Source organism: Anser cygnoides, chromosome 10 (genome assembly GCF_040182565.1).
Source record: "Anser cygnoides isolate HZ-2024a breed goose chromosome 10, Taihu_goose_T2T_genome, whole genome shotgun sequence".
NCBI classification, from domain to species: domain Eukaryota; kingdom Metazoa; phylum Chordata; class Aves; order Anseriformes; family Anatidae; genus Anser; species Anser cygnoides.
This window is the reverse complement of record NC_089882.1, coordinates 18,951,589-19,939,680: the sequence shown is the minus strand read 5'-3', so window position 1 is coordinate 19,939,680 and position 988,092 is coordinate 18,951,589. Positions and strand designations below refer to the sequence as shown.

Genomic DNA, 988,092 nt, shown 5'->3' with positions numbered 1-988,092 from the left:
CCTTTTTTCCCCCATTTTATCCCTCCCCCCCCCCCCCAACTTTTTAAAAATACCTTTTCCATTATCCATCTCTGCAGCTTCTCCTTAGCAAACGGCAAGACCCAGCTCATGTTTTAGCTTAAATCCTGCCCTCTGGTCCATACTCTCTATTGCAGCTACGATCACCAGTATTTTGCTCTGCAGCACCAGGAGACGCACTTGGGAGCACTGTCTCCCACATCCCAGGTTACAATGAAGCACTCTGGAGGATGCTCTCCCAGAGGCAGCATGCTCTGCCGTGCAAATTCTCCTCCTGTTGCCCTTCAATTCCACAGACTTCCCACCCTGCTAGGAAAACTGTCATCCAGTGCTTGCTGAAGACAGCGGAAAAAGGCCCATGGATAGATTTTATATCAGCTTCATCTGACTTTGGAACTTAGAGCCTGATCATACCCCACTTACATATGCACCAAAGTGTATATCCACATTGAAACTCCTACCGTGGTTAAAGTTTTTAGAGTTTGTCTTTTAAATTATACATGCCTGAAGACTGGTTGTTGGGGCCTCACTCTACATTCTGTCACCTACACAAACACCTCTAACAGGTGTAGGATGAGGTCCTCACCTACACAAACACCTCTAACAGGTGTAGGATGAGGTCCTTTCTTTTGTTGATATTCATATGGAGAGTAGTAGTCAAACCTGCATCATGAAATGAAAAACTACCAATGGTAGAACTATGGTAAAACACTATGGCTAAAACTGCAGATTTATGATTTTTTTCTTGTTGTTAGCAACTTTTTTGTTTGATTTTGAATAAGAACTATCCTGCAGAGATATTGTTAGCTGAGCTGGATTTGTTTTTTGTTTTTTGTTTTTTTTTTTTTGGGGGGGGGGGCTGGGTGTGGTTTTTTTAATTATTTATTATTTTTATTTTGTTCTTAATGCAGCTGGTATCCATTAACTAAGGATGGAATATATCTATTTTTTCCCCAACCTGGCTTTGTACAAATCAAACTCAATTCTTACCCTTCTTCCCTCCTTCATCTATTTTCCAGCAGGGACCAAAACAGGCATTGCTTTGTTTTATTATTTTTTTTTCTGTCCTGTATTCCAGCCAGGCTGAGCAGGCTCAACAGGACACACAAACATCAAAGGTAAAACTGAGTTCTCATCTCATTACTAAGAGTAATTCTAAAAATGGATAGAAGCTAAGGGACAGTAAACACTTGGCTAATGACATCATGCAAGTGAGGGCCCAGTCTTCTATTTACACCTAGAATAAATTCTGCATCATCAGGTCAATGGAGAAGTTTGTACTAGTATATTATGTGCCTAGCATATTGTCTATTCTAAATGTGTCAGAACAGTGTCACGCTGTTGATGCTGGAAAGAATTCCAGGTAGAGTTAGTCACAACATGAATAGCTTTCTGATACAAACAGACAAACGACATCACATTGAAGGGGCCTGCTCCAAAGAACAGTCTATATGATGACTGGCAGATACAAAAGGTGTTTGATCACTGCTGATTTGTTTAGTATTTGAAATGATAAATATGTGGTGACAAGTATTTTATTCACTACTGTATTCTTGCAGTGATTCCCATTCAGCCTCCTACCAATTGAAAGGCTTATGGAAATAATTGCTAGTCTTGTGAATGCTTTTCTGAAATGAAGCAGTGTTTGCAACATAAAACTTCCCAAATTTTAAAACAATTAACAGTTTCATTAACCCCCCCCCCCCCCCCCCCCCCCCCCCCCCCCATTATTATTATTTTTTTTAATCTGGTAGAGCTTCCTCTATTCCAATGAAAACACAATAAATCCCTGGATTACATCTCAGTTCATGCACTAACCTAGTATCATGAATTTACTCCTGCTTCTGTCAGTCTGTAGGGAAATCTGCACGACATGCAATCAGAGCTGAATGCAGTGATTGGGATGACACCAAGACTTGCAACATGCTGTACTGTAAGACAAGAGACTGATAGTTACCAACCTCAGCAGGCTGTTCCTCCTAAAGCCAATATCCAATACTAAAACATTAACTAATAAACTAGTAGAAGGCCTAGCTGCACCACACATCTCAAGTAATCCAGTTATGTCCAACTAGATTTTTTCTGCATTGTCTGCTCCATTCCTGATCTGCAGAAGCATTTTAAGTTGTTGTTACTTCCAACCCACTCACCAGAAGTAAATTTCCTGGCCATTCCTCTTGAGTCCCACATTAAAATGATGTGACCTAACAAAGTAATTCAAGTTCTGCTTTATTTGGATTTAATCTCCACACTCCCAATGAAACCATTAAAGCTCTATGCAGAAAGTAAACAGTGGAAGCAAAAGCCAGATGTTTCTGCTAGCCAAAGAAAGGTGCTGTGAAGTCCCAAACATTCTATGACTGATTATATTTAGATGTATAAACTAAAATTAATGAAGACAAGAAATTAATATATTGAGACAAGACAGAGAAAAGAAACACAAAGAAAAAGCCATGTTCCCATAGGATTCTGTCAGGGTTCTGAAACACATGGCAGTGTACAGATGCACCAAGGAATACATACCAAGCATCTTTGGTTAAATCCAGAACTCATATTCAGTCTGTTTGTCCATTTATATTGTTCTGTGACTTCTCCTTGGTCTATATTTTCAAGACACAAACCCACAGAGTTAAGACATACCAACACATGGATGTTTATCTCCTGCTTTATTCCCACCTCTGTGCCCACCCCCTATAAAATTCAGAAGACACATTGAAGAAAACTGCATGAGACAATTACACGTTTTCCTTCCCTTATACTTTGGACTTTTCTGGGATATCTGGATGCCTTGTTCATCCTGCACTTTTGATCCTTGGTAGGATGCTTCAGTTCCTGTAGCAATACATTTGAACAAGAGTGAAGTCTCTGCTATGCTACTAAAATATTTTGGCCCACATAAGTGCCCTTACATTTTTGCATTTTTTGGAATAAAACAAATACATGAGGCAATAAATAACTATAAAAAAAATCTTATTAAAGCTACTAGGAATATAGTCGAGTTTTTAATAGTGAGATCAATGGAACTTCGATGCAAGTATTTAATGTGATCAAAAGCCATGTTATATAGCTTTGAAAATGAAAAGGCTTGTCTCCATTTCTGCTTCTTACTAAACCACAGTAGTTCTGTTGGTTTCTATGTTGTTCCAGTAACATAGAACCCTGTGCCAATATAACTGAAACTGTGAAGGGTGGGGGGAAACAATTCCATCCAGGTTTAAGTTTCAGTTTAGATTTGATGTAAGCAAAAATCTGCACAAGCCTTATGTAAAGATTTCACAAGGTTAGGCTCTTCATGGGTAAACAGCTACAAAAAAGAGAAGAAATGCAATAAGAATTACATTAGTGATACAGATCTGGCAATATTTTGGATCAAAAGCTTAAGCTCATGAAACAATTTGTGAACTTTTAGCTAGGCTATTACGGACTGGACTTAAGTCAAACAGCAATAGGCTGTCTGGTTTGTACCTAATCCGTTTTCTGCAAAGAGGGAAAAAAAAAAGATTTATTTGTTGTAGATTACAACTTCAAGTTAAGCAACAACTGACTGTTGGGCTTCTATTTATAAAGGCTTAACAGCTATCACTGTAGGCCTCTCTCTCATATTTATTGCCCATGCCTCACAATGGTTCAGATGCTGAACTTAATGTTCAAGAGAACTGTGAAATCCACTATTTCATCTATTGATGTTGCCCTTTAGGGCCTTCTCTTGTCCTTGCTGTCAGTCTGAGATCCATCTTTTCTTTTTGTTACATGCATTTTATCTTTCAGGCCGTCACATCTTCCACACAGGATTGGGTGATTATTTCCACAATAGGGCTTTTCCGTTACAGATGCACTAACTTGTGTCTTCATCTTTGGACCATCTCTGAGACATTTTGCTGTGAAAGAGCTAGCTCCAGCTCCCCTGCAGCATTCCTCAGTACCAGTGTAAACTGTTAGACAGCCAGACAGCCTTTTATGACAGTTAATCAGCTCCTGCTTTTATTTTAACTATATGACTAAAGTGATCTAATGTCTAACTAAAAAGGTGGCAGACATTGTGGGTGCCCCATGTTGCCTCACAGAGGTAAGTACCCTTCCCAGTGCATTTTATGTAGACCTCCTTCTGCTAATGTGGTTTGTATTACCTTGAGCTTCCTAAATATGAGCTTTACTGGCAGACAGCACTTGGAGGGAACCTTCAATAGTGAGGCTCATACACAACTTCCAAGAGTTAGCATTCATCTATTCAAATTGAGCAGACACTTTCTATGTTGTGTCAGCCATGTCTGATGACTTAGCCAACAAAAGCATCTTTTTATTTCTGCTGCTACTTCAGACACAATAAGAACAGTAAGCAAATAAGTTAGTTTTATGAAAAGAGTATCCTCATGTCTCTGGCTATAAACCTTGAGGCACTGTGCTTCTGATTAAGTCAAAGTGAAATATATTTCTACACATTGACAAAGTGACCACCCTCCAGTAGTTCAGCTAGTGTTTGCAGGCAAAGATGTCCACAAGACAGAGATAAGAATAAAAGGTACTGGTTTGTGTGCAGAGAAGAAAATAGCTATCCATATAAATGACAGCACTGAAAGAGATGATCCCTATGGAATGATATTTTAATGAGACAAAGTGATACCAAATAAAAGCAATGCCAAACAGCGACTTTAGAAGAATTAGATATTTTAAAACATAACACCACTAGTACCTTACCAAGAGCAGGAACCATCCACTCATTCTTCCAGATCAGAAACTGAACTTGGCATAGCTCTACGAAGACTGCAAACTCATGCTTCCTGAGGGATGATACAACCTAGAAAAGGAATGAACTTTGAGGAAAGATGGTGCTCAGAATCTCTGGATATATCTTCAACTAAATTAAGCTTTCAGAATTTGTATTATAACAGGTACTCAATGAGTATTAAAATAAAGGCAGAACTGAATCCAGATCATACATATTCTCTGCAATCATCCAAAATCCTTTATCCCAGACATTTTTAATTGCTGTAGAAAAAAAAAAATAAGATTAAGGAGTTGCTTTGTGCAGAGTATGTTGCATATTTATGTGGACAGACTGTTAGGATTTCCCAAGTTCAGGGAACTTAACAATTGTACACCTCAGGTGTTCACTCTGAGTCCAATAGGAAAACACCATCTCCCAACACATGGGTAGTGGTCCCATTGTATTACTTTTGCATGAACAGCCCATTCCGGGCAGGCTTCGTGTTAATCCTAGAATTTCACAAAGTTTAACTTGGCTTTCAGGCCTTAGACTGAGTCTAAGGAAGAGTAATTCAAAAAATATTTTCCAGCTTACAAATGAAAATTATCAACAGTTAAAGTCAATAAAAAGAGAAGTATAAATATTTTGCAATCATATATAACTGCATATTTATATTTAAATCTACATGTCTTGCAACAGAAATATTTCTTGATGAAAGTGAAATTCCCCTCTTTTAATTCAACAGCTTAATATGCTCATCAATATAACTTTCCTACCCAGAAGCAAAGGACGAACATTCAATCTTGAACGTGAACTTTTAATTGTTCAGGAAAGCACCTGAAGCATCCCTCACAAAAGCAGTAACCTATGCAATACTAATGCGGAGTGAAAGCTGGCAGCAGCACTTAGCACAACCTGCCAGCTGTAGTTATTAGTCAGTAATAGCACAACCTGCCAGTCAGTAGCCAGCTGATTTATTTTGAAATAAATCAGAACAGACAACTGCAAGTTAACATAAGAAATGCAGTCATAAAATGTGAATGAGGGAGTTGTTTGGTTCGGTTTCAGATCTGAAATAGGAAAAAGGCTCCAGAAGACAAGTCAACCCTTAATTAATTTACTGTTCTCTGTTATGCAAAATATTAAGAAATACATATGACAAGTTACCTCAAAAATTCTATTCAACTCAATCACATTTTATTTTTGGTACTTTCTATCTTTAAAAAGTGTAACATCAATAAATTTCTTCCAAATTTTAAAAAAGAGGTCCCTTATTTTCAAAATGTTTCCTATATCAAAGGAAACATCTTTATGTTTAAAGCCGCATGTTAGAAAAACAAAGCAGTTGAGTGAAAAATTTTGATCAGGTCTTATGAAATACATCCTATAATATTCACTATTTATTTACATGTTAGCACTAAGTGTTTAAGTACTGAAATATCTAGAGTTTTAGAGAAATTATTGTATGCTAAGTTCTTATTGCAGGCCTAACATATTTATATAGACACTGTTGCTTTAACTGCTCTATCACAAATTACGTGCGACAATTCCAACTAACTCAGCAAACAATCCTTTCTTCAGCTGTCTGCTGGCACATAACTAATTAACAATTAATTATCTTCAACGAGATTCCTGCAGAGCAAGTGATGTGATACTGCAGATGCTTCAACTAAATTTCATTTCTATGCACAATTACTGAAAAGTACCTAGACATCTTGCTGCTTTGCTTTTTATCATTTTATTTTTAATCAGAAAATTATTCCTTTTAAGTATTATTACATAAAAAAGGTAAAGTACTGAAGAAACTCCTCTTACTAAAATACTTTCCTTACAGCTGTGAAGAATCAGCTGTTACTGACATCAGGCCAATACCTGTAGATTTATATTCTGTGACTCAGTCAAAACGGAACTTGGCTCAAAGACCAGAAAAGAAAAGTTGTTGTAAACTCTCACCCCATTACACCCAAACCCAGCAATATCTTACTGTTTTAAAAGACAATATATAACATTCAAGTTCTGTGATAGCTACTTACTAAAATGCACAGTTATCAGTTATGTGACAGATGTGGTGTGTGGACGTTGTCTTCTACAGCTAAAAGAGGAAGATTGTCTGGAAAAGCAAATGAAGATACAAAGGCATAATGAGACATTGCCAGGAGTACCAGATTATACATAATTTTTTATCTGCTGGACAACAAAGAAAATCAATGATGAAAGAACTTCACAGCAAACAAGCATATATCACATTTACCCAGACAAATCTATGAGTATCTGAATGAATGTGTAACAGTAGGTACAGATTCCTACTTTGCTGGCACAGATTTCAGACGCCTGATAATGATGGGCATGGTGGGAGGACAACAGATGTTTACAAATTTTTATTGCACCTTTTCAGAAATGGGTAGCATCTATTTGGGTGTTATGATTCAGGCAAAGAAAGCCAAATGGGCATATTCTCATGAGTGGGAGAAAGCTTTCCAGAAACTTAAAATCATAAGAGTGTTATTTTAACATGAGATTTAAAGCAAAGACATGAAAAATATTATTCAGATGATTCAGATTATTTCTAATAGTTCCTGCTCCATCTCATCCTCTATTCCTATCCCATCCACAAGAAAGCTGAAACTGATCCTACACTGCTTGACTACAGTGAAAAGAGAATCTTAAAACGCTTGTCACAAATTATTTCCCAGATGTCTGACTCTGTGTAGCATTATACTACTGGAAGTATTGAGCCATGGAAAAGTAAATATATGAGAGAAGAAGAAATTTTGCACAGTCATTTTGAGTATAACTTGTACCGAAGGCTTATGTTGGAACTTCTTAACATCCTAGTGTTTACAGGGCAAGTTATAGGCAACACATCATGCAGTGAGAAGGATTCATTTGATATTCTGAGACACAATTCTCTTGGTTTCAGGACAGGAGGAAGAATGAGAAAAAAATGGCTCATTTCTCCTTACTATCTGTAATAGTTACGGCCTTTTCTAGGGCAGGGTAGCAAGGTAAATGTTAGAATGAAATATGGAATTATTTTGATTTATTAAATGCAGGAAATCTTTGCAGATGAGGACATCGGGGAACAGTAGACCTTTGGTATAAGCAATATATATATTAAAAAAAAAGGTTAAAAATTTGTAATTTCACCTGACACAAAGGACTAATGCCTTGCTAGTTTGCAACTCATCCTGGATTGTAAAGCATCAGTAAAACTATGCCCTGAATTAATTAGTTCCAATATCTGTAAAACAAGAAAAGGAAGAAAAAAAGATTTTTTGTTTTCTTCAGGAAGAATTCTTTAAGAAGACGAATGCTAGACATCGATTTAGAAAAGTTAAGTTCAACTTTTTCTGAATATTGTTTTAGTCACCATTTTCTGATGACTAGAAGAGTCTAGTTAAACTGCATTATCAGGGTTCTTCCTGGTTTTGATTAAGGTCTCCTTACTAGTCATATCCTGTACTTGTCCCATTGAGAAAAGGAGGTCTTTACTGATGGAGTCAAGGCAGGTAGAATAATATGTACCAGAGGGTAAAAGCATGCGTTGTATTTGTGAACAATAGGTCTTCATTAACCCTGGAATTTACAAGTATACTGTTTATGAGAGTATCAACTCTTTTTGAGAGTATCATTCTGCATTTTGTTATCAGCTTCTTCACCCGTTATTGAGAATAAATTAAGAAGAGAAAATTGCATATTGCGGAGCACAACAATTTAATCTGCAGAGGTGTCCATAATCACAACCTTTGAACTATTTAGGAGATACAGAATATGCTTCAGATAAATACTTGGATTTTTTTTATTATTTTTTTGACCACTGCATCACTTAAGAACCTGTCCATACCCTGAACTTGCCTGAAATGAATTTTCTAGTAGTTAATTTTTAGGCAGGCCTGTGAGTCCTGTGTAGAGCCAGGAGCTGGATTCTATGATCCCTGTAGGTCCCTTCCAGCTCAGGATGTTCTAATATTCTTAATAAACTTCATTTGAATCAAATCTTAATCCAAATGGCTGTTGGGAGAAAAAAATAAAAATAAAAAAAAATCAGGAGCTAAATTTTAAAGGTAGTCTTTTCTCGTCTGATGATGAGTGTCAGAGCATGGAACCTGATTAGCTGTTTGCAATTTGAAATGGTTTTAGACACCTTAAACAATGACTGATAGAAAGATGCATAATCTATAGTAATCCATAGTAAAATGCTATTTGACCTCCATATTAACTGTTCCTACTTGTGCCAAAAGCCTGATTGACTTCATTCCAGCCACAATTCCACCTAAATATCATAAAATAAATGTATATATTTTTTCAGAACTACAAGAGCTTTCACTCAACACAATGTCAAACTGTAGATTTTACTGCTCTATCACATTTGCTATACTCCGCTATATAGTCATAGAAGACACCAGACCCTCAGCCAGGCACAGGGTAAACACTTCTCTTCTTACCTGTAGTGAGATGTAGATGAGGCCTACGCTGATACAATATACTCCTGAGCAGCTATCTGGAACTTTTTTTTTACTCAGAAACAGTTATTTCCAAAGATTTATTATTTGTAAGAAGACAATAGAGAACACTGATGCTTGCAAATTGCTAATTTATTACTAGATGTTAAGGGCTCTTTACTGGCTGTAAGAGGAATTTACAGTTGCTTTTTAAGTCAGTTGAAGTTTCTGTCAAGCTTAACTGGTCTCCAGGGTTAGACAGAGATAGCAGTTTTGGATGCTGCTATAATTATAGTTCATAATGCTAACTCAGGCTAACCTGGAAGCAATAAAAAACATATCACTTGGATGAGGCTCAGCTGAGATTAATGTAATGCTTAGTCAAATGGGTAGAAGCAGCTCACAGAAAAATCTCAAAATACTCTAATATCAAATAAAGTTAGCAAAATTGAAGTCAAAAGAAACAACAACAGTTACCACTGCAATTATAGTAGCTGAGGCTAAGATGATACAGCTCTTTATCACAAGACTTTGTGGCTAGAGGCTTTGTGACTCTACTGCATTTGTCTTTCCCAAAAATGTAATAATGTTCTCAGTTCTTTGCTAACACTACAGTGCTTCAGAATGAGGTTGCTCTGGGGATCTGTCTTCTTTGAAGAGAGAAGATTTTTTTTATTTTTTTCAAATCCAAAAGGCAGTCATTGATAATACTGCCCTAAGCCATACTGAAAATCTGCAGACAGTTCTCCTTTGAGGACTGCGTGACGAAGAGGTCATGTGGTGACCTTGACAGATACAGGTGTTGCCACTGTGCAGCAACTAGATCCTTTCATGGATCAAAATCTCAAAGTATTTGTCAAGAACTTGTCTCTTGCCTTCCCCACTAAAATAACTTTGCAGCATACTGTCAAAAAAACTTACATATTATTACCTCCAAATTCACAGACCAGGAGCCACGTAAAAGTAAATTCTATAGGTGCTCACCATAAAGCATTGCCATTGTGCCTCCAGCCTGTTCAAGGATTTATTTTTCCTCCATTCTGCAAGTGTCACTGAGCACCGGGACAAAAAATATGTCATATAACACCCAAAACACAAGCCCAAAACTTAACAGAACTAGTCGTATCAACTTAAGTCTATATTGGATGTAAGTGGTAGTGCAATGGAAAATTAGATACGGGTCTGTTCGGTTAAGATTGGAGTCTGTCCCTAGATTAGAAATGCATACTGTTAGTGCTTTTTAATATAATTTTTATAATATAAGTGCTTTTTAATATAAGAAGCAGTTGGTAAAATTGATGCTATGAAAGTAAATTATTTGTCTCAGGTTGCCTTAACCAAGAATTCAGGTGCATTGGCAGTAGTGCAATGTTAAATTGAAGGAAAGAGATATTTGAAAGCCAGGGAAATCTAAAGTTTTTAGTCTAAAATGTAAGTTTTCAGTGGGAGTAGAACAAGCTGTGTTCACATTGCACATCTTGTGTTAATAATGTATGAGAGTAACATATGAGAGTTTCTTTCTTCACAAGGAAGGCAGGAATGAAAATATTACGTATATGATTTATAGATACGTTAATTTCTATTACTGGAAAAAAAATACTTCATTATAGTTAAGACTCCTTTTAGTAAAGTTAAGTATGTGAAAAGTACACAGGTTCTTTGACTATATTAAGTGCTCAGTTCCTGCACTTCCATATTATATATACTCCCAACTTAGTCGTTTACAACAGATGTTGCATGTTTTGCTGCCTTTGCCTTCAGCTTGAAGAAATCCCAGATGTTACTTTTGTTCCAACAGAAAGTAAAAATTCTTAAATAGGGCATTTATAGAATATTGCATCTTGTCCAAGGTCGAAGACCTTTTATTATTACCCCTGATATGTACGGACATAATAGAAACAAGGGTTTTAATTCAGCAAAACATTTCTTTTGCGGTTTGTCTTTAAAATAAGCACTAAGGTAGTGTAAATAAGCACTAAGGTAGCCAACCAGCAGTTGGCTGTTAGTGCTAGTAATTTCAGGTCCTTGGTTAGCAGTGATAAGAATGTATTAATTTTCAGATGTCTCTGTTAAATGGATTTTCAATTTTAAAAGTATTTCTATGTTAAGCCTGTTTCAGCTTATTAAGTTTACCAGTTCAGTCCTGGATATGGCAAGAACCTTGAACAAGGAACAGAGCATTGTTTCCCTTTCCTACAGCTGAGCTGGTCAACCCTTTGAGATTGAGTGATGGTTCCACCTACTTTCAATAAAGAGAAAACTACTGAGAATTCAGATTTTCATACAGGCAGAGATAGTTACCAAAGTTGGCTCCCTTCTACTGTATGGCTACATAGCTCAGAGTAATAATGTATGCTTATTTGCTGAATGGTCAATAAATACACATTACAGTCTGAAGCTAAAAAGCAGAGATTTTGTGAATTGTAACACAGATCACCGTATACCAAGAGCTTCTATAGGCCAAGAATCACACAGCTTTTTGCATTTACCTTGCAGCACTGTGATTGTGTCACCGCATATTAACCAGTGAAAAGGCTATGACATCCTCCAGCTAGACATTCTTATTTAATTTTGTGTTGATTGTTACATGAGAGTGTTTGTACTGCTCTGATGTATACTTTTTTTTTTTTTTTAAGACAGTGGCTCCAACTGATTTCTCAAATTATTTGCTTCAGTGCTACTTTGCTAACAGCATCCTGAAGTTCTAAGTCCCCTTTTATGTTTGCAAATCAGAATCCTGGCCAGACAGAAAACAACCCATCTATGAGTCCGTTTGATTAAAACAAAATTTGGCTGCTGCCTAATGGCTTGCTCAGGAAGCATTTGGGTTGCATTAAAATGAAGAGGCCAAAGAAAGTTTCTGAGCTGCATTCAAAATCTGATGTGAAAGGTCAAAATGCCATAGTGAATGGCACCTAATCTGTATAATGCCAGAGCAAAAGCTTTCAGGAACTCTTTTTACCATCTTCAAAATTTACCATCTTACTTTATATCTGCTTCAGCTAGAAATAAATTAGTTTCATATTTGCACAAATTAGCATTCAAGAAAAATTATTTGAAGAAATGTGGGTAGCTAAATGAAATCAAAACAAAACAAAACACACACTTTAGTTCTGTGGTTCATATTATTTTTCTACAGATGTCTTCCTCAATCAAAATTATTGTTTTGTGAGACTTTAACATGTTATCATCAACTTTTATCGAGGAGGTTAAAATATCTGAATATCTAAATCTGCTATTTCCACTGGACAAAACATTTTTGTATTCTAATTCTTGACAGAAAGTTAATTCTCACTCTGCTTTTAAAACTACAAATGAATTAAAATAATTAACAGCAGTGTTAGACTTCTGTTCTCAATTTTTGTGAAGAATGAAAGATATTTAAACCCCCTTGTGCTTCAAGTTCTGACTAAATTTGGAAGTGTAGATTTTTAGAAGCAGATGTTTTTAATACATCTTACAAGTATGTTAGTATTAAATCTTCCCCCATTCGCCCCCCAAAAAAAGGGGGTCTCATTAGAGTGTATTCTACTTATGCTTAGTTTCTCTGTGTCACCTCTTACATTTTCAGTCCCTGTAATACTGTCAAGATGCCCTTTTTCAAAGGATTCTTCAGGTCATCACATCCACCCCTCCCAAAAGCTATATGGTGAATGCAAAGGACTTCCATGCTACTGTCATGCAGGGAGAATATAATGCAGGTTGTTTTACTTAAGGATTTGGGTAATTTTGTTTGTTTTTGTATTAAGAAAATGACCAACCTATGGGACAGAAAATGTTTATATGCCCAGAATCATAGTACAGAAGTCAGATATTGATGCAATCTGAATTATTTTTTCAGAATATCTCCAGAGCATCTCCTGATCAAGTTTCCCTTCAAGAAAAATAGTAGTCCATCCTTTCTCATTGATGCACCCCGTTGATTTGTTTATGGAAAAACTAGTACCTGCAAATTCCATCTCAGTTCTGAATTCACAATACTGAAAACTGAATAACAATAAGACATAAAGGCCATGTAAAAATAAGCCCAGAACTTCAGTGAACTGCAGGCTCTACTGACATAAAAGTCAACTAATAAGTTTCCCAAGTGATTGTTTTGTGGGGTTTTAATTATTATTAAACATCAATAAATTTTATTTATTATTAACAGCAACAAATTTAAAAAGTTACACACCTAGAACTCATGTGGTAGTTTGCCTTTCTTTCACTTTGAATATTTTATTAGTTTTTCACTTAGTTATTTTGCAGCATCAGAATTTTCTTTCAAGTAATATCTTTTATGATTACTCAATTCACTATTTTGAAAAAAACTTCAAATATTATGAAGTTGCGTATATTTTAATATCTTTTAAAGCTCAGTTTAAGTGGGGACAAAGACTTTCAAAAGAATCAGGGTATTTAGATCTTTTTTAAAATGACAATTTCAAAAGCCACATGAAATCACCTCTCAAAAATAGTCCTTTAAAGAGGCACCAATCTGAGTACAGAAGACTCATGTTTGGCCTAGTGACCTGGCCAGTCAGTTATCAGCCCAAACAGGAGAGCCAATGCAGAGGAGATTCATTCATTCAATCTCCAGAAAAGAGAAAATAAACAAAAAACACACCAGTAATTTTCCAAAATTAACAACATTTTTGATTAATTTTATAGAAAATATGAATTTTATAGAAAATATTAGAGTGGGATCAGGTTAAATCAACAGTAAAAATATTATTTTAAAATGTGTCTAATGTAACATGAGTAACATGTAAATTTTTTTTTTTTTTTTTTTTTTTAAGTTCACGGGCTCTGCTATAAAAACTGTCACTATAAACAGTAGCAATGATAAGTAGCAATCACTAGGTCAGCTGTCTCATGCTGGACATCATCAGTATGGACATCAGTATTATGCCTTCATTTCAGCTCATGCTTGATAATGCCAAGTACGAGCGGAATTTTCTTTTTATTTATTTTATGAAGTGATTCATATTTTTCATGAGTTGATTTAAAAATCTCACCGGGTCAAATTTATTTCAGTTTTATTTAGCATTATCTTATGCTGCCATTTAGTTTTTATTATTTAACATTTAATGTATTTTTGATATCATTTAATATTAAAATATTGTTACATCTAAGTATAATCCATATTATTTCCTGCATTATTGACTCTATCATCATAATTATATTAACTGAATTCATCACTGAAGTTAATTTCAAGATTAAGTGCAAGAACCTGTTAGTTTGTATACTTTTCGCATTGGTGTCAAGGCAGTATCATTCCTGTTCAGTGATTTGTTTGCATCAGGTTACTAAGGTTAGAAAATACCTGAAGTCTGCTCTAAAACTTGTAGTTTTCATTCTGTCAGATCAAGTTCCAACTGCAAATAGGCCAAAGTCACATCCTGAAATAATTAAATGAAAGGTTGGGTTTGAAATTCACAATTAGTTAATTCACTTGAGGTTAGCTCATAATTTATTCACAAATACAGAGAATTTCTACTTTTTGTGAAAGCAGGGAAGGATGTTGCATACAAAGCCTGTGTCTAGACCTGATGAATTCTGTGGCTGGTGGCTTAAAACGCAGCAGTTACTAAATGCAATATGTAGCTATTTGCTTATGAAGTATCTACAGTTTTCTACACTATTGCTACAGGTGCTTTCTACAGAACAGGCTTCCTGCTACAGTATATTTACAAGCATCATCAACAAAAACTTACTATTTCCATTATGCCATAAGCTTGGGAGCACTATGCCTAATTGCTGTAAGGAACGATTCACGGAGCTGAGAAATATCTTGGCAGTTAAAAAAGAAACCAAGCCAAACCTGCCTGTTTTCATTACCAGCTATGAACTCTGTCCAGATGTGCTGTGATCTAATAAACCTTCCAAGGGAATCTGTGCAGACAGTAAATTCTGTCAAAAACAGGCATGCCCCAGTGGCTGAAGCTGAGTTTTTACGTCGGTCTTTGAATGCTATCAGATATCAAAGTGAAACTCAGATTAAAAAATAAAAAATAAAACATCACCTAGCTAGAATTCTGAGTTCTTCAAGGACAAACAGCATGTAACAGTAGATGGAGGAGAGAGGCAGCAGCAGCAAGGATGCTCAGGAGAAAGAACTTCCCCACCCACAAGTACTCTTTACTTGGGTGAACCAGAAAAAACTCAACACCACTCCCCCATTACCTTTTCCAGAGTCTGGTTAAACCTCCCACTAACTACAGGAGCTTAGAAAATTTATTCTCTGAGTGTTCTTTCAAAGAAGGGTTGAGATCTCTGATTTATAACAAAATTTTTATGTAGTTTATTTTGAAAACAAAAAGTCTCCTCTTGTCAAATTGTTGTGTGTTGGCAGAATGGAAAGGTAGATTTGTTTTTAATGTGTGGTTTGCAGCAGTAAAAAAGTATCAGCTATAAAAACAGGTCATACCACTCCTGTTTCCTTGAAAACAGCTTGCTGCAACACTAACAGATATCGCAGACTATCTGGTAATACATCAGAAGTTACTTGCCACATGCTGCTATTTAACACTGCTCCAGCGATAGACCTTCCTAAGCGGTAGCCTTCCCCCATCTCCCTTCTACACTTGCGCGGTCACTATTATCTAGAAAATGGGTTTCTCAGCAGGAGGGACATGACAACAAAATGGTCCCTTGGCTCAGCAACCCAATGTTGTCAGAGCTGAATATCTGGCTGGAACAGGACTTGATATTCCTTAAAGTAAGTTCATTAACTGTTTGACCTTCTCTACTTCCTAGGAAGATAAAAGTACCAATGCAAACCAAACAATGCTGGACCACCTAGGATGCTGCTACATCCGTTTAGGAACAGAAGTGTGCGTAGAAGCAGAAACCCGCCTACTCTTGCACACTGACCAGAGAGTACATCCCATGCAATGAAACCAACTAAAAGTCATTAACATTCTCAAACACTTTTCTGGTAGGTACACTGCTTCTGAAATGCACTTTGTCTGCTGAGTTACAGTACAGACAGTCCCTTTGCCCAAACATCCCCACCTCCTGCTGAATTCCCAAGCTGACAAGTTGCTTCCATGTTTATCACTTTTACAAGAAAACAGTAATTATTCTGCTTGTGTTTCAGTACAACACATTTTGTTGATGCTGTTAATAACAGTTTAAACTGAGCCACTACATAAGCACGGTTTCCAGTAACTAGAAAGCAATAATGCCAGATTTTCCACTGCTTTACGTTCATAACATCATACTTCAACACATTTTCAGATTCAGTTACATAACTGATACATGATGAAAAATGTAAAAGAGAAGTTACTCTCACCCTGGCTGCTTTCTTTCATTATTTTCTAAGGGCTTTTCATGAAGGACCATCATGAATTTATCAAATGCTCCAAAAAATAAATTATGTTAGGGCCTTTTTCTGGATAAACCCCGTCTTTCCTTTGTGTGTTTGCCAATATCTTTCCCCAAGATATCACTATGTGCAGCCTCAGTCCTCCAAGGCTAGAATACATACCTTCAAACATTTATGAAATAAAATAAAAAAAAAAAAACAAACCTAAAAACTAAAAGCAACTAAGAAAATCTTATTCCCATAGATAAAACCTATTCTGAATACCCAGACAGCTATTCCTACTGTAGTCTCTGAAACTGCTGTGCTAGAAAAATAAAAAATGAGTTTTTTACTGATAAAGAATCCATCCTATTTTTCTCTCTTCTGTTCTCACTCAACAATGAAAATACTATTTGCTTCATTCTGCACCAGATATGAATGATTGAATATTTATGCAACACCAAAAAACAATTACTCAAAATAAATCTTCTGGCATAACCAAAACAAACTAAGTTTTTATACACATTAGTTCAAATGAGGGTCCTTGGGTCAATTTGCACACTAATGTTAAAGTCATACCACACATTAACTCTTCAGACTTCTTTAGTCTAGCGTCTTTGGTCTATTTATGACAAGTACGTGTTGTGCAAATACTATTGAGAAAAAAGAAAATATTTTTCATTTTACAATAGCTGCACTATTGATAATTGATTAGTCAACAAGGGAGATATTGATTACTCAACAAGGCATGACTGACCAATGTCATCTGCCCAGACTTCCGTAAGGCCTTTGACACAGTCCCACACAACATCCTGAACTCCAAATTGGAGAGATGCACATTTGAAGAGTGGACCATTCAGTGGATAAGGAATTGGCTGGATGGCTGCACCCAGAGGGTGGTGGTCAATGGCTCTGTGTCCAAGTGGAGGCTGGTGATGAGTGGTGTACCTCAGGGTCCATCTTGGGACCGCTGCTGTTTCATGTCTTTATCAACAAAGACAGTGGGATCGAGTGCACCCTCAGCAAGATTGCAGATGACACCAAGCCGAGCAGTGCAGCTGATACAACAGAAGGAAGGGATGCCATCCAAAGGGACTTGGACAAGCTTGGGAAGTGAGCCCATGCAAATCAGAGGTCCAACAAGGCCAAGTGCAAGGTGCTGCACCTGGGTCAGAGCAATCCCAGATATGACAACAGAATGGGAGAAAAACTCATCAAGAGCAGCCCTATGGAAAAGGACCTGGGGGGTTCTGATGGACAAAAAGCTTGACATGAGTCAGCAGTGCACACTTGAATCCCAGAAAGCCAACTGCATCCTGGGCTGCATCAGCAGAGGAGCAGCCAGCAGGGCAAGGGAGGGGACTGTGCCCCTCTGCTCTGCCCTTGTGAGGCCCCACCTGGAATACTGCATCCAGGTTTGGGGCCCCCAGCACAAGAAGGATATGGATCTGTTAGAGAAGATCCAGATGAGGGCCATGAAGATGATCAGAGGGCTGGAGCACCTCACAAGAGCAGAGTAGATGGGGACAATCATCTCCCTTGACCTGCTAGCCACTCCTCTTTTAATGCAACCCAGGATGCAGCTGGCCTTCTAGCCTGCAAGTGTGCACTCCTGACTCATGTTGAGCTTTTCATCTACCAGAACCCCTCAGTCCTTCTCTGCAGGGCTGCTCTCAATGAGTTCTTCTTCTAGCCTGTACTCATGTCTGTGATCGCCCCAGCTCAGGTGCAGCACCCTGTACATAGACTTGTTGAACCTCATTAGGTTCACATGGGCCCACTTCTCAAGCTTGTCCAGGTTCCTTTGGATGGCATCCCTTCCTTCTGTCATATCAACTGCACCACTCAGCTTGGTGTCATCTGCAAATCAGCTGAGAGTACTCCTGACCCCAATGTCTATGTCATTGATGAAGACATTAAACAACACCAGTTCAAGGACAGACCCCTAAGGTATACCACTCATCACCAGCCTCCACTTGGACATAGAGCCATTGACCACCACTCTCTGGGCATGACCTTCAAGCCAACTCCTTATCCACTGAATGGTCCACACATCAAATCCATCTCTTTCCAATTTTGAGATCAGGATCTCATGTGGGACCGTGTCAAAGGCCTTGTAGAAATCCAGGTAGATGACATCAGTCAGTCTTCCTTTGTCAACTGATGCAGTCACTCCATTGTAGAAAGCCACCAGCTTGGTCATGCACAATTTACCCTCGGTGAAGCCATGTTGGCTGTCTCGGATCACCTCTTTGTCTTGCATGTTCCTCGACGTTGCTTCCAGGAAGATCTTTTTCATGATCTTGCCAGGCACAGAGGTGAGGCTCACCGGTCTGTAGCACCCTGGGTCCTCCTTTCTACCCTTTTTAAAAACGGGAGTGATGTTTCCCTTTTTCCAGTCACCAGGGACTTCACCTGACTGCCAGGGCTTCTCAAATATGATGGAGAGAGGCTTGGAAAATACCAAATGTTATTGTGCTAGATAACCTTGATAAACTTTGTTTGCATTCCAAAGAAATAATGTGTTTCTTCTTGAATATTTTAACTAATCACAAAATATGTGTTTTTTTTTAATAATCACATTTAAACTCACTCAATGACATTCTGGTTTATGAGCAAAGACAATGCAGTTCTTTATATCAGAACAGAAAATAGCCAGAGTAAACTTCTCAACCATAAAATTGCTAGATCAAAAATGTCAAACAAGACCAACACTTAAAATATTATATACATATATTCAGAGCATTGTTCATAAATGTCATCATCTTATTGCAGGATTAGGATTTATAGTGTACTAATCTATCATGCTTTACTTTCAGCTGAAGTGTCTTATTTTCATTCGGTTTTCCAAAGAAAGCAAGCTTGTAATTGTTACACAGCAAATATGCTAACCCCCTTTAATACTGGCTAGGTCAAGCGACTACTTTTACTACTACTTTTGTGAACCCCCCACATCAAGCTTTCCAGCCTCTTTCTGACTGACCTGTTACCTAATCTATTGTGAAACAAAAAAATGGGAAGCCAAATGGCAAAAAGTGTACAGGCTATAAATTGAGAACAATAGCACAGACTAAAAGATGTGCAAGAAAAAAGGGTGGGAATGAGAGGTTGGCTGATGTCATTAAAAAGTAGAGCACTGATAAAGTCAGGATCTATGGTGACCATGACATGTTGGCAGACGTACAGGATGAAGATTTAGGAAAGGAAGAGATTCAGTCTGTCAGCATGAGACATTAATGCCAGAGGGGATTTCTAAAGGACTAAACAAACCCGTAAGACCAGTGTTAGAGTCTGCAGCAGAACAAGGATGTCAGCTAGCAGGCATAAGCCTCATGTCCTGTTCTACCAGCTGACAGCAGTAGTCTCCAAGGTAATCAACAGCTATCCACATTGTGCAAAGGCCTGATGGAAACAAGTAAGGTTCACAGAAACCTCAGGGACAGCACACAACAGACTATGTGAGCAGTCAAAGCTTTGAGACCAACAAGAAGAGCCCTGAAATGAACGGTCTGAAAAGGGACATTCCTGCTCCAACTACAGTGGGTTTGCATATGCAATGAAGATGCAAGACCAGCAGTAACTATTAAAGCAAGCATCATTGCAGATGATTAGTATATGACCAAGTCATTTTGTTTGATGCTTCAGAAACTGCTAGCTTCCTCCCGCCAAAATACAAAACAGGAAAGAATTTTGTTTCCTGCATTCCTCTAGGACATTTACAATGCTAATTTTGCTAATGCTGAGCAAGATTTGATGTATATTTTCTTCCTAGGTCAAAACATTGGTGGTGCTACTCTCAAGCTCACGCATATTTTAGTAGCTTGACAAGCTGTTACAATACTTAGTTATTGGCTAAATACTAGCCAATAACTTTTGGGCTATTATTCTCTAGCCCGAAAGAGCGCCAAGCTCATTTCTCCAAAGGACAGTAAGTGACCATTTTTTGTACAATAAAAAGTCTTTAATCTGTTTGTAATTTAACTCCATGGCTACATTTACCTACAAAGTTAAGATGATTTGTGATTACAGCTGAGTACTATTGTGATTTGTTTACTTATTCTGGTAATCTTCTGAGTTACCAAAACTCATTTTTACAGCACAATAACTTCAGATGCACACCAATTCTTATTAATACACACAGATATTTCATTTATATAATACATTTATACTTATATATTATTTACACTTATAGATAGATATAGCATATCTATCTAGCATAGCACATATTACTAAAAAAGCATAGTAATATGTGGAGAAATTGTTTTTTGCTTGAAGAAATTAAATTTGTTTTTCTCCCCTCCAACATGATTGAATGTAACATCTGTTCAGTGATAATTCACTATGTATTGTGGCTATTAGTATACAGATTTTCCAAGTACCTCGTTGAGAAGTTATATCAAAACAAATTGCTTGGACAAATTTAGCTAAGATATATTAAACCAGCTGAGTTGTATAGCTTGGATGATGGTTACTTCATGAAATATAGCGACCCTTGGCTGTCTATAATAGAATACAGTCTAGATCTTTGACGTCTGTTAAACTGCAGGAGAAACTTTTAATAATTAATTTGTAATTTCACATCACCACAGAAATATGTCTAAATTTGGTTACTGGCAACAAAGAAAATGTAATAACCCTCATCTTAATGTTCTTTTCAAGTTTTAATTTTCTCTGCAACCAATAAATAGTGGTTGCAATTAGTAGTAGGTCATTGAAGGACAAAAGTGACCTGTTCAGTTGTTTTTTTTTTTTTCTTTTAAGCAGTATTTAGACACTGATTTGAACAAATTAAGAAAGTGTAACTTCCTAAGGACAATACCCTATCAGAGATTAACATTTTGGGGACAAAGGAAAACGTATATGAGATTTTGTTCAGCTTCAGTCAAACAATATATCCACTGAATGCTATCATCAGTTTTAACAAGGGAAATCAGGCCACCAGTGATTGCTCTGGAAACCCATGATACTCCACTGTAGTAACATCAGACCATCTGTAACAAGAAATAGTAGCCACCACAAAAGTATGGAGGAAAACCACAAGATATTATAAACTAAAACCTACTTAAAATGCTTGCTCAGTGGAGGGAACTGGCAGTCTCATTTCATACATACTCTTTTGACCATGAATATATTGTTCTAAAATATTCAGCAAGTTATTTTACCTGAAGCTTCTGCTGTGAATCCCAAATAATCCTGACCTCAACCCGGGCTTGACAGAGCAGCTTTCTTTTCTGGTATTTTAATTACCTTAAAAAATGATAATAAAATAAAAATTAAAAATAAAATAATTTTAAAGTTCCTACATTTCCTGACTTTCATTTCCTCGTTTTTTTTTTTTTTTTTTTTTTTTCCTTCTTCTTCTTCTTCTTCCCTGAAACTGATAGGTCTCCTTTTAAATTTTCACTGTCATAATAACTTTTCAAGGAGTTCAAATTAGGGGTGGTGATGCCCAGAGCAGCCTAATGAGTATTTTGTACACAGGGGACTGAGAAAAGAATACACCATCCCCTGAGTACTACCCAGACTTACACAGATCAATTTATTTACCCGCAACATTTTGCAAATTCCATTAACCGATTTTTTGTCTGAGTGTGAGCATTTTGTTTAATTATTTTGCAAGTCTACCCTCCTTTTCATGCAGATTTTCCCCAGTTCCTAAGGGAGAGCTGAATTTTGTTGAAGGAAATACTTCACAATTATAATAAGTATGCCCTTGAGAGATACATAAGTGTTAAAATTTCTTTTCTTGTTTTCTTCCATATACTTATTTGGAAAAAGCAGACATGACACTTTGTAGATGTACAGATACTTCAAGGTAGTTCAGTCATATCTTTGATAATAAGCACTGGTATCCCAAACTACATAATGAATTTTCAGAGGTAAAAACAAGAGATGAAAAACATTGTGCAACTAGAAATTAGACTGCATTAAAATATAGACCAGGTACGGGAATGTTTTCTTTCACACAGTTCTTCTCTGGAACACAAAGAAGTATGCGGTAGTCTTTGAGAAACAATTTCAAGTATAAATATTTAAAGTATACCACTGAGCAGAAGATTTGGAATTAATAAAAGAAGTTATCTATATTAAGAAAATAAACACACCTGGCATCCTCACTGAGAAGATACATGCATTTGGCGCAAAAGAAATTTCCTGCAGTATTCTTTGTAGAATAATCTGACCTTTGGAAGGCTTGGAAATCAAAAGTTTTTTGTTTTTTTGTTTTTGTTTTTTTAAATGAATCTTAGAAACCTTTGGACTTTGAGCAACCTGCCCTAGTGGAAAGTGTCCCTGCCCATCTATTGCAGAGGGGTTGGAACTAGATGGTCTTTAAGGTTCCTTCCAACCCAACCCATTCTGTGATTCTATGAAGTCAGGATTCACTGAGACAGGAACTGACAACAGTTGGTGAGAGTGCAATCAGTAAGACGCAGGAATTTCTTAGCCTTGGTTTGAATAACCAGACTATAGAAATATTCAACCTCAGTGTTTTAAAAGCAGCATTAAGCCTTGATACATCTCCAGTAATTAGAGAATGTGACTGTGGAAGCTTCATGTTCAGTGGCAAGCTTCTGTTACCCCAGTTACTATAAATATCCAAAGATACTGTCTAGAGCAAGTAAAAAATTTAATGATTAGATACAGTTAACAAAAATCCATTCAATGCTTCAAAATAAACAATGTTAATAAGCTTCATAACTTCCAGACTTTTATTCCCAGACTGGTCAATTTTTTGTTTTACAAAAGTGACAGGTAGGAAGTAATCTATGATAATATTAACTGTGCTCATTTCATTATAAATTGAGCCACACAGTTCACAAACACCTGTTATAAGGTTAAATTCCTTGAAGGAAAGGGTCTGAAGATAAACAGCGAAGTTTTTCTTTTTCAAAAAGTTACAGCTACATTAATCTTTATACATTTTTCTTCCCTGCATCTCTTGTTTTGTAGAAAGAAGAAATGGTGTAGCTTTACAGGGACTCAGTACATCATGTTGCTACATTTTAGAGTTAGGTCTTGAAAAGGAAAAGAAAAAAGCTAGCTACCTGATATGTAGTTATTTTTAGAAGCTGAACATATCACCAGAAAAGTCTGTTCTGCATTCCCTGAGCCAAGAAGATATGTCACTCTCAGACTGGATGCATTTCTGAAGCCTGCGGGCAAGAATCCACTAGTGACGGTGCATATCAGCACTGAAACTGAACAGGAGGGCTGTAGCAGAAACTACAAAATGCCTACAGGGAGCCAGAAAACATGCTGAAGAAAGAAAAATAAGTGTTGAAATGGACTTCTTTATAACCATTCCTCTCCTTGCCAAGAAAAGCAGGATAGGAATAAGCTACTATCCAGATCACTGGGATAAAAGCAGAGAAGATTAACTTGGCTTACTACACGAACAGAAGCCTAAACACAGTTTGTCCTCTTAGCAGGAAGAGAAGTAATCATCCAGAGGACAGGTGGTCAGTATCACTGAAAAGGTATTAAATAAAAAGAAAGTGAACTCTTAACTGCTGGAGGACCTTGCATTCACATTGTAAGTCAGGCACTCAGAATAGTGTCCAGTGTGCAATTTAAATCTTGGTTCCACAAGGAGAAAAACTACTTCAAGGACAGCAATGATGCATTTGAATACTCCCAACAAGACACCAAGTAGAGCCTCTGCCTAAATTTGCACCTCATGCACCACCGCACCCCCACTGTGTTCAAATACAATGAGTTGCTTATGTAGATGCACCCAGTTTTTTGAAGGTCCCAGAGGAGGTTTACGTCCCTCCCTCATCCTCAAGATTTTGCTTTGGACCTCACTCCTGTAAGGAGCAAAACTTTTCCTTCTGTTGGAACCTCCCAGACTCTTAGGATTTGCTGCACAGCCCCAGCACTCCAGATGGGGGTACATAGTTTTGGAGAATCATCTCCCTCTCCCAGCAGAAGCTCAGCCTGATACAGAGTGTAGCGGATGAGGCTACATGAATATTCATTCTGTGCTGCTGCCTCTAAACAGCGAACTGGGAACAAAGACATTAAAGTTGCATCATTTGTTGCAAGATGAAAAGAAGGAACCTTATTTAGCATAAAATATTGATACTGAGCAAAATTAACCACCACACAGGTAAAGCTGAAGAGAAATTTTTCAACTGGCTCTTCCATCCATAATATGGTTACTGGATGGAGCGGGTGCGCAGGTGGTGTTTTCCTCTACCCCTTCAGTGGTGGGGAGGGGGGGAGGGATACTGAGCAGACCTGGAAGGCCCAGCTGATCAATACACGGCTGAGAGGCTGGTGCCCTCGCAGGAATTTTGTGGTTTTTTTTTTTTTTGATCATGGGAAGTTTGCTCAGCACCTGGCCTGATGGTTGCTGATGGGTCCCACCTGTCTCAAAGGGTGAAAAGGGGGAAATGACCCTTGTGTGCTCTAAGATGAACTGGCAAGGAAGACCAGGGTGGCTGAACAGGGAACTTTTACTGTGTGTCCAGAAGAGAGTTTATGACCAGTGAAAGAAGGGGCAGGCAAGTCAGGCAGAGTACAAGGAATTTGCCAGCATATGCAGAGAAAAAAATCAGGAAGGCCAAAGATCAACCTGGCCGCTAAAGTTAAAGATAAGAAAAAATGTTTTTATAACTATATTAACTGCAAGAGGAGGGGCAAAGAGAATCATGTTTCTTTACTGGATGCAGTGGGGAATGTGACTACTAAGAATAAAGAAAAGGCTGAGGTTCTTAATGCCTTCTTTGCATCTGTATTTACTAGCCAGACCACTTATTCTCAGGGTACTCAGCCTCCTGAGCTGGAAGTCTGGGACAGGGAGCAGAAGAACCCCCCCCACAGTTCAGGTGGAAACAAATAGAGACCTGCTGCTCCACCTGGACTGTGGGAAGTCTATGGGGTCAGATGGGATCCACCCAAGGGTGCTGAGGGAGTTGGTGGATGTGATTGCTGGGCCACTTTCCATCATCTATCAGCAGTCATGCTCATCTGGAGAGATCCTGGATGACTGGAGACTTGCTAATGTGACACCCATCTATAAGAAGGGTCGTAAGGAGGATCCAGGGAACTACAGGCCTGTCAGCCTGGCCTCGGTGCCAGGAAAAGTGATGGAACAGGTCGTCTGAATGCAATCACACAGTATATGTGGGACCACTGGGGGATCAGGCCCAGTCAGAATGGGTTCATGAAAGGCAAGACCTGCCTGACCAACCTCATCTCCTTCTGTGACCAGATGACCTGCCTGGTGGATGAGGGAAAGGCTGTTGATGTAGTCTGCCTACACTTCAGCAAGGCCTTTGACACGGTCTCCCCCAGCATTCTCCTGGAGAAGCTGGCAGCCCATGGCTTGGACAGGTACACTCTTTGCTGGGTTAAAAACTGGCTGCACGGCTGGGCCCAGAGAGTGATGGTGAACAGAGTGAAATCCTGCTGGCGACCGGTCACCAGTGGTGTTCCCCAGGGGTTGGTGTTGGGGCCTGTCCTCTTTAATATCTCTATTGATGACTTGGATGAGGGAATTGAGTGCACCCTCACTAAGTTTGCAGACAACACCAAGTTGGGGGGAAGTGTCGATCTGCCAGAGGGTAGGAAGGCCCCACAGAGGGACCTGGACAGGATGGGTCGATGGGCAGAGGCTGAGATGGGATGAGGTTCAACATGGCTAAGTGCTGGGTTCCGCACTTAGGCTACAACAACCCCATGCAGTGCTGCAGACTTGGGGCAGAGTGGCTGGAAAGCTGTGCAGAGGAAAATGATCTGGGGGTGCTGACTGATGCTCACCTGAACATGAGCCAGCAGTGTGCCCAGGTGGCCAAGAAGGCCAACGGCATCCTGGTTTGTGTCAGGAATAGTGCAGCCAGCACACCAGGGAGGTGATCGTCCCCCTGTGCCCTGCTCTGGTGAGGCCACACCTCGAGTGCTGTGTTCAGCTTTGGGCCCCTCACTACAAGAAGGACATCGAGGTCCTGGAGTGTGTCCAGAGAAGGGCTGAAGAGCTGGTGAAGGGCCTGGGACACAAGTACTGTGAGGAGCGGCTGAGCGAACTGGGGTTGTTTAGTCTGGTGAAGAGGAGGCTCAGGTGAGACCTTGTTGCTCTCTGCAACTACCTGAAAGGAAGGTGTTGGGAGCTGGGGGTCAGCCTCTTCCCACAGGTAACTAGTGATAGGACTAGAGGGAATGGCCTCAAGTTGTTCCAGAGGAGTTTCAGGTTAGAATTTGGGAGAAATTTCTTCTCAGAAAGAGTAGTCAGGCATTGGAACGGGTTGCCCAGGGAAGCAGTGGCATCCTGTGGTTGTCTTGTCCATCCCCACTCCAATAAGCTCAAAGAGTGCCACCTACAGCTGGCTGCCCAGGCCTGTGCCCAGACAGCTTTGAAATATCTCCAAGAAATGTTACACTAAATTGCCATTGGGTGGCATTCCAACTCAAAAACAACCATTCCTTTTTTCAGGCCTTATATTTAAAGCATCTTCAGTATCAATGAAGCACAAGATGGGAGGCTAGCTACCACCTCCTCCATGCCATAAAACCACATGAAATAAAAATAAAATCACCAAATACATATGAGAAGTAAGAACCAAAGTTTTGTTATCATATTGAAATTCAGCTTGAGCAATACATGCTGAACTGTTCATTCCACCTGTACTAAATTACCCATTGTGTTTCTAAAGAGTACAATAGATTTTCTAAACACAGAAAGCATTAACATGGACTGAAGCTAAATCGTACTTACAATATATCAATGTATTATAGATCTATTAGAAATATATACATACACTGGTAAATATAATGATATATCAGTATGTCACAATGTTAGTATCATTATGGACTGATAAAGAACCAACCTCAGAAAAAAAGAATGCTGTTAGAGAATATAAGTGAGTGAGACTTGGTATGATTTCTTATATACAAAGAGTCAAAAGTCCCAAAGAGTAACTTGCCTGATTCTTTTAAAAAGGGAATTGTATGTGAATTAAATAGAGTCAAACCAGCTAGGAAAGAAAACCTAATTAGAAAAATATGAGCAAATAGAGGATTTGAATGCATTTCACTGCACTTCCAGGGCAGTGGCAGGAAGGGCACAACCAAAATAATTACATCAAATAAAGCTACAGTGAAAAATTCTCTCCACATCAACTGAAATTTAGGATGCTGTCAACACAACTCCTTGATCAAGAATTTTCAAGTCAGTGTGTCCAGTAAACTTAACCCAGGAGTCTTAAAGGAGCTAACAAAAGCACTTTCCAAACTTTTCATGCAGATTTTCAGTAACTCCAAAGGACACGAAAGTTCTGGATGTGTGGAGAGGAAAAAAAAAAAAAAGCATTCATGTTTTTTTGAAGGAGAAATGGAGAGCAGCTCTAGAAACGGTAGCCAGGAATCATTCCCAGTCAAAATAAGCAAACAGCTCAAACAACTAGAACCCAATGTAATAGAATTACAGAATGCAAAACCAAAGAAAATGGAGACCACAAAACAAACATTATCTTTGATGATCTTACAAGTTTTGTTAACTTTAGAAATAGCTTTAATGCAGTGTATTAGTGAGGCAAAAACTCTGCAGACTTTATATTGGGTCACAGTTAAGGATCCCCCTCTGTGTTCATAGTTTTATGTCCTATTACTTTACTCCTGTGAATAGAAACTATACCCACTTCACTCCTGACTAAAACAGACCCATCAAATTTCTGTATTTTTGCCCCCAACCAAGCTTCTACTTCCTCATAAAATTCAAAGTCTGCATCAATGATTACAGCCCCTATCTTTGGTTTCTCAGCTCTTGCCATTGCTACACTGATAACTTCAGCAGTTCTCATTTAATAAATACAGCCTAGATTTTATTTAAAATATTGGTTTGATCACTGCAATCACCTATCTTATCACCTGCTGAGTCTGACATGTTTCCAGTACTACATCCCTATATCCTCATTGCCTGAATTTAACTTTATTTTTCCATGTCTAAGTCTGAATTATATAAGCTTTCCCAAATGTTGTCTTTATTTCTTTTCTTCAGGTTTATAGCATGTGCTTAATTAATGAGTCTATTAATTTCTGTCTCTGATTGAGACTGTTTTAAGTGCAATTACTTCCTACAGTTTATGCACTGACAGGTTTGTCTTGATACTGGCAGCTGTTTACCTCACAGATTCAGACCCATCTTTGAGCCATGTAAAGTTAGACACACGCAGGTGTGTAGCTCTGTGTATTACGTTCTACCCTTTGCTCTTTGATTTGTTTTCACAAAACTTAGAAAAGCATAGTATTTTAGCTTTTTAGCTCAAGGTTAGATTTGCTTGAATTTAGTAAAGCTATTGACAAAATGGTTGACAGACAGACCCACATCTAACATGATGTTACATACCTATTCTCCTTTGGAAACCAGACTGGAAAACAACCAAAATCATAACGCCTGTCAGCAGCAGTTGCTGAGTCACTGCTCTTCTGTCACTGCAACTATCTGTAGAATGCTGTTTGCAAGACAAGTATACCAAAGATCAGGAAAAAAAAAAATCTGACTGCCCTCCAAATTAGGGTAGTTCACTTCGTGCACTGAGAAGAGTGCTTCACCTGCTTAGCTCTCACTCCATGTTAGTTGCTTATGCACAGCACAGTTGCACATTGAAGAACCTGAAAATGAGCATTCGCACCACTATAATCCCAAACACCAGTAGGTTTTGTCACGTGACTGAGATGTTTAGACTTCAATCAATGACTTAGCATGCAGCCTTGCTGGAGAGGATCATCTCCCATTTTACACCTAACACGAAAAGGCCAAACCACTTGTCAGAGGTGCTGCACATTGTTAAGTGATCAGAGAGTCTCAAATTCTAAAAATATTATGAAGAGCAAAAGATTTCTCACAAAACTTGAGGCAGTCCTTGCCACCACTTATGGCAGAAGTAGAATTCCAGTGAACATGCTTAGAAATCTACGTATTGAATTTAGCAAGAAGTTCAGGTATTATTTAAAACTACTCTAAAAATGGAAGAATTTGTTAACCCTATTTACACATGCAGTGAAACCTCAGTGGGTCTGACTAGAAGAGGCTGATTTTACCTGAACTTCATAGTATGAAATGTCTTGAATTGCCTCTCAGTCCTTTCTTTGACATTCACAACTGGTTATCAGCCTAGGAGATTCAGCATTTTCAGTTTTAATGCTTGAGAAAGTGATGACCCATTGTTTATCTAGTCAGACTAGGACCTTTGTTTAGTTTTGATGAATTACATAATAACTATAATAAAATGTTGAGGATGTTTCATAGACAAGAAAACACAGGCAGAAGCTTTTGTGTAGCAGTAAGTACTGATAATTAAGTATCAACCATTCTTCCCTTTATTTTGCAAAGTTGCACACAGAATACCAATCAAAATCCCCAAATTGACCACCACAGGACCTAGTCCTCCTCTTTAGACCAGTTGCCCTAATTTGACTGCTCTCCTACTGCAGTTCGACTAACAGAACCTAAATGAGGCCTTCACTTGCCTTTTTTAAGCTGATTTAAGTCAGAAGCTAATTTACCTAATTCATAAAAATTATATATGCTAATTAATACAAATGTACCTGAACAGCTGCTTGCCAAACATAGAAATGGGTAGAGTTTCAAAAGATAGTACTTTTTCCACTTACACTTCCACTTGCGCACTAACATGGGTTTCCCCCCCAACACTCCTCAAGTGAGCCACCCTGAGGTAAAATTCGATCTCAGTCCAGCTATAAGGTGAGTTCAGCAGCTTGGCCACCACACGCAGCTCAGATCAGCTACAGTGAACTAAATACTGAAAAAAAAAAGCTCGTAATTGCTATATTCTGAGGTGTAAAAGGTGCAGCTCCTCCAGCAGCAGAAGCATTGCACTGCTGCATGGGCTGGGCAGCAGCTGCCCTCAGGTGGGGTCTGGAACCCTCCACGAGAAGCCCAGGGCCACCACAGCAGGGCTCTGGGGGCTGCACACAGCGCTGCTGGGAAACTGAGGTGAAAGTTGGGGAAAAAGAGCAAATTCTGAGGAAAACATTGTTCAGGGATGGGTTGTGTAAAATAACAGACAAAAAATGTCAGGTTATACAAAAAGCATACTAGAGAAAACAGTCACCTGGGTTCTCTGGGTGCTAGAGGGAAGACTCCTCCTGTCACTGGCTGCAACACTTTACCTGGTAGCATCCTGAATGTAGATTTGGGAAGCAGAACATTGCTCTGTGACTGGCATGCACTTTCCTTGTGATATAATATCCCCTGTTAAATCCCTCCATCCATTTTTTTCTTGGTGACTGGTTTTCTGCAAAATCTCTCTCTCTCTTCCAGGATAGCTGGTGGGGTCTTTTTCCCTGGTGGTCTGAGGCTGGGAAAGGAGAGAGTGAAGGCAACAACTCTCCTTTTAACTTCTCATTGCTTTGGCTTTTAAGGACATGTGTTGTCAATTAAATATAAGGAGTTGGCCATGTGCTTCCATCCAATGGTTCCCTCTGTGCACCATTATTAGGACTTTGATTATAATTACATCAGTTGACCTAAGGAGTGGTGGGAAAGGGGAGGAAGATTTGGTGGTTTTCTGTTTAGTTCCCCCAAAGCCATGATGTGCAAAGTTCAGTGGTCTTTAACAGTTGAAGTTTTCTTCTATGTTCTTGAGATTTAACAAGTTTGCAGCATAGCAGTTGTGAACAACCTTTGTGCACGACAGACAAACAGTGGGTTGTGGATGAAATATGTCCTTTAAAAAGGCTTCTGAGATTAACCTCTTTCACTGTAGTCTTTATTATATATAGCCTGTATTTACTTGTCCTTATGAGAAGGACAAATGACTGGATTCCTATCATTCTTCCCCCTTTTCCCAAACAGGCTATTGCATATATAAGACAACTGCATATTTTTCTCTAGGAAAAAAAAAAAAAAAAGGAAGAAAGAAAAAAGACTTTATAACTATCAACTCTGCAGGTTCAGCCTGTTAGGAGTTCACATACTGAACTCCTGGGTCACGTGTGGGTCACATATTTAACCCATGCTAGTGAGCACACTATGGGCCATTCCCTGCTGAATTTGTCTGGTATATAGCTCCTGGTAGCTCCCCTGCTGGCACCCTTCTGCCAGCCTGCATGTGAAGGGGGCTAAAAGCCCCCTAAGGGCTCCCATAGCCTGTGCCCTGGCTATAACAAGGCACTCTTTCCCTTTATCAAAAGGATGCTTAGAAAAAGTGTGTTATCAGGTTTCCCAAATCCTTTTTGGCAGTGGTACTCCTTCCCATCTGGTTTTCCATGCCACTTCCTAGCTGTTGGTTAGGGAGCAGACTGTGAGCAGACGAGCAGCAGTGTGGGAAAGGTTGGGCCTCCCGCACATGATGGTGGAGTGATGATCTGTGGAGCAACGCTGGCATATGGCTGATTCTTCTTGTTGGTATTTGGTTTACCAGCCTAGAAAGGTAAAATTCTAAATTAGGAATAGAAAAGGAAGAGCTATTGAATTATTTAGAAATGATAAAACTTAGATGCTGCTGAAGTTGTCACAGTTTGTAGCACAGCAATACACTTAGCATGGGAAGCATACTTAACACATCTCAGTCTATCCGATAGCAAAGCAGTTTTTTTTTTTTTTTTTGCTTTCTTTTTTTGGGGGGGAGGGGGCGGGGAGGGGAATGAGCCGAACACTTCTGTAACAGATCAGCAGTGCATGCTCCCTCTGGTGGCTTCTTCCCGTAAATGATAGTTGTAGGTTTTGTTTGTTTGATTGATTTTTTTTTTTGTTTGTTTGTTTGTTCGTTTTGTTTTCCTTGAAAGATCAGTGTAGTCCAACGGATTGCAGTTAGCCTGATGAAGTACAGCTTATGTTTAAGAGCACTATGAGGCATTGCAACTTTCCTGTAAAGCGCTGATCAACAAAGCTTTTTCTATGAGTAATTTAAAAGACTGAGGGAACTGGGGTTGTTTAGTCTGGAGAAGAGGAGGACTTATTGCTCTCTACAACTACATGAAAGAAAGGTGGGGGAAGCTGGGTGTTAGCCTCTTCTCGCAAGTAACTAGTGATAGGACTAGAGGGCATGGCCTCAACTTGCACCAAGGGAGGTTTAGGTTGCAAATGAGGAGACATTTCTTCTCAGAAGAGCAGTCAGGCATTGGAACAGGTTGCCCAGGGAGGTGGTGGAGTCACCGTCCCTAGGGGTATTTTAAGGAAGGATTGGATGTTGGTGCTTGGGGACATGGTTTAGTGAGTAATATTGGTGGTAGGGGGATGGTTGGAACAGATGATCTTGGCAGTTTTTTCCAGCCTTAATGAATCTGAATCTTTGATTCTCTGACTTGGTAAAGCCTTCGTGTTGTTATTATGTAAACTGGGGAAGAATGCACAGAAATGTTCATTTATTTATTTATTTATTTTTAAGTACATTAAGTATAAAGTAATGTAATCTTGTTTCATAATGTTCAAAAGAAATTATGCAGAATTTTAATTCTGGCCCTGGTGTATTTAGAAAATTATCATCCTTGTAATTACTTTAAAATAAGCATTTACTTAAGGAGATGTAAGAATAAAATGAGGTCAGAATAGAAGACTAAAATAAGATTTAAAACAAGCAAAAAGCATAAATACTTGCAAAAGCTGTTCTTGGGCATGCGTCCATGTTGAGCATGTCTTATAGATCAACAACATCTTTGAATAATAAAAAAAAAAGGGGGGGGGGGCTAAACCCAGATAACTGCATAACTAACATGATTACATAGCTTCCTGCTGTCAAGCTGGGCTATTCAGCCTCAATCCCACGTGGACATACCCAAAACCTAATAGATTTTGGTTAAGTAGTTAAAATTTCATAAGCAGCTAAATATAGCCTCTTATTTAGTAAACACTGTCAGTGTGAGAACCTTCTAGCAGGTCAGAACAAGCATTTTGTTGAAACAGATAATGTTAGTACATCTGGTACAATTTACTTCAAGCTGCAAGTAACACTGGTGAAGTCTAAATTGAACTGACAGCTCCTGGTGCCTATACAGACAGAAGTGACGAAATGGTGTTTGTTAATGGCACCTAAATGTTGTGTTATTGATATAAATCTTACTGGAACTTCCCAAGCAGTCAGCTCCAAAGCAACAAAGACTTTGATCATACTCAATTTTGACTGCAAGTATTTTGCTACAGCAGACCAAACTTTGTTTCTGCATACATTTCAACTTTTTTTGCTTCAAGTTTTCATCCCTACAAATACTATACTGAAGGATTTGTCCTAAGGTCTGTGCAGGAAATGTTTCCTAGTTCTGAAGTAGCCTTTTGAGGAGCTTATGCCCTTATTCAATCAAATATTGCATAGCCTTAAAAACTATTAAAAGATATTTTATTATTGTTTCTCTGCTTCTTGCCCCCTGTCTTTTAAGATGTGTTAGAATTGCCAGAATATTATTAAAGCAAGTTGTGCCTTTAAGAAACGTTCTTCTGTCAGTTTGTTTTATATTTTAGGCCAGTCTCTCTAGAATCCTTACCTAACCTTTACAGTACTGGAGAAAGGGGGAAAATGGTTGCTAGGATACTTGCAAAAAGGCAAATTAGCTGCACTAGAAATAAAATAAAAGGATTAAAAATCTCTAACCTTTGAGTTAAACATCCGGTTTCAACAACTGCCAAAATGTTGTGGTTCTTCTCTTTGTGAGAAAGAAATGCAAAATATTAATAGTATCCCAATTTCACAGGTACATGGAATTTCAAAGCATTGCCATAGTGAGAGAAGTTTAAGATGTCAAACTATGGTAAGTTTCCATTGCTGTTTTCAGAATATTTGGTCGTTATTTATGTGTCTTTTGATATTTTATATTTTTCCATCCACATTTCGAAGCGTAGCTACAGGGTTCTATGCCTTCCATAAAACTGAGTTCCCAGCTGAACTAAGTGGAGACCTTAATATCAAGCGGAGTCTATGGCCTCAATGAAAGAATTAATTCTAATTGTTATCTAATTAACTTACTTTTTGACAGTGATGCTTTATTCTTATTTTACACCAGTTTAATTCTTCTGAGTTTTTCTCTATTAATAGCTTTGGCAGCAAAAATCAATAAGAAAAATAACGCCAATGATCTAGATGCTTTTTGTTTGCTAAAATATATGCCTTCTTGATTCAAATCCTGACAAGAAATTAGTCCTTAGATAATTCTGCATCTTTAATGTAGTAAAAATTCCCACTTACTTCTAGAAAATGTCTTTTTGAATATTCAAATTGATTGCAACAGAAAGAGTTCTGTAATTGTCACTGCTGTGCGTTAACTCTGAGGTAGAACAAGTACTCACAGAAAGCTATTAGGACTATTAAATGCATTATTTTTAGGGCTCCCTCTATTGCTTACCCTTTCCAATGAGGCTTGCAGATTTTGATCAAATCAATGCAAGCAACAAAGCCATCTTGACTCTGTACAGTGATATACCACCATCTGGTCCCTACAAACTTATATCAATCATGCTTTGCAGACTAGCAAGTACATTTGCATTAATGGCCATTTCTTCTTTCCTTTCTACCCTGAGTAATGCCTGAGGTATAGCCCTTGCCTTTCATATATATGTAGGACATCTTCTGGAACACAAGATGGCTTGGGCATTTTCTGTGTCTAGGACCGGAGAGGACTATGCAGTACTGACTCTGAAGATGTTAATGGTCAGTTAGAGTAAACAGAAGACAGAGTACTATTAAGCCTCAGTAAGTTAATGTTCTTCATAAAAATGTAGTAGGAAATGCTCCTTGCTGTTAAGTCACAGATGGGAGGAATTGCTGACCTCAGTGCATGATTAAGGAGGGATGAATGCATGCCAGCTGTTTATACTGCAGATGCCATATAATAAAATGTATCTCTGAGTCTTCACCTTGACAAAAATTGTCAGAGTTCATTTTTTTTCTGAATAGCTAGGGATAACTTTACAGACTTAAAGGAAATAATACTGCCAGTCTCATCAATTCCTATGACTGTCCATTCTTGCATTCTGTTGTCTGATTCCAGTAAGAATCTGTTCTGCACCCTTTCTGATACCACATAGATCATGGATAAAAGTATAGGAATTGCTCATTTATAGCAGGAATTGAAGATTATTTTGCTGCTCTGTCATGACTATTTTTTTTCTCCATCCAAGTCAATGCATGATATTTTACATAACAAAGATGTATACCAGGAGACTTCTCTGATGTAACTATTTTATTGTTTGGCAGTTTGACTCTCTTGCAATCGTATCTTTTTCTTCCTCTTCTATTTTCTGCCATAAGTTGTGAGAATAAGTCCAGTTCTGGTGTGTGTGTTTTTTGTTGGTGGTGTTCTGTGGTTTTCTTTTCTTTTTCTTTCCTTTTTCTTTTTTTTTTTTTTTTTAAATCACAAAAGGATAATCATTGCCTGCATAAATGAAACTGAGCTATTCACAATCTGAGATGGTAAATTGGTAAGAATCCAATTGCAGCTGCATAAAGATAGCAAAACACAAATAGGAATGGAAACACATTTGGATAACTATAAACATGCCAAATCAGGGAATGTAAATCTATGTCAAAAGAAATGTTACTGTGATGCATTTCTGCAGTACCTACTGAACTAAAAACACAGAGGATATACTACGAAGCTCAAGATTTACAAATCTTGAAAGAGGGTAGCTTGACTTAAGAAGCCCTTCACTCAGAGGGGGGCGGCACAGGCTGCCCAGAGAAGCTGTGGATGCCCCATCCCTGGAGATGTTCAAGACCAGGTTGGATGAGGCCCTGGGCAACCTGGTCTGGTGGGTGGCATCCCTGCCCATGGCAGGGAGTTGGAACTAGATGATCTCTGAGGTCCCTTCAAACCAGAGCTGTTCTATGATTCTGTGATCTAACAGGCAGGACGTTTTACAAGCACTCCAGAGAACCAGTGTCAGGACCCTGCAAAGGCAGGCTGCTGCCTAAGCTATGGAGCAAAAACATAGCCCACAGGGCAAGAGCCTCACCACCAAGGTCCCTGTCCCTCAGTACCCAAACAAGGCAAGCAGGACAGACCCAGGGATGGTCATCAGGGTCAGCCAGAATCCCACATCATCAGACAAGGCCGTGGTGAAGAAGTAGGCCCAGGGTTACACCAGGAGCACAGGTTCACAAGTCAGGACCAGAACTGCATCTCATGATGGGAAACAGAGCCAGACAAAAGCAGCAAATGTCAGGCACACCAATAGTGAGTTAGAAAGGTCACTGGGAAGTCAGAGCACAGGTTCAGATCTGCAGTGTCCATGGCTATGCGCCAGCACAGACACATCTAGAGCAGAGCTGGAAACAAACCCACCTAAAGCTTAGCTCAGAGTAGGACTGAAGGTCCAGGACCAAGCTTAAATGCGGCTTTACTTACAGGCTTGCTGTGAGCAAGGCCTCAGGTGAGGCTGATCAGCACACTTAAGGCCTACTGGAGCACTCAAACTGAACCTAAGAGTTCTGGGTCATTCAATATTATTAAGTTCTTGTTATATTGGAGGTAAACAGCAATGCTGAAGAAAAATAAGCATACTTGGGAATGAGGCATACTACAGCCTCAATCATCCAAATGTTAGAGAAATATTAGGAATAAACTTTGGCTGACAGTACAATTTCAGTACAGCAGATGTTGTGGACATGACCCTATTTTAACAATATGGAATTGCAGATAACAGAGGGTAGAAGAAATCAAGTCTGTATGGGTTTACACACTCCCAGATGAGTGACATTTTCATCAGAACTCAAATTCTGCTAGCATATAAACTTGAGTTTCAGAACAAGAAAAAGCTTTTCAGAATTACTAAATTTAATGGAGCTTTAGTGCCTTTTTTTTTTTTTTAACTGAAATAAAAGCTTAAGATATTTGATAAATTATATGCTTTAAAAGTACATCAAGAACTCAACAATCTCAGGAAAAATACCAAGACTATTTAAAAAATATTATGATTAAAGCAAAATTTAGTCAATTTTTCTATTCTAAAACCCATGAAATGGATTTCTTACAAAGAATATATATAATAGTCTGTGCAAGATGCTGATTCCACAAATATATATATATATATTTTTCTGTAGTAATCCTCATTTCATTTCGCCTACAATTTAGAAAGCATGAAGTAGAATACATATTCTTTACAGGCAAGTAGGCTTTTGATATGCCAGATTTTTTTTGTAATATTAATAATTCAAGTCATCATAGTAGTTGATTAAGCCTCTATGAATTTCAAATCATCTGTTAGGTAACAGTAGTGGTTCTTCAGAATATTTATTTCTTCATTATTATCATAAGATCCAAATGACTGGTGTCCTTCTTGTTCAGTTAAAAAGGCTGACAGACAAAGCAAATGAATTAGTTCAGCCTTATCTTAAACGCATGGGTCCTCTTCTGCGGAAAAGAGAAACCTTGAAAACCTATGTTATATATCCTCTTTTTCTTAAGATTTTTTTTTCTTTTTTTTTTTTTTTCTGAAACTGGTGAACTGTAGTATTCAAATGCATTCAGGCTATCACCTCACTTGCTGCTCTTGTCTGTCTTGCATATTCTGTTGGTTTTGACAAAGATGAAATCTGCACATTAAGAAGTCTGGCTCAGCCATTTTGTTGGTATACCTGTAACTGCCAGCTCCTGCCAAGACATGCTTCCCCTGTGCTCCTCGACCCTCTCCTGAATTTCCCTGTGAGGCACATGACAGGAAATATTTCTGTGCTCCTTGATAAAGTATCATGCTTACATTATGTTTCTTATCTCACTGTAAGCACACAACTGCAGCAGGTTAAAAAGATTAATACCCTAACATTTCTCTTTTTAAGAGATGGAAGTACACCAGCAAAACATAAACTATTTTTTTCAGAGGTACAGGTAAGACTCAGTGTGTGTAAGAATTGAAAGGATTCCCACAGAGCTCATTCCAGAGACTTTTGAAAAACATCCTTCTTCCCTTAACAATGTATTTAACTTGTTCCTTCCTTCTGTACTTGTTGAAGGTTGTGCATAATGCAGCAACTAAAAACTTTCTGTCTATCTGAATTAAGAAACACCAGAAGCCCCACCACTCAAGAATGGAGTTTCTGAGTGAAACTGGAAGGAATAAGTTGCTGAATAATAAGTCCATTAAAAAAAAAAAAAAAAAAAGATCTGGCCAGTTTCTTTGGAAAAACATCAGTTCAGTTGCCAGAGAACCTGGGAGATGTTAAGACCACCCAGAAGGCAGGTAGCCTGCCAAACCGAAATCAAAAGTACATCATGCATTACAGACTGCAGTTTGCTTTGAGAACTTAGGGCTGTCCATGATCTTAGTTGTTATGGTTCAGTATTTGCAGCTGAAACTTTACATTTATCATTGCTTAACCCCACCTGTATAAAAAGAAGAGAAAACAGTAACAACAGAAGCGGTGTTGTATCAGTATCAGACTGGATGATTACAGCACCACTAGTGCCATTCAGTGAAAGTTTTCACCACTTCTAAACAAGCTCTACCCTGAGTTGTGTTTGGGGATTTTTTGCACTTGTAATCCCTAAATTTCCAGCTATGCCATTAGTCAGTCTCTAACCTGCACTGGACATTTATTTAAAAAAAAAAAGGGGGGGGGGGGGGGGGGAGGACAAATTCTCAGTGTTTTCTGATGTGTAGAAACATTTGCATCCAGGCTCTGAAAGCTCCCAGGCTAGCTGTGCAAGTCAATAACCAGGGTCCTGGCATGAGCAGAAATGCGGTAAGTTAAAGGGCTGCAGCAGTAGTGGTTGTTCTCCTTCAGGATTGTCTTCCATCGACTTCCTATTCTGCTCAAATTAACTTGTAAATCAATGTCTATAAGAACATAGCTCACACTTGTACTTTAAGATGTGAGAAACTGGCATATTGTTCTGTTTTGCTTAATAAATGAACATTTGTTTTAAAAGTTTGATAGCTCACAGGTAGCCCTAAGGCAGTGGTTTCCATTGGTGTACTCAGCTCGCCGAACCAGTTAGCAGAGGCTGGCTCTTCACAGAGCTGCTGACTGCCCCGCAGCACCCGCTCAGGTGCACAGTCCTGTCAAATGCCAGTGGCCGTCTGTGCCATGAGCTTGAACCCTAATTTTTTCAATAATAATTGTAATAAAAGCAGTAAGTGATGAGGAGAATTCCTCGAGAAAAACAACTATTATTTATTTGTAGGGTGCTGGTAATAACTCAGACTTACAAATTATTTCATAATAATTAAAAATAGAAATGCATATTAACTTGAAGCATGATAAGGTCATTGCAACAAAATATATTACTCTGATGAATGACTGTAGCCTTCACCATCTGCATGGTACCTCAGTCAAGCATATTAGGAGCAAACCCAGACAAGCCCTAAGATAAAATTAAAGTTCTTTCCAAAAATATATCTGTATTTTTTCTAAGAATTAAAGCATTCCTCCCACAAGTTGTTTGTTTTTTCCCTCTTTTTTATTTTTATTTTTTTGAGGGAAAGATTCAGTCTCTATATGAAGTAGATGTGAGATAACATTAAAAAAAATAAATTAAAAAGCATGTTGGGGAGAGGGACAATCTTTTTTTTCAAGTACCTACACAAATCTCATTCCATTTGTTTAGGATTTTTTCTTCACTAGTCCTGATTCCAAATCCTTACCTTTAGTCTAAACACTCAGTAAAATAATTATCCAATAAAATATAAAAGTGCTTTCAAATTCATCAGCTCTTTTTTGTAAAATATATAGAAGCATAGGCTTGAAGAGAAGATGAGCTAAAAAGAAATCTAGCTCAAGTGGAGCAGAGAATACATTCATAAACAGAGGCAGTTAGAAGAGGCAGAAGTATGCTTTGTCTAGAGGTGGTGATAAGTTTGATCACTGCATTTCATGCAGCATTGCTCTGCAGGATTTAAAGGTGAATGAGCAGCACAATAATTGAAAAAATGCTTGTAGCAATCTGTTTATCATGGAGTGGAGAAGGAGTAGCATTACAGAGAGGATCTCAGGTTACTACATCATAGAAGACCCTGAGCTTTTTGTTTGGGCATAATATTTTCAGAAAAGATAATTTGTTCATGAAAGAAATGTGCACAATGTACTTCTGAGCATTAGGTTTTGAGCTTGCTGGTACAGATATTCTGGGGATATGTCTCTATGTTTGTCAGCCACTAATTTGATCTGTGTCACATTGACATTGATTCTGTCTCTTGTGTCTACTTTTTCACACTCTTGACCAGAAAGGCTTGATATTTTCTAGTGACAGAAACGCTCCTGCTCTGCTAAAATTACTTTCTGAATCATTCAAATTTAGAAATTTCTGAATCATGTCCATACATCCTGAAATTAGTCAAACCCCATGCAACACATTTATGATTCCCACCCTTTTTGGTTTGCAAATGTTCCTTAGTAATAAGTAACAGAAATAAACATTTTAAATGTGTACATTTCCTAGAGTTTTTCCCACAATAGTGAGTCTGAGACAGAGATGGGTTCTACTCTTGGAAAATCATTTGGCTTCGGTGAAGCAGACTACTGTCCAAGTACTAAGCAGTGGCAGATCTGATGCTGGCAAAACTGAGTGCAGTGAGACCTATAGTCAAGGAAAAGCAGTCATATTTGTCACCTTTTAGTCATACCACCATGTTACCTCTACGGAACACCTTTTCTCACTCTACTTCAGGATGATTTACAAAGAAAAACATTGCTTTCATTCACTTTGAGAAGGCCATGAGGCTGAGATACATATTGTGCTCAACTAGATGGATAAATAGCTCAGGAGGAAAAGCTAGCAAATCCACATCTCTGAGAACCCCTAAAAACTCCAGGAGCAGATATTACTGGCTATCCTGTATTACAGGTACCAGCCAAACTAGAAAACCACATCAGAAATAAAGAAAGGTTGTCTTCTTAGCACCAGTATGTTGGATCAGTTAAACAAAAGAAAAAAAAAATCTTGCAAAAACAAATAAAAGAATGGATTTGCAGAAAGCATAATTTTCATTTTAAAACAGCTTATATTGCCCATAGTAAAGCAAGTACTAATTCCATTGTTATTTAGTGCAAACCTAAGTACTTTGAAGAAGACCAAAAAAATAAAAATAAAAAATTAGATTGTAAACCAGCTGCGTGAAAACTTAATTTTAAAAGCCCAAAAGACTAATGTATTATTTGAAAACTGAACTTGTTTGATTCTTCAATTGGATAAATTATCTTTTGACAAGGCAAGACTGAAATTTGCTGCAGATTACCCAAAAACTCGTTGACAGAAGGCTATGACCATTCCATTAACCAAACTGCTGTGCTATTTATTTTAGACAGACTGTTTAATTTTCCTTTGCTTTCGTTTTGATGTATTGAAGATCACAACCCTCCAATATGTGCAATTTAAGTTTTTATTGCTGATGACAAGTTTACATTGAAAATAGTTTTGTAAAATTATGGGTGTCAGTACAGATAGAACAGAACAATGTAATTATCTAGAGCAAATCATTAAAGCTACATAAGAAATGAAAATCAGCTGCAAAAGCAGACATGCCTTTTGAGCTTTGCAGACTCATGAATGGCTTATATATACAGCTTGAGCTGCTAGCATCACAAATCGTTAATTCATTATTAACGTTGTTATCAATCCTTTTGTATTTTGGGACTCTTGAATATAGCAATGGAGCTTTGCATAACTACTTGAGAAATGCAGAGCAGCAGTAAGACTGTACTTAGAATCATAGAATCATTAAGCTTGGAAAAGCCCTCCAAGATCATCTGGTCCAACCATCCCCCTACTACCAATGTCACCCACTAAACCATGTCCCTAACCACCACGTCCAACCTTTCCTTGAACACCCCCAGGGACGGTGATGCCACCACCTCCCTGGGCAACCCATTCCAATGCCTGACTACTCTTTCTGAGAAGAAATTTCTCCCAAATTCTAACCTGAAACTCCTCTGGAACAACTTGAGGCCATTCCCTCTAGTCCTATCACTAGTGACCTGTGGGAAGAGGCCGACCCCCACCTCCCCACACCTTCCTTTCAGGTAGTTGTAGAGAGCAATGAGGTCTCCCCCGAGCCTCCTCTTCTCCAGAGTAAACAAACCCAGTTCCCTCAGCTGCTCCTCACAGTACTTGTGTTCCAGGCCCTTCACCAGCTTCGTAGCCCTTCTCTGGACACGCTCCAGGGCCTCGATGTCTCATTGTACTGAGGGGCCCAAAGCTGAACGCTGAACACAGTGCTCGAGGCACGGCCTCACCAGAGCAGAATACAAGGGGACTCACCTCCCTGCTCCTGCTGACCACGCAATTCCTGATACAAGCCAGGATGCTCTTCTTTGTGATTAATTGATACAGGGCTGCACTGAGCTCCTCTAGCTCCATTTTTACTCTTGAGATATTTTTAGATATGTTTTAGGTTGTGCAGGTCAGTATAGGGTATGCAGAGTGTCATGATGGCTCTTTTTTCTAGCATGCATTTAGCTGTTGTCAGGCTCTGTAGTATTACAGTTGTCTTTAGATTCCTGTATTTTCAAAATAGTATCAAAAATGGCAGCATTGATTTTAATTTAGATATAGCTTATATTCCCCCCTCCCCCTTCTATCTAATAACTGTCATGCCTGACTATAAAATGGAAAGAACTACATGTGATTAAAGAAGACAATATTTTTGATTAACTTTGTGTGGGTTGGTGGGTGCGACAAATCTAAATACATTTTCTGACACGCATTTCATTTGGATTTCTCTTATGCCTTGGCCCTGCAATGAGCAAGGCTGTCACAGCAATATGGCTCATGAAACTGGGGATACAATGTCAGACAAAAGCAGGAGATGTTACTTCTTTTAGCAGCTCATGGTACTCCCCTGTTTACAGTACAAACGCGATGTGCTCTAAAGAGTGGCCATGGCTATAGCTTGTACTACAAAATGGGGACCCCCATGAAGCAAGCACATAGCCATCTGATGAATTGCCACTACACTGCGCCTTGTAACCTTCTTGTAACTCCCCCCTTTGTGGTATTAGGCAATACTAAACTTCCCAGTTTTTCTCCTTGTCAGCATTCAATAGCCTTTGAATATGAAAGCCCTCATGGTTAGGTTACTGGGGACAGGAAGAAAGGCACAAAGAGTTTTCCCTGATGTCTTTGCTTCTGCCATCTATCTATAAAACTGTGTGCTTTGCATGCAGCTGGAATGCACATACTATTAAGTTCTAAAGAAGAAACAGACAACAAAAAGTTCCAGAGAAGGGACAATTATTTTTCAAGTAAAACAAATCCTTTTCAGGATGTCCTTCTTAGTTTCTGTATTACAGTCCAAACATATGGGTATGGTGATGTTATTAAAAGAGCTAGGATAGACTGTAATCTGATACCACCCCTTGTGAACCTAGGACAACAGAATTTTAAATTCAATCCTTCAGTTACATACATATATATATATTTATGTAAACATATATAGGGTCCTAATTTTGGCTATTTCTAAAGGGCCATCAGAAATATCTTCCTCAGTTTAATGAAGAAAAACAAGTGTGATTCAAGTGAGCTCCAACAGAGGTCTTATTCTTTAGAGAAATCAGATTGGGTATGGACTTGAATAAATTCAGACTGAAACTCCATCAGCCTGTGGGAGTCTGTGAATGGCTCATCATGTATTCAAGACACACTCTTACATACAAATGCCAACCAACAGAGCTGCAGTACACAGATCAGAATCTTTTTTCCATCTTAAAGCAGCGATTTACTTACTAAAAACATATTAAAAGAAATCCTGCAAAGTCTGAGTACTTTATTTTGTGATTTTTTTCCTCATGTAGTAGTATTTTTTTTTTCCTTTCGGTTAAAGTACTGTCAGAATACTAAGCCTATACACAAGAAAAAATAAATGGTTCACAAACAGTTGAAATGATGGAGAAAAATTCTAGCTAATCTGTTTTGACAGATAATAGCTTGCTGCTGTGATCTGTCATTTGGCTAATTTTCCCTTCTAACTGGGTGAAAATCACTTTGCTGAGATTTCTTTTGAAAATCTACATGCAGGGAGGCTGAACTTTCCCACAGGAAAAGTGCATGTTCTTTTATTCCACGTTAATCAAGATTTTAGCACTAGCGGTACACAACACTGCCAATCACCTGTATCGTGCTCTTACATATGGGGCAAATTAAGCAGCTCTCGCTGCTGTGGTTGACAGCAAGAAATCCGGGGTAGATTTCAGAACAAAAGAAGAAAAATTAGCCTGCTTTATTTATGCATTGAGCATGCTCCACTAGCACAGGACATCATGTGAGTCCTTGTTTCTAAGGAAACAGCTATGATACTGAGCACATACTTGCCTGTGATCAACCGTGGGGTGGTTATTTTCTTTCAGAGAGTTTTCTAAGACATAAATCTGATATGATTTGCTGCACTTGATTGGCATTGGCTTCTATTTATAAACATATAATTGTTAACATACGATGAGTATAGAAGGGCTTGTTAATCTATGTTGAAATAAAATATATTAAAATATATTTAACAGTGACACAATCAATTTATTTATATTTGGAGTGGAATTGCCTCAATTTATAAGGGAGCAAAGATGTTATACAACTACAGTCCCTGGATGATATTCTGATTTTCAATTCTTCACATTCTTTACGGGATAATTTGCATTATATCTGAGTCATCAGTAAAAAAAAAAGAGTATCTGAAAATGACTATTCAAATTCTTCTGCTTCTTGCCTGTTTAGCAAACATGTCTAGATCACCAAGATCTTGCAACTAGAGTAGCAATGTTGTAATGCAGAAAAGGTAGAAATAAAGTGGATAGAAAGGTTGATGCCCATGAAGGAGATGTTACTTTGATCTATCAGTTAGCGTGCATCACTACAATAAAGAGGAAAGCATTTACAGTACTTAGAGAAAACATCTCAGCATAATAGCAATTGAAGGGTATCATTTTCCCATTTGCTAGTAAGCTAACCACTAAAGCAGTAGCTCTTGCGCCTTCAGCCCTGGAATCTAACCCAGGATGTGTTTTTTACAGTGTTAAAATTGTAGATTTTCAGTAATTAAGATGGGTAAATTGCCTGTTGAGTTAAATGAAAACTTTAGCTTACATTATTTGTTTCCAACACACTTTTTTTTTTTTAAGCCTTGTATGAGCATCCCCTCTGGCGTGCATTAAAAGGAGTGTGGCCAGCAGGTCAAGGGAGGTGATCCTCCCCCTCTAGTCTGCCCTGCTCAGGCCTCACCTGGAGCACTGTGTCCAGTTCTGGGCTCCCCGGTACAAAAAAGACAGGGATCTCCTGGAAAGAGTCCAGCGGAGGGCCACAAAGATGGTACGGGGCCTGGAGCATCTTCCCTATGAGGAAAGGCTGAGAGACCTGGGTCTGTTCAGCCTGGAGAAAAGAAGACAGAGGGGATCTTATCAATGTTTATAAATATCTGAGGTGTGGGAGACAGAGGGATTTGGCCAACCTCTTTTCAGTGGTTTGTGGGGACAGGACAAGGGGCAATGGCCACAAAATGGAGCACAGGAAGTTCCGTACCAACATGCGAAAGAACTTCTTCACGGTGAGGGTGACGGAGCACTGGAACAGGCTGCCCAGGGAGGTTGTGGAGTCTCCTTCTCTGGAGATATTCAAGGCCTGTCTGGACACCTACCTGGGCAGCCTGCTCTAGGGAACCTGCTTTGGCAGGGGGACTGGACTCGATGATCTCTCGAGGTCCTTTCCAACCCCTTCAATTCTGTGATTCTGTGATCCCTAGCACAATAAATGACATTGCTAAATTCTCCACAGAGTATCAAATTACATTGTAACTAAGGTGAAGAAGCCCACTCAAACAGAAATAAATTGAAACTGCAAACAAACTTTAATAAGCTTATAAATCTGAAAAGAGGCAAATTTATAACTTCTGTTGTTAGGAGCATTTGTAGGAGGGCTCTGAGATATCCAGGCGCTCACTTGTTTTAACAAAGGGTGTGTTTACAGCCTAGAAACTGATATTCAGAAGATCACTGAAGCACCAAGAGAGAAGTAGAAGGTAACTTTCAGACTAAGAACTGGGACTTTTTTAACTGTGCAGAGAAAGACAGAAACCAGAATGCCTTCCTTCTCAATGTGAGTGTTGGCTTAAGGCAGTTTCCACCCGGACAATGTTTGTGTTTTGCCCCCAAGGGAAAAGGAGGCTTGTGACTATATGTGTAGTGTAGTATAAAGAAGGCTCACTTCTAATTTTAGCTGTAAAATCAGAAGTATGTCATAAGAAGATTCTCACCAGCATAAAATGATGGTGATTAAAACATCTCCAATAGCCCATTACAATACTCTGACATGATTGGAAGCCAGGCTACTGACATACATTTACAGCTGTGAAGGTAACACTATATCTATTTGAAGACGGTTTAGCTTAAATAAGTTTTTACTTAAAAGGTTTTAGTTAAACAAGTACTTGTTTAGTTTTCCTAGAAGACTTTTTTTTAATGACTCAGTTTTAGTTCCCCCCCCACACACACCTTCTGTCTTCAGGAGAATGCTTCCTGATGATGTGTTTTTTAGCAGCAGGGATTTTGCAGGACTTAAGCTGGTTGGTTAAGTTTGCACACTTAATAAAAAGGAACATCACTTCTTCATGTCAAAGTCAAGCAAAACGCTGTGCACCATTTAGGCAGCTTTGCTTTGTATTTTTCAATACTTGTAACCTTTAGACTTAAGTTTGGTGTGTTGTTTTTTTTTGTTTTTCCTCCTTACTCTAAGGAAGCTGAGTACTGCACATGTGGCTATTAAAGAAGTTAATATCTGCCAAGTCTTAGACTGAATTTCCACTGTCACTGTATATCACATTTGACTGCAAATACTTCCTGGCTTATCTCCAATTTGAAAGCTGATATTGTAGTCAATATTAAGTGGTCCTTATTAACTGGCAGTCAAGAAAGAAGAGAATTATATCTATGCTCTAGGAAAGGACATTTAAGTCACAATACTTCTGCATGTAACCTACTTTAAACACACTTCATCTGTCATTCTCAGTAAAGATGTGTGCTTGAATCAGGATCCAAGCAGGCCATCTAATTAAGTATGCTTTTACTCTGAGAAAAGAGCTCCTCAGCAAGTTCTTTGTCCAATTTAAAGCCTCTGTGATGAAGATTATAATGTATTTTATAGAGAAATTCCTGCTTTATTATATTCTGTTCATAGGCAGAGAAAATGCATAAAAATTAGAACATTTTTGTGAAGGTTTTAGACAGAAATATTAGTCTAACCTTTTTCATCTGGTTTTACTGGAAGTTGAATGTGAGAATAAAAATGGAAAATGGTTTTATGCAGTGGAATGGAAATCAGAAAACTCTTCAAAGCTTGAAAGTTATGCAGCTTTTATTCTGCTTACAAACTCAAAATAGTTACTTGCGGGTTGATAATTCCACGGAGAACTGGAATGATGCTAACATCATTTTAACTGTATACTGTGTAAGATTAAAAAAAAATCCTTTAGAAAATCTTACGCATGGATGTAACACAATAAGGACTGAACTTGATTAAGTTTAAAAATCTCTTCCCTCTAAGGCATGTATTTTGCTTTGTCTTTCCCCTTCCTTTTGATATCCAACTGGACAGTTCAAACTCAGCAAGCACAAAGCACCTTCCTAAGGATCTGTAATCACAGGTGAGACATACTAAGCATCAAACAAAAAAAAATATTGCAGGAATAAACATTCTAAAACATGATTTTTGTACTTAGGAGCTTATCAATTTCATTAAATACTGAATATATCCTGTTCCAGTACTGACGACAATAGAATTAGGCAGCTTTACGGTGATATTGCCAACAGCAAACTATCCCAATTTTTGTTTTGTTAAAGCCCTCCATCAAAAAGATTATCCTTGAATGATCTCTAGACTACCCAATTCTGAAAGATATACTGAATGTGGATTACTTCCAAACCACAGAAAGAGCATGGACAACATGGCAGGAAAACAGCACTCCAAAGTTATCTTCCCTTTAGAAGCATACAACTTTTGGACATCTGTCTTGCCAGAAAACTGCTAATCCAGTTTTTGTTGTTTCCCCTTTTTTCCCTTAAACATAAATATATATTAAAAATACCGTAACTCATCCTTGATCCTTCTTAAAGGAATTGTAACCACCACCAATCCCCCCCACACACAATTTTTTTTTAAGGTAGTTTCTGTTCTACTTGTACCTATCAAATAAGCTGAATAAGTCATACCCTAATTATTCCGGATTTAATGCTTCCTTTCCTCTTGTACATTGGCTGTGATGGGGTTCACAAGAGCTGCTGGTTAGTCGCCACCAGTAAATTGGGGACTTTGATAACTTCCCAGTCCCACTCAAATCAAATATACTGCAGACAGGAACTGCTGAGTTCTTCTGCAAATCCTAGTCCTGCTATGCTGTTTTGTAGATAAGAACCGAAATGCTCAGATTGCCTTGTTTTCATTAAACACTAAAAGAAACACATACAGGATATCTTATTCTTCATTCTGTTTATGTCTGTACATGTTCATCCGGTATGTTTTAATCATGGTAGATAATTTCCAGGAGTTCCTCCTATTACTCACAAATGTTTTTCATCAATTTCTTAGAAGGGTGCCTTATGTATAAATAAAAAGAGAGAGGGAAGGAGGATAACATTTTACTATTCATACAAAGGGACAATTTGGTTAGGTCCAGCTGTTTAGGGAAAGTAATTTTAAGACTCCTTTTTTAAAAATGTTCTCCAACAGTGAGGTGTTGTTTTTTTTTATTATTTTTTTAATTATTTTTTTTTTAACTAGATGAGCCTTTTTGCTGTGTATATTAATCACAGATCATGGCTGCTCAGTCTGCTTTGCTGGGCAAGCTACAAAAGAACCAAAACAAATCAATCTGCAGACAGGAGGTTGAGTACTCCAGCACTTTAGGAAAGGCCAACAGACAATAAAATGGAATCAAAGGGAAAGCTAACAAGCTCCCTGCTTGTTTTTTAGATACTGAAATGTAGGAAAACAAAAATAGACATTTATTGTATATACTTAATTTGTCAGAATGAACAGTGACAGAAGCTTAGACAGATTATTACTAAAGCTAGTTCATTTAATTTAACCTAAACACATCCTGAAATCTTTCTCTGTAAGCAATACAATCCTGCCAGATGTTATGAGTGTGGGTCAAATTTATAGAAGATAACTGATTTCATGTTGTTGGAAGCTCAACTTCTGGTAATTGATTATATTTATTCCTTGCATATGACATTTCTATGACATCTTAAATCTTAATCTTGTGTGGGATTTCTGAACTGCTGAACTGCTTTCAGAACATGCATGCTTCTTGTTATTAGAAATCTACGTGCTCAGGTTTCCCTCTTTCATGTTTTAAGAATGTTAATTAATTTTTAGGTGAAATCAATAGCTTGTTCTCTGCTGTACCTAAGCCATAAACTCTCCGACATGGAACAATCCACAATGATTTAAAACTTATGTATCTGCAGTTTATTTGCTTTGAGTATATAAAATTGGAAGAATGTAAGGATATACTGTGAAGGAAGGCTCTGCAGCCAGGAGGTAAAAGTGAGGGCACAATTCCTGGGGACAATCTAGTTCCTACAGAGATCCCTGCACCTCTTTCAGACTACCTTTTGGCTTTGCTCCCAGTGTTCCCAGCAATTTCACTGTGGTTAGGACTTACTAAAAGACTTTTTCCACTGTCATTTTCAGCAGCAGCCCAGCCCAGCCCCTGAAAAAAAGGTTCTGGTGGGAAGGTCAGGGAGCAACCAAGAGCAGAGTAGAAGAGGAATGGAGGCAAGGAGCAGCTGTGAGTTCTGGGGTGAGCCATGGTACAAAGGGGGGCTGCTTGGACAGGTGTGGAGAATAGAAGTGGAGGCAGATGACCAAAAAAGTTGGGGGGATTGCCAGCAGGTAAAGGGAGATAAGACACTCTTAATGATCATTTGCAGCTCTTCTGTTTTTCCAGGCAAGTATGTTTTTCAGAGTTGAACTCCATGCCAACAGACTTCAAGAATATCTTGTTTGTGCTTCAGTGGTGCAGTTAACCACCATTCAGTAGACTTTTGCCCTTGCCATCACAAACTCAGAACAAACACTATTTTCTTTCACCATCAATATCCCATCTGAGGGAACAGAGAATCCAATACCTCAAAACAAAACAAAAAATGATAAATAAAAAAACAACCACATACCGCACACTAAACAAAACAAACACCAACAAAACTGGCCTGCAAAATCCTCACATTCCTCTTCCAGCCACTTCCACAGCTGCTCCCTAAGGGAGAAGATAAAGTAAATCTGAATTTTGCAGCAGGCTTTTGAACAATTAATTGTGGAACCTCTTGGACAGGCTAAAAATTATTGTTTCAGTTTTGTTTGCAGCACAGTTCAGCAGCTAAGTAGCTGTCTATTTTGCTGCCTCGTGGCTTTGTCTTCTTTTGCATTTTGTTAGGAGCAGTTATAAAAGAAATGGTAATATAAAAATGGTAGCACAATTATTTATTCATGACAACAGTAGTTCTGTTGCTGAAAGAATTCTAGCTATAATCTCTATTATTCTTTTTGAAAGGGAAACCAGCCAAAAAAAAAAAAAAACAATTTAGGTAACTTCGTATCTCCATGACATCATTATTTCACTAACCTTTTCTAAAAAAAAAAAAAAAAAAAATGAATAAACAGCTTAACAGTTTTCATTAACTGTCCATCTGAATTGTTTGAGATGTTTTCACTCTTTCCTTTCATATATAGACAATAATTAAGGAACATTTAGTAAGACCCTGAATTTTGAAGGGTACCTGGAAGTATTTTGATGTACAATGTAATTGTACAATATAATTGTACATCCATCATTACCCATACTCTGGAAGTCCTGAGTGAGATTTAACCTTATTAATTTATTTTAATATAGCATTGCATTTATTAATAGAACTTGTCCAAAATACAAGCTGCAGCTTGGCGAAGTCTCTATTCACTTCTAAATTGTTACTTTGCTTTGTATTCTGGTAGAGACTCACAGCTATGAATTGTTTACTGCAGTGTTAAATAGCAAGAGTTTAATATATAGAATCGCTGTATTAGACTTGAGATATATGGGTCTGTGTGGGGAAAAGAAGCTCGAGACAAACCTCAGTTCTAGAATTCTAGAAAAAGAAAGTAAAACTATCACTATAGTCAGGTTTTTATCATATTAATTTAGTAGACACAACAGGTCACAGAGGAAATAGGGTCAAGAACACCACCTTAAATTACCTAGTGATTGCTGTTAACTGTGGCTATCAAGAATGCCTTAGGTGTTATTTACTATGGACTAGTTACCTTTAATATTAGTATCTATTGCTCATGGGAAATTTAGTTGTTATAAGTGGAATCTGTAATTTCTTTTTTTATTATGTGTCTGCTGTGGAGATTGAGAATAGGCTTTGAATCTCCATCCATTCAACATCCAAATGTCCACAACCTTGTACTTGCAATTAGATTTTAAAGTCCTTATGGTTTTAAAGGAAAGTTTCCTCATATTTTGCACTTAGATCTTTTCTTTTGGATGTCAAAGATACTTTGTAATTTTGCTTTGTGTTTAAAAAAAAAAAATTTTGAAAATGATAATTCTTTCAATAATTTGTATTATCTGGATTTAAATATTTCATCTGAAATCAAAGCCATATGGGGCAAATGCAGACCCTGGAATACAAACCAATTTCTGTTCCATACACCTTCAGAAACCAAAGATAAGAAAGTGAAGTAACAGATTTTGCTTTGCTTCATTTGAAACATCACTGGAGTTCCTGAGGGGAATAAATTTAAATACTTAAGCTTTTTCTGAAACGTTTGCTTTCAAAAATCTAAATTGTATTTCAAAAACTTACAAAAAGAACAAACATGCTTTTTGTATGTCATTGCTAAAAATCCCAAACACTAGTGTTAGCATTTTCTCTCCAAATATGAAAATTACAGAGGACAAAATCTGAAGCAGAAAAGAACAACTAAAATGCACTTTGTTGGTGTTGATTGGCATAGAGTATGGAAACATCTCTCCCAGAATTTCAGAAACACCTGAAGACAGCGGGATTCTGGCTAACGACATGTCACGCAGGATGAAATAGATCCCCCTGAGAAGCTTGTTAATTTATTAGGAAGTAGGAACATTTCTCTAGACTATTTCTAGTACAGTTTCTCAACACTAGTGATTAGGCAGAATGCCTTTTATTAAACTTTTTGACGGTCTAGGGTGACACTATGTGGCTAATCTGAGCACTGAAAAATCAATTGCAAATTATCTCTTGGAATAACTCAGAATGAATTGATATAATCTCTGAATTCTCACGTGGAACAGGCAAGGTTAGAGCACAGCACTTTTAAGACTGTGACGTATAAATCCATGAGCATGTCTGAACTTTCTGTTCATAACTGTAACCATCATAGAGAATCACTGGACATAAATACACGCAGCAATGAAAAATACGATCGTGTTGCAAGTATCTATATTCTGCCCCATAAGGCAGAGAATAGTTGGCCTGGGGTCTAACACTCTTCTAAAAAGAGAAAAAGCATTTATAGAGTTTCTTTGATACTGTCGTGTTTATCTGTCTTCAGCTGTGTTTTCCTGAGCCTATTGGGGGTGGGGGGAGGGGATGGAAGGCAATATTCCTTGTCCAACATCTTGATCTCATTCCTCTTAGCACTAAATTTGAAGCTCATGTTCTTTAATTAGCGCTCTGAGTTGTATGTGTTTTCCCCGTGAACCGACTGTGTCGTTTTTACCTTTGTTTCTCTTATTTTTACTGCTTCTGTCTCATCCACTCACAGGGACGTGTACACTCACTATCTAATTCTGCAAATAATACCAGACCTCTGTATTTGAATGCTACTTGCAAATCCACAAATTGCAACAAGGCTTTACTGATTCTACCCCATAACAATTCAAAGCTGTAGGTGAACTTATCCTGTGTCCAAGGAAAACTCCCTTTCTATGAGTTAATGCTGCAGTGGCAGCCAGAAGCGTTTAATACTCTAAATATATCAGTTTCTGTTTAAAGTTTTTCAGCGTGCGCCAGAACATCATCTGGGGAAAAAAGCTGAGTGTGATATATTGTGCAGCACCCTCCACAGGGGCACAGCAACTTGACAGACAACCCTCACATTACATTCCCCCAGATATGGAAGGAGTCGTGCTATGGAAGCAGTTTCTTCTGTTGTCCTTCAGCTGCACCTCTGTTTGCACCTACACATTGGTAAAATTTACAGCAGAAAACCATTTGAGCCTGCTACAGCGTCCAGGTGTCATCTATTGCAGCCATGAGTAAGGGCCTTCATAATTAATTCAAGCAGTTTTGTATAATCTCTGCATAATTACATCCTGCTTTTATTTCCCTTCCTCTTCTTGATTTAACCTACAAGTGAGGCAAATTTAATAGCACTTATATTTCTTTGATGTGATTTCCCCAAAGGCTTGCCCAGCCCTCTTCCCAGTTTGCTGTAGTGTTTCTTTCAGAGCCAACATCTGTCTGTTCTCGATTCAGACACTGTCCTAAACCAGACTGTCTCCTCAGCTGCTGTCCTCGGCCCTTACTTAAACCAGCTTCCCAGTCCATTGTCTTTGGCATGCTTCTGACTGTACTTCTGTAACACATCCTGTGCATTTACTGGGGAAATATCGAATTCCCATCTCCAGAGTAGTATTTGTGATGTGCATTTTGCTTATCTATGCTACCAGAAGATACAGTGCTCCTGCAAAATATTGTGTATCACTTGCAGGAATTGCTGGATATGGAAAAGGGTAATAGTTCAATGGAAAAATGACTCGATGAACTTGGTTGTTTTTCTTATCCTCAAGCTAGATAACTTCATGAATTTTGGTGTAGAAAATATTCAAGTATTATTCCCAAAGACTTAAAAATAGATTACTCTGTCAAGTTTTTCTGCAACCACATTTAAGCCAAATGAAAGAGAAAAATAATGAAAAAGCAATCTAATAATTTTTTTCTTTTTTAATTATTATTTAATCACCACATTTATTACCACCTGCACTGCTATTGGGCATGAAATTTTACAGGAGAAAAAGTTCTCCTGAATAAGTGCTTAAGCTAATAGTCTAATTTATTTATTTATGATAATCCAGCTTCCAAAAACAAAACACCAAAAACAAAATCCCACCCACAGCAGTTAAAAAAAGGGTTTGGGAGGTGGGGGTATAAAAGAAAAGGAAAAAAAAAATAATCAGAAAAATCAAAGAAATTTACAATTCTTAGAAATAGTTCTTTCTTTTGATCAGAGTAACTCAACGTTCAAGGGATTACTTCAAAGCTCAACAGTTTTCTGGAAATTATTGAAGCCTGAAGACAGAATGTTTCATGTGAAACATGAAAACTGCTGTTTTTGCGGTGGTGGACTGCAAAAAATGATGTTAATGAGATTCATTTCTAATGCTGTAATGTCTTTTATAGTTGTACGTTAACTTCTGTTGAGGGCAGTCAGAATGGGAGAATGAAGACATTTTCTATTCTATACAAATCAATAAAATTAATTCTGAGAATGAGACTTAAAGAATTTATAAATTACTTATTCTCCATGTGAAAGTGGTGGAAGTAAGTATTATGTGTAGGACGTGCATTAAACCTGCAGAGGAATAGGCAGAGAAATACTTGAACTTGGGTGACAGCGCATGGTAGTGCCATGCAGCGTGGGCTGGAGAACCTGCGGAGAATTCATTTCCTATTGATTTTACACTCTTGCCTTCACTTGTTATTCATAACATGTTCTTCAAATCTGAGTTGCTATCAGCTCTATTTTCAATTTAATTTGAAAGGGAGTATTTATTATAGCATGGACCATTAACATTGTGGAGAATGCCCTCTCCCCTCATCGGTGCCAATACCAGAGGATTGAATCTGCATCATAAAAGCTGAATATGGGGAATCATTACAGTTATTATCATATCTATCACCATAGTGCCTAGGTCCTGTCGCATTCCAGCTATGCTATACTGTACAATACTCAAAAGTAGTTTACAATTTTTAAAGTTATATCACCCAGGCATTGCTCTTCCAATGCAGCACCATGGTTTTCTCCTGCGGCTCTCAGATATGCAGCTCAGCCTCTCTATGTTAGAAACAAACGCAATCCGATCTTGGGAGAAAAAGTTTCTAAAAAATCCTGTTCTAATTCCGATTCTCCCCAGCGCCCCTTCTGTCACCCCCATGGCAGCTGCTTCTCTGCGGGGCTGAGTTACAGAGCTTAATGGAGACTGTCCAAAGCCAACAGGTTTACAAGCCTGTACCAGGCTGCACACGCACAGCATCAATCAGGTTTCTCAGTCACAACCCTCTGAGGATCTGTCAGAGATTTTATGGACAAGAACAGGTCACCACAGTTCTTGGAAATGTAATACTTTTCTCTCTTTTTTTTTTTTCTTCAGTTTTCCATGTCAAAAAGTGTATCTGTATATTCTGACTAGAAAATAGCTTTTTTTTTTTCAGTCCAAAAATCTGTTCCTAGTATTTTCCTACGTCTGGAACAAAAACATATTAATCTCGTGCCACAACTCACTGCATTACCACAGTGTTACCTCAGCCTTTGTTGCCACAAGAAGCAACTCCCATAAAGCTAAAATAACGCATTACTGTATTTTCTCTGCATAAACAAATCTGCAAGTGTTTAACACCAATACTAAATGTTAAATACAAGTACTGCTTGCACCTTCATTTGAGATGGGCAGCTTGCAATTAAGTACAAGAATGAGCAATAAGAGAATCTGGTGAAGCTCAGTTTTTAAATGAATTTTAAGATGGATCAGAAGGATCCTTAAAAATCCAGTTGACTTCAAGTGTAGTTAACTCCCATCCTAATTCTGCTCCTCTATTTAGACAGCAACCCATCTCAATGTTAATCTATGCTTTGCTTATTAATCACACAAGAGGGCTTTTCACATTGAGATACTCTGTGCTTCCAAGTCAGTGAAGACATCCTAAAAAACAAATAGCTACAAACTTAAAGCTTGAGTCCAGAAGTTTCCTGTACCCTTAAGTGGCCTTCTATCTATAAAGCAACATACAAATAGCAAGAATAGCCCCTGAAGTCAAGAAGACTAAATATAGTACTAATGGGAAAGCTTATGCTTGGTTGAACTCACAGTAGAGAAAAGATGGCTACTAAAATTAGTAAAAAGTATCTGCAGTCTATCAGCTGAAACGTGAAATAAAGAATAATAGTAAGTGTGAGATACTGATAACTAGAGAATAATGTATTGAGATGTGGGACATTGCCAGATAATTTTTCATTATTTATAGAAGTTACTTCAATTATAGGTCTCTGGGTGTAATTCACAAAATACAGATTGGAACAGAAGTGAAAAGCAATGACAACAAATGAAATCCTAATCCAAATAATTGAAATAGTTTTTGTGTATCTGGGCTAATAAGTTTCAAATGCTGCTCATTGCCATCAAACATATTAAGTTTAAGATGAGAGAATAAAAGTACTATTTCCTCAGAGGAGTTTTGCTGCACCGTTCTGACCCATGGGAGCCCAGATCTCCCAGGAAGGTTCTGTAAGTCTGATGACAAGCAACAGAACAAGAGACAAACAAAAAGAGCAAGCATATGGTAGACTGTAAATCAAAGCGGTAGGGGGTCTATCATTGCAGTAGACAGGATTTACTGATTTCACCAGGAATGCTACATTAATGTCTTCCAGATTTGCTTAGTAACACACCGCAGGTCAAAATAATCTCGAAGGATATAATGGCTGAACAGAATTGAACTCCTCCAATGAGACTTTCTAAGAATTAAAACACTACGCTCTCCTTTACTGTGTTCTCAACTCATTAACGTTACCTTGTCAATAAATCAGTGCATAGCTGCTCAGACCATATCTTCTCCCATCGCACCATCACGCAGTAGATTTTTTTCCACCTTCTTGCTTCACAAAGCACTCTCTGGTAACGTGCTTGTTTGCTATTACATCAGTGCTTCATCTTAAGCAGCTCACACACCTGCAACTACTATTCAAGCCAACCTTCAGTTTTTGGTGGCTTTGATGCTTATTATGTTTGCAAACTAGATAACTATGATAGCTAATAGCGGACAGAAATACCAGAGCTCAAAGATTTGGTTTGGGTAATTGCTTAGCAATATATGACTGTTGCTAACATTATATTTTCTGGATAGCTAGTACTTTTGCAGAATAAGACTTCAAAAGATTTCTTTCTTGCACCTGCTGCTTTTGTTGGTTTACAAGTGCCAACAGTTCTCATCACAAGATTGCAAACACTTGTACCTTTTGGCTTAGCCTGTAAATGAGCGTCAAATACTTCAGTCTTGAAAAAGCTTCTAATAGGTGTTAGCTTCTTTTTTCTTTCCTTTTTTTTTTTTTTTTTTAAAAAAAAAAAGCTCTTTACCATTTTGAAATTGTTGGTCAGGGACTGAGCCATGGTAACTTTGAAATAACATAGGGCTTTTTAAACTAACCATTGTTTAAAACCTAGAAAAAAAATTATTAATTAAGCTTAACAAATGTATGTGTTACAAGCTATGACAAGTTCTACCAAGTAGTTTCGTTTGTAGTTCAGTGAGACTGCTTGCAAGTAGTTTATGAAATTATTAACTCTATGAAGATTGTATATATATATATATTTAAAAAAAAAAAACAAACAAAAACAAACAAAAAAAACACCTTCTCAGAAATAAAAAAGGGGGAGATCTGTCTTTTAAAGAAAATAAATTTTCTAATACAGCATACAGACTTAGACTTTTTTTTTTTTTTTTTTGGAAGTAAACCTGCATACTATTTTGAGGATTTTGTAACCATGTACTAAAATTACCTTATTAGAAATTCTCTTAAAGTGTTCTTCACGTGTCATTTTCAAAGCTCATTTTCACAGGACCATAGTAAGAGGCCCAAGTGGCCAGAGCTATACTGACTTTTCTGCTGTTCTGACACCATTGAGTTGCAGCCTCAAGAGCAACAGCAGTATTTTGTTAAAGCTGGCAAAAGCAGGACTTCTCCTCTCCTTTGTGATAATGCCTGCAAAGTCTTAAAATCAGATGTTTTCTGAGCCCAGGATAATTTGATGACTAGCTGCTATTTTCTTAAACTAGATCTTTTTTCTTTGATAAGATTTTTTCGAATGATGTTTTGTGAAACTAATTTAGAAGAAGAGATCTATCAGTACTACTTGTCTGAGTTCCCCCTAAGTCTCAGATGACGAGAGAACCTAAAGAATGTCTCTTTTGAATTTTTTTTATAAAGACATGATTTGTGCAATGTAGCATGTGCATTATGTAAGCTACTGAACAAAGGAATCTCAAATCATAACAGTTTAGTCCCATTTCAGGATACAATAATAGAACTGAACATTTAAGCATAGAGAGACTGCTGGGGGGTCTCCTTTTTGAAAGAAAATGAATCTTAAGCAAAGATTTGACTGTAACTAGCCAACAAAGCGGTATTCTCTGACGTCAGGCAATTCAAAGTGTTATCAGGAGATTGCTATTATTTGTAGTGTCTGGTGTTTGGAAGAATGGCAGATTTCCATTCCGCTGTGCTGGCCCACTATTAACACAAGAATGCTCTGCCAGTGGCACATCATAGATCAGCATGAACATTTTCAAGAACAAAATGTACTCGCACCATCAGATGGGCAGGAATGCTGAGGAGACAAAATGCTCTGTCATTATTAGGTAGTGCTTCTAGCCTTAAACATGAAAATGCAAAGAAAGGCAATCGAATAATCCCTAAAGCATACTCAACCAATGTATTTTTTCTCTGTTTTCTCATACAGTGAAAGTGCAATTCATATCCAGGAGTCAAGGGGTATTGGAGGCTACTGGACCCTAATCTAGGGATATAGGTAAAAAGGCATAATTTAATAAAACCCTTTTTATCACTTCGGTCTTACAGAAAACAGCACAGAAAGTATAATAGAAAAATACTGAAAATATCCAAATTCCTCACAGGAGGATAAAATAGGATAATAAAATCAACCATAAGTGATTTTAATTCTTGACAATAGATTAAACTCCACCATAAAGGTATATATATAATCAAAAGTGGCTTCCCCAGATCCAGCCAATGTTGTACATCCTACAGCTCTGTTAAGAGATAAGTCCCCTCAGCCTTGCTCAGACTTCCAGCAAGTATGTCAGTTCATGTGAAGCGTGATGGTATTTTGTCAGATGCAAGCACCTGCCTGGTAGAAAATCAGCTTTATTTACAGCAGCCACTGAGCAGAGGCTTGTGACTCTGCATTTTTGCTTCTGAAACCATAATTCACTATGATATTTTTGGTACCTAAGTGGTAAGACAGAAAGACAGTCAAACAAAAACTAGAGGCATCTGTTCAATTCCCTTTGAATTTGGCTTGGAAGAACAGTCATTTTAATCTGAAATAATTGTGGCTTTATTCTGTCCTCTCTCTATCTCTCAACAGATTTTACTGTTGCTTCTCTGCCCCAGCTCTAGCCTTCACCAGCAAATATGGTGAGACCAGTCATGGAACTGCCTAGAAAGCGGCCGGAATTATCCAGCAGCCACAACACCTAGTTTTCAGCAGGTAAACAGCCTGATCCAGTTCACCATATAACTACATAAACACTAGTGCTGGCATATAACACTTTTTAGAGGTATGGCAAGTTTATCAGGAGTTAAAGAAGGTATGGAATATAGTCTTTAGCATTTTATTTTTTTTTGACAGAAAGAATGTGATTTGTTTCAGTTACTTGCCAAACCTAATACACTATTTATGTAAACAATGACAGGTTTTATGACTCCTGTAATCTTTGTCTTTTATAAAAGTATTCCAAATGGGTCAAATTAAGAATTATGATTAATTGTACCTATGCAAAGTAAGCATAAGAAAGCTTTCCTAGTTGACATGCTTTGATGAGAAAGTTTGTAACTTACTCATATAATTTGTCACCAGATAATGTTTATCTTCTTGTACTCTCTAATCTTTTTAGAAAATTATTTAAAATGCCTCTTACAAAACTTGAATTTGAAATAACTCTCTGATGAAAGTAACATATAGGTCATCTTAAAGAGATGACATAAGTATTCTATAGTTTTTTGTTTTGTTTTGTTTTTTAGAGAAAACTAGATAACTTGTTTTTCAGATTTTCATAGTTACGGATGATCTTATAAAAATAAAGTAATTTAATTGGCTATGTATCAACACTGCTTATACCAGCTCAACTTCTAACCATTCTTAAATCCACAAACACAAAGAGGAGAGGCAGGTGTTCTATGAGTTGCTTGAAAAGTGAAAATTCCGTCATAGACCGAATAAACAGAAAAGTGCGTTCAGCGCTTAATACCTCAGTTGGTACCAGGCAAAAATGCTCTCCCAGACCGGCAGCATAAAATACACAGTTGATCAATGTTTATTTGAACATATGGGAGAAAATGTTGTCATAAATATTTCCTTTGATTTGTCTTTCAACAGTCTGTCTTGTTTAATAAATAAGTAGTTTGATGATAGTTAGTTTCAGTTTCCATCACTTTATTTTACTATAGAATTAATATACCTGTTGAGGCCTGTTTGTAGAAAGAAAAAAGAATCACTTTTCTCTGGCATTCACTACCTCGTCTTACCAATGTGTGGATGAACAAATCTGAGCATTACCTATGCTGATAAAATTCAAAATATGGATCTGTAGTTTATAATCCAGAGCAATTTACATGTTTGCCTGGTCCTGATCTGGACCATGAATAACTTTTCTTTCATCCTTGCCAGTGTCTCACAGTGCTGCAGGAATACAAACATATATAGGAAATGTCTGTTGCTTACTTTTTTGTGGTTTCCCCAAAAGCAACTACAATAATACCATAAAACCAAGAGGAAGCCTGAAGTGTTGAACCCTGATCCTCTCACAACCTTTGTGAGAAGTGCAATGCTACTTTGAAGTTAACCAATACCACAAGTTGTGACGTTTATTTTTGTGTCATAGAACAATAGAAAAACATAATTTGGAAGGCAGTCATCTTTCTTCCAATCAATCTTCTCATGAGATGACAGGTTTGAGGTAACAGCTGAGCAAGTTTTGTAAATCAGGATGCCTAACCTATGCCAACCTGAGCCTATTTATGAATTTTAACTTTAGTTGGAAAAGACAGAAGATACTACTTAAATATCTGTGGTATTAGAACTCAGTGCCTAGATCAAATCACCAATAACCTATTAGGAGTTTATTTCATTTCAGCATATAGTGAAGTATAAATGCACCTGCATTTTTTTTCCTCCTGCTCCTTACTGTTCTCCTTTCTCTTTTCCTTCACCCATTATTTCTGAACCATTTCCCCCATCCTGTGTCAGTACAGCATCTCATGACAAAGACATGCAGTGGCACTTGGTGTAGCATCAGCATGCACGATCAATGCTTGATTTTTCTATCTATGTGTGTGTAACTAACTTGTTGTCTTCTTAGTGGCATATTTAGTATGGATAAAAGAAGAACAGCAAGAATAAAACCTGGCACCCTTATTTTGAATCAGGATGTGAATTACCCATGATAGACTAATAACTTAAGTATTATGCGCCGTTCTGAATCTTCAGTTTGATGCAAAGAATAGCAAGTTAGTATAGTGGGGAATTTCTTCCTTGATATTCTCCTAAATTTACATGCTTGGCTCACTTCCATGCAGTGCTACAAAGATGTCAAAAACATCTTGAAGAGGTGCAATTGCTAAAATAGACCTCTGAAGCTGACAGAAGATTAACATATATGTTGCTTAAAACCCACTGAAAAATCCCAGTCCTCTTTCTTCCAAACACTTTAGCATGTGCATACTTATTTCAGAGATGAAGAGCTCTGCCAAAAGCACCTGGACTAAGGCTGTAAATAGTTATGTGTGTAGAAAGGAGGGCAACTGGACCTGTAAATGGGTGACAGAATTAAAAGAAAAAAAGTCAGATTGTCACCTAGACTGAGCTCACAATTTCAATTTGTCCAAGAAAGCCACTGTCCAACAGTATGCCCTAACAACAATTTTCTGCAGGGTTTTTGTTAATTTACTCTGTGGAATTAATTTTTATTTACTGGTAACTTTTCTCCCACTTTAGTACTATTTTGTGGTAGTTTTGGCAGTGCTGCTATCGGATGCTTCTTGTCATACAGAATTTGTGTGTAAAAGCTTGAAATCTAAGAAGACAAAAGAGTCTGTGATGTGAAGCATTTTACCTCTAAAAATGTGGTTATGACAGTTACCTCACACCTTGTGCGAGAAGCTGGAATCTGTACGCCTGTTTGTTTAACTTCTAAACCTTGCCATTGGTAGAGCAGTAATTTTGCATGGTCACAGCCTGTATCTGTTCATTAATCCAGGCTGGGGGTGGGAGGCGCTAGGAACTTTCAGGGCTGAGTGTCTGAGCCGCAGAATGGGCAATCCCTCATTTGTTCCTTGTACTGCATATGCAGAGATTTTAGGGTAGGTCTTAACTGGCAGGACATGGACCTCCTGGCCTTAACCCACAGTTCTAAAAGGTGTCAAAGCTAATATTTCTAAGAGTGGCAGAGAGTGAAAGAGATGCAAAAGGCAATCTTAATGGAGGGATATGTAATATGGGCCTGAGTGATAGGGAAACAGACTTTGACGCTCATCTTAGGACCAACATTAAACTAATTTTTTTCGTACTCAAATTGACAGGGCCTTCATGCATCTTCCTTGTTCTGTACTTACTAATTTCAGCCAAGTTCTCTGCAGCATTCAGCTCAGCCATTCCCACCACCATGCACCACCACAGCATGGACCAAGCAGTTGTCGCGCAGCAGACAGGAATACAAAGCACTCGGGGTTGACTCAGCACCTGGGCGTAAGGAAAGCCTGAGGTAGCCAGTGCAACCACTGGCTGGTCAGCAGGCTTCCTGCTGCCAATCCAGAGCATTGGCATACACGATTACATTAAAACATGCCAGTGGGAACCTAACGCTAGATTTAATGACTTCAAGTGAAAATAAAGAAAGCTGTTACGTTCAGACTGTTATTGTTCATGCTGCTTTGTGAATTTATTTCTTTAAATTTTCCACTTGTGCTCCTGCCAAGAGAGATCTATTAGACAGTAAGCAGCAAGAGTAAAACTTTATCATTTTGTTTCAAACTATAAAATAATTTACATCACATATTTTACTTACTTTTGTCTTTTTTTTTTTTTTTTTGAAACCACAAACATTCCAGCATCACACTGTAGGAATAAGAATAACAATAGAAAGCATAACCTTTTGCATAGTATTAAATGAACAGACAGAGTAAGTTCTTTATTTACAATTATTGTCTAGATAAAAAAATTCATAAAAACAGATGAATGAACATATATTAATAACCCCTAGTGGGATGGATTGCCAATGTACCACTGTATTGTTGTCCACAAATCTCATGCTGCTAAGTACAGTACGTCGAGAGCGAGCATTTATATATTGCAGGGAATTTTAACAAACTGATCATTTTGGTTTTTGATCCATTGTTCCCATCACAGAGAGGTCAAGCAATAAAAGAAAGGAATTGTGATGCACGACTTGTAGTTGAAAGGTCATAGCTATTCTGCTTTTTTAAAAAAAAAATCTATCATTTATCATATACATAAAGCACAGTCTCTGCTCACAAAAGCCCAAGTTTTCTATGCATCTCAGTTTATATATGTTTTACTATATATACACAGAATGCAGTGTTCATTTTCTTAACAGTTTTCAAGTCTGCAAATGGTACCTTAGAGAGGGGTACTCCTACAGGAAAATTAAAAAAAAAAAATTAAACCAAGAAAAAATATGAAGTGTTTGAAAATAAAAAGGCAAAGAGTCAGTGTTAAGATGCTGAAAATAAATTGTTCCAGTATTAACAGCTTTTGAAGATGTTCAAGTCCAAAGCTAGAGGCTTCCCTGTAAATAGATAACACTTTTTTTCTTCTGAATATGATATCCCAAATAGGCCATAGAAACCCAATACATGTTATACAAAGGTTAATCACCATATTTACAAAGCGAAGAACAATCCTGACTGAGTTTCAATCACTTTGTTGCTAGGAATTAGCTAAAATAATAATGCTTTCATGCTAGCTTTTTACTGTTAAGAAATGGGTACCACTATCTGTTGAAAACAGAGTTGTATACGCCTCCCAAGACCTGTTGTGTTGGTCAGTGAAAAGTTTGGATCAGCGAACTATGAGTTTGAGCCAAAAACATTCAAGCTTCTACACAAAAGTCCGGAAGCTGGCAATTCAAGCTGATTTGAGCTTTACCTGGCTGAATAGTCTTGATGCACCCTGAAAACACTTTAGTCAGTTCAGTCTGCAGTTTGGCCATGAGTCTAATCTTGTTTTGGAGAGTTCTGGCTTGGATTAGTTCTTGTGACTGCAGAGATGCACCATGTTATTAGCCAACTTTAAGACAACCAGTAATACCTTAACAAATCAATTTATCAAGCTAGTTTGAGAGTGTTTTTCAACACATCTGGCTTAATCAGTGGTGTAATTCAAAATATCTTTTGCACTGTACAATTATGGAAAAGATCATATGCTGAAAAGTCTCCAAGCAAACTTTATATTAAATACAAAAATTATTTATGAAAAATCTGTGATCCACAAAGTGCTTAGCATTCAAGTGGTTGACATAGCAATTATATAAGCTCATAAGTTTTAAGTTACCAGGGCTGTTACCATCTTGAAAAATATTTTTCACCCTCTTACTGCAGGTTTTCCAAATAGCTTTCTTTGTAGAAAGCTCTAAGTAAAACAATTGTTACAGTATACCTTGTGACTACAGGAAGACAAGCTTGGTTAAAAACAAAATCACACAAAGCATATCTCAATACACAATTAATATAGCTTCAGTCAGACCTAGTAGTGCAGAAATGATAGTTTTCTTTAAAAAAAAAAAAATTAAAGCAACAACCTACAGTAATTTTCATCCAAAATGCCAACAGCCCATACTTTGTAAGTAGTAAGGAAATAAATGCCTAAATTACTAACTGAAAAGGATTAACACAATATATCACAATATTTTAACATTAGTTTGATCTCCATATAGACAAACCAAATATAACTTATTTTTAATCTGTTATTTATAAACTCAACTCAGTTTCACATTCTTTCTCTCCAAAATTATTTTTGGAAGCCATTGCCATATGTTTAAAGAATGAAATAGCCTCCATTATCATCTGTTGCACCAAAACAAATTCAAGCAGTTTATCAGAGGGAAAAAAAAGAAAAAAAAAAAAAAAAGAAAAAAAAAAGAGAGAGAACCTGATCATTCTGATTTTTATTTGAAACAAAGGAAGCCTGGTTTACCTCCCTGTATATAGGATCACAATGCTACATCCAATGTGTTATATTTTGGCTTCTTTTGTTATTTACTAGCAATATCTACATTACTTAACAAAAAAAAATAAAATAAAAATAAAAATCAGGCAGAAATCAGAATACAGTTGTAATAAAATATCCAGGGTGCAATATTACAGATGTTTTCAATGAGCTGAGCTGAGCCATTTTTATACTACTTCGGCAGGAAGTGCTTTCTTAACCCTACAAATAGTTAAGGATATTATCTACAGGCTTGTAAACAAATTACATTCTTTTTTTAGGACATAAATAAGTTAAAATAGTCAGAGCAATTTGAGCAGAAACAAGGCAACATGCCAACAAAGAAACTTTATATATATATAACTATATATATATAGATAGATATATACATATATATAATTAATTATGTATATACTTATATGTATATATCTCTATATATAGTCTCATAAATGTTTAAGTTCCTCTGTCCAACTGGTGCAAATCTACTGTGCAAGTTAAGCTTTGCAACTTCAAAAAAGTTATTTAAATTAATCTATACAATTGAGTCCATGCCACACAAGCATTTCAAAAAACTCACAGACCAGTGAATTGGATAAATAGCCTCAGAAAGAAGTCCTCTGCAGTTCCTGCTTAAGGAGGAAAAATAAAACAAAATGAAATAAAAATAAAGAGAAACAAAAAGAGAGAAAGAAGGGCCAGAAGTGTACAGTACATTCATGCAGGAGGGTATTTTTTTGTTTGTTTTGTTTTTCTGAAAGGGAACAAGAGGGGGTATGTAAATCAGCCATTCATTCTTTCCCCAAAACCATTGTGATCAACAATTCATTCACTTGTCTCAGAGTGAATAAGAGTTCAAACAGCTTTTCAGCCAGCAATGTTTTTAATATATATATTTATATATTTCGGTTGCTGTGGTTTTTATTTTATTTTACTATTTTTTTTTTTTTTTGCGGTGACCTTTTCAGCTAAAGTGATGTCTCCAGGCTATGTATTGGGCTTCCTGGACTAGAAGAGGTAGCTGATTTACTTGTGTCAGTTGTAAGATTTATTCCACTGTCGATAGCACTGTTGTTCTTGTTCAGCGAAGACGGTGGACTCGAGTTTTTCTTGAGAGCAGAGTCTTCTTCTAGGTCTGTGTCATCAATGAGTGGGATGTGGGGCTGGGAATCTTCTATCCTAAATTCAGGATGAGTCATAAAGTTGTGAATAGAGGTTCTAGATTCTGGTTTTTCTAAACCTTCATAGAGAGAGCTACGGAATGCCTTCACGACGCGGATCTGGGGGGAGAAAAGGAAGGAGATGTCAGAGGTAGCACCTTTAAAGGGCAACACTGTTAGAGAATACTTTGTGAAGAATGTAGCATATGGTTAGGGCAGTGCAGGCAGCTGAAGTCCATAGTCTCTGGATGTTATATGCATAAACGAGTGGCTCAGTTATGTGCATTTTGAATATCTGTATCAACTGCAATATTAAAATAAATCAAGTTTAAAGCCATCAAAGAACTGATGGGAAGTACTGGTTAAAGAAAGCGAACATCCACTCGTGTGGTACATCCCTAGTAAAAGACAAGCCATGTTAATTGTAATGCAAATGTAAAACCATGCATGTTGATAGTTTTGCAGTGAGTAAGTAGGAAGGCTTTTTTAATTAAAAAAGTCTCTTTTGTATTGTTAAAAAAAAACACATTACACATAACATATCACACTTCACAAACAGAAAAGCACAGAACAGAGACACAGTTTGATGGGTACATATGAGACACACAGGAGCCAAGGGTAAAAGCTATCAGTAATATCAATGTTTTAAAGCAAAATCTAAATGAATGCAGCCAAGAGCACAAAAAGCCAAGCAGACAAAATACTAAGCATAATCATGCTATCACAGGGGGAAAAGGAAAAAAAAAAAGGAAAAAGGAAAAAAAAAAACACAGTTACCACATGAACAGAGATAACTTGCACACAACAACTACACTTGGAAGCCTGGATAATGTGAACATCGTATTGTTGAACCAACTTTTATTTTTCCTTCATGCATATGTGAGGTAAACACTCGAGTATAGACCCACTGTTCTAGCCATTTAACTTTTTAATATATAGTAAACATAATAAAGTAATGTATTGATTGTTGGTTTGACTTGAATTGCATTGTTAAACAGCAAGCTCTTTCATTTTCTGTGTCTCAGTTTTAATACTGTTTGTAAGGTTAGACGCTGAAAGCGACACAATTTATGCCATATATGCAGTCTTTAAACTAGGTCAGCAGACTTATGCCAGGATAAATTTAATGTTGTTAGCCACCTGACAATAAGAACACAGGTGAAAACTACAAGGCTCAGCCCATCAGACTGTCAGCCACAGTGCAAATTGCTTTCTCAGTAGGAAATGAAAGGAGCAGAGAGAGGAGCATGGCAGAGTGGGGACACTAGTGCTCTGTGGGTGAGCAAAGGGAGGGATGCTGTCTGTATCCCAGTGACCTGCTGGTCCTGAAAAGACGTGAAGGAATGTGCTATGTGTTACTACTGAAAAAACATAACTTTTTGGAAGGAGGTGAGGGGCAGAGAGGAAAAAACAGAATGGCAAAAATGTGATCTGTTGGCAAATGCTTTATGACTAAATATGAGTTCTATCCTTCTACTTCCATGTAGTTCATGAGTGAATTTTAGCATTACTTAAAGGGGAGACCAAAACACAGGCAGAGGCAGAAAAAGGTGCAAGCAGGCATTGTGAAAGCTTTTCCACACGCATTTGAAATGGTTGGCGGTAGGTATGTGTATCTTTTTACATGTGAATATGCTGCACATTACTGATTGGTTTAATACAGCACTAATTTGTAAAGCTTTAATTCCTCCTTGAATCAGCAGACTGTATTTTGTTAATGACATGGGGTCACCATGTTCCAGCTGTGGGATCTAGCTGATCCTGTGGTTGGAGCTGTCCAAGCCATACAGAATTTCAGCAGATTTGAGAAAGAGGCTGACTTGTATTTTGATCTCTCTGACCTTTGTCCTTGTTTGTGTTCTCTACCTTTAAATATTCGTTATCGTTCAAAAATCCTGAGAGCAGAAGTCATGCCATCTTCAGATCCATGGCCCTTGGTCAGAGGCCAAATACCCTCCCTTCTCTTTGGAAATATGTTTGGTAACACCAGGTAACACAGTACAAAAAGCAGGTTCGTGTACTGCTTAAGTTCCAAATAAGAGGACCGGAGCGGTGCAGAATGGTCTTGGCCAGATGTGGGGTACTGGAAGATATCAGGAGGCTGGCAGGCATGCAAGGCAAGAGGAGGATGAGAAGAGTAAAGATTATGTGCTACAATCAGATGGTGCACCTAGCACCTCTATTTGACAGAGCACCTGGAATTATAAAGCAGGGCTTTATGCAGGCTGAATTGCGTTGAATTGTGTTTTGCTGTGTTATGGTTCTGTAGTGAACAGACTGAGATAAAAGATTCATTTGCATTACTAAAAATAGGATTTGAACTTATAGAGTAGAGTTGACATACTAATTCCCTCATTATCTAGGCCTTTCTATCTTGTATTTTAAAGTGCAAAGTAATTAGTCTAAATAATGAAAAAACCAGCATGTTAGCCAAAGCAATCTTTAAGACACGTTACCACATTGTGCTAAGTTAAATCAGGGAATTTCTCTGTAACATGCTTACTTTATAATATAGGCTGATATGGTGGTATTTTCTGCAAAGATCTCTATTATTTCTGCTATCTAAATAAAAATAAATCATCTTACTCAATTGCAGCTGTTCACTATAACTTATCGACTAAGTAAATACTTAATTTTGAATGCAGCCACTTTTTATTGCATGGATTTAGGTTCTGTTTGCCAGCTAGATTTTTTTTTTTTAATAAAGGTAAATTAGATTTTCAATTAAATAGAAAAGGCTTGTGATTTCTTATTATGCTTGTACAGATTCTGTAGTACCCAGTGAAAGTAAAGCTTTTCTTCCGGCCACACAAACTGCATTTAAGCCTCTACAGGCTAGCAAGGGAGGAACTTAGTTTCATTTTATGAGACTCCAAGTTCTGAAGTAGAAAAAAAACACCACTGAAGTCACTGAAATTCTGCTTAAGCAAGATTTCAGAAGTAGTGTCAGAAAAGGATATGGTAGGGTTAGAACTGATTTAAAGTGTTTTAAAAACTGTGCATTGATACTGCATTTAATACCAAAATTTGGAGTAAAAGTTGCATTTAATGCCAAGCTTTTAGTCAACCTAACTAGCTGATTTGCATGTTACACAGCTGGGGGAAACCAACAGAATTAGGTTGTATTTGAAAACAAGTTATGAAAACCTGCCTGCCGTGACCTGAATTCAATACTCTGCTGGGACTGTTCAAACTGATGACCCACTGAAAGAAAACACTATACTAACATCTTTTGCTTGGACTAAATGTGTTTACAGAGCAATCTGAAGGTTTTTAATTGCAGAAGATACAATCAGCCAGCAGTCGTTTCACTTTATGTAAAGATCTATGACAAAGTTCTGGCATGGACCATTAAAGTCCTGCAGGAGCATTTAGATGCTACTGGCATAGATTCTGCTTGTTCATAGTGACTTCTATTTAAAAAAAAAAAAAAAAAAACAACTACTTAAAAGTAGTTTAGACCTGCTGATATGTAAAGTAGCTCATTTGCTGAATACAACAGTAATATAAGGGCCAGATCTGGACAAATCCCTAAATCTGAGAGTACTTAGAGATAGCTTTCTAGTAAATTTCCTTCTCTAAGGATCTGTAGAAAACTACTTTGTTTTTTTAACATCTCCCTAAAGTTACAGAGATTGATTTCCATCAATATTTCAATTAAGTTGAAACTCTCCATCTTTAAATTCTGCATGTATTGCTTGGTATGTGGAAAAAAACATTTACTTTTTAGTGTCATACCTCATTCAGTGACAGAATTTCTTCATTACAATATAATTCAAAATCTCGTTAATCTTTCCCTTAATGTATCAAATTATTGCTTACAGGAACAAAATTTGGTTCTTTCAGTACGTTAGTGGAAACATAGGTAGCTGAATACAAACGTGGTATTTTAATTTGTACATAACAGCACTACCCTATTTAATCAAAGAAATGAAAAATATTATTTACTGAGAGTTACATGGCCCAATAGCAACATTTTTTTAATACATGCTAAAGTAAGTTCAAGGTTATATAAAGTAATATCTACTGTAAAAGTTTTAGGGGCTCTGCTGAAACAAAGTGTAATTACTTTTTGAAGGTAAAGCCAATAAACTTCACAGAATGTACAGCATGTAAAAGCAGGGACATACCCATGATGGATAGAACCTAAAAGGTGTTGGTTTCTATGGACTATGTGGAGCTTATGTTGATGAGATTTCTTTATGATACTGACAATGCCAAGGGAAGACAAACAGTGTGATACAGCTCCCTTTTCTCACAGTAATGGAGACAACAGAAAAAAATGAACTGCTTTTAAACAAAAGACTGTGGGGACAACACTTCAGGACATTTTTGACATGGCTATAAGTTTCCACTTCTTTCTTCTCTGTAGCTGTAATAGAAAAAACTCTTGAGTTTCATCCCACCTTGAAAGTTAGATTTATTATACTGCATCAGGCAAGAAGAATAAAAGAATAAAAATTTTAGATACTACAAATTTGTCCATTCAGAAGAAAAGATGAAGTTCAGAATCTCACTCCTAAATACAACAATCTAGGCAAAATACACAAAGCCTGTTAATCATCAGCAGATGTCTTATGGTTGGTAGTGTGTGGGCTTATACTCGAATGTTTACCTGGCTTCATATAAGCCAAGTATCTTGAGTTTGGTTCACATTCATTTCAGGCTCAAGGTTAAAGACTCACAACCTCTTTTTATTTCACTCTCTCCTGCTGAACCCTTTTGTCCAATGTTCTCTAGCCCTCTGGGAAAACAAACACATTTAATATTCAGACAGTAGAGAGTAGGGCACTGCAAAAGCAAATAAATTCAATACTGAAAGATCAGTAAGGTGATTAGTATAAAATTGTAAACAAGAGGTCAGTTTTGCAAAGAGATGCCAACTCTTATGTGTAACTGACGCTATTCTATATCAAGACTATAGCTGCACAAATGTAAGAGTTTGGTCAAGTACTATTGGATATGTAAAGCTTTGAAATAGAAGGCATATCTTCAGTGTGTTTGGTTTTGTTTATTTTTGAATCCTCCCAATTTTAGGTGAATAAAATCAGATTAGGTATCCACAGGAAGAGATATTGTATGTATAGGAGTCACCTGTAAATACGACTACCATGTTCTGGATTGTATAATGAAGAAGGTGAGTAAATTCAAAAATGAATAAAAAATAAATTTTAGAAAAATTATAATTTCTAAGTTTCTGCGTTAATGAGTGAAAGAGATGCATACTCTCCTTCTACATAAATATGCAATAAATCCAGGAAGTGCTACTGAAAACTCAAACCACATGTAGCAAGGGCAGAATAGAATAACCACGCAGTCTGGGACATCCTCAGGCCTGGTTCTCATTTCACAAAAGTTTCACATGACTATTATTCTGCTGAATTTCAGGGCAAAAGATCAGAACCATATGCAGGGCTTTTGCTTTCCATAGCATCTCTACTTTATTATGGGACTGCTGCAAATTTATAGAACCTGGCATTGTATCAGATTTGACAAAGCTTAAATATATTATACACCCTTGTAAAGAAATGATTTCTATGTTAGGACAATAAACCTTCTCGGCACGACACATCTCCAGTTGAGGACATGATTAAGACTTTAAACCTACTTATTTTCCCTAAAGGAAAGATATGCAGAAGTCAATTTTTATCTTGGCCCTGTAAGTTTGGGAAATCTTTGTAATAACAAGTGGGAACGTCTAAGCTTTACTATGATATCTCTGTCTCTATCAGCTGATGTCCCTAAATGATGCAACTTTTATAAACATCATTTTAGATGCAGACTTCATTTCAAGTCACATTTTGCTGGTTCCATTTCTGCATGTGACAGTTAAACTATGTTGCTACAGAAAGCAAGTGGCAATTTCAGTAAGGCTGGTTTGCCCACTTGACTTGATCATCTGTGTTTTGAATTTAGATCAGTATGAGACAGTAATTTTGCCTTACATTTAATAAAACAGATTGTTTTCTAAATAAAAAATAAAAAAAAATCTATTTTCAGCAAAAGCTGCTGAACAGTAAATAATTTTTTCTCAATACAAGAGTATCTGATTTTCATGCACGATAGATTACAAAAGCTAAGCCAAACTCTCTTTTAAATTGTTCATTAGTAAATGTATCACAATATGCACTAGAATCAAGCTTGCTACACTAGAACCAAGCTTGCTACTAGAATCAAGTTCTGTGCTACAGTTTCTGACATAATTTGCAGATGCTCATGCCCTTGTGCCACTCTGAGGCAAATGTTACAGCTGTAAGTATTCTACCTAAAATGATGGCTTCTTGGCAAGTCTGTTAAATTTCAGCTATTTATGAGTTAAAGTGGCAATGAAAAAAAAAACAACTTCTTTTTACCTGAGAGTTAGCCCCACTTTTGAAGAAAATTTTAGACCCCAAAAAAGTGAAACTGAACAAAAATACAGCCTTAATTAGGCTATGTTCTTCTTTTGCTGAAAAACACTTAAAAATAAATTTAAAAAACTTCAGAGATCTGTATGATGGAAGTATACTGAGAATATTTTGTGATCATTTGGTATGACATTAATTTGCTGCTAGAAACGCTAGAGTCATCACCACATATTTTTTCCTGTGCCATCTTCAGAAGTGGCTTGTTTGAGGCCACTGCTGCTAGCATTAATATAACAAAAATTTTGAATGAGTAAAATATTCACTTCTAAAAATCTCAGACCAAAATGACAGACCTCAACAGAATAAAGAAAAAGGAACCTGCAAATACAAAAACTGCAGCAGACTGATGATCTGGGAGATTATTTTTTGGTGTGGCTTCATAGAAATCACAGAATAGTTTGGGTTGGAAGGGACCCTAAAGCCCACCCAGTCCCAACCCCCTGCCAAGGGCAGGGACAACTCCCCCAGCCCAGGCTGCCCCCAGCCCCATCCAGCCTGGCCTTGGGCCCTGCCAGGGATGGGGCAGCCACAGCGCCTCGGGGCAGCCTGGGCCAGGGCCTCACCAATTGTTTTTCAATTGTTTTTCCCTAGATGTTTCCTACACCTAACAATATTTTTGATTTATAACCTTTTATGAAAGAAAGAGTTGTTTTGTGGGGTTTTGTTCGTTTTTAAGAGACCTGTGGTTTCTGACTGCTTCCACTTAAGAACATTATTAACTATATACTCTGTGAGAATGGGGGAAGGAGGAACATCAAAGAATATTAAACGTGCATCTTTCTTGGAAAATTTTAAACTGCATTCTCTTGAAGGGGCTACCTACTGAAAATATAAACAACATTTGAGAATTAGATATAAACAGATTAGGATAAAGAACAACTTGTTTACTTTGTGTACAGTTAGATCCTCTACCTAATGATTATTACCAACTAATGCTGACTTCCAGAAAAATGTAGTTTGTTGATGGCAAAACCACTATGACAGCTAAACAATTTCAGCATAACTAGGGAAACTTCAGTACTACAGTAAATATTTCCTTGTATAAATTACTTTTCATCTTTTCATTAAGGTCTGCAAACCTCTGAATGATTTGAATGTGCCATTCTTATGAATACCTGAAAAATTCAGGTAACACCTTGCTAATCTGTTTCCCCAACTATTGTAGATGAGGCAGCATTTGACAGGCATCTTTTCCATTAAGTAGTTACTAAACTTATGTGTGGCTAATAATAATAAATTAAATTTAAAAATGCTTTGATGTCTCTTTGAATCAAACATTAAGCTGCTCCAAAATAATAGGATAACTACAGGATTTTTGTTTCCAAAAAATGACATGTGATAGCTACATATGCAATATTTTAAAAATTCATGAAGAGAGGGAAAGGCTTAAAAACCAGAGGTACAGTTATCCCATTATTTCTCCCACCCCACGGAAAAATGTAATAATTTAGGGTTTCATTCATTGTGAGCAGCCAAGAGGAAAGCAGTCAGTCCTGTCCCACTACATGCATTTTAAGCAAGGAGCTGAAAAGTAGAGCTAGGTGTTCATTTTGCAAATGAAATTTTCCTCAGAAAATGCCAATTCATTAAAACATACCCTATTTCTATGAAATCTGGATTTGGAAAGGTTTTCCAGGTTCTGGAAGAGGAGTAATTTGGAGATAAACAACTTTTTTTTTTTTCCCCCCACTGTCATTCATTGGGTTTGTGTCATAATATTAATAAATCAAAACATAGTGGCTGCAGCTCAATGCCTTTCCTTCTCTTGCTCATGATGTTGCCCTGAAATTGTTGATGTTGTTGGAGTAAAAGTTAGCAAGCCAAATTTCCACCAAGACAGAAAAAGATAAAAATTTTCTCTGAGAGCAAACAGACAAAGTCAAAACCTTAATGGATCTTTGGCTTCTTAGCAAAAGTAAAGTTTCTCCTTTGACATTTAATTCCAACAAAAATTCTAATGTATGTCAGAAATTTCTTTATTCTTGATTTTCAAATATTGAAGGGGTTGCGCTTGAACTGAAGGGAAAGGTCAAGCTTCCTTTTTTCATCCAGCAGTTCTGGAACGTTATTTCCCTCTCGTCTGCCTTTTCCTTGTGTGGTTTCCCTCTCTAGCTGGCTTGTCTGGCCAACTTTTCACTAAAACTTGCATCGGGTAACTACTGCATGAGTCTGTAAAGTGTGGGACAGGCTTGTGAAAGTGACTTCTGTAAAGTTAAATATTCTTTTAATGCTAAACAAAGTTAGAAATACGAGTATTACTGGGCAAATGAAGACATTTTACTGTCAGTAAAACAGCCCTTTCAAAAATTTTATTCTCTTCATTAACTTCACTAGATGCTTCACTTATACCTAGAATAAAGCTCTTTCACAATTTCAGTGTTTAGAAACCCACTTTTTCAAAAATAAGTTTTTTGCCTTATTTATTTTGTTGCATCAACACTGTCCACTAAGTAGTTTAGCTCCCTCCTTACTTAATGTTTATCTCCAACTGGATTTAGAGAAAACAGTTCTTTTTGTTCATCATTCATGTAAACGATAATCCCGTAGCCTTGCATCATAAACTAGATTCTCTATTTCTTTGTTCATTATTGTATCCATCCCAATTAGAGTACATCTTCCTTGGCTATGAGTGACCTGTATTATACAGTCTTCCAGACAGAATGATCTTTTATCTGACAAGCTGTTTTCTTTTTTTTTTTTTTTCTCTTAATACAAGGTTTTCATAGAACTATTTAAAATACATACTTTGTAAGCAGAAGAAAAATATATACAATGACATTAGGAAAACATAACACAGAAACCTCAAATAGAGTCTCCATAACTGGATAAAAAATGTCTACAAATTCCTGCTCTAACAGTAGCTAACGTAACCTGCAATAAATGATGGAGAGCATCTACTGTACACAAAGTAATCCAGTTTTGTGTAGCTGGGTAATAAACTAATAAACATAACAGGACAAAGTGGGAAAGGGCAAAGTAGCTCAGTCTCAAATGACTGCTACATAAGTTGGCATCTCTGTAGGTCTGATGCATTAAGAATACACACTCACGCCCAGCCGCAGCAGCAGATGTGCTGGTAGGAGAGGAAAGAGCATTGGATAACGATACGTGACTAGGGCTAGAAATATTGGTTACATCCTGGGTCTGGCTTGTGACGGAGGACTGTCTCCTTAGAGCCCCCTGAAAGGAAGTGCCACTCTTGAAAGTATTGACTACTTCGATCTGCAATGGAGGAAAGAATGAGACAAGTTGCTTAAAGTACGGATACAGTTGCAAAACTGACAGGAATAATAATGAAAAACAATAAATCAACCGTGCACACAGTTTTACTTCAACTGAAATAAATACTTTTTTTTAACTGTTCTTTTTATAATGTTTTTAGGTATGAAATGGTCCAATTTTTCTGCCTGGATTAAATGAAACAGCTCCACAGAGGAGACAGTGGAGCTGCATCAGTTTAAACAACTAGAAGATTTGAAATAAAAATCTTAAAAATTTAAACCATTTTATTTATATGTAAATAAACTAAATACAACTGGCATACTTGAAATAGCTAACCTCCACTTTTCTCCTACTGAGAATAAAATTACTTTGCTATTGCTCTTTACGTGTTCTTCCAGAGGGTGGGAAATTCAGTTACTTAACAGGAACAACAACAACAAAAGCCTATAAAAATATTCAATATATGAATCCATTTTGTCTACAAAGAACAGGGTTGTCAGTATACTAGCTTGATAAAATAGAAAGTGTTCTGATATTTTATCTGACTTTTTCTTTAATGAAAGTTTTTTTAAATTAAACAGTGATAATGAATGTTAGTCTATTATAATTACAGATTAAAATATTAATATTTTATCTTTATACAATGCTTAAAATTACAAAGAAAATGATGTTGAACTGGATTGAATATTGCAGTTTTCTACTTTACCATTTTCTACTTCTTATTTCCATATGCATATTGCACTCAGTGTTACATATATCTATGCTGAATACCTTCCTGAGTACTTTTAGTCATTAACTGAGAAGATGAGTTAAAAAAAAGGGGTAAGTATTTCAAGACTGTGCCACCAGTATAACCTAATAAAAAGCAAACCCTATGTATCAAATGTATGTAAAACTAGAGACTGGCAGTAGATAGGAGCAAAGAATAAATATATGCTAAAATCCATACACACCAAAACATCCTCTTTGTTGCATTAGTGCCACCACAACATAACAAAACAGTATGAGAACCCACTAGAAGAATTCACCCAACCACTTATTTGAAGAAGCCCACTGTTCCCAAATTTATATTTTGCAACCCAGATTTCTGAAGAGACACAGCCTAGAAAGTAGTTGGGAAAAGGTTAAGTGGTATATTTATCAACTTCAACAGCACAAACCTTGGTACAAGCCCTCATAAATTCTCCAAGTTGAAAGCATTATAATAACTGCTAACATTTTCTACTGCAGTCAGTCCTAGGAATAAATAAATTAATATGGCTTCATCTCTAATGGTATGGATGCATCCCCCCCATTATCTTAGTCTTTGGAGTTCATTCTTTATTTTCCTGCAGGTTTTTATGGAAATAACCATATCAAGATCCCAGTAAAAGGGATCATAGGTTACTGCTGTACAATCATCTGACTGTACTTTTACTAGACAAACATGGAACAGCTTTGTTCACTGACACATTGTTTTCCAATGAGAGCCCGGAATACAACATGCATTTCATGTGCATACTGATAGCTACAGTATTAAGCAGTCATGACGACATTTTCCAGCTTTGCTCTGTTCCTGCAGCAAACTTATTGTGAGCTACATGTCCAATACAAATATCACAGTTAAAAAATACAATATAGGGTGAGTTAGCATGTGGAATAAGGGTACAAGTGAATCATTGGCATCTAGATAACAACATATGGTTCAAACCATTGGTTATATATGAAGGCATGTTAAATACTCACCTGAAATGTTCACTGTACAAAAGTAGAATTAGATAAAGATCCTGGGTTTTCATGATCTGATATAGGTGACAGAGCACTCTTCAAAAGAGAACATTCAAGAAAGATTTTAAAGACTCTCACTGAGAGCATGAAGTGCACTGTGGAAGACACAGATGATAAATCCTAAGCCAAAAGACATTTTTAGATGTATAAATGCCTTTCTAATTAACTGAAAGGAAAAGACCCTAGTATAAGCAGGAATGAAAAGATAAGGGAAGATCTGTATTTAATAGTTTCTCCAGAGAACAAGAATTACAGGTGTGTAATTTACTCTTTCTCATGAAAAAAAATATAACTACAGATCTTCATGGAGTGAATCCACAAGGGAATGATGACAACCTTTTCAGAATCGTAAAGGCAGAACATACAGGGCTGTGTTCTGCCTAAAGCCAAGGAAGAAGAGGAGAACTTGGCCCAGGAGTTTATCTTCCAAAATCAGGAAACATCAAGGAAGAAAGAGCTCATCCAAATAAATAAGTAAACAATGCATTTTAAAATAGGATGCTTTTGTAATTACAGAAGACTGAATTTATTTAGAACAATTCAAGTTGCTAAAAATGAGAAAGTAAAGGCTAAGTCACACATCATAAAAAGTTTGAAAATTTTCTAACAAAACAAAGAATGTAATCATGTTTTGATTACATGCCTTCAGGTAGAAGAAAAAAATGCTGTTCTATATTTTTCACCTCTGTTATCTTTATGTTCTATAATTTAGAAGATCTATATTTTAAACAAATGTATACACAGCTAATTGAAATATCAGTGATTAGCAGTTTAAAAAAAAAAGGGGGGTTGGGGTTGGATCTTAACACAATAGTCCTGACAGGACAGATATGCCAAAACTTTTTTATGACTCTTGACATAGAACAGAATTTCAGCAAGCATTTCTGTTGTCATTAATGTCAACAAGATCCAGGTGTCATTCACCTAATCTCCAACAAAGATTTATTTTATTTTTTAAAGAATGAGAACAATTTAGCTTTGTTCAATCTCTGGCAGTTTGCTTTAGTATTAGTAAAGCAAACTCAACTTTAACCTGCATGAAATAAAACAGTTTCCATTCTACTAACATTGCTCCCCTGCACTGTTTTCTGCATAATGCTAAACAGAATGATGAAAAAAAAAAAAAGACAAAAAAAAAAAGACAAAAAAAAAGAGGTGCTATCTTTTTATCTAACTTAAAAAAAAAAACAACAACTTGCTGGGAGTGACTTTCGTTGCTATGGCATTTGCATTTGTTACAGAACAAGGTTTTAATGCAGAAAGGAAGAGGAAGAAAAGGCAATACAGCACCTCTGTATTTTTTGACTATCTAAAGAGGCGTCTTCCTTTTTTCATTAGCAGTCCCTAGACATTTGAATTTCTGAAAATTTTAAATTGCTACAGAAATGCATAGAAATGCATTAACATGGCATCTGTGTATTTTTGTGTATTGCTTTTATTCTAATACCTTTTCTAATATTTAGAGAATATTTTTTCCCACCTTAAGCAGATAAAACAAACTTTGAATTACAGGATGATAGGGAGGGAGGAAAGAGTCAGGCAGTATGTTGTAAAAAATAAGTTTTAGAACCTCCACACTTCACAATTTTTCCATACTCAAATATGAGGTAAATACATAAACATTTTGGTATTCAGTTTAAAAAGATGCAATGAACTTGTGGAACTTTTCAAATATTATTAGATCTGCCCAGATGGTATGATCAGTCTTAACTCTCTCACTCCTTCAGAATGAGGAATTCTTGAGAACTGCAACAAAGACTTGGAAAACAGTGCCGATAACTAGCAGAGGTTGAAAAGCCCTGTCTTCTATGAAATTTGAGACCTTTATATCTTTATGAAGCTTGCATAACTAGGATGAGTCAGTTGTGAAGGCTCTTCTGACAGAGCTATCTAGTAAGTAGCCACTCTTCCATCCAGAGAAGGACAGCATGCATTCATGCAGAGAAGGCACAAGGTATATTTATAAGACAACAAGATATCTAAATGATATTTAAATGAACAAAAGTAGACTAAAAAAAAAAAAAAGGAAAAAAAAAAGAACATCTGAAATATATAGCCAATCTCTATAACTCAGTTATGTGCATTTTTCATGCACTTTTCTTTAAAGTAAATTCTGCACGTACAGCGTAAAATAGAAATGCCTGATGTTTCAGTATAAAGAGTCAACAATGGAAATTCTCTGGTTGCCTAGGTTTGAAACCTTTGTTTTGAGAGTAAAGAAAAAAAGAAAGAAGAAAAAAGAAAAAAAAGTCTTTACTACTGCTAAGTTTTTGCCAGTTTGGATGAGGTTTTTACTGGAACAGTACACAAAGGAGATCTGTCAATTATCTGGACAGAGAGGAAAAAAAAAACAAAAACCTACTGTAGATTCTTTATAACTTTCCTAGGAGTTAAGGCTTTTGTTGAATGCTGTAGCTATCTGTCCAGTAATGACTGAATAGCAAACAATCAAAAATAAACATGATCTAATATACAGTACAAGTGTGTGATGGTAGAAACCAGTCTTGCTGAGATCGGAATGATCAATCAAGTCATGAGTCTATTGTTTATTCCTAATCTTAACTGACATCCTCTTACATACATAAAGTGAGGGGATGCTCTACCTTCTTCTTCCGCATCTCCAGAAGTGCATTAGACATCAGAGGATTCTTGCAAATCCTCCAGCTCCCCAAGGATGCTACAGACATCCTCATCTTCTTCCATCAACTCTTCTTTAGATGGCTTCCTGAGAAATGTAGTACAAGTGTATGAATTCATTTGGATGGGCCACAACACATAGCACATCAAAATGCGCTCAAGGTCCATCCAACAATCGGTCTAATTTGACCTGCATATAAGTTCATCACTCTCCAGTGGTTATCTTGTAACTGCTTTTGGAACTCTTTTTGAGTGTGTTGGCCCATTTCCTTTTTTCCATTAGCATTCCACAGATGTGAAATGGATGTAAAAATCAACGTCATTGAACAAAAAAAATGAGGAAAAAAAAATCACAGAGCCTCTTGGCAGAAGGGGAAACAGTGCATCCTACCAAAGATATTTCTACAACTAAGAGCAGAATGGAAACTGAGAAGATGGATGTTAGCAAAGAAATGTAATTAATTTCATTTTGTTTTAAATAGTGTAAAAGAATAATAATTTGTTTGTGAATTAAGTGGACGAAGATATGCAGAAGAGCTAAAAACTACCTCTCAGACTAGAAAAAGAATTGAAAGGATGTAATTTTTTTTGTGTGCTTGTAGTTCTTTGCACTCACCACAACCAGAAAGACATCCTGACAGAAATGCCAACAGACAATACTCCTCCTACAGCCAATCAGGAAGAAAAGAATGCACATTTAGAGGTCATCTTTCCATAATGATCACCATTACCTGGGCACCTGTTTGTCACCTTTTAAACTGAGAGGAACTGTGACAATTTGAGATTTCTCTACTGATGAGTGCTCCCGACTCAAGACAGGAGTCAAGACGCACAACCCTGAAGATCCATGTTTAATCACTTACCTCAGAAGCTTGGGAATTTACCCAAAGACTCTCTCTAACAGCAGATTTCACTCTCTTGCCTTTCTCACTTTGCTGTGATGCACCAAGTAGACCTAACTATCCTAGCTTCAGTTTACTGCTTTCCCCCATTTATCTAAAATGTATGACTACAGTTTTTCTCCAGGGGAAAAAAAAAAAAAAGTATCAATTTGTAGATGGAAAAAGAGAGAAAATACCATCTTTCTCTAGTTAAGACAAAAATCTCAAACTCGAAATCTTCTGTAATAAAAAAGTTCTTTAAAGGAATGTTTCTTTAAAGAAAAAAATAGTTTTCTTAATTATTCACCTCTTTTTCTTGTAAGCAAATGTAAAACATTCACAGAACCACCTGATATCATGGGGAATATGTATCTTTCAAAGTTGGTCTCTTGTGCAAGTTAGCACAGATCTTAGAAAGACTAAAGTGCTATCAAACATGCTACTTCACTGCAATGAAAAAGGCAAAATAGTTGAAACAATTTAGCACTACAGGACAAATTTTACCAAATAGCCTAAACTGCACTAAATTTAGCACTGTGACTCTGTACAAGTATTTAGTATAACATTTATCTGAATTCCCTTCATTTTGCTTAAAAAATGTCATGGATTTTTGCATTTAGGAAAAGTCATAAGAAAAAAAAGTCTAAGAAATCATCCATAGTAGCCAACACATACATTTCAGCATTCAATAGATGCTTAAGCCCTTACTACTTAAAATAAATCAAGAATCAGATTTTTCATGACCTTGCAAGAAAGAAAATTAATTCCTTTTAGCCATGATCTACATATACAATAGTGTCAGAACAGAAAAGATTTTTTTTTCAAATCAACTGGTGCTTTACACTTTAGACCCAACAGTAAGTTACTCTGTCATGGCATCAGTGGGAACAACAATATATTTTTGACAAAATAAAATGGCATGTTTTAGAAGGCCTTCATAACATCTTGCTAGCCATCGTGACAGCTAGCATTTTCCAAGTAGCACTATTTTATCAGCTGTTATCACTGGAGTAGAAAAACAATGTCCGCAGTAGTCTCAAAAAAAAAAGTATTCCTATTTTTGCATATTATCATTTTATAATCTCTTCACTTCCGCTATACACACACTTTTTAAAGTTTGCCTATTTTACTATTCCACAGGTTGTTCCTTTGAAATCAGTAAAGCAATTTCCAAGTACCATCATTCTGACACACAACCATCTCTGTAGTTTTCTATAACATTATCTTGCCTTGATCACAGATTAAATATATTATTTCTAGACCGTGGGGGGATTTACTTTTAACATACCTGGGTTTGGATTCTGTTGAGGCCTCTGAACCAGAGAATTTGTCCACGTCGAAGTTCTCTCTCTGCATGATCAATTTCTTCAACATCTTCATTGAGTTCTTCTTCAGGGACCTCCTCCTTCTCAGTGAGCCGCCCTGCCTCTTTTAAAAACTTTAGCCTACTTGTTGGGATGGTTGCAATGACCTAAAATTACAAAAAGATGCTGAAAACATAAACCTCATTCAATAAGAATAACATTATAAGTTGCTAATTACAAAAGAACTCTGATATTTTAATGAATTCTCTAATCTTTCAGAAAAGCTACGATAAGTATATTCATAATAGCACTTTATCCAACTCCATTTTAGCCCCCCAAAACACCTTATTTACTGTTTAAACAATCAGCATTACTGGTATTGTTAAACCACATTGGCAATACGTGGCTATGGAACAAGTTTAAAGCTAGAAAGAAGTGATGTCCTTCCTCAATAAATAAATAAATAAACAAAGGGGGATATAAGTATTTGAATGTTATCATATAAAAGAAATTTCACAAGATTGATACTTTTGCCATTCATGTTTGGGGATTTCTAATGACTGAAAGTGGTCTACTGTCCGTTAATGTGAGCTGAAAATGAGTTGCTTTGCATGCTTATAAATCTCTGCACACTAGATTTGCTCATGTAGTCAGCTTCCCTTTGTTTCGTCAAATCAAAATGGCTTTCTCAGCATTTAACAGAAACAAGTTTTCTCAAGGTGTGGGTTTGAATATCTTCACATTGGACTTTTTGTAGAACTCTGTCTTATTCTCTGTCCTTATTGTGTTTATTTATATATTTATATATATTAATTATATATTCTGCTTAACTCAGCCCCTCTCCTTATTCAGTTTGGCCACTGAAGTGGTCACTGGAATTAATTAATAGAGGAGATGGCTAATAATCTTAAAAATTTGCAAATAGTGTAGTCAGACTGTGTTGAACACAATTATTTTGAATACATTTCCGTGTTGGTATCTTGATCACTCTCTCTGTTCAGATTTCTTTTGTCAGCTTTAATAGGTATACAAGCAGATGGCTATTTAAACAAGACATTACCTGGAACATTTTGAATGCTTAAAAAATCTCCTACAAAAACAACTATTAGACCAATTTACTAAAAATGTGCTGCCATTTTCTTTTTTGTTTGTTTTTGTTTCAGCAATGAGCAATCTCATCTCCGAAGCCCAAATGCATGAAAAAAAAAAAAAAAAAAAAAGGAGTCAGCTGGAACAGGAAAGAATTTTGAAGATGAGAAACTACAACTATGGGACATTTGATAGCTGAGGAAAAGCTGCTGTCTGGTGGATGAAAGTCTTATCCAGTTTGCGATACTGATTTTTGCAGCCCTCTGGCATGTGATATTGTCCAGAGCACATGAGGCACAACACAGGCTAAGCTGTTATCCTGAAAATGAGAGCATCAAAGGCACTCCGGAAAGGCAGACAGACTGCATGGACGATTTAAAATCAATTTAGAAAAAGAGACAGAGAAATAATTTTGCCAATAGACTGAAGACTTGGGTAAGAAAGAATCAGACAGTTGTAGAAAAGTTGGTGAAGATACATCTTACAGTTTTGGAAAGCTGGAACATATATAGCAAACACATATGAAGAGGCACTGTATATTTTCAGGATGAAAATAAACTGTTGAATTTGCTAAGGTTCTCCTTGAATTTCACGAACCACAACTTCAGTTTTATTATATTATTATTAAAGACAGAATGAAATGTCCAAAACCCAGTTTCTACACTACTGTGGAACATTTTTTAAATGTACTTTAGGGCTGAAAAACATGATGTGAGCTTAGAAAAGTAATGAATTGGTGTGACATGAGCAAAGACAGAACAGGAGGGGAAAAAAAAAAGGTAAGTGCTAGTCATTGCAATACTTACTGAAACTGCTTCAGATTCCCAGCTTTCAAAAAAAAATATTTAATGCCAGTACTCTACAGAAAGAAGCTACTTGAGAATGTTTATACGAAATCTGATGAACCTCATGTGGATGAAGTGCTTACAAGACAGCATATATACAAACAACCATACTTGGTAGAGATTCTGTGTGATAGAACAGAGCTCTCCTTCAGGACCTCTCTCAGACAGGCTGACAGATTCTGCCCTAATTCTTTTCTTAGCATGTTCATGCATTTTTTGTTTGGTGATTTTTTTCCATATTTGCAAACACCAACCCAATCCAAGTAATGCCAGACTCAATAGACTGAATGTAGCTTAAGGAACTAAATATTATTCCCAGGAAAACTACTGCAATTTTCAAAAGCAATCAATCATTTTGAGAATGTCACTTGACGTATTTAAAAAAGACCTTGTTTTCAGAAGTGGTGGGGGCCACCGTTTAGTAACCAGTGTTCCTCAAATCATTGCAGCTTTGCTGCCCAGAAATTCCTTACACCTTATATCACTTTTAAAAGTGCCAACTTTAACATCACTTGGTTATACTGAGTCACAAGAATGCCAGATTCAGGAGACTGTTCCAGAGCGAAGGCATAAAAAAATTATGTGCTGTAGTAGACCTAGAACAGGAGCGAAAAGGCTGAAAAGAGGGGAAGTGCCTCTCCTGAAGGAAAAGAAGCATCTCTTACTGCAGAGTTCCTTATGGAAAGGACTCGCCACAGACTGTATATCATGTAAATAAAACATTTCTAGCTCATGTTTTCCTTTTATGGTCACTAAACACTGACCACAAGGGAAGCTTTTTTACTCTGTTTCCTCTACATAAAGCTGTAGCCTTTTCAGTGATTCATTTGCTGAGGTGTTCCAATACAAGTTTTAATTAAATGTCCGGGTGTTCATGACAAGGCTTGCAACTATGCCCACCAATTTTTGAATTGAAAACAGCTGCTGACACTATTCTTAGTTTTCAGTGGTAATGTAATCACTACATAGAACAAAATTCAGAAGCCAGCTAGTACTCTGATCAAAGGCTGTGGGAAGTTCTTCACAGCTGAACAATCTAATAAAACTCATAGGCTTTCTGTGCTTTCCTTTCCCCCTTCCCAAAGGTGGTGTTTTCCAGTCTGTAGAAAACAAAACTTTACTTTCCAAGAATTATCAAACTGATTTTATGTTTTCCCCTTGTAACTTCATAACTCAAATCCCATCTTCAGGTAATAACTATATTAGTACAATTTAATAATGGTGATTTTCAGGGCCATTAAAAGCTGTTATGGCTGTGTATATTCTTTCCAAAAAAAAAAAAATCGGATGTCCAACTGTCCAAAAAGCTTGTGTAGTTATTTTTTTTTCCATAAGAAAACATATAATAACTTTTGACAGCTAGCATCTACTCATTATAATTCCACTGAATCATTTCAGTATTCAATTGCAGCAGCAATTTCTTGGCTGTTTCTTCATAGCGGCAAACTCATTGATCTTTATATCTGAGAAGTGAAACATTACTTCATATTTTTTACATGTTTCCAAACATGTCAGGTGACATCAACCCAACGACATTTAAATGCATTGAAAGATGAAAAAAATAGTAGTATTGTTACCTTTGCAATACAGGTTAGTACATAAAGAGTAACATAATACTTTAACGACAGCGGTTATATCTGTACTATTACTTCCAGACAGCTAATCACATAACTTATTTAATTATCCCATAGACACAAATTTAATTATCACATGGACACCATCTCATAGATTGTTTTTCATCTATATTTTCATATCAGCTATGATGACACAGGTTTTAGCAGAATTTATAAATTATACACGAATTAATCTGCACTTGTCTGCAACTATATTAGGAAAAAATCCTTTTTTCTTTTATCCCCTCCTCCACCCTTCACACACAGAAGTAGATAGACATCAGTTCAGGTGTATATTGAATTAACTGGACACAGTGGATCCTATGCAAGTAACAAAGCTATCATGGATTGATAGAACAGCAGTTTCTGTCAGGAGTGGTTTAACACAGAACTGGAACGTCTTTCCACTTTCAAAAATTTGCCATGGCCAAACATGAACATGCTACATTTGGTACTCTATTGCTAGGAAGCTTATAGTGCATTTGCTATGCTTTTTTGTGGCTAGAGGAGTAGGTTATTAATCAAATGCCTTTCACACAAAACACCAACTGAAGACAACCTTTCTGATAGCACACCCTGCATATGGAGAGAAAAGATGTAAAAGTTAACACAAATCAAAATTGTATCTATTTTTGATGCAATTAGACAGCTACCTACATTTCAATGTGTGCCAAATGTGATGTTGTGAGAGATTTAAAGAAACAACAGTATAGTAGGTTATAAACAGCATTTGTGTGTGACTTGTGGTGAAAATCAATCTTAGATTGGTTTATAAAAACAAGAGAAGAAATCTGCATATTTCTGGATGCTTACCTGACCCCATACAAGTTCTCCTAATCCAATAAATACACACCACATCCACTGGTCAAGCTGCAGGGGAGAACAGCTAAATGGTTTTCCTCCAAACTGGACAATTACTATCTACAAAGAAAAGCACAGAAGAGGTTGGGTAAATACTTTCAAGAAGGGTAGATGGAGGGCCCTGTCATTGACATTTTACCTGAGATTTTATCCATTACAGCTCTGCCTCTTTGATTCCAACATATTTCACCAGTAGAATAGTCAAATGTATTATTAAACAACCTGTTGTGTACTGGACTGAATCTAAACAGCATTCTAAATCAAAATGTTATCTTATACTCCTAATATGTTATTTGCCATTGTTACATGGTGCCACATAAATACTTCAACCACTAGGAGAGCAGGGAGGAGTGAATAACATCAGCAGCTGAGTCAGAAATGCGGCTAGCAGCTAGATGACACTTTTTCTTTAGCCAGATAATTGAATGCAGTAATGCCTAGAACTAGGAAAAAACATTATTAAACATTTCCCATGACAAATTATTTAGAGATGACTGTGAATTTGTCAGGCCTCTCCTAGAAGCATTCTGGCTTAGGTTAGTAAACCCACCCTTTTGAACTAGCTGTCAAAGACCATCACTATCAAATTCTACCACCAAACACTGGTGGCCTTTCTCCAGTACTTGGTTTAATTAGTGGCTCCCCTTTCTGTTTTAAAACTACTATGGTCCAGGTTCAACTGACTCTCCTTACTCCTTTCATGAGAAAGGTCTCAATACTGATGGCTTCCAGGATGTCAATGCAGAATTGAGCAATAATGTCAACCCAGAAATAGTTCAATGCAGCAATTGTGCGTTCTGAAAGATAATGTCAGAGGGTGTCAGGTACTGGATAGATGCCAGCAAGTGGAAGGAGACTGGAGCAGAATGAGGAATTAGAATTTTTATGGAAGAAAAATTACAAATGTTTGGGAAAAGTCTGTATTTCTCTAGTTATGTTCACATATGATTGGGCCAACAAACCTACAAAATGGACATGAAGAATTACTACCAAGGAGTAATACTAACAAGAACATCAAATAACTTTTGGCAATGGCATTTAACCTTAAAAGAATGGATTAATATTAGCTATTTACAGGCCAATTTTTCTATTCATGTAGTAAATTAATGTAAAATACTTTTCTGCTATTGATTAGTACAATGTTTAATAATTTCTTCAAAAATATCAACAAATCATGACAGCTATTATATATCTTCAGATCAGTATAAGATTTGACCTAGTGATAATGATCAAAATTTATGTTGTATTAGTATGACCACATTAACATTGTCCATTATTTACACACAGTTTTATTGTGATAGTATGTGAAAGCAGATGTTTTTTTATCTGTGCCTTCTATGGCTTTTAGATTAAACATACATAGAAAAAAAAAAAAAACACAACACTTCTTCTATTTAATAGTTACTAATTCTTGCCCAAATCATTACCTGAATAGCAAATGTACCCAGTACAATAGTGCAAAAAATAGGATTTCTGAAGATTCCATCAAAGACATTTCTCTCGCCATGGATTTTGCGTGCGTTGATTTCATTGAAAAGCTGCATCATGACAAAGGTGTTGAAGATAATGGTGTAGTGCTCTGAAGGAGGAGAGTGGAGTGGTGCATTCCTCCCACTGTCAATCTTAAACATTTTCTCACCTAGTTATAAGACAAAAGATTTCCACTAGAATATATCAAATTGGAATTTATATTTCCTTTGTTTGCTTTAGCTAGTTGTCTCCTTTGCTCTGCTTTTACCAGCTGTCTTTCTGAACTTATTATTCATAGGCAGAATTCTAAATTCCAGTAAGCAAAGACATCTGAAGTTCCTGAGCAGAACGCTTCCCAAATGATAACTGTTCTCTAATAACTCAATATACCTGCTCAAATAGTTTTCAGTAGTACTTTTCCTTAAACCAAACAGTAACTATTGTAAGTCAGTTCTTTCTGATGTACTAAGTGCTTCAGACCCATTGAGATATGCTTGCAATTTTCTACAATAATTAAAAACAATCACTCTTCAACAGTTTTTAACCTATTTGCTAAACCAGTATGCCATAACTCGTGACAAGCATTCACGGATACTAATGATAAAAACACAGGCATTTTTGATTTTAAATAGATTTGGTTATGATCATTCTGCTAAATCTGCTTTGAAAGCACAACATGAGGATACAACTCACCATGAGTAATTGCAAAGATGAGCTAATATTTGAAAAGACACCTACACCTGATGGACCTCACTTGTTATTCACTAAGTTTACAGATAACACAGTTATTGAAAGAGGTGTTTTCTTAAAGTAATGATGCTACATTCATATAAAAGAGTAAATAATGAATGAAAAAAAATGAGAGTAAGGGTTACCACAGTACAACTAATTTCATAACCAGAGTTCTGCTAATAAAAGCAAATCAAAACTTAAACGCTATTCTGCTATCCCACTAGCACTGTACTCAGAATTTCTGAAAAAAGAAGAAAGGTTTCCTGAGGTTTTCCCCTGACGTCATAATTCCATCAGCTAAGCTGCCAGTGAGTGTTTTGCCCTGGGATATTTGAGCAGTTCATGTTCAAGTCACTGGGAATAATGAGCGTGCTTCCAAAGCAAGAATTTGGCTTATAGTCTTTTGGCAGAAAGTAGATTATGATACGACAAATATACCAGTAAACCAATATGAGGCAACAAAAGTTAGATTGTGAGAGAGCAGAGATATTTAAGCAGATTATACATCTCCAAGGAGATAACTAAGTATTGGAGAACACTCCCCTTAATACATACAAACATAAAGGAAAAAACGAATGAAAGCAAACATCATTATTTTACACACACAATCATTGCATCTATTTGCTTTCATTCAATAAACACACAAACACAAAAATATGAACGATACTTTCCTCAGTGTGAGTACCTATCCTTAAGCCTTTTGTTATTGCACTGCATCACTTAACTGGCATAGCAGAGCATGCTGCTACAAAAGATGATGAATTAGTCAATCAAAACAGAAATAATACTCATTAATTTGTAATTTGTTTATTGAAACACTGAGTTTAGAACATCATCTCACTGCAAAACTGACCTTCTCAGAGACTAGAAAGAAAAAGGCTTTATTTCCTAGGCTTTTGAGAAAATTGGTTTGGCTCTGACCTTCAAAGTATTGCATGGGTTTTCCAGAGACACAGAAAAGTAATTAAGATAGGGTCAGAAAATCCTGGTTTTCTTTTCATCAGGGTTCAGTATAAAGTATTTTAAATCATAATACTCATCAAAAAGCCATTAAAATTCCCAGAAAGTTCACAGAAATTTTTGTTCCAAGATTGATATCAAATGAATTACCAAGACCTTCTATGCCTGTTTTAGAGAATCTGAACATTACAATTTTCTTAGGCTTGCTAGATGTCCTCAAAATACACTGTAAGCTTATAATGTTATTTGTATATGTGCATACACAATATTAGTGACCATATCTCTCCAAAACCTGGCAATTATTTTGGTTTAAATAGCTCCAGTGTAAACAGACCATCAACTCCTTTGAGCATTCCAAGCAAACTGCCAGTTATTGGCAAGATGCAGCAACGTTTTTAAAACAGAGCTCAAAAAACTTCTAAGATTTTCAGATTTTTTCAGATTTACATTTACAGCTTACATGAAAGTCTGTATATAATAAAAAAAAATCTGAAACACATGAAACACATGCAATTCAGCAGCAGTGACGTATTGTCAAGAAAACAATACCCAACTGATAAAATTATCAGACCTTCAGGCAAATTCACTCATTATTGTGGAGCATTGGAAAACTATTATTAGCCCTGCACTTCCCTGCAACAAATAACATTTCTCCTCCTTCCCTTCTCTCTCAAAAACAAAAAATACAAAAAGCATCCATTGCTAGCAAGAGCTAAAAAAGAGTCCAGGCCAGAAATAAGAAATTGGATTTTTTAGGAGGATTTGGATTTTTTTAGGAGGAGCGGACTAGATAGTCTGTTTAAAATGTAGTCAAATGTAGTCATTTATGTTTTAACATACCTTCAGTGGTACGTTTTAACACACTCTTTTGCCAAAGCCCAAATCTATATTTTGCTAGGAGACTAAAATCTCAAAGGCCCTTCCCAATGTGAAGAATGTATGAGAAGTGACTAAATCCCTCTGTTGGGTCTCTTCTGTTACCACCAATGTTCTTGATTCCTTTAAGCAGTTTGCTCCTACTAGCTCTTTAACTATGGATATATGCATTAAGAAGATACATTGAAAGCATTCTGACGTGCCAGCCTACATGGTCTAGGTGCCTCTAAACCAAGCAACAAGCCTAACTTTCTTACCAACAAAAAGAAGTGTAAATATTAGAGTAAGCTGATAAACAGCATGGCCCAGAATGTTCTTCATCATGGTACGGGATATGAGAGGTTTGTTCCTGCCATATGGCTTTCTTAGCAATAGAGCCTCTGTTGGAGGTTCAGTGGCCAGAGCAAGAGAGGCAAAGGTGTCCATAATTAGATTGACCCACAACATCTGCACAGCTTTTAGAGGAGAGTCCTGTGGAGACAAATTAGAAAGTTACTTATTTGCTAGAAAAACAATTGTTGTCAGGTCATTTACAACATTTCTGGTTTCATTTCTCACAAGAAGTGCTGGAGACAGGATACTGAAATACAAGGACTTTGGTCTGACCTACTACAACTGTTCTTATATTGCCTATACAAGATCAGAATCACAGGTAACAGTGATCTGAGCAAAGATAAATGATTTTTCTCCAGTCATTTCAATCAAGAACATTTACAATCAGACAATATTTATAAAGTATAACATTAACACTTTATAACACATTTCAAAATCCTGGCTGTTAGTATGTGCATAAGGCTTGACCTGGTAACTGAATTTAAGTAATTACGCATAACACAAGGTTTCTTTCCTGAAAGAAAAGTTGTACTGAAGCAATTTTTAAAGCAATGATTCATTAATTATGTCTTACTTATCTGTTCTTGGAAACAGCTTGAAATTATTAAAAAATGATGAAAAAATTACTAAGACAATTTAATGTTTTACTTACGACCTTGTAAAAACAGTTGTGAAGAAAAAAATGACTAATATTTGAATTTTAAAAATATTCAGAAACTCATTACAATACATCAGATTTGCAGAAGTAAGCAAATCCTGATTCATTTGTTGGGTAAGATGATAGCATATCTGAAGCTATGGAAAGAAAAGAAGCTATAGAAAGAAGAAAAATAAGTTACTACTTGTCAGGATAAAGAATTTATTTTCTGAAACAGAACACCAACCACTAGAAGGAGCTGCTTCCTCACTTAATTCAAGAAAGAGTCTATGGTCACATTACAGAGAAATTTAGATTATGTTTAAAACATTAAAAAAAAAGTAAATAAATAAAACTAACACTGACCTTAGGAGAAAATGTAGATAGTTATTACAGTTATTATACAAATTTGATTTTTAATTCATTGGGGCAGCTATAATGATAGACTGTTGCAATTGCTTCAAGGAGCCGTAACAGGAAAAATGAAGTAGGTTGATTTTTTGTTTGTTTTGTAACTGAGAACTTCCTATGACTTTAAACAGAATACAAAATAGGCAGCATTTGTAAGATCTGCTTTCTCTTTCAAATAGACCTTATTATTAGGAAAATGGAATCTCAAAGATATCAAAAGATATCAGTATGACAAATTTTATAATGGAAGGGAGTTAATCTACAGGGTGAAAGTTTGAAGATCAGATCACTATTTTTATGTATTACTTTAGCATCAGGCAGTCTTGAATGAAAGAAATTAATGGAACACCATACAAAATAAATCAAATCCTAGAAAAACTCTTTATGAGCTCTGCCCTTTTCTTCAAGGGGTTAAATATTCATCTTTATTAAAGTATTGTCAAGTTATGAGGGCCAACATCCATTCAGTATCCCAAGAACACAATATTATATTTCAACTCTCCCTTGAGTTAAGGTATTACTTCCTCTCGAAAACATTTTTAACAGACTTATATTTACATGCATTTTGATACATTTAAAAAATTTAAAAAAGAAAAAAAAACATTCATTTTTTGACTTACTAACATGGATGGAGAAAAGCAACAAGCAACCCACTGTTTAAGTCTTACAAGTTGGGTACACCAGGGAAGGGAGGAAGATTAGCGTTAATAGATTCTTGACCTCTTGGTCATGGGTTGCATTAACTGGGCTTATCTGGAGATTCAGTTCACTCATTTGATATGCAGCTGCAGAAAGAGGAAAAGCCTGTATCTTCAGAGGTGGAGAAAAAACCTAAAACTAATCTGGACAAACTTTGCAACAAATACGAGACCTCATTTATTTTTATTAATACTTATGGCTAAAAAGTAAGGAGAGTTTACTTGCAGTAAAAGAAGTTAGTTGCCAGGGCTCAGAGACCCTAGGCGGTATATAAAAAACAGGAAAAACATTTTCTACTGAAGAATTTTCCTTGTCATATTTTTACCTCTCTAGGTAATGAGTTTTCTCAAGAAACATCCCCTACTTTGAGATGTTATAGAAGCTGAATTTGCTGCTTCATGCGCTGACTTATATGTCACTAAAAACTGAATTTCTGTTATACTTAATAAAGAGTCAAATGTTCAAGTGTCTAATCAGAGCTTGACATATTCTTAGCGCAACAGAAAGTTAGATTCCTTCAGTCTCTAAATCACACAACTGTAATTGGCAGTCATCAGTTTTGGCAACAACATGTTCTCACCATTTCACACTGCCAATCACCTTGGGTGGCTATGGTACCTCTAATAATTATCTATTATTGGCAGTACTACGGTGTTCAGTCAAGTGTGAAAGCTCATTCTAAGCTGAAGCCAAAACATTAAATACACATTAGTCTGGGGAGGCAGTGGAATGAAATTTCCACTGCAACTCTATCTGATTTCTGATTAGTTGGTGGAAACTGAGGAAAATCCATATCAGCTAAGGAGCCTAGTCTTCCATTACAAAGTTTATTCAGTTATGCTGCACAAGTTGCATGCAAAGTCAGTGTTCTTTTCACTGCATTTCAACTACTGACTGACTAGCAAAAAAAAAAATATCTTCATTTGCCTTCCAAAAACTTTGGTGATGGAAGATGTTCAAACTGCAAGCCACCCAAAATCACCACTTATTTGTCAAACTCTTTTCCACTTGACCTTGGAATATGTTAACATTGGCCTAGAGGTAAAAGGAAAACGTCCCTTGAATCAAGTGATGTTACACTTCATCTTGGAAATACTTAAATGTACAAATCACCAAAGGCTGGAAATAAACTACAAATCTTTTGTGACATGCGGAGCCTCACAAATTTTAGAGCTTGTTACTTTTGATTTAGATGACAAGCTGTAGGGGAACAAAAAGGTATTTTCACCCTTACTTCTTTGCTTCCACTTGTCACAGAACACGTGCATACAGTCATAAAAATAAGTATTTCTGGTAGTTTATATACATAAATGAAAAAATATATATATTCAGCCCTCACATCTGCTGCTAGATCACACTGTCTGGTAATTGTATGGAAGTGACCTCTTCAGTTCTCTTTCCATGCTTCTATGCCTTCCCAAAACAAAGCTGAACTGTAAATATTTTGATTTTGTGTTATGGCTTTTTCAAATTTTCCAATGCTATTATTTTAAGATTTGCCAAATACAGTTCTGCACGAAAACATTATAAACATGTAAATTACTGCCTTATATATTTAAGTATACATCATCCACATTTTTTGAACAAGGGCTGTAAAAACAGTAAGTGATTCATGCAGTGGTTCATTGCTACAGTGCTTTTTAATTAACATTTAATTTTCCAAACATAATGTCCTATAGAGTCACTGTTTTCAGTTCCTAATGTCTGTTAAAACATTAAGTCTTTCTCAAAGTACAAGAATAACAATTTGAATGTAAAATGTTAAAACATGTTCTTTGTCTTATCTTTCTTTAATGCAACCTTTTTGAATAGTTACACTGCCTCAACAGTTGGAGACAGAGAAAAAATTTGGCACAGAGATGGAACTGTTAGCTTTACAGTTCCAGTTAAAAATGTTTCCATTTGACCAACACCATTTTTGAATCTTATATTGTACATAACTGTATTTTATTTAACAGCTCCAGATATAACAACATAATTATTTACTTGGTACTGTATATGTTGGGTACTGGAAACAGAATGAAATTTCTGGTCTCGCAAGGGACATATGGAACTCTATATGATGCTCAGAGATGTGCAATGACTCATTTAAAGTACAAATTCATAACTGTAGGTAGAGCTCCAAAAAAGAACCCTCACTGAATGAATCAAGGGCTGTGCAATCAGATCTTATCCAGAATGAAGCTGGAATACAGGAGTTTGCAGCTCATTAATCCAGTTGCGGGGGGGGGGGGGATAAAATTCCTAACTAGAAAGGACAACTGTAAACAGGGTGGTCAAGATGGCCACGCCCTGACCATTTTAAAAGCATGCATTGGACTGTACACAGAGAAGGCAGAAAAAGGTAAATTAATTAGATTAGTTGAAAGATAAAGTGAATTATCTTTTCATTATCTTATATGTGCCATGCAAACTGCAGACATGGGCCTAGCAGAAATAACAGTGGTGAGCTCATTGGTTGGAGCTGTGTGCGGAGCCAGCACCCGTGCAGCCATAGATTGAGTGACCCCAATTCGGCTTTTAATCAGAGACTTCATAAAATTGGGTTTTCTTGTATGACCTAGGTATCAAAGTGTTATAAAGTGTAATTATAAAGCCACAATACGAAGTTTCATTATCTAAACTCTTGGCCTATAGGTTGAGCAGCTCTAAACTGAAGCAGGGCCCAATGTAAGCTAGATCCCTGTAAGGGGCCGCTTAGTTTTGGCAGCAGCCTCTCCAAGCTTGCCAATACATGACAATATATCTGTAATTCCTATGCCACTTAGAACATGATTTCTGTCACCTTTACATGACTTCATGCTGGGACCAATGGCATAGGATAGCAAATGACTGGTTGCATTGGTCCCATTTAGTCTGCATAATAAAATCAATAGCCCACTCCTAATCCTTCATAATCCTGATGTAACATTGGAATAGCATTGACAGTTGCATGCAGCATGTTAAACATGCATGTTAAACAGTCGTAAGTTCAACATCTATTGAAACAACACACCAGGACAAAATAGAAATATAGTAGATAACTCTCTGCCAGCAGCACCTTGCAGCAGCAGGTAGGTAAATAAATAAAAATGCATTTGTTTAGTATTAAAAGAATTAAGCTAATCTGTAGTTCCCTGAAGTGGAACTTGGCAAGGTCACTGATTTTATTTATGTATTTGAGGAAGGAAAGGAAGAAAAAAAAAAAAGCTGCAGATTCTTATAACCACAAATGGTCACAGGCCCTACTTAAGATTTTTCTTAAACCTCTCCACGGCACTCCTAAGGTGCTGTGGACCAAAGAAATCAACTCCTACGTGGCAATGCATCCACTGTGTGCTCATTGGAGGTCTAGTTTCGGTAACAAGTACTCACACAGTTGGACCCTTTCATTAATACAAAGTTGTTGTAGTTTCACTAGTCCTTCCTACAGCAATGTGACCACATGCACATAGTTACATACACACCAATGCAACTGCAGGATGAAGACTGAATAAAATTAAGTACTTAGTTGCAAAATTTGAGCCAAGTATTGGAAAAATCAGTCAAAGCAAAGATTTTATCTTTGTGCTTCCTTTTAGAACAAACAGAAGAAACATCAAAAAGAGCTGGTAAAGCTTCATACTCAAGGTATCCCAGTGTGCTGTTTCTGAACTGCGGAACAATTTTTTTGAGAGAAGTGACATTAGGAAGCATGAAATAAATATTACTACCTAAATAGAAATTTTCTCATACTAGATTTCATAAAATCACCAAAAGGGTAGGCTGTGTAATACTCATTAACCTGAATATTAGTCATGGATTAAAATTATAATCTTTTTGTCAAAGAAAGCCAAACCTACTACCTGAAAGCAAAGCAAAATTCAGTCCAATACGGACCTTCTTCACATTCATTTCGAGGGTCACAGAAAGCTGTGTTGCTTTTTGGAAACTATGGATTTTAATTTTGTTAATTAAGAACTTAAGTGATTCATTCAAAATAATAATTTAGACCTATATGCAGTTTTGCAGATTTATTTCTGTGCGCACTTAGCCTATTGTACCCATGATTTTCAGTACGATCATGCATTTTGTACTAAAGCTATTTTCATTGCAACCAGAGGGTACAGTATGTTCCCAAGTGTAATTTTTAGTAGAGTTTATGAGCCAAACAAACATCATGCTCTTTCACTGCCTAGAATCTTTGAGTCAAAGCCTAACATAATAATGTTCATTCGTAAGGCAAGATCCTTGTTGAATGAGATAGAAATGAGAGCTGCTTGGAATTATCAGCAGTTAGGCAGTTCAGTGTAAACAGAACTACAATGGAAATAACTGCTGCCTTTTTGCTACAGTTTCAATTTTATTTCCTTTCAGACCTCATTCTTTGAATTTGCATTTTTACTGCCAAATTAAGGAATTGCATAAGAATCTATTTGGGCAGAAATACAGAAATTCTAGGAGTTGTATGTTAAAACCTATAAACAGAGACAATGAACTTGACAGGCTCAGTGATGGTCTTACGGCCCATTGGGTTAATACAAACACACTGGGCCTGATCCAAATCCTTTTATAAGGTAATGGAATGATTCAAAGGATGAAAAAAGCCCTGGAAATAGAAAGGAGAACATACTTCCACTGAATATGCACTACACAAGAACTTAGTATTGATTTTAAAAAGTCCTTTTATTGACTCGGAAATGTTTACCTCTTCAAGAATAAAATAGAAAATACTTAGTTAACACCTAGAATATATTTCCCTTAATGCTTTCACAAAGCAAATGAAAAATCGTGGATGCTAACCAAAAAAAAAATCACCTTACATAAATTCTTTTAGGCAGTGAAGGAATGTCTATAAAACAAGGGCTCAAAAGGAAGCAGTCCCCTCAGTTCCAATTCTGGTATTCTGACCATGTTGCTGTTAGCACTTTTTTGTATATTATTCTGAACCATTGATAAAATCCAGAAGGATTTACCTTCCACATTTTTAGTATTTATCCATGTAATTTCCGTTAGCAGTAAAAACTACTTCATGGTTAAACATTTTCTCAAAATGCTTGGAAATATTTCCCAAGGGAAAATGAAAAGTTTCCAACTTCTGCCTCGGTGTCAATAATTTTGTCCCATAGCACAGGCTCAGCTGTGACAACAAGGCATCATCAAGACCTGGGAGGCAGCATGGTAGGGAACAAGCACTTGGCAGCTTGCAATTTTTTACCTCTCAGAAAACAAATGAATTGTTTCACCGCACAGATAAGGCCTCTAAACGTCAGTCAAGGCTTAGGAGAAGTTTGACCTCATGGTTTTGTAAAGGTACCTGAGTTTCTGGTTTCAAGTATTAATTCCATGATTGCAATGTAAGTTTACCCTGGAGCAGAGCTAATGACTTATTCATTGTTCTGCTCAGGTGTGCATGAGGTGGAATTTACCTGCTGGAACAGGCATGTGCATCTGTATGATGCACGATACAGGGAGACGTCAGCTCTCCCATAGTGCTTCTCAATCAAAGGAGGCCTTTTGTAATAGCACCTGTCTGCAGCATTTGAAATATACATTAATTTTGGGTTGGGGGAGTAACAGCACTAAAAAGCCTGCATGTTTTGCTATTTTCTAATGAAGGACAAGCCCTAGTACTGCACTAAATACATCCTGGTTTCTTGCTAGGTAAAAGAAAATGTTATTCATCAAAAAGTAGCAATTTGAAGGAAAAAACACAGTATGCTTTTGTAAAAGACCTAGACATGTTGCACGTACATCAGGATTACAATAATGGATTAGTGTAGAGGGGGAAAAAGAAATTGAAGTTCAACTATATGTGTTATTTAATTGGCTTATTGTTTGCACTTAAAATCAAAAGCACTTGCCCAAAAGCAACAAAATATCAGTCAAAAAACTCCTCTCCTGGGATTACTTCTGTGCACTGCTAACTTGAAAATCATAATCTAATTCCATAATCCATCACTAAATACATACTTAACAGTGAAATATTCTGAAAGAAAACGGCAAAGTCACACAGACTCTTCCTTTTTCCAGTCTTTGATATTTTCTTCCCTGATGTCAGAGGCTCAATCATGACAATAATATGTAATCAAAAACAGGGAGCTGTACAGAAGCAGAACCAACATTAGTTGCTCCTGAAAGTAATTTACTTCTAGGGAGAAAATGGATTTGTACACTTTCTTTTGTCAACAGCTATTTAACACTTACCAGTTTGATCCTAAATACTTTCTTAATTTTCAGAAGAACTTCAGAAAGCATGCTTTCTGTTGTACAAAGTAAGAATTAAATGTAAAGCATCATCACTTAAGAGGCAATGCAGCTTGGTAGGATTTGGCCCCATACTTTAAGCGATGCCTGAAGATAATCTTACCTGGGTAATGCATGCTCCAGTGAAAGCCACAATCACAGCCACAATGTTAACAGTGAGCTGGAACTGCAGGAATTTTGAGATACTATCATAGACGTTACGTCCCCACATCACAGCCTTCACAATGCTACTGAAATTGTCATCTGTTAGGATGATATCTGAGGCTTCCTTTGCAACATCTGTTCCAGCAATACCCTGGAAAAATTAATTGAGAATAAAATTACTGGGAAGTACACAGACAGAACACAAATCCCTGCATACTCAAAGTCCATAGTTACAGTAAGATTCCCCAGCACCGTAAAAATGACTGCTGAGTATGTTCTGCATTTTATATTTGCTAGGATGATGGCTAATTGGACCTGTTTTTGAAAGTGAGTACGGAGGCAGAAAAGGGCATTGACAGAGAACAGTGGAATTCATGTGATGATACTTCTGGGTGCTTTAAATTATCAGCTTATTGTCTAGCAATCTTTTGAGTGTTTGTTTGTTTTTTCCTTCTTTTTTTAGGATATTCTATTAATATACATGAACAGAATTGCTAACAATTAGAATTACATATCTTAATATGTAATCTAGTATATTAACATATCTTAAGAGTCTAAGTATGTTGGGAAGACATCTTCACATGTAGCAATAGTTTTTAGCAAAGCGAAATAGTATTCTGCTGTTGTGATGAACAGAGTCCATTCTTCTGTATAGGCAATATATTGCTTCATTAAGCAATTTTCTCAACACCTCATGAATGGAAAACTTCTTACAGCAGATTTACAATGACATAAACATCAATAAATACGCAGATAATACCATTGCAAAGCCAACGTCAGCCTTTTTAAGTGCTGGTCCATCATTGGTTCCATCACCAGTCACGGCTACAACCTGTCTCTGTTCCACCTGTGTGCTGTCAATAATACCTGCAAAAAATGTATATACCAGTGTGTATACAGTGTGTTTATATGTTAGCAAGACAAAACTTCCCTCTAAAAATAGCCATGTGTGTAATACCAGCTATGTAATAGTACACAAGTCTTACAGAGATTAACAGAGTTGATTTCTAAGGAAAATAATGACGAAAGCCATGCCACCTCTATTATGTACTATTCAACATTGCTACTAGATTTTTTTGTGGAAAGATCTGATCCTGCACCACCAAAACATCAATAAAACTTGCATAGGTATCATAGAGAATGACATTGTCTCATTATGTTCTTCTGGAAGACTTCTACTATTAAAAATTACGTCACAGTAAAACCATTTCAGACCAGCTCCCTGATTAAACTTCAATGGATTTTTTTTGCTGAAGATTTAAGTTCATGCTTAAAGCTTTCCTAAACCGGGTCTTAACTATAATATCTGTTTCACTGGGTTGCCTTCTGGCAATCAGTTTAACCTCAAGATAACAAATGCCATTGATGAATTTTATTTAGTTGGAGCCAAATTAGCATTTTAACAGAGAGACATTCAACTCTGCCAAACGATGATTGAGAAGATATGAAATAATTCTTTAAATTCTGGAGCAAAACATTCAAATAAATAGTCATAATAAAATAATTTCCACTTTAATTTGTAAAATGATCTCAAAATGAAAACACTACTTTAAATGGTGAATCAAGTTTCACCCAGCTAGCACAAACAAAAGTATTTTCCACTTATGCAGGTAGGGAAAGTAAATAAAAGATTAAATACTTTTTCTAAGGTCATAGAAGCGGCTCTGTATTTTAATGGGATGGGCATCATTCTCCACTCATGTTTTTATTTCCATGTTAGAGTCCCTTTGTCGACTTAGTAGGAATACAGGATTTCTATGTAGGATAAAAGAACAACTCCCTATATTAGGTAACATGGGGGGAAAATAAGAAAATTCCTTTTTTAACACACTTTGCACAAAGTCGTATCCTCTAAAAACAATTATCAAAACCTACCCAGTGTGAAAAGCTTTCATCTACTCTGGAAAAAAATAACTCCCATATCAGATAATCAGACAGAAATAGGAAATTGCAGATTACAGAGCAATAGCTGCCTCTTGGCAAAGTTTGGGCTTATCAGGCACCCAGAAGATTGCAATGCAAAAGGGAAGCAGTAACCGTCCTCCTGTATTTTTCAGTCTTAAGAAAAATCAGAAAAAAAAATAAATTCACTTTCCATTAGCACTATGAACTCAGATAAATGGCATATTATTCTGATATGATCTTACAATTAGAACTTTCAGTTTTTTGGGTGACTTGTCTTTAGTATTACTAAATAAACAGGAACATCAGCTGGCATTGCTTTTAAAAACATTTATCTTGTCTTCCCTTCTTGTTATCAATATACCCTTTGATGTTAAATTAATAGTTTAAGCTTCTGAAGAAATTCATTAAAACTCTGACACCTCATGCTATTAACTGCTCCAACCAGGCAGAGAACACCTCTCGCAATTAGATTCCAGATGGGAGCATAGCCCAAACAAAGCTGAAGAGGGTTTAACAAATGACCTCCTAATGGATATAAATAGTGGACAAATGTCAATGATTCACTACCTGACTGCCTATTTTTATCCATAAAAGCAAATTACGCAGCCAGGATGAGACAACCACCCTCCAGAGCACAAAACTGCATAATCAGCAATCATGGAAAGAGATAAAATGGTCTTGGTTACCACCAGCATCTCAGCCACACATCTCTATCTCAGTGACCACTGCCAGTGTCATCAGAACTACACCAAGACATGGGACAAAACTATGTAGATGGAGGAATTTTCCTTTGAACATCAAACTAATTTCTAAAATGGAGCAGTAGCAATTATTAGGGATTCAGAGTATTTAATATAGCTATTCATAGCTATACCCATGCTCCTTGACTTCATATTATTTTTAATCTGTCCTTCCTCCCCCTTCCCCACATTTCTAAATCACTATCTTCTTTCCAGCACTCTACTTCCTAACTCTGCTTGCTTTTCCTTTTTTTTTTCCTTTCTATTGATATAATTTTGTTAATAGTTGTGGTAAGCATTTGTGGTTTCACTTCGAGAGTTTTCTTCAGTATCGACTAATATGCCTGTTTAGATTTTACAAAAGGTGTAGGGACAGCAAACAAAGGAGGGATGCCAAGGAAGGGCTCTCCCTCTGCAGTCTTGAGCTATGGAGAACTACTGCTTTGGTGATCAATGAAAAACTTAAATAAGGGTATTATCTGACAGACTGGCAATCAGAGAATGCCCATTTCTACTCATTCGCAATAGCTAAAAAGAAATTTCGATATTAACTTCTCATGTCTAACAGCCAGGAAAATTCTACAAAATAAACTGCTTTACTCCAGTCAATGACTTGTATACACTATTTTAATCAGTTTTGCGAGGTACAGCAGGCAAATTCATAAAATGTGGCAAAGCTTCCTTCCAAAACAGCTTTTGCCGTTTCATTGATCTGTGCCCTCATCTCAAGCTGTTAGGCTACAACTTTTCTCCATCAAAAAGGAACTTTGTTCAACAGTCACAGGAACACATGTAGAACCCACCATTACAGTATGTTCCACACACAGATTCCGTTGATGCTGTAGGAATTTGGGGAGCAGTCATGTAGATTCTTTAAGGCATATATGTGTCAGAGTAAGCAACTGTTTCTGATGAGGGAAAAGATTTTGTTTTTTAAAACAACTATGTATAGCCATAAAGAGGAGCACTGTATGTGCACGCTTGCTATGAAAGACACCAGCATTCCATACAAAAGTGAAAGTGAAATACATCGTATATCTCCTACCTTCCTCCCATCTAACATCACGCAAGCATTAAATCAAACCCTTGCAGGATAATATTATAAACAATATTAATCAACATTGTGTCTTCCATTTCTTTTACAGGAAAGGTATCTGTACCCATGGTCAGATCAAAAACAACAACTGCAGCCTCAGGTTTTCCCTTTACTGTGGAACAAATGCCACTTCATTTTAACAATTCTTATTTGCATTGTCACCCTTAGAGCCACATCAGTTAGAAACTGGTTCTGGGAGAGAGAGAAAAAAAAAAAAAAAAGCTGTTTTAGGTATCTCATTCTGTCTAAACTGGTTGACTCAAAACAGGCTACAGGGAAAACTTAGCCACAGCAGAGCATACAAAGATGGACACTAGTTCGGGTGTTATTGATGTTATTGATGCTGGAAAGTTGATCATCCCATACGCTTACACATTTATCTGTCTTTGACAAGCCAAATGTAGATAGATGCAGTAATATATTTTCATAGGCATATTCTGTTCAGATTGGTTTTTAATATTTCCTAACTTTTTCAAGCTCCATGTTTATCTAACAAGAATTTAGAAAATCTGACTGAAAGAGAAAATTTAAATTCATTTAAGTTAAATGCTTGCCTACGTGCAGGAATAGATCTTTAAAGATTAATATAAAAGTGTTTTATATAACATTACAGACAGCATTGGTAATTGTTAAGTGAAGAGTGCTCTGCAAAGTTCATGATATTAGAATGCCAGAGAAGACTATGGCACAAATACAAAGATTTCTGTTCTGAGCAGGCACCAGCAATGTGAAACACAAAAGGGGAACCTTGAAAGCATCAGGGCCTTCCACAAAGTTAGTCCTAACACTGACGACAAAGATCTAGATAGTATTTAAAGTATAAAACTCTAGATTCACTTGTAGCATACCTCCTGCTTCCTTTAAACTATTCTTATATTCATCACTTTTGGGAAGTGTTGGTCAAAGTCAACTTTTTACATTATGAAACATGTCAACTTTCTGAGCATTTATTTACATGAATTTGAATAAAAATAAATATTTAAATTTTATTTCAAATGGAAATCAAAACCAATTGCCACTTGCAAAATACTGATATTTAATTTCAAAATTTCAATTTTTTTTCTATTATTCTTTTTATTTTACCTAGTCTCATGGCATGTCTGCTATAATGCATCCCATGCAATAATATTTGAAATATTTTAGAAATTAAGGGTAATTATTAGAAAAATCTTTTCTTCTTTAAAGTTCCCTTTCCCTTTCTGCTTTTTAATCAAGCAGCTTTCCAAGAAAGTTCTTTTTAGTATCACACAAAAAAAATCCAGATGAATTTAAACATTGGAAACACAGCTTCTTTAGCTTGTAAACTGAGTATTTATTTTATCTTCTCTATACTTTCTGATGAGGATGCTGTTTCCATGAGTAGTAAGCATTTGCTTCTTATTTTAAAATAACAATCTGACAATATTGAAATATTTCAGCAATAATATCATTATAGGTGACATGCATTTTTATTGTTGTATTTTGAAACAGGGTAAAAAAAAATATGAAATCATACCAACAGACTTCATGAAGTCTTTAAGAAATTGTATTTCAGTTGGATTGAGATGTCTAAGTGAAATGTTTTGGTTTCACTGAAACACTTTGTGATGCTAAACCACTTTGACATTTTTTTCAATCTATTTCTACTTCAAAGACATAAATATTTGAGAGAACACTGTCTACGCAGCCTGAAATGCTGAACCATGCCTTTCTCTAGTCCCTTAGCTGTAGTAAAAAGAAAAATGTAAAAGAAAAATGATCCTCTTGCTGGGTGGGACTGTGCTGTATTAAAGACACAAAAAATGTTCCCTCCAGCAACTGTATGTCATTAAAAATTAAATATATTTTTTAAAAAAGTTTATTTTGTGATGTGTGTTTTTACCCTGAAGCAGATAGAATACATCAAAGAATAGAAAATCCTCTTGATCCCTCAAGTGTCTGAGAAAAAACATAACATTTTAACAAGAAGCCCAAAATTGGTGAACATTTAAATAGTTTCGTGTAACTTTTAATGGCCCTTGGAGTATACCATCCAAAAAATTCCATCCTGATTTCCACAGACTTGTTCTTGAACTTTGTTGGATATTTAATTGCTCTCTCTCTTGACCCTGCCGTATCTTTAAAATATTAATTGTACCAGTTATATAAGACATTCAGTAGTAGTAAATATTTTGTATTGTCAAAGTGCTTATGATATAGAACATCATTAATTTGTTGCTTATTTCTCTTCAGCTATTATTGATTTTATTTTCTCTGGCAAAGGTTCCATTCTCCTCTTAAGGGAAAATCCTATGTGATTCAAATAAGTACTCCCAAGGGACTTATTTAATCAACTTAATGAAACAAATTGTTGTGTGCTTCTGAAACAAATAAAACCATATTAGGCTTTACAAGTCATGTCCTCTAAGAGCTATAACACAGTGTGTTGTATGCACTAAGGAAGTGAGGATACTTCAGCTGACTTTTTGCTGTTTGAATTCTGAGCTGGAGAGCAAGTAATTATGTTGTCCAAACCAATGGTCTCCAAACATTTTTGATTGTGCACAGCTAATAGTAAAAATTTTTTAGCACACACCCCAATATTATGTATATTATTTACAAATTGTGCATATTTACTACTGTGCCAATATATTATGTACATTAGAAAAAATTCACAAAATAGAATTTTAAAAGTATAGGATAAATAAACTCTATTTTAAGAATGAGATTTTATTTTATTTATGAATGGTACTAGAGATTTTTTCTTCCTGCACCCCACTGGATTGTCTTGCATAACTCCTGGCATGTGTGCACCCTACTTTGGAGATGACTGGTCTAAATACTGTCTCAAGAGGCTGAGTAAGAGCAGTCTGTCTCCAGCTGCCTCATCTTCTGCACTACGACAGAGCTTACAGGTACATTAGTTCTCCTGAATGAACCATGCTTGAGTTCTTCACATACACTGGTCCCAATCCCAAAGGGCCCAACAGATCCAATTTTCAAATTCTCAAGGGAGCTTTTGCTCTACAGTCATTTAGGCATTTTAAAAGATTACATCCAGATTAAAAGCTTTTATAATCAGTCATCTACGAAGTCATATCAATAAAACCTTGGCATCCAAAAGGATAAAGCCAGAAATTATTTTCTACCGAAACCTGAATTATTTAAGCAGTCAGACTGATGGAAACATCTTTTTGTGGCCAGAAATGATGCTATCCCAGATCAGAAATTTTCTGATTTAATAAGCTTTTAAGTGTGAGCTTCAAGGTCAATAGAATAAAATATCATGCCAGCAACAAGTGTCAGATACAGATTTGAAGAAGGCTTCATAAAGAATGCTGTGAATAAGTCCATCTTTCATAGGAGCATTCTATCTGCAGATGGCATTGTGAGAGAATATGGTTTGTATGGCACAGTTTTTATAGGACAAAAACAGACTCTAAAAATACAGTTGAAAATCTGAATGAAGCCTGTTCATATCATACCATTACTGAGCCTATAGGAAAATGGAACTTTATGCCTACATTTTACATGACATATGAAAACTGCTATTGCCACATGAAAAGTTTTTATTTTGGAATACTATCTAAATGTAATTGTGGGAGAACAGAAGCACAAAAACTTGAGTGAAAATGAAATTGTTCTTGGTTGTTTTTTTTTGTGTTCGTTTTTGTTTTGTTTTGTTTTGTTTTCATGAAGAGGTATATTCAAGGAGATTAAAATCTACTCTGCCTCTTATTTGTATGAAGAATTACCCATTTCTCAATAATATTTTTCTGGCCAGCACACACGCATTTTCCCTTCCCAGGCAGAGCCTCGTTCCAGTCCAGTTAAAAAGTCCCAAGGCAAATAAGAGATTACTTCTACTTGCCACACAACTTACTGGTATTTCTGTTATTCCTGCCAACCAGTATCTTGTTATTTTCCATTTGAAGGTTCAGACAGAATGCAAACACAAGAGATTTCGTTACCAAGAAAACTTCCTTGTATTATGTATACAACAGAGATGTGTAATTACAGATAACTCAGATACAGTGTTAACAGTAACATTTTTACAATACAGAAGATGCGTCAACCATATTTCAATAACCTTGGCATTACTATACACACACTCACCTTTTACCAAAGTGTGTTTGTCTGTGGGAGATGACCGAGCAAGTACTCGAAGTTTTGGCCAGATTTTGTCAATCCGCTCTTGCTCAATCTGGAAAACAACAAAAACAACGACATAATGATTAGTCTGTGATGAGCAAAATGCAAACTATATAACTCCTCAAAGTATATAATGTATATATACTATATATGAATATGTAAAATATATAACTTCTCTAAGTATATAATAACAAATATGTAACTTCTCAAAGCCAATCAAACGTTTACAACTACAGATGTGTTCTTTTATTCTGCATTATAATACAAGCTCTTCACCTCATTTTGGCACTAATCATAGCAGAATTTTCTCGGTACACCAACAGCAACAAGGACATATCCATAGCATATCCTTATGCTCCCAGGATTCCATCAGTCAATTCAAGGAGTAAATGACTGTGTCCAGACACAGCACGGAGTTTTCTTTTTTAAAGCTGGCTTCAGTAGTCTGTGTTAGCTCCATCTTTTATATGTGGAATTAAAAATCTTCTGAGAATAGACTAAGTTATTGAAATCATTAGAGTGAGTGAATATCGCAGTACATGGATTAGATAAAGTGGTACAAAATAAAGCGGGCATAACTGGTTCTTTGTACAGACTGAATTCACGAGACTTAAACCTGCAGACTGCTGTTGTGTTCCTTCTCTTTGCTAACAAACCTGTTTTTAATGTACTTAGTTTTGATTTCTTGTATACTAGTGCTATGGTTCTAAAAACTGCCAAATAAGGCTAGCACTAAATTTATAATGGCTCTGCAGGATAAGAATTAAAGACTGGATTTTCAATGGTATTTTAAATAGTGAAAAGATACTGCTAGAAAGAAATACCAATCTCTCCAAGTAGTCTTTACTGAAATAAGGTACACATTGGTGCAGGTGAAAGAACATTTCAGTGTTCTCACTACTTGTAAACCATGTTAATATGTATGGATTTACTATATGAATTACCTCTCCTTTCTCATTTCGGATCCTTCTGTTAAACTCTTTTCCTTCAAGGCAAAGAAAGTCTTCTCCTGGATGAATGATTCCACATTTTATGGCAATGGCGCGTGCTGTGTTGATGTTGTCTCCAGTAACCATGCGGACTGTGATTCCAGCTCGCTGGCACTTTCTTATGGCTTCTGGGACCTTCAAAAGCAATATAAAAGGGAAAAAAAATATGAGATAAATATGAAATATAAATACAAGTTGGATGTTTACAGTTAGAGTATTTTTAGCCTAAGAAATTCATTAAGTAAAAAGGGAAATCATATGTGTTATGGCATAGATTAAAAGTTACTTGACTTCTAAAGAATTGAGGTTACACCAAAGGCAAGACAAATCTTGTAGCAAGAAGCATACAAACCATTTTTCTGATCACTTGGCTTAAGCTTCTCCTGATTTTGATACAAACAGGAGTACTCTGCAGCTTTTTTGACCTTTAGCAATTAAGGCACCTAACATACTCAATATACGTCAAAACTGAGATAATCAATATATGTATATTAAAAAAACTGTAAAAAATGAAAACTTTCTATTCAATATACATGCACTGAGAACAGTTATTTTGTACAAAAAATTATCTAACATCTGATCCAAACTTCTCTTTCAATAAGATTATCTAAAACGTTTTAGAATTCAGCATTATTACCCTAATTTATGCATATCAACAGGTGGTATTCCCAAATATACGTGAGCTTAATATTTCAAGAATAACTTATTCCAAAACTAAAAATGAAGAATGATTAGTTACCCTCTTTCTGCATGAAACCAACTTTTCCTGTTGCACAGCATATATACCAATGAGGGAGAATTCAGTGTCTGACAGGGTCTGGGAGATTAATGCAGAAGCTATATACTAAGTTGGCATCGTATATTTGGCATCAGCTTACTTAAAAATAAAAAATCATTTTGTAATGAAAATAAGCAATAAGCAAAGGGTGTGATTATGAAAAGAATTGTCATTTTTAATAATTATCAACAAATTTTAAAACAATCCTATTTAGTTTAAGAAAGGGAATGGAAACGGATATTACTGGCTGCAATAGCAAAGTTTTCTACTGCCAATTCAGTGCAATTTGCTGATTATGACCTCTATCAGATAAGTACTCTGTAGAACTTAATGCCAATTAGAGTGGATTAATCTCATCCATTACTACAGAAAAATATCAAGAAAAGGAGCCGCCATCAACAACATAGCACTGCTAATTTTGTGCATTGCTAGATATTTTAACTTCCTCCGTAACTGTAGCGGACACTGCTGGGGGCAGGATGCTGAACTGATTGACAGATTGACAGCCCATGCTCTGATCTGGCATAGGAACTGCTGGGCTCCTAATGAGTTCATGGGGCCAGAAAGGCTGGGTATCTTGGACTGAACGTCACACTGAAAATAAATTATATGCCCTTAAACTGTATTGTAGATAATGATTATTCTAATCAGTGAGTACAATTTCACACCATGTTTCTGCATCTTTATTAAAATATTTTTTCCTCAGGAAAAAATAGTGCTATTTATTTGTATAAGATTAGAAATGTCTCCAATGGTTATAAATCAACGTGGCACAGAGGGCGTAATGGCTCATCTGGTCAGCTGTGTTCTTCCCTCTTTAATAAACAAGAGGCAGTTATGAGGCGTCTGCTTTCCACAGCACCTAACTAAACTAACACCTAGTTGAGGAGCAGACTAGTACTTTTCTCATGACTATGAAGAAAACCACTTCTTCCTCAAACTGTACCCACAGAATGCACGGTTTGCAGAATGACTCTCTGGCAATAGAGACTGCAGAAGCAAGAGAAAAATTAAAGGTTTATCTACCCGTTCCCTCATCTCTATTAATTGAAAATATTCTTCCCATGAGATGTATCCTGGAAGCATCATCTGGACTACCTGAGCCTTTTAACATTACAAAGTTGACTTCTACTGGGCACATACAACCACATCAGATCTATTACTTAAGCAAATGACTACTGAGTTACCCAGTTTCCACATTAATAATCTTGGCTACATCCGATTTGCCGGTTTGGAGTGCCCTTAGTATCCACTTAACTGTAGTGACCCTCACGCATAGGGTATGACAAATTTAGATGACTGTCTGTAAATCCAGCACAGCATATGAACCATGAAGGAGAAAAATAAATCACAGTACAAACAGAAAAAAAAAAAAAATAATAAAAAATCAAATAAAGTGTCAGTCCTATTAAACAAGGTCATGGGAGGACAACCTAGTTTCAAATACACCTCAAACTAACTTATAACTAGTAAAATAATTCTACCTCCCTCTTCTCTCATTTTTGGACAGCTGGTGGGTGGTATCTGATTTACACTGTGTACAATAATTACAGTTAAAATATTGTTCATATTTTTTAATGCTGTAGGGAAGAAAGTGTTGGCAGACTGAGTGGGCAGTGGAAGCAGACATTTTCCATCAGTTTTGCAGAATTTAGGTACGCATTTCAATTTATTTTTTTTATTTTCTCTCAGTAAAGTAAACCTTTAGATGTGTGCATGTATAAATTATGCAATGCACGAGTATCTATCAAAATCAGGTGACAAATAGGTGGAATTTAGAAGTGATTTATGTTCTTCCAGAAATAAAAAATTGTAGGTGTACGTTGGCAAATCAGTATAAGCCAGTATAGACTCATTAAAGCCAAAGCAGAAAAGCTGTCAAAAACAACAGACAAATCTCTATAGGCATGAGATAGCATTCTGTTTGTTCTCTTCTTGTATATTTATCAAAGGAAAAAAAAAAAAAAACACTATAAAAAAGCTTAATGGCAAGCAGGTATCTCAGTGCTTGATAAAGCCAGCTACTAACAATGAATAAGCCAGAGTCTGAATTGCATCAACCTAAATAACCAAAGTAGTATGCAAAATTCATGGATGTCCAGTGGTTACGCTCCAGTTAAAACTGGTCAGTTGCTGGATATCATTGTTGAATAATTCAATCAAATAGTTACTTTGAATGCATGGAAGGAAAAGCAATAGCAAGAAAGTGCCCTGTAGTATAACCAGAACAGATGCAGCACTCATATCTGAGACCATGCTAGCATGACACCACTGACACTGCAGGTATGTCAAATATGTGACAACCTGAACGCACCAAGGGTGCATACAGGCAATGTGCCACAGCAGCTCTGAGGAACTAGGGGAGCTATAAATTTGCATGCAAAGATCATCTTAAGGAAAAAATGCAGCCTTTTCCATTATAAACATTAACACAATTTAAGGGAAGCTACAGGTTGTCAGGATGGTGACACTGGATTGCTTCACTGGAATTACCTAATCTGCCATTTCTGATAGAATAAATCCTGATGTCCATGAATATTGACAATATTAATAAAACAGAAGTTGTAGTAATATTTCACATTTTTATGCTTTTTCCCCTGCAGAAGACACTTTGAAAATTCATAAACTCCAATGCTGTGTCTATATTTATTTACTGGACTAATTCTTGCAAAATAAGAAGGTTATTTATAAGAGCTCAACATCTTACTATTTGCAACAATTTCTGATACGTAATTCCAGCTAAGTCAGATATTTCATACAGACACCATTTTCTGAAATTTATGTTTTTGTTATGGCGTGGAAGTTCTTTTGATCTTACCACAATGGAACAGTCAAAAGGGATATGGAGAAAAATCCCCTCAAAACAAAGTTCCCCAAAACAACTGCAGATTTGTCCAACATTTAGTAGAATTCTGGTGTTAAAAGGTGTTAATCTACAAGAAATTCAATACATTATTTAGATAATTTTAGAAATAAAATGTTTTTCTTCCTTCATCTTCTTTGATCCTTTAAATAGATGTCAGACTTGACCTCTTTGTTTGTAGCAACACTTCATTTTTACCTCAAGCTCCTAAGAAATTATTCCCTATGAAATGAGAGCAGTTCTCTTATAAAACACATGAAAGGATAGTTTGCAGCTATTTTAAATAATAACTGCAAATCCCATTGCTACCCATTTCCTCAGTCTGTCATACCATACTGTCATACCTATTATAAAGCTATTTTCAAAAAACACGTATCATTAATCAGTTTTGGAGGGAAAGAGCGCTGATTCATAGTTCTATTGGTCACTGACAGTTAAAATCTTTCTGAGTTTATACATATATATATATATATATAAATGAGCTAGAGTATTAGGAGTGGGATCCATGCAGACAGAATATTTTAATAATATTTTAACATATTTTTAAAGACATGCAATGTCAGGTGTAGGGACAGATGGATTAGCAGTAAAAGACCATCTGATGATGGGTAAAGTGAATGCTGTTTATCTGATGACTGCAGAAGTAAGGATTTTATCATAGTTTTCACCTAACCAAGACTTAATTCATATTATGTATTTCTCAATACTGAAAAAAAAGGCAAGAAAAACCATTAACACTCAAAGTACAGCTATGCAATTGGTGCCTATAGTTGTAATTATATCATGCTATTTTCCTTTATTTATTTTCTAGTTACAGCAGAAGTATATAAAGGCCTACTTTAAAAGTGACTCAGGGAAGTAGTTTTCCTTGCATGTCTAGCATTGCCACCAATTCTCAGTGGATCAAATACAAAGATTTAGATATGATTAAAAAAGAAAGATCCAGCAAAAACATAAAAGGAGACAGAAGACTAGAAAAGACCAAGATTGGTACCAAGCTACTTTATGCAGAATAAGAACCCACTCTTTCTGTATAAGGGAAATTTGAGTTATCTTTCAATAACCTTACTCCAGAGCAAACAGCAGTCATTAATCACCTACCAAAATTACAGCACCATCGCAGAATGGATTTTGATTCCATTGTGCATATCCAGTACTGATTTTCTCAAATTACTTGAATTAAAACTTTTGTCACGTTTTTACAAGCCATTTAAGAATAGGATCCATGAAATCTGCAGCCTCTCCATAGTAAAGCTTTTTCTTGCCCAAATATAACATTAAAAAGTTTTCCTGAGTAGCCACCAGTTACAATCTCAAGATAATTAGCAAAGTGCCAACATCACAATTATAGCCATAGCAATTATAATCACTACACCCCTTTCTTCTGCTTTCAGAGTTGTGCCTCACCACATTGCTTAAAGAAGAAATCTTTAATATCTGGGAGTATAATAAAACTTGTAATGATCAGTTCTCCTGTATACTCCTGCATGACAGAAGGTTCAATCATTTTAATCCTGTAGTTCACAAAGCCCCATTTTGCTATATTTAAATATCAGTTGATTAATAGTTGATTTTTATCAAGTTAATTTGATTTTTTTTAACCAACTGAAGTTTATTTTTAAAGTTCACTTTCACCTTCAACAGAACTAATTAAAAAAAAAAAGATAAAGACTGCAATAAATCTATAGTTCAATTTTTGTTCAGTTCTCCAAGAAATGTTTTATGACATAAGAATTTGATATACCTCTGGCCTTACTGGGTCTTCAATGCCAACAACACAAATGCAAGTCAGATCAGATAAAATGTCATTTTCATTGTCCCAATCTGGCTCAGGGCTGCTATTGAAGTCTCGGAAAGCAACACAGATAGTTCTCAGTCCATCACAGGCCATTGGTTCAATCACTTTTTTCACCATTTCATCCCGGTCACGTGGTCTGAAGACACGAGGTTCACCAGCTGCATTAAGGATCCTGGAACACCTTTTTTATTTAAGAAAAAAAAAATATTCATCATGTATTTGCATGACAGTTGAAAAGTAATTCCTTGTATCGGCTCTTTTCATTCAACATCTTCCTTTCTGACAGCAAGTTTTAAATTTCTATTGCAAATATCTAGACCAAACAAGAAGATTCACTACTGAAGTGTCATCAGATAGAATTTGAATGTAACTTATTATGAAGACACCAAGACCCTGTCCTCCGTTATTTCCCTAAAACCCATGTAATTAATGAGCTGAGAACGTACAAAGAAATTGAAAAACCCTTACATTCCAAATGTGTTTATTAAACTAAAGAATGCATTCATAAATTACCAAATGTAGACGAGAAATAAATTAGAAGACCCAATATTTCTGCTAGCCAGTCACAAGAAAACTAAGTCAAAGACTTCATCAGGGCAGAGGGAGGGGACAGGACATGGACAGTAACACCTTTATTCTCCTCAGGTGTGTCCTTTTCCAACTCTAAGTAGCAAATTCCAAACACCAAAATTCCCAGGTATGTTTTATTAGTGTCAGAATGTTTTGCATCATTAAGATTTTGGAAAAACACAGCAAGAAATCCTTTGAACTTACTTCTTCAGAACAATTTCAGAAGCTCCTTTGCTGTACATTCGGAAACTGCCATCTGGCATTTTAATGACAGTGCTCATTGACTTTCTCACAGAGTTGAATGTGTAAACCTTATAAAGTTTCTCCTCAGGGATGAGGTTCCGAACAGGCTCATAATCCTGTTTCAAATCCAGGACAAACCCCAAGAGGCCACACTCCGTCTTATTGCCTACCTGGCGAGGCAGGCCACCTTCTTTTTCTGGTGGCTGTAGAGGAGAAAAGATTAGATACGGATTTCTGTAATGATTAGCAGTATGCAATGCCTTCTACCCAATTAATAATAAAGTTACAGTGTACAGTTTAAGATCTAAAACTCTAATTATGGAGTCATGTCTCTTCCAATTTTTAAAAAACTAGCAGAAATTTCAGTGTTATAACAGACTGGAAGCAGTTATGCTCATAACAAGGAAAATGTATCTAGTCAGATGACTACTTTTGGTCTTTTGCATTTCTTTTAAATCAGCCACAGGCAGTTGAACTTCTTATAGCTAGGCAAAACATCATTAAAAATGAAATAATTTTCTTTAGGCTCGATATAATTAATACTTACTCATCACAAATAGAATGTTTGCTGTTCTTACTTGCTTAGAACTGAATTGTTTTGCTGACTTTTATGGGTTTAATGGTGAATTAAAAAAAAATGTCCTTTTTATCTACCAGGCAATTTTGAATCAAAAAAAATAATAAGAAAAAGAAAAATCAATCTGCATCTTAATCATACACAGTAAATCTCCATAAAAATGGCATTTCCAACAATCTAAAAAATAATAATCCTACTGCCAAAAGCACCTTTTTCTCCATACTTTAGTCGGCTGCTTCAGACATTAAATGCTTTATAAGTAAAAACAAAAACAAACAAACAAAAAAGAGTAGTCTAATCATTTTGCAATTCTCGTTACTTCTAGGAACAAGGACGACTCTATCTTCCCATTCAAAATATAAATAAAAACAAAAAACAACCACATTTCACAAAAAAAAAAAGTAAATAAAATAGAGGTGTAATATATCCCAAATAAAAAATTCCTGTGTTGTCAAGATTCCAGATAGACTTAAGGGTCCCATGCATGAGCAACACTGTTAATAACTTACATTTTCCTGTACACATTAGAATTAGAGAAGTGGTTTTTTAAGCTTTTGGACTCAAGAGAAGGAAAAATCCTTTCACAACTTTAATTTGCAAAGTATCATAGCACCAAAAACATTTGCATTTGACTCAAGACAAGACTGTAAGTTATCGGTTTAAACGTGACAAACATTTGCCTTACATTTTGCAGAATTGGGGCTGCCGGACTACATTCAGAATTATGTCCATGTTTTGAGCATAGACTTTTAAATCTACTCTACTTGGGAAATACCTGAGGGATGAGGGGTAATGTAAGGAATGATTAACTGAAATTACAAATCTCTAATTACACTTAGATTTGAATTCTTGCAATGAGTGCTGCCATAAAAGGGGGAAAAGGGAATTTTACTTAAGTAAGCACCCCAGAGAACCACCTTTTGCAGCTGGTTTAAAAATGAAGGACTGATAGGAGATAATAATAGACTTGTCTAGAACTGAAGTAAGCAAAATGAAAAACAGAATTTCCGTAAGAATCATTTTTCTATCACCAGAAAATTTTATACTCAGATTAACAAGATTTCCTGAAAAAAATAGATGCATAGATGCATCTCCTGAGAGAGATGCATCTATGGTGAGCATTACACAATAATCTAAAAATATTATAAGAGTTATCCTTCTATAACTCATTGTAACATCTCTAGCTTCTATATAAACAATCATCTGACCCAGTTATATGGGTAAGATTTGTGTTGCTATGACATTTTAGCATTATTCCAGGCTCAAATTAAAACACTTACACTCAGAAAGTATAACAATATGATATATTAAATTTATTATATACTATAATAACTTGTCCTGCTGTAATCCCATTATAGTGTGATACAACTGCCCTCTGGATTCTCAAAGTCACTTAAGGATCCCTGCCTTACAACCCAATAACTGGTAGTTATATGATCTCAAAGAACTGTTAAATTCAGTAGATATAAAAATTTCAGGTAGGAGTCAACAAAATATCCTTTAAAATATGATTTTGTTTAAATAAATTAGTTTAATTTTCATGACATTGCTGCACACGGTTCTTGAAATGTGCTAAGAACTTCTGTTTTTTCAAAGCAGTGGATTAATCAACTTCACTGCCTGGGTAGCAATGCAGGAAAAGACTGATTTCATATCAAACTTTCTGTTTTAGCTCTAAATCCCTATTTATGTTGCATCTCAACAATGAATCTCAACATTGACTTAAATGTGAATGTGATTAAGACACTAGCAAGTGCACACTGGAAACCAATGAAATAGATATAGATTTCTTTCCATCACAGACACAGAATCTTAGACAACTGCTATTTTTTATACATATAATTTCATCATGAGCAACTGTGAATATATACTGACAAAATAAAAATCTACCTACATTTCACAGTGTTTAAACCTAGAGGCCTTCTAAAATTTATTTTTTATTTAACCGTAAAGTAGATCACACTTTCCTTCTCTTACAGTGGTCTAAAAATAGACTTCTTTTAGTGACCATCTTTTGAATGCAAATACGTAAGCAAGGGGAAAAAATACCAGTGAAAAAATGAACAGACATTTCAGAAAGGTTTCGAAATCTGCTAACAAGTGGCCACCTCCCTCTAGAGCAGCTGCTGTCTCCATACTCTTTGTACATTACATTAAAATAAAACATATGGTGGTGAGAGCTGGCAAGCACCACTTCCTTCCCTGTAATGTTTCAGCTCAAAATCTATATGCCAAAACTAGTTTCCTTGCAGATTGTTCTTGACAACCCTTCACAGAAGCTGCTGGCTGTTAAAACTTTGTACTGTGCTGTATCTATATTGTTTGCTGAAACCTACAGTTTATGGCACCTGGAACACAATTAAAAGGATTGCACAAAGGGGTTACTTTTGAATAATTAACTAGGAATTACTTAATTGACTTGGTGAATGAAAACGCTTTGACACTGTAGGAGAGAAAGCCTTTGAACTGTGATTTGCTAAAAGAAACTTTTGAATGCATTGTTTCTCAAGAGCTCAGTGAAAGGTCTTTTGCTAGTCACAAGACAATCTTCTACTGGGAAGGGACTGATAATTCTATACCACTAATATCCCACTGATAATTCTATAATAATTTTAATTGTTTCTTTCAAGTCTTTACATTATTTACATGATAATAATATTTCAATTGTAAGTAAATACTTTCATGTAAAACAAGTCCAGGCAGATGTAAAATAAATAGCGGTTATAACTATCAAATTAAAATAGGTTTCTAGGTCAAAGTACAGCAGTATTATTCAGGTTTAAAAGTACCAACCCCAAAAGCTAATATTGACTTAATACTGAATTTGGATTACAAAAGAAATTTTCAAAATGATTTCAATGGAAATTAACTTGCTAGTAAAGACAGGTTAAGGGGAAAGCAAGATAAAACTGCGGGCATAGCTTACAGAGGTTCCTCAGGTTTTAAAAATACATTAGGAAACTATAAGGCTTCCATTTAACCGTAACATTTACTAAACTTCATTTTCCTTATTGCCATTTTTGATGTAAGAGGAGAGAAACTGGCAAGAAGATCCAAGTAGTCTTTACAAAACAAAGTGTTAGGGTTTCATATATTATATGAAGTTGTCATTTGTTTCATGTCATGCTTTTGTGTTCCAGAATGATGATGACTGTAAATGTATCAATTTTATTAAGATAATTAGCTTTGCTAGATTATATCCATATTGAATGCTCCATTTCAAGTCCATTTACAAGACGCAAACACATGAAAATACATTTTTCAAATTAAATTGTGAAAAAATTCCACTTTATATTTTATTTACAGTCACATAATGGTTGAGGTTGGAAGGGGCCTCTGGAGGTCATCTTGTCCAACCATCCTGCTCAAGCAGGGCCACCTTCAGCTGCTTGCCCAGGGCCACGTCCAGGCAGCTTTTGAAGATCTCCAAGGAGGAGACTCCACAACCTCTATGGGCAGCCTGTGCCAGTGCTCCATTACCTGCACAGCACAGAAGTGCTTCCTGACCTTTAGATGGAGCCTCCTGTGTTCCAGTTTGCGCCCATTGCATCTTGTCTTGGCACTGGGCATGACCGACAAAATCCTGGCTCCATCCTCCTTGCCCTCTCCCTTCAGGCATTTATAGACATTGGAGAGATCCTCCCAAGCCTCCTCTTCTTCAGGCTGAACAGTCCCAGTTCTCTCAGCCTCCTCTCAGAGGAGACGTGCTCCACAATCTTAATCATCTTTGTGTCCCTTCCTTGGACTCTCTCCAGTGGCTAAACCTCTCTCTTGTACTGGGGTGGCCAGCACTGGACACAGCACTCCAGGTGTGGTCTCACCAATGCCGGGTAGAGGGGAAGGATCACCTCCCTCAACCTGCTGGCAATACTTTGCCTAATGCAGCCTTTAGCTTTCTTTGCTGCAAGACTTCATACCAAGTATAATCCAGATTCTGGATGTCAAATAAAGCAAATTCATTTGCAGTATCTTCTCTTTCCTTTTATACTGCCTGTTCACAGAGTATTTATTGTTCTCTAGCTTCATCACTTCTGCATAACTACACAGAAATATAAAGTTTGTCTGGAAATAGGCTGGTTTTTACGTGCAAAGATTCTCTTACAGACTTTTTTTTCACATCTCTTTATTGTTTTGAAAGCTTATTTAATACTCTTATCTGACTTTTCTCTTCCCAGCTAATACTGTGGAACTTTCCTTTGGTTTTAATCAAACTTCTGCTTACATTATAGTTTTATCTCTATCTCAGTACCATAACATACTTCTGGCTTTCTGGGCAGATCACAGCTGACATATTAATTATCTACATGACTAAGATAATATTATATTAACCAAGTGCAAACATTTTATTAGAATTCTCAAAAGATCCTTTTATAGATTAATACAAACAGCATCCTGAAGATAAGTTATACTACAAATAGCTGTCATCAGCTCTGTACTGTCAAAATGTTATGAATTCACTTTTATAACATCTTTATTTAGGAATAAAAATAAGTCTCTATCTTGTGGGGATTCTGATCTTTGCTACTCTTGAGCACAGATCTGGAATAATATTATTAACTTGAGTGATGAGGAAGATCACAATTTGTCCTAGGACTGTTTGGAATTTTAAGAATTTTTTCACATGAATGAGTAATAAGGTGACTCTGCTTTACGCAGAGCACAGAAAGCAACATGTTAAATTACAGATAATGCTTTCTGTTAATATATTTGCCATTTTACAACTTATAATCACCACTGCCAGGTACAATACTGTTGAAATTCAGTTAAAGTCAAGTCAGTTTGAATTGAGGTCAGCATACAGGATTGAAAAAGAACTGTTAACTTCTTTGAGCTGGTTGCATAATCGTTTTGGCATCAGAAGAAACAGACTCAGTTAACCTTATGTACCATTCTGATCTCACTCACTGGATTTAAAGCCCGACATTTAAAAGTTTAAAGCTTTTTTTTTCTTTTTTTTTTTTTTTTTTGTTTTCTTACAAACACTGCTGAGTAGAATTACGGAATCACAGAATAGTTTAGGTTAGACTAACAGAAGTGTTCTCGTTCACTTATACGATGCCTTTCTTCATAATATACACACTTAAACATCTCTGCAACAGACAGCAGGACATGGAGAGTCTGAACTCAAAATCAGTGGGAAGCAGAGGATTCGGATAGAAAAATGTGGTTATACAGATGTGTATTGGCAATCAAGCACATTGGTGGTATTCCCTAGCATAAGGTAAGACTAAAACATATCATAGCTCCATGCTGTTACCTCAGGTCCTGCCGCTGTCCCCAGAGAGCAGAGCTCAGCGCCTGCCCCTCCGCTCCCCTCGTGAGGGAGCTGCAGGCCGCCATGAGGCCTCCCCTCAGCCTGCTCTGCTCTGGGCTGAACAGACCAAGGGCCCTCAGCTGCTCCTCCTGCGTCTTGCCCTCTAGAGCCTTCACCATCTTTCCTGCCCTCCTTTGGACACTGAATAATAGTTTCATGTCCTTCTTAAACTGTGGTGCCCAAAACTGTACACAGTGCTCGAGGTGAGGCCACACAAGGTGGATCAGAGCAGGACAATCCCTTCCCTCAACCGGCTAGCAATGCCATGCCTGATGCACCCCAGGGTATGGTTGGCCCTCCTGGCTGTCAGGGTACCGTGTTGACTGATATTCAACTTGCTGTTGACCAAAACCCCCAGATCCCTTTCTTCAGGGCTGCTTTCCAGCCTCTCATCCCCCAGTTTGTACATACAGCCAGGGTTGCCCCTTCCCAGGTGCAGAATCCAACCCTTGCGCTCTTTCATGCTGTTGGTGATTGCACAGCCCTCCAGTCTGTCAAGGTATTTCTGCAAAGCTTCTCCACCCTTGAGGAATTCAATAATTCCTCCTTGTCCAGTATCATCTGCAAACTACTTAGTGTGCATTCAAGTTCCGTATCCAGATCATTTATAAAAACATCGAAGAGATCTGACCCCAAAATGGAGCCCTGCAGAGCCCCACTAGTGACTGGCCTCCAGCCTGATGTAACGCCATTTACTATAACCCTTTGAGCCTGACCCATCAGCCAACTGTTCTCCCATCATATTATGTATTTGTCTAGCTGTATGTTGGACATTTTGTCCAGAAGAATACTGTGAGAGACAGTACCAAAAGCTTTCTTGAAATCCAAAAAGATTATATCTACTGTCTTCCCTCAGTCAACTAGATGGGTAACCCTGTTGTAAAAGGAAATTAAGTTAGTTAAGCTGGACTTTCCACTCATAAACCTGTGTTGAGTATGACCAATGACTATGTTGTCTTTCAAGTGTTTTTCAATAACTCCCAAAATAATCTCCTCTATCGTTTTACCAGGCACTGAAGTGAGACGGATAGGCCTGTAACTACCAGGGTCTTCTTTCTTGTCTTTCTTGAAAACTGGGACAACATTTTCCAACTTCCAGTCAACTGGGACCTCTTCAGATTCCTAAGACTATTGAAAAATAGTTGAGAGAGGTCTTACAACGACATCAGCCAGGTCTTTGAGTACCCTGGGATGAATCCCATTGGGCCCCATAGACTTATATGCATCCAAGTGGAGCAGCAGAGCCCACACAAGTTTGGGATTAGCTGGGAGTTCCTGCAGTCCAGTCCTCCCAACTCAGGGCTCTGGGGGTCCCAGGGCCCATCATCAGTGTTAAAGACAGAGGCAAAGAAAGCGTTATATGTCTCTGCTTTATCAACATCCCTATTTGTGAGGTGACCAACCTCATCAGTAATGAACCAATGTTATCACTGGTCCTCCTTTTGCTGTTAACAAAACAAAATAAACAACAACAAAAAAGCCCTTCTTGTTGTCCACCACAGTACTGGCCAGCTTCAACTCTAATTGAGCTTTGGCCACGTGAATTTTCTCCCTACAAAGGCAAATAAATAGCATCTCTGTAGTCCTCCCATGTTGACTGACCTCACTTCCAGTGTCCACACACTTTCATTTTCAGCATGAGCTCTAGAAGATCCCTGCTCAGTCAAGCAGGCCTTCTGCCCTGCCTGCCTGAATTCCAGCACTTTGGAATTGCCTGCTCCTGTGCTCTTAAAAGAGGGCTCTTAAAAAGTGATCAGCACTGATGGACCCCAATACCTTCAAAGGCAGATTTCCAGGGGACTTTACTAATTTGTCCCTGAGCAGCCTGAAGACATCTCTCCTCATATCTAGGGTTGAAGTTTTGGTGGCAGTTTTACTCCTAGCACCAAAGATTTTAAACTCAGCTACTTCATTGCCACTGTGTTCGACAGCTGCCAATTGCCACCAGGAGGAGGAAAAGAGAAAAGTAATAAATGGATCATAGATAAATAAAAAACAAATCTGAAAAATTCACCATCCCTGTCCTGTATTGATGTGTCCCGGATTTCTATTCTGAAATGACTGGAAAAGGAATAACAGAGGTAATTCAATACTTACTCCTTTCAACAGCTTATTCCTTTCACTTTCCATCAGCCACAAAACCCTAATATTCACAGCAGCTCTGTTTCTTGTGAAACAGGACACCAAATAAGTCACCTCCAGTTGTCACTATTTACTTTAGGCACCAGCAGTCACCCTCATAAGCCTATCAAAATCAAAGCAACATATTCCAAATCCTGACTGACAGGTGCTGATTTGGTAGCCAGTCTGACACACATTCAAGATCTAGACAACCTAAAACAAAAGCACTTGAAACATGTTTCAGCACTCTCAAGAGAGATCAAATCTGAAGACTAAAATTAGAAATGTAAACAACAGCATTGTTTAATAACAAAGTTGTGCATTTGTAAGTTGTTGTGTAATACTTGTGGGTAGTAAGGCTGCCTTTTCACTGAAGTAGCTTCTGTATGTCCTCTTTATTACTACATGCTGAACACAGCCAGCAGTCTCACATCACTTAGACCTCTGTGCTATAGTAAAATCGTAGTTTCAAAGTATATCTATATATTGCATGTCTAGCCTAAGTCAGGACCCTAACTTGCTGCCAGTTCAAAATCTTAAAGCCGTAAAATAATCTCCACATCCCTCACAGTTAGAGATCAACCAGGACATCCTGCTGAGCTCAGTTACGCTGTCTGAGCAAGAAAGGAGTAGCAGAGAAGCAGTTTAAAAGAGTCTCTTGTGACTGATCAGACATGAGCTGCATGCTTTAGCTGACATGAAGCAGGCTGCTCAGACGAGTGACAGCAATGCTGCTTGGCACTGCCACCCAGCACGGACCCCAGTCCTGTTATTTAGCAACCATTAAACTAAAAGATCTGCTCAGAATTCCTAGCAAATTGGTTACAGGAATTTTTGACTCATTACTGTACAGGGAGTAAGAAACAATATATTTCTACAGTAGCTTCCTATACCAGATTAATATCATAAGTATTCAACATCTTTGCCTATTCTCTGAAGACAGACCTGGAAATGATATAAAAATTTAATTATTGCAATACTCTGGTATCGTGTAATTTGCATTGCTAGCACTTGTGATGGATATAGGTTATTCAAAGAAAACATTATATAAATTCTGCATCTTTTTAACATCTCTTGTAACCTCAAATAATAGCAACGCAATCATTGTATAAAAAGGGGCCAGCTGTAATTATGCAATGTAGCAGCATGACATTTCCTATCAGCACGGCAAAGTAAGGGAGTGCAGCAGTGATGTGGCTCAGTGCATATGGACTCATGCTTGTTTCAGCTCACATAACAGGAACAAGGAAAAAATGATCCTATCCATAAACTCCCCCAAGAGTGATTATGAAAGGTGAAATCATGCATGAAGAACAGACTGAAAGGCTGGTGTGACAGCCTCTTTACTCCCTTTCTGATTGACTGTTACCCATTTTAACATGCAAAGTGAGCTAATAGTTTGCCCTTAATTTTAATAGCAAATAATTAAATTGCCCTTTTAGTTTGAAGGACAAATTTATGTTTGATTCACTTGAATTAAAAAAAAAAAAAAGTATACGGCCAAAAAATACTTCAGCAAGTAAGAAAATTCTTTCCTCTTCTCACTAGTTAAATGTAAAAGACTGATAGGTCAGTCCTGTACACATTTTTCACAGAATTGCAAAATACTTGAGGCTGGAAGGCACCAGTCTCTCTTTCAGGAGACCATCTAGTCCAGTGCCATTTCCAAAGCAGGTTCAACAAGAGCAGGTTGCTCAGGGCTGTGTCCAGTCTGGTTTTGAATGTCTCCAAGGACAGACTCCACAAAATCTCTAGGCAACTTGTTGCATAGTTTAACCACCCTGACTTATTTATTTATTTATTTATTTTTCTTTCTTTCACAGGGCACCACTGAGAAGAGTCTGACTGCATTTTCTTTACTCCTTCCCATAGGAAATTAAACACATTGATCAGGTTCCCCCTGAGCCTTCTCTGCTCCAGGCTGGCCAGCCCCAGCTCCCTGAGCCTCCCACTGGGCAAGACTGAAGATGCTCCAGTCTCTTCATCATCTCTGTGGCCCTTCACTGGACTCACCCCGGGAAGTCCATGTCTCTCCTGTACCAGGAGCCCAGCACTGGGCACAGCAACCCAGATGTGTCTCAGCACTGCCGAGCAGAGGGGAAGGATCAGCTCCCTCGCCGTGCTGGCAGCACGCTGGCTGATGCAGCCCAGGAGGCTGTTGGCCGCCTTTGCTGCAAGGACGTGTTTCCGTCTCCCACGCAACTTTGTGTCCACCAGGAGCCTCTCAGCCCTGCAGCGGGCTTTTCCTCCCCCAGAGCAGAATTCTGCACTTCCCTCTGCTGGGCTTCCTGAGGCTCCTTCTGGCTCAGTGCTCCAGCCCATCAAGGTCCCTCTGACAGGCAGCAAATCCGTCTGGTGTCACCAACCACTCCTCCCTTGTTTGTATCATCTGCAGACTTGTGGGGGGAACTCTTGGCCCCATTATCCAGATCACTGATAATACTAAACGTTATTGCCCCCACCTCATGGATCACTGGGATGCACCACTAGAAATCTGCCTCCAGCTGGACTTTGTGATCACAATTCCCTGAGACCAGCAGTTTGGCCAGGTTTAAATCCATTTCACTGTCCACTCTTCTATTCTGTATTTCTTCAGTTTGTTAATTCACTCTCAAAGACAGAGGATGGAAGTTAAAAATATAAACAGAACATTTATATTGTCTCCACATAAATGTTGAGACATACAAAATGTTGACACATGAGCAATTTGCAGTGCTTATATGAATATATTACTCCTAGGTACAAAGATCTTGTTAGCATTAATTAGAAGAAACTTATTCTATTTCCTTCAGCTTCACAATCAGAGAAATACTAAGTGGGGTTACCTACAGTAGAAGCAACATTCAAAGTAGTTAATAAAGCTATATTTAACTACATTTATCTCTGTAATTAATTCAGCTGGGCCCAGAACAAGGCTTTTGTTTGTTTGTTTAAAATTACGTAAATATTAACTGATAACTTTTTGAAAGTAATAATACCTTTTCACACAGTCCTGCACATATATATCACAGTTCATTAGTGACCCTGTAATCAAAAGATGTGCTGTATGAGTTATTTCTTTTCATCTCCTAATACATTTTAGTACTCCAATTTAAACTTTTTCATTTTGTGATAGATATCGTACCTGTTCAAGGTGTCAACAATTAAAATATGAAATTGAATATAGTCTAATTTAAAAAAAATAATAATTTACAAAAAGCTCTGAATTCAAAACCACAGCAATTCACAGCTGAATTTAAATAGAGGCACATTTATACACCCCATTACAGCACAAAGAATGAACTCTTAATAATCATGAATGACACCACAGAATAATAATGCACTTATGATTAGGATATTCCAGCCTCAGTGTTTCCAGATTAAACTGAGTTTTATACACACACATTTTTTCTTTGTGTTTTCCCCAGAACAGTTTTGATGTATTTATAATACTGTAAGATCTTACTTGTCTGTACGAAGGGACTTTCCTACTGATATTGATCAAACCCATGCACACCTTCCATTATAACCTATTATCATTGCATTACAATTTGACACTCAAATTTTGAAAATAATACATTCCATTTCCAAATCTGAAACAGTGAAAATCTCCACTCTTGTCCTTTTGCACAGTCCCATTCAAAGGGAACTGGCAATTGTTAGATTGTTAGATTTATACTAGTGCCATTCCAGCTTTGTTTAATTGCAACAAGAACTGTTGACAAGTAACCTATATAATCAAAATAATTAGACAAAACAATTGTTATTAACTTACTTTAATTAACAACCAATTTACTTTAAATATAGTCTAAGTACAAGGTTTCAATTAATGCTAGCTATAAAGATGCAAGAGTATGTTTCTCCCCTGTTAAGAATATCTTTAGAACACAGACCTGAGTGACAAATGTGCCATTTCTAAGGCAAACTCACCGTAATTAAAAACAGATTAACAGATTTCATAACTCTCTGATAATTTGTTCCACGCATTTGGGAAAAGTTTGTTATATTTTCATGAACCACAAATAAGTTGAACATTTTTCTTCAAGTGCAAAAGAGAAATTGCACTTAATTGCAGAATTGTAATTGGTACCTCCATAATGACAACCAAACATCTGCTACCTAGATCTATAAAACTAAGGGTTTACTGCATGCTGATATTAAACTGGTTTCATGAATTGCATGAATGGTTGCAGACACAGAAAACAGAGACAGGAGACAAACTACATAATGCTGAGTTGATCAGATAGTGAAAATTTAGTTTCAAGGAAGGTTCTGCAGCTTAAACATTTTGTTTCCAAATCAGAAAAATGACTAGGGATTTGTATGTTTTTGCTAACATGATTAGAAATGATGCATTTGTTTTAAGGCTGAAACCTCATCTTTCACGTTTGAGGAAGGAGCAATACACTCTCTTCAGTTGTTGCAATGAACTAACTAGCAACTGTCTATTTGGAAAACATCTTTTGAGTGATTCTGATAAATGCTATCAACAGTGTGTTTCCTAGCATTACAAAACTTTCACCCAGGTCGCACATGAAAACCTTTCTCAATGTTTCTGAGTATGACATCAACAAAATTTCAGTTAGTCTTCCTCCCTTTAAATTAACTTATAAACTCTTTATCAAAATTCATCATACTTTTAATAAAAAACTCCTCGAATAGTCTGAAGTGTATCTCATGCATGTTTTCTACTACCCACTGTATGTGAATTTCAGCCACAAAATAATGAAATGCAACCATCTATTCCATGTTATCTAAATACACTTTTAAATTTGCATAATCTTCTCTATGCCTTTTACTAATTAGAAGCGAGAAGAAAATCTTGTAGTGTGCTGCTGACATTAAGTCACTGTTTTAGGTAATGAATTGGGGGGGGGTTGGAGAGGGGAACAGTGCCATCCAACAGTGCTAGAGGGCCGTGATGATGATCATACCGTACATGAATTTCTTCATTACGTCAAACAACAGAAAATTCTTGGCCTTTATATATGAAAGTCAAAAGCTTGAATTTCAACAACATAAATAGCAGTATTTACACGTCGCTGTTCTGTGCATGCAGTCTTCACCTGCACAAAACTCACCAACACTTTGAATTTTCTACTTCTGCCTTTTCAATTTATCTCAGATAGGAAAACTGATTTTCAAAAGACCAAACCAAAGCAAAAAATCAGTCTTAATACTCACTGAGTTTCTGGTTGCAGCACTATTAAAACAATTTGTATAGTTTATGGAGCCAAATTTAGTAAGTGTAAAGCAAATCTAGGCACATGAAACATAAGAGGAGATTTTTTTTCACTTGACTTACGCTACTGATTATAGCCCATCATAATTATAGATCTTCTCTGTCAATAGGACTCATTTCCAGAGTGAGGAAAAGGGTTCTTCAAGCATCCATTTCTAAATAAGTCTAAAAAGATTAGCAACAGCTACTTTGTTTATCATACAAAACGTACTCGTCCTCTTTAAATCTATACTAGCATGTATCCAATGAAATTATTTTTAAATTGGTTTTGGTTAGTTAGAGGTTGTTTTTTGTTAAGCAAACGCATGAATTCAAGTGAATGTAATAGAATATAATACATTATAGCAATGCTTATCTAATATTTTCAGTGGTGTCTGGTTTGGTTTTTTTTGTTTGTTTTGTTGTTTGTGTGTTTTTTTTCCATGATTGATGCAGTAATGTTTGATATACTTTATAAATTCAGTCTATCTCCTCTTCAGGACACCAAGAATAATGCTTTTGCTGGAATAGCAGACTGCATGACTGCAGCCAATTTTCATCTGATTATTCATTCAAAAAGAAACAGTAAGGGAATGATGGAGAGGTCGAACATCTTGTCCTTCTTTATAAGAAAACCGTCTAACAAAAGCTTGTTTCTCACCTTTTAGAAATAGAACTGAGATATACAACCCCTAGCAAACCAGCATTGAACACAGTCAATCCTTCTCCTTTGTAGAGAAGGTAAGTGTAAAGTCTTAAGTCTCTGCTCACTTGAATAAAAAGTAGAAACCACAGAAAAATAACAATGAATGCAATATTTTAACACACTCAATATTTTCATCCAGTATTATGAACACCAAGCTACATCTACTGCCCAACACTCACTCGTGATTTCAGATAGATTTAATGTCCTGGTGTGTCCATAAAGACTTGCCAGCAGTGCATTCTTTTGCTATGCAAGGTTGCACTTACACATGAGACAGGTTAGCAGTAGTACTTATTAAAAACATCCTGAATTTTTACAAACGTCCTTCTAGAAGCTTAATTTTTCCATGCAAGATGTCTGCCAAGAGAGGTCTGTCATTCCTTCAGTGATGCTAGGGAACAATATAGTTCTGACTACGTTAACATACCCCTAGCAACCTTTCCTCTGAAAACCTTCAGAGTTTCTTCTGCCAGACTCTGGCTGGGAAAATGACTGTATGTAACAAATGCCTTCTGTCCACCAAAGTCACAGGCCTTTGAGAGGCAGTGCCCCATGCAGTTTGCTCACAACGTGTGGCTACAATTCTTTAGAATCCCCTCCATTCTAGAGATTTTTCAGGTTTATTTGGCACCTCTAACTAACAGAAAGGCCATCATTTTTGGACACCTTCCCACACTCACTTGTAACTAATACAAAAATATGACTGACTGGAATGCAAGAGGGCAAGACCTTCACACCCAAGAAGAGAAAACTGGAAGTTGAAAGAAAAATCAGGAATGGGGGCTATCTGCGAAAGAAAGCAGGAATGAGAATTTGAAGCATAGTTTTTTATTTACTGAGTATTTAATACCAGCTTTCTAGGACTCACTGTGACTCAAGTAAAAAGAAAAATAATGTTTTGGTGACGTGAACAGAAATAGAAAAAAATGTAAGCGCAATTTCATTCCAGAAGAGCAATGCCAAGTCAATTTAAAGTCTTTTTCATGCGTACAAAGTAACTCCTGCACATCCATTGCTCTGAAACTAGCAAGTTGTTATTTTATCACATACTGTATTGCTGATCTGTTGTTCTTCAGTCATTACATCATTTTTTTGTTTGATTGTTTGTTTTTCCAAAGGAAAATGACACCCCTTTGGAGTTTTCTGAGAATAAAAAGAAAACATACTACAAACTGCATAGTATATATTACATAATTATATTACATATACACAAAAGAGAATTAACACCATATTTCATTAAACAACATTATGAGGTTATTCATCCTCTGTGTTCTGTTTTTTTAATAAGTCTTTCTGAGTATTTTTGCTTGGTTATAAAACCAATACCATTTATATAGAGCTGGTGTTAAATTATCATGTGAAATTATTGGCTTTCTATTCTTGATAAAGAGCATAAAGAAAATCTAAATTAAAACAGATTACAGAATATTAAAGTAAGCTATTTCACAGAATCAAGATATGCCTCAAGTAAGTGTTTTATACCCACTTATGTAAAAACAAAAGCTCCCATCAAGAAAACACGCTCCCTGATAATATCTCATACGAAGTGTTAACACTGAATTCTAACCAGCATATGGATCAGCTCCAAAGTGTGATGACTGTCTCCGTAAGGTATCGTAGGCATGAAAAGAAGTATGCATTAAAATCATTCACTGTGCCAACACATTTTATTACATAAAAATAAAAATAAAAAACTGGGGTCTAAAAATTATCAGACAGCTATGAGTAGTATATATATCTAGATGAAAACACCATGGAATACCATGCAGGAAAGGTGACTTCTAAAGCCTGCTTGCATCTACAGGTATGTTTGGAAATAACTGGCATTTATCCCTGTAAGTGAATCATCCTGCACTGGTTCAGGGAGTGGAAAATAATAACGTGAAAGTAACACAAATAACATAAAAGAAAATCCTATGCAAGAAAACAGGGAAAACATTGTATCACAGCAAATTAAAAAAAATAATACTAATTTATTCATTTTCATGTAAGCAAGCGGAAAAAAAAAAAAAGCTAACATTCTGGTAACAAAAAGCTTCCAAGTGACTATCAGTCCTGTTTATAATCTTGCAGTGATTAATTATTCCAACAGGAATAAACGGAATCTGCAGTTACCAAATTGTGAAGGCAAAGGCCAGCATGAGTAAGGTTTTATATATCTGTTTTCTCTAGCATGAAGAAAGAAAATAAAAGAAAATAATTTGTCTTTTAGCTATTATGTCATACTACACTGTAGAGTGTAGGATTGTTTTATTCATCCATCTTCTCTTCCCACATTCACGTGTTATTAGGGAGGACAGTCACACCTTTCTTTGGCAGAAAAAGAGATACGGAACAAAGGAAAAGACTGACCATACTGTGGGGAAACCTGCCTTGCCTCTGACAACCTGGCCACAAATGAAAATAAGCATCCTTCCAGAGAGTTTAAAAATGTCAACAGCAGATTTACAGGATGACCCTGCTCTGATCTCTGCTCCTTCTTTGCTTAGGTAAATCCATCCCACAGACAAGTGTCAAGGAGCTTTCCATGCAGCTGATGCCATTCTAACCCCTCATACACAACTCCCCAAAAATGAGGCTTTATTATAAAATGCTTTCAGCTAGCAAGACAAAGCACTTGCATCCTGACAGCGGAAAGTGCATGATGGATATAACAACATGTCCTACACTTTACACAGTCCAGTAGTCTTTTCTAAACACAGTTATTTCAGTTATTAACTCAGTAGCTAATTTAGTGAGAAAAGTTATATTTGTACCTCTTATTATATAAAACTTCAATAGCCAGTGATGTGTGAATATCATTACTCTTTGCTAATTGCGATTCCTAGAAGCAGAGACAATTGACTGCATATCTATTATCTTTAATAATTATTATTTACACAGTAAATGATATGCACGCTATAAGTTTCTTTTTGTTTTGTTTTTCTGCCTAAAATATCTGTGAAAATGCTTACCAACCACTTTAAGAAAAAGTTTTAAAGACAGTGTGGTTGGGGATTGTATGTGTGTGTGATGGTTGTCTTGCTTATACATAAAAAAATACTTTGCTTGCATTGTCTGGTCCCATCTACAATATATCTGCTCAATACTTAAAGGGGTCTTATAAAAAGGATGGACTCTTTACTCGAGTAGATAATGATATGACAAAGGGGAATGGTCTTAAACTAAAAGAGGGGAGATTTAGATTAGAGGTTAGGAGGAAATTCTTCACTCAGAGGGTGGTGAGGCACTGAACAGAGAAGCTGTGGATGCCCCATCCCCGGAGGTGTTTAAGGCCAGGTTGGACTGGGCCCTGGGTAACCTGGTCTGGTGGGTGGCATCACTGCCCGTGGCAGGGTGGTCACTGCCCGTGGCAGGGTGGTTGGAACTTGATGGTCTTTAACCAAGCCGTGCTATGTCTCTATGATTATTACAGCCATTTAACATTTTGCCAAAAAAAATCTGAAGAAATAAATTTACCTGTAAGATAAAAGTTATACCTATGAAGTAAAAACTCTTTAAAACCACTGTAGAAATCAATGCAATCAAATTTTAATCAAATCAAATCAATTTTTAGAAAAGAATTCACAGTGCACTTCATTTGCAAAATAGATGGAATGGGAAGGTTTGGGTAGAGCTAGAAAAAAGTTTTCATAGTCTAAGCAACTGGTCTGCAGTATGTAGAGAAAAAGCCATCTCAGAAGTGACTTTGTGTAACACTATTTCTGTTTTCCATGTCATTAGTCAAATTGGCATTAACCTTTTAATTTTAAATGGCTCAAACACACCATTTAGCTAGAGAGTCAGAAATGCTCAAGAGACTATTTTACTGCCATCACCTGAGCACTCAAAAGCATGAGAATTAACAATTTCCACAAATTTCTGTTACCAGGACAACATGCTGAAAGAAGCCAATGAATGTTTTACTGCACCACCCTCACATTACTTACTGACTGCTTAGGAATTACTGACCTAAATCCAGCCCTACTGAGATGGATTCTGCCACCCTGAAGCATGCTAAAAAAAAATGTCATTTTTCCCAGATTTTCTGCAAAGCAGATTTACCTATGTGCTTCTTATATCACAGATTTAGCAGGTTTTTGTACACCTAAGACTGCAGAACGCAAACGGTAAAACCTGGAGCAGGGCCCCAGGAGTTCATACAAACCCACTTGTTCTTTCTCAGACAGTGAAGAACTACAAGCTTTGAAGTCCCACAGCAGTTCAATTTGCCAGCTGAGGATTCTCCCCTCAGCCTGTTTTTCTGTGCATTTTCTGGATAGCTTTTAAGCATACATGAGGTAGAGGATTTTGTCATTCCCAATGTATTCCACAGGAACAGTGCAGGAAGAGGATTCATGCCTGTTCCTCTTTCTTGCCTGCTGCAAAGCCAGACGACACTAGCACCAAAGCAGTCCAGTGCCATGATATGGGCTATGTTGCAAAAACGCATTCCAAATGTTTCTCTACTAATTTCTAGACTCTATGTAAGGATAAAACCTTCCACAGATATAGAACAAAATGGGTGCCCAAACCTTCCACAGACCTATCCTCATGCAAAATGGCTGCCCAAAATGGCGGCGCTGCCTCCGCCCCCTGACTCGATCTTAAACCAAGATACTGGAATCTCGATACATTATCTAAAGGTGGAATGTATTTTTGAGCATTGCCAAAGGAAGCAAAGCTGAGGCCAGAAAACCATTATGAAGGATGGCCTCTGCTCAGATGGACACCAAAATTAACTCAAATCCCTCCATTCCAAAAATACTCGTGTAAACCTCCCTGTGGACAACCCTTACAATTGTATGTGGAGAAACTGATGCAGTAAGACAGGGACGGCCATAGGGGGCTGCTGTTTGTGCGTGATACCTGCAAGTGCCGCTGCTGCCGTGCTCTTCCCCATTTCTTTTCTCTCTTTTGTTTGTTTGTTTGTTTTAAAGTATTTTAATTTGGAACACTATTAGCATTTTAACTTCCGTGGTTAAAACAAGACCCAACCTGAACCTTCATGTCAATTAAAACCAAATGGTAATTTCATTTGTATTTTAACATGAGAAACAAGGGCTTATGAAGAGATTTTAGGAAGACCGTAAGTAAATGTATCTTTCCAATTTCAACTACCAAAATAATTTAAAAAGTTGTTTGAATGATAAAAGCTATTTTCTCATGGTTCTCCTCTGAATAAAGAGAATTCTAGTGACATCCAACAGCAGTTTCATTTAGTGTGATTGCCCTTGGCAAACAGCTGCAATAAAATATGGGATCTTTTGCTGTAGCCTCAGGAAATAGAAATTCCAAGGATTTTCTGCTGATAGGTATAGCATTATCTGATTTGGGGGTTTTGAGTCTGGTGTAAGAAATGAAACACACTCTTTAATTGTTAGGGTCTTCTATTCTATTTTGAAAACAAGAGTTCATATAAATACACACACGTATGTATATGCAGAGATAAAAGGTCTGTGCTCTGTGAGACAAGAATTAGAGAGCTGCAAGCAACTACCGTTGAAAAGATATTTCCATCCTCTTTTCACTCACGGATAACTTTCTAAATTAATCTGGGGAAACGTATGGAAAAATCCATAAACTAACCTACCACTTATGAAGTTCTTTTATTAGTTCAGTAACAAACTTCCAAATTATCCACATTCCTGAACACAACTTTAAATCTTCTGGGAAGATCTTACTATACTGAAAGTGATGGAATTATGAAAGGTAAAAGGAAATGACAGTGAATTTCTGTTGGCTAAATAGTACGTGTATATAAATTATTACTGAGAACATTTTTCCACTAATTTAAAAAAAAAAAAATAGACAAGATGAAGTATTTGATAAATGAAATCCAAAGACTTTAAATTTGATGGTTTTAAAAAACAATTCTATAAAAGAGAAGTAAATTTTGTACTTTATACACCTCTTTTAAGACTATTTTTGAGGGGAAACTAATGTCTCCCAACAACCTGGATAGCTGTACTACTTTTGGATGCAAATATATTCCTCACAAATAAAACAAACCGTTCCCCTGGCTACTATATCCACATTCTCAATACCCATGATATATTTTCATTTATTCCTGCAAGGTACTATTGTGCTTTTAAAACCTTATTTTATTTGTGCACTTTTAAAACCTTATTTTCAGTTACTTTTACCATTTCACTTCTGTAGAATGCCATTTCTTTTTATGGTTCTCATACTACCTGTTCTGCCAGCCTCCCTCCACCCCTCTTCTCCAAGAAAGTATAAAGTGCATTCATTCCACTATTTCTGCATCAGACAATCAGTTAAAAGAACTATTTATCTTTAAAAAATTCTGTGCCAACACCTCTTGAACTGCTTTCAGTATAATGACATTAGAAATTTAGTTCCACTTTTTTAATACGATCTTTCATTATATATGCATGAAAAAGTAATTACAGAAAGCAATAAGATGAATTAACACCTTTCTCTTTTTCCCAGTAAACCCACTCCCTCAGCATCGCTCTCTCCCAGCCAAATCCCCTTCTCAGGGCAGCTTGTGGGGAGCTCCTGTTGCTCCCTGCTGGGAGTATTTGGGACCCTCAAAGTCAGCGGCACAGTCCTGTGAATAGAGGTCTGTCTGAGTGCACAGTGAAGAGCCTCATCTGGAGCTAGGGTAGGAATGTAACTGGAGTTTGGGTGCGGGCAACAACCTGGGTATCTTCACAATCTCCTTAGAGAGATGTTAATGTAACAAGCAGGTGGGTTTGTGCTATACCATAAACAGGAAACATATTGTTTTCTCTGTTCTGACTGCAATAAAATTGTCTTTTTTTTTTTTTTTCTTTATTTCTTTATTCACCCTTTTTGTTCTAACCAATAGAGACCTTTTTGTCCAATAGGTTGTACCAGGTCACATTCATTACTTGACTAACATTTATCCATGTGTAAACTGCCATATGTTTACTTCATTTCATAAGTTGGCAGAAGCTGTGGAAAGCAGTAAATGTTTTGCACTTTTCTGTGACGTATCCGTCTTTTTCCTTCAAGAGTCCCAGCTAAAGGATGTCAATACATTGTGCTAAATACTGTGCAAATGCAGTAAATGATGCTTCAGATCTTCAGAACTGAAAACAGCCTTCCTAATACTGATCCAGCTATCCACCTAAGCACAAGTAGTTTTTTTGCTCCCTAGGCACGTAATAAGTACCTAATGAAATGCCTGTGTTAGATCACAGTAACTGTTTCAGCTGAGTCTTTCCACTGGTACTGAAAATCACTCAACTTAATGCTAATTTTGATCTCTTTTTAATAAGAACATACTATACCCATCCAGAGAGCATGTCATCTTTGCCCTCTGACAGCTTTCAGGAAATTAAAAGAATAAATACTTTTATAATTCAAATGGAATTTATGTAAGCAAGAGCTCGAAAGAAGAGTTCAATTCACTGGTTTTAGTATCTGGACTCCATTTCATTACTGCTCCATGATATTTGAGATCAATGTACCTCTGCTCCAAGTGCAATCTAAGCATTCCCAAAATGCAAATTTTGTTTTCAGAGTAAGACGTGCTTTACAGTCCTTATCACAGCTTACAAGCAAAAATGTATGAAGTGCAGTTTTTACTTCCGTGGGGAGGGGGTGGGGAAGCTATATAAAACATTAATACTGGGTGAAAAAAAAAGGCTTTCTGGAGAGCAGCTTCACACAAACAGCATAAGAGCAGCACTAAAGTTGCTCTGAGGCTAACAGAATGCAAAAGCAGCTCACACAATAACTTAATCCTTGGAAAGCATTAAAAAGAACTATATATAATGATGCTATTGTTTAGTTAGAATAATTTGTGTTTGATCTCAGGGAAATTCACATCTTTTATTACAAGCAGTGATATTATTTTCTTTTTATATTTTTATCAACGGTTCAATTGCCCCTTAATCAAACGATAATGCAAGAGGGAACATTTCTCATTCAGCACAGTATCTTGACTAATTTTACGGCCCCATATGCGATTACTCTGAACAGAAGTTCATGCAATGTGCAATTTACAGTGTACACGTAACTATATAACTAATAATAGAATATGTAAAATTCAGTCTTTGTGACATAGCACTCATATGCCCTTTGGGTTTGAGCTGATCTTCACAATTTGATTTAACATGCCCTAAGAATGAGTGCATAAGCATGCATTCAGTATTAGCAGTCAGAAAAGTAATTCTGCACACTTCATCCTGGAAAAAAAATCCCTTACGTATTTTTTTCTATATTTATGATTTGTAATGAATAAGGGCTTTGGAGCAACACATTTTATTTTAAACTTTAGCTTAAGCTTGCTGTAACAATAATTCCTCTGATACTGGAGTATTCTCACGGGGTCCATACTGCAAGGCTTGACCTTATGATGCTGTTGTAAGAGCTAAAAAATCCCCACTAATTTTATACAGATGAGTTCAAGTAGTCATCTGATATGCATCCAAACAATGGTGATTTCCAGAGAATTTCACCCATTTTTCAATTTTTCAGAGAGCTGATCTCTGTGCAAAGCTGTAAAAGAACTGAAGTGGTGAAACACTGACTCCTTTTAATAGGCACATACCATTAACTTTAGTGAGAAGCACCGAGTCTTAGCTATGGGGAAAGTAAAAAACAACACCACTATGTTGAGACCACAATGAAATTTTAAAACTATGATTGACAAGAAAATTTTCTGTCAAATGAAACTATTACCACAAGAGAAAGAGAGGACATTAAACATATATCACAGATGCACCCCTTTGGAAAGTGGTCGAATGTCTTACCACATCTTGCTCAGAAAGTTAAACTTCTTCTGAGATTCAGAGAGCCTGAACTCGTATGGAAGTTGAACAAAAACCTCATTACTGTGTTTGATCTCAAGAATTCAAAACAAGCAGCAGCAAAACACAAAACAACTGAAGCGCAGATGATGCTGAGTCTTACTCTCCCAGTTGTACCTGACTTACTACCAGCCAACCTGCCTGTTCTGTGCCACATCATCTCTCAGAAATGAGTAAAATTCTGCCAATGTTGGTAACATTTTACCAAAGCACTCCCAACACTGAACTCCACAGTGACAGCTAGGACTGGTGCTGGTGACTAGCATTACCACTGCAGCAATTATACAAGCACAAATGCACATATCTGCCTATTCTCCTTCATTCCTATCTGTCTGTATTACCTTGTCTTAACTCCAGTCTGTGTACTGAGGCTGAGTTTGGTCCAATTTCACTTCCTACAGAAGGAAGTACCCAGATGTACTGGGGCTGTAATTATATTAAAACATATGGGTATGTTCCTCTCTCCAACAATCAAATTACGAAAACGTGCATTTACTCAGCAACAGAAAAATATTCTTACTAATTTTTAAATATGCAAATTAGATTTCAAAAAGCCACTGCCATAAAACATCCACCCAGCATTTACACGGAACCTCCCAAAATAGGAAGGCCCATCTTTCATTTCATCAACCCTGCTAACCTGGACAGACCATAGGAAAAAGAAGAATGAGATCCAGGATTCAGCTGGGAACAGGCACTGTTAGTTGGATCCTCACAGCTGAAACGTGTAGCTCCAGGGTATCTGAATTTAAAGTCAAAAGGGGTAGCTCAAACCTCATTTGACTAAAGCTTCTTCTCCTTGCAGTGCAAGAAAAGAGGTGCTCTCACATTGCTGGATGATTTCAGCTGCAAGGTGTCAACAAACATGGTCTGTCTGAGCTGTTGGAGGCATCATGTCCACTGCCAGTGTAAGAAGTAGGTCAAGCTGTCTTGGGGCTGGTTCTCCTCACATTTCCCTTTCCAGAGCTTTCAGTGAGAACTGAAGAGGGGGCGCATCATGACACAGATGACTGAAGGGTGCTGAAGTTGTAGCCTCACTTCAGATACTAGCCCTAGTTAAACAGTTTGTCCTCAGGAGCGTTCATTTCAAAGCACCTTTGCCACAAACACACTTCACACGTTTGCTTAAGTTATCTCTAAAAATTCTTCTTCCAAATGTTGATTGTTACTAACATCCAGTTAGCAATACTAACTGCATTAACTTCAGTTAATTGCATTAACTTAACTGGTTTAACCAATCTCATTTGTCTTATTGAAGAATTGAAGATCCTTAGACACACACAAAAAAATTTTACACACATGAAGTCTCAATGAAAACTAGTTTTGTGAAGTTACCTGTATACAGATTAGACCAACCCAACCTAACAACAGCAGGAGTTTTTAAAATATATCATGGTCTTGTATATACAAGTACAATCCTATTCTCCAAAAAACAAAAACAAAACAAAAAAACACAAACAAACAACAACAAAAAACACACACAAAGAAAAAACACCCACACATAAGATAAATCATTTTTACAACTTGCTCTCATTTTGAGGACCTCAACAGTATTTAACAATTGATGATCAACAACAGGATGTTAAGGAATTAACAACGCTTAAAAAAATATAACTCCTGCTATGTTTCATTTTAGTGACAGAAAGCCCAGCTTACCAGAATTTTTGTAGTATAAGCACTGTTGATAGCAATGGCATTTACCAGCAATTCAAGGGTTTTGGCGGGTACAGAATCTGGGTCAGGGATCTCTTTGTAGTGGACATCACCGACATAGGCTTGGACGACTGTCATCCGGTTGGTTGTTAGTGTCCCTGTTTTGTCAGAGCAGATGGCTGTAGCATTACCCATAGTTTCACAAGCATCTAAGTGGCGGACCAGATTGTTATCCTTCATCATTTTCTGAGAGAAAGCAAAATAAAATACATTCAAGATTTGCTTTGACAAATCTCAATCAGTTATACAAAGGACAAAAGCATATATTCAGTCTTTTTCATTAGCATGTAATGCTCAACCAGAACTTTAATTGGGTCCAGTAATGAAAGTCCTAGTTACAGACAACCAGTGATCATCTTGAAATAATTTTGCTTTTGATAAAATGACATAGTTCCATCTTTTTCCACATATATATATATTATTTTATTCTAAGAAATAGGTAGAACAGAAAAAATTAGCTAAAGTACCTGAAGATAACAGGATTTTTTAAACAGAATCATTATAATAAATATTATAAAATTATGCAATTTTTTATGTTTCCTTTTGTTTTTTTTTCTTTCAGCTTAACTCCTAAACATAAAGAATTAGTGTAATTAGAATTAAAGCTAAATATCAAGAGTAATTAGTAGTGTAAATTAAGTTACCTATTAGAACAAAATCTGTAACTGCTGTAACTGCACAGAATATGAATTGTTTGTGAGATATTATCCTCCAGACACATTCTTTATTTTGACCTTGAGTGTCTAGTCAAATATTTCATCCTTCTTTTCAATACCGTGTCCAATGCCAGTACATTATTTTGCAGCACATAGAGCGACTACACATCTTGCAAACCAACCAAACCAACCAAGCCAAACCACCGCAACAACCACTCCACCACCATTCCACAGTGCATATTTTTCACAAGACATACAGTCTTCCTGGAAGCAGATGTTATCCTTGTTTATATGTTTTCATTATTAAAGAATTCTGTGCCCAATCACCTGACCCTTAGTTTCAGAACAGTATCTTACACTTTCAGGGCACAGTATCACCAGTTGAAGGCAAATGCATATTACACTTTGATACTGCAAATACAGATACACATGGATGTGTTGTATCTACTGGGTGAAGGGCGTAAGGAGAAGGGGAAATATTTTTAAAGCAGCTACAGTCTCTTCTAGAAAAATCACATTATTGAGTATTTTTGTTAATGATATTTGCCTAAAAAATAAATCAAGCTATTTCTTTGTGATGTTTATGTTATTTTTTTACATCCTAAATGGAAATAAACTACAGAATTTTCATCGGAGATTCCTAGAATGTTTACGTAAGGCCCATCTGAATAAATTACTAAAGCAATCTGAGAAAACTCTTATACAGATACTGGAGTAATCCGCAAGTCCGGTATTTTAATCCTCTTTAATTTCCTAACCGAATCACTTACATTAACTACAAGCATCTACAACCACATTTAAGAAAAACCTTGCTTTCTTTGAAATAATAAAAAAAAAAAAAATCCTGAGAACTTAAAATCCTTGTTAAAACTTTTTACTATTGTAAAAGCAAGTTTGAAGACAAAGTATATTAAAAGACTGGAGTATTCTCAAAGCAAACCCAGCTCAATAAATACCTGGTAGCTATGTAAACTAAGCAGATATTTCTACTGTTTGAAATTCCTGCATTGTGTAGTTTTAAAGATGCGTATTGGCATGTATACATGTTTTCATTTTTGTCATAAACACTTTCAATATAAAGCAAAGTAGTACTGTAAAGAAATGTCACTCATTAACATCTTAATGGCATTAATTTACAGTCCAACTTTAATCAAAGCCGATAAAAGATGAAGAATAATGTACTAGCAAACTCAACAGAAAAGTATTTTTCTCCCATTATTATTTTTAATGTCTCTTACCTTTACTGAATAAGCCAGAGAAATAGTGACAGCAAGCGGAAGTCCCTCAGGAACAGCAACCACAAGTACAGTAACACCAATAATGAAGAATTTAACAAAATACTGAACGTAGACAGGAGTGCACTCAGGCAGCCACTGTTTCTTTTTGACCACAAAGGTGTCGATGGCAAAATAGAGTACCAAAATGATTACAGTGATGGCAGACATCACCAAACCTGAAAATAAAAATAATCAATTACTATGAAGCAAAACCCAAACAATTAAAAACATGCAATTAGAAATTCATATTTGAGTTTCATATGAGTTTCTTGAGTTTCTTACTCTACATGAGATTTTACATTACCACTAGTACCAATAATAGTAAATCATACAATGTAGAGGAAAACATTACTATAATACATTTACAACATAAACCGTTATCGTAATACAATTACAATGGCCATACATTCTAATGAGTAAAGAAATACTCAATTCAGAACAGCTGGATGCTGCTGCACCATTTCTAAGTACCATCTCACTGCTGCCTTTAACACTTCCCAGTAAGTCTAGAGTCCTGATGATTAAGCCAAGTTTTTCAAGTTTAGTACATTACTTTGCTAGTCTAAATATTCAAACAGCATTTCCTCATCTTTCTTTTTAAAGAAGTTTATCTTGAGAGGCTTGAGAAAAGGAGTATCTTTTAGTTTATTTTGTTATGTAGAACATTTTAGACTGAGGTATCCAGTCAAAAACAATAATATATAATTGTCCACAGTTATGTAATTGGTCTTCTGGAAAAAAATGATTAATAATAGTGTTTCCAAGGTTTCCCTTTTTAAAGGGACATATGAAAACTGTGCATATGTTTGTGAGGAGAGTCTCAAAAGAGTACAACACTGACAGTATATCATGTGAAAGTCTAATAAATATTTCACAGAATTCTAAGAAGATCCTGGGGACTATGTATGCTCTCTTGATGACACAGACTTTGCTAAGATAGTATTTCTCCTGCACAATTATGTTCCTGGATTTAAGTGACAAATAAAAACCGGTTGCCATTAGAACATCTATTTTGCTTTGCTATGATTAGTGCTCTTTGGCTTTGAATAAGAAGCCAAGCCTGCATTTCAGAATATACTGATTTCTGTCTAATGAGATCATACAATAGAAGGAGGATTCTGTGAATTCCATGTCTTGACTGAGGTTAAAAATAAATAAATAAAAAGATAAGCTAAAGGATGTTAAGGTTGACAGGAAACAGATAACTCAGGGAGACCACTAAATACCAGAGGATAAAGGAAAATCCATTAAAATATACAGGTAAATCTTTATGGCAATACAAGACATTTCCATAGATTGCCTAATGAAAAATAATAAAAAAAAAAGTGAGGCCATAATTAATTTAATTCATATTACTTGTCACAGTATGGTTAGAAAGACCTATACTGTTACTTTAAAAATGACATCTCTATGCATTCCGAAACACCAGAGAGAGTAATAAGCAGAAAACAATGTATAAAAATACTTAGCCTAGGAAGTTAATAATCATAAAAAATGAAGTGTTTTTATATCAATGCATACTGTTGTACGCCTAGCAAGAAAACAGAAAAGCTTGTGGAATATGAAAGTGGGCAAAGTATGAAATTGAATATTAAAAAGATGATGAGCGTAAATTCTTAGTCATGCACTGTTCAGGCAAAGAGACAGACGTGGCATCATGGGGTTCTACAATCGGCTAAGTGTAATCAACTGAAAATAATTAGAAGGAACAGTAGGGGTAAAGATGAGATTGGTAAAGAAGCATAAAGGAGATTCAACAGAGGTAAGGAATTTAGGATTCTGTTGTATGGCCACAGTCAGGGATCTGTAGAATTAAAGAGACCAAGATCTCTTTAATACTACTAGAAAAACAAAACAAAACAAAACAACTAATGAACATTATGTCATTATGAAAGATCTTAACTTTCTACCTGCATGTTGGAGAAGGGACTTTTAACAGTAGGGGCCAGATGGTACTGGATACAAGAGTCAACAGATACGTCATATTTGGATAGAAGGCATGAACATGGATATTAAGAGAGAACAGAACGATTTCAGAATCCATAGGGGGAAATATTGTGAGAGTGACATTTTGAGATGATATTAGAGATTCTGAAACTGTGTATTTAGAAGTTCTAAGGGAGAAGGAAATTAAATATCGCGTAATTACTGCGCTTGGGAGTATCAAGTAAGCTACATTTCATTTTGATTCAAATATTCATTACATTCCAAGTTGCCCAAAGCTTTCTGTTTCTTGATGGTCAAAACCGAGTTTTTGAAGATACAAGACCTTCAGTACCACCTACTGTCCTCAGAACAGTACTATGACAATCCATTTCTAAATATTGCAGTAATAAAGCACTACTCTTTTAAGAATACCTTGCTTAGAAACCCTTTGTTGTTACTATAACACACTGCTATTCAGACAATTATCCAGTCATACCTGCTTTGCCTATCTGGACTGCCAGCTTAGTCAGCTTTCCCTGAAGGACAGATTTTTCTTTCTTGTGCATGTTGGATTTCTTCTTGTCTTTGTCATCTCCTTCTCCCCCTTCTGCACTCTTCAGTGGCTGCATCTCCATGGCAGCAGCCCCGTCCTGCTGCTTGGCTAATAATGCAGAACAAAACTGTTACTCCAAAACTGTTCTCCATTCTTCTTCTCTTAGTGTTGATACTTACTGAATACCCCCAGCAACACCCCTTGTTGGGGCTGATGATTGGAACTATGCACAGAATTACCCTTTGCTCCCACAGCAGACAGATGCCCACACGAGGACCCAGCGGGGTTCCACAGGGGCACAAATGTACAAGTGTACCCATGAGCACTTCACAAACATTGGAATAAGTAACACACCATTTGTTGAGTACCAGGAAAACCATTACTTTTGGTTTTGTTTGTTTGTTTATAGCCAATGATATTCTGTGTTATACACACATATATCACTTAATGTGTTGCAAAACACTTGGCAAGTAACAGTACATCAGTACTGCAGGATTTCCTAGAATAGCAGATCTCAAACATTTTAGCAAGTTGACTATCTATAATTCACTAAATTTTGGTATGCCTCACAAATTACAATACACTCTTATAATCTTACTTTTAACGACAATGTTTTAAAAGCAGTGTGGTTCCATGGACACTCCACAAACAGATCTGCTTGACTGCATAGGCACCTCTGTAACCTGTGGACCACACTTTGTGAATCGCTATTCTAGAGTAATACCAGACTTAAAAGGTTTCCTTAGCATTCAGTGTTCAAGTAGCTTGACCATCAGGTCAGATAGCAAAACCATCATAATTATCCCATTTAAAAAATAAAAATAAAAAATTACAGGCTAAAGCATACATTCCTGAAAGAATGCTAATGCTAAAGGAAACTTTTAGTATCAAAAAGCAAGAGTTTTTTTAAATTAAAAAAAAAAAATCCAATTTATATATGTGTATGTGTCAGTTTTGTATAGAAAGGAGACGAAAGTAAATTAAACAGAATGAGATGAAACAGATCTGCTCAGCTTTGACATTCCTGAACAGTTTTTACAAAATCATGCTTATCTGACCTGGAAATCTAATTGTTTTGTTTAACTTTAAAATGTATTCATTTAGTATAATTTTATTTAATGGTTCTGTACCACTAACAACTGAGTTTATCTATTTCTGATCTACCACCTTTGCAAAGTTTAGAATTATCTGAAGAGAAAATTATAGTTTAATTTACTTACTTGGTATAATCTAAAGAAATCATGATATCTGGTGTCTCTTATTTAACAAAACACGGAAACATAACTTTTCTTCAGAGGAAGCAAAATATTTATTTCTATTTCTTCCTGAGATTGCACATTAACGAAGAAACACCTAATATTCTTAATCTTCCTTTTATTTATCATTATAGCACACTTTTACATTGCTAAATAACCTGAGGCATTAAAGTTTCCTTTTGTTATTTTTTTTAACCTTCTCCCTGCAATTAAAATATATATCATTAAACACCAAAGGTGACCAAACGTATCAAAAAGAGGGTTGGAAATTCACTAATGATACATAGCATACATAACTTGCACAAGAAAAATGAATCCAAATGAGCTTCGTGACATGACAGCGTCTTTTAAAAACATTGTATTAGAAATAATGATCTTTTCCTATCCTAAATATCTGATACATTAAAATTCTATAAATTACAATTCTACAATATCTTTGGTAGGATCTTTCTTCAACATTGTTTGAATAGGGCCACTTTTACATATATGCACAAATCACAAACTCTCATTTTATTTTTTAACAGAATCTACCTGCATATGCTAAACATAAAATCCACAACCTGCTTAATAGGAAAGAAGATTACCTTTGTTCTGGCTGTTCTCCATATTCCCATCCTGCATTTTGCCTATATGATGAAAAATTTCAACAGACAACAGACAGTAAACAATCTTCACCCAAGACAGAACATGAAAATGGGAATTTAAATAAAAAAGGCAGACAAAAGTAATGAGCATGTTACAGATACTTATTGATGATCAGTAGCCCTTGTTATTATGTGTTTATTAGAAGCATAGACAACTTAGCTGGACACATTCAAGTAACTGCAGTCAAGTTCAATGTTGTAACATAAAATACTAAATATCATTACATTTTTTTGAGCAAATTGTGGAAGTTATGAGGCTGATACTAATAAAGAGAATCTACTAGAAAGTAGAATTTTAATAATAAACATGAAGTGAACTTTCAGATATCTAGTATTTAATAAAACCACAGTTATAACCTGGCACACAGTAGTATAGAGCATGACCTCCTTAATGTATGCCAGAATTAAATATTTTAGTAAATTAAGAAAAAATATAAAAATAAGTGTTAATAAATATAAATAAATAAAACTGTAAAATGACATCTTCCTTACTTATATTATTTAGCAAGTTACTCCTGTAAATATGAGTGCCAGGTGGTCATCCTATATTCAGATTTATCCTAAAGAGAGATGTCAGATGCATCTGTAATTTGCAATTTAATATTTCAGCTACATTTAGTCTTACCATACCTAAATCATTATTTGTATTCTTTAAAACTGACAATATACCATTTGAAAGTGTATGTTAAAATGGTAAAAATACCAGTTAGAGCATACAAAACTCTGGTATAACTAGTAAATGATATCAAGTGTATTCAAAATTTCTTGGTGGGATAACTTGTGAAACTGTCACAGTGATAAATTAATCTCTTGGAATAGACTATTTGAATTTTGTAAATATTATATTCCAAATGGATGACATCCTCTTCTTGTAGTTAGCTGTAATGGCCAATAGAAAAATAACACTAAGGAAAATTAATAGTTAAAATTTCTTCACAGGACTTTTGACACACTATAGTAAGAAAAGTATCATTAGAGTTTGTTAATAAAAATTACAGCAGGTAAGTCCTGCTCTTCAGACTTCCTATGCTAACAGAGCAGGAATTCACATGCACAGTAAAGCAGCAGATATTATGCTTCAGTACATGCATTAATTTTTTCACTCTATGCTGTGAATACATAGTAGCAAAATTGAAAGGCTAAGATGCATTTCTTACACATTTGCATGTTCAGTAGTTGGGGATCACTAAAGACTTAATTCTCTTAAAAATAGCAAAAATGGCCAAATAGGTTGTAAATGACACCCCAGGCTAATAGGCTACAGCCACAGAGAAATTCCAAAGTGCAGAGTTACATTAAAGGAATGGATGTTTTGCTACATATAAGGATCTCAGTACTCAGATGGATTACTAAAGTTTGCTGAAGTAGACTATTTAGCATCAACTGCTTGTCTATTTTTAACTCTATTCCCACCTTGGTTATAATACGACTTTAAAAAACAAGTGATACCTATCTTCCAAAGACCTACGTCCTCCCAGGAATCTATGACCCTGGGCAAAAATAAGTTTGTTTTCATTGTGATATTTGCTCAAAAATTTTTGCTTCATCTAAAAATTGAAGGGAAAAAACAAAACAAAACAAAAAAACACCATAGCTGAACTTGATATCTGCCTAATCACTATTTTTCTTAGAATACTTTTTAATACAGATAGAGGAAGACACAAAATATCACCAGAGATTCAGATTTCTGGCTAGTGGAAAAAGCCTTCCTTATGAGCTGGGACACATTAATTTAGAGCAGACGTAGTCTGCTCTGTGTTCTGCTTTACAGTTTATTTTTTTGAACACAATTCAAAACCTTAAAGCAGTAGAATTAAAGATTCTTCAATTTTAAAAAAAAAAAGGCAAAACAAAAACAAACAAAAAAAGAGCTTCACAACTGGCAAACACAAAATGCATTACTGTTTTCCATGTAAACCAAAATATTTAACTTTATTATCTACATTTGCTTTTTAATAGGGGCATAATATTTTTTGTGATGAGTTAAACTAAGAATTCAACTACCCTAGCTACCTACAAAATGGACAATCATTAACAACAATGTAAACATACATATATTTAAAATAACAAAGAATAAGTAATTATGATAAAGGAAAGAATACAGTAAAGGGAAGTAAATTATTTCCTATAATTTCTTGAATCTTACGTTTCCACTTGAATACAAATTATGAAGAAATCAAGATGACAGAATCACTGCTGCTGAGAAATCCTTATTTCAGTTTGTGCTAGGACCAGAAATACTAACCCATCTCTCTGACCTTTCTGCATTGTTTAGAAAAACAAAAATGATTAGTAAGTATTAATATTTTATATTAAATGCAATATAGAATTCCTCAGAAATATAGAATTCCTCAGAAATATATTTTAATATGTTTTTATTTTTTTCTTTTATTTTTGGAAATAAGTAAATAAAAGGGACAGTGTGCCCTGAAATCTGGGGGAATTAATCTGCGTTTATTTCTACCACTTTTCTGAGCAGAGCCAAAAAATCAGAAAGTTTAGAAAAGGCTACAGAGCCTCTTAATATGAGCTGAATTCTGCAGCTGCTTTGGAAGCTTTGGATTCGAATAAAAAATGTTTTGCATGTTGCCTTTACCTGATGAAAATTCCCATCTCTTTACTTGGAACATACCCACGGCATCACTAATGCCAAAGTTCTTATGCCCAAAAGGTTACTTCAGCAAATAAACCTTCCACAGAAGACTTCCCTTTCCCACTCACAGCCCTTTATGAAGAGTTAATGAGACAAAATAACAAAATCCTACTGCTGGCAATAGAAATTATTTGCTCATTGGAAGAACAACTTGAAATCACCTAAAGAAGCTGATCTAGTTATATTCTCATGTTCTGTGGTAGAACAAAAAAAAAAAAAAAAAAAAGAAAATACCCTACTATCTTCCAAAATGTCTCATGTTGCAATTGAAATGAGTTGCAGCTCTCTTCATGTCAAGTCAGTTATATTATGCGGCTAGTAAGAACAGACGCACATTGCAAATCTATATATAGGGGGAGAAGTGACGTATTTCAAGTGAATCATTAGGAATTCTTCCATGCAGTATGATATCAGAATCAATGCATTCGTAAAACACAGGTTAACTACCTAAGAATAATTCTGATGCCACTGATCAAATAGGAAGTTTTAGATAATTCTTTTATGCATATTCATTTTATGCATTAAATAACTCCTCTTGCAATTCAGAAAATACATTAAAATATATTAAAACTGCAAATTGCTTTCCAGAAAAACAACAGAAGTATACATATGCTAGAACAGATAGAATTAGCAGTAGATGTGAAGTATTTCAGCTGAGACGTTTCTTTGAGTCTGGTATGGTATTTCTATAGGAAAATTTTATAATTTAGAATTTTAATTATAATATATTTTTATTTTATAATTTATAATTTTAAATAAAAAATTATATGAGTTGTGACACACACACAAAAAAAAAAAAAAGGAAATCCTGATTTAGGAATAAGGCTGGCCAATGACCAACATTGCTTTCTGCAACCAAATCATATTTGGGATAAACAAGCTGTAAACTAACAGCACTGCTTTTTCCCATATTTACTTTATAACAATTTATATTTTCTAAATACTGTACTATTAAATCAGACATAAATTCATGAATTACTACCTTTCTGTAAAATTTTCTGATCTGCTTATAACCCAAACTTGTAACCTTTTAAGAGCTGAATATATTTTCTGGATTTATTTATTTTTTTTAACAAAAAAGACCATCAGAAAATTATGCATTTTCATTTCAACTACTAGAAATAACTACTAGTATGTGATAGTTCCTTATATAGCAAGTGGCAAACAACAGGATGTGTCGCAAGCCTACACGCCTTTATCACTATCACTGACTGAAAATAAAAAGCATTTTTCTGTGTCAACTGAATATTGGTAACTAAGACATAAATCAATTTATTTTAAATTGTAACGTTTTGGCTTTCAACTAGCAAGCAACATCATTTCCTGTTCTAAGTATTTATTCAAGCATATAATATTTTTTTCATATTTGAAGGTATCTTCTACATAGACATATTAAACATTAGGTCAAAATGCTTTTTTCCAGTTATATCTCAGGGAAAATACTAAGGCATTATTGAAAGAAAAACTTTAATCTAGATTGGAAAAATAGCTACAAGAACTTGATCTCCTCGCTTTAGAATTTCTTTCCTTCCTTTCTCTTCTCCAACCCCCCTGCAAAACATAGCTACCTTTTAAGTATTCTCAACCCATCGTCACTGCTGACTAGAAAAATGCATAGTATAAACAGAAACCAGACTTTGGCAATTTCCCAGACAATTTCAAAGCACTAAAATTTAACTCTGCTTGCTGTCGCGGTTCTCCTCTGAACACACCGTCAAGAAAGTTGAATTAAGGAAGTTTCTTCTCTCCATGTTGATCAAAGATGTGCAGATTTCATTTGACTGCCTCACCTCAGAAGAGGTGAAAGCAGAAAGATATTCAGTTGCACAAACAATTCACTTCTACACCTTGTGCACTGAAAAGAACCGAGTATGTAAACTACCGCTCTGAGATAAGCAGGGACAGTAACTGCTGTTTCTGGTGGGAGAGAAGATAGAAAGTCCCATATTTACTTGATTTTACACACTCATTTAATACCCTTGGTACTCAATTTCCATAGGAAATTCAGGCATTCAGACCAAACACAACAGATATTTACCAAGCAGCTAAATCATGCTAACAGAGAGACTGGGTTAGAATAACTCAAGACTCATTTCTGCCTCTTGCTGAGCAATGGTTTTCAACAAGCAAAGCACTTAAGCAGATGCTTAACTTAGTACTAGGCAAAATTTAATAGTGCAATCTCCAGTGGGACAGAAGGAGGACATCTGGTAAGAGTGTTGTATGCACACACTTGTTTTACACACAAGGAAGTAGAACCATCAGGAATGGAAAATGAAACAGTCCTCATTCGTTTCCTGGTTCTTGGTCTTTAAGGAATCTGAAATGGGGGTGTTGGAACCAGGATGGTCTAGGGATAACACAGAGATGGGACTTGTAGGAAGAATTAATTTTTTTTTTCTGGATTTGCCTATATTGTTGGAAAAGAGCAAAGTTTTGCAGTTCTGCTTTAGATCCTTCAAGGTTTTGTGACATTTTTGTGTGTAAGACTTCGTGTTCTCAAAAGCTCATCTGCCAAATTTAAACAGATGAGATTTTGAGACTCAAAAAAAAGTTGCCACTCCTTTGCTTTACTAAAAAAATCTGCCATGCAGTGAGATGTCAGGATTGGAAATCCTAGTTTCCCAGCAAACCTAGAATATGCAGGAGGAAAATTTTAAGTCTGGTTACATGTTTCTTTTAAGTTATAATCAAATTATTTAGAATTAGGCTCAAAGGATTTACAATGTCATTGCTTTAAAAAGGTTCTCAAACTAGTAAATCTTAATACTTGTTTAGTACTTGGCAATGCTGTGTCAAAACTAGCATTACATACATAATGCCCCAACCACTGACCCACATAAAAAAAAAAAGTCACCAACTTGATGAAAAATAGAATGGCTGGGTAACTGGTGCTGTACAAGAAGGAAAGGTCTCTATGGCAAATATAGGCTAATGTATTTGATGACCAGAAAAATATAGCTCTTCTAATGCCTAGACTAATCTTGACCCATTCTATTTAATACTGGAATTAGACTATTAGAAGAGACACTGAAATACCTCCATGCTACAAGTGGGGTCAAGAAGCTGTATTAAGAAACGGTCAAAAATGACCACAGTAATATATATACACGCAGTCAGTGCAAACAGGCTCATTAGATGATCACTATCTAAGGGCATACACAAATATCCCCAAGCTTTGCTTTGCTGTCAGTCTCTATTCAAAAGATGCTGAAAGCAGCAGAAGTTTTTTATGAAAGCACTGCAAGTAGGAATGGAGCCAGATTCCCGACCCCAGCACTATTTCTCAAAACTACACGGAGGCTATATCAATACTTATGAGAGTGCCACATCAGAAGAAGGTACAATCCATTTATCATGGTGTTCTTCAGATCTGTGCTGACAAATGTGTTTTACAATGAAACTCTACATAAAGACAACTCAAAAGTTTTGACTTAACTGTTCCTTTTAATTGCAATTTTAATTAATGGCAGAGAGATCATAATTCCTATTTGTTCTTCTCCCATGTTTAATTTTGTGTGAATGAAGTAATTCAGTCATAACATCTTTGTGGCATCTCATAAGCTGCTGTGGAGTTTGTGGAAAAGGAGCTCTCAGAGGGTAATGACACGCACATAAAACATCTGTGCAGTTCATAAGAGAAAGAGGGAATCTTATATAGTAAGGAGAGAAATCTATCAAATAAAACAAGCTAGGTGTTCTTGACGTACCATTGACTAAGCTGGCATTTGCATTATCAGTGGCATTTGCACCTGCTGCACCATCTGTGGCTGAAGGAGGGTGGGAGGAGGGATGGGAAGAATCTACTGAGTAATAATGGGTAAAAAACAACAACAACAACAACAAAATAAATAATAAATAATAACAACATGAACAAATGCAAATGACAAAAGCAAAAATATTTATGATATACTGTGGCTGTGTTTTCGCCAAAATCAATGTTTTAAATTAATCAACATAAATTTCAAAATCAAAATGTCATTACAAAGGCAAAAAATCATACATGGAATAATTATAATAACAACTAAACAAACAAGAAAGATGTTTAACCAAGTTAACAGTTGGTGAGAACTAATTGTACACACTACGTATGGTCCTCTCTATATTTTTTTTCTTAAATTACGAGTTATGGAAATATTAAAATGGTTGAAATATTTCCCTTGAATAAATAAATTTGTGGAATGTATCAGTAGTTTTAAAATATGTTGCATGCTACATTGTATCTGCAGCATTACATATTTTGCATTTGATGCAATGCTACATATTACAATGTATTACTGCTGGCACAGCCCAGTCTAAGGTGCTGGCTCAGTCTTTGTCTTCTAAAAACCTAGTTGCACGTTGATTTGAGGAGAAATATTAAACTTTTCCATATTGTATGTAGAAATGTAGAAGAAACAATCTTGGAAAATATAGTCTTGTGGAGAATAATGAGTTGTTTCAAATCCAAATAATAGGCATTATGTAATTGCCTCTGTTTTGTGGTGAAATGAAAAAAAATAACAGAAAATAAAATTCTCATTTTGTTTTCAGCAATTATTTGCATATCAGATAAATTGGTCAAGCAATCTTTCCTAACAGGTATATGAAAAACTTTGAGAACATTTTATTATTTTATTGTGGATTTTATACTACTGTAGAGAAAATTAATCTCTGTAAATAATAGATAAAATAAGTTTTGCTTTGTTTCTGTTGGGTAATTGCTCACAACAGAACACACAAATCCTGCAGTGAATCCAGACCGAGACTCTTGAACTTCCTCAGTCCTTGACCCATAGTGACTGTTTCATATTGTACTGGTTTGTTATTCAAGAAATATCATCTTGTCTTATTTACAAATGGTAAATTGGAAAAAGAAAATAAACAGCATATAGGATTTAAAAACACACCATGTCTAAGTATATTCATGAAAATTTCAATTGCAAATTTGATTATTCTGATGATAACAACAGTGTTTTGGTTACTCATGCTTATTTTTTATTCCATTTGGATACTCATACTAACCAGCACAGCACGAACTGCTAACAGCAAATCACGCATTTCAGTGTTTAATGTACTGTAATTTACTTCTGGAGATTAACTGAGTATTCAAGCTTAACATTCAGATTTGCAACACCAACAGTGCGTGCGCACTTAAATGTTTGCCATGAACAATCCTGTTGATTTGAAATTGTTCTTTAATTTAACTGAACTGATTCAAAGACAATTATTTTAATCATTATTTCAACCCTGATTTGCACCAAAGCTTGCTGGCTAAAGGCCTCATCCTTTCATCTGATGTGGCAGAATTCTTACTCTACCTGGAAGTTGATGTCCATCGTCCTGTTTCACACCTGTATGATGATTTTTACAAAATGTTAATGAACAATAAAAGCATACACCCACATAAGACTGAAGCAAACATTTATGATTGTTAGGACTTTAGAGAACTGCAGGTTTATATATGAGAGTACGTCATCTGAGCTCAGGCCTAATCAGTCATCAGCTCTGCCCAGGCACTCTTCTGCACTAGCACAAAGCTGCTAGAGCCAGTACAAAATGTGAAGGAGTTTTCTTGGTATTGTAGCTATATCCAATTGGATTTAGCATCTGCATAAAAAGATCTTACACATCCCTGTAAGTATCTCTGTCTCTGGGAAGTACATTATGAGCACAGTGCATTGCATTACTTTGCTACCTCAGATTTGTCTTTCACTGTCTTCCAAGCTATCCACAGTCCAACATGAGAAAATCATCAGCGTCCTGAGCAAAATAATATACAGAGAAGGCCAACCCCATTAAACAAAGGACCTCAGGACAGACGGTTGTTACTTTCATGCAGAAACTGATGTTGCTCCCTCCCCTCTAGAATATCCTTATACACTGCCAAAACAGATGCTGCCAGATCCTGAAATATCTGTATTTAGGAGTCTTTTCCATCCTTTTAGATTAGACTCCAGGAAATTGTTCAAAACTAGTCTGACATGAAAGAGTTTTACTTTGGGAAGTTTCAGTCTTTCTCCTTTTAAAGTTCTGCAAACTTATCATGCCTGATAAGTATTTTGCATTTCTGGGTTTCATTAGGACTTCCACTTGTTGCACACATTTCTGAATGGAAAATCTATGTTGTGAAAACCGTTTTGAATTGGCATTCCTATCTGCTGCTTCAAATTGAAAGGATGGAACAGAAATAATAAAGGTGAAATCATGCTTTCTAATAGGTAAAATGTTCTGTAAAACTATAACTACTCCTTTATTAACTGTAAAAAAGCAATAAAAAGTGTGGGAGTGTCTAAAAAATCATATTAATTGACCTTAAGCATGTCTGAAAGAAAAATATTCTTAGAACAAACATGGAACAAAATTCTGAAAGTAGACTGGAACGATTTACAAAAAGAGTGTATGAACAAAAACTGCAAAGGGCATGTTAAATCACGTCTGCTTGGTGTGCAACCCAGAAAGTAGCAGTTGTTCATGACTTCAAACTATAATAAAATGGAAAATCTTAACATTTCTTGATTTCATCAACTGATACGTGATGTCAGAGTTAAACTCTCTGTTAACATTTACTGCTAGTTACTTTATTCCATTTTACTGTTCTTAGTATGACCTCTACACCTTAGGTAATTAAAATGCCTCTAAAATCAGTCACTAACATTAAGCAACTAAGTTAGTAAAAAGCCACATCTTATCTTTATTTTATGTCTGAAGCTCAAAAAAAGATGTAATTTTCATGGCTGAGTTTTGAAAAAACAATATTACATAGATGTAAGTGGACAAGTGCAAAACCTTTGCAAATTTTAGGTGAGTATGGATTTATGCAAAAAGATACAGCAATGGGAGTATGCCCATGTACTTCCTTGCATTTAATTATGAGAGTCTGCAATTTAACACTGGAAAAACATCTTGTTATCCAATGTATATTATTGGTTAACCATTTTTGCAGTTTTCCAGTGTGATGTGCAATGACAAAAATGAATTAAAAAAAGTTTTTTAAAACTGTTTGTTTGTTTGTCTAGAGTTGAGGAGAATTCTGGCTTAAAAAAAAAAAAAAAAAAGTGCTTTCTTGGGAGCATTCATGTGTGTTGTGAAATTTACCTTTCTTATCTTTCTTTTCTTCTTCTTCTCCTCCAGCACCTAACAGAGTAAAGATGATGCCTGTCTGAGAATTGACACCCACGGCAGTTACGAGCATTCGTCCAGAGCCTTCCATGACGTGAGTACCTGAAAATACACAATATAAGTGCTTGCTTATGCATACATACATATATATATATAAACACACGTGTGTGTATATATATATATATATATAAGTTAAAAAGAATAACACCATTAAATATTTTATGCAAGGCATATGCTAGTACTCAGAGAGAGATCTGTTACACTTTTTAAATCTACATCAAGGTCTATATTATTACATATCAAAAATAATCCTTATTGTTATATAGTATTCTCAACTACAAATGGATGTTTAATAGCAAATCTTAGGATGCATATTCATTAACCACACATTACATTCCCTTTTAAAAAGAAATGTTGTCACTAACGCAAAGGTTACACAAGTTTGGAAGATAATTCAGCATCATACAGTTAATTCTTGTAACTTCAGAAATATTTTTTCAGAGTTCTGCAAATATTCCTCTGAGATTGTTGTCCAGATTACACTGACTATACATGGAATGCTATTACATAACCGAAGCAAAAGCATATGTGCAATTTCTCTCATCTTTTTCCGCTATGGTTGATTTACAGGCATAGAAAAAATATTTTTGAAGATGATTTCACATCTTCAAACTTGAAAATCAATACTGAAAAAAATCTTCAAGGGATGTTAAATTCAATTAAATCATGAGTTTCCCAAACAGCAAGAATCTCATACACTGGAAAACAAAATCAGTGTGTACAAAGATTTCTATTAGTCTAAAACAAATTAAAATGCAGAGTAAATTTTTTTTTTAAGATCATTTGTTTAACTAGGTAATTACACCATTATATTAACTAAATTCATTTTGAGAAAAAATGCATGCTTTATTGTGTAGAAATTTTTAATTTACAACTCTTATTCAAGCAAATGTTGGGGGGTATCTAAAATCACAGCCTTTTATAAACCTTACAAACATAACAAACATAAAAACATAAACAAACTAGGGATTCCTAGAAACAGTCATGGAGTATTTTGATCTAACGTCTTGGAAAAAATTTGTAACACTTTACAACATTTTCATAGATCTATCCTTAGTAGATAGTGAATATTAAAAGACATACAGTGGATTGGTTGGTCATGTGACATGATTATGATCCTATGGACTAGACAAAAAACTAATACCCTAATGACAAGAAACTACTCATATATGAAGCTATTCATTGAAATATGCTTTATATTTTATTCTTTAGGGGTAGAAAATTAGGTATGCCTATTAAGCTATAGCATTGCTTATTAAGTGTAAGTCTTTGTGAGACCCAGAGGAAAAGCAATTTCTCTACGCGAAGTTGGCAGGGTAAACTCAGATTGAAAGTAGCTGGAAGTTTACTGGGTTTGGAGTTTTTCAAATTCTTTCCTGCATTTGATGAAGGAGGAAATAGTTTGGAAAGTACAAAAACAGACTATAACATACAAAGGAAAAGCTTTGAGAAGAAAATGGTTTATAAATATATTTATAAAAAAAAAAAAAAACATTTATAATCCAAGTGAAATACAGTTAACTTGGTTAACGATAACACATGGTTAACTAAATCTGCTCAAAGACTGGTTTGTTATTTAACAATTTGTTTTATCCTAGGTATTATAGTTTGAAATACATTATGTATTAGGACTAGTCATTATCACAGACATGCATCTGTGGGACATAAGAAAAATCAGACCAGATGGAATCAGAATATAATCCAGTAACTAAAGTACCTTTATAGGAATAATAAAGAGGAAAAAAAAGGGGGAAAAAAACCACTTATTTTTAAGTAATTTCTTTGTTTAAGACAAGAATTCAAGTCTTTAAGTCAAAGAAATAATTCAACCATTGTGATCAAAAAAAGAAAAAGAAACAAAGAAACAGTTCTTACTTTCTTACTGCTTATAATAACCACTTTAACGCCTTGTCACTGTGGTATTTGTGACAAACTACTATTCTTTTCCAGGTTTTATTCTATTGTTTCTTAGATCCTCACCTCTCTTCAAAACTAACATTGTACTGCTCCACAATTAAAGTTTGCCAGAAATGTAAGGTTCCCCATTTACTTTCATTAACATGAAATCATTGTTTCTTTCATTCTGTTGACAGCATGAGTAATGTAAATTCATTAACTGACATCCTAAATACTTCTGTGGCTAATAGGGTAAAGATTCTGGTATGTTTATTCTCAACTATCTCGCCCCTGTCACTTAACCAATGCCATCATTACTTATCACTCAATATTTAGAAACAAAAGTGAAGTTGTTCACTGATGCCTGTAGTTTTGAAACATATTGGAGGAAGGGATGTCTGAAGCCACAGTGAAATAGAGAAGAATCCTCAGTCTTATTGCAAACTACTGCAAAATGGATTTTAACCATCTGAATTATGAGCCTGTGACATTGAACTAATAGGGGGTGTTTTTAATTTCTCACAGAGAATCTTATTGAGCTTTCACACCTACTAAACCTGAATGGACATGGAAAGATTTCCTTCCCCCTCCTTTTCTTAAGAAAAACATATTAAGGGGGTTGATTCTCATTTAAATGTTTTTTTTAGGAAAGGAATTTAAGGAATCCTCTTCTGTACTGGACTACAAAGGTGTGCATAAATATACTCAAAATATGGCATGGATACAGGCAGCTTTATTAAGAAAACAAATATCCACCAATTTTCAAGCTTACATCTGTGCACCTCGAAAAGGCAAAAATGTCTTCAAATGCCTGAAATGCCATTCTGAACCTTTTAAACCTTTTCTTAACATTAGTCTTGTAAAACATAATTCTGAAATGTTGAGTTGCATACAAATCCGTGCTTTGGAGCTGGTACTAAGTACTAATTTATCAGCAGACTACTCTTTGTTAGGATTACTGGAAGCTAATCACAAAAGCTGAACCTCCTACCACCTAACTCTGGCAATTTCATCATTTAAGTTGTGTTATAATTCATTTATATTAACCCCGAATAAAGAAATAGACTCTGTGAATTTGATCAGCTATTGTTACATAAATGGAATTCTGGAATGAATGCATGTTTTTCACTTAATCTGTTCACTAAACATGTATTTCAACTTCATGTGGAACTACTACACTGAATTCTTTCCCTCTTTAGACTTTTTTCAATATTAGTAAAATATTTTTTTTTTCACATGCCAAGTATTTAATTTAAAATTTATAAACAGTGAATATTCCAAGATAGAAAATAAGGAGACTAGTTCACTGGGAAAAGAGATATTTGGATTACACAGATAAGGAAGCTACATTGAAGCATGTACATTTTCAGACAAAAATGCAACTAAACATGTACTGCTCAGAAACCTCCAAATCTAACAATACTAGTGAAATAGGTTGGAAATAGGGCTCAAAAAATAGGGAAAGAAATGCAGAGCACTCTAATTTTGGGTGTTCATCCTGTTTTGTTACTTCCAGATAGCTTGAGTTGAGCAAAAATTCTCTATCTGCATGTCTAAATAACTGTTTAGTCACTGCAATTATTAAAAGGTAACTGAAGTTACTAAGAAAGCGAAACAACCATTAGAATATCCTCTTTAAAAAAAAGTTTTGCAGCAAAAACACATCTACATGTAATTTCATTATAACCAAATAATTTGGAACATTTTAGTTAGATGCTCTGTTCTAAAAACTTCTGCTTTGCTAGAAGCTTAGCTTTGAATATTTTCTGGCAAGGACTTAAGACAGAGTCAGAACTATTTTTCTCCAGGCAGTAACTGACCCGATTCCTTAATCAAGCTTCCTTCTAATTTCCAAAACCTAACAAAGAACCATGACCTAGACATTTCTTTTATTTATTTGTTCTTTAATAAGCTGACTCTTCATTGTTTCAAAAAAGCTAACAAACAAACAGAAAAGAAGTACAGATGGATGAAACTTAGGTTAAGATAACCTTCTGTCAGAATCCATTCAGTGAGAACTACTCTGGGTCAGTTCCTCTCTGCAACTCTTTCATATTCATTTCATTAACCAAATTAATCTAAATAACTGGGAAAATGATTTAAACAATAAGCCTCCTAAGATATTTTTTTACAATGTTAACTATTATCACCTTGTACCCCTAAATAATTCACTGTGTGCAATACTGAGGCCAGAATCATGTACAAAACTTCTGTATTTCGGAATCATGGATTTCTCTGAATTTCAAACTATGCAGAACTTGAAGGCATATCAGTTTTCACAGAGTCACAGAATTCTAGGGGTTGGAAGGGACCTCGAGAGATCATCGGGTCCAACCCCCCTGCCAAAGCAGGTTCCCTAGAGCAGACTGCCCAGGTAGGTGTCCAGATGGGCCTTGAATATCTCCAGAGAAGGAGACTCCACAACCTCCCTGGGCAGCCTGTTCCAGTGCTCCGTCACCCTCACCGTGAAGAAGTTCTTTCACATGTTGGTGCGGAACTTCCTGTCCTCCGTTTTGTGGCCATTACCCCTTGTCCTGTCCCCACAAACCACTGAAAAGAGGTTGGCCAAATCCCTCTGTCTCCCACACCTCAGATATTTGTAAACATTGATAAGATCCCCTCTCAGTCTTCTTTTCTCCAGGCTGAACAGACCCAGGTCTCTCAGCCTTTCCTCATAGGGAAGATGCTCCAGGCCCCGTACCATCTCTGTGGCCCTCCGCTGGACTCTTTCCAGGAGATCCCTGTCTTTTTTGTACCGGGGAGCCCAGAACTGGACACAGTGCTCCAGGTGAGGCCTGAGCAGGGCAGACTAGAGGGGGAGGATCACCTCCTTTGACCTGCTGGCCACGCTCCTTTTAATGCACGCCAGGATCCCATTGGCCCTCTTGGCCACCAGGGCACACCGCTGGCTCATGGTCAACCTGTCATCCACCAGGAGGAGGTGGACGAGTGTCAGACAGTTTCACTACCCAAGCTTTCTTCACCTTTTGGTTGATACATGTCCATGTTCATTGCAAAGAAATTTAACATAACTACGGTCTTGTTAATGCTGTTGACTTTTGATACAGTGGATTGTGCTACACAATGCATGCAAATCTCTATTAGTGACCTAAAAGAAGGAAAATGTTTTAGACAGAAGTACAGTGGAACTATTGGTTGTTTTGCATTTCAGGTATATCAGTTGAGTTTCATTTCAGTTTACATTCCCATTTCTGCCTTCCTAGGTAGTACCAAATGTGCTATATACAGATGGAAATGAACCATCTGGTCTAGTCAGCACTTGTACTCTTAGAATTGCTTCTCAAGTATAGTAAATGACTATCTGGATGATTAAACAGGGCATTAAGCACAGAAACTCATTTAGTTTAATTATGTCATTGAAACTAATCGAATATTAAAAATGTTGTTTCAGGTGCCAACAGTGAAAATAAGACTTCCTGATTCATGGTGTTTTTCTTTCACCAAATTTAGACCCACAAAAACAAACCGCGGCTGCAATTCAAATGTTACCTTTCTTTAGCTTTCTTCTATCAAACCTGAACTGTTTTCTTTTCCAACAGACAGTGGAGGGAGAACAGTGGCAAACATCAGCCTGACAATCTTTGTCTAAATTCCAAAACCTAGTTGGAAATAATTTACTGATGTCTTCAGATTCAAAGACAAGGAAAAATTAAGGTCTTTTTAGAGCTTTTTATTTTTTTTTCTCGCTTTAAAGAAGTTTTATTAAAATACGGGGTCTATGCTAATATCCAACAAATTCTGTTTATAAACCTACTGTGAAACAAACATGACATGGTGGGTTTCAACTTCTTTGATTTTTGAGCTACTAACAATTTCCAGCAGGCACATCAGGTCCAACATCATGGGTATTAAACTTTGCACTACATCTCTGGAAAAAAAAGGTAGTATTTGACATGACAGAATCTCAAGTCATCAGATCTACTCAAAAGCAAATAGAGTTAGAGGGTTTTCTAACACAGCACGAGTATAAATTTATTAGTATAAATATGGAGCAAAAGTTTTTGTAGCATTTGTTAAAATATCCCATTAATACTTCACCTTTTTGTAATTACTATAGAGATAACATACTAAAAGGGAAACATAAAGAGTGCAAACTTTAACTCTACTGTAAAACCATAAAGACAAACCTCTCTTTCTAGCAAAGATGTTTAAGCTTTGGGAAGCAGGATAAAAATATCTTTTCACCTAACTCAACTACTTTCCCTTTCTCTTCCCATCGTGCCTGTCAGGGCAGTGTCTTTATATTTTTCCACAGTTACCATTGAAATCTATGGGTATCCAAAAAGATCTCATTCAATTTAGGAATATGTGAGAGTACATGAACAAGACAGCAAGAAGTATCCTTTCTGTGAGTAGAGAGTTCAAATGTGTTTGAAAGGACTATATCAAGTTGCAATACATTGTTGATTGTTATGAGAACATTATGAGACAAAATAGCAGGCAGCTTTTATGCCATCACATCCCAGCTGAAATCTGTTAAGAACCAGACCATTTAAAAATCTTTTTTTTAGAATCAAAAAAAAAAAATTATTTAAATGATTTACTGTGTAGAATTATATTACAAAATATAAATACTATGAATAACATGAACATGTAACAAAGATTATGGACATAACAATTGACATAAATGTCAATATTTTAGTGTATCCATCTTTCTTAGCACATTTGTTGTTTCTTTCTCTAATGTTTCTAGTGTATGCATAAAAAAGAGGCTTTGAAAGACTTTAAAATTTAATGGTTAAATTAAAGTTGGTATATGATGAATTGAAACGATTGTTTTTTCCTGGAATTATACTTTCATTTTCCTCTAAAAATTTTCAGCATTTTTTCACCTTATTAAATAAATATCATGATCAGAAAGAATTACACACAATCAAAAAACATTAGTCTATCTCATATGAAAAACTGGCAAGGTCTGTGTCTGTGTTCAAAAGACCTGCAATATCTAGGTTACCAAAACCTGATGCTGTGGAGAACCAAATCAAAACAAAACATGAACAAAGCAGTACATAGAAGATAAACTCAGAAATAATTCAGACAAATTTACCTGACAGTAGCATTGGGTCTTTGTCAACAGATTTGCGGACTTGGTCTGACTCTCCAGTTAAAGAACTTTCATCAATTTTAAGATCATTTCCTTGAATAAATATCCCATCGGCAGGTAGGAGATCACCTTTCAGTAAGAGCATGGCAATGGAAAACCACAGTGATTTAGTAAGTGCTTTTATAATTACATAATTATTTCTATGATAAAATTACAAGTAACAATAATTACATTAAAATGTAAAATGAAAGCAAATGTGAAAGAAGTGCAACCATATTGGACCACATTAGCCACATTACTGTAATCCCATAGGGAATAACCTTTGCATTGCAAATATTTTATGCTTAATGTTACACCAGAATCAGAATGCATCACACTTAACATACAATGAATAATCACCTAGACTAGGACAGGAGTGATCTTTTTAACATGACATGAAGGTTGTTCTGTCAAACTTCCTAAGAGAAAACAGCAGCTAATAGACAGTCAAGCAGTCTCTCTCCTTTCTGCTCTCTGGACGCTCTCCTGCATCTAAACCTAGGAGAGACTTGACCCAGGAGAGACTGGACGCCTGTTGGAACAGGCTGGAATTTGCAGGTTGAGTTAGACACAGCTAACAGAGTTCCTGCAAAGATTTTCCTGTTCACTGGAGCATGGGGAGAAAAATAGGGGGGTCCCTTATGGTATATAATTATATGGCATACACCCACTAGTAACACCCAGTTTGTAGACAGTTACAGGATCCATAGTTTTGGAGCAGCCTACCAACTAGGGTGAGCACAGGGACATGATTCCCTTTCAGAGAGCATTTAAAATTGCTTCATATTCATACCTCATATTCATAACTGGACAGATTCCAAAAATTCCAAATACTGTAATCCTCCATGAAAGAGAATTACCATTGTAAGAACAGTTCTTGTCCTTGTCAGTGAAAGGAAGTGAAGCTTACAAAAATAAAATTAATTACCAAGTGTAATTTTACTGCAAATATTTTACGTCAAGTTTTTCTTTTGCCCTAACAGCATAATTATTATCATACCATGGACAGTAATGATACCAAATAATTCTGTTTTTGAATTAATTCCAGTGAAGTGAGTTCCAAATGTCCTCTATTTGGCCAGGAAGGGAGAAGGGAAATAAAGTTCAGAAAAGTAGTTATCGATTTGACGAAACTTACCATATTTCACCTGTGCAATGTCACCAACTACTATCTCTGCCACTGGGATTTGGATAACCTGTCCACCTCGGACAACAGTAAATTTCTGTTCCTGCTCAATACGACTTTGAAGCCCACGGAACTGCTTCTCCTTGCTCCAGTCATTGAAGGCAGTGACGAGCACAACACAGATAACAGAGAGCAGGATGGCAGCACCTTCAATCCAGCCAGCTTCGGCCTCACCTTCATCTTCAGCTCCTCCTGTTGCAGTACCACATCCTACCAAGACAATATTATGACTCATTCAGTCAAGCAACGATCAGTTGTATTACGTTTATCACAAGAAAATCTTGCTGTGAAATGGCAACAAAATGCAAACCAAACCAATGGGTAAAGGCAGCATCGATTCTGTTGTCTAATAGGACTGATAGCTTCACCTGAGCCATCAAACATTTCCAGAAATCAGGAGGACTTATGAAAAGTGGCTCCTAAGACTAAAACAATGAGTACCATAAATCAGTTGAAAGTGATACGATTCAATTAAGAACAGAATTATATAAATTGAAGATTGGGAAAACAACAAAATACATCAGATGTGTAGTTTTTCTAGCAATTTATATACTCATGACTTAACTGATTGCTAAATTTTCATTTTAGAAATAGGAGAGACATGAGTAATAACTGTAACAATGAAGTAATCAAATTTCTGAAGATTGCCTGAATTGATTAAGGGTAAACATTACAAATAGAGATACTGTTGTATCTAACCTACCATTTAATATTTACTGCTTGGTATTTGACCTAGTTTTATCAAGTATAAGAGAAAGATTGTATACCTTCCTAAAAAAGATTAAAGAAATAATTTTCAATATAATTTCTAAGCATTCTCAGCTAAATGCCCTCATAAAGAACACTTGCATAAAAAAACTATTCTGATCAACTAGCATATTAGTATTTAAACATAATAAAGAAGGGCATTAGGGAACATTCAGAAAAATAAAAACCTAATATAAATTCATCAGCAACCCAATTAATAACTAGTAATCAATATAACATAATCAGTATATTTCTTACAGAGGAATATAGGGGCGTATTTGTAGAAAAATAAGTATATTATTTCTGTCACAAGTATAATAGTATTTAAAAAGTACATTCTAAGTATTATCTGAACTAATACTGAAATGTTTTATTAACTACTGCTAATTATTTATTTCCAAGTAATACACAATTAAGACTGGAATACATTTCCTAGACAGAATTCACAAAATAAAACTAATCTAAATGTCCTCTTTAATGAAACAAGCCCTAAAAAAACAGTTTATGATAGTGGACAGCAAAGTACGCAAACTGGAATCACAAAATTCAGAGATTTCACAACCTAAAGGGGAGAAAAAAAGAACCCCATCCAAGCAAAAGAGCCTCCTCTCCTGAGTGACAGAGAGAGAAAGTGAATCTTCGAATTTCTCATGAAGAACTGAACAAGGTAGGCGTTTGACATCAGTTTTCCATCTTCCTCAGGTACCAGGGAGTTTAGCAATTTCGCAACTGTGCTGCTTCCATCTATGACTAAAGTTTAATTTTGGTATATTCATCACCTGACACTAGAGGAAATTAACAAGCAATTTAATTTCTATTTTTAAACTGGAGAGGTTTCCCTGTAACATAAGCATCATAATTCACTAACCGGCTGAGTAATTACTCTTGAGTGTGAACAGTAACAAAATTACCAAAAAAAGCCAAAGGAAGATGTATCAAAGACTAAACCTCTACTAAGTGAACAGAAGAAAATTAAACTGTTTTTTTGCCAGTGCTTGCTGCAGTTTAAACTCGTATTTAACCTAATTGTAAGGCAAAGCACACTCCCAGAAGAAAGGGCTTTCCTGGCAGGGATGCCCTCAGATAGATGACCTACATGAATCTTTATATGCAGGACAAAAACGTTGCTGAAAATACCATTTTTATAGCACCCAAGAAATTAAGTACCCTTTTTCTTTTTTTTTTTTTTTTTTTTTAAAGTTCAGTACCTTGAGTTGCTAACTCACAGGTGCAATGTTTTCCTTAAGCAGAACATTACTTGGGAAGGACTAATGGAATTTGTTTTGTTTAACCTTTAAATCATCTTAATTGGTCCATGTTACATTTTAGATTCCTTTTCCAAATCAGTAAATTCACTTTTGCCTTGAGTAGATTAAGCTGTTTCCCAGCACACGTAATTCTGTTTTAGCAAACATTAGACAAACATTCACTACTCATTTTTCATTAGATATGATTTAAAATGAAGAAACAATATCCTATTCTTTTTAACAGCATACATCCTCTCACATTTCTCACAAAAGAAACATACGCTGGTCTAACACAAAGATTGATTTTATTTTCTTTTTGGATTTTAAAGTCCTCACCGGTTGAAATTTAGTCTAGCTTGTGTAAAAGTGCAAATAAGGTGGGTGATCGCATGGCCAGGTTAGCTGACGACAGTAACAGGCCAGTCCACCCCTAAGGGTGACAAGGAGCAACTCAGCTCTGGGGCAATTCTACGGGGTAATATTTACTTTAATCTATAGCATGCCCTCCCCTGTGCTTTCACTGAAAATTGTCTTTGATTTCTGCATAAAGATTATTTATAATTTATAACATGCTCTTTTCTACTAGAACAAGAATTATGTAATACTTAAATTTTTAAAATCACCTGTTTGAAAGACATAAACTGTGCTTTGTCCATCATTACAAGGAACCCATTCTGTCTCTGGACACACATAAACTTATTCTGTTATTGGAAGAGCAGAATACCCTGTCGCTACAGCAGAAAGCTGCCAGTTTTTGGAAGTCTTTTACAAGTCCTTGCCATTTTTCCACAGAACCAATAGGTCTTATTACCGCCTTTTAGATGTGTCAGAGAAACAAAACCCCTATTAGTCAGTGCACTCAAACCCTATATTAACACATTGTAACTTGAATAGCTTGGAGAATAATATTTCTGAGAAAAAAAAAATAAAAGGAAAAAAAAAGAAGAAAAAAACATTCTGACACACAGGCATAAAATAAAAATATACTTTGACTTAAGTAATTAAATTTATCTCGTGTAGGTGTTATCAGAACTGATTTCTACATTAATATAAATAATACCATTCCCTGTATGTTCATATAACCAGGAAAGGTAGTCTAATATAGAATGTAAATAATACAAGATTATATCATTAAGATGAAAGGAATTGTGTTTACCTGTCTCATAGATTATGCACAAGCAAAGAACATGTTTCTCTCTTTGTATTGCGGCTGAAAAATGTTTGTAAGAAAGGAAATGTGGAGAAAACACTGAACTTAAACCAAGTTCTTGGAAAGCATCCCTGAGTTTGACAAGCTTTAGCACTGAAAGATGATTCATGATTCTAGCTTTTACAATGCTGAGAAAATTCTCCAAAACCTTTTGGAAATCTTGAAAGTTCAAAAATGCTTCATTTATTTTCTGCTCAGCCAGACGATAGTAAATTCAGATGGAGGAAAGGTCTGTGGAGGGAAGGGGGGAATTCTTGGAGCGAGACCCAGGAGTAATTAAATTGACAGGCATGGTCAAAAAAAAAAGTGAGTCTTTTAGATGGATGCAAGAGTTTGTGAGTTTCTTTACGGATTTCAGAACGCTCCTTGGTTGAGATGCAGTTTAGCTTCTATAAATAAACTATAAAGAAGCATTGCATCTTAGTGATCCATTGATCCAGTTTATCTGACACACTAAGAAGTGAATTCACCCATAGAGGTGACAGGTAGCAGACAGCTCACTCTGTTTTTATTCAACATGACCCAAGATTATAATAGTGAGCCAAGGTATGAGAGACGTGAATTGATTACTTTTTGCTCAGAGGATCAGGACTCAGGAACACAATTTTAAAGACCACAAAGAGGCTGATAATACACAAGTGGGGATCTCACTCCTTGACCCGCTGATGCCCAGCCTGCGGGCTGGCTGACCATGCCCTCTTCTAAGCACCATGAATGCGTGAGTGTTCCTGTCTGCTCCACAAGTTCCCTCACCTTGTCTTCATGTTTTGCAGTCCCACAAATGAAACAGGATGAACGTGCTTGATAAATTAATGCCAAATGTGCACACCATTCTTTCTTACTGTAAGAATAAACTGTAGCCACTTCAAGTAAAGAAAGTACACAATACTTACAGACAGGATTGCTGAACAGACTTTTTTAATAGAGATTTACAGACAAGCAGGATTTAAAAAAATGCAACCTGCCCTTCAAGAGACGACCTTTAACCTTTAATGACATTTTATTAACCTATGCTGTGTTCTTGCTTCAAAATTATTTTAGAAGTGTTCCCTTTTAACAGAGGAAAAAAAAATGGAAACTTGCATCTCTATTGGTTTATATTTTTAAAATTCTTTCTCATACACTAAAGGAAAAAAATCTCTCTTCTGCAATTATATCCTGAAAAAAAAAATCTAGAAATTCTAAAATGACTTTATATGAAGCTTATGTGGCAAGGTGTTGGTAGCAGGGAGCTGCAGGGGTGGGAGCAGTTCTTGAAGAGCTGCTACCCGTGGGCAGCCCGCACAGGACCAGCTCAGGAAAGACGGCATCCCGTGAGAGGGACCCCACGTGGAGCAGGGGCAAAGAGAGACCGAGAAGGAGCGGTGCAGAGAAAGCGTTAGGGACTGATCCCAGCCCGATTCACTGTTCCCTGTGCCACTGGGGGGGAGCAGAAGAGAGTGGATGAGGGAAGGTTGTTTTAATTTGCTTTTGATTCTCATTGCTCTTGTCTGTCAGCAATAGATAATAAATTACATTAATAACCCTCATGCTGAGTCTGTTTTGCCCACGACAGTAACTGGTGGAGCAGTCTCCCTGTCCTTATCTCAACCCAGGTGATTGTTCTTCATCACACTTTCCTTTCCCTGTTGTTCTGAGGATGGGGAGTGAGAGAGCAGTGTGGCAGGGCATGCACCAGCATGAAAACACCACAGGCATATATGAACTTTCGGGAACAAACTGTCTGTATTCATAGGACAAAAAAGTCCTTACACTTTTTAACTATTCATCTACTATCCGTCCTCCCTTCTGTAGTTTGCAGAGTGATACAGTAACAACTTTATAGATATAGGGAAAGTAAGGCATATAACACACAAAAGAGGAAATGATAATATGCTTAAGTAGAATATACAAAATATAATTTCAAGCACCTAATGTCAATTAGGGATGCTCATATAACCCTCAAAAATTTTCTTAAGGTCTAAGATTGCTATTATGCTTTCCCAGGATTGTACTTGGCTCCTGATATTACCGAAAAACATACCTGCAATTTCATTATTGAAAGGCACAGAGTGAAAAGCATCACAAAAGTATTAATGTGCATATGTGATTTGTAGTTGGGTTTTAGTGCAACACGGTGAATTGTGAAGTACTCATTTAAAATTATGTTTAACATGGGTCATATCTGTCAGAAAGTTCAATTTAAAAAAAGCAACCACATTTTTAATATGAGGCTATTTTCTGCCATAACTATGAACATATGCCATGCATGTATCATTCCCAAAAGACTCATCCTCATGAGATGGAAAATGCATACTCAGTTTGAAACTGCGATTACGCAGATTTGACTGCAAGTCAAGAATGTAAAGGGCTGTAACTCCCTTGGCATAGAAAAAGCAGATGAAGTCATAAAATGGATGAGTTTATTCCCCAGGCACATGAAGGTACAGGTGAGCTGAACCCCCTGTGGGGCAGCGGGAGAACCTGACAGCACAGCCCCAAGGATGTTCAGAAGTACAAATGGGGAACGATATGACTGCGTCCTTCATGAAACTTCTCAAAGGAACTTCTCAAAAAAACTTGTGGAAAAAGAAGAGAATTTTAAAAGCTTAAAATTTGAGCAAAAATAGGTCAGCAAAGACTGTTGAAAGAGGTTTCTATAGAAAGGAGATGAAGGGAAGACGGAATCTGAGGGTAAAGAGCATTCGGGAAAAAGGGTGGAAAGTAATTCAAACCAGCACACGTGGTCAGTTCATCTGAAGTCACAGCAACCTGCATTTCAGTCTCATCAGAGATTGCGAGCAACCTGAGCACAAAAGCTATGGGCTAAAAAAAATCCAAGAACCAGGAACACTGAGCACGCTGCCTGTGCTGTACCCTTTTAAGCACTTACATAAACACCAGTAACTTCAAAATTAACCTGCGAAGCCTATTCTGCATTAGCAGTATTTAATTATATATAAGGCTTTAGGAAGTAAAAACAGGGTAGCAAGGCATAGGATATTAAAAGAGAACTGTACAATAGAAAAAAATTGAATACACTTGTGTAAAAAGGGAAAGGTGAGAAACGATAGGGTTAAAGACAAGAACATGTTAAAGCATATAAAAAAAGACAGTAAACAAGGAACTTCATTGTTACTGGCAGGGAAAAAATGCTAATGTTATTAATCATTTGAATTTGGTGACAGCCAGAAAAAGGGGAAAGGAAAAGAAAAAAAAAGGAAAAGGCCACACTCATAGCCAGAGAGCATCATCTGACAGTTTACTTGGCTTGTTTCCTGTTGGAATACCTTTAAGTTCAGAGACCCCGTTTCAACGTACATATTTTTCATAGCATCTACACCAAATCAGAGCCAGTACAGAAAGAGGCATGCAAGCACTGTGCACCTTGGAAAGGAATAAGTCTCTAATTTCTAATTAGTTTCCTAATAGTTATGAGGAGATTCTTAAAGCTAATTTGAATAGGACAACAATTATAATTACAAGCCAAATAGTGTTAGGCTGGAGCATGGTAATTTTTAAATCAGAAAAAGTATATTTTTAAATTTGTGAACATCTGTATTCCTAGCTAAGTCCCAACCTACAGCACATACCTCTCAGCTACTCATTTCAACCTACACATTTCTATTTTTAAGCTGAGAATACCTTGTGGCATTTAAATTCCCTAGGAAAATCTCATACCACCCCCAGAGGTAATTTTTTTAGTCAGTCAAACTGGTTTTGCCATCAGAAAGACAACAGTTCCCATGATAAAAACTTTTTTATTTAATAGCTTCCTGTAAAAGTCATTTTTCCTTAGCTGAAACTCCAGCACTGATGTTATTAAAGCAACCTGAGCAGCTGTAAGTTACAGCTTTTTTCATTAATAGCATTGGGCTTGTTATTAACAGCGTAAGTGATGTTTCTTATTTTATCAAACACGGCTGGCAAAAGGAACGATAACCAAAAATTACGCAGCAAATACCAAAACCTCCCTTCCTTAACAACATTTTTAAGCAGGAACAGACCCTGTAGTATTCCCTTTTAGGACCTCCTTGTTGTGTTACACCACTTGCCATCACATTGGTCCAAAGAGTGGGCCAGGGACCAAAGGACTGCAGCCCCTCCATGAGGGAGCATGGCCAGGGCTCCTTCACTTCCAGCACAGGGCAGGATGGCCACAGGGCAGCACCGCAGAGCCACAGCTCGTAGCAGAGGTGCAGAAATTACTAGAGCTTCAAAAATGAAAGAAGTTCTCTCTCTCTCCCCCATACTCTCCAAGGACTTATTCAACCATGAAAAACATCTTCTGGTTACTTGTCGGGCTGTGTTCTCCAGAAACACATGCTCTTCTGTGACCAGCCAAGCAGAAGGGATGGAGTAACATCAGATTTATTTTTATAAATATCTGATACATGCATTTCAGGTTTAAGGTGCTTGTATATTCACTAAAAGTGATTTTGGGATGCTTATTTGAAAACAATATTAGAATTCTTCTCTTCGTGATACTTCAGTTAGTTATATAAGGATTTCAGCAAGGCAAAAAAAGAAAGAAAAATGTCCCTGTAGGTTAGTTATATAAGCATCAACTTCAGAGATCAATATTAAATATTTACACATTTTCAACGTATTCATGCAAGAAAAAAAAAATAAATCTGAAATCCCTGAATGCATAGACATTCCTCAGCCTGATCACAAACATTTGCAAGCAGAGGAACATTAATTTCAATCAACCCGACTTTATCCCTTAATCACTCAGCTTTAACAGGTGCAGTACATCGAGCAAGATTCCTCTGACTAGCACAAAAGCCATGTATTTTGTAAATACCTGTCGAAGGGATGGTGTCCTAACTCCAGCAAAGGCAGTGGAAGGGAACAGGATCGCCAAACTATTTCTTAAATATTAATAAATATTAATTTATATTAATTTCTTAAATATTTATATTTAGTTCTGTTTCCCTGTGTTGCCAATGCAGGAATTTGAATCACAAGTCCTGTTCTCAAGAGTTGCACGGTAAAACCTTGACATCTGATTGCTAGTGTTTTACTGTACGTTGCTCAGAGCCAAAAGCATCTGGAAAAAGTGGTCACATATTCAACGGGTAAAACATGGTTTTCAAATGTAAGACTCAGACCAAGAAAGTTGCTCTCTGTGATTATTAATACGAGTTCAAATGCAGTTACTCAACAATGCTTATAAGGTCATATCCTAGTGGAGTTTTACTTATGGAATTAATTCTTTCAGAGAACTTCTCCCTGGAAAATATGTGAGAAGATTTCATATTTCATCCCAAAGTTCTAAATCTCATTACCTCATGTCCCCAGTTGAGAGTTAAGCAGTATTTGACAACCCGCAAATCTATCTAACGAGCAATTTCTAAAAGCAACCCAGTTTTGTCGATGATCTACACATCTCTAATGAAGGGAAGGTATCTATGGGACTTAATTTTTTGCAGTTCAACACAGATTTGTAGAAAACAGATGTAGGTCACTTTACATTATGAAATAATTATTTAATTTGCAGGTCCCATGTGACACAAAGTGCACATTCTGCACTTTGTAAGTTCATAATGTGTTGTTACTGAAGCCAGCCCAAGTCTAAAGCTCGTGTCATTCATCAATATCACTGACAACCCATAACAAAGCTGCTCCCTAAGCATACTTTGTGAATAGGGTAGGACAGTTTTGATGCAGTTGAACAAAAACAGAATGAAAGCACTCCTTGGACAAATGCTTGGCTCCAGAAAACTGATGTACCACTTCATCCCATCTTTATCTTTTTTTCTGCTTTTATTTTCCTACTTTTTTTTTTTCGACTTTTTTCCTCCTGAATCCATGGTGCACGTAGTATTATTTCCACACTTCTTTTAGACTTACCAGTTCTTGGGCAGAGAGCAATATTTAAATTGGGCTTTCCTCGCTGACTCTGAAAACTGGGTATGAAACTGTTTTCTTTCTAATTGCTTCTTACAGAGACACCATTTACAGTATTTCCAGATCTTCACATTGCAATAAAATGTTAATTTACCAATTAAGAAAAAAGGGGGGGGGGGGGAGGACATCTCCAGACTACCGTATGAGCAGAACCTCACAAGTTCTATGTCATTAAAAAAAAGCATGGGTCCAAAGAAAGTAGAGGGAAGAGTCAGAAAGACAGAGACACCGACTCTATGCCCAACCAGAAGCTGAGAATCAAGAAGCGTGTAATCAGAAAGCTTCAGAAAAGGCAAAACCTACTAATAAAATTTTAATGTAACCTTGAATAATCTTGAAGCACACCACTTGTAAGCATTTTAGAATATGTTTAAAAAAAAAAAAAAGAAAAAAGGATAGCATATCACAAAACAACCAATTCAATATATTCTCATCTCAATACTTACAAAGGAGCAGTTCTGTTCACTAATTATCTTTACAGTAAACATGTTTGTTGTGTGATCCAGTACAAATTTGCAAAACAAGTGTTTTCACACCTTATCAAAAATACTTCTCCCACAATAATAAACAATCATAAACAGTTTCACAAGAATTGCTAAATATATGAGTAAAATCTTTTTAGAAAACAAAATAATGAAATTAAATAATCAGACTTCTCTTAAATTTTGCAAGTAATTAATTATTTAGATGTTAATGCAGAGAACTAAAGACCATCAGTCAGAGTCTAAGGTTTCCAGTAAGGATAACATATTCCATAGAGTTATGGAATTGGAATATGGCTTGTCTACCCTAGGAAGGCTGTGCTGGGATAATGTAACAACGAGCATTTCTAGTAAAGATATAGCTTACAAAAAGCTTAGTAGCTTACAAAAATCTGTTAAAAAAAAAAAAAGCTAGCAAAAATTTGTTAGTATAATCTATAACCATTCCGTAAAGAAATACATACTTATTATTATTTACCTGTGTCTACAGAGTGATTGGAAATACTTAATTCAAATGTAAAAAAAAAAAAAAAAAATACATTTATCAAATAAAAATCTTTTGCTGTAACATTTCATTTCAGAACAAATATCAATGTCCTCAATTAAATTTCTGGTTAAGATTGTAAGTTTCTTTGCATTCATCCTGGGTGTATAAAAATGCAGTTATGAAAAATTTAAGTCACTATTCCAAGAATGTAGTGTAGGTGTGCAGGGTCTTAACCTTAAGCATGCTTGCTCATTCAATTTAGACTTTTTTCTATTGAAAAACACTGAGAAAAATGGAAGATGTTGGTTCAGTTGCAATGCAGAATAAAAAATATGTACCAATAATTTGCACTGAAGTTTTGTTTAGTGGCCAGCAAACCCTAGATTAAGGGTTTCTGGAGATAGCTCTCAACTGATTTGACTGTAACAGAAAAGTGCTTAAGTTTAGATGGCATCAACAACAGGGCAAAACAATTTATAGTAATAAAGGACACGGAGCACAATTAAGGGATTCGCCTCAGATGACGTTATTCAAGTGTCAGAACTATGAGAAAACTGAATGTAAAAGACAAACTCAATTTGAAAGATATATGTACTAATTTGGATTAATAATTTAGGAGACTATGATCTCAGGGAACTGCATGGGTTTTGAACGACTTTACTGGAATGCTAATATGAACGTCACTGGAGAACTCAGAATAAAATGATGAGGGAAAGGAAGGCCTTTTTTTCATGATCATATATCCTAAGACCAAACTTAGAAAAGGCTACCATGCCAATGCAAACAGCACATTACGAATAAAACTGATAGGAAGAAATTAGAAATTCTGTTAGCTTGATACTAGCAGTGAAATGGCTGTCCACATACTGACATTTTTCACTCAGATACAGTTAAAGAAGTTGGATTTAGAATTCTACCCTTGCATTAAAAAAAAATAAAAAATAAAATCACTCACAGGAAGCACTGCAACTACTGGGAAAAATTTATCTTAGGACAGCCTTATTAAACACACATTGCCCACATAGGGCCTGAACACGCTACTGAAGAAAAAAGATTTATAATCTCAAGAAAATAAAGTACGTTTGGAGTTAGAGCTATTTAGGCTTTCTTTGTACAAACAGGTCAGAAAGATAAAGCTGTGGTCATTTAAGTTAGGTTCTAGAAACAGGAGGAATGCTCCCATTTGTCATGTAGCGATCCCTGAAGATCTCCAGTACTTCCTAAGTATGGCTGGTTGGAGAGGAGGATTTGAACACTTCCTCAGCTACCACTCCCAGAACAGATCACTGAAAGCACACGAAAACACAAAAGCCCATGAAAATAAACAAATGCTTAACTGCAAAACTCGCTATCATCAAGGCTCTTGACTTTAAATCAACATTTCCCCAAGTATAAACCTGAGAAAAAGTTTAAAAATTAATACAAATCAAAAACTATATATATTCCCAAATACATAACCAGATTGGAGCTTTCTTGCTTACACTTCTTCTACTTAATCCTTATAAACAAAGTCCATGCTCTTTCTGTCTGAAGCAGAGCAATCAGAACAGCAAATCGTTAAAGAAAGTTTTTAGGGTGGTTTCTGCCTGAGTAATGAATGTTTGTACCGTTCCATCATCCTCTGGTTGCACTCTAATACAGACAAAATGTACTTCCAAAAATATTGCCCCCCCCCCCTCTTTTTTTTTGCTTTAAAATGAGACATTCTAACCAAGACATTTTTAGAAAAAGACTGTATTTCACAGAAATGCTACCAAAAAGTTGCAAGACTGTATTGAAAAGAGTTGACTTTCCCTGGAAAACCTGACAGACATTTCATCAGGGCTGCTAAACAAAATCAAATGGGAGCACAACCTGAATATGCAATTGCTGACTGATGCGCTTCTTCATACATCTGGAACACTTAAAGAGTAATTGTCAACTTTTTATAACCTACAAGCCCTGCAGAGAGAGTGTAAGGTTACTAAGAATAGGTTACTGATTTTTATTAGACCCCTTCAAAGTAATTCATGGATTCTCAGAGGTATGCAGACCACAGCTTGAAAGCCACTGATTAAGAAAATTTGCAACTGAGTAGGCTTAAGCAACCCAGCACAGCTAAGATACTGCAAAATCAGAAAATTAAATCAACGCTCTTTTTTGTTAGGCTATGCCAATGTGCCTTAGACCCAGTTCTTGAAACACCTCAGCCTCTTCCAGTGCTGTGACTCCACTCAATGGTCATATTCATAGGAACAAGAGAGCCGGGTTGAGAAAGATAAAGGAGATTTATAGACCTCAGCCACAAAATCAGCTCATAAACTGAAGTGTTTATTACTTGTATTAAATCCCTCGTCTTCTTTACTTTGTGCTATAAAGCTCTAAGAGGTGAAAATTCATGTTAGTAAAAGATTAAACTTTATATCATAATGTCTTGCACCATTAAAAAGTTCTATCAACACCAGTAAATAGTGTGCCCATGTAAAAGTCAATTTACAGTGCAAACGTAGGTGCTAAGGAAACATGTTTCTGGACCACATTTTTTCTCCAGTTTAGTTTCATCCCAAGTTGCACTTCCAGTCTGTGCACTCCCCAGAAGTACTCTGCAATGTGAATCAAAGCATGTTACCTGGGGACAAACAGGAGATGTGATTTCTAAAGTATGCTGGGGATTCAAACTAAAAAGTTAAACTAGACTTCATTCAATCCTTCATTCACTGCCTGTGCTTACCCAACCATGGCTGCAGGGCTCAGCTCGACCTGTTCTGTGCCTGAGAAAGATTTCCAAAAAGTCAGGTGCATCTATGTAGATTTGAAGTTGAGAGATTTTAAAATTATTTGCCCACCATGCCAATTTAATGCCTTACTACACGTGCACGTGCATATACTTGGTGATGATTTTTAAATATTTTGTCTGAATGGCCTGCTTTGTTTTTACCGGTTTCTCTGGAAAAACAGAAGCAGCAAAAGTGCTGTATATCTGCCTTGTCACAACAGTCTCGGTGTTTAAAAGATTATACCTGGTTTTGTTTTGTTTTCCAATCATCTCTGGTAAACACTGTTTTCCATGCAGGCTTTAGTTTTTCACACAATTTTTTTGAATTCATGCAGACTAGTGGGCAAACAGCACCCTCCTTTGAAACTATAGAAACAATCCTATCACCTGATCCAAAAACACTTTCAATTAAAAAAATGGACACATAATAAATAGGTGTTTTGGGGAATTTGAAACGTAGTTGAGATGCTAAAACTGCTGATTTAGAGCTGATTTCTGAATTCACAATTGAATAAGAGACCAATCAGTACTGCTGTACGTCATACTGTTTTATTTTATAAGCTATTAGTGTTAACTTTTTGCAATAGAGATGTTTTCAGAGCTTTTGGCTTGTCTTTGTTTTAGGAAAATTGTTTGTTTTTTTAATCACCAGATAAATTACTTTAAGAGAATTGTGGCTCCCTTTGTCAAGTTCAGTCTATTAACAGTATTCCTCTGTATTATTAATGTTTAAATTTTAAACTTCTACTGAAAAAGCTAAGTTCCCATGAATGCATTGGTATTTATAATCGTCTTCAAGCAGTTAAAATATGGCTGAAAATATAGTATGATAAACTGTTTTTCATACCCATGTAAGATATAACAAGAAGGCAATGTGTTTAAATTCTTATAAGAGACATCTAGGCTATTCACCAGGAGTAACTGTCTCACTGCATGGATGCTTAAATAAATTATCTCGGAAAGACACAGAATTTCCATTACTGGAAACTTGGAGAAATAAGTATGATAAATTTCTGTCAAGAATGGCTTAAGTATTGTTGATAGTGCTTTTGAGTACAGGGACAGACTAAATGACCTCAAAGATCCCTTCAAATAGGTTTTCTCATATTCTGCCTCTTCTTGTTTGTCTTTGGATGCTTTCATCAGGCTGTGGCTTAACCAGGGAACAGAGACTGGAGCACTCCCTGATTTATAATACCCAGCACTCTTCTCCGCACAGCACTCCTTATATAGGGAGTTCTGGGGAGGAAAAAGTAAATACAGCTTTGTTGCTCTGCACAGGACGAAGACAGACCAACAACGCATGCCCTCCGTTTCAGTCGCAGCCCTCCTAGCTTGCTGGCTGTGGGGGATGGTGCTCAGCCGCCCCCTGCATCCCTGTCCTCAGCACTTCTGCACGATCCCACAAGGCCAGCCAAAACAGTGCAGCCCCCGGCGCCCCCAGAGCCAGTTGGCACATGGTGGCAGGAACACCCCACTTTAGCCAGGCCTGTTACTCTCCCGGCACAAGGCAGCGGACACAGACACAGGTTGCTGCCCTCCCCAGATGGCACTTGTTGAGCCTAGGGAGTCCCAGTGGGCTCAGTTTGCCTCCTGAGGGGCCTCGCAGCTAAAGCTGAGCATCGACTGGAGCCAGGCTCTTCCTGGCAAACTTCTACAAACAAGCCACCAAACCATCCTCGCATGATGCTCTCTATGACCCCTTATTACCCCTCTGTGACCCCTTATTACCCAGGGTTCTCAAATTCATATATTTTGGAGACCTAATCCTGAATCTGCCCTATCTTTTGAATACAGAAAACAGCCTAAAAGCACCAATTTTTCAGACATGAAATACTGTAATGACCTAATGACAACTTAAATGGGCATGACTTTTACTTCACAAAAGCCTTTTACAAGTAGTGGAAGACAGCAAGATGATTTGTGCACAAGAGCTTGGACCCACATATAATAGCTGGATGCTTCAACCTTCTCTGTTTTCTGTTCCTGGATATTTATTGCTTGTGTTGAATTTAAAATATATATATAAATAATAATAATAAAAAAAAAACAGGCTGGGATAATGTCATCAGAAGCCATATGCTGCTTCACCTCTTCCTAGCTTTGGGAGGAAGAAGGTTAAATGGGGGGGTGCTGTCAGAACAAGCTGTTTGTAAGGAGTGCAAATACCTCTGTGTTTCTCCTGTTTTCCAGGATGCCAACTGCTTCATCACTTGTACTGTCAGATGGGTTGGACATCTTTAAAAATCCTCCTGGAATCTCCTGGTTTAATTTTTATAAAGAGCGATAAAAGTATGCGAGTGTCTGCAACAACATTACTCAAAAGTTGTTTTGGTGCCTCTGAGACTAATCTATACTTTGAATTTCATCTAGTTTATATAAAAATGCTATTTCTTAATACCTGCACTTCTACTGCCTCACCTTTTCAGTTTTCTTCCTTGGACATCACAATTAAAACCTCCAGTGCACTGACAGCTGGGGCAGTGTTACTTATTTAGAAGCAATGATGGCAAGGATTCCTATTAGGATATATCAGCTTTTAAGGCTGTACTGCCCTTATACCCCCATCATTCGACCTGTTTTTCCATTGATTCGGTATTCTACAGTGTCTGAAGGAGATTATGTAACACTTACAGAAAAATATACATACATTAGGTTTTTATAGCAAAAACAAAGTCATTTGAATGCTGAGACGAATGGGGGCAGGGGAGGGGTCCAAATCTGTTCTAATTAAGTACTACGGTGAAATTAATTTACAACTAAAACACTCTGAAGAACTATACCTGGTTTGGTACAAGATTACGTTGTACTATACAAATGGTTGACAATCCTTAAAAATTAAAACGAATGCTTACAGCCTGCAAATAGCACAGATAAAGGATACTGAAACGGCTGCCAGATTTCCCCGCTGTGCCAATGGGTGATTAGTTGACACTGACAGCGAGGATTAGAAGACAGTTCAGCTGTTCCCTTGACCTTTTGAGATATACAAGAGATTTGAAGATGTTTGCTAATTGTTGTTGTATTCAGCAGCTGCAACAAAATTCTGGAAATATTTAAATATTTTAAGTAATTATTTGGGGATGCTGGGTTTTTGTTTGTTTGTACTGACATAGTTCATGAAGTAGGGTTGCAAACCAAGATTCAAATTACTGCACAGTACTAAAATGAATGAAATTTAGCTCATTTACTTTAAAAAGGCTTCAAATTTTCTACATCACATCTTGCTTTATGGAAAGAACTTAAAGAGATAATGCATTTTCAGTGTACAAAAACATTGCCTGATGATATTTTTTCTTTTTTTTTTTAATACAAAGTGCACGCTGGTTGTGGAATCAGCTTAGATCTTAAGTGGGCTTCATAGTTGGCAGGCTGGCAAAAGACAAAGTTGCTTACTGTTATGTCCTGCTGTGATTTTAGGAAATTTGTAAAATAATGTTAACATTAGCCTTACAAACTGGATTTTTATGCTACCTGCATTTATGCATTTTAATGTACTCTATGCTATCACATGTAAAATGTGTTGGTTTTTTTTTTTGTAGTTTATTTTTTTTGGAAAGAGATTTAAAGTTGCCACAAAAATATATAATTAACTTTATTCAGCTGATTCATTCACTTATCAATCAAATATACTAAATTCATACTTTTGAAATCCAGGAAGACAGATTTTTAGAGACTGGAAGATATAGGAAACATCTTCCTCTGGAAACCTTTATGTCCTTGGATCTTGCATTGGCCCTGAGCATTTCTCAGTATGTAAGTATAGCAAAGGACTTAAAATAGAAGGATATATAGATAGAAAGATAACGCACGCTTCATTAGCCATGCAAGGCCTACTGAATTCAAAGGTTAAGGAAAATGCATGATGAATCCCCAAACACGGACTATATAGGTAAAGACAAGTAAAAACTGATAAATGTTGCATTAAAACTTCAGTTTATATTAAATTACACTCATTATGTCTCACCAGGAAGTAAATGAACTGAACATCTCCTTAAGAGGATGACTCAGGATTTTCATGTGGTTATTTATCTGAGGTTACTTTTAATTAAGTTTAATTAAATTTGGTTAAAGTTCCTCAATAATCACTGCTATTACTTTAACTTTTTTGAAACAACTGCTTGTCTCCTAGGATCATTTGAGCAAAGGGGAAACACAGGTATTTCTTGTTCAAATAACACCTTGAGCCATACATAGATTTTCTACTGCTCATTTCTAATACTAAGGCAATGCAAATGATCAACATTAATAAAAACAATAAAACCAACATGTTCACATTTGGCAGGAACTGGTTGTATTCTACCGCAGAATTTGACACTACTGAGTAGCATTCCCAACAGCAGATGAGCTGGTAGTGCTCCTGCAGAGCTAATCCTGCTATTCAGTTTATATCCAATGTTTGCTTCCTGTCCAAATGACACCTGTGTGTTTCTTCTGAGCCAGTATGTGTCTGCATACACAGAAACATATTTCAAGGTTTCCCCAACAGGCATTTTGGACTTATACAATTTAAGAATAAGTTGATTTCATCAGAAAAAATGTAAAATTTATAGAATCCCCAGAGGAAAAACAAAAGAACCTACTAAGGCATTGCTTTGTAGAAAGGAAATAGGAAAAGTTTGTGATCTGAGCAATAATTCTAATGAAGAAAAACATTTCTGTGAGAGGAAGGGAAGGGAAGGGAAGGGAAGGGAAGGGAAGGGAAGGGAAGGGAAGGGAAGGGAAGGGAAGGGAAGGGAAGGGAAGGGAAGGGGAAGGGAAGGGAAGGGAAGGGAAGGGAAGGGAAGGGAAGGGAAGGAAGGGAAGGGAAGGGAAGGGAAGGGAAGGGAAGGGAAGGGAAGGGAAGGGAAGGGGGAAGGGAAGGGAAGGGAAGGGAAGGGAAGGGAAGGGAAGGGAAGGGAAGGGAAGGGAAGGGAAGGGAAGGGGGAAGGGAAGGGAAGGGAAGGGAAGGGAAGGGAAGGGAAGGGAAGGGAAGGGAAGGGAAGGGAAGGGAAGGGAAGGGAAGGGAAGGGAAGGGAAGGGAAGGGAAGGGAAGGGAAGGGAAGGGAAGGGAAGGGAAGGGAAGGGAAGGGAAGGGAAGGGAAGGGAAGGGAAGGGAAGGGAAGGGGAGCTAAAGGACAGAGAGATTCCAAATATCAGCTACCTGAAAACACTAAAAAATGCAGCTCTGTCACAGCTGTTGGGAAAAAAAAAAAAGGGGGGGAAGCAAATCACATATTAAAAACCCACAAAAATAGAAGATTTTTTTTTGTCAAATCCACGGTCAAGTGTGTCGTTGTACATGGCAACACGGAAAGGGCCTTTTTCCTTCCTCTATCACATTGACTGAATTACAGAGCCTGCCTGTTCATCTTCTAAGCCCCAGCATTCATCCTCGTGGGGAGGTTGGAAAGTGATGCGCTGCCTTCCTTCCAAACAGAAAGGAAACACACATCTCTTGCATGCCAATAAATTGAAGAAATTAACCTCTAAGAGTTGTCCCGAGGGCAATACAGCTGTGAGCCATTATTTCTTGTGATAGGGCCAATTTTTTTTTTCCTTTTCCTCCCTCTCCATTGTCCCATATTCTTAACATGCATCTGATATCTGCCGATTTGGCATAGCAGGCTGGGATTTCTAGTTCCATCCCCCAGCACAGGGAAAATTTCTCTCTATGCAGAGAAATGCACACAAGAGTAGAAGACAAACCCTGCACGTACACCTGAAGATTGTATGAAACTGGTGTAGGACCTTAGTTGACTGACAAATACAGATAATGGAGGGGTAGACATAACCATCACATTTGGTTAAAAATAAACCAATAAATAAATAAATGAAAGAAAACTAATTTATGGAAACAGTTCAATGGTGGACGGGAAACTTCAGCTGATTATACATACAACTACAGAATAATTAACAAAATTCTTAACAAAGACTTCAGAGTTGTATCAGAAAGGTAGTATTTCTTATTTTCTCCTGGATGCAGGGAATGTCTGCTGTGTATCACCAGAACAAAATTCCCTTTAGAAGGCTAGGTGTCACAGCTGAAGCAATAATACCACCAACTGATGTAAGGAAAGACAAGAGTTGGAACCATGAAAAGATAATGGCTGTAACAACAGCATTTTGAAATGTTTTAAAGGAATAAAGTCTTAATTGCGTGCTATTACTTGGTTTTGTTTGTTTGTTTTTTAAATACAAGAAATCCCGTAACACTTACTGTAAGTGCTGGGGAATTGGGACAGGTGACATCTTTATAAGATGACCCTGCAGTTCAGCCTTGCTGAAAGCCAGCAGAGCGCCTACTGCAGCCATTCTGCTCCAGCAGAATTTGCAGTGAGGGGAGGGAACTTGCAAAGAGGATTGGATTGACCCAAATCAGCTGAAGTCTTAAAATAAACAAATAAATAAAGTATACACCAGTATAGACTACAAACTGGATAGAAATTCATGCCACCTGGTATTCAATTCAGCACTTTCACTCCTAAGAGAAGTTTCTTGCTAGCTGCTTTATATTCTTATATATATTTATATACCTGTAAATATGAAATGTTTACTTTTTTATATCCTTCTGCAGATACCTGCACTAATCACTGTTCCAAATCTCTCCCACTGTGACATATTTCTACAGAATTGCTCAATGTGATGAAATGTCAAAAGACATATTTTGACTCATGTCTTCACAGGCAGTAGCACGAGAGGAGATGAGAACAGCACAGTGTTTTGGATCTTAAGCAATAGATCTGCACAAGGTGGGGGTGAGTTGCTCAGGTTGTTTTTTTTTCCCCTTTAAGACTTATTTTTATAGATATTTAATCTGAACAACATCTTTGCTTCTACGGTAGAGGTATCTACAAGTAGATGCATTTACATCTATTTGGCAAATACCCCACCGGTGGGCATGTTGGCGCTTTCATTTCCATGTCTGACTGTGACTTGCTGTCCCTTTGGTCCACGCACACGTCCTTGTTCAAGGTCTGCTTATAAGGAGTATGAGATGTGCTAGGGACACGCAGAACAGTTGTACCATGAGGACCATCACAACTGGGCAGCTCAGCATGGAAAGAAGGTGAGCAACCACCCTCCCAGGCACTGCAGAACAGCTGTACCTTCTCACCCGTACAGGTGCCCTTTCTGATTTAAATCTCCTGTTGACCAAGCAATGGGATATGTTATAGGAATGATAGGGAAATGCCTGAATGGTGAACCAGCAGAAATATTATCTCCTGTAAGAAAACTAAGAGGTCAACAGGCATCCCAGCTGAGGCTCCAAGCAGCGGCATATCAACACCACCGCAGGTTAATGCATCTGACTTGGGAGGTTCAGATTTCAGGGTACCGTGCCCTGCTTGTGCATTTGTTCCTGTTCATTAACTTGTTGCATGAGTAACGGGAAGGCTAACCCAGCCAAACCTCTGCTGAGCAGTATTGTGCAACAAAAGCTTTGCTTTCAATACAGAGTTTTGCCTTGGGAATTTCAACCAAAACTACCTCAAATCAAAAAGACTTCTAATTTTTTTCTCCCTCACCTAAATTGCAAAGAACTGTACGCTAGACAATAAATGTTATGCCTGTGGCTTCACACTGACAGCTGGGACTTCAAAACATCTCCCTTGGGCTACTTTTTCCCTCCCTTGTAATTCACATAAGGAAACAGAATTCAAGGAAGAAAACTTCAACAGCTTGTTGCAGTCATGTAAATAGTAAATGACTGTCAGGTGTTGATATCAGTGGGTTTTGCAACAGGGTAATAGGAGCCACATGTGAAACAAGGCCTGAAGGACAGTAACAAGGGAGAGGATTCAAGGCTCAGAACCAGTTCACAACACCAGTAAAGACGGGGGATGCACCAAGGCTGGGCAGTACTGCTAATCCACAGGGCAGACTGTATGAAGGTGGCTATGGGGAAGAGATCTACATGGAGGGGGTCAAAAAAAAAAAAAAAAAAAAAGCAGATTCCTTCAGCTCCGTAGCACTGCAATTTCTCACTTCCATGGGGGTTCTCACCCAGTCTGAGCTCCCTTTCCCAGAGGTTGTTTCATTTCCACAAGCAATTTGATGGTTTGAGACCACAGTTTGGGTAGCTGATCTCAAGCAACCGTTCTATTCATATACTGGCTTTAAAAACAGCATTGACACTTCTTTAACAAATGTATGCAAAAATTATTTCACCATATACTGATACAGAAAGACAAACATTCAAATATGGTCCTGGACTAACTCTAATCTACACAGCAAAGACAAACAAACAAACCACCATGTAACCAGGCTCCCATATATTCATTAAATCCCTTTCACATATCACAGGCTCACTATTATGTTTGCTCAGAGTCTGTAATCTGTTAACCCAGGACACTGAAGGATTTTGTTCCGAGGCACAAAGTATTTTCAGCTTGCCTAAGTCACATCCCTGTGTAATCACCATTAGAGCAGTGACTACATCTGCACCAGCAATTTTCTCTCAAAATACATTTACTGAAACACAGCAGCAGTTTTGCACTTTTTTGAAAGAGTGGAAAACTGATTGTGTGGATCAGTAATGAGAGCAGTAATTGCCACAGGGCTGACAATAATTTATGCAGAAGTTCTCAATTGCTCCTAATGGCCTGTCAGATGGTAAAAGGGAATGCAAAGCAGATCATAAAAACAACTCTAGCGTAGCTTCGGAGAACAGAATTCTTGAAACTTTCACTCTTACTAAGAAAAGTGAAAAATACAGGAGCTGAACTGGCTTCTGGAGAAGCAATAAAAACAAACTACACTATTATCTAGTAATTCACATAGATAAGATTTTGTGATAGCAGAAAAAAAAAAAAAAAGATTGTTTTCCAAGATTTATTCATATCTTAAATGCAGGAGAACAAAATCTTCAGGTACTACCAACAGCAGATTACTACCACTACTAGGTCCGAGGTTGGTTGAGGAAGGTAGCTACTGGTTCTTCAAAACCACAGAAATATTCCTCATTTCCAAAGGTGTAAAGTGAATGCAACTCAGAAAGTAATAACCTACTTACTTTTCTAAAGACAATACCAAACTGCGCTAGAGCCATTTGGAAATGCAGTTATACTAGTCAGAGGACTTACGCTTTGGTAATGTATCAACACATATAGTTTAAAATTGGAAAACAGTCCAACACACAGAAAAACTTTTAATCTTATAGCTGCCTAACACAAGAAAGCACACTGACATATGCATACATTACACTGTACTGCTAGACAAGTTTCCTGAAGTAATTCAGGCACTCTAATGTTTTTTGTTTGTTTGTTTGGTGTTTTTTTTTTTTTTCGATCTGTGCATTTTATCCCATATTCCTCCTACAAACACATCAGAGGAAAAAGCATTTTGCACTTAAACTACAGAAACTAATTCCATTACAGCTTCAAAACTTAAAGTAGGTTTCAAAACGAAGTGCATCTCTTCTAAAAAATTAAGGAAGACTTCAACTTATCATATTAACTAATAAAATATCTTCCAGGAAAACAGTTCTAAAAATGTGGGGAAAGCAGAGACCATTGAATGAAATACTGTGCTGTGGGAAAACGCAAACACATTTTCCCAGGCTGTACTGCTGAGCTTTTCAGACTGTCCCAGAATTTCAGATGTGTCATACATTCCCATGGGAAAAGAAACGTTTTAAATACAATATCAATAATAATAATAATAATAAAAGTAATAATAAAAATCATGGTCTGATGACACAACTCCCCTCTTCCTAAAACCTCGTAACAATCTTACTTTTAAAATATTTTCAAAAAAAATTTCCCACAAAGTAAATTTATAAATAAGAGGGTAGTCTGCACATTTGTGCCTAAGAAAAAAAGTTTGCAGAACTGAAATCTTAATTCTGTAAACCATTTTTCATGGTTTACAATGTCCCCAAGGTATCCTACTATGCCCAGGTATGAGGTAATGAAAATAAATGTTTTCTTCGGTTAAAAAAATAAATTACTTCTTTCCCTTCTCATGCCTACATCAGAGACCTGCTGAAATTGATAACAACATATTCAATGTTCAGTGAGAAAGCAACAAAAGATTCCTGATTACATAGAAATGATTAAAGAATCATAAATATGCTACAAGAGCTACGCATAGCTACGTGCTCATTTTGCTCGTGAATGGAAAAGGAAAAAGGAAGGGTCTTCAAGGAAAGTAGCCAAAGGAAACTGAAGAAAATGTAAAAAGCATTTCAAGGTTATATTTAGAGGAAGACATTCTTCATACGTTTGCCAAGCTATTCACGTCATTTCACACAGCATGTTTTATCCAGCTTTATAAGTCTATGAGAGAACAGGAAAGAAAAAATCTGGATCGGTTGCCAGAAATGGAAATCTTGCATTTATGCAGAGGAACGAATATTTTAAGCATGTGAATTCAAGAGTACTTTCAAAGTGGGGGGGGGGGGGGGGGGGGGGGGGGGGGCTTAAATCCTTCTACAGATACCGCAGAAGGATCCTGCAGTTTATAGCTTAGAAGTAACATGACCTAGCTTCTATTACTCTCTGTCCAGCTAGGCTCACTGGCCTTTAGCTATGTCACTAAAAATACTCAAATGAGTGAATTTCAGTAAGTTCAAGTCTTCAGCTGGTATAACCCAGCTGAAGACCTGCCCATGTTTATGTATATAGGCTACATCAGTTACATAAGCATTCACATATTTCTCCTCTATAACACGCTAAACAATAATCTAAGATTAATAAACACCAACCACAAGCTCAAATGTGAAAACAAATACTCAAGTTTTATAAGAATATTATGATTTTAACTCAGCACACGTCACAAAGGTCAACCGTTTGCATAAAGAAATGTCAAGCATGCAAATAATACATCACTACCAGATGTAGTGGTAATAGGAACAAATGAAATGGAAATTTCCTGTTGGTGACCTTCCGGAGGGTAGGGATGGAATTAATTTGAGATATAGGACCATTTTCACTTAAATCTATGCAAACGACTTCAATAAAGAGTTTCTTTTTACCTTCATTGCCTTCTCCAGGTGGCTGGTAAAATGAGAGCCCCAAAGATATGATGGCTGCAATTTCCAAGATTATAAGAGTCACGTCCTGCAGCGCTTCCCAGACTAGCTGTAAGAATGTTTTTGGCTTCTTTGGGGGAATGAAGTTTTTCCCAAAAATAAGCTTTCTTTTTTCTAGATCTGCAGCAGTGCCAGCTAATCCTGTAAATTAAAAAATTAAAAATTAAAAATGCAGGGAAATAGAAAATAACCATTTATATCTGCTTTTCTATAAATTATTTCTTCAAGTACAACTACAAGCTGTACCAACCATGGCATATTAACAAACAGGCAGATTTTCCATTTATATTTTGCTTTTGCAAGATGACTTGCCCTTACTTTCTGAACGGTATCCTTAAGGACTTTGTTTAGCACTAATTCCTGCCACTTTTATTCCTAAACCAGTCTGTGAATTACTAGGCTTACTTTAATAAGATCTATATATATATATACATACAAACATATATACATGTAAGCAATGACTTCTGAAAACGTAATTTATTTGGACTTTATGATCTATTTGGGATGCGGCTGGAATAGCTGTTGGCAGCTTTTGGTAATATCAGAAGCAGCATATCTTTGTTCAGACCTCAGGTTAATGACCTCAAAGTAAAACTCAATAAAGCATGTCATGTTCTCCATCAAAGCAACTGCTCTTGCTGCATAGGTACTGTCACATAATTGCTGGAGTGAACTGTGTCAAATTTTGTCCCTGAGAATACAGCCACAGTGACAGGATATAAGTGTAAAGAAAAAGGAAACAAAGGTTCCTTAAATCTGTATAAAAGCGTAGGTTTTCTGCATGATACTTCAAGTTAAGAGCATTTCAATGTAAGGATGCAATGTAAGAATGTGAATGAAGCTGTGCTGAAGAGTTCCAACCTTTCACTTAGGTGCTTTTTTTTTTTTTCCCTGTGTTTTAATTATATCAAGTCCGTGCATGTCTATCACCTTTTCTGTTAAAAAAAAAAAAAAGCTACAAAATACTTGCAAGTGTTCAGGTAGAATAACTGTGCCTACATACTGCTCTCAGCAGCATAAGGAACTGCAATAAAGTAGAGAGGTTACAGGTATCTGTCAAATAATATTTCCATCTGTTAAAACATTTACAAAACTGTAGGTTTTCAATGCAATCAGCAACAGAAAATTATTCACACTTATTCACACTAAGATGACAATGAAAATATTTCCACTGAGAGTTGACCTCAGAGGACCACTACAAAGGTGCTTGCAAGAGAGCAAGAGGAAACCATCCCATGTTGTAAGGCTTCCCATCACTCCTCTCCTTGCACAGATCAAGGTAACTCCTTCCCTTCCTCTAAAGTACATTGACACCTACAGGTACCTGAAGAATGGAAAGCCCTCTTACAAGCATCTCCAAGACACCAAGCAGAAGAAACAAGGATCCTAACATGCTAATGACACCCAGCTTTATGTCCCAGCCATTGAGGACTGGCACTACCGTTCCCAGCACCACGGTGCACACATGCCAGATGAAAGCACCAGCCCAGGCATCATTTCCTCAAGACCAAAGTGATGCTTTGCTGAACGTATCAATCCTGCCACAGTACAGCCACAGCCGACTCACCTTTCACTTCGAGTATATAATTACAACTGCTGTGTAGTTTCTGGCTCTTGGTTAACTCATCAAACTTTCATTTCACCTTCAGCTTCTACGAAACACTATCCTCCCCTCCCAGGTAAAGACATGCTGTAGTTATTATTGCCTCGCTCAGTTTAATTTTCAGTACCTACTGCTTAGTGAGACTACAACACAGGTTGCAGCTACTACAAAGTGTGCCTACGCTCATCTCTGCAATTCAGACAATCACGTCAGACTTCTCAGCTCCTCTGTGAGTTCTCAGTCAGCTTCCAATGTGGGCTAAAGGCTTTACCCCTGTGAAATGTGAATAGCAGATGATGAGCCATTTGGGTAGTTACCCTTTTGTGAACCAATGTAAATCAGAGAAGTTAAGGCAACAAAGGTGGGAGATCAGAGGAGTCACTCACCACTGATGGGATCTGACATAGGGACAAACCTTCAGGAGAAATGAAACAAGTCCAATTTGATCAGCTTCCAGAGGGCTGCAAAGCCCTTTAATACAAAACAGGGTTTTCACTAAAAATAGCATGCACAATTTGTACTAGTTCCCCAAAACATAACCTGCCCCAGATACCGCAGTGACTTCATACATGAAGGGGAAAGTGCATCAACACCGTTGACAGTGGCAGGAATTTCTGGCAGAAACGTTCATATAATGCATCTACAAGCAGCAGAAAGACGTCAAATGCATACTGGAAAGCAGAAGAAAAATACATCTTCAAAAGGAGTATTTCCCAACACAGAACATATGTGCACAGCAGCAGGCCAGCTCCAGCAGGTAAGCAGATGACTGGGTACACAGCCACGGGAAGCCACGGCTGAAACAGCACAGGAAATAGCTGCCCTAGTTTTGAACAATCCTAATTACATTTACCTAGCCTTTTACAATGAATTTACCACTTTGCAAACTGCATTATGCATTTTATTGTCAATAAGCCACAAAAGGTATGCATGTCCTGTCCTATGCTACTGATCATAGCACATACGGTATTTCATATGTACATAATAAGAAGCCTCCAAAGCAAAGGAAAGAGAGAGACTGGAACTCAAAGAGCTGCTGCTTCTCTAACACACATATTGTCCACTGATACTGAAATTTATGCACCGTAAGGTTGAGGACTAGGCTGGACATAAAGAATCTATGTCCACCATTGTTTTCCAGTCTATGTAACTTATGTTAGATTTTAGATATAAATTTTAGATATAAATTTTATTAACTTTCTTCTTTAACTATGGCATTTATTTTCTTGTGAATTATTTAGAAATGCTGGAAAATGACATTCAATGTTCAGTTCAAACCAAAAGGTTTCCGTTCTCCCAAGCTGTGGCCCTCACTTTAAGAACCCTATTCAATTCATATTATTTTTTCCCTCCCTCTGAATATCAGGAGCTGACAAACTCCTGGATTTCCAGAGCAAGGGGAAAGGAAAGCATGAAGAAATCTGAAGACTGATGATGAAGTCACATCATAACAGCCCTAAGTGTTACTGCAGAGGTAATAAGGTCAGAAAGGGACAACAAAGTATGTAGAGAAGTCAAAGCTGTACACAGAGGTACTGCTAAGGGAAACAGCACTGAGAATCAGAGGCAAAGATGCTTACTTTGCAAAAGCTTCCATCAATTCTCCATGGCACTGCCAGAAGAAAGTACACAGGGGCACCCCTTATCTTTTCAAATCTTTTTATTCAGAGATGCTACTTTACATAGTCCTAGAGGTGGTTTAAGCAAGCCAAACTTTGCGGCTTGAAGAGGATGAGAGGTCACTCGCACTTCGTCGCACTGGCAGATCTGCGGGACGCTGCTTCCCAGCGAGTGCACGCTGACAGGCAGTGCAGATGGTAAAAACGTCAATTAGCACAGCAGGATCTGCAAGTGGACATCTGTCCTCACTATTACTTTAACCAGGAGACGGCATTCCTGCTGCTAGATTTGCTTTTTTCCCTCCCCCTTATTACACATACTTACTTCACTACTGTTCTTGAATATTTTTTTTTCCTCACTTGTCCCTTAATCTATGTATTGACTGCTGTGACAATAATGAAAGAATAGTGCAAATGAGAGCAAGAGGAAATATCATTTCTATATGAAGAGGAATTGAAGAAGAAAAAAAAGTTAACAGAGACACCGGTTCTATATGACCTCAGAATCCAAATGTTACTAGCAAAAGCATTCGATGCTGTATTCTGTATGACAATAAGTCACAGACAGGCTGGTTTTAAATTCATGTGTCCACACAAACATATCTATCTATCTATATATATATATGTATATTTAAAATACTTTTGTATGTTGAGGCTATGCAACAATTCTTTGCTTGACCAAAGTGTTTTAGAATGATTGTACAGATTTATATCAAATTTGTCTACAAATATTATGCATATGTTTAAGAAATACTGTGAAAATTGATTACTGCACTTGAATAGTTTCTTAAGGTTTGTTTCCAAAACTTTTCCTCCAAAACTATTTGTAATTTGTGAAGAACAAAAGATTAGCTAGAAAGCATTTTCTATGATATTCTGCAGTATATTAAATGGATTTCTTCTTTCATCCAGCTTGCCTTTTTAACACAGATTTTTTTTTTCCAATTGTTGCTTTTTGGAGGGAGAGAATGATTAAAAATCTGCAGAAACAACAATTAATGGTTTTTCCCTGTTCCTTATCTACATCTGTCAGTTATTGCACACTGAATATAAACCCATCATTTCAGTTTTTTTCCTGACAATCGTCTCCACTGCAACCAAATGGAGCATCACAAACTTCTGATTTTGATGCTGCAAAAACAGCAAAAGCACATCACTACTACAGCAACAACTGGGAATAAATAAATAAATAAATAAAACTTAAGAGAAAGGTTCATGTTCATTTAAACTATGAGATGAAAAATGGAGAAATTACATTTGTACTAATTGTGCAAACAAACCATTAATTACTTTTATAACTTCTTCCCCACCTTTTCTGACTGTCTGGAGAAAAAAAAAAAAAAGGAATTTCAAATACCAACATTATTGAATTTCTATTGAAATTAATACTCAGAGGTTAAAAAAATGAACCCACAACTATTTTTGGTAGTTAACTCTACTGACAGTTAGATGCAACATGCATGACATGCATAAATTCTTCTTATGAGAACACAGACCTATGTTTCATGTCAAGCTCCTACCACCCTAGTCTCAAACTGCACCCTCAAATGATCAGCGTTTCTAGCATGACATTACCTAGGTGTTCACTGAAACTGAAAACCAAAACAAAGTATCACTTTGGTAATTATTTCATTTCTTTGCCTAGTTTCACAAGTTCCATTTATTTCACATTTAACTATGAAATGATCCCTGCCTTTACTACTACTACACAACCCTTTAATATAATCTGCCCAGGTCCGCCGTCCTCTATAGATTGTGTGTAAATTTTCTAAAATTCACTGGGGATTAGAAACGCTAGCCCAGTTATTCTGCTATTCTAACACAGAATATACAAACCCACAATCTCATTTTACATTTTTAATGGGATTCCATTCTCAGCCTTTAGAAACAAATTTATGTGTACTACTCTTCTTTTCTCCCTTGACAAAGCCTCTCTTGACAGCAGGTCTTCATTTCTTCCACTTCAATCTAAGAAGTACTATCAATCTTGTGAGGGAAAGAGCTGGAAATGTAAAATTTTTAATTCAAACAAATAGCTAGTAACTAGGAGATTTAGTTTGAGATCTGCCTTAGGCAACCATCCCTATCTAAGAAACCGGGGAAGGCAAGGAACCATTGGCAACAAAATGATTATTGTTATGGTTTTGAACAAAGGCTCAGGAAGGTGTATTTTTTCTCTTATGTACAATGATGTCAACAAGCACACTATGCTGTAATGCAACATCAGTAGTCTCACACAGCTTACTAGGTCATGAAATCTTTGTGACCCTTGTTTAAAGGGTGTCTAAGCAAAACAAACACCTGCTTTGGTACCAGCTTTGCCAAAGAAATATGTTGCACTAAACTACCTGTTTTGCTAACACAAGTTGTTTATTTACTTTTTAATACTACAAAGGCATCAGACACGCATTCACACCTAGAATGGACGCCTCTGTGACCTCCTAGTTTTATTATGTATCATTTTATCATATGCTTGAAAAATTCTTTCATGTAGTCCATTGAAATTCTGTTTAGAGCATCTTAAATAAAATCAGTTAAGAGAAGCCAGTCTATCAGTAGGGAAGTAATGAGAGCATTTACTAGTTTCAGCAAGCTGAATTTGAATTTCACCAGTGAATGAACCTCAATGAATAATAATTTCCTTCTAATCTCAGAACAACAAAGCTGACTGTAAAGCGTAATGAATCTCATTACCTGTTTTCATTAATATCACTTGCTTATGTTTGTTTACATAAATTGTAAGAAATCTGTATAAATTTTAAAAGCCTTTGGAATCACAAATCATCCAGCACGTGTCCTGGAAGCTTTACCCTGCTGACGCTACTATTGCTACAAGTCCCGCTGGCAGTGCTGCCAACCGACCTTTACAGGATTCAAAACCCCCCTGAGCCAAGTGCTTCACAGCCAGAGCTGAATAGCCAGCATACAGAGGAGAGGTACACAGAAGAGGCAGAACCAGGAAATGAATTAACTGCCCCTCTGCTTCTCCATTAATCATCCACCCTCTTCGCATCCGACAGCGACGACCGGCCAAGTCACCATGTCCTGTCCTCTTGCCTCCTGCCCCGGCTTCAGCTGCCACCCTGCAGTGTCTGTACAGCTTCAAGCTGACTACAAAAACCTTTACATAAGTCTTCACCATTGCAGTTGCATCCAAAACTATCACTCTGAAGCTACACCAAGTACATAACATCTCCTAAGATCTGTTTTGTTCTTTGTTTTTAAATAAAGTAACTGAAGAGCTTAACATCCTATTCTGTATGCTGACACATCTAATGTGAATGATAGGAACAGATAAATAACAACAAATAGCATTTCTACAATGAGTTTCTCTCCCTCACTCTCCTTCTAGGTGTAGAAATGGATGAGCAAAAATTAATCTCAGCCTTATGAGACAGAGAAAGGCTGCAGTTCTTGCCCCAGTGGTGGCAGTTCAGGAGAGTGAACTCCCACCTCCTGGGACTCCTGATTTACACTCAGCTGCAAGATACCATGCAGTATTTATTGCTGCCAAGAAGCACTGAATGCTCGGAGACAGGTTTCATTCATTTCCTCCATCTAGCCATTTTGGTTTTATTTCTTCTGTCTTCTAGTTTCTTCTAATTTCTTTTTCAAGTAAAATTACTTTGAAGAGAAGTTATTAACCAGAAACAAATAATTTACCTAAGATAACTAATAGCAGCAACACAGAAATGGTTCCCGATACTGACTGTAATGTAGCCAAAAAAAGCCACACATCTGAAAGACATGCTCCAATTTCATAATAATCTAATGACTGGACTAGTGTGCAGGGCATTACCATGAGTCTACATCAAGGCAACAGACAACATATCAAATATTAAAGGCAGGATCTGCATCCTAACAGATGACCAATATTATTCTTGCCTGAACAGACACCGAAAAGCTTTCTGCAAAGGCTGGTAACAGTGTCTTCAATGAGAGCTGAAGGTCCAGTATGTAAGAAGAGGGATTAGGATTTCTCATTTACATTTGTACTGCGGTCGGAAGGAGTACAGCTGTTGAGAGGGGAGGCAGAAAGATCACACCACCAGAAATCATTTCTTCAGCTTTTACTCCTCTCAAGTGTCATTACACCATTTACATGTCTCATCCTGTGCATCACAGATGGTTTTCTTTTGTTCTGTTGGGGTAGTATGAGGTACAATAAAGTTGCTACAGACTGTGCCACAATACTACCAAGTACTAATGATCAAGCAGGTATACCTTCCACCCAGCACCTACCAGATAATAAACTCATGCAGACTTCCTTGTTGCATTACATATTAAAAATATCAGTGCAGATCTTCATCTAGCATTGACAGTTAACCAAAACACTATGGAGGGGCTTTCCTGCAGCTAAGCCATTCCCAAGCCGGCGGGACACCCCACAGATGCTGCGCACTGTGGGCTTGGCTCAGTACCACATATCCTCAGCAGCTTACCAGTTCTGGGGCTTTTTGTAAGAGAGGCAGAGGGATTGGGGTAATGGGAATGGTTTTTATCCCTTTCTCCAGAAAAAAATATAGGCAGATAACTGAAAATGTAGTCAAAGCCTAGAGATGGTTTATTCAAATGTCTTTTTTGGTTATTTAAACAAAAGATAGTATTTTACTCTGACATTATGACTTATAGTGTACAAGTGCCCTCTGCACAGGCTTCTATGTCACCCACAAAGGTCCAATTTCCTATTTAAGTGTAGAAGTGTAAGATGTGGCTATTTCAATGAAGTTGACAGAGAGTATGAGGGAAATACTATCAAAAACATGGTGTTAAAATGCTGTGTTATAATATGATTGTTCCAGATCATTTGAAAGCTTTTTCTTGCTTTCAAATCAAATCAAGCAAGACTTACTACAGCTTAGAAGAGCACTCACTGGCTATCCTGTAGGATCAGGGTGGAAAAGCCCTAACATATGAATTGGGTAATCGCAGGGAAAAGCAACCATGTGAGTTTAACAGAGAAGATCCAAGGTCTCAGATAAGGAAAAGAGCAAGAAGTAAATAAGCACATAAAAAAAAAAAAGTTGAAAGCCTTCCATAATTAACACACCTTCATAACCGCTTACCATCACTCTCACTGGACCCTACACAGAAATTCTTCATTTCACGCATGTTGCTAACAGCAATCACAGGGATGAAGGAAAGGGAAAACAGGCCCTGAAATCAATCTGTGATTCTTCGTTCCCAAACCACGGTCTGAGCAGTGCTGGTGACAAACAAGCAACGTTGCTACAGAGGCAGCTTCAGCCTGGCTGTGCAGATACACTGCAGCCTGGGGGAATGCAAGTCCCCCAGCAGAACCACCACCATCAGTCACAGTCCTAAGGGAATCGTACAGCTCAGGGAGGTGCCTGCATGAAGGCATCTCCTGCCAGCTGCGAGCTTTGCGTGTGCAGGCGCTCCTCTGAGCCCTGGGGTGAGCGCAGCCGAACAGGTAACTACCCCCGGCCCCCATCGGGACCTGAGGTAGCTGTGGGCAAGTGGTAGAGCAGGGAACAACATCAGGGCCACGCTCGGGATCCTGACCTAACAGTAGAGAGAGAGAAAAAAGAAAATGGAGCCACATTTCCACCTGCACGTGTGCCCAGGCCTATACTTACTGCAAATAGCTAGTGAGGGTGACACCACTGACACTGAGCCCAGGGACTCCTGCTATTAAATAACACCACCACAAAGAAATCCAGAATTAAAAGATTAGCTGCTAGACTGCCTACTGTTCATAATGATAAAGAGCCTTCAGCTTTGATTTTTCACATTTCTCATCACAGACTTTTGAGTCAGTACATCATTAGGCCTGTACGCACTGAAAACGCACTAGGCCTGTATGCACTAGCCTGAAAGATCCACACATCTCTTTCTTGGATCTTTACTCTTATTATTTGTCACTGCAATCACCATAACTCTTTAGTATAGGCAGTTCCAAGGGTCTATCGTTCATATTTATTTGATGAAGTTCATAAGAAAGGCTAAAAGTAACATAGCTAAATAGCATATGCTCTCATAACAACAAGAGTATGGAAGAGAGGTTTCTTGTGGATGAGGCCAAGAATTTGTAGGTTTAGGTAGCTCACTCCTCATATAGATATTTATATATATGAATTTACACAAATATATTAAAATAAATAACAAGAAAAATCTTATGTTCTGAAGACAGAGACATATTATTGTGATGTCCACTAGGGAGACAGGATAAAAATGCCAAAAACTCCCGCTTTACTAAGTCTGCTTCTATAGCATGATTCTCTCTCCTCCCACCCTTACTTTAAAAAATAAAAATCAGTGAGCTGTGTTTTTCAGAGGTGTTACCTCCAAGTACTGCTACTTGGCAGCTCTTAATTTCATTGCTATCTTTGTTATCTTTCTCAGTGTCATCTGCTTTTCCTGTGAGCAATGTCAGCTTGTCAGCTGCACAGCAACTGTACCCTCTTCAAGCTGTGCCTATGCAAGAGGCAGAGCACTTGCTGTAGTGTATCTTAAGCTGCTGTGCGTTTGGGAGAGTATTCAAGGTATCTAAAAAAAAAAAAAAAAAAGTGAGAACACTGAAGAAAAAGAGTGCTATGATCATTATGCCATCTGCAAGCAACATTAAATGCCACTATGCTCCTGCATGTGACAATGATGTCACTTAAACCACAATGCCCAACTTGTGAGGAGACAGTAAGAAAATAAGATGTATTTTGAGCATCCAATGGATCATATCCTGTTGCTCAGGAGCATTAAAATAATTAGACCTTTGAAACCTCAAACGTAGTGCACACACTGTGAGCTGTTACCTGCATAACACTCTGCATTGCATTCAGTGTTACCTGTTTCCATCCTCTTCAGAAACAAGTGAGACCCATCCTTTAACTCATCATCTGTCTTTCCTGTAGAATTAAGTACCACAGACTTGGAAGGACAATAAAAATGAAAGAAGCTGTAAAAATTCATCCAAAGGTGCCAGAATGAATACTATTACACTGAACACCTCATAACCAAACAGATATATACAAAGTTTAGAGACAGTGGGCACTGCTAATTTAGCAAGTCAAAAAAGCTCCCAACTGCCCGATTTCCTACATGAATTAAGAAAAGATTTGAAGAGAAGAAAGTCCCAAGACTTTCCAGTCTGATAGTAATTAGTTAATTAAATTTTTGAAAACTGTCTGGGTGTAAAAGAGCAGTAGAGCAAAGAAGAGGATTCATCATCAGCAGCAGTGTTTTAGTTGGGCTGATGGAACCATTGGAACAGACCTCATGAGATGCCTTCAAAGAGTTCTCAGCCTTGTGTAAAGCATAATAACAGGGGTGTAATACCAAGAGATGCCTTTTCTAATGCTGTGAGAAGTGTCAAAGTTTTCTTGACTCTTATTTTTAAATGACTAGCAAGTATAAATGGCAACCAAAGCAATCCCAAGATGTAGTGCGGGATATAGCATTATTTTATTCTTATCCTCACGTGCAATAGAATTCTGTTAGGAACTCAACACCCACAGACTTTTCCTAATTTAGCACACTTAAAAAAACATAAAGAATAGACTCTCGCAATATGAAAAATATATTGTCAATCACGTTGATTATCTCTCAGCATAACTAACCTTATCTGAATGCAGTAATCACTAATGAAGTTCTCCAGATTCTTTTCCAGTGCAAAGCAAATACTAAATTAAATTGTAAGTACCTCAAGGAAGGAGTTCCTTGTCACCAGCTGCAATAAGAGTGCAAGTCAGAGCCAGTCAAGGACAACACATAACACAACAAACTGGTCCCACTTCAAAATCAAATCTTAATAGAAATATTGTAGAACACATAAGACTTAACGAAGGTTTGTTCCTAAGTTTTCTCCACAGATGAATTTCAGCGGCAAAAGAGATGAATCTCACCAACCTGTTTTCCACTGTTTATTGAGTACATAACTTCCACTGCATATTCTGTAGAAAACTGAGACTCTGACTGATCCGCATCTCATCTCACATCTTACGGCTGACGTGGAAACCCTCTCACACGGGAGGGCATTCAATTAACTACAGCAACTGAAATGGGTTAGCTCAGACCTCTGGGAATTCAAGGTAGCAGAGGCAAGCATGAGACAGAAAGAGTAAGGGTGTGTAGCAAGCACATACCCTGGAAGATCCTGAAAGAAATGGATTTCATATCCAGACTCCATTTCTCATTGACAACAGAAGTAGGAAATATTTTAAGGATACAAAGGATTCTATACAGATATCTGGCAATCCAAGAAGACACTGAAAATTGCCCAATTATAAAGAAGATCTGTTCAAGGAGACATCAAAATGGAAAGCATTTGTATTCAAATCTCTCAATTTACTTGGTCACAGTATCTGTGCGTTCTTTATGTTAAGAATTACTCTTCCCTATTTTGTCTTCTATGGTTTGAGAAGTTGAAAACCTCACACATCTTTTGGCAAATGGAATCTCAAGAGAAGATAAGGCAATTCTGCAACAAAGCTCTGACAGAAGAATGTTCACATTACAAATACTTAGGAATTTGTTCTAGACACATTAGCAGAAATCAAAATATTATACTGTATAATAATAATAGAAGCAACAAATTCATATTAACAAGCATCCCTGGACAGTTTAAGCAAGTAAACAAAAATCACATTTTCTTAATGTCGCCAAAATAACCCCTACAGTTATTAATTAACCTTCATTAAATATTTGGAAGCTTAAATTTGTATTTAAAATGAGATCTCAAATTAGAAGTTGCTTAACGAATCTATGGCTTAACTATTTTCATTGCACAGCAGTTACCTATGTTTACATTGTGCTAGCTGATTCGTTTTCATTCCAGCCCATTAATTCATTGCTTTGCTTAATCCAGCTCAACTGGGAAGAGGCACTCTTAATCCAAAATAAGACCATCCATACAAAGAGTTAATCCATAATGGTTAATTGGGGAAAGATGTTCCAGAATAAATCCACATGCTAAAATAAGTAAATCCCTTAGACTGAGTCTGAGATTTAAACCACTTTCCCCTCAGCTTCAAAGCTGCTGCTAGAGACAAATACTTCCTCTTGCCACAGTGATGGCAATACAGTTATTTGGAGCTGAAGCCACACATCAGGCAGCAGAAGAACATAGTAATTTACTTTACCAAATTAGAAGTAAATTCTTTCAAATAAGAGAAACGAGAATACTGAGACATGGAGAAGCAGAAAAAGAGATTAAAGAAAAGCAAGTAGAACCAACTTTATCATTATATCAAAATGGGGCAGAATTCACTCAAGGACATTTTGTCATGCTGTAACAGAGGCATATATTTATATAACCACTGCTCAGAGACTCCATTAAATTCCCTACTCAGTCAATGGAGGATGTGCACACTGAAACATGGCATGAGCCTACAAGCAGAGCAACAGAAAAGTGACTTTCGACTTTTTGCCTATGTCCAACTGTCCTATAAATGGAGCAGCCCCTCATAATTTAGAATTTATTCTTAGTCATGATAAGCAGCTATATTTTTATTCAGCCTCAGGTTACCAAGTTCATAGAACAGAATTAATTGGAATAGATCTTTAAATATATATATACATATATATATATCCCTTTTCTAACCAAAATGGTTGGGGAAATTGGCAATCTTTCAAAAAACCTGGATGATTTCAGAAACTCAAAGTATGATTCAAAAGTATTTTGTCAACTGTGAAACCATTTTGTTTATAGCTGCAATGCAGCATTCTCTTCAGGACTCTTCATCTCACTTAAAGGATAAAATGACCCAACTGCCTAATCTGTTCCATCATTATTCATTAATGAAGACTGGGCCTAGAGGATTGTCACTGCGGGATAAATATATATAAATATAATTAATACATTCCTTAAGCATGGCACACATTAACACTGAACAAGAGAAACACATGAAAATCAGAAACTTTCGATGTCTGTTTTATCAACATTTAGAGAATATTATCAGTTTAAATAGTACTGATAACATATTATTATTATTGTATGAAATAATTTTGATTAACACAGAAAGTGCTTGAAATGCTTTTCAATGTGATGAACAGGGCCGAGGCTGAAGTCATTCCTTTCAGGCAGACATCTTGAGCATGCATTTATTTTCTACAGGTTATGTAAGTGGTGAACAGAGATGAACCGAATGGGCATGCTGAAATATTCAGGACACTCTAAGGCAGAATTTTTCCCCCTCTCTCTAGTGCCCTAATTCTGTTCTGCCTTCTGTTAAACTTGTTTATATTTTTCCCTTTCTCCCTATTTGCCTCCTATGTCTTTTGCTCATTCTGAAGCTAATCTTATCAGACCTTCCCTCTTCCCTTTGTATCCTTTTCCAGATTCCTTACTTTCCCCTTTATCTCAAAGAAACCAATGCCACTGATAAATATCAGATAGCTCTTCCTTCTTCCCTCTCAGTTTCTACAGCTTACCACAGTTCTTTCTCCTTGAAACTTCTTACTCACTTTAGAGAAATTTCATATCCTCTGATGCCACAATTGTTATTTAACTTTACACACCCATATTTATTTTTTTTATGAGAAGCATGAGCACAAAATACATAAAATTTCAGATGAACAGTGTGTAGCAATATCCATATACTGTCAGATCTGATGCTTTCAAAGATGGCTATGGAATGCTACATATTTTGCAAGCTTATGAATGACATTCAAGAAAAGCTCTTTCATGAAAACAAAATATTGCAGGACTTTGGAAATCTTAAGAAAATATACTTTGTTTAATTATAATGAAAAATAGCAGCGAACAAAGCTTCAAAAGGAAGACTTATGCGAGACTATTAATACCAAGTACCAACATTGCTTTCCATTTATGTGTCCTCAAGATTTTAGAACTTATTGGAAAAATAAACAATTCCTATTATTATGGAAACAGGAAGAAGGCTTGCATAAAATAAAAAGACAGCATTAATCTTTTAACTTCCTGAGCTTTGTTTGTATCACAGTCTTTATTTGCAATTAAGCTTAGTGCATCTTAAGTTCACTGTCTGCCAAGCCTCAGAGGACTGATACAGCCCAGGATGGGTAATTCAGGCTCCTTTTACACTGACCTACCAAACTCTGACCTATCAGACCTGCCTGGTAAAAGTGAGAAGGGATTACAGTTTCATTCAGATCTTGATACCTAAGCAATTCATTCAACAAGGGTACCAATTATGTTCGATCCCCTCACCTTTCCCCCTACATCTGGACTGGACTGATTTGCCATGGAGGGGTAATCCAGTGTCATGCAGAATTTAATCATAGTGAGCTAAGATGAAAGGTTCTGGGTCTTGAAATTGATCTTTAGTTCATCCAGTTTGTTCATTTGTTATAATTCTAATGCTATAAAAACGCAGGGTTTAATCTATAAATAAGTATCTACCGCACTCTCACGTGCAGTCAGGATGATGTACACGAACACTGTCATCTGCACCAATGAAAACAAGCGTATGAGAACGTTTCACAGAGCTTGTGCATCCTTTTGGGCTCACCCGCACCAAAACACTGGATCTATGTAATGTGAAATACATACATTACATTCCTCTGCCAATGGTTGAAGATGGCTGATAACTTTAAATGATGCAAAATATCAGTCCAGACCACCTAATATACTTTTACCTTATCACTACAAGGTTATTTAAAAGCAATGTACACGAACACATTCAATAATATCTAACCAGAAGAAATACAGACTAATTTTCTCAAAAAAAAAAAAAAAAAAAAATGGTGCCCTGGGCATTCATCATTGTGTTCTCCATTTCCCTCGCTAGAAAGGACTGCTCTGCCTGCTTGCAGCATCTGGGCTTCTGCCCCCCCAATACGCACAGTTCGCAGTCACAGCCCTAAACTCACCTAGCCCTGATCAGGTAACAAAAGCAAAGCCCCATAGCAGCCCAGGCTTCAGCAATAGCCATGCACCCCCCGCAGGACTCTGCATGCACCTGTGCAGGCCAGTGACCTGCCCTGACACCTGTGGTGTCCTCACTTGGTGGCTGACAGTCACAGGCACTATTTCCAGCTGCAGTTAAGATGCAGATTTTTTTAGGACTACTTCACTTTATAAAAACTTAATTTACAGCTTGATCCACTTCTGAGGTAAGCAGCAGTTTTGGAGCAGGGCTGTGCAGGGGGCTCAGGACACAAGCATTCTACCCAGCACTTGCTGCTGCCACAAGGAGCTCCCTGCCCACAGCTGGGCACCCAGAGACCCTCCTGCCCTCCCTTCCATTGCAGTACACCGCACTTGCTAGGACAAATGCATCACGGCAAACAGGGGTACTTTTAAATCTTATGTAAAATTGCTGTAAATATTTTTATGTCTTTTTTTTTTTTTAAGTGACAGTGCCAGGCTGACACTGTTACTAATTCTCCGTGTCAGTCCCCACCTTGGAAATTATTTTTCCTTATAATATATCTTTAAGATGTTCTCTCCTCTGCTATGGTTTCATTGCACATTATTTTTTATACGCTTCCCCCTTCCCCCCCATTAATCTGGAGTGCATCTGCTATGCTTTATGTAATGCTGCTTCGTGCAATGTCATAGGACCCAAATACAAAATCTCAGCAGGAAACTGCATCCCAAGATTTTTCCTTAGTTTATTTTAGAAACTGTGGCTTCACTACCGAGGCCTCAGCTTCATAAATTGGAATTCCTTGAGGCTGAAGACAGTTGAACCAGTCTCAAATCCTGGCTTTATCAAGCTGCTGCCGTCAACATCCTTGACTTGTCCTTGAAATGGCTTTCTACAGCCATGACTCACTCTGCTACAGCACTCATTTTACTGGCAGAAAATAGAGCTGAGTGATACAGAATTAACCATGGAGAGACGTTGCTGTGCAAGGGACAGCAGGGAGATTCCTGGGGCATGAGGAAGGAGCACCAAGCAATCAGTGTTCTTGCTATTTAAAAAAAAAAAAAAAAAAAAAAAAAAAAAAAGTACCTACAATTTAATTTTCCTGGCTTCCAAAGCACTTCCTCGATTCCCAATTTCATTTGTGCGTAGGAAAATAATACAGCCAAGCTTTCCCCTTACAAGCAGCCATTTGGGGGTGGGGGGGTGGGGGGTGAGGGAAGCGGACAGCAGGAAGTATTTGAATCAAATGAGCACAAGAGAAAATAAATTGCAAACAGGCAGCTAATTAAGCTGTTTGCAGGCTACTTTGCTCTTCACTTACATCAGTAGGTTACTGGTTGGATATTTGCTTTTCAGAAAAAAATGGCTTTAAAAGTGTATTGTATTTATTGAAACTTTGGGGTATAATTTTCCCACTGGTATGAAACAGAGGACCAAATGTTCATGTGCTTTGGTAGACCATGAGGATTTCTTCCAATAGGAAAATTGTGTTTGGAATTTGCCTTCCTATAGATGAAGCAATATGTCTGGAAGCTGTAGCTACAGGAATGATAACACAGGATGTTTTCTGGAACATATTTATTTACCTGAAAATCATGCACGGTTGTCAGGCTGTTTGTTTCCCAATAAACGTTAATAATCTGTGATCCGTGTGATATCAAAGCTTCTTGTGTTCTCTCCCTCTCCTATGCCCACAAAATGCTTGTAAATGATGATTAGACATTAGTCCACTACCTGGCACAGTTGGGATTTGAATCACGATTGGAGACCAGCAAAACACAAACATATTTAAAAAGAAAGTGATTTACGTCTTAATTTGGCATATCCAATGCTACATACAAGTCACAATGAGTATCTGTGAGTTCATTCATTTCCCCTAAAGATCATGTGCAATAGTGGTACAAAAGCCAAGTGTAAAATACCTCCTTTCCCCTGCCCACCCTACGGTCAGCTCCTGAGCCACCTGGGCGCGTCTCCAAACCTATTTGCTAGTGCAGTTACACAAACAGCTGGGTTGACACTGAAAACCAAACCGGAACTACAGAGGGTGGCAACAGTCACAGCTTAAAGCATCTGATTGTATGCTTACAGGCACCTATCTCACCTAGTATCGGTGCTATTCAAATGATGGAAATTAAAAATACCAACTTGTAGCGCTCTAGTGGCAACCACAGGTTTACCTCTTCGTGGTCTGTACAAAATCCAGTGATGGTCAGAAGGTTTTGTTTATCCTCATAGCAAGGATTGTTTATCCTCACAGCAAATGCAGCTACATGCTCATTGCTTTTACAGTTCTGCTGTTTGCATAATATAATGCTCATGCTATTAACAGCTGGATAATTCTTGACCCTTACATGCCTATATCATTCAGATGTTTGAATTTCCACAAATCCCAGGACGTTAAAGCTCTGCAAGAATAGAAGAAAGTAATCTACATGGATTACATCAAGTTTGTGCAATAAATGTCATAACATAGATCAAAAGTGTTCTTGCTTAACTCACTTCTTTGATATAACTACACCTTTATGTAAAAAGAAACAATATATACAAATGTACAAAACGTCACTGATAGCATTGTGATGATGTAATGGAAAGCATAAATTTAACACGTGAACACTAAAAATAAATGTGAAACACAAAGCTGAGCTAAGGAGCTCTCTGGTTTAGACTCAAAATATGTGTATGTACCGTAAATGCCACCTAAGCGCATTTTATGTATTTAAAGTTATACTTATCCAAAAAGAGACTAGATCTTTACAGTAAAGGAACAGTCTCTGGTGGAAACATGTCTCCAGAAAATGCAACTGACCTATACGGATTATGCTGGAAAAAAATCAGGTTTTTTTCCCAAGCATGCAGCTCTGTGGTTCATTATCAGATTTCAGCGTTAAACCAGTTTGCTAACAGAGTCAAATTAGAATTAGTGGGCAAGCAAGAGAAGGAAATGATTGCCTGATTTTTAAGGCTTACATTTCCAATATGCATCACAAAATTATGGATTAATAAAGATACTATTTTTGTGGACATGTTGGATTCAGTTTGACACTTTTGTTGTTGAGGGTTCATTGGATAGAAAGGATATAACTGCTTTTGAAACTTGCAGAAAATTAAATGTAATCTACCTTCCAGTTATTTCTAAAATTATATGCAGTTGAAAGACTGCGCTAAAGATATTTTTTTACTTTGAATGTTGTCATGCCATAAAACTTCTGATCTGGAAAAAATGTGAGACCTCTAGGAATGATAAGCACAAAAGCATTATCTTTAAATAGTGTCAGAAAATAAATAACAACTGACTTCTGGGAGTGAAGCTCAGTAATTTACACGTAGATGGGGATTTAACTCACGTAGACAGGGATTTAACTAACTGTGGAAGTATTTTAAACGCTGGGCTTTTGTTATTTCCCCCCACCCCCCATCATTTCCTATCCCCAAGTAATTCTTATTTCAGTTGTAATGCAGACTCCAACGATTGTGCTATTTCAGAGATTGACTGAAGTGCTCTTGCTCATAGTCCATGCTCACTTTTGAAACAGATAAAAATTCTGTATCAGGAAGTAAAACATTTGAGGAGCAAAGGGTAGTATTTCTTCACTGTCCTTTTTCTTGAAATGCTACATAAATACATGTGACCTGGCTTTCCAGATTTTTTGATTATCAGCAAACTAACAAAATGTATGAATCCCACGCATTCTTGGCAGTTTGCAACACAAAAAAAAAGCAGGAAGATAACACAGAGCTGACTGTTTGGACTTAAATACTTTTGCTCAAAAGTCACAGTCTGAACCCTAAGAAAGCAAACAGGCTTCTATTACTGTGTCGCACAAACAGTTATTTCTCCAAGATCTCTTCCGAACTTATATCTTGTGGTATTTATCTCATCTTTTCATTTACTATTATATGCTGAAAAATTTATGCTTAATGTTAAGCAAATTAGTTAAACTAGAACTTCAAGTGTAATCTGGCCTGCTGTGTATATCTTCCCAGATAACTTTTCAGAGGAGTTTGAATAGAAAAATCTGTTAAAAATACAGTTTATGCCAAGATACACTGTCTCCCTGCTCGCCTTGGAGACTGTGCTTGGACGTAAGAATGGACCACAGATACTAAAATGATGCTAGCACTGGAGAAGCGTTGCCCCAGATTCCCACTGCCCGTAAGTCTTCAGGCTTCTGCTTGACAGAAAAGGGCTGAGTGCCAGCAAACCAAGCACATCTGCCTTAGCCATCTCATCCAAAAGCTTCATACAGATGTCAAACCTCCCAGAGAAATCACGAGAGCCTTTGCTGACTTCATACATCTCCAAACCATTATGAATAATACTTTAAAATAGTGCAAACAACCGTTAGGTCAGATTCTGGGCTCTTATAAAAGAGACTGAATTAATTCATCTACATAGTTACAGTTACAGACTTATTTATTACTTTGATAGTCCAGGTACGCTAAGCAAAAGGAACCTCATAAAGAAATAAGTTTGCCTTGAAGTACAATGCCTAAAGGGTATATCATTGCTATTTCAAGTATACCCTTACAGATCACAAAAAAGCAACCAAGGATAAAACCAAGATGCACTTACAAGTTACCAGACTGTCCTGCATGACTAAGCTGCTTTGTAAAATGCATAATTTCCTTTTGCAATAAATAGAGGTAATTACACAGTTCTGTATAAAAATAAACTCTGCAAAGGCAAAATTCTGCATCTGACACGGAAATTACCAGTCTATTCCATCCAATTGTGCTGCTCACAAAAACTGGCTCAAAAATTAAATTAAGCACATGGTTTATTAAAAAAAACAACAACAAAAAAAAACTAAGAAACACTATAACTTTTAAAGATCTGTAGCATAAAGTTCACTTCAACTATTATTTCTTACTGTTCAGTTTTGGTCCAAATATCTGGGAATATCTTTATAAGACGTTTTAACTTCTATTGCACAGGTTTTAATAAGTTAGATGAATAAGTTTAAGATAAGTTGTGGGCTCAGGCAAAATTTCATTTCCTAATATTTTACAAGCTGAACATACCAGTAAGACCTGCTAGGTCCTAAAAACGAGAATGCAGAACTCAGCAGTGGTAGCTCCATAGCAAACCCCAACACACAACCACTGCAATCTATGAGTAGATTAAAAATTCAACTTGCATTTAGAACACAAAAATTCCTTTCAATTCAAGTGGCATTTAGTACACAACTAACGCAAAATAGCAGTGAGAGCCGCCAAACCTTCTCCTTGGCTCACTTACCATTTCAGCCAATAAAAAGGATGGAAATATTTTTTTTTGCCAAAACTCAAACTGCTGTTGGCTTTTAGTTGGCTTCACTGCACTACCTTCAAACCTTGAAGGAAGAAAGGCCACATTCTGCGGCAGCTGAACACTCATAAACCTCAGTGAAGACCCGAAAAGGGGGGCCAAATTTCTAGGAACACGTTATGCCACATGTTACTGCAAAAATAAATTGTAGAAATGCAGGATGTGGCAAAATGTCAAAAAGTAAGTCCTCCTGCATGTAATCAGTGTGCTTTGTAGGAGCAGATAGCTGTGGTGAAGACCACAAGGAAAAATAAAGGAAAAAGAAATGAAGAAGTATAAAGACATTATTTACAGAGGAAAAAAATTGCAAGCGCTCTGGGATTTGCTTGGCATTAATCCTGATGTTCTGTCAACCAATCATTTCATCTGCATTCATTATAATTAGCAATAAATGACTTGCAAATAAGCAGAAATAGCTTGTCAACAACACTTCTTTGCTCCTAGAACCTCCACATGAAGTAAATCCTGGCAAACAATCAGAGTGCATACATACACACAGTGACGTTTCCAATGACATGCCCGTGATCTCTCTGCACATCTGTACATATCTCTGCAACCAGAAATTGGGAGGGGGACACATCAGGAGCATGTCTATCCTATACAGTATTGAAAGGGCAGTATTTGCTCAATTTAAGCAGAGCCTGAGCTGGAGTGGGAAGCAGGGAAAAGGCTTCACCTGGTAGGCAGGCACCGGCTCAGCTCAGACGTTCCCACATCCTTTTGGAAGGGATGCAAAAGGACAGGGACAACTTTAAGAGAACGTAATTCATCAGCTGAACCTGATGCCTTGGTTTTCCACCCTACTGATAGCAGCCCACGTCTATACCCAGCCTAGGAAAGTTAAAGCAGGTCACTGTCAGAGGAGAATGGTACCAGCTCCTGCCTCTACACCTGCCTGCCTACCAAAGCCATTTCCAGATATCTCATGGAAACCAGAAAATAAGTATTTCACTGAAGAAAAAGTGGCAACAGCAGGTAACAAATTTGGCAGTTCTGATGACAGAAGACAGAAGATAACTCCGTGTTTGCTTCCAGTATCTCCATAAGCTTGCAGTGCCCCCACCGCTGTATAGCATTACGGCTGGCTGCAGGCCTGGTAACCAAAGACAGGACAGGAACCTGAGCTGTGTGGAAATTTGCAGCGGCTCCTGCAGCATACGGGTTTTGCTAGAGAAGAAAATGTTGGTACACCCATTTCTTGGGGGTACCACATCAGAAAGGCTTAATGCATCTATTCAAACTCCAGCGAAGTTTCAGGAAACTACGTGTAAGTATGTAAAGCTTCCAGTGGTTTGTCAACACGACAGCAACAATACGAAATTCCTGAAGGAAGAAGGGACAGAGCACATTGCTCCGCCAGCAAGCTCTCCAAACAAATCATCTGCTGCTGTTTGCAGCAGAGGTCCTGAGAAGAATTTGTGCAGTTTTAATTCCTTCCAGTGGAGGACAGTGGTTTACAACAGAAGGAATTTAATGGCTGCATTTCATCTGGCAAGTTATCTGTTTACTCATGTTGGCAGCACACAGCTATATGTTCGCCAGGCTTTATGTGAGCCGACCATAGCAAGCCCTGTCCCGGACCCTACCTGTGTTAGTTCACAACCCCACAGTTTGCTTAAAACTGACCTGGAGCTTTAGAACGATCACAGATCGGGGTTTCTGAGAGGTACAACATACCATCAATGACATTGATGAGCAGGGACATTTTGAACCAGTATGTGGAATACCAAAGCACTTTAAAAACTTTTTGAACTATTTGTAGGATTGAAGATGCATCAATTTAACTGCACAATACAGTGATTTTCTAACCAAGACTATACCACTTTAAAGGCTTGATTTCCACATGGCAAAAATCTCTTATGTAATGTTTAATATTTGAAATAAAATGCTGAGAAGGCATGGATCTTAATTATTTAGCTTCTGACACATACCCTGCCTTTAAAAATTCAGTGTCTGACTGCAGATCTGAAAGACTTCCCTATAAATAAGTTATCCTCTCTGAAGCTGTAACAAATTTCAAAAAGTATTCCAATGATTCTCAGCTGATCAGAGGAAGCACAGTGCTATGAAAATGTGAAAAGAATATGGATTTGAATATTATTTTAAGACACCAAACCATTTGAGATTGCTGGGATTCTATTAAAAAGGCTCAGAGAGCACAACTTTAACAACATGACACCACTTTCCCTGTCCCAAGTATTCCCCTTTACCACAAGCAAAAGATTGTGGGAGTAGCTGTAGTCTCCCTTATCTACAACAGACCTGTCTCTGCAGTATCTCCGAAATGAGAAGCATTCTAAATTAATTAAATAAACCTCAAGAGACAGTAAACTAATTATTCTGGGCATACATAAGATGCTGTTGAGTTAATCTCTATGAACACAAGTGAGTTAAGTTTATATTGACATATTGGGCCAAATTTATTGTTGGAGAAATTAACTTCAGTGGAGTTATGCCAGGAGTGAATTTTTCCTCATTATGTAGAAATAGGTCTGTCAGCTGAAGTGTGAGGATTTATTGCCTCTTGGGAAAACTATATTACACTCTAGTTTATAAATGACTACTTTTGCATGCCCATATGCCTCAAAATGCACAGAAGTATTTTTTGTTTAACCACCTAGTAGTGGGATCTTTGCATGTGACCCCTTGCAAGTGAGTGCTGACTTCAGCATGGAGGATGCAAGGAGCACAGCTTAGCTATGTAACTAGCTTATTCCTGAAGCTACCTCAAGTTTCCTTACAGTGTTCAAAGTTCACATACAAGCAGGAGACACCCTCCTCATGTCTAAATCTAATGTGACTACCATCAAATGTTGTTTATATTTACCATGAAAGAATTATTTTGGAAAGAACATCTTAGACAAATTTCCAACTACTACGATTGCTAGGGTTTCCACTGTTATTTGTATTTCAAAAATCATTACTCACCTAAACTCTATAACCACTGTGTCATACACAGATGTCATATTAATCTTTTAATTATTTTGTACAGAGGAACAGAACTCAAAGCAGTAGCTGCTACCACTTCAGAAACAGACGTACCAAGAACAAAAATTAGCACAAAGCTAAGAGTTATATCCATGTCTCTACGTGAGCATTAGAAGTCCCACCAGCTCAGGAGACAATCTGTCTCCAAACTCCTTCACGTCTGAACATTCACCTGAACTCCCCACAGAGTCGCTCACTGTGCTAGTAGGACCAGCACTCTCGCGTGTTCAGCATCACGGTGAACTCTGTAGCTTAGGCTTAGTGCTCAGAAGCATTGACTCGTCTGGAAGACCTTTTTTTTTTTTTTGGAGGGGGGGTGGATTTTAATTTATTTTATTTTTTGAGTTTTCCCAAGCCAACTGCCAGGAACATTTCAGGAACATTCCACATTACCAAACACCACATGCTAAAGCTACATCTTGATAGCATCTTAAAGCTATGTCTTGGTGTAGCTTTAGCATGCAGTGTTTAGCAGTTTGGGGGTTTGTTTTTTAATTTATTGACTTCTACTTTCCACCTACCTCTTGTTCACATAAGCATTTTAAACAGAAATCTATTTTCAGCATGGCCAGAAGAAGCTAGAGAGGAACCTAAGGGCAAACCAAAACAGGCTTTGAATCAGGCTGCAGCTATTTGGAGACAGAATTCCCAAGAACTGGCATAGCTCCTTTGAAACTAAGGAAACTCCCTTGACACAAAGCAACGGCTTGATATTATTAACATTTTCTGAAGTGTTAATAATCTGAGTAACGTCACCCCTTCTTCTACTGGAAGTCATCCTTAATAAATCTATACTTCTCAGTACTATTCGTATTATTGCAACAACTTATTTTTCAAGAAGCCTTCCTCTAATGTGAGTATCCAAAGAATATTAATCACGAGTCAGCCTGACTGCAAGCCGTAAGGATACACAAAAATTACCACCGCTGCATCTTACTTAATAAGCAAGAGAAAGGAGAGATGAGGCAGGGAGGTTAATCCCACCAGCATCTGGGGTAACAGCACAGCATCTACACCTAGTATGGCTCTGTACCAGCTAGTGTTTACTTTAAAACTTTCCACATTTGCAGCTGTTATCTTATTTAGGCTCATTTGTAGCCTCTGAGTGTGGCTTTAAATACCTCTATGAAAAACGGCAAGTTAAATTACATTAGGGAAACAGCCAAAATTACTAGTTTTAAAATCAAAATCCCCACTGCAGAGTATCGTGGTGATCACTGAGAAAATTGCTATTAAAGCTAGAAGGCTGCTTTCTTGGCAATGCCAAGAGGATCTTCTCCGTTGTCCCACCAAGATTCAGAGCAATCACAGAGATGTTTAGCTTTTTTTCTGAGGTTCATCACTGCTGTACAGCTGCTGTTTCAGCCATAGAAGAGTGTCAGCCTCCTGGAGAGTCTTAATTAAATAAAAGGCAATTTTAGAAGGTGGGGGGAGTATCATTACAACATGAAGCATTGCTATTTGGATGTCAATTTACATAATCAAAGAGCAATGTAGCTTTGTGCTTATAAATTGCATTCAGATCAAAAGCCAGTTTATTGCTGAATGACTCTGCTTTACTTAGATATTGCCAGAATTTAGGCTGAGGTAGTCATTAACATGCTATTTTTCAGCACATGTTCTCAAAAGCAAAGCCCATTCCAAATTTTGGAGTGCAAAAGTCTTTCCTTCTTAGACTGCTCTCTGATGTCATCTCCTTCCCTAACACTGCTCGCAGAAGCGTGGTGCATGTTAGAGATGACGTGGAAGGAGGAAACATAAGCTATTAGTTTTCATCAGAAGTGACCACGATTAAAGGGAAAGGTAACTCTCATTTGAGAAGCAGCAGTTTCCTAACTGCATTTTATTAAGAGAAATGTTCCCTATTGCAAATTACTGCAAGCTCCAATGTGGAAACCTTTCATCCATCTCTAATATTAAAGTGTTGTCAATGCTCTGCGTGCCAGTTGACTACACAAAATGACAAGTATCCAGGCACATTCCTTGCAACAACTGGCATCTGCTTTGGAGTCATTTTAGTTGGTTTGAATGGCACTAATTAGAAGTAGTTACATATAAATGACATCCCAAAGACTTGACACAATAAACATTGCTATCTAGTGCCATTCATTTGCTCTTCCCATTCAAATATACACAGTATTTAGGATAATTTTCATGTTCACTGCCACCTTTATCCCACAAATAAGGTCACGAGACAGACAAACAACAAATATATGAAGCACCACATGGAAGTTGAATACATAATAAGTTATCAAATGCTCTTTAAAGCATCTAGGCCAGGGTTTTGATTGCTACTTAAAGTTGTGAATGCACCTCTAAGAATGAGCATTCGAAGGCTGTCTCCTTACTTAATCTTACAAAGGAGCTTCAAAGGGATTCTCACAACCACCTCTCAGTATTAACTGACCGAGCAGTTTTATAAACACTATCAAATTTTCCCATTTATTCCTCTGTGGCACACACACAAAATGGTGCTTGTGAAAAACAAAGATGTTTCTATTCTCATGTTGATGTAGAACACTAGGGAGGACAGTTGAGATCTGAAGGTCCTTCACAGTGATTCTGGTTGTTAGGTGAATCTTACAACATTTCTTCCTGGGTGGGTCTTAAGTGTCAAAAGGACAGAACAAGCCAAAACATCCAGCAGTGATCAAAGCAGCAGCTAACTGCATATCTACAGCCTGGCCTGATAGAGAAGTCTGGGGCTGGCGACCAGAAGGTCTGTGACACAAACACAGCATTTTATACAGCCACAATTAAGATCATTAGTAGATGTAGCTACCAGAAGAAAAGGCGGCAACCACCTAGAGACCTTCTTTGACTTCCATCATCTTATATTTTTAGCACCCCATGGCCCTTTTTAGACTTACAGCTTTTTTAAATACCTATTCTATTGCTACTTAACACCTCATACCAACTCTCACAACTGTAGTGGCACGACATAATTTTCAAACACTTTCAGGTAGTTCTGCTGATTAAGTAACTTGTCACAAATGTGATTTCAGGAATCTATACTGCCTTCTAAGCTGCAACCTTCAACACCAATTGCAAATATAGATCATAAAATTAAGTCAAGCTGGCAAAATGAAATCAGTAACTTTCAATGCAGTGTCAAATTTCTAACAAACAGCATATAACCAAGGAATGAGCTATTTGCTAAATGATTAGAGGCAGCTTAAAGTTTTAATTTTTCCTAATGATATTATTCACCATCACATTTTGAATAGGTTTGTAGAAGATGCAAGGTGAATGATCCTAACAGACGACATCCAAAACAGAATGCACACAAAAGGTTACCGGGTCCTCATAAAATTCTGCATCCCTTACAGCACCTTTTCAAAATTTGCATATGTTACTTTGTTTTCATCTGTTTCAGACGAAATTATAAAGACTTTTTTTTTCTTAAATACTACCCTTCCTGTCTTTAAAAGTGCGTGTACTTCAAACAGCCTGACAGGAGACCTTTGGAGTCTTCATTTGTTGAGATCACAGCATAATAACAGAACTCCCTGCGCACTAAGCAATGTCATCATGTAACAAAAGAGGGCGAATAGTGTCTTGATTTTTTTTTTTTTTGCACGTCTCTGGTAAGATCACAGAGCACACAAGGACTTAACGAAACAATGACAGACAAAACATTTCTCAGGCTCTAATTAATTCTTTTCCAGAACAGAGCCAGTTAACACTCAACCTTCTTTTTACTTAACAGCTTAGCTTTACATATGTGCAACTCAATTCCAAATTAAACTACTTGAGCATATGCTTAGATTTAAGCACACTCAGGGCATGTGCTTTAACTTAAGCAAGCTATTTCTGAAGGTCACATGAGGCATGCCTAACACAAACCACTTACAGGATGTGATCTGCAGATGCTGAACTTCCTAGACAGTCTTGCGTTTTGCCTAATGCAATTTGAGAGATATGAAAAATATTCATAATAGCAACCTCGTAGTTTTGAAAAAATGTCATGGCGCTGTACTGTGAATGCCCTTCCGCCTTTGGCGCAGCAACACTCGTTACTATTTGAGCTGACCACAGAGCCTTGGAGCAGGAAACGAGCATTGGAATGGGTGCGGTGAGGTGAAGGACGCCCACATTCCTGCACCAGAACCCCCTGAGGCTTTGCTTAGGGAGCTCTGCCAGCTCTGCCTACAACGTAGACATTTCTATCTGTCCAACGCCGTTATCTAAAGCTGGGAAGGTAAATCAAGGGCTGAAAAAGAGGTAGTTATGTTTATACACTTTACTGCATGAAGAGATACATAAGCAGTAATCTGTAAGAGCATGAGTTCATTAGACTACCCAGTAAAACAATTTAAATCAAATTTTACTTTTCCTACCAGATATTTATAGTAGCTGCTCTTCTGCAACTCTATCAGAAGCAGACAAGTCCTCACCAAAAATAAAAGTGTCCTTCTGCTTTTTAGCTTATATAACATGCATGCCAGAAGTGTGCTCTCTGCCTATGTTTTATTTATAAGTCAACTGTTTGTAAAGGACTTTTTGAATTCACTTTCACCAACAACTGTGTAACCTTCAGAGTGCAAAATTTATAATCTCAGGAGAGAGAAAGGACATCTACTGTCAAGTTGTCCTATTAGGACAATGTAAGATGAAGCCTGAATGTCCTTCTTTTATGAATTCAGCATTGCAAATATCAATAGTCTGATAGTTATTTTCAAAACCACACAGGTACTTGGGCTACTGACTCAACACTGTTGCAATAACTTTAGGATAAGTAAGTTTTACCAAATCAGAAATCAAAGCATGCTAAAAATTGCACCAAATTTCTATTTCATTAATTACATAGCAGGTTCTTGGTTTGGCAAAACAGTGCCATTGCCCAGGACTGGAATGGATATCCACAATAATTAATATAATTATTAGATTTAAACAGTTGTTGGGATAATATCTAATATGTAGGTTGCATCTTTTTAAAAGAAACTTAGAAAAAACTTGTCTGAATAGTTGGCTGATTTAACCAACTAGCAAATGATTTATCACAAATACATGAATATCTTGTCCTAAATTAAATATGTGAGAATAATCATATCAGCAGCATTACTTTCTAGGAAATGCTGGGTCAGGGGTCCTAAGTCATTTTGCTTTCATCAACCTGCCCTGAAGATGAAATTTGATTTAAGAGATTATGCATTACTTCACTTTTAATATTTTAACTCTTCAGAATAATATTATAATAGATTAATTTCAAAATCCTTTGGCTTCACTTGAGATTGCCAAATGGACAAGTGAATCAAGAAGTATGTTGCAGTATACATAAGGCTACAAATAAGGTTAAAGACATACTACAGAGTGTCTAAAGACAGTAGAATGGTTATTAATTTTTTATCTTTATGAAATGCAGAGAAGTTCCATAGGAATCTGTTGACCTATGAAAAGGACTCACAAAGCTTACTTGTACAGCAATCTTCCAAAATACTTATGGATTATAACATAAAACCTGTCCCTTAATTACTCAGTGGTGTAAATAATCAGCATTTTATTCCATGGCAGATTTCAAATCAGTTAAGAGCAAGAGCATTCTGTTTCACATTGATTATTCATTAACATAAATAAGATAAATGCTAAAGGTTGCCCAAATGCAAATTTGGGTGAACACATCTCACTCTTTCATGAATTTTCAATGCACTTCCAATTGTGAAGCTGTTATTCTAAAAAGCATAATAAAAGTACCATGCTTGAAACAAAATTGTAGGAGACAACTCATGTTTTTAAGAGCAGCTTCCATATGGTTGCATGCCATGTTGTACTGCTTTTCAGAAAAGTTCATTTGCAATAGATATATACAGCTACAAGCCATCAAACAACACTACTATTTGCACAGAAACACTTCAGTTATCCTGATCATGCCATAACACCTATCCTTTTCTCATGCTCTGAAACAACCCAGTTCTAAGATAGAACACACATGCACTGCAAGAAGTTAGAAACAGGAGCAAAGCAGCATGCCTATGATCAGCTCCAACACTTCCAGGCACAAACATCCTTCTTAAACTGTTTACTAGCAGCACCTATTTTTTTTTACTTATTTCACAGCAGTCTCTCAGAAGCTTCTGTCAGAATAACTTTGCAAATGTTTTCCCTAGGGACCTTGGAAATAACACTAACTTCTACATGCAGCATCTCCTCTCTATGCACTAAACCAGCTCGGTTTACATAGCCTATCTCCCTTACCTGGCAATTAGGGGAACTGGGTTATCAAGCCTCCTGTGACCTATGGTAAAATGCACCAGTACTTCTGTTTTCTGTGCACCGACCAACAGGGAATGAAGCACTGACCTTGCCACTGCACAGAATAAATTCTAAATATAGCATGATTTCTAGGTACTCCAATGTTCTTTCACCAGTTAACTGTTAACTCATGACACCAGGCAAGATTTTTCCTGAGGCACACTTTTTTCCTCTTTTTGTTCTCTTATTCCAGGCAACATGATGACTAGTAAACAACCAAGATGACATTCAGCTTGCTTGGCCAGGTAGTCGGTTAGAACCTCTAGGGGGTAAGCTAAAACACAGTCAGGAGAGTGATGGCAGTCAATGGTTTTAACCTTGCAAGTCAGGTTTTGCTTCTCATTATCTGGGCTTTTGTTTTGCCTTTTGCTGTTGGGGTGCTTTTTGTGGGGGGTGTTTTTGTTTGTAAGCCTACTCACTGTACATATGCATTTTTAATTACAACTGTATCGATGTTCAGGATGTTGCCTCCATGAAGCTAAACGGTGGTAGAAAAGACCCATGAAATAGATTGTGTACTGTGCCCTAAAAATCCTGCTGAAGAGCAGAAAGGAGAAGGGAAGAGTTCAGAATTGTCCAGAAGAGCTTTGCATATGTTAAATTAAATGTACTGACATGTTATTTACAGAGTATTGCAGTGTTACCAAACAATAAAAGCTGTTGCTAAAAGGGAGACAAATAATCATTACTTTTTTTTTCTTTTTTTTTTTTTTTGTGCCAGTACTTCATTAGCTTTGTAAAGAAACTCAGTCCCTACTTCAAGCATCATCTATTTTTCCTCTGTTGGTAAGGTTTGGAGATAATGAAATAGCACTGTTCCCCTCTATTCCCCTATAGCTGTTGCAGAAAACACCTTGGATACTGCACATAGTCAGCTGAAACAGGCTCATTTAAAATGCTGGTCAACTTCATAGACAGCTGTTCTTTCCCATGTAACTATCAAGGGAACCCTAAGAAAAAATATCCCCTTCACCATTTTCCAACATTGAATTCCCCTGAGCAAACAGCTTCTCTTTGAGGCCCAATTCTAACATGGTTTTTCTTTCATGAGGATCAATGGGACAGAGCCATGATGGAGTGCTTCCCTGTTAGGCACTCAGCCCTCTTCCTCTGCAGGCATCTGCAGCTGCTTTTGACACTTGAGCAGGCCTTTTCTATGCTGATCTGGACTTCACTGCTTCCTTTTTGGGCCTCTGCATTTGTTTTGTTCATTTAACATCTGAAACTATTCTAAATTCTCTTACACTTATACATCAATAAAAAGCTACTTGGGACAAAGACTACAGTAGCAGAGCATAATTTCCTGCCTCCTTCACAAAGGTACTCAGTGCCTATTCCACTTGTCTAAAGCTTTAGAGCACATCAATATTTACTGCAGTCACAGGAGTGCTCTAGTACCACGCACCTTCAGCTAGCTCAGGTGTTTTTAGCAGCGTGGCATGGCAATAGACTCAGAGGTTAACTGCTCAAGTACTTCTGCTGCTTTGATGATTTTTGTAGCATGCAGCCACAGGTCTTGGGCCAGATTAAGTGCAAATGCCTCATGCTACCCTGAATACTTTGTTATGAAGAGCAGATCTCAGTTGTATGGAGCTTGGTCTTAAACTCTCACTGCTTGTGCTGAAAGTTGTCCTTCCATGTAAACACTTGAATGAAAGTGCTGAAAGGAAACAGACATAATACCGTCCTAGATTATAAAAAGCTGAAAAAAATAATCCCCTGAACAAAGATTTTGTGCTACATATTCAGTAATGAGTTCTCACATTTTCCACCTCCTATAATTCAGGCTTACAAATGAAATTTTCTACGATTTGAATCAGCATTTCAGCACCTAACAGATCAGAGGCAGATCATAGGTTACTTAATAATAAGAACTTCAGAATGGCTATAAATCAAAAGGTACGGTAAAGGAAATTAAGATCAATTCCCTACCCCCCCCCCCCAAGCTTTCAGCAGGAATTTCACACATGATTTGAAGCCGAGGGTAGAGGGGTTTTTTTGTTTGTTTTTGTTTTTAAACTAGAATAATTGCAAGTGTATGTTGTCCTTGGAAATTAATTAAAGAAATAATGTCCTTTTTTTTTTAATCAAAGCACATAAAACACAATCATCCATATAGTGCACTAGAATCTTTAACCATATTCTTTTGTTCTATGCCATTGGCATATCTCTTTATCTATAAACAGAATTTGGGGAATACACCACAAAACAAAGCAGAATACTGTTATGGGATTCATCAGAATTAGGTCTTACACACACATGTTCAGAATTAAAACTTCTGGAGCAAAATCTACAGCAAGAACAGACACAGTACTTCCATCTGATTCTGGCAATAATATCCTATTATGTTGCTGGTAAATACAACAGTGGGTTGTAAAATTCCTGCACATACCATAGCTTACTTTCATTCTCAATCATCTAAAAAGACTAACAGTAATATCTACTTTGGAAATCAAGAATTCCAAGCGTTTCTTAAACACTAGAATAATGCATCTCATCAGAAAGACTTGTTACTTAAATATTTTTCAATATTGTTATTTAAAAGTAAAAACTATGCTCACTTCATTGTGTTCCCCAGATGTCCCACTAAATTTTTCAATGCTGGATATAGCATAAAATATCAATAGTTGCTTTTAATTCTTCAGATATCAATACTAATGTGCCCATTGCAATATGCCAGTGAGAAAAGCGCTTTTAATTTCAAAATACCTTGGATAGACACAGCCTACATTTTCAAAGTAATGTTAGATTCATCCTTCTGTAAAACTACTCTGACTTGTAAAAAGTTCTGTTTCTTCCAAAAATGCTACTTGTACAGCTATTGACTTTATAATATTACACAAGGGTTTTACTCCCTACTTGTTTCCAATGTTGCTAAGGTTCCTTAAAAATACTTCCATATTTTGTAGTAAAAGGAAAACTACAGTTCTTTGCTTATTACTGAACAACTTGCAAATTTGTGTGAAAGAACGCAACATTTGATTCCTATACCTAACAGAAAAATGGCTTTAATTGTTTAATGAAGACCACATTTCTACATTTTTACTGACATTGCACTGTTTAATCCATGAAAAATATATACATTTATGCGTGAATTACTTCAAATTCTGATCTTCCCAAATTGAATATTGTTTGAAAAGTATAACTCGGTCACTACTTGACTAACAAAACATGCCCAAACAAACCACGCCCAAACAAACCACCTCTAGCCAATCTTGAGCTGTAATAAAAATATTTCACTGTTCAACCTTGAAACATCTGATTCAAGAGCAATCCCTGTTGTAACAGACACCTTATACAATCTCTCTTCAGTTTCAAGGAGCAATAAGTTGCAATAGATGGATATTCTGAAAAGAATACACAAAAGAACAATTTCCATCTTCTTCCAGAAGATTGCTGTAGTTTCCTCAAGCGTATTCAAGTTAAAATTGTCATAGATGTACTCCGGCTTAAAGCAGCATTATTGACAGTATGCAGGTCAAGGACCTCTCAAGCCAAATCCAGACTTTTAAATTATTAAAAGCCCAACTTCCTTCAGGCATCTTTTCATACTCTTGCATCAGAGAATTCTGGTACCAGTCCCCACAGCCCTCTCAGGTGCACTTACCGCTAACGCACCATTCACAATTTCAGCTGACTGAACGTTTGCAGCACAAACAACAGCTTGCCATCATCTTCAACAATACCCAGAAGTGGAAGGTGCCACAGCATTCAGATGTGCAATTTGGACCAGAGGCTTGAAAAGGAGTACATTTAAGCACACAGTTCCTGACGCTCGGGGGGAGTTCCCTTCTCAAATCCATAATCCAGAAAGCACAGCAATTAAACAGGTAATTGGAAAACAGGAGGAAGTAAAGCCACTTTCAGTTTAGAAACAGATTAAAGACATCATTTCCAACACGGTCTGAAAAAAAGCAGTCAAAATATAAGGAGGTTCTAGAAAGTCTCTCGAGAGTAGATCCTAACTGCCACATTGCTGAGTTTGTCTGCTGTAACAAGTAGCATCTATGAAAGCCTAAAGTTTTCCAGCACTTCCCTTGTTCTCTGCAGAACCCCAAGGTAAAAACAAAATTTTGGTAACTGAGGCCATATAGTCAAACAGATATATAATTTGACTATTTTTCCTTTGAAGTCTTTCCATATACAATTCAAGTCACACCAGCCAGTCAAATGCAAAAATATTTCCAAAGGCCTATCCTTGAAGCGAAATTTCACAGATGTTTCCAGTACAACTGGCCCTGTTGATGCCATTTGATAATAAACCTTGTCTGCAAGCAGCAGACAGTGCCCTTCTCTGTCTATCACAGGAAGAAATATCCATTCCTATACTTGTGCTTGTTTCCACCCAAGCTAAGCCAAAGGCTACCTGGTTGTATTCATACCACTTTGAGAACTTGAATTATTTCAAAGATGCATGTTGCTCTGAAATTTAGAGTAGCTTAATTGCATGTGGACTGCTCTGGATTTTGTAAACGAGTCTAACTTGCATTTTACAGGTCAATAGAAGTACATGAGAAAATAAAGCAGCCTCAGACAACCATCATTAAGGTATTCAGTAATGCAGGACAGCTCCCACCCATTAAGCATTCAAACACTACCTTTCCTCAACCCTTCCCGAAACCCTGTGTCTCAGAATTAATGCCACGGTGCTCTACACTAACCAGAGTTTGGAAGTTCAGATACAGAAAACCATGGATCAGAAGGTTGAGTGTCCAAATTCAAATGTGATCTGATTCATAGTTCACATCCAGATTTCTTCTTTACACTGAAAGTGATGTTTTGATCTAGTGGCAGATGCAGGCTTGTATGTTTTTAAAAAAAAAAAAAAAATCCAATAGCTGTGGACAAATTACAGATTACAGACTGTATTGCTTCTATTAGAAACAAGTCATATTTCACATCTCTGTGTAAATGTTACCCACTGCTCTTACATGGTAGTATATGGAATGGATATGCCAGTGCAACAGGCAAGGGTGACATGCTCTCCAACACCTACCCTTGCCTTGCAGGTATACTGTATAAACCATAACCCTCGTACCAGTCGCTGACCTGCTGTCCAGAAGTCTTCTCTTGGTCTCTGATGTACCCCTTGCTGGAAGCAAGGGGCTGTTCACTCAGCCACCATACAACCATTTTTCATGGCCTGAACAAGGCACACCTCTGGCTTAGCTCAGCTCATACTAGCAGCACACAAAGCTAGATCTGTGGTCTCTGTGTTATGCTTCAATGCACACTGTCCATTTCATTTTAGTTTTCTAAGGCTCAGTTGTTAAGTTTGGTGGTAATGTCACTGACCACCATAGCTCCACATTTTTGTCCCAACACTTTATAGTTAACTGTTTGAATGATATTTTTGCCAGCAAGTCATTCTAGGTTCTGCAAGTTCTTCCTAGGTTTCTAGATGCTAGCTTAACTCCCTTACGGTTCACAGCTGTTGTAGGTTTTGTTTTATTGTCGGTTATAAAATCTCTAACTCTTGTTCTGATTCCCTTCAGCCACTTTTGGATCGCAGGAACATATCCAGTATTTCCATGACTGCAAAGCTCAGTCAGCCCCTTGTTCAAGGAACCTGCATAGTGTCAGAGGGAAAAATGAGGTTTTTTTTTTAAAAAAAAAAAAGCTTTCCGTATATTTCTGTATATCTCTATAAAGAGGACAGAACTTACGAAGCACAGGTACTAAAATTAGCAGCAAGTGCTACCTTATAAAATCAGAGTAATACTTCCGCTACTTGAAATGTACATAGCTATCTGCATTCAGGCATACAAATTGCTACAGTGTTCAAAAACAAATCCCTTCCTAGTACTAAACATGGTAAGATTTTAAATTAAATCCACCTCTCTCTTTGTTTGTATACCTGTATTTTTGCAGACAATTTCTTCAAACATGAATTCCTCAAATCTGGCTATTTTTGTTAATATGGTTTTCTAACTATCTCATGTCCTTTAGAGGAGCTTTAGTTCATGTTTCACATTGAAGAAAACAGCACGCAAAACTAAGAAAATGTGACACAGCAAAATCCATTTTACCCTTGTCAGATATACTCTTTGATACAATTAACCCATATCTAAAAATTTTCTACTGTCTGCTAGCCTAGCACTCTCAGCTCTTTATTTAGGCAACTTGGTCATTTAGGACTCCTCTATTAGAGCAACTGAAAATGAAGTTGTCAGCTTTTTGGGTGATGTCAAGGTAGCATTTATCAGTTGCTGATTCAGGTCTATAGAAAGGTCAAACTGTTGAGTAAGTGTTTATCTGGACTCAAACTTCTGTATTTTCCCTCCTCCCAGGAGGATTAGAGTGAAACACCAAGCACACTGCCCAGAAGGATGAGTATCAACAGCAGACTTGAGCAGTAAATTGCAATAGATTCCCAGATGAAAACTAGATCCAAGCAAGCAAACTTTCACATAATAACTTCAAGCAACATACTGTCTTTTGATAATAAACACAGTTGTATGTAAAGATTTAAGCATATTTCATCCTCTTGCTCATTAGACAAACCCTTCTGGAAGAGCAAACTCTTTTGCTCCTTCCTAGCGAGCCACTGTCACCTTGGACCTAGCCCTGCTGTACAGAAGAGTTGTCTGAATAAATTCTGGGCAGCACTGTTCCCTGTTAGGAAAGCATTTATTACTGGATCATGTTTTGTTCCAGAAAGTCCTAAAGACTATTAAGGACCTTGCTAGCTTTTCACTGCTAACTGCTGATGGCAGTCACAAACCCACAGTTAGCTCCATATGTTTAATATTCTGTATCTGGGAATTTATTTTTGTCTTAAGTGATAAGGCAACAACAAAACAGTTAGTTTTATATTAATTAAACCTACTGCAGAAATCATGCTAACAGCAGACTCTTTTCCATGTACTGGGCTCCTTTTGCTCACTGTAAAATAACAGCCAGATAAAAACAAAAAACTGGTGCAGTGTAAGATTTGCCATTACTTTTCCTGTTGAACACCTCCCAGCTCAGCGTGAGCTATATAAGTCTGTAGCTTTTGAGAAACTGAATGGATGTATTAATTAATGTTGCCTGCCAGCTCACCTTACTTACATGTACTGACTCAATACTAAATAGAGCATCAGGTGTTCACCTCTGAAAAGACATGGGCATGCTTATTAATTAGCTTTGCTTACCAACTCCCTTTAATGAGTTATTGGATTATCGAATAAACCATGGCGTTTGGTTTTTGAGAAGAATCGTAAGGTTACTTTGTACGGAGCCTAACATTTCGCTGCTAGTCCATCATCTAGTCTTTACTACTGCCAACACATGCTATACATCCCCCTGCAGTTCATGCCAAAGAGAAACGCGTTTGAATCCTGAAGTCACTGACATTCTAGAGGGTGCTGCCATGCGCTCACTTCCTAACACTTCCTTCTCTAGTTTCCTGGTCTTTTTTTCATGATAAAATTTCCACTGTGCTAGAGACTGGTGTATTTTTACACACATTTGGCCACTTAAAACCTAAAACCTGGATTTTATGCTTACAATTTTTTAAGATTTTGTATTAGTCCTTTATGATATTGGACACTGAATGGGAAAGTTGGAGCACTGATGTTTGGGCAGAAGCAAAGCTCTCACTACTAGCTTTGCTTTGTAAAGACCTCTTATTAAAACTGTGTCTCTGTTAACTGGCAAAACCCTGTTTGGCTTACTGTGCTTTACGCATTGAACTCAGTACAATTAAGCTTCTATGAATTGCTATTCCACAGTTCCTCCTAGCACTAAAAACCAAAACTATCTTGAGCACTTTTCATTAAGTATAATGAATCCCTAAGTAGGAAATAGTTGACTATACACAAAGATACTTTAAATTAAAGAGTGAATATCTGCGACATCATTATACCTTATCCACCTCAGCCTTTTCCTATGAAAACAGCAGTGACCATGATATTAAAGGCTTTTGTCAATCCTTTCTTCTTTTCAAATAATTACATCTTCATTTCTTAGAGTAGATAGATTCTTCGAAAAGACCAAGGCCTCAAAGCACCATAAACCATTAGTTTTAACTATATTATAAAACTTTATCAGTTAAAAAGACTTTTTCATAAATACAATGAATGTTAAATTAATATTGTTGCTATAAAGTATTTAAAATTCTTGAGATAGGCTAAAAACTCAAAATTCAAGTCATTTTGCTTAAGGAGGAAATAGAAATTTCATCGCTGACATGAATAAAGTAAGGGTCAAATCAGGAGAGCCATTAACAAAGAAACAATTTTTTTATATATATCTGAAAATGTGAACACAAGTAGCCAATCTTTCCAGTCATTTAAAATGCAGAACTTCAGCCTGTAAGTTATAGCTGGAATTATCTCATGCAGTGAAAAGTGACAGAAGTTTTCAGCATCCAGTTTTTGCAAAAAATATTTTTCTTGAAAACCCTTCCAGGAAGGCACAATTCCCCACCCCACTCCCCCTCCAAAGATTCAGAAATAAGAATTGTTATAAATTAAAATGTTATGTAAATCACCATTTGTGTTGCTTTTTTTAAAGCCACAAGCCGAGTTTGACAATAAATGTTAGTCTTAAAATAATTTCAACTGGAAACTGCTGCATAACACTTACAGAAGACCATTTAGTTGCTCATTCTGTGTACCTAATTCAAGGGCATCGACTGTATTTAATAACACCAGCATAATTACATAGAGTTATGCTGAGGTATTTTCCCCTAATAATCAGCATTAAATCTGTTTCCAAAGTTTTATATTTAATGCAGTTGTACTATTTAATACTGTGATACTTAATCAACCAGTTGTGCAAGTAATATTAAATGGAGCACCACCATTCGGCAGATAAAGAAGATTCAGTTCTGCCAAGAGGCCCAAGCTGAAATAGGACAGACATTAACATCTGACCTGACTGATACCAGAAGGTACAACGTACAGAACAAAGAGCACGTGAGCAATAAGGAAATGGGTATCAGGAGAAGCAGACATACTCAAGATGGGGAGTAAGCAGGTGAAGAAATTTGAACAAAGGATGATTTGGTATAAACAATGAGAGAGTACATCTTCAGCACTGTTTCAGGTTGCCTAGAAGTATATTAAATTATCAGGGCAACATTTTCATCGTTGACTACTCATACCAATATACACAAATGTTCAATACCACAAGAAAACCTAGGCGATTAATACAAATAAATGCCTTCTATAGATTACATGTATATGAGGAAATTCATTACACCTGCTACCTGTAATCTGCTAGAATGGAGAGCTGTCTCAAGCAGGTGTGCTAAACTGAACACCCGTCTCTCTAACGCACTCCCCATTTTCCCAGCAGCTGTGAGCTCAGTGTGCAGCCTCCTCTGGCTCCTCTCTGCACACTCTGTTCGCTCCCTAGGAGGTTTGTAGGCCCCTTCCCACCAAGATCTGGCCCCCACCTAAAACCTGTTCCCCTGGCAGGTAAGATATACCAGGTAAAGATCACTTCACCTGGATCACGACACCTATGCTATGGACTGTGTTCACCTTGCAACAACAGGTAGAAACACTTTTATTCCAGTCAGCCACCACTTGTTATTCCTACAAGGCTCCCACAACTTCCTTGGGCAGCCCCAGGCAGATAAGATGCACTACCTATTTTTAACTGGAGAGTGAACTTTCTCAAAATGTTTTGAAGTATGAACAGGCTTAAGCAAGTTCTTCTCCTTCTGCATCTCAAATTAAAAGGAAGGAAGCTTTGAAAAATATGTCTTAAAGGTATCAAGGCAATTTCATCCATCTCAACGCCGCAAGGCATCTAAAGAGGACTCAGGAGGTCACTCAACTAAAATTCAGGACTTTTAAGCAACAATGATGGCAGAATGCAGGTTAAACTGCTCAAAGCAAAAGGAAGAGTTGAGAGAAGGAAGGTCTCACAAAGTTGTGGCATGACGGTAACCCAATCGGACAAGAAATCGAGAGGCTTCCCAACTGGGTACCAGATTCAGGACAAATTTTAAACACTCTTTCAAATTCTTAAAATTCACTGTGCTGTCACTACATGAATATGACTAGATAGAAAAGATGACAGGCTTGCAAAACCACTCATTTGATTCTCCAGGGAAGGATGCCAGCAGACACCCTCGCACAGTAAACAGTGGCTTGCGAGTGACTCGTAGGAGCACGGCTGGCATCAGCCCTGGAGGGACATTTCACTCCGTATAGCAAGGTGAGGTGTCCCTTGTAGCAGCTGCTGAGCACAGGGAAATTTATAAGAGGGAAGAGCAGAACAGGAGAGACGTGAATGCTTTTACGTACAGGAAATGGAATTGATTGCCACTGCACAGCAAGAAGCAGCATATTTTCTCCATAATTTTAAGCTGCTAGCTGCAGCAGGATTAATGTCGTCGTCAATACCTCTGGAAAAGTGGGGCAGCAGAAAGCACTGCCAGCATCTCATGGCAAAATATGCCATGCTGATATCCCTGTTAAACAGGATTAACATCAGGAATTAAAAATAACATCTAGGTTTGTGAGAAAAAAAATATTTCACCTTAAGAGCCTTTGTGTATTATTAATGCTGAAACAGTTATTGGTGTTGCAGGAGGTATTTTTAAGCATTTTCCAACTGTCCTGACCTTTTACCATGCACACTCTTCAAGGCAAAAAACTCAGATTCTTCCAAGACATTTAACATTCAACTCAAACATTAATGCAGACTTATTCTTAGCCTGCATAGCCTGTATACGGTATTTTGGGGCAATAGTGCACACACGTTAAAGAACTGGGTATTTTCTTTGTCCTCTGAGAGGTCACTTTAAAACAGTCAATAAGACTTAGCTCAATGACTTCTGCCATCTCATAATCCACATGTAAGTGACTTCAGCTACGCTGTAACATTAAACAAAACCAAAACAGCTGGACAACAGCTCACTGAAGAAAAGAGAACTGATCTTTGTACAACCAGTACACCTATTCAGCTAAAGCTGTGTTTATTCCTCTGGTAATACATGTTATATCCATCTTCTGATCCAGCATGCATGATGGGTTTTGGATGACACTTCTGTAGTTTTGGGTTTTTACTTTGTGTGTTGCAGCAGATTAGTTTTCATGTTTGTAAGCAGGTGAAGTAGCAGAATTTCTAATTTAATCTCCTTCCTTGTGAACAAAACCAACAAGATATTTATACCTATTTTCCTTAGCCACATTTTTAAAGTTTAAAGTTTTAAACTTAAAAAGTTTAAAAGTTTTAAAGTTTTTAAGTTTCTAAATTTTTCAAGTGTATTTGTGGAGTCCTTCAGCACCTACAGCTTTGAGGCATCAGTGACTGACTAGACCAGCACCAGAAACAACCTAGGGTCAACTACAGCAGTCATGTAACACGCTTGATGCACTCATAATACTGATAATCACCAACAATTTACTTTTCTGCTTTCCTTCGGCATATTATTTTTTAAGTCTGAAAGTATTTGTTCTGAACTCTTACCTAAGCACCACGTTCTTCATTTAGTTTCACATCTACTCACTGACAAAAGAGATGGGGTCAGCTCTGTCAGACTGCCCTTGCACCTGCTGGGCTCGCTGCACAAACTCACTGATTTGAGAAAACAATAGAACAAAGGAAAAGTCCAAGGACCAAGTACTCCACTGTCATTACATGAGACGTGTACAGAGTCGGGAGGGTGAGCACACCTTAATACTTGAATAGTTTTTCAACTTTACACCATGCTTTTGGAGAAAGCAGGGAAGTAGTGATTTAGAAGTTCTTTTCTTTTCTTTTTTCAAGCAAAAACTAGACATTTTGCACAGAGAAAATGATAGGTTCTAATTTCAGTCAGACTTCACAGCTGTTTTACCCTTTTAATCGATTGTCACTAATAGGAAAGATTTTTACCAAGAGAGTCATCTATATATGCTCCAAGGTTTTCATGGGCTAAAAGTCCATTGCAGGACTACAGTTGGAGGAGAAGTGCATATTTTGGCTGCACTACTGCAAGACTACAAACGTCAAGGTGGCTGAGGGACCTTGCAAAACCATGCAACAGTCATGATCCTCCTGAAAGTAGATGATATAATGCAACAACTTTCTAATAAAGCTTTTTTTTTTTAAGAATGAAAAAAAAAAAAAGTAATAATACAACTAAAAAAATAAAACAGTGGCCCAAACAAGGCCCTGTCATTCCTTTAAAATTCAGACCCTGTTCTAGAGAGGAGGGTATGCAACAGCTGAAGTGAGGCAAGCACAGGGAAACCCACGATGCCCCAATTTCCCATCCAAACTTCCAAACTGAGGTAATCATTCAGAACTGATAGGCAAATTGGAAAAAAAAAAAAGAGTAGGTTTGCTGTATTGTGTTTAAGAAAAAAATCAACTGAGTGCCTAGAATAATGCTTATCCTAAGTGATAAGAATATAATTTAATAGCTACACTTTAATTTTTACAACTTTAGAACATTGCCAGCCACTTGTATTACTGCATTAATGCTAAAAAGATCCTGGACATAGAGTATTCAGCCTGTAGCATCTGAAGAGCTATGCCCTCACATATGAGGTGAAAGTCTGCTGCTGTTCACCTCTTACTCATTCAACACATTAAGAAAATTCTCCTCTCATTCTCTTGTAACTACTTCAAAGACAAGCTCTCCTTTTCAAGCACACCTATAAAGCAATGGGCCATTCCCTATTCTCCCTAATCTCCAATGCTAATTAGAAAAAGAACTATGAACTGCTCTAAGAATTTGGTCTGTTCTTCTTTGTATTAATTTTTTCAGTCTTTCTGTACCTTACCAGACTATACCCAAGCTGCCCTCATACTGAAAAATACAGTGCTTCTGTGGAAAGTGGTGGGGAGGAGAGATTTACACAAAATGCAAAAGGAAAAATCAAAAGAGTAGCACAGGCTATGGAAGCTCAGGTTATCGAGTCTTATGCAAGTTACCACAGTGACTCAGCTCACAATCCACATGGGAAAAGAGTATTTGCAGTCCCTAAAGAATTTCATATGAAAGCAGAGAGGAAACACGGGCTAGTTAAAGCTATTGTTACAGAAATAGCAGCTACATACACTCAGCTATTTCCATTACACAACAGAAATACACTGCATTTAATATGGCTAAACTGCCAAGTTCTGGACCATGAGATTATAGTGCGTTGTTTTACTAGCCCCAAGGCAAGGACAAGGAATGGGATTCCTAATAGCATTCAGAAAGATATTTTTTTCTTTAAAAGTTTAAAAGAAAGTTACTAAACCGTGTTGCAGGCTACGTCAGACTGTCATCCACTGTCAGTGAAAATAGGTTCTATGTTGGAGCCGATGATCAATTTTTCAAGATGTGTGGGAGGCCTCCTTTGTCCTTACTGCTTTCTGGATCTGCAACTGCAAGCATATTTTCAAGAACACCTACACAGATGTAGAAAAAAATGACTGAGGAAGGGTAGAAATAATTTCTAGAGATGCTTCAAAAACAAAAAGGCAGGTCAGAAACGGTGAATGCATCACATTCAAGGAAACCAGGATTGAGGAAATACAGATCTATTTGTCTTGGAAGCACATCGAGCTGGCTGCTAGACGGACATCTGTGGCTTTATTTTCCCCTCACCTTTATAAATAACTGGCATGTCAAACACCATCAACCTTTTCTTCTGAAAGACTTCTTGGAAAACAGATGGGAACAGTAAATTTGATCAGTCTAGATCTGAAGGCTAAGTATCAATTGCATAAGGGGAAGGGAGGCAGGAAATCATTACTGCATCTGACACACTGTTCTTATCCCAAGACTGTTCATACTAGCTAACATCAAAAGAAAAATGACCAGTCATCCAGTCATGCTGGTTCCACTGACAAGGCTACTGAACTTGGACTGGCTTATTGAAAGCCACTGCCCCAGTGATAAGACAAATTATTTATCCCAACCCCTTTTTCTTTTGGGGCATATAACAGTATATTTTTTCATGAGAAGACATAAATGCAATGCTGAGTTAAAAATAATAATCAAAATTTCAAGGATTGCAAGGAACAGCATGGTTGTCATCTCTCCAAGCTACACATGATCTTCACAAAGACTTGAGCAGCAAAGTTTTCCAATTCCCTTGGCTCAGCTGGAAGCAACTTTGCTGCTAACAATGATGCTTCATGGAAAGTTGGGGAATACCTAAGGAAGATGCTGGTAATTGTTTTATCTTTAAACTTTAAAGGCAGCACTTTTTGCACCCTTTTAAGAATCAGTTGAGACAACTGCTTAAGGGCTGTGCTTGTCTTTCCTCTAGCAGGGCCAGCCACAAAAGGATAAAAACACTATGCACCAACCATTTGCTTTCATAGGACGCTGAGAAAACGAGGCAAAAAAATCCTTTCAGTCTCTCTGATATACTGCAAAGACAAAGCTTAATTTCATCAAGGGCAAACTGGCTACATCGATTGGATTATTCATTTGGTATAATGGACTTTGCTTTCTTCCTGCAGCTTTCTCAAAGCAAGAACAAAATGAAGATAAATCAGCTCTCTCTCAAGGCTGACACTCTCCATATATTTATAGATTTCAAAGCCCTGCAATACAATAGAAGTGAGGTATTCATTACACATGATTTTTTTTTTCCTTTGCAATACTGTTACTCTTACGTAGACTCCACAGAAAACATGCGTGCTTTGCAAAGGAAAGACTGCAGCACAGATCAGCAGCAGCTCCATGCTTCTCTCCTCCCTAAGGACTTTCTTCACCATTACCAATTTAAAAGCCCAGCTTTTCCTTTACCAGCACAGAAGCCACTTTGATACACGTGCATGCAAGCATACATAACAGAATACCCTTTTGATCCACCAAGCAAAGGACTAATTGCCTTTTTCTGAGGGAGCACCACTAACGTAATCCTGCTCTGCAATCTCAACAACTGACGTAAGTGCCAGAGTTTATGAAATCTAAAAATTATTTCCCTTATCGTTACAGACTCTGTTGCGATTAAGTTAAAGATCTGACCTCATCTTTTTCACGCAATAAATGAACTAGTTATTGCAAACCACTTTTTCTTAGAACGAGACTACATGTTTATCAACTGCACCATATAATGGCAACTTCCCATCACTTATTACTTTGTAAAAAGGAATGACATACTGTATTGCATCATTGTATTTAGACCAAGGAGAATCCTGTGGCACAACACAGCAAGGCAAATATTACCCCACAATCAACTCTTCAGAAAGAGGGAAGGAATTGCTTTTTGAGGTCAGACTTGCCTTTGAATTAGAACACACTGCAGTTGTCATTGAGCTAATTACAGTGAAGAAACCTTTAGACCTGAGCAAAATATTGCACCTATTTCTTATTCAGTTCATTTAGATCTGAGGTGCAACAGCAAAATGTCTGTCTGTAGTCAGCAAACAGTGCCTGCATATGTTTAAGGTACTGTCTTAAAGGGTAGGGGAATACAGCTAGCAGGAAAATAGCCTTTTTCTTACAGAGTTACACCTGCCAAAGTATGACCATCATTGAAAGGAAGACGATCTCCTGGGTAATCGCATAAGTAAGTCAGCACTGGCTTCAGAAAATCTCTGATGATGGTTAATATAACAGGCAGAAGACATTCACTTGCTTTCTTCCTTTCCTAAACTTACTTTAAAGCAATGCAGTTTCACACAGAGGAGCTTTTTACAAAGCATTTAGGAATCTCAAAAGAGCAGGTGATCTAGCTTATATTTATGTTACAAGCTTCATGGGGAAAATGCATCATGCAATATTTCTCTAGTTTTCTACAAGTAAATGAACAAAGCCAAAGTAAATCAGCAAGTGGCACAGCATGCCAAAAAAACAGAAACAAAAAGAGCAATGAAATTGTACTTATCACTTAGAAAAATCTAAGCCTTTCATTTGAGATGCTTGTGTTTGGGTAACCTTTGGAAGAATGTTTGCTGTTCCATTACACAAACAATGGAAATATGAGATAAGAAAAATAACTGCAGTTGCCAAGAATGCTCCATGCACTCAAGTCATTAAACATTTAGATATTATTTTATAGACATATAAGATGCTTACAGCAGGAGTCTCAAATGTACAGAACACATCCATCCTGGGTTTGTGTGGAACCCCGGGACGCAGGGCAGAAATCCCAAAGCTGTGCTCTTGTGTCCATTTGCGTAGCACCGTGCTGGTACACCCACCCATCGAAGTACAGACATGTAAGAGCCAACTTCAAGCTTGCTAAGGCCAAGTATTACAACTTTAACAGGCATGTTATATAGGACTTTGAGATAGTACTGCGAGCCAAAGCAAAACTCGTTACTTCACATGCATTTTTAACCCAACCATCCTGCCTAGATCTTTTCCGTCTGTTCACAGTCTTGAAAGACTTACCAGGACAATGGCGTTTAACGTGAGCTTGGGTCAGACCCAGCATTTATGCACAGAACAGACATGCAAAGAGCCAGATAAATAACTGTTCTACAGCAAACAAGCAGGGGCAGGAGTCGTCCGTGGGTGCAGAGGGGAGGAGGCCCCATGTCCCTTCCTGTGCTTCCTGCCCATCCCGGGGGGCAGGCACCAACTGGGCCTCTCCAGTCATGACGCCCAAAGATACGGGCAGAACACAGAATCCCAGAACGGCCTGAGTTGGAAGGGACCTCATCTGGTTCCAAGCCCCCTGCCAACACAGGGATGCCACCCGCGGGATCAGGGTGATTCCTTCCCACGCAAGATCTCACCACCAGGATGCCCCATGAACACCCTGGGTGCCTACAGGAGCATTACAAGCCCTCTGTGGGGACCTGAACACGCCAGCACAGCTGACAAGGATTTATTAAAGCGAGTAGGGAAAAGCGTCAGCATATCACAAGCCTTACCAGCTCAACCAGGTTTCATACTGCATGAATAACTAGGTGAAATATGAGCTTAAAGTTTGCTGGTCTTTTTATTTTTTTTTCCCTCCCATGCAAGGTAGGAAAAAGAAAAAGAGTGTTCCAAGAGGGGGAACCCTTACAGGCATGATCCGTGACAATAAGGAAGGCTTTTTGTTGTGGGGGAAGACTGTTTCATTGTTTAAACCAAGCCTTCCATAGGGAGAGAACATGTACAAATAAGGACTAGATGTGTACTTTGAGTTTGGCTGCTGGCCTGGGCATGCTGGCAAATTGGCCTGAACTGCAAGTTACGTTGTGACACCACAAATAAGGACAAGGATTTAGGCATGGCAATCTGGAGAGAGGATGAGGAGTTCTGGTTTAGGGTGCTTTGAAGAGGCTGCTCTGAAGATTTTGAAAGTTCAGCTCAGCTCCACATCCAAATTCTTAAAATCTACTTTGGGAGAGCTGGAACATAGCTTTTAAAGAACAAAAAAACATTGCATGAGTAGAATAATATTCTGACCTTGAATTCTGACAAAAAAAATCTGACCTTGAGTTTAAATGGTTTGAGAAAATCTTTAATTTATACTTAAACATTAATAAAACATCAAATATTGTGTGTATTGTGCTAACAGCTAAAACAATGCTACTATTAATTTCTTAACTTTCATAATATTTTTGACAGGGTGGTGTTATACATTTCAATCTCTGGCAATTCACTATATTATATTTCTATTTTACACTCACAATTATATTTGGCTCAATCAAGTATCTTCCATTCCTATCTCATTTTTCTAAGTTCTGTACATACCTGTAGCTAATATAACATATAACAATTGAGTGGTGTATCTATATGAAATGCAGTATGTACTAGGCAAGATTAGCTTCAAAAAACAGGATATTAAGTTATTAACAGCATTTTTTTTTATTTTTTTTGTTACAAAAGCAAGCTTGAGGAACTAAAACTAGCTGCTAATAAAAGCAACTGGTTCACGTGGTTGTAGTCAGTCTTGCTTCATTTTTTACCTCAGTTAAAATTGTAAAATACTTTTCAGATTGTATTAATAAAAAAGAAATACTCCTACAGGTGGCTTCATTGGGACTCAGTCTGTACCTCTTATATGGCAAATGAGAAAGAGAAAGATCTTGCATCTATCTTAACTAAGGACAGTCACAGGGATAAAAAGTCAACTTCTACACTATAAATATTTTCATTTAACTGCTAATTGATATTTTCTCTTGCCATGAAATCTTGATACAGTATCCTAAGAGAACTAAAGCTTGCCAGGCAAACTTTCATTTTTCGTATTAAAAATAGGTTCCAATGGTTCACATAATACGTTCTCACAGTACACCAGATCATCTCTAGAAACTTTTACCTAGAAACTTTAGTTACCTGCAACCTATCAGATAGCTACTCAACACAAACAGAATTTCTATAGTGCTGTAACATTATCACTAATATATAACACATCTTTTGGAGCTGCTGTTTCAGGCCTGAAACACAAATATAGCTGATATTCCTGATAGCACAAATATTATGTAGGTAAAAGCTTTTTCTTTACATTAGGAAAAAAAAAAAGGCATCATTGTTCACAGCTTCACATTTCCTGCATATTGGCAATTACAGCATCCAAGTATTTCAAGCAAGAAATCATGTAAGTTAATTCGCTAACGTACTCTTAGAAGGAATAAACATTTTTGTAATATGAAAGGAATGTAGTTGAGCAACTTAGGGTAAATTGGTACATACTACATAAAACTGTGGACAAAAAACAGTTAACATTCATTTCAGGAAAGAGTGCATTCCAGTCTTATTTGGTATTCATCCAACTAACTCATCACATTTTACCAGCCATCCTTTATAAGGTATCACTAATGCTCGAGTGGGCCTCAAAGACTCAGATTGCACGTAAAATTATACAACTGTCATCCCGGCTTGGCCCAATGGGGCATTCAACACCATTTTGCAAAATGACAGACAGCTAGATCCTGTTTATTTTCCATATTACTAGAATAATGAAAGTGAAACTAATCTGAACAGAAATATTAAAAAAAAAATCAAGGAGATATGCATTTATATTTTTTCATACAACGTATTTCCCTAGGTTTAGGGCAAAACAAAGTCGCATCCAGTGACTTCCAAAAAGGCACATCCAGTATAAGTGATTGTTTCCACCAGTCCATAGGTGGTACATCAAATATTAACATAGGAAATGAATTGCTGAATAAACTGAGCTAATTGCTACTACTTATATTTTCTAAATATCAAGTCACTAAATTCGGATTAGATCACATTTTGAAATATGCCTGCCTTAAGATTTTTCCTCTGTTTGAGTAGCTGCTAAAGCTATGCTTCAAAAAATGACAAAAAAATTATTTTATGAAAACAAATTGTGAAAGAGCTAAACCCAGTAAAACCAAATTCAACAGTCAAGTCCTTTTTGCTGTTTCATTCATATTCACCCAAGGCTCTTGTTCAGCAAGACTTTGGGTTTATTGAAACCCTGCAGTAATGTTTATTCTCTTATTCCTCATAAAACTGTGTAAAATCTGTAGCACTCTAAAAAAAGAGTGGAAATTGAATTAACTGTGCTTCACCAAAAAAAAAAAAAAAAAAAGGAGGATGGTAGAAGTAGTGATTTTCAGGTATTCAGGTATAGTGGCAAAGTATGGGTGGGACTCCATAAAAATATTCCAGGGGGAATCCGAGGCTTGTTCCTCCTTCAAAAGAAAAAAAAAAGAAAAAAAAAAAAAAGCTCTATGGGAGGATCCATAAAAGAACCTATTTTGTTTCCTTCTTTTCAGAAAAGTCATGTCTTCAGGAATATCCTCCTCACCATATTGTGACATTCTTTGCCATGCTTAGACACAAGAAAAAGCAGTGGCTAGGGACTTATGCCTAAACACGTTTGACAGAAGCCTCTACAGATTTTCTTCTGAATTGTTAAAGATACTTGCTCTCAGACGAAAATTTCTGAGTTCAACATGACATTCCAGAGACATTTCCTCCTGAAACTATTTTTCCAAACAAAACAAATAAAAAAAAGATCAAAGCTTAGTGTGACGACGAACACCTATTACATTAAATTAAAACCCAGCAGAGTCCTCATGATTCCAAGGCTATGCTGATTGCCATTTGAAGCTGGAAATGTTTCTCCCTAATGCAGAAATGATGAAGTGTATGTAAGGCTCAGAGGAAAGTTACCTTATCTGAAGTATCAGATATAGATTACTGATGGAGTCAGCATGCCACACTAGTTGGAGCCATACGCTCTGTTCCGATATGAGGAATTAAGTTTCCCTGATGTCACAAATTGAACAGATAATGCAATTAACTTTTCCTTTGAAGTTCACATTGACCAGATAACCGTTGGAATAAGTTGGCAAAACTTCACTGAAGTGCTCTTGGCACACCCGAAATGAGACTTCACCTTCAGCATTTTATAACCCACTGAGGGATATTGAAGGTGCTGAATCCCAAATGGGATATTTTTAAATCTGTGTTTATTCCACCATGTAAATGTAGGGATCCTGCACTTGTGTCTGGAATTCCCCAGATGCATCATGGATGTGTCAGAATCATTGCGTATTCCCTGAGGAGCTGATTACCTGGTGGGCAACAGCTGTTAGGCTGCTCTCTGCAAGGCTTATGGACATCTGGAAATCCCAGACAGGGGGCACAGACCCTTTTTCCTGCCTCACTCCTGCCACAGAAAGCGATCTCCAGGCAGGACAAGGTATTCGGCCAAGACTAGAAAATGGATGTTGAATTATAAAAGGTTCCACTTGCCACTAATTAGAATACAAGGTGATGCATGAATGCTAAGTCACTATTGGAGCTTTGCTGCTCATTTTAATACAAAATTAGTTTAATAATCCTTTGCTGAAAAGGTACTGTTCACAGCGTTGTAGTTTCTAACCTCTAAGAACTCTGACGTTGTATAAGAACAAGGATAGAGCCATAAAGAAACTTTTAATCTTTATATGAAGATTAGGCATTGGTAGCTGCTCCTTGGGACTCTCCAACTACTGTAATTTATAGTGACATTATGTGACCCTACAATGGACATGTTTATGGTTACACCAACATATCAAGACTCTAAAGCATTTAAACAGACAAAGTAACTAAATGATTGATTTTTAAAAAGGAGAGGATGAAACAAAGCTAACATTTCTATCTTCTTGAAAAATAATTTAAAATTAACACCTTGACTACTTTACAAAACAAGATAAATATCATAGATTTAAAGACTGTATAACTTCCAAAAACATTAATATTCTTTGGAGGTGAAAATACAACAATGATTTTAAAAAACTAGACTAATGATTGCTGACCAGGTAAAGAACGCCAGAGGCACTTAGAAGAATAGATACTGAGAAATTATGAATGGTATTATTAAACACAAGTAAGGAGCATAATTACAAATATAAAAAGCCCAACTAATTAAAACATTGACAAAGTAACATGTTGGTAATGATCAAAATTATCTATAGTGATAGAGCAAGTCAAAATTAGTAACCACAAAATATATACTACATATTGATCTAAAAAGTAATACAACATGTATCTCAATCATTCATTTCATATTCTCAAGAGGTCTAAATACCTAGAAACTTTTGAAGCAATTAGTATGCATCTTCTTACCCCCAAAATGTGGAAGTTAGAGTGTCATTATAATGCCATGAAACAGGTGCTGATGTTTTTGCCTGCATTTTAAAGAAATAATGCATTTACCTGTTTGAATAAACAGGTCCTTCTGTTCTCTTGCTAGCTATAGCTGTAGCTAGACAAATGGGTGACTGCTTTCTTCTTCTTTCCCTGAAGAATTTTTGTTTATTTGTTGTTGGGGAATAATGACAGCACCATGAGAACTGTGATAAGGCTTTAAATGAAGCCTTTCTTTCACTCTCTGGAGAGCATTTATGCAAAGCCCCCAGATTTAACTGAAGGGAAATATGCTTACCTTCTGTTGGTGATGTCTTCAGATGTCTGCAGAGCCCCTCTGTTTCCCCATATGTCTCTTTAATTTTTACTACTGCTTCTGTTCCTCGAAGTTCCATGAGGGAGCGCAGTTCTTGCAGTGTGCACCCAAATTCTCCTGCATGGTTGGCCTCATTTCTTTGGTTCTTGGAATAAAAATCGCTATTTGTCATGTCACCCATTGTTGCTGATTATATTGCTCCACTCGTTATAATTGATACAAGCTTAAAATTGTTTAAAAATTGAAGGAAAGGAATCTCGTATCCCAACCTAAGCAATTAGAAAGAATCCAGCGTGTCCAGTGAGCGGTGTGGAGAATGCCTCTGGCGTGCAAAGTGTCCCTGGCTGACTGGTGGTCCACAGACTGGCTGCTTTCAAGGCTGCAGACCAGCTCCACTCCATTCACCACTTCCCATTATGCAGCACCCAGGCCGTAGAATCTACATGATCATTTCTTCCTCTGGACCTTTGGGAACAAACAGAAGGCACTCATTAGAAGAGTGAGCACTGCTGCTTTACAAGGATGATTTCAAATTCATTCTATCATTGCAATTTGACTTGTCATTTAAGAACAGCTATGGAGAAACACTGTACAGATCTCCTGTAAAATGCTGCAGGTGGTCAAAGCGAGCATCGACAAGGATACCACTAGCTCTCACCAGATAAAGCTCTCTACACCTGAAGCACCAATGGCAGCGTTGCTTACTTTAATCAAGTCCCAAGAGCACCTGCTAAATGAGATGGTTCATAAATATTAATAAGAAAGTGATTAGTCCCACATGCTGGATGCACCTTGAGTGTGTACTCTGGTTCATATGGCCACTGCAATCCTTCATCCCACAAGAACATACTCTCTTAAAGGCTACAGAGTAACAAAAAACAGTTAAACCATTAGCTTTAATAACGGGTTACAGCAAAAGTGTTTTCCCGCACAAGGATGGTAAAACTGGTGGAAAAACTAGAGCCGCATGAAGTCAGAATACATTTGCATACATTACATCTTGCAGCCTTGCCTTCTGCGGGTGTAAACGCAGCCCAGGAAAGGGAAAAAAAAAATACTTGAGCATCTTGGCCTGAAGGGCCAGAGCTGGGGTGAGCCGGGGGCAGTCGGGCTGCTCCCCCCTGACACACACCTGCCGGCGCAGCTCGGGGCGGGCCTGGGCCTGAGAAGTCACATTTGGACCATCTGGGAGACAGCTGATTACTTGCTAAAACCAGCCTTTAAAACATGTCTCCTCTTCCCATATTCTAATGAAGTAGGTTTAAATACTGCTGAAAGCAGCTATTACACTTGGCACAGAGTTTTCACAGCGATTAAAGGTTTCTTTTTTGCCTCAAGTGGGTTAGTGCCTGCGCACTGTCTAATCTACAGGCCTCGGCCTATTTTGCTTGTGATTAAAAAGGTCTCTAAAAGAGCACACCACCAGCCCAGTGGCAGATGAACCTGCCACATTTTGAACTTTCTAGCTACTGCAGTACACATCATGTGCACATATAGAGGATCCCAAAGTGTTTCAAGCCCCAGTATTACATTTGTGCAGCAATTGAGATCTCCTGCCCACATACCGTAACACACAGGCTTGGTATTTCCACTGAACTAACGCCCTTGCCATCGCTCTGCATGGGAGAATGATCAAACCTGCTGCATTCACTAAGGCCTCGTTGCCTACAAATACATTGTCTGCTTTGGAGACGACTAGTTCACCTTCTTCAGGGAGACAAACTGAACCTCTCCCCTCCTCTCATTTACGGATAACAACACAACATTCCTAAGATTTCGGGGGGGAACAAAGGCCAAAGTTTCATTACGATATTATGGAATGCAGTTGAAATAGCAGTCAACTGCTACATGCTTCTTCCACCCATCCTATTTATTGCCAGATATTCTAGTGCTACGAACTACTGCCAGCTTTCATTTCACATATTGCTTTTCAAGTTCACAAGAAGAGAAGAATTTCAGCACAAAGCGTGGCTTACAGTGAGCAATAAAGAAAAACTGGAAACGGTAATAAAAAGGGGCCTTTATTTACCAAGGAAGAGCAAGGGGGAGATATCCCGCCCTACCAACAGCACTCAGCTTTCCACGTTTGCATGCCAGACAGGGTTTACAGTAACAGTTAATTTCAGGGTAACTTCTTACATATAGCATGCAGAAAGAATAACTTAGAGCAAAAAGATTTTTTCATAACAAAGAAAACCCAGGAAAATATTTCGACAAAAGGTGGCATCAATAATAACTAAAGTGACAGACTGCTATGTATTTCCAGTGGGCAGGAAAAATAAATAATTAAAATTAAATAAAACACAATCCATTCCAAAGATAAGTACACTTAAAGATCTTGAACACTGTCTAAAACAACCACAACACTCAAAGAAAGCAGCAACAAAACACAATACACTGTTCACCTAACAGAAAACTTATAGGGCTTTATTGGTGCTACGTTACTTTTTCCAGATCCTCCTCTACTAAAAGAAAATGAACAACACAGCAAAAAGACGATGATTACCTTTTTCTGATAAGAACCCCTTGGTGATTTCATCAGTGATGTAAACCGTACTGAACTTGGTGTCAAAGATGTTTTCTGCACTGTTTTTCTGTAGGATGTGTCCACCACTCTCAAGCAAAGCATCTTCTTTGACTCACTGTGCCATCACTATATATTAATATTTTTTGCTTCTATTCCTAGAAATTCCATTTGTTATTTGCCAGCCACAGCAAGATGTTGATGGTGCTTTTTAGCATGTGCTTGAGTCATTTGCCTGCTTAATTTTTTATATTGCTTTCAATTAAATATTAATCAATAAACAACAAATATGAAGGTTGTGCTTCCTTCAGTGCTTTAATAACAAATCCCTTGGAGTTTCTGCTCCTCATGATTCACCTAATGCTATGGCACCAGGGAAACACCATCTCTCATTTTTGAATGGCAGATGGAAATATATAGAAAGCACAAAGCATGACTAACGTTATTCACTGATAATGCACTTCTCTAATCCTGTGGAACGAGATATGCCAGCTTCATTCGATCCTTGAATCTCTCTTATGAGAAGTCCAGGAACCTTGCCAGATTGCATACCAGGTAAACATAACTGACACAACCACATGGCCACTGAGTGGTTAATATTCTTATAACAAAAGCTGAGAAATAGAAAATTGAGACTGGTATATGGCAATACTCCCCCATCAGTTGGGCTACAGGATTTACGTCATCAGAATAGATTAAAAAAAACTACAAGTGAATGAAATTTGCAATCTCTTCTACAAGAAATCCAAATATTGCACCAGGTTTAGATAGGGTCTTCTGTTTGGCAGGGAGAACGTGAGGGAATTATTTTACAAAGCCCTCCCAAAACCTTGATATTTTCAAGATGTGAATAAAGTACAGGTGAACTACCAACACTGATTTAAAACAATCGGGTGATACCTGTACATTTTCAATCAAAAAGAACAACTCACATTATTCAGGAATAGTACCACAGAAAAACCCTCACTGATTCAACTCAGATTAAATAACAGACAGCTGTTATTTTGCCTCAGAGGAGGTACAGATCCAGACACACTGCAAAGAGAAACAGGCACTTCTAAACTGAGTCTGATCTCTTTCTAACAGAGATGTCTAAATTAGGTGAATTGAATTTCCTGCCAAGGGTGCCTACTTGCACTGGTTATAGGGCAAGTCTGCATAAGTAGTTCACAAAAAGACATCCAATGCCACTTGAAACTAATCCACCCCACTATTGTCAAAGCTGCACGGGGAACGAAATGGGAATGACATCTCCGACGCCGGACAGCAGTAAGTTCAAGCAAGCTGCATGTTCCAGTAGCAGAAAGTGCACTGGAGGTGGGAAGTAACCAGGGAGCGCAAGTGCATCTTCTTTCTTGCTCAGAGGAGACCTATGTTCCCTCAGAGCCTCCACGAGAAAACCTCTCAACCTGTAGCCCAAGGCCCACTCAATCTCTTCAAACCCAAAGACCATCATCTACAGTGTGCTTCAATGGCACTCATTTATAAGCAATTGCATCCCAGGCCACATAGAGCCACCTCCCAGAAGTCAGGGAGCACAGCCTTTGACATCATTCTAGCACACAGTCATTTCCTCCCCAGTTGTGTGTATTTGGTCTCACCATTCCCAATGGCAATGAGATGTAGAGATCTTCTCTATGGAGGGCTGGTTTCAACAAGAGAGAAATAAAAACCTCCAGTCACTGAAAAACTAATTTCACAGACAATGTAATGTTGCCAGTCACATGGTTCTTTCTTTTTTCTTACCAATGCTTCTGAAACAAGCTTTAGGAACAAGAAATTTAGGTAAAAACTTTCCTAAAGCATAGTTTGGAAAAAACTGTGAAAAAATGAAAAAAAAATAAAATAGCTTCCCACCTACATGCATTTCAGGTACCAAAAGACTTCACATTCTAGAAAGCCTGAGTAAAATACTACACTTATATTTCTCATTAAGTGGTCAGAATACAAGTTGTCACCTTGTTATGAGTTATTTTCCAAGATGTTGTGGATTTTTGTTGTACAAGTGCACTACAAACTACAATCTCCCCTCTTCTCCCAGGTGCCTGCATCTTGGGAAACAGGCTTCCCTTCCTGTAGAGCCCAAGTCAAATATTTTTCATCTTCTAGCTGCTTAAAGGAAATGCATGCCAATTAAAACAGAAGCAATTTGGATGAACTAACTGCAGGCCTTCTGGGAAAACTATACTTTGATTTCTCTAATCAGGAAAGGTCTCATCTTGGAAGCTTGTAAATATTTTTACAGAGTATTAGAATGATTTCTAAGCAGATATCACCACCATGTAGTCTGATATCTGATTTCATTTCGATGTTTATTAGCAGAAAAAAATAGTAGTAAAGTAACAAACCAACTCTTTAGTTTCACGAGATTAGAATCACAAAACCTGCATTTCACAGTCCTTGAAGGTCTGGGCAAAACACAGATTTCATGACAACTCCAAAAATTCAGGCTACATTCATAATTGGTCTGTTTTCTCTAAATTTTTAATTTAAGGATATACTGACTGATCTAAAAGAATTGATGATGAAGGAATTACCCGCACTTACAGGAGGAAGGATGAAGAAGTAATCACTTCTTCATGGGTTGGCAGAGGAACAAGCCAGGGCAGAGAGATCAGCAAATCAAGGTGCCATTCACTCATCGTGCAGTTGGGAAGAAGGCATACTGATCTGGTTCCCCCTAAATGATACCGAGGGGGGTAGCAGTTCCCAGCCTGTAATTTGTGGCATTACTGTCACTCTAGGATTATTATTTGGCTAAAGATATGATGCTAGTTGCTCCCTTGGGACATGCAGAGACCCCCCAAAGCAAGAAGAAGAAAATGCTGGATATGTCACATTTTACTGAGTGCTAGGTATTTAGTCAGATTTATCAATACCCATTCTATTAGAGATATCATCCCTTGATAAAACAGAATTGGAAGCAGAATTAAGGGAATTTTCCCTGGAATCTAAGCAAAATGGGCTGAGTTTTTTCAAGACTAGAGTTCCTCAGACCTCTATATGCAGCATGTGCTGGATAAAGCCAGCAACAGGCAGACACCGTGCTGACGAAGATGCAAGACTCAATGGCAACCCTCTGCAAGCTGGAAAGAGCTGAGAAAGAAAACCCTACCCTGCTCCACACAAGTCTCCAGGTGAGTGAACTAAATCCAGCTGTGGCCCAGTTGCATCACCTCTTACAATTTATTGCTCTTCTCATGTCAAAGGCAAAATGCTCATCTATTTGTGAAAATAATCTTCACAGACAAGAATGAGAAATGGCTTGTTTATCCAAGCAGCCAATGAAGCTATTCAAATGCACCCAAACATGCTCAAACCCATACTCTCTTAAAAAGTGATTCTGAAATTTAATTATCAGGAATGCACAAGATGCAGCAGAACCTAAGGGAAACTATTATTTGAATAAAAGCAGGCTGGCACCTTCAAAAGTGTGAATTTTTTGTTTAAGATCCGCAAGCAAGGAGAAGATGAAGAAAGGAATTGAACTTTGCAGTTAAGTGCTGTCTGAAAATATCCTAACTTAATCGCTAAAGAATTTCATGTTGCATTAAGTTAAGAAAAGTGGTAAATAACTCATTCACAATGAACATCCAGGACTGACAGACATTTGTATGTTCCAACTACAAAACATTGGAATCTCTTCTACAATGCTTCATTTAGAGTTCCCCTGCTAATATGACATAATGACAACAAAGTTAAATAAATAAATAAAAGAGCCTTTTTAAATCCCAGACAACTATCTAACAAATATCATTACAGCCCCTAAATTACTTCAGTCCTTTCAGTATGAATCCATGCCTCCAGTAAGTTTGTACAAATGTTGCTATCAGGTAGGATAAAGAAAAATGATTTCCTGTCTACTGCATGATACTGCTGATTATTTGAAGGCAAAAGAGACACAGTCACAAAATAAATCTTTATTTAAAGGAGCACAAAAGGTCATTAGTTTCAGTTAAACAATAAGTCTATTTACTTAGGACCTTTACCAAGCAGAATCAAATGCTCACAAAAATTTGCTGATTTTTTTTTCCATGCTGTACCAATATGCTAGAGGAAAGTTAAAACAATTGTGAAATAAAACTACCTCTTGTGCCGTGTTATAGCGTGCAGTTATTCAGTCTACAATTTGACACAAAGTCTGTTTTCTGCCATTACTCATGTAAATGGTTGCAGCAAAGCCAAATGAACTACTGACAGGAAGAAAAATACTATTAAAGGAATCAATTCAGTCCCATTAAAGTCAATGAAATTACTCTATCAACGACTTCTGGGGGATTGGATCAGACCCTGCAGATGAAATCCTTCCTTCACTGACGCCAGAATTTCACTGTTTATGAATGCTGGTAGCAGACAGACTGCAAGAAGGAACCATGTTTATTATCCCTTATCACTGAGCACTAGGCTGAGTGGCAAAATACTCCTGGCGCGGCTATGCAACACCATCAACACCTGCTGACCTCAGGCACTGCTGTATGGGACCAGAGGACTAACCATCAGCCAGTGCTCCCACTGGTGTAGAGCCCTACACGTCATTAGTGGTGCTTAATGAGGGAAAACAATTTCCTATGCAAAGAGGTTTTCTAGTAAAGTCTGTACTGGCCACAGGTTTAAGCACCCTCTCTTGTTTCTTGCTGATACTAGCGGGGATTTATTTTATTTGCTTTCAGTGATAAAATTAAAGGTTATTTTTCATTAGCTATTTATTCTCCCCCAAGGCTCTAATTCCACATTGCAAAGCAGTTATTGGGTTTCCTTTATTCACTGTCTTCCTGCACAACACACATTCCTACTCTTTGTTCAGTGCCAGAAGTACAACTCCAAAGACCCATTCTACACCTCCGTAAGCTTTAGAAAATGCATGTTTTCATCTATAGCTGCGTTGATTTGTACAGAAACTAACACAGCACAGTTTCTCCAAAGAAGTCCAGCTTCCAAACTATATTATCAATTTAATCTAAAATACAGCTGGACAAAAAGCTAAGCATATTCAGACTATCATTAAATAAAAGAGATCTGGAAAAAATATCAAAATCAAACGCACTGAAAACAATAGCTGATTAAATGGCCTCCCTATCTAATCTTCATACCTTAAGACTAGGTCAAGTACTATGGTAAAAACCGCTGCTGTCCCCGGTAACATCTGAACCTCATTTTACATTCCTTTCTCAAACTTTTGAGCAACGTTTTAGAGACTTTTTAATCTTAAAAACTGAGAGTAATAAACCAAATCTTGCACATGACCAAATCATCCTTCAGTCTTTTAATCTTAGTCTTTTATCGTTCCTTCCCACTGTCCTTCAGCCTGTAGGCTCCAGAGGACCGAGTCCAACAGCCACCCCCCTGCCAGCACACGCCGACCCTCTGGACGTCCACCTCAGGGCTGCACCAACCTACAACTTGTTTGGAGAGTTTTTAAGAGGGGACAGAAATATTTCCAGTACTGGTCAGCATTTTGTCACAACTGTAGTCTCAAATGCAGAAATATATTTTATTTTTAAATAATCTGGAAGTAAATTAAGGTTTCTTGCTTTAGTTGGAAGCAAGAAAAGCACATTCATGCATCCCAGGAAGCAGCACTCATTAGTGTCACATATGATATAATTTTGATTGATTACTTTTACTAAAAAGCAATCATTTTTCATAAGGGATGGACCCACAGGATAACAGAAACTAAAAACTGAGGAAAACCGTGATCAGCCATCTGCAGCAAAGGGTGTTTTGTCATGTCCTGTTCTGGACTCAGGAGGTTATAGGGCCCAAACCAAATCTTGCTTGGTCAATTGGCATTTCTTTACATCAGCTCAAACTGCAACGACAAAACCAGAATAAAATCTGAACAGACGTCAGCAGAAAGGTTATGATATGTCAATGGTTTTCTGTACCTGATGAAAAGTTAGTGCTTATTAAAGGAAAGACAGGAGTTACATCCAGCATGTGAAAGTCCCATTGACAGCTATTTTACATCTGTTTAAATAGCAGCTTTCCTGGTATGGGTGATTGCTTAGGAATTAACAGAGTTTCTTCTGGAACCTCGTGGAAATAGTTTGCAACACATACAATCCACATACAAGATTAAATCCAAACACTTATTTATACAAAAGACCTTTCAGATTTTAACATTTAATTCCAAACTACTATACCATGGTCAGATGCGACACTCAATCCTAACAAAAACGTTTCCAATTCTACATAGCAACTGAAGGGAAACTACTCAGGAAACCAAAAAGAACCAAAAAAAAAAAAAAAGGGGATTTGCTATGCTGTTTTTTCCTCTTCTTCTGTCAGCATACATCACATAAATGAGCAGCGAAAAGGCTTGGTTGACTACACTTGGCCACATCACTCTTCAAAAGAAAGAATCCAAGCACATTAACAGACCATAGCCAAAAGATAGGAGAGTCGCAGCACGACCTTGCCAAAACAGAATCAGATTGCTGTATTTAGCCAGTCACACTTTATTTCAGCCTTATATATAAAATATTTTACCTGAGTGACTTCAAAACCAATAGCAACGGAGAAAAACATTTTTGGGGGTTTTAATACTTTTTTGGGGGTGTTAACACTTTTCAAGTGTTACTCAAGAAAAAAAAAATCCTTTTGCTAGCAGCAGGGCCAGCCAGTGTGGAGTACAAGAAATCATAGTGGCAGCTGAAGTCAGACATCATTACTGTCAGTCAGAAGTTGGCAGATGACTTTACAGCAAATGAAATGCTGGAGTATGATTCAGACCTCTGTGGGAAACAGCTGGCCCAGAAAAAAATAAATAAACTGAAACCCATCAAACTTATCCCGCAGCCTGCATCTGCAGCCTTATCTTCTCCCCCCTTGGTTACTTATCAGAGGTATCTTATAACACTATCAAGTAAAGATATAAAGCCATAAAAGCCATTTATAAAACCAAAGTTTTTAGTGTGGCACCTGTGATCATGAATGAGATTCACAAAAACCAGCTTCCATGCAAACAAACTACAAACAGAATAATGAAGAACAGAAAAAAATAAAAAAAATCAACTGGTTGTTAAAAAACAGTTGTTATAAATACATTGTTATTTAAAGAGTGAACATATATATATATATATATGCGTGCGTGTGTGAGGAGAACTGGAACACACGTTTTTTCATATGCCCTCTTCTTACAGTGGCTAGAAGAGCAAAATGCACACTATAAGCCATTTTTCTGAACAAATATATACATTACTTTTGTTTACAGTAAAAACAATTTAGTACCTTTCTCTTTCAAAGAGACAAAAGAAAATTTTTATATAATATCTGTCTGTTTTGTTCTTGACATTGGATACAGTTCTTTAAAATGTGAGCAGAGAGACCAAATTATAATTAACAGCTGTGTTTGGTGCTATAAGGACCACTGGAGGCAGACTTTTTTTTGATCCCTGCATACTTGAAGGCAAGAAACCATTTCCACTTCTTTGGCTAGAACCGTGGAAGTGTTACATGCAGTACAAGAACATCAGCCACCGTGAGTATTTTCCTTTTGGTAGGCGGGCTTTTTATGTAAATAGCTTATTTTAGACATCACATATCATTGAACGGGACTCAGAGATCCTATAGATGCCAGTCACAGTGACCAACTGCTCTACTCCGATCACGTACCACTCAAACATGATGCCACTACTTCCCAGCAGTAGACCACTGATGAGTAAAACTACACACACACACACAGAAAGTTATAAAAACTTTCCTTAAATTTCAGATTGCTCTTATATCCATCCTCAGAATTCAAGGACAGCTTGTGAAAGGATAACAAATTTAAGATCTAACTTTAAAAGGTTCTGAATTACTGGAAAATGAGGCTACCAGGATTTTATCAGTCCTAGTACACGTATTAGAATTAGGTCCCTAATAAACTTAGAATCTGTTTAAATCTCCTTCCTGCCACTGAACTCTCAATGCATAATTACACAAGTATGAGAAAAATAATCCTTTAGCTATGCTACATCTTATAGAAAACAAGTTTGATGGCAAAAGCTATCTTTCTTCAATAAGATGTTTCTATTGTACTCCAAAAAAAAAAATCCACAGAAATAATTTTTACAGTCACATAAAATTTCTCTTTAAAAAGGGGAAATTACCTTTCAGGTTGCTTCTGAACACAGATCCAAACCTTGACAGCTTTGAATTCCAAGATTCAAATGCAAATGTCCTCAGCCTTGAGCACACACAGATTTTGCAGGTAAAATAAAATTAGAACAATAAACTACAACTAAAAGCAAGATTTGGCTAGACTCCTTTCCCAGTTCTTTAGGAGCACAGACAATAGAGCTGGAAAAGACTGAGTAAGCCCCCAGTCCATCCCCCCGTCTGAAAACAAGGCCGAGAGTCATTTGCGTGCTTATTTCTATCACCTGACATGAAAACGAGATGTGATTATTTGGCTCTTTAACAGGGGAGAAGAAAGGGAAGTGTTGACATAAAGACAGAATCTCACATCAAAGGAATTTGTAATCAATAAGAAAATCAAATCTAAACATTTGTTCTCCACAGCAATTTGTAACTATGAACATCTTAACCACAACAAAATAGAAGCAGAGCTACTGGAGAGAGAAGTCAGCACCACATAAAGCCATGTGAAAGGACAAGAGGAAAAAAAAAATCCCCGCAAGGACTCGTTGCACAATAGGAACTGTCAGCCAAGGTCACTCTTAAGAAAGAGAGCAAAAGAGAGCATCCAAAAAGGAGGTTTTAAATCTCAGTGGGCATTAGCTGAAAGACACACAGTGATGTTCTGCAGTGATTTTAAATAGGGCATTCACCAAGGATTAAAAGTATATCAGTCAACTCCATCATAATACAATTTTTTTGCTAAATACTCTCTGCACAGATTATTCTTACACAGAGAATCAAAATGCCATTTTGGAAAATAAATGACAAATTAGTTTTACAGAAATAATATATATGTACAGCCAGAAAAATGGCATTGCTCCTTTCTCCTGAGAACAGCTGAGAAAAAAAGGAGAAACATTTAACACCGGTGGAAGAAAAATAAAGGAGGAAACGAAAACCACTGCATTGGGGCTGACAGATTGAGGAGACGTCTGCAGAGGGCAATCATTGCCACCTGACTGCGGCTCCTCCGAACCGGCAGAAACCACACCTGGCCTAGGGGATGGCACTTTCTGGACATGCATGTGCGTACAGAACCTGACACACAACAGGGTCATTAATCCTAAAAACTGATCAGAGAGAATAAATAGAGTTGGGAGCAAAAATTCAGAAGCAAACTCTTCCTTACATTCAGCTTCAAGGAAAGCATTAATTTTAGCAAGTGGTTTTGAAAGGAAAAGAAAAAAAAAAAAAAACATTCTTCCCTCAAAACTGTATACGGTACAGACACTACTCTTTTTCTGCTTCACAGCAGCAACATTTGGAAAACTACTTAACCTTTCTATTTTTATCTTGGTGCATTCAAATTACCAATAATGTACAACATGCTGTAACAAAACCACTGATGTAGGGTATAATTTTCCCTGAAGCACATTATCCTAGCTGGTGGCTCAGAAAAATAAGCTGATAAAACAGCAGCAGACATCAATTGATGGATAAAAAGTGATCACAGCCATGTAGAACGCTGCTGCCCAACCTTAAAATCATACAATTAGCTAAAAAATATTAGTAGGACAGGACATACGAACAACCGCACATTATCTATGGGGTCATGCTAAAAATCCTCCTACAAATCCTCCTCCTCCTGCATGTTTTTAAATAGACCATCAGATTATCACCTCACAATTTAGCTATTAACACACAGATTTATTTTAAAGCCATCATCATGCCTGGTACTTTTATTAAATATCTTCTTCCTTGTCAAGTTCAATCGGGATCTCATCCTAACCATGATGAGCTTTTAATTTTCTGTTCTATTAATAGCAACTTAAAAATAAAACGTTCTCTTTTGAAACTATAATGCTGTAACTTCTTCAGGGGCTGCAAGGAGGAAGAGAGATTAATCTTCCCACTCTGCATCTCTTAAACTACATTAGCTATCTGCATATATGGGAAAAATCAAGGGAACGAGCAAGATATGTGAATTTTCTTTCAATACCTGAAGTATAATTCTACATAAGCATTTTGCTGGGGCTACAGAGCAGTAACAGGGAGTTATCAAAATACAGCAAATAAATAGTTTAAGAGTTTCCATGTAGGTTGTGAGTACTCTCAACAACTGTCTTGCAGGTCATCACTGGATAATATATTCATTAATGACATAATTAGGTAAAGGATACACAGACTCCTATCCAGCAAAGCCCTTCAGCAGATACTCAAATTGCAGCTCACGTGGGGTCCTCATTACCTCCCTGGCTGATGAGGAAAGCCAGAAAAGTCAGAGATGAGTATCATGGCACACTGTGGTCATCTGACATGTGGACCAGGCTGCTCCAGCTTCTTTTCTTCTTTGTCTTCCTTCAAGGGCAGGAAGACAAGGTACAGACAAAGCCATTTACAAGGAGGAGTAACGCCTCTCTCAGGCCTGCTGGAGTACCATCAACACAAGGTGCATGTTTTACCATCGTACTGCAGTGCTGCTTTCACTTGCGAGGAATTAAATCAGTCATGTCAAGTCCTGGGCTATCACCAGAACGGGAGAGCTCTCGTACATGCAGAGGAAGAAGGGTTGGTGACTGCTCTTTGGTGTCTACTTCCACCAGTGGAAAACAGGCAATAGACCCTTGTACATAAACAGCGCAGAAATCGCCAACATCTGGGCTTTTCCACAGATCTCTCTGACCTGCCTAGCTTAACAGTGTGCAAACTGATACAACAACCAAGGCAGTGGCCTGCTTTGAGATGTATTTTCTGTAACTGTCTAAATAAAATGATTGTGACCTTTCTTTTAGGATATGGGCCTTGCCACAGCTATTCAAGCCTATCTTTATCTAAAGATTGGAACACTGAAATGTGTTTTAATGAGGGATAAACTGAGACCATCTGGATGTCTCAGCTGCTACAGAGCATGATTGTTTGCTGATTTTAACCATGTCTCTTGCAGAGAACATAGACCTGTGTTGCACAAAGTGCACTAGCGCAGCTTGATTTCTCTTTGTAATCAAATGTGTTGATCCAAAATCTATTTCCAGCAAATTACTTGTCTGTTTTGGGAACAACTCCCTCCTCATCTCTTAACCACCGTGATGGGGACAAGGAGAGACAATTGAGTTGAAAAGGTGTATTTGTAAGAGGCTGACAGAGAGCATTCTCAGAAAAATCTCCTGTTTTGGAATCTGACCACTATGTTTTTTGCAAACATAAAGCAGCTGCCAACTTTATGGATAGCGTGTTAAGACCTGGACTTAAAAATGAAAAATTAAAATTAAAAAAAATAAAAAATGATTAAAAATGGCAATTAATTTGTCACTTTTATATACTGTTGGCATTAGGTAAATTTGCATTTATGTAATTTTTTCAAATAAAATAAAACAAGCAGGGGGCTGAACACAACCCCCCTATTTTTTTTGCATCAGACGACTATAGGCACTACCATTTTATGAAAGATTCCAATTTCTAAAAATCCTATGCAAATTTCACAAATACTTTTGACCAAACACCATCCTTTCATGTTGGGGATGCAATTTATGTGTAATAGTTTCTACGAAATACCCAGCCAACATGCACCATTAATGATTTGAGATTTAAACATTTTGTGTAAATTAGTTTAACTGCTGTTAATTATACATTCATCGAAAATGATACCTTAAACTTCCGATTCCAACCAGATCTGAAAATTAAAAAAATAAAACCAACAACTGTTCTTGTAAATAGAATTACTCTAGGGATACTGAGATCTTAATAGATTTAGCATATTTTTAGCATATTTTTTTTCTTTACCTTTCTTATCTAAAAAAAGTTTCTGCAAAGAAATGTGTAGTCTGTTGGTTATACGTCTACAAAAGTGAGTCAACACAGACTGTTCTGGCTTTTGACTAGAAAGTGATTATTTGAAAATGAAATCAAGTCTTGCCTTCATTTCCTACCAGAGTATCAATAAATGCCTAAAATGGAATTTTTGGAAAAAGTATCTTGAGACATTTGGAAGAAATATCCCCATAAAATGATAATATAGATTGATTACTCCCAGTTTTTAAGCTTCATCTAGTACCAAGGTGCACAGCTTTATTGATTTGTTGGGCTCCTACTTCTTCCAGGGATAAAAGTCACTACAGAAAGATCAGTTAATACAATACTTCCAATTCCCAATTCTAAACCAAAATGGTTCTGATAAATCTCTGCATCCTCCCTGTCAGCTAAACTTTTCAAACTCCCTATTACTAATGATCATTACAGATTTACTAGAAAGTGAAGTCTCTTAGTATGACACCAAATCCATAAATATTTGACAAGTAAAGGATTTCCAAAATAAATGCATGCATCATCATAGATGTGGATACATTTACAAATGGACTAATAAAATTAAATCTCTCCTTCTACAGGTAGAAATGGTAACAAGGAATTACCCCTATTTTCTCACAAGTTCTGCAAAGATACATGCTAGTGTTGAACATGCCTGTAACACAGCTAAACTCAGCAAAATTATTAATCCCATCTATAGCATATTGTTTACGAGGTATAACAATTTAACACAATCGAGTCTTAAATATTGGGATTTCCATGACAGACCTCAGAACACTGTTGAACTCAAACCCCCTGCACTGATTTAATACCTGATATCTGCAAGTAAACAAAAAAGGTATTCCAGTCATTTCCAAAGTTTTTATTCTAGTCAAGTCCCACATACATTCAAGAGAAGCAAATTCGCACCACCTGACAAAAGATTTGTTTTTCTTGATGTTTAATGGACCCATCAGAAGTAATTCACACATCAGAGAATTAAAATTACCATACTTCTAATAATTTTAAGCAGTCTCTCAATCTGTTTTTCAAACCAGAAATATAGGAGGGGCAGTACTCAGCACAATCTCTAGAATAACAAAAGGAAATTGTTGTCAGTGCACCAACAAGCTTTGTGTGTTTAAATGGTATTCACCTCTAAAAATAAAAATATAGGGTTATCTCAGAAAATTAACAAGACTAATCAAAAGATTACCCAGGTCTCTGATTTGCGTACACCTAACCCACATGCTATCACAAAATAAGTATCTAGTCAGTTCTTGATTTCAGTGAGCAACTCAGCCAAGATGGGGATTAAACAAGACACCAACCAACTCACTCTACAGGTATTTAAAGCTGGTAAATCAATGTAAAGCTTTTATAAGTGAGTATTTAAAATAAGCATAGCTTTATTCACATATGTTTGCATGTCTGCTGTTTTGCCTTCTTTGGAAATGAACAAAAAATACTTTGTCAGATGTATTCCTTAATAACCTGATGTTTATCTTGTTTTTCGTAATTTCTCATAGGAACAAAACTTACCAAGTTCTAGCATAGCCATTTTCAAAAAAACATATGTTCCCATTTTCAAAAATTATTTGTAGCACTTGGGAGTCTAGATCTGTAGACATACAAAGAATATACAAGATATTTCCATTTCTGTAACAGCAACTCAAATGACCGGCAAGGAATTACAGAAATAGTAATAAACAGAAGTAGTAATAATGTAAATGTAGTATTGAAACATCACAATTTTTCAAACCTGCAATTCCCCACTGTCTTCCTATGTCTTCCAAAAGCATGTACACCTCATTTTAACAGACTGAAAAACATTCTTGTAGCACTCTGTGTACTCATGCTCCTCATTTACATCACAGTCAAAGGCACTGACACAAGAAAATCTGTGTATGCTCCTGTTTATCTGTTTCTTTGGTTGACCTGATCTGCCACTTGCGAGCACACAAGAATGACAGCTTATTTGCTGAATCTGTTTACCCCACTGTCATTCAGATGTAGTACGATGCTTAAATAGGCAACAGTCAGATTAATATAATTGAGGATGCAGTTCAGAGAGACAGGAAGTCATGCCAGAATTGCCAAGCGCTTATTCTCTTATGATTAAAACATCCCCGGGGTTTTATCAGTATAAAGAGGAACCCAAATCAGAGACGCAGAGAAGCCAGAGGACCAAAAGACATGAGCTTTTGCTTTTCAGAACAGCTCACTGCTTCGAAAGGAACAAACATGAATCACACAAAGATAAGTTGCCATTTTAATTGCATAAGCAAGGCTGGTGAATTTGTCATTGCTTTTGACAGATTTTTTTCCCAGAGTCACATTATAACCAGAGCTAGACTTTTATTGCATAAGACAACTCCTGCACCAGACTGAAAGCCCAGCACAGACACAGAAAACTCCTTAAACAGCCTTTTTTCTTTGACGCCAGTGATATACAACTTCTACATGTCTGCTATTCCTGAACAGATTAGAAAGACTCTGTCCAAACACAGGAAAAGCAAATAATGAACAAATCAGTGACTGAATAAGATTTAAAGTCCTCTGCACCACAGGACTGGCTAGCAAAACCACATTTCTTTGTACCAGCATTGCTATTCACAATACAGGAAAAAAAACAGATATGCACATGACAGAGAGCATCCTCTAGAGATCGGAACACCATTATCACAGATGGCATGCAAAGAAGTAGAGTAATATTGCTGATGTATCAATTTGTTTGAAGTCTTTCGTTCCACTTTCAATTAAGCTATTTCATATCTCAGTACTACAAATTGGAAGGTATTTCCTTTTGAATAATTTGACCTCACCCACAAGTTGCCAAGAAGTTCTGAACAACAACACAAGGAGCGCCATGTTGCTGGAGCAAAAGGGTTTATAAAATGGGCCACTACCTGTAACATTTTGCAGGTATATGCAAAATGCATAGAGGCAGAAATGCTGTGCTGCAGCTAGAGCTGCACTACAGCTGCATCCTGCCAGCTGACAAGCACTGCCTTGGGCTTAAAATTTAGTACAATGATTTAAGTGGCATTTGCCCTACAATTGAGCCATGTGACTCCTACTAAAGCACACAGGTGTCATCAGTGGAATTACACTCAAACTATTTCTGTATTTGTGCAAAGTTGATCTTCACCTTTTCGCTATCCTAGATTTTGATTTCCCATAAGTGATCACTGCTGTCCCAATTCTGCTCTCATTTACATCAGCTGGAACCTTACCATCCACTTCAAAGGCAAAGGATTTAACCCAATATAGTTCATTTTGATAAATTTATTTAACAAATGGATTTTGAGCAACACTGCAGTTTTGAACCAACTTCTACAAATACCCCTTTTTGTGTGTTTTTGTGGTTTTTTTTGGTTTTTTTTTTTTTTTTTCAGCTTTGGTGCTCATGAACTAAACTCGTTTTGGAGGAAACAAAGTGAAAGTCCCACTCCAGGTTCACACCAAAAACATTCAACACACACAGATCTGAAACAATTACAGGTCTTTGGAAAGCTTCCAGTCACACATGGGGAGCACTTTCAGTCCAAAGGCTCAGGCTGAATCTAGTCTGAAGTGAAACCCCAAGCTTGCATACCAACAGGGGCCTCAGCATTGATTGCTTCAAGCTATTGATCTGCTTCTAATGCACCATCTGACTTGCTGATGTAGACGTGTTTCAAACTCTCGTTCTACATCCTACCTCTACAATATTTTTATTTCTTATGCCACCCTAAATAATGCACTCAGCATTACTGATGATCATGACCCTCTGTGTCTTATCCACAAATCCCTGTTTGAACCTCACAGATTACCTTCTTGAATTATAGTCTCAGAGCGATGCTTACAGGGAACTGACTCTTATTGGTTAAAATTCTCTCCCAGAATTAACTTTCCACATTTTTTTACAAGATGCTTTTAGACGAGAGGTGATTTGTTTAGCAGTGCTTTGCATCAAGAAAACTTCCATTTGCAAACAAGTGTTCTGTAACATCTTAGCTTATGCTTTAGGCATAAGAATGACAGTCAACATTCGTACCTAGGAATCCAGTATCAGAATAAAATCTTGAAAGGGAAAACTACAAAAATAGTTCTTTAAATAAAGGTCAACATTTCAAAATCAAATTACATATATAGCAAGAACAACAGTGTTGCGGTGTTTTATGCTTTTCAACTTTTACAGAAGGAAGTGCCATTATATAAGGTACATCTGCAAATGCTACAGCTGTAATGAAAGGAGCTGTACTGAAAGACTGAAAGCATAACCCCAGCATAGGGAATCACAGATCCTTAACAGGAAGGTCAGTCAGCAACTGCCGCTAATGCACAGTGCAAATATTTCAGGCTTTAGTCAGCTGAAATTCCCTTAAACAATTATATCCTGAAAGTCTTGGAAACCTCCTGGCTGAAGGAGCATCTCAGTCTGCCAGTGAGTTAGAGCCCTGGCAGTAGGATGGAGGTCTCTTGACTCTCAGACCAGCAGCTCCGGAACCAACCTGCACTCTGCTCCCACCCAGACCTAGTCTGGGCTGGCTGATCTCCTCCTCCACCTGCCAGCTGATCCTGTCCACTAAGGCCTCTGAAGAGCCAAGCGAGACATCTGTAAGGCCACAGAATCATAATGGAGACTTACTCTAACGATTTTCCTTTAACAAGGGAGGGAGAAGTAGTTACCTCCCACTGTTTATCCCTGTAGCCTTAACAGCCTGCCTTGCATTTTAGAAGTACCAAGTTCATATTAATTAAGAATACATTTTATCATAGCTCATTTTCATCTTTTTCTGCAGTTCACCCTCAGATACAGGGCATTATCAAGATTATTACCATATATATTGTTTACTATTTTATTGTGCATCCCTCATTAATCCCACTGCAGCACAATTCACCTAATGCAACACTTCCAGGAAGGTTGCTTTAACAACATAGACATTAATTAAGAAGCTCTGTAATAACACTGCAGAAATAAGTGTCAAATTTCTTGCATAGCAAGAAGTACACAGACTTAAGCAGTCAAGATTCAGTCAACATTTTTTCCTTATTACATTAACTTCAACATAATATAATATAAAACGCATCTAGAAATTTGGGACAGGTCACTTGTGACTTTTGTAAGCAGCTCCATACTTATTTCTAAAATGGAGGAGTTTGGGCACTGCACCGCTAACGTATTTGGAATTCCCTAGAAAAGACAAGAGCATACTGCTTTCCTTCCTCTTCTCTTATTTCTGCACATTCCTCTCTTACCTATATGAATTCCACTTGCTGGAAGCAATTGAAGAGGAAAAGAGCAAATCACGAACCTGTCATGTAAAGTTATAAAAAAAACATCAAAAAGGATGGCAAGTCTGTCAAACTGAACAATTACCTCCCGTAACTGTTAAGCATGAACTGCTGTTGTGAATCTGTGTTCCAAGAGTACCGGAGGACCCACTGACACCACAGCACAACCCTCACAGAGGTCCCATCCAATTAAGAGTTGCGTGTGACTCAGGAGAATGCCAGCACAGACTTCCACGCATTTCTAGTTTGAAACTTAATTTTCAGTCAAACACCTTTTTTTTCCTTTTTCATTTTCTTTCCTTCATCACAAAGGCATAGGATAGGCTGAGTTGGAAGGGACCTCTGGAGGTCAGCTAGTCCACCTCCCTGCTCAAAACAGGGCCAACTCTGAACACGAGACTCCCCCTTGGACCTGTTCCCATGTTGGACCACCCTGTGGTGAGAAAGATCTTAACCAGAATTTAACCAGAATTTCTCCAACTTGTATTCATTGCCCCACATCGTCTTAAGAGATCCTTAAGCTATCTCTTCTCCAGCCTGAACTGCAGCTCACCCAGCTGCTTGCCTGCTCCCTACCTTGGTGGCCCTCCACTGGACAGCCCTTGGGCTTGTTGGGCATCTGTTCTGTCCTGGGGAGGCAGAGCCTGGACACAACACTCCAGCTGCACCTTCACAAGTTCCCTATAAAGGAGGAAGGTAGCGTGCGAGTGCGCTGATGGTTATTACGGGGTTCAATGCCCAGATTTTGGCTCAAGCATCATTGAGATAGCATTTGTGTGACCTGACAGACCAAATTGCTTTTGTTGCTTATACAGTGCCGTTGTTAATAAAATGCCACCGAGAGTAAATGAAGAGGATGGACAGAACTTGCCAAAAGTCAGTGGAAACCAAACTAAATTTTCATAACTGGCACTGGAAAAAAAAATCTGCTTATAACGAAGCACATTCATTTGATCAAAAAAAAATAAACCTAGAGTGTATTTTCACAAATACACTTGAACCTCAAGGTCAGATGTTGCAAACAGAGATTAACAACGTATCTTACATATAGGATTAGACACATGAGAGATTCTTTTGCCACAAGATATTGTAATTAAGGGACTTAACTCCCATCAAGGAAGGAGTCTGACATGTTTAGAAATTTCCACTCATAATGCTGACCAGACAACCTTGTTAAAAAACAACTATTTTTGAATGCCAGGGAAAAAAAAATCTATTTGATTTCTTTAGCAGGTCACAATATTCCCCAAAATACTGAAAGCAATACTGATTTCTGCTGTAATGCAGGTTTTATAGCATACAAGAGAATGAAATACCTAAAACCAAACATAAAGGTTTACTGTCAATGTAAGACACTATCAGATTTTTAGTTTTACTCATCTATGCTTTTGTTTCATAGAAACACTATGAAAAATGGTAAAGGCATATACAGACAAATGCAAATTGGAGCAGCATTCAGAGATTGTTAACTCAACCAAATTTTCAAAGATTGAAATTGATCCAGGAGGGCAATGCTGGGGCTAGATCTGAATATGTACGATGAGGTGGATGAGAATCACGTAAAGTGGAGGGAAAAAAAAAAGTGCAAAATCAACAGCACTTCAGTGGAGGTACAGTATTAACAGAGAGAACTTCTGCATGAAGTCAGAGTCTCTGTGATGTTTTATCAAAATAATATAGGCACACATCCAGAAAAAACAACACGGAGGCAGGTGGCGGCACACATAGCGAGTGGTGGCATCTCTCTGCATGGGAAAGAACGTTAATTTAGTTCTTAAATGTCTACAGGATTATCTCATACTCAGCAGTTGGGCAGTGGGAGTGATGCAACTCTGTCGCATCCCAGAGATGCAGTTTGTGGAAAAGACAAACCAAGGACTCTGAGAGGCACTGCTATCATATCATGTGGCACGGCAGAGAAGACAAGAGGAAAACCAGAGAATGAAGAAGGCATCAAAGTGTTTAAAGAGAGTAGGAGAAACTCTTAAACCTTTTCCAAATAATTGTGACACAGTGAAAAAAAATAAGGAAAGGCTGGTATTGATACAGGCCTTCACCCTGGAAGTCAGATGAAAGAAAACCTGTTGGATACTGCTTTGTCGCATGGCTTTCCCTTGCTGTCTTAGGTTGTAAAAACATCCTCACCTCTGCTCCTCAGATGCCTATATGTTGTCAAAACTTGCCAGGCACAAGCGTTGTTGTCCAAATACAAACATCATTGTAGCTTGCCTAGACAGTTTCAGGAAACAGAACCAGTAAACAACAAAAATACCTTTGTTACAAAGGATGCAGATGTCCATGTGTATAATGATTTGGGAACACTTACAGCATTTTAAAGTTTACAATATATGTTAACCAAAAATGTATATTCTGATGAAATAATAGGGCAGTGCAGTAGTCTTTGAAATTGACTGAATTTGAGCAATTTATAGTCACCAAAAAGAAGTTTCAGAAGCAATGACTGAATAGCTTTCCAAGGCAGTCTGAAACAAATTTTCTGTTATGATGCATATGGATTTTACAACACTTACAAATGCCTTTAGCAGCAGTAAGAAGTGTAGGTCTTAATTCACGATGCGTTATCATTGAAATGTTCCCTATTTAATTAATAAAGAAAAAAACCAACACTCTTTTCAGTTGATTTTTACACTAAATACCTTACAAATTGTTCCACAGATGCTTTTACCATTGCATATAGGCTCCAACGCTTAAGCAAAATCATTCCTCCACCTCAGCTGAAATCTCGGCCCTTAATTATCTGTACCTGTTAAGAGCTGACATTTCTCCCTCCATAATAGTGGTATACCTCCCCCACAAAAGACTATCATAATTCTTTGGGGGGTTCCATATCTTCACTTAAGAAACTAAGCAATTACAGCTTGTTCATGTTCTATTTTGTGGTTCCAGCAGTTTTCTTAACCTTGAGAAAATTTTGCATCGTTATTCTAATTACAAGAAGTGGGAGTATATGAAATGTTTCTAACAAAGAAAAGAAACTGAGATGGCAGATACATGAAATTTTATGCAGCAAAATGACACAAGGTGAAGTAATGAAATACGACCACTGTCACTTACCCATGTATGTGTCAGCTGCTGTAAATAAAAACTACCTTCTTTTAATCCCATTCTGATGCTGATAAATTGATGCCAGGTATTTCTATTGTTACAAATTAGAGCTATAGAAACTGTAATTGTTTATTTTTTAAATCAATCTTGCCATAAAACAAAGATAAACAGAATGTATGTATTTTTGATGAATTTTAAACACCAGCAAAGGAGTTTTTCGATGTGTCCTGACAGAGACATACATGAAAAATGCATACAGTTTCCTCTATTTGGTTCACACATCAGCTTACAAAACCAATCATGACAAAGGCATGTCTCAGCACCCTACTATGCTTATCACAAGAGAACCTAGCATGTGGGCTGCCTAAGTAGCCAGCTGTGGAGCTCAGGATGCAGAAATCCTCAATGCCGTAACACTTCACCAGTTTTCTGTTAAAATCCTCAAATATATTGAGGTGTCTACACTAGAGAAAGAGGCAAGTTTTTATTCAAATAATTTAATGAGTATAGGAATGTGTCCCGAGTATAGGAAGCATAATTAAATCCATTATGGACCTTACATGCATACATGCTTTTAATGGGCAGAAGTGAGACAACACAGTGATCTCTTCCATAGAAGCCTTTAGATACATGTGCAACTAGAGGCCTTTTAGCACACATTTCAAATCCAGCATGAATCCAGGTTTCAATCTTTCCTTTCCTCCAAAAGCAGAGATTTCTCTATGTTGTACTTTGGTAACCCCTTAAACAGTCTCAGGACTTCTTTACTTTAAAATACATTTAAAATATTCTGAGTTTGAGTACAGAGATAACAGAGCAGTCAAACAAATCTGAACGCTTCTTAAATCCACTTTTCTCTTTGGACAACTGTCTAGGAACAGAGAGTGCGGTGAGCTGGTCCTTCAAACAGCTGCAGCCTCTGTGGAAATTCCTTCCCGCACAGCAGCACATGCAGCCTGGTCTTTCCATTCAAGTGGAAGGGGAGAACGAACCTGATTTGGCTGACCCATTCTTGTGGGTCTAATTCCTAGCTTCAGAGCTACATAGAAGTTAGAGAAAGGAATAACCGAATGCGCTTCCAAACAGAGAGCACACGATCGATGCCACTTACATCTAGGACTAGAAAAGATTTCCACCTGTACTAGTGCTCCTCTCCAGAAACGGGATAGCCATCCCCTGCAGCACCTACATTTCACACTGTTTCCTGATAAGCTGAGAGGCATCCAGTAGTGGTACTACCCCAGACAGCTGCGATGCCCTTAGAGTCCACGTGAGGCTCCAGAGTTGCTCATGTATCTGGTTGACATGGGATTTTTCTGAAATTAGAACATTGCCCCATTTTCAATAAAGCCTACAAGATTCCAGGATTGTCCCTGTTAGCAAGGACACTCCTTGAAAATTAGGACATCCGATAACCTGAAAGAAGGAGGGTAATTAGTCACATCCCTGCAACCTTTTCTCCTAAAGAAACAGTGATAAAAGTAATAAAAGTAAACTCACATTAGAATATCTTAAAATGCATTATTATGCAATCCTAGTTACATAACCATGCTTTATCAACTTTAGGTATTTTCAGGCAGAATGCCATTTCACAGACTTGCCCACATACAAGCATTTTAAAAAGTATGGATTGTCTCTCTTAAAAAGCTATGGTCTTGGATACATTTCCAGTTAAATTCCTAAATGGCAGATTGCCTGCCTATATTTCAGACGTAAATCGAATCCTTAGGAAAAAAAAAAAAAAGTATTTTTGAGACTCTCTTTTCAGCTAATTCCTTTCAGAAAAGTTATAAAATTCATACAGGCATTTGCAAATCCAAATATATCAGCCTATCCAGGCATTCTGTACCATTTGCATTTCAGCTAAAACTGCATTGTGAATCTATTCAAAATTCAAATACAAGCAAACTTCGACGACATAAAACATGACAACTTGTAAAATGTTGCTGTATTTTGTCAAAAATAATTATGTTATCTTCTAGCTTCTATCTCTAGATCCAATGAGGAGCAGGAATAGTGATGCATTCCATGTTCTCTAAAAACATTTAATCCAATTTATTCATTTAACGGGTTTAGTTAATTTAGAAAGAAATATTATAACCTCCAAAATAAATATCCAAATATTGTGCTTAAAGGTATCTAAGCTGAAGTTAAAGACAAATAAAATTCACAGCTACTAAATGGGTCTGAAAGTAAGAAAAAAATGAAACTACTGCATGCGAAATTCTGACAAGGCAAAATCTAGTCCTGAATGCATTTTTAAAAGATTATGCTTAAATAGAAATTAGGTAAATTTTCAATGCATAATCTATGCAAAGTACAATCACTAGTTGATAACAGTCATTAGCTAACTGCTTTTATTCCTCTCCAGATATTTTCTTTCAATTTCATGTAATATTGAACATTTACTGTCAGTTATTAAATCCAGGAAAAAAAAAACCACACATTTGTAATAAGCTAAAATGTATGCTATGTGACAATTGTTAATGATAAGATAAGCAGATAATTAATATTTCAGGTAAAACACCACTAGGCAATAAATCCTGCAAAAATATTTATAGTTTAGTTTTTTCTTTTACGTATATGGTTCTATTATAATTAACCTTTTCTTTTATCATACTTTCTAAAATTAAGATGTAGGGGACATTTTCAAAGCAATTATCATTTGCCTTCTGGCTGTGCAAACTAATTCTCTCTCTTATAAGCCCACATCTCTGCCTTATGACTTCAGAGCAACTCAAGTTACCCACTCACTATACACACTGCTTGTGTACCCTCCCCCAGAACACTAAATATCGTTTATACAGCATAAAATTATCCTGATGGATAGCAAAGAACAGTAAGAAAGTTACCAGCAAAAGCATTAGCCTCCATACCTGCAATTCTCCGACCACTGGGATTGTATTACTGAACCAAGAGATAAATTATGCAGGTGAGACAGAGCTACCCATTACAGCAAGGAGGCACAAATGACCATAATATGATGTACTTACCTAAGACCAACTGCAGAGTGGTCTGAACATGTGTCAGACAAGACACACCTTTGCTGTAAGGGGAGCACTTTCTCTCCACCCCCTATAGATCTCTCTCCCCTCCCCGGTTGCAGGCTGGCTTGAGGAGCGGAGGCAAGCGAAGCCCAGCACTCCTGAGCGCAGCGCACGCAGCACAGGGATAATTGCTTGCTTTTATCAACAAATCCTGGCAAGTAAAGTGACCTGTCTACAGTTTTCCATACTATAGTATTTAACAGTCTCACAGAATTCCCTAGTTTTGCAGCAGAAGGCAGCAAAGAAAGTGGCCGCAGGATTCATATGCCCCTGCAGTTCCCATTCCCCTCCTTTTTTAAGGCATGGTGCCTGCTCACCACAGTAACGCCTGGGCTTCGTGCTCAGGCTGGGAAGCCGAAGAGAAGACAGTTCTTTAATCACAAAACAAGGCTGAGTATGTGCAAAATTAAGAAAAACACTCAACATCCACTGAAGTTAAAAGCACTTAAACCAGAACAGACAGGCAGCTACTAGAATTCTAGCCCCTGCTTCGTATTTAAGTATTTTCAATGAAATGGAAGACTAGTAGCAAAGACCATCTTCACACCAAACCCACGATACCTTGCAAGTTATCCATTATGGAAATATTCTGGAAAATCAGTGGCAGTGGGTTAAACAGAAGATGCATCCAGCAGAAGATGAAACCAAACCCCAGCCTCCGTCTCTCTGAATCCCTTTGCCACCATACATAGGTCTAGCTCTCCACTTCTGTAAAACCTGCCTAAAACTGAACCGTAACAGTTTCTTTTCTATGATGACTACAAGTATGTTGAACTACTACTCTCAACTTGAAGCTTGGTGGAAAGGAAATAAAAGAGAAAAGGGGAAGGAAGTTCCTAACAGCTCCAATTTTGAAATATGTCCGCACAAAAATAAGGGAGCCAAGTAGCAGAAATCCACTTTTTTTTTTCTTTTTTTGGGGAGGGAGAATATACAGATGTGTACTTGTACATCTAATCATGCACACATGCGGAGTCCACATTTGCTACATGTCTGTTCTGAATATCCTTTGTTTTCTCCTTGCTTTGCCTGGCATCCAAGTGCCCCAAACAACAAAGCGCTGGGCGTGGGGGCATCTGCACCAGCCCCAAGGAGGTTCAGTTGGACACGAGAAGCACTTAATACTGTTTTAACAGTAAAACACTAAGCTTTCAAATACCATTACTTTCTCACAGATAAACATTCTATCCCATCATTAAAAGACTGAATTGTGATTAGAAAAAAAGGATTACAAAATATCCAAAGGAAAGGAGGCTTTTAGTGCAGCTTTTTTAAATTATCCTCAAATTATCTCAGTAAAAGTTATTGCATTTTAATGGATGCAAGCTATATTTATAAGTCACACTACAAAGAAGTGATGAAATGAATTGCTGATACCCTTAAGTGACAATTTTTTTGTATCTGTACAGCTGAACATATTCTCCTATATGCCTAATGAAAATTCTGCAATGCAGTCTAGAAGACTGATACTGCCATATACAACAATGAGCATTGCTGGACTTCTACCTTAGAAGATCAAATTCTATGAGTTAATGGTTTCTTGACTGATCAGAATTTAAATTAGCACTTCACAGGTTAACAGCACAGTTACGTTGCAGAACAGTCCATGATTCTTCTTTTGGTGAGTGGTTAAAAAAATAAAATAAAATAAAGAAAAGAATCCAAAAACTACTAAATAGCTTTACTCAACTATTAAAATAAAATTTTAAATCTGCAAAATAAAAACACTTAAAAATGTTACAGACACAAAATATAGCACTATACAACCTGTTACATTTGAGACATGCAAATAATCCAAAATAAAATTATACCTTAAAAGGAAAGCAGTACGTACAACATCCATAAAATATTTTTAAGGACTGAGAAGAAATTGCTGTTCATAAAATGACATTTCTTAAGTCAAAATGATAAATATAATAAAGATTTATTTGTTAGGACTTAGTCTAAGTACCTATTTAAAAACTGTGTACTTTTATTCATATTTCATGCCAATAAAAGAACTTGAGCAAGAAAGCCCTGCAACTGTAATAAATTGCTGCTTTTCACATCCTTATATATCCAAAATGTTATAGCAATTCTCCCTTTTGAATAATAGAATTAAAATATACATTTTAAGCATATCTTTTACTGGTGTCCTGCAAGTATTCTATGCTGATTTGACTAAGCATTAAAAACACAGGTATATCCTGAAATATACTTACAATTCTGTCCCATAGCCACTTACATTTCAACCCAGTTTCTAAAATTACAGCGTATGCTTTTAATCAAGCTGTTTGCTCTGCAGTGCATTGCTATGCACCCATAAGAAGCTCCATTCATTCCAGTGATGCACAGGCAAACTCTCACAGTTCATTTCTTACTGTTTTTGCTGAAAAGTGACTCTTTCTTTATCAAGGATTTGCACATATTGTACAGCATGCTATGCAGCTTATTTAGAGCAGACAAAAAGCAGCCAATAAATACATTACATGATTATTCAGAGCCCGAGTGGCACCGTGACCTGCAAAGGTACATAGCGAACTAAGCACAGGCAGCCAAAATGCGACTGCGTCCCATGCAGGTGAACAATGGGTACCTGGAGGGAGAGGGGAGCACGGGGCAGAGCCGTGCAGCAGCTGCTCCCACGGGGCAAGGTAAACGCCGCTGCCATGCACACGCTGCTGGCGCTCCAACAGACATGCAGCTCAACGCATTTCCATGTAAGGCCCATTTACAAGAACATAAATATTTGCTAGCAGCCATTCTGAACCTCAGCAGAGGAGTCCAAATTTAAGAATTAAATTAACTTACTAACAATAAAGGCTTTGATACTTTCCATCTACTACCTTTGATACTTTCCATCCTAAAGAACTCGGAAATTGGTTTACCTACAGTTAAGGAGACAAGTATGTCAACGGGGCAGGGGGCTAAAAATTAAAGGAACAAAATGACAGAAGTTTGGCTCACAGGGTACAAAATGGGCTTTCAAGAACAATCCAAGATATTATTTTAGGAAAGTCCTTTTTTTGCCACTACTCTACTCTTTGCATAAAGCTCAGAGTAAATGAACATTACGTTCACGCTATATTCTAATGATCATCTTTGTTAGCCAGATATATGCAGGTTTTCCTTGCAGGAAAAGATGCAGGGGAAATAAGAACCAAATGAATCACACACAACAGAACTGGGAAGCAATGATCTTGGTAAAGGGTAACCAAAAACTGAGGTCATCTTTATTTGTATTTCCATAAATTTACCTGTATTTCCTTAAATTTAGCAATGGGGTTACAAATCTAAGAATAAAACTGCTCATTAAAAAAATAAAAAATAAAAAAATAGGTTTTTAAGAGAAAAAGACTCTACAAAAAGCCTGAAATAAAAAAAGCAGCTTTGATGAAATCAATATGACTGCATTGGTTACAGTTTCAGAGGTGACCTCTACATCGGATCTTCCTTTTCTCATCCTCTGAACAATTTTCCTTACATCAGTTCTCTTCGAGCGGGGAGCTGAGAAAGCAGTAAGAACTACAGATTATGAAAAAAGCTACTAGTCTGGCAGCACATAAGCCAGTGACCTTCTGAAAAATCTCCTCCAAGCTCTGCGTTTAAGAACCAGCCGTCTGGTGTAGCCCAGGATTTCGCAGACATTGGTCCTAAACGATGCAATACAAAATCTGCATGTGTAAAGAAAATTCAACCTCCACTATAGAAAGGTAAAAACAAACTCATCTCCACAGATTTTTTGTGCTACTGCAGCAGTATTTAAGAGGTAGCACTGCAGCACATCTTTTAGCCCTACAGACAGCAAGCAAGCAGTAATATTTTATGAAGGTGTCGAGTTCCTGCCCCCAAAGGTAACTGATAAGCACAAGATAGCCCTTCTGTCTCCAGACTTTAACAACAAGTGCAAAAACCTGCAATACTCTGTTGACTATCACAGCAAACTAATGTACAAGCACAAATGTTAATAGCCCTACATCTTGCTGCAGGTCGAATGTATCTTGTATCATGAGCAATGGAACAAAATTTCAGTGGCATGAGGAGGTATTCCCTAACTGGTGTCCTTCAGCAACAGCAACGTTTTGCCATAGTTTGAAAACATGGAGAGAGCCCAGGCAGCAACATTGTCCCCTTCTCTGTAACACTCAGGTCCTGAACCAATGTATTTTAAAGGAAAATAGGGCATGGGGAGGTTTTTGGTTTGTTTTTTTGTTGGTATTTTGTCTATAAACCTAGGTCCGTAAGCAAGACAAACCTGTCTTGCTCCATTGATTTCTAGAGATACATCAATTTGAGCCCATTAAGGATCAAGACCCCAGACTTGATCCAACAATTACCTTCATTATGTTTTATTAATCAATTGCTATTAACAATTTTCAAACAGAAATAACATAAAGGAATAAAATGCGAACAAACTGAATCCATTTCACAGTCTTTGTAACCTGCACACTTCTTTATTTTTTAAGCAATCAGATTGTCCAATGTCCACAATACAGTTTAGCTGGCATTAAATCAAATCATAGAATCATTAAGGTTGGGTAGTCTAAATTAATCCATGTGTGTCTGCCACAACAAAATTTTCTGTAGTGTAAGAACAGATTTTCTGCTTGCAGGAAAATTTGCAAAAATATACATTTGCTAATTCTTAAGGCTTCATAAATGAGATTTTTTTCAGAAGAACCACACTGCTGTCTTAAGTAATTTATCCACTTTTTAGGCAGGTAGAACAATGGAAGCCTAAATTGCAAAACCCCTTTCAAACTCAGTAAAAATGTCATTTAATTATATGCTGTGGTAGATCTCCTAAACCAAGGGAATGGAATTTAAATATTATTTTTATACACTTTTGTGCTTGCACTGTTCTCACAGTCCAAACTCATTTACCACTATACTCATTCCATAACTGTGACAAAAATATACAAACTGCAACAAGAATGTCCCAAATGTTTCAGCAAAATCAACGCAGCTTGTAAAATGTGCTCCACTGGTTTAAGGAGTACCAAGCCTAGACAACAAGATTTCCTCAAGAGTTATGAAGAAGTTCCCATAACTTGCATGTTAAAGTTGTTATACTCGAATCCCAAGCACAGAATCTGCACAATACGTACATGCACACAGAGTACACTTGTACACCGGGAAGTTCAGAGGGAGACTATTTTCATCATCTGAACACAGGCAGGGCACCCCCAGGCTGAACTTGTAGGGACGTGAGTTGGGTGAGGAGCCTGACAGCATCCTGAACGAGCAGCCCCACTGAAGCCCACAGAGCAGCACACAAGGGCAGCTCATCCAGAGCAGATTTCCAAGAATTTCTGGAGCTGTGCAAGCCATCACGAGTTTTCAGATTCCTCTCAAAGCTTTTAGCTGCAGCAGAAGTTGTTCAGCTTCCAAAGCTGATAAGCGCTACAGTGCTGACTTGCAAGCAAGTACCTCCTAACAAACTCAAACAGTAGCTACTCACGGAACAATTATGCACTTTGCTCACTTAAATGAGCACAGAAAAGTCTGCGTTTATTGACATCTGCTTTGGTTTTGTTGCAAAGTGCCAGTTGCATTATAAGAAAAAAAAATCTGACCCTTTTTTTTTTTTTTGGGGGGGGGGGGGGGAGGTAAAATAAAAAAGAATAGAAGACTAAGGCAAAGTTTTAGCAAAAGAGAATTTATGACTGGTTACAGGACCAGTAATTACACATCTCAACATAGCTAACTTCTGGAGAAGCTCATTTGGTAGAGAATTGAGTGGTGCACCTGTTCTGTTTAAAATACTTATATTTAATTGATCGGGGAGTCCTATAACTCCTCACCCTTTAGCAAGGGCAGTGCGACTGCTTTTTCGAATGCACTGCTCGAGCTTTCACTGGTCTTTGCACAAAGTTCCAGGACAGTCGGCACTTACGGTGCCAGGTTGGATATAACCAAGACTGGCAGCATCCCTGCTATGGTCCCTCATGTTCTACAGATTCAGAGTGATTTCTGTTTAATAAATTATTGTATTTCTTTGAAATTCAGACACATTATTGAAGTCATTAAATGTAAGTCACCAAAACAGAAAGTTTGTTCTTTCTGTCTCAGAGCCCCAAAGCCAGGGAGACCACAACGACTAAGCTGTTTTTTGCAGGCTGCTTATCTGAATTCATCTACAAGTCGTCCTGGAAGCACAAGAAGAACTAGAAAGAGCTTGCATGCCTGCTAAAAGCATTTTCTAATGCTAAATGTAAGCTTCTGAACTCCCCTTTCAGAATATTAAAACACACACAAAGATTTTTCAGAAAGATGAAGTAGGAAAATAAAGAAACAGCTCTTTTACCCTTATCCAAATGACAAAATCTCTCAGCTTAAATATATACATACACACACAGTGATATCAGCATTGCTTAATAAATTTCTGACTTTTTCCACACCAGAAAAATCATTCAAGCCCTAATTTATCATGGCAGCACTAATTCCCAAATGTCAAAAGCCCAGAATGTTTCCCCCAGAGCAACTTTTCAACCCATTTCCTGCTCACGTGAGGTGACGTGAGAAATGGATCACGGGCTGGGGAAAAACTTCCTGTCCCAGTGACACATCAGTGAAAATCAGGAGCAGGAGAGCTTTATTCTTCATTGCTCGCCAGTGTCTTATCTTGCAGAATATCATTTGCTTCAGCGGAAAACGAAGCACCTCAGCACCCTGAAAGTTAGAATACTATTGGTCCAGCAGAACTTAAATGATATATATTTAACGAGGAATTATGAATTGTATTTGCTAAATATGAAACACTACAAAGAGAAGTCATTCTTCAAATATAAGACTGACTCTAGGGAAGTGTACATGCATGAAGCTAAGAACCATTGTACATCTGTAAAATCCCACCAATGTCTTCTCCTCACGTGCTGCTGTTTAAGGACAAGAAGTGTGTGGGACAAGGTTTCAGTAAGTGCCCTCAGAACACGTGGGTTCGTTTTCACTTCACCAGCTGAAGTTCAGAAATGCACAAGATAATTTCGTTTTGAGACTTGAGATTAACGACTCCAACCATTCCACACAAATGGCTAAAAATTGGGCAGATTAATAAGAGTTTATTTTGCTCCTGGTTTTCTCTCCCAGGTTAAATTCAATCCCTATTTCTATTAGTTGTGAGCACCTTAGTAAAATTTACATACGGAAAGGAAAATGCTGATCAATATTACTTAAAAATATGGCTGAAAATTCTCCAAAATCAGTCTCCAGTAGAAAGAAAAAATCTTAAGATTACTTACAAACTGTAAAAACACAAGCTAGTATTTCTTAAAGAAAACTTCAATCACATTTTGTATACCATTTTATATTTTGTAGGTGTGGAAATGATTTGTAGATTAATTTATACATCATAAGACCGAAATGATACATTTAGCTTGTACCATGTACAATGGAAAGCAATACTGCAAAGGAGAAGCTTTATTGTTACCAAGGACACTTAAGCATAAAACATTTATAATATGTTTAAATTTAGTTAAAAAATAATGAATGTCTTTGATATGGAAAGTTTTTGCAAGCATCGATGTATTAATGGATTTTTAGACTTAATTTTATGCACGAAAAGGACAAAAATAAGAAAAGACACTGTAGAACAGGGAAATCTACTTCTAAAGATATCTTTGAGCCACAAATTCGGCACGAGCAGCCGCTGGAGACAATTTGCACAGGCCCACAGCAGTGGCAAACAGACATAAATGCTTTTACAATGGCCTGAAGGTATTCCCCTCACACTTCTCATGTACGCTGGGGTGGATTTTTCTTCATTGGAAGAACACTTTAGCACAGAGGAAGCATATCTTTTCAGCAAATTTTTCATCTTTATTTTTACTCTGTGAAAGAAAATTGTTAGTTTGCAAGCTATTGAGATTGCACAGGTAAAAATCACCTTTATAAAAAGAAAAAAAAAAGATAAAAATTTATCATTTGACCTGAAAATTAGTTACTTTGCTCATGGGACAAATTTTTGGTTCTGGTCATTGGATCACGAATTTTTTCCTACTTAGACCAGTGTCCAGTAATTTGATTCTAATTTAGAAAGGAGGGAAAAAAAAAAGAGAGAGAGAAAAAAAAAACCAACAACACTGTTGGAGCCTCAGCAAATTCAGAACACATTCATACAGTAAATTTACATATTGAGACTGAAATGCAGAACTACAGCACCAATGAAAGCCAATTTAACAGTGTGTTTATTTTTTTCAGCACTGAACTTGTCCCTACATTGCTAAAAAAACAGACGGCAAAAATTGTCATAGTTAGCCCTTCTTGTTCTTTACTACCAGGAAGACAATAAACAGCAAATATGAAACTGTCACTTTCCACCTTAATATGAAAAATCACATCATGACCATTGGAAAGTTCTCTCTGAAAAAAATATTAGGTGCTCTTTGGATATCACATTATATTGTACCTGTGTTTTTCAGGAAGATAAAAATAATCTTAAAAAAAATAATTAGTGTGACAAACTATCAAAAGACAGATTAAATATCAAAGTTACAATATTTGTACCTCTTTAGCATACACAGATAAACACACTAAGCTTGGAAATTTTGGTAACAATTTGAGTAATGATTTTGTGGTATTTGTTACTTTTTATTATGCTACATTATAAACTGTAAGCAACATGGCCTTCACAGGCGGAATTATCAACTGCATTCTCCTCTGTAAATTACAGAAAATGCTAAACCTCACAAATTATTTCTGTGGCAGATCTAAAACCAGAAAAGATGCTTACTGGAATCATTCGCAAGGGCACTGCGGAGAGGTGTGCTGAAGAGATGGACTTAAAGCTCCTTTGCTCCAGTGTTCAAAGTGGTCTCAGCAAACATTGGGAGTTCGAAACCACAGTGAAACTCATGAAGCTCCACCATAACTTCAGAACCCCTCCTGAACACATGGGACCTGCACGCAATACAAGGGAAAACAAGCAGAGGAAGGGCAGGCTCCTATTCCTGCACGCAGAAGATTAAGGTAGAGCATTCCATCAAACAGGAACAAATGGTCCTACGTGGCCCCCTGCCTCCCACAGATCATTTTTTTCACGCCTCCTGGAGCAGAGTGAGCGGCACAGTACAAAGCTTCCCGTGTTCCTGTGCTTAGTGGGCACAGTGCTCTGCACGCATGGCTTACTAATAGAGCGCGGCTCATCACGTGAGGAAAACTCCAAAACAAAGGATGCTATGTACAGATGAATTTACTGCAAGAACAGATGATGGATATAAAACTCGAAATTATTCTATTTCTACTTAATTACAACAGTTGTGCAAACTCCCCCACTACTTTAGTCAACCTGAAAAGTTGTCCTGCAACAAAGGAGCAGATTCGTTCTTCCAGATGACCTTAAGTCCTAGACTGAGGTGGAGGAGTTGTTTGGTTTGGTTGTTTTTGCAGAACTGTAACAAGATTCTCCTTGAACAATGCCACGTTTGTAGAAGTATTTCCAGTGGTCCATTTAAAATTTGACATTTTAAGTGTCAGCTTCTCCAAAACTACTCACAGTAGTAAAAATGTTCCTACTGACTTCATTATACGATGTCTTATGTGTAGCATGAATGGGTCACAGCATTCTAACCATATGGCTACTTCATTATACAAAATGACAAATCAATTCTGATTTTAAAACCCATTTCTTCCTTGACAACTCATGAGAAAAGATCACATTTATTTGATGAACAGGCAGCCCAGGAAGTGGCAGTTTCTTGTAACACTCCAGCACTTACCTGTTTGTTACATCCACCTGCTACCTCTGCTCCTCACCTTGGGAACACTGGCCTTCAAAACTGCCTCTTCTCACCACACTGGAAGTGGTCTGGACTTACTAATCCCAAATTACTCTTCCTGACTAATAGCAATGCTTCAGATTTGTTTCAGAATACAAATGCCCGCTTCATGTTTAGCTCAAAGGTATTTGAGAATAACTGTTTTCATTTAGGTTTATTTTCTATATTAATTTGAATGATTTTACATTTACTTTATTGGGTTTTAATCTTTTTCATAATATTTCTCTCTTCTGGTTATGTCCAGTTTGTTAATGAAAATCTGCAGGCATGTCAGACACTATGACTTGAATGCAGAAATTTCAAGATCTTCTATGTCTCTTGACGTATTACAAGCAGGATGATTTTTTTGGTCTCTTTAAATACCAGAGATACCAGTCCAGTCTTGCTTGTCTATTTACAAGCAGCCAGTGGGCTATTCTCGAACAAAAAGGATGCAATCTACCACACTCTCACTGCAGAAGATAAAAATATTTTGGTTGCTCTAGAAGGAAACAGTGCAAATACATTAAGAAGAAAGTTGTACTTGCAACTGAGAAAAGCAATAATAGCGTTACATAAAAGCATTGACATAACAGACCACTGAAATGGCACTAGGACTGCATAACGTGGTCACCTGCTTTTCACACCAAGCAGAAAAGATCTCACCAGCCTCTTCTGCTGCGTCATCTTGCCTGCTAAGCAGGTCCATGTCTTCACACACACAGCCTGGGCCATGAGGGAGCAGGAGGCTTCTAACAGATGGTGATGGTGTTATCTGTACTTTTCCTTCAGCTAGTAGCACTTCAAGCGAGTCATGATGAGCTGACAGAATGTCAAGAGGCTGAGTGGCACCTGGAGACACATCCCTTGGGGTTTGAGGGAGCCACCTCTCTGGTACTGGCACTGACCCCAGGGCTGACCTCAGGGTGTAGGGAGCAGGAGGTGTTGGGAATCAGCTATTTAAAACTCATTCCAGTATCAATGTCAAGCTCAAAGAACTGCCAAATCCACTTAATCCTTCGTGCTGAAAACATACCTTCCAAACTGAAAGCATATTTATCTCAATCTTATTTAAGCAAAGCTGACTGTTGTTTTCCTCTCCTTAGAGAAATCTCTGGAGTTCTTGCACAGTTAACTTCAGAACTGTTCAACACTGCACAGCAACTCATCGTTTCACCCTATTTACACACCACTCAGTGGTTCCTTTACTTCCCACATCAGAATAAATTACCGATAAACATTGCTGTAATCTGTTTACCACATCCTGTTCATCCAGTTCATACTGTGCAAAACATCCACAACAGCTCAGACATTCTTTATGTAAAAGGGCTGGGAGAGCAAGACTTACCATGCCTGAGTGCACACAAGTCTAAAATGGCATTCCACAATTTGCAACTCACATCATATTTAAGCTTCGTTTGTATTTTGCATTAAAAAAGTGATGCTTCAGTTCCTATATGTAGGAGACACATTCCATGTGGTTTCCATTGAGAACATAATTCTTATAGGAAGAAATGTAACATAGCTTTTACATCTACTTTTGCAACCTTAACATTGTATTGAGTTTCCATTTTTCTTTGAAATAGCCTTACTAATATGAAAATGAGTGCAAAATAATATATTTTGTTTCTGGCCGGAGAAGCCATTCAGTCACCACTGTTCATTTTTCTGAGGAAATCGTAACCATACACATGGTAACTTCAGGGAACTGTTGCCAGTACTCAAAGAGGTAGATATACTGAAAGAATAAGCAAATAGATTTAATACACTTCTATACCACACAATATTTTAATGATTTACAGTGTCCACACAGGGTATACTAGTCAGCACAGTAGGAAAAAACATTATGATGCCTTTATTGCCCTGCACTGTAGTATGTAACCAGAGTGTATCCACTTCTTAAATTAAAACTTTTTTTTGAAGTAACACTTCTGTCCTTTACGTAAGCAGAATATCCTGTATATCCTATATGATCTCTGTGATGAGATTTTCATACTGCTCAGGAAACAAACAAACAACAAGAAACAAAAAAAGCCAAGCAAAAAAAATATGAATTTATTTTGAAAAAAAAAAAATCCAATTGTGAAGTCACTGCTAAAACAGAACTATTACACTCAGAACCCAAGAGAAACAAAATGCAAGTGTTACACCACCTAATCAAATGGGTCATAATACATCAATAGGTACAGAACAGTAATTAGAGCAAAAGTTATACTGGCTACTCCTCTGTCAGGAATTCCTCACCTCAGGAATCTTTAGAAATCATTTAAGAAGAGAACAGAAATCACGCAGGAAAAGAGAGTTGTAAAGACTGAAACCATTATAAACCCTCATCAATGATGCCAGTCTTTGGGAAAAAAATTAAAAAAACTCCTCCAATAAGCTTGCAAAACCAATGCCAGCAGATAGTCTTTATTAGGTCAGTAACTCCAAGCCTAATCATACTCATCTGGGAATCAGTTCTATTTCTGAATACTTTAAAAAAATTATACTGTAAACTGCAGCAACTCAAGTGCTTGTGAAGCCAGGTGACCAATTTACTTCCTTTCACAATCTTCCTTCCTGCTTTGTTGACATCTCTCTGTCAATCAGAAAAGTACAGAATTTAAACTCAGCCCAATTGCCTCTCAATATAATCTGACCTCCTTCACTCAGTCCCTTACTTTACGTGAAGGCTGCATGGAGTTCACTGTCTTAAAGCTCTTTAATAGAACATCAGACAAAAGTTCCTTAAAGAAAACAACTGAAATTCTGTTATTATTAATTCTGTTACCACCAGAAGATCTAGGCTGAAATTTGGGAACAGTAATCTTTGACCCAGAGGTGAAACCAAGAAAAGAAGCTGGGAAGAGAAGCTAGACAGAAAAATCATACATAGTCTTGTCAGGACCTGAAATCTTTCAAACAAACACTGCAAAATGGAACCATGGGGGGAAAAAAAAAAAAAAAAGAAAAAAAAAAAGCACAAGTATTTCTGAAGAAACACATAACCAGAAGTAAGGCATTCATCATTCACCCTACGCTGGTTTTAGCACAACTATTGCACAAACAAAACCTCAGAAGGAGCGTATTTCCCTTCAGCAGGTTTCTGCCCAAGCCCAGGAAGGTATGCAGATCCCTTCCCACTCCTCACCACCCAGCTGCACTAAGGAGGATATTTGGTTAACTGGACAGCAGAGACTACAAATTCATCCAGATCAAAAGTGAACCCCAGGAGTCTGCAAATACAGCTCTGCACATGGGGATGGTTATTTTTCTTAGGACAGAGTCTCTCAAGAGAAAACCCTGGTACATCCCAAAACAAAAGTATGATATTTTTTATGTCTACAGCACATCTGCAGTAAGTGCCAGGAGTCAAGGGATGATGGGCAGATAGGGGTATGTAGGGGGCATTTGTCTCTGCAACTTTGATCTATTCAGGAGTGGCTTTACTCCACATGTCTGTAAAAATATTGAGGTCCTTCAAGCCTGTCCATCTACCATGCTTCCTCAATTGCTGTCAAACGCCCACTTCTGCTTTGAATTACCTGCTCATCTGCTTTGCAGAAGTCCAGAATACTTTTTCTGACAGGCTGCAGTAGTCTAGATGACACAGGGTTTTGTCTCCCTCACAGTGTCACTCACACTGTTTATTTTCTCTACATAATTGCTGTATCTGTGGGTGTAATGTAGTTGATTTAGCAAGTTTCAGGGAAGAGGAAGATGCTAGCATGCTGACGTTTCCTTTCTGCTATCTGGCAGTTAAATAAATTTGGAGCCTTTCATTTACAGATTCAAGAGCGATGGCAAGAATGCAGAACATGAGAGATTTCGTTCCAAGCCAAGCTGCCCAGGTCTGACCTTACTCTGTAAGACACTGGAACCAAAATCATCCATGAACCAGCACAACAGCACCAGACTGGCCTGAAAGCAGGATATTCAATGCAAGCTTTCCCATGAAAAATTTAATGAATCAGCCCACTGAAACCAACATGCAGTTACAAGCCTGCCCCTGAGGTTTTCTGTTTGTTTGTTTTCAGGGGTACTATATTGTTCATCTATTCAGTGAACATATTTATAAGAAAAATACTCCAAACTAGAAAGTTGTTTACAGAGAATTGCTTGATGGCACTGCACATCATTCAGCCCTTGTAACAGTTCCCCAAAACTGGTGTTATCAAAAAACTTGATTACCAACCCCACTCTTAACGCTTTTCTTTCCCATTGTCAGATGGCATACTTTTCACCATGTACCTTAAAACGAACACCCAGACGAGTACCTTTGCCTCCAAATAATTATAATTTACCATTTCAGATCTGACAAAAAAAAATCTGACAGCCCTCTAGGCAAAGGATGACCAAAAAAAGATTACTGCATCTCACTCATAGTTTACTGCTGGCTTATTTGCTATTTTAAACAGGTAAAATTGAAATAAGTAGTTTTTCCTGAATTAGTTCTGCAGTGAACTTTCCACAGGTTCATTGGAAAAGTGATCCAGTGACTAACAAGACTGAATTTAAAGGCTTTGTTACAGGAGCTGTCCCGATTTCAGAGGTAAACTTCCACTGACAGAGAGTACGCTATCAGCAAAACCTCAAAAAGTGGTATATAAGACAAGGGTTTTATTAAATATAAAGTAATGCTGTCATTTAAACAGGCAAATTTCTCATTTTTCATACTATGATTTTACAAGATGACTTTATTTGATGAATAGGACCACGTAAACACAGGTCTAAGTAGAACAGTAGTCTGCTCAAAAATAGCAATGTCATAGTCCCCATATCTTTTTCTAAACCCAGTATATTCATTTAAGCAACTTCCAGTTAGGTCTCACTGGTATATTAATAAACACACACACACAGAGTAAATTCATTACAAAATATTAGGTAAAGGCAAATCTTACAGAGTCAGTTATTCCTCTGAAAGCTCAAGGTTAACGACATCAAGGAGACATTTACAGAAATCATATCATTCAGGGGCTTGAAGAACTCATTACTCAATCATAATCCATTTTCATAATCCAATGATCAGCACTGAGAAATAAAACATTTTGGTCATCTGCTGTAAATTTTTTTTCATAAATGATTATTTCGTTTACTGATACTACAATAACAGAAGTAATCATGCAATTAAATCATCTTTGGCCTAGTATAATTAGTACAATTTGGAATATTTCCTATTTTTAACAGGTGAATTATAAAACACGTGGTATGTATGTCTCTGTAAGCATTATACACTTCTACATTTAACATACTAGAATGAAGTGTTTACATTAATACAAGTAGATCTGAAGGACAGTTTTACTGCTGTTTTATTGTAGAAGATGCTTGGTTTTGTTGTAATTTTATTATTTACACAATGACAAAATTAGAGGTTATGTTCACAAAACAAGTTTCCTTCTCCCTAATTTTATCAAAACTTCTGCTCGCTGTTAAGTCTGCTTTCCCCAGGAACTGAGGCTTCTGCACTGCTGTCTAGCCCTGACTCCCAAATCCTGAATTCAGTCATCAGCTGCAACCAATTTGATGCAGAAGAGAGAACTCACAAGTATTTAGGTCCTACCACTTTCCTGAGTACTTGAATATCAGTCTGGGTCTGACTGGAAGAAGGAACCCTCATTAGCACGGATAGTGATGGAGAACAATGTCTGCAAAGGGATAAGGTCGTTGTGGCATAAGAACTTGGAAAAGCTGCACAAGAGTTGTAGGTAACCTCAGCTTGGTAATTGCTTTGCTTTTAAAGCAACTTGTTTAGCCACGCGCTTATAGGAAATAACAGTTCTCTTACGTCAGCTACAATCTCACACATTGGGAATAAACCAAAGATAAAGACACAAAATAAACAGAATTTCTACTAAAACGTTTCTAGTGCTTCTTACATGAGTTGAAAGGTGACAATATGATTGGCAATAGGTAAAATCTGGACAGAGCTTCAGAAAGTTAAGTAGAACAACACCTTGAGATTTCCAAAGTGTTTTATTTCAATTCAGAACACTTCTGTTCAGCTTCAATTCCTAGCACTCCATTTTCTTCTTCACATTTTCCAAACAGGTTTGCCCACAGACATATTTGTCTAACTAGCCCTTTGCCCCTTCACTGAGCATACTGACGACCCTAGTCTTGAAAAAAATGTACAATACAATCAGAGCCCTAACAAAAGATGCTGCATTACCTGCCTCTTCCCCCACCAGCTTTAATGATATTCATGAGCACCAACTGCTTGCAGCTCAAGCCCAACAGGAATGAAAAAAGAAAAAAAAAACTGCTCATCAAGACTAAGAAGAGGAAGAAAAATGCTGAGCAGCAGCTGTCACAGAGTGGGAGGACAAAGACTGAAATGAGAGAAGAAGCTGCCAATACCTTTTAAAGTCTCCTTGTCTAAGAAAATGAAATTCAAAATGAATCTCTTCTCTCAAAGATATTTTTTTTCAGGCTTTTAAATCATTGCAATTAAGTGCATGATTAATCATTATTAGATTTTAGTGTATATGTTCTTCCCTAGAAAACCCATCAAAAGGTTTGCATGAAAAGTCTCCACCTTTGTAGACAGAGCAGTCCAATGGCTAACTTGAAGAACACTCCTGTACAAATACAGATTTGTATATGAATATATTTGCAAACATAAACTGCGGATTTAGAACACTATACACGTACCTGAAGTGCTATTTCACAGTCCTAAAAATATGTTCAGATGACAGCACTGAAGCCGATATAGGAGAAATGATCCTGTTTATAACCTCATCCCTTTCTCTCTCTCTCAAAACCAAACAATGATGGTACTTGATAACTTAAACCACTTTGCCATTGTTGCTAAGTTGTTACTTAATACTTCTTTATGTTATATTTAACTAATGTAAATTAATCCCTACTAAACCATTCAGACTTGCTCAGGTAATGTAGTAAGCACTCCCTTAAAGGAAATGAATTTTTATACAAATATTTATATGAATACATATATATGCAAAATATACTTTATATGTGTATGTATATATATAAATACACATACATAACATAAATACACAGAAAAAAATAAAAATGGGAGTCTTAAGAGTGCAACAGAGTACTCACGAAGTGAAAAATTCCAGTAGGGCTGATGGCGCAGCAGGGCTCCTACTGCACCTTTCAGAGGGCTGGGTCCAAGGCACATCCTGTGGTCTGGCAGGGTTTAGAAGAGCACATCTCTTTCTGCCACTCGCTGGCAGACAAAAAGCTCAACAGCTGTAAGGTTAGCTGGCCCAAGACGTTCACTTTCAAATACTAAGTTCTAATCCTCATCGTATGCAACAGCTGAGTCAAAATCTATGTTACTGGAATAATTAAAGAGGAACTACAATCCCGTGACCTTTCAAAAAAGGAAAAGTGTGGCTTCAGCAACACATACTAAGATATATAAGATGATACCAAAGCACAATTATTTGATACCTTGTGCTCAAACCATCATAAGCTCTTTCCTGTATTTGTCCAGGCTTTCTTCAGCTCATTTTCAAAAGTAGCCTGCTTACACAAATGCATACTAAAAAATAATAACAGTGATTTTGCTTTATAGACTACTCGATTCTGCCTCCAACACATACTCTAGGTTTTACCTTCTTTCTGTCATCTACTGGCCATGCAAAACAAAACAACAACAACAAAATACCTTTAACTTTGGTTTTGACACTTGCTCCATTTTTTTTACAATTACATTTCCGGTTTCTGTTCTTCGTAAACATGAGAAGGAGAGAGAACTTTAAAAAAAAAAAAAAGAGGAAAAGAAAAAGCACATGCTTTTAAATGTAATATTAGCAGAATACATATTACTGCATTACTTGAACTCATGACAAGATTTTTCTGATTAGCTGAAGAAGCCCAGATTTTTTCCACAGAAAAAATAAAATCAAGGTCAAAGAGAAATATATATATATATATATGCTTCTGTTACCACTGTAACAAACTATTCTTAGCAATGAAAGAAATAGGGAAAGAAGAACTAACCATAAATTGCAGATAATTTCTATGTTTCAGGGACCAAATGATAAGGACAAGCAAGAATGGTCTTCTGAAGGCATTCGCCTACCCAGGCGGGCATCACTGCTGAACAGCCAAAGGACGGGAAAGAAAAGCGACACCATTTCATCGTATTAAAACACCCACATAAAGCTTTTAGATTATCTTAACACTGTTTGCACACTAAAAAATGAACACCACCATAGATGAACTATGGCCACATAATTTATATAGACTACAGTCCTAAATTTGCATGACATGAAATGTGTCATCTGGAGAATGACTGGACTGGTTGTCCATTACAATTTGCTACTGGCTTGCTTTCCATGTTTTCTTCTCTTACAGAGATGCATGTCGTAGTTACAAGCTGTTTTCTTCAGAAAACATTTAAAAGAAATAAAAGTAAAAAAGATAGCTGATAGCCGATTTATATATGATTTAAGCATACATTAGAGAATTTTCTATTTCATAGTGAAATTTTACATTTGACCAAGTATTCAGGAAAAGGAAAGAGCCGAAGATACAGAGCCAAGATACATGAAAAGGCATACATTCATTTGAACTGATAAAAGGAGCTTTGGAATCTCTTCAGATGCAGAAAATTATAAATGAATGTTTAAGTTACTTATCACAGGTCTAGTTCTACAAAAAAAAGTTCCAATCAACTGCTTTAAAAGGAAAAGGGAAGCCAAGAAGTCTTTCAGTACCTGGAAAAACATCTATGATAAAACAGACACGCTGAATGATTTCAAATGAACGGCAAGTGGAGGCCCCGTTATTTCCATGGGCAGCAGTCACTTCACCTGCCATTCCCTCCCTGTGCTTTACTGGGCCTCCCAGCCTCTACCTCCAGGGCACGGGCTTCGGTCTTGGCTTACATGAGCCTGCTTTCTTATATCTCTTGATACGTATTTACATGCCATGTTTATTCTTTAATCGATAGAGTATAAGTTACAGCATGGCACACACAGAAATTACACTTCTCAAACACAGCATAGGGTGGTTTGTAACGTTATTCAAATGTGCACAGCACCCTCCGTTCAAAAGCCAAACTGAAGTAATTACGAGAACTCTGCAATAGCGGGTCTGTTGAATCTGTTAACTGAGAAAGACATTAAAACAAACAAAATTTTCTAGGAAGCACGTGAAACGAAACACAATCCAGCTGTGTCAACCAAAAAAAGTTATTCCTCTTCAGTCTTAAGATATGCTAAAATGTAGACAGACTTATTTCCATGTCTTCTTCTTCAACATGGATTTTTTATGGATGAGCTGCAGATTCTTCACTCTGTTATTTTGGCTATTTTAGCCATTATGCACCCACTTCATCTATATGGGCTGCCTCATCTAGTGTAGCTGCACTAGAAAGAAATCATTTTAAACAGACGTGACTGAAAAAAATCATGCCATCAAAGCCAGTTAGTAAATAACACAGTTGGATTTACAAGAAGATAAAGGCTGAAATGCTTTAAAAAGACCTGTTCTAGATATATATATATTTTTATATATATATATATATATATAAATGAGCAGTTCTAATTAACTCAGATACTTCCTCTTTTCTTTAACCTCTGAATATTTTACTGGTCATGATCTTAATTACTATGTAGGACACTGTCAACTAATGTTAATGATATCTATTCATATGCACCATATATTACTTTTAAAATTCTAATATACAGTACCTCAGAACCAGAGCGTGTTTTTGGAAGGCCATGGGGTTAATGGGATCTTTTAAGAAAAAGTGATAGATACTGACTCAGCTTATATTTAGGACTTCCACTTTTACACAGCTTTAGAAACATTTTCTCCTGAAAGCAAGCAGGGCAAATTACATAGCCTCTTGAGGACCACTACTGTATGTGCCTCTCCAGAGAAATCTACCAGTGACAATTCTTAGTCATAACTTCAGAAGGTACAGGCATTCAATTAAATGCACTCTTACTTAGCACAACCCATACCTGATGTTAATTCTAAAATCCAGCTTTGGTTCTCTCTGCATGCGCGCCGCAGCAAAGGGCACCAGGCGATCTCCCTGCAAATGATGCTTGCCAGTTCCTCGGCAGAGGATGGCATACAGCAGGAACTGCTGTGCTTGATCTCCTCCAGCTCCCTTTTGATAGGTTTGCTGCAGAAACCCCACTAACTCCTGACAACACACAGTTAAAAATATTCTTTGCACATTAGCAAACAATTCTGCAGCATCATACCAGACTACTTGCCCTTGATTAGAAACATTTGCTGGAACTGAGGTTATTTTGTTTGAGTTGCAACCAAGTACATTACCTTGTGTTACTCCCTGTGAATGATTCATACATGCAGATTTTAATAAAAAAATCAATATCTTGTGTATAGTAAGAGAATATTTAATGTTTCTGAACAAATAAGGTTTTAGCCTGAATGCTAGGTAATGCCATGCATTTCATGCCTTGATTGTTCAAATATCAAATCCTCGCTGAACCATCCAAAAAGCTCTTTTTTGAGAAGTATCAGTTTTTAAAAGATTAATATAATTGTTATATGTAATGGTGGCTAAACCTCTAAAGTTCAGATAGTTCATTTATTGAAAAAAAATATTTTTAAATAGTCTTTTTTAATGTTAAGCAATAAGTTTAGAAGTTAAAATCTAAATACATTAAAATCAGTTGTAATAATTAACAGATAGTTGAATCTCAATAATAAATTAAACATTTATGTTTCTTCTTGCAGATGGATGTAGTACCAAAACCACCAAAGCTCTTATGCCAAATATTTATTTTATTTTTTTGCATCAGACTTTGCAGCAATTGTCAAAATCTAGTAAGTACTATTTACAGGAAATACTGATAGTTTTCATTTAATTTTTTTTTTTTAATATATGCGGTTGTACCTGACCTCTTGCATTGCTCCCACCCTGAAGAGCATATGCCTATCAACAACATATCCTCCAAGGCCAAGTACTTGTATGTTAGTGGTATTTCTATAATGCACAATTATGAAAACATTTCATTTGCAAAACATCTTCATCTAGCTCTTGCCTCTTGCTTTCTACTAATGAAATTAACCCTCCTATCAACTCATCATCACTGCAAAGGTATTCAAGGACATCCTGGAAATGTAGAGAAGCACTAAAGCAGCAGCATTCACACCACTATCACAAATCTTCCTAACCTAACCAAACAAACAAATACGCTGGCTACACATTCAGTTGGAGAACTAGCAATTTTCCTGCATTTCAGATGAATCTGTACGCATTCAGAAACCAACGGGATCGTATTTTTTGCCTGCAATGTGATCAATTTCCTAGACAGGAGACTTGTTCAGAACTCTCCTTTGTGAAGAAAGGGGAAGCAAACAAAACCAGCCTCTATGGCTTCTAGCTGCTGACAGCTGGTTTGCATTTCAGGGGACAAAGAAATTCAGTAATTTAAGTTCTCACGCTCCGTATACTGGGCTTTCAAGATGACCACTGTCACTGGCCTGTCTATGGCATCTCTTCTACCACTGGGGCCTTCATCTACCTTCAGCAATACTTGCAAAAAACAGATTGTTAACAGCTTTACTGCCAGAAAGACCTTCACTGTAGATGCAATTTGCATGAGTCAAAGTGTCCTTGTGCTGCTCTTGCATATGCCATTTGGCGTAGCAGTTTGAATATACAGCAAAAAAGTCCTGGGCCCCTGCTGGCTGCATCTCTAGTGGGGGTCTCTGCCAACAGGGCTGCTACAGAGGTTAGTCCTAAATAGTTAGAACAAAGATATCTAATTAGCAAAACAAAACAAACAAAAAAAACTTCAACGTGCATCAAGCATTTCTTAACTGTGTTTTTCTCCTATCTTGATGAAACGATACTCATTAATCCACAGCACTTCCAACTCACTGAAGAGAATTAGCAAGTTTTATTTTATTGGCACTACATGGGGAAAACAATTCAAACAATGGGAAAAGTTAACATTTAGCTATTACCTTAAAACTCTGTGGCAATAAAATTATAATTTTACTAAAACTATTGATATCTATGATTTAATATGAAAAGAGATTTGTAAAAAGTTGGTTTTTTTTACTACTTTTGGAGAGGAACTATTGTGTTCCAACAAAAATATTAAATAAAAATATATAATAATAAATATATATTTTTAAAAGCAAAATTATTTGTTCAAGACTTTCACTGCTTAAGTTTTGCTTGGTCTCTGCAGACTAAAAATTTCTTGAAAATCTTAAAGCTGATTTACTTGGAAATTAAGTATTTTTGAAAATCATTGTCGACTACTTTCAGCCCCTTAAGTCACTGGACGGGTGCATTCTGCAGCCTATACATAGCAATTGAACAAACGTCAGAAAGAACTGCATTTAAGTCTTTTACTGGAATATGGGTTTTGATCATGTGTTTTACACTGAACATCAGATGGATTGAAAAAAGTCTTAAACTTTATTGCTTGGTATTACACGTTTTTTACATCCTGTGAAAGATTCTTTCTTGTCTAAGAAGAATATATTTGTTAAAGTCCATTTTCAATCACAAGGAACATATTAGGGGTGTTTAAATGCTCCCAATTCTAACAATGTTTACAGGAGAAGCATATCTTGCATCGATGAGCAAGGATTTGTTCAAAATGCAGACCATCTGTGTAATACTTGCACCACCAGAATTGCTGCATGAATTATCCCTGGAGAAATGTATATATTTCTTCTATTGCTTCCCGTTAAACCATACATAAGGGAATTTTCAGATATGCCATCAGTCAGACTGCTTTAGAGAGAAATATTAGGTTCTCAGAAACATTTTTTACACTACTGCTTGGACACTCACAAAAGCAATCACTTTCACTTGCCAGCTCTCAGCTTATTATGTAATGCACCCAAGCTTTTACATTTATTCAGCATACACAAGCGTTGTTCAACTTGGCACATTTTTAGTTTTTAAATATGAATAAGAATGCTTCAAAGAATGAAACTGAGTTGGGAAATATTTCCATGAGAAGCTGAGTATGGATTAAAAGTATTTGGCTTCAAAAGTAAAATTAGATGATATTTAATTTAGTTTATTTATGAAGTTGTATTTGTTCCATTCAAATATGTAATCTCCTCTGAGAGAGTTCGGCTTTGCAAAATGATAATCTGTTCCTACATTTCTATTAGTTGTGATTTATTCTGATTCATTGCTTTGTTGAAAAATGCTAATGAAAGCAGATGATGCCGACGAAGATCAACAAGCAGCAACAACCGATACAACCATCGGTCTAAATAAAGGGGAAAGACTGTGTGACACAGTCAAGCAAGAAAATCTGAGCCAAAGACTTCTAGGGAGATGTTGGCTGTGGAGAAAACCAAGCCCAGGCACTCAGCTGCCAGGCTTAACTAGCATGACCTCAATTCTCAACAACTCATCTCAAAAAGTCTCGCAAAGCCACACAGCAAATGACATTTCTCCTATGGGTATATATTTAAGAGAGATGAAGAGCTAAAATCAACCTTGCTGGGCTTTGATGTTGAGGCTCAAGGGAGGCAAATCATTGCTGAAGACTTCGAGGACATACACAGATTGTATGGATATATGAAGGACAGATTGATAGCTGGAGTGCTCCATATACCTTGTAGGAATGCGTATAAGAGATTTTAAAATCAGACATACAAGCTTTTCAGTTACTTTACTAGTCACTTATGTATTTACTGTACTCTGTGGATAAGATCTTCACAAATACTCTTATGCCTGTACAACTGGACCAGACAGCTGTACCACAAAAGCCTTCTTCCAAGGCAGGCATCACAGCATCTTGTCATAAATGGCTGGGAAGCTTCCTAGGTCAAGAATTCAGTTTGCAAGACAGACAGAAGAGTTTGCCACAAATAACAGAGGCTCTCTGAAATACCATAATTACATGAATAATTTTTTCCATTCTCTAGACAGCTCAAAACACCTCTGAATCATTGTCATTGGTCTACGTTATTTTTCCTTATGAGACCATTCCTCATGAGCAGGCCCATAATATCACCCTCTACCTTTCCAATGGAGCTGATCAATCTTTACTTTTAGTCATGAAATAACAGGTTCAGGGAGAGTCCGTATAAAAAAAAAAAAAAAAAAAAGAAAAAAAGAAAAAGAAAACAGTAACATAAGCTCCTTCCTTCCTTCCTAAAATGAATTAAAAATGGCTTCATAAAGCCTTTGTGGGCATCACCATACATGTTTTGTGCCATGTGACTTAATGGAGCAAGTGCTTTTTTTCCATGATCTCTCTGGTCTTTCACACGGATGAATTTCATAGGTCCCAATACATTTTTTTCTCAAGCAATTCCAAGTTTTCCCCTTTTTGTCTTCTTATTACTGTAGTGGCACATCACTGCTATAATAAAGGTAGACTATGAGAGAGAAAGTCAAATCCATACAATATTTTAAATTGATCAAGACCTCAAACTTGGAGGCTCTGTGTTCACTGGAGGGCAAATGCCAAAAGCAGACCAACACAGTAATGTCTTGCTGGCCTCCTGAGTAACTTCTAAACAGAATATCTGGCAGCTGGTAGGAAAGTTTCTAGAGAACTTGTTGTAAGGTCAAACAAGAATTACTGAGGAAGGGAGTGGATCTTATGTGTGGGAGGGAGCACGAAACTGTTATTGTTTTCAAGTGAACCACTGAAAGAATTACTTTGAATTGAACTGAACTATACAGTAAACCAAACAACAAAAAGGACTTTATAGCAACTGCTCCCTATTCAGGGTGCTTTTGTGTTTATTTATATATATACATGTATATATATTATGTTTTATATATATATATATTTTTTTTCTATTCTACTTTGAAGGATTTATCCCTTTCCTAATCCAGCAATAGTCAGAACTCTTCTCAGGAAAGCATCAAAATCAAAATGAAAACTGTCCTAATCAGCACAAAATCGCCTGTGGAGTTTCCAGTTTCCGTGTTACCCACCTCAGCACTGAGTGTACTGCTTCAATTCTTATGCCAGTGTCGCAACCCCCGGGTCACGCCTTTGTCTAAGGAGAGCAGGTTTTGGTGTTATATTTTACTTAATGTAACAAATCTGGCACACAGGCTCTAGACAGAATCATAGACCTTAATCTTCTTTGATTCCTATTGATCACAGACAAGAGGATCTCAGGGATGAGCTATCAGCAGTATTGTCTCCCAAACAAAATAAAGTGCCTTGATACAAAGGAATAATAAGTATGCATAGTTCTAGTTACTTTATTAGTTATTCTTTCACAGTGTTCTTACTCAAATTTATTTCAAACGCGTATGTGCTTCTCTTGGGGTCTGGTAATTAAGGTTTCAAAAATACTATTTACCTTATTGATAATAAAACCTTTAGAAATGACATATGTCCTGTATCTGCAGCTTCCATCTGCTCCAGATAAGATAAAGGAGAACAATATTTCCTTAAAAGGAAACTGGACCTGATTAAGAAATGATATTAGAGGTTTCTTTTTCTCCAAAAAAAAAATTAAAAAAAATCCATCCCCCAAAATATTTTTCTAGTGTTAGTTTCAAAGATACCCTCTTAATCCAAAAAAGATATGTAAATGAGATTTGTATGTGAAGACCTCATGCACTCAATTTCAGTGCTTCAAAAGGTTCAAGAAAAAACACTTCAGATGTCTTCCATTTTCTCTTTCATTTCTTTCCAACCTCAGTTCTAGTATCAGAATTATGCTTTCAGATTAAAACTTCCAAGTATATTTCTAAACTAGAAAAAGGAGGACAAGGGCAGGGAAGAGGACACTTAATTTATTATCTTCTCACATTAGAATTACAGGGAACCTTAATGATATACCAAGATATAAATCCTGTAGTTTGTACTATATTAATCATCTGTCTACATGAGAAGTCAGATAAATATATAATCCTATTTCTGCATTGCAGATTTTATATGTCCCTTCCCTTCTGCAGGTTTTGGGTTTTTTAAACATTGCTTCTGGGTTGGTGCGAAATCTTTAATAAGCTAGGGAACAGCATAGCAACTAGAGTTTGGTAAAATGAACAGTTACACTAAGCTTAATATGAAGATAACAAAAGAAATAGCAACTCAGCCCTTGCAGCAGCGAGTACCTTTTGTCACAGTGAGCACAATTTGCCTCTGTGGTCTCACTGTCCCTACCCCAAGGTCAGCTCTGCCACCAGCCACAGGCAGCTGCTGGCCCCCCCAGGCCTTCCCCCCTACCCTGGGCACCAGCCACGTCCCACGTGCATATTGAAAGACCTTCATTTGATACAGACTCCAGCAGTCTGTACCCACATCTCATTGCTGCATCTCATAGTCCTGGAAAAGCTGTATTTCCCTCTTTCATCTCCCCTTTTCAGCCCACACAAGTAAATAAATTTCATCCCTCTGCCTCGTTTGCCTATTTACAATATTTAGGCACTACACAGAGCAAACAGAAATGCTCAATACTATTTTGGACAAACCAAACCAAAATTTAAAAATCATCCTAATGAAAGACTCTATATACAGTGGTGCATACATGTAAATTGGGTGCCCTGTGGACTACCAGCTCCCCACATATGCTTTGCAATAAAATACCAGCTCCTAACCCTTATGCCCTGAAGGTGAAGTCTTGGCACAGCATGAGGAACATAATGGTAGTCCTTTCCTATTCCTCTTGGTAAATGCAAGACAAAGGCAGACCCCTCAGTGGGGAGGAGGTCTGGCCTGCCCCATCCAAACCAGTGCCATAAGGGGATGGGAGAGGCACCAAGCCCTGAGCAGGAGCCAAATACACTGCAGAACAAGGAGTTTGCTGCCAAGCCTATATGGAAAGAGAGAAGAATACTGCATGGAAATCAGCCATATCATTGCTTCTGATGGGTTGCTTTCATGACGTGTTCAGCCATCTTATTCAGTAATGCTGATTTAGCACTTCACCTTATCCCGCAGCAGTCTGCATAACAATTTCCCACTAAAGCATCACAGAGGTAACTAGTCCTGTTACAACGCAAATGCCCTCCTTGGGTAATGTGACAATCTACGGTGCACCTAAAACTGCACAGAATTGTTCTTCAAATTTCCCAAGGTTAGCTCAACTAGTCATTATTAGGGATTCCTTTAAGTACGGTGCAGGGAGAAGCAATCACATTTTCTTTGTGAAAAGGAACACAAAAGTCATTATTTCATTGCAATTGCATTTCACTGGTCCCTAAATATCAAACATCAGTTGATATGTTTTTAGAACAACATGCAAAATCTTTGTTATAATGCAAGCAGAGGAGAGGAATGCAGTAAGCATGCAGCATAAAATGAAATGGTCCTCCTCGGCCAGGACAAGCTTCTTCCTAAACCAGCTTACAAAGGACGCAAATCAATGCTGCCTCCTGACATTCAGGATCACACATTCCCCAAGCAAGCTGGAACAGGTTATTGGGAACACTGCTGTCTTCTAATTACCTGTGTGACACAAAGGGTACTGTTCTGAAAGACAAGCCATAATGGTAGCAGCACATTTTTACGGTGCTTCATCAGCACCAGATTTTTTCAAGGTTAGCTATATGCTGAGGACAACTATTACAATATATTCATCAATCCTGCAAGACAAACAGCATACATTGCACGTGCCAAAACAGGCCGTACTGCTCTGAAGTGTAACGCATCTCAAGACCCACCAGTGCACAGAAACCTATTGCAACAAAGACTGGGGATGGTTATGTCTGCTTTCAAAAGGCCATGGCATGAGGAAAAAAAAAAGACAATAGGAATGAAGATCCTCACCAGCCCTAGCTGAGAAGTGTGTTACACTTGTAGGTGAAAAACAGCTTAAACTGAATAACATAATGCAGCAGATAATTGGGATGTACTGGGGAGGGAGGATTGGGGATACTTATGTCCAAAACTGAACTTTAGACTTTCAAGCACAAGCGTGCTTCTTGCTGGCTGCAGCCAGTATGAGCTGGTTGCAAATTTTGATGATGCCCGAACCACGTAGGAGTGGTAAATCCAATTAGTGAAGAGACGTGAGAGCACCACCAGTGGAGACAGACTGCATGCACAGACTGGTGGGATTGTGAAAACCGGGGATCTCAAGTTGCAGAAGGAAGAGAAGGCTCAGCAGAAGGGTTCCCCAGAGAAGTGGTCTGTGAGAAGAACGGCGTCCGAGAAAAAAAAATAAAAGGAAGAGTGGACAAAAAACCCTGGAGGTGTGGGCAGGTCCTGTAGATCAGAGAGATGCATGAAGACAAATGCCAGGGGATGTCCAGGTCAGCCTGTGTGAGAGATCAAGCAGGGTAAAACTCTCCTCTCCTTGCACCTTGAATACGTGCCAATACCCAGATCCCAGTGGGCTGCCATTTCCCGCCTCACCCGTGGCAACTGGCTGCCAGCACTCCTGGGTGCAGGACTACCCTTGTGCTTCTTCATCTGCTGGATCAGCTTCAATTAGCCTGCTGGCTTATGGAAAAAGTTTGAGGCATTTCTATTTTCACATTTACCAAGAGACTTAAGACTGATTCTGTCTGACCTCATGTTTAGCGGCCAGTAGAAAATTCCCATTCCATTATAAATCAACAGTGCTATAGTGGTACACAGAGGGACTGAGCTTCACCTAAAATACCTGTTCAACCAACCAGTGCTCAGTTTCAGCTGTGATGGCTGACTTGTGTCCGGCAAGGTGGGTATTTTGTTATCATCAGACTTTGGCTGGCGTATGCAGAGGGAGGTAACCCTGATGGCATTTAAACACTAGCTCATCCCAACGTGAAGTACAAAGTTTGCACTGAACTGGACTATGAAGCACAACTCAAATAAGAGCATGGAAGATAACTTATCATACCAAAGACAGCTCTTGTCTAAGGAAACCTCCTTAGAAGAGATGTATATATGAGGAAAGCCATTTGCTTCAAACATAGTTATTTCCACAGGTCGGGAGCTGGGAAGGCCAGTGAGCTGGGAGGAGAACTACCAAAGAGCCTTTTTGCCCAGCGTCTAAGAGTTAAGCACCTCCTCATTTTGTGCAGTAGATTTCTCAGCAAGATTCAAAGCATATTGGACTGAAACTCATTTTATTTTTAATTCAATTCACATGGTTTTATTTTTAACTCACTTTAATTAAAATGCACTGAATGAAATTATCAACTGAAATTATTTCGTCAGCTGTGAGCGTTCATTCTTTAGTATATATATTTTTTATTTTAGTACATTTTTTTGTCCTCAAAAAAAAGTTTATATACATACCATAGTGCATCTAGGCTGTAGATGCAATGTACTGGACCTTAATATCACATCTTTCACACTCTTAATTGTAAGTATGTCCAGGGTATTTACCATATTTTGGATTTTTTTGGGAAAATGCTTCAGTTCTGGGCTAACTCCTAAAACTGCAGTTCCATTTTAATCAAGGAACACTTGAGTGAAGGCATTTTGTCCTAAGTAAAGTTTGTCTCCTTATGGTTTTACCTTTGTTACTTCAGAAATTTGCTTCTTAACACACCAGTGTGCATTAGCAATCAAAAAAGAATATGGAAATATATCACAAAAAGGGTCATCTAGTGAAAAAAGAACACACCTAGGAGGTCTATCATCTACGGTCCAGTGACTGCTTGCAATGCAATAGCCAGGCGTCTTCATCAATACCTGGATGATATGATGTCCCCCACAAGTCTGCAGATGATACAAACAAGGGAGGAGTGGTTGGTGACACCAGACGGATTTGCTGCCTGTCAGAGGGACCTTGATGGGCTGGAGCACTGAGCCAGAAGGAGCCTCAGGAAGCCCAGCAGAGGGAAGTGCAGAATTCTGCTCTGGGGGAGGAAAAGCCCGCTGCAGGGCTGAGAGGCTCCTGGTGGACACAAAGTTGCGTGGGAGACGGAAACACGTCCTTGCAGCAAAGAAGGCCAACAGCCTCCTGGGCTGCATCAGCCAGCGTGCTGCCAGCACGGCGAGGGAGCTGATCCTTCCCCTCTGCTCGGCAGTGCTGAGACACATCTGGGTTGCTGTGCCCAGTGCTGGGCTCCTGGTACAGGAGAGACATGGACTTCCCGGGGTGAGTCCAGTGAAGGGCCACAGAGGTGATGAAGAGACCGGAGCATCTTCAGTCTTGGCCAGTGGGAGGCTCAGCCTGGAGGAGAGAAGGCTCAGGGGGAACCTGATCAATGTGTTTAATTTCCTATGGGAAGAAGTAAAGAAAATGCTGCCAGACTCTTCTCAGCGGTGCCCAGTGAATGTTTTTTTGTTGTTGTTTTTTAAAAAAGGCAACGAGAGCTAACTGAGACGCAGGAAATTCCAACTGAATGTGAGAAAACCATGAGGGTGGTCAAACTGGAACAGGTTGTGGTGTCTCCATCCCTGGAGACATTTAAAACCAGACCAGGCTCAGCCCCAAGCAACCTGTTCTCATTGAACCTGCTTTGGGCAGGGCGGTTGGACACGATCATCTCCAGAGGCCTCCCAACCTCAGCTGCTCTGATTCCCTGACTCTGTGAAATGGGTTAACTCCTCCACCTCTTTCACCTTCCACGTTTGTGGAAGGAAGACAACAGGTAGAAATTGCACAAACTTCCAAATAAATCACTATTATTTCTGTTGGGCCTCCTCTAGGACTTCTATGATACCCTGGTGCACAGCCCTCATATGCTCTAACCGTGCAACGGCTACTTTAAAACCATGAACCAATGCCAACAGGATGAACTTGTTCACATACCAGGTGGTACAAGGGAAAAACTTTGTAACTTGGTCACCATTTCTCAACTATGCGAAGTCTGATATTCAAGTGGACATGCCACAGCACTTCTTAGTCTTCATATTTAATTGACTTAGAGTATTAGAAAGGAGTATGTTCTGTACTTTGCAGTACTGCCAGCGTCCTAGGACTACTTTTGTGTTACTGGGCTATTTTTAAATATGTTTCATTCCTAAACTTTTTGTTATAAATTGATTCTTTTTCTTCATCTGTGAATCTCTATTTTTAATACACAAAATAAGATTTTATATTAAGAAAAATAACATAGAAAGCATGTTTTTTTCTCCCTAGACACAAATAGAAACTGTAAAACTTCGATCACAAACCCCACAGCTCTTAAAATTGAACAATATGTTTGTGCTTTGTATGGAAGGACATCATACTTTAAAATAAAAATTAATACAAAATGCTACTGATCGTTTTCATTGTCTTATACGTGAAATTAAGGGTTAGAGGATTTTATCAAGTATATATATACTTGCATATAAAAAAGTACAACATACAAAACATAAGCTATGTAGGAAGAAATACTGTTCCATTATGCAACTGTTCCACTAAGGATATGGTATCATTGAATGCAACATATATATAGGTGATATATAGGGATAAAGTCTGTACAGTCTCACAGTATTGAGCATCCCTGCTGTGCACAATAAAGCCCTGGCAAGTTGAATCCAAGCTGAGATTTCCTAATCGCAAGCACAACGCCTGGACTGCAGGTGCTGCAGAGGCAGCAGAACTATCCCGGTCACACAGATTTCTGTTGCTCGATTTGCAACCGAGCCATACTGCCAGGGAGCCTCCATTCAGAAGGGATTCATTGCTACCTTCCTGGCTCAGCAAGAAAAGAATCTTAATGAAAGCATGAGAGACTGTCTTAAGCTTTAGCAACACATTTTAGTGTATAAATTAAGCAAAAAAAACCTCTCTAGAGCAGATGATTTAATCATAATCATCCTTAGCCTTTTTTTAAAAACCCTGTTTCAATTGGCTTATTTAAATCATCCATAAATATGTAATTTTAATCATGATTTTTCTTCAGTTGATCAGATAATGTATAAGATAAGGTTAATGAATTTTTGTTCACTTTCAGCAATCAGCCAGAAAGGCATAGTAATACTTGCTAAATTCCAGTGAACTGTAATATCCTTCTTTGTCTCCCCTTGAAAATGTAATGAAAAATCTGGCAGAAGCTAAGCTTGTTCTCTACAAGGTTCCACATTATGGTGAATCAAATAAACTGCTTTCTTCTCTGCAGAACATTATTTTAAGTCCAACCTGTGAAAGTATTTACATTTACGAAAAGGAGGTGGGTTCAATTTACAGAACTATCAGCTGCTGTAGTCTTACTGCAGTATAGTGAGGTTTTAGTGAATGTTAGAGATAGGTACAAGGTCATGACTTCTGTATTTATTTCAAAATGTAAGAAGGAATTATTACGTACACAACTGACATTTGAAAATATGAACTGCAGGATGAAAAAAATTTTAAAGGTGAAAATACTTGTAACATTCTTATATATTAGCAAAATGTATGTTCACATTTTCAGTATTCAGACCAGATTTTTTTTTTAATCATTAGAGAAATGTTTGCATCCCAAATTCTAGAGTATTAGAAAAGATAAGCTGTACCTTTTACTAAAGGGGGAGGAGGAAAGAGGAAAAATAATCCTTTAAAACTGTTTCCTAGATACATTATATGAAATTTAAAAGAAAAATGCACTCACAAAAGTCACTTCATGGAAGCTCTTACAAGAACTGTTTGATACCTAGCTCAGCATTACCATGTCTTCTGTAACCTGTAATCCTACCGACAAGCATGAAACTCTCCTAAGCTGTGTCAATATACATGCATGAAACCTTTTTGTATATGCAGAAAGCATGAGAAATGTCATTCAGCTTCCATTGGCAACAGAAAAATAAATAAATAAATAAAAGACCTTTTCTGTGATAATGCAAGCATATTTACCATTGACGTGCTGGGCCAAAAATCAATTCTCCACAGAAATGTAAAAAGAAAAATGAAAAGGATGAGAAAGGGGGGGTGAAAAAAAAAAAAAGGTAAAAAACAGATATTCATGCTGCATTACTATACAGAACTTATCTACAAGCCCTAATTTACTGCCTTATTCACAAACTTATTCATTTTACCAGCACTACAAGGAAAATATGAAACACTTCTTCACAGGTAGCAATTTTCATTAAAATGAGAGGAACATGAACAAAGTAAAAGCTGTATGTGATCAAAGACCTGCTGGATACCTGAGTCAAACAGTTATTTCAGAGCAAGGTACAAGAGCTAGTCATGCATATGGATGACCTCTCACAAATTAAATGCTAATCGAGAATGCATCTCGACATAAAAAAATGTGGACTGTGAAGTAGATCTGTAATCTCCTTTTACTAAGCAAAGACTAACAAAAAGCCTTCATCATCAATTTCATACTGCATATATCTAATATTAACCACCAACCCCAGAAATAAAAGAACAGTTTTTCCATATTAAGCATGCCAGCTATCTTTCAAACATCCTCATTTGTATAACATCTCTGCAATCCTGTAACAGATTCCCTAACAGAACGTACTAAAGAGGTCAAATGATCAGAAGTCCTAGTAAGTATGCAGCACTTTGGATGTATGTGGATTGTAAAATGAACAGTTTTACCATGGAAGAATATGCATTGCATTCCCTTTTAGCAACTTCAATACTTACCTTCCAGAAGGCATGGAAAGCACAGGGCTAAGCATCTGCTCCTGGCTGCTCAAGTGCTCCAGGACTGCCTATGGCCATCACCTCATTAGTCCATGGAAACGATGTGCGATGCCCAAGCAGCTGCCCCAGCTTGTACAGGACAACTCCAAGTCAGTAAAGGGGAGGCTGGGGAAGAGCTCGACCGCTGCCCGGGACCACTGGGCAGATGAGCTGCCAGCGCCGCAGGCAGGGATCAAACGCACAGAAGCTCCCTTTACATAATAGGAAATGACTCCTGTAATCTTATGTTTTCTGTTAAAGCACTGTATGGTTCCTGAGCAGCCAAAAGCTTTTCCACGCAGCATGCAGGGATTTGGGGCTGATTTTTTTTTTCCCAAGCATGTATATTTCTGTAAGAATTATCGGTTATTGTACCAATACACCACAGAAAGCCTTTCCCCACCTTGCCACAGGAAACACTATGCATGCTTAAAAGAAATTACATAAAATTCCCTGTTCCTGTTACAGCATTTTCTAATCCATTTCAATAGAAAGGTACTGCACTACTTTTTTGTTGTTGTTGTTTGTTAATCGGTGTGCCCTTTACTTTCAAGCATACACATCAAAAAACTATAAGCAGCTCTAAAAATAAACCCAGTTGAGGATTACATATCTTCCTGATAAGAAATGTCTTTACCTCTCAAAAGATAACATTAAAGTTAAAAACAAAGTCAAACTGTACTGCTCACATTTTAGTCTTTTCTGGACTTTAGAAAGAAAAAAAAAAAAAAAAAGAAGCACATCCAATTCTTACCAGCAATGATAAAAGCAAAACCTCATCCACGTGTTCTCTTCACCACTAAATAACAGATTTAAACAAAATCAAGCCCATTTGTTTAAAAAAGACAACATCATACTGAATTTTTAGCCCACAAAAGCTTAGTGAATTATTTCTGATGCAAGAGTGCCTTTTAGCAATGCAGTTTCTGTTTGACCTTACAGAACAATCTACAGAAGTTGCAGCATTACCTTTCCAGAGATTCACAGGGCATGAGCCAAAATCTAATGCATCACTCAGACCCAGTCTCCACACCATTTTCTCATCGGCTTGTGCCTTCACGAGAAGCAAATTGCCAAATAAACAAGCTCAGAACAGAAAGGGGAACGATTTTTTTTTTTTTTCCTTTTTTTATTCTCATGCTGTGGATGTCGCTACTTACTTGGCTAAGATATCATCACAAATCCAAAATGATTTCAATTACACAGCGGAGTAATCACCGTTCGGCATCTGTAAGGGATTGATAAGCGGAGCTACATTGCCGGAGTCCCTCTGCAGACCGTACCACCCCGGCGGGCAGGTGGGGAGGCAGCCGAGCTTCCTGCCAGAGCATCTCGCTGCCAGCGCGCAGGAGGATGGTCGCTGCCTGCAGCTTCACATTGCTAAAGGAGGGAAGCCAACAGCAGGCAGGGTAAAGGAAGAAAAGGTTTCTCTGAAAGAAAAATGGACTGAACCACCATGTTGTTGTTTGTGATTTTAATACTTCCCTTGGGATAATGACAAAAACGGAAGATGGCAAGCTACCAGGAATATGCCACTTACTCAGAAACGGGAGAAACCTTCAAGGACAAGGACTGTCAAGTCCTATCACTCTCATTTGAGGAGGAAGGGAAGGTGGAGGGGAGGCTGCGTACGAAGGGGGCAAGGGGAGTAAGCAGCAAATCCAGTGCCCCCCTGCAGCAGACAGCAGGCTGCATCGGCTGGCTTGCCGAGCGTTGGAGTACCAAATGTTTCCCTAGCTTTGTTAACTAATTATAAATTAGGCAGCAAATGCAACAAACATGTCTCTCAGATTATTTCATAAGCACCTTTTTCAAAGATACAGCTCTCTTCCTCTCTTGCTCTCTTTCTGCTTACATAAGAACCAAGGTTAATTATAATGAAAACATCGAAAAATCATTTCCAGGCTGTGATGTTTTTGTTGCACTTGTGTTTCTGTCATGCCTTCCAGAAATCTAAAACCCACACAGGAGAAGCATGCAAAAATGCCCTCATCTTTAATCTGATCTGGTCACATTAGCATACACTGTAAAATCATACACATGCCACAGTAGCTTTGCCCCCCCCCCCCTTTTTTTTTTTTTTGCTTTTTAAACATTAAAAATATAGCACTCTAATTCATGATAATGAGTCTTAGACTTTCTGAGAAACCAGGGCATTTTATTTTATTCCAAGCTTCTTACTATCTGTTCTGTGTTATTTCTTCAGAAAAAAAAAAAAAAATCTGCCTGATATTCCTGATATTTTGAATTATTACATGAGTAGGATTCTGAAATGCCAAGGGCTGTTTATTTCAATGGAACACCCTTTCATAGCTGTGCAAAAATAAATAAATAAATAAATAAAATCCAAGCACTAAAAATAAAAGGGACATCAGTCCTTTAAAAAATAAATCTATGTAATAGAGTTGTTTTTTTGTTTTTTTTTTTTTTTAAGTAAATCATGGTCAGCACATGCACTGTGTTCCCAAACAGTGACTTCAAATTCTGTACCTCAAACCATTCCATCCTGATAGTGGCTGAACACAGAAAAATATACTGTTTTTCTTCAACTATGTTTAAAATAGCATATAGAAAAGTTGTAAGCTTTTCCATAGTATCCTAGGACAGCAGTGGTTCGTGACTTCACTCTGGCTTGGACAGAATGGGCAAGTGCAAGTAAGCGTACCTCCCTGAGCACTAACAGGAGTAGCTGTGCTGATGCTCTGTCATCCTGCCTTACTCGCTGCTCAGAATATCAATTCAGCCAGTTAAACCAAAAGTCTGCACTGCACTGCACCAAAATGGAAGCTATTAAAAAAAAAAAAAAAAAAGCACCACAGCTAGGATCATTGATCAGGGAGTTTCATCTATGATGATTTTTTTTTTTTAAATGAAGTAAAATTTAAATTCCAACTAGGATCAATACAGATTTTTCTCCCATGAAACTGCCTTTATCATTAGAAAGCTCCAGGTAATTATATGCATGTCAGGGCACTAGGTGCAGTGACTTTGTGTTATATTAAGCACAGAGATGTGTCCCCTTTTTCTTAGGAAGTCTTTGGTACAAACTGCAGCTTTAAGGAGCACGGAGTGCAGATTTAAAACTGAATTCAAGCACTGAAAAAAAAAAAAAAAAAAACAGGACAAAAAAAGTGTTATACTTGAGATGTGTTGTGCTTAGGTCCAGACCCACAAATGTTGGCGACCTCTCCTATTCTGTCAAGAAAGCAGGAAGATACTAATGTAATCTGTAATTATTAAGCTACTAAATTTATTTTTCTGTACATGCTTTAAAGATGATTTGAAAGGGTCTAAAAGGTTGACTGACAGAGTAACAAAATAGATTAAAGAAGATTTTTTTGAACTGTCCTTCCTGGATGAAGAGAGGAATAGGTTAAAGAAATTGAACACGGTAGAAAAACTTGTTCCATACATCTGGCTCTTGCCAGCCTGAGGACTGCAGCTCACAGTCACGTGTGTCATAGTACAGAAACTTCAGCCCAAGTACAGAATCACCATGCCCAGATTGGACTTGGTCAGGAAATATCCTAATCCTTGGTTGTGACTAATAGAGTAGAGGCAAGGGAATATGAATGCAAATAAAATAACAAAAATAGGTTCAAAAAGAAAGAAAAATCTTAGTTTGAACATATTATTATGGACCCAAACCAACAGAACAAGTCTGCACATGAATAGTCCCAGTGCATATTTAATGTAGGGCCTCAAAAATATCACACCACGTAACAAGATGATCAAGCTATTTAAACTTTTTGCTAGGCTCACCAGTTTGGAGCCCATCTCCAGTGCTGTAGGCATTTTCTTGCTAGTGTTGGTGCTACCTTCAGCACAGCACTGCTACTCATCCCACTGCCACCTGTGCTACAGGAAGCCAGCCACCATGGCTGAGCACAACCTCAGAAGATGTGTTCAAGGCCAGGCTGGATGGGGCTTTGAGCAACCTGGTCTACTGGGAGGTGTCCCTGCCCATGGCATGGGGGTTGGAACTGGATGGTCTTTAAGGTCCCTTCCAACCCAACCCATTCTACGGTTCTGTGGTAAGATGCACTTTCGGGAGTAAGAATTGACCTCCTGTGTCATGGCACCATGCAGAACACTGGGAGCTTGCCTCGTTTTTAAATAGAGAAGCTATGAATGCAAAGTCACATTATATTTGTCCTTACCTACAGCTACTATGTGCACACCCTGCAGAGGTGCTACACATCCTTTCTTCTGCTGCAGACCACCACCACTAACGCAATGTCAGGGCTCAGTATGTGCTCACTACCCTTCAAGTTACAGAACAGGGAACACCTGCTAGGCATCACTAGTACCTTACAACCAAAGCTAAAACCAGCAGTTCCATCCCACAAAATAAGCTATTAAATAGCACCAATATTAAAAGGTTGTTTTGATTTTTTTTTTTTAACACACAACTGTGAAATAAAGTAACATTTTCCAATTTGCTTGGCTTTCAGCATTTCCAACTCAAAATGGCTACAACGTTAGCAGGCACTTTTTCTCGATCTCATTATAGAATTTAATAGCAAGGCATTGCAAAACAACAAAACATCTGAACAGTGCCTCTCCTGAAATGAAGATTTGTCAGCATGTCCTCATGCCTATTAAAGCGTCCAGTGGCATATTATTTAGCTCTGACAGAAGAACAATTTAACACCTTAACTTGGGGGCAAGTAGCGGAAATGGAGCAGAAAAAGAGCAGAAAATTTGAAAGAAAAATAGAAAGATGTTTCTCGGGACTAACCTTAAAAAACACCACCACAATGCTTACGGGATGTGAAAGGAAGGAGACTTTAGCTGGTGAGCTTGAATACGACCTGAGAAATTACTTCTCCAGTAAAACCTCAACTGGCAATTCAGAAAATATCCAGAGACAAAGGGAAGATTCTACCTAATTTCTTTAGAGAAAATGTCAGTCCAGATGTGCTGGTGACAGACGTCATGAGCACCTTTCAAGGTCTTTATGAGATAATTAATGACAGGAAACACAGGAACATAATTTTAATTCCTCTTTCAGGATCTTGGGGACCAAGACCTCCTTTTCAGTGAGGCTGTCCAATCAAAGGAATAGCACTGGAAATCAGCAGCAGATTTCTAATATTTTTCTAATCACAACCCAGATACTTAAACTAGAACAGCAGACTGGCAGCCTTTCATATTTTTAAACCTCATTTGCTACATTTTAAAAACAGGAATTAAATCTGTTTTCAGACTCGGTATTTCTCCAGTTTTGTAACATTCTGCAGTAATATTTCTGCAAAGAAACAGCTTGCATTTCCAAACCGCGCAAACATGTTGTTATCCCAGGAAGCAACATGACCTAATAAAAGAAGTAGAGGAGAGGGACCTCAGAACACCCAAATTCAAGGACTTGCCCTGCAGTTTCTTGACTATGGGATGTTAGTAGGTCACTTAATCCCATTGTGCTTCAATTTCTCTAACTATAAAATAAGTATATGCACTAGTAACAAATTACTGCAGTTATAGGTTGCTTGACTTGTTAACCCTTTCCTGTCTTTGAGAGAAAGGTATTTGACACACCTAAGTGTACTCTCTGAGGCAATGAAGGTTAGGAGATAAGCAGCACATGTTTAAAGCATTGCTTTTATTGTACAAATTACTTTTACGACTGATAAACTACTGTGGTCCATAGCACCTCACTTTCCACATCAGAATCCCAGTTTTCTCATACCTGAAAGCAGACCTACCAGAATGCCACCACTGTGGTTACCTCCTCTTTCCTCCAACCTCTGCCATCTGATATCCATGAATACAAACATTTCTTCTTCCTTTCCCTACCATCCATGCCCACAAAGAACAGATGTGCTACAAGGTTGGGCTGGAATCACCATCCCCTTCCCTGCTACAGCATTAGTGCTCTGATAACTAAACCAGGGTCACTCGAGTGAGAAGAGCCCTTTCAAAAAAGAATCGGGCCCTTTCAAAAAGAATAAAACCTAAGGACAGCAGAGTCTACTGAAAGCAGCATTAATGAGTCTGAGCTTCCTAATAAAGTTCAAGTAAACCTGGCTTACTGCCTAACCACAGCAATGACAGAGTTCCCAACAGAGCAGCATCTTTAGTTTCTCCTCCAAAGAAGTGATATGTATTTGCCAGAGTAAGCATCTGCAGCTGCAACATCTGATACAGCTACACCTAAATCCACAGCTGAAATCAGCTCCTTCGTGATCTGAACAGTCTAAGATGTCCCCCAAAATATGAAAACAGTATTACAAAAGCATTGCACCTCTTTCTTAGTTTAAGACAGAATCTTCCTTACCACATGCAGATGAGAAAAACTATTTTTTAAACACTCAGGACAAATCATAACCAGTAAAGTAGCCTAACAGTAGCACTAAAGAATAACCCGAGAGTGACACAGGTTTTAGGAACTGAAGAATGAGGTATTCAATATGCTTAGGAATCACCCCTTCAATTTAATCTGTATTTCAACACTGTAAGTGTGCTGGTGGGCACACTTTGAAACAGGAGTTGTGCCAAATATCTTCTGTGGTGGTTTTCTTTTTTGTTTGTTTTTTTGTTTGTTTGTGGGGTTTTTTTTGGTCTCAGTGGAGATTGCAGGCCCTCACAGGCACTGGTAGGATACTGACAGCTTAATTTCAAATGATAGGATCCTACAACTGAAACAAAGTACGTTAGTTTGTACGAGCCTACAGATTTCAAGCAGTCTACCGTTCAGAGATGTTCAGAAATAGGGTTGAAATTTTGTACGTACAGATAACTTACACGGATCCACATCTCTGTTTCACCAAACCTCGTCTTCCAGAGAGCACAGATAAGTTTAGAACAAGAATGTTGGTTCAGTACCTTCTCCTGATATCACTGATACAAAATACTACAACAATTTTCTAGAGGTTGTTTTTCCTTCTTACTGGCTAATGCTTTGTACAGGAAACCATTCATCTTCAATTGGAAAAGCATATTCAAAGTCAGAATGCATTTGAAAGAGCATCTTTTACGGTGAAACTGCCTATGCCTACGACATGGATATCAATCTCAAGTTAAGTACCACCTTTATATAGCTAGGTCTCACTATAACCTTGGATTGCTCCTTAAAAAAGGAAACTGACATATTTAAATTAATTGTTACACAGTCATATTTCAGACAGCTTGGACACTAATAAATAATAGCAGAGAATTAAGATATAAATCTGACCTGTTAATAATATTAATAAAAAAATGCATCCTTCTCAAGACATTCTCTAAGCCTTCATTCTTCAATATATGCATTTTTCATACATACCTCAATATCCTTACTGTAAATCTCAGACTGACACAGTAACTACCGTCGTACTGTTTTCCAAAACTATATCAACGACTGAAGCCTGTACTAGCATTATTTAACACAGTACTCTAGTAAAAGCAAATGATTAACATAAATTGAAATAACAGTGGGACAAGGTTCAATCATTCTCAACAATTAAAAAGAGATAAAATTTTAGCAAACTATAAAATAAGGGCTTTCAATAGCTCAGCAAATAATAGAACTGGTATACATTTTTTCTAGAAATAAATCACCTGGAAGGAATGATTTCTGTTGCGTTTGTCGTGGCATTGTTTTGTTTCATTTTCCCCAATATAACAAGATAAAAGTCTATGTATAGCTTCTTGGGTAAGGCAACCTGACCTGCTAAGCTTTGTTAAGCCGCACGTTTCTGCCCTGTTCTGCGAGTGCCGGTAATCATCCTGCATGGCGACGTGCGCACCTGCGCAGCCTCCAGGACGAGCACGAGCCCCGTGCCGGGGACCATGCAGCCACCCGGCCTCCTGGCATGGGTGACCCCACGTCCTCTGCACCGTCAGCCTCTCCTTTCCATGGCCACAGAGGCCAATTAAAAGATATGTGGCTCTTGATGTTTCTTGGCGTGGGAAGAGGGAATTGGAGCCTGCCTGCCGCATAAATCACTCCCAGCCTCCGACGTCCATCCCCATACCACAGCCTTCTGCCTTGGGCAAACCGCTCAGTTTGTGGCAGCCGGCATCTGCGGGGCTCCCTGGCCAGCAAGGGCAGCCCCCACCGGGGCTGGCAGCCCCCACCTCGCTTTCTGTGTTCGCTCACAGACTGGCTCCTGTGGCTTGAAGGGCTTTGCTGCTACGGGCTGGAATTTGCCAGAACATTTTCACCTGGTCCCATCCTTCATTACATGGGGTTTGACAGAAGGGCTACAATGCAGCCAAACCAGAAAAAGGGTATTAACACCAACATATCGGTCATTCTGCTGCTACTAGAGCACCTGGGAATCTCTCTCACAAAGCCCATGACAGGAGTTCAAACTACTAGAGAGTCATGCTCCAGACTGAAATTATCTTGACAGCTGCTTGTAATTTTGTATATTAAAACACTACCATGAGGTTTTATTCACAGTTATATAGGGATTTGAAGTAAGTGTTCGAATGCTTTAGCAAAGGGATTTATTTTCTTAGCCTTATAAAAAGGAAGATTAAAGAATTATTGGAATACATGTAATAAATATTTATTCATAAACATAATTTATATAAAAATATTTGTTCATATTATTAAGTACATATTAACCAAATATCAGATCAAAATCTTATTGTATATGAAATAAAAATATATTGTAAATGAAGATAAGTTAGCTTGGCTTCTAGACTGAACAGTGTTATAAAGAACCATTAGCTGTTTCTTAATCCCAGACGCAAAACCATGAAATAATAGCTGTCATAATTTTGCCAGAATTTCAGCACTTTCTGACATAGAGCATGTGCAGCAACAATGCCTAGGGGCTTGCCAAGGCATAGATGTTATTCTAGAATGAAGTGGACTATCTAGTGCAGGCAAACTGTACATGTGAAGAAAAATGTTATTGTAGGAAGAAAAAATACACGATATCTAGTCTAGAATAACGCCACGTTAAAACACGATTCATGCATTTCTTCTTCCTTTTCCTTCGATTTCATTACAAAGACAGAGAATAAATGTGTCGTCACACTAATCTACTCCCAAGTATCTGCATGTATAGGCAAGCCACATGCATGGCTTCTTGTTTTTGCTGACCTGACAAATGCTTACATTGTACAAATGTCATCTTCAACATTTCTAAAAGACCTTATTCACAAGGTAGCAACAGGAAGCAGAACTGAACAGGGACTTCAGTGAGAAGTTAAATGGCATCTGGCAAACGAGCAATGTGACTACATACAGAAATATTTTCTAGTATTTCCTTAAGTGAAATAATCCTTCAAACTATGCACTATTATAATAATCTTTCACCAGAAACATTCATGTGCTGCAGATAACTACATTCCTAGTTAACCGAAAAGTTCTGAAAGACAAAAATATATATATCCTTCTGCTTGGTCATAAATGGGTCAAGAAAGGATTTATGGGCAAACAAAGCAAGCTAGGATCTCCTCTGCCCCCCAGAGATGCTGTAAAGCAGCCAGGCAATACAATCTTGAACCAAAAGACCAAGAAAGGATGAACCAAGAAGCACTTCTACTCCTTATAAGCTATGGTGGAGCCCATCCATGTTTAGCCAACCGGTGAGCACAGGCTACAAGGTTTGAATGTTTTGCAGACTAGATTTTAACTACCTTTTCTCGGATGCAGATTTGTTGCTCTGTCCTTCACTCAATACATAAATAAATAAATAAACATTTACAAACTAGGAATATGCTTGTAGTGGAGCAAGAAAACTCATTCTGAGCACAAAGAACAGGTAATGTTATTTTGCACAGGAAAAAAGAGGTTATTGATATATTTCACTGTGGGTCATTTGACAGCTCATGTCACAGTCTCAGAGAGGATTACAGAGACCACACGTGTCCCAGGAGAGCACGTGAATTCAGGAACCCAGAACTCAAGGCCTTGTCCAGAACCTGGCCACCAGGATGACTGACACATCATTGTAACCCTTTTCCAGGGCTAATACACAGACACAATTTCTTAGTAAGGTTTTTGCTGCAAATAAATCTGTTGGATGTCTTAGCGTCCAGCAATAAAACTGCAGACCATAGCGATGAAATCCCTGCAGCCTCTGCCTATTCAAGGCTTGCATAAGCTACCATTATTCTTGTTCTCTGGCATATGCCCTTGCCCAGTGGATATGTGAAGATCATGCTAACATCTGAATCTCTATAAACGTACAAAGAATGGATGGACATCAAAAAACAAATAGTAAATAAATACTAATGCCTCACTGGAAGGTTAAGAGAAGAAATAGACAAAGTGTATTTAAGTCATGTCTCCGGAAAAGGGAACAAGAAGGAAAAAATCTCAAGCACTTGTAAACCAGTCAAAGCAAGCAAAAGCCTCATTCTTTCCCCCTTCTTAAACCTTCAGAAGGTGTTTTATGCATGGACTGTTAAGGGTCTGATAAATTTAAGACCATTAAGCATTCATCTGCCATTTCAGCTTAGTAATTTTGAAAGCGTTCTGTGCTGTCAGATAAGCAGCTGCTACTCAAATTCTACTTTAAATAGCATTGCTTCTTAGAAATTCATATATTTGGAAGGACTCCTTAATAATCTCTTTAGACAAATAGTCATTCTTTTAATACAGCATTGTCCTGCAAAGATAAACTGCATTCCATTTTGTACTTTTTGTTGACTTGTTGTCTAAGGCAGACCTTCCAGTCTCTAAAAATAAACAGCTTATAGAGTCATTTTCAAAAGATCAAGAAAAAAGATAAGTAATGCATACACTTATATAAATTTTCAAACACTGAAACTACGTGTAAGGTTAGGATTAAGACCTGTATTTCTTGAATGTAGATCAGTGGCCAAAGTGATGTCAAAGATGTTAGCTGACCTTGAGGATAAAGAAAATTTTGCAGTCCTCCATCATGTACTTAACTTAGTTCACTAAAGACATCTAAATGTTCTGTGCTTACATACCATAAAACAGTTAAACACAGATATTCCATATTAATTATATTTAATACTCCTAACTTCGATTTGTGGAGAGGAAAATTAGGTTTCCTGAGAGCTGCTGTAGCTTCCAAACATCATCTTATTCACAAGCAACAGAAATGCTTACAGCATTATATTTAGATAAAGTAGTGATGAGAACTCTCAATATATTATTTGTAAAATGAAATCCCACGGAGGTGGTTTTTTTTTTTTTTTATTTATTTATTTATTCCTCTTGGCATTTCATTAATCTTATCTCAGGAACAACAACAACGGAAGATCATAGCACAGGTAAGAAAAAATAATAAAATATATAATAAAGTACAGCTCAGAATTCTATGTTCCCCATATCTGAAATGCTGGAAACTGTGTGAATATAACTTTGGTGAATGGGGAGAGAAGACTCAAATACAAGCCTCTTGAAACCCCCAAGATGACATATAGTAGCCATGGCTTTCAAATAATTAATTCTCTAAAGAAACATCTAAATGCTAAGCTCAAATATCCTCTAAAAAATGCAACGATTTCTCAAACACATTTTATGTAAGCTGAATGTTAGCCTTTGATTTTTTCTTGTTTTATAAAAATCCTGGGGTCCCCCTTAATTAATGATCACACACAACACTTGGTGTACTCAATGCTGGCAGCAGTCCATGCTGCCACCTGAAGTGTTTGCTTTCATTTGCTAGGGCATTTAGTTGTCGTGTTTTAGCTGACTACACTGAACCAGCCTTCAAGAGCTCTAAATTGTTTTAGAGCTGCCCAAGAGGTCGCTCTCCAGCAACCCGATCCGTCTTCCATTCAGTGTACTCAGCAAAGCAAGTAACAACACCTTCAGTTCCCAAAAGCAATTTAATTTGCTATAAAGAAGAAAACAGACTGTACGCTTAACTGGAAAAAAAAAAATCATAGCAGCTTTACATGATACTCTACAGGAACATGGTTAAATCTGGTTACCTGTTATTCCAGCTAATAACATACAGCATTTTAAATCCTAAATTTACAAAGTCTGCAGTGTCCTAAGGAATTTTTCCGAAAAGCAAATGTTATCCCTTGCTTGTCAGCAACATCACTTTATAGCTAGGTGTCCTATGCATGTGAAAGCCAGAAATATCCTTCCCATATCAGATTTGCAGCCACTCTCAACAATGGTATCCGAAGTCCTTCCACTGATGCTAGTAGAAAGCAAAGCACTCCATATAATCCAGTATAGTTTCCAAGAAAATGTACAGATACAAAAATGTTTGTTTGTTATTAAGAGCAACCATTTACTGTGTCTATCCTCTAAAATAGTTGGGAAAACATACCTGTGACAGCTTTCCCTCCTCTTCTTCCTCCCAGCAAGATTACAAAAAAAAAAATCTGACACATGAAAAAAGAATTTCATTTTACATTACTTATTTCTAGTTTAGATTGGGAGAAAGTAAATAGAATTACGCACATGTAAACTAAAAGTCTACAATCAAGATAGACTAGGAAGTCTATTATTAAAAAGCAGAATAAGTTGATTTCATTTAGAATATAATATTTCAAAGAGTTTGAAGTTAGGCATTTGTAAGCTAATGGAAGAAATCCAGTGCACTGGCAGGAAGAATATTGGCTTGCAGTTCTAGTTAGTGCTGCAGAACTGACTGATAAAACTAGAGACCACTGTTAAACCATGTGGCGAAGGAACTTTTCCATTTTACAATGTATTCTAAAAGTTTACAATGCATTACATTGCTAAAAAAAAAAAAAAAAAGAAGCTACAGATTTGCTGTAAACAGTCTTTTCTGTTCCATCAATAATATCCACATTTATCTTTTATTCCTAGATAGCTAGGTACAAAGGCACAAAAATGATTGTTACTGACTTTTCCTACTATTTATACACAAAGTACTGATGATTCTGCTCTGCCCGGAGGGAACGGACAGTTTCCAAGTTGAAGCTGTGGGCCTCTTACAGGAAAAGATACATAAAAAGATAAAACCACAGTTTACGGAGAACAGTGTTGGAAACTACCTGAAATCTTTCAATATGGTATTTAAGGAATCTAGGGGAAAAACATGAATCATACAAATTAGAGACATAACAGCAATAAAATAATGATCTACACCACAATATTCACTTTATACAGTTTTAGGGTGCTATGCTTTCAGGAAGGTAAAAATAATAATTACCACAAACAAAAGGGCAGACATCCTGAAATCACAGCCTATAAAGAGCAAAATTACCTCACTTGTGACAAAATCTAGTTTCTTTTCTCCTGTTTTATAAGAAAGCATAAGCATCTGATTTACTCAGGCAACATGAATACTGAAAGTGATTGCAATGAAGTTACATTAGTAAAATGTGCTACGTGCGTTTGCAATATCAGCATGAGAAAGTAAGCTAGTGATTTCAATCTTAATGAAAGAATTGCATAACTAGAACAAGGAAACAAAGGTCTGGCGCTGGAGTTTGTCTATCCCCAGGAGCACCAATCCAAGGAATAATACTAAAACACGAGTGACTTGCGCAATAATTGTCCTCTTGGCACTCAGCAAGAACGCAAAAATTTGCCAATGGACATACAAAACAGTGTCAAGTTGAATTACAATATATTTACAAATATTTAGTGATAACTTTCATAGTTGTTCAGATTTATTTTTTAAAGACTGGAGACCTCAAGATGGTAAGAAGATAAAGCATCAATCTTTATGACTAATCTTACTCTGGATTTTCAAACCAATCACCAACCTTTTGTAAATATGATCCTGAATGAAATCAGGAATCACTTGAGGTTCATACAGAGCCAGAGGTTTGATATTCAGCACTTCTCTGGAGACAAGAAAACAGTAAGACTCAGATTCCTTGCTCCCTTCCCCTCTCACTCTACACTTGATCTGTAAATAACCATTTCTACATTTATACGCTCTAATACAATCCCTATGGAGATCTCTCCCAGATCTCCTACACACACCTTACATAAAATGTTGCCTCTCTCCTCATCACCACACAATCATCTCAAGCTCAACAAGACTACAGAGATGTATATTTAGCTGTAAAAGAATGAAAGTTAGCACAGCTTATGTTCAGTTATATCATCCTGAAAAATACTTCAGTGAAGTACTGAGCAATTAGTTTGTGCTGAACTTCGTGCTGTCTCAATTATATTGTTCAAGCCAGATACTTAAAACTAGGTTTGACAGTTTTACCTAAAAGCAGCATAGATGTGTCTCTTAAGAAAAGATCTTAATCCATCCAACGTCCCCTCTGTTTGCACCTTCAGTCCCAGCTGCCTACCACCAAGGTCTATGACCAGGAAACATCCAATTTTGAGCTCAGTCCTACTCTTCACATCGAAACTACCTCCAAGATACTAGTCTAAATACTACCTCAAGCAAAGCGCTTCCTCTTCTTCCAGCTAGAACATTAACTGAGGCTCTCTTGAGCTCCAAAGCTCACACATGCACATCAACTCTAAATTCTGCAGCGCACCTAAAGAAGCAGGGGCTCATACTTCTCAGTCATTTGGGGTGGGGGTAGAGGCTCTTTAAAAGCTTCTCAAGAAAAGCTTCCCAACTTGGGTATCACAGACACTGCAGTAAACTTAGCCAAAACCACAAAACATGCAGTTAAATATCCCAGATTCATAATCCACTAAAGAAAGGAAGTCTCAATATTTACTACAGTTAACATTTATTTACAGTGCCTATGATGAAAGAGAGATTTCTAGATAGAAGGGTGACCACACTGTAACAGCATTAGCTCAGGGCTAGGAGGATCTAGATTTAATTTCAACATTCATCACAAACTCTCCCTGTAACCTTGACCAAGTGATTTAGTTTCACCAGGTCTGTTTCCTCTCTCTAAATATGACAAATTATCTCCCAAATGTACAGTGCAGACAAACAGAAGGTTGTTAAATACTCAGTCTTTCAATAATTAAGGTCTGTCATAGACAGATGCAATCTACAGCAGAAATATAAAATAAATATTAAGCAACCAAACCACTAAATAATTTTATTATACTCTATTGCATTGCAACAAAAGTTCAGAGCTGTGAACTCTAGTTCCATGCTTTCCCAAACATAACTTCTTACAGGTGAGGAGGACTATGGACCTTTTTCAGGGGATGTTTAAAATCACATCACCAAACTACTTTCTCTTATTTTTATAGAGGAGAAAAGCCTCAAAACTGTTCAGAGGACGTTACCCCATTTTTAAACCCACGCACACTCTGGTCATTCCTCAGGGCAGAAGATTATCAGGCATGAAAGCCAATCCAAGACTGAGGTCTGACACAACTGCAACCCCAGCTAGACCAGCTCTTCTGTCCGACCTAGTGAAACAACAACTTATCTTACTGCCCCATATTCCTTGCTCCTTGAACCAAAGTGACCCCTATTAATCTAATTCCATTTCCTAATCTCTTCAGATATAAAACTGAACAGTAACTCACTACTCAGATTTCAAGCAGCATCACTGCAAAAAGAAAATCTCTCCAGAATGCACACAATTCATGGGTTAAGTGAAAATTGTCACACCTAGAGCATCTCCTCAAAACCCTACACAGGCACAACACTTCTGGAACTCTGTAAAAGCCTCCAGCATCAGGGGTGAGGTTTTTTTTTGCGTTTTCTTCTAGCACCACCTTTTAAAATTTCTGTTTCTGTCTTCAGCTGTGCGCTCCTGCTTGCAAACATTGATGTGATTTTTACTTATATGCCCACTATTTAAATATGAAAACCATCACTAACAGCCCTACTTTCAGTAAGTTCATGCACTAACAGTGGTAGTAAGAGCTCACCCTCTGCACCTCCAGAAGAGGTTCTCATCTTGTTCCACAAGACTCCCAACACGAGGCCGTGTGTCTGCCCACAGCCAACAAGGCGGGGGGGGGGGGTTGCACCAGTATGGTCCTGTGCAGGATGAGAGTGGGGAACAGCGATCAGGTTGCAGAGAGAGCAGCTCCCTTGCAACAGCAGCAAATGAGGCCAACCCACCCGGCAGAGGAGCAGCCTGCACAAAGGCATTGAATTTGCGCAGACGGAACTGGGAGCTGCCATTTCTGCACGCTGCTTTGAAGTGTACCACTAGTGATGTTAGTATCACAGTTTAGAAACCTCTGCTCCATAAACATAAAACTCCTCCAGAAAAGATGCGTAACAGACCTATTAAACATTTTGAACTGAAAATTACATAGAATACACTGAACTGCCAGTGCCCAGACTGCTGCTGTCATTGCGTTTTTCTGCAGAACTGAGAACTTGCAGCCTAAGGTACGTGGCCTTTTATTTGTTAAGACGACTACCCAGATAGGAAACCTTTTGCTTCTGGCTGCAGAAGCCTGCTTAAAGGCAGCAAAAGATAGAAGCAAGGAATTTTAATCTCAGTCACTTGTTTCGAAGGAATGCTAAATAGGAAGCTGAAGAAAATGTAAAAGCTTTGAGAAATCTTTCAGCACAGATTTCAGCAGAAATACCCAGATTGTGTGCTTAGCAAGCACAACTGGAAATCCTCAAAATGTAGAGATGGGATGTGGGGGGAATGCTGTCCCCCACCACAACCACCCCAATCTTTCCAGTATGGCAACATTAACTATTTCCTAGCAGCTAGTTCTATTTTCTCCCTTTCACCTTTGTAAACAACATTTAGATCACAGCAGGCAGATAGAATACTCTCTCTTCCACAAAAAAGCAGACATTGCTAGATACAAGAGTGGGTTGCTTGGGATGTTTTTATTAACTTTCTCCTTTCTGATACCATTTCTCCATCTTGTACTGGGTTTCCTCACTGGCTGCACAGGTAGCATCCAAGTGAATGTGACATTAACCATGAAAAACTTCTGTTCCCCCTTTTCATTTCAGTTAACATCTGCACTGTTGTTTCTTTTAGTCAGTCCTGCGTGGTAAGACGACAAATTCATGCCCGTATAACAGAGGTATGAGTGGTTGTTGCCAGGTGACCAGCAAATACCTGATAAGAGCCCAATCAGCCAAAACTTCTCACAGGTATAGGAATATTACGGAAGTAACCAAGAAAAAAAGAAAAAAAATGCATTCTGGTTCAAGGTCCTCTTTTTAGTTGGATTTAATTCCATTGTTACTTTGATTGCAGTTTTCCTTCCTTTCCCTACTACGCAGAAAGTGAATACCCATGTTTTCTTCTCCAGTGGCTGGTTTGCAACCCCCGTTTCCTTACTTAGCCACTCTGCAGCATGCAGCGAAGGCTTGACAGGCTCACAGCCCTGTTCTGCTCGGAGCTACCATGTTAAACCTGCTGACGTTAGGTGAAATTAGGTCAGCACGAAAGTGCTAGTGAAGGGGAATAAAATCCTGGATCTCATTTCTCTCCTTGAAACAGCAACCACACATCAGGGGCATTATTTTCCATTTTCCATCCTGTATGGTTGCGGTAATTTGGATTCTCTTCTACTTAGCTGAGCAAGAGTGGAGGAGGAGAAGGAGGAGGTGGAGGAGGAAAAGGTACTAATCTCTTTAGAAAGCAGCACTTGACACCAAGTGTGTAGGTGATAATGACTACTTCTAGGGAACTGACATAATACCAAGCATTTACAGTATAGTGAAACTTTGCTCTAAGAGGAGCAAAGGTCCACTGAAGCGATTAATTCATGATTTTTATTCCATCACACCACAAAAGAGCTACAGTATAATTAACTCTAAAGTGACTCTACAGTTGTTTATACATCCACAGTGAGAAATGGCAGCAGTACATCATCCCAGTTGCTTGTCCAGAAAGCACAAAGAAGGTACAGTTCACCTTTCTTCTGTTCTCCAGGATTGAAAATTTCAGCTATTATACTGAAAATAGAATGAGTGAATGCATGCTCTTCCATGCAGAAAGAACAATAAATAAATGAACAAACACTAAATTACATGTGGCAAGTAGCAAACATGTAAGAAGCAAATTTTAAATGAATCACAATAATATGAATGTTCCCCAGGTCCCCACACATCTCTTCTACATAATTAAGCTAAAACTGCCCTAACAGACGGAAAGAAAGCTGCAATAGCTTTATTTACATATAAACAGTTATGCAACTGAAAACATAAGTCATGCATGTGAGGTAATGGAGAAACTATCAACACAGTTATTGACTACACTTTAGATCTCCCTTTCAAATGTCAATTACAGTCTCTTCCACCTTCTTACACATTCTTCTCTGTGAGGACTACCTTGTGCCATCCCTACTTCAAATACACTAAAAAGTGTCCCAGTCTTTTTTTGTTGTTGCTGTTTTAAAGCCTGAGCCAAGGCATATTTGTACAACATGTGCCTAAGCTATAGTACAAAACTAAAAATTAACTAGGAACACACAACTTTGTACAGCCTACCATAAAATGCCACTCATGGTGCAGCAATACTAATTGAACCATGTCCTCTTTTGAAACCTACAAATGTTTGCTGGAGAATCGTACGTTTCACCACAGCCAATCTCAGCCTAAGGTTTGCCAAGTAAAGATACTAATGCAAGGCTTTTTGCTAAAGCCTGACTTGTTTTGAGGTAGAATTTTCCTCTAATCCTGCTTATTTTATTGTTCAAATATTGTTTTTGCCCAAGATATTGGCCTCTATTCTTTACTCCCAACTTGGATGTCTAAGTTTTTATTGTACTATTGTGTCATTTGGCACATGAAGAATGAGGTTAAGTGGTAAATGATTACCTTATCTTTGCAAGATGAATTAGGCCTAGGCACAAAGGTGCCAAAAGTAATTATCGTATTAGATGTGGCAACATAAGAATCACAAAGTTAACCTCTGCGCAGCTATTGCACATCGAGCTGTGCATTTGCTCATGTTCATCAAGTTTCTGCGCACTCAGATTTCTCATTCATACATGACAAATAAACCTCGTCATCCACATTAATGTCTTTGTGAAGGTCGCATAGCTCAGTTATCCATGAGAAGTCTCGTGTTGCAAAATCTGTGGGGGTTTTGTTTAAACTGATTTTTCTCCTTACATACAAGTTCTACAGGTTCCTTATGATGCTGTTTTACAACACAAATCATAAAGTTCTGATGTTAAGCAGCATTTTACTTGGCAAACTTACAGGAGAGCGGAGCACGTCCAGCAGATCTAAGAGCTGACTTCTGCCGGAGTGAGCTGTGCCACATCTTCCTTCTCAGACGCAGGTTTTCCCTGTTTCCCGTGCACGGCCACTAGGGCTTGTTTTGACCTCAGGAAGACACGTTTCAGAGAGCAATATATATGAAAAATTTATTTCAATCCTCCCTACACTCCATTAAAATATGTTTCTGCTCTCTTTTTCTTCCCTAGTGAGCTCACGGCCGTGTTAAATGCAAGAAGAAGGAAAACGTCAGGGAGAAGGAAATGGGGTACTCTTTCTAGTTTTGTCACCAAATGTCCCTTAAAAGATCTTAATTTCAACTCCAGGACATTATCACTGCCCAACTGAAAGTAGTCAGCTATAGGGAGTAAGAAATCCTGATTGGAAGCTAACTGACGTGGTATCTCAAAGTCAAATTTAAGATCATAAAGACAGAAGTATTGATTTTGCTTTCCTGTGATACTGACTTATTAAAACAAGCAAAAAGTCACATACCCCTTTTACTTTTGTACATTTTGAATGTTGCACTGTTTTGTTTGTTTGTTTGTTTTTCTGAAGTTATGTTTGTAGCACAAAACTTTCTGCTTAACAGAAATAGAGAGCTATATGGTAACAACAGGTATTATGAAGGTCTGAAAATTTTCCATTTAGCTCAAAATGAAGTTGAAAGTGCATTAAGCACAGGACTTCCATAAGGTGTTAAACTGCATGGTTAAATTACATGCAATCTTACGGCATGCTTGCTGTCTCTGGAAAGAAGGGAGCCAATCTACCATAGCAGTAGTTCTTTTAACGAAATAACCAGTAATCCTATTTTCTAAAGGTTGGATAGGCAGCTGTAGAGGATTGGAAGTGCAGCAGCCCTCTGATCTCATCACTTTCCTTCCAACCTCAGAGTCAGCTCCACGTGGTTCACTGCTCCTTCCACCCCGCAGCCTGGCTTCCTGCAGCCTAAGCCAGTCATATTACGTGTAAAGTTCATGTGCCACCCAGAAAGGACTGAGATCGGCTCAAAGATGAGTGCAAGAACCAGTGCAAGGCCGGACTGGGACCATGACTATGACAGGAGATGAAAGCAGAAAGGCCAATATCCAGCTGTTGCACCAGCCAGGGCTGTGACAGAACAGCGGCCTGATGGACATGCTCCCACCCACGTCAACCCCACCAGTAAATGATTGCCTTCCACCAGATGGAATTATTCTATTGCTAATGATTCCTCACTGACCACAGAGTATCTCTAAATTCAAGCTATGAAACTGAATTGCAGTGCCCCAGTGGAGAACATCTGTGTGTAGCGCTTATTTGCCGTGTAAAATCAAACATAAATCACTTCTTCCCAGGAAACTATGGGCTTTGCACAGGTGACAAAGTTTTCTGTGTCTCTCAGAAATTATAGCCCTATTTTCTGGTCAGTTATCACAGCTTTTTACTGGTTTTTGTCATGTGGCAAATAGTTGAGATTATCCCAATATGTTTTATTTGTACTGTTAGTGAAGTTACGTGCTCCCAGTTGTTAGTATCTTCCACTGCACCATGTGGTTAGAAGCACTGTTAGATCAGTTAAAAAAGAAAAACAGGTCAGTTGCAAAATCTGCAGCCTTTTCCACCAGGGCTGCAAAACTGTTTAAAAGGCTCCCTAACTCCGATTTTAAAAGTCCCATTTTAAAATTGCTACGCTACTATCAGTGACAGAAAAACAGTTTCCCAAAAGTCAAAGAAATGGCCCGCCCATGTTTGCAGATCTAAGCAGTTAAATCGCAGCTAGGAAGCTTGGGGGAGAGGAGACAGGTGCGAGGTGGCTGCTTTCAACACAGCACTGCCAAGTTTCTAACAGGCCCCTGCACATCCCACAAACCTGCACTGGGGCTCTTCACACTGGGCAGCTCCTCCTGGCAGGTGAAAGCAAGAGACGAGAGGCAAAGTTTGCTCAGATTTCTCAAAGATTTCTCTGAACACAGGAGCAGGGAGCAAGAAAAAGATGGAGGAGCTTGCAAAGCTTCCCCTGCGTCTGAATTTTGGTTGTTCAAAGTTAAACTGCTTTAAATTGAATTAAAGAATATCATGTATTATAGCGTGTTTTGTAACAGACGAGGCAGAGTAGCAGCCTGCACAAATTCCTAATCACTAGAATTAACCTGTCATCTTGCAAGGTCACAATCAAGAGAAAGCACCTCTGGAAAAATAATAGGTGATGGAAAGACAGAATGAGCAAATAAATCAGTGGCTAAATATTGGTTTCTAGGAAATTATGCTGTTGTTCAGATGAGACTCTGCTATTTCAAATACCTTCTCAGCATTTTTCAGGGAACAAGGTTTTCCATTTGACCATCAACTCAAATTAATATATTCTAATCCTTTCTAGGTACAAAATTGAAATCAAAAGAGAAATCTGACTTTCACAGAGTCCCAGCAGCGCTTCTGAAATGCTCTTTGCTGACATGCAGATTTCAAAAACATGTTAGAAGATTTTTAACCTCCTGCTCTTTCAAATCAGTTGCAGTAAAAGATATGTCTTTTTGTAACAGGAGTTTTCCCTGTAAAACAGTTTGCATATATTAAGAATTTATTCCAGGAGAACCTTCTTTTATTTTTGAATATGAATTAAAGGACTACTTTAAAAATATCACAAAAATGAAATTTTGAAGATGTATTGGAAAGAGCTGTTAACTCCTGAATTTCAGAGTTACTCCAAGTCCGCAAGTAGTATTATGGTCAGTTCTGTCTTGTCTATCAAAATTCATGGGACCAAACGATCTACACTCTAGTTTACAGCAGGACATTATAAGTTTATTTATAAATTAGAGACAGAAAAATAGCAGAATATTTCCAGTAACTATTCTTAAGACACGGAGAGAATCATTGGGATCTCCTGACAGAAATCCTTTTTCTCCAAATTAAGTTGCTTTTAGTAGCTATCTTCAGTTTAATGAGGAATTAAGAGGTATGGATGTTTAATGAAATTACATAAATATTGTGAACTACAACAGTGAATTAGAACACCATTCGGCTAGCATTATAAAATTACTGGTAATAATTCCTTCATTTCAATAAAGCATTATTATAAGAAAAATCTATCTTACGGCAAAATATTGCCTATCTATGGGCAGGTGATAAACACAAACTGGAGACAGGCACAGCAACAATGCTGATCATCCTTGAGACCAGTTCCTCTTGAAACTTGAATACCTGTTCACCTTAAATCGTAACTGAAAGACCAGCCTTTGCAAATTAGGCTACTCTCTCCCACCATTCACCATGGTGTCTCCAATTCTACCTGCAATGCAGCTTCCTTTCACATACCACCCCAAGCAAACAGAGGATTTAAGTTTCTTAAGATTGTCTATTGGGCATTTTTTTTAATGGCAGTTTAAATCAAGATATAAAAATATACCAATATTATAACAGGAAATAGTGCAGGAAAGATAAGGAAACTTATTTTTTTTATAAATCCAAATTTTCATCCATTTACGCTCTTAATATATATCATCATTCAAAACACAGGAGCACACCGAGTATACCAGTTACTTTCACACTATGAAGAAAAAGAGTTATTCCTTTCTCTGAGCTCCCTCTCTCTTTGTTCACCTTCAAATATTTTGTCAGAACACATATTTCCAACAGCAAACATGTCCTGAATGGAAGGAGAGCTGTGAAAAGAATTAGAACAGAAAGAGTACTAAAGGAAATACTTATGACAATATTTCTGCACAGACTTGGAACTACCATCTGCTCACAACAAAATAAATAGTCGTAACTGACTGGTCAAACTGTGCAAACGCATATACTTCATTTATTTCACCAGGACTTTTGCCTGATTTGTATCTACAGCCTACAACGAAACAAAAAAACAGGGTTGTAGAGAGATTACACTGAACCCTTAAAACTATATTCCTTCATAGTTTGAGTGAAAAAGTTAAAAAAACAGATAATTGAAATAATATTTTTTGTACATTACTTCTTTCTGCATTGAGAAATTTGGATTACTTCTCAGCACTCAATGAGGAACAAAATCCACTGTCATAAAGTTTAATTAAATTCAACCACTGTTCATTCAAAGCTATACCAATTTTTTTCAATATACTACTTTATTTTAATTATACACAAGGATAAACGCATTCTAGTTTTAGGACTGTGCTTATGTATTTTAGAAATACCTGTCACATTATCATTATGGTACTTTCTTTTCCTTGTGATGTTAAATTTTTACACAATGCATAACAGACTAGTAGCAAACTCAAGCCAATACCCACATTAATAAAAAGGACTATAAACCAATGCAAGATATAGATTTTCTTAAAAAGTCACACTTTGTAAGAAGTTGAACTTTTCTGATTGCCTTTTCCCAGAAATCTCACCCCCATATAGCTCTACTCCATGAGCAATAGTGAAGAATCTGTCCTCTACCTTTCACCTCCATCTTTCCAAACAAGTTAAAAAAAAAATAGGAAAAGGAAAAAAAAAAATGTGAGAACATATGTAGATCTTATCTTTTGCCTTGCTGCATTTTTAAATTCTATTTTAGCTGGTTTGGATTATTTTGTCTTCAGGCACAGCAAACATCTGGGGCTTAAAGCCAAGGGTGAGTTTTGAGACTGCCCACGGAATTTCCTCCATTTTGCAGTTAGCTGATCACCATTCACGGCTCCTGAGCTCTCTCCTTGTTTTTCCCTACTGTATTTTTTAAGTATGTTCTTTCCAAATACATCCAAATGACTCCCCTGTTCAAGTTTTATGCATTTTCATTTAAATAGATAGGTGGAGGAGGTATATAAACTAGCATTTCCCCATCCGTTTTATGTAAAATTGTATATAAGATGATGCGTGCATCACTAAAATAGCAGTTTAAAATGAATCATTCATACCAGTTTCCAACTTCTTGTAAAAGACGAGGATTGAACTGCCAGTGCAAAAACTTTGAAAATGCCTTATAACAAGAGACAGCATTTGTAAATATAACGCAGTGTAGGAATGCAAAGATAAAAAGTAATCTAGATTATGTTTGCTTGTTTGTTTAAATTTGTAGTATGACCATTACCTATTTTACTCAAATTTGACTACAGAATTAATAAAAGCCTTGTGGCATACAAAGTTTACGAAAAAAATGAAGCACCATCACAAAGGTCAGGACTTCTGCAGCAAAACCAAAGGATTAAAATGAGACTCCAGATGGAAAACAACCGAAGCTTTTCTTAAGCAAGTTTTAAACCTTACTAGACCTCGGCTGGTGATGAACTACAATAGTATATATACAAACAAGCACACAAACTCCCATGTGTATTCACACATATAAAAGCATTAAAGGGAGGGCTTAACATTTGTTTTACATTCTCAATATTTTAAACGATTATGATTATTTCAGAGGATTTTCTATTTCTCCCATTCTTCTTTCACATACAGATTGCAATAAAATGATTTTTCAGGCTTGCAGGGCTTTCTTCTCTCTCCTCCTTTCTCCTTTTCCTTAACTTTTCTTTGTACTGGTGCATGTTTTCTCAAAATTAATTCAAATTCCACAAAACCATAATAGAAAATTCTCTGATCCTTAATAATCTCATGTCTTAACTATTGCAATCTCTTTCACTTCAGCCTTTGTAAATCCCAATTTGCCATGCCTTAATTCTTTTCTAAAATACCCACTAAAACAATCGTGATGGCTCTTATATTTGATTGCATCATCCTTTTTTTTTTTTTTTTTAACCCCTTTTTCTTCCACAGTTGTATCAAGCAACAACTCATCAAGCAACAACTCAAACCCAACTCATTAACCTGGACATGGTATAGATGCCTTTGTCCGGCAGATGCTCTTTGTCTGGCTTAACTGCTCATTTACCAGGATTTTCAGGAGTCACTGGCTTCACTTATCTGTTCTCAAGAGGCAATCCCACTAACCTGCAAAACCCACCAACCAAGCTCTATCAAGTCTCTCTTCAACACCCAGTGGTTCTCTAATGAATGCAGACGACTCGCTCATGACTATTAGGAACTCTGCTTCAGATGCAACTTCTGACCCAGAAAGTCTCTCAGAAAGTGGTTACAGAAACAAGAAGTTCCCTTGCTACTAAAACTCCTTCCACAAAGAAAGGATCTGCTATTGACCCTTGTCAGAAACCGTATATAACTATTTGCTTATTTTCAGGAATGCTACCTCATGGGATTTAGAGAAAAGCTTATGAGAAAAACAAAAACAGTTCAGCACCACCCTTAATCCTGACACCTTGCAAAGCATATGCTTTTTTTTTTCATTTCGTCTCATCCATAAAGCACACTGGCATGTAGAAAAGCATGCACTCTTAAAGAAACAAGGAAGGAAAAAGAAGAAAGAGTTTAGTTGCTGAAAGTTACGTCTATGCCCGCTGGGCACAGATTTCATTTCCATTTCAGTGCAGTTTCTCAAGTAAGACTGACAGAGACATTTACAGTGGTGAATCATACTACTCCAGCAAGGCTGTGTGCTATTTCTCTGGGGACCTGGGGGATGATGGAGAGAGGAAGAATTCCTTGGCATCAAGGCTTGGCACCAAAAACATAAGTGGAGGAGTGGGGGCAGGAGGAACTCATTGAGGTCATTCTTACAACCTTTTCAGTGGGCTATTTCATGAATACCTAATAGAAACAGTTTATAAAGACTTATATGGACTTAACTCCCTTAAGTTGCAATTTATAGCCTAGAGGCTAGGTTTGGTTAGAAAGAGTAAGGATAAAAATATCAATATATCAATAAAGAATAAATAGAAAGTTATTCTTGGCTCTTTTTTTTTTTTTTAACCAGGCACGCATGCCAGAGAGCAGCAGCTTTACCTGTGGGTATCAGTTCACCTCCAGTACGAAGCTCGCACCAGCTGCTCCAGCAGAATTCAGCACAGAGTCAAAACCATTTTTTCTCTTTCCTCCTACAGCTTTGAAGCTACAGATCTGCTATTGCCAAGTCCCTCTTTTGACGCTAGAAATCCAGTATGATTTACAAGTACCTCTCATATACACCTTTTTTTTAATCACTGCCTCTAATATTTCCCTGGCCTTAATCCTTGTTCTAGATGATACTGATAGAGAGGAGGAACTACCTGATATAGATGAGGTGCTTGGACAGCTGTTCTTGTGATAAAAAGTTGTTGGTTTATTTTTTCTTTTTTTAAATCAGGGATGGAAATGTCCATTTAATGGGCAACAGCAAGACATATTTGCATTTATAAATCCAATAGTGGGTGTAATACATGGTCCTCTTCTGATCTGGGCAGGAGGATTCACAGTGGTAAACCTCTGCTTACATCCTCTCCCCCCACTCCCCTCCCACAAAAGAAAAAATACACACACACACACACACACATATATATATAAGGTTCTAAAATACAGAAGTTCTGCAAACAACATTAAGAAAACATTTATCAAACTCAGAATAAAAAGCTGTGATCTATTCTGAATTCCACCTCCGTTCAGTTAAATCGCTTTGAACTGGGCCTCAGCATTTTCAGCGCTCTTTCATTTCAAGAGAAAAAAAAATACAAACACAAAAAAGAGTTTTCCTCCACATTTTCTTTGCTGAACTTCATACCAGTTCAGTACTGGTACCAGGAACAGGCACCAAGTGATTTGGTCCGAAGTAAAATCAAACAGAGGCAGCAATTTTCCCAGCTATCAGATGATTAAGCTTTGCAGGACAAGCAAATGATATGTAGAAATTCCATAGCAGCTAATCAAAAATAAAACTTGAGAAAGCAGCAAAAAGCTCATAATGAAGAAATATATTCCACCACAGGTGGCAGGAAATTGTAGCTACCAATAACAAGTGTTATGGGGCTCAAGCAAAGAAAGAAAATTAGCATAAGCATGAAGGAAAAGTAGTGATAGCACCAAAAAAACCCTCCTCGGAGCACTCTCCAGAAATCTATCATGAGAATCAAGTGAAAAGCAGTAAGTAATAAATTTGCATTTTCTGTAAGACCTTGCATTCAAATATTCTTAAATATTTTGTGAGCTTAAGTAGCTGGTTGCAGACCATGTGTTGCTTGCATACATAAAAAGCGAAGCATCACTTCACTCGGTGTTGAAGCACCGACATCTGCAGGGAGAGATTACTGAGAAATCTAACACGAGGCCTAAGAATAAGTCACTTAGTCCATCCAAAGAGGGGATGACAAGGATCGCGATTGATAAGCCAGTACAAAACCTGCATTTCGAGACACTGAAGAGACACACAAGGTGCAAAGAAATGAGGAGTCCAAAGAGAAGGCCAAGGCCAGGCCCTGCACAGGCCAACAGCGCGGCCAGGATGACCAGGGGAGCGTGGCCAGCAAGGGGGAATTGCGGGTCAGACACAAACTCCCCTCCCATTTCCCCTGCTTTCCTAAATGACTCACCAGCCTGAGGAAAGATGTAGGAAGTGCGATGGATTACACAACCCTGCAAAACTGGCAAGTGCCAAAGAACCATTCAAGAAAGGTATTAATATTACTGGCTTAGATGAACTCTCCAGGGGAAAAATGGATAGGAATTCAATAGACGATGATTAGATCATCAAACTGAAAGCAAATGGAGAATTTTTCTACTTTGCTCTTGTAAGAGTGCACAATTCAGTCAAGTGAATGGAACTCTAAAGGCCATGCAGGCAAAATGCAGACTTAAAATTTAAAGCAGATAAATGAGATGCACCAGCAAAATCTAAGCTTTAAAAAAAAAAAAAAAAAAAGGAACTGTTGTTTTGTTTAAAGAGCTAAGCCTGATCTCGACTAGGAGCTAAACTTACAGGGCAAACTGAAAGAGAGGGAAGAGTACCACAGCCACTGAGGTGACTTCTTCAGCTGGGGCAGGAGAAGAGAAGGAAAAAAAAAAATAATCAAAAAGTCCTGTCTCTGCTGGATGTATTCACTTTGCAGTTTCTCCCTGAAAAAGGGAAATTTAACACAGGAATCAGTAAGAAGTGGAGTAATCAGCAAAGTAGGCACAGGTGGGGTCATAAATGAAAACCTTTGCTCTTCCATAGGATCAAAAGAATTAAGCAAGGATGAAGGATTTTTACCTTTAAAAAGGCATTTACCCTCTGAATTAAGGGGTAAATGTAGTATGCTGTATTTGTCAAGCAAGGTTTGGCACATAGCCTCTGAAATACAGTGAATGAAGACAAACGTGAACACATCTCCTTTGTGAGATTTAGTTTCTATATATTAGCATGTGAATTGTACTCAGCCCTCTGTGGTGTCATATTAAAGAATTACACATCTGAATGTTCTGTATTTGAAGGGAAAGCAGTAAAAAGGCATTAACCTGGGCTCTGTGAGCTAGGAACAGATATAAGTCAATAGAAAGCCAGTAACAGACCTACAAAGTCTGTAGCATGAAAAGCCTACCAAGAAAAAAAAATGTAAAGCAACAAATGATTTGAACAGCACATACAACATGCAGAATTCCAAGCACGGTACAGACGTAAGAAATGCAGCAGGAACACATCAAAATTTTTGTTTCAACTAAAAACTTTCCTTAACTTTATTACATTACAATATCATTACTTTAGGGAGCTGTTTGTATTGCTCTAGAGAGATATTTTACTGTGATGTTCAGTCACACAGTCAGCACAGAAGAGATGGAAAGAGCATAGCGCAGACATGCCACGTAACCTCTCAGGGTCACCATTTCCATTACCTGCAAAACAGATGTGACATAACCCGTACCACTTCAGGATTGACTGGTGAGAAGTCCTAAGCAAGAGTTAGATATTGTCTACTGTTATCCTCTCACTGAATATAGTTATTTTTTAATATTACCTCTACAGACCTCTCAAAATGACAAATTTGAAACTAAGTACAAGTTGTATGATTATAAAATGTCATTGACTTTACATAGTAGGAAAAGGTTATTTAATTAGGGGAGGTCAGATTTTCAAAGGAGGGAGAGTTCAAAGACATGCATGGATATTTTTATTTTTCATTTAGTTGTACAAAAAAAGAGATACCTGCACAGGCACTGGTAAGCACAGGAGCACTCTACTTCTGCATAACTTTTCTGAATGAATAACGCCATACCAGCCTCTAACAAGTGAAAGGAAACAGAACAGACTCCTCTTCCCCTTCAAAACACAGGACATGGTCCCAGAAAAAGTAATACAGAAACCGGTGGACAGGACTATTTGACATCAAGCCTATGAAATCAACTTTGTTGACATAGATATGATCATTAGGGATGAGTTGGCGTACAATTTGTGCCCATCTCAGCTGTGCTGAAGAAATACAATAAAGTGAGACTACTAGTCTCACTCTTCGCACTTACAGCTCTTTTCCTCCAACATAGAATAAGTTACAAAAGCAAAAGGTCACAATAATTACTTGAAAAGCCAAGAGTTTCAGTGGCTTTGCTAGTGCTTGAGTGCACAGACCCGACAGCGAAATGCAGGCATGGCTGTATCTGGTGCTGAAGATGAAGCCATTTCTTCAGCTTCATCGTTCTCAATTATGACGGGCATTCAATTTCTACTAAGTGCAGAAATAACATAGCAGCCTAAAGTATTTCCCTTAATGACTTAGACAGACGGCAAGAACCACCAAGCAAAACCATGTATGATTTCATAAAGGAATACCTTTGGGAGAGGACAACAGTTGCAATTACCTCAGTGACTTTTGTAAGGAAGAAATAATCCTTGTGAACTTGTGGCCTCACCAGACACCCACAAAAAAATCAGCATTACGTCCTGTTTAGTGTTATCTGAAGCTTGTATTAACACCTAGCACAACCAGAACAGTACCGTGTACATGTTCATCAATGGAAACAAACATCTTATGTAAATGCAACCTCAGTTCCAGTTCTGAGGCAGGTTAAACAACAGTGAAATCTGGGTAGAGTTAGACCATAAGCCCATTGCATCTCTCAAAAAGGGCATCTGAGAGGCTAAAGACAAAGCATTCTTTAGGAGTTTTTGTTGTTTTTTTGTTTGTTTCATTTTACAGGCACACTAAGTTGTGTGATTGTGCACAGCAGCTTGCCTTCCACAACATAAACGAAGACTATTGCATAAAACACTAAGGAATGGGCAAAACGATGGACAATGGTATTTTGATGATCTTACTCCTTGGGGGGGGGGGGGGTGCTGAATAGCAGGAAAAAGCTCTGTGTGGGAATTTATTTATTTACTTTTAAATATGTGAATGGCTAAGAAAGCTCCCTGCCTAGTCTGTCCTAGCTTTTTGTCTCTTACAGATGTTTAAACATCTGACAGACAAGTGTTACAGATGATTTGTTTTAAGAGAGTTTTTGAAAAATGTGTAGCTTCGATCTCTAGGATTTTGAAAGACAAGCACACTATTTGGTCTGCACAGCCTACAGCACCCATTAAAATCCTTCATTAAAGCAATAGTGACAAACTACTGCAGTCAGAAAGGAATGATGTCAGTAAAAAGTACTGAAGTTAGTGCAGTGTTCTCAGCATTAATGTTACAATTGCCACAGTCATTATGACCATATTTTCATTCTGATTTAGTTTCAGTTAAAGAACCTATCAATTAATATTTACATGTATGTGAGAACAATACATATGCTATTGCTCTAGTGGAAATTCATTTGGAAATTATTAGAGACAAAAGCATAAATCCTTGAATAATTCTATCCATACAAACATTACATCCTGTTTTGAATACGTTAAAGTTGTGCAAGAGCCTTTCTGTATAACAGTGCTTTTTATAAACTTTATCATACAAGTTACTTCATTTTTTTGATATACAATATAAAAGCAGATAGGTAATCTATCTAAAGCTAACTCTTACAGTGTTCTTTGTAGCACCTATACAGAATGTAAGCTATATAATATGGAAAGCTTCCTTAATTACTTACAGAAAACGTAAACCCCCTCCACCTTTTTTTTTTTTCTGTGCAGTTGTTATTCGTGTTTTTCAGATCAATCTAAGTCTGCTTACTTCTGCACATCCCTCAGAAGAAGAAGCGTCCTAGGAAAATGATACCTCAAACCACAGGGCAGTCTTGCAATATATTTATTGCAGTCATAAAGCAAATTTGCCCAGACATCTCCTTGTAATCATCAAAATTAGAAGTAATCCTATACTTCACTGCATAAAACTCTATTTCAGAGTAAATACTTATTAATTTTTCTTTACTGATTCTACTATTTCATAAGACTAAACTTAATTTAGTAGATAGTGAGTGCTATTTCCCCTTTTTCTATAATAGTTTGAACATTATACCTTATTTTCCCTTCTTGGTTAATGAGTCTTTAGTAACAAGAGAGGTATTAAATGGAACAGCGGATTATACATTTACTGTATCACCACTTACAACACATTTGAACTACTTACTATTCAACAGAAAAAAAAAAAGAAGAATAAATACAAGCTTTTTCATTTCATTCAGAAAATAATAGAATTTTCATACATTCAGAGCAAACTGTGCAACTTCAATTTAACATGTTTATAAAGCTCATCCAATCCAAGCTGCCTGACTTCTCGTGCGGTTATAACTAAAGTAATGCTTGAAATAACTTGGTGCTGCTCTGTACCTGATAGAGTGGCTTGAATTCCTGCTAGTCTTAGTGAAGCATAATGTAAAGGTAGTGTTTCCAAAATATAACAAAGAAAACTAATTACAGAAATGAAAAGTCAATGTTAAGGCATAACAGTTTCATGGAACTGGAAAAGAAAAAGGTAGGATTCATACCACACGTAATATGATGACGTGCATTGTAGCAAACCTGTATTTAACATTCCCCTACTCTTATTAGGTTTTTGTTTATGCAATAGAGTTCATAAGTTAAAAAAGTGTTAAGCCGTGTAATGTTACTGCTGGAACTTTCATTTATACTTTCCAACGCTTGAGGTTAAGACTATAAGGCCGATACTTCATCTGTGCAATTTTCTTTTGCAATTAAAAATTAAGGTGCATTTTTATAAAGAACAGATTTTTAACAGTGGGAAAATAAATTAAGTAGAGAGGAAGCATTATTTAGTCTAAAATCTTGGAGTGCTGGGAGAGAAACAGTGAGGAAACAATAGCTCCACTGGAGCTACCTTGGTGTAGATGTCATCAAGTGACACTGCAATCTCTCTCTACATTTGCTTTATGTTTCCTGCACGGTGGTTCAGTATTGGCCATTACATAATCCGTTTTCAATGCAGTCAAGTGCTCAAACACATTTGTCACAGTCACTAATCCCATACTTTATGCAATGCAATGTAAAGAGAAAGCAGACTGATCTTTCAGGATATGGGAAGCTCTCCTTAGATGATGTGAAACCGTAAGCAGCATTGTTATGTGGAAGAAACCTAGGATTAGTAATATGGTAAGGCAAATAAAACACTTGGATTTCTAATCTGGTGTCACTGAACTGAATATCAAGATCTTATTTACCAATATGAGTTGAATTCCTCGGGAATTTTGTATTTCTATTGTCTAGGATTTCTATTACATTACAACAGCTGAACTTGAATTTTGGGAGAAAGAAAAACAACATACAGTACTGTCGTCTTGTAAAAATGAACGAGTGCTTCACAAACAGGGTTCCAAGTCACATAACCAGCTGGGTCTTTTTGAGTTGGTTAATCAATCTTGATTTCAAAACTGGAAGAAAGAAAAGAGATGATTAGACTTGACAAACCCCAGAGAATTAAACAAATTAATAGAACAAACAAGAGGATTGATCTAAAGGATACCCCACAAAACTGAGAGCAAACAGCCAGTGTCATAAATACTTACAGACATAATGCAGTAAAATAACGTGATTAAAAAGTTCTGTGACCAACAATCTACATTAACAGATTGGAATGATGAGCCTCAGCTCCCAAAGTTTTTCACCCTTATCCATTTATCAGTGCTGTAGCCTTAGTAAAACTCTGGCCTCTTGCATATATATATAAATAAACAGTACTTTTAGTGCAGACAGGCGATTCTCAACTGGTTGTAATTTCCATCATCTTTAAAAATAGCTTGCACACTGAAGATGACAAGTCTAAACCTTCAGCACTTCAAGTTGTGTAGCTGCTCTGGAATAGCTACTCAACATTATTAATATTCACCATTTACGGGACAAATGCAGAACATTAACCAGGAGGGTGAGGATGAAGGGCTGAAAGTGGGAAGGGGAAGCTGAAAGCCAAGAGACAGATAAGAATGAAAAGGCTCACAGCAAAAAAGACAGTGCTTGTCATGATAGCTTTGCTATCTGCTGCTCTGCCTCATATCAGAGAGGGGCAGGAAGAGTTAAAAATGCAGAGCAATGTTTTATTTGTGCTGTATGGGCTCATACCGGCGAGGGGCTGCAGAGGATAGCAGGCGGTCTGCATGCTGAGAGCTGCGGGGCCCCAGTGGCAGCGGGCTGTTTGGGGCTGCCAGTGACAGGGAAGGGGAGACGGAGAGAGGGGTGGTGGACAAGAGATTCTCCTTGCTGTCTGTGTGACAGGAGAACCTGGAAGCGAGTATCTGAGAGGTCTTAGAGTTTGCACATTGAAGTCACCATGAATAAATGATATTCTGCCTTTTTCCACAACAGATCCCCAAGAAGGTACAGTAAAACCACAGGCAGCATTTGGATGAGGAAGAGAGGTCGTGCTGGACGTGGGTGTTCTCTGTGCGAACGTAACACTACGCCATAAAGGCAGACCTACAAAGTTTCAGCTTGCAAACACTGGATAGTTAATGCCCTTTGAACTCTACATGAAACACCTTTTATTATCCATGAGTGTCTCCCAACACAGACACCAGTAAACCCACATCTGCTTCATCTTGGATTGGCATCACGGAGCCAGCTTCCCCAGTCCCCTTGGCAGTAGGTTTGAAAGATACCAGGTCCTATGGATCATTCAAATGCATTCAATCCCGTCTTTATATCTAAATGACAGCCTAAACCATTCAAAAATATTCAACTTTCATACTGCTTCAATTTGTGGTGCTTATTTCAGGATTAACACCGCCCTTTGAGTATTCTAGGTAAATTCAGCTTAACATAATTTTATGAGGGAATTTCAGGACTTGGACACTATCTTTTTTCAAACCATATCTAGTTTTATTTTGAGGATTAAGGTTCATAATGTGCTAGGACTAAGCGTTCTAGAACCACACAGTATTACTACATTTTCTCTTCCCTCATTTCTGTGGAAATCGGAGTGGGAAGGAAAACAGATTTAATGCAAAGGCGTGCACAGACCTTACCCTGCACCTAACGTGTGACACTGACACAAGGAGGGAAGCAATTGTATTCCAAATTTCAACCAATTTGGAATCTAATTGTACTCTCGAGGTAAATGTGTGTGTTTGTGTGTGCATTCATTAACTAACTCTAAATAAATCCTTTGGTCTTGTGCACAATGAAGACTTCCAGTCACTTTCTAGCAATTTTACAGAAACCACTTTGCCATTACAGTGACAAAGATGGAAAGAGATGGAATGGAAGAACACAATGAATTTGCAAGCTAAAACCCAAGAACTTAATTATAATCCAGTCTTAAAGTCTGCTCTTAAAATCTTGCCTACTAAGGTAAATATCACTCAGCATAGGTTTTTAGCCAGGCCTTTATTGCCAAAGTATACCACCAGGTGGCAAGATTGCAAAATAAAGATTAAAAAAATCATTCCTATAATGCATTCAGTCAGGGCTGCTTCAAGGACCCCTTGCTGGGAAATGACAAGTGTTTTGTGAGGACTTGGGTAAGTGCTTAAATCCTCCCTGCATGGTTCTGTAAAATAAAGTATTTTAACATTTCTTCATCACACCTCACGCAGCCCATTTACTTACAATTACATTAAACTCAACACAAAACTCCCGTTACGTTAAATGGGGAAACTGTGACCACCAAATGTACTTCTCTAAGAAACGGTGTTGCCACTGTTTTCCGTCTCCTTCTTTCTCTGACATCGATTTTACCCTTTTTGAAAGGCCATAAAATCTTATGTGACTGCAGGGATCGCCATGTTTACATGAGAATACATCTCAGCAAAGATGGCTAACAAAATTATGTTTGGTAAACAGGAGAAGACCTTACATGAAGTACACTTACAATCAAGCAAATCGTTTTTCCCTCCCATGATACTTCAATTTCTCACAAATTATTACATAATTCTTTATTATCTATATTATTATCGATTATCTATAAACCAAGAGATAAGACAGCTGCTTTTGAGATCAGCCATAATAGGAGTGTACATTATAGATATATGAGCTTGGTTTAATGGCCTTAATTTCATAGAGAGTACATTACTTTACATTGTTATTTTAATCCAAATTTTAGGAAAAATGTAAGTTCTGAGTAACTACTCAGAAATGTGTTACTATAATGTTTCACCTCAGACCTCAAAGGACACGTAAGCGCACAGCCCAGCATTATGTGTTTTATACACACACACACACACACACATGCATATATAAGTAACTAAAAATATTAGTAAGACTTTATCTTCCTTACAACAAAACAAATAACCAAGTTGCACAGCTAAACAAGCTGATGAACAACCGCAGTTGACCCTGAGATACACAACACAAGAAAATGATTCCAGAAATGTTTTAGGCTTTTTTTTCCTTCCATTCGTAGCGTGGCACCTGCTTAATAATATACAGCTACACTTCACAACTGCTTAAAATATTGTCATTATCCCTTGAGCTATAAGAAATTACGTAGGTGTAAAATAATCAGAATGTCAAGTACATTAAATGTCAAGCATAAATAAGAACCAAAATTGGAATCTCTCAAAGATGCTAGCACTCCCACAGTTGGGCAAAAAGTGTTAACTTCAATAACTACCACCATTTGAGACTTGTATTATTTTACAAAACAAAATTCTTTGCCTTAACGGCATGTAATAACTTGAAAGCTGATTTAGCGTTAGAAAGTAAACATTAACTAAGTCAACGAGAAAACTTCCTGTGCTGAAGTAGTTTTTTTATTTGGGACTCTTCAATTCAGACACTTCAGGGTATTGTACTGTTATAAAAACAAAACAAAACAAACAAACACAACACTTTGGAGAAGGAAAAAAGGGAGGGATGAGTAATACATGAGCTTGTATTATTACATGGGAGGGCACCAAGAACATAAACTGTAAAATAAACAGCCAAGTCATAAAATGTTTCTTCACCTGTTAAAAAATATATTTAAAGAAAAAATAAATTGTCCAATACATTTTAAATTCCAGAATTCAACAACCATCAAAATGAAAATCAAGCACTCTTTCCTCAGTGTCTATATACTAACAAAATATTTCAGAGTGGAGCTATCTAAACTCTAAACTAGATTGGAATCTCTTTCAAGAAGGTATTTTGTTTCAACTGAGTTCACGCCATACACTAGCACAGCAGAGTCTTGACCACACTCTCGTCTTGTGGACCTCAATGAAAGCATTTCAAAACATACAGAAACACAATGCACGTTATCCTATCTTTAGGGGGCAACACTTACTACCAGCTGTTCAAGGAAAATCAAGCAAACATATTCTTGTCTCTAATGAACTGCTGCCCTAATGTTCCCATTTTCTTCCACATTAACTATTTAATTTTCTATCTGAAGTGACAAAAGTAGCCTTGCAGGACATTAACTAGTTCAGAATGGTTCTGTTTAGAAGGCTTCAACCAAGAAATTCCCCGAACAGTCTGTGGTGTTGGACGAGCAGGGCCCCATCACAGAGGGGTTTACACAGCAAGAATGTGTCACAAAACAATGAGCTACTTAGGCACCCATGTTGAAGAGATTCATGGTCTTGTAGAGAGGCAGCATTGAAACTTCTCTAAGATTCTCATTCCAACTCTACTCGTCCCCTTTTCTTTCAAGCATGGGCTCTCTTCTGGGAAGAGCAATAACACAGTCAATTGACTGACAAATGGATCAACAGGAACTGGACTGAGATCACCAAATCACTTTGCCTCAGCTATATGAAGCTGTCAGCCAGCAGTAATAATGAAATTGACTCTGATTTGATTTGGATTGAAGTTCTCAAGCATCAAGGTTAAAACACTTCCATGTAACTGTGCCCTAGCTGCACACTCAGTCAGAGAAAGATAAAACATGCAATAGAACTGAAATGAGTTTTCCTCTACTGTTACAGAAAATATCTAACATTTCGTACCTCTATCAGCATGTATTATTCATGTTTCAAGATTTCTACATTATAAGAGAAAACTCTCAAGCTCACAAAATTATGCAATTCTACAGTCAGTTTATAGAACCAAGGCAACCAGTATTTACCACCCTTGATCAAGAAAGAAAGGCTCTATCAACTGTTCAGCAGTTGCTAACATGCCTTTTCCTTTCATTCAATAGTACTATGATTACTACGTCAACTTGAAGCTATGCTTCTATCACAAAACTAACAAGAAACTACTAAGTATAAGGGTACTAATAACTGGAGTAACATTAAAGGATTTGTTGATTTTCTTGTCTCCTGAAACAGTATGTAAATATACAACAAGCATTATGTATGTAAAATTAGCCAGTGCCATACAGCTGAGCAGCCACTCTTGAGGTCTTCAGAAAAATAACATCTTTTCCTTCCCAGAGAGTACTGTGAATGAGTCCCAGGCTCAGACAATTTAGGTACGTGTTCACACAAAAAACATAAATAAAATCCTCTTCAATGTTCAAGAACTCCCTCTGAAGCACTTACAATACAAAAGGAAATCTTACTAAGAGGTTGCATACACTTGATTTATTTCAGGAAACCAAACAAAAATAACAAGAGTGCCACCTATCCTTCATCACGAATAATAGAATTTCCCATGGAATGACCTTGCTGTTAAAAATGCAGCACAATAAAACCTGACAGTTCAGAACATATAAAGCTCTCCATCTGGACAGAAACCAGGTTAAAAAAATAAAACAGAAAGCAAAGTGTTGCATGTAAAAGCAGGAAGAAAAAGAAATTGAGGAGGAGGATTGGAAATAATAAAATAAAATAAAATAAAATAAAATAAAATAAAATAAAATAAAATAAAATAAAATAAAATAAAATAAAATAAAATAAAATAAAATAAAATAAAATAAAATAAAATAAAATAAAATAAAATAAAATAAAATAAAATAAAATAAAATAAAATAAAATAAATCTGTCAGGCATCAAGAAGATAAAATCCAAAAGATCAAAACACAGCAAAATTAAGGATATTTTAAAGCTTCCAGATGCATTTTGGACTTCAGTAATAATTTCCTGAAAATAGGTTTGCATGTAACGTACAACCAACCATCTTTGCCTAAAACAAGCTGTAGTACACAAGCAGCAGCTGCCAATTAATAGGCAAAAAATGAGATTCTTCCTACGCAGGTAAATGGGGGCCAGGAGCCGGGTGGGCAGGGGTTTGTTTCCATTTGTGTAAGGTTAGAGTGGACGTGTGAGTCACACAGGCGGGTAATCCCATCACCCTCATCAGGAAAAAGAATAGAAGTCATTAAAAGGAATGAAATAAACTCATAAACACCTATCCTAGTGAAAGAAGCCAGTTTTTCTTTCCTGTAATGGGCAGTCATGCTTCCCATTTGCCTGGAGAAAAAGCGCGTGAATGAGGGAGCTTCAGCTGGATCTATGCATTTGGTTATATTAATTTCCAAAGGATATCTGTAGGCTCTTGAAAAAATCTTCCTCAAAAAGAATCCTACGAAAACTAAGCCACTAGGAGAAAGAGGAAAGGTCCCTGCTCTCAGGACTGACTTGGTTCAAAGTGCACCGCTGCAGCCGGTGACCTGGAGCCCTTCCAGCAGCTGCCCACTGCGTGCTCACGCGGTAGCTGGAAAAGGGCATGGGCGGCGACACAGCAAAGCCACACCAAGACATAAGGTTCATGGTATCACGACAAGCGCTAACCACAAAGAGCTGCAAAAAGATCCTTCAGGCCTCTGTGACTGAGCATTAACATGAAACTCAACGCAGGTGCCCATTACACAATGCACTTAGGAAAGCCAATCCTGATGTCATGCTCAAATTGATGACAGCTGAGCTCATCATTTCCACACCGAAGCGAGATCCTGGCATGATGGTGGGTACCCTGTCCCTTCCGTTCTCATGCCCATAACCTTCGGGCACAACCACAACCACAGGAAATAGACACACAATACACAATTGATATCTCAAGTACACTGCACGCAAAGAAGTCACACAGGCGCACCAATATAGATAAAAACCAAAATTCCCTGCCAAGGGTATCCCTACACAGCAATCACCATTGCCAGTTGGTTGGGCGGAAATCTCTTGACAGCAAAGCAATGCTTTTTAGCAGGTGGACAGCCGGTGCTGACACCTGGACACTTGTCCATGCAACGTTTCTAAGAGCGAGGAGCGAGACACCAAGCACGAGTGAGCATTGCTCACCAAGCAGATCTTCTACAGAGAAAAGATTTCCAGAATAAGCAAAATGCAATGTCACGTGGGAAGGTAACGGAGATTGCTTCAACTCTGTGCCAATTCACGATTTTAACACCACCACCCCTCAAAGTACAGCCCTTTTAAGAGGTTTACTATGTTAAAAAAGGGAGGAAGTGATCCAAACAAGTAGTGCAACCTCTCCAAAGAACAAGATAAGAAACAAACAAAAAACAATTTCAAGTACCATGTTCATCAGAAGCAGCTCCACAGTCCCTATGGATTGACTTACACGGAAAATAGAGAATGATCATTTATCCATGGCTGGAGTTTTGCTCTAGTGGTGCACATAACATCAGCAAACTCCTTAAGTATAATTACAGCTATATACTCAATCCAGGACTATGTAGTATTTCACGCTCATTCAACTTGGTTTGGAATCACATCCAAGACATTCTAAATTGTGCTCCAGTTACTGAATTAAAGAAAAAAAAAAAAACTTGCATATTCTCTCAGAAGTTTCAGAAGGATGCTCTTAATAAGTACTAAAAGAAATAAAAAAAGGCAGAAAAGCAGAAATGTGACAAATATTTCCCATTAACAAGTGCAATGGTTTCACTCAAAACAAGTTTTCTTGAAAAAAATATGTTTATATAATATCATTAACATGTTATATTACCAAACAAACTGTAAGTTTACAATGCGGCCATTTCAACTTATGTCCTATAAAAATTTAAGCTGGAAGGAATGAAATTCAAATCCATGTGGAAGTAATGGGGGTAAAATCCTGAAAGAACAAATCCCTTAATGTATTCACAAGAGGGGAAAAAAAAAAAAAAGTGGAAGTATTGTTTCTGAGCTCCTAATGAACACTAAGCCCAAAGAAAGAGCAAAGGATCCAGCGAAGGAGGTTGGGAAACTTAACGTGGGATGAAACAAACAAAAAAAACACACACATGCACACACAAAAACAGACCTGCAAACTGCTATTAGCTATAAGAATCAGAACTTGACCAGTTAACAAGGTGGATGAAGATTACTCACTCCACAGCACGGGTCCCTGCTGGGACTGCTGGTAGTCAGAACCTTCTCCTCAGGAGCACCTGCCTGATGGCAGCAAGATAAGCTATGCCCAGCTCACACATATATTAAAATTACAAAATTGCGTAAAGAATTTAAGTAAGTGACCTAAAGATGCCCCATAAGGCAGCACATGTCCAAAAGGCACCATGGATCAGCTGCGTTACTGTAAACATTACCAAAGCACTATTTGAGTAGCGAGCTGCAACAGTATTTCTGAGCAGTTTTTAAGTCCAACATCATGTTTGGATGAAATAAACAAACTGAATAGAGAATTCTGTTGTGACAATTTTTTTCTTGGCATTTATTTGGTTTTGGAACTGGGATTAGCGTTCGTGCTTGGTGTGACTGAAGCGGAACTGATACGTGATAGTGCCAAGAATACTGCAGCTTTTGTGTAAGAATGTTAATAAATATATACACAAAACTGGACCAAACATGGGAAGGTTAACATTACCCACAGTACCCCAAGGACAGAGAGAAAAAGGATGTCAAACCACACTTGGCATTCCCAGACAGCAGGACGGTAAGCACCTGAGCTAGTGAGAGCTGGGAACTGCCTCCCGGGAGCTTCCCTCGATAGCCGTGACACAAGCCCAGCCCTGTGTCGCCTGCACATGTGGCAGCAGCTCCCGATTCCTGCCAAGCCCCCAGCTTCCCTGAAGTGCCACTCCAAAGCCGGAGCTCACGGGATTTAAAAGGCAGCGCCTCGCACTGACAGACAAACTGTGCTGCCACCGAATGACCTGCCCCACGGTGCCCCTGCTACCTTGTGTCACGATGGTGGAGTTTTATAGGAATCGAGGAAAGAACAAGTGGGAAAATAAGAGGAGGGCTCTATAGACAAGGGTGCTCTTGCAGCTGGGAATCGGAGGCACAATGGCACACCTACGCTCTTCAGCTTAGAGTGACACCAGTCTTTTGTCATGAGGATCCTGCGTACTTCAAGAACGATAAAAGATAAAACCTGAGGAGGAAAAGCAGACGCACGAACCTTCAGAGCAAACGTTCAGTGGTGGAAGAAAGACAAGTATGTTCAGCACTGTCTTCTGTCACAAGTAAATATGATCACAAGGATATTTATCCTCATTTTCAGAGATCCAAAGTAAAACTACGAAATTAAGAATTAAGAACTCGGCACATTGGGAAGCAGGTGGGCCAAGTTACTCCGAAGCTCCACACACACGATGGTTGCGAAGACTCCCACAGCCCACCCGCCTACGGAGCAGCACTGCCTTGCAGAGGGGCAGCAGTAGTTTGCAGCACCACCGTCACTACAGGCTTCCAACATAATCATCAGCTGCTAACCGCAGTCCTGATAGCAAGAGAACGATTTATATTTTCTTTTTAGTATTAATACCTAACATTAAGCATTCACTGTTTGCTTTCTGATTTGAAAATAATGAATGCACTTTACACTTCCTATCCACCCCACAAGGAACAGCACTGGGGCAGCTGAAGAAACATGCTGTTCCGCCCTGCACTTGTCAGAACAAACAGGTGCCGCGTTCGAAACTGTTGGTCTTCCTCCAGCTGGATACTGGATACCACACCTGAAATGGTCTGTGAATAAATGTGATGCAAAAGTATTTTAAAAGGTACTCTGCAAAGGTTCATTCTGACATTCTGACCAAGACAGCTTTCTTAGCCTCCTGCTTCTTTGCAGCCATTACCATCTGCTCTGCAACAGACATCTTTGCAAACATTTTTTGTGACTGCCCAAAGACTCCAATAAAACAAAACCTTCTCGGTAAGCTGCTGCAGATTGCTAAATGACTGCCTTACAAAGGCCAAGGCAAGCTGATGAGCTTTGTGTAATCGCCAATAATAATTTAGATAACACATGCGGAAGGCCATCCTATTCCCCACTCAGAACTATCAATCTTTCAAATAGCATTCCTAAGCCAAAATGAATCAGTCAGAAATGCCCAGTTCATTTCTCTACAATCAATTTAACCTGGCTCACAAGAAGACAGACAAATTGTTTTGCCTCAAGCTCAAAGATTCTGCTCCAGATTTATAGTTGGAAGAGTCTCTATACAAGTAATCATACACGTCCAAATGACTGTTCCTTTAAAATTAGCACCTAAAATTATAAATAATAATAATAATAATAATAAAATAAAAGCAGATTCCTTATACTGCAGAATTTCCTTATCTGTTTAACTCCTCTAGGGTTTGCTATAAATGGGGCAAACAAAGCTACTAGTAGAGCAAATGAAAAAATAACCTTCTTGACCTTGTTCCAAGAGAAAATGAGTAAAAAAATGAAACATCCAACCACTGCCTATACTGTGAAAAACTTGGTTTGGTAGCTGCTCTGGTCTGTGGCCCACAGCTACGATGCCCCCGTGCACCCAGTGGGTGCAGCGCCAGGCAAGGTGCCCCTCCCGGCCCTTCCTGGGTCAGCGGAGGCAGTGTGAAAGGCTGTCCTGCTGGCAGGCACCTTCCCAAGCCTGGCAAGCCCCAAGGCAGCTCCGCCAGGCACCAGCCCCACACACTACAGCAGCAAAAGCCTCGAAGAGGTGCTCAGCTCCCTCACGCAACACGCAGCAAGTGCTGGACAGTGCACGGCTGGCGTTTGCAAGCCCTAGACGTGGAGATCCCCAGAAGTACTGGATGAAGGTTTTTTCAAGCTGGTACATGAGATATCCACTTGCTATACCAACACCAGTCACAAACAGTTTTTTTTTCCTTTTCTCTTCCAGTTTCCTGGGAAGCTACAGCCACTTTGCCAGCTTTCTGGCCATTGCCAGTGCTGCATTCGTCACCTCAGTGATAAATACTCTCAGCTGAAGCACAAGGTGAGGATGACACGCCAGCTGAAGACAGCACAAACTGGGACTACCTGCTTTCTTTAAGGTTTGCATTGCTCTGACACAGCAGGTGTATATCAAGTCTCTCACAAGCAGCTCCAAAAGCAGTTCAAGGTCTTGATCTTAATTCTTTAAGTAACCCCATTTCTGTACAGAGCAAGTTTAGACTGTGCATTGTCAGACCTACATTTCCCTGGGAAGGATAAAAGGAAAGGAAAAAAGGAAGGAAAGAAGAACCATAGGAAGGACATGAATGAAGTTTTCTCTACTGAAGGGATGCAGACACAAAGCAGCTATTTGGATACCAGACAGAACCGAAATGAAGCCCCCTCTAGGAAGCTCCCATCCTCAGCAAGAACATCTCAATGCCAGAAGCGGAACTGGAAACAGAAATTCTTTGTTCACCAGCAACCTCCTCCCCTGGTCTTTTATTGCCCCTAATTCCATACTGATATCAAAAGTTTTGACCCAGAAAAGATGGATTTCATATAGGAGTGAAAGCTAGCAACAGAAATAGCTCTTTGTAAGTGATAAGCATTGCAGTCTAAAAGTCTCTTTTCGGAAGTAACAGCTACAATCCAAGGCATTAAGTCCACTATGTGAACAACACCAAAGTGTACGTAAAAGTCAAGACAAATACCTAAAAGGAAGGTTAGACAAATGCATGCTGCCCCCAGGTTTTCAACAAAATGATTATTTCTAAGCTACAGACGTGAACGATACTATGTATAACTCAAAGGTCATGCAAATGAAAACAGGTCTATTACAAATACTTGGTTCTTCATTCCGTTAGAGCAATTAGGCCGTCTCGTACTCATGGCACTGCTGTCCACAAGCAACCAAGGAGGTTTGTTTCTGTTTTGTTGGCAGAGCTGTATGGAAAAGCTTACAGGCTTCATTGTTTATGTTCTGATTAGGAAAATTCATTGCTAATAGTCTTGTATCGTCAATTCTGACCATCTATAATCATGTGTCATCCTCTGTCCTAATCCTAATATTCACTAAAATAACATCTTAAAACATTCAAATTTTTAATCAGCAGTGTCTTAAAATCATTAAACTAATTTAATGCAAGGATTAGGTTTTAATTTGCTCCTAATTTTTCACCATCAAAGTCTTAGAGCATGATTTCAAACAACCCTATAAATATAAATGTAGCTTATTTAAAAACAGAACAAAACTGACATTCCCATCTAATTACACAAGACAGAAATAACCATTATTAAAGAAAAAAAATAGTTTCATTATCAGAAAATTCACCAATTCACCAAACATCTGAAAATGTGAAAATATGTTGGGAATGATTTGAAAAAACAGATCGTAATTGAAAAATAACAGCTCATCTAAATTTTGTTTTCTTTGCTTTTTTTTTTTTTTAAGGAATTTTAGACAGCTCTGCACTAGTATTGAATCTAAATATAATTGCAATACATCACGCAAGATAATTCTCACAGGAGAGATGACATATCAGTAGCAACCAGACCGTGATGTGGATTAGGATAACGGGGAAGACAGAGGAGGAAGAACACAGAGCTCCCTTCTGCATAACATTTTTCCTGCACACTGTACATCAACACAATCAAACAACACAGTCACCTTGTTGAATAATGAATAACAAAATGAAAAGAAAATTAAGGAGCAGTAAGCAAGGGAGAAAAGATTCAAGCTGACATCTCAAATGAGAGGAAGTCACCGAGAGGTTCACAGTGACTGCTCCAGATGGCAGGAGCTATTTTGGCCAGACTACCTGGCTAGGACGGGAGCTGCAGTTAGGTAAGCAGAAGGGGGCAGGAAGAAGGAAAGGAACAAAGGAAAAAAAAACAATGACTGAAAATGGAATTTTTACCCTGCAGACCTCCTCATTCAGAGCCGTGCAAGTGACAAAATTACAGAACAGAACAGCAACTCCCTATGAATGTTTAAGGAAAAGGAAACCAATTACCACTGATGGTTATGGATATAAAAGTTCCTTTTGGCCAGGGTATGGATCAATTATCTCTCCCATGCCTGGCTTCCTATAAACATAATTAAATTGACAATTTTTTATAAGTAAATCGTACGTGTGCTTTGGGCAACATAAAGCATCTTCCCACCTAACTGCATTCTTTATCTGTACTTTCCCCATCAGCCTCCCTTATTTTATTGGGAAGAAAAGAAAAGCTCTTTTATATATATATATATATATATTCTTTTTTGTTTATTTCTTTGCCTTAAGGCTCAATGCATATTCTAGCTGTCAGAAGTGATTTCCCTGCTCACTGAGCAAATATTCTCAACACTGATTTTCTTATTTTATTTACTACTGTTAGACAATGATACAGTCCCAGATAATGGAAACCTAGGCAGGTCAGAGTGCATCAAAGACTTATCTCTAGGCAGGAATTCCAGCCTCATTAAATATAGCAATGCACTTTATATAAGTGCAACTCGGGGTTGCTGTGAGTTGGTTTGGGAACATAGGTGACAAAGTTGCAACTATATTATGAGAATCATAATAAAGGACAATAAGAATTCTGTGTGACTGCAAAACTGTATGGTATGTGTATGCCACTCTGAAAAGGGGACTGTTTTAAATAATATTTCAGGAACTAGAATATTTAAGGAACTAGGATATTAAGGAACTAGAATTGGATTATTTCTTATTTCTTCATGACTCCAAAACCAATTTGTACTCTATTGCAGAGGACTTCCTTTGCATTCTATTTCTCACAGTAAGGAAATGTAAAACAAGCCCAGAAATTATCTAACACACCTTTTATGTAAACAGTCAGTAACTGAAAGGCGCACGAGAGCAAAATGCCATTATGAAAAGCCACCCATGGCTAAGTCAACAATCAGAAGCAGGTATGCTGTTCCCCAGTTTTCAGTTCTGTTTTAGGGTCTCAAACAGCACACCCCTTCGACCTTGCTTTCTGTAAGCCAGACACAGAGCGGCACAGACATTCACCAAAGGGTGGAGCCCTGAGTAGCTCCTGTCAAAACAGCTGGCCTAGTGCTAAGAAGGTCTTCTGCTTAGTAGAGGCATGGTGGTATAGAAATTTGTGTATGTCATGGACAGTACAAAATCAGAAATGAAAGAGAGTACAACAGTTTTAAATTATCTAACCAGGCACCAAGGCACTGATTGCTGCAGAGTCGAAATGGACCCAAGAGGCTGACAACACGCTTTGGAAAGCACCAAGTGAAGGAGAGGCACCTTCTCACTGCGGAATTTAAACACCGCTGGCTCTCAGCAGGACTTGGGCTCCTAATCGCAGGATACCCAAAGGTATTTAGGCCCAGACAAGCACTGATGAAAACTTCAAAAACTTCTTAGCTTTCTTATTCTAACCACCAGGTATCAGCAAAGGGGTTTAACATCTCAGCTCAGCTACATCATTCTGCTTGTCATACTGCAGGGTCTGACTGCACGAAACCTTGATCCACGGTACAAATGCCTAAGTGCACATGGAAGTTAACCAAGGGAGATGCTTATAAAACGTCCAAAGCATCTTTGAAATTACCCCAATATCTTAGCAGTTGATAAAGGTGAGCTGCTAAAAAGAATTAAAATTCAAGCAAGCTCAGATTTCAAATGGAACTATATTCCCTAAGAAGGCTGAACAGAAACCTCAGCGGTATTTCAGATGACCCTTTACATGTTCAGTGACTACCAGGACGGAACAACAAACTAGAATATGGAAAACGAAGTATCAGGCTTGTTCCGTCTTCACTTCCTTAAACTGTGTGAAAGAAACATCAGCTAGTTAAGGAAAAGACAGAGTACACATTTGAATGCAGTAACTAACTTGAAAAAATCCATTACATCATACAATTTAGAAAATGTATGGGATGTCAGAAGTTGTCAACATGTAGAAAATTGAGGTTTTGTAAAAGATGTAAAAGAAATGTAGGTAAACACCACTCTGTCACTAGTAAAATAACAAAATATAAACCAAGAAAAAGAAGAGCACCGCCAACTGTATAGGAACTAATTGAACATTGGAAAATACAAAGTTACTACCAATGTATCAAGAATATAGATGCAAAAAAAAAAAAAAGCTGTTTCTTTAAGTAAATTAAAAAAAAAAATGAATCCATAAATAAAACCCTAAGCTCTGTTGTTTTTGTTTTTTTCATTAAGCCAGGGAATGGTGTTACACAGCTTGAAATACAAAAAGAAAACACATCAGTTTTGTTAAAAGAATGAATGAATACCTGTGTTAAGGAAATGAAAAATAATAAAGCTTCACATTTTATCATTTTGTAACAATTACCAAATATATTTGTTCTTTCCATTATTATTGAAAAGCATAATTATACACTACAAAATTAGGAAAAGTTGCTGCCTGATAGCCATAAATAACATTAGGATTATTAAAGAAATCAAAATCTGAATGCAGAACAAGCTTCTGCAATTGAAGGCCAGCACATACTCTAGAGTACATGTACAGAAAAGCAGAGAAATCTGCAATAATAAGAGAAATGCAGGTTACAAAAAAAGAGCCAAGCTTCCAATGCAAAAAATAAATACAATTTCAATTTCATATACTGTCAAATAATGGTTAGGGAACCCATAGACTTTTCATGGCTCTAGCTCTTCAGGATATAGAGTACTCCACACTACTGAAACAGCAACAATACTTCAGATAAATTAAATAAGTAAAAATAAGTTAAAAGTTCAGCCAGAGAAGAATGCCACTAATGACAAGCAATGAAGAAGAAACTTTTCCTAAGGAAATATAAATTATGAATGTAGAGTGGTTATACAACTAAGAGCAGGGAGAATTTAAGCAAAAACCTTTGTGACTAGCAGAGCTAATGAAGCCTTACTGGCTTCTCCATTGTCTAATAACATGCAAGCTTACAATGAAGCTTTCTTCACAAATTAGTGACTTTTCTTAAGGTCTTATTCCCAAGCAGGTTTTTGGTATTCAACAGGGAACAGCACTCTTTGTCTTCGGGCTTTCTTTTTTTTCTTCTTTTTATTTTTTAAACTTCTTCAACCCGGTCATCTGTTTTCACTGCTGGCAGGAACTCGATGTTTTTGTGTCTCTACCTGCCTGCCAAATAAACTAAAACTGGCCCAAGAAGTCAAGAATTACTGAAATGTGGGGAAAGAGAGGCTGAATGCAAAGACACACTAACGGATTTGATCTGACTGTTTCCAAGGGTAACAACTGCAAAATCCTTGCAGCTCCTCTTTAGTCATTTCATCTTCTCCCTTTGCATTTTCCCTTCTCCTACCCCCACCCCGTACGAGCACAGACTAAGTCAGGAAAGCAATCTAGGTTTCAGGAATGAATCACATCTCAACATTTCTTTTTCTGAGATTCTGTTCTCTTTAGAAACTCAGCAAGAAATCATACATATGCAATAGAAATCTCAACAAACTGGATTTCTTATAAGCCCCCAAAACTCAATTAAAACAATCTATTCTTTTTATCTAGACGAGTTTCTTCCATGAGTTAAAAATAAGCCTTTTTATTTATTTATTTATTTATTTATTTTATTAACAATGAGGACAAAGAAGGCGAATGGTCACAATGAACTTGACAAGCCTTCACAGCACCTCGTCATGAGGGAAGCTACCCTACTTTCCAAAGCAGTTTTCTTCAGACTCATCACTTTCTGGTAACAGATGGGAGGCTGAAGATAGAAAGAAGGATAGTTTATGCCTAGCACCAAGGGAAGAGAGGGAAAAAAAAGTCTCAGCAGTAAGATCCCACAAACCTCTGCAGGAATCTTTTTTTAAAATAACAATAATAATAATAATAATCAGCAACTGTCTTTCTCCTCAGAAAATTTGATTATTTTTTTTTTAAGCATTAAAGAAAAGGATCAAAGAGTTTTCCTTATGCTGCCAATGTTCTAGATGCCTGAGCTGAGCTCTCCTTGCCTATTTTGTCCTGTGCTGTACCTATTTCTACTTACTCATTTTCCTAATTACCTATCAATTCTACAAAAGTAGCAATGAGAAAGAAGGTTGTTGAAAGTCTGCTAACAGAGTTCTATCATGAAAAAAGCTGCTTCCGTTCTAAAATTAAAAAAAAAATACGTTTTTGTGTAAGAGCAAAAACATTTAGACTAATCTTTAATCCTAAATTCCTATCTGGATTAGTTGCTTTACCAAGCGGTCAGGATTTCACTTGTTCAGAGGCACTGATAGCAAAATAGTATATAATTATGCAGCAGCAAATTTAGCACCATAGTACATACTAAGTAGGTTCTCGGATGCACTAACAGTTTATATTTGGCCATTGAGAGCCATAGTTTTCATGAAGTTGTGATGATACAGTAAAAATATCACTAGCCTTAAATCATAGAACGACCTTTTCCTTCAACAAAACAAATCATGAGTGCTATTGGCACATGACAATATTTATCAGCAGTGGTACTAACAAAAAAGAAATTTACAAACCAAGTTGAACTAAACATCTTTACACTGTAATACTAGGAAAATTCAAGGGAAAAAATAGTTGAAAGCTCTTATCGTTATATTCGAGATGAAAAGCACGTGCCATTTACATTCTCGTGTATGCATATGCGCCCTCTATTATGTGGTTACATATAATTATGTGTACATATATAAATATGTATGTAAACCAAGTTTGGAAATACTCTCACTAAAACACTGAAAGGATTCGCACCATCTCATTTACACCCAACTTTTAAATCAGATTGAAATGGAAAGAAATTTGGGACCGATTCGTTGGTTTCACTGTCAGCGCTTTATTGAGTAAACCAAGTAAGTAGGAGTGAGCTGCTTTACTCCCTGTGCTAATGTTCATCTACTGGTTAACACCGCGAGTCTTGTGGAAATTGTTAGCACCCCACGTAAGATGTAATGATCTTGCACAGTACTGATTTTAGGGTTAGATCGACCACTTCCCCTGACCCTACAGCAGATATCCAGCACTTAGAAGTGAAATAGATCATCTTTGTTCAGTAAAAACTGTCTTGAGATACTTGGTATTAGTAGATGCATATTTTTGGTATGGTCACATGATTATTACCTTCCCAGTTATAACCACAGTGGAAAGATAACACCAAAGAGAAAAAACACAGGCATGTTTTAATACAAATATCAAACTCCGGTGCTTAATCAAGAATCTGACATTACTGCTGTTTGAGATCTGTTAGTTATGGATGTTCAGACTGCCAACTTGTACAACAGAGAATACACTACAGTTTTATAGCAACAGATGGAACAGGATGGAATCATTTATTTCCCTTTAGCATAAACTCCAAGAGACAGCTGAGATAATCCAGGGATTCAAAAATAATTGTATTTATACACCCTTAAGTAAAAAGCCTCCATTTCTCTTCTCCCTAAAAGAAAAGAGGTCATCACCAACAGAGTAGGATGGGAATCAGGGTGAGAACTTTCCTAAGGAGGTTTGGGTAGGCACACAATTGCAAGACCGGTTCTTAAACAGAAGTGTGAAAATAATCAAGCTCTTCAGTCTAAGAATTCTCAGAATTGACATGTGTATGTATGTATACATACACACACACATATAAAAGCCAGAAACAATCAAAGAAAGGCTTAATGAAAGTATTATTGCTTCTATATATTATTTCTGAACTAATATTAGGTGCTCAACAGAAAAATAGAATACAAATACCCCTACCCATATATACCCAGAGTAATGTAAACAAAAAACAGAAGTATGCCACTAAATGTACATTATAGGCATCAGAATACCACCAGATAATGAAGTGTGTATCCTTCCTTACAGAAAGCTAACTCCAATCCCTGTAGACTTCAGAATTCTACACAAATCTGGATGAAATATGAGAACAAGAGCAGGAGTTCTCGGTGACTGGAGAACAGCATCTGATTCTTTTTTTGCTCGCTAACGTGAACATAAAAACTGCACTACAGCAAGATCTCTGTCACAGGCAGCAAGCACCAAATTCAAAAGCTCTCTCTTGGAATCATTGGATTAGACCTTCAGTTGAGACAAGCACTGAACAAATCAAAAATAGATATTTGTCTATGAAAAGGGAAACACATTAAGTCCCCAGTAATTACAGATACAAAATTAAGTAAAGACTAGTATACAATCTGGTTTTGTGACCATCTGTTTTGTTGAGAGATAAATTAGTTCCATCCTTTTGAACCATTCTGCAATATGATCATAAAGAAAAATTAAACCAGTTTAATCTCACACCCCTAAATTTATTAGAATAGCCTTGATGTATAAAGTATGCAGTTGGGTAATGACTACATCGATTCAGAAACAGCATAGTATCATCAACATGTTTTTGAAATACAAAATGTAAAGAACCCCCAGATCCTTAAAAATCTGTCCTAAATCATTCTGAAATGAATTTTCCATGAGTGCCCACTTCTTGTCTGAAGTCTAAAACAAAGGAATACAAAAAATTTCACAGTATCAAATAGATCATGGAAGCCTTTAATTCAGAGGATTCTCAGTCAGAACCTACTACATGTGGCAGCGTGATGAAAATGGTCCAAAATTTCTGGACTAGTCTTGAGCAAAAGATAAGATCCTCACAGTGAAGGCTGTCCTCTCATCACAGACTCCCTTCAATTCCTGCAAAAGCCTCTGATTTCTAATTGCAACTATCACACAAATTGATTACAATGATTTTGAGAATGGCTGGAATTTTTCCAAAAATCTTTGGAATCTTTTCAAATACAGCCGAGTGCACTTCATTCAATGGACAGATTATAAGAGAGACTATTAATGGAGAGCTGAGTTGAGTCCTTGGCTGAATTATGAGGAGGAACTGCTGCAAACACAAAAAACTACTTCACCTCCCTGTGCCTTTCACCTTCCGTGCCCAGGTCAGCCCCGGGCTGCGGTAGGCACTGGAAGAGGTCACTGGACAGCACAGTCGTAAGCTAGATAGTTTGGACCTTCATTATGAAGGCTGAGCAAATTTGGAACTTTCCCTTTTACTTAATGGTTTTTTGTTGTTGTTGTTTTATTTATTTTTTTTTTAAAGTAAATTCACTCATCGTTGGTAATTAAATCCTAAAACTGAACATATTCCATGCTCAGTTATTAAACAGGGAAATGGGTACATATACATATTTTTCCTCCTTCAAAAATACTTTCTTTTCATGATAGCTTTGAACTTTGGAGTGCAGTACTGTGATAGCTACAGATGATGAAGTTTAGCAGCAACATGATAAAGTTCACATAAATATTGCATATCAAGAAATGAGAAAAGCCTGAAGTAGTTTCATTTGATCCAGAAAGGATGCTTGATATGCAGATTTTGCTTCATTTATGAATAAATGAAAACTGAATACCATTAACAACTCAAGGTGGGAGTTGGAAGTTAAAGTTAACCTGAGTTACCAGTACAGCATAACACCAACACAAAATGACTTCGCATAAAGCTTGAGGGAGTTCTATCCAAAAATATGGAAAGGAAAACTTAAATCATGAAAACTAAAAAGTTCTTATTAAAGTAGTCTGCTATCCCCAGTGTCACAGGGCTTATTTTAAATGTTATCAAAATAGAGGTAATTAGGTTGGCATTAAATTACAGTACATAAAAGTTTCTGAAATTTTCATTTGCATACTTGTTTAACCACCATCTTCTCTGCAGATGATCTCCACACTTTGAAAGTGAATACATAAAATCTGCAATGTATTATGTAACATATAGAAAACACAACAGAAAATACAGGAAAAAAATCAGTTTTACTTGATATTTCATACATAACAAATTTCTTTTAACAACCATGCTGGAAGAAAAGTAATAAAATTTATCAACCTAAAATTGCATTTAAAAAGAAAAAAATCCTTGAATATGCGAAAGTCTAAGTTTCCGTGGAATGTTTGACTAACAGAAAAAATAATAATCCTGTGCAACAGACTTCACAGCTGTTAGTAGATGAGAACAAAACAGCAATATTCTTTTTATTAAGTAACTGAAATAGGAAATAAATTTTGTAATAATCTGAAATACAGTAAAATTCACCACAATATCCAAATGCACTCAGGTACATAAGATACATAACACAAAGGATATCCACAATCACATTAGTAAGACATTTCAATTTATATTCACAGAAATAAAAACTTTTTTCATGCACTTTAACAGAAGCTAAATATCTGGCACTACATTTATCTTAGGCAGCTCAGTACAAGCTATTCCTGATAGTAGGAAAAAACAGAGTAAAAGAGGATATTAGGAAGTAATGCTTAGAATGCTCATAAGATGCATTTTCATCTTTAATTGTAGTGATCCTTCAGCATCAGAGCAGAAGGCAGACAAATATTCATATTGACTTCAAATAAATGAGAATAATCAATACTGTAGTATAACAACATCAACACTGTAGTATAACAACACTTATTCCATTCCTGACATTTTATGTCAAGCTATGGACATTATAGCAATCTATAAAAATACCATAACTTTTCTAGACTTCAAAAGTTTGCTTTTTTGAGAAGAACATGGATAAGTATTTCACCTGGCAATGTCATTAAAAAGAAATCACAGCAAGCTTCCACGTTAATATTTCTGCAGCAGTATTGTCTACACTTGTATCTTCTTGAGTCATGGCTTGTCATAGAAAACGTGATGTTAATTAGGATATGACGTCAACAGTCATTTTTCGTCCATTCCCAGCCATCACTACATTAGATAAATATCAACACTTAAATACACATCCGTCTACTGACTTATAGTTACTTTAATTGACTTGCTGCCAAGTGACAGATCTAGATTTTACTTATTTTAATTATCAACTTCAAAACCAAGCTATAATACAGTAACTGTTTATCCTATGGTAGCCTAAATATAACAGTAATTAAATTTCATGTTTTCAGCCGGTAAATCAATTTTTTTTTATAGCCAGCTGATGATTATACCAGAAGACTCCAGCAGCTTTCACAATTCAGAACTCTTTTCTATCAGCTGCAGCACGTAAACCGAGGAGATAATTTCCAGGCTCTGGAGAAAGCTGTCTAGAAGGCAGCATGATTTCTTTAAAATGGAGAGTAGGTTTTCTATTGGGCAATAACTTGTTAGACTGTAATGTGCTTACACTTAATGTTATACATTTATATTCATGTTACATATTGTTAGGATCAAAGCTCTTCTGTAATGCAATATGAAGTGAATAAAAATCTAGTTCCAAACCATCACTTCTTTCAGCACTATTTTGCATTTGTATTTTTGTGATTGTCTAGTCAAAGCACGAAAACTCCCAAAATATTTAATAAAAGATGCAAAATAAGCATATTACACTTGAGGCACAGGAATCAATATTTGAGTGAAAGCACTGCTAAGCATCATTTATATATTTATTTACCTCAAATATTCTAAATTCGAGTCTTCGTGTACTTAACAGTAAATAACTTTGCAAAGCAGGTAAAGACGAGTGTAAATATATGTTACATTCAGAATAGAGTAGGTAAGGCAAATTCAGGATGGCTTATAAGCAAAAGAAAACTTTCTTGAGTCAGGATGCAGCTGTGTCATTCTACCACCATTATATGGAGTCACCTCCTAGTTGAAACAGGCTATCCGATTTCAAAAATAAGAGTGGACAAGTCACAATTTCAAAGCTATTATAAACTAAGCAGCACTTGACAGTTGAGAATTTACGGATCCTAATTTTAGAAGCATCATTTGGATAGGATCCAATACAGAGGTAGTGAAACCTGCAATGAGATGCAAAGGGGAAGAGCTGAAAATCTCAGCTTTGTTTTAAGGAAAGTGAAGCCCCTTACTCTGTGAAATAAAAGAGCTGAAAACATTTCTTTTTTTCTTCTTCTTTTCTCTCTTAGCTTTGTAAACACCAGAATCACAACCACGGCAAAAGGAAAAATGAAACAAAAAGAAAGCCATAATCACAATTTTAAAACTCTCATTTTAAAGCTAATTTAATGATATTTGCAATCACTTACAATGTGTTTTCCACATTAGAGCTACCAGCATTTGAATCTTAAATATTTTACTGGCACACGCAGGCACCTGCAAAAAACTGTTTTCAAAAAAACTGTATGCCTGGTTTTGTCTGTTGTTCCAGGCTGTGGGACTGACGTCAGGGGAGCTCTGCCGCAGCACAGCAGGTGGCACCAGGAAGGTGGCTCTGTGGTAATGCCAGTAACGAGAACTGGTAGGTGCCATTAGCCAGTTCTGTCAAACAGTCTCACTCGCCAACCTCCCTTCAGGAAGGCTGAAACTCCAGATGGAAATGACAATATGCAACATTCTCTTACACTCTAAGACTGGTGGCCAATACACAGGCCAGCATCCTTCCAGTTTTGATTGCTGAGGATTATTCTTTCCCATTTTCTATCTGTAATTACTGTTGGCAATAGAAAGCCATCTCTCTTATCCACTGCATTTGGGTAACCAATTCATTTTTTTGAAAACGTTCAGATCGTAAAACAGAAATCCAAGTCTCCTGCTTGCCATTTTACATTCGTTTTTCATATGCATGGATATATCCCAGAACAAAATACTGACTTTTCATTGTCTATGGCTGAGTCATAAGGCATTTAAAAAGGGAAGCTTTAAAGGAACTCCTTTGTCCTCAGACCATCTTTTCCATCAAGTATTTCTCCCAAAACAACATTGTTATGATGTTAGCATGAAAGGAAGAAATCTAATGTGGGAATTAATATAGTAATTAGTTACTAACGGTAACCACACATAGTTACTGTTATAACTATGTTTAAAAAAAAAATCAGCAGCAACCTTTACTGGGCATACATTTACAGGAGCATTTTTGGTCAGACACTTTCTTGAGTTTAAATATACGATACATAAAGCATCAAGGCAATACCAACACCATAAACATCACTATTGACTTTGAAAGAGGGCTTATCAGTGGTCCCTCGACTACTGTAGCCTGCTTGAACAGTGGCAGTTCTAAACGCTTTGGAGAAAAAATGCTGCAAATAGAAGTTTGATAAGTCTGCCATCTGGTAGCCCATCTACACAGAAGGGTTTTGTGAACTGATCTCTAGCTCGTCCTACAGAATATAAGGAACGCTTTAATTGCAGTAAGCCTTCAAATGCAAGTGGAATATATGTAGCTTAAAAAAAAAAAAAAGAAAAAAAAAAAAAAAGGAAAAGCTTTTTGCTTTGGATTAATATAATTCTATTTAATTGCTTCTAATTAAAATTATTTTACAAGTGGAAAACAAAAGTGTCTATTAATTCTCTGCATACACTAAATTTAGATATTAACTGAGTAGCTTATTCACAGTATTTACTATAATTACTGCAATACTTTTGTAACTTTGATGATTTAAAAGTTTTGGGACTTGATACCAAATAATAGTTTCTGCTGCATAAAGCAAAATAATCTTTCAAACTCCCAGTGCCTTTGTACTTGGAACGTGACTCACTAAATTTACATTTTGTGAAAGTACATGTAGGAGTAAAAGCACTTATGTATTATCAAGAAATATGACATTATAATCCCATGAAGTTACTACTTATAGAGAAAAAATAAAACTGTTCCCATTCTCTTCCATACCTAAGTGTAAAGTGAATACGTTCCATTAACTTTACCTTCTATTAACTTCATAAAGAAAAAGTACGCTTAATATTTTTGCATATATTTTTAACTTCACTTTTAACACAAAGTTTAAAGTCAGCCATGAAACACTGAAATTTGAGATATTTTTCAATAAGCATTAACTCATTTAAAAATCATTTTTGTATTTAAAATCATTCCTTGTTTTGTGTCAAAAAGACAAAAGGATGTGGACAAAATTGGGGGAATTTTTTTTTTTTTAAAATGAAGATCATTCTGCAAACACCTTTATTTTATAAATAGACCAAAGTTAGGCCAATAAAAGTCAATTTCTGTAACTTCTCTTGGTTTCTATTCCTTATTCTCTCTACTTTTTAACCACCTGGGTTCCCATGTAGTTCTTCAAACACCAACAGAACAACAAAGCAAATTAAATGTGCTGGTTTTTGCTGAAATTCGCTCACTGAAAAATCAAAGGTATTATTAAAGTCTGCTTCTAAGACATTTTCTACATGCAGACAGGCCAATTTATTTTACAAATTCTTTAATACTCAAAGCCACAGTCTGTCACAAGAGACCTATGCTTGATTTATTTCACAGGGATATTGCATTAACATATGGTGCAGCCACCCTATGTAGTTCACCCCACTAACACTTGAGCGTATACCTCTATCAATAAACAAACAGAGAGAAGCAGGGGAAAGAAGGCAGAAACATCAACTGCAGGTGGGTGTAAACTTAACTGTGAATCCCTCAAGCACCAATGTTCACAGCTGAACCGTGTAGGAATGGTCACAGCAGTAAAGAGGTGACTTTCAGCTTTAATTTTTTATTTTTTTTTCTCACCTGCTCATGAAGGATGACTACAGCACTGCCCCAGAGGACTGATGGAAATCAGGAAAACAATTGTAATAAGAATTGGGTTGTACAACCTAAGTTTGATTAGAAAAATGGCCTTAAAATAACCAATGCACAAAAGGTGACATGGCTACAGGGTGAAAGCTTGGAAGCCTTCTGAAAAGCTCTTATCAGAGAGCTTCTCCTGGAAATTGTGGGACAGACCAAGAAACAACTGAGCACAGCTCAGTGGAGACTAAAATACACTTTCATTTTTATTTTTTAAGCATTGTGTGGGGGAAGAAATTACATATCCGTTTGTTAACAGTTTTGATGGCATATTACTGCTGATTTCTTTAAAGAAACCAGTCCAGCCAGCCTCCTGAAAAAAAACACCAACTACCACATTCAGGCATAGATGTACTAAAGAAGCACCTGTGCAGTGAACCATCAAAAGTGTCTTTTTATTATTTTCTCAAGATGGAATCTCTGCCAGCGAAACAGCATTTACATTTACATTTGCCTCATGCAACTCCAACTATCAAATTACTATCAAAATCAGAATTACTATCAAAAGACCAGAACGAGATAATTTATGCCATGGCTATGAAGTAATCAAAATAAAGAAATAAATAAACAAAAGAAAAATAAACAAAATTTAAAAATCAGGATAAAGCAGAACATTGCTTTTTTTTTTTTTTTTTTTTACTCAAAACTCGCTAAGGTTAAAAACCAGGGAGTTAATTAGGAAAAAGGAAAGCAAAATGCACTGTAATAAGCAAACGGGCTACATGAAACCAAAATGCAGAGAAGAAAATTGAGCAAGATTGAAAGCAGGAATTTAATGAGTTAAATTAGGAAAACAATTATTAAAGTGTCTGTTTCAAACATCTGAAAACTAGAACTTTGAAAATGTACTGTTATGTGGAAAATTCTGTAGTGTCAAGAGAATATTCCAAATGAAAAGGTTTTTCCTAACTCTAGCAATTCACTAACAAATCATCATTAAAGGTTTGATCCCCTGGGCACCTTAACAGCACTTTTGCAGCATTAATAATAGGCCATCTAATTCCCCCAGTTGATTTCTAACTTCTAATTAGGTTTTAATTCATGATATAACTTAACCTTCTATTCTGATAGCCTCTATTCTTAAGGAAATAGGAATTTATCTTCCTAAACTAAAAAGTTTTTACAGTCAAGCCTGATGGATTATACTGTTCTTTCTGCTCATTTACCATCTTCCTCAAACTCTTCTGAAATAAAGCATTTTTATTATTCTCACTGAAACATTCTGAGTCTCCCATATCTGCTCACTCTTCCCAGCTAGCAGTGAATGGCTTGATTTTGGAAATGTTTCATATCTAGAAGGCAGGAGTTGGTAATGTTCTGTGAATTACTATCTCAAGCAACATCAGAAGACCAGGAACCTTATTTAAAACTGTCTCTAAGAGTTTTGACTTGGAACAACATTGAAGAAACTCCCCATTCCACTGAACATCACTGAAGAGGCAAGGCATTGGTTAATGGGGCCCATTTGAATGTGGTCCCTATTTGAATTCTCCTTGCTGGGGATTGCTGCAGTACTAGACTCTCTTCTACAGGCTTGCATGCAACAACTTCTTCAATCAAACTAGAAAATAAATTTTTAAAATCTGCTGCTTTTTCATTATGGTTCTTATCCAATTTTCTCCTGCATGAGGTAGAAGGTTAGCCTAATATATCTCTGAGAGCTCTTGTGATCTTGAGCAGAATAGAGTAACGGGGAGCAGAACAAGATTTGGGAGTAGAACAGAATTGGGGTAGAATGGAACTGGAGTATTACCAAATGAGGAGTAGAACTGATTAAGGGAAGAACTAGGGTGGAATTAGGAGTAGAACAAAACTGCAACAAGAATTAGAAGAGAATTCCTTGCCAGTGCACCTCCACCTGCAATGCAGCACACTGCTAGCTCTCCCCCGGGATGCTGGCAGCAGCAGCGTCCTGCCGAGGAGCGATGAGCTACACCTGGGGAAGCTTCCTCCTGCACCGAGCCACTGGAGGAACACTTCAAGGATCCTACCACTTGCCTAAGCCGCAGAGACGAGTTAGACATTGTGAAACGTTATTCTTGTGGTTCTTCATCAAATGGAAATCCGAGCTTACGACTTGTGCCCAGGAAATTTTCCTGACATGTTTCAGTTTGTTTTGTTCTAAATGTCAGCAAAAGATATAGTCAAGCAAGGAAGAATTATGAGATTTCTTTCCGCTGTGACATATAGCACTGCCTGGATGGGATTGACAGGTGATATAACACTCAAATATTCATTCTGAACCACGTAGGTTAAAAAGCATTGCTTCATTGTGTTTGCATTTTCAGAGCTGCACCAAACCTTCATATCAATGCAAGGAAAAAAAAGCCATTGCCATTATTTCAGTTCATATTTTTAAAAGCAGTATACATCATTCATGCCTGTAAATAAAAATCATGCTCTTTTTCTTTAACTTACTGATATCATTATAAACAAATATGACAGCAGTCTAATTTTGTCTGCCACAAAACAAACAGCATATCCAATGTCTAGCCCAAAACTTTTCTAGTTAAAATTTTGAGGTTAAACTTGCACAGCATGATCATTGCTACAAACAATCTGTGAGAAATCCAGAAGAAGAAAAGAAACTCCTCCTTGCAATCTACCATTAGAAAACCCCAAGGAAACACACAGTCACTTCAGATTTTCCTTTAATTTGCTCTCAAGGATTTTGAAAGGCTCTGGCATTTCTTTTTTGGAAGCAATACTGAAAAGTATTCCTTCCAAATAAATTAAAGATTTTACACAAACCAAAGAATGCTTCCAGACATTTTTCTCTCAAGTATACTTTAATAAATCTCTCTGAATAAAGAAAACTTTAAGGTAGATAAATAGCTTCTTCAAGGATAAAGAATTAGGGAAGGGCTCTAAGCATTAGAAAATTATACTCATATTTCATTTCAATTGATTTTGTCTACCTAATCATTAAAACCAAAAACCTTACTCTTCTTGTTCAAGGGAAGAGAAAAAGTATTATTTTAAAATATGATAGAACAACTACAGTTGAATAATACATATGTAAATACTAAATGTGCAGATAATGGGATTGGTAAGAAAAAATTTAAAAGCATTGCTCTATCACTAAATTCAAGATAATCAGCATATTCTGCTGAATATTCAACTAAAAACAATATTCTAAAATTTTTACTTGGTTTTAAATATTAATTTAGTTTGCACACATGGCAACATAAATCTGCAAACAAAAAAATCATTCTGGAAGAGAAAGCTCACCTACAAGAACGCCAATAGCAACAGAGAAAACAACAGTAAAGCCCCAACACTTTGATGCTTCTTCAAAAATCAAGACTGTATGGTACAACGTGCTCTAACAAGCATGGTTGGATCAACTTAGGTGATAAAAAAACTATGATAACCAAGAGGCATAATTAAAACATAGTTATTTGGTTATTAAAAAGTGTAGCATGCTGTTTAAAAATTGTTAATTTTAATGCCATATGGAAAGGGTCTATCAGGCCACAATACTGGTGAGAATTTCCTAATCAAGCTTAACAGATAGCCAACAGACCGACAGACAGACAGAAACTGCATATGCCTCATTTTCTTTACAAAACAGACTAAAAATAGGACTTTACTAATAATTATCACTACATCTATGACAGTGCCTATTATAGCACCAACAAACTTCAGCCTTCCTGTGCGTTTGACAGGAAAACCATGAAACCAGAGAGTGTATCACCCGAGTGGGCAAGGGAGAAGCCAAGGGAGATGAATGGAAGAAGAGCATCCATCCTCCTTGGTGTCCTACGGCTGGCCTGGTGGTGCCAGGCGCCTGGGCACCTCACCCGTAAAGAGACAACAAAGGAACAAGGGACAAAGACAGCAGCTGCACAGCCAGTAACGAGGACAGGCCTTCAAAGCCCAAGAAACAGTTCTGGCCTTCCCGAGCCCAAAGGCACGGACAGCAAGCGGACGAGCACTTCCACAGCCTAAGGGTGCCCCGAGCAGTAACAAAAAATTTTCCTCTCCTCTCCCGTAAGTTCCTCTTCATTATTTACATATTTTCTCCTTGGTGTGTAAGAATAGCACATAATACCAAGTTTGAACTAAATTTCTCCATGACTATAAAAATATTTTTGATTAAACAGATGTCAGCAAAATTTTATGGAGTGAAAATTGAGTAACAGATGGTGAGGCCTGTGGAGTTCAAAGAGGCTGTATTTTATTAAAAAGGAAATTTGAGGAAAAGAAGTATTTTGCTGGAAATATTGATGCAGTGTTTAAGCAAATGTAGAAATATTCTTACTTGATAGAAAACAGTAAGTTAAAAAAAAAAAGGAGGTATTCATGCCATAAGTCTCAAACCATTAAATAAAGGATTTAATTCTGCTTTCTTTTTACTGAATGGAGCTTTCCACCCATGACATCAAGGTTCTTAAAAATAACGTACTCCACGGAGGAAGAAAAAACACCCAGCTACCAAAACCAAAAATAACAATGACCTTGATTAAGGTCTTGGACAAAATCTATCCTGTATGTGACACGCACAGCTGTGGCATCAGTTATTGTGAAAGCAAGTTTATGAATACTTAGCCATGGAGTAATAAATACTTTTAATATTAAATTTGGGATAGCTATTCACCAAAGTCGCAAATAATGGCAAGTAGTCTATAGAAAATGAGACTGAGAAAGATTATAACTTCTGACTACCGTTACTGTATCACCTCTTTTCCAGCTTTACCACTTACAATGGTGGTTAAAAAAAATGCCATCAGTGGAATATAGGCAGAGAGCTCATGAAATCAAAAGAATGGAAAAAATAGTCATTATTGTAGTATAATATGATTTCTCTCCCTATTCCTATGGCTCTCAAGTCTTTTTTCAAGGTGTTATTTTTAACATACTGTATTACATTACTGGGGAACAATTAAAAAGGCAAGCAGCAATTTCAAATTAGTGACCAGAGCCATTGTGCAGCAGAGTACCCCTCAGGAATAGCAGTCAGCGAGCTACTTTCAGCGCCCATAGAGAAAGTCTTGGAGATATGTGATAGTTTCATAGCACTTAACCATGAGGAAAAGAACTACCTGTTCTCCAAGTCAGCCTTGTGCACACAGGCCTGAGCAGGGCTAAGGGGCAGCGTCCAACACAACCCACAATATCGCTGCTCTCCCTGGTGGCGCAGAACAGGGCAGGGGCACCACCAAGGTGGGAGCTGCCAGAGCTACACACCCGCGCATCACCACAACGCAGCTTGGTCCAACATCGGCCACTTTTTATCTCCCTTAGCACAAAGCAGCTGGGAATTAAGTCTGACTCTGATCTGCTCCTGCTGCAGCACAGCTCGGAGATTTGGTATTGGCTTGGACTGTGCTTAAGTGCGCACTGACGTACCAGTGGTAAAAGGATCACAAACATGTTGCTGGATGGATATTTTTGATCTTACATTTTAATTCCTCAGTGGCAGCTTCTACCAGATACTTGAGCTATGATGTTTGGGTTCCTGACGTAGATATCTCATGGAGACATGGAAGCTGCTGTGTTCGCACACTTCCAAAATACCGCTCATTTGTCAGAGAGCAGCACAATAAACTGAAAACCCCCACAAGTGTCCGTCCATCTAGAACAAGTGTGTCCATTAATCAGTAGTAATATTTGTGGTTTATGAAGATTGCATCCTCTTAGTGGCTTTAGGCCCTGACACCACCACCGTAAGAAATACACATCTTGCTACAAACACCATATTATATCCATGAAATACAGTATACACATTCTGCTTATGTTCGGCACAGTGATAAAAAAAATCAGTTAATGCAAACCTGTACAAAGCAAAATATCCTCCTCAATATCTGTACTGTAGGTTTTGAACAGGTAACAGTTATTGAGATGCAATGTTTAGCTTCACAAATCATCCATCATTCCTTCCCCTGTATTGAGTCATTTATCACTCACATCCAGGTATCTTACACTTGGTTCAGAGAGATCAAGCAAAGACATGAACAAGTTTTTATATTCATACTGCTACCAAAATAATTTCAGTCATATTTAGTACAGCCCTCCAACCTTCCCAAGGAAAAGAAGCATTTGGATAACTGATCAGATTCAAATGTCTTGAAAGCACATGCATGTTGAAAATATGGTCACAGTGCTTTTAGACCTAACACCACAATTCTGTAAGAAACAGGAGAGTAGGGATTAATGTTCCTATTTACAGGTTCTTTTTAGCAGTTTTCTGTATCAGTTAGAACTGAAGGTTTCTTATTTTAAGTGAGTCAAAAAAAAAAAAATCAAGGCAAGTGTCTGAAATTCATCAGATAAATGAGAGACTACCTTGATATAAATATAGAAGAAAATGCAGCTTTGGCATTTCAGGCATCATCCTTCAGAGCTGTTTGTCTTCTGAAAGCAAACACCACTATCACACTACAAAAATCTTGAAATAATTACCCAAATACCTCCTCTTTATCTTACGATTTTTATAGCTGTCAAAGAACACTTAAGCACATGACATTTCAAGTTTTAAGTATTCAGTGTTAATGGCATGAAAATATCATTCCAAATTTTGGGAAAAAAAAAGGGGGGGGGGGAGGGATTTTAAAATCCTGACTCAAGCTGATAACTTTGGTTAACATTTTCATTCCTGAACAGTTAAGGTAAAAGCACTGAGTAATTGTGAAACAGAGAAACCAATTTTACAGAGGGGAGAAGGAGGATATTTTAAGATATGCAGGTAAAATCCTCTAATGTAAGTGCCCCTAAATCAATGCATATAGGTATTCATTGTGTACTTTTCAAAAAGAATGACCCACAGCATATCAGTTAACTAGAATATTAGAGTTGAGTTGATGGAACAGGGAACAATCATCAGTTCAAAATTTACAGAAAATATCTATATTTAAGCTCCTGAGAGACATTCTCTCACGTGGTCTATTCTCCCACGTGCCTGGTGACAGGACGAGGGGGAATGGGCTACAGTTGCGCCAGGGGAGGTTTAGGTTGGATGTTAGGAAGAACTTCTTTACTGAAAGGGTTGTTAGGCATTGGAAGGGGCTGCCCAGGGAGGTGGTTGAGTCACCATCCCTGGAGGTCTTTAAAAGACGTTTAGATGGAGCCCTTAGTGATATGGTTTAGTGGAGGACTTGTTAGTGTTAGGTCAGAGGTTGGACTAGGTGATCTTGGAGGTCTCTTCCAACCTAGACGATTCTGTGATTCTGTGATTTCAGTATTTAGATATAGGTAACAAAATCCTAAGGAGGGTCTCATTCCCATCAGTGCTGAGGCTGAAGGAAGCATCCATAATTCTTTCTTGCATTTAAGTCTGCCAGCTGTGCTTCCGCATTAGCGTATTCATCCCTATGTTTTGGGTATTAACAGCCAAGAAAATACTTCAGCTAGTGCAACTAACAGTTCTCTGGCACTGCACAGGGGTGCACTCACAGCAGACTGGAGCACTTCAGCGAGTTGAGCTGGGTGAGAATGCAAGGGCAGAAATTCATATTCAGAAGAGTTGTAATTAGCTTTTATCCCATGGGGAGAAAGCTGTTATATCATAGAAGGAACAATGAAAATCACCTTAAAGAACAATGTATCATAGCAATCGCGTAATTTTGAAAGTAGAAAACACGTATTGCTGAATTTGGATACTGAGTCTTTCTGCAGTTTGGAACAAAGACTGTTAGCTCATCAGTCATTTTTTCTGACAAGGTTTAGGATTCATTGCAAGTGTACAAAAAGGACTTGATTTGGCCTCTTGAAGAGAAGGAAAAGGTAATGGCAAAGGTCGTGTCAGGAGAGAGATTATTTCTCTTTATTCAGTGGCAATGATATGGGGCTTTGGTCCAATTTGGCAGGGCCAAACCCGACAAATACCAGTGCTGTTTATTAGGAAATGACACAAGGAAAAAAAATACACTTCACACTTTTTTTTTCCTGCAGGGAAAGACAGAAGAATTCTATCTAAAAATATAAGATCATTGGTTTGTGTGAACGAATTAAGAACAAAATCCATATCAGCATATTTAACACTTTCACTTGCCTCCAATAATCTCTGACTAAGTACAGATGCAGATTAACAGGTGAGTAAAATTAGGTGCATTTCTTCAATACCTAAGAAATATAATTGTCCATAAGAGTTTCATTATACGAAAGAAGCATTCAGCTAAAACAGTCAAGACTAGTAATAATCCTTATTTGAGCTTCCCCTTCTTTCAGGTGGTTTTCTTTGCCAGTTTCTTAGGACCAGTAATTGCATATTGCACTGAGTTTTCATACAGGGTTGAAGTCAGGCAGCCTTCTACACACAATGATGGAAGGGTAGCTTAAAGCTCCTGTATACCTCTGTGCGCTTTTCCCACACATAGTGAGCAGCAGATCCACAGCATCCCTGCCCATTTGCACAAGAGTCAGAATACTAATTTGCACTAAGTCGCACTATATACATGCACATAAAACCCAGGAGCTTAGCCAGGGGCACATGGTGCGCTCTGCATAAACCCAGTGCAGTCCCTTACTCCTTACTGGAGAAGAGTGGAGGAGAAGGGGGTTTCGGCTGGTTTTGGTCAGCATGGATTTAAGTAATGATCTAGCCTGTATTTAAGCAACACAAAATAAAATACCATATAACACCACCAGCTTGATTCTGCAACCCAGCATCTAGCACACTGTTGGCCGGATTTTTATAGGCTGATAAGCAACTGCCATTTAAGAATCAGTTGTGGCTAATGGTATATTCTTACTTCGAGGCAGTATGGCTAACTGCCCAATTAAGGACTGCTATTAACAGCTTCAGACAAATAAACTTACTTAAAAGCAAAATGAACTTGTTAACAGCATCATTTTTGGGACACCTCAACGGCTGTTACCATACTGTAATCCGAAGTTTCTGAAGAGTTGCCTTTTAAACACTTTCACTGACAAGTTATCGTTTGGATAAAATACTGCGTTCACCCTACACAGCATTCGTGCTGCAGAGAGCACTCCACTGAAGAGAGATTATTTCATTCCAAAATAATACGTTCTGGGGGAACTGAATTAGTCAATTGGTAGAGTTTAGTGCGAAGAAAACTTTTTAATGATGAAAACCGAAAGTGACACACTTTTTTCTGCCTCATATCAATACTGTACTTCGTACCAAGTGAATTGCACTGTCTTTGCTGAGAACTTGGGCCATTTGGAACTACTGGTGTAACAGCACTGGTGCTAATGGGAGGGAGCTCCCATCCTACTAAGCAGGACTGCAGTATGTGGATACAAAAATTGAAGGTAGATCTCAGCTATTTTTCCCATCCAGTTGTGGGCTTTTGTTTGTTTTTTAAAAGTAGATACAGGTCACGGCATAGCAAGACACTGCTCTGTGCATTTGGAAGGTCAGAGGGTTTCTGAAAGGTGTATGATGATTGTGGAGAGCTAACTACCACTGCTGACACTCTCTTTGTCATGCGCATGTCTGGGAGACTGTCCCACCAAACCCAGCTTCACATTTCATATCTTCTTTAAGAAAAAAGAAAAAAAAGGGAACTTTAGAAAACTCAATTGAAGTTAAGGTCTGTCTGATTAATTGCTCTACTTAGCTAATTTGATAAGCTCTAAGTCAGTTTTCTGTGCATCCTTCATTGGCTTGATCTACTTTGTAAATTAATCTAATTACGAACACCTGCAATCAAAAGCTCCCAACCCAGCAGAAGTTATATGACTCTTATTTATACATAGTATTTGTAAACAGGTAAATTATAGAAAAGCATCTTGCCACAAGAAGCGTATTGGGGATACAAGGCAGGCACACAACAAGGGCCATATTCACTGAGTACAGGAACCACTCCTACACTGTCCAGTGTTTCAGTCCTGCTCATTTAGTGATGTAAACTGCATTCTTCAAGCGAATTCTAATAAAAGTTGCATTACAGCAGATAAAAGAAGACAATTTGTTCAAAATAATTGCAATCCCCAAACAACATTAATCAGATAAACCATACATCAGAAGCTGAATAGTAGTGCTAGGTTCAATTTCAAATACTATGGGTATCTGAAAATTAACTGTGGGCCTTCAGAAAGAAAGCTCAGTATGAGAAGCACATAAACTGATGAAACTACTGTAAAAGAAAAAGGTTCAGCAGCACCTTTAGGGGACATGTTTTAGATAATATACAGAATAACTATATTTACTGGTCTAGATATACAACTATCCCTGATTCAGAGGTGATAAGTACTATATTTCAATAGGTGGGATTTGTTATTGTTTTAAACATGCTTTTCTCCCTCTCAAAACCATTAGAGAAACATCAACAGCATAAGATGAATTTTCCCATCAAAACCAGAGAGGCTATAGCTTAGTTTATCTAGATTTTTATGCTAGCCTTGACGCATTAAAAAAAAATAATAATAATAATTAATCTGACATTAATACTGTCAGACTTGCCTAATCAATAAAAACAGTTTGCACTAGTAAAATCCAACTATTAGCCATTTGAGTTTACAATGATTTCTTGTATTTGTTGTAAAAATATTTTAGCTAAGTAATGCTAGGCCTTATTCAGTAATTGTATAAAGAAACATTATGAACACCACACTTTAGAGAAGATCTACAAATCTTGAAAAGAATTACTCCTAGATGGTCTCTAAAATTGAAAGACACTTTGATTGTACCTTAGAGAAGAAAACACTGCTCCAGTATTTTAAAACCGAGACTATAAGAAAGTGAAGTTATTAATGGAGCCATTAACCATCTTTCTGGTGTTCCCAGACTATTTAATTTGCAGTCAGTGCTAAGATCCTCACACACTTTCCAAACTTCCAGCAAGCACTGAGAACAGTAGAACTGCTCCATATTATCACTGTGTTGTACAGGAGACTATGGAAAAAGACCTTCAGTTTCTAGAATGAGGGAAAAGTGTAAAAAACAAAGCAAAATCTGGAGACAGAAGAACGTTAGCATTAAAACACCTGACAAATGTTAAGCTTTTGTTCTTGCATTAATTCCTATTCAAGAGGGATGAGTAGTTAAATGTAACATGCAATCGAGCAAGGGCTTGTCCTTGGTCATGATCTGCAAATGTGCACATAAACCTGCTGGCTGTTCAAGACCCTGTAAGACAAACTATTCCCATCAGTAAGTGTGCTTATTAAGAAGCCAGTGAATATGCTAGGATTACATTTTTTTTGAGGAAGCAGCAGTACATCTATGAATGTGACTGGACTGTCAGAAACACCAAGAAAAAGCTTAACGTGTCCATTGCTTACCTTGACAGTTCAATGAAGCAGATTTTTAATTTGCTGACTTGAATGTAAGTGAATTAGGGAAGAAGATTTAAAGACCATGTCACTTAAAGCCTGGGCCTCTCCTCTGGCACTTTAATCCCATCAACTAGGGAAAACTGTTTACTAACTTCTAGTCTTAGAGGCAGAGGTCACTGATTCGCATAGACGTCCTTTAGCAGGTAAGAGAACTGATGGGGGTAGGTGTGGAGGTGGTACCACATAAGGATTCAAGTTGCTTCCAGTAAAAAGGAAGGGGAAAAATCATGAATTTAAAAATCTACACCAGGAAACCCTGAAATACAGAAGGTATTTTCTACTTAGCAGGTCAGAAAAGAACAGGACATAGTTGGAAACCATTTGTTAAAGTGGGGCTTAATTCTAAGAGATGGTTTATTTTTATGTCATATCCATAATAAAAGCAGTAATTTGCTAATATTTGGAGGAGAAAAGGAACAGAAGAAATGTATACTGCTTTGGAGGAGCACAGGGGCTTATTTTGCCCATACAAAATGAGTTTATGAAATATTTTTAATTTAATTATTTTAAGAAGTGCTGAAGAGTTGGCAGCCATGGAGAATTGCTTAGCATAGATAAGGTGCCTTCAGGCATGGAGCCTGGACAAAACACGAATTGATGCATCCTAGCCTGGGCCTTTTGTGTTACTGTTTACCTCTTCTTGTCATTTGGAGACCAGTCATGAATTGGGGTGCCACTGCAGTATTTTATCTACAAAAATGTCCCTGTCCTGCACTGTCTGAGAGTTCATTTTTAAACAAAACAGCTGAAAAATGGTGGCCATCATCAGATTCTTCATAGATTTTAAAAACTAATTTTGCACCAGATATTGTGCAAAACTGGAAATTTGAGACTAAATCTGTACAACGGATACAGACTAAAGTTGCATTAGTGTGTTTATGATAATCTCAAAGGACAGACTGACAAAATAATGTTATATCCCCTGGAATTACACTGTGTATAACTTAAAAAGATTAAATAAGGCTTACCATGAACATAGCGCACAGCGTGATGCAGTCTTTGTGCCACAGCATGCAAGCCCTAATAGAAATAAAGAAGAAACAGTTTCAATTTTTGGAAATATAAATTATGACTGTATACAGTAGATGTAAAAAATAATAATAATAATAATACAGTCCAACCATTTAAAAGCATCTGGTTTTATTTAAGTTCAAGTGGTTTTATTGAACGAGTAATAAAATTAACCTCATCTCTATTACTCCCCTAATGCATTAACCTGAAAGCTTTAAAAAAAAAAAAACTATCAGATTCTAGTAACTGAAGAGTTAATGTATCTACTTTAAAAAAAATGTGAAAAAGCTTATAATATAAGTAAAAACTATTACATTTGTTACCATTTATAATTATTCAATAGTAGCATTGAGTTCTTTAAGTCTTTAATAGAATGTATAAGCTATGTCATCCTTAGAATTAATTATTTTAAAGGAAAAAAGGTCTAGTAAATAAATATATGTATGAATCAGAGTACATCAAAGTTTAACTCAGTTACTTTTGGAGGAGATGAAACCGAGTATCTCCAAGAATTACATCAAGACAAGCATGTATATATCTCTTTGGTTCACAAATTTAACAAGGGGATTCCTATGTTTTCAAGAACCTATTTGAAACCACCTGGACATGATTTTTTAAGTAAACAGAGACATAATAGTACGTGTGTATTATATTTGTTAAGACATGACTTGGTAAGCATACCGTCTTACCCCTAGTCAGATAATTATTTCACTAAGCTGTGAGGCTTGTGCAGAGGTGCAAGCAATGACAGGCTTGTAAGAGTTTCAAAATACATTCAGTATCTATTTCTCTTCTGAATTTTTAAAGCTCTATCAGAACAATACAAAATGATACACAAACTGAATATATATCATGCTACTAACAGCCAAAAGGTGATTACTTGACTGTATTAGTTCCACTGCACATTTGTTCAGGCTGGAAATTAGAAGGAAAATAAAACTTGTTTGAGAGTCAAGGCTAGGTTAGGTAGTTAGGTTTCAGCATTAATGGAATTGAAATCTAGCCAACAAAAAGGCTAAAGCACCTGATAAAAGTGCCATGGAATGCAATCACTATGAGTTATCAAAATATCTTTCTTGCATTTTATGTAAAAGGTTGCAATAGCTTCAAGTCAAAGAACTTGCTCCACTACCTGGGCTATCAACATCACTTTGCTGCATTTATTCCAGAGGTTTCCCATTATGGAAATACGTGAAAATGGCTGAATACTAGAGCTGTATCATTCTGAATTATGTGCACAATACCAGAGCTAAGCAAAAGCAATCCACCTTCCCCATAAAGCAGCAATGCAACCCAAACATCAGATACCATTACAGACAATTTGCAGATTGCTCCATGAATCAAACTAACTGCAAAGGAGGGAGACATATTAGGGAAAATATTTAAATGTAATAACTTTAAAGTATAGCAAGTCTAAACAACTTTAGCAGCAGAGATGATAATGACGTAAATTAAATGAGTAAGAGAGAATCCCAGCTCAGGACTCAAGACAACACAGATGTGGTCACTATAGCAATAGGAATACTTAGCTCTGTTTTGCCTACACCACAGTTCTCAATGCTTACAATCTGAGGCTTCAGTTGAGAAAAAAATGTCTTTCTGCCTGCAGTACAGGTGTGTCATTAATCCTCCTGCCTCCATTTGACTCACTGGTAAAGTACTCACTTCTGTGAGACTGGTTTTGAGGATAAATTCACAAGATAACAGAAAAGTGCTCAAACACTAGGGGGATAAATTCAAATGTCTAATCAGCGTTCTCAACATTGTTTCTCGGACTTTGTCAAAACGGCATTCTCAGGTTGTAAAAGATGACAAAACCATAGTCCATGCCATAAATCCCAGAGTAATCAATGCTGGCTTTAAAATGCATTGTTACTTTCATCAGGGATTAATTAAGGTGCCACCAGATGAATATTTCCTTATGCTTTTATCTGGCATTGCCAAAGTTTTGGAAAACCGTAGTTATTAAAGGTCATGCAGATTGCTGTAAAATTCCTCATAAAGGAGTTTGCTTTAAGAAAGCCAGTCACTCAAGAAAAAAAAAATGTTTCTAGAAAATTTATTGTTAAATAAAATCCTTTGTGCTTCATTTGTTTCTGTAAATTGCTTAAATCATTGCTGAAGCAGCATGTGCGAATGTTTGCAATCATTCTTTTTCTACACTTGGCTGAAAAAAAAAATAACCATACAGAAACTGATAATCAAATAACTCAATATAGTAAGAAAAGTTTATTGATTTTAAGAATGCTTTTGTTGAGAGAAAGGTTTTATCTTCCCTGGTCAAACTGAAGACTGAACTATAAAGAAATTGATGTGACTTCCAATTTATTCACCATCCTAAAAATTTGGAGGAGCCACAAAACATAAAGCTGAGGTGACAATGGCTTCATCAGCAAACCTGTTTCTTTTGAGAAAGAGAACAGATTCTGCTTGTATAATGACATGAGGGGGGAAAAAATGAGTATGTATTAAATCATTCTTCTAAAAGGGAAAAGAATTTGTCTCTACTTCACTCTGCTGTGGGAAGCTCACTCCTTGCCAGATGCCTTGAAGAGATGTAAATTACTATTTATTTTTATAGTCCCTTCTCTATATATTTTGGGCAGTTCGGCAGTTGTACAGTCTAAATCATAGGTGATCTGATTAGCCTGCTAAGGTGACTTCCTGCTAAGGAACTTCACCTATACACAGCCAAATTGACCCAATACTGCTCCTCACAAATGATGCAAGAGCAGAATCACAGTGGCTTCAAATTTAACAAACTACTCTGAGGAAGAGTAGAGATTGGTTGTCAGGCTCAGAGATGTATCAGTTTCCATTTACTGATGCCAAGTGAAAGCTGTTAAATACGTCCCGGTGCCTTTGTATGAGATGCAACACATCTGCTGAACTTCCTCGTTCATCCGCTGTACCACACCCAGCCTGATCCTCATCTCTCGCCAGTATACTTATCCTACTACGCTGCTTTTTTTTTTTTGACTTATGACACATATGACATTTTAATTATTGCTTTTAAACACTGATGAATCCTCAGACAAACAGACAGCCTGCAACTATTTTTTCTTTTTAGTTCCTTTAGAACTCTGCAGTTAAACACATTCTTGAACTCAATCTTGGAGATGATTTTGTACGGCTTAAATTGTATGCATTTAGTCAGTATCCTATGGCAATTTATGAACAACACTCCATAGGTTTATTTTTAGTAAGTGTACCTCATTCACACATTTTGTAGTGCTGCATGGGGATCACTGATCTTTATGCATGACTGCAGTGATAAGATCTGGCAACATTCTTTAATAAGTGTTTAAACTGCTCTCGTCGTGTGCTTCAAGCAACATACAATTATTCCAACACCTAAAAAGAGCTCTTTCCACTTGCAGTATTTTCCACTACTCAATATGTGCACTCTTGCCACCTGATAGCTAAGATTTTCCATTATTTCCTTTATTTGATTGACTCCTTTACAGCCAGTGGACAAAGTACACACATATAGTTCATGTGAGATAGCTTAAATGGTAATCACAGAGACTACACAATGATTCTTATTTGAAATCCATGAAGACCAGGCTAAAATATATACATATATAGCCCATCACTAAATATTTATTTAAATATAGAGAATGATAATGGTAAAGATAAAAATTTTAACAAAATTAGATAGATGACATCAGTATTTGGCATGATACTGTACACAGCCAAAATTTATACTGTAGCTTGGGTCAGAGTTGCCTTTTATTTTCAATTTATAAGTTCCAGTAAGTTACATTCACTGCAGCATCACTGAATTTCTTTCCACTTTATCTCTGAATTGTCTAGATGCTGCTGCTACAGAGTAAGTAATAACATCTCTTAAGATAAACAAAGGAAGTTGAATTTATTGAAGTTATCATGGATGCAGATTTTGAATCAACAAAATTAATTCAATTTCATTAATTTAAAAGAATGCAGAGCTTTGGGTGGAGCAGGGATAACTAAACCAGTCGGCTATGTTAGGACTGCCTCTGGGAGGAAGACCTCCTGCAGTGCTTTTGTCCCATGAGGTGGAACAGACCACAAGCACACTCTGCTTGGCACTCCTCTCCTAAGTCAGAGTTTATTAATGTCTGGACATTGAATGAATGAAACTCTAGACCGGGTAAATGGTAAACCAATGTCCCACCTTTCTAAAGTAGATGCTCTAACATATAAAGGCCAAGGGCTAGGGCACTAGTAAGAATTCCAACACCATGCATCGGCAATTCAAGCTTGTAGAGAAATGAAATCACATCTGGAAGACAGAGAAGGCAACAGGAAAGGCAATCCCCACTGACACTGTGAAAAGAGATTTTCATGGGGAGGAGGTAGACTGCTTTCTTTTCTTCCTAATGAAATGGGTTCTCGCCCCTGCCCACCCGCCCAGTGGCACAGACCTCTACTACACTTTCAGTTTTTTCCATCTCCCATAAATGTAGTATTACTCCAAGTTTAGCTTACAATGTGAAATGCATCTCATCTTTCTGCAGGATTTGAGTATAAGTAATTATAGCATTGCAAAACAAAACTGACAGCCTATGTGTTAGCTCAATATGTCAAAAAGACAGGCAGTGAAGCCTCTCAGTGGCTGTGGTACATCTACTGTCATCTCTCATCAGGTGACAAACTGAAAAAGCGGCAAGTGCCGGGTTTCCAGGTTCTATTATATGAATCAAGGATACTGTTCTAAAGAGGTTGCTCTTGTCTCAGACAAGACCTAGCTAGAAGTGGGAGCTTGAAACATTGCCCCAAAGCAGTAAAACACTTTCAAGCACTTTCAGACTCACAAACCTGGCGCTTTCCATGGAGGAGGTGGCTGACACTAAAATCAAAGTGAAATTCGAAGCACTTTGAGTCATTCTTGAAGCTAAGAAGAGGGTTTTAGGCACCAAAGAGACAACACTGCCTCTCCAACGGGTTGTGAAAGTTATAGATGCATTAGTTAAAATAATCCAAATCATTTTACCTGGAGAGCTGAGGTCACCAATGCCCTCACAGTTGCTTTAATTTCATTAGAGGCCTAAACTGTTGGAAATGAGATGACAGCGGAGCTGATCATACAAGTTTTACTGTATGTGAAAACCACATCTAGAACCGATTATGCCTTAAGCATAACGGAAGAGTTAATCTATATTATCTGTTGTTCAGAGGCCAGCTATTGTAGATTTAAAACAGGAAAAAAAATCTGTAAGGGTTTTATTTGTGTGTTGTTTTGTTACCCTGAAGTACTCAGATTACAAATTATTTTTTTAAAATGTTAAATACATGTGCTAGAATTACCAGTGCTAGAATCAAAGCCATACATTATATATATCAAATATATACTTTTATATATTTTATATAGTATATTTATATATTTTTAAATATACATTTTTATATATTTATATATATGTATATATATATCAAAAAAAGATTAAAGGTGATACCTGACCTTCACTTGCCTCAACATTATCCATATCCAAAGAGGTCAAACCCCATTCTTCTGAAATTATTTTGGTTATAAGAGCATTTAACAGCTCTAAAGGCATAGTGCCGACTTTACCACAAACATATTAGACACATATACTTTCTAAATATTTCATTTTATTACTAACAAATGGGATTGGATTTGTAACAGAACTGAAACTCAAAAACTCAACGAAAATAAAACAATTATGACAAATTACGTGCAAGCTCCTTCACTGTTCATATTTACCAACACCTCATAAGTGTTGGGTGATTCTAGAATATTACCTGGACTATAAGAGTCAGCAGATAAAAACAACGACTGTACGATATTATAGAGCTTTACAGCTGTGTTCAGCATAGATACTGGATTGCTTTCTCTCAGATCAGTTTGGTGATCCAACAAAGTTTCTAGACATTTTGAGGTCTTACAAAAAAAAAAAAAACACTATAAAAACTTGCTGAAAAAGGAATGAGTCACCTCCCATAAAAAAAAAAAAAAAAGTAATTTCAGTTTGAAAAATAATTCTTTTTATTAGAAAAAATCACATTTTCTTCTTTCTGAAAGCCCTAGTCAAGAACAGACCAAAACACTGCTTTTCAGGCACCCAAGCTACAAGTGGCACAATTCCTAGGCACGTGAGACTTCTGCGCCACGCGTTGGGCTGGCGCTCGGCCCACGGGCAGTGCCACTGGCAGCTGCCACCCGGCTTCCTGTGTGTACCGAAGGGATCCAGATCCAAAGGGACTGGGGGGAGGATCCCCACACCGCTAGCTGCTGCCATCTACCTCTGCTGTAAGGCAGCCTTACGCTCTGACAGCACGGCCACTCTCGCACCACATGGCTCTTCATGCTAAGTGAAGCCTGCCATCAGCTACGTGCCAAAAGGAGGGGAAAAAATGTAAGCATTTTTGGGGAAGAAATTACCTGACCACAGTCTCCTCTAGTCACGAGTAAGACAGACATATGTACTTGCAGCAGACAAAAAAATCCATGTAAAGTACTGGCACATACACCTGTTGTGCTCAGCAGCCACACTGCGCAGCGGCAGTGCCTCCGAGCTCCCTGCACGATGCCAGAAGCTGTCAACAGGTGATAAGCAGAAACAAAGCAAGCAACTTGATTTAGCAAAAGGACAAGTTGTTCACTTATATCAACAAATAACAGCTTTAATGACCGCAGTTACTCAGATATTTTCTTTTAGCAAGGATTTTGGAAAATAAAACCAGCTGTGGGAGAGAGGAGCAGCTATGAGCAGTTCCATTATCCCCACCACTAGAGATAGGCCTCTTGTTTCACCTCTTTCACAACTTCTTTTTAACACCTTTCTACAGAACAGAAGTATCATGATGAAGTCCAAATAGACTTTCAACTGTAGCCATAATTATGGAGTATATATTCCTCCGTCTTCCCTGTTTGTACAACTTGCCATCAGTACTTTTGAGCTTTACTTCCCTATGTAACGAACTGCTCTCCTTGCATGTAACTACTTCCTTTTCTGTCCACTTTCTTAATATAGGTCAGTGTACAACGAGAAGTTTTAAAGCCATCTAAGAAAGCTGGATAGAATGCTCTGCAGCAGCTCTGGGAACCTCAAATTCTCCTCTATCATTTTCTTAAAAGAAAAAAGAAATCCACATAAGTGGTCTAGGAGTCACTGAAATTTCTGTTGGGTGGATATATATACATTTTAATTTATTCATAAATAAATACATATTTTTAAAAAAATCTGTTCAGCTATAGTGGATTTAACAGCGTTATTACATAACTAGTTCAACAGCTTCCCCCACCATGTACTTTTCTCATCATGTAAATTTTTTGAAGTTATTTCTAAGGCAATAACTCGATATCAAAAGTTTAATTTCAGAGTGTGACAGATGACAAATCTTCTTCCTATTTAAGTGCTCCCCCCATAGTGCTATTCTAGTCTGTGCAGAATATAAATGACCAACTGGGGAAAAAAAAAAAAAAAGAGGGAGAGAGAAGCAAATTATGAAGTATTTTCACAGTCATCTAGTGAAAAGCATTTTTCAAGGTTTTTCATTAAAATTTTGTCCAAACTCCACATTTAAGAGAGAATTAACACAAGGGGAAAAGGAGTTCCCTGCTCCAAACGCTGCTGACGAAAGGACACTGCCTCCAGAGCTCTGAAGATTTGCTTAGCAGTGTGGCACACTCTTTTCCCTCCTAAGGGAAACAGTAGCTAGTTAGAATTTGTGCTAACACATTTATGATATTGCAACAACGGAATGCTGCCAGTGTGCTACCCCAAAAGCAAGGAGTCAGTTCTGCAGCTCTGTTAGTATCAAGGACTGCAATAAGTTAACACAGCAGTTCAGTGTGTGCTTCAGCACTGAACTTGGGCACATTACAAAGGCTTACAGTACTGCAAAGCCTCCGTGTAAGAGAGATGAATTAACCTTAATATAAAACCCACCAAACCATCTGGGAAGACTGTTAACCTTTTTAGTAATGCAAGGAAGAGAGGTTTCAGCTACTGCTCTGCTTGCTGTTGGAACAGATGCTCACAGGGACATCTGGGATCCTGACTGCATCATAGGAAGACAGGCTATGCTATTAGTGAATGTTCAGCATACCGCTACTGTTTGAAACTTTAAAGGAAAAACAATATTATTTTCTTGTGCTTCCTTCCTTCTGCTGTCTCCCCAGCCCCCTCCCCAAATATCACTAGGGAAGACTTTCAGCTGAGGTGCAAAATAGCTCAAGCTGTGCCTACACTTTAAGTCAGCCCTCTACAGTAAAAGGACTATGATTCTGTTTTCATTTAACTTGCTGCCTGGTGGAGAACCCATCCTGAAGTACAGAGGTCTTACATCCATAGTCAAGGCCTGCCAAGGTACAACCTGCAGCTTAACTAACATCTTCTCGCAGGGAAGAGCTACCTAACAATGATACTGCAGCAGTTTGCTAGAAAGGCAGATCCTGACAAGAGGCACCTTGCCCTTAATTTAGAAAGCCAGAAGCATCGCCACCAGCTGACACGATGCTATAAGCACCTGCTTCGTATGTTACTGCCATGCCTCGTGCAAGGGCTGGGTGCCAGCACCCTCCGCAGGGCACAGCACAGCACTAGGGCAAGGCCCAGGCGTGCTCACATGCTGCTGCTTCAGAGCAATTCAGACTCAATAACAAAATTGTATCATTTCTTGTTCAGGAGGTAGCTCAGCTACCTCTACTTTGCACCCCCCTGCGCTGTAGGCATAGCGGGGGATTTTCACGGTACAGTCATTCATCAAATTCAGATGCCTGCCCAGACCGCAAGCTCAGGATCACTGGAGGACTGATTAAAGGAGTTCCCACAAAGCAAGGTGAACCTCCAGTAGGTGTACGCAAAAATTCTGTTTGAGAAAGAATTTATTACTCCCTATTCACCCAACTCCAGTTACACTGCTTTTCTAACCACTTTTTACCTGCAAAGTAATTTGTTATTTTCCCCGTAAAGGTCTTTCAAAGCAACTGAAAAATACAGTTACAATATTTCCAAAGTGTTCATGCAAAGATACCTTTCAGCATTTTTCCTCAACTAAGTTCAAAGTACTTGTCACAGCTGTTTTTTTCTGTCACTAGTAGTAGGCATATACCTAATTACTCATTACAAGTTACTGTTAACTACACACACTACAAGTTGCAGAAGTATATTAAAAACAAATTAAAAAATGAAAAAGGCTGCTAGAGGAGTTGCACCAACTCCATTTTTGTCCAGGTGTCGTGAAGCACTGAACATAAAAGACTGCTGATGTATTAAAACACTTGCAGAATTTAAAGGATGGAGAAACAAAACCTACAGACATATCCCAGTTCCACCGCAGTGACCTGCACGTTCTGCATTCTGCTGGCCAAATGTACACCATCTTCCTATTCCGTATTATAAAGCCAACAATCATCATACACAAACACAGCTACAGTATAGCTCTCCATCATGTCTTGGTTGATTTTGAACCCTCTAAGATAAGGAGAAAAAAACATCTCCCCATCTTCAAAGGGCATAAGCATTGCTCCTGCAGCACACTCAGTCGATCATTAATGAGAATTCTGGTGGGAAGTTTGACAAGTGGATACACATTTATCGAGAAAGCAAATATTTGGGAAAAGCCTATAAGGAAGAGAAAAAAGCTGTCGAGCTGCCTTTAACAACAATCCCAATCAGAGCATCCCTGGAGGTATTACAGTTTAACCACCTCCCATAACACAGCATGTTTAGTGTTGTTTTTCTATTTAAAAAAAAAAAAAAAAAGACTTCCAGAGTTTTCTTGACACAGACCAGAAAAACACTGCAGATGAAAGGAAATAAGCTGGATGAATCATCTCTATCCTCAACCAGAAGCAAAGTACTTAGATGTCATAATCTTTTCCTTTCCTTCTTTTTTCTGCTTTGATGTCACCAACAAAAAAAAAAAATATTGGTCAGGGCAGACTGAAAACTGCCTAATGAAGGTCCAAAGCAGCATCAGGAGGATTATTCTCAAGTTAATTCTGGTCAAATTTAAGGCAGCAATTCTTACAAGGCACAGGACTGTAATCCTGATGAGGTATTATTTTCTGCTGCAGGAAGACCCCAAAATTTGCAGATTGGATATTTCTGATTACTTCCTCTGACCTTGTAAACTTTTACAGTTTCTTCACAGCTGCAGTTCTCTCAATAACAATAATAAACAAGGTAATCTGGAAGTATGCAAACTAATGATGGGACCATAATGACAATTCGCAAATGTGTTTTACATCCTTATACTGAAACATTATGCATGGTAAGAAGTGTCTGACACAGACTCCTCTGTAAACATAAAAAAATCTGATAGTTTTTGGGGGGAGTTGTTTTTTGTTGTTTGTTTTTAATGCAATACATGTTGTACATTGCCTGTTTATTAATGCCCATAACTCAACAGCAGAAATCTAATTGATTTCTGAAATCTAGATTTCAGAAATAAAATAAATTAGATTTAGATTTAGAAATCTAATTTAATTAAAATTGTCTCTGATTCCCTAAAATAAAGAGATTACTTTCATAGCACATCTAGAAGTGGTTCGAGATGAATTATTTTGATTTCGAAGCAGACAACAGGCCATTCTATCAATTAAAATGTATCAATGAGATACCAGTGAGCATTTTGCTTGTGGTTGCTCATCCACTTGATTCCTTAACTATTCTCTTTGCAGCCTGTAGCTTCCAAGAGCTGCTCAGAGGAACACTGTTTGGGTGTCAGTATGTTAAGGTGCCCAGGACTACTCCTTGCAAGCTCTTCATAGAAGAGCTCACTGGAGCACAACACCAAATGCTCTTTTTGAAAACCAAGCAATTATGACTTCTCTCCTATTCAAGGCAAAACAGCAGTCTTTCAGCGAAGCAGGAAAGACAAGCGGTAACTATCTTAAAACATTTCTTAGCTCTTCAAGATCTCTCCTGCATAGCTCCCCCCCACACTACTGTCACAAAACGGCACCACCAACAGCTCCTCAGCCTCCCGCAGGAAGCCACCCCCACACAGAACCTGAATATTCCTGCCTTCACAAGCTGGCTTCCCCAGCCAGGCCCCACCGCACCACCACGCCTCGCCCTACAGCACCACTGCACTGGCAGGATCTCTCCCTGGGAACTCATCAGCCACCACACTAAGCACATCGCAGCCAACCACGCTGCTTCCAGTCCTCTTGTCTGTAGGATCCAGGAGCAGAGCAGGCTTTTGTAAAGCCTCCTGTTCCACCTCCTGTCTGCCCTGCCCTCAAAGCACAGCAGGGTTGCAGCAGGCATGCTCCCTGCGGGGTCAGAGGCACCGAAACCAGGCTGGCTGCACTGCTGCCCCGCAGCTGCAGCAAAATTTCTGGGCAGGATTCAGGGAGCACATGCAAATAGAAAACGGTCTGCTACAGGTTCCCCCCTTGTAAGGACAGCCAAACAGAGGCAAAACCAAGTGCATTCCCCAGGGCAGCAGCATAAGGGATGGTAAGGCTCCTTTCTCAGCAATCACCTCCATGAAGATATCCGCTAGTCAGCACCATTTTCACAACTATTAGAATAAATTTCAGCTGCAATTTTCTGTAACGAGGAGTTTTGCTAACATCCATAAAGTTTCTAGGTTTAGAAAAGGTCCTTCATCATGGATTACAGATTTTTGTTTTTACTGTGTCTCAGTGCAAGGAAACACCAGAGCACCTGGTTTCAATGAATTGATTGTTCAAGGTCATTTCTAAATATGTGAGCAAATACTTGAGGAAACACAGAAATAATCAGACTGTTTTAATAGTTATAACATTGCACTATATTGATTGCCCATTTCTGACATGGCGTGCCCTCTGATAAGAGAAAATGCAAAGTAGATCCACAAGAAAACAAATTGCTGCCATCATCTAAAGGAAGTATAACGTGGTTTCAGTTGTAGAGGAGCTTAGACACAGTAAACGCAAATACATGCAAAAATAATATTCATAAGATGTTTTGGAGGCATTAAACAATTTTTGTAAAAATGCATCATTTACAGAGTAAATGGAAGTGATGTATTAAATTGCTGTGAGATTTTGACCCTCAGGAGGTGATCAACATCCCTGGTGGCTTCGGCACGCACAGCTAAGGCCAAGCGCATAAGAACCTTAAAAAGTCCTGCACAGAATTCTAGGATGTTTACCACCAATCAGTGGTGATTAGATCATGAAAATGCATCAAGATTATGTAAATTCCAAGTGATGCCAAATATTTAACTTTACACGAGCACCCACACACCGAACTAATGAAGCTGGAAGGCAATCTAAATGATGATTACTACTCCTTTCAAGAAGAAGTGAGCCAACAAACAGAAGTTGGCAAAACATTAGTGTTATTTTCAGGAATTGTTTGCAAAGGTATACGTGTATTGGGCTTTCAGCAAGTCAAAAACTGTAATTCCAACACAGTTGTCTACAAAACAGGCCAGAACCAAGCAATACGGCTCAGATGGTGGTATTACCCATTACTTATAGCTACCGGCCTAATTATCCCAGTTTTCCGCATATGGATCCAAACCGGTCAAAGTCTTCACCCATCACTGTCACCATTTACTTGGTTAATAAGCCCCAGAAAAGAAGCTCTGCTCTTTCTCTATCTCTTATTCTGGGTACTTCTAGTATAAATAGGTAAGCAAGGTAAGCAATGGGGTTTGCAATCCAGTTTTATTTACTGCCTGAACTAACAAAGATTCTTTAGACATCTATAACAGCATCACAAAAGCCACTTCCCCAGCTTTTAACAGAATTTAAAAAAAAAAAAAAATCTAAAAAGCTGCTTTTTCCAGCAACAAATAGCTTTAATATCACTAGAAACTACAACTGAAAAACAATATAAAGCTTTGTTTTACTCCCACTGAAAGACAACACCTCTTGCTTTGTAAATATTTGGAAAAAAATATTTGATCCACAGCGTGTGCACACAAACACCTCTTCCCAGACTACCAAAGAACCAGAAACAACACCATATGTTTCATGGGATAATATGCTCCTTTTGCATCTGTAAACATTTTCAATGAATACAATTTAATATGAACTAAAAGAAATTGAATTATATTGTCTGAAACGACCTGGCATGATTAACCCAGGCTGTATCACAATGACGGGCTGCGACATCCACTGAATTTTTACCTCATATAGGAAGATAATTCATTCGTCTTTAGTGAGAGAGATAAACAAGCTCCTTTTACACAGTACACTATCGAGAATAACCCCCACTCTTCCTTCGCCCTAAAGGTTCCACTTTCTACTGTTCCTTTGACTTTTCTGCAACTCCATTGCAGGTTACACCTGCTAACTGGAAACCCCCACATTCACACACACAGCTACAACCAGTTTTGCAGCATGCTGTTGATGAATTTTACTTCCACAGACAGACTAAACAAAACAATATTCACAAGCCGTGATTTTCCCTCAGCCGCAAAAAAAAGTATAAATTTAAAAAAGGGTGGGGGAAATTTAAGGTTTGGCAGTAGGATCACACACCATGTGCTCTGCCTGTTGTCCTTCAGCAGCCGAGGCACGGCAGCAGCTTTTGCCTGTGATGCTTTTTATCTTTCACACCTCTCTCCTGTTACCGTCCATTTTTCTTAGGACCAAAAAAGACTTCAACAGCTGGTCTTCAGCACAAGTTTTTAATCTTAAAAAATAAAAAGCATTTTCAAACAAAAGGCCAAAGCTCATCTGGAGCTCAATCTGGCTACTGCCGTTAAAGACAACAAAAAATCCTTTTACAAATACATCAACGCGAAACGGAGGACTAGGGAGAATCTCCATCCTCTACTGGATGCGAGGGGAAACCTAGTTACTAAGGATGAGGAAAAGGCTGAGGTGCTTAATGCTGCCTTTGCCTCAGTCTTTAGCGGCAATACCGGTTGTTCTCCGGACACCCAGTGCCCTGAGCTGGTGGAAGGGGATGGGAAGCAGGATGTGGCCTTCGCTATCCATGAGGAAATGGTTGGCGACCTGCTACGGAGCTTGGATGTGCGCAAGTCGATGGGGCCTGATGGGATCCACCCGAGGGTACTGCGAGAACTGGCGGAGGAGCTGGCCGAGCCGCTTTCCATCATTTATCGGCAGTCCTGGCTATCGGGGGAGGTCCCGGTTGACTGGCGGCTAGCCAATGTGACGCCCATCTATAAGAAGGGCCGGAGGGCAGACCCGGGGAACTATAGGCCTGTCAGTTTGACCTCAGTGCCGGGGAAGCTCATGGAGCAGATTATCTTGAGGGTCATCACGCGGCACTTGCAGGGCAAGCAGGCGATCAGGCCCAGTCAGCATGGGTTTATGAAAGGCAGGTCCTGCTTGACGAACCTGATCTCCTTCTATGACCAAGTGACGCGCTTGGTGGATGAGGGAAAGGCTGTGGACGTGGTCTACCTTGACCTAAGTAAGGCTTTTGACACCGTTCCCCACAACATTCTCCTCAAGAAACTGGCTGCTCGTGGCTTGGACTGGCGTACGCTTCGCTGGGTTAGAAACTGGCTGGATGGCCGGGCCCAGAGAGTTGTGGTGAATGGAGTCAAATCTGGTTGGAAGCCGGTCACTAGTGGAGTCCCCCAGGGCTCGGTACTGGGGCCGGTCCTCTTTAATATCTTTATCGATGATCTGGATGAGGGCGTCCAGTGCACCCTCAGTAAGTTTGCAGATGACACCAAGCTAAGTACGTGTGTCGATCTGCTCGAGGGCAGGAAGGCTCTGCAGGAGGATCTGGATAGGCTGGAGCGATGGGCTGAGGTCAACTGCATGAAGTTCAACAAGGCCAAGTGCCGGGTCCTGCACCTGGGCTGCAACAACCCCAAGCAGAGCTACAGGCTGGGAGATGAGTGGCTGGAAAGCTGCCTGGCCGAGAAGGACCTGGGAGTATTGGTGGATAGTCGGCTGAATATGAGCCAGCAGTGTGCTCAGGTGGCCAAGAAGGCCAACGGCATCCTGGCCTGTATAAGAAGCAGTGTGGCCAGCAGGTCGAGGGAAGTGATTGTGCCCCTGTACTCGGCTCTGGTGAGGCCGCACCTCGAGTACTGTGTTCAGTTTTGGGCCCCTCGCTACAGGAAGGACATGGACGTGCTCGAGCGAGTCCAGAGAAGGGCGACCAAGCTGGTGAGGGGTCTGGAGAACAAGTCTTACGAGGAGCGGCTGAGGGAGCTGGGGTTGTTCAGCCTGGAGAAGAGGAGGCTCAGGGGCGACCTCATCGCTCTCTACAGTTACCTGAAAGGAGGCTGTAGAGAGGTGGGGGTTGGTCTATTCTCCCACGTGCCTAGTGACAGGACGAGGGGGAATGGGCTAAAGTTGCGACAGGGGAGTTTTAGGTTGGATGTTAGGAAGTACTTCTTTACCGAAAGGGTTATTAAGCATTGGAACAGGCTGCCCAGGGAGGTGGTGGAGTCACCATCCCTGGAGGTCTTTAAAAGACGTTTAGATGTAGAGCTTAGGGATATGGTTTAGTGGAGTACTTAGTGTTAGGTCGGAGGTTGGACTCGATGATCTTGAGGTCTCTTCCAACCTAGAGAAATCTGTGAATCTGTAAAAAGGAAAAAGTTACTTAACAGCTTGATTTATCTGTGTTTGTTTCTGAGGTTTATAGATATATTTTAAACAGAAACAAAGCACAAAATTACTCAAGTTGTTTAAAAGAAAACCAAACATACAAATCATCCTGGCCAACAGATCACATTTTTAATCTTAGCAGACTTTTATAATTACATTTTCTCTCCACAATAAACGTTTACATCCAAACAGTATCTCCTGTATTTTTTTAAGTGCCAAAGACTCAGAGAAACACATTCCCCCAAATATTTCTTATATGCATAGCACATTACGTTTTCTATTTGATACGTCTGCAGTGTTACCTGTGGCACAAAAAATACATACTTTTAGAAAAATGGCAAATTTATTTCCAGCATTTAAGTCATAAAGCTTTCCCTCCATAATGGGCTGAACTAATCCATTTGGCCATCATACTCAAAAGATTAACATAAGGCGGAGTTAGATTGCTTTACTACTGAGCTCAGGTATCCAGAAACACCTTCAGTACAACTTCATGAAGTCAAGGTGTTAACAAGGGCCCAGGCATTCTGACATAAGAACGCACATGGTCTTTCCACAGGCCAGAACAGCAGACAGTTTCCCAGAGTCCTATGTAACATGACTACTGAGGATAAGGAAATACTGAGGTTCTAAACGCCTTCTTTGCATCTGTCTTTACTAGCCAGACCACTTATCCTCTGGGTATTCAGCCTCCTGACCTGAAAGTTTGGGACAAGAAGAAACCCCCCCACACACAGTTCAGGTGGAAACAGAGACCTGCTGCTCCACCTGGGCTGTCACAAGTCCGTGGGGACAGATGGGATCCACCCAAGGGTGCTGAGGGAGTTGGCGGATGGGATTGCTGGGCCACTTTCCAACATCTATCAGCGGTCATGCTCATCTGGAGAGATCCTGGATGACTGGAGACTTGCTAATGTGACACCCATCTATAAGAAGGGTCGTAAGGAGGATCCAGGGAACTACAGGCCTGTCAGCCTGGCCTCGGTGCCAGGAAAAGTGATGGAACAGGTCATCTGAATGCAATCACACAGTATATGTGGGACCACTGGGGGATCAGGCCCAGTCAGAATGGGTTCATGAAAGGCAAGACCTGCCTGATCAACCTCATCTCCTTCTGTGACCAGATGACCCGCCTGGTGGATGAGGGAAAGACTCTTGACATAGCCTACTTAGACTTCAGCAAGGCCTTTGACACGGTCTCCCCCAGCATTCTCCTGGAGAAGCTGGCAGCCCATGGCTTGGACAGGTACACTCTTTGCTGGGTTAAAAACTGGCTGCATGGCTGGGCCCAGAGAGTGATGGTGAACAGAGTGAAATCCTGCTGGCGACCGGTCACCAGTGGTGTTCCCCAGGGGTTGGTGTTGGGGCCCATCCTCTTTAATATCTCTATTGATGACTTGGATGAGGGAATTGAGTGCACCCTCAGTAAGTTTGCAGACAACACCAAGCTGGGGGGAAGTGCCGATCTGCCTGAGGGTAGGAAGGCCCCGCAGAGGGACCTGGACAGGATGGGTCGATGGGCAGAGGCCAATGGGATGAGGTTCAACACGGCTAAGTGCTGGGTCCTGCACTTTGGCCACAACAACCCCATGCAGTGCTACAGGCCTGGGACAGAGTGGCTGGAAAGCTGTGCAGAGGAAAAGGATCGGGGGTGCTGGTTGATGCTCACCTGAATATGAGCCAGCAGTGTGCCCAGGTGGCCAAGAAGGCCAACGGCATCCTGGCTTCTGTCAAGAGTAGTGCAGCCAGTAGGACCAGGGAAGTAAACATTCCTTGTATTCTGCTCTGGTGAGGCCGCACCTCGAGTGCTGTGTTCAGCTTTGGGCCCCTCACTACAAGAAGGACATTGAGGTCCTGGAGCATGTCCAGAGAAGGGCTGCAGAGCTGGTGAAGGGCCTGGGACACAAGTCCTGTGAGGAGCGGCTGAGGGAACTGGGGTTGTTTAGTCTGGAGAAGAGGAGGCTCAGGGGAGACCTTATTGCTCTCTGCAGCTACCTGAAAGAAAGCTGTAGGGAGCTGGGGGTCGGCCTCTTCTCACAGATAACCAGTGATAGGACTAGAGGGAATGGTCTGCAATAGCACCAGAGGAGGTTCAGGTTGGAAATTAGGAGACATTTCTTCTCAGAAAGAACAGTCAGGCACTGGGACGGGTTGCGCCCAGGGAGGTGGTGGAGTCACCTGGGGATGTTTAAGGAGAGATTGGATGTGGTGCTTAGGGACACAGTTTAGTGGGTGACAGTGGTAGTAGGGGAATGATTGGACCAGATGATCTTGGAGGTCTTTTCCAAACTTAATGATTCTATGATCTTTCATGTTTTAAAGCCCTCACTTTGCATTATATATCCAATTTAGAAACTTTACTTAAATTTTTCTATACTCTCATTTCATTTACTTATATATTTGTCTAAATATTAGGTATTTTCTCCTATTACAAAGTAGTTGTAATTTTTTTTCTTATTAAAGGCCAAACCACTCCTTCAGATTCCAGGTGTCCACTTCAGTCAGCTCAAAACAAATAATTTTTGGAGGAGCAGGAGAAAAGAGGGTTGTTTTGTATTTTAAGTCTATTTTCACCTACGTCACTGACTATCTTAAAATAGTAACCAGCTCTAAAGTAGCCTTTGGTCTCCACCATTTCATTTACTTGCCTTTATTCCCTATAAACTACAAAACTGAAAAGCTTTCAGGGATTTTCAGAAGGAGCCGTACACATTGGCACCAACTGGAAGAATATACATTTTATTGTAATATCCTATAACCAGGAGAATCAGGAGTACTGTGTGAAACAGACATTCCTTTATAGGCCAAAAAAAAAAAAAAATCCTGCTCACCATCTTTTTTTCTTTACACAAAATCCACCCATTGTATCTATGCATTCACACCTAATTTGTGCAACATATAGGTTCAGAGACTTCTCTGTAGTACCTGAAGCTGCATTTCCTCTTTCATTACTATATGTTGCATTTTTAAAAATAAATGTAAAGGTAAGGTAGCAACACCATGCAAAGTTTTTTTACCCCAACTTAACATTGGAGGTGACGGGTGAACAGTGTGTGTGATTCACTCTGCTGTACAGCAGTACATTACAACTGCAAGAAGCATTTTCCTCAACACCCGGTATTTATCACCAGTACTGCTCTGGTAACAGAGTATAAAATCAAATGGTCTGACTTCCTTAGACATATAGCTTTGAGATAAGAAGCTAACAGAAATAGTAGCATTTATCACGCTAAGGCATCAAAACTTTAACACTACAAGAAGAAAAGAGCAGGTGATTCACAGAGCAGCGAAGTGCTCTCACAGCCAATAGTTTGTTATTCTACAGGATTATTCTACAGGACTTAGCTCAATACTCGTCAGCTTTATGACCTGTTTCACTCAAGTTAGCATTCCCACTGCATTTCATTTCACAGAAAAGAGCTTTAAACCAACATCACAGAACAAAGAGGGGCTGATGTCCCAGCGGGGCAGTCCAAACCAGAGCAAGTTCTCCCACATGCTTGGCACCTCCTGTGAGCCAGATTCTCAGAAGTGCTCAGCACCACAGTGAAGCCATAAGGTTTTCAAGTCCCATTGCCAGTACCAGGAACTGCCATAAGAATCAGCACATTTACAGATCTTGCCACTAAGTGCAACCCCTATGTAGGAGCAGTTCATGTGGCAGTAGAGGAGAGGGATAATGAAGTAAGAAGCCATTGGGAGTCTCAGACCCACGTCTAATAGTAGAAATCCTATTGGGATACTAACTAACATTTTTGTGTATCACTGGACAGCTTAAAACGAAACACCAAAACTACCCTATTGGTTCCCTAATTCCTAAGGTGCTTCCTGCCCCTGTGCACCGCTGAGAAAAACATGAAAAGTCTATGTAGTTTCCACACATCCAAAAGAAGAAGTAGTGGTGCAAGTTAATGGGAAAATTTGCTAAACAGTGAAAAGGAAATGGTAGAAATGAACACTATTTTAAATAATATAAACTGAATACTTTAAAATCTTTTTTCAGCGTACGATCATTTGCAAGCTTTTGCTCATTTCAACGGCAGCTTGCAAATTTTGTTGAAGCTCAGTAAAAATGGCAGTGTTTCATGAACATAACCTATTAAAAAAGCTGCCATTTATTACCACAATGAAGTCAAGAAATAGCACCCCTAAATATGCTCCAATATGTTCTATCTGTGTAAATGGTAATAATCCCATGCAAAACTCATTGCAGGGTCAGAACCCAATTATTTTCTTTCAAATCATTCATTGCAAGCAGAAAGTTCATGTTCCAACAGCAGAAACAAGCAATATGAGCTGCCATTCCTGAGATTTTATTATGCTGAACCACACTTTTGAATCAGATAGTTCTCAGGTTTTGAAACCTTTCAATGTTCTCTTTAAGTTGATTTCTTACAACCACCATTTGAACTGGAATTTATTTGTACGGAGTGACATTTGTTTTTCAGAGTCCTGCTAATCTATTTGTTGGGCTGCTCCCATGGCTCAGTCTCTGCAGTGTTGGATTTGTGGCAGTCACGGCTTGTGTAGACTTTCAACTCTAAGTATACGGGTTTTGTAGAGCATTTTATCTTCTTTCTCCATAAAGCTTTTTTAAACCTAAACTGTATCTTTAACCATTAGCCCCAACTGCTAGCTGAAAAGCTGGGCTCCTTCAAAACACACCCATCCACTTGCACAAAACAAATGAAAAACCAGCCCGCAGCAGCCTGCCTCCAGCAGCAGCGGCCCTTTTACTGGAGTTTTGTATAAGCTCAGTGTGAAGGCTAACAAAACCATTTTTTCTACCTTTGTCAGAAGAGCAACATTGATTATCATTGATCATCGCTACTATCTTTTGACTATGGAAAACCTCAGCACATACAATTTTTAAATCTTGCATACCTTCAAAATAGCAAAAATACCAAAATAATAATTAAAAAAATATATTCCTAGACAAAACCTTACTAAGAAATACACAAGCGTGTGAAATGACAAGGAAAAATGTTAATAGCCGCAAGACAAGGTTTGAATCAGTAGGTCAAAGGTGTTCTTACATTATTCTCTTGTACAATAGAAAAGAAGAACCAGGTCTTAGACAGGGATGAGAGCTTAGAAGTCATCAATGCAGCAATTCTGCACCTTTATCAAGTAAAGCCTTCAGGCTGTAGCAAATAACTCAAGAGTGAGACCTCTTAATAAGTCTGAGTTGTACTTGTGTGAGACTGCCCACAGTAAGTTTCAATAATGGGACTGAGTCTCAGAAAGGTTTTTGAAACCAGAATTTTTAAGTTATGGAGATCTGATTGTTCAAAGGGATACCATTAAAATCTAAGAGATCAGGGTGAAGGAAAAGTATCCAAATTACTCTCATCTTAGAAGTATGGGATCAAAGCCTGAACCAGGACCTAACATTTTAAAAAAAAAAAAAAAAAAAGGTTCCACAAGCAGTCTGTATTCCAAGATCTTTCTGTGACTCCCAACCATCTCTACTAAAAGAAAATACTTGTTTCAGGATATTTATATGTACTAGCTTTGGTAAACTATTGAGGACAGTAACTAGCTTCAGATGCTTATCTTAGCATACTTGGCAGAGATCGAAAGCACCGAATGCAAATAAAAACGGAAAACAGCATAAGGAAACAGTGAACAGCGTACAAGGTCTTCCATTAAAAGAAACACCCTTCATTTATTCTCCACTACTACTTGACTATAAACTGGTTGAAATTAGTCTATTAGAAACAGGCTTGCAGAGCCTGAAAGCAAACAATGAGAGTTATTTGTTTTCCTTTGCAACCCAGCAGGACCGGCATCTAGAGCAGAGCTAAGTTTTGGCTCATGTTTCTTTGATCCTGGAAAACCAGGTTCAGCCAAAGTGTTCAAACAGCCCTGCAAGCTTAACGCCAAAAAGCGCATGAAGCTCACACACAGACACCCAAGTGACTGCACAATTTCTCTGTTAGCTGAGAAGCAGACCTGCCACAGGTACTCTCATGTGCTGCACCTCCTGCAACGCAACCCCAAGGTACAGACTTCACATCAACATCTGATCAATTAATTAATGAGTATTTAATATTCAAAAAGTGAGGCCAGCTAATTCCTTTACTGAGACTAAGAGAATTTTTATCATTAGTGTCAGCTAAAGGTACATTTGTAGTCCTACAACTCAAACATAATATTTTCAGCCCTTAGGCAGGGACAGATCCACTAACGCTGTTAACAGAAGGATGATTTCTCTTTTCATACTCACTTCCCACAAATTTTGTTACTGACATACCAGTAATTACTGTTTCTAAATGCCCTCCCTTCTTTCTTCATTTTTAATTATACTGTGTCAGCACGTAAAAATGTACAAACCATGCAGAAGACAAAAAAGATACATTTCCTACAAAGGCTACAGAGTTTTCGAAAGAAGAAATACAAAAGCAAGGCCCTGTTACGGAGAAGACACCAGCTTACCTTTGCATAGCTTTACCCAGGGAGTGCCAGCTAACGACAAAAACATGAGTTTTTGAAGAACTACTATAGGGAGGCGCAGGACAAAAGAGAATTACAAAAGCCAACAGAAGAAGAGGAAAGTTTTGCTTGACTCGTACTCTTGCCATTCTCCCCAGCCTCATTTCTCCCTTAAAAACAAAGGCAAAGCTTGCTCATCAGTCCCTCCAAGTAATACAAAAACAAGATTCTCAATCTACTTTTAAAAGCTTTTTCCTTCCCCTCCCTTTAAGCCTTTTACCTTCATCTGTATTGCCACCTCCTGTGCAAATTTGTGACCCATTTCAGTACCTCGGAGTACTGAGCCCAATATCCCATACTAATAGGTATCAAACCATTTACAATAGTGGCAACACTTCCTTGCAGACCACTTTCTGCAGAACCAGCCCAGCACCTCCAAGAGCACCTTCAACAGCTTTTTTAAGTTGCTAACCAGAGTAGGTTAGATGTGTGCAAGTTCATGCTCTTTGCAACCAGTGCAAAATATCTACTTCTGAAAAATTCCTTATTAGAAGAAGAAAGTAAAATAATGCCTCAGAAGCATTCTGATGGATCAAAAATGATCGGTCTTAAGAAGTAAAGGTGAGAGAACTAGAGTCACAAGTAAAATGAACTACCATGGTTCAGCTTTCTCAGGTACAGGTGAGTTCATAAAAGGCTTCTCAAACACACTCAAACCCACTTCACATCTCCAGAAAACAGTTTTACACGCCAGAGGACTCCATGACAGCGCTGTGCCTGTTAAACAAGGTTGCCTTCCAACTCTCAGTTATTAAGAATTCATTCCTCTTCTCATGTGAGAGGGAATTTCCTAATCCATCACAGTTCATCCTTATCCTCATAATAGCACCTACAATTAGGGAATGTATCTGTAATATTTCATCAGAAAGTTAACTCTTCTCCTTCTATCCCTCAAAGCCTTCATCCATCCAACTGTAAAGCCACTAATAAATGTAAGAGCTGGAGGCTGGATCTAAAAAGGAACTGGAGGCTCACTGTGCGAAGCATACTGCCTGAGCAATGGCATGGCTCAGTTGTAGCTCTACAGCCCTACAGCAATGGCCAAATTCTTGTTTTAGAGAGACAGACTGCCTACAGGCACAAATCGGGATGCACCTGGAAACAGGGATCACCAAGGAAACACATTGGTGTGCACCTCAGGAGTCTTTCCAGGTCTTTGGAACTTCCCACTAGGGAGCACTTCCTTTTTCTGGGGATTTGTAAAACCTTTCACATCAGAGGGAATGCTTTTGCCATTAATTTAACATATAAATGGAGGAAGGCATCATTGCCGCCTCCTCCCCCTCATACTGTAGCCACCATACCTTTGTATATTGCCAGTCTGAAAGATAAATATTATTCCAATCAAAACTAGACTAATATATAAAAGACTATGTAGGGAACTATTGCAATGACATTTACCATCCACGTGATGGAAAGCAAAATCCAGTGTACCTATATTTTACAAATAGAAAGCATAAGTGCATTTCTTCTGTTTTCAGCCATTTCATTCTTTCATGTCTCATTAAATAACCTTTCCGCCAAAGAGATCTCTGGAGGACACTAAAAATCACAGCAAAACTTCGGTTCTCAGTATTCTACTCTTTCAGTGGCAAATCAAGAAGCAACATTTTATAGGCAAAGTGAAACTTACTGCTTTCTCCATCACTGACACACTTTTAGTATGTATATTTTTAATCGTCTATTTTATAATATGTTCCAGAGGAAAGAGGAGTTAATATTTTGATCTAATGCTAAAATAGCCATTGAACATTTTTTTTTAATTGTGCTTGTATTGCAATTGTTTCACACCATGATTTACAATAGTAATAGAAAGACACGTGAACTACCCAAGGGAATAGACCAGAAACATCCTTGGGTGGGAGACACTTTTTGACATGTAATAAAGAAAAAAGTATTGTTATTTAACACCTTTAAAAAAAAAAACAAAAAAAGTCTCCAGACATCTTCTACAAATATAGACCAATTTCCAGCCCCATCAGGAGTATAATATGCAATGACTACGTAAAACCTAACAACCAGTTTCCCACCTTAGGTCTTTCAAATTACAAGGGAAGCTAAAGTACTTCTGCATACCTTCAGATAATTCAGGAAGTGCTAGAGACCAGAGAGAATCATTTACTGAAGAGTTTGAGCAGCTAACATTTTTCTAAGTATGCTATCAACTAAACTTTCTTCCAGAAATCTTAATGATAAGCAGCACCTAGTTCCATTTGTCTGGCTTCACAAACATAGTGACAAAACAAGCTCTAGAGATAAAGCTTTTGCTAGCATATAAAAGTGCATTTTTCCTGCAAGGTCTCAACACTGACATAAATGGAAATCAAAGGCTTTTGCTAGAGAATTCTGCTGCACAGTGTACCAAAGCAAACTTGCAGGACCTCATTCTAATCTCACAGTGTAAATACATCTTCATTAATATTCAACAGGATTGAGAATGAAAAAGGAGAACCCAGTATTTAATTTCCACAATAAGTACTGATACATATGTACTTTTAAATATGTTTAACTTATGAAGATGACCCAAAATTCTAACTTCATTATAATCATTGGCTTAGTACCATAGCTGAGTTTATTTCAATGTAGTTTATTTCCAGTGTAAATGGAGGAGCCTTGTGGAGAGGGGATTGGAGCCACTCGTCTCGATAACCACCTCCAGCCCTGTGCATGAGACTTGGTGCTGTAGAGCAACACTCCATAGGTATAGCTTGTTGGGCAAGCTGTACAACAGCTTGTACAACTAGCTGTAGTGCTGATTTCACCTCCCCTTTTTCATTGTATAACTAATATTCCCTACTTGGTTTGTTTAGTTTAAGAACATGACGTTTTTGTTTTGTTTTTTAACTACACTGAAAATGCAAAAAGACTGGACTCAAGTATCATGCTGTTGGCATTTCTTGACATAACTACAGCTCCAGTAAGATTGCAGACACATCCTGTTGCTGTGCTGACAAACTCTGTGCTACCATAAAGCAATACTCAATGGGAGGAAGGAGTTTTCTTCCCTTCCTACTCTTTCCCTAGCGTTAAAGACCAAAATGAAATTTCTGAAAATTACCTTTCTGTTACTCCAGTACCATCTCTCTTGAACTTCATGGCACTATTATTGCCAAAACCTTTTCTCTTCCAAGCTTTACAGAAGATTCATTTCTGTGGGCAACATACATCTAACTAAAGCAACTATCACAAAGCTGTATAGTAGCAGTGACGTTTGATCAGCTACAATCAGCCAAAATGATTTAACAGCAGGAAAAAAATACTCGTTGGCTGAAGATACACTGTGCTGAACATTGCAACAGCCTTAGAGGGTTTTCTGCATAGTTAGGGGTGGTCTCTGTGGAAGAATACCTTCTCATTTGTGAATATAATGCAGTAACCTATTTCATTTTTTTCCAGTGTGCCTCCCACTGAGAAACCAAGTAAAGTGCTATACACACACACCTCTCAGTTTACACAGAAACTATAGGGAAAAAAAAAAAACAATACATACACCTTCTAGTAAGTTTGAATTCTTGTTGATTATACATGTCACAGGAGTACCTTGGATGCCATGTTACACAATTGCTAGGAAAATGAAATGGAAATGCTATGGCATTACTAGTACAGAACAACCAAACCCCACTATTTGAGGAAAAATATTAAGCACAGTTCTAGGCTAGATACAAATTGAAATGTTTTGAGGAAATAATTTGCTGAAGTAACAGCAGGAGTGAACAAGCACACTGCAATGTTTTAGGAGTGGTGGTGTTTGGTTTTTTTGTGGGTTTCACTCTGTGGTTGAGATTTGCTTATGTATCAATTACACCTCCCTATCAGATTCCAGTCGGAGACAGATCTCATTTGTAAGGAAACCATTTGCATTAAACTACTTTTATTCTATTCTAATAGTGGTAGGGCAGGCTTACTAAAATTAAATATTTGTTACCTGCTCCCCCCACCCCGTTACCTATTTTCTGTATATTTACAAAGCATCAAGGAATCAGTAACCAAAATTGCTCTACTACCTACCTGCAAGGAAGCAGATTGACTTCACTAACACAGAGAAAGCCAAGCAAACCTCTGACACTGCTGAAATAATAGTGTTAGTTACTTTTTTAATTGGTCTTTCATTTGCTGTTAGCATTGAATTTATCTGACCCAGAAATAAAAGGGAACAGGCACTGCTAACAATACTTTATCCTATTAGTGTGATTTTAATCATTTGCCTGTTTAGACCTACCTGACAGCACCCATCAACTTACCTGGCTAGACTTCATCTGAGTAGCCTTACTAAAGATGATGCTTCAAAAAGGAAGCCACATGTCTCAAGAGGATGATGGTGCATTAAACGTTTCCTATCTAGGTAACTAGTTGAAACACATCCTAAATAAATAATACAATTCCCACCAGGACACTCGTTGAACTATGTGAAGCAAATCAGTCTGAGCTCAGTCCCTGGAAAAGTAACGTGCAATTTGGCTCTAATTTACACTTCTGCAGTTAGCTACAAGAAGATATGTCACATGGACTACAAAAACAGTCTGCCTGCTCTCGGGGAAACCTGCCCCACGCTTCAGACCGAGTTAAGGTGTTTGGGTCCAAGTTATGAAGAAATGTCTGTAGCCACTGACAAGAAGAGACAATGCAGAGACTGAAAACACAAAAATGTCACATACAAAAATGTATCACTGGTGTTTCAGAAAGAAACTGCTACAGGGCAAAAGATGCTGTGTTTCTCTATTATAACTATTCTGATGCCATTTCTTACCTTTAAAATAATTGGATCCACATGGGTTCACAACAGCTTACCTTGGCTATTCACAGGGACTATCATGACAAAGCCTGGGAGAAAGAATGTCAGGCAATAAATGGCCGTAGCAGAAATTTTCTGAGCAGAAGGGTCACAGGGAGGGACCAGGGGGAAAATGAACTTGCCGTCTTTCAGTTTCAGTATTTTTCCTGATACCTGGGAAAAGCAGCTGCCTTCCTCTCTGGCATGAATTTCTAGTTTATTACATCCTCTGTGCAAAACAAAACTTGCATCTCCTGACTTCCCCAAGCCCATGAAGCCTTAGGTTTACGTGAGCTCATGGCTTCTTTTCTGCAAAGAAGATTCCTAGTGCTCCCCAAAGCTACGTAGCTATTTAAATAATTGACTTAAAAAGTAGAATGAAACAGCATAGCAATGTGAGGTAAATCTCCCAGTAATCAAAATCTCGGCTGCTGAACTGCTGTCAACGTACAGTGATAACCATCTCAGCCGCTCACAGACACCAAGCAATTAGCCTGTCTGAAAAGATCTCAGTTCGAATTTGGCCATGGCGACTCATGTATTGAACAGCAAATGTGAGATACGTCCTCCTCATATCACTAACATTTTAGTTTCAATGGGGCAAGTTGGCTTGAATGGGCATACACTTCACTGGATAAAAAACTGTCAGGGTGGCTGGGCCCAGACTCCGTTGTGGTGAGTGGAGTAACATCCAGCTGGGGGCTGGTACGAGTGGTGTCCCCCTAGGCTCACTACTGGGGCCAGTTCTCTTCAATATTTTTACCAATGACCTGAAGTCTTACGAGGAGTGGCTGAGCAACCTGGGCTTATATAGCCTAGAGTAAAGGAGGCTCGGGGGAGATCTCAGTGCTCTCCCCAGCTACCTCAAAGGAGGTTATAGGAAGGCTGGGGGTCGGTTTCTTCTCCCAAGCACCAAGTGATAAGAGAGGAGGAAATGTCCTCAAGTTGCGCTGGGGAGGTTTAGACTGGATATCAGGAGAAATTTCTTCACTGAAAGGGGTGTGAAGCATTGGAGCAGGCTGCCCAGGAAAGTGGTTGAGTCATCATCCCTAGTGGTATTCAAAAGACGTGTAGATGTGGTGCTCAGGGACATGGTTTTGTGGTAGACTTGGCAGTGGCAGGTTAACAGTGGGATCTGATGATCTGAGAGGTCTTTTCCAACCTCAATGATTTTGTGAATCAAAGTCAAAGAGTTACACTGTAGTTTGGTTTTGTTCCTTCTTCCTAACGAGCTCCTACCTGTTTTGGAAATGACTGCAGAAGCAAGAACTGGGACTGGTGCTCCAGCTCGCAGAGGAGATGGACCTGGAAGCTACTGCACAACCTGGAAATTTCCTCAGCGGGGCAAACCCATTGGTTGTCTCTAATCTGCGTACACAGTACCTCTTGGCACAAGGAATTGTTTAGCAATGCACAGAAAAAGCGGTATAGGACAACACCAAAAGTACTGTGGAAACAAATTTTGACTTTTAACTTTCATCTATAAAGGAGTGACAGAAGTTGGATTCAGGAGAACAGAGCTGCACCCAACCTCCACTGCTTCAATAACAAATGCCTGTTTGGGCTTCTGCCAAAGGTATTTTGCTATAAAAAGAGCTGGCTTTGCCTCTTTTGTTGTTTTTTTGTGTGTGTGGTTTTTTTTTCCTCCCCCTATACGCTATGCAGGAGTCTACATGCTATGCAAACAGTAAAGCCAGTAAGTTAAGCAATTCTAAAGAAAAAGGGAGGCTTTTTTATACCACGAAAAACACACCAACAGTATTCCAAACTTCCACATAGTCTCAAGGTTCCTTGAGATTTACTTAAAACAATGGGGCATGAGGGCTGAGGTTGACTTTACAAATCACATATACCCTGAAGGATTATTAAACCCTAAAGAGCTTGCTGAAAAAAAGCCATTTTCCTAAATAAACACAACAGTTCCAGTGATGTAAAATATCAGATTATGAAGACAGCATAGTAAAATTCAAAGGAAAAATCTCTTTATGTTCCCACTTACTATCTAATTATTGCTTTTCTTATAAGACATTTGGAAACTACACAGATCTGTGAAAATACAGATCTACCTCCCAAGTATAGAGACACTATGCCGTAGGGGAAAAGGCAGTCAAGAGAGTTACTTCTTCTAGGAATCTTCCATACATTGTCTATTTGACAAGCTTTTTGAGCTCTTCAGATTTACCTTCTTTAGGTTTTTTGCTCATTTAAAAACTCTACATAACATATGTAGTATAGATGTGTAACAGTTTAATCTTACAGAAGAAAAATGGAAACTGAAATTGCTAGATGAACAAAATATATCCATATTCTCTTTCCTTCACAATTCATAGGTCTGATATTTGAGCGTTTCTATAATCATTTTGGAGAAACTGGTAAACTATAATTAGCCAAAATAAAATAAAAAACACTCTAGTAAACCATTGAAAGAGAACAGTCACAAACACAATTGTATCCTCAGAAACATATAATATGTAGAAAAGTAACAGACTGACAATACAATATAGTAAAAAAAAAAAAAAAAAAAGGCAACAGTGATAGATTAAATATTAAACTCTGAGCCCTACATGCCTCAGGATGCTTGCCATTTTCTATTAAAATCAATAAGTACACTCAGATCTCACTACTCCTGGACTCTGCAGTGAGGCATATGCGTTTTGTTTCTATACTGCTGTGTGTTTCTGTACGTGTTTCTGTACACAAAAGCTTGAATGTAACAAGATTACATAATATTGTTCATGTAATTGAAGCTACGTACTATGTAAGATAAAGTACTATTTTCTTCACAGCCTAAAAAAATCTTTTAATGCACGAAGTACTGAAATGTTTAGAAACTTAAAGATGTTCATATAGCCATGTAAGTTTTATGAAAGCTTATCATTTTTGTCACCTGTTTGCATTAGTCAAAGCAGGCCGCTTTCACCCTTGTGTGTCTTGTGAATAAAAAAAAAAGTTCAAATGAAAACCATTAAATAAGCAGTTTCCAGCTGGGACTATTCCAGTGGCAACATCAAATACTCAGAGCAGCAAAGCTTACTTTGCTACACTGAGCCTGATGCAAGATAATGTTAAATAATAAGATAATGTTAAAAGAGCAGAAGGTGCAGAGTGCCCTTCTCAGGTGTATAACTGTATAGCACCTGTGGAATCCTTATCTCATTTATTACAGAATTTGTGGAAGTAGGAACCGAGAATTTTATCCAGCAAGAAATTCTGAAAAATAGAAAAGAGACATTGCAAAGCTTCCCACAGAAGAAAAAGTACTTTGAAAAATATGACAACTATGGCATGATTTCTAAGTCAGCAGCGGCTCTCGGTGCTTCTGGACACACCTGCCTTTCTGCAAGCACTGAGCATGCCAGGGAGAATGCAGAGCAGCCAAGAGCCCAGACTTTGTGAGGTCTTATTGGGAAGCAGGTAGCCCTGGCCCCGTTCTAAATCCTAAAACTGAAGGACCACAGGCCTCCCTGGTCTGTGGATCACAGCAATCGTAGCAGAAGCTCTGTCTAAAAGTGCCAAGCCAAAGCTGAGCTAGCAGGAAACAAGCGGTTTCCAATGGTCTGCCTCATTAGAGCTTCAAAAGGACACATTTACACCAACACTTTGGGTTACGATGAATTTGAGCTTTTCAGCCAAAAATGGTTTTGTCACAAGTCTCCACCATCCCTTCCACCAAACCATGAAAAGAATGAATTTATTATGCCATTTGGGCTGGCCGGGTTCTTTCTCTGCAGCTATTGCAGAATTCTTGCATGACTCAGAGCCAACAAAATTTTTCACCCAGGCTCACTGATCATGTGCTCTACTGTCTGTATCCAACCCCCACAGCTATGGCTGCAAGTTAATGGGTGCTGGAGCCCAGAACAGATGAAGTACAGTTGGTACAGAAGTTTTAAAAGGACTGACACTATTGCACGTTAATGCTCTTAATGAGGTGACACTATTCAGTATCGAGTCACAAAAACATTAGAATCTTTTTTAGCTACCTCCTGATGATGAGATTAAAAGAGATGTACTATCACTGACCTACTGACATCTCAGCCCAGCAGCACACCAATTCTCCCTTCATGTTGCACAGCGCCCACCCCACACAGCCACTTCAAAGTGCACTAGCTTTAACGCAAAAATTTCCTGCTCGGATTTCCCCACCCCAGATTCTGCTAGAGAAAGTGTTATTACAATGAAATGGCTTCTAATAATTATCCCTTGCTGCTGCGAGAAAAACTAATTTCAGAAACAAAGTCATTGCCTTCATTAATACTATTTATGACATTTCTGCAATAGCAATCAACTCGTGTCACCATCAAGTTGTCACTAGTGACCGACTGCTAAGGAGACTTGCAGCTGTGGAAACAGCTCAGAAACTGATTCACTCCCCAAAGACTGATCATTTGATAAGCTTACGGTAGCGTGGTGTTGCCACATTGCATTTTACATAAAGCAAGCTTCGTGGAATGGCTGCTAAGCACAGAAAAAAGGTGTTCTCACTGCTCCAACCCATCTCCCAACACGGAGCATAGAGAAAAGATAAGAATGAAAAATTATTTGAAGAAAAACATAACCCAGTTTATCCTGGACTATTTTCTATCACTAGTGAGAGGATGTCAAAGGGAAAATAAACCATTAGGACACACAAGTATTTTGGTGGAATGAGAATTTTGAAAGGTTAGCCTGATTCTGGCTAGCAGGCAGTTAATGTCAGTGTAATTGCTAACCTCAACTGGAAATGACTGTTGATATAAAAAAACGTGTAACAGATCCGCAAATAAATATGTTTAACCTCGCTGTAGGGACTAAATGGGTCTCCCGCTCAAGCAAATATAGTTTATTAAAGCACGATTTACACTAACCTTTACAGTTTAATCTTATAGGTAATACCGATACCCCAATAATACAACTTGCATGGATAACAAAACCCAGAAACACCACAGAACTTAGTTATCTGTACTAACAGAGACGAAAACTGCTGTTTGCTGTCCCTGAAACTCTGTAGGGTAATTTGTTAGTGTATTATAATAAGTAAAGGTTCCAGTAATGGTTCATTTCAGGACCATCTTCCCCTACAGAAAATCGGACTTTTATACAGATTTCCTGATATTTGGCATAAATTTCCTCTAATTCATATACAATTATGACGACGGAACAACAGAGAATGAACTTACATACAACAGCAATAACTTGCAACACATCAACACCATGCCTCTAGGATCCAAACCGGCCCGGGGATACTGAAATCAAGATGTGATTCCTCCCCGCACACAGCCTAGCATGTTTTGATGTAAATGCAGCTCTTGTCACGCAGCTAGGACTTGAAGACCACAACAAGCAGTTGTGGCTTGCGCTAAGGAGTTTACTATCTGCTGCAAACCCCATTTTAGAGTCTATTTACAACCCAGAAGCTCCCCCCTGAAACAGTCACAGCAATTTTGCAACAAAGTGGATCTTATCCTAAAAAATCTCAACTTTTCCATATCCCCAAACGAAGGTGGTCCTTCAGACCAAGAAAACTGTTATTAAAACAGAACCTTCTAGCAGAAAAGTATATTTAAGGAAACTGAGAAAGCAATCGGTCATGGGCAGAAACACACATTTCCCACAACAAAACATTCTTTAGAGATTGGTTGGCCATTCAGTCAACAGCTGCAAACAGTGAAGATGTGATTGTTTAATTCCACACTGCAGGATCTGGGGGGAAACTCTCAGTACTACAATGAACCAGCTCTTGACATGGATTCTGCTGTGTATCTAAGAGCTCATTCCCCACCAAACTGGGCTCCCTGCATTCTTCCTCCCTCACCCCTGCTTTCTCAAAAACTACCAGTGCCCAGTAATGGCAGAAGGAAGAAGCAATGAAGGGTGGTGGTACTCAAACAATCGCAATGTTTTTCCATGCAATGAGTCACAACAGAACTATTTCAACTTTTAGTGATTTAATAAAATTTCAAAAATTGTTCCGAACTCATCTAAAAAGTCACTTAAGGTTCGTTTTTGTCAGACATTCTTTTTCTATTCACTTCATGCCAGTTGTAAAAGTGGAGATTCTCACACTCAGAATTTTGAGCAATAGAATAACTGCTTTTTTATTATTATTATTTTAATGTGATGGAAAAAAAATATCTTCTGGGTTAAGACATTAGATTAGAAACAGAACAGCTGCCTTCATGGTCATATAATGTGTAGTATGTATTGTTACATATATCCTCAATGCTGCCCTCGTCCTGGCCAGCAACCCCCAGTCACCATGCAGTGACAGTCTATCCTGCTCCACAAGACCTACCATAGATCACGAGCAATTTCTCGAGTTACTGCATGACTCATTTTCTCGTTATAGACAGGAGCAATTCCTCTACTTCTCTGAGCTATTGAGACAACGTGTCATAATATTATGGTAGTACTATCATAAACAGTAGTGGAAGTACCATCAAATACAACAAAGTGATAACACTCAGTTACACTCTAATATCTCCCCAAAGCATTCATCTCTCGTTAGAGAATTCCCTAAGGACTGGGATTAGTTTCAGCTCTCTGCAGAGCCCTACTGCATGAAGTCGTATCTGAACTACTGAAATACCCAGTCCACCTCAGGGGAAGGGAATCAACTGGAGGTATAGCCATGTCCCTGCATGGGACAGGCCTAACTTAAATGAAGTCTAGGTCTTCTAGTAAGTCAGAGTCCAGCCACATTACCCTTGCTTTAAAAACAAAAATTAGGCCCTCGTAAAATGCATTCTATCCATTTCACGTTGACAGAAGTCATTACATTCGAGTGCCTCCTGCCAGCAGGACTGCCTTGAAGCCATTACTCTACTCTTAGGAGGGGTATTAAAACCAAACCCTCTTCTTCTCTACAGAGCCACTGAATGATTTACCACTATTTTGGAATCTTTTTAAAATTTTGAAAGGCATTGGTTTTAAAGCGGTCTTTTGCTTAAACGAAGCAGTCATCAGAACAAGTTAAAACAGGCTTATCTGCACGCCAATTTTATGTATGTGCACTGTTGGCATGAACTGCCCCAAATACTTCTACAATTTAATGGTGCTGCAAAAAGTCATGTTACTTCAAACATTTTGCACATTTCAGATTGATTCCTAAGATAATTCTAAAGAAGAGTTTCATATTATGTAATGGTCTTTTTCCTAGACATTTTAAGCTTTTATCTACAAAACAGGTAAAGAAAAGAGTTCATCTCACGTTGCCTTTTTAATGCCCTTGGCTTTACAAACTTATGCTGAAAGTACAGTGAGGAATAAAGCTTATTGAACGTGTAGCCTCCCCTTGCTCAGGAATGTACAGGATTAGAACAAGCAACACTAAATCACGCTGGCCAATACGTTTCCAGGGGATACAACTCTGAACAAACTTGAGTCAACCTTCAGTGGTTCTGGTGTAAGATAAGGTATTCCAAAGACAAAGGAAAAGCTTTAAAAATGCTTGGATTTGTCACCTCTAAAAATGGCAACTCAGCATTCATTAGTGACCTTCATAAAAAGTGTCTTATAAATCCTTTTTATCACCTTCATGCCATAAACACTTTGCATCCCACACCTAAGGTGCATCTGTCAAAGAAGAAATATAAAAAGTTCTATGAAGTGCAGTGTTGTAAGTAATTCCCTGAGTATCTTGAAAAGCTTCAGAACAGTGAGTAACCACCCTTATTTTATTGATCGGAAACCCAACGTATAATCTCTGAATTTGAGTATTTTATGGTCACTGACTGTATAAGAGAATTATAAACAATTAGAAACCCCAAAATCTATTAAACTGACTAGTATTGGTTTAGCTTGAGAAAGGCAGCAGTACACTACATGCAAAGCAAAATTTGCAGGGAGGGGAAATCTCTATTATCAGAAAAACGTATATACTTTGAAATATAGAAAAGCATCAGGGCACAAGTGTTTTTCTTTTTAGCCATGCAATTATAACAGCTGTGCTTTTTTTCTTGAAAGGAAAAGCAAGCAAAACTTTTCCAACTAAATCAAAGGAAGGTTTGTAATACATTGTAAATTAGTGTTTAACCTCCTTGATAGAAGAGGAAAAAAAAGAAAAAGAGTTCTAGAAAACGAAAGTTCAGAGTTCAAATCAACTGTGTTTTGTGAATTTTAATCAGAGCATTCAGAGCACTTGTAGCTCAGCACACCCACCACAAAGGGTTAGTAAAGACTCTGAAGTGACAGAAGATCACTACACCATCCACTGTTTTTTTTTATCCAACAGTGTCATAATCAAATTATAAAGTATTTATTGGACACAATAAACAGCAGTTTCTAAAGTTGCTGCGCCCAAGAACTTGCTCAATAGAACAGGAAATAAACTGTTTTGGTTAATAGGCTAAGCTTTCATAGTTACTCTAATCTAATATCCATGGGAGAAGCATTAGCTGGCGAAACACATAAAAACAGAAGGAGGCTAAAAACAAAACCCAGCATACGCTGATTAATCTTGCAGCATGACGACATAGTGCTAAAATCAGACTACTAAGACACAAGTGTAGGCAGAAAAATAATTTGTCTTCTGCTCAGATGTTTTTTTCCTTGGGGGAGGGAGAACGGAGAAGAGGAGATGCAAGGGCCCAAATAGAAATAAAAATCTTCCCATGCCCTTTCATACAAGGTTGGAAGTATCCCACAAACAATCTTCAAAATAAGTAGGATCTGCTAGTATGAGCTAAATTTAGTTGCATATGTTTTCCACAACATATGCAAGTACAACTTCCCCTCCACTTCCTGAGGCCATACGCTTCACTAACTTATCTTGCACTCAATCTATATTCTCTGTAAAAATTCTGAGGAATATTCTATGATATGGAGACAGAATCCATTTGTGATCAAAAGTTTTCTAAAAACAAGAAAGTAAACTCATTCCTTTCTACTAATTTCTTTCTCCAAAACTTGCCTGTTGTGTTGAAACTCAGTAACTATCAGACAGAATATGCCTGTTCTTTTAGCTGTGGCTGAGAAAAAAGCACAAGTGCACACAAAATATCTTCAGAGAATAAATTCTGCTGCAATTCAGAACTGAATTATTTGTGGGATAACAAATTCTCTATCACAGTACAGAGGGATTTAGTATTTACTACTTGCATTTATTTTCTTTCTTCCAAGAACACTAAGTAGTTTCCCCTTAATTAATCATTTCCACCGCACATCCTCTTTTCATGATATTGTCTTAATCTTTTTTTTTTTTAAAAAACATTAAACCTAAATTCTATCTGAGAAATATTTCAACTGCATTAACTAACATTACTCATTACTAGAATAAAGTGAACGCCACCTCCTTCCTTCTTTGGCTTTTACACATCCTTACCTCTATGAAAGATGTGATGCCCTATACTCCTGTGTTACTGAATTCAAGCAAGAGTTTCACCTTCTAGAAACACTTCATTGCTGTTTCTTACAGCTACAACTGTCCCACTACTTTGGTGCAGCAAAATATTACCTTCTAGGGGAAATGCTGACACAACTACATGCAGTGAAGTACAAGTCCTCCCTCCACCCAATAAAAGAAAAAGCCTCTTGAATTGACAATACAGTTAAACTTTGCTAAGACACCAACTCATAATGACAAGTAACTAATCAATTTAAAGCAAAAGTAACTTTAAGAACTTCTCAAAACACATAAGAAATAATTTCGTATTAAAGAAACATTCCCAGCACACAGTTTTTTTTTTGTTGTTTTTTTTTGTTGTTTGGTTGGTTGTTTTTTTTTGTCTTTGTCAAATCATGGTTTTATGAGATAATAGAGAAAAGAAGAAACAAAACAAAACAAGAACAACAACAAAATGAATTAGCAGCTATTTCTTACGCTTCCAAGTCCTGCTGGCTAGATTTGAAGAATTCTATAGGAAACAGAAAGTAGAACGTATATTTGATGAAAATTAATTTTAAGCAATTTTCTGGTTTCCAGATTCAATAGGATTTCTCAGCCCATCAAGCAAAGCCAATACAATCCCATATTTCATCCATAAACCTGGTTTTCCTTTCCCTCATCCCCATTCTCTTTCAAACATTCCCTAGAAATGAAAATACTTCAGTAATAACTTCTGAACAGGGGCACTTCAAAAATTTCACACAGTCAGGTCACTTTCTTCTTGCTTCACCTAACTGCTTTGTGTAGTTACAGAATTATTTCAGTTGGACCAGACCATCTCTAACTTCTTCCTCAACCCTGGTTCAAAACATACTGAGTCTGGAATTACCAGGACAAGTAATTGTAACAAGCAAAACATACCACAGGAGGCTGGGGAGAACAGATAACATAGAAGCAGCACTGAGGCTTTCTGCTTCATCTATCACTCATAAAGGACAATTGAAGCAGAACAAAATAACAATGTCTTACTACCAGTCTTCTACCTGAACTCTATGAGACGGCAGTATGCAGTCTTATTCTCAAGTTTTACAATTTACGGCAAACAACCACAATCAAATATGGTTGCTGAGCCTTAGAGATGCAAGCCCACGTAAGTTAACTGAAGTTTTAGGCAGGTCCATTAAACAGCAGGCCCCATTCCTAGTAGTAAAGCTAATTAAAAACTGGACCTGAGCCAAGAGGATCCTCAAACAGAAAGCATAGTTACAAAAACACATTTCCACAAAAAACACTCATAACTCAGCAAGCAGGGTTACTAAATTTTTGTCCTTTTTGCTCTAGTAAGGAAAACAACTCCAAGGAGAAAATTGCAGTGAAACAACAACAACAACAACTTAAGTCTTGAGGAGATGTCAACCTTACTTCAGACTAAGTTGCAGGCTTTTTTTCTTTAATTCAGGTAATTGCAACATCTTTATTTTGAATGTATTCATGAAGTGCACTCTCTCCTAAACCTATTGTGTGTAATGTGGAAGTTGAGATTAATTAACAAATACATTGCAAGGTCACTAAGAAAGAACAATTAGAATAGCCCTATTATAAAATTTACTTTCACTTTTGTTTCATTTGTAGATAGAACTTTATTCACATTTAAGAAGCTTCCTTTATTGTAACATTTTTGGGTCCCTGTGGTTCAAAAAATATTTTCAGGTCTCATGGTGACCAGAATAGTGGAATTATGAGCAATTTTTTGAGGGTAATAATGGATTCTTCACAAAAGTGATTTTTGGAACAGTGTTGTGAAAAAGAGGAGCTACTCAAAAAAAATGTATTTTGCTGTGAACAAGTAATATATTTACACGTGTGCGCATGCATGTACATACACACAAAATGTGTTTATAACACATGTGCAGATGCACCCACACATGCATACACCACTAGCCAAAATTTTACAAAAGCATACAAATGAACAGAATATCAGAATGGGTACTACACCAATCCATCTGGTCCTAAGTGGAAAATCATCGCCATGTTATTTGAAGGAAGATCACCTGAGGATGCTCACAGAGCTGTGGTTAAGCAAAGCTAGAGAGGATGCCCTGCTGCTGGGTGACAGGTGATGGAAGTAGCTGAGTAAAGAAGCTGAACTGCAGGATCCTTGTAGTGTGCAACTGCCAGTAAGTCACAAAATAATTTGACAGATATATATCTGTTTGGGGAAAATAAAAGAGTAGCGGGTACCTAGGTGTTTCTTTTAATTCTGCCGTTTAATAAGCTACTTCTGTCTTGCAGCATGAAAGCTGATAAATGAAAGTTTAAATTTATGATTTGTATCCACCTCACTGCTGAAAGCACACAAAGAGGAAACTATACCATAAGGATTCAAAAACCACAAACAACTTAATGAATTGAATTATGTCTAGAAGAAATAAGTTTGCTACAGGATTATACTAAAAGGAAGCGCAGAAACTTACTGAATAAATTATTCATAAGAATAACAGAAGCCAAATTTCAGATGTTTGAGGATTGTTGCTTCAGAATTCTACAGGAAAAGAAGAATCCACAAACAGAAATATAGAATATTTATATTTGTAATTATTTCAAAGAAAAAGTAGTGCATTTTATTTCTAGAGGCTGAACTTGTAACTCTCCCCATTGAACCATCTAAAAAAATTAACTAGCTGAAATTCAGTCCTCCACATTTCAAGCATTTGTCTTCTCATGCCTCAATTTTCTGCAAAAGTTAAGGTCAAGCAAACAACCTGAGAAACCATTGTCTGCCAGGATTTGCTACAAGAGCCTTTTGTAAACTACTTCAGGTATTACAAAAGTGTCAGGAGCAAAAGGCCAGTAGACAGTTCTCACATTGCTGTGTCAGTTCTTGAAAATTGTCAGGAATGCAAAGATAGCGACAGAACTATAATAAATCTCAGATTAAGTACCTGTCAACTTTAAGGGTACATTTCCAAAGAATTACTATATTTTCTTCAGATTTGTAATAAGAATTGGCTATTTACTAACATTTTACTAATCACTGCCTTCATCAACCACTCTAAACTGAAATCCTTAAGAATAACTCAAAATATTGGTGACGTTATCTTTCTGGTTCTTCCTTTGCTACTTCTCCTTTCTGAGCTCCTTTGCTTTAGATTAACACAAGAACAGGATTAAGTTTAATTTAACAAGATATCCAGAAACAGATTTTTATCTTTATCCTAGCATAACATACAAAGGCAAAAGGCCAACTCACAATCACAAGATATTTAAATGCGAAAGTACTAAACATAAGGGTAACTTGAAATAGATAATTTACTTTGTGTCATTAGGCCATCTAATTCATTGTTTCACATTATCAGTATATTGCAGTAAACAGTGATTTAAGCAGCTGCTTAAACACAGATCATACAAATATATGAGCATAGGCTAATGGAAAGAATGGCATATTTATTTAGATTAAACATTCCTGAATAAATTAAGTAAAAAATGCTCAGATCAGAAGTGGAGCTGCTTTCTGAAATCAGCAACTGAAAAAACCCTCACTCTACTAGTTTGCATGAGGAAGAGCACCAAATGAAATCTGTTGAGTACAACAAAGATTTTCAAGTTGTTAGAAGCTGTTAGCAGACCTCATTTGAAAAGAATGGACTTACATTAAAAATAAATCCTCAGCTTACTTTTCCTCAAAAAACTGTATAAGTACTTTTCATTACTCAGACTAATTTTCATAACTGAAATGCAATGCAGTTTCCTTTGATGCTGTGTAATTTTTTTTGAATTCTGTTAAGTGGTACATAATTATCCTCTTTCCCTTCCCCCCACAGCCACCATAAATTGTTCATCTTTTGACAACTTCAAACAATTAGGCTCCAGAAATATGTAGTTATGCGGCATATAGTTTAAAAGTTATATGGAGACGTTGAGCTTTTAGATGACAGAAGGGGTCAGAATGTTATTTAATGCTTCAGTCCCAAGCTCTGAAGATCTGATCTTTTCACCTTTGGTCAGTCTAATATCTGGAAACAACCCATTTAAGTTTAAGACTGTTATCAGTACTCACTCTTCTGACCTTTCAATGCATGTGAAGGAACTACAGTTCTCTACTCAGCATTATGAACCTACTCAAAAATCTTCAAGCGGATATGCTGTCTCATTATGTTAGCTCATTTTGAGTTCCAAGAATAAAGCATTAGGAGTAATATGGGATGCAGCAGCATTTCAAAAAGCTACTCCAGATGAATGCACATAAGTCTATGGGGCCCAACGGAATTCATCCCTAGGTACTCAAAGAGCTGGCCGGTGCCATCACAAGACCTCTCTCAATTACTTTTCAACAGTCTTAGGAATCTGGAGAGGTCCCAGCTGACTGGAAGTTGGCAAATGTTGTCCCAGTCTTCAAGAAGGGTGAGAAAGACGACCCTGGTAATAACAGGCCTATCAGTCTTACTTCAGTGCCTGGTAAAATGACAGAGAAGATAGAGCTTGTCCAAAGGAGGGTTACAAAGATGGTGAAGGCTCTAGGGACAAGATGTATAAGGAGTGGCTGGGGGCCCTTGGTTTGTTAAGGCCAGAGCAGAGAGGCGGAGGGGAGGCCTCATGGCGGCCTGCGGGTCCCTCACGGGGAGGGAGGGGCAGGCGGAGGGGCAGGCGCTGAGCTCTGCTCTCTGGGGACACCAACAGGACCCGAGGGAATGGCATGGAGCTGGGACAGGGGAGGGTCAGGCTGGGTGACAGGGAAAGGTTCTGCACCCAGAGGTGGTCAGGCACTGGGACAGGCTGCCCAGGGATGTGGTCGCAGCACCAAGCTGCTGGAGTTCAAGGAACATTTGGACAACGCTCTCAGACATAGGGTGGTTCTGTGTGGAGCCAGGAGTTGGACCCAATGCTGCTTGTGGGTCCCTTCCAACTCAGAATATTCTGACTTATATCCCTCTACTAAGACCACGTGAGTTTGTGGGGTACAGAAAACATGAAGTGAGATTTGCCTATACCTGAAAAAGACAACAGGCTAGAAGAAACCTCAGTGTCCTTTCCCCCAGCTTGAGCAGAATATAGCAGACTTAAAAAGCGTGCCTGATGACTCCAGCCCCAGTTACAATCTTTCACACAGCCTTGACAGGCCGCCTACTCCAGTGCTTCAATTCTTCAAGTGTTGTTCAACTCTTCCCCCACCACTACCCCACTTAAATCTTTGGAAACTTATCCAATGATGACTTTCTGTGCTATGCTTACTGGATCGCAAGGAACAACTGATCATCCTCCTCTTTTCACAACCCTTATATTTAAAGAATCATGTTGCCAGCTGATAGTTTTCATTTCCAGTTCCTTCTACTTTTTCCACAGATCACCTTTCCCAAATGCTTTATTCTTCTTCTGTGCACTGTACTCTCTGCAGTTGTCCTTTGCTTTTCTCTCTCTTCCACGTTTTCACAGGGTAGTGCCCAAAATTAGAAGCTAGCTACGTGGGCCTTCATGAGCTCCATGGGTGAGCTCAGAGCTGATGCATCTTACAAAGGGCAATTCCAAATATCCTAGGTTAAAAGTTTTACAAGAGCACTGTGCTGGTGTTTACAGTCCACTATAATCCTACATCCTATCCTAACCCTAATTCCCTCTCTGTCCACTAGCCTACTAACCAAATTACTTCTTAATTTAGGTTAATACTTTTAATTTTATTTTAGTAGTAATTCATACATTTCCTTTTTGATTTGTTTTTCAACGGTTTTGATTAATATCACCTACTTGTAATCAATTTTAAATCTGGTACTGTCCTGCAAAATACTTGCATCCCCATCCATCCTGGAAGCACTATAAGTTCAGCGTTTTTTTGTTCCAGCATCAAGCTATTTATAAAAATACTAAAAACAGTAGAATCAGGCCTAGGACATATTCTTGTAAGATCCACCCCAATTAAGCAACAAATAGCTGGTAACTCTGGATATTCTTCAAAAACTGGCTGTTCCCCCGGATAATAAGTAATCGTTTAGCAGTTGTTTCACCTAGAGCACATTTTTCTTATGAAAATGTTATATTGGATGATGTCAAATGCCTTACCAAAGCAACGTATTTGTGTTTCCCTTTTTCTGGTACTCCAGCTAGCCTTTCAAAACAGTATAGCAGCTGGGTTCTCACTAATACCTGTCAAATATTTAATTAAACCCATCATCTACAAACTTTCAAACTGATTTTTTGAAAAACCTTCTTCTGGCATCTTTGCAAATATCCAGTTAAGCCCCCTTAACTTCCTCCAAAGAAAAGCAATATTGATTCCCACACACACCCCACCCAATTCTCTGGAAAGTTTCCCTTCTAACAAATTCTCTATGTCAAGTGGCAGTAAATCATATATTACTTCAACGAATTCCTTAAATAGCAAAGAAAGCATTTTCATTGGGACTAGCCAAGTCAAATTCATTTAAATTACCTAAATATTTTCGAGCATGTTCTTTTCTTCTTCAGGTGTGCATTACTATTTTGAAATTCTATAAGGCATCTGATTACAGATAAATCTCTTCTGGATAGGCTAACACAACAAAACTTCAGCTTTCTCCAAATCATCTGTTAATTTCTCTCACTCACTAGGCAAAAGAGAGGACACCTTCTTTATAAGCCTACAGATAGAAATCACTCTGCTTTGACCAGACAGTGGTCTCAATTACCATCTCCGCTCATTTTCATGAGAGAACAGTTTTCTGAAGTTGACTAATATCTTGTAGAGAACCAAAACTATGGAGCCTGATTTCAAAGCATATCACAATTTAATGTCAAACAACCCATTATCAGCTAAGTGTCCCTAATATGTCAACTTTGCCTTTTGGGAAACATTATGAAGCTTGCCCCTATTTACATTACTTTGTCTATAAGAGACTAAAATTTCTTCTTCTTTCAGCAGGCTGACACACACAGACACAAACACAATTTCATTTGTTGAAAACATTAGCCTGCAAGAATTCCCCACAAGGCCATACAGCAAAAGGTCCCTAGAAATCTGTGAGTAACACACAATTAGGTTTTTCTATAAGTATCAAGAAGCTATAAAACAAAGACATAAATTTCATGATTAACACAAGCTATCACTGACCAAGAACAATGGAGAATTTATTTTTTCCTGGCCCACTCACAAACAGAAAAAACAAGGGCTCAGGTTCACAAATTAATCAAATTAAGGCTGTCAAAATTCAAGATTCAAGAAGGCTTGTAATTCCTTAGATTGACAGGTCATAACAATTCATAGTCTTTCTTCACCTGCTCATTACTACCGTCTATTAACAGAAAAAAAAATATATATATATATGATAGTGCAGATAGTATTTACAGACAATTCAAGACCATCTTATTGTTGACTCATAAAAACTGCCAAATAGACAGAAAATTCAGGGAAAAGCACCATTCCAATGCAGTTAATTTATATATAAAAGCATCTTGAAGTGGATCTGTCAGGATGGTATCAGTCCAACACCTAAACCTTCTCAGCAATGAGACACAGCTGTAGGTATTTAAGCAATGTTTGGCACTTCAATTTTTGTCAGAGGCAAAAAATCGGAGAGGTCTGCTTCCTCCCCCTACCCTGTACATACGCTTCTGACTTTTGAATTTACAGCCTAGAGCCCTCTTTATCATTCATACATTAGTTACAAGTCATTTAGTAAGTACAATGGTATATTTTTAATTATGATAGATTTATTAACTCACTCAGATTAGATGCCCTTCAACATAAGACTAGTGTCACTCTAAGGAAGAAAAAAAAAAGAGAGAAAGCACAACTATTGCTATGAATGAAGCTGGAATCTCAGCTGTTTCCAGAATGAGGAAAAAAAAAGTTCAAGCCATTATTTTTAAATTATCAGTTACCCTTAAGGCAAATATTTCTATCAATGGTAGTGCGATGTCATCAACTCAATTCATATTAAATACAAACTCACTAAATTCACATTAAGAACCTCAGTAAGCAATCTCCATTTAAAAATCAATTTAATTCAAATGGGTTGGAACTTAGTTCCAGTGTTTAAGTTGATCTTCCATGCTTCAGCCCCTGTGGAATGCAGTTAAAATAGGAGGCTCCCCTAAAGTTTTGAAATTGATTAAAACACAGCATTTGTGATTTATGTCAAGTTTTGGACTCTAATTACCCTAAGAAGTTTTGAATATCCACTAAGCTATTTTTTTTCCGGTTCCTTTGATAAGGAAATTAAAATTAGCTATGCCTTAACTATTTCCAATTTGTACCTACTGAATGTGACATGTTACCACAAATGAAGTGCTTCTTACCACATGCAATTTAAAATAGTAATAATAAAATAAAATATGCCATGATAGTGTTTCGTTTAAAAGATACATCTGCTAGAATACATTCAAACTTTTGTACATTCAAACTTTTGTACAATAATCATGTATACATTGCACGTTCAAAAGTGTTGGCCAACTTCAGCAGACTTTTTAAGATGATAAACTGCAAATTGAGAATTATGGCATCATTCAGCATTTAATAAGAGAAGAAAATCTCTTTCAAAAGTATTTTTATACAATGTGTTAGAGCATTGTAGTCTGTGCAGTCGGATTTCTATGTTGAAGGAAAGTCATTATCAACAACAATTATTTTATAATAGAAATAATTAGAATTAAATTCCTTCTGATGTAAAAAGATCTGGAATATAAAGTATCTGTGGATTAATTCATGGTTTATGTGACTGTGGCAACTACTAAATGACCTGTAGAAAGAATACTTTTCTGGTTCCTTCCAGGTGGATACAGGAGCTGGTTTTAAGACAATAGCTGGCAGGAGTCAGGAGCTTTCAAGTAAACCAGTTTGCTAAAACTTTATATTTTGGAATATACCTAGCTTAAAGTGTAACATATTGGTAAAGATCCTGATATGGAGCATGAGCATGGAGCAAGAGATGTTGGTTTCTAAGTCAGGAAAGGGTTTATACATCACAACCATAACCATAAATTACATACAGATGTCCTGGCAGCTGGCATGAGCACAGGTGCCACACATGCCTGCAGCCCATTCTGCACAGCAGGTGAGAAAGCAATATTCCGCACTAGTAACGGGCTCTGGCCAGGGACATAAATGAAAATTAAGTGGAAAAAGGGAAGGTTCTGTTTTGCAACATTACAAATACTGAAAACGGAGACCTAAGCAATGGTCAACACATGCAAATCTAGTAGCAGGGATTAATCTAGTAAACCTGAAGATCAAAGAGCAAGTGTTTACTGGATAAGCTGGGAACTCGACATAAGGAACAATTAAATTGTGCTTCTCACATTTTTGCTCCTTTCCATCAATTGTTATTTTCAGCTCTATGAAAGTAATTAAATTTCCTAAAGTACACAGAATATTTTAGGACTTTCTCCTTCTAGAATTTCAGAAACAGAGGAAAAGAAATAAAGGTCTAACAAGACTTTCACATAAAAAGCACCTAGTATCTGTCTGAATACAAACTATTATGTTTGATAATCTTTTCCCATAGCTTCACAGCAGGAATTGTGACAATAGTGTTATCACTCTGATGTTCAACATCACAGGCATTAGAACTTTACAGCAAATTTAGCCAGAAGGGTATGGAATACCAATCTAGGATGTATCATAGTTACCACTGTACATCTCCAGATCTGAGGTCAGGAGCTTTCACATCTTTATGTTCATGAACTCATCTGGAACTCACATTTTTAATAGTTATCTGATATGTCAACAGCAGTCCTCTCAGTGGTTGCTTATCCTTTTTGAGCACCTATGTCATTTGGTTGGTGTCTTTTTTTAACCATTTTAATTTGGCATTTTTTTCTCATCTTCTAGTAAAGTCAAAGGGTAATTGTAGAATTTTCTGAAGTTGATTTTTTCACTTTTTCCACTGTTCATTCAGTGTATTTATTGATAAGTGGGATCAGAATATTACTCAGGAACAAAGCCTGGCAGATGATAGGAATACTTTATTCTGGCTTTGAAATGTGACATTCCCCTGCTGTTTGCCATGGTTCCATTTTGGATAGTTATTGTGCACAAACACTGTTTTGTATACAGTTTGTGAGAATACATAGGTTAAAATTTATATCAGTCTTTTTCATGATTCAGGACACAAAGCCTATGCAAACTGGGAAAAAGCAACATATAGCAAACAGACAGTATGTCTTACAGGTACAACAGGAACTTCAACAAATAGATGTTATTTTTTTTAACAAAGTCTACTAGAAATGAGGAAACACGAGAAAAACTTTTTCAGTATAAGGAAACAAGGGAGAAAAATTAAGCTGACATCAAAACAACTGAGTCTGACAGAAATCTCATGGTCTTCATTGAGGACTGTGGCTCTACTGATAATATTCATTGCAAGAGATTAAAACAAAAACTGAAAATACAGAGGCAGGGGAGTGGGAGGGAAAAATCTAGTGAGAGATCCTAGACCCTTCCCTTTAAGTACTTTCTGTACAGCCATATCAGCTGGACTCAGGACCAGGAAAACACACTAGCAAGTTTAACTTAACATGAGTATAACCCTAATATGCTTTAAAATTTCAAAAATTTAGTAGAGTGGTGATGAAGTAAGGAGAGGCACAGAAAAGAGTGTACAGTCTAAAGGGTAAAGCAAAAAGGAAAAAAGCCACATATCAGATTGCATACAAAGAATCAGGTACAAATTACACACAAATACAAATTACAAAGCCTGGCACTACAATCAAATACGACAAATATTTGACACTTCAAAATGACAAAATATGAAACTAAAAAAAAATCATCATTAAGCTAAGTGTAACAAGGCACCTCTAATTTCATTGATAATGAGGGAAACAAAAGTACAATTTAAATAAATTTAAGAAAAAAAGGTGTCAAAATTTAAATCCTATAATTTGGTTGTCAGAATGGTCAGTCTTGTCAGAAGACCAGAAAAATCTCTATGTTTATGATTTTCCTAGCAAAATATTGTTGACCTTTCACCCTGAAATACTTAAATTCAAATACTTTCAAATTCCAAAAATTTTTATCAAAGCCAGTCTGTATTTCTCAGCATGCCCTAGATGTCACCTGAGCTTGTGAAGGAAAATAGGTTCCAGTAAAAGCAAGAGGGGAAAGATGAATCCGACAAGGCTGTCAGGAAAAGACAGGAAAGTTTTACCCTCTCTACACCCCTAGAAAGAAGCCAGACAAACACATTCCTCTACACAGGTCTGGAGCCAGCAGGCTTAGACACAGAGAAGGAATAAGCCTACAGCTAAATTATTTCTAGCTGGGGAAGGACTGAAAGATGCTTTGTGCATACCACAAGAAGGACAAATCTCTTTTAAGCATGCAAGGTTCGTTACTGTGGCTTCCAGAAGGAGAGTAAACACAATGCCTGCATTTAAAAAAAAAAAGTTTGACATGACAAATTACTTAATTGACTGCAGTCAACACAGTAATGTCTAAATCACCTTAGGAAATGAATACATAAAAGAACACAGAAGAAAACCACAAAACATGTTATAAAATTTCAAGTAGGAAAGTGTTTAGTGGATCAAGCACTGGTTTCCTAAAACATATGAAAGATGAGTGAAGTTCTAACTTCCCAGAATAATCTAGTTTGAAGTACATAATTTATCAGCCTTACAAAAAGGAAACAACAAAAAAAAAAAAAAAGAAAAGGAAAATAAGTAACAAGAATATCCAGACAAGTCTTTCAACTTTTTAAAAAGTTGCAATAACAGACTGCATTAATATCCAGCATTAACTTCACTGGAGCTCTACCAAGCAATAAGGAATGACAAAAACGCATAAAACTTCTTTAATTTTACGATAAATCTGTAAATTAAATTTTTAACAGTTGTAGTAATAATACACACTTGAAAATATATTGTAGCTTCCTTTTCCTGGTGAGACTCTCTTGCTGGCCTCTACAGTATTTGTCCAGGAAGAAAAAGATCTTGGTATAACAGCAGAATATTATCAAGTGGCTAATCTAGTAGATGAGGCGATGCCTTAAAACAACAAAGGCTTACAATCTCACATAAAACACGAAGTACCTATAGACATTTCATGCACAGGATAGGTACAGCCACAACCTGTTACACTTCATAGAAACCATGCCTCTACTGTGATCTGCAGATAACCTAAGTTTTACAACCTGTACAAAATGGTTTATTAGCATGGTCCCCATGCCAAGATAGGGACAAAAATGTAACCTGTGGGGCAAAACACACAGAACTTAGTGAACGTTAACTCAGTTTTCCACTAGAGCTGGTAAATCTGTAATTGCATCTGACAGCTGCTGATCTAAGCCAAAGTAGATCACTACAGCTAGTCACTAAAGCACGAGAGCACTTACTTAAGTGAAGCTGTTATCCCATAATCCTGTTATGGTTTTATTGAAACATGAAATATATTTAACCATCAAGCATTGTAAATAGAGTCATGATTCCAGTTAGCCTCCAAGTTCGTGATCTTTCCAATAAATCTTTTTTGGATAATCCTATCCAAATTAATGGTTTTGTTTTTTCTTCCTCAAAGATGCACAAGATGACTTTACAGGAATACATTAGACGAACCCAAGTATTGAAGCCAGTGAATCTCAAAATACCGAAGTTCTCCATTACATCTTGTTTGTTTAGGTGAGACTATCTGTAACATTCACCAGTTGCTGAGCTAATGTTGTATAACCCCAAATGGTATAATTACTAGAACACATATTTAGAAAAGGCAAGGAAGACTTCAGGCACTTTTTTCCCATTTTCTGACAGGAATTGTTAGTGAACAAGATGAAAATATAGTACTAAAGGGATTTTACAAAAATACAATGGTATTCAACTAAATGGAAATTCAAATTTTTCGTAAGTCCAAGAAATGAAACCTCCCAAAACAGGTGATTTTAACGAATCGCGTTTAAAAAAAAATCTCAGCATGGTATCTTCACCACCATTTCAGTTTTGAGGACTAAAATGGTGGCAAATCTTTCCTGTCCCAAGATGAGCTTTTTTAGAACTACTGAGCTAAGCACACATCAAACAAATTAATTCCTACATCATACTCTAGTTGAAAATATTCTTTTTCTTCAGTGTGACTGGAAATATAAGCAGAGATATAAATTATGTTCCTGTCAGTGTGCCTCTACTCAGATGAATAAATTCCTTTATTGTTCACAGAAGAACAGTCACCACCACCTCTAACCCTGTCACTGCTCATTCTGTCAAAATCCAAAATGTTGGGTAATACTACCCCAGTATTCTGGTAACATCAAGCTTTTTCCAACTGATGGACAGTAGCAGCAACTCAGCCTTCACTGATATCCAGAAAAAAAAAATTCAAATGAACAGTGGAAAGAAGAGGTAACAGAAGTGGCAAAAACCTTCACATCAGCATCTGTATACGTGCATAGTATGTAACATTCATGACCACTGTATCTAAATGCCTGTCATAAGCACCTCAAATTCTAACTTTCAATTAACACTTCATATATATAAAATATAAAACAAAACACATTTTTATTTGTGAAAGGGGAAAGCTTTCTTTCATACTGATAGATAGGAGGTTTCTGCATTTTCTGTATCAAAAATAATTCTAAATTCTAATAGAAAAAGTTCAATATCCTATAGACAGGAATTTAAGCCTTTTTTAAAATTATTTTTATTTATTTGTTTATTTAATGTTGCCAGATCTTTAAAATATCTCCTAATGTATCAGGGGGGTGGGAGGTATGGAGAGAAAAATCACTAAGGAAGGGGAACATTTTTAATTTTAATTTTTAATTATTTTATTATTTATTATTTATTGCAAACATTTTTAAATTGTGAAAAGAAGAAAAGAAGAATACCTGACCTAGAATGTTTGAGTTATTTGTTTTAGATGTTCTTAATTAACATGGGATAAGGTATGCGATTAGATTTTCAGCAGCCAAGGAACTCTCATCAGGGCAATTTCTGCAGGCTGGGGGTGGTTTCCATGCACAGAGGAAAATCACATTGTTCGCAGCAGTGACATTCCTCTATACTGTTCTAAACATCATTTGTGTTTCATTGAATCTGAAGCAATCTCAGGCAGAAGTTACAGCTAAGAAAGTCAAAACAAAGCAATCCATCAGATTTTATATTCTCAGTTTCAAAACAATAATACCTATGATAAGAAAAGTTGTATCTGATTAGAACAAAGAATAAATACCAGAGGGATATAGAAAAATATGCTGCATCTACATATGAATGCTTAAAATTAAAGAATCAAGCTATACTTTAAAAAGACTTTCATATTCCGAATACCTACTTAAAATATTTCACTAACAATAGTCTCCAAATAGATCTATCACAATTAATTCTAAAAATAAATACTGTCAGAAACAGCACTACAGATATTGTTGTACAGCAACCACAGGTTTCTTTGCAATTTCTGTATTTAACTAACAAAGTACACGCTCCCAAGCACGTCTGTACAGTCTGGAGAGCATTGAGAACAACTATTTATCAAACAGCTTTTCTAAAGCGTGTGGTAAGCTTTAAGGAAACTATTTGAAAACACAAAGATATCTAACTGAAGAGGAGAGATTACTACACAATTGAATGGTTAAACTCCTTTCTGGCATATGGCAGTAGTACACATGGGCAAACAAATGCAATCTGTTTGAATCAATTGCTCTCAAAAGCTTTCCCATTTGCTTGATGACAATAAGCAGTCATTGTTTCACATAGTAAGCAACCTGGAACCTGCTTTCATCACTGCAGCACTTCTCTCCAAAACAGCAGTGCGTACCCTGCAATAACAGACAGACAGAACTGGAAGTCAGGAGAAGCAGCAAGCTTAATTTCTGGTGGCTAACGGCTTACCCAGATACCTCAAGAAGGCCTTGCCACACACTCACAATTTATGCTCATATCCATTTACGGGACTTATTGCTAACATTAGAACTCCAAGATGGTGAAAGACCGAGGTTATTTGCTAAATGTTACTACTGTGGGCCATTATTTTGCTGAGGCAGTCCCAGAAGTTCTCCATTCTCTAGCATCACACATCTTACCTGGTCTGTTTTTTCACATGGGCTCAGATTTAGCATGTCTCAGAGCTCAAGTCTTGTAAGCGGGTGCCAGAAAAGGAGTAGAGAGAGAATTTTCACATCCTGTATGTTTTCATCTTTCTTCTTTTGAGGAACTAATTCAAGGATACATCTTCCAATTAACTTAGGAGACCTAATCACTCTAAATACCCATTTCTACTAGGGAACATTACACACTGGGCACCCTCTCAGCTGCCATTACATCCATTCAGCCTCCAGTTCACTGCTGTCATCTTAACACCGCCTACCCTAACTTCGCCTCTGGCCACATCAAGTATTTCTGGACAGTTGCACAACATAGCATGTATTTTGACTAGGTTCTTCTCCCACAGTCTGGTTTCCCTAACGTTGAAGTGCCCAAGCATCTATGTGATGTCCTAGAATTCGTTTCTATGTTATTTGTACATCATTACATTGGTATCCAATAGTTTTATGTCTCCTCTCAGTGTGAGAAAGATATCTCAGAACTTCTCCCAGATAAACTTCAGTTTGTTTCACTACTGAATTTAACTATATCGAGTCAGCTGAACAGAATTAACCCAAACTGCAGTAATACACCTCTTTCCTCTGTGGTGGTTTTGTGGTGTTTTGTTTGTATTCTGGAGTTTGTTTGTTTGTTTCTTGGTGCATTTTCACTTAGTTTTTGTTTTTGATAAGTACTTCTTCTGGAGGGGCACTCCTTCCAGATTTACTATTTTGCTACCAGACTGGTTTCTAGTTGACTAAAGTCACAAGTTCTTACTCTTTCTGGAATCTGCTTTTTAATTCTTGGCCTTCAGTAGGCTCCCAAAAGTTTCACTTGGTTTTATGTCCTATCTCTCTCCCTTCAAAATGGAAACCAGTTCTCAATTTTAGTTTTTCTTCTGACAGAGGCAGGACCGCCTCAATATGCAAAAGAAAAGATATTAGTGAACAAAAGACAATGTCTTTTCACACACAGATGCATCCTTTTACTCTTGTTTTATGACCTTTATGAACTGATCAATATTTTAAAAGAAGAGAATGGTATTTTTATGATAGTGTCCTTATCCGTTCAACAACCACCAGTGGCGGTCTCTGATCTCCATTTCCGTGGTTCCCTGAGCACATCCATTTGTAACTCCCAGGCCTCACAGTCTGGAACTAGAGCTCACCCTGACCTCTGCCACCTCACTTGAAAATCTTCAGCTGCCTTTGTGCTGAATGGCTCTCAGCAGGCCTGGCTCACTGAATTACCCCTGGAAAGGTCTTAATAAACAAAAAAGTTATCCTACTTGCCCTCACCAAGTTTGACAATTGATTAAGGCATTCCCCTTTATCATTCACTCAGTCACCACCAGATCTGAGTTAAACTAAAGTCTTATGCTTCAGCCCTTTTATCCTCAAGGCCACTGCAAGCTAGACAAGATCAATCTTTAAAATGGTTCCATGAGGGCTGCATACTGGGAACAGTAGCTGAAAAAGCATTCAAAAAATGGTGCACTTCAGGTCTCCAGAGAACACATCCTGAGAATCCAAGTAGGAGACTATTTTGCTTAAATTATATCGAAGTTCAGATTTACAATTATCATAGGTATAATAAATGGCTATCTTCATGCCAAATAGTTCCTCTTAACTATTATAAATCTACCATTATTTTCATTTCATGCTTCACAGAGAAGAAGCTGAAGCATGTCACACCCAGCTCTGTATCTGAGCTCAAACAGGTGTTTCTGCAATAGAAGTGGTTCACCAGTTCCCTCTCCCAATACCCTGCAGGAAAGATAGCAACTTATAACACTTAACTGAAGTCTGAATGTGAATCCCTTCACATTCCAGGAGGTCAAATTAAAGTCAGAAATTTATACAAGTCATACAGAAAGCAGAGAGAATCGGCTGAATTTCAATTAAAATGAATGGCTGTGTAGGCAGGATGAGCTGAGCCATTCCTCATCACCTGTTTTTCTGAACACAGAAGGCAGTACAGTATGTGCCATCCATTTAGACAGGAGAGAAGGAGAAGCAGAAACATTCAAAATATCCCCTCAAGACAGACAGAAACAAGAAAAACTATATTTTTTTTTTATAATCAACCTTCAGAAAATACCACACCACACCATGTTCAAGTTCCCACTTAGTTCTGGTCAACTACAAGCCCTCTCTTCACTAAATACCAGAAAAATAATGTATGTTACTTACACACATGCCTCCCTTAGCATCTACTTCTACAGGAAGTTACCAGAATAATACAGAACCATAGCACTACATCATACCACCTCTGCAAGCTTCCTATACTCTGAGGTTGAAAATCTTAATTCCAGTACAGATTTCTCTGCCCCAGGAACAACCAGAGCCTTGAGTAATTCTTGACCATCTTTTGAGTGGCAAAGTGGGGAAATTGCTATGTAACAGCAGTTTTAGAAAGAACGATGTAAAATTAATGCAAATTATGTGATCTACACAACGAGAAAAAACAACCCCCACACCCTAGCAGCTGTTGCCAAGTTGACATGGTCCAGTTTCTCACGTATTTTAGAAACATCGTCCTTTCCTAAAACTCAATGCTGAAAAGTCAGCCAAAAATGCTGCAGGGCACCATCTAGAGCCAAGATCCTGTTCTACATGTTGTTTTGCTCAAACAGTAATTTTTTAGTAGCTTTGTTGCAAGCTCCAGGGATGGGCAAGAACACATCTGGACAGATGAGATAGGAAGTGGCAACTTTACGAACAGTCACTAGCCTGGCTTCTGGGAACAGCATGCTGCCATTTGGGATTTACCTTTCACTGTATTTTGGGGGGGGGGGGGGGGGGGGGGGGGGGGCTACCAGCTGCTGCTCTCACATCTCTAACTCATTGTGTTTTGTGTGCAAACAATATTTTGACTTAATGTGGTACAGCGAAACATAAGCTAAATCATGACAGAATAAAGCAAACTGATATCTATTGGGGTGCGGGGGAAATCAGAAGAAAATATTTTTTTCCTACTGAATGGAATTCACGTCTATATGAATCTATATATATAATATATATAATATGGTGCATACCTCTGCAACCTCCTTCATTTAGACTGCAGTGTTGGCAGCAGGCTAAAGGTTCTCAGCACAAGTAGCAAATTCTTTTGCTGCAAAGCTTGCTTTGATTGTGATCATGAAAAAAAGTTTGATAGTGCAGTGGTCAATAAAAGGTCAACATTACCATATTACAGCAACGATAGCCACATTTTCCTTCTTGACAGAAAGACAAAACACTCAAAACTTGCTCCACTAGTGAATTTTTGAGCCATTTAGCTATAGCAAGTCACGTGCAATGCATTTTCTATTTTCTATCACCAAATGCAAAGGCATATCAGGAAACTTGACCATATCAAAACTTAATAGTAAACAAACAGGTTTTCCTAGGGAAAATATTCCAAGACATCTATAAAAATATAAAGAAAATGGGTCTCAGCTCTTCCACATTGAAAACAATAAAACAAAGTAACCAACTTCATTTGTTTCTACATAACACTTCATCACTTTACCTTAATGAATAACTCCCATTTCAGAAAACAGAATAGAAAAATAAAAACAAGCAAGATTGCCTCACTTTTCTTTCAAAACACTGACATAGCAGTGCCAAATTCTCTCAGCTACCTAACCATGTGGGGTTAGTACTGGGACAGGGGTCAGTACTGGGTTGACTGTTGTTCAACGTATTCATCAGCAACCTGGCTGATATAACAGAGTGCACCCTCAGCAAGTTTGCTGATGACACAAAGCTGGGAGGAGTGGCTGATACCCCAGGGGGCTGTGCTGCCATTCAGAGGGACCTCGACAGGCTGCAGGGTTGGGCTGAGAGGAACCTCAAAGTTCAACAAGGGCAAGTGCAGGGTCCTGCGCCTCAGGAGGAACAACCCCAAGCACAAGTACAAGCTGGGGGCTGACCTGCTGGGGGGCAGCTCTGCAGAGAGGGACCTGGGAGTCCTGGTGGGCAGCAGGCTGACCGTGAGCCAGCAACGTGGCCTTGTGGCCAAGAAGGCCAACAGGATCCTGGGGTGCCTTAGGAAGTCTTGCCAGCAGGTCAAGGGAGGTGATCCTGCCCCTCTGCTCAGCCCTGGTGAGGCCCCACCTGGAGCATTGTGTGCAGTTCTGGGCTCCCCAGGACAAGAGGGACATGGAGCTGCTGGAGCGAGGCCAGAGGAGGGCTATGAAGATGACTAGAAGACTGAAGCACCTGTCGTACGAGGACAGGCTGAGAGAGCTGGGCCTGTTTAGCCTGGAAAAGAGGAGACTGAGGGGAGACCTCATCCATGTGTATCAATATCTGAGGGGAGGGTGTCAAGAGGATGGAGCCGATCTCTTTTCACTTGTGCCCAGCGACAGGGCAAGAGGCGATGGGCACAAACTGAAGCACAGGAGGTTCTGGCTGAATATGAGAGGGCACTTCTTTACTGGGAGGTGACAGAGCACCAGGACAGGATGCCCAGAGAGGCTGTGGAGTCTCCTTCTCTGGAGATATTCAAAACCCACCTGGATGCCATCCTGCGCAACATGCTCTAGGTGACCCTGCCTGGCATGGGGGTTGGAGTAGATGATCTTCGGAGGTCCCTTCCAACCTCAACCATTCTGTGATTCTGTGTGGCAGCACGATCACAGTCCATGGTAAGAAAAGAATGAAATCTACTCAATAGCATGAGATATATTTTGATGAATGTTTCAAAAGGAGCTAACATGAAAGAGGTCAGTCAGGAATAAATGGAACATGAAGTAAATAACCTCTTAAAATAATATGACGGATACATTTATTAAAAATAAATTTCAAAAATAGATTGCTTTTCTGACTACAACACTTGCTTTCACTGGCAAAGGCAATAGGAAAAATTAATGGAATTGGCTGCTCCTCTCCAGGGATGAAGATAATCGATCTGTTGGGAAGGGCCTTTATCTAGCACAGAGATAGCACACGTACAGCAGATGGAAGGGGAAAAAAAAATCAGAAATCATTTGGCTGGCAGATCTCCAGAGTTGCTTATCAGCTCCCACCACTCTAACTCACATGTAGGTATTTGAAACACTGGAGGGGTTGCCAATGGTAATATTCTTTTATGAACTAGAGTGAAGAAGGTTGGGGGGAGCACAGGAGGGGGAAGGAGGGGCCTCTATTGTTTTTACAATAAACAAGACCTCAGGAACAAGTAGTCCATTTATTTCTTCTGAACTGATCCTTTCTGGAAAGCAAAGCTCTTTAAAATAGATAAACAAAAAAAGTCCTTCGTTTATAGTTAAGAGTAACTACAGTCATTGGCCTGGCAACAGGCGAACTGCAGGTTTATCAAATGTACAGTGGTGGTGGTGTTTAAAAAAAAAAAATTCTCAGTTCATTATCTACTCCCCAGTAGAATAGCTCTTGAAACAAAGTCTCTTTTTTCAGCATAAGAGACAAGTAAATTCATTACTGCAGACAGCTCGTAGGGTGATTAAAACCTCTAACCTTTCCACATCTTTCCTAGTCCAAAATCTATACAAACACCAGTATGAATGGGCATCTAAGAGACCTAATTCTCAATAGTTCTACAGGTTAGAAGTTCCTAAGTATAATTAATAACATTTTCATTTCTCTATAACAAACCAACAGTGACTATTCCCCCCCACCCCCCCAGTGCTTCATCACTTAGTGTTTCAGACTCCCAATTTGCATGCCTGATTCCGGGGCAGAAAGATGAAGACAGAAGGAGGTATTATCTAAGAATGCTGTATAAAATCATCTTGTTGAAAATAGCATGCCAGCTGAGAACCTTTAAGAACACAGAAACTTGCACATTTCCCGAAGTCATTTCAAGAAAAATGAAAATGCCTTGAAAGGAATCAGTTTCCCTAGCAGACTAGAGCCCTCCTTCCTTGGAGGAAGGACATAACTCAGCTTATCGAAGTCAGAGAAAAAATGGCTTGGAACCCAGTCAGAAGGGTAGCAATTAACTTAATAAGCCAAAAAATAAGAAGCCTAAATTACCACAGGAAGTTAATCAGTGTTTATCTCTTCTCCAATTTACCAGAAAGTGTGCCTATAAAAGAGATTGGGGGGGGAGGACGGAGGGAAGATCGATTTCATCACCAAAAAAAGTAATCTGTGTCACAGTTGTCAAGCACATAGCGTTGATAAGCTCATTATTTCAAATTAGCACAAACAACAAAAAGCTCTAAAAAAAAAAAATCTAGTCCTACTGGTTTGTCAGAAGTATGGTGCCTTAAGACTGATGTAGAAAAGAAAACAGACACATGACCTAAACAATGTATGCAAGTGTTTACTTAGGGATGGTCATGTCTTCCATTTACAATTTTGAGAAGCAGGAATGAGTGAAAGCATAAAAACGTTGAAAGAAAACGTAATGGGGAACTAGAATGTTCCTCAGCATTTAGACCACATGACAGACTAAATTATGGGAAAAAAAAAAAATCAAAAGAAGTCACCAGCAATATGTTACTGCTCATTCCAGACTTACAAAAGAAACCCTTTTAATTTACCTTATCCTCTCTGACCATTTTTATATACAGTATAACACATTGAATTATTTTTGGTGTATGCCTTTTGTTTCTCAGCCTTACTTCACAACCATGTGAGAAAACACCTTAATTTTCCAAAAATGTAGTTAATAGCTTTATTAAAACTATTGTTTCCAATGTCTTTCTGCAGCAAATTATTCACCATCACACAGCTAAAAATCAAAGTTCCATCTAATGTTTATTCCTGTACTACATCATAATTACACATCCAAATCTTACTGTTCTTCTGATAAGTGTTTCAGCCAATTCAATTACAAATTACAACTACTTTTTCTCTTTAGAAATTATTAGGATAAGGAAAAATATCCTAACTAAAATATAGTTTTAAGTCGAGATCTTGACACTACTAGATTAGTTAATTTGGGCCAGAGAAAAAAAAGTATTTCTGACTTATAAAAGCATGAGCTCTGAAAAGGAATTTCAATTCACCCTCACATAACTCCTCCTTTGAGCAGCATGATTAGATCAGGCAATGTGCAGTATTGATACAGGTTTGATTCATGACTCCATCCTCTTGATACACAAACATGCAAGGTTTTATCTCACCTCTGTGGTCCTTCCCTCCCCTTCCTGCATACAGTTCTCTCACAGTACGGGTGTCAGTGCACGATTTACATCACTGCACCACCACAGCAGTGCCACAGCTGTAACACCCTCCCATTTCACACAAAGTTAAGGGCAACAAAATTGGCTGGACTCGTATACATGTTAAACACATCAGGCATCTGCACTCTACACCCAAAGGAATTGCCAAGTGCACATCAGCAGTGCAACTAATATATTAGTTAGTCTGCTATTTCAAGAACAATTCTGAATCTGAACACAGAATAAAAATGAAGATGTATTAACTGCAATCTTAAAATCTGAAAAAGGATATAGTGCGAGTGCCACACTTGCACATTCATCAACATTATACCTTCTCGGGTGAAAGCAGTCTAAATAAAGTCATTGAAAAACGTAACCTTTTACTACTTAAATCATCTTGATTTAATGGCCATATCAGTAACCATTAAGTGCTTTATGAAACTTTGAAACACACCCTAGAGACAAAGTTCAGTTCAAATAATCATTCATCTCTTAATAAGCTGAGTAAATACTCCATTCAAACAACTACATTAAAATCCCAGTTACTACGTGCACCGAGAACCAGGATATATCAACTAATTATAAGGTACAGTTTTAGGTTCCCTTCTACTTCTCCATAGCAGTTATGCCCCCAGGAAGCCTCCCCGCACACAAGGAGGAAGAGGAGAGCACACAAAGAGCCCCAGGCCCTGGCAGGCCTCTCACACGCGGCACGAAGAGCCCGGCCTCTCACAGGAGAGGCAACAGATGGATTGAGGTGAAACTCTGTCCAGATAAAAATTCCAAATCCAACTAGCATTTTTGGATTTTACTAGCTTAATTTAGGAAAATCAGTGGCGAAACTGACAGCCATTTTCACAGTACCATCAGCATTACCACAACCTTTAATTTTTATTTTCCCTGTCCCACCTGCTACCTCAGGCTCTTCAACAGACATTATATGGCACATCTCAAACAATATAATTCAACTGCCATTCAGTTTTGTGAAATTTGAAACTATTCATTGTTAAATATTGAAAAGAAGCTATTGTATTGGCATTGATTACTACATCTGGAAATAACTGTACAAGGCCTTGGGCCATTCTCCAGCAGATATTCCAGTACCATCAAAACCCTTTTCTGAATCTCCATTGCTTTTAGTCTGCCTAATGTCTCATCTTGATCTTACAACAAATTTGTATGTTTTAGAGAGAAACTGCAGCAAATAAAGAAGTCCCACGCCCATCTCTAGTCTCTCATTTTCTTTCATTAAAGCACAATTGTTGGTTTGGATCACTTTAAAGTAATTACCATAAGAAGCTTTAAATGATCTTTTAACAGATTCTTTTTTTCTTGAATAAGTTTCCAATATTTTTTGTCTATAAAGTCAGGCTATTTTGTGGGCTTTAGCCATTTGTAAATGAACATCAGCCTTGTCCAACATGAAGAAACCAATTTCAGCTACAGTTATTAATACTTTTCCTTTACAATATAGTTGGAGATTAGACATTAAAGTGAACATAACAGATATTAACAGCACAAATACTTAACTGGGATTTACTACGACATCATAAACTATTTGTCCAGCTTTCCAGAAGTCTACTATAATCTTCCAGAGGGGAAAAAAAATACAAATAAGTACAAAATAGACAGTATGTGCCATGCAAAAGGTCAGTTCTACACCTTGATGAACAGTCTGGCTATAATCCAACAAAATGTTTAATTATATGAGACAAGCTTATGTTAAGCACATCTTCAGCTGCTTTTTCAGGCTACAATTAACATACCGAATCATGCTGGGGACTTTGATAAGAAGTCAGTGCTGAAAGAAAAATATTCTGAATTTCCAAGACCAAAAGTACATTAAAAAAAAATATCTGCAATTTGATACTATTATTGTTGTTATTATTATTCCCTTCAAACACAGTTTCAGGAACTGCAAGAACTGCAAAGCTGAGTGCTCCAACAGCAGGTTGCAGTTGTGCACTAGGCTGTTTGCTTTAGTTTTCTTTCCTTGTTTTCTTCGTGTGTTTTTTTCTCCCCCACAAAATAATCCCTAGTTATGTACAGTCTGTGAGAGGCAGTCTTTCAACTCCAATATAAGAAGCTAAATCAATCTCAATACAATTTTATTCAAGCTGTCAGTGGCTAAAAGTACTTCTTACTATGTAAGCTCTCAGAGTGCATTAAATTTCATGGAAAAATTAGCATATTAAACCACTGTGTGTGTGTGTGTGTGTGTATCCTCCCATTGCCCATCAGAATTAAAGACATCTTTCACATTAGGTTGGAGAAGCATGTCTTATGAGCATGCTTTGTTTCCTTGTTCATGCAAATGCTCCAGCCATTTTTAATTAATATTTCTAGTTATCATATTACCCATTATTTTGAGGGCTATCTAAAAGACTGCAGGACACACACACCACATCACACAAAGGCTGTCTCTGTTAGTACTTCACTGTCACTTCTACTCCTTTTGCCATATAGACAATATTACAGTATTTCTGATTCAGCTCTGCAGAAGGTTTCACCAATCATTGTTAAAGCACTGTTTAAGTAACAATTCTGGGTCACTGGACAAAGCAAGGGTATCATGACTTTAAATGAGAGTACTATAAGAAAGAAAAATCTCGGGATTTCTACGAAAAATCCAAGTAAAACAAGATTTTTTTTTAATGTACATAAAAAGTCACATTCACGTTTAAATTTCACTTTGTTCATCTTCTAAACCTGACAGTCATACTCTGTAGGAGACCTAGCAGTGGAACACTACAGTCCATCAACACACACAGAATATACTGCAAACCTGATAATATTCCAGCTAGCTGAAATCAATTCTGTTGGTGCTTAGTCCCAGATCTATTCTGGCTTTTTTCCCCCCCTCTTTCACAGAGAATGTTTCAGACACCATCTTGCTTCATAATGAAGACCTGAATTGCAGACGAAGTGAAAGCAGTAAAGCAGAACAAACAGCTTTGATTATCTTTTTCAAATATTGTTATGTTGGCATGAAAGCATTTGGCTCTCACAATGCTTCTTTTTTTATTATTTGAAACATGAATAGGTTCAGAGGAACAGAGGCACAATGAGGACAATTCAGTACATCTTTCTTACAGACACAAATCCATTACCAGAGCAAACATTGCTTTCTGCATTCACCAACAGAAAGGTCTAATAGGAACTGCTTACTATAGAGCATAGCCGCATCCCACAGCAAAAGCTAGATTTATTTTACCACTAAGAAATCAACTCAAAAAAAGTCTTCATGATGTGATTGTATACATCATACATCTACGTAATTTTACTACGTATGTATGCATATAGAAATATATAGAGAAATATATATATAATTGCCTACTTAATATTTGTTTTGTCAGCATATACAGTTTCAAGAACCAATTCCAGTTGATACAGGAAAAGCAGTAAGAATACCCCATTAAGCAATTCAAACAATTAAAATCATACACTACTGGTATAATTTAACTTGTTTACTAAAAGTCTTTGAAGGATTAATGGGGAAAATAAAAACCATGCCAAAATTCACACACAAATTATAAATATTTCAATTCTATTTCACATTCTTCTTCCACTAGTTTACTCAAGGATGCATGATCTTCTGAGGAAAAAAATAATAATATTTGAAACCACATGTACTATATCTAAAAAAAAAAAAATCTATCTTCTTAAGCTTTTTAAATGTACTTTATTTATTTTCACTCTTGCATGACAAGCTTTTCTCTATCTGGTATGTGTTAACTTAATTTCTACCACTTTGCTTCACTAGCTTTCTAAAATTATTTTCCTCCTTCCTCAGTAACAGCTTTATAAGTATCACACATTCCTCTCATTACCACCAAAACAATGCTTTGCTATTCCATTTGAGAAGAAAAATCTAGACCAAAGATCCAATCTCCAGGCATATACCATATAACTAAAGAAATTTGGATTTTTCACCACTGATCCAAGGAAAAGGAAAAAAAAAAAAAATCAAGAAAGTGTCTCAGTCCTATAAATATGAGTTTTCAAGACAAAATCTCTTGTCACCTAGAATCTTCAGGTCAATGAAAGAAATTCAACATTTTTAAAAAATATTTACTATGTTAACATTCAAGCTTTCACAATGTTATCATTTTCTTCTATGGGTGATTTCATTAGAGCACCATACTATAAGTTTGATATTTTCAGAAAAGGACAGCTAGCTCATACATGGCGGCTTTAACTGCTTAGTATACATTGAAATAACGAAACCGGAGAAGCAGGAGCACATGAAATACAATAGTTCACTAACCTGTCGCTTACAGTGCCTCTCTCAGAGACAGGATCCTCACTAAAGCATACATGAATGTGAAATGTGCTTCTTTATGTCTCCTTTAAGTATTAATCCATACATATATGGAACAAATAAGTGAGCATCCACGTAGCAACAATTTTGTTAAGGTTCAATTGCCATCTTGAAGAAGTACTACTACTAAAATTCTGAAATTACACTGTCAATACAGCAAGCTCTCTTCTCTGAGAAGATACCAAGTCAATTCTTTCAAGTGTTGCTACACAGAAAGTGTCTTTTTTTCCCCCCCTAGGGGAAGATAAGAGAAATTATTTTTAAAAGATATTTCTTTAGGTTAACTAAAATTTTTGTATTTATTTCTGTGAACACAACTCTGCCCCTTCTCACTCATGACTGAAATTAATACAGTCTGTTGAAAATGCCATATTATTCACATCTGATAAAGTAGAATTATAGAATCATAGAATATCCTGAGTTGGAAGGGACCCATAAGGATCATCAAGTCCAACTCCTGGCACCGCACAAAACCCAAAAGTTCAGACCATGTGACTAAGTGCACAGTCCAATCGCTTCTTAAATCCAGACAGGCTTGGTGCAGTGACTACTTCCCTGGGGAGCCTGTTCCAGTGTGCAGCCACCCTCTCGGTGAAGAACCTCTTCCTGATGTCCAACCTAAACTTCCCCTGCCTCAGCTTAATACCGTTCCCGCGGGTCCTATCACTGGTGATAACGGAGAATAGGTCAGCACCTGCCTCTCCACTCCCCCTCGTGAGGAAGCTGTAGACTGCGATGAGGTCCCCCCTCAGCCTCCTCTTCTCCAGGCTGAACAGGCCCAGTGACCTCAGCCGTTCCTCATATGTCTTCCCCTCCAGGCCCTTCACCATCTTCCTCGCCCTCCTCTGGACACTCTCCAATAGTTTAATGTCCTTCTTGTACTGTGGTGCCCAGAACTGCACACAGTACTCGAGGTGAGGCCGGACCAGCGCAGAGTAGAGCGGGACAATCACTTCCCTCGACCGACTAGCGATGCCGTGCTTGATGCACCCCAGGATACGGCTGGCCCTCCTGGCCGCCAGGGCACACTGCTGGCTCATATTCAACTTGCTGTCAACCACAACCCCCAGATCCCTCTCTGCGGGGCTGCTCTCCAGCGTCTCATCGCCCAGTCTGTACATATAGCCAGGGTTGCCCCATCCCAGGTGCAGGACCCGGCACTTGCTTTTGTTAAACTTCATGTGGTTGGTGATCGCCCAGCTCTCCAGTCTGTCCAGATCTCTCTGCAAGGCCTTTCCACCCTCATCTGAGTCCGCAACTCCTCCAAGTTCGGTGTCATCGTCAAATTTGCTCAGAACACCTTCTAGTCCTACGTCCAAATCATTTATAAAAACATTGAAGAGGACTGGCCCTAAAATGGAGCCTTGAGGGACCCCACTAGTGACCATCTGCCAGCCAGATGTGGCCCCATTTACCACAACGCTTTGAGCCCTGCCTGTCAGCCAATTGCTCACCCATCGTATGATGTTTTTGCTAAGTTGTATGCTGGACATTTTGTCTAGTAGGATCCTATGGGAAACCGTGTCAAAAGCTTTGCTGAAGTCCAAAAAGATCACATCAGCTGGTCTCCCTTGATCGATTAGATGGGTGATCTTATCATAAAAGGAAATCAAATTCGTTAGGCATGAACTACCCCTCATGAACCCATGTTGGCTGGGTATTCTGAAGTATTCTTCACCCACATTCATTTTTGAACTTCTACTATCCTTTATAAAAAGACTAAGAAGATTTCAACGAGGGATGAGATGATATATCTATTGATGTATCTCACGTATACGTTCATTCCTCTTCAGCCTACTCCATTCATAAATTGTCTTTTCTATTTTCAACATTCTTACAAATTAGCCTTATGAAGAAAGATTTTTAACCATTGTCTTGCCGTATTTGCTACGCTTTATACTTTCTGGAAGTCTCTCTACGTGATGCTTTCCTTGGGAGATTTTGAAGAAATATTCTTTCTACGTGAAACATTAAGAGCACACGACTAAGTCATAAAATCTAAGATATGGAGTCATAAAGTCAAAAATATTGAGTTACGCAATACAGTAACAATTACTGTGGGTCAGTCATAAACTAACATATCTTCCCAGGTGATTATTTCTAAGTTAAAGCTATCTGAAGACTCTTGAATAGTAGGAAGACAACAGCAGATGGCAAGACTGTACTAGAATGCTGGAATCAGAAGGAAAGAGCATGCCAAACGAGGAAAACTAAGAGGATGTAAGCAAACAAACCATTTTGCTGACCCCAAATATTTGGGAGATTATAGGTCCAGCTAGCCTTAATTTTCTCCTAAAATGAATTAACAAGATACAAACAATTCTCATAGATAAAACAAGAGAATTCAGTTAATCTAAGCTGAGGGTAACATCACTTGTTGTGTAGATAGATGTTCTCTGTCAAATTAAAAGCAAATAGATGTATCTATATTGAAATATTTAGAACAAGTCTTACACTTACATGTGGCATTACATTCAGATGAATATGATATTAATATTTAGTTGCATAAGCAAGAGTTTCTATTGAGTAGTATCTTAAAAGCATCACTAGAAGAGAATTCAGTTCAAAATTTAGTTTTGTCCTTAACAGACTTAAGCCAGCATCAAAATCAATGAAGCAATAAGGAAAGCGATGATGATGCTAAAACTAGCAAAACTCTAAAAAAGAATAATGATCCAACTTCTCCAGTGACACAACACACTCAGTGTAAACCAAATGGAAATTTACTGGCTTACCATTTGGAATTCTAGGTGTTCAACCAAAGTTGACCTTGGCATTTCTTTCCATTGACAATGGTATGGTTAAGTACTTCCTGAACACAAAATTACACATAGTAGCTTTACCCTACCAGAAGAATCTATGTTAAAATAGCTTTTCAAAAAACACACAAAATATGAAAAATCTGGCAGCAGAACATAATAAAGAAGATGAAGATTTTTATTGAATATGCTTGATTTTTGGCCACTTGAATATTCTGCAACAGAAACCTAAGTAATAAAGCTATAAAGTGGACATAAGGTAAAATACACACAAAACTTCAGCAATTTGCCCGAAAAAAGTATTAACAATGTGTTGATCAATTATGTTTTGTTAAATGTTACACATTTTCTTCCAGCTGATTCTAACTCCACTCCATTTAAAAGTTTTACCAATATTTCAGCAAAATGTCTTAATCAAAGTATACATTACTATAAGTTTTTCTTTCTTTTATTGTTCTCAAAAAATCATGATGATATGCCCTCTCTGAAACAAGATCACATGCTCTCTAAGCAATTTCCTTGAATACTGTTGTCTCTAACTGCCTACCTCATCAATACCAATATAAGAATTGTCCACAGAAGATTATCCCAGAGTTGGTAGCAGTCTTACACAGAACTTATTAGTCTTAAAAATTCTTCTTTAAGGAAAAAAAAAAAAAGAATAAAATATTTACAAAGGTATCTTTTCACCACTGTGAATTTTTAATTACTGTATAATAATGCAGGTCTCAAAGTATCTCGTGATAAATGATCACTGCCCACAACAGCTTCTCAAGTATCACATCTGTTAAAATTTCATGGAGTCAGAGGTTTTAATGATGTCTGAATATTATATAAATGGAAAAAGGAAAAAACATAATGAAACTATTTGGAAAAAGGTTGATTCTGAAAAATGGTGGGTAAAAATCAAGAACCTCAATAACGAACATTATAAAAGAACTGTGAACTAACATAAGTCTGTCTGTCACAAGAACCAGCACATTTACTATAATGCAGCAAACAAAACTACGCATGCATGGAGTACTGGTGTTGGTTCCTATTGGAAATATGTCAGAAGTACTACTTGTCCACAAGGACAGGCTTTGCTGAAAGAAGTTTGTCTTTATCAATCACTCTTGGCACTAAAAATGAAATAAAGGACTTCGTGATGCTAAGCAGAATGCCCGCACTTGAAGAGCGGCAGCAGATGAAGAAAGCATAACGCATGTCATTGAGTACTTTACCTAGTAAAACCTGCACCTTTCAGAGAAAGGCATTTTATCATCCCTGATCATGTGTCCACACATCAACGTTATTAAATAGTCATAAGAGAAAATGAGTCTCTTCATTCCCTTCACCAAAGCAGGATGGTATCTCCCATTAAAGCCAAGGAGATTCATCTCAGACTCCCAGCTTTTAATATCATGTTATAGATACCGTACTTTACAAGGAAGAGGTTCTGAGATACAGAAAAATTTTTAATATTCCTCCTGCTCCAAATTGACTACTTCCATTGCTTTATAACCTTTCAATAAAACAACAGCCTAAGCAAATGACTCTTCATCCCACCATAACAATATTAATTCCCTAGCCTAAGGCAAAGGAAAAGAAATTACATTAAAAAACAAGTCTCAAAAAAACAAGCTAAATGCTGAAGTCAACTTGTGTTATGTTTTAATAATTACCACTCTTTCCAAATGTATGTATATGTCATAGATTAAACTGATCATGGAAATCAGAAAAAAGTGGGCAAATATATAAAATTTTTACTAATAGAAAAATCTCTTAAAAACAAATAAAATTGCTATACAACACTGCTTACAAAGTCTGCATAAGATCCTATCTAGTAATACTGAAGCTGTGTGTTTTCTTGAGAAAATGTATATTATGCTCTGAATTATTTCTTCTAGAGAAAAGCTAATGAACATAAGAAAACAAAACCAGCTACATAATAGAAAAGCAGTGACATAGGATTGAAACAAAACATTTCTGTTAACTACAGTTATTTGTTATTACCTTTGTTGTAAATTAATATCACAGAAAATACTATTCAAATAATGAAGCGAATCAAAACCAAAAACTAGTAAGATGACCAGGTACCTGTGACCTACTATGAATTAAAAAATAATAATAATAAAACAAGAGTCAAAAAGCTGGAACCCAACCAAATATCAGAATAATGAAGCAGAATAATTGTTACAGAAATAAATCTATAAACCCTCTTAGCAAAAATTAAAAGACACAAACAATATTCTGTATCCTTTTAGCCAAACAGTAAAATGTTCCTTTAGAAATCTTATGCATTCTAAGTCAAGTCCACGGATCCTGAGGATTATTTTTTTATATTATTATTTTGTGCTTACATCTGAGGTTGTGTAAAGCTTGGCAGTAGTTACTTCCCTTTAGAATCTATATGGCCGCAGCACCTCAAACCTTCTGACTTTGAAATACAAACATTTACATTTAAATATAGAAAATGTTATTCAAATGGGCACTAGAAGACCTGTCTAGTCAAATGACAGAAGTGTAGATAATTATAATGTTCTCATTTCTCCTTTTGAGCTTTTCTACATACAGTAATCTCAGCGCATATCTGTGTTCCAATGTTAACAACTCAAACTTTTCATTTTGCCCTGTTTTAAATCTCTTGGCTTACTCTGAGTTTGCCTTTTTTTTTTTTTTTTCCGTGCCTCTTTTTATAGCCCTTACTTCCTTTTTAACCAGAAAACCCTTAACATCTCTTATGGTTCCTGGTGCATTACTGCGTTCAGTTTCACTGTCTCAGAAGCACTGCCAGAGGGTTTTTGCCACTGAAGCCTCTCCCTTCACAAGGGGCTTCCCTTCCAAGCTCTCATTTTCAGCCTTAGAGTTTCAGTGGCATAAGGAAAACAACAGTTTCTGTGGATCCGTGCACTGGCGATACACTACCTTTGCCATGGTCTTTACAACTTTACAACTAAATGTGTCCATAAACGGTGAGGTATTTGATCATTTGATTCAGTATCAGGGCAGTTCTAGCTTTAAGTCCAAGAACAAGAATGTAAGCAGAAAACAGGCATATTTATAGTACGGGGTGGGGAGGGGGGAAGCAGCTTTCCGATTCACATACTACGGGATTCATTCCAGAAAATAGGAAAAATGAGTTTAATATAGAGAAAATATATATATTCCTACAAATATGGAGTCAAAATAGATTTCTGCTGATCACCTAGCAAAAATAAACTTTATTGATTTATTTTCTACCAGTACAAAGAGAAACAAGTTCCAAAAGAATTCCCTCCTTCCAATTTTAACAAGAAAAAAAAAAAAAGCCAAAGCCAAGCAGCAGATTGCTACTTCCTCACAGATTCCCACCTCTAAGACCTGACTGACTCTGCACCTGCCACGGAATGACTGACACATTATGTAAGATGAAAGCAATTAGTACGATCAAACACAAACTAAGCAGATTACAGGCTAGGAAACCAACAAGAAAAATGCTTTGCTAGGAACCATTACAACCCCCAAACATCTCATTAGTGCATGACAGTGATGTCCAAATTGTGGTCTGTAGAGGACTTACGGTTCTCACACTGAAACTTTTCTTACCAAATTTTGAAATGTGATCAAACGCCCTTGCAGGCTGTGCACCTGCCTCTCAGTTAGTTCTGGTACTTTTTGCCACCCCAGGAACAGGCTCTGGAAGCTACAGAGCATCTCCAGCAGCTCTCCCCGCCCCGCTGGCATCTCAGCTCTGGCTGCTCGGGTTGCATCCCAATCCCACACTGCAGGGAGCTGAGGGAGAGGAGGAAATCCTTTAGCTCTTCCCCTTCGTAGCTACTTGGGCATTAACATGATTGCATGGTGGGGGGAGAAGATGAAAGCTGCTTTGCTGGTTGTTGTGTCACTGGAGGCTAAACAAGCCCAGGCACTGTTCTTGTTTGCTTAAGACCGGCCAGTTTCCCATCTCCAGGGCTTACTGTTGTAAACATGCAATTCCCAACCATCTATTTGTTCCCTCATCCTCTCACAACACCTTCTTGAAGACATTAAGAAGCAGCAGCTGAGGATGTAGTTATATTAATTGCATTCCTTCCACACACCAAACTTTCACAAAGATGTATCTGCAAGGGGAACCGGCAGCAGTTTCTAAATCCATTTCTCCAGCAGAGAAATTAAATGCAAATAGAGTGCCTTCCTCGAGTAATAGCTGTGATGTACTGACCTTGCTAGCATATAATGCTTGGCCTTCATGCTGAAGGAATTATATCAGAGGCGCCAAGCAGAAGGCATCACCAAAAGCTGCAATCAATCTAGGGAGCCATTTCCTTACTTGCCAGAGGACATCCTGCGAACGGAGCGCCCTGGCCTCGCCCATCATCCAGTTGAGTCCATTTTACACAAACAGTAACTGGTGGGGGATCTTTATTCCAAGCCATGAGCTTTCTAGCTCCTGTCCTTCCTGTTTTCTCCCCATCCCGCTGTGGTGAGGGAGCACTCAAGTACCTGGGGGGCTTTGCTGCTTGCTGGGGCCAACCCACCACAGGAGGGCAGAAGGTCCAGGACAGTGTGGTCACTTCACCTGCCACAGTACGTAACAGGGGGCACAACCTCCTTCCTCAGTGGAGCAGAACTGTGCTTGCACATGCTAGCTTGGAAGGCAGCTGGGACACAAGCCTGCAGTTGACGATATTCTATCACACTGCATTACCTTTTTTCATTGAGGAATCAGTATATTCAAAGTACAAGATCTTTTTAATTCTCCCAAAAGCCAGCAGGGACAGAAAGGCATCTCGTACAGATCTATCTTGAGGTTTATATCTACAGACTAACAGATCATAAGCATAAATCATTTCTGAGCAAGTCCAGGAAGCTCTTTTTTTTCCCCAACATCTTGCTGGAAATAAGAATCTAACCTTTTAACTGAAAATACATCAAATATAAATGACATAAAGCATATATTTTACCTGTGTTTAACCTCTTCCAAATCTAACCGTGTCCAACTTAGCAGTTTTTCCAGCCATAAATACATGGGCCACGGTTCAGCTTCTTTGCTTTCTGAGAAATAGGAATTGGGAAACTACATACAGCGTGGATCCAATCTCGTATTTTGAATGGAAAATGCAAAGTGTTTGCATATGTCTTCAATTATGACTTTTCAAGTTCTTAACCTTCATCTTATTTACCATTACTTCGTCCATCCAGAATAAAATCAAAATCAAAATTCTGTGCTGTGTCATCTCAACCCCAGTTGGAGGGCTAAGATTTAGTTAAATGCCAATGAATGAGTGAAAACAGGAGGAAAAAAAAACTGGCTGAATTAATTTTTTTTTATTTTAATTTTAAGAAGGCATCCATGAAAACTACTCAAAGTATTAAAAGAATCAGCCTGCAGAAATAATAATCTCATTTTATTTATAGTCAAGGGTCATGGGAAATCTGTCCTGATATATAAAAAAATACAGCTTCCCAGATTAGTTTTGGTAACAGAATTCCAAGAATGAACTGCTATGGGAAAGTTTAAATTCTCATCAAATACACCTGAGTGTCCTTGTTCAAAAGGTTTATACTTTCTGTCACCCGTTAAGCAGCAAGCACTAATACATCTATAAACACTAGTGTAATCAGGACTAATTTTTGTGGTAACCTAGAGTCTACTAAGAGTATGTAGGTCTGTACTGTTTGCAGACTAGTTTGTGATGATTGTTAATCATGGCATGATTAGAATATTATTTGAACAATTAAACTAAATAAAAAAATAAAATAAAATTACTCCCTTTATTATATGAACTAATAAATGCAATCACTAACCTTTTAGTGAATGCCATATATATAGAAAAGTCTGCTGTACAAGCTATTGAAATAGTTGTATCCAGAAGCATTTCTGATTCCTTAGGGAAAAAAAAAAGTTGACAGCAAGAGGATGCTTTTCTTGTGTAATTACTGCTTTGTTATGTGCTTGCATAACAAAAATCATTTTCTGTCACTTCTGCTTCAGTTTAAAATGCTGCATATTTGGACTACTGAATCACTGAAGTACAATGTCACAAAAGTATTATGGAACTAAGCTTGAACCCCAAGATACTCATTGACCTTGAAGAAATTATTCTGTCTCAAATCTGTATTCTTACATGCCTAGTCATTCACCCTGCTGCTACACTTGTTTAAGTGAAGTCGTTCCATCCCCTATGGTATAATAACTGAAAAGATAAGATCTTGGTTATTAACACACTTCTACCAGGACAGCCACAGTAGTTCCCAACTTCAGACAATCTTTACAGAAAATAGTGCTACCAGATGTGAGTCATTCGTGTCTCAGAGCATTTGATTACCTTCACAGAAATAGCCCCTTTCTGAAGCATTATATTTACTCTTAATTCTCCCTTAATAGAGGTATGCTTTTGTTTTTATCCTTACAGGAAAACGAATCGAAGAAACTGCATCCTGACAGTAAATATATCCAGCAGCATATTCTCTAAGGCATTCAAGTCACAGGCTTACCATTTCATCGAGGCAGCCTTCAGCTAACCTCTGCACAATCTGGCACACTGACCATAGCCTTGAACCAAGATACTCCTTTAAAATAACAATGACATGAGCACGTTCTAGCAAGCCCTCATGTCCTAGACCACAAGCAAGAGGAAAAGGATAAATGTGCAATTCTGTAAGGCATAATTGCTGTATTCTCTGCAGCACAGTCAATAATCCACTCTGCTTGCTGCTCCCTGCAGGAACTGTATAGACCCTAGGTGACAACACCACGCTGTACAAGACATGTTCTGTGTCACTGGAAAACAGAACTGTGGTGCCAACCTGCATGGAGGTGCCTCAGGAAGGAGTCCCTTTGTGCTGACAGCCATAAGACTTTTTTCCTCTTCAGAAATGCTGCAATTATCTTTGTCAACACTGCAGGTAAGCTAAATATTGGTGTCAGGTGCCTGCCAGCTGGAATGCAGCCTGGAATGCAGCACCCAGGGTCCCAACTGTTCTGTATCTCTTCCATCACATTCTCAAAGACATGGGCTGGCCATTGAGAAAGTCACTAGCATTTTCTGTTTTATTAAAGTACATTCGTTAACTATTCGGAGAAGCTAAAGTAGCACTCAGGCAGCAAGCACGTGGTCTTATAGCACCACAGAAATCTGTGCATCAAGATGTATTCTCTCTCATACATATACACAAATACCCATGCACATCACATTTCCCTTATCAAGTTTTTCATCTACTCATCATTATCCTATTTCTGTTCCTATTCCCCATCCTCCTACCATAATCAAGAACACAGCTTTACATTAATACCTCCATTTGACTGAATGTGCGTTTCTACACAATTCATATATATATTATTTACCTGTATATTCTCAAATACAAATATATTATGCTTATACTTAATTCAACAATGGTGAATTGTACCTATAAAGAAATGCTATCCAGTATTTCCCTCCATTGGAAAAGAGTTAGCATAATGACACCATTTCTATTTGGCACCAACTATAAGCACTATACGTTATTTTGCCTGGAGTTACCTTGCAAACAAAAATCCAGGAATATGGCTATCAGTTCTGTTTACTCTCACCAGAAGTACCATCCTCATCAGTCAACTGTGTATTTCTAAGCACACAGAGCAGAGATCATCTCAGTTCCTGACACTATATCAGCTTCACAGGAGACTGGCACCAACCCTAAACATCATCATTAATCAGTTGTTCTTCTTCACAGCTTTAGGAAGACCACTTCTCTTCAACAACACCTAATTGGTCTTATGGGCAAGGGAGACAGAGTAGCAGATGTTGTGATCCAAGTGTTAATTCATTTGCTCTTCATCACTCCTACCTGACTTCCTGATTTCTATTACCACTTTTCCCACCTACCATAATTATTTCTGTACTTAACACTGCCTGACTTGTAAAGCTACATAAAGCAAGGGACCTCTCTAGCTCTTGCAGCAGAGCAGTGGTTGCACAAACAAATAGTTTTGAGTGGACAACAGTAAATGTTCTGCCTGGAGCACTTTCTCTTCCTCTAATTCCCACAAGAACCTCATCTGCACTCTGGAATTTCCTTTGCCAATCAATTTCATTACTGGCATTAACACACGAGTGAGGCAAAAGCAGCAACAGGAAAGTTCACTGAGCAAACTTCTGCTCTTCTGCTTCTTGCACTACAGGGGACTACAGGAGATCAAGTATTTTCTATCGGCAGCAAACTCCCTCCTGCTGATACATAGAAAACTTCCTCAACTACTGTAATTGACCATAAATTAACTACAAAAGTAGCTACATTACAAAGCAAGACAAACAAACAAAATTAAGATGAATGTGAGGCCCCACCTCACCGAGCCAACCTTTTAGGCAAGCATAAACCTAGTGAATCATCTACAGCTGCTTCCCACCAGCCCAACAGTCCCTCGTCAGCAAAACAAGACAGGGCATTTGGGCTCCCATGTCAGTACAGAGGGGCAGGAGCCTGCAGTTGCCTTGTCTAGAGCCAGCACTTCACCCTGCAAGAGACTGCAAAATCTGGACTGAGAGAAACTGCCCCCAGCTGCCAGACGCAGGCATACTTTCCACCCGGACCTGCTCAGCAGGATGCGTTCCCAGTCTTACCTACTGGGACCCACGTACCTATTTCAGCTGCACAGATTCGTAACTTCATTGCATGTTTTTAAGACTGGAGGCTAAAATACTACAGAGTGTCAGTGTTGTCACTTTCCCTCTCTGTTGCCTCATAGAAATACTGTCATTCTCTCACCTATATACACACCGTAGTGTAACTGAGTTTGTGTATTACACCCTTCTCAAAAGCTGGTACAACAGGCATGCTTCTTTGACAAAATCCTTAGGAAGGATATCTAGTGGTGAACTGCAGCAAAGCAACAGCACCTTGTTATGCACAGCTAGGTTAAATTTAAGAAAAAAACAAGGCTTTTAAAGCATAACATTTTGTGGACCATGTAGATGGACCATGTAGGAAGTCCACATTTAGGTTTCCGAATGATAGGAGCTGGGAAAGCATTTGTCTCACAATACAGCCATGTCCGGCCTCACCTTCCTTTCTACAATATGGTTCTGTTCTATGCTTGTGTAGAAAGCCTTTAGAAGAACACGCTTCCTTTTATTAAAGTATTCTAAAAATATTACTTCCTAATAAGGATCTCATTTGCATGACAAATTCTCTGTGCCGTGTCAGAAGCATCTTTAAATGAAGATGTCACGCTTAGAGGAATTATTCTGCACGCAGATGAGTTCGCACCAAACTTTGCTGGTGACAAGTTCATTTCATTTTCATCATCATGTGCTTTGACAGTACGATAAGAGAATCATGGCCTTTCCCCAGGGAGAATTCTTTGCTCATATATTAATTTGAACAAAGGAATGCCATCCAGTTAAGTTCATCCCTATAATACAGGCCAAGTACTTGAAAGCAATCATTTACAAAGCTAAAAGGTAGATGTACATCACCCACATTTTCCATTGCAATTCTTGCAGGAGTAAATGCAGCTATTAAGATTTATTTATTTTTTTTAAAACCAACAGACTTTTTTTCCCCCCCTACAGATTTAAATTTAAGAGTCTGTAAAAACATGAAATCTTTAAAATTGGAGAAAAATATCATGAACCTCTTGCTTTTTAACTTGCAATATCTGCTTTGCAAACACTGAAGACAATATTCCGTGTGTGTCTATGCAACAGAGAAACCGAGGTACCTCCACTGGGAGAGGAGGACCTATGTACAGTATCCTATCTTGAGAGAAAAACTTTGGAGTTACTTCCTCCTCTGAGACGCCCAGGAAGCATTACATTTGCCAGGAAAGCCTTGGCCCAGCCACAGAAAGCGATGGCAGTATGTCTGCCATCACTCACAGGCTGAAAAACGTTCACTTTGCAACCATAGCTTTAAAGACGACTACTTCACAGCATGCACGACACTTGTCCGGAAGCGTTAATTGGCATGGGAGAAGCCACTCTTCTTCAGGTATTCAAATATATAAACATTTTCCATCCAGACCTGTTCAGCAGCATGCATTACCTGCCTTATCTTCTGGGACCCGTGCACCCATCTCGCTACGAGACGGTCTCAAGGCCAGGCAGGTGGATGGTGACACGGAGGGCAGGGAGCTTTCAGTCACGCATCCCAGGAAAGGAATTTCACTGGATCTTCACATGACGTGACAAAAGCATTGTGGTGGAAATAATAGACATCTCTTACTGCAGCTGAAGTCTGAGAATGAGAGGAGAGCTGCACATCAGACAGCTCAGAACGTGGATGCTTGTTCTCTCCCCTCAGCCTGAAAACTTTGGGAACTAATGAACAAGTCATAAAAGAAGCCTCAAACAGACCGTTTCTACCATTGCTGGACTTATTTTCCTAGTTTTTATCTCCTGTAGTTTCCCCCTGGAATCTCTTATTAGATATTTCTTTATCATTCTCCACCACCAAGCTTTTCCATTTTCCTATATAACACTGAATACATATTCCGTAGCCCAAGAGGATTCCTGCCTGTCAGGTAGCTTACCTTTTCAGGGGCAGCTTCACATCTTATTTTTACTGATATGGACTTCAGTGAAATCACGAGCTGTACTGGTGCAGGCAAAAGACAACTGGGCCTGAACTTAAACAAGTAACTACATTTATGCTACATGAAAAATGCTAAATGGTAAGAAATTTCATTTAATGATTACGTATATGGGGTTGACAATAATGAGGAAAATACTAACATATGAATACAAATATCAACAAAACTATTGTCAGATAATGAGGGAGCAACTTCAGTGTGCCAAGAAGACACATGACAGCTAAATTGGAAGCAGCCAGATTCTTCTGCAACAGGCCAGGCTACGTGACTGTGCTTTGGATGCCCAGGTTCAGATGCTTCCAAGAGCCAGGGTGATACTAACATACTAACAGCCTCCTCTGCAAAGTGCTCCAAACCGAACTCCAAAACTCACATGATTTTTTTTAATGCTGGACTGAGATAACTGTCCAAAAATTAAAAGCTGCTTCTTTAGCTCATCCTACAACTAAACCCAAATATATACACATACGTGATTTCCACCTTGCTCTGTCCACCCATTTGTTTGCACAGGGTAAACTCACTAAGGGAATAATAATACTGGATATTACAGGGAGATACCTAGGTTACAGAAAGGGGTTCTGCTTATCAGTGTGCAGGTGGGTGTCCAGCACCGGACGCTGTAAGCTGGCAAAAGTGATGTAGCAGAGCCGGGCGTTTCCAGGCTGAACAGCAGCAGTGGTGCTTACAGAAAGGGAGCGAGCTGAGGGCTAGGACATTGTAATCTCCCTCAGCATAAGAAACACCTTCACTATTTTATCCTCAGCAGGATGTTCAGCTTCAGCATTGTAATTTTCTGAAGAATAATGGAGTTATTTCAGATTTCATAAATTAAAACATTAGTCGTGGTGGTTCCTCCCCCATTTTAGTTAGGAATTAATAGAATAGCGATGCACGCTTATCAGTACCATTCAGAAACAAAAAAGGGAATTATAATATCGCTTTTAAACTTGCTGACAGCAGCGACACCACAGAGGGTACGAAGGGCGCACTGCTCGCCTCACAGCGCTGGGCGCGGAACATTTGGGGAGGCTCAGGAGCTCCTGCACGGCCAGGGAGCCGCAGCGGGCCCTACCTCACAGCAGCAGCCGCTGCCGCTTGGCGGTGCCAGGCTGCAAAGCGGAGCTCAGAGCCCGGCACCGGCGGGGCGCAGCGCAGCCGCCTCGCTCCTTCGGCGCGCTGCCGCCGGGGGCGCGCACCCGGGGCCGGCCGCGTGCCAGCGCCCCCCCGCGGGCACGGCGCGTCCGAGGGTGCCGCGCGGCCCCGGGACCGGGGGTCCGGAGAGGGAGAGGGGCCCGGCGGCTGGCAGCGCCCCGGCGCCCCTGAGCCCCCCACGGAAGGGCTGGAAAGAAAGCCGCGGGGCTGAAAGCCTGAGGCAGGTAGGTACCAGGCTGGGCGGTACAGCCTCTCCCCGAGGTGTTTCTGGTTGCTGGAGAGAATATCTGAACGGCTGTAAAAATGTCATTCAGGGATGCACAGTCAAACGAGTGCTTACACCGCCTGTGCACACAAGATAAATGACACCTGGAAAGCTGCACAGTTCAGTACGGGTCTAATAATCTCAGCATGCACCTACTGCCACACTGCTCTCCGCTGAACTTCAGCATGAGCGGAGGAAGCTTTCGATTCGCCCAGATTAACGTTGACAACTTTTAGGGTGCTGGCTCGCTCACTCGGGCCAGTGGCAGAATAGCAGGGTGAGCCCGGTACCCCAGCAGAGAGCAGGGTGCATGCCAAGCACTGCTGCCAGCCTCTGGGCAGCGGGAAGGAAGACAGCGAAATACATGGTGCACCTAGCCAAGAGATGCATGTCCAGGGCACCTGGCAGTCCCGAGCACGAAACCAAGTCTAGTGACACAGCTCTGTGCACGTGTGTAAAATAACTCTTGGATATAGCCATTACATCAAGGTGTTCCACTGCCAACCCACTCCGTGGGTACAACTACCACCAAGGAATGGCTCACACAGGCAATTGCACAGAAACCAACCTCCCGCATCGCTTAAACAGGAACCAGAAGAGCTGGGAACCAAGCTCAGTGCACATCAGCAGTGCTGAAGGGCCAGAGATCAAGGCAAACGTCTCTGCCCTTTGCACACATCTTGTTTGGTACCCACTGACAGACAGGTGGTGATGCGCAGCAGAAGTACTAATGTGCAAATATAACAATGGTGTCTAGGTGTAAACATGCTTGTTCACTCTCTCCTGCTCACCCTATACCTCCTGTGGGTGCCATACAAACATGCTGGAAGAGCAGCACATTTCGTGTCCTGACTGACGATAGCCTTAGCATTAGAATTTCCCGTGCTGCCAAGAACACTAGGAAAAAAGTCTCTAGTAACATGGAAAATCTGCAAAACTGGTACCTCATCGCTAGCTAGCAAAATTCATAAACTTAAAAAAAAGATCCAAGTAGCCATGTGTATAAGTCTAGTACCAAATAAAATGGAAGCTCCTAAAAATCCTTTTCAACAGCCACTTCAGCATCTAGCTGGCACTTTCTAGTTTTTGTCCTGTATTCTGTTGGATGAAAAACTGCAATATAATTAGGTTTGAGTGTTTTTGTGTTTTGTTTTGCCAAAATATATATATAAGTTTTAAAAGATAGATTATACTTAAATGTTAAAGACAACAAGAAGCATTTAAAAGAGATTTTAAAACCATGCAAATGACTTTGAATGTTCCTTATTCTACCCTACAAATTTTAAAAGAAGTGTTTCCCTGTCTACATTCCCTTGAGAGTTGTGTTCTCTGCATTTTTTTTTTTTTTTTAAGGCCAACAGTATGCTCTGTTTAGTTCTGCCTTCCCACTCACACACAACACTTTAAAATATGCAAGTTACAGTGATACCAACCACTTCAATAAAACTTATTCTCTCTTCCAGCAAATCTTGCTTCTTTTTAGCCTTCAACCACTGCAGTTAGCAAAAAGCTATTACTATCAGGTTTCACACGCACATTAAGTTCCACCATGGTGAATAGAAAAGTTTATTTAAAGCATATAATCAGCAAAACAAAAAGCAGGAGGTGATGTAACACACACACCCCAAAGGAAAGTATTGCCCATGCACACGTCTAGTCTCAGATCCATGAAACACATTTCAGGACAGACATTATGAAACCATCGCCTTTGTCGCTGGAAATGTCCCAGAAAAAAGCTATTGCAACTAGCACACAGATGTTTAGGCAGAAAATGAAGTGTGCTTTTGACGATTTTTTAAGGGAATTGTACATTAAGCTGAAGAGTTAAAATAATACATTCATGAGGATCACTTTACTTGGCAGTATAAAAGCAATTCCAAACCTGGCTTTTCTAATACCGGGATGTTCCCCCACAGCGAGATCAGCTGTTCTCAAAGGGCTGTAGGGCAGCTCACACACAGCGCAAGCTGAAGTCCCGTGTCCCACACGCTGCGGTAAGGGAAGTGGAAAAAGCGTATACAAGAGCAGGGGGAAGGAAGCAAGAAGGAAAAGGCTTTTGTGTGCATTTCTGTGTTCTTGCTCCTTGCAAGCAAGACTCGTGGATTATTAATTCTGCTTTCCAGAAGTGACAGCGAGGGGCAATTTTGAGTTATCATTGCAAAATGTGGGCTAAATTTAAGAGGAGTAGCATTAACTTAAATGAAGTGATACCTGTTTACATCAGAAATTAAATGTTTTAGGGTTTTCAAGCACATATTTGGTTAAACCGGCTTAAAACAGTGCACTAAAAGCTCCTGTAAAATAACAACATATCACTTTTTTTTTGTCACCTGCAGAACCCATTTAAATAGCCTTTACTTAAATCAAAGTGCGATAGAGTATCTGCAAGGACTGGATTAGAGGCCTTTGAGAAAGCCATAACCATCCAATAATCAAAAGTATTTACTGCCTTTTTTTTTTCTCTTAAAGCAGGAGCTTCTGCATTATCAATGCCCAGTAGAAATACCTCAAACCAATTGAAAACCTCTATCTGGAAACAGAAAAATACTAAGCACTTGAGAGGAAAAAAAAAATAAAATTTACAGCTTACCACCCTCAGCCCAGAGAGTCTAAACCTCATTTTACACAATAATTCTCAAGTATTAATCATATCCACTAGCATGCTATAAGAGCAACTAATCTCTTTAGCTGAAAACCACTGACTGAAAACATATTGAATATACTGTGAGAGCAGCTTGGAATTACAACACGAGCTAGCAGAGAAAGACAATGAAAACCCCATAAAACATACTGTAAGCAGACAGGGGGGAGAGCCAGAATCAAAGAGCGGGAACTAGTCCGAAGCAGGAACAAAGCACCAAGAGCTGGGCTGTGCGGCAGTGCCCACCTGCCTACCTCCTGCTGCCACCCTGCCCACCGCCTCGCAAAAGAGACCGCAGCATCTTTGACACACCTTCATAGCCTTCGGTCTTACACTAGAAGATTCAAACTTCTTGAGGTTTTGCAAGTTCTTTTTAAACATGAGCTATCACCTGCAAGTTCTACTTTCTTCCCATTGCAAGCAATGTTGTGGGAAGCTCAGTGCACAGCTCCTGCAGCTGCAGTGCTGAGGTTTGGAACAGACCACGTTGGGTCCTTGCTGGCTGGCAGTACCTACCAGGATTTGCTGACAGCCCCAGGAAAAGAGAGAAGCAAGGCAACAAAGGGGAGAGGCAAAAGCGGTCAGAGTAAAATTCTGACAAAAATTCAAGTCAGCTGTGATTGATTTAAATCTCTAACAAGCAAAAAACAACAAGCCTTGCTACCTGTTGTAGACCATTCAGTGGGGAAAAAAAAATTAAAATTAAAAACACCACCTCTTCTTTTGACCATTTTGCTTTGAATAATTTTGCACTGTTTTGTCTTTTAATAACACTTCCTCGCCTCAGAAACGAGCTATGAACAGCTGGTAATAACTGCTTGACCGTGTATTAGTGAAGTGAGTGCTGTGCCATTATACCTGTCCTGACAAAAGCTATCTCAATGTTCTGAAACTGTTTGTTCACATCCAACCCCATCCTATTTTCTTTCCAGAAGGATGTTCTGGAGAGCATCCCATGCTTCCAGGCTGCTGTGGGAGCAATGTCAGAGATGTACACGCAGCTTCACTGTGCATCTCTGCCTGGAGCTTTCTTCCACTCTTCATATTGCTGGCCATGCTTCACTGCAATTTGCTGTGCCACTTAGAGTAGAAAACCTGCTATTTTATAACATCCTCATTACAGTTCCGTTTCTTATCATTCTACATTTTCAAGCAATAGGGTCATTAGACCGCACAGCATGGTCCTGCTGTCAGTCTGAGGCCCAACTAAACATGTAGGGGTGTCCCGGAGGGTCTCCTCCTGCAGCACACGTGCGCAGCCTGTAGCATTGCTGCCACTGCCCTGTACAGCACCCATCGGCAGTATTCGAAGACTGCTTAGAAAGAGCTGGTCTCCAGAGCTGGCAAGATTGGAGAACTCAAAATCTGAGGCTACTTCTTCACTTAAAAATTAATTAATTAATTAATTAAAATTGGCATTTTGACTGGAGCTTCTGGCTGTCACTCTGAAAAAAGATTAGAGCTCCACTTGTCCTTACTAGAAAGAGTAAGAAAAGCTTCAATATTTGTAAGGTATGAAAATGTTTCATATCAATCATGTGAAATCCATCTAAATAAATGTTATTAAACTCAAAGCCGATGGCACTTAGCCTGAGGTCTGTACTATGGGATAAATGCAAATAAACCTTTCCTGCCTTTGGAAGTCAGTCATGTCTACCCAAAGAGAAAAATGTTCATGGCGGAGTCACCAAGTGATTTATAGCTGGTGGCAATACTTTATTTAAATAAAATATTAATTTAACAATGCAACACTGATTTCCTTGAAGCTGACTTTTCTGTAAGAATTATTAACCATAGAAACCACATTTCCTTCCTTCAAGCATACTGCCTTCATCTACTTTGTATTCAATTTTGTATTGGTATTTAGTTTCTATTGAAAAATAAAAACAAAAATAACTCTCTTAAAAAGTAGGTTTGACAAAAACTTACGCCAGTGAAGCAAAAGCTATCAGGTAATGTAATGTCTGCTCCTTAGACTGCATTCAAAATCACCCATAAGAGAGCTTGAAGTTGAGAAGAGCAGACCATTGCCTACCGTTGCCTCTGGTAGGAAACCTGCTCAGTGTGTTTCTGAAGACATTACTTTCCACCCACTGCGGGCCAGGTGTTGTTACCTTAGCATCAAAGATAAAGGCAAGGCAACAGAAATTATTAAGAACAACTAGAAAACTGCAAGAAGCTGTAGGGAGGAGAGTTTAGGAGAACATGGTATGACAGTACAAAAAAAAAAAAATCACATTCCCATCAGAATAGTATTTCCTTCGAGTTAATGAGTGTGTATAAAAAGTATCCATGCTGAATCCTTGGTAGTTCAAATGAAAATTGTATCTGAGTGCAGGAGAAGGCACAAAGGGAGTATTTTTATTCATGTGGACTTGTGTCCAATTGGAAGTAGCCCAAAAGCCCCACACAACCTGTTAGGAAAAGGACAGGAGCCCTTAGGGCTCATCCCCTGCCCCATCCCAGGGCGATGACAGTGTAAGTGTCCTGGGAAGTGGCTGCAAACGTGGGGCCGGTGCTACCCCTTTTCCTCTTTGGGCTAGTACATTCATTTGGCCTATACGACAGTGTACTTTAGGAAGGTTTACATTTTTCTTGGGTTCACAAAGGATTGTCTGGAAGAATGCTTTTGTATCTATTAATTCTGTTAAACTAAATTAAAATTTAAAAAGACAAGCACGTCAACCTATAAACATCCTTTTCTTAATGACAATGTCAGTGTGGAAATTTAAAATTTCAAATGCTCTTTACTTCCCTTTTCCACTAGTCCCACATTTTTCCTGTGTCTATGAATTCAATCTGAGACACATGTTGACCAGAATTCTGCTCTCTGGCCACTTGCACTTTGGACCGGCACCCCAAAAAGAGCAAAATATACCTACCGTAGCTCAGCTCTCTCTAAAGTACAGAGGCAAGATGCGGAAGAAGAGATGAGAGCACACTGCAGAATATGCTTATGAATACTACATCTGAACGATCTCTAAGTCCTGCGATCAATTCACGTAAAAGGATCTTCTCAGAAGGGAGCTGAAGAGGAGGATGAGTCACAGCACACAGCCTCTACGTGTCTGGTGTAGGTGGCCAGGTTGAGCTGGAAGAGTTCAAGTGCAAAAAAGTGCCGAAGGAACAAAATGCTTGCTCTGACACCCGTAACACTGACCCCATATTTTATCCGCTCTCTGAGGCCACACGTAGCATGGGTGCCCTCAAGAACTGCCACAAACTCAGCTGAAAGGTGGTGGAGGCAGCACTGGCGGAATTTCCTCCTAAAGAAAACCTTTTGCAGGGGGATTTGCCACTTGAATTCCCTCAGACTTCTGCCATTTTCTAGTCCCATTCCAACACAACTGACAAGTTCTGTCCTTGTGCTGAGGAGTTTGGAGATGCAGCATTCCTCCAGGAAACAGAGTGTTAACTTTGTGTGCTGCCTTGGAATAAGCTGAAGCACTAAAGTTCATTTCAGACTACCCCCAGGTTTTTAAAAACACCAAGAAAACCTGCAAGTAATGTACTAATGCAAAACACTCCTGCAGCCCAAATGCAAGCAGCACTGATGGTGAGAATGCAGCAATTGAGAGGAATGGAGTCCCGGGAATAAGGCGGTGTCCTTTGTGTTTCTGGGCAAGCAGAACAGGCACAAAGCACTCTGCAGCTACTGATGGCCGTTAGGACTCTAGCCTTCAATGCACACTGTGGGTATGGACAAAGATTCAAAGAGGTCCACAAGAAAATGAAGGAAGGGACTGTGCAGTTCCTGCACACAAACAAACATCTCATTCTAGCCAACAGCCCCCCAACCTCCCTTTTTTCATTGCATCTTCACTCGTCATTCTCTTACAACTACTTGTGATAGCAGGGGCGCACACTGAACCTGGTGTTACAGCCCACAGGTCAAACACCATCCCCTAACTTCAAAAAAAAAAAAAAACTCACTGTTTAAAGAAAACACACAGGCAGCTCTATTAGAAGAGTATTTGCCATATTCCCACTTCATCTCCCTTGCAATAATTGTATTTCATGTACTGCAAAAAGCCAGGGAAATTGAGCTCCTTATCTATAAAAACTACTGTACTTCTTTTCTCAAAGATTTGTCTCCAACAACAACCAAACGTCACATGAGTGAAAGTCTGAATGATATTGCACTCATGTGATTCTGTTTCTATGCAGGCTAAACCTCTCTTTTCTGTTTTGCATGACTCCACAAGCTTTTTTGAGATTTAAAAACTAATCCTATTTCACCAAAACATTTTTGTTTGCCTCAGATCCAGTTCCCCCCTTTGCCTTTATTGGCAGTGAAAGTTTGGATTCCTTTCAGCCAGCAGGCAGAGAAATCTGTAGGAATATATTTACACGTTTTAAAACTTTTAAAGAATAAGTAAAGGACATCGGTTATACCTCTTATGGGAATTTCAAGTCTTTAAATCTGTCTCGTAGGTGTTCTGTTTTGGAAAGATGACTTACTTCTAAACATTTGGCACATTAGAGAGTTATTTCAAATGCTTATAAAACTAGAAGTGCATTAGCATTTACTAGCTAATGCAATGGTGCGGTTCCAGCAGACACTACCCACCACACAGTTGTGTCAATATTTTTTTCTGACAACGATCATTTTCACTGTTTGACTCTGAGGTTTGTGAAAATTAAAGAGTCCTTGCTACAGTGCCATTCTGGCAATGCAGCTGCCCCACTCTCGTGGTTTGTCATTACCTCCTCTCATAGAGGTAACCATACAGGCAATTTATCAAAACATTTTGTGGATTATCTGATAGGGAGAGAAGATATTCACTCCTCCTCTCCGTTAGGCTTGGAGGTAGATAGAAAAAAAAATACTGGAGAAAATTCTAATGCAATCTTCTAGGTAAGTCAGGTATGCCTTGCTGCTCTCCTAGTGAGAGCTGGAACTTGCAAAATATCCAAGGGAGTAAAAAGAATCCCTTTTCTTTTTGATATTGGTACAACATACCAGCAAGGTCTGAACGCACCAGCAAAGCTCTGGGCTTTGCCTCCCAGTGAAACAAGAAAAAGAAGTTAATTGGATAGTTGGATAAAATGATAATAATAATAATAATAATAATGATAATAATATAAAAAAAACCATGATAGACAATATTGATCATCTACAACAGTCAGTGGACTTCAAGTAGCATTGGGAATTCACAACAAAACTTTCTCTATGTAATTCAAACTATTTCTCCTTTCTTTCATATTTGTAGACCTTGAGCAGACCCAAAGATGAATCACTGTTAGAGTTCCAGCTCCATTACAGGACTGGGGCAATCAGCGATGCCATTTCAGTGATTTACACAGGCGATTCTTCTGCAGAAGAAACGGAGAAGGGAAAAGTGCTGCAATGAGCTCGTTGCTCGGCAGATTTTAATGGACGGAAAGGAAAGAAAAGCCAAGCCTGAGCTAGGAGGAAGCCCAAATGAATATGCAAATAAGAAAATTGCGGGCAGACATTTTTCTCTGGATTTTTTGACAAATATTATTTGGCCCATGAAAAGCCTGCCTAACAGCTACATTAGGCAGGGCTGCAGGAGCACTAGGAGATCAAAGCAAGAGACTTTGCATTTAAAACCAGGAACGATGATTAGCAGATACACACGAGTCTTCAGAGCAGATGACAGGAAATGCCACTGAGCAACACAGTCGCTGACGTACATGACCCATCACTAACAGCTTCATATTGCACCTTTTCTCATCCTTTGCACTGGTATATCCTGGCCTGAAATTTAATTTTAGCAATTCTTCATTAAATAATTTTTCCAGAGTTAAATAATTTTAATCCAAGCCTGCAATAGCAACATTTCTCACTACTACACTGAAACGAACGAAAAGCTTTTGGATTACTTATCAGATAAAAACACATATGTTGCTTTTACTACACACCATATAGTAGCACATATAGCTATTGTAAGAAAATCAGATGGTGGGGAATGCACTGTGTGAAGAAATAACTACATTTATTTCAGATAAAAGCTACTGGCATAGAGCATGGTCCTACTCTGTTCTGAATTATGCATGTCTGCATTTCTCGATGAGCCTAAAAATAATACATGCTTTAGATTTTAATCCATCTTGAGAATTAGAATATGAACAAAAGAATACAGAGAAGTTAGATCTTCCTACTTTCAGTACTTCTGGTGGGGGTTGTCCACATCACTTATCATGCACTCATTCTGGAAGTAAATGGACTGAGTTTTCTTGAGCAGTCAGTCAAACTGCAGTCGATTGAAAACCTCAGTAAAGGGCATGTCATTGCTCCAAATGACATTCAGTCAGCAGAGGAACATTTTGCAGAAGTAAATGGGAATGGTAATAATACATCCAGCACGCTACAGAAAAAATCGAGTGTGTCTTGGGATAGCTAGGGAGTGCACGAGTAGGGGAAAGAGGTCAGGACTAAAACCAATTATTAGATGAAGTCAGAGTTGACCAAGAGGCTAAACTGGAAAAAAGATCAGAACAAATGTTTCAGAATATAAAACATCTTATTTTGAAATCAAAGTGAAATATTTCTTTTTGGACAATTTCATGTCTCATGTTAAAATATTTTTATAATGTTTTCATTTTCTTGAAATTAGGTGAATCTTGAAATCTGGGAAACAGCTTTAATTGAGCTGGCAAATATTTTAGTCTGAAAAGCAAAGCATTATACATTGTTTTGCCAACAATTCTATAATTGCTGTTTCAATTCAATCTGGTTTTCTTTCTTGCAAAATATTTGGTGCAGCCACTATGAAAATGAAAGCAAACAAAATTTACCAACCTTGGCTCAGTAATAACACAGTGATTTTAATTCAGTGCGGAATGCGAGTGTGCTCCCCAGAGCTGGGTAAAGTCTTCAGATTCTCCCAACATAAGTGCCCATACAATTAACACAAGAATGCATGCCATCACTTGGTACCTATGGGCATGCCTAGGGGATGTCTTTCAGGACTCCGGTGTGCTCCCCTTCCCTAAACCAAAACCAGGTGTGCTCCCCTTCCCTAAACCAAAACCAAAGTCCAAAGTTTGGGGAGGACTTTCATTTTTAACCACTGCTGTTCCTAAAAAGGCTGATGGTACTGAAAGGGTGAGACAGCAAGACTTCACAGCTTCCTTTGGGAAAATGCAAGCAATTGATTCCCTGCCTTTGATGCCATCAACAGGAAACTGTCTCTAAGCTCTTTGCCAAGGTCTAGAGAAAAAGCATGGGCCAAGGAAATAGTTAATAAAGAAACAGAAAAATAACCAAAATTGCAGTAAGTGGGTTTTGTACGACGACTTCTTTTGAGGTCTTCTCTTACAGCATCCTCTCTTCCTCAACAATCAGCATTTGTATTTCAACCCCTTTGTGCTCAGTTTGGAATGCTGAAAATAATTAATATTTCAGCGAGGATAAAAGGTTATGCAGCTTGAAGTCTATTACTTACTTGCAGAAGAGGCACAGCTCAGAGGGCAGTTGTTACACAAACAAGCCTCCAACCCAGGAGTGGAAGGACCACTTCCAAGGATGAGAAAGCAGCTCAGTTATTATTCATTTTTATTACAGTGGTACCCAGGCACTGCATAAATAGTATTTCTGTCTCAGTAGTCTCTTGCTGAGCCAACCAACAGGATGCCAATTAGTGATCACTTTTTAATTTTATTTTTAGTTTTCTGCTTTAAACAACTGTCTACTGGTAAACTGACTGAGGACTCTTAACTCACTTGAATAGTCCAAACAACATTCAGCTGAAGCTGAATCAGCAGCCTGACTGCGAGCAGATAGATAGATACAAATAAAATAATGACACCCTGTTAGTAAGCCGTTGAGCTATCAGCTTGTTTTTCTCTCCCTCCTGGGGAGCTGATATCAAAGACAGCAAAACATTCAGGTCTGAGGTCAGTTACAACTTCCCTGATAGAATATTTTAGCAAATATGTTCAAGGCTCATTTTGTACAACCAGTTATAAAGACATATTGTCCAATTAAGCTTAAGTTATATAATAATAAAGATAAGTAAGTTAAACCATTTACAAAAATAACACCTTAGAAATTGGAAAACAGACCTGCTATAAACTTCTTTTATGAATTATTGTGAAATTCAGCCTTTGTACCTCTTTAATTTGTATTAATTCTTTTAGAATTGGGTTAAATACAAAAATAAATCTAAACAACAAAAATAACACAAAAAAGACATTAGGGAAAAAATAACTTGATAAATCTAAATAAAATTTAATAAAGTTAAATTTAATAAAATCTAATAAAAATTGAAATTATTCTGTGCAACCAAGGTGCTCTGCTAATTTCAACTCTTAAGAGCTAATTGATTTTTATTCCTACTGTTAATATCTTTTCTTACAAAGTATGAGAACCCAAAACAAATAAGAAATATGGACATCTGTGTATACATATATGAATGTATTTACCCACTTGCAAAGAATAAATACGCACCATATTTCCTCTAATTGTTTATGGATAAAAGCATCTCATATCACATTTTTAATGTTCATGCTGTATATGTAGAAATCAAACACATTAGCAAGATGCAAGGAAGACATACAAAACAATCTCATACAATGCAAGATATTTAAATGTCAAGAAGGTGTAATGTTCTTCGAATTTTTTTCTGACATCTCTGCTATGTTTCTGTATTCTATTCAGTTGTCAGATACGAAATGACATCTTTCAAATAAATGCTTAGGCTACTGTCCCTAAACCACAACCCCCCAAAACAAACAAACAAACCAACAAAAAACATTCCTTCTGTGCCCCAGGATACAGGAAACAGAAAGACTGTTTGCTCTGGGAGGTAATTAAATGATACTGAGGACAGTGTGTGTGTGTTTATGTACACGCACACGTTCACCATTTACTCAGAGTTGTAATTAAACGATAACGCATATGCAGGCACACACACTTCTCTTTGCCAAAGCAAAGAGTACAGAAGAATCAGGTGAGTCAGACATGCACCATTTTCATCATTTTTTGGGTTTTCCCAAACGTTTCACGTATGAAATTTTAGCAATCAATATGTGCTAAGTCTTCAAACAGCACAGTCCTGTCTTGGCAACCGTAATTCATAAGGCTTTTGATTTATTCGAATACACTCCTAAAGGTTTATCTTCTCTGTTCATATAAATAATTATTCCTCACATTCACGCCGCTTACTTTAAAACTTGCCATTTCTATATTCTGCCATGACACTGTGAAGCATTTGGAATCACTGACATGGAATTAGCAACGTGACAAGAACAGTACTGAACAAAATTACGGTTACAATTTTTGCTAAAAGTCATTGCCAGATCTATAACGATCTCTGTGCAGCTATGCTCAGTCTGTATCGGTTGTACTTCTGAGCCTGTTACAATTACTCAGCAGAAAGTGAATTTTATAGTTAATGCACACAATCAAGTGACTCCGTGGAGAATTCTTCTGTCTGTGTTCAAAAGCATTTATTTATACAGCAATGAAATGTCTCCGTAATTGCAATTTATAAATGTTTATGGCTTATCTTTCAAAACAGCTAAATAAAGAGGAATTTAACTGAAAATTAAAGGTATTTAATGCACACTGAAAAGCAGAAATTGAAAGTAATGTTGTAAGACATGTTAAGAAAGGCTACAGATCATCATCTGAGATGTGTGGTTCTCTTCTACCTCCCAACTGAGTAATCCTGAGCAAAGCAAGCAGATTGCATTCTTCACTCATACTCTGAACTCAGAGATTACCATTAGAACGATGATGTATTGACTTTTTTTTTTTTTTTTAATAATCAATAGCTTAGAAATGCATTCAGCTTTAACTGCTGTGTGTCTACCCCACAATTCTTGGACTGTTTTTTCTCTGCTTTTACATAGGAACTACAAAAGGTCACATCAGTGGGGAAGGCAAAAGAAGAATAACATATTGATGTTTCCTAAAGGACAACTGAAATTAAAATGTGGTTTTGATACATGCTATTAATGTCTCTGCTTAACAGTATTATTGCCCTTGGTAACAGTGCTTATTTTCAGATGAGTATTTTGCCTATTTTATGCACTAATTATCTTCAGATGATAACATTCATATTAATTTTAATTTCTCTAATGTAAAAACATAATAGAATTTAAATTCTCTAATGCAGAAAATCCACATGGCGGTAGATTTTTAATTTATCCTGCATATTCTACTTCTATTGGTCCACTGATGGCTATGTGAGAAAGTTCATAAACTATCAGATTAGCAAAACACTTCTACTGAAATAAACCAATGAATTCTCAGGAAAGAAGTACAAAAGGAGATAAGCAATGAGAAAATGTCCCAAGAGCGAGCAGTCCCACCTGATTCAATTACAAATGTGCCTACAGCCTACAGAACAAACTCAACATAAATGGAAAAACCTACCTGAAGTCCAGCAATGCCGACAGGATAATGAGTGCAGCAAAGGGATGTCAGGTCTATTTGCCCTTTTCCCACAAAGGAGTCCTACACAGTGGCTCCTCTTAGTTCCCCAGGGAAAGAAAGCACAATTGTAGACAAACCACTACCACTCTCCTCTGCTTCTTTGTGGGTTTTCTGTAGAGTTTTAGGAATGATGGCCTGAGGACCAGGTTTTGCCTCATCAGATGCCACTTCCTCTTTTCCCCCCTCAGAATTTTCTCACATTAATAATGTATTAATATAAACACATCAAAAGTTTTTCAAGGTCCTTGTCAATTCAATACTTGGAGTAATTGGGGTAACTGCTGTCTGGAAAAAAAAAATAAAAATAAAAAATCTCGCCCATTTTATTCCATAAAGTTCGTCATAGCCAAGGTATTTGTTCTGCTTGCCCTGGTTCAGTTACCTTAGGTCACAAAATTCAGCTCCTGTAGTCAATTCAATCCCAACTTTCCAAATGCTAATTTTCTTCCATCTTTAATATTGCTAGACAGGGGAAGTAAAACTCGATTATGAGAAATGGCAGTCACTAAACACAGTTTCCCATCTGAGAGTCTAACTCGTACTCTTGTGGAAGAGCCCTGGAAACATAATTAATTTCTTATGCTTTCATCCACTTCACAAAGTCATTACACCTAAAATTTTTCATACTGAAAATCAACACAACATACAACTCTGCTGTCTGCAGAGAAACATGTCATATTTAATAGCACGTGTTCACAAGTCAGCCATACTGTGCTGAATACCGATTTCAGATGGCATCCCCTTCGCTCTTGAGACTGCACAGAGCGGAGAGATTACAGAATATCCTAATCTGTGACTACCCCATGTTATAACCTCACTGGTCCTTAAATGTTTTTGCATGTATCAAATATTTTCTTGAAATTCTTCTTCTTAAGTCTACAATTTGAACTAGTATTTGGAGGATTTATTCTAACATCAGTTTTCGCTCACTATAACTACAATGGAATTCGATATACTATAGCTGACTAATATATGCCTTATTCGTGGAGCTTTGATACCAAGTTTGAGCTTATCTAACAAAACTTGCATTAATTCCCAGAGGAAAGAAGAGGAAAGAGTTCAGGAAAAAAAAACAAAACTGATTGCTACTACATTATTTCTGTAATATTTCAGTAAAAAGGCACCACAGATCACATCAAGGCTTAAATTTATATATACTTCCTTTATTTTCAGCCAGTTTCCTCAACGTCATTGAACGATTCTATGTCTGTGGATTTCAACCTGCTGGCAACTGCGTAGTCCACTTTATGTGTGCTTCTGTCCCACTGAGTTTAAATGTTATTTTACACTCTCAATTGAACATTGAAAGGGCAATGTTACACACTGTATTAATGCTGAGCACTGTTGCGGGGGACTGTCTTCCAAAGCAGCCCCAGAATTATCTTCAAGACATTATTACCAAGAAACTGAAAAAAAAACTAATCAGGTCACTCCCTCCAAAACGGATGAAGTAGGCATAGGAAAAACCGTGGGGTTGGTTCTTTTTAAAAAGCAACATTTGGGGCTTTTTTTTTTCCCTGCACAATTATGAAGGACTTTTCTTTTAAGGAGAGTTAAAAAAGAAACCTAAGGTTGTTTTGTTATCCAGTTCCAGGAACCACAACTTGTAAGGAAACTATCACATATCGTGAAGATGATGCATAGAAAAACCTGTGCCAGAGAACAGAAAATTCAATCAATTAATTTAGTATTCTGGCTGTATCATCACAGCCGAGTCCTCATTTACAAGAGCATACCCCTTTGTTGCCCCAGTTGCTACAGCGTTCTAGCACCCTCCTCACTGAAGCTGGGATCTTCTAAGATGGAATCTTCAGCCTGTAGCCTTCCTCACTATTTATAGTTGGGCAGGGCTTCACAAATATTTATAGATAGGGAGCACTTCACAGAAGATACTGGTTACTTTTAACTCCTGGATCCACATACATGAGAAGCTATTTGTCCCTCAGAGAGATGAGATTATAAGCATGATAAGAAGCATCTTCTGAAGTATATTTCTTAATGCACATTGTATTTAAATACAAGCCTTTACCTTATGATGATCTCAAGAAGCTATTTATATAAATAAATATGCTGAATACAGCAAGCTTACACAGTTGGACTAATCTGAGAAGAACTTCAGTTCCTCACCAGCTCTTCCAGAGCTAAAAGGTTTCCTGGAGAGCACACTGTAAAAGACAAAACTAAACCAAAACAAACACTTTAAAATATACTCAGAATTTCTCAGGACAATATATTTTATCCTGTGTTGCTGTACCTTCGAATGCCTACAATCTTGCTGCGTAAGAATTAGAAAAGCGACTATGAGAAGATAACATCAGTACCACCCTGTTAAAGCACGAGCACACACAATAGCTGACACGTGAATGTAGCTGAAGGAAACCTGCCTTCCACCTTCAGGAAGAATTTGGAATAAAAAAAATAAATATTTCTGAATTGACAGATACATTTTTTCCTCCATTATTACATCCTTACTTCCATATTCACTTGCCATCCATCTCAAACAGAAAGGAAGTACCTAGGAAAATGCCACAAGACAGGATTAGGTTTAAAAAAAAAAAAAAAGAAACAACCAAGCTTCCAGGTCATCACTGCCTCTGCAAGTTGATTACTCAACTCACTACTAATCTGCTGCACAATGTAATTTGATTTCAATTTCCCAAGGAGGCGAAGGAAGGGAGAGGGGAGAATGTATCCAGCTGACGAAGCCCTGCCTAGGTTAAATTCTGTTGAAAGCTCTCTGCAGAGAAACTCACAGCAAGAATGGCAAAGGAAGTAATGATCGTTCATATTTCTCCACCACTTCTTCCTTTATTTAGTCAACAAAAGTATTTAATAATCATGACCATTTTGTTCAATTTCACTCACAATATTCTCTAACATATAGCTAAATCCGGTTGCACTAGAGAAATGGAATTGTTTCCAAATAGGAATAGATAGCTATTCAGTTCAGTGCAAATTTTGTTTTAAATAAAAAACTACAAGATTTTTGGTTAATTAAATTTAGCGATGATGCTTGACATACAGCTTTAAAATACTATTCCTTCTCCTGGAACCAAGATTTAAATATCTCTGGCACCACCAACGGAGTAAATAATTTAAGAACTTATTTGCCACGGTACCTTAACAAAACAGCTCCTGAACATTTCACTATAAATGCTAAGCTTATTTTCAGTGTTTTGAAAAGGAAGATTGATAGGGACTTGCAAAACCAGCTTGCTTCATTGCATGTATATTTCAGCATTGGATCACCAAAATTCATCAGTTTACTTCCAGTCTAATCTGTCATTTCCACTGCAACAGCCCATTGGAAGTTATTCCATCTGCACATTTCATGACGACCAGCTCATTAGTTTCTTATCTACCAACCTACTTAATTACATCACGTAGTATAACTTCATTAACTTTAAAAGAAGTGACATGCCATTCTACACACCGATTTCCGTATTTCGATCCTGTCTCCGGTGGATATTCTGATCCCTGCTGCAGAAACCGCTGCTCAAGCAGTTTGAAATTCAAAACAGAGAAAGCTGTTTTGTGTAACTCAGAGCGCCAAGCGCAGCACATGAAGTAAAAGAACATTTTGACATTAACCACGATTCGTAACAGCTGACCTTTTGAATCAGATCAAAATGGCACTTCTTCAAAGCTGCATCCGCTCTAATCAAATATAATGTAAAGCAACAAGGGACTTTCACTCAAATATTTGCAGGGCTTTTTAATTGTTCAGTTGAAATATTTCCACTTTATTACACTGGGGAGATTTACATGAGCTTATTATAACTTTATAGACTTGATGTGTTTTAAATTATGAAACTGCTTTATAACTTCCTATGTAAAGATCCAGATTAGAATTTCTTTAATCAGCTCAAACATATAATATTTGAATTAACCATTCTTACAGTGTGCTTTTCCTGATAGGGATTTATCACACGCAAGAAATAGGTATACAGATTTGCTCAACAGAAAAACAGTGAAGTAATCAAAGCAATGGAAGTGTGCCTTGGCACTCTGATAGGCAATTAGCACCAGCTACGACTTGGGCTCTGCAGGCTGCTTTTTAAAAAGCCCCAGTAGTTCAAAGAACATTTCTGAAATTGGTCTTCTAGACCCACTAGCCACAATATATTCTCCAAATCACCACGGTAATTGTGTGTAATTACAACATCAGGGCAGAAACGTTTGGACTTTATTGACTTATCTACTTACCTACTTCCCAAAGATTTCAATCAGAAAGGAAAAAAAAAAAGAGTTGACTGTCATAACTAATATACCGAACTACATTTGGGGAATCCTGGGTCTGATTAACTTCGAGTGATCCAAAAAATGAACGCTATGCTGTCAATCAAAGAGGGACTGGGATCCAGGTTTCTCAAAAGCCAAGTCTGTATCCCCGAATCTCAGACAAGTGAGAGACAAAGGGAGTTTTCCATCCCATTGGAAGTAAGTTTTACAACCTGCATGCTCACCCAGATGAAAACACCATCTGGTTACCCATACATATCTGTGTTATAAACAATCAGGATGAGTTGTATTTTCTTTACTTTAACCCGATCGAGACGGAGTTCTTAAATATCACTTTCTGATCGATCCAGCCAGCCATCACAGCCACTGTGTTAACATTATGTGAAACCTCTTCAGAGACAAGATGACTAAAAATAGCTGCCAGTACTTATGATCCCTGCAGGAGAGTTTCAAAAGTGATTAATACCTTGAAAATGTGAAATTCTTTAATAGATCGTATTTTAAGAAAACAGAAGCTAAATAGTTTCTGAGAAAATAAGTCTCTGTACAGAATGGTCTTTACCTGTATTTGCAAACTCCTTGACAAGAGGGCTAATTGAGGCACCTGGATCAAGCAGCTCACATTTTGAATTCCTGAGTACAGACTGCTCCACTGATGTCACAGGGAAAATCATTATTGCATTTGTTTTTCTAAGAAACTGAAAATTCACTTCAATAGCTAATACAGGTCCTACTGTTAGAAAGGCAGCTGCTATCATTACGTCTGACCAATTTGCCAATAACAAAAGGGACAATTTGGGGAATATCAGAACACAATGACTCTCTAATACTTTAATGTCCAGTCATTCTCCAAGTTAATTAGTCAGTGCATCATGCCAGAAGTTTCATAGAAAATGTTACGCTACAGCATTCCATTTTCCCGTGCAGAAAACCTTCCTTCTCTCCAGGCCTGTCGGCACAGATATAGCCCCTAATTCAACAGGGCACTTAAGCCTGATATTTAATGCTTTATTTCAGCAAAATTCAAATGCACATGTAAGTGCTTTGCTGAACAAGGAAGGATTTAGGCATATGCTTAAGTACTTTGCTGAACTGGGACCACACTACTATTTATAGAAAGCTTTTTGTTCCGGTTTTATTGTTCAACACTTATAGTCATCCTATGGCTTTTCCTTCTGTATACTTTCCCCTAGCAGAGCAAAGCATTTAGGGACACAATTTTCTTCCAAAAGTCATAGGTTTAAAATCAGGGTGGATATCATAAGCTTCACTTATCTCATCTTTCTTTGGCCATATTTACAGAAGTACATGCAAAAAATAAAAAAATTAAAAAATAAAAAAATAAAAAAATAAATTGGACTGAATCGTAGGGAGGTTATAAAGCCAGAAGTCGCATGCAACAACAGGCTGGAAAAGCCTTCCCCCCCTCAGGAAGGCCTTTTCATGAGAACTAAACACTAATGTATGCACCTGTAAGGGTTCAAACTTGTCCAGGCATCCTTCAGTGAGCAGCACTCTGTTCCACAGGCACAGAGATTCAGGCAGGATCACGTCCGAAGTAGAGTTTTATTCAGCTTGAAAAGACATCAGCATTGTGCATCCATTACCACTGCAGAGGCAGGGTGCCAAGCAGTAAGCAGGGTAGTGAGAAGACAAAGAACACTTCCCAGTGACTTCCAGTTCAACACCAGTGGCTGTGGGGACTCCTGTAGAAAACTCTCTCTCTCCATGGCAGAGGGATCTGGACACATCAGCTCACCTTTCAGGGTTAACAAACATTCTCACAAATGTTTGCTTTATTAACCATTCACTGTCCACAGATATTGATGTGCTAACAAAAATTCCACATCTCACTAAAAATCTCTAAATATCAGGTTTGCTTCGCTAAAAATGCCAGTGATCCACTGTTGTTCTTTTACAGATTTTGTGTCTCCCCACAAAAATATACATGGGGCTTCTGTTTTTATATTTATACACAGATTACCCAAAGATAGTACTGTGTTTCTGGGATGACTGAAAATCTGGTTGGATAAAACTGGTAGGTTTAATTGACATTCCTCCTTTAAAATGGATGTAAAAGGCATGTATACATCCAAAGCAATAGCACATATAAGTGTTCAGCGTTCACATGGTTTAATGGGGAAGGATTCATCTAGATATCTTTTGAGAATGGGAAGAGATAAAACAAAAGAGGAGAGGCAGACAGTAAAAGATAGAGATGGAAGGAGAAAACAGCGAGCTCCTCACTGATGCGTAACTGTGAAGGCTGCGGCACCGGGCGCGTCTGCGTGCTGCCGGAGGGAGGCTGGGAGGGCAGGCAGGGCACCGCTGCTGCTCCTTCTGATGCGGAGCCCGTGCTGCACAGCAGCAACAGCCACTGCTTCGCCCACCTCCCGCTCCCTTCCCCTGCAAATCCACCTCTGAGCTTCTGCCGGGGGAAGCTAACAGAGAAACGCCCTGTGCCTGATTCTCCCTGCACTCCACGGAACAGGATCTCATACATCCCACTGCTCCTAGGCAGACTGCGTCAAAGGCATCCCCACCATCAGTTTCTCCTGTAACTTATGACTTTCAGTCTTGGCTGTCTACATGCATCAAAGGGGGCAAAATCGTCCCCCCAAACACACTGTTTCACCAGAGCACCCCAGCAACATAACCCACAGACACTGAATCAATGACAGAAAGTCTTCACCCTTTTCAGGAGGTACTGAAGCAGACTCCAGTAATCTTCAGCTGAATTATTAATAGTGACTTATAAGCCTTTTATACCATTATAATGGGAAGTTCTCTATTAGCCACCAATTTAGAGTGCAATTTTCAAAAACATCCAAGTGATGTAGATGCACAAACCCCACTGACAAGCCAAATGCCATTTGGCTTCCATTCCTCCCCTTTTTAGAAATCTTGCCCTTAACACATTAAATATTTCTACTGTGTTATCTGTAACTTATTAGACAATCAAGCCATAAATGCAACTTGGAAATGGTCTCTTGACAGGAACGCATGACTTAGAGCTAAGTTCACAAGCAGGATATTCCTCCTTCAAGCAGGAAGAAATTTTAACTGAAAAGGTTTTCTGTTCTAGGCAGGTTCTTCTACCTGAGACGCACTGGTTCTCAGCACAGCGCCTGCAAGAGGAACACCAAGAAAACTGGTATTTTTACACTGGGAAGAAACTGGGTTGTTTCTGTATGCATACAAAAAACCACGCTTCACTCCTCTGTAAGTGGCTTTAATACTCCTTTTGAGTAACATCAGAAACATCTTGCATTGCTTTGCACTTACAGTAGCACTTTCCACCCGAAATTCTCAGTAGCTTTACAAATAGTAATGAATTAACCCTTGAGACATGCAGGTTAAGTACATACTGTGGTGGTTTAATTATTAATCCGAAACAACAGCCCAGCAAAGGCAAGCAACTTGAATGAAGTCAGAAAACATCGCCTAACAAAGCAAGTAATAACACACAGCCTTAGTTGCTCCATGCCATGCCCTGGCCATCACACAGAGGCATTTTTTTTTTCATCTTTTCAGGCTGCTGCCTTGAGGAGGAGGCATGTTATATTACCAAGGTGGAGCTGGGCAAACAAGATAAAGATACAACTATGGAAGATGTTACTAAAGCTGCAGTTGCATTTTATTCTGATTAATAGGAAAGTATTGACTGAGATCTTAAGGGCAGCAATACATTTCAGGTGAGCATTACCAGAAGCTGAGAGAATTCACCATTGTATTAAATGGAAGATGTGAAAGAAGCACAAAAAAAGACGAAGTGGAATTCAGGGCAGCGACTTCAACAAACTCAGTCAAATGATTGGTAATGTCTCCTGAAGAGATGATCTTAGAGTCCAGGAGTTCAGGAAACCTGACAGTTATTAACAAAGCCTGTATAAAATAGTGCAACAGATTATCTCAATGCAGAAGAAATAGAAGTAGCATTGGGAGAGACAATTATTTTTACATCCAGAGTCTTTTAAAGGCTTTGACTATCAGAAGAGATCGTACAAAAGGTGATCCAAGAACACTAAACAAAGAACAGGTAGAAAAGAATGGCAGAAATGTCTCGGCTATGATCCAGATGAGCCAACACACAAAAGGATCAACAACTAATGAGGGCCATAAAAAGACAACCAAAAAGGGATCTATAAATACAGCAGAAGTAAATGGGAGACAAAGATAAGCAACGGTTCTAGGATTTAATGGGAAAGGAGAGAAAATAACAGATGGTTAAGAAAAAGCTGAAGCATTCAGTATCTCCTTCATATTCTTTTAATGTCTAAAGGATAATGGAGAATGAAAAAAAAAAATCAAAATTGATTTTACCAAGAATACAGGCCAGAAGAATAAAGAACAGGCTAAAAAATGTCAAGAGAAGCCAGACGTACTCAGTTTGATAGGGCCTGTTGAAATTCACTGCAGAGGAGTTGAGGAATTACCTAAAGCCATCCCCAAACATTAGCTATTATATTCAATAATGCACAAAGAAAGGGTAAAGTTCCCAAAGGACTGTGAAGAGGCAAACCCAGTATGCAACTTCAAAAGAAGCGAGTCTGCGACGAGAAACTGCAATCCAATCCACCTCTCTTTTATGCCCAAGAAAATGTGGAAGCAAGTTAAATCATCACATAAGCACCTGAAGGATTAGGTGCCGGAAAATAATCAAGATGTCAAATCAAAGAAATTTCCCTTTTGATATGGTAAACCATCCTTATATAGAATGGAAAAGCAGTAATTGATAGTGTACATTGGCTACAATAAGGCCACTCAGTAACTGCCCAACGTGATATTTTCATAGGACAGTAAGGATTGATATGAAATTGAAGCTTAAAGGGTGCTCAGGTCCTTGTATTCCATCCCTGGGATGGAATTTTTGTAGCACACTGAAAGAGCATGTTTGACAGCCAGACAAATGTTAGTAGAGAAAAATGTTTGTGAAGTAGGTGAGTAAGGTTTGTACCATCTTCAATCCACTAGTGGACACAAGCAAACTGAAAAAGAAAACTTAATATATTGCAGAAATTCCTCAGCAGTAAACTGGAAGCAAAGGAAGTCCAAATCTACGAATGAAGCAAAAATACAAAACAGAGCGAGGCTGAGTTCTGCTGGAAGGGATCTGGAAGCCACTGCAGACTATCAGTAACAAATAATATACTGGTATTTTTAAATAAGTCCTACGTCACACCAGGATGTATAACAGGAATGCCGTACATAAAGTAGCCTTTCCATTTTCTCCACTCTCAAGAAACTTGCAAAATGAGAGTCAAAAAAAAAAGGAAAACAAAATGAAAATCACAAGGACATTCACAGTAAATGCAATCCCATCTTGTCATCTTATTTAGCTAGGGAGCAATAAGCGGTAGCAGTGCCAACAAAAAATATATAGTGAACACTGTTGGGTCAAACAAAAAGCACCAGAATACTGTATCTTTTGAAGGAAACAAACCTCACAGATTATAAGGGCATTTTCTTCCTCCCATTTCTCTCAAATCCTCCAGCACTTGACAAAACCAGAAAGGCTACAACGTATACCACATGATTTTTTCAGAGTATTTAATCTTTCAGGAAGACTCAGTCTACCTTTTTCAGAATGATTATTGTGGGTTTTGCACATTTTAAAAATGAATGGGCTTACTTTTTGACAGGTCTTTTGGACAGCCAGTGATTACTATAATTAAGAAGAATCCAATAACACGGCATAGATCTTTTCCATACATATATATATTATTATTTATTTATTTTCACCATTTTTTCTTCATGTAATTACCTTCTACCATATATAGGCCAAAATTCATGCCAGTCTTCTATTTTTAAAACATAAAAAATGAGTTAAAGCTAGTAAAATATTTTATGTGCTAAGAAAATGCTTGCGAATGATTTGTAGGTTTTGTAGAATAAAATAATGCATTAAAAATACATTTTAACTTAAGACTACAACTTTAACATAGCAAAACAGTCACATATATACCTAATATTGCCATTAATTAGTTTTCTGGTGTAACTTTATTCTCAAAGGTAGCATTTTGCTTTCACAGAAACTGTAGACCAGCACCACCTGAAAACACACAGAACAATTTCTTCAGGTGACAAAGAATAAAAATCTTCAGTGTTTTGGGGAAAAAGTTGAATTTACCTTAAGCTTCAGCAACTGCTACCAACAAAATTGCTAAGTAATCTGACATTAGCAAAGGCCTTTTTTATTTTCTCTTGATTATCTATGATCTTCATTATCCCACCTAAAAACATTTTAAGACACCTATGCAAATGCTTTTCAGGAACCCATCAACCTGTTGGGAATTTCAATTTTGGTTACAGAGAACATTCCCCCCACACAAGCTTCATATTATTTCAAGCTTCTTACATCATTAGCCTGTTTAAAAAATATCAGTATTACTGAAAGGCTTAAAACATCAAGACAAAACTTGCAATACAAAAACTGAAACACTGAATAGTCTAATATAGGGGCCTCTTCTGTACATTCTGAATGCAATTACATCTTCCACGATGGCAGATTTCCCGTTAGCAGGAATAGCTTCCACTGATGAAGAACGGCTATTCAATAAGCAGGACACAATATATATGTTCAGCAAATCTATATTCAAGGTGACACTGACTTCCACACAATACAGCAATGCAGAGGCTTGAAAAGCATCTCCTGCTTGCAGGGAGAAATCAAAAGGAATAATCTAGTGTTATTTTCACTATTAACCACCAAAAGAAAGCCTCAACACTCATCAGAAAACTCCTGAATCCTAAAGCGTGCATGTAACGTGGAGTGGACAGCAGCAATTGTGATATCTTTAAACACTCTTCAGCCCTGCTGGCTGATTCTACATTAGACATAACCCTGGTGCAGCTGAATGAAAATTGTTGTAGGTGTGTTAATAGGTAAGTTAGGCTATAGGTAATTCCACAAACACTACAGAATTAATGATTTATTAAGCTTAGAAATGTAAATACTGTATATAGAAAGCTGCAGTCTTGTGGGCTTCGTGCTGCACAAAACTGCTCAGAACACAAGATGTACATCCAAGGCCAGGCTTGGCAGGTGGGAGAGGGAAACACGCTTCAGTCTCACAGCTCTGAACCCTGCCCCAGCTTCAACAATTAAGACTAATCCCTCCCTGATGAATTTGCAAACCTATTTGATGGTTTACATATACACCTACATTGCATACACAATCAGAGTGCTCCATGCAGGCAGGACCCGGCACCTCCCTCACAGGAAGCATCAGTGAAAGAAACCCGTTGGGGTTCCGAAAACCCCAGCACTGTCACTTTTAAAGGCATTCCGCCACACAATGAAGAAATTCACTGTGGAAACAAAGACCCTTGTATTGACACTGTACTACCTAGTACACGATATCACTGTTGTTGCTCTCTCACGCTCAGAAGCCACACCACAATGTGGCCTTCACACGCACTCGGCACTCAATGTGACAGCGCCAGGGAGCTGAGCTGTTATGGGGGTGCGTGGCCCAGAAACAGGAGCCATGGGAAGCCTGTAAGATCTGCCAGCAGTGCCAGTCCTTAAGACCAAAGGAGAGAAGTAGCTGCATGCAGATAAAGAAGCTTGCACAAGAGAACAGCGACTGAGGCTGTGAGGGTGCTGACCTGAGCATCTGGACTGAGGAAACTCAGGCTCGTTCAGAACTGATGTTATTTTTCTGCAGGACTCAAGGTATGCAATGAACCCTCCAAAATACACTTGCTATTGTATGTGTTAATATGTAGCAACGTCTGCCTCTAAGAAACATCTAAAGCCTTTTTAGTTTACATTCCAGCGTGTGGAGGGCGTTCCTGCAGCACACGAGCTATTTTATTTATATGCTGCAAAATATTCAAGAATTCGGAATGTAAGGTGCAGAATCCGTGAAGACAAGACCTTCTACACCAAAGACCCAGAAAAATGCCAGTTAACACTTCAGTTAGAATACAGATCATTATTATATAATATAGATTATATTATATTAGATGCACTAAATGTAAAAGAGTTGGCTACGCCTATAAAATAGAAGTCTGAAATATTTCAATGCTAAATAACTCTGTTTATGGAAGATGAACCTTATTCAGAGTAAGCTTCAGAAAAAAAAAATTGATCTAACTAATAATTTTGTAGAACAAATACAGAGACCAACGTGTATCTCTGCCGCTATTACATGCATTACTGTCACGTCTATTATCCTGCTACACGTAAATATTATTTATCCATGTTCAATTTTCCTTTCTCAAAGATTTTAGATTTTTTCTTTTCAAATAGTCAAAACTATTTTACCTTTTGCATTTGTCATATATATTCACAAAAGAAATAGTTTGCATTTATACTAATCTTTGTTTTTTTTTATACTTAGCTTTGTTTTGAAGCAGAATTCTTAAGTTTATCTGACACACATTCCGATGGTAAGCTTTATCAGAAGTTTGAACTTCATTCAGATGTTTATTTTAAAAGATTTCAGCAGCCACACAGCTTTGTTTAGATGTGAACTTTCTTCCCATTCCAGATTCTCTCTCCTGCTATCAGCTCCCATCAGACCATCACCAAAAATCTTTTTGGTCTTGTACAGTTACTCTGCTTTTTCCTCATGGTCCATACAGACATTTTTCCACAACTACATTCATCATCCTGCACCTACTCTGAAGTTGCAGTGCGTGTTATAGGGAATTTTTGAGTATGAGAAAGTTTGTTTACACTCACTTTCTAGATTTTAAACTATTTTAAGTTATGAACAGGTAACCGTAAAATGCAGCTGTTGTTAATATAGATAAACTCTAAGCTAACACCTAGAGGATTATCTATATTCAGGCAAATAGTCCTACTTTATGGTCCCATCACCAAAGCTGCTGTGGTAGTTGATCTCCAGTGCTTTATTCTTAGCTAACAAAGGATGTGGAACCAGAGAGGTGCACCAGGTCTGACTCAGCTACCTACAAGCAGGTAACTAATGCTGCCCGCGGTGCCACGCTGTGTCTGATGGGTGACACGGGATGTAGCAGAAACTCCCACCCCTCTGAAGCGGGGGTGAAAGGCCAGGTGTGGCACTCCAGGGCATCAAGGGACACCAAGAGGCTTCGTTGAGGAAAATCAAACTACTGGGTATTCCCACGGTCCATTTGCTCTCCCCACTGCATTCCTCCAAACTGAATCCCATCAAGGTGACAGCACCACAAACAACGTGCAATTTTATTAACTGTCATCTCCCTATAGACCTTGTCAAAAAAAAAAAAAAAAAAACAAGAAAAACATTCTTCAGTTAATCAGCAAACAGGCAATTGAATGGTTATAAGATACAGTTTGATTAGGGAAACATGCCAGAAATTTGGATCCAATAACACTTGGAAAATTAAGAGGTTGTGGTACTGAATTTATAGCATGTGAACAAGACACAACACTGGTAATGATATCAAGTGCAAATTAAAGGTAAAATAATACTCTGCATTGTAAAATTAAAATATTCATTTAATTCAATGTTAAAGTCAAAATGTTAATACTGATGCTAAACTAAGCGGTTGATACAGATTCTTTTGTGTTGGGAAGAACTTCCAGCAATGCTCACCGTCAAAATGGAGGTCAACATTAGATCATAAAGTCATTTTCAAGAATACTGAGCTAGTTTAATAGCAAGACGCACAGACGTACACAAGCCACCACTCCTTCACATAAACATCCTGAAAATGTTGGATTCCATTTCAGTGGCCACATTAAAGCGAGTTACGTGAAGGTGAGTGGACAGGATCAGAAACAAAGAGCTGCTTGCAAACCTGACCATACGCGGTCCCACTCATCTTCAAAGACCTCCCTACGCACCCAGGGCCGGCAGTATCCGCCAGCGATGTATCTGTATTCTGGAAAAGGTCCCTTTTCACTGCGTGGGGGTTGAGTTACAGCCCTGTCAACTTTGACGCTGTTTATAAACTTACACTGTAGTTTATTTCAGTGGCAGTGAAGTCCTACTCTACGCCTTTGCTTTTAGCTTCCCTGTCTTCACATCACCTTATCTTGGTATCGGTGCTCCTCAAATGTCACTTTACTACAAAATACGTTGTAGATGAAAAGGAAGTAAAGAAAGTATTAGCACAGAATTAGGTTGTGTCGGTGTAAGGTGATAAAACAGCACGACAATAAGATGGAAAAGGAAAAAAAAAAAAAGTGAAAATGATCAGCCAGAAACACACAAGAAGCAGCCAACTTTTTGACAGTTTAATGGGGTACACGAGCGGACCCCCCGCCCGCAGCACCCCGGGCCCTGCAGGCAGAGGTCGGAGGAGGGCACGGCTCCTTCGGGCCGGTAACGCCGGGTGCCTGCGGCTCGGCGCTGCTCCTGGTGCCCCGCCGGAGAGCTGCGAGGCTCCGCGAGCTGCCCCTCGTCAGACGTGGGAGCGGGGAACGAGCCCGGCCCCGCAGCTCGGCGGTACAGGAGCGGGGCGAGATCCCCGCCCCTGGAAGCGGCTGCTCCTTCCCTCGGCTCCCCGCAGCCCCAGCTCACGGCGGCGGGGGAGCAGAAACCTCCCTCCTGGCTCCGAAAGCAGCGTTTTTAGCGGCACCTTCCCCAGCTTGGGGCCGTGCCCGGCCGCGGGGAGCTGCCCCCCGCCGGGCGCGGGACGGGGACGGCCCGGGGGGGCTTCAGCCCTTCGCTCGCCCCGCGCCCGGGGCAGCGCGGCCACCTCTGCCCGCCCGTCCCCGTCGCTGCCGAAACCGCCGCCTCTCGCAACGGAGCCCCGAGGGCTGTGCGAGCGGTCAGAGCCTCTGCCCCGCAGGGCGACCCCGGGCAGAAGCCGCCCGCATCCACCGCCCAGAGGGAACATCCCTCAGCCGCATCCCGCTGCCCGCCGCTCAAGGTCACCTCAGCGCGGGGCAGCCCTGAGGGAGCCCCCCCGGGGGTCGCCGCTCCCTGAAGCCCCCAAGCAGCGCCGGCAGAGGCGGGCCGTGCCGGACTCCTGCTCCTACCTGAGCCGGCGAGCGGAGCCGAGCCGAGCGGAGCCGCCGGGAGCGCGGAGGCGGCCGCTGTCCCCTCAGCAGCGGCGGCGGCGCCCGGGGAGTGGGGCCGCGCACGGCGCCTCCCTCCTGCGCCGGGCCGCTGCGCTGCGGTGGGCGGCGGCGGCGGCGCTCCGTCAGACTTAGCGGGGCCGCGGCGAGCGGGGAAGCCCCGGGGGGGGGGGGGCGGGCAGCGCCTCTCCCCTCCCCGCCGAGGTGCCGGCCCCAGCGGAGGCTCGCCTCGCCTCCCCCGGCAGGGCTGGGGCTCCCCTCAGCGGGGAGAGGCCGGCGCCGCGCCCAGCTCCGCCGCGGCTGCAGGGGGCGCGCAGCGGCGCCCCCCAGTCAGCGGGCTCGGCCCTGGGCTCCCGGGTGGGCGCCCCTCAGGCCCCGGAGCCCCGCGGAGGGAGGGGAGAAGGGGAGTCCTGGGGGGATGTGGGGGACCCTCAGCCTTCATCGCTCGTCATGGCGCTAACGTTCGCCTCTCGCAGTGCGGGGGCTCGCAAAATGTCAGGGCACCGGCGGGCACTGCGCGGTGACACCGGTGAGGGTGGCTCTGAGCTCCGCCTCGGCGAGAGGGGCTTGAATCGCATCTGTCAACAGCAAAAGGTCCCCACCTCGCGCCTTCTATTCCCTCAACACTCACAGATTTCTGTCAGTATCCTCCACAATATGCAAGAAGGCCTCACCCTGACTGGAGAAGGAGGCTCTGGCCCTGGGACACAGCACCTGTCAAAGAAACATAGGTACGTTTCCACTTCATAAAGGAGGCTTGACATACAGATTGCCTACATGAAATAAACTGAGGAACTAGCACTCCAGTATTAGGAAATTACTCCCCCCCCCCAAAAAAAAAATGTAGATTTAAGATGCTTCTTTTCTTCACAGCATTGCAGGATGGCATCTTTGAAACATTTCTAGAGCAATTAAAGGGGGTTATTTAACCAAACCTTCCTGATTTTATACATAGACTCAGATTAGATTTCCTAAAAAATCTGCTATGCCAGAGTCTTGCCACCACAAGAGTTAAAACTGCTTACCAAACATCTACAAAGCTGAACTGAAATAGAGAGAATTTGGAAGAGGAGACAAAAAAAATGGTTGGTGGTGTGGACTTTCGTTTGGTGTAAAATATTCATACCCATTGCATAATACCTACAGACTCATACCGCAGACAACACTAGCATATTATGTGGAAAACTAGAACTCTTCCACCTCTTTTTACTGGTAAATAGCAGCACTGGCCAGCCTTGGTTGTTTGAGAGATGATACGATGTTAATTATATTCTGATTCTTATCTTGGCTTCTTCCTCAACGCCATTTAAATTCCAGTCTTAACCTTATCTCAGCAAGGACTTAGGAAAAAGTAGGACAGCTAACAGAACAAAAGTACAAGTCCCTCCATATCTTTTAAAACTAATTCTAGCTTATTTGAAACTAAGAGAAGCTGTAACCATATCTTTGTATTAATTTCACATAAACTAATTAACAAAATACAAACTTATAGTTCTCACAAAGTTCAGTCACTACCTTTGGAAAACTTTAGAAACCTGTAAGTATTCTGCAAATATTTAGATTGATTCTCTCATTTGATCTTAAACCACATGCTTACTGTCAGCTGCAAATCAACATTTCTGGTGCTTTCCCCGATACATCACTCAGTGTCATCATGAAGATCAAACAAACTGAGAAAATCTAACCAAAAATAGCAACATTTCTGTTTTGACAATGCTTGGAAAGATGGCTGAGAAGGCCTAAATGAAGTGTTTACAAAAATAATCATGCGAACATTAGGTAAATCTGGAGCTATTTTCTGCTTGTGCTTATTAATCATTTAGAGCAGATGATTGGAGTACCATTTGAAAAGCGTTAGGTGTGCATTCTCACTTGGTGCAGGCAAATACATTTGACTAGTAATTCTGCACTGCATAAAACCATCATGTTCTATGGACTATTTTCACAGAAATGTAAAATTCCCCACACAACCTTACACTGTTAAACATAAAGGACCACAGAGCAGACCTCTGGATTCGAATATTACTCAGGACAGCCTCCGAGCATATGACTTGTCTCATCAGAACGTCCACAGCTGGTCAGCTACTGCAGCTGGGACTAATAACTGCAGAGCAGAACAAACAATATCTTAAGACATTCAGCCCCTATGACTGATTTTTAAATGATGGTGAAATAGCAAAATTGCATGGCTGTTTATCATTTGTAATAAACAACAAAAGACAGAAACTTTCTCTGTTTTACTGTCTTTTGCCTATGACAATCTTTTCCTATGAAAACATATGTATGTTATATATAATTTCTGACAGCTTTAGAAGCTGTCAGCTTTTAAAGCATGCTGTTAACAGTAACAGCTTCAACTAATCTCCTATAATTGAATACTTAAGACTATTCCCATCGTGGTTTTCCCTAAATTTTCCCTAAATTCCTTAAATTACACATTCTCTCAGGTTTAGGTATTCCTTTAAATTCTTCCTCATTTTTCTGTTTAATCAGGGAATATATGCATAGTGGAGGTGATCTACTTGGTTTAAAAAATGTGAAGGTGCACCTTTACCTGCAATCACCGAACTCTTTGGCACTATGCATGCCTTAAGTCTGAATGATCTAATAATGAATTATACTTGTCAGACAGTTCTTCTCAGGTTTCAGCTTCACGTTATTTTCACAACCTACAGCTTAATTTCCACACTACCAAAACAGAGGAGGAATTTCAAGGACATTTCAGAAGGGAGGGGATAATGGATGCCAGTTCAATAGCTTACAGTTTGGCTGTAATGTATAAGAATGAAATAGCTATTCTTTTATTTCAGTGTACTTTATGAAATTTCTAAAAATAATGTATGTATATAAAGCATAAAAATGATGAAATTTCTAAAAATAATGTACGTATATAAAACATAACAATAATGTTTTCATATCGTATGTCCATAACACCTTCCACTCCAAGGAATCCGTATGCACTTAGAGAATTTACCTTTGAAGTGTTGCTGGTGCCAAATGGCAACACTAAGAATGGAAGTGAAGAATACTTGATCTGCCAAAAATGTAGTAGTACATAGATTAAGAGAGCAAAGTGCAATCGTAAAACCTGTCATCATTCTTCACAAAGCAGGCAAAAGTTTTTTATGAGGAGTCATTACGCAACAACACAGGGCTTTTTGAAATATGAGGACTCAGAAGGATATTTGGAGGACCAGTATTTGACTTACAGCCTTGAAGTGCTACTTTTGTAACAGAGTTAGACGTTTGATTATGAGAACGTTCAGACTCAGTCTTAGTTGCTCTTAAGAGAAAACTCTCATGGTATCATATGCCACCAAGCTATGGCATTAGTCCAGTATCTGATACAGTAGAAAGCATATCCCCATGAATCACCAGTGTGATCTCCTGCAGTAATTTCACACCCTCACATCACAGTCTCCCACTCAAAAAACAACCAGTCCTGCATCTCTATTGTTCTTAAGAGCCAGAGTTACGACAGACAAAGGCTATGACAGTAACACGTTCTCTGACATTGCCATGAAGTTGTATAGCACTCAGCCTGTCGCAGTTCTGCATGAAGTTGCTTTTTGCATTTAACATCTGAATGTCATACACTGCGGGAAAAGACTAGAAGATAACAAAATTCTGATCATCACTTTGTTTAAAAAAAAAACTGTTACCAGAGGATTGTTAGATGTATTGGGTTATTCTGCAACTATTATTTCACAGTTCTAATTCAGCATCAAAGCAAAAAGAACTGGAGTCTAGTGCAAAATGCATATTATATGTATACCTACATGAAATGCCCTTGAAATGGCCTATCTTCAGCTGTACTGAACATAGGGGGACTTGAACCTCCATCAGATGTTAGTAGCAACTGCATAGGCCAGACACTGGGTCTGAATGAAGTTCCTGTTTCCTGACCCTGTTAGCATTTGTGACTCTAGAAAATAAATCTGGTGCTTCCCTGGCAAAAGGAATTCTGCAACTAAGTAATTTGTTAAACCTGATAAAAAGTTGATAATCTTGCACCCAAGAGCACTTAGAAAAAATATAAAAGGACAGTTTCTGTGACCTTGGTAACCTGGTGGTAGCGTCCATATCATCTCTATTATAAACAAACAGGCAAGCCCACAAAAAAGGAAAACAAAACCCATCACAACAAAGAGTTGGAAGAATATGGCCAGTGGAGAGAACATAATACAATGATTATATCTTTTCTGAAAGGACCACAAGTGAGTTTGCCAGATGCATAATCTGACTTTTCTCAGAATTGAATGTTAAATTACAGCAACAGTTATTTTACAGTTCAGGACAAAGACAAGTTTTAGATGTATTTTGAAGACATTAGTTAAGATCACAAACAATCTCCTGTATCACAGCTCTTTTCTTTTAAATTTTCTACCTTATTTCTGAAACTAAGTAATTTGAAACTATTTTCTACCTTGACATTGAGTTGCAAGAAAAATATTGATAGGGTGAAGTAGGCAATGGTTTGCATAATCCTTAGCACTAGCAGCAAAGATTTTGAATGGGAAGGATAATTAAATCATTTGACATGGGTTGTGGGTAAAGAAGTAAGAGTAAAATTCAAAAAAGCAGTGAAGACATAAAGCAACATCTAAAAGTCAGTGCTGGAAAACAAGCTGGCTATTGGCAAACTTGTCTCAACATTCCCATAAATTGAAAGTCAGTCCTTGCTTTCTACAGCAGCTTCCTAAGGGGAAATAGAATCATTGATTTAAATACGAGTTGTCCTCTGTGGTTTCAGTGGAAATTTCCAGAATAAATATTACACAAAATCCCTAAAAGAAAATATTTATCAATAACAGAATTCTTGTTGCAAATAAAGATGGATTTAGCAAAGCAAACATAGAATCTACAAACGGTCCCAATGGTCATTGTATAAATACCATGTTTAGCTTGCTGATGTTTGGGTAAGAATGATTCATTTGCTTTGAGAATAATAACATTTTAGAATATCTTCTGAAGACCGAAGAATATCAGTTACATACATACTATTTTGTTGGAAGTCCCTTACCTTTTGTATTTAAACTCTGAATGATAAACAGCACAAGGGCAAGGCAAATCTACTAACATACATTTTAAGCAAGTGGTTGCTTTAAGACATAGACGCCAGAAAAATACTATCAGGAAGCCCTTGGATCGACTCAGGAGAGCCCATGTCACTGCAAAAGGAAGTTAACAATGCTGTTAGACCTCTCAGCAATTTATCAACATGAAGTCTGCTTTTTCACTTTTTCAGTTTCTGGCGAATACTTCTGCTGATGAATATAGTACTTACGTCTCCAAAGCTCTCTATAAATAGTAACTTTGAATCTCTTAGCAATTACTACAAATGAGCTCTGAGGTGAGAAGAACGTAAGTATTCCTGTCAGACATGGACAGACTCGGGTACCTCCCAGCCTGCTTGCAAATTAATCCCACAGTTATCTGCATGCCTGATATGATGTGCTGTCTCCGTAGTCCCGTGGTTAACTGCATATGGAAATGGCAGCAGCAAGATAGTTCATATTCTTAGCATGCACAGCCATAACATTCGTATGTGATCTCACCACCAGGTTTTCATTCCTAAAAGGGTTAGTTCTTACCAGGGTCTAACCTGTATGTTTAATAATTCATCATGATTACATAGGCTTATATTCACTATACTTAGGCATAATGCTGAGCTTTGGAGCATTCCTCCTGGACTCCAGTGTGTGTGTACACACATACGCATACAGAAAATCAAAAGAGAAATAAATACATCCAGATGGTTATTCGGGTCTCCTAAGACCTCTTCAGTATCACTATTTGCATCTTCCCATTATCTGGAGAGGAGTTTAAGTTAACTACACACCTACATTAGTCACCTTAATAGGATTAATATCTTGTACTGTCTTATAATTAGGTCCATATACCTGTCTGATGATCTTGGGCATATATTCTATTGATGAGTACAAACAGCAGAAAGGAAAAATGTGGACATGGAATACATTATAGATGGAAAAAGTACAAACCTTTTTTCTCATTCTTCGTTCAGCTTTTTGTTTTCTAGTAGCATTTCAGCAACATATTGATTTGTATTGATCTGGAACTTCTAGGTAAAAAATTACTCCTGGTTTAAAACTACTTTTAATTGCTCTCAGACAATAAATTCTTATTTTATTTGCATCAGCATAAATTTATAGTGTCGGTTGATTATCCCAGATTAGAGAGAAAAAAATCCAGAAAGGTTCTGTATTGATAAAGTCTGAGTGGCATTATGGCAAAAAAGACAAAGAGCCTCCTGGGCCACATTAGGCAGAGCACTACCAGCAGGTCAAGGGAGATGATCTGTCCCCTACTCAGCAGTGGTGAGACGCTCCCGGAGCGCAGGGTCCAGTGCTGGTGGCTTCCCAGTACAAAAGAGGCCTGGACTTACAGGAACAAGTTTGGCAAAGGGCCATGGGAACAATTAAGGAACTGGAGCATCCATCCTGTGAGGAGAGGCTAAGAACACTGGGCCTGTTCAGCTTGGGGAAGAGAAGGCTCAGGGGAATCTTATAAATGAGACTAAATGGCCAGTGGGAAGAAACAAAGAAGATGGATCCAGGCTCTTCTCTGCGGTGTCCAGCAACAGGACAAGAGGCAATGGGCACAAACTGAAATACAGGAAATTCCATGGAAACACTAAAAATTATTATTATTTTTTAAACCATACCTTTTCTTACTTTGAGGATGGTCAAACACTTGCACAGACTGCACAGAGAGGTTGTGGAGGCTCCATCCTTGGAGATACTCAGAACCTAGCCGGGCAAGGTCCTAGGCAACCTGCTGTAGTTGAATGTGCTTTGAGCAGAGAAGTTAGAGGTGCCAGCCAGCCTCAACTATTCTGTATCCCACACAGATGAATGAAATTAGCCTCCACACCACAGCCTTGATTAAAGAGTCAGACTTGTTGAATTCCCATCAAAGTTGTCATAGAAAGTTTTAAACCTGCTCTTTATCAGCAACAATTTGCTGACAAGAAGCAGCCAAACCCTATCTCTCAATCTGACTTCCTACATAGCTTTTAACTAATCATCTTGGATGGGTCAACATAAGGATGGATTTTATTTTCAAATGCTTTTCTTGAGCAACCTCAGTTTCTCCAAATTTACTGGTATTGGAAATACTGTGTTATCGCTAGTGTTTTCTGGTGATAATTGAATGAGAACACTATCAGGGATGGTGCTTGACACACAATGCCAAATGCCAATCTATCACAAAAATATCCCCACCCAAGCCCACAAAAAAAAAAAGTTTTAATTACCTCCTAGAGTGGTTTATGTTTTTTCTTATAAGTATATGATATCCTACCACAAGCAAGTAATCTGGGGAAGTAAAATATTATCCTCTTAAGATGGAATTTGAATGATTTATGTTTGTAAATGATATTTTGCTGCTAGTCTGTTATTGCTTCTGGGCTGATGCATATTCTATCCTCATTCACAAACAATATCTAATGAGGTAAATATTACTTTTATGTATTATATTGCAAATATATCTTACCAAAATAAACAAGATTTTCTTACTGAATAGCAGAGGAAAAAAACCTAATGTGCAGTATTTCCTGAGTGTGGCAACTAGAAAGGTTACTACACATGGCTATCTGTCCTAATTATGCCTAGAAAGCTTGGATCTCAGCAGCAGGGATGAATTGGGCTATGTATGTCAGAAAACAAAAGCTACAATGGTGTTTGAACAGATTGCGGTGGGCGGTCTGCCTGTCCCTTGATAGCTTGGTCAAACAACTCTGGGATGACTGGTGAGGCTAAAAAGCCCCTGGGTCTCTGAGAAGTCCCCGTTTGCACTGTGATGGCTTGTTTTCTCCAGGAATGAACAGTATCAAGACTTTGTTCCCCAGCACAGTACTTCTGGTTACTCCAAGCTGTTTCCTTACCTTCTGTGTTGGTGGAGAGGAACGAGGCATTTGCACGGAATGGAGGCACCAAAGACGGACTGTCCTCTTCAGAGCACAGTGAGGCAGGCAAGGCTAGGTCTTGTAAATGAAGTTACTGCTGTTTCCTCTGCGTTTTCTACCGTCTCTGGTTTATTTCTTGGGCACACCAATGTTCATAGTTCAAATACATATTTGATTCAATCTTATATGAGCTTCAATAAGGAAAATCCGGAAGTTTCTGCCCTAAGGCAAACGTAAAAGGTTGAGTTAAGGCAGTGAATCAACTCTTGTTGCAGAAAGCAGTATCTTCCCAGATACCGTGACCATCTTGCAGTCTGCAAATAAGTACAGAGAGCAGTCTTAAGTGTGTGTTCAGTTATGTAAGAGCAAGGAAAGCAAGCCTAGATAAGAATATGCATTTGAAGAAAGGTTGTTTTATTACACAGGACATAGGTAAATCCATAAAGGAAAATCATCTGTCTTTCATGGCACAGCAAAAAGGTACAAGCCGTATCCTTACGGCTTACCCAATCTTCAGCCGTTCCTTAAAACTTTTCACAAACCATGTATGCATGTTACTTACTTTTAATGAACTGCAATGGCTTGTATTAATCAGAAAGTCTATACTAAAGCAGTAATTATTGCAAAGTTCTGCAATTATAAGGGGGTGTTCAAGTAGTTGTACTTAGTACAGATTAATATTCTTTTAATTATGCAACTTACTGGAATCTGAATAAAAATGAACCTAGACAGCAACATACTCTTTAAGTTGGCAGTTGTAGTGGTTTCTCAGTGGTAGCATACATGAGAAAGCTTCACCGATCTCTCATCTTTTTCCCCCTCACCATTTATCATATGGTTACAGTGAAAAACAGCAGGGAAATGAATTATGCATATTTTTTAGCACACTGAAAAGTTAATGAAAAGTTAAATACAACTTACGTGTGTGATTGCACAAAGCACTTATTTGACCTTGCTAAGCTTTAAAAGGCATTCTAAGATTAGCCTGGCATGTATTTCAAGTGTACGAAAAATACAAAATTGGTTCTTAAAATGCTAGTACAGACTGTTTCATGCCTAAATCCTCATTATGTTCAGGATATTTATAGGAAGTGACTCAACTTTAAAGTGGGTAAAGACAAGTAAACCCTCCTTTTTTGTGGAAAAGTGGTGTTCATATTCAGATGCTACATCGCCAAGCTACAACCTTCAATAAATCATGTTTTCCATAGGAAAGAAAAAAGACTATGTAAATGTTTCCATGAACCAATTTTTGTCAAAGTGAATTGTACAGCATGGCAGCAATGCTGAGTTTACAATTGAGCATATATTAGGGGCAGGGGAGTGAGAGTGGGAGCAGACATAAAGAGGTGAAGAAGGGGAGAGGAACACTCTGCCCTTCCACCCCTTTCAGTTTTAGGATTTGCAAGCAAGAGAGGGGCTGAGAGCCCCAGAAACCCATGAAACACTTTCATCTTCCAGATGACTTTTGCTTTTCCATCATTTGTCACATCTCATTTTAATGTTGTGCCTTTAGTCTCTTATTTAACCACATGGGAAAGCAAATTAGACAAAAGTGAATAGATACACTAAGGGCAGAACAAACTCCCATACTTCCAGTAATACATAAGCAAAACAAAAATAGAATGTTTTATTCTGTGCTTTATTTTCTGTTGTTGTCTAGCAATGCAGAACATCACACTTCAACATCTGACGTATCCTGCTGTACGAACTCACTATCCCTGCAAAGAGGACAGTGGTAAGAGTTGCTTGTGTTTATCCATTTTTGAAAGAGACAATACTTTAAGGAGATAAAGAATTCATTTTTAGCTTGATATTTCTAAGAAGTTTAAAGGTCAGCAGGATTGATATTGTACTTGAAATGTAAAAAAAGTCATTTTGTTAATTCAGCTCTCCTGTGCTGACAACACCGGCACTACATTTCAGCCTCAGCTGTTAGAAGTGTATCAGGTCTACATGTCCTTTACTAACAAGCTTTATCCAAAGAACGGGAGGATGAAGTATGCTACACTGTTGTGTCTCAAAATGGTAAATGTAGATCAGCTGCAGAATTTTGATATTGTTCTACTAGGAAAAATAGAATATCCAACAGGAAACCGTAAATGGCTCCCAGGCAGGTACACACGTATCAGAAACCACAGATCTTCTCTCAAATCTTTGCTAACTTGCTATTGACCTTGAAGCCTTAAGAACTTCACTAATTAAATTTTTAAATGTTTTTATTTCACTGTAGCAATTCACCTTTCTCGATTACATCTCTATCTATACCTGTACAGCCTTTTTGTTTGTACTCATCGTTGTTTGGTATCACATTATTATGCAATTCCTGATTTCCAAAGTGTAGATTCCTTGTCAAGTTACCTATGCCTGACCACCAGGTACAAAGATTTATTCTCCCAGACGTACCTTTGATAGCAGATCTCTACTTTTGCCACCACTGAATTAACACGAAACACTACAGCTTTTCTGTGGCTTTAGTATTAGCCACTTTATCATGACATTAAATCTATTTGATATCTGAATTTAATGAAAAATTCAGCAGTCTGCTGATTAAGCAGAATATCTTACTGAAAGCAGACAGTCCTTCCAGGTGTACCTGGGCTTTCTACAAAACTCAAAACCACAAAGCACCACTTTTCAACTTTCTTTGGACAACCAATAAAAGACCAAGATTTGTCTGCTTCAGAAACTGTCTCTTCTTCCTCAGGATAATACCGTGGGGTTGTGATCACTCCCTAGTGTCCAGGCAGGGCATCCTGTAAAAGACTTTTCTACCTAACATTCCTTGACCTCCTTAATATGAAGCAGTTGTCCAAATTAACTGTTTTTCAGCAAAAATTGGTACAGCTTTATTTTTGATCGGTAGGAATGAGGATCTTTGTTTCAGAAGCAAAAAATGGTACAGTTCTATCTGGAAATGATCTCTTACATTCTATAATGGGAGACTTTGTCTCCTATGAACTAGACATCGTTATGGATCATACCTTTAATGGTCAGCAGGGAAGTCTGAGCCTTGGTTGCAAGTTTTTAGGATGCTGAAATCAAAATGAAATAATGCTCAGATAACTACTTCATTATTGATGACCCTAACTGATATCACCACTGTGGTTTCATTGTGTCCTAAATTCTGGCACTGGGGAGTGATTTTTTTCTGAAACAACCAGTGTCATAGAGAGACTTTCATTGCTGACATACATGCTAAACATCTCCATTTTTATAAATAAAATGACGACGTTTATATGAACAGAGAGAAGGTATTGCTCTGAGAAACTCTTTCTAGGTTAGGGGATATATTCAACAAGGCTGGAAAAACTTCTGAACCAGTTCTGGGATATTGTAATCAGAGGTGTGGAAAATTCTGTTAACCATACAGCTCTGCACTTTGTTTAGAGCCCAGGATTTGAATTCATTTGCTTTCTTTTGTTAAGATCCCATCATGGTTATCCAGGGTTTCACTTTAGTAGATTCTTGTTCTTGTTTTGCATTCACTGTAAATTTCATATTACCAACCTTCACCCAAACAAACAAACAAAAATCCTTGAACTGTCTTCTATTGATTAAATCCAGTGTAATAAAGGAAAACGCTGGGACCTTCATAACACAGAACTGCAAGCTACAACTCTGAAATATTTAATGATTCCTTTGAAGCGATTTTTTAAAAGTGATCCCTGCTGCATGTAAGAACAGTTTTAAATAGGCAATATTTTAGGCATAGTGTTACAAAAAGATATTAAAAAATCTTAAATATTTTATTATTGCCCTTTGTAAATTACTTTGGCCTCTTGCTACTCTTAACACCCTAAAACCATTTGCTTATCTTGCAATATAGACTAGATGGACTATATATACTCTGTACTTCCTTTCCCTCATCTTCTTTCTCCTCATTATGTATATACATTTGGATGAAAATCTTTCACTTCGTTATGGCTTCATTCCTTTTTTCTTCCTCCTTCTATTATGATGAGAACTATTTAAGAATTAAAGTGTTGCTAGTGAATCCTTGGTCAGTTTCTCCTTTTTTTTTGTTTGTTTTGTTTTTACATCATATAACAGAGATTACTTTGGATTCATGCTGTGAATAGCAGCTTGGGAGGAATATAGCAGAGCTGATGCTTTGCCACTGAGCTAAGCAGAAAGCAGGACAAGACTCACACGCTGCAAGTTAATATATTAATGTATAAAAATGCAAACCCACAAAATAATCAGCCTATTTCTTGGCTTTAGAAGAAATCATGTTCTTCCTGCCCACCAATGACTCCACTGTTCATGTCACATATGTGTGATGTAATTAACAAATAAAGCCAGAGCTTCATTTTGCAACTCATGTACATCACAATAATAATTCAAACCTGGAAATTAACTCTGGACAGCACCAAGGCTTCAAAGAGACCCTTAATACTTAAAAATATAAATATACATTATTGAATTGTCAGATGCAAAACACCATTTGGAAAACACCAGCGTAACATCACTATACCATTCATTAATCTTAAGAACATCCAAGTGTGTCAGTGATGAGGAAAAAATGAAGATGTCAAGACTGGGCCCCCGGCAGCAGTCACCATGTTTGTACCCTTCAGGTTCAGCTCAGAGCCAAGGTCTTTTTATGAAGTGTGGCTTTGAATCCAATAGCACCTAGAGTCCATACACAAGAAACTACAATACAAGCACAAGAAAAAATGTCTGTGCAGTAAGTCATCAAAACAAGCTTACAGTCCAAGAACAATGTTGCAGTGTGCAACATACCATCACAGAGGGAAGCAGGGAAGCAATGCTTTCAGATCATTAGTGTTTTGCTGTGCAACTTCAGGTTAGTGCCTCCCCTAACACATCTACCTTGATTATAGGCTTGTGCGTCCACTAGAAAATACTACTTATAGCAGAAAATATTACTTATCTCAATAATAGAGGTCAGGGCTAAATATTAGACATTTTTGTCAAATTCAGAGTTGGCAAGGTTGCTGTCATTCTTCAGAATACTCCGTTTGTGTTTGTATTTTGTACTTGACTATGCCACCATAAAAATGCCATTTGGACAGACCATTAAGTCTACATTTGTGGTGCCTTTTTGTAGATTTTTGTTCTCCTTTTCTAATGTGGAAGATTAATGTTACTGGTTCTCTCCTGTCTTCCTTCCTCCAAGGAAAGCAGCGATTCACAGGCAGTGGTTGTATGCAGCAACAGAGAGGAAGAGATTAAAGGCTTTCTGTAAAAACTGAGATTCAGAACTACATATTGTAAAAGGAAGAAAGTCTAGCACTGGATATAGGGTAGGAAAAAAAAATACTAATCCTGCAATGTTGACCATCAGTGCGCTTGAAAGATCACACATACAGATGTTCTGATACCATTCCATCATGAGGAATTACATCTTCACATTGTTAATTATTTATAATATATTAGAAGTAAGAGACATTACATACATGGCTGCATTTTTACTTTTTTCTTCAAAGGTACTTATTTTTTATTATTTTTATTTTGGGATGGGAAAGCAAAAAATCCTGTGGCTATTTACCACGTAATGTGCTTTGCTAGCTTTGAACCATAAGTTTATGTCACTGAAAGGACAGTAAAGCAGCTGAGAAAGACATTTAAAAAGACTATAAAAAAGGTGAACCCAAAACACTGTTTTTTGTGTGAAATCACTTGGGGAGTTAAGATCAGGAGTAAGCTCTTCTGAAGCCTACAAAACTAATGGTATCATCCAGTGATTTGCAGAGTAAGCTAAGTGTTCCAATTCATTTGAGTTTTTCCTCTTAGTTGTCCTTTGGAGTAAACAGCCATCATACACATAGAAAATTATTATTATTATTATTATTATTATTATTATTATTATTATTATTTAAACCTCTTTCTGTGCCTTTAATACAGTCACTTTCATTCTCTTGGCAGAGCTGATTGTTTAAGTTAGATGCCAGTCATTTAACACCAGGTGAATGACAGATTCTTGAAGGTACTCAAATATTGGTAGCAAAATCTGCTAGTGCATCTGGTTTGTACATGTAGCAGCTGATAAACCACATACAGAACGGCCTACTGTGTATATTCAAATGCAGGTCTGACTCACCTAACCAGCATTTGTGCTGGCATGCTTCTTTCAGATGACAATAGACTATAGCACAGCGTAAGATCAAAGAGTGAGTGCAGTAAAAACATTCAAGGTGCAATAGAAGTGTTCAGATCAGAATGATGGACACATTTTTATAGACATCTAAACAGAACACATGCCTTAGAACTAATAAACAGTTTGTTTTATTCCTTCCACAATCATTTTCATAGACAAATTAATGACAGACTGGAATATGTAAAAAATTTTCTGAAAACTTGTCTTTTCCCTAGGTGACAAAATAGATGTAAAAAAAAAAAAAAAAATTGTCAGAAAAGCCTTTGAGAGGTTTTCCAGTCTACGTCCAGCTCCAGGAAGAACTGTATCCAAGCCATTCCTAGGAACCCCACTCATAACCTCTTTTTAAAGCCATCCTTGATCCTAAACCCTCCTAGGCCACCCATTCTAGGGGTAGATTATTATAATCAGAAGGCTTTTCCTGATGTGTGGCCAAAATTCCCATCCAATTTAACTTCAACTTCTTGAAGATGAGTTCATTGCTATTCTCCAGTAGGAATGCTATCAGTACTCAAGTGGAAGGATCACTTCATCATCTTACAGCTAAGTCTTATCTGTAAGATAAACCTTGTTTATACATTCCAGTGCTAGCTTTTGTTTTGGTTTGGTTTTTTTGTTTTGTTTTTTTGTTTGGCAAGAGTAGGAAATTATTGGGTCTTGTTTAATTACTAATCCATCATAACTACCTTTACGTTAAAGCTATTGGTTTTAAAGAACATAAGCCTATTTTTTGGCCTGTTCAGTTGACCCAGTAGTCAACTTTTCATCTTAGAAACATTCACTAATCTTCAGAAACATTCAGGATCCTTCATCCTTGTCTAGACAGTATCGTGTCCATAAGCAGGATTTGCAATATAAGATCTAAATGAAATTTGCAGTGTTCCCCCCTCCTCCCAGTTGCAATGCCAATGATGTCCATAAGCAATTTAAGTCCCAAAGATCCTATGATATTGCTTGTGCTATTAATTACACAACACATGCTCTAGTTCAAGAAACTGATTGCCTTCACATCTGGAAAATTAATTACTTGAAAAGTAAAGAAAATTTGTCCTTCAGGTATACTGCAAGTGATACTCCATGGAACTACCTTCTGCACAGTTGTCTAGCTGTCATACTTAATCCAAAATAGCAAATATTAAGTGCCGGGTGCATTTTTGCTTATTGAGGATATTTTAACAGCCCCCTTTTGAACACTAAACAGAGCTGGGAACAAACTGCAAAATTAGGGTAATGTATACAGGATTCCCTTATCTCTGACCCAAGAACATCTTTAAAAACTTTAAATATATTTAGGGGCAATTTTATCCTAATTGCATCTGCAAGGAATTTTAGAAGTCTTCTGAGGAGCTTTGTGACCCCTCATTAGAACTCTGTACAGACAGAGACTGGAAATTAACTGAAATACCCAGACATACTGAAATAGGAACCTTTTTTTTTTTTCCCAATTACATAAAAGCTATAATTATATTAGTTACATAAACATTTTAATTGGGGAAAACATTAGATAATTGAAGACACCCTCCCCCAACCCCAGTTAACCACCACTTATAGCACAGCAAGAGTAAAATTAACTCATGCTGTAAAGCTGCTTCCGTGTGAGGATGATACTGCTCTCTTCTTTCATTCCATCTTTGAAAGAAAGAAAACATTTTAGTCTACTTTGAAGTACACATTCTGTTATGTAGTTGCATACATTGTTTTTTCCAATTTCTTTAATCAGTGTTAAGTCTACCCCATAAGAAATCTGGTAAAAAAAGACACACTGAATAATGGTTTATGCTTAACCAGTAATGACAAGGATAACTAGACTCCATCTCCACTGAAGAACACAAATAGAGATATTCTGAGTTGCAAAAGGGCTGTACAGATGATCAGCTACTATTCAACTTAAAACATGATGAGAAACTTTTTTTCTTTCCTTAAAAACAGTCTTCTCTCTGGAAGGATGTTACTTGCAAAAAGATACCAATATTCACTACATTTTTACTGTAAGAAAGCAAAACAGAAATGCAAGTTTTTGTCTGTTACACAATCACCTGAAAAAAGGGAATAAAACTACTGTGGTGTTTGGCTAGTCTGACCCACCATTACAGTTTGATTTGTTGTGGGGAAAGTTGGCAACTGAACTGACAGGGAACAAACAGCCCTGTTACTGTCCACGTAGCCTTGCTGGTGTATCTCAGCTAAGCCTAATAAGGATGTAATCCTGTTGCCAGTCTTGGCTGATGTCATGCCCTTTTGCTAAATTTGCTGTCAGGGGTGCTCTTAGGGTCAGCGAGGGAATTCCCATCTAGGTAGGAATGGGACAGGTATGAAAATGCTTTGAGCCCAAACCAGCCACCATATATCCAAAGGGCGATTATTTGAGACAGGGTAGGGGGAAGGAGGGAAGAGCCATGTGTGAGAAAAGGATGTCTCAATTTTTCTTTTTTAAACCACAGCTGGATACAATAACAGTTATTTGTGTCAGTGCCTACAGCTCCCCGACAGCGAAAAGCTGGTTCAGCAGAGTGCAGCTGTTGCAGCTCATTGGACGCTGCATACATCTCAATGAGTGAGAAATAGATTGCTGTACTGCTACCAGGTGAGAGGCAACTCCAGAAAGTTAGCAGTCTGCGTCAGGATGCAAGGATACAAACTCCTACAGAGTATAATAAATAGTGTAACACAGTTCTGTGAGCGCCTAGGCAGCGCTTTTCTCTATATGAGGAGAGGCAATAGTGGTCCAAGACTTAGTTTATATAACAAGCTATTTAAGGGAGAAGTTAATTGAAGTACATAAATACTGAAGAGTATCACATCAAGCCCAACTTAGATGAAGTTATAGAAGTGCATTTAAAAAGTCATTAAAAAAATTAGTAGAAAATTTCCCACTTCGAGATCCCATGAGACAAATTCTGTCAAGAAATTATTAGATATTATCTAATATTAAAAATACAAAAATGGAGAAGGCAGAAAAAGCACAAGTTCACCCAAATGGGTCACAACTTTTTCCGAAAATTGTCAGTTTGTTTTAGAGATGAGACCACAGCCAACAGAGCAGCAGCTGAAAGTAAAATTAAACTATAATTCTGCAAGTTTTTTTTTAATTACATACTAATGTAAAAGGTTGATGCAAAGCATTTTCAGATGCATTTTTAACAGTGTCCTCTGATAATCTCCGGTCTCATTCTTCCATTACCTGTCCTAAGCAAATATGCTTTTTCCCCTCTGCCAGCCTTTACTGAGCCTACCAAAGGCAGAAATAGCATTTATGGGCATTTCCATCCTTGTGCTCTGATCAGACTGGAGAATGCAAGGGCACATCTCTGTTTCTGTTCCAGTCATTTGCAACACACGAGGAGTACGTGGATATGGACTGAAAACCATGGCTGATAAACTAAAAGCAACAAGGTAAAAAATAAAAAAGGATGAAGAAAAACAGTGAAGAATGGAGTGTGTGCAGCAAAGAAAGGAGGCTGAGGTGAAGCAGGGCAAGGGAAACACCACACCCACCTGTCACACTGAGAGCAAGTGGAAGTGCTTTCTTACACTGGTATTGCAGGTCAAGCACAAAGAATATATACCTGCATTTTACTAAGATGAAAGAAACACAGCTAGATAACATTAAGACAAATTTAGAGATGTCTGTAACTATTCAAACGTGAGGTGCCAGATATGCAGCATCCCTCTGTTAAGGCAGCGTCTAAACAGAAGTGTTACATTACAGGTACTGTCTGTGCCTATATACCACAAACTCTGTAAAAGCAGTTCTTGTTCCATTATCTTTTTGGTCATATTTTGTCTCAGGTTTTGGTGAGAACACGAGAAACGGGAAAACATTCTTCCAGATTTCTGTTTGCACCTGCAGTTACGGTGGAACAGGATGAGAAAACACTATGCTTCACGTTAATTTGTAGTCTGTCATCCCCTTTTCTTGAAACTATGGCTTGTGCCTCGCTCTGCTTTTTAAGGTTGCTCGTCAGAGCATGGTATAAACTGTATTATTCTGTAACCATGCTCTGAGAAGCAGGTAGCGTGTAAGAAGCTTTCCTTAAAGCCTATCATGCTGATACACCAAGCTCCATGCAGCCTCGTGCATGCACCAACTAGGCTAACTTCAGATCTACAGAAGCACAGCGCTGCCTTTGCTGACTCAGTCTCAAGACATTGCTGTGATGATTATTTCAAATGTATGCCCTTTGCATAGATTTTGAACTAAGGGACACATACAGAATTATCAGCAATTTTTCCTTCATCCCTTTCCTGTGAATAAATAATTTAAATCCTTTACTTCTGACAGCAAGTTTCATCAGCATGCCGCGGTATTTTAACAAGCAGTGCTATGCTGCAGAACATCTTCATAGAGAAAGCTCACACATGAAGTCAAGGGAAAGGCCAGTTTTCAGTTTCAGCATAAAGCAGTCAATTACATACAGAAAACCCAGGAAAACCAGTTCAGCTATACCTCAGGTGAAGTATAAGATTATTGGACTAAGGTCAGAGAACCACAGAATCGTCTAGGTTGGAAGAGACCTCCAAGATCACCTAGTCCAACCTCTGACCTAACACTAACAAGTCCTCCACTAAACCATACCACTAAGTTCAACATCTAAACGTCTCTTAAAGACCTCCAGGGATGGTGACTCAACCACTTCCCTGGGCAGCCCATTCCAATGCCTAACAACCCTTTCGGTAAAGAAGTTCTTCCTAATATCCAACCTAAACCTCCCCTGGCGCAACTGTAGCCCATTCCCCCTCGTCCTGTCACCAGGCACGTAGGAGAACAGACCAACCCCCACCTTGCTACAGCCTCCTTTAAGGTACCTATAGAGAGCAATAAGGTCGCCCCTGAGCCCCCTCCTCTCCAGGCTGAACAACCCCAGCTCCCTCAGCCACTCCTCGTAAGACTTGTTCTCCAGACCCCTCACCAGCTTGGTCGCCCTTCTCTGGACTCTCTCGAGCACCTCCATGTCCTTCTTGTAGCGAGGGGCCCAAAACTGAACACAGTACTCGAGGTGCGGCCTCACCAGAGCCGAGTACAGGGGCACAATCACTTCCCTAGCCCTGCTGGCCACACTGCTTCTTATACAAGCCAGGATGCTGTTGGCCTTCTTGGCCACCTGAGCACACTGCTGGCTCATATTCAGCTGACTATCAACCAATACTCCCAGGTCCTTCTCTGCCAGGCAGCTTTCCTACCACTCATCTCCCAGCCTGTAGCTCTGCTTGGGGTTGTTGCGCCCCAGGTGCAGGACCTGGGGCTTGGCCTTGTTGATCTTCATACAGTTGGCCTCAGCCAGTATCAGTCCAGCCTATCCAGATCCTCCTGCAGAGCCTTCCTACCCTCGAGCAGATCGACACACGATCAACAGAAAGCATTGCTTCTCTTCAGGGTAAATTATTTTTGACATTAAGCAGCTATAAATATATTTGAGGAAGAAAAAGGGTTCTGTTGAGGATATTACCTATTTGCAATTCAGGGTGAATTCATAAATCTTAGCCAGGCTTTTCATTCACTGGAAAGCATACATATAATCCAGTCTAGTCGTTATACAGAAATTGGGCAGCCAGCATCCTTAAGAAAAAAGTTACAAAAACAATAAGTCCCAAATATATTCTTTAACAAGGTGAGTAATGATGTCACCTTAAATGATCTCATTAAGGATGAGGTTATAGGCTGTTGTCACTTGCCACCTTCATTTATTCTCCATGAGCAGTAAAGCAAAGTCATTCAGCTTACTATCAGCAATCTTACTTTCACAGAAGACAAACTGGACTTTTTTTAATGTGAAAAAAAGTCAATACAAATCAGAGTCCTATTTGATTTTCATGTCACTAAGTCAATAAAAAGATAAACAAGCTGTCTTAAAGGGAAAGGTAGAATGCAATGTCCAATATTCATTAAACTGAATGGGCCAGTGATTCAGTAGGTTCAGGCACTGACATTTTTAATACTGATAGAAGTAATTTTATGTATACTGAATGCCAGAGACTTGATTTACTTCAAATGAGTACTTACAGATTTTGGTATGGTCCAGTAAAGCACAGTAGTTGTACAGAACATTTATTTATAGTTATTCCTACTAATATAATGTGATAAAAAAAAGCTTTGGTTTATATTCATAGTTAGCGTAAAGACGAAAAACAGCAATGGAAAAACATGCTAAGCAAGACTTGGTTATTCTTATAAAATGTTTTTCTCTGTCAATACACTTGTTCACAGTTTATGTAATCTTGTTCTGAGGAAGCTAATAAAGGCACAGCAGTGAATGCAGCTGTATGCAAGTAAACCTTCTCACAAATTCTGTGTTCTGTACAGTAGCAAGTTTCAACACTGATTAACAAAACTACTGAAATGCGGTGCAACTTAAACATGACTTCAGTCATCTAAAACTAGCCAAAAGCATCCTCAACCATAAAAGGGTTGCCTGTTGTTTCACTCGCTGATAGACATAGAGGTTAACACTAAAACATCTGGCAAAATAGGATTGAGCTTTATAAAAACTGAAAACCCAACACAAATTTCTTCTAAAACCTGCTTTTAAATCTGAAACTGAAGCAAATGCACACACCACCACCACCCCAAAATAAATAAAACCCCCATAACCCAAGAGTATCACAACCCAGTCATTAGCATTCAGTATGGACATTTTCAGGTTTCAAGTTTCTTGAGGTTTCACCTGATCCATATGGAATGCTGTGCTGTAGGAAGTAGGGAATTGTAGGGAACTGAAGTACTCTGAACTCAGGGAGGTGAGTTGGGAGATGAAGCAAATTTATTTTTCCAACAATTGAACATAAGGAGCATTTTAAATCAACAACCACACACTTCATGAAAATCCAGCTAGTATGAATGAACACATTTGGGTAACCATTCAAGTTAAGTAAGTTTCAAAGCTATTGTAACACGGTGTACATATCGTAGAGCCTTGTAGGTAACCCATGGTTTAGAAAAATCAAAGATGCCCCCTGCATAAAGGACAGGCAGAGAACAGCATCACTGAGGTACTAGTCCCATTTCTTTCAGGCAAATTACTGCATAGATATCTAGGGTTAAGGAGTTTGGACATTTTTTTTGAACAGCTTTTACAATATTGTAAGGTAACATAATGAAAATACATTGTATTTGAAACCAAAGAGCAGCATATTAGACATGCACTGGTAGAAAACATCCTGTGTGCAATCTGAGATGTTAAAAGTACCATACACAACTTGGATGTTAATCTAAAAGCATACTAATCCAATTAAAATTCGTTTTTGTGGAAAAAAGTCTGCATGGTCTTATTCATAGAAGTGGAATCCTCAACATTCAGCTGTGGTGGGTATAACACGAACATATACAGTCTTCATGTTCAGGTTCTTCATGGAGACGTCCTTTGTGATCTCTGAACCAAAAAAAAAGGGGGGGAAGACAGTTAGTGTTCTTTTCAAGAAGTGAAACTATCAATGCATTTTAATGCATTTTTTCTTTACTCAGACAGTTCTATTCATTCAATTGAAATGGGACTTGGACAGAAACTGCTCAGCTCAAATTCCTTTCTGTTAAAGCACAGTGCATTAAAGAACTGCCACAAGCCACATGTCAGGATCACCAGTGCAAGAGTTCAAGGCACTGTTCTAGGTTACAAAGTAGAATTTTTTTTTTTGAAAGCATATGTCAGCCCACAGCTCCCAGCTTCATATCCACAGAGAACAGCATCTAGTCAGAAAATTGCTTTATAATGCAATAATGTGTAGTCAACAACACAGCACAATGCACTGAAAACCATAGTCCCTTATAAACATTATGTAAGAATAGCCATATAGGACAGAGCAGAGATCTACCTCCTCTCGTATCCCATCACTTACAGGAGATGGAACAACATGCTTGTGAAGGAGTACAAGACGATGCATACAACTTGAGTTGTATACGTAAAGCAAGGATTGTAGTAGCAACATTAGTTTTTAGCAGATGCTATCTTGTAAAATATGCCTAAAGAAATTCATACTGTACCAGATCGATTTAAGTCTTTTCATATCTGTCTGCATATACCTTGGAACAATAGTAGGATAAAGAATCACCAACAACCCTTTTATGGATATAGCGTATTTCTAACAGGCTGATCCAGAGTTTATAATTACTTACAAAACATGCACCCAGTAATCCTGCCTGACAGCTAAAGAAACAATGCCTTACAATTACAAAGAAGGGGAGAACTGGAAACCTCTTTTACTATTCTTACCACTGTACAGAAAGCATTTTTTCCAAGAAGCAAGATGCTTGCTAGCTCAGTATTTCCCAACACCCACCAGCTGTAGCAAACTACACCAATAACAGAGCAGAATACTTTTGTTCCAGAGCTGTACCTCCCAGTATTCAAAACAATCTGAATAATAAATATACCAGAGGTCTCTTTACTAAGAAACTTCAAAGTGGTAAGAAACTTCAAAGCGGTAACTACAAATACATACACTGAAACCAAAGCAAAAGAAATTTGGGGGTTACTGTGTAACTGCACACTAGAATCCCTACAGACAACGTAAGCAAATAAAAGATAATTTTAAATTCTGGCACTGGTGTTAGTACAAGTGACAGATTAATAACATTCAGATATTTGGGTATTTTTTCTGTGGAAACAATTTTCTAGTGTACTGCACTGTATCACCGTGCTGATGTCTGATATTCATCCTGCTCTAACTTGGGCTCGCGTCCAGCTGACAAAGACCAAGGCACAGCGCATGTGGTGGGGGGAGGCAAGTCTGTGAAGCACAGCCATAGAGATAAGGTAAAAGCAGTTTAATTTGCAGTAACATGATGTCCAAGTGGAAACTGTTTCTAGAAAAGGCAGCAACAAGTTTTGTTTCCATGTACCAACACGTACTTTCCTTCTAACATTAAGGCCCCCATATTTCCTTGAAAGTTGTTTCATATTTAGACTGAGCAGATATAGTCTGCATCAAACTTCAAATGCCATCAATTAAATAATTGAAAAGTCCATATGGATTCTGATGGTTCCATTTTTAAGGAGTTCTCCTCCAGTGCAGTGCTCTGCTTCAAGCAGCTGAATACCCATCCACAGAGCTAAGAGGTATAATCCAATTCAGCAATTAGGGCTTTATTCCCTCATTAACCTTCCTCTCCTTTGCATGAAAATATTACAGCAGTCTGTAAAGAAGTTACTCTGGTCTGCAGAAGCAGCCAAACTATGAACTTGGTCTCAAAGTTATGTGTGTTTTTTTTTTTGTTCATTTATTCATTTATTTTACTCCATGATTGCCAACTCGCATGGTAAAAAAAATGAAAAACAACAAATCTCCCAAAATCTCCAGTCCCTGAACACTGAGACATTACATGAAACTACTTCTTTCAGCAGTATTTAAGAGAAAAATTACTATTAGAAATTGGAAACTTGACTCAACAACAAAACTTAACAACATGCTCTTCTGTGCTAGTCCCTCTGAAGGAAGGCTCTGCAGTTAGCATGCCAGAAGTATTGCCCGGACCCCAAATATCTCCTAACCAGTTACCTGTGACTCATGTTTCAGTCTTAGGAATAAGCAATGCTCACCACTTTGACATTTGGTTGCACTTGATCCGTGTAGGTCCCTTCCAACTAAACTATTCGGATTTCTAATTTAAATAATGTTTTTCCAGTCTTCCAAAAGGAAGATGGAACAGATTTGTTTCTGGAAAGTTGGCAAGCTTTCGGGCAATAGAGACCAGATGCCCAACTTCCTGTGCCTGACAAAATTTATAAAGGTAGTATTTTAAAAACCGGTAACTCATTTTCTGTCATGTGGTTATTATTTTTTCCCTTTTAAGAAGACTTCAGCCTTTCTATTCACTGCTCATTATCATTGAATGTTTCAAATGGTTAATAGAAACTATTATTATTATTATTACCAGCTTTTATTTTCAGAGTAAACCATCAAAAAAAGACTCAAATTTTAGTTTTGAAGCTAAGACCTTGGAATATATTGATAAAATGCTAAACAAGGGATTACAAAATAGCAACTATACACACAATCTTTAATTAAACTAATATCTTCCAGGGGCATCAAAATATGATTTGTTCTGTATGCAGCATTTATCAGTTAAAAAGATGTGAAGATAAAGTATGGCCACTTCAGTATTTACACCATAAAGAAAGCTATGAAAAAATCTTCATGGTGAGTTAAACCTAAGATAATGGAAACATAACTTTATTGCATAAGCATGTGTTAGCTACAAAAATAAATCTCCAGGACCAAGTCCTCTATCTTCTGAGCCTCAAAATGACCAAACGAGGTCATTTTCTCTATCTTCTGAGCCTCAAAAATGACCAAACGAGGTATTTTGGCCTTTGAAGACTTAAGAAAAACAATCTTTCACATCATCATGAATTATCAGTTTATACACTATTTAAAGCTTAAATAGTTCTGGAGAATTCATACTACAAATATGCTACAGTGATTCTGTTGATTTCCCTTTTAGGTAAAGGCATTTTAAAAATCCTTACTTCAACTGATACTTAATGGCTATATATTGTTCTGTTTTGTCAGTTACTGCACACTTTAAAAGCTAGAAACTTTTATACAATACTTATTTCAGCAGCTTAACTAAATCATATGCCGCCATGAACCTGTTTGCCCTCTAACAGTGATAGAAACTAAAAATCAAGAAGTATAACATCAGTAACTCCTGAATGGCTACATTCCTAGTCAGCAAAGTTGTACAAATAAATACCTTTTTTGTTTATGCAACCAAAGTGTGGTTGATATACTTAGTTCTTATACCTTGTGCTGTTTCTAAGCACTGCTCTACACTTCTGTTCGTTAACCTCATTCAGCATGTTCTTCTGAGCGTTAGTTCAAACTATCACTAGAAAGTTTCATCAGCATTTGAGATTCACTTTACTTACAAAATGGCTTTTGAATAAGCGGAGTTCAGGTCACATGAAATAAAAAATAAAACAACCCTCCAATAAAAACAACAAAACACACCCTACTTATGCTAATTTTAATCTCTGCAACCCATTTTAGGATTAACCCTAGTTTTAAGGCAGCTACACTGGAGGGCTGCACTCCTACAGCAGCTGACAGGTACCTCAGGAGGAAGCTCAACCCATTCGAAAGATTTGGAAACTAGTTTAAACAGGATGGTTAACTTCTGGGCAGGTAACCTGATGTCATTAGGTTGTGTGTGATCTATCCCTCTGTACTGGGTTTCCGTGGCAAGGTTTTGGTAGCAGGGGGCTGCAGGGATGGCCTCTGTGAGAAGAATCCAGCAGCTGCCCCATGTCAGACAAGGGCCAGTTTCAGCTGGCTCCAAAGGGACCTGCCACTGGCCAGAGCCGAGCCAGTAAGCAAGGTCATTTGTGCCTCTGTGAGAGCAGATTTAAGACAAGGAAAAAAACCTGCTGCATAACAGCAGCTGGGAGAGCGAGGAGTGAGAAGCAGCCCTGCAGCCCCCAACATGAGTTCAGCAGGAGGGCAGGAGGTGCTCCAGGCACGCAGCAGCAGTTCCCCTGCGGCCTGTGGAGAGGCCCCTGGTGGAGCAGGCTGTCCCCCTGCAGCCCACGGGTCCCACACGGAGCAGATCTCCACGCTGCAGCCCGTGGAGGAGCCCCCGGTGGAGCAGGTGGATGTGGCCTGGAGGAGGCTGCGGCCCATGGAGAGCCCCCGCAGGAGCAGGCCCCGGGCCGGAGCTGCAGCCCGTGGAGAGGAGCCCACGCAGGAGCAGGGGGTCCTGGGGGGAGCTGCCGCCCGTGGGGGACCCGTGCTGGAGCAGTTTGCTCCTGGGGGATGGACCCCGTGGTACGGAGCCGTGTGGGAGCAGTTCGTGAAGAGCTGCTGCCTGTGGGCAGCCCCCGCAGGCTCAGTTCGGGAAGGACGGCATCCCGTGGGAGGGACCCCACGGGGAGCAGGGGCAGAGAGGGACCGTGAAATAGCGCAGACACAGTGTCAGGGACTGACTGCCGCCCCCATTCCCTGCTCCTCTGTGCCGCTCAGGGGGAGGACGTAGAAGCGGGTGGAAGGGAGGAAGGTGTTTTTAGTTTGAGTTTCTCACTGCTCTACCTTGTTAGTAATAGGTAATAAATTACATTAATCTCCCTATGCTGGATCTGTTTTGCCCATGGTAATTGAGTGATCTCCCTGTCCTTATCTCAACCCTTGAGGACTTTTCATCATATGTTCTCCCCCTTTCCCTTTGAGGAGGGAGAGTGAGAGAGCAGTTGCGGTGGAGATCAGCTGCCCTGCTGAATAAAACCACCACACCCTCCCAAGCAGCTTGTAAATCATGCCAGTAAGATAAAAGGGAGACAGAATCCTTTACATGATTTCATTCAAAGTTGCATTTTCCTGAGTATATGAGAAATACCTGGTTCTGTTTATTTGCTTTTACTATGAAGTTTCCAATCCATTCTTCCTGTCAAATATAGTTCCATATCCTTCTCATGTCCACCTTTTTAGCACTACAGGTCATGAATTAGAAATTTCTAAGCCTCCCCCTCTGACTGTGTTTTTCAAAGATTCTTTAGCACTTGAGGTATGCGATTGTCATGAAAGCTTCCTACTTCCCAAGTACTCCAAATGAAATGTTGCTGCCATACTCAACCAAGTCTGACCTACTCAAACTACTCTGAAAAGACCCGATATACTCCTCTGACCCTTTTCTCCAGAAGGGAGAAAAAATCTGCAACTTGAGTATTACAGGAAGAATTTGAAAAGGTTCTTAAAATATCCACACTTTTGACTCACTTCTAGAAAGAGATTCACTCTGAGTCACAGCAGCATGTAACCACCAGCTCCATTTCTGTCTGACTTTTCTATTTCAACAGGAAGAAACTTGCAAAAAAAACTTGGTGTTGGACATTTCATAAGGGAAATACATTAAAACTTTGACCTTGCTAATATATTTACGTGCTCAAAGAATTTTTTTAAATAGATTGTTGAATTACTTGGCAATATTAGAAGCCAATGTGTAAATAGAATGCATTTAGTAATTAAACTAGGCCTCAGTTACAGGGTTATACTGGCTGCTCCTCAACAAAAAACTTCCAAGTATCCTTGAACAAGCAAGTGAAATGTTTGTGCTTACCCTGAGTTTGTGCTTCATCCAGGAACAATTTTAGCCTCCTGCTTCTGAGCCCAAAAACTTTTGCTGTTTCGTATAGAAGACCTTGGTACGTTAATCCATTCTGACCAACAGGGTTTTCCATTAGAAGAGTTCCCATTGTTCCTTTCTGACATTCTAAACAAGATAAAGAGTTACATAACTATTGATGAGGAATGATATTACTTCATTTATCTCGGTAAATTGAAATTTAGGATTTGTTCTTATAGTTCATCACCATTTCTTTATAGTGCTTCGGAATTAGCCATACCAGCTTACCTACATATAATCACTAAATAAGTTTATAAACTATAAACTCATAAGTGTAAGTGATTATGAACAGCTTGACAAACAAAAGAAAACCTTGTAGAATTCTTTACCATTGTCAAACGGAGGACCTGGAAACTGGGAAACAAAGTATTTCAGAAGGACACACAGACCACTAACAACTATGGAAACTCCCAAAACGGATTCTGATGATCAAAACCCCAATTAAAAACGCATTTTTTGCCCCAGGTAGGTTCCCAGTAGTGTCTGTAGGAATCCACATGGACAGGCAGTCCAGAAAGGATCTGAGATGAAGAGCGAGTTACCAAGAACACAACTTTTCCAATGAAAGGTTTCAAAGCAGAAGCAGCCTAGTAGATTAGCAGCTGGAAAACAATTACATGCACTTATCTATACTCCAGACCAAACTAATAATACAATTCCTTTGGCTTTTAAATAGCACTAAGAAATGTTTTACAGACTGTTTACAATGCCTAGGTAAAGAGCAGGCTTATCTTTCATCTTCCTATTCATTTCTGGTCAGTTTTAGATTCAACATTTTAAAATAAGCTGCACAGGTGAGCAGACTGTCAGAAGCAGGGAAACAATGCTGAAGGGATCATGTTTAAATGCCATTCGTTATCTCAAACTGGCTCTTCACTTTTATGAAAAGGTAAAGAAAAGCTAAACAATCATTGTGTTTATTAGAAAGTACACACTACAAGAAAAATAAATGAAATCACCATCTACAAATTAAAACAGACATACATATCTTCATCATCAAGAGACGGCATCTGAAACTTAGATCACAAAAACCTCAGCCTGTAAGCAAGGAGAAATAAGTATCCAACATACCTTGTGGTTTTGCATTTACTAACTGCAAGTTGATATACTGGCAGAGAAGAGCATCAGGAGAGTTGGTCACAGCAGGTGCTGACCCTGTTGTCACATGTAGAGTCTTTCCACTGAGAGTAAGCAAGTCAGTTTTATTTATCAGTTCTGAAAAAGAAAATGAGACCAGGCAGGCCATTACAGGGAAGCCAAGGTCTAGCTCCTGCTCAGTTAGCTGACAGAGTCATTCTAACTGACTCTTCTGTGGAAGTGTTTGCAATTGCTTGCTTGAGAAAGAGTATTTCTCCCGTTTGACAAGTAGAATTTATGCAGAGGGGGAAAAAGAAAAGTATTTCTTAATAATGCAGAGTACCTAATCTGCTATGGAAATCAGTTCCTACATCCCACTTCTTATGCACACAAATACATGACACAATTACTTATAAATAACTTAAGCAAGAAGTTACTCACTTAAGCCAACCATTTCTTTCTCATTACATTAAGACCTATGATCTTTGCGTCTACCCTGAGTAGTAGTACTTCAGTAGCTGAAGCAGGGCTGGATTTGTGTTACCACGCAATGCTGGGACACTTCCCACATTAAACTTCAGATAACAGTAAGTGTACAACCAGTAGTAGCTGGTTAGATTACGAATAACATCCTTTGCATTGATATTTGCATTTAATGTCAACAACAGCTGATGATTCAGCAGATAACTCCAGCCATGCATATTTAGAAATTGGTGGACATCAGAGACAAAACAGGACTTGCATCTTATTTTTTTCTTAAAAGGATTTAAGACGCAATACCAGCACCTTGGAAGCACTCAGATGAGAAACAAATCAGGTATGTGAGCCTTCATCCCGCACTACCTACACGAACAGCTAGCTGCCTGTCTACCAGAGAGATAAAACATCACCACCACCAACCTGCTGACAGGCTCAACATTGAAGAGAAAGAACATCCCTCTTTATTGCAGCTACAGAAGAACTCCAAAGACCAAATCTAGGAAGAATTAACGAATTTACTATCTTGCAAAAATTGCACAGTGTATACAGAGCAGGCACATGTCATCTCCTTCCAACAGGTTTTCTTTCCCTACCAGTACTGTTTGCATGTCACAGAGCCTACGGTTTACAAAGCTTTTTTCCATCAGTTCCTCTAAATGAATTTGAAAGAGGGAGAAATTGCTTTTTTTTTTTTTTAAAAAAAAAAAGGAAGTTTATAAGTTTAAAAGTGAAAAAAAGAGGTAAAGCATGATCACAGGCTATATGCTCTAAAAATTATGCCAGCTGCCAGAGAACAAAGCACAATGCAATGTGGAAGGTTTATGAAACTGCCGTAGAGAAGGAAAAAAAGAACATTTACCATTTCTACCCTCAGACTGCATCTAAGAAAGAATTTTGACTTAAGAAATCTCAGGTTTTGCAGTGTCTACACATTATGAAATATATTATGAAGAAATCTCAGCGTTCTGTTTTAACGGCACAAAATCCCTAGCCTTTAAAAATCATCTTTTTAAAAAAAAAAATGTATAAAGCTTTAAAGAAAAAGGAAAAACTTCATTGCTGCATCTAAAATTGAATTTTTACAAATGAGGTAATGGATGTATTGTAAGATAGTGGTCATCTGCCAGCTAACTGAACACTTTCCGGGTTTGTCTGAGGAGCAGAATCACAGAATCATCTAGGTTGGAAGAGACCTCCAAGATCACCTAGTCCAACCTCTGACCTAACACTAACCAGTCCTCAAGGAGCAGGCCCAGGAGGAGCTTTGCTTTGGGTTTTACTTACAAGGAAGCAAGAAAAAACAACTAACACATGAAGGGTAAGTAACAAGAAAAGGAGTCAGCAGAGTTTTTTCCTAGCGTAACTCTAAAGCGGCACGGCATGGCACTGCTTACCATTCACTTGCGATTACTAGGCAATAGCTGTGAGACCACACCAGTGAGCAGGGAGCTTTACGGAGCAAGACCCCCCGTAACTCACAGCTCACCGACGTTACACAGGGGCCACAATCTGTGCAGGTCTACGCAGGTCAGCAGGGCACAAACAGCCGTCAGTGCGATTTGCACATTTAACACGTCGAGCATTTTGCATTACAGGACCACTGCCATTTTCACAAGGAAGATCCCATGGACAGTGCTATCATATAATAGACTCAGTTCATATGACTCGAATAACTAATAAATGAGTCAAGTGGATCATTTCCTCATATATTATGATACTCTTGAAAGGAAGCAGATGTTGAAATGTGCTCATCAATATTAAAATTTCTTTTAAAGGCAGTTCTCCCTGCAGCTGAGACTTAAGTGCTAAGGTACCTTAGGGCCTCCATGGCCTTTTAAAAATTCAAAATAATAATAATAAAATCTTATTGAACTCATGTTCAAAAACAATGATAAGAAACAAAAAATAGTTAGCCATCTGAAAATCATAAAGACAGAATAAGACATGGACTAAGAAGTTTTTCTGGGGAAATTATATCTCAGTTCCACCCTCTCCCTTCTCCCCTCCCTGCCTTCTTTTAAACCCTAAACGATTTATGGACTCACATAGTCTAAGAAAAACAGATTTGTCTTAAAAGGTCTTTTTCAATATGGGCTACTTCCTTGAAAGCTGAGTGCAACTCAGAAAGTGTTCACAGTAAGAAGTGTATAAAGTTTTCAGCTATCTAGAACAAAAAGAAAGTCACAGACAACTATTCTTATGATCTAATTTGAGCCCACCCTCTTTCCTTTAAATGACTTAAACCGAAAAAAAAGTAAAATGAGCCAAATTCTGTTCTTGTTTCTGAAGACCATTACAAATCCCAGAACCTTGCTCGGTGTTTGTGCAGTTACTCAAAATACATCAATTCACTGCTGGGGAGGAAATGTTTATCTCATTATTTCAATGTTCTACTGAGAAAGAGGGCCTTGACATATTTTAGCCTGCCTTAATACAAGAACAGCCTGATTTTATATCATTATGCAACCTTAAGTAAATCTTCATTACAATTAGAAAACAAGATAATAAACTACTGCAAGTAAAGTGGAGGGGCCTAGAAACCACAGGAAGGAAAACAAGCAGCCAGAAATATGGTTTTACTGGGTCACAATTTTATTAACACATGTGGGACCAATTCAGCAACAATTTGTCCAGAGTGCACGACCTTTCCTTTGCAACTCCTCTCAGAGAGTGGCCAATACCAGCTCCGTGCCTTAACTAAGGAGCCCCTGGGCCTGTGGCGAGGCCTCGCCTAAACTTACCCAAGCAAAGGCTGGGTGGATAAAGCCAAGGGATTGCATCTGAATTGAACCAGACACCAAGAGTTGCAGCTCTGTTCTCTAACTTCCCTAAGAGCTATTTTCTTTTTAAGTGCTTGCATTCAGCCCTGGCTCCGTTGGGAGCATCATCTTCTGCTCATCAATACTTGTTCAAATTTTCTGCCAAAGTAAATTTGATAATCTGATCTTTCCAAGGGAATTTCCATGTCATTAACAAATCGGCAGGGAGAACACCCTCTTTGCCCTGACCACTTACAAAGAGTAAAAGATGAAAATCAGCATGCCCAGCTGGAAAGTTCAAATCCAAACAGAAAAAGCAACACGGAAAGGAAAGGAATGAACCCTTCGCCACTACAGCAGAAAAAAGCATTTGAGGGAGGGGTAAACTAAATAAGGATCCAAACAGATTATCATCTCAATGAGGTGAGAATTTCCCAACTCTTCTTGGCCTTTGCAGGTCATGTCTTAATATCCACGATGGTTAATGAACCATACTAGTACACATCCATCCCTGTAGGCATGTACTGCTATGAAGTGTATCACTGCTGTTTGGAAAATGATTTAAAGGAATGCCATTTCCTCCTTTAAAACATAAACTTGGTAAAGATTCTGAGGGACCCAAAGTTTCCTGTATATCATCCATAACTGAAAGCAAAGAATGATCATTTCATATGAGAAACCATGTAGGTCAAGTGAGCACAACTTGGAAAGAGCTTTTACCACATTAAGCTAAGTGGATTACATCAGAGAAAGTTATGATATGAAAAGGCCCAAAACATTCTTGCCAACATACATTGAGGAAATTACAAGTCACAAAACTAGAGCTGTTCATGTTGAACATTATAGACTCAGGTAAGACTATTCCCCTACTGGTATCACTGGCAGACAAACTGGTGATGCACAGCAGTCCTGCGTGCAACCCAAAACAGCCTTTTGCAAAAGCCAATTAAAACATCTCCTCTTACATGTTGCTTCACTAGTACTTCCATGAAAACACTAGCAAAGGTTTCTACAGCCATCAAACTTCAATTTTTGTGTTATTTTATCATTTCTTTGTCACTCATCTGAGACTTTATGTTGTTAATGGTGTGGAAACAAACAAATGACGTTTGAACTCCAAGATGTGCCTGTAAATAACCCTAAGAACATAAAAAGGGTTTACTGCTACTGTTGAAACCTATCTGAAGTTGTATCACAGCACAGACACTTCAAGTACTCTGCATTCTGCATTCATTCACTAAAACATTTGGTTAATATTATTTTGTTCTCGGTGTGCTGATTTTTAAGATGTCACTTTTTCTGATGTACTGGAATATTACATATAATGTAATAATAAAACAGCATCTTCATCTCAGAGAAGAGAATGCCAGCTTGCTGGTAGGATCTCAGAATCACTAATTGCAACATCTTTCATAATGTTTCTCTGTCTCAGTTATTTTATCTTTGTAATGAACTGAACTATGATATAACCTGCAACTCTATATATAATCCATAGAAAATGCTTTATATTCTCATGCCTTAACAGAGGTAAAGTTCAAGCTGCAAAAATATTCAATAGATTTTCGTAAAAAGAAAAAAATGCAGAGATCCTCAGCTTTCTCTAGGGTGAAAAATAGAACGATTTTTTCTCTATACATAGGTACACTTTGCATTCAGTTTAAGTTCTCACCCTGCCCACTGAGGCATTGGGAAAAAAATGAAATCATGCAAAAGCTGATGACAGCTTGCCATCAACATACAGCATAGCCTGGACCCGATAGAGACATTTTCTGAAATAAATCAGATTTTGTCCTGATGAAAGCTGCTAAAGAAATAGGTTAACAGAAGAGATGAGCATCATTTTAGCAGCAGATTTTGGAAACATTCTAATGTGACTACAAACACAGTCTCATAAGTTAAGTATTATAAAGCAGAATATTTCCTTGAACATTTTCCTGTCAATTTTGTGTGTGTATATATATTTATATATGTGTGTGTAAATTGTACAGTAAATAACTCCTAGCTGCTGCTAGGAAGACTCAATTTTCCTTGTCATACTCCATTTACCTGTTTTTCCATTAAAAACTGTCAGTTTTGAATTTTTAAGACCAAAAATGCAGGAGATAGCATCTACAAGTCCAGTGAAGTTCAAGGTATTATCTCCTTTTGGATTTTCCAGCAGCAACACACCATCTAAAACAGAAATTATGAAATTAAGATACAGTTTGGAAGAAACATGAATTTCAATGATTTTCTAATGAGTTTTTCTAATGACTTCCAGCAAATTACTAAGCTAATTTAAAACTGACAGTCTACGTACTTCCAGAAATTTTTGTAGAAAGAGGGAAAGAGAAGAAAACAGGAAAACTGACTCAAATGTATTGCAGATTTAGTTATATTTGTTTTTATTAACAAAGTTAGTGTTGCTGAATTATAATCCAGTATTACATTGATTAAAAAGTGGCAGACTGTACGCCAAGATGTTCACCAGGTTAGTTATCTTCATTAATACAAACATGTTACAAAGCATAATTGCACTGACAAAAAATTGTAAACAAATTTAAGAAAAAAATTCCAGAGTACATTTAGTTTGTTCTCATTTTAATATATAACATTCCTACCTTGCTCGGTCCCATTAGCACAAACTTTGAGGTTGACGTAGGCACAGGCTGGACCAACACACTGGCACACACCACCTCTGACAAGTGTAAGTTGTAGCTCTGATCCCTTCAGCTAAAAAAAAAAGAGACATATATTGCTTACATATTGTTTTACTGATTTTTTTCTTCAAACTTCATTAATATTTTTGTCTTTTTTATACTAAACATCACTCGTATTTTAATAAAACAGGAGATTTTGCCACTTCTTCCTTCAGAAACAGTGCTCCAAATATGAATTTATCTTTAATTTAAATTAAAGATGAATCAGCATTTAACGCGTGAAAAAAAGCGTAGAATAAACTGCCTCAGTGCGACTGCAGTCTCTCAAAATCTAACCCCAAAATGAATATATTTAAATGATGAAGGCTCTTCCAGAGGTAATTCAGAGTATCTGAACACAGGATGCTGCTCTCAAGTTGTCTGCTGAAACCTTCATCTGCCTGCACTGGCTACAGACAACAGCCAGGGCTACAAGTTGTTCCGATATTAAGTCTACTGCAGATACAAATGTATTTTTTACAGGCCTTAAAGCATAGCTTTGTTAAGACCATGTTTTCTCAAGCCCAGTTCTCTTCCTGAACTAAGTACAGGTTGATATTCCTCCTGAACTTATCCCAATTTTCATGAGAACAGCACTCTAAGTGATCGCCTAAGTCTAAATACATAATCAAACAGGTGTCATTCAGAAATCACTTAGATAAACAACTGGTAGTATGTTGCTATCTAAAACCTTTTTCTTAAATATAGTGCAAACATAGAAATGCCACTGAGCGCTGAGCTCCTACTGCAACCTAGAGAAAGACTGATGGAGCAGCACATCTTGTTTTGTGCTTACCTACTTTTACCAGCAACTAAAAAATCATTTTACAAGAAGCTGCTTTTCCCTCCCAATATTTTCTGAAAAAACAGCTAAAGTTTCTAGCTGTCTCTCAGAGCAAGCCTATGGGACAGGAATTCATAATTAATGGTCTTTATATAAAATTGATCCAGGATACTTTCACAGAAACACTAACCCTTTAATGTAACCAAAATGCTTCCAGAATAAATAGACTGCTTTTCATTTTTGTCCTAGTCTTCATACATATTCAGCATCACACGGATTTCCATTAGTCTTTTTAATAACTTCTAGAGGTTTACTGCAGTGGCCCTGCCAGAACTGCTCTAACTTAGGAGCTCACTTGCAGCATTACACACTTGGGTCTTTCACCTTGCACCTGCTTTTGTACCTGAAAGCCCACAATGGTCCTTGTAAAACATTTTCCACTTCAGTGCTGCTTATCCACCCCCATCAACAGAAGACAGTCAACGCATAATTCAGTTTCAATACAAAGCCTTTATGCCTCAAAGTGGTAGTACAAAACGCGTGCGCAGGTATGACCAAGAAAACCCACCAAGCATGGTCGGGTCTGATGCACTGACCTGCAAATCCACTGCACATTGCTGCAGCTATTTTAACTCTCCACAAAGGGCCAAACTTCTACCCTGAAAGAACTTTTTTAGAAAAAGCTTTTTCATTTCAGGTATTTTTATTCACTGCTGTTGCTGTGACAAGCTAGTCGCAGCAGAACACAGAACAGAGCATGAAACATCTGCCCTGAGCAATCAATCTCTACAGTCCCGGAAAGCGAGACTTCCGAGGAAGAATTCACAGCTGCACTAAAACCCCAGTCATCTGCTTCTGTCTGTAACCACTCTTTTAAATACTAAAATCTGACTAATAAGTCAGAAGCCCATCAAGTCTGTAAACACAGCCATTTAAAGGTGCAGAAAGCTCCCCACCTGGCAAAGACCACAGCTGAACTCTGCAGGGAGGTACGTTGTGGTGATTGAGACTCCTTAACCTATACTAAAAACAAATGGGAATTTACTTGCGAAGTTCGTCTTTACTTCAGATATAGTGCTTAACTTTGGTATGCATAACTGGCAGTGAGTCACAGCTCATGTTCTTGTTTGGGGGAAAAGCAAGAAAACAAAAAAACAAGCCCAAGACTTTAAGCTAGCAGGCAGGAACTCTCAGCTCTATGGCCATCGCAAGATGACCATCACCTGTCCATACACCTACTCACCAAGTGCAACAGCCACACAGAAGTGTGTTACTTCAGGTAAAATTCTGTGGGTTTTCCCCAGTCAGCAATCCAGTATTTGTGCAAATGTGTATTCTGATCCACAGACCTCTCTGGTTTACATACTGCTCATCATTCCAAAATCCAAACGGATGTCTGTTTTTGCTGGTATCCAGGACAACAGCTATCAATTATAACCCTAATAACCAGCACCTTCTGTCAGGGCAAGATTTCATCGTTACATAAAGAGCATTATTTAAAACTAACAGACTCCTTGTTTGGCTACCCACAATGTTCTTCTGCACTAGAATCTGTTAAATTAAGCTTTAAAAAGCAGACAAATAATTGGGAGATGGGTGGAGAGGACATACTTGCACAGGCATGGAAGCCTTCACAGAAAGATGTAGTGACCAACAACAAAGTGAACAAACCACACAATTTCAGATGTAGGCTACCAGACAAGTGTTTCCCAGCACTACACATTTCTGCAGCTACTTTTACATTCTGAATTATATTTGGTGTTGATTTAAGCTGTCCATCAACAGCATCACAACCAGGTAAGTACCTAGAAGAAATAGCAAAATTTTCCAGACACCATATTCTCTACTTTTACAATGTTTTTCTTCCTCTGTGTTTGTCTCTAGATGAAACTACTGATTTTGAAAAAGGCCAAACACGCCTTTGTTTCAAATCCAACTTCAAAATTTCAAAAATTTAATTAATATAAAATGTTTCCCTTACACATGCTGCCAGTAGGACAGACAAAACGTGCCTTCTTTTCAGCTATTCTCATAGCCCTACCCATTTTGTAAACCACATTGCAAGAACTAATATATCATAAGTTCTTGTCTTCCTGGGTTAGCATGACATTTAGATTAAAGAACCTGTTTCACCCATAATTCTGATAGGCATGAATGAACACAGTGAGTTTGCATAAAACCAAAGAGTATTCTTAAAACATGTCAGAAGAAACAGTCAAAGAAAACAAAGTAAAGTTCAAATCTGGTGATGAACCAATAAGCCAATCTGCAAAACTGCATTGTTACAAAAGGTTGAACTTCAGGAAGACAAAAAAACAAAGCATCCTCAAACATTAATAACTGAAGCTGGCCTTAAGTCAAGATGCAAAATTTAGCTTCGAAGGAGAAAATTTCTAAATACAAAAGCGTATTAACTTAAAGAAATCAGAACAACAATATTTTTGCTTTCTAAACAACGCACTAATCCAAATACAAATAACTATCTAAAGTACTTTAAGCTTACACAAATTGCAATTAACATATTTACTTCAGTACCCAAGTGGCTTCGTTTCCAAACATAACAGACAAGCAACAGAGCCCACCTATTTTCTTTTTTAAACCAAAAAGAAAAACATGGAAATTCATAAACATGAAATAATATCCCCTTTATCCCACAAATACTGACATACAAATTATCTGCAATCAAAACAATTGTTTCGGTTAAAAGCTTATAGGAAAATGAACTATGCAGTCAATGCTTTTTCCTCCTTACTTGAGTGGTCTCCTGGATGAGAACTTCTTTTGAGGTAGGCACCGGGTAAGGTTTTAGGGCAGCCTTTATTGTTGCAAGAATGAAATCTGTATGTTCCTTAATAACAGTATCCAAGTAGTCACCTTCTGGATATGATCTGTAGTACACTGTAATCTCATCTGTAGGAACCAGATTTCGCTGTAGGACACACCAAATACTCTGTTAATTGACCGCAAGCCTAAAAGAAGGATACTTGTTGAAGAAAAAAACGTATTAGGTATTTACCAGACATTCGTTTGAAGTTTCCCCAAAAATACTAGAATAAAGCAACTATTTTGTCAGAAGGGAAAGGAAGAGGCTTGAAACATGGTGGCACTATCTTCTAAAGATAATGACCGACTAAAAAGCACACTTTCCTCAAAATACCTCATTTACAAATTCATTTACTAACTCTCCCCCTTAATGAAATGAAAACTGATACTGAATTCTAACAAAATTCTGTTTCAGTAAGAAAATGGTTTCAAGGAAGAAAAAAAAAAACTTGTACCCTAATGCCATCCCAACAATAATTATTGTATATCTAGAATTTTATTAGTCATTTACTTTGATAACAGGAGTGGGAATCAAAGAATGACAGAGTAAATGCATATTAGCATCACGTTAAGTAATAAGCGAGACTAAGGATTTTGATATTCATTTAAACAAGTTACAAACTTAAGTCATTACAGAAATAAATATGAATCATCCAGTAACTTAAGACTTTTCATGGACACATTTCTTCGTAATTTCACAAAGATACATATATATATATATACATACACACACAACGAAACGTGAAAGGGGAAGGTGACTATTTTAGTATACGTTTGTCATTTTTCATGCATGCTCTTAATGAAGATTAATACAGTCTCTAGCCCATTGCCACCAAGTTTGCTAATTAGGAAAACTCCAAATATGAGGGTTTATTTTAAAAAACTTGCAAGTTCAGAAACTTTTAAAATGGTTTGTCAAGAGTTACATATTAATGTCCTCTCCACATAAAGACTTTTTAGACCTGTAATCATCTCCCTGGTGATCCAGCTTTCTGAGCACAAAATGGAGGCACTGAGCACACCTCTTTTTGGATTATTATCGTAGAGAGAAGTTACATTGGTTCAAAGTGTTTTAACATAAAGGTCAGACAGCATCACTTATACGTATGATGAGAACAATTAAGAGTGGAATCATTTATGCCAATTGGTGCCAGAAATGCCTCCTGCAATTTGCTAAGAGGCGAGTCTGTTTCTTTTAGCAGTCCTAAGCTCAGAAGTCTTGGCTCTCATCAGTCCAGCGGATGTAACGCACCAGGACTGAGACAGAACAGATCACAGCACTTGGCAGGAGGAAGGCAGGCCCAAGAGCTGGTTAACTGGGAATGAACCACTGCTACGTGGCTGAAGGGAGAAAAACTACAGGGACTCTTAAAAAAAAAGTGTATCCACTACTGATGACATATAGTAACCTTAGGCATTGGTACGGGTTGCCCAGGGACGTGGTGGAGTCACCATCCCTGGGGGTGTTTAAGGAAAAGGATGGACCTGGTGCTTAGGGACATGGTTTAGTGGGTGATAGTGGTGGTAGGGGGATGGTTGGACCAGATGATCTTGGAGGTCTTTTCCAACCTTAATGGTTCTGTGATTCTATAGTAAGCTCAAGATTCAACTCTAGTTACTTAAAATATGGAAATTCAAAACAAAAAAATGATTTCAAGCCATTTATGTCAGATCAAAGTTAAGAGATCAGGGGTAAATGATACAGGTCTTCACATTTTAATTAACGACCTCGGTTTCTGCTACGTATTGCCCAAGAAGAGCTTAAAAGTAAATCGTCTTATTCCATTGCTTCCTAACCTTTTTGCGAAGCTTCTGAATGCGGTTAATCACTTCCCGGGCAACTCCTTCATCCACCATGGACTGGTCTGGGGTAACATCTAGCAGAACTAAAACCTAAGGATTCATAGAAGAGTTGAACAGGTGACAAACTTGAAACAAGCTAGTATTAACTCACAGTTACATTCTTCCTGTGCTCCTCACAAAATACCTGGTTGAAGAGAGTACTTTAACATCTCCAAAACTGAGAAGATAACCTACCACATACCAGGAGCCTAACTGATAAAAAAAACACCCCAGCTTCTCACCTCACCAATTCTGTTTCAATTTTAGAGGAATGCTTCCCTTAAAGCAAAGAATAAGAAAAAAAACAATAAAATACCTGAGCATCAGAATGTGCCTCAAACTGGGCAGATCCTCCCGCAGCCTGATCAAAGGTATACATGAGACGAAGATCTTCCTCATGAAGTTCATGTCCTTCTACAACAATGGTGCCTGCAGAATAGGCAGATGAGGAGTGTCTCTTACAATCAGAATAAAATAAATAAGTAAATAAATAGCTGAAAGCAAATTCCAGACTTAAAATAAATGAAATTTATTACAATTGTCGTACAGTTAAACCACAATTAAATGCTAGTAGAACACACTGAACATTCAGATTCTCATTCAGATTTTTCATACTAACACTTCCGCAGGCAGAACTCAGCTCACACGCAGACTTTCTGTATACCCTTTGAATGAAACAGAACAGAACTTAAAAATAACCTGCATATTGAACTAAACGAAAAATTCACATTCAAGCAGTTAACTGAACAGATATAGCTGGAAAATTCACACCCGCTTGTAAATCTGCAATTGAAGCCATGCTTCCAGAATAAAAGCTGTCACACAAATACTCAGTTCAAATTTGACTCAGTCTTACAGAAAAACTCATTCCTTACTCCATTTTGGACATACAGTAGAACTTAAACAAGTGAACAGTGTAAGATTAGTATACACAACCACTTCAATTCTACAGTCACAAAAATAGATTAAAAAACAAATAAAAAAACTCATACACCCTCTTCTCATTAACATGAACTGTAATACAGATGATAGCTGGGAGGTGAGCTTTAAGTTTCCATAAGTCTAGAAAAGGATACTTTTGCATCTGTTTGATTAATATATATAAATCAAGTGCAATTACTTGGATTTTTCTGATAAATCCCAAATCTCTTTTTTTTTGGACAATTTTGTCATGGCTTAGCAGTTTGTACCACCATATACCTGTCTCCTGGAATTCCTCCAGCTGCTCACTCTTCAGCTCTTTGATTGCAGCCATGACAAGTTTAAATGCACCTTTCAGGCGCTTCCCAAGCACCATGTGATCTGGTTCCGCTCTCAGCCGGACTCCGTATTTATCTTTGTTAGTAGATAATGTCACTTGACGTACGTTAAGCTCCTGCATAAATACACCAAGAGGAAAAAGGAAGCTAAAGAACAGCCATCTCTGACAACTCTTCGAAAGTCTAGAAAAGCAGGGGCCACAGAACTAGGAAAGTGGTAAGTCCCAAGCTGCAAATTTTTTGAATGGTTGCTTCTGTGAACCAAGTAATTTGCCAACACAGCAACAGCAAATAAACACAACCAATGCTGAAACTGTTCTTCAACAGAAGATCCTATTCTCATCTTCAGCCTTTAGGAAGACATTTCACCAATACCAACAGACACCAGTCAGCTCTCAACTCAAATCAGATCCATTTTCAACAAGCTTTTTTATTTTACTGTTACAACTGCCTGGAAAGTTAAAACTATTACTTCTGTGTGCAGTGGCACTAGAAAACGGTCTGGCAAAATTCAGCAAGAAAGATTTTACTAAAATACGCCTTTCAAATGCGGTTAGCCAGAGAACTATAATGAAAATCTTTGCTTTAAGTCATACAACTGTTACTGCTCCATCTTGTCTCTTTCCTTTTGTTTATTCTAGGTCCTTATTGTACAGAAAAACACCTTGCTCAGACAAACCACAGTCAAAGCTTTGCAGCACAAGACTACCAAAGATCAGTGTGCAGGGGCAGCCACAAAAGCTTATAAGCATCTGTCATCTTCAGAAGGAATCCAAGGACGTCATTTTGCCACTACAAAGAACCATGGGTGGGCCCATATTTTGAGTAACGTGCAGTTTTTGTCCCCATGTTTGAATGGTGACATGGTGGTGCTACAGAGAGAGTTTTATGGAATAAAAACTGATTAAGAGGACAGCGTTGCTTCTATATGAGGAGAGACCAAAATGTCTGGAGCTCTTTGGAGAGAAGGATGTTCAAGGGGAATAAGACTGAGGTTTAGAAAGTTACGAAGGAGGTAGAGAAGGAATGTAAAAATGATATACCAAATCTCCAACTGATCCCTCGAGTTACGGAGCATGCAGTGAAAACAGTTGCAGATGGGTGTAAAACACATCAATGGCAAGGAGTTAAACCTTGGAACCTAATGCCATGGGAGGAGGAAATCAGGAGTGTACCAGCAAATTCAACAAGGAATTACACTCACGACAACAGGCAGGCAAGAAGATATTAAAAGGAATAGGCAGAGATCTATCCTTAAACATCTTTAATACAACAACTGCAAATGGCCGACTCTGGAATGAGTCTACTGAAAGAAGTAACCAGACACTTGTGCTCTGTAAACAGCCCTTGCTATTGCAGGACACACCGTACACTGCTAGAGGAGCTGTTATTCTAAGCCACTAAGTCACTTCTTATGTTCTTAATTAAAAATATTTTCCTCATCATATAAACATACTAAAATCACCATTAAAAACATAATTGCACACCCAGATCATCATACAATGTCAAATTCAAAAACACACAGTGAACTCTACACTTCATTCTATCCAAGAAACAAATGCTTCACACACACAACTAATTACACCATGAACTAATGCCTTGGTATATCTCCTATAAATGAAAGAACCCTGTATCCCAATGTTATTTTGGATCTTCAAGATAGCTTTACAAGGCAGGGGAAAAAAACAGGCTAAGAATGAAACAAACAAAGGCAGGACTTGACAACAAAATTCCCTGTTTCACATGGTCTCGCTCTATCCTTGCTGTAAAATACCAGGGACAGAACTTGGAAAGTCTGAATTGCCAACATGCAGCTCTTCTACAGGTACAAAACTGTGCATATCTGAAGCACATTACACTGTAATTCTGTAGAGTTTGCTTGTCAGATTGCCCAATACTTGAAGCATTGAATACTTGGAGTTGTGTTTAAATCTCCACCAGAAGGTTGTTAGAGTTCACATTGACATGACACAGAATCAGCAAGTGCATTTGGCAAGCAAGCTACTCCAAGTCTTGCAGGAAGCAGAAGTAAACAGTAGCAGAAAGGACTAGCAAATAGCCAGACATTTAGACTGAGAAGTAACTCTTAAATACAACCTCTGAGCTTGAAGTCTAATTCCCCAGGAAGTTCTACTGGCATGAGGAGCCACGAATACAACTGAATCTAATTTTATTTAATACATCTTTTAGGAAATCTAATGAAAATTATGTATTTCAGAAATTCAGTTTTAATCGAAATGAGCCCACAATTGGTAAATGACAACTGGGGGGGCGGGGAGTAGCAATCTAAAAAATTGCACAAGTTTAAATATGATTTTGGGCCTCATTAGATAAATTACACATAAGCCATCTCCATCAAGACAAATATCCTATGCTAATTTGATTAGGAAACCATTCTTCTGTATACATTATTTGTTACAAAACTAAAACAGTTCTTAAAAAAAAAAAAAGCAAATCTGTATCTTGGATTTCTTTATAATTGTCTCATTGTAGTGCTTTGATTTAAAATAGTGCTTATTATTACCTTCTCAATAAATCAAAATCATCTATACCTGCTAACACTCATATACACAAACTGAAGCAACTGATTCTTCCTCCTCCCAGTTGGAAGAGCTGCATATTCACACGTTCTCAGTGCTGTACAAGGGCCTTCAGTTTGTGCCAATATTTCACATGCCAGACATGATCAGACTGACCTGCAATCCACCTACCAACTGCATCCAATTCTCAGAACAGAGAAGAAATGCCAGTGCTGTGCTTCAGGCTGGGCTGGGCCTTTTACTTACATGGAAAATAAATATTAGTTATGCAACACTGTAAGAAACCAAATACTGAAGGACCACACACACTGTTACAGTTTACATGTCAGTTAGCTCAGCCCATTCACTGATTCAATCTACTGTATTGCTGTGACACTATTAACATTATGAAGCACTGGTAGACCTTGAATTTGATGAAGGGGGAGCAAATTATCTCGACGTTATTATAGCCATATGTAGAAGTGAGGGTTGAAGAGTATACAGAAGTCCAATGCAAACAAGACACTGATTGTGCACAGAATAAAATTTACTCGGATAAAGACCATTAACTAGAAGTAGTTAAGAAGAAAAGCCCTGAAACTAGTGTTGTAAAAGGCTTCAGCTACTAATGAATAAAATGCAACCACATCGAACAGTTATTTCATTTTGTGAGCTTGGTTCATTTTGCATGACAACTCCATACTCTGGACAGTTCTAATACTAAGTTCCATTTATTTAAATTATTTTGTATGTTTTGATGATGAGAGTAAGACTACAGATCAAAGAATACAGTTATTATTTTTAAAAAGTGATCAGCATTTTTCAAAGAATTGACAACTGTATTTTTCAATGTCTTTAGTCGGCAACTGCATGAGATCAAATGGTGCAAATTTTCTTAGAGATTACCTCTGGCACTAGAAACACACCTCTGACAGCAACCAAAGGTTCTGAAGTTCTGAATATGGAAGGAGGTTGATGAAAAAAACTGCAAATAATACTGCAAACAAATACTACCCACTTGCCCATATTCATTGATCTCTACAGCTGTGAGCTGTCCTGGTAAACAACTAAATTGATTGCAATGCAGTACAAAAAAACCACATATCACGCTTTTGCATCAGCCTGATGAATTTTAAGATACAAAATACTTTGTGCTATTTTTTATTATGCATTTGTACTTCCATAAAGATATTTACGTTTGTTGAAACTCATCTCCCTAAAACATACATGTTAACTTTGTTTGAAATAGCAAATTAAGTGAAACCTACTTTTGCATATTCATCCAATTCTGCAATAATTTATCAAGTTGTTAGGTTCTTTTGTCACCTTTTACCAGCTGTACAAGTTGACAGCAAATTTTTCCACCTACCTTTTTGAAGTAATTTGAGTAAGCAAACTTCGTCTCCTTTAAAACTGGATTCTGTACAACCCTTAATTCCAGTTTTCTGATGAAGAAAATGTGGTAGACACTAACCTAAACTTCAAAAATTGTGTTATTGGTACTGAAATAGTTAAGAATAATAGTAATTTTGAAGTGGCATCACAGTTGCCAAGTCTAAGAGAAATAGTCAATAAGCTAACATGACAGAAAAACCTTACCAATCCTACTTGCAAATCAATTAAGATTTATGTTTTTAATCAAAATTCCTTCAGTGCACAATTCTTAAGAATTTAAGTCCCACAGTAATTAAAAATGAACAAGTATATAACATTGATCTAAAAAATATCTCATGCGACAAGCCATGACTCCCTTAGCCAGTGCTCTTAAGTTACCCCCGAAGAATTTTTGGAAGCCTGGTGTAGATGCATACTTAGGCTGATACATGATTGGGAGTTTAAGAGGTCCTCTCCCCTGCTTCAGTCATCTATTGAATTCCCTGTCATCAGCTGGCACAGCTGCTGTCACCAAGACAAGCATGATGACTTGATCTTGCTCATGTTGATGCACATTTTTGTTTTCCTTGTCAGGACAAAGTACTTCATCTTGACAATGACAACTCGAACCAAAAAAAGTTGCATCAGATTGTAAGCATGGGACAATTTTCTGTTACAAAGCTCTCTCTAGACAGCCCCATCAAAGGGAAGAACCCTTAACCTACCAAGGACAGGGATACAATAGAGATCATACCATTTCTGGATGAGGAAAGAAATCCTTATAATACGCTACTGCCAGACTTATTACACTCAAAAAAGAACTTGTAACTCACACCTTCCAAGACATGTTTCCCTATTTATGTTACATAACCTTATGGAAGGAAAAAAAATCATTAAGTGTTAAACATCATAACTTTATGCTTCACATCCCACCAGCATGCATTAGTACAGCCACTGGAATTGACTCTGTCACGATCATATTCCAATTGATCTGGAAAGTGACAGATTTAGACAAATTAAAGTTAACAAGAAGGTCAAAGACCAATAAGCCATTATAGAAAAACAAACCAAAGATAGACTGCCAAATCTGCCAGTCCTTTATTTTACCAGCAGTTCTGAGACCTTAAGTTGATACACCATGGAAGGAATTTCCTGAAGACAGAAATAAGACAGTAAGTTCCTCAGCAGAGTCAAATTCAAAGCTTCAGTATTGTGGATGGAGATGAAGGAAAGGAACCAATCTGAACTGCAACGCATTTCCCACCCAGTTACTGTCCATTCACCCATTCAAAGGAGCCACACACTAACATGACAGCAGCTGGGAAGTATACTGGAGATAAAACAGAACAAAGAATTCAGTTGCAACAGTAATCTGTTTTTAGTATATCTGCCACAAGCACTTAAAACTCAGGAGAAGGACAAATTTAGGAGGATAATGAAAAATACATCCCATGGCTCACCTATCCATATATGAAGCTATCATGAGAGGAAAGAGAAAGAAGTCTCATAAGCTGTGCAGATGTACAACTACACCACTGTTCAAAATTGTTTTCTTTTCTTTTTTCCTCACGTAAGTAGAGATTATTTTAAACGATTAAGATTTGAGAAAACAGGATGTAAGAAGGATAAAGCTTGCAGTTCACAGGTATTCAGAAACTGTATTAGGACTTCTATGTGAAATCTCTTGTAATAGTTAAACGTGTCAATAAAAGGTGGTAGTGGGGGGGGGGGGGGTTACTTTTGGTGTTACATTATACTTGGTCTCTTTAATGAGGATTTGTAATTACGCTAATATTCCTCCCTCAAAAAAGGCTGTTAAAGGAGGTGTTAAATAGGGAAGACCGTCTGAACAGCTACCAAGGTGGTTTGGTTTCCAGGGCCCCTGGACAAAGTTGGCATGCATTCTATGTACATTCATTGAATTAAGAGACAAACAAATACAATGGGACTGTGTAAGGAAATGACTGAAGTGAAAAATCCAAAAAGATTTTCAGTACAGAAATTAGCCATGAAATAACCCCCAGTTTATTTTCTAGTGCCAGTGCACCCTCAGTAAGTTTGCAGATGACACCAAGTTAGGTGCGTGTGTCGATCTGCTCGAGGGTAGGAAGGCTCTGCAGGAGGATCTGGATAGGCTGGACCGATGGGCTGAGGTCAACTGTATGAAGATCAACAAGGCCAAGCCCCAGGTCCTGCACCTGGGGCACAACAACCCCAAGCAGCGCTACAGGCTGGGAGATGAGTGGTAGGAAAGCTGCCTGGCCGAGAGGGACCTGGGAGTATTGGTTGATAGTCGGCTGAATATGAGCCAGCAGTGTGCTCAGGTGGCCAAGAAGGCCAACAGCATCCTGGCCTGTATAAGAAGCAGTGTGGCCAGCAGGGCTAGGGAAGTGATTGTCCCCCTGTACTCGGCTCTGGTGAGGCCGCACCTCGAGTACTGTGTTCAGTTTTGGGCCCCTCGCTACAAGAAGGACATCGAGGTGCTCGAGAGAGTCCAGAGAAGGGCAACGAAGCTGGTGAGGGGTCTGGAGAACAAGTCTTACGAGGAGCGGCTGAGGGAGCTGGGGTTGTTCAGCCTGGAGAAGAGGGGGCTCAGGGGCGACCTTATTGCTCTCTACAGGTACCTTAAAGGAGGCTGTAGCGAGGTAGGGGTTGGTCTATTCTCCCACGTGCCTGGTGACAGGACGAGGGGGAATGGGCTACAGTTGCGCCAGGGGAGGTTTAGGTTGGATATTAGGAAGAACTTCTTTACCGAAAGGGTTGTTAGGCATTGGAATGGGCTGCCCAGGGAAGTGGTTGAGTCACCATCCCTGGAGGTCTTTAAGAGACGTTTAGATGTTGAACTTAGTGATATGGTTTAGTGGAGGACTTGTTAGTGTTAGGTCAGAGGTTGGACTAGGTGATCTTGGAGGTCTCTTCCAACCTAGACGGTTCTGTGATTCTCTGTGATTCTGCATGCGTTCTGCCCAATATCGACAACCCAGTAAGCACTATTAAAATTCTGCTTTATTAGCCAACAGCTGCTATTTGAAATGCAATTCCTTCCTCCCAACGACATATCCTGTTACAACAAAGTAGTCATGACATATGTCCCCAGGCAACACAGTCAAAGATCTGGGTGACAAGCAATCATCTATCCCAATGAAAGGCTACTACAGAAAGAGGAAATTAAGACTGTTCATTTAGAACAGTATTGCTTAAGTCTTTCTTCTTCCCTCACTGCCTTCCAGAGTGGTTCTGGAAGGCCTCCAGTCTTACGCTGGAGATATTTACCTATTTTACTCTTGCTCAATGAAGCAATTAGAAAGCCCTTAGGCTGCTAGCTCTGAAAAACTGCACATAGCATAGCTCATGATATCAAATGCATGATCACGATAAATTTAATTATTAAGAACCGAGGGTTTGCAAGTTGTTTTCAAGGCACCAACATCTAGAAGAACATTTAAATGTATACTTGGCATAGTAGCTTTTTTTTTTCTTTTTTTTTTTAATAACTAAAAACACCATGGTTAATCTAAATTCATCATCGCAGCTGAAAAGCTGTTTCTTATCACTATTCCCTCTTACTGTTTGATTACTCTTGTACATCACTGATGTGAAAGAAAGTGCATATAAAGTCTATGCGTAATGAAATTTAATTGAACATAAAGCTAAAAAAAACATATTCTACAAACAATCTGGTAAGCAATCAAAATGTAATAGGCTTTGTGCCTTCAAAACAACTGCTGAAATGCAGTATTGAAGTTTAAAAGATTTATTTATAGCATTAACATATAAATAAATGAAGTTTATTTATAAAAAAAACTTTTTCATTTCACTTCTTAAAATACTATGGATTTTTACATGACTGACTAAAAGCAGAAAGTCCAGCCAACTTCAGGAAGTTAAGCTCAAAAAAACAAGAAGGTTTGGTTTATTTTACTTTTGAATGACAAGGCTTTTATCCAAATAAAGATTTAGAAGTAGGGCAGAGGCTGCATTTCTCTAATGGACACATATTAGAAGAGTATTTCATTGGCATACAGGAGCAGATAAGTATATGAAATTGTATGGACTAAGACCTTATTTATTTGACCTTTTATTTGTTAAGCAACATCTTAACTGGGCTCTTATTCTCTCTTACATGGAACTCCTCTCTGTCAAACCCTCCACTTCTCATCAAACTGTTTTTAATGCCCTCTAACTGAAAGCGAACACAAAATTTCTAACTCATCCCTTTGACAACATGTAGTTGAATCTTACCTTATTTGTAATCAGAAAATGTTTTTCTCTTTACTGAAGGAGGAAAAATAGGACTTCCTTAAAGAGGCCATTGGAAATACTATGTGGTGGTCATTTTGAGAGGAAGTATTTCTTAGTACTACGACTACCTGCTTAAGGACCGCCCATTCACCTTCATTTCTGCACATAATTCCCATACATATCTCCTTTCATTACAACTCTTTTAAATGAATTTTACCTAGTGAGTTATTACCGCAGACAACAGGGGCAATTAGGATTTTTTTTTTGAGGTAACTGACTAACATACACAGTCCACTTAAGTGTCATGCTCATGTTCTTACCTCAAGTATGTACTTCTCCAGAGAACTGATGTTTTCCAGTGCCTCTGGATCCCGGTGGATAACAACTACTTCTTTCAGAGGATACTAGGGAGAAGAAAACAAACTTTTGTCCTTCCAAGTAAAAATAAAGAATGTCAGAAATTACGTAGTTATTTGAACTATTTCACTGTTGAATTCTGATTGCTATTCCAAACTTTATTATGCCATTTTCCCAGGCTTATCCCAAAGTTACAAAGCTAGTGCATATTCACAAGGTATTAAGAGTTAGTAAGACTTCTAACCTTTACTGGAATGGTTTTTCTGTCTCTGATTACTCGTCCAAGCTCAATAACAGACTGCAAACAAGAAACTGCACTTTCAATTTTTTTGTCGATCAGATCCTCCCTAGATTAAAAAAAAAGGAAACATTAAAATGATTCATCATTTCTGTATCGGTTTAAGAAGATTTAAAACATTTGACCCATTTCTCTGAAATTTCCTAGAAGAGACTCAATTATGCCCTGTTTGGGGCAATTTCAAAAATGAACAAACATTTTTCTTCTCTCTTCGTGGAGAAGACGATGGAAAAATCTTACTGTAAGACAAAAACAGCTATTTTAAAATAACCTTTTATTAGCAGCTCTCACAAGATGGTGATGATGGATTGAGTCATACTACCTGTTTTATTAATATCCAGTAAAAAGCAAAATTTGCATTCCTAATATCACAAGATGATGCAAAAAGGTTTTATAAATAGGATACTTACAATGACAATGAAATACCTATAATGAAACCGACTTGCTGGATCTCAATGCATCTTTTCAGGAATTCTACATACTATAGCTTGGTGTTTTAGGCAGTCCTGTCATCTCTTCTGGCTTCATCATTTTTCCTGGCTTCATCGTTTTAACACCCTTCCATTTTGAGGCAGCTCTCCCCCTCCTGTTTTTTTTCCTTCACTAAGCTGACATTCATTTCTTGTTTCAAACGTACTAACATCCAAAAGTTCTGAGAACGTGCTTTTCTTGATTTCTTGAGAAGCTGCATAACTTGAGCAGCTCTTAAAACTGCACAAACGTCATATCAAGACCAGAGGTACTGGTTCAAAACACAATTTTAAATAAAGCAACGTTGCTAGTTGTAATGTAAGTAGTAAAAGTATTGGGATTAAAACCATGCATTTGATAAAAACTAACCAAAAAAAACCAAAACTGGTAAAGCAAGAACAAGTGTCCACATGTACCACACCAGGGCTTCAATTAAAACGTTACTTCATATTTTAAAGCTTCTGTTCTTCCAAAAACTAGTATCCATGATGGTCCTCAAAAAATATCTTGGAAATACATACATTGCATGATGTAAGATTTTTGCACCCAGAAAGGTTCATATAGTAGAATGTAGAAATATTTCACTATTGCTTGCCATTACTTAACAACATTGTGGAGCCACAAAATGAGAATAGATTTCATGGATTGCCTGTACATCCACAAAATCTAATGCAAGCAATCTGTTCAGACACTAAGCAACCAAACAATACCTCAGGTATTCATTCAAGTTCAGCTGTGAAAGTGGCCAAGTCCATCAGCTTTCTCTGTGTACAGCCATCATATCGTCAGAGATTAATGCAGTATTTTCTAAGACTGCACCGAAAAAGTTTTCATGTGTCTCTTTCTTGGCTGACAGTATTTTCCTTATGCAGTCATTAGAAAAGTATTCCAAGAAAAAACACAATGACATCCTTAGCAACTCAAGGTGAAACTCTAAAACCTCAACAATAATTCAGTTTTGAAAAAGTCTTCTTATCTGACAAAGAGAACAACTGATACATAGGAGATCCAGTAAATTAGACAAACTTCTAGCAGATAAAAACCCAAACAACTACAAGAAAAAGGGAAACTGTGCAGCCACTCAAATACATCATATGTTTGCACAATGCAGCATGAATTCAGTCAGCACTAACAGGAATAAAAGAAGTGACTAAGCCACTTTTAAACAGCCATGCTAAGTGCATGCCTGAACTGAGCTCCTACAAATCAAATCCACCAGTCCATACTCCAGGAACATAAAAACATTTGTGATAACTCAAAAGTCTCACATTCTTTGATTACCTATTCTTTACAGCACTTCCCCAGAGAACAGAAAATGAGCACCATCATTACGTGAATCTGAAACTCCTTTTTGCAACAGCTCACTACTAAAGCAAGCAGAAAGAACAAACCCCTTCCTCAAAGGATATAGTATCCATGAAAGAAACAACATTACCACAAGGTTTGAATTCGTAAACTAGTATGTAAAATACCAAGGTCAGCTCCTTTGTCCTTAGGGGTTTTTAAACCGAGCTGCAATACAACAGGAAATAGAGAAGTGTGCTTCTCTCATATTCAGTGACTAATAGCAGACTGAAATGCAGGCACTAACTTAATCCACTAACAAAACACCAAGGCAACAATGAGTAAGTGATTATTATAATATTACTGTCTCCCTTGGCAGGACCAAAAACAAAACAAAACAAAACAAAAACAAACAAAAAAACAACAAGGAAACTTCAGTTGTCAAATTCTAGCTGGGTCAAGTTGATAATCCAGGACTTACATTTGATATAACCATCACTGAGCTAAACCTTTTTCTAGCACTTCCAAAAAAACCCTCACCCATCTGCATTCAAACAAAAAGGATCCATCTGGAAAGCCCTCTTGTGTTACGCATCCTCTTACAAGGAAGTGGCAATCTCTGGACAATGGTCCAAATTCCTGATCTGTAGCCAAAAGAACTCACTCTGCTGGCTCCATATGTGGTCCACACAAAACAATAATTCTAATCCACATGGGATTTGGCATCAGCATTTGCCAAGAGATGAGGGGATTCTCGCATTCTCGCGACTGTAGGGCCTGCAAGGAGGTTTTGAAATCCTCTGGGGCTCTTTATAGGTAAACATTATAGCTTTTAGCCAGTACGGTTTGCAGAGTGAAAAGGATATTCCTCACCCACCATAAGCAGGAATACACATTTCCAACACAGTGTTTCCTCCAAATTGTTTTCCTTCCTATCATTACAATCCTTTAACCTAGAAGTCTGCTGCCTAAACATGGAGAGAAAATTCCCAGCTTTGACAGCCGAGTGCAAAGTGTATTGCTTGTGAAATGTTCTCCTACAGTGAAGAGGCTAGCAATCAGTTTAATTAAAACTTGAACATTTTGCACTTACAGAAAAAAATGTGTTAACCATCATCCTAAAACTCTTCTTGGTTACTTTATGTCATTCTTATTATTAAAGCAGCTCCTTTTCCTGTTACTCAAAGCAGTTTTCAACACACATAACTGAAGAAGCACTTCTCTGTGAAAAGCAAATTAAAAACAAACAAACAAAAACACCCACCATTTTGCCACAGAATAGCTGTCTCTTACCTCACTTGGGGAAGCATGAGGTAGTGGATGCTTTCAGTATTCTTTTCCTGTACTGAGGCTGGATCAATAAGCGTCTTCAGGTTCTGGTACATCAGTTCAGTGATGAATGGAGTATATGGTGCCTGTAATGTTGCATTCATTCTTTCACCATCTTTTCTTTATTGTTTGTACACTATGAATCAGTAATACTTATGAATGGAATAAGGACAGTTCAGCAAAAACATGATGTTTACACAGTGTCTTCAGTGCAGAACTGTGAAGTTAATCAAAATGCTGCCTGAACTAAATGATGAAATTGGTACTACTTATTGACCTGCTTTCTGAGCTTCGTGTTTGGGTATCAGAAGGGAAGTCTGAATGTCTCTTTAAGCCAGTTGATATTTGCAGATAAGCAAACAAAAGGGAGAGGTGGAGAACGAACTGTGCTGCTTAAGTCAGTAGCAATATACTTTTTCTCCTCCTATGTTCAGTCTCAGTACCCCCAGTTTCTACAGTCAACTTAGAAACCAAGATGCATGCTTTTAGATGAACTATGTTAAAAGTCAGTTAGTTATGTAATTCCCTTACCATAAGTCTGCACATGGAGTACAAAACACTGAACAAGGTTTCCAGGGCCCTAATGCAGTCTTCGGTCCCATTCTCACCCTATTCAAAGCATTAACTAAGATTAGAAACAATGAGGGAGAAACAAACAAGTACCATTTTAGCATCACTAAATTCATTTCAGTAAATTCTAAATGCGTTTCTGTAAATTTCCAAGATTTCCTATGTTAATGCAATAAATAGGTTTTCCGAACTATATTCATTTTGCTCAAAATCTCATCCAGCAAGTGAAACTGAGTTACAGTGCATTCTGTTGGTTAATTGGCTTTCCTCATAAATCAAGGAGGAAAAGAACATTTTAATTTCTCATCTTCCACTCTCAGGTACAAACTGATCATATTCGGAAGACAGCATATAGATTTCTGCTTAATACCATGAAGCTGCTATGTATTAAGTTAATGCAGACTTGGATTTTGTTTATGTTACAAGACCACAGAGGTAGATACATACCTTTAGTCTTCTGCGATTCATTCTAACATACCAGTTGGTCAGAATATCTACAAACTTCACTAATCGAGGGACTACAGTATACAGCCTGTAAGCTAGAAAGAAAATATTTACTGTAGGTAATATTTGCCCTCTACATCTATCTTCTTTCTTAAAGAAACGTTATCAGTAGCAGCTCTGGTGCTGAGCATAAAATTTAAGCAGAAGCACTTACATTAGCAAGGTTAAAAAGTTGATTAGACATACTGTTATGTTAAATGTTAAAACCGCATTAAGGAAATACACGTCATCAAGTTTCATGCTACAAAACAAACATCTACCGCCAAATTACTCTTCTAATCCTACACAAACATGCATGACAGAAGCCTTATGTTTTTATCTGACTTGTAGAGAGGGCAGTGGATAAAAGACTATTAATCGTGAAGGATTTGGCAAATCCTACATTTGTACATGCTATAAATACAGCCAAGTCACGAGAAGTTCACCGGAAATTATTGTAGAATCACACAATAGAATTTTATTATAAATTACTGCCAAGATTTTTTTTTTGTCAGATTTAAAATGAGACACCCATTTTAATTAAATTTCCCTGAATTATTTGCTTTTTTTTCAGCAGACAGAAAGCAAAGTAACAGCAAGCCTGACGAGGTATGAAGTTGTATTTTCCAAGTTCAGCATAACTTAAAAGCATGGAGAACTGCCAGAAGAAAAAACAAGGTCATCATGAACATCATGATGCAACAGGGAAAACTTTCAAAAAAATATCGTGAACAACTGAAAGCTTAAATATGACTTAGCTTCCTAAGGTAAAACTCGTGTACAACTGGTTTTTTTTTTTAAATCAAGGAACTTCTTCATGTCAATTTTGAATCAGTTTCATTAATCAAGCAACTGCTGAATAAAATGTATCTACTTTAAAAGCTTCATTATGCTTTTCATTGCATTTTCTAAAATAGAAATGGCTTTAAAGGCAGAGTACTTGTATTTAAACCTAAAAAGGAAAACCTCAGAAGATTCATGCCGTGGGGGGGAGACATTTCCGTGGGAATGTGTGTTCCTGAGAAATACCCAGCTCTTGTATAGCTATGAATCATCTAGTTAGAAGACTGGTTCATAAACAAAATAAAGCACACACACACAAAAAACATTAAGGAATAGTATACATTTAACACAACATTCAAGTTAGCTTGGAAGCATGCATTTCTCCCCTCACTACAGCTGTAATCCTATGAACCAAGTTGTGAAATGTCACTTTTTCAGGACTCAGGAAAGATGCATGCAGGTGCAGGGAAGCACGTGCACACGTCTGCAGACACACACACATTTCTTTCCATTTCAATCATCAGGAGATCGGCTGTTTTGTACAAGTGCCTGACAGAGGAAACGATTAAGTAGTGCAAAAAGTATGATAAGGCTTAATGTTCAGAAATACGGATTTTTGCCCCCGTAAAACATGAAGGGCTGCTTGCTCTATTACTTTCCATATCATCTTTCCATTATATTATCACTCGCCCTACGTAAAAGCTCAAGCATCCAAACCACCGAGATTTCCATAATAAAAGCTGGGGTTCGGTGGAGAAAATACACAGCGCAACTATTCATTGGCATGTATTTAATTTGGCTAAGCTAGTTTTCATCACCCTGATGCTAAGCCAGCTACCCTGTCTGCTGCTGAGGAGTTGACCGGTGCACGTTAACTTCCAGCACTCCTGAAGAGAGGTGTTTCCACACCTCCATTTTGAGCACCCATTTAAAGGGATGATACACAATGGCCAAAAAGCTCCTCACACACGAGCACGTGTTGAGGCGTGTGGCCTAAACACAGGTCAGTTTCGACAACTTTCCACAACTAGCAGGCACCAGAAAGCAGCATCATGTCAACTGGCTCACTGTCCTGAAGTGCATATGTTAGGGGAGTTTTTAAGCTCTCCTCAAACCACAGCTATGGAGGTTTTATTATATATACTTTCCTGAAGTCTTTTTATGGTCTCTACACCAAAGCTGGAGGGTGCTGAGGTATGCTGATATTCAGGCTACTAGTAGAAATCGGGGCAGAATTAATTAAGTTCCACTTCATGGAAACATTTTTCTAGGGGCAGGAAAGTGGTGTAAAATATAGCTCCACTATAAATTACACTTTAATAAATAGCAGAAGCCAAGCTTAATTGCAAAGTTTTCCCACCCATGATGTCTCCTTGCCATTTAGAGCCTCAAGCATGCACACTTGTATACATGGTCATACAGAGTGGTGCACAAACAGCACGTTATGGTACAACCTGGGCCATTTCCTTCAATGATAGCACCCAAATATCACCTCAGCAACACTGCTTCTGCTGCATTTTAGATGTGGCAGACAAGTTACTACACACATCTCGCGGGTTACAGAGCTGCACAGCATTAGCTGGCAAATGCCATCATTGACTTCTGCTGCCATCGTGTCAGGTCTACAACAGCTTCTGCACTCATATGTTCATTATTTTCAAAATCAGCTTCTAAAATGAAGCTTGTGTAGTGTATTTATTGCCTTTACTCGGGATTTGAGGTTATCAGCCACAATTATGACCTTTCCTTGCCTCTTCCTGCAAACAACATTTTTCCTGATTCAAGTCATTTGAAGTAGCAAATCTTAAAAAATCAAAACGAGATTTTTTTTAAATATTAGTACAACAGAGTATCATGTCACAGTACACTCATTTACTGCACATCATTAATATCCATCTGACTGAATTCAGAGTTTATGCAGAAAAATAAATTGAAAAACCATGTTTATTACTCATTTCCAAATGGGATATATCAATCATGTCATTGTCACTGATGTCATCATGTCATTGATGAATGCATCATAATATCTTCTTCTAACACAAAAGTCAATAGCATTTAATATCAATATTACAATCTTGGAATTCTTTACATTGCCATTTTACAACAGGAAGTTTCTTTGAATGATCTCTTTGCTTTGTAAAGATGGCAGCTGACACATCCCTTTTCGTTAGCTTCCTCTTCCTCTTAGAAACCCAGAGCAGAATTGAAGTTCTGCCCCACTATCATCTTCCCACAAACATTATTTCTGTTCAAACCCCATACTAACCCAAGATCCCATGTACGCATTTACAAATCAATTTTTCACTTTCACAGAATCACAGAATGGTTGAGGTTGGAAGGGGACCTCTGAAGATCATTTAGTCCCTCAAAATATTTTCCTCTTAACGGGGAGCATGTAAACTCGGATAGACCCTGTGTATTTCTCTAGTAATAGATGAAATTCAACAAACACCATCAAACATCAAGGGCAAAACTCCTGGGAAAAAGACACGTTTTTGACAACAGAGTGCTTTTTATCATAACTCTGTCTTCGGTAGCTTGAGGATTCCTTTCTTCCTTTAATGAGATGTTTCAGATGACCTCACCTGAACTTCATTACCAAAATAACACTTTACCTACTGTAGCAAAATAAACACATCTCACTTGTCTTGGTGAGAATGAACGTGCCAGTCTGAGGGCAGGGGGCTGAAGCACAAGAGATGACTGATGCAGAAAAGGACTGTCCTATATCCCTGTGAACTCCGGCTTGGCATTATCTGTTATTCCACTAATACCTCTTTTCCCCAAGCCTAAGCACACCTGTGAAAGGCTTCTAAAAATTCTTCCAATGGCAACTTAAGATCACTGGCATAGAGGGGTTGTTTATTTATTCACAAACAGGGACTACAATGGCAAAAGCCATCTTCTTTCCAGCATTGAGGTTTCCAGTGCCCTTAAAGGCACTAAAACCTCTTCAGATCCCCATCATGACTTCATCTGCAAGTTTGTAGGCTTGCTGGATTGTGCTAACTAGTTCAAGGGCTTCTGCATCTTCTCATTGCAATTTAAATTGTCTTAATATAATATGAAGATTAACATATACATGGAGAAAAACAGTGAGAGTTTCTTTATAAAGCTACATAGTAAATTAGCAGCATTCTGTCCTTTGTACGTTTTCCCAGTATGATTACAAAGAAACCCTCTCCATGGAATAAAGTAAGGAAAAGCTTGTCCCCATGCCCTGTATCACTCAAAAATTTTTTATTTAGCTGGTTTGATCACTGCCCATTGTATTTAAAATTTATTTATTTATAGCTTCCCTAAATTCTATTTGGAATCCTTTTCACTGTCATCTTTCAGCCACTATAACAGTATTAATTACTCCAAGCGCTGCAGAAGATGCTACAGCAGGAAGTCACATCACCACACTGGTAGGATTAGCTATGATAAAAAAGCGTCATCACTTTTCAACATCTCACAAACAACTATAGCAAAATCTGTATTCACACCCATAAAGAGACTATTCTATGCATTACTGTAACTGGTTAAAGATTTCCTTCCTTTTATCTGAACTGTAAGTCTCAAGTGAACTGTGGAAGTCTATGGATGAAATGGTCACTTCTCTAATCAAAAATTGAACGGACGTATGCCCCCCCCCCCCCAACATGTGCATACCTGCCATTTCAGCTTTGAAGAACTGTATGAGTGATTGGGTGAAAGAAAGAATCCATTTATCCATGATGTTATTGCTCTCCTTAACTGTGTTCTCATTGTAAAGGAATTCTCTTCCCTCCTCCTATCATCAACAGAAAAACACAAAACACATTTTCAAGTCATAAGGGTATATATTCCAATCTCTATATCGAGCCACCTTTCAGCCAGAAGTATTTTGTCACTTTTGCTCTGTGTTACACCGGGTTCCTAAGAGAGAACACAAATTCCAGAAACATATGCAAGAGAAACAGCCAAAGAAAAACCCGACTTCCACTGCTCCTGATTTCACCACACAACACTTTCAACTGCAAGGGAGGCCTGTTATGTGCATAAAGGGCCAGAAAGTAGTACAGCACACACTGGTATGCAGTAGTCCCTTCCCCACTTGCAGTGTAAATCATAACTTCCAGATACAGGGTAAGAGTTTTGAATTCACAGAACTCTTTCACCCAGAAGGATCGAAAGCATTTACAAGAAACGTAACAACTAAGAAGGTGAGTTGTATTCAGGGAAATGGCATTTAAAGCATAGAGTTTTAAGATCATGTGGCAATTTCACCAGGTTAAACAAATACGAGAGCAAAAGCCCCCACTGAAAAACAAAGAAAAAACAGGCAGACTTCTAGGCATCTAAATGTAAATAGCATATTCTGATACTTGCCAGAATAGTGATGTTTGCACCCATCTGAGAAATTTCATAACACTTTAACTGATTCTGTAGGGCATTGTAAGCAACATCACAAGAAAACACAATCGTCTGTGCTGTGCCTACAGTCTGACTCATCTGCACATGGATGTTCTTAAAACTAGCAGAAAATGGGGCGGGGGAGGATTTTTTATTTATTTTTTTAATTTTTTAAATTTACAATCAGTATTTAACATCTGCTTTAACAAGTCTCTGGACTTTGCCTTCCCTTTGAGTCCAGATGAAAAATCTGTTTAGATTATTTGACCCAATAACTATCCTTTATACTGTGTAAATGGATGCTGATGTTTTTTAGGATTACAAAAAAAGTATCTGCACACCCAAAAGTGTAGCAATCACAGTGTGAGGTCAGCAGGCATCAAACCAACTATAATTACTGGGTAACTGCAGTAAGCATAAAATTATAAGACTGAAATTATAATTTCTCTTGCAGAAGGCAGAATACGATGAAAAAGTTTTAAAGCCTGAGCACGAAATCTAATTTAAGCAGTAGCACTTCCAATAGCCCACTGTTTTGCCTAATATGGTCCACAGTAATGGTTTTAATATTTATAAAGGAAAAATACATCTGCTGAATCACCAAAACTATCTGCTTAAGCACCTGGATTTTCCACTGGGGTCTTCCACCCTCCATTTGGCTGATCTTGCAAGATTTAACAGGATCACAGCAAAAAGCTGCAAAGCACACATGAGATAACTCACAGGTTAAAGAGGAAAAACTGAAATATATTTTTGGGCAACACACAAGTTTGTCTGAGGAATGACTTCTAGGGATCCTGAGAGGACATTCATTAAATATTAGGCTCTGAAGTTACCAGACTTTCTTCCCAAAAGGGGCTATTAAAAATATAAAACCATTTAAGTCAGCTATTTACTGTATTATTTACTGAAGTCAGCTTCAGTAAAGCCTTTATTGCTTCAAATGGCAGTTCTCCAAAGTGATTAAACTTCTACTGTAATTTCACGTGTAATACAAGGTTTGAACTTGTTTTTGCTTAGCTTCCATTCCCATAGAAGTCTGCACTAGCAAGTGGTAGCCTTCCATCATTAATCTTCACTGAAAGATTATAATTGGTTTCAACAGAACCTATACAGCATACATGCAAAATCTTCAATTTAAATGAAGTATTACTGCAAGGAACTTTAATCTTGCTTTCATTCTGGAAGCATAGAAATTTGTGTCATTCTTATAGCATTTTTTTTAGCAGACTTGTAATCTGCAAGTCTAAAGCACTATTGCAAATGATTTACCTTTCTTTCCATTTCTTCATTTTTTTCTAACTAACATTTAAATTTAATTTTTAAAAATAATTAACTGTCACGTTACAGAAGACAATCTTATTGCTGTGGCTAATGTATTCAGCGTCAAGTATTCCCAAGTTAAATATTTTTATGCAGATTCATAATTAAAGTTACAGTACATGAAGAGAGGCATTTTCAGCAGTGGCTGCTGTGACAGTTTCTTGAGCTAACTCATTACTTGTTTGCAGTTCTGTTTTAAATCTGTGTGTTATTAGGCAATGTTCTCAGCACAGAGAAACTTGCAGCACTCCTTTCGCACATGTAGCCATACCTGACTACACGATTTGGGGTAACAGCAAAGAAAATGCATCAGCACTTAAAGCAGTATTAGTGACACTTAGTTCCTTCAAGCTATTAGAAGAAACACTGATAAGACAGTCCCTAGAAAACCGTCAAGGCTTGATATGGACTTTTCAGAAGAATTCCCTCAAGCACTTGTGGTACTTGGGCTTTTTACTGGCGTTCCCAAAAACATGACTAGCAGAGCTATTTACGGAGAAACCCATGAACTGGAAAGCCCCTATATTGTTCTCCAATTTCAGGAGTGTGAATGCAATAGCATCACATTTACCTAAAATATAGCATTTATCTAAAATAGAGCATGAGTTTCTCCTCTGAGAAACGCTAGCTTTTATGCCTCGACGGTCCCCTACATTTCAGTCCTGCTTTCTATGTAATAAGCTTGGTCAAGAAGAGAAAGATGCACAAGTGATTAGTTTAATAAAATAGGGTACCAACAGCAAATACAGAAATTTACAGCAAGCATATGCAACCTGACCCACCTTTGAAGTCAGCCTTACTTTGAACAAGAAGGTCAAGATCAGGTGACACCCAGAGGTCTCTGCCAGCCTAAATCTCTCTCTGATACTAATTCTCTGTAACGGTGGACAAAGCACAAAAATTCTTCCCCTTGGCATTTCCAGACTCAAGAGATCTGTACCTTATGTTCCAGGATCTGAACATTCTGAACAAGAAAGCGGTATGCGTTGTACCAGGGCAGGAAGACATCCTTCAGTATATCCCTTACTCCTTCCTCCTTAAATCTCAAATTTTCTGCTCTTACCACAGGAGAATTGATAAGGTATAACCTGAAAAATAAGAACACAATACTTAAAAGCTTAAAACTGAATATAGTAACAGAAATGCACTTAAGCACACAGTGAATTCTGAGAGCTGCATAGCAAGAGAAAAATACCCAAGGGAGCAGTCTCACACTAAGAACCCTAAAAAGGACAGTATTGTAAGCATGTTACATATTGAACATATGATAATTCACTTCCTAGTACCATGGGATTACTTTTATCACACTGCATACTGAATTTCAATCAGAATTCAAATTTTCTTTTTTAATCTAAAAGTTAATTGAAGTCACAACAGGTACTCAGATGCTATCACAATATAAAAACAAGCATTGGATGCACAGAATTAATGTTCATCTTTATAACGGCACCCATTATTTTAATAATATTTTGAATTCCTTAACAATGACACAGTACTTTCTACTCCATCAACTTATTTCCATCAATTAGAAAAAGCTTCAGGCACATCACAAGGGCCTGAACAAGACAAAAAAGGGAAATCAGTAAAAAAAGCTGAAATTGATGTTGTCAGAAAGTCAGCCCAAGAAGAGGAGAAAGGACGTACCTCCTACAAATACAAATGTGCCTCAGCTCTAGAAGTAGCTCGGAAAGAACAAAGCAGAGGATTCAGATCACACTAACTATTAGAAGCAGCTCCTTCCAGAACCACGGGCATCTGCAGCCAAGGATGTTCATTTACGCCTGAAATCCACCCTGTCCAGTAAGACCCTTCTCAAGACAGTCTTGCTTAAGCTAACAGCTCCTCACATCAGAGACAAGACATACCCCTGGCTTCCTTGATCAGTTTGCAAAAAAATCATCTTTATCCATATCCATTTTATTCCCTACACAAATTCTCCATTTACAAATTGTTATCTCTCTTGTTACCTCAAAAGGAAGCCAGGTCTTTCTCAGGTAACACAAAACTTCCACAAGAACTTGATTTAAATATACTTCATTTAACTTTCGAAGTATGAAAAACAAATGAAACAATTCTTGGAGACTGGCATTTCCCAATAAAAATGAATTTATTAACTCATTTCCTCATGCTTTATCAACTTTAAAATCATGATTCTAAACTTTATCTTTACAAACTCTTCCTTTAGGAGGCTTTAAAATCTTAATGTGGTCTGACACAGCAAACTCAAGAATAGCAGATCATAAATTCTTTAGGAAAGCGTTTCCTGCATAAAAATAAAGACAGTAATGCAGGAATATCAGCAGCACAGAAACTGGCTTTTACAGAACTGTATTAAAAAAACACAAAGGAGAAAAAAACAAAACCAAGCGTTTTTAAACATGATAGCTGAATTCAGGTTATGGATTTACAAAAACACAGAACAATTAGGCATGATAATGAACTAGTAAGCCCTTAAATGAAACCAGAATTTACAAATATATCTATTTAAAGCAAACCACCTATCACAATTATTTGCATACGTGCTTATTTTACTTGTTTATTTCAGAAGTAAAAAATAAATTAAGCCAAATATGAGAGCTAGTCTGGCACAAGGGTATACTCCACAGCCCAGGTCTTTTAGCAGTTAGGGACTCACCTAAAATAATGACCACCACAAATTGTCTCCCCTGTTTTCTTCCTCAAGAGGCTGCGATGCAAATTAATCAAAACTATGAAGCATCCATTAAATTGTACCTTTGCACCCACCTCAGCAGTGCTCTCTGCAGAATCTGACTGTCAGAAGTCCTAAGACAGCTTTTACAACAAGAAACTAAAGAAAATGGAGCTCTCCAAGGCCACAGCTGGTTTCAGTTTTTTGTTTAATACAGCAGACCTACACTGCCTTACAGCATGTGAACGTTTAAAGAATATTAAATTATTCTAATATAAAGATCTGCCAATTATCATATGGAAAGAGAAATGAGACACCTGATGAAGGAGGATTTCTAACAATTTTGTTACACCTAGTGGCCAGAAAGTGGCCAGTGGCCAGAAAGTGGCCAGTTTAGCTACACCCCCTGGCTAGAAAATAAAACCTTCCTCAGATCACACCAATATTATCAGGTTGTTGTAATAATGTATGAGAAATAATAGAGTAACTACTTTTTCATCTCTCTAAAGCAGTAGTCTGTTGCATTATGTTACTTGTTCTGCATTTTAAGAACAGACTGAAAGGGCAGAGTAATGTAAGAGCAATTCTTATCTCGAAATACAGGAAAGCAATGGGCCTATAAGCAGTATGACAAGCAAATTTTTTCTTTCCTGACATAACTCAACTTTAACACCTATCCAATCTGAGTCACAGCTCTCAGGAATACCAAAATAACTGTTTTTGGCAATTCTTACAGATTTCACACAGGATTCAAGCTTCAGGAAATCTGAAATTGGGTTGTTAAATTTACTGTGCAATCAACCTATTTCTTCTGTTTGCCCTTGCCATTCAATTCCATATTCATTTAAACAGCTTACATGAATATTTTCTGCTGATTTATTTATCAAGTTACTGCTGAGAATACTTCAAAGCTGTACCTAAAGCAGATAGATATTCTTTATATATATATATATATATACACACATGCATATATACACACATGTATATAATACATACACACACACACATTCTGCAAAAGCTAAAGTAACTCTGTGGGGAAGCAGTGCCAAGGAAAAAATTCAATTGTAGCTTTTTCTATAAACAGAACACATCAAGCACTTCAGTGAATAGGCACAGACAACTGAATCACAGAGCTCCTTCCATAAATGAGCCCAGTCTGTAATGCTTTTTACTCTCTGTGTGGGCGTATGTATAAATAAATGTGACATTAAAGAAAGAGTATACAGGCAGAAAAATGAATTAGCTTTTTAGAAATCAAAAAACATGAATAATGGAAGTGTAACTTCTGGAGTTTAAGATTTTTAAAATGCAAAATTTTTTTCAACTGAAACATCACTTATGATTTAAAATCTCTGGCAGGAACAACTCCAAGCCTTTTCACTCATTGTTTCAGCTACAGATCCACTGACATTCTGCTAAATACACCTTGACTTTTTATAAAGAACAATTTTGATAAAATTTAAGAAATCCATCCAGCCCTCCATTGTAAGCATATATACAAAGATAATTTACTTGGTCTTTAAATTGCTAAAGCTTGAAAAAAATACAGAATTTCACATCTGCTTTTTTTTAATCATCTAGATTACAGCAGTAACTATCTTTCTCAAAGAAAAAATCCCAGCACACTAGGCTTTTACTCAGACGAATCGTTACCACATATGGTTGTAGAATATAATGAAGTATGTGCAACAGTGTAAGGTTTTCTTATATACAGCAAGAATTACACAGCTCTTGAGAAATGTATAGGTAGTGTACTCAGTTATTAACATGTCTTTATTATGCCTTTAACTCAAGGTACCACTTTATGTACCTAGCTGGTACATCCAGCCAAAGTACCAGGTGACTGCATAATTATGTTTATACATTTGTATAATTTTAATGAAACACTTAAACTGCGTGTTTAATCACTGACCTGGACAGTTTATATATATACGCAGTAGGCTGTTCAAGTTCTGCTTTTCTGGTTTCACTACTGCAAGCATATACTCTATAATTTCATCATCAATAAGGAAACTTTCTCTTTAGAAAATGATTAATATAAGCAGCAAACAAATTTATGTGTATTATACAGTAATCGTTCCCTAACTATTTAGCAGAAATCTGACAGTACTGATTCAAAGATTTCATTCAGTTTTCACTGGGCCAACTCAATGATTAGCAGCAATTGCAGACATGCCAGCCTGAGTGGAATCTATACAATCTGGAGATGTTTTCAGACAAGAGGCCTCCATTCGGCACATCAGCTTTGGTCTATACCAGCCTTGACGGAGATAAACTAACAGTATTAAAGTCCAGGCACTTTAACTACTGCCAGTTCTTTAGGTCATCCACTCAGCTACTGGCTGCCATACAGGTCTGGAGTTTTCCAAAATTAACTTTCTTGGTACTGATAATTGTCAAAAACCCATACGCAGCCCTCCTGGTACATGTCTACTATAAACAGACAATTAACATCAGATTCTACATGAATTTTTTAAAAAACCTACCTTAGTGCATCAGCTCCATAACTATTTACAATAGCCATTGGATCAGGATAATTCTTCTTCCTTTTGCTCATTTTTTGACCATCACTAGAAAATATCAGAATGCAGGAGTAAATTCCCCAAATTCTTGTAATAAACGGGCAAAAATCCAGCTTAATTTATTCTGCCCTATTATGTTCTCGGTAGCAAAGACAATAATACATTAGCACATCATTTCAGTATGACTGCTGAACCCATGAGGGCATCTGAAAAAACAAGCAAACAAGAGGCTCCCAAGTTACAAATCCAAGCAGTAAATCCATCTTCCCTGGAGAAACTGGGTGAAACACACTTGGTTTGAATCAATCCCTCCCACCCACTGGCAAGCCTACATGTTAAGTAAAGGGCATGAAATATAATTATTTAAAATTACATCTACATCTACATTTGTGATCTCCTTTACCCTGCATAAATGATGCATAGTATTTCCTATTCTGACTTGTTACCCATTTGCTCTCTCTAAGAAGGACTAATCCTGCTGGCAAGAAGCAAGTGCAACACAGCTGGGATGTATAAACCTCACAAAGTCCATTCATGATTTAATTTCTGAATTAAATTCACAGGGACTTTAGTGAAATATTCTTTAAATAAAAATTGGTTCAAGAAATTACTGATACACACCAACCTGGCAAGAACTAGGCCATTTACAATTACATTCTTGAAAGGAGGCCTTCCAAAAAGAGCAGTGGACAGCACCAGCAAAGTGTAGAACCTGGAACGAGACAATGCAAATGTGACCTTCTAACACCGCTAAGCTGAAATCTGCACACACTTCATTACAACTAAAATTCTAATTACACTGTTTCATTCTAGCAAACTTAAATTTCAAGTATGTGAAACATTCATATGGCAAAGACTCAGAAGAGGAACTTATTTTAAGTAGACTCTTTTCCTCCGTGGCACATCGTGCTGTTTGCTCAGGTGTGATCTACCAGTCTAAGAGGACAGAAAAATTGTGATAGTAACCAATAGCAGGGTTGTGAAGAAAATAATGGTAGCATTTTCCCCTTACAAGCAGAAACACAGGAAATAGAGTTCTGTCCCTGAACTAGCTTCCTATTTGCTCACTGCAAACTTCCGGATACAGGATCAATTGGAAACAAACATAAAAGGTTTTTGTTAATGTGTGTATTATCCAACCCAGCAAACAAAAGTACGGACACAGCTACGACCAAAAAGGTAACTCAGGAAAAGTGAGCAAAGCCTCCTTATCTTCTTATCAAATAAAGGCGGCTGGTTAAACTGGCCAGTTCTGTAGGTTCCATGCAACAGAGGTCACCGAGGTTTTCTCCCCACCCCACGGGATGTGTTTACAATTATTCTTATAAACTGTCCAGGACAGTTGAGACATCAGTGGTGGGCCAAGTGCAGGCACCTACTGTTCAATATATCAGCACTTGATTGTACCTCAGAAACTAGGTGGAGGTGCAAGATGCGGCAGCTTCTTACTCAGAGACTGAGCCTTCAAGCAAAGCAGAGGCCTACGAGCTTCTGTAGCTGCACCAGTGATAATCAGTTTTATGAAAATAACTGGAGGATGGGCCACAGCTTTCTCAGTTAAAAATGACTATTGCACTGACGATTGCTTAGCAACCTTAAAACAGCACACGATTACATGAAAGCTAATTGATTCAGAACAAGGCACAGACTGCTGTACCTCCCAACTATGCATTTGCAACAAGATTTAGTGGGAAAAAGGTTTGCCTGCATTTTCCAAAGGAGTTTTCATCAAAAGCTACATGTAACTGGGAACGCATTACTGCCACTTGTGGGTCCCCAACTCTGTACAGGCTGCTGTGTGCAGTACTGCAGATATTCAGCGGCATGCATGACACTTCTGGTGCTTATGCCTCAGAGGGGCTTTTAACTCGCAAAAAAACAACCTAAATTCACATGGATAGCAATTCTCGTTGTTAAACTGCACTGTAATTCCATGAATTTTAAGAAACACTCTTCACCTGCACACAAACACATGCACTTGGAAGCACCCTCGTCCTTCATTTCTAGCCTTCTTTAAAAAAACCTTAAACATAAATACCTGAGCACTTCTTCAGATGACCAATACCCCAAAAGCCTATATGACTGACAGGTCATTACTACTGTAGCAATACTTTAGTATCTAAACGTACCTTACTGGCAAATTCCCAACAGTTTCTGATAAGTCATGAATTTGCATATAATTACAACTGGTGTATTTTCAATTAAAAAGAATAGCATAGAACCAACTAGAAGAGAATTCAATTGTTTGCATTATGAAATTTGTACAGATGTGCTGTTCGTGCTGAGAGAGCATGTAACTGAGAACTTTTGACAAATTTTGTTATTCACATCATCAAACCTGATGACCAGTGTGCTCCCCCCAGCAATGAGGTAACCTCGTCAACAATTCCAAGAGTGTCCTGTGAGCCACGCAGAATGAGAAGAGAGTGGCACGTAATTTTCGCAGATTATCCTTCAGAAAACTCACCTCATCTGAACATTTTAAGGAGTGGTCACAGACACACTTGATTCTGACAGCTCCCTCGACCTCTCTGCTGCTTCATTCATATCTCAGGCTGCTTACATCCTTGCAGATATACAGCCATCAGCCAAAACAATATTATAAAAACCAAACAGCACAAAGATAAAGGTTCACTTCTTTGCTTTTCCTCTCCCTTTCTTGTCTCCCCCCAAAAAGGAGAAAGCATTCCCTCTGTTTTCTCTTTTCTTGAACACCGCGGTTAAATTCATAATCCTGTAAAGCATGCCAATAACCTCCAGTTGTGAATTCCCTGTAGGCCACCACATTCTCACTATAACTACAAATCTTGCGGTATCCACCTACAAAAAATAAATAAATCAGAGAGCTTTTCCTCTCAGTTGGTCAAGACTAGAGTCTTGTTACCCAGCTACTCTCAGATTTTTTCCTCTGGCCTTAACAAATATAATTTAGCTCTTTCTCATATCCACACAAAGTTATGAAAAATATCACCTTGGTCACATTCATTTTCCCCTTGTCTCTATTCATGTTACCCCTTCTCTGTTGCATCAAACAGAAGCCACCAGACCTCCCATCACCTGCGCTCTTCACCGTATGTCAGTTCTCACTTCACATCAGTTGCAGTCTCTGATCTGACACAACCCAATCTTCATTCTCAATTTTATCCCTTCATATAGAATGTTTCAAATCAGAATTTTCTTTTTCTTTCACAAAAGAAAAGTGCTCTTTTGCAAATCACCAAATGCTTGCTATTATCAAAGCACCGGCTTATTAGCGTATACAAACACTGTAGGGAAGGTATGAGCATCAACATACATGTTCACGTTTCGATATTCCAAAGAACAAGATGAGATGGGCTTAGGTATGATGAAGATTCATAGTAACTCTTACGCTGATGTCAAATCCAAAAAGCTATCTACTCCAGACTATAATATCAATGTCTTCATCTGCACATTGCCCACAGTACACAAGCCAAGTGTGAGGGCTCAAACTGAAGCACAGTGGGTTATGTGCTTCATAAACAAAATCACACAGTCCCAAACGGCATTATCATCAGTTTGAACTTTTCAGCTAAATTGGTAAGGTGATTTGGTTAAACCTACTAAGGGAAGGGAAAAAAATGCTGCTGCTTCCAACAGCAACTTGCAGACAGGTCAACATCAGTGAACTGAAATCCGCAGTTATGTTTGCTATTTAGAGAAGAGATCTTTATAAACTGGGATAGTGACAGTTTAGTACATCTGGATGTTGCAATGGCCTCAACTTTACCTTAGTATCATACTATAAAAAGGCCAACTTCTGTAAAAATTACAAACGCATTCTTTAATGCTTTTCATCCACCATCTCTCCCCCATGTGCTTCAAACGATAGCACAAAAAGCAACGCTGCAGTATGTGAGGTACTAATCCACTGTTACATCCCAATCTCAAATAGCTACAGAATAAATCCTGAAACCTAAACTACTTGAACATTGCTACTGTATTTACTGAAACCATAGCTAACTTTAATAGATCTTTTATCCACATAAAAATCCCAAACCATGTTTAGTTCTGTTGAACTTTCACAATTCAGTAGCTCCCTTGTGTATTTTAAGAATGTTTATATGCTGTAGATTTTTTTTTGTTTTAATTTTTTTGTGTGCATGTCTAAATTGCAAACAATGCCCTTTTATCTTTATAAAATGTAGCAAGGAGAAAAACAGTTTCTGACCTTCTTGTTTGCACACTGTTACTTTTATCTTCTTTTATGCCTCTTTTCTAATCAAAACATAGCTATACAACATTCAAGGATCATCCAGATACAATAATTTGGCAGATGCTGAGCAATAACATTACAAGTAGGACACAAAATTACCATCCTCGGGTTTGGTCAATGCCTTCAGCAATGAAGTCAGCGGGGAAAGCGTCCTCAAGCTCTTTTTTGTTTTCAAATGGATAATGCACTTGTGCATAAGGCATGCTTCCGCTCTCAAACCAGCAATCAAAAACTTCAGAGACCCGGTGCAATACACCCTTTCCACAGCGTGAAGGGATTGTCAGATGATCAATACTATGGGAAAGAAAAAGATTGACGACATCCAACCAAAACAAGAATTAACACAAAGAAGTTTACATTATGCTTGCGCATAGGTACGATAGGCATTTTGGTTTAAGTTTCAAAGATTTTTCCAAACGTAAGCTTTTCCTTTGATAACTTTTACAACTTAAAGCTACTTCAGAGATTTTGTATTAACAGTGTCTAGGACGACAGAAGAAAGGAAAAGGAACACATGTTAATTCTGAGTCTTAAATCCTCTTACTACTTTTGTATTTTCCCTAGATCCATTTCCCAGGGTTTGGGCAAAGAATGAACATTTCTTATACCAGCTCAACTATTTTTAACAACCAACAGTCTCCGTGACTGACCTTTCTCGATGGAGATCAGTGACTTTCACTCCTGACAGCTCTTCCAATTCTGCCATTGAACCAATACAAACCACCTGTAAAGAGATATGAGAAGCGTAGTCAGTAATTTGTACACTTTTTTTTTCCCTTTTTTTTTTTTTTTTTCCCTTTTTCACTTTTTTTTTCTCTGCAATGTTAGACAGGATATTTGTAGGTCAGTGTCTTCCTAGGAGCTGATCTAGCTGAAAAGCCAAAAAAAATTTGCACAAAGTCCCCCTGTTCAAACTGACAAAGCAGCAAACAACGCTGGAGATTAGATATCACTGCCCTGGTTTGATACAATTCATGTTACAACAACTGGAGACTTGGAAGATCAAACATGTTGGCAGATAGCAAAAAAGGAGAGGGCTTATTTGTTTTGTTGTTTTTCAAACAAACTATAAAACCATAACCTCTGAAAAATCCACAATCTTGCCTTCTACATAGACAGTAGTTTCAGATCCCACCTTTGTCATCTGAAGCTAAGGTAAGCAGCTAAATAGCTGAGTGTAAATTTTGTATCTCAGGTATAGTGTATTGCTCACATTAACAGCATCTTATTCAAAGGAAAAAAGAGTCACTGGTAACAAAGGAGTTGATTAGAAAATCTACAGGCTTCATTTAGTTTTTATTACATTAATCTAAGGAAACACAAGCTGCGATCCTGGTCTGGATTTTCAAAGTCTGATCCCACATGCTATCAGTCCAATTCAGATGAGCCATGGAAAAGACAAATAGATCTGACGGGGAGGAGTTAAACGTACCAACGTAAAGAAGCTAAAAGTAGGCTAGAAATTTTTCACATAAGGTAACTTCTAAAGTTATTCTTGGACAGAAGTAGTTAGGGTACTGCTCAATTCCTACAGCTAGTCTTAGGTATATATATATATATATATATATATACAATTTCTGTCACAATTTCTGTGTGTGTATATATATATGTACATGTATATATATATACACACACAGAAATTGTGACTGACCAAAAGGGTTTGGTGTGTATAATCCTACAAACTGTCATGAATTCCAGAGATTAAAAAGAAGCCTAATTTGTTTTTCAAACCATGATTTTCCCTGTCTAATTCAACTCTGATCTGCATTACTCATCAGTCTTTTATTGTTACTTTTGTAATGTAATTTTGCCATCACTTGTTTTATTTCTGTATAGGAAGCGAAGCATTGCAATGATTAGACTGGTCAAATCTGCAGTTTGTATAGTGACCCGCACTGGGGAACTGATCCCAATTAAAAATATACCTTTATAAACAAACTGTTTTTAATCCTGATTAGTTCATCATTCATCATGTGGCCCCATAAACAATCGTATGGGAGCAAGTGAGTGGGCAGCAGGTGCTTAATTCAGCACTGCTGGCAGGAAAGGAGTTGTTTTGGTTTTTTTTCTAAGCATCTGGTGCAACCACAGACCTCTACCGAGCAGAACATTTCCATAGAAGAAATAAGCCCAGGTCCACATCTAAAAAGCCAACAACTGTCAGAGGAACACAGATAAGACCGTACTGAGGAAGGCTGCCTCTGTCCAAGGCAGAAGGATAGAGCTAGCATCCCAAGCATAGCTCACTGGGTACCTGAAGGCAAGAAAACAACACAAGAAGTAGATAGGAATCAAGCCCAGTTCTTCATTAGGTTACACCCATTTGTTTTGGCAGATTGGTTTATGCTCTCACATCACAGCTATGGCTTCAGATAATTTTCTTCAAATGTTCAAATGCACTGGTAGCCAGATCCCTTTCCCAGTGAGCCACTTTTTCCTCCTGTTTTATTTTTCAGCCAGATCAACTACAAAAACAGCTTTATCAACATTTAATAGAGGACAGCAAAGATTGAAATAAGTAGGCAGGGACTGGAGGCTGTTCGGCCCTGTTTCACCATTACTAATGTGAAATCAGAGGTCAAGGTTAAATACTTCTAATGAAACATTCATTAGCATTATATCTATGTAAATTAGGATTATCCATGTAAATAGGAAGACTACAGGCATCCTGCAACATTCTTGGACCTCAATGTTCCTGTGCTCTGCAGTCCCTATTAAGGGAAAGTGTTAGCTTTTATGGGTTTCTCATTTCAGAGCTGTGAAGTACCTATAATCAAAGAATGAGGCACACTCAAAGAAAGAAGCCCACACAGTGCAGCAGTACACCAGCAAGACATTCTGGGATTTTTAAAAAGAGCCTTCTGAATAGTGATCAGTTAAAATAAATGACTGATAAGGTCAGCTCAAAGTAGTGTTCCCAAAGCAGCCTCCAAGGAGAATAGAGCAGATCAGTTCCCTCCCACTTCAGCAGAGCACAGCCAGAGTCCTCTCGCTCCACATCTACGATGCAGGACTGTGCACCAAAACTAGTCAAGGGTTTGTAGTTCAACGAGTGACAAGCAATGAAACCATCCAAGAGAACTTCTGTAACACCACTAAGTATTTAACACTATCATTTGTATGCAAGTTCTATAAAACTAACTAATGTCCACTTTATAAGCTTGTTGCATTGCTGAAAAATTTTATCTACTCTAAATGAGATGTGTTCCTACGCTGAGAAAATCATTAAGATTTGAAGGCTTAAAACAATAAAACTGTCTTCAAAAACGTGGTAATAAACAAGCTTCAAAAACTAAATTCCATTATGCATCTCTACCCGATAATTATGCTAAAATAAAAATAAGATAAAAACCAAAATAAAACTGTGGGAAACCAGATATTGATTTGTAATAAAATTCACTTTAATACCAATTAATTCACCTTACTGTATATTAAATAAGGAACTGTTATTACTTCTCCGTGATTTAATACACACAGCATAATTGCATGCGAGAAAGTGTTCTTCTGAGAGCAATACATGAAGAGGAGGTTCAGCAATCTCACATGGCACTAGGCTGCATTAAAACCGAAGTGAGGAAATTTTGAGTGAATATTATTTCTGTATGAGAGCAGATGTCACTTAGATCTTGATTTTTATATCAGTCCTGATAGCATTTAGTTTCAAAGCTATACCCCCACACATCTAAGAAGAATGAATATAAAGAAAAAACAAAACTTGAAATTTAGCATGGTCCAGAAGCCATTCTTAACTACTGAACACTGGTATGCAATCTTTAGAATAGACAGAAATGTATGCAACATCTACAGATAAAAATACTAGATATGCTGGTGTTTCTATCATTGTTCAAGAACATGAAGCCCTGAGGAATATTTGCAGTTAATTTCATGTAAAAGTTCCATCTTCCAACCTAGATGTTATATAGTTATTAAAAACAAACTTACAAAGGCAAAAAAAATCTGCACACACAGGAAACAGGACAGCAAATGCAGTATTATTAGAGGTAGGGAGTGGAAGTGTGGGGGTATGTAGCTTTTACACAATCTTTTTCAGCTGTAAAATAAACTCCTGAAATACTTTAGCACAAAACTGAAAGCCTTTCCTCTATCTTAAAACAAACAAACAAACCCTGTCATTCTGAGTAAAGTATTTCAATTGTAACATCTATTTAAAACCTCTAGGTACTAACTGTCAGTCTTCAAATTAAACTTTAACCATTATATGGAACAAAGAAGTACTTGGTTTGCCAGTAATTTACAAACACACTCATAGCATAAATGCAATTCAGATGCCAAGGCTTTCTTAGATATTTAAATCATAAGTACAAGTAGTAAATTCTTCCCTTCCCCACCATCTACCTGCCTAACAGCAACATTTCCAGTCAGGTGGAAATATAAAATGCTTTATGGTACACATCTAAGTAATAGTGCAGTTTAAAACAATACTCTTCTGGAATATGCTTTTCTATTGTCAACTTTCCATGTCTCAAATGAAAGGTAAAGACTGTTCAAATCAAGGGAGATAAAGCAAAGATTTGGGCTGAAGCCAGCAGTATTTACCCTCCATGAACATCCTGACGTTGATTGCCATCTTTCCAGCATGAGGAAGACTTGTCACATGGGTCTAACCCACGTAGGAATAAAAAATCCTCACATTTTATGCTGAGAAATAGTTTTGAAGCTTGGTATTTTGACACTAAGAAAATGGTTATCACCAGAACTGTTACAGATTACTCTCTTGCTCAGTGAATATTCATTTCTAGCATTAGCCTTATATACTTGCATCATTCTACTAGATTCGCATTTTTACATTCTACTACATTCACATTTTTAGCACTATCAATGTGTATTTTCACTGTTCTGCTATGGTGGACTTGCTTTTATGCCTTCAACAATTCATTTGGCTTCAAGCAACCAAGTATCAGAACTTCAAAAAACACATTGAAATGACCAAGTAAAAATCTCCTCCTTGGCATTTTCTCACTGCATTTCTTACACCATCAGCTTTCCCAACACTGAAAATACTTCCTGGAAAGATAAGATGAATTCTAATGTTAAAAAAAAAAAAAAAAGGCAAGAAAAATTGTTTAGAGTTTTCAAGCAAAATCAATGAAAATGTGCAAGTGTGTGCGCAAATGCATGAACACATGCATATTTCTATCACCTATTATAGATACTCCCATACCATTAAGATATAATAAGACTTAAGACTGCAACAGCCAAAGATATAACAGTCCATCAATATAAGCATACATATAATACAGAGATTTTTCTGTCAACCGAAACTTTCGTTTTCTTACCTCTTCAAAATCATCACTGACCCACAACGGGATGGGCGTTCCCCAGTACCGGTTTCTAGATATAGCCCAATCTCGTGCATCTTTAAGCCAGTTCCCAAAACGCTTCTCCCTCACAAAATCTGGAACCCTGTTTCAAAAATAAGAAAAGTATTCTTTTATCACTGCATTCAATCTAACAGGAAACTAATAAGAACGTTTCTGTTTGATCTCATCCACAAAACAAGTTAATTGTAAATAGAAGGGCCCTTTCCCAACGCATGGGATGCATTCGGAGACCCAGAGTTTAGTCTAAAGAAGGGAGCAGCCACACTACAGAAAATATATGGTCTCTTCCACCTTTTTCTTTTAGAAGCACTTGGCCCTCTAGCAAATAATTCGTTGAAGAATATATATATATTTTTTCCACAGATCAGCCCCAAGAGTAACAACCAAAGATGAAATAATCCTTTGGAGGAAAAATTAAAGAATGGATTCACATGCGCACAGTAAGGCAGGAGTTTGCCCAGCAGCAGCAGATTTATGAAACAAGTGTGAGCATCCCTCAGCAAAAGCTACAGATGGAAATGAAAGCTACCATCTCCTAAGTTTCACCCATGATGTTACCATGTGAAGGTCTAAAGACCTCTTGATGTCAATATTGTCTAAGGTGGATAAAAACTACTTTGATAAGACTCAATTAAATACCATTCTGAAGTTCTACAACTTCACTAGTTATTTCTAGATTTATTTTGGACTGCAGAGTTATCTTCTCTAACATTTCCGAAATAAAAATGTGATATAAAGTTTTTAAAAGTTTAAAGTTTTTAAAGAGAAGGCAAGGTTTTTGTTTGAAGGGGTGGTGGTGTGGCTCTCTGTATTAGAGAGTGTTTTGATGTTGTGGAACTTGAGGCTGGGAATGATAAGGTTGAGTCCCTATGGGTTAGGATCAGCGGGAAGGCCAACAAGGCAAGCATCCTGGTGGGGGTCTGTTATAGACCGCCGAACCAGGATGAGGAGATGGATGAGGAGTTCTACAGGCAGCTGGCAGAAGTTGCGAAATCATCAGTGCTTGTTCTCGTGGGGGACTTCGACTTCCCAGACATATCCTGGAAGCACAACACAGCCCAGAGAAAGCAGTCTAGGAGATTTCTGGAGAGCGTGGAAGATAGCTTCCTGATGCAGCTGGTTAGAGAGCCTACCAGGGGAGGTGCCCCGCTAGACCTTCTGTTCACAAACAGTGACGGACTGGTGGGAGACGTGGTGGTCGGGAGCTGTCTTGGGCAGAGTGACCACGAAATGGTAGAGTTCTCTATTCTTGGCGAGGCCAGGAAGGGGACCAGTAAAACCGCTGCCTTGGACTTCCGGAGGGCTGACTTTGAGCTGTTCAGGACACAGGTTGGCAGAGTCCTTTGGGAGGTGGTTCTGAAGGGCAGAGGAGTCCAGGAAGGCTGGGCACTCTTCAAGAAGGAAATCTTAATGGCTCAGGAGCGGTCTGTCCCCACGTGCCCAAAGACGAGCCGGCGTGGAAGAAGACCGGCCTGGCTGAACAGAGTTGTGGCTTGAGCTTAGGAGAAAAAAGAGTGTTTATAATCTTTGGAAAAGAGGGCGGGCCACTCAGGAGGACTATAAGGATGTTGCGAGGCTGTGCAGGGACAAAATTAGAAAGGCCAAAGATCATCTGGAGCTCAATCTGGCTACTGCCGTTAAAGATAACAAAAAGTGATTTTACAAATACATCAACACAAAAAGGACGACTAAGGAGACTCTCCATCCTTTACTGGATGCGGGGGGAAACTTAGTTACAAAAGATGAGGAAAAGGCTGAGGTGCTTAATGCCTTCTTTGCCTCAGTCTTTAGCGGCAAAACCAGTTGTTCTCTGGATACCCAGTACCCTGAGCTGGTGGAAGGGGATGGGGAGCAGGATGTGGCCCTCACTATCCACGAGGAAATGGTTAGCAACCTGCTACAGCACTTGGATGTACGCAAGTCGATGGGGCCGGATGGGATCCACCCGAGGGTACTGAGAGAACTGGCGGAGGAGCTGGCCAAGCCACTTTCCATCATTTATCGGCAGTCCTGGCTATCAGGGGAGGTCCCAGTCGACTGGTGGCTAGCAAATGTGACGCCCATCTACAAGAAAGGCCGGAGGGTAGACCCAGGGAACTATAGGGCTGTTAGTTTGACCTCAGTGCCGGGGAAGCTCATGGAGCAGATTATCTTGAGCGTCATCATGTGGCACTTACAGGGCAACCACGTGATCAGGCGAACCTGATCTCCTTCTATGACAAAGTGACATGCTTAGTGGATGAGGGAAAGGCTGTGGATGTGGTCTACCTTGACTTCAGTAAGGCTTTTGATACCGTTTCCCACAACATTCTCCTCAAGAAACTGGCTGCTCGGGGCTGGGACTGGCGTACGCTTCATTGGGTTAAAAACTGGCTGGATGGCTGGGCCCAAAGAGTTGTGGTGAATGGAGTCAAAACCAGTTGGAGGCCGGTCACTAGTGAGCCCCAGGGCTCAGTACTGGGGCCAGTCCTCTTTAATATCTTTATCGATGATCTGGATGAGGGGATTGAGTGCACCCTCAGTAAGTTTGCAGATGACACCAAGTTAGGTGCGTGTCGATCTGCTCGAGGGCAGGAAGGCTCTGCAGGAGGATCTGGATAGGCTGGACCGATGGGCTGAGGTCAACTGTATGAAGATCAACAAGGCCAAGCCCCAGGTCCTGCACCTGGGGCGCAACAACCCCAAGCAGAGCTACAGGCTGGGAGATGAGTGGTTGGAAAGCTGCCTGGCAGAGATGGACCTGGGAAAATTGGTTGATAGTCAGCTGAATATGAGCCAGCAGTGTGCTCAGGTGGCCAAGAAGGCCAACAGTATTCTGGCTTGCAGAAGAAGCAGTGTGGCCAGCAGGGCTAGGGAAGTGATTGTCCCGCTGTACTTGGCTCTGGTGAGGCCGCACCTCGAGTACTGTGTTCAGTTTTGGGCCCCTCGCTACAGGAAGGACATGGAGGTGCGTGAGAGAGTCCAGAGAAGGGCGACGAAGCTGGTGACGGGTCTGGAGAACAAGTCTTACGAGGAGCGGCTGAGGGAGGTGGGGTTGTTCAGCCTGGAGAAGAGGGGGCTCAGGGGCGACCTTATTGCTCTCTATAGGTACCTTAAAGGAGGCTGTAGCGAGGTGGGAGTTGGTCTATTCTCCCACGTGCCTGGTGACAGGACGAGGGGGAATGGGCGAAAGTTGCGCCAGGGGAGGTTTAGGTTGGATATTAGGAAGAACTTCTTTACCGAAAGGGTTGTTAGGCATTGGAATGGGCTGCCCAGGGAAGTGGTTGAGTCACCATCCCTGGAGGTCTTTAAGAGACGTTTAGATGTTGAACTTAGTGATATGGTTTAGTGGAGGACTTGTTAGTGTTAGGTCAGAGGTTGGACTAGGTGATCTTGGAGGTCTCTTCCAACCTAGACGATTCTGTGATTCTGTAAACAAACTCAGAGGCTAACATTTCACAACATCCATATACCTGCTCTGAAATTCAGAAGCATACTGTACTGGGTCGGGCTGGGATGTTAACTTTCCCTGCAGCAGCCCATACAGTGTTGTGCTCTGCACTTGTAGCTGAAACAGCAGTGGTATCACACCAGTGTTGTGTCTGCTGCTGAGCAGTGCTGGCACAGCATCAGGACTCTCTCTAACCCTCCTAGGAGGTGGGCAAAAATGTGAAAAAAGAAACATCACCAGGGCAGCTGACCTAAACCAACCAAACAGATATTCCATACCATATGATGTCACACTCAGCAGTAAAAGATGGAAAAAGGAAGAACAGGGGAGGGGTGGGCTATCATTGTGAAAACGTCTGTCCTCCTCCCGAACACCGGCTACATGTGTTGAGTCCCTGCCTCAAGGACGTGGTCAAGCATCGCTCATTTGTGGGGAGTAGAGAGTCATTTCTTTCTTCTGCACTTCTACATAGCCTTTACTTGTTTTGTTTAGTTTTCCCTTTCCCTTTTCCCCTTTCCGTTTTTTTTTCCCCTTTAGCTAAATTGTTAATTGTTTAGTTAAATTAATTAATAATAATCTTTCCTTAATAATTATTTCTTTTTCCTTTAGTTAAATCATCCTTATCTCAACCCATGAGTTGTTCTTTCCTTTACTTCTTCCCCTCCTCATCTAAGGAGGGGGAGTGAGAGAGCGGTTGTGGTGTTCAGCTGCCTAGCACGGTAAAACCACCACACATACGCAGGCTCTCAATTTGTTTTAGAGTAGCACTCATTACTAGTAACTTTTCTGTGCTGACCTTAAGGGACCCTCTCTCCAAACACCAGTGGAAACTAACTGTACGAAGATCGTTAGCATTTGCCTAACATTCCACTAATGTGGAAAACTTCTCTTTACATCACTCCTAAACTAGTTTCCATTTTTCAGAAGTTGTTAGACACTGATTAGCTGAAATTATTAGTCCCATTTAACATAGCTAGAGGGTGAAACAATCCCCCAATGACATTAAAATGCTAAAAGTTTCAACTCTGCCTCCTCAAAACACACGTGAAAAATTAATTTTATCCCCAAAGTGGACGTTAACCAAAAAAATGTACATGGTGTGACCTCTCACTCTCTCTGAACTAAGAAAACATGTAATTTACCTCTTTGAGTAAAACTGTCCGCCCCTGCTGCCAGTTTTCAGTGGAACATAAGACACAAACCACTTCATCTACTACAAATCACATTTGTGATCATGATTTGTTGCCACTTTAGAGGTACAGTACAGACAACCGTTAAATAAAACGTAAATAACCTGTGTCTCAAACACATTTGGAGCTCATCACTCAAAAAATGCGTTACTTAAAACAACTTGTGCTGCCCATCACACAGATGCTTCTCTCCCATGCTGTAACTGAAGAAACTTGGCCTCATACAGAGACTACTCTGTACTGCCATTAATTTGTCAGCACACAGTCTTCCTTACAATCCCCAGTTAATTCTTCCATCTGAATTCCCAAGTACACTGTGAAGAGAGTTGTGACTTTGATGAGATCGTGATAAAACCACGAATCATTACTGATACTGGCCCTTAGCTTGCAAGAAATTTTGGACTGTGTTAAATTACTTACCTAAGCCCAGAAGATAAAATAGTCCCCTGAAAGTAACCAGCTGCACAATTTGCTGAAGTACAAACACTGACCTCTGTGCATCCAAGCTGTCCTCACAGCATGGATATTTAGAAGCTTTAAGAATTACAAACAGAAAAACAAAAGGCCACCCACGTAAATAGTCCTACTTTCCAACACAGAGACATAAAAAAGCCCTTTGCCATATATCGATACACGTCTTCCATGTTTAACGAGTTATCTGTCGCAAACCTCCTTCAGTCGATGCATATATTTCAGTTGTATGCTGATGACTCCGCTTGAATATGGCTTGATATGACAAGCAAGGTGACAAGTGCTACAGTCTATACAGAGCAACCCATCGCTAATGGCACCGAACAGATTCAGACCTCGAAACACGTCAAGCACCAGCATCAAACATTTCTACAAGTCTGCAACAGAAATCAAAGCAGTGACTTCACTTCTAAAGGATTCCCATTACAGCCCCTGTGCTGTTAGAAACTTTTAGAAACTTTTTTTTTTTAAATTTCCCAACTGGCCCACAATTTGTGTTGGTTTTGACCTTCAAATTTCTCTGCAAAATGACACTGATAAGATTTTCTACTTCCTTCTCAAACATTTAGCAAGGTTAAGGAGACTGCTGTCTCAGCAGGTTGTGACGCTCTCAATTTATGCCTTCAGAATAGTGTGGGATAATAGCTATTTCTACTTCCTTGGCATCCAGGATAGTGCACTAAATAAACTTATAATAAGACGCAGACACTGCAGCAGTTGAAAAGTTCATAGAACTGATCTTCACAATACCGAGAGATAAATATTGATTTGTCAAATTATAAATTAGATCTTGAATGAAAGTAACCAGTTTCAACTTGCTTCAATTTCTCTTGTTACTCCAACATCAAAACTCTGGCTTAATAAACTAGAGATTATGGCAATTATGAATCTGCTTGAGATTTGGATATACATTTTTGATTGTTTGCTCTCATTTTTGAAGCAGATCTAAGGTTTTGCTAAATTCACCCATCACTATGAATGAACAATGAACGCCCCTAACCTTTCTCGGTAACTACTGATTTTTTTAGTGTCAAATCAAGATTCTACATGATAAACAAAAAAAGACTATGAAGACCAAAGAAAATCCAGTCCTTTAACAAAAGGTATTAGCCTACCACAACAGAAACCATTTTCCTTGCCTTCAAAGTCTATGCACTACAGACCATCCATGTCACAAAGCAAGTGGGCATGGATTTGAAAATTGCACATTAGGGAGCATATCTTCAATCCCAGAGCACGAATGTGTGTGGCTAACAGCAAGGTACCACGGCTGCTGATCCAGTGACTACTCATCACCAATTAATACCAGAGGAATGGCATGAATTAAGATTTCTCTATTTACTTTTTGATTCTTCTTCCCAAAGAGAAACAGGCAGGATGTCAGAAATCTAAATTATTACATAATCCAGAAGGAAATATATGAAAAAGTACGAGACATCTGTTCCTTTTCTGGACTTGTGTTTTGAAGTCTCTCTCTTGTGTTCGTAACAATTCGGAATAGAGAAGAGTAATTCTTACCCATTTCAAAGATCAGATATGCTCTGCATGATGCTTTGAGTTGGCTCACCTTGCACTAGTCATAGGATACAGAAACACGGTCACAAAGTAATACCATCCCTTTTTTGTAAACACAAATACCACTACTGAAATAAACAGCTGTTAAATATTACCACAGCAGAAGTGTTATACGCTTTAACACTAACTTACCATTAAAAGCTCTTTGAGATATACTAATTTTTTCTCACTCTTCATTGCTCCTCTCATCAGCTAATTTAACTCATGGCATTCTTCAAAAAAACCCACACCTTTACATACTGGGTAAGATTTACTTCATAATTACTAATTAGAGGAAGCTCGCAGCTCATAAATTATTTGAAAAACTGACCCGTAAAGTCAGAATGATAAACAAAAAATAGCAAAAATTAGGAAATCTAGGAACAGACTAGCAGTCAGCATTTGCTGTATTTGGTTCTGAGAAGGTGGCCCCAAAATTATTCTCTCATTTGGCAACCTAGTAACTTTAAGCAACTCAGGAAATCAAGAACCAGTTACATGTTTGGAAAGGAGGAGTTTAATCTTCCAGTAGGTAACTGAGTTGAAATAGCAAAAACAAGGCTGATCAAGTAATTATCCTAGGTTATTTAACTAAATATGTATAGATTTCTTTAAAACCATAACACATAACACCTGTTTTTGCTTTTCTTTATAAACATTAACTGCTCTTTACAAGACCAAAACTCTCAGATTCCATTATGTTAATCTGCTCTAATAATAAGTCTCCTTCAACATGACCTCAAATTGATTTTTAATGGTTTTTACTTTGAGGAGACAAAACAGACAGCTATTCATGCCCTTTTGACACTTTAATTAGTGCCAATACTGTATCATGGACCTAATTAAAAGTCCCTGGATAGGGGAGGAGAAAAGGAGGAAAGGGGAGGAGAGAGAAAAGGTCAGCTGCTTGCAAAGCACACATAGTTTCCACTGCAGCAAACACTTTCTCCTACCCAGGTCAGGAAAGCTCATTTTAATGGTGCACAACCACATACCCCACCACAAGTTAGGGTTGCTTCCATCAGTCTAAAAGATTTTTCTGCTTATATGCTGCTTACATTTGCTAAATTAATAGCACTTTCAATCATTTTGCTATAGCAATGTTTTTCTTTGCTCCTTTATCCTGGTTCCCATAGCAACAAACACTTTAGCGTGAGACTGCAATGCTGCTGCAGACTGCATCATAAGCACGCTGTCAGCAGCATACAGCTGCCTGACGAGCCAGGATTAACTCAAGTCATAACCTCCACTTTCATGATACATTTACATCTTAAAAAATCCTGATATATTTCATTGGTATGACCCAGACTTTTAATTGCTATTAAAATGCTTCCTCTCTCCTCCGAAGGCAGCCCCTTGCATTGTGAAGCCAACAAGGAACGAAGCTTTTGCTGTGGTTCTTCTTGCTGCAGTTTCCCTTGGAACATGCTCATTGTTATGGTTACCAAGTATTTTATATGGCACTGCCGGCTTGTAAATACAAATCTACTTGCATTTAACATGGCATGTGCAGGTGGATTTACCAGTTGCCGAAGAGCAACTGCATAGTGAACTGATGTTTGGAGTCTTGGACCCCAGCAATAACTTACTTCATCAACAACGAGCTTTTGATGACCATTCATTGGGACTGAAAAGACACTCGCTGTATTCGCAAGAAAACAAACTCTCTCTGCTTATGAGGCTTGGAGTGGAAGCAGCAAAATTAGGGCACAGCAGAACACAGGCTATCAACATCACTTGGAACAAGCCTTAAAATTTACTCGCAATCCTCAGCTATGTCTGATAACAGCCACTAATAAAACCTTCTGACTTATGCTGTTCTAATTTAGACAAACATAAGATGAGGCTAACCCTGCAGCAATTTTTTTTCCTACATCTGTCTGTAGGCAGTGATGCTAACTTGTATTTTAGCTCGGGAAACGCTGCCACCTAGTGACCACACATTGCTATACACTTTGTTCTCACTACAAAAGACTTCATTTGGATTCACATTTTTTCAAGTGCAGTTGATGATTCAAAATGAACAGTGACAATTAAATAATGACATTAAAGAAAAAAATACAAGAAAACCTTTACACATAAGATGCATTTAAAACAGTTGAAATGCAAAGCATTTATTTACATTATATTATATTATTATATTAAAATAGGAAAGAAAATACCCTATTAAAAATCTTAAAAAAAGAAAAAAATAGGGAAAATAAGGGACTAACTCATTTTTCTAAATTATCCTACAATTCCATTATAATTTAAATTCTGTTGCTCCTGCTACAGCACCAGATTTGTCATCTGCATGAAAATAAACAAATTTAGTAGAAGAAACATTAACTTTCCACTGCTGAACTGGCCCTACACCCATCCTCTGCGCTGCCTACCAGTGAGGGTTTAGGATACAAGATAGGCATAATTTGTGAATAACTCATGCCTTTTAAAAGGCTGGAGACAGTCTTCAGTTCAGCAAATAAGGACGGCCAAAGGCCAGAAAGGTCATATCAAAAGCCTCAAAAGATAACGTGCTTGACTGAAGCACGTGAAGACACTTGTTCTTGGAGTGCTCATACAGGAACAGCAGGAAGCCTGCAAAATTCACACTTTTAAAACAGAATATTAACTTCCAGCAAAAAGGTCTGCTGCATGTGTTCTTTATAGTATTTTCATTAATCACTTAAATTGTTAGTTCTTAAAAATCAAAAAAGAATATCTCTGAGAACCAATACATCACACTCCATTACAGTGTTTGGATTTTTCAGTGCCAAGAAAATGCAAGAACAAAAGGCTTGGCTTCTTTGAAGTCTGTCACATCTGCTTTCCGTCCTCTGATGCTCATTTTTCCACTATATCAAGTGCTGTAAATCTTGCGTAAACAATGCCAGAACTGCGCAATAGTCTTTAATGCTAAAAACTAATCAACAGTTAGAAGTAATTATTTCCAAAGTTACTGAAGCAGAACTCCTAACTTCGAGGGAGTTTCTTTTAAAAGTTCAAGGCTGAAATTTCAATACAAAGTATTTAGAACCTTTTCTGTCAACCTGTAAGTGTATGAGAACAGTACACTGCCAGAAGTGTGAGCTACAATACTCTAACTTTTGTTTCTAAACTAATTTACTCATTACTCTGATTTATGAATCTGCAACTTATACCAGGTTTGACCTCTGTGATGACAGGAATTCGTCCTACAATAGAATCTAAGGTGGCATGCTTTAGTAGCTTGTCAGCAGTTATGTAGGAAATAACAACAAATCATTACTCTTTCAACAAATCTTTACCACATTTATAACAAACAACTACGGCTAAATCCAAAGCACTTACACCAGGGACCCTGCTTTGGTGCTGCACCTAACTCTTCTTATTGACGTAACAGAAAACCAAGGCCTGACAGCTCCGAATGGTACCACAGACAGATTCTCTCTTCCTTAGCTCAAGTACCACAGTAGTAGGCTGTCTGAATACAAGACCACTTTTTTAGATTATTATTGTTACTGTTTTACCAATTTTATGATAAAGAGAAAATTCAGTAAGGGATCTTCAAATAAAGACTGAAACACCATCCCTACCTAGTGCTGCAGTTCCATGTTTTTCAGCAATTTCCAGCCCATACCTTCTCACACTGACCACAGTAAGGCTGGGAGAACTGAAAGGGTTTTTGGTTACTTTCTGATCTGAAAAAATGCTGTCGTGTTACTCCCGTAATCGTTTGTATAAACTACAGTTAAGCTAGAAAAGCGAAGATACAATTGCAGGCTTTAATAAATTTTGAGTGACTACAGCTTAATTAGTAGGCTATTTCATTAAAAAACTAATTAGAAATGCAATCAGGTTACAAAGTTTGTCCAACTATGTTTAATCTATTTTCATCAAAAAGGATATCTATAAAGAGTGCAGCTATTCTTAAGGGACAATAAACCTCTCAGTTATTAATAGTAATAAAAAAGCAATGCAGTCAAACTCATTTTGCAAAGGTTAATATAGTCTGAAAAGCATTTATCCCAATTTTCCTGTTTTCAGGACATGTTGAAGCCCCAGAGAATCCAAAAATATATATTTTTTAAAAAGATAGGTATTATTCTTGTTACACTTTAAGAGACCAGGTCTCTTCAAAAGCATAAAAGTAGGTTTGGGGAAGGATGGAGTCCCTAGCATTTTAACAAACGAATAGCGAAGAATACTAGCAGTCTCGATGCCGACTTAAGAAGTTACACCCCAGACAAAATGGACATTAGTGAAGGACACAGGAAGTAATCCTTAAAAGTAATGTCTTTTTCTCTTAAAAAGCTGGATTTTAAAAGCCATCTTTATGGAACAAAAGCCATTGAGAACTCAGACTAGTTACAATGAAATCACATGCTGAAAATATGCATTAATATGGTTTTAAAAATAACTTAGTCATACTAAGGTCACTACTTGTGGCCATATTCCCCTACAAAAAGATTCTCAAAGTCTCTAAGACAATACTGTTTCAACAGAAACTCTGAGGAATCCGTTTCATACACAATTATGTAATTATGCTGAGACTCAACAAGTGCCTGAAAGATGAAGTGATACTTTAATTCCAAGCATACTGAATACTGCCAATTCATACAATCACTGGTGTTCTCACCCAACAGCACCTCTCACTTGTATCCCCACCACCCAACATGTACATAAGGCAATAATTAAAGCACAAATACATAGATGAAGCAGGGTTCAAACAGTTTACTAGCTCTTATGAACGTCTCCTGGATGTGTAGAGGTCATCAGCAGCAGTTTCTTTGTGAAGTTTTGCTTTTTCAGAAACAAAACTATCTCAGCTAAACACTTCCTTTTCATAATAAGATCATTACATTTTTCCTATGTTCATGTGAAAATTAAGCATGCAGGTCTACTGGCAGTCATCAAAACAGTAAAAGCATCTTGAGAAAGCTAATTAAAGCTAAGAACAAACACTTTCACCCCCTCTCCAGCTTATTTTTCCCCAAAAGAAGGATCACAGTATGTTCTGTTATGGAAAACAGAAAGCAACACTTACTAATCCATAAAATCATCTTACATATCAAGACTGGGCATGTGCTTATTAGCAAGCCAACACTGCAGCATTTTTGGGCTGTCTGTATCATGGATCACTAACCTCATATATTTCAACATTTACACTGCTTGTACCACGTATGCAAAAGCTGCTCATGGAGAATTTAATTGCTAACTACTGTCCATGAAGAAACGCAGCCTAAGATGTAATTGTTCTGTTTCACCTGGAGGTTGAGTCACCTTTAACACCAATTTCATTTGCTGAGCAAAGGCACTCTGGTAGAATCCCACTTTTTCCTAACGTCCTCTTCTGTAAAGACTGAACAACCGAAATGGAACACACTACAACTGAATGAGGTTTTAGCTTCCACATTTTCCCCACCTGGTCTCAGCTTTCCAAGCAGCGGTTAGTTATAAGAGGGGATGAAAAAAATGAAGGTTATGGAGGTAGAGACGATAGGATACTTTTGCACACCTGAAGTCTATAACAGATTCTCAAAATGGCTACCGACTCTAATAGCTCCCCTCTTACTGCTAATTTGGTAATGTATTTAGGTTATTATTTAAAGCTTACCTATTTTTTTTCATTCATTTTTCACATTCCCTCTAAACAAAGATTTAATTTTTGGCATTCTCAGGCCATTTTTATTTAAACTTCTGAAACACTGAATTTACTTGCGGTTACTTCACAAAATAAGGTATTTGTGGTTTTTTTTTTTTTTGCACTTTTTGTTATTATTGTTGACTTTGTCTCCCCTTCAAAAGCACCTGTGACAAAGTATCCATTTTCTCTACAATAACTAGATGAAAAGAAAAATATTTTATCCATGAATTAATTTACTTTGCAACAATAAATATCCAGAATTTAGCTGTCTAAATTCTTCTCTAATGGATCTTGTTTGGGAGGCTTAACTACATAGTTTCATGCTTCCTCAGGTTGAGATTTCCTTTGCAGTTTCTCTCATGCTGAATTTCTTAGCATTGTATCACACAATTTGAGGATACTTTTAACAATCCCATGACATTATTCACTGTAAACTTACGAATCTAACTTCACCTAAAATTTATTTCTCATGGAACTCTACACAAGCAAAGAATGCCTTCTCAGACACAAGAAAGGAAGAAGGTGCAAACATGTTCACGCACAAGGTTGACGTGCAATTAAGTACTTTATCTTTTCATGCCAGGAAGACTGTCCCATTGCTCTACCAGTTTGAGGACTGTTTGTGAAACCTAAGAAAAAACACTATGGTTACCAGAGCCATTCTAGTAGCACCGGCTCAAAGACAGAATGGAAATATGATGTGAAGTTAGCACAGCAACAGCAAGAAATTGCTTTGTAGAGATCCCTCCTTACAAAGAGAAAAAAAAAAAAGAAACATATGCAGGAGACATTACCAGTAACATTGTGCATTATTCTCCAGTAGCTTCTCCACCATGTGCTCTACTCTTACAAACCAGCTTGGCACGGCTTTGTATATTAATGGAGTATCTGACCTGCAGAGGGAAGGTGATGGGAAAAGGGAGAAAACATTTAAAAAACACATTATTTACAAAGTACACCTTAAAATGCAGTTCTATGCAATTCTATACGTGACCATTTTCTCTGCATGGACAGAATTCATTGTACTTCCTGATATATTATCACAGTAACAGAGGTTGCTTTGTTGTGGGTGAGGTTTTTTTTTGGCTTGGGAGGGGGACTTTTTGTTCTGTTTAAATGCAAACTGTTACACTCACACAGGCTACTATTTTAAAATCAACTGCTAAAAAGTAAATAAATCCCTCACCCAGCAATTTAAGGAATTTTCATAGCAAGAGAATCGTAAGAACAAACTATACTTGAATTTTCAATGTGTGTTCCTATGCAGTACAAAAATATGAACTTTGCTTAATTTTAAAGTGAGTCATTTAAGGCTTCCAGGTGAGCTCATTTTATATTTTTTACATCAGTATCTCCAACCTACAAAGCCAGAAAACATTTTATCATCTTTTTACTGTTTGTATTTTAAAAAACTGTAAAGTCAAAGATGGACTAGCAGTACCCAGGGTTAACTAGATGAACGTCCCATTCCAGGAAGAGAAAGAAAGAAATATCCACATAAGCATACAAAAGCTGTAAGCCAAAGACATCTTAATATATTCCTTACTTCAGCATTTAAGGCAATTCATACAAAACCCACATGGGGTGGGAGCAGATTGAAAACTTGGGATTACTTTGAAACAGGAATGCTGTGCTCTATCAAATGCAAACATACTAGGCCACGAAGTTTCGCTTCTTAACTTAGAGTCCTAAAACCTAAAAAAGGGAATAGGTAACTCCTCCTACAGCAGCAAGCCCCCAGTGAAAAGAAAGCTCACTGAAAGCTACAAGGTACTCCAAAAGTATTTCAGTTCTGAGCATCTTGTTTCAGATGTGCTGAAAAACGAATTGCCATCACATACCAGATTTTGAACTACTGGAAACAAGAACAAGACCTGAGACAGAGAAGAACAGACAAGAACAGTTTCTCAGTCTTAAAGTGCAAAGAGACTGCTGGGACAATAACTGGTACCCAACCAGTATCAGGAGTAAGCAGCTGACAAATGGGGCTGACAGAAGACAAACTTTAGCACAAAAGTAATTTCAGACAAAAAGGATCTGGAAGAGGCAAGCAAATGAAAGTGCAAACATTTCCCAGGTTTTCAACCTAACAGTAAGTTTCTAATACTTGATAACTGTTCCAAAGCACCCACAGAGAACTGTTGCCACCTACATGAAAGGTAATAAGAAAAGGGCAGGTGGCAGTTTCCCTGAATGTGTTTGTTCCTGTAGCTCTACAGCCAAACAGTGCCTCGACAGGGAGATTATATATATATATTTATACACTGAAAAACTGCCCAACCAGTAATATTTTATACAGGTCTGCCCCATGTGACTGGTGACATTTGAGGAAAACAGATTGAATTCTTTACAGCAAAAGTGGCTGAGAAATCCCCATTACTGGGCTGTTTTCCATCAATACATGACAAGGGAAAAAAGGACCCAGCCAGACCTTCAGGCAGTGATGGGTGCTGAAAAAAATCCTTTCTGCCTAAACATTCTTCTGTCTAAACTTACGGTTATTTTCTTTCCCCATTCTTAAATAAGCTAGGTCACCTTAAAGAAGACAAATAGGTCCTCCTGAAGACCAGAACTTATTCCCCTATGTAGTATGATAGTTATACAACATCTGCTACACCTTCTCAGTCCTAATTAAAATTACATACGTATATATGCATATGTATGTATATTAATGTATCAAAGAATGAGCAAACTGAATCAAAAAAACGAAGAAAAGCACAAAGCACAAACGTGACCACACTGCTCAGGAGTCAGTTACGGTGGTGAAGCTGGCTCAGGGAATACGTTATCTGAAAACTGTTGGAAGCCAAGGCAGTACTATGGAGAACACTTGCTTGTTTTCATATTCCCTCCTACACATTCACTTCTGGACAATGTCATGCGGTCTATGGGGATACATGGCTGTTTGGTCTGATTTAGTACAACCACTCTTAGAGCTTCCATAACACTGTCCTTTGGCTCCAACTTCAGATCTGTGATTTTTCAGTACTTCACAAAGGACCAAGGTTGGAGTCAATTTACTGACAGTACAAGCTCAAAGTAGAAGGCAAAAAATGCCACAAATGCAGTGAAGAAAATAAATTTAAAACATAAAATCACCTTTTCCATGTTACCCTCCACCCCCTGTCTCTCAACATAATAGTGCTACTCACAGAATTCAGAGAGAGAATCACACAAAACATGTAACCCCAAGACCAGAGGCCAGTCTTTGTACTATAGCTAACATTTGCACTTAATCATAGAATGGCTTGGGTTGGAAAATCAAAGATCATCTAGTTCCAATCCCCCTGCCATAGGCAGGGACACCACCCACTTCTGGAGGTAGTTGCACCTACCATTTCCTGTAGTCTTCAAAGAATACTTACATCAATGGATCTATGCATGGTATCTTATGGTAAAATTGAGCTGATGTTGAACAAGTAAATATTTAAATGGAGACAGTAGATTCAGGCAAAATACTGGGATGATGAAACAGTGGAAAGCACCACACTAAGGACATGAGTTGAAAGCAGATAAAACTTAACAAGAACACCTTATTTTGGCAACATAAGAATATTCGGTCTTTTGCTATGGCAAGAAACTTCACAGTGCATGCCAAAGCGTGACAGAGTCACCTACCCAGTCTCACAGCATCACCCCATCACATGCAGAGATGAGTTCTGATACCCAGGACCAGCACATCCTTCAGGGAATGCCAGTGGTAGGGTGCTTGCATAAGAATGTGTCCTTTAGAATTTTAATCAGAGGTGGCAAAGTACCTGAGCAAGATGCCTGTTCCTTAGCAGTGGCACAAAGTTAGCTCTCTGAAGTCTTTGTAGATGAAAAGATCTGAGATCATTTTTTCTGTGCGCACTATACACTCCCAATAGTTTCTCGTACCTGTTTTGGACTATACAGTGGTTTAAAACAGCTTACTGTGATCTTATTCCCTTCCATTTTTTTGCAATTTAGGAAGCAAATCACAGATAACTGACCGTGTGCCATTAAAGAATGCTTCTTGGCTTTGCTTTGACTGGCTTAGAAAGACAAAGCTCTGTATCTGCCTGTGACAGAGCTTCCCAGTATTGCCTCCTAACAGGCTGGTACACAGCGGTTACAATGGATAGACGCTTCAGCTTGTTACCTTTGCTACCCTTCTGAGTTGTTAAATTGCTACCTAGACCAGATAAGCATTCAGGCTATCAAGATCTCACATGTCCGCAAAGCAGTTTTTGCCAGTGATTTCCATTTTCAGCAATTCCAGTGAAGAGGAATTCTAGCTGGAAGTTGTCTACCGTGTATTTAGCAGTGTCACTGTTTTCCTCTCTAAATTTTCAACGTTAGTTGACAGAAGATTACTACATATCTTACAACAATACGATAAGGAGAAGGACCCTAATTTGATATGTAGCAAGAGAAAATAACATTCAGGATTCAACAACTGCCTGGTTCCAGGGAAAAGCAGGAGCAATAAATAGTACATTAAGTAGAAGGGCCCGATTTCAAAGTTCTTTTACTTTAATCAAAATAACTTGTAACTATGTTTGAAGTCAAAAACTACTCTTCTGCTTTTAGCATATTCCAATTATGGTTTGATTTCTGATGGCAGTGAAATGAGTTTTTCAAGTAGATTCCATTATTCTGCTCTTCCCACTAGATAATTTGCTGCTAGGTGCTGCCTGAAACTTATCATCAATCAACAAAAATGTCAACAGGGTGGCAGGCCTAAGTATGTTCTACAGAATCAGCACTTCTGCATTACTAGTTTGTCTCCGAAGGGCATGACTATATATTAGAGTTACTACATAAAGAAAATAAAAGCGCTGCCTGTTTTTGGCTGCCATTAATCAAAAACTGTCCCTATTCACACAGGACATAACAGAGTAATTCCCCTTCCTCCCTCAGCTAGCTCCTAGTCAGGAACAAGCCAGTCATGCTATTCAATGGCAAGTAAAGGTTATTCTTGCTGTAGTCGAAAGATAAATGCACACCGCTAAAACACCTCACCTAGTAGCGTTAGAGCAAGACACAAAGAAAAGCTTTCATTCACAACCATTTCAGTACTGGTGCTGTATGCATCAGATATGACTAAAGATGTTCCAAGTGGCTTCAAATCTGAAATCAGATTTTTTTTTTAAGTGTGTCTCAACTTTTAAAAAAAGTTTAATAAAATATTCCTACTAAAAGACTTCGGAGGTGTCCTTTTGTTTTTTTTTTTTTTTAATAATTGACACCGTTGAGTCTTCTTTTGTATGTGTGTATCTCAATTTTGACAACAATTGCAAGAGCAATTTTCAGGACACTGAACAATGTCAAACAACTACTCCTTAGCAAATCACTATTAGTATCTAGTGTATCTAGTGGGACAAACTGGGAAAAGCTATTCTGTAAGGAAAACCCACCTGCATAAAAGTCAAATCAGCAATCACCAGATAAACATTTTTGTCTTAATAGAAGACGAAAGCAATAAAAAGTACTAACAATGATAGTTACTCTTCTTCAAACACGCAGTTAAAACCAGAGTGGATACTAATAAAAACATGCTTCATTTCTAGATTAAATTTGCCTAGCCTTCATTTCTCTCCTCTGAATATTTTTGTTTGTTTACTATACTGAGTGCCCATGGAGACTTGCACACAGTTCCCCTTCAACATCTGCAAAGAATTCCCAATCTGACAAGGACGGCTGGTGACAGGCCACTATGCTGAACCACTTACCTGATATTCCAGAGCTAATCTTAAATTTCTAGTTGACAAAACCTAACCATTTATGCATTATACTTACTACCAATGGGGAAGATAAATGTTAACTTCATGTTAATGTTTTATCAACAATACAGAAGTTTCCAAATTATAAGCAACTGGGCTGCTAGACTCCAAAAAACAAGTCATTTTTAGAAGCCAACAGCAAGAATTAAACAGCTAAAACAGACGATAACAGCTAAAATAGCCATTTTATCCAAAACATTAGAAGTTTGACCACAAATACATTAAACCATATACTTATTTGAACATGATAAATATTTTCCCACCACTCAGCTGTTTAGTAAACAAGTTTTTTCTCAGATGTATTAGAGTCATCTTCAAAAAACAATTAGCAACATGCAACTCTGAAGAACAAGTTCAAACTCAAAAAAAGAAAGTAAAATCTTAGCTGAAAACAATTTTCAGCACTAAAATTCCTGAGACTTATGGAAAAGAAATCCCATTTAACTGACTATGAAAGCAAAACTGCAGCCCCTCTGATTCAGTACTCTTGATTCCTTTTACTTTTAATCATGTTGAAAAAAAATATTTCAGTAGGTTAAGGGAGGGTGGGAAAGGAAGCAAACATGAAGAAACTATTCAGTTACAGCCCTCAATCTTAAAGCCATATGCACTTCCCTCCTTACCTCCAGCAGAAAGGATAGCTGTGCTTATAACTACTGCTGTGAACCAGTCTGCCTTTCTCCTTCAGTAATTTAATGATGTTCTTATCTGCATCCTAGAAAGACAGAACAAAGTTTTCCTTGGGTAACAAATTTCACTATTTCAGTAAGCTACCACAGGATTCAATTCCAAACAAAAAAGACCCCTACAAATAATCCAGTATCTACACATACAAAAGTCAAAAAAAGGTGCATAGAATCCATTTATTTATTGAAGAGGCACTGTGAAACATTAAATTCAAAAAGTTATTTGCTCCCCAAATCCTGGTATATAGCACCAGTCCCATATTACCCTTACTCTTGTTTCCACATACACTAAATGGTACAAAATTCATTTTTATTCTGTAGCACTAACACACACAAGAACTCACACTATTAAGTCTTTTAAGTTGTCTGATTGTGCAACAGAAACTCACACAGTGCCTCTTACCTAATATTTAGACTTCATTCCTCTAATGTGACTGTTACAGAAGTTGAAGCATCTTCTGTTACACCTAACTAAACAGGATTTACATTCTAAACTGGGACTGAAAGATGTACCTTAAGAGTTAAAGACAATCTACCGGACAAATGCTGTCACAATGAGATTAAGAAAGGAAAAAAAAATGTATACAAAGGTTTTTGATATTGCAATGCTCACAAGCTAAAAAGGGATTCAGGACCCTAAGAATATTTTCCAAGAGCCTTAAGTTCAGATTCCTATCAGCAAGAAGGTGGTAAGAATGTAGTCTCCAGTGTTGCCTTATTTGCCTCAATATACAGCAGGAAGCAATGACAGCTGTTTAAGGTCAAATACAAGATTTTAAGCCTTTTACCTGTAAATAGGAACATGCTATCAAATTGTAGAAGTGGGAAACCCTGAGTGAAAAATAGATTGTTTACTGAGTACATAGAACTTATGAGGCACTTATTTCTGGATTTGTCTGGAACAATCTGGAGTTCCTTTGGTGTTACTTCCACATGGATTCTCTTGCATTTATTAGCAAGTAAATTCATGTTGCAATGTGTCCTCCAAGTGGGGAAAATGCATGGATTTCTCTCCTAGTTCTCTTCTCAGCTAATCAGCAACAGAAAAGAACACTTCTACATATGAATTTTATCTTAAATAAAGTAGCAATTTTCTTTCTCCGATACCACTGACCTTCACATACTGTCCAGCAAAGTCAGTCACTTCAGCCGTGAAGCAGCCTGATGCATCAACAGGACAAACTGGCACTGAATCTTTCTGAATTATATTAAAATCCACACAGACTCTGTAGTCATCCTACAAAAGATACAAGTGCAGTAGATACAAGTTACGGAATTCTAAAATATCCATTATAATATCCACTCCTGAAAAAAAAATACAAAATACGAAATGTGATGACTGGACAAGAACAGAAGAATATTCAAGCCTTTACTACACCAAAAAATACCTAAGAAAGTATGTTATTTTACAAAGTTGTACTTTTATTTATCATAGAAATTATTACTTCTGTCAAGTATATGCATTTCTCTACTTCACCTATTAAAAGCATACGTGCACATGCTTCTGCGCACATACACGTATGTATATTTGTGCGTACATGTACATATATACAAATATTCAATGGCTTCGGGTTATTATTGCATAGAAAAGAATCTGAAAAACACTGTCATGCTCTTGTACCAGCCAGCAGAGACTTGTTACTGTTTAACACACAAGCCTGTATGGCATTTTTAGATGGCAGATTGTTTTAATCAATTTAATTCATGAATTACAGATGAGAAATCCCAACTTTGAATTTCTTATTTTAAAGCTTTTAAATCTGTACTTCTCAATTTTTGTTGGTCGTAGGCAACGATACTGACCAAGAATTACACATGGACAACACCACAGTTTATTTTTCTGGCCAGCCTTTGTTTAATTCTTTAATTTACATTAGCAGTAAGGAAAAAAAAATTAAGGACAAGAGGGCCGATTCAAAATTTTCATGCATGCTAGAAAACAGTGGTATGCTCAAAAGGAAAAACGCAAACCAAAATTATTAGGGGAACAGGACAATTCAGATTTTGATTTCAGTTTTGAAGCCAAAGTAAAGGCATGTCTTAACCAATCATTATTCCAGATTACCTGATTTTTTGCCCTGAAGGTGAAATTACTTTACTGGGGGTTGGAAAGAAAGGGAGATGGGGACAGTTGCAGATCAATCTCTCAACACATTTGCAGAACCACTTTACTTCCCCCAAAGAGCACGGTCCTGTCTAAGCCTGCATCCAGGAAGGTTGCTTTTGTGTCTCACAGGTTCCTATATTACTGCTCTGACGAAACATGGAGAAAAACACTAATTTAAGGGTTAAAAATTGTAGGTTTTATTGTGGTGTGAAATGGAACCTGCGGTTACCCTGTCTGTCTAAACTGGCTGCAGTTGAACTGTTAGCCTCCTCTTTGCTTGGAGTTCATTTACCTTTTGGGAAACAAGCACACAGCAGCTCTTGCAAAAGAGCTGCACTCTAAAGCAATTAGTCCACCTTGATCAAGGAGATGATATCTGAAGCAAGTGTTCAACTAAGCATTAGACACAAGTGTTTCATAGCTAGCTGAACTACCCTTCCCTAGATGTAACCCATACCAGTGAGCTGGCCTTTGGAGTGACAAAGCAGGATTTCCAGACTCCACAGAGGAACTTTCTCCTACATCTTCTACACTACCCACTAGCTCCTACCAGCTCCCTCGAGCCAGGTCTGTTGACCCAGACAATATTTTAAAGGGCACACTGAAACTCGTCCATAGCAATAGTGAGGCTGGCTTCAAGTACCAATGCCTTACATGCAGAAACGAAAACCCACTTCAGTCACAGCGCTCAACTGCTCTATATACCACAGCCTCTCCTTCTCAGCTGCTGTGGACAGCCATCACAGTTATTCAGCCTCTCTTTGGTCTACCAGCTACTTCGGTCAATAGATTAACTGAGACAAGCCCGTTCTCAGATGACCTTTCATCAGCTGTTCTTTCTGAGATACAGCAAGCAGACCGCAGTGTTAATATGTAGGCCAGATGACAGAACTAACGTCAACCACAATTTGGCAATGAACTGTAAAAGGCTTTGAAGCAGCAGCCAGCATTGAGTACATCAAAGCCTGGCACGCTGACAACCTAGCTAAAACATACTAACAAACCTTCCACTTTGCAGGACCTATAGGTCAAGATGTGGTCCAGTTTGGTTTACATCACTGAAGCAGCCAGTGATATATCAAGGGTTTCCTTTCTTTTGAAAAGCTTGAACTTGAATGCAAAAGTTCTACAGACTGACCTGCCATTCATTCAATTTAATGGAGACTTGCTTCAGTGACCATAATCCAGGAATATACTCAGGCACATGTAGAAATCCACAAGTGCTAAACCCCACTGGAAAACTAAAACAAATTTCAATTCTTCCCAGGACTGAGGTCATAGTGCTGTTCGCTTTTTTTTCCTTAAATGCCTGTCACAACTAGATCTCTTCGAAGATTACAAACAAAAGTCAAAATGAACAAAAGAGAAGCTATTAAAAACTCATTGATAAGAATAACTCAAGGCTTTTCTACCTGAAACTTGAAAAAAACTAACAAAAAACTGAAGTCAAAAGGCTTACCTATAGTACCACTTATACAAAAAACAAGTATATTTTTGCAATGTATTGAAAAGAATATGCAACAGCAATGTATCTATGAAACATCTATGATTCATGCTGAGCAGGTGCTGGAATTACAGGGTTTGCAAGCAAGCTAAACTGCACCTAAAACTTTTAAGTTGATGAAATAATGAAATGTCTAAGCAGCTCCATTTTAATGTCATGTTAATCTGGAGGTACAATGGATTTAAAACGTTTTTAAGCAGGTTTGTCTTGCTGCATGAGCTTTAATTTTGATTTCTTTTGAACCAAAATAAGTGCTTTCTCATACTGCATCACAGCTTGTATTTGGCAAAAACATCAGACAAGACAATAAAACTACATATCCTGGAACTAAATGAAGGTGAATTTTTAATTTAAAATGTTGTTGGAGAAGGATATATTTCTAAACTATTATCAGATTGTCTACTAGTAAGAAGATTAAAAAGGCCTTACTTTCGATCACTATTTATCAGAAGAACTTACTTATATTGGAGGGAAGGAACAGAAGAATCAAGACAACACTTCTAAAAGACTGTGGTCTTTTCCTTCTGATGGTAGCATATCCAGTTAACCCAGGTCCATATCATTCATTATAAAGTCTAGCTGCTCCGCAGCTACCGCATGCAAAGTTCTGTTTGTGATCTTAGTGTACTTTTTCCTCACACAAATACTCTATGCATTTTTTCCTTTGTAATGCATTTAACATACTGTCATGTTTTCAAAAACCCTGGTTTTAAAAAGGCAATAGCTGACTTCCCAGGAGAGACAGAAAAGATTTCTTCCCCCTTCTGTGTTTATACAAGTCTTTGTGTGCTTGTAACAGAATCAAACAGAAGATGGCAGATAATCCTTGCTCTAACTGGCTGGGCAGCCTTTCCAACAAGCTGTTTCCAGCAGTCAGTGGAAAGCTTCTTCCGGAGTTCCTTCTCTGTTAGTAGCCTTTACTCTTCCTTTATTCCATGCCCTACAGCAAGAGTTCCTGACTCAATGCCAGGACTGGTCCTTTATCCCTCTGTTAAATCTCTGCAAGGCTTACCTATAGGGGAATATCTGAGGTTTAGGGAATGTCATACGCTTTAAACTCCTTAAGACACCCTATCAGTCACCATGAATTTCTTCATTAACCAGTAAAATACTACACAGTCTTTTTTTTTTTTTTAAATTTTTAAAAAGTCACAGCTGTCTTAAGCCAGGACATCTTTTCACATCAATGATCATCTTGACAAGACAAACAGAACACCACAACAGATGCAGCAAAAAAGACAGGAAAAGATGGGATATTTTACATGAATACAAAGAGGTCTGTTATTAATGCCAATGGTTTCAAGAATGATGATGGAGATTGTAGTTCAGGGACTGCTAATTGCTAGACATTGGCAGCTCTATTACAAGTTTTTTGAGGGCATCTTTGGATAATGGCTGAAGACAGGACACTATACAAAAAGGACAATGAGTCTGAACTAGTGCAGTTAATTCATGTGTCTAAAAATTGAACTGATGAAATTCATGAAAAATTATCCCTCTTAACCTTTGCAAGAAAAGACTGAAGGAAAGAACAATAAAGTTTCTTAGTAGACAAAAAAATGGAGTGCAACAAAATCCCTTCATACTAAGGAATAAAGCCTCAGTACAAAAGCACTGGAAGCATTTTTTCAGGCCCTTCAAATGCACAAGTAACAAAATTGAAACACTGAAGAAGGGCAGCATGTTGAGCAGAACTGCAGCTACCATCCCAAATACATCACTTACCAGTGCACCAGATCATTTATTCTTGAGGCTGTAAATTTAGACTTTTGGAAAAGCTAAGATCAACAACACTTGGAAGATAAGGTGGCAAGTTCACTTCACATACCTCAGCAATAACCAAGAGACATCTAAAATCCCCAATCTAGCACACAAGTGTCACTAGTGTATGCAAGAACTCACTAGAATATGATGCTTCTTATATTTGTGAGTAGCAAACGGGAGGACTGTTTAATTTCATAGTCACCCTGACAGTCAACAGTAGCTGGAAAGCCAAGCAATGTGTGTTGGAACAAAATGGACATAACAGATCCATAAATTATACTTACAGCACCAAAATAGGGGGCCTGATGGACAACACCTGTGCCTTCCTCCTCCTTCACATAACTGTCTACTAACACAGTGAAGGCACCTTTATCTTTGCACTGTAAAACAAAAATATGCTTGTCATATATACAGAAAAACAGAATTATTAAGAACATGGAAGAGCTACTGGTTATACTCTAGAATCAACAACTGCATCAGAAATAAATGACACACATTAAAATATGACATTCCTAACATTATGTATCCATTTCCCATACCTAAAACATCTAGACACTTCATTTAAACAGCATCAACTGTGATTAAACCTAAGACCTCTCAAGAAGGCCTAACAGTCAATTAATCTTCAAGCCACAGATCTTCACACAGGTCTGTGCTTAACAGAATACAAATCAGTACACTCTTGTAAGCGAGCATACAATCAAGACAGCTACAGGCATTAATTATACAGAAGTCTCCTTCCATTTTTATATGTCCACTCTACCTTCTAAATATTAAAGAAAACCTTTGCTTTTATAGTAATACTTTCTATTTCCTCCAGAGAATGAGCAATTCAAGAGAGCTCAAGAAAATCCAGTGATCAGTGAGTAAATAACAAAAAATAAAGATCTATTTCCTATTCCTTAATGTAAAAGTGGTTAAAAACAGTACTGCAGATAGTTACAGCTGAATTAGATGTGTTACAAAATATTATATTTGGCATGTTCTGAAGGGGGCTATTTTAAGACACGACGTCCATTCTAAGAAAAATTGGTGTATGCCCATCTGCTCGTTAAGAAGTACAGCAGGTCTCAAAATAATTTACCCATTCTGAACCTTTACTCCCGTAGTACAGTTTACCAGATTCCACTAGGTGTTTGTCCTTTCCCTAGAAATAACAGGTCCTTCTACCTACAGACATTTCCTCAGCTTTGTGCTGACTTCAGCACATGCTTCAAAAACAGATGGTAGTCAGAAATGACTGAATCCCTTGCCCGAATTAACAGCTGCTTGTCCAGCAGTACTGTAATCCATTTCAACTCTTTGAAAAATTTAACCAGTTTTTAATAAGAAGTATTGCTGGGTTTTCTTTTTTTTTAAACCCATCAGTCCTCCACCCTATTTCTTATTACTATATATTCTATTACAGTCTGCAGTGCTATTAACTACAGTAGACTTACACAGCACGTAAAAGTTGCACAGATGGACACCCATAAAGGCCATATATAGTAATAGTTATTTTACCAAAGGTTTTTAATTGTTCAGCAGAAATCATTATAACTGCAACGGTTATCCACAGTCATTTTCTTAGGAATACAAAATCTGTGGAATTTAAAGGCAGACAACAAACTCTCCAGTTGAAAAGCTGAGAGCATACTGCTTACCCAAAGTTTTGCTGCAATCTGAAGCCATACTACTATTTACCACTGAAATCTTACCCTGGTTGTATTTAAAACTTTAGGAAAAAATATAGAAAACAGCCTTCTGTTTTTCAACCTTTTACTAGGGTTTTGAACTACTTTAATAAAATGCAGCTTTTCTTATTAGGAGACAAGATTTTAAATATAAAATAAAATGTAAAATATAAGCAAGGAATATAAACTTTTTTACTTTTGTCTTTGTGTACTATGTCAAATACTGAACTTGTTCATCCTACTTACCTGAATGAAATATTCAAAGAGTGGTTTATATTTTTTGCCTTTAAGCGTAATGCCAGGAAACCTAAGGAGAAAGATTTAAATGAACACAGATTTAACAACTTGAAAACTACTCAGCTAGCACCAGTGCTGTTTTTCCTATCTCCTTTTCTCCCCACCCCTATCAGAATTCGACACCATAAGGTAAAGAAAGTTTCTTCTAAATAGTTTGCTTCCCACTTCTAGATCTCTTTGACAACTTGAGCTTACACAAAAAACACATCTTAAAGTATCTCTGCTAACAGAGAACAGGTACCCTCCTTCCCGATGCTCTTCCAATCAGGCAACCATTGTAAATTAACATAGAAATTAAACATTAATAACAACTTATTTCTGATAAAGCTGTTGGCAAAAATTTTATTTTGATAACAACAAAGCGCTATAGCCCAGTGTGTTCAAACACAACTAAATAAGCACTGATCAAAAACGTCTACAATTTTAGACAATATTATGTGCAGAAGATTACGATCCTGAGTATTACAGTGTTTATAGTTCAGATGCTTTATTCCTTATTCTAAAATTAGGCATCTAAGCTCCCCAGAGGCATCTCAAAAGATCCAATACAGACAGGACTCACTGGGGAACCAAGCCAGACAGGAAATGCAAGACAGAGATACAGTCTGTGGATCTGGCCCTCTTCAGGCTTCTGACTACAGATGGCAAAAATGGCAATTGGATTGCGATTCGCCGACCACAACTCTCCTGAAAGGGCTTAAATCTTCCATTTCAGGAAAAAGTCTAGTTAAAACACATCTTCATCTAATAGATGGGTTACCTCTCCAGATGTGTCACAGCTGTGGTCTTTCCTTATACTCTTCCTAATTTACATCCACATCTTCCAAACAATGGTCAAACCATGCAAGCTTTGACTAATTGAAAGTGGGAAACAGCTTGAAAGCTGTTCCGTTGTACAAAAAAGAAACTCAATCAATATTTAATGCCAAGTTAAAGAGCATGACTCCTCAGCTTGGCATACGTAATATCCACTAGGAAAAGGGGAGATTTCTATTTTAAGCCACGGCTTCACGGATGGTTTCAGCATTTTATATTACAAACAGCCTTAGGAATGTTTGAGGTGCTTAATCAGGATCAGATGAGAGAATAGCATCCCAGCGCTCAGCCACGAAGATGTGAGAGTGCTCAGACAGAACATCAAGCACTGGAACTGCTTAAAAAAAACCAGTTAAATTCCTACTTAACACAAGTAAATTAAAGCAAAGGGTTGTGGATCACATTCCTTATTTTCCCTTTTGATTTCTAAAATATTTTATCAAAGTCCTGAACTTCAGGCTGAAAATTTGTATCTGCTTTCTTGTAACCTAAATTATACTGGCATAACAGAGACTAGATTAAAATCACCATAATAATCTCTCTCTCTCAACAGATCAGAAATCTATAATCAAAAAGGAGACAATGCTGACGTGCTGTAAAATAGTATAAAGAAATGAAGAGTTTAATATGCAAATAGACTGAAATGTTACACAAAGGGAGGAAAATGTTCATCAACCATTTCACATTCACCACTGCTACACAAATCAACAAACCGCTAAAAGTGGTGGCATATATCAAGACCAATCCACTTGTGCAAAGTAGCGCAAGTATTCTGATAAAGACAGTAGCCATCTCCCTAATGAAACAAAGGAGATTTACTCCAATTTTCTCTCACAAGAAACTCTAACTGCATTTGAGAGGAAAAAGGGAAGAAAAGCAGCCAAGTCGGGTTTGAAAGAAAAGCTGGGGATATTCAGATACAGAAAGTTTAGATACAGAAAATTTTTAATATAAGATTATTCCATGACCTCAGCCTGCCACCTGGTATGGAGCAAGTGTCATGAATCTCTCCCTTGAAGACCTAACTGCTTGAAAATTTAAAAGGGAACTAGAAGGAAAAAAAAGTGAGAAAAAAAAGTAGAAAAAGGAAAAGTTCATTTCCATGAATTTACATACTTTTTAGATCTAAATCTTCAAAAGATCCATTGAACTACCAGCTACCTCTTGTCTCTGATTTCATGTTTGAGACAAATGATTTATTACATAATGTAAAAAATTGTAGTATGACAAAAAAAAAAGTCAGTCAGAGAAGACTGTAGCACTAATATGGAAAGAGGAAAAAATTGCACTCTGCAAAGAGAATAAAAGTTGCCAGCAGCCTTATATTTAGGTACATAGAGGTAAAAATCAAAAGATGAGGAAAAAAAAGTTAGAAATACAAGTAGCCAGGGATAAAAGCATCTACAACAAACTTCTGTATGACTGTCTTACAGCAGGTACAGACCTTTTATTCCACAATTCTGATGAAGAGAAAAACACAACAAGGAAGGCTAACACATTTAATGCATTCGTTGATACAGGAAGTGAATGATGGCATCAATACTGAAATTTAATTTGTAAAATTCCACGAAAAGAACAATCCAGGACCAAAGCATAATAGACCTACAAATGGAATGCATCTACCTTGCTTATTTTCAAGTCTAAGAAATGCATTCCAAAATAGAAAATACAGTACTTTTGGTAGAAACTTTTTTTTCCTAAACACTAAGGAAATTTCCAAAAACTGGAAAGAAGCATGGTACCTAGACTTCAAGAGGAAAATGGGGCACTGATGGACCTAAAAAAAGTCAGACCAAAGTAACAACTTGATTCAAGTTTAAGTGATCAAACAGTTTAAAAAGAGTGAGTGCTAAACACACAACATGAATTTGTCGAGAATAAGTCACATCAAACCAAATTACTTCCTTTGTTAGGCAAACTAGCTAGCTTGAATAGCAATCAAGCAGATAGATCCAAGTCTTAGTGTTGGTTTTTCATACTTTCCCATGTCATTCTGGCAAACACAAAATACAAAAGCATTGTAACTGGGTGACTGTATGTTTACATTTCCAGTGGTATCCTAACACTGACACTATTTGGTGTTTTTATTGATGAATGAAGGGAGAAAGAAAAACAGAGGAAGCAAATCTGGAGATCAGGCGTTCTGTCCACAGTGAAGAAAGGAAGCACTGAAAGACCATCTTTTTAAATTGAGTACCACCTCAAATGACTACAGCATACATGACGGATGATGTCAATTCACTTTGGGGACAGTGCAGGGACAGAGGGGAAAAAAAAATAGGAATTACTCAATTGTCATAGTATGAGCATAAGAGTAGAAAACAAGCAGGTGTTCTAGCTCTATATTCCTACAATTCAATTAATACATATAATTGCTTAGCCTCTTCTCACATATGTGCATGACACACAATTTTTAGTTGAAAAATGCTGATGTAAAACTTTCAACTGCTTGGGGTAAAAAGACAAAAATAACTAATGCCAGTGAAGAAGGGCTGTCATTTACAATCTTCTAGTTTTTTTCTTTAAAACCATTGCACAGGACTGAATAAAGCCAAATATTTATTATTACCCCTTTATCAGACTGATTTTTTATACAAAAGATTTAAAAGAAGCAAAGCCACATATTCTAAGAGGGCTACATAATTTAATACTTGCGTTCCCTATCCAATTTATTAAATAGTTCATATTTTTCAATTCAACCAAGATGAATAAGCAGTTTTCAGAAAGCATAACTGCCACTAACTACTTAATTTGGGTAGACAATTCTGCAGAAGCAGTATTTGTTTGCTAAAGACAATGTTTTTTCTTGTCTGTTTCGCTTTAAGTACTTAGACCATTTTTTAAACTTATTACACATTTACACAATTTCCAATTTTAGAGACTTCTAAATTAACAATGTTTTTCATAAAAATGGTGGAAAAACAAAATTGAAGGAAAAATGGACTAAGGTTTTTTTTATTATTTATTTTTTGCTGTAATACAATAATCCAATGAAACTTTTATTCTATTTGGAGCTTCATATTCAAGACCAATTTGTCCTAGCAACTTCCAATCTTTTATAGCTTTTTTTGCAAGATATACACACAAAGTATCACCACATAGGGAAAGTCATCTTTAGGCAACAGCAAAATTCAACTTTTTGAAACACTTAACTTCTGAGCTATAAAAATACCGGATGTTAACAAGTATGTAATAATTTATGTACTTGCCTCTCCAGTATCTCATATTCCGTGTCAGATTTGTATAAGGCTATAAGCCTGGATTCCATCAAGATGTAAATCTTTCCCGTGGCATTATCTAGAATATAAGACAAAGCAAAAAAGTTATATAAATCTCACTTGAATACCCTCATTTGCACCATTACAAAACCTTTCAGTTTATGCAAGATGGTATGTTAGCTATAAAACTGCCCAGAACAGTCTTGCTGATCAACTACCATTTTTCACCTCTTTCTTCCCCATAATGTGACTGCCATTAGCCATCTAACGTTACAGGTTAAGAGAACAAAGATGTTCAGTTACTGCAATTTAGCTGTCACATACCAGTAACTTGCTCATGAGCCTGATCCCCAGGAACAGGAGGGAAAAGAAAAAGCTAGGGATAACCAGCCACACCTTCCTGCCTTTCAAATATAATGTGACTTTAAGAGGTCAAATAAAGCATTTGTTCTTGTTCATTATTTCAGTTATCAATATTTATTAGGGAACAGCCCTCAGAATGTATGCAACAGATAAAATAAAAAGAGCACAGCAGTTGGAAACCATCAGCCACATGGGAAACATATCTCATTTTTTACAATAACACTAATCCAGTCCCAACAAAGCACTAAATGTAGCATAAAACAGTCTATCAGACAAAATATATGCACATATTCAAAGGCACTGAAGAAAAAAGGGTTCATTATATATAATCTTAATTTAACACTTGCCTCTCAATTTTATGTATTGCAATTCCGGGTTAACGCAAAGGGCTAGATTACTAGGTAAGGTCCAAGGAGTAGTGGTCCAAGCAACAAGAGAGACACTTGCATCTTCATCCAGCGGGAAGCTCACAATCACTGAAGGGTCTTGAACATCCTTAACAGGCAAGATAAAGTCAAAAGGAAAAAGAGAAAACACATTTAATGCACGGCATAGTGAAAAAATGCAAGTCAAAGTAGTTACTATTGTTGAAATCTGCCCAAATCTATCTTGCAATTTGCCTAGTTCATCTCTGCAGTGACAGAAGTTGAAGTGGCAGCATAAGAAAGTTTGAAAAAGATAACAATCCCAACATTCTCCCATTATATCAGTGGAAACTATCAGCCTGACAAGGCCACAGAGTTAAGGGTTAGCATTAGCTTTGAGATTTTGGGAATTATCTGCCAAAGCACCAGAGAGCCGAGTGCCAGTTCCCTCAGGTACCTCTTATAATCCCTTTTAAAAAGTCTATAATTAATCTCAGCTGTCAAGACTATCAGCAGTTTCTCAACTACTGCTACGCAAAGCCTTTTCCCATCTTTTCCTCTAGAGTCAGGGAGTAGGAGGAATAGCCATCACTTCAGAAGATGAAATATCTTACTAAGAAACCATTGTTAGGAACAAAAAATAGAAGCTTTGAGTGCTTAAAAACACAAGTACATCAATACTTATAAGAGTAAAAATGTCAGGGAAGAAGACCTTTAGCAGCTGCTCTATGAAATTTTGTCTTCAAATGGTTCAAAAGAATCCCCTGAAAACAAATTTTTCTTTCAGACAAAAACAACCCTAGTTGTTCACTTCTGTATTTCATATATTAGAGAAAATAGGTTGAAAAGCAAGTCTAATCTTGCACGTTAAATTTTTATTATTAATATTAAATGGCAAATAGAAAATGAATGTCACATGCACAGGCCCTAAACATACAAACAGGTCCTATCCCCTCATCATTTCTGGTGCAGGGCGCTCTGGTTTCTGTCCAGCATCACGGAACAGTTAATTGCATCACGGGACAGGCAGCTATTTATGTCTGAGCTAAGGGCTGTTCCAGAGGGAATTTTCTGTGAACATCTGGTGCAGTCAACAGTAAAACATAAATATTACATAACTCTTGTACTGTGCTTGATGTGAGCAAAGGCTGAGCTATCATTACCATTCTGTCTCTAACAACTGAGAAACAGCACTGTAGGATCATTCACCTTTTCTGAAGCACTAAGTTGACCTGGTAGATAATTACATCTGGAAAGCCATAAAAAAACACCCAAGCTTCCAAATAATGACATTGTTCAATACTTTTTTCTGCACGCAAAGTTGTACCTGCTTTAAGTTGAAGACAACACCTCTTCAGTTGCATATAATACAAGATACTGACAAAGTTTACTCAAGTTTACATTAGACACTTAAGTCAATTTCTAAACGTGCTTCCTGTGTCCTATATCTCATGGGATCAATAAACAGAAGCCAAAGCCTGCTTTTCACATCAAGAAAGATAACAGCTGCCTTACACCCAGAAATGACAGGTCTTGCCAAGAATAAATCATACCAGCTTACAGACTCGTAATGATCCAATCTCCAAAATACCACCTCGAACAGATAGAAAGATATCTTTCACATGAAGTGGCACAGCAGCATATGAAGGGAAGGGGAGGGGAGGGGAGGGGAGGGGAAGGGGAAGGGGAAGGGGAAGGGGAAGGGGGAGGGGGGAGAAGCGTTGTTCTATGGAAAAAGGGCACACAAAAATAGTCTTTGTTCCAAAGAAAGCTCATTAATCTGAGCCTATATGAAATGTAGATTACTTTTCTTGTATTTATTAACTATTTCAGTTGTCACACAATCACAAAACAACAAGATATCTTTGTAGGTGACACTTCCAAATCACAAAAACCTTTGTTCTTCAATATGGTCAATTGCTCCTCTGAAATATAGAAAGCACTAGTATCTGTGGACAGCATTATACAAGTTCATTTAAACATTTTTTTCAAAAACACTATTTTTGGCCAGCAAATTGGCCTTTGTTAGGCAAGATGTAAAAAAGACCAGATGTACAATTTGTGCTAGCTTTCTGCTGTAACAACGTAAGTAAAAGATTTTTGACACAAGGACATGGAGGCCTGGGTGGGGATAGTAAAGAATACAAAACCTCTGTCCACAAACTAACGTGAAAATTGGAAAAACTGGGACAGAGTTTCTGCTTTCATGCATGTGGTAACATGTTTGTTGCTAATAAAAGTTGCATCTAGTCATTCATTTCAAGGGATCATCTTAAAAATGCATGGTATACTTAGTTTTATATTAAGAAAAACATTACATGGAGTTTATCAATCTGAGTTAACAATTCTTACAAGACCTATAATAACACTGAGCTACAACCAAACATGATCTTTGATAATCCTTACTAATCTCCCACGAGAGATTTCAACTTTGTAAAGACCCTTCCTCTTCTCAGATCTGCACAGCCAGGGAATGCTACAGCTTTCCTGCAAGTATTTACAATAAAAACCCAGCACAAGTGCAATATTCACCTTGAAAGCCAAAAGAGGAAATGAGAGTAATTTAGCAGAGTAAAACAAAGTATATGCCTCAAATACCTGTAAGTAGTAACCAAGAAGAAGGAAGAATGCAAAGATCAAATAATCCAAACAAACACAGCTAAACTCAATAAAAAAGCATTTTTTTTTTTGGCTATCAGCTCATAATATAACAACATGCCTATGTATCAAGCAAAAAAATACTAAAGCCTTACAAATCCAAGTAGAGGATGCTATAGATTAGACTGCAATGCATCATGTACTCAGATACTGACCTTGTAATTCTGATGGGACTCGAAGTTGGACAGTGGGGTGTTACATGCAGTTGAGAAAGGCATGACCTTAACACCCCTATATACTAGTCCTTTGTCATACAGCTGCTTGAAAACCCACCTGGAAGTAAACAAGAAACATGAAATAACACTTGGAGTTTCAAATTTAATAGAGCAACTGCAAAGTGTGGTTCTGCTCTAGCTGGAGTGCTGTTCTGAAAGACACATTTTTAACCAATCATCAACTAAAGGCGGTATTTTTAAGTCAAAAGTAAAGAAATTCACTGTGACTGTATTATTGGCGAATACTTAGTTTTATCTGATTCTAACAGCTCAGTTTTCTGTGTACTGACTTCACAGAACAGAGAAATATTCAGATGGAACACAAATCAGTATTGCTGAATAATCTCTCTCAAATTTCCTGAATATAACGACAACCTGAAATTTCTTTGATTAACAAGGCTGAAATCAGCCATAATTTAGAGAGATGTGTAGTGACATGGCTGCTCACTCGTCACATCATCTGGAGCACCTACTACATCAGCCAGTGCTAAAAAACAGAGAAGACATGAGCTACAGGTAACCGCGTCCCACTCTGAGTAAATCCTGACAATCCCAAGAGCATTTTCCACAAGAGGACACAGCTCAGCATGCAAAGCATTGAACACAGTTTTATGGTGCCGCAAGTTACATTAATGTTCTCCTTTGTTAGCTCATTTCTCTCTCTGTTCCAGTCCAAGATCATTCTCACACCAATCTTTAACTCCCTTATGCCATCTTCAATATGGCCTGTAGCGTACATGAATCCTTGCGTCTTCTTGAATTAATGAAGAAAGTACTTAATATTGTAATATTGAGTCAATGCTCAAATTGAACAGTAGCTGGAAGAGTAAGGTACTTTACATTGCAACTCATCACATGCTCACGTGATGGACAAAACCCTATGTTTCTTTGTATCTGAACAACACAGGGTTTGCTAAAGGATCACCCACATAAATCAGCTTATCAGTTCTCACTGACCTACATGTCCAGTGGTATAGTCTGCAGGTTGGCTACCTTATAAGTAAGGCAGGAGGGGGCAAGTCTTTATCATGCCAAATTCAACTACAGATCCAAGTTTCTGCAGAATCCATTCATTTCAGATTCCACATGCAAATTGTTAGAGTGCTGACTTTAAAAGCTCTTTTTACTTGAATGTTTTCAAACCATCCCAATCATTTTTCTGTGGTCCTTTCCAGATAAATAGCCCATTGCTAAGCAACCAACCCCATCTTGGCAAGCAATGCTTTTTCCTGCAGGCTGTGTCACTTTGTGCTTGAGAACCTGGGCCTGTATTTAAGTCACTGTTGTCTTCGATGATTGAATGCATAATCTTTGACACAAAACAAAGGAAGACTACTGCACTGATTTCCATCTACAGCCTGAAAGAAGAATATCAAAAGATACGGATCAGCCTGTTATCATATCGAGAAAATGTGCAATGCAACCAGATTTATCCTTGGGCCTCTAGTAAAAGAAAAGTATTTCCTATGAGTGGTCACTAACATGAGGAAAGTTACATAACCCAAACTCTAAGATTGATAAAGTCTAAGAAACTCTCAGCAGCATCAAGTTCTACCATGGAAGAGTCAAACCCAGAAGTCTTTCAGAGCTGTGCACTCCAACAGAGGTGGCTTACCTTACACACACAACCCAAAAGTGACCTTATTAAAGCAGAAAATATCACCCACGGTCAAGTTGTAGCTGGACCCTAACTCAAATCCAAAGCACGACACTGAGTGCATGTGTTTTACAACTGAGACTGCTTCAACTTAAATATAAGTGTCTCACAAATATATATAGATTTGTTAATGTAGTTTCATCAACTTTCTGCGTATACATTTCAGCTAGCTAACTGTTGAAGTTTTTATGCACGTTAAAATTTAGATGTATGCTTACCACCTCAGAGCCTAATTAATGCAGAGTGTGACAAGCGACAGCATTTATACTGAAGGTGTTCTACTTGCCTTTCAAAAACAGTTAACTAAAATATCTACAGAAAAGAAAAAGAAAGCTTCACTTTAGCTTCACTTTCTAAAGAACACTGCCTACTACCAGCATAGAAGAAAACTCCTTAGTGAAACACTGAATATTTAATTCAGCTGTAAATATAACCGTAAACTTCAGACAAGGTGAACGCTAGATGGAGCTGCAAAGTTACAAATCCAAGCCAGCATCTCCCTCTTGCGGCCATTCTGACTCAGTGCAAACCAAGAGCACCCCGGTTTTTCCGAAGCCAGGCGAAATGATGAGCATACAAACCACCATTCTTCAAATCACACATTTATAGCTGACCAGAACTGCTCCTTTCAGAAAACTATTCCGACAAAGCAACGAGAATTATGAAGTTGAGACTGCTGCTTGATGCAATAGCCCTTGTTATCACCACAAAAACGGCTGTTATCTTGAAAACCATATAATTGGTTTCCTCAATAAAAAGCCCTTGAGATCAGTTCCTGTGTGATCATCAGAAGTGCACAGATGACAACTGTCAAAGACCCTTCTGCTAGCAGCACTGCCCTCTTAAAACAAAGCAACTGCTGGAGACTACCCTATGTCTAACAGCAGGAGTCACTTACCTGTTTACAGACAAACAGCATGTTTTGCTTAACAATTCAACACAAGACTTCAGACAGTAACTTATCAAAATCTCTTTAAATCCCTTTGACAGCAAAACATTGGCAATTTGCAAGAAAGGGACTCTAGGATGATACACCAAAACTGAAACTGACATCCCTCTGAAAAGAAAAAAAAATATTACAAAACCACAGAGCTCCTTTCTACTGACAAATAGAAAAGGTTTACCCCAAAAAGATTAGAAATCAAGCAATGTTCCCTTAATTCTGGCACATTTCTCCTCAAACGTAACGCAAATTTAGTTGTATCCTCTTGGCTATGTGACACTTACTCTCATTTACTGAAGAAAAATAAGGTTTGGGAAAAAGAACTCCAGGTGCGTATCTCAGTCTTTGTTAACAAAGACCCTGATCCCTAAAGGTGAAAGTTATCCAGCTTCTAAAAAGAATGACACAAACTGAAAACACACATTTGTTGTCCCTTAGGTGTTATGAAGGGACGACAAACAGTCTGACCCAGTGAGTATCCAAGACTGCAAGTTACACTCACCTAGGTGTAACATCCTAGAAACTGGAGCGTACTACAATATTCATTGATCACAGTCATATACGCAACATGTGAACATCACGAAGGGAACTTTGGCTTCCAAAAGCTACTGAATTACTCAATGCAATACTCAAACACTCAAATACTTCTGGCAGCCAGGTGGGCCTACCATACCCTGGGGTGCACCAAGCACAGTCGAGGTAAGGGATTGTCCTGCTCTGCTCTGCGCTGGTGTGGCCTCCCCTCGAGTACTGTGTACGGTTCTGGGCACCACAGTACAAAAAGGATGTGAAACTGTTGGAGAGTGGCCAGAGAAGGACAACGAAGATGGTGAAGGGCCTAGAGAGGAAGACGTACGAGGAGCGGCTGAGGTCACTTGACCTGTTCAGCCTGGAAAAGAAAAGGCTGAGGGGAGACCTCATCGCGGCCTACAGCTTCCTCACGAGGGGGAGCGGAGGGGCAGGCGCCGATCTCTTCCCTTTAGCGACCAGCGACAGGACCCGAGGGAGCGGTGTCAAGCTGTGGCAGGGGAGGTTTATGCTGGATATCAGGAAGAGGTTCTTCACCGAGAGGGTTGTCGCGCACTGGAACAGGCTCCCCAAGGACGTAGTCGTGACACAAAGCCTGTCAGAGTTTAAGAAGCGTTTGGACTGTGCTCTTAGTAACAGTAACAGGTAGTAGTCAGAGTAGCTTGGGTGCAGGAGACGCAAAAGGGGCCTTTCCAAAAGGCCAATTATTTTTCCAATTTCTTATCATTCTTCCGGAAGGACTGTCGGTATGTACTCCCCTGGGCTACTTCAATTTTCGAAGCTCGATCCACTTCTTCGTTGTTCTGACGTTCTTCGGTGGCACGATTCTTAGGCATGTGAGCATCTACATGACGTACCTTTACAGCCAGGTTTTCTACCCGGGCAGCACTATCTTGCCACAGGGTAGCAGCCCAGATAGGTTTACCTCTGCGCTGCCAGTTGTTCTGTTTCCATTGCCGCAGCCACCCCCACAGAGCATTTGCCACCATCCATGGGTCAGTGTAGAGATACAGTACTGGCCATTTTCCTCTTTCAGCAATCTCTAGGGCCAGTTGTATAGCTTTCATTTCTGCATACTGACTCGACTCACCTTCCCCTTCCATGGCCTCCACAACTTGTCGTGTGGGACTCCACACAGCAGCTTTCCACTTCCGATGGCCCCCTACCACACGGCAGGATCCGTCAGTGAACAACACATACTGCTTTCTGTCTTCTGGCAACTCATTGTACGGTGGTGCTTCTTCAGCGTGGGTTACCTCTTCTGTCAGCACTGCGAAATCCCTGCCCTCCGGCCAGTCCATGATCTCTTCCAGGATTCCTGGGCGGTTGGGTTTCCCCATTCGAGCCCGCCGTGTAATTAACGCTACCCACTTACTCCACGTAGCGTCGGTTGCATGACGTGTAGTGGGGATATTCCCTTTAAACATCCAATGTAGCACAGGTAGCCGTGGGGCCAAGAGGAGTTGTGCTTCTGTACCAACAACTTCTGAAGCGGCTCGAATCCCCTCGTATGCTGTTAATATTTCCTTTTCAGTTGGGGTGTAATTGGCTTCTGATCCTCGATAGCCCCGGCTCCAGAAACCCACAGGTCAACCTTGAGTTTCTCCTGGGGTCTTCTGCCAGAGGCTCCAGGTGAGCCCATGCTCCCCAGCTGCAGTGTGAAGTATGTTTTGCACAGTTGGTCCGGTATGGAACCGGCCCAAGGGCTACTGCACGAGCTATTTCTTGTGTGAGTTGTTCAAAGGCCTGTTGTTGCTCGGGGCCCCACTTTCGAGTCACTCGATATAGATCCTCTTCCGAGTCACTCGATATAGAGGACTCACAAGCTGACTATAGCCTGGCACATGCATTCTCCAAAATCCCACAAGGCCTAGGAAAGCTTGTGTTTCTTTTTTGCTAATTGGCAGAGACATAACCGTTATGTTGTTGATCACATCCGTCGGAATGTGGCGACGTCCATCCTGCCATTTTACCCCCAAGAACTGGATTTCCTGTGCGGGTCCCTTGACCTTATTCTGTTTAACAGCAAAGCCAGCTTTCAGGAGAATTTGAATTATTTTCTTCCCTTTCTCAAAAACTTCTTCTGCTGTGTTACCCCACACGATGATACCATCGATGTACTGCAGGTGTTCAGGAGCGTCCCCCAGTTCCAGTGTCGTCTGGATCAGTCCATGGCAAATGGCAGGGCTGTGTTTCCACCCCTGGGGCAGTCGATTCCAAGTGTACTCAATGCCCCTCCAAGTGAAAGCAAACTGTGGTCTGCGTGCTGCTGCCAGAGGGGTGGAGAAAAACGCATTAGCGATATCGATTGTAGCATACCACTTTTGTAGCATACCACTTAGCTGCCTTTGACTCTAGTTCATACTGGAGTTCTAGCATGTCTGGCACTGCAGCACTCAGTGGTGGCGTGACTTCATTCAGGCCCCGATAGTCCACTGTTAGCCTCCACTCGCCATTAGACTTTTGCACTGGCCGTATAGGACTATTAAAAGGCGAGTGAGTCTTGCTGATCACTCCTTGGCTCTCCAGATGATGAACTAACTCATGGATAGGGATCAGGGAGTCTCGGTTGGTGCGATATTGCCGCCGGTGCACAGTTGTAGTCGCAATTGGCACCTGCTGTTCTTCAATCCTCAGCAATCCCACAGCAGAAGGGTCTTCTGAGAGACCAGGCAGGGTAGGCAGCTGCTTAATCTTCTCTGTACTCAAGCCAGCTATGCCAAAAGCCCACTGGTACCCTTTTGAATCCTTGAAGTACCCTCTCTTGAGGTAGTCTCTGCCGAGGATGCACGGAGCCTCTGGGCCAGTCACAATACGGTGCTTTTGCCACTCATTCCCAGTTAGACTCACTTCAGCTTCCAACACAGTTAGCTCTTGGGATCCCCCTGTCACACCAGAGGTAGAGATGAGTTCTGCCCCTTGGTGGCCTGACAGCATTAGGGTACGCTGTGCGCCTGTGTCCACTAAAGCTTTATATTTCTGCGGTTCTGGTGTGCCAGGCCATCGAATCCACACAGTCCAGTAAATCCGGTTGTCCCTCTCCTCTACCTGGCCAGAGGCAGGGCCCCACTAGGCCTGGTTGGAGCATCTGTCAATTAATTCTTCCAAATGTGAAGCAGAGGTCTCTTCGTCAGGGTCAGGAGTAATACTAGCCCTTCTACTGCCTCTGGGGGACTGCCCAACAGAAACTGGGGCAGCGATCCTCCTAGGGGCCTCTTTTCTTGCTGCTGTATCTTTCTGCAGTTCATGTACCCGAACAGCTAGGGCCGATGTCGGTTCACCATCCCGCTTCCTCATATCTTCCCCATAGTCACGTAAATAAAACCACAAGGTACCCCGTGGTGTGCGTCCTGGATTCTCCCTTGCTTGAGCCGGAGAATGCTGGCACTTAATGGCTGAAAGATTCTTCCATCTAGGTGAGGAGGAACTTATGTGTTCTTCTAACCATTGGGACAGTCTCTCCACGGCTGAAAAACAGGCCCGTACTGGGGCAGAGAGATTTTCTTCATATTTATGAAGCTGGTTGGACATAGTATCCACTGTTGGCCCCATCCCCTCCTCCCAATCCGTTGCTGCCAGTGTGCTGGCATGTGATGAGGGTGCAGCCCGTACCAACTTCTGCCACATGGATGCTGTGCACTGGACTTCATCAGGGTCTTTAGGTGTCTGGGCATTGTCCAAATCACTATAAATCATCTCCAGCACAGCTGATTCCCACAGGTGCTGGATACCTTTATCCATAGTGGTCCACTTGCCTACTTGATATACAATATCTTCCTTCTGGGGATACCTTTCTTCCACAGCTGCCAGGAGTCGCCTCCAGAGGCTGAGAACCTGTGCCCCTCTCCCAATTACTCTATCAATGAGCCTTTCTCTAGAGAGGGATCCCAGCTGCTTGGCTTCACTGCCTTCTAGTTGTTGGCTACTGGCCCCAGTGTCCCAGCATCGAAGCAGCCAGGTGAGGATGTGCTCACCTGGATGACCACTGAAATCCTTTCGTATTTCTCGCAACTCGCTTAAGGATAGAGATCAAGTGGTTTCTGATTCATTTATGGTTTCGGTCTCTTCTCCCTGACGTTGTTGTGATGACGCTGCTTTAGAGCTGCCTGCCTTTTTCTCTTCTCCCTCCTCCTTAGGAGGAGCTTCTTCCCTTACTAAACGAGCTGACTTCCGTTTCCATTGTTTTGTCTTGCCTATAGGGGCGACTGATACCATAGATGGTTGGTCCTCTGGGGTGGTCACAGTCTGTGTTATCTCGTCGTCAAATTCAGAAACCTCCTTATCCCCTTGAGGGTGCTGGGCAGTGATAATTGACATTTGATAGGCGTAAGCCAGACCCCAGCAGAGTGCAGCAAGCTGATGGAGTTCTCTGGTATTGCCAGGGTCAGGGCGTACGTCTTTCAAACGTTCTACCAGTTTTCTTGGATTTTGCACTTGTTCAGGGGTGAAGTTAAGAACCATCGGAGGAGAAAACCGTGACACGTACCTGCCCATATCCCCCCACACACCTTGCCACCCACAACTACTTTGTCTCGGGGCAGGTCCTTGGATGATATTCTTAATAAATTGTTTGACCTTAGGGAGGAAGAAAAACACTAGAACTAGTAACAGGAGGATAACATCCGACCAAGGGTATCCAAAATACTCAAAGGCTGCTGCAATTAGCCCACAGGGAGAGAAGAAGAAGGCACCACCCCCGATATTATTCACAAATTGACTACTAGGGGAGAAAAAGAAGGCGGTGTAATTCTTAATATATCCAAAAAGATAATCTCCAGGAGACCAGAATGATAACAATACAGGGCCTGAGTACCAGACAAAACTGAAGGCCAGCATGTTACAGCACAGCATGATAAAGAAACCAAACACAGATTTCAACACGTTCTCCGATCGGATATAGAGGAAAAAAAGAGAACAGAGAACGGACTACATACAACATAGTCACACTAGTGTCTCGTGTCATAGTCACTAGTGTGACTATGTTGTATGTAATAATACAATAAAAATATTAACAATACAATACAATAACAATACAATACAATAAAAATATTAACAGCAAACCGAACATTGTGACTAGCAAGTATGTTACTTATAACTACTTTAATCAATTCTGCTGTTATCTCAACCCTCGAGCCCCACGTTGGGTGCCAAAAAGGACTGTGGTGGTTTTACTCGGGTGGGCAGCCGAGCTCCACCACAACCGCTCTCTCACTCCACCCCCCCCTCCCCCAAAGAGGAAGGGGGAGAAAATACGACACAAAGAGCTCGAGGTTTGAGATGAGAACGATTTAATTAAAGGGAAAGGGAATGGGGAGAAAAAAGAAACAAAAGAAGCAATAAGGCCGCGCGGAAGCACAGAGAGAAAGAAAAAAAAGTTATTCTCTACTTCCCATCAACGAGCGATGTTCGGCCACGTCCTGGGAAGCAGGGCCTCAAAACGCGTAGCGGTTGTTCAGGAGGACAGCCCCCTCCCCCACGAGAGCCCCCCTTTTATTGCTGAGTGTGACATCAGGTGTTATGGAATATCCCTTTGGTTGGTTTAGGTCAGCTGCCCTGGCGATGTCCCCTCCCCATCACTTGCCCACCCCCAGCCTGCTGGCTCTTGGGGGCTTGGAGGGAGTCCTGATGCTGTGCCAGCACTATGCAGCAATAGACACAACGCTGGAGTGATACCAGTGCTGCTCCAGCTACGACCGCAGAGCACAGCACTGTGTGGGCTGCTGCAGGGAAAGGTGACTCCGTCCTAGACAGACCCAACACAATCACCGAAACCCGCAGTTTGCAGGCCCAGGGGCTCCTTTGTAGGGACCAAGCCCGTTTGTTCAGGGCCCTGAGACTGCTCTCTGGAGACAAAGCTGGCTTCTTATTGCTTACACCCTCACTTTTACGGCCCAGGCTGTCATTTTCAGGGCGCAATGCCTTATTTTTAGGGCCCCCAGTTGCACTGTAAGGTGCAGAGCTGCATTTTTAAGGTGCAAAGCCTTATTTGTGAGGAAAGCCCCCTCCCTCCCCATTTTAAGTACTATAAATATGAGGGGTTAGAGGGGGGTTGGGTGACGGGAAGGGTTGTGTTGTCGTGGTGGCTTGGGGGCTTACCGTACCCACCCCCGCTAATGTTTGCTCTTTTGTCAGCTTTGGATCCGAAAGTGGGATCTTAACACGGAAAACACAGGGGAGACTTTACTGCTCTCCACATCTACCTTAAAGGAAGTCGTGGGGAGCTAGGGGTCGGCCTCTTCTCACAGACAACTAGTGATAGGACTAGAAAGTATGGCCTCAAGTTGCGCCAGAGGTTTAGTTTGGAAATTAGCGGTGGTTTTCTCGGGTGGGCAGCCAAGTTCCACCGCAGCCTCTCTCTCACTCCCCCTCCTGAACAGGAAAGGGGGGAAAAAACGATACAAAGGGCTCAAGGGTTGAGATAAGAATGGGGACATCGCTCAACAATTATTGTGACAGGCTAAACAGACTCACAGAAGGGAGACATTAAGAATTATTCCTATTACTAACAAGCTAGAGAAGTGGGAAACAAAAGACAGAAACCCAAAACACCTTCCCCCCATCCACCCTCCTCTACCTCTTTAACCAAGCGGAGCAGGGGAATGGGGGAATGGCGGTTGTGGTCAGTCTGTAGCACTTTGTCCCTGCCGTTCCTTCTCGGTCACTCTCTTCCCCTGCTCCAACGTGGGATGCAGTCGTTCCCAAAGTGATCCTGCGTGGGCTTCCCACAGGCAGCAGCTCTTCAAGAACTGCTCCAGATACGGGTCCGTACCACGGGGTCCATCCATCAGGAGCACACTGCTCCAACCTGGGTCCCCCACGGGCGGCAGCTCCTGCCAGGTCACCTGCTCCTGCGTGGGCTCCTCTCCACGGGCTGCGGCTCCGGCCCGCAATCTGCTCTGGCGGGGGTCCTCCACAGGCTGCAGCCTGCTTCAGTGCAGGTCCACCTGCTCCACCGTGGCCTCTTCCACGGGCTGCAGCGTGGAACCCTGCTCCACCGTGCTACTCCGTGGGCTGCAGGGGGACAACCTGCTTCACCATGGTCCTCACCACAGGCCGCAGGGGAACTTCTGCTGTGGTGCCTGGAGCACCTCCTCCCACTCCTTCACTGACCTTGGGGTCTGCAAGGCTGTTTCTCACTCCTCTCTCTCTCCCAGCTGCTGTTCCGCAGCAGTTTTTTCCCTTTCTTAAATATGCTCTCACAGAGACGCAAACAACGTCGCTTATTGGCTTGGCTCTGGACAGCAGCAGGGCCCTTATCTAAAATGGGGCAGCTTCTGGATTCTTCTCACAGAGGCCACCCCTATGGGCCCCTGCTACCAAAACTTGCCAAGTAAGCCCACTACAATTTCTTCTCAGAAAGAATAGTCAGGAATTAGAACGGGTTGCCCAGGGAAGTAGTGGAGTCACCTGGGGGTGTTCAAGGAAAGGTTGCACATGGTGCTTAGGGACATGGTTTAGTGGGTGACATTGGTAGTAGGGGATAGTTGGACCAGATGATCTTGAAGGACGTTTCCACCCTTAATGATTCTACGATTCTGTGATTCTAATTAGGAGGCTTTGAACCCTGATGGTGAGAGTTGGCGAAAGGAGTCAGGGCTCAGACTGGACTGTCAACTGCAGTAAAGACGATTAAGACCGCTGGCTTTGTAACGTCTCTTGCTGATGTCTGGGGGAGACAACGAGCTCTGGTCTCACCCTGCTCTCGAGAAACTCTGTAGGAGAAGGACGTGAGGAGGGAGCAAGCTGTGACCCAAACGCCAGGTGTCCTGCGGCTCTCCCGGAGGGCGGCAATGCTGGCCCAAAGGTGCGGTGCAGGCGCCGCCACTCCAGGGCTGCAGCCCTGTCCGAGGGACATCTCCGCTCCTGCCTGTGGCACGGGGAGCGTTGCCAGCAGGCCGAGGGAAGCAATCCTTCCTCTCCGCCGCGTGTCGCGGGACCCGGCATTTGAGCCTGTGCCGGCTGCAAGAGCGGCCACCCTCTTGCTTGGGTGCCGAGGGCCCAGGCCCCAGCGTGGCACCTCCAGCCACCCCTGTGAGGCGGGGGCTCTGTCACAGTGGGTGCCAGGTAGCTTTGGGCGTCCCTGCCCAAACGGGGGGCGTGCGGTGGTGATGTCACAATGGCTGGCCATGGCGACCCGCGGGGGCGAGGAGCATATAAAAGGCTGCTGGGCTCGGGCCGTGCCTCAGTGCGATTTGGTGAGTTGGGGAGAGGGCAGGGAGGAGGGGGCTGCCGGGGGCTGCCGAGGGAGGAGGGGTTGCACACCTCGGGCCCGTGCTGCAGACTCACCCTCGTCCTGCTTCTCCCTCAGGGTCGGCAGAGGAGCGTGTGGAGGAGAAACCCCGGCACCGCTGGGGCAGTGACTCTCCAAGTGCTCGCTGTCCAAGTGCACCATGTCTGAAATGAAGCGGAAGGCTCCCGACTCGAGGGAGCAAGGTGAGAGAAAAGTATCCCGTCCCACAGGAGGGCGGGGAGGGGCTGGGAGGGCTGCCTGTGGCCGAGAGGGGAGGCAGGGGCAGGCAGGGGCTCCCCAACCACCCCGGGGCAGGGCCCCTCTGCTCCTTGGCAGGGGGGGCCCAGGTCGGGCTGTGGGTGCCTGCTGGGACCCTTGTGCCTGCTGTGCCTCCTTCCCCTCCACAGCCTCTGGCCCTGCCCATCAGCCAGCATGGCAGGGACAGAACAGGCCCTTGGGGACAGTCCCTCAGGGACACCTGGCCCCGCAAAGGTGCTCAATGGCTGTGCCATTTGCTCTCTCCCCTCCAGCATGCATGCTGTGTGGCCGGGCAGATGCTGACCCGAACATCTGCGGCCCCATACACAAAAGGAATGGACTCTGTGCCCACACGTTTTGCCTGGTGAGTTCCCCCAGGGTTCCCGTCAGCATCCCACCAGGGACGGTCCCTTCAACTATGACCCCTAACGAGATCCTGCTTTTTTCCATTCTATAGTCTCTTGCGAATGGCCTTTATCAGCTTCGATCACTACGCGTCGGAATTTTGGGATTTTTACTGAAGGATATACAGCACACAATCAAGCGGGCATCCCAGAAGGTGAGGACCTGATGGGAACAGGGAGGTTTGGGCCAGGAGATGCTCCCGCGAGCTTAGCCTGGACCCCAAGGCAGCAATCCCAGCCTTTCCAACCTGCTCCGGGACAAACTGCTGCTCTGGCAGACGAGCCTTGTCCGCCAGGGGGGGTCTGCAGAGCGTGACCCAGCAGCGCCCGCGCCCTGTGCCCTGCCCTGCCCAGGGGTGTGGGGCCAGCGGTGGCGGCATCGAGCCTGGTGCTAATGGGGCTGCTGTGTTCTTTTCAGCAATGCTTCGTTTGTGGCGAGCGAGGGGCCACCATCACCTGCACGGAGACAGGCTGTGAACGCAGCTTCCATCTCCCCTGCGCCTCGGAGGGAGAATGCGTCACCCAGTTCTTTGGGCAGTACAGGTAAGGGCTGCCAGCAGCAGCCAAGCAAGAGAGGACCCCACGCTGGTGCTTCCCAGCAGCCTGGCAGAGCCGGAGGCAGCGCCAGAGCCTGGATGGGCCTGGGGCTCCTTCACGTTCCTCTGCCCTCCTCGCCACAACCGCGGCAGGCCCAGCACTTCTCACCTTGCCCTTCCCTTCCCTCTCCCCGCCAGGTCCTTCTGCTGGGAGCACCGCCCTCAGCAGGCAGTGCAGGCAGCTCCGGAGCAGGACACCATCTGCATCATCTGCATGGACCCTGTGGGGGACAGCAAGTCCTACCACACCATGGTGTGCCCAGCCTGCAGTCACGCCTGGTTCCACCGGGGCTGCATCCAGGTAGGAGCCCTCCCCTCACCCTGCGCGCACGGCAGGTGCTCAGCAGCACCAGGGCCCGCTCACCTCTCACCGCATGTGTTTCTTCTGCAGGGACAAGCTGTGAGTGCAGGCATTCTCTACTTCCAGTGCCCCATCTGCAGAAACCAGGTGGAGTTCCGTTCCGAAATGTCCATCATGGGGATCCGAATCCCAGTCAGGTTGGTGTCCCTCTGCCCTGCTCTCTAGACACGAGGGCACAAGCGCTGCGCATGGCCAGGGACTGGACAATTTCCCTCCCTTCTCTTGCAGAGGACCAACCTGGGAGGACGGCAACGCCTTTGCATCGCTGCAAGAGAGGCACCAGCGCTGTGATGTCAGCGAATGCCTTTACCCACAAGGCAGGGAGCAGGCGGAGGGACAGGGGTGAGTTGCCTCAGCAGCCATCTGGGGCTCTGCCCACGTCCTCAGCCTCAGCACATGCTGGGGGAGCCAGGACAGAGCACAAGGGATGTGCCAGCCACTCCCTGGCTCAGACACTTTGTCCTCACACCCACAACTCTTTGCTTCCCCAGGCCCTGGCAGCTGCTCCTGTGCCGCTCCTGTGCTGCCGAAGGCACCCACCGGCGCTGCTCCAACTTGACCAACAGCACAGGCACCTGGGAGTGCGACAGCTGCGCTGGCGTGGGCACTGGTAAGTGGCAAAGGCCTCATGCTGCTGGGCTGTGGCCAGGCCAGGCCTGGCTGCAGGAGCTCAGGGCAGTCTTGCCAGAGTCTCTCTGACCCTGGACGGGTCAGAGCCTCTACTGCCGTGGGTCTGGAAGTCCATCCCACTCACCTTCCTGTCTCCCCTTACAGCCTCCAGTAGCAATCTGGGGCTCGCCGGCCCCAGCACCTCCAGTCCAGAGGTTCTGGGGCCCTCCCGTGGCTCCCCAGCACCCGAAAGGAGCAGCCTCAGCAGCACCAGCAGCCAGGCAGCACCGGGGCCATCCCACAGTTCCCAGGAGACTGAGAGGAGAAGGCCAGGGACAGAACAGGGGACAATCTGCCAGCCTGTACATCAGGCCCAAGACACCTGGCACAGTCCCAGAAGATGCCGCAGGAGCAGCCGTGCTGCAGAACCCAGCGCTGGGAGCAGCACCCCCAGCTTGGCCAGTCGGAGGGCACCAGGAACCTCCAGTCACTCCTTGGTGCCCGAAGGCAGACTCCCCGCCGGCCAGCGGGGGCGACCCCAGTCAAGAAGCCGCTCACCGCTGGAACGTCCAGCCCCAGATGCCCAGAGCCGGCCCCGAAGACGACGCAGGAGCAGCCACGCACCAGAAAACGGTGCTGGGAGCAGCAGCAGCACCAGATCTGCCAGGGGGGCGGCATCGGGGTCCCCCGGTGGATCCCCAGGGCCTAGGCGGAGACGACGCTCCAGCCAGCAGGGGACGGCCCGGACAAGAAGCTGCTCCCCGTTACAACATCAGGCCCCAAATACCCAGAGGCAGACCCAAAGACGGCGTGGGAGCAGACGTGCTACAACCCCCAGTGCTCAGGGCAGCAGCAGCAGCAGCTTTGAAAGCGAAACGGCATTGGGGTCCTCCAGCGATTCCCCGGTGCCTGAACGCAGCAGCCGCTCCAGCCACGCCGGGCCAGTCCGGATGCGAAGCCGCTCCCGGTTACAACATCGGGCCCCAAATCCCTACGGCCGGCCTGAACAACGCCACGGGAGCAGCCGTGCTCCAGCCCCACGTCCTGGCTCCAGTCCCCAGCCGCCATCACAATAAAGCTTGCTGCCAATCCCATCTGTGCTGAGAGATCACACGCGCGTCGGCTTCAGCCTCACTCGCACGACTAAGCCGTGTCTCCCTGCTTCCTTCCCTCCCCCCCATTAGATTGATTAGGAAAGCAACGCAATTCCAGTAAGCACGTTTGGCTTAATCACATTGTCCAGAAGGGGTTACGATCTACACAGCCAGACATGTCGTTTGGGCTGCACATGTCCCAGTTATTAGCCAACCGTCACCCTGTAGACTATGGCACGTAGAGTTAGGAGCCACGAAATTAAAGTGTCTTTGACGAATTGTAGTATGAACTTTCCCTGTGAGATTCCAAAGTTGCACTCCATTAAAACACCCCTCTGTTTCTCTCCATTAAAACACCCCTCTTTCTAACTGCGCATTCATTAGCGCAGGCCCATGAGTTTTCAGGTCAGAATCAGTACGATACAAGCTTGCATCTCCCACATCCAAGTGAAAACCATGCTTAGGTGTGATTGTTGCACAACCACAATTGCACGCGGTTACAATTCCTTGCCCTCCCCACCCACGTTGAACTTGGGCATCATAACGCACCACGGCGCCTTATCACATGCATGGGCTTCGCAAGGCTGCTGTTGACAATTTGGAATAATGGGGAGTGGTATGACAAAATAAGGTAGATACCAAGATGTTTCAAGCACAGGTTCTGCTCGCCACCGATGTGGGCATCTAATCCCCGAGGGTGATGTAAGCAATAGCAACAAGACGATTTGTTACCTAGCTGCCGAATGCAGCACCAACAGTGCAAGCAGCCAGGCGGCACCGGGGTCCTCCTGAGGCTCCCCACCGTCGGGCAGCACCAGCCCCAGCACCGCCAGCCAGGCAGGACTGGGGCCCTCCTTGGCTCCCTGGTACCCGAGAGCAGCAGCTCCAGCACCCTCAGACTGACAGGAGTGGGGATGCCCCACAGCTCCATAGTGCCCAAGAGCAGCAGCGGCTCCAGCCACCCTGGACCAGAGCAGAGGACAACCCGATCATGATTACAACGTCCAGCCCCAAATCCCTACAGCCAGCCCAGAACACGCTGCAGAACCAGGCATGCGCTAGCCCCAAGTGCTGGCCCTAATCCCCAGCCCCCAAGCCCAATACAGTTCTGAGCCAGCCTCTCCCCGCTCCCCTCGCCCATCTTCCCCCAGGCTGCTTGCTTTGCAGGGGAGCCCATGGCAGCGGGGACGAGCACTCTGGACACGCTCTTTCCCAGTGGCACACGTGGGTGATCACAGCACTGCAGCGCTGGAGAGGAGGTCGGGGCTGGCAAGAGGTGGGACAGGTGAGAACAGGGCTGGCAGCCGGCTTTGGGCTCTTGTATGGCCTTGCCGTTAGCGCAAGGACTCGGCTTCGGCTTATCCGGGTTGCTCAGGCCACGCTCGTGAGCCTGCAAGAAAGGGACAAGTTTAACGGCAGCATCCTCCCCAGCAGGTTTGGGTCGAGGCGTCTGCCTGTCTTATGCCCGCTCTGGCACCGGTGCCTGTGAAGAATGACGTCGCGAGGTGCTGGGCCTGCTCTCTCAAGGAAGAACTACAGGCTGAGCACTGAGCCGGAGAAGTCCAAGGTCGCAGGTACGGGCTGTACACGCCTCGCACAAGCAGGACCGCTGTGGAGCGGGGTGAGCGCCCCTCGCCTCGCTTGAGATCGACTGCCTCCAGTGGCAGTGGCCGTGCTGAGAGAGGCGTGGTGGGGCAGAAAGCGAGTGAATCCCTGAGCCGAGGCGAGATTTTGGGAGGGCCTTTCCTGCAGAACGAAGGACTCCGCCAGAAACTCATGTCGCGGTGCCCTTTCTCCAGCCGTGTGGTGCTGGAGGACGTGGTGTTGCCTGTCTTTGTCCCATCGGACTCTGGGAGTTCCTCTTCCAGGGCAGACGGCCTCTCGGGTTCTCGGATTAATGCTTTCCTCGGAAATGATGATACTGCTGGGCAGTCCGTTTGCTCTTGCACCGGCCAACCCGGCACAATCCTGCTTGTGAGACTGCAAGGCTGGTATTTGAGGGCTCCGTGGCACCCACAAGTAAGGCAAGCTGCTTTGTGGGGCACCAGGGATTGTTTTGCACAAGGAAAGCTACTGCGAGGCATACAGCCTTAAGGAGGCTGTGAGTTAGCCTAGATGAGCTGTGTCTGCGAGCCTCTCTGTCCCCGCATCTTCTCCAGCACAGTGAAGAGATGTAGTAGCTACAGAGAACGTTCCAGGTACAAGCAGGACATCAGGAAGTGCAGTGGTGGTATTATTATTTTTATTTTTATTTCCCTTGGAAATGAAATTGGGTCCTCACATCCAGCTTTTCAAGTAACTTTATCTGGAAGTAGCAGAGCAGCGTTCCTGAGTACGTAGTTTCACGCGAGGGGACGACTGTACAGCCTCCCACTTGCATTGGAGAGCAGCTCAAACTGGAAGGAGCCCCCTGTTGCGGAGATGCGCTCCATAATGCTGGTGTCTAGGGCCGTCAGTGAAGACAGTGAGAAGGTAAATGGCTTCCTGAAGCTGTCTTCCCCCGTGCTGATCTGCAACCTGGAAGGTTGTTTTCCTGTAGTTATCAATTTTTTGCTTGTACTTGAAATGAATGGTGTGAGTTTACCTCCTGACTCCTGAAGCTTACTTTTCTCTCCTTTTTCACAACGGATAGTGAACAGCAGGCTGCTGAATGCACTCTGGACATGCTCCGTCCCAGTGGCACACGTGGGTGATCACAGCGCTGCAACGCTACTCTGTGTTGGTGCGGCCTCCCCTCGAGTACTGTGTACGGTTCTGGGCACCACAGTACAAAAAGGATGTGAAACTGTTGGAGAGTGGCCAGAGAAGGACAACGAAGATGGTGAAGGGCCTAGAGGGGAAGACGTACGAGGAGCGGCTGAGGTCACTTGACCTGTTCAGCCTGGAAAAGAAAAGGCTGAGGGGAGACCTCATCGCGGCCTACAGCTTCCTCACGAGGGGGAGTGGAGGGGCAGGCGCCGATCTCTTCCCTTTAGCTACCAGCGACAGGACCCGAGGGAGCGGTGTCAAGCTGTGGCAGGGGAGGTTTATGCTGGATATCAGGAAGAGGTTCTTCACCGAGAGGGTTGTCGCGCACTGGAACAGGCTCCCCAAGGACGTAGTCGTGACACAAAGCCTGTCAGAGTTTAAGAAGCGTTTGGACTGTGCTCTTAGTAACAGTAACAGGTAGTAGTCAGAGTAGCTTGGGTGCAGGAGACGCAAAAGGGGCCTTTCCAAAAGGCCAATTATTTTTCCAATTTCTTATCATTCTTCCGGAAGGACTGTCGGTATGTACTCCCCTGGGCTACTTCAATTTTCGAAGCTCGATCCACTTCTTCGTTGTTCTGACGTTCTTCGGTGGCACGATTCTTAGGCATGTGAGCATCTACATGACGTACCTTTACAGCCAGGTTTTCTACCCGGGCAGCACTATCTTGCCACAGGGTAGCAGCCCAGATAGGTTTACCTCTGCGCTGCCAGTTGTTCTGTTTCCATTGCCGCAGCCACCCCCACAGAGCATTTGCCACCATCCATGGGTCAGTGTAGAGATACAGTACTGGCCATTTTCCTCTTTCAGCAATCTCTAGGGCCAGTTGTATAGCTTTCATTTCTGCACACTGAGTCGACTCACCTTCCCCTTCCATGGCCTCCACAACTTGTCGTGTGGGACTCCACACAGCAGCTTTCCACTTCCGATGGCCCCCTACCACACGGCAGGATCCGTCAGTGAACAACACATACTGCTTTCTGTCTTCTGGCAACTCATTGTACGGTGGTGCTTCTTCAGCGTGGGTTATCTCTTCTGTCAGCACTGCGAAATCCCTGCCCTCCGGCCAGTCCATGATCTCTTCCAGGATTCCTGGGCGGTTGGGTTTCCCCATTCGAGCCCGCCGTGTAATTAACGCTACCCACTTACTCCACGTAGCGTCGGTTGCATGACGTCTAGTGGGGATATTCCCTTTAAACATCCAATGTAGCACAGGTAGCCGTGGGGCCAAGAGGAGTTGTGCTTCTGTACCAACAACTTCTGAAGCGGCTCGAATCCCCTCGTATGCTGTTAATATTTCCTTTTCAGTTGGGGTGTAATTGGCTTCTGATCCTCGATAGCCCCGGCTCCAGAAACCCACAGGTCAACCTTGAGTTTCTCCTGGGGTCTTCTGCCAGAGGCTCCAGGTGAGCCCATGCTCCCCAGCTGCAGTGTGAAGTATGTTTTGCACAGCTGGTCCGGTATGGACAGGCCCAAGGGCTACTGCACGAGCTATTTCTTGTGTGAGTTGTTCAAAGGCCTGTTGTTGCTCGGGGCCCCACTTTCGAGTCACTCGATATAGATCCTCTTCCGAGTCACTCGATATAGAGGACTCACAAGCTGACTATAGCCTGGCACATGCATTCTCCAAAATCCCACAAGGCCTAGGAAAGCTTGTGTTTCTTTTTTGCTACTTGGCAGAGACATAACCGTTATGTTGTTGATCACATCCGTCGGAATGTGGCGACGTCCATCCTGCCATTTTACCCCCAAGAACTGGATTTCCTGTGCGGGTCCCTTGACCTTATTCTGTTTAACAGCAAAGCCAGCTTTCAGGAGAATTTGAATTATTTTCTTCCCTTTCTCAAAAACTTCTTCTGCTGTGTTACCCCACACGATGATACCATCGATGTACTGCAGGTGTTCAGGAGCGTCCCCCAGTTCCAGTGTCGTCTGGATCAGTCCATGGCAAATGGCAGGGCTGTGTTTCCACCCCTGGGGCAGTCGATTCCAAGTGTACTCAATGCCCCTCCAAGCGAAAGCAAACTGTGGTCTGCATGCTGCTGCCAGAGGGGTGGAGAAAAATGCATTAGCGATATCGATTGTAGCATACCACTTTTGTAGCATACCACTTAGCTGCCTTTGACTCTAGTTCATACTGGAGTTCTAGCATGTCTGGCACTGCAGCACTCAGTGGTGGCGTGACTTCATTCAGGCCCCGATAGTCCACTGTTAGCCTCCACTCGCCATTAGACTTTTGCACTGGCCGTATAGGACTATTAAAAGGCGAGTGAGTCTTGCTGATCACTCCTTGGCTCTCCAGATGATGAACTAACTCATGGATAGGGATCAGGGAGTCTCGGTTGGTGCGATATTGCCGCCGGTGCACAGTTGTAGTCGCAATTGGCACCTGCTGTTCTTCAATCCTCAGCAATCCCACAGCAGAAGGGTCTTCTGAGAGACCAGGCAGGGTAGGCAGCTGCTTAATCTTCTCTGTACTCAAGCCAGCTATGCCAAAAGCCCACTGGTACCCTTTTGAATCCTTGAAGTACCCTCTCTTGAGGTAGTCTCTGCCGAGGATGCACGGAGCCTCTGGGCCAGTCACAATACGGTGCTTTTGCCACTCATTCCCAGTTAGACTCACTTCAGCTTCCAACACAGTTAGCTCTTGGGATCCCCCTGTCACACCAGAGGTAGAGATGAGTTCTGCCCCTTGGTGGCCTGACAGCATTAGGGTACGCTGTGCGCCTGTGTCCACTAAAGCTTTATATTTCTGCGGTTCTGGTGTGCCAGGCCATCGAATCCACACAGTCCAGTAAATCCGGTTGTCCCTCTCCTCTACCTGGCCAGAGGCAGGGCCCCACTAGGCCTGGTTGGAGCATCTGTCAATTAATTCTTCCAAATGTGAAGCAGAGGTCTCTTCGTCAGGGTCAGGAGTAATACTAGCCCTTCTACTGCCTCTGGGGGACTGCCCAACAGAAACTGGGGCAGCGATCCTCCTAGGGGCCTCTTTTCTTGCTGCTGTATCTTTCTGCAGTTCATGTACCCGAACAGCTAGGGCCGATGTCGGTTCACCATCCCGCTTCCTCATATCTTCCCCATAGTCACGTAAATAAAACCACAAGGTACCCCGTGGTGTGCGTCCTGGATTCTCCCTTGCTTGAGCCGGAGAATGCTGGCACTTAATGGCTGAAAGATTCTTCCATCTAGGTGAGGAGGAACTTATGTGTTCTTCTAACCATTGGGACAGTCTCTCCACGGCTGAAATACAGGCCCGTACTGGGGCAGAGAGATTTTCTTCATATTTATGAAGCTGGTTGGACATAGTATCCACTGTTGGCCCCATCCCCTCCTCCCAATCCGTTGCTGCCAGTGTGCTGGCATGTGATGAGGGTGCAGCCCGTACCAACTTCTGCCACATGGATGCTGTGCACTGGACTTCATCAGGGTCTTTAGGTGTCTGGGCATTGTCCAAATCACTATAAATCATCTCCAGCACAGCTGATTCCCACAGGTGCTGGATACCTTTATCCATAGTGGTCCACTTGCCTACTTGATATACAATATCTTCCTTCTGGGGATACCTTTCTTCCACAGCTGCCAGGAGTCGCCTCCAGAGGCTGAGAACCTGTGCCCCTCTCCCAATTACTCTATCAATGAGCCTTTCTCTAGAGAGGGATCCCAGCTGCTTGGCTTCACTGCCTTCTAGTTGTTGGCTACTGGCCCCAGTGTCCCAGCATCGAAGCAGCCAGGTGAGGATGTGCTCACCTGGATGACCACTGAAATCCTTTCGTATTTCTCGCAACTCGCTTAAGGATAGAGATCAAGTGGTTTCTGATTCATTTATGGTTTCGGTCTCTTCTCCCTGACGTTGTTGTGATGACGCTGCTTTAGAGCTGCCTGCCTTTTTCTCTTCTCCCTCCTCCTTAGGAGGAGCTTCTTCCCTTACTAAACGAGCTGACTTCCGTTTCCATTGTTTTGTCTTGCCTATAGGGGCGACTGATACCATAGATGGTTGGTCCTCTGGGGTGGTCACAGTCTGTGTTATCTCGTCGTCAAATTCAGAAACCTCCCTATCCCCTTGAGGGTGCTGGGCAGTGACAATTGACATTTGATAGGCGTAAGCCAGACCCCAGCAGAGTGCAGCAAGCTGATGGAGTTCTCTGGTATTGCCAGGGTCAGGGCGTACGTCTTTCAAACGTTCTACCAGTTTTCTTGGATTTTGCACTTGTTCAGGGGTGAAGTTAAGAACCATCGGAGGAGAAAACCGTGACACGTACCTGCCCATATCCCCCCACACACCTTGCCACCCACAACTACTTTGTCTCGGGGCAGGTCCTTGGATGATATTCTTAATAAATTGTTTGACCTTAAGGAGGAAGAAAAACACTAGAACTAGTAACAGGAGGATAACATCCGACCAAGGGTATCCAAAATACTCAACTGCTGCTGCAATTAGCCCACAGGGAGAGAAGAAGAAGGCACCACCCCCGATATTATTCACAAATTGACTACTAGGGGAGAAAAAGAAGGCGGTGTAATTCTTAATATATCCAAAAAGATAATCTCCAGGAGACCAGAATGATAACAATACAGGGCCTGAGTACCAGACGAAACTGAAGGCCAGCATGTTACAGCACAGCATGATAAAGAAACCAAACACAGATTTCAACACGTTCTCCGATCGGATATAGAGGAAAAAAAGAGAACAGAGAACGGACTACATACAACATAGTCACACTAGTGTCTCGTGTCATAGTCACTAGTGTGACTATGTTGTATGTAATAATACAATAAAAATATTAACAATACAATACAATAACAATACAATACAATAAAAATATTAACAGCAAACCGAACATTGTGACTAGCAAGTATGTTACTTATAACTACTTTAATCAATTCTGCTGTTATCTCAACCCTCGAGCCCCACGTTGGGTGCCAAAAAGGACTGTGGTGGTTTTACTCGGGTGGGCAGCCGAGCTCCACCACAACCGCTCTCTCACTCCACCCCCCCCTCCCCCAAAGAGGAAGGGGGAGAAAATACGACACAAAGAGCTCGAGGTTTGAGATGAGAACGATTTAATTAAAGGGAAAGGGAATGGGGAGAAAAAAGAAACAAAAGAAGCAATAAGGCCGCGCGGAAGCACAGAGAGAAAGAAAAAAAAGTTATTCTCTACTTCCCATCAACGAGCGATGTTCGGCCACGTCCTGGGAAGCAGGGCCTCAAAACGCGTAGCGGTTGTTCAGGAGGACAGCCCCCTCCCCCACGAGAGCCCCCCTTTTATTGCTGAGTGTGACATCAGGTGTTATGGAATATCCCTTTGGTTGGTTTAGGTCAGCTGCCCTGGCGATGTCCCCTCCCCATCACTTGCCCACCCCCAGCCTGCTGGCTCTTGGGGGCTTGGAGGGAGTCCTGATGCTGTGCCAGCACTATGCAGCAATAGACACAACGCTGGAGTGATACCAGTGCTGCTCCAGCTACGACCGCAGAGCACAGCACTGTGTGGGCTGCTGCAGGGAAAGGTGACTCCGTCCTAGACAGACCCAACACAATCACCGAAACCCGCAGTTTGCAGGCCCAGGGGCTCCTTTGTAGGGACCAAGCCCGTTTGTTCAGGGCCCTGAGACTGCTCTCTGGAGACAAAGCTGGCTTCTTATTGCTTACACCCTCACTTTTACGGCCCAGGCTGTCATTTTCAGGGCGCAATGCCTTATTTTTAGGGCCCCCAGTTGCACTGTAAGGTGCAGAGCTGCATTTTTAAGGTGCAAAGCCTTATTTGTGAGGAAAGCCCCCTCCCTCCCCATTTTAAGTACTATAAATATGAGGGGTTAGAGGGGGGTTGGGTGACGGGAAGGGTTGTGTTGTCGTGGTGGCTTGGGGGCTTACCGTACCCACCCCCGCTAACGTTTGCTCTTTTGTCAGCTTTGGATCCGAAAGTGGGATCTTAACACGGAAAACACAGGGGAGACTTTACTGCTCTCCACATCTACCTTAAAGGAAGTCGTGGGGAGCTAGGGGTCGGCCTCTTCTCACAGACAGCTAGTGATAGGACTAGAAAGTATGGCCTCAAGTTGCGCCAGAGGTTTACTTTGGAAATTAGCGGTGGTTTTCTCGGGTGGGCAGCCAAGTTCCACCGCAGCCTCTCTCTCACTCCCCCTCCTGAACAGGAAAGGGGGGGAAAAAACGATACAAAGGGCTCAAGGGTTGAGATAAGAATGGGGACATCGCTCAACAATTATTGTGACAGGCTAAACAGACTCACAGAAGGGAGACATTAAGAATTATTCCTATTACTAACAAGCTAGAGAAGTGGGAAACAAAAGACAGAAACCCAAAACACCTTCCCCCCATCCACCCTCCTCTACCTCTTTAACCAAGCGGAGCAGGGGAATGGGGGAATGGCGGTTGTGGTCAGTCTGTAGCACTTTGTCCCTGCCGTTCCTTCTCGGTCACTCTCTTCCCCTGCTCCAACGTGGGATGCAGTCGTTCCCAAAGTGATCCTGCGTGGGCTTCCCACAGGCAGCAGCTCTTCAAGAACTGCTCCAGATACGGGTCCGTACCACGGGGTCCATCCATCAGGAGCACACTGCTCCAACCTGGGTCCCCCACGGGCGGCAGCTCCTGCCAGGTCACCTGCTCCTGCGTGGGCTCCTCTCCACGGGCTGCGGCTCCGGCCCGCAATCTGCTCTGGCGGGGGTCCTCCACAGGCTGCAGCCTGCTTCAGTGCAGGTCCACCTGCTCCACCGTGGCCTCTTCCACGGGCTGCAGCGTGGAACCCTGCTCCACCGTGCTACTCCGTGGGCTGCAGGGGGACAACCTGCTTCACCATGGTCCTCACCACAGGCCGCAGGGGAACTTCTGCTGTGGTGCCTGGAGCACCTCCTCCCACTCCTTCACTGACCTTGGGGTCTGCAAGGCTGTTTCTCACTCCTCTCTCTCTCCCAGCTGCTGTTCCGCAGCAGTTTTTTCCCTTTCTTAAATATGCTCTCACAGAGACGCAAACAACGTCGCTTATTGGCTTGGCTCTGGACAGCAGCAGGGCCCTTATCTAAAATGGGGCAGCTTCTGGATTCTTCTCACAGAGGCCACCCCTATGGGCCCCTGCTACCAAAACTTGCCAAGTAAGCCCACTACAATTTCTTCTCAGAAAGAATAGTCAGGAATTGGAACGGGTTGCCCAGGGAAGTAGTGGAGTCACCTGGGGGTGTTCAAGGAAAGGTTGCACATGGTGCTTAGGGACATGGTTTAGTGGGTGACATTGGTAGTAGGGGATAGTTGGACCAGATGATCTTGAAGGACGTTTCCACCCTTAATGATTCTACGATTCTGTGATTCTAATTAGGAGGCTTTGAACCCTGATGGTGAGAGTTGGCGAAAGGAGTCAGGGCTCAGACTGGACTGTCAACTGCAGTAAAGACGATTAAGACCGCTGGCTTTGTAACGTCTCTTGCTGATGTCTGGGGGAGACAACGAGCTCTGGTCTCACCCTGCTCTCGAGAAACTCTGTAGGAGAAGGACGTGAGGAGGGAGCAAGCTGTGACCCAAACGCCAGGTGTCCTGCGGCTCTCCCGGAGGGCGGCAATGCTGGCCCAAAGGTGCGGTGCAGGCGCCGCCACTCCAGGGCTGCAGCCCTGTCCGAGGGACATCTCCGCTCCTGCCTGTGGCACGGGGAGCGTTGCCAGCAGGCCGAGGGAAGCAATCCTTCCTCTCCGCCGCGTGTCGCGGGACCCGGCATTTGAGCCTGTGCCGGCTGCAAGAGCGGCCACCCTCTTGCTTGGGTGCCGAGGGCCCAGGCCCCAGCGTGGCACCTCCAGCCACCCCTGTGAGGCGGGGGCTCTGTCACAGCGGGTGCCAGGTAGCTTTGGGCGTCCCTGCCCAAACGGGGGGCGTGCGGTGGTGATGTCACAATGGCTGGCCATGGCGACCCGCGGGGGCGAGGAGCATATAAAAGGCTGCTGGGCTCGGGCCGTGCCTCAGTGCGATTTGGTGAGTTGGGGAGAGGGCAGGGAGGAGGGGGCTGCCGGGGGCTGCCGAGGGAGGAGGGGTTGCACACCTCGGGCCCGTGCTGCAGACTCACCCTCGTCCTGCTTCTCCCTCAGGGTCGGCAGAGGAGCGTGTGGAGGAGAAACCCCGGCACCGCTGGGGCAGTGACTCTCCAAGTGCTCGCTGTCCAAGTGCACCATGTCTGAAATGAAGCGGAAGGCTCCCGACTCGAGGGAGCAAGGTGAGAGAAAAGTATCCCGTCCCACAGGAGGGCGGGGAGGGGCTGGGAGGGCTGCCTGTGGCCGAGAGGGGAGGCAGGGGCAGGCAGGGGCTCCCCAACCACCCCGGGGCAGGGCCCCTCTGCTCCTTGGCAGGGGGGGCCCAGGTCGGGCTGTGGGTGCCTGCTGGGACCCTTGTGCCTGCTGTGCCTCCTTCCCCTCCACAGCCTCTGGCCCTGCCCATCAGCCAGCATGGCAGGGACAGAACAGGCCCTTGGGGACAGTCCCTCAGGGACACCTGGCCCCGCAAAGGTGCTCAATGGCTGTGCCATTTGCTCTCTCCCCTCCAGCATGCATGCTGTGTGGCCGGGCAGATGCTGACCCGAACATCTGCGGCCCCATACACAAAAGGAATGGACTCTGTGCCCACACGTTTTGCCTGGTGAGTTCCCCCAGGGTTCCCGTCAGCATCCCACCAGGGACGGTCCCTTCAACTATGACCCCTAACGAGATCCTGCTTTTTTCCATTCTATAGTCTCTTGCGAATGGCCTTTATCAGCTTCGATCACTACGCGTCGGAATTTTGGGATTTTTACTGAAGGATATACAGCACACAATCAAGCGGGCATCCCAGAAGGTGAGGACCTGATGGGAACAGGGAGGTTTGGGCCAGGAGATGCTCCCGCGAGCTTAGCCTGGACCCCAAGGCAGCAATCCCAGCCTTTCCAACCTGCTCCGGGACAAACTGCTGCTCTGGCAGACGAGCCTTGTCCGCCAGGGGGGGTCTGCAGAGCGTGACCCAGCAGCGCCCGCGCCCTGTGCCCTGCCCTGCCCAGGGGTGTGGGGCCAGCGGTGGCGGCATCGAGCCTGGTGCTAATGGGGCTGCTGTGTTCTTTTCAGCAATGCTTCGTTTGTGGCGAGCGAGGGGCCACCATCACCTGCACGGAGACAGGCTGTGAACGCAGCTTCCATCTCCCCTGCGCCTCGGAGGGAGAATGCGTCACCCAGTTCTTTGGGCAGTACAGGTAAGGGCTGCCAGCAGCAGCCAAGCAAGAGAGGACCCCACGCTGGTGCTTCCCAGCAGCCTGGCAGAGCCGGAGGCAGCGCCAGAGCCTGGATGGGCCTGGGGCTCCTTCACGTTCCTCTGCCCTCCTCGCCACAACCGCGGCAGGCCCAGCACTTCTCACCTTGCCCTTCCCTTCCCTCTCCCCGCCAGGTCCTTCTGCTGGGAGCACCGCCCTCAGCAGGCAGTGCAGGCAGCTCCGGAGCAGGACACCATCTGCATCATCTGCATGGACCCTGTGGGGGACAGCAAGTCCTACCACACCATGGTGTGCCCAGCCTGCAGTCACGCCTGGTTCCACCGGGGCTGCATCCAGGTAGGAGCCCTCCCCTCACCCTGCGCGCACGGCAGGTGCTCAGCAGCACCAGGGCCCGCTCACCTCTCACCGCATGTGTTTCTTCTGCAGGGACAAGCTGTGAGTGCAGGCATTCTCTACTTCCAGTGCCCCATCTGCAGAAACCAGGTGGAGTTCCGTTCCGAAATGTCCATCATGGGGATCCGAATCCCAGTCAGGTTGGTGTCCCTCTGCCCTGCTCTCTAGACACGAGGGCACAAGCGCTGCGCATGGCCAGGGACTGGACAATTTCCCTCCCTTCTCTTGCAGAGGACCAACCTGGGAGGACGGCAACGCCTTTGCATCGCTGCAAGAGAGGCACCAGCGCTGTGATGTCAGCGAATGCCTTTACCCACAAGGCAGGGAGCAGGCGGAGGGACAGGGGTGAGTTGCCTCAGCAGCCATCTGGGGCTCTGCCCACGTCCTCAGCCTCAGCACATGCTGGGGGAGCCAGGACAGAGCACAAGGGATGTGCCAGCCACTCCCTGGCTCAGACACTTTGTCCTCACACCCACAACTCTTTGCTTCCCCAGGCCCTGGCAGCTGCTCCTGTGCCGCTCCTGTGCTGCCGAAGGCACCCACCGGCGCTGCTCCAACTTGACCAACAGCACAGGCACCTGGGAGTGCGACAGCTGCGCTGGCGTGGGCACTGGTAAGTGGCAAAGGCCTCATGCTGCTGGGCTGTGGCCAGGCCAGGCCTGGCTGCAGGAGCTCAGGGCAGTCTTGCCAGAGTCTCTCTGACCCTGGACGGGTCAGAGCCTCTACTGCCGTGGGTCTGGAAGTCCATCCCACTCACCTTCCTGTCTCCCCTTACAGCCTCCAGTAGCAATCTGGGGCTCGCCGGCCCCAGCACCTCCAGTCCAGAGGTTCTGGGGCCCTCCCGTGGCTCCCCAGCACCCGAAAGGAGCAGCCTCAGCAGCACCAGCAGCCAGGCAGCACCGGGGCCATCCCACAGTTCCCAGGAGACTGAGAGGAGAAGGCCAGGGACAGAACAGGGGACAATCTGCCAGCCTGTACATCAGGCCCAAGACACCTGGCACAGTCCCAGAAGATGCCGCAGGAGCAGCCGTGCTGCAGAACCCAGCGCTGGGAGCAGCACCCCCAGCTTGGCCAGTCGGAGGGCACCAGGAACCTCCAGTCACTCCTTGGTGCCCGAAGGCAGACTCCCCGCCGGCCAGCGGGGGCGACCCCAGTCAAGAAGCCGCTCACCGCTGGAACGTCCAGCCCCAGATGCCCAGAGCCGGCCCCGAAGACGACGCAGGAGCAGCCACGCACCAGAAAACGGTGCTGGGAGCAGCAGCAGCACCAGATCTGCCAGGGGGGCGGCATCGGGGTCCCCCGGTGGATCCCCAGGGCCTAGGCAGAGACGACGCTCCAGCCAGCAGGGGACGGCCCGGACAAGAAGCCGCTCCCCGTTACAACATCAGGCCCCAAATACCCAGAGGCAGACCCAAAGACGGCGTGGGAGCAGACGTGCTACAACCCCCAGTGCTCAGGGCAGCAGCAGCAGCAGCTTTGAAAGCGAAACGGCATTGGGGTCCTCCAGCGATTCCCCGGTGCCTGAACGCAGCAGCCGCTCCAGCCACGCCGGGCCAGTCCGGATGCGAAGCCGCTCCCGGTTACAACATCGGGCCCCAAATCCCTACGGCCGGCCTGAACAACGCCACGGGAGCAGCCGTGCTCCAGCCCCACGTCCTGGCTCCAGTCCCCAGCCGCCATCACAATAAAGCTTGCTGCCAATCCCATCTGTGCTGAGAGATCACACGCGCGTCGGCTTCAGCCTCACTCGCACGACTAAGCCGTGTCTCCCTGCTTCCTTCCCTCCCCCCCATTAGATTGATTAGGAAAGCAACGCAATTCCAGTAAGCACGTTTGGCTTAATCACATTGTCCAGAAGGGGTTACGATCTACACAGCCAGACATGTCGTTTGGGCTGCACATGTCCCAGTTATTAGCCAACCGTCACCCTGTAGACTATGGCACGTAGAGTTAGGAGCCGCGAAGTTAAAGTGTCTTTGACGAATTGTAGTATGAACTTTCCCTGTGAGATTCCAAAGTTGCACTCCATTAAAACACCCCTCTGTTTCTCTCCATTAAAACACCCCTCTTTCTAACTGCGCATTCATTAGCGCAGGCCCATGAGTTTTCAGGTCAGAATCAGTACGATACAAGCTTGCATCTCCCACATCCAAGTGAAAACCATGCTTAGGTGTGATTGTTGCACAACCACAATTGCACGCGGTTACAATTCCTTGCCCTCCCCACCCACGTTGAACTTGGGCATCATAACGCACCACGGCGCCTTATCACATGCATGGGCTTCGCAAGGCTGCTGTTGACAATTTGGAATAATGGGGAGTGGTATGACAAAATAAGGTAGATACCAAGATGTTTCAAGCACAGGTTCTGCTCGCCACCGATGTGGGCATCTAATCCCCGAGGGTGATGTAAGCAATAGCAACAAGACGATTTGTTACCTAGCTGCCGAATGCAGCACCAACAGTGCAAGCAGCCAGGCGGCACCGGGGTCCTCCTGAGGCTCCCCACCGTCGGGCAGCACCAGCCCCAGCACCGCCAGCCAGGCAGGACTGGGGCCCTCCTTGGCTCCCTGGTACCCGAGAGCAGCAGCTCCAGCACCCTCAGACTGACAGGAGTGGGGATGCCCCACAGCTCCATAGTGCCCAAGAGCAGCAGCGGCTCCAGCCACCCTGGACCAGAGCAGAGGACAACCCGATCATGATTACAACGTCCAGCCCCAAATCCCTACAGCCAGCCCAGAACACGCTGCAGAACCAGGCATGCGCTAGCCCCAAGTGCTGGCCCTAATCCCCAGCCCCCAAGCCCAATACAGTTCTGAGCCAGCCTCTCCCCGCTCCCCTCGCCCATCTTCCCCCAGGCTGCTTGCTTTGCAGGGGAGCCCATGGCAGCGGGGACGAGCACTCTGGACACGCTCTTTCCCAGTGGCACACGTGGGTGATCACAGCACTGCAGCGCTGGAGAGGAGGTCGGGGCTGGCAAGAGGTGGGACAGGTGAGAGCAGGGCTGGCAGCCGGCTTTGGGCTCTTGTATGGCCTTGCCGTTAGCGCAAGGACTCGGCTTCGGCTTATCCGGGTTGCTCAGGCCACGCTCGTGAGCCTGCAAGAAAGGGACAAGTTTAACGGCAGCATCCTCCCCAGCAGGTTTGGGTCGAGGCGTCTGCCTGTCTTATGCCCGCTCTGGCACCGGTGCCTGTGAAGAATGACGTCGCGAGGTGCTGGGCCTGCTCTCTCAAGGAAGAACTACAGGCTGAGCACTGAGCCGGAGAAGTCCAAGGTCGCAGGTACGGGCTGTACACGCCTCGCACAAGCAGGACCGCTGTGGAGCGGGGTGAGCGCCCCTCGCCTCGCTTGAGATCGACTGCCTCCAGTGGCAGTGGCCGTGCTGAGAGAGGCGTGGTGGGGCAGAAAGCGAGTGAATCCCTGAGCCGAGGCGAGATTTTGGGAGGGCCTTTCCTGCAGAACGAAGGACTCCGCCAGAAACTCATGTCGCGGTGCCCTTTCTCCAGCCGTGTGGTGCTGGAGGACGTGGTGTTGCCTGTCTTTGTCCCATCGGACTCTGGGAGTTCCTCTTCCAGGGCAGACGGCCTCTCGGGTTCTCGGATTAATGCTTTCCTCGGAAATGATGATACTGCTGGGCAGTCCGTTTGCTCTTGCACCGGCCAACCCGGCACAATCCTGCTTGTGAGACCGCAAGGCTGGTATTTGAGGGCTCCGTGGCACCCACAAGTAAGGCAAGCTGCTTTGTGGGGCACCAGGGATTGTTTTGCACAAGGAAAGCTACTGCGAGGCATACAGCCTTAAGGAGGCTGTGAGTTAGCCTAGATGAGCTGTGTCTGCGAGCCTCTCTGTCCCCGCATCTTCTCCAGCACAGTGAAGAGATGTAGTAGCTACAGAGAACGTTCCAGGTACAAGCAGGACATCAGGAAGTGCAGTGGTGGTATTATTATTTTTATTTTTATTTCCCTTGGAAATGAAATTGGGTCCTCACATCCAGCTTTTCAAGTAACTTTATCTGGAAGTAGCAGAGCAGCGTTCCTGAGTACGTAGTTTCACGCGAGGGGACGACTGTACAGCCTCCCACTTGCATTGGAGAGCAGCTCAAACTGGAAGGAGCCCCCTGTTGCGGAGATGCGCTCCGTAATGCTGGTGTCTAGGGCCGTCAGTGAAGACAGTGAGAAGGTAAATGGCTTCCTGAAGCTGTCTTCCCCCGTGCTGATCTGCAACCTGGAAGGTTGTTTTCCTGTAGTTATCAATTTTTTGCTTGTACTTGAAATGAATGGTGTGAGTTTACCTCCTGACTCCTGAAGCTTACTTTTCTCTCCTTTTTCACAACGGATAGTGAACAGCAGGCTGCTGAATGCACTCTGGACATGCTCCGTCCCAGTGGCACACGTGGGTGATCACAGCGCTGCAACGCTACTCTGTGTTGGTGCGGCCTCCCCTCGAGTACTGTGTACGGTTCTGGGCACCACAGTACAAAAAGGATGTGAAACTGTTGGAGAGTGGCCAGAGAAGGACAACGAAGATGGTGAAGGGCCTAGAGGGGAAGACGTACGAGGAGCGGCTGAGGTCACTTGACCTGTTCAGCCTGGAAAAGAAAAGGCTGAGGGGAGACCTCATCGCGGCCTACAGCTTCCTCACGAGGGGGAGCGGAGGGGCAGGCGCCGATCTCTTCCCTTTAGCGACCAGCGACAGGACCCGAGGGAGCGGTGTCAAGCTGTGGCAGGGGAGGTTTATGCTGGATATCAGGAAGAGGTTCTTCACCGAGAGGGTTGTCGCGCACTGGAACAGGCTCCCCAAGGACGTAGTCGTGACACAAAGCCTGTCAGAGTTTAAGAAGCGTTTGGACTGTGCTCTTAGTAACAGTAACAGGTAGTAGTCAGAGTAGCTTGGGTGCAGGAGACGCAAAAGGGGCCTTTCCAAAAGGCCAATTATTTTTCCAATTTCTTATCATTCTTCCGGAAGGACTGTCGGTATGTACTCCCCTGGGCTACTTCAATTTTCGAAGCTCGATCCACTTCTTCGTTGTTCTGACGTTCTTCGGTGGCACGATTCTTAGGCATGTGAGCATCTACATGACGTACCTTTACAGCCAGGTTTTCTACCCGGGCAGCACTATCTTGCCACAGGGTAGCAGCCCAGATAGGTTTACCTCTGCGCTGCCAGTTGTTCTGTTTCCATTGCCGCAGCCACCCCCACAGAGCATTTGCCACCATCCATGGGTCAGTGTAGAGATACAGTACTGGCCATTTTCCTCTTTCAGCAATCTCTAGGGCCAGTTGTATAGCTTTCATTTCTGCATACTGACTCGACTCACCTTCCCCTTCCATGGCCTCCACAACTTGTCGTATGGGACTCCACACAGCAGCTTTCCACTTCCGATGGCCCCCTACCACACGGCAGGATCCGTCAGTGAACAACACATACTGCTTTCTGTCTTCTGGCAACTCATTGTATGGTGGTGCTTCTTCAGCGTGGGTTACCTCTTCTGTCAGCACTGCGAAATCCCTGCCCTCCGGCCAGTCCATGATCTCTTCCAGGATTCCTGGGCGGTTGGGTTTCCCCATTCGAGCCCTCCAGCATGCATGCTGCGTGGCCGGGCAGATGCTGACCCGAACATCTGCAGCCCCAGACACGAAAGGAATGTACGCAGATACCTACTAGAAAAACGTACAAAGCAGACTTCTTCCTTGTGAACACTATCCCTGTAGCGAATCACTGAAATGTCATGCAATACACAAAATACAGCAGTGGTTCCTATGAGGACCCATAGATCTGTTGTTTTGAAGTCATTCTGTTTTAGTGCTGGATGAGTTCCCCATGCAGAAAAAAATAAAGTCAGAAAACAACTTGTATGACTTACACAAGAGTGGGAAAAAAACAAGGCCACGACATTCCAGTTACATTCGTCCTTACAACAAGGGCAGCTGGACAATGACATTTAGTAACACGGCTCAACAGTATGAAAAAACCTCAAGCCAAAAGGAAAGCAACGCTACACATAGCGAGCAGTGGTACAACAGCCAGGCAACCCAAGGCAAAGGTTCCAGTTTCGAGAGCAACCTACAACCTCTTCAGCTGTAGCCTAGAAGCAGGACAGGGTCATCCCAAGCCTGACACTATTACAGAACATCGAAGGGGAGCGAGGCCAAAGGCCACTTCTGTCAAGGAAGAAATCTGAGGTCCTTTCTAAATAACAACCCTAAAGGGGAAACAAACTGCAGCAACTGAGATGGTTCAGGTAGAGGAGGGGGAGACAAAAAGCCCTGCCACTGACAGGAGCCCTGTGCTGCGTTTTCACAGTATACAGCATAACCATTATCTCAATCACGTAAAGTACTCATTTTCTGTTGTAACTAGGAATGATTTTTTCTTTTTTCCTCTCACCCACTTGCTAGTAATATTGCAAAAAGGGCTAAAGAACATCTTAGAACACAAAAGCAGATAGCAAATGTTACTGTCACCAGTGTGACATGAGCACTGTGTGGTTTTGCACTGTACAAGCAAGTCTTTCAGAAACAAACACGAAGCTTTCAACTGTTTTTAAAACTGATTTATGTTCAAACTGCAAAGGGTAATTTTAGCCACTACATGGAAATATAAAGCTGATTAACAAAACCTACACGCACAAATGTCAAAAAAACATTGCAAATCATCAGATCAGGAACGTGCTTCAGTTCTGACCACTGAGCTGTCCCCTCCTCTCCTTGACACTTCAGAGTTTTTCCTCTTCAATGGCCAGAGAAAACTGTTCTTGAGATGCAAACTATCTGCAAGCCTGAAAACCACGTAACAAGCCAGTAGCAGAAACAAAAAGTTTAGAAGTTACCGTTCTTTCTTCAAAGCTCATACACTTTTCAGACCAATCTGAGGTCAGTAAAAAATTTAAGGTCATATCAAGTTGCTCTCAATTTCACCGCATCTGTCTTATGAGCTGTACAAATATTACACAAACCCATCACATTTCACAGAACAACAGAAGTTGTACTTGAGCCCACTCTAGAATGGCCAGCCCCAGGAAGAGTTAGAACCAAAAAATTAACTTAACCATATAGGTTTAACTGATTGAAAGCCTGAAGACAAAATCCTTACCATATTTTAACCTCAAAAATCCATGGTTGCCATGCTTACTGCTGTTATTATCAATGTTTTTTTTCTGTGTCTAAGAGCAGCATTCTACTTCCACAGGCAGAACATAGCAAGAAAAACACTGGACGGGTCAATACGGTCACCAGATTTCAGTCAGTGCAGAAATTAATCTGCAGCTTCCGTTCCATAGTTATCCAGGCACTAAAATATTACAACTTTTTAAAATCTTTTTAACGAAAAAACTCATTAAAACAGATCAGTTTTAAGAAGTACACTTGAATCTACCATTCAAATGAATAATCCTAATAGACAAAATGCATCTTGAATGACACAGATTTTCAGTTCGCTGATTGCGTTGGTAACCACCTGACTTCCTTTAGAAAAATTTACATGATGTTGTCAAAAGCACTACTGTAACTAGAGTGCTCTCTAAGTTTACCTCCCTTAGCCTTGGGGCAGGCTTCCTGCACTCCTTTTTCATTTCCCTCCTCCATCCACTCTGTGTGAACACCAGTGGTTCCACCTCCTGTTCTGTGCAAGCAGGTTGGCAATGGTATTGTAGTATGTCCCTTCAAGACCTAGACTTTGTAGACAATCCTATTTTCTAAAACAGCCTTTTAAAAGCATATTTTGCAACATGATTACGCAGAAAAATAGTAGCACCGGGAAGCAAAAAACACAGAATTAGAAGGTTGTCTGCATACATGCTTCCTGAAATCTCTCATATCACATAGATTTCAGATGCAAAGTCTGGATCCAAATAATTTTACAAGAGGTAGGTTTCTTGCCAGCCTTGGCTTTCTTGTCAGTCTTAGCTTTATCATTAAGCAGGGTTTCTTCAGCTAAACTAGTTATACATCTACTTCCTTCCTATTATCCCTGCAATGCTCATCAAAAACTCACTGGTACTTCAGGCCTCTGCAATGGTTCCAGAGACATCTGGAGGTTTTATCAATCCTTTATCATACCTATACAAACCATTTAATTACATAAGAAACCAACTACACAGCTCTATAAAGAAAGGTTATTAGTAAAACCAAAGAACATCAATAATACTTTACTATACATATATTTACTTTTCAATGGCTTTTTGTCAGCATACGCTCTGCCAAACCTTTCCCTGTAATTCACCTTGTAACTCTATCACCTGAAGTACTCATTGTTGCCAGTTTTCCACTGAATCAGCTCAGTTGTTTTTCCTCAACCTCAAAGGTCATCTTGTCTTTTAGAATTCCAACAGTCATTCTGAAAATGTTGCCAAAATTCCTGAAGTTAGCTCTGCAACAGGAGTCCCAGACAGCTGTCAAATTACACTGCCAAGAACATGATAACAGCAGATTCCAAGCCTCTAAGTTCAAGCTTAAAGAAGGGGGTTTACTGAACAGCGTTTAAAGTTAACACTGTGAAGAACATCAAGAAGGTAGAGAGAACTTCCTAAATGGAGCAAGGAACACATCGATCCATATGTCACCAGAACTGCTTTGAGGTTGACATGGAGTAATAAGACTTCAGGGTTGAATAAGAGTAGTCTTGTTCATACTTATTTTGAAATACTTATTTTGTCCATACTTACTTTATTTTGAAAATCCCTACTATCCTCAAAGAAAAAGCAGTTCAATTAATTCCCTCAAATAGGCATCAAGAGATTTCACATCCCCTTCGCCTTCTGTATTTTTCCCACTGTTTATCTGAACTCGGCACATTTCAAAACAGTTCTAGTGACATATGGATCAATACTGTTTACAGTAACTGAAACCTTCTTAACATTTTAAATTCATAGAGCATATGTGCAAGGTATGCAAGTTAACTTACCACACAGACTCCATGAACTCAGGATAAAGAGTTTTATAGTCATTTTCAAAATCAATCCAGCGTCCTAGTCTGGTTACATTGAACTGTTAAGAAATCAGATTAAAAGGCATCTTAACGTTAAAGATCACAGTATATTTCCACTATTTATTCTGTAAAAAGCTTGATTTTAGAAGTGCAGCATTTGTCCCGTATCAGCAAATCACTTAACACTTCTATGAAATGTTTAAGCCTGACATAGCTTAAAACAGTGTATTTAAACAAAGACAAGCAAAGAATGAAACCTTAATTGTTTAGATTCAAGACCACAGAATAGTCAAATACGTTTGACACTACTAAATAGAAATGGTGGTGGAACAGAGATGCATTTTCAAGGTTCAGCTGTGGTTCAAATGCCTGAGAATTGCTACTGACTACAGGGATCTTGTTTTCCATTTTTAAAGCTGCTGGTTCCAGAGACAGTGAAACCTGGAACACAGTCTGTCAGCTTTCAGTTTTACCAAAACACGATGTGATTAGAAGACAAGGAAATGATGAAAGAAATTGGTATGTCACAAGGAGTTATCAAAAATTTTTTCAGGGCCAACTGCCTTCCTTGACTTCCCAAAGCTATGAAAGGGCTGCCAGAGACCACGACATTGACAGGCACTAGTCCCTGTCTCAGGACAGATGTGCTCACGCCCACTGGCACAGGATATGAAAACTAACGAGTAGTAAGGTAGCTATGGAGTCCACCTGGGACAGGGTACTTTCCTGCTAATTTGCAACTTTTGAACAGTCAGCTCTGCAAATAACGGAGCCCAGAAACACCTCTCCTGATACTGTTACATGCAGGCCACGCTGAATGTCAAACTAGTAGAGCGATGAGAGCCAACGACTTCTCTCATTTCTATATTTTCACAGCATACCTGAGTTCCTAAAATACGTATGCTTTTTTCTGACTTTTAAGCCACTCTGACATTCCACTATTAAGATCCAAAGCCTACAGTTGATCATTACAAAGACCCAAGAAGCTGGACTATTATATTTGGTCTCAAAGATCTCATGCATCCAAGGAACTTCTTTTTCACGATGTTTTACCTTTTTTAGCTGTTCCAGACAGAAAATAAACACTATTTCCTGGAGGAATTTTGGGAATTCCTTTCCTAACACTGTCACAAAATATTTTAACTTATTACCAGCCAATCACAAAAAAAAATTAAACCATTTATTGTTATCATCTGAAATACATGTTTGTGTGTTGATATGCACACATACATGTTCAACTGTACACACAGAACAAAATATAAAATCAATTTACTGTTAAGAAGACTACTGTTAATTCAGACTAAACAGCACTGTAAAATACCACTTGCTGAATGTAGAGTTAATAGTGACATAAGAAAAATAACATCAACTAGAACACCACCCATTTTTCTTTTTAAAAACAACCAAGAATCATTAACATCATTGAAATACGAAATTTAAGTATGGATGAATGACTGTTTATTTGGAAGAATAAACCCTGTTCTTTTAACCCAGTCACTTGCTCAAATTTAGGTTGCAGCTATTTTAGCAATGATAGTAGTTTCTTTGGACAGTAGCCATAGCTTCAAAAATGCTCTCAAGGGCATGAGACAAACGATACTCGAAGAAATTTCTATTTCAACCAAAAGGAATAGAGCAGGACTAGAGAGCATATAGCATAATGAGGTAGACGAGCCTCTGGATGATGAGGAAAAAAAAATGATTATTCTGCCTGGTAAAGAAAACAAGCGATGGTGAAGATAAAGGTTTACTGTAAGCCTAAATTTTATAAAGGAACTACAGTTCTTCAAACTAGAAAGGCCCTGTTCTCGCTGCAAGCTGAAAAAGTCTGATCCATTCTTCCCCTCATCTGTAGGCACTTGCTATCACCTGCTGTCACTGTGGCACAGCGGCAGTGTGTCACAGTGGCACAGCCAGGAAAAGCACCTGGGCTGTGCCTTAGCTCCAGAAAGCCACGAAGAAAAAAAGTCATCACTTCACATACATACCAGACTAGTAGCAAATACAAATGGGTTAAACATACTTTATTCTGGCCCACTACAACTGTTTTCATGCATACCTCCTCTTTCCCATTCACAACTATTGTAAACATATATACAGAAAGAAAAACATAACAAGGACAAAAATAAGAAGTACCAGGTCCTATATAGAGAACGAATATTATCAAGAGCTACAAATAAAACCATGCATCCAAGAAAATATCAAACCCAACTACTTGGAACAGCTCTCTAACATAAAGAGAGTCTACAAAGACCAATGCTCTCTCCTTCACTGTTTTCATGGATTGCAAAAGTTTAGACCAAGACTCTCTTGGAAGAGTGAGGATCTACCCACACCAATTCTGACCCAAAAATTAGATGCTAGAACTTCTGCTGTTCCAGAAATAGAAATTGTTCCTACACTCTTGCAGTAACACTGGGAAGTGGGGACCAGAAAAGCCAATAGATGTCAATGTGCATTGCTTTTATTTGCTCCACTTGAAAACCAATTCAAGTCAGACTTCACTTTAAATTTTCCATACAGGAGAAGACACAAAGGAAGAGACAATTTGTATCAATTTAGTTAGACACTTTGAGCTGCTCCAGGTTACGTTAAGATAACCTCCTGACATTACAGCAGTCCCCCTGATCTGAAGCACAATGTTTTTCTTATGTTCCCCTTTCAGGATCACCAGTAAAAAACAGAGTAGTTAAGGACATGAGATTTATGCATGTAACCAAATAGAAGGATAAAGTTCACCCCAGCAGAACAACTTACACAGATGAAGTCAAACGAGTTTTCTGAATAAACCAATCACAATACCACATTGGAAATCCAGACAACTTCGTATAGTTTCTCTTTGTAATGTTTAATTCTTTAAGAAGTTGGCTCCCACCATAACATCTGTAGAGCAAAGAGCAGTTGCTTCTTTCCATCCACCTCTGAAGAGGAAGTCATTGCAAAGGGTCTCTTATACCAAGGGACCACTACGTGATTCTCGTATGCCATCCACATTCTGAGGACCTACCCCTTTCAAAACCTAAAGTCAGAAATCCTCCTCACTGAGGCTGCCTCCCCTCTTTGGTCTGCAAAATGTTGCAAGGTTACACTCTTGACTCCACATCATGACCCGATCCACCTAGCATAAAAACCACCTGCTCTTTAAGTCAGTGCTCCCTCTGGTGTGCTTCACCACACCGTAAAACACAGTAAAGAGAGGTCCAGTAAATACCAGATTTCTACATCCTGTTAAGGAACACACAGCAGAACACACACTGAGCGTTCACTTACCTCCCATTCCTTCGAGTATCTCATCACAATTCCTCTGCACTGGTTGTTGTACTCTGCAATGCCCATCTTTGCCACATCTTCTGGCCCTTTGATACCTAAGGTCTTGTCAATCTCATATTCCTGGGAGCATTGAGAAAAAAACAGGAAAAAAAAAATCACACTGCTGTCAAAAGCTTTCACATAATTTCTCTAGTTAATGTTCTATGCATTATATGGGCTGAAGGGTCTCTATCCTTCTGAATTTTCATGAGTACTACACCTGAAATAAGCAGACATTTTAAAGGATAGCCTCAGTGTGAATATGTCTTTACTATCTTAAGAAAAAAAAAAAGTTTCTGAAATACATACCAAATAAACACATGATTACAGCAAGTAACAGAGTGCCTGAAGAAGGGCATATGATCAGCAGAAAACACCAGAAGCTAGAACACAAAGGCCAGAGCAACACACTGGACAAAGAACTTCTATTTCTCTCTTAGCGACCATGCCAGGCGTAAGAGCAATATAAACATGACTGATGAGCAGGGAACACCATGGAAAGAGGAACCAACAGACATATCTGTAGGCAGATTTATTACACATACCACAGGTAAGCCATGACAATCCCATCCAAATCTTCTGTCAACATGAAACCCACTCTGATGAGCGAATCTGGTTACTATGTCTTTAATGGTTCCTGCAAGAATATGGCCATAGTGTGGTAGCCCAGTAGCAAATGGAGGGCCATCATAGAAGTTAAACCTGTAACACAAGACAACATTCTTAATTAAATCAAACTTCAGCATCAAATCTTCAAACAGGGTAACTGTACCTGTGTGCTTATGCTTCCTGTGTCTTACCAGGGCAACATCAATTTCTCGCTCTGCTGTTAGCAGTCAACACAAGTATTATGTTGGCAGAGGAAATAAAGGCATTATCTCAACTCCCTCAGGTCCTGATTGCCAGTTCTACCAAGGTTACTACTGAAAACGTCAGCACGCTGCTCCACAGCCGGCAGGCATGGGAGCTGTCCTTTCTTACCTACAGATTTATTTTATAAACTTACCGTGCAGGAAGCTACTGTTTTATTACTACTACTAGTATACTGTTGATTCTTCATAAACTGAAATATAAATGATAACTGACATGAGAACATTAGCCAAGATTGCTATCTCCAAAGAGAATTGCGGCCAAAAAAAAAAAAAAGTAATTATAGCTAAGCCAACCTTGCATTGCAACAAACAGCTTTTAGTTGATTCTTACCTAGGTCTGTTCTTTGATTGCTTTAGGCATTCCTGGAAACAATTCAGATTTTTCCAGAGCTCCAGTATCTTCTCTTCCTCATTTGGGAAAGTTATGTTTTCTGGAACTTGTTGAACCATTCTTTCCCAGCAAGGACCAAGCAAAGAAAACAACGTATTTAACAGAAGTGAAAGAAAAAAATGACTTCAAACACAACTATTTTACAAATCCGTATCAACCTGACACATCTTTGTTTTTCCAAAGAGACTGAGTCAGCATCAACATGAAAGCAAGCTCTATATTCTAAATAATAATAATAATAATAATTTTGATAGATTAACACCACAGTTTTGTAACAGGAAAAGCATTCTCCACTCACTAAACTAGTCATTTTTGTAATATGCTTTTATTTTTGCTTCCTCTAGAAAACAGTCACAGGATGAATTATTTTTTGGCTGCAGGTTTGATTTTTTTTGTTGGTGGTTGGGTTTGGTTGGTTGGGGTAGGGTTTTTTTGCCTTTTTGTTGTTGTTCAAAATTTTTAATTTTCATGTCCAAACTGACCTTTCAGCATCAATTTATGAACTAGCACAGGAACTAAATAAATTACTTAAAAGGAAGCTACTGTACGTCTATTCCTAGCATTTGTGTTTTCAAAGACTTAAGCCGTCCTTTTTCTCCTTAGGCCATCATTCTCAGGAAAACCTAAAACGAGCTTAGACTTCAGATAGTGTAACTGGAACACGTGACAACACAAGATGAACACGGGGAGAAGAATTTGAACAGATAAGGACAAAGCTCGAGGACCTCTGCTGTGCATCCTCTAGAAGTTCTAACTTCCAGAGGATCTGCAGATTTTACTTGCATCAAGCTCAACCACTGAAGTTGAGTGATAACCATACAGGTTTTGAGAACCGGCCCAGCTGTCAACACCCTGTAATGTAATAAATTAAATACATATTTAAGGTTTGGTCTGTAACTGTGACCGGGCTATGGAAGCTGCTCACGTATCACAGACTCCATGCGTAAATCACAGTATCACTTTTGGCCCCTTTCTACCAACTGGAGCACTGCACACACAAACCAGTGTCCAGTAACCACAGGCCACAAATTCATACACACACCTCCCAACAGTACAAGAGAAGTTTATTAAGTCAAAATTAGGGAAAAAAAGCTACTGATGATAGTTAATATGCAAGTTAGTCACTACCACTCATTTTTTTTCCTAGTTACAGGACACAATTTTAGACAGACTGACTTAAAAGACAAACCCAATTTAAAACCCATGGACGTCTCAGCTGAGCAACAAGTTAAATTAAGACTTCGGTGTTCAGGAAAAACATCAGTTTACACACTGATGCATGAATAATTCAGCATATCCAAAGCATGAAGGGACCCCAAAGCCCACCCCGTCCCAACCCCCTGCCATGGGCAGGGCCCCCTGCCCCTAGCCCAGGCTGCCCCCAGCCCCATCCAGCCTGGCCTTGGGCACTGCCAGGGATGGGGCAGCCACAGCTCCTCGGGGCAGCCTGGGCCAGGGCCTCACCGCCCTCTGAGGGAAGAATTTCTTCCGAATATCTAATCTAAATCTACCCTCTCTCAGTTCAAAGCTGTTAGCCCTTGTCCTGTCAGTACACGCCCTGACACAGAGTCCCTCCCCAGCCATCTCATAGGCCCCCTTTAGGTATTGGAAAGTTGTTGTATGGTCTCCCCGGAGCCTTCTCTCCTCCAGGCTGAACTCCCTCAGCCTGTCATCATAGGAGAGGTGGTCAATAACACACCACTTTCAAGCAAGACTCCAAATTTACATACAGATTAGTAAGCACAAGGGTTGGTTGTTGTTTTCTTGTTTTTTTTTTGTTTGTCTGGTTGTTGTTGTTGTTTTTGTATTCTTGTTTCTTTGTTCATTTTCTGCTGAGAAAAAAAAGCTCAGGGTTAAGGCAATGCACCACTGAGGAATTAAAAGACACTCACTTTTCTAAAAGATAGTAACATTCAATAGGAAAGGCATCAAAGTTTACAGATCGTACTACAGCAGCCTCAAACTTATGCTGAGCTTCTTATCTAGAAGGAAAAAAACACAAACATTAAAACCATAAAAGCAAGTTAGAACGTGGTTTTTGGGGTATTAGGATCAATTACAAATATTTAATTACTCAAGAAAGAATCAGTAAAAACCCTACTACATATGAACCAAGATTTCAGAAATGCAGTTGACAGCACACAACACGTATGGATTGATAATCAGCACAAAGGAGATTTCAAAACATTACTGATTTTGTTGCTTGGAAAACTGAGGACTCACAAACTAAAAGCACACATCAGATACTGTGACAAGCAGTTAAATGAAATGAATGCACCGTATCCTATACAAGCAGTCTCCCAACCTTCTGAGGTTTATGATCAGTCTCTTACCTCTGTTCCAACCACCTTCTTCCACAAACTATTGTGTAGGAGACTTGTGCATGACCTTCCTTCCCTCCATAGACTAGAGGCCTCCTTTCTCCATCTACAAACACCCTCCCCAGAGTTAAAGAATGCGTTGCTTTACATTCATACAGAATTAGACCCTCTCGTTTCCTGTCTTTTTAAGTCGTGATATTTGAAGCAAGGCGATTTCTGGGATAACAAAATTGTGAACTGATCATCTGATAATCAAGATAATCATTCTCTCCATCCCTTCCAGAAATGGAAGTTTAAAATGAAAAGTTGGCTGGCTGGGAGCAGAATGCTAAGCTACAGACCAAATATTGCTTCTGAGAATCCTTTGCTAACAAGTTGTTATGCCTTACATACAGAACAAAACTGCAACACTAACCAAAGACCTAAGAACAGGTGGAGAAAAAAAAATCATGTTCAACTACCTTTAAAACTTTTTTAAACTGAACAATAGTATTCTATTCTCAGTAGCACTTTCCATAAGCCACCACACAGTTGGACACACAAGAATACACTTCTATTTGGAGCAACTTTTTTTTCTGCCTCAAAAGGACATCAAGTTGCCACCCTATTGGCCACTCGCCCTAACATCTCCTGCAATTCATCGGTGAAATTACATCAGAAAGGAATGAAAAGCACAGTTTTCATCACACGAGTCCTGTGCTTGATGGTAACAGAAAATTGATGTTTTCACCTTCTTCAGAACATGCTGATAACGACCTGGTTCAACTCATCTGTTTGGTGGGTAATGAAACTGACAAATTACAGACTTTTCTTACCGAGAAAATGTCTCCTAAAGTGATTGGATCAGAAAATTAGATCTGGGAAACTGAGAAGCGACAATTTCTAATTCCTTCAAGGTTAAATGAAGCCTACTCGACCTGAGCCCGACACCTGAGGATGGGTTAGGGAAATTGTATGAAGTTAACTCACGTGAACCTGTCACTCAAGCTGAAACACTAACCAAGATGGACTACAACTCATCTGGTCCTGCTTCGTTTTATGCTGAAAAGCCGATTAGAAGAGCACTGAAAGGGTGACCTGATTCATAAATTAATGCTATGTTTAGGCACAAGCACGTCTGTGAAGCACACCAGACGAGAACCCTGCGTCACTACACACACGCTCTCTTCAGCAATTTTTGGTGTCTTCACACTACCTCGATTAAAAGCGTAGAAGCCTTCGCTGTGCAAACAAAACCTGTATTATTTGGAAATAGCTCCGAACTACCCACTTCATAAATCAGAAGCTACCGGCAGCTGAATTAGCAAACGCTGCTGTTACGCAAAACTAAACCCCGCTGTTACCTGGCAGCAGCCGCCTAAGCACAATAAAAGGAAGAAGAAGAAGAAGAAGAAGACGGCTGCGCTCTGCGGCCTTCAGGAGGGCCGGGCGCGCCGTGCCCACCCAGAGGGACCACCTCCAGCTGGGACTGCGCTTACCACAGCGCGTCAGCAGCGGGGCGCCTGAGCTGCAGCCGGGTCCGGAGCCGCCTTCCCCCCGCAGCGAGGCACCACCCGCCTGCCACAGGCGCCCGGAGCCCCGCCGCGCTCCCCCCCCCCGCCCCCCGAGCCCCGGCAGCGCCCCCGAGCCCCGGGCCGGGCCCCGCCGCTCACCTCCGGCCGCATGGCAGGAAGCGGCGCCGGGCGCACGCGGCGCACGCAGCCAATGGGCGCGCCGCCCGCCGGCCGCGCAACAAGGCCGCCTGCCGTTGGTGCCGCCTGGCCCCGGGGGCGGCGCTCTGCAGGCGCAGCGGCCCCGCCCCGGCGGCCGGCCCGTCGGCTCGGGGCGTTAACGGTGGGGGGGGGCTGGCGGGGTCAGAGGGCAGCTAAACGGTTCCCGTGTTGTTTGCGAGTGGAATTTAAGGCGTTAAAACTGCGGTCTTGAAATACAGAAAGATGTTGGCAGTGGGCTGTTGGCCACGTCGGTTCTGCTGTTACCACATCCAGGTTCTCATCGTTTTCCCCTCGAATATTTTGCACTTCTCTGTCCTTCACAAGCGTAACGATAAGCTGAATATACACCAAGGTCTGCTGTCCTTGCTCGTGTGGTGCCCGTAACTGAAACCATTCGGGTCACAGCAAGCTCTTTCTTCATGAGCAATTTAATCTCAAAGATGGACAGAAAAGGGAAAACGGTCGCATTTACTAGTACAGGAGCTGCACTGTGGGTCAAAAAATAAGGGAAAAAAGGGGAAATTGAAAGCCCAGGGAGACTTGTAGCAGAGAGATCGGGGCTCAGCGTACCTGGGTCCGTCCCCAGACTGAAAAAGCGAATGTCTCTGCGCCCATTCCTCACAAAGCAGTACGGTCAGGTGGAAGGGAAGAAGCGAACCCCCCGAAAGCCCTCACAGGCGCGGCCCCGCGGCCAGGGGCAGCCCTCACCGCCCCACCCGGGTGCGCGCCGATGGAAGGCAGGGCCCGGGCCTCGGCCAGGCCTCGTCGCTCACGGCCCCCGCCTCCCCGGAGCGGGCCTCGCCCCCCGCGGGCGGAAAGGCGGCGGCACCGTGCGCCCCCTGCCGAGCAGCGAGGCGGCGCCCTGGGCCCCACGGGCCCGTCACGGCGGCCGGGGCCCGCCCGCTACCCGGGGAAGGCGAAGTCGGCCCCCGCTGGGGCGCGGGCACCATTTTGTATCGGCGGCCCCGAGGGCGGCGGCGGCCCCCGTCAGGAGTTCAAGGGGCACGGGGCGGCCGAGGGCACTGCCGCGGAGCTCCGCGGCTTCCAGCAGCCCGTCACGGGCCCGGGCGCTGGGCACTGAGGGGTCCGGACGCCCCTTTCCCCGCCGCAGCCATTTCCTCTGCCCGCACCTCACGGGCGCCTTAGGCAGTTTACGTAAGACCACTGCAACGGAGGGGAGGGCGATGGCGCTTGCGCAAAGAACTGAGCGCAAAAGGTGTTTGTGAATAGGAGATGAGCAAAACAACACTCCCCGAGCGTTGGGCCAAACCAACAGGCGCCGCGCGGGGATGGGTTGGAGGGGGAGATCGCGGGACTAACCCTGCGGACACCAGCGCGGAGTCCGACGAGGCCGATCCCTGTGCAGATCTCTGTGTTGTTGCCGGGTCCGCAGGTCGAGATTTGGAGAGGACAGGCTGGCTCAGGAGCGGCCGGGTGCCTCCCCCAGCATCCCCCCCCGCGGCTCGGCAACAGTTGGACCGCGCCAGAGAGTATAAATAGGGGTTGTGTGCGTATCCCTTTTTAGTCGGCGTGGGGCGGCGGGCGGTGTCGGTGGCGTGTAGCGCCTGCGGCTCAGCGCCCTCCCCGCAGCCGTCCCTCGTCGCTCCCCTCCCAGCCCCGGCCCGCCGGCCCCTGGCGGAGCGCTGACAGCCCGGCAGCGGCCGGCTGGGGGAGTGGGCGAGGCCATCTCACCGCGGCGGCGGCGGCTTGGAGCCGGTCAAGCTGCCCCCCAGCCCGCAGCCGTTCAGCCAGGCTATGCGCTGCAAACGGGCTCCGCTCAAGAAAAAAACGGAGCGGATCGTGAAGAGGTAGAGGCGCCCGGGGAGGCCCCCGCCGGCGGGGACGCGGCAGCAGCAGCAGCAGCAGGGCGCTCGGGAACCGGCAGCGGAGCCCGGGGAGAAGCGGGAGGAGGCGCGAGCGGAGAGGCGACGGCGCCGGACGCGCTCGGCGGGGCGAGGAGCATGTGAGGGGACGGGGCGGCGATGGTGCGAGGCGCGGAGCCGGCGGTGAGCGGCGGCAGAGCCCGGCGCCCCCCCTGGGGGGGTCCCGCCCGCGGCTCGGCGGTGCCGGCAGGCGCCTGCCCCCCGCCGCCGAAGGGCTGCGAGCCGCGGCGGGGCGGCAGCCGCTCGCGGTGGCCCCGCGGGAGGCAGCCCGGCGGGGCGAGGAAGCTGCTGGGCAGCCGCACGCACGGCCCCTGCCAGCACTGGCAGCAGCAGCAGCACTGCCGCCCCTTCCGCCGCTGCCACAGGCCCGGCCGGCCGCGGGTGCTGCTCTCCCTGCGGCCCGTCAACGTGCTGGGCAGGAGGGCGCCCGGCATGCGGGCCCCCCGCAACACCAACCAGTTCCTCATGCGGGAGAAGTACCAGCTCATGCACCTCCGCTCGGACTCGCTGGGCACCGAGAGCGGCGGGTCGGACTGCGAGATGGACCCGCTGGACATGGACTCCTACCTGGGGGTGCTGGAGAACGCCCGCGGGGCGCTGATGGACGCTGTCGAGGACACCCGTACCTGCGGCCCGGCTGTGCGGCCGCCTCCGGCTCCGGGCTGGGGTCCCCCGCAGGAGGAGAGCCAGCAGTACTTCCCCTCCGAGGACGATGTGATTGAGAGCGAGCTTTTCATGGAGAGGGACTTCGATGAGTTCTGCAGCCAGATCGCCTGAGCCCCCCGCGGGCAGCTTTCCCTGCGCTGTGTCGGTTTGCGTATTCCTTGGTCACCCCCTTGCGTTTTTGCCAGGGGGGTCGGCCGCTTTTATAAACAAGCGAGTGTATGAGCGGCAGCAGCCCCCATGTAAATAAAAGGAACTTTTCTGGAGGCAAGCAGGCTGCCAGCAATGCTTCATGCGCCGGGGGCTTCTGGGGTGGGCAGTAGGGAGGGTAGGGGAGAGGCAGACAGAGGTTGGGGGGTGCAGGGGGGGAAGGCCAGGGACGGGAAGGCCAGGGGCAGGGAGCAGCAGAACCATGAAACCAAACGACTCCAAGGGCCGGAGGGGACTTTCCTGACCTTGCCGAAGTTGCTCCGCTCCCTGCGAGCCCAGTGGGCAGGCAAGATGGCTCAATAGTGAAGGTAAACACTGAAACCATTGATTCTGCAGCTATTTACAATTCCTCTCCTTCTAAGGAAGGCAATCAAGGCAGAGAGGCACTTTGGACACAAGCTACTGATTGCACCACTGTGCCGATTTTCTGCTGTAATTGGAGCGTTTTCATGCCTGCTTTACATTTATGACAGCGGGGTTTTATTCCTATTTTACCAACCACAGCAGAAGTGTCTAGAAAGATACTTAAAAGGCCTCTGAACGCCTAAAAACATAGATGCCAAACACCCAAAATGTGGATGCCTACCACCTGGCCAAAGCTCTCCAGGAGCGGTTAGGATTAAGTTTTTTCGTACATACCGTGAAGGTAGTGGCTAAGGTAAACATGAATCTTGCCAAATCCCTAAGGAGGAGAATGTTGTGGGGAAGGGGTCATGAATTCAAACTAATAGGAGATTGGCTTGAAACAGTTAAAGTACTTTACACAACAGGTAACACATTCCTGAAACTTGTTGCCACAGGAGCACACAGGCAAATTGCATCTGCTGGTCTGAAACAAGTTTAGCTGAATTAGCCGTATGTCCACAAACAGGGGACAGAACCCACCCCCAGGTGCTGAAGGAGTAAGCACAGCAGACTGTGGCAGTGGCTGCTCGCTCTCACCCTCCCCAGGCAGTCTCGCCTGTGCCCCACCAGCACTGCTGGAGCCAGAATGTGAGGCCAGGTGAGCCCTGGGTCCCATCCAGCAGGGGCTGTTCTTTTAAACTTAGCCCCATTTACAGCACAGCTATAGGACCCTGGGAGCAGCAACCATGTCTGTCTCCGAATCATTTTTTCAGTGCGTCTCCTTTTCGCTTCAGCTCCCTGAGGACTGTAACAGGCCTTGTTTTTTTCCACCACATAAATATGTGATGTATGCAGGGTATAGAACTGGGAAAATGAGCTATCCCCCTACTGTCATGCATGCCTGTGAAATCAGAGCTCATATGGCAAAACAAACCTAAGCCAGAATGTCAGTGCATGTGCAGATACTGCCCTTTGCAATTAAAGACACAGACAGAAATTAATCCTTATCTTTACAAACAAAACTCTATTTTCAGGCAAAATGTTTGAGATTTCAAAATCTTCATTTATGATCCTGTGAAATACAGTGTCCAAAGACACCGTTTTCTTCATCCTCCTTAGCAAAGGAAGCTGTTCAACACATTACGTGAATGATAATATGCTTATTTTATCTAGAAATAGCCATGTATTTTATGGCTATTTTTCACAGGTCTATACATATAAACTTCAGGCAATACAATTCCTTGTATGCAAAATATAACTCTTACTGGCAACTACAGGCCTATATTCACACATGAATTTGGAATTTTACTCAATGGTAAGTCATTCTAGGGAAGACGTACAAGACAACCTCTCAGGTAAATGAAACCATAGTTCACAGCCAAAGAGACTACAAAGATTTGGTCTCCAGGAAGCTTGTATTTTATTAATGAATTTAGATCTGTAGTAACATGTTAATTTAATGGCTTGAATGCATATTTTGTTGCTCCTCCCCCCCAAAAAAACTTGCTATTTGAACAAGTATGACAAAAACTCACTTCAGAATCCTTACTTGAAACTTGGCCTTCATTCTGTATTGCTGCTGGCATATTATAGAGGTGCCTTGTATTTTGAAAGCAAGCCCTATGTTCTCACCACCAGACAGAGCAATTTGCCATGAACGATCCCTTCATGTTCAAGCCCCAGAAACATACCAGGGCAACTCACCTTCCTCCTCCTCCCAGTGTCCTTCTCCACTGCCGTCTTGCACTGCCTGCCACCAACACCGGCTGCAGTGCCTTACTGGGCCTGAGAGCAGATGCCACTGCAGTCTGTTTGTCAGCAGTCAGGGTAGTATATCGTGGTGGAAGGACGCAGAGAGAGAAAAGTTCTCCTTTTCTCCTTTGAGTCTATGCAGAGCCACAGCATCCATGTATTTAACCATGCACCAAGCAAAACCAATGCCGACGTGTTCAGTGGGGAGTCCTCGTGTACTGCCCTTCATCTCCATGCTCACATGTTCGCTTCCTCACTGCACCTTACCCAGTTCCCCTTGTCTTTCTAGCAAGCCCCTGTTCTTTTAATTTCAAGACCTTTTCCCATTATGTTACTTATATTACTTAGATCTGGTTTGTTCATACATTTTCTTGCTTTCTTCCTTTATCATTTGAATTATGAAATTTTTATTATTTGAATTATGAAATTTTTATTATTTGAATTTATGTGTTTGGGAAGTGCCTGCCTTGTAATGGATGCAACCACAAATAACACCTTACTACTTAGTTTGAAAGCACTTTAAAAAGCTGAAATTCAAAACAAAGCTAGTCGACATCAAAGCTGGGAAAAGAAACCAAAAGCTCTTACTTCAGAAGATGAATTATCAAACCACTGGCCAACAAACTCACTCATCTTCCCAAACTTCACAACTGCAAGTTTTACATGTGCTCATCTGCTTCTAAGTATTTCTTGTGCCACTGTTTCAAATCTGACTCATATACACAGGTGCCAAAGCAGATCACAAAAATACAGGGATGCTTTTCAAACTGATCAACGTCATCTTTGAGCTGAATTTACCTCATATTTTGAATCCTCGTATTTGAATTGTCATAGCCTACTTGAGGTACATTTTGCTTTGATAAGACTGACTTGATTGGCATTGTCATCTATCAGATTGTATGACAATGACATACTGAACACAAACATTTGTAGAAAGAAAGGTAATGAGAAGTATCGTCAGATGGAAAATATACGCTTGTGCTGAAAATTACACCATAGATGTTTTACCACATCCATAAAACATTAAGTATAATATTGTAAAAACACCAACATTTTTATAAACATTTCCACCTAATTTTCATTTTTAAATAGCTTCGCCAGATTTCTTTGTAGCCACACTCCTCATACAGGTGAGCTTTACAAATCTAAAGAAATTTTATTATGAACAGAACCATAATGTGTTCATCGTGTATATCAAGTCAGTAAATCCTTGGATTTTTGTTGAGTACAGTTGGAAATCTCTTAAAATATGTATGAACTACTTGAAGTCCAAGGCAAATGGGAGGAAAGACTAAATACACAGAGGCTATGCTGACACAACACAAAGGGTTCTGTTGCAACTCGTTTATTTCTATCAATTAACGCACAGGACAACAAGATTTGGTAAATTTACCTAGAAAAAAAGAGCTTAGCAATATTATGAAGGAGACAGAATTTCCTTTTTATTATGCATTATTAAAATTTCAGCACATCTTGTTGAGCATGTAGATAAGCAGTTTGTACAGCTGTACATGTGTTTGAAATCTCTAGCATGACAGAAGTGCTACTTTTTGTTGAGGAACAGGTGATGCTGCACAATACCTGTGAGACTTTCAATCTCATTCACTAGAAAAATAATTAACCATGATTGGAAGAAAATAGTCATCAGTCACCCCTCATCCTCCAGCAACATATTTGTAACAGATCTGAGGATGTTCAGTTCAAAGAGGGGTGATGAAATGGAATTGATTTTGAACTGTTACAAGTGACTGCTTTGCTGTCAAATGTTTTAATAACATTCAAATGTCTCTAGTTATTATTTCTTAGCTTTTGTGTTCTTTTCAAGACAAAAACTGATGGCTAACAAAATTCACATTTGACCTAATTTCCTTTTGCTGGAACAGAAGATTCTTTTTCAACATGCAGAAATGTGTGTGTGTGTGTGTATATATATATATATATAATATATATATATATAAAACGTATCAGGAAAACTTATACACAATTTTGTAAAGACTCGGCATTTTCACATCACTCTACAGTGACATTTTCAAAGAAAAGGAGACAATTTTCTTTTAATACCCAATATAGCATCTTGGTTATTTATTGAGATACTCCTGTGAATTTCCTATCTTTGTTTCCACACACATACCAAAATAAATATAAACTACACCAGTATTAATTTACAAGCGAAATGGTTATATATACAGTGCTACTTTGCCAGATTTACTGATTCCTACCCTTCTTTAAATCAGCTCCTTCTTCTTTCTCCTTGTTGTTCCCTACCACTTTCAATGTGCATATAGTTACGCTAGTGTGCATGAGATGATTATATGGTATTCAACATTCCTATAGAGCCTCTGAAAACATGTTTTCTTACTTAGGCTCCATATCTACAGTAAAAATTAAATATACAGAAGTTTTAGTATAAAAAACAAACAAACAAAAACTAAGTGGATAATCATGAAACAAGGAAAAAAAAGGAAAGAATTGCAAACCACACCTTAGACTCAACAGTCATCCAAACTTAAAGAACGTCACTTCAAGGAGATCTTTTTAGTCCTTCAAAGGCTATAAGAATAGGATTAAACAGAATAATGTTCTCAACTCAGTTAAGAAATTCATGTTTAAGAAACTAAGATACACCTTCAGGAAACTGGGAAAGAAGTCCAGCACCTAGACACAAGTCCTTCTATGATTTAGAGATTTATAAATATTTCACATTTCTGAAGAGGAATAGAATACTACGAATTGTGGTGCTTCTTTGGTGATAAAATTCATGATGTGTTTCACCATAAGCACGCTTCTAAGAAATTCTAGCTCTTGAAAGAAGCAAAGACATGGCAGTACCCATCCTGTCACACACTGTAGACTTTGATGCTTTACTTCTTTTGTACAGACAGTCATACATTGTTATAAGGTAATGAAGACTTTTGTGGCTTGCAGAAAATTAAATACAAAGGGTAGGTTTTGGGGAATCATCCTTGACACTGTTTCTCTTACAGAAGAATCTGTGGTTTCAAAGGATTGCACATAATTCAGATAGTTCCATGTAAACCTGCACACAGCCTTGCATCCTGAGAAGCAAACTGAGAGCTCGATGTAAAGGCCTTTACAAAACTGATGTTTTACTTAATCCATCGTGTACAAATAATTTGTTAAATGTGAACCCAGATTTTTATCATTTACAGTCTGATTTACTACAGCCTTTGTTATGCAAATACATGCAATACAACCATTCTATTCATTTATAATGGTGCAATGAAGCCATGCCTCATCATCTGTAGAAATTAAAAGAACAGATAAGAGTAACATCTCTTAGAGATGATAAGATTGAAGCTACCTTACTTGTCTACTTTTTCACTTGTGGTCATACTGGTGCTACATCATATCCAGCTACAAGACGTTACTTTTTCCTGTGAAACAAGAAAAGTAAAATATCACACAAAGAGAAACTTTCTTCTAAAGCACAACACATACTTTTGCATTTCTTATTATCTTTAATATTAACAAACCCTTTATAATGAAATTTTGTAGTGAAAAATACTGAACGTTTTAGGCAATTCAGAACAATGCCACTGTTTTGGAATAAAAACTTCTTTTATGTTATTATTCCATTTTTACCCGTTGTCCTAGTGTTACTTCAGGAAAAGAAACCCACAAACTAGAAGCAACAGATTTAAACTGAAATAAATAAATAAACAAGCTGTGAAACAGCATTACTCCCAGCCAGTTGCATGTCTTTTCCAGAAGATGAATACTTTAATAGGAACAATTTAACCAAAAGTTGATTAAAAAATAATTAAAATTCCAAGCTCCAGAACAGTCCTTTTAAACATAAGCCAGTAACTTCTGCCAAGATAGGAGAGGAAAAAAAATATACAAAAGCCTCCTCCTAGCATTCCTGAGCATCTCTCAGTCAGGTTAAGAAGCACGGTGCGTTTCAATCAGCGAAGTACTACAGAAGTGTTGTCCTTCCAGGATCCCTGTGCACTCCACTTGAGAGCTCAGTCCAGCTGCAAATTGAGTCAATGAACCTCGTTTCAATAAGAATAGCAGGCCCCAATATATCATAGTAATATGATAATTTTGCTATTTCAGTGGTTTTTGGAAGATTCAAGTCAGTGGTAAAAACCTGAATGCTCATCCATCCTACCAAAAGTCAGTGCAGCAGTACTATCTGCTGCCAAGTTAAAGGCACAAAGTCGAGTTTTTCTCTCTGTTACTATCAGTGAGGCCTGCCTAGACCAGCATTTCCTACTTATCTTGCTCAATCCCTTTTCTCTCCGCAAATGAACTCTATCATTCAATTCCTGGCCCTTACTAGCCCAAAAAGCAGTACCATGCTGACAAAGCTGTGCTACTTCCAAACCTAGAGCTGCTTCCATGCCCTTTCTGAATACCTCTTGTGCCACTGCTACAGAAACATGGGAAATGTTGGAGAGAAGATTCTTCAGCTCCTGTGTTTATGTAATTTTTTTCCACGGGATACTCAATACAGACATGGACGGAGCAGGGGAGAGGTCATGTCTACAACGAATGCAAACTTCTCTATGTGCTAATGGAACAGTATCTGCATAATACAGAAACTACAAAAAAGTTTTTGGGAAATACACAACGCTCTCTCTAAATGCTCTTCCAAATGGCAACTATTTTCATTTCAGGGAACCTTCCAAGTCCGATGTGGTTCCCTGCATTTAGCAGTTCTCAGTGTATTCCACATACCTCTTCATTCTCTCACACATGTAGACCTTTAATATCCGTTGGGAAATAACCTTCACAGATCTACAATGTATTGCAACAAGTGCATGTGCTGCCTTCTGTTAGGCTTATGCAACATCTCCAAACTTCTTTTGCTAGAAAAGGTGGTGAACAGCTAGCATTTATCCATCTCCCTAATGACCTTGTAACCTCTGGCACAACCTAAGTTGTCTCTTCCTGGACCAAATAATTTTAGCCTGATCATCTGCTTCTCACACTAGTCAACCCTGGGAATTGCACAGAATTATTGCAAGGGTTGCACCTGCTCTTGCAGACTTTCTAATCAATTCTTCTATATGACTCACTGGTATTATCTAAAAATTTACTATCTAAAAACTTAGTCTCTGCATTTTGTCTTGTAAAATTACAAGTGACTTCCACTTGAAATGTCTTGCACCTTCTTCTGGTTACAATGGAGTAATCTAAGCTGTATAAGAACATATTTGATTTGTAAATAAATTTTAACACACATCGATTGCAATGAGTTAAATGTCTCACCGTGTTAATGTAATAACTGCTAACCACATGTCTCTACAGAAAAAGCAAATAAATCTAATTTCAAAAGAAAGACAACTTAAGTTCAACATCAGGAAGGAAGGAAGAAATATCTAAAATGTTGCAATGTTTGCAAAGTGAAAAATTTCCTGTGGTTAACTGAATGTGTCAAGTTAGATTTACCAGTTTTTATGTAAGAATGTAAAAGTAAACTCATCAAATTGTAAACAAACAGCAAGCATTTGCTTCCAAATGTAAAAAAGCAAGATAAAAAATAAAATTACTACTACGCTCTAGTATTCCTTATTAATATGCAATATAGACCAAAAAAAACATCCTATTTTTGAGATTTGACAAGCCTCAAGGAGGGTGACATTTCCTATTGTATTACAGTCATAACACTACAATGTCATCCTGGGGAAGAAATGCAGTACATGTCATCGTTCCAGCTAAAATTTATTATTTTAAAGAGCAAGATGAGTGAAGCTTCTTTTCCACTAGGTTTACACCTGGTGGTTGACTGAACTATTTTCAGTATTTTTATCACAATTTTGCATCATGAGTTTATCCCTTACTGATGACAGAAAAAGGACAGAAGAGAAACAGAACTAAATCTGGTGTTTTATCATGGATGAACTCCTACTGAGGTCTCCATGGAACAAACAGACTGGGGGGGGGGGAAGGGGGGGTTGTCTTCTGTGAATTCTGAAAGGTTGAGATCACATTGCTTTCTTTAATACAGCATCAGTCTGTCTAATTTTCCCTTTTCTGAACATGATTGCTATGTCCTACCTTTGAGATGTCTTCATCTCTCCTGGCTCTTATAACACAGGACAGATAACAAGACACATGCAGCAACAACATGATCCTTAACAGAAGACTAGAAAAGATAAATATGTATAAATATATATACTTCTAAACATTTGAACAAATGATATTATTCTATATTTTGTATTAAAATATAGTGTTCAACTTTACAAGTACAGATAAAAAGGTGCTATCTTTCTTTTTGTGGCCTACAAGGAGTCCATAGCTTTCAAGGGAAAACTGTCAGGCTTCTACCTGTGGTATTTTAGGCACACAAATCCAGTCACAAAATCCATACAAATCCAGTCTTAAAAACCATGAGCAAACCTTTTCACTAGTGATCAGAAAAGATTCCTTGTATCTCTGTTTCCTGAAGATGAATTCCTATGTGCATATTACTCCATTTGCTTTCAAATCCTCCTTCTCCAGCTTTCCACTACCATCCCACTCCCCTTTTCTTTCACTTGTTTCTTCCCTTTCCTCCACATCTTCCTTTATCTTGTTCTTTCAGTTCCTACACACCAAAACTTTGTCTCAGTACAACCCTAAGAGATGGTGGTCATCATAACAAAAACTTGCTTCACTACCACATTTTATGGAGGTTATCATCAACTTGCTGACTTCAGCAGTAACAGGAACATGCCATTTTCAACATACACACAAAAATCTCAAGATAGTTATGACTACAAATATTAGGAGTATGTTATTGGTCCATCCAGCTCAATACTTGATCCTCAAGAGCAACAATAGGAGAAGTTGTCCAGGGGAAAGCACACGTGTGCCTGCTTTCTGTTTACTTCCCATTATTCCCTAAACATTTACTATCGTCATGCTGTTGCCGTTAGTGTGGGGATCTGTCATGAATTGTCTAATCCCTTTTTGAACCAGCTGATACAATCTGCCCTAACGCTCTCCTCCTGGGGCAAGGAAAGTAATCGGTTGTGTAACGTGCTTTCTTTTAAGTCGTTCACCTCCTAGTTTTAATTTATACCCTCCTTGTTCTACTATTTTGTGACTTCTTTACCATCCTTCAGATACTTCATACAGGAAGCATTAAAAAACAAACAATATTTTTAAAAAAATATGGAACTAGTCTAAGGCCACTATTAACAATTACTCAATTTTACACAGCTACTTAAGACAGAAAAGTTTTAGCCCTGTCTCATAGCCTAACTTTATGCAAGGCAGGTCTACACTAGTGCTACCACAGCCACACGATAACATTTTGGACCCAATTCAGCTTTGACATGAACACAGCTCTAGCAGAGCTAGTAGGAGCCGTGTCTGCACTTGTTAGGACTGAGTTTGCCCCTTCACATTTAGAGCTCTCCATCTTCTGCATTTATTCCTCCTAAATTCTCCTGATATTTGAAGTGGATCAGGAAAAATGTGTAAACTGGGAGAGAATTTGCACAGCCTTTTTCTGCCTTGCCATTGGGTCTGTCAGTCACTACCTGTAAACTCTTGAAGGCTGTAGAAACAAACAGGAGTGCAGAGTAATGTTTTCCCAAAGAATATTAACTTCTGACGTTTGTTTTTTTCTTTTTAAAATAAATCTATATTTACATTACATTTCCAACCCATCAGTCACTACTTCGTATTTTTCATCATGTAATATTATTGCTCCCATATTCAGGAAATACAAAACCAGACAAAAGTAACAGCTTTATTATGAAGTAGTGTTACATGAAAGGAAAAAAGAGTTAGATCTCTCTATGTGACTACTTTCAGTAAAACTGCTGAGCCAATACTATGCTCTTCTCAATAGTGTCTCTAACCCAAAATCCTGTCATAAAACAGCTTCTTTAGTTATAACAACATCTATTAGGTTACCAAGCTTCTATTCATATCAGTTTATGATAGCCAACCTACAAGATGGTGATACTAGCCACAATTACAGAAGAGATCTCCACAAATCAATTTTGCGAATACAGACAGATCATCTCTAATCCTATTGATCTTTAAACTATCGCTCTCTCCACTTTGCTTTTGTAAAGTGGCCAAAACCAAGATAAGCAAAAGGTTTCACGCATTAACATACAAGCTCTCCAAATCATACGGTAAATGCGTAACAGTTTCCATTATCTGGGGAAGGAGAGAATTTGGAACAAAAACTGTTGCAAACACTTCTCAAATAGTAGGTCTGCATGCTACCCACTGCCGCGGGCAGACAAATAAGCTTTAGGAAGCTAATGGCAACACTTGCATGGCACAGATTTTGCTCATCTGTAAACATCAACCTCACAAAGTAAATACTTGTCCCAGAGTTGACTACATGTATCGTAGCTCAATTTCAGGTCAGCAACAACCCTCTCTTTGCAACACAAATAGAGGACTTCTACAGCCTCTCCTTTTAGAAAACTGCTTGTAGGGGATTTGCACACGGTTCTAAGAGGTGACCTGATTTTTATGGATTGTATCAGTGTTTCCTAGCCTGTTGGATGTTATTTTGAAGAGTCTGGGGTTCTAACTTGCACTGAACTGAGAGGAGGGAAGGCGGCAGCAGCGCGGCACTAGGACCCGGCAGCCGGCTCCCCGCGGGCCGGCAGCCCCGGCCCCAGGCCCACTGACACCCTCAGGCCTTCACTGCTGGCAGAAAGAGGGAAAAAATGGGAACGAAAAGTATCACCTCTGCTAAAAGATAACTTCAACGTTACCTAGTTAAACGACAGCAAGAAACAATTCAGTTCCCATAGGGAACAAAGGAAAAAAAAAAAACTGGCTTCTAATCAGAGCGGGGGGGGCGGGAGGTTGGCTTTCAGCTATTTTTGAATTCAAACTTAATAAAAGCCATAGCGTAAGCTTCCTATCCTAGCCTGGCTGCCGTGGAGATCCCACCCCCAGGCCAGCTCCCAGCACCCTCTCTCTAGCAGCCTTTTTTAACCCTTTCTTTTACCCCCTTTTTTTTTTAACCCTTTCTTTTTATGTCCAGGGTGGAAACAACGAGCCACAATGAGCCAGTGCTACTCCAGCTACCTCAGGCAGAGTTAGATTGTTAAGTCATTCCAGCTTTGATTACTGATTTGACTTGTGTAAATCGTAAATTAATTGTCTGTGCTGTAAAAAGGTGGATAGGGGAGACAGATTCTGCCCAGCAGCCCTGATCTTAATAAAAGCACGCTCCAAGATGTCACTCAGCGAGCTACGCAGAGATGGCACTTTCTGAGAGTCCCTTCAATACAACAGGTCCTCGAGAAGCAGGGAATCAGCATTTAACCACTGCTGACATGAACTCGCAGAACTAAGCTCAGTTACAGGAGCAGAGCACTGAGCCTGACATGGGGATGAACTGCACCAGGGTCTAGAATCTGCTGCTCTTGCTGGTACACGTGTTACAGTAAGGATTCGTACCAATACCCACTGTTTTACCTACAAAATGTAAGAAGAGCTAAGTGCTATCCACCAGTTAACACCTCTGTCTTCACATGAATATGACTGGATTTGTTAATGTTATTAGGTTTTTGAAAATACCCCCTCTCACTGCTGACTGGCACTACCGCCCTTTGGAAGGCCTTCCTTCACGGTGCTTGGCTGCTGCTGAAGCACATTACTTGCTGTTTCTCTTCCTGAAGCAACCTGCGCATTTTCCACTTGCTCATCTTCACTTTTTCCTTTTGGACTTTTCAGCCATCAGCCTGTCCAAGAAGCGTTAGGTTTCTGTAGTTTTCGTGTGTGTGTGTGACTTTGTGACAAAAGGATAGCTAACGTAGTAGAGTTTTACAGTACAAGTGGCTCAACAGATGCAATCTGATTTTTCTTCTGTAATGTAATGGTGAAAAGGGCAAGGCAGGACACAGACCCAGGAGGACTAGAGGGAGGAGGTTCAGCCGCTCAGACGCAACAGAGAGTTATACCTATTCAGTTATGCTTCACCTGAGCTGTTTAACTTCCCTGAAGCATTGGAAAGTCAATGTTCTCAGTTGCTCTTCTGCTTTAACTTTCTATCAACTGTTTATTTCTGAATCACACTCCTAACATGTCCTGGATTATGTCCACTTCCCATTATTCAAAATCCACAGTTCCCGTCCTTGTAGTAGCCTGGATTACTTGCTTTGAAAAGTACTTCTGGATATCAAAAACACTTGCCTAGAGAATGTATTAAAACTTAGGCCAGGCTAATGTTTGAAGAACAAGAAGTATTTTATTTCTGGTGAGAGAGTAAACAAACTAAAACCCATTTTCTGCTTGCTGCTCTGGATAGGCTTAAGGTTAATTTCCTGTTTTCTCCAGCTCTCTAAGCTTCCAACAGCTCTGAAGAGTTCTGCAGTACAGTCCATGAACGCTAGAAATACCCAGTGTTTCCATACAAATGAGAAGCGAAGTCTGTGCTCAGCATATGCTGGCTGTGAAGAGATCTTTCATGCAAGTAAAACTTGCCAATCCTGAAAGTACTGGCCTTAGTCAGGCTTGCGCTGCACAATGCATTCACGTGTTTTGATCAAGAACATCACAGGGAGAAGCAACACTTGTCTAACTGCACAGTGTTTGCACAGGAACTGGTATTTTTGACATGCAGCAGAGCTTTTGCACATCTGTCACAGTTGCTGTGTCTCTTGTGTAAGCATTCAGTGCTCCCAGACATATTGAATGCAAATGCTGCACGTGTTAAACTTGCTTGGGGATGTTCATGACAGCCAACTCCCTGCAGAAGCACCAGTCTCGCTGCTCATTCCCTGCACAGCTCTTTTGTGCATCCTCCCTCCTAGAAATTCTGTGCAAGACTACAAAACGACTGTGCTTAGAAAGCATCAAAATAAAGATTTTGCCATTTGAACTACAATTGGTTAGCTAATAAATTGCAACAAATTTGGCATGCATGACCATGTACTACAAGTTAGAATCCCATGTTTTCAGGTATACTGGTCTGGACAGTAAAGTCTGGAGTATCACCTCTTATGCAGACCATGTTCAAAGACCCATAAATGGACAACTCTCTCTTATGTGTACCTTGCTTTCATACCTACTATCTATAGGAAAAGTCACAAAAATCTCACTTGGATGTCAATCTCTTTTCACTACAGAAGCTATATGTATGCCTGAATATGGCCCCAGGAATCCAGAACTGAATGGTACGTATTTTATAGACACATTTTTAAAAATGTGTATAAATAAGAGGCTAACCTTACTGGTATTTATCCACAGATGCTACCGTAATAGGAAACAAAGTTAATTAAAAGCATCAGTAACTACAGCTAATAGGGGAAGTAGAGTAGATAACTATAAAATGCACACAACACTTATTGAAAACTTTCACTAATAAAGAGAGGCATTTGGCTTCCAGAATTGCGGATTAATTTAGCAATCACTGAAAATAAAGTGTATTCACTACATCATGCACTACTTAGCTGTGAGTTCATTTTGATCATAAAATCAAACAAAATCCTGTTAACAGTTCCAGAAGGCACTGTACCTCACCAGTACAGGAACAAAGGCTATTATTCCAATACTGTCAGAAACTGGAATTGCGTGAAACAATTTCTGTTACTAGCATTGCTCCAGGTGATATTTGTGATCCTTAAACAGCTTCCTTAACCTCTCCAGGCCTCAGATACTTCTTCTGAAACGGGACAAGACTCATCTCTTCCCCAAGCTGGAAGCTCTGAATCATCATCTGCAAAATGCTTCGTTTCTACTGTTAGTTTTTCATGGAAGATATCCCACTGTACATATTAGCCATATTCTAATTCATACTATTCTAATGCACCTATGAAACCAGCTTGAAAAATGCACTCTGTATTGTACAGTATTGTAGAGAGAAATACAACACAGTTATTTGTAAAAGGGCTAAAAAAAGATGTCAAACCAGGGGAAAATAATAAAGAAATCATCTTATCTGTTACAGTAACCAGGCTGTGCATCACTCTCTATAGACTGAAGACCTGATTTACCCACTCTCAGCTTACCCCTGAGAACTATGTCTAAGGTACTTGCCCTCACTGACCAAATGACAGACATGCAACCAGAGAGGCTTGTGCTGAACAGCCACTATAAACGCGACATGACCTTAATTAACCTTTCTGTTGTAGAAGAATGTCCCAGTCCTACACCCCAAAATATGTTGGTCAAGAAAGTGGATACTGGTAAGGCTGTGAACAGTGATAGGATTAAGTATCAGATACATTCTTTTCTAAGTTGCTTGTCTCTCACAGATCCTCCCCCCCAAAAAAAAATTCTGAGTGCTTTCTTAGGTATGTGCATTGATGTCTTTTCACGATGCAGCTAAGAAAAAAGTTATCTAGCTATTCTACAGTTTTCATACAAAAGTAGATTTGTATCCCATTACATAATTTTGTAATTGAAACAAGATATCAGAATGATTTTTCTTTTATTCCTCTGTCTAACTAACATTACAATAGAAGGTCTAGATAATATGCTCAGTAATTCTCTGTTCTTCAAACCAGTAAGCTGCTGACTTCGAGCAAAAATGTTTGAAATAAGCTTTGTCTCATTTTTTATTTGGTTATCTGCTTGGCATAAGGGACAACTTGTTTCTGATACATAAAGCCACAGTTCTGTAACAAGTGCCAAACTGAAATCTTCTTTCATACCTTCTTCACCATAAGTGGCTCATTCAACCAAGAAAGGCTTTTAAGCAGATAGTGGAGTTGCAGCCATGACTAAGTGACAATAACGAGACTACGCAGCTTAAAACCTTGATATCGTTTCTGCTTCATACCCAAGCTGACACCCCACTGAGATCCTTCCACATTTACCTCCTTTATGGTACTGCAAAAGGCACAGCTCATCGCAAATAACATTAATGAGATTTCTATTGGGATTGCAATACTCTTTTTCTATTGGGACCATTTGGACACTACTCTTTGCCTAATTATTCCTCTCCTAATTAATTCTACTGGCAGTTGCAGATCTTCAGTTACATAAACTCTCCTGTGTTTGCTCAATTAAGTGGAAAGATTCCTGTAACCTAAGATGTTAGCAGTGGGATAAAAACAGCTGCATAACCTCTACCCAATACAGAAAATATCGGAGCTCTTTAAAGAAAAGGCATACAAAAGCCCCTCAGACCTCTTTTTCCCTAATCTAAGTAGTTGCTTGTAATTTTCAAAGGTATATTGCAAACTTCTTTTCCATCTTTCAGAGCTGGTACAAGGTATCAGATAATGAGTATGAAATAGCAACATGACAAAGAAAATGAACACAACTTCACTACACTGAGTGATACCCCTATAGTCTTTAAATATGTAGAGAACAGAGGAGTTCAGCACTCTGCTGAATTGTTCCACATATAAACGTAGCTAGGGATGATAAAAAGAGTACTTGGTGTATAAGTGTATTTATTTTATCTTCATGGCTTCCATTCAAATGGAGAGACAGATTAACTTATTTACCTAGCTCTTAAGAGTCCGCAGCACGGTCAATATCAGCCCCATCTCATGAAGTTGGGCCAAAATCCATATTTAGGAAGTCTACAGAAAAATGGATTTCTCCTAGCACTTACAGAAATTCCACCCTGCAAAAGGTGAAACTCACTACAACTTACTTGGACAGTTATTCTGACCATTCAAGCTTCTGTACTAACCATTTATCGTCCCAAGCATTCCACCCCAGAATGCCCGTTCCACGTAACATACTAGGCTCAGTGCATGCTTCACATTCACTTTTGGGAAACATACAAACAACATAAATGAACGTCTTAACTAACTGCATGTCAATAGTTTCCATACTTTCCAAAAAGTGCGCACAACAATCTTGTTAGGTTTGGCCCATTCTACAGCTGGCAAGGCCAGTTTGCAGAATGCTTAAAATATACCATAACAGAAGACTATTTTTTGTTTCAAAGACTGCAGTAATTTACATATAAAATTTGCCTTTCAATTCTATAATGATATGCCAGCAGGTACATACTTCAGTACTACATGCAGAATTGCTTTTATGAAATGACTATCTAAAATTTGTGGACATATTTAGAACTGGTCACTCCTTTAAACTTCATCCTGAGTTAAACAGTCGGTCTTGAGATGTGTAGCTGGGACTATCTTTCAGTTACATCATGGACTTGAGAATTCAACATATTCCTATCAAGAAGGAGCCATCATTGTGAAGTAAAACCAGAACAAATGTTTTAACAACTCCATTGCATCTCATGCAGTTCTCAAGAATGCTGTACTTTTAAAACAAACACCCTATGACATGTGTAGACTGCTCACAACCTCTCTATTGACTTTCCCTTATCACAAAGTTATTTAAATTTCCATTTGGAAGCCATCAGCTTTGAAAGAGCTGTTTGAATATTTTAATAAGGTGCTGGCTTAGAGCTCCAATTTTAATAGTCAAAAGAAAAACAGTTCATAACTACCAGCCTCAAAGGCTACATGACACGTATTACTTTAAAGAACACAAACACGGTTATTTAATGTTACAAAACTGAATTAGACTTTTCGTTCTGTGGGACCACAAAATTATTTCAATATGGATGAGCTCAATGTTTTCTGAACATTATCAGCATTACAGTTTCATTCAATGCAAAAACTTCTTAACTGGCACAGCTAGACTGCAACGAATACCAAATCACACCAATCAAACAAAAAGCCTCACAAGACAAAGGTTGTACTAAGTTATTTCTGAAGGACACAACCCAGTTAATACAAGACTCCTGTTTAATTGTCCAGCAATGAAACGCATTCTCTTACTTAGCATTCCTGCTTGTTCGGAATTGTACAAGCAGAACTACTCCTCAGTGGGTTAGGCATGGATTTTACTTTTTTCATCACAACATAAATAGTGCATCTTATATCCCAATTAAAGATGTGGAAGATTATACACACATAATGTACGGAGACATTTCTTTTCTCCAAATCTAATTTAATAGTTGGTATTGAGGACACCAATAAAACTTATTTGCAGAGTTCTTTTCCACCCCATTAACTTGTAGAACCACATTTTTTCTTTCAGTTCCACATATGCTGTATTCTACATGCATATATTTGATTTAAGTCTACTTGATTTGATATTGAGTTCCAGACTTTATTAAGACTTTATTAAGACTTTAAAATACCTGTATACTATATTAAAAGATTTTTTTTCCTTCTCTCTCTCCAAAACAGCTATTCCACAGCCTATATTTTTCTCCGACCACCTTAGAAGTGATCATCTTATCACGTGTTGGTTTTTTTTTGTCCATCCTGATTCTTGAGATGGTCTGCCTGGTATACATCTAATTAAATTCTGCACTCAGCTTGGGTTTGATTTCAACTCTTATTTGAATTTCAAGTCAACTGCTTTTATTTAAGATGAAAGGTTCGAGGGAATAGAGGTTTATGGGTGGGGAAACACTAGTATAGTTTTCTAATTTTATCAGCTGATCAAGCAGAAAAAAGATATAATCTCTGCTTGAAAAATGTTATGTAAATTGTACAAGCAATCAGTGATGACATATGTACCTGAACGTGCTTCATTCCTTTCTGAGGCAGAAGGAGCAAAGATCTTCTCTTGTACTGTAGAACCTCAAATTACAAACTGCAGTTCAGGTACAGTTATCTCCCAGTTCTCCTTTCTTAAAGGGAAAAATAGAAAACAGAAAAAAAAAAAAAAGATGATGACCAGGACAGAGACTAAAAATTTGTGGTAAGCTAAAGTCAGTTTAAACATCCAGACTTCAAAGATTCTCCTGAGTTGTATGTCTTACTGTCCCAGTTGTCAAGACAAAAATCTTTATCTTCCCAGAAATTCAATTCTTCACAAAACCTGAAAGTAAGTCCTGCTCAGTCCCATCACCTCCACTGAACAGAGACTAATCTGTTCAAACAGGAGACGGACTCTGTCAGGGACTGTAGTGATAGGACAAGGAGTAATGGCTTTAAACTAAAAAAGCATAGATTTAGATTATGTATTAGGAATAAATTCTTTACTCTGATGGTGATGAGGCACTGGAACAGGCTACCCAGAGAAGCTGTGGATGCCCCATCCCTGGAAGTGTTTAAGGCCAGGCTGGATGGGGTTTTGGGCAACCTGGTCTGGTGGAAGGTGTCCCTAGCTATGGCAGGGGTTGGAATTAGATGGGCTTTAAGGTCCCTTCTAACCCAGACTATTCTAAGTGATGGTTAGAACAAGCGTTGGTAAGCACATACCCTGGGTTAGACATCCACAATACACAGAATCATAGAATGGCTTGGGTTGGAAAGCACCTCAAAGATCACCTAGTTCCAACCCCCTGCCATAGGCAGGGATGCCACCCACTAGATCAGGTTGCTCATGGCCTCGTCCAACCTGGTCCTGAACACCTCCAGGGATGGGGCATCCACAACCTCTCTGGGCAGCCTGTTCCAGTGCCTCACCACCCTCTGAGTAAAGAATTTCCTCCTAACCTCTAATCTAAACCTCCCCTCTTTTAGTTTAAAACCATTCCCCCTTGTCCTGTCAATGTCTGTTTGAGAAAACAGTTGCTCTCAATCTTCTTCATACGTCCCCTTCAAGTACTGAAAGGCTGCAATGAGGTCCCCCCAGGAGCCTTCCCTTCTCCAGGCTGAACAGCCCCAGCTCTCTCAGTCTTTCTACCTAGGAGAGGTGCTCCAGCCCCTTGATCATCTTTGTGTCCCTCCCCTGGACCTGCTCTAACAGCCCCACATCCTTCTTGTGCTGGGGGCTCCAGACCTGGATGAAGTACTCCAAGTGGGGCCTCCTGAGGGCTGATCAGAGGGGAGACAATCACCTCCCACCCCTGCTGGCCCCTCCTTTTGATGTAGCCCAGGATGCAGATGCCCTTCTGGGCTGCAAGCACACACTGCTGGCTCATGCCGAGCTTTTCATCCACCAGAACCCCCAAGTCCTTCTCTGCAGGGCTGCTCTCAATGAGTTCTTCTTCTAGCCTGTACTCATGTCTGTGATTGCCCCAGCTCAGGTGCAGCACCCTGTACTTAGACTTGTTGAACCTCATTAGGTTCACATGGGCCAACTTCTCCAGCCTGTCCAGGTCCCTTTGGATGGCATCCCTTCCTTCTGGTGTATCGACTGCACCACTCAGCTTGGTGTCATCTGCAAACATGCTGAGAGTGCACTTGATCCCAATGTCTATGTCATTGATAAAGATATTAAACAGCACCAGTTTGAGGACCCACTCCTGAGGTACACCACTTGTCTCCGGCCTCCACTTGGACACAGAGCCACTGACCACCACTCTCTGGGTGCCACCTTCAAGCCAACTCCTTATCCACTGTATGGTCCACCCATCAAATCCATCTCTCTCCAATTCGGAGACCAGGATGTCATGTGGGACCACGTCAAAGGCCTCGCAGAAGTCCAGGTAGATGACAATACATGCTTTAGCTGGGTAAAAAAAAGACTGGTACTAAAAATACCGTAAAACAAGATGCAAGAATAGCCCTCATAATAAAAACTCTAAAGCAAGTGGATTTATTTTTTATTTTTTTACACAAACTTACAATGAGCTTGAAGATGACTAACCACCTGAATTTGCCATCTGCTCCCCTGCCAGGAAATTACCACCTCCACTGCAGAGTCAGCAGACTACTTCATGTGAGCACTATCTTATCACTCGGGTGAAAATTCAGACAAGGTAGCTTGGATCACCAACTTAAACTACTAAGCTTATCTAGCTCATTTTGCTTGGAGCACCTTCTGGGTGCCTTGCAGAAGAGAACAGTTACCAATAGTGAGAGGATGAGGAGAATCTGCAAGTCAGGAGGAAGCAAACATCTCCTGACAAGTACAAGTATCTAAGGAACATGTAATTTGAATAACACCACTGTTGCTTGACCACTCAACCATCCCACTTTTGAGGATTAAAAATAACTGAATTAAAAAAGAAGCATAAAATGTTAATTTAAGCCTGTGACAAAAAATACTTCAGCAGTCTGTTTAAAAAAAAAATAATCTGATGGGCCATAAGTGACAAAGAACTACAGCAGGTTAAAATGCTGTAATTTTTGTGTATTTCTGTTGTAAATACTTAATCTTTTTTGTAGGTAGGAAATGAAGATGGAATTCTTTAACTAAAGATAACAACAGTAACATGAAAGCAACAGTGAATTGCCTCAGAGAAATCAATGAACTTTGCAAGCATCTACTCCTCCTCATTTTTCAGGGTTTATTGTTAAGCAGGAATTAATCTACTCCCATCAAAAAGTGTTCCCAATGGAAGCCTTTGGGTACACCTGAACACCTGTGGGTAGCTTGTGCTCTGAAACACTATACAACACAGCTGAGAGATCCAAGCTGCTCCAGTCAGGAGCCAGCTCCAACGTTACTTCACTGTCCTCTTGCACCTGGAGGCAGTCAGTACATACACAACAAACTGCCGCAGAACAGAATCAGCTCGAGAGCTGATTTAGCTTCACCTCAGGGCTGGTGCTGCTGCAGGTCATCCAGCCCCTACAAACCCACCTGGGTATGCCCATGCCGTGCAGCTCGGTGTTCCTCACGCCGGGAAGGTTTACTGGCTCAGAATTAATCTGGTGCAAACACACAGCAGCTGTTATGTTAGGCCCATTGCTAAGGATTGCATCACACAGTACATGTACTGCCCAGATTCTTCCATAGGCTGGAATTTCAGCCTCACAATTACCCCTAGTCATGATCAACACTATATAAATCATGAAGCAGCCTACATTCACTTTTAAGAGCAACACGTATTTAGTAACATTGGAGGTAAAACTTCCAAAAACACAGGACTTCAATCGATTTCTATTTACATAAGCTCTCTTCTGAATAAAGAGCACTGACTTTGCACACCAGAGTACTTCCTAAATTTCATGGGGCGGAGGTGTGTGTGTTTGTTTCTTGCCATTTGCTCTCCAGCTAATAAGAAAATACACTGGTTTTTATTTTTTTAAGCTATTTGACAAGTAAAAACATTTTCTCTTACAAGCTTTAATATGTAAAACAATTGCCATCATAATAGACTTCAGTAATCACCACAGAAAAGTACGATTTTATACACACACACTCAACTTTTAAACACTGCAATATCATAGAATTTACTGGCAACCCAAATATTACCAAAATTGTATTTCTTTGAATTACAAAGATGAGATGAGAGCAAAATAAACTGCAAAAGATCAGAATCCATACAAGAACAATTAAATGAAGGCAAGTAATCAAAATTAACTTACTATCATACCTTGGAAAGCTTAACATTACTTTTAACTTGTATGCTTCCTAATACAAATTATTCAACGTAGATTTCCAAATACTTGAAAGAAAAATAGAGATGTACCACAAAGATAGCGTGACAAAGTGAATAAAAAATTCATGGAATATATCAGTGTAGACAGATATGTGACGTATAAGACGAAATCAAAGATGATATCCTAGTTCTCTTAGCAGTAACACACTGTTCATCTCCATAAGAAGTTGCTTCTGGCTAAGTACAACCACTGCCTTCTTACCCTGCTTGGAACAACACAAAGCAAACTGCTCTCATACACTGGCAGGGGGCCTTAAGGAAGGAAGCAGGGAAGATGCCAGAAGAACACTCAGATTTGCACAGCTCCTTCTATTTGCACAGCATACATAGAGTAGCATACATTAAAAAAAAAAAAAGCAAAAAACATTTGCAAATATCTGGAAGCTATCTATTAACTAAAACCACTTTTGCTGCTGGATTAGGAGATTGAGACTAGCTTGCTGATCATGCAGACGGATGAGCTCTATGCCTAGCACAAGCAGCATAAAAGGAGCATAAAACATACTCCCTTTTATCATCAGCAAGTCCTCAGCTTAGTTCATTTCTGTTGTTTATTTGCAACCAAAAGAAAAAGTACGAAGATGCACAGTGCAGAGGAGGATACAACTGAAGATTTACCTCGTAACCCAATTCAGCTGAAATGAGACATTTCTAGCATGTCAGATATTTAATTTTTATTTTATATTTTATGAGCAGCAAAAAAGCCAACATATCAACAAATACTGTATTTTACCGTCTAGGGCTTTAGATACCATTTCAGAGGGACGATGGTTGTTTGGTCTGTTCAGAAAGCCAGATCTAGAACAATTGTTATTCCAAAGAATCCTTAAAATCATCTGAAATAAGTGTCTAATGAACATTTCAGCTGAAGGCTTTTTTAAAGGAAGGACATTTTAAAGCTTCCGCATACTGCAGAAGAGAGCTGGGACTCTGAAAGGTATTATGACAGTATTTGTATAAATCTGTGTAGGAGGAATTATCCTCTTTAAATATTTTTGACCCATTCTAAATGCCAATGCCTCTTAAATGCCATTTAAATTCTGATCAAGTTCAGCTGGGCAGAAGTTAGTCCATTTATTTCTGAAACAATAAAAAAAACTTTTCTTGTTTCAGATTACTACTTCAATGAGAACGTGTAACAGAATAGCTTGCTCATAAAAAAAAAATCGTATCATTTTCATTTCTCTCCCAATTTGTTGTCAGTCACTGAGGCTATTGGCAGCAGCTTGCCATCCTGACTTAGGATAGAGGACAGTCAGCAAATTGCCTTTGAGTCCTGTCTCATATCAAGCCAAACTTAAATGGCGAGAAGTATGAAACAGTTTACTTGTACCTGTGATAACTGAATGAAATGGTGAACTTCACATTGTCTTTTAAGAGGTGAAGGCTGATGCCTTCCCTGCTTCTAGAAGAAACGTTTCACTTTCTGCTCTGGTATTAAGAAAAGCTGCAGCATTAGACAGATATCATGGACCTAAGACTGCAGAGTATGGACGAGATAACCCTAATAATTCTTGTCTAGAACTGAACCATATGAAATGATACTAATATAAAACATGCCATTTTTTGCTTAACAGTAAAGACTACAAACAAGAGAAAAAACGGAAGAGTTAAAAAAAAAAAAATCAGGCAGGGCAGCTAAGTACAAAGTCCCCTAACAGCCTGCAGGACAACTAATTTCAATTTGTATCCTGAAAAATTACCCCTGCTGCCAAAGGTGCAACACTGATTTGCAGCCACTATTTACAGGCACTAGAAGCTAGAGAGCAATGCAAGGACATCACTGCAAGACGTAGCATGCAGGGTAAAGGCACTGCCTTATTATTGGCACCTCTATGCTTTAATTCTCAAAACAAACAACAATAACAAAAAATATTAATACCAAATAACTGAATAAACACAAAGCACAATAGGCATAACCAACTGAAGTCCCCAAAGGAGACAGGTGTGAACTAGCCTCACACTCATATTCAGTGTAGACCTGAAACACCTTTTAGTCTAACATGCACATCTGACAGTTCTTCCCTTGAAATTTTTAAAGCAGAAATAATAAATAAATCAGAAGCATCAAACAACAGTGCCTGGTGCAGTTACTGAACCTAAAAATAGCCCTATAACAATTGTTTAATTTACTTCCCCCTGTCATGCACTAAGACTTTCATTTCGGCTCAGAACAAAAGAATTTCAGGCTCATGCCTGTTAGGTACAGAGTGCTTTTGAAATGACATAAGAACTGTAACTATTAATAACTATGAATTGCATGTTGGAAAGCTATTTATGAAGAGTAAGAAGTTCAAAGGTGTTGGGAGGGGTAGGGAGGGAATCAAATTGCTTTATAAGGATACAATTATTATTTTTATTTATTTTTTGCCATTTTACTTCTCTCTCAAGACCAAAGGTGAAGATCTTGTTTTGCTTATCTGTTATCACTACAAAATTATCTTCTATATATATTATTCTAGATAAATTAAAATGCTGTTGTTCTCCAAAGTAAACCACAAAATCTAGAAGAAAAGGAAAAAGAAAACCCACAAAGTATCTGTCACTTTAACTGCAAGATGTATCAAACGCTACCTGACAGTATCAATTCAGTTGTTCCCCAGATTGCAAAGGTTTATAAATAAGAATGGCATGCTTGAAAGTTTCCTTTAATGGATTCACCACGGTTGCAAAGATAGCAGGACAGGAGCAAATACAGAGATCATAATTTCAGGAATCAAAAAAAGTAACTGATTCCTTAAAAGCAGTTGCAGTTTCAGTTAACTATTTGCTAGAACAAGAACATAAAATAGACCCTTAAAGCAGCCTATCAAAACAAGGCTGGAGTTTCCAGGCATCAATTATCCTGCCTACTACGGGACTGGAATTTAACAGAAGATCCCACCCACCCTTAGAGCCTATTAGCATTGCACTACAAACACCAAAATGACAATGGTGGTGCCACCCTGTCAGGAAGGTGAGCTGCTGTTTCCACCACTGCTGCATAGCAGATCACACATTGCATCTCCTCCAGACTGAGGTTGGGGAAGGTGGAAATAATCATATTTACAAAGCTTTTGTTAAGTTACAGTTGTGATTAATTTAGGAGCTTTAGATATTGTTTCATCACAATGTGAGAAACACTCCGTAGCCAATAACTTAGGCTCAGGCGAGGATCTCAGTGAAGTAGTAATTTATTCGCGATTGCAATGGCGGGCGCCCCACAAGCAGGAGAGCGCACCTACTAGTTCCAAAAACACAGTTTATATACTTTTTGATGACAGGACCCTCCCCTGTTTCCCCACTGGAGTGGGTAATCCAGGTTCACAATCTACCTGATGCTTCACAGACAATGCCTGGCCTTCAGTTGCCGGCCTGTTTTTGAGATGGTAATGTTTTCTCCCCTTATCTGGCTTGACTTAACATAGTGATTTTCACCTGATTGCTCTAAGGAGTCTGGTTGTCTGCATTTTAGGAGGACACCTGCTGAGCTTTCTTATCACTGTAAGCATATCTCAATACCACATTCCTTCCTTCTATACAATGTAACACTGCAAAAACAACATTTCTATTCCCACAATTCCCCCCTTTTCTCTTTTTATAATTTGTTGATTTTTGCAAAATTTTTCTCTAAGATGTAATCTGGTAGATGTCTTCCTCTTCTTTACTTTCTTTGCTTTCCATTTCCTCTAATATCATCATCTTATCTGAGTAGGGTGGTGGATCCATGGTCATTTGTTTCAAAAGTGCAGTTTCAATTAACCGCTGGACAAGTCCCCTTACACAGGGGATAATGCAACAACCAATGGCTGTCAAAACTCCTGCTACTACAATCAAGGATGTAAATATGGACACTACCATCCCTTTCCATTTACCAAACCAAGATTCCAACCATCCTGTGATGGAAGTGTCTGCTCCTGAGTTTTCTGCCAATTCATTGGCAAGGGTGGTAAGCCCTTGCAATGCTCTAGTTACTGTGCCATCCGGGGCAGTATTGTTAGGGATAAAAGTACAACAACGGTTGCCCAGCATCATGCACACACCACCTCTCTCCGCAAGAATCATATCTAATTCTATTCTGTTTTCCCAAGCCATTTTGCTGGTGACATCTAGTTGTTCAGCGATTCCTCTTATCGCATCTCTTGTATAGTTTATGAATCTCTGCTGATTATAATAGACATAATTAATCCAATCCACATTTTTATTAATTGTTACCCACCAGAACAGTGACTCAAACCCTGCAGCAATTTGATTCCTGGCTTTATGTTCATCAGGAACTCCTCTAGGCACCCCTATAGAATCTATGTATACTCTATCATCAAATGATATTCCTAAGCCTCTTTTACTTCTTCTGGGTATTTGTGATGTTTCGCTTTCAAATGCCAGGGTGAAGGGTATAGCTAATTGAACAAGTGCACAAGTGCCTCCCCAGTTAGATGGTAGGGTGGACCGTAAGATCTTCCCTCCACAGTACCACCAGAGATCTGCCCTAGGGATCTCAAGTCTTGAATAGTTTCCCATCAAGTCCTCGGTAGCATTCAAGGTTCTCGTGCACAAGGCAAATTCTCCCAGATGCCAGGTAGCACTCACACCCTGCCGTGAGAGGCAAGCTGTATGGTTACCTATAGCTGTGGAGAATACAGGGGGAACCCTGATATTGCTATCATGCGAGGAAGGGAATAGCAAAGAGAGAGACTTACAGGCCTCATTTCCCCAGGCAGTCTTTTCTTGGTACAATGCAATCATACATCGCATTCCCTGGGAATCCTCGGTCCACCCCAGTGGGCAGGGCACTATCTGGGCAATCAGTCATCCCGAGGCACAAGCATAGCAATTGCTATGGTTGAGACTCTGGACAGTATATTTGACCCATTCTATCCAGGCATTCACATCCCCGTACCCTGTTTCAATCTCAAATGTTTGAACTGCCGCATTTCAAAGAGGGCCTCCTGTTTTCTCTCCTGTTTTCTCCTTGAGTTTCTCCCTTTCTCTGATGGCAATAGAGGATCGTTTCCATACAGCTATTCTCAATCTGGCTGTTGGGTCTCTACCAGTTATTCGTTCCCTCTGCTCAATTGTCGTTGGGCATTTAAATCTCCACAAGCCAACACCTCACAAGCATCAAACATGGCAGATCGTGGTACATAACCCTCTGTCACATTCACCCATATTTTTATGGGGTATCCCATCTTACTATTATCTGGTCATGCCTTTTCCAAGTTGCCAATTGACCAAGGCTTTCTCTGAGGCCTATAATCACTGAAAACAAAATTAATAATTGATTTTTCCCTGTCATTATTTTTAAACCTTAGGTTTCCAAATAATTATTAATACAAAGAATAAGATATACACTACTACCATAACAAACCCCCCTTGGGAACACTTCAATTCACTATAGGCCAGTCCTTTCTCTCAATCACAAGTCACACTCACTAGTTACCTGTGAAAATAAAAGGTTAGTTTACAATCGCAAGCTCTTATCCCGCTCAGAGTCCACTATGAGATTTTTCTCTTCGATTTCAGCTTCCAACAAGTCTTCTGTAGGAACAGCTTCCCAGGTACTAGGGTCGACGGATGCCTTCACTCGCGTATAGTGAGTCCAACCTTTTTCCGCAGTTCCTATGGCTGTTTCAGTGGTTAGTAGTACTTGGAAGTGTCCTTCCCATTCGGGCCGGAGTTGATCCTTTCCAGGTCTGAATCAGGACCCAATTTCCCACGGGTCCTGAGAAATGACAAAGAAGAGGACAACCCCAGAACACAGTTCTTAAGAAAACTCTCTTGTTTCGAATTGCGGTATCTCATCCCTTCTGCCCAGATAGGGTAATCCGAACAGCATCTCATACGGTGAAATTCCTATATCGTTTCTTGGTGCTGTTTGAACCTGGAGGAGTGCTAAAAGTAAACATTTTACCCAAGGAAGTTGGGTTTTTAACACTAATTTAGTTAATTGCTTCTTTAATGTCTGGTTCATTCGCTTTGCCTTCCCAGAAGAGGAGGGGTGCCAGGGGGTGTGAAAAGCCCACTCAATCTCTAAGGCCTGCATTAACCCTTGCAGTACTTGTGAAGTGAAATTATTTCCTTGATCTGAATCAATGTTTTCAGCTATCCCATATCTAGGGACTATTTGCTCCGGTGATACCTTAGCCACCGTGTTTGCAGTGGCAGATACAGAGGGGAAAGCTTACACCCATCCAGTCACGTGGCCAATTAGGACAAACAAGTACTTAAATCTCCCTCCTTTACGTAACTCAGTAAAGTCTACCTGTATACTTTGGAAAGGTCAAATCCCTGGCTCCCGTCCCCCTCTAGGTTAGTTACAAATGACCTTTTTATTTGCCTTTTGACATATGGTACATCCTCTGCATATTTGCTTCACTAAAGTGTATATTCCTACACAGACATACTTTCTTAGCACAACATCACACATTGCTTGCATCTCCCAATGACTCTCTTGATGTAAAACATCATATTTGCCTCATTGGTGCTTTATTCAGCATTTCTCTCCCATCAGGGAGTATCCATTTTCCCTCAGGCTTTGTGGCTCCTGATTCCTTAAAGAAATCTCTCTTAAAAACTTTTTAGTTCTTTCTTAGTTTTCAACAATTCCCTGAATCCTCTCTGGATTTATTCTCAGTTTTCCCTCAGACATTAGATGCCTTAAATACCTGACTTCTCTTTCTACGTATTGTAATTTATTTTTCAATACTCCCAAGCCCTGCTTTCCCAGAAAGTTGAATAGCTTGTTAGTAGCTTCCTTCACAACTGTTTTCTCCTGTCCTGACAATAAACAATCATACACATTTTGTAACAGAAATTCCTCCTTGGGAGGTTGGAATTGCTCCAAAATCTGTTCTAGAACTTTGCCCAAATTAATCAGAGGCCCTGTAAACCCCTGAGGTAAAACTGTCCATATGTATTGTTGCTTCCGCCCCCACTTCAGAGTCTTTCCAGCCAGAGGTGAACATATCTTTGCTCTCAAGGCCTGAGAGCACTCCATTAATACCACTGTTATTCCAGTCTAACAATTTACTATTTGAATGCCCAATTTCATCATCAAATCCCTTCCCAACAAGTTAGTCCCTGGCTTGGGTACATACAATAATTGCCCAGAGATCATTTTATCCCCTAGTCTCAGCTTGGTACCCCCCAAAGGTGGCACTGTTACCCCAGCCCCTTCTACCCCCATCACTTGTTAGGGTTTCATTAGTTAATTTAATCCCTTATACTTTACAGGCCATTAATGACCTAGCTGCCCCTCTGTATTGTGTTTGATGGCAAGGTTCGGGAGGGGGCTGCAGTGGCAGCCCCCACGAGGAGAATCCAGAAACCACCCCGTAGCAGATAAGGGACAATTTCATCCGGCCCCAGAGGGGCCCACCGCTGCCCAGAGCCAAGCCATGAGCAACACAGTCCGTGCCTCTGTGAGAGCACATCCACGAAAACAAACATACAAACAAACAAAAACCTGCTGCTCAACAGCAGCTGGGAGAGCGAGGAGTGAGAAACCTCCCCGCAGACACCAAAGTCAGCACAGACGGAGGGGGTGGAGGCGCTCCAGGCGCCGAAGCCGAAGCCCCCTGCGGCCTGTGGAGAGGCCCCTGGTGGAGCAGGCTGCCCCCCCCGTCCCCCCCTTCTCGATACTTGGGAAACTGACCAAACACCACAGCAAATATACCAAAACTTCTAGACGGTTACTTAGATAATGCCTACATCCTCTTTCCCTGCTCATTCAACTTTCCCAACTCATTCAAAAAACAGCTCTGTCAAACATTACATACCACACCTTTAACACCTTCAATAACTCTTCTTAACACTTCTTCCTATCTTTCTCCAGCCTGTACTTTCTCCAAAGTCTCAGTCATTAGCCAACTTAATTCCATACCTTTCTCCCTCATCCCATTTTCCTTCTCTCCTCCTTCTTCCACTCCGGATATTCCTACCTGAAGTGGCCAGCCTGCCCACACTTAAAACATCCCATCAAAGCCTGTCCCTGCTAAGATTCAGGCCACAACACGGGTAGCTTTCCTTGCCTGCCATTCCTTCATCTCTCTTCCCCTCTTTTCCATCCTGGCCCTGACTCCCCCTGAAGATTTTCTTCCTCTTTCTCCAACCCTCTGCCTGACTACCTGCTACACTGTCAATACCATTAGTTTCACTCTCTGCTGTTCCTTCTCATCTCCCCTCTTGACACACACGTTCAGGGCCTCCCACAGGAGGGCCCCCAGTGACTGTTCACTACATCCCCCCCACCTTCTGGAGCATTTTCTGTGCATCTTGCCAGGCTTCAATCACAAAATGAACTTTCAAGAGCCCTTGGGATACCAGGTCCTCAGGATTCATCCCCAAGTACTTTCTCATTCTGACCCCAAGTCTCTCATATGATTTCTGTGTTGCACACTATTATTCTTCCAGCCAGGATCGGCAAGTGGTTATTTCTGCCCTGCCGGTATTACCCCTGGTCCTGGAGGATGAGTTCTTTCCCATTTTTGTATTGCAGCTCTCCTCCTGATCATTCCCATTTCTTTCCCTGTAAACAACATATTTATATACATAATTCCCCCTCCCCAAGAGTATAAGTTAGGCCCTAGGAAACTCCTAACCTCTCTGCTGGTAAGGAGGGGGGGAAGTTCACTTAAGAGGATACACAGATAGTGTTAGTGCTGTTAGTATCAGGGAAGGCAAAATTCTCAGTACCTCTTCTACCTTGTTCTAATTCTTTTACCAGTTTGGGGTACCTCCTGTTCCCAGAGCTAATGTTATCTATAGTTCCTGTCTCTTCTTTCGGAGAAACTGCTACAGCAGCCGCTGCTGCTGCAGCAACTTGGGGGTTATAAGGAGGAGGTAAGTTATCCAGAAGGTCCCATTTATCACTTGTCTCTTCCTTTTTCTTTCCCTCTTTATTCTGATTTTTGCTCAAAACCAAATTTATTCCTTGTATCCAACAAGCTGCATACTCCGATTCTTCTTCCGAAAATGGAAATTTGTTATTAACATAAAAATTTAAGGCCTGACATACCCAATCTTTGTCAGACCCGTATTTTGGCCAAAATACTGCAGCTCCTTTAATTGGTTCTTTCGTTCAGACTGATACACAATATTTAACCATTTTCTTCCTATCTTTTTCCTTAGTTTTGGGGTTATTCTTCCAATTTCTCAACATCCTTCCTAAAGGACAGTCGGGAGGCACTCCCCCAGGGATATCTCCCTGTCCCCTGGAACTCATATTTCCCATTTTTCCTATCCTGGAAAATGGGGGTGTACTGCCAAGCACTACCCCGTGCAAGGATTACCGCACACCAAATTTCCCTGGTGTACTGCCAAGCACTACCCTGTGCAAGGCTTACCGCACACCAAAATTCCCTGGTGTACTCCGAGCACTACCCCGTGCAAGGATTACCGCACACCAAATTTCCCTGGTGTACTCCGAGCACTACCCCGTGCAAGGATTACCGCACACCAAATTTCCCTGGTGTACTGCCAAGCACTACCCCGTGCAAGGCTTACCGCACACCAAATTTCCCTGGTGTACTCCGAGCACTACCCCGTGCAAGGATTACCGCACACCAAATTTCCCTGGTGTACTGCCAAGCACTACCCTGTGCAAGGCTTACCGCACACCAAAATTCCCTGGTGTACTCCGAGCACTACCCCGTGCAAGGATTACCGCACACCAAATTTCCCTGGTGTACTCCGAGCACTACCCCGTGCAAGGATTACCGCACACCAAATTTCCCTGGTGTACTGCCAAGCACTACCCCGTGCAAGGCTTACCGCACACCAAATTTCCCTGGTGTACTCCGAGCACTACCCCGTGCAAGGATTACCGCACACCAAATTTCCCTGGTGTACTGCCAAGCACTACCCTGTGCAAGGCTTACCGCACACCAAAATTCCCTGGTGTACTCCGAGCACTACCCCGTGCAAGGATTACCGCACACCAAATTTCCCTGGTGTACTGCCAAGCACTACCCTGTGCAAGGCTTACCGCACACCAAAATTCCCTGGTGTACTCCGAGCACTACCCCGTGCAAGGATTACCGCACACCAAATTTCCCTGGTGTACTCCGAGCACTACCCCGTGCAAGGATTACCGCACACCAAATTTCCCTGGTGTACTGCCAAGCACTACCCCGTGCAAGGCTTACCGCACACCAAAATTCCCTGGTGTACTCCGAGCACTACCCCGTGCAAGGATTACCGCACACCAAATTTCCCTGGTGTACTGCCAAGCACTACCCTGTGCAAGGCTTACCGCACACCAAAATTTCCCTGGTGTACTCCGAGCACTACCCCGTGCAAGGATTACCGCACACCAAATTTCCCTGGTGTACTCCGAGCACTACCCCGTGCAAGGATTACCGCACACCAAATTTCCCTGGTGTACTGCCAAGCACTACCCCGTGCAAGGCTTACCGCACACCAAATTTCCCTGGTGTACTCCGAGCACTACCCCGTGCAAGGATTACCGCACACCAAATTTCCCTGGTGTACTGCCAAGCACTACCCCGTGCAAGGCTTACCGCACACCAAATTTCCCTGGTGTACTCCGAGCACTACCCCGTGCAAGGATTACCACACACCAAATTTCCCGAGACTCTTCCTTTCTCTCCCTTATCTCACGCTTCGTCCGTCTCCGGCCGCGCCCCTCGCGGAGCTACGGAACCGCGGATCAGGACTCCACACTCGCTTCGTACAAAAGTACGTCTCAATCACACGGCACACATCACACAGAGTCTCACCCGACCCCCAAAGCAATACTTAATATTTCTTACCTTGGTCTGTGCACAGAGTTACCGGATCAATTCTTAAAACCCTGAGTGCCTACCTTCTTCCCTTTCCCCACTACTTCACGGATCCTGCCTCTTTAATCAGTCTCGGGCCCTCTGTCAGCTCTCCGCAGAACCGCCACCGTCGATGCACAGGACCGCTGAAATCAGCGGGGCATGCCTTCCTGCTGCTGCGGCGGTGGGGCTCCCCGGTAGGTGACTGGATCCCGGACGAGCCCCCAAATTGTGAGAAACACTCCGTAGCCAATAACTTAGGCTCAGGCGAGGATCTCAGTGAAGTAGTAATTTATTCGCGATTGCAATGGCGGGCGCCCCACAAGCAGGAGAGCGCACCTACTAGTTCCAAAAACACAGTTTATATACTTTTTGATGACAGGACCCTCCCCTGTTTCCCCACTGGAGTGGGTAATCCAGGTTCACAATCTACCTGATGCTTCACAGACAATGCCTGGCCTTCAGTTGCCGGCCTGTTTTTGAGATGGTAATGTTTTCTCCCCTTATCTGGCTTGACTTAACATAGTGATTTTCACCTGATTGCTCTAAGGAGTCTGGTTGTCTGCATTTTAGGAGGACACCTGCTGAGCTTTCTTATCACTGTAAGCATATCTCAATACCACATTCCTTCCTTCTATACAATGTAACACTGCAAAAACAACATTTCTATTCCCACAACAATCTATCTTTATTACATCTTCTCTTCTACAAAACAAAAACTTTCATCTTTAAAATTAAGTTTAAAGCACTACTCCAATGTAGAAGATACATTTTTTTTTTAAAGTAGTTTATCCCCCAGAGCATAACAAATAGGGTTATATAAGCAGGCATGTTTTTTTAGCCTGCAGAAACTAGTAATCCTTGTCTTTTTTTTTTAAATTTTATTTTTAAATATTCTGACACATTTAGTAGGTACCCACATGTTGAGTAACCTCACTGTTCAACTCTCTTTTCAATACATACCATTAATTTCGTGGTATCAACATGACCTTTGTCAAAGGTGAATAAGGCTATTCCATTAAACACTTCCACACTGCAACCAGCAGCTATAATCTGACAGACAAAAAAAAATAGATGAAGGTTAATTGTCAATCCCATAAATTTCATTTAAAATGAAAAAGTGTCTGCACCATATGATCTTGTTTCTTATGCACTGCTTTCTCCCCTCGTGTCGACAGTACAAAACACACCATGCGTACTTAGATCCTGGCGCATTCCCAGTTATATTATGGAATATGGCAGCATCCAAGCATCCACCATTTTTTACATTGAGACACAAAGGGATCATAATTTATCAGTCAGTTTGCTTATGTAGGTATTACAAATCAAACATGAGAGGAGTGTGTGCAGAAGATGTCTAAACAAGAAAAGCTGCATGAATCTACAACAGAAAACAGATACGCTGTTAACCTAGAAAAATCCAAACCCACAGCTGCCTTCAAGAAACTACAGAATGTCAAATTCAGCTTTGCTTATGCTTAGAAAAAAATCTTTCTTGGAAAGGCTACAGCTTTTTTTTTTTCCTTCCAATTTAAGTTTTTTCTACTTGTTCTAAAAGTGGGCTAGACGAGAACTAGGACTGCACACATACATCTTTGACTAGTATTTCAGAGAGAAAACAACTTCATCTGAGAGCCTCGTGAGGAAGATATTCAAATCAGTGGCTTCTCTGCCACCTCTGGTCTTTCTCCCACTATGACTGCAGCTTGTTACTTGCATTAATAGCAGGGATGAAAGCTAACCTAAAATAAGGAATTTAAAAAAGCTGTAGCATTTTATACCCCATTACTGTCAGAGTTGCATGCAAAAATCAAGCTATTATAAATAGCCCTCAACTGCATGCAGGGGAAGATCTTGCATAATGGATGTCTAGTACGACTGATCATATTTTTAAGAACTACTGTAAAGCAGGCACTGCATCACCAGCGGCAAATACTACTTCAAGGGGAGAATCCTGCAAGAAAACATTGTAAACTCATATTAGATTTGGAGGTATGTCCGCTGTGTGGACACCTGAACCAAGGGAACCGCCCATGCAGGAAAGCGTAAGAAGTGCCGCCCACCTCCCTAACCCCCTCACCCCCCTCCTCCCCCCCGAAAAAAATCTTATACGTGACAGAAACAAGGACAGAGATCATTTCGGTCCGCACACATGGGTACCTAAATTTTATTGCTTTGATAAAATGCTTTTAGCAGTCAGATGACACCTAAAGCTGTATAGCCATTTCTCTTGTCTGTTTAAGTTCCTGGAATGGAACAAAAAAAATGGTTCTCTAACTAAACCTTTAGGTGCCACTAGGTACTGATTGCTCAGGACTCCCTTAGCTATTTTACAAAGCTCGTCATTGCAATTGTGAAGGGACTAAGTGGTGAACAGAACCTGACTCTGAATTTGTTTCTCTGCAGCTGTCTCAGCTGTGCTGCCAGGAAAGAGCAAAACACAGCGACACCCTACACTTGACTAACTATTAGCTAAACATCTCTAACCATGAAACCAGAAACCACAAGTTTAAGCATATGCAAAGGGTTTGCATAATAAAGAAAAGACTGTTTTGAGCAATATTCCATTTCTCTTCTTAACAGGTAGGCTAGAGTGCCCAGAAACAAGTGCTTAGACTTGCATATACTTGGGGAAAATCTAAGCATGCAAATACGTGGTTTGATCTGCTGAAGAACTAAGTGCTCAGCAGTTTGCACTGGGGGTGAATGTCCTCAGTGTGTGCTCAGACATCAAAGTAAAATTTGGTCTTTTATATTTATTTATTCGAAGTGTATGGGCAAAGTCTTGTGGCAAGCACTTTACCAAAGTAACTAATTGTCTTATCACTGTTTGGAACAACAACAAAAAATGTTAATTGTCCCTTCGAGGCGTGGCATTCTCTCTAGAGGCCCAGGTTTTGAAACCTGGATTTCAGAGGAATCTCTGGCTTTCGGCTAAAATAAGAAAAGCAACATTTTCTATCTTTTGGTCTCAGACAAACGAAACAACACCCTCAAAGTGAAAAAAATGGGTTGAGCTTAATAAGTCTGCAAACCCATTGCATTCAAGTTTGATTAGTGGTTTCCTACTACTTAGGTTTGTCAGTATAGATGGGAAATAGAAGTTATCTTCATGAAAGGCAAGATATTTTTTAAAGGGAATAATTATAATGTGAATTAATGAACCTCCTATAATATAAAATCATGGAACCATAGGACAACAAAATCATGATGCAAAACAGACTAGATTGAATGGCCTCCTAATTTTCGTCTGACAAAAAACGGCATACAGCAATAATATGCACCCTTTGTAAGGCTTACACTGAAACACAGGTAAGACGTTTTCAGATGGCTAACAAACCTCCACTTACCTAATTGCTGCAGCTTGTTGAAACTTGGCTCTGTGGTGGTAAATTCACATCCTTTAATTGAGGTGAACAACTGAGCAGTGAAAATTCATTACACTGATTCAAATACAGATTAGAGGCAGGAATGAAATAATTAAAGAGCATCTGCTAAACTGTAAAGCATGGAAAAGAAAGAGGTTAATGGAAACAAATGCATCAAAAACATCATCTTCCAAAGCTTATGGGAAGCTTACTGTGTACACTGGTTTGATTTACCAGCTTCCACTCTCTTGCTATTATCCTATACCACTAAGAGATTACCCATGAATCAGTAAGATTACTTCAGTTAATGTCAATTTTCTGTTGGAAAGAATCAGCATGGGTTCCCATACCTTTCTTTCTTCTACAACTACTGCCTAGGCCTCAGGCAACTTACTCCAGTAGCCTGCAAAACCTGGTAGACACATGCATTCTGGTTTAGAGTCCACATGTGGAGAAACCAGTGACGTATGGGAACCAAACTCAACATTATTTTCTAGTCAGATAAAGGGTAACTGGTAGAATAGCAGCGAGCCTTCCTTCTGTGTTTAGTGAAGTAGGGCAAATAATAAGATACTAGGAAAACAGGCTTCCCACTCTGTTCTCTTCCCCTTCTAGTCACACAGCCACCTCTCAGTCACTAGCAAAAGACAGTAACCCTCAAAACACCAAATGTGTCTAAAATGTACAATACTTTTCTCTGGGGTACAGCCGGGTTGTCTAGCATCTCCACAAAAGACCCAAAAGTGGAAACTAAACAGTAAGAGCAATCAAACAACACATTTCATGTCCTATGGGCTGTCTACAAAACACCACCTTCATCTTCAGAAGTTTCTTTTGGTTATTTGCAAAATAGTTATTTGCTTTTAATCTCATTTTCCACTCCTACCTGTGGTCCTCCCCATATTCTTAAGAAAAACAAGTGAATAAATAAGAGATTTAATAGTGACCATTAAAACAGAAAATAAACATTCTACTTTTCTCCTGATAAGCACTGGAAACACCTTCACTGGGACTACTCTTTGGAAAGGGAACTTCTAGTTTCCCAGATGTTGTGTGATCACAGATCAATGCCCTCAGCTATCTCTAAGCTTGAAAGCTGAGCAACTGGCTACTGTTTCTTTGTCTCTGGGTAAGACAGCATTTTAAAAACAAATGCTAACAAGACTGTGAGATATGAAATATCATAAGGCTGAATTCAGGGACTTGTCAAAAACAGCAGGTCATGTTACTCAGCAGCACACAGGGTCTCCGTGTGTAACAACAGGAGGTACCATGTGTATCTTCCCTGAAGCCCAGCTGCTGTTATTACAGGTTGGACTTTGTTACCGAAGTAAAAACACTGCTTGCTACCAAGATAATCCGACTTCATCAAACTATTCTGATGATTGGGCCGGAGACGGAAGGAGAGGCAAACAATTATCAGCTTGCCCAAGCAGATGAAAACTCCATTTAAGTAAAAGACCATTTTTCCTCTGTTCCAAAACAGAGTGGTAGATTGAGAAGGTTCAAAAATCCTCTTACTCTCTATTATCCAGCGCATTCAGCTGTCTTAAACACCTGGAAGGCGGGAATAGAGTTCAATTCCTCAGCACTAGATTTTTTAACTTGCATTAATTCTTAACCTCTCTCATTTCCTTACAGCGCAAGCCTACTTGCCAGTATCATCTGCGTTAGCTATCCAACCCCCTCCAGCTCATTAAAGGAAACTCACTAATACCAGAGTTAACCGTTTATGAGTCAGCAGCCTATGATCCAGTATGAGTTATGTTCTGCTGTATGAAGCAGCTTCCAGTGCTCTCTTTACTGTAGTCTTGTTAATCAAAACAGATATTGGGACACTGCAGTAGATGCTAATAAGATTTGTTCTCTGTCTCCTAAGTCCTCTTCAAAAATGTGTACACAGAAACTCAGACATTTTACTTAGCTAAACCACACAGCTGGCACTGCAAAGGGCTTTACAGAGAGGCAAACAAAACACAGAACCTTTTCATGGCAGGCATGGGTCAAAACAAGATGATTAAAGAAAAAAGGCTTGGTATAACTTGCAATTGTTTCTAATAACCAAGTTATATTGTACAAAACAGAGTGAGAGCTTTAGGTCGCCACCTTATGCCTGCAGTGGAGGAGGGGGATCAGGAAAGAACATATTAAAAATAAAAGCAGAGGAAGTGCTACGAACGCTTCCACTTTATCTAATATCTCCGGCGATTGGCTGCCAGAGCTGTTGCTACACAAACTCTGCCTGCTCCTACTATACATAATGAGCCCTACTCTGTTACAGCAAACCGCTGCAGACGTTACCTCTGCTAACACAGCAGTATGGCAAGCTTTACTGAATTAGAATACCCAATGACTGTCTCCCCTCAAGCTAACAGGAAAAGCAAGAAGTTTGCCCAAGAATGTACAACTCCCTGAAATGAAGCTCAGTATATGGGCAGAAAACCGTTGTCTATAGGTGTTTCACATGAAGCTGTGAAAACTTCTCCTCTGTTAGTTGTTTCCAAAGCAACAGAGCAATGTGGTTCCAATTCCTGCTGCTGTATTTCCTGATAAAAATCTTTCAGAACTGCGTGACTGCTGTAGGAAGAAAAGTAGAAAGACCAAGGTGAGGTTTTCAATTTCAAAAGGTACTGAACTGAGATCTGGAAGCAAATTAATCCTCCCTCCTAAATTAACAACTAAACAAACAAAAAAAGCCACAATACCACATGGGTTTACAATTAAAATACCCTTAAAGGTTTTTGCTGGTTTTTATTTTAAAAAAATGTTTCCACCTTTTATGTGACCTGTATATTAAAATAAGTGCTGACAAAAATGAGGGTCTAAAAATCTCACCTCTTCCAGCATCCATTCTTTTCAATGGAAATCAAGGGTGTGCCTTAGCCCAGGGAAAAGTGATGGAAAATACCCGCTGCTGAAGATAAGAAATGGAAAAGCTAACATACTACCTCCTTTGCTCCTATTCTAACGCAAATCAGTGTTGAATTTGGAACAAAACAAAACCAAACCAGAAACATTTATTAAAATGAACAACTTCAATGTTCTGAGAACTGATATGCTTGAGCCAGCCCTGAGCAGGCCATGGGATTCAGTATGCTTTGATTAAGAGTTACATTAAAGTGAATAATCCTAAGTAATGGGACAAACTACTGAGAAAATCCTCTAGGCATAATTAGAGTAAATTAATAAGGATGTTTGAGTAATTCACATTCATCAATAGTATAATTGTTAAAACTTCAGGTGTCATCTTGAAGAAAAGCAGTAATGTGCAAGGCCTTGCACACAGGTTTCAGCAGTAAGTGGGACTTAAGTCCCCAACACTAAAACCTGTTTCTTTTGTGGCAAAAGGGAAAACAAACCCTCCTCCAACAACCAAAAGCAATTGACCAGAAATATTATAACCCCTCTGTCACTGGACTGAATTTCACATGAAATAAACATGAGATATGTACTTTTTGGCTTTTGCAACAAACCACATTAGAGTAACAAAATAAATTATGGCATGTGCAAACACAATACTACTTGTAGGCTAAGTTTTGCTGTTCTGTGTAGTGCAAAATACCCACCAGAATTTCACCTCCCTGGGAGTTATGTTTGTACATGAAGCGTGATTCGAACTCCAAAGTTTAAAAAAAAATAAATAAAAAAAATCAGGGGGTGGTGACATACACAAAAAGCAAATCAGCGAGGTGGTTAGATGTAACCGGTCTGTTTCCATACTGCAACCACAGGACAGTCGAGAGGAAGGAATGCTAGCACATGCCTCAGCTGCTTCAGTGCAGTCAGGTGGCCATTACTGCAGCAAACTCCCGTACGAAACCATGCACTTCTGAAGACAGAATGCACTTACAAACATGGAACTGAAGAACAGAGGCCAACAATATGTTATTTCAACAATAATATAAGAAGTAATTTGTCTACTGCCTAAAATTCATGCTCTGATGACTGCATTAGTGTTTTACTTAAACTCATTACTATTTCCTCCAATTATTTCTGTTTTGGATAAGGATTTTGTATAGAAGTTATTATTTCTGACAGATGAATGAACAATTATTTTTCCCACTGTTTTGAACAAGTAGCATTACCTTCATTTCTTTGCACTACAGCTTGTAATAACTTAGCCCAGGATCTGCTTGTGGAAGGAGCACCATGAATGAAGCTGCAATTATTTTCATGTCAGTGTGATTAGTTAAACAGTACAGACACACCCTCTCATTTAGGTTGTGATAAAAGCCCTGTGGTTGGGGGCAGGACAAAATGTGAAAAGGAAGGGCCATTTCCTCCAAGGAATGGGAGCCTAACTTCAGTTCAATACAAAAATTAACCCCCAGTTGCCTTCAAACAAACAAACAAAGCAAGCCAACAAGAAGCAGCAAACAAAAAACAATACCACCACACACAAGAAAATCATCTCCAACTCAACAAGAGCTTGTTTCCTTCTGAAAAAGTATTCATGGTCTGCTTCTTCCCAGAGAAGTGTATTTTGGTGCAGGGTACATCCACCCCTTTATATACCCTACCAAGGCAGTTAGCACAACGTTTAGCCTCATCAGAACTTCCTGCAGAATGATCTCCATGCAGCTCTTTCTGATTTCTAATGTAAAGATTGCCTTAGCCTGTAGTTCCTTACAGATAACACTGTGAAAGGACTGGCTTATAACTTGTTAGTACAAACTGCAAGCAACATAAATACAATTAAACACTAGCTTTAAGGAAGTCTTGCGTGTTCTGAACTGCCCTATCAGCTGTGAAGTACCTCAGCTTAAAGCAATACCCTACCAACCTGCAATACCATCTGCACTGAAAATGCAGATTATTAGCGTAATTCAAATTACTTAGTTCAACTTACATTCCAGTTTCACCTCTGAAAAGCTAAAAAAAAAATACTTCTAAGGGGAAAATAATTTTTAATTTATATATAAGCAGAACTAAAAACAAACAGAGCATGAAAAATTTTTTTTTCCAGTTATATGGCATTACTGTCAGGGATAAAAAGCTAGATTTGATCAGACAAATCCAAGCCCCAGACATGTATTCAGAGTCCCCTTTCCATATTCTCAGCAACCAATTCATGCATGTCATCTTAACATGTTTGTTTTTTTGGAACATAAGAACCCTTTCAAGCCTGTAACATCTTTCTTTGTTCTCTGTTCTTTAAAGAGAACCACTCAAAACATTGTTTTTTAATTGACGATATGTTTCAAGAACTTTTTTGTAAGGGACCGGCCCCTCTTTCTCCTTTTATAAACAATTATCATTTTCATGATGTTTTACACAATGAGAAAACAGATTATTTTCCATGGAAGATGAACTCCGTAGGATATCATTGCAGAAAGCAGCTGTTTCATTCAGTTAACAACATGACATTTATATGTAACATAGCGAAGCTTAAAATGAAAACAGAAAGCAAGATTCAGACTGGATTTTCTTCAATATTCTGGAAGTTAAATACAATACGTTTGAGGTAGAAAGATAAAGATAGTAGGGGTATGTGCCTGTTTTATTAAAGAATATAACTTGACAAAACGCAAGTTACATCCAAATATACACAACTGAAATGACCACTCAGGAGTGGAAAAGCATAAATACCCTTACCACACATGCTCTAATTAAACTGATGGTGAAAAAAGTTACAATTCTCAGTACAGATGTTTCAAACACTGTAAATATTGCTTTTAAAAACTTGGGAAAATTAAGCTTCACTGGGAAAAACAAAGGAATATTGAAAAACTTGAAGTATGAACTCCTTGTTTGACAGGGATGGAGGTTGTACACGAAAGGTTTATTATCTCCTGCTGTAGCTGCATTGGATCATAACCGCTAACAGAAAATGCAAGCTGCAAATATATATAGAAGAGAACACACGTGGTATGTTTGGGAAGTTACAGAACTTTCCATGCCAGGGAACACAGACTCCTCTGAAGGCATCGTGGGTTGGTAGAAAATCCTTTGGCTTCTTTCCTCAGATGTAAATCATTTGGTGCCATCTACCCGCCAGCAAGTTGTGCTTTCAGTTGTGCCAGCCCGCTTAACCTTGGCACGACTGCACTCAACCTGCCATCCCCAGCTAAATCCCCCAGGGAATCTTGCTGTTCCTCCTTCCGGCAGAGGGGTGAGGAGGGACGAGCTGCTTAAACCCTGGGATGTCCCAGAGAGGGGGCACGGCCCCACTGCTGGCCCCGGGGGCACAGCTGAGAGACGCCTGCACTGGCCCGTGCCCAGCTCCCAGGAGGGGCCCCTGGACAAGGCAGCCAGGGCAAGAGGAAGGAAACTCCGGGAAACAACCATGAGCTCTAAGCAGCAGCCCACACAGCCCCACTTTTGACTGCTCGTTTCTTTCTTTTTTGGACACCACGAAATGATAAATCACTGTTTCTCCTGGAGCCCATTTTGTGCTTAGCGCCTTGGTGCTCTTACAGGCAAATTGGACAAAGAACAAAGAAAAATCAGGGAGCTGGATCTTTCTCTCTCCACGACTAGTAGATGGCAAACAGGTTTTAAAACCTCCGAAAAAACAATCAAGGGTATACCTGCACCTCGTGAAGCATACCTGCACCTTGTGAAACTGCCACCCAGCACCTCAGAGAGCTGCTCTTCTCTCGCTCCACAACTCCCCTAAGCTTGTAACACACTACAAAGTGCACTGAGTTCCTGAAGTCTTGTTGTCCAGTTTAGATTTTAAGTTGTGCTTTCATACTTTTTCCTCGATAATATTTTTAAGACAATCAAATACTGTAAAACAAATTAGCTAACATGTCAAAAGTTTCTCAATATAATCACAGAATCACAGAATTGTAGGGGTTGGAAAGGACCTCGAGAGATCATCGAGTCCAGTCCCCCTGCCAAAGCAGGTTCCCTAGAGCAGGCTGCCCAGGTAGGTGCCCAGACGGGCCTTGAATATCTCCAGAGAAGGAGACTCCACAACCTCCCTGGGCAGCCTGTTCCCGTGCTCCGTCACCCTCACCATGAAGAAGTTCTTTCGCATGTTGGTGCAGAACTTCCTGTCCTCTATCTCGTGGCCATTACCCCTTGTTCTGTCCCCACAAACCACTCAAAAGAGGTTGGCCAAATCCCTCTGTCTCCCACACCTCAGATATTTATAAACATTGATGAGATCCCCTCTCAGACTTCTTTTCTCCAGGCTGAACAGACCCAGGTCTCTCAGCCTTTCCTCATAGGGAAGATGCTCCAGGCCCCGTACCATCTTTGTGGCCCTCCGCTGGACTCTTTCCAGGAGATCCCTGTCTTTTTTGTACCGGGGAGCCCAGAACTGGACACAGTGCTCCAGGTGAGGCCTGACCAGGGCAGAGTAGAGGGGAAGGATCACCTCCCTTGACCTGCTGGCCACACTCCTTTTAATGCACGCCAGGATCCCACTGGCCCTCTTGGCCACCAGGGCACACTGCTGGCTCATGGCCAACCTGTCATCCACCAGGACCCCCAGGTCCTTCTCCTCAGAGTTCCTCTCCAGCAGGTCGTCCTCCAGCCTGTACTGATATGTCCGGTTGTTCCTTCCCAGGTGCAGGACTCTACACTTGCTCTCATTAAACTGCATTTAAATGAGTAAACACAGTTTTAATATACTAACCTTGCTGTAGCAATTCCCTAGTAGAGTATATCATTTCCACAATCAGGTGTTTAAATCAAGGACCTTCTACCTACAGTTATCTACACTGAGACTTCAGACATCTTTGTATGCAGAACGCACATGGTTTCTAGTAAGAGTCAAGTCAAAACCTCCTGGCAGGAATATTTCGGAATTTGTAAAAGACTGCTACATTTGAGTCTAAGATTATCTTTCTCCAGGGCAAATATATTAATGTGCAAGCAAATCAAACAATAATTCTTCATTTTGTTAAGGAATATCTCACAAGTAAGACATGAAGGCAATGCTTCTAAGACAATCGCTGCAACACCAACAGTTTTTCAGAGAGCAGGCTAAACTGCCATCATAAAAAATGTCTGTTTTATTTGTGTGCATGTATGCTTTTTATTTTTTATTTTTTAAAGGCATTGTTCCATTAAAGGGTTTCAACACTTACCTGACTTGGACAGAAACAAAAGAGAACAAGTTACACAGAATTACTGCTTCTCAGATGAATCATGGAAATTGATGGTGCATCTTAAACTGAATTGCCTTAACCTGTTTTCACGGTTAAGATTTACCCCATTATTTGCACTGGACACAGGATAACAACATGCAAATACTCATTACTGTATCTCTTTTGACAAATATCTGTTCCTTTAAATATGTCATCAGAACAGAAGCTGTTGGATAAGAGTTTTGTCTTTTCAAGGTTGCACACAGAACATCACCATTACAATTAAAGCCCAGCTACCTAACAGCTGCTCTGTACTAACCATCAGCATGCAAATCATTAGTCAGCAGCATGCTCCAAGAACAGTTTTTCACTGGAGTCTTACACCAATGCATTTTACCCTTCTGTTTCCAAGGAAATAAAGCTACTTGCTGTTTCATTCAGCTATTGTGCTGACTACATGAATATACAAGAATTTAAATAGCTCAGTAGCATGACCAAGCCCTCAAGAATTTGTGTCCTCATGATTTGAATGGTACTCTCACTGTGTAGTCACACCGTAAAATTATACTGTGCTACATTGCAGCGAAGTGACTATGGCAGCCAGGCTACTGCCAGATTTCAGTGCTTCAAGTTTTAGAAGCCTGTTGAGAACCCAGGACACTTGTTCAGCCAGCTAACCCACAGTGAACTCTGTGATACTATTTGAGTACTATTGTACCCAGTCCAGCTGGATTACAGCTAGCTAGCCTTACAAACATAGCACCATCATGTTCTTAGACTCCTCAGACCTTTAGGAAGAATGTCACTCCTGAACTAACCAACCTATTTTTGTATTATACAAAATGGAAGATAATAAACCTGCACAAGTGAAACGCTGGCTTAAAACAGCACCTGCCTCCAGCAAAGAGACGCTTAGTGATAGCTTCCACAGTTCCTAAAATGTTCTGCTGCTCAAATCATTTTTCAAACGTGCTTCATACATAAGGCTGTCTAGGGATGAGGAGAGAGCATGTACACGGAAGAGTGACATTAGGTGGGGGAGGAGAAGAAAAACAGCCAACTATTACATAACAGCTGTTTTTTTGTCTTCAGGAAGCAATTGGTCCCATTTTTCCTCCTTGTTTTAATCGCAGTATTCTGTCCCCTCCCCCTACACCACAAGGGCTGCAAGCTGACAGAACATGCTATCAATTTAACAGCTGGAACAAGCAAATAGCAGGGAAGGAGGTAGGGGCATCTTCTAGGCTCTGATATATTTAGTATTGGACAGCTGATACATATTAACTCTAGTCCAGAAAAATAAAATTGTCAATCTAAACACGTTAGTTCCTTAGCTTGTACACATGCAGAGCTAGTTACGTACAGTTTGCTAAAGGACAGACATGCTGCTTTACCTACAAAATGGTGCGAGCAGACTGCAACAGTGTAGAATTGACTACCCTGAAATACATGCAGCAGAACCCGCAGATGATGACATTCCCATGTTTCAGAGTAGCCAACACAAGGCTAAGCAGATGCTAAAAGATCAATAAAGGTAGCTCTGTCAAAAAAGAAAAACGCACGACAAAGGAAGACCGAACGGGCTGATGCGTAACATCGTGTCGTTTCCTTCATTTTCCCCACCCATCTCGTTCCCGGGACTGTGCACCAGTCTGCTTGCTACTGCTTTGCCATCTGGTTTCTGTCTGCAACACTACAGTTGCAATGCAAAAACTTGTATAACTGATGCCACCGTCTGGAAAAACGCAGTATTCTATCTAGCGTACAGCGTAAATACATTGGAAATTTACAGTATGCAGTACTGAGGTGTTGCTGCTGTTGACATAACAGGTTTTTCCATTGAACTGTTTCATATTTTCAGAATATCAAGCCAGTAGCGTAACTAAATAACAATATTCCAAACAGGTGACTTTTGAACACCACGGGTGAAACCCTAGAACTGCCACAAAAGGGAAGACGTCAGAAGACAAAAGGGATGAAATGGAAGACTGAACAAAGCTACTGAACAACCACATCTGAAATATCCTCAAATAAGACAGACGACTGAGACAAATTACTAAGAAAAAAAAATATCTTTTAAACTGTTAAAATTTGTTACCTTTATCTTGTAAATACATAAAAATTCTTTACTAAAAGCTTTATTAAATTGGCCAAAGAAATGCCTTAGAGTGATTAGGTCCCACAATCTTCATTCTTAAACCATTCCAACGACCTGAGCAATCCGAGTAAGCAGATTCCAGGAAAGCAATGATTGCTAGAAAAGCAAGTCAGCCATTTTGTGTAAACATCAGTGCTGATCCACACAGAAGCAGAAGTTAACTAGGAAGAGGATTTTCCATTAAGCTACTGCATAACGTATTCTCTCCTGGCAAACTGGTACAAACAGAAAGGAGTGCTCCTTGGTATGGGAAAGGCCAAAGGGAACTTGGTGCTCCTTCACCTTCTCCAGCTGTCCTACATGACAACACAAGCAGGTTCAAACTTGCAGCTGTACAGATCATACCAAACCAGAAGGGCTGATGGCAGGTGCCCAGCATTTTTATTCCTTTGCTCACCTCAGACTTTGATATATTTATTTCTTTATGCCTATCAAAGTGGCCCCAAAAGATTAGCCTTAATTGAAACCATACAAGGCTGTAAATAGGATGTCATTAGGTCTTCTCATACTAAGGTGCTCTGTGCCTAGTAGTTAACAACTGTGAAGCCCTGGATCACAGTTAGGAAAGCAGTGCACTAGACCTGGAACGCTGAATTCCCACTATGGAGAAAACAGCGTTGTACAGACGTAGTAAGGCAGTGTTCTGCAAAATGTGGCATTTATTACCACTCAGAAGACCTCTGAGCCTCAGGAAGAAAAAGGATCATGTGCCACACAAAATAGTTCAACTGAACAACTTTGTTCACAAAGCAGCATAACAGACCGTGGTACTTAAAAGAAAATAAAGTTTACAGAAAACAGGCTTCATCTTTGACAGCCATGAGATGAAACTCCATTTTTATGTTTGCAAAAGAATGTGAAAGTAAAGAAATTTCTTTAGAAGGCTGAAAACAAACAGATGTATACAATGTAAAAATGAATTCTAAGGACAGAAAGAAAGACAGGAATAAAACATCAGATAAGCTTCAGAAGGCATAGGGAAGTAAATTACAAAACAAAACAAGAAAACAAACAAAAACACATGCAGAACACAGGACTTCGGAAAAATACTTTTTTTTTCCTCCATCTACTCAGTACTCTGAGATTTGCTTTTTGATCTTCTGTCCTGTAACTTGTCTTTCAAGATGAGACTGCTTTCAGCTTTCTTATCTCAGTAGTGTGTTTCCTAGTCACTGACTTGCTATTTAAACCCAGAGGTAGCCAGCTATTCTCTTCATTTTCTAATGTGAGGCCTCGCAAACAGCAATCTTATTATTCCTCAGAACAGGAAGAGCCCAAGGATAAAAAAAAACAACCTTATTTTAAGTGCTGAATCCTGGCAGGTTGAAGGTTAAGTGTTGCAACAGTTTTACAAGAAGTTGCACCAATCTTTTATTATAAGGGAGTCAAGTCCTACAAGCCCCACACTGGAAATGACTTAGTCAAGTACAATATCCTATCGAACCACAATCATGAAAGCGTTTGTATTATTACTTAATCAAGGCAAGAAAATGAACTAGAGACAGTGGGAACCACTACAAAACATACATACTGCAGTTATAGACTCCCTTTCACATATCATTTGATCACAAATTGCTCAGTCTCTACTTGAGAAATGTGTTTAAAGCTATTTCCTTGTGATGATCACGTCTCTGGCACTACAGTTTACTGATATTGTGTTTCCCACCTTGAGAGAGATGGCTTCTAAGAGCACTAGAAAAGGGGGGCATTTATATCCGTTAGATTTTACAGTAAATTTAACAGAAACAAAATGTCCACTTGCACTGTTTGCTACCAAAACAGCATAAATGTCAACAAAACCAACTTTTTTTTTTTGCTAGTAGTAGAAACAGTTTGGCTGTCATTCAACATGACTTCGTACTTCTTTGTGCACATATATTTGTCATGAGATCCAAAAGGACTACAGGAAAGCAAAAAGGAATAGTTGATTATTTTACAAATAAATGCTAGTCATGGAACCTCGCTTGAGCCTTATTTGTAGACCACCATTCTCAGTTACTTCTTTCACACATCCTTGAAAACACATCCCGAAATATTTTATCCCATCACACTTTCAGTGCACAGTGTTTCCTTGGCTAGAAATTACTCTTTTTCTGTCTGTCACAACTCTTAGATACTACTTTGTTCTGACTTACTTTTGTAAGTAAGGATGTTTCTGCTCAGGCATCCTAAGGCACACCTGAGAATGCTTTCTGAGCACCTTAACTGGCTATCTCTTTGCCTCTTGTCTCCCACAAAGAATAAACTGATTGGGATCTTCATTTAACCCTAACACTGCTATTGTTCACCATTCTAAGGGGGATTGACCCTTCTTACATTCTACAGAGGACTGATCAATCTTCCATCATTGAACAGCACTTTAAACCAAGTGACTTTCTCCAGGCAGATCACATACATGCTGAAACATGCTGTAGCCTCTAAGTTAATTAGCCAAGAGCCAATACTTTCATAACACTCTGTATTCTGATGTTGTCATGACCCTCTGCCGCATACATGCTAAATGGACGGAAGAATACATCCTTATATGTAAAATATTCAACAAGCATACAACACCAGCAACATTTGTCCTTAATATTTATTTATATATATATACTCAATTAAAAAGTATAAAAATCAGCTCTGTGAAGAAATACAAATCTACCCATTTCGTAAGTCTTCCCACTTATATACATATTTTCATAAGCTTCTGGTAAACTTTTACTCTGAAAATGAAGCATTCCAAGAATTTGTAAAAGAAATCTCAAACAGGATCTCTGTTACATTCAGCTGAATACAGGTTGTATAGTCTTAAAGGTGTGGTACTACCTGTTCTTCATCAACAGCATACAGCAAGGGGGCATGAGAACACAATAATCCACTGTTTTCTTTGTTCAATGATCAAATTCCCAAAAATATGCAAAGAAGCAAGTCTCCTTTAAACCGTATAGAAAAAAAACACACCCAACTTGTTACAAACATTGACATAATAAATATGTAGCTATTTAGAAACAAAGTTTAACGGTCTTTTCCAGTATTGTTTCTTGTTAGATCTTTGAAAACACTAGAATTTTGAAGAAGTTGAAGAAAAATGTCTCTTTCAAAGAAGAAACATGAAACAAAGACTTATTGTTTTGTTTTCACTTTCCTTCTTGCATCCTTATGTTTCTTCCGGCATTCCTGAAAATATTTAAATTTTAACACAATATTATGAGAAGTTTCTCAATTCACCTCTTTGTCTCAAACATGTGTTTTTTCCATGCACTAATGTAGCTGGCCCTGTGCAATACAGACATTCAATAATTTACCAAACCGGACAACACAACATGAAGTTACACACACTGCTATGTTAAAAATTTGTAGTTTCCTTGTAACGGTAAAGTTTCAAGCCCTTCTGAAATTCCCAGATTCACTTTTAATGCAAATTAAACAGATAAGCAGCCCCATTCCCTCCTCACACTGAGCTTTCAGCTATTTATCAAGTAGCAGATGTTAAAATACTCACCTCAAGCAATAATCTACGTCTGTCTTCCCAACTATCTTTTTCTTCACTCAGGTTAACTGATCTACAGAATAACTTGGGGCCCTCTGCACAGAACAAAGAACAAATTAATGTAGTTAAAAACATCTGAATATGGTGTCCTTTGTAAGTTTCATGTGCAAAATAGTAATAAAGTCAGAAGGCCTGTTGTCTTCCACGTACTCCACCCTTACCCCTACAACACAGTCGGTTGAAACAAAACGTGTTATACATTACAGCCTGGTATACTAGAGAAAAATTAAAGGCAGCAGCAGTTTTCTTTATTATGCTGTAATTGCAGTCAATCAGTATCTGTTTCATTAAAAGCTCATCAGCATGATTCCATGCCTATCAAAAAAATTTATGCCTGTTACAGATTCAGAGCTTGATTTTAACAAGCATTGTAAATCAGATTCTTAGGCTGGAAGATAACAGTACAATAACTATCTTAGCTACACAACAACTTTTACATACACTTCATGTTTAGATAACTTATCGAGCTATTTATAAGCTCTAAAAGACCAGCAACAAATTAGGTAACGATCTGAAAATAAGAGGGCAGTTTAGGCAAGAGTTCAGTATTTGTTGGATCAGAACTGTGCTTTCTGTTGGGATGCACTACCACAGTCCATATTCACAAGTAGCAACAGAAATCCACAATTTTTTTCCCTGCCTTAATCATCTCAATTATGTTTTAACTAACATTAATAACGAGGCAACATTTTTTTTCTTGTAAAGTTTCAGTAGAGAAATTGTAAGGGTGAATATGAATAAACCCCATTATACCTTTTAATCGTTCATCATCTTTGGAGAAGAAGAAAAACCTAGCACTTACTGCCTGCGGTAAAGAGGAAAACCTAGAAAAATACAAAGAAATTTCAGTGTCATAATAGTTAGTCTCAAATTCCATTAAGACAAATTAAAGCTGCAATACTTCACAGAAATAGCATGCATTGAAGTGTAGCATTACTCCACAACAACCAAATACAGCCTTCTACAAAGAAATGTGCAAGAACACTTGGCGTGTATTTGACTTTTGGCCAAAACCACTACCCAATTAAGTTCTCATGCACCAACCCAGAAACTCAGCTTTTACATTCAACTTCAAATCTGATAGCAGAATTTTTGAATATTATGTTCTGTGCAGTAAGGAATGATTTTCCTAAAAAAAAAAAAAAATGCACAATGAAGATACTAGTTTTCCATGACTGGATGGACTGATGGTATTAAAATTCTCATAGCATCATCTACTACCAAGAAAACAAATAAGAACAGAACTTGCATTTCTTTGTCCCTTTCACTTTCTGTTACTTCTGGTTCATCATCATCCTCAGAGCTGCTGTCTTGGAAACGTGGGTCTTCTTGCCAGCTGACTTTTACAGGTTTTATTGTTTCAAGTACGTAGGGCTCTGCAGTAGCAGCACAACAGAAGTCAGATTACTCACCTCCTCGCCAGTAAAAAAAATCTACTTAAGAGTGAAATAGTTACATTGGAAACGACAGATTTGTGCAGGACAAAAACCTCTCTTCACAGATTCTTCTATGGTTCTTTGGACAGGTATGAACGTAGTTTGCTCTCTCTAATGTTAGTAATTCATCCTCTAAACACACAAGTAGTATTAACACAGCATAGGGAAGAAGTGCACCAAGTCCTTTTGAAGCTCACTGTTAGGGCCCATGGCTCTGATCAAGTCACTCTAACCAAACAATTATTATTAACTGAGTTGGGAGTAATTGTGTCTGTTCATATTTTTACCTTGTATAAGATGGAATATAAGCTTCCTTTCACTGTGAGCTATCTTACAAAGTTCCTTTATTACGAGGCTCACAATGCCTTAGCTTATTCTTTCTGTGTATTCAATCACGCTGTTATATTCACGTACGTGTTCTTGCCTATTAACGTAGACAGGGAGTTGCCACAAGTTCAGTTTAGACATGGTAACTTACATACGCACCTGAGCTATTACTGCTTCCCTCTTCCCAAAAGAACTAAGGTTAGGGGTACCCTCTTCTTTTAGTGTATAAGCACAGTATCTGTGCAAGACTCATTAGGCCAGAGTAGAGAAGACAGCTCTTCCTTATACTGCCTCTCTCAGGCAATATAAAGCCATTTCCAAACCCATAAGTCACTAGACAACGGGGGGGGGGGGGGGGGGGGATGTTAAACAAAAGTCGGGTTAAACAAAAATCACAAAAATTATTGTAGCAACTCAGGTATGTGCAATAGGGTCACACCTATCTTTTTGCTTTGTATCAACTCAGCAGCTAGCACAGTGGTCCTGCAATCCGTGAATAGGATTTTTATGCAATATAAGCCAATAATTATTCATAATTATTCATAACAAATGACTTACATAACTAAGACACAGTGTTCAAGTATGGTTCTCAATGCTAAGAAGTTTGTGAACTACAGACTACATCTCCTCTCAGATATTTTCCACATTGTTCTAGTGAGCTCACACATTGCTATACTGAAACCCGCATTACTGAATTTAACCTATTTTTGAAGTCAGCATTACTGATTTTTTTGTTTTGTTTTGTATGTCAGTTAACTTCACACAGTCTCTTTCCCTACAGTACTTCTTACGAAGGGATTCAACACCATTTTTTTCTAATCTTCATCACATAACATTCAATTTTCCTTACACTGGGATGCTTTTTTGTTTTTACCTCAATAATACCCCAATAATCACATCATTCAGTTTCAAATTTCTAAAGTTACGATACGGTTAAGCACATATTAAACTGTTCATGGATCTTGGGGTCAACTCTAAGAACTTCTTTGCTCATAATACTCCCTTAATTAAGGGATATTTTATTTACACAATCTTGTTGTTTTATATGAATTCTGATTTGACTTGTGTACTATATTTTTTTCCTCATCTATTTGAGAAATTCAGTGGATGACAACTTTTTCCATCACTGTTCAAAAAATAATTAAATAGTATTTCCTTCTCAAAACGTTATCTCTTGACACTATTCCTTAAAAAAAATCCTGGGATGCAAGCATGATTAATTGGGATTAAACTACAAAGATCTTGGCAAGTATAAAAGAAGACCATAATGATTTTGCAAAATTACTGACTTTAGCCTCTGAAAACTCTCTGGTTTCTGAATCTAAAACATGCTATGTAACTCCTGTATCTGACATAATCAACTTGTACAAAAATGTATTATTATGTATATTCTGCTATTACCTTCTTTTACGTGTGACTGATCCATGTCACCAAAGAAAGAAAACTTGAAACCACCAGAATTCTGAGCTGTGTTACTCCCAACATCAGGTCCCAGACTGTCATGTGGGGTGGATTCCTCCACATCATCTTTGTCCCAGGGTATTTCTTCTCTTTTTTCTTGTTTGCTCTTTGAAGATCCAAACAACTCTTTTAAATCAACAGCAATATCGTAATAGATTTCTTTAGACACTTCAGGCAGTTTCTCACTCTCCTCCCTCTTCTTCTTTCTCTTAGCTTTACTGAAATCAGATTGTTAAAAGACAATGAAACAGCACGCATGTTTTTAAAAGAAAGGTTCCCCAAGAACTTCAGAAATAACAGCAATTATAGTAGTAATAGCAATTAATAGCAAGGCTGCTTATCTGAGCACATTAATAGGTAGATCACTTAACTACTTTTTTTTTTTTTCCTCCTCTTTCTTAGCAATTCCAAGTTCTGGCAACAGGATATTCCAAGGTTTATAGGACAGCATGACTGTCATTTGGGTTCAAACTTTTAACCCCTTTCTTTCCACCTTATACAATTTGCCCACCTTTTGAGGGTGAGCAGCAGGGAAGTGCCTCAGGTTTGAATGCATGAAAAGGCAGCAACACTTCTACTTCATAATGAATGAAATGCTGACTCGTCATTTAATACATGACAGTATCTGATCTAAATACTATGATATTTGGGACAGATTTCTTTTCTGGCAAATCAGATGTTAACAGATAATGCTTTTTCCCCGCAGATTTAAAAGTCTCAAAGTCCATAACTTGAAGCAGAGGAAAGCCTGAAGGTGAGAAAGGACAGAAAATAGCACGCAGGGAGTAGGCAGACTAGAAAGTATTATGTTACTTGGTGTTTTTATTGGCCACAATCCTTATTTCAGCAATAACAGTGTGAATTAAGGAAAAAACAGGGCATTATGTGTAGTTTCAAACTCAGTTTTTCGCTGTTTTTGAATACCAGCCTGCCAGGGAAAGAAACATTACAAGGATAGGTACCAAGCTGTACTATTACCTCTCTTTTTCTGTAGTATTGGGTTTCCTTTCAAAAACCGCATGGTCCTGCCTTGTGGGATCATAGCGGAGAGCATTAATATCCCTATAATAATAGAATGGGAAAAAAAAAAACAGCAAGAAATCACCCATGAGACACTATAAATGGTCAATTGAAAGCTACCCTAAACCTCTATAGTCAGATTCAGATCTACACGTACTTCTTTATCAAAAAAGCTCCAAACCAATCCAAAATCTAACTGACCAGAAGATACTTTTTAAATGCCTGTGCCTGTCTGGTTCAGGAAAAATTATAAACAGAATCAAGTTTTTAATCAAATTGTGTAATATTTTATATAAAACACACTTAAAGTTGAGTGTTATACAGTATAAGTTTATATCTCCTCAAAAGATAAACAGGTGGAGGCATATCAATAGATATCTATTGGTAGATAAATACATCAATGTAGCTGTGTATTCCAGTACCAAACATTCCACAAAGTCAAATAATTCAAGGGAACAGAGTAGCATGTTCACCTTCCAGTATGTATACATTTTGGGGAACTTCCAGATAGAGCAGTCTAATGCTTAGACTGACCGTTATACTGGTGTGGCACAGCCCATGCTGCCTTATCACAAGGCAGGAAGATAGCCACGTGTTTCCCCTCCTCTTCCTCAATTAATGCTTACAACTTAACTGCTTGTAAGTAGGTATGCACTATATCATTAACTGGGTATTAGAAAACGCCAATGCAATAAGTATTTCCTAAAACTATCTCTGCGGCTGTAGAGATTATTTCCCCCTCTGCTTAGTCTTTAGAAAATGCAAGAAAATTTACAAAGCAGTCGTAGACCTAAATATGATTGCGCCGTAGTCACAATATTTAGCAGCCAGCAGTCAATTCATGCAATTCCAATAACAACTGTCTGTAAAAGCTGACTGATTGCACATTACTCCATTACACTGAACTCTTAATTTCCACCATTTCAGCCCACTGCCAGACGTAACAAATTGCTGATCTAATGAAGACATTTCTCAAAAGCAGAAATACAGATAAGCATAAAAAGAAAAAATCTCCACTGCAAAAGAAGATTCATGTTATCCCTTGAAAGAAGGATACCTAACTCATTTTTCATGTGTAGGCCAGAGAGAACAATTACCTTCTTAACTCCTATGGAAGTTATGATCTAACTTACTGATCTACTGCCTAACTCACATGTTCTTTGTCCATCTTAAGTCTGTCTTTAAGTTTGTCTTCACAGAGAACAGAAGTGTCTCACACAGGCAAGGACTTATTAAAATATTAATTCTCATACACAGTAAATTTTGTACAACTGGATTGTTGGAAAAACCTTAAGCAGGCATCCGATCACTTTTTTCTTACCACAATGATAATTACCAGTTACATAATCTACTGGGACACTCAAGTTGGAAACTGAATTAAAAGCTAACTTCAGATGCACGCGGCATAAGGTCCTCCCAGTAAACAAAGGAACTTTAGTTGTGTAATACTGAGAAAAAATAGGCCTTCCTAAAATCCCTTCTTCCCTGATAATAGATGGCTCATACTTGAATTTCTTAGCATTTGTAGCCATTTTAGTTGGTTTGGCGTGTTCCAGGTCGATATTCAAGAGGCTTCCCAGTATTTGCAGATTTTTCTTTTTCTCTGCAGCAAGTTCATCTTCCTCATCTGCCTTCAATGCATTTGTTTCTGGTAATAAGATAAATGAATAAATAAGTACATTTTCCCCACTATGACCAAAGTAAGTCTGTGAAATTCAATGTATAGCACTATTACAACAGTAGGAGAGCTCATGCAAATTGACAGGGCACTTCCCTTATCTTAAAGCTACTTAGAGGCTTTCTTCCTTGCTGTGCAGCTAGTCTTTGATTAGCAGTATTAAGGACACTTATTTCATGTGAAAAATCAGACTAGTTATTTACCCTGTTCCCTTTTTTGTACAACTGTGCAACAACTCTGGCAGAGAGAGAGACTGTACAGAAAATCATTTAAGCAAAGGCAGTAGCAGAACTTGGCAAAAGATTAAATTTCAGAAATAAATTCTGAGCCATGAGCTGCAGGTTAACAATTTGTTAGGGAAAAAAAACAATCTTTACAAGTCTTTTTTTAAATAGTAGAAAAAATGAAAAGGACAAAAGAAAAAAAAACTTTCTTTCTATGACTGCTCAGTGGAGAGCACAATGACTACAAAACCAACAGCTGAAATGGATGTAAAGGTCAAAAAGTTTATTTTAGTTATGTCACCATTTACCTTAAGAAAAACATGGGCAGAACACTCTGGCATCAGCCTGTATTAAAAAGATCATTTCAAATGTTGATTTTTAAAATTAATATTTCATTTAGCTATTACAAATGCTTTTGCAGCATATATATTTGAGAAAACACAACTACGAACATACAATACATATAGCCACAGCACGGTTTGGCTGTTTACTTTGAGGAATGACCAGAGAAACAAGAGGTTAAGGAGTTTCTACAAGCATCCACAATTAAGGCTCCATTATATACCTCTACTACTATTATTAACCAGGAAGAAAGTACAAGCTTACCTTCTTCTTCACTGTCACTTTCAAGGAATCGAGCATCCATACGAAATCTTTCATCTGTGCCAAACCGTGATTGCAAATTCAAGAGCTAAATAAAATGAAAACCTATTAAGTGTTGGAAAACAAACCATCAACATACAGTAACTTCCGCCCCCCCAATGCTATAATCACAAACATAGTAACAACCTTTAAATGTCAATGCCTTTTCCAGAAATGCCTCCATAGTCAAAAACAATCACAAGATGAAAGAACTGTCCTCACTTCCCAACACACATTTTCTCCACAGCTACTGTTCCCTCTTTTTAAGAGAATTCCATTTTAAGTTTGTCAAAATTCTATTCAGCAAGAATGCAAACCTACGTATTACATACTTCCGAAATGATGTTATGGAGTCTTACGAAAAAAAAAAAATCACATTAATAGATTCACTCACTTTTTCACCAGCTTTGCCTTCAAACTGGGGTTTAATTTTGAATCTCTCATCATCTGTATCATCTTGCTCATCTTCGCTGCTTTCAAAGAGTCTTCCAGAAGTTTTAGGAGCAGACTCCTGTGTTAAACAAAAAGAATACAGAAAATGAGACATTTTCACAAGTAAGGGAAAATAATTCAGTAATAACTTTGTTCTTGTGCTTTCCAATTTATCTGAAAAAGTGCACTGCTAGAACAACCAGCTAACTTACTGGCCCACGCATTTCAAATCTTACATTGTTTACACGTTTCGCCATTTTGTTTTATAGTTAAAAAGTCTTAAATTTTACTAGAGGCAAAACATCCATGTAGAAAGTAGAAAGTAACTCAGGTTCCACAATACATGAGCTAGCTATAAAACAAATCTTTCTGATTATGTGAAGGAAGACCAACTTTAAAATATAAATGTCTAATTACAGCCTTTCTGAACAGGTATCATTTATGGTATAGCTCTGGGACATAGTTCAAGTCAGTTGATAAATACCAATCATCACAAAAAAAAAATAATCAACAATTTTCCATCTAAAGGGTCTCTTAAAGAAAGAGGGATTCCAAATACAAAGGAAGATATATCTAACTTAAAAAAAAAAGTTAAGTATGAGGAAAAATCTGAAGAAAAGATTTTATTTCAATAGTAAAGATGGCCCTAACCTTACTTTTTTTTTTTTCAGTGGGTAGGGGAATACAGTCTGAGGAGTCTGCTAAATAAGGAGTTGATTAAATAAGCTTTAAAGATGAAGTCCCACACAATTTCTTTGGACTCAAACATCACTTGTTTTAAAACTAGACACTTTATTAATACAGATTCTTCGTCCAGTGTTGGAAAGAACAGTAAGTCCTTCTACCGTACTGAATCCAAATCTCTTCCCCTTCCTTTGACCGAAAGCAGTGAAATTCAGAACTATTTATGTTCTGTAACCTAAACATTCTTTTTCTTTTAATCAAAGTTAAGACATCTTGCATCAGATCTCCACCTCCTTATAAAGTTTCCAACATCTCCAACTTGGTCAGATGCACGGTAAATTCTTTGTAACCTGTTTCATGTTAGCTAAAAAAGAATTATTCCTATTAGTTCAAAACTTCATCATTTACTTTTTTCTATCACCACACTATGAAAAAGTCTTCAAAACAAATGGCACAGTCATATACATATGAAACTTCTTCATACAATATTGGACTTTTTCTTAATAAAACTTACTTTTTCATGCACATTTCCCAAACTCTCATCTTCCTTCAACATCTCATCCACTTCAGCTTCACTTTCCACATCCGAATCGAATGTGATGTGTTTACGCTTGCTTGCTGGCTGGCTATCCTATGTAAGAATAAAACTGTCAGGTTAAACATTAAATACTCACTACGATCACACAAAAGTAACTCATAGATATTTCTACATTACAGGAGGAATCTGCTGTTCCTTTTGCACCTGTAGAGACAGCCCAGGAATTAGGTATGCAACATTTTGTACAAACTCTGAAAACTGGCAATATTTAAAAAATTAATAGGGGAATTCTTGATCATACTTTAAAATAATCTTATTTTCCCTTTTTCTTTGACTTTATACTATTCAGATAAAAGTTGCGAGTGTAATTACCAGATTTGAAAGAGCTCCTTGAATGACTTTCTTCTGTAATTCTCTCTCTTTCTGTCTCTCTTCTAGAGCTGCCAGCCTCCTCTGGTTATCCTGCAATTGTTTCTTTTTTGTATTAGACTCCTTTGAAGCAGTACCATGAAGTTCCTTATTTTCCAGAGGACTCATCTTCTTACTTTCACATTTCTTAACTTCACATTCTGAACTTGTGTTACTTACAACCTTCTTCATTTTGTTTGAAAGCAGTTTTGGGCTTTTCAATTGTTGTTTCATGTGTTTCTGTGACACTGCAGCATTACTATCCACGTCACTGCTCTCACCTTCACTGTCATTGGTGCTAGGAGCAGCATCTCCATACTTTGAGTTTTGGTCTTCTTGCAAATAATTTGTCCTTTTCCTCTTTCCTTGTAAATGTGGCCTGCAAACAGGCTGATCATTCTCATCTACTAAGGAGACAGCATCTGACAACTTGTGGTGTTCACAAGGCTCACTTTGTTCATTTTCCTTGCTGATTTCAAGGGAATAAAATGGATGGTTCTTGGATTGCCCTTCAGAGGGCGTCTCCCCACAATAAGAAATTGAAGCTTCAACACCTAAACTTTCTACAGACTTCTTTAAACCAGCACTGTCCTTAGTTAACTCTTTTTCACAAAGGGACCCCATTCCTCTGAAGGGCTGGTATTTCAAACATGAACTGTTCTGTCTCTTCGAGCTTTCCTCATCAGCATTCTTCTCCCCTTCTAAAATGGCAGCAACTATATCTTCAGGACAGATGCACTTCTTTTTAACTGCAGGGGAAGTTGTAGAAAGTTTTGATTTATATGTGACGTTGCCCTTAGCATTTTCTTTAATGCTGCACTGACTAGAACTCTGCATGCTATCCAATTCCTCGACTGACATCCCAGACTTCTCAGTAGCTAATGCTTTTAGGTCATCTAATGTAAGGTCTAGACGGTAACAGTTTTGCATCATGGATTCGTAATCAGAACTGACTTCAGACTCCCCTTCCTCAGACTCTGAATAAGAGCTTTCACTATCGCTTGTCTTTGTTGTGCTCGACAAGGCAGAAGTTTTAGGTTCTCTTATTTTCCCTTCTCTTACAGTTCTGTGGGTTTTCAGTGAGGAGTCATCTGCCAAACCACATTTTTTATTTGTTAGTATTTCTTTCGTTTCCACCACTGCCAGTTTAGAGTCTTCTAAAAATGCAGTTTTCATGCTACTTAGATCTGGACCTTTACTCTCAGCAATAATCTCATCTGTATCTGCTGAATCATAACCATTATCACATTCCACGGTCTCTTTATTATTTCCTTTGACAACTTTCTTTGTGGTGTCTAGATTGCCTAAGGACCAGTGAGTATTGTACTTTAACTCAAAATTAACTCCAACAATTTCCAAGTGGTCACTCTCAATGTCTGCTTGCTGTCTTTCCGTCTCTTTCTTCACCATCGTTCTGATTTCCTCCTCAGAATCAATGTCACCATCAGAAACATGCATTGTATTATTCTGAGAAGAAATCCTAGAAATATTGGTTTTATCCGATAACGAGCCTTGCCCTGGTGTTCTCCAACTGCTTGATGGAAGCAATTTAGACCTCTCATTGGATTTGGTTTTTGATCTTTGATCTAGCTGTGAAGAGCTTATGTTGTTTGAATGTGGCCAGCACCCAGAAGGGAGCGCTGCTGATCCATTCAGACCCTCACTGTCCAGTTGTCTCAGCTTTTTAGGTTGTTTCTTAGTTACAGGGAATTCTCCTTGTCGCTTCTTGCTTATGCTGTCATCTTTCTCTTCCAAATGCCAAGTAAGCTTGGATACAGGAACTACATGTGTCAAGTCTTGCTCCAGCTTTCTAAGGTTGTGGCAGTATTTTGATGGGTCATATTTCACAATGTTAGTCTGAGTTAAGGAATAAGAACAATACAATTCTTCCAGCAGAGACTTCCAATCTCTAGGAACAAGCTAAATTCTAAGCGAAAGGACAATGAATTCTTTTAACGTTATGACAGTATGCCTTCAAACAAAGGACTTGCAGTCTAAAAAAAGTTATTCAAATCACACAAACTTATTGCTAGATTTACTTAAGGGACTCAGTAAATCAAACCTGCCATAGTAGTCAATGTGAAGACCCTTAAGCAGATAAGCAGACACACAGTTACCCATACAACAAAAGAAAGAAGAGGACTGTATCTATGCCCAACCAGTACAAAAAGGATATTTTATTTTTTTGTTGACTCCTAAGGCGAAGGATGGGTAGGACTCTACCAAACTTACCCACAACCCAATTCTGAAAGGAAAGAGAAATAAATCAGCATAAAACAAAACAAAAAGGGAAAGGAAATAAATCTTGAGTAAAACAAGGTGTATATTCTTTGGTAAGAAATACTAATAAAGAACCATCTGTGATCAATTTATTTTTTGTTTCCCTTAAGTGAGATATTTTTATAGTGTGCAACTTAACCAGCTTCATTGCTTCTTAAAAAAAAATCACAACAAAAAACATACAGTAAGACCAATAACTGTCTACAACCTGCAAATAATGACAAAATACAAACGAATTTCTTTACAAGTAAGATTCTTAATATAAAGCTTTTGGCTTATGAATTAACATTGGTAACTGTATGGACAGTATCACTATTCTTTTGCCTTTCTTTCCCTTCCCAGTAACAAATTCAAAATCCCCTACACTTTCCAAAATCAAGTGCTTAGTAAACAAATTTAAAATTTTGTGGTAAATATTTTTGTTGCCTAAGTTTGCATGCTCAACAATTTTGTTCAGTCTTACTTTTGTAAGCATGCATAGACACCGGTTTTAAATGTACTGAAGCACAGAGAACAGTCCCTGACAGCCCAGCCGTCCAAAACATATATGCTCTATAAAAATAAACACAAATGCTTTTTCTATGCTCTTAAGAGTGACATGAAGATATTCAGGCATTAAAGAGTAACAAAACGTTTATTAATTTAACGTGACAGAGGACTGCATGATCAAGATTATTTCTAGTCATTACAAAGAACGACAAAAATATCCTGCTTGTCTACATGCAAGGCATTTCTTTTGACTACTTCGCAAAGCTAGATTGTCACACTTACACAAGTTTCTTTACAGACAGCATAAAGATTTGACATAAATTTAGATGTAATAAACTTGTGCCCAGTTCTGTTTTTTGTTTTAATTCTCTACAGATCCATACCTTATGGTCTGGCACCTCTGTACCTGGTACTGCTTTCATGTGAAAGTCTACAACTCCAGCCTTTTTCAGCGATTCTAGCAGAGACATTTTGTCGTTTCTCTCTGTTTTTTCTTTCTGAAGCCTCGCTTCCTCTCTCTCCATAGCAAGCCTGTACCAAAAAGTACATCACACCTGTAAAAAGATCTGCCTGTGTGCTAAATTGTAACTGGCAGTGACCATCTCCCATAGAACAGTAAGCATTCAGTACTTAAAGAATTAACATATTTCTGATTATAGTTGATCTTTAAGGGAAAACGTGCTAATATGCATCAACAGTCCACCGACATCAATAAAAATTAGAAAGAATAAGAGTGTAGCAGATGCATAAAGCATTGCCGTAATGTTGGTAGTTAAACATAAAAAGGGTAACTTCAGTAAAAACGTATATTTGTTTATTGATCTTTACCTATGCAAAAAGCTTTCTTTGGCCAACTCGACTTGCAGTGTCTGCCCTTTCCATTTGGCTTTATTTAAAATTGATGTGCCTGTGAAACAAGGAGACTAGAAATTAGTATCTTCTACATTAAAAAAAATCCATTTTGAACTTAACTATGCCACCTTCCACAATAGCTTGAGGTTTCTTTAGTATCATCTTATACCACATTAGCCATTTAAGTTTGCATATGAAAAGCCTAATATCCTATTCTTAAACAAGGACATCCACATCCAAAATTAAAGTTCTGAGATGAGAAGTGTTATTCAAGTTTGTACAGTTCAGTTCAAACACCGATGTGAAGATTCAAATACACGTACGATGAAGTTTCTGTGCTAATGTCAGATAAACTCTTCTGTACTTAACTTATTTATTTTTGTAAGATATAGTTAAGAAGCACCAAAAACGGTTACGAAAACTGTTCTACTTGGAACTTAAGAAAGAATGGCTGGGTTAGCTTTTAGTTGATCTCAAAGAGCTTTCCTCTTCCTAATGGCTGTATTCTCTAAATACAGGGGCACGTTATCGATCCCTCTCTTTAGATAAAGGTACCTTCATCTGGTGTTTTACTACTACATATTACACAGATAATTTTATAACTTCACAAATAATTTTGTAATCCACCAATTTTGGAATTTGTAAGACTGCTGTAACAGAAGCACGTTTATGGAAACTCCTTCTGGGCTTCCTTTCATGTCCAGTTCCTTCTAATGTTTTATGGACTCAATGGAAGTGTTTGAAATGCATTTCCTACACTTTTTGATAAAAGGGCTAGAACAAACAAATAAAATTACCTCTTCAGTTGCAAGTTTTTTTTTAATCTGCTAGCATCTGCTCACTGAGAACTCTAGCAAAAACAGCCTCCATATACTGCAACTTAAAGCAAACGAATCAAGTATGACAACAGAATGAAACAAGCTCTGCCTTGACCATGTTCTGACCTGACAACATCAGATGAATGATCAGTAATGTAATTTGGTTCAGGAACATAACATACTTATAAATAAAATGAGAATAATATACTTACATTTTCTAAGATCTGTTTCAGAAATGTTGGCAGTGATGTAAGCAAAAGTTTTCGTAGGGTTCCCTGCTCAATGATAAACATTAATTTAATTTCTATGTAACTTCAGTATTTATTTCCTGAAAATAAAGTATTTCTGAACCAAGAAAAATATTTTACACTGAGTTGAAGCATAATCCACTTTTAAAGAATGATATAGAACTGTTACCCTGGTCATCTTTTCTGGTAATAATCTCTACATCCAAAACACGTCCAAACTTGCCAAATCTTTCTTGTAGTTCAGCCTTAGAAACTGTATGGCCAAGACCTCCAACGTATAGACGTTTCGAAGCTTGTTCCTTCTCCATATTCAAGAAGTCAAGCTGTCACATCTGTAACATGCACTCTGTTTTTCTGTAAAATGATAGCAATAGTTCCAATTATGAAACAAATCATTCTATCAAAATTCCTCCACAAAGAACCTTTGAGAAGAGTGCGCCTTGGCTTTGGACTAGGTAACATGTTCTGCTCCAGCCTAGTACCAGTAAACACTGCATTAGTATATGCCAGGGTTTAGCTTATCTTTTACCTTAAAGCATATAACTTGCTGCATGACAGTACGTGTGAACAGCTCGGCATTCCTTTCACTTCACCTCCCGGTATCCCAATTGAAAGCTTGCAAGTTATCAAGCTTTTTACCTATAACTTTTTAAGCTAGCAACACTAGAACTAATGTTTAGGAATACAGCCTCTGTGGGTTGGTGCAGATGAAGCTCAAGACCTTCTACATCTCAGAATTTCTTTACAGAAATTAAAAAGTCAAGCAGTAGAAACATTCAACTGAAAAACTGTTCTTAAGTATTTCTATCATGACACCATGCGCTCTTGCACATCTGAGCGCTTGACGCAAGGGAACAGTCCTTTCTCACTGAACATCTTGTTTCAGCACAAGTGACAACAAAAGCACAACACAGACGGGGAAAGGCCAAGCTTATCCCACTTATTTTCCAGCATACAAACATCAACCTCGCAGGCCTTAAATTTAAAAAAAAAAAAAAAAAAAAAAAGAAACCCATGACCAAAGTAGGCCCAGGGTAAGGTGGCCTAGCTGACCGCAGTATGTTCTGTAGAAGCAGTACAGAACACTTGCATACGTGTACAATTTGTATACGTTGTCTAACGACGTCTGTATACGTGTAGAGTATTTGCGTATGTTTCTGTTATTTTCAGAAGGATAACTGTACGTGAACACAATTTTAAAAGCCTTCTGACGAGCGTACTTCCTAAAGAGAAAAAAAATCCTCTAAATGCGAACACAAGCACTACCCAAAAAGCAAAAATAAAATAAAATAGGATGAAATAAGCCCAAACGAAACAAAAACAACCGTAATTTTCACACAAACTAGACCAGACGCCACGGAGCTGGGCGCAAAACCGCTTCACCTCCCACGGCTCCTGTCAGCGCAGCCCGCCACAGGCAGCGCAAAGGCGCCAGACGGGGGCTAGGGGGGGTTGGGGAGAGTTTGGGGGTTTTGACCCCCCCGGCCCCGGCTCGCCCCCACCGGCCCCGGCCGCCGCTCACCACCCCCATGTGCGCTCCTCGCGGTGCCGCTGCCGGTGCCTTCCCCTCGCAGCCCTTCCTGGCGCCCTCTCGCCGAAGGAGGGTTCCGCCTCCCGCTGCTCCGCCCGCGCTGCAGCCGGGCTCCTGTTGGCGGCCGGTCAGGTTTGGGGGGAACACGCAGCCCGGGGCATGGGACGCAACCAACTCGGAAGATAGGTAGGGGGGGTTTCCCCCAAGATAGAAGCGAGAAAATTAAAGGAAGTAGCCACATCAGCAATCCCGTTACTACTCATCTCGAATAGCGACCTCAGCAGCTGCCCTTTCGGAGGCTTCGCTGTTCCTCAAGGACGCAACGAAAGCCCGGTGCTGCGGCTGGCTCCCCCCTCTCCGGCAGCAGCAGTGGTAGCGCCCTGTGCCGCGGTGGGGCGGGCTGGGCGCGCAGTTCGAAGGCGCGGCGCGCGCGGGGCGCCTCGCGCGGGCAGGTGGGCGGAAGCCTGACGGGTTTGTCCTGTACCCGCAGGCGCGCGCTCGGGACGAGGAGGAACGATAGTTCTGCCGCTACAGGTATGGCTCGTTCGCTTAGAAGCAAGCGCTCGCTGTCTCGCGGAGGTGATGCTCTTTGAACTTGCGAGCGCTCCTGGGTTCTGCGGCGCTCGGCTGAGGGGTTAAAGTAGCTGCTAGCGGCGCGTGGGTTTTGTTGCTGGTTTTACAGCGGCCGCCCGTTTGTTGAAAAAGGAGTTAGCTGGCACGGTGAAGTTTGGGCTATAGCAACTTTTTTTTTTCCCCCCAAGGTTCTCTTTGTTACAGCCATGACGTTTGTCAATGTGTTCTGTTTAAAACAAGCAAAGCCACAAAAACAGCAACATCAACAACAACAAAACAGCAACCTGAAGACGTGTTAAAATAGGGAGAACTTCTGTTTCTTGTCCCTCCTGATCTTGTTTGTTGTCATAGGTGGCACAAGTTTGTTTTAAAACTTCAGAGGAAGTCACGACTAGGCACTCCCTGTGATTCTTTAACTTAATGTATGTTCTTTGTTAACTAAATAAGCTTTTAATGCAAAACTTGTTTTGAATGTTTTCATATATATGTTATTGAGATGCTGTTTCTTATGAAGTAAAGCAACAAAATCCCATTTTCACCTCATCCCTGCTTATTGAGCCATGTTAGCGTGGTTGCATTCAAGCACATCGGTGGTTATGTGCAAATGCGTAAAGTAAAGCTAGATTATTTTTCTTTCCTATCGAAAGCTCTAATGCATCAGTATCACCTTGTGTAATGTTCTCTGCAGTCCTTTGAATGTGTCATGTCTAAACTAGTGTGCTAATCTCAAGGTGTTTTTTTCCCTTAATGGTATTTACTTGTTTTGTCTTATTTGAGAAAGATGTTTGTTTCTTTGCGCCCCCTTAGTGCTGTTTCCATGAAAGGCAGATTGTGCTATTGCCTTGCGTAAGCGCAGCTGGGCTTCGTTTAACCGGGTGGCAAGCACAGCTGTGCTCATTGTGAGAAACAGAGGCGTGTTTCATCATGGGATCGGGTGGCTCATTAGGTGAATTGGTCACAACTGGAATCTGTTTCCACACCTGATTGGAACTGCTTTCTATCTGTAGGACAGTTTGATATTCTCTTACGGCAAGTTTGAAATAGCCAGGTAATCTACTGGATGAAATCATGATTAGTTAAAGATTCCAAAAGAAAACCTTTGACTACACTGGATTCCTGATTTAACTTCTTTATCTATAGGCTATGCAGAGATTTGTGTCTTGAAATTGGTCTAAAAATTGCCTTTGGGCTCAATGAATTAAGCTTTTGAGGAACTAATACAACAAAATCACAGTGTCTGCTTGTAGACTGTTATCTTTCTAATGGGACTTCCTTAGGGTTACATTGATGACAAAGTACTCTAGTATCAAGAGCATGTATTATTGCTTGCCTTTAAGCCTAATTCTGTTTTCAGATCGATGACAGAAGGCTTATATGTTAGTTTAATCTTCTATAGCAAACAAGATTGTTTAATTCTATAGGATTCTTTATGGTGGTGTACATTATTTTATTTGTCAAATCTACCCAGGATATTTAAAAAAAATATATGCATCAATTCTTTAGTTTTCAGCAGACATAGGATGTAATTGAATTCTCATTTTGTGGTAGGAGAATCAATTGCCTAATGTTATATTTGCATGTTTAAATTAATTCTTTGGATAAAAATAATTGATTTTGAATATTGATCAGTTCTGGGGGGAGGCCTAAGAGATACACTTATTTTGTTTTATGTAGGCACTTTGATTCTGAGAAATGGAGAACAGCACTTATAAAGTTTATGAAGATGAAATTCAGCTGCTGGAAGAAGAGATTAAACTGTTGGCTGAGAAGTATGATGATGTGAAACAGGAATCCACCTTTTATTCTAATGAGGAGATACTAACATCAATGTATGTTGTTTTCACATGTTGGAATAAAATTTCCTTGTCAAAATTCTTGGGTAAAGCTTTTGCCTATATGTTGTTATACTAGCACTTTCCTTATGTTATTTTTACAGTACTATTATAAAGCAGATCTCATTTAGGACATGGGTCGTGTGTGATAAAACATTAAAAATAATAAGTAAATATTTTGTCTTTTTTTTTATTTCCATTTGATTTTTATTTATTTTGAAAAAGGCAATCTTAGTGGGTCAGAGCATAGTAGTGAATACACTGTGGTGTGGGCCCTGCAAAGCTGTTGACCGCAAAGGCCATGTGTTTCATTATAAAGAATGAAACAGCTCAGTGCCTGTTTATATTTAAAAAAAAAAAGAAAAAGAAAAAGTGGTGTATGTACAGGTGTGACTAGCTATATGCTAAATAGCAGGACATATTTACTATAGAATATCAGTTAAATAATATATACTCCATAGATAAACTATGCCATTTAGGTTACTAAAGGCATCACACGTCACTCTGATTGTACGTCCCTTGAAGTGGATAATTATATGTCACAGTTTATAAGACTGTGTCTACTTGGCAGCGAATGTGAGGTATGGAGGTTAGAATTGCTTATTGTTACTGTAATATGATCTAACTGAAATTTGACTCACTGATAGCTGATCTTGATCTGAAAATCATCAGAACAAATTACAAATGTATTTTATTTAACAGTATTGCTGTACTGATTTGATAAAACATGTTCTTATCTCTGGATCTTTTATCCTTTTATTTTTTTCTTTAATTCTAGAAAATTATTCCAAAGAGAATTTCAGGGAGAATCTAAGGGACAAGAATGTCCATCAGACCTGAAAGCTCAACTTGAAAGCTTAGAGAGAGAGATCTCATTTTTAATGAAGTTTACTGGTATTCAGTTCACAAGTCATTCCAAGAAAACACTGGAAAAAAGTAAGCATTTTTGTGCCTGTTACTAGTGCTATATTGAGCATGCTGTTTAAGTTCATGCATCCACAAATGTGGATGCATGTTTTAATTCCACTTTAAATGGTAGCAGAAAAAAATTACTGTATTTCAAAACAATCACCTTTATTGACAAAATAGTTTCTGAGCAAATACTGTATTTTGCATAGTGGGAAAGTGAAAGACTACTATGAATTAGTTATATTTTCTTAACATATTTAACTTGATTTCATAATCTGTATGATTGACAGTAACAGTTGGTACTTTAAATATGACTAATGGAAGAAATGCAATAAATGTTGTATGGGTTTATGATACCTTGTTAACTTTCTTTTTTATAACAGATGAAAACAGAACAGTGCAGAAGCACAGATTATCGGGGAATTGCCGCTCTCTGCCTTTTCAATTGGAATTTCAGCTTCTTGAAACACGGGTAATGACCAATGTATGTTAAAAAGAAAAAAAAAAAAAGCCAAGAAACAAAACTTCAAATGGACAAATGTCTATAGCTACTTTTTCACCTGAAAATTTCAACTGGTATTTTGTCATTATGATTGCCTGTGTCTCCTTAATCTAAGCTTCAGTGAATTGTTTTCACTCTATAACAGGTGGACCCAACTTTGGGATTCCATGTGCATGCAGGCAAAATAGTTTTGAAGGTCAGGTTCTGTATCCAGTCATGAAATTCTTATCAAACTCTTCTGTAGTCTTATATCTTGAACTGGAGACTGGAAAATTCCAAACCCCGTCTCTCTTAAGGGAACTGAGGAAAAGCTAAAACAATACAAATCTGAACAGTTACTTTTTTACTGTGGTTATGTTCTTACTCTCTTTGCTAGTGTGAATAGCTATTACATCACTGGGATTGTATGGAACTTACAGTAATGATTACCAATTTTCTGCAGGGAAGCTGTAGTCAGAATCTGTTAGCACAGAATTCAAAATGATAAACAGTAGAAATCAGCTGCTACCCCAATTTGTAATAATCAGGCGATTTTCTTCTCAAGAAAACTTGATTTATGGCTCAACTTTAAAGGTACCTTTTAAATAGAATGTTTAGACCAGATAGTGTTAACAGTCGCTTTGCTATGTAAAATGGCCTTCCTAAGTTTAAGAAAAGCCCTTGTGAATTTAGGAAATATGTATTTAGATATTCACATGTGGGTTGTGTAATTTGAAACTGCAAGAGGTCAGTTGAATGAAGCTATTCTGCAACCTCTTAAGTCCACACATGGCTTAGATCTTGTGTTCCCGGTGAAAAAATTTTACCATTTGTTTGTGTAAAACTGAATTCGGCTTTGAGCATGGAGAAAGCCTGCATCAATCGTGGGACTTCATTAGATTGCTGTTTATTTCTCACCTGTATGCTGCTACTTTAAGTTTTTCAAAAATTTCAGTTAACGGAGCACAGATGAATAGACATCTATCTAGCCGATTTAGGAGTGCATTCGTGGTGCTTAAATCTGTTGTACCACGAGATGGCAATACTTACCTACCTAACGCCTAAACCTTGTCGCACCAGCAGTCAAGTAAGCTATTTGTTTCTTAGAGAGTAGGTGATGTGTAGAAAACTGCGTGTGTGTGTATTAAAAAACAAACCTTCCATTGAAAAAAAAATACATTATTGCGTTATTTTTTTTTGCATGACCTAATTTCTTTAATGAAAATACGTAGTACCTGCAGCTTACAGTTTAAAATACAGTACAATGTGTTAATTTAGCTTAATACATTAAGAATTGACAATATTTTATGCTTTTTCATGGCATGGATTGATGACATGTTCAGGAAAATAATAAATTAATAAATAAATGATAAGAGCAGACACCAGTGCAGAGTAAGTTTTTTAATTGTGGAAAATTGACAAGTTTGGGGGGGTTTATTTTGTGTGATATACACAAGTGAAGAAGTACATGTATGGTTTCAAACACTTTTATTTCTGTTCCTTTGCACAATTTTGAGATTGTATGTGGACTTGAATGCTGTTAAAGGTTTTGTGTTTACTTACAATGTTACTGTGTTATAGCTATTGTACAAATCCTAACATAATGATCTGGATGAAGTTGTAAAATACAACCTATTGTCTCGCTAATGTATAGTTCCATATTATCATTTTGTTAGAACTACTTAAACAGATTTTAACAGAATTTAGTAGAATTAGAATTCAAGTTGAAGGGTTGTATTTTTAAGTTATACATAGAAATATTTTAATCTTACAGATTACAATCTCCTATTTCATTATAATGAAAAAGCATAGCTCACCTATAGACTGTCAGCAATTCAGTTCAAACTTTGTGTAGTTCTAGTCGGCTATTTCTGTCATGTAGAAGTAGAGGCACGTTGTCTCAGTTGCCACAGACTTCATATACCGTGCAGGTCATCCTACAGTGAAGTCAGTGGGTCTTCTGTGGATGCAGGAGTCTGCCTCCAAAGCTCTCAGAAACGTTATGACTTGAGGCCAGACTAATAAGGCCTGGGAACTATTTGTTTTTTGGTGCCTCAGGCTTCTTGCATATTAAAACAGAGAAGTATGCATGTCTATTCTAATATACAGCATTAACAGTTGTATTTAAAGTAACCTGTACTGAGATCAGCATGGGTGAGATAATGTAAAGTTGCAGCTAGTTTTACCCATTTTGAGAAATAAAAGAAAACAGCTTTTTGGGAAATGCTCAGTAGACAACAAATACATTGGTATGCAACAAGGAAAACATTTTTCTTCGCACCATCAGCTTGATCTGTTTAATCTAGTAAAGTTGCCATAGTTAGCTCCATAGCATTTTAAATTAAGCCAATTGGTATACAGTAACGAATTGTTCTGATAATTATCTCTAATTTTATTTATAGATAGTGTTAAATGTCATTAATGCTAAAAGCTGTATTCCAGGCTACAATTGTACAGAGGAACAGACAGATCTGAGTTGAGTTCCCTGTGGCTAGCTTTCAGTGATTGAAGTTGATCATTAATGTAGTATTGGTCACTCACTGCCTGGACATATTCTGCATCTTATCTGGTTCTCTGGTTTTGGTACAGCATCAGACTAGCATATAGCTTATATGTCAAAGCTGGCTAGTGTTTTGCCAGCTTGGAGTGCAAGCTTGTCTGTTCACTCTTATGCAGTGATAGATGCTTATGAAGGTCAAAATGTGGATGAAGAAAGCAGTTTAATGTAAAAGCGCTTATTTATTATTTCCACTCCAACTGTTGTTGGATATTATTAGAGGACATGTACAATTAGCTTGAAAATCTGCTCAAGCAAGTCCAAAACTATTGAGAAAGGAATCATTCAAGAGTTGCTTTCTTCTCAAGAACTTTACAATTCAATGTTTTTATTTGACCCCTAGATGGCATCTTGGCATATGTTAATAACCCATTTCCTGGAAAACCAGTCCTCTTAGAGGTTAGCATATTAGGTTATAGCTGCTACCAGCTTCTCTACAGCTCCATGCGTACGTTGAACCTTTTGCTCTAAATTTATTTATTTTTCTGAAGTTACTTGCTCAAACCACTAAACTTTGTAGTGTCTTGGCTTGCTTTTTCCATCTTTACTGATGGCAGTGTTAGCAGTACTTCTGTCCAGCCTGCACTAGGGATTGCTGCAGTATGTTTGCATTTGCCTTCAGTTTATCCATTTAGTTTCCTCTGTTGCAATTCCTTTGTAGTGACTGGGAATAAGAAAGAGTACAAAGTCTCTAGGATGAAGTGAAATATTTGCTATGGTCTTCAAGCCATTATTTTAAGCCTTTTCATTCACTGTTCTCTAACATTTACCTCTGTGTTTAAGAACGTGTAGAAAAAAATAATTAAACTATTTTGGCTTCATTACTATATGATCTTCTTTTCTGAATGTTTTTATATGCTGTTAGGTATTTTAATTTGGAAACATTTTAATTTTATTATAATGTACGTATCCCTGAGTATTGGTCGTTTTTTTTTTTTAATTTAGGATAGCATTAATATGTTTTCCAGACGAAACATTATACTTGAGTTTTCTGGTTTATGTGACAGCTAGGAAGGTGTTGTGCTGGAAAATATGAAGAACCTTAAAGAAATGGAAATGACATGGAAGGAAGTAGATAAACCTCTTATAAATAAGTCTTCTTTTATACATGTATGTTCTCTGTGCTGAGTAGTTGAGGCGTTATTCCAAAAGCCTTGCTGTCTGGATGATACTGATATTGTTGAAATGAAAAAAAAAATCACAGAAATAGGATGTATTTTTAAAAATGTTGTTTTGAGTATTTTTGTGTTTAGAAGCATTTGTATATATTTTTGTATATTTTATATATAAATACATTCTTTTCTTTGGTAGAGAAAATTCTAAAATACCGCATTATTCTTTCTCCAATCCAGAACAAAGAGAATGTGTCTGCTGTTATTACTGATCTCAGCATTGTAATGGAATCTGGAGAATATTCAGACTTAAGCAAGTTTGTGTCCAGGTAAGGTGGAGTTTTTTCTTTAAGGAGACTTATACTATGGGATATCTGATACTAAAGGCAATACCAAATTTTGATGAAAATTGCTTGCAGTCAGTTTCTTTGCTTGGTAATGTACTGTTAGCCCAATGTGAACACTTCCAAGCCCTACTCTGTATCCTTCTGGAGAGAAGATGAAATGAACATCATTTTTAAGGCCTGAACGGGCTGATAGGAACTCATGTTAAACAGGAACAGGTTCTGGGTTGTAATATGTTTTAGCTGTTTGTAATTGTTTGGTTCAGATAAAGATACAAGAAGCTAATCTCAGAGCGTTTTCATTAACGTAATCATGAAGTTATCTGTTACTCAGATGTGTATATGAGTTGCAGATGTGTAATGATAGCTAAACTTGGATGAGGAATGGCAGAAGTGTAATACAGAGCCCCTCTCCAGTACTTGCCTGCTACTAATTCTCTGCTCAACATCCCATTTCTCATCTTTATATCTGGATTTTTTTCACTGATATTATGTAAGAAAATAAAAAGGTAGGAAATAGTTTAAAAATTTGGAGTAGTGTGTTTGCACAATGGCTTAAGAAAACAAGCGCATGACTGCATGCTACTCTTGATTATTTTCTGGAGGATGTCAGCTTTTGGTATGCGGATGAATAATGATCAAATGATTCGTCTCTAGTATTCCACTGTGAAATCTGCTGGCAAACTATGCTGGGAACAAATCTATTATTTCATAGAATCATTATAGATTGGTTTGAGTTGGAAGGGAACTTAAAAATAATCCAAATCCAACCCCCTGCTATGGGCAGGGACAACTCCCCCCAGCCCAGGCTGCCCCCAGCCCCATCCAGCCTGGCCTTGGGCACTGCCGGGGATGGGGCAGCCACAGCTCCTCTGGGCAGCCTGGGCCAGGGCCTCACCGCCCTCAGAGTGAAGAATTTCTTCCAAATGCATAATCTAAATCTACCCTCTTCTAGTTACGCCTTGTCCTATCTGCACTCCCTGACAGAGTCCCTCCCAAGCTTTCTTGTAGGCACCCCTTAGGTACTGGAAGGCGTAAGGCATCTACACAGCCTTCTCTTTTTCAGGCTGAACAACCCCAGCTCTCTAGCTTGTCTTCATAGGAGAGGTGTTCCAGCCCTCTGGTCATCCTCACAGTCCTTCTCTGGACTTGCTCCAACAGGCCCCTGGCTGCCTTATGTTGGGGGCCTCTGAGCTGAACACAGTACTGCAGGTGGGGTCTCACAAGAGCCGAGTAGAGGGGGAGAATCACTGCCCTCAACTTGCTGATCACACTTCCTTTGCAGTGCAGGGTATGGTCGGCTTTCTGGACTGCAAGCGCTCATTGCTGGGTCACATCAAACTTCTCATCTACCAGTATTCCTAAGTCCTTCTCTGTGTGGTTGCTCTCAATCCATTTGTCAGCCAGTCTTTACTGGTGTTTTGAATTGCCCCGACCCAGGTGCAGGAACTTCTACTTGACCTTGTTGAACTTCATGAGGTTCGCAAATGTTCCCAAGCCTGTGAAGGTCCCTATGGATGGCAGCCCTTCCCTCTGAAGAGTCTGCTGCACCACTCAGCTTGGTGTCAGCTGCAAACTTGATGTGTTCTTTAAGTGACTTCTTCTGTTTTATATTATTTTTCAGACTTGAGAAGGGAAAGGGAAGGCAAATGGATAGGGGAGGAAAAAATGTCTGTTAAGTTACCTCAGGCTTCATTAGTCTGTACTGACAGCTGAGTTTTTGGTAAGAAGCTCTGAAATTTCCATACAAATCTACTAAAGCTAGTGTTATGACTAAGAATATTAGTTGACTGCTTTCAAGTAGCAGGATTTAGAAGAGGAAATTACTCTGTTTTTTTATGCATATTTTTTGACAGCAGAGATGTCTTGGGACTTGATAGTTACACTGGAAATTAATGTGTTGAAACAGTGGCAGACTATTTCATCTTAGCTTGAGCACTCGTGTTTTGCCCCTCTCTCTTCACTACCCTGGTCTTTTTCCATGTCATGCCCGTATTCATAAGTAAACATATGTTTTCATGAGTGTTATAAGATGAATTAAGACTTGGCCATTGGTAAAGAAAGCAGCTCTGCTTTCTCTTTAGCTTTGATTTGCATGTACTGTGTTGTTCTCACGCCAGTGTGTAAATTCATGAAGCCACAAGGCAAATAGGACTGATGTAGTCATTTGGTTGAAAAAGTAATTCATAGTAATGTATAAATGTAGTGTATAAAAATAAATTGTATTTATTACTGATCTAAGGCAGAAAATATGTGGCCAGAGTGGGGTTGATGTTGGCAATGTCTGTTTTGACTTATTCTGATTATGCGATATCCCTTTATTGTTTTTTTCAATCTCTTCTTTAGCTAGTTCTGATTTCTTACCCTAATTCCCAATCCCCTCTTTTTCATGTCCAGTTTCAGGTTTTTCCCAACTAGTCCTTTATTCTTCACTCTCCTAGTTGCTCTTAGGATCTGGATTCCCACACCTTCCCTCCCTCTTCTTCCATTTCTTGACCAGCTGAATCTGGTATTGTTCTTTTTCAGTCTTCCCACCACTTTGTTTCCGTCTTTTACCTCTGTGGCCCAGCCTGGACAAATCCATTGTCATTCCCTGTGCTGTTTTCTCTGGTGGCTTGTGTTTTTAAATCTTCAGCATTCTTTTTTTGTTTTGTTACATTTTTCATAATGTATGATTGAAAAGGGTCTTTAATAGCACTGGAGTTAAAAACTTGGCGGTCAGCTGTAATTGCCAAGCTCATGCTGCTTTTTAAATGCTTTGGAAGAAAACGGGAATACTAAAGCACTTGAGCAACATGTTTTTAGAAGAAGCAAAATTCAACAGTTTAATGTCAAACAGCTACTGCTGGAATATGTAATACCTTTTTTTAAAAGGTGTACCATTTCTTAAATATACTGTGACAGTAAAAGGTGTATGCAGATGGAATCACAACACTGTATTTTTGAATTTTGATCAAGTTCCCTTTGCTCCAGTTATCACCTATGTTAAACTTTAATAGTGCTGAGGACCACAACGTCTACGAAAAATGCTGTTCCCATTTTTTTTTTCCTATTCTTTTTGACTGAACTAGCCCAACAAGTAATGGGAGATCAACTAATGCATAGATTACTTAAATAGGAGGGGTTTCTAGACAATTTAAAATCTGCTGTTTTATTAATTAGAATTTATCAGTCAGAGTGAAGGATTTGTGAAAGGTCTGCATTATATTAAACACTGCATGGGCTCGGTCTTTTGGAAGGGAGGTGAAGCATGAATTCTTCCCACAGCTGTAAGAGTCATTCCTTGGTTTCATACCCTAATGCAAGAAGTCTTGTATGCTGCTCTGAGTTAAAATAGGTTTCCTGTCTTAAAATAACTTATGGAGCTTTCAATAGTGTCATAACATTTAAGCTTCTCGTATACTTTTGTGTTTTGTTGATGTTGTTATTTAGTAAAAGGGAAATGCTGTTCAGATGAAGGGCATGTGATTTTAACCTGATTCATAGCTAAATCTCAGCCTGAAAAAGCTATTTGCTGTTTTTGGATAACTTCTCTGTTACATGGATGTTGGCTTTGGAGATCAGTGTTTTCTGCTCCTATTGGATTATTATTATTTTTTTAAATTTTGGTGACATTTTGTATTGCTTAATTCTTTCCAAAAAGTGGCTTTAACATGCACTGTCATAATACCTTGTTATATTATTTTGAAAGTGTTCCTGGTATTATAGAATTTGTGGTAGTTGTCTTCAGCATTAGGAATTAATGCTAATTTAGGAATTTACTTGTTCTAGACACAGTTTTGTTTGTTTGTTTATGAGTAGTTGAAAAGCTATCAGAAAGTTAATTGAAACAGTGCTCATATGCAGACTCTTGGCTCCCTTAACAACGTAAGAAAAGCACTTACGTTACTTGTATCTGTTCATGCCAGTACAGATCCCCCCTCTTCCTCCCAAGTACCAAATCCAGATACAGGGCTGGTTAAATTTACCTAAGAGGATTATATACTTAGGCATAACTGGTCCTATACATACATCATGTCCCACATTTTTTTTAAAAACTGCCTATTCTGAAACAGTACATAACTAGTTTACTACTTAGTTCTCCTTCACCTCAGATATATGGTCCGTTTGATCCAAGAAACTTTGGTGCATGATCATTTTCTTGTACCATTCAACATTGTCGTTGTGTGGCAAAGGTGGGAGTGCTGTATTATGTTTTTCATTCTTAAATTGGAGATTAACAGTACTGTTAGAAAGTCATTTATCAGAAGATAATAAATGGAGAGGGCCTTGTTGCCTAATGACTTTCAAACTCAGGAGCTGAGAAGCAGAAGTCCTTGCTTTTTTCAAAACTGTAGTTTCCTCTTGTTACCTTAACTATTTTGTATGCCTCTTTACATGTTTAATGCATCTTTGTATTTCCTACGTATGTATGTAGTTGTGCTTTGTTTTGCATCAATTGAAGTCTGCTAGTGACAGCTTTAATATTTGTTGTAGTCTGTCCCTCTCAGGAACATACCTATATGTTTTGTAGGCTGTTTTTCATATTTCAAACTGGCTGTTTAAACTCGTTAGCCAAAACCATCTTTCTCTGCTAGAAGATCTAGCCTTGAAAATTTTCATCTATATTGCTGAAAGATGAATCTGAGAGGAGAAAGGAAATAAAAACAAAGAACATCATGTTAAAGTAATGTCACAAGGTTTGTGACCTCCTTTAAATTGCGTAAAAGTGGATATTCCATCAGAATTGTCTTTTTAAAAACACGTATTAAGTATGTAGCTTATTACAACCTTCTATTTCACCTCTTTCCATGTATGTAGTCTTAAAAGGCATATTGCTTTATGTGTAGAATCATGTTCACTAGACAGCGAGATGTGGGCAGTTGTTACAAAGTCTAGATTTTTACTATACTGTGTACAGATTTTTATATGTATAATTATGAGTTGTGGTTTTTAAAAAAAAAGACAACCCTGTCCAGAACACATAGCTAGTCAGCTATTGTAAATCAGTGTGTGTCTACTTCCTTCCAGGGACTCAATTTTGCCTGTACTGCCAGCATTTTTTGTCTTGGCCTGGTTTTGCTGGCAGTTGGGACTACTTTAGTAACTTCCTTTTAATGATGTTGTTCTTTCCAGGCTAGGATAAAACTTGTTTGGCTTTTCTTTTACGTTTTCAGTGTCTGAATGAACATCATATTTTTTCCAGTGTGTTTGTGTAGCCCGTTGCTGTTCCTGTATATTAAGTAAAGCTGGATCTGAGGCGAAGCTCTCCCCTGAATTGCTGAAATGACTCAGCTAGCAACCATTCTGCTAAGGGCTTCAGGTTTCTGCTCTCAGCTATTCCGAAAATCGAAAAAGAATAGCCTATCTCAAACAAGAAAGGTATTAGAAGACGATCTTACATATAAACTATCTATTACCTGCATTTAGTTTTCTGTAACTTTCTGAAATACTCCCAAGTGTCTGTCAGGTGTTTCTAAGTTTTTCAGCAAGATTTGTAAAATCCTATACTGGCAACTGAAATAAACCTGTATTTTCCAAGCAGCGCTTGACAAGTATAATTTGACAATGACTAATATTCTGTTTTGTCTGCAGTGGCTTCACATGAATGGTGATGTGAAGCTTTTTATCCTTATGATTAAAGAATCTTCTTGCTTCAGGTGTTCAGAAACTCAGCTTTTGTTAGCTTTTCGGGAATATTGCATTCTTGCCATGATTCTTTAGTCAAAACTGCACATTCTTTGAGTGTTCTCTCCTCCTTCCCACCACCCTGACCACGCAGGATGGATGGTTGGTGATTCAGCAATTTCTGTCTTCCTATATTCCTTCCTTTCCCTTCTTTTTCCTTACATTACTAGAAATTTGAAGAGTAATGATTTTTATCCCAAGACAAACACCTCTGCCTCATCTGCTCTCCAAACCAGCTCCCCACTTATTTTCACTAGTTTGTTGTTAGTACAATTATTCCTTGTAAAGTGGATGCATTATTTTATTTTCTCTTTGGATTAAAGCATGTGTACAGCTTTTCAGCTCTAATGGTCGCCTTCACTTTGTTAACAATAAAGAGGGTAAAAAGGTCTGTTCAGGTTCCTGATTACCGCAAACTCTCTACTTGTGTGATGGCACCTACCATAAGCTTTCAGATCTTAATCCAGTTGGTTCTGATTCCGATTGTTCTGATGCAAGTTTTTGCACATTACTGACTTCTTTTTGACTGTCTTTCTGGGCTGTTTCAGAGGGAAAGTGTAATGGTGCCCTACCAAAACCATTTTGCTTACATGCATCTTAGTTGCCATACAGACTAACACAGTTTTGCTGGAGGACGTAGCAGTAAAGGTATAACAAAAGGAAATAACTTCAGTGCTAGTCATTGAAGTGGAAAAGCTGCTTCTGTTTGGTAGCTATGGTCAGCAGAAATGGAAAAAACTCATACTAAGCATGGAATCATTGTACATGAACATTTGCACTTGATGCTGTTGAAATTACTCTGAAAATGGCAAAGCCAAAGCAATAGGGTCTCTTCTTTAATTCTTGTATGTTTTGTCTCCTGTATTGAAAATTCCTCAGACTTGCTAGAAAGTAAAATGACTACTGCTGCTCTCTCTCTTTCCAGAGGCTTTATGGGTGAAAAACTAATTATTTGCAGTAGCATGTTGCTGTTGAAATATTACTTTGCCAAAACAGCATTTGTTGGTCTTATAATATAGACTGTAAGCACTGCTGAATCTGTTCTGGCTATTTGAACATCTAGCAAAGGTGTCTTTGCACTGCTCTTTGTAGAACGTCAGGTTCCAAGAGAATTTAGTGCAAGCATGGGATCATTTGAATGAATAAAGCCATGTTGTATCCACATATAACCATGCTCGTTAGATGAACTGTTAAATCACGCGAGAGTCCAAAACTGCAGAAATACCAAGGGGAGTTCTGCCAGAATCAGCTTGCTCCGTCCAAATTAATTAGTCTCTGCTTAGAAAGTGCCTGGCACCAATATCTCTGCAGTCCATTTCTCAGTCATGGATTTATCTGCATCTATTTTCTCCATCCTGCCGTACTGCACTGATTATTGAAAATACCACTATTTTCCTTAATGGGAGATGACTCAAGATTTAACTGTATAACAGTTATTTCTAAATCAAATTTGCCATGCATCATCTAATGAGCAGACTTTCTTGCTTTCCCTATTTCAAGGTTAATTTTGAAAAGCTGAATATCATGCAGGCAGAGGCCAATAATAAATGGCATGCAAAGATTTGGTTGATTAGAACAAATATCACAGGACCATTCAGTACCTAATAATGTAATTTGGTTAATCTTACCAGTTTTTCAGGTTACTGTTTTTCTACACGATACCTTGGAATTTATTCAGAAAGAAGAGTATTAGATGAACAAGCATAAAGTTAAACCAAGATTTTTATAGGAGGACTACTTTACTGAGTTATCACATATTACATACATGACTAATTTTGTAGTTGCTTACCTTTTGAGGATTTTAAAGCACATAGTTCTTTTTTTTTTGTAAATACATATTTTTCCCATCATTATTTTTTTTGGTGAATTCTGGCTTCAAAAATCAAACAATACTAGTCACAAATTCTTAAAGTTAAAAATTGCAAATTTTAGGCTATAGAATTGATACTTCTGACTAGTACTGTTTGGGATAAATAATATATTTTTCTTTTGCAGCACTGAAGAACATGGAAATCTTCTGCTGTTTTTCAGAAGCCTTTCATCTTATGCTGAGTGGTATGAACATCGTAGATGCACATTCTTACATTTCAAGGTACTGTCTATTGAACTTTTCTGTATAAATACTCCATTTGGTTCTTAAGTGGTTCATCAGGACAGAGCAATGAAGAAGAAATTAGCTCTTCAGCAGAGTCTGGGAATCTTACTTTTGTGTGTTGAGCAAAGAATATCAGATGATGTTTGTGTTGTATTCAAGGGGCAGTGCACTTGCTTGGTATTTTTATTGTCTTTTGACCATGCTAGTGCTGTGGTCCTCATATGTAGAAGAAAATAAGAATATCAGTGTCTTCTTTCTGGAGGAGTAAGACAGTTGTTTATTGCCATTACATTTCATTTTGGGTGTAAAAAAAAAAAAGGGGGGGGGGTAAGAAACTAGAAGAAAATAAACATTTGTGGTCTTTGGCATTTAAGCGTTAGTTCTGAAAGACTGGATCTGTCTCTTTTGAAAGTGTGACGACATGTGTTTGGGTGACAGCACTTCCAGTTCTGCAATATTTCACTTGAAGAGCAAATAAACTGCTCCTCCCTTTTAAGTGGAAAATACTATTTCAATTTAGTTTTAAATTAATGTTATTTGGCTTGTTAGCTTTGTACTGGTTTTAAGGTAAGTAACTCTTTTTCAAGGTAAAAATACAGCAGTCTTGCAAACACAGAACATCTTTTGTGATTGAGTGGTTAGCGTTACAGGTCGATGTTTAGCTACTTAATCGTTTTTATTTATTCTTTTAGCTCAGTTTTATTTAGCTCAAGCATTTACTGTCCTTAAACTCAGCACCCTCATTGCTTTTCAGCTGTATTATGAAGTGTGAACTGCTTTGATTCCTGTATTTTGAATCTTCTAGGTTCTTCAGAGTTCTGTGCTAGATTAATATTTTTCATTCTCTTCAATCTGTTTGGTCAGTTCTGATGATGTTAAAAAAAAAAAGATCCTATCCTTAGCTGAGTGTAAACTGATGTTGTCTAATCCTGCTGGTTGTTGTATGAAGGCTAATCGTTCAATAGTGAAATAGAGACTGACAAGGTAGAGAGAGCACAGAGGGCTTTATGGTGTGCTTTTTGTTTTCTTGTTGTTTTTTTTCCCCAGCTTCACTAATTCTTAGATCAACCTCGTGACAGTAGCCACTGTGATTTCTGGGACAATGTAAATATTTCTCATCTTAAAATTCAGTACAAAAATTTAAAAAAAAATAGGAGATAGGTCTGGAGATGTATTTTAAATTGTCTTGTGTGTCTTAAGGAAACAGTTCTGAAAATGGTTTGGTCAGGCTCTGAATGTAAAGGATAGTGGTATTTCATATAAAATGTATCTATGTCTTCAGTGAATGTATCACCATATATATATTGTATGCTACTAGTTTACATCAATGTTACAAATACTGTGCCTAAAGTTACTTTTTTAATTGACCAAGATAGTGATGAGAGGAAGACAAACTTGGGAGGATATGATTGAATATGGTTCTATGAAGATATTCTTAGGCTGCCTTATTTATGTCAGCATTAGTAATAATTTCGTTTAGAAGTAGAAGGCTTTCTGAGATGAGAGAATTAACAAAGGCATGGTGGATCAAATCTGACAGTTCAAAAAGTGTTCAAAGTTGGATGCTAAGGGTAATATATGCGTTTGTAACAATATCCTGTGTTTAATTCTGTGAAAGTGGCTAAGAGCGGCTTTTAACATCTGCATAAAATAAATGAATAGTCTAATCCTGTAAATATTCACACTTTAATAACAATATTAAACTTTGGATTTTTTTCTTACTACCCGCTTGATAGACTTCAAGTATACATCCAGCTAACTGGAAACAGTATTGGAGAGAAGACCTACTTGGGGTGTTTTTTTGGCTTTTATATTTTTTATTCTTTAGTTACTGAAAAGAAAATTACCCACGCTATTAGGTAGAAGTAGGTGGTGCTTCTAATAGTTTTGTCATGGCATAAAAGCAGGAAAGGTGGATTTTTCACCCCCTTCTATTAGCTCTGATACTTGAGAAGGAAGCAATAAAGTAGAAGTGAATGGATAATTCAGTAGTAATGGAGATTTGAGATGAATGACTATTGCAATTTGCAAATGAAGTTGATCATCAAAAATGGCAGTTTTGTAGTGCGTTTTTGCAGGTAAAGAGAATAATTGTGGGACAAATAACTTGGATTAAGCAAAAAAGCTGCTTGTCATATATATTTGACAGTAAGTAGGCTATTCCGTAGAGCAGGGGCAGCGTTAAGCAGGTTTGCATAGAGCAATGTTCAGTTGTAAACAAATTGTTCTCTACATCATATATTCCCTGCATTTGAGCCTAAGCAGTTGTGAATTTTTACTGAAACAGGTTAGTCTGCCATATGCATGCTTCACACACACACACACACACACACACACACACACACAAAGAGTTCAGTATACCTTTACTACCTTCTGCTGCTACTCCTATCTTTGAGTACAGAAAAAAATCTACAAGGTAGTGCTTTAAACAAATTTTGAAGAGGTGATTGAAGTGTCCCAGAAGTCCTAGCTCAGTGTGTTTTGTTTTCCCCCTTTCTCTGTGATAGTCATATAATATAACTTGTATGGCAGGTCTTGCTGTGTTGCCACAGTAAATGTTTAGAAAACAGATTTACAGCTATAAATAATTTTCTGATCTACGCACACGCGTAGTCTGCTATGAGACTGCATAACTCAAATATGTAGGCTTTGTTGGTAGAGCAGATTATTCAAGTTGATAAACAAGAAAAAAATTCAAGTTTTATTGGAAATACGGACTAGAACTAAGTAGTGGGGAAAAAACAGTGTACATTCAGCTTGATATTAATACAGGTCACAAAAACAGAAGGGAAAAAATCTTGCATAGTATAGCCCTTCTCACTTAATATTTTGATGTTTTAACTTGCTGTGAATGGGGAAAAGTAAATTAAAATGTATCAGATAATTTATTGTCTGTGTGGGGCTTTGAGAAGATACCAGTTGTCTACTTGTGGTTTGCTCACGAAATATTAAGAGCATTAAGTTAGAATTATTGTTGATGTCTAGTACCTTTTCAAAAATATATACAACAACTTCATGTAAAATTAATGGTGTGGTAGTAGTAAGATCTTAGAGTGTTTGTGTGTGCATGTATTGCATAAATGTGCATACACCTGTTTATACATGTGTGTGCACATGCTTGTTTTCACAGGGAAATAAGAGGAATAATTTTGATATTTATTGACTCCGTTAACATTAGAAAGAGCTTTATTTAGCAATAATGATTTTTAATGAGAATAAGATCAGAGGCACTACTTAGGCTTCTAACTTGTGTTTACTTCATCTCATCAAATAGGGATGAGAGAATTGCTGGCTTTTATTTTTTTCGTGGTATAAATTTGGATTGAAATTGGAATGTATTTTGATATGCTTTGGGGCTGTTTATCTTTTTGCTAAACACCTGGAAATATCAAAATTTTATGACTTAGATGGGAAAAATGAAAATCAAATGTTATTTTCACTGTAGGACTTTTTGTTCTCAGAAGCACTAAGAAAATGGAATTTCTTGTTAAAATAATTTAAACTGGAAAAATGGCGACTGCTATGCCTTTTTTGAGTAATGGGTTCAGGGCAAAAATATATTCGTCTTGCTTTTCATATTTGCGTACTCTTTCTAGAACGATGAACCCACAGTTGATGCTTGACATAGTCACTTACCCTTAAAAAGTGACTTAAAGTCTTTTAGATCTCAACACTCTTAGTGGCAGAGCATCAGTATGTTCAAAATTAAGTTTGAATTTATTAATAATTCCCCAGAGCACAAGCGCTAACAAATCAAGGCTTAGCTAAATAAGATAGACATAATTAATACAAAATACCTTATAAAATCAGTATTCTAGGTGGTATTAATACATCATGCATTTGGTGCTTAACTATTTCTACAAATTAGATATCTACGCTAGCTTCAAAGTTAGTATGAAGTTGATCAGGTGATAGTACTAGCACTTGTTTGGCATTTGTTTATTTGAAGAGTTTAAGCCTGTGGTAGGTATTTGAGGGGAGAAACCAAGTTAGAAGAAATGTATGTTTGTGTAATTAGAAACACTGTGTTCTGAAAGAAATTATGTCTAGTTTTAGGCGAATGGATTATTGAGGTCTGCACACATTGTTTTCTCTTTTCAATAGATTGTTTTAAAGTACTTGAGTGAAATTATGCTAGTTTCATTTGCTCAGGGTTAGCACTATTTTTATATCAGTGATAGAATCAGCTTTTCTTTTTAAAGATTTAATGTGATTTTTGTATAATGAGTGAACATGTTTCTGTACAAAGGTATTTCTGTTTCTTTGTACTGACTTCTAGTTGAAATCTTGCTCATTTACAGGTAAAAGCATTAATTCAGCTTTGCTGTTAATTATATTGTCACATTTCCTGTCAAGAAAAAGCAGAGGAACAAGGCTCAGTTTATATCATGTCTTAATAACAAAGGTACTCTGTCATACCATGCTGTATGCTGACCATTGTATTTAAATGGGAAGTTAAAGTTGACTCATATGAGCACAGCTGAACAAAGTGTGTGTGTGTGTATATATATATATATTATATTTCCATCAAAAATGTGTAAAAATATTTATATGTAGCATATACAATTGAATGCGTATATATGTATACATTCAATTGTAATATATATCTATAACTGTATTTAGATTATTTTTTGAAAGAAAAATATTAGAAGAACATTTGACACATTTGAAATGTTCCACTTGCTTTGTTGCTAGGTACACTAAGCCTAGATAAGAATTTTTCTTATTTTCCACTAATCAAGTTTTCAAGGAAGCTTTAATAAAGTTAAACGTTGTGAAGTTCTGTGTCTAAACGTAACTTTCTTTCATATGCAACTTCATTCCATGCATTTCTGAAGGTCAGCTGAAAAAGTTTTATTTCAGATCAAAGCAAGTATGATAGGAATTAAAATGTATTTTTCCTCTGTAGCTTGCTTGAAGAAAGTTTGTGTTTATCTGAAAGTAAAATGTGGTGATTGTCCTGGAAATTGATAAAGAATGTGAAAAAGCAGTTACATGATTTTCCCTGCATGTGAAGAATAAGTAGTGAATTAAAAGTTGAAACCATATGCATGTGTACACGTTTTTATGCTTTCATCAACAAAAGAATCTGAAAGCATGGGTGGCATTGTAACTCCTAAATTAAGTGGCTGTTTTGAAATAGTTATTTTAGAGGAGAACTCCATTTCAACAGGAAAAAGTTCGGGGTATGCAGGGAAAACTGCATTAGCAAAAGAGAGGATATAAACATGTAAACAGGAATAAGAATAATTTTTTGTTACCGTGCTTGAATTTTGGCAAGTATAATTATGGAAGTAGTGACTAGTAGTATGTCCCTACAGGCAATGTTCTCAAGCAGGAAAAAGCATTAACGTGCTTTGCCAGGAGGATTGGATTGCCTTCCATCCGTATCTCATCCATACGCGTGCGGATGTAACGTGTGTTGTTCGACTTGCAGAAAGTGTCATCGGTGATTGTAGTAATATTGTTGTACTGCAAAACAAAACAAATTTTCAGTTTTAAATAAATACACGTGCACACACGCATATACAGACGTAAGTTAGAGAATTGCCAAGCTGTAATATTATTCTTATCCCCTCCAATTTTATTGTCTCTGAGGCTGATTGTGTTAAAAATAGGTAGGAATGAAGTCTCTTCAAACCAATCACTTAACTGATAAACAATTTGAGGTTTGGAATATATGGTTGACAAAAGATTATTGCTTTTTTTTTTTTTTTTTTTACCATTTCCTATACTTGGTGTACAAAAGCTAATGAGAAACTTTTGTGTGGTAGTTAGCTAAGAGCTTCTGACAGTAAGGGTACTTAAATTTTACTTTATTCTAGAGAATTATTTCAAGTCTTAACTACTTTTCCCTCCTGTATATTAATGAGGATGTGCATGTTGAACACTGGTTGTGGCCAAACAGATGAGAGCTAAATTGTTTTATTTGGAGGAGCACTGGACAACTATAGCACAACTGCAGTTTAAACTGTTTTAGAAGGAAGTAGAGATTGGTTTGTGCAGCTAAGTCTTTTTATAATATAAAGTTAAGGAAATACTTCAGAAATACCTGAAGGTGAAGAATACGCAGACTCTCTGGTAAGTTCAGGGGAACGGACTCCAGTGCATTATGTCCCAAGTAGAGGTAGGCCAAATTTGTCAGCTTCTAGTGGAAAGAAAGAGAGAATCATTGCTGATATTGCTTACTATTGTGTCTGTTATAAGCCATCTATGTTTTTCCGAGCGCAGAGAAAGCCTATAATGTGATCTAACAGGAAATATTTTGCTGTGAATGTTGCATCCTGTTGTACCAAGAAAGTCACAGGCCTTCTATGTACTGGAAATTTCAGTGTTGGCGTACTGGTTATAAAAACTTGACACCACTATAAATATATATCCTTGTTTAATACATTTATGTCATCCACAGACTTGTATTTGAGCCATTAGTTTTGAACCCACTATTTCTTTGTGTGTGAGAGAGAAAGGAAGTAGGTAGGATTATATCTTAAAGACAAGAATTTTTAGATGAACTACTACGTGAGTGCGCCAGTGTGCATAGGAGTATTATTCCAGTGTGCCTTAACAACAAAAAACCTGAAAAGCTTCTTTGTCCTAGTCTGTTTCTTTGATCACAATAACACAGGAAAATCCCAGTGATGGTATACTCCTTTTCTTTACCTTGGTTGCCTAGATTGTGATCTTTTACTTACTTTGAAAGCATTTGCTTTGATTCCTCTGCTCTTGATTCTGTTTTGGTTTGCATTAAATGTTGTTAGTTTGGGAGGCAGAACAGGAAGTTTTACAAGCCGATTTTCAGCAAGAGAAAGTTCTTCCAATAACAGAAGCTTTGAAAAGGCTCCATCTTCAATTTCTTCTATCCTATTTCCACTAAAATCAATTCTTCTCAAAGTAGCTATACACAAAAGAAATAGAAACCTAAGTATCAAATTTATAGTTCCGTAACATACTAAACATGCATGGTTTTATGTTAGATGTTACAATGGCTGCACTATCCTATTAGTATTTGCATTTGTAGATCACAAAATGTGAATAAAATCCATACTTGGGTTTCCTCATTATTAAGACTATATATATACACGTGTGTTATCCTTCCTGTTTGCATAGAGAAAACATGATTTTAGATCATGGTAGAATTTGTGGTGTCATAGAGTGAAGTAGGTGGGAGAGATCTCTGGAGCACTGGAAGGAAATATACACGGTCATTTAAGACTGGCCAGGAGACAGCTAAATTTGACTTTTAGCACCCTGTTGCTTGATCAAAATGGATATGTGGGCCAAAGCGGGTTATCCATGTTGTCTTCACAGTTCCTCTTCTAGCACAAGCACTGAATTAAGTAATACACATTGCATAACCTAGCAAAATATACAGTATATCTTATTTTGACATAACATTAAAGGACAACAACAAATGCATTATCATTACAAATTACTTACTAATGTCAGCAAAATCTGAGACTGCTATCCTTTTTATTTTATTAAATCGTGCATATAGATACGCAGTTTCCTTTGGCAGTGGGGGTACAGCTTCGATATCTATTTCCTCACAGTACACTGATCCACTTAAACACACACAGAGCAGGCAAGTAGGTAAATCTGAAAACAAATTATTTTGAGTAGACAGTTAAAAGTTATTCAACTAATATTCAAAACATTTTTTTTCTGGTATCTTTTAAGATTTCCCCTCTATTAAATTTTTAGTTGTTCTACTAGCAGCAAGTTCCACAAAGATTTAATACCCTGATTTTTTTTGTCTGTTTTTGTATTCTTTCATGCATAATTTCCTTGTGTTATATTCTCTGTTCTTAACTGAGCTTGTCTTGGAATGCTATTAATCCATATTATTTCATTTTCAAGTGTAGAGCATTGTGAATTTGATGACTGCAACTCTTTGACCATTGTTAAATGTAATCTTTAGAACCATTTAGAACCATAGACCTGGACCGGCTGGAGAGATGGGCAGGAAGAAACCAAATGAGGTTTAATAAGAGCAAGTGTAGAGTCCTGCACCTGGGAAGGAACAACCGGACATATCAGTACAGGCTGGAGGACGACCTGCTGGAGAGGAACTCTGAGGAGAAGGACCTGGGGGTCCTGGTGGACGACAGGTTGGCCATGAGCCAGCAGTGTGCCCTGGTGGCCAAGAGGGCCAATGGGATCCTGGCGTGCATTAAAAGGAGTGTGGCCAGCAGGTCAAGGGAGGTGATCCTCCCCCTCTACTCTGCCCTGGTCAGGCCTCACCGGGAGTACTGTGTCCAGTTCTGGGCTCCTCGGTACAAAAAAGACAGGGATCTCCTGGAAAGAGTCCAGTGGAGGGCCACAAAGATGACATGGGGCCTGGAGCATCTTCCCTACGAGGAAAGGCTGAGAGACCTGCGTCTGTTCAGCCTGGAGAAAAGAAGACTGAGAGGGGATCTCATCAATGTTTATAAATACCTGAGGTGTGGGAGACAGAGGGATTTGGCCAACCTCTTTTGAGTGGTTTGCGGGGACAGAACAAGGGGTAATGGCCACGAGATAGAGGACAGGAAGTTCTGCACCAACATGCGAAAGAACTTCTTCACGGTGAGGGTGATGGAGCACTGGAACAGGCTGCCCAGGGAGGTTGTGGAGTCTCCTTCTCTGGAGATATTCAAGGCCTGTCTGGACACCTACCTGGGCAGCCTGCTCTAGGGAACCTGCTTTGGCAGGGGGGTTGGACCCGATGATCTTTCAAGATCCCTTCCAACCCCTACAATTCTGTGATTCTGTGATTGCTTTCAAAAGAGAAAGCCGTGCAGGAGAAATATCTGAAAGTGCCCACATTTGATATCAAAATTGCACTGGAGCATTTCCGGCAGGGTCATGTATACTGTGTGTTACTCCTAGCTACTATTTTGTCTAATCCTCTTTATAAAAACTCCAGTGGTGGTGATTATATAATTGCTTTAGGCAATCTGTTACTGAGTTGTTTTTTTTTTTTATAGCTGTAATTTTAAGTAATGAGAGAAACTTTGTATCTCCTTTAACACAGTTTAAGTCTATTATGGCTTGTCCTATCTGTCATAAATGTTAATAAGCTATTATTCATTTCTTATTTGTGCTAATTCTTTATGACAGGAATATTCAAATATATATAACAAATACGGCTTTGAATCCAGTTTTGTCACTATTGTTACCTACATACTGCGAGATTTTGGTTGGCTTCCAATTTGGTCTGTAGCGAAGAGTAGTTTCATACTGCTAGGTAGTCTGTTAAAACTGTATAGCACAAAAGGATCTTCCCCAATCTGAAGAGTTATTGAAATAGTACTGGGCCAAACCAGTATGTGTACTAGAGCACTTTTTTTTTTTCTCTTCTTCTCACAAAGGAACTGCAGAAAATGGGATTGACATTTGGAGCTTTAACTTTGTGAATGTTACCACCCATTATACTTTGAGTTCCACCCAGTGTGCTTTTTTTTGATTTGGTTTCTTGTCTTCTATTGGGGGGGAAGATTGGGTGGGGAGAAAAATGGTATCACTATCTAAAATGCAACAGTTTCTATGCTTGTCTGAATAGAAACTCAGGGATTTTCCCAGATTTGTTCCTCTTTTGATGCAGGCTTGTTGACAGATGCTATTTGGCAATAGCTAATCGCTATGATTAAAACATCAGTGCAGATCGACACTCCAGTGGTCTTGCTGAATCATTTGTGATATCACAGATAGACCCAAAATGTTTCTCTCTTTTCTGTGCTCTTTTTGTCAGAAAACAGCTTTTTCTTTTTACATGTAAAAATCATCATGGCTCGTTAGGAAGCTTCTGGACAATACACCTCAGAGCCACTGGGAAGAATGTTCCTGATATATTTTAACTGTTTTTGTCCTAGGAATCATATTATGCCCAAATTCATTTACATCTCAATTCATTTTTGGATGTTTTACATGTTAGCAGAAACAAAAAGTCAAGAATGTATAAAACGTTGACTTCCATGATCATCAGATGTGCACTGTGAGAACAGAAATTTCCTCAAGTTAAGCTATTTAACTTAAACATATTTCATTGCGAGTTGGGGAAACTGTGGACTGTATTGAGGTATATATTTTCCTTTTCTTGGTTGTATTGCCTAGCTTATTTAATGTGGGTACATCTCTACAGCAAATACAAATGGGTAAGTCTAGAGAGATTCTTATAAGCTGTGTTGTGTATTCAGTGTTTACCTGAAGATACTTTGATTTATTAACCTGTTCTGTCAGAGGCAAAAGTTTAGAAGACTTTCCATAGGAGATATGAAAGATGTTCATAGATCAGAACATTATTTCTATATCCCTTGTCATCCTCTGTATATTCAATTTTTATATTAATAGAGTCTTTTGTAGAGTTTGCATGTTACAGTATCCGTATCCATTAACTTACTTGTATCCTTTGTTGGTCTTACACTGCGTTCGCTGTCATCCCCTTGCAGTCTTAGGGCAGTGTCAAGGGAAACGTTTGTTGCATCCTTTGTGTGAGAGCAAATGGTATTTTAAAAAACAATAAGCACAGTATTACAAGGGTCTTAAATAGCACTTCCTTTCAAATGAGCTTCCTACATTTTCTCGTGACATTTAATTTTTAAATTATTCTTACACACTGGATGACTAAGATGATATATTATCCCTTTTGTATGTGAGCCCTGTGGTTTGAAAGGCAGAAAGAGAAGATGTTGCTGCTACTGTTCTTTGGATAAGACCACTAACAATAAGGGGGCACGGGAGGGGAGAAAATATCAACCCTGTGATGGGAAAGGAATATGTAAGTTATGGGTGTCTACAGAAACCTGCACTTTTGAAGACAGGATATTTTGCAGAAGGCATAATGCAAAATTTGAAAGGATTCTTATAACTATAGTTTAAATCATTTGTGTTCCAAAAAAAAAAAAAGGAAGAATCCCAACGTTTCCTTGCATTTAAAATTATCTAAAATACCCCATAGAGATATTTATTAAACTTTTCAGTTGCACAGAAACTTGGTTTATAAACATGTTCGTTTCAGGTACTGGCTGAAATTTTGCAGTACATATTCGTTAAATGCCCTTAAATCTCTATTAAACCTGAGCTGCTAACAGACAGGGTCTTTAGTGATGCAGGAAATTATAGGATTTCATTGAATATGATAGGAACTTTAATTACATGCTATTTCCCCTTACAGCAAGTCATACTATGGCTTGCATATATTAAAGTTTGGAGGGCCTGTTAGGTTGTCCATAGCAGTTGTGTTTAGCTAGCATCATTTGTTGTCTTTTTTGATGGGTCATACTTGTAGGACAGAGTAAGACAATGTGCTTCTTGGTCTGCTTGGCTACCAACAACGCTACCAACAACACATGGGGAGAAGTACATCAACAGGTGTGTAGAACATTTTTCTTTAACATGCTTAATGATCAGGATCTTGGCCTGAGTACAGTAACTGAAGAGAGCTTCTGTGGCTGCTCACAAGAGAACCATTTTTTTTTTTATTTCCTCATTCAGGCATGTAGCACACTCTTCATCTACTACAGCAATGTGAAAGTAACACTGTCGGTTTACTTTTGGTACGAACTTTGCTTTATTTATTAGTGGGAATTTTTGTATTTAGCAATATAAAACTATTGAGCTTGAGAAACAAGTATCTTGGCCTGCCTCTGTCATTTTGACCCTTTTTTAGCCTGTGAATCATCCATCACTTGGCTCGCCCCTGCGTCTGTCTATCCAGGCTATGGCCCTTTTTTACAAGTGTTTTTTTTTTTTTTGTAATGTTTGGGATAGGTTGGTTTGTTATAGCAGAACATTTCTCCATGAGTTAGAATGCTACTGACAGTTCAGCACCTTCCGTGTAGGGTAAAAGGTCTGCGGTATTTGGTGTAGAGAAGTTGGAGTGTAAGCTGAAAAGTTAGAAGACTCAAACAGCAAATCTTTAAAAATGTTTCTGCAAAAATGTTTAGTTTGCACAGTTCTGTCGATTAGGCATGTGAAAACATGATTCTGACTGAAGTATTGATGCCAGTGGAGACTTTGGTATAGATGCAGAACAATTGCACTTTTATTGTAGTGTGCTTGGCTCACAAGGGATGCTTTTAATATGCTTTAATATGCTTATGTGAAAAACGTTTGCTGACATAGCATATGTACCAGCTGTAGGTTTCTAATACAATATCCTACTCGAGGTGTGATCCGAGAACAAGTGTGCATGTGAGTTCTGTACAGGATACACCGCACAACTAATTTCTGAAAGCATGAAATGTCAACAAAAGAATAAAACTGATTATTTACACAATACTGTTAAGTACACAAACAATATATTCCCAGCCCCCCAAATAAAAGTAGAAATAACCAGTATATTGGCAATATTTCCTGGTCAGCTACAGAAATTCCTAGCCATGGAATACTGGTGCAAAAGATTGGTTGGATTATAGCTGCAGAAATTTAATTACTTACATATATAGGATATACATTGAAGAAATATTGACCTGCTTACATACTTAAATTCCACCTGTCTCTTGCACTTGGTGCTGCAAACATGAGTTCCTCATACAAAACCAGATTACAATTTGATATCTAAACACTTTAAATATCTTTAAAACTTCGGCAAAGTAATTGAATGATTCATCCTGATTACACACAAGGGTGTTCGGTAAAGCTGAATGTTTATATTCAGTGGAATAATTTAGTCCAGACACATGATGGTGTCTAAGTGGATAGTTCGTCCTGTTGTGGAAATCAAGATTTCATGATTTTAGATTTCTAGTATTTTAAATCTCTAGACAGGAGAGGCTGTTGTTTCAAACAATGTTATAATGAATATGGCTTGGATTACCTTTTGCTGAATACTACACTGAAGTTCACTTCATTTTTTTGATTACAAACACAAATGTAGATGGTACTTCTGTTTTTAGGAAAAATTCCATTTTTTTTTTTTATTGATTGAGAACAGAGTAAGGAGTTAACTGTGTCATGCTTTTCTGACTGGGCATGTTTGAAGAAACTGTTGGCACATATTTCAGTTACAGTTAATGCTTGAAATATACTGGAAGCTAGAATTTCTATTGTAAGTGAATAGAGGACTTGCATATCCAGTGATTTTTAAATTGGGAACCTTGGAACTTGTATAGATGTATTTGTTGCACATAAGGAACTAATTTATTATTTTGCAATGAAAACACGTCATTGGAGGACCGACCTGATGGAAATAATGACCCATTGCATTCCTGGAATTATCCTAAGCAGAACTGTTGGCCTTCAGTAGACCTCTAGTGTATACTGCTGCCAGCACAGACGTTGATTGGTTTGTGGCATATCTGCTGGCTCTATTTCCTTATAGGTATACAGTATATTCCTTATTCTTCTTTTTTGCTGAAATAGTAGTGTATTCCTATTAAAATGATTTTAGAAGGGAATGTCACTTGATGCTGTGCCTAGCTTGTTAAAATTGATGTGGAGCTTTTTAAAATTTGCTTACTGAGTAGATAGTCACCTATCTGTTGAGTCATTTTAAGTGGTCTCTTTATCAGAGGTTTATGAAACATGTTACTGCGTCACTGTGGCAGATGTCAGATTCAGAAATGAATTAGGCATTTTTACTATAAATATTGAGCTGCCATTTTTAGTCTAATACTAGAAAGCCATAATTTAAGTAGAACTTGAAAAATAGTAAAAAAAAAAAAAATATATGCAGAAGTGATTTTTCTCTAGACGTACTGGAATTTATTACTTATAACAATTATCTTCTGTTCTCCCCTTTTATTTGTTTATCAGACTACTACTGTAACAAGTACAGTTAATATTGATAAAAACTACCTTGAAGTTATTAATATCCAGATCTGGTAGTTACCACTTTGTTTAGAAATGTCATTTTCCTTGGCAGCTAATTTTAGGACAATCATTGTTAGCTTTTTACCTACCTGTCTGATAAAATGTCGTATCTTGTTCTCTTTCTGTGCATCTCTTAGGTCCTGTCAGATCCACTCGGAACAGAAGGGTGAGGGTTTTTACTGTGCCTTTCAGCTGAGGCTGTTGCACTTTAACTCATCTCTATTTTTGTGTCTTATGTTTAAGTGTTTAAATTAACAAGCATGTATGTGGGGCATATAGCAAAACAGTTCAGAATTGACCGTTTGGGGGTGCTGGTGAGTGCCATAACACATTTTTATTGCAGCGTTTAAGAGTCTGAAAGTGTTAACACTGTATGTGACTACAACAGGACTGGACATTCTATAGTAGCTTAGGACTACGAAACTGTCGAGTGGCAAAAAAGACCAGGGGGGAAAAAAAGGCAAAAAAAAAAAAAAAAAACGACCAAGTAATAGTTTGAATCAAATGAAAACTGTGATTTATGATGACAGGTTGCATACAATAAAAAGCACTGCTTCAAGTGTTATTTTTTATTTAAAATAAAAACACAACTAAATAAAGTCACCCTCCTTGCTTTTAATTTAAACTTATTTTGTTAATACAACATTACTCAAACTGTTTAGCTAGTATGTTACTACATGCTCTTCATGAAATTTGAAAGTAGTAGGTACATAACTACAGCAGAGTTTAAAACGATGCTATATTCTTACTTGCAAAAGCAAGTCTTTTGTGGGTTTCTCAAATCGTAGCAAGGGTAGTATTTTTGTGGTTTTAATTGGAGTGACTTTCCCTTATATCTGAAACTGTTGTATGTTTTGCCATTATTATAAGACTTCTCCATAAAACTTGCATACATGCATGTTACACCTTATTCATTCATATAACGCTTAGCAATTAAAATATTAAACTGATAAGATAAATACCTTTTTTATATCCTTGGACTGCATTTCATAATCTTGTTGGATCAGGCTTCCCACGGTAACATCTGTATCATACTCATAAAACTTGAATGGTTCTTGCTGTATAGGTGGTGCTGACTTCACCAAAGGTACAAACACAAACAGAAAAAAAGTAGGCTGCAAAGTCTTCATTTTCTCACAGAACAGTGGATCTGGCTTGCACAGAGCTGATGAAGATCTGCTAGTGTGTTGACTATGGAGAATACTTTCTTTGTGACTGGAAATGAAAATGCAATCCGTCAAAACAATATTTAAAGCCTAGAGAACTAGTTGGCAGGGGTTTCTAACGCATAAGGAACATGGAACAACTTTTAACTCTTGGTATTCTTTAATTAGACTCCAGCATTATAAAAACTGTTCTTAACGTGAAGAGAAACTAGGAAATAACAAACAGCCTTTTCCAACTAGTAAGGGAAAATATTATCTTAATTACGTTTGCTTGTTTCCCAGAGTAGTGCTTTTGGCAATGTCAGGAGGATTTTGTAAAGCATTTTACAAAACACTTGGCATGTATGTTCCTGAATCAATTAAACCAAGAGAGGTTTTTCCCTGCTGTCAAGATATCGATATTTGTTATAAAGCATTTAGGTTTGAAAATCATTCTCTCATTGCCTTTGCCTTTACATTTGAAAGTAAATTGCACAATATAACTTTACACATACACACACACCAGAATATTTTACAGGTTGTACACAACTGGGGTTGGGTTGGAGGCTACAAACATAACTTAAAAGCATTTTAAATACATTTGCAGTACTTCTTAAAAATAAATCTTTGCACGGCATGTTTTCCTGCTTGTTGTAATCAAGTGCTCTTTTTAAGCCTTAGGTTAGTATACTTTAGGTTAATATTCTTTTAGGAAAAAACATCCACCTACCGTTTTAGTAGATTCCAAGTTCTTCTGTGATTGTGTCCTAAAACCAGATATGTATATGTTAACCCACGGTAGATTGATAAAAGAGTAAAGTTATGAAATACATATGTTGCAATGAATACTTCTTCCAAGATTGACAGTCTTAAAAATGCTTTCCATGGGGTAAAAAATGCTTTGCCAGCATTCTGTCCCTAGGGTAAGAGGTAATATCCTGGAGCAGGGGGTTGTACTTTGAATAACATTTGTAAATGTTAAATCCGTCTAGTTCATCCCACTTGCTAAAGTGTTGGTTTTCTGCTATGTGGTGATTTACTCTTTATAATTGTTAAGGCTTTTTCTCCGAATCAAATATTAATTGTGCAAACTAGAGGTCTATAACAAGGCATGTGTTACCCATTTTGTTTAATGGTTTAGCTAAGAGACAAAGCAGCTGCTTTCTGACTGAGACAGAGGTAGAGCCAAAACATATGTATAATGTATTAGTCACATTTTTATGACTGATAAAATGTTTCAGTACAACTTGTATATGTTTAGAGAAGTTTCACCTAGGTAAGAAGTGGAAACTTTTCTGTGTGAAGGGTTCTGGAAACAAAAAATACTTCTTAGAGTTTGATGGGGGCAGGGTGGGGGATGTGTTGAGATTTTCAGACGAGTAATCCATGTCTAAATTCTTAATTGAAAGGCTTATTACACAATTTATTTATAAGTTGGGTTTCACAATAAATATTTGAGTGAAGTTCTGTTTCAGTTCTATAGATAGCTTAGTAAATACCATCCAGGTGTAGAATTTTCATATGAAATAGAAGCAGTGGTATTCTAGATTTCTAATACATTTCTTCCTCCCCCATCCTTTTCCTTATTATGTGTTTTTGGCAGTCTGCATAAATGGGAGCCAGATGACCAACTTGTATGTTTACAAGGTAGCTTTTCTAAGTCTTTAAAAAGTATGTAGCAATAAAACCTATGGGGAATATATTCAGATTAATATTTTCATGACTTCATTTAAAAATATATATATAAGATAGCACTATCAGCTAGATAATGTTGGAGGTAAACAGTAGACCTATTTGGATAGATTTTCTTGGAAGTTCTGTCTTGTTTAAAACCAGATGTCGTTAGTAAATATGGAAATTGGAGAGTGGCAACAGCCATTTGCTGTCTAAACTTTTTTTCCGGTTTATAATCACTTGCAATTTTCTGAACTCATTAGGCTTTTATAAAGATTTAAAAAAAAAAAAGTTTTTTGTTTAGTTCATATGCAGTTTAAACAATGTTGTAGTTAGGACTTGCAGCTTGCTCTGGAGTAATGATTTTGTTGTAAGTATATCACTAAAAATATAAAGGGAACAATGTCAGTGATAATGGAAAGTGGACTCTGAATCATTCTGATGGCTGTTCAGGTGGAACAGTAAGAAAACCAAAAGTTTTGAAGTTTTGTGGCTAGGATAATAATGTGTTTTCCACTGCATTATGTAGGAACTTACAAATTAAAGGACTGCTACCTAGCAGAAAAGGTAGATTTGCTGGGGAAAAGGCAGAAAAGTTGCAGCATATCAATTCCGCCTTACCATCTCCCATGGTCTCATGCATGTTTCAAGAGTAATAATAGCACCTCTTCTTTGCAGCTGATCTCTTTCCAATCAGCTGTTTCTCCTCCCCACCCCACTGAATATCCAGCATCTGGCTCTGGAAAATCCATTTTTTTTCAGTGCTTGAATGTAATCACAGGATAAATATTCTAAGGTGAAAATACTGAGTATTGAAACTGACAACATGATATAACATTAGAAATGCATTTATTTTATAAGTACTGAAGCCCTAGAAGTTTTCACAGCGATGTATATGGAAAAGCCTATTTTTTTCCGCACATACTATTAAAAATAAGGGATGCTTACTAGATAACCAAAGCATTGAAAATGTGTTAATGCAAGAAAGCTCTTACTTGCTTGGATCTACAAGAGAAGAGGATGTATAATGTTTGAAGACCTTTGTAATAGCTTCTGCAGAAGATGTTTTCAAAAGTGTTAACCAGTATCACAAGATTTCACAGGTACACTTACCACAAAAATGTTGTGTAGTATGCATACTCACTGTTGTTATCCCAGCACTCATGAACATTCAAATACATCTGAAGATTGGTATGTCAGGTAATTAGTTCATCTTGATGTCGTCAAGGCTTACCTTAGGATATAGTTTTACTATTACTTTAAACTGGTAGTGGCAAATAAAGTAGTAGTCCTGTCCCGTAATTCATCTGCTTGTCATCCCATGTGCCAGGAAAAATAAGGTATCAACAACTAATTTCAGATAAAACCAAGTTGTTTTTTTGTTGCTGTTATCTGAATTTATGTAACAAATGCTCAGCAAAAGGAAGTGGATGGCACAAGTGGCTGCTAATAAGGAAGGATGGTACTGCTGCTTTCAGCATCAGGGCTGCTTTGTTTTTGCTCAAAATGACTTGAAATGCTCATAGAACTGAAATCATCTGAAACGAAAAATGTGGTCTGTGTGCATTAGCAATAGGGAAGCTACCAGGAAGTACTCACCCTGGCAAGCAGAGAATGCTTTTTAGACGTTTTTAGCACTTAGAAATTCTACATATAGGTATCTATTCGGATTCTAGTTATAAGGATCTATACACTTAGAAAGTAATTCCTTTTCTGAAAAGCTAAATGAGCTCTGTTACCGAATTGAGTTCCAGTTTTCCAAGAGGACCTTGAGAGATTATTTAAGGTATTGTTTCTGGTTTGTCAGGTGTGCCTTATTTACTTTTTTTAACCTGTGCTATCTCATTTTCACAAACTGATTTACCTACAAAATACCTTCACCTGAAATGTTATGCACATAAAATGACTGTTTTTCTAATTGTAAAATGGAAACCTGGATGAAATTCAAATGATAATAATGTCCCTACTGTTTTGTAAGGACATGAAATGTAGCTGGAAGTGTAAATGAAATATCACACTTTATTTATAGTGGAGGAGCTACAAGTCAGTCTAACAAGGAACACTCAATCTCTGGATTCTGCTTTTAGAAAAGCTTAATTTTCTGGGAGAAGGGTTGCATACAGAGTAAGTATAAAACTTGTTCCCTGGTGTTGCCCTGTATCAAAGAGAGAATGAAGATTAAAAGGCTTTTAGGACAGAAAAAGAGAGAAGTTGGATAAGTATGGATGGCAGGAGGAAAGCAAGGAGAAAGTTAAGGTAGCTTTTCCAAACTGCAGGAGACGTTGCTGATTGTATCTTCTCTGGCATCTTGGAAGGAATCTAGTATTTACGAGTGTTTAATCTCAAACGAAGGTAAAGTGAAAAACAAAAGCAGAAAATATCCCTGAGGATCAGAAGAAAGATTTTTGTTTTGCAGGCAGACAAGAGCAGGTTTTGCGTGTCATTTGAACTGGCTGATTTTCAGTTCAGTCTATTTATCTTGTACTTGGAGTGGCCTCATATCTTATGACCTGCTCAGAGCTTCAGGCTGACTACTTTTTCTGCTCTTGCTTTTCCCCAAGGCAGATCAAAAAAGAAACCGAAGTTTCCCTTAAAAGCTAATCATTCAAGGGCACATGGCAAAAGCTGTCATAAACAGTTCTTATCCAGTGTATGTTGCCAGAGAACATGACACCAAAGGGAGGGCAGTTCTCTTCATTTTGGGTGGCTTTCAGCAAAACCCAGTTCTCCTAGATGCTAGCATGTTAAGTACCTTATTTTGCCATGATGGTGTTTAGTAGTTCTTTAATCCTCAGTAGTTTAGTACAAAAATGTTGGAAGAAAGCTCTTCTGTACTTCTTCCTGTTTAAAATGGAACCGAGGGCTGGTTGCTGATGATTCTCTGTGAGACACTTGTCTTGCTTGTGGTAAACCTCTGCAAGGCGCTGGAGAACTGACCGAGCTGAAGAGCTGCGTTCCAGAGGGGGAAGTCTCTGCCTTCTGTATGGCTGCTGGTTGAAAATGGCTTTGCCAGGGTGCCTGCAGCAGGGAGCAGAACTGTCTGTGTAATGACTCTGGACTGTGTGATGGGAGGCGGAATACCAGGAAGAAGGAAAAATTAAAATGGAAAACAAAAAAAGGGCCTTATTGCTGAGGTACATAGGTTAATAGAGAGGGCTATGAGGCAGCAGTAGGGAGAGCACCATAGGGTTGCTGTCAAGATATTCCTATGAAGTAAACCAAAGCTGAGTTTACTTTTAAACACTCAGGTTTGTTCTATATTTAGGCAAAGATGATGTATTTTTACAGCTGCTTAAAGACCTTGGCTTTCATCATCTATCATAGTCTCTAAAGGACAATACTGGCAAGTTCTATAATTTACCATTTTTTATTGTTTTTAAGTGTTCTTGGAAGAACAAATTATGGATTATTGCTTAGATTCCTCGTGACTAATGAACACTAGAAATCACATTGTTTAAAAAAAAATCTGTCTTCTGTTGGATAGAAAGACACGGGAACAACCTAAGAAAGCTTCTAAAGGCTTCTCGGGGTTTACAGACCTAGATGCAATGCTAGATTTTCTTCTGTAAGTGATTTTTGTTAACTTCCCACATGGAGCAAAATCACTAATATTTCTTTGTATGTCTTTTGTATGAAATGTGATAAGCCATATGCTCTGGGTTGGAATAATTATGGCTCCAACAGAACAGCTATGTGCTTTGACTGCTGTGTTTGTGTGCTATGGAACTGCCCTGTGACTCCTGTGTCCCTCTCTGCTCTTTGTTGAGATCCTGATACATGAGTATAAAATTAGTTGTAAAGCAGTTTGTGCTCATGCTGGGGCTGCATTCATTCTGAGAACAAAGTGCTGGAGTATCCAAAAGGGAAGAAGCAGCCTCCTGGTTTCTTCTCGAGAAATGCTCAGAAATTGGATTGAATGTGTTACTATAGAAGAGATAGTGTAATATTTAGAAAGTATATTCCACTTCAGCATCCTGAGGGGATGGGGATGGTTTTAGAGATGGTATTAAATCTGCAATAAATAGCTATCATGTCTTAAAAAGAGAACTTGGAGTACTCTTAGAGACTCAGAATGACCAAAGAAGTATCAGAGATAAGAAGAATTTATGCATAAACACATCCAGTGCTTTTATGAAAAGTTGCAACGGTTTCTAAGGCTCAGTGAATTGGATTAGGTTAAGGTCACTGTCAGAGCAACCAGCTGCAACAGAGAGACAGCTGAAAAATGACCTAGTGATTGTACGAGCATCCTTCCATATGTTTCTTATTTATAATCAGAATTTTTTAAAGCTGAACACACTACCTTTATTTCTTGTATTTCCATTTCTGGAAGAGAAACAGACTCCTTGTATCAGTTACTATGTCTTACATTAATAAAGCACATCTTAAAAATCATGCATGATAGTAATCAGAAATCAAACTATTGTTAACAAATACAAATGATAACTAGAGTAATAGTACTGTCTGCTATTTACCCAGGCCCATGGGTGAATATATTGAAGTTATAATCTCTTGAACATTGCCTGTTTATCATCAGTTACATCCTGAATGAAAACCAATCTGCTTCAATTTATTGAAATTGCTTAGAATTCCTTCCAGAATTGATGTGGCTTACATATAACAATATCATTTGTTTGTAGCCATTGCTACATCTACAGGGAGGAAAGAGACGAGGCTCCAAGACTCACTGGGCTGACACCTATTTTTAGTTTTATGTTCCTGTCATGTTTTCCTTACCTTATTCATATTACCTACTATAGTCTTTGTATTTATGGTTAGTCTTCATATTTATCTATTTTTGCTTTCTCATGTACATTATAATAGGGGAAGGCTAGTTAGTTTATTTTTTCTTTGTGGATGCTGAATTTATGCAAAGAATTATGAAAATGGAAAATTATTGAAATCCTTAAATTCTCTTTTGGTGAATAATTTTTTAATTAAAAAAATGTATGTTTGCTTTTTTTTTTTTCAAATAGGAAATTCCTATGTTTATTGCTTGCAATGATCAAGTTCAGAAACTAAGAAGGAAATTGATTCATATTGAAAGAGTGGAATGTGAATATGTTCAAAGAAGTCAGAAAGCTTGAAACGTAAACCATCTGTTGGCTATAAAGGAGTTTTTGTCCTAATCCATGTAATTCATCAGAATACTAAAGTAAATATCTGAAAAATTAAGGTTTACAAGCATTAAAAAGCAACAGTCAGAAAAAGATAAAGTAAGTTCCTATTATTTTGAGACTAAAGGAAGAAATATAAATGGTTGGGTTAAACTATTGTTATTTCTCTTTTATTTTGATTTTTCACAATAATTCCATCTTGTGGTATAGATGTAGTGAAAAAGTCTGTCAGTTATGTTGTAGTTTTGAGACCTTTAATTCTATGGACTAAAGCTTAGTCATAACTGTTTTCCAGAAACCCATGAGTTTTTCCCTGTAGGGTTGTGTGGGTATCAAAATGTTCTGCAAGGCTCTACTACTGCCTTGCTTATTCTTATGCACTATAGGTACTGCTGATAATACTTAGCTTAAATTTCAGGAAGGTTCCATCCTTGTTTATACAGGTATGACGTGGAAGACACAGTTCTGAACAGTTTGTCCGTGTTTATCAGTTATTGTTTTTCTGGCGATGTTTCTGCTGTTATTTTAATTAGGATCAGGAGTGCATTTTTTGAAGTGAATCCTCTGATAAGCCCTACTTGCTGTAGGCTTGTCATATCCCAGAGGACTTTGAGTTATGTGAACTTGATTCTTTCTGGATGTAACAAACCAGAACATGTATATACTCAGGGATGCACCTGATGTGCTGCAGCTGTTAATGAATTTTAATCAGTGGCTACTCTGAAGTAAGCATCCTGTACCTCAAAAAAAAAAAAAAAAAGGTTGGGTTTCAGGGTTTCATCACAAGTACTGTGCTGTATGGTTCCACTCTGTGGTTGCTAATGCAGAGACAATGCTATAAGCAAGCTCAGGCTTCGTTTCTATATTTACTGACTCTGCTGTAAATAAACTAATCAGACTGTTTGACACTTGTTAGGTTCAACCGTCACTGATAAAATAAGTAACGTTTTAATGCATGTTTAGTTCTTAGTTTAAGGATTTATTCCCTACTGAAAAAAGACCATATAATATTCTGAAAATAAACACCAGAGCAAGCACCAAGCAAATACATTTTGACACCAAAATTTGTATGGTTCTCTAGTGGTATAATTTGGCTTATACAGAGCTCCACAGTCCTGTGGCTAGGCTGCTTTGTGTACCTGAATCAGAGTGGGTGACTGCTACAGAGCACTGCAACATGTAGCATTGCATACATGCTGTTCCCAAATTTAATGAACTTGGGTATGCCTCGCTATATAAACATAGCGCTTATGCTGAATTAAAATTCAAATATATTAAGGCAGTAAGTGTATAGCAGTAGTGAGGAGCAATGGAAGCATGCTAACCACAGTCAAAGACAGTGAGAATGTAGGATTGGGTATGGAGTTCCAAACAAGTTAGCGTACAGTGTCCTGTCTCCAAAAATAGCCGGAAGCAGGTGCCTTGGGAAGACAGGATAGGACAAGCATATATCATTCTTCTCTCCTCCCATCTACAAATATTCTTCCATTCACCAACTATTTTCTGCTCAGCACTTCTGCACCTACTGTGCTTTCTGCCCAACAACCTGCAGTAAATCTCTTCCAAGAAATACTTATCCAGTCTTCCCTTAAAACCACATGTGGAATGGCTGCTGTGTTCACTGTGTTCTTAGGCACGCAGTTTAACAAGCTGACTACACATTGCCTGCAAACTTCTTTTTCTCTGCTTGGCTTATACCTGACCCATGCCAGCTTTCTTTAATATCTCCTTGCTCCTGCACTGGAGCAGTTGATCCCTGGATCCATGGTGTCTGTGCAACTCATAATCTTGTAAACATCTCTTTTATCTCCCCTTAGCCATCTCTTTTCTTAGCTGGCGAGTCCCAGCTAACTTAATATTGTTTATATAGAAACCATTCCTTACCTTTGGTGCCCTTATAATCTCTGTCTAATCCTCTGCTGATTATGCCATATGTAAAGATTATGGGTAGCTCAAGGGGTCAGAAATCTGTAGCATGTTAAATGTCTGGGTCAGTGGCATAATGGCGTCTGGTGCTAGAGCCAGTGTTTTCATGGTACCATCTATTGTTACTTCCAAGTGTCGCTCCTGAGTGATGATACTCAGGTCATGATCTGTTAGCTCTTAGGTGAAGCTAATACTATCTTTTCACTTTTCACAAAACTATCACTTTACATTTAATGATGTTGAACTTCATTTGCTATTTTAGCATCCTGATAGTGGTCATTCTTCATTGTCTCTTAGCAATCTTTGGTGTTGTCTCTCAGATCACCCCAATTTGTTGGGCACCAGCCCTTTGCAAAACTCCTGCAAGTGGACTCCCTCCACAACAAGAACTGACTGTTGAACTTCAATGCTTTTAATCTTTCCTATGTTTTATTTGGTTTTGTCTGTGCCGTCACCTCTCAATCTGTGGCAGCTTGATTTCCTCAAAAACTCTTCAGAAATCGATGGTAGGCAATTTGAACCAGGATCTCTCTTGTACACACCCTTCACGATTCCTGCAATGAACTCCAGGAGATTTGCAAGGTAGAACATCCTTTTACAGATGCCATGTCCACTCATACCAATGTCAACTGTATTTATCTAGGTATCAGTTGATTCTGGACTTCATGATAACTTCTCATCTCTCTAATATAGACCTAGGGCTAGCAAGTCTTCAGTTCCCTGAACATCCTGAAATCTTTTCTAAAAATATAGCACTGTATTTGCCACACAGGATATAATATTAATTGAAAGAAATATGAATTATGATGCTTCTGCTTGTAATACAATTTTCATGTTCTATGTGAATGAATTTAATGTAGTAATTACTGAAAACTTTAGAGCTATATTATCAGTTTGATTTATGTTTAAACTTCAAGAAACATATGCAACTAGTTACCAAAAGTCTGTCTTTAAAGCTACTTTAAAAATAAAGCTAAGCAGAAAGTTTGTGATAAAAGATTTATGATACTATTATATTTGAATAGTGTTTGTTAAGGTTGAGCAAGACTTTCAAAAAAAGTGTTAATTTAGGTTTGCATTTTGTGCACTATTCATTTACACTTACAATCTGAAAGAGATGAAAAGTTATAACAATTCCCTAAGGATAACATACTATAAGTTTATATTAATAAAACTATAAAACTATACATATATGTATTTAAATTTGCGTATATAATGTACATAAGTTTTTTGAGAGCATTTAAATACTATAATGAATACATTTATATATTCTTCCTTAAGGAAGCCAGAGGTTCTTGAAGGTGATAAATGTTAATAAACATTTTTTTTAACAAAGGAAGGTAAATTCTGCAGAGTTCTAGCTACACATTCACAAATTTGTGTAGCTACCATAAAAATACTTTGCCATGAATAGATCTTTTCATAAAATGGAAGAGAAAAAGGGGTAGAAGAGAGAGAAGATTTCTTACGTGAGATAACATAAGACTCCAAGTTGATAATGATATAATAAATTTTGTATGTATAAATCTTTACAAGCAGTTGTTTTTAAAGACTGGGGTATGTTCATGGGCTTACAAGGAATTTCTCTCCATTTAAAGGTACAGGTGCATGACTGATTTTTTTCATTTTAGTATATTAATTGTTGTATCAGAATCCAAAATATACCAGGAAGGTCTTCAAAACATAACTGATCTTATAAGAAAGAAAACTGACAAACTCTTTAGAAATTCTAATACAAATTTGCTTGTAATTTTATATGGCGTTTTTAGTTTCCTTAAAGTATAATGTAACATTAGGAGTATGATATATAGTTCATTGCAGTCATTAGTTTTTCTTGTGAAAATGGTGATTCTTCCTCACTGCTAACAAAGATTTATCAGGAAATGCTGAATTTAAAAAAAAAAAGGGGGGGGGGGGGGCGGGGTTAATTAATGCTAATAATAAAAATCAAAAAAAAAAAGACTGAAGTGCCCTGTAATAGTATCCTATACTGTAGTGTAGTGACTTGCAACTCTTTCTAGGTATATAACATAACAAAAAACTTTCCATAGCTCAAACAGTATATATTACTTTTCTGTGGGTTACTTTAAGCATTTTTTTTCTACTTTGAAGCAGAATATATCTTACTGGTATTATCTGTGCAGCGGGATGGTCTTAAAAATGTCTGTAATGCCACTGTTTGTGCCTGTTCTAGTTGATGAGCAATTCTAATTAAACAGTGTTACATTTTTAATGCCTTCTAAAGTATAGGTAAAATTTAAATACTGATGATTGAGAGTTATATTAATGCACATCCTAAGATCACTGAAGAGAGGTTGTTCATTGCCTATATTATTAAACAACTAAAATCTCCTTTTTTGAAAGACTCGTTACAGTCAAGGTACAAGCTCAGGAATAACTATAATATATCTTGGCAAAACACTGGAAACAAATATTAAGAAGATTTGAAACTCCAAGTTTGTGAGTTTCCTGTCCATCTAGATATTGAAAGAAGCAACATCTGTATTTCTGGAAGATGTGCAGGAACCTTCTGAAAGTGTTTTTGTAATCTTACCCCCATATATTTTTCTCTAATATGTCTGTTTGCTACTGCTGTCAAAATAGTAGATAATAGTAGAATGTCTAGCTGGACGGATTTTTGCCATTATCCACATGTTCCTGTTGAGCATGATGTTGATCTGGTATAATCACTTTGCAAGCTGAATCACTTTAAAACATACAAACTTTCCTCAGGTCACTTTTCTTCTGCTTAGACCGCCAACCGGCAGATGAGTCCATCATTAACTCAGGTTATATATCAGGCTGCTACTAAATGCTGACATGAGTGTACTTTGCTACCAGTATTATGGTTTTTACTACACCAGTAATGGCATATTTATGTACACTGAAATCCTGTATCTCCATTTTATATAGATGTATCTTAAATACTCCAAACTATCCAGCTGTTCTGAAATGGACATAAGTACCCCACAAGTAAGCAAAAGTTCCCATATATACTCATTAACAGTGATGTTTTCACTGAAAGTAAGGATAAAAGTAGTTGTTTTCTTCTTCACGATCTTCTTCAGTTTCTTGATCATGTGTTTCATGATCATCTTCTGTTTCATCGTATTCTTCTGGTGTTAATAATCGGCGAAACACTGATGTTCTTAGTTGAGTTGACTTGTTGACGTTACCGTTTTGTTCACCATAATAAATGGTTCTAATGTGAGGGAAGCAGAAGAAGGCATACGTGCTCATTGGAGTTGTTAGCTTATTTTGGTCCACCCGTATATACGTTAATTGTTTGGTGTTCATTGGATCAATAGATGGACACATCAAAGTAACATTTAGCACTGTAAGAGAGAAAAATATTCATTAAAATACAGAGAATAGTTATATTTAAGAACAATTACAAAATTGAAATTTTGGAGATTAAAATGGAAAATATTTTTTGTTTTGCATATTATCAAAGTTGTCCTTTGTTTTTAATCAGTTTTTTAAATTACAGTGATAACTCTTTTGGAATTTGCAAAGTATCAGGTTGTGGGGTAAAAAATATGTGTGTATATATATATATAAAATCTGTAATTACTAGTTTATATTAATGGAATATTTTTGTGGTTCCTTCTCCCTGTATGTGATTTTTATTAATTGTCTTATCAGAAGCAAGTTTCAAAGTTATCTTAGCTAATTATGTGAAAAAAATTACAGAATAATTACAAAATATCTGCATTGAAATTATGGGAAAGACGGAAAAATGAAATCCCCTCTAGTTTACCATTGGTAGGTCCCAGCTAACCAAGGATGTGTTTACATTCCAGCTTGAAGATGATGGGTTGATATTCTTTCTACACTGTAAGCTAAAAGCTGCATAGAACCACTTGCTCCTGAGAGGTACATTGTATATGAACTTCGGGTCAAGGCCACGTGAACTCATTAGTTCAGAACACTAATGGCTCAAGCTCATCTGTCTGCAAAGAGGAGTATCACAGTACCTCTTGAAAAACATGTAAATTTAGCTAACTACTGGATTCTGTGCTTGGTTTATAAGTGACCTGAGAGCTGTAAAGTGGCGGGTCCTCAAAACCAAGGACACAACAAAAGTGGTGGGTTTGATCTAGGTTAAAAGTGCTTAGTTCTGGATGATAAAGTATGCTGATCCCATTCTTCACAACCAACCCCAAAATCCACTACATTTTTTGCTTTTCAAGAATTACATCAACATACTTTCAATGTCATTGTCTTCAATATACAAATGCTGCAGACTTCTTGGAATGTAGAATAATTGTTTCAATTTGTTATGTCCAAGATTAAGTTCTAAAAGGTTAGGTAGATTAAAGGTGTTGTATGGAATGTTCTGCAGGTTGTTGTGGGACATTCTTAGAGCAATGATTTTTGGAAGTCTGCTGAAATAGTTTTCTGGAATATATGAAATCGAGTTATTTTCAAGAGAGAGATACATAAGTGATGATGGTAGATCAGGAGGCATAGTCTCTAATTTGTTGTTGCATAAGTTGATTTGCATTAAATTTTTCATGACTGAAAAGCGTTTTCCTTTGAGTACGGAGTCATCAAGAAAGTTATTGCAAAGGTCAAGCATGGTTATGTTTGGTAATCCTTCCAATGCATTTCTGGATAACTGAGAAATCTTATTAAAACCAAGGAGGAGTCGCTCAAGAGAGCTTGGGAGTGGGAATGGAAATTCTTCTAATTCATTATGCTGTAAATGAAGCTGCACTAAATTTGACAGTTTGGCAAAAACACCATGGTCAATCATATGAAACTTAATTTTGTTGTGGCTGAGATTAATTTCTCTTAAAATGGTAACATTAGTGAATGGTCCTGCAGGTACAGCTTCAATATCATTGTTTTGCAGGTAGAGTTGTTGGACGTGAGCAGGGATATTTGGTATCATCTTAAGTTTACGGTGATCACAGTACATTGATAGTGGAAAAGCTGGTGGACAAAAGCATTCTCTGGCACACTCGACTGGCGTAGGAAAGCGGGGAACTTCAGCTTGTGGACTTGGATTAAAATAATCGGAATGCTGATGATCTGGCTCCTCATCATATTCATCCCCAAAATCATAGTCTTCATATTGACAAAAGACCATAGCAGTCCAGAGGAGGTAAACGATCGATAGGTGGCTCAGAATCCCCATATTTAGAATTGTATGTTGTACTCTGTTGATGAGAAGGAAAAAATAAGTTTACTAGACAGTCATAAGCTAAATCACATACAAGCTTATCGGTTTTAAGAAGCAGTGGTATTAAACTAATGTAAATAAGCAGAATAATGTATTTTCTTGGGAGCACTGTCAGTGGCACTAGTAGCTGTACTGGGTCTGGCTGGGATGGAGTTGCCTCTCCCTGCAGGCCCATACGGCGCTGTGGGCTGCACCTGCAGCTAGAACAGCCCTGGTATCACACCGGTGTTTGGTCTCCCAATGGGCAGTGCTGACACAGCAGCAAGACCCTCTCCAACCCCCCCAAAGCCAGTAGGCTGGGGGTGGGCGAGAGGTGGGCAGCTGACCTAAACCCACCGAAGGGATATGCTATATACGAGGTCACACTCAGCAATGAAAGGTGGGAAAAGGGAAGAAGTGGGGGGAGGTCTCTCATTATGAAGACATCCATCTTCCCAAACAACCACTACGTGTATTGAGGCCCTGCTTCCTGGGATGTGGCCAAACACCACTTGTTGATGGGCAGTAGAGAATAACATTTCTCTTTGTGCTTCTGCCCAGCCTTTGCTTGCTTTTTCTCTTTTCCGTTTCCCTTTAATTAAATTATCCTTATCACAACCTGTGAGCTTTTTTTTTTCTTTTTCCTTTCCAGCATACTTTCTTCTCCTGCTCTTCTTCTCGGGCGGGGGGAGAGTGTGGGTGTGGTGGAGTTCAGCTGCCCAGCAGGGTAAAACCACCACAGCAGCAAAAGCAATTTTTAATTCGGATCTTCCAAGAAACTGCCATAAACAAATATAGTGGCCTTGAAGTAAACATAAGTTTTCTTTGAATTTGCATAAGGAAGAACTTTCTACCTCTGCTGTGTCTTTTACTGAGGGGTACCATAACATCTGTGAGAAGTAGCCGGAAAAATAATCCCAGTCTTCATTCTTCTCTGTCATACATTAAAATAAGTTGTGAAAGAAACACACGTGAAATGGTGCAGACCGTTGTTTGTAACATCTTAGATGCTGCATTCTTTCCAGTTTAATGGGTTAAACATCAACCTTAGAAATCAGCTTTAAATGGGTGCAGATGAAATTCCCATGGAATATTTATTTCTCAGACCTTTGAAAACACCTGTGTAACCTTATTAAATTATTTGAAGATGAAAACAACTGATATTTAAAATGTTAGTTCTCTCACTAGGAACTTTTACAGCACAAAAGTTGTGTTGGAGATGGACACACTTTGAGCAGCAGGCTATCTCCAAACATCACTTCCAAACAACATTTCTATGATATCAGAGAGACAAGATTCACAAATGCTCATTTTCTGTTCCATACTGCTGATTCCCAAAGCATGATGTATTCAATGAACTGAAGGAGAGAGGGAGTCTTAAGAAAAGTTGTAACAAAACTCTAAAGTTGCATACTTTCTCCTGATCCTCCTGTGTTGCATACAAGATAGTGTGCAACAATGGGTGGTTGTTATCAATTGTGGTATTGTCTAACTCAAATTTCTGACTTTGCATCAGTTGCATTGTAATGCTCCTTTAATGAAGTATCAATAACTCATTAAATTTAAAAACAGGGTTGGGTGGAGTCAATTGCTGAGAACCACACTGTATGTAGGTCCTTGGCAAAGCCAGGGTCTCCATATCCCCATAGCATTGTCAGACATATCTGAGCTAATAAAAGTAGCAGGAATGTCTGCGTGAGACCCAGCCCACCCCTACATGCATGATATAAATGCGCAGTGCTGACAAACCGTGCAGACACTTGCTGGGTCAGGGAAGCAATACTGTCCTTCAGGAGGAATTAATAGCTTTTGAGATTTAAGGCAGTATATATTAGAAGAAAACCTTTATGCAGTATTTCTAACTCCCAGTCAGAGCTGCTGGTGTCTACCTATATAAATTCTGTCAGTATTGTGACTCGATTTTTTCTTGAATGGATGCAATCTGTTCCTCCAGCCTGTTTCAGTTTCATGTTCTTGGTTGTGTTGTGATTCCTATTACTCCCTTGCTCCTGGTTTTCCTGTCCAGAAACTTAGCTTCGTCTTCTGGTTCTAGCCTCTCAGCACTTCTGCTTGGTGTCACAAAGTTTGTGATTGTTGTGGCCCCAAGAATAGAAATTATTAGTCCTTAGAAACCAGGAGGAATAACTGTGCAAAGTCTTGCACTGTTTGAAGAAAAAGCTTACTTAGGCATTCACACAATTCACTTGTCAGGTGGACAAGGTAAAGGGAAGAACTATAATCACCTCATGTCCAATGAGAAGTAATAGGTATCAAAGTCTCTTGTGTTACAGAGGAAGAGGAGCTTGTATTTTGTGGGGTTTTTATACCTTTGCTGTAGCTGAGTGCATATTCGGTAGAATGTTAATCCCCTTACAAGCTTGCAGTTCACATCTCATAGCACTGAGATACTAATTCTTCTTCGTGACATTTTCTAAGAACCCACTATCTTGAAAACAAAGAATTATGTCAGCTGAGACTTGGTAATGGGGGAAGCAAGTCAGATGCACACAACATGACAAACTGCATACTTACAAAGCTGAAAGAAAATAGAAAATCATACAAGCATGATTGTCTGCTATCTGTAAAAAAATCAAAGCTTAGTAACTGTATTTACAAGCAGTTTACTAGCTGAAATCTAAAACTTATATAACATGCATGACTCACTCCTAACTGCAAAAATAACACAATTGGTTCTTTTGTTCCTGCTTACCAAGAAAACTTACTCTTTGGAAGTCTGGGAAGCTCAAGTTGTAGAGGGGAGCAACTTAGTGTGCTGATGAAATCATCTGAGCAATAACCTAACACAGCTGGAGGAACAAAAGATGTCTCTAAGCCATATTTTGTGGTGAGGAGCCTTGTGGGAAGGCAAAGCAAAATAATAGCCTTAGCCCCTCTTCTGATTTGCCAGTAAAAAAAAAAAATTGTGCCACATCATCAGCTATTGTTGATGTTGTGTCACAAGTCTGGGAAGAGATTTATCCTTTTGTTAGAATCCCTTCAAAAGTATTTACAAGACTTTTTTAGTGTCATCAGTTCACTTGAAAAAAATAGAATAAAATAAGACTTCAAAAATATTTCAGAGGTTGTTAGTTCATTTTGTGGTTTCAGCTATGCTCATTCAGTTATCCAAAGGATTTGTCCTCTGGAGGATGAAGTTAAGAAACAGTTAAAAAAAAAAAAAAAAAAAAAGTAACCTTATTAAAATTGAGGGAAAGTGTGTGCTCTACAGAAGGTCCTGATAAGTATCTTCAATTCTACACTTTTTGTTTCCTCCATAATCTCTTTGCTGTTTGCTTCCTGCAAAATACTTGTGCTACACAGTGGCTTTAACATGTAGTGTTTTAAAATTACAGTTCACGAATCACAGTAAGTTTCCAACATGTTTTTGGTGAACAGAGAATATAAATTTTTGTATGAAACAGATAAGTATTACATGAGATATAAGCTGTTGTTACTGAACATGACTATTTCTCATAGCTTTTAAAGTGGATAAAAAAAGGTATCGTTATCTACTTTTGCTGCTATATGGTACTTGGAAAACAACTGTGAGATATGCAAAAAAAAAAATAGAAGGTGCAAGTTTTTTGTTGTCAAAGTTGAGATACTGTTCTGGATTAATTGAAGGATTTGTCAGAAAACTCTAAGGAAGCATTTAATTATGCTTTCGCATTGGTAAAACAATTACATTGTTTCTAAATCTATTCACAAAGAAATAGCTGGTTCTTTAAAAAGCCTTAGTGCCTTGGAAGTATTATATTCAAGAAAATATTGCAACAGTAAATTTTATTTCTTTTCTGGCTTCAAGCTTCCCAAAGCCAATGATCTTTTTGATTTTTCAAGTTTTTCTCTGTAGCATTGTGGACTAGAACACTGTTAAAGAAGAAAGTCATGCATGATTTTAACATTTGGAATATAAAGAAAAGCACCAGAAATCATGAGCAAAATAATGTTGTAGGAGTTGGCAACACTGGAACTAAAATGAAATCCATGTATTTATACAGAGAATATAGAACTTTAAAGGAGAGGTTGAAAGAATAAAATAAAAAATTACATGGTCCTCTATGTACTTTACAGTAAATAATTAAATACCTACACAGTACCATTAAACCTAAGTAATACTAAACAACAAAAGTAATTGATTTTTTCAGTAATTGCAATATATTCATAATGACAAATCAGAAAAATACATTGAGTTTTAATGCCAGCTAGTTAAGTGTTACTTGCTGGTACAAAGTTTGTTGTTGTTTTTTGTTGTTGTTTTGAAATGCAAGACAAAGAATGTAGTGCAGTTTTGGAAGCTCCGTTATATTAACAGTTCCAAATAAAGCACATGCAAAAATTAAAACTATTTTCTCTAAAGATAAAAGTGGGATCAAATTAAAATTTTAATTTCATACCTGATGTTTTTTATAGTTTTCAACTACTGAGTGGGTCCCGAATCCTCTTAAGCTATCAGAAGACTTAAAATCTTGTTATGTATTTAAAAATCCATGGTGGCAAAGGAAAAGAGTCTGTCCTTTTGAAAAATGTAGCAAAACTCTTGCTTTAAAGCATGTATAGTTGGAGAAGATGAGGTCTAGCCATGGGATATATAAAGACTCAGTTACTTTTTTGTTGCATGAGCTGTCTTGGATGTAAACAAATCTCTGCTTTGTGATCTTGGTCAAATCTGTGTGGTTTGGTCATCTCTTAGTTTTTGGTTTAAATTGTAGTAGGAATTTCCTTACAGGGAGGATAATGAGAGGATTAAATTTAACATCCTACACGTAAGACTTCTTGATTCAAAGGCTGCGACAAATCTTTAAAGTAACTTTGCTGGGATGGATCGTTTTTTTAAAAAATAAAGTGTTTGAAGTTTTACCTTTGTCATTAATTGCATTCAGTTAATGAGAATAGTTAGCATTTTCAACTTTAGTTCTGAACTGAAGGCTTAAGAAAGAAGACTGTTCTAATAGGCAGTAGTTTTAGGTTTGCTTAACTAATTGTATAAATGTAAATTTAAATACTGTTTATTTTAAATTTCAAAAATCTAGGCAAAATTTTTCCAGAATAAGTAGAGAAGATAATGACTGTCACTGAGGTGGCATAATTCACAAATGGGATTAGCCCTGACATAAGACGGAAAAAAATTATATTGCATAGCTTTTTCCCTATCAACAGTTTGCTTTAGAAGACTTTGGGGTTTGGGGGGGCTTTTTTTCCCTCTCCTCCAAAAGTGTGATTCTCCATATGAAGTACAGAAAAAGTAAAAAATAATGTGCATGTTGTTCATCGAGGCTCAAAGGAAGTCAAATGACACTAAGCTGTGTAGAACAGTGCTACTGAGAACTCTTTGGAAGCTAGAGCTAGAATAACTTGCTAGAACTAGAAAGGTCTTCAGCCAAGGGCTGGCCCTGGCATCAGAATTCTGGAGAAAAGCCTCATGCTCAAAATTCTAAAATCTTCACTTGGCAATTTGAAAGAAATCTATGTTTTAGGTAAGAATTGGTAATGGTTTGTTATTCTAGATGTTTGCATGGTAGAAAAGAAAATGCACGATCAAATATAATGAGGAAATTTGAATGTTGTAATTTGCTTCTTTATAAAGCCTGTGGGTTTTTGAAGAAAGAAGCAACCTCAGGCATGTATCATCTATGCTGGGCTGCACTTCAAAGTCAGATTGTAGGCACAGAAAGAAAATACGGATATAAAACTCTGCATCTTAATTTCTAGTTCTTCACTGGCAATCCACAGATGCTGTCAGCAGACCACTAGCAGTCTGCAAGACTCTCATATGTGATCTGCAAAGGCACTTCTTACTTGTTTTTCCCGTCAGTAATAGTAACCAACTATCATGATGGCAGTGGCTGAAGGGTTTATTTATCATGCGCCATGGTGAGTTGGAAAATTCAGGTACTGAAGCACGGAGCTCTCAGCAAACCAAGATGCTGAACTGCTTGTTCTGGCAAGGCCTTCAGCACAGCCTGAGCCTAGAGCACCGGGTAACAACAGCTCTTACGGACTTCATGGTTTTTGCTGGAAAGTCATTCTAGGAGCATGTCCCTGTGCAAATATGCATTTTTAAAGGTGGTGGAAAAGTGGGCATTGAATCATATAAACAGTCCTGCAGAGCTGAGATGAGACCTCCACCTCCAAAACACAAAAAGCTAAAGGAGGACAGAGCTGGGACGTGCGTGGGGCCCTACGGTCGCCTCTGACCTGAGCCTTGCTGTGTGGTCTCGACTTATTTCCCATTTTGTAGGTGGTATTACGTGATGAAAACTCTGGCAGCCCTTGTCTTACACGTCTGTTTTACACGTGTTGGTTTGTTTACTAGGAGCTACTATGAAGAGCATGTTGAGCAACTGAGAATAGTTGAGTTTAAAAAAAAAAAAAAGAAGCTTTAACTGAAAAATAACTCCTAAGATTTACTAGACTGTAGGTTTTGCATATATTGACTCTTTGAATTTGTCGGGGGAGGAGAGGTTATTTTTCTTTGATGGATTTTGTTTTCTGTAGCAGGGTCATTTAAATTTCTGCTACAGTAACAAGTAATCAAATAATCATTGCCGACAAACTATTAAAAATAGTTTTAAGACAATAAACACTGTAAATAAACTGAAGTGTTTTGTAATAGGGGAAAGTGAGGCATGTGATACATAGGTGAATGAAACATGCAGAGATCTGTGTGTGGTGTCAATCCAAGTTGGTAAATCCAAACAGAGTGGTACCCCTTGTATGTGTCCTTATTGCTTCTGTCCTTATTGCTTCAATGCTAGTTATCTGAGATAGCATAGTATGCCAATTCTTCTATAATACTATTAACTATATATATTAGTATATCTTTCAGATATTTAACAGCTTAGGCACAACCTTCATGTCTCTAAATAAAACACCAGCAAAGTCTGCAAACTGTCATCTTAAAATGTGAAGTTGACAAGAAACTTGCAGCTCAGTGGGAGAGCGTTCTTGGTGGCCACTTTAACCAGCTACCTTTGTTCCTTGAGTCTATTCCAAAGCAGGTACTTCTACTCATTTTTTTTTTTTTCAAACAGGACTGCTAACTTCAATGTCCGAAGCTGATGGATACTTAAAAGAGACAATGCAACTTCTACCCTATCTTAACAATTTATATTATTTTTTTCATTAGCTTATTTTGTTCATTCATAGCTATAAATTTAGTGCATTTTTGTAATGTACTTGAAATGTACATGCAACTTGAGATTGTTCGTATGGTTGTATTCAGTCTGAAAATCATGTTTATAGCCCCTCCATTATTAGCTTCTTTCTTCAGGCACTTTCTGGCAAGGATAAGAAGTAGTTTTCAAAGTTATTTGCCAAAGAATTCCTGAATGATCATGCATAAAAAACATTTTGCATTAACAGAAATTTCTGGCTTTTATATGATAGAAAGTGCTTCCCATTTACTCTGTTATTTTGAGTTTATGCAAGAATGAAGGTCCTTATTTGTTTTTACGATAGCTGTTGAATGTGTTTGTTTTCATCATACATGGATTTGTTCGAACATTTCCAGAGCTACCTGTCCCGCCTTTTGGGGCAGAGGATTTTGCCAGGCAGCCTTTCAGCTCTCTACAGTAGTCTGGAAACTGGAGACCATCCTTAAACTGGATCCTAAATTTTATTATCCCTCTTTTTTCTAAAGATTCTAAAAATTCTCTTGTTTAGCACAAGGCCTTGTAATGCTACTATATGAGTATGCCATCACAGAACAGAATCCTGCACCAAGTAATACTAAAGATGTACCTAGTCCTGCATCCAGTTTTTAATAGCAGCTGATAGCAAAGCTGCAGGAAAGATTATAAGAACATGACAAGTGAAGAGTTATATTTCTGCAGTACATTTCCTCTGCAGCCAGAGACTGTGACTTGGAAACTTCCATAGAAACACTGAGTATTACAACATGTCATTCATCTGTACATGTCCCTGGCTTCATCTTATAAGGAAAAATATGATCTCTGTGCTCTTCCTTTCATCCAGTTACCCTCCATTTCTCTCTCTCTCTCTCTCTCTCTCTTTTTTTCTTTTTGTGGATTTTCTTTAAGTAATATTAACTCTTTTTTAGGAAAGATACTTTTCCATACATCTATATTCTGGCAGACATACCAAATAAAATTGTCCTTTGATCTATGGCAAGTAATCAAATTAAGTATTTCTTACTGTTTGTATGAATAGTTTGTGAATCACAGCTTCTTCTTGGCAGAGCTGAGACAGTGTCTCAGTTACTTTATCCAATCACTCTGTGGTAGGAAGTCTTCTGTTGCTTCTATCATTAGCCATTTTGAGATTCTTGAAAGGGCTTATGGCTGCTTCTGGTGAGGACTTGAACATGGTTCACACGTTTTTAGGGTTGGCCATTTGAGAAGAAACAACCTGTTTCTTTTCCTGCCCTAAGCCAACAGTCGTGGTAGCAAGCATTTCAGGTGCTCTAGGCATTAGTTACAGGTCTCCTATGGTAATCAAGCAAGTGTCCTTGTTACTGAGTGTTATACTGACTGTTGCCTTCTCTATCACTTCTCAAGAGTGAATACACATGCGTGTATTTATAGCCCAAACATAAACATTCACAATGCTTTCCGTCTTTAAAAAATAAATATACATATATATATATATATATAGTTGAGTTTTAGTCTGGGTATGTCATGAAGTCAGTGCTTTGAGGGACTGAGTGAATAGACTGCGCTTCATCAGAACTGAGCCTATACCAGTAGCAGTCTTAAAAAATCTTAATATTCTATATGACCGCAAGACAGCTGTCCAAAACTCCCTTCACATCTTTGCCAAGCGCTGGATTTACTGCTGAAACTTACTCATAACTCTGGACATTATGACAGCAGCCACATTGACATGGCTGTCTAATTGTTTAGAACTGCCAGTGGGTGAACTAGATACAGGATTTACCCACAATGGAATGCGTAAGTGGAAAGGTACTCTTTGGAAAGACAGAAGAGTTGCTTTCTGAAGCAATTGCACTTCTAACAGATGTGTTTTCCATACTCACATATTCTCCTCTTCTCAGGTTCCTATGCACTCTGCCTTTGGGAGGGAACAGTTTAAGTGGGAAACATGCGTTACCCTGGCTGTTCTCAGCGCAAAGCACAAGAAGCAGCAGTACACATCTGTAAAATACAGGTACAGCTAAGGCAAAACATTCCTGATAACAGGAGTAATGAAATATTGCTTTACATATGTATGCTCCGGTGGAACGTGCACATGGAAAACATCTCAAAGATTTTTAGTTAGTATGGTAAGAACCCCTTTTTTTTTTTTGTAACATGCAGTGTTTTAATTGCTTTATCATAAATAATGATATAAGGTTTTAATAAAGAACAACTATTTTTTCTTCCGTCTTTTAGATGGAAGCAGCAAGAAGAATGCTAAGGATTGTTTTTAGATCAGTCTTAGTTTCTATCTTTCTGAAATGTTGTGGTTTTGACTTTCAGAAATTCATTCTGAACACACTTGATTTAGCTTTGAACAGCTATATTGATTGTTCCAAGAAGACTGTATCATCAATATATATATATTTTTTTTTCAGTAGAACCAAAATACACAGGAATTATAGTACCAAAGTATTATTTCGTACAGATTTCACCTTGACAGTGGTTTCAAGGAGAAGAGATAGTGGCCTATTAACCACCTACTAGCTTAATCTGTTTTGTATTCTGAAAAGTTTATGCTCTAAAGTATACATAAATGCTAGTTGTTAACCCTGATGGTTACAGGACAAATAAGGAATCTCTTGCCACGTTGCTTAAGGAAGTACTTTATGGGCTCTGGCTATAGTAGTGGTCGATAGAGATTTTAAGTATGTTTTTTTTCTGCATAACATCACAACAGACTTTATCTTCATTTCAAAGAATGTGCTAATCTTACAGGCCCTTGTATAGAAGCATAGTTTGTCAGCTGGACCATAAAGCCATTAACTCTACCATGCAATTTAGGTAGATGTCTGCATGGAATGTAGCTTCTATAAGTGTTCTCATTCTTTCATCTCAAAATTTATGCTATTATAAGAAGATTCTGTTGGTTGTTCTTCTAGGAGAGTATTATGCATTTAGTGAATATGGGGACAAAGTTTTACACTGCCATACTGGCATTTACTTAATACTTCTGTATTTCTGCAAGGTATTTAACTTTCTTTTTCTGTATTAGTCATGTTATAAATGGAAAAAAGTTCTTTGCCAAATAAAATTTAGTATTTGAGGTAATAGAAAGTATTAGCATAATTTACAGGAGAGTAACATCTAAATGGCAATTTTATGTATTAATTTAAAATATCAGTGAAAACAGGTACTTGGAAAAGCAAAGTAAACTTTTGTGAAATTACTGATTTCTGGCTATGAAACTAACTTTTTCTTGAGCAAGTGATAATGCTGCCTCACAGCATTGCTGCTGGACAAATGAGTAGACAATTGCATATATTATTCTTGCAGAATAGTTGATTTTTCTGTCCTTCTTGAATCTGAGAATCTATTGTTCAGATTAATATTATAAGTGATTTCTTCCCTTTCTTCGTGCCCCATGACTCATTCTGCCTGTTCCTTGTTTAATCTTGTAGAATAGAAAGAAGATAGGGCTTGAAAGAAAAATGCTAGTATGATGTCTGGATGTTCTTTTAGAATGGTAGGCCACGTTTCTTTTCCACAAGGAAGAAATAAAGGAGTTAAGGTATTCTGTGAAGAGTGTTTCTGGAAGGAAAAATGTTGTCATTTGTCTTTATATCTAAAAAGCACTTGGAACTTGGAAATAACACAGGCTGAGCAGTTAAGAGGCAAGTGCATGCTAGTGCTGATGACTTGCTCCCTCTCTGTCTCTCAGGAAATTTTATATCCTTTGGCAACTAGTCGACTTGAGATTTTTTCCATGCTTCACTGTCTTCTGTAAATAAGGAGAGAAAGTAACTATTTAACAGTTACTCCAGACGGATTTTGAAGAGAGCATATTAATTTCAGTATTTCTCCAATTGATTCTGATAGAGAACTTTGTAAAGGTGATGATGGGTAGTACATGCGTAATGAATCTGGCATGAGAGACACATTACACAAGGTCTGTATATATGCAGTTAGCCTCATGCATCCTGGCTTTTTAGATTTACTGCTCATGCACAGGGACTTCGTAGCAAGACTTCGCTGTGTGAAAATGTGTGGGATTCTCATCAAAACTGCATCCATAGTGCAGCTGTTCCAAAAATCTCATAGTCTTCGATTTTTTCCTGGACATGAATTTGAGACAGAAAAAGGGTGTATGGGTAGGAAAACCTGGCTGTATGGTTTTCCCACCTCAGTCGTAGAAGCAGAATGGTTAAATCCAGAACTGCGTTGTTGAGTAGAACTCAACTTCATATTTTATGTGAAAAACTGCAAGGAGCCTGTCTGCTGGCAGCCTATTCTGTTGAGCTAGTTTTCTATTGGCTAACACAAGCTTTGAGAAACATCTGAACTTCTGGTTTCAAAATATTGATTACTTTTGGAAATCTCTTAAATAGCAAAGACGACTTTGTTTATTTTGTGCTTCACACTGTCTTTCATCTCAGGTGGTTCACTGAGTATGCACGGTAAATCTTTTGTGTATCTCAGCAGATAAATTCAGACACTGGTATGTGATACGTGGCATTTGGAGTTCGAGTCAGATTTTCATTTACTCTAGGGCTTTTCCGTATGTTTCCAATTAGAAGCTTTGTTCTCAAACCTCTAGTCTCCCCAGAAGGGAGGAAAAAAACAAGAAACAATCTTCAATTCTCAGCACAGAAAAGGAGAAAAAAAAAGAGGATTCAGATCATTATTTCATTACTTTGACTTTATCATTCTGCTTGTGTAAAATTCTGATTAAAATAAAATGGAAATATTAATGTTTCTTCTGCCTGTTGTGTTGGATGTTAGTTTTTCTGGATCAATAATGCAATATTTTAACCAGGGATCTGCTCTTAAGACTATGAAGTAATGAGCAGTGATGATTGACAATATTCTTAATATTTTATGAATTTTCTTCTTTTCCTTGAACTTCATTGAAAATGAATGTCATGTTACTAATTTTCTGATCTTGCTAATCTGTCATTTAGGAAAACACTTTTTTTAATCAAGGCAGTAAGCAGGAAAATATCCAGAGACTTTCAAGAACGGAGAGAACAAACTGGCATAGGTCAAACTTGTAAAGTTGAAACTTCTTGGTTTTGTTCAGCTTTACTGGGCAGTCTTTTCTGAGACATTTGAAGTTGCATCAGTTGATTCCACTGAGCCAATACAATACTTGTAGCATTATTAGTAGTAAATATCAAAATATTAGCTGGAAACTTAGGCTCTAAAAAAATTAGCTAGCTAGATTTAGCTTAAACTTGAAAAAAAAATGTCACAAATATTAGTAAATGGACAACTATGGTCGAACAGGTAAATAGTTTAATGCTGGTAACTGCAGTCTTTGAGAGACAGCAGAAATTGCTTCTTAGGACATAGGTAAATTTCATTATGGTGACAATAGCTGAACTTTCTTGATTTTTTGTGGAAGGGATGATTTATCTCTGGTGTTTGTCAATTATTTCACCCAGTATATTTGGTGTCATAGCCAATTATAACCAAATTTGACATAGGATAGAGGCAAACAGACATGTATTTCTAAAACTTGTGGAAACAGCAGCAGGGTAGAAGAAAGTGCTCCAAGTAGGTACTTCAGCCGAGAAAAAGACAGTTCTTGTTCTTGGAGTAAGCAGCCAGATGGCAAGACAAACCAGACGTGTTGACTAAGCCCTTGGCATACTTTTAGCTCTGTCACTTGGCAGCCAAACGGGTGGCAGCTGTGGAATGGAGCTGCAGGAGAACATGCTGAGGTATTAGAGTGAGGTGGAAACAAGCTGGAAGAACCTGTGGGTTGTAAGACTCAAGCCCATAGGAATCCAGGCTTCTCTGGCTTCCGTGTTCAAGGAGGAACTTAGTGACAGCAACACTGGGAATAAAGAAGTTGTCCTTATCCTGCCAATGCAAGCACACTGCTGGCATGTCATGTTTAACTTGGTGTCCACCAGGACCCTTTTCTGCAAAGCTGCTTTCCAGCCTGTCCATCATTTACCAGTGCCTGGGGTTGTTCCTCCCCAGTGCAGGGCTTTGCACTTCTGCTTGTTGAATTTCTTTAGGTTCCTGGCCCGTAACTCCATTCGCCAGCCTGTCTGCGTCCCGCTGGATGGCAGCACAACCCTCTGGGGTAGTCACTCACTGGCTGGGGTTATCAGCCACTCCTGCCAGTTTTGTGTCATCAGGAAACTTGCTGAGAGTACAGCGCCCCATCATCCGGACCATTAATGAAGATGTTGGACAGGATTGGTCCCTGTGGTACAGCGCTAGTTAATGGCCTCCAAGTAGAATTCATTCCACTAGTCACTACTTTCTGGGCCCCACTGTTAAGCTGTTTTTAAATACACCTCCCTGTCTTCTCATCCAGCTCATATTTGATGATACTTTCATGATTTTAAAGTTTTTTCCTAAGGCCATGCAGTGGCTGTGCTCTTTCTCTGTCCATTTGTCCTTTTCTCTCCCCAAATACTTCAGAGAATAGTGGTCGTTTTCAGTCAAATGCCAGATAACACTGAATTCTTGCAGGCTTCATGTAAAGTGGCAGCTGGGCAGAGGAGGAAGACTATTGATACTGGTCTTGCTGAAAAAGAAAGAAAAATCAGCACATCTCCATAGTAATTTAGTACTTAAATAGGCTATTTTGCTTAGTCAATATTTGTGAAGTTTACTCATTTGTTACCATGCAGTAATAGTCTTTGTTATTTATTCTTTAGAATTTTCCTTCAATTGGTAACAACAGGCTGCCATCATCTGGTGAAATTAGTAAAGTGTCTTCTCGTAAGGACTTGGCAGATTTTCGGAAGAAAGAAATGCATTAAAGTTTGGAAAGCTTAGATTGGTTATATATATTGTTTTTATTAGAGGGATGTAGCAGGAATATGTATTAGAGGAAGAATCTTAGAAAGATTTATATCAAATCTCTCTTTCTCCCTTTTTCCCCTTTCCGTAACATCTACAGAGAATGTAGATGTAGAGGTGATTCCTTGGTAGTTTTCTCCTTGTCTGTTGATACTCGAGTGCATCCTTCTGTGGCAGGGCCTTTGAACACCAGTGTATGATCAGCTGTTGGCGATTACTCTGTTCAGGTGACTGCTGAAAATGTGTAAGGTGCACTTTATGTTGTAACATTTACATGCCATTATGACATCCAGTTGGTTTTATGTTGAAGCATGTCAAAGACAAATATACAAGGTGCATGATGTATTTGTTGTTATTACCCACAAATGCTAGCTGAAAAATGATCTCTGAAAAGAGGAAGGCCACTGAACTTAACTATTTCTCATAAGCAATGGTCAGAAATCCTAAGAACTGATGTAACATGATATAATAAATTTTTATCTTTTTTTTTTTTTAAAATAAATTATGGGAGACAAGTAAAGCAAACCATTTTATACTTATCTGCTTTAATGCAAAATTGTTAATGTAAATTAAGTTGCAGATAAAATTATTTAACATATAATGCTATTTGAATTTGCCCTGAAGATGATGAAAAGCTGAGCAACTGATAAAACCCTTTAGAGGCTATTTAATATGTGTGAGCATGGGGGACAGTATCTTGAAATTGCGGTGCAGTTTCTTCTGTGAATGTTATGTGTATCCATGCATGCTGACTGTGCATGGCAAAGAGGAAAAAGCACTGTGCATGGCAAAGAGTAAAGAGAAGGAAGCAAGACAAATTTTAGGGCTTTGGAATTGGGAGTAAATAGTCCTCTACCTCTTAAGACTTTGCTACATTTTTACATTTCCCATTATATTGACTTCAAGAGGAGACCTAAAATTTGGTGAAGCCCTTAGGGGTGTATGAATAAGGAATTGTTAGGTTTAGATAGCACAAGGCATGCTACTTTCTAGAGCCTAGGACTACTCTGTAGAAGCCATGCCCCAAGGAAAGTTTCAGATGAGATCCAAGAAGGGCGGACACTTTCTGGAGGCTGCATTAGGATTGTTAACTAGCCTCAGCCACAACTTGTTGCCTTAGGAGACCTAAAAAGTCACGTGTTTTTTTGTTGTTGTTGTTTGTTTTTTTAATTTTTCTTAAATGTGCCTAGTGGAGGAACACAGGTTGTTTGGACAAAAGTTAGAGGGATTTTATTTTTGCAGGCATCTGTAATCTTTGGAAACATTATGCAAAATGCAATCATTAAGACTTATGGAGAATATAGGCAAATGCTTCCAAGGGCTCCTTGCTGCTAAGTAGGTTTATTGGCACTGGGTTGAATTGGACTGCTTTGGGGTGGAGAAGTGTATGCTAACAAAAAGAAACAGAAGTTGTACTACAGTGTTCAGACCTTAGTCAATCTTCTTAAATGTCTTAGTCTTGGCGGATGCAGAGTTCCTGTTGTCCAGTGCATAAGCTTGAATTAGGTAAGGAATTGGTCACTTTTTCTGTTATATTTCAAAGAATCATAGAATTTGGGTTGGAAGGGACCTTAAACACCATCCATTTCCAGCTCCCCTGCCACAGGCAGGGACACCTTCCACTAAACTAGGTTGCCCAAAGCCCCATCAAGCTTGGCCTTGTAATTATTGCCAATGAATCAGTGTAGAATAATGTATTGCATTACACAATCTTCAGGATTGAACTTCTTTTTACTATTATGTTTCTACTTGAACACTTTTCTCCACTGCAAGTCCCTCAAGTCGTCTTTTTGCTCAGTTATCCTCTGGTCATCTACAAATTTTCCTGCCTTATCCTTTATTTGCCTGTCCTTTTGGTAGTAAACATTATAAACAGTGAACCTGTTGTGGACATAAAGGATTTCAGCTTTCTAGCTGTTAAGAGATAAGAACAGCCATTTATTTCAAATCTCCACTTTCTTCTTGGACGGTCAGTTGTTGTTGACAATGCTTTGTCTCTCTGGTATGGGATTATGATCTACTTATGGCAGTGTAAGGCAAGGTACCCTGTCAGAGAAAGCTGCTCTTTCCCAAAGGGTCTGAATGTGCACGTGGGCTGTAATCATGAAGTAGTAAGTACTCCTGCTGGAGAATGAATTTACGGATTCTGCTTGATAACAATTGACTATAGGATAAATGACCGATCTGTTTGGTGTGTTATTCTGCATGCTGCTATGCTGTTTCTTTGTCACTTATTTCAGCCCTTGTTCTTTTTAGCATTCTTTGTTCTCCACGTAAATCTCATAAAGGTGGCTTAGAGAGTTAGCTCGCTCTCCTGTGGCGATTTATTTACAGTGCAATGTACCAAGGGGCTCAAACTGTCTTCACTGGGAATGCAGAGCTGCGGTAAAAGCTGGCATGTGTTCCCTATATGAATGGTACATCAACAGTTCTGTGTTTCCTCCAAGTGTAGTAATTAATTCTCTAGTGGAAAAAAGTACTGAAGTAGTACCTTTTTTTCTATATATCCATGAGGTTTGTCTTCTAGTGCAGGTCTGTGTTTAGAAATCATAGCTCTTCACATTCATGATAACACAGCTATAACTAAAGAAACCCATGTTATAAACTACACCGACTGATGGAGAATATAATATATTCATTAACTAATATTTGCAGTACCAATCAGTGCTTTCCCCATGCTATTTGCTAGGAACAGTGCACCTTAGAAACCTCTTTAGAAACCAAGAACAGATGTGTGGTGATCTGCAGGCTCGGGGTTTTGTTTTGTTTTTGTTTTTAGTGTTCTGGTTTGTTTTTATTCTGCCTGGAAGTGTTTTACACAATTTCTGTTTGCAAAAAAATCATCCTTTGGTAAGAGCCTCCACTGGCTCACAAAAATGTGGTTTGGGGTCCTCACAGGTTTTTAAGCATGCTGAGTGAAGAAGTTATAAAAGATTTCAGTAATTAGGGTACTTGATCCTACAGGCTTTTATCATCATAGCTGTGTTGGTCATTGACATGAAGACATACGATTTGGAAACAGTACAGAGATGCTAACAAAATAACAAACACAAAGACTTGAAGAAGATTAAAAAAAAATGTTGGACAACATTTATTGCTTAGTGTACTTGTGTACATAGGGAGGTGGGAAAGCCTGAGAGGTTCAGAATTGCTTGATTTATATGTAGTACTTCTGTTACTAGTAGTCTGTGTCATTTCCTGTAGCAGTTTTAAGTAAATTGTTAAATTTTTAATTTTGTGAAGACTGGCAGTATTAAATGATCTGCAAGGTATGTATATTTGGAAAAAAGAAGAATAGAGAAAATGTCTAGAGGAGAGAGTCAGAAAGGTGTTTGGATGTAACCTCTGGATGTTTTGACATGATCTATCATAGAAAGAAATATACAAATGCAAGTATTCTTTAAATTTATTTAATTTATTTTGAATCCCAATAGCAAATATACACTAAATAGATATATAAAATATCCATTTTATACAGTACTGTCAGTATTGAGAATTCTGTGTGCTGACCTACGTAAGAAGTCAGGGCAGTTGAGTTCCAGCTATGTGCTTGCATTCAGCAATTTTAGGATAGTTACTAACGTTAACAAGGGATTCTTAACCCGTGTGAGGTCAAAATATAAAGGAAGAAAAAAAATAAATGAAAAACATGATTACAATTATTATAGATACAAGAAAATATTTGTGCTGGCCTAAAGAGAGTTTAATAAACATTCCTATTAAGCTTAAAGCATATGATAAATCTTGAATCCTACTTTTTAATGTTCAGAGTGCATCAAATTATACTGATAGCAAAACATTGGACATTTCCCTATTAACGTTGCAGGAATAAATACCAAAAACTTTTAAGTGTTTTCATGTGGTAGTTCTGGATATGAAAACCACTTTTATCTCACAAATTAAAACATGTTCTAGTTTAGAAACAAAAGACCTCACAATACTGTACCTTCTTATTGCATATTTGCCTGTGTACTGATTATCAGAAATGGCAAAAGAAGTTGTCTTTCACAGATTTTTTGCAGCTTTTCTTTCAATACTTTCTAGCAGAGGAAAAGGTCCTTACTGTGGAAAAAGTTGTTTCCACTTGATTTTTAGAATTTATTTTAAAGAAAGAATATGTCAAAACTATGTTACTAAAGTAAAATATTTAACATCAATTACAGGAAACACCAAATACAGTTTCCAGTTCCGCTTCCAAGACTCCTTCCATGAGATATAAAAATTTTTGCTTAAATTATTCAAATTAGCTTGAACATTGTCAAAGAAGACAATGGATCCTACTAAAATATTGTTTCTAATTAATTCTCTCTGAAATAGTAAATACTTTGTAAACTGATTAAATACTGTAAAATTGACATTTTTCAACAAATTTCAAGTAATGTAGAACTGATTTTGACAGGTTACTTTTTGAAATGCCCAACTTTAGTATCACTTCAGAAAATTTCCAAGTTGCACACTGTTTCTGCCTAAAATGCAACGGAAAGTTGAAGGCTGAACCTCCCAGTACTTTACAGGATTGTTGAAGAGGCTTATGCCACTATATAATGCTTTCTTCTTTCTTCTTCCTGTTGGACAGAAATCATTCACTCCCAGTTTTGCAATGTGATTAGAATGAAGAAAGACAACCTGCAACAATAACAAACAGTAAAATACAGTAGTTCAGTATGTAAATGAGGAAAATGTCTAAACATTCATTATTACATAGATAACTAAGGTTTGCTGTAAGAACAGTTGGATATAAACTCTTAATATCCAGAGTGAAAATTTCGTGTTAAGTTTTTAGAAAATGTTTCCCACCTGTCACAATCTCTCCCATTACACACACAAAAAAGTTACATGGTATTTTATTAGTGTGTTGCCAGAATAATTCAAATCTGTTCATATGGAATATTATCCTAAAATGCAATTCTATGTTCTCTTGTAGTAATAATTACAATACTATAGTATTATATTCTCCTATAATGCAAATTTTCAATGATTTCATACATTTCATAAAAATAGTCTCTAGAAAATTTGATATTAGGAGAGACTTGTCAGAGTGCTTTTACAAATAGACCGGTCTAATGCTGATGTTGCTTAAATCAGTTAAAAAATAAAGAAAAAGATTGGTAGTAGAATTTTGAATTTAAGTAAAGTACATTGGTGAAAATTCTTTTGCTATACGTAATATAACTACATTTACATTACAAGTTGATGTTTTATGTGTATATATATATATATATACATGTACATACATATATAAAAAGATTTTCCTTTAACTAGAAGTGAAATGAGACATGGAAAGAAGTGATATTCAGAGGTAAAAGGTTTTACCAAATAGATATGTTCTATATAAAGATTTTTAAATCTTGTATGGTCATTTCAGCCTTATAAAGAATTTTATTTGGATTTAAGATTTTTCAGTGTAGGAAAGGAAAAATTTCCATTCCAGCTTGCATTAGCATATTTCATATTAATGAAAACTATAACAAATCTATAACAAACTTTTTGCAAACATATCTTCTGTGTGTAGTATATATATATATTTTTTTTCTTACTTATAGTTCTTGCTGTTTCAGCTAATTTCTTTAAGGACATATATGCTTTCAGCTTTTCCTAATATGAGGGGCTTGTCAAAATACCTAAGTAACAGTTAATTATGATTTTTAATTATTTTCCTAATCAATATAGCTGTGTGAAAATCAAACGACTTGTAACTCCCAAAGCCTTCTATTAAGTTTAGTATATGACCTGCAGATACTTCAGATCGGGTAATCCAGGAGGAACTTTCTTGAGCTTATTTCTTTCAAGATGGATTTCACGGATACTTGGTATGTTGGCAAAACTTCCATTTTCCACATCTTTGATTTTATTATTCCCAAGGCCTAGCCTAGAAAAGAATGTTTAATTAAAGATTGAGATTTACAACAGCATTCAAGAGCGTGCTTTTTTTAAAGTTTGAAATTCACAGGAGTACACATGGGAAAAAATAACTGGCGAAGGATGATGAAATCTTACCTCTGATGGAAAGAAAACCACCATTGACATAATAAATATTTTTTTTCATAGTTCAGTCTCCCTTTAAAGGACAGCAGCTAGCCAGATGTGAGCAATTGTCACGTTTTGTCTGCAGGCTTTTTTATCTTAGTGCAAGAGTTAATGATAAACATCAACAAATCTGCTTGTAAAATAAGCTATGCCCTTTTATCAGGTAGTGTAGGTAGAAAATATACTCATTCAGTAACAAAATGTGTTGTTCTAATAAATAGGCAAAGAGCAAGTCTTGTAAAGAAACAGTAATATTTGTAGCTTAGTCAAAACCATTATATTTTAAAAATAAGCAGGACTATCCTCTCTCCTACTTCCACGTTTTTCTTAATCAGGCTTTAATTAGATTTTTTTGGTGTAAGCCTTCAGCCTGTGTTGCTAGGAAGGTGATTCAGAAGGTGGAGACTTAGGCCAGATGGAGCTGCTGTCACGACTCATCCTGCAGACCCCTTTTTCTCCTTTCTGTCTTAATTTCTTCAAAAACTGAAGGTGATATTCAAAAGCCATTTGGTAGTTCTTTGGTATTTCTTTCTATTACCAAATCGAAAATTCAGTGCTGCGCAGCCATATTTTCAGAGTACTTAACTGAGCTTTAGAGATAGAACTTCCTTCTCTTGTCTTACATCCATGATCCATTCCTCAGAAACATTTATTTTTGTTCAACCCCATCACATGTGGAAACAGCTATCAAGTTGTTTCCTTTACCAACTCCTTTGTTTCTCTCAAGCTAATTTTCAGGAACTGAATTTATTTCTCTTATTTGTATACACAAGACTCAAATTTCCCTTTTCATGCCATCCTTTTTTATTTTTCTTCGCAATGTGTGTGGAGTGTCTCTTTCCAATTCACTTAGGCCTTCTCTGGGGTTAAAAAGCTATTAGGGCTCTTAAATCCTATAAAGTTAGTGGCAAGAAGGCCACTTTTTGTGGGGGGTTGTGAGATGAGTGAAAAAGGAGTTAAAAGGCTTGGGCCTGGTAGGGAACAGGCTAGAGAAAATACTAAATACTGTTGATAAATGTTGTGACCACAAAGGCTCATGTACTCTGAGTATGCACGCAGTACATAGTTGTGGCGCATTACTACCAGCACATTATGAGATATTATATAAAGAACATGATGCATTGATCCAGACACCACGAGGCAAGAATTTGCTGATTACATTTTGGAATCAGATGCTGTTCCTAACATACACTTCTACTCAGAATTCCAAGTAAGATGCAATAACACGGTCGATGTTTCTATATGTACATTTAAGGTTTGGTCTTATTTATGGCAGTTCATATTAAAACATTTACACATTTGAATTCTCTTTTCTCCTATTTACAAGAGGAGTACTGAATAAGAGGTCCTGCCAGGTTGGACCTTTTATCAAATAAAAGCATTCTGCAGCAGAATTTTACCTTTGAAGGTCTTTATACCGGTTAAAGTCTTCAACTTCAACTGCTGTGATCTTATTGTCATCTAAATGCAGTTCTAGTAGGCTTGAAGGTAATTCTGATGGGGAAGAATGCTTAGCATGAGAAAAATCAAACAACTTATTTATCAGATTTTTTTTTTTAGTATTTATTACATTCCCAACATTCCTTTCATTTGTGTGGAGTTGGGTGAAGAGTCTTGGGTGGATTGTCTCAGTCAAAGAAGGAATGGGTATTGGGTACAGGCATGGTACTTTAAAAAAAAAAATCCATATGACTTTGTTTAAAATAGAAACTTTTAAAAAAGAAAAAAAAAAAGTGCCTATGCTAATATTAAGATTTTCAAACTTGTCAGTTGGCTGTTACGTGCAATTATTTAACAATTGGTAGTCAAATTCCTACTCCTGTGGAACCCGTGATTTTTACTTTTTTTTGTAGGGGCGTATTTTCTTCCAAGGGAGGTAGCAATTGCTCCATTATAGCTCTTAACAGCTGATCTGTGAGGAAAGCTTTTGGACTTGTCTGAGCACAGTGAGGTATCTGCTATGTTCTTTTCCATGCTGGTATGCAAACCGTTTTCTCACGTGGAGCCAAGTAGTCCCAGTTCCGAACTGCTGGTTGTGTGCTCTGTGAATGGGCCAGAAGACAGGAAATCTTCTGTGCAAAATCCTGTTAGTGAGGGCAAAGGAAGGCAGTGATGTTTCCATTTGCTGATCTTACCTTCAGTTTTGCTAGCATTTGTCTTGACGGCTCCCTGACACCAAGCAAGACAAACCACCTCTTTCTGGTCCTAGTACGGCTGAGGAGAGCTCTGCTCCCACTGCTGCTTGTTGCAGCCCTAGCTGAGACGGGAATACTGAAGGAAAGGGCTGTGTTTTACAGCCTGTCTTTATGCTGGTTGACATGCTTTCATGTTTGTTTTTTTCCCCCAGTTTACATTCCCATTTACAGTTCCACAGGGTGCTGCTTGTGCCTGAGTTCATATCAAGAAGGAAGATTCCCCACCTGTACTCTGTTTCCATTTGTGTAGAATGTCCTCATCATGAATTCCTGCTGGTTTAAGATGCTACTGTTTGAGCCCACATGTTGGAACTCGTGCTGTATTTCCTTGGAGGATATTTCTCCTTAACAAAGCGAAAATCTGTATTGTTCTGTGTGTATGTTTCCTTCCGATAAGTTGCAAGAGATGCTATTATGATGATACTGGAGGAAAGTCTTTTTTTTTTTTTTTCGGTTTGGGAGTGTTACCATAAGCAGCCAGGTAGTTTCTGATCCTAAAACTACCTCATCTTAAGAACTGGAGTGAGGTTTTTGTTTATTTATTTGTTTTAGCATTCTTCTATACTGATGTGTTTTAGATCTGATCTTTCTTGAAGAAGAGACTAAATTTAATAAGAAACGAGTTATTTCTTTATCTGAATGATCCAGAAATAAATATATTAGGGGCTAGCATTTACTTTCCCTGTAAGTAGAAGGATGATGTAATATAAGGTATTATGCTTATTTTCCGCCCTTTTTCTGTTACCTAGCTGTTTTTAGCAGTGCAAAATCATGAGAATTTGGTTGCATACTGTGTTGAGCTACAGAAAAGGCATGTAGAGTGTTGTACTGACTTCTTTCATGCAGCTTTTTGGTTTTGTTAAAAAAAATAGACACCTACTTCTCTTATGCAGAGGTATATGGTTTCTAAAATTAGTGTTTTAATTTATTATTACTCCAAATCAAGAAATTAATTGTTCTACATGGAAGAGTGATTTAATTTTGTAGTATGTTACACTGGATTTAATTGAAAAGTTAATAATAAATTTCACTTAGAAAAACACACCAAAAGACTTACAAAATTCTGTGGTTTTACTTCTGTTTTTTGCATGAAGTTGCTGTTGGGCTGGCTATATTGCAGAGCTAGAAAGTCACTTGAAACATTCAAAATTGAAGGTTTTGGGTTTGATTAAATGCATAAAGGAAGTGAGAATTCTGTATCCCTTATGACCCAGGCCAAGTGTCAGGTTTTATCCTTTCTCTGTAAAGAGTTTTGAGAAGTTGATGTAAAAGACCAGAAGTGGGTGCTGCCTATGTTTTTTTTCACATATTTCTCATGAGAAAAGCCTCTGGGTGATGGACCAGACTGCCTGCCAGAAGGAGGGGGCAGGAGAGGGGCCAGGAGAGCATCTCCATGTATGCGTGCCACAGGGTGCAGAATTGGGTGCCATGTACAGAAAAGAAAAAATGAGGACAGGAGGTGGTTTGGAGGGGGGTTTGGAGGGGATGAACAATAGAAAACAATGTATGAAATTTTTAACAATCCTATAGATATGAAAGCATTTTATGTAAGAATAAACTAGCATAGGTAAAATAGAAAAGGTAAAACAAAGCATACCTTTAGGAATTGAAGTTAATTTAGCTTCTGCAATTCTTATGTGGTAGATATTTACTCCTTCAAAAGCCCCTGGCTCTATTCCGTCATTGTTAAGAGGATTTGCACTCATTTCTGTTGAAGGGGGAGAAAAAATAACGTACTTATGGCGTAGGAATTTTGGGTATGTTAAACTAGGTCATAAATAACTGATTGTATTTTATTTACTAACACTAGTGTTTTGAAAAAGTATTGATGTTTAACTTTGATTACCTGTTCTAGAGGATGGTAGTGACAGCTTTCAGTGAATAAAGGCTGTCTAACTAGACTTGTAGGGTTCCCAGAAACTTTACCTACCTAGCACCTTCAAGCGGAATTTAAACAATGAATTATAGTTTCTATAGCATAGATATCTCTTTAAGAGGAAATTCCACATTGGGGAAATAATTGAATGAAAATTGTATATAATATCTTAATTTCTTGATAAGGAAGTTTTCTTTTCTACTTAGGCTTACCCAAAACATGTAAAGACTTCATTCCTTTAAATGCATCCTTGTGAATTTTCTTAACCTTATTAGCATGAATCCTGAGCTCTGCTAAAGTTGTTGGTAGATTTGTTGGGATCTCAGTTAGCTGGTTATGAGATAAATACAGTCGTCGCAACTTCTTTGTTGGTCGAAAGGCTTTTGGATGGATCTTGGATATTTTATTGTTGTTCAAAGCCAGTGCCTATGACATATGGGAAGAGCAATACAAAGAAAATTTCTCTGTACAAGTACGTTATTATGATGCAGACTTGAATTTCGTATGTAATTTAACAACTAAATATTTTTCTAAAATACCAAACTCTGGCACTGAAACTTGTTTACTAAATGTATCTGTGTCCCCCCCCCCCCCCTTTTTTTTGTTTGTTAAAACAAAACTTTGTTTATTATTTGGCATTTCACATCATTGTGAAGAACAAAAAAGAACCCTGAAGCTGGAACATCAACTAGAAGGTAGAGATCAAATAGTCAGACCTGACAAGGTACCCTGCCAATGGTAATGGGAAGAATTAGTAAAACAAGATGTTTGTCTTCATATCTTTTGTGATGTTGGACTAGGGTTATATTCTTTTGTTGTTGTACTTTAATGCAGACAAATTCTCAAGACTCAGAACTTGATTTTTATTTTGCAACATAATTATGCTGTCATAAAAGTTTTTTTTATATCTGATTTTCTTACAAGTTAATGTCTGTATACAACCGATAGACGTCCATGAACATATATCATATTTGCCATAATTTTTCAGCTCATGTGAATTTGAGCATCTCTCTTGACTGTACAGTACACCAGTTCTTTTTTGGACTTTTTTATTCTTTGTTACTAAGTGCTTTTATATAAACTGCTAGTGAGTGATAATCTCATTATCAGAGATCATGCAATGAGTAAGCACATCCAAAAAATCATGACTTATATCAAATTATTTTGCATGTCAGATCACATCTCTGTATTTTTGTACAGACTAATAGACTGTATCAACTACTAATTTTCATTCCTTTTTCGCGTCTTTGAGCTGTTGGCAATTCATCTTCTCACTGGAGTTGTAAAAAAAAAAATAAAAATAGAGCAAAACAGAATTAATCTTTTTCCCAGTAAAAATGAAGATAGCTTAAGGAAATAAACTGGAAATGCTTCCTTCCTAATCCATACTGCCATCTGTGGCTTTGCAAAGGATACTAGTGCTCAGACAAGTAGTACGAAGAGGACTTAGTTTTTGTAAAAATTCTGTTCGGTCTTGCCACGTAATCAATCACAAGGTAACTGATGAGAAAAATTGAAGCAGCTCACAGTTTTCAGTTATCACATAATTAAGTGGTGACTCTAATATATAATGTGGTGATTCCTGATGTATTCCAGTGACTTGCTCAGTCCTTGGAGGTTTAATGTCTACTAGCGCTTTCATGAAAATAAACCCTGTTGAGTTGTTTCCAAATGTGAGACACTTAAGGGGAACTGGAAACATTTTGTTGTAAATGATGAATTTATATGATTCCTGCTTTTTACATCCTAGTTTAACCCATACTAATTTAAAAGCTAATTCATAAATGTTTAGATCCAGTAAATTTTCTGTTCTTGCTCAGAAACCAAATAGAGTTAAAAGGGATTTGTTTTACATTGGTTTAACATGTATTTCTTGTCTTTCTAATGTGGAATAGAATTCTTTAATTTTCTATAATCTGTGGTACATACTTTTCATTTTTACAATGAAAATTTTGAAATTTGTCAGTATTTGTTGGTTCTGAATCTAGAGTGACATCTTGTGGAAATTGTGTTCCAAAACAGATTTAACCTCCCTTTCTGGTCCTCTGAGAATCTTTTTTCTCTTTCTAAAAAGGAAGGATTGTGTATTGCAACTCTAGATTTATCAGTTGCCATTGCTACTTATTTTCAAGTCTGTCTGTACATCTCTGCTTGAGCATGTTAAAAAAACTGTAGTAAAGCACATGACTTTTTCAGTAATTAATTGCTGGTACATCTTCTGTTCAGGTCAATTGGATTTTTAACCCCGGTTTCAGTGGTGTATCTATTCATTGTATACTGTGTGCTTTTGAAAATGCCCTAAGAAAACACAGTTCTGTTTCTCCCCTGTTCTTTCTAGTATTTTACAGCTAATTAGATTAAAAGGAGCACTTGCCTTACGGCCTTTAAAATGTAAGGATTGTTCTTGTGCGTGCTTAGGATTGAACAAATCTGGAGGATCTCTTTGATAAGATACACCTGGTACATTTTCTGGATTTTTAACATAATTCTTACAGATCAAAGTAATCTGCTTACTATGTGTGAGCAGCCAAATATGCAGACATCAGACTGTGTTTTTATGGGTACTGTTGGGGAAGAAAAATACCATTTATATTTTAAAAGTATCAAGATATTTGAAATTGCTAAATAAGATTTCAAAATTGGAAAATAGCAAGCTTACGTAAAGTGATACAAGTCCTTGGAGATCATTTTCCTTGACCTCTTTAATTTTGTTGTTCTGAAGGTCGATCATACGCGTATCCGATGGAATGTTGCGAGGTATCGATGTCAAACCTAATTAAGTATGTGAGAGAAACAGAAACAGTTCAGGACTATGTAGATGTCCAAAGAAATTAACTACTAAATGGAAAAACACAGTAAGATTGTTGATAACTAGGATGGGAAAGAAAATGCAGCCATAAAGCACAAGACAGAAGGGAATACTTCGATACTGAGAGGAACTAATTATGTAGGAACGGATGACAACAATGTGTGGATAATTTCTTCTACTCCTAGCAATTAAAAGCTTACATGGGGTGCTCATTATGTGCTCCTTGCATCTGAGAAATAAGCAGCTTCAGAGCACAGCTTGTTCTGCATGAAAGCTGGTGAAGTCCCTGGAGAAAGCAGTCCTCTGATAAGCTGTAGTTGCTGGCTCTTTGGAAACAGGGCTGTTGCTGTAGCTTTAAGCGATCTCTGCTCTGCCTTTGCATGCTTCTCTCTGCCTTCAGCATCTGTTGTACCGGTCAGTTGCTTAAATAGCCACACAGTTAACATCAGGGCTGAGAAATGTGTTCTTGGTAGAAGAGGCCAAACTGTAGGCTTCCAGCTTCCAGTACTCGATTACCAGTTGTACAAATTCCCCAGTCACATTTACTGTTCAGTTACAAAACCACTCCAGTTCATGCCATCTGAGGTCCTGACTCAGCAGAGGAGACTACCAAGGGACAGTAACTTGATATTTTGATTCCTTAATAATGGCATATTTTAAAATAAAAAATAAAAAATCATGTATTGACTTCATGTTTCTAAGATATGAGGAGTCTAGAATTAATTTTAGGATGGTGGCAGAGCTGTAACAAGAATAAATGTCATTGCAGCTGTGCTAGTGGCAGGAGCATGGTCCTTTGACTACCCTGAATCATTGGAAAATTTCAGTGAAAACTAATTATAATTGGAGCAATCAATAATGAATTCATACTTAGGGATTTTGAACATTAAGGAATGAGTTAACAGTAGCAGGTTTGCCTTTGTTTAAAATGTTGTTACCAGTGATGTGCAGTTGTAATGGAAGTTAAGCTAAGCAAATAGTTGTATCCCATTTGTGTATTTGCTTTATAACTTAATTGTGGTTTATTTATGGCCTATTTTTCCTTTGCTGTCCTTTCTTGTTATTTGACCCATTGCTTTCTAATTGTAAGTGAAGGACTGTAGCAGTAGTCTTTTCTGAGAGAGGGGACTAATTAAGAGCTTGTCTAATGCAAACAGAAGGTGCAGGAAATTTTTGTGCTCCTCTGGACATAATATCATGGAAGCAAAAGAAGCAGCAGACAGTACAATAAAAATGTTAATATATTAGCATCTTCACATTCTGAGATTGCTCTCTTAGTGGATAAAAAGCTGTGCAGGTTATATGTGCCTATTAACAAAGACAAGAATTTAGATATTTTACAGTTACTTATTAGATTTTCTAAATACCTTTCCATTCTATGCTGTTATCAATAAAAGTCATTGTTACTGGAAGGTGGCTATAGGAGTTTATTAATTTTCTGAACTGATACATATTAAGTCTGGGAAACATTTATTCTGTAAAAAGTGCTTGGCGCAGCTGATGTTGTTTGCAAGCCTGATTGGAAAAATAGCGTAAGCTTCTTTTGGAAATGACTAGTGTAGGAACATGTGAAGGTGTGCCGTAGAATTGGAGCTGTAGAACTCATCCTTCAAAAGGAAAAACTTCTCCACAGGAGAACCCAATGGGCAGCAGGCACACTAATTAATTCTTACCTAGATCAGAGCAATGGACAACTCTCACGTAGCACTGGCATCCAAAGGGGCATGTTGGGAATAGATCAAAAGGAATCAGTGGTATAATTGGTTCAGTGGTTGGAAACAGAGAATTGTCATCATCGTCATCTTCTTCCTCTTCTTCCATGTCTTGAAGCATCATATTCTTTAGTGTAAAATATGAAGGACCAGTGAGAGATTTAGCAGAGCACAGTGCCAAGAAGAGAAGAAGTGTGTACTCTTTCATGTCTTCTTAATCAGGATAGTCAACCTTGAATGGGAAAGTAAACAAACAAATGAAAAACCCTAATACAAGAATCAGTGCAAGTGAAAAAGCAAACAAAAGTATTGTTTTCACAAAAGTATCTTCACTTACCTGAAAAATGGTCTGTTATGAATATTAGAGTTTAATTAGTATATGAAGGTTAAAGAATATTTAAAATATAAAAGTATAAAATTATTGAAACTATTATTGTTACTATTGTTACTATTATTACTATTAGTGTTAGATGTTATGGCCAGGACATCCAATGCTACAAGGAGATAAAGCATCAGGTATGAGCAATTAGCTTCTCTCCACTTATGAAAAAACATACCAACACTGAAGCCAATATAGACTAAATTCTGTCTTTGTACTGCAAATCCTAATGATGTGGGTTGGAGTTTGAGGATTCCACTCCCCTTTTCCACTGTTTTTTAACTCTGTGTATAAATGTTGCTGAGAAGGAGGTTGGCAGTATGGTCTCATGAACTAGACTGTGTGCCTCAGGGAACTTGGCCTAAATAAGACAGCCATGCATTGTCATCTTGAAGTTACAAAAAGTAATTTTAAGTTCTATTAGCTATACATATGTGACATTTTGGTTAGAAATTGCTTTTGAGTATGTAAGAAACCCTGTGAGCAAGGTAGGTACCAGAAATGAGGGATCTCATCAGGTCACAGGAATTCTGCCAGATGGTACTGGTGGGGAACGTCTGGTCAAAAAGGCCTCTCTCTTGTTGGAGATATTGGTTGCTGCTCTTTAATTGGTGATTTTGGAGTAGTGTTTATAAAAGAAGTAATTAGTGTCAACCTGAAATGGTTCATTAGCTGTGCTTGCCTGAATGTTTTCAGACTCTTTCATATGGGGATTCACTAAGATGAGAGTTAGTCAACTGTTAGCAAGTAGAAACTGATGAATTAATTGCTCCTCTAAGACTTCTCTTGGAGTATTTTCAGAGATTATCGTAAAGGGTGAGTAAAGTGCTTTTTTCACAAGCCAACTATCGTTAAAAGAAACAGTGTAAATTCAGCTCTCAACTCTACACTTTTCTCAAGCCCAATTCAGGAAGCAGTTTGGATGTTACAGTAAGCTGTGCAAACCAAGAGAGGCTATTGTAAATTTTATTATGCATATCCTGTTTATAAAACTATCTGTTTAGACTATCATAGATCTCTTTAGGGAAATACTAAACGGATGTCAATTCTTGTTTGATCACCTAATTATACACTTGTTGATCTGTTTATAGCTGAAAGATATCTTTATGTAGACCTTTTGTGATTGGTTCTCAATCACAGGAAAAGGAGTACACTGGTTTGTACAAGCGTGTTGACTTGGCTTATACAGACTTTGGGGGATTTTATTGTGTTATTTTTTTCCAAGATGATTTTGATGTTTCTTATATAGGGTTCTTAACTATGTTAAAATGCTGTGTATTGCATACATTCTACTAGTGTAATTGTGTAGTTTTCAGGGTGTTTAAAATGATAAAACCTAACAGTATTTAGATTACATAAAATTTGCCATTTCAAAGAGAAGAAAGTAACCTCTTTACCTCAAATACATGTCTGAAAGCAAAAGCACAGTACACATTGTATCTTTCAGGTATGCAACGCGTGACTCTGAATTTAATATCTATTGTCATCTTCCAGTTGTGTGCTTATTTGAGTATGGTTTCTTTTACTGATTTAGCAGCCTCTTAGAACATTCACATCTATTTTCCCATGTATTCTTCTATGTGTTCAAAGTACTGTTGCTCCTAGAAAGAATTCTATAGTTGTACTTGCAATCCTATGCAATGTGTTTTCTTGGAAGTGTCAACAAAAATAAATGGTGTGGAGATCAAGATGTGGAACCTACACTTGTTTGTTTGGAGAGAACCGCAGCCTTGTTTGGCTGTACACATTTTGACTCTCTGTTCCTATCAATCTTGTATTTCAGCCTCAGCAAAACCATCAAAATTTCCAACACTTTTGTCATATGAAATGCTGAAGAGATGAGGAGTTTGAAGCCTTTCAGATTTCTGAGTTCTTCTTGTTCTTGGACAAGTGCTTTAGTGGCTGGGTTTTCCAAGATAGGCAGTTAAGCTGGTCTTCCCCTGGCTGTTTAGCTCCGAATTGACTGACCTGTATTCAGTGTTGTACAGTTCGTGTACATAAGATACCAAGCTTCAGAGTGTATATCTTGTCATGGGACGTCTAGTTGCTAAGTCCCTGATGACTTCTAATTGTGATAGGCACTAGATGCATAGTTTTATAGTACCTAAACAATAATCTTTCACGTATATTCCTGAAATGCTTGTCCAGCTATGGTGCTTAGGAAGTTGCCTTGTGAAACCATTGATATGGTTTCTGTTGCATCTGTTTCCATGCTTGCACACGTAGCAAATGGATTGCATCTTTCCTTTCAGATGTTCAAAAAACTTATCATGATTTCAAACTATGAATAGGTTGAGGCTGCAACTGGAGAAGTGGCCAATATCAGCTTTTAAAAAATAGCTGTTGTTCACAAACACCTCTACAAAAGTAGTGTTGCAATATGCCATTGATGAAATATATTATTCATGTAAGTTAAATTTTGGGAAAACAAGTCTCTCTGTAGAACAAAGCCTGAGTTATGATACGTTTTTTTAGGAAAGAGACAAATCCTTTGCTTCGTCTTCCCTTTTTGTCATTAGGAGATCCTTATTACTTATTGACTTTGTAGCTAGCAGCAGCAACCAAGTTTGACTCCAGCGTTGCATTGGCCAAAGAACTACATGTGGCTTTATGGAGGTTTTATGTGTTTTTTTTTTTCCTGGCTGAGTTTTTGAATCTCCCAGTAAATAGCTGTTGATAGGTCTCTGTAGAAATGCTCTGACTGTAGCTCATCTCAAAGCACTTGTACAAAATTTCTGCATGCTTAAACTTCAAGAATAAGAGAAGCTAAAAAATGAAAGTCTAAAATTCAAGTTTGTAAAGACCTTTCTTTAAATACTTTAATTATTTTACCATGATAAATTAATTAAATATTTAACCAGTTGTTTCAGAACACATAGTTCATGAATACAACAGTACTAATGTCTCAACACTGCCACTTCAGGCTGGTTCAGCTCCAAGACAAATATTTTATTCTCTCAGACCAGCTCTTCTATTCTGGCTGCTCACTGAGCTGATTGAACTCACTAAACCAGCAGAAAACTGATGTGAGCAAGGAAAAAAACACATATTCTTTCCAGGTAAACAAACTAAATCAGTCTGGTATCAGAGCCAGTGCAAAGGAATGGGTGGGAACAGCCTGGCTTAAGGGGAAGGAATGCTAAACAGGAAGAAGGATAAGAGATTGTGACAGTCGTTTTTGATGTAGGCAAGCTGCTAGACAGACTCAGGTGTTTTATTAAATAATAACCTGAAATGATGACTCTTGTTTAGACAAATGCATTCAGGGAGAGCTCACGACATTGCATTTTTGTAGCAATTCTCCTTTTCCTTTGGTACTAAAAACTTCTGAATAACAAACACCTTTTCACTAGAACACAAGGCACCCCAAAGTGAGGTAACTGGATCTGGAGAGTGCACTTTACACGTAGAAATGCTGTGAGGCTGACTTTGTTTCTCTGAGTATGTAACAATCCTGAAAATGCTGTGATTATTGATTGGGGCATATTTATCTTCACCAATGTGATTATCTTTGCCAAAACACAGAATGCCAAATAGCATGTGGAAGATACAAACTTTCTGCTGTTAATTTAGGATAATATTTATCATCTAGAACTGATGAAATGCAGGTGATTTCATAGGACGTGAATATGATTAAAACTATTTACAGACTGTGTGGGAAATTCCCACATAAATGGGCAGCAGTTCAGTGACATGAAAATTCTAAACATGAATTATGGAATGAAAAACACTCTTTATGGGGACGGAAGTTATGTTGCTAGTATGGGATGTCTGCATGAAAAAAAAAAAAGTCTGGATTCCTTGGCAGTACTGCAGTATGTTGCATTTGTTGTCTTACCAGTTGCAACACTGAAGGAGTTAATAGGTAAGGATTTAAGACTTAAAAAGTCTAAGAATTATAATTAGAAATTACTTCTGGTGGTGTAGGGAGGCAAATTTCCTGTGGCATTGTTTCTGAAAAGGAAACGTTTAAGTGATACACTGGTGATCTTTTCAGAGGCAGAGAAAAATCCCTGTGTTCATTAATAACACAAATCATTGCACTGTGCACAGATTTTGTCCAAAGAAAGGCAAGACCATAGCTGTTTTGAAAGCTATATTTAAAAATAGTTCTGGTTCTATTAGTCATTGTCCCATTCCAGAAATAAATGTTTCTGTTTAACTCTTTGTCTACTCTCTACTGACTTTTTAAGTTGCTTAATTAAAACCAGGAGGTAATATTTTTGTTAGTTAGATTACTGAAAAATTATTGTTTCTTGAGAAATAGTCCAATATTGAAACTGTCGTATAATGATGAATAGCTTGTTTATAAACTAAGATATGTTTAGAAAATATTTTCTTTTCATAGAAAATGTTGCTTGACTTGTGTTACTGAACATGATCTAAGAGCATTTTTAGGTTATTTTCATTTCAAGAAGCTTATCACTTTCATATGTCATTTTCAATTACTTTGCTGGTATCTACTTTAAAAAGCCCTCCTTGAATACCTAATTACAAAAGTTAACACTATGTTTTAAGTATAACAACTATTATAAATGTAACAAATTTTCATAACTAGTAAGAATTGAGGAAAAATGTTTCTTGGTAGTCGTTAAGAAGATATGACAAGTATTTCTTTAAGAGTTAATCAGTTCACTGTAGCCTTTTTTTGCTTTGCAGCCTAGATGTAGTAATCAGAATTATTTCAGCTGCAAAGTAGATTTTCAAATGTTTCATTAAAAAGTGGTAGTTCTAACTCTAGATTAACTGATGATACTAATATGCACATAGTGACTGACAACCTCTTCCTTAATTCTTTATTGCTATTTAAATATAATAGGTATTCAATCTGGACATACCTTGCAAGTTTGATAGTTCTTCCAGAAGCACTGTGATAATCCACCTGAGATCTTTTTGTCCAGTTATTTCATTTTTAAAAAAGAGAGAGAAAGGAAGTTAGGCTGAATGCTGTGAAGTGGAAAGTAGGTATAAAGAAAAATTCCACTTCCAAACTTCTTGATCCTCCTGGCACCCTGGGTGACACCCGAGTAAACTGCTGCTTCAGATTAGCCCATCTTTGTACTGAAGAACGATATTAAGACGACTTGTTACCACTCATATGTTTTTCATCACTGCCTGTATGACAGCCAAAACTTCTGGCTTAACTCTAGACGTCTAGTGGAAGACTTTGTAAAACCTGTAGTTTAATAATAGTTGACATCAGGCCACTGGAAGTACAGTGAGGTCCATTTCAGGTCATTCCTTCTATGGAATCACACTTCTTATTGATGCTTTTGTTAGTTGATATTCTTCAAAAAGTATGCCACTAATAAAAGTATAAAATTTTAGCCACTGGCAGGGTAAACCAATAGCCTGTAGTGAGTGATCTGCTTGTAACCAAACCTTTCTAAAGTTACAAAGTTAGTACTTTGTTGTGTAGTGCTGTATAAACACTACCCTTGCTTTCAGTAGACTGTTGTCTGACTAGGGGAGATGGTTCAAGCACGTAAAATACAGATCTGGTTTTATTAGTCAATACAGTTAACTTCTGTTGTATAAGAGAAATTAAGCATATCTTTGTTTTAAAACAGAGGCAGTATTTACAATATTCTGTGATAAGGAGTGAAGTTGTGAGCTTAAAACAAATTCTCTGAGAATTTGCAATGGCTTATATTGTTGTATACGCCCAGCACAACACACAGAAATTGTTTTATTTGGTGTTTACCTTGAGTAGCCTGCCTACTTCTGCCTGCTTCAGAACTGTATGACTGAGTTTACCTAAAGCAGAAGTTTCAGAGTTTGTGTCTTTAAATTTACAATACATTATATCTACCCGATTTCGTGCACATCTGACACATCTATTTCTTTAATTAGTTCTTTTCAGGGTTAAAACTCTGATCTTGCTGTAGAAAAAATAGATTGGAATTTTATTTTAATCTATATGTAATGTGGTGGTGCTTGCAAAATGACAGTTGAAGTCACATGTTAGTTAATTTGTCTACTGTTATTTTCTTAAGGAAGAAAAAGATACTATGCCCAAAATTAAAACCTTGGTGCTGTCATACCAAACAAGATAAGGCTTGTGTTACCTCCTGCATTGTTTTTCCATGTGCTCCAGTTCCAGTAGATGAATGATGGAACCATTCTCCCTATCACAGTTCCCAAAGAATGAAATTACAGTTTCAAGAGCAATCATATTCCCAAGTAAAAATCTGAGAGATAATCTTATACTCTTTTGAAATCTCGAATTGCATATATCTGCACTCTCTTGCCTGTATTTAGAAACCGAAGCTTCCTAAGCAAACACTCCTGTGTTTTGAATAGGTTGGTTTGGATGCATTTACTTGAGCAAATTTGTATTAAATTGCTATCTAAAAAAAACCTCCAACATTTTCTTGGCTCTTTAATAGAAGAGAGGGGAATCTGAGGGTTGTGATATGAATGTGCTGGTTTCTTCTTTTTCACTTATTTCAATATTAAGGTGTTGAATCAACAATTTTGGTTGATCCTTGTTTGCAGCAATGCTCCATGTTCCTGGTGTTTAGCAACATCTCAGTTTTGGCTAGATATTTTTAAAACTTTTCTCTATTTTTGGTTGGTTTTCATGATAGAAACACATTCCGATGTCTATAAAGTCAGTCATAGCCGGACTTATGAAGCTGACACGAACGGTAGGAGCATCTGGAAGAAATGTCACTGTGCTATATTATAATGGATTATTCATTCATTTTGTACCATTTATCATATCAATATGATAGAAACAATTATTGCTTCCATTGACATACTGTTCTTGTAATGAAGCTGTTTAGTACTTCAAAATACAGGTTTCATATTTTCATTATGAATATGATTGCATTCTAAAACAAAATACCCCAAAGTCACCTTTTTAGGTCACTTGACTACCAAATTCTGACCTTTAGATGTTGGCTGTTAATAGCAGTACTAAAAATTAAAATAGGCCAGTGGTTTTCAATCTAATTTATGAGCCAGTTCTTTTAAACATTTGCAGCATATTTCCAATTTACAAAAACTAACTACTCTTGCAGAATTTCTCTCCAGGATCCCTGTTTCCAATATACTTTAATTTTTGGACCCGATGGCACTACATGAGCCAGCACAGCAGGAGAATTGTAGAGTTCTGAATGAAAGCTGGAGCGTGCAAATGAATGACTTGATGCTAGGTACTAGGTTCAATTCTCCTCTCGCTTTTTCAGGTAAGACTACAGTGTACTTCTGTGGAATGTGTAGTGGCTAGTCAAAGGATGTAGCTGCAGCCTTTTGAGGGAACAATGCTTTCTTGGATTTGTTACAAAGCAATTGATTGGAGGTGATATGGTTGGAGATGCTGTTACTGCTACTGCTGTTGAATGAACAATGAGATTTGGTTTTTAAACAGCCTGACAGAAAAATATGTCTGTCATAGTCATATAATCCATGGTGTTGGGGTTTTATTTTGAGACTTCCCAGTAGAAACTAGTCTAGCAACTGGATGTATATTCTCCTGTATATTGTATGTTTAAATAAGGAAAAGTTTATTGGGGGTCAATCTTTGGATCTTTTCAGTGATTTTTATTTCCAGCAGTGAAAGAATTGGTAGAATATTAGTTCTATCTTGCCTTAAAATGTCTGACTTACATTTACAAATAGTGGAGGTTAATTTCTGAGTCAAAGGACAGAAATATATCCAAGAAACCGTGGTTCCGAATACTGCCTTTCACCGTGGTGAAATTTGCAAATGAAAAAATTTTGGATGGTATTTTATATTTAACTTTGTCACAGCATTGAAATAAAATGCTATCTTGATTTTCTTCATCAAAAGTAACTATGTTTCTACTACTTGATATGTTTGAGCAGTCAAGCATATGCTGCCATATGTGGGTTATGCTTACATTGCAGTCTTTTTTTTAAGCGGATCTTGTATATATTTGTTATTGTAAGGCAAAACAAATACTTTTTCATTGACTAGCACTGTTTATAAATGTGGTTTACATAAAGTGATGAATCTAACATCAACTGCAAAAATCTGTCTTGGAGACTGCCCATCACATTTTAATAAGATGACATATTCCTTTCATGCTCACAAGCAGCCCATGTGGAGTGCAGTCCCACAGTTTGGGTTTAGCTGTGTTTTTGCTGCAGTTGAACTACACCATTCAAACTAGCTGAGTTCAGAAAAACTGTACTCTTCTGCTTCTGTGGTTCATCCTGACTCTTCAGTATTTATATGTAAATATATTAAATAATCATATCTATTTATTAGTATGTATGAATTAACTGTGACTTGTTAATTGGCGTGTACTTTTTCACATATGTTTGGCAGCTGATTTAGAAACTGCAACAAAGTTCTCTGTTTCATTTTACAGTCTGGCCTTTATTAGCAACATGTCAATCCTGAGAGTCAAGTCATAGCTTGCGGCGTTAGAGGAGCTATAAAGTCCGGGGTGCACGTACGTGCTCCCACATGATTGTTACTTATCAGATGTAACTGTGTGACTTATCAGATTATGCTGACAATCACTGATAATAAGATTTCTTCTTATGTTCTTAGTGTTTTATGCATGCAGTAATGCGGCAGCCGTGACTGACCGGAGAGGCAAAATAGTAACCTGAAGAGACAGGTCTTATTTTTCATCTTTGCAGTTAGTTTGCCTTGCCTTAGGAGAGTAAGTTAACTTTGTTCTACCTTAGGCTCTAGATTAATACAAATTTCTTGGTGTGGGAATGCCAGCTTAAGAAATCCCCAGCTAGCTTCTCCCCACCTTGATGCTGATCTTCTTGAGCCTGTACAAAGTTTGTGCACTTAACCGGATCAGCAATCTGCTCTGCCTGAAAAATAACCTGCTTGACGAATGAAGGTCTTGAAATAGTTTTGGTTTCAGTACATGTCAATTGTTAGTCTTGCTTTTGGTGCTACTTACAAGTTTGGATAGTGTTAGATGACATTTTTATGGAACACGGATACTTATCTTTCTTGCAGACATTGGAAACACCAGACATTCTTTCATGGAAAATCAAACAGTAGTTAAAATGAAAAATTCTGCAATCAGTGCCAAACTACTGAATCACTCAGATAATAAGGAGAAATTTTTGTTTCTGAACACAAACTTGACTGAGCACAACATTTCCTCATAGAATATCAAATATTTAGTGTTAAAATTTAACAACCTAAAAAAATAGAACCTGGTCACCTGCAAAGAAAGGATATGCTGATTTTTTCCATTTTTCCTGTTGTTTTAACAAACAGTATGAATATTATAGAAGTGTAAATGATAAAGTTTTCTTATATGCAACCTTTTGATAGATTCATATTGTTCAGAACCTAAAAACAGCTTTTAAAGCAATATCTGTCATCAATTTCCATTGAGTTGGTAGTTGTGGTAGTTGTAAGGAAAAAGAAATATGTCCATTTAGTCTTTTGTATTCCAGAAGGGGGGGGGGGGTGATAAATAAATAAATAAATAAGTATTCAGAGTATGTCAGCCAGACTGCAAAGATAATATAATTTGGTGTCATGCTTTCTTCTAGCATTGCTTATCAGCAAAAGTAATGTGTGTTACGTTAGAAATTCAAGGATCCAATAGAAGATGACTTTCACTCAGTTTACGATAGAAACTATTAAAAATGGAGGCAGTAAATATGACATCTATAACGTAGTAACTGTCAACAGTTTGCACTTTTAGGTCTAATGAAGCACATGGGTCTGCAAATTGGTTGCATGCACTTTGAGCATATACTGTTTTGTAGCTGGAAAAAGTAACAGTATTTCTAGGAAGATTTCCAAACTCTGTTTGCAAGTTTTGAAACATGCAGTTTGTTATTGTGGAATAGTTGAAATGAAAGCTTTCAGAAACATTACTAATAGAAAAAAGGCTATTAGCTCACTGAAGGAGTGCATGCCCTACCATATTACTTAATCTAGCCTGTATTCTCAGATGCACGTTTTGCTCTTGGGAATTCTGTAGGAGTGTCTCATTTGTGTGCCGTTGGCACAGTAGTGGTAGCCGTCCTGCGAGGTTGGGTCTAACACTAAAGATGCTGGGACACTTCTGAAAGAGTGTGCTTTATTTGTAGTTAACCGCAGCTCTTATAGTTTTAAGACTGTTTTATCATATAATCATGGAATTATGAAATCATGGGTATTAGGTAATATGTAGGGTTTTTTTCCAAGTTGGCATTAAACAAAAAAAAGAAAAGAAAAGAAAATTAAAGTTACTTTAATTACTCATATATATTGCTGATCTTTAGCATTCATTCTTTTCCTATTTCACCTGTAGGGGAAAACCACAAGTAAAGGTAAGAAGAAAAGGTACAAATACAGAAACTAAATGTGTAAATGAGGAAAACCTTGCAATATATGATGTACTGTAACAGATCTAATAACTAGATCTATATTTTCTATGAAAATGAGATAACGTGATAACTAAATAACTAGATCTAATATTTTCTATGAAAATATTTTTAGGTTTTGCAGCTTTTCATACCAGTTGCACTTATATATTTAAAAAAAAAAAAAAAAAGCTTGCATGTATTAAGTAACAGACACATTCTTGGCATTATTCCCTGTGCGGGTATGTGATACTCAAAAAGATGAGTCTTCTCTAGCCTTTCCTAAAAGTGGCTACTTTACTTAAAAAAAAAAAAAAATCAAAGGTCTTGACAGAGGCTGCGGCTGTTGGAACCTGCGTGGGCTCAGTCTTGCTTGCCACTACACGTGGAGAGCTGTGGTGTGGTAGGTGTTACAGGAGAGTTGCCAAGAAAATCAAAGAAAACCTAAGAGAAAAAAACTTGTCAATTAAGCTAAAATACCATGTAGAAACTAGCAGAGAAGTCGGAGTTGTTGGACAGATATCTTGATGTTCTATTTTTAAAGTTATTTGGTTGAAAGTACAGGAATGCATTAGTTAAGATGTTTGGTTGCCTGGATGGTTTTACACTGCTTTTTATCGTAGATAGAAATTCACTAATGATAGAAGTTACTTTTACCATTCAGCGGAAATGCTTATGTAAATTGAAAGAAAAACATATATCATAATTCCATATTAACTTGCGGTATGGAAAATGAGATCTTTTCTTTGTAGAACAATTTGTAAAGCAGAGGCTATGATTTTTTTTCTAGAACACTTGTATTACACAAAATGGTAATTTCCATTTGGTTTGCTGTCGGCAGTGTTAAATAGCTTTGACTTTGGAAAGTACATTCCTTACCAATGTAGAACATTTGTTTATTTGTTGGTTTTTAAACAAGCAAACTACATCATTTGTCTGCATATGATTCAGGCTGCAACTATACTATTGTTTCTGTGTTATTATTACAATTTCTATATAAGATGTTTTACAACTAAGGTAAAAGATACATGTATCCTCACTTAAACCATGGGCTGTTCTTTGCTTAGAAGATTTACCTGAAAAATTTACCTCAGCTAAAACATAGTTAATCGATATTTCTTTCACTTGTGGCATTACCAAATAGCCTTCAAAATAAGGACACAATGTAGGTAACACAGGTCTATTTGAATCCATGCATCATCAAAAAAGAAAGAATAATTGTTTTGCATTTTCCAATGCAAAAAAAAAAGAGGTAACAAATGAAACGAGTGGCTGACAGTCTCAAAATTAAAGGAAATACTGAATGAAACATGTACAGTACAGCTGTGGTAATGTGCAAGAAAGCGTAGTAGATTTTAATGATTTATGTAGACTATAATTGGTCTAATTGAAAGAGGAAAAGTCTTGCTTCCTGAGTTTCTCTGTTATGAGAGCCAAACTTTCCTGATAAAAATGGAAGAAGAGTTCTCCCTGGTAGTGAATCAAGTTTTACTGAAGTTCAGAACCATCTTCCATTAGAAGAAAGCAAGCCATATATATATATATGTATTTTTTTCTTTAACAAAGAGTATCAGTTTTTAAAAGGTTATGAACCATGAAATATTCAGAAGGGCTGTCTCCTCTAACTATGAAGATTTGCAAGGAACGAAAAGCATGAGACTGGAGGATAAGATGTAATGGAATAGCCAACTTTCAGGAGTTTGGAGAAATTGCTGTGAAAAAAAAAAGAAGTAAATTTTAATCCTTTTTCCTAATTTTAATCTTTTAAACATATAATTGCATAATTCACTTAGAAGATTCTTGTCTTGTTTGATAGTGTTGTTGAATATCTAATATTTCCACAGCTGTGTTCAGTATTATTCCTTTGAGAAAAGTATCTGTCTTGTGGAAAAAAATAGGTCAGCTTTTATATATTTTCCCTAGGAATGGCTATCATATGAAAAGTTCCCACAGAGAAACATGGATTTATTTTACTAATACTGCATGCAAAGCCTACATTTTTTTCCGTGTAAATGCTCATAATGCTACACACTTGAAATGAAAATTATTTTTTCTGAATTAACAGAACTGTTTCAGAGTACTTTGTAGAAGATGGTACATTAGCTGGTCTTGATAACTCTGTTTATCAGCACTACATATATACAAATAACCTAAATCAGAAGGTACAAATAACAACAATTGTTATAGTTACTAACTATGTGGATATCTGTATCCTGTACAAAGAATTAAACAAAAATGAAATTAAAATTCTACCAAACCACAGTAATCATTTACTCAGAGGCACTAAGAAATTCCTTACATAACAGCCTATTAAAGAAGACATTGTGTAGTAAATGTTTTTGAAGATGAACATTTTAAATGAAGCAAGCATTAATGCTTTTGTTTACTTTAATTCATAAATCCTTGAAAAAAATCCATGTAATGAATGGAATCGGGATGGCTTAAGAAAACTGGAAGAATTCGCTCTGGGGAATTCACTCAACTCTTCAGTGTTTGTTCACTTGTTATAGAGAGTATAGAGAAAGTGTAGCTGTTATAGGTGGCAGACTCATTGGACTGGATCTGAAGCACATGGCAAGAATGTCATTGCCTTTTAGTATTCATGGGAAACAAGAATAGCTAAACCTGTTTAAGTCCCAAACACCAGGCAGATTTTTGAGCCCAGTACAATAGTCATTGGACCTTAAGAAAAACAAGCAATGTTCAGGCATTTCCACCCAAAGCCGTGCTCCTTAATATATCCAGCACAGTTTTGTGTATTTTTACCCTTCTGTAGAAAAGAAATTGAAATTTATAAGAGGAAGCTGCAATCTGGGGAGGAGAGAATATCTGTCATTTTTCTTGAGATTAATATGGTGCTTTGCCTGGTTGTGGTGCACAACAACATTTCCCCAGACTGAAAAAATTACAATTTCTGAATATACAGCTTTGAAATTAATGCCCTAAGCAAACCTCATTACCCATAAAACTAGAACTCCCAGCTGATAGTGTGAAAATGAGTAAAAATGACTTTTTCTAGTCACAAGGACAGAGCTTAAGGGCTACAGCCTTCTGTAGTGACACGTATGGATATCAAAGACAGACCCGTATGGGATATAGGTCCAATTTCACTTCTAGGTTTAGCGTGTGACTGGTGTAAAGTGATTCATATAAGCTGTGTGGACTTGAATATAACCAGCACACAGCTCCTGGACAGTGATGGGAAGTGAAGTTGTCACCAGCTCTGTAGCCCACTTCCCTGTTCAAATGAGATTCCCCTTCGTTTATATCCTGTAGTATCCTGGGAAAGTTAATTCACTGCTGGGAGTTTTTAAAATAGTCCTTATTAATGCAAGAAACTTCACTGCAGTACCCAGATTGCATATTGGGAAATTTTATAATCTGTGTTCACTGCAACAATTAGACAGGGCTATGTATAAAGTACATAAGAGCATAAGAACAGCTGTACTGGATTAGATCAGAGCTCATCTAGTCCAGTCTCTGGTCTTTGACAATAACCAAATATAGTTCCGTGGAGAAAGGGTTCTGGAGTTTATTATGTTCCTTTGCTTTTAGTTTCCCTGAAGCAAATTAAAGCTGCGATTTTTAAGACAGCTGTTTTGTTTAGTTTTGAGATTCACCCCGAGATAATTTGACTTTTTTTATGCCGTTCCCTTAAGACTGATTATTTTTTGTGTGAAAAATTTGACACCATAATGCTAGCAAGTCTGTTGGCTTAGTTTTGCTTTACTAGCTGAAGTATTTCAGTATCATAAAGCGGATCATAATTTACCCTGAATTGTTTTACGGTATGATCCAAAGTGTTTTATGCAGTACTTGACTATGTAAGTTCTTTCAGATAAGCACAATGCTGTATAACGTTTTCCCAAAGGTAATTTAGTCAAGTGGTATCTGTTACGACTTGCTCATCCTGCAACGTCTGTAATGAAAGAAGTTTTTGAAATGTTATGTTTGATATTCTCTATTCACTTCTTTTACTGAAAAGAAAAAAAACAAACATCACTAAGTATTTATGGGTTTATCCAAATAGGGAGCAGGGTGTCAGTTAGCAAGGAACATGACATATGTAATGATACTTCATAGTTTGTACATTGGTATCATCAGAAGAATGTATTTCCATTGAATGACCCTAGCAGTTAGAGCAAAATCGTTGAAATTACTCTTGATAACATTTAGGTGTAACTGCTTAATGCCTGAATCAGTATAAAGCTTTTAAGTATTGCGTTAATTTATTAGGAATATATATTTTCTAAAAAAAAAGCACGTTGATGAGACGATCACTTTTTTGTGTGAAAGGGAGATCTGTTTAATACATCTTACAAGTTTTGTAATTGACGTCTTCCCTACTTTTAGATGGAAAATGTGTTCCAAGATTTTTCCACAATATTTTGGGCCTCGCAACTGTACAGAAGTTGTTGACATCATTAAACCAGAGCTCTTATTTCACGTCTGCTGTTTTTCCCCCCATTTAAAATGTTTTTCAATATGCCAAAAGAAATAAAATTAAAGCCTTTTCCCTTGAAATGGAGAATTTGGGATTCAATGGTAACTAGCTATAATAGAAGGGTAGTGTTACTAAATAAGGAATACCAGCAGGGCACTCTCTTTTGTTCATTAGAAAACAGAAATGTTTGTCTTTTGAATGAGTCAAGCATATTATTATGAACTAGTCTTTTTGGATTGCCGTTTATACTTCTATCTCTTTTCAAGAAGACAGTGAGACTATTGTGCAGGGTTTCCTCCAAATGAGGTTAGGGTACACAGTTGACTGCCGTTTCTGGTCCACTGAATCTTTATGTGTCTCCTGCATGGATAAAAAGCTTTAGAAGTAGGTGTCTAATTTAAACACATGCGTTCTTTCCAAAGAACTTCACCTCTGTGGTTAGGACATTCCACAAGATGGTCGTAGTGTTATTCTGACCCCCCTCTAAGCACTGATTTGGCCTGAATTTCAGTCTTCCAAAACCTTGATAAATATTTTTAGCAATGAATAGTTGTATAAAAGTTATAATGTATGTTGATACTGCGTGCTCATTTTGCTTTTCTACACTTAAACAGAAAGAGTGACCCTTTGCATGTTGTTTCAGGCTGTAAATCCAAGGAGGCAATTCCTTGCAGCGACACTGTTAAGTGCCACCACCTCCAAACAAGCAGAGGTTTTCATGGGTTACTTTAAGGAGCTTCCAACTTCCAGAGCACCAGATATTGTCTAGCTCTGTAAATTTACAATCTACAGACTTGCTTGTTGAAAATTGCTTTGTATCGATGTCATCATAATAATTGTGTAAAATCATTTTGCTAGCATCTTCTCATATTTCTAATATTTTACTGGCTGTAATCTTGTATTCTCTGGAAAAGTACGTGTCTTAGAATATAAACATAGTATTTCAAATTAGAAAATATTTTTGGTGAGAGTTTCAACTAGTTAACATTTGTATTGCTGTAAAACAGAAAAGACCAACTGTTTATTTTGTTGCCATGATATAGGTTTTTTTTAAAGTTGCCCCTTGAGAAATGTTAAAAGTTTATTTCTTTTTGTAAAATAGCAACCAAGTTGTTGGTAGAGAAATGATGAAATCATGTTTTTCAGCTCTGATTTTTTTTTTCTTATTGAACACCAAGGTATTTTTGCAGTATGTGCAAGCATGATGCGTGTTTCAGAATCAAAATTCAGAAATGGTGTCAGCAACTCTCAATAGTGTTATGTAAAACAGAATTAGTTGGGTGAAATTCCCTTTGTTGTCTTGGGCCACTAGGAAGCTACTAGTCATGCCTGAAACTTCTTTTTGGGGCAAAGCTGAGTGATTTCTAGCTTTGACAGCAGGGGATCTCTTTATTCTTTATTGAACTGAAACAGAAAATGGAGAACAGTATGTACTGTGGGCTTTACGTTTTGGGGAATGCAAAGGTTCTAACAGCCTCAACACATGGAAGAAATAATAGCAATTTCACTTAGATACAACTGAAATTACTATTATTTTCTGTTTGGTTTTTTATTATTATTATTATTTCCTGGTTGTTTTTTTTTTTCAAAAGAAAGTGCTTCTACCTTATCTTAGAGGAAACATTGACTCTAATTATTACTTCAAACTCAGAAAGCTATCCAAGCTTTCAGGGTAACAACCTTATTTGTTGGACACCTTTGCAGTTTTTATCTTACCAGATGTGTATGTCCCTGTGCACAAAACAACAGCTCAGGCAGATTCTCAAAGTTCTCTTATGATTTAACCAGTGGCAAGATCCTACTCAATGTCAATGCCAACTCATTTTCTATTAATAAGGTGGTAACCACAAGATTTATTCTGTTATGGTGAAGCATTAACATCATGTTTGAGCTTATAATGGGACTTGCCTGAAGGATTTAGCAGCCCTTGTCCAAGTTGTTATGTATGATGCATGCATGAACAATGCAAATAATGACTTAGAAATATAACAGAGTATATAGCCCCAAATTTCCTCTTGTGCCTCAAAGCATTGTGGTTTTGGAGTTACTAATGCTGTTGAATCCTAACCTTTGCAGTTCTTGGTCTCTTACTGCATTTATATATTACCCTCTCATAGTTTCAACATACACATTACACCCATATATTCAGATATATGTACCTTACATTTGTCTATGGCTGGGTTACTAACAGGATTTTATTCAGATTTTTGCCCTACTCCAAGCAGTTTGCTCTCTTAAATGGTAAAAAAAAAAAAAAAATGGTTAAATGGTTAATGAGACATCTCTTTGCAGTCTTAGCAATCTGCAGCTTGTTCTCTCTTGAGTCTCTCCAGGAATACGAACTGCAGCTACATCTGCATCTGGAGAACAGGAGAAATGAGAGCACTTCTGTGCATCCACCCAAACCAGATTTTGGTTCGAAATTGTTACTTGATAAAAGATCGGCTTAACAGTTTTCTTCCTGAGTCACATTCTCAGCAGGGATTTGCATGTTTGCACACACTGAACTCCTGTGGGCAGCCATTATGCCACCTGCCCAGGAGTAATGGGAAGTCTCTCGAAGCATCTCAGCCGAGCTTCTTGTTGATCAGGTGGTGTCAACGTCTGTAAGACTTAGTAGATTTTCGAGGGATTGGTACCACTGGGGCTCAAGCAAATTATTTCAATTCCAGAAGAATATTACAAGAAGATTATTACAGGGTGTGTTTCATAGTATTTCTATAAGAGCCTTCTGAGACGAATAATACTTTAACAGAACTATATTCTATTCTTAAATGTCTATTGAAGTATATTAAATTGCAATGCAAGCCTGCAAAAATTATTTACTAAAACATATTTTAGAGAATAGACAGTAGCTGTAGGGTTATTTATTACTATTATTTTCTTGTTTGTTGAGCTGTCTTTGCATATTTTTACCCTTCTGGTAGCCAAAAGATTCTGACTTTGTTCCCATATTTTTCTTGACCAAGAATGGTCGGGTCACTTCTCTGTCTTACTGTCACAAGCTGTAAAATGGTTATAATCCTGTTTGCTTTGTTTATAAAATCCTTTGAGACTCACTCTTAAAAAGTAGAGGGATTTATTTATTTTATAATAAAGCCCATTTCACTTCCAATTTAGTGGCTGATTTCGAAGAGTGAGTGGACTTAAACAGCTTACATTTGGCATATGGAAATGTTATCAAGTTTAATTGTCCATGTATTTCTTAAGTGAGCAACCATCCCTTTGTTACATAACATCCATCGCTTGACTTGTTTCTCCTTCTTGGTCTTTTGCCTGTGCTACTGTTCTGTTCTGTCTCCAGAATGTTTTTCCTTCAGTCTCTCTGTTTCGCTGCTGTGGCATTATATTTGTACCATAACTTTACTTTGTCATGTTATGTTATCAAGTGCTTCTTGTATGAACAACTCGTCATAGTGTAACTTCAAATAAGCTTGGTACTCATTGTATTAAGTGACCGGAGGAAAGATCTTAGACAAATGACTTGCTTAGAATTCACTTTTATGATATCTTAAAAGTGAAAAAGCACATACTGGAGAAAGAAATTACCATATGACTTGTGACCAACAAAATATCCAAAGCAATCTTTTTACAACAGTCCACATAGCTTAGGATTTTTTCTTACAAGAGATACATTGTATTTTGACTCACTGCACATGAAGTACCAATGTGCCTTGCAGGTAACAGTTTATTTGAATAAGAGAGAACTTAAAGTTAGAACAAGGTAATTTTGCTTTCATCATGATTGTATAGCTTCAGAGAAAACAGAATTCAGGTGTTTGTATATACTGTCTATAGTATGTTAAAACGGGGGGGGGAGGAACCTTCACTGTTAAATGGTCGTGAGTGATGATTTGTGCTGATTATATAGCATATTTGCTGGCAGTAGATTAGGATGTTTGGGAAATGCATCATGAAACCCTCAATTCCGGAGTGAAGGGGAGAAAATTACAATTCAGTAGTTGGTATGTATCCCTAGAAGGTTTGTATGGTGTGCAGTTGCTTACAGCTTTTATATGCCTTTTGAAATGTCAGTCCCTATATTAAGCCATTTCATCCTTTGTTCCCACCCATTCTGAAGATTAAGCAGCATACCTATTGTACTGGAGAAAACAGAATAAATTTTTTTTCATTCCTTACAGAATAGCCCAAGAGCAAGTGGAAAGTAATTGTGTGAAAAATAATGACTTGTCAGTTTTCTCTAGTCATTTCCTATCACAAGCCTACTCTTTCAAGAAAATACTGTAGAATTTAATAAATATGAAAGATGTTAGAATTACTTTGAATTTTAATGGAATTTATTCTTTAAAAGAAAAATATTAGGTATTTTCTTTCAAAAAAAAAATTAGACCACTTTAGAAAAAGAATGTAATATTAAAACCAGAGCAGAATATTTAAAAGGCTTCTTTTCTTTGAACTCTCCAAGAGATTGAACCCCTTTCTAGGGAAACAGATCTATTCATAAATACTTATTTTGTGTGCCTAAGCAAACATTAATATCAAATGTATAACTGAAACTGCTTTATCAATATTGTCTCTACAAGGGTGACTTTTGACTATCTAGAAGCTTTCAAATAACTACTAACTGGATGTTTGAAAGTTTCAAGCAAGTCTAACTAGTCATATAAATAGGCAACATGATCCTGTTCCTGTACAGTATAAAAATCTGATTAAACTAAGGATTGTACAAGTGAATGGGACCTACCATCCTTGTTTAAAAATAAAAAAAATAATAATAATTTATAGGCGGTTTAAAAAATCCAGGCAGAAATTATTTCCTCTAACTCATCAAATTCCATGTTTGAATACTGGGGTCATCTCTCTAAAACAAAGAGTTTAGTATTTTTTCCTTGAAATGTCAGGTGGAAGAGAAAAAAATCTGTGTAGGAAATTTCTCCAGTACCAGGTATGTTTTAAGAAATCTGATCCTTGCACTACTTGAATGTTCATAGTTTAAGGATTTTCATTTCTATCATTTTTAAAGCTAATGCTATCATTTAAAATGGCTTAAATTCAATTAGTTTAGATTGGAACAAGTTGAGTGTTTAGCTATATTATTCTCTTCTGAAAGTGCTCTCAGGCATATGGTGCGGACCCAGGGGTGGACTCTCTGATCCTTGTGGGTCCCTTCCCACTCAGCATATTCTGTGATTCTTCTGAAATGTGATGTTGTGGGGGTGTGTCTGAGCTCACAATATCATCTATTGAAGTAGAAGTTTCGCCAGTAGAAATGGAAATAGAAATTTATGACAGTCTTGAGCTTCTATTTTTACATTTAACCTTGCGTATAATGAAACAATATTAAGAAACGTACCAATACCTTACTACAGTAAATAATGTCTTCTATCTTATTTATAGTAGTAAAAAGGGTTTAGATCAGAAATAGACAGACCTTTTGGTAGCAGAGAATAAATAAACCTGTTTGTCTAGAGAGAGGTTTTGCAATGCAAAAGTTAGGTATTTATTTACTCTTCTGTGGTTTAAGAACAACACTGCAATAGGATCTTATGCACGAAAATGCATGTGGTGATAGCTGTCTCGTGTTGATGTAGTTGTTTTCAAGGTGAACGTGTTCTAGACGTGAATCTTCATTCTCGTCCTCTTCACTGTTGTCATTGACATCATCGTTGGGATGAGTCCTGCAGATGCGTTCTGGAGGGACCGTCCTGTGATATTGTGGGAGGGATTATATTTTAATTAGTACGGATAGCACATAACTTCATAATTTATTTCAGAGATATAATTTATTAAGATTTGAAAATGTTGTTCAGTAAATTAAATTTTGTAAGATATTTATTTAAGAGCTTTGGACATCATTCTTTCTTAAATTCTCTCCTTGCATTTTCTCATTTATACCATATAATTCCTTTTCCTGAGAAAAGTATTGCCAACTTGTATGAAAGTATGAAACTTACTGTATAACATACATAAGATCCTTCATCTGTCATTCCTCTGCTTTGGAAACAGTGGAAACGAAACAGAAAAAATGTCTGACTTCGCAGCTGGAGCTGACTGAGAAGTACTGAAAAGACACTTTCAGTGGTCATAAACAGCTGAAAACTCTTTTCAGTTTTCTAATAACCTGTTTGGTCTCTGACCCAAGAGCAGAAAAAGCTGGTACTTTGCTGTGCCATATCCAACTGGAGCTGACCTAGTGGCTGTGTGACCCCAGCAGTATTACAGAGAGATTTCCTGGAGAGAATTGGTGCTCAGCATCTTTGTGAGCATTCTCAAGAGCTAGGAGGGAAGGTGAAACCACACTATTCTCCTGTTATGTGCAGAAGTAATGCTGCAGTGGAAGACCCGGGATTTAGCTCCTTCTCCAAGTTAAAAAAAAAGAAGTATTTACTAAAAGTCCTTAAAAGAAAACATGTCTTATAACTTTTATTGTAATGCCATTCATGTAACAAAAAGCTTCCTATTACCTTATTTTATTGTTGTTCAGTCTTAGAAAACGTAATTTTCTCATTTCTTCAATTCCAAAAGGTACAGACTTCAATTCATTGTGATCCAAAAATAACTCTCTCAGAGAGTGATATGCTCCAAAAAATGATACCGGATCTACTCCATCATCAGTGAGTTTGTTGAAGGACAGGTAGAGATACTCCAGCCCTGGCTTCATATGACCGAAGACATATCCTGGAATCCTTTCAATCTGATTTCCTATAAGTACCAGGTGTAGTAAGGATTTTGGCAGATAGGAAGGAACATGATACAGCTTATTATAGGAGAGATCAATTGATTCCAAGTTCCTGCATCAAAGGAGAAAGAAAATGGGATGGAAACATTATAGCATACTGTATTGTTAATGCTACAGTCTCTACAAAACAATCCTTTTAACATGGTAGCACGGAAATTCACAGAAATTCTCTTTTCAAAGAGAAATTTTTTTCTGTTAATGGAACAGAATGCATTTGAAGGAACATTGTCTGCATAATTACTCTGGGAACAGAAAGAATTGAAGTCGTTAATTATCAGTCAAGCATAATGATTTCTGTTGACAGGAAGAAATCTACAGTAATGAGTAGAGATAGGGTCGAACAGAGGAAACTCGGGCTTAGTTTGTGATTGATAAGCATTGCAGAATTGTAATAATGTGTGACCCTAGAATGTACATATTAAGCTTGGGAATTTGCCATTCATCCCATTGACATGGATTTTTAAATGTTATTCTAAAGCCCATCTTAAACTGAATTGTTTTGTGAATGGCTGCTTTAGAAGCATTCCAGATTGCTTCCCTCACAGAGCTGAAAGCAGCTGTTAGTAACAGTGTGTTCTTTTCAGATTAAGCAGTTTACAAATCTAGAAATCAACTGCTAGGACTGCAGCTGATAAGTTATGGCAAGATGCACTGTGTAGCTCAACACATCATTTCCACAGAAACTACTTGAGTATTCCATGTGCATTAAGTAGTGAGATTTTAAGTAGCATTAACCTTTGTGGGACAGAAAAGTGATTTGGACGGTAGTCTTATTTTAGTCAGAATAGTCCCATTGTCTCTGCAACATGACCCACTTGTTAGATTTTGAAGATTTGGATGGTTGATGACACATGGATGCTCAGCTAATATGCTTATGCCTCCCAAAACCCATCGTGGTATATATTGTGATGTGTGTTAAGTACTCAACAGAGCTGGTGTCATTGGAGCTATTTTTAAAGCTTCAGAATGATAACTAGCAAATGAGGAGAGCAGACAACGCGTGTTTGCCAGTTCTTCTATAGTTGGATATTTCAGTTTAGGTGTGTGTTTGCCAGAAGAAACAAAAGCGGTGCAGTCTTTTGCTTCTTTCATTCTTATTGCCAGCTCTGCTTATATTCTACTCTCACATAACGGCGCTCACGTAACGGGGCTGCGCAGTCCTCCCTTATTTACTTATTTATTTATTTATTTACTTGTGTATTTTTTAATCTAATGGGAAATAAGACTAGCACAATACTCAGTTATCTTAAAATTACCTCTGAGAATAATATATTAATACAAAATTATCATATAATTGTATGGAGTACTAATGATAATATTAATTATTTGATTGGATGGTCGGAAAAATTATCTACACTTCTATGTTAATATGGTACAGGTTTGAGGTATAAGATCACTTTTGTTTTAAAGCTGACTGGATATTTCCTAGATTATACAATTTAAGCAAAGGAAATTAAGAAAAAATATTTAAGGGAAACTATCAAATCAAAAGATACACAGAATTTCAAGTTAAAAGTAAGAAAGGCTAAATATTTATTTCATTATCTGACTTAACAGGTAACAGAGAAAAATAAAATTATTTTAAATGATTCGTACTTACTCTTGGTTTATCCAAGCCAAAGGTGCTATTCTGTGTTCTTCTAATTTATTGTGCTTTAGCACAATGATATTTATGTTTCTTGTATAGTTAAAGCAAATTTCTGACACTTCTTCAATTTGATTATTTTCAAGGTATAACTCCTATAAGAGCATTTGGAAAGAAAATTTGTGTAAGCAAAATACAATGTCAATGTTTTACAAAACTTAATGCTGTGAGTCTGTAATGTATCAAAACTATGGTTTACAAAACCAAAGATTAACTTCCCGATAATGGCTTGTAACATCGGATAAACATGACTTGAAAAAAAAAAAAAGGAGCAATGACTAAAGTTGATGAAGTATCTGAAATAGCATTTAAGGGCTGCAGAGGAGGGCTTTGGGAAAAGAGAAAAGTGACTTCTTAGCCTGAAATTCGTTGTCTGTATGCTTATTAAGTGTTGGTTTAAAATTAGATGTTGCCAAAGCATATGAGCAAGTAGAAACACTTGTCAGGTGTTTGCTGTAGGGACCACGTCAGTGAAAAAAAGAAACCTGTAACGTCTGAGTGAATGGGAAATGGAGAACATTAGGCCAAAGAAAAGTTGCAGGCAGTAGCTGCAGCAGAAGCTATTGCTATAGAGAAGATATTGCTGGTTTAGCTAGAGCTAGCTGTTTTTTCCCTTCACATTTCAGATTATGGATGATCCCATGAATAAAAAGAAATAAATACAAGGGCACTGAAATGTGGAAGAGGAAAGGGAAAGACAGAATTGATAGAGATCATGAAAGTAATAGATAGCAAGAGTGATCTTTGAAGAGAAGACTGAGGTATGTGACAAATGAAACTAGACAGAGGATGAAGAGGAGGAAAATATCTTTCACACTTGTCGTTAAATAAAACAAATAGATAAAACAAACAAACAAAAACCAAAACAAATGAAAGTTCCAATTCTAGGCAGAGGAAGGAGATAGGAGAGTACCAAAAGAAGAAATTATTTGATTAAAAATCAAGAGAGGATGAAATTGCTCAGGGAAGAAACCTGTTCAGCCCCTCATCCCCAAATGAGGAAGAATTCAGCAAAGATTTGGAAAACCAGGAAAAATGAGACTTAGACCTGCCAAAAAAAAAGGAAAAGGATGGTTAGCTATAGGCATGAAAAGAGCTTTTTTGTTTTTCTCTCTCTTCCAGACCTAGACAATCTTGGTTCCTTCAGTCTTTCATAATGAAACAGGTTTTCTATATCTCTCATTATTATTGTTGCCATCTTGTGAACAATGTTTTTGCACTTAGACATTATCAGTGTTAGGCTATATGAATGCTGTGTGACTGAACAAAAGGACTGATAGTTTTGTTAAATTTTCTTGCAGGCTATACTATTTTGTGAGAGTGTACTAGAGAGATTCAGACTTGAGAGACACCTTTTGGGATGAAGCTGGTGTTAAGTAAATTTCTGTAAAGAAAGATTTAGGAATAAGAATTAGTATATCTAGAAACAAATATATAAAATTAATTTTAATCTTCATCTGATGATAGTAAAGCAGTAAAAAGGATGATAAGAATGGCTGGAAAATAAAGCTTGCTTTGGTTTGGTTTGGTTTGGTTTGGTTTTTACCTCAAGAGTAGTGGGAAGACCTTGTGGGATAATTCTAAATTTATTTCTTCCCAGTCGCAAATAAGAGAGACTTTTCAACGGATAGAAGGCCAAAGGACTGACATTTGCTTCACTAAGTTTATTTCCCTCTAATTCCAAGGTAACCAGGTTCTTTAAATCTGGAGGAAAAAAAAAAAGTAGGAATTCCTGTTAGTGAATGGCATCTCATATCTAGTTAATTTGTGTTAAAGCATCGTAAACATTAATATAATCAGTTCACAGTAATGAAAAAATGTAGCCTTTTCCTAAAAGGGTTTTAATTCATTATCTCATAGTCATAGAATTGGTTTTGATTAGTTTGTAGAATTTTAGAGATTTAATAGAGGCTTCTTATTTATGGTTTTCTCTCCCACTCAGAATGGAAAAGACAGCTGCAAGAACTGGGGCTAGTTCTTACAGGTCCTTCAGGCCTTACTGGCTGTACGCAGGCTATGTTTCTGTGCTGGCGCTGACCTTTGTGCAGTTGCCCAATGATCCCCATGAGTCTCCCATCACTTACGTGACAGTGGATATGTTACCCTTTCTTAGTCATTTCTTCCCTTCCCTGTCCGACTCCTTTCAACCAAGTGAGTCAAACTGTACCAAGTGTTGAGAACCCTTCACAGATTATACTGTTCCACCTCCCAATGGAAATGATCATGTAGATCTCAGCCATCCAAATGTAGGTCTCAGGAGAAAGCAGTGTTGATCAGTATACGTAAGCAAGAAATACTATTTCATAATGAAAAGTTCCTCATTCACACGTAAACCACATAACTGTGGGGGTTTTTTGATTGCTTGTTTGTTTTTACAGAAGCTTTATACTGTTCCTCCTAACAGTACAATCCGATCATTACAAAAACTGAAAGTTTCTTGTAACCCCTTTGTCCTACATTTCCTTTGTCTCAGCTCAAGCATTTTTATTGCTCCATAGAGAGCTGTATCACTAAACTGATCCTGTTTCCATGGGGACCCTTTTGGCAGCAGAGGAAAGGGAGCAAAAAGTAGTCAAATTATGACATGGATCATGTATCAGCCTACATTTAGTTTGACTTAAAATGATCATGGGTTGCTCTGATTGTGTTGTTTGACACAGAGTGATCAGGTTATGGGTCAAGAGAGTACGTATCTTCAGTATACTTCAACTTTTACTTAGCAACTTTAAATATAACTTCATTGGGAAAGTAACAGTTATATAAGACGGAAAAATGCGATTTTTAAAAACTCAGTCATGCAAATCTTTCAGCTTTTGATGCCTTTTGAAAACACGACACTTAAAGCTAGTAATTATTTTTCTGCTTATATTCAATCAGATGCATTTGGTTGAACAGTCTGCTTTTCAGATGTATTGTAACCTTTTCATATGATCGATATTATTTTTCTGAATACCTTGTAAGGCATCTTCATCAATGGCATGGAGCTGGTTGTCATTTATTTTTATTTCTTCCAAAGTTGATGGCAATCTAGAGGGAATATGTACCAGCATATTTCCATCCAAATACAAGCGTTTGAGCTTTTTCAGGATCTTAATTATAAGGATGAAGAAGAGAATGCAGATTATCAAGGTCTAAAATACGTGGTTAAACATGTAGCATGATCACAGTTACCATTTCATTAACCACAAGGATTTTGAAGACTTTTCAGTAGCAGTGCATTACTAGCTAGTGTTTCTTACTTATGATTATTTAACATTTAATGCTTGGTTAATGTCATTCAAAAATCTCTGGCAATTCTTGACTGTAAGAGTAATTTCTTGAAATAACCACGTTTAATTGTATTGTAATTATACTGTGGTCATATGTATTAGGTGTAAACTGTTTTAGATCCAGAGACTTAAAACTGGAAAAACTTTCCTTCAGGTAATATTCAGTCATTGGATAATAGAAAAGTTAGACTTTCTTACTTTGAACGCATGTGGACCTATGCCAGAAGAGGTAATATTATTTTTACTCAAATCAATCCATTCCAAATTAGGTATCCCATTGAATGCTTCATCTGAGATAGTAGTAATAATGTTTCCTAGGACAGAATTCAAGACAACAGTATGAGTTACAGTATGTATTGAGTTGTGTAGTACTGTACATGTAAAAATATATAACAGAAATAGTTGTATTATATACAATATTTATAGATAGATATGTTCATATTACTATTTAACCTCTAGTATAAAAAAAATCTTACATTTTTAATTTGTGTTAGAGACTTAGCTGTAAAATAATTAATACATTTCTACGATAAATTGTTATGTATTAATGCTACTGCTGAGTGGATTTGAGAATGGTTAATGTTAATTCAAGAGAAAAATAATAAGTAGAACCACTAAATACCTGTAAGGTCTAGACTTGTGAGATCTGGATCTGTGATGGGTGGTATTTGTGTAAGTTTGGCATTAATACAGCTTACTGTGGATTCTGAGGTGGAACATCCAGATGGCAAAGGAGGAGCTTCTATAGGTGGAATAGGAATGGGGAAACGAGACAGCATTCCGAAAGTACCATCGTCTTCATCACTTTCATACTGTTCTTCCTCTGTATCTCTCTCTCTTGTTCTTACTTCTTCCCTTTTCTTTATTTCTTCTTTTTGAAGTTGTAGGTCTTCCTCTTCAAATGATAGCCTTCTTTCTTCATCCTTTCTTGTGATAGGCTTCTTTTCTTTCTGATACACTTTATACTTCTGTCGATTTTTTTTGCCTTTCCTTCTTTTTTTCTTTTCATCCTTCCTATGAACATCTTTCTCTTTAAATTCTACCACTTCTGTTCTGAGCAGTTCATCTTTTTCAGTTTGAGTATGTGCTGATGGCAGAACATTGGGGTTGTCAAGGTCATTGGGTGCTGGAGAATCACCAGACAACTCAGTTATGTCATCCAGTGAAATAATATTTGAATCCAATGAAGAATCTGACCAGGTAATGAGAATAATAATAATAAACAAAAAAGTCTGATGAGAATATATGAAACTAAAGTTTTGGTAAACAATGTTCCCTTCACATTAAAAAAAAAAAAACACAACAGTAACTATAGAAGAGGAGTATTTCCCTTAGAATATGATTTGAAAGAATGAAAATATGGTATTATGTTGCTGCTTGACAGAAGAGTCAGACTTTGATGAATGATTAAACCAACCAAGAAAAACATTTTGTGGGTGGGTATGACTCTCTGCAACTCTAGAAAAAAAAAAAGTGGAAAGAATTGAACGTAGCCTTTGTTGCCTTCCTTTCTGCATTAGTATAATAATTATTTTTGGTGTTGATGCAGGGGTCTAGAGAAGTGAAAAAATATGTCTGGGAGTAGGAGGAAGGTAATTTGAATAAAATTCACAAAGGCTAGTGCATGTTCTCCTGTGTAAGGGACTGACAAGTATAGAGATGGCTCTAGGTGTAGAGGTAACCAGGGAAATGTTTTAACTCAATTGCCAAAGTGCAGCTTTTACTAGTGTAACAGGGCAAGTCCAATAAATGGAGTTGAAATGTTTCAAGCAACATGATTTCTAGTTCTACATTTAATTTCTGTCCTGTCTCAGTACATTTCTATGTGTCTGTGTGTGTTAGACATACACACGCAAAAAGAAAGCTAAATAATAACTTGACAATAAGAGGAGGTTAGGTTTAGTACTTTGCAGATGGAGGGTATTGGGAACAGTGGAAGGAAATCACGTTTTATCTTCATCTCCTCAGTTCCTTTTATTTTTAAAAATAACAATTTTGTATAGTTAGTATGAAGCACAAGCATGATTGTCAACCTCTTGTTCCTCTTAACTTTCTCCTCTTGATTTATATCAAATAGGTGCATGTGTTTTTACACTTTCAACAAATACTTTCTAGACTTGATGTTATATTAATAATAGTGGCTAGTAGGTAATTATCGATCCTTTGTGAATGGAAATGGGATATAAAATGTAACCAGATGTTCGTTCTTGGTATATTTACTAAATTTTTATAAATGTAGGAGAAAAAATGAAATGTATGTATATATATACATATAAAATTATCTTTCTAAATATTAACTCATACTCATCTAGACCTGCTCTTTCCACATAATTCAGGGCTTGTTTTCTCTATAACTGTATAATGGGTAGCTAGTAATACTTGATAATATTAAGTGGAACTTTTATGTAAGGTTTTGCTTGAGTTAGGTTAGAAACAGCAAAAATATTATAATGTACTGTACCAGTATCAGAACAAACTGGGCAGCATTCTCCTGCAGGTATAATAGTTTTCGGACATTTCAGAGGGTGGCACATGGCTGTATCACAGATTACTTCTCCTTTTGAGCAAAGACAAGTCACACAGGGCTTGGGAGACCAGACAGCTTTATCAAACATAATCATCCCATTAGCTGTGCACTGCCCCTTTTTTCCTAAGAAAAAGAAATAGAAAGCTTAAACAGAAATAAAAACAACAGAGTCTTACATCAAAACTTTGAAAATAAGCACTACTATTTTGTTCTCACTTTGAAAACACATAAAATACACCCCATTCTAAGTATCATATCCTTATTCCTTACTTTTCTTGTTAGCGTTGTCTTCAGCTAATGAGTATTCTCTAATCTCTGTCTGCTCCAACTGTTTCACGCAGTCATCATAATAGTTATGCCAATTGATGAGGACCCCTACCAGCTTCGTCTTTTAGAAAAACTCCTGAATTATTCAAATTTCTTTTAAGAGTTTCTTAACATGGGAAAACTAAATCTAGATGGTGAGTTTCTGGGGGTTTTGTGCATGACATCTCCTCTTTCCTCTCCATCCTTAGAAATTAAAAGCAGAAATCACAGACCTCAATGAAAGTCGTGCATAGGTACAGTTGAGAAAGAAGAATAAAATTTCTTCATTACTATGACATTAAAATGAATCATGAACTTCAGAATCATTTCTCCAGGTCCCCTTCTGCCTCTCTCACGTGCAAGGGACATCTTTACTAATGTCTTGCACACTAAATGAGAAATTTTTGTTAAGGCTCTGAGGAACCAGGTGGGTGTCAGTATTCACTTTGTAGTGACTGTTCATAGACAATGCAAGTAACGTCTGCTCTGTATCAGCTAGTAAGATGGCAAGCATCACCTCTCCCTTTCGTTGGAAAAACAAACAAACAAACAAAACTCTTTCCTATGAAAGTAGCCAAGTTTTTACATCTTGTACTAATAAATACTTTCTCCAAAGGTTCTGAAAAATAATCTATCAAAAATGAGATTTCCTTGCGGTACTAGTTGAAAATTTGAGAAAAAAAGTGTAGAAGAGATTACGTTGCAAACTATAATTCAGATGTTCAGCAGGCAAATTGTTCAGAGAGCAGGAAGACTTAGGAAGGAAGTTATTCCAAGTCTCTCTTTCCTTCCAGTGATGGAGTTTACCTCAGCAAATGTTTCTCTAGGCAGTTTTCATCCAGATTCCAGGCTAAACATTGCCCTTTAGTGCGCCTTTTTTTTTTTTTTTTTGTATTTTGAGAAATGGAAAACCAAGGCTGAGATTCTTCATACTATGCAATTTTTTTTTCCTATTTGCAAGCATACCTCTGAACCTGGTGAACAACTTTATATATCTTCCTTTTTTTCTGCCTGACCGCTGTAAGAATGCATTGCTGAAGGATTTGTTTCAAGCTGAAAAACCACTTCTACATTATACACTGGAAAGTGCAAATTAAAGAGAAATTTTCCTCTTTTCCTAGGGATGGTTTCACTTTCTCCTTCAGCCAGTATAAAGGTTGTCTAATATGGTGGAAAAATCTTATCTCAATGGAATTTAAGTGCAAGAGGCTTTCATCTGAGACAGACGTTGTCACTGGAAGGCTTGTGTGCAGAGGTAGTTTTCATAACAACCTGCCCCGCTTCCTGCTTGGTTGTTCAGTTGTAAAGGGAGAATGGGCAGGATAGTCTCTGAATATCCTGACAAAACTTGTACAGATTTGCTTCAAATAAAGCTTGAACCTATCTCTGATACTAATATTTAACTCAAAATCTAGCATTTTGCAAAGTCCTTCAAGGCAGTTCTAGTCTTAATTTCATAACAAAAGTATTCCCATTGGACATGAACTCGTTTTCTAAAATAAATATTAATTATCGGAATCATCCTAAGATTGGATGATAGGGGAGAAAGGAAGCTTTTCAACAGTTACATCCTGTGTTTTTCAAAGGTCCAGTAGTCCAGGTTATATATATAGTTTCTGCAGCATAAAGTTGTGCTCTGATCAACTTAAGCCATGTTAACTGAGGGAGGAGATGAGTTAGCCCAGACCAAATGTTAGTTGGCTGTAAGTTTTTGTCACTCTACCCAGGTATCTATAATCCTACTGTTTGCTGGATCCAGACTTCTGTTTTTTATCTACTTGCCAGTAAGCCACTGTGTTTCTTTTAAATGATCTCCAAAGGAAACACAAAAAGACACTAGACTTTCTCGTGTTAAACAATAAAATGTCAGCTGTTTCTGGGCAACATATCTGGCTTGAGATGGAAATTCTTCCATGCTTCCTTCAATTCTTTATTTTGTTTGGGCTACTAGACTGTATCTGAAATTGGTGCAAATCTTGTCTGAATAAGCATAAAGTTATGGGATGGCAGGACTTGGCCTCTGCCCACTTCTCTAACAAATTATTCTGTTTTCTGTGTGCATGAGAGTTACTTAAAAGACAAAACAAGAGTGGGTGCTCACAGGCAAAGAAGGTACCCCTTTATTGCTTTGCAGAATTGCTATCAGTCCTTCCTTTGGAATTCACGTATATGACGGAGTAAAGACTGGGTTGAGATGCCCCCTGAACTTCTTATTCATTGAGTAGGGAGAAGTGACATTTAAAACATATTAGAAAGAGTGCGACATCGTACTTACAATTCTGCTTTGCTTAAAAGGCAAACTTTATTTAGTCTGTAAAGGACAAACAACTGTAAATTACCTTATGCTGTGGTGAACTCTTTGATTTAATTTCAGTGAGTTCACATGATTTTTATGGGGAGGAAAGAGATACCTTTGGTTGCCATTAAAGTTCTATTAAAGCTCTTAATTTGCATCCTGCAAATGGTATTTGTAGATTGTTTTTTTAGGCTACTCACAGCAGAATAAGTAGCTAGAAGAATGAAAATTCAGTTCTGGGTTTTGGATTGTATTTTTTTCTGTTTTGAAGCATGATTAATAATAGTGTTCTATTATTTAATAGGTTCTGTTTTTTCCAAATCTGACATTAACTTACAAAAATTTTGAACTTTAAAAGCTAGACTAAAAAATACCTTGTGGTTGAAGTGTTTGGCATATAAGCACAGGACTTTTAACCTTTGGAAATATGGTGTAAATCCAGCATGAGGTTCCAAATAAAATGAGTTCAGTGGTTTTAGCTCAGCTTTTGGATGCAAGTCCAGATAGAAAGAAAAAAAATGGGGAGTGGCTGGGGGGGGACTATGCATTATTTCAGCATGACTGATGGTCTCTGACAGAGAAACTGGAATATCTTACATAAAGTGTATGCAATTTATGTGGCATTTTCCTCTGTTTAATTTAATATATATATATTTTTAAATGAAAGTTTAACATTATGTATCAGAAGAGTAATACTGTAGTATACACTTGACATGCTATAGTTAAGAGTTTTTCTAGTTTCCCTTACTTTAAACTATTGAATTTGAAATGGTTCATCCTTTTTGAAAGTATGGACTTGCAACAAATAGTAATTGTTAAGAAAATGACTAAAATATGTTTTGCCGTAAAGTTGAGAGCTATTAACATAGTGGTTGTGCCTCCTGTGTGTGATACACTTAAAAAGTCTAAATTTTGCTTATGAAAATAGATTATTTATCATTTTATGTAGAGAAGAGGTAATCAGGGATTTCTTATTTTGTTCATAAGATTGCATATGGTGTTTTTATTCAGTGTGTGATCTTTTAGTGCTGGAATGGAAGCCTTTATATTCCTGAGCTACAGAGCAGACATGACCCTGTATTGGTCTTTCACAACATCCCAGTGTCTGTTCTTCAACCTTTGAACTTCTTTCTATGAAAAGAAATGAAGCATTATAATATCTCAATGATTTTTCAATTGGTTAGTAAGTAGGTTCTCAACATTAAAAAATATTTATAGTAGTATTCAGAATTTTTTATCTTTAGAACTAATGTCTGATTTTTAGACTCTTGATGAGCCTTAATTTCCTGTTTTGCGAGTGCAGATTTCCCATTTGTAATGTTGAACATGAAGTCATGAAAGTTGTAGAGCAAGAGTGTTCTGTCCCCTTTCAGTGCTAAGGACCATAAAGATACTTACATATATAAATTTTCAATTGCTTTCTGGTCTTGCATTCCTTGAGGGGACTGTAGAGAGTCATGTTAAAATTACTAAGGTAGGCTTTAGTAAAGACCAGTGAAATTACGGTGTGTTTTTTTTTTGTTTGTTTCTGAAGACATAAAATTTGTTTGTAATGTAAGCTTCATATTGCAGCTATTACTATGTTATTGATTTATTTACAAAATAAATAATTATTCCCAATCTATTGCATGTAGACATAGTTTGAATGTTGCTTTTTAAATATGAGAAAAATTCAAGACCTTAATTCATTTTAAATAACACTTGTGTTATTGGTGTTAGGGCTTCTATTGACTTTGGAGATACATTGAGCAAGACATTCTCCAAAAGGGCCTTCAAACTTGCTCTACATTTGAAGTTATGAAAATACTATCCCAGCAAAATTTTAATTAGATATAATGAAGTGAGAATGCAGACAATTTGCAGAAAATTTACTGTTACATGGCAAAGCAGGATTATCTGTAATGCTTAAGCATAGATAATTAAAAAGTATCATATGCTAGACATGGAACTATTATAAAAGGCAACAGAATTACTTTAGCAAAAAGTAATCAGGTTTTCACTCGTGTTGCAAATAGAGATAACATAAAGCTTTCAGGATTTTACATGTTTCATTTAAAATAAAGAGAAAAATTAGTCTAAGTAGTAGAGGGGTTTAATTCTTACCTGGTAAGACACTATAACTAGATTCATGTCCACCCAAACCTATGAGAGAGTCAAATACTCCCATAACACCATCATCGATATTAATGAGAGGTATGCTGGGTGCTACAGCAACCGGAGCTGGAAGCTTCATCCTTGGCTGTCTCAGGGACCTGCGCTGGGCGGTGGAGCCCTTCCCCGCTCCTCCATTGCGCATTCTTCTCCTTTGCCTCCTAAGAACTGCACTAGGTTCATTTTGAGAAAAATCAATACACAGAGAGACAAGCAGCAAACAGTAGACAAATGATGAAGCCTGCATGTTTTCATGTGTCTCGGAAAATGTCCTGGAATGGGAAGGAAGAAAATTAGATATCTAGAGAGCTTTTAGTGTTGTGTCAGACAAATGTTGCACTTCTTAAAGCAAGTGGACCAATGCATGGTAGGTCAATGTAAGCAAGTTTCCTCTTGGAAATAAATCGCCCTATGAGAGCTCATTTAAGCAATTTTACTTCTGTGGTTCTCTGACCATTCAAATGTACCACTGGATAGAAGGATATTTTATCAGCTGACTGCTGAATGAGTCAAACTGAGCATGAAAATGTATCTTTTTCAATCAATCCTGCAGCTAAAGAGGTATTACCTTTGCATTTAGGAGTTAAATTCGTACAGATAGTTTACATTTGCAGTGCCAGGAGGCGTTTGTAGTTTAGCAATGGTTACTGCTTCCAGAAAGGGAGCTCCTGAGAGCTGTGAAGTGTTTCTGCATCTTTTTGATTCCTAATATTTCTTCCAGGTTGTTGTAACTTCTGAACTTGGGAATGTCAAAGTAACAGAAAAATGCATAGTTCTTTTTTGATATTCTGCTCCAAATGCTCCCTAGGTTTATCATTTCTATGCAAGGTATTTGTCACCATAAATGAAAAGAGATGTTGCTTTTGCTTCCACTTCTAGCCATCCTCTTGTTTAATGGAATCTTAGTTCTGCGTAGGTAGTCCAGAAATGGCAATCTCTAATGGGTTGTGTTCTGCATTTACTTTCCAAGAAATGGAGAATATCTACATATTTTGAACCTTTTTACATAGGTTACAGTGCTTACGTTACACTTACTGTCACCAATAGGTGGCATTCCAGAACAGAGCAGTCAGGATCCAGCAGTATGCATGGAAACCATATCAAGCAAAGGCTATCCCAGTGGGGTAACTACTGCATGCATACCCAAAGGTATTAATGCTTTTTCATAGCTCTCTTGGCATTACTATTTCCGAAAGGAAACTCTGTCCTGGAACTTATTTAACTGAGACTAAAGATACTGGTGTTCTTGTGATGTTGAGAATTAGTGACTGCTGATAAAACTTAGAGCACTTATTCTTTGTGTCCAAGGTAAAGCTTAGAGTATGTCCGCCAGTTTTGTCTAAGGAAGTCAAAAGGGGATTCAAAATTGCTTTTTCTTGATGTTTGTCAGCCTGACTTTATATGTAGTCTTTCTCTTTGTAGTTAGTCTTACAGTTACATATATTGTGTTAATACTTACTTCGTATTACTTTAAGAACCTGAACTTTCTGCCTGAAAGATTTTTTAAAAAGTTTATACATCTTGGTATTTTCTGATTAAGGGAATTGGTCAAGTTTTTCGTTACAAGTTGCCTAACTTTTCTTTAACATAAGGCATGTGATTGCATATTTTTTGATGCTTTCTATAGCATAATTCTCATATTCTGTGGTAAATGGGAAGTTGGCAGTAAATAAGCTTAAAAACAATATGGTTTGATGTTTTCCTAATATTATGGCTTCTGTGTTCAACTATTTTAAATTTAAAATATTATAGCAAATATATTTTTATTTACAGAATTTTGTTAAGATAAGCTACTATTTTGTATCCCCATTATTAAGGGAACTTGAGATCCAGGTGTCTCATACAAATTCCCATGTAATGAAAACAATCCAGACTTGAGTTTATTCACATCACTTTCTACCCATGAGAAAACAGTTATTCCAAAAATGTTGTGTAGACTGCATACTGGCTTTTTATGTAAAGAAATTACTGTTAGTTAACATATGAAATAGATGGAGAAGCCTGTACTCTGCATTGATGACGTCTGTTCTTTTTCAGAAAGTGCTTGCTTCTTAGTACCTCATCGTACAGGACAAATGACCTAATATTTTTGGTTTCTAACTTTCTTGTATGGTAATGACTGACTATAAAATTACACAGTAAACTTCTGTTCCGCATGTTTGAATGAAAAGCATAAAGAGCCCTTAGGGAAAACTGAGTATACAAAGAAAAGTCTTGAACATCTGTATTCATTCTGTTGAGTTAGTGACATCTCAATTATGGTCACATTTTTATAGTACACTTTGTAATAACACCCATAGCTACGTAGTAGCAATACTGGTACATTATTACATTTGTGCATTTTAACATTTAACCATTTCTTCCTGTGACCAGTCTTATAGTGACATTACTGAAATGCTTTTCAATTCTCAGTATAGGTATTTTTAGAAGTCAGGAAAAATACAGTGTGAATTACATTACATTTACTGTACAAACTGTCTCAATATTTTGCTGTTTTGCAGTATTTGCAATATAAATAATAAAACTATATTTAAAATCCAATTATTATAGAGCGAAAATTGCCTTCATAAAATGTTATAACAAATTTTAAAACAAAAACAAAAAGCACCCTCCTCAGGGGAATCTCTTTTAGGCTAGTGCTGTTCATATGACATATTTTCACCCTAAGTTAGCCTTTCAGTACTGAAAACTTAATACTACTACTTAAAACCAAATGGTGTTCCTTGCGTGCAAAATACTGAGCTACATTTCTACGTTTATTTCATTGGCTTATTTAATAAGTGGTGTCTCACATTTTAAGGCCCAAATTGTGAATGTCATACAAGAAAAGGGCCTTAAATGCATTGGGCCTTTTAGAACCGTGTCCAGAATCCTCAGATTACTATCAAGAAGTTGTATTTAGTATAGTGCCAGCCAACTTTTAACTTAACGATTCAACCTGTTCAATTTGTAGGACTTTTGTAATAAAAGATTAGGTTTCAAAATAAGATTATAGACAGCTAGTAAATTCAAACTGCTATATTTTCATGTTGCCAAACACACTCAACGTGACTGCATTGCTATACCTTTTTGATTTTACCCATAAAAGTTTAGATCATGCATGATACGCATAAGCATCTTTAAAACCTTTACTTTTATCATGTACATTCAGTAGTTTGTATCTTTCAAAATGTTTATCTTCAGTAAGTTCAGTAACTGTTATTTTGTTGTTATGGTAATAGAAATAGTTAATTTTTAAACCAGTGATCCTTTAGAATACGAGAATATCAGAATTTATTAAATAATCTGTTTTTTTCTAAAGATAGTCTTGAATTGAGACTCGGTCTAAATTCAAACATCTTCCTAAAATGTAATGGTTATTTCTCAAGATACACAGGGGTTAAAGTGATTTACCAAGATTTTTCACATACCCTCCTTTAAACTGATTGCACAGAAGTGAGTTACATTTAGCCATACCAGCAAAGCTAATTGCATTTTCAGTTAGTTTAAGCTTGAAGTGTGTGGCAAAACATTCACACCAAACACAAAGCAAATCAACTGGTATTGCATACTTAAGCTAGAAAAGCATTTATGTTCAGTATTACTAAAAATAGCTAATATTATTTCATACATATTTGCAAAGTTAACATGTAGTTTAAGCCATTCAACACCACGCTTTAAGCAGTAATTTAAAATTTAAAACATTTTACCTTGTAATCTAACCTAACAGGAGATTCTGCTTGGTGTCATTTAGTCTCCAGTTGCAAATGAAACAAAATCACACTGATATCTTTAAAACAAACAGAGAAACAGTAGGGGTTGTTGAAACATGTTAGATGATTCCTTAGTTAAGTCTGAAATAGCTTCTTTCCCTGGGGACAACGCGCTGTTCTGTTCTGTCTGCAGAGAATCAGCTAATACTGTTACTCGGAGAACTAAAAACCCCAGTTAAGCAAAATGAAAAGCAGCACAATACGTTCGGTCCGTAGGCTGACAAGGCACAGCTGGAAATTTCTCTTTCAGTACTTACAGTTACATAAGGAACGAGAAAATGGAGTGTTTTCAAAAGACCTGAAAAATGTGCATTCCGTTCTGGTTTATGTATTTAGAAATGTCGTTTCCAGGTGGCATGAACTTAATGTAGATTTTTTGTTTTACAAAGATATTTTGGATAGCGTAACCTTAGTATAAAAATATTTATTAAAATGAGAATGTTTTTCTTAAATTTGTATTTTCTTAATCCTCTCCTGTCAGCCTGTAAGCTATATGAACCAAACCTTTTTATTAAAGTTTTTTTCATGGAAACATTTTCTTTTGTTCATTTACAGCAATGATTTCACCATAAGTTCTAGCTTATGCATGGAAAATAAAAAGACTGAAGCTTTTTTCCTTCATTTTTTGTAAGGGTAATTACATCCTGAAACCTGATACTGAAGCACAGCAATCCAGAAGTTAGTAATCCAAATATGAGAACTGAGTTTGGGGGGAAGGGAGGAAAAATGGTACGTTACCACAAGTCCTTTGTGTGCCAGCAGAGCCTTTTCCTTCATCCTCAGACAGAGCTGCTGCAGTGTGTCAGAGCCTGAGGAGGCGATGAGTCTGCTTAGCTTCAGAGATGACAAATTTACCTGGTAGATGGAGTTGTCTGAGTTGTTCAGATGTTACAAATTTGTTGTTTGCTTGAATTCACACTCTGAGGAATGTTGAGACATAAGTCACGGAATGGTATAACCATTGAGTTAACCATAATTGTTAGCCTGCCTGGGGCAGAAAGACATTGGGAAAATTGATTGTCTCTTAAAATAGTTATTCGGTGTCTAAGTATGCTTTGCTTTGCAAAGTCAAAAGAGGAAATAAAAAACTTGTGTGTTTTATCTGGAGCTGCTTAAAAAGAATGGAGGTGGTTATGCTGAAATGGAGCTAGCATCTGAAATGAGATAGCACAGCTCGGTTCCTGTGTTCGGAACGTTGCTTTGAATAGAAAGCAAGTCACACAGTAGGGCAACAGTTGTTCTCGCACAAGTGAAGGAAAAAAAATGGTTGTGTGTGTCAGTTAAAAGTCTTTATGTATTTAAATTATGGTGTACTTGCTAGAGACAGAAGTGCATTCACTGCATTATGTATTTGAATGCTGCTTCTTATGCTTCTGATCATTGTTCCATGGCCATCTGCTGATAGCGTACCAGGCCCCCATCTCCTGAAAGCCTGCCCAGCTGGACACAAGGTCACCTGCTAGTGGCCAGTGTGGTGGATCTGGCCAGCCCTTTCTCGTGCAAAGCTCTGGTTTAATGCATCTGCTTTGGATGTGGCATCTCTGATGGCTGAATTCTAGTAAGTCCTCAAAGCTGGCTGTTTAAGTTATGTCATCACTGTATTTTTGACTAGGATGGTCTTGTAAATGATTTCAGATGTGTGCAGTTCAGGTAATGCTCTTTTATTAGAAACAAAAAATGAGCAAAACCTGTAGTATTTACTGTCTTTATGTGAATGGTTCACTCTGAGTACAGCAAGTTGCCGGGATGTGCTTCGTCTGTAAGTATGGCCCTGCCCGTCCACCCCAAATGCACGGCTAGCCGTGCCACGAGTGAGCTGTGCAGTATGCACATTGTTGTCCATTAAGATGTCTTAATGTGGAATTGTCTCCTTTGAGGAGTGAAGAGACAAAGATTAAACAGCAGTGAATAAAATAATTTTGAACTCTTTTACATCTTATTGCAAACTGCCAGCACTGTTACTTAGTGATTTAAGCAAGAGCCATAAGAGGTGTGAAATGAACACAGAATCCTGCAGCCTCTGGCATGGATTCTTCCTAAAATCTATGCTGACCTCCTCCTTAGAGCTTGTAATTGGTAGTGGGACAAGGCTTTCCCTCTCCTTTTTCTGAAACTAGCCAGTGGAAATTACTCAAGGAAATTTCAGTGAAAAAGGGGGGTTAGAATTTAGGTTGGCATCAGGCTTGTTTATAATGTTTCCAACAGATTTTTGTTAACGTCCCTATTACCTATCAGGTGACAAGAATATTGGATATAGGCTTTTAAGAAATTTGATACAGTTGAAATAAATTACTGAAAATTATTGATGTCTTGAAAGGCACCAAGGACGCAGTTTATACAACTTCTCTTGGCTACCAGTTGCAATGCTTGATTGTCTCCATTGCGAAACATTTCATCATTGTCTCTCATCCTTCTGATGTACACCACCCTAAAGAGCTGTGCTTTGTATTCTCTTAGGTATTGCAAGGGTTTCCCTGAGCCTTCTTTTCTCCAGGCTGAACCAGCATCTTCTTTCTATTAATAGTTAGCAAACCCAAGGAATTTGGAAGTGGTTCAGAAGGTTATATAGCATGCTTGTTTATGAAATGCAATCGCAGATGACATTAAAATGAGCTTCTCAAAAAATAAATCAGTGCTGCTTCAAATGGTTATACTTTCCTGATGTATATAATATTCGATTCTCTTATTCCTTGTATTCTAAACAAGATTAAAGAAAAGGCAGTGTGTTTTCATACCGACTGAGTTGGCTGAGTGCTGTTGGCTCGGAGGTCTCTCGAAGTAGGTCTTTCTTAGGGTTGCTCACAGGGCTGAGTCCCAGCTAGCGATGAGTTGCCAAGCTACGATTATTCAGACAACGTATACAGCAGCCATGCACTACAAGTTTTGGAGAGCATTTTTATGTTTCTAGGGTCGGAGCAAAAACAGAGAAAACGCTGACTAAAAAGATAGAAATTGTGTAAGTTGACAGCATTGGAACTTTCTTATTTTTGAAGTAAATTGTTACAGGCTATTTCTGTAATTCGACCAAAAAAAGCCCCCAACGATAGGCCTGTGTTGTTAAGGGTTACAAGCATTTGAGCTTTTGTGGGACTTGCATATGGAGTACACATACAGATTTTTATTTTTTTTTCCTTTTTTTTTTAAACAACCTTTCCCCCGCCCTAAAAATAAATACCATTATTTGTAACATGTCTATACTTAAATTTTATTTTAAAGTTATTTCAGAATTACCTGAGAGTATTTTGTATGCATCTGTATTTAGGTGATGATTTATCTTTTACTTAGGTAATGATGTATCTTATGCTACATGTTAATGTTTTGTTGAACTGGATTAAAGGAATGACATGACATTCCTTGCTGAACATCAAGCTGTGGAATTTTCTGCTTTCTGCAATTATTTTGAGAAATATCACATACAAGTTTTGGAAAGTCCATGTCTTCTGCATGACTGTGCTTTTCCAGTACCAAAGAGAAGGGTTTTGTTTGTTTGTTTGTTTTTGTTTTTTACAACAGAGCTAGACCTATTCTTCCTTGCTTATTATGTCATGTTATAGGGAGTGCATCTGTCACAATTTCAGCTATTCTTAATCTCCTTAATTTGTTAGGACACTTTGCTGCTTCATGTTTCTTTTCGCATACATGCTTTTTTCTCATTTTCTAGACTTCAGTTCCTTTACAGAAGGCATCCATTAGTCACCTATCATTCATATACTAAGCTTCTGAGCATTTTTCTTCAAGTCGTGATGAACGTGCCAGTGGTGTCCTTCCTCTCACTGTCTAAGCTTCAGGTGAAGCACCTCCCAGGTTGTTATGACTGCCTTGGTATTATTGTTTTCCACCCTGTTCTTTAAACGGTGCTTGCAAAAGAAAGTATCAGCTCAGTGCTCAATGGGTTTCTTGCACATTGTCACTAATACATGCTTCATTATGCCTCCTGGTTTACTGTGTTATATAGAGAAGGGTTCTGTTGAAGTTGGATCCATTATCAAATTTATTCTCAAAGCACTGATGAAAAATATTATTTTGGTGCGTCAAATAACACATCCACAGTCAGGAATTTAGAGTTGTTTTTTGTTTAGTTCAGGAATTTGAAAGAAAGGAGACAGTACCAAAAACTATAGCAGCATTTTTAAAAACTTTCAATAAAAGAATGCAATGATTTTTTTAAAATTGCTTTGCTCTTGGTTTTCATGATGAATCTTCACAGTTGGGGGCTGGTTTTGATCAGAGACAAAGATGGAATACTAATCTTTGGACTTACTGATGTGTTTTTTGTTGTTTTTTTTTTTTTTAAATAAAACACAAGTTTATAGCTGGAAAAAATAGCAGTGGGAAAAAAATAAATTTGTAACTGCTAAAGTCAGCACAGAACATGAGAAGGGGAATTTGGGATTGGCAGTACACTACATTTCTAAAACCTATAGCAGTTACTGCATTCTTTTTGGTAATCAGTGGTCACCAATATGCTTAAGGAAAAAAACATAGGAGAAGGAAAAAATGTTGGGAAACCTTTAAGGGACATTAAAAACAGATTTTTCTTGCATTTAAAAATGTTGACTCTACATTACAAAATGCATTGAGGACTTTAGGGTGGGAATAAACCTAAATGTGCAATATGAGATACATGTAGCCAGGATCTTTTTACATTAAAAAAAAAAAAAAATTGCTTTTCAACTGCAATTGCACCGCAATTCCAATTTTCCACTAAAGTGAATGGAATATGTATGATATTAATTCATTAGTACTAACCTCCTCAATCTGTTATCTTTACGTTCAATACCACAGCAACGTTTTTAGTTTGAGGTGTGTTTTTTCACTTTATAAATGAAGTGCCAGTGAACAGAGATATGGAAGTAACCTGTAAACCTTTCTTTTATCTGGCAAAGACATTTTTACTGCTGTTAAGGAGTGCACATAATACCTCACCTTGTGCTTTGCTTGCGTTTTTTCCTAAACGCGGATCATATTGTAACTGGCTGGTTTTGTCCATTCCTGTTTGCTATTCCTTATAAAGTATTTTGTAGGTCTGGTCTGTTTTACTAATTGCACTCATCCAACTTAAGTTGCCTGCTTTCTAATGAGTATTGTTAGTAATGTAAGAAGATGCATTTAGGTACCAACAGCGTGTAAGAGAAGCAGCCAACTGAAATTTGAAGCCAGTGTGTTTTATCTACTGCCTGTAACTATGTGCATCAGTGAAGAAATTGTGATTATTTCATTGCCCAAAGCCTGTTCTCTGTGGTGTCCCAATGGACTTTGTCCACCTAGTTTTAATAATATGTCCTTAAAACAAATATGTCTTGTAGCAAACATAAAAGATTTTAACTGTACTTCTCTCTTTCCTTTCAACTAGTATCACATTATTTTTCAGGTTCAGATGTTGACACATCCTTGTGTATTGGACAATTATATTTTAGCTATTTGAGGACTTGTAGATTTCCAAAACATTCAGCTTAGCATTGAGCGTGTCTTCTGTGCATTTGAAATAGCACAAGGAGCTTGGATTTGGATTTGGGTTTTTTCATGTGCCGGTATCGAGTATTGTTACTTATCAATGTAATTGCAAGGTTTCTCATTTTTTACTAAGATAATTATATTTTGAAGCACAAACAGAAAAGACGAAGTAAATTATTTTTTGTCCTTGCCATAGTTTGTATATTATTATCTCTGATCTCTGCTGTACTCAAACTTTGTATGAACAGAAGCATGTGTATACAGATGTTTTTGTATTCCTATAAATCCTCAGTCTTGGATCTTGGTTTTGGCAAGTGCCCATTTGGTTATGGGAATGTAAATCTAAATCAAAGACATTGCCCTAAAATTTTCAGACATTGTAAGCTTTTTTGTTCTGGTAAAACCCATCATATTACCAGTATTGTTCTGATAAGTTTGAAGTTCTCCTTTCCGTTCTTATTGCTCAGAAATACCTCCTATTTAAGAGATTTTTTTTTCTGTTTATTTCTTTCATAAAGATTGTTGGCCTCCTTTTCTGCTGGAAGCTCTGAATGAAGAATTCAGAATGGTTCAAAATAGGATCTCGAAGGTCATAGCAACTAAAACAGTTGCTAAATTTCTGGCAGACAGACATAAGCCTATGGGGTTTTCATTCATTATCCTGCCATTGCTTCTTATGTACATTTCCTTTTGCTTCAGTAGCTGTCCCTATCATACCCAGAACAGAAGCAACAACATTTCTCCTAAGTCATTGAAATAATCATTGAACTAAAACAAAAATATAGGAGTCTGTTTATCTGTGTGTAAATATTGAAAATAAATTGTTTAGAAATCATTAAAATATTAATATATAATTATTGTAATGTCCTTTCCCTATTTGTTTGCCCTTTTCAAAGCCACCATTTGCTTTCCATTTGCTTGGTCAACCTTGGTTACGCTTTCCTCTTATAGGCAAAATGGCAGAGAAAGCATTGGTATAGAACATGGGATACTTCTCTAAAAAGTGAACATGTTTTTTTTAATAAACTTATTTTGTATACTATTGCCATTCTAAATTGTATCAGAAGTGAGATTTAAAAAAAATATGATCTTACAGATAAAAATGGTTTGAGCTTTCACCTGGTAGACAGATTGTTGGGTTCCTGAGGCTGGCTTCGTTTATCGCTGTTGTTTGTTGCCAGAGACATTTTCACATTTGTTGTTTTTAATGGTAACTAGAAAGTAGTAACAGGATGCCTCTCCACTGCGCCACTGGCTCAGGAAGGAGATGTAAACTGGTGACACAAATATTTTGAAGCTTTTTAGTTAAAAAGAAGGATTTGTTGGCAGCTGGTACAAAAAGACGCTGAGGAAAATAATGAAGTTTGCTTGCGGTTTCCTTTTAAATCTAAAAAGTAGTTGTCATTGCCTGTTGATTCATGTTTTCCCCATTACAAATAGTGGAACCGAATGATTTGTTTGGGTTAACTAGCAGAAAATGGCAAAAATTACTTGTACAACAATTCTGTGGTGAGCTACCAGTGAGAGATTAAAGGGGGAAAGTGGAAGGCATAGACGTATGTATGTGTATGTATATCTAACTTTTTTTTTAATATAATTTTAATACCCCATTGGTATTTGTAATGATTACGGCATTTCTGGAGATCTATAATTCCACACTGAACAAAATTCAGGATTGTCTGTAAGCTGAAAACACCCTGTGAAGTACTTATTTGTGTTTGCTTTATGATCTGGCTAGCAGTCCTGGGCCCACCAGTGCAAAACGGGAGCTGCCTGCTTCCTGACACTCCAGCACACTTTCCCTCATGTCCTCTTGAAGAAAAGTTTGATCGGGGAAGTGCTAAAAACAAACAAAATCAACAATTTCAACAGAATATGTTGTTCTGGATGGACATGTTTGTGTTATGTAGAAATATGTCTCATTGAAACAGAACATTAGTCTTGGGTTTTCTCAAAGCTCAGACAGACTCTGAGACTTTTCAAGACTCAGTAAGGCTCAGCTGACCTTTTTTACTGTAATTTCTGTCCATTCTTTGCAGTAAATTCTTTGCATTCCTTTTCCTCGGTTATCTGGAACACTCATCAAATGACTGAAGAAGAAGTAGAGTTCTTTCTGAGATACTTTCTGAATCTATTTCTGAAATTTCTTTTCATGACCTAAGGTAATAATGATAACTGCTGTGGCAACACATCCCATCTGCTGAGGCTACAAACCTCACCTAGGTCTTACAAGTGTCTTGTGCACGGTTGCTTGCACAGTTAGGGGCTTTTCTTTCAAAAAAAAATGGCAAATTCTTTTCAATTCAACCAGTTCAGAACTGAAATGTGTAATTGCAGTAGAAGGAAAATCAAAGGTTTTCTGTTAATGTCTTATCCAAACACTTGCAATGTCTCCATGGCAGCTTAGACAAGCCTACATTTCATAGAGGCAGCAGGCACTTTGGTTTTACCCAGAGCTCCTTCCATCATAAAGGTGTTCGGTCTTTTGGTACTCCTGGTTAGGGAGCTGTTTGATACGGACACTGAGCAGAGCTTTGACCTAATAGTATTTGCCGCTAGCCAGTTTCAACGCACCAGTGTTTTAAGAAGCACTCAAACTCCACTTTCTTCCTGCTTGCTCATTCCCAGCAGCTGTTCGCCTGAAATAGTCAGTGTCAGGAGATGAAATCTTCAGTGGCAACATTATTCATTCCTGCTTGAGTGCTCCGTTGCACTGTCTCCAGATTGTTTTGCTGCTACTGGTTTTGAGGCTGGGCCATTAGTCAGAATGAGAGAATAAATTCATTTTTTTTCATTCATTTTGCTTTCCGGTTGATATGCGGCAGCCGCCCAAGCAGTTCTGGCTGAGCTGGGGGCAGTAGCTAGCTGCTGGAGAGAAAATGGAGGAAGGCAGGGAGGACAGGCAGAGCTTAAGCTATCCCTGTGAAACTGTATTTTAAAACAGAAACGGAAACTGTTCCACCAGAAACCAGCTGAAACAAGTTACTTCTGTTGACCCTAAACAAGGAGTAAGACACCTTCTCCCAGGAAAACCGAAGGAAGTGTGGTTTGAATCATCCTATATGCTCTTAAGTAGCTTTTAATGACTCAGCAGCCTAATTTTATAGTCTTATTTTTAAGACTGGCGTGCTATGCCCTCTGTACAGACCTGCACCACTGGTCCGACTTCCTCTCAGACCTGGTAGCCTGGGTGAGCTGCACTGGTGTGTGCTGGGGCAGCCCTTGAAGGTGCTGAGTGACACGGGGCCATTCGGTACTGAAGGTGCATGCTGAGCTGTGACTGGCTCGGGAGCTTCTCAGGGTTTTCTTATACACGGTCAGCCCAGCCACTACTGTCTTATCGGTTCCAATCTATGTGGTTGTTATGTGACACGTTTTTTGCTTTTTCAAAAATTGGTGAATTTTATAAATGTTGTGGAGGTTGGCTTACATGAAGTTTTGCTTCAAGTCAAATACCAAACAATATAATTTGTTTCATGTGTGAGCTGTTTCACGTAGCTGATGTTTCCCTCAGCTTCTGCTGAGACTTCTGAAGACCTTGGAAACATATTTTACACATAGCAGACCAAACGGACGTTATCCTGCCTTGTTATTTTATTACTTGTAGTTATAATATAGCACAATTATCCATGTGTCATGAATATGGGGGCAAGAGAGTTTGTGCAAATTGTTTGTCTCCGAGAATAATGATTGCCCAATTATGATGCACCACATCTGGAACAAAGATACGTTACTAACCTTGTTTACTGGTCTGGGAAAAAAAGGAGGATGTAAGATTTTACTCCATCACCTACGGGTTTAAATTATAAGTAATTTCGATTATATTAATGTAATTATTGTGGAGTAAAATTAATGAGTGTGGAAGGACACAGTTGATGGATATTCTATATGTGAAGATCACTTTATTTCAGCTCAAGTGTCAAAATACCTACAGTAACCACTTGGAGTAATACTCGGAAATTTTATTTAATGTTTTCAGTGAAATTAATGATCTTTCTGGACCCTTTCCTTTATATGTGTTTTAATCTGGCAGATTTAGTTTCAGTTTGGAGAGTTTAGTTTGTTTTTAGTAGACATAGATGTAGACTGTATATAGCATTCTTACCTTTTAGCAGCACTTTGGTGTATTTGAATGAAAGAAAAAAAATCATTTTATAGTTTCTTATGAAAGTATTTCTGTTGTGTGAATTTACTTAAATGATACCAGATTGAGTTTACAGCACTGTGGCAAAACAACTTGCAGAATGTGTTGATGTGCTCATGCTAGCTTTAACTGTCTAGCTCAAATAGCAACAGTGGCAGCACAGGCAGTTTCAGCACAGGTTAAAAGCACATAGATTGCATGGTAACTCGTGTCATTTTAACTGCCTGGGTCTGAAATGCTTTGCCCTTTTTTCTTTGATGAGAGAATTTTTAAAAGATTGAGTTCACTAAAGCTAACTCAAAGCTGTTCCATAAAATAAATCAGTAACTTGCAATAGTGTTAACGTTATTTTTAATTAACAAGTATTAAACAGCTTTGCTTAAAGCAAACCGTGTTTTAGCCCAGAATTCATCAACCTAGCAGCTCTTTGAACAGTCCCATAGTTTAAAATCATTTTTTTTTGTTGTTTTAGCCATATCATCAGAGAGTTTGGGAGTTTTGGGGAGTGCAGGATGTTTGATTTGGATTTACTTTTTTTCCATGACACTGTAAAGTTCTCATTGAAAATTTCTTAAGCCACTGAGTCCTATGAAGTCCCAGTAGCACCTTAGTATTGTGTATTTTTAAATAATTCCAAACCAATTAAAGTCTTGATAAGTTTTCTTTATTTTTTACTCGTATTTCAGTGAGGGGAAGACTTGAGCAGAGCTACCTCTGTTTAGTGGCTAGAGCAGCAGCTCTCACTCAGCCAAGGCAAAACCTTGGCTGAGGTTTCTCAAATACTCAAATACTGTTCCCAACAGGATAGCTCTACAAAGTTTTAGAACAAGGGTAGCATTTGGTTTGTTCTGCAAGCATGCATGAACTTAAATTTTCAATAATCAAGTTAGACAAATGGGAATAGCAACTAGCATCCTCAAAGTATAGCTATCTAACAAACGAATATATAATTGTATCGAGTGCTGAATGTAAATAAAATCAGCATGACTAATAGTAACAGTGAAAATGAATTAAAAGGTAGAATATTCTAGGTAAATATTCTAGAATATTTCTACCTCGAAAGGTAGAATATTCTAGGTAAAAGGTAGAATATTCTAACAGCTGTGCAACTGACTCATTGGAAAAGGCATTTTTTTCTACATATTATGCAGGTGTTAAAGCAGCTTAGAAGACAGTTAAAAGGATTATCTGTTTGGGATTTTTATACTATATTTAGGAAAAAGTGTTAATGTCTAATTCTTTATTTGCTAGGTTTTCTATATTTCTCTACTTGTATTACACCGTGTGTATTGTACAAGGTAGAATAAATTGATTTTGTCAGAAGTCTTTGCTGGTTATGATTGAGAGTTGCAAGATTTTACATGGTACATGCATAGTGAGTAGTTTGTTAACTGAGTGCCACAACATCTTTGTCTCAGACATTAGCAGGAAAGATCCTGTGAGTTAATAAGGTTAGAATTTTTAGAGATACAGTAATTCAAAATTCATAAGGCAACGGGACATGTTAGAAATGAGAAATAAAATTCTAGAGTTTTAAGAGCTGTACAGCTATCATCTGAATTATTTCTAAGAGGAATAAATATGTACGTATACTAGAATGTGCTACTTCTGCTCTGGCAGGGACAGCTGCAAGTAAATGTTGATGCAATAGCTGATTCCAAAACAGAGAGGGGAAAAAAAAAAAAAAAGCCAAAGAAAGATGAAGAGTATGTTGGAGGCCTCAAATGTTAGTTCTCAGTGTGTTGTGGAAGAGTCATCCAAAGGTCTTTCTTACAGGGGAAAAATGAATAAAGAAGTAATCCAGAACTACTTTTAAAAATAACATTATAATGCTACCCTTCTTCTCAATTTTTTCCTAACAATCAGATTAGCTGTGTATACCTTACAGTTCCTGGTGTGAGATTCTGCTTGGTTTTGGAAATGTAGCCTGTTATATCCTGATCTTTTTATACAAGCTGGGAGTAACTCTATGTTTAAATTCTGGGAATGCAAAATCTTCCTTTTGGTCATTGCTTTAATTTCCTTTATCTTGAACTTTTTTTACTCACCTGTCAATCACTTCCGGACTTCTTAATATTTTTCTTTGCTCACTTGTACTTATCCCTTTTTCCCTATTTCTTTTTTTTTTTTTTTTACCCCTTCTCCTTTTATTTTCTCTTGCTTATTGTTGCATCTCTCCTACTTTTTCTTCATCTCCATCTACATAAAATAATATGAAACATTGAAATCTGGTGCTTCTCATATGACTTTATACTGTTTGTCCGGTTAATATTCCTCAAATAATCATAGAGTCAGTAATTGTTACTTAAATTAGAATAATGGTAATGTCTGCACTGTTGCTTATATTGAAATGGTATGACAATATTATTTTCTTAAATATTGCTCTCACTTTGTGTAGAAACTTCAAATTTTGAGTACCATTAGTATATGGTATTTATTAACATAACTAATAATCATTCTTATTTATTTTTCTATGCTTATGCAATTAGCAGTTTTGTGTATGCCATCATGTCAAAGGCATGCCCCTTTCAATCACTTGCTAATTAATATCTACTAAAGCAAAAAGAGAAATAAATATCCCCGACATAGAACCACAGATTCATTAAGGTTAGAAAAGACCTTCAAGATCATCTGGTCCAACTGGTCCGATGATCAGACCTTCTGATCATCTGGTCCCCTACTACCAATGTCACCCACTAACCCATGTCCCTAAGCACCACGTCCAACCTTTCCTTGAACATCCCCAGGGACGGTGATGCCACCACCTCCCTGGGCAACCCGTCCCAATGCCTGACTGCTCCTTCTGAGAAGAAATGTCTCCTAACTTCCAACCTGAACCTCCCCTGGTGCATCTTGAGGCCATTCTTCGGTTGGAATCAGTTGTACCTTCCTAAACTGACTTTGTTAGTAACCCAGATGATTATAGAATTGCCAAACATGAATTAACTGAATTAAAGCCATGCCTTGCTATATGCTGGGCATTAATATCACAGCCCTTCTGCAACGCCCGCTGAACGCCAGCAGTCCTGAGGTCACACTGAAATCCAGGCTTGGGACCGTTTTGGCTGAAGTCTCTGAGGGCCACAGGCCAGGCGGTGGCACTTTGCCACTGCTCCGTCTGCAAGGCAGTCGGTGGCGGCGGGGAGAGCTTGCAGAGGAATTTGGGATGAGTGCAGATGAGGAATAGAGGGCGTGAAGGCTGCTTGTGCTTCCTCGGGTACCTCTGTGTAAAATCTCAGTGTGGCTGAGACCGGTGCTCCCGTACCCACGCTGACGACACATTATTCCACAGCTTTATGGTGTTGAGTTAGGACAAATCCTGTTAGGAATCATGAGAACTGAATTATACATCTGAGAAAAAGAAGCTTTAAACATACACTAGGTTTATATGCATGAATGTTTGTGTTACTTTACTTCTGTGGAGATACAAAACCAGAACAAAACAGAAGAAGAACAAAGTGAAAGTTGAGCTGTAAGGCTAGCCAATTTTCTTTTAACTTGACTTCTGCAAGAACAAAATTTATTGTTACCAGTGGTTGTTTGAGATGTTTCTGCAATGCCAGGCGTTTCTGTTCGAATAAAAAATGCCTCAGAGTTGTACTGAACGTGAATGAATTACACTGGCAGCTAGTGTGTTAGTATTACTATTACTTCTTTGTATCATAGCAGCACCTAGCAATAAAACAAATATTTACACACGCATCAAGGGCATTCTTGGTGACTGCAGCTTTGGCAGTTAAAAACCAAATAAGGTGGAGCATAACACATTTGCCTGGCAACTGCACGTGACTTCTCGTAGTGGGTATACTAAGGAATTATCATCACTGCCCTAAACGTTCTTTTGCACTTGACAATAGACAAATATTGGAGTGCACATCATCCTTGTTCTGAGAGGTTTAGTCTAAGGTATATTATGAAGTTGCAGAGTAAATGGTGTTACAGAATTTCAATGTAATCATAGTTCCTTATGATGATGTTATTCTGGTTTTTGCTGCTTTCTCTTTGAAGTGTTTAGCAGATCAAAGTTTGAGGATAGTTGACCATTTTTTACTAGTCTGTTATTTATCAGTGGATTGGCTGCATTATACCCCTACGCATACGTCAATTACAAAAATACTAAATGGTTTTTTGAGTACCATAAATCTCTTCTTGTAGCTACTTGTGTCTTCTCAAGAATATTTCCCATTTCGCTCTTGTTTATGCTAAGAATGTGTTGATAAACTGAAATGTGATGCTTTGGACAGCTATATTTAAAGAACTGTGTTTGGAATTTATGAGAAAGGAATTCAGAGGATATGAAGTTTTAGAAGTCTTTTCAACTGAAGTGGCTTCTGCTATTGTTGATAGCAACAGGCACATTAGCATTTCCTATTACTGTTTAATTTCACATACGCAGAACAGTTAAGGCAACTGAGAGTCATTAATAACCAGACAAATAAAAGCTACCAGGTGGCAAAATTTTGTTGAGACTGCCATAAACGTAATGCTTTATAGAGCAATTAAGGGAGAATGCTTTGTGGCAAAGATTTGAGCATATGTTTTTATAGAAAGTTTCATTTTTCACGTAATGCAGATGTTAAACCTTTTTGTGATGTCCAGGAATAATAGTAATATAACACAACGGAATTGAGTTGAATGAAAATAAACACTGACTGACATGAGAATAGATTTTACCTACATATCTGCATGTGTTTAAGCGTTAATCTGGTCCTTATGCTAGCTAGATTAATGAGAGGTATTGTAATATATACAGTAGGGAATTATGCTGTGGACACTGATATAAGTCTGTAGCTCTTATATAAAAAATAATTATATTTTTATTTAAGTGCAGCTCATGCAAGAATTATTTGCCTCTGTAGAAACACAGATTGCACCTTTATCACTGGTGTCCAGTAAAGATTACAGTTGTATCGGGTCTATGTAAAACCAATACAACAGTACAGCTACTACTTAATATATCTTAGGACACGGAGGTGATAGTACAAGCAGATTTGATGGTTCCTAATTTACCCAAGTCCTCTCTGCTGTTGGAAGGTTTGCTCTAAGTGACAAGAGATTGACCTCTTAAACAGTTTATATCCTTCACTGAGAAATGAAAAGTGATTCCAAGTAGATCTGTGGGCATAAACATCTTTACTAGCTAAGACAAGTGTTTGCCCACAAAGAAGTAAATAACTCTTCAGACTCTTTCTGAAAGGCCCTTCTCTAAGCTTTGTTTGAACAAGACACCAAATAACTTTCCTATATTTGGTCTATACATTGGCAGTCAGTATTAAGAACTAATACTGACTGAAATTTATTAGACTACTTTATTCTGTTCTGTTCTTTGAGCCATCCTTCCTTCTTTTAGTTGGTGCTGCACAGCAATTGGTCATACGTATTTTGAGTATGTTATATTTATGGTAATTACCAGCTAGTTACATGAACTGATTCAATGGCTAATGAAGTCAAGGAAACAATTCTCTCAGAGGCATACACATTATCTTAACAGGGATAACGTATCTCAGAGAACTCCAGTTACTGTTCCAACGTGCAACTCTTCTTTTAATAGTAGAAATGAATGGAGTTTTATTGATTAGCAGTAGTTGAAGACTGCCTCTTGTCCTTAACCATGTACTTCCGTCCTCTACCTGACCCACAGTCAAGCTGAAATAACTGCAATAGTAAATAATGAACATAAGCTGAATACCTTGTCTGAAAACTTTCTTTAGTCATACTTGGAAGAAAGTAAATGCCTAATGCTGAGCTTACTTAGAGGAACTAGATGCTTTGGGTTGTGTCCTATGACTGTTTTTTAAAACGCACCATGGTACTTGGGGGGGGAAAAAAAAAACAAAAAACTTACACAGCTTTAAAGCCAAGACATTAACTACATTCAGATGTTTTTATTTATATTATGTTTTAAATGTGCTGTCTGGACAAGCCTGATAATGTAAACTGCACAAAAGCAAGATGGGTCACACTTGATAATCAACATTTCTTTGGTATGTCGAATCTAAGTTGCTTTGTGCAATCCTTGACCCTTTTATTAAGCCATCAAAAAGGCTTAGAGAGAATCTTTCAGCATCTTTCATAAAGGAAAATATTTAAGGATCTGTAAAGTAACTTGCTTCTGTTGTAAGGGAAGAAAACATAAACTTAGCTTAATTTCTCTCCTAAAAATGCCTTTCTTCCTGACTCATGATTTTTTCTTCCCAGATTTTTGTTCTTCACACTGTTTTGTAATACGGTATCATTTTTCCTTTCTCATAATCCTTTTAGTCTCCATACTGTCTTTGACTTCTTAGTATCTCTTACTAAATTAGACATATCTGCTGATTTTCATACAGTGCTTTTTCTATTACGTTTATCATCAAGATGTGTTGAATAATACTTAATCACAGAGTTGTAGGGCAGGGGTTTCAAAATAGAAGATAAAAAAAACCTTATGTCAGTAAATTTGTGGAGGAAGAATAGAACTGCTGAGCTCCATTGGCTGATGGTAGAATGCCACTGGAAAAAAAATGTCCAGGTGCACGGTTAATGCTCTGCTGCAATAGACACATCAATTCCTGTGTCCTGGATTCAGCTGTGCAGATGACTACACAGAAAATGGCTCTACTGACAGCTTAGTATTAAGATAGTTTATGTTAAAAGTTAAATAAAATAACAAATAAGCCCTAAAGCTTTTAATTCAGGAGGAAAAAAAAGGGTTATTTTTCTTCAGTTTAAGTGGATTGTCAGTAATAGCTGATACAAGAATAAACAACAGGGAACGTACTGTCCCCAAGAGGCAGATGGCAAGCCTGTTCTGTGTATATTCTTGCACCAATTGGCAGGTCTGGCAGACTGGTTTCCAGGAGTAGTACAGGCTTTTGTGAGACACGCAACATCTGGGCAGTTCCAGAGGACACATCTGGCTGGATTGCACTGCAGGTTACCCAGTAGCAGCAGGAGCATTCATGGTTTCCAGACTCCTTTCTATTCTCTTGCCTATGGCCCACCGCAGTCTTGAGTGTTCCCAGCAGGTGTCCAGGAGAGCAGCATCAAGAGGTGATGCTCAGTTGGAGCCCAGGGGTAGTGCGGGCTGTCTGGTGTGGGAATGCAAAGGCTCTGAAGGCAGAGCAAGCAAGCCTGCAAGTCTTGTCTGTTCTAGAGAAGTGTGCTCTCATTTCCAGTTTGCCCATTTACTATAGAAAAAAAGACAAGGAATAAAGTGCCACTGCCTTGGTGCTGTTACTTTAGAAACGTTGTTTTGTAAATGTGCACTCATCATTGCTCAGGAGTATAATTTTTCATAAACTAAAGGAAATCCCTTGCCTCAACAATTGTAAAGGGATATAATGCATATAAGGTTCATTGCTTCCCCACCAAGAAAAAAAAGAAAAGAAAAAACATTTGCAACTTCTGTGTTCACTGTTTATTGTGCACCTATTCCTGTTCTTTTAGAGGTTTCATTTTAATTGTTTTTCCTCACATTAAAAAAATAAATAAATAGACCTCTAGTATGTATTTAATTTATTCCTAGTCTCCTGTAATTAGGTTGCAAATAACCATGTGGTTACCATATGACAAAGTGGTATTGAAAGGAAATGCTTTATAAGATGCACAGCAGTATGTGTGCGTGGGTGTAGGTAATGCAGGTTTAGTTCTTCCGTAGGCATGCAGCCTAGGTACAGTTATGAAAATGCAAACAGTATGTTAAAATTAATACAGTTATATCAAGAAATGTATACATGCTATACTGAGGTGCTTGGGATGTTAAAAGAAAGGTCTTTCGCTGCCTCCATTTTCTCAAGAGGGGGTAGATGAGTAGCTGACAGATGCTTCTTGTTATATACACCACAGCAGCTTGTTTTACCAGGCAGAAAGTACTGCATTACTTTCACCTTCAATCAGGTGGCACATTGTGGTTATTACTGTCAGTGCACCTTTGTAATGTACGTATATACATACACGTATTAGCAGTAAGTGTGTGCTATACATGTACCAGCCTCTGTAGTCTCTATTCAGGCAATGAGAAGAAGAATTCATCTGACTTCAGTCCCTCAGACTTCTCTACTGGCTAAAAACAGTACAGAAAAATGAGTAAAATTACGAAGGAACCGTACAAATTTTGGAATGGAATCTGCTTTTCATTTTGAGGGGAACAGTGACAAACTGAGCCATATACTGCAGAAATCATGGTTGAATAAAGTATGAAAAATAAAATTATGGAAATGTGCAAAAGGAAAATAAAGGGCAACAGAAATAGAGTGGTGGCTGAAAAAGGTGAAGCTGTAATCAACTGAAGGATAAAAAAAATAATGATAAAGAAACTTCTTTGTCAATTTGCTGCTGCTACAGAGGCGTTGGGCTGGTGATGAGAAAAGACTTCCTCCCAGGTACCAGGTATCGGGTTCTATTTTAAGGCATTGACCTGACCTCAAGGTGTTGAGGTGTGCTGTATCACCCTTAACTAAGTGATCTGCAACTGACTCCAGTCTGCTGGAAAAAAAAGATCTGCAATTAGGTGGATACAGAGCAATTTCCATTCAAAGCAACCAGCTGTGCATACACATGCTACTGGAGGAATCCAGGCTTATCCTGAGCTTGTAAGGAAATCTTGGTAAACTTTTTGGGCAAAGATTTTCCCTGTCAAGTGTGGCATTTGTAATGCTATCCCTGTATCACTTGTGGTTTTAGCTTTACCTGAAGCAAACTGGTCGCTGTGCAAGATGTTATATGACAGTTACATAGACAAAACTACTTTTTCCTTGTGTGTGTCTTTTTTGTAGAGTTGGTCGTTGGTTCTGAGCACACTTGGGGTTTGTGTAATTTACAGATTGCCAGCAGGACTGTTCTAGTCAAGGAAAATGTTTACTTAGATAGGAGCTGTGTTTATTCTGAGACATAATTGTGAGTGGTGCAGTTTCATAAATCCCTTTTGCAAACAGTGCTTTTATGCTGTGTAATTTAGGTGAAGGGGAAGAGTGCATTGTCTTTTCTTGGTTTCAGTTCCCTTAATTGCACAAAATGAGACCCTGTCATGACTTTTGAGGTCCGTTATGCTTTAAACTTTCAATGTACCATTCTTTAAATAGTTGAAGATAACATAATTCTAGCCCTTGTAAAGCAATTTAGGCAGTCCTCAGTGTAGAAATTATATCTTTACTATATATCTTTATATCCATATAGATATAGTGTGCAAAAACACACGATACATGTTGGGTTGTTTTTCTAAGTAAGAACTGGGTCTAGAAGCAGCTAGAAAGTAGTAAAAACTTTTCTAATAGCTGCTTAAAAAATTAATACTGTTTTTTCACAAACTGATTTTGCTTTTAATCAGAGTTTTAATGAAATACTATCTCCATGCCTACACTGCTATCCCTAACACCTTGATTGATCATAAGGCTTTTAACAAATGCAATTTAACCTTTGTTGAACTGCATTTAAAACACATTTTTATTTTGAGGACCCCAGGTTACACAGGTCAGTAGCTTATGGTACAGATCTTGGTGCTTTCCAGCTTTAGGTCTCCTTACCTTGTTCAACCCAGTTATGTTGGTTGTGTTTGTAGGAGCTCAAGCTTCTTGAGGCTTTTTTTGTACCGAAGTCTTCGACTCTGTCCTTCTTTCCCTTTTCTAATTCTATCATCCACATTTTATTGTTTAAAAAACAGCTTTTGTCAGGTATTCTCATGCAGTAGTACAACTAATTTTCATAGCTATAATTTGTTACATATCCCAGTTGCTACAAACTGATATTTATGCTTGTCCAAAAATAAAAGCATGCTGCCATCTTCCTAAATACGTGATGATGATTTGATGAAAGTTGATGTGCTCTGATGTGCTAGTAATGTTTGTAGATTTATGCTTTAACTGAGATTTTCTTAAATACATTGTTTACTTCCTGAAAAGATTGCCGTATTTCCTCTAATTTAAATAATTGATCTTAGTTTAGAACATTGTCATTTCAGGAACGAACTAAACTGTCTTTGTTTGTCTCCGCCATGTGAAGCAGTGATGCAGAAGCTAACAGTATGCCCCTCTCTAGCATCCTGTCATTAGAACATCCTATTTTGACCACAATTTTTTCCAGTCCTTTTGGTGGTGCTGAGGCCTCAGCAGTCCTGTTTTCCTCATGTTTCTGTGGCTGTTATTTAACTCTGACAATTCTGGAATCTCATTTTGACCAAGAGGCCAATAGGAAAATATAATTTAAGCATACACAGCCCTCCCTATACCATCAACGTTATTAATCCAATAGATAAAAAAGGATGAAAATGAATAGAATTTATTGTGTTATCAGTTTTTAAAAGGTCTTTTAAAATTTTAAGCATGATCTCGGCATGAGAAGAGGCTGTAAATGGAGTCTTACCTCTCGTGGAATTACCGTATAATTAGACAAGACTGCAGAAGGCGGAGCTGAACCGTTGGTTTTGGGCAGTGCTAGAGGCCACTTGAGAAAACCAGCACCTGACCTGCTGGTAACTGTATTCAGCAAGGTTGTACAGGGTAGCATATTCCTGCGTGTTCTGGATATGAACACACACAAAAAGTACTGGAGAAACATTGCTTTTTAGGCCATCTTTCAGTCCTCAAAAAGCTTCGAGGAGACTATATTTAGGTAGAGTTGATTTTCATTTCAAAAGAAGTCTCAAAAAATGCAAGAATAAATCTTTGTTCCATATTCATGTTGGTGACAGCTGTCTTACAGAGTAACATCCTTCAGTTAATTGAAATGCATTAATAAATGTATTATCCAATATCTAAAAGTGAAACTACTCCAAGTGACTAAAATTACATTTCTAGAAAGAATATCTATTTGTGAAAATGTGTATGCAATTTTCAGTTTATAACAACATAGTTTTTGACTTGAGAATAAGAATTATTGGTGAGGTTAGCACCAAATACTCTATCAATATGCAAAAGAGCAGATAAACTGTAAGAGCAGATCTCATAAATGGAACTGTAATTACCTTGCTAGCACAGGACTAAAAAAGTACGTAAAAGCAGAAATGCAAAATAATTTCCAAAAATGTACTTGCTGCACTTTTGTCATGTGGTGATTGCTGCTTTTAGGGATCTGCGGACCTCGATAATGGGAATGTTAAAATTATCTCAGGCAGCTTGTCTGTGCTGGGCAGGTGCCGGAGCCCCGGCACAGGCTGCCCTGAGGTGCTGAGGGCTCCTCCTTGGAGATCCCCAAAAGCCGCCTGGGCATGGGGCTGGGCACCCTGTGTTGGAGCAGAGGCTTGGACCAAGCGTCCTCCAGGGGTCCTGCCAGCCTCAGCCATCCTGGGATTCTGGGATTCCCTTTGCATTACTTGAGTTAGACTACTGTAGTTCAGTAATGAGGCTGTGTTAAAACCAGACAATGAGGCTGTTGGAGAACAGAGCTACTTTTAGGTCAGACCATCTCATCAGGAGCATGTGGAGCCAGTACCCTGGGATGTCCTACCCCAGGATGTCCTATGTTTGGTGGCTGCTTGTTGCTGAGGGCTGTTAAGGGATTGACCTGAATTTTTGCATTGGTTAGCAGACTGGTTACTGTGGGCTTGAATGTTTAATGCTTCTGAAATGTAATCATGTTGTTATTGGTATTCTACAGTAGCTAGAACTTTCGTCATTTTTTTGCAAATAACTTGTGTTTGAATTCCTGAATTTATATTGATATTAGTAAAGGCCTTGATGCTACCAGGATGTGTATTACTTCATCGGATGATGTGCAGTTGAGCTAAACAACCATAAACTTCCCTGTATCAGAGCCAAAGTGTAGCATTTTTGATAAAGTTGGAAGTAGCTTACGATTACGGATGGATTCCTGGTAGCATGACTTACTTAGCAGTGTTTATGTACAGTACTTCTTACGGAACTCAAAATCAGTCGCAGTGTGAACTCTTGTTCCATCTAAGAGCAGAGCAGTGTGTGTTCTTGGTGAATGGTCTAGAAGGAAATTTGCCAGCTTTAAGATGGCAAGCTGAATATTTTTAAATATCATTCTTAGAAAAGCTCTAGTATGCAGAAAATTGCAATGCAGATTTAAATAGTTGAAGAATAATGTGTATTGATTAAAAACACATACGAGAAGTTTATTCACTCAGATTGCTCTGTGTGTGTGTGCACGTGTCAGTTAAAATCTGCCATGGGAGCAAGGGAAGATTGTGTATTCAGTCATGATGAGTCCCTTCACGAGTTCCTTCATGATTCGAGACTATTTCTGTTATTTTTGTCTTCTGACAAAAAAGTTCCCATAGGATCCCTACTTGGACTCCTGAAGGATCTGGAAAAACTATTTCCGTCCAAAATAATAATAGCATGGGCTTTGGGGTTTGATCATGAACTGACATTTAAAAGTCATCTGAGGAAAGATACTTTGTGATTGAAGTCAGTTTTTGTTTAATGCAGTGGTAGCTGATCTTTCCCATCTGGTATCACAGTACTTGACGTGACATCTTCAGTTGTCCTCTGTCCAGCTTGTGAGATTCCCTAGGAGTTACTTCCCAAGAGACCCGCGAGTGGATCAGGTCATTCTGTTGCTCAAGTTATTGCTTGGCTTTCCTTATCCCCAGGGGAAAACCTAGAAAACTGGCAGCTACACAGAAGAGAATGTGAGGGGAAAACCCAGTACCTACAGAGTGTATTTTGAAGTGTGGTCATGTAAGGACTATGGCAGCTTTTGCCTGCTCTCTGCCTGACTTTTCCGTGCTTGTGCCAGATGCACGTTTCACCTGAGCCACAGTCATTACATTTTACACACAGCACAGGAAAGGCAGATGGTGATACTGTTTCCTGGCTCTCAAATGGTCAGTGTTTAACATCGCTCGCTTACCCTCGGATGCTGTAGCTTGACTTGCTGCTTCTGCCGCATCCTCATGCCGAGGAGTCAGCCAGGGAGAGGAGCACATCCTTGTCTAGCTCTGGGTGAGGCACTGCCTCGTGCTGCTCCAAAGCCTTCAGTTTTAGAACGTAATGTGCCTGAAAAGAGATGTGGGTATTTCTGGTTTGGCTTTTTTGGGTGTTTGATGGATTGCTAAGATAGGATCTTTCCTGCTAAGAGTCTGGATTTTATCCCAAACCCTGTGAATGACACACAAGATCAGATTCTCACAGCCTTCAGACTGATTGCCAAAACTCTTGCATTTAGTAAGGCACAGAACAACTGCTTCCTGTGTGCAAAACTCAACAAAGCAGTCGCTCCCGTGTACAAGGGAGGAAAGTCGTGTATTTTGTGATCTCCTTGAGATACCTCTGGTTTCCGTACAAAAAATACCACCCACTAGTTGGGGGTAAAAGCACCGATTATGGCAGCTGCATGGGAGCTCACCTCCAAACAAGTAATGGGTGCATTCTGCATTTTGAAAATGGGAACTCTTACCTAGTTTCTCTAATCTATTTTCTGTTGTGATTCCCAAAGGTCTCAGTATGGGCGGATGAAGATAAAGCATGACTCAGTACTTAGCTATGCTGTACTTGAGATCTCTTGTAAACGAGGAACTTAAGAGTTGAGTTCAGCAGATACAAGTAGTCATAATTTTTAGGGTTTGCAACCTGGAACTAAAGAGACTCCTCGATTCTAAGACCCTCGATACCAGACAAACAAGGGCACATAGCTCATCTCTTTGATATTCCTTATTGAGAAGGAAAGCCTGAAAAACTTTTGGCATCAGAGAAGCATAATTCCACAGGGAATGAAGCTGAAAAAAATCATTGTGTTGTTAGGCCAGCGTTGTTTTTGTGCTATAACTACTATGCACTTTGTTGCCTTTTATACATCTTTGTTCTCAGGGTGCATCGTGGTCTTTATCCCCATAATAATTACAGTACTAGATACTCTAAAAACTTAAATTGGCAAATTCCATGTGTTTTATGTCATTTGGCATTCTGCACAACCCCCCTTCAGTTTGTCATAAATTCCTACAACAGAGCAAGTTCACATCTGGTAGCAATTTCAGTATGCCAGATGAGGTGTAATCCTATAAAACCTAACTCATTTTCTCCAGCGCCTTTCAAAGATGAGCTCTCCTGCTCCTTTTCCATCAGACATACCACTTGCCCTCTGAGCTCTGCAGAATGACTTAGACTGGCAGTCTTTTCACACTTCATATAAAGTGTGGGTTTTGGAACACGGGTTAGTATCAAGTACATAAGACAGTACAAGCAAGTAGAGTGTTAAAGTCCTCAACATAAGCTGAGTCTTCTTTTTTTCCCTTTTTTTTTTTTTGCAACAGCATGTCCCTGCAGGATACAGTAATTAAGTGTTTGTTCTCAGTATTTTGATGCATACGGAGCTCCTCTTATTCTTTGAGTAAATTGTCATCTTACATACCGCCTAATATCTGAAAGATGCACACATAGCTACTATTTGGGATTTTCTTTTACATAACTTTTGCTAAAACTATTTAAAAGCATGTGTTTTGGGTAATTCAAGATACTCATATTGAAGACTGTAAAATATTAAATGCAGTAACAAAACAATGGGATGACTGCTCAGTGATCCATCTTAGCACACTGCAGTAATTGTAAATAGCTCAAATTCCCGGTAAAGTGGCTGTTTAACAGCAGTCAATCATTTTATATCTTCTGGAGTTTTCTGCTGTCCCATTAGATTTTGAGAAGTGGTTATTTTAGTATCTCATTGCCTTTATTACTTTATGCTTTCAAAGCACTGTATTGAGCTTGCCAATCCTGTTTCTCAAAAGGAATATCAAGAGTATCATACAGTAAGGTTTAACTAAATCACAGAGGTTTGGTTTGTGAATTTTTTGTGAAACGGCGATGTATTATAATGTGTTATTAAACCAAATTAACAGAACTTAGTTTAAAATGTTATTTCACACTTTCCTACGTCTTGCACTAGGACTTCTCAGACCTGTTTGCTCCTGCATGATCCTGTTTTTTATTGTGAGGTTACCAAATTAAATGTCTGTTGATATCATATGAATGATACTTTAAAAAAATACAAACATCAGAATTTTTAACAATTACTATTGTTACTTCTAACTATTAAATACATAAGTTAATAATGGCAGTACATTAAAGTCCCTTGCAATGGGACATTACTAGCTAGAAGCCTCCTTGTCTACTGTGATTTTTGTGACCTAATTTATACCCTTTTGAATCTGTTTATTCACAGGCGAAATATCCTGACATTGTAGCCCTTCCAGAAGGACAACTGGGAGATTACATAATTCTAAGGAATCCTAAACTTTCAGGGTAAGGCAATACGTAAATGGGATTTTGTTTGTATTGTTTTTAAGAAAAAGGGACAAATTTTACTTACGACTGTGGGTTGATTTTTGTAGATAAAGGATCGCAAAATGCACAGTGATAATCTCTAATAGTTCTCCTTGAAAATTAAGTTATTTTTTGCTTTGTAGAACTTCTTAAACACAGAGATTAGGTGATGCCTGTTACATTTTAGGGTTATAATGACACACTGAAAACAATGAGAGAGAAAAAAAGAAGTAGTACATGTACAGGCTGTTTCCACGTTGTCTTCTTAGATAAGTCAAATCGTATTGCTACCTTGTGTGCCCACTGTTACGTTTTAAGAAAAAAATACTACTAATAATAAATAAGAATAATAATATCTTGGTTTTGGAAGCTCATATTACAATGAAGAATTGAAATTCAAAATTCAGGAACGCGGGACGCAACCTTCCTCTCCTGCACCAGAAAACACATCAGGTTCAACTGCATTTGCTCCATCTTGGTTTTCTTTCTGAATTACATTACCAGAGCAATGGGCAGAGGACAGATCCTGAGGCCGACAGCCCTCTTAATGTGGCCGAGTGGGCTGCTGGCAAATTGCTTGTGTCAGATAAAGCAGCAGTTTCTGCCCCTTGGCCTGAACAAAAGAGCTCACCCCTGCTAGCGCGAAGGCCTGCGTGCAGCCTGTCACACCCAGTGCTTACAGCTCTTACTTTTTTCTGTGGGAGGAGGTACAATGATCACAAATCACTGAAGCAAAGTATAGTTTTGGTCTTCTTTCCGTTAAAGAAAGTAAAGAAAATCACTTACCATTTTGCTGAAAGCAGTTGCAGTTATATTCTTCCATTGTTTTGTAAGGAAATCAGTTAGATAGAGGTGACCATTTCAATGTCATTTATTATTATTACTCTGCTAGGTTTATTTGGGCTCCCTGCTTGACATGTTCTGTCAGGTTTGGATTTTTAAATAATTTTAAAGGAAAAAATCTTTGAAGTTTCATGTAGCAAATGCAGTAATGCAGATGGGTTGTTTTAAAGCAGCAAAGGTACCAGGTACCACTAATGTTTTAGACTGATCTCTGTGTACTCCACTAGAAAAACTCTTATCCTGCCAACTGTCTAACTGTTCACTTTTATTACAGTATAGTGATCTTGTCCCACTGCCAAAACTGGAAATAAGGCAGAACACCAGGAACACTCTTGGAATAATGGGAGGGTCTAGGGATACAGGGATCTAGGCCTTGGCTGTATTTATCTCTGTATTATTCTAAAAGGGCCATAAACTCTGTAGGGGTGGATCTTATTGCAAGCCCAGAATATCACTCTGTTTATGCAAACATTTCTTCTGAAATGATTTTGTTTTCATGCTCTATCTAGCACAGTATTAGACTACAGGTTGCAGAGAAATCTTCTCTTTCTTGCATACCATACTCTTTTTACCACTGCTCTGTAAACTTAAAATTTGTAAGAGACAAAACCAAGAACTAGGGGAAAAAATCCTCTTGAAGTTTAAAAGTTGGATGTACCAGGAAATGAAGTAATAACCTTCCCTTGTCAACAAATTACCAATTTTCCTTGGTTCAAAAATCTAAGTTTTTCTGATTCCTAAATACAAAGATCTGTATGTTGCGTTACCGGACATGAATTTTGTTTAAGAGCACAATGAGCGTGAACCTCCTGAATCCCATACTTTTTTCTGCTTTTAAGAAACTAAGACAGTTGCCCAGTTAACAACTAAGTTTTCTCTGGATATGATACAGGTTTGAATTGATGATTGTCTGGAAGATACATATAGATGAAGAAGGGAGAACTACACCTGTCCTGGACCTTCTGACTAAAGTACCAGAGCAAGGTACCATCATTCTCTGCAGAGACAAACCATTTCTGAACTTTTAAGGAGAATGCCTATCCCTTTCTTTGCCCAGCATCCATTTAGATAAAATATAAATATATCTTGCAGAGCCCAGCCAGACCAACAAATCCAAACTAGCAAACAGATGAGCTTCACCTCCTGCATATTTACTTTAAAGGGGCTTGCAAAAAAAGTGTCTTCTTTTAGACAGCAGATAACCTGTCTTACCCTAAAATGCAAGCCTAACAGCTACTTTCAGTAACAGCATACCTGTTTGAAAATAATGTTCACTTTTACATTATTCTTGTAGTCTTGGAGCAGAAAATGGGACCTATTGAAAATGCACCTACCTGCTTCCGAAGCATGCTGCTGTTGTTTGGAATTGAGACAACTATCGAGAATCTGATCAAAGTGACTGGCTTGGAAAAATGAATTCCAGCATTACTTATAAGAGGTAGCAATTTCAAAAGTAGTTTTAATTAAGATATTGTGTTATGCAGTCTATAGTTTTATTGAATATAAACATTAAGTTATTTTCCATTTAGAAACCATACTCATAAAACATGCTATCTGTACAATTATGGCACGTTATATATAAATTGTCATGACATGAAAATAAATACAGCCATTTAAATACAAAAATGCCAAATAAAATAGTTACATGTACAGAGTGATTTCATTATAAATTTATCTTTCTGAATCATTAATGTACCAGAGTGGTTTATCTTTTTAACATTTTCTAGATAGCTGGAAAGTGTTAAAAGATCATGCACTGTCAAAATCAAGTCCATAAAAAGTGGAAATTTCATTCACAGCTCTGTAAAAGTACAGTGATTTTAAAATGACTAGAGAACAGTAAGAGACTCCTAGAACAAAGAGTTAAATAGCTTTCTTATTAAATTAGGCTGGAGGCAGGCAAATAATTTGAAGATTTTCAATAAATATTATGCTAAAAAAATGTAATTGTATGAAGTAACTTTTTTCCATAGCATAAGTTTTGGGTAGAAACAGCATTGAACTAAACAAGAAAGGACCATTATTACTGTCATAACAAGAAGTTCAGTACTGCTTGCTGTGAACACTAGTTAATTTTTTGTTTGTTTGTTTTACTTATGGGAAAAATTCTAGTAGATAACACACTATGAAAGCACCACATTTCATACCTTTGTCCCTGAAGAAGCAAAACAGAATAGACAGACATCTTGTAATCTTCCTTCACTTCCATCAGAGGTACCATTAGCTGATTTGTGAACTGTCAGTGTTTTTCAAGAGTTACTGCCAAATGACATTGTCCAAACCAAATCTATACAATCTGAAATCACGTACTTCTTACATAGAGAGTAACAGTTGTTCCTAGAATCAAGGATCAAAGATAAGAACTATGTGGAATCTTGAGTAATTTTAAGAGACTTCCTTTTCAAGCCCATAGCTGCTATAATCATGCAAAAGCAGTGCTACTGCCTGGTCTGTATGTTACTTATGACAAAAGTACACAGCAGTCATGAAATAGGTGTAGAAAACAAGAATTAAACCTACTAATTTCAAAGCCATACTATGTTTATAATACCATAATTTTAATAAGCCGCTATGTGATCATTGAAATAGTCTCCTACTGTTCTGGAAGGTTAGGAAAAACTGACAGAACAGATTGGTTTATGTTAGAATCTACAGTGGAACAATGCCAGAGATTGAACAGCAGCTCTGTAAAATATATCATTAGATATAAGGCAGACTAATTTCAAGTTTGGAATGCAGCAGAAAGGCAAAATTCATTGCTGCTTTACCCACTGACATATTACTGGTTTAGCTAGTTTTGTGCAACCTTTACTTTATTTCATCTTTATCTCTTTCTTGCATGAAAATGAAACTGTTTATCAGCAAACACACTTCTGTTTGCATACGAAATGTGTTTAAAGTTACAGCATAAAAAAAAAGCTGCAGATAATCTTTCCCCAACTTCTCTAACAATTGGAGGGTTTCTGATATTAAAAAATGGACCTCTTTTCTCCTGGTTTTCTTTCAAAAGAATGGGTTATTACCATTGTTAACTACAAGCTTATTACACTGTTGTAGTATCACATTTAAGTAAGCGCAGCCCATGACCCTATTCCAGAAAGGCATACTATCACCTGGAAGTGGACTATAAGCCTGCTAATATAATTCACTTCCCACTACAAAGCCCTACTGCTGTATGATTGGTGTTATTCTGTATTTCATATTTCTTCCTTGATTTGAGCCAATCTACAGCATTTTACAGTTTTGCTTTTTAAATTTCAGGTAAAATAGAACAATTCAAACATCACATTGAGATCCTAATATAAATACATTTTTTAAAATGTTAACCTACATTATTTTGAAAAAATATTACCAGTGATACTGTATACAGGTAACAGTAGCCATGTACAGATAACAACATAGCAGTTCACTGTAGCTTGAATAGCATCTCTCTGCACATTTTAGGGAGTGTAATCCCCAAGCATGTGGGAAAAGTGGCTATAGATTTTATCACACTACCCACAGTTCTGAGTGTATCCTCAGTTTCCAACTCAGGATCTTCTTTGCGGATGGCTTACTGCAACATCTCACGGGCTTTCAGCTGTACATATCAATGTTTACAAAGTAAAGTCATCGTTAAGTTGCTGAAGTAGTGATACAAACTTAGTTCCAGTACTCATCATGAGGCAGTGACCCCCCCCAGCTTCTGATACTGTCACCTTTTTTTCTGTCACTTAAAAAGAACAAGCCTAAAAGCAGATGGTCACGCTACACAATAGGTGGGATGTCAGTGAAATAATTCCACACAAATGCAAAAAGCAATTGACACGTTCTGAAAGACCTAAAGTGATCTGGAAAATTCAGAATATATTATTCCTATCGCTCAATTTCTATTAGGTAAGAGCGAGCTGTGGTTTCACCTTAAATAGCAGCACATAACATATAGAAAATAAAAGACCAATATGTCAGACAAGTTAAGCTCAGCTATCACATAAAATTCAAAAATGCTTACCTTTAACCCTTTTCACTTAGTTTCAGAAGCTTTAGGTAGATACAAAGTGATCACAAAACTTCTGGAGGCAGTCTGGTTGTTCGTAACCTCATGCATTATTACTTAAGTGTTCTGCAATAACATGGTAGTTCCATAGATCAGTAACACTTGAACAACCACTTCAGTTGTATTTTCAGTGGACTTAATGCTAAAGTTTAATATTAGGTTTTGTCAGAGCATTTCTTCTTCCTAGTAGGTATGAGCACAAACGCCAAGGCAATTCTCTTGTTAGTAATTAGGTTTTCTATGTTAGTGCAACACCTCAGGAAACCTGTAATTCTGTGCTCTTTCAATTCTAAGGAAGTGGACTTTTAGTATTATTTTGATCTGTCCTCTAGTTTCAAGGTATGGCACGTTATCTGTTCTTTCATATTAAATACATTCATTTAGGTTACATAGCAAATGCATGTTTTAGTGCTATTCCATGTCTTTGAAAAGGCATACCAATTAGAAACCATTTCTTAAAGCAAAAAACATTCACAGCTGAAAAATGCACCGAACACAATAGAAAAAAAATCACCATAATTGTATTCCATTAATCTCTCACTTTGCAGTGTGTTCAAATGAAAATAACCTTAAGGAAACAGTTACACTTTGTGGAGAACTAATGTGCAGTCTTCGTTCTCCTTGAAGAGACTGGACATAACTGGGTCATCTTTGGCCTGTACATTCTTCAAATAATAGTTTACTATCTTGCCATCGAGTTTGTACTGATGAGGAATGCTTTCATACGGTTTAAGATCAAGGTCCAGGACAGAAACAGAGAAAGTGAATCTTGATTTGGATGCTAGTACCACAGGTCTTTGCTCAGAGCTGGAAAACAAAACCATATTGCACATCTGAGTCACCGAAATTAGGATTTTTCATTCACATGTCCCAAGTCCCCTTACCAATGTGACTCTCGTATTTATTTTACAACTTTCATGAAAGCCTAAGAAAATAAATTTCAATGTAGCACTTAGGAAACTACAGCTCTAGCTTAAACAGTTTTAAAGTAAATTTGCTGGTTCTTCTTCCAGTCATTTTCCTTTCAGCTTCCGTAGAGTTTAAGTCAAAATGTTACTCACAATTAGTCTGTCTCTGTATTTAGTGAATACACTAAATATCACTATTTCTAGGTGAGATTATATACAAATCAAGAGCCTTATTAACTAGCAGAAGCAGAAGAAATTACAAGCAAGACTTATTGCTGACAAGTCAGAACAGGTAACACTTCGGCAAAGCCTCTTGCCTTACAGTAGATGTCACCTCCTAATTATTGCCTTGTTTCTACTGATATGCTTAATATAGACTTTGTTTTCTAATTAAACAGTTAAAAGCAACTCATCTAGAAAAAATCTCTCAGATGAGGACAGCAAGGCAGAAAAATTCTACCTAGTTAAATACCATGTATATCTACCATGAACAATCAACTCAAACTTCACGATGGGAGTAAATATAAAAGCTTGACCCTTTTATCAACTTAAAACTCTTCAAAAACAGACGTCTAACCCTGTCTTAAATCAGAACCCTACCTTACCAATATGCCCACAGCCAAATATTTGGACACACACATACACAGGAAAAGAACTTTTCAACAGTTACATGAATTTACTGAACTGTGTAAATGAATCTTCAGATTCATAATGACTATGAGTCATTCAAAAGCAGATAACTCTTACCATTCGTCTTGTAGACAAGGTGAAAGGGAAATCATGATGGAGCAGTCTTTAGCAGTCATCGCTATTCTGTACTGTTGCACCTACACAACATAGAAATGACAAGAATTTTCCATTATTATTTGTATTTACCTTTATATAAAGCATATACTGTTCTTTATGTTCTTGCAAAAGGCACTGGTACACTTAGTATATTACTATGTTGGTAGTTAAAAGAGCTGGAAATTATAGCAGATGTTTAGCAAGAACAAGTGCTTTTACAGCATCCTGTGTAAGAACCGTGTTTATTTCTACAGAAATGTCTTTTCCTGAAGGCCAGAGAAGCATCTGGTCATGTAAATGCCTTCTCAGCCTACCCAGGAAATAACCAGCTTTTTTTTTTTTTTTTTTTCATGAACAGGTGCTAAATATGTTTGGTTTTAAGTGTTTCTGCTACATAACATACAGCTTGGCACCCTGTCAAAACTAAGCACTTTTACCTGTACAAAATTCTAACAAGACAGCGGTGATGCTAACAGGCTATCCATCAACTTCAGTTACACAAGTGTTTATTAAAAACTGTCAGACAAAAGTTTCAACAATATATACAGGAAAAGTACCTTTGTTAATGCAAATGCTATTGTCCCATCGTCTTCAGTTGAAAGATCTAGCAGCTTCTCATAAAACGCTTCATTGTAAGGCCCATCTATCTGTAATGTACTTCTAAATAAATTTTAAAAGAAGATTTACAGACAGCCAAGATGATTCACTGATTGCCAGTGAGATCTTTCTTCAGCAGCCCAGATATTCCGATTAGAACATACCAACACGAACACCAGTGAAGATGGCAACAGGTTAATTAACACCGTGACCAGTCCCTATTAAACTCATTTTGCTTAAGATCTGCTACTGTTTAGGTTTGGGTGTTTGTTTTTGGTTTGTTTGTTAGTTTGTTTTTAAGATGAATCACTCTTAATTCACTCTCACCTGTGTATCACAAAAACAGCATTTTTTAGTGAAAATTGTAAAGTTTCAAAGTTTGTAACTGTGGAAGTTCTCAGAAAGCCATACTGAAAATAGTGGGGCATAAACTTTCTTACGAGACCCTGCTCCCCACCCCCCGGTTCATACTGTGTGCAGGTACTTGATGTGCTAGCAATGGAATGGCTTACTCGGTCTCCTTCCTTCCTATGTTAAATACCTGGACTCCTGAAAATATGAACCCATAAAAATGGAGTTTTAGAGCATACAAACACCACATAGACAGAAGACTACATTTTCAAGTGACTTGCTTCACATACAAGCATCCAGGTAAGCCACACTGCAAATGATTTAAGCAGAACTTAAGGCGAACGCATTGCCTGCCAGAAGATAACCCTTCAAATTGCAACAAAGGAACCCAAAACACTCGAAGGGGCACAAAGCTGCACCATCTTGTAAGTGAAGCCAGAGTGCCCTCTTGTGAGCACTGGCAGAATTACAGGCAAGTTGCCCCCTCAAGAATGCAAAAAAGTGTCAAAGTTCAGGCTTTTTATAGTGATTATTTCAACCAATAAGCTTTATTTTAGAACAAATGTAGCAGCTTGCACTATTCAATATTTGTTCACCAGGCATGATATATAGCAAGATAAAGATTCTTGTGTCTCAAGTATGATTTGATCACTTGTGATCTGGCATTTTAAGCTATTCTTACTCTTAACAAGGTCAGGCTGAACAAGAGCAGATATTAATTAGTCCATTATCCCTTCAAATGTTCTGTTACATCCTGCAAGTTCAGTTTGGATTGTTGCTGAATATCAAATTAAGGGTTTTAAAGGGCAGGTAGTAGGCAGACCAATACAACTTGAGAATGACTGTAAAAATGCTATTATTACTGCATCTAATGCCATTATCGTCTTCCATGTTATCTGGCATTTCAAATTAGAGATTCAGAACGTGCAATACCATTAAGGACGGTGACATACAACATACCAAAAGATAACAAACAGTTGCATCTGCATAGATTCAGTCTTGTCTGCAAAGCTATTTAATCAGAACTGAAGACACCAAATCTTACCTCTCTTCAGGAAACTCCTCTAAGTACTGTTCAACTCTAGTGTACAAAGGATAGAGTCCTTCAATATCCAGCATGTCAAGCATCTGAGCCTGAAGGGTTTTATAAAGGAGACAATCCTTCGGTAAGCCAGAGCTTTCCAATTTATGTTTACCTAGAAGAAAATATATTTTCAAAAAAGGCAAGCATGATGTCTTTGTTTTGCTTCATTTTGCTATCACACGTACTTGTTTACAAAGCAAATCCAAATATGCTTCAGACCAGTCAAAGAAAAAAAGCCAGAACTCTTCCATTTCCAAACACTAACATAACAGGTGCCTGTACTTAATTGCACATTTAAATAGCACATATTTGGCTGTAAAATGCCACACTTGGTATACAACTCTACAAATTATTCAAATGAAAACAAACACTTCCATTGCAATCTACTTGTTCACATCTACAAGAAATTTTTTGCGAGTTTTAAGCCACCACAAATTTGGTTTCAACAGTACAAACTGCTGGCAGAGAGTAATCTGGCAAATCAGAGTCTCTCTCGTATAAATTGAATCGTATTTGATATTTGTGTAAGATAGCTCTTTCTCCACACAGTACAGTAAAAAGCAACCAGCAGTAAAACAGATCTTCCTTAAAGCAGATCAAGAAGCACGCTATTTGTATAATTGGAGTAACTAGCAGCATCTTGAACAATTCAAACTTTACAAGGAAGTATCATGATTTACAGTCTTCCAGCAGCTCTCATTTCCCATTTTCCCCTCCAGTATTCATACCTTCTCTTTACCAGGAGTGGTATAGTAGAAGAAAAGAAAGTGAGCTACACCCTAGCTGGCTAGTCTGACAGAAGGAGCAAGGAAAGGCAAGAAACAGGTGCTATGTAACAAACCAACAAAAGCAGCCAGACTTCATCACATACAACATAAAAGTTCCCCAGTCATTTAAAATAATCTATTACTGTTATCAGCTCAAATGGGTATTTTCTTTAATTTATCTCCGCTACCTTCTGAATTCATTTTTATCCCGGTCAGCAGGTACAGTGCTAAAAGTTCTCACTGCAAGGTCACATTAAAAACAATTACTTAGCCGCTATGCAGCTCAGAACTTCTTTTTTTTTAAAAGAAGAAATCACTAAATTCCCACTATTTCAGTTCTCACACCAGTATTAAAGACCAAACGAGAGGCAAACATCCAAATCATTATGTGATAACAGTTATTGACACTGTTCAAGTAATTATTTCTTACCATTTCTTACTAGCTCCTTATTAAAAGCACTTGCTTCACAGTAGCTTCTTCCTTGTGAAACGGGAACTGTCTTCATATCACCTGCCCTGCAGGCATCAGTACTACTTAGTAGCGTCATAGTTATAACATGGATTAGTTCTTTAACAATTGTCCTTGTACAGTGTGGTCCACTGACCAATCCATTTGAAGGGAAAAAGAAAGGTTTTAAGTGACGAGCAAGTTCGTTCCAGTCAGATACACATTCCTGATCATCTTTACAGCCATAAATTAGTTCCCCGTTCTACAAATGAAAAAGAGAGATTGAGACACTTCATGAAATGCAGTTACTCATACTTAGTTAATCAAAGTATCAGATTTAATGTTTTTGAATAACACATGAAAGAGTTAGTATAACAGTATACATACAAATACACCCATTCCCAATCTCTTACAAATTTGCCCTCTTTAAGTTTACTCAGATACCCCAGGTAACAACCTTTGAATTAGGACCAGAAATAAAACAAGCCATTTAAGTCACATGCTACTTACTCAACTTAATAAACTGTAAGTAATCAGAACAACAGAAGTGAAATGATACTTAGCTAGTTTTCCTATTTCTTCTTTTTGAATAATGTCAATAGTGAAAAAGTGCAATGTTAAACAACCTTCTTTTAAAAGCCAAATAGGAAAAGGAAAGCTATAATAAAAAGGGACAGAAAAATCATGATATTTACCTGCAGTCTAATAGTAAAATAGGACAGTTCATACAACTTTAAGTAATTCAAGTAGTTGGTTTAATACTTGAATAAATTGAAAATAATTTTATTTCTTAGAATTAATCTGAAAATCCACATAATCCATCACTTACTGCTTTATATTTTCCCTACATTACTTCCACATAAAAAGGTGACTCTCTACTTCTTCAGTGAGGCATGCTGTGCATTTGACTTGCATGATTGTTGTAATTTCCAAAAATACTTGTAGCAACATGCGAAGTTCTCTACCTTCCTGGTCCTGAGGCATACCAAGTTTTAAAATGGTCATCTTTGAAAGTCTTTTTCTATTAGTTGTTCCTTGGTGATTCATTCCAACTAATTAGTTCTGGGAAACTCTTATTTACCTGTCCTAACTTGAAATCTAACTAAGGATTTTTCCATTTGTCCATTCTCTTCTACTTCATGGTCCGTTGGTGCCAATTAAGCAGTATCTTGACTGTTCAGGTGCTGAAGTCAAGTTGCTTAACAAAGGCAAAAAAAAAAAAAGGCAAGACAGACGGATTTGATTGCTTACCTTAAATATTTTCAAGTTGTTCTGTGCCTCCTGTAATAAGCTCTTCAAAGCAAAGTGCATTCTTTGTTTATTTCTAGGCGGGGGGAAAAAAAGCAAATAAACATCCAAGAATGTTTTATCACCACCATTAGATATTTACACCTATGCCTGGAGGACTCTAAGTCAGAACAGGGCACCTGAAGTGAACACGCCCATTAAGCATTGTTACTCACGCTAAAGTCACTGCAAAGACAAGTAACTATTGGAAATTAGAATTTTAAATCTGGGTAAATTAAAACACTTCTGAGGTTTCATGTTATGTAGCAGAAGGTACTGTTGCATTAATTAAGGAACTCTGATTCCTGAAATAGGTGTTAAGAGGCATATAGCACCAGAAATACTCACTGTGAAAGTCAGACAAGCAGGCATTAATCATTTTTAATGCTACTGGGAAACTTAAAGTAATCTGAGAAAGAAATCTACAATGGATTTATTTTTTTTTTGGCAAAAGCACAATCAAGTCACACAACTCCTTACCCTGAGAAGAGATCCAATGGGCAATATTTACTTGGTCGCTTCCATTTTCCATTTGCTACCTGTTGAAAAGCAAAACTACTCTTGTTAATCACTTTCTGTAATAACTGTTCTCAGTTATTTTAAGGCAGGTGTGTGGCACTAATATCCTCTCTTCAGAAGTCCCATGACATTTACACCCCTTGGACATACAGCTCATGACTACTAAGTGTCTTCATTGTCATATTTACCTCAAATCACTCAAACTGCATTCACAAATGGAAAGCAGGAAAAAAGGTCACATTAAATTCCAATAAGGCACAGTTATATGATTTCAGACACATAATGGACATTGCTCAAATACATTCCACATGTTACATGTTGCTTTGGGTACATACATACATACATAGGGTATGGGATGCCACTATGCATTCACTGAGCTCTATTTGAGAGGAGATTTGACATAGGAATTTACCTAATCAACAGCTTCAATAGTCCCCAAAGACTAATATTGTATTTGTTTGCTTCCAACTTCCCACAGAACTTTTTCCATCTCTCACTAAACAGATTCACGCCCAGCAACTCAAATGCACATCCACCTCCCATTGTTAGTCATATCAGAGGTTTAAGCAACGATATGCAAGTTTCAACATGAAATAAGATTAGAACTGTGAATAAAACACAGTGCTGTCAAAAGAAAGCAGGATGAAGACCAAAAAAAAATTACCTTTAGATGCTGATGCATACAGTAACGACACACCTTGTGCTTTATCTCCTGTGAAACATGGCTGGAAAAAGGAATGAAGCCACACTTCGGCTAAAACAAACAAACAAAAATGATTACAAATAGAAATGCATTTCTTTATACAAAGGGCACACAATATGCAAATCTTCCAAGCATTTACACAGAAAAAAATTATAAAGCAACACCTAATACTTAAACGTTTTATATATGTCACTGTATATTATTCCCAATTTTAGAGTACTCATAGAAGAAATAAGGACATGCAAAATTGCTGTGGCCTACAAAAGAAGCCTACTGATATCTGGGAATTTACCACGTTTCAAAAGATCAGGAATTTGGGGAGGGAGTGGGTATGATATTTTATCCTATGGGTCACAGCAAAAGCAGGGAGCTATGCCATATTCCACTGCTGCATTTCTTCAAATCTGGTCTGGTCAGTACACGCTTAAAAACTGTAAACGAACAAAAAGACAAAAAAAAAAAAAAACAGAAGGATTTTCTCCTATTCAATACCTTAATCTCTATGCAGAGGATTGGCCGATGTTCCACAAAGCGATAGGTCTGCAGCCTGGTAAGATTAGGAAGGCACATTGCATAACCACTAAGTGTGTCCATATCTTTATCACAGCGAGACTCTAGAGAGAAAAAAAAAACACCACCAAGAAAATTAAGTGTGTGGATGTTTATTTTACACTGTAGTTATGTTGTTCAGCAGTTGGGGGAAGAAAGAAACGAAACAAAACACACACACACAAAAAAAAACAACACAAAGGCAGGACACAGTTTAGCAGGATTTAGCCAATTATGCACTTGCATAGATCTGGCCTTCCCATTAGCAACACCCATTTTCTCTTTCCTCCGAAGTGTCATAAAGAGTGCTTCAAGAGCTGCTTTTTATGGCCCATTTCCAGCTCATCCTAAGAAACTTAGCAATGTGAGGCCTGAAACAGCAAAGGAGTGGCCAAGGTATTCAAAGACATGATCTCATGTTTGCTTACTAAAATTGCATGCAGTAGCTACCATCCCTGGGCTCGTGGAAATGGACAGGCATATCAACAGTGACAGGCAGAAGTTGAGGAGAAAGTGTAAAATCTAAACAGAATCCACAGGTGGCTTAGCTCAGTTCCTCAGTTTGCATGTAGTGCTTCTGCAAGGTTTCAAACATTTGTCCCAGGCTTGAAATCCACATGCAATGTACTAAAAAAAAAAAAAACTGATAGGAAGCAATTAACTGAAGAACCACCTCTCAAGGAGAACCAGTCTCCCTAACATTGCAGCGTTTACAACAAAATAATAAATAGGACAAAAGCAACATAACAGAAACAAAAGTTAGGTTCCTCCTCCTTAAAGGAGGATTCCTGACTCTATGATAGTTTATAGCAAGAATTTCTTCTATTCAGACCACTCAAAAATAGTATTTTTGAATACAGTCCAGATAAACAGTCTTGAGGAAAAAAAAAAAAAACAAAAAAAAACAAGCAAGCAAAAAGGTTTCAGACTAAGGTTACAAGGAATTACATAGATTAAAGCCTTGAAATAAACTCCCTCCACACACCTTCAGGGAAAGGTAACAGGACAGAGAAAGGTCTGTGAGATTTTAATTCAAATTTAATGAGAACATACAATCCTAGTTTTTCAAATATCTCTGTTGCTAAAAAGACAGAGAATACATGCGTTCAGTTAACAGCATCTGTTCCTAAAAAAAAAAAAGCCCATTCTGAAAAACATATCACAATAGAAAACAAAACAAAAAAAAAATCACAGAAAAGGAAGCCTCAGTAGGCACCAGCCTGCAAACACATGTAGTACTTCGCTAGGATGAGCAAGAGGAAACTTCTCTTTCTCAACAAAATGATCTTAAACAAAGTAACTTAATTCTATCATTAACTTCTACCAAAGTATCATTGGCTTTGTAACTTCTGTTTTTTACTTTAGCAACTTTTATTAGGCACAGTATTTACTTACCTTGCTGGTTTCTGGCGCTGTGAAACCGTTTCTCAGAGGTGACAACAAGTCAATACAGAATGTCCTGCCCTTTCCATAGGTAAATTAAGTTACTTTTTCCCAGGGATCAAAGGCTTCAAAGAACTGTCTACACTTACCAAAGGATTTAATATCACATCTTTCTTCAATGAACTCTCCTAAAACAGAAGTTTCTGAGCCTTCTAAAGAAGGCTTGAGAGAACAGTATTTTAATACTTATCTTCTACCTCCCTCACTGATCTTTCTAAAGGACTTCAAGAGCAAGGTAAAAAGCTTGTTCAGGAATTAACAAACACAGGCTTAAAGTGGATCCCTTTCTCCAATTTGATGAAACCACTATCAGATGCAATTTTAAAGCCTGGAACACACCCATTTTTCCACAACAAATTTTCAGCTTTTCATTGTTTTGGTACTGAAAGAAGTTCCCTCATGTTCTGAGTTATGATGCTTTTTTAACTTTATAATAAAGTTAAGCACAATGTTTTTATAGCTTAAGGAATGACCCTCCTTTAATGGGGCACTTACCTGGCCTCTCTGGCTGAATCTTTAAACAGAGCTGTCTTACGAAGTCTAAAGGCAGTTGAATAATTTCCTATTAAAAAAAAAAAAAGTAAATATATGTATTTCAACACAAAGATTAATACCCAGTTTGGGTGTCTTAAAATGGAATACCAAAGTTCAATGGACATTAACAGCAGTATACTAAACTATACAACCAGCAGCCGCTCCCTCAGGGAGCCTATATGAAGACCTATACCTGAGTTCACATACAACACTGTGAAAACAAAATGGAATTTTAACAAATGCGTGAAAAAAGATCATTTTTCAGGATGACTTTAACGTTCATGAAGAAACTTGCATCATTTCCCAAATGAAACAGTCCCACTTCTGGCCTGTGTCTCACTCCCCACGCCTCCAAGGCAGAATTGTGCCCATCAGGTTCCAACCCTAACTTCCCCACTCAGGTACCTGATGGTCAGTTAACTAGATCTCCACCTTGAAGTATACAGCAAGGAAAAGTTACCTCTGACTGCACACAAATCTAGACTGTTTGTGTGAACCAGATTCCTCCCCTTGTTTTGCAAAGATAGTCTCAAAATCTATCTTTCTTACCTCTCACCTTATACAGGGCCAAGAAATGACCACTTTTTTTCAGTAGTAGCTTGAAACCGCTCAAGCTACAGAGTATAATCCAATCACCTCATCAGCACAAAGCAGGATCTTTGTTCTTAACCAAATGCTTCTTCTGTGTGTAGCTTGCTCAAATCTGTAAACCCTATTAATTGCTTTCAGTGGCATTCAGTGTTCCTGAAAAGACTGCATAGTTTACAATGCATAAGCCATTTATTTTAAGAATAAAGCACTTACCCCATGGTGAACATAATTCTCCCCAAAGAACTGCTTCATGACATGTTTTCCAAAGTCTACGATGTTTTGCAGATGGTGTAGTATTTCCTCTGAAGTCTGGAAGAAAGAATCGTAGTAATTAAATTATGAAATAATGATAAACAACACTCAAGGATACATACGCGTACTAGTCATAGACTTAGCAAACCAATTAAGTCAGTACATGTTGAAATTAAACGGACACACACAACTTGCGCTACATTTGTTTCCCCACTGCTCTTTAAGAGGCTGGGATGGCCACAAAAACAGTCAGAGAAGATGATTATTCAACTTATGTTTCAGAGGAAAAAAGGACAGAGAAAATTAAAAAAAGTGGAAGGTGGGGAGATTACTCAAGATCTATTATTAGTCCTCAACAGTTCAAAGATCTGTAAGTAAAAGTAGAGACACAGCAAGCCTCTTCACCAACAGGTTGAGTTCAGGAGAGGCTGTGTGTCCTACAGAATACTTCACTTGGAGGTTCAGAAGAGAATGGCCCAAAAGACTGAGCTAAGTCCCAAACCTTTGCACAAACAAAGCTTGTTACCTGTCCCAAATGCTGCCCTAGACAATGAAAACTCTTAGTATAGCACCATCTTCCATTGATTTTACGCTGTGCGTCTATAAGGAAACACCAAAGTTCTTCCACAAGATAAAAATGCCAAGCTAGACAGAAACAAAGCTGCCTGAGTACCAGCAGCAGGATGGCCACATTGGCGCAGCCTCGCTTGGACAGACTTCTGCACCCCAGAGAGGCAGCAGAGGGCCCGTACAAGAGAAGCTTTACAGTATGATCACATCCCCGGTACTTTAGCATACTCTGGTTCTCTGCACACTATTCTATTGGTACTACAACCTCCAAGCTCCCTTCCTGTATCTTTTTCTGGAAAAACACTCCTTTGCCTACACTACAAAGCACTGAACCATACAGATGTGCTCCTGGGATTACGTTACAGTAGAAGAAGAGGAAGTGCAACACTGATGTCCCAGCTAGAAAATCACAGAGGGAAAAAAAAATATCAACAGGAGAAAAAAAATAAGTTTTGTACTCTGCACTACAGAGCAGAGTAAGAGAAAATAAAATGCTAGGAGGACTTCACTCAGGCAATGACAAAGACTGGAGGGAGAACCAGGGAAAAACAACATCCAGCACGAATTAAATGTGTAAGGAGGATAAAGCAGACCATCACTAATCAGGCAATTTTATTAACTTTATTGTATAATGCCATTACAATAGGTAGATTTTTTTTTCCACCAGGAAGGGTTACCTAACAAATTTACACCAATTGCATAACTCAGATTATTTTGTTACCATAATTCAGGCCTGCTGAGACTGTTTAATACCAAGTTTAATACTCTTCCCTTAGCGGAATTAATTTTCCAGACTGAAACAGCAATTCACAACACTGCAGTACACCGCAACACTTCACAGAATGAGAGGCTGCTACTGTATGTTGCTGCAGTACTCCAGCCCTTTACTTCAGTAGCACACAGTACTACATACTGTTACTTTATTATGGAGTGCGCTACAAAAAAAATAAAGATAAAAAATCCTTTGCAGCAAGTAGGAGAAGTCAAATTTTCTCCGAACACTTGCACAGCATTTCTATCATTCTATAAAGGCCAGGACAGCACTAATTCTTTAAAATGCCTGGCATACTGTACGTGGAGTTATTTCTCAGAACAGCTCTCCCTGAATCCCTTTAAGAGAGCCAAAATAAGCTTGGAGCCTCCTCAGAACAGGCAATCTTCCACTGCTTGAGTTTTACAACAAAACACACACTGATGGTGCCTGAGTAACTTTCTCAGCTGCAGTCATCTGGTCTAAAGAAGTGCCTTTAAGAGACAATAATTAATAGGCAACAAGTGAGCAGACCACCCACACGGGTACGAAAAAGCCTATTTTTAAAGCAGCATTGCTCAGCCTGCGTTCTGCAGGAAGGCCAGCACCCATCACGAGTGCTGCGCACACCTACATCCACGAGAGGTGGCTGCCAACAGCCTGAGCTCCTTCACTGCTCCCCACACAAGGCAGAGAGCAGCGCTGGGTACGTCCCTGTTCCTCTGCCCTCTGCACTCAGCCTGCTTTGACACCTGCTCACATCCCCTTAACAGTAAGTGTACTGGGAACGCTGCAAACAAGAAATAAAAACCAACTAACAAACTACTGGAGCACCACCTTTTAACATTAAAAAACACAAAGATGAAAAACTTTGAAGGACCCACCATTCCTGCCAGTTCATTTAGCCAAAAACGCCAAATCTCAGAGGTTCCACATAATAAAAAGGCAAACATCCACTCGTACAAAAGACTCATGTACACTAAAATTAGCAACATGCCATTGAAGCCATTCCATGAGTCCTGACACTTGGTATTCTACTCAAGAAATGTAATCCCCAGTTATATTATTTATTATCAGTACTTTTCATTCAAACACTTAATTATAACAATAAAATTATAATTTGTGATAATATCACCTTGTTTGACTACTAAATTATGTAAATTATGTAGTCATAAATGCACAGCAGTACTTGGACTTTTTTTATAAAACCTTTTCCAAAGGAGTTAAACAGCAGAGACTGAGATGCACATCTGAATTTCAGTATGCCCCTTACTAGGAGGTACTTTGCTTCAGCTGGTTCTTTCAGAGTTGTTTACACTGGATGAGCTACAATGTCACATGCAGAAATGTATCACCTTAGATCCTAACTGATCTGGCACTAGACAGGAATATAAGTTACACCTAAAAAACATTCTTCTGTATTGCTGTCACATTGCTCTGTCCAAGTTTGTCCCAAAACTCTGCTTCTGTAGGGCCGCACTCATTGCTACATCAGATACAACCCAGAGGAACACCTGCTGCGATGTATCTCTACGCTTGGTGGGATTCTGAGCAATTTTATTCATCTGATTATGCAGGAGAAAAAAACCTCAAGAATCTGTGCACTGTTCAAGAAGTAAAAGAACAGCATGCCCAAGCCATTTTCCCTTGTGTTTCACTATTCCAATCCAGAAACCTACATGCACACCAAAGAAGTTCACAGAAGTATCATCAACTTCAATTCTGAGATACCTAAATGTGAAGTTACTTCCTAGCTTCCATTGCAATTTCTTCCTGACATGTCAATTTTTAAAAAACAATTAGGATGCAAGAATATCTTCAGACTAAACAAATAAATAAATGCTGGTACCTCATGTGTTTCGTTCTTTAAATAAAGAGCCATAGACTGCTTTGTATTCAAGCCATTCCCCGCATCTCTCAAGTAATGTGCCATAAAGACTACTCACTAGGTTAGAGAAACGGCAGAATTTGAACCTCCTGCCTCTTTTGCTCTTTTATTTTTTCTGTGGGAGCACTGTGCTGACACTTCATTTTTACCCATCACCTTTGATTCTTGATGTTTTTTTATCCCTTTTAAAGCAAATCTAAGGTAACCCCCTTCAGTTCCTTTCTCAAGCAGAAAAATCTTGTGCCACAGTCCAAGAAAATGGAGGCTGTGTCCTGCTCTGCTCTTTCTGCAACAGATAGGGCATTGAAGTCGCCCAGTGACAATGGCCGTTCTTGCAGTATTTCCTGCAGCACCACTGCACTCCCACAGGTCGATAAGCAACATTAACACTGTCCCCATTGCCACAGACATCCTTACAAAAACCATACCTTCTACACATTCACTGCCGTCTTAAAATTTGACCCCCACAAAGGTCATGGTATCAGCAGTCACATAATCTTAGTTACGTAAGAAGACCTCAAATTTCCTTCTGTTGCCAAAACTCCTGAAACGCAAGCACATTTCGAAACGTCCCCTTTTTCTTACTCCTGTCGGTCGCAGTTCTTTTGCAGGTTTCCTATCTCTCCTCAGATGGGTTTTTTTTTTTTTTAAGCTTACCTGGGGGCTTTTATCACCAGTACATGTTGAATCTTACCTTATTCTGGTTTGGGGGAGACTTCAAAAACCGCAGCACCACACAGCGCTAAAGAAAGATGGGAAAGAATATTGATTTCATTAGTATTTAAGCGCATCAAAGTAAATTTCATCTGAACACCACAAATGTCTGATTCCCCAATCTAGCTCATCTAAGACACTGGGGAAAAAAAAAAAAAGAAAAAAAAGGCATTTTAAAGGGTTGATTCACTCAACTTGAAATCAAGTACATCAACTTCTGCTCCCAGATTTGCCACGACCTCCTCTATTGACCTTAACAAGGCAGCCACTCTATTTCCTGTCACCAACTGTAAAAGGGAGAACACTCCCTTAGCTTCTATCACTGAAAGTCTGCTGTGTCAATTTTGACTGCCTGTAAAAACACAGCATCAAACAAAAATACAGAAAAACACCCTATTGTTTTTGCCCAAAAGGTCTTTGGAAAAAAACTACTAAAATATATGGTTATAACACTTTGTAACACTGTGCTGATTTTAAGGAGATACCTTTTAGTTAGCAGCAATAGCTACACAGCTCTACTGATACTATTGATATTAGTACTGAGAATTATTACCACTGAAAATATCAGGGGAATCTTTTTCATGCTATTGCATTACTGATTCATTCAACTGATTCTTTACTTGCAAATCCTGTGTGCAGTTGTTGCCATAAGGTTTTTTGTCTGTTATCTTAAATGCTTTAAGGATTGAACATCAAAGATAGAACATGCTTATCTGCATGCAAATGAAGGGCCAAATCCAGAAGAGAACAGATTTCTTAGGAAGCTGGTGCTACTCTTCACACTTTGAGGATTGGATCAACTAAACCCTAATGTTCCCCAAATTTCATTCCCTATATATACCCCCATAAGCCCTTACAATGTTTAACACTATTTTCATCAATGCACTATTTACCACCAAAGTGTTAAGTTAATTGAATAGCAGTCCCATACAGACAAAAAGATGAGAAAAAAAACAAACAAACAAAAAAAAAACCAAGAAACCAGACAAACAAAAAACCAGGCTACAAAATCGAGAAAAAAAAATCAATGCATTAAAGTAGGAAAAAGTAACACATGACACATCAAGAGGCTACACATCTTTTGAAGAATTAAGACAAGCTAGAAAAAAATAGTGAATCCAAAGGAAAAACTCTGCAATTTTTTCTTTTATTAAAAAACAATCCTGCAGTCCTTTCTTTGTAAGTACTTTCAGCATTCAGTTAGCAACAACAGCCATCAGAATATCAAATATGACTGCCCTTATTCTTCAAATAAAGAATTTAAGCAAAATTCTTGCATGAAAACACAGCAGTTTGGTAACTGGTAACAAACATTCCCACCGGAGCCCATTACCATGCTGGAGTTACAGCCCAACGTGGCCAGTTGTTAGAGGCAGCTCAGTGTGAGTGGGAGCAGCAAGGGTACAGAAAGCTGCCTCTCACAGAGCACCTCGGGATTTTAACAATTGCTCCACGCTCTAGAAGGGCACTGCATCAAGGCCCAGCAACGTGAGACTTCAGCCTTAAACATCTGCTGAAAGGCAAATACTTCTTTGGCACCCTACCGTGAAACAATTGCTTGTCTTTTACATCATAACTAAAAGTTGATGCTTGCCAATAAAGAGAGAAGCTGTAAGAGGGGCTGCAAAAATGTGCTGAAAGAAGTCACTGGAGAAGACAAATGCGTGTGTGCATGCACACACAACTTTTGTCTTAACGTATCTTGGGAAAAAACGAGTTGCTGGTCTTGGTCCCCAGAAAGTCTAATGATCATCTGCAGTAATTTTTCTTCTCTAAAGCAGTTACTATAGCTATTATTTCAATTTTACTTAAAGAAATCCAAACACTGCTTGCAGTTAAGCCAAAATAACAAAATATGACTGGCATCAATCTAGGCACTTTGGATTAGGCAGTTGCACCATGAAGCCAGGATTAAAAAAAAAATTACATTTATTCCTTCACAGACCGGTATTTGATATTGGACTAAAATTTTTTGGAAATATCTTTTAAACTTCTTTCTCTTAAGACCAAGCTACTCTGCAGGCCTCCTGAGAGGGGGAGTTTTCACAAGTTAAACACAACTGGGACAACTCTATAATCCTGATACTTCATGCTTCAGGAAAAAATAAAAATTAAAATTAAATAAAAATAAACAGAACTAGTTTGCATCACTGAGGCACTTTTGACTTTCACTCTCGTTACATTATTAACAAAATCTGTTTAAGAGATAGTGCCTGTGCAAGAAACAGGAAAATTTGCAAAAAACAACATCAACAACAACAACGACATGTATTTATGTATTTTACTTCTACTCTACCACCTCAGCTCACACGGCTTTTGAGTAAGCTTCTGTACAAGAACATGAAGAATTGGCCTGTCCAAACATAAAGCCTGGGAAACACCACCTCAGCTTCTGCTTTTCCAAGTCACCAGGCTCACGTCATTTGTTATTACATTACTGTTATTCTAACCAGAACAAGTGACATCTTCTTCCGTAGAGGCAAAACATTTCTCTGATATCTGGTTCTGCAACTGCCCAGTATAACAGGAAAAGATTCTTATCTAGTTGGTCACCAACTGGTGTTCACATACGCGAGGTCTTCTGGTAGGAACCAAACCCCTTGAGGGAACAACTAAGTCCCAAGAGGACCCGCCCCTCCCGCCCCCTCCCTCCCTCCACAGCATCTCCTAAGTTGCGGTGCCTGGAACCTCACCGGTGCTTCCGTGAGCACTGCACGCAATTTTACAACAGAAAGTTATTAACCTCTCTGCTATCCTCTGCTGTCAACATACTTATGTGATGAAGGCATGTGCTGTACAAGCAGAACAATAAAACCCAGAAGAGCTTTAGAGTTGTTTGTATAAAAGTCGTGAGCTTCCAGTTGTGAACTACAGGGGGAAAACACTCTCAAAGACTGGTCACAAATCTTTCCTACAATTAACGCCAAATAACTCGTTGCAATCAATTAGACACACCGCCACCACCACCACCTACTACTGCTTAAGGAGATGAAGGGATGAAGCTGCTCCTCCGACTTTTACAAGACAATACCCGAAAATGTTGCAGAATTTCTTTATACAATAAAAACTGACTAATTTAGAGCATTTGGTGTCAGGCACAAACTGAAGCACGGGAGGTTCCAGCTGAATACGGGAGGGCACTTCTCTACTGGGAGGGTGACAGAGCACCGGGACAGGATGCCCAGAGAGACCGTGGAGTCTCTTTCTCTGGAGATCTTCAAAACCCGCCTGGATGCCATCCTGCGCAACGTGCTTGGGGTGACCCTGCTCGGCAGGGGGGTTGGACTAGATGATCTTTGGAGGTCCCTTCCAACCTCAGCCATTCTGTGATTCTTTTCCTCCACCCAAAAAGTTATCAAGAACTTACCCAAAATAGCTCTACAAATGTCAAACTTGCTACTACCACTATGGCTATTTAGTGCAACTTAGTCGTAGTAGATTTACGCCAGTGTACAGCCATTGCACCTACAAAAAGTGCATTCTGTCTAAATTTCAGTCAAAGGCAGAGGTGGGGGTTAAGTGAAGTTAAACAGGACTGCTATACAAGCCCTACTTGAAGTTACTGATCTGCAAATACTAATAAATGACATTTTCACTGGCACCAAAGATGAACTACGGACCTATTTTGCTGATATTTCTGCAGTAGAACATTTGAACTGCATGCAGTATATATGCTAGATAAATTATCCTGACATTTTCTATTCCAAATTCATGTTCCACAAGCCCTTTGATTCTAACTTTAGTTTGAGGGATTTAAACACAAAACAATGATTTTCTATGCAGAGAATCCACCACGGGAGGGAAGCAGATGGACAAAGAGGTGTCACTGTCACATCTCAGAGAAGACAGCTGCACAGAGGAGTGCTCCTTCCTCTGAGAACTAATAAAACCCAATAAAAACATGTCCTCCACACTGCCTAGGAACTCCAGTCAAAACTTATCTTTATGATACTCAACAGATGACATTTTAAAGGTCTCCTCATCCAGGGTACCGCTGTGGGACACGAGGGATGAACACAAACTAAACACTGGAAAATTCCATAGCTTCTGAAGGCAGTACATATGGTAATATTGGGTAAAAGTGCAGGTTTCCAACTCAGTTTTGTTCTGTATAAGAACGCGGATAAGATCACACAAAACAAAGTGAGGAAAGCTACATTTCCTGCCAGTATGGAGGAAGTTTAGCAATCGCTCACACAAAGCGCAAGGAAGCATTCAAAAATTGGAACAATGTTCTTCTATTTGGCATAGGAGCCCCCTAAGAACAATCTTCTGATCTCTTCACGTGAATAAAGATTTTCTGCCACAGCACTTGGCTTGACACCATTCAGTATTTTAAGCCACTATTTGGGAGCAAACACCACCCCAGGACTCGCTACGTGCAGCAAAGCTCACGCGCTGCATCAGACTCCGGGCACTCCATTACTCCGTTCTGTCCGGCTACGACCTGGACCACGTGACAGTCCCACAGGAACCCAGGTTTCACTGTACAGCGAAGCTTTCTATAACCTTGCAATGTGCGGGTGGTACCAATTCCAAAAGAACTGTATGAACTTGCACTAGCCATGAATGAGGAAGCGTTTGCCCTCCAGCTAAGCCACCTGATCGCAGTACCTGTAAGGACGCCCAGCGATATGCCCCCCAGCGAGCAGAACGGATCACCTCTTGGTGGCCACCCTCGGGCACGCACCGCTGCAGCTGGGTAACGCAGTACACGGCCTGACACCCTAACTGTTAGGGAAAAAAAGTAGTCCTTAACATTTAACAGGGCATCAAATACCTCATTCCTCTGTCAAACAGGTGAGTTCTACAAACAGGAACATGAAAACGTGTGCTGAGCTTCCTTCCTCCACACTGCTCCAAACCTGCAGTTAGCAGCAACACCTCCAGCACCAGCAGGTACAGCCAGGCGCCTGGCAGCCTCGGTGATGGAGGAGCAAGGCGCTTCAGGAGAACATTATCAGGGAGGGGGAAGCAATTCAAAGTCAAAAAAGTAAAAAGGGATGTTGCTGCTGCAGTCGGTGTCACTGCCACACCAGCTGCAGTATCAGAGCAGAGATTCTCCCTGTTCCCGTCTCATGCCACAAACACGTGATGTTTTCACATCTGCATCTACAGAACCATCTGAGGCACTAACGTTGTGAGACGAGTTTTGAAGGGTATTTCTGCTTTTCTGTTCTTTCTGCTCTCTTCATTCACTTCCCCTGTCTGGTGTCACCTTCCCTTTCACCTCAGGAAATACACCACTAAACTGCACCGCACTCAGAGCACCCTTTCAGTGCAGAAACCTGGTAAAGACAAAGTAAATTTAATAGACCGGTACAATATGAAATCAAAATTCTGTATCAGACATTGACTCAAGCAGCTGGTTTGGGTCAAAAAAAGAAAAAAAAAAAAAGCTCTGCAGCTAATCCACTGCTCATTTGCAAATTTAAAGTCTTTCCAACTTCTAATTCTTTTATAATAAAAAAGCTCTGTAGACTGTACTCAGGCAGAGTTGGTCCAGTCAGTGATGGTATCGACAATCACAGTTACACCTACTTAGCCAAAGAATCAAAAGTAAATACAAAACTGTCTTCCTTTTTTGCAGTGATTATAGATGCATATCTAAATACTAGTTAAACAAGCTTAACACAAGGAACGTACAGTTTCACGGGTTTGAGTGCCACTCAACTCAAACTAGTAATTGCCTCCTATTCCTAAAAACTTAATTGTTGTTTACAGCATGGCACACATCTCTTCTTTTCTTCTCCACTGATGACACACCTTGATCACATACTTGGCTTTTCAGCTGGATTCTGTAGCTGCTTGCTTCGGGAAACTTGGGCAGAAGCTCCTTTGCTCGCTCACAATAAATAAATACATAAACAGTTTTCCAAGTAATTACAGCTAGGAAAGAAGGAACAAAGGAATGCATTACATTTAGTCATGAATCTGTTTTCTTGTCCTTTTTCTAAATAGGCAAATAGAATGCACTTGGGGTGGGGGGGGGGTGTCGCTAGACAGTTTATGTTTAGATACGCATACCCCAAAAGAACACAATGCTAGAGAAACAAGGTCAAAGAAATGCCCTATAACGGCGGGGGGGGGGGGGGGGGGGGGGACGGGGGACGGACACAACGACACACGACAGAAGAGGGTTTACTGGTCCTTAACTCCCATTAAAGTTTATGCTGGAATCTTGGTCCAACTTAATCACATGAACGTTTTTCTTTCCTCAGAAAATTCTACAAAAACAGATGCAGAACTCCCCCCTATGTTATATCGTGTCGCTTTGGTGAATTTTTTTGACCCCGCCAGAGCATGAAATCAATCAGAAACAAGAATGACCATTGGTTTGGAATTTCAGAAGAATCTCCTCAAGGATGCAAAAGTTTTTAAATTCAGGTCTTAACAAAACTGTGTCCTTCCTAACAGTCAAAATAAAATTCAATAAACGGAAGTTGCATCTTGCTTCTGATAACTTCTTAGCATGAAAAAGCAAAGCCAGAGTAACGTGGCCATTCTTTAATCAGTGAGAGAGACAGAGAAGGCCACCACTGATAAGCAAGGCCAGCGAAAGGCAGGGGAGTATTTCTAATATTTATACCTGCAAGGAACAGCAAAAAGAACCAGTGCAGAAGAACCAGCAGTCTGCTCTTTAGTTCCTTGAAGTCGAGACGCTCATAGATGTTAATTCACTATTCCACAGACGTTAAGACAAAACCACAGCAAAACAGAACACAACAAAATCCCCTCCTAGTCAGGGATCTGGAATTTCTCAGGAATGTCTTGGAAGTTTGGGGGGCAATGCTTTACTTACACTACTTTCAAGACAACAAAACAAATTTAGCCAACTCCACATAGAAAAGCAATGGGATGAAAGGGAAGAACAAAACAGGACACTCAGGCTCTTGAACTTACACAAAATGCGACCATCTGAAGAAGTGCCTCAAGATGATCCTCTCAACAAGACAGCAACTAATGATCAGCATCACTCCCTTTTTGCCAAATAAGACCAAGCTGGAAAGCCGCATCTAGCTCATAATGCTGCCCGTGAACTTTTCCCTCTCTTAGCAAAAACTCCTGTATCTAAACATAAAATCTCGTTAATGGCCCTCTCTCCAAGTAAGCTCATTACAACAAAATTTTCCATTAAGATCCAGCTTTGAACTACTCTAACCCAAACAAACAAAACAACCGCGAGGCAGACTATTTCATACTTCCAAAGCAGTACTAGGAACAATTACCTAGCCTGATGTGATGCAAAGCACCCCTGCAGACAGAGAATGAATTTTATTTCATAGGAAACAAAACCAAATGAGTCCCCCATATGCAGAAAGGGCCGTTCTGCACGTTCTTTGCAGCCACCGTAAGGCAGCTGCAGTCGCAGTGAAATCAGAACTGAACATCCAGATGCGAGATGGCCCTCTACTCCCGACAGTCCCCACAAACCCAGAACGCGGACTGGGAAGGACATCTGTGAAGGAAGCACTGATGACACTGTGATATCCTTCATCCTTACCCATATAACCTGAAGATTTAAAAAATATCTCAGAGAAGAACCAGGTATTATTAACCTACTACAAGCACCAACTGTAGGAACCTTACGCAAGTTTGATCATCTGCCTTGACTCCCTCCCTCAGCCTCCTTAGCTCTGCTTCATTTACCTTCTCCATCTGTCATCTCCTTTTTCTATTTAGTAAGCTCCCATATGCTCTGGGGATGGTTTACATATTTACTAACAAACTAAGTTCCTTACCAAACCCCAAAGACATCTGTTAGAGCTGCTAGCACTCCAAGATGAGACGCAGATTATTACTAACAATAAAGGCACCTGCAGACACACACCACAACCTTTTGCAAACACACATCAAGGTCCCTTTGGACTATCTTATTGAATACAAAACTTACTGGGAAAAAAACTCCCCCTTTATAGTTTTATTTTATCACATCCAAGTAGTCATCCTGAAATGCAAGCTTAATGTTCAGACATATTTTAAAAGGAAGCATTAGATTGCCATCATATCCCAACATTAAAAAAAAAAGGCAACTGCAGTGAAGCACAGAAGGAACATGAAGATAACACAGAAGATACATGACGCAAAACCTTGAAATACGTTTCAAGCAATGTTTCAACATTCAAAGGAAATACAAGTCCTTATTTCTAGAGTCACTTATGCTACTTTGTAAGAACAACAATTTCCTGAAGCCTTTATGAAAAGAAGCATTAGTGTCTCTGTAAGAGCAAACAACTGATTAAAAGGCAGAACTACAAATGAGGACTTCCAGCTCACTTCTGAAAAACCAGCTATCTCCACCTCCGAAAAAGGCAACAGCTTACTAGAAGATAACTGTCCTACTGCAGTTCCTCGGAACCCTCCCTGCTGCTCGAGAGCAGAGCGGAGGAGGTAAAGAACAGTCGAGCTCTCTCTTTAAATCAGAAGCCAAATTTGATGCAGAAGGAGCAACATTCCAATAAAATGCAGAGAATACAAAGCATCTTTTATAAACTGCCTAGCGATCTGTGACTGTGTTCAGCTGTTTTTTTTATTTAAGACTGTATCTGTACCACAGCACTTCGGGCATTTCTGAGAACACAGCTAGAACAAGTAACCAGAGGAGTCACCAGATTGTGAATTGTGGCAAGTAAGTTATTTGCAAAGGAAATAAGGATTGAATCAAATACTCAACATTGCAACATACAGACAAGGACTACTCATTTACTGATTCAATGAACTTGCAGTTTTTGCGTACTTGGGAGATATCAGTCTGAATGTATCAAGCACCGGCCTCAGGAACCAAAGGGAAGTGCCAGTTGTATTTCTCACTGGCACCAGTGGTACAGAAGAGCTATCCTTGCTCATTTTGTGGTAGCAGCGTTTCAGCAGGTTGCAAGATAGACAAAGGCTTTTTGACCACCATTCAGTTTGGGTTAAGTTAATCACAGCTGTATTAAAAAACAGGAAAAGCTTTGCCACCAGAGAAATTTGTCCCACGATACTGTATGTCTGCCAGAATTTTCGAGTCATCAGAACTTAAACTACAAAAAGCCAAGAAAACAGAAGTTGGAATATACATTAAGCAAGCAAGCAGCTTCAGTGATGACAGCGTAACTGGAAATTCTTTGCAGGCGTTCCATCTTTAAATGCTGGAGAACTAATTAAAGTAACTCTGTGAAACTATCACTGTAAGAAGAGATGCGCTGACGAGGCCATGCCCCATCCAAGATCCTCTTTTTCTCACGGGGTGAATAGGAACAGAGATGCACTTGCAGTGATTTCCGATTCTTTGCCTCAGTACCGACCGCGCTCCGCAGGCTGCAAGAGCGTGGGCACTCGGGGGGGACTTGTCACTGCGGCATTCTGGAGGTGAGCAGCTGGTAAGCGGGACTAGCCCATCAGGAAGTGCTTCACAGCACTGTCACACAGCACAGCGTGTTCCATGGGACACCGGTCTGAGCGTCAGACCAACCTCTGTCTATAGGCCACCATCCAAAGGCACCGGAAAAAACGCCTGCTTGTTGGCTGCATCCAGGGCTTATCAGCTCATCGCTAGCAGAGCTGCTTGTTGGGCATGTGACTTTCCTGTGACCAAGTTTTCAATTTTGGTACTGTACTAACTCTGGATTAACAGGGCGTTACATTCACGTCTTAAATACGCAGGGAATGGGAGAAGCCAAAAAATAAACATAGCCTTAAAAAGACCCTGCACCATGAACTGAGGCGTGCCTTGTTCTTCTTAGTCTTCACCCACAAGCCGGCTGTGCTCCACCCAATCAGTAACAAGCGTGTGCCCAGCCTGCCCGCTCACCCCAGCCTGAACCCCAGGGCCCTGATAACATGGACTTGCACAGAACCAGTTATCGGTGCTTCAGAGAGTAGATCAGAGGGCAGGAGCTGAAACAAAACTCCCCGGGTCTTAGTTCACAAAGGGCAGACCAGCTTCTGCTCTCCTCTCCAGAAGGACAGGGGACTTGCGTGGTTTGTTTTTGCTGCTGTTGGTGTTGTTTTATTTTTAAACTTCTCAGATCCTCCTGAAGAAGCAAGGATGAGAGGTTCAGACCCATACAGGTAGGGACCAGCTTCCTTCCCTCATCCCGAGGCACCACTACACACGAGAAGGGAGAACAAGGCGACAACAAGCACGCGTACGCTTCTGCCCTGGCCTCCTCTCACAATCCCAGCGCTTCTGTCTCAGCCCCCATTCACGTCCCCCTTGCCACAACCAAATCACCATCCTTCCCCCTGACCTTTACACACAGTAAACATGAACCGAAGAGATACAGAATGAAGCCAGGACAGCTAAAATAAAATTCAATATCTTAATTATGCTGCTGTTTTGTTCACACAAACCTGAGAATGACTGACAATGGATCACAAGAACAATGATTAATCATGCAAGCATGTCCTGTTTGCAAGGGGCACAGTGCAACAATCAGCATCTAAACACTACTTTAGATACTCCCATTTTCCAAGAGTTCACAAGCTATCTATACAGGAAAAAATATACCTGCTTTACTTTCACTGTATCCTAAAGTTTTGGCCTCTTGTTAAAGAGAGAATTGACACACTCGGCAAGTATTCTGAGTTTCTGGCAGACTTCCTCATCTTCCACGTCTTCAAAGATATCACGATTGCATCACTATTAATCCATTACGCATTCTGATTCCTATTGTTCGGTGACTGCATTTTTTTTGAGCTGCCTTTTTCAAAGCTAAAATTTAGACAAGGAACAAAATCATGCACTTTTTTCTTGTAGGAAGAATATCTTTTAAAAGTATCTCATATAAAGACAAACGAGAGCCACAGAAACGTCCCTCCTGAAGTTTGAGAAGGCCATAATACTTCCAGCATTTTCCTCAGGCTGACGTTTGTTAACGTTTTTTACATTGAATGTACGTTTAACACACAGAAAAGATACATCAAACAAATACAGTATTTTTAATCGTTCTTTCATATGTTATAGAAAAAAAAATGGTTTTCAGGATTCAGCTCATACAGCTTGTAGTTTTTTCTACATAAATACCACTCTCTAGCCTTTTAGCTTTGCTACCTTTAGATCCATGAAATATCAAGGGCATTTTGGGGCACATCCATAACAGAGCTTAGACTGAAACGCAAATTTTTAAGACAAAAAGCGTCCATAAGTACACGTTAGAAACAGAACAAACTCCTTCGAGGGCCGTTCCGAGCTGAACCCCGGCCCTGTGCCAGGCGACACCCGGTGACAGCAGCCCAGCGCGCACACGCTTTGGCTCGATTCAGCCTCACTGAACGGATGCCGCCCGCCAGAGCGGCGAACCCGGTTCTGTTTGTTTCTTTAAAGAAGAAAGCGGAGGAAAAAAAGCGTGCGTGGAGCCACGGGGCCGGCGGGACCCGTCCTCTCCCAGAGCTGCGCGGCCCGGCCCCCGCAGCCAGACCCCGCGGCCGCCTGCGGCCGGACGAGCGGGCGCCCAGGGGAGCGCGGTCCCTGCCGGCGCTGCCTTCCGTCGCGCCCGTATCGCGACACGACAGGCGGATTATTGCTAGCGCGTCCCCGCGCCGCAAGCCGAGGGCCGCCCGTCTCCAGGCTGCCCCCGCCGCTGGCGGGGCGATAAGGAAAGGCCCGGCCCTGCCCGGCCGCGCACCTGGTGAGGCCCCGGCCCGCCCCCCCCCCTCCCTCCCCTCCCCTCACGCGGGGCCCGGCGGCGGGGGAGGGGCGCTCTCGCCCCGCCGACCAACGGCCGCACCTGGCAGTGCGAGACGACGAGGCTCTGGTTGCCCTCCCCGTGGTACTTCCATTCATTCTCGTCCATCTTCTCCACTTCCATGCCCGGCCCGGGCCGCCCCGCCGCGCCCCGCGGGGACGGTGCCTGCCGCCGGCCCGCCGCCCTCACGCCGCCACCATGGCGGCTGCGCGCCGCCCCTCCGCCCGCCGCGCGGGAAGGCCCGCCCGGCACGGCACGGCACGGCACCGCCCCGCCGCCATCTTCGGGCCGGGCAGCCCCGCCCGCCGCCGGCCTGGGGCCGGGCAGGAGCTCGGCGCCGGCTGCCTCTGCGCCCCCGCGCCCGGCCCGGAGCCTCCGTTGTCCCCCCAACGTTGCCCCCCCGGGTGAAGCCCCCGGCTGGCGTCGGGTTGAGAGGCCGGAGGCGAGGGCGTGCCGTTCTCCAGGCCACTCGTCCTTCAGGCACGTCAGAGGCTTAAAGCTCTATTAAAGCGTTAAGGTGTTTCCTTCTTCTCAGCAAGGCTGAATTCCACATGAATGAAGTGAACTACTGTTAGACAAGTTGTCTAAACATCTAAGCTAGCTGTCAAAAATACAGGGTCAACTTCTGGATTCCTTAGTCCAGTCAATTTTGAGTTTTGACCGCAAAGAACAAAACTTCAATTACCATTTAAAATTTACCACTAACAGCTTACAATTTTTCCCTCTCCTTTCTCCCTCAAGAAGGTACTCCGTGACAGTGACCTTGCAAGTGGATGTTACCTTCTGATTTCCTTTCATAACAAACATGCTATTTGAATAGTACCCAACTATGACTTACACAGTCTTTAAGAAGTCAAAGCAAAGAACATTATGCTTTTTTCCAAAAGGAAAAGATGAACAGAAGGCTGAAAATAAAACCTTCAAGAATCTGCCATAAGTCATTGATTTTTTGTGTTGTGCTGTAGCTTAAATAATTTATAACCTAATTTCAACCAGATTTTTGAAAAATAAATGGAGTCTAAACAATATATGCTTCCTTTTTGCCAAAAGGTTGATGGATATGCACTTGTCCTTTTTATTTAACAATATGCTATAGAATCGTATGAAAACGTGAATCCCTGACTCCTTTGGCCATTTAATAAAGACAAAAATAATGTCAGAGGGATGTTTAAAGTATGTTTGTCACCTTGCATGTTTGCTAAGTTCCATTATTATTGTGTAATAACAGATACATAAAAAAAGAGAAAAAAAGTGTTACCCCATCTTATCCAAAAGTGGTAGAAGAATTTCATTCAACGTTATGTACAAAACTTTCAGTGGAAGCGTTATTCCACAATTAATGTACATCAGACACATAGGATGTGAACACTTAATAGGTTTACATGAATAAAGACAAATAATATGTTGACTTGTAGTGGCAGAAGTAATTTGTCTTAATAGAATCAACTTGTAATACTAGAATTTCTTTGAAGTTTTCATACCTCTAAAAAGTACACAACTACACAGAAAAATAAAGTAGAAGCTGAGTGCAAGGGTGAAAAAACAGTAAAACAAAACCAGAAAACACTTAAGTTTTAATGCAATCACTGTCTAGCAAGTGACTTCACTTCTTCCTCCTGCATTGCATGGTACACAATTACCACTTTGCTACATTGCAGGGGGGGGGGTCTGAAAATGCATTGGTGAAACTTTGAAATTAGAGGGACAAAAATTTAATAACATATTTCTCTCTATGTTATCAGTTTAAGTGTTACTTATTTTAGATATTATCTACAACACACACAAACTTAAGTATCTTAGGCTTCTGTGCTGTTAATGATGTTAAAGTGTTACTTAACTGGAATTCCTCCTCCAGCATAGTCTTGTGGTATAACTACAGCTTGTGTAGACATACCTGGATTAGTCTTAATTAGCTACCTTGAGGACTAGCACAGCGCTCAGTGAGCTTCAAAATCCTTCTGAGGATCTCAGTAGATAATCAGGTGTTTGTGGTATTTTAGTATGTAAATAAGCTATGTTAAAACTGCATCTGGAATGTGTAGGGTAATCATACCTCCAGTTCTGCAGCTCCCCTTAATCCCCTCACCTTTTTCTTTATGATGGTGTTTGAAGGCGTCAGGAGAACACCACAGGCTTAAGAATACATTTCCATTTTCCAGATTCTACAACTGTACCAGGTGGCTCTGTTGAGCTTTGTGTCACAGTTCTTCTTTCTCTACACTGTCAGGGACACAAAAAAACCACAAACCTTAAATACAGCCTTTAAATCAGTGACCTCAATATACTTAGCTGTGCAAACGGTCTCAATGCAAGATAAATAAAAGACTTTCCTACAAAATAAAATACAAGAACACTGATCATATGACATTCTTATAAGCTAATAAAATACTATCATGTAAAGCTAGTCAAATGTTTGCAACCAGGAGAAAACAGCCTTCCTGTCTCTTTACGTGAAGGTAAACAATACATTAGCTAATACAAAATTTCTTCCCAGCCTATTGTCTATCATCCCATGCTTGTAGTGGTATGTTTTTGTTTAAATTTGGTTTAAACTGTGGGACTAACCACCAACTTCACATCCTTAGTTTATTGATCTCAGCTCTCCTGGATTATCCCCAGTACACAGACCTTTCTCAGCCCACCACAATATGACTCCTCTCCCACCAGCAGACTTCAGCTCTTAACTTTTGTCACATCCTTTCCCCAGTCATGCCACAGAATTACCAACGCGGGACTCGCACACATGCGGTCTTTTATATAGCTTGTCAATTTACCAAGGAATAAGAATGACATGGTTAAAAATGGTCTTATTTAGTCTGAGGCTAAAACAAAACCAGGCAAGTGTTTTGCGTTAATATTCTGATGGCTAAGCAAAGTTCATTAAATCCAGGTATCAGGAAAAACAGTATTACTTGAGACTCATGATAGTCAGATGCCAATAACATAAATGTCTTGTAAGCTTGTGAGAAGGATTTTTGTTGTAAGTTGCATCTTGGTCCTGCAGGTCACCAAAATGAAAGGATTCTGTAAAAAGATTATTCTGTTATTTTTTAAAAAGAATAAACATGACACAGAAGATCCTATCCTGCAACCAAGAAACATCTGCCTGAAGAAGTTATTTAAAAATCAAAAACTCCAGACAAAGAGTCCAAGAAAGCTGAATGTACGTAACACTAAGATGAAATTATTTTTCTTTTTCTTAAATTAAAATTAATTCAAATGATTAAATTATGTTTAATGAAGATTACCCGACAGTTTTATATTACACTCAAGCCATCCATAATGGAGTATATTGATGTAACTCACACCTCATTACAATTCTAAAGCTTTACCTTTTTTATCTGGATTATGCTGCTGCATAATCTCCATGCCTTATTTTTCTCTTGAATCCATGATTGATCTACATAATTTCATGCATATGCTAGAAATCCAGAAAACCTCATGCTTCAGTTGTCATTTCACCATCTCACAATCTGAGCAGCATTGACCCAAAGCAGGGGGGAATAAATGTGACTAATGTGTAGTTTGATGGAGGGGAGGTGGTTTTTTGTTTGTTTGTTTTTAAAGGAAAGCATACCTGGTACTTCCAACCATAAGAAATATTTTAGTAGCTAAGAAAGTTGATGGCTTTGGAAATAAGTATGTAGCAAGAAAAGGTGACAAGGTCAACAACATACACACTGTTAACCAACAAGAGCTTGCATACACTTACCCAGCCAGCAGTAACTGCAGATGTGAATCAACAGGCAGGTTACATTGCTAGAGCCTGGTGAAGGAGGAAATGAAGTTAAAGACCCAGAGCATAGATAATTTCATCTCTATATAGTATATAAAATGCAGATGAATTGTCAGAACAGGTGAGATTTTTATACATAGGCAAGATCCTTAAACACTGTTTTCCATAGATAAGAGCCCTGTGTGTTTGCTGAGAGGGGAAAAAAAATTAAAAAAAAAAGACATCAACAAAACACTACAAATGAGCCAGGATACGGGAATGGATACACATCATGGTGAATTTTTTAAATGAGTAAGAGAAAATAAATGGAAAAGGAGATTAACTAGAAACTGCAGGAGGCCTTTAAAGCAGAACGTTATGGTGAAACCCTAGTAGCTTTGATAAGGTATTAAATCAGAATGGAACAAGACCAATCCCATCTAAGCACCTCCTTAAAGTCTGCTCTTACAGCATTTAATCCTGAGGGCAAGGAAGGAAAGATGAAGGGATAAAGAGCTTTTAGGTCTTGCCTCATATGAAGTGACATACCTGCAACTGAAAAACAAAATGCTCTTTACAGGAAGAGGTGAAAGCCAACTACCAGAGTTGTGTGTATGATTTTTTGCTGCTTTTGCGACAGAGCAATGCTTCTTAGGGCAGGTGCTGTGTGTTAAACTATCAGCCCCCATCGGACACCCTTTTGCAACATGCAACTGCCCCAGGCAACACCACATGGGCTGACATCACCTGCACAACCTCTTGTGCTTAGCCCTTGGGCCTGGCAGTGGTTAAAGTAGAGGACATCTTAATTTTTTTTTTTTTGGCACAAGCCCTGTATGACCATCTTTAAATAGGCAAGGGAAATACACTTACTTACCTAGTTTTTAGCTCAAGCGCTATTGTTCAGCTATGCCCTTTTGTGAAAGACGTCAAAACCTTCTCAGCCTGAACTCCTGGTTCATGAAGTACAGTCTCCTGAGGATTAACTACAAATTGACATAAACTCGTGACGCCTTACATTTCAGCTTATACCCCAGAATGCCAAGCTGCGTAACAATATCAAGAGATGGCACAGAAGGACCATGTAGCAGTTTTTTATTGATGAATCCTGTGTTACCCTGACACAGCCAAATACTTCAAAAGACAATGCCGCAACTTCATAGGTACCAGATTTTTATTGACTGTGGTGGAGCGATCGCTGTATTCAAACAGCAGCACCTAAGATGAATCCTTCGCCGTCCTTCCCCTCCTTCTGAAGCCAGCTCCCTCGAAGGACCCGGTTACTGGCACCGCTATGACTGCAATCAATAAACAGAACCTATAATTGCAAGAGAGATTTTCTCCAAACTTTAAGCATCAGTTTAACCGTTATCTCCAATACGTAAACACAAATACTATGCAGTTTCACAAGCACAGAAGCCAATGTAAATACTATACTATCTATACTCTACTATACTATCTCCAAAGGGCAGCCTCGTTCACGTTTCCAATCTGGACATACATTCCTGTCCCCTCTTTGCATTGTTCTTAGTCCACTTACACCCATGTGGCAAGTCAGAGCAAATTATTCATCCAACGAATGGTCAGATTCTCACGTTGATTTTTTTCTTATTATGTTTTAGTTCACTCAGCAAACCACTATGCCACTGCACAGCCACATAAACCCTCCAACTCTCATTAAAGCAGCAATGGGAACACAACCAAAAGTGGTGGCGAGTGTAGGATTAGCCATTTTTTAGACCTGACTGAGCTGATTATGAAACTGTACTTCTAGCCCTACTGCAGAACCTCCCAGCAAGGTGATGGGGGGGGGGGGGGGGGGAAGATGGATGCTTTCAAGGAAAGAAGGGGAAAAAGCACAGAATGAACAGATTTCTAGGTGTGCTCTGAAAACGAGCAGAGGGCACATCACCCGCCTTGGGAGCACAAGCCACATCACTCAGGCAGTCCACAAGCTGCCATTTGCGGTGCTCCGACTCTCCAGGGGAAAAAAAAAAAAAAAAAAGGGCGTCTGCCAACCCTTTATTGCCAGACCTACCCATGTTCTGGATCTGTGTTATCACAGTATCAGCTATAGCATGTTCTACTTAAGTGCTTTATTGATTTAAAACAGCAATTGCTAAGAGAATTGTAGATTGTTACCTTTAAGCGCAATGAAGTGGGTATTTATCAAGTGATTGTGAAATCTTTCTGACGAAATGCTTGGCAAAAGCAAGCGTAAAACAATAAAAATAAGAACTGCAATGGATATGAAAGTATTTCACTTGGAACAAAAGTGAATAATAAGTGTGCATCTCACATCTTTCCCACAAGTTTCTAGACAAAAAGTAAACCTAAGATGCTCTCAAACCTAAGAGCTATTCCTAACCGTGACAGGAAAAGGAATACCCCAAAATATATAAAGATGTTCTAGATCTCTCAAGTCAAGACTTCTGAGGAATTAAATTTCAGATGACGGAGCAAGCATGAATTCCAGACCAAGTTTACACTTCTTAAACAGAAACAGGCCCAAAGAACAGTGAAGCCCCTTCTCACGCAAGGCTTGGTACCTTGGAAGGCACCAGTCAATGCAGTATGGATGTACAGATTCCAAAAATATACCTGGATATTCTACTTAATGGTTGATTTTGAACCTATTTCATTATGAGACATTAAGAGTGCAGAGAAGAGACAAAAATCATATTTAGAGATAGATTTAATTATAATTAAAGTAGGGAGATTGGTGAAAGTTATACTGACAGATATCAGAAACTTAATTGTAAAGTGTTAGAGTGATTCTGCTAGCCAGCCAAAAAGAAACAGACCAGAAGCACTTCAGTGATGATAACTGTTCTCCAGCTGGAAATAATCATCTGGAAAGAGGAGGTAATCTGACAAAAGCAGGCAAAGTAACATAACAACTAAGAAAAAAATCCTCTGTTATTTGATTCATGAGACCTCAGGAGAAGTAAGTAAATCCATCAGTACCAGCCAGGCCAATCTCAAAAGTACTAATCACAAGGTAGCCTCTTGTGTCTATCAAACGTATTTCCAATTTCTTACCCCGCACTGCAACAAGGAAGTAGAAGCCATTCACTTGACCTCCATTACTTCTGGACGTGGAGGAAGAAAAGCAGCACTGCCAATGAAAATGAAAGATTTAAATCACTCTTCCTTAAGGACCCAATTATCAATATTTTGTTCATCTGTTTTTCTAGGGTTTTACTGTGTTGCAAAACGCAGTGGGAGACAGCCTCATCTACTGGTTTGAGGAGATACAGTCAGGTGCCTACACAAAGCTTAACACTCCTCCCCCTTGCACCTCCCATGCCTCAAAGGAAAGTCACCTTTGTTGTTGTTGTTGTAGCACTACATAACAGAGCAATAACAGAGCAGCAGCAAAAAATATTTGCCCACACTCCTCACATGGCTGGAGAGATCTCGGATAATCAATTAAAAGGAGAAGCTCAGAGTCTGCTTTCTACCTCCCGTTTATTTGTAGACAGACAAGTCTAAAGGTAAGATTGCTCAACACTTCCCCTTATTTTGTTCTGCTGTGTTTCTTGTGATTTTGCTGGAATATCATGATGTTCCTGATCAGATCTTCCATGGGACTACTTGCTTCAAACAAGTGCTTGATAGAGATCTTTGCTGCTGTTTTTAAGTTAATTTCAAAAACTGAGAAAAAGAATATGCTGCTTTATCTCATTGAAGGTTAGATGTAACAGCACTTCTTATTAGTAAGTCTGTACATTGAAAAAGTCATGGAACAGTGGCAACTAGCACGGTATAACTTCACCACCATGAAGCTAAGGATACATCTTTTGCTGCCTTTTTAGTCTCAGTTATGTTAAAATCTAAGCTTCTGTATTAAAATCTAACCTTCTGCTAAGGTATGCACGTAATTTTAACGTTGACATGAGCTAATTTCTGAATGACTGACTTCAGTCCCAGTTTTCTTACAAAATCCATAAAAAACCAGCCATATAGCTGCACACACTCCTCAAACATCCCCTACACATCTCCCCAGCCCTCATGCTTCTCAGGGACCTTGGATCTATGGATGAGGCTGACGAGGTGCAGCTGTGAGCAGCCACGCTGGGGCCTCTGCAGCTGGCTTGGAAGCCCCCCACACAAGCACAGGTCCTCATGGCCACGGGGCTGTTGCTGCCAGGGAGCAGCAGAAGCATCTGTTCTACAAAGCGAGGCAGGCACCAAAGGGTGCAGCCCGGTGGCACTGAGCAGAGCACATCTGGTGGCAGCAACCAGGCACAGCCCCAGGCTGCTGACCACCACTGCCTGGCACTTACAGCACCCATGCACAGTCAGGGCCAGCGAGGTACAAGGCCAAGCACACCTACAGCACGTCTCTTCCCTCCTGCAGACTGTCCCCCTGCTGCTTTTCCACGGGATTGGTCTTTACCTTCACTGCTGCTGTGTGTCTTACGCACAGGTTTGCTCACAAAGAGGATTGCTACGCCTAAGTACTGAACCAATCCCCCTGGGGTCTCTTCATCGAACCACATTATGTCACTGGTCCTAACTGGTCTAAAGTTAATAGTATTTCCAAATGAATCATTTGATTTTGCTGAAGTTAAAGCTTTAATGTCTGTCATTATTTCATTATCCTGATTGCAAAAAGTATTTTAAAGTACATGGGTCACTGAAGGTTACTTACATTACCTTGGCTTCACAACTCCGTACTTCCTTTAAACAGGACTGATCTCATTTTCAAAGGACTGATCGGTTCCAGGTCCCATTTAAAGCAGAAGGCTCTGCATTCACTTAACACTTCAGAAAGTCAGGCCATGCTATTTTAACATCTGTGCTCAGATGGGAGAGCTCAGACACAGAGATGTATAGAAAAAGGTTAAAAGTAGATGGAAACAAACTTCAATAGGAACGAGCAAGCAGATGGTACTTATAAATGCACTTAAAATGCAAGAAAAGGAAACAGAAGCAAATAAAAGAGAACAAGGAATGTGCAGAATATCAAAGACCATAAGCCTGAACTGTTATTTTGCATTCAAATTGCATTTCAGAGATTAGTCCTAGAATACTATTTATGATGGTGTGAAGAACCATACCATGGCTAACTCTTTATCAAGGGCACTACGATAATTAGACAGCGTTGTATAAAGAGGCTTTACAGGAGATTTTTCAAGAGACTAGATCCATATTGATCCAGTGGGAAAAAAATATATATACAATTTCAGGAATAACCTGTATTACCAGCCAAAACATGGTCACCACAAGCGACTCAAGCAATTAGTCAAGGGGAAAAATAGATAAAATAACAACACAGCATAACCAGTACTTATCTGTACTCTGTGTAGCCATAGGAGCTGCGTGTACGTTAACCTTCCTCAACAACTCAGGATCTCGGAGAGGTTTAACAACGTTTTAGTGGAATATCCTCATAAAAGGACCCCTTTGTCACCAAAGACAGGTATGATCTTGCCCTCTAAGCTTCTAGCTTTCCCTCAAATCACACACCTAGTATTCAGTTTATGAACCCAAGGGCCCTGCTGAATTTTGAGAAGAGTCTGAGCCTCCTGGTCAATTTTACTCCCCTCTCTCTCTATACCCACTGCACCCCTCTGAGCATCATTTTTCCCCATTTAGCTCTTTCTGTAGGGCATCCTTTGCCAGATGGACAACCCCATGTTCCAACTGAATGCCAAATAATTCTGCTAACATCATCACTTTCCAGAAACAAGAGACCACTGAACACAGTGACATAAAAAGCCACCTGAAAGGAAAAAACAGATAAAGGGCTATCAGGAATTTTATCTTCCTAACAATGGATTTTAGAAGTGATGCTTCATCTCACAGTCAAAGATGGCTTGCTTAATAACCAGTGAGATATAAACATTTTTATTTCTGCTGGAGTATTCTACTTGCGATACTGTATTTGAGAAAGATGGTATACTGTGGCTTTTAGTTATTTTTCTGAATATATAATTCCTGGCACATTTAAGAAATAAGAATACAAATACGTTATAGTAAATGATGTGCACAGCAAAATAAAGGTTTGCTTTAATGAAAGAAAATATTGTGAATAGTTTTTCCATCCTTCCCTTTGTGATCGTTGTCCTACATTATTTCACAAAGCATGTTCTTCATAATTCAATATGGAATAGTCTAATACAATACAGAAATCCAAGCCAGAGATCAAATTGAAGGATATTCCCAGGATCATTGCGTGAACAGTAGCACCTAAGTTACTATTAGAAGAACGGGCATTTTCAGAGCTTTCATGGAAAATGGCTTAATAAACCTGCCGCCAAATGTCTTCCCCATTTCAGTGCCTGTTCAGTCCATTAAACAGAATTGTTTCATTCAATCTATCGCCATGACAGAGCAAAGATGAACCGAAGAATCGCTCTTCAGGACAAGCAATTTAGGTGCTAGCTATTCCCTGCTTCCAAGAAGACGCTTTGCATCTCTGTTAAGCTGTGGCTCTTGGGACAGGGACCTGCTGCCACCTAAGAGCACACAAACCACCACTTTTACTGCCCTTTGACAGTCTGAAGTGTCAGCAGAATAACAGCTCCTTCTAAGGCAGTAGAGAAGGTGGAGAGCAGATCACCGAGTTGCTGAAACTCAAGACCCCTTACTGAGATGCAATTCTCTTCTGCTCTTTACTGACATCATTCTTTTCCCTTCCAATTACACCAAAACAAACCTTTTATAACAATTTGCTCCATCCTACCTCTTTTCAGATGCTTTGAGAGGCATTCTCCACCTATAAATGCAGCCATCCAAGTCCAGTATTCTTTATACCAAACCACACAGGCAACATAAAATAATAGTTTACTTTATGTGGAAGTTAAGTTTAAAACAAGTTTTGTCTGTAGTTTGTCTAGGTTATCACCTGCGCAACCAAACACACCTGCAAGAGAAATCAGAGGAAATAGGAAGGAGAATCCCTTTCTCTGACCCTAGCTGGGACCAGGTGACAGGTATTTGCCTCATCTGTTCCCAAAAAACTCATTGATGGACATTCTGCGGGATACCTTCCAGTGCACAGCTATGCTGAGCTGATGACTAATTTCAGTCTACTTTGCTGCAATAAATAGCCACTAAATATCCATTCTTTCTCTAGCCAAGTGACTAAAGGGAACATTTCCATGCTAAATGTTTATTAAAAAAAACACAAAAGCTGCATTTTCTGCCTATGGTTTGACTTCCCTACCCCCATGATAGACAGAAAAACAGACTTCCAAAGCAGGAAGTCCTCAGAAGTTATATGGAAAGTTATCAATAGAAAAAGTTGCTCTACCATTCCTACAAACAAAAAGATAGGCACGTCCATGTACATATTAGGAGTAAGGAGAAGTGACAGCAAACTTTCACAAGCACCATACTGTTCTTTTAGACCGCAATGCATGATATAATGCTAATTGCCCTTTCTTGCTATCAGATTTTCAGGCATACTCCTGTATTACTGCCAGCATAAAATACAATATTTATTTTGGTAGAAGTAACCGTTCTGCTGCTGCTGCTGCCAGTTTCCTAAAGCAATCATTTCTAACACTGTGTCTACAGTAAAAGCACTGTTACTGATGAATTGGTTAGGTGAAAACATACATAGGGCTGCCGTTATATGAATGGGGAGAGTATGTAATTATGTGAAAGAACATTAATATACTGCTTTATTCTTCCTTTTATATGGAGACGTCCACAAAGGCACCAGGTGGATTACATACAAGTATCATGGAATAACCCTCTTTGGACCCTCTTCCAAAAAATCTACACAAAGACACAAACAATAGCTCTGTAACAAAAGCATCAAGGCTGAACAAAGATTGTTTAAGACAATCATTAAAAGCAAGCGCTGCTTTCTCTTCCTTTAAAAGGGAAAAACACCTTTAGATTTTGTATGCAGGTTTTTCTACTCCTCTTTTTTTTTTTTTTTTTACAGCATAGCAAAATGTTTGTCAGAACAAATGACTCCAGCCCATAAAGAACTCCTTACACGTTCTATATAATAATCTCTCTAGATGATAGACCTACCATTCCTCAGGGAAAACATTCAACAATTACTGAAAAGTGTTGGTAGGACATGATAAAAGCCATCATTGACGTGACCCACAAAGACAGGAAAGAAAAATACTAGCAAATCCATCTGTATTACAGCCACATGAATTCAGACATGAAAACAGCACTTGAAATTGGGGGTGGGGGGAGGTACACACAAAAGCATCAAATGGCAACCAAAGATTTAAATGCATACCTGTGGTAAAGAGTTAAAAAGTTGGAAATTAAGCATAAAGCTCAACAGAGGAGTCAATTCTATTCCAAACTTCTTTCATGTTGAAAAAAAATAAAAAGCAATGAGCCTATTTTAGGGCTTCTACTTCCTGGGGGTTTTAGGTAAGCCTAAGAATAGCTGTAGATGTAGGCATAAGGCTTCAGTGCTGTTGCTGAAAAGGGAATCCCAGCTTTAATACGTTTAGTTAGGCGTTTGAAGCAGTGGCAGTAACATAATTCATCACAGCCATGTTAAATAAGTAGTTTATAGGCCGTGAACCACACCAGGACATGCACTAGAAAAACAGCAACCACCCAGTATTGCTCCCCACTGAAAATCTTGAGATCAGAAGTATCGAAGATTTGTTTAAGACTAAATTTTCTGAAGTAATCACACGAGAAAATAACTTGTAAAAAAAACCTGCAAAAATTCTAAAACGCATTAGCAGAAGGTAGAGTAAAAAGCGCACACAGCTTATTAGACAGGATTCTAGAAAGCTAAAGTTACTGGGCAGCTTTTTTCAAAGCCATCATTGTTTCTCCCCACTTAGTTAACAAAGCTGATACCAGATCTCAATATTCTCAATTATGGATCCTTGTGAAGTGATAAAGGAACAGATCTCACTCCTTAGAAGAGTAACTTCCAGATCATTTCAAGATATTACAGCACTTCAGACCAGAATACAAGAGAAACCTTGAGGCGTGCTGTTACACTCCCCAGTCATGTATGAAAATGAAAGAGCTGCCATAGTCTAGAAAAAAAACAATGCCTCCATCTCCGGATTAACTTTCCCTTTTTAATGGAGCACTCTTGCTATTCTAGTTCTTAGGTTCGTTGTCCAGGCACAGCACCTGCCAATGAAACAGCATTAATCTCTTTTCATTTCCTGCTGTTACAGAGGGTTAGCAAATTTCACTTAAAAATATATATATATTTAACACAGAGGACAGAGAAACCAGAGAAAGGTAAGAAGGGAGAAAAAAATAAGTCTCGTATGTGCTTTCCTTAGGATTTCTAGTCAAGTAAATTGAAAGATATACATGGGATCCCTGGATCACAGATCAATGCGTTTAGCTTCAAACTTTTGATTCCAGACTTCCAGTTTTCATTCCACAAAGAGTTCAGTCATCAGTATTTTAGATCGCATTTAGAGAGAACGAATGTTGAAGGCCTATGGGAAAACAGCTAAATACCTATTTTAGAAAATACACGCAGCTTCTCCTGAATATACCATTACAACAGTACAAACATGATTGTGATGAAGCTTAAACAGATTCTCTTCTTTGCTGAAGTGATTTGCAGACAGAACAGCTACGGCTTCAGCTTCAATTAAATCTTCAATCGATGCTTTAGGAATTAAAGACAGCTCCCTGAAGCTCATACACAGGCCTCGGTTAAACACTGCAAACGCTTGAAATGTTCATTTAGGCCACAGCCAAAATGCCTTCTGTGTTAAATATGGGAACAATCATACTGACTTCTGTGAAAGAAGAAACTTTCAATGTGTAGCAACGAGTCATCAACAAAATCTGAAGACTGGCAGAGATATTAACCAAAAGATTTAGTGAAAATACTAGTTATTAAAAAATACTCCATAAATGTGGTTTATGATAGTGTGTTTTTTAAAAAAACTCCATCAAAATTATTTATTTCACATTAAATGTCCAGCAATACTAAGTCCAAGTACATATTTAATTACCATTGCACATGCTTAAGTACTGTTGACTGAGGTCTATTCAATGCCTTTGGTTATAGGATCAGCCCATTTCATTCTGAAGCAAAAAGGACATGATGTCCCCCTCCATTTGTACCTCTTTACCCCCCTCCCCCCCCCCCCCCCCGGAATACTAGAAAAAAAACTTTGACAAAACCCTTGCAGCCACCTTCAAAATGCAGTCAAGTGAGATATGCATCTGAGAACCTCTGGTACTCCCAGAGAAAAGCACCATATCCCCCAGAAGAAAGAAGCCAGATCAGTAACACATTATTTTGAGCACTAAATGAGATTTTATTGCATTGTACATGTTAGAACAATCCCGTTCTCATTTATACTTCTGCGACTTCGAAATACACTATCTTCCTACAAACTCCAGGATAACCCTAATTCACAGAGTAAAAGAAGTTGAAGGTGTCTGCTGCTGCAATCCATTTGAAGAATATCAAGAAGCGTAAGCCACTACAATTTATATTCTTCTTTGCTCTTACCGGTGCCTTTGTGCAAATCTAACCCTCAGGGCACACATGTGCAACAGAAACATTCACACAACCTTGTTTTGATGCTAGTGATGCTGTACAAGTAATACATAGAGGACTGGTGCGAAGCATAACTTGCATATTCATTTCATATATATTTAAAGCTTACTAAAAGTTGCACACAAAGGTGATGTACAGTAAGAGTACTCAGTATTTTACTTACCCATATTTAGCATACAAAGTAAAGCTGAAGTCTTGCAATAACAAATAATTTGTAAGTATTCATGAATATTTGTAAGAATTTATAAATAATTGGCAAGCCCCTTTCCTCCTCACCAGCAGGACAGAAGAGTGCTCAGTGCTGGCACACCACAGAGACTGAGGTTTAGTTGTTTGAGGATATAATGAACCTGCTTCTGTGCAGTATTGTCTGACTACCTGGAACTAACAGAACCACCCAGGCTGTCTTCCAACAACTTAAGAAATATTTTCTGGTACAACTCAACTTCTTCCTTAGTTTCCTTGCTTGTTCATTCTTCCATTGTGTAGTAGACTATCATCCCAAAAGTCAGACTGGAGTCAGGAAAGCTCCCTAGTAAGACCTACGTTATGATGCTGACTGTACTTGTTACTACCAAGCTACACAAAGTTAATGGCTTATGCTTTAGAAAGTTCATATTCAAAGCTGCTTCGTCATAGCATCTACACAGACTGTTTAGGTTTATACATGTTTTTTGTTTGTTTGTTTTTCCTCCAGAAAACGTTTCAAAGATGAATTTACATTCTGGGCAGATCTCCAGGATTACAATCTTTTTTTTTCCCCCCTAAGCTAGGTATGTATTTAGCCTGAGAGGTTTGTCTGAAACATTACAGAACCATTTTATCATGTAATTTTTCTTCTTCTAATTGAATTATGTATGGCAAAGTTATGTTATCAGAATATATATATATATTTGCAATTCTGTCTTTCAGCGACTCTGGACTGGTTTGCTCTTAACATAAGTGACTAAACACTTATTTTTCACAGTATTTACATTAAGAACCTCTAGGGAGAACAACTGATACCATATAACTTCTGCTAATGAGGCTATACAAGTATTACCATCAATAATCTTGGGTCCAATAGTTTAAATTAGTGATAAAATACAAGCTTATCACGAATCACAATGTAATTTGCATCCTTATTGCCACCTGATATGCTCAAGAACTATGTATAGTCATACGGATTGCAAAGGGGCAGCCAAACCTCAGTGCACAGCGATCCCCCCAAGCAGATGAACATCTATGTAAGCGTTTTACAAATATATTTAATATATAAAAAATATGTGACTGTGAAATATATTGCTCCCTCAAGAAGTTACCAAATTTACAAATTCCCATTGTCAGTTTACTTCTCAGTGGAAAATTTGACATGACTTTATACTAGAAAGCAAATATCACTTGTTAATACCGGAATAAGTTTAATCCTTTGAAAGACAATGGTGAAAATAGATGAACCTGTTACTCACAGCATAAAAACTATCAATAGCAATTCCGGTGTCACAAGAGAAAATACTTTTTATAAAGTAAATGTGACAGTAGGAGGCGTCAACATTACTAATCAAGAACTAGAATGCCTCTATCAACCCTGAAGTACAGATCTTCCCATTACGCCACGTCAACATGCATCAGCTTGAGCCTGGAGAAACCACACAAAGCCCGTGGAGATGACGCACTGATACCACATAATGCAGAAATGAAGATGAGATCAGAGTTCTGGATCACACCTCTTACCACACAAATGAAAAGAAAAAAATGTGAAATGGAAAAAACATACATGCATTATTATTAAGCAACAAAATCTGAAGAAAGTTAATAACGTGAAAGGAATAATTAGTGGTTAAAATAGGTAAGAAGCCAGCTATGCAAAAAGCAATGACCTTTTAACGTACATCTGTAATTAAAGTGTAATGTTTTTATGTACATCAGTAATTAAACCATGACGAAGACAGTAAAATTGTTGAAGCAATGCATATATTCAACAAATGTTTTCCATCTGTATTTGATAATGTAGATAACTTCGTACTGCACAAGGATGATGAAATACTTCCAATATATTTTAGCTAGACCAGACAATATCAAAATCAGTTTTAGAATTTTGTAATGAAAAAGATAACCACAAGATCCTGAAAAAATGTCTAAGAACTGGCTTACGATATCTATGGGACCCTGATGCCTATTTCTGGTAAGTTTTGCAGTAACTAGAAAGTTTCTCAAGAGCAGGTATCCCAATATTAAAAATGTAACAACTAATAATTGCAGGAGAGTTGGATCACTTTTAATCACTAAATAAAAAAGGAGGTTAGTTAATATAGTATTAGTTTACTTCACAACAAGAAGCATAATTAGAAGGAAAACAGCATCATTAATCCCAGTCATCGTTTTATAGAAAAGCTATCCTGTTAACCTTCAGTTCTATGCTTTGTGTAATTGCAGTACCACAGACTACTTAGACCTTTATAAGACGCTTCACCTAAAACATGGCATTCTAAACAAAATAAAACTACACAGTAAGAAATGCACTGAGTGAATTAAAAATAGGTTAACTGTTAAATATGGTATCTTCTGCTTATGGCAGTACTAGATCTGAATTTATTTTTGTGTTCTCAGCGAAGTGAAAATCAGAGTAACATCAGTGCTGGCGGAGCTGCAAAGGGTGAGAAAAGGGAGGTTTGGGTCAGTTGGTTCACTACACTCATTCCTTAAAAGCACACTCATGCACATATTAAAAAAATGAATGAGTTTGCAGGAAGCATATACCTAATTCCTAGTTAGAAGTATATGATTTACACTTAAACTTACAAGGCTTAGTCTTTTTAATCCTGAAAAGAAAAACCAGACTGACCTCGATTACAGTATGAAGTACATACAAGAAGCCACACCGAAAGGCTTCTTCATCTTGAGGGTAAAGGAATAAGGACACCAGTGTTTACAAATCACGTTTTAAAATATGCCAAATCACCCCTTGAACCTAACACTAATTGTAACAGCCTTAAACAAATACAGAGAACAGACAATACCCTTATCTCTCGACCTTTTCAGGTCAAAACTAAAACCCTCTCTATTTTTTAGCTGTAAATAATGAGTCAGGGCACACTATATAGGAACTGCAGTATGTAAGTGGTAAGGCTATGTAAACTAATGGGACCTTCTGTATTGCATGGGTTTTACAGCTCATAAGGACAAAGATTAAATAAGCATCTTTGCAGCAACGCAATCTTTTTAAAGAACAGGCAAACGCATTCTTTTTCACGTTTCTTCTAGCTTTACTTATCAACAGTTGTTTTCCTTAAAAAGTGATGTCACCTTTCTTCCTGCCAACAACAGCCTCCTTTACTACCAAGGGCTCTATTCTCACAGGAAGGCCTTTGTTTCCCACAGCACTGTCCAAGAGCTCTTGGACATGTTTTTAAAGCAGTGGAATGCAGCTCTAGATGTCGCAAACTAGTCCGGTCTATTTACTTGCAGATCAGGTGTTTGCTCCAGTGGGTTTTCTGCAAGCTCCCAGCCTCCTCCACCTGCAGAGTAACTTGAACTCTGCGCCTGCAACATAAGTGTATGAAACTGAACTTGAATTACACGGACAAAAGTGTCCCTTTTAATGATTAGCATCAAATTTCCAGAGTAGGTTCAGACAAGTGGGGCACAGGATGCTAGATACAGGCTATTATACAATGTACCAAGTGTGTGCTGCTGGAGCGGGATGATTAATAAATAAGAAGCAAAGTACACCATAGCTGGATTCACCCAGGCTCTTCTCTGCTCTTACACAGCACACAAGAAAGGAACATCCAAAAAAAGCTACTGTACCCTGCTTGTCTGTCAAACCACACCCACTATCTGGAAACCATGCCCAGTGTCCTCATTCACCTTTCACTCCACTCCTTGAACATTTACTGCTCCATAAAAGCCACTCTTCAGCTAAACACTTTGTGCTACATCCTTTCCGCCAAGCTATGCTCATCTAGTGTGCAGCAAGGCCAATTATCCTGCAAATGACACTTATCCGAAGAGGGCACCTCTCCTTAGTAGATTTAAAGTTACTTCATACAATTAGCAACAAACACATCAAATTTGTCCCTTAGAGGTCCTCAATAGAATTGCCTGTACGGGATATATATCACAGGAAAAGGTGTTACTAAGAAAATAAAACAATGCCATAAGAACTGATTTTTCACTCTTTTAAGGTCTTGCAGCAAATTTATTTCTTATGATAAACATATTTTTCACTTAAAATAACCCATAAACTCATTTATTGGGAGTGACAGACTAGAAAAACAATTGTATTTTTATTCTTTACCAAATTTTAATGACTAAGGATATGGCACTATGCACATTGTTCGGATGAAACAAAGACTGCTAGATGAGCCTGCCTCCAAAAGAACAAGGCAAACAGTAATCAAGACAAACAGCAGTGAACAAGCCACAGCTTTTTCTAATGCAAAGAAAAAACATCTTTATGCAAGCTGGAGTTCTGCCCTTTCCAGTTTGCCCAGACTTGCCTCTTTACTGTATGCTTTACCATGTTATTGACAGAGGGCAAGATTTATTTATTTTTTTGCTGACATACTACCACCAGACAAAGCTCTTCCATCAATTATCCAACTCTGACTGAGCACTGGGCTACCAGAGAACAGCCGTGCTAGACACTGTGCAGTCTTCCACAGTTGCCTTACGAGCCACAGCTTCTGACTTAGAACAGCTCTGAGAAACCAAATCCTATTCTGGAGTCTCCACATAAACCAGAAACAAGGTTTTGATATTACATTGAAACCGCTGCGTTTGATATTTTTCCTAATTTGTACCTAACTGGCATTAGAGAGACAAACAAGATGAGAAGGAATCCAACCTAACTCAAGAACTGGCAGTTTCTTGTTTCCCAGAAAAATCACAACAGTTAAATGATACTTATCATTAGTGTTTGACTCCAGCTTCCTACACGGCTTTAAGTTGCAGTTTTAAACATTAACTTCATCTCCCAGTGAACTCAAAAACATTCCTGCAACTGATCAAGTGTTAGAAAAATAATTTTGCTTCCATTCAGTTTCACACAGCACACACTGCAACACCACAGAGCTCTGCTCAAACACCTTGTGTCTGAGCTGAAATTAAGCACGTTTTAGCTATCCGAAATAAGGGTGAATATTAAGGGCTTCAACTTCTTAAAGGTAGAATATCTGAAATGATTAGAAAGAGCTACAGAAAGCTTTCAGAGCAATGTTTCAAAAAGAAAAAACAACAACAACAAAGTCAAAAGCAGTTTGAACAAGTCTTTATTATTCTACTTCAATAAGTAGAAATAACAAGATAACTATTTCCCCAATCCCTTCTGTCAAAACGTTGGGGCAAGATGAAACCCAGCCCTGGCATAAATGCATGCTTTGAAAGAGGAAAAAAATAGAAGTTACTTTTTGTTATTTGTGCCTTACAGCCAAACTTGAACGACCCTGAGAAAACTCTGTGCAGACAAGTCACTGGAAAGATTTACGTGCAGCTCATTAAATTTGTTTTTTAATCCCCTGTTATTGCCTTGCAAGTTGAGTTTTTTTTAAACCAAGTGCTAATCTTGATGAAAATTCATCATGAAGAGTGCTACAATATTGCTTTTTTATTACAAATAGCTAGTACTTCCTTGAAAATATAAATGTGTAAAACAGTCAGCTGACTGCACAGTGCATTTACAGTACGTGATCCAGAGAGTAACAGGCAGCTTAAAGAACTGCTTTGTACATTAGCCCTTGGCCACAAAGAACTTGGCAGTAATACTACGGCTTGAATGACTATTGGGTGGAAAATACTACCACTACCAATAAAAAAAGAATAAAGGTCTCAGTTGCATCTACTTTTATCAGAAACCAGGATACATATACATCGTTGGAACAGGAACTTAACCACAAAACGTCATCATGTTGTAATTCTTGGAAGGGCTGGATCTGCTGCTCCTTATAGCTGGTCCCACTCTCTAGCGGTTTGGACGTCTGCTATCCTGGCTAGGGACTTTTGTAAAGGACGCAGATAAAGCCGTTTTCACCTATACGATAGGACACCTCGAAAGGGTCGACCCAAATAGTCAATTCGCTGGGTAGGAGCTGGAGGAGTCTCTCGTGGCTCAGTCCAATCATCCCCGCCGCCTCGCCTATCAAGGGGTCCATCGTGTGGTTGATCCTAATGCAGCGGTACCCGGAGCCCCTGGAGGGCGTCAGGGGGAACCAGTGGTGCTTGTACCGCTCTGCGGGAGGAACAAAGAGCGGCGTCAGCGCGGCCCCGCGCCCCGCCGCCGGGCCGGGGCCTCCCGCCGCCGCCGCCGCCCGCTCACCGCGCAGCGCCTCCTGCAGGCGCTCCTGGAAGCGCCGCAGCCGCTCCTCGCCGATACCGCCGGCGGCCTGCAGGAGGCGGGTGACGAAGGCCGCGGCCGCGCACACCTCGGCCCACGTGGCCGCCCGCCGGCGCGCCCCGCCGCGCCCCCGCGCAGCCAATGGCGGCGCCGCGCCGCGGCCGCGTCACAAAGGCGCGCCCCGCCCCCGCGGCAGAGGCCGAGGAAGTGCACGCGGCCCGCAGCCGCTGAGTCCGTTCTCGTCTTATTTAAATCTCTCCCCTCCTTCCTCTGGTTCAGCCAATACAGGAGAAAACTCGTAACAGACTTGAGTCTCATCCCACACGGGGGGAGCTCCCACGGAAATGCTCAGTTACTACTGGCAATAGCAGGACAGACAATGTGTTCATTAAAGCATCTATTAATTACAGAGCCCTCTCTGGTTTATTTCTGCTAGGTCCTGCTATCGGACACACTGAAGCAGTCAAGCAAGTTTCACTACGTTTACTATTAGAACCTCTTCAGACTTAGTCTGTTTGTACAAAATCTGCTTCAGGAAAGCAAGTTCCTATCCAGTTTGGACAAAATTGTTTGAAACAGCATGACAGCAATAAAATTCACATATTGCTCCTGCTTACTTGATGTTATTCACCTGAATAAGACTTCTTGCCCCTGCTCTTCCCTACTTAATAGACAGCAACATGACCAAGACAGAAGGGTCAAGAACCTCAAGTGACAGAACTACAGCACCTGAATTTTGGATGGATAGTCCCACTTTCAACAGTCCCACTTTATGACTTCACATTTTAAAGCCGTTGTTTAAAAATCTACCCATCGTATTTCAAGTCCACAAGCTTTGGAGTATAATTCTGTATGTCATTTTATAACCTAGCCAAAGAGATTTTTATCCACTACAGGAAGAAAAAAAAATGTATTTTATCTCTTCTTCAAGGAAGACAGTGAATTTCTGTGCTTTCTTTTCCTTTCCCTCACAACTGTTAGCTCTATATGACCTCTGTTCCTGAGGAAGTGTAGAGAGCTGCATCAAGATACTATTTTATTAGAACACGTGTTCAATTAAGTCCAGCATGCATTTCAGTAACTCAGACTTTAGAAATTAATTAAAAAATAATCTTTGCCGGTAACTGGACATAACTGTCATCCAATTACTTCAGTCTTATTGAGAATCAGAACACAAAATCCACATCTCCAGTTTTGGAGACTTCACTGGTAAGATTATGCAGGCACACATGGACTACGCCACACCACCACAGCTGAGCAGGCACAGTCATTACTTGTAGTCAAGTTACATGAAAAGGAGTAAGCTTGCATTACTTAAGATGCTACTTTGGTTTACACAGAATTCCTGTAGTAGATAATTATTCCTGCACAACAAAATTTTACTGTCACTGTAAGACCAGCTCTGGGACTAAGTTTATCCTGCATATTCTGCCAGGTACTTATCTCAAACGCTTCCCCACATTATCCACATCCCTTCCCTTTGGATAATACAGAATTCCCCTACCATATCTGCACTGTGTGACTTCAAAACCTTTGACACCCTGGCAGTATTGCCACAAACACAGGAAGACAGCTACTCGTTTCCAGGTGACATAGACAAACGCACCAACATGCTTACACTGAAGTCATGAAATTCTTACTAGTATTCAGAATAAACATAGCGTTACTGTTAACAGCATTAAGAGCTATACAAATCCAGACAAGGTATCAAACCGTGCTTAATTACACAAAACACTTCCTCCTTTCCAAGCTGCGTATACCCATACGAATATACGCACAAATCCCTGGTCAGTCAAGGCTCTACTAAAGCTAGGACAGATATTAAGGGACCTGGTTTTGACTTGCTCATGAGAAACTTGAGTAAAGATCAGAGTAGAAAAGGCTTTTGAGGAACCAAATGAAAAGTAGTTGAAAGCACTGCAGGCGAACAAAGAAATGTCACAACACTGCTAGCACAGATCAGTGCTCACTACGTTGAGGTCTGGCACCTAGGTCCACTAAGCAGCGCGTTCAAGTGAAATAAGAAGGTTTTCCTGTAAAAATGAAAAGATGCCACAGCTAGCAGCTGATATCAAAGCCACACCTGGATCTTTTATATTCTCCACAGCAAGTTTCATACTTAAAGCTCAAGCTACACAAACCACAGAAAGAAGACAGAGAAAGCAATAGCTGTATAACTATTAGACTTTCATCTCCATGCCAGAAAATGGTTCCATATGCATTAGTATCTAAACCTTTGGAAACTAGTTATTTGCTGATTATTATAGTAGCCATTTATATAAGCAGTCTGTTTTAGAGAATACCCATGCTTCCTATAACACAACAGTGTGAATGTAATTAAGCAATTGCAAACAGCATACCAGCACAGTTAAGCATGACCCGTTGAAATATGTCATTTTTCAGCAGAAACAAGTTTTAACCAGTACTCTCTCTCACTCTCTCATCCCCACGCACAAACTGCAAGCTTCTTCCCCCCACCCCCCATTTTCTGGAAGACTTTTAGCTTTGAGAGTTGAGAAATCTTATCGCACAGACAGAAACAAATGAATTATCACTACCATGCATATCATCTTCTTTCACAGAGAATTTTTTTTTTTAAGCTTATAAATTGAGATTTACCTTTGCTGTTATTCTGTTCACCTGCAAAGTCATTTCTCTTCAGCAGAAACACCTGGAATGGAGAAAGGCAGTCAATATCTTGTTACATCTTATTAAAAAAAAAAAAGTATATGCAAGTGTTCTACTCTATTTTTCCTCAACTTTAGCTGGGGGGAAAAAATGAAGCTGTATCAGCAGTACATTACCATCGCTATTGAAAAGTAAAAACGGTAAACAACAATAGCACTAGCCCAGTCAGTTATCATATAAAATAATAATAAAATGAAAAATAGGAAGACCAAGTAAAATCTAAGTCAAGATCCTTTTTGCTTAAAGGTCTTAGTCAGCCTTTCTAGAGTGACTGACACAGAACCCTGGACCCTCTACGTGAAGATTTTAAACAACACAAGAAGTTTTTGTTTTACTCAATCTATTTGACGCATCTCTTATTAAACATAATCCAGTAAAAAACATTCTTAGAAACAGTAGTTGCCTTTATCACCAGACCACAGAGCCAAACATTATGCTAACATTCCCACTACACACAGAAAGAATATTTCTGAATACTGGCTTTGTAACGTCTCTTGCTGATGTCTGGGGGAGACAACGAGCTCTGGTCTCACCCTGCTCTCGAGAAACTCTGTAGGAGAAGGACGTGAGGAGGGAGCAAGCTGTGACCCAAACGCCAGGTGTCCTGCGGCTCTCCCGGAGGGCGGCAATGCTGGCCCAAAGGTGCGGTGCAGGCGCCGCCACTCCAGGGCTGCAGCCCTGTCCGAGGGACATCTCCGCTCCTGCCTGTGGCACGGGGAGCGTTGCCAGCAGGCCGAGGGAAGCAATCCTTCCTCTCCGCCGCGTGTCGCGGGACCCGGCATTTGAGCCTGTGCCGGCTGCAAGAGCGGCCACCCTCTTGCTTGGGTGCCGAGGGCCCAGGCCCCAGCGTGGCACCTCCAGCCACCCCTGTGAGGCGGGGGCTCTGTCACAGCGGGTGCCAGGTAGCTTTGGGCGTCCCTGCCCAAACGGGGGGCGTGCGGTGGTGATTGTGGGGGCGTGCTGGGGGGGCTGCCTGTGGCCGAGAGGGGAGGCAGGGGCAGGCAGGGGCTCCCCAACCACCCCGGGGCAGGGCCCCTCTGCTCCTTGGCAGGGGGGGCCCAGGTCGGGCTCTGGGTGCCTGCTGGGACCCTTGTGCCTGCTGTGCCTCCTTCCCCTCCACAGCCTCTGGCCCTGCCCATCAGCCAGCATGGCAGGGACAGAACAGGCCCTTGGGGACAGTCCCTCAGGGACACCTGGCCCCGCAAAGGTGCTCAGTGGCTGTGCCATTTGCTCTCTCCCCTCCAGCATGCATGCTGTGTGGCCGGGCAGATGCTGACCCGAACATCTGCGGCCCCAGACACGGAAGGAATGGACTCTGTGCCCACACGTTTTGCCTGGTGAGTTCCCCCAGGGTTCCCGTCAGCATCCCACCAGGGACGGTCCCTTCAACTATGACCCCTAACGAGATCCTGCTTTTTTCTATTCTATAGTTTCTTGCGAATGGCCTTTATCGGCTTGGAACACTACAGGACGGAATTTTGGGAGTTTTACTGGAGGATATACAGCACACAATCAAGCGGGCATCCCAGAAGGTGAGGACCTGATGGGAACAGGGAGGTTTGGGCCAGGAGATGCTCCCGCGAGCTTAGCCTGGACCCCAAGGAAGCAATCCCAGCCTTTCCAACCCACTCCGGGACAAACTGCTGCTCTGGCAGACGAGCCTTGTCCGCCAGGGGGGTCTGCAGAGCGTGACCCAGCAGCGCCCGCGCCCTGTGCCCTGCCCTGCCCAGGGGTGTGGGGCCAGCGGTGGCGGCATCGAGCCTGGTGCTAATGGGGCTGCTGTGTTCTTTTCAGCAATGCTTCGTTTGTGGCGAGCGAGGGGCCACCATCACCTGCACGGAGACAGGCTGTGAACGCAGCTTCCATCTCCCCTGCGCCTCGGAGGGAGAATGCGTCACCCAGTTCTTTGGGCAGCACAGGTAAGGGCTGCCAGCAGCAGCCAAGCAAGAGAGGACCCCACGCTGGTGCTTCCCAGCAGCCTGGCAGAGCCGGAGGCAGCGCCAGAGCCTGGATGGGCCTGGGGCTCCTTCACGTTCCTCTGCCCTCCTCGCCACAACCGCGGCAGGCCCAGCACTTCTCACCTTGCCCTTCCCTTCCCTCTCCCCGCCAGGTCCTTCTGCTGGGAGCACCGCCCTCAGCAGGCAGTGCAGGCAGCTCCGGAGCAGGACACCATCTGCATCATCTGCATGGACCCTGTGGGGGACAGCAAGTCCTACCACACCATGGTGTGCCCAGCCTGCAGTCACGCCTGGTTCCACCGGGGCTGCATCCAGGTAGGAGCCCTCCCCTCACCCTGCGCGCACGGCAGGTGCTCAGCAGCACCAGGGCCCGCTCACCTCTCACCGCATGTGTTTCTGCTGCAGGGACAAGCTGTGCAGGCATTCTCTGCTTCCAGTGCCCCATCTGCAGAAACAAGGTGGAGTTCCGTTCCGAAATGTCCATCATGGGGATCCGAATCCCAGTCAGGTTGGTGTCCCTCTGCCCTGCTCTCTAGACACGAGGGCACAAGCGCTGCGCATGGCCAGGGACTGGACAATTTCCCTCCCTTCTCTTGCAGAGGACCAACCTGGGAGGACGGCAACGCCTTTGCATCGCTGCAAGAGAGGCACCAGCGCTGTGATGTCAGCGAATGCCTTTACCCACAAGGCAGGGAGCAGGCGGAGGGACAGGGGTGAGTTGCCTCAGCAGCCATCTGGGGCTCTGCCCACGTCCTCAGCCTCAGCACATGCTGGGGGAGCCAGGACAGAGCACAAGGGGTGTGCCAGCCACTCCCTGGCTCAGACACTTTGTCCTCACACCCACAAGTCTTTGCTTCCCCAGGCCCTGGCAGCTGCTGCTGGGCCGCTCCTGTGCTGCCGAAGGCACCCACCGGCGCTGCTCCAACTTGACCAACAGCACAGGCACCTGGGAGTGCGACAGCTGCGCTGGCGTGGGCACTGGTAAGTGGCAAAGGCCTCATGCTGCTGGGCTGTGGCCAGGCCAGGCCTGGCTGCAGGAGCTCAGGGCAGCCTTGCCAGAGTCTCTCTGACCCTGGACGGGTCAGAGCCTCTACTGCCGTGGGTCTGGAAGTCCATCCCACTCACCTTCCTGTCTCCCCTTACAGCCTCCAGTACCAATCTGGGGCTCGCCGGCCCCAGCACCTCCAGTCCAGAGGCTCTGGGGCCCTCCCGTGGCTCCCCAGCACCCGCAAGGAGCAGCCTCAGCAGCACCAGCAGCCAGGCAGCACCGGGGCCATCCCACAGTTCCCAGGAGACTGAGAGGAGAAGGCCAGGGACAGAACAGGGGACAATCTGCCAGCCTGTACATCAGGCCCAAGACACCTGGCACAGTCCCAGAAGACGCCGCAGGAGCAGCCGTGCTGCAGAACCCAGCGCTGGGAGCAGCACCCCCAGCTTGGCCAGTCGGAGGGCACCAGGAACCTCCAGTCACTCCTTGGTGCCCGAAGGCAGACTCCCCGCCGGCCAGCGGGGGCGACCCCGGACAAGAAGCCGCTCACCGCTGGAACGTCCAGCCCCAGATGCCCAGAGCCAGCCCCGAAGACGCCGCAGGAGCAGCCACGCACCACAAAACGGTGCTGGGAGCAGCAGCAGCACCAGATCTGCCAGGGGGGCGGCATCGGGGTCCCCCGGTGGATCCCCAGGGTCTAAACGGAGACGATGCTCCAGCCAGCAGGGGACAGCCCAGAGAAGAAGCTGCTCCCCATTACAACATCAGGCTCCAAATACCCAGAGGCAGACCCGAAGACGGCGTGGGAGCAGACACAACGCTGGAGTGATACCAGTGCTGCTCCAGCTACGACCGCAGAGCACAGCACTGTGTGGGCTGCTGCAGGGAAAGGTGACTCCGTCCTAGACAGACCCAACACAGTCACCGAAACCCGCAGTTTGCAGGCCCAGGGGCTCCTTTGTAGGGACCAAGCCCTTTTGTTCAGGGCCCTGAGACTGCTCTCTGGAGACAAAGCTGGCTTCTCATTACTTACACCCTCGCTTTTATGGCCCAGGCTGTCATTTTCAGGGCGCAATGCCTTATCTTTAGGGCCCCTTAGTTGCACTGTGAGGTGCAGAGCTGCCTTTTAGGGTACAAAGCCTTATTTGTGAGGAAACACCCCGCTTCTTCGGGTCCCAAATCCTCACGCTAGGAGACAAGGCCTCAATTTGAGGGCCCAAAGCCTCCTTTAAGGGTCCAAACACCCATCTGGAGGGACCGAAGCATCACTGTAGGGTCCAGTCCGTGAGCCAGAGACTCCAAAGGCCCAGGGTCCAGGTCTAAAGCCTCACCTTGACGACCAGGCCTCCCCACGCTCCCCCTCCCTCCCCATTTTAAGTCTTCAAAGCCGCATTAGTAAGCCCCCGTGTTTCCTCTCTAGGCTCCAAAGCCTTCTTTTCAGGCTCCAGAACATCCGCTTGGCATCCCAAGTCGTCTTCTGATCGCCTAAACCCGCAGTTTGCAGGCCCAGGGGCTCCTTTGTAGGGACCAAGCCCGTTTGTTCAGGGCCCTGAGACTGCTCTCTGGAGACAAAGCTGGCTTCTTATTGCTTACACCCTCACTTTTACGGCCCAGGCTGTCATTTTCAGGGCGCAATGCCTTATTTTTAGGGCCCCCAGGTGCACTGTAAGGTGCAGAGCTGCATTTTTAAGGTGCAAAGCCTTATTTGTGAGGAAAGCCCCCTCCCTCCCCATTTTAAGTACTATAAATATGAGGGGTTAGAGGGGGGTTGGGTGACGGGAAGGGTTGTGTTGTCGTGGTGGCTTGGGGGCTTACTGTACCCACCCCCGCTAACGTTTGCTCTTTTGTCAGCTTTGGATCCGAAAGTGGGATCTTAACACGGAAAACACAGGGGAGACTTTACTGCTCTCCACATCTACCTTAAAGGAAGTCGTGGGGAGCTAGGGGTCGGCCTCTTCTCACAGACAGCTAGTGATAGGACTAGAAAGTATGGCCTCAAGTTGCGCCAGAGGTTTACTTTGGAAATTAGCGGTGGTTTTCTCGGGTGGGCAGCCAAGTTCCACCGCAGCCTCTCTCTCACTCCCCCTCCTGAATAGGAAAGGGGGAGAAAAAACGATACAAAGGGCTCAAGGGTTGAGATAAGAATGGGGACATCGCTCAACAATTATTGTGACAGGCTAAACAGACTCAGAGAAGGGAGACATTAAGAATTATTGCCTATTACTAACAAGCTAGAGAAGTGAGGAACAAAAGAAAGAAACCCAAAACACCTTCCCCCCATCCACCCTCCTCTACCTCTTTAACCAAGCGGAGCAGGGGAATGGGGGAATGGCGGTTGTGGTCAGTCTGTAGCACTTTGTCCCTGCCGTTCCTTCTCGGTCACTCTCTTCCCCTGCTCCAACGTGGGATGCAGTCGTTCCCAAAGTGATCCTGCGTGGGCTTCCCACAGGCAGCAGCTCTTCAAGAACTGCTCCAGATACGGGTCCGTACCACGGGGTCCATCCATCAGGAGCACACTGCTCCAACCTGGGTCCCCCACGGGCGGCAGCTCCTGCCAGGTCACCTGCTCCTGCGTGGGCTCCTCTCCACGGGCTGCGGCTCCGGCCCGCAATCTGCTCTGGCGGGGGTCCTCCACAGGCTGCAGCCTGCTTCAGTGCAGGTCCACCTGCTCCACCGTGGCCTCTTCCACGGGCTGCAGCGTGGAACCCTGCTCCACCGTGGTACTCCGTGGGCTGCAGGGGGACAACCTGCTTCACCATGGTCCTCACCACAGGCCGCAGGGGAACTTCTGCTGTGGTGCCTGGAGCACCTCCTCCCACTCCTTCACTGACCTTGGGGTCTGCAAGGCTGTTTCTCACTCCTCTCTCTCTCCCAGCTGCTGTTCCGCAGCAGTTTTTTCCCTTTCTTAAATATGCTCTCACAGAGACGCAAACAACGTCGCTTATTGGCTTGGCTCTGGACAGCAGCAGGGCCCTTATCTAAAATGGGGCAGCTTCTGGATTCTTCTCACAGAGGCCACCCCTATGGGCCCCTGCTACCAAAACTTGCCAAGTAAGCCCACTACAATTTCTTCTCAGAAAGAATAGTCAGGAATTGGAACGGGTTGCCCAGGGAAGTAGTGGAGTCACCTGGGGGTGTTCAAGGAAAGGTTGCACATGGTGCTTAGGGACATGGCTTAGTGGGTGACATTGGTAGTAGGGGATAGTTGGACCAGATGATCTTGAAGGACGTTTCCACCCTTAATGATTCTACGATTCTGTGATTCTAATTAGGAGGCTTTGAACCCTGATGGTGAGAGCTGGCGAAAGGAGTCAGGGCTCAGACTGGACTGTCAACTGCAGTAAAGACGATTAAGACGATTAAGGACACATTCAATGAATTAAATGCTAAGACTCCCCATAGTCTCCTCCATCTAATAAATTAATTAACAAAGTATATCTTTATATAAGAAGCCTTACACCCATACCTCACAGATAAAGTGATGCAAGTCTCATCTTTACAACCACCCCCCCTCCTGCAGGACTGCCCCTGCGTATGTCCCCTGTGCTAAGTAGCTGCAGCTGGCCTGCCTGCCTGAGTCCCGAGGGATCACCTGTGACCACTTCAGTGGAGAAGCTGGGAGGAGTTGGGACAGCTGAGAACGCTGCTCAGACTGCCTTTCTTTTGGCCTTGATGGGTGATCCCAGGCTCCCCCTTTATGCATAAACAGTACTTAAATAAAACGGATTACACTCCAGCAATGATTTAAGTTTGCTGCATGTGAAGGGCAGCAGAGAAATGAACAAGAGCAATCAGATTTCTCCTGTGGAACCCGAGATGTGCAATGCTAACAGCACAGCGGTTCTCACTGAAAGGCCACCAGGCGATTCCGAGTCACTGGCTCACAGCACCGGGAGCTGTTACTAACCCTGTTAGAGCCACGCTGTGAGGCCGTGGCCTGCTCTGAAGAGTTTGTCAGCATAGCAGTGACCGCATGCCCACCTGGGTTACACGAAGCGTACAGTAGCTGGGAAGATCGTTTTTCAACCCAAGTTATGGAGCTTTTATGAACAGACTGAGGTGTGATTGCGACAGCAAATTGCTGCCAGTAAACCAGCAGCAGGTTTTCAGTACAGTTTTTTTGCAAACGTTGCCCTTTCCCGATACTATTACCTCCTACCGGCTCTGCTTTATTAGAGGACAAAGCAAAACAAGCAAACAAACAAAAAAAAATATGGAAACAGCCCAGTTACGCCCCCAATTTCCCTCGGAAAGGACCCAAACAGCCAAACCCCAAGACGAGGCGGCCGCCTGGGGTTTACCACAGCAAGGGGAAGGTCACGTGGGCTGACATCACCATCCCCCCCCCCCCCCCCCAGCTTTCCACGGCCGCCCTCGCGTTACGCCCGGCGGCGGCCCCCATTGGCCGGGCGGGCAGGCTGCCGGCCGCTGATTGGCTGGCGGCCGGCGCGGCGGGCTCCGCGCTCCCTCCCCTCGGCTCCGCGCTGCCCGCCATGGCGGCGCCCGGGCCGCGGAAGCGCAGCGGCCCCGCGCTGTGCGGGGCGGGCTGGGCGCGGGGCCCCGCTCCGGCCGCGGCGCTGGGGAACGGCGTCCCGCCTCACAAGCGCCCCAAGGGGCCGGCGGCGGGGGCCGAGGCGCCGGAGGACCCGTTCGGGGACGGCGACGACTTCACGGCGGACGACCTGGAGGAGATCGACACGATCGCCTCGCAGGCGCTGTCGCAGGACGCGGCCCCCCCGGGACACGCGTGGGGAGGCCGGGCCGGGCCGTGGGGCAGGGCCGCGGGGAAGGAGCCCAGAGGTCGGTGTGCGGGGGGCCGGGGGGCCGGGGCCGGTGCTGGGGCGAGCCTCACGGCCGGCGCGCGGGTCTCTTTCCGCGGCAGGGAGCGGCGCGGAGAGCGGGCTGCTGAGGGACGCGTTCCGGCTTGAGGTGCTGCAAACGCAGCACGAAGAAACCCGGCACAAGGTGGGTGACGGCCTCCCCTCCCCTCCCCTCCGAACGGCCCTTCCTTCGGTGGGGCTTGGGGGGACCTGCGGGGGCCTGGGGTGCAGCCGTGCCTTCTGGTCAACTTTACTGAAACCCACGGATTTAGTAGAAGCATCCTAATAGAGACGGCTCCAGTAAGGCAATAAGAGAGAGCAGTACTTTATTTCTTGAGCATTTCAGCCAAGCAAACGCTGCTCTGTCAGCTTTTCTTGTTTCCTGTCAAATCCGTTCTTCTCTGGTTTTTGTACGTCGTTTTGTGCAATTTAAAGACTTGCAAAAGGACGTTTAGGTGGTTACATTACCTCCCGGTGATGCCACATGGAAACATACTGCTTGGAAGAAAAAGATGCAGGAAGGTGCAAGCATGCAGATGGCCATACCACATCAGGCAGCTTAGCAAGAACATAAGATCTGAGCAAGATTATGCAAATATTTTACCAGAATGTTCTTTTAGTCTCTGGTAGAATTTCGTATAGAAACCACTACCAGAGGTAGTATAATATTCTTCAGTGCATTTTTTAAAAATACTCAGCTGTTTTTTGATACCTCTTGGTGTCAAAGCAGTCAGCAGCTTAAAAACACATTGTGTCAGGAAATGTCTTCTTTGATTTTACTTTGAACTTCATGAGTGATTCTAGCAGATGGGGCTTGACTACTAAGAGAGGCAGTAAAAGAGGAATAACTTGTGCATAGCGGTTACGCTTCAATAGACCTTTGTTTCCTCACAGTTGTGCTTTCTCCCATATGGAAGGGTCCTACTCTATTTACAATTCTGTCACCGTCCTTACCTCTCTTCCACTTCTTTTATATCCTCCTTTATTGGGAAGGCACTGCCTGTACACCACATGAGGGTAAAACGTAATTTTATATCATGATATAGAGGTGTCTTTATACGTTTTTCTCAATCCTTATTGTTACATCCCAAAATTTTAATAAGTTATTGTTGTGTGTGACTAGAATACTTTTCAAAGAAATAGCATAAGCATAGAGGAGGAGAAAGAAAAGAATGGTCTCTGACAGATACCAGCATAGTGTATTGACATATGCCTTTGCTGTCGTTATACAATTGTGTTAGAGAAAACACTAGCTGAGCCTGATTTAATCAGAAAGGAAAAAAAAAGATTAGAAGCCATATTGCAGACTTTCTAAACTGGTTTACAGAAACATTTTTCTCTCTAGAAAGTATAAGCATGCTTAATCTTCAACCACATAGATAATGATACAAATACTTTTAGTTAAATGCATTGTTTAATGGAATTCATCTCTTTGTAGCTGAAAGAAATGCAGGATGAAATTCTTATTAAAAATGGAGAAATTAAAATTTTGCGCGACTCAATGCAGCAGATGGAGTATGCTATGGAGGAACAGAAAAAATCATATATGCTATTGGAACAGCAAAAATCTCAGACCCTAAAGGAAAAAGAAAGAGAGTTCTCCAAAAAGGTTTGTAACTATATCAGTTACCTTCACATTACATGTGAAAGCTAATTTTATGACTTAAATGGTATTATAGTCCATTTAGTCAAAGGAAGAACATTTGTATGAAACTTCCAAATCACGTATGCTTTTATTTTGTTATCTAGAAGAAAACACGTGTGAGAACTTGCTGGTGGATTTCTTCTGCCAGCATAAAAGAACTAAGTTAAAATGGTAGAATTTTTTGATTACTTGTTGTTTTATTAAACAATCCCCAGAAAATTACAATTGGAATGTATTGTTAAATGGAAAAATTAGACAGAATATGCTGTATGACTCTGATCAGATTGCTATTCCTGTTGCAGTCATCTTTCTGAAAGCCCCTGAAGAGGACAGTGGCTGCTTTTGTGCTGTTTACTCTGCTGTTAACGGCCTCACTGTAGTCATACTCTGCGTGGCACTTGGTCTTACCAAGTCATATGTTTCTTGCCTGAATTTTGACACTTGGTTCTAACGTAGTATTAATTGGATTAGGATACATAAAAATGGAGATCTTGTGCAGAGATCACAGTAAGTAGATGGTAATCTTGAAATCTTGCAGTAATTTGAGTTGCTTTGCAGTTATAGCACCACTCGTGTATCCGTAACAGTAAAACTGTCTCTTGAATTCCCCTTTCAGATACTGTCTTTGCAGTCTGAGTTGCAGTTCAAAGATGCAGAAATGAATGAACTAAGAACGCGACTTCAGAACTGTGAGAGAAATAAACATGTTACTCAAACGGTTTTAACACCAAGGTATGAGTTTTGGAAAATGAATTTGTGTTCCCTTTTACAATACGTATGCTTGAAGTACTACAGAGGTTTTCTTTCTTCATGTAACTCTTAGTTCTGTTTTCTTGAAAAAATACAACCAAAAAAAGTTTGTTGACCTCTGTGGAATTTGCTTTAAAAGACTTCTCTATGACTTTCAAAGAGCGGATAGTGAAATATGTCTAAAACATCAATGCTACAAACAATATTAAATAGATCTTTCTTTACTGTTTAATAAAATAGTTCTAATAGAGATACTGATTCATCAAAGTCGGTTGGGGGGGTGGTATTTTCTCCTCTTCCTTTTTTATTTTTTTTAAATAGCCCTAAAAAGAATTCTGCAATCCAAGTGAAATCAGAAGGATGTTCTCCACAGCCTGGAAAAAGATCTTTTCCTACAAAGGAGTCTTTCAGCGCTGATGCGTCTACTAGACCATCTTCTTCTTCAAGAAACTTGTTTGCCCAGGCTGCTTCCATCCAAGAAGGTAAACCCATATATAACTTGCAACATTTTTAGCTGCATATGGACATTCTGCCTTTGATAAAGCTTTTTGTACTATGTAACAGAGTGGTTTCAGTAAGAGTACTGTAGGGAAAAACAGTATTTCTCTTAGTTTGATTTTGCTTAAATTTATTTTGGTTTTATAGCAATTGGCATTAAGCTATGACTCAAATTTGCATGAAGATCAATTTAATTCACATCTTGGTAAATGTCAGTGTACCAGATGCCAGGATATCAATGATGAATTATCTGTTGGCTGTAGTGAAAAACTTTCATTTATTATGGGGTGAACTAAAATACCCAAATTGTTATCTGTCCTTGTCACTGAAGAAAGAACAGGAAATAATTTGCCTGTTTCTTGAAAATGTCTGCTAGTCAACTAATTTTTTTTTTTTTTTTTTTTGGATTACTGCGATTCTGGCTTTAATAAACAGACCCTTTTTTGGCATTTTATTTTAAATGGTACATATTTAGCCATATTGAAAGAAACAGCTGAAACCGGTTACTCATTTCCTCTTCTATGTATAGAGCAGTAATTCTCATAAAATTGCATCTTTAAATTCATTGCGTAAAACTTAGGAAAATAAAATATGTTTGAAGATTGCTGTAATATGAAACAAAAATGGTGTGTTTTTTTTTGTAGCAGCCAATGAAATTTGGGTATCATCAGCTAATACGTACAGAAAACAAAATGAAAAATTTGAGACATTACCCTTCGGCTATAGTATTCAGTCTGAAACTGTGTGGGCAATATGAACTTTCAAAAACAAACAAAAATAACTACAGTAGCCTTAAAGGATTAACACTGTTATCCCCCCCCCACCTATTCGTTATGGTAACAACATTCAGTACGCCTATTTGTTTGAAAAACACGCTGATGAGTTGTCTTAGGAACCCTACAAGGCTTTTTTCTAAGTTTTTACATTTTCTAATGTATTTTAGGGAGCAATTCTGCTTGCATCACAGCTCTTAACTGTAGTATTATAATTACTATATTAACTACATAGTATTAGAGTGTTTCAGTACCTAAAGGGGACCTGGACCTCCAAGAAAGCTGGAGAGGGACTCTTTATCAGGGAATGTGGTGATAGGACAAGGAGTAACGGCTTTAAACTAAAAAAAAGGTTAGATTTAGATTAGATATAAGGAACAAATTTCTTTACTCAGAGAGTGGTGAGGCACTGGCACAGGCTACCCATAGAAGCTGTGGCTGCCCCGTCCCTGGCAGCATTCAAGGCCAGGCTGGATGGGGCTTTGGGCAACCTGGTCTGGTGGGAGGTTTCCCTGTCCACAGCAGGAGGTTGGAATTAGATGATCTTTAAGGTCCCCTCCAAATTATTTTATGATTCCGTGATTATTATTTGACATTACTGAGTTACGCAAAATATGTATTTTATGCTGATCTGCTGCCTGTGTACTTCCTATACAATGGCTGTTGCTAATTGAATGTGCGTAAATGATAGATATGGATTTATAAGCAATCTAGTTCTCATACATGAATTGTAATTACTGTTTGTTTTAGATAGTAAGATACCCCATCCTGAAGTTTTATCCATGAAGCATGAAACAGTGGCAAAAAACGGGTCCTATAAATCTGTACATAAACGAAACACACAAGGTAAGGTATTGCTGGTAGCACAGAAATAGTGAGCGTTTCTGAGGTACGGCTAAGGTGCCAGTACTAAGCCGTGTCAGGCTGACGAACCTGCTATGTGCAGTGCCAATGCACAGAGGTGGTGAGCTAGCTGCTTTTTGCTTTGAGTATTGTGATTTTGCAATAAAACATTTCAGATTATATTATCATCTTGTATCTCCATAACATTCCGATACTGTTACTCTATTTAAGGAAAATGTTTGCCTGGGTTTTGCTTTATGGAAGGATATGGACCAAGATATAGACTGAGAGGCATCTTACTAGGAGGGTGGCTCTTTCACTATTAAGATACTACACTTTTTATTGCAAACTTTGCACAATTTTTTCTTTAAGTAAAAACAACAGAGCAACATTTAAAATGTTCAACATCTTACTTCCAGTTCAGAAAAGGATTGTATCACATGATTTTAATGTCTGGAATGGAAAAGGGAGAGCAAGTCACCAGGATAGTTGTGGGTTATAACAATCATTTGGATTGAGATATTTTGTTAATATGGGGATTGTAATTAAAATCTCTCTAAATATAACTTGGTTAATATTTAAATCGCATCTTGAAGATTTTCAGAAAAATGTATTTTAGAACGTGATTCTTTTCCTGAAATCTCTCTTGTAAGAAAGAGAAAATTTGTAACGAAAAAATAATTTTGTGGTTGAGAGCACTATAAATGAGGTTAATCTTTTGAAATATTTTTGTTACTGTTGTCATTGATGGTAAAACTACTCCAAAGACAATTATATATCTTTTCAGGTTCTATCTTACTGAATGCACTGATGAAGCAGCCCATTGTCTCTGGGTCTTTACTAGGTCTCTGCCATCTTCTTAGCAGTAACTCGGAGACCCTACAAGGAGCTATGTTACAGCCTAACCTTCTGGATACGTAAGTTTATTTTTTGTTTTTACTATATCAGACGTGTTCTTAGTATAGTGGCAGTATAGTGGACACTCTGTATGAAACGCTTACTCATGTAGGACTCATGTTGGATACTTCATTCCTTGTGTTCAATGCTGTTTTGCTGAGGCCATTTAAGGCAGAATTTGGAATGTCATTCTGTGTCTTCAGTTATTAATGTTTGATTATTGTGGATACTAAATTTTGGAGAAACACTAGGAGAGAAACTAGGTTAATTTTATTTTAAGGGAAGACAAAGAAATAAGTAAAACTTTAAAGCTGCTATCAGCCACAGCTATCCATATCTATTTAAGGATATAAAACTTGCATTGCAATGAAAGAAGTGTATAAACAAGATCATGAGTCAAGTAAGAGTAAAATGTGATCAAAAGAACTGTAGAGTTTTTGTTTTAATCTAAATTTATGTTCAATTCATGTACAGTTTTTGCCAATTTTTTGCCAATACAGTTTTTACACAATGCTCTGTAAAGTATTTAAATACAAATATTAGATATAAAATTGGCTGAATATGTCTTTAAAAGTCATATTTGTTCCTAAGATTTTTGTTGTTACCTGCTTTACTGCTCTTTTGTTGAGAATCCTATACTTTTTATTTAAGGTTTACTTAAACATAAACACTAACTCTTGTTGATTGTTAAATTCAAGATCATAGTTTAGAAAGGAATTAATTGCTCACAAAATCTGGATCACAACCCATAGTTTATGGGAGGGTTTACAGGATGGTACCTTGTAAATGTTTTCCTGCACCCACTGATGCAGCAGAACTTTTAATAAAGGTTTTCAACACAGCTTTCTCAAGTTAATAATCTACTCAGTCTGTTTTTCTTCTTCCCAAGACTAATCAGCCAGGCTTATCATCACCATTTCTCTTGAATACATCTTCTTTAATAATAAACTTTGAAAACTTAATATCACACTTCACATTTCAAACATGTTTCTCACTTTATTCTTGTGTTTTGTGGGGTTTATGGCATGGCTCACGTCTCATTGCCCATGCCACTTATGCAGGCAGTTTCTGCATTTGGCCTTTGTAGCTGCATTTTGACTAGTTAATTGCTAAAAGCTGTCCCTCCTTTTTTTTGTTGAAGTCTTTTGACAGCCCCTACTTGTTACACATCAGTAATATACAAATATTCTTTCTTCCCAGAAGCTACCAAATGACTTCAGGGGAAGATAAGAATATACAACAGGTCTCAAGCACATCAACTGAGAAGTCAGTGTTTGAAATGTAGTTTTATACAACGGCTACTAATGAGCTGGTAAAGTTACGCAACTATCAGTCCTGAATGCTTTCACAAGACTTAGGATTGTTTTGATATTGTTCTTCCATGCAAGTATCAAGGAGTAGGTTTTTTTTAGTTTTGGGAATAGACACCTAACTACAGTAGCCTTTCTATTATTTCATTCAGAATATGGGTAAATAATAAATGAAATTAAATTTTCAGCTATGTTTGCTACCTTTTGCTGAAGTATTTTCCTTTTAATTTTATTTGGATAGGAAGCCGACACAAATACGCAACATCAGGACAACTCAGGAAGAAATTGCTCCTCTTGTATCCCTGCGAGAAGCTCAAAAACTTGCAATAACAGGGTTGAACTTGATTGCTATGGATGAAGGGTCATCTACAGGAAGCCTAGCAGGAAGTGGGAGAGAGTTCTTGCCCCTCAAATGTTGCAAGATCCAAGGCGCTGTGCATCTCTTGCCCTTGGTGGAGCACCATATTGGTGCATACTGTCAAGCAGTACAATTGGCGGACAAGGCAGTAAATGGTTCTTGTGGAAACCATTCAGTTGTTTCTTCTAGAACCAGCACAAGTACGGTATCAAGTAAGGAGGACTTCAGGTTGTCCCTTGAAGAAACAACAGTTATATCACTGGGTATTCTTTATTATTTGGCATTTTATAGCTGGGATGTTGTCCACATACTGCTGTCTGCTGAGGTAGAAAAAGGTTCTACTGTTGGAGATGAAGAGATTTCCAAGATGGACAGAAATGTGTTGTGTGATAATAAAGAAGATACCAGGACACAAGGAGGGCTGCCTGGAGCTCCACAGGATGTCCCTATTAACGATCGAGCTCAACATTCTTTGTTCAGAAAGCTGATTCAAGTTTTAGATTTTTCTACTACAACAGGCTCCCAGACTGATAATATACTAACGCAAAGCCTGAAAGTTTTGGTAAAATTAGCTGAAAATTCAACAGTGGACTTGCTAATAAAGTAAGTCAGTAATAGCTTTAAAATGATTTCAGGCTCTTTGTTGTTTAGTAGTTTTCATTCTCTGTTGAAACTAATTTGTGCAGATGACAGTAGAAAGTATGACATGTATGGGAGAGTATCATGTTTCTCAGCTCATCTTTGAGATGCATGGGAGGATCTGCCTTTGCTGCTAATGAATGAGATAATTGCCCCAAATTAATAATAAGATCTGCTTATAAGTTTATATGAAGCAGACGCTGTTGCCTCATTGCATAGCTGTCACTTTGAAGAGAGAAAACTTCTTAAGGCTGTATGCAGTTGATAAGTTTTTTTTTTTTTTTTTTGATTTTTCCAATTGCTGGGAGATGTGTAAGGAAGGAAAGCACAGGGCTTTCTGTTTTATTTCTTTAGTCTATATTAATATGATAATATTTGAATATTTCATATGTTTTATTTATAATTATATAAAATAAATTTTATACTACAAAATATTTATAATATTTATTTATTCTGGCACATAAAATGGCACTCTTAAAAGTGCAACAATTTGTCTGCTAATGGTCTAATATATGGAACCATAGTGTGAACTGCAGACTGTCTTCAAAATCTATGTTTTTCAGCTTATGGCATGTAAGTTGAGATCACCTAGTTTGGAATGGCTGAAAAGGCATGAATTACGATGCTGCATGTAAGAAATGGTGAATTATTTTCAAATTGTCAGTGCTTTTCATGTTTCTAACTCAGATCTTTCTTTTGAAGTTTTCAGCACTTACTGAGTAGCCAGATACTGCTCCGTTGTCTGTGTCCAGAGATCCCTTTGCGTGCTGTCCTTTTGACCGTGAAACTGTTGTCTATACTTGCTCAACACCACATGTTGGTTGCTCAGCTTTGTTCTCATTCAGGTAAAAGATTGCCTAACGCGTAATTGTTAACAGTTGAATGTTAGTTAGCACAACTAAAAATAATACAAATAAGCCTTGCTTATTAAGTATTAAACCCCCCAAAGCTTATTAGTATTAAATACCTTATTAAATAAATTAATTTAAATAGCTTATTAGTATTAAACCCGCCAAAGGCAAAGCCTGCTGTGTCACCTAAAAACATTTTCTAGCACCGAGCTCCAGTTACTGTTTAAAGAATATTTTGTCTGGCAGTATCCGTACAGAGTTTTGATACCCATCTGGACTTTAAAAACTACTTTCCAGGTGAATGTTTACTATATTAAAAGTTGGTAAGGAAGAAGGGGTTTTGAGGATTTGAAGGCTAATTCCATTCTGCAGGGGATCTGCACTCATGACAACATTGAGTTTAGGGATTACAGTACCCTGCATGACAAATACTCTGGTCTAGTACCCTAAGAATGTAATAGGAGAGTAGCACCACAAACGCATATAAAGTTTAGGGATACTAATTTCTTCAGCACTGCTTAAGGTGTCTGGAAGTAAAGCAAGAAGTTGAATCTGTATCTTGAGCCCAGGATAGCACTCTACATGTTTTCTGAAATATGTTATCTTCTGTGGGAAAAAAATACTAATTTTTATCACAAACAATTGACTAGCTGGGAAAAGAACAATTTGTCTTTCAAATTTGTCTTTCAGATACCTGCCTTCTTCTTGCACTGTACATGTATATCACATCAAGGCCAGATAAATCAGCATCTGAAGTGCTTTGGCTTCAGCTGGAACAAGAGGTAACAACAGTTGTTAGTTCATGTTCTTTTTCCTATTGGGGGGTGGGAAGGGGGAAGGGAGGAACAGGGCGGTGCACAAATTGTTTGAAAGTAAGTTCTGTCTTCAACTGAAACAAAAATTCAGAGTATTCGCTTGCAGTAAAGGATTACATTGACTTTTAAGAGAAGCTGTTTGAAATTGAAACAATAACCACTCTTCAAGATAACATCAGTCATAGCAGTCAACATAGTTAAGTCACTGAAAAAGCGAGAAGGCTCTTAGAATGGCTGTAAATGTTCAAGACTGCAAGTTTTATTTTTCTTTTAGATTGGTGGAGTAAAAGGAAGCAAGACCTATGTTTCATTTTGATTTTATAATTTACTTCTGAACTGTATCTTTGAAATCATTCCAAATGGAATACAGTGTATGGTGAAATACTAGCTTGCTGTACAGTATGCATGATCCTGTATAGGGAGAATAGTTGGACACCATAGCTGGATTCACCCAGGCTCTTCTCTGCTCTTACACAGCACACAAGAAAGGAATATCCAAAAAAAGCTACTGTACCCTGCTTGTCTGTCAAACCACACCCACTATCTGGAAACCATGCCCAGTGTCCTCATTCACCTTTCACTCCACTCCTTGAACATTTACTGCTCCATAAAAGCCACTCTTCAGCTAAACACTTTGTGCTACATCCTTTCCGCCAAGCTATGCTCATCTAGTGTGCAGCAAGGCCAATTATCCTGCAAATGACACTTATCCGAAGAGGGCACCTCTCCTTAGTAGATTTAAAGTTACTTCATACAATTAGCAACAAACACATCAAATTTGTCCCTTAGAGGTCCTCAATAGAATTGCCTGTACGGGATATATATCACAGGAAAAGGTGTTACTAAGAAAATAAAACAATGCCATAAGAACTGATTTTTCACTCTTTTAAGGTCTTGCAGCAAATTTATTTCTTATGATAAACATATTTTTCACTTAAAATAACCCATAAACTCATTTATTGGGAGTGACAGACTAGAAAAACAATTGTATTTTTATTCTTTACCAAATTTTAATGACTAAGGATATGGCACTATGCACATTGTTCGGATGAAACAAAGACTGCTAGATGAGCCTGCCTCCAAAAGAACAAGGCAAACAGTGATCAAGACAAACAGCAGTGAACAAGCCACAGCTTTTTCTAATGCAAAGAAAAAACATCTTTATGCAAGCTGGAGTTCTGCCCTTTCCAGTTTGCCCAGACTTGCCTCTTTACTGTATGCTTTACCATGTTATTGACAGAGGGCAAGATTTATTTATTTTTTTGCTGACATACTACCACCAGACAAAGCTCTTCCATCAATTATCCAACTCTGACTGAGCACTGGGCTACCAGAGAACAGCCGTGCTAGAGACTGTGCAGTCTTCCACAGTTGCCTTACGAGCCACAGCTTCTGACTTAGAACAGCTCTGAGAAACCAAATCCTATTCTGGAGTCTCCACATAAACCAGAAACAAGGTTTTGATATTACATTGAAACCGCTGCGTTTGATATTTTTCCTAATTTGTACCTAACTGGCATTAGAGAGACAAACAAGATGAGAAGGAATCCAACCTAACTCAAGAACTGGCAGTTTCTTGTTTCCCAGAAAAATCACAACAGTTAAATGATACTTATCATTAGTGTTTGACTCCAGCTTCCTACACGGCTTTAAGTTGCAGTTTTAAACATTAACTTCATCTCCCAATGAACTCAAAAACATTCCTGCAACTGATCAAGTGTTAGAAAAATAATTTTGCTTCCATTCAGTTTCACACAGCACACACTGCAACACCACAGAGCTCTGCTCAAACACCTTGTGTCTGAGCTGAAATTAAGCACGTTGTAGCTATCCGAAATAAGGGTGAATATTAAGGGCTTCAACTTCTGAAAGGTAGAATATCTGAAATGATTAGAAAGAGCTACAGAAAGCTTTCAGAGCAATGTTTCAAAAAGAAAAAACAACAACAACAAAGTCAAAAGCAGTTTGAACAAGTCTTTATTATTCTACTTCAATAAGTAGAAATAACAAGATAACTATTTCCCCAATCCCTTCTGTCAAAACGTTGGGGCAAGATGAAACCCAGCCCTGGCATAAATGCATGCTTTGAAAGAGGAAAAAAATAGAAGTTACTTTTTGTTATTTGTGCCTTACAGCCAAACTTGAACGACCCTGAGAAAACTCTGTGCAGACAAGTCACTGGAAAGATTTACGTGCAGCTCATTAAATTTGTTTTTTAATCCCCTGTTATTGCCTTGCAAGTTGAGTTTTTTTTAAACCAAGTGCTAATCTTGATGAAAATTCATCATGAAGAGTGCTACAATATTGCTTTTTTATTACAAATAGCTAGTACTTCCTTGAAAATATAAATGTGTAAAACAGTCAGCTGACTGCACAGTGCATTTACAGTACGTGATCCAGAGAGTAACAGGCAGCTTAAAGAACTGCTTTGTACATTAGCCCTTGGCCACGAAGAACTTGGCAGTAATACTACGGCTTGAATGACTATTGGGTGGAAAATACTACCACTACCAATAAAAAGAAGAATAAAGGTCTCGGTTGCATCTACTTTTATCAGAAGCCAGGATACATATACATCGTTGGAACAGGAACTTAACCAGAAAACGTCATCATGTTGTAATTCTTGGAAGGGCTGGATCTGCTGCTCCTTACGGCTGGTCCTACTCTCTAGCGGTTTGGACGTCTGCTACCCTGGCTGGGGACTTTTGTAAAGGACGCAGATAAAGCCGTTTTCACCTATACGATAGGACACCTCGAAAGGGTCGACCCAAATAGTCAAGTCGCTGGGTAGGAGCTGGAGGAGTCTCTCGTGGCTCAGTCCAATCATCCCCGCCGCCTCGCCTATCAAGGGGTCCATCGTGTGGTTTGTTATAAGTGAGACCATACAAATTTCTTGGTCTATCAGAAATATTTTATTAATTAAGTAAGCAGGCACAAGCAAAACAGCGCTGGGCGGCTGGGGAGTCTCCGCTCCACCACAGCACGCAACTTTCCCTTTTCAGTGTCGCCGTTTTATAGCATCCAAGTTTCGGCTTGTCAGGACTTGTTGGACCTTCTGAAGCTGCGCAGTTCGTTGTTGGGGGTCGTTGTTTTTCTTTCAATGATCATGCGTTGTGCTCGTGTTCAAGGGGGAGGGTAGTGAAGCGGGAAACAGTATTTCACAGAGTCTTTGTTTTACCAAGGATGTTTATCCAACACCCCCTCCCCACTATCTACTTGCTTAGTCTTCCCCCTTAACAAGGTCGTAAATTGCAAAACCTTATCTTCTCAGCAGATCCTCTGAATTCCTTTTAAAGACAATGAACAAACACCCGCTAATTTATCACAATCCCTCCTTTTTCTTTTTCTAACATATTTTGTTCATTGATGAATTTTTGAAGCACTTGTTTGCTCAATATTAAAGTTTCTGCGTCATCCTCCTCCTGTTCAAGAGATTCATATTTCGCACGCACAAGCATAAGGTGAGCTGCCTCTAATCGGTTTTTTTACAATCGCGATTATTCGATTGAATATACATGGTACAAAAGTTAGTGTTAATATGAGCAGCAACAAAGGTCCTGCTATAGTTGATAGCAGTGTAGTGAGCCAAAGTGAGTAATTAAACCAGGATTCATACCAATTCTGGTGGGCTTCATTTTCTATTTTTCGTTTTTCTAGCCCTTCTCTCAATTTAGTCATTGTATCCCTTACTACTCCAGTATGATCTGCATATACGCAACACTCCTCTCGTAGGGCTGCACACAATCCTCCTTGTTGTAGAAAAATCAGATCTAATCCCCTACGATTTTGTCGTACAGATTTCTCTAAAGCTGATATGGATTGCTCGATACGGGCCAAATCCTCATCTACAGCAATGCGTAGAGAGGTAAATTCTTGGCTTTGTTTTACCAGAGAGGTAATTTCAGTTCCGGCTCCTGCAGCCCCCAGAATCATCAGAGTGGCTAAAGTGACAGCCGTAATAGGCTCTCTCTTCCTTAAGTGTTTTTTTTTTGCCATAGCATGTTGGATGTACATATACTCCTCAGAATGGTAAAGAATCCTAGGTATAATTACTACCTGTACACAAAAATCATGAGACGAGTTGAACAATTTTAAAGATAAGCATGGAGTTACCCCCAGAGACGAACATACCCATCTGGTGTTATCTGCTGGTATTAACCATTTTTCTTTGTCTAATTGTGTAACATTTTCTGTAATATTGCATAGATGGAACTTCTCACCAGGGACCGTGCCTACGCACCTGCCATTCCCAGTTACTTCCGTTAACGTTATTCCTACATCCCTTCCCCAATTGCATTGTGGGGGATCGGTTTCGTTTGAACGGGTGGTTTCTCCCAGATCCCCAATGGCGTCGTAATATGAGGGCCTTATATCAAGACATAACCAGCAAGGTCTAGGCACGTCTGGATTTGGTTGATTCAACAACTGATAACTAGCATTCATGATTCTCCATATGTTATTCCCGGTCACCCCTTCATTTCTAATCCCATACTCCGGGTTTACTGATTTATTAGCAACCTCCAGTGGTTTAGGGCTATTAGGAGTTAGCATTCTAAAAGCTTGTGTAGGCTGAATCCTCAAAACACTCCCCGACAGTTTCTGATTTGGTCCCACCCGTTGGGGACTCTTAGTCTCTTCCTTCTTTATATAGATGATGCCTTCCCTATCAGTCCCCCAGCAGTAGTTATCTGCTGAACAACATGGTGATCTTCCCATCTAATCAGGCTCCATTTAAAAGGTTTGTGAGGGTGCGCAGACCCAGGAACAGTGTAAACAATCGTACCCATTACTATGTATCGCAAAAAAAATGGCTAGGGCCCATTTTCCAGAGTTCTTTACCTGGCCACGTAATTCCCCACCGTTTCACTCTCTGCCTCGCTTGTCAGTTCGGTTGCAGCGAACTACAAGGTGCAAGTTCTTGGCAGCAGCAGTGTTCTTCAGGGGAGTTTCTCAGGTAACCGCGACCTTTTTCTGATCAAACAGGGTCCCCTTTCCTCCTTTTTTTTTTTTTTACGATACATAGACAGTTAGACCATACTTATCGAGTTCGTTTCAACGTGAGCTTTAAGTCATCAGGGCCTGCGACCGCTTCCCATTTGCTTTTCTGGATCGGTCCTTTCACGCGACTGGCATGCGTTCACCCCTTCTCAGCCGTCCGGATAGCCGTCTCTGTGATAAGTAAAACAACATAGGGGCCTCCCCACCGTGCTGTTAAAGACGTTTCTTTCCATGTCTTAATTAGAACCCTATCTCCAGGTTGTATCCTATGGATTGCTATATCTAGCCACCAAGCCTTTCGCTTGCAACTCCCTCCGTTGGTTCATAAGCTGTATTAAATAAGGTTTTAATTGGATATCCTGTACCTGGGGGGTGATCAGATGGCATCTCTAAATCATAAGGCATACCATACAGCCTTTCAAAAGGTGAGATTCCGACATCGGCTCGGGGCTATGTCCATATATTCAATAGTGCAAGCGGTAAACATTTCACCCAGGAGGTTTTAGTCTCTATCATAAGCTTTGTTAGTTGCTTTTAATTTCACCATTCATTCGTTCTACCTTTCCCGAACTCTGAGGATGCCAGGGAGTGTGATATTCCCATTTAATTCCCAGAGCCTTCATCGTGTCTCGGGATACCTTTGACACAAAGTGTGTGCCTCGATCAGAGTCAGTTGCTTCTATTACCCCGTATCTGGGTATGATGCTTTCTAATAATATCTTTACCACGGTTTGAGCTGTGGCCCTTGCCGTAGGGAATGCTTCAACAAAGTTTGTGAGGTGGTCTACAATAACTAATAAGTATCTATATCGCCCCGTTTTTGGAAGTTCAGTAAAATCTAATTGAATCTTTGCAAAAGGTCGATGTGCCAATTCTCGTCCTCCTCCCGGGACCCTTTTTCTCATGTGTTGAGCATTTACCCTCCGACAAGTTATGCAATCATTTACGATCCTCTTTGCTATATTATAAATCCCTATACACATATAATATGTGGCAAATTGATCCACCAACGCCTGAGTACCCCAGTGCGTCTGTTCATGAAATCTCCGTAGCACCCTCATAGCTACTGATTTTGGTAACACTTCCCGTCCATCAGGTCTCGGTTGCATCTACTTTTATCAGAAGCCAGGATACATATACATCGTTGGAACAGGAACTTAACCAGAAAACGTCATCATGTTGTAATTCTTGGAAGGGATGGATCTGCTGCTCCTTACGGCTGGTCCCACTCTCTAGCGGTTTGGACGTCTGCTACCCTGGCTGGGGACTTTTGTAAAGGACGCAGATAAAGCCGTTTTCACCTATACGATAGGACACCTCGAAAGGGTCGACCCAAATAGTCAAGTCGCTGGGTAGGAGCTGGAGGAGTCTCTCGTGGCTCAGTCCAATCATCCCCGCCGCCTCGCCTATCAAGGGGTCCATCGTGTGGCTGATCCTAATGCAGCGGTACCCGGAGCCCCTGGAGGGCGTCAGGGGGAACCAGTGGTGCTTGTACCGCTCTGCGGGAGGAACAAAGAGCGGCGTCAGCGCGGCCCCGCGCCCCGCCGCCGGGCCGGGGCCTCCCGCCGCCGCCGCCGCCCGCTCACCGCGCAGCGCCTCCTGCAGGCACTCCTGGAAGCGCCGCAGCCGCTCCTCGCCGATACCGCCGGCGGCCTGCAGGAGGCGGGTGACGAAGGCCGCGGCCGCGCACACCTCTGCCCACGTGGCCGCCCGCCGGCGCGCCCCGCCGCGCTCCCCGCGCCCCGCCGCGCCCCGCCAGCCAATGGCGGCGCCGCGCCGCGGCCGCGTCACAAAGGCGCGCCCCGCCCCCGCGGCAGAGGCCGAGGAAGTGCACGCGGCCCGCAGCCGCTGGTCCGTTCTGGTCTTATTTAAATCTCTCCCCTCCTTCCTCTGGTTCGGCCTTAAATCCACCTCAGCTTAAAAAAGTCACCTCCCCCCCATCACCACTGGGCTCTGCGGTTCTAACATTTTAATTCTCCGTCGTTAGGAGAGCGCACACTGCTCCTTCGCTCCGCTCTAAGGCGCTGCCGTACGCCAAAGAGCCAGAGGGAGCTCACCTGTGAGTAAGGTAAATAGCATCTTGTTTCCCCAGCTGCACATCCGAATTGTTTTCACCTCTTTCTTGCTTGTCAGCTTAAGAGCGTGACATCAGCTCTAGCTCAGTAGCAGCAAAAGCCATATACAGGAGTTAAGGAGAAGGCTTGTCTGCAGACCTTTAAAAACAGATCTTGTTTTACTGCTGCTCAAAAGTTTACCAGATACTTACTCATCAGTAGAGGCATGACAGAGGTTTGGCTAGTATTTCAGTTGTTACTAACAATCAGTTGAACACAGGTTTAGAATTTACAGGAGTTATTTACAGCAAGTTTCCCCAAGCCTCATAAAATTCCATCCCTTTGATCTAAGGGTCAGAAGTCACTGAGGCTATACCCAGAAATCCCAACCCACCTAGCTGGAGCACTAGAAGAGAACAATACAGGAGAAAACTCGTAACAGACTTGAGTCTCATCCCACACGGGGGGAGCTCCCACGGAAATGCTCAGTTACTACTGGCAATAGCAGGACAGACAATGTGTTCATTAAAGCATCTATTAATTACAGAGCCCTCTCTGGTTTATTTCTGCTAGGTCCTGCTATCGGACACACTGAAGCAGTCAAGCAAGTTTCACTACGTTTACTATTAGAACCTCTTCAGACTTAGTCTGTTTGTACAAAATCTGCTTCAGGAAAGCAAGTTCCTATCCAGTTTGGACAAAATTGTTTGAAACAGCATGACAGCAATAAAATTCACATATTGCTCCTGCTTACTTGATGTTATTCACCTGAATAAGACTTCTTGCCCCTGCTCTTCCCTACTTAATAGACAGCAACATGACCAAGACAGAAGGGTCAAGAACCTCAAGTGACAGAACTACAGCACCTGAATTTTGGATGGATAGTCCCACTTTCAACAGTCCCACTTTATGACTTCACATTTTAAAGCCGTTGTTTAAAAATCTACCCATCGTATTTCAAGTCCACAAGCTTTGGAGTATAATTCTGTATGTCATTTTATAACCTAGCCAAAGAGATTTTTATCCACTACAGGAAGAAAAAAAAATGTATTTTATCTCTTCTTCAAGGAAGACAGTGAATTTCTGTGCTTTCTTTTCCTTTCCCTCACAACTGTTAGCTCTATATGACCTCTGTTCCTGAGGAAGTGTAGAGAGCTGCATCAAGATACTATTTTATTAGAACACGTGTTCAATTAAGTCCAGCATGCATTTCAGTGACTCAGACTTTAGAAATTAATTAAAAAATAATCTTTGCCGGTAACTGGACATAACTGTCATCCAATTACTTCAGTCTTATTGAGAATCAGAACACAAAATCCACATCTCCAGTTTTGGAGACTTCACTGGTAAGATTATGCAGGCACACATGGACTACGCCACACCACCACAGCTGAGCAGGCACAGTCATTACTTGTAGTCAAGTTACATGAAAAGGAGTAAGCTTGCATTACTTAAGATGCTACTTTGGTTTACACAGAATTCCTGTAGTAGATAATTATTCCTGCACAACAAAATTTTACTGTCACTGTAAGACCAGCTCTGGGACTAAGTTTATCCTGCATATTCTGCCAGGTACTTATCTCAAACGCTTCCCCACATTATCCACATCCCTTCCCTTTGGATAATACAGAATTCCCCTACCATATCTGCACTGTGTGACTTCAAAACCTTTGACACCCTGGCAGTATTGCCACAAACACAGGAAGACAGCTACTCGTTTCCAGGTGACATAGACAAACGCACCAACATGCTTACACTGAAGTCATGAAATTCTTACTAGTATTCAGAATAAACATAGCGTTACTGTTAACAGCATTAAGAGCTATACAAATCCAGACAAGGTATCAAACCGTGCTTAATTACACAAAACACTTCCTCCTTTCCAAGCTGCGTATACCCATACGAATATACGCACAAATCCCTGGTCAGTCAAGGCTCTACTAAAGCTAGGACAGATATTAAGGGACCTGGTTTTGACTTGCTCATGAGAAACTTGAGTAAAGATCAGAGTAGAAAAGGCTTTTGAGGAACCAAATGAAAAGTAGTTGAAAGCACTGCAGGCGAACAAAGAAATGTCACAACACTGCTAGCACAGATCAGTGCTCACTACGTTGAGGTCTGGCACCTAGGTCCACTAAGCAGCGCGTTCAAGTGAAATAAGAAGGTTTTCCTGTAAAAATGAAAAGATGCCACAGCTAGCAGCTGATATCAAAGCCACACCTGGATCTTTTATATTCTCCACAGCAAGTTTCATACTTAAAGCTCAAGCTACACAAACCACAGAAAGAAGACAGAGAAAGCAATAGCTGTATAACTATTAGACTTTCATCTCCATGCCAGAAAATGGTTCCATATGCATTAGTATCTAAACCTTTGGAAACTAGTTATTTGCTGATTATTATAGTAGCCATTTATATAAGCAGTCTGTTTTAGAGAATACCCATGCTTCCTATAACACAACAGTGTGAATGTAATTAAGCAATTGCAAACAGCATACCAGCACAGTTAAGCATGACCCGTTGAAATATGTCATTTTTCAGCAGAAACAAGTTTTAACCAGTACTCTCTCTCACTCTCTCATCCCCACGCACAAACTGCAAGCTTCTTCCCCCCACCCCCCATTTTCTGGAAGACTTTTAGCTTTGAGAGTTGAGAAATCTTATCGCACAGACAGAAACAAATGAATTATCACTACCATGCATATCATCTTCTTTCACAGAGAATTTTTTTTTTTAAGCTTATAAATTGAGATTTACCTTTGCTGTTATTCTGTTCACCTGCAAAGTCATTTCTCTTCAGCAGAAACACCTGGAATGGAGAAAGGCAGTCAATATCTTGTTACATCTTATTAAAAAAAAAAAGTATATGCAAGTGTTCTACTCTATTTTTCCTCAACTTTAGCTGGGGGGAAAAAATGAAGCTGTATCAGCAGTACATTACCATCGCTATTGAAAAGTAAAAACGGTAAACAACAATAGCACTAGCCCAGTCAGTTATCATATAAAATAATAATAAAATGAAAAATAGGAAGACCAAGTAAAATCTAAGTCAAGATCCTTTTTGCTTAAAGGTCTTAGTCAGCCTTTCTAGAGTGACTGACACAGAACCCTGGACCCTCTACGTGAAGATTTTAAACAACACAAGAAGTTTTTGTTTTACTCAATCTATTTGACGCATCTCTTATTAAACATAATCCAGTAAAAAACATTCTTAGAAACAGTAGTTGCCTTTATCACCAGACCACAGAGCCAAACATTATGCTAACATTCCCACTACACACAGAAAGAATATTTCTGAATACTGGCTTTGTAACGTCTCTTGCTGATGTCTGGGGGAGACAACGAGCTCTGGTCTCACCCTGCTCTCGAGAAACTCTGTAGGAGAAGGACGTGAGGAGGGAGCAAGCTGTGACCCAAACGCCAGGTGTCCTGCGGCTCTCCCGGAGGGCGGCAATGCTGGCCCAAAGGTGCGGTGCAGGCGCCGCCACTCCAGGGCTGCAGCCCTGTCCGAGGGACATCTCCGCTCCTGCCTGTGGCACGGGGAGCGTTGCCAGCAGGCCGAGGGAAGCAATCCGTCCTCTCCGCCGCGTGTCGCGGGACCCGGCATTTGAGCCTGTGCCGGCTGCAAGAGCGGCCACCCTCTTGCTTGGGTGCCGAGGGCCCAGGCCCCAGCGTGGCACCTCCAGCCACCCCTGTGAGGCGGGGGCTCTGTCACAGCGGGTGCCAGGTAGCTTTGGGCGTCCCTGCCCAAACGGGGGGCGTGCGGTGGTGATTGTGGGGGCGTGCTGGGGGGGCTGCCTGTGGCCGAGAGGGGAGGCAGGGGCAGGCAGGGGCTCCCCAACCACCCCGGGGCAGGGCCCCTCTGCTCCTTGGCAGGGGGGGCCCAGGTCGGGCTCTGGGTGCCTGCTGGGACCCTTGTGCCTGCTGTGCCTCCTTCCCCTCCACAGCCTCTGGCCCTGCCCATCAGCCAGCATGGCAGGGACAGAACAGGCCCTTGGGGACAGTCCCTCAGGGACACCTGGCCCCGCAAAGGTGCTCAGTGGCTGTGCCATTTGCTCTCTCCCCTCCAGCATGCATGCTGTGTGGCCGGGCAGATGCTGACCCGAACATCTGCGGCCCCAGACACGGAAGGAATGGACTCTGTGCCCACACGTTTTGCCTGGTGAGTTCCCCCAGGGTTCCCGTCAGCATCCCACCAGGGACGGTCCCTTCAACTATGACCCCTAACGAGATCCTGCTTTTTTCTATTCTATAGTTTCTTGCGAATGGCCTTTATCGGCTTGGAACACTACAGGACGGAATTTTGGGAGTTTTACTGGAGGATATACAGCACACAATCAAGCGGGCATCCCAGAAGGTGAGGACCTGATGGGAACAGGGAGGTTTGGGCCAGGAGATGCTCCCGCGAGCTTAGCCTGGACCCCAAGGAAGCAATCCCAGCCTTTCCAACCCACTCCGGGACAAACTGCTGCTCTGGCAGACGAGCCTTGTCCGCCAGGGGGGTCTGCAGAGCGTGACCCAGCAGCGCCCGCGCCCTGTGCCCTGCCCTGCCCAGGGGTGTGGGGCCAGCGGTGGCGGCATCGAGCCTGGTGCTAATGGGGCTGCTGTGTTCTTTTCAGCAATGCTTCGTTTGTGGCGAGCGAGGGGCCACCATCACCTGCACGGAGACAGGCTGTGAACGCAGCTTCCATCTCCCCTGCGCCTCGGAGGGAGAATGCGTCACCCAGTTCTTTGGGCAGCACAGGTAAGGGCTGCCAGCAGCAGCCAAGCAAGAGAGGACCCCACGCTGGTGCTTCCCAGCAGCCTGGCAGAGCCGGAGGCAGCGCCAGAGCCTGGATGGGCCTGGGGCTCCTTCACGTTCCTCTGCCCTCCTCGCCACAACCGCGGCAGGCCCAGCACTTCTCACCTTGCCCTTCCCTTCCCTCTCCCCGCCAGGTCCTTCTGCTGGGAGCACCGCCCTCAGCAGGCAGTGCAGGCAGCTCCGGAGCAGGACACCATCTGCATCATCTGCATGGACCCTGTGGGGGACAGCAAGTCCTACCACACCATGGTGTGCCCAGCCTGCAGTCACGCCTGGTTCCACCGGGGCTGCATCCAGGTAGGAGCCCTCCCCTCACCCTGCGCGCACGGCAGGTGCTCAGCAGCACCAGGGCCCGCTCACCTCTCACCGCATGTGTTTCTGCTGCAGGGACAAGCTGTGCAGGCATTCTCTGCTTCCAGTGCCCCATCTGCAGAAACAAGGTGGAGTTCCGTTCCGAAATGTCCATCATGGGGATCCGAATCCCATTCAGGTTGGTGTCCCTCTGCCCTGCTCTCTAGACACGAGGGCACAAGCGCTGCGCATGGCCAGGGACTGGACAATTTCCCTCCCTTCTCTTGCAGAGGACCAACCTGGGAGGACGGCAACGCCTTTGCATCGCTGCAAGAGAGGCACCAGCGCTGTGATGTCAGCGAATGCCTTTACCCACAAGGCAGGGAGCAGGCGGAGGGACAGGGGTGAGTTGCCTCAGCAGCCATCTGGGGCTCTGCCCACGTCCTCAGCCTCAGCACATGCTGGGGGAGCCAGGACAGAGCACAAGGGGTGTGCCAGCCACTCCCTGGCTCAGACACTTTGTCCTCACACCCACAACTCTTTGCTTCCCCAGGCCCTGGCAGCTGCTCCTGTGCCGCTCCTGTGCTGCCGAAGGCACCCACCGGCGCTGCTCCAACTTGACCAACAGCACAGGCACCTGGGAGTGCGACAGCTGCGCTGGCCTGGGCACTGGTAAGTGGCAAAGGCCTCATGCTGCTGGGCTGTGGCCAGGCAAGGCCTGGCTGCAGGGGCTCAGGGCAGCCTTGCCAGAGTCTCTCTGACCCTGGACGGGTCAGAGCCTCTACTGCCGTGGGTCTGGAAGTCCATCCCACTCACCTTCCTGTCTCCCCTTACAGCCTCCAGTACCAATCTGGGGCTCGCCGGCCCCAGCACCTCCAGTCCAGAGGCTCTGGGGCCCTCCCGTGGCTCCCCAGCACCCGCAAGGAGCAGCCTCAGCAGCACCAGCAGCCAGGCAGCACCGGGGCCATCCCACAGTTCCCAGGAGACTGAGAGGAGAAGGCCAGGGACAGAACAGGGGACAATCTGCCAGCCTGTACATCAGGCCCAAGACACCTGGCACAGTCCCAGAAGACGCCGCAGGAGCAGCCGTGCTGCAGAACCCAGCGCTGGGAGCAGCACCCCCAGCTTGGCCAGTCGGAGGGCACCAGGAACCTCCAGTCACTCCTTGGTGCCCGAAGGCAGACTCCCCGCCGGCCAGCGGGGGCGACCCCGGACAAGAAGCCTTGAGAGCCGCTGGAACGTCCAGCCCCAGATGCCCAGAGCCAGCCCCGAAGACGCCGCAGGAGCAGCCACGCACCACAAAACGGTGCTGGGAGCAGCAGCAGCACCAGATCTGCCAGGGGGGCGGCATCGGGGTCCCCCGGTGGATCCCCAGGGTCTAAACGGAGACGATGCTCCAGCCAGCAGGGGACAGCCCAGAGAAGAAGCTGCCCCCCATTACAACATCAGGCTCCAAATACCCAGAGGCAGACCCGAAGACGGCGTGGGAGCAGACACAACGCTGGAGTGATACCAGTGCTGCTCCAGCTACGACCGCAGAGCACAGCACTGTGTGGGCTGCTGCAGGGAAAGGTGACTCCGTCCTAGACAGACCCAACACAGTCACCGAAACCCGCAGTTTGCAGGCCCAGGGGCTCCTTTGTAGGGACCAAGCCCTTTTGTTCAGGGCCCTGAGACTGCTCTCTGGAGACAAAGCTGGCTTCTCATTACTTACACCCTCGCTTTTATGGCCCAGGCTGTCATTTTCAGGGCGCAATGCCTTATCTTTAGGGCCCCTTAGTTGCACTGTGAGGTGCAGAGCTGCCTTTTAGGGTACAAAGCCTTATTTGTGAGGAAACACCCCGCTTCTTCGGGTCCCAAATCCTCACGCTAGGAGACAAGGCCTCAATTTGAGGGCCCAAAGCCTCCTTTAAGGGTCCAAACACCCATCTGGAGGGACCGAAGCATCACTGTAGGGTCCAGTCCGTGAGCCAGAGACTCCAAAGGCCCAGGGTCCAGGTCTAAAGCCTCACTTTGACGACCAGGCCTCCCCACGCTCCCCCTCCCTCCCCATTTTAAGTCTTCAAAGCCGCATTAGTAAGCCCCCCTGTTTCCTCTCTAGGCTCCAAAGCCTTCTTTTCAGGCTCCAGAACATCCGCTTGGCATCCCAAGTCGTCTTCTGATCGCCTAAACCCTCAGTTTGCAGGCCCAGGGGCTCCTTTGTAGGGACCAAGCCCGTTTGTTCAGGGCCCTGAGACTGCTCTCTGGAGACAAAGCTGGCTTCTTATTGCTTACACCCTCACTTTTACGGCCCAGGCTGTCATTTTCAGGGCGCAATGCCTTATTTTTAGGGCCCCCAGGTGCACTGTAAGGTGCAGAGCTGCATTTTTAAGGTGCAAAGCCTTATTTGTGAGGAAAGCCCCCTCCCTCCCCATTTTAAGTACTATAAATATGAGGGGTTAGAGGGGGGTTGGGTGACGGGAAGGGTTGTGTTGTCGTGGTGGCTTGGGGGCTTACTGTACCCACCCCCGCTAACGTTTGCTCTTTTGTCAGCTTTGGATCCGAAAGTGGGATCTTAACACGGAAAACACAGGGGAGACTTTACTGCTCTCCACATCTACCTTAAAGGAAGTCGTGGGGAGCTAGGGGTCGGCCTCTTCTCACAGACAGCTAGTGATAGGACTAGAAAGTATGGCCTCAAGTTGCGCCAGAGGTTTAGTTTGGAAATTAGCGGTGGTTTTCTCGGGTGGGCAGCCAAGTTCCACCGCAGCCTCTCTCTCACTCCCCCTCCTGAATAGGAAAGGGGGAGAAAAAACGATACAAAGGGCTCAAGGGTTGAGATAAGAATGGGGACATCGCTCAACAATTATTGTGACAGGCTAAACAGACACAGAGAAGGGAGACATTAAGAATTATTGCCTATTACTAACAAGCTAGAGAAGTGAGGAACAAAAGAAAGAAACCCAAAACACCTTCCCCCCATCCACCCTCCTCTACCTCTTTAACCAAGCGGAGCAGGGGAATGGGGGAATGGCGGTTGTGGTCAGTCTGTAGCACTTTGTCCCTGCCGTTCCTTCTCGGTCACTCTCTTCCCCTGCTCCAACGTGGGATGCAGTCGTTCCCAAAGTGATCCTGCGTGGGCTTCCCACAGGCAGCAGCTCTTCAAGAACTGCTCCAGATACGGGTCCGTACCACGGGGTCCATCCATCAGGAGCACACTGCTCCAACCTGGGTCCCCCACGGGCGGCAGCTCCTGCCAGGTCACCTGCTCCTGCGTGGGCTCCTCTCCACGGGCTGCGGCTCCGGCCCGCAATCTGCTCTGGCGGGGGTCCTCCACAGGCTGCAGCCTGCTTCAGTGCAGGTCCACCTGCTCCACCGTGGCCTCTTCCACGGGCTGCAGCGTGGAACCCTGCTCCACCGTGGTACTCCGTGGGCTGCAGGGGGACAACCTGCTTCACCATGGTCCTCACCACAGGCCGCAGGGGAACTTCTGCTGTGGTGCCTGGAGCACCTCCTCCCACTCCTTCACTGACCTTGGGGTCTGCAAGGCTGTTTCTCACTCCTCTCTCTCTCCCAGCTGCTGTTCCGCAGCAGTTTTTTCCCTTTCTTAAATATGCTCTCACAGAGACGCAAACAACGTCGCTTATTGGCTTGGCTCTGGACAGCAGCAGGGCCCTTATCTAAAATGGGGCAGCTTCTGGATTCTTCTCACAGAGGCCACCCCTATGGGCCCCTGCTACCAAAACTTGCCAAGTAAGCCCACTACAATTTCTTCTCAGAAAGAATAGTCAGGAATTGGAACGGGTTGCCCAGGGAAGTAGTGGAGTCACCTGGGGGTGTTCAAGGAAAGGTTGCACATGGTGCTTAGGGACATGGCTTAGTGGGTGACATTGGTAGTAGGGGATAGTTGGACCAGATGATCTTGAAGGACGTTTCCACCCTTAATGATTCTACGATTCTGTGATTCTAATTAGGAGGCTTTGAACCCTGATGGTGAGAGCTGGCGAAAGGAGTCAGGGCTCAGACTGGACTGTCAACTGCAGTAAAGACGATTAAGACGATTAAGGACACATTCAATGAATTAAATGCTAAGACTCCCCATAGTCTCCTCCATCTAATAAATTAATTAACAAAGTATATCTTTATATAAGAAGCCTTACACCCATACCTCACAGATAAAGTGATGCAAGTCTCATCTTTACAACCACCCCCCCTCCTGCAGGACTGCCCCTGCGTATGTCCCCTGTGCTAAGTAGCTGCAGCTGGCCTGCCTGCCTGAGTCCCGAGGGATCACCTGTGACCACTTCAGTGGAGAAGCTGGGAGGAGTTGGGACAGCTGAGAACGCTGCTCAGACTGCCTTTCTTTTGGCCTTGATGGGTGATCCCAGGCTCCCCCTTTATGCATAAACAGTACTTAAATAAAACGGATTACACTCCAGCAATGATTTAAGTTTGCTGCATGTGAAGGGCAGCAGAGAAATGAACAAGAGCAATCAGATTTCTCCTGTGGAACCCGAGATGTGCAATGCTAACAGCACAGCGGTTCTCACTGAAAGGCCACCAGGCGATTCCGAGTCACTGGCTCACAGCACCGGGAGCTGTTACTAACCCTGTTAGAGCCACGCTGTGAGGCCGTGGCCTGCTCTGAAGAGTTTGTCAGCATAGCAGTGACCGCATGCCCACCTGGGTTACACGAAGCGTACAGTAGCTGGGAAGATCGTTTTTCAACCCAGGTTATGGAGCTTTTATGAACAGACTGAGGTGTGATTGCGACAGCAAATTGCTGCCAGTAAACCAGCAGCAGGTTTTCAGTACAGTTTTTTTGCAAACGTTGCCCTTTCCCGATACTATTACCTCCTACCGGCTCTGCTTTATTAGAGGACAAAGCAAAACAAGCAAACAAACAAAAAAAAATATGGAAACAGCCCAGTTACGCCCCCAATTTCCCTCGGAAAGGACCCAAACAGCCAAACCCCAAGACGAGGCGGCCGCCTGGGGTTTACCACAGCAAGGGGAAGGTCACGTGGGCTGACATCACCATTCCCCCCCCCCCCCCCCAACAGCTTTCCACGGCCGCCCTCGCGTTACGCCCGGCGGCGGCCCCCATTGGCCGGGCGGGCAGGCTGCCGGCCGCTGATTGGCTGGCGGCCGGCGCGGCGGGCTCCGCGCTCCCTCCCCTCGGCTCCGCGCTGCCCGCCATGGCGGCGCCCGGGCCGCGGAAGCGCAGCGGCCCCGCGCTGTGCGGGGCGGGCTGGGCGCGGGGCCCCGCTCCGGCCGCGGCGCTGGGGAACGGCGTCCCGCCTCACAAGCGCCCCAAGGGGCCGGCGGCGGGGGCCGAGGCGCCGGAGGACCCGTTCGGGGACGGCGACGACTTCACGGCGGACGACCTGGAGGAGATCGACACGATCGCCTCGCAGGCGCTGTCGCAGGACGCGGCCCCCCCGGGACACGCGTGGGGAGGCCGGGCCGGGCCGTGGGGCAGGGCCGCGGGGAAGGAGCCCAGAGGTCGGTGTGCGGGGGGCCGGGGGGCCGGGGCCGGTGCTGGGGCGAGCCTCACGGCCGGCGCGCGGGTCTCTTTCCGCGGCAGGGAGCGGCGCGGAGAGCGGGCTGCTGAGGGACGCGTTCCGGCTTGAGGTGCTGCAAACGCAGCACGAAGAAACCCGGCACAAGGTGGGTGACGGCCTCCCCTCCCCTCCCCTCCGAACGGCCCTTCCTTCGGTGGGGCTTGGGGGGACCTGCGGGGGCCTGGGGTGCAGCCGTGCCTTCTGGTCAACTTTACTGAAACCCACGGATTTAGTAGAAGCATCCTAATAGAGACGGCTCCAGTAAGGCAATAAGAGAGAGCAGTACTTTATTTCTTGAGCATTTCAGCCAAGCAAACGCCGCTCTGTCAGCTTTTCTTGTTTCCTGTCAAATCCGTTCTTCTCTGGTTTTTGTACGTCGTTTTGTGCAATTTAAAGACTTGCAAAAGGACGTTTAGGTGGTTACATTACCTCCCGGTGATGCCACATGGAAACATACTGCTTGGAAGAAAAAGATGCAGGAAGGTGCAAGCATGCAGATGGCCATACCACACCAGGCAGCTTAGCAAGAACATAAGATCTGAGCAAGATTATGCAAATATTTTACCAGAATGTTCTTTTAGTCTCTGGTAGAATTTCGTATAGAAACCACTACCAGAGGTAGTATAATATTCTTCAGTGCATTTTTTAAAAATACTCAGCTGTTTTTTGATACCTCTTGGTGTCAAAGCAGTCAGCAGCTTAAAAACACATTGTGTCAGGAAATGTCTTCTTTGATTTTACTTTGAACTTCATGAGTGATTCTAGCAGATGGGGCTTGACTACTAAGAGAGGCAGTAAAAGAGGAATAACTTGTGCATAGCGGTTACGCTTCAATAGACCTTTGTTTCCTCACAGTTGTGCTTTCTCCCATATGGAAGGGTCCTACTCTATTTACAATTCTGTCACCGTCCTTACCTCTCTTCCACTTCTTTTATATCCTCCTTTATTGGGAAGGCACTGCCTGTACACCACATGAGGGTAAAACGTAATTTTATATCATGATATAGAGGTGTCTTTATACGTTTTTCTCAATCCTTATTGTTACATCCCAAAATTTTAATAAGTTATTGTTGTGTGTGACTAGAATACTTTTCAAAGAAATAGCATAAGCATAGAGGAGGAGAAAGAAAAGAATGGTCTCTGACAGATACCAGCATAGTGTATTGACATATGCCTTTGCTGTCGTTATACAATTGTGTTAGAGAAAACACTAGCTGAGCCTGATTTAATCAGAAAGAAAAAAAAAGATTAGAAGCCATGTTGCAGACTTTCTAAACTGGTTTACAGAAACATTTTTCTCTCTAGAAAGTATAAGCATGCTTAATCTTCAGCCACATAGATAATGATACAAATACTTTTAGTTAAATACATTGTTTAATGGAATTAATCTCTTTGTAGCTGAAAGAAATGCAGGATGAAATTCTTATTAAAAATGGAGAAATTAAAATTTTGCGCGACTCAATGCAGCAGATGGAGTATGCTATGGAGGAACAGAAAAAATCATATATGCTATTGGAACAGCAAAAATCTCAGACTCTAAAGGAAAAAGAAAGAGAGTTCTCCAAAAAGGTTTGTAACTATATCAGTTACCTTCACATTACATGTGGAAGCTAATTTTATGACTTAAATGGTATTATAGTCCATTTAGTCAAAGGAAGAACATTTGTATGAAACTTCCAAATCACGTATGCTTTTATTTTGTTATCTAGAAGAAAACACGTGTGAGAACTTGCTGGTGGATTTCTTCTGCCAGCATAAAAGAACTAAGTTAAAATGGTAGAGTTTTTTGATTACTTGTTGTTTTATTAAACAATCCCCAGAAAATTACAATTGGAATGTATTGTTAAATGGAAAAATTAGACAGAATATGCTGTATGACTCTGATCAGATTGCTATTCCTGTTGCAGTCATCTTTCTGAAAGCCCCTGAAGAGGACAGTGGCTGCTTTTGTGCTGTTTACTCTGCTGTTAACGGCCTCACTGTAGTCATACTCTGCGTGGCACTTGGTCTTACCAAGTCATATGTTTCTTGCCTGAATTTTGACACTTGGTTCTAACGTAGTATTAATTGGATTAGGATACATAAAAATGGAGATCTTGTGCAGAGATCACAGTAAGTAGATGGTAATCTTGAAATCTTGCAGTAATTTGAGTTGCTTTGCAGTTATAGCACCACTCGTGTATCCGTAACAGTAAAACTGTCTCTTGAATTCCCCTTTCAGATACTGTCTTTGCAGTCAGAGTTGCAGTTCAAAGATGCAGAAATGAATGAACTAAGAACGCGACTTCAGAACTGTGAGAGAAATAAACATGTTACTCAAACGGTTTTAACACCAAGGTATGAGTTTTGGAAAATGAATTTGTGTTCCCTTTTACAATACGTATGCTTGAAGTACTACAGAGGTTTTCTTTCTTCATGTAACTCTTAGTTCTGTTTTCTTGAAAAAATACAACCAAAAAAAGTTTGACCTCTGTGGAATTTGCTTTAAAAGACTTCTCTATGACAGACTTTCAAAGAGCGGATAGTGAAATATGTCTAAAACATCAATGCTACAAACAATATTAAATAGATCTTTCTTTACTGTTTAATAAAATAGTTCTAAAAGAGATACTGATTCATCAAAGTCGGTTGGGGGGGCGGTATTTTCTCCTCTTCCTTTTTTATTTTTTTTTAAATAGCCCTAAAAAGAATTCTGCAATCCAAGTGAAATCAGAAGGATGTTCTCCACAGCCTGGAAAAAGATCTTTTCCTACAAAGGAGTCTTTCAGTGCTGATGCGTCTACTAGACCATCTTCTTCTTCAAGAAACTTGTTTGCCCAGGCTGCTTCCATCCAAGAAGGTAAACCCATATATAACTTGCAACATTTTTAGCTGCATATGGACATTCTGCCTTTGATAAAGCTTTTTGTACTATGTAACAGAGTGGTTTCAGTAAGAGTACTGTAGGGAAAAACAGTATTTCTCTTAGTTTGATTTTGCTTAAATTTATTTTGGTTTTATAGCAATTGGCATTAAGCTATGACTCAAATTTGCATGAAGATCAATTTAATTCACATCTTGGTAAATGTCAGTGTACCAGATGCCAGGATATCAATGATGAATTATCTGTTGGCTGTAGTGAAAAACTTTCATTTATTATGGGGTGAACTAAAATACCCAAATTGTTATCTGTCCTTGTCACTGAAGAAAGAACAGGAAATAATTTGCCTGTTTCTTGAAAATGTCTGCTAGTCAACTAATGTTTTTTTTTTTTTTTTGGATTACTGCGATTCTGGCTTTAATAAACAGACCCTTTTTTGGCATTTTATTTTAAATGGTACATATTTAGCCATATTGAAAGAAACAGCTGAAACCGGTTACTCATTTCCTCTTCTATGTATAGAGCAGTAATTCTCATAAAATTGCATCTTTAAATTCATTGCGTAAAACTTAAGAAAATAAAATATGTTTGAAGATTGCTGTAATATGAAACAAAAATGGTGTGTTTTTTTTTGTAGCAGCCAATGAAATTTGGGTATCATCAGCTAATACGTACAGAAAACAAAATGAAAAATTTGAGACATTACCCTTCGGCTATAGTATTCAGTCTGAAACTGTGTGGGCAATATGAACTTTCAAAAACAAACAAAAATAACTACAGTAGCCTTAAAGGATTAACACTGTTATCCCCCCCCCACCTATTCGTTATGGTAATAACATTCAGTACGCCTATTTGTTTGAAAAACACGCTGATGAGTTGTCTTAGGAACCCTACAAGGCTTTTTTCTAAGTTTTTACATTTTCTAATGTATTTTAGGGAGCAATTCTGCTTGCATCACAGCTCTTAACTGTAGTATTATAGTTACTATATTAACTACATAGTATTAGAGTGTTTCAGTACCTAAAGGGACCTGGACCTACAAGAAAGCTGGAGAGGGACTCTTTATCAGGGAATGTGGTGATAGGACAAGGAGTAACGGCTTTAAACTAAAAAAAAGGTTAGATTTAGATTAGATATAAGGAACAAATTTCTTTACTCAGAGTGGCGAGGCACTGGCACAGGCTACCCATAGAAGTTGTGGCTGCCCCGTCCCTGGCAGCGTTCAAGGCCAGGCTGGGTGGGGCTTTGGGCAACCTGGTCTGGTGGGAGGTTTCCCTGTCCACAGCAGGAGGTTGGAATTAGATGATCTTTAAGGTCCCCTCCAAATTATTTTATGATTCCGTGATTATTATTTGACATTACTGAGTTACGCAAAATATGTATTTTATGCTGATCTGCTGCCTGTGTACTTCCTATACAATGGCTGTTGCTAATTGAATGTGCGTAAATGATAGATATGGATTTATAAGCAATCTAGTTCTCATACATGAATTGTAATTACTGTTTGTTTTAGATAGTAAGATACCCCATCCTGAAGTTTTATCCATGAAGCATGAAACAGTGGCAAAAAACGGGTCCTATAAATCTGTACATAAACGAAACACACAAGGTAAGGTATTGCTGGTAGCACAGAAATAGTGAGCGTTTCTGAGGTACGGCTAAGGTGCCAGTACTAAGCCGTGTCAGGCTGACGAACCTGCTATGTGCAGTGCCAATGCACAGAGGTGGTGAGCTAGCTGCTTTTTGCTTTGAGTATTGTGATTTTGCAATAAAACATTTCAGATTATATTATCATCTTGTATCTCCATAACATTCCGATACTGTTACTCTATTTAAGGAAAATGTTTGCCTGGGTTTTGCTTTATGGAAGGATATGGACCAAGATATAGACTGAGAGGCATCTTACTAGGAGGGTGGCTCTTTCACTATTAAGATACTACACTTTTTATTGCAAACTTTGCACAATTTTTTCTTTAAGTAAAAACAACAGAGCAACATTTAAAATGTTCAACATCTTACTTCCAGTTCAGAAAAGGATTGTATCACATGATTTTAATGTCTGGAATGGAAAAGGGAGAGCAAGTCACCAGGATAGTTGTGGGTTATAACAATCATTTGGATTGAGATATTTTGTTAATATGGGGATTGTAATTAAAATCTCTCTAAATATAACTTGGTTAATATTTAAATCACATCTTGAAGATTTTCAGAAAAATGTATTTTAGAACGTGATTCTTTTCCTGAAATCTCTCTTGTAAGAAAGAGAAAATTTGTAACGAAAAAATAATTTTGTGGTTGAGAGCACTATAAATGAGGTTAATCTTTTGAAATATTTTTGTTACTGTTGTCATTGATGGTAAAACTACTCCAAAGACAATTATATATCTTTTCAGGTTCTATCTTACTGAATGCACTGATGAAGCAGCCCATTGTCTCTGGGTCTTTACTAGGTCTCTGCCATCTTCTTAGCAGTAACTCGGAGACCCTACAAGGAGCTATGTTACAGCCTAACCTTCTGGATACGTAAGTTTATTTTTTGTTTTTACTATATCAGACGTGTTCTTAGTATAGTGGCAGTATAGTGGACACTCTGTATGAAACGCTTACTCATGTAGGACTCATGTTGGATACTTCATTCCTTGTGTTCAATGCTGTTTTGCTGAGGCCATTTAAGGCACAATTTGGAATGTCATTCTGTGTCTTCAGTTATTAATGTTTGATTATTGTGGATACTAAATTTTGGAGAAACACTAGGAGAGAAACTAGGTTAATTTTATTTTAAGGGAAGACAAAGAAATAAGTAAAACTTTAAAGCTGCTATCAGCCACAGCTATCCATATCTATTTAAGGATATAAAACTTGCATTGCAATGAAAGAAGTGTATAAACAAGATCATGAGTCAAGTAAGAGTAAAATGTGATCAAAAGAACTGTAGAGTTTTTGTTTTAATCTAAATTTATGTTCAATTCATGTACAGTTTTTGCCAATTTTTTGCCAATACAGTTTTTACACAATGCTCTGTAAAGTATTTAAATACAAATATTAGATATAAAATTGGCTGAATATGTCTTTAAAAGTCATATTTGTTCCTAAGATTTTTGTTGTTACCTGCTTTACTGCTCTTTTGTTGAGAATCCTATACTTTTTATTTAAGGTTTACTTAAACATAAACACTAACTCTTGTTGATTGTTAAATTCAAGATCATAGTTTAGAAAGGAATTAATTGCTCACAAAATCTGGATCACAACCCATAGTTTATGGGAGGGTTTACAGGATGGTACCTTGTAAATGTTTTCCTGCACCCACTGATGCAGCAGAACTTTTAATAAAGGTTTTCAACACAGCTTTCTCAAGTTAATAATCTACTCAGTCTGTTTTTCTTCTTCCCAAGACTAATCAGCCAGGCTTATCATCACCATTTCTCTTGAATACATCTTCTTTAATAATAAACTTTGAAAACTTAATATCACACTTCACATTTCAAACATGTTTCTCACTTTATTCTTGTGTTTTGTGGGGTTTATGGCATGGCTCACGTCTCATTGCCCATGCCACTTATGCAGGCAGTTTCTGCATTTGGCCTTTGTAGCTGCATTTTGACTAGTTAATTGCTAAAAGCTGTCCCTCCTTTTTTTTGTTGAAGTCTTTTGACAGCCCCTACTTGTTACACATCAGTAATATACAAATATTCTTTCTTCCCAGAAGCTACCAAATGACTTCAGGGGAAGATAAGAATATACAACAGGTCTCAAGCACATCAACTGAGAAGTCAGTGTTTGAAATGTAGTTTTATACAACGGCTACTAATGAGCTGGTAAAGTTACGCAACTATCAGTCCTGAATGCTTTCACAAGACTTAGGATTGTTTTGATATTGTTCTTCCATGCAAGTATCAAGGAGTAGGTTTTTTTTAGTTTTGGGAATAGACACCTAACTACAGTAGCCTTTCTATTATTTCATTCAGAATATGGGTAAATAATAAATGAAATTAAATTTTCAGCTATGTTTGCTACCTTTTGCTGAAGTATTTTCCTTTTAATTTTATTTGGATAGGAAGCCGACACAAATACGCAACATCAGGACAACTCAGGAAGAAATTGCTCCTCTTGTATCCCTGCGAGAAGCTCAAAAACTTGCAATAACAGGGTTGAACTTGATTGCTATGGATGAAGGGTCATCTACAGGAAGCCTAGCAGGAAGTGGGAGAGAGTTCTTGCCCCTCAAATGTTGCAAGATCCAAGGCGCTGTGCATCTCTTGCCCTTGGTGGAGCACCATATTGGTGCATACTGTCAAGCAGTACAATTGGCGGACAAGGCAGTAAATGGTTCTTGTGGAAACCATTCAGTTGTTTCTTCTAGAACCAGCACAAGTACGGTATCAAGTAAGGAGGACTTCAGGTTGTCCCTTGAAGAAACAACAGTTATATCACTGGGTATTCTTTATTATTTGGCATTTTATAGCTGGGATGTTGTCCACATACTGCTGTCTGCTGAGGTAGAAAAAGGTTCTACTGTTGGAGATGAAGAGATTTCCAAGATGGACAGAAATGTGTTGTGTGATAATAAAGAAGATACCAGGACACAAGGAGGGCTGCCTGGAGCTCCACAGGATGTCCCTATTAACGATCGAGCTCAACATTCTTTGTTCAGAAAGCTGATTCAAGTTTTAGATTTTTCTACTACAACAGGCTCCCAGACTGATAATATACTAACGCAAAGCCTGAAAGTTTTGGTAAAATTAGCTGAAAATTCAACAGTGGACTTGCTAATAAAGTAAGTCAGTAATAGCTTTAAAATGATTTCAGGCTCTTTGTTGTTTAGTAGTTTTCATTCTCTGTTGAAACTAATTTGTGCAGATGACAGTAGAAAGTATGACATGTATGGGAGAGTATCATGTTTCTCAGCTCATCTTTGAGATGCATGGGAGGATCTGCCTTTGCTGCTAATGAATGAGATAATTGCCCCAAATTAATAATAAGATCTGCTTATAAGTTTATATGAAGCAGACGCTGTTGCCTCATTGCATAGCTGTCACTTTGAAGAGAGAAAACTTCTTAAGGCTGTATGCAGTTGATAAGTTTTTTTTTTTTTTTTTTTGATTTTTCCAATTGCTGGGAGATGTGTAAGGAAGGAAAGCACAGGGCTTTCTGTTTTATTTCTTTAGTCTATATTAATATGATAATATTTGAATATTTCATATGTTTTATTTATAAGTATATAAAATAAATTTTATACTACAAAATATTTATAATATTTATTTATTCTGGCACATAAAATGGCACTCTTAAAAGTGCAACAATTTGTCTGCTAATGGTCTAATATATGGAACCATAGTGTGAACTGCAGACTGTCTTCAAAATCTATGTTTTTCAGCTTATGGCATGTAAGTTGAGATCACCTAGTTTGGAATGGCTGAAAAGGCATGAATTACGATGCTGCATGTAAGAAATGGTGAATTATTTTCAAATTGTCAGTGCTTTTCATGTTTCTAACTCAGATCTTTCTTTTGAAGTTTTCAGCACTTACTGAGTAGCCAGATACTGCTCCGTTGTCTGTGTCCAGAGATCCCTTTGCGTGCTGTCCTTTTGACCGTGAAACTGTTGTCTATACTTGCTCAACACCACATGTTGGTTGCTCAGCTTTGTTCTCATTCAGGTAAAAGATTGCCTAACGCGTAATTGTTAACAGTTGAATGTTAGTTAGCACAACTAAAAATAATACAAATAAGCCTTGCTTATTAAGTATTAAACCCCCCAAAGCTTATTAGTATTAAATACCTTATTAAATAAATAAATTAAAATAGCTTATTAGTATTAAACCCCCCAAAGGCAAAGCCTGCTGTGTCACCTAAAAACATTTTCTAGCACCGAGCTCCAGTTACTGTTTAAAGAATATTTTGTCTGGCAGTATCCGTACAGAGTTTTGATACCCATCTGGACTTTAAAAACTACTTTCCAGATGAATGTTTACTATATTAAAAGTTGGTAAGGAAGAAGGGGTTTTGAGGATTTGAAGGCTAATTCCATTCTGCAGGGGATCTGCACTCATGACAACATTGAGTTTAGGGATTACAGTACCCTGCATGACAAATACTCTGTTCTAGTACCCTAAGAATGTAATAGGAGAGTAGCACCACAAACGCATATAAAGTTTAGGGATACTAATTTCTTCAGCACTGCTTAAGGTGTCTGGAAGTAAAGCAAGAAGTTGAATCTGTATCTTGAGCCCAGGATAGCACTCTACATGTTTTCTGAAATATGTTATCTTCTGTGGGAAAAAAATACTAATTTTTATCACAAACAATTGACTAGCTGGGAAAAGAACAATTTGTCTTTCAAATTTGTCTTTCAGATACCTGCCTTCTTCTTGCACTGTACATGTATATCACATCAAGGCCAGATAAATCAGCATCTGAAGTGCTTTGGCTTCAGCTGGAACAAGAGGTAACAACAGTTGTTAGTTCATGTTCTTTTTCCTATTGGGGGGTGGGAAGGGGGAAGGGAGGAACAGGGCGGTGCACAAATTGTTTGAAAGTAAGTTCTGTCTTCAACTGAAACAAAAATTCAGAGTATTCGCTTGCAGTAAAGGATTACATTGACTTTTAAGAGAAGCTGTTTGAAATTGAAACAATAACCACTCTTCAAGATAACATCAGTCATAGCAGTCAACATAGTTAAGTCACTGAAAAAGCGAGAAGGCTCTTAGAATGGCTGTAAATGTTCGACTGCAAGTTTTATTTTTCTTTTAGATTGGTGGAGTAAAGGGAAGCAAGACCTATGTTTCATTTTGATTTTATAATTTACTTCTGAACTGTATCTTTGAAATCATTCCAAATGGAATACAGTGTATGGTGAAATACTAGCTTGCTGTACAGTATGCATGATCCTGTATAGGGAGAATAGTTTTTGAATTTAATTTATATTGTTCGTAGTGCCAGGGGTGACTTGTGGGGCTCTACTGTTTGCTCCACCTCTACTTTCACTTAAAAGAATTTTGAACTATTTTCTAAAAGTATTTTCATTATCCCCTATCTGCATTGCATTTAGAAAGCGCAAACATACGATGTGTATGCACTGAGTCCTCGTCAGCCTTTCTTATCAGGAAGCTGAAGTGGTTTCTGTACAAGGCAAATTCCATGTCTGTGTTAGTGGTTTTTTTGTTTGTTTGTTTTTTTCCTGTAATAATACTTTTTTTCTTTTGGTGGGGTAAAAAGATGAATTGTTAAGAAAAGAACCAAGAATGTTTAAAACCAGTAATGAAATGACATTTCTACCTCCCTTTATTTGCAGCTTAATTGTGTGATAATTATGCAGAACCCTAGTACTTATTGTAATGCCATCTGTGTGTTTTTGTAATAGACAGTTAGACTCCTGACAAGGTGTATGCGGTGCTCCAGGCCAGCGATTTTACTACCTGGTACAGACTGCCAGTGTAACCTTGAGGTACGTCACTACAGCTACTGAATTTATTCCACTGAAAACTCAAAAATTACTCCTAACAATGCTGAAGTAGTTTTTTACCCTTTTTTAGCTACACTGAAACAGAAGTGTTCTGTACTTCAAAGTCTGCCTTCTTCTGGAAAGGTTGTTTTTGCTTGCTAGAAAATATTCTAAAATTTGGATGTCTGAAAAGATTGATTAGTGAAGTTCATAATGAAATAACTTTTCCACTGCTCTAATTTTATTTTGTGTACTTAGACTCTTTATCTCTTGCAGGTGGTTAAGGCACTAATTGTAATGCTACATAGACAGTGGATGAAGATTAGAAGATCTGATAGCGGCTTGTGTGCACATAAGGAGCAAATTACTCAGTTTTTACGAGATGCTGTTTTACTCTTACACAGCCTGTCTCAGAAAGATAAACTGTTTCATGAACACTGTTTGGAAGTACTGCATCAGTATGACCAAGCTATGCCAGGCATAAGAGCCATTCTCAAAAAAAATCAAAAATTGAGTGCCTGTGAAGGTAAATCAAGTCACATTACAGAGTTGTTTTGTGCTGTGTTGTCTTCTCTATTGTGTGAATGAAATTCCACTTCTGTCTCATTCCTCATTTAACAAGTACTATGTACCAATTAATGTGGATATTTTGTTGATCAGACTTGAAAGGGTGGTCCGTAATCTAGAGCTTCTCAAGCTTCATTACACCAAATCACTAGTTTCCTTTCTTCTCTCCATAGATGTCCCTACTGTCTGATCAAACAAAATCCTTTGCTCGCCCTCCCTTCAGTAGAACAATCTACACTGTATGTTACCTCACTTTAAATTACTCCAAATTTCCAACTAGCATTACGCTTTCTCTCTGCAATTGTTTTTTTCCTGCATCCCTTAACATCTTCCTTGTCCCTCTTCCACCCCACCCTTCCTCCATTACCCCAAAAGCTTCTCTAGCCCATGTAACATCCGGACTTTACCCTTGCTTTGCACACTTCGTGTCTATTTCCTGCAGAGCAAATCTAGTGAAATTGTCTCTGCTCCCTGTACCTGGATGCCACCTCTTCATTCACTCATGGCATTATTTCCATGCATATTTTAGAGCTAATGTGAGGACTGTGCTCTCATGTCAGTATGCGGTTTGCTATAAGACACCATGGTCTTACTAAGAGTCCGTGTGATAAATCTTTCGGTGGTGGTATTTTGCATCAGTAAGGCAGGTCATGCAAGCACGCCACAAGTGCTAACTAACTTTTCTGAAGAGACTAAACAGCATGCTATGTATTTGTTCTACTCTGCTTAGAGTGTCCTAAAGTTTTCTGGAACTTCTCCTAACACCTTGTCTAGCTGTGCTTGGAAATGGACCAAAAGAGTGTAACAGCTTACAATTTTGGGGATGGTGGTGCATACATGTGCTTGCACATGTGTACTTACCAGTCAGGTTCTTCCTGCAAATCACAAAATACGATGCTTTTGTCCAAGTGGCTTTTTAAAATAAGTTTACAACAATAAGGCTTAAAACCTTTTTTTTTTTTTAAGAACTATCTAAGACTATTAATAAAAAGTACTCTTCACTATGTTTCCCCTGGTAACTAAATTTGGTTGTCCAAGATAGCTCTCTCCTTACTTTTAGGCCTTAAAGGAAAGAGGAGGAGGGGGGAAAAGTTTGTATGACAAAACACATATATAAAGACCTCTTTACATTTAAACCTTGAAAAAGTCTATTTGATATAGTCTTCTAGAGGAAGTTTTTTTTTTTTGAAATACAAACAACTCCCAGCTATAATTTTATCAAGTACAAAAATAATTCTCTAAAACTGTGCTTTTCTATTGTTGTTGCAGAGCTGATGTTGGATGAATTGTATCCTCCCGAGCCAGAAGTGGAAGATCAGGGAATGGACTCCAGTTAGCTAATGTTTACCAAGGGTCTCTGTCCTTCCTTATTTAAATCATAATAATCAGTGCCAATCTGAAAATTAAATGAGCTGTTTTATTAAGTGATAATCTAAAGGTTGCACTCAAATGCAGCACAACAAAAATGTATTTCTTTGTTGTGATTTTATGCTATCCAAATGAACCCGAAAGCAAAGAAATTTTGATGTAAGGAAAATGATACTGCAATGTATTGTTTTGCTGTGCAAAACCACCCAAGGGGTTATGAATGGTTCTGCTTGGGTTTCATTCTTCATGAAACAGCTGTAAATAGAATGGAAACTTTTTGTTTTCCATTTTACTGTGATTACAGCTAAATTTCAGCTAAATTTATGATGCTGAATGTCCTGAGGTGTTTGTGATCACTGAGTTCATATGAAAGTCTTCTAAAAATATTTGTTCTGTTTCTTTTGCAGCTGTTAGCACCTTCTTGCATGACTTCCACATTTTCATGTTGATATTAGTAAATTGTTTATTGTGCTTTTTATAAATTTGTAGAAATAACTTACAGTTGGCGGTTCAGTTCTGAGCAAGAAATTCACCAAAGTCCTGTAATAATCATCCAAGATCACTCATTTTTTCCCTCAAATCTGTGAATGTGCTGAAAGTATAACTATTAGGATGCCAAAACAAAAAATAGTAGAACTTTTTCCAAAAGTTACCTTAGAAGAATAGGATGGTAAACATTTAGGCTAATTTTTTTTGTCTTACTAGGCAAGAGAGGGATGTTTAAATCTGTGCAGAATGACTGTTTTCTGGGTTGTGGTATTTGCATCTGTGTTGTAGTAAAAATGAACGAGTGCTTCTAGGATACAGAACAAATGACAGGAGGAAGAATTGTTGCTTTACCCTTTCAACTGTGTATGATTATCAGCTGCCATACTTAGCTGCTGGTAGTGGCTGAACCTTAGATCTTAGAAGCAGAAGTGTAAGTGCTACTAAAATGAGCCTACAGGTTTGTTTTTACCTTGGAATGCTTTTTTCTTTTGACAGATACCTGATTCTAATTCTACAGAACACTAGAATTGAATAGAGGAAGCTATGGATTATACCTTCTTTTAACAAACATTGAACTTTTTTCAATTTTTAAGTGAAAGGTGCATTTATGAGGCATCTCAAAAGAAGGAACAAACCTTTCCTTAGGCCAAAACTGACCTTATGTAGTGTTTGTAAGGAAGTAGGGGAGAAATGAGATACAGATAGTAGACTAAGTTAAAACAAAGCAATTGAAAGCTAGGATTGAATTTAATGTTGTATGTACTTCACTACAAGGAGGACAGTGTGCCAATTTTAGTGCTTATGAAAGAAACTACAGCTTCATATTCCTAGATTTTGCAGTTAACAGACATCATATTACAGCTGAGCAAATTGTGATGGCAAAAAAAAAAAACAAACCTGCACTAAGGAAAGAGGGACTCCTACCAAGACAGGATTACAGTTGGGCAGCAAAGAGTACTGTTAACAGTGCTCTTAATTTAGAGTCTAATATTTTTGGTCTCTTACTGTTTTATCACCCTAAGCTGTTTATTATTTTTATCTGCTGTGTAACTAAATTAGCACTATACCTTCCCCTACTATCCTCTTCAGCAGGTGGGAGGTGTATTAGGACTGCCTGGGGCCAGAGCAAGCCATGGAGCATATACCTTTTCAGTTCATCTCCCTGGGGTTGGATGGGTGCTGGTTTGCGTTCTCTGCACTGAAGGTGAGGGGGGTTGAAAGCTGTTGCTCCACGCAGGAAGGAGGGAAGAGTGGAACATATGGCTCTGGGCTCAGAGCTGGCCCTTGGGCTGGTCTCAGTTGGTTCCCTTCTTCCTTTCCCTAGGGCATTCTTCCTCTGGACAAGGCTGGACTTGAGAAAATACATGCCACAGAATTTCTTTTGCACCAAGAAGTGAAATGTGCTCAAAGCTACTTACAAGATGTGGAGCAGGGATCAAGCTATAGAAAGGACCCTTCCAGGCAAAGCTTTCTTGGCTTCTGCAGCTGCTCTGGGCGTTAGGCTGGCACCCAGGCTGGGCAGCCCCACGTGCTGTACTGGTAGGTCCAAGCAGGCAGCTGCCTTACATCACCTTTTGCAGTGCTGGTGCACAAGAGGGACATGCTCATATTCAAAACAAGCCTGGATCCAAGGACCAGAATGAAGAGGGGAGAGAGTACTACAGTGGGAGGCAAGCCCTTGGAAAACTGGGAACCATCCAGTTCTCTGGTCTTAACCCAAAGAGGCTGTATCCTGCTCAGTGTGCTAAACATGCTCTTGGCTGGGCTCTTGCTTTTGAAGAGAACTTTCCCAGAAACAGCTGTACAGGAATAGCTAGTGCAGTAATCCAGCATCTCTCTCGGGCCAAAGCTGCTAGGTACAAAGCTTCACTCCTTCCTCCCACAACGCAGCCCAGGGATCATCCTCCACTTTGAGCAACAGCTGACAGAGCTCCACCAGCTGTGGGCTGCTGGTTGCTGTGATAAATTCTATCCACAAGCTGCCAGCAGCTCCTCTCAGTAACAGGCTTCAAAAGGCCCTTTAGAGCAGCTGGAGAACTGCTGTTTTCCTGCTTGACTACAGTGGGGAAAGACACAGGCACATACAGCAAAGCTTTCCTTCTGAGTTCATGTATGTTTGCATAGTAACTACCTTAAGAGCACCACCGTGGCACTGGACAAACTACAGAAGTTTCAGCATGATGTAAAACTAGTACACTTTAAAAAAAAAAAAAAAAAGGCAAGTCCTGGCCTTTAGGATTAGAGAGAAGAGCTTGAAAAATGTAAATTAAAGACCCTTTCTTTACTCAAAAGCCAAAATAAACATGAAGATGATTCTTTAAAAAGTCTTGTGAACAGTTGTAAAGCAGTAGCTGGCACTCAGTCTGCTGAGAAGGGCCAGCGTAGAGCTGTCCTATCAAACCTGTGATTGTCACACTGTCCCAAAATGCAGCGACCTGCCATCAGTTTTTAAGTGCTCTCTGCTGTTTCCACCACCTAATTTCTATAAACATAATTTGAGCATACAGAGAGAAGATGAATTCAAATCACTTCTTTGGGTGGACAGATGAAATGAGCTGTTAGAAGAGGTTGGTCTAAAAGGAGTTAAGGAATCCCAAATTGTTGAAGCAATCCAAAGTTATAAAAACTGGTTTAAGAAATTCCTGGCTTCATCTCAAGGACAGCTTGGTAAGAGGAAGATGTGTATTACTGCTAAACTTCATATAAACAGGAGTGTTATCTGTAGAGAAAATGCTAGGAAAATACACATAAATTGTTCCCTTCTGGCACTGGATTCCTTCCCATCCACCCACTCTAACAGACAACACCCTAACATGTTATGTCTACACTCTGATCATTTTCATCCTACTTTTGACTTTAAAGTGGTATAATCTGGGGTATTCTGGAGGCTGTATTAAAAAAAAAAACAACAAACAAAAACACCACCTCACACCTTTGCCAATAGAAGCGATAGTAACATCATGGTATTAAATTGAAGGGCAGCTTTTAAAACTTGCAAACTATGACCCAAAAGTAACAGAACTCAGACTGCTCTCACCAGACACTCCCTGTAGAATTTACAGCACAGCAGCTCTTTTTCAAGGCCAGTTCCTATTTTCCCATGTTACAGATAAACTGTTTCTCTGAGAAAAGGAATTTACTCCAGCAACAAGCACTGTCATAGGAGTGAATATTGAAGCATTAAGCAACACAAACTAGTCATGTTCTATACATGACCATCACATTCATCAGTTGGCAGCAGCCAGCCTGCTGTTTCACTTCCCCTCTGATAGCTGAGCTAAGTATAGCTGGCTTTCCCCCCTCGGTGAGCTGAGCTCTGCAGACGGGGCTAGAGCTAGGCAAGAACTGGACGAAGGCAGCAATTGCTTCTAGTAGTTTAGCTATTACTCAGACATTGTATGCAAAAAGGAGGAGGATGGCCTTGCCGACTTGCATTTTACGACGTACTGACACTTCTGGTTGAACAGTCACAGTTCAGGAGGACGTATCGCTGCATTGGTTAAGTGCCTTCCTGTGGTGATCCAGGGACCTGATGCACTGAATGAATTCAAACACGGAACAGTTTATTTCTGCTAAAGCTAGGTACACAGATAAAGTAAATGCTACTTCACCAATTAAAACATTTATGGAACACGCACAGATAGCACCTTATTCCCTGCAATTCAGAATCATCAACTAGCTGAAGTTGGAAGGGACCTCTGTAGGTCACCTAACCCAGTCCACAAATTTCTACAGACAAGACAAACAACATCTGTTATGTATCACGTCGGGCCTCACATTTTTAAAAGCCAAACTGTAATAGGTGAAGATGGCAAATAAAAAACACTGCAGAAAACATCTGACCTGAGTTGTGGAACTTGTTTTTCATCTTAATCGCACTTGTGCAAATTATTGCTTAAGCAAGGTTAGCCTGTGCTAGACTATTTAACTGTCAGTTATCTTAACCAGAGAATAATGTTTTAGTGTTAGTTACAGTCTGTATTGTTTAATATATTAAGGTCAATTACAGGACTTCTAATTTGCCTGTGTAAGGACTGTATTATCTGCTATGAATGCAAACTTCTGTTTAAATTGTTGAAGAGCTGTATCTCATTGATTATAATTTAGCAGACTGATACAAAAAGGTGGTCTGTGACTTTATAAAGACCTACAACCCCAGTGAGGCTGAAGTTTATCAAAATTCTTCTAAGAGTGAGGGTAAACACTCTCTGTATGAAGTTTAACTGCAAACAGCTAACAATGTGCTGAGTGCTTTCTCCCTGCAGCAGGTAAATGTAGTTCACCTGGCATTAATCTTAAAAGTTTTAGTTCTAATGCTTGCATTTGGAATGCTATTCTGAGCAGCTGCTCAAATGGTGGCCTATTTTTGAAACTATCTAGAGGAAAACTGCTGGTCTGTTTTCATATTGGCTGTTATATTCCAGCCGCATAACTGCTGAGTTTCCTAGCAGAGAGAACACAAAACAGGAATGGGAATGTACATTGGTATTTTGAGGATGTAGATAAATGATTTGCTTTGCTAAAGACCTCCTCCACATCGCAGCTGTTCTGCAACACCTGCCCAGCAGTCTACAAAGCAGATCCTACCTGATTCCAGGGCCAAAGTGACATTGGAGAATGAACCATGGAAAACAGCTGCAGGAGGAAGAAATGTTAGAATGAAAAGTACCTGATCCAAAAGTTATTTTAATTGCAGCAATTATTTCGTCTGCTGTCAAAAATTAACTAAAAGAAATTGAGTTGAGAAAATGTGAAATAAAATTAAAGTGTGAAATAAAAGTAAATATGTAGATAACTAAATCCTACACTGGAAACTTAGCTGTCAATCCAAGACAATAATGATTACCAAGTATCAACCAATTCACTACAATGTGGTATCTTACAAAAAGCATCCTTGACCCACCCAACGCAAATATTTTCAACTGAACAACTAATGCCTCAGGACTAATGCTTTCAATTTTTTTTTTTTTTAAGAAAAACAATGGAAAATACACCAAAAAACATCAGCTAAAATGTTTTCACAGAGACTAGAAAGCATCACTAAACTGGTGTAGCTGAAAAACAAGGCATATGATATTTGACAGGCAAGTCAAAATGTGTTGAGAAAAGGACATTAGACTTCAATAATAAATTTTTTTGGAGTCTATCATCTAGTCTACAGTAGACTTTTCAAGTATCTTGGGACTTGTTAGCTAGTGCATTCAAGTATCGTCTAGACAAGACCTCAGAAGCAGTTCTTTTAGATTAGCTTTGAAGCACACCGTCAGAATATCATTCAGGAGCTCATCTTGTTGTTCCTTTGTATTGTACTTTGTAATTTTGATTAGGCTTCAGACTCTATTACCAAAAAGTTATATTCACAATATAACTTAAAATACACTTGCTATCAAACACAATTAAGTAAAATGTAGCTTTGCAGATACACTCGTAAATACTCACTTAGCGCTCAGACACACTGAGAAAACAAAAGTAATAGAATATATTTCAAACACTGCATTTATTACAAAGGTGCATAGAGTTTATACCATTTCTTTAGAACACTTATGTTTGAACTACAAACAACATACAAAGCTAGTTTACAGTATGTAAAAGTCAACAATGATTATCTAGTAAATTCAGTCCAACAGAATATTATACTGTATTTAATTTCACAAAACATTTCTGAAACAAAGGCACTTACAGAACTAAAAAAAAAAAAAGAACATACACTCTTTCAACATTTAAAATTTGAATTCCATTACCCCTTCCCTACAGTACTGTGGGTAACTAGTTTGATGTAAAGACGTTAGCAAATGGGACTGACACATTACCAGTACTTGAACAAGTTTAAGGTACAAGTTCTCCATCATTTCTATAACTGTCCCATTTACTTAACTATATGAAAACAAATTTAATTGGGTTGCACAGCAATAACTGCATAAAATTTGGTCCTATGCCGTATCAATAATGTTGATTAATGCATTAGTAAGAAAAGACCCGATTAAGTGTTCCGATTTTGAAATGAGGAAAGCAAACCATTTTCTCTTCCTTCAACCAATTTTTTAACTGAAGTAGTAACAACACAACTAAAATAGTTCATTGTGTATTAATGATTCATCTCTTCACTTGAATATAGTCAACATTAGCAGATGTTCATTGAAACAGAAGTGTAAATTAACAGGCTCCTTAACCCTATCCCTCATCTCCTCCCACCACTCCATGTGCAGTCATATTCAGGGCAATTTATCTGATCTGCACAGCATCTACCCCAAAACTTTAGATCTGGGGACTTTTATTGTTGCTAGTTTACTTTCCTACTATCATCTTTTCCTTATGGACAACGGCAGACGATTAAGCCAATGTGTCATGAAATTGCAGATTTTCCTTTTTTATCCAAAACATAACCCTACTAACACCACCACAAACCATACATTTTGTCACATCAGACAGAGGAAAGGAAGAGGTGCAAAGTAACAACCTCATGAGGACCAACACTAGAACATTGTACCTGTGCTTCAAGAACTGCCCAACAGCTGGCTGCATTTCACTGGCCAGACTCCATCAGGTAGCTGACTAACAAAGTTGCTGGAATCTCTGCCATTCTTCTATACAAATAAACACATGAGTAGGGGATCTATAGAAAAGGGATTATTTCTGCAGTTATTTAGTGCTCTCCTACACAAAAATATTCCAGATTTCTAGGGAAAGACTTCATCCTCCATACAGGGGACACTGTCCAGTTCTGGTTGTTCCCACAGAACTCCTAACAGCGTTAGGAAGCATTGCCTGATTTTCCAGCTTGCAAGGCAGGAAAGGGGAGGAACATAGAGGTATATGCACTCCGTGGGTGCCTCTTGGTACCACCGCATGCTATTAACTCAGACACTCTTGAAGTGGTGTAACACAGGGGCATAGGTTGTCATGGTTCTCAATGTTAAAAAATTTCCACAAGTTTCTCCTGAAATGCCCTAAAGATTTTCTTAGAAAAAAAAAAAAAAAGTAATAACCCAGGAAAAGGCCCCCAAAATCAGAGAAATAAGGCTGCCTTTGACAGTAGCAGCTTCCATCCATCGTATGAGGTAAAACAATGTCATCAGTTATGTAAGTTCAATGTCTTTTAAACAGTAATATACCCTAAATGTAGAATCACAAGGACAAGTGGCTAAAAGGCCTCTCTAAACAAGTAAAATCTGTGTATGAAATATGCCAAAATTATTTCACTAGTTATGTCACAGTGACAGATACAACACTCTACAGACAGCTCTACTGAGAAATAACAAATCGTACTTCAATGTTAGAAAAGGTAGAGTTGTACAGGACACTAAAAATCATGATTCACTTGATCAGTACAAGAGCCAAAAGCCTTTCTAACACTGCTAATAGTTCTTGAAAATATATTACCGCTCTGTGACCAAATCCTACCACTCTTCATAGTCCTTACTTCTCGTTCTCTACTTGGCTTTATGGGAATGTTGAAGACAAAAGGGAGGCTAAACCTCTACTCCAAGTTTGGTTGGCATTTCTTTTTTGACACACATATTATTCAGATGCAGACTTGGTTCATAAAGATGCGTCATCTCTAGGTTCCCGTTGTAGACAGTGACAAACCCTAAATGTTAAAAAAAAAAAAAGTCTACTTCTGACATCATGTATATCCTGTAAAATGAATCCCTTCTCTGTGACAAGGAATGGCTGAACACTGGCAGTCACTTCTGCTTAACATATGATTAAGGTGCTATTTTTTTTCCCAAACTCATCAACAACATATGACTATTAAGCAAACCAAGTACTTGTCCAATATTTTTTAAGAAGAATTCTTGGGTTTTCGTCTTTTGATCTATTTGTTCTAGTGAATGGCAGAAGGTTTGGTTTTGTTGTTGATTTCTAGCTATAAAGTAAAACAGCCTGAGAAAGTGCCCAATGAAGGCACATTTTTTAAGCCTTAAAACTGGGAAAGAAAACAAAAAAAAAGAAAGAAAACAAGAAAATAACCAACTCATGCTATTTAGCACAGAATAATGCAACTAGTCCAAGCACAATTAAAACATGGATTGCTACCTTTACTGAAGGCAAATGCACTTCAAAAAAGTAAAAATCCTTTTTAAACAATAAATGAAATGTATTATGTTGAAGCTTACCTCATGCTAGTAACTTCAAAACAGGCAGAACATGTATCACAGAGTTTCTCAGACTTAATACTATGCAAAAGATTACTACAGCTTTGCACGTTTGATAATGCTCATTTGACCATTCCTTTCTACCACACTTCAGAATTATTGCACGATAAATGTTATTGTGGTTCTTATTTCTGAAGCACCCCTTCTTCCTACTTTTCTTACTGTATATTGAACAAAATCAATTTTTGTATTTGCTTGAGGTATAAATGAACAACTTCTTGTAGAAGTACTTGAAACATTTAAAACCACAAATATAAATGAATTAACTTTCACTTTACTTAGACAAAGGATTGCTGTCTTCCAGGATAATGTACTACAGCTGCACGGTGTAAACAGAACAAATTATATTTTAAAAAGTTTTGTATGCAGAAGCATGGTAGTAGGTCTGTTCAATAGGTGGGCTTCTGAGGATCCACATAAGCAGGGTTGTAAGGGGGCTGGCTGATTGGATAAGGTGCTCCAGCACCAGCTGCAAATCAAAAAAACAGGATTTGTAAAATTTACCGTTAGAATTTTCTATCTAAAATGACAACTGTTTTAAGTACATGATTAAGAGGTTCAATTTAACTAGCATCTTACTTGGACTTGAAAGTAGTTTGCCCTAACTCATACAGCACTTGCATTTCAAAAGTTAGATTAAAAAAAAAAGGTGATATATATGCGCGTATTGTAGCAGCTACAAGGACATAGCTCTCAGGGGAGGACAGGTTAAAAAAAAAACACAACAAAACGATCTGGTGGAAGTCAGAGATGCACAAACAACAAGATACACCTGACACTATGGGGAGAAGTAAAAATAAACCAATGGGCAAAAGAAAAAGGACTAGAGAAAGCATCTTAGGATTCCTTCAGGGGAAGTGCTTTTCTGATAACTGTCAACAAGGTAATTGCAAAATTAAAATAGAATTAATTAAAAAAAGTGGCCCACCACTACCAAGCACATTAAAGAGTTTGACATATATACTAAGTGTACCACTCAGAATATATCCTTATTTTCTAGTATTCTGCGACAAGCTGCTTCAACTTCCTGCACTTTCATTTTCAGGTCTGTCAAATAGCACAAGTTAGTTCAAATAACACAGCACCTGATCAGATCCCTAGAATGTGGCTATCTTTCAGTGATCTTGTAAGTTGATCAGTGTGTTTGGCTCCTGTGTGACAGAGCAGGTATTCTCTCTCCTACACATGACCTAATTAAGAGGCTGGCCCTTGGCTAATAAACAAGGTAAATAAGGAAAAGAGCTGGTAACATGGAAAGTGATTTAAGATTCTCTCAGAAAAAATAAGAACTAACAAACAACTGAATTGAGGAACAGTTTGAGAAACCAGAGAGTAGGAGAAGCAAAATTTCTTTGAGCCCCTCACACTATAGAGATGAAGCCAAAGCACTTTGGGGTAGTCCCCTAAAATCGACAGCTTCTTCACAGTTTATGAATGAAAAATAAAATAAGCATGCCTGTAAAGTCAGTGTTTTTACATGCTGAACTCATTTGCACATTGTTAATGTTCAATTTATAACTGGTTTGTAAATATGTAAGACCATGAACAGTCATTTTACATTTGAGTTGTTATGAAAGAATAACTTTCTAGGGGCACGACCTACTATTCAAGACTAACTTTGCTTGAACTAACTTTGTTCATCCTTCCAAGTAGGAGGATGAACAGTGTGGTACATAAGAGGACTCAAAGACCCTAGGATACGTAACAGCATAGTTTTGGTCTCTCTGAATAGTCATGAGCCAGTTCTTCAGGGAACAGTTATTCCCTGAACAAGCTAGAATTAGACATAGCAACAGTAAAGGTACATGAAAGCAATGCTGTGAAAGAAGGAAAGCATAAGAAAAAAATATTCCAATAATTCTAATTGCCAGTCATCAGCAAACTGATCTGAAGTTGATCACAGACTGGTTGTTCTAGCAAACTACTGAACTACGAGCAAAAGCCGTGTGTGTTTAGATTAAAACATTCAGTAAGTATTAACTACTATACATATGTTAACTATTTAATATGAAATTTCAGCTGAATCATTAAAACGTTCTACTGGATCCACTGGTTGTCTGATACACCAGCAAACTTTGTCAATGAAATGCCAGTTACATCTCCTCTTGCAATGATTAATATAGAAATGGTGATAGAGAAATTTCAATACGGATGAAATTTAATATCTACTGTAACTCCAGTTTTAAATAATTTGCTTACATTTACATTAATATAAAACATAATAAATGTAATAATAGAGGATTGGCTTCAATGTCACCATCTTTTTTGCTATTCAAGAGAAAGAAACATTTAGAGCATTCTTGCCTTACCTGCCACTGTTTCATGGTAAGCTGGAGGTCCTGATGGCTGCATGGGATAAGGGGGAGGATACTGTGTGGGGTACGGTGCTGCTGGCATTCCCGGTTGTGGCTGGATAGCCACAGGCTGATATCCTTGATATGGCGCTACTGGGTAGCTGGGTGGCACTCCCGGCTGGGGGTAGGCAGCGTGAACCACCGTAGTGGCAGTGGTGGTGGTCACTACAGCTACAAACAATCAAAAGGAACATGGTTAGTTCTGGTGGTTCTGGGAGACCACCTGGGACAGCCAACAACAGTAATGTAAAAAATGCTTTCTCTTGAGATCACTTTCTTGCTCCAAAATCTGCTCAATATCATTTCTGAAGTTCCACAGAAAGATTTAGAGATGTATGTCTCAAAATATTCTTCCATTGATCTAAGTGGTACTAAAAACCTTCACAAACTGGCTGCTCTCCCAGCCCATTTCCTTATTTCTCAACCACAAAGAACAAAGACATTTTTTCCTGGACTTTTCAAAAACCAGGAACTCATCCCTGTGGCCAAGCAATGTATCATTCAGTATGAGACTGGAAAAAACTGCTTATTTTTTAAAGTTATTGTCTGTTTTAAAGGATAAAGGTAATAAAGATCTCCTTTATTAGCCAAGGAGCTTCCTACCATGTTTGACTAAATGAGTTTCCTTTTTATGTAGTTTGTGTACATCTATGTGTTAGTACATCTTTGTACATTATAACAGAAAGGCAAATACACATATTTTTTTGTAGGAGCTAACATTGGGTTATTGGTTCATCTCCCTTATTGGAGTAAGGGAAGATTAACAATTTCTAATGGACTACAATAATTTGTTTTCAAGATCTCCTTCTTCTTCAGGCTGCAATTATAAACATTGCTCAAGATTCCACTTTACGCATAGGGAACAACAAAAGAAAGCTTTTATTCTACTTAAATATAAATCTTGTCATAAAAACGCGTTCACTGTTTCAGTGACTTTATGCAGACTAATCTCAGCTAATATTTGAAATGCTCTTATTAATATTTTAATCAAGACAACTTTTCATTAGTGCTTCCCTTTAAAATACTCATTTTGTAATCTGTTCTCAGAGGAGGATTATGCTGCTTTAAACAGCATATTGTTTGTCCATATTAATCAGTATTTCAAACCTTTTTTTTTTTGGCTTAGTACCATTCTATTTGTCAAATATTTAGAATAAAGAGAAAACATTAAAAATGTATTCCAAAATTACTCAAATACAACATAAAGAACAGCAAACCTATAAATGGTCGCTCTAACGTTTACATATCGATATGATCAATAAAACACAGCTTTGACTTCAAAAATTCCCATGGTATAATGACTCACTACTAAGCTAACATCAGGCCTAAAAGTACAAAAGCTTTCTGTAAATTCTGAGAATTTGAAATATTAAAGTTGCAGGATTTGTACTACCATAACATTGCTTTTGAAATATGTGATTTTCCTTACCAGTGATAAAGAACATATCTTGTGAAACAATTTGAATAACCACTTTCCCAGTGATCACCAAGGACACGCAAATTTACTTATTTTCAGTCTGTCATAGTGGTGAGGGAGACTTCTCATTCTTCAAATGCAAGATTTATCTTTTGGCAGTAAAGATGTTTTACTCAGCTCCTGAACAACTAATGTTATGGTGCTGGGCCTGAGGTGTATTTTTCAAGTATATTTTTAAGAGACTAGGGAAAATTTAAAACTAATTTTTCATTCTATTCCTCATTTACCTAAACCAAACAAATATAAAAACAAAATCCACACATTCTGGGGGAGAATAGAGGAATTTCTTAAATGCTTAGAAGACATTCAAAAATGTCTCTGCTATGTCATGTTTAAAGCAGCTTAAATGCTTTATTTCAATGTTTAGCTATTGCAACTTCCGTAGCAGAGAGGTAAGGAAACATTATTTTTACCTCTTACAGGAATATAATTTTGCAGGGGAAAAAAAATAGTCTTGTGATTACAAGAAAAAGAAAGTAAATATACAGGTACTTACGCCGTGGTCTTCGACATGCTTTATACAAACAGCAACACGAACAAGTGAGGCACAGAATGATAGTAATTACAATCACTGCAAAAACAGTAATTCCAATCGCAACAAGGGTTCCAAAACTGCAAGAAAGATACCAGCAGAAGTAAGCCTCACACAAATTTATTACCCTTTAATCTAGCCTTCTGGAGCTAACACAGCACTCTTCCTTCAATCTGTTAGTGGTACTATTTCATGCATTTGAATAAGAAATAAAATTCAGTCAAATCCAGTGCCACACAAGGTCAGGCCTGCTAAATCAGTGGAAGCTGGTCAACCCCTGGCAAGCCGTCCTCTCCGCTGCCCATGAACAAGACAGAATGTGAGTACTTGATCCTGCTTATTTTGGTGTGACTGCATGTCCCCTCGTATTCCAAAAGATTACAGAGATAAGGTTTCACATTCATTCATTCCACTGGTTAATTTTCCAACCATTACTTGGACATACAGGTAGGCATGCCTGAAATGAAATGCCTTTGTCTTACGAGTGACAGCAAGTCCTTGATGCACAAGGAAGGCTTCCAGGGACAGTCACGGTACTGAGCTGACCTCTCCACGCTGCAGATTCCTGCCAGGTTCCTTGGCATTTGAAAACAGCTGTGTTAGAAGCCATGTTTCAAATGGTTTCAAAGATGTGCATTTCCGCCAACTGTACTGCAACAACGAGCACGTTATACTAATTACAGGAGACAGAAACACTGCCTAAACACCAAAAACTAGTGTGGAGAGGCCAAAGATCATACCACCTCTAACCTCTGTAAGGACTACCAGGTGACGGAGGCACACGTAAAGCTTTCGGAGGTGACTAAGTGCTGCTTACCACACAAAACAGAAAAAAGTAACCGTGTACAGCATTAAATGCTCAGTGACAAGCCTACGTTTGTCTGTCATAGGAAAGGTTATGTAGTTTTCTGGAAAGTCCCTTTTTAGAAGCCTAACATCCAGACAATTTTATGTCTTTTTAGGAATACTGAAATGAAAAAGCAAAGTACTGGAATCTGAGACGTTTTAAGTATTAATTTACATGATTTTTTTGCTATAGTCTGCAATCATTGAAGCCCTTCTTTCAGGGAAGCCAGTCTCCTGCATTTGGATTTCTTATGAAATGCATCATGCATCATGCATCAGTTTTGGAAACAATTGCAGGAAGTCAGTTCTTAATGAAGAACAAGCTCTAAAATAATGAGTAGACAGCTGTTTTAATATCCATCCTGTTTTTGCTTCTTCGTAGAGATTTTGGCTACAGAACTTTCTAGCTTTCTTCCTGTTCAGTTTCCTGTTAACATCTTTAAACAAAATGACATCTCTCTAGAACCTCCAGCATTTTTCACTCAGCTACCAACCAGACATCCAATATAAAAAATTATTTTGGATTATCAATTACACCAGAAGGTTAAGTCACTGGCAAAAAAATAAAATAAAATAAAATAAAAAAATAAAAATAAAAGTGTTCTGTCCCTAGCCCAAATTCACAAGACCTCACCTCAGTCTTCTAGAGCAACTTAACTCTCAGTAAGTTGGACACTGAACATAAGTGTTGACAAATAAAACAGGTTAAACCTAAAATGCATTTTTTTTCCCTAGCAGAGGTCCCATCAATTTCATTTTTCTTCTGCAACAGCCTGGACAATGAAATTGTGTCAAATCTCTTTCAAGAACCTGAGCAACACTTATCTGTGATTGTGAATGTGTATTAACTTGAGTTATTATCTGTGCGCTGACTTTGTGAAGTACTAAGTACAGCACTACAGACTTACTAGTGAAGCACGAAGTCTGTTACAGTGGTTTGCCTACTGTTACCGCACCTCAGCATTTACACAGAAAACAGGAAGCAGGAACTGTTGCAGCCTCCTGAAGACACAGAAACCACGTCAGAAACACTGCCGAGAGAACAAACAGGTAACTGCAACACAGCTGCACAGCCATGGAGGTGCACACATGCTTTGTCACTTTTATTTGCACCTTTGCAAAATGATGGACCTAAGATTATTATACAGGTTCCTTACCAGATCATACATGGAATATATATTTATATATAGAATATTTATATAACTCATCATATAAATTCAAATATATACTGAAGAAGAAATAGAGAGAAGTGTGCAGAATGTATTTACACATCAGACTTAACCATCTTGATTGCACTGTTCACAAGACACACACGACTGCCTGCGACAAACTAGACAGCTGCAGAACCTGTGCAGCAACAAGAATTAACTATGATTACAGCTAGCCGTGGAGTGCCAACAGTGTTTTCCATTTCAACCCTGAGAAAGCTTTCTTACCAGGGAAGTTAACATTTCCATTATACTCAGTTAGTTATTACTGAACAACATTAGCAGAGGAAAAAAAAGTCTTATAGGTTCTTCCTGTGTCAAGGAAAGAGTTTAGGAGGCCTGACAAAGAATAACAAAATTCTTCACTTCTGCAGCCAATGAACCTTGCTGAACTTTACCAAAACCTGGGCAAAATTCAAACAAACCTAAGAAATTGAGAAAACAGAGTGGAGATGTGTCTGCTCATCACAAATAAAAACAGCACAGCAGGAAACTGGCAGAGCCCTCATCTTTCAGGACCAAATGCAGTTCTGTTATGACAAGAAAGAGGACAGTATCAGCCCGTCTGCAGCCCAGCTGGCCACTAACAGATAAACACCGGTCAGTTTGAAGCACAAGCTCCATTTGCTTAACTGTAATAAACTTTTCTTCTCACAGAACATCTCGTTGCCTTTTTACTGTGTCCAGTAAGGAATGTGATGATAACAAAGCTTAGGGTAAAAAAAAAACAAACCGCCATATCCATATTACCAAGTTCTTAGAAACACCCTGCATATGAGCCAGCGATGTGTGCTTGCAGCCCGGAAAGCCTGCGGCACCTTGGGCTGCACCAGCAGCAGCGTGGGCAGCAGGGCAAGCAAGGGGATCGCGTGTGAGACCCCACCTGGAGCCTGCCTTCAGCTCTGGGGCCCCCAGCACAAGAAGGACATGAAACTATTAGTGCGAGTCCAGAGGAAGCCACAAAGATGCTCAGAGGCTGGAGCAACTCTCCTGTGGTGACAGGCTGAGGGAGTTGCGGCTGATCTGTCTGGAGTCAAGAAGGCCCCGGGGAGACCTCACAGTGGCCTGCCAGCGCCTAGAGGGGGCTGCAGGAAATCTGGAGAGGGACCCTGTCAGGTGGTGTAATGATAAGACAAGGGGTAATGGCTTTAAACTAAAAGAGGGTAGATTTAGATGAGATGTAAGGAAGAAATTCTTCGCTCAGAGGGCAGTGAGGCCCTGTTGCAGGCTGCCCAGAGGAGCTGTGGCTGCCCCATCCCCGGCAGTGCCCAAGGCCAGGCTGGATGGGGCTGGGGGCAGCCTGGGCTGGGGGGGGGGGTCCCTGCCCATGGCAGGGGGTTGGGACTGGGTGGGCTTTGGGGTCCCTTCCAACCCAAACCACTCTGTGATTTTTATTTTCATCATTTGTCTGCATCTTTGCTAAAACAACATGACCGCTTTTGCATGCATCTTTTAAAGAACTGAATGGAGACATTTATAATAGAGGTGTGACAGGTATACCCACTTCAGACTGTGGTTCTGTGTTCGTACGTGTAAACACTGTGATTCAGTTCTACATATTGAAATCCTGTGTGATTACCGCAGACCAAAATTATAAGCCTTCAGAAACAGCCCAGTGAGCGAAACAACAGACATGAGTCAGTTCTTCACAAAGCCTTCCAAGGACTGTACACAACTGGATTGCTGCAGGCATTTTTATCATCAGCTCTACAGCAGCAGCATAACTTTCTTGCCAGTTCTTGGGTTCACATGGACTAACTTTTTGAAACAGCACAAGGTACCATGACATTTACGGAAAGCAAAACCATATGAACTTGCAAGCATATAATCTGTCCTTTTACTACCAAAGGAGTACTGCCCTGAGCACTTCCTCCTGGATATTCAGTAACACTGACACACAGTAAGGAATGATTACAGCCCCCTGAGACTCCCAATAGTAAGGCTGCTGAAAAAAGCTCAGGAAGGCTACTAGAAATTAGATAATACTCATGTAGATAATACTCAAGGAAGGCTAGAATGGTGCTCACCTTTCACTTTACTCAGTGAACTGTCTTAAGCTCTAGCAGGTAAGATATTCCACATAATGTATAAAGACTCCTGTGGTGTACTAACTCCAGAAAGCCTTTCTTAAAAGAAACCACTGCTTTATTTAGTTGCTTTCATGTGATGAATTTGTCTGAAAGGACTCTGAAAATATTTGGAAAAATATATATTTGCATTAAATATTATTTTATTTACCAATTGTTAGTCTGCATTACACATACATGAAAATGAATAAACAAAGGACTGTAGCTTAAAGATTCTTCCTGGGGAGTTAACCAAACAAAAATCCCAAAACAAACAAAAACCACACCAAAAATACACCTTACCCCATGAACTCTGCAAACAAACATCATGGTGCAGAAAGCGGGGTGGCCACAGCCCAAGATCAGAACACTGTGCTGGCGTCACAGTCTGCACACAGGTCTTCGGACTCCTACATTATATACCATAGTCTCTAAATAAACCACACACTTATAAACACATTGAGCTCATTCACTGACACTTCCTGCTTTTTTCTCCTCACATAATAAAAGCTAACTTTTGCCAATAACTTAATTGAAAACAAAATACAAACCCACTAGCAGCTTTACCGTAACAGTGATGAACTGCAACTTCTCAAAATCCACAGGAAGTAAATCTGAAGAGAGGACTCCCTGCCCTTTCCTATCTCTGCACTCTCTTGCTCAGCCTACTCCACTTCTACTCACCTTCTCTTACATCTGGAAAGTTCTAAATTGTGTATGCACTGAGCATACCTTGCAGACTCATCTTACCTTTGAAGTATGTTTAATAATCCAAGCCATGTATGAGTTTACATAAAGGGAGATATATGATTAGTGCCTGTTTTAGCTTTTTGGTACTGAATGAGATGCAACTGACATTAAAAAGGTGAAACCAAACCTAAGATCTAAGAGGCACTATTTGTAAATGTTAATTCTCAAGGCGGTTGTTTTTCCATATAGGAGATCTCAACTTTAAACACTAACTGGAAAAAATAAAAAAAGTAAAATGCTCTGCATGTACTTAAAGCTTTTGAAAATATTCAAGTTTTTAAACCTCCTAAGTAGTTTGTATCACCTAGTTTTGTGACATTTTATAAGCTCTATTGTAAAGAAAGATTTTGCATGCCTGTGTTCATGACAGTGGCACACACTACAACTTTTGTCTAGGGAACTTCCTAGAGCTTTTGATTTTACTTAGAGATCTGACACTCAGATCCTACAGCTTCTAACAGAAAATGTACACAAGCATCTCTTCTTGGCCTCTAAGCAGTTCTCTTGTACTAAATATATCTAGTTACATACATTCTTTTATAGCACATACTAAAAATACAATTTCTCAGGGTGCTTCCCAGGAAATGTACTGTTATCCACTTTGTAGACAGCTCAGAGTAATTGCTATAGGTAAGTGACATTAAAAATGCATGTAACGAAGAGGGGAAATGTCAAAGCTGCATTCAGAAGTCCTTCATCAACAGTACAAGAATTAACATTAACTTCATGCAGGTCACAAGACAATTTCAGAAAAGTCCATTCAACCTTCAGCATGAAAACAGTTCTTAAGCCCTATAAAAACACTCACTTCTACAGACAATAAACAGATTTAGCATGCTCCTTTAGCAGCAAAAAGAGAATGTACACCGATTATATGCACAGACAGATAAGGCAAACGTACGAGCCAGTTCCCATTCTATTGCTAGGATCCCATTTTAACAGTACCGAATGTCATTTCCCCCATGCCAACAAAAATTTGAAACCAAGATAAAGGCAATGAGAGGGATTTTTCCGAAACGGTCAACCAAATTAATAGAACAAGTTCAACTGAATCATTAAGTATTGCAGAAAGTTTTCCCTGCAATAAACAACAACTGCAATACTATGCATACAACACCACCAATACTAGTTCTAGAAAGCAGTTCCAAAATTCCTCATATTTAAGCAACTAATTAGAAATTGACTTGGCTGGAGAGCTAAAGTTTAAAACAAAAACAGTTCTAGCAGATTCAGCTTGGGTTCGACTTACCAAACACTCTGAAACTGCAATCAAAGGAAGTTCAAACTAGGTTACACCCACCAGCTCTGCTTGCCATGTAACACAGCTCTTACTGGCACAGACCCTTCTCTTTCCACACGTTAACCATATGTCATCATACGTACAGAAGCCAGAAACTGAGTGTTCAGACAGGAGCAAAATTTCAATTAGGTAAATGAACTATCCTAGACCATAACGAACTGATGTGCTTTCTCACTCTTCCCCTCATCGGGAAAAGCGTGCTATTCACTGTAACAAAAAAACAAGGAAAATCTCACATTGCCCAAATAAGAACAGACCTCTGCAGAAGCATGGTCATGAAGCAGCAGAGTTGGATCTAGCTTTGGAACCCACATGCTCAAAGATCTTACTGAGTAACAAGCATGGTCTCTTAACCATGTTTTGAAGCAAGGATTCTCCATTTCCTGGCCTGTAGGACCCTTATCTGAGGACTATCCTGTCTGTGGGTGCTTTCACAAGTTCGCTCACAGTCAACCCGTGCACAAAACATGTACTCTTTTCAGACTTCTATTTTGTACCAGCACAGCAAAGCCCACAGAATTAGAAGAAACATCCTACCCTAATAAGTACATACCGAAACAAAGGACACACCTACAGAAAAAACGAACCGCTAAACCTAACCCAAGTGATGAATCTCAACCTGGCCTAAACGTGCAAAGACACAGTATCTTGCTTTTTGCCGTGAAACGGCCTTCTGTAGTTAGAAGAGCATGCTGCTAAACCCAACCATGCACATCTGCCTCTTGTGCCAGAGCAGCATTTTTCAATCTCTTCCCATCTTGGTTTCAGAGCATACGAACCTGCACTAGCATTTAAGCCCCCTGCCTGAAGCTGGCAGCTGAAGAATCATTAATAGCAGCTCACAACTGCTTTGTCAGCAATGGAGACAAAAAACAAGTGCCCTATAATGCAAGTTACCATTACAAATTGTGCAAGCTTATATTTACTTTTCAGGCTAGTAAAAAGCACAGAACATTTTTTAAAATAGCTTCAAATCCACATCTGAACTGTGCCTAGACTAGCAGCTTACATTTCTTGGTGGGATAAGCCTGTGTCTGAATGCAAGCTATACAGAGAGGGCTCTGTATACAGTTTAACTTGGTTGTTACATAAAATACTGAGGACCAGTACTGGAAAAGAAATTCCCTGAATATTAAATAGAGAGTGCTTGCATAAAAAGTTATTTTCCAAATAACAATTTTCTTAATTCATCATTGGAAACCTATTACAGATGCTGAAGCATCAAAATACACAACAAAATACGAACTGAAGTCCCTGACAGCAATAGTGGAAGAGGAAGAGAACAGGGTATAGTTCAGCATCACTATTTTTTACCATGACTAAGGAGGACGCATGTGCTTAAAAACATCTAAATTGAGAGACAGCAAGTTAGGATAATCACATCCTCCACAGTTAGAAGCGTACAGTTTTTGCCACCTTATACACACAGTAGACCATTGCAGACACTGCTTTTCAAACAAGGGTGGGCAGAACGACACAAATTTCTCCATTTCACAGAGGAGCCAAGTCTCAAGACAACACACAGATCAGCCCACGACAAACGCTGAACGCACACAACCCGAGTCTAACAAGGCTGTCCTCTGTTGGCTGAGACTTCCCAGGAAGGCTGTTGTTCCGCCTCCCTTTTCCCACCACGTAAGGACGAACAGCCTTTTCTCAAGGCGTTACAGTGTGTTACATAACTTCAAGGCAGAAATTAATTTAGAAATGGAGACCAACTAACTGTGTACAATGGTAATTCTGTTTCAACTTAGAGTGACCGGTCATCAGCTGTGCCAACTACATTATTTTCCTCTGCAACTCTGATACAGATGTTCTGTATCGCCCCACCTCCTTAAACACGCAAATATTTCACAATTAGTTGAATTGTGGGTGAGTCATCTAATTTCCTTTTCCAGTAAGGGTCACTATTGGAGAATTGGCATACCAAGGCTAAAAAAACATGTTACCAATGCAAATGATGACAACTGTGGTTACAGCAAACCAGTGCTCTGCTTCTGCAGCTTCGTAAAGGAGGAATACTAAGTACGGTAGAATGAGAGAAGGAAACGATCTAAACCTTACTACTCACAATCTATTTCCAAAACAGAACACAGCAGGGAAAAGTCAATATTTGCTAATCCAATTCAAAGAAAAATAAAGTGAAACACCTTCAATGCATTCTTCAACAGCGGAAGTTGTACAAATTGTATACATCCATCTTACATGTAAGGAAAAAATGGTGGCAAATTTAACAAGTTTAGTGGTATAAAACCAATGCCTACACTGTGAGTTAAAAGCTCCAAATAATCTTTAGGAATAAACTAATAATGGAAAACACGTGAATCCGAGTTAATGCTGACTTGTACACTTAAAATGCTTAATTTTCTTCTAAATGCAGTGTTCTGGGAAGCACAATACTTTCGAGTACTTGAAAGTATGTTGTTATGACACTCCAAAGGAATAACATTTATTGTCTTAAAAAAAGACCAAAAGGAGATTACAGGATAGTAACTGCCTGCTTTTTGAACTTCATGGAGTTGCCCAAAGTGCCTTGCACCCCTGCCTCAACAACACCTGATACACAATATTAAATACTGAAGGAAATCGGTATTAAAGGACCGTAATAAAAAGAAACCTACTCTAAACTGGAACTTGCACTTCTGCTGAAGACCTCAGAATAAATACAGCAAAGAAGCAGGAGCGCAGGCGAACTACCAACTGCTCAGCTGGACAGGACACAGGAAGAGCGCCTGCAGCACCAGACCGAGCCCTTCCCTAGCATGGTCCCAAAGAATCGCACCATAATCGTGGCAGGTTTTCCAAGCGGGGAGAAGAGACCACCCAGCTCACGCAGCCCAGTGGCCAGTCCACAAAGTTTGTGACAAGCCCTCATAGATATGAAAGTCTCTTTAAAAGCTAGGATTTGTGAGCAATTAGTCAGAGCAGTGACTTGATATAGGAATATGGCCAGAGAAAGAATGAGGAACTAAATGCTTTCTGACCCTTAATGCCTGTACCGTTTGGGAAACATCCCGCCCCCTCTTTTTGAAGGGCAGCATCGAAGGTAATATTTGTGCAGGACACTAAAGGAAGCTGCTGTTTGTTGTCTCTACTGTTATAAACCGTTCAAGGAGTAAACAACCATGTTCATCTTGCTGACCATACAAAAAAAAATATCTCGACTGACATCAGCCACACAGACAAGTATTAAATAGACATTGTCATTGAGAAGCAATGTAAAACATGTCTTTTAAGAGAAACTGGCATGGCGCTAAAGGGTGGAGCATACCTTGCAGGCAGAAACAGGAGAGCTCTTCTGAAAGGAAAAAAGCTTACTGCTCGTTTAAAAGAAAAAAAAAAACTTCTGTTACCAGGCAGTCTGTAACAGGAGGGTACCCTACTAGTGACTGGGTGCCCCAGTGACGGCAGAAAGAGTAACCCAAGTCCTGTTCATTTTCATTTCCGATGTTGAAACATCCTAAATCAAACATTCAAGGTCATCATTCTCTTTGGAAAGTTTTGGGGAGTGGTTTTCCTCTGGACTCACGTTCAGATGGCTTTTCAAAAGCAGTGTTTCTGTGCATAACTACTTCTTTTTTTTGTTATTGTAAGAAAAAATTATGAATTGTAACTTTGTTGTTACTTAGAATAGCCTAACTGGAAAACAAGCCTGACGTTAAGTCCAAGTGTTTGCACACCACATTGATTTTTCAAAGCTGTAGTGCAACTGAAAGGAAGAAGCTTGAGAGAATCCCTAAGGGCCCCTTTCCTCACCGTGAGACATCTTCTGAGACATGCCATAGCTGAGAAGAGAAATAGTTAAAGCAGCTTTGCTACTACATGCTGAGTGTTTTCCGTCATTTACAGATGCACCTCCAAGACTGAGGCCCTCCGTTACAGTTCCTTAAGTAACCGTGCAGGCTCGGTAGTGATTTTGGCTTTTTAAAATCATTTTTTCTTTCTGTGCTGTGCGATAGCTATGCTCGTTGGCATGGAAAAAACCGCATTTCTTAGAACCCTCACATTTACCCTTTCATCCTCAAACATATTCAACACCTCCGCAGGCCCGACGATGGGAATCGGAAGGGTCGGGTGGTTTTTTTTTCCTTATCTTTCCGCTAAAAACGCATCGGGAAAGCAGCGACTGCAAAGCCGGGGCTCCCGCAGCCCCGGGGAATGCGCCAACAGCCCCCAGCACCCCTCCCCGCCCGGGACCCGCAGCCAGCCCAGCCAGCCCTTCACCTCCCTCCTGCCGGGGACGCGGCGGGCACGGAGCTCGCCCGGCCCGGCCCGGCCCGGCCCGGCCGCCCGCCCGCTTACCCCATGCTCGCCGCCGCCGCCGCCGCCGCCCGGCCCGCGCCCGCCGCCCGGCCCCGCCCCTCCCCGCCCGTCACGGCGCTGGCCCCGCCCCAGCGGGACGCCGCCGGGGGGGCGCTGGGCAGGCGGCGTCACCTCAGGCAGTGCCTCGGCTCCCCTCAGCGGAGAGCCCTGCGCCGGTCTTCGCGTGGAGGAACCGCTGGTGTTTTTTTAACCCTTTTCTTTTTTAAAGTAAAGCAAGCAGCGGGGCTCAGCACGGATTCCTCGGCTGCTAAACCAGGGGGGGCGCCTCTGGAAGCGCCAGAAGTGAACTGGATCTCTTTCGGTTCCCTGAGCCTTCAAGTCCAGCCAAGAGCACCCACCTGCTCAAACCCCTGTCTAAGCACCGACAGAGGATGGCTTCTTCTGCTTTTTCAGTTCTGAAGCAGTTCCTCACGTCAGAGTGAACCATCAGGCTGACGAATTAACTTGGCAGCCTTGGATATTCTCCCGGCAGCTTCACCCAGCTGCCGTTGGGGACAGCTAACAAAACGCTGCAGTTGCCTAGGGAAAATCCTTCCACATTTGGGACCTTGTCAAAAATCTAACAGCCAGCACAGCTACATTTTACTTTTTTATTTTTATCATTTCATGGAGAACAACAAATTTCTTGTTGAAATATATGCTGACAATGTGAAATTGATAAAGGTGTGTTTTCAGAAGAAAACATACTCAAGGTCAACTAAAAAGAAAATTCAAAATATAATTTAAAATTAAAATTAAAATATATTATCTGAGCAGTTCAGTAACATTCATTACTAAATTTAGCAGTCTAAAGGTTTGTAATTATTTGAACATATGCAGATATGGTTCATAATTAATTCTTGTTCTTCCTTTATATTATTCCATAGAATGGGAACCAGGAACATTTTACAGCAGGACTCTTGTAATCACCAACATAATGCATACACTGAAAGTAACTTATCTCATGTGACATCAAAATAGCACAAGAAATATTGATAAAATCTAAGTGCAAAAGATGCTAAAAAGGAAGGAGATGCTTCAACCAAAAGCACCTCTCTTACAGAACCACTATAGACTTAATCCATCAGTTCTTAGAAAGACAGAGTAAGCATGCCCATGCCTCAGAAGACAAACTCCCATTCAGTAACAGGAACATGGACTATTGCATATGGGGATCATTAGCATGATCCAGTCTCTTTCTTATCTGTTTCTTCAAATAGTCTCAGGTGTACGCCAGTTTGAGTGTTCAACATACTTAACACACAAATCCATATTTCTGTTTTCATTTTCTCCTAGCACAGACTGACTATGCAATAAAAAAACTCTAAATATAAAAACATTTATAGAACCTCCAAATAAATAACATTTAAAAAGCTGGTGCTTCGCATGTCTTACCTGGGGCCATAATCACTTAAATCTTCGGAGTCCAAAAGCAAGTTCAGGTTGCCCAAGTCAGAGGTCCTGTAAGAAGATAATACATCTCAAAAAGTGGAATTTAAGACATATTTAGCACCTGGCCAAGTTCCAAGTACTTATGAAAGGTAATGGAGTATAAAAAGAGAATGAGATTAATTTTGTCATCCTCAAAGAAAAGTGAAACAGAGCAGTAGAAGTGTTTGAAAATACTCAAGAAAACACATGCCAGTTCATGCATCAATTTGTCTATCTCATTGCTCCCACTTTAAAAGTAAGTTACGTGCCTTAAAGTAGATCCCCAACAGAGCCTGATATAGAGCTGAAAGGTCCCTTTGTAGGTTTTTACCATTAAGATGCTTGCTTTGATACTTCGAACCCACTGTACACAATCCATTTGCCTCATACCTTCCATCAAGTAGATTACACATCAATTGATGTTCTTCATCAAATCTGAATAATGAATTAGAGCAACAGTATCGACGCGTGCAATCTCCACAGCAGAAGTTGGGACAGGATTCTGCACGTTGCACCTTGCTATGGGGATCAAGATATGCTTGACAGTCCTCGCCCAAAGCTGAAAAGAGGTAAAATCCAAGAGTTAGTAATGAAAGAAGTAACTCCTGTATCGAGTTTTGCTCTCGTACTGACCATCTCATCGAGGTTAACACCTAAATATGTTTCAAGCGTTTGTGTTAGGGTCTGCTGATCTGTTACTTCCTTCAGAGCACAGCAAAGGTGAACACCTGCCACTTGCAAAGTACCTGGCCTCCATCGAGGAGCTCTTCCCAAGCCTTCGCACACGCGTGAAGGACTAACCCAGGCAAACAGGCCTGCAGACACCGTCTGGTGATGCCATCTGCGCTACATCTGCAAAGCCTCAACCAGCACCGTGGTCTCTTCAAGCCCCCACGCAAGCCTGAAAATCGCGTGGAAGAGCACGCTGCACTTTCCTGGGCATTTACGGGATGCAAAGGCGCATCGTGGACCTGCATTTCCATGGCACTCGGCCACTTCTACCCGTTGTTCCCTTTACTTTCCGGAACATCCCCGCCACCAGGGCTTGCCGAGAGGCTCCGTCGAGGCTGGCAGGCGAGGCGACGCCGCCCCTCCTGCCGCTCCCGGGACGGTTCCTCCCTCGCCCGTCTCCCGGCCCCTCGCGGCAGGGCCCGGTACCGCCCGGCCCCCCGCAGCCCTTCCTCGGCCGGTTCCAAGCGGCGCACCGCGGCGGTTGGAGGGAGCCCGGCCGCCAACGGCCCCCCTCGGCCGCCGCCCCGCGCTCACCGGGCACCGGCAGCAGGCAAAGGACGCCGAGGCCGAGGCCGAGGGCGCCGCGCCACGCAGCCATCAGCACCGCCGCTTCCCTTCCGCCTGAGGGGCGGAGCGGCCCGGGGCGGAGGTGCGGAGCCCGGCCCAGCCCGGCGGTGCCATCCCCTTGGCCGGCGGCCGAGCGAGGATGGAGAGCGGCCGGGCGGCCGCTAAGGGCGTTAGGTGGCAGCCCCCGGGCGGGTCGCGGAGCAGAGCGTGGCCGAGGCGTGGGGCCCGCACCCCGCCAGGGCTGCCCCGGGGACTGCTGTGCTGAGCGGGGCTGCTGGGAGGGAGCGGGCCAGCGGGGACCCGCTTGTCCTCCCCCGGACCGCCATGGTCAGGCCGGCTGCTGTGCTGGAGCCCGCTCCTCCACCAGCGGTTCGGAGCCCCCCACCTGCTCGGTGCCAGCCGGAGAACTCATGTAGGTGGTCATGAGACAGGGAACACGATAAAGGATGGCGATTCCTAGGTCTTAGATAGCACAACTGTATGTTAACGACCCAAAAATAAGGGAACAAAAGACTGTGCGTAGATAATGGAACCAGCAAGAACTGGCTTGACTGCTGAAGTCTGTCAAAGACAGGAAAGGCCAGAAGATAAGCAGCGAGGAAGACTGCCCCCAGTGCCCCCCACACCAGCACTGTGTCCCGAGGCCAGAGCCTGCTGCCAGCCCCAGCCCTGGGAGAGTGCCAGTGAGAGTGACCGCAGCTCTGAACCCAGCCCTGAGAGGCCAGGGCCCTGTGCAGGTGCCCTCTCGCAGCCATGTGAGTGACTCTTCACATTCAAAGGAAGCTGAAAAGCTCTCTGAGCTTCTCAGCTGAAAGCACACATCCTTGAGGCTGCTAGAGAACAGCAGTCTCCCAGGGACAGGAAGGCCTGAAATGCGTAGCCAAGAGGCTGGAAGGTGTAAGGAAGATGCTGACAGACCCTGGGGAGAAGACAACCCTGTGGTCCTAGCCCATAATGTTACCCCCCCTCGAGAAAGGCAGAGGTGAATAGAGACAACACACGCGTGTGCGATCTTTCAGCACAATCTCAGGTGCTGCCAATCCTGAAGGAGAAGCAGGACGAGGGTGAGTCTGTGGCATGGGCCCCGAGGTGTGTTAAATGCCAGGTCCCACGGCACACAGCAGAGAGCAGTTCCATGCTCCGCGAGGGACGCAGCTAGAGATGGACGAAGTGTGAGATAAGAGAGAGAAAGAACTAGTCTCAGGAGATCTGATGTACAGTACCCCTTGCACGGTGAAGTGCTTGGCAGTACACCATGGAATCTGGTAAACCCATAGATAAAGTGCTTGGCAGTACAATCCCATTTTCCAGAATCGGAACATTAGTGTGTGGTACCCTACAGGAGGTAAATTTCTGCAGCACCACACTGACAAGGGCTAGGAAAAATGGGAAATATGAATGCCAGGGGACAGGGAGATATCCCTGGGGGAGTACATACCAACACTCCTTCCGGAAGGATAATAAGAAATTGGAAAAATAATTGGCCTTTTGGAAAGGGCCCTTTTGCGTCTCCTGCACCCAAGCTACTCTGACTACTACCTGTTACTGTTACTAAGAGCACAGTCCAAACGCTTCTTAAACTCTGACAGGCTTTGTGTCACGACTACGTCCTTGGGGAGCCTGTTCCAGTGCGCGACAACCCTCTCGGTGAAGAACCTCTTCCTGATATCCAGCATAAACCTCCCCTGCCACAGCTTGACACCGCTCCCTCGGGTCCTGTCGCTGGTCGCTAAAGGGAAGAGATCGGCGCCTGCCCCTCCGCTCCCCCTCGTGAGGAAGCTGTAGGCCGCGATGAGGTCTCCCCTCAGCCTTTTCTTTTCCAGGCTGAACAGGTCAAGTGACCTCAGCCGCTCCTCGTACGTCTTCCCCTCTAGGCCCTTCACCATCTTCGTTGTCCTTCTCTGGCCACTCTCCAACAGTTTCACATCCTTTTTGTACTGTGGTGCCCAGAACCGTACACAGTACTCGAGGGGAGGCCGCACCAACACAGAGTAGCGTTGCAGCGCTGTGATCACCCACGTGTGCCACTGGGACGGAGCATGTCCAGAGTGCGTTCAGCAGCCTGCTGTTCACTATCCCTTGTGAAAAAGGAGAGAAAAGTAAGCTTCAGGAGTCAGGAGGTAAACTCACACCATTCATTTCAAGTACAAGCAAAAAATTGATAACTACAGGAAAACAACCTTCCAGGTTGCAGATCAGCACGGGGGAAGACAGCTTCAGGAAGCCATTTACCTTCTCACTGTCTTCACTGACGGCCCTAGACACCAGCATTATGGAGCGCATCTCCGCAACAGGGGGCTCCTTCCAGTTTGAGCTGCTCTCCAATGCAAGTGGGAGGCTGTACAGTCGTCCCCTCGCGTGAAACTACGTACTCAGGAACGCTGCTCTGCTACTTCCAGATAAAGTTACTTCAAAAGCTGGATGTGAGGACCCAATTTCATTTCCAAGGGAAATAAAAATAAAAATAATAATACCACCACTGCACTTCCTGATGTCCTGCTTGTACCTGGAACGTTCTCTGTAGCTACTACATCTCTTCACTGTGCTGGAGAAGATGCGGGGACAGAGAGGCTCGCAGACACAGCTCATCTAGGCTAACTCACAGCCTCCTTAAGGCTGTATGCCTCGCAGTAGCTTTCCTTGTGCAAAACAATCCCTGGTGCCCCACAAAGCAGCTTGCCTTACTTGTGGGTGCCACGGAGCCCTCAAATAGCAGCCTTGCGGTCTCACAAGCAGGATTGTGCCGGGTTGGCCGGTGCAAGAGCAAACGGACTGCCCAGCAGTATCATCGTTTCCGAGGAAAGCATTAATCCGAGAACCCGAGAGGCCGTCTGCCCTGGAAGAGGAACTCCCAGAGTCCGATGGGACAAAGACAGGCAACACCACGTCCTCCAGCACCACACGGCTGGAGAAAGGGCACCGCGACATGAGTTTCTGGCGGAGTCCTTCGTTCTGCAGGAAAGGCCCTCCCAAAATCTCGCCTCGGCTCAGGGATTCACTTGCTTTCTGCCCCACCACGCCTCTCTCAGCACGGCCACTGCCACTGGAGGCAGTCGATCTCAAGCGAGGCGAGGGGCGCTCACCCCGCTCCACAGCGGTCCTGCTTGTGCGAGGCGTGTACAGCCCGTACCTGCGACCTTGGACTTCTCCGGCTCAGTGCTCAGCCTGTAGTTCTTCCTTGAGAGAGCAGGCCCAGCACCTCGCGACATCATTCTTCACAGGCACCGGTGCCAGAGCGGGCATAAGACAGGCAGACGCCTCGACCCAAACCTGCTGGGGAGGATGCTGCCGTTAAACTTGTCCCTTTCTTGCAGGCTCACGAGCGTGGCCTGAACAACCCGGATAAGCCGAAGCCGAGTCCTTGCGCTAACGGCAAGGCCATACAAGAGCCCAAAGCCGGCTGCCAGCCCTGCTCTCACCAGTCCCACCTCTTGCCAGCCCCGACCTCCTCTCCAGTGCTGCAGTGCTGTGATCACCCACGTGTGCCACTGGGAAAGAGCGTGTCCAGAGTGCTCGTCCCCGCTGCCATGGGCTCCCCTGCAAAGCAAGCAGCCTGGGGGAAGATGGGCGAGGGGAGCGGGGAGAGGCTGGCTCAGAACTGTATTGGGCTTGGGGGCTGGGGATTAGGGCCAGCACTTGGGGCTAGCGCATGCCTGGTTCTGCAGCGTGTTCTGGGCTGGCTGTAGGGATTTGGGGCTGGACGCCTGTTTCCTAATCAATTTAATGGGGGGGAGGGAAGGAAGCAGGGAGACACGGCTTAGTCGTGCGAGTGAGGCTGAAGCCGACGCGCGTGTGATCTCTCAGCACAGATGGGATTGGCAGCAAGCTTTATTGTGATGGCGGCTGGGGACTGGAGCCAGGACGTGGGGCTGGAGCACGGCTGCTCCCGTGGCGTTGTTCAGGCCGGCCGTAGGGATTTGGGGCCCGATGTTGTAACCGGGAGCGGCTTCGCATCCGGACTGGCCCGGCGTGGCTGGAGCGGCTGCTGCGTTCAGGCACCGGGGAATCGCTGGAGGACCCCGATGCCGTTTCGCTTTCAAAGCTGCTGCTGCTGCTGCCCTGAGCACTGGGGGTTGTAGCACGTCTGCTCCCACGCCGTCTTTGGGTCTGCCTCTGGGTATTTGGGGCCTGATGTTGTAACGGGGAGCGGCTTCTTGTCCGGGCCGTCCCCTGCTGGCTGGAGCGTCGTCTCCGCCTAGGCCCTGGGGATCCACTGGGGGACCCCGATGCCGCCCCCCTGGCAGATCTGGTGCTGCTGCTGCTCCCAGCACCAGTTTTTGGTGCGCGGCTGCTCCTGCGTCGTCTTCGGGGCCGGCTCTGGGGATCTGGGGCTGGACGTTCCAGCGGTGAGCGGCTTCTTGTCTGGGGTCGCCCCCGCTGGCCAGTGGGGTGTCTGCCTTCAGGCACCAAGGAGTGACTGGAGGTTCCTGGTGCCCTCTGGCTGGCCAAGCTGGGGGTGCTGCTCCCAGCGCTGGGTTCTGCAGCACGGCTGCTCCTGCGGCGTCTTCTGGGACTGTGCCAGGTGTCTTGGGCCTGATGTACAGGCTGGCAGATTGTCCCCTGTTCTGTCCCTGGCCTTCTCCTCTCAGTCTCCTGGGAACTGTGGGATGGCCCCGGTGCTGCCTGGCTGCTGGTGCTGCTGAGGCTGCTCCTTTCGGGTGCTGGGGAGCCACGGGAGGGCCCCAGAGCCTCTGGACTGGAGGTGCTGGGGCCAGCGAGCCCCAGATTGGTACTGGAGGCTGTAAGGGGAGACAGGAAGGTGAGTGGGATGGACTTCCAGACCCACGGCAGTAGAGGCTCTGACCCGTCCAGGGTCAGAGAGACTCTGGCAAGGCTGCCCTGAGCTCCTGCAGCCAGGCCTGGCCTGGCCACAGCCCAGCAGCATGAGGCCTTTGCCACTTACCAGTGCCCACGCCAGCGCAGCTGTCGCACTCCCAGGTGCCTGTGCTGTTGGTCAAGTTGGAGCAGCGCCGGTGGGTGCCTTCGGCAGCACAGGAGCGGCACAGGAGCAGCTGCCAGGGCCTGGGGAAGCAAAGAGTTGTGGGTGTGAGGACAAAGTGTCTGAGCCAGGGAGTGGCTGGCACATCCCTTGTGCTCTGTCCTGGCTCCCCCAGCATGTGCTGAGGCTGAGGACGTGGGCAGAGCCCCAGATGGCTGCTGAGGCAACTCACCCCTGTCCCTCCGCCTGCTCCCTGCCTTGTGGGTAAAGGCATTCACTGACATCACAGCGCTGGTGCCTCTCTTGCAGAGATGCAAAGGCGTTGCCGTCCTCCCAGGTTGGTCCTCTGCAAGAGAAGGGAGGGAAATTGTCCAGTCCCTGGCCATACACAGCGCTTGTGCCCTCGTGTCTAGAGAGCAGGGCAGAGGGACACCAACCTGACTGGGATTCGGATCCCCATGATGGACATTTCGGAACGGAACTCCACCTGGTTTCTGCAGATGGGGCACTGGAAGCAGAGAATGCCTGCACTCACAGCTTGTCCCTGCAGAAGAAACACATGCGGTGAGAGGTGAGCGGGCCCTGGTGCTGCTGAGCACCTGCCGTGCGCGCAGGGTGAGGGGAGGGCTCCTACCTGGATGCAGCCCCGGTGGAACCAGGCGTGACTGCAGGCTGGGCACACCATGGTGTGGTAGGACTTGCTGTCCCCCACAGGGTCCATGCAGATGATGCAGATGGTGTCCTGCTCCGGAGCTGCCTGCACTGCCTGCTGAGGGCGGTGCTCCCAGCAGAAGGACCTGGCGGGGAGAGGGAAGGGAAGGGCAAGGTGAGAAGTGCTGGGCCTGCCGCGGTTGTGGCGAGGAGGGCAGAGGAACGTGAAGGAGCCCCAGGCCCATCCAGGCTCTGGCGCTGCCTCCGGCTCTGCCAGGCTGCTGGGAAGCACCAGCGTGGGGTCCTCTCTTGCTTGGCTGCTGCTGGCAGCCCTTACCTGTGCTGCCCAAAGAACTGGGTGACGCATTCTCCCTCCGAGGCGCAGGGGAGATGGAAGCTGCGTTCACAGCCTGTCTCCGTGCAGGTGATGGTGGCCCCTCGCTCGCCACAAACGAAGCATTGCTGAAAAGAACACAGCAGCCCCATTAGCACCAGGCTCGATGCCGCCACCGCTGGCCCCACACCCCTGGGCAGGGCAGGGCACAGGGTGCGGGCGCTGCTGGGTCACGCTCTGCAGACCCCCCTGGCGGACAAGGCTCGTCTGCCAGAGCAGCAGTTTGTCCCGGAGCAGGTTGGAAAGGCTGGGATCGCTTCCTTGGGGTCCAGGCTAAACTCACGGGAGCATCTCCTGGCCCAAACCTCCCTGTTCCCATCAGGTCCTCACCTTCTGGGATGCCCGCTTGATTGTGTGCTGTATATCCTCCAGTAAAAATCCCAAAATTCCGTCGTGTAGTGATCCAAGCCGATAAAGGCCATTCGCAAGAAACTATAGAATGGAAAAAAGCAGGATCTTGTTAGGGGTCATAGTTGAAGGGACCGTCCCTGGTGGGATGCTGATGGGAAACCTGGGGGAACTCACCAGGCAAAACACGTGGGCACAGAGTCCATTCCTTTCCTGTCTGGGGCCGCAGATGTTCGGGTCAGCATCTGCCCGGCCACACAGCATGCATGCTGGAGGGGAGAGAGCAAATGGCACAGCCATTGAGCACCTTTGCGGGGCCAGGTGTCCCTGAGGGACTGTCCCCAAGGGCCTGTTCTGTCCCTGCCATGCTGGCTGATGGGCAGGGCCAGAGGCTGTGGAGGGGAAGGAGGCACAGCAGGCACAAGGGTCCCAGCAGGCACCCAGAGCCCGACCTGGGCCCCCCCTGCCAAGGAGCAGAGGGGCCCTGCCCCGGGGTGGTTGGGGAGCCCCTGCCTGCCCCTGCCTCCCCTCTCGGCCACAGGCAGCCCTCCCAGCCCCTCCCCGCCCTCCTGTGGGACGGGATACTTTTCTCTCACCTTGCTCCCTCGAGTCGGGAGCCTTCCGCTTCATTTCAGACATGGTGCACTTGGACAGCGAGCACTTGGAGAGTCACTGCCCCAGCAGTGCCGGGGTTTCTCCTCCACACGCTCCTCTGCCGACCCTGAGGGAGAAGCAGGACGAGGGTGAGTCTGCAGCACGGGCCCGAGGTGTGCAACCCCTCCTCCCTCGGCAGCCCCCGGCAGCCCCCTCCTCCCTGCCCTCTCCCCAACTCACCAAATCGCACTGAGGCACGGCCCGAGCCCAGCAGCCTTTTATATGCTCCTCGCCCCCGCGGGTCGCCATGGCCAGCCATTGTGACATCACCACCGCACGCCCCCCGTTTGGGCAGGGACGCCCAAAGCTACCTGGCACCCACTGTGACAGAGCCCCCGCCTCACAGGGGTGGCTGGAGGTGCCACGCTGGGGCCTGGGCCCTCGGCACCCAAGCAAGAGGGTGGCCGCTCTTGCAGCCGGCACAGGCTCAAATGCCGGGTCCCGCGACACGCGGCGGAGAGGAAGGATTGCTTCCCTCGGCCTGCTGGCAACGCTCCCCGTGCCACAGGCAGGAGCGGAGATGTCCCTCGGACAGGGCTGCAGCCCTGGAGTGGCGGCGCCTGCACCGCACCTTTGGGCCAGCATTGCAGCCCTCCGGGAGAGCCGCAGGACACCTGGTGTTTGGGTCACAGCTTGCTCCCTCCTCACGTCCTTCTCCTACAGAGTTTCTCGAGAGCAGGGTGAGACCAGAGCTCGTTGTCTCCCCCAGACATCAGCAAGAGACGTTACAAAGCCAGCGGTCTTAATCGTCTTTACTGCAGTTGACAGCAAAGTTGGATGTGGGAGATGCAAGCTTGTATCGTATGGCCCTGCTGCTGTCCAGAGCCAAGCCAATAAGCGACGTTGTTTGCGTCTCTGTGAGAGCATATTTAAGAAAGGGAAAAAACTGCTGCGGAACAGCAGCTGGGAGCCACCGAAGAACGTCAGAACAACGAAGAAGTGGATCGAGCTTCGAAAATTGAAGTAGCCCAGGGGAGTACATACCGACAGTCCTTCCGGAAGAATGATAAGAAATTGGAAAAATAATTGGCCTTTTGGAAAGGCCCCTTTTGCGTCTCCTGCACCCAAGCTACTCTGACTACTACCTGTTACTGTTACTAAGAGCACAGTCCAAACGCTTCTTAAACTCTGACAGGCTTTGTGTCACGACTACGTCCTTGGGGAGCCTGTTCCAGTGCGCGACAACCCTCTCGGTGAAGAACCTCTTCCTGATATCCAGCATAAACCTCCCCTGCCACAGCTTGACACCGCTCCCTCAGGTCCTGTCGCTGGTCGCTAAAGGGAAGAGATCGGCGCCTGCCCCTCCACTCCCCCTCGTGAGGAAGCTGTAGGCCGCGATGAGGTCTCCCCTCAGCCTTTTCTTTTCCAGGCTGAACAGGTCAAGTGACCTCAGCCGCTCCTCGTACGTCTTCCCCTCTAGGCCCTTCACCATCTTCGTTGTCCTTCTCTGGCCACTCTCCAACAGTTTCACATCCTTTTTGTACTGTGGTGCCCAGAACCGTACACAGTACTCGAGGGGAGGCCGCACCAACACAGAGTAGCGTTGCAGCGCTGTGATCACCCACGTGTGCCACTGGGACGGAGCATGTCCAGAGTGCATTCAGCAGCCTGCTGTTCACTATCCCTTGTGAAAAAGGAGAGAAAAGTAAGCTTCAGGAGTCAGGAGGTAAACTCACACCATTCATTTCAAGTACAAGCAAAAAATTGATAACTACAGGAAAACAACCTTCCAGGTTGCAGATCAGCACGGGGGAAGACAGCTTCAGGAAGCCATTTACCTTCTCACTGTCTTCACTGACGGCCCTAGACACCAGCATTATGGAGCGCATCTCCGCAACAGGGGGCTCCTTCCAGTTTGAGCTGCTCTCCAATGCAAGTGGGAGGCTGTACAGTCGTCCCCTCGCGTGAAACTACGTACTCAGGAACGCTGCTCTGCTACTTCCAGATAAAGTTACTTCAAAAGCTGGATGTGAGGACCCAATTTCATTTCCAAGGGAAATAAAAATAAAAATAATAATACCACCACTGCACTTCCTGATGTCCTGCTTGTACCTGGAACGTTCTCTGTAGCTACTACATCTCTTCACTGTGCTGGAGAAGATGCGGGGACAGAGAGGCTCGCAGACACAGCTCATCTAGGCTAACTCACAGCCTCCTTAAGGCTGTATGCCTCGCAGTAGCTTTCCTTGTGCAAAACAATCCCTGGTGCCCCACAAAGCAGCTTGCCTTACTTGTGGGTGCCACGGACTCCTCAAATACCAGCCTTGCGGTCTCACAAGCAGGATTGTGCCGGGTTGGCCGGTGCAAGAGCAAACGGACTGCCCAGCAGTATCATCGTTTCCGAGGAAAGCATTAATCCGAGAACCCGAGAGGCCGTCTGCCCTGGAAGAGGAACTCCCAGAGTCCGATGGGACAAAGACAGGCAACACCACGTCCTCCAGCACCACACGGCTGGAGAAAGGGCACCGCGACATGAGTTTCTGGCGGAGTCCTTCGTTCTGCAGGAAAGGCCCTCCCAAAATCTCGCCTCGGCTCAGGGATTCACTTGCTTTCTGCCCCACCACGCCTCTCTCAGCACGGCCACTGCCACTGGAGGCAGTCGATCTCAAGCGAGGCGAGGGGCGCTCACCCCGCTCCACAGCGGTCCTGCTTGTGCGAGGCGTGTACAGCCCGTACCTGCGACCTTGGACTTCTCCGGCTCAGTGCTCAGCCTGTAGTTCTTCCTTGAGAGAGCAGGCCCAGCACCTCGCGACATCATTCTTCACAGGCACCGGTGCCAGAGCGGGCATAAGACAGGCAGACGCCTCGACCCAAACCTGCTGGGGAGGATGCTGCCGTTAAACTTGTCCCTTTCTTGCAGGCTCACGAGCGTGGCCTGAGCAACCCGGATAAGCCGAATCCGAGTCCTTGCGCTAACGGCAAGGCCATACAAGAGCCCAAAGCCGGCTGCCAGCCCTGCTCTCACCAGTCCCACCTCTTGCCAGCCCCGACCTCCTCTCCAGCGCTGCAGTGCTGTGATCACCCACGTGTGCCACTGGGAAAGAGCGTGTCCAGAGTGCTCGTCCCCGCTGCCATGGGCTCCCCTGCAAAGCAAGCAGCCTGGGGGAAGATGGGCGAGGGGAGCGGGGAGAGGCTGGCTCAGAACTGTATTGGGCTTGGGGGCTGGGGATTAGGGCCAGCACTTGGGGCTAGCGCATGCCTGGTTCTGCAGCGTGTTCTGGGCTGGCTGTAGGGATTTGGGGCTGGACGCCTGTTTCCTAATCAATTTAATGGGGGGGAGGGAAGGAAGCAGGGAGACACGGCTTAGTCGTGCGAGTGAGGCTGAAGCCGACGCGCGTGTGATCTCTCAGCACAGATGGGATTGGCAGCAAGCTTTATTGTGATGGCGGCTGGGGACTGGAGCCAGGACGTGGGGCTGGAGCACGGCTGCTCCCGTGGCGTTGTTCAGGCCGGCCGTAGGGATTTGGGGCCCGATGTTGTAACCGGGAGCGGCTTCGCATCCGGACTGGCCCGGCGTGGCTGGAGCGGCTGCTGCGTTCAGGCACCGGGGAATCGCTGGAGGACCCCGATGCCGTTTCGCTTTCAAAGCTGCTGCTGCTGCTGCCCTGAGCACTGGGGGTTGTAGCACGTCTGCTCCCACGCCGTCTTTGGGTCTGCCTCTGGGTATTTGGGGCCTGATGTTGTAACGGGGAGCGGCTTCTTGTCCGGGCCGTCCCCTGCTGGCTGGAGCGTCGTCTCCGCCTAGGCCCTGGGGATCCACTGGGGGACCCCGATGCCGCCCCCCTGGCAGATCTGGTGCTGCTGCTGCTCCCAGCACCAGTTTTTGGTGCGCGGCTGCTCCTGCGTCGTCTTCGGGGCCGGCTCTGGGGATCTGGGGCTGGACGTTCCAGCGGTGAGCGGCTTCTTGTCTGGGGTCGCCCCCGCTGGCCAGTGGGGTGTCTGCCTTCAGGCACCAAGGAGTGACTGGAGGTTCCTGGTGCCCTCTGGCTGGCCAAGCTGGGGGTGCTGCTCCCAGCGCTGGGTTCTGCAGCACGGCTGCTCCTGCGGCGTCTTCTGGGACTGTGCCAGGTGTCTTGGGCCTGATGTACAGGCTGGCAGATTGTCCCCTGTTCTGTCCCTGGCCTTCTCCTCTCAGTCTCCTGGGAACTGTGGGATGGCCCCGGTGCTGCCTGGCTGCTGGTGCTGCTGAGGCTGCTCCTTGCGGGTGCTGGGGAGCCACGGGAGGGCCCCAGAGCCTCTGGACTGGAGGTGCTGGGGCCAGCGAGCCCCAGATTGGTACTGGAGGCTGTAAGGGGAGACAGGAAGGTGAGTGGGATGGACTTCCAGACCCACGGCAGTAGAGGCTCTGACCCGTCCAGGGTCAGAGAGACTCTGGCAAGGCTGCCCTGAGCTCCTGCAGCCAGGCCTGGCCTGGCCACAGCCCAGCAGCATGAGGCCTTTGCCACTTACCAGTGCCCACGCCAGCGCAGCTGTCGCACTCCCAGGTGCCTGTGCTGTTGGTCAAGTTGGAGCAGCGCCGGTGGGTGCCTTCGGCAGCACAGGAGCGGCACAGGAGCAGCTGCCAGGGCCTGGGGAAGCAAAGAGTTGTGGGTGTGAGGACAAAGTGTCTGAGCCAGGGAGTGGCTGGCACATCCCTTGTGCTCTGTCCTGGCTCCCCCAGCATGTGCTGAGGCTGAGGACGTGGGCAGAGCCCCAGATGGCTGCTGAGGCAACTCACCCCTGTCCCTCCGCCTGCTCCCTGCCTTGTGGGTAAAGGCATTCGCTGACATCACAGCGCTGGTGCCTCTCTTGCAGAGATGCAAAGGCGTTGCCGTCCTCCCAGGTTGGTCCTCTGCAAGAGAAGGGAGGGAAATTGTCCAGTCCCTGGCCATACACAGCGCTTGTGCCCTCGTGTCTAGAGAGCAGGGCAGAGGGACACCAACCTGACTGGGATTCGGATCCCCATGATGGACATTTCGGAACAGAACTCCACCTGGTTTCTGCAGATGGGGCACTGGAAGCAGAGAATGCCTGCACTCACAGCTTGTCCCTGCAGAAGAAACACATGCGGTGAGAGGTGAGCGGGCCCTGGTGCTGCTGAGCACCTGCCGTGCGCGCAGGGTGAGGGGAGGGCTCCTACCTGGATGCAGCCCCGGTGGAACCAGGCGTGACTGCAGGCTGGGCACACCATGGTGTGGTAGGACTTGCTGTCCCCCACAGGGTCCATGCAGATGATGCAGATGGTGTCCTGCTCCGGAGCTGCCTGCACTGCCTGCTGAGGGCGGTGCTCCCAGCAGAAGGACCTGGCGGGGAGAGGGAAGGGAAGGGCAAGGTGAGAAGTGCTGGGCCTGCCGCGGTTGTGGCGAGGAGGGCAGAGGAACGTGAAGGAGCCCCAGGCCCATCCAGGCTCTGGCGCTGCCTCCGGCTCTGCCAGGCTGCTGGGAAGCACCAGCGTGGGGTCCTCTCTTGCTTGGCTGCTGCTGGCAGCCCTTACCTGTACTGCCCAAAGAACTGGGTGACGCATTCTCCCTCCGAGGCGCAGGGGAGATGGAAGCTGCGTTCACAGCCTGTCTCCGTGCAGGTGATGGTGGCCCCTCGCTCGCCACAAACGAAGCATTGCTGAAAAGAACACAGCAGCCCCATTAGCACCAGGCTCGATGCCGCCACCGCTGGCCCCACACCCCTGGGCAGGGCAGGGCACAGGGTGCGGGCGCTGCTGGGTCACGCTCTGCAGACCCCCCTGGCGGACAAGGCTCGTCTGCCAGAGCAGCAGTTTGTCCCGGAGCAGGTTGGAAAGGCTGGGATCGCTTCCTTGGGGTCCAGGCTAAACTCACGGGAGCATCTCCTGGCCCAAACCTCCCTGTTCCCATCAGGTCCTCACCTTCTGGGATGCCCGCTTGATTGTGTGCTGTATATCCTCCAGTAAAAATCCCAAAATTCCGTCATGTAGTGTTCCAAGCCGATAAAGGCCATTCGCAAGAAACTATAGAATGGAAAAAAGCAGGATCTTGTTAGGGGTCATAGTTGAAGGGACCGTCCCTGGTGGGATGCTGATGGGAAACCTGGGGGAACTCACCAGGCAAAACACGTGGGCACAGAGTCCATTCCTTTCCTGTCTGGGGCCGCAGATGTTCGGGTCAGCATCTGCCCGGCCACACAGCATGCATGCTGGAGGGGAGAGAGCAAATGGCACAGCCATTGAGCACCTTTGCGGGGCCAGGTGTCCCTGAGGGACTGTCCCCAAGGGCCTGTTCTGTCCCTGCCATGCTGGCTGATGGGCAGGGCCAGAGGCTGTGGAGGGGAAGGAGGCACAGCAGGCACAAGGGTCCCAGCAGGCACCCACAGTCCGACCTGGGCCCCCCCTGCCAAGGAGCAGAGGGGCCCTGCCCCGGGGTGGTTGGGGAGCCCCTGCCTGCCCCTGCCTCCCCTCTCAGCCACAGGCAGCCCTCCCAGCCCCTCCCCGCCCTCCTGTGGGACGGGATACTTTTCTCTCACCTTGCTCCCTCGAGTCGGGAGCCTTCCGCTTCATTTCACACATGGTGCACTTGGACAGCGAGCACTTGGAGAGTCACTGCCCCAGCAGTGCCGGGGTTTCTCCTCCACACGCTCCTCTGCCGACCCTGAGGGAGAAGCAGGACGAGGGTGAGTCTGCAGCACGGGCCCGAGGTGTGCAACCCCTCCTCCCTCGGCAGCCCCCGGCAGCCCCCTCCTCCCTGCCCTCTCCCCAACTCACCAAATCGCACTGAGGCACGGCCCGAGCCCAGCAGCCTTTTATATGCTCCTCGCCCCCGCGGGTCGCCATGGCCAGCCATTGTGACATCACCACCGCACGCCCCCCGTTTGGGCAGGGACGCCCAAAGCTACCTGGCACCCACTGTGACAGAGCCCCCGCCTCACAGGGGTGGCTGGAGGTGCCACGCTGGGGCCTGGGCCCTCGGCACCCAAGCAAGAGGGTGGCCGCTCTTGCAGCCGGCACAGGCTCAAATGCCGGGTCCCGCGACACGCGGCGGAGAGGAAGGATTGCTTCCCTCGGCCTGCTGGCAACGCTCCCCGTGCCACAGGCAGGAGCGGAGATGTCCCTCGGACAGGGCTGCAGCCCTGGAGTGGCGGCGCCTGCACCGCACCTTTGGGCCAGCATTGCCGCCCTCCGGGAGAGCCGCAGGACACCTGGCGTTTGGGTCACAGCTTGCTCCCTCCTCACGTCCTTCTCCTACAGAGTTTCTCGAGAGCAGGGTGAGACCAGAGCTCGTTGTCTCCCCCAGACATCAGCAAGAGACGTTACAAAGCCAGCGGTCTTAATCGTCTTTACTGCAGTTGACAGCAAAGTTGGATGTGGGAGATGCAAGCTTGTATCGTATGGCCCTGCTGCTGTCCAGAGCCAAGCCAATAAGCGACGTTTTTTGCGTCTCTGTGAGAGCATATTTAAGAAAGGGAAAAAACTGCTGCGGAACAGCAGCTGGGAGCCACCGAAGAACGTCAGAACAACGAAGAAGTGGATCGAGCTTCGAAAATTGAAGTAGCCCAGGGGAGTACATACCGACAGTCCTTCCGGAAGAATGATAAGAAATTGGAAAAATAATTGGCCTTTTGGAAAGGCCCCTTTTGCGTCTCCTGCACCCAAGCTACTCTGACTACTACCTGTTACTGTTACTAAGAGCACAGTCCAAACGCTTCTTAAACTCTGACAGGCTTTGTGTCACGACTACGTCCTTGGGGAGCCTGTTCCAGTGCGCGACAACCCTCTCGGTGAAGAACCTCTTCCTGATATCCAGCATAAACCTCCCCTGCCACAGCTTGACACCGCTCCCTCGGGTCCTGTCGCTGGTCGCTAAAGGGAAGAGATCGGCGCCTGCCCCTCCGCTCCCCCTCGTGAGGAAGCTGTAGGCCGCGATGAGGTCTCCCCTCAGCCTTTTCTTTTCCAGGCTGAACAGGTCAAGTGACCTCAGCCGCTCCTCGTACGTCTTCCCCTCTAGGCCCTTCACCATCTTCGTTGTCCTTCTCTGGCCACTCTCCAACAGTTTCACATCCTTTTTGTACTGTGGTGCCCAGAACCGTACACAGTACTCGAGGGGAGGCCGCACCAACACAGAGTAGCGTTGCAGCGCTGTGATCACCCACGTGTGCCACTGGGACGGAGCATGTCCAGAGTGCATTCAGCAGCCTGCTGTTCACTATCCCTTGTGAAAAAGGAGAGAAAAGTAAGCTTCAGGAGTCAGGAGGTAAACTCACACCATTCATTTCAAGTACAAGCAAAAAATTGATAACTACAGGAAAACAACCTTCCAGGTTGCAGATCAGCACGGGGGAAGACAGCTTCAGGAAGCCATTTACCTTCTCACTGTCTTCACTGACGGCCCTAGACACCAGCATTATGGAGCGCATCTCCGCAACAGGGGGCTCCTTCCAGTTTGAGCTGCTCTCCAATGCAAGTGGGAGGCTGTACAGTCGTCCCCTCGCGTGAAACTACGTACTCAGGAACGCTGCTCTGCTACTTCCAGATAAAGTTACTTCAAAAGCTGGATGTGAGGACCCAATTTCATTTCCAAGGAAAATAAAAATAATAATGCCACCACTGCACTTCCTGATGTCCTGCTTGTACCTGGAACGTTCTCTGTAGCTACTACATCTCTTCACTGTGCTGGAGAAGATGCGGGGACAGAGAGGCTCGCAGACACAGCTCATCTAGGCTAACTCACAGCCTCCTTAAGGCTGTATGCCTCGCAGTAGCTTTCCTTGTGCAAAACAATCCCTGGTGCCCCACAAAGCAGCTTGCCTTACTTGTGGGTGCCACGGACTCCTCAAATACCAGCCTTGCGGTCTCACAAGCAGGATTGTGCCGGGTTGGCCGGTGCAAGAGCAAACGGACTGCCCAGCAGTATCATCGTTTCCGAGGAAAGCATTAATCCGAGAACCCGAGAGGCCGTCTGCCCTGGAAGAGGAACTCCCAGAGTCCGATGGGACAAAGACAGGCAACACCACGCGACATGAGTTTCTGGCGGAGTCCTTCGTTCTGCAGGAAAGGCCCTCCCAAAATCTCGCCTCGGCTCAGGGATTCACTCGCTTTCTGCCCCACCACGCCTCTCTCAGCACGGCCACTGCCACTGGAGGCAGTCGATCTCAAGCGAGGCGAGGGGCGCTCACCGCGCTCCACAGCGGTCCTGCTTGTGCGAGGCGTGTACAGCCCGTACCTGCGACCTTGGACTTCTCCGGCTCAGTGCTCAGCCTGTAGTTCTTCCTTGAGAGAGCAGGCCCAGCACCTCGCGACGTCATTCTTCACAGGCACCGGTGCCAGAGCGGGCATAAGACAGGCAGACGCCTCGACCCAAACCTGCTGGGGAGGATGCTGCCGTTAAACTTGTCCCTTTCTTGCAGGCTCACGAGCGTGGCCTGAGCAAGCCAGATAAGCCGAAGCCGAGTCCTTGCGCTAACGGCAAGGCCATACAAGAGCCCAAAGCCGGCTGCCAGCCCTGCTCTCACCTGTCCCACCTCTTGCCAGCCCCGACCTCCTCTCCAGCGCTGCAGTGCTGTGATCACCCACGTGTGCCACTGGGAAAGAGCGTGTCCAGAGTGCTCGTCCCCGCTGCCATGGGCTCCCCTGCAAAGCAAGCAGCCTGGGGGAAGATGGGCGAGGGGAGCGGGGAGAGGCTGGCTCAGAACTGTATTGGGCTTGGGGGCTGGGGATTAGGGCCAGCACTTGGGGCTAGCGCATGCCTGGTTCTGCAGCGTGTTCTGGGCTGGCTGTAGGGATTTGGGGCTGGACGTTGTAATCATGATCGGGTTGTCCTCTGCTCTGGTCCAGGGTGGCTGGAGCCGCTGCTGCTCTTGGGCACTATGGAGCTGTGGGGCATCCCCACTCCTGTCAGTCTGAGGGTGCTGGAGCTGCTGCTCTCGGGTACCAGGGAGCCAAGGAGGGCCCCAGTCCTGCCTGGCTGGCGGTGCTGGGGCTGGTGCTGCCCGACGGTGGGGAGCCTCAGGAGGACCCCGGTGCCGCCTGGCTGCTTGCGCTGTTGGTGCTGCATTCGGCAGCTAGGTAACAAATCGTCTTGTTGGTATTGCTTACATCACCCTCGGGGATTAGATGCCCACATCGGTGGCGAGCAGAACCTGTGCTTGAAACATCTTGGTATCTACCTTATTTTGTCGTACCACTCCCCATTATTCCAAATTGTCAACAGCAGCCTTGCGAAGCCCATGCATGTGATAAGGCCCCGTGGTGCGTTATGATGCCCAAGTTCAACGTGGGTGGGGACGGCAAGGAATTGTAACTGCGTGCAATTGTGGTTGTGCAACGATCACACCTAAGCATGGTTTTCACTTGGATGTGGGAGATGCAAGCTTGTATCGTACTGATTCTGACCTGAAAACTCATGGGCCTGCGCTAATGAATGCGCAGTTAGAAACAGAGGGGTGTTTTAATGGAGTGAAACTTTGGAATCTCACAGGGAAAGTTCATACTACAATTCGTCAAAGACACTTTAACTTCGCGGCTCCTAACTCTACGTGCCATAGTCTACAGGGTGACGGTTGGCTAATAACTGGGACATGTGCAGCCCAAACGACATGTCTGGCTGTGTAGATCGTAACCCCTTTTGGACAATGTGATTAAGCCAAACGTGCTTACTGGAATTGCGTTGCTTTCCTAATCAATCTAATGGGGGGGAGGGAAGGAAGCAGGGAGACACGGCTTAGTCGTGCGAGTGAGGCTGAAGCCGACGCGCGTGTGATCTCTCAGCACAGATGGGATTGGCAGCAAGCTTTATTGTGATGGCGGCTGGGGACTGGAGCCAGGACGTGGGGCTGGAGCACGGCTGCTCCCGTGGCGTTGTTCAGGCCGGCCGTAGGGATTTGGGGCCCGATGTTGTAACCGGGAGCGGCTTCGCATCCGGACTGGCCCGGCGTGGCTGGAGCGGCTGCTGCGTTCAGGCACCAGGGAATCGCTGGAGGACCCCGGTGCCGTTTCGCTTTCAAAGCTGCTGCTGCTGCTGCCCTGAGCACTGGGGGTTGTAGCACGTCTGCTCCCACGCCGTCTTTGGGTCTGCCTCTGGGTATTTGGGGCCTGATGTTGTAACGGGGAGCGGCTTCTTGTCCGGGCCGTCCCCTGCTGGCTGGAGCGTCGTCTCCGCCTAGGCCCTGGGGATCCACTGGGGGACCCCGATGCCGCCCCCCTGGCAGATCTGGTGCTGCTGCTGCTCCCAGCACCGTTTTCTGGTGCGTGGCTGCTCCTGCGTCGTCTTCGGGGCCGTCTCTGGGGATCTGGGGCTGGACATTCCAGCAGTGAGCGGCTTCTTGTCCGGGGTTGCCCCCGCTGGCCGGCGGGGAGTCTGCCTTCGGGCACCGTGGGGCGATTGGAGGTTCCTGGTGCTGTTTCAGCGTTAGGGCTGTGAGTGCTGCTCTCAGCACTGGTCTCATGGCGTCTTTGGGGCTGGTTAAAGGTGTCTGGTGCCCAAAGTACATGGCGGATCGTCGCCTGGTCTCTCTCCTGCCTTGTACTGTCAGTCACCGGGATACCTTGTAATGGCCCCGGTGCTGCCTGGCTGCTGGTGCCCAGGCCAGCGCACCTGTCGCAGTCCCAGGTGCCTGTGCTGTTGGTCAAGTTGGAGCAGCGCCGGTGGGTGCCTTCAGCAGCACAGGAGCGGCACAGGAGCAGCTGCCAGGGCCTGGGGAAGCAAAGAGTTGTGGGTGTGAGGACAAAGTGTCTGAGCCAGGGAGTGGCTGGCACATCCCTTGTGCTCTGTCCTGGCTCCCCCAGCATGTGCTGAGGCTGAGGACGTGGGCAGAGCCCCAGATGGCTGCTGAGGCAACTCACCCCTGTCCCTCCGCCTGCTCCCTGCCTTGTGGGTAAAGGCATTCCCCGACAGTACAGCGCCGGCGCCTCTCTTGCAGCGATGCAGAGGCGTTGTTGTTCTCCCAGGTTGGTCCTCTGCAAGAGAAGGGAGGGAAATTGTCCAGTCCCTGGCCATGCGCAGCGCTTGTGCCCTCGTGTCTAGAGAGCAGGGCAGAGGGACACCAACCTGACTGGGACTTGGATCCCTCGGATCCCCATGATGCACAGTTCTGAACGAAACTCCACCCTGTTTCTGCAGATGGGGCACTTGATGTGGACATTGTCTGTGTGTATGGCCATTTCCTGCAGCAGAAACACATGCGGTGAGAGGTGAGCGGGCCCTGGTGCTGCTGAGCACCTGCCGTGCGCGCAGGGTGAGGGGAGGGCTCCTACCTGGATGCAGCCCCGGTGGAACCAGGCGTGACTGCAGGCTGGGCACACCATGGTGTGGTAGGACTTGCTGTCCCCCACAGGGTCCATGCAGATGATGCAGATGGTGTCCTGCTCCGGAGCTGCCTGCACTGCCTGCTGAGGGCGGTGCTCCCAGCAGAAGGACCTGGCGGGGAGAGGGAAGGGAAGGGCAAGGTGAGAAGTGCTGGGCCTGCCGCGGTTGTGGCGAGGAGGGCAGAGGAACGTGAAGGAGCCCCAGGCCCATCCAGGCTCTGGCGCTGCCTCCGGCTCTGCCAGGCTGCTGGGAAGCACCAGCGTGGGGTCCTCTCTTGCTTGGCTGCTGCTGGCAGCCCTTACCTGTACTGCCCAAAGAACTGGGTGACGCATTCTCCCTCCGAGGCGCAGGGGAGATGGAAGCTGCGTTCACAGCCTGTCTCCGTGCAGGTGATGGTGGCCTCTCGCTCGCCACAAACGAAGCATTGCTGAAAAGAACACAGCAGCCCCATTAGCACCAGGCTCGATGCCGCCACCGCTGGCCCCACACCCCTGGGCAGGGCAGGGCACAGGGTGCGGGCGCTGCTGGGTCACGCTCTGCAGACCCCCCTGGCGGACAAGGCTCGTCTGCCAGAGCAGCAGTTTGTCCCGGAGCAGGTTGGAAAGGCTGGCATTGCTGCCTTGGGGTCCAGGCTAAGCTCGCGGGAGCATCTCCTGGCCCAAACCTCCCTGTTCCCATCAGGTCCTCACCTTCTGGGATGCCCGCTTGATTGCGCATCGGATGTCGTCAGGACGGTACCCCTCTATGTCTTCGCGCATGCTTCCACGCCGTGAAAGGCTATCCACAAAATACTGTAGAAAAGAGCAGGATCTCGTTAGGGGTCATAGTTGAAGGGACCGTCCCTGGTGGGATGCTGACGGGAACCCTGGGGGAACTCACCAGGCAAAACGCGTGGGCACAGAGTCCATTCCTTTCGTGTCTGGGGCCGCAGATGTTCGGGTCAGCATCTGCCCGGCCACACAGCATGCATGCTGGAGGGGAGAGAGCAAATGGCACAGCCATTGAGCACCTTTGCGGGGCCAGGTGTCCCTGAGGGACTGTCCCCAAGAGCCTGTTCTGTCCCTGCCATGCTGGCTGATGGGCAGGGCCAGAGGCTGTGGAGGGGAAGGAGGCACAGCAGGCACAAGGGTCCCAGCAGGCACCCAGAGCCCGACCTGGGCCCCCCCTGCCAAGGAGCAGAGGGGCCCTGCCCCGGGGTGGTTGGGGAGCCCCTGCCTGCCCCTGCCTCCCCTCTCGGCCACAGGCAGCCCCCCCAGCCCCTCCCCGCCCTCCTGTGGGACGGGATAATTTTCTCTCACCTTGCTCCCTCGAGTCGGGAGCCTTCCGCTTCATTTCACACATGGTGCACTTGGACAGCGAGCACTTGGAGAGTCACTGCCCCAGCGGTGCCGGGGTTTCTCCTCCACACGCTCCTCTGCCGACCCTGAGGGAGAAGCAGGACGAGGGTGAGTCTGCAGCACGGGCCCGAGGTGTGCAACCCCTCCTCCCTCGGCAGCCCCGGGCAGCCCCCTCCTCCCTGCCCTCTCCCCAACTCACCAAATCGCACTGAGGCACGGCCCGAGCCCAGCAGCGTTTTATATGCTCCTCGCCCCCGCGGGTCGCCATGGCCAGCCATTGTGACATCACCACCGCACGCCCCCCGTTTGGGCAGGGACGCCCAAAGCTACCTGGCACCCACTGTGACAGAGCCCCCGCCTCACAGGGGTGGCTGGAGGTGCCACGCTGGGGCCTGGGCCCTCGGCACCCAAGCAAGAGGGTGGCCGCTCTTGCAGCCGGCACAGGCTCAAATGCCGGGTCCCGCGACACGCGGCGGAGAGGAAGGATTGCTTCCCTCGGCCTGCTGGCAACGCTCCCCGTGCCACAGGCAGGAGCGGAGATGTCCCTCGGACAGGGCTGCAGCCCTGGAGTGGCGGCGCCTGCACCGCACCTTTGGGCCAGCATTGCCGCCCTCCGGGAGAGCCGCAGGACACTGGCGTTTGGGTCACAGCTTGCTCCCTCCTCACGTCCTTCTCCTACAGAGTTTCTCGAGAGCAGGGTGAGACCAGAGCTCGTTGTCTCCCCCAGACATCAGCAAGAGACGTTACAAAGCCAGCGGTCTTAATCGTCTTTACTGCAGTTGACAGCAAAGTTGGATGTGGGAGATGCAAGCTTGTATCGTATGGCCCTGCTGCTGTCCAGAGCCAAGCCAATAAGCGACGTTTTTTGCGTCTCTGTGAGAGCATATTTAAGAAAGGGAAAAAACTGCTGCGGAACAGCAGCTGGGAGCCACCGAAGAACGTCAGAACAACGAAGAAGTGGATCGAGCTTCGAAAATTGAAGTAGCCCAGGGGAGTACATACCGACAGTCCTTCCGGAAGAATGATAAGAAATTGGAAAAATAATTGGCCTTTTGGAAAGGCCCCTTTTGCGTCTCCTGCACCCAAGCTACTCTGACTACTACCTGTTACTGTTACTAAGAGCACAGTCCAAACGCTTCTTAAACTCTGACAGGCTTTGTGTCACGACTACGTCCTTGGGGAGCCTGTTCCAGTGCGCGACAACCCTCTCGGTGAAGAACCTCTTCCTGATATCCAGCATAAACCTCCCCTGCCACAGCTTGACACCGCTCCCTCGGGTCCTGTCGCTGGTCGCTAAAGGGAAGAGATCGGCGCCTGCCCCTCCGCTCCCCCTCGTGAGGAAGCTGTAGGCCGCGATGAGGTCTCCCCTCAGCCTTTTCTTTTCCAGGCTGAACAGGTCAAGTGACCTCAGCCGCTCCTCGTACGTCTTCCCCTCTAGGCCCTTCACCATCTTCGTTGTCCTTCTCTGGCCACTCTCCAACAGTTTCACATCCTTTTTGTACTGTGGTGCCCAGAACCGTACACAGTACTCGAGGGGAGGCCGCACCAACACAGAGTAGCGTTGCAGCGCTGTGATCACCCACGTGTGCCACTGGGACGGAGCATGTCCAGAGTGCATTCAGCAGCCTGCTGTTCACTATCCCTTGTGAAAAAGGAGAGAAAAGTAAGCTTCAGGAGTCAGGAGGTAAACTCACACCATTCATTTCAAGTACAAGCAAAAAATTGATAACTACAGGAAAACAACCTTCCAGGTTGCAGATCAGCACGGGGGAAGACAGCTTCAGGAAGCCATTTACCTTCTCACTGTCTTCACTGACGGCCCTAGACACCAGCATTATGGAGCGCATCTCCGCAACAGGGGGCTCCTTCCAGTTTGAGCTGCTCTCCAATGCAAGTGGGAGGCTGTACAGTCGTCCCCTCGCGTGAAACTACGTACTCAGGAACGCTGCTCTGCTACTTCCAGATAAAGTTACTTCAAAAGCTGGATGTGAGGACCCAATTTCATTTCCAAGGAAAATAAAAATAATAATGCCACCACTGCACTTCCTGATGTCCTGCTTGTACCTGGAACGTTCTCTGTAGCTACTACATCTCTTCACTGTGCTGGAGAAGATGCGGGGACAGAGAGGCTCGCAGACACAGCTCATCTAGGCTAACTCACAGCCTCCTTAAGGCTGTATGCCTCGCAGTAGCTTTCCTTGTGCAAAACAATCCCTGGTGCCCCACAAAGCAGCTTGCCTTACTTGTGGGTGCCACGGACTCCTCAAATACCAGCCTTGCGGTCTCACAAGCAGGATTGTGCCGGGTTGGCCGGTGCAAGAGCAAACGGACTGCCCAGCAGTATCATCGTTTCCGAGGAAAGCATTAATCCGAGAACCCGAGAGGCCGTCTGCCCTGGAAGAGGAACTCCCAGAGTCCGATGGGACAAAGACAGGCAACACCACGCGACATGAGTTTCTGGCGGAGTCCTTCGTTCTGCAGGAAAGGCCCTCCCAAAATCTCGCCTCGGCTCAGGGATTCACTCGCTTTCTGCCCCACCACGCCTCTCTCAGCACGGCCACTGCCACTGGAGGCAGTCGATCTCAAGCGAGGCGAGGGGCGCTCACCGCGCTCCACAGCGGTCCTGCTTGTGCGAGGCGTGTACAGCCCGTACCTGCGACCTTGGACTTCTCCGGCTCAGTGCTCAGCCTGTAGTTCTTCCTTGAGAGAGCAGGCCCAGCACCTCGCGACGTCATTCTTCACAGGCACCGGTGCCAGAGCGGGCATAAGACAGGCAGACGCCTCGACCCAAACCTGCTGGGGAGGATGCTGCCGTTAAACTTGTCCCTTTCTTGCAGGCTCACGAGCGTGGCCTGAGCAAGCCAGATAAGCCGAAGCCGAGTCCTTGCGCTAACGGCAAGGCCATACAAGAGCCCAAAGCCGGCTGCCAGCCCTGCTCTCACCTGTCCCACCTCTTGCCAGCCCCGACCTCCTCTCCAGCGCTGCAGTGCTGTGATCACCCACGTGTGCCACTGGGAAAGAGCGTGTCCAGAGTGCTCGTCCCCGCTGCCATGGGCTCCCCTGCAAAGCAAGCAGCCTGGGGGAAGATGGGCGAGGGGAGCGGGGAGAGGCTGGCTCAGAACTGTATTGGGCTTGGGGGCTGGGGATTAGGGCCAGCACTTGGGGCTAGCGCATGCCTGGTTCTGCAGCGTGTTCTGGGCTGGCTGTAGGGATTTGGGGCTGGACGTTGTAATCATGATCGGGTTGTCCTCTGCTCTGGTCCAGGGTGGCTGGAGCCGCTGCTGCTCTTGGGCACTATGGAGCTGTGGGGCATCCCCACTCCTGTCAGTCTGAGGGTGCTGGAGCTGCTGCTCTCGGGTACCAGGGAGCCAAGGAGGGCCCCAGTCCTGCCTGGCTGGCGGTGCTGGGGCTGGTGCTGCCCGACGGTGGGGAGCCTCAGGAGGACCCCGGTGCCGCCTGGCTGCTTGCGCTGTTGGTGCTGCATTCGGCAGCTAGGTAACAAATCGTCTTGTTGGTATTGCTTACATCACCCTCGGGGATTAGATGCCCACATCGGTGGCGAGCAGAACCTGTGCTTGAAACATCTTGGTATCTACCTTATTTTGTCGTACCACTCCCCATTATTCCAAATTGTCAACAGCAGCCTTGCGAAGCCCATGCATGTGATAAGGCCCCGTGGTGCGTTATGATGCCCAAGTTCAACGTGGGTGGGGACGGCAAGGAATTGTAACTGCGTGCAATTGTGGTTGTGCAACGATCACACCTAAGCATGGTTTTCACTTGGATGTGGGAGATGCAAGCTTGTATCGTACTGATTCTGACCTGAAAACTCATGGGCCTGCGCTAATGAATGCGCAGTTAGAAACAGAGGGGTGTTTTAATGGAGTGAAACTTTGGAATCTCACAGGGAAAGTTCATACTACAATTCGTCAAAGACACTTTAACTTCGCGGCTCCTAACTCTACGTGCCATAGTCTACAGGGTGACGGTTGGCTAATAACTGGGACATGTGCAGCCCAAACGACATGTCTGGCTGTGTAGATCGTAACCCCTTTTGGACAATGTGATTAAGCCAAACGTGCTTACTGGAATTGCGTTGCTTTCCTAATCAATCTAATGGGGGGGAGGGAAGGAAGCAGGGAGACACGGCTTAGTCGTGCGAGTGAGGCTGAAGCCGACGCGCGTGTGATCTCTCAGCACAGATGGGATTGGCAGCAAGCTTTATTGTGATGGCGGCTGGGGACTGGAGCCAGGACGTGGGGCTGGAGCACGGCTGCTCCCGTGGCGTTGTTCAGGCCGGCCGTAGGGATTTGGGGCCCGATGTTGTAACCGGGAGCGGCTTCGCATCCGGACTGGCCCGGCGTGGCTGGAGCGGCTGCTGCGTTCAGGCACCAGGGAATCGCTGGAGGACCCCGGTGCCGTTTCGCTTTCAAAGCTGCTGCTGCTGCTGCCCTGAGCACTGGGGGTTGTAGCACGTCTGCTCCCACGCCGTCTTTGGGTCTGCCTCTGGGTATTTGGGGCCTGATGTTGTAACGGGGAGCGGCTTCTTGTCCGGGCCGTCCCCTGCTGGCTGGAGCGTCGTCTCCGCCTAGGCCCTGGGGATCCACTGGGGGACCCCGATGCCGCCCCCCTGGCAGATCTGGTGCTGCTGCTGCTCCCAGCACCGTTTTCTGGTGCGTGGCTGCTCCTGCGTCGTCTTCGGGGCCGTCTCTGGGGATCTGGGGCTGGACATTCCAGCAGTGAGCGGCTTCTTGTCCGGGGTTGCCCCCGCTGGCCGGCGGGGAGTCTGCCTTCGGGCACCGTGGGGCGATTGGAGGTTCCTGGTGCTGTTTCAGCGTTAGGGCTGTGAGTGCTGCTCTCAGCACTGGTCTCATGGCGTCTTTGGGGCTGGTTAAAGGTGTCTGGTGCCCAAAGTACATGGCGGATCGTCGCCTGGTCTCTCTCCTGCCTTGTACTGTCAGTCACCGGGATACCTTGTAATGGCCCCGGTGCTGCCTGGCTGCTGGTGCCCAGGCCAGCGCACCTGTCGCAGTCCCAGGTGCCTGTGCTGTTGGTCAAGTTGGAGCAGCGCCGGTGGGTGCCTTCGGCAGCACAGGAGCGGCACAGGAGCAGCTGCCAGGGCCTGGGGAAGCAAAGAGTTGTGGGTGTGAGGACAAAGTGTCTGAGCCAGGGAGTGGCTGGCACATCCCTTGTGCTCTGTCCTGGCTCCCCCAGCATGTGCTGAGGCTGAGGACGTGGGCAGAGCCCCAGATGGCTGCTGAGGCAACTCACCCCTGTCCCTCCGCCTGCTCCCTGCCTTGTGGGTAAAGGCATTCCCCGACAGTACAGCGCCGGCGCCTCTCTTGCAGCGATGCAGAGGCGTTGTTGTTCTCCCAGGTTGGTCCTCTGCAAGAGAAGGGAGGGAAATTGTCCAGTCCCTGGCCATGCGCAGCGCTTGTGCCCTCGTGTCTAGAGAGCAGGGCAGAGGGACACCAACCTGACTGGGACTTGGATCCCTCGGATCCCCATGATGCACAGTTCTGAACGAAACTCCACCCTGTTTCTGCAGATGGGGCACTTGATGTGGACATTGTCTGTGTGTATGGCCATTTCCTGCAGCAGAAACACATGCGGTGAGAGGTGAGCGGGCCCTGGTGCTGCTGAGCACCTGCCGTGCGCGCAGGGTGAGGGGAGGGCTCCTACCTGGATGCAGCCCCGGTGGAACCAGGCGTGACTGCAGGCTGGGCACACCATGGTGTGGTAGGACTTGCTGTCCCCCACAGGGTCCATGCAGATGATGCAGATGGTGTCCTGCTCCGGAGCTGCCTGCACTGCCTGCTGAGGGCGGTGCTCCCAGCAGAAGGACCTGGCGGGGAGAGGGAAGGGAAGGGCAAGGTGAGAAGTGCTGGGCCTGCCGCGGTTGTGGCGAGGAGGGCAGAGGAACGTGAAGGAGCCCCAGGCCCATCCAGGCTCTGGCGCTGCCTCCGGCTCTGCCAGGCTGCTGGGAAGCACCAGCGTGGGGTCCTCTCTTGCTTGGCTGCTGCTGGCAGCCCTTACCTGTACTGCCCAAAGAACTGGGTGACGCATTCTCCCTCCGAGGCGCAGGGGAGATGGAAGCTGCGTTCACAGCCTGTCTCCGTGCAGGTGATGGTGGCCCCTCGCTCGCCACAAACGAAGCATTGCTGAAAAGAACACAGCAGCCCCATTAGCACCAGGCTCGATGCCGCCACCGCTGGCCCCACACCCCTGGGCAGGGCAGGGCACAGGGTGCGGGCGCTGCTGGGTCACGCTCTGCAGACCCCCCTGGCGGACAAGGCTCGTCTGCCAGAGCAGCAGTTTGTCCCGGAGCAGGTTGGAAAGGCTGGGATTGCTGCCTTGGGGTCCAGGCTAAGCTCGCGGGAGCATCTCCTGGCCCAAACCTCCCTGTTCCCATCAGGTCCTCACCTTCTGGGATGCCCGCTTGATTGCGCATCGGATGTCGTCAGGACGGTACCCCTCTATGTCTTCGCGCATGCTTCCACGCCGTGAAAGGCTATCCACAAAATACTGTAGAAAAGAGCAGGATCTCGTTAGGGGTCATAGTTGAAGGGACCGTCCCTGGTGGGATGCTGACGGGAACCCTGGGGGAACTCACCAGGCAAAACGCGTGGGCACAGAGTCCATTCCTTTCGTGTCTGGGGCCGCAGATGTTTGGGTCAGCATCTGCCCGGCCACACAGCATGCATGCTGGAGGGGAGAGAGCAAATGGCACAGCCATTGAGCACCTTTGCGGGGCCAGGTGTCCCTGAGGGACTGTCCCCAAGAGCCTGTTCTGTCCCTGCCATGCTGGCTGATGGGCAGGGCCAGAGGCTGTGGAGGGGAAGGAGGCACAGCAGGCACAAGGGTCCCAGCAGGCACCCAGAGCCCGACCTGGGCCCCCCCTGCCAAGGAGCAGAGGGGCCCTGCCCCGGGGTGGTTGGGGAGCCCCTGCCTGCCCCTGCCTCCCCTCTCGGCCACAGGCAGCCCCCCCAGCCCCTCCCCGCCCTCCTGTGGGACGGGATACTTTTCTCTCACCTTGCTCCCTCGAGTCGGGAGCCTTCCGCTTCATTTCAGACATGGTGCACTTGGACAGCGAGCACTTGGAGAGTCACTGCCCCAGCGGTGCCGGGGTTTCTCCTCCACACGCTCCTCTGCCGACCCTGAGGGAGAAGCAGGACGAGGGTGAGTCTGCAGCACGGGCCCGAGGTGTGCAACCCCTCCTCCCTCGGCAGCCCCGGGCAGCCCCCTCCTCCCTGCCCTCTCCCCAACTCACCAAATCGCACTGAGGCACGGCCCGAGCCCAGCAGCCTTTTATATGCTCCTCGCCCCCGCGGGTCGCCATGGCCAGCCATTGTGACATCACCACCGCACGCCCCCCGTTTGGGCAGGGACGCCCAAAGCTACCTGGCACCCACTGTGACAGAGCCCCCGCCTCACAGGGGTGGCTGGGGGTGCCACGCTGGGGCCTGGGCCCTCGGCACCCAAGCAAGAGGGTGGCCGCTCTTGCAGCCGGCACAGGCTCAAATGCCGGGTCCCGCGACACGCGGCGGAGAGGAAGGATTGCTTCCCTCGGCCTGCTGGCAACGCTCCCCGTGCCACAGGCAGGAGCGGAGATGTCCCTCGGACAGGGCTGCAGCCCTGGAGTGGCGGCGCCTGCACCGCACCTTTGGGCCAGCATTGCCGCCCTCCGGGAGAGCCGCAGGACACTGGCGTTTGGGTCACAGCTTGCTCCCTCTTCACGTCCTTCTCCTACAGAGTTTCTCGAGAGCAGGGTGAGACCAGAGCTCGTTGTCTCCCCCAGACATCAGCAAGAGACGTTACAAAGCCAGCGGTCTTAATCGTCTTTACTGCAGTTGACAGTCCAGTCTGAGCCCTGACTCCTTTCGCCAGCTCTCACCATCAGGGTTCAAAGCCTCCTAATTAGAATCACAGAATCGTAGAATCATTAAGGGTGGAAACGTCCTTCAAGATCATCTGGTCCAACTACCCCTACTACCAATGTCACCCACTAAGCCATGTCCCTAAGCACCATGTGCAACCTTTCCTTGAACACCCCCAGGTGACTCCACTACTTCCCTGGGCAACCCGTTCTAATTCCTGACTATTCTTTCTGAGAAGAAATTGTAGTGGGCTTACTTGGCAAGTTCTGGTAGCAGGGGCCCATAGGGGTGGCCTCTGTGAGAAGAATCCAGAAGCTGCCCCATTTTAGATAAGGGCCCTGCTGCTGTCCAGAGCCAAGCCAATAAGCGACGTTGTTTGCGTCTCTGTGAGAGCATATTTAAGAAAGGGAAAAAACTGCTGCGGAACAGCAGCTGGGAGAGAGAGAGGAGTGAGAAACAGCCTTGCAGACCCCAAGGTCAGTGAAGGAGTGGGAGGAGGTGCTCCAGGCACCACAGCAGAAGTTCCCCTGCGGCCTGTGGTGAGGACCATGGTGAAGCAGGTTGTCCCCCTGCAGCCCACGGAGTACCACGGTGGAGCAGAGTTCCACGCTGCAGCCCGTGGAAGAGGCCACGGTGGAGCAGGTGGACCTGCACTGAAGCAGGCTGCAGCCTGTGGAGGACCCCCGCCAGAGCAGATTGCGGGCCGGAGCCGCAGCCCGTGGAGAGGAGCCCACGCAGGAGCAGGTGACCTGGCAGGAGCTGCCGCCCTTGGGGGACCCAGGTTGGAGCAGTGTGCTCCTGATGGATGGACCCCGTGGTACGGACCCGTATCTGGAGCAGTTCTTGAAGAGCTGCTGCCTGTGGGAAGCCCACGCAGGATCACTTTGGGAACGACTGCATCCCACGTTGGAGCAGGGGAAGAGAGTGACCGAGAAGGAACGGCAGGGACAAAGTGCTACAGACTGACCACAACCGCCATTCCCCCATTTCCCTGCACCGCTGGGTTAAAGAGGTAGAGGAGGGTGGATGGGGGGAAGGTGTTTTGGGTTTCTGTCTTTTGTTTCCCACTTCTCTAGCTTGTTAGTAATAGGAATAATTCTTAATGTCTCCCTTCTCTGAGTCTGTTTAGCCTGTCACAATAATTGTTGAGTGATGTCCCCATTCTTATCTCAACCCTTGAGCCCTTTGTATCATTTTTTCTCCCCCTTTCCTATTCAGGAGGGGGAGTGAGAGAGAGGCTGCGGTGGAACTTGGCTGCCCACCCGAGAAAACCACCGCTAATTTCCAAACTAAACCTCTGGCGCAACTTGAGGCCATACTTTCTAGTCCTATCACTAGTTGTCTGTGAGAAGAGGCCGACCCCTAGCTCCCCACGACTTCCTTTAAGGTAGATGTGGAGAGCAGTAAAGTCTCCCCTGTGTTTTCCGTGTTAAGATCCCACTTTCGGATCCAAAGCTGACAAAAGAGCAAACATTAGCTGGGGTGGGTACGGTAAGCCCCCAAGCCACCACGACAACACAACCCTTCCCGTCACCCAACCCCCCTCTAACCCCTCATATTTACAGTACTTAAAATGGGGAGGGAGGGGGCTTTCCTCACAAATAAGGCTTTGCACCTTAAAAATGCAGCTCTGCACCTTACAGTGCACCTGGGGGCCCTAAAAATAAGGCATTGCGCCCTGAAAATGACAGCCTGGGCCGTAAAAGTGAGGGTGTAAGCAATAGGAAGCCAGCTTTGTCTCCAGAGAGCAGTCTCAGGGCCCTGAACAAACGGGCTTGGTCCCTACAAAGGAGCCCCTGGGCCTGCAAACTGAGGGTTTAGGCGATCAGAAGACGACTTGGGATGCCAAGCGGATGTTCTGGAGCCTGAAAAGAAGGCTTTGGAGCCTAGAGAGGAAACAGGGGGGCTTACTAATGCGGCTTTGAAGACTTAAAATGGGGAGGGAGGGGGAGCGTGGGGAGGCCTGGTCGTCAAGGTGAGGCTTTAGACCTGGACCCTGGGCCTTTGGAGTCTCTGGCTCACGGACTGGACCCTACAGTGATGCTTCGGTCCCTCCAGATGGGTGTTTGGACCCTTAAAGGAGGCTTTGGGCCCTCAAATTGAGGCCTTGTCTCCTAGCGTGAGGATTTGGGACCTGAAGAAGCGGGGTGTTTCCTCACAAATAAGGCTTTGTACCCTAAAAGGCAGCTCTGCACCTCACAGTGCAACTAAGGGGCCCTAAAGATAAGGCATTGCGCCCTGAAAATGACAGCCTGGGTCATAAAAGCGAGGGTGTAAGTAATGAGAAGCCAGCTTTGTCTCCAGAGAGCAGTCTCAGGGCCCTGAACAAAAGGGCTTGGTCCCTACAAAGGAGCCCCTGGGCCTGCAAACTGCGGGTTTCGGTGACTGTGTTGGGTCTGTCTAGGACGGAGTCACCTTTCCCTGCAGCAGCCCACACAGTGCTGTGCTCTGCGGTCGTAGCTGGAGCAGCACTGGTATCACTCCAGCGTTGTGTCTATTGCTGCATAGTGCTGGCACAGCATCAGGACTCCCTCCAAGCCCCCAAGAGCCAGCAGGCTGGGGGTGGGCAAGTGATGGGGAGGGGACATCGCCAGGGCAGCTGACCTAAACCAACCAAAGGGATATTCCATAACACCTGATGTCACACTCAGCAATAAAAGGGGGGCTCTCGTGGGGGAGGGGGCTGTCCTCCTGAACAACCGCTACGCGTTTTGAGGCCCCGCTTCCCAGGACGTGGCCGAACATCGCTCGTTGATGGGAAGTAGAGAATAACTTTTTTTTCTTTCTCTCTGTGCTTCCGCGCGGCCTTATTGCTTCTTTTGTTTCTTTTTTCTCCCCATTCCCTTTCCCTTTAATTAAATCGTTCTCATCTCAAACCTCGAGCTCTTTGTGTTGCATTTTCTCCCCCTTCCTCTTTGGGGGAGGGGGGGGTGGAGTGAGAGAGCGGTTGTGGTGGAGCTCGGCTGCCCACCCGAGTAAAACCACCACAGTCCTTTTTGGCACCCAACGTGGGGCTCGAGGGTTGAGATAACAGCAGAATTGATTAAAGTAGTTATAACTAACATACTTGCTAGTCACAATGTTCGGTTTGCTGTTAATATTTTTATTGTATTGTATTGTTATTGTATTGTATTGTTAATATTTTTATTGTATTATTACATACAACATAGTCACACTAGTGACTATGACACGAGACACTAGTGTGACTATGTTGTATGTAGTCCGTTCTCTGTTCTCTTTTTTTCCTCTATA

General features: G+C 39.7%; 18 protein-coding genes, 2 long non-coding RNA genes, 1 other non-coding gene and 1 pseudogene across 67 annotated transcripts; 8 read left to right on the top strand and 14 right to left on the bottom strand.

Moving 5' to 3' along the window:
• Positions 1 to 65,148: 65,148 nt before the first annotated feature.
• ATP2B2 (ATPase plasma membrane Ca2+ transporting 2) lies at positions 65,149 to 479,585 on the bottom strand. 23 transcript variants are annotated; one of them, XM_048051913.2, is made up of 27 exons: positions 472,847 to 473,014; positions 367,384 to 367,435; positions 330,083 to 330,187; positions 238,807 to 239,289; positions 187,445 to 187,642; positions 163,620 to 163,877; positions 162,446 to 162,571; positions 155,398 to 155,523; positions 153,621 to 153,653; positions 152,031 to 152,126; positions 145,608 to 145,649; positions 143,711 to 143,875; positions 141,250 to 141,464; positions 139,299 to 139,541; positions 114,903 to 115,144; positions 114,075 to 114,309; positions 108,645 to 108,824; positions 107,665 to 107,752; positions 100,610 to 100,716; positions 99,809 to 100,000; positions 91,658 to 91,871; positions 88,790 to 89,001; positions 87,315 to 87,422; positions 82,939 to 83,121; positions 76,194 to 76,365; positions 71,425 to 71,480; positions 66,684 to 66,856 (listed from the first exon to the last, which is right to left on the bottom strand). In XM_048051913.2, exons 4-26 carry the CDS (start codon positions 239,003 to 239,005, stop codon positions 71,473 to 71,475), a joined length of 3,642 nt encoding a protein of 1,213 aa, XP_047907870.1. In that variant the 5' UTR covers positions 239,006 to 239,289; positions 330,083 to 330,187; positions 367,384 to 367,435; positions 472,847 to 473,014; the 3' UTR covers positions 66,684 to 66,856; positions 71,425 to 71,472. The 23 variants fall into 23 exon arrangements, with proteins under 23 accessions (XP_066859135.1, XP_047907853.1, XP_047907858.1 ...); XM_067003034.1 differs by lacking the exons at positions 71,425 to 71,480; positions 472,847 to 473,014 and adding an exon at positions 479,571 to 479,585 and having other exon boundaries at positions 65,149 to 66,856; positions 76,279 to 76,365; XM_048051896.2 differs by lacking the exon at positions 71,425 to 71,480 and having other exon boundaries at positions 65,149 to 66,856; positions 76,279 to 76,365; positions 472,847 to 473,015.
• Positions 473,028 to 481,158, top strand: LOC125180635 (uncharacterized). Its single transcript, XM_048051919.2, has 2 exons — positions 473,028 to 473,616; positions 480,725 to 481,158. Exons 1-2 carry the CDS (start codon positions 473,336 to 473,338, stop codon positions 481,047 to 481,049), a joined length of 606 nt encoding a protein of 201 aa, XP_047907876.1. The 5' UTR covers positions 473,028 to 473,335; the 3' UTR covers positions 481,050 to 481,158.
• A 12,514-nt stretch (positions 481,159 to 493,672) lies between these two features.
• On the bottom strand, positions 493,673 to 626,889 carry IARS1 (isoleucyl-tRNA synthetase 1). Of its 5 annotated transcripts, XM_067003044.1 has the most exons (36): positions 626,083 to 626,204; positions 624,002 to 624,091; positions 622,050 to 622,169; positions 621,392 to 621,548; positions 620,808 to 620,927; positions 617,514 to 617,596; positions 581,508 to 581,625; positions 578,677 to 578,824; positions 577,958 to 578,045; positions 573,882 to 573,942; positions 572,247 to 572,342; positions 567,702 to 567,824; positions 566,525 to 566,616; positions 560,949 to 561,047; positions 547,860 to 547,986; positions 543,213 to 543,286; positions 542,662 to 542,856; positions 538,954 to 539,040; positions 538,293 to 538,376; positions 534,097 to 534,244; positions 531,111 to 531,231; positions 526,638 to 526,729; positions 526,152 to 526,229; positions 525,585 to 525,706; positions 522,483 to 522,585; positions 522,202 to 522,285; positions 513,688 to 513,862; positions 512,804 to 512,916; positions 512,443 to 512,538; positions 510,575 to 510,751; positions 506,961 to 507,072; positions 506,407 to 506,532; positions 501,116 to 501,259; positions 499,979 to 500,131; positions 494,912 to 494,950; positions 493,673 to 494,303 (listed from the first exon to the last, which is right to left on the bottom strand). In XM_067003044.1, the coding sequence occupies exons 3-35, from the start codon at positions 622,166 to 622,168 to the stop codon at positions 494,931 to 494,933; spliced, it is 3,735 nt and encodes a 1,244-aa protein (XP_066859145.1). In that variant the 5' UTR covers position 622,169; positions 624,002 to 624,091; positions 626,083 to 626,204; the 3' UTR covers positions 493,673 to 494,303; positions 494,912 to 494,930. The 5 variants fall into 5 exon arrangements, with proteins under 5 accessions (XP_066859145.1, XP_066859143.1, XP_066859141.1 ...); XM_067003042.1 differs by lacking the exons at positions 494,912 to 494,950; positions 626,083 to 626,204 and adding an exon at positions 626,713 to 626,889; XM_067003040.1 differs by lacking the exon at positions 494,912 to 494,950 and having other exon boundaries at positions 626,083 to 626,202.
• LOC136791631 (uncharacterized) lies at positions 593,912 to 596,229 on the top strand. Its single transcript, XM_067003366.1, is given in 6 exon segments — positions 593,912 to 594,495; positions 594,497 to 594,546; positions 594,549 to 594,681; positions 594,773 to 594,886; positions 595,036 to 595,154; positions 595,319 to 596,229. Coding segments are annotated over 6 exon segments (1,722 nt in total). The 5' UTR covers positions 593,912 to 594,100.
• On the bottom strand, positions 622,999 to 623,133 carry LOC125181125 (small nucleolar RNA SNORA84). The gene has a single exon (XR_007160166.1). It is a non-coding gene; the product is annotated as a small nucleolar RNA SNORA84 (small nucleolar RNA).
• Positions 626,890 to 637,021: 10,132 nt separating the features above from the next.
• Positions 637,022 to 693,247, bottom strand: NOL8 (nucleolar protein 8). Of its 4 annotated transcripts, XR_010833908.1 has the most exons (20): positions 693,116 to 693,247; positions 691,763 to 691,947; positions 691,558 to 691,620; positions 690,504 to 690,582; positions 690,059 to 690,206; positions 689,083 to 689,151; positions 686,871 to 688,757; positions 686,475 to 686,591; positions 685,239 to 685,355; positions 684,809 to 684,893; positions 683,807 to 683,948; positions 682,259 to 682,342; positions 681,221 to 681,498; positions 679,306 to 679,432; positions 678,810 to 678,880; positions 678,009 to 678,091; positions 664,310 to 677,683; positions 661,923 to 662,012; positions 646,439 to 646,551; positions 637,022 to 637,110 (listed from the first exon to the last, which is right to left on the bottom strand). XR_010833908.1 is itself a non-coding variant. In XM_048054980.2 (17 exons), exons 2-17 carry the CDS (start codon positions 691,899 to 691,901, stop codon positions 677,630 to 677,632), a joined length of 3,543 nt encoding a protein of 1,180 aa, XP_047910937.2. In that variant the 5' UTR covers positions 691,902 to 691,947; positions 693,116 to 693,247; the 3' UTR covers positions 661,922 to 677,629. The 4 variants fall into 4 exon arrangements, 3 of the variants coding, with proteins under 3 accessions (XP_047910937.2, XP_013056839.3, XP_066859147.1); XM_048054980.2 differs by lacking the exons at positions 637,022 to 637,110; positions 646,439 to 646,551 and having other exon boundaries at positions 661,922 to 677,683; XM_013201385.3 differs by lacking the exons at positions 637,022 to 637,110; positions 646,439 to 646,551; positions 661,923 to 662,012; positions 693,116 to 693,247 and adding an exon at positions 692,919 to 693,087 and having other exon boundaries at positions 677,089 to 677,683.
• A 160-nt stretch (positions 693,248 to 693,407) lies between these two features.
• CENPP (centromere protein P) lies at positions 693,408 to 831,254 on the top strand. 2 transcript variants are annotated; one of them, XM_048054987.2, is made up of 9 exons: positions 693,408 to 693,658; positions 695,372 to 695,526; positions 696,308 to 696,465; positions 696,822 to 696,910; positions 700,829 to 700,917; positions 708,595 to 708,691; positions 828,521 to 828,600; positions 830,357 to 830,448; positions 830,759 to 831,254. In XM_048054987.2, the coding sequence occupies exons 2-9, from the start codon at positions 695,390 to 695,392 to the stop codon at positions 830,878 to 830,880; spliced, it is 864 nt and encodes a 287-aa protein (XP_047910944.2). In that variant the 5' UTR covers positions 693,408 to 693,658; positions 695,372 to 695,389; the 3' UTR covers positions 830,881 to 831,254. The 2 variants fall into 2 exon arrangements, with proteins under 2 accessions (XP_047910944.2, XP_047910943.2); XM_048054986.2 differs by having other exon boundaries at positions 696,822 to 696,922.
• OGN (osteoglycin) lies at positions 711,373 to 724,502 on the bottom strand. The gene is made up of 7 exons (XM_013201373.3): positions 724,361 to 724,502; positions 723,448 to 723,700; positions 719,073 to 719,157; positions 716,132 to 716,290; positions 715,387 to 715,589; positions 714,747 to 714,842; positions 711,373 to 714,166 (listed from the first exon to the last, which is right to left on the bottom strand). Exons 2-7 carry the CDS (start codon positions 723,613 to 723,615, stop codon positions 713,996 to 713,998), a joined length of 882 nt encoding a protein of 293 aa, XP_013056827.1. The 5' UTR covers positions 723,616 to 723,700; positions 724,361 to 724,502; the 3' UTR covers positions 711,373 to 713,995.
• Positions 734,291 to 740,392, bottom strand: OMD (osteomodulin). 2 transcript variants are annotated; one of them, XM_013201378.3, is made up of 3 exons: positions 740,238 to 740,392; positions 736,557 to 737,512; positions 734,291 to 735,682 (listed from the first exon to the last, which is right to left on the bottom strand). In XM_013201378.3, the coding sequence occupies exons 2-3, from the start codon at positions 737,488 to 737,490 to the stop codon at positions 735,363 to 735,365; spliced, it is 1,254 nt and encodes a 417-aa protein (XP_013056832.3). In that variant the 5' UTR covers positions 737,491 to 737,512; positions 740,238 to 740,392; the 3' UTR covers positions 734,291 to 735,362. The 2 variants fall into 2 exon arrangements, with proteins under 2 accessions (XP_013056832.3, XP_066859163.1); XM_067003062.1 differs by having other exon boundaries at positions 740,225 to 740,379.
• On the bottom strand, positions 754,828 to 771,577 carry ASPN (asporin). Its single transcript, XM_013201372.3, has 8 exons — positions 771,270 to 771,577; positions 766,014 to 766,284; positions 764,191 to 764,303; positions 761,744 to 761,957; positions 761,253 to 761,363; positions 758,861 to 758,954; positions 757,164 to 757,302; positions 754,828 to 756,059 (listed from the first exon to the last, which is right to left on the bottom strand). Exons 2-8 carry the CDS (start codon positions 766,258 to 766,260, stop codon positions 755,862 to 755,864), a joined length of 1,116 nt encoding a protein of 371 aa, XP_013056826.1. The 5' UTR covers positions 766,261 to 766,284; positions 771,270 to 771,577; the 3' UTR covers positions 754,828 to 755,861.
• ECM2 (extracellular matrix protein 2) lies at positions 784,441 to 804,725 on the bottom strand. The gene is made up of 11 exons (XM_013201371.3): positions 804,565 to 804,725; positions 803,764 to 803,843; positions 800,027 to 800,346; positions 795,256 to 795,444; positions 793,417 to 793,986; positions 792,993 to 793,108; positions 792,479 to 792,614; positions 791,072 to 791,229; positions 789,481 to 789,620; positions 787,606 to 787,932; positions 784,441 to 786,846 (listed from the first exon to the last, which is right to left on the bottom strand). The coding sequence occupies exons 3-11, from the start codon at positions 800,319 to 800,321 to the stop codon at positions 786,642 to 786,644; spliced, it is 2,136 nt and encodes a 711-aa protein (XP_013056825.3). The 5' UTR covers positions 800,322 to 800,346; positions 803,764 to 803,843; positions 804,565 to 804,725; the 3' UTR covers positions 784,441 to 786,641.
• A 2,572-nt stretch (positions 831,255 to 833,826) lies between the features above and the next one.
• On the bottom strand, positions 833,827 to 864,627 carry IPPK (inositol-pentakisphosphate 2-kinase). Of its 3 annotated transcripts, XM_067003060.1 has the most exons (16): positions 864,504 to 864,627; positions 863,624 to 863,677; positions 862,824 to 862,935; positions 861,998 to 862,131; positions 848,223 to 848,270; positions 844,281 to 844,376; positions 843,438 to 843,504; positions 841,443 to 841,564; positions 840,912 to 841,001; positions 840,209 to 840,267; positions 839,693 to 839,765; positions 838,424 to 838,703; positions 837,188 to 837,338; positions 835,752 to 835,854; positions 835,156 to 835,235; positions 833,827 to 834,307 (listed from the first exon to the last, which is right to left on the bottom strand). In XM_067003060.1, the coding sequence occupies exons 6-16, from the start codon at positions 844,317 to 844,319 to the stop codon at positions 834,082 to 834,084; spliced, it is 1,290 nt and encodes a 429-aa protein (XP_066859161.1). In that variant the 5' UTR covers positions 844,320 to 844,376; positions 848,223 to 848,270; positions 861,998 to 862,131; positions 862,824 to 862,935; positions 863,624 to 863,677; positions 864,504 to 864,627; the 3' UTR covers positions 833,827 to 834,081. The 3 variants fall into 3 exon arrangements, with proteins under 3 accessions (XP_066859161.1, XP_066859160.1, XP_047910941.1); XM_067003059.1 differs by lacking the exons at positions 861,998 to 862,131; positions 862,824 to 862,935; positions 863,624 to 863,677; positions 864,504 to 864,627 and adding an exon at positions 859,954 to 860,154; XM_048054984.2 differs by lacking the exons at positions 861,998 to 862,131; positions 862,824 to 862,935; positions 863,624 to 863,677; positions 864,504 to 864,627 and adding an exon at positions 854,009 to 854,183.
• A 2,337-nt stretch (positions 864,628 to 866,964) lies between these two features.
• LOC136791602 (uncharacterized) lies at positions 866,965 to 869,526 on the top strand. The gene is made up of 3 exons (XR_010833911.1): positions 866,965 to 867,123; positions 868,942 to 869,054; positions 869,231 to 869,526. It is a non-coding gene; the product is annotated as an uncharacterized lncRNA (long non-coding RNA).
• Positions 869,527 to 884,261: 14,735 nt separating this feature from the next.
• Positions 884,262 to 887,565, top strand: LOC136791630 (PHD finger protein 7-like). Its single transcript, XM_067003364.1, is given in 7 exon segments — positions 884,262 to 885,035; positions 885,227 to 885,400; positions 885,402 to 885,488; positions 885,490 to 885,582; positions 885,674 to 885,787; positions 885,937 to 886,055; positions 886,220 to 887,565. Coding segments are annotated over 7 exon segments (1,485 nt in total). The 5' UTR covers positions 884,262 to 884,886; the 3' UTR covers positions 886,969 to 887,565.
• A 2,965-nt stretch (positions 887,566 to 890,530) lies between these two features.
• LOC136791600 (ATR-interacting protein-like) lies at positions 890,531 to 911,493 on the top strand. 5 transcript variants are annotated; one of them, XM_067003054.1, is made up of 11 exons: positions 890,531 to 890,862; positions 890,945 to 891,027; positions 892,321 to 892,491; positions 893,144 to 893,259; positions 893,599 to 893,759; positions 895,299 to 895,394; positions 896,179 to 896,308; positions 897,840 to 898,559; positions 899,298 to 899,440; positions 900,137 to 900,228; positions 911,383 to 911,493. In XM_067003054.1, the coding sequence occupies exons 1-11, from the start codon at positions 890,556 to 890,558 to the stop codon at positions 911,476 to 911,478; spliced, it is 2,115 nt and encodes a 704-aa protein (XP_066859155.1). In that variant the 5' UTR covers positions 890,531 to 890,555; the 3' UTR covers positions 911,479 to 911,493. The 5 variants fall into 5 exon arrangements, with proteins under 5 accessions (XP_066859155.1, XP_066859153.1, XP_066859156.1 ...); XM_067003052.1 differs by lacking the exon at positions 911,383 to 911,493 and adding an exon at positions 900,739 to 901,263; XM_067003055.1 differs by lacking the exon at positions 911,383 to 911,493 and adding an exon at positions 902,397 to 903,680 and having other exon boundaries at positions 890,532 to 890,862.
• LOC136791609 (protein BTG1-like) lies at positions 905,278 to 907,541 on the bottom strand (annotated as a pseudogene).
• A 69-nt stretch (positions 911,494 to 911,562) lies between the features above and the next one.
• Positions 911,563 to 914,422, top strand: LOC136791601 (uncharacterized). The gene is given in 6 exon segments (XM_067003058.1): positions 911,563 to 912,421; positions 912,423 to 912,509; positions 912,511 to 912,603; positions 912,695 to 912,808; positions 912,958 to 913,076; positions 913,241 to 914,422. Coding segments are annotated over 6 exon segments (1,482 nt in total). The 5' UTR covers positions 911,563 to 912,026; the 3' UTR covers positions 913,915 to 914,422.
• Positions 914,423 to 917,557: 3,135 nt separating this feature from the next.
• On the top strand, positions 917,558 to 934,513 carry ATRIP (ATR interacting protein). Of its 6 annotated transcripts, none has more exons than XR_010833910.1 (15): positions 917,558 to 917,888; positions 917,971 to 918,053; positions 919,346 to 919,516; positions 920,169 to 920,284; positions 920,626 to 920,786; positions 922,321 to 922,416; positions 923,201 to 923,330; positions 924,862 to 925,581; positions 926,321 to 926,463; positions 927,160 to 927,251; positions 928,167 to 928,250; positions 928,524 to 928,773; positions 930,084 to 930,167; positions 931,764 to 931,875; positions 931,996 to 934,513. XR_010833910.1 is itself a non-coding variant. In XM_067003050.1 (14 exons), exons 1-13 carry the CDS (start codon positions 917,582 to 917,584, stop codon positions 930,149 to 930,151), a joined length of 2,421 nt encoding a protein of 806 aa, XP_066859151.1. In that variant the 5' UTR covers positions 917,558 to 917,581; the 3' UTR covers positions 930,152 to 930,167; positions 931,996 to 934,513. The 6 variants fall into 6 exon arrangements, 4 of the variants coding, with proteins under 4 accessions (XP_066859151.1, XP_066859150.1, XP_066859148.1 ...); XR_010833909.1 differs by having other exon boundaries at positions 931,761 to 931,875; XM_067003050.1 differs by lacking the exon at positions 931,764 to 931,875.
• Positions 934,514 to 936,149: 1,636 nt separating this feature from the next.
• SHISA5 (shisa family member 5) lies at positions 936,150 to 956,516 on the bottom strand. 4 transcript variants are annotated; one of them, XM_013201379.3, is made up of 6 exons: positions 956,360 to 956,516; positions 955,484 to 955,652; positions 955,058 to 955,123; positions 943,155 to 943,270; positions 941,137 to 941,352; positions 936,150 to 939,296 (listed from the first exon to the last, which is right to left on the bottom strand). In XM_013201379.3, exons 1-6 carry the CDS (start codon positions 956,421 to 956,423, stop codon positions 939,217 to 939,219), a joined length of 711 nt encoding a protein of 236 aa, XP_013056833.2. In that variant the 5' UTR covers positions 956,424 to 956,516; the 3' UTR covers positions 936,150 to 939,216. The 4 variants fall into 4 exon arrangements, with proteins under 4 accessions (XP_013056833.2, XP_013056834.1, XP_047910931.1 ...); XM_013201380.3 differs by lacking the exon at positions 956,360 to 956,516 and adding an exon at positions 955,840 to 956,246; XM_048054974.2 differs by lacking the exons at positions 955,058 to 955,123; positions 955,484 to 955,652; positions 956,360 to 956,516 and adding an exon at positions 953,663 to 953,754.
• A 3,704-nt stretch (positions 956,517 to 960,220) lies between these two features.
• LOC136791652 (serine/arginine repetitive matrix protein 2-like) lies at positions 960,221 to 962,958 on the bottom strand. The gene is given in 8 exon segments (XM_067003395.1): positions 960,221 to 961,131; positions 961,296 to 961,414; positions 961,564 to 961,677; positions 961,769 to 961,901; positions 961,904 to 961,953; positions 961,955 to 962,128; positions 962,320 to 962,808; positions 962,902 to 962,958. Coding segments are annotated over 7 exon segments (1,650 nt in total). The 5' UTR covers positions 962,469 to 962,808; positions 962,902 to 962,958.
• A 3,776-nt stretch (positions 962,959 to 966,734) lies between these two features.
• LOC136791623 (uncharacterized) lies at positions 966,735 to 969,700 on the bottom strand. The gene is made up of 4 exons (XR_010833987.1): positions 969,434 to 969,700; positions 968,301 to 969,340; positions 967,828 to 968,209; positions 966,735 to 967,663 (listed from the first exon to the last, which is right to left on the bottom strand). It is a non-coding gene; the product is annotated as an uncharacterized lncRNA (long non-coding RNA).
• An 11,466-nt stretch (positions 969,701 to 981,166) lies between these two features.
• LOC136791591 (pineapple eye protein-like) lies at positions 981,167 to 984,214 on the bottom strand. 2 transcript variants are annotated; one of them, XM_067002970.1, is made up of 5 exons: positions 983,577 to 984,214; positions 982,646 to 983,488; positions 982,440 to 982,555; positions 982,235 to 982,348; positions 981,167 to 982,085 (listed from the first exon to the last, which is right to left on the bottom strand). In XM_067002970.1, the coding sequence occupies exons 2-5, from the start codon at positions 983,027 to 983,029 to the stop codon at positions 981,185 to 981,187; spliced, it is 1,515 nt and encodes a 504-aa protein (XP_066859071.1). In that variant the 5' UTR covers positions 983,030 to 983,488; positions 983,577 to 984,214; the 3' UTR covers positions 981,167 to 981,184. The 2 variants fall into 2 exon arrangements, with proteins under 2 accessions (XP_066859071.1, XP_066859072.1); XM_067002971.1 differs by lacking the exon at positions 983,577 to 984,214 and having other exon boundaries at positions 982,646 to 983,570.
• Positions 984,215 to 988,092: the final 3,878 nt, after the last annotated feature.

Excerpts from the sequence above, each read along its gene's own strand:
- ATP2B2 (XM_067003034.1), bottom strand. The coding sequence starts at position 239,005 with ATGGGTGACATGACAAATAGCGATTTTTATTCCAAGAACCAAAGAAAT. Across the intron at positions 141,465-143,710 it reads AGTCCAGATAGGCAAAGCAG|GTTTGGTGATGTCTGCCATC; the intron begins GTATGACTGGAT and ends TTTTATTTTCAG. Across the intron at positions 83,122-87,314 it reads GAGAACTTGTATGGGGTCAG|GTCATTGCAACCATCCCAAC; the intron begins GTAAGCATCCAG and ends TTGTAATTTTAG.
- LOC125180635 (XM_048051919.2), top strand. The coding sequence starts at position 473,336 with ATGGCGCTAACGTTCGCCTCTCGCAGTGCGGGGGCTCGCAAAATGTCA. Across the intron at positions 473,617-480,724 it reads CACCTGTCAAAGAAACATAG|GAATGAACAGTATCAAGACT; the intron begins GTACGTTTCCAC and ends TGTTTTCTCCAG.
- IARS1 (XM_067003042.1), bottom strand. The coding sequence starts at position 622,168 with ATGGTTCAACAAGTTCCAGAAAACATAACTTTCCCAAATGAGGAAGAG. Across the intron at positions 617,597-620,807 it reads GATACTCGAAGGAATGGGAG|TTCAATGTAACCAGACTAGG; the intron begins GTAAGTGAACGC and ends ATTTCTTAACAG. Across the intron at positions 534,245-538,292 it reads TATGGAGCTGATGCACTAAG|GTTATACCTTATCAATTCTC; the intron begins GTAGGTTTTTTA and ends CTTATTTTTCAG.
- NOL8 (XM_048054980.2), bottom strand. The coding sequence starts at position 691,901 with ATGGAGAAGGAACAAGCTTCGAAACGTCTATACGTTGGAGGTCTTGGC. Across the intron at positions 690,207-690,503 it reads AAAGAAAGCTTTTTGCATAG|GCTTGCTATGGAGAGAGAGG; the intron begins GTAAAGATCAAT and ends TTTTTGGTACAG. Across the intron at positions 681,499-682,258 it reads AATACTACAGAAAAAGAGAG|TAAAGCTAAGAGAAAGAAGA; the intron begins GTAATAGTACAG and ends ATCTGATTTCAG.
- CENPP (XM_048054986.2), top strand. The coding sequence starts at position 695,390 with ATGGAGAACAGCACTTATAAAGTTTATGAAGATGAAATTCAGCTGCTG. Across the intron at positions 696,466-696,821 it reads CAAGAAAACACTGGAAAAAA|ATGAAAACAGAACAGTGCAG; the intron begins GTAAGCATTTTT and ends TTTTTATAACAG. Across the intron at positions 696,923-700,828 it reads AAACACGGGTAATGACCAAT|AACAAAGAGAATGTGTCTGC; the intron begins GTATGTTAAAAA and ends TCTCCAATCCAG.
- OGN (XM_013201373.3), bottom strand. The coding sequence starts at position 723,615 with ATGAAGACTTTGCAGCCTACTTTTTTTCTGTTTGTGTTTGTACCTTTG. Across the intron at positions 716,291-719,072 it reads AAGACCAACAAAGGATACAA|ATTTACCTACTTGCCTGCTC; the intron begins GTAAGTTAATGG and ends ATTTGTTTTCAG. Across the intron at positions 714,843-715,386 it reads TCAAAGCAAATGCTTTCAAA|AAGCTGACAAATTTGGCCTA; the intron begins GTAAGTAAAAGA and ends TCTTTCCACTAG.
- OMD (XM_013201378.3), bottom strand. The coding sequence starts at position 737,490 with ATGGGGATTCTGAGCCACCTATCGATCGTTTACCTCCTCTGGACTGCT. Across the intron at positions 735,683-736,556 it reads TGAAGACAATGACATTGAAA|TGCTAAATGTTACTTTGATG; the intron begins GTATGTTGATGT and ends TCTCTCTTACAG.
- ASPN (XM_013201372.3), bottom strand. The coding sequence starts at position 766,260 with ATGAAAGAGTACACACTTCTTCTCTTCTTGGCACTGTGCTCTGCTAAA. Across the intron at positions 764,304-766,013 it reads TGTCCATTGCTCTGATCTAG|GTTTGACATCGATACCTCGC; the intron begins GTAAGAATTAAT and ends ATACTTAATTAG. Across the intron at positions 761,958-764,190 it reads AAGGACTTGTATCACTTTAC|GCACTGGCTTTGAACAACAA; the intron begins GTAAGCTTGCTA and ends CATATGTCATAG.
- ECM2 (XM_013201371.3), bottom strand. The coding sequence starts at position 800,321 with ATGCAGGCTTCATCATTTGTCTACTGTTTGCTGCTTGTCTCTCTGTGT. Across the intron at positions 789,621-791,071 it reads GTCTTCCCACTACTCTTGAG|GAGTTATACCTTGAAAATAA; the intron begins GTAAAAACCAAA and ends ATGCTCTTATAG. Across the intron at positions 786,847-787,605 it reads CTGAACAACAATAAAATAAG|GACGGTCCCTCCAGAACGCA; the intron begins GTAATAGGAAGC and ends ACAATATCACAG.
- IPPK (XM_067003059.1), bottom strand. The coding sequence starts at position 860,034 with ATGGAAGTGGAGAAGATGGACGAGAATGAATGGAAGTACCACGGGGAG. Across the intron at positions 841,002-841,442 it reads TCCTCTGCATAGAGATTAAG|CCGAAGTGTGGCTTCATTCC; the intron begins GTATTGAATAGG and ends TGTTTGTTTTAG. Across the intron at positions 834,308-835,155 it reads CCTTGTCTACAAGACGAATG|CTCTGAGCAAAGACCTGTGG; the intron begins GTAAGAGTTATC and ends TTTGTTTTCCAG.
- LOC136791600 (XM_067003052.1), top strand. The coding sequence starts at position 890,556 with ATGGCGGCGCCCGGGCCGCGGAAGCGCAGCGGCCCCGCGCTGTGCGGG. Across the intron at positions 892,492-893,143 it reads AAAGAGAGTTCTCCAAAAAG|ATACTGTCTTTGCAGTCTGA; the intron begins GTTTGTAACTAT and ends TTCCCCTTTCAG. Across the intron at positions 900,229-900,738 it reads GGCTTCAGCTGGAACAAGAG|CACACAAGAAAGGAATATCC; the intron begins GTAACAACAGTT and ends GCTCTTACACAG.
- ATRIP (XM_067003050.1), top strand. The coding sequence starts at position 917,582 with ATGGCGGCGCCCGGGCCGCGGAAGCGCAGCGGCCCCGCGCTGTGCGGG. Across the intron at positions 919,517-920,168 it reads AAAGAGAGTTCTCCAAAAAG|ATACTGTCTTTGCAGTCAGA; the intron begins GTTTGTAACTAT and ends TTCCCCTTTCAG. Across the intron at positions 920,285-920,625 it reads CAAACGGTTTTAACACCAAG|CCCTAAAAAGAATTCTGCAA; the intron begins GTATGAGTTTTG and ends TTTTTTAAATAG.
- SHISA5 (XM_013201379.3), bottom strand. The coding sequence starts at position 956,423 with ATGGCTGCGTGGCGCGGCGCCCTCGGCCTCGGCCTCGGCGTCCTTTGC. Across the intron at positions 955,653-956,359 it reads TTGCCTGCTGCCGGTGCCCG|CTTTGGGCGAGGACTGTCAA; the intron begins GTGAGCGCGGGG and ends ACCTCTTTTCAG. Across the intron at positions 943,271-955,057 it reads TTAAGTGATTATGGCCCCAG|TTTTGGAACCCTTGTTGCGA; the intron begins GTAAGACATGCG and ends TCTTTCTTGCAG.
- LOC136791591 (XM_067002970.1), bottom strand. The coding sequence starts at position 983,029 with ATGCGTCACCCAGTTCTTTGGGCAGTACAGGTAAGGGCTGCCAGCAGC. Across the intron at positions 982,556-982,645 it reads TCCACCGGGGCTGCATCCAG|GAAATGGCCATACACACAGA; the intron begins GTAGGAGCCCTC and ends TTTCTGCTGCAG. Across the intron at positions 982,086-982,234 it reads GAGCAGGCGGAGGGACAGGG|GCCCTGGCAGCTGCTCCTGT; the intron begins GTGAGTTGCCTC and ends TTGCTTCCCCAG.